We start from the raw sequence: 960,547 nt of genomic DNA on the forward strand, positions 1-960,547 counted from the left end.
TAGTATCTAGTAATCATCTTCCAAGATAGGCTACAAACTCCGTAAAAGTGAAGACTGTAATCTACTTTTTCACTGCCATATCTCAACTACCCAGCATAATGATGGCATAAGGAATTATATGGGCACTTCAATAAAAATTTGAAAAATAAATAAGCCAAAAAGAAGCAATGCGTATGTTGTTTGGATATTTGAGCCTTAATTTACAAATTCTTATTTATTAAAATGCTAAAAATTCAGTAAATTATGGAATTCAACTTTAGGTTGCTAACAAAAATAAATGTACATAATTAAATAAAAATTTAAATGGAAGGAAATAATATAGCCCAAGTAGAGAGAGAGACAGAGATTGAATTCACTGCCATGAGCAGCCAGACAAGATAGCTGAAACAGGACTTTTATCAGACAGAAAAGCAGAACTCCAAACATTTCTTCAAACAACACAAACTGCACCACATTTCTCCATCATTTGTCTTTAAAAGGAAAGGAAGGGAAAGAAAAGAAATGCAATTAAATAGATGTGGTTAGAGGATACTGACAGGACATCCCCCCACCCCCGCACAGTCCATTTCTCTGTTTACTTCCACCCTCTCCCATTTCAGCAGCACCTAGAGCTAGGTACCTAGTTACACTGGGATCACTGGGCAAAACCATCGTCACCTTGACTGTCACATCAAAGTGCTTAGTCCTACAAGGAAAGATTCGTAAGCATGTGGAAGCATACAGAACCAATTTTATATTGTACTCTGCCCATCTCTAAACCCCAAACTAGAAAAAATAAGATCCTCCTTCAGGGAGGGGAGAGGAGCAGAGTTGAAAGGGCTGAATGAATCCCCAGTAAGTTTGATTACCTGTGAATAGGAAGGCTTTAAGGTCAATAGGAACCCAATCAAGTAAATGAGATCCTATGCTGAAAGGTAACAGCAGCAGAAGTCAAGGGTATTAAATAGGGGCAGGTTTGGGTAGAGAAAACAGGAGACACTGTCCACCCCCAACTCACCCACGTTCACCCCTGCAAATCTCCCAAATCCCAGAAAGCACAAGACGCTATCCCCAACTTTCCTATGCCCCCAAAAGAATTATGTAAATGCTGATGGTTGGCCAATGTCAAAAGAAAGGGCCTTGAGTTCAAGACAAGGAAGCTAGAAGACCAGAGATGATGCAGAACCGTGGCTACCTCAGCAGATGGCATCATGACTAGGCTTCTCCATGATGGCATGAGCCCCAGGCATTAAACACTACTTATGGGAGTAGAATAAAGAGGGAAAATTTTTTAATTAACCAAGTTAAAGTCTAAAATGACTGAGAAAACCCAGAACTGACTAAAACACCTTCTGCCATTGGGAGGAATGGGAGCTCAATATGGTGTTAGATAAAAAGTTTTACAGTATGACCAGACAGCAGTCACATCTTTTGTAACTACATTTGTCAAACTACATGCTGAGGATGACAAGCATAAGTGTAACTAAGCAATCTTTAAAGTGTCATGAATACCTGAGAAGAGATAAATACAAGTTTAATGCATTTTCTCTAAATTGAAGACAGCTAAAATAAAAGAGGTGGCAGAATATATTGTGGACACAGATGTGACCAGTAATTTCCTTGAAAATATAGTTTAAAACCATCATTAATATTTTATATCAAATGAAAATATTCTATTACTATTTAAATTTCGCTGTTCCTAATAATACGGTCACCCAGAGGGAAGATGAGATTGTTGAACCACTGTATTAGGACATGTATTTTAAATTTCTACACACTGAGTCATTCCCTTACTTTACCAAAAAATATTTGCTCAGGAGCTGGGCCAATGATTAAAGAGTACGGGATAGTTAGAGAAAATGTCAAACATACTGACTCATCAGAAGATGTATATATATGGTATGAGTGTAATTGCTATTATCATGATCATTATTATGTTGTTTAAGAGGCAGAATAGTATACTGGTTATGAACATGGACCCTGGAGTCAAATTTCAGCTCATTCATTTACTAGCTATGTGACTGAGCAGCAAGTTGCTTAACCTCTCAGTTTACCCTCTTATGCAATGGGTATATGCACTGCACCAACTACTGAGGGATGTAAGGAGGATTAGATGAGATATAATATAACAAAGCACTTGAAACAGAGTCTGGCACGTAATAGATTCTACTAAGGTGTTTACATACACATATGTTATTATGATCAGCAAGTTTGGTGCTACCCAAACTTAACATGGTATCTAAAATTTTAAAAACCGTATCTATGTATACTAACTTATTTTAATCTTCATAACAGCTCTGGGAAGTAGGTGATATTGATCACCATTGTTAAGAAAGAATACTAAAGTTTGGAGAGATTAAGTGATCTCTCTCGTAAATTAGAGAGTGGAAATTTGAACCCAGGGCGCTTGGATCCAAATCAAGTGCTCTTGCCACAATGTTTGCATTCTCAACTATACTTGACATGGATTATTCTCCTTTTAGGAAGCTATAACTAAACCACTCTATCCAGAGGCAGCTAATATATAAAGAGTCTGGGCTGGGCGCGGTGGCTCATGCCTGTAATCCCAGCACTTTGGGAGGCCGAGGCTGGCGGATCATGAGGTCAGGAGATAGAGACCATCCTGGCTAACACGGGGAAACCCCGTCTCTACTAAAAGTACACAAAAATTAGCCAAGCATGGTGGCGGGCGCCTGTAGTCCCAGCTACTCCGGAGGCTGAGGCAGGAGAATGGCATGAACCCGGGAGGCGGAGCTTGCAGTGAGCCGAGATCGCGCCACTGCACTCTAGCCTGAGCGACAGAGCGAGACTCCATTTCAAAAAAAAAAAAAAAAAGAGTCTGATTCACTGATGACATTGGCTGGGTGCACAGGAAGAAGTGTTGGGTGCCCTGGGTCACCGATGAAAGAAACTAGCCTGTAGGACTGATACATCCAAGTCAGCAGGGCCACCTAAGGAGGCTACACCTAGGGGAGAGTGTACTGTGCACACAGCAACCCCACTTCTGTGGATTGAAAGGCTGAACAAAGAGACACTTTGGTAGTCTTGGCATGAAAAGGTCTCTCCATTCATTGTAAGTGATGTTGGATAAAATTTACAATGACTTTATGTTTCTTGTAATAATTGGAAGTAACAGGACACCTGGATGTATTTACATCAATAATGGAAGACAATATTTGAAATAGAAACTTTCCAGAGAATTTATAACCTATGGTCATGGAAGGGACTTTTGGTTACTATGATGTGCATAATTTGAGACGTTGTATGTCAATTGACATTTTTCCCTGTTTTGAAAAAGTGTAGTTTGAGTGATTATGTATCAAAAGCTTGGCTGCTTAAGACGTGCTTGCCTTAACTTGTTTGGTTACCCACTTGCTCTCTGTTGGTCTTTCTTTCTGCCTGTAGCTTTTTCTCTGTCTTGTTTCAGAAGACTTAATAGGAAGGTTCACTGAGCCTTCTTATTACGAATGTTTCAGGTAACAGCTGGACCAAAACAAGAAGCTAAGCATTTAGGTACTTGTTACACTTGAAAAAACAAAACACCAAACATAATAAACTGATCAAGTAAGAGTAAATAACAGCATTTCAAATATTGTCCTAAGAAATGCCCAAGGTTATAAATCTGTCAGCTTCAAAGCAATACGGAGGCCAATATTTGTAGAGATTATGCTGGAAAGTAATGGAAGTAATCCTTACAATTAGATAATAGAGCCTTTTCATATTAACATAAATGATATTTAAAAATTGAAACATTAAGCCATAGTAAGCATAAGCTCTAATATTAATGGGGCACATAAACAGAAAAAATGGTTTTGTGCTATTTAATCTCAAAAATGGTTTAATGACCCTTATCTGATTATAAAAACAGCACAAGCAACTGTATTAGATAAATAGGACATTAAAAATACTGCTAACTGGTAAGCAGCTTGAAAATATCTAAATTAATGTGTTTTTAAATCAAATTTAATAGTCACTGAAGGAATATTAAAGAGATGTCCTGGATATGAGTATGACATTGGCAAACATGAACGTGTATAAAGAAAGTTAAAGAAATATACAGAAAAAAAAAAAACAGCTAGGAAAACAATTCACAAGGTGAAAGTTAAGAATTTGGTTAATTTAGTTAAGTCTTGGTTTCAGCAACCTTAGTTACATCAATCCCCAGACTTATAAAAGTGGTGAATAATATAGTATGCTTTTAACGTATAATTACACCATTCTCATACTATAAAACATGGCCAAATGCTTTTCACTGGAATTTGGTTAATTTTACCTTAGAAGTCAACTCTTCCACTGGACTAGAAAGAGCTTATTCAGCCTTCTGTAACACACATACCTGGAGCTACCACCCCTCTTTTCCACCATTCGCCTTAACAGTAAGAGTCATGATCACTAATAATGATCATCTTGATTCCTTCAATATTTGAGTGCTGATGGTAGGTATTTGGGGGATGATTCCTTCTACCCCTTCTAAGTGCTCATTCATCTGTCCTTCTCCCTTCTTGAAGTGGTCAAATAATGGAGAAGCATTTCACTCTCCAGTCAATTTACTAGGTGTGATCTTCCTAGGCATCAGCCCCCAAACTTGTAAAATGGACTCCCTCTCACAGCTGGTTGTATGATAAGAGACGTAATCATGTTCCTGGTGAAGCCAGCAAGCTCAATAAATACTACCTGCTGTTATACTTCTCACACCACGCCTCTAGTTCATAGGCCTTACCAACTTCCTCCAAACCAAAGGTTCAAGCCATCACCAGTGGCCATCTGAGAACCCCCTAATCTGGGTCATAGTTTGTCAAATTGCTCTCTGGCACCATAATATTGAATCTTAAATTTGCATGCTAAATCAATTGTGCTTAAAAATGCAAAAGAGAAACAGAGGTAGTCCCAAAGAACCAAGTATTGTAAAACATTTATCTCCATCCAAATTGCAAAATTAGAATCACTAGACAGTCTCATTGCCATAACACTGATACCTTACAGTAAAAAGAGAGATCTGATTGATGTTAGTTGGTTGGAGTTTGTGCCAACCCCAGCAGCCATTATATTGTTAGGTTTTACAATTTTAGCCCAGTTCTGAGGGAGGATACCACTGGGAGAAGCATGTCACAGTTGCAAAGGGATCTGGAGTTAAAATGGGTCAATAATCTCTCTTCTCATCATTCAATGACATGATGTTTAGATATATTTTCCCCTGCTGCTTACCTCACAAAACACACAGTTTTTTTCTCTCCCCATTTATCATGGTCTAACCTTTCGAACTGTAATTTGGAGAAACAGACTGAAAATAACCTCTGTTAATAAAATCTTGTTGCTTTGTTGCGTTTTCTTTTCTCCAGGGAACTGAATGTTTTCTTATGTGTTCCCAAATAAGATGGTCATCTTTACGAATTCATTTTCCAACTGGGAAATAGAAATGAAGCCTCGAAGAAAGAGCGAGGGAATTAAAATAGTCTAAAAGGTAATTCATTACTAACACCCAGTTTCGCCATCACTTTTCTGAGTGTGGGAAACTTCTCCACTTTTTCCTGAAATAACTCAAATTGAACGGTGTTGGAGTAGCCTGTGGCGTTTATGAAAGCCGGGACTGTTTTATGTGATTACTCTTCGTTAGGAGCTCCTTAGTACATAATCATCCACATGAATGTTTGTTAACAGGTACAATGCCATTGAGCATTTACCTTATTGCCCGTATAGTCTTGAAACAATTATGTGTGAAGGTATTAAAAGGGTATAAGTTGAAATGGAGAATGCTGTGGGAGGCCAGTTAACAATTCAATCATCTAACTATTCCTACAACTACACCAGGAAGTTATTTACCATAAATACCGCAGCCTATGATTTCCAACTCTGAATTCTGTCAACCCAGTTTTTATGTTTTACTTATTCTCAGGAAACACTCCATAATGTGAATTTAGCTGTTTCCTTTATTCTTGTTCAAATTCTCTTTTAAATACATCAGGTTATAAAGAAATAGCATTATTTTTCAAATCAACACTGTTCCTTATATTGGCATACATTTTTCCCTATATTGGCAAAAGAGGAGGGCATCAGACTGTTAAGCAAACAATAATTGGTTGCAGCACTCAGAAAAACAGAAATGACTGTTCTGTTAAACAGACGGGGTGATTAGAGCCTTTCTTTCTTAACTGACAATTACAGATACAGTGCATCAAGAGGGTTCGTAATAAATATCAGTGCTCGCTTGACCTACCAAATATATTTGTTTGGGAAAATATAAATGGCAAATTGTCCTTCAGATTAATAGCTACCGTATTGGTAAAGTACAAATCACTTTTAACAGCCACATTACTTTAGTAAAGAGAAGTTTGCTAACTGCTCTTTAATTAAGTACACTTAATGACCTTAAGGGGATTAGTAGTCTTGTCTGATAATCAATAAGCATGGCAAGATTACTGCCTCATAAACTGGGGTGGAAGAACCAAATTAATCTGTAAAGATTAGTCTCCTCTAGTTTTTTTTCTTATAGTTTGATTCCATCTAACACTTAGGAAACTCATAATCCCAGTCAAGAAGAACATACCCGTAATTCATTTGTTCTGAAGGCATGTATTTATTTTAGCAAACATGGTTTTAAAAGTGGTGCCAAAAAGCCAAATGGCAAATGATAGATATTTTCCTGCAAATCATTGAAAAATGCTCAAATAAAATTATCTGCTGCCGCATTGATATGTGATTGGTTAATGGAGTATAACTAGCTGTGCCACTGTGAGGCTCAGTTTCTTCATTTGTAAAATGAAAGAGGAAACTTCTCAGGTCCTTTGCAGCTTCTACATTTTATAATTTAAATAGAAAATAATTTCGATTTCTTTTATGAATTATCCATTTTTTAGCAGCAGTTCAGCCTTGCACAGTCAGACACTGATGGGCTATCTCTCATCTTCTTTTGTCCCCACACATTCAGCAAAATCAAGTGTTGTGGGCCAATAAAGATAGGTGGGATTGAACAATGAGATCACATGGACACAGGAAGGGGAATATCACACTCTGGGGACTGTTGTGGGGTTGGGGGAGCGGGGAGGGATAGCATCGGGAGATATACCTAATGCTAGATGACGAGTTAGTGGGTGCAGCGCACCAGCATGGCACATGTATACATATGTAACTAATCTGCACAATGTGCACATGAACCCTAAAACTTAAAGTATAATAATAAAAAAAAACCTAAAACAAACAAACAAACAAACAAAAAGATATTTGAAATGCATTATCAAGGGAAAACAAAACAAATAAATTCAAAATGTGTGAATCATTTGAGACAGCATGGTGCAATAGGGATAGAAGGAAAGGGAGGATGAGGTAAAATTTGGGGATAATGGCTTTGAAGCCAGAAATACTTTGTTCAATACAAAAGATATCAACACAACTTCTATTAACTAGCGGCATAACCTTAAAGAAATTGCTTTGTTCTTCTCAACTTCAGTATCCTCGTAGAATGAGGATTATCATCAGAATTATAGTACGTAAATGTGCTAAGTAATATCACAATACTTCTCATAACAGATATTTGCCTAGCAGATCGTCAATCGCCTTTTCCCTTCCCATTCTCTGATGTTTCTGGGTGATCAATAGATGTAGACATCACATACAATTTTACACTTACAGTTAATCCTTGAAAAACAAGGGGTTTAGGGGTGCCAACCCCCTACACAATCAAAAATCCATATACAATTTTGACTTTTCCAAAACTTAAACTACTAATCAGCCATACTGATTATAGAAACAGTCTATTAACACATGTTTTGTTTATTATATGCATTATATACTGTATGCTTACAATCAACTAGGCTAGAGAAAGGAAAATGTTATTAAGAAATCATAAGGAAGTGAAAATATATTTACTACTCACTACGTGGAAGTGGATCATTATAAAGGTCTTCATCCTCATTGTTTTCACATAGAGTAGGGCTGAAGAGGAGAAGGAAGAGGCGAGGTTAGTCTTGTTGTCTCAGGGGTGGCAGAGGAGGAAGAAAATCTACTTATAAGTGGACCTGTACAGTTAAAACCCGTGTTGTTCAAGGAACAACTGTATATATAAAATTATATACAGTGTATATGCAATATGCAATATAACTAAATGTGAAATGTAAATTCTACACTTGTGCCTAAGTACCCATCAAAACCTTTGGAAATAGGGCTATATTTTTATCTATGATTTTTCCACTCTAAATGTAATACCTGGCACATATACATGTCAGTTCAGCTAAATATGCACATATACTTCATATTAGTTTATTGGGTATATTCAGTCTTCATCCTTTAATATCTAGGTCTTCCCTGCTGTATTGAGGCTGCCAGGGCAATTGACCTACTTGCTAAAACTATTATGTAGTATCTGCTTTTCCTTTAAAAAAAACTCTGTGTTATTATCAATTGTATACACTTCAGCTTACATATACCATAATTAAGTCCTACTATGACCCAAAGATTGTGTGAAGTGGTTTTATTAATGAATGATGTTAATCACAAATGAAATTGTATACCTATGTAAGACGTGCATTCATCCTAGATATTGGCTTTTTCTTAAGGTATTTTAACTTATCTATTATTATAAATATATACTGATTATTACCCAAGCAATGCTGGTAAGACTTTTTGACTTGGTGGTCAAGAGTGTCAGGAAAACCATCTAGCCCGGATGGGATAACTTTTTAGTATTAGGAATATTAAGATAATGTATAAGAGCTATATTTGCAGGATAATATCAGGAACTTCAAGACTTAAAAAAATAAAAACAAAAACCACTGCATTTCAAGTAACATTGCTGATATTACAAAGACACTTTATTAAGATTTGGCTATTTAACTTCTTAAGGGTTAATGATACCAGCAACCCTTCTATATGGGAAAATGTAAAAAGTTATTGGAAACAAAATATCCGAGCAAGGGAGAGACTCCTCCTTAGATAAGTTGTAAACAATGTTGACATTTTTCATATTCTGAGAATAAGACATCTATACCATTCTGAAATTCTTACATGAGACACCAGGTTTCTAGCATTGCCACTGAACATCCGCTGTCCATATTTTTAGATCTTTTTTTTTCCATTTGTGCAAAAGTAGATAAAAAAAGGTCAGCTTGCCTCCAGCAGGATGTTATAGCCAATAAATGCTTAAATGTTATTGTATTTTTCTCCCAGCAGCTTGTATCTAGGCAAATGTTTCTGAAGCCTGCCTTGGGCTTGCACACAGGTGCCGGATTCCTGCTCACCACACGGTAATGATTTGGGACTTCTGCACACTTTCCCTGTGGGCACTTTCTGCTGCCCTTGTTCTAATCAGTGAAAAGGTACTACGGTACCCATTGCTGATGCTTGTAGACTGAAGGTGTTCCAGGGTGTTGCTCTTGGTGATCTGAACTAGTAGTTGATCTTTAAAATGCTGAAATCTGTGTGCTTAGGAGGTCACTTAGGAGGTCCTGTTCTCAAACCAGAAACTATCACTATCCTTTAGTCATCAATTTACCTGAGAACATCATTAAAAACTGCAAAATACTGTTTGACAGATCCTCATGAACATTCTGACCTCAATAGCAATAACTTGTAGTAGGTCATGACATTTTCTTAATCGATTTCTTCCTGAAGAGCCACTGCCATTAAAACAAACAAACATCAACTATTCACATGTGTGAAATGTTTCCTCAAATTCCCTAGCAGTGGGATAAAATAATAATAATTAATATAAAATTACCCTAATTTCCACTGTGCCAAGTTCTATAAATTCAAGGTGTTCTGAATGTGCTGTTGCTACTCCAAACTTTCAAAGAGTGACTAAGAGAAACAAACAATACTGGGACCAAGGTCCCATTCTGGAGAGAGCTGAAACAATATAATGAAGTATTCTAAAATTATAAGAGAGCGTGATAGGGTATTATTATTATTTTTATGCTATTTAGTCATTGCAGCCAGTGAAAGAATGAACAAGGAGGATAGAAAATCCCTGAGCTAACTCACTTGAAGAGAGACGGACCTGCTAGGCATCCTTTCTCTTTCTCACTCTTACACATTGGTCTGCCTGAAGGCTGAGAAGCCTATAATTTTACCAATATATCCAATAGCCATGATTAAATATCATGGGGAGGAAATGGAAGAGAGTGGGGAAAGCACAGGTTTTGCTGCCACCATCTCCTGCTTCATTTCTGAATGAAGGGCCTTGGGAAAATCCCTTCACCTCTGTAGGCCTCCATTCCGCTCCCATAAATATCCTTCTCAATGGAATTTTGGAAGTCTCAAGCTCATCCATATGTACACCTAGCATGATTTTACTATAGAATAGTGATTTTTAAATAGATACTATATTTTTTCAAAAATTAAAAAGTCATATAATGTAGTGATGCCCATGTCCATTAATCCAGGTTAATTTTTTAGTAGCAAGTCAGGCTCAATGAGATCCAACTAGAAAGCAGAAAAGGTTGCAAGTACAAGACTCATCCTCTAGGACCACCTGGAACAGGACCTTTAAGACATCAAGGGAGAAGAAGCAAACAATGAGGAGGAACAAACAAGGAGAATACCTAAAAACAGACCTTCCAAGGGATCAAATGTAGTTGTTGTATAATTATGCTCTAGCCTAGCCCTGGGCCTGGATGAGGATATTTAATTGGAGAGCAATTAAGTCTTATTAACATCAAATTACAAATTTTTACATTGCAATGGTCAAGTTTTCATTTCTGTTTCTGCCTTGTAAAAAATATTTTCCTTAGCATTTTCTCAAACTGGCATGGTGCTTCTTTTCTCACAAGAGTATCTGTAGCTCCAATGATGGAAGAGTTGACCTGAAACACATCAGTAGAGTGGCCCTGGTCCCTGTGCGTCTGTTGGAAGTATTGATAAGCCGCCCTGGAATCAGGTTGTAGATGCCTTCTGCCATAGATTACAAAATAGGGGCAAGGCTTGTGAAACTCTCTGCAAAGAGCATTCTTCTTACATCTTTATTGCCTACAAAATGCCAGGAGAGTTTCCAAGTAAGAGCAATCACTGTTAAAGAAAATAGGACATAAAATAAACTGTTATTACCTGCAAAACAGCTGTATTTCCTTTTCTTCCCAGAGAAGCACATAAACCCTCTGTATACTCTGACATGAAGCAATGTAATAGAACTTTTATTTCAGTAAACACGAGATATTTGTTCCATGATAAGTAACATCTGAAAGGCAAAAAAGGTTGTGCTCAAATTTTGTCAGCTGTTTCATGATTGCAAAATCAAAAAAGGGATCTTACAAATTGATTGGGCCCATTCTTGGTCTAAGATAGGAGGTTATAAAAGCTAAGAGCAAGGGCTTTGCAATAGGACAGACAGAGGTCTAATCCCAGCTCTGCCTCTTAAGTTTATATGTAACCCAAGGGAAGTTATTGCGTCTTTGCAAGCTTCAGTTTCTGCATTATCAAAGTGGTGGCAATAATAGAACCTACCTCATAGATACTGAGTATTAAATAAAATATGTTATTTAAATAAAAGTGTTAATTATAGCACCTGACCCTTCAGAAGTACATAAATGGTAGTAGCTATTATGCTAAAACTCTCTCTAGCTACTGGTCGTGTCATAATTTTATAGTATATCTAAGGAGACCTAATGAAAATCCAAGGAGATGAGAATATTCTTAATTTTTTAATTATGTAATTTATTTTTCTTTTATTGAAACCTATTGGTTTTCCTGATTGTCTTCTTTGAATACTTGGAATGGATTCTCATCAACTTTCTTATATATACATCCTTTACATATCTGGAATCATGCAATTTTACAACTGGGAGAGACCATGTATATAATGCATGCAACTTCCTTGTTTTATAGATGATGGAACTAAGTATTGAAACAGTGACATGACTTGTACAAAGTCACAGGTATAATTATAAAGAAAAAAAACTCCACATATTCTGGGATGCTACCCAATGCTCATTCCAGATAAAACTCACTGAATTTGAAGGTAAGTCATTTTCTCCAGCCATTGTCTAATGACATGAATTCTTTTAACTGTTTCCTATGTATCATTCTATCCTTTATATAAGACTTGCTTAACACATTCTGTGTTCTCAGGTCACTTTTACAATTTGAAGACTCCAAACGAGGTATATTTACCCTATTTGATGTCTAATTTTCAGACAAGGTTTATTAAGGGATTATTCCCTGATCCTGATCCTTGATTTTCTGTACTATGGTGTCACCTCAAAGGATGTTCACTGAGACCTTTCCTGAACATCCCTGGTAAAGGTTATTCTTCTCTTTTGAGCTCTCATAGCTCCAAATACATGGATGTGTTTGATTCCCTTCCTAGACTCTACATCCATGGAGGGCCAAGCTCACACAGCTACTTACTCACTCATCACCCAACAGGTCTCTGTGGAAGAGTCACCAAACATTCTCTTTTATTTCATTTCATTTTATATTATTTCTTGTCTATAGAAGACCAACTTCCAGAACTAGATCAAGAACACACTGGGCCATTTGTCTCTGACTTCTGGGAAGTAAAGAGAAATGGAGGAGAATTTGAGTTATGATTCTTCCTCCCATTTAACCTCTATCTTGCTCTAACTTGACATAGTAGACTGTCGTGTTGTTTCTCTTATTTTTCACAACTCACTTTTTGCAATGTAAGTGTCTTCACATCCCATGGACACAAATATTCGAGGTTGTTATTTGGTGTAAAGAAAATTCTACTGATGTTCTAATTTTTAGAAAGTAGGTAAAAAGAATTTCCAATATCTGTCAATATTATACTCAGAAATTAAATACTGGTTTCTAGGCAAGGTGTGGTGGGTCACAGCTGTAATCCCAGTATTTTGGGAGACCAAGGCAGTTGTATCAATTGAGCCTAGGAGTTCGAGACCAGCCTTGCCAATATGTGAAACCCCGTCTCCACTAAAAAGACAAAAATTAGCCAGGTGTGGTGGTATATGCCTGTAATCCCAGCTACTCGGGAGGCTGAAGGAAAGGAAGGAAGGAAGGAAGGAAGGAAGGAAGGAAGGAAGGGAGGGAGGGAGGGAGGGAGGGAGGGGGAGGGAGGGGGAGGGAGGGAGGGAGGAAAGGGAAGGAAAGGGAGAGAAAATACTGGTTCCCAAATAAAACTAGCAAAGAGTAACATCATAGCCAGGAATCCACTTCATTACATGCAGCTGTTGAATGAAAGCTTAATATGAAGGAAACAAATGATTTCTTTCTCATTTTTCTAGTTTCTCTTATCTTCACCTTGCTTTATTCAGACATTCATTTGTTCTCATAGGCAACTTGGGATGTTGGATAAATCACAAACTGTGGAGTCATACAGACCCAGATAACAATCTTAGAATCTTAAACCTGCTTTCTGACTGATCTGTCTCTTTTTCTGTTTTCTAACCCCTAAAATGGAGATAACACAGATCCCACAGTGGTCCTGGAAAGATTCACTGAAATTTTATTATTTCCTTTTTCCCCTTTTATTAATTTTCCTTTTTATTGGCCCCATGCTTCCTTCCTGTGATTAAACTTTTGCCCTGCCTCCTTTTGATGAAGGCCAAAAAAGTATAGATTTGATGTGAAAAGATCTATATATCAGCTATGCCTCTTTGAAATCAAAGATATTAAATTTTGAAAACTGCTTCCTACATAACTTTATTAAAGCTAGTCTGATTTAAGCAATTAAATCCCTCTCCAATTCCACTCGGTAGGTTTACAGGATGTATACAGAAGGCTTGATAGTGACAGAACTACTTTCAAGTAAAATATCTCTTCTCTACTTTTTAATCTGAATTCACTTAATGTAACTCTTAAACTGAAGGGAGGGCTGTGGGCAAAAGGATGAGAACAAATTCCCCATCCATAAAAAGCATCTGGCACAAGGAAAACAGTAGCAAGTCCAGATGGTACCAAGCTCTGACACAGGCCAGGGAATGCTCTATGGACAGAAATGCCATATAGATTTTGTATAAGAAAGCACAAAATGCAATCTTGAAAAATTAAAAATAAGAACTTTTGTGGCTGAATAGCCAGAATTTACTCAATATATTCATAATTAGGACTGCTTTATAGGACATTTAATTTATTACTTTATGTTCATGCTTTCCCTTAGAACATATATTAAAGGTGTATGATAATTTTAGCCTGGGCACTTACATTGGCAAAGCATCGCTGTTACTGGGAGTTGAAAGAACCAATCAGAAAGGCAAACACCCATGGCACCCAAGTGGATTCCATGCTATCAAATATGGTACAATTAGGAGATCAGCAATTGACCTCTAATTGTTATCGTTCAGCATGTATTTGGTGGATAGCTTTGCTTAAGATCTTCTGTACCAATTTATTCCTCTTCTCTTCTACTTTCTCTTCTGGGAAGCTAACAGCTAGTTATCCTTGGTTCATCTATTTCTTATTCAGGGATGCCTTCTTCAATCTACAAAGGCTGAATTAGTGCTCTCATTTCATACTCCTTAGTGGGCAGTACTTCCTCTGTTTAAGGACTTACTACGACTTTAATCTTTCACTCAAAGCCTGGCCTCCTTCTAACCCAGAACCATATAAATTCAGGGAATGTACCCATTTCTTCCCATTCTTCCTCAGGTACCACAGTGCCCAGTACGTGATGAAATTTCCAGCTATGTTTCATCAGTCTGTGTCACAAACAGTGTTCTAGGTACATGTCATATACAGGAATGAGAAAAATTGACAAAAACTCTGCTCATGGAGCTTATGTTCTAGGAGAAAAGTGAGCAAAAAGCAAAATAATTAAGTAAGGTATGTTATATAGAAATGTCAGTGGTGATGACTGCTCCGGAGAAAAATAAGGTAGGAAAAAGGAATAGGAAGACCGGGGACAAAGCTGTCATCCAGGAAATTTCATAGTGTGTATTAGACAAGAGGCAAAGATAAAAACTAATGAGGAAGCATTGAATTTAAGGAGTTTTACAAAAGCAAAATAATCAAAGCAAATAGTGAAGGATAGAGGAAGAATAGAAATTAACCTATCAGCAATCATATAAAAGAGGAGAAATGAACACATCCAGGTTGGTTCTTTGAGAAAAATTTTAAAATGTATAAACTTTGGGGAGACTGATTAATAAATAAAAGGAGGGTATACAAATAACAAACATTAGAAATAAAAACGGGAACATCACTGTCTAGTTTGTTTTACACTCCCAAAGACATGAGGTCCTAGTCCTGGGAATCTGAAAATGTAACTTTAATTGGGAAAAGGATCTTTGCAGATGTGATTAAATTAAGAATTTTGAGTTGGGAAGGTTATATTAGACTAGCCTAGTGCCTAAGTGCTAAGATATCATAAATATCTTTATAAGAAGGAGGCAGAGGGAGATATCACACATGCACAAAGGTGAAGCCATGTGAAGATGGAGCAGAGAGAAATTTGAAGATACTGGCCTTGAAGATTGAATTAATACGGCCACAATGCAAGGGATGCTGGCTGCCACCGTAATTAGGAAAAAACAAGTTGTGGATGATTCTCTAGAGCAGTGGCCCCCAACCTTTTTGGCACCAGGGATTGGTTTTGTGGAAGACAATTTTTCTATGGATGTGTTGGGCAGGGGGGTGGGTGATGGTTTGGGAATGAAACTGTTCCACCTTAGATTCTCATAAGGAGCATGCAATCTAGATCACTGCATGTGCAATTCACAATAGGGTTCATTCTCCTATGATGTGACAGGAGATGGAGCTCAGGCGGTAATGCTCGCTCGCCCACCGCTCACTTCCGTGCGGCCCAGTTCCTAACAGGACATTGACCGCTACTGGCCCATGGCCTAGGGGTAGGGGACCCCTGCTCTAGATCCTCTGGAGAGAACACAGTATTGTCAACAGTTTGATTTTAAACTGGTGAAGGTTATTTCAGACTTCCGGCCTCCATCACTGTAAGAAAATAAACTCCTGTTGTTTTAAGCTACCAAGTTTGTGGTGATTTGTTTCAGCAGCCACAGAAAACTAAAATAACCACTCTACTATAGATCCTGAAGTCACTAAGACATTAACTAGAGAAAACGATGAACAATTTTATGCCAATAAGTTTGAAAACATAGATAAAACAGACAAATTCTTACAAAAATATCAACTAATGAATATGATATAATAATAGATAAAATACCCTGATACCAAAGCCAGACATGAACCTTACAAGAAAATTACAAGCCAATATCCCTGATGAACATACATGTAAGAATTCTCGACAAAATACTGAAAAACAGAATTCAACAACACATTGCAAGGATCATTCACGACCATCGAGTGGGATTTATCCCAGGGATGTGAGGGTAGTTCAATGTACACAAATGTGTAAATGTGATAAACTACATTAACAGAATGAAGGACAAAAACGTATGATCCTCTCAGTAGAGGAACAAATGCATTTGATAAAATTTACCATCCTTTCGTGACTAAAAACTATAAAACAAATTACTTATGGAAGGAATATACTGCAACACAATAAAGGCCACATATGACAAACCCACAGCTAACATCATACCCCATGGTGAAAAGTGGAGTTTTTTTCTCTGAGATCAGGAACATAACAAGAATGTCCACTCTTGACACTTCTGTTCAACATGGTGTTAGAAGTTACAATTCAGCAAGTACAAGAAATAATAGGCATCCAAATTGGAAAGAAGAAGTCAAATTGTTCCTATTTGTAGATGGCATGATCTTACATATAGAAAACCCTAAAGACTCCACTAAAAACTATTAGGACTAATACATGAATTAGTAAAGTTGCAGGATATAAAATAAACATACAAAAATCAGTAGCATTTCTATATACTAACCACTAACTATCCACAAAAGATATCAAACCAGGCATGGTGGCTCATGCTTGTAATCCCAGTTCTTTGGGAAGCTGAGTTGGGCTGATCACTTGAGCCCAGGATTTTGAGACCAGCCTGGGCAACATAGCAAGACCCCATCTCTACAAAAAATATAAAAATTAGTGGGGCAAGGTGGCACGTGCCTCTAATCCAGCTACACAGGAGGCCGACGTGGGAGGATCAATTGAGCCCAGAAGGCCGAGGCTGCAGTGAGCTGTGATCATGCCACTGTACTTCAGCTTGTGTGACAGAGTGAGAACCTGTCTCAAAAAAAAAAAAAAAAAAAAAAAAACCAGGAAAACAATTCCATGGAAAAACATACTTCAAATACATTTAACCAAGGAGGTGAAAGACCTACACACTGAAAACCATAACACTTTGATGAAATAAACTGAAGAAGATGGAAAGATATATTTGTTCTTGGATTGGAAGAATTAATATGTTTTAAATGTTCATACTACCCCAAATAATCTACACAGTCAGTGTAATCCCTATCAAAATACCAATGATATTTTTCAAAAAAAAAATCCTAAAATTTGTATGGAACCACAAAAGACCCTGAATAGCCAAAGCAATCTTGAGCAAAAATAGCTAAGTCAAAGGCATCACACTACCTGACCGTAAAATATACTAAATAACTAAGGTAATCAAAAACAGCATGGTACTGGCAAAAAAAAAAAAAACAGCATGGTACTGGCACATAGACCAATGGAAAGGAATAAAGAACCCAGAAACAAATACATGTAAATAAGGTCAATTGATTTTTGACAAAGACACCAAGAATACACAATTGGCAAAGGAGAGTCTCTTCAATAAATTGTGTTGAGTTCAGTAGATATCCACATGCAGAGGAATGAAGTTAAACCCTTACCTTACACCATATACAAAGATCAACTCAAAATGGATTAAAGTCTTTAAACTAAGACCTGAAGCTGTAAAACTACAAGAAGAAAACCTAGGTGAAAAACTCCATGAGGTTCATATCGGCAGTGATTTTTTTGGATATCAACCCAAAAGCAGAGAGAACAAAAGCAAAAATAGACTAACGGGATTACATGAAACTAAAAAGCTTCTGCACAGCCAATGAAACAATCAACAGAGTGAAGAGATCTATAGGAAGAGAGAAAATATTTGCAAACTGTATATCTCATTAGCGGTTAGTATCTAAAATATATAAGGAACCCAAAAAACTCAATAGGAAGAAAACAAATAACTCAATTTAAAAATGGGCAAAGGAATGACTCTTTCTCTTGAGTACACACACACACACACACATTCCCCTTTCTTGAGCGTGTACTTTTCACTTTGTAATAAATCTCCATACTTTCACTATTTTCTGACTCATTCTTGAATTCTTTCTTCAGAAGTTATCAAAAGCCTGGATACTGGCTGGGGTCAAGGTCCCACCCACATTTGGGGACCACCCCCCACAAATCCACCAGCATTATCTTCATGGTGAACCAGCCAGGAGCATCATCACTCCCATTTTAGTACCATCAGCATTTGGTCATGCCAAGGACAAGTCAAGGGTATGGGTAACTGTAATTTAGAAAATGGGGTGCAATGGCCAGATAACAGGACCCTTAATTTTTAATACCATCTTGCAATTAGATCTTTTTAAAAACGTTGGGAGAAATGGACTGAAATATCATATGTACAGACCTTCATGACTCATCATCAGAGCTTTGACTGTCACGGAAATTGCCACCTTTGTTATGCTCATACCGCCTTTAGGGGAACTAAATGGGGAACTAGATATCCTAGATGATCCCCTTTGAAAAATGTACCTCCCGAGAGCCTTCTCACACTTTCTAATCCAGACCCAGTTCCTGCACCCCCAGCTCCTCCTTCTTACCGAACTCCACCTTTGAGTCCCCAGTCTTCTGCTAGTTCCACCGTCTTCAGCCCCCAGACTCCTGCTATTCCACCTCCTTACCAACCCATATGCCCTTCCCTACCAAAGGAACAGAGCCCTGCCAGGGTCACCAGCATTGGCATTTTCTACCTTCCTGATTATTCTAAGTTACGCCCATTTAGGGAGGTGGCCAATGGGAATGCTGGCCATCTAGGTATATGTGCCTTTTTCAATGTCTGATCTAGCACAATGCAGACAGAGGCTGGGCCGGTTTTCAGATAACCCAACTAAATTCATGGAGGAATTTTGGGCCCTCACTCTCATTTGAGTTAACTTGGGGAGATATTCATATTATCTTGTCCATGTCTTGTACCCATGAAGCAAAGCAGCGTATTTGGGTAGAGGCCCCGGCTTATGCTGGCAGCTTGTCAGCAGGGGTTTCTGAAAAAATACACTGCAGGGGCCACGTCTGTGCCTAACAATGACCCAATCTGGAGCTACCAATAGTGCTAGGCTTATCTAAGAATCAGGAACCGTATGGTGGCTTGTTTAGGGACGGGAATGGAAAAATGTACCACTAAGCCTGTAAACTGTGATAAAATAAGAGAAATAAGGAAAGGATGAAAACCCAGCTTTGTTCCAGGGATGTCTTGTAGTGACCCTAGGAAAATATACTAACATCGACCTCAGTATTGGTACTGGCCAAATTTTACTAGGGAAACACTTTAGTAGCCAGTCAGCACCCAACATTAGGAGAAAATGACAGAAATTGGCTTTGGGACCCCAAACGCCTATTCATCAAATGTTTGATGTGGCTTTTGGGATATTCAATAATAGGGACAGGGTTGAAGAGCCTGAAAGATTGACCCAGTGTATCAAACAACGGGCTAGACAGCCAGCCCAAATGATAGCAGTTGCTGTAAGCAGTGCCCTGCAACCTCAGGGCCACCCAGGAGGATGCTTCCAGCAAACCTGCAGTTGCTACTTCAAGTGCGGGAAGCCAGGACATTGAAGCAAGAACTGTCCCAGCCAGGGGAGCCCACCTGGACCCTGTCCTCACTGCAAGCCAGGAGGGCTATTGGAAAAGGGATTGCTCTCAGCTCCAAAGGGAGAGGAGGACACCTGATGCTATAATGGCCAAAACTGAGGACTGAAGGGGCCTGAGGTTCCTGTTAGCTCCCATAAAAGGCATGGTCATCACAACTGAGGAGCCTCGGGTCACTCTTGACCTGGTAGGTAAGAATATTAATTTCTTAATTGACCTAGGGGCTGGTTACTCTGTCTTAAACAGCCACTCTGGGCCTTTATCCCTCCAAAAGCTGCACCGTCACAGGTGTCAATGGCACCCCCAGGAATGCTTTACTTTACCCCTGAGCTGCAGGTTAGAAAACTATGTGGTCATTCACGAGTTTCTAGTTATGCCAGTGTCTTCCTCTTTTATTGGGATGGAACTTCCTAGCCACCCTCTGAGTCATTTTACATTTATCAGGCCTTTGGGAGCCCTCCCTTATTAGCAATGCTTCTTTTTTCTAAGTCAACCTCAGAAAAACAGGAAATCTCCCTCAAAATAACGTCTCAGGTAGACCCTCAAGTGTGAGACCAGGAAACCTCTGACAAAGCAATACACTCACAGCCAGTGATTGCCTCTTTAAAAGACAAAAATAATTTCCCACACAAGCATCAATATCCTCTCAAACCAGAAGTCAAGCATGGTCTACACTCTCTAATTGAGAAGTTTTTAAAACATAGCCTCCTGGTTCCATGTCACTCTCCTTGTAATACTCCTGTCCTCCCTATCCAAAATCCAAATGGGGAATATTGTCTAGTTCAAGACTTATGAGCCATTAATGAGGCATTAATTCCCTTACATCCTATAGTGCCAAATACTTACGCCATACTTGCCCAAATACTGGGAGACAACAGTTGGTTCATGATACTAGATCTCAAGGATGCTTTCATTTTGTATCCCTTTGCACCCTGACCCTTAATATTTGTTTGCTTTTAAGCAGACTAATCCTGGAACTATATTACCCAGCAGTATACCTGGACAGTACTGCCACTGGGCTTTAGGGATAGCCCTCACTTGTTCAGAAATGCCTTGGCACAAGAAATAAGGTAGATATAGCTAGAAAGGGGGGCCATACTGCAATACGTGAATGACATCCCTATAATGCAGTCTCATTAAAGAGGACTCAGATAAGAATGCCACTCAAGTCCTAAACTTCCTGGGAAAAAGAGGGTATCAAGTCTCTCCATCCAAGGTCTAGATGTCTAAACTGTAACTAAAATATCTGGGGTACCTTCTAAGTCCAGGTAATCATACCTTGTCCATTGAACAACAACAGAAAAGGCTACCTCCACAAATGAAGAAGAAACTCAGAACTTTTCTGGTTAGGGCAGGATTTTGCAGGATTTGGATCCTAGGATTTGGGCTCATTGCTAATCCATTGTATGAGATCCTAACATGGTCAGAGCATGAACCACTGAAATGGTCAGGGAAAGAACAGGAGACTTTAGCTTCTAGCTGAACAAAGAGAGGTTTATGCAATAATAAACCACACCAGTTGTTCTTATATTAATAATTAATGATTGGTTAAACTTCAAGTTCAAAAGATTTAACAGCAGGCTACCTGGCTACATAATTTCAATAACCCCACCACTCAAACCATCTGGGATTCCATCAAATAATGGCTACCAAATGTGACATGGTTCCTACCTTTCCTGTGACCTTTAACAGCTATATTATTACTATTAACCTTTGGTCCTTGCTTGTTTAACCTCCTTGTAAAGTTTGTGTCTTCTAGGTTGCAACAGTTTCATGTCAAAATATTGGTCATGCAAGCGTGCCAACCAATATCTGCCTCAGATTCACTCTCCTAATGACCCACCCATGGGACTTTTAAACTAGGCAACCAGAAAATTCCATGTCCTCACTAGGAGGACCAACAGCCCTAATCAACAGGAAGAAGATACAGAAGACTGACCTCCTCCCTCTTCAACCATTAAGAATAAGGAATGGAAATCTCTGAGGGAGGAAAATGAGATAGGAATAATACAGGGTGGTTGCAGGAGAATAGAAAATGCCAGGTAGCAGTTGCACATGACTAGCAAAAGGAAACTTAAAGCAGTTGCATAAGCAAGGGGCCGATAAGACCCTGAAAACCGGGGTGTGGACCAAGCTGGCTAAGACAGACTGAACCCAACATGGTGATGGATTTGACCTAGGTTTCACCTATAACCTCATTATGTGCTTATTAGCGTACTAAATTACAGACCCACCAGTGCCATATCAGTTCTGGGAGCATCCATATTTGGTGTAAAAACAGATGGCACCACAGTTCTGAGAAATCTCCACTTTCTCCAGGAATCTTCATGGATATTCCACTCCTTGGTTAAACAAACCCATAACGATAGAAACCCCAAATCCCCTTACTCCCCTTTCTGGAGTGTGTACTTTTCACTTTGTGATAATTCTCTGTATTTTCACTAAAAAAAGGCAAAGGATCTGAATAGACATTTTTCAAAAGAAGATATACAAATATGTGAAAAAATGCTCAAAATCACTAATTGTCAGAGATGCAAATTAAAACCACAATATGTCAATTCACACCAGTTAAAAATGGCTACTATTCGAAAAGACAAAAGATAACAAATGTTGGAGAGGATGTAGAGACAAAGGAACCTTTGCACAATGTTGGTGGGAATATAAATTAGTACAAACATTATGGGAGTTACTAAAAAGATTAAATATAGAACTTCCATATGATCCAGCAATGCCACTACCAGGTATATATACAAAAGAAATGATATCAGTATGTCAAAGAGATATCTGCACCTGCATGATTATTGCATCATTATTCACAATATCCAAGATATAGAATCAACCAAAGTGTTCATCAATGGACGAATGGATAAAGAAAACTTAGTATATCTACACAGTAGAATATTATTCAGCCTTAAAAAATGAAGCACATCCTGTCATTTTGGACAACATACTTGAAGCTGAAGGACATTATGTTAAGTAAAATAAGCCAGGCACAAAAAGACAAATACCACATGATCTCACCTACATGTAGCATCTTCAAAAGTTGAACTTGGAATTAGAGAGTAGAATAGTGGTTACCTGGGCTGGAAGGGAAATGTGGAAGGAGGTTGGTCACAGGCTACAAAATTTCAGTTAGGCTGAAGAAATAAGTTCAAGAGATCTATTGTGCAACATGGTGACCATAGCTAATTACAACGTGTTGTATTCTTGAAAACTGCTGGAGCCAAGATGGCCAAATAGGAACAGCTCTGGTCTACAGCTCTCAGCATGAGCGACGCAGAAGACGGGTGATTTCTGTATTTCCATCTGAGGTACCGGGTTCATCTCACTAGGGAGTGCCAGACAGTGGGTGCAGGTCAGTGGGTGCACGCACCGTGCGCGAGCCGAAGCAGGGCGAGGCATTGCCTCACTTGGGAAGCACAAGGGGTCAGGGAGTTCCCTTTCCTAATCAAAGAAAGGGGTGACGGACGGCACCTGGAAAATCGGGTCACTCCCACCCGAATACTGTGCTTTTCCCATGGACTTAAAACATGGCGCACCACGAGATTATATCCTGCACCTGGCTCGGAGGGTCCTACGCTCACGGAGTCTCGCTGATTGCTAGCACAGCAGTCTGAGATCAAACTGCAAAGCGGCAGCGAGGCTGGGGGAGGGGCGCCCGCCATTGCCCAGGCTTGATTAGGTAAACAAAGCAGCCGGGAAGCTCGAACTGGGTGGAGCCCACCACAGCTCAAGAAGGCCTGCCTGCCTCTGTAGGCTCCACCTCTGGGGGCAGGGCACAGACAAACAAAAAGACAGCAGTAACCTCTGCAGACTTAAATGTCCCTGTCTGACAGCTTTGAAGAGAGCAGTGGTTCTCCCAGCAGGCAGCTGGAGATCTGAGAACGGGCAGACTGCCTCCTCAAGTGGGTCCCTGACCCCTGACCCCTGAGCAGCCTAACTGGGAGGCACCCCCCAGCAGGGGCACACTGACACCTCACACGGCAGGGTATTCCAACAGACCTGCAGCTGAGGGTCCTCTCAGTTAGAAGGAAAACTAACAAACAGAAAGGACTTCCACACCAAAAACCCATCTGTACATCACCACCATCAAAGACCAAAAGTAGATAAAACCACAAAGATGGGGAAAAAACAGAACAGAAAAACTGGAAACTCTAAAAAGCAGAGTGCCTCTCCTCCTCCAAAGGAACGCAGTTCCTCACCAGCAATGGAACAAAGCTGGATGGAGAATGACTTTGACGAGCTGAGAGAAGAAGGCTTCAGACGATCAAATTACTCTGAGCTACAGGAGGACATTCAAACCAAAGGCAAAGAAGTTGAAAACTTTGAAAAAAATTTAGAAGAATGTATAACTAGAATAACCAATACAGAGAAGTGCTTAAAGGAGCTGATGGAGCTGAAAACCAAGGCTCGAGAACTATGTGAAGAATGCAGAAGCCTCAGGAGCCGATGCGATCAACTGGAAGAAAGGGTATCAGCAATGGAAGATGAAATGAATGAAATGAAGCGAGAAGGGAAGTTTAGAAAAAAAAGAATAAAAAGAAATGAGCAAAGCCTCCAAGAAATATGGGACTATGTGAAAAGACCAAATCTACGTCTGATTGGTGTACCTGAAAGTGATGGGGAGAACGGAACCAAGTTGGAAAACACTCTGCAGGATATTATCCAGGAGAACTTCCCCAATCTAGCAAGGCAGGACAACGTTCAGATTCAGGAAATACAGAGAACGCCACAAAGATACTCCTCGAGAAGAGCAACTCCAAGACACATAATTATCAGATTCACCAAAGCTGAAATGAAGGAAAAAATGTTAAAGGCAGCCAGAAAGAAAGGTCGGGTTACCCTCAAAGGGAAGCCCATCAGACTAACAGCGGATCTCTCGGCAGAAATCCTACAAGCCAGAAGAGAGTGGGGGCCAATATTCAACATTCTTAAAGAAAAGAATTTTCAACCCAGAATTTCATATCCAGCCAAACTAAGCTTCATAAGTGAAGGAGAAATAAAATACTTTACAGACAAGGAAATGCTGAGAGATTTTGTCACCACCAGGCCTGCCTTACAAGAGCTCCTGAAGGAAGCACTAAACGTGCAAAGGAACAACCGGTACCAGCCGCTGCAAAATCATGCCAAAATGTAAAGACCATCGAGACTAGGAAGAAACTGCATCAACTAATAAGCAAAATAACCAATGGACTAAATGCTCCAATTAAAAGACACAGACTGGCAAATTGGATAAAGAGCCAAGACCCATCAGTGTGCTGTATTCAGGAAACCCATCTCACGTGCAGAGACACACATAGGCTTAAAATGAAAGGATGGAGGAATATCTACCAAGCCAATGGAAAACAAAAAAAAGGCAGGGGTTGCAATCCTAGTCTCTGATAAAACAGACTTTAAACCAACAAAGATCAAAAGAGACAAAGAAGGCCATTACATAATGGTAAAGGGATCAATTCAACAAGAAGAGCTAACTATCCTAAATATATATGCACCCAATACAGGAGCACCAAGATTTATAAAGCAAGTCCTGAGTGACCTACAAAGAGACTTAGACTCCCACACATTAATAATGGGAGACTTTAACACCCCACTGTCAACATTAGACAGATCAACGAGACAGAAAGTCAACAAGGATAACCGGGAATTGAACTCAGCTCTGCACCAAGCGGACCTAATAGACATCTACAGAACTCTCCACCCCAAATCAACAGAATATACATTTTTTTCAGCACCACACCACACCTATTCCAAAATTGACCACATATTGGGAAGTAAAGCTCTCCTCAGCAAATGTAAAAGAACAGAAATTATAACAAACTATCTCTTAGACCACAGTACAATCAAACTAGAACTCAGGATTAAGAATCTCACTCAAAACTGCTCAACTACATGGAAACTGAACAACCTGCTCCTGAATGACTACTGGGTACATAACGAAATGAAGGCAGAAATAAAGATGTTCTTTGAAACCAATGAGAACAAAGACACAACATACCAGAATCTCTGGGACGCATTCAAAGCAGTGTGTAGAGGGAAATTTATAGCACTAAATGCCCACAAGAGAAAGCAGGAAAGATCCAAAATTGACACCCTAACATCACAATTAAAAGAACTAGAAAAGCAAGAGCAAACACGTTCAAAAGCTAGCAGAAGGCAAGAAATAACTAAAATCAGAGCAGAACTGAAGGAAATAGAGACACAAAAAACCCTTCAAAAAATTAATGAATCCAGGAGCTGGTTTTTTGAAAGGATCAACAAAATTGATAGACCACTAGCAAGACTAATAAAGAAAAAAAGAGAGAAGAATCAAATAGACACATTAAAAAATGATAAAGGGGATATCGCCATCGATCCCACAGAAATACAAACTACCATCAAAGAATACTACAAACACCTCTACGCAAATAAACTAGAAAATCTAGAAGAAATGGATAAATTCCTGGACACATACACTCTCCCAAGACTAAACCAGGAAGAAGTTGAATCTCTGAATAGACCAATAGCAGGAGCTGAAATTATGGCAATAATCAATATCTTACCAACCAAAAAGAGTCCAGGACCAGATGGCTTCACAGCCGAATTCTACCAGAGGTACAAGGAGGAACTGGTACCATTCCTTCTGAAACTATTCCAATCAATAGAAAAAGAGGGAATCCTCCCTAACTCATTTTATGAGGCCAGCATCATTCTGATACCAAAGCCAGGCAGAGACACAACAAAAAAAGAGAATTTTAGACCAATATCCTTGATGAACATTGATGCAAAAATCCTCAATAAAATACTGGCAAAACGAATCCAGCAGCACATCAAAAAGCTTATCCACCATGATCAAGTGGGCTTCATCCCTGGGATGCAAGGCTGGTTCAATATACACAAATCAATAAATGTAATCCAGCATATAAACAGAGCCAAAGACAAAAACCACATGATTATCTCAACAGATGCAGAAAAAGCCTTTGACAAAATTCAACAACGCTTCATGCTATAAACTCTCAATAAATTAGGTATTCATGGGATGTATTTCAAAATAATAAGAGCTATCTATGACAAACCCACAGCCAATATCATACTGAATGGGCAAAAACTGGAAGCATTCCCTTTGAAAACTGGCATAAGACAGGGATGCCCTCTCTCACCACTCCTATTCAACATAGTGTTGGAAGTTCTGGCCAGGGCAATTAGGCAGGAGAAGGAAATAAAGAGTATTCAATTAGGAAAAGAGGAAGTCAAATTGTCCCTGTTTGCAGACGACATGATTGTATATCTAGAAAACCCCATTGTCTCAGCCCAAAATCTCCTTAAGCTGATAAGCAACTTCAGCAAAGTCTCAGGATACAAAATCAATGTACAAAAATCACAAGCATTCTTATACACCAACAACAGACAAACAGAGAGCCAAATCATGAGTGAACTCCCATTCACAATTGCTTCAAAGAGAATAAAATACCTAGGAATCCAACTTACAAGGGATGAGAAGGACCTCCTCAAGGGGAACTACAAACCACTGCTCAAGGAAATAAAAGAGGATACAAACAAATGGAAGAACATTCCAAGCTCATGGGTAGGAAGAATCAATATCGTGAAAATGGCCATACTGCCCAAGGTAATTTACAGATTCAATGCCATCCCCATCAAGCTACCAATGACTTTCTTCACAGAATTGAAAAAAACTACTTTAAAGTTCATATGGAACCAAAAAAGAGCCTGCATCGCCAAGTCACTCCTAATCCAAAAGAACAAAGCTGGAGGCATCACACTACCTGACTTCAAACTATACTACAAGGCTACAGTAACCAAAACACCATGGTACTGGTACCAAAACAGAGATATAGATCAATGGAACAGAACAGAGCCCTCAGAAATAACGCCGCATATCTACAACTATCTGATCTTTGACAAACCTGAGAAAAACAAGCAATGGGGAAAGGAGTCCCTATTTAATAAATGGTGCTGGGAAAACTGGCTAGCCATATGTAGAAAGCTGAAACTGGATCCCTTCCTTACACCTTATACAAAAATCAATTCAAGATGGATTAAAGACTTAAACGTTAGACCTAAAACCATAAAAACCCTAGAAGAAAACCTAGGCATTACCATTCAGGACATAGGCATGGGCAAGGACTTCATGTCTAAAACACCAAAAGCAATGGCAACAGAAGACAAAATTGACAAATGGGATCTAATTAAACTAAAGAGCTTCTGCACAGCAAAAGAAACTACCATCAGAGTGAACAGGCAACCTACAAAATGGGAGAAAATTTTCACAACCTACTCATCTGACAAAGGGCTAATATCCAGAATCTACAAGGAAGTCAAACAAATTTACAAGAAAAAAACAAGCAGCCCCATCAAAAAGTGGGAGAAGGAGATGAACAGACACTTCTCAAAAGAAGACATTTATGCAGCCAAAAAACACATGAAAAAATGCTCATCATCACTGGGCATCAGAGAAATGCAAATCAAAACCACAATGAGATACCATCTCACACCAGTTAGAATGGCAATCATTAAAAAGTCAGGAAACAACAGGTGCTGGAGAGGATGTGGAGAAATAGGAACACTTTTACACTGTTGGTGGGACTGTAAACTAGTTCAACCATTGTGGAAGTCAGTGTGGCGATTCCTCAGGGATCTAGAACTGGAAATACCATTTGACCCAGCCATCCCATTACTGGGTATATACCCAAAGGACTATAAATCATGCTGCTATAAAGACACATGCACACGTATGTTTATTGCAGCATTATTCACAATAGCAAAGACTTGGAACCAACCCAAATGTCCAACAATGATAGACTGGATTAAGAAAATGTGGCACATATACACCATGGAATATTATGCAGCCATAAGAAATGATGAGTTCATGTCCTTTGTAGGGACATGGATGAAATTGGAAATCATCATTCTCAGTAAACTATCGCAAGAACAAAAAACCAAACACCACATATTCTCATCATAGCTGGGAATTGAACAATGAGATCACATGGACACAGGAAAGGGAATATCACACTCTGGGGACTGTTGTGGGGTGGGGGGAGGGGGGAGGGATAGCATCGGGAGATATACCTAATGCTAGATGACGAGTTAGTGGGTGCAGCGCACCAGCATGGCACATGTATACATATGTAACTAACCTGCACAATGTGCACATGTACCCTAAAACTTAAAGTATAATAATAAAAAAAAAAAGAAAACTGCTATGAGAATAAACTTTAAGGATTCTCACCACACACACACATAAGTATGTGAGGTAATGCATATTTTAATTGGCTTGTTTTGTTAAAAAAATCAAGAGATGCACAATTTGAATTGTGTTATAATTGTTTCAAAAATATAATATTAAATCAGTATCTTTATCTAGAGAAAATATCAGGCCCACACCACTTCCCTGACAAATTTTACCACATATTTACCAAAGAACACCATCTCCTATGAATTGATTCAAAGAAAAAAGTTAGAGATACTGCTCTCCCAAATTGTTTTGTAATAACTTTACAAATATCAAAGCCTGAAATCATCTTATAAAAAGAGAAAATTGTAGTATTTTCTTATCTATAAACAGAGATAGAAAAAATCTTTTAAAAAATAAAAAGCAAGCCAAATCCGGCAATATATAAAGAGATTAATACACCATGTTAAAATTAGATTTTTTTTTAAGAATGCAAAATCAATTCTACTTTAAAATAACAATCAAAGTAAGTTGTCACATTACCAGATAAAAGAAGAAAAATAAGAGAATAGCTCAATAGATGCAAGAAAACTATTTTTAATAAAATTCGAAGTCTGGCTGGGTGCAGTCACTCACGCCTATAATCCCAGCACATTGGAAGGCTGAGGCAGGCGGATCACCTGAGGTCAGGAGTTCAAGACCAGCCTGGCCAACATGGTGAAACCCTGTCTCTACTAAAAATACAAAAATTAGCTGCGCGTGGTAGTGGCACCTGTAATCTCTGCTTCTCAGGAGGCTGAGGCAAGAGAATCACTTGAACCTTGGGAGGAGGAGGTTGCAATGAGCCGAGATGGTGCCACTGCACTCCAGCCTGGGCTACAAGAGTGAAACTCTGTCTCAACAACAACAACAAAAAATTCAAAGTCCATGCCAATACAAAAATTCTTAGAAATCAGTGGAAAATAAGAGAAAATCCTTAGTCTATTAAATGATGTGTATAAAGAACTTTATATCAAATGTAATGGTAAAAACTAAAAGCATTTTCTTTTGGGTAAATAAGGCAAAGTTACCTCTTGTCACCACTTTTTTTTTTTTTTTTTTTTTGAGATGGAGTCTCACTCTGTCATCAGGCTGGAGTGAAATGGCGCAATCTCGGCTCACTGCAACCTCCCCCTCATGGGTTCGAACGATTCTCCTGCCTCAGCCTCCCAAGTAGCTGGGACTACAGGCACATGCCACCACACCCAGCTAATTTTGGTAGTTTTAGTAGAGACGGGGTTTCACTATGTTGGCCAGGATGGTCTCGATCTCTTGACCTCATTATCCACCTGTCTCGGCCTCCCAAAGTGCTTGGATTACAGGAGTGAGCCACCATGCCCAGCCTTGTCACCACTTCTTTTCAACATGAGCTAGTGGTCTTTACCAGTGCAATAATACAAAAATAAGAACCAAAAGTTAAAGAGTTGAGAGGGAAGAAATAAAGCAATAATTATGTGTGAATAATATGTTTGTGTGTGTAAAAAATTTCCAAAGAACCCACAGATAAATTATTAGAATTAATAGGCAAGTTTATCCAAGTTGGTGGATGCAAAAATCAACATATAAAATCAATTTTAATTCTATATATCAGCAAAAAGCAGAACATGAAAAATTTAAAATTAGCTAAAGATAGTTTCCCTTTATAATAGCAGCAAATTACTTATATTTATGGTATGTTGTAAAAACTCAAAATAATTTTAAGATGCTATTTTATAAAAGCATCAAAAATTTCAAGAAGACCTAAATAAAGTGTGGGAGATAACATGCTCATTAATAGGAAGTCTCAATGTAACACAGATGTAAATCTACACATTGATCTATAGAATCAATGCTATCTTAATTAAAATATTAACAGGTGTGTGTCTGTGTGTGTGTGTGTGTAATTGATAAGATGATTCTATATTTTCTATAGAAATGCTAAAGCCAAGATACTTAGGGGAAAGACAACAGTAAAGTGCAACTGCTCTGTCAGATATCAAGCCTTATAAGTATTTTAGGAAGTAGTTAAGAATGTGTAGCATTGATACAAAGATTGTTGAACGAATAGAACAGAAAAGGAGAGCCAGAAAAAGACCCATATATTGCAAAGGCAACACTTTCAAGCTTCAGAGAAAGGTCAGTCTTTTCAACAAAGGGTGTTTTAGACAACTGGATGTCTGTATAGAAAAACAAAGAGATATAATACTTAACCTCCATTGTATATCACACGCAAGAGTGAATTTCAGCTCATTTGAATTTTTAAAAGAGAAAAGTAAAACAATGAAACCTTTAGAAAATAATGATTTACAGTTTTTTGTTTGTTTGGTTTTTTTGGGGACGGAGTCTCCCTCTGTCGCCAGGCCGGAGTGCAGTGCCGCCATCTGGGCTCACTGCAACCTCTGCCTCCTGGGTTCAAGTGACTCCCCTGCTTCAGCCTTCCGAATAGCTGGGACTATGGGCATGTGCCACCACATCTGGCTAAATTTGTATTTTTAGTAGAGGTGGGGTTTCACCATGTTGGCCAGGAGGGTCTCAATCGTCTGACCTCGTGATCCACCCACCTTGGCCTCCCAAAGTGCTGGGATAACAGGCGGAGCCACTGCCCAGCCTTGACAGTATTTTTAACCTCAAAGAAGGGAAGTATTTCTCAAACAGAATTAAAGCACAAACTACAGAGAAAATGACTGATAACCTGGATCATGTTAAAATTAAGAACTTCATTAAAAGAGACCATTAAGAGAGTAAAAATTCAAGACAGTTACAGAAGTTATTTTCTTATAACTGGATCATACCCAGAATAAATTAAAAACATCTACAAATCAATAAGTACAGACCACCAGAAATTTGAAAGGGCAATTATTTACTTAAACAGAAACTTCATAAAAAAGATATCCAAATGGCTAATACATGTATAAAAGAGTGTTCAATATTATTAGTCCTCAGGAAAATGAAAATGAACACTTTTATGAAATACCACTACACAGTCATCAGAATAATTAAAATTTTAAAATATGCAATAAAGTTCAAACTTTTAAAAAACTCTCCCACACTCTTGTTAGAAAAGTATACTGGTACAACCACTTCAGAAAACAGTTTAGGATTATCTGCTGAAGTTGAAAGCTATATAGACCTTATGACACAGCAATACTACTCTTAGGAATGTATTAACAAATGCATGTACATTTCGGCCATGTGCTATGTGTGAACAAGTAAATTCACAGAAGCATTATTTGTAAGAGCAAAAATTCTATACAAACCAAATTCCATCATTTGGTGAAACAAACAGTAGAATACAGCAATGGAGATAAGCAAATGACTGCACAGCATGTGAATTTCTCAAAGGTAATATTGATTTAAATAAGCCAGTCTCAAAATATTATACACTGTATATTTCAAATTATAGAGGTGTCAAAAGCAGACAAACTTCTACTATGATGTTTTGGATGCGTATTTAGAAGGAAAAATGGGTCACAGTTACCTTTGTTTTGCGGAAGGGGAATAGATATGCTTTTGAAGCTTACAACGTTTCAGTTATTGACTTGGATGATGCTGTCATGAGTGTTAACTTTATGAGAATTCATTAACAAATGTCTATGTTTTATGCACTTTGCTATGTTTAAAAATGTTTTAAAGGGGATATTATGTACTCTTGAAGACAATGATATATTAAAATGTCACGATGACAATGATCACACATGTCATTGATAACACAACCCCCAAATACGCAAAGCATCAACTGACAGAAATAAACCAATAGTTGTAATTAGGGATTGAGACATTTCTCTTAGAAACTAATAGCAACTGGACAAAAAGTAAGCAGTTGGGAAATATTTAAATAACATTAACAATGTGTTAAAAGTAGGTATTTCACCTACCACTCAGAATATTCACGTTTTTTTAAGGTCAAGTGGAACTTTCTCAAAAATTGGGTAGACACTCAACCGCAAAGGAAATGTTTAAAAAATTACATGACTCAATCACATACAGGCTACATTGTCTGAAAATAAACAACATGTAATTTTACATCATTAATAACAAATATTTTAGAATACATCTCTGAGAATATACACATATACACATACCTCAAGTTGCTAAAAAGTCCTCAATTAAAGAGAACATCATAAGAAATATTGTGGAATCCTTAGAACTAAATGCCAGCAAAAGCACTGCATGTCAAATTTCGTGGACTACTGCTAAAGCAGTATCTAAAGGGAAATGTATAGCTTTGAACACATTCATTTAAAAAATGGAAATTGAATAGAAATTATCAAAGCAATTGTGATATATTGAATTATTGTTTCTATTTACTTACTTTCCTGTATATCTGCCATGTAAATGTGCAGTTCATCCCACAAAACTGCTTTGGACTTGGCTACACGACTGACTTTGGCCAATGGCAGGTGGGTAGACAAGAGACAAGCAATGGGCTTGAAATGTATTTATGCCTTGAGACTTGCTTTCTTGTACCTCTGCAATCATCCTGATAAAACTGTCTTCTGAGTAGCTGCCACCTCAGCAGTCTGGACCCCAGAGAGAGATAAGTGGAGAAGACCTCAGCCATCCAGACCTGCAGGGTGAAGCAGAGACACTCAGTCAAGCCCTGTCTAGCCATAACAACCACCTCAAAGAATTAAGTGCTTTATTTTTATAACTCACTGAGATCTTGTGGTTGTTATGCAGCGAAAACTGACTGATAGAAAAATCAGAAGTTGAGCTGCTGCCATAACATAAAATTAAAATATCTGGAAGTAGGTTTGGGACAAAGGCAGCGGGGGGACACATCTATGGAGAGCTGAAAAAGAATGTTATCGAAGGTGGGGGAGGGGGTGGGGAAGGCAATCTATGCTACATTCTAGCAACTCATTTGTAACAGTTTTGGCTGCAGTAACATGGAATAAAAAAATGAATCTAACACATTTATGGACTTAGGAAAGATGGCTTATAGTCAAAATGATAAATGCATGAGTTGATTGCTCTAACTGCCTATAATAAGATAAATGGATTTATAATATGGAGAAAGAGATATACTCAGAAGTAAACTGGTCAGTTTGCAAGCTGAATTAGAGGGAATATAGATTATTTACTTAGAAAATCCAGGAGTATAAACAAATGATTATAAGGAAATTCAACAAAGTTTCTAAGTACAAGATCAACATACAAAATGAAATAGCATTTCTCTGTTCAAAAACACAACAAAACAATACACTAACATATAAAATAACTTGTAATTTGCAAAAGCTACAAATTTATGAAGTATCTAGGAATTGGTTAAAGAAAGACTTTATGGTGATACAATTTAAAAATATCTCTATTAAAGAAATTAAATATACAAGAATAAATGGAGAGATAAACATTCATTGAATTTGAATCACAAAAATGTTAATTTTCTCCAAATTCATTTCTACATTAAAAAATCTAATAATATTTATAGAAGGATCAGTTTTAGAATTCAAAATAAGATTTTGAATTTCAAGCGGAAGAATAAAATTTCCCAAGTAACTAGGAATTTGAAACATAAGACAAAGTGTGTTGTCTTATGTTTTGTGGGCATGGGTGCAGGATACACTCTATCAGATATTTAGATGAATTATAACACTATGGTAATAAAATAATATGGTATTATGGCAGTAACATATAAATTGTCCAAAGAACAGAATAAAAAAAAACAAAATAAACTTCTTTACCTAGGGTAGTTTTGTATGATATCAAAGTGACATCACAAATCGATGTGGAAAAAAGAGATTCTGATATAAATAGAATCTTATATACATTAAAAACATTCAAATTAGATTAAATAAGACCAAAATGTGACACTTAAATTATAAAAATAATTGCATAAAAAAGAAAGAATATATTTTAAACTCTGAAGCCATAGGATGAAATTGATGAATTTGACTTTATTGAAGTTAATAATTTCTAGTCAACAAAGGCAAAGGTCAATGTTATGAGATGCATGACAGACTAGGAGAAGACATTGCAAAAACTGAAAGTGACAGGGATCAATATGTAGAATATACAAAGAACTCCTGCAAATGAACAAAAAAAAACCCCAATATAAAAAAAGCAAAGTGTATAAATACAAAATTCACAGAAAGGAGAGACAGAGTAGGTACAAAAAACAAGAAAAGAAGCTCAGAGAAATATAAATCTAACCAAAAATACAGTATTTTTAAAATAATGAGATTAGAAAAAGTTTAATAACCACATAAAATGTATATGCTGCTGAGGGGAAATGAAATAAACATACCACTAGTGGGAGTTCAAACTAATCTAATTCTGTAGGATAATTTCTGTACTGAAAATAAATATAGAAATGGTCAATGACCTAGTAACCCCACGCCTGGACATATATTTCAGAAAAACAATTACATTGGTCCATAAGGAAAAGCATCCAAAGATGTTCATTGTAACATTGCATATTGTATTAAAGCTTTGAAAGCAAACTTATTGTTCATCACAAGGGGAATAGATAAAATATGATATATGCCTTCAATGGCTTACTATGTGGCAGATTTCCTCCTAAAACACAGATAAGTCTTAAAATCTAGTGTAGGGTAAAAAATAAAAAACAGAATAAGATAGTCAACACAGCACCATTTCTGTATATTAAAAGTCTTACACAAACCAACATTATATGTTTTTCAAGGACTCACAAGGAGACATTGCAGAATGAAAGAGCCATGAGGGAATGAGAGAGCATTTCTTGATCTAAGCAAAAGAATTAATTCACTCTGTATTCTACCTATTCAAAATTTTTAAAAAAAGTACTATCATTCAGTTTCAAGAAACTGCTAAACATAGGGTTAGTGTTTTAAGATATTAGGTTCAGGAACTAGACAAGCTGCATTCAAATTTAGCTGACTCGTGCACTAATTATTTGGTCCTTGAGCAAGTTATTTAACTTCTCTGAGACTCCTTTTCTTCATCTATAAAATGAAGATATTAATGTTATTTCCCTCATAAAGAAATTGGGAATATTAAATTGTATAATGTATTTAAAGAACTCAGCATAGTGTCCAGCACACAGTTAGGCCCACGATTGGTTTCTGGCTGGACCTGCATTGTGCATCAGGTCAACCCTGATTCTATACTACTTTAATTCCCACTCAGGAGAAGCTCCCCGAAGCAGCCTCCTATGCATCTGCATCCAAACACCCGCATTTTTCCCCTGCCCTGAAGGCTTTTCTCCCAGTTTAAATTACATTATCCTGGAGTATCATCTGGCCTCTCTTGGAAAAGACATAAAGAGGAAGAAAGAAATTACATTTTCAACATATTGAACTTTTAAAATGAAACAAAGTATTTCCCTAAATTATCTAATTTAATCCTAATAGCAACCCTTCGATAGTATATTTATCCCCATTTATCTAAGCAGAATATACTTAACTAGGAATAACATCGCATAGCTAGTTAGTGGCAGAGTTGGCTTTGACCCTATACATTAAAAACTCAGTTTATGCATGTAACCAGTATGGCGTACTGTTTCTCATCACTTTCCGCAGTCTATTTAAGCACCACCAAATCTTATTAAACCCAAACAAGTAAGTCCTGTGTCAAATAATTCCTTGTGTGTAAAACCATACTCATATTAAACATCTACTTACTTAATAACCAGCACAGGAATTACTCTGAACTACTTACTTATTTCTGAGGAGAAAGTGGCTTTTTTTCTATATGTACAGTTAAAAATATAGGCTACAAATCTTCTTTTGATTTATAAGCATGAACAAATTTGGTACATTAGGGATGGCCAATTCATTTTTATTTCAAAAGGAAGACCCAGGCAAAATAAAAGTCTAATGGATATAAAGAATCTCTGAGAGATTATTACAAAAATACCTGCAAAATAGTGTTTAATATTAATTGCTAGTATTCTTCATTCGTAATGATATAAAATCCCATATTTTAAGGGAAAAAGTTAACACTTGTATGGCTATAGACTTCACTTTGGAAATTGCTCTTATGACTTTAGCTTTCTATGTGCTTTTTAAAATAGCAGACAGTTCTTCACTTCCCAATAAAACTGTGAAATTCGACCGAGAATGGCAGATTGAATTGGAGTGTGAATAGTGTGATTTAATGCTCCCGCTAGTCTGAAATGTTTTCCTGTTAGGCCCTTTTAGCGACCCCTCCCAAAAGTTTGTTTGCATTACCTAAAATCAGCGCTCCAAAGTTCACCACATTGCGAAACACACAGACTGCTATTATTTTCACAATGCTAAACACTTTTTTTTTTCTCACAGTAAAGTCCATTTCTCGTTTGATTGCATGTAACAAAATTTGTATTCTAAAGCTTCACTGTTTCAGAATCGTTCATCAAAGTTGTGATATAGGACTTCTGGCAAAATTATCCAAATAATCCCATATACCCTAAGACATTGTTTTCAATTCTTTTGTTTTTAAATTTAGTTTCTTAGGGGATGGGGTCTCACTATGCTGCCCAGGCTAGTCTTAAACTTCTGGGGTCAAGCAATCCTCCCACCTCTGCCTCCCAAAGTGCCAGGATTACAGGCATGGGCCACTGTGCCCAGCCTCTTTTCAGTTCTTTTAAAAAATAGTACTGTTAAATATATATTATGCTTAAAGAGCATTTTCATTCATGGGCTCTGCTATGTCTACTTTGTTTCTTTTTTTAATGTACACACATATACACTTTTGGTTTATGATCTTAAATCAAAAAAACACTTCTTACTTGGAGCAAAGTTTCTCAAGTTTAAAATTCTGTGACATGTTATGGCAATACATGATTATATTGGTACTTTTTTAAGATTGTACAATAGATGAAATGGTTAATTATTAATCTGGCTGGTATCTGTAATGAAAAAGGGAGTTCTTGCTTTTAGGCCACAGACTCAGTATGTAAATCTCTGGTGTTGCTGCAATCATAATATTCCTGCAGCTATGGTGTCACCTATTGTAATTTTTCTGCTAATAAACAAATTTGAACTAGCCAGGAATCCTAAATTTTGAGACTAGTTGTTTATCTGAAATATACTCCAGAGCAATAGTAATGCAGTTCTGCTTTGAATTTAATTTAAACAGAAACAGGCAAAACAAATCTCTATGGAGGATATTTGACAATAATAAAATATTTCTCCCAGCGGGTGAGCTGGTAGTGATTGTATTGTGCAATCCAAGCTCACGTTTCAGTAGGTCATTACCATCATAACAAGCCCTTGGACCAACTGGCATGGACATGCAACATTGAGCCCCTGATGGTCACATTATTTCAAACCTTTAACTTCATGAAGAACAAGACAAATACTCCTGGGAAAGCGGGATTATATTTTGAAATTCCTTTCTTTTCTATTTGTTTCACAATAAGATGCAGTACACAATCCATCTACTGCTACTTGTTTCTTTTTGTTTTTTTCCACACTACCAGGGGGCATGAGAAGCTAGATTTAGAGATTCGAAAGGCCAGATGCACTGACTTCAACACTTTCTCATCTATTAGTCTATGGTGCTATCCATTCAGGATGTAAACCATTGTGGATGAAACAAAAGCCTTAAGCATAGCTCTCTCTTCTTTCACAAGTTAATCACAAATTAAATTTTATAATAAGCAAAGTGCACCTAAAGTTTTTTGCAGAGGCCCAAGGATGAAGCATTCTATCTCGTTCCTACCTCTCACCTAAATCAACAACTTGAAAAATATAGGTAAGAGAAGTCCTTCCAAGAAATGAAAATTTTCTAACTTTGTTGCTCTTTTGTTTGTCAATAGGGAAAGACAGGTTTTTTGGATCCCACCTAAATTAATTCTAAAGCACATTAATGGGCCAAATGAGTAGGATTTAAAAAGCGGTGGGGGGTGTGGGGGAAGTTGTGAGATATTCTGCAAACAAGTTTTTGAGGAGCTATCCATCTCCACCTTTATAGGGAGATATAACAGGAAGATGTGGCTTGGCAGTCATCAAATAAAATGTATTTTTCATATGTTTTGTGGAGGTCAAAACAAAGTTCATTTCATTGGTTTGGTAAGGAAACAAAAGGTTAAGTACTTTCGTCTTGTTATTAAAAAGAAACCCTAATAAAAATTTAGAACCAATATTAAAAAGTTCATTATTTTTGGTTTATTTGAGAAAAGTATAAAAATTTTAAGCAAGTGTTTCTCCGTCTTGTCTTCAGGTTGGAATCACCTGGAGATCTTGTGTAAGCATTCCAAAACCCAGGACACATCTTGGATCAATGAAACCACAATCTCTGTGGGTGGGACATGAGGATCAGGAATTTTGACACTCCCCAGGTGATTTCAATATGCAGACAAATTTGGGGACCACTGGCGTAAAAATAAACCACTTATAAACAACTGGTGAAAATAAAAGTGATCCCTTAAAAAGATAATGCATTTGTCAGAGGTACTTGTTGTTTATGTATTGAGAAAGACAACATGCTGAAGTGTCAAAATCCTACTTCATTTTCTTTTACACCTATGGCAACCATGATAAATATGTCAGTACCAGAAAAGTTGTCCTGTAAGAATTTTAAGTTATAAAAACAGCAAGACAGTTCTAACAGGAATTCTTTAAAGTGTGTGTGCGTGTGTGTGTGTGTGTGTGTTTATGCCTAACATATTTTACAATGAGGACCTCTTGTAGAAGATTACAGACATGATTTTTCCTTTTAGGTTTGTATCTTGCATTGTTTGTTTCAGTCCCATCCAAGCACTTAAAAAATATCAAAAGTAAAACATGTCAGATTTTATGTTGAACTGTTGCCACTCAAAGGACATTAAAATATAAAAAAGACAATACTGAGCTATCTTGTTCGGTACTGCATCTTAGTCATTTAGGTAATCTCGTGGCCCTAAAACCAATTCAGTTTAGTGGCCTTTGTGTCATCAGCTTGCTTCTCTAGAGAACCAACCACCTCTGAAAGGTGAGAAATACGGTGGGCAAACACAATGACAAAACACCCTCAAGATAGGCAGAGAAGCCAAGAAAGCACATATTAGCACTTCGGTGATGGCTCCAGGAGGGTCCAGTGGAAGCTACAACTTGACCCTGAGCAGCAAGGGCTGTAACCTCTCTGAGTGTAAAAGGCAAGAGGAGGCCATTTGCTGTCAGCAGTGCTGTTTAACCCTCTTGAATTCGAAGACAGCTCCCCCTCCTAATTCACACGGATCTCTAAGCTCTGCTTGTTGACTTCTCATTCAGGAAATCTGGTCAGCAGCTCTACTGCTGCTCCACATAGCCTGCAGCTTGCCAAAGAGCTCGGAGCAAGCGCATGATTTAATTGTTGATAGAGGGAAATAATGGGTATCTCTAGCAGGCTTTAATATGATCTTAAAATAGGGGGAGAGTTTTCTGTTATGACATTGACATAGAGGCGATGATTTTGAGTAATGCAGGATGATGTGGAGATGCTTTAAGATTAAATAAGAGCTATATAAAGGCTTGTCAGAATGAATTCTAATGTGCCATGAGACACTTTGCATACTCTTAAATATGCAAAATGTCTCTTGGCACCCTAGAATTCATTCTGACAAGCCTTTATATAGCACTTATTTAAACTCCGACTTTATTTTTAGGGAACAGGTACTCAGAGATACTCTTTGAATGGAAGCAACAAAGGGCAGTGTTTATCAATTTGGTTCTTTAGCGGGGGGAAAAAAAGAAACACAATACAAAAGAGCAGTCAAAAGTGGAAGCTTGTTTAATATTGCTCTACCATCATCCTGAAAGGCATAATAATTTGAGTTACACATCTGAACTGATTGGAGTTACAGAATCATATCTCCTTTTTGCATTTAACAATATATACAATATAAAATAAATACATTTACACAAATGGACATTTGCTGGAGCACACAGTATGGTACACATCACAAAAATATACAATTGATTGCTTTACAGATGTGAAGCCCATCTACAGCTATAGACATGGTTTTATTATTATTATTATTATTTTTACTACTGGCTATAATGCAACTCCTGGATTATTATAAGCAGTTTAAATTTTTTGTCCTTTTACGATCTTTGCACATAAGACTGCCATAAAATGTTTTCCTAGGCAGGTAAACAGAGACGCTTAAATAATTAAAATACAATCACCAACACCCATTTTCTCTTCTATAAGAAAAATAGCAGTTTTAAATTTTTTATATCTTTTATGTTATCATTTAAATGCAAAATAGTGGAATAAATACAACAATCTGATCTGATTGAAACACAAGTGTAACTACAAGGAGTCACACAATCATATTGCTTTAAATAAGAACGAACCTAAAAGAAGCAAAATTAAAATTAAAATCATATGGCTAAAACATACACCTTTATAACTTTCCAAAACTTCACATTAAGTAAATGGTCTTGCTTGAAACTTGAGAAGACTTCCCTCTAGTGAGGTTTAAGATGAGCATTTACCCTAAAGCCCGTGCAGTTCTTTTTAAATCCACGTTTTAGTTTTATTTCCTATTTGTGAGATACTTACTCTTTTGTAATGCTGAGAGTTACTTAAACTGAAAACTAAAAAATTGTATCTCATTCTTTGAACATATCTCCATCTCAGGTTTTCAGTTGGTTGGCTCTTACTTCTGAAGCCCAAGTACTTTAATGTGATACAGTGAAAACAATGTATATATTGTATATATTTTATTTATATATAGTGTAGTTGAATAGTAGCAACTTAAACCCTGCACAAACTTTCTGGAAAATAATCTTTTTAAACACTTACATATATAAATAATCTTATAGAATCAGCACCTTTTTTCCCAGGAGTTGTATTTTCTGTTGTTATTTTTAAAGGGATGTGCCAATTTCTGAACTCCTATCACAGCTATAAATTTCAAGTTATTGACCATCTGAATGAATTGCTAATGATGATTTATCTAGAATCACACTACAGTCACTTCTCTACTGAGAAACCACAATCTACAATATAGTCCCATATAGCTAATGATAGATACACAGTATTCCTAGCACTGGGTTGATGTTTCATCAACCCAAGGTATTTTGTTTAAAGCACACAAAGTAGCAATAGTTTTGGAAACGAATCTGCACCAAAAAGTTTTGCAACAACACAGAGCGAGTTAATAACAACATCTGAGAGATGATTGAGTGAAAGCCATATATACAGCATTTAAAAATTAGACTTATCTATATTCTTGAAATATTCAAAGTTTTATTTCTAAGCTATACATTGGTATTCTATAATAAACCATTAGAGAAATTATTCCTTGTTTTGAAAATATTATTATGATTTTGATGTGTATCTGTTCATAATGAATACTTGTTTGGAGTTTCAATCTCTTAATTATTATTAGGAAGAACCTTATTACTGGTAAGGAATAGAATATACTACTGTAGTCTCCTGAGGAATTGTACATCCAATATTGTCTCTAATTCTACCCTGTGTCTAAAAGCACACACCACAAGAATCCAAACACCACAAGAACAAGACAACAGTCTTTGAATGCAACATAAAATTCAGAAAAGCACAGCAAACATGAAACATTGAAAAGCTGAACTACATTTCTTTTGTTTGTTAGGATTACAATTTTAATTACATCTGTGTACATAGAATAAGACTGTTCACATAATACAGGGAGCAGCTACTAACACTGGTCCATTGGTATAGCATTTGATGGAGGTTACTGTTTATTGGTTATTCAGCGACTGTAGATTTCGGGGCATCTAATTGATTTCTTCATTAGATTACACCTCTTAACAGTCTGGAACCTGACTTGACTTTCATGCTGTGACAATACTGGTTGAAAAGCACATATATTGGCTTAGCTCTTGGTAAAAACTGCAGATTAATTTAAACGAACATTCCTAAATGAATAAACTTATATGGATTAGGTTTTAGAATTTGGTCAGGCATTTTCTGTCTTTGATGATTTTTTTTTTTAATTCTGGCATTTGCCTTATTGCCTCTTAAATGAATACTGGCTCACAGCTCCTTCTGAGGCAAGGTCTGTGACTTTGCAAACAGGCAGTATCACATTCCTAACCACCATGGCAGCTAGAAATCATATGGCAATTGTACCTCCCAAGTAGAGAGGTGCACTCCTGACAATTCTACGGATCTATATCTCATGTGCAGTGCTTATATATGTGACTACTCAGAGTCACTGTAGGTGTAATCTCATCCTTTGTGTCAGTGAACATTTAGGTAAACTGGAGCTCATGTTAAGAAATTGATGTTTGGGACCAGACTGGCACACAACATAAATTGCATCCGTGATAATATGCACCTTCCCTTCAACTATTGCTTGAGTAAGTTAAATTCCCATATTAATAAATGGCTGAAAAGTGGTAAAGCTGGTACAAAAAAATCTCCATTTGTAAGAAGAAACAAAACATTTTTAAAAATCTTCCTTCAGGATTCATTTGTCCTTCATTATTGTTCGTAATTGTTCAAAGCCAGCACAAAATTGCAGTATTCTTATTTCTCTTTAGTATTGCATGAATGAATAAAGCTTAAACTATTCCCTGAAAAAGTTACATAGTAGCTAAACTAACAAATACCTGGAAGACTTGAAAAAACAATTAAGGAATCAAATGGCTGTAACTGATCTAGATGGAAAAGCAATGATAAGAAGCAGCCGATGCAACGTTGCTTAAGTTGTCTAATTAGAGGCTGCTCCCATGAAATCTAATACTGCACTCAGTCAATTTGTATATGTTGCACTGTACTTTTAGGAACGTTGGTTCTCTCTCTTTGATTCCTTAGTCATTGGGGACAGTATGGTTCACAATAAGTTCACTGGCATCCATATTATGGATCTCCATCCTTTGGCAGGGCTGGCTTCCATCTCTCTTCAGTTAGAGACCTCTTTTAAAAGTTCAGCAGCAGAAGGAAGAAAAAGAAAGATGGAAAGAAGGTCAAGAGGAAAGGAAAGGAAAGGGAAAAGGAAAGGGAAAAAGGAAAGAAAGGGAAAGGAAAGGGGGAAGGGAGGATTTTTTTTTAAACTAAAGCTATTTCAAATTTAGAAAAAAGGGGAAGGATGAGAAAAGAGAGGAATGAGAGTAGGTAAAGAAAAGAAAGAAGGCAGGCAGACGGGAAGAAAATAAAGGAGAATGGGAACTAGGAATGAAAGAAGCAAAGAAATAAGGGAGGTGAAAGAAGAAAAGGAGAAAAAATAAAGAGAAAGAGAAATGTGGGAAGAAAGAGGAAAGAAGATGATGGAGAAAGTAGAAAGAAACTCATCAGGAACCTATGGAGGAATCTGAAAGCTGCTTCATAGTCTTGCTGCTAAATTATCAGTGCAGTCTGTTGATTTTTGATGTTGTTAACTAAACTCTAAGTTTCTTCGACATCACTCTTGGGTTTATTTTCCCTTTTTCAACATGAAGGATGGGAAGGCCCAGGGAGCTTTTAGTCAGACCTTGGCCTCCAACATTTCCAAAAAAAGTTTGTGCATTGGGACTTTGCCTTCTAGTTTGATGTTGTAGAAATGCTGCACGGCCTTGGTAGAGGTCTGCCTCAGGAGTGGCAGTGTCATCAGCATCTTGCCAGCTCGACGAGGGTCTTCCATGTGCTGGCCAGCTTCATAATCCTGCAGCGCTTCATGTAAGACATCCTGAAGCTTCTGAACGGCTTCAACATCTTCTATGTGCATGGAGTCTGTGCAATGAAGCAAAAGATATGAGTAATTATAATAATAATAGCAAACCTATGTAGACTAGAGTTATAAAATTAGTTATTAATTTAATTATTTTTGAACTTCTCTGAGCTTGAACCTATGATTTGTTCAGAGTCTTGCATTTCTACAATCTCTATTTCTTTCCAAATTTCCCTACATAATTTCTAATACTAGCTTAGAAAATGGGAATTATTAGAAAAGATCTATGATTTAAAATGTGTATTTTTCTTTCTCAGGCTGAGCAAGAGAAGGCTTTCTTTTAACAGATTACAGTCTTGACTATTTTATTCATTGTCTCATCCAGGTATATATTCATTCACTCAATAAACAACCACGGAAGGCCATCTATTGAAAGTATTATCTTAGTGCTGTGTGGGGGAAGGTTGTTTAAAATTCTGATCTTGCCTGGAAAAGCCAATATTTCCCAAACAGGGGAAAAAATTGTTGACTAAGATTCTAAGAACTCCATGTGACTACATTGAATCTAGCACTATACAGAAATCACAATAAATTATTTATCCTTTCAGGATGTTTAATGTTCTAGTATCAGTTGATTAAAGCATCCTTACAGAGTCTACTTCCCTGATGAAAAACAAATGGTGTCTTCAGATCACTGAGTTCTGAAATATTTTTCGCATTTGTAAAGGTGAACTTTGCCCTTAAATGAATAATTTGAAAATCTAATTCAATCAAGCAAAGAAAGGGTTAACAAGGTTGCCAAATTATTCTTGTGAGAAATGTGAGATGTGGGGAAAAAATAAAAGTTACAGCTCCAGCTCTAAAGCAGACACTTAATTATATACAAGTTTGAATCATTTAGCACGTTTTATTGATTCTGATGACAGTTTATCTGTTAATTACACATAATGGAGTCTTTGGGGGATTCTTCATGTTTAATAATTCTAGTTCTCTGAGAATGCTGAGCTCTAAGATATATGTAGTTAGCCTAATCTTTCATACAATTCAAACATAGATCACATGAACAAAAAGAGAGGGAATGTAATTTAAAATCAAGTGGCTAAATATATAATAAAAATGAAATATGGCAAACTAATTAAAAGATAACCAGTAGCATGTCTTAAAAATTTATTTGTATTTTGTTTAGTGTTTTTTTCACTTACATTGTCATTTTGAATCATTCCACCATATCACTGGTGAACTGACCACTATTTACATTAGGTAGTTTAATGACACCTCTTTAAAAAATTTTTGAATAATCTGGAATAAAGTTGCTTATAAGTATTTACTGCTCAAGACTCAATTTCTGCCTGGCAGAGCAAAAAGAAGGAATTTTTCCAAGTGGGAAATAGCATTGATAGTGGTTCCCTGGAGCGGGACTCAAGTCACTCCCCAACATACGCCTGGCCTTTCCCTGTGGATTGTTTCTACCCAGCTTCTCTCCAGTCTGGTTCCTCTCAGCATGGCAATCTCATCCACCTCCTATGGTGCTGTCTCTTAGAAACAAACACACATAATTTCTAAAGTTGTCTAGGGGTTGGTAATCTTAGGGACAGAAAAACATTCATAGAGATGATGGCAACATGATCTGATATTCTTTCTCTCTATTTTTGCACTTAAATGCTACCTGAAGGAAAAATGGGAGGTATGGGGAAACACTATGGTGAGTCTCTAGATACACAAAAGACTGCAATATGGACCTTGTGCATAAGGGAACAGAGATGAGTTGGATTTTCCCAACTTATCCTGGGTCTAATAATTAGCTCTCTACATGAAAACAGAGTAATAGATGGAAGGAGAAAATGGGAATTACACTCTGCAGTGACAAAACAAACGAAATAACTATTTTCCAACTAGACCAAAAACACACCAGAATAAAAATAATACATTTACCATTTATTAAGCACCTATTTCAGGTGAACATGGCCTCATTTTACCTCCCCAAGCCCTAGAAGACACGTGGCACTGGTAATATGTGTCAGACACAGGTTTAAATTCAGGATTCTTCAAATCAATAATGCTGCTAGAATGTAGAACACTAAATTTGCATTCCCTTAAAAATTGGGATGAATTGTCCTCTAAACACATCCTATTCAAACTCCTATCTTCATCAGCTGTCTTCTTTACAACATTCTTAATGAAGACATTGCCAGTTGTATGAAAAGTATGTAGAGTATTCTCCTTGATAAGAGGCAAAACTAATTATTATGAATTTCCTCTTTAAATTTTCCTAAATCTGTCTCCAAATTCTATCATTTGGTCCTGTTTCTAATTACTAGAACAATACAGGATAAATTTCCTTTTTCTACATGGCATATCTTTAAGTGCTTGAAGTCAGCTGCACAGTTACCTCGGCCCTACCCATAGTCTTGCCTTTCCCACTACTCTTGCCCAGCAGGAGATATATTATAGGATGTCATGGGAAATGAGACAAGAACAAATAGCAGAGAGATATGCTCACAAACAGCAATTAAGATTTCAAACTATTCTTTCAAGGCTGTGATTTAGCATGAGAGATTTAAAAATGATTTAATCAAATTACTATGATAATTTAACTTCCCATTTATAGAAAAGATTCTAACTCATTTTAGCTTTACCCATTCTCGGATCTGCTAATACTTTAAATGCAAACTCACTAAATTTGAACTATTTAATTAGACAATGATTCAGCTGGCAGACTGCTGAAGAAAATATTAATCTCCATTAGGGATCCTAGTTCAAGTTCTGGATCTGTGGTTTTAATCTCTGTTTTGTTCTTTTGGTTAAATTTACACGTTGACACCAGGCTCAATAGAACTGGCATTAATGTATGTAATTTATTTTGTTTTCATTGTTCATGCTGGTTTCTTTTTAACTATGCTTTAAAGGAAATATTCCTAGTATTTGTGCTAATAGGAACCAGCTAAACTTAATGGATATCATAAGTTTATGAACTAACTAGACAGGACTAGGCTACATATTAAAAACAATGGGCGAGCTCTTAAAAATCTTGGATACTGGGCCCAAGTCTAGATCTATGAAGTAAGAGACCAGAACTAGGACATCAGCATTGCTGAAAATCTAGGTAGTTCTACTGCCAAGCCAGGATTAAGAACTACTACTGAATTAGACAATAAGACAAGCAAATACTATTCTAAAAGAATAAATATTTCAAAAGATAACCAGAGTGTATATGAAACACATATTATTGCCCACATATTAAGTCTAACACCTAATAATAAAATAGAACTTTATCAAAACTTCCAATATTTTACTCTGTGAAAGAGATCCTAAAAAAATGTGTCTAGTTCAGATCATTTACTTTGGGAAGATAGCTAAATATCATCATCCTTGCAGCTGCAAATTGAATAAGACAGAGCCACTGAAAAAGAAGATTTTATTTTTATATCTTCCCTTGAATAAAATACTGCCCTTCTCTATGTTAGAAAATATTAATCATTGTGGGCCAGGTGCGGTGGCTCACGCCTGTAATCCAAGCACTTTGGGAGGCCGAGGCAGGCAGATCACGAGGTCAGGAGATCGAGACCATCCTGGCTAACACCGTGAAACCCCGTCTCTACTAAAAATACAAAAAATTAGCCGGGCGTAGTGGTGGGCGCCTGCAGTCCCAGCTACTCGGGAGGCTGAGGCATGAACCCGGGAGGCGGAGATGGCAGTGAGCTGAGATCGCGCCACTGCACTCCAGCCTGGGCGACAGAGCCAGACTCCGTCTCAAAAAAAAAAGAAGAAAACATTAATCATTGTGTGCACAGACATAGCTACTCCAAAATACCTAAGTCCTGCTTGGGAACTTTCTTCTGGACTTTTAGACCATTCTTGGCAATACTTTCTCAAGAGTGCCAAATCTCATTTTGAGTATGGAATTGAATATTAGATACAGGCACAGTATATTCAGAGTCGAGCCTAGTATATAACATAAACCAACAGTCAGTGTAAACTTTTCTGTGAAACGCAGGACTTGATTTTCTTTGATGTTTGTGAACTGCCTACATAAAGATGGGTAGTAAGGAAAGGGTGAATGGGACTCTCTCCAATCATTGAATGAATGAAACAGAATGTCATGGAAAGAATAGAGAAGTGGAAAAAGGTCTATTTTCTAAAAGATACTTTGTATCTTTAAATTTCCATATGCCATATATATGCCACCTAACAGAGTGGTTCTTCGGGTAGCAATTGGCTAGGGTACTGAGGAACACTGGTTGATTGCCATGTCAAATGGACTTTAAGTTAACAGAGATGGTAGAATTTTTTTAACCTCTCCAAATGATCACATAAACAACAACAACAACAACAACAACAAACAGAGCAACTACATGACAAAACTAAAAATTCAGGGACATTTACAGAAAAACTAGGTGACAGGGTATTCCCAAAATATACATAAATTCACACACACACACACACAGACAAATACACAATGAGGTCTATGTGTGTCTGCATCCCCAGCTCCGTACTTATGTAGGCAGATGATGTTGGCCTAGGAAGAATGGCCAACCCTGGAAGGCACCTTGAGTGCCCAGGTTGTAATCTGATTCTAGGCTTCAGCCAGAAAATATTTAAAATGAACATGGAATATTTTGTCACACCGAATAGAAAGGATATTATCTAGAACTACGAGGTATTCAAAAAGATTTCAGAAGCCAACCCGAAGAGGTTCCCACTGAAAAAAATGGGACAATTTGGGCTTCAAAAAGGATTATAATTGCAACTGATTGAAATCCATTAAATATGTTTGAGTACATGTGTTTATAATTTTTTTCAATAGGACACCAATTATTTACTCTGAAAGCTGCTAAATAAAGAGAAATAATCAAGCATTTATACTACTTTTCCTAAACAAATTGTAACACTGGTAACCAAATAAGAGATAAGAGAAAGCATTACTTTATACATATCCCACCTACTGAATGAAAAAAGAGAAGAAAAACAACAAAATTACAAATCACTGTTTTTCAGCCCCCAGTGATTAATAAATTTAGGTAATGAACGTCAACAGTTGCTAACATCACAAAAAGAGACAGAAACAAACATTATGTATCTTGCAATGAACAATACATCACTTATAGGTGCCATAGGGATAGAACCTGAGTCTGATTAAGTCTCGGGATCCAGTAGCCAATTTGCACAAAATGCAAAGGGCAGAAAAAACATGATGAACTTCTCCAAGACTATGCAATCTTCAAAATCCAGACACTGGAAAACCATGTACATCAAATGCCCTGGCATCTTCAACTAATAAATTGTAGGAAAAATAAAATGAAGGAGGAACTTTGGAGTACAGACTTAAAAATTCATCCATAATTTTTTTATGGGTAAATGAGCAAGACTAAATTGTAGTAACTAAGTATACACATTTATTTAAAAAAACTATAATAAAATAAAAGGAAGTGATGACTATAAAACTCAGGATAGGATAGTGATTACTTTTGTGGGAAGGGAAGGGGCTGAGATAGGAACAAGACACTTGAAGGGCTTTCAGGGGTTACGTTACAAGTTTTATTCTTGACCTTGCTTATGTACTTATCGTGGTAGGCTGAAAAATGGCCCTGAAGATATTCAGGTCCTAATATCTAGTATCTGTGAATGTTACCTGCTATGGCAAAATGAACTTTGTAGATGTGATTAAGTTAAGGACCCTGATATGGGAGATTATCCTAGATTATTCAGGTGGGCCCTCAATGAAAGCAAGTGTCCTTGGAAGCAAAGGAAGAAGAAGGCAATGTTACCACTGAGGCAAAATGCTACTGCTGGCTTTAAAGACGGAGGAGGGTGCTCAGCACCAAGGAATTCAGGCCCAGGAGCTGGAAAAGGTCATGGAAACGGATTCTTCCCTAGAGTCTCCAGAGGGAGTGAAAACCTGTCCATACATTGTCTTACACCTAGTGAAACTGATCGACGTTTGACATCCAGAACTGTAAGAGAATAAATATGTGTCATTTAAAGCCATCAAGTTATGGTCATTTGTCAATGTAGCATAAGAAACTCATATACTCGTTAAGGTCTATATTTTTATGTGTTTTTGTGTTTTCTTTTGCATTAAAATGATATAGATAAAAAGAGAGAGAGAAAGAAATTTCTGGTGGATGGTCTCTTCTAGAAAGTAATGAATCAAGCAGAATTCTTTGGCGGCTGTAGAAACAGGTGGCAGAAATATCAAGGAAGCCTTTCACATATCAAGTAGGGAGCTGAATCAAAAAAATGTTTAGGTTTCTTCCAACCCAGAAATCTTATGATTTTAAAATCGAAAATAGTAATAATAATTCTGATTTTTCTGCTTAACCATGGTGACAATAATATAACTTTCCATGTCAGAGCTCTCCATTAAGATACTGTTAGTTTTTTTAGAAGGCCTGTTTTCCTTATTTCTTGCTGTGGCTAAAAAGCTAGTTTTCTTTGACATTTACACCAGCCACACAAATCACTCTGACTGTATTTATATAAAATGTTGAACCACAGAAAACCTCCATGGTCGTGGTTGTAGTTTCTTTCCTTCAGGCTTCTTACAAGTCCCAAATTACTATTAATATTGTTATGTTTACCTTGCATAATGGGATTTACCTGCTAGGTCTTTTCTATTTTTCTATAATTACTTAAGGCCTTCCATCTCTCTCTCCATATCTTACACTTTTCCAGGGGGTTTTTAACTCATTTTGCTACAAGTCATAAAGACAATTATAGTATACTGGGTAAGTGAATGTTGATATCAATTTGGGTGGTGAATAGTTCAACATTTCAAAACATCATAGATGATCTGCACCATGCTAATGACGTTTTGTAACAGAGCTCATTATCTTATGCTATAATCATTTCCTGGAAATAAGCAACTGCAGAGTATTTTATGTGCTTATTGCCCAGGTAATAAGCACATATTACCCAGGTATTTACTCAGGTAAATACCTTTGGAAGGCCAAAGCTATTTGCAGCAAATATTTCTGATACTATGCCAAGACACAGTGACCATTGAACATGAAAAGAAATATTTAAGAGCCAGCTTTTATGTTTTTTACCTAAAAATTGCAATACTGTAATATGTTTAAAATTTAAGGGTTGTATTAAATTTAAAAAACTCACTTCCAAAATATCTTATTCTAAATAGAATTAAAATAATCCAGTAAAGGCAGCCTTGAATAAAAACCAATGAAAAGTAAACTAAGAGATGAAAAGTTATAATTTTGATTTCTTATTTACCTGATAGTATTACTTATGGTTTGTTCTGGGTAAAAATTAGGAACAAAGCTCTACCTGCCACACAAAGCTTACATATATTCATTTCTCATAAAATGTTATAATTTCTTGGTAAACATTTCATGTTCAATTTTGTCACTTTCTTGGGTAGTTTTATACTCCTCTAACTCCAAGAAGATGGCAAGATAAAGGAAGTGGGCATGAAATTCTCAATCAAATTAAAAATACTAATTTAGGCTCCCAGATGTGAAATTGTAATGGGTAAAGTCTTCTGCATTAATCCTTTTAGAAACATGTATATAATTATTTGTGGAATAGAAATAGCTCATTGATAGCAAAGGACAGAAGGTCCCACCTTCTGCCTCATAATAGCCATGCATGATTATCAGCTTTCTTCGCATACCTGTGAAATAGTACTGGACATGCCTACTGCACAGGCATGTTGTGGGAATCAAATAAGATTCCCTAGAAGAAGCTTAAAAAAGGAAATGTCTACAGAAAGATTCTGAAAAAGGATAATCTCTTGACCAGCAGCTAAAACTATCTCCAGAATATCAAATCAACTAATTTAGTCAAAATTTTGTAAAACTGGCTAAGGCCCAGTTTTACTTTATACACACACACACACACACACACACACAACACACACTTACATATGCACATATATATACATGTATGAAACCAAACTGGCCACCTTTACTTAAAAGTAATCAATCTAAAATTTTCAGGCCATTTAAGGGATATTAGACATTATTTAATTCACCTGCCTTATTTTACAGATGAGAAAACAGTTATGTATTTAAGCGATGTATTCTCAAAGGAGGTGAAATTTGGAATTAGAGAGTAGAAAATATTCCTCTTTTTAGGTAAAATGCGTATATATAATATAATATATATATGCATGGATGTGTGTACACGTATGTATATATGTGTGTGTATGTATGTATGTGTATATATATATCCTAAATAGATGGCATTACTATTTCATCGGGGGGTTATTAGGAAAACCATATCTAAAAAGGCTCCCCTAATGGAGTGATAATGAAAACACACTAAGTCAAACCTATATGAGAGTCCAAATATCCTAATTAAATATGGTGCCCATTCCAGTATCCTACAGCAATCATAAACTTTCTATACCTTGAAATTACACAACTCTGCATACATAACCATTTGTCCTTAAGAACAACAGAATGCTGTCATGAGGTTGTTAGAGTTATTTATGATTTTAAATTGATAACCAAATTGTTATTTGTAGCTTGATATCAATAGGTGCTATTATTCTGGAAATAATGTGTAGAAGTAAAAAAGAAAACTTGACTTGAAAAATGTTTATTCTTGAATGGATTGGACTCACCTGGCTTCAGGCTGGGGTGGGGTAGGGGTGGCAAAGACTGTGATGTGAGTGGCAGATTTAGAGATTGAAGTTCTTATGACTCGAGCAACAGAGAATTGTCAGACTAAAGTGATTCATTAGCTTAAACTGCTTTTAATCTTATAGTATATAATTTCAAACAAATTCTTAATATAAGAATCAAGAGATTCAATGAAGAGAAATAAATCCTATCATATAATCTTACCTAGGTGCTTATAGAAATATTTTACTATATTTTCTAATATATAAATGAAATTAATTATAGAATCATAGAATTCCAGAATCGGAAAGAATTTGATATTAGTCAAACCTCGTTATATACATGAAAAAACTGGGGCCTCAGAATTACAATATTAAAATTGTGACCTAGAGTTTTCTTTTAAAATTCAGTTGCACAGAGATATATCAGAGATGTAATAATTACTCAAGAGGTTGTTAATACTAAAAAATAAGAGAATACATAGCTTAAATGAGACTGTAAGTTTCTTATCTTCAAAAGTAATTGGAACTATTATTTAGGGTTTTCAAAGATTTGAATGTGAAAACTGCAGAATTATAACAGTTCATGACATATTGTTGTTTTGGCCACACACACGAAGATAGAGTTTCCAGTGATGTTCTGGTGTTATAAGTATTCCTGAATTCACTTATGACAGAAACAAAGCTATAAAAATATGAAAGCCATCATTAGGAAGCCAGTTGCCTGTTTTCCAAGCATAAGCACAACATTTATAATGATTGAATAAAGACCAATGTTTAAAATAAGCTAAAATTTAAGTAAATGAGTCAATGGTTTTTAATACCTACAGCCATGTAGGAAAAGCTAAGATACCTACCTAAATTACACTGAAATAGATTTTCATTTTTGCACAAAAAGTTACTTATGTTAATCTGGAATTCCTAAACACACACACATACACACACACACACACACACACACACACACACAGAGAGAGAGAGAGAAACGACAAAAAAAATAGAAGCCCTTTAGGGTGTCTAAAGTATTAAAATATTTTTATACTGATATGTGTATGGGCAGTTTAAAAAACCTACATTGGATCTAAGCAAGTTTGAGTCTACATTCAATCTTGGATCTATAACTTTATTGCTGTGCTCCAAATAACAGTCAAAAATGGAATAAAATAACATCATATTAACAATATCAAAGAAAATGACTTTCTGAGTTGTTTACCCCAAACTAAAATGATGGGGCTTGCAGGTTAGGTGGGTGAAGAAAAGGCCATAATTACACAACACAGTAGAGGTGGCACAATTTGGAGATTAAAATAGTCCTTAGAGTTCTTAATCAGTTATTCTTTAGTAGGGACTCTGATTCAATTGATTTTTCTCCGTATTGAGGGGCTAAGTCAATGATGGAATCACCTGCAAGAATATTTTGGGACAGAGACTTTTTTTTAGAAGAAGCAATGTTACTCAACTACCATGATAAGAGAAGAAAGGAGAGCTTATTGACCATTTCTGACTTTAGACATGAAAAATAAATGAACTAATTCTTTAAAGACTTTCTAATCATCAGTCACTGCTGTGAGGTAGTCACTTCCTCTCCCAGAAGTAGAATATGTGGATTAGGACGTTTATCTATCAGAAATATTAATGCTTATACTTCTAAGCAACAGAGACAGAAATGCTGCTACTAATTAATTCAGTTACTCTAAATTATAATAGTCATAAAGTACACATCCAATATCTAAAATTATACATTTTTAGCAATTTTGTTGATAAAGTTTTAGCATTGCTCAGCATTCATGGTTAGTTAATAATTTTTAAAAGCAATTTGAAACATAAAAGATTTAACACAGGCTTTAGTATATTTTAAAAACAATTAACCAAGTAAATGTTTTAAATTAGAATCGTTTCATGATTGCCAAATAAAAATTCTTCCCAAAACCACTGTTATAAAATATTTCATCTCATTATGAGAGATGGTATAATGTGAAGTCCATACAAACTAATAAATCCTCAGAAAATTTCTACCCCATCTCTCACTTTGATCTTCTGGAGAGGGAGGGCAGGGGATTCTTCAGGGTTCATAATAACAATGTCATTTGTCATAAGAAATCATATTTTATAATTTCACAGGAGCGTAGAAGAAGAGAGGTGCATGGTGTGGTGAGGAAGAGGGTTATATTCACAATTAAAACTGTGAAATGCTAAACTGCATTATGAAGACAAATAGGAAAGTACAACTCCATTGTTGAAAACAATTTCCCTCCTATCAGTCTAAGGATTCATGCATCAATATTGTAGATGAACTGTTAATTACAAAATCAATTAAAAATTATTTCTAAAAACAGTCACGCGTCCCTGGCTCTCATGGGGGCAATTTGGGCAGAAGGTCTCATCTCACTAGGACCGCGCCAAATCACAAAGTCGTCATCCACAAGTAAGCAAAAGCAATCTGGTTTTTCATTTTTCAGCGCGGCTGAGCCCAGCCTGAGATTGATCGTCACATATGGCCCCAGAAAACAAACTGTCAATACCTTGAATGCTGCAGAATTTGAACAAATAGCCGTCCGCCCATTCAAGCCACTCATTGCATCCCATTTAACAGATTTTATTGACAGTTTCCTTCTTGTAATTAAAGGGAAAACTACTGGCCGGCAACCAAGATAAAGTTCAAAGATAGGGTCAAAACAAAAGCAGATGGAGGGGCACGGTGTGACTGTCAGTGGTACATAGCATCAGAGCACGTTATTGACACGCAGGTATCTAATGATCGGCACGTCATTAAGGAGGGATCTATCCTGAACTTTATGCAAATGCTAAAAGAGACTTAAGACCATAATAAAGCATTAAGAGAGGCACAAAGGGAAAAACAACAAAGCACCAACGATTTTTACTTATTAGAGGTTGCTATTTTAGCATGTTTCAGTTCGAATGTAAAGACCAGTTATTCCCATAATTCTTAACCCTTACTGCATAGGCAGAATTTGACTTCTAAAGAACTCCAGAATGTAAGAAAACTGTTCTTTGATAACCAAAACTCAAAGCAACACTAAATATATTTTCCCAATTGCACAATTTGCATTTTTGAGGGAAAAATGGTTTGTGTGTATCAACAATTCCCTTGTTTTAACTTACGCATAAAATACAATAGAAATAATTTTGTCCTGGGAGTGTCCATTTATGCTATTACTACAAGAGCTTTTGCTTTGCCATGATCCAAATTAGTACATGCATTAGTTGATAAAAGTTTCAAAGCATTCAATAAGCAAGTCAAATGAAATTAATTCCCTTTAAGTATATTTTTCTTATTTCTAACTTTTCACTAGAAAGCTATACTGATTATAATTTTGCTGACTCATACAAAATTTACAAACCAGGTCTAGCAAATCCCTAAAGAAGTTAAGGAGAGGGGTAAAACTGACATATTAAAAAAAATGTAACAATGACTATGTCAGTATGCCAACCTGAATTAGCAAGAGCTATAGCTTTGAGGGTGACAAATTCTTCTTTTTCCAGCTTCATGCTCTTGTATTTCTTTACCAGCTGCAGGATAGCATTATTTAGATCAAGAAGGCCTGCTAATTTGGACTGGTCTTCGTCCATTATATAATCGTCTGCATAGACAAGTTCATCCTCAAACGAAAGAGACCGGTATACGACACCAAGGATCAAAATTTCCATCCAAGCACTCTGCAGAAGGCTCATCTGGTCCGCCAGGGACAGCGTGGAGAAGCCTGCATGGAAAGATGGGCAGATCAAGTTACTTTAAAGCCATAATTTCATAATGCAACATTAGTTTCATATGGTAGCTGGCTTCTGCATCAGTGCTCAAAATTATGCTGAGCTTTGATTAGAAGCTCTTAAAATTTTCCCTGGATCACTTTGCGAACAGCAAAGTGAAAGTCACAAACCAGCTTCTTCAATTTGTGGGTATTTGCTATAAGTTTTATAGACACAGCTTAGGGGAATATAATAGAGATGTCGCTTTCTTTCATTCGAGAAGAAAATACCATGTAATCTTTAAATATACTTGATTTCTGGTTGAAGTCTTTAGGAAAATCTTACAGGAAGTCAGATTTTCAACTATCTCATCTCTAAAAACTACTATTGGTAAACAACATAAAAGTAAAAAAAAAAAAAAGAAGAAGAAGGAGAAGAAGAAGCAGCTAAAAATAAAAGGTAAACAAACAATTTAGGCCATAGAGCTCAGCACAACTTGGAAACATTTCTGTATAATATTAATAATTACAAGCACAATGGATGATGAGTTACAAATAGGTGAGCCTTCTTAATTGGCTATTTCTCCCCACTGATATTTAACATGACTTTCTTTTAAAATTAGTGATAATAGGTATAAAAGAAAGTGTAATATGTAGCAGCCTGGCCTCCCCACCAAAGAGAAAAGCCTCGTTCACTATTGTTATTAAGCTCCAATTATTTAAAAAGTTAAATATAAATAAAGGTAACAGGGTTTGGTGCAAAGGAGTCAGATTCTGAATGTAAATACTGGCTCCACTTAGCTACTGGCTCTTTCACCTTGAGCAAGAGAAATTAACTTGTCTCTTAAATTTCGTATTTGGGAAATATAAAATATCACCTACCTAAACATTAAGCTATAACCTGAAATTCAGTAAGTGTTGTTGTATGATTAATATATGTTCTTTTTATCTGAATTACCTATGTGATCAATTCTTTTCTGCAAATCTGGGATGCATTCATACACGCATATTTAAAGTCCCTCTGAGCTTGAGAAAACATATGCAAAAAAATTAAAAAGAAAATGTTGTTCAATAGAGAAAGAGGAAGCAGTACAATTAAGCCTACTTAGGAGTGAAGATATATATTTATATATCAGAGGGACTAGATCTGTATTCTAAAGTGAAGATACCTGATGATCAGAAGCTTTTCTCAAGTCCTAAAAAAGAAATGTTTCTTAAAACTTCACTTTTATTTCCAAGTGTATGCCTAAGACTTCTAAGGGTAACCATCCACCTCATGGCTTCTGAGGACAGTGGTACCATCATTTAAGGTCCTGCCACCAGTAATTCTACAGAAAGGAAGGACCATTTTTAATAATGCAACTTAAGAAATCTATTTTTACTCCCTTTCTAGACATTATTATCCAAATCATAAGTAGCCACTGATGCCCAACCTTTTTAGGCTGCTGCTTATGGTCACTGTTGCTGTCCTTTTCAATCATATCAAATTGTGGGTATCCCATATGATATTAGAAACTACAGCACAGTAAAGAAAAGGAAAGGATTTCCTGACCTATTGGTGAAAAACAGTGGTTTGCCATTTGGTACCATTAATTATAAGTGCTTAATAAAATCATCAGAAGAGATGAGTCAAGCTTTTCTTAAGGGAATCTTTAAGATATGTGTAAAATGCATTTCTTTCGTTGTTTATCATGGTGCTTACATGTTATTTGACAGGATTTCTTTTGGACTGGCTGTGTAAGTCTTGTTTCTTATTCTGCTTTTGTCATTGCATTTGGGGTTAAATTAATAAATATCCTCTTAGAGATATAATAGCTGATAACATTTTAAACAGCGGTTCAACACAGAAAACTAAATTATTTAACCTAAATAGGTTAGGCTCCAGATGCTTTTAATTTTAGCAATGTTATATTCACAACAAACAAACAGAAAACCACACTGCTCTTTTTTCTATTCCCCTCCAAGGAAAAAAGGTGCAATGCAAATCCAAATATCAATCTCAAGAAAACATACTAAGTAAGAATTTCTTGTGTAAATTAAAATACCAAAAAAAAAAAATCATCTGGAAAGTTAGGAGCAAAAATGAATGGGTCTTTTCAATTTGCCTTAGTTTTCTTGTTCCTTTTCATGCTCCCAAGTCGCAGTTTCTCTGCAGCAGCAGATGGACAGAGCGTGTAGCCCGCAGCACCTTCCTGTGACAGCCCTATTCTCCCTCCCAGACACTGCTGTTAGTAAATAGATTTACACATTCTCCAATCTCCACACATCTTTCTGCCGAATAATTAAAAGCAGGATGATTAGTTTATTGAGTGGAAGGAGGAACTTTTTTATTGAGGTCCATCCACGATTTTATCAGGGCCAGCACTTTTACGGTTGTCAGGGGGGTGCAGGCATCCAATTTTTCTTATCTGCCTGATTAATACAAACGCTGTTTCAGGACACATTAATTAACAGATACAAATCTACGTTCTCATGGAAGGATCAATACGGAGAAGAAAAGAGGCATCAATGTGAATTTAGTGCTGATGATGGAGAAGGCACGCTAGCGACATTTACGTGCACGGAAACTTTAAAGTTGCACCGGGCCCCCTTTGTCCCTGTGATTTACAAATTAACAATGTTACAGCCATAACAACATTTCGCACATTTCTTTGGGGTTTAATTGAACAAAAAACAATAAAATTTCATTTTTAAAGTTGATCCTGCAATTTGTTTCTTCTATATTGATGGTTGTGTGTGTGTATATGTGTGTGCATGTGTGTGTGTTTATCCTTCCTGCAAACCTAACTTTTTCCTTTTGCTTCTCTATGAAATAAAGAGAAGGAAAAAAGGGGAAGAAACAGCTCTCCTTTTTTTTTTTTTTTTTTTTTTTTTTTTTGGTGAGGGAGCATGAGGAGACGGATATAGCACAAAAGGTTTGACACATTTGCTTGATTGATATCCTCAAGTATATTTCAGCTGATTAAAGGAAGTATACTTTTTGCAAATCCAAAGGAAAAAGGACAATCTATGCCTTACAAAATAAAATAAAAGTCTGAACTTCTTCTATCTTTTCTTGGTCTAGAAATTGCTGGCTCTCATTTTACCCCTTTCCTACCACACCACTGCAATCTGGAAGCTAGTACAAAGAGCTCTCCTGCCCAAATGCCTGAGCAGCAGTTAAGACAGCCTTGTTATAAGATAGTCATGTTCATCTGGTCACTAAGGAGACCAAATACATAATAGAAATTTTATCTTAATTCCATAAAATTATTTTACCTTTTCTTTAGGAGTACTAGCTACGTTGCACATACATAAAAACGCATGGATAAAATAACATTTTTATCAATAGACCTGAACAATGTATAAAATTCTAAATAACCAAGGCCTAAATGAAAATGCATGTTTTAATAAGCTGAGTCTAAGGAATTTTCTTAAAACATAATTGCTCTATTGGCTTACACATGCTTGTATCCAAATGATAATTACTTGTTTATGTTTATACCAGGTATTTAATGGTAGTTTATAGCTCTTGGGCTACAAGTTAGAGGTCTTCATCATCTGTAATATTTAGCTATCTTTGGAGAGAAACCTCTTTCCCAAGTGAAATAAAATATGCTTTGCAGTTGTGTCGTTTGAACTTCATGTTTTGTACATCCTGGGACCTTAATCTTTGGTGTGTGACAGGTTATAGTTTTAAATGTTCAGCCATATTACAGCTTTTTAAAATGCACTGATACCATGGCACATTTTTTCTTCCACAGCTATAGCCCATTCCCTGCATATCGCTGACAACTCGGATCTCTCTTCATCTCTGTCCCAGAGTCAGTGCCATTTAATGTATCTCAGGCATTTTGCTTGCAGAATGACTCTCTACCTTGACCCGCAGTTAAATAGCATGTTTATCTGCAATACAGTGTGCTCCAAATAAACCAGATGACAGTTGGGAATAACATCATTTGGAAGGATTGAAAAGCTTCTCAAGAGGCAGGTACCCCTGAGGTAATAGGCTTGAAGAAAGCATGTTTTGTGCCAACCGTCTTGCCTTCTTCTACTGGAAACTTTGGAGGTTGACAGTGGTGCCATGGGCACTCATCAAGCACTGTTTTTTTTTTTGTTTTTTTTTTTTTTTAGCCTGGCAAACTGATGCACTTTGCAGTCAACTTACAAAAAAGGCTAAGCATTTGAAAGTGTGAAGGGCAAAAAATATCTGACGGCTAGTCTTCAAAAATACACTTTCATTTCAGAAAGCATAAATGTTTATTTCCTGAACAGAGTGTTGACAGAAATAGGCTGCAGTGCAGGCATTTGGGTTTAACCCCTGCTAGGCATTTTCTTCTCGGCTGCTTTCTTGAAATAGAGAGCAAGCATTTTAAATCTTCAGGGCATCTGTTAATATCAGTTAATCATGGCATTGACTTGCCTGATCACAGTTTTTGAACTGTAGTTTTTCTGTTCCACAAAAAAAAAAAAAATCAACATTTTTCAACAACTAGCATATCATGCTAGAACTGTAATTATGCCATAATGACTCACTGAGATCACAAATGAAGTTCATTTTGAGAAGCTGATTAAGCAATGCAACGTAAGCTAGATTCTTTTCTTTCCCGTACAAATAAACCTAATGTTTACAGGACCCAGAGAAGAAAAGAATAACAGTGGCACTAACATTTGGTCTTAGCTACCAATAGACACACAGATGCATAACCCTTGCTAGAGATAAACTTATTTTGTATTTTTAAGCCAGATGTTCTTTTCACATATGGGGCAGACATATCACTTTGTCCTATGATTCACAAAATACACAGCTCAGGGGCTTGTAGGAAACTTTATATATATATATACATATATATATATATGTAAGTTATATATATATATATATAGTCTCTTGCAGGAGACTATATATATATATACACACACTTTTTTTTCATGAACTGGAACTCAGTAGGAGCTAGAGTTAAGCAGCTACAGATGGTTAACTGCAGAAGTGAAAGCTGGAACATCTACATGGTGCTATCAGAAGCATTTTATTTAAAATTTTTCTTTAAAAGAGATGATAATGATTATATTATGTTTGTACTTAAGCCTTAAATACAATACCTATAATACTATTCTTTGAATCTTTACTCTTTTGGGCTGACCTTAATCCAGATTTCAATAATTTAGATTCAATCACAATTGGGTGAAATGTAAGAATAATTGACAAAAATGGAAAATAGGTCCCTTGCTAGCTAATTTAGTCATTTGTTTCAACATTTGTTGATTCCATAAGAAATCTATTTCTTTATCTCTGTTTTTATACTTTAATTAGGTTTCACATTGATTTTATGGAACTATTATTTTAAAATAGTGGTCAAACAAGACAAGTACATATTCCTAAAATCTAAAAGGCAGGACTCAGGTTTTAATACAATTTTGTATATAAGGGCAGAAGTGACCACCTTCCATAAAACTGAGCAAATGATCTAAGCAGTTGTGAGGAACTAAAAGAGAGGAGAACAGAAACGCAAAGGTAATATCTACCAGTCCAAAACAGAATTATCACTGTTAACTGAATTTACAGGTGCAATTGACCACTGACTACTCATGCTGATTACATAAACAACCAAATGAGTTTACAATTAGCCCAATCATAGGAACAGAAATTGAAAACATGCCCCCATAGACGTGGTGAAATGCTTTCTTTAGCAATTATTCCTGGTTTTCCAATCAGCTTGCTAGAAAAATTTAAAATACAATAGCAGCTAAGAAAAAATATTTCAAGTGACAATACAGGAAAGACTCAACATGATGACAAGAGGTTTTGTTTTGTTTTGTTTTTTTCCTGTGAGTGGGAGTTTTTTTTAACAACTGCCAGCCTACTTTGAAAAGTACTAGACACAGGGCCAATGAATGCCTAATAAGAATGTAAAGACCATCTACACGGAGTGTGCAGTTCCTCTTTGGAAGTCCTTACTTACCCCTACTTACCTAGTACTTCTGAATGACTGGAGAGGATCTGAAATAATTCCCTTAGCTTTTCCCAAACTCCCTCTTACTTGACCTCAAGTTTACTTCTTTTGTCCTTTCATCTAAGCCAAGAAGAAAGAAAAAATGTGGGGGGGCATGGAGGCAAGTATGGGCTGAGCTGCCTTAAGTTAAAGAGGGAAATCTAATGGCTTTCTTTTCCTACAACCTTTATTTTTTACTAGTTGAAAATAAGTTCTGCCTGGAAAGCAGACTGACTGAAATTTGTTTGGCCATCAAGAAAATAGGAAAGCAATGCCATATAATATAGGACTCTAAAAAATATATTTAAAAAAGGCATTTTTCAGTCTAACTTTGGGATTAGATGGATACTGAATAGGGAAAAACACCATTTGGAAGCCACACTTCTGATTTGAAAGAAAAAGGATCTATGCTTGAATCTGACTTGCTTTACCAATGTACTGGTAGAACTAGGTCAAGAAATATCAGAGTGCTTCAGGGAACTGACCAGTGGTCCATAGAAAACCAGTCCCACTTTGGAACCAGATATCTAAACACTATCCTCTTCAGGAAATTCCCAAGGGGTCCCCATCAAATTTGGTCTAATAATTTAAAATTCAAGCCTCCAAAATAAACACATACAGGCTCTATCTTGAACCTTGGAGAAAGCTGACAGATATCTCCACAAGCCTTTAAAGAGTCTGTGGAAAACATTTAGCAATAAATGCCCGTAAGATAAAGGTTTATAGTCAGGAAGTGATGTCTGAGGGGAGAGGATAGTGAGGGGAACTATAACTTTGAGGTCTAGAGATCTGACTACAACCAATGGTATTAACTTAGCCCCTGTGATGATCTGACTTGTGCCATCCCACCCAAAAGATGTTAGAGTCCTAACCTCCAGGACCTGGGAACATGACCTTATTTGGAAATAGGGTCTTTGTAGATGATCACATTAAGATGAGGTCATTAAAGTGGGCCCTAATGTAATATGACTGTATCTTCATAAAAAGGGGATATTTGGACACAGAGATGGACGTGTGCAGAGGAAAGATGATGTCAGGACACAGGGAGAATACTACCTACAAGCCAAGGGATGCTTGAGGCCACCAGAAGCCAGGAGAGACAGGAGAGAAGCATGGACCAGACTAGCCTGCAGAGCCCGCAGAAGGAACCCAAACCTCCTGCCACCTGCTCTTGGGCTTCCAACTTCCAGAGCTGTGAGCCAATATATTTCTGTGGTTTATGTCACCCAGTCTTTGGTACTTTGTTTTAGCAGCTTTAGCAAACTAATACAGACCCACAGGTGACCTTCTTATCTGTCAATTGCAAACTGTGGACTACACACTTCTGAGGAATCTTCCAGTTCCAACAGTTTCTAATTCAGAATAACAAACCGAGCTAATCATGAAGCACAAGGCTGTCTGGGTAACGGTGAGCACCTCAGACAAAATCCATGGACTGGGAGTAAATAGACCTAGAATTGGGTGCCATCTCTGCCACCAAAGAACTGTGAAACACTGAGGAATGACTCAACTTTGCTGGTTTCTGCTTTCTCATCTGTAAAACTAGAAGGTAGAAAAAGTATTCCTGAAGGTTTATTTCAGCCTTAAATTATTAGGCTTCCAATGGTTCTACTGTGACAAAGTTCAAATCAACTAGTATTTAGAGTATCTATTACAAGTGAAGCACTATGTTCAGTACCATTGGAATATGCAAAATGAATAAGACATAATCCTTGTCATCTAAGATTTTATAGCACAGTAAAAGTGGATAAGACCATAACAACCAAAAAAGAAAAGTATTGCAAGGATGGATCCAAGTACATGTCTATGCAGAAAAGGAGAGTTTAGTGCTTGGTTGTACACATTCTCCTAAATGTATCCATATCCATCACTTTCTCTCCTCCCCTCCATTCCAGTTTTGGTTAGGCCTTCATCATCCTTTTGGGGTAAATTTTAACAGCATCCTTACCAAAATCCTTTTATATCTTGTATTTCTTTCTTCCATCCTACCCAGGGCTAGTCAAGCAATCTTTAAAATATGAAACCTATGCCATTCCCTCATCAAAATGCTTTCTTTGTTTCCATATCTCCTACATGATAAAACTGAAACTCTCTGGTAGAACACAGAATTTCTTTCATTGTTTGTTCCTTTTCCCTTTTCCTGCCATATTTCCTAAAAAATCTTCCTCTAGTAATTCCTCCATGGATGTCCTAACATGTTAAGTGAGCTCATTTTCCTAATCCTAATGTCAAAACCTACAGCTCCACTATTTCCCTAAGCACCGCCATCCACCTGCCACCTTACTCTTGGCCCTTCACTGATCTCTCACCAAGTTTTCTCTTTTATACATGTGAAATCATTCTCAAATACACACACTTCTTTCCATTCTCATTGCCATGATCGTTGTCACTGGGTAGCATCTAAGGGCACTTGTAAAATATAAATGTGAAGATGAAGATGAAGACATAAGCAGGAGACACAGAGCTGAGTGTAAGTGACCCCTGAAGTAAGGGAGTGGATGTGAAGATCTGCTGCTTGATAGATGTATCTGTATCCTCTGGACAGTGGTTTGCTGTGTTCTAGATAAACTCTTCAGGGTGGAGATCTCTGATTTGTTTCCTGCTATGTCTCCAGCTCCTCAAACAGTGCCTGTCACATAGCTGGCGCTCAGTAAATATGTGCTAAATGAATGAATAGAGAATTCCTCAACAGCTCATTGACTGGCTTTCAAAAAGATGCGACGTTAGGAATGAAAAGACCATTGCAGGAACCAGATCCCTCACCCACAGAAAATACATCAACATATAACAAAAAGGGGTGCCTAATGCTTTTTCATTAATTCAATGAATGTTTATTAAGGCACTGATTTCGTATAATGCTCTTTTCTTATAAGTGCCTATAAAGTATATAGGATTTTTATTTGGAGCCACTTAGACTCTGATAAAGTCCTGCCTAAATTTATTAACCTCAGCCAGTTCTCTTCAATTTAGAAGTAAAGTTGATGTTTCAGTCATATGGACTAGCTGCTTCTCTTATATTTATAAGTAACCATTCACAACAGACTTCATGATAATGTCACAATTACTTTTTTGTTATTTATAAGTACTGTCATTAATTTATCTACCTATCCTAGTTGTACAATTATTTTGACAATATGTATACATTTATGTTCTGTAGCTTGCATTTTAAGCCTCTGAAATACTAACCTAGTGAAGTCATGGATGAAAACAATGCTCATTGCTTCTTTCTACTTGCAGGAATAAAATATAATATGTCTACTTTTTTAACGTAAATTTTTAGGCAATCCCAACCTAATTTTTGTCAAGTGTAAGAAGGAGCTTCTCATGAGAACATTTTCCACACTAAAAAACTTGCAAGAAGATTGAGAAATCCTGGCATTTTATCATTATGGGCTGCTTCACTCTGAATCAAAAACAGCAAGGAGGAGACAAGGCAATAAAAATGCATACATAAGGCGTCCCCTTCTCAGTCCAGTTTAGAACAATGGGTCCTCACTAGGTAAACACTCACTTGTCAGAAGTACTTGCAACACTACAGTCATTGCAGCACCAAGGGAGTAAGGGCCCTTCCTATGATAAAGCAGCAGATTAGACAGTTACAAACAGCAAGGAGGGTTCTTGTCTGTTATGTCCTTTCACTGTGTCTTTACACACAGGTGTTAATGTAATTTAAATGCCACTTAGACATGTTTCAGGTTTATCAGACTAGTTTGTGTATCCATTCTTACATAATAATTTCAAACAGGAACCAGTTCTACCTGCTGTGGGAACCTGCATAACTATAGATAGCTCTATGCAAATAATCTGGGCAAGTCAAGCAGAATCTATTTAAATCTAAAAGAAATCAGGTGGGACTTTGAGGAAATGAAGCAGGAACCAAAAACATTTTTTAATAGGTCAGAACCAGGATCACATTATTTTGATATGAACTTTGTTTTTCCATTTATGGCTGGCTGAGAGTTTGGATTCATGAGAAAATTATTCTGTTAAAGATTATAATTTTTCATTGAAAATAGAGATATGAGGAGAAACACAAGCAGATGAATTTTGTGAATATACATTTTAGGATCAAAAATATGCTTTTTAAGTCATGCAAAGTTTTAATAAACTAACCAATATGTTATTACTAGAAAATGTCATTTGTCGGGCTTCAAAAAGAGATAGGCATGCCTCTAAAACTCTTTAAAGCTGTCGAAGAGGCAATCCCAGCTGTAATTTTTGGTTAACTTTTTTCAAACAACAAATTATTGGCACTTCTGCCTTCCTTTCTACTTTTTAAGATTTGATTTTCACTATTTCTAACTCAAAAATATATTTAAAGTATAAAATGAATTTTTATGAATTTTCATTTTCCCACACGTGAAGTTTAATAATAATATTTTTAAAGGTGAAATGAACTGCTTTTCTTGGGAATATCCCACAATTAAAAGAAATTTATAATTAGTGACTTAGCTTGCCAGGTGCGGTGGCTCATGCCTGTAATCCCAGCACTTTGGGAGGCCCAGGTGAGTGGATCACTTGAGGTCAGGAGCTCGAGACCAGCCTGGCCTACATGGTGAAACCCCATCTCTACTAAATATATAAAAATTAGCTGGGCATAGTGGCATGGGTATGTATTCCCAGCTACTCAGGAGGCTGAGGCAGGAAAATCGCTTGAACACAGGAGGCAAATGTTGCAGTGAGCTAAGATTGCACAACTGCACTCCAGCCTGGGTGGCAGAGCGAGACTCCATCAAAAAAAAAAAAAAAAAAAAAAAAGGGGGTGGGGGAAAGAATAGTAACTGCCATGGTTGCTTCATTTCTGTTATTTGTAATCCAACATTAGAGTCTAATATTGTAAGAACCTTTTAAAAAGCACATTCCACACACTGAATAAATTGAAATAAGCTGTAGTGAATTAACATTAAAATATAGATAGATATATTAAGGTCTATCTATCTATCTATCTATCTATCTATCTTCACTGATGTAGTACAAGAGACAAAACTAGAAGGAAAAGAGAAGTGCTCACTGGACCCCAGTCTGATTTTGGATTAAACACTGCCTATTCAAGTAAGGTGAAAGTTCAAAGTTTTTCCTAATACTGCTTGCATTAATGAAGGTAGAGTTGCTGGCTTTAAGGCTCAGGGTATCTTGTCAAAAAGATCTTTGTGTAACTGTTTTCCCGTTTGTGAAGGCCTCACCTACACGCACATTAAGCACAGAATGACAGGCATTGTGAGAACCTGGGTCATTTCATATGGGTTAACCTAAAAATTTGAAAATTGTATTTAAGCTGCCACGTACAAAAGGGAGTTGTGATTATCTTGTGTACTTTCACTGAAATGACCAAGAATCAATTCTATCTTGGATCCCTAAAAGAAAAATTGCTTATAATTTCTGTACTGCCTTTAAAAACATAACTTCAAATCCTTTCAGAGTTACCTAATTGGTCCCTTGATATAGAAATACAAATTCCAATAAAAGCACTAATTATTATAGACTTGGTGTTTGTGGAGTTAACGCTGTTATCTCTTCTTGTCTTACTATTACTAGTTACAAGTAAAGCAGAAAAAAAAATGAAAATCCTTCAGGTGTGCTTTTCTCAATTTTCCTAAAATAGAAACTATAACTCAGTGTCTTTAACATATGCCCTAGGAGGAGGAGAGGCAGAAAAAACAAAACAAAACAGGAGGTCTTCTGCATAAATGGAAGTTAAAGGATTTACAGCATAGGCCATTAAAAACAAAGTGCCATATGTATTCATGAAAGAACGTAGAAGAAATATGTTATCCATGAGATGCTTGTCACAGATATGAAATTATAGCATGCTGACCCTGAAACTCCACACTCAAATAATATTAGAAATCCTTACTACTGATGCTTAAAGACCTAGGCATAATTTGTGTTCTGGACAGCATGGAAAAGCAGCTTCTCTGAATTTCTAGCTCTGAGAGTTCGGTTTAAAGTCAGGCTCCCACACTGTTTTTCTCTGCGGCTAATGAAGATCTGTTTGTGAATATTTACTCCCAAGTTCACGGCTCGTGTTTGCTGGCTCAAGCAGAGCTAAGTCATTATGGCTTGGCATACGTTCCACTGGGGAGGCGACCAGTTATCTTCTCATTGACAATAGAGGCAACCCCTTCGATTCCTCTCAGCCCTCCCTTCTTCCTCTCTACACTATCCCCAGTTTGGATGACTAGCCAAGTTAAAATGAAACCAAAACAAAAACATCAAACAACACAGCTCTCGGAATTCCTCAACCATATGAATGCAGAATCATTATCAGTGGTAAAAGGCTGCCGGTGGTATATATTTACTATGGATATATGATACACAAACCAAACCTGTGCCTCTTATAATAATTCTTTCTGTGAAGATCCTCCATTCAAAGTAGAATGGAGAAGGCAAATGTAGCTGCAGTTAAAAGCCATAATTCTTCTCCTCCCCAAATAAACAAGAGCACCCACAGCAGTCCCTCTAACCTTCCCGCTTTGATCTGCTGGAGAGTGCATTTACCTTTGTATCCCACCTCTCTCCTAGGCTGTGACCATTTCCTTTCATGTCACTGAAACCCTGCAAAAAAAACCCAGGAAATCCTAGAAGTTTTTATATCAGGTTGATTCAAGGAAATACGTGAAGGAAAATACAAGGGTTACCATATTTGGAAGTTGTCCTGTTTCCTAACTAGATTTGAGTAGCATGAACATTACCTCTGGAGGCAGAGACTCTTCTGTCTACAACAGTCCAAAATGAAAGGGGGAGAAGAAATGGAGGAAAAAAAAAAAAAGCTGCCTGATTCTAATACACCTAATTAGCCATCGGCAGACTCTTAATTGCATACATTAGGATGATGCCATAGTGGAGATTAATTCTAAATATACCCAAGCAGCTGGTTAAGATGCCATGGATTACAGTGTGGACTGTACTTTTCCACTTAATTAGATATCAAAATTAAGCAGCAACAAGCATTTTGACATAACGGGGATCAAGCCGCTGCTTGGTATCCCAGAGCTGCACTAAAGTGACCGCTAAACAGAGCTGCACAGATGGAGGGATATTAAATGCCGCACTGGAAAGTAATTTCAAATAATAAAATATCAATATTTACATTTTAATTACCCCTACTGAGAGCTGCTCTGTCATTTTCACTATTGCCGACGCAGCAAGGGGTAGTGGAATGACATTGCGGCTCTGGCCGCAATGACTATTTTGTTTCCATTAAAGAATGACAAGTGTTTTACAGGCAGTGACACTCGGTGTGTGAGTAAGAATGACAGCAGATCAGAAAATTCCTATTAAGGGACTAAATGCCTCAACAAGAGAATTTACTCTGAGCACCAGCTCCTCCTTGAAGCACATAATCCTTTCCAAATTTTCTGCTGAAAGTTTATTATTGGGGAGGCCCAAGGGAAGTTTTAGTCTCCCATGAAATATTTAGATCCGTAAAACATTATATGATGATTGTCAATTTAAAAACAATAATACTTGACGGGAACAAATATCCAGAAGTTATGTGTAAATCACAACGAGGTTGGGGGTTTTCTTTTTTCATATTCTCTCATTTAAATTGACAATACCATTGATGATGTTTCCTGGAAGCATATCTATTTCTTACCGAGTACATGGATGAAAGCTCGGGATACAGCTTAGAATAATTATAATAAAAATATTGGACTTGTTTTCACTATCTTTTCTTTAGCATTTTATTGCACCTGACTAGCTCAATTATAATTTCCTTGATAGAAAATAAAGTCCAGGATGGGTTATAATTTGTATGTGTAAATGCACATCCATGTGTATAAATACTAAATACTTTAGTTTCTGTTATTATTTAAATGTAGCAAATTCCTAGTGGCACTTACAGGCCCTCACCAAATTTAATTATTCTTTATGGGGTGTGAAGATGAGATGAAAAAAAAATAAAAGGTATATATTAGATGTGACATGCTGCATTCGCAGGATAATAAATGAAAACGGTAAAGTCTTCCTTTGGGGATGCCTGTCAAAACTGTAGAGATCTTGAAAGAATTTTAATGCCTCAAGATATGAGAGAGTGTATAAGAAAAACTCCTTGGTCAGTATACTATAGTAGGCAGTTAACTGACCCCCTATCTCAGAGCCTGCATTTATTTAATGTGTAGAGATGAACAACCATAAATGTGATAAATGGCTACAGCAGGAGGCAGAATAGAATTTTTCAAAGAAAAGAAAAGGGAAGTTGGGGAGTTCTAGAGATCCTTAGCTGCCTCTTTTACTCCCATTCTTTTTAAAGTATCAGTTTTGAAGTTGAAATAAAAACTCGATAATAGGCAGGGTATACTAACGCATGTTCCCTAACTAGCGGATGTTCCTCTTAACAAAAAATAAAAGTGCAATTGGAAAGTATTTCCTAAGCATCCCTAATGCTTTTAGGACAAGACAGATCCCATTTTTCAGCTACTAGCACCTTTTAATTTCTGAAAGAGCCACGGTTGAAAATCTTAATTAATTGTTCCATACTGCTTCAGGATCATTATGCAATGTAATAAAGGCCATGTAATTATGAAATTTTACAGCCATTATCAAGGCTGATGGCTCGTAATTCATCCTCAGCTGGACCCAATGGCTTTTAGGCACTAGGCTCCTCTTTGATGAACTACAGACAGATCTATCAGGCCCAAACAATATCCAGGCGAGGCAGCTATAATAGCTACCTACAGATGAAGCCATAGATAAAGATAAACTATAAATCTACACACACAAATGCAGGCACATTGCCTGGGGATGACAGAGGAGAGAGGATGAGACACTTGGGAAAGGTAGTTGCTCCCACGAAGGCCACCTCCTGTGCTTCTCGCTCATTCACTCCAGAATGGGGTGGATTTTATAAAAGACAGCAAAACCCCAGTGAACATCTCATTTATTCTCCGTATCTCGAAATCAAATGAGAGAAGGAAAGGGTGTCCATGAGCATTGTATTTAGTGCATTATTTAAAGGGCAGAGACTACTCAGATATCCTAATGTCTATTTCAGTAGTGAAAGAGAAAGCTAGATATATGAGATGTTATTCCTGGCACATAGCACTAACACAGCAATCCAAAATAAGTACTCTGAGACAAATTCGATTATAGCTCATGAGTATCTCTTTCATGGATATTAATATCTTTAAAACAATAATTCAAGAACAACAAAAATTCATGCTGAAATGTAGGCAGGGAAAATAACATTGTATTTATACATAACTAAAACGTTTGTAGTTCACATGTATTGACTCATTTTGGAATGTAGGAGTTCATGTAGCCGAATAACTGATGCAACTATTCTGCTTAACGTATTTCTGACATATCTCTTTTGGTGAATTAAGCATTTCCATAAGTTGTTTTACACATAAATGTAAAAAGGTCATCTAGGAGGTTCGTTTGACAACCGTAGGGGTACACTCCAGGGAACATCTAGCTCAACTCTGCCTTTAGGTTGTGGCAACATCATGGAGCTGATGCCCTCGGTCCTTTTGACGGCATCAGCCTCATGTTGGCTCGTTTCACGAATGCGACCAGATAGCTTGTCTGCAATGTGGCTTATCCCAAAGGAAAAGCCCATCAGTGGGTCAATCCAAGTCAGCCTGCAAACTGAAATGATGGACCATGCAGAGAAGGCAAGAAAAGCAGCAGGATGCATGGAGGCTGAGTGTGGGGTTGATGACTGACAGAGAGTTAGGGTGTATGGGTGTATGTAAGAGGCAAGGGTGTTCATAGGCAAAAGAATGTAATATTGGTTGAAGTGACATCAAGTCTCCAGAAAGCACAGCTTGAGACTGTTCACTGAAAGTATGGATTAAGAGTGAGAGAAGCTGACTTCAGTGCAATCTCAGCTACTAACTAGCTGTGTAAACTTCAGGCAGTCACTGAATTGCTCAATTTCCTCATCTGCCAAATAAGGTTGCTAGACTGGATGATGCTCTCTCTGGTCTATGGTATGCTCCAGACTAAACCTTCCACTGAACATCTTTGATGTTCCTCAATATGGGCAGGGAAAACATGAATCCAAAACAAGCCTTTCCTGCATGAATGGACAGTCTTCCTGCCCGAATCAAGGCTGAGTGTATTTTATCCTGCAAACATGATCTCACCTCCCATATTTTAGATAAATGAAGGACATCAGATATAAATACCCTTGACCTACTTCCCTTCTTGTCTGTAGCAGGACTAATTCTTAACACCTTCTCACTTGTCTGTAAGTTAAAGAGACTGCTCTTTCTTCCTAAGGAAGGCCTTTCCTATGTTCTCAATCCATCTGCTCTGGCCACCTTGAAGATTTTGATCCACCAATTTTCTACTTGGCCCCTCTCCATTTCTTATACTTATAATCTCTCCTTCTCCTCAAGTTCCATTCCTTCATCCCTCTATTCTGATAAAATCTTACTTCCATACTGGCTTTTCCCCAATAGCTAGCTCTCTGTCTCTGTCTGTCTGCCTATCTGTTTATCTGTCTTTTTCCCTCTCTGTTCACTGCATCCCTTCACCACGAAAATTCCTGACAAAATGGTGTACATGCACTTTTGCACTAAATTCATCTCCATTCCACTAAAGTCTGGATTGCATCTCAGCTCTATCATACTGTAATCACCAATGACCTAATTGCCCCATCCCATGGCCTGTTCAGATCCGATTTGATCTCTCTGGACTATTTTGTCCAGACTGACCCCTCTCTTACTTCCTGAAGCTCTTTCCTCCTTTTGCACTGATAAGACATCTTTCTCCTGGTCTTTCTTCTTTTATGCCAATCCTTTTAATGTAATACTTTAAATAATTCTGTGTTCACTTCTTCTCTTCTTCCTCTACCTGCCCATCCATACATATCTATGGATGTAACAAAACTATATCACCAGTACCCCCTTCTCCCCAAAGAGCAAGCCTTTATATTTCTGGTTTTTTACAGGTCATTCCCATCAAAATGTCTCATTGGCAACTCATATCAAAATGTCTAAAATTGAACTCATTTTCCTCCCAGACTTAGATCATTTTTAAATACTGAACAACACAGAGTTGAAATTTGGGAGTTAGCTATGTTTTGACTTCTATGTCTAATTTTTCCTATGAAATATCTCATTTCCAAAACTAATTTCTAGTCCCACTGTCTAGCTCAGTTCCTCATTATCTTCCACCTGAACTAAGTCAATAGCCTCCCAACTTATGATTTCCCTGACTCAAGTCTCTTTTCTTCTAGATCTGTATTAATCAGGGGTCACCTCTTCCTTGTTGTGATGGTTTCTCTCTGTGAGGTCCACAGAATCCTTCATTGTCAGGGCCCAATTTACTTTTCTTTCTTCATTTTTTGGTAAGAATGATGATGATGACAATTATTATTACTATTAAAATTTGTAAAATTCACTGAGTACTAAATTCCAGTCACCATGCTAGTGCTTCCATTTATCATGAGCTGGGCATTATGAATGCAACAAAAGAAAAATATGGATTCTTTGGGGCCTTATATTCAAGGGGTGGGGTGGAATAAATAAAAATATAGCAGGCAGTGGTATAATACTGCAATAGAGAAACATGAATACAAAACTATGAGGGAAAATGGGCCCTGGGATGGGGCATGGGGAAAGAGGAGCTGCTGTTGTAAGCAGTGGGAGAGGGGGTCAAGGAAAGCCTCACTGGTACCTGAGCTTTGAGCAGAGATCTGAAGGAGGTGAGAGAGCAAGTCCTTTGTCTATCAGGGTGCTATAGACTGACAGTTTATATTCCTCTAAAATTCTTAGTTGAAATCCTATCGCCAAAGGTATGACATTAGGAAGGAGGGTGTCTAGGAGGCGATTAGGTCATGAAGGTGAACAGAGCCCTCATTAATGAAATTAGTGCCCTTATGAAAGAGACCAGAGAGCTCCCTTTGCCCCTTCTCCATAACAGAGCATGGTGAGAAGAGAGCCATCTATGAAACAGAAAGGGGACCCTCACCAGACACTGAATGTGCCAGCACCTTGATCTTGGACTTCCTAGCCTCTAGAACCATAAGAAATGCATTTCTGTTAATTATAAGCCACCCATTCTATGGTATTTTTGTCGTAACAGCCCAAACGGACTAGAACACTAGAACTTTCAGGCAGAGGGAATGGAAAAGACACATATACCAAAGAAGGAGCCTTCTTGTTTTGGTTCAGAGAATTTTACAGAGGCTAGTGCAGCTGGAGAGGAGTAGCAGGAGATGGTGCTGACTGGAGAATGGGGCAGGCATGTCACAAAGGCTTTGCAACTTTGTGCAAACTTTTGCAGCCTTTACTTTAAGTGAGATGGGAAGTCACTGGGGGCTTTGAACAAAAAGGAGACAGGATCTGATTTGTATTTTGAAAGCTGACTAGGTATGGGATAGGAGTAAGGCAGTCAAAAGCATTCTCACTAAAACCTTATGGAGAACACATTATTCTCTTTGCCACTTTACATTTGAGGAAACTGAGGTGCAAACCCACTCCAAGTCACCTGACTAAAATTATTAGAGGTATGATTTGTACCGATGCCATTTGAGAACTTAGAATTTAACCACCATGCAGCACTGTTTGTCTTCCTGTGTTCCAACTATCATTTTCCCTTTCCCAAACAAGCCATGCTGTTTTGTATTTCTGTGCACTGGATATTTCTTCACCTTTGTGTGAAATGCCTTTTCCCTTCCTTTCTGCAGGCAAATACCTCTTAAACAATCCAAACATATCTGAAATATTTTTCTCTAAGTATTTCTTTAATAACCTCAAACAGAGAGGCACTTCCTTCTCTCCTGCTTTCTCCTCTACTACTTGGCCCTATTTCTATTACTGCATTGTGTCGACACTACTAAAGTCATTATCTCTTCTATGATATCAAAATGTATTCCTCTTTGTAATTCTAGTGCTTGGCAAATACTTGGTTTTTAAAAAATTAAAAATTTTGTGTGTGTGTGTGTGTGCCCAGAACTTGGAAGGTCTCAAGGACCTAAATTGTCTTAATTCATGTTTGCAGAATTGAAAAATCAACAACTGGTGGGAATGGTCACATCTTGAATGAGGACAAAAGCGTGAGTCTGTGAGAAGCGCTTAAGAGCATGGCCCCTAGAGCTCTTCCTGGCACCTATCTCCCCACCCCACTACTGTCTGTCTTTCTGCTCTAATGGAAAGGGAAATCAGAACGTGGTGAAACCTTTCCACTGCTACCGCACAGCCAGAGGTGACTCGGGCAGCTGAGTAATTCCTCCAGGGAAACGCAGGATAAGCCTGAGAAGCTTGAAGAGTTTGAGAGAGAAAACGCAGCAAATGCATCCCCTAGTTTAAAAAGAACAAGCTAAAACCTCTTAAATGAACTCTACCCATCTTCCTATCCCTCAGCTTAACACCAAGTTACTGCTACACATTCTTAGGTTTACATCTAGAGCAAGCATGCACCCAATTAACAGCAATTGTTTCAAGGTAACTCTGAAAAGTTAAATGCACCAGTATGATGAGGTTGCAAGATGTTTATTAAATAAAGTCCATAAGATAATAGAAAATAAGCTCAGGAAATGATTTTAGAAGTTATCTTATGCAGAATATTCATCGAACAGGCAAGGGAGATGATGCCACCTAGATAAACAAATTCCACCATTATATTAGGCATGTCATGTCAATTAACAATTACTCTAGCAAGCATAGGACTTAAACATTTGTTGTCATGATATACATTTAAAACAGATTTTGAGATACATGCTTATTTCTCAAATCATAATTCTAATATTTCAAACACAGTCTAGAAGATGAGGAAGACCATTCTAGTTGTATAAATAAAGTCTAACTTCAGATCTTTGGAGGGATTGCTCCTCAGTTATAAGGAAGGAAAAAGTCAACCTGGAGATTTTATATATATATATATACCAATATATACCAATCCACATCTTAGCTAATGGTTAAATATATTTGCTGACAATTTCTTTATTTAGTGAATTTGAAGAATTTTCATATATATATATATAAGCCTTTAGTAAGAATGGCATGTCCCTGACATCACTTGAAAATATACAATTTTCGTTTGGTTGCTTAGTATGGCCATTAACACATAGGTTATTATGTGAGACAACACACTTGAAAATACCAGGACAGTCAGTTCCCCTTCCCCCCTACCTTGTTTTCAGCCACCCTCCCTGACCCTCGGTTCATTCTACTCCAATCACTTGGGCCTCCTTCCTGTTCCTGGAATGTCCAAGCACACTCCTGCCTCAGGACCTTTGTATATGCTGTCCTTCCTGTCCATTTTCTGTCTCCTTCACTAGAATTTACATTCCACAAGAGTGGGGATTTTTTGGTTACATTTGTTCACTGCTGGATCGCTAGTGTTTAGCAGAGACTTACACATACTAGGTGCTCTATAAAATATTTGAAAAAATGAATGAAGAGATGAATGACAATATGCACAGCATTAGCAGTGTATTGTGAATTTAGTAGTTTTATAATGGAATGTGCTCAAAATATATTAGCTTGTTGTCTCACCTTTGACGCAAAAAAAAAGCGAATTAAGTTAATTTGAGATGTAAAAATACATACAAAATTCATTACTACCAAAATATTTCTTAATTCTACCCTCTAAAGAACAGTCAAAAAGTTACTTTAAATTTTAATTTTATTAAAAGAATCTTGAAATGAAGTGAAAAATTAAAAAAATCATAATTTAACCAAGAAATTTAAAATAGGCCCTATTTCTGCTAACCTAATCATTCTTGGAGATGCTGTCTGGCCACATTGTATGTAGAATTTATGTACTTTAATATTTCCACCTTATTGCATATCTATTATAGAGGTAGCCTTGTGAGCCTTCTCTCTTATTAATATTTCCCATAGAATTCATATACTGTTATTAATTTTCATATTTGGAAGAATCTCAGAAAAGCCAATAGACTCAGAAATTCATATATGATAAAACAGGTGTAAACTTCCGTACTCTATGCAGAAAAAGATTCTATAGATCATGTGGCACACATATTTTTCATTTATTACACATTTTAAATTAGAACTAAAATGTAAAATATCAGACTTATAATTAAAGCCTCTAACTGAAGACTAGACATGGCCATAGACAAGGGACCTTATTTAATTTGTTGAGTATTCTATCTTTCAAACCACAAAATATGTGCTAAAATATTCATTAAATGTACCAACTCACAAGAGCAACTTCTCTATATCAGTCAATATTATGTTTAAAGTAATATGTTTTCAAATTTTTCATTTCTAAATTCAATTTTAATATAAATAAATGTATTTACAAGTAACATGGCCTTTAATAACAGTAAAGATGTAGATGTAATAGTGCTACATGCTAATTTCTGTTTCAGTTTCTCTAGGATCAAGACCTAGAAAGCACTTGAGTAACCGAAATATAGGAGAAACAATAGCTAGAAATAAAGACTAATTCAAAGCCAATTATATCCCAATGTGAACCTTTCTTTATTGTGGTGCTTTTACTAAGGTATGCTCTTTAGATAGAATCATTCCTGTTGTGCTTGATTAGTATTTTTCACTACTTAAAATTTTACAGTAGAATTATTTCTTTAAAAAAATCAGAGAATTTGCTTTTTTAGTCCTTCTGAAAACAGGCAGTTTTTCAAGATGTTTCTTTATAACCCGGGAAGATGACATTTACTAATGTGTTGAAGAGACAGGGATTCTCTTTTGAGGCAGGCAACACTAATAAGAAAGATATGGTTCAATGTCCTAGGTATTCTTCCAAGTTTTATTAATTAGGTGGAAAGCTTTTCCCACTGGAATAGTGCAAGGTATTTATTAACAGTTCAACCCACAAATAGAACAAATGTACAGCAAAGGAGGTAATTATTAAATACACCAACCCCTTTATCTACTTGGCAGGAACAACCCAAAAGACGGTTTCTGATTATGATCTTTTTCATGATATTTTAATTGTGCTTCTTAACCTGCTAAATTAAAAACTACAGGGCAATCTCACTTAGATCACAGACAAAAGAGATCATATCAATTTGCAACAAAATGTATGAATGCTTCTATCTGCTTTAATTACACCAAGAACTTAACAGGCAAATTCAATAGGATCACAGAAGGATTGAGAGCTAAATGTTATCTCTTAGTCAATGGCATTATCATTTCCTGTATGTTGTTACACATTATGGAGTGTGAACCTCAGTTTAATAATAAGTTTGGGAAATAATGATATTGAAGTAAGGGAAGCTCGCTCAGCTATTTGAGTCTTTTGGTTAGTGTGTGTGTGTGTGTGTGTGTGTGTGTGTGTGTGTGTGTGTGTGTATGTGATCAGCTATTCATACCCTGGCCAAGAGCTTAAGATGAGGGACATATAAAGAGAAGCTATAATGACCAAAGTCTTTGCTTGTTAAACAAAGCCAGGATATAGGGAATAGCTTACAATTTTTTTAACTTCTATTTTTGTTCTACGTCTGTAATCATTTTTAGACCAATACTGTGACTGAATTCCTTTCAGCCAAACCTTTAGTTTTTCTCAGATAGTCCATTTACCTTTATCCTGAAAATCGTGACTCACACCAAACCTTCTTGTGCATCCCTGAGAGTGATCACACAGAAGATTCCTGGGAGCTTTGACTACTAAGGGTTTGGGATTTTCATTCTGGCCATACTTCGGGAGCCGAGCCCAAGACGTTCCCTGGTAATGAACTGGCCTAAGATGTATTCTTTGGTAATTCTTCATGAAATGGATATACTACATTCTGTGGGTATAAGGTGTGTGTCTATGACAGAGAGAGAGAGAGAGAGAGAGAGAGAGAGAGAGAGAGATAGAATGTTTTCTGATTCTAGTACTAATCCTTGTTGATCAGTTCCTATCCTTTTCATCTGGTTTATAAAGGGCATCTCTTTTAATGCTCACATCCTGTTGAATTCCATTTTTTTTTCCTCTTTTTTGAACTATTTTCTATGTTCCTCCCAGATGTGGGACTTCTTATTTAACCACTTCAGTAGGATTCAGGCTTTTTTCTCTCTTGGAAGAATAAAAAGATGCAATTCTTTTTGGTTCCTTATAAAGCAACTCTTTAAAAGTAGCTATAGCTCTTAAATACAAATATAAATGAAACATCAACATGTAATAATGAAAGAGAGAGCCACATCTCAGCAGCAGTGGATGATGCATCACACATATCCCTGGAATTTCCTATTAGGTCTCAATGTAACAGGGAGAATTAACAGATAGAAAGCTGCCATATGAAGGCTTATACTTCAATAATATTCAGAAAACTATTATTTTGTAGCATTTGTTACACATATATCTCTAATCGTCCTTCAAAACTTTTTTTAAACTTTCACATTTTTGTACTCATTTACTACATAAAATTAAAGTTCTTAATGACTCCAACTGTGTTTTAAAACATTGAATTCCACACAAAAATACATCAATAATGTAGAATTGAATTTTTCTTCTCTCTACCTATTTATTCATTTATGAATGTAGCTCTTGGTCCACACTTTGCATGGACAATAGAGTCTTGCATGTCTCATGCATGAATAATCCCATTTTGCTGGGGACTGGTTTTAATTTAGTGTTTATTTGCACTCAAATCTTTCTCAATTAAGTCTACTACTTTCTATCTCCCCCTTCCCCCCAAGCACATGGCATTTGAAAATGTACAGCAGTGTTTTTGAACTGAGGGATTTAGTGGAAGAACCAAAGAATGCTAAAAGTTCCACAAAACACATACGTTTCCACTCAAAATAGCCATAGCACCCTATTGACAAACACTGTGAATTAAGTGCACTGTAAAATAAAACTGGAAATTGATTACCTAGTTGCCACGTGCAACAATGCACATGGGACAATCTTCAAATCACTGACAAGAAATTGTGTGTTCTGATATTGCCTGCAGCACTGTACTATCCATCCATTAAATCCATGGAATGACACTATTTGTTTGGATTGTAGTATTGTTTCCAAACCTGCCTTCAAGATTATCATTTTGTATTCATCAGGTATTTTTTGAAGTTTTCTATCATCATTAAAAAAGTTTAGGGATAAAAATCTATTTTATTCTTTTGTACAAACATCCAAGAAACTTCTTCCATGCCTCTTCTAATCCCTGACAGCTCTTGATGAGTAAAGAAATAACTGCCTTGAACCTCAAGGTTTAAAGTTCATCTTGGAAACATGGGTTTATATCACACCAGGATCCCAGCAAGCTTCTAATTTTGTTTTATCATCTTAATATTCATGTTTAATTGTTGCCTCTTAGAGGCTTACCACTAAATTTTGGATTACAAATACATGGAATTTCAACATGTACTATCACATTTTTTAATGTGTTTCTGGTGCTTCACTACGAAAGCTATGATTACATTTGCTGTGTAGTCTCTCAGTCTGTTCACTGGAAAAATAGTATCCACCATCAGATGAACAGGGTTGAAACAGTATTCTACACTTTGCAGGATTTTATTTATGTTTAACACGATAATGACAAGTAGAAGTTACTAACATGTCTTTTTAAGAGATAGTTCAGTTAAAAACATGAAGAGATTATAAAATCTTATTTTTTTGCATTTATGTTCAATAATGCTGAAAATGCAAAAAAACTTAGAGATTTGTTTCAAATATTGAATAGAAACTTTTGATAACTTGAATTCATATGTGTTGTAAAATGTGAATAGCAATTACTTGAGTGATACTATTCAGGAGGCAAATGTTCATACAGAGATAACTGTGTGCACTTGGAAATAAACTTTGGGTCTTGGTTTCCTCATCCAGACAAAATAGGTGGATGATGACAACAATTTCACAGGGATGTTGTAGGTATCAAATGCAAGTGAATATTAAATTTATTTAGAATGATTTTATAATCTCAACATCATTGTGCATATGATAATCATTGTCATTATTATTTTTTCATCAAGAGTAATAATAATTCAGAACTGCAAAGTGCAGAGACATTTCACATAGGTGAATTTCATTATATAAAACTCCAAAACATGTTTTAAAGATTTTAGTCACCCTGATTAAATTCCTTAAAAATAATTACATATTTCTCATTCTTCCTAAACAAAGTCTATTACATACTATTTAATTTTCCTGCTGACTCAGAATCTGCACAATATCAGGTACCAATCAGGAGATCCAGGGTTGTAAGGAGATGCCCTCCAAGGTTACTGAGGAATACGGGGGATACCCAAACCCACATTACACAGCTTTCAGTGCTAGGCTTTTTGGTGCTTAATCTGCGTTTCATATTTTTTCATGCAGGCTCCCTTACTTTTAATTGCTGTCCGTGGAATTCCCTTTAGCATCAACCTCCTCTCAAAACTGCTGTGGAGTGGAAGAAGAGTTAATCTAGTTAGAATGGTACCTAGAACGAGTTTCAAGAGCTGGGGGACTCTATTACAAATATAATACCTTCTCAGGTCACCTAGAAAAAACACTGTTTGTTTTGTTTTGTTTTGTTTTGTTTTTGTAACATTGCTGTAAGGAATTGGAGTTATTCAAAATTTGGTAAAATATGTCCTAGATGGAGAGAAACTGAATTGAAAGACAGTGACATGAAACTGACTTTAATAAAAATTTCTGCATAAAACTATGGTTTTATGGGTGTTTTTCTCTTAAATGATTAGGAAAACAATTTAAGAATTAGAAAATGACAATAAGAATTGAATTATGTATCCTCATATATTTTCAAGTAATTGCCTGGTATTTATGCAATATAACAATATATTACATATAATGATTTTTTAAAATGTACCCATTTATTTTATTCATTTGGAGACGGGCTCGCTCTGTCACCCAGTCTGGAGTACAGTGGCACAATCATAGCTTACTCATCCTCCAGGGTTCAAGCAAAAAATCCTCCTGCTTCAGTTTCACCAGTAGGTAGGACTACAGGCATACACCAGCATGCCTAGCTAATTTTTTAATTTTTATGTTTTTTTTTTTTTTTAAAGACAGGATCTCACTATGTTGTCCAGGCTGGTCTTAAACTCCTGGCTTTAAGGGATCCTTCTGCCTCTGTCTCCCAAACTGCTAGGATTACAGGCCTTAGCCACTGTACCTGGCCTGTATTAATGATTTCATATAAACTTTAAACAATTCATTGTCAAGCTTGTAACATACCCACCCCAATGCATACGTTCTAAAAATGTCCAGATTAACATTAACATTCAGAATTAGTCTGATGTTATTTGTATAAATTCATATAAAAGACTTACCTATTAAAAATTCAAATGTCTTCAAATATACATAGCTTTGATCTAAGTATTTAGAACATTTATCACTTGTTTATAAATTTTTCAAAATTTTATTGATATTCAAATAATAAGAAATTGTTTGATGAATACACACATACTTATATGTTTGTTAAAATGCATGCTGTTTACTCGATGTGCTACAATGGCCTCTTTCTCCCCATTATATGTGAATATGTAATTAACAATGCAATAAATATCTCCCATGAAATTTCCAAGAAAACTCTTAATTCAAATGTTCCCTGGCCACTTTTTAGAGTTCACTATTTTTTCTGTTTTATTTTTAAATACCAAAGATAAAATGTACTGCTCGGTCACAGAGTGCTCATGAAAATATACCCTGTCTGCTCTGCCCAAAAAATATTTATTGATCTTATTGATGAAGATGACTTCTTGTCAAGTGAGAGACTAGAGATGATAATAAAACTATCCTACTTATGTATTAATTTATAAGATTTGCAAAATTGAATAAGAAACTAAAAAACTCACTCATAGGATGGTTTAAGACAGATTTCTCAACATCAGCACTATTGACATAATTCTTTGATGAGAGCAGGAGGTGGGGGGATTGTCCTGTGCGAGGTAGGCTATTTAGCGGCAGCTCTGGCCTCTACCCACTGGATCTCCCTCCCCTGACTGTAACAATCAAAATATTGTCAGACATTACCAAATGTTCCCTGTGAGGCAAAATTGCCCCATGTGTCAACTACTGGCTTGTGATGATGTAAAACATTTTCCTTCCTAAATGAATTATTCGTTGTTGAGAATAACGGTATCAAAAAAGCTTGTCTGGGTCTGTGCAGCATTTTTGGAAACCTAATCTACACAAACTTGAACAAAAGGGCCTCCTCTATTTCCTAAACTTGTTCCCAAGCAAAATCTCCAACTCTCATAGCAATACTAGGCCGGCTTCATGGGCGTGCAAACTGCAGGAAGCCATGCTCGGTTTAATGCTCTGTTGTCACCACCTTGAAATTCATAATAAATTTTTAACAAGAGGATCGGCATTTTCATTTTGCAGTGGACTTTGCCAGTTATGTAGCCAGTCCTGCAATAATGATCAAATCGACATTATCAGATGTATCAATGAAATCTACATTTTGTCAGCCTAAGTTTTGGAGATACTATGTGCTTTAAAAAAAAAAATCAGGTTGAAAGTTAAAAAGGACTAGTCTACATTAGTAATTTGGTTTAGCATAGTGGATAATGATCAGGGTTTGGAATCATAGACCTAAATTTAAATTTCACCTCTGCTATCTCTTTATATATATATATATATATGTTCTGGGATACATGTGCAGAACGTGCAGATTTGTTATATAGGTATACATGTGCCATGGTGGTTTGCTGCACCCGTCAAACCATCAGCTACATTAGGTATTTCTCCTAATGCTACCCCTCCCCTAGCCCCCCATCCCCTGACAGGCCCCGGTGTGTATGTTCCACTCCCTATGTCCATGTGTTCTCATTGTTCAACTCCCACTTATGAGTGGGTGAGAACATGCTCATCTCTGCTATCTTACTAGCTTTGAGATCTCAGGCAAGTTGTTTGACTTCGTTAAACTTCAATTTTCACAGTTATAGGAGAGGCCATCTTCAAATCTAGGTTTAAGATTAATTGAGATAATATATGTAAAATAATCAGTATCAGGCCTGGCACCTAGCAAGAGCTCAGTGAATGTAGCTGGATGATGTTGATGTTGTTGATGATGATGATGATGATGATGATACCAAAATCCATTCTGGATTGGGATGAGAAAGAGTAAAATTCAACCTCAAAACCTTCCTCATGCAGTTTTTGAAGGCAGATTTCCAGAGTTCAATGTTAGTCCATTTGTTTGAATTACTGCCAAATTTTTTCCATCACTGCTAACAAAAAAGTCTCAATTCTAAATTTTAAAAATGCTATCAAGTATTTAAAACTTAGCCCTACATTTACACTCCCAGGTACAATTAATTGTCCAGAGGCACACATTTAATGGGGCTGCACATACACGTCTGCTGACATCACCCTGTCAATGGTGCAAGCGTGTGTGTTAATACATTTCATACATTAAAGATGTAAATTTTATTCTTCAAGCTGAAAGCCAGGTGATTAATTCTCATAGCATAGTGATCAATTGGTGCAGATGCTCCACCTGTATTAATGTTTGTTTTTGTACACATTAGTAGCAGGAGTACACCAATAACGCAGGTGTCTGACACACAGCTATGCAACATTCCCTTTAGCCGGCAAACATTGAGATCAGTAGTTAGGTTGCACGTAGCACTGCCAATTTTTTCAATTAGACCCATTATTGATTTGATGAAAAAGCAAATTAAACATACCATGGTGGTATGTAAATTGGTTAGAGAGAGCATAAAGTTCTGGTACAAAGCTTCAAAGGCATGAGCTATATGGCTTTCATCAGCAGTAACTCATTAGGGGTTCCTGGCAATTGCTGCTATATATGGGGTTCCTTGAGCTACGTGGGTTGGCTAGCAAAACAATCACCTAGAAAGACCTGGACAGTATTTTTAAAAATTCACATCGGTTTTGCAGAAAGAAAAACAATGCCGGAAATCAAACTTTGAGTGGATATGGACAAAAGAAAAGGTACGGAAGTGGCATAAAATTGCTTTTGTAAACTTTGGCTCATTTTCATAAGGTTTGGCTCATTTTGCCTGCCCACCTGTATGGCATGCAAGGTGAATCAAACGGGTACACATGTGACATTTTATAAGTTGATTATGTTGATTCAAAAATTTGTCTTGACCTCTCTCTCAAGTGACTGCATGTTCTCATTGTCTAAATTTGAAGCCTCTTGGCTTGGTCTATAACTAGAGTCTAACACAACTTTTATAGTATAATTCCTTAAAATTTAAAAGAATGCTCTTTCTTCGATGAATGATGTCCTTCAGTTCTGCTAACAGATGAGGCAGAGGTCTTGAAAATGGACTTGTTTAACCTATACTATAGGTTTAACCAAAAGAACAAAGCTAGTAATTAAACCTTCACATACATTTGACACCTTGACACCTTCCCATACATTTATCTTTACTGGATTACTCTACATTGTGCAAATCCAGCTGCGATGTCATTTTCTTCAAGAAATCTACCCTGATTCCAAATGTTAGAGTTTCCACCATGGTACACCTATAGTACGCTGGGCTACTCCATCAGTGCACATAGAGCACTGTTATAAATGCCTCCTTGCTCGTCCGTATTCCCCAATAGACTCTAAGCTTTAGGAAAGTGTGCCCCCATCTACCCTACTTACTTTTGTATATTGCCTTGCAGAGTAATTACCGTAAAGGTACCCAACACATTTAAAATAATTAAGTAAATAATGCAGTAAAAATTTTAATTTTGTCAATTTCAAATGAGAGTGTTTATTAAGTAAGATTCCAAAGAATTTGCTTTTCTCCATGCAAATAAGGGACCTAGCAGGCCAAATGATTGGTACTGCCAAATGTTAAGCTCTAAATTTTAACTGTATAGAACATGACAAATCTGTCAAGACAAACTAGAATCTCTCAATGACTATTTCAAGTGCCACCGAAATAAGTAGCAGGTGCACCAAGGTCATATAAATATGTTCTTCACATGCTATTTAGCAACTTACACTGGAGAAGGCAAATAACTTTTACAGAGAAGAAAGAAAATGAACAAAAGTGATGTCAGTAACTAGGTAAGGCTAAGACCAAAAAGAAAATCAGAGAGTTGCAAATTTTAAATACCGTAAGATCAGTGATGGAAAAGAACTTTTTATATCAGAACTCAAAAGAAAGAGAAATAGATAAGAGAAAAATATTGGAAAGGAGGGAAAAGTATGAATATTGATTGCATTGAGATAATCAAATAGAACCAAGAGAGATTGGGGAGGGTCCTCCATTTGTGATAGGACAATTTCTGCAAATAAATAAAGAAATAAAGGGACAAGTGTCACAGGTCATCAGCAGATATTGAGTTGCCAGGAGAGCATAATTAGAGAAAAGACATTCAGATCAGATAGTCCATCCATACAATTATATTTATTATCCTTTGAATTATAACATCTTATATCTACCAAGATTTCAGTATGTGCCCCAAATTAACACACTCTTTCTCTTTCTTGGCCATACTGGGGCACTGCATACATGCACGTCTTCACAGAGAATGGCTTAGATCAAAAGAATACATTGCCCACACAGAGAAGCTCTAAAATGTGAAACTTAGAAAAATAAAGTTTTTGTTCACATTTTCCCCCTGAAGGAAAACCATTCCATCCAAATACATGAGGATGGCATAAATCACCTGAAGAGTTCTTGATTGTTTTTGTTTTTCTTTATTTTTACACTTGTAAGTTCATTTTTTTTAAGAGAGGAAATATAGAAGATTGGAGCTGGCACTGCCAGCAGTTTCTGATGGGAGAGAGCATATGTTTTCTGTCATGTTGGCATCTGACTGCAACAGCCGTGCGGAAGTCAGTTCAAGTCCTTACATCAAAGTTTGCTTGCCATTGTGGGGACGTTGTTAGAAGTTGAAAAAAAGCAATGTCCATTTGAAGCTTGTCTGTGAACTTTGCATGAACCGCTAGGAATAATGTAGTGTGATGACAAGCCAGTTATACCTTCCACTAAATTTGCTGTCTGGAATGAACTGAAATAGTGTTTGGTTTGTGTAATTACGTCCATCTATCTTTATATTCCAGCGGCATATCGCAAATTGAAAATACTAAAAATTGACTGTTGGTTCTGATATTTAATGATTGCCAAAGACAAGACGATGATTTATTGGTTACTTACCGATGTGACACATTTGCATCTTATTAGACGGAGATTACTATTCCTTAAAATGCGGACGAGGCCTGATCATGTCTGATGGATTGATTTGATTTGCAAATGTAATCAAACTAATAAGAGGGAAAAAATGAGCAATAATGCCTTGTTTTTCAACTGGCAATCACTCCGCTGCCAACAAGGCTGATATCCCTGACTAAGCAGCCTTTACACAGTCTTCCTGTCACCTCAAATAAACAAAGGGATGCTAAGAGCTTGATAAGAGGATAACAAGCCAAGTATGGACGCAACATGGAGCCCACACCTCTGAACTGTGCTGTTGCCGGAGAGAACAAAAGTCAACGGCAGGAGATGTAACACAACCTTAACAATCTTGAGAAAAACAATGGTTGTAATCAGTTCTATATTCCCATATTAAGTCATGGTCAATGAAGAATCTTTTCTTAAAGTAAAGATACTGCCATTCTCCTTAATGCAGAAAATAGGTCTCTGTTCATAAAGAGACTCCATTTCTGAAGTAGTTTAACTATTTAAAATCCAAATGGTTTCAGAACAACCATGCATATAGAGTTTAAGAACAGCATAAAAGTCCTTTCAGGCAGATTCTGGCTCTCAGTTTAGTCCACAGACTATGGCTGATAATCAGAACATGGGAATAGAGAGCCGCAGAACGGTCAATGCTGAAATACTAGGCCAGGAGGCGTGGTTGACATCTGACTTACATCACTCTCAAAACACTTCTTCAAGACTCTTGACTATGTGAGACAGAAGAATTAAAATTATGATCACGAATAGGCTGCAGAACAACAGTCTTGAAATAAAATTTCAAAAAATATTTTGATAATGCATAAACCATGCATCATAGTCATAAAATACTCACAGAGACAGTCTCCCAAGAATAGCAGTGTTAGTAAAGCTTATCATATAGTAGGCTCTTAATATATACTTTGTTTAGTGCATAAATGAATAGGCATGAGCTTGCTACAAAAATATATTGCACATGGTATTTTTGTTGAGGAACTGAATATTACAAAGTGTTTAGGAAAATGTCAAACTGAATTTATAAAGCTTATTTCCATATTCAGATGTCTCAAAAAATATCCTAGTTGATGTTTTGTGATAACCTCACTACCCATTCTCAGGCCATATAAAATGTACTCAACCATACAATATAGTACGGTTAGATTTAAATTAAATAATAAATAGTTCTATTCTAACTATAAAAAATTGCCTTGGAAATTTGAGTTAAAGTTTCATGGCAAATACACAGACGTGTTAAAACCCTCAGAGTGCAGAGGGTCAGACAACCGATCGGGTTAATTAAAACCCGTGGATTATTCACAAGCTAATTTTAACCAAATGTTATGTACTGATCTGCCAGAAACAGTGTTTGTTCAAAGATAGCATCAATGCTTACATGGTATGTTCAAAGATGCTTCTATTTTGTGCAGAGAGATATAGTAGAGAGGCTGACGGAGATTTATTATTGGGTGTGCCTTTAAAGCATCTTTAAATTCATGTTATTTTATCCTTCTGTTGTCTTTACTATTTAGCTCTGCATCAAGATCCTTGGCAGTTGTTCCATCAACCAAACTCTCGGCCACTTGGGCTGTTGGCCATGTTCCCCAATCACAAACCTCAGTCAGTCTCTCTACTATATCTCTCTGCACAAAATAGAAAGATTCTGAACCATATCTATAAATTAATAGTCCTTCAGAAACAGATTTAATCTGATATATTCACAGAGTATACCCAGGCTATAACAAATAACATAGGCCTATTGTTTATACTTTGTGATATCTAGTTTTTCAAATATCCAAAATAACTTTCCTAAAACATATTCACTGCTATTAATCTATCTTCAAGAAATATATTGTCCATATAAATCATGTATATCTATATATATAAAATGTGATATAATATAGGAAAAAGTTAAGATGATAATTTTTAAATATCTAATACTATGCATAAGCAGGAATAGTATACTCTTTTCTGAAAAACTGTTAGTGATAATGATAAATATCAATAATGCACAACTGAGCATTAATAGACCTGAGTTTTAGTCTCAACTCTGTCTCTGACTAGCTTGTGACCTCATGCAGATCATTCAACTTTCTTGATCTTAAGCATCTTTATCCATAAGTGAATGTGCAAGTAAAGGCATTTAACGTTTGTTGAACACTTGAAATTATATGTCAAAGATTAGACTGGGCACTTGGCCTGCGTTAGCTCATTGGATTATCTCAGCAATCCATACAGTAGGTATTGCTAACCCCAACTTATATATGGGCATACTGAGTTCATGGGATGTGGCAATACCAAGATTTGAATGAGGGTCTCTAACTACAAAGACAGTACGTTGCTGACTACAATATGGTGCCTCCCCTTAAAATACAAAGGTCTAGCAAATTATCTCCAAAGGCCATTCCAGCTCTATCATCCCAGAATCGACTTTTTGGGGAAAGGGATCTAGCTTTGATATTATTCCATATATTAGAAAGGGGTGTTACAAAGCTTCCTCTAGACATGCTTTTAAATAAACAATCATATTTTGAAAGTTTGGGAACATTTATTATAAAGCTCTCTCTTTTAGAATAACAGCAATTCACAGAAACAAAGCTGAAAAATCTGAAGTAATTATTCCATGTTTTTCCGCAAAAGATGAATTTAAGAAACATTGTGTTGAACCTCTGAGAGTGCATTCCTCTTTTAGGTATGCAAATCTGTGCTGAGGACACCCTGCCACTGGGTTTTGCCATGACACAGACAAATCACAAGAATAAGAGCAGCTTGACTTATTTTTTTTTTTTCCTAAAATGCTGACCATGTCAGGAAGAGTTAGTTTCTCCAGGAACTCACAGCTGCTCCTTCTCCCTCTCTCCCTCTGCAGCCCAGGCCACCATGTGCCCTGGCACAAACGTGCTGACTGGTGGAGGAGGCCCAGCACTTCAGGTAATTAATCCTTTCCTAATGTAGGTTAAGCAGGTGTGAAGCCTCCCTCATACAGAGAGGAGGTGGCTGCTCTTTGGAGACACCCCTAGTGTTATGGTATTTAATTGGGCTCAGATGATTCTCTGAAACTGGGTAGGTGTGTTGCTGACCTGGACATTCAGTTTTCAACTTGCTTAAGTGAAATCCAGTTGAAGAAATTGGTCTTTTCCCCTTCTGGACTTTCTAATATTAACAATTTGTGGTTGCCAGAATAATGCCCATTCTGGCAATGAAAATATAATTTCCTCATTGGAAGCAAAGTTATGTGATTACTGGAGACTAGCAGAGTTTCAGATTAAGTTGAATTGACTATTGCTCTCAGAATTATCATGGATGGGGTTTATTCATTATATTTCTCTCCTTTCCAAAATACAATGCACTAGTACATTTAAATTCATATGAAAATAATATTTTACTGCACCATAAGAGATCCAAGTGTACATAAAAAGCTAAAACAAAATCCCTACTTTGAGTTTACATACCTTGTATATCATTCCTGACACTCGCTATAGGAAAAAAAAATAACCTGGCAAAAATTAATATAAAAATTGTGGACTACTCCAGAAATCAAAAATTTTAAAAGTGTGTTTTTTTCTAAGAGAAAAAAAGTTTTCTTCTTAAGAGTCATAGCAAAGTATGTATAAACAATGGGGGCGTTATGACCATTTAGCATACAACACAGCCTGCTTAGACTGTTGCCAATGAGTGATTTTGGCAGGTTAAATTGGTTCTTCTACTTGAAATCTTCTAATTGAGGTTATTTATGATGGCTGAATTGGGGAGGAAGCAGCAGGATTTTAGTGAAATAATATTTCTGTAAGAGTCTAGTGCTGTGGACACACTTGGTACGGTGTTAAGATACATCATTTGAGGCTGAGCGCAGTAGCTCAGCCTGTAATCCCAGCACTTTGGAAGGCTGGGGTGGGTGGATCATCTGAAGTCAGGAGTTTGAGACCAGCCTGGCCAACATGGTGAAACTCCTCCTCTACTAAACATACAAAAATTAGCCGGACTTGGTGGCATGCACCTGTAATCCCAGCTACTCTGCAGGCTGAGGCAGGAGAATCCTTTGAACCCAGGAGGTGGAGGTTGCAATGAGCCAAGATCATGCCACTGCACTCCAGCCTGGGCGACAAGAGTGACTCTGTCTCAAAAAAAAAAAAACAAACCAAAGAAAAACTCATTTGAGCTGAGTGCAGTGGCTTATGCTTGTAATCTCAGCTACTTAGGAGGCTGAGGATGGAGGACTGCTAGAGCCCAGTAGTTCCAGGTTGCACTGAGCTATGATCATGCCACTGCATTCCAGCCTGAGTGACAGAGCAAAACCCCATCTCTTAAAAAAACTAATTTGTAAAATGCCATTAATATGGATAGTTGGGGTCACTTTTGCTGTCAGTTAGTACAACTTTCCTGTTAGATTTGTTGAAAATTAAAGAAAAGAGAATAATAAAAATGTGTAGTTAAAGGGAGAATAGTGCTTCGACTACATCTATGTGGACCCTTACTGTGATTAATAAGGAAAATTCATCATCAACAAGAAAGAGGGAAATGAACAGCAAAGGAATTTGCTGTAGCGTTTGCCTTCCTCTTCTCCTTTCACTGCCCTGATAATCCCTCAACAGAGGTGATGCAACAGTCTATTAGATCTCAATATCAAAAATATTCCCTGATATTCCTCACACCTTTAATTCCTCCCCAAGTGTCCATATTGAGTTCAGTTCAACTCCCTTTCTCTTTTCTTCATCCACACCAGCACCATTGCCTTTCACACATCAAAACCACACTTTGTTTCTTGAACCTGGTGGTTACTTATTCACTGAACCTTGGTCTAACAAGGAGGTAGGCTGACTCAGTCACATAAAAGAACACAGCCAAGGCTGACATTCTTGGGGGAAAAAAAGCATACAGATGAGCAAAGGTACATGGCTTTTCTCTACTGAGGTTTGTGATCCAAAATTATTTCAAATTCTCCTTCTAGTGGAAAAAGCCCTATCCTTTAAAACACATACACACTTTACTATAAATCACTAGCACTTTCAAGGTAACAATTCTATTTTGTGTTTAAAATGACTTGAATATTTCTTTTCCAAAATAATTAGGTTATTTTCCAGTTTTCACGAACTAATTTTGATAGGTACAAAGCTGGATTACCCAGCTATTATATGCACAAAATATAGTGTGTGTTATCATATCAGAAATTCTAAGTTCAGCTGAGTAATACAGGTGCCCTCTTTAAAAAAAAAAAAAAACCTGAATAGTTAAAACAATTTTAAGAAATCACTTCTCTGCCTGTTTAAAAAGTGCTTTTAAATGACTGTATTCTATAGAAAACTGTTTCTCGGATGCCTGATGTCTCCAGCTGCCACACAATTTATATCTCTTTCCTCTGCTCTTTGTTTTTCAGCCATTTTCCCTGAATGTCAAAGTCAATTTAGTGCATTTCACTTTGCTGAATAAATCAGAGGCGAAATCCTTGCTAAAAGTGAAAATTTGATTTGCTAAAAGGAGCTTAGGGCAACTATTAATCAATATATCCAGAGTGTCAAAGCCAAGGCCAGGATAGACACGCATTCATTTGGAGATTGGCTGAGGCAGATAAAGGGGGACGCAGGGGAAAAAGTGCGACCAGCCCACTGAAGGGAAGTGGGATTAGGGTTGGAGAGAGGGTCAAAAAGGAGCAAAGGGGAAAACAAAACATTCTATGCATCATGTTCTGCACTCCTCCCCCAACTTTTCTTTTAGAGGTGGAAAAAGCTTTTTTAATCAAGCATTTAAGCATATATGAATTATACTAATTATGCCAGCTTTTATATAACAATTTTCTCACAAAACCACGAGGCTTTCTCTCTTTAACTTATCAAGTAGCTTAAGAATAACTAAAAAGTCAGAGGTAACAGCTCCATTAACAAAAAAGAAGAGTGCCAGAAAAAAAAAATATATGACCTGGGCCAGGTCTATAGGATATTGATGTTTTGATAATCCTCAGGTAAGTTTCAGGAAATTTCAGGCTTCTAAAAGATTATAATATGTGGTGAACTGAATGACTGAGCTCATCCTGTCACTTTATCGTTCAAAAGAGCTTAGCAATTACCATGAACTTGCCTTAAAATGATAACATATTTTAGGACATAGTACATGTAGAAATCCTCAGCACTCAGGAATTGTTTTCAAAAGTATTGGGAAATCTTTCTGTGTGTAAAATAATTCAAAAGTTCCAATTTTAATCTTTTCAAAATGCAGTTCAACTCAGGTCATCTTCAGCTAAAACTTTCAATAGCACTTCACTGCCTTCAGAATAAAATTTGTTTTCCTTAGCATAAAATTCAAGGTTTTTCATGATGGGGTCCTTGCAGATCTTTCCAGCCTCAAGTCACATCTTCTTCCCATGCTCCCCCTTCTAAGTCTCCATGTGACTCTGTAGGAGAGGACTATCATAGCCCTCATAATTCAGTTATAGTTGTCAAATCACCTCCCTGAATCACCCACCACACAGTGAAGATGTTAAAAGCAGAATTTGTGCTGTATTCATGTGTGTATCATTAGCGCACAGGGTCTGACATAGAGCTCATTAAATGCTTATGCATGGAAGGAAGGAAAGGAAGGCAAGAAGGAGAGAGGAGGAAACTAAGAAGAAACTGTTAAGTGGTAGAGCTAACATTTTTTATATGGTCAAGTCTTGCACAACTACTCACTTCTGCTCCAATTTACCTATAACTTTCAATCAGATTAATTGCCCAGTGATCTGAAGAGAGTCAGAGACAGGGAGCATCCAGTCTTAGCAACCAATCATTTAAGGACTTCGCCAGCTCTTCACATGAGCAGCTAGTGATTGACTTGTTTCAGTAAAACTTGTAATCAGGAATGTTTAAAATACACTCTTGTCCAAACATCTTGATTTTTATTGATTTATAGGACATACATTTCCTTTTTAAATTCACTCTCCTTCCCTTTAATCTTTCATTTTTTAATGTATAGATAAGATTTATTGATAGGGCAAATATGTTACATTTGCCTTAACTTGTTATAAAACAGAAGTAGGTAATCTGGAACAAATGACAATGAACAACAGAAAAGCAGACAAGGAATGAAAAGAAAGATATAAGGAAGCCACTGTTAAAAAACCAAACCAAACCAAACCAAAACAAAAAAACACATTAAGTTAAATATACTATGTGTCTAAGTATCATTGTCAACGGTGTGTGTCAAGGTTCCTGAATCTCAGGTTTACTCATCTATAAAGTGGGACTAATAAGATTGAAACTTACCTACAGAATTGTTGTGGACATCACATAAAAGTTTATAAGGGTCTTTTGTAAACAATAAATAACTATGGAGATGTTAGTTAGTTTTATATTTAAAGCTTAATCCCATGAAAAAAAATAAAGCTGAATAAATTCTGGAACTAATAAAGTTGTAAACCAAATAGATTATCACAAATGTATGCACACACATGTATATGTATTTATGCAGACATAGATCCATCATTCAGGGTAGATGTCATGTCATGCACATCTTTTAAATTTCCCATAGTACAAAGTGTAGTGTTAAATATACAGGAGACACTCAAATACTTAAATTGCATTCAGTGATTACTATGAAATGATTATTTCACTTTGATCACAGGTATATAAGAGCTGGGTTATGTATGGATGGCAAATATATTTTGGGGAGTCCTGGGAACAAGCAAAAGCAATGCTGGAACGGAGACACATGAGCACAGGATATTTAGTATGATGACAGAATTGTATATTAGGTCAAAAACAATGGCATGAGTGGTGAGGACAGGCCTCTCTGAGCATTTTTCACAACTTTGGCTTGTCTCTTGAACTAGATCTCTGCCTAGGAAACCTAGCTACTTCTCTGTTGGTCTACTTTTTTGTTTCCAGCAAGGGTAGCTGCAGAAAATAGAGTCCCTAAGTAATATTTCAGATTATTTTTTTCAAAACTTATTTCTCAACTTACTGGTTCCTATTTCGATGCCATAGTTGTGACTTCAGAAACTATTAAACTGGTAAATTTTCAGTTGTTTTAGGCTTAACCAAAGAGGCTGGACTAAATCGTTTAGACGCCAATGGTCCTGCCCATGTAGAATAAAATTATGACAGTATCTACACAATGATTCTCTTGGTTAAATAAGCTTTTCTCCCCTCTCTATTAAAATTGATGTTTGTTCTGAATTTTTATAAATTGCTTTTATGAATATGAACTTTTTAGATCACTTGGTTTTAATTGTAATGACAATCTATGGCAGTACCTTGAAAATAAAAATGAACACTGAATGCTGTACATTTAGATCATGCTTTATAATTTGAAAATTATTTATACATATAAATAATTTGCATGTATTTTTTTTCCTCATTTGATTTCTATTTTAACTGATAGTGAGAGTAATTAAGTAACTTACAAAACATTACTCAATGACAGCTCAAGTTTTCTGATTTTACTTTCAGAATCATTCGACCCTTATTAATCACAACTACAGGTATACAGGTATATAACTACCAGGTACATTAAAAATAACCTTTAAATATTTCATAATTGTATTCTGTTTTTTGTTTTTTGTTTTTTGTTTTTTTGTTTTTTTTGCGATGGAGTCTTCCTCTTGTTACCCAGGCTGGAGTGCAGTGACGTGATCCGGGCTCACTGCAACCTCCGCCTCCTGGGTTCAAGTGATTCTCCTGCCTCAGCCTCCTGAGTAACTGGGATTACAGGCACACACCACCACATCCAGATAATTTTTATACTTTTAGTAGAGACGGGGTTTTGCCATGTTGGCCAGCCTGATCTTGAACTCTTGACCTCAGGTGATCCACCTGCCTCGGCCTCCCAAAGTGTTGCAATTACTGGCGTGATCCACCGCACCCATTCCATAATTGAATATTCTCATAATTTAAACAGTCTTATTAAGTGCCAAGGTTTTGGGTCTTATATTTAACTTTCTTCCACTTAACTAAAAGACTTAACTACTTCACAGTTCTAAAATCATTAGGTTACATACACAAAAGAAAAGTTAATCCTGAAAAAAGAGGCTACAAGTGTTTTAATTCATTCATAGCAAAGTAGAAATATTATAAGTCCACGTAAATTGAGTTATGGGATGCAGCAGAGGGTGGAAACTTGGAGCCAGTTAAGAGTTTTGTGCTATGCACATTTTTAGTCAACAAATCAATAAACATTTTTCAAGTGCCAATGATACAGACCCAAAACAGAATATAAGGTATGACTAACATATGGTATAACTCACCCTTAGTCAACCATGTCCTGTGTCCTGTACATCAAACCTTAATCACACACATATATACATAGAAACATAGTTTACATTATAAACGGAAACATAACATTAAATTATTTTTGCCACATTTTATTGTGCTTTTGCACGTATCCTAATCACTTAATGGTGCTACTATTTTAAGATGGGTATTTTATCCACCAGTACCCAGTAATGAGTATTTTAAAAATGAAACCTCCATAATTTTGCTTGGTGGATGATATAATCTTAAAAATTTGACTCTGTAAAATTTATTAGAACAATAAATATATCTTCAAGCAGTATCTTTAGCAATAAATATTTACACATGCTTGGCTATTCTTTTCCAAAGTTTATACCCTAAATGTAGAAACAGTTTATCCATGTTCTTTATAGATTCCTTTCATTGCTAGAAAAGTCTAAATACTTCTGAGAAAACTATAAAAAGCTAAGTCAATGAGCAATTTTTGATATGTTCTCCTAACTGAATGTTTTTATTTAAAAAATGTTTCAGGGCAAATAGTAAATATTGGTTTATGTGGCTTAGATTTCTGTTTCTTATGTGAATACATATACTTAAAGACTATTTATTACATCATCTTCCTTATGTAGTTTTCTTTTAGAGTTTAATAACTCCTGCCTCCAGTTGATAGGAAGAAAAATTATAGGAATTTTTTTCTATTTGATATCATTACAATAGAGATCAATTGAAAAATGTAACTGAGGCCCCCCAAACTTGAGCAAAGTCCTCCTTCTTCAATGGGTAATTATTTAATTTGTCACGTTAAAAATAAACAAGCAGACCTGAAGATTTGCCATATTAATAAACAAAGACAATTTTTTCTAAAATGCATTCATTCATTTAATTGTTAAAATACCATTCTGTTATTTTAAACCAAGTTGTCTGGCAAGATCCATAAATATGTTTAAGCCATTTATATAGGTCAGCTAACATGGGTTATGCTTTTTAAAGCACCATCTGACTAAGCACATTCTGCATTTTGCTAACAAAGTTACAGTACATAATAATATTTTAATCAACCAAAAAGAACAATAATAGATCTGACTGTTGGGCTGATAATCGTCTTATCACACCCTGTGAAACCTAGCTCTAATATTTGACAGAGCCTCCATTACTTGGCAACCCATTCGAAAAAAGGCCAACAATGGAGAGGGAGTGAAGTGGAGTGTGCAGTACCTCCGTATCTACATAAAAGAGATTAGAGGCGACAGCGTTCCATTTTACAGCTCAATCATATTGTGTTAGCATGCGCTTATCCGAGCGCGGACGAAATTGAAAGAGAAATAAAAAAGAGTCAGGCAGATAGGAACCAGAAAAGCGAGGCATGAGCAATTTCCAAGGATATAAAAGGATGCTAATGGCTGGGCCCTGTCATTCTTAAAAAGGGCTATTAGGGCACCATCATCTGTTCTTGTGCCCTTATGCTCCTCCAACTAAAGTCAAGCATTTTCTAAAGCCCTTGTGATCTTTTTTTCTTCTAGAGATAAAGTATGGTCATGTTTCATAACAACACACTTTCCCATTTATATGATTTATTAATGTAAGTCAACTAATTCTATTTACTGATAAAAAAAACCTATTCCATATGTATTTTCTTCAATAGCTTCTTTTGTTGTATCCTTCACTTTCTTATAAAGAAAGTGTGCAAAAGTACATTCGAAGCAGCACAGAAAAACTACTCATTTTCGATGCTAAACTTAATTTTAAAAACATATATGTACGTGTATGGGTGTAATTATACAAACCGAGAACAGCATAAAGATAACAGGGGCTTGAATTTTAGTGTATTAAAAAATGACTTCACTTTAACATAAGCTTTACAAAAACAAAGAGTTTTAAAGTTAAGACCAAGACAGGTGAAATTTCAGTTCTGATTTGGCTTTAATTCCGGCTATGACCCCAGTTATCAGGATTGGTTCATGTTATCAAGAACACAATTTCACTTTTATCGAGGCAGAAATGTGACTTTTATCTTTACTTTCTCCAGCCTTTACTTCCCTGTCTCTCAGTCCATATAGCTGTAGTGTGGTCCTCTACTGACCAACCTCCTGAACCCAGGGTAAGGCAGCACACTTTGATATCAGAACACCCTCTCCTTCTACCTCAAGCGCTGTATGGCATAGGTATTATTAAATTTTTTTTTTAAATTTCTGTTAACTCTTGTTTTGCTAATCCCTTTCTGAAAAGCCAAGATATTCCTTGCAATCATTTACAACACCCTCAGGTATCACGAAAATCAGAGCTGTGAATCACTACTCCACAGTGAACTCTTCTGACATTTGCTATAGAGAGAGAATAACGTCAGTCCCCACCAATTCTAAGCCTCAGCTTAAGACTGAACCCATAATCGTATAGTAATTGTTTCCACCACTGGAAATGGTGTTACTCATAGTTATTTAAAGTTGCTATCTTTACAAAAGTCACTAGAGCCCCTTTACTGTGACAAGTCCCTTTGTAAGCTGACATTTCTACTTGGATGCACAGTCGGACCTACATATTTATCACTCACTTTCCTTACTAGAAAGTTCAAAAGAAATTGTTGACTTTTATTGGTTTTTATTATGCTTTATCTGTATGATATCAAAATATTGGCCTTACAAATCTTTTATTTCAGGGACAACTTGAGCAGAACTCTCCGAAATAATGGGTGGTTTGGAACCATAGTGACACAGCTTTTCACGCTGTTGTTAATAACAATATTATCATCATTATCATTTTGAAATAGGTTTTTTAAATGCAATAAACTGGAGACTAAAATATCTTGATTCTACTCCAGGAAGCCACTCTGAAGGTACTGGATATGGCTGTGAATTTGTGCAAGTGTTTTTTACCTCTCTCTACCTCAAATCTCCTTATCTTTGAATTGAGAATAATAATACCTGATTCCTGGGTTAGAACAGTGGTTTTCAGTTTGGGGGAAGAGGGTCAGGCTGGGGCGATTTTATCTCCTGGAGGACATTTGAGGCTGTTTGAAGACAGTTTTGTTTCTCACAATTCAGGGGTGCTACTGGCATCTAGTGGGTAGAGGCCATGGGTGCCGCTAAACCTCCTACAATGAACAAGGGCAGCCCCTCATGACAATTATCTCGTCCCAAATATCAATAATGCCAAGGCTGAGAAATCCTGGGTGAAAATGATGATATTTAAAATGTGTGTATACATATATCATAATGATATATTAATATAAATGATATATATCAATCACCTAAAAAAGTGTCTATGGACACTTCAACAAATGTGAGTCTTGTTTCTTTCATCTCTAAACCCTTCAATAGTGCTTTCCTTACAAATAAGTTTTCATACACTGTTGAAGTAAATTCTGGCTGTTCCCACTGCATTAATCAACAATTGTCTTACATCTTGCAGTAAATCCTTTCTTTTTATTTTTCTAAAAGTCATACAGATGTGATTACAATCCAACTGCAATATCAAATATCCACACAATCAAATTCTTATTCTTCTTTTATATGTAGTAATCCTTGTGTAGGTGTCTTCTAAAGAATATACAAGCTCACCTATTTAACTAGTTTTGACTTAATTTGGGGGGCTTTATTAGCAAACAGTGTAAGACAAAGTAGCTGGTATAATACAGAGTGATGTTTAAATTAGTTTACAATTTGCTTGGCCTCATCTAGAACTACAACGAACAAAGCCATTCAGAAATGTCAGCTGTGTTCCTAACCACTGTAACAAATTGTCGCCTGAACGCTGCACACCTAATGACTTCAAATTAGCTTCACTGCGATATCGCCTGACAGTTCGTTACGACTGTTAGCAACATAGCTGGCGTATCATGACCAATAAATTGGTTTCAGTGTGGGCTGGGAAAGGGACTTCCATCAATTTGATTAAAGAAATTACTGTAGCATTCAAAGCATAAAGACAAACTAGTTTAAGGAGACAGAAATAAGTTAACTGTACCAGAAAAACATTGCTCATCATTCAAAAACTTGTTTATAAACTATCTGAAAATTCAACTCCAAACAAATAAAAAATAATTCAAGTAGAATACTAAAATTCTCAAAACTTACAAGCATGTACATATTTGTTCATATTACAGGATGGGTCAAGAAAAAAAGAAGAGAAATATTTTTAAATGCTAACTTTAAATTACCATATAGGAAAAGTTACCATGTCCATTTAATATTTATTTTCACAATTTATCTGTAAAGATAAATATCTGATTGTAAGCCAAAGCAAAGCTTGTGAATATGACCAGCAATAGGATATAACTAGCCACTATGAACAAAACTAGTGATTCTTAGTTGGGAAAATAGTACATTAGGCTACCGCTGACAAAAACATTTTTTAAAGTGAAAAGAAAAAGTAGAAGTATTTGCTAGGAAAAAGGTAAGAATTTTGACAAAGGATAAAGAAATGTTTTAAATTTATATTCTCGTTAGCTTACACTGGCAGTAGTACCTGTACATATGAAAAACTAACAAGAACTCAAGGTGGTACCAATATAAATAATATAAAGTCTAAGGATTCTATTAGGATATGCAAAACTCTAAATTATGATTAAAAATAAATGTAAAGGGTTTTTTTAAGTCTAAATGAGAAAAATTTGAATTCACCCAAATCTATATACATAACCTAGGGAATTAATTGCAACCTTTTCTTTTCTTTTTCTTTTCAGAAAATGTACCTGGAATATGCTTCGCCCATCCAATGATAACCACCAACTCTCGGTCGGCCAAGTCACACAGTGTAGTGAGGGCTTTGATGTCACTGTCGGGGACAGTAGGGTCAGGCATGGCATAGATCTTCTCCGGTTCAGCCACCAACAAATGTGAGACAATCTTGTTATCTGCAGGATCAGACCAGAGCACTACAAGATCACTAGTAGTATCATCCCTCTTTTATAAACCCTAGAGCATTTTGTGTTTTGAAAAACAATCCAAATATCCTACAATAAACGCTAAATATTCCAATTATGGCTCAATAGGTATATATTAAACGGTGTGCAGGAAAACTCATAGCAAGACATATGCCACTGCAGTCGTGATAGAATGTAGTCTTTTTTTTTCTTCTTTGCTCTACCTGCTTTTGCTGGAATGAAGCGTCTGTCCTGTAGTGAAAATTTTTATAGCAAACAGATAAGAGAAGTTAGATGCTTTCTGGGTTTGTGCTTTGATTCTTAAGTGGGATTTGGTGAAGTAGATTAAATGGTATAAAATAGCTTAAAATAAAACCCCCAGTAAACTATTGAAATATAGATCATAACACAGGAGGCAAAGAACTACTAATGCCTATAGTCATAATGGGCATGAAAGTCATTAATTGTCTTAATTCCTTTAAAGAAGAGCAAAGGTCAGAGCCCTTCTGCCTTGGTGAATTACTGACTATATAACTCTATCTCCGTGGGATGCATTAAATAGGAATTTATTTTTTTCTCCCCCTCCCCACACACCCAGCCAGTCTTCCAAATACAGCTAATATGTTTCCATAAAAATACTCCTCCTTAAATGTTACAGTCATTTTCTCTTCTGTGTGTCAAATTCTTTAATCCTCTATTTTCATCAGTTGTCCTTAGTTCATTCTCTGGTTCAGATTTATCTGTCTGAAATTTGTGATATATGTTTTAAAAATCCTTCAAAAAATAAACACTAGAGACAAATGGAAAGCATCACATCAAATGTGTTTTATTGCTCAGGGGCATGTGAGGGTTTATGGAAGGGGCTGTAAAGTCTTGGTAACAGAATGATTTTTCTTGTTGGCCCTATTTTCAATTTCTATATGTAGCTTAAGATTTTATGCTTTCTTCTAAGTGAGGAGATACAAACGGGTGAGAATAAACCCACATATTTAAATGTTCTATGTACTATTACTGTAGAAAACCAGGACTTTAAATGAGGTTCTTGTGAACACAGCCAAAGTTCCCAATGTGTTTATCAGACTCTTTGCCTCTCGCTCTAAGTTTTTAACTTTTTTAACCCAATATAAAAACACTTCACATAACTTAGAGTTAAATATAGCATTCATTTTATCTCCTTTTATGAAAGAATGTGGCTTGTCCAAGCTATAATTAGCACTTTTTCTAACATAACATTTAAACATTTATGAATATGGCTCCCATATTAATTATAATTATTTCAAATACACAACAGATAATATTCTATCATCATCAAATTGAGTAGGCAGATTTGGGAGGAAATATTCCCAAATACTACGTTGACTAGAAAAGAATTAAAAATTAAATAGAGATTAATTTTTTAATATTTAATTTGGATTTTTCTTGTATGCTACAGAAACAACACCCCATACTTTTAGTTATGCTTGGAAAAGTTTCAACTTTCATTGCTCTGACAATGCAACAAAACCTGTCAGCAACCATTAGATTCTCAGGATTAGAAGAAAATCCAATAGTAAAGAGCATAAAAATATATCCGAAAGTAATCATGATTCTAGTTGTTTTTTTTTTAGTACAGGGAACATAGCACTGGCTTTATCCAAGTCAATGGATACTTGACACGAGAGGTCAGAGAAATTTGGTTGAAGCTTAGAAATTCCCATCATTCAGAAAATGGAATAGCCGGCAGCACTGTTTCTAGGTAAATCTTATTTAATGTTTCCCTAATTAGAATCAATAGAACCCAATTTTCATTCTTGGTTCTTTGTAGTACACAATCAGTCAGGGTCCAGAAACCTCCCCAGCCACTTTCTCAGCAAAGCTCAGGCACAGTCTCTTGACACTTATCTGACAGGATCTGAAAATTAAGTTTTATAAATGTTTGTTACAAAAACACACTAATTGGATGGACTAAAGAAAATTAACACAGAGGCCTTTAGATAATGAGTAATGATTTATTAGGAGTCCTCTTTATCTGAGACAAATGGAGCTCACTGAAATTGCTGTAATCTTCTTAAAGGTACTTGACAAGCCACTTCCCAATTTCTCAGGTTTACGAAGAAAACCATAGATGCTCCTCTATCATTTCAACTTACACATGGGCTGGTGCTCATTTTTCTTTCAGTAGAGGAAATTATCAATGGTTTCAGTCAATGTTTGCATAAAATAAATGAGAAATGGGCAGTCTGTATATTAGTGAATTCAGAAAAACTAAACCTCTAATGAAATTAAGCATTAGTGTTTATTGCATATTATTGTATTATCAGAGAGGTTTTTTATTATAATGTGCAAAATCTGTTTAATGCAGTCCTCGATTGTATTTGCAGAATGCCAAACAGCTTATGCAGGCTGAGGAGAAGATGCCAGATTGGACAATTGAAGGTATAATCAACATAATGTTTTTTGGAAAGGCAAAAGGAAACTATGCCATATGTTCACTTAAGCTTTAATTTTATGTAAAACTGGTTGTTTTTCCTTTGACATAGCTAAAATGTCCTTTCATTTACAGTTCAGGGTCTGTTTTATTTATTTAACAGATTTCCATATGCTCACATATGTATGATGCACAGCAGTGACCCCTCCTGGAGAATCTGAATTAGAAGTGGACATCTTCTCTTCCCCTGAAGGCAGATCAAAAATTACCCATGTCTTTCCTAGAACTGCTACAGATGCATTTTCCTCTGATGAGTGCTGGTTGTGTCTTCTTAGAAAAAGACAGCTAAATTGGAAAACCGTTTTCACCAAAGCGCTCCTCCATGCCCAGTAGGATCCCTATTCATAAACATCCTAAAACGCTAGTTCTGTTGCACTACAACTATTAACTGATTTTCAGAAAATAGGATACAGTGATTGCCTCAATCTATATTCCAACTCTTTTTCGTTAATGACAAAAAGAATGGGGCTTGCATTTTAGCAATGTACCAGTCATCCTTTCAAATTGCAACTTGGCTCCATAAAACCATGAGCTCTTTAAAAACAATTCATACCGTCCATAAGGGCATCTCAGATGGAACCAGCCACCTATGCTTGTTATTAGTAGTGCCCATTCTTGTTTTAATCTATTGCTAGCTAGTGTGTTAAACTTCTATAGCTCCAAATTAATGAGGCCCCTAATGTATTTTCATTGGGAGGTTGAGCAGTCAAATTCATTTAGTTAGTGAAAACTACAAAAATCACTTTCTTGTGAAATCTGAAACTAAGAGCTCCAATGAACTAATGATCACAGTATGATCCATTTTATGTACCTCTGCAAATAAAGATAACCAGTAAATGTAAAATTCACACTATATAAGCTATGTATTAATATGCTTATGCTTCCACAAAATGACTAGGTTAAAAAAAGGCTGGAGAGAGAAAACCACAGATATCTCTAAAAGAAAAAATGAGATAATAAGCTGAGTTGCTGTCGCTCCTCACAGACAATCTTTGGGAATAGAGCCACTGTTCTCCAACAAAGAGAAGTCTCCTTGGAGTCAGTAGGGATGGGCATGCCAAAGCTGATGTACATAGAGCCAACTGGGAGGATTTCGTGTTCTGGGAAGCCAGACACATCTGCTGTACTTACATGGCTTTTTGGCTGGCTGAACCAGCTGAGGGTTCAGGTATGGGCTGTTCTCCGCATCTATCCTGCGCTTGTACTTCTGCCGACCTCCACGTACTCTGTCAAGACGCACCCCTGTGAGCAAAGACAGGCACCGGCTTACTATTAAGGTAGCTATGTTTGAGACCAATCAAATACCTAGATGGTATCCCCCAAGAGCACATAGGTGACAAACAGTAGAATGCAGAATGGACCAGGGGTACTCAAATAATGTAAATAAGTGGTGGCTAAATCAAACTTGCCAGAGGTTGAAAACCAAATCTGTCAGCAGATGACAGATCCGAAAGACATTTCATGCAAAGCCATCAGGGTCACTATTTGCACATCAAAGAAAAGGCAGATTTCCATGTAGATTAATACAAAGAAGCCGCTATTTGGTGCTAGTATAGTTTCTTAAATTAAAGACCCTGGCATTTAGCATCCTTTTCATCAGTCAGCCCTGAAAGCTCAATGTGTAGGACTGAGTAGACCAAGAGCTATCCAACTTCCCTCCAGTCTGCCAGAGGCCTCAGGATGGACCTGTGGAATTGAGCTGAATAAAGAGCACCTATGTGCTGGGGAGGAGGGAGGCCAGAATTACACTACACAGATTCAGTCCTGAGAGACGCAAGAATTGTTCTCTATCAAAATGTCAATGTCTCAAGGGGAATGTTATTTACATTTTGGCACAAATTTGTATTTCCTCTCATATGTGAGAAAACTGAGAGCAGGTTTGGGCTGAACACAGGATAGAAAGGGGAGCTTCCTAGCCGGGCGCAGTGGCTCACGCCTGTATAATACCAGCACTTTGGGAGGCCAAGGCGGGCAGATCACCTGAGGTTGGGAGTTTGAGACCAGACCAACCAACATGAAGAAACCCTGTCTCTACTAAAAATACAAAATTAGCCAGGCGTGGTGGTGCATGCCTGTAATCCCAGCTACTCGGGAGTCTGAGGCAGGAGAATCGCTTGAACCCGGGAGGCGGAGGTTGCAGTGAACTGAGACTATGCCATTGCACTCCAGCCTGGGCAACAAGAGTGAAACTCTGTGAAAGAAAGAAAGAGAGAAAGACAGAGAGAAAGGAAGGAAGGAAGGAAGGAAGGAAGGAAGAAGGAAGGAAGGAAGGAAGGAAAGAAGGAAAGAAGAGTGGAAGAGGAGGGAAGGGAAGGGAAGGGAAGGGAAGGGAAGGGAAAGGAAAGGAAAGGAAAGGAAAGGAAAGGAAAGGAAAGGAAAGGAAAGGAAAGGAAAGGAAAGGAGGGAGGAAGGAAAGAAGGAAGGAAGGAAAGAAGGAAGGAAAAGAAGAGCTTCCCAAAGAATTCCAAATGCTTGGATGTCGAAGGAAGTGAATGTTAAAGAGGGCTAAAGGGTGAAGCTGGAAAGTGGGCAAAAGTAGACTGACAGGAATAGAACTTTTTCCCAAATAGTGATGGGTTGGGTCAAGATTCAAAGGGGATTTTCTGGCAGCGGATTTAAAAGATTAAGGAAAAAGCCAAGGGAATGAATGGGATTACAAATATAGGAAAATTTCATTAATATCAGGAAGTGATAGGGAAGAGCTTGTCAATCTAGTTTCCAGACTATAATTGTAAAGTTTAGCACAGGACCATATAAGTCCCTACCAAATATAAGGACGACTGCTTGGGAGCAGAAGTGAGGAGACACTCTTTTGCAATATTACATTGTACTTTAATTGATATAACAATGTAAAAGTATTCATTAAGAAGTTCAACCATGTAATTCGTTGTACATATTTTGGCATGTCTCAAACTGTTTAGGAAATAGATTTGGTTTAACAGCATCATCAGTATTACTATTTCATTTAAGCCCCCTCAGAGCCATTAATATGCGACGGGCTCTGTAAAACTCTAAGAGGAAGCTACATAGCACATGCAGTGTTTTGCAAACCAATTGAACCAGAGCTCCAGTTTTTTTGGAATACCGATTAATGTCACGCAGAATATGTGAGCTGTGGGTTATCTGAGTTACATGAAACGATTTGGGAAAAGCAGATCTATTTCTATGTGAATATTTACAGTGAATATATTACTCAAATGTTAAAGATTATTAGGAAAACAATTTTTCATATTATCTTAACAATACTACTTTAAGCGTTGATTATCTTTTAGGAGAACACACAAATACTTGGTTCTAGATAAAGCCTGAATTGTCATATTGAAGTATCAGAATATAGTGTAAATAACATCAGGAGACAACTTTGAGAAAAGTTAAATAGGTTAAACAAACAAATATCAAAACCCAAAAAAGTTAGGTAAGGTTATTAAGCATTCACTGAAAATTGCCATGCATGTTGTTCACAAAGAAGTTATATTTCTTTATTGCTGCTTTTAAAGCACTCCATGCCTACAGCAGATGTATTCCTTTGTTTATCTAATTTCTAATGTTCTGTTTTTATTGCATCTATATTTAATAAAGTTTAATGCCTTCTACTTCTCTCCACTTTCATCATGATTTATTTTTTTTCATCTCTTTCTCTTCAAAATTTTCTTCAGAATAGTTTTCCAGTTGAAGGTGACCACATTTTTTCTGGTCATCTAAGATACATTCAAACCTCTTTCATTATAAGAATTTTGAAAATTAAAAATCTTAGTAGAAAATCAAAAGCATATGACACTAATTATATCCTCACGTTTGTCATCCAATTCCAACCCAATGAGAACATTTAATCTGATATTATTAGAAGTGTGAAGAGAAGGCAGGCAGAGAGAGAGAAACAATGACAGGCAAAAGCTAAAGAGAGAGGGAACATTTTTTGGACATCACTAAAATTGTTAGAGCCAAGAAAGCTGACAGAATAAATCTTGACTGAGTTTGTAGACTCCCTAAACTTGCTTTTCATGCTTGTCAAGGAATGTATTCACTGTTAGCAATATGTCCTCATATATTGAACAAAACACTACATATTCTCCAACCCAGAAGTCAGAGCTAGTGAGTTTGTGACAATGGAGTTTTGTCCATCATGAAGATCTGCGGAAAAAGACCATAGCTGAGTGACTTGATTTAAGATCTTGGTGGAAAACAATTCAGACATACAGTTACATCACTTTAAAGCCATCAAGTAGTTTAGCCAACTGGGCTAAGTCTACAGAGGAAGTGCAACAATGAAAGCTAGCTATTACACATCATGAAGAAAAAATATGCATGATCAATTGACAGGGTTTTTATTATGTATTATGGATTATTAGGCTGAGGTGGGTGGATCACCCGAGGTCAGGAGTTCGAGACCAGCCTGGCCAACATGGCGAGAACCCATCTCTACTAAAAATATAAAATTTAGTTGGGTGTAGTTGTGGGCACCTGTAATCCCAGGTACTCAGGAGGCTGAGGTAGGAGAATCGCTTAAACCTGAGAGGCAGAGGTTGCAGTGAACCAAGATCGCACCATTGCACTCTAGCCTGGGCAACAAGAGTGAAACGCCATCTCAAAAAACAAACAAACAAACAAACATAAAACAAACAAACAAAAAGTATTATCAAATACATTCCATTACTATGCATTTCTCTTTCACCTTCAAAAGGTGACTATAGAAAAATTCATATTACCTATTCCATGCGTCACAAATCTAAGGGGGTGCTGTCTTATGTCCCCCACATCCCTTCCTGTGTGTGTGTAGATCAATAACTATCTATGCATTCACTCGTACATTTACCTCATCCTTCCCATCTATCCATTCATTTATCCTAGCTATACACCTATCCAGTGAAAAACCTTTCACATAAGTCCTGATTTTACACTTTATTTCCTAAAATAAAGACTAATTAGATAATGCATTCTTTTATTTGTAATTTTATTTATATGATAGTAGAAAAATGATTAGTTATTGATACTCATAAAAACAGATTACATAATTATTAGTAAAAATTGACAGGGACTCCACATGCAATATTATACTCATCAAGTTTAGATAGCGATTAATGGTAAAAATTTCTAGAGCCAATATATTTTAAAGGATCATAAGAACTGATACTCGTGATTTTTCATCCCCTGTCAAAAGCAGGCTAATATTTCCAACTCCAACTTTTTCAATTCAAGTAGAAAATATTTATACTGCTTTTAACTCGTTTTCAAAATCTGGAAAAATCTGTCTTCTATGCATTGTCTAGTAGGATGATGATCTTATTATTGGTATTATTTGGTTTACCTGATTTCATGCTTGGTGAAATGTTTGAACCAAAATCCTAGTAAAAGACAGACGCAACTACTTCCACATCATACTGAAAGTAATCATCAATTTATTTAGTTACACTGGGGGAAAACACCACCCAGTAAAACCAGATTTTTCCCCCCAGGACAATCAAATAAAAACCTACAAACAAGGGACATAGCTCCAAAAGTTAAAACAGTCCAAAATATGTATTCAAACATGTGGACAAAGCCTCTTTATTTGTGCAACTTTGAAAATAGGTTTATTCATGTAAATCATAATAATACATGTACTTAAATTCAATAATGTTATTTTAAATGGTCAGATAAAACAATACTGTATAGATATCATGAAGATATCTGTATATTTTCAACATAATTCTATTTTTAATGTTTTTTCCAGAAAAAAAAAATTTTAAAAATTAAAGACACCAATACAATTAAAGCACCATGTCATAAATGAGGCAGGATCTCAGAAAATCAAATATCAAATTATGAAAAGCACCTCTCATAACTTCTAGAAAAGTCATTGGAAAACAAACTCTGCATAATTGGGATACTACATTTCTTCTTACTAAAAAGCAAATTTTATAGTGATAAAAGGTACATTGCAAAGGACAGAAGTATTTAACCAAAAAGTAACGCTATGAAGATTAAAATATTCTAAGTCAAAAACATTGAATGAAAATTCTATCTCTATCACCATTCCCTGGACATAGACTTAAGCTATGATTTCTCATTAGTAGTAATAAATGCAAATAACATGTTGAGTTAAAAATAAATACAAATCGAACAAAAAATGAAGAGAGGTCAGATAAAGAGAAATATAATACAAATTACCAAATAAGATTATTTTTATGTAATTGTTTCTAACTACCACTAATTTATAGTAATTTTATTATATGCTCTGGCCTAAAATTTTTAGCCTTGCATACATCAAAATGAAGGATAACTAATAATCAATCATTAAATCCCTATGAGCTTGGGCCATTGTCTGCAATCATGATTTTGTGAAGATTAAAGTTTCCCTTATTAAGGTTTTCAACTGTAATAACATAATACTTTATCTTAAATCCTTTATCTTAAATATTATGCAAAGAATATGTCAAAGCAAATAAAGCATAGTTTGCTAGTCAGAATGGTTCAATTCTTTGTCTGGCTCTTTCCATAACTATTTCTATAAACTTTGATGAGTCTCTTAACTTATTTGCTTTTCCAAATATAAGATGGATGTAAAGAGTATATCCTCCATGATGTTTTGCTGTAATGATCCAATAACATTACATTATGGTTATTATACGAATGTACTTAAAAATATTTTATAAATCTTAAAATGTCAAGATCATTTATTGAACATCTATCTGCATAGAGTGTTACAATCTATCCCATATCAATTCTGTAGGTAAACAGATTTGAGATATGATCGAACGGTAAAATAACTTAAAGGATGACAGCCAAATAATAATACTATTTGATGTTTGAGTGATTTATAGAAATATCTAGTATCATGTTTTATTTCCTGCCCCCTCCCATCACTAATAATATTATTTAGATTGTGATTATTTTAGAAGAGATACAGAAACAAATCAAAATTCTATTTTTTAAAAAAGATGATTTTCCTGAGTTTAGCTGTAAGTACACAACACAAAGTTAAATAGAGAATTCATAATTATCTAATTAAACTAATACCTTTAAAATATTCAAACCAACCATTTTAGCAGAAACAAACAATAATAATATTTATGATCAGAACCTGGGAAATCCAGATTTGTCATAAGCAAACAACAACATAATCCAAATATTTCTACTAAAGGTGGCAAAGCCTGTCTCTGTATACCTTTTCAATCTTAAACACAAACAATTTCTGTTTGGACTCCACTTGAAAACCACTTTTGAAGAAGTTTAAAAATAAGATTTCTCCCAGGAAATAAAAGACCCACAGTGTTCAATGTTTGACAGGATTGGAAGTTAATTAAGGCAATTAGATTTTCCATTCATGTGTAGACTGCCATTATCTTTCTTCTAAATAAAAGATTTTAATAGCTGGCATTACCTACCTACCAGAATGTTTCACATTGCTTCTTCTTTCATATACTGCATTTGCCTACATTGCCACAAGGGAATTACAAATCTTATACATTGTCAGGATTTACAAAATTGAGAAAGCAAGAGTAGGGCAAGGAGTAAAAAAAATGCTGTGAGGCAAATAAACACCAATAGAAGTAAAATAGTTCAGCCCAAGGTCTTCTTAGGTCAGCTAATTTTGAGACTACATTTTGTGCCCAAATGCAAATTTTTATAATATTCTGTAGTCCAAAGTCAAAAGTATTTTTCACATCTTTAATAGCACAAAGTCAGAGGCATTTCATAGGATAATAAAAAATCTTCCCTTCAGAGAATTACACAAGGATACTCTAGCCTACTTTCCCAATTTAAAGATAACACATTTAATATGTTATTCCCAAATAAAAGCTTGCTGAAAAGCATTAATTTATCTAGACCCATGGAATAGTTAAGAAAGACGCAAATATTCACATTAAAGTAATAATAATTTTGAAAAGATCGTTAATGAACACTACAATAAGCAAACTGCTGTGTTAAATAAATGTTATCAAACATAGATTGCAATTGAGTATAGGGAGCAGAATGGAAAGGCAAGACTTCTGAAACAATAAGGTAAAGAGGACAGTAACTTTTTCCTGCACTATATGTTTTCCTGATACAGTAGTTCACTTTGCTGCCTAAAGCCACCTCCCTCCTTCCCTTGGGAAAGAGAAATATCCAACAGCACCCTTGAATTCTCCTGAGATTTCTATGAGGGAACCATCATAAACAGAGAAAACACCCCTTAGAAGAGCGGCAGGAAAAGAAGCAAAGGCAGATTAGCAGTATCAGACACAGCAGTGGCAATTTTAGTGCCAGCCTCTGATGGGGTTCTCCTTCGGGACAATATCCTGAGAGAGTGTACCAGTTTAACCTAGAGTAGCTGTGCATACTTACAGGCTTCTCAGTAAGAGGAGTAGTGAACATTATTTGTATATTCACACGTATACTCCAAGGAGGATCTAAGCATATTAAATTCTTGAGGATCATATAAGATAATTAAAGAAACCAAACAGTAGATATTTTCTCTAACTATATTGCCTGTTCTCAAAATAGATTATGATATTGTTAAATATGGTTCATTATTTAGCCTCTTTCTTCCTATTTCAACAGTCTTTAACTCATCATACCTACCTCCTCTCCCTACCAAGCAACGTCTTTGTTGTTAAATGAATTAATCAATTTGTGCATGAAGTATCTTGGGATAAAACAAAATAGTGGCCGGTGACTAGCAGTCATTGGTTATTGAGAACTTATCATGTGCTAGGCAACGGCTTAATGACTTAATGCATATTAACACATTTAATCCTTATAGCAATCCTATGAGGCAGGTGCTATTATCATCCCATTTTACAGATGAGAAAACCGGAACTAGTAAGAGGCAGAAACAGGAGTGGAAGTGGGGAGAATGGCTGCAGAACTCACGTTCTTAAGCACTATGTTTAAACTGCTTCTCTGCCATCAAAGTCTATTTTTGGAAGAGAGCATTTGGTATATATTCCAAAAGCAGAAACACAGGCAGATGAAAACCAATTATGGAGGTAAACAATACCTGCATCATGATATGGGGCACATATAAAAGGTAGGAAGAATGATGAACTAGCAGGAGGAAAAAATAATGAACACTGTTACTCAAAAGGGCTAGGCGATTTTGCCTCTATCACTTTATAAGGTGATTTCACCTTTAAAAGTTCACAGCTATGAGATTGTGAACAAACCAAAAGTGATAAAAAGATTCCATTCCTCTTTTTTTCCACTGAGGCAGAGACTGAGGGATATTAATTTCCCTGCTCCTGGTCTTCACTGCAGATTAGACAAGGTGTGTATTTCAAGGGCCAGGGAGGCAGAGCCACCTTCCAGTTGAATTTTACAGTTCAGGAGGGAGTCCCACAGAGTCTATTTTCCACTAAACTCCCCCAGCCAATGATTACATTTACTTGTGCTGGAATATCATGACAACAATTCAGAAACATTGGAAACTGCTTGGCTGCATGTGGAAACATTATAAGGTCTGATGATATAAAAGAGAAAAATCACACAGGGAGAGAAAATGCATATCCATTAGGAGGGCTTTTTTTTTTTTTTAAACAGAGTCCTCAGTCACTAAAAGAGATAAAAGCCATGACTCACATTAAAGCTTCCTTGCTCTACAGATGAATTAACAATTAGCAAGGGGAAGTCTTTCGTTTTGGTCTCCTGATAGCTATCTGGACTATTAAACATGTGAGGCTTGCATAGGAAATTACAAAGGCTTCCCTCCGTTTCGGATTCAAGTTGCATCCAAAATACAGTTGTGGATTTCTGTGCATAGGACATAACCCCAAAGAAGTCTCTTCTTCTATTTTTTTCCCCTCCACAATGTGATTGACTGCTCTTAGCTGGTTCTGGGGATCATGTGCTAAATTTATAATCTGCACTGGAGCTGAGATTGCAATGACAGAAATCGGAATAGCCATAAACAAAATATTTAACAGGAGAGATGTTGCTCTACCAGGGGTAAGGTTGCTTCATCTGAAGCATGGAGCCCTAATCTATGACACATACAAGTACAAATTATGTCATCTGCAACAGGTGACAAGTTTTAATTGAATGTCTTCTGTCTGCAATTCTGACAAAGGTGAATGGAAATAAATGAGTCTGGCAAGACAGCCCTGAGCCTTACAATACCCAATATCTCATTATTTTTAAACAGCTATCTATAAACTGATGCTGACAAGCCTCGAACCTTTTATTTCTGCTCAAGAGGAGGTGGCTGTGAAGGGGGAAAAAAAGAAAGAAAGAAAAGGGGCATCCAGAACATTACATTAAACATGCAATACCTACCATTATCACTTCCCCAATGTAATTAAAGGAAATCTCCTATTCAAAAGGCACTATTTCTTACTTTGCTTGATGTCAGAGGGAGAGAGAGAGAGAGAGAGAACGAGAATGAGAAGATGCTTGGCCTGCATTTGCTGAACATAGGGATTGTCTTTAAAGAAAAAAGGAAAATCTTCCCTTCCTTCTTTTTGCCTGCTAAAAATTTCCTAAACTATTGAAAAAAGATACTACTATGGTTCATACATATCTAAACTATATTTTATCTTGTTACTATTTAAGATGGGTGAATATTCTCTTTATCCTTTTCAAAATTGCTTTCTCATATGAATAAAGTTATGAATTCATGGGTAAAGACATGAAATGGGGTTGTACATCAACATCAGAAGTGATTCTACTAATTCACAATTAAATGTGACACTGGCAGCAATAAGTTTAACCCAATAATAATAGTTATAACAGTGCACAGCACCCCATGGGGATGCTCTGTATAAACAGAAGCACAAATATTATTTATGCAAAATTCAATGCCCTGTAAAATGAATTAAATATGAAATCAACCAAGCAGGTTTACAAGTTGCTGGGTTGAGAGCCCACAGTCACTTTGGTTCATTTGATGGAAATGAATATAGTGGAATATAGTAGAGTCTAATGATCAAAAAAGCAGACATGGATTTAAAATATAGATTTTTTTAAAAAAAAAGGAAATAGATGGCAGAGAAAGGTGCCATATGAGCCTGGAGGGCATTTGGTTTCAGCATATGTGAATCTAGATCATACGGGCAACCTTGGAAGAGCCTATGAAGCTCAAAGAGGAACTTATGGAAATTCTAATAGGGGAAAACTTTATCTCTGAGCCAATGTGTTAGCAATTCACTGAAGACAATAAAATGTATTACCAGACTGGAGCAGAAATCCTGAGTGTGTCAATTATTAGATACCAAAGAGAGGCATGATGTTTGATAATATTTCTCTGGTGATCATTATAACTTGGCAAAGTTGAAATTCAAAATAAAGTAAATCTAGTATAACGAATATGGTATATGTTCCCAGGTCATGTGTAAAGAGAATTATACCTCTTTAGGAAAAAATGTTTCCTCTTAGGAAAAGAATAGTTCAATAGAGATTAAATGTAAATACAATACAAGCGAGAGATGTCTTGTTACACTGCGACACTTCTTATTTCTTGTAACATTGGTAGCAATAAGTCTACACAGTCATAGTAATAATAACAGTGCATAGCACCCCCATAGGAATGCTCTGTGTAAAAGAAGCCCCAAATATTATTTATTCAAACTTCAAACCCCATAAAAAATAACTAAATATAAAACTAAGCAAGCTGGTCTTCAGGTTGCTTGGTTGCAAGCCACAGTCTCTCTGTTTATCCAATAGAGAGAAATAAAGTGGAGTCTAATGACTCAATTGTAAGTCTTAGTAGAATAAACAAGAAGTAATGAAGGAACACGAAAAAGCAATTAGAAGGATACTCTAAAATGGGTTGATTCAGAGTCTGATATGAAATCAAGAGAATACAGTGGTTTCCATCCCCTTCTCAACCAACTCTATATACCATTACTGAACCCCATTCATCTACCAATGGTGTTCTTAAATATTCATGAGGAAAGTTAGCAAAGAAAAAACAGCAGAGATTACGAGAGAAAAATATAAGTTCTGTAGAAATTCAGAAATTGAAAAGAAAAGCACAAAAGATTCAGAGCACATTCTCAGCTGCCTTGAGACCTGAGCTATCCACAGTTGCCTGTAGCCCCCTGAGGGCACATTTTCAAGCCAATTAATACACAGTTTTTCTCTCCTAGAGTTAACAATTCAACTCTTGAGGAATGTAAGGTCTCATGGGAGAAACTGAGGTAAGAGAATTATGAATACTGGTGAAAATAAGAAATCTATGTGTATATATAAATGATGTATATTCATTAAAATGAACACAAATATGAAAATACTATAGATTACAGACACACTAAATAAGCAATGTTTCCTGTTCAATTTATTTCCATCTAGCATCTTTTGATCTCTTGTATGTTTTCAGAATCTCAATTCTATCTGGTTTCAGTAAGATGACTATAAATTCTGTTTGCTTTGATGCACACAATATGCATACAAAAGGCATTATATTTGGACATCTGGATTACAAGCTAAATATTCAATGTTATTTTTATTTTGCTACTCTGAGCAACTAGGTCTTAATATGGATCCACTCCAGATTCACATTAAATTGATATATCATGTTAAAGGTTTGGAGGAGAGTTATACGTATGTGTATTCATAGTTACATGTCCATCTAAACATACCAAAATTTTTTGTCAAAGAAATTAACAGTTGGGAAAGTATATACTCTGAGGGCCAGTGAGGAAACTGTACATGTGAAGTATTGTACATGTGAAGTAGGGTGAAGTCCATAGCCTGTATTTTTGTTCTCAGACTGAGTGAAACGTGTGAAAATATAGAAAACACCAATGATATATCCAGACACCAAACATACTGAGTCTTGGCTGAAAAAAGTTTGTATTTGTAACAAGTCATGAATTTCCTGACAGACTTCCCTGTGTATTGTTATTATATGAGGGGTTGTAGGATGGGCAATTGCCAGTCTAGTCAACATGATCCTCAATGCAAGGATGCATCTCTAAATTCTAGTGTGTGCCAAGAAAAAAACAAACACATTTTCCCATTCACAAGGCAGCTGAAGGCTAGATGTTGAGAATGGAGACTTCAAATGTCACTCCCTCATGTAGAAGGAGGCAGAATTCCCCATGAAAATTTCCTTGCATTTTCCAAACTTAAATTTCTTAGTCTTTTCTGTCAATTGTCTCCCTCTATGTTTTTGGAATATAGACCGGCCTAACTGCAAACGTCAAGGTATTTCATTTGTTACATATATTCAGCTTAATTCCATAAAAATTTGAGAGTGGAGTGCATAGTGAAAATGACATACTAATTGAAAAAGCTTTGAAGGATCAAAACATAATCAAATGATTTTGGTGTATGTTGTAAAGTGTCTATACATCATCATTAGCCATGCAGTATGTATCACATGCCTGCTACACAGTAGGTACTCAAAAATACTGAGTAAGTGAATAAATAAATGTACAACATGCTTTACAGCCATGCACTATGATGATTTTTGTTTTTCTTTTGGTAATTCTAAAACTGGAATGTACACAGACAAATATGAACCTCTTGTCAATTTTTTTCAGTAATTCTTGTTTGGCGTGTTTTCTTAATGCACCAGTGTACAGTAAATTAAGAAAAGTATAGAAAACTTGAAGATAACAACATATCATGAAGCATTGAAGAAAAAAAAGGAGTTGGCTGAAAGGTAGACTCAGTTTTATTTTTTAACTATTCATCATAGATAACATAAAACAGCATTTGATATGCTGTGAAAACCTCAGTTAGATATTAAGAAGAACTGACTAATGAGAGAATTATATTTAGATACTGAATATTGAACAAGAAAGATCATAGATTGCTATACTTGGGAAATTTGACAAATGAGGGAAACCATTCCCTTCCTGAGACATTTTTATTGCTCTCCTGCCTGGAAGCAGATGAATGAGTTTGATCACATGTTAAGCTCTCTTCCAGTTCTAAAAGTCTATGAATGAAATGGTGTACTTAAAAAGATGGAATTGACCCACAGATTCAGAGTCCAACAACTGCCCTGGCAGTTGGAAACATCAACATACTTCATATCTTAAATCAGGGAAGACTGGAGCCAAATGGATAGCATTAATGAAACAGAAGAGCAGAAGCCTTTCTGGCACAGGTTTTAGCGTTCCCCTCACGCTGACCTTGGCCAAATGCATTTCCTTTTGTTCTTGATGATAATAAAGCAAATAAAGTGCCCATGTTTGAAAAATGCTTCTAGCTTATTATTGCATTAGGAAAAGATCAATGTCTGTTGCACATCACTATGGAAACTGAAGTATGGGAAATCATATACAGCTTCAGATTTGTAGAAATTTACAACATATAGACAAAAAGTGAGCTGAGGAGGATATGACTAAATAACATATTTTGAAAGCAACCAAAGAATAGATAATGACTGTTCTGTTATTTAGCTGAATTCCATCTAATGTCTTAAAAATCAAAAGGCATTTGGCTAAAGATGACCAGATTTCATTAAGTATGCCACAATGGTGAAAATTAATGTTTCATCTCAACATCTACAGTCACCCTTTTGGCAGAAATCACATTATGTATAGATATATATGTATACCTCTGTATATATGTATATACATGCATACTTGTACATATATCCACACACAGGGGTACATACATAGAGATAAACATAAAAACACAGACACAATCCTAAACCAGTAAGACATTATCAAATTTCTTTATTTTTCTGATAATGATTTGGCCCAGCCACACGATTCTGTGAGAATTATTCATTTGCACAAGTTTCCCTCCCAAAAGAACCCATGTTCTATGAGTTTACATTAGCATTTACATCAAGTCACAAATTCAGACAACTACAGGGACTACCTACACAAAGTGAGTGAATGAAAGGGACTATGTGTTTAAATAAAGAGAGAGAGAGAGAGAGAAAACAAAAACAATGGGCATGAACTGTGGTGAACCCAAGAGCATTTACCCCCAAAGGACACAGCCACTGCTCAGTGCCAGTTAGATATTTATTGCCTTGTGGGAGTGGGGTGGGCAATCTTGAATGTGAGTTCAGTGTTATCAGAGTTTCCACTCCGAAAAGAAGGCAGCAATCCAGATCTTTCTATAAAATCATCCGATGTTTAAGTGTTTCCCAAAAATGTTTGCTAATTGTGTGGCCCTCAGGCCACCCGTTTCTAGTCTTTGGTGTCTATACCAAAGTTACACAGGGGCTAAATGTTAGAAATTTCTTGATAGAAGTCAAGTTTGACAATTGGCTGGTTACATTATAAGTTGGTCACTATTTAGAACTTACTCTTTTATTTATTTAGGCCCTCCATTATATCTGCATAGATTAAATTACCTAACTATTTAAGTTGTTCTATAGGCTACATCTTGAAATCCTGATTTTAAAATGTGATTTTGTAGGGCTTTAAGTATAATAATAATGTATAAAATACATGTGTTTTCATTAGAAAACATTTCAAACAAGAGTAAAAATTTAATCACCCACACATCCAGACCTAGCACCTGTTAATTAAGAAAGCTGACCTGTTTTGGTCCAAAAACCCCTCCTAAAGAATTTCTTGCTAAGCTCTGGTCTCCACTGGTAGTTATAGCAGGTGGCAACAAAGGGTCTTTAAATTCATCCATTGTGTTTACTAAATGTTTTCATGCTCTGAAGGAATGTCTTTTTGCCAAGTGAAATCTGTTGGAAACTGCAAGTCAATTCTTTTCTTTTTTTTTGAGACAGAGTCTTGCTCTGTCACCCAGGCTGGAATGCAGTGGCGTGATCTCAGCTCACTGCAGCCTCTGCTCCCAGGTTCCAGCGATTCTCTTGCCTCAGCTTCCCAGGTAGCTGTTATTACAGGAATGTGCCACTATGCCTGGCTAATTTTTGTATTTTTAGTAGAGATGGGGTTTCACCATGTTGGCCAGGCTGGTCTAAGTGGTCAATTCTTAAAGCACAAGTGGTGAGCTCCATTTTCATTCAGATTACACCAAGTTCATCATCACTGATAACTAGCTGACAAAGAATTTTTCTTCTGTTGGCCTGGACACTTTTTCTCTAATTTCTTGCATTGTATGAAAGAGAAGGTCTTTGAAGTGGCAAAAGATGAAAAGGATCCTAAATGCTTTTTGGAACAGTCTAGGAGGAATTCGGTTTTAATAGTGCTTTCTTAGGGTTTGTCAATCCTAGAGTACAAAGGAGCGGAAGAAACTGCTAGAATAGAAAACCTAAAGTGGTGGGAGAATGGGAGAATGGCCAGGAAAGACTTCATGAGAAAGGGGGAAGGGAAGGAAATTAAAAAGAGTCTTGAGTGTTTGAAGAAAAAAAAAACTGTAAATTTGAAAGAAGGCAGTAAAAATCATTTTTCTATCAACTTTCAAGACTATGCAGGCATATTATGAAGAACTGCCCATATGCCAAATAGCACATTACATAGGGTGAAAAAATGAATCTTTAAACAGGACATGACACATACTGGATGGCCAGCAATATATCCTAGACCACCAGAATATTAGTATCATTGCAGCTAGAGACAGTAAACATATGAACTTGTTAGCAACAGATGAAAGTCATATGTGTACACCTACTGAAGTCAATGGTTATTCCATAATTCCTGTCAATGCCAAATCACTTCAGCAAGGCCTCTGACAGAAGTACTGGCTTCTCTCAATGTATGTATTTCAAAAACTCACTCTACAAAGCCTCTCATCTCTGCTGCCATTGAGGAAACTAGATTGGAATCCCCTTGGAAGTTGTCATTGCAGTGCCCTCATCAGTCAAGAAGGTTGCTGCTGGGCAGCATGAGGCATCCCCTCCCTCTACAGGGGCTTCATGGCTGGCCTCTTAGCATTCAGAGTCCCTCTGGCTGAATAAATGAAAGACTGTGAAATTGAACTCAAGTTACCATACAGTAGGTAAAGAAAGCACAGAAACTGGGCCACCAAAGCAGCCCAGGAACATGCTTTAATGTCATAATAAAGACATACCCGAGACTGGGCAATTTACAAAGGAATGAGGTTTAATTGGACTTACAGTTCCACGTGGCTGGAAAAGCCTGACAATCATGGTGGAAGGCAAGGAGGAGCAAGTCACATCTTACATGGATGGCAGCAGGCAAAGAGAGAGAGAGCTTGTGCAGGGGAACTCCTCTTTTTAAAAACCATCAGATCTCATGAAACTTATTCACTATCATGAGAACATCATGGGAAAGACTTGAATCCATGATTAAATTGGTTCCCACTGGTTGCCTCCACAACACATGGGAATTCAAGATGAGATCTGGATGGGGACACAGCCAAACCATATCACCATGTCATAAAGGAGAGAGCATAGCCAAGAGTTAATATATGCTTTGACATGAAAATACATAGAAAAGCCATTCTTCCTCTCATTCTCCTTTCCTTCCCCACTTTGGCCAAACACTTTAATTATGTATATACATATAGGGCTTATAAGATCTTTCTAAACTAAATTATCTTTTTTCTAAACCAAGGTGCTCTCTGTTTTTTTAATTCTATTTTTTTAAAAAACTTACAATTTTTTTTTTTTTTGAGACGGAGTCTTGTTCTGTTGCCCAGGCTGGAGTGCAGTGGCGTGATCTCGGCTCACTGCAGGCTCTGCCCGCCGGGTTCATGCCATTCTCCTGCCTCAGCCTCCCGAGTAGCTGGGACTACAGGCGCCCGCCACCTCACCTGGCTAATTTTTTGTATTTTTAGCAGAGACGGGGTTTCACCGTGTTGGCCAGGATGGTCTCGATCTCCTGACCTCGTGATCCACCCACCTCGGCCTCCCAAAGTGCTGGGATTACAGGCGTGAGTAACTGTGCCCGGCCCAAAACTTACAAGTTATAAATGGGAAAAAACATAATACATCTGTAAACTCTTCTGAGCATTCCTTGCATAGCCACTACTCAAATTATTCCAGATTTTAAAAAATTTCCCAGCAATAATAAGAAATTTAAGATCCTTTATAACTTTTCATATTACTTCTACATGTACTTTACTTGCTACTTATAAAATCAAGGCGAATAAGAAAGGTACTAGTAACCTGGTGTTACAGATGGGGAAAATAGAGCTCAGCTCTATAATTCCCTATATTTTCCTCCCTAATTTGATTTACTTTTTTATTGCTGAGGATATGATTGGAGAATATCAATGTGTAACAGAGTAGTTTTAAGACCAGCTGTCTGCTAAATGATGGTAAGTATTAAACCTTTCAGATGCCATAGGGCCAAAGTTATTCAATAAAAATTCATTGCTAACAAGAATGAAATAAAAATAGCTGGAATTATTTTAATTATTGGCTCTAATAAAGTGAGAGTTCATTCATCTATCAATACGTGTTCAGCCTGAAATTGATAAAAGTTTAAAAAGCTAATTAAGATGGTAGGGGTCTAGTAGAAAGGTTAAAAAAAAATCACCTACAGAAAATATTGCTTGACATTTTTCACGATTCCTTGATGAGTATTACGGATTTTGTTTTTCAAGGATAGGATACATTTAGGGAAATATGGAAAAATAAAGAATATGGCAGAGCTCTATAGACTTATATTAACTCACATTTAGTAAACTGCCAACATCCTCTTAATTTTCATGTAAAATCTTTGATGTGGAATTGCACCAATGTGTTCTCTAAATTTAAGCTGCAGTCTCTAAGTTTGACTCATACCTTGCCTATTTAGAAGAGAACAAGGAGAACAGATTTGAATTTAGAATACATAATTGTAAAATTTCTCTTGAAATCAAAAAGTAAAAACTAAAAGAGTAAATAAATCCCAAAATATTCACTGAAAAAAAAAAATGGGGGAAGAAATCTGATCTAACATCTTTGAGAAAAATGACTCTTCAAAGGAAGTCTACTTATTTTAAACAATGTCAAAACAGATGTTTGTGGACAGTTGTGAATAAGTTTAAAAAATCATTATGACATATTCTATTGAATAAGGCAACATAAACAGAAAAATAGGCCCAATCAAATCATATAAATTTTATTGATCCTAATAACTGATTCCAATAAAAAGTACATTAAAATATAGCTAAATTTTATATTTAAAAAGTTACTTTTCCCAGCATTTTGGGAGGCCGAGGTGGGCGGATCACGAGGTCAGGAGATGGAGACCATCCTGGCTAACATGGTGAAACCCCATCTCTACTAAAAATACAAAAAATTAGCCAGGCGTGGTTGTGGGTGCCTGTAGTCTCAGCTACTCGGGAGGCTGAGACAGGAGAATGGCGTGAACCCGGGAGGCGGAGCTTGCAGTGAGCCGAGACTGTGCCACTGCACTCCAGTGTGGAAGACAGAGGGATACTCCGTCTCAAAATAAATAAATTAATTAATAAAGTTATTTTTTAAAAGTCTTAGTAAAAACAATATCCCACTTTTCATATAATAAAATGGAAATTTAAACAGATAATTCACAACCAGAGTAATGATTCTGTAAGTTAAACATTCAAATCTTCATGAACTTTTCCACCCTCCAGTATTGTATAAGCCCAATTTCTGAAGTTACCTGGGTCTCAGTTTCTTTACCAAAACAAATTTTAGCATAATTTTTTAAGACGCTGGAATAAAACTTACTTCTACAATATTTCAAAATAAAGGCTTCTAAAGAAATCATCGTCATAGATGAAAGAAGCACATTTTGTAAAAATAATAGTTAATGTTTTCTGTTAAATCAAGCTTAAGGTAAATTAAAAGCAAAGTTAAAAGTTTCATTAATTTTGGCCATTAGAGGAATGGGCTAATTATTTCCGAAATATAATATGTAGTAATTAAACAACTACTAAGTGAAATCATAAAGCACTCTGTGTCAACTTCTTCTCATACAAAGAAACTAGTAACCTAAGTAACTTTTGGGCTTTTTTTTTTTTTTTTTTTGAGATGGAGTCTCACTCTGTCACCCAGGTGCAGTGGCACCATCTCGGCTTACTGCAACCTCTGCCTCCCAGGTTCAAGCAATTCACCTGCCTCAGCTCCAGAGTGGCTGGGACTACAGGCGCCCACCACCATGCCTGGCTAATTTTTTTTGTATTTTGTAGAGACGGGGTTTCACCATGTTGGTCAGGCTGGTCTCAAACTCGTGACCTCAAATGATCTGCCCACCTCGGCCTCCCAAAGTGCTGGGATTACAGGAGTGAGCCACCACATCTGGCCAAATTTTAAGCTTTCAACACTTTCTTTTATCAGCACCAACATAATATTTAAGGTGACATTTTATCCTCCTTGAAACTTCAACATCTGCTGTTCAACAAATACCTGTATTATGAGTAAGTGTTTAATAAATAATATCACATTACTGATACTTCAATACAAATTAGACATTATAAATCCTATATATATCTGTGATAAAATGACAATGGAAGTAAAATAGCTGTATATTTCATGTAAAAATTTAGACATACATTCCATAGTATGTCTATGAAATAGACAAGAAAATCATTTTTGCACAATTATAACTTGTTTCACAATCCGTAATGTTGCTTCAAACTTATAATTTGGACCAAAATGGAATTACATCTGAAAAATCTCTAGTGCATTTAGTAATGGTTAGACAATCTATACCTTGATTACAGTATGTGCCCACTCTGAACTTTAAAAAGAAGGAATAGCAATTTTATAGTAATCTGATAAAGAAGCATTTGGACCTTTGGGGAAAGAGTTAATGAATTACAGATCTGAAACCGGGTTTCATGGATTCACTGTGAACTTTCATTCTAATAGTTAAAGTAGATGTCTATCAAATTGCTTATGAGGACAAATTTATGGAAAATAACCAAGAGTAAAGCTTTGTTCTTATTAAGAAACATGAATATGTATGTAATTTTAGCCAGACTAAATTAACCCAAAAATGAATAAATAAAAAAAGGACAATAATTGTTGTCACAAGAGAAGACTTGTCTCCCTTCCCCCTCTTAGAAAAGCATTTATGCTCAGAATTTTTTTAAAATTCACATTTTTAAATAAAACCATTTGGAAAGAAACAAAAGGAAAAGAATCTGCAAGGAAACCATTAAGGAGTAAGAAGCATGTATAGTTCACCTCCTTAGTAATAAACCTTCTTAAAACAGGGAGAGCCTGCAGTTTAAATACAGTGCTTGATATAAACATAAGACATGAAACTTAGTGTTCATGCAAGCAGTGCATTATTGCTGAAGTGTGTCAATTTTCTAAGCATGACTATTTAGAAAGGTTACATTGAGTCATCAATCCTAATTCTACATTAAACATCTTGTGAAACTCCATGTGCTCTGAACAGAGTAAGATCCTATTTTAGCAGCAACAGTATAAATAGGAAGTAAATATAAAATGTATCACAGATAGTCCTGTGAATTTTTCTGTGTCTTTTTGTGGGTATGGTACATTAACATGTATTCCCCCTGGTGGATGCTCAACTAATTATGTGAACCAATATCAATAAATAAGTGAAGTATACCTGTGACTTCACCTTTATTTTCAATCTAACGATTTAACTTGATGGATGTCCATTGATAATTAGGGATTTCCCATATGAAATTGGTACTATTTGAGTTTAGCAAACTTACAAATTATATTGCTATTATGTCTCTTGTTCCCTTGGGCTACTGATTCTTCTGTAACCTTTTGATTTGCAAAGATCTGAGGGTTAGGAGCTACTACAACAAACAACAACAACAAAGCCAAGGCAATCTGGACTGTTTTTATTAATAAATTTAACTCTGGCATTATCAAACATAAAATAGAAATAAATAACTATAATTTTATGGCCTTTATGTTCTAGATATTTCAAATATACTAGTCATCAGCATTTCAAAGACTTTGGAATAAAATCAGTTATTACACCCAAGCGATTCGTTAATGTTTACAAAGCACTTTCATAGATCATCTTATTTAATTCTTACAATTCTGTGCTGTAAGTATAGGATTACTATCTCTGCTTTATAGGCTCAGAGAAGTTAAGCAATTCACGATTAATACTCTGCACCTGTTTTTCTAATTCCAAGTCCTCTTTAAAGAGCATCAGTACTATCATTTGATATCTCCATTTTCCAAAACTCTAAACAAATTTTTTAATAAGAAGAAATAGAAAAAGAAGGGAAACAAGGAAAGCAGATAATTGATTCATTGATTCTCCCCACCCCCAAAACAAGCGCTTTGGGAATCTATCGGGTACTTCTCTGAGGACTTTCAGTCAATAGGAACAAAGTGAAAGGCAAGAATCCATAAGCCACCAAGTGTGTATCATTAATATTCATGACTGAAGGTGTAAGGAAAAAGAAGATGAAGTCAAAGCAAATGCCAAAACTCAGATTTTAAAGGAAAGAAAAACAGTGCACCTGACCAAAATGGAAAAACTGGAAGATGGAATCAGTTTCTAAAGAAAGATAAGAAGTATGGTTTTATACTTGAGATGATTTTGAGAAATTCAAGATGTATTGCACGGACCTCAAAACTGAAATTCAGGTAAGAATGCAGGACTACTGCTGTAAACTTGAGCCACCAACATAGATATATGAAAATATAAGTGCAGATTTGCTTTGCAGGACGTAGAACAAGCTTATCCGACCCACAAGTGGGCCACATGTGGGCTACATGTGGCTGAGGACAGCTTTGAATGTGGCCCAACACAAATTCATAAAATTTCTTAAAACATTATGAGAATATTTTTGTGTTTATTACTTTTTTAGCTCATTAGCTATCATTAGTGTTAGTGTATTTCATATGTGGTCCAAGACAATTCTTCTTCTGATGTGACCCAGGAAAGCCAAAAGATTGGATACCCCTGATGTAGAATGAAAAGACAAGGATTAATCTTGGAAACCAGTCATAAATATAGAAGAGAAGCAATAAGTGTAACCAGAGAAGGAAACTAAGAAAGGATGGAGAAAATTGGTGACTACTGTACCATCCAAACTAAGGGAAGAGAAACCATTAAGAAGTGATATTCAAATCCCAGCACTCTGGGAGGCCGAGGCAGGTGGGTCACTTGAGGTCAGGAGTTCAAGAACAGCCTGGCCAACATGGTGAAACCCCATCTTCACTAAAAGCACAAAAATTAGTTGGGCATGGTCGTGTGCACCTGTACTCCCAGATACTAGAGAGGCTGAGGCAGAAGAATTGCTTGAACCTGGGAGGCGGAGGTTGCAGTGAGCCGAGATCGTGCCACTGCACTCCACCCTGGGCAACAGGGTGAAACTCTGTCTCAAAAAAAAAAAAAAAAAAAAAAAGAGGTGAGGTTCATAGAAATTTAGCCCACAAAATAGAGAGAGTAAAATTGAAAAAATATATATAACAGCAATTTAATGAAAACATGGTGATATTACTGCAAGATAATAAAACTTAAAAGTGAGTATCTTAAAAATAGTATAAATGCATATTCTCCAAGATGTTTCTTTTTCAATCAATCCTGATGAAAATATATTCAATATCACAGATCCTTATCTATGCCAAAACCCTCTAACAGTAATGGTTGTTGATTATTAATAATATGACTAATATATAATAATGCATCATATTATAATTAAACTAGAAAAATGTTAGTAGTCTAGTATCTTCTAGAAAAACCACAAAGCTACATACTTCAAACAGTTCTAAGATTCGTGGTATGGAACTGGATTAGTTTTGGTATTTTTGTTGTTAAATTCCAGAAAAAAAACTCATGAGATACCACTCTAGAGTGCTTTACACTGAACATTATGAACATAAACCATACAATCAACACTGATTTATGTAATGATGTCACATATGTTAAGAACAGACAAAATAATTTGGATGAATACATTTTTAAAAAGTCCAAACTGGCTTCTTCCCTCCTCTCTGTCTGGAATTTAAGAAATAAGAAGTCTACTGAAATCTTACACCCTGAAAAATTGTTTCACTTACGAAGGACATTAATATGCTTTCTGTGCTAAAGATCTGGTTAGAATTTTGGAGAAAATGAAGGCAGAAGGCAATAGAATTGCCAAAAAGACTGAGTATTATTCAGTAATTTCAAGTCTTTAGACAGTATTGTGAGAGTATGGGAGAAATGTAATCAACTACAAACCCGGTTTTGTTTTTTTTTAATACAAGAAAGTATAAGCCACAAGACAGTATCTCAATTAGACTCCAATTCAATAACTAAAGAAGGGGATGATAACGTAAGTTCCTTTTTCTATCTCCTAAAGCTTACACTTTGTTGGTACATGACTTTCTAAGCTTAAGCTTTACTGACACATGACCACAACCCTGCGATAAGGTGATGTTCCATTTATACAAACAAACAACAACTGTGGTATCATAGGAAGATACTTGGTCTTTGTCCCTGGTTTCTGGTACAGTGCTCCTAATGCCCTTGAAATTTCCTGAGTGAAAAGGGTGAGGAGAACCTCTTTTTTTCTAAAGAATTGACTCTTGGCAGGCCCCCAGATAGCTTCAGAATTAGGGCTGGTCACCAGAAATACCAAGTCTTGATTAAAAACTTAGAACTTTCAGCCACACTCCCATCAACTTCCAAAGAGAAGAGAAGGACTGAAGACTGAGTTCATCAATGATGACCATGATTTAATCATTCATGCCTACATAATGGAAACATTGTAACACCACCTAACAGATGGAGCTCGAAGAGCTTCTAGGCTGGTGAACACATCAACATGCTGGAAGGTGGTGTGCCAGAGAGAGCATGGAAGCTCTGTGCCCCTCCCAGTCAGGCTTATGGGACTGAGCTCTTTACATGTGTGACCTGTTGCTAGTAGCATTGTAGATAGCATCAGAATTGAACTGAAGTACTGGATACCCAGTTGGTGCCTAGAGAATCAGAGAACTGATTGTTGGTGTTTGAAAACATTCAAAAACAATAACAGTAGTATCTACATCTTGGTTTCTTAATTTCATTTTATACCACAAATAAATAAAGCTCCTGGGAGACATGGCTGACACTGAGGTTGTGGCATGGAACATACAAAACCAGCCTGGAGCATCTTTTTGTGCCAGAAAAGTAAGAAAATGAACCAAGAGTTATGGGGATGTGTCAATAAGTCACAAGAAGGCAGCTTGAAGGGGCTCTCTCTGGAAAAATCTGGGACAATTTGAGGATCAAAATAAATAATGATAGCAATGGATTATAACTCATTGAATAAAATGGGAATCCATCGGTCTACCTTGACATAAATAAATAAATGAATAAGCTGATGGGGAATGGAATAATTATAGTCTCAATTTATCGCACCACAAAATTCTTATTACTCTCCAAGGGGGAAAGAGCAACTTTATAGTGGAAAAGCCTGGTAGATACCCCCAGTCAAGTGACCAAGATAATGTCATCAGTAATGAGACAAAGGGCAATTTGTGCCATCTGATATAATGCGATGAGATCACTGCATCACTTCTGTGATATTCCTGCCAAAGACACATAACCTGAATCTAATCACGAAGAAACACCATAATAGCCCAAATTGAGGAACACTCTACAAAATAACTGGTCTGCAATCTTCAAAATTGCTAGTCATGAAAGTCAGGGAAAGAATGTCAATTTAATTAGAAACTCATATTTTGTGTCAATGAAATTAAACTGGTCTTAGAATTTCCAGTAATCCTTTGAATATCTTTATTTTTACTTCCTTCCATGTGGCTCACACTCTCTTTTCTTTTATTCTCTCCTTTTTTCCTTATTTTTCCTTTTCTCCAGACTCCAAAAAGTTACTGTTGCCTGGAAGTAATATTACCTCCAGTGGATCTTGATTTTCTTTTTCCACACCTCTTATATTTTCCATTCATTTTAATGGCACTGACATTGCTACAATTTCAAGATGGTGCTGTCATCTATCTTTTTTTTTTTCTTCTGGAGATAGAGTCTTGCTGTCACCAAGGCTGGTGTGCAGTGGTACGATCTTGGCTCACTGCAACCTCCACCTCCCAGGTTCAAGCGATTCTCCTGCCTCAGCCTCCCAAGTAGCTGGGATTACAGGCATGCACCACCACGCCCAGCTAATTTTGTATTTTTAGTAGAGATGGTGTTTCTCCATCTTGGCCTGGCTGTTCTCAAACTCCTGACCTCAGGTGATCTGTCCACCTCGGCCTCCCAAAGTGCTGGAATTACAGGCGTGAGCCACCACACCTGGGCTGGTGTTACCATCTTGTTATAATCTGGCAGAGGTGATAATTTGAAGGAAATTTGTGTACTGTTTTTCAGGTTATGAAGCACTTCATCTAGCTTACCTCATCTGATTCGCATATTTATTGTATGAGATAGGTATTACTATGTTTCTCATTTTAAAAATGAGGAAGGTGAGGCAGATTCAATCCATTACAAGGTTTGTGAATTACAGTGAGTACTTCTAACATCAGTACTACACAGCTGTCTTCCCTACATACAGGGGACTGTTTGCATTTCAGCATTATCAAAAAGAAGAAGAAATCTATTAGAGAAAGAACAGCCACCGAAATAAGTTGGTATTGTTCAGGTTGCTCAATGTGAATGAATAACAGTCACTATGCCATCTCAATTAATGAATGGATGACTGCAGTAATCTATCTTCTTTTCCATTGTTGCTTAGCTTTTTAACTAAAATGGACAGTCTTCTATTGTTAATTGTTTTCTTTTTAAAGAAGAGGGAAAAAAATAAAATGAATAAAATCAATTATACTTGTTGGTGAATTCCATATATTTGAGGCACAACTTTACTGTTTTAATTAAATGGAAATATAGGCTCATTGTTTTAAAGACAATAAAAAGACAATTCAAACCCTGACATTGGGCCTTCCCCATATCCCAACCCCATCTGTTTTAAGTGGAACATCTAGGACAACTAGGCTAACCACGGTTTAGAAGATTAGATTCTGATAACAGCCAATTGTAAATAACTACCTGCATTCTAATTATTCCTCTAAAAATCCAACTAATAACAAGTCCACTGCTCTCTACACTTCTGTAAAGTTTGAATCATTGTCTAGTTTGAAGTAATCTGGTAAGGCTGGCAAATGTTAAGTCAAAATAAACTGCATATAAGTTAGAACGGATTCCCAGTGAATAATTCTAGGATTTATTCCATTCATACTGACTTTTTGTGTGTGTGTTGGGGGGAACAGTTTCTCCCTCTGTCACCCAGGATGGAGTGCAGTGATACGATCATGGCTTGTTGCAGCCTCTGCCTCCTGGTCTCACCCACCTCAGCCTCTCAAAAAGCTGGTACCACAAGTGCACAGCAACATGCCCAGCTAAATTTTTTTTATTGTTGTAGAGACAGGGGTCTCATTGTGTTGCCCAGGCTGGTGTCAAACTCCTGGGCTCAGGCAATCCTCCTGCCTCAGCCTCTCAAAGTGCTGGGATTATAGGCATGAGTGAATTTTAATAGTATGAATTCTGAAACTCAAGAGAAACCTGTTATAAGGAAACTTATTGGCATAAAGAAGCAATTGTGACTTCATATTTATGAGAGTTGAGGTCAAATTCCTGGTTCATCTCTTCTCAGATGTGTGCCCTTTATCTCTTTGGGCCTTAGCTTGCTCATATGTAAAATGGGGGTAAAAATACTATGTATCTCTCAGACCCATGATGTCTAAATGAGATGAGGTGTCACTGGTACAAAACATGTTCGTTATTGTTAGCATTTACATTTGTATTACAAATATAAATACTCTCATCTCTGGAAATGAATGTAATCTAGAGACAATAATATTATTTAAATTTCTTTGAATACTATTCCAAATTAGAATATTTTAAGGAGAGCAAAATGCCTGAGAATATCTATTTGCTCAGTATTGCCATCAGCCCTATTGCATGGCCAGGGATCTACTCTAGAGGGAAGACTTTAGGCAAACTGTCTTCTATCAACCCTGCCTTTTAAAGTGGTCCTCTACCTCCATCTCATCAGCTCACTGGAGCACTCAGCATCTAGAACCAGCTAGTGAAATCTGAGCACTCAATTAACAATAAAGTGAAGTGAAAAAAATGGTTTGAGTTTGAATCACAGCTCTATCGTTTTCTTGCTATGTGACCTTTGCATACATAGTTCATTAACACCATTATCACCTTCCTCCTCTCCTGGAGACTTAGGATTTAGAAAGACAGCATCACTAAAAGACACATTACTTGGCACACAGCAGTCACTCAGTAAATATTAATTATCTATGGCCTTCATTTCACTCCCTTCTAGGAGGATGCACATAAGAAGAAAACAATTGCAATGCAAAGAAATTCGTCTTTAGTGGTAGAACTTTGGGACTCAGTAGTACCTTGGTAGGGAAGATATTTTGAGGCCTGGAGTATTTCTAGCATCTGTCATATCACAAGAGGCAACCACTTCAACCATCCTGCAGAAAGTAGACTATGGCTAGAGGTGATGTTTCTATAAACTCCCCAAGGAAAAATTCTGCAAGTACTTGTGTGAGAGCAGGAAATCTATCTCCCTTGCTCTATGAAAGAGGACAGGGACTTTCTTTTCTAGACAAATGTTTGAAAATGAAAAAACCAGTATGATTAAAACTAAACATTACATAGCACATTTTTAAAATGTTTAATGATAGAAAACATAGCTCATTTTTTCAAAGTTGATATTATTACCTGGGAAGGCTTACTTATGTTTAAAATTATCTAGTGCTCATGGCACTCAGTGCTCATCATGTTAAGAACTCAGGTTAGCTCAAAAATGACAGGGCATGATACATATAGAAGTAGGAAACTCCAACATGGCACAGCTGCTATATTCTTGCATAATCAATTATGATTGAATTTATTTATTTTTCCACTTGATAAAATATATTCTGGAAATGCATTGAGAAACATGCACAAAAAGAACCTGGTTAAATTATTTTAAACAATTAAATATCAAATAATTCAAAAAATAAACTGCTAGTATCAAATGTCAAATGCATAAAATGTCAATTTCTCGGAAAGGGTGCAGCACATTTCATTTCTATTATGCTTTTAGCACCTTTTCTCTATTTCTAGAGACAAATAAATTTTGAGGAAGCCTAATTAGCTGTCTATTCAAGCACAACTCAGTGAAAAAGCTAAGGGTATTCTTGGCTGTTTCCTCTCAACTTCTGATTCTTTAGAATGCTGAATTTATGCTTAAACTCCCTCAAAGACCCTGGGATCAACTGCCAATTTTATTTTCTACAATGCTGGATTATGAAAACACAGCATCAATAGCATTTTTTTTCCACATAATTTTGGTAGAAAAACTATAGGACTTTAAGAATAAAACTCAGCAACAAGTTGGGTGTTTTTAGCAGTGTAGAAGAAAAGACAAGGGTTTATTGCCATGTTTCATATGCATGATTTTGATGCATGCTGCCCCAAAGCCAATTCAAACAGCAGTCAGGGACTGCAGCAAATTCATTTACTCTGGAGAAGAACATGGGTTTCTTACGTTGCTTCCAACTTGAACAAGCCCCATCCCTGGGGTCAACTGGCTCACTGAGAAAGTCGAATGAGGAACAACATAAAACACGATCACTGCTCTAGTTTTCCCTAAATGCTCTAGGTAGCCGTCACTTTACCCTGTGTACACCGCATTCCCTTACTGCCCAAAGTAATAAAGACTTCTGTCACTGCGAGAGCTTTTCATCTTCAGGGCTTCTTTCTCCTCTCCTGATAAGACTGCCAACTCCACTCTCTGTAAATGAGCTCATGTGAACACTTCATTTTCAGTGCGTGAAAACAAAAAGGGCCACTGCCCAGCTTCAGAGATGGAGGGGGCAGTGCTCTCTCTTCAAAGTCAGAGGAGGATGTTTGAAAGGGATTGAAACTGACCTAGGGAGCCTCCCGTGGAATAAGGAAGTTAAAGCGGAGCCATTATACTCCTCCGCTAGCTTCACTTTTATTTTACAATGCCTGAAGGCTTGGGAGTGCAGGGAGGGAGAGTGGGAGGAGAACAGACCAGCTATCTCTAAACCAATTTCTGTTTGTGAACATTAAACATTTGCATTCACTTTGGCCAACACCACTAGCCAATATCAATGCTCCAAGTATATGTGAGCTGAACGTTTCACATGTGGGACAGATGGCTAAACCATTACAATGCAGTCAATTTCGAAATAAGTGAATCCCAGCTTAGGCTTCCTCGTCCAAACAGTAACTAAATTTAATTTTTTTGCAATCAGTGGCATATGTTTGCATCTGTCTACAATATGACTTGGGCCAAATCTGATCTGGCCATGGCATCCTGAGTACTAAGGCTATACAATTCCTAGTGTTAAATGTATTGTAAATACCAGAGGGGGCAGGTTAATTAATTAAAAATATATATTGGGTTTTTTTGGCCCTTTGGAGATCTACCATGTTTGTGATACAGGTAAGAGCTGCTGACCAACTACAGGAGTTTCTGTTATCCTTTTTAAATGTTTAAAATTTCCCTATCCAATAATAATAATAACAATAATAGTAATAAACAGAACCCACATTTACCCACATTTAATTGTCTATTACAGCTAAGAGAAATTGGCTTTACCTGTTGGCCTCATTATAGTCACCCAATTCCATTTATTCAAATGTGTACAATGTGCTTATTACGCACCAGGCACTGTGCTAGGCATGAGACAATACCAGAGCATTCTTTCCAGGGCTCACTGTCACAGTCAGGCCGGTACACAGGAAAATAATTACAGCCGTATAATGCTTGCATTTTAATAAAAGCATGGGCTAGACCCTAGAAGGAGTATAAGAAAGAAAACTGAACTCTTTCTGGAGAGGTCAAAGAAGGAACTTGGGCATCACTGTGTTGAGTTGCGAAGGTGTCTGTGCATGAAGAAGATGGAAGGATATTTCAGTCACAGAGAACAGCTGTGGCAGAAAAGCAGGAAAAAGCAGGATTTGGAACTGTGTTTTCTAACATGTGTTATGTAACTTAATTAAAATAAAATAAAATTTCAAATGCTGCTACTCAGGTACCCTAGCTGTATTTCAAATGCTTCCCAGTCACATGTTGTCAGTGACTATCATATTAGACAGTGGAATCATGGAACACTCCCATAACTGCAGAAAGTTCTATTTGACAGTGCTGATTTGGAAATGTGGATTACTGATAACTGAGATACTACAAAATGTGAAATGTATGAAGGGACTTGGTCCTGTAGATCCTGAGAAATCACTCAATGAAATGGAGATTTCAGCTTATAATACTTCTAGAGCCACTGATGGATTTAAGGAGTGACGTAGTGTGGATAAATGAAGGGGACAGAAAATGAGTGACTTGATCATACTCGTATTTTAGAAAGACCTTCATTCAACCTACAGTGTGAAGGGTGACACATATGTACATCCACATTCACATACAATATTCCACAGTATACCTATCAACCCATATAGGCTTTTCCCTTCTTTATTGTTTCAGTGAATAATAATAACAATAATTTACATTTATTAAATGTATATTGTGGAACATTCACTGCCCTGAATACTTCATACATATTAACTTACCAAGATCAAGGAATGGAAGGGCATCTTTGAGATACATGTTGACTTCTAAAGACCAATAGTTCAATTTAATCCTCCATTTATATTGTTTTATAGGAAATATAGAACTGTGAATAGAAAAACTGTAGAGAAACACATAGACAGGTTGAATCTATGGTGCAATTCATCCTGCCAGCTAAATTTAAGCTCTAAGCAGGTTTAGCTTGGAACCTCTGGTGGCTGAGTGGACTGTGGCTGCTACATGTATCTGCAAATAGATGTGGCATTTGTGGGAGTGCCAATAAAAATCTCTTGAACTGCATTAATGGGAACTTCTCTATATAGAATATTCAACAAAAATCGCTGAAAGAAATTGTTCATATGGAACAACCCACCTTGTGAGACTGTAAGAAATGAAAAAATGGAGGCAACAATTAGAAGCAACAATGAGCAGGGAATTCTCCAGTGACCTGCATCTTACTTAAATGGTGAATTGAGGTGGCTGGATGTCTGGCCAAATCTCAGCTTTCTTTGTTTTCTTGGGAAGGGTATTTTGCTCACCATCCTAATCACTTAAAGTCATGCTGTGCTCTCACAGCAAGTCAGTGAAATATGCTTTCTTCTTTAATGGCTAAAACTTGATCCAGGTTTGGCTGGAAAAAAAAAAGAGGCTTGATATGGTCTGGGATCTGGGTTTGCTTCTAAGCTATTTGTATACCTCATCAGTTTCCCATAATTCACTGAGTCAGTCAGTCAAAAAGAATTAATTTAATGCCTACTGTGTGCAGAGAAGAGCATATGGTATACAAAGACACAATTCTGACACTCAAAGCTTTTGAAATCTAGGTAAGGAAGAAAACATACCTATAGAAAGAAATATTAAATAATCAATATTTAAAATAATATGTTATAAATTGAATGCTTGAGTGCAAGAGGGATCTGGGAACTTAGGTGAAGTTATGGGTATGGTACATGTAGTTAAAAAAGAAGATTATCTGAAGGAGATTGGTTGCAAATCAGATTGCAAAGTGTCAGAAAATGAAAAATATTAGAGGTTTAGATATTCATAGGGGGTTCCAATAAATTTTTTCTGATTTATTTTATAATCAACCCACAATTAAAGATCTTGAAAATTTAACCAGAGACACAAGAGATGAAATATACCAAAGCTAGTACTGGTTCACAAGTCATTTCAAAAGAAAAAGTAAAACCACATCAGAAAGTATATGTCCTAACATCTCACAACAAGAAGAACTTTACACAGTGTACTTTCCTTACAATTTCTTGAAGCTTTGCTATTTACAATTTCTAATATAATTAATGGGGTGTTTATTATGCTTAATGCTAAAAATCCTCTGATCTAATTTTGAAAATGAATTATTCCACTTAACAAGGAAAAAAAATCCTTTCGATTTTTACCCAAGTGCTACAGTTCTCCAAGTATTCCATATTTTCAGCTATTATCCCTTTCTTACAAAGAGCCCACTTAATAATGTTCACTCTAACAACCTCATTTATTTTCCAGAAAATTAACTCAGTTTCAACCCTGATTAATGATTTCATCTAAATGAATCAAATTAAAAATTGAAAATTATATTTCAAAAGCCAAAGAAAAAAAAATTGACCATTTCCAGTTAACAAATGATCCTTTCAAATATTAAAAGATGACCATGAAGAGTGCGTGATAGTAATGAAATCTGGCTCGGGCCTGCTGCTTATCTGGAGTTCATGGAGGAGGAGAATTAACAGGAAAAAAAAAAAAAGAAAGAGAAGAAAAAGGTACCCTATGCATTTTTAACACGGAAATCCCTTGGGACACCAAAGTGACTTCCACTTAGGCTTCGCCTATAATCAGTGTACCAAAATAATATGAGCATTTCCCTGTTAATTAAAACTGGGCTGGAGATGCCCCTCAGCAGAAGGGGGATTAAGAAGTCACACACACTAATAGCCCCTGTTAACAAAACCTAAACCGTGCAAGAATGCTTCATGCTATGATGTCTTCTCTAGGAGCCGGAAGCAGTCCATGAGGAAAACAAGCAACTAATTAGGGAGAAACTTCTGGTCTGATACGTTATTTTTCTTTTAAATCCATTTTGGCCGGGGGTTGGGGAAGGGAAGGGTGACTAGGCAGAGCAGAGAGGATTTTTAGGACACTGAAACCATTCTATGTAATACTATAATGGTAGATACGTGTCATTATACATTTGTCAAAACCCACAGAATGTATAACACCAAGAGTGAACCCCCACATAAACTATGGACTTCTTTGGGTAATAATGACGTATCCATGCGGATTCATCGATTGTTAACAAATGTACCAGTCTACTGGGAAATGTTGATAATGAGGGAGGGTATGGATGAAGGGGGGCGGGTCAGGGGATATTAACTCTGTACTTTTTGCTCAATTTTGCTGTCAGCCTAAAAGTGCTGGGTTTTTGTTTTGTTTTGTTTTTTAACTTTTAAGTTCAGGGGTACATGTGCAGCTTGTTCCATGGGTAAAATTGTGTCATGTGGGTTTGCTGTGCAGGTTATTTCATCACCCAGGTATTAAGCCTAGTACCCATTAGTTATTTTAAAAATAAAGTCTTAAAAAAAAATCCCAAATAAATAAATCCACTCTTGAGGTATACAGATGACTGCATTTATCTGAAGTCCTGTGAAAAAACTTTACAATTAGGGACCATGTCGTTTTCACCCAGATTTCCGGATGTAATTCCGTGTTTTGAAATGTACGCACAAGAGTAAACAATGCAGAATGATCAGCCTCACAGCGGGTCACAGGACACAACCGCCGCGCTCTGGTTGGACGCAGGCTGCATCCTGTTTCCCGGACACATTTATTCAGCCCAATCTTTCCTGTCTGAACACAGACTGTTGATGATAAAATAGCATCTCAAATTATGAGGGAGAAAGAGCTGCTTCGGCGTTCCTCCCCGGTTCTCTGCCTGGATTGGGCTCCCGTGGGTTGCTGAGGCCCTCGCGGAGGCCTAGGAAGCCCGGCAGCGCGGGCGGCAGCAGCGGGTTGGGGAGCAAGGCCGGCTTGGAACGCGGGCTCCTGCCCACTGCCACCCGCAGGCTGCCCCGGGCTCCCGGGCGGGCGCTCGGCCAGGGGCTCTGCTCGCTCCATGGACAGCTGGGTGGAAAGGACGCCCCGTGAAGGACACCCGGCCGTCGGACCGCGCCCACCCCTGGGCCTCCCAGGGGCTCCCTCCGCAGACTCCCAGGGACTTCCTGGGAGCCACCGCGGAGGGCGCTGCGCGCGTCCGGAGCCGACGCCGGGCTTCAAACAGAAACCAAAGCCCGCTCCAACGCCGCGAAGGAGGGGGGCTCCAAGCATCCTAGAAAAGAAAGCTGGAGGGAGCGCATCAGAGACACAAGTGCGGATAAGACTTAACACATTTCCTGAAGAGGATTCCTTGTCGCGAGTTGTCTTGGTTATGACAGAGGAAGAAGACTTCAAAGTGAATAAGCAAGGGGGTGCCCTTAATCAGGGCAGAAATGTGGTGGCTTTGGGATTTACCTATTTCGTACAAGTTGCGTTCTTTTCAGTGGCGTATTTCCCAGGTCCCTTGCAAGAGCTGTTGGACCCACTCCCCTCTTGCCCACAAGTTGGAATATTATTTCATTAATCACAACAGGAGGCAGATGTTACTTAAGATTTAGAAAGAGAAATAAAGGCATAGATGAAGGGGCTTGCATCAAGTTCAAAAAAGAGTATTATGTTTATAGCTCCTTAATTATTATTGGTTATCTGCCAGGCTTTCTATAATATACTTTGTAACATTCTGGAATTTTTAAAAAGTACCCTACTTATCTTTAAACACTGAAATCCATTCAAAGCCCTACAACCGATAGGGCCTTTGGGAGCGTTATTAAAATCCTCTTAATTAACAACAACAAAGTGAAGGCTTAAAATGGTTGAATGACTTGCCCAAGATCACACAGCTAGGAAATAAGCATTGGATAAAAATGTATGGAATGTCTGAGTAAATCCTAGCCTTTCTGTGTTCTACTTAAATTCCTCAATTTTAAATATAGTTGTTATATCACACACAGTTAGGGGTATTATCCCCATTAGCAAAGAAAGTGCCGTAGTAAAGGCAGCTTTCAAAATTTTCAGGGATTTTGTAGAATCACTGAGGAGTAACTATGTTGTACATGGTTCCTCTTCCATTACATTTACTAGAAGAGGCTAAAGGGTCACACACCCTCACTTGTCATGAGCCTGAAAGACTTTGTGACTGTTCTAGGTACATACATGTAACAAGCTTTTGATACAAAACATAATGCGAAAAATAAAATGTTGTTTGTGAAGGCAAAGATTCATCAATACCAAGTATAATCTGTTTCTTTACATTTTTCAAACAATAAGACTGAGATAAGAAAATCAGAACTAGGGCCAACTGTAACAGGTGCTAATAGAATTTTTCCATGAACTATTGTGTCAGTTTAATCCCCAGCCTGACCTGGAACACTTTGGCCATTTTAACACCAAGCTCCCCGGATTATCTATTCTGAGTTAAATGTTCCCAAGTGGATTGGTGATTGTGCAGCGGAGAGAAGATCTGCAAGGATTATTCTAAAATTTCACAAGAATTTCCCTGACATACACTATATATTACTATGAACTATGTTTTCAAAATAATGATACAATGAATTGCCTAGCCAAGCAACATCTTCACAGTTTAACCGAACACTGAAATGATTTTCCACAAGCTCAATGTTCAGAAAATAAATGCAAATTGGCTATAAATTAATTTAGTCTTTAAATTAATACTTGATCAATAATCTGACATTGTTTTCATTGTCTACATGAAGAAAACTAAGACAAAACAGTTTTTCAGCTGTATTATAACTTAGTGTTAAACTACATCTATATAGCCCCATCTATATAGATGGAGAGACTCTTTTAATTCAATTGCTATAGATAGCAAAATCTAATAATAGAGATCTTAAAGCATTATCTTTTTACTTGAATTACTGAATTTAGTTGCTATCTACACTGATCAGAATACCACATTAATTTTCTTGATTTTATATTTGATATTACAAAAAATCCCATTTTAATGATTAAAGATGCTGAAATGACATTTTTGAATGAAATTAATCTATGTAGCTTAAAAATATTTCATTTTCATTAGCATTCCCTCTTATTTTTTTAACAATAAACTCCTTATTTTAAAATATAACTCAAAGCCCATGTTCTACACAAAATTTTTCAAAATTATCTCAGGCATCCATTCTCCAAAAGACTGATACAATCTGTGAACTGACCCTAACTTTCATTGAAGTAGCATGCAAATATTTGTTATAACTTTACCTATCTGCCTTATCTGGTTTGACTTAGCTAGATGTGGAAAGATTTGTACTTAATCCTCACCAGAAAAAAAGACACTATTGAATGCTAAAGACCCTGTGAATATTCTACAAAAGAGCTTTCATTGCAGATCAGTTTAAGTCGGAGACATAAGCAAAAGATAAAAAACCAAAGACAGTTATTCACTGACCTCAGTAATTTTCAAGCCATTCTATAAAACTTGGAGATTCCCATTAAAGAAGACAGAAAAATCAGCCGGGCACCGTGGCTCACGCCTATAATCCCAGGACTTTGGGAGGCCGAGGCAGGTGGATCACTTGAGGCCAGGAGTTCAAGACCAGCCTGGCCAACATGGGGAAACCACGTCTCTACTAAAAATACAAAATTAGCCAGGCATGTTGGTGCATACTTGTAATCCCAGCTACTCGGCGGGATGAGATGAGACATGAGAATCACTTGAACCCAGGAGGCGGAGGTTGCAGAGAACCTAGATGGTGCCATTACACTCCAGCCTGGGCGACAGAGACTCTGAATCAAAAAAAACAAAAAAACAAAAAAAAAAAAAAAAAGGAAAGAAAAATTGTTTAACTTATGCCATCACACCCTAGTCACACATTCTAGCATCCTGTGAGGAAATGAGGGCGTGACATTAAAAGAAAGAGTGTACATAAAATTAGGAAACTGCGGTTCCACCTGTGTTAGAGTCCAGACAGTGAATCGGAAACCACAGTAGGCACTTCAACAGGGAGAATTCAATATGAAAACTTTGGTCCAAAGGGTGTTGGAGAATTACAGGAGCAAAAACTGAACAGGGATTGTAACTACAGGAAGCAACTACTGCCTCTGGAAATTGTGGGAATAAAAGGAAGTGTTCGGCACATCAGAATCTAGAAGCTCAGTGAAGAGGGCCTGTTGGACTGAGACTGGTATCAGAGGAGTCAAAGCCAGTGGCCAGTGCTCGGCTTTCCCAAGTGCACAATGGGGCTTCATCTGAGAGTGTCACAGAAAGCTAGAAACTGTGCCAACTGTCAATGTCAGGGCAATGGGTCTTTAATAGAGTGGCACTGTCAGGAACAAGTTAATAGGAAACAGACACAAGGATACAATTCTTTCTCTCTCCTAGTGTCCTGAATCCCAGCCCCCCATATCACAAAGAAGAGCAGGTTTAGAGCTGAGAGACAATAGCTTAATAAGGGGCATATAGGCTTAAGAGAGCTTTCATAAATGGATCATCAACCTCATCTCTAAAAAACAGTGACCTTTCCATAAAAGTGCATCCTATGACATTAGAATGGGATTGGGTCACTTTCTTGATCCAATAATCTGTTGCTAATACCTAGCATTCACGCCCTAACCACCCTGCATACATTCTTTTCCTTGGCCTGTACCATCTAAAATATTTGCCTGTTGTTCCTTGATCTAAACATGCATTCTTGACCTTTTTAACTTAAAACCACAAAGTATATCATCATTTTTCACCAAATACACTGTAACATTTTTGTGTAGGATGAATTATCTTTGAAATATATTGAAACTCTAGCCCTCTGCCTAGCTTTAGGGCTTCTTTGGCTCATTACCAGATGGACAGGTGGATGGAAGGAGGGAGGGGGAGATGCTTATATGAGTGGGAGGTATGAATATGTGTGTACAATGAGGCTGTGACTGTAAAGAAACACACAGTGCAGAACTAGGCCAGTAAACGTAACCAAGAAACAGAGCTTAAGTTAGAACTTACTAAAGGAGTTTTCCATTTTCTTCTTTTTTTTGCATTAATATTGTTGGTCAGATTTGCAGTGTTATATGAAAATAGTACTATGGCGTGTGAACCAATTTACTAAACAAATAGCAGCTGTAGTAAAACATCTGTTTGGGAAAGAGGAAATATAAACTCATAAAATCAAATGAAGGCAATGTGATCTGTACTTTCACAATATGAGAAAACTAGACATATGGAGCAGTTTGCAAAAGATTATCAATCATTCTATTAAAAAAAAACAAAGTGTGAAACAGGTAACATTATGATCTTCACACAACACATTAGCCAGTATCTGAGTAAGATTTTAGAAAAGGGTATGAGAATGTCTCTCAGGAATGAGAATAGCATCAACATCTCCCTTACAAAAGGAAATTTTTAAGGTGTGAAAGAGGATTATATCTAAAAATAACTATATGTGTCTATGTATACTGTCACCAATAGTAAGATGATTGTTGTACTATAATTATACAAGATTAAGGTAATAATAACAAAAGGAAAGAAAAATTTTGTGTGGAACTCGGGAAAGACATTTGCTATATTATGTATAGATCTGCCATCTAGTTCATTAGTGCCAAAATGATTTGCTTTCTGAGGATCAATCATTAGAGGAACTCTAATAAAAATTTCAATGAAACTATGAAAGAGAAAAGTAAACGAAAGACTGGGTTTCATCCTTATGCACCCAATCTGCAAGAAAAGCAAAAATCAATAAAGAGAGCTTAAATTAAAAAAAAAAAAAAGACCCTTCTGAAGAAGCTGTTGGCTATCTTTTTTAACAACAAGAAAGCTGATTTTGTTTGTTTGCAATACTTTGCTGCCCCTGCTCGCCTTCTCTTTGCTTCACAGAGTTTAAGCTAAAACCAAAGAAAGATGTAATACATTCAAAAACAAAATCACATCACTGGCATAAAGCAAATCAGAGAGCAGTAATAAATGTCAGAGCTGTAACAGCAAAGGCAGCAGCTAGGTTCCTTCACTGCCCACCCCCAACCCCAACCACCACACACTTAAAAGTGAAATACCTAGCTGTTATCTTGGTGCCTGCAGAGCCTCCCCATTGTAGATTCAATAATACAAGAGGCTTCTTATCAGCAGCTGGGGTGACTGATTGGAGCTGTGATATGTTTAGACAATGCACTGTATTTAACTGAATTTACAGATGCCCCAACTCAGACGTGGTAGTAAACGCCAGAGACTAATAGGAAATTAAACATGTACAATGGACTAACTCCATTTGCTCTCACACAGTGTAATGTGTTTAGTTAACTTACTCATAGTCACACTTTATCTTTTTCTCTATGGATTCTCTGGGATATGTTTCAAATTGGCCAGAGATTAAATCTTCTTTTCAATTTTTTGTTACCATTTTATTGCCGCTTTCCCTTATTATTGGCCACTCTTTCTCTTGCAGAGATAAGCTAAACAAGATGACCCTCAGCACTCCCCCCACAACCCAATTATCAGATAGTCAGCAAGGAACGCAAGGGTACAGAAGATTCCATAATATTAATATTAATATAACATGAGAGGAACAAAAATCAGTCACTTATTTGAAAGCAATGGTGTATTTAGCTCATTTGAAATTTAAATGTGAATTTTAATGTACCTGGTATGTAACACATACATACAGAAAGAGACAGTGTGGGAGCAGCATACATAGGTCAGGTTGAGAATTATTTTAACTCTTCATTGTTCATATATTTGCTAGCAAAAATGGCTTCAAGTAGACATGTGTCTACATAACTGCACAGCACCACTGTTGAGGGGTGGAAAGGAAAAGATTTTCATCTGGTTAACAGAGAAAGGTAATTTATCATTAGATAAACCCACAGATTGATCTGTAGATATTCTAGGGAATCCTTGAAAGAGGCTGTTCACAGGGAACCCTCTTGTTATATAATAGCAATTGAACCCATAATGGTTTTGTTGTCCTTAGGAAACTGTAAAGAATTTCTACATTCATAAAATCATGTTACCTAGAAAGTATAAAAGAAATCTTGTCTATTCCAATGACATTCAGACTCCTGAGAGGGTTAAAGACAGTTCCAGCTGAATGCTGACCACAATCCCTACACCCCCATGACCCTGGCCTGGAGAAAAGTGGATGGAGTTAGATGTGGAAAAAACTGGCCACCAAAACTGACAATAGTACAGGTTTGACCATCATGACCTCTCTGTCACTTGTTTACATTTATTATGTAGACAAGCAAGAACACTGCGGCATCAGCCTAACTTACAAAATAAAAGTAAATGAGATCAGGGTGAGCACAATGGTCAGGAAGGCTGGACAGAGTGGGCGCTTGCACGGCAATTTACATGCTTTATATTTGAAAGAAAGAAACTGAATGAAGAGATGTTACAGCATCAACTCCGTGTGTGCATATTCATGCCTGTTTCTGAAACACCACTCCCTAGACCTTACTATAAAATGACTCTAATCTGATAGACCAGAGCACCCACGCCAGTAACCACAACCTGAATATTACATTTCCTTCTCCTTTATTCCCTATTTTCTCAGTGGCTATTTTTTACTGAGACCACAACTATTTTATTTTCAGAATTTTGCATCTAAGGAGAGGTACAAACAAAATAGAAAGGAAACATGTGACTATGATGATCAAATGATAAGTGCCTGAATATCATAATCCTTGCAATCAATTCTTTGCGTGGCTTTTTTAAAAAGCAAGGATGATAACAAATGAAAACACTGAAAGCACATGTAATCACACAAAACCACTAATAAGTTTATATAATTAAACGTCCCAAAGCATTATTTCTCCTAGATCACAATTTTACTCTGTTGAAAGAAGAGGGTGGCATGATATCAAGGAGTACTAATGTCATTTGAAAATCAAGTTATAATCAAATAACCATTATTCAGTAAAATGGACTTCATAGTAATCATTTCTTTCTATAACTGAGCAGTCCAATAAATGTTACTTCTCTTAATCAGTTCTGATTGGTATTTGCTATATGAGACACAGACAAATCTTTGACCAATCTTTAATTAGTATCACTGATGAAATATTTATTCTTTTAATTTGAATTTAGAAACCCAATAAAGCCATGTTTGCATCTTTTATCAACTTAAATATTATCCTCCTTTATTGCTTTTGTCATGACTGTAGATTCTGAAGATGTTCTCCTGAAACAATGCGTATTTCATGTATGCATAGTTGCCCTGGTCTCATTGCTTTTGGGGCAAATATTTAATATAGGCATTCAGGTCATACATTCATTTCAATCTTCTTTCTTAGGGGATCATAAAGTAAATTTCCTCTAAGTGATGAAAGAAAAGGAGGGAGATACTTCTAGACATCTAAGACCTTCTTAGGGAATCACTGATTCACCAAATCATAACCTAATCCTTCCTGGAGCTCCTGGAGTTCAATTCACAGAAATGATAGGACTGGACAACATTACTGGGCCCTTGTGCATGGAATGTGTGGATATTCTAGAGCCCAGACACTGAACTCAGAAGCCAGTGTTCCATTTTTGGCTCTTTACTGATGAGTAGCCGCCTTTAATTTAATCCACCTTTTCAACCGGAGGCACTGTTAAACAGTTCCTTAGGTCTGATGGTTCTTGGGGATCTAAGCTCATTTAAAATAGGCAGAAATCACTAACCATATTATTAAAATCTAATGAAGCAATCAGATTGCATCTTGTTATAAAAACCACTTTACCAATTCCCTCTAGTTCACAAAACACCTCTGAAATTAATATATCTAGAGTAATATAGCTAAAAAAGAGGAGGAATTGTGTCTTCTGAAAGATGTACAAATAAATGACATACATGTCTTCTTTGTAGCACAGTGGTCTCCAGTACCTATGAGCATCTTTCTTGGCTACAGGCTTTGAATTTTCTTTCACCTTCTCTTTTGTACTCTACAATCTCCAATGAAAACTAACACTTGGTAATGAATCTGTCAAAAATTAGTACGTTGTAATGTGTAGAACCTTAGATGTTCATACCAGCTGTGCTTGTTAATCTATTACACACACTTACGACATCATATACCTCTGCTACATAGGATTTCCCACTTACATTTATTCTACATTTATTCATGAAATTATTTGATTCCTGTCAGATTCACACATTAGATTATAACCTTTTCTAGAATGTGGCTTTTGTTTATGATTATAACTTGAAGCCTAGCACAATACCTGGCATATTAACATTCATCAAATGAAAAGAACACAGACCATCCCTCAAAGAAGTCAACACTTATTCTGTACTTGTCTCAGGAGAGCCTTTGAGTGGGTCACACCTTTATCTACCCTGGAGAACACATTTCATTGTTGCCACGGCTTCTGCAGCAGAGCCCTGAACCCCAGGTGAGTATAGTCCCTGGTACTCCTGTATTTCCACTTCTTTCTAGAAATAACAGAAGTAATAACTGAAGTTTCATAATTCAATAATATCCATTTTATGAAAAAATGAAAAGTAGGATCCCTAACTACTTAAGTCAGATTCAATAAAATGGAATCCTCTGTGATTCACTAAATAATCTTAGCTAAAAACAACTTTAGAAATAACTAGTCTATTTTTTTCTTAAGATAATCTGCCATGAAAAAGACAGGAGACATAAGCATAAAAATAGCAAAATTATTGACGCATTAGTTAACATAGATGTTGTATATTCTGGCACTTCCTGTCAAAATCTTCATTAGGGGTTAATTCTGTCAAACAAAATCTTGGCCTACATTTCTATTTGGTGGTAGCTGTCAGCTTGTATTTTGCACGTTTCAATATTATTTAAAAGTACTTTTCCATATTTAATATATGATGGCTTACTGTACCTTTCCACTGGCATTTATCACCTCTCAAGAGTGATCAGTCTCCACAAAAGTGAAGTTCACTGTCACAGAAGGGCCTAGCCCTCATTTATTTCCCTATATGGTATTTGGTACAGAGGCAGAGTGTACCATAGCAGGTGTGCCTTCAATTTAGTGGTCATACATTTAGCAATAGAAATATGAGTTATTAAAATAGGCTTGTCATCTTTAAAAAACATTAGGTGACCTTAAAGTGTGGATAATTGTACAAAATTCAGTGCTTTTTTTTTTTTTTTGCTCCAGTTCCAAAATGTTTCTAAAGATGCTGCCATTGCCCAAACCAGAATTCCCATTGTTGGCAGGATAACGCTGAGCTGAGAAAAATATAGGCTTACAATATGCCCATCAACCAGCTTAATCCCTGCCTAATTTCCCCATATCCTTAATAGGCTAAGTCCATGCAGCTTGCAGGGCTTGAAGGCATTTGAAGAATATTTAAAGGAACATTTTTTTTTCCATTTGACTTAGCTTTAGCGTGATAAGACCATCTTAAACAGTCTCTGATCGTTAGTGTTTGAGGGGAAGGTGCACTGCAGTGTAGGAGAAACAAGTTGCCTAAAGCACTTAATTTGATATTCCTCTCCCCTAGCTCTGCCACCTACTAGCTATGTGACTTAGGGAAGGATAACCAAATACTTCCTCATCTGTAAGGATATGAGGATAGCTAAGTGCTACCAAGAAAAAAATTGTGTGTGTGTGTGTGTATAAATAAATATATATGTATATGTACATGTGTGTATTTTATTTATTGATAATGTTGAGCACTAATCCTGTGAAAAACATTGTCTTAAGTGCTTTACATGTATTAACTCATTTATTCCTTAGAACAAACCTGTGAGAAAAAAGGAAAGGAAACAGTGGTTAAGTAAGTGCCCAGGTTTACTTACCTTAAAATGGTAGAGGCAGAACTGGAATCTAGCTATTGTACTGCCTCTGAGAGGAGTAACTAACATTGCAAGAAGCATCTCAGTTGGGAGGCCGAGGTGGGAGGATCACTTGAGGTCAGGAGTTCGAGACTAGCCTGACCAACATGATGAAACTCCGTCTCTGCTAAAAATACAAAAATTAGCTGGGCGTAGTGGCAGGTGCCTGTAATCCCAGCTACTCGGGAGGCTGAGGCAGGAGAGTCTCTTGAACCCGGGAGGTGGAGGTTGCAGTGAGCCGAGATCATGCCAATGCACTCTAGCCTGGGCAATAAGAGCCAAAAGTGAAACTCCGTCCTCAAAAAAAAAAAAAAAAAAAAAAAAAATCATCTCAGACACAGTTTGGCACACGGCAGGTATTTGATATAAGTGGTAAGTTCTCTCCATTTGTCTGTTTCTTGTGTTTTCTTTTCATATAAATCAATAATCAGATTCTCCTAGAGTAGCCTGAAGACCTAATTCCATTGGTATACCAGATCTTAGCAGGGAGTCATTAGATACAAAATCTTATAAAGGTGTGTATAAATGTGAAGTCTACTTAATGTAACACACATATAAACACACTCATGCACTCATGTGTGCACTCAGACACACATAGGAAATTCAAATAAGCCTTCAAAGAAAGTCTCCTGGAATATCTGCTGCCAATGAGTTTATCATCAGTATTGACGGAACATGAACTCAGGTCACAAAACTATGGGTTTTGGTCACAAAACTGGGTTTAGAGGCAGTGAGAGGAGGAGGTGAGACAAGAATAAAACTTATTGCCTGCCCTCAAGGGCCCAGAATCTACCGGGGGACTCTAATAACTCACTGTCATATATTTTGTACTGTGCTAGAGGTATGTAAAAAAAAAAAAATTCCTATGGGAATATAGGACAAGAAACAATTCTTCCTGAGGATTCACAAAATAGAAGTGCTTTCTTTTGGATATGTTGAATTTCTCCAGGCAAAGATGAGGGTGAGAAGAGCATTCCAGGTTGAGAGAATGAAGAAGCAGAAATATGGAGGCATGAAAAGCATGCTATGAGCAGGCAAGTGGCTGAAACATCTGGTGCCTAAAGAAGGCTAGGGAGAGAACATTTTAAGTTCCAATTGTGAATGGCTGCTTATATAACTACTAGAGAGTTTGGACTTTTTCCTATGCAGTAAAAAAGACAGGTCAGGCACAAGTCACCAAAGATATATAGACTAGTGGAGATTATTTCAGTAACCCAGGTGAGAAAGGGAAATTATCTATACTAAAGTAGCGGGAAAGGGGATGAACAGAAAGAGATGGATTCAAAAGATACTCTGTAGGTAGAACCTACTAGGCTTAGTAACTGAAGAGATGTAGGGAGAAGGAAAAGGATGAATTCCAGGATGTGTCTAATGGTAGCAATCTGTATATTTAATAATCCTAACATTTACTGTTGCCCAACCAGGAAGGAAGACAAGGGAGGAAGGAGGGAAGGAAGGAAGGGGCGGGAATAGAACTGTTTCAATCCTCAGGTGTCATGAAATTTAAGTAGATTAGCTGATATCTTGGGTTACAGAGAAGTCATCCAAAGAAACTTGTTGGCACTCTTTTATCACTTCCCAAAATGTATGCATAACATTCTTTACAGTTCCTTCCTCTCCACCCCCCTCCTTTCTTGTTTCCCTCCCCACTTCTCTGGTCTGTGCTAGCCCAAACACATCAGCAGAGCTTAGCCCCACAAGGCAGGAAGAATCCATATAATCTGCTTTCCCATTTCACTCATAGTAACATCAGTGTCGCAACCACAGTTTACTTTACACTCCTCAAAATCCCACAATAAAAACTCAGGTTCTTCCAAAACTGCTTTGTGGGACTTATTTAACCTAAAAGCTCAGTGATGTTTACCTGTGAGCCTGCAGCAGCGCAGTGGAATAACTTAATAAATGGAAGTGGCAGAGACACCTTTATGTTTCCTATGCAAATACTGCTTACAAAAGCCATTAATGGGAATTATGGAAGGGGAAAGCCAACTAAATACATGGGCCAGAATAAGCAGGATGATTCAACTGGTCTTCAGGGGCCTTCTCCTCTGCTGGTAATTTTATTAGAACCATTACCAGTGAAGAAATTTTCAGCTTTTCGAATTGAACTGTAAATTGTTTCTGCTTTCCATAGTATCTTAAAGGGATTTCAGGGGGAATTTTTGTTTGGTTTGTGGAGTGATCAGACTAGGGGAAGTTTTTTGGAAATTTCTGGGTTACTGTTGGGAATTTTTCCAGAAATGGATTCTTCTTCTTTGGAAGTCTTTTGGTCATTAGTTTAAATACTATATTGGAAAATTTCTACATAAAGATTTGTAATGTGCCCCCAATTTTCTGTTTATAGGATTTATAAGAATATTATTGTAATGGTAACATCTTGTAATGGTGACAATATTTCTATTAATTTTATGAAACCCTATACCACTGCTTTAATCTCTGCAGTAAGAAGTCATTATTTTTTAAAGCGCCAAACACAGAATGTGTTTATTACAATTCTTCATGACCCAAATTATTTTTGGCAGAGGTGCTATAAGTTTTTCCCTCTTTATTTATAAAAATACATTATCTGTAATTCTGGGAAATTGACCACAAAATGACGTGGAAAGCACCTTAAAATCTTTACGTATGAGACCACGTAAAGCCTCATAATAACTACTGTGATATAACATTGTTGTGTTCAACCATTACATCATTTGTTTTACTCAAAAGTGTGTGCCTCTCTACGTATACCAATTTTAACAACGTTGTATTTTACTGTTCACATCCTGCTTAGAAAACTTCAGGTTACATTAATAATGCTGACCATTCACAGTGGCAACATAAAAATTCCTTTATCATTCTTCTTTTTCTTCTCTTGAAGCCAACGTTCGAAAACTAACAATGGAAAATATATTTGAAAGATGATGGATATGAATAGGAGAACTAGTTTTAGTTTTCTGGAATAATATCTTATGCACAAAGCTTTTATCTTATTGTTAACCTTTAACACAAATAGATTTCCTTCTGCCATTTTCCCCGCTTTGTCCTAAGTTTCATGGGAGAGTCTTTGCTTGATTTGCAACTTTGGTGTCTTCGTAGGGCCACATTGTCCAAGCTGCACTAAATTGTAAGTCCCTTCTCCCTGACTTCCACACCCTGCTTTACAAAAACACACCATTTTGCAGATCAAAGAGAGACGATTTATGCTTTCATCTAGCTGACGGACGATTAAATTAAAACAGATCAGCAGTGCAGTGCATGGGCAGGTGGCTCCCACCACCACTCTCGGCCTCAGAGCGATTAAATTGTGGCGGAGATGGAGGGCCTTCCGCTCCCATTCCCGCACTTACAGATCAAACGGTGACAAATGAGATGTTACTGCTCTTGTAAAGCAAGGCTACAATCTGTCAAAATCCAACATAATTTGTGACCCTCTGTGACATCCTCTTTCTCTTTTTTTTTTGACATTTGAATACAGTGATTGTACTAGAGTCAAGTCCATTTAAGTGAATATAGTCAATTCTATCTAAAGGAATACAGCCTGTTAGCTCCAACATGGTAGCTGAATATATATCTGGTGAGTACTCCAGCGACCCTTTGTGTTAAGTGCATACCATTAACAATGAATTCTGATTTTTTCCAAGTTATATAATTTGATATCTTGACAGCCCAGACACTTAAAGCACTACTATTTGTTTTAAATGGCTTTATTTTATTGTTTAAATGTCAGTATCAAAATAAAGTAATGCATACAGTCTTGTCAGTTCTAGTGCAGGGGGAAGTGTTCCTGTTGAGAAGAGTCTTGAAAGAGTTGGTTCTAAAAATGGACTCAAAAGTCAATTGCAATGTCTCTTGGCTAAATCCTTAAATGACTCATGAAACATATTTATACCGCATTTTCTGTTTAGCTGGTGCATTTAATAAGGAACCAAAGCATAAACAGCGAAGGGAGCACAGCATCTTAACTTACTGAAGTTGACATTATTGCCAGGCTTTAAAAAATACTGACTATGGGAAATAATGGAGAAATGCACAATAGAACCCAAGGCCCAGATAAATGAGCAGACCTCTATGTGTGTTGTAATTATATAATCTGCTAGGTTATTCTAGGCGGCTTGGTCATAAGGAGTAAAATGAAAAATTCAAGAGACTGATTGAAGATAGTTTCTAGTATTTTTAACTACTAGAATGGCAGGGAGAGTTGATTCTCTTATGCCTCCACTCTATTCAGACCTGTCTGGGGGTGATGAGCCTGTCACATTTCAGAACAGGCATTGACTTCCTACTTCAAAGTGACTGAGGAGCTTTTTCAAAAGACTTTTGTTGACCACAAACCTTTAGGCAGGTTAACACCAACCTTCAGGGAAATCACTCTGAAATAACTTTGCTTACAAAGAACAAAAATATATCTAGACTCTTTGAGCACTTCTTTCCTAAAGAAATCGGGTTATACTTTCAAGTTCTTTGGCATATTTTTCTACTACGGAGCTCATTCTGTAGGTTAGTCTACTCACCCTGGTCTATTTCCTTAACGTAGGGCTTGTTTACACATGTTTTAAGGTAGCTTTCCTGCATGACGTACAATCTCTGTTAATAACTTTGCATCAGAAGCCCAGCTAGCTACAGGGAAGACCCCAGTTCTTGGCATTTCAGAGTGGTCAGCTGGTACTGAAAAGTCAACTCTGTGTTTGGTATATGGCATTGTGAGAAACATTAATCTCCCCCTACCATCATAGACCTTTTTATCCTCTCCAGGCTTTAATGCTGTCCTCACTCTAGTGTTACCCATATGTGGAAAGAAGAAATACTGTCCATAAGACCAGCAGACCTTGCCTATTTCTCTCTCTTTTTTTTTTTTTTTTCCTGAGATGGAGTCTCACTCTGTCGCCCAGGCTCAAGAGATTCTCCTGACTCAGCCTCCTGAGTAGGAGGGATTACAGGCACCCACACCACACCCAGCTAATTTTGTATTTTTAGTAGAGACAGGGTTTCTCCATATGGGTCAGGCTGGTCTCAGACTCCCGACCTCAGGAGATCTGCCCGCCTCGGCCTCCCAAAGTGCTGGGATTACAGGCGTGAGCACCAGGCCCAGCCAACCTTGCCTATTTCTAGGCAAGGTCTCCACCTCAGCCTGATCACATTGTGGGTGTCAGTCATTTGCTTTCTATAGCCAGGATAAAGCATCTCACCCCATATAAGAAGGCTCCAGGTCCTAAGCCCAATGTGTTGGGATTATACTAGGGTCGCTGTGGTGGATGATCACAGAAGAGGGTCCACTGGATCCTGGCTGTCACTACTGTGTGCCCACAGAGACTTGGAAAGTAACTACCTCAAAGCTACCCAAACCCGTGGGTGCAGGTGGCTTTTGTTAACAGTGAAAGCCTACCAGGAGATTGGTAGTAAATTCAAGATACATGCTCTACTCTGAACCATTTGGGGGAATGGGCGCAGTGACATAGAAAAACGCAGCTTTAGCTAATGTCCTCTTCACAATTATCTTTCTCAAATCAAAAAGTGCCAGACTAAAAAACAAGCGTGTCTGATTAAAAAAATTTTAGAAAGGTTGATTTGTTTCCCTCTTTCTCTCATCGATTTCTCTACATTTTGTTTATAAATGCAAATGTGTTAGGATTGTGTGTTGATCTGTACCTACTGTGATGACAGAGGGCAGTCATTCAGGCTTGCCAACTGGCTGCATTTGTGAACAGATTACATCCTTTACTTTTTGTGAGTTCTGTCTGGCTCCTGTTTCTGTAAAGGCCTTTGCTGATTTTATAGGCCGCCACAAACCACTGAGCTGATCTCACTTTCCTCCCTCTTCTCTCTATTATCTCTAAAAGCACTTCCTGCTTTTGATGTAGATTCTCCATTAGACACAGGAGATACAGGGCAGGTTTTCACCTTTGCCTGTAAGCACAACGGGAGGAAAGAGTAGGGTGGCAGAAATATTATTAACTTTAAAATCTTCCTTCTACCTCCAAGATGAGAATAAATGTCCCCCAAAGATTCCCTGAGATATGCATAGACAGCTAATCCCCCATAGGAATCTCCTGTCACCTCAGGGTTTTTTCTTCTTTTAATGGAATAGAAGACTCAGTGTATGTAGAGATCTTTTCAAATGAAACTACTGTACTGCATCTGTCAGATGACATTTTCATAATATAAAACTCATCCAATCTGTTTCTTTTCAACATTTTCAATGTTTGTTATATGATGTCAATTATAGCTTAACTTCCTTTACCCTAACGATTTCCCAGAGTTTTATTAGATTGGCCAGCTAAAACTCACATATTCCCATTTAACTTCTCAAGCAACAGAACAGAAGGCATGAGTGGCTGATGTTAACCAAACCAAACGCCACTTGAGAATGCCATTAAAAGAATCGTGGCTGAAGGTTATAAATAGGTGACACTATTTATAAAGCATAAACAAAATGTTTCTTGATGTGTAACATAAAGCCCAAGCAGTCCTATTGTTAAAAACCTGCTCCTGTGCCTAATGTCTACATAAATAGCAGCAGCAACGCAGTATCATGAGCTGCTTTGTTTGGCCTCAAGCAAATCATAGGCATATTAGATGTAACATTTCCTACTAATTGCTGCTTGGCCTTTAGAAAAAAAAAAAAAAGTTGAGGATGGGGACTTACGATGTGAGGAAATGTAGTATCATACAGCAGAGTTCAAAGGAATCTAAATTATTTGAACATTCTGCAATGATCATATATTGTGGTACTTAAGTCCAACAATAGCATGTTGATAACAGAAATGCTAATCTCTTGGCCTTAACCCCACCCAGCACTTGTTGCTCCTGAAAGATTAATGTTATCTCTCTATTTAAGTAACCCACATATATGTCCAAAATTAGACTGTAAAGCAAGAGCCTGCTTGACTAGAATAAAATGTTTTTTAACATCAATTTATAAATACTCTGAAAATGCAAGTCACTTTCCCTCAGCTGAATGGCTAATGCTTTACAAGATTTTGTGATACCCAAACCATTGGATGTCAGAAAGATTTAAGTTCAAATCAACATGCATTTATTCTATGGTACAGCAATATGGAAGGTTGATGGCATGAATATTTTACGGTAATGCTTCAATATTAAAATCCCCATATTGAGATTCTAGAGTAACATACAAATTATATTTAACCATCAAAAAATTCATTGAAGTACTTATTAGAGTATCAGTAATAATAGTCATTAAAATTTTATGATCACTTAAAAGAACACTGAATAAAGACAGTTTAGCAAATGCCCTATTTACATATTTTAACAAGACTCACATAGTAATATCAAAATCACACATTGAATTTGAGAGTAAAATTACACTTGCCCTCAAAAGAACAGATATATTATGGATATACCCTGATAGATTTGCGTGTTTTCCCAATAGTGGGGCGAGTTGCACTGATTCATTCACACTGCCTTTTTGGACCAGCTGCAACATTATAAACATTATACAAGATCTGACTAAGAATCAGGGGTTCAATCTATGAATAAAGAACAGAATTAACTAGGTAGGTTATACAGGAATTGAATCTGCCACCTTAGCCTCATTTGGTACCATGTCCTATTTTGTTCAGCTACAATCTTACATATTCATCTACCTAATTTACATATATATAAATAAGTAATATGTATATAACGATTCAGACATCCGTATGTATACATTATGTGGCTTACTTTCATTTTCAATATTTGACAGTATTTATGCAAGTGGTAGCCCTTAACAATTTTGATATTTAGCATCTTAGTTGATTTTCACTGCATCTTAGAATGCTAAAGAAAATAATTTTCGAAATTTTCCTAATCCAGGGGAGAGCATAAACCTCAAAAAAAATGGTGTGATTTGTTTTCTTTGCCTTCTATGTTTAAGGTTAGGAGTGATCACTGTAAATTCAATGAACTTGAGTGAACAGTAGGTCACTGAAATTCTCAAAGAGAGATATATGTAGGCACTCAGAGAAGATGGGTGGCCTGGGGTCAACGACCAAGCCTACTGAGAACAGCCCATGCCATTGACACAGGTCACTGTGGTTTCCTTGGCACGTGTGATTTACTGGCAAATACATCCACTAGAACCCTGTAGGCTTTGTCAGAATTTGAGTCTCATGAGTGGCAAATTAATTTGGCGAGGCATTCAGCTCCACCAGATCCCATGATGAATACAAAAGTCACACCAACATATGCATTCTTAGCTCTTTTCCTTGTTTAATGCATTTACAACTACATCTAATGTTATGAAATCAGAGAAGGGAAAGACTTCCTAATATTGCACAGTTCTGGTGGTTGGAATGTGTATGTGTGTCCATGCTTAAGCACATGTGTGCATGCTCACATGTGTGGAAGAGGGAACATTAATGATTCCTATAATCAGAAATTTATTTAAAAATATTAAATACAAAACAAAATGTCAAATGATGTTTCCAGAAGTCTATCTAAATAGGCAAAGAAAAGACATCATTGGAAATATTGGGGGCCACCTTCATTCTATTGTGGATCACCAATTCATCAAACAGCCCATTATCTTCATGGTTCCTGCTTCCTCTCTTCAAAGAAATGGGAAGTAAGATCTCTTACCTTCATTGGCTTTCAAATATGTAGGCTTGAGCAACAATTCATATGGCAGCCGTAAGAGCTTTCCAGGAAGGGCAGTATTTTTTTCTCTTCGAAACGGTATCTAATACTAAGCTACAAATATTGTTATGTTCTGAAATATATGCAACAGTGACAGGAGACAAAAGACCACAAGTAATATATGGGTCCTTTTCCTGAAGCCTGCTTACCTTCCCAACCATAATTTTTGAGGTTAACATTAAAATCCAATTGTATTTTTCACAACATAGAATGGTTTGTTTAGTTGAAGACTTAACAGATGCCTAAGGAATTGACTTGATAACTGAATAATCCACGGAGTACACCCAATGCATGTGGCCAGGAGAGTCAAGCTGAACTACAAATATCTAGTCAGTAAAATGCCTTAAAATGTTTTCAAACTAATATGCCTATTCAATGTGAATTAGAAAAGCTCTAAGTAGGCAACACCGAGTCAAGAAGATTGAAAGCACACACTTTCTCTGTCTATGATCTTTCTCGAAATTTCAACAAGTCAAACATAATCCTGTTATTAGGTACTAAAAATCTACATAAATACATGTAGAGAAAAATTTTTCCTATAACTTAGGAGCCTTCCACACTCTAATAGCAAAGAATATAGTGTAGTTTTTTTAAGTCCAGGCTCAGAAGCCAATTTCTGGGTTTCAATCCCTACTGTGTAACTTACCAGCTATGTGATTCTGATCAAATTATCTAATATCTCAGTTCCCCAATTTTCTCATCCACAAAATGGGTTAAAAATCGTATCTAATTCATAGCATTGTTTTGAGGATGAAATGATTTAATACGTGTAAAGCATTTAGAACATGTGGTCAGCCCTAATTGTAAACCATCAGTATTATCTAATATATTTTAGACCCGTCCACCACCACAGGACCAACTTGCTAGTTTAACTGTTACACTGCCCTCAGAGAATCCTATTTATCTACTTAATTTTTCATCCACTCATTTATTCCATTGTTCATTTTCTCAAAAACAGTTTGGAGAAGGATATACCACTTAAGGACTGGCAAACCTATAAAAAGAATTAATGAGGCCTAATTGTGACAATAAGCATGCACTTTGGTGAGCTGGAGTCATTGACTAATATAAGCCAATCCTCCCTTCACCTCTAATTCATTCACATTGCATTGTGGTAACAAAATGAATAAGGGGTTTAGTCATTTATATGTGACCCAGGACGATGCTTAAGACATATTTTATTTGACCTAGAGAAAAAATATGTAAGTATTTAGAAGAAGGTGCATTGCTGATAGGTGGCAATATACCCTTATCCACTGTCCTTTGAACTGTGTCTATAGTTACCATTTGGAACATCTCTGCTACTTAAATATTCTCTGTTTTAAGAAAATAGTTCAAGGCAAAGCAGTATTTTGAATGATATAGAAAAAGGAATTAATCTCTAGATATGTTTGGCTTACCAATCTGAAATCTGCTATCCCTTGAGATAATATCAATATTGACATCATGTTTGGACACCAGACGTCAAGATGCAGGGTGTTTTCCAATGAAGATTCCCATCCCATTTTGCTTTTACAACATCCAATGAATATGGATAAGATCCTAGAAGCAGCCCCAGATATGTATCCACAGTAGAAGCTTAATGTAAGTGGCAAATAAGTGATATTTATGTATAAAATTTTGCTTACTTATTCTAGGCTAACACATTCAAAGTACTAACCTTGACCTACCCTATCGAAATGGGCAAAAATTCAGTTTATTATCCAATTTAAACATTTTTTTCTTCATGTTTTATTGGAAAATTATGCCTGTCTAGTTCATGGCACTACTAAAAGAACCATCCCAGTGATCTGTGCTTAAAAGAATTTTGACAAAGATGTGCAATATCAAGAGCCACACAGAGTAATTATTTTTGTCAGTTCCATACATTGAATCAAAAGATGACTGTTGGTTGCAGCCCATTTGTTGCTAGGTAAGGAAAAAGGAGATGGAGAAAGATCTTAGCCCACATGTGTTGGGTATGTGATGGTAAAGCCACGCCCCTTAGAAGAAAGGATTCCTTCTGATACTCCTCATCTCTAGTCAACATCTCAAGTTGTCCATAGTCCCATTTCTACATTGTCATCTTGAGGAAACTGAATGCCCCATGACTGATCAGGCCATCTGGGGCAGGCCATCAACCACTGAAGACAAAATTTTACTCTCCAAAGTCATCTTGGCTTTGCTGTTCAGAACTGCAGACTGATGGCATATGGGGATTAGTCTATTGCAACAGATGGCTCCACTGATTTTCCTCATGAAGTGATTATTGCTCCTTCCAACAATATTCCCAAATCCAGTCAGGCACTGGGTCAGGTTAATTCTGCCTTAGGAATGTTTCTCAAGTCCATCTTTCCCTTTCTAGGCCCACTGCCACCAATCTGATGAGGGCCCTCATTGTTTGACACTTTGTGTATCTGCAGTGATGTGCTTACTAGACTGCGCCTATCCTCTCCTTTCTGCCATCACAGACGTGCACTTGTGACTTCCCTGCACAAAGGCCTGAGCTGGATGACTACTGTCTACAAACTACAGAGTGAATAGTTGGCATGGAATTCAAGCAACACCTTCCATCAGCTGGATCGTATCTACTTCTCTATCCTTAGCTCCAAATTCTGCCTTTTACAAAAACTTGACTCTAGCCAAAATGATACTTACTATATCAGGAAAACACCATGAAAGTTATCCTTCTGAGGCTTCATTTGACCACAATGACCTCAATGGAGAAAGTCCTTTGTCTTGACCTCTGCAGTTCTAAGAACTAACATTTATTTAAGAACAGTAGAAATTTCACTTCCAAAGGACTGCTTAAAACACTCTGGTCATCTTAAATCAGTTCAGGAACCGAACCCTGATGGCTGGTGCCTGCCATTTTAAATGGAAACTCATCTCTGCTTTCTTGAATTATTAGTTTTCTTTTAGGCATTCTCTGATCCTTCTCAACTGAACCTTCAGCCCTTTAGGAATACAGACTCCATACTTGAAATTCCCTCACATGTTAGAATGGCCTACACGTTGTAAAAATTTTGTTTACTATGATATTAAGAGAAAGGTATGTTTCTTCTTTTTATTAAGTAGCTCCAATGGAAAACAAATGAAAATTACACACACGCACACACACACACACACGCTTCCCATAAGATAGTGCATCTAATTATTTCATTGGTAGGGCATGCCTTTTATCAGTGTTCTGCTTCTTGTAAACTCAGTTTATAAGCTCAGAATTTTCCTGAAGAAGAAATTTAGATGCGTATCAACCACTCTGGTTACACATTTCTTTATCAAAATACTCTACATTAATTTGAGCATATGAAGCCTGAAAATAAATTACTAGTATATTTTGAAAGGAATCTCTCTATTTTTAGATGGGATTAGCATTTATTAGAGATATGGAAATAAAGGAAAAAGGGAGATACAACCATGTGAAGTAAGCTAAACAGTTCTTATAGAAGATATCATCATGTTTAAAATATTCATCCTTTTTTCCTCTGGAAGTACAAAATATTTACTTCTGTAGTTACAGTTCAATGCAACTTATGACTAAAACTGTCATCAGCTGAAATCATTAAACTTTTTTTTTTTTTTTTTTTTTTTGAGATGGAGTCTCGCTCTGTCACCCAGGCTGGAGTGCAGTGCCGCGATCTCGGCTCACTGCAAGCTCTGCCTCCTGGGTTCACGCCATTCTCCTGCCTCAGCCTCCCGAGTTGCTGGGACTACAGGGGCCCACCACCACGCCCGGCTAATTTTTGTATTTTTAGTAGAGACGGGGTTTCACCATGTTAGCCAGGATGGTCTCGATCTCCTGACCTAAACTCTAACTTTTAAGAACAAATATGATACATAGAACAGGGAAGATACTGCTTGCAGCATTATATAGATTAGCATCACCCATATAGGTTATACCATTTTTATCGCACTAAATTCCTGCATCCTGTAAATAACACACCCACATGTGGAGACCAGAACATACCAACATAAAATATTCCCTGCCCCTGTTCTTCTGGCAAAGAGAAAAGGTACCAGTGACAAAACTATACTATTGAGGGACCAAGGAAATTGAAGAGTTACTTTATCAACTTCTGAGGGTGTAAGGAAACATAAAACAAAGCTAGCCAAATGCTTACAAATACTGATAAGAATAACTAGACCATGTAGCACTGAAAACTTACCCAATGTCACGTTAAATACCGACCTTTCTAGGAGACATAACCTCTAAATGGTGTTAAAGTTAATAATAACTAAATATGAAAAATATACTGAGGATTTGCTAGAGTTGTATACAGGCTGGAATGGGCATGAAAGGAAAATGCCCATGTGTGTGCATACATAGCAAAATGCCCAGAAACACAAACAAATATAGAACAAAGACAGGTCTACACCGAGAGCAGATATTGATTGCACTCAAGGGCATATATTCAGGTGGTCCAAATGTACTACACCAGTGGGATCATTATTTATGACTCAAACTCTACTAGCCAAGTCCATACCTAAGACCAATAATGTTTGGAAAAGATCTGGAACACTCTCTTTTCCTCTAAGATACACTAAGCCAATATGGTTCCCACTAACACCTAGAAAAATACCCAGGGAGGCACAAAAAACCCATGAGCAATCAACAAAGGCCGGCCTTGGTCTCTTTCTCCCTAAGCCATAGGCAGGAGAGTGTTAGAGCTCTAAAAGGCCAAAGAGGAATAAATTCCTAGAACATGAATAGAAACATGTCTTTGCTCATTTCCAGCAATACTGTGAGTTTCTGTTACTGTGTTCAATTATCATTGCAAAGATGAAAAAGCATTCAGATACTTAACGGTGTCTAATAATAGTAGACAGTTTAGGACAGAAATAATTCCAGCCCTCTAAGAAACCTGTCAAAATATCCCAGAGGTAAGAAACAATGACCCTACAGTAGACTGTGGCCATGACCCTCAGGTCCAAGTGCTAACTCTAAAAAAGTGTCATGAGATATTTGATGACAGCTGATCAAGACATCATTTTTACGCCCTACCTGGAACAGATAATATCTTTTGAAATGAATATTCAGCATACCTGCCTTCAATACCACATGGAAAATCACACAGAGACAAAGGGAAAAAAACTGCCATTCTTTCTCAGTTTAGGCTATTCGTGAGCTAATACATAACCGAACCTTCATCTTTATGCCTCTGTTCTCAGGTTAATATCTCCATCCCTGAAAGTCTCACCCAAATTCAAGCTTCAAATTTTTAACTGCTTCTAAGTCATTTTGATTTGGACACCCCATTATTACCTAAAACCCAGCATACCTTAACTAAACTCATGATGAATATAAGTTCAGTACTTATCAGAGGGCTTATAAGAAACAGAGAAAGTACTCTAAATATTAATTAAGTAAATTACTATTTCTTCTCATCCGAGTTTCTACTCTCAATTTCCTCAATTCTGTTACTTGGCTTCTGGTACCCTACTTTGTTTCTCTGAAATAATTGAGTTGTCTTACGTTGTTCCCCTCATTGAACCTTCATTCAAAATGCTCACCAAATATCTCAATTCTTTCATAACAGACTCTGTCAGATTTAACTCTGAATGCTACCACCCTCAGACAGTGATCATCTTATACGTGGGCCAATGAAACTGTCTCCTCTTTTAGCCCAATTATGAACTGTCTCTTTCCCCTTTCATCTAATTCTACTATTTCTACAGGATTAGTATTCATGAAATAATAACAATAATAATAGCTTTGTTCCTTTCTCAGAAACACGTACTGGCTCAAAACTGTTGTTATATTAACTCTTAACTACCACATCTATTCTAATGTTTCTCTAAACTGGGTCCACCCTGCTTATCAATCCTTATCACCTACCAAATGTCCCAATAGTACCATTTGATCATTTTTGTCCTCACTTTACTTATGAAAACTCTTTACTGATGCTCATTTGGCAAAAAAAAAAAAAAAAATCTATATTAACACTTGTTCTCCATATGAAGTTGATCCTTATAATAACGTCTTGCTTTTCCTATTTTCACCTGGAAACATCATGCTTCCCTACACAAACACTAAATTCCAGGTGTCTAGAGATGATAACATAGGAAGCAATATATTGTAGTAATTAAGATTCAAACTCTGGAGTAGACTGCTCAACTCCAAATTCCATCTCCAGCACTTAAAAGTTATATGAGCTCAGGCAAGCCTTTTAACTTCTGTGTCTTCGTGTCCATCATTATCTGTAAGATGGGGATAATAATATCTATTTCATACAGTTGTTATAAGAATCAAATGAGCTTCTACATACATATACAGTGCTTAGAGGTGGACATGGCATTTTACTCACTCAATTATTTTCAGTAATTATGTATTTCTTTTAGCCACTATCCACTGTTTCTTTCTGTGTCTTTCTGTGTTCCTATATCTCTCCCTGTCTTACTGTCTCTATCTTTGTCTCCGTATGCCTTTCTCTCTCTGACTCCTCTCTCACTCCCTCTGTCTGTTTTTCTTCCCCTTCACAATCCAGTTGGAGGAAAGAGTTGTTCATTCTCATTACTTCTACTTCATGACATCCCATGCATTCCTCAAAGCACCTGATTTCTGCCCACACCATTCTAATGAAACCATTCTTGCCAAAATCAGCTTTGACCTCTTTGTTGGCAATCCCAGTGATATTTTCAGTTTTCCTTATTGACAATTCTGCAGTGCTTCACATTTCTTTTTACTACTTCTTCCTTAAATCTCCATTCTTGAGTTTCTGCAATACCACGTTCTCTTGGGTTTTCTTCCTACAACTCCAATCTTCATCTCCTTTAAATTCCTCTTCTCCTACCCTCGGCTTATTATCAGCAAACCCAGGATTCTGTCCTGAACTCACTTCCCATCTTGTGTTTTAAAGCATTTTTCCCATGACTTCTATCTTTCATTCCCATCCAAACACTGACAGCTTCCACAGTTTCATCTGCAGTCCAGATCTCTTCTAGCACACCATCCTGCCTACTGGATACTGTGGCTCCACTATCGCACTTCCAACTCAGTACTTCAAAAGCTATATGCATACCTTCTCCCCTTTCACTCCCCAAATCCCATTCATCTTGGGTGCCCTGGGGCAGTGAAATGCAGCACCATTGACAGTCAGAGATGCCTGTCCCTGTCCTAGTCCAGCAACCCTCCCGCCACATTTGGTGCATTCCTCTGTCTTACTACCTCCCCACTCTGTTCACTTCTTTCAAGGCAGGACTAATATTTTATTTCAGTCTGTCGTTGTTTCTACCCTAGATTATTGCAGGAGGTTCCTCGCTGGTATCTTTGTAACTGGCCTTGCCCGCTGCCTTATCCCTTGGCCACACTGCAGTCTGACTCATTGTTCTAAAAATGAGAGAGTCAGGGCATAGATAGCCAAATAGATTAGAATCAAAAGTAACAGCACTGTAAGTTATTCCATGGAGCTAAGGTTTATTTTTCTCTATCTTTGTGCCCAGGGCTCTGCCAGAACCTAAAAGACCTAAAGTATAAGATAAGCAGTATTTCTGGAATTTGTGACCACTAAAGTCTATTAAACGGCAAGGAAATCCTCCAAAGCAGATTTTCTAACCCATTTTCAAGGGACTTGTTTCCAGAACTGGAAGAAATGTTACATATGGTTATGATGGCATGATTTGATACGGAGAGCCTTGTTCTTTGTAGAAATCAATAATAAACATCTCGAATCCAGATAGGAATAACTAGTTTGTAGCTACAAATTTTAAGATTGTATCTGTAAACTTGGAAACCTCTTAATTCATAGGTGCCATTTTTTAAAATGTATAAATTTCCTGGTCACTCAATCCTTTCTCTTTTACCAGGTCCCTCTGCCTCTACCTCCCATGCACCCCATTCCTGAATTCCCCTCCTTTTCTTTTTGGTCACATTGTATCTGGTTTTTACTCTCTGAGATGCCAGCTCGGCTTCCTCAACACATCTCAGTCCTGTTTAGTTCTATTTCCACTCTGCTCCATCTAGTGGAATGCTGATTTTTACAGTATGGTGCCAGCTTTGCTTACTCTACTTTGCTGCGCAGGGTCAAGATATAAACATTGAAACAAAACCAAACTTTAACCTTTGATAGATAAGTTAAGTATCATTTCCCAAATACCTGGACAGAAACCAGAATTCCACGAGCATGCTTATGTGAAGAAAGTGGAAACATGTTCAATCCAATGGCAGCATTAGGCTCAAAAACGGCTACTCCATCAAGAAATAAAAGGCAAATGATTATTTTCTCTGTTATTTAAGCTTTGTTAGCATAGTCTTCTTAATGTAAATTATTTGATAATTGTGAAATATGCTCCAGGGACCATTAAGAAGTTTATTTTTTTTTTCTTGTACTGAATGACAAAAGTTAAACTATTAGGAGAATGAAAGTATTCCTATGCTTGTTTTTGTATTTACAGTATGCAAGGTATACTTGGAACCATGTGAAAATTAATTTCATCACAAAGGCATGGGTATGATTCTCTGGAAAACATATATTCCTCTATCTAGACAGTTATTTTACAATATTCATGCGTATGAACTACACAATCAACTTAGAGCTTGATGGTGTACTTTCTTCAGATGTATCCTGATGAATCTAAGTATGATATCTTCATGATTAGAATAATGGATTTTTAGGTCTAGAAAGTATCTTAGAGTCTAGAGCCACAAATATTAATTCATGTCCTTTCTATACTTCCAGTGTACACTCAATGAATACAAATAACTCTGTTGAACCTGATAGGATCCAATCTTTATTTATTTATTTGTTCATCCATTCATTCACTTTAGAGACAGGGTCCCACTCTATTACCCAGGCTGGAGTGCAATGGCACAATTACAGCTCACTGCAGACTTGCACTCCTGGGCTCAAGCAAACCTCCTTTCTCAGCCTCCTGACTAGCTGGGTTTAGAGGTGCGATCTACTGTGCTTGGCCAAGGATCAAATCCTAAAGACTCAAGCTAACAGCCAATTTGGAGTAGATTCCCTTATGATTTTACTTCTGGAGTTGAGAAATATGTGAATAAACATGGGGCCAATTATTATCATCAAATGAATAAAAAGTCTTATTTTTAAATTTGATTGGGGACAGAAAGATCATAGAAATCAACTAGGAAGGAAAGAAATAAAATTCATTCTGAAAATGACAACAAGTCTAGGCATACCCTACCCTGATGCCAACACCATTGGCTCATTCATTCATTCCCTGAAGTTGTAGCCATAGTGTTCCTACTAAAACATAAATCTAATATGATCCCAAACAAGAAAAAGCAAAACCTTCAAAACTTCTCATTAACCTCAGGCAAAGTCCAAAACCCTTAAATTGATTTCAAGATCCTTCATTATCAAGTCCCTGACTCCATCTTCATCACTAGTAACCTGCTTCTTCACATCATCCATGACCCTTTGGCCATTTGTAACAACTCTCATTTCCTCGAAGGAGCAAAACTCTCTCTCAGCCTCTGAGCTTGTGCAATGACTGACCTCTCCACTTGGAATATCTGCTCTCTTTCCCTCCACCCTTCACGAGTTAATGTCTGCTCATTCTTCAGGTCTCACTTTGCACATCACAAGACTAGGACAGATGCCCTTCCTTTGTGCTCCCATGCCACTTTGTCCTATACCCCACAGCCAGTTATATGGCAAACTCTTCAAACTCCTGTTCACCTAGAACTCTCCATCACCTAGATTACCACTTGGAACAAGAGATGGTCAATATATCTTTGCTAAATAAGTCAATGTATAAAGGAAGGAATGAAACCAAGACATGAGAGAAACATCAGCACATAAACCAATAAGCTGACAGTGGAAAATTTCAGGGTTGTTTTATTAAAGACAAAAGTGGGAAGGAAAGATTTTTTTTTCTTAAGCATAAAGTATAAAAGCCACATAATTTTGCCCATTGGGTTTATATGGATATAAGACACCACCCTGAGAAGCAAATTTAAGACATAGTTAGCAAGTCAAGTCAGAATGGAATACCTATGAAAAATAAGTAAAATTTCCCTATTGGACTTATTAACTCCAATATCTAAGTCACTCCCTGGGGAGAATTTGGCTCTTATATAGGAATGCTAACTTTTTTTCACCAGAGCAGACTCTAATCAAGTGTGTAGATGCTGCAATACACCAAATGGCAGAGGAGAATTAATGTTCCTCTTGTGGGTTCCTGAAGTGTCTTACCACCAGGAAGTAACTTGCGCACTGAATAGAACAGGGATCATTAGAAACAGTTATGCAAAACTTAAGAACAGAAATACCCTTGCTTTATGTGAAGGTTAGAATTTGATGATTTTGTTTTGGTGTCCTTGGGGTGGAGACTTAGGCAAAATACCAAATCATACCCACAGTCACAGAGCTCAAATTAAGAGGGGGGAAATGCCAGTTTACAATTCCTCTCATCTATTGTTGGCTTCAAACACTGTTAGAATAATGTTCCCAAGTTAATTCTTTGCTTGTAAAAATTTTAAAAGAAAAAGGGCCACATATACACAGTAATTTTTGAGGCCAACTCCCTCTCCACAAATTACCCACGAAAATGAAAACTTTTGACACCACCATTTTAAGTAAAACCCTGGTGAAGTCACTGAAAACATTGGGGAAGTAACTTGACTTTTAGGCACATGTTGCTTTCCTTATCACGAAGTCAGGATTAGATGACAAATAAATACTAGGGGAAGTGCTATGAAAAACTATTTGCTTCATGACAGCAACATTTATGAATTTTCGTTTGTTACTTTCATTCTCATTTTGTTTCATTCATTCTCTGGTCAGAGAGACTTCAGTGCTCTAAATCACAATCATAGACTATCAGCCTGAATTATTTTTCCCTTCAACACAGAATGATGACTGAATTACAGTTAGACTTTGGAAGTCATGTCTACCTGCTCATCAAACTCCATTTTGACAATTTTTAAAATTGTTAGTAAGACTAACACATGTGCATGCACATGTGCGTGTGAACACACACACACACACACACACACACACACAATTAAATCTTATAGGAAAAGGCGTCTACCTCTGCCAAATTTCAGCTGGGAACAAATTTTTATGGTTAGCTAATAAACCTGCTGAAAACAGGGGTTGATAATGGAAACCCTCCCGAGCCCTTAACTATAGTGTGCACAGCTATAATAAAAAGAATTAATGCAGTCAATTTGTACTACTGTTCTCTGAACAAAAAACCCTATTTCAACCACAGTCTTTTCAACAGCTGATTGGCAGCCCTGTCCATTTCCCCTCTGCAGTGTTGTCAGGAGTCTTCAACATGATAATGAGCCTGTCACCATATTCAAATAGCCCTGTGACAGCATGTTTTGTGAGTGTGACGTCCACTGCAAAGGGTCTGTCAAAAAGCACCTTTCAGAAAATGAAAAGAGAATGCTGTCCTGATGATAAACCTAATTTCTCCATAGATAAAAGAGTGAGATTTTTCATCAGATTTTGTCAGTGTTGTGTTGCATTTATCTCTTCAAATGTTCCTGTTTTCTTTTTTTAAATATACATAAATTTAGATTTGTCAGTGACGGGGAAAAATGATGATGAAACACATTTTCTGTTCTAGGAAGCTGAGTCCATCAGGTTAAACAGAGGGAAAAGAAAAAAAAAAAAAATCCTGATACTTTTCTATCACATTAAAAACGGGCAGAAAAGTAGAAGGCTAACTTGTTAACTCCTCACCTGATAAACTTTCAAGGATGGAACTCAGATTCTGTATGCATCACTCATAAGGCCAATTGCATCCCCAAAAATAGTCACAGGAAGTTGCTACGTTCAAACTGTGTATGTATACAGTCACTTTCTCAGTGCACATGAAAATCTGTAACCATGTTAGTAGCAAGGAGAAAGCTCATCCTTCAAGATTCATGGGCTACTTATTATCTTGGTAAATAGTGTTTGTTTTAGGAATACTTGGAAAATGCATTTACATCATATTTCAATGGATTAAAGATTTTTGTGTGTGACTAAGATGTTTAGAAGTACTATTGTCAAGGGAAAAATAATTATTCTTGTGTTATGAAGACTTATAAACAGCCCAGGCTCTCTAAACATCATTTAATTTTCTTCCTTTGGTCCCTCTCCAATGTAGACCAAATCTCAGTGTGTTCAGTGTTAATGCAAAAAACCTAATTTAGGTCTTTCCTCAAAAGGGATATATGTACGTATATAAGTATATATACGATATATAAAATACATACCACACATACCTATATTATATATGTATATGAAATATACATTCATACATAGGTACAAATACAGGTACACACACATACACACATAGTAGAAATAATACAACTGTCTATTCTTTGTGAATACTAGTGTCTCAGAATTTGATGAAATTCACATGCATGGGCCCAAGGAAAACTGAGAAGCTCTCTGGCTTTGACAGTGGAAGAGGTGGGACAAGGATTGGGATGAGGAAGCAGGGGGACAGGAAGCCAGCAAGAACTGTCACTCTCTCCCTCCTGAGGTGCCCTCCGTACCATAAGCAAATAAACACATACAGGAGGTCCCGAAGGCTTCTAAGAAAGAAAACATGGTAGACATGTAAATCTAATGCCTACTTTATCTAAAACTCTATGACAATAAAAGAATCTTATATTTTAGAAAACACATACTCTATCCAGTGTACTACTATGTCATTTAATTCACCAATATGCCTATATTAAACTATATATCAAAACACTTTTTTAAAGATATTACCAAACATACATAACCTTGTGTCTCCCTACCCTGACTTTAGCTAATGGCTCACTGACTTAAGTCTCATTTTCAAAGCAATATTTTCTTTCACTCATCTGTTCTATGCAACTTATGTATCTATAGGTGATGATAGCATTTGTGAAAACTTTTTGCTATTCATAAGCAAGAAAACAACCGTAATTTTCATTCTTCCAATTTCAAGTAAAATAAACACAATCCTAGTTATATCTCATTTGAGTTGAAGTCTGACTAAGCCAAAAGGACTTATTAATTAAAGAAAATGATAATTTCATGTTTTTGTATGTATCATAGATACAAAGCTGACATGACTAGAATGTTTTCTTAACTAAAAATTAATATATTTTGGTGGTTGAGGAGGGGGATCTCAATTTTTGCAATAGAGATTATCCTGGGTATACCAGGAAGGATTAAAATTTAAAACACAAAATAGAGATTTTTGTAAAGGTATGATTTACCTGTACTAGTCAACAGTTAGTGAAGCTAAAATTATTGAAGAGTTTTTAGGTTTTTTTATTTTTTTTTAATTCCAGAGTAAGAAAAGGCATCAAAGAAAAAAAAGTGGGGAGGTTCCCCAATATGTATAAAGTCAATGCCCGAAAGAAAGTAACTCATTGAGAATCAGCAATAAATTTGACTGATTTTAAGTTTGTCAGCTGGAGGGAATTATTATAAAGTCAATAAATAGAGCTATAGACAGCTGGCTTTGTATAATATCCTTTTCCTTTGCCTAAATGTTTAAACTATTGGTTCATTTGGGATTTTCTTTTTTAAGAGGAAGAGAGAGAGAGAGGGAGATCTCAAATTGAGCTATCCTCAACATACAAAGCAAATTCCAGAATCTTGAAGACTTTCATTGTCTCTGAAAGTCATTGTCACCACCCTAATCCCCTCATTAAAGCTAAAGAAATGCTGGGATGGCATTAAAATGAATGCAAACCATTTGCAGCAATCTCCTGCTCACACCACCTCCAAATGAAGGCAGGCACATTGCATAATCCAGGCAGCAAGAGCTCCTGACAGGTGGATGATTTATGCTCATAGTCAGAAGAATCGGAGGGCCTGCGGAGGAGACAGCATGAGCAAGGTGGTGGCGAGACAGATGCTCTCAGTGGGCTTGCAGGGGCTGGCAGGCTCCAACTAGTTCAGGTGCAACCTGGACACTTTCAGTGCTGAACTCCTATTGCCTAGATTCCAATACTCTGATGTGTCATTTGCAATATTATATGCAATGTACACAATGAATAAACTGTCAAATCCGAGCAAGCATTGTACATATGCTGCATATACCTCTTACATACATAGATATTATGTACACAATGCCCCAGCACATAAGTGAAAGGAAACCTCTTTTTGTCAAATGATGATTATGATACAGATGTAAATATTCTATACCTTCAGGATCCTCAGTTCTGAAAATATTTAGCCCAGGTATGGTGAGTGGAGAGTGACAAGATTTCCTAACAATTGGATCAATATTAAAGATTGCACAGTGGGATTAGGAGAAACACACCTCACCAGAAAACTGACATTCCTGTCAATTATTTTAATTATTTTTCAGATACATGACATGCTTTCATGACATTTTATTCTGAGAAAGCATTTGAATATTTCAGAAGAAAATTATTAAGAGATGGATAAAAGGAAGAATCCCTACAGAGTTGAACTGCTTTGAGATCAATCTTCAAAATAGTTTTCCAGAATTTCTCTCAATAGCTCTAAACAATAACAATTTGGTAAAGATTATGGTATTGGTTAAAAGGGTAGATAAACCTAATTACAGTTATTGATGACAAATTACTGCAACTCCAATCTCTAACAGAAGGTATTAGCCAGCATTTTACTGGTCAGCAGTAAACCACCAATGGACAAAGAAATTCACCTCATAGATCTACATAGAACTATACTGATCATTCCTTTTCCACGCTCAGCCCAGTATCTCTGAAGCATAATGCTTCAGGTATCAGTGACAGGGATAAGCTTCCAAATGTACAAGCTTCGGGTTATCTTGGATGAATGTGATTTTACTTTCAACTCTTAGATACTGTAGGGTCAAAGGTAGAATTGCCAATGAGAATTAAAGATCCCTTTAATTAGATAACAGTATTCAAAGACTTGTAAATTCCCAAGAAGCCACTTTGCAAAGCAAGAGTTACAGTGTTCTCCTGGGGGAAAAGATGGGCAGTGGGCTTTTATTTTTTTTTTTCTCAGCTATTCACCACTATGAGAGAATTTTTGAAAAGAACAAAATGGAATACATTGTAAGTAATTCAGAATGCCTCCAGACTTTACAATTCTCCCTAGAGAAAAAACTCAAACAATTTGAAGTCTTCACAAACTGCATCCAAATCCTTTTTCTAACTTCATTAAGCTCCAGTACTTAAAAATCGTTCATAGCAAGTACTTTAATTAGAGACGAGCCAGTGCAGAATAGCTGGACAGGCAGTGCGTCCACCCAGCGAGCAGACTGCCCAGGGGGGACAGTCTCCACCTCACTGATGCAACTGGTGAAGGGACAGACAGGGGCGTGGATACATTTCTTCCTTCCCCAAAACAAAATGGGAGGATGCGTGTGGGTTGGTGGGTTACAGAGAAAGATTCAAACATCATTCTGGCCTGATCAGTATTCTGGCAGTTTACCATTATACATACAGAAAAAGAACAGAAAGTGTGTTAAAGAATCCAAGTTTTAAGGGGAACAGAAAACAAAGTCATCTGCACTATGGAAGCCTATTTTTTTCTTTCTTTGTTTCCCCTCCTTTTTCTCTCTCCTCCCTCCTTTTTTCTTTGCTCTCTCTCTCTCTACTCTCTCTCTCTCCACCAAGCCTCCTTCCAAACCCCATATTTTGAGACTGAAACCATGAAACCATTGCCATGAGAACTGTAGTACAGGCACAAAACCAGCATCAAAGGATATAAGTGCCACACAGAATCCTGATATGCTGCCATTAATTTGATGTTCAGGGGTCAATACAAGGGTGGAAAGGTAGCAGGGGAAGGAGAAAGAGCAGAGAAGAGAGGGAAACAATTGCTATGCATGAACAATTTGTACTTGCTACTTCTCTGGCTAGAGTAATGCCTTTGAGGCAGAACTTGAGCAGGCAAGTAAAGAGCTCACAGGTTCTAAGCTACCCGCAGCTTTGAACCCAAGTTGTTTAGAGACTTAAAAACAACAACTATAGCAAATGGTTTTTAAGGGACAATATGGTTGTTAAATATTCTAGGTGGTGATAGAAGTGCTTTCTTCACCTATAATATACCTTTTTTGTCCTGAAATGCTAGAACTGAATGAACAGATTAGCATGTGCAAAAGTAACTGTAGATGCCTTCATAAATTACTCCTGAGAAAAAGTTAGCAATGTCCGGATGAGAAGTGATTCCATGGATTCAAGGTCATTTGTTTCTGGTCCATGACAGACTTTCTTGCTGTCTCCTCACAATCCACTGAGGGGTCTCTGTAATTCTGGCAGGTTTTGCTGACCCTGCCTGTCACCTTCAGCTCTCCTGCACACAGGAAAGGGTCTTGGGCCAGAGTCACACAGAGCATTATCGGGGACCTCTGACCCCAGCGAGACATGGACAGCGAGCAATGTGAAGACAACCTAAGCCTGCTGTGAACATAGCACTTGGTCATTTTGGAGGGAAAAAAATTCCAGCAAGATGACATTTGAGACCAAGCAGAACCAATTCATCTTTGGTGTAGCTATGCAAGGTCCTAAACATTCAAGCAACAAACTAATAGTGATGACAATAATAATGAATATTTACTGAGGACTTAATATTTGTCAGACACTGTGCTAAGCATTTTAAATACATTACCTTAATCCTCAGAGCAAACTCTGTAGGATAGGCCATTACTATTATCACTATTTTACAGACTAAGAAACTGAGGCTAGAGACATAAAGAATCTTGCCAGTAATTGGCGACTTAATAGCAACTCAGGGCTGTCTATTAGCAAATTCTATGATCTTACTAGTATGCTATGTGGAATAATGTGTTTACAATACAATTCCAAATGCATCCTCTTCATTTTTCAACTGTATTTAACCTGTAACTTTGTAAGATATTATACTACTTACTGAAATTTTGCAATGGGAGAAGAAATTAATGACCATAATTTTTTCCTCCATTTTTCTCAGGCTTGAGTTTCTTTAAAATACCCAGCCCTGAAGAAAAATAAAAGCCAAAATAAAGAAAAAGAATAAGGTATGCCTTAGCACTTCGTGTTAGATACTTTTTTTCAGTGATCTCTCTCATTGTGATCGAAAAGAGACAGTAGTAAAGGCCCTGCAACTAACCTCTGCTTCTCTGGCCCATTAGCTATTTTCTAATGTGCAAATCACTCTGGTCTCCCAGGACTGTTTAAGAGTTCAGCTGACTACAGCACTGTCTCCTTTTGGGTTTCCAGTTAAAATCAATGCATTAACTGAGGCTGCAAGTTAGATTCTAGAACTGCAAGTTAAGTAAGACAGGTGAGGAAGGGAAGAATTCCTAGCTTTACAAGCTTGGGAACTTTCAAAGAGGCCAGTTCCTGAGTGGCATTAAAATAGAAATAGCATTACTTGTAAAAGCTGGGGGATTTTGTTCTTTCCTACCTTAACAAAACTTTTGATAGATTTTCTCTGCTGGAGCACATAACCAAATAGTTAAAGATTTGTGAGATAAGCAGGAGATTCTCTAACATTTCTTAGGCACCCAGGGTTTGAATTGAATTTCTGTTCCTTTTACTTTGTCACCATTAGTGAAGCTTTATTTTTCTACACTATCCCCTCCAGATCCTAATTAATGACTGCTGGGGAGACCTGCAGACATATACAGAATCGTTGAGAAGTACATTTGTTCATGGACCACAAATTTGGACCAGTTATCTACAGAGCATGAAAGTGATGCTACAAACGGAAAATGAAATAATCAGACAGCAACCTGGACAGCCTCTCGGGGACAGACGCTGGGCAATGGCAGAACCTCTTCTGCTAAACAATAGGCTATGATAGTCTACACGGAAGGGGTGCCACTCAGAAATATACGTAGCTCAAATATTATTCAAACCATCTCTAGGATAAAGCAGAAATACTCTATACAGACATTTCAGCAATCACATTCTAGTCCTGCAAAGAGCAATATTTACAGAAATCAGAAAATGTTCTTGTTATTGCACAGCCCTCCTGTTTTAGAATGCCTACAGCAAGAAATGATGCTGGACTTTGTAAGAGCTCCAGCACGAAGACCATTCCCTAAAATAAAGGTCTCCTTGCTCACAAAGGAAGTAATAGCAGAGAACAGCAGCTTCCATGTGACTTAAAGGATATTTCACCTTTTGACACTCTGGTAAGATTAATTAAGAGAAGAACCAAAAGACATCATTATAAATATCAGTACAGCATATGAGCTTCAGAGTCAGAGAATTTCAGATTGAATCCTGGCTTTACCATTTAATAGATGTCTGATCTTGGGCAAGTTATTTATCAAGTTATTTAGAATAAGTCTTAGTTGTTATCTCATTTATATTCACTAACTTATCACATGTCTATGGAGAAGACAGATCAAAACCAACATTATTCCTCATGTTTTTTTTTTCTCCTTTTTTTGGATACCAATTGCTATATTGTCAGTGTAGTCAATATACTTTTAATAAAACAGGACTTCTGAAATACAATTCTGTCATGGTCATATGAATATAAAAGAACATTTATTTGTAATGCATATATGAAAGCTTTCTAAAAATCATTATTTATGAAAAATTATTCCTGCACCCAAATTACAAAAATGCAACTGAAAAGTATACTGAAGTATGATTTAAAAAGAAAAAAAAAGTCATATTTTATTGAGCACCTACTATGTGATCATTATTGTACTAGGTGCCATGAAAGACTAAAATACAAACAGTTCCTGTTCTCAAGTTGTTTATGCTTTGCTCCATGAGACATCCCAAGTGAAGAATGGAATACTAAAAATTAATAATACCTATTATTTTCCTAATGCTGTCATTTACCAGATGCTGTACCAAGAATATTACATATATTATCTCATTTAACCCTCAAAGCTATCCTCTGATGTATGTATAATTACAATCTCCATTTCATAGGTAAGGCTTAAAAAGGTAAAGTAACTTGTCTGAGATGGCACAGCTAGTAAGTAGTAAACCTGACAGTGAACTCTGAGTCTATCTCTGCACTATCCAATATGGTAGCCATCAGCCATGTGGGGGCTACTTAATTTAATTTAATAAAAATTAAACAAAATTAGAGACTGACTTCCTTAGTTGCATTAGACACATTTCAAGGGCTCAATCAATAGTCACAGACTCCATTTGACCCAGAGTCTATGCTCTTAATCTTTATGCTCTATTTCCCTCTGTGGAAAACATGAAATTAAATGCTAAACAGTATGAAACTGAATATAAACGCTGGTGAAATTCTGAAAAGGGTAACATCTCTGTAATTTTAAGTCTTTAGGCTTATGAAGGATCATAAACTCCACAAGGATAGAAACTCTTTTGTCCATGTTCACAAAGTGAATGGTATGGAGCCAGCTCTCAAAACACACTTGTTGAATGGATGAGTCAAGGATGAGTGAATAAAAGTTTGGAGATAGACTTACAATGTGTATTATTTGGACTGATAGCTAGAAAACAGCTCCTGGGCAGAATAACCTCACCCCAACTCTAGATGTTGTAAAGAACAGGATGTACTTCTGCCATAGCAGATAGAAATATTTACACAGATCAAACCATAAGGCATGAATCCACGTTCCTTCCAAATACTTCCAAATTACGTATGAATTGATAATAACCTAAGACTGGCTAAGGTCAGAGTAATTGCCATTTAATTGGCTTCAAATATACTAATGATTATGATAATGTTGATACTGAAGAACCTAATAGGCCTGGAGACAAATGTCTAAGAGAGCAGAGAGGTGAATTAATGGGAGGCAGGAGTAGGGAGGGGACCATTATAGAAGTCACAAGTTTGGAAATCACCAAATGGTAATTCAGTAGGGTTGTGAAGAAATTTGGCTTTTAGAGGAAACTATGAGAACAACAACAACAATCCCCCACCCGCTCCCAAAAAAGAACAAACTTAATGGGGTGGAGAGGGTGAAGGGAGAGAAAGTTGTATTTGCTCCAAAACTTCTGTGTGCAGAAGCCTGGTTGGGGGATATTAATTGGACAATCCAGGGAGAAGCCACTAAATAAGGGCTCAGGTGGCCTCAAGGAAAACACTTACAGCTGAGAACTGAGAGGGAGGCCAGGGAAAACGGACTTGACCTCCTATGGGGGCAACATGCTGGCTTGAACTGAGACACAAAACCAGAAATTGGTACAGAAACCAGGTCTAAGTAGAAACACATATTAAGTTAAACCAAGTAATGTAAATTACCTCATTTTTACACATTCTACTCCTTAAATTTCCCATATCCCCAAGACACATACAAACGCTAGTAAAATGGTGCAGACATAATAAAATTATGATTGTGCAGCCTATGTAGAAAAGATTTAATAGATGAAAATGTAATTCTTGAGAAAAATAGGAAAGGGATTTTGATCCTAGATACACATAATCTTTTGAGAAACAGGTTAACCAAAGGGCAATTGCTAAGATACCCTCCCTTTGGGTTTTGCCATAGGTCCCATTTCATCTCAGATAGTCATCTATAAAAGAAGAGTATCTTACAGTTGGGGCTTTTAAAATAGCAGAAGTCCTGACATTCCTGTCAAAGGGCTCTGTAATGTTTCCTGCTTCCAAAACCATTTCCATATCACTCTCTTCTAATGGCATGATTCATATTCATGTCAACTTGAAAAAGCACTGAAGCCAAAGTAAGGTAAAAACAAATTTATGTTGTGGATAATCAGCTGAAATCCATCACACCTGAGGGTCAGTTACTACTGTGCTGGGGCTGTGCAGTCTACTTGGGTAAGGCTGAGTGGCAGTGGCAGGTCCTGATATTTGTTCTAGTAGCCACAAAGCCGCACTGGCTCTCAAAAAGCACAATCTGCCATTCACTTAAGTCTGGTTTGCCAGCAAGCCCAAGGATGGACTCCCCACTAGTACCATCAGGCTCAGGGAATTTGGCTAGCACCGGGCACCTCAGACTTCTGCCAGCTAATTGGCTTTGGGGAAGCCGCTGACCTACTCTCCACTGAGTGGCTTTTGTGAACCTGGAACCTAGCCTGCTTCTCATCATTGATCAACCTTGGCCAAGCCAGCTGGCTTGTTCCTTTGCAGACAGCTTGCCTTAGGGAAGCTGGTTGGTGGCTCCTCAACCTACTAAGTGAGGGAGAGAGAGAGAGAGAGAGAGAGAGAGAGAAAGCGAGAGAGGACGAACTACAGAACAGTCTCTCAAAAAATGACCAGTGCTCAGTGTCAGTTACGGGGACTTAGAGATGAACAAAATCGTGCCTCATACCTGATATATTAGTAGGTGGAGTAGAAGTCTGCATAGCCTTAACCAGAAAGGTAACTGAGCATTTAGGAATGGGGCCCAAATGAAATACAACCATGAAGCACTTCATTAAATGAGTCTTATTCAAGTGTACACCTGAATTCCTTTAGTTACATTCAGGCACAATGTCATCATCATCAATGTCACATTGATATACGTATGCGTTGGTGACAAGGAACAAAAATCTGTTGTTTGAAGGCTGGTGGGGAAAAAATCCACATTAAACAGAGTCCTATATGGTTCTGGCCACCCCTCACCACTTACCAGGCTGGCCTTCTAGTGCCTGAGCAAATGTTCAAGCAGGTTTCCCCTGCTTGGGGCTAAATCCATCAGGGATTTTTTTAATCCAAAAAGAATAAAAATATGTAACATATTAGATAAATGCTGGCTTCCTAATTCAAGTTCACAAATGGAAATGACAAATGGGGACAATCAAATAAATGATTAACTTTTAATAGTATCCCTACTAAATCAGGGGGAAGAAAGCTAAAGGAACTGTTTCTTAGGATTTCAGCCTTTCTCTCTGTCCTCTCTAAGACAAATGCAGGGAGCACAGATTTATTCAGCTGAAATAATCTGTAGTGCTGCAACTGTTTAGTTCACATCAAAGATTCTATCTACTTCATTTCTAATGTAATTGTGATTTTAAAATATATACATAAATATAAAATTGTTTTGGAGAACCAGGTATGCAAGGAGTATGTGATAGTCTTCTATGAGCCACACGGATTACATGCAGAATCATGGACAAATCTTTAAAACATTAGAACTTCAATTTTCCCCTTTTATATAATAGATGAGATTATAATACTCCAGTGGTACACTATGGCCATATCCTCAAAACAACTGAGGCAGATGGTGCACAAAGTCAGTGGATCAGATTCATTCCTCTCTACAAAAGCACAACTTATAAGAAATGTGGTTCTGATAGTTCATTTTCTAAAAACTCAGCCAGAGACTAAAGCTATGCCACAAGGCAAAATTTTTCTTTATGTTCCAATTTGGATTTAAATAAGATGTCATACACTGACAAAAACACAGACCCCTAAATAGAGTTCCCAGGAATTGAACAGCTTCAGTACTACTGATGTTTATTCACATAGTTTGTAACTGTTAAGTTATTCCAAAGTTTATGTTGGGATGTCAGGACTTTGAGTGGGAAGTCACTGTAAAAGATAGTCTGGTCTAATCCTCACATGATACTTGAACTTGTTCCCTACAACATCTCTCACAGTGCTGGGAAACTTATTGCCTTCCAACATAGTTCATTCTATTTCTGGACATTAAGTGAAGAATTCAAAGCACTGAAGAGAGCCATAGTTCAAAAAATGGGGGATGGGTTACTTAAGTCATCTTTTAAGAGCTCAGTATCTCATAATACCCATAGCCTCTGAAGAATCCCAAGCCAAATACATACATGAATATTTCTGATGTTCCCAAAGAATAACTACATTAAATAAATGTACAGCAGAGGCAGTAGAATCAAAATACCCACTACAGAACCTAGACTCCTTCATACACTATGAGAACACTGGAAGGTAACAGAATCTCTCTAAGCTTCCCTTTGCTCTGTGAAATGGGGAAATAGCTACCACTGAGGTCATTATAAAGATTAACCAACCCCAACAAAAGCACACAGCACATAGCCTAAGGTATATTCAGCTCTCAAAAATCTGTGTTATTAGTCTTACCTTCAAAATCTTTACTATTCATTTTGAGACTGACTATTCAAGTTTCATATCAACAAAACGTGAAAAAAAATCACCATCTAGTAATGCAGTATCCGCACATAAAATAACTTTTTGTGGTACCTTAAGTACATTCCCAAATGGCTTAATGTCAAGACGAAGCTCACAGAGAAGGTGCTCTTCGCTATTGCTTATATTATAACTTGGGAGTTTTGTTTAATACTCTGCATTAATGAGGGAGCTTCTTAGGATAATATTACAACAGAGAGTGCAAGAAATACCTGTGAGGTCAACGCAGTTCTATTAACTGTCATCTAACACAGAAATATTTTCCTTGAATACCATTAAAGCTTTCTCCGTTTCTTTGTTCTGCTTTTTGAAGGCAGTAGGAGCCCAAATTTCCCTACCAATAATTTCTGTTTTTGACTTGGCAGCATAATGATACTAGACTTGAGGAAAAAAAATCACCTTGGCAATGTCTTCTTCAGAGGTTTTTACAGAAGATATTTTGTTAGGATAAATTATACTAAGTAGGCTCTTTAACTAAGCAAAAACAAATCCACTTGTAACTAAATGACCTGCGTAGCTTTATATTTTTTAAAGAGAACCTACCTGGAAAACACTACGCTCTTTAAATGAACATTTTGTTAAAATGGAAAATATGAAACAGAAGGGTAATTAGACAAGTAAGTTGCTCTTTGCTACTCCTGCTGATAGGGTAAACTCAGAAGACTCTCAGAGTTCCCACTGCCATATATAAATCAAGACTCAAGCTGTGGTTCCAGCAAAACAGCTCTGGGATAATTTTTCTTTATATCCTGGAGGCTCAGCCCAGCTGATTGGAGAGATGTAATGGCAGTTAAAAGAGTAAATGTATAATCTGTGCTCTCTCATATATGTGTGTATATGTAGACATGCACAAATTGTCTTCTCTAAAAAGGTGGAAACAGAAAATATACTCCATGGACTGTGTTGAGATCACTCAGAATAAACAGAACATCTGGACAACTAATTCCCTAATGTAAAAGAAGAGGATCTCCATACTCCTACCATTTCTTCCACCCAAGGATTTCCTAAACATTAGGTCAGCACTGTTAATCTATGAGTCAGAGAAAAAGATGAAGACCTTTAATTTCATAGAGACTGGCAATTCTGGATGGATTTAAAATAATTTGTCAAGCTAAAGGATTTAAGCTGGGCAAAAATGGCGTGACCCTTTTGAGATACAGTGTCCTCAACCTTACCATTTGACCTTCATGACTCCTGATGTACACTGCCTTCTCTAACTCACAATCAGTCCAATACTCTAGGCTGCTCAGTTATCCCATAAAGACTTTTCCTGGACCAATCACCATCATTATCTCTGACTTCAGCAGTCCCATCAAACTTTAGGTAAGAAGCCTGGTTCCCTCAGAACAGAATCCTAAGGAAAAGTCACCTCCTAAATTATGTCATTTATTTATATACCTTAAGCTCAAAACCCCTTGTTAGACTCATAAACTCTGCTGCTTATTGGGATTTCCAGGACTTTTTCCCATTTTGTCCACCCACCAAATAAGTAGTTCAGGTCACTCTTGGCCTACCAACAGATGCAGGCAATCAACCCAAGCATGGAGCAGGAAAGACCTCTTATTTGGCCAAGGCTGCCACACAGCTTGGCATAGATACAGGAAGGTCCTAGGCATATGACATACTTGGCTTTTAATCCCATTTCCACTTTATCTGCAGTGGGGCCGTGGGCAAGTCACTAAAACTCTCTGACCTTGGGTTCCTTATCTGACTAATGAGAATCTGATACCCAGGGTCCCAATTTTCTATACTGGGTGGGGTCTTAACATGATAATTAAATCTTAATACCATGTATTGTCTCACCACAAATGGTGACTTATTGCAAATGCCAATTCTCAACCTCTGCTTTTACTTCATCTGGAACATGGGCACTCACAATTCTACTATATTGTTTGCACTGCCTACCTGGAATCTTCATACTGTGTGTATTTTCTAGACTTCTACAAAGTGGAGAAAATATTCACACACAACACTGAGCATCTCTGTAATTAAAAGATACTTTATGTTTCTTTCTTTCTTTTTTTTTTTTTTTTTCTGAGACAGAATCTCACTCTGTCACCCAGGCTGGAGTGCAGTGGCACGATCTCCACTCATTGCAACTTCCTCTTCCCAAGCTCAAGCCATCCTCCCACCTCAGCCTCTGGAGTAGCTGAGACTACAGGTGTGTGCCACCACACCTTGTTAATTTTTTACTTTTTATTTTTTGGTAGAAATGAGGGTTTCATCACGTTGCCCAGGCTGGTCTCAAACTCCTGTACTCAAGCAACCCTCCCACCTTGGCCTCCCAAAGTGCTGGGATTACTGGCATGAGCCACTGCGCCTGGCTGAAAGATACTTTAAAGAGATCAAATCAAGTATGAAAATCAAAAATGGGTATCAATAAAACACATAACTATCTGATTTGTTTTGCTTGTTTTAATAACTTATTGTTTCCTCCATAGGAAATATTTAGAAGCCATTTAAAATTATATAAGCCTGCTCTTCTCCTTTCCTACTGCTGTCAATATTTTTATTTAAAAAGTAACAAACTTCAAATAAAATCTGACTGGTAGCAATCACAGCAATCTGTGTTGAGATTTCAGATGCCCACAGAAATAAAACCATACTGACTGCACTTCAATATATTGACAAGAGCTGGAAGGAAATGTGAGGAAATAAAAAGCAAAAGTTTTTCACACACAGGCAAAAATACACAATCAATACTTCAGTTCCTACTTATTTAAATACCTATTAATTGCTCTACTGTGCCTTCAACTCTCACGTCTGTTAACTTTGAAAAAAATAACATATTTCTTGCTCCCCTAGGAAGATGAAAAGCATTAGAAGAATTTTCAGTTAAGACAAAATTCACAAATAGAACATCTCATTATCCATAGCTATCAAACCAGAGCTCCTATGGTAGTTCCAGCTTCATTGATATAGTCATCATCATCATCATCATCATCATCATTGTAATTATAAGTCTCTTGGTGTCATATATTGGAATAATGTTTCTATAGGCATTATATCATTTTTAATAAAATATATATAATTTCAGATTTGAAGGGTTAAGAAAGAATATAGTCTAACTGGTCCCCTGAAGATACAGGAATGGAGACTCTTAGAGATGAATGGACTTGCTCCAAATCACATCACAGTATTAGGTAGACGAGAAATCAAAATTAAAAACTAAAGCGTAGGCCCAGGCACAGTGGTTCATGCCTGTAATCCTAGTCCTTTGGGAGGCCGAAACTGGAGGATCACTTGGGGCCAGGTGTTTGAGAACAGCCTGAGTAACATAGTGAGATGCCATTTCTAAGGAAAAAATTAAAATAAAAGTAGCATGGTGGCATGGGCCTGTAGTCCCAGCTACTCAGGAAGCTGAGACAAGAGAATCACTTGAGCTCCAGAGGTCAAGGCTGCAGTGAGCCAAGATCATGCCACTGCACTCTAGCCTAGGGGACAGAGCCAGACCCCTTCTCAAAAAAAAAAAAAAAAAAAAAAATGCCCACAAAAATTTACTTATGAAGTTAACAGGATTCTTACAATTCTCCTTGCTCATTTTAAAATGTGTGCCACTTGTCCATTTTCTTTGGTGGGACATTAGCTTTCTCCTCCCTCTCTGCTTTCTCTTCTTCCTCCTCTTCCTTTTCCTTTCAAGACAAAGGAGTAAGTTCTCCTTTCTGAAGCTAAACCAGTAATTTTAAAGCTTCCTTCACCTCGAATATTGTTAGTGAAAACCTCTGCTTGGGTTAAAGCCCCTTTTTTTCCTTTTTATACTGTTGTCTCTCTTCATTTGACCTAAGGTCAGATATTAAAGACTAAATTTCCTCATGAAATTTCTGAGCAAATTTTCACTTATTGATGTGCTTCTATAAAAAGTTTAGAAAGCACCCCTAAGGCCATTGACATTGCCAAAGGATAACAAATTACATGACCTTGGGTTGGTCTAGCAAGTCAAGCTCATAGTGTCTCCTGCTAAGCATGTACTAGACCCTGTATCTACATTAAATCTCTTGGTCTTCACAAAAACCTCACAAACTAAGTTCCACCTTCAGTCTCATAGTTATAAATAAATAGGCTAAAGCGAGTTAGTCTTAGAGAAGTTCTTTAACTTGCTCCAAGTCTCAGAGGTGGTAGAACCAGGGCTTGAATCTACAAGCCACCTGGCCCTGAAGCTTGACCCTTACTGTCTCTGGCCACAGTAGCTAATGTTGACCTCTTCCTTACACTAGGCCACATGGTATGCTAAGCTCTCAACCTGCAGTATCTCATTGGCTATTTATAACATGTTGTTTGCAAATACTATTATTGGTGCCATCATTTTACAGATGACAAAATAGGAGATTAGAAAAGTTAAGTAGCATTTTTTTAAGGCAAAGGAAAAAGCACACTTTTTTGGCATGAAATAACAAAACTGGTCCTCTAAGTTGCCTTGTTTCACCTACACTTTGGCATGCAGGCTGGCCTGGCTAAAGAATATAATGTGCGTGAATGTGAGTCTTTTGCTCACCTGCAAATGTAAAAGAAAAATATTTGAGTTGCCAAGGTGAAAGCCATCATGCCAATAAACATCAAGACACCCTTTAATCCTTTGATCAGTGAATTCTATACCTAAATGAAATGATTATTGCTTTCATAAAATGTCTCTGTTTGCTACTGACAGTGAGCAAACTGAGCTAGTATGTCCTGCAACAGCCTTTAAATAACCAAGGAGAGAGATCAAAATAAAAATAAATCTTGACCAGATTTATAGGTGCACCTTGATTAGTTCTTGTTATTTTCCTTCAAATAAGCAATACCTGAAAAAAATGAAAAGGGAATGTTGAGACCAGATATCATATAATAGATGGGCTTTCTCTGACATACAGTATGGTATAATGACAAAAAAATAATGCTGGCCCATCATTTGTGACACTTACCAGCTAAGTAGAGCAGAGAGAAAGACAAAGAGGATTTTTTCAGGATGCTGAATGGTGCCACCACTTGGATTTCAACAAATTATCATTTGTTTTACTGTACTTCTCAAAGTTTTGTTGTAGTGTAGCATTTTGTTGCTTTCTCTAAGACAACACATTTTCCTTTTCTTCAACTGATACAATTTTTTTTTGAAAAATTCTAACATTAAAATCAAATGTAGTGTATTCAAGTATAATTCCATTGCTTGCTAATGAGAAAGCATATCTTATAAGAATTTTAATTATGTACAATGTGATGAAACTGGAATTGTTTACCTACTAAACCATCACTTTCTCCTTCACACTCCCACCAACGCTCAGATATCTTCTCAAAGTGAGATGCCATAATTAATAGAAATGCCAGTCAATAAAGCTAACGATTATTATTTTTAAAACAGTGTAATTCTCATTTTTCTATCAACTACCCTTTTAATGAAAACCTCATTTCCTTCAGGCAACACTTTATCTACAATGGATTTGGCCAGTTGAATAAAAATACCTGTTAAAGGAGAGAAAGTTCCCATCGAAGCTGTTGAAATCTGATTTCATTTCAGATTCTAGAACTAATGTTGTTTTTTGTTTAAATAGATTTTGTCTGTCAATTTCCAGACCTGCTGTGCCATCAGCCTGTATGGACTGCTGTGGTCAACACGGGGGTTGTAGCAGCAAATTTTATTACAGACTGGAAATTGAATTGAACAGGTTTACATTTGAATAGATTTACTACATCATGTTCTCTGACATACTTCATGGGACTGAAATCCCTCTCCATCCATAAAGATACATTTCAGACAGTATCATTCTCTCCAGGCTTAGAAAGCAAGTCTTGAGCCAAGGAGATGGCCAAACATAATTGTGCATTTAGATGCAGGGTACAATGCAATATTTCACTGCATTTTTAAAGTATAATAGAAAAAGAATATTCCACATTTACTCATAACCATCCCATCCTTTCGATTTGGTGGTTGTGGGAGGTGGGGGGAGGTGGTTAAAAAACTGATATTTTGCCATCGAAGTGGGCATTAAGAAGTAAAGGAAAATAAATTATTATTTGAGTATATCAGCAACAGCAGCAATTCCCTAGAAAACAGATACTTGCTTGATAACAGCAACTGAAGAGGTGTGAATTATAGATAAGCACTGTCCCATTCACTTTCACCAACAATGTTTAATTAAACACAGTTCACACCTCTTCATTCACTCTTACCGCCCTTCAGGATTGTTCCTGCTAGAAATCACAATGGAAAAAATATTTAAGGAAAAATATCTTCTTTAAACCTGGAAAAGCAAATGGTATGTAAATCATAGCAGTAAATCAAGTTAATAAAAAATTATATATTCCTAAAATTGGAGAAGTGTCTCCATTAATTCAGTTTTTCAAAATAAAACCTAAATATAGATCAATACCACATCAATACAAGTGTTCATTGTTGTATTAATTTTAGAACTTTTTAAAAAATGGATTTGCTTTTGAAAAATAATGATTCCTCAACTTTCAAGGACTTGAAATCACTCTTAATTCCCTTTGAATGAGCATAAGTTTAGTTTGAGTCTCTACAACAAAACTAAGTGGCAACATAAATATAATTAAGGCCAGAAATTGACTGTCAATCACTGATCATTAACTTTCAGAAATATGTTTTGTTTGTTACTCTGCTATAGGGGTTAAGGCAATGGCTAAGATAAAGAGCTCCACTTCACAAACGTAAGCTACCACCATCATCCTAACTGAAAGAAAAACTCTGTCATGTGGGTTGGGTTGTTGTTGTCTTAATTATATGTTTTCCTTTATCAAAATTGTCCTTCTGGCAATTTCACATAAGTTTTCTTTAGCAAGAACCACCTTATCTGTCTTGTTCACTGTTGTATCACTGGAGCCTGGAATAGTGCCTGGAACATGGGAAGACCTTAGTACATATTCAGCAAAAGGATTACAAACGTAAAACATGTTAACTCTGAAAAATCCTAAAAGGGCCAAAGGCTATACCATAAAAAGTACCCCCATCCTCATTTTCATTCACCAATGTGACACTGTCACCAATCTTTAGGTATCCTTCCTTCCTTCCACTTCTCCATGTATACACATGTATATCCATCACTGTGTATGATGTCTGCCATCCATTCTCCTTTCCATCTCTCTCTATATACATATATATATACATATACACACACACACACTCTCATACATACACACACATACATATATAATGAATCATACTATTAATAAACTTGTTCTTATATATATATTTACTTAGTAATGTATCTTGGTCATCTTTTTATAAAACTTTATTATAACATTATACACTTCTTTGTGTATAGCTCTTTCTCAAGGGAAGAGCAAAGTTGAAGACTAGAAGAATTTGAGAGTGTCTTCTTTGTTCCTATTTGATAAGTGAAAGTCAGAGAAATACAATGTGAATTCCATATATCCAAACATAATCTGATCCACTCATCTTCCTATAATATTGTTCACAGTAAAAATCTTGAAAGAAGAACAAACCAGGAAAAATTATGACACCACGTGATGGCACACACTCATTGACACTCTGGTTCACTCTTGGTGAATTAATATGTGAGCCTATTTGGATTTAAAAGTTAAAAAATAGGGGATCTCCAGTAAGAACAAAATATAATAATAGGACAAGCCCCAGAAACAAAGCATAGTTCTATGATGCAACAGAAGTTACACATTTAAATATTTAATGAATCTAATTTTCTGTCAAACATTAATTACCATCTTTTCATTGTGTTACTTTATAAAACTGTGTTTATTTCAAACTCTGGTGAATTTTCTGAAGAAAGGGAAACAGAAAATTCTAAATGCAGCATGTAAAATTCACATTTACAAACACACACACAAGTATAGCAATGCATTAAAGAACAAAAACTGAATCACAGGCCTCACGAAGTAAAGAAAACTTTTTATCCATCTCCAAGCTAACATGTGAATTTCACTAGAAATGATGAAATATACAAATATTTCAGGACCTTTGACATGTGTGGAATAGTTGAGTGGCATCTAGAATCAATAGGTTCAGTTCCTGGCTCCACCAATTATAAACTGTGTGAGCTTAAGCAATTTGTTTAGCACAGAACACATGTCACTGTTGCTATTTTATGTTTGTTGTTGTTATCCCCAACTGAAAGCAAATAGAAAGCAATTTTAATATCATATTTTAAGTTCTTTGTAATAGAAAATAAAGTCTAAAAGATAAGGTTGGGAAAGAACAAAGAGTGCTTTAAACCCAAGATTAATTAAAAAAAAAAAATCTCTCTGCAAACCTAGTAATGAGAAGAAAACCAAAAATTCAATGACAGTAGCCTCTTGGTTTGTCTTCATCCTTTGCTTTCTGCAAATTGTAAAGAAGATAAAAGCACTACGGTCAAGCATACCTGGTGTGTTTCGCTGTACATCAGATCCTCCTACCTTGTCCCTTCCTGTCAATGTGAAGTGGTTAGCCATAAGTTATCAGAAAGTCCAGGTATAAAGGAGTATTCTGCCATCAGAGTCAGGGTACTTACTGTTACCTCATCTTTTTCTGGTTTCTCTAAAACTGGTGGAATTTTTTGCCTCCCATCCCCACAGCAAAATCAAAACCTCAGGGGCACTAGCAAAGAGCCTTACCTTCTTTCAGCATGCCCACTTTTAAACACTTCATGAAGCGGCAAGCCTGGCAGGATTTACGTCTGCGCTTTGTGATTTCACATTCATTCGTGGCAGGGCAGCTGTATTCTATATTGCCTAAAACACAAGTTTGAAGAAAAGTTGTCATATTTACAAGATCCAGGAAACATTAGCTTCCCAAAGGCAATGTCAACTCTATTATTCTTACTCTCCCACCCCAAAAAATGTCACATGAGACTCAAGAGAAATGTCATAAATATCATCAAGCTGGATGCTCTGCTATAATCACAAAAGATACATGGGGCAAGGAGAACAAACATGGTGAAATGCTTCAAAAGATGAAGTTTAAAATTAGCCTTCAAAACATTATGCTGAGTCCACCCATGCAAAGTAAGAGTCTTCCAGAGTCTTATGATCCAAAAGAAATTTCAAAATAGATTATGTTCATGAAAACACAAATATCAAAACCAGATTCTTGGATTGTCAATCCTGGATTTATTCTGATTCCTAATACTTTGGTGCATCAGGCTTATTGTCTTTCTGACACTGAACAGTATAAACTTCACTGTGGAAAATGATATGTAAACAAATATGGCATGTTATAGTAAGCTCCTAGAGGGTAGGGACAGAAATTACATAGTTGTTGCTTTAGCACTTACCAGAGCCTTACAACACAATTCTGTGCTTGGTAAATGCTTACTGATCATGGTGATGATAATGAAGATGATGGTCATCATCATTATCATCCTCATCATGATGTGTGTTACATAATTTGCATAATTAATTCCAAACACTGAAGTTCCCTGATGTTAGAACAAAGAATAAACTGCTATGAAATTATATATTTTTAAGATTAGACTTTGTATCATTTATGGTAGTACCTACATATTTAAAATGGCAACTAAGAAACCAGAAGAAGATCCAAACTAAATTTTTTTTTCAATTAGTACCAATGGCAGTGTGTGGGATGTGCTCTGGGGCTGCCTACAGCTTTGTAAAGAAGCTGCCTTTAAAATAAAGCTTTTCTCCCCAATCAGCTCTGTCACATAGTGCTTGAAGGTCTTTCGTTACTTCCTAACCCTTTCCCCTTGTGATTAAGTGCATTAGTATCTTAATGAAAATGCATTCTGTTTATTGCCCTCTTGGGAAGGGGGAGGTCATCACACCAAATGCATAAATTCTCATCAGAGACGGTCCGAGCATAATTGCAATTTTGCTGCTCCATGTTTGCAAAACTCAGGGTCCGTCCAAGTCCCCTGAAACATGCGCAGATTCTAGTAATTAGCATAGAGTCTGCCTGGGACCACAGCATTGATGAAATATTTCAGAGTTAATCACACTTTGTAAACACTGATTTATATTGACTACCTTTCTTCAGACTGACGTCTCCTCATTAAATATCACATTAGTGGATTGCAGGGTAGCACAAAGACTCAACTACTCAGCAACTGCTAATTCAACAAGAAGTAATACCTAACCACTTCTAACTACTGAAAACTGGTTAAGTATGCATGACTTGAAAAAAACACATTATAGTTTGAGATAGCCTATCAGAATTGCCTAAATTAGCATTCTAATTCAGGGCATTTATAATAATAAAAGCAACAACTTTTTAACAGGAGGTTAAATAATAAGAGTAATATTCATTGCATCAACAGAAGTATATACCATCACCTTCCTTGGAGATATTACTGATGCTATACTCTTAGAAAACCAAGGATAAGTCAAAGAAACCAGGGTGGCCGGGTCACAGCTAAGAATAAAAGGATTTATAATCTGAACTTTAGATGAACCACTCTTCACTGCAGAGTTTCTTCAACCATCTCTGAATATTTATTTTGCATCAAAAGAGTGTTGCTAGTAATTTTCTAAGGGTTAATTAGTATTCTACTACTAGATCCTTCCACCCTGTTCGGCTCCCCCTATACTTACTTAAAAAGAAACAGGCCTTTGCTGTCTTAGGAAGGACTGAACAGTGACTGCTTAAAAGGATCAGAAAGAAAGAAAAAAAAAAGTTTACCAAACAGCATTCTTTTCCTTTTTTCTGCCTGAAAAGTCAGTATGAAGTAACACTTTCATCACTTCCCTTATCAAGGCATGAGTGCTAGTCCTACGCACCTTTAACCCAGTGCTAAAAACTTCTACCAGGATGATCCACTGCCACAAACATAATCATCATTCTTTTAAAACCTGTTCCACTTCCTCTTTGAAAACTGTATCCCCATCCTTCACATCAACAAACTTCTGACAAGAATGCACATCAGGCATGTGTGAGCTCACACCTGGACTATGGCAGTTATCCCCTCCCTGGGCTTTTTGCCTCCGTCCTGACCCACTCTAATCCATGTGGCATACCGCTGTCATCTTCCTTTCCCTAGGACTGCTTTGATCACGTCATTATGCTGATTTTAAAAAATCAATAGAATTATTTGCCTTCCTGAATGAAATATAAACTATAAGGCTTACAAACAGGGTCTTCTCCCAGCCTTTCATTTACTTTTCCAGCAATATTGCTATTATTACCTGACATGAACTTTTTGAGGCAGCCAATTTGATTTATTCAGTTTTTGCTAAGTGTCCTTCAGACTTTCCTCTGAGAATTATCTATCTTTGCCACTTTTTCTTCTTAAAATTATTTCCAAGCCTCCTTGTTCAACTCCAACTCCATCCCAATCTTTCATGAAAACTTCTCTGACTATCCCAGCAGAAAACGATTTCTTGGTTTTCATATTTTTTCAGGTACTCTCATCATATCCAGACAGATAATATTTTGTTATACCTTTCATACACATATTACCCATTGGATGGTAAGACACTAGAGGACAATGGACATTTCTAATGCAGTATAAAAACCATCCAAGCCAGGTGCAGTGGTTCACGCCTGTAATTCCAACACTTTGGGAGGCCGAGGCAGGTGAATCACTTGAGGTCAGGAGTTCAAGACCAGCTTGGCTAACATGGCAAAACCCCATCTCTACCAAAAAAAAAAAAAGTAGAAAAATAAGCCAGGCATAGTGGTGTGAACCTTTAGTCCCAGCCTCTTGGAAGGTCGAGGTGGGAGAATTGCTTGAACCCAGAAGGCGGAGGTTTCAGTGAGCCAAGATCATGCCACTGCACTCCAGCCTGGGCAACAGAGCAAGACTTCATCCCCACCCTCCAAAAAAAAAAAATCCACCAAAAAGTAATATATAAGTAAAAGAATATACTTATAATAACTTAGAATTTTCTTATCTCAGGGTCATTATTATGAATATCAATTATGGTGTTATAATGCAGTGTCACAGGATCAAGTGAGCTGCATGTCCCATTAGGAAGCAATGTTAAGAACAGTAGGAAAATCATTCCACAAATAACTTTAAAAATAGAAGAAAAAGCCAGGTGCGATGGCTCACACCTGTAATCCAGCACTTTGGGAGGCCAAGGAGGGTGGATCACTCACTTGAGGTCAGAAGCTCAAGACGAGCCTGATCAACATGGTGAAACCCCATCTCTACTAAAAATACAAAATTAGCCAGGTGTGGTGGTGCATGCCTGTAATCCCAGCTGCGTGGGAGGCTGAGGCAGGAGAATTGCTTGAACCCAGGAGAAGGAGGCTGCAGTGAGCTGAGATCGTGCCATTGCACTCCAGCCTGGGCAATAAGAGCGAAACTCTGTTTCAAAAAAAAAAAAAAAAAATCTAGTTAATTTTTTGAAATCGTCAACAGTAGCTTTGACAAAAATGGAAAAAAAGTGTGGCAAAAGGGGAAAGATTATGAAAAAAATACAAAAGCTTCTGAGGAGTAAAGTGTGAATAAAAGAGGAAATCATAAAGGAAATTATATGTACAGGAAATAAAAATCCATACTGATATGAATAGGATAAGAATAAAAGGAAAACAAAATAATACAGATAGATGGTGCTAAATGAGTTACATAATTTTTATCTTACTTTATAATTGGAGCTACATTGGAGAAAATATTTAGGATTGATTCAATAATAGTAGCTAAATCTATGAATGACTCATCTAGGAATAATTACGTAAAGATTTTAAATCTCTTCAAAAGGCAGAAGGGAATCTGTCAAATAATGATATGAGAGTTTTAGATCACATTTAAAGGACTCTGGTCTCCTTTCTATCCATTACATTCTGTAATTCTTCAATGATAAGGAGAAATGTAAAAGCAGGGGAGGTTTTCCTAGTGTGTTAGAATGAAGTCTTAAAGTAGAACCTCTGTGTTATTCCTTGTTGAATCCTCAGTGCTAATCAATGAGCCAGGAGTTTTGTATTACGGCTGGTTTGGATTAGAGAGAGGTAGTTCCTGATATTAAAGAGTCCACTGAGAGGAGACAAGACGTGTAAATAAACAATACATTTTAGTGGGTGGTGTCATGGTTCAGGATGCAGTACTGGCGTACTGGCAAGTACATACATTCCCACAAACACAGGAATTATGCTTAGGAAGATCAGCAAATTCTCCAAATAGGGGCAAATGCTTGAACTATGACATGAAAAGTAAAGAAATGACTACACTGGGGTAAAGGACTCTTCCCAGAGCGACAGCAAATACAACATATGTATAAAAATTTCACCATGAATGGATGGAAATCAGTGGTCCTAGCATCTTCACAAATGATATAGTTTCAGCTGAAGTGTATAGAAATTGTTTCTGATAAACGGGGTCTCTTTCACAAATATTTTCTTTCAATAAAGTTGCCTTGACACATACGGATAATAACCTTGATTTCACTAAGTGACTCTGGTTTATATCTTGAAAAACAAGTCAACATCATTCTAAATAACTTATTTGCTTTATTTGCTGGAGGAAAACCTCTCTAATTTCCAGGCCCTCCCATTGAGTTACTTAGTTCATTGTTGTTGGCTATGATCACCCACCCAACAAAGTCTTTGATCCATGTTAGAGTCTACAGAGATTGTGCCCTTGAAAAACCTTCCCTGGTGCTTTTTCTATTCAATAAAGAAAGCATTTTATCCTAAAAATGTGCTGCCCCAAGCACCTGGGTAACAATGTTACGTCTATTTTGGTAATGGTTCAAAGACATGACTCCCAGTAGACCATATGATCTCTATGGGGCACTTGTTTTCCTTCCATTCTCTAAAAGTGGAAACTAGACGAAAATATTTCCAATAGCAACTATGGGCACCTGGAATGTGAACACTGGATATTCACTCAGGAGGATGCAGAAGTTATTGTTCACAGCATAGGATTTTCATTTCAGACACGGAGTTTTCTTGGATTATAGCTTGCTATTTTCTGGGACACATTTGTTAGATGGCACCAGGGACTGAATTGGGCAGCTACTGATGACACAACTGGAATTTTCCCAGTTTTGTCAATAGCTAGGGAAGTGTGCTCTGCTGCAGAGGGAACCAAATCAACATGGAAGCTCTCGGTTTTTAAACCAGGCTGACAAGAAAGATAGAGCAATTTATAATATCTCCTGGCGGCTTTTCAAAAAGTCCCGGGCTCTGATTACTTATTTCAGAGTCTTTTGTGCAATTAGTTTGCAGGCAATATAATTTTCTCACTTACTGCTTAATAGAATCTTGCAGCTAGCTGGCGGATAGAATAACAGGGTGTATGTAAAACTCCAGCCTGGAGCGCCAGTGGATAATTTGTATATTCCTTTCAGTCACTTAATGGACTTTTACAGTTTGGCAGTGAAAGGGCTGAATGATGTAAATTAGCATGGCATCTCAAAATAAAAATATATGTCAAATCTTTATTCCTGAATAACATCACTCCCACATGGTAATGATGCATTTGGATTTATGTAGTTCCTAAGACTTGTCCTCTTTTTCATACATACAGACATCATAATTGTAAAGCCAATTTGAAAGCATCTGTATATTTCTCCCAATTGTTTTAATTTTATTAACAGAACTAAATAGCTTGCAATGACCCACAGGGCACTCCAAGTGGGGTTTATCCAGTTGCTTTTCAACATTAAGTGATTTAAAAATAATGGGATTTGCCTCAGTACACAATTACAGAGCATTGGAATCATGCAGGCAATAATCTGTAGTATTTTTGTTTTAAAGGCCCTAAAACATAAACAAGAAAGAAAGAAAGAAAACTCTGTCTTTATTGTATAGTGGCAAAGGTTTTTCCATTTTTACAGTGATCTAACTTTCCTTTTTTTCTTTGTTTTTCTTTCTTATTTTCAATGCTTCGTTTCTAGCTATTCTGTGCTCATTTCCACCTGAAAGAGAAAATAATACTATCTATAGCTGAGATTCATATTATGGAATAGTAATTTATTCTATATCTGTAACTTTTAAAAAGTCATAATTACATCAATGCACATGTAAGTTAAGGGAGTTATTTGTTTTTCAAAGAAGGCGTCCACAGTTCGACTTTAAATAAGTTGTGTAGGAACACTACATCTGTTCTCAAGGGATTCCACCAAATACTTTTTGGTGCTTCCTTTAGAACTGCCACCAGAGCCACTTTACAAGGTATAAACAGGGTTTGGGAGGCCCTATATTATACCTCATTTTCACCCAAACGTATTGCCCTTTGCATTTTGACATGAAGCCCGATGATTTTTGTCCATTACTAAATTTTAAGTCTACCCTTAAAGGTCAATGATTTGCCATCACTGAAGCTATTGTGAGACTCTGTCTCAGGCTCTAAAAGAGGATTTCCAAAAATACTATAAGGAATGGGTACTATCACTCTACTAATGGGACCCCAGACCACCTGCCAGGTGAGGTTGTGGCATACTGAAGTGGGAGGAGAGGAGCATCACATCAGGATAATAGTTAGAGTTGGCTCTTATCAAAGCAATTTCATACACAGGAGTGTGCACAAGTCTCATGCTCTTTGCCTCTGCACTGTCTCTCTACCCCATAAAAAATGAGGTGGGGGAGAGGAGGGTATAGACAAGACCTTTTGCAGGTTGGTTCTTTAGCATTCTATAGGATTAAATTCTGACAATCATAAATGTAGTATATAAGAGGCATACAGCATAGCGGTGCAAATTGCTGCATTTTCAAGGTGAAACTCAAGCCTCACTTCCAAATAGGAATGGATGATGCTTTGCCCTTAAGGAAAAAAGACCGGAAGGATATTCACAAGCAGGCAGGCTTTTAAACCCTCAGCAATGTCTAGTGACTGGAGATCACACACTCTGGTTTCATCCTACAGTGTCCTGTGTTTGGGAGAGTCACCAAGGCTGCAGTCTGTGCCAGTACTGGCCACCTCCCTGTGCAAAATTTCTAACAATAAGATTCTATTCCTCCACTGTATTGAATGAAAAATGCTTAGCTTTTAAAAATGCTATAAAATGAGGACAAATTACTTAGCCTTGATTTTTTTCCAGTTTTAAAAAAACTACATCTTCCCTCAGGTTCCCCTAACTTTTCCCCTAACTTTGTAAACATGGGCATTCCTTTATCACTTTAATTCTACAACCATCAACTAAACACTAGGCATTGTGCATGTTCATTTTAGGACAAAATTTTTGTATGTCCATTCTATGTCAATCTTTAGCATATTACTTTGCATACAGTTGAGAAAAATGTCTGAGGAGGAATGTGTGATAGGAGGGGAGGAGAAAAGAAAGAGGCCAGGCACTGTGCCTCATGCTGTAATCCCAGCACTTTGGAAGGCCGAGGCAGGTGGATCACCTGAGGTCAGGAGTTCGAAACCAGCCTGGCCAACATGGCGAAACCCCATCTCTACTAAAAATACAAAAAAAAAAAAAAAAAATAGCCAGGCATGGTTGTGTGCGCCTGTAATCCCAGCTACTCAGGAGGCTGAGGCAGGAGAATCACTTGAACCCAGAAGGCGGAGGTTGGAGTGAGCTGAAATCGTGCCACTGCAGCCCAGCCTGGGTGTGAAAGCAAGACTCTGTCTCCAAAAAAGAAAGTAAAAGAAGAGAAGAGAAGAGAAGAGAAGAGAAGAGAAGAGAAGAGAAGAGAAGAGAAGAGAAGAGAAGAGAAATAAAGAAAAGAAAAGAAAAGTAGAGAAAATGCAAACCTAGGTTCAAGTTCCAGCTCTACCATGTTATTGGCTGTGTGAACTTGAACTAGTTGCCTTTGTTACCCTCAGTCTGCTAAAGTACAAAAGAGGAATAATCATATCTGCTTTATAACTTTGTAAGAATTATGTGAAATGAAGATATTAAGATCATATACATACAGTTTTGGTCCCTTTTCTGAGGAAAAAGGAGAGAACTGTCTTAACATCCCATTTATTGTTATTTACCTTGAATCCTAAGGCTTTACTCTCCAGTTTGCAAATATTATAAAATAAAACCACCTTCCTCAGATTTATACAAGGATGTGAAAATGAATATGCCATTCACTCAGAAACACTGAAAGATTTTGTCCTTGCAACACTTCTAGGCAGAATATTTAGCTATGTTTTACAGATATTGAGAAGGAAAGGAAGATAGTTGTTCTTAAAAGTACCGAAATGTCTGAGAAGTGAGTTTGTGAGGCATCAACCACATCTCATGAACACTTCCTGTCTCTACCTTGGAGCACACACAGTGCCTATCGCTGGGTATGATCTGATTAGAACAGAGGACAAAACATTTGCAAAGCTCTTCAAAAATCTTATCCCAGCCTTATCTCTTGCCACAGTCCCAGGTCGACTTCTACCCCATCTCAAGCTCACCCCCTTGTCTGAAACCCACATGGCATTACCTGAAGTTCCTAGAAAGCAGCATCCTTTCCTATTGCTCCTCTCTATGTGCTGCTTCTATCATTTCTTCAGTGAGATGATCCCAGGGCTCCCAAGACTGAGTTAGGGGTCTTTGTGGATGTAACTAGTTCATCCCGTACTTACCTTTCAGGTGAGTCCCTCTCTTAGCACTTAACACACTTTATTATATGTATCTGTGGAATTGCCCCCTTCCTGTCCCAACTGTATATTCTTTGAGGGCAGCGTCTTACTCCTTTCAGAATCCCCTGTGTCCAAGAGAGTGTCAGGTCAAGTCAATGACCCATAGGAAACATTCATTTGTCAACTTAATTTTTAGTGAGTCTGTTATTCATTCCCCCATTTTAGTGTTTAGCTTCAAATTATTCATTAAAAATTTAGAATAAAAGTGTTAGCAATTCACTAGTACTATATTATTTGGCATAAAATAACACAGACTTATAGGATATTTGATTTCAAAGAGATTCTAAATTCCAGTTGCTTCAGCCCCCTTGTTTTATATAGAAGACCATAAAAGGGGTAAATATGTAAGGACTTATCTATTATCACTAGAACCTATGATTGCTCCACCCTCTTTATAAGAATATGGGCTAGTTAACTGCAGAAATGAGACTAAAACTGAGATATCCCAACATCCAGTTCAATGGCCTTTAAATGCATCCACAAATACTTAGATATCAATACCTAAGAACAGGAGAATAACAAACACTAAGACTCACAGGTACTCTTTGATGTGCTTTACATTATGAACTACCATTCTGTGATTAGAGATTTAAGGCAGAGAGAGAATAAGGTAACATACCCAGAATCATATAGCTAACAAGCACTAGAGCCAGGATTTGAACCCAGGCAATCTGGATCCAAAGTCTGTGCTCTTAAATATGAGGCATGCTGCCTAACTCTAATCTTTTAAAAGTAATTAATTGAATGTTGTTTAGAATATAAATAAAAATGAACATTCCATCTTCTGAAAGAGCACTTTGTGTAGCTGTTGCTGTTGCTATTGTTGCCAGTCAGAAAGGAAATTTTGATGCCTGACATAGGAGCCTGAGAGTGATAGGTTCAGGGTGGATCTTGGCATTGTCTTTTGCTGTTGTCAGACTTATGGTGTAAGGGCAGCTGTGGGATAGGATAGGGTTGCTTTTAGAGAACGGAATCTCTCAACACCTCAAAAAGAAATCCCTTAACTTGTCTCTGTACCAGTATGGTTGGTGGCTGGTTTAATTCCACAGAAACCAAACAGAGCATGTCACCAAAGCAACAGGTGTCAGGTTGTACACAATGCATTTTAACAATCCCAAAATAATGTTCTTGTTCCTGATGGGAAAAAAAAAGTAATCCATAATCATGAGGGTGTGTTCTGAAATACATTTAAAAAGGACTGGTAAGTGTATAATAAAAATACATTGGTGAAAATGATGGAGAATATAAATGTCTCTCATCCAAGGACTAAAGAAATTCAATGTTTTTAGTTCTGATATAATGATGTCTTCTTGTAAAAGGCAACTGTTTTTTACAGTGTAAAATGCATATCCTACATGATGTGTACAGTCTCTTCTTCTTAGTTTTTAAGCTCTTATAGTACACAGATCATGTCACAGAAGTCTTTATAAAAGAGCTTAAAGGTGACCACTGCCACAAGAAATATATAATGTCTGAGCTGACTATAACCTCCAAATTTGCTGTGCTCTCTATCCAACATCAATTTTTACATGTTATTCTTCTACCTGTGAATTTTAAACAACCTTGATGCAAGTCTGCTTATCTGTCTTTCAAAACATGCAACAACAACAAAAGCCTTGTTAATAAAATATTCTTGGAAAAGAAAGCAATGCTAATTACATCTAATGCATTCACTATCTTTGGATAGAAACAGTTTCAATGTGTACATTTTATGGTGACTTTTGCAGACCGGTACAAGTCCATATGACCAGTTAGGGGCATTTGGATGATACCCTATATGATAAAAGCAGTTGATTCTTAAATAGAAATTTTACTTCTTGAGATTTCCCTTCTACCTTAAACAAGTATAACCCTTTCTAATACTATCCCTAAGTACTTCTGTTCTTGGATGCTATCAATGTGCCCAAAGTTTGTCAGAGAGGAAAAAATGGAATTAGAGTTTGCTTTTAAGATCAAGTTCATATATTCAACAAATATCTGCATCCTCTAAAATTAATACTGATTTGGGGAACTCCTTGACATAAGTAATGGTAATTGATCTGTGTGTAAGCTGTAGGAGGCAGTATAACATATAGATTACGAGCTAACATACTGGAGTCAAATTGGGCTGCCTTGTTCTACCATTTTCCGTGTGACTTTGGAGCAGCTCTTAAATTTGGAGTTACCTTCTTTATGAATGACATGTGGATGGGTAATAATAATTGATACATTATGGGGTTGCTATTAACATTAAGTAAGATCATGTATTTAAGATGCTTAGCAGAGTTCCTGACAGGGAGTGAGTATTGATTATAATATTAGCAATAATTACAACATCATTACTGTACTCAGGGAAGGAATGCAGGAGAAAGAGCTAAGAGGGACTCAAGAAGTGCCCAGGTAATGGTTCTCAGCACAGAAGTAAGGAAGTGCTAGCCAGAGAATTTCTTCTGGCCTTGTGCTTGTCAGCCAAAAGACAAAGAACTGATGTCTGAGTCAAAAGGCACTTCGTGAGAAGCAAAAGCAAACAAACCAACCAAAGAGTATGCCATGGACTCAGTCATAAAAGAAGGTAAAACATTCAAAAAACAGTAATTACCCCAAGGGTCAGGGAACTCAGATAGCACTGCTGGCTGGATTGAGAGAAAGGCGAGGAAAGCCCAGAAAACAATGGAAGCTCCTGGCATGTAGTCTGTACCTGAAGTTTAAAATAAAATCTGTATACCTGAACTGTCTTCTATGTTAGGGATTTCAGATAAGTGCCTCGCATCCCCCAGGAAGAGTAAGAAAGAAAAGTATAGAGGAAAACTTAGCAGGGAGAGTGGGGGGGTTCCTGTTTGATGATTGTCCAAGGGACATAGGATGAAAATGCCTCCTCCACTGTGGGATATTTGTTTAACTCTAAGTCTTCCACAGAAGAGCAGGGGTTTGGTTGGCAAGCTTTTTTGAAAGGGCCAGATTGTACATATTTTTGTCTTTGCAGGTCATTCAGTCTCTGCTGTGACTCCTTAACTCAGCTGCTGTAGCACAAAAGCAGCCACAGACCATACTAGAATAGGTGTGGCCATGTTCCAATAAAACTTTCTTTAGCAAAATGGATTTGGCCCGCAGGCCTTGGTTTAGCCATCTCTTGTCTAAACCATATGGACAAAAGGCTGCAACGACAAAAATACTTTACAGTCTATTATCCATTATTTCCTTTCTTGCTCACGACTCTGTAAGGTAGTTTCCCCCAAGTTAGGTACAGAAACTTTTTAAAGAAATCTTTGTAAATTGATAATAACTGAGAAGAACAGATGGAAGAATGAGTTGGAAAACTTTTACTTTAAGTATCACAAAATTTGAAATTGTTTTCCATATAAAACATAGGCGAAAGCTCTGGGGCACAGTGAGGTTTTTCCAAAAGCAGGAGGTACTTTGGAAGTAGTGAAGATGCTCTGGAGGCAAAAGCAGGGGAAAAAAAGTACACTTGAGGACAACACATTGGGCTACATTCCTTCCTTTGAAGATTTTTGTGCTTATCTCTGATCGTCCTCAAATGGAAACTGTAAATAGTATGCACTGAAAAGAAAATGGATATCAGAATGTAGATTTGGGATATGTATTCAGATTCATTCTAAAGGTAAATTCATATTTTCAGCTCTACATTCTAAATTAACAAAGATGTCCTTGAACTAAATAATCTCTCAGTAGTATTCTTTCTAGTATTATCAGAGATGCCCTTTTTTTAAGTCTGCTCAAACCAAGATAAAATGAGATTTAATTCCAAATAATACAGCAACTTTTTGTTAAAAATAGATTAAAAAAATTTTTCTCTTTCTATCATTCATCATAAGAAAAACAAAAAAAAGAGACCAAGAGCAACAACAACAACAACAACAAAAAGGGACTGATTCTGAGCTGCCTTCTGGAGTGGTCACAAAGTTTATGCAAATGGACAATTATTCTCACATCAAAACAGGAGAGAAATAAGCCTCTTTCTTCCTAAAATAAATAATTAAATAATACAGAAGTGTCATCAGTGGCGACAGATTTTTAGGATCAGTTTAAGACTAACAAACAAAAATTGGGTGGAGAAAGGAATGTCAGATGATAAAAATCCAGAGAACTGACACAGGAAATGGAAATGGTGGTGGCACTGAAGAGTTGCGCTCTCAAGCTTCACATTTAAGGGATTTCTAAAAATGAATTGCAAAGCGTTTAGGTATTTTTAAGACTTAGTTCTTACTGTCTCCTTTCTAAAAACCTTGAATATTATCTAATCATAACATTTGGCATATTCTTAATTCCTCATTTTTATTTTAATAACTTAAATGATTTTGCCCATGGATTAAAATTCTCTCAAGAAAAATACAATCTAAAATCATTCAATCTTTTAAAAGCTTTTAAAATATACAAGGCAGTGTAATGAAGGGGTTAAGAGGACAGGCTCTGGGTTCAAGATTTCGGGGACCCAGTTGTTCTTTGGGCAATTACTTCTCTGTGCCTCAAGTTCCACATCTATAATAGAAGATAATATAATCATGATAGAAGTGCCTACTTCATTGGGATGATTAAAGAAATGAGATAATTAATGTAAAGCACATAGAACAATGTGTGACACTTTGCAAAATCAAATATATTCATTATTATTATAAATTAAACTAATATATTTATTATTACTATTAATATTATTGGTTAACAAATTCTTCACCTAAAGGCATTGCATTAAGCTCAGGAATCTTAAGACAGCTATGTACATTATCCATATATATAAAATTACTTATGGATAAGCCTAAGGTGATAAAAGATTAGAACTTTGGTGTATATATAAATTTGGCATATCTATAAAATCTCTCAAAAATATTTAAACATTCACCTCCTACCCATTAGGATGGTTGCTACTGAAGAAAAAAAAAAAAAAACAGAAAATAACCAAGCACTGAAAAGAATACGAAGAAATTAGAACACTTGTGCTCTGTTGATGGTAATATAAAATTGTACTGCCGCTCTAGAAAACAGTACGGGAGTTCTTCTAAGAATTAAAAATAGAATTACCATGTGATCCAGTAATTTCACTTCTTGGTGTATGCATACATCCAAAAGAATTAAAAATAGGATCTCAAACAAGTATTTGTACACCCAGGTTCACTGCAGTATTATTTACAATAGCCAAGAGATGGAAGCAACATAAATGTCAGCCAAGAGAGGAATGCACAAAGAAAATGTGGTCTATCCATACAGTGGAATGTAGTAGTCCTCTCTTATTTGCGATTTCACTTTCAGCGGTTTCAATTACCCAAGGTACAGTACAGTAAAATATTTTGAGAGACAGAGAGACCACATTCACATAACTTTTAGTACTGTATATTGTTATAATTGTCCTATTTTAGTATTAGTTATTTTTGTTAATCTCTTACTGGGCCTAATCTATAAATTAAACTTTATCAAGATATGTATGTATAGAAAAAAAAAATCCTCATCTCTATACGGTTCAGTCCCATCTGTGGTTTCAGGTATCCTCTGGGGGCCTTGGTACACATCCCCTGCAGATAATGGGGGACTCCTGTATTATTCCATTTTTAAAAAGAAATCCTGTCATGCACAATGACATGAATGAACTTTGATGATATTATGCTAAGTGAAATAAGCCAGTGACAAAAAGACAAAGACTGCATGATTCCACTTATAGGAGATATCTAGAGCAGCCAAACTCATAGAAACAGAAAGAAGAATGGTGGCTAGCAGGGACTGGGGGTAGGGAGAAATGAGGAGTTGTTTCATGAGTGCAGAGTTTACATCTGGCATGATGAAATACTAAAGACTCGTGAGCTATTGCACAACCATGAGCATATAGTTAACACTAATGTACTACACATTAAAAAAATGGTTAAGATGGTAAATTTTATGTTTCTTACCACATTTTTTAAGTTTAAATGTCAGTTCTTTTAAATACAAACAGATTAGCTTTTAAGTATAAAAGCTAAAATACTACACCAGCATCCTGTACCTAATTTTGAGCTTATGTGAAACTTTTTAAATTGTATAAATCAGCTCCAATGACTAGGCCGTCACATCACTGAAGTCTCATTATCAGCAACTTTAAAAGAAAGTGAATTCATGTGGTTTATAACTTGAGTGAGTTAATGTGTTTTATAACTTCTAAGAAATTGTCTAAGTTCATCTAGTAGTATATCAGGAAAACACATCACTGCCCTGGGCTTTACCAAAAAAAGAAAATAAAATCCTGACCCATGACTTTTACTCATGTCAAAATTCTGAACCCCACCCAGCCATACCTCATGAGTTACCTAACAGCTTCTATAGTTTGACTTTTAACAAGAACTGATGCTCCCTTTCTTACAGATTTAGCAAATCACATTGAGTCATATTCCCCCACAACTAGTTACCAAGCAAAAGTGACCCACATCAATAGGAACTTCTGACAACACAACTCTCATCATTCATTTTTTGTTTTCTTTCCTACATTTAGAGTGAACATTCTAATATACCCTATCTGGCTTTAGCCATAACCAATTTTGAGTTCACTGGAGGAATGGCTTTTATTGTATAACTATTTGAACATATGTACAAAAACATGCATTTTGAAAAATATAAAGCACAAAGTATCATTCCTATTGTTTTGCTCTCAAGCATTTAACATGCCGTTCAGTAGACTGAGGCTATTCTAGCAGGGTCTGAAGCAGCCTTATTTGTCATGACTTGGTTCTGGGTTAAGGGAGCACAAGGAGGAATGAAGGAAAGCTATTAGAGTGCTAAGAAAGGCACTCATGTCTTTGTTTGGGAGTTTATCTTGTAATCAAAGAACTGCCTCCAGTACCTTCATCAAAACAAATAGTCATCAGATAATAGAGATTATGGATGGCATGTCCTCTGGGGAAAGTCCAGTGATCTGTAGGCAAAGAGTCAGCCACACCCGCTTCCTGAAAGTCCACTCACAAATTTAAAATTCCACCTTGCAAAAGGCAGAAAAGTCAATGGCATTTTTATAAGAATTAATTGGAAGTGATCTGTGAAGTCCCTTAGACTGGAACATAAAAACAATACAAACTTCCTTCTCAACAGTTACTCGCTAGGAGAGCTCAGAGACTTAACAGGTTGTAGTTTGGGGCAGGTTAAGAGAACTCTCCTCCCCCCAAAAAAAATCAGTGGAAGAAATGGTAATGCAAGGGCTTCTTTTCCATAAGAGAATGATTGAATCGGGAACAGGTACGTTTGAGTAACCCAGACGGGTCAGGATAGGGGATGCTCCCACACTGGAACCAGATAGGCACCAGGTCTTATGCCAGCTGCACCCACAGTCAGCACCTGAAGGGCAGCTTTCCATCCACGCTACTCCGTCCGAGGACACTAGCTCAGGAGATCTATAGGGAATTGATTTTATTTTCTGAGTGCAGAGGGTTTTATTAAAGGAAAAATAAATAAGAGTACATGCTTTGATTAAGTATGCGTGTGTAAAGAGAATTTATTCCAGAATTACATCCGTATTTTTTTTGGATTCTAACATAGGCCATATCACACAGTAGAATCCATGAAATATGGGCTTATGTAACAGGTACTTTATAAGTTCTGTTAAAATATAAAGATAGAACTAAGTTTAGGCCGGGTGCAGTGGCTCATGCCTGTAATCCCAGCACATCGGGAGACCAAGGCGGGTGGATCACCTGAGGTCAGCAGTGTGAGACCAGCTTGGCAAACATGGTGAAACCCTGTCTCTACTAAAAGTACAAAAATTAGCCAGGCATGGTGGTGCATGCCTGTAATCCCAGCTACTCAGGAGGCTGAGGCACAAGAATCGCTTGAATCCGGGAGGCGGAGTTTGCAGTAAGCCAAGATCACCCCATTGCCCTACAGCCTGGGTGACAGAGCGAGACTCCATCTCAAAAAAAAAAAAAAAAAAAAAAAAGATAGAACGAAGTTGAAAAATTATGAAAAAGCTTATCCCTTTATTAAATGTAACTATCATGAATTAGTGATATTGCTACTACAAAGTGTATTACTTAAAATAAATAAGGCTGGGCGCGGTGGCTCACGCTAATCCTAGCATTTTGTAAGGCCAAGGCAGGTGGATCAACTGAGGTCAGGAGTTTGAGACCAGCCTGACTAACATGGTGAAACCCCGTCTCTACTGAAAAATACAAAAATTAGCCAGGTGTAGTGGCTGGCACCTGTAATCCCAGCCACTCAGAAGGCTGAGGCAGAAGAATCGCTTGAACTCAGGAGGCGGAGGTTGCAGTGAGCCAAGATCACACCATTGCACTCCAGCCTGGGTGACAGAACGAGACTCCATCTCAAAAAATAAATAAATAAATAAATAAATATTTAATATCAGCAGAGGAATATGAAACCCATTCTATCACTTCTTCCAGATCACTGTGAAGTAACAGAGACAGTAGGAAAGAAGGTTACCCTTTTGCAAATACATTGCTAGGAAAATTAATTTTGTTTGCCTAATCTGACATGAGCTATAGTTGGGCATTAAGTTTTGTTGCAAATTTGTGTCCATCCTGAATACCATTGGCATATACCCCTTACATGGGATAGGCTCTTACGTAGTGTCACCCAACAGGAAAATATACCCTACAAATCAAAGCTAAAATGATATGCCTATTTTAAATGACTTTCAAAATAGAGTAACATAATGCTATGTGTTTAATAAACATGTAAATCACACCAGAGATTCTTTTTTCTGCAAACTGGAGTTTCTAATATTTGAAGGACAAAAATCTAGTGAGGATCATTACATTTTATTCTATTTTTCTTTCCTTGATCAAAGATCAACCATGAAATACAATCTCTGAAAATAATCACTCTGATTTTGCACAACCCAAAGATCTTTTTTCATCAGCCACTCTGTTACTTTGTCTTAATTTACATTGATTCTGTTTTCTAATTAGCTAGCCAACACACACACACACTCACACACACACATATATTCACGCATATATATTATAGTGCTCACAGATGTGTAGTTCAAACAGGCTTGAAATATCCAAACAGAGAAAAGAGACTAGAAAATTCTGAAGAAGTAAAAATATTCTGAAAAGGGAAATAATAGACTAAAAAAAGTCATTATGATAGAGATTGGGTTTCAATTTTATAAATGATATGTACACAAAACTGCCTAGGAAATCCTTTGGTATAAAAATCTTTTTCATCAATGTTGCCTGCAAGGAAGAAAAATAGGGTGTCTTGATTTAGAAGTTACCCAAACTACGACCAACAGGTCAAATCCAGGTCTGGGCTTGTTTTTGAATGCCCTCAAGCTCAGAGTGTTTTTTTATATTTTTAAACAGCTTAAAAAAAAAACAAAACAAAGAGTATGGAACAGAGAAGGCATGTGGCACACAGATCCTGATATATGTGATAACCTAAGATATTTAAACTATTTAATTTATTATCTGTCTCTTGAAAATGCCTGCTGACCAGTAGCTCTTTGACAACCTCAAAAGTATAATTTAGGTGACTTCCCAAGTCAGAACAAACCGTGGAAAAGGAATCACTACTCATTTGTCTCAAGAAGTGGTTCCAGTAAGTCAAAACCAGGAGAAGAAAAACTAAATTATGCTGTTTTAGGACACCCATTCATATAGTACTTCTTCACCAAAAAAGAAAGATTGCAATATTTTACTATTAAAATAAACACTGAACCTAACAATTAAAATAGCAAGAGTAGAATGATATTTGTTATTTATAATTTGGCAACTTTAATGCATTTCAAAAACTCAGACACAACTGGCATCAAATGCAAGAAGTGGAAAAGTCAAACTTACAACAAAAGCAAGTTAAGAGTTAAAGTAGGCTGGGCGCGGTGGCTCATGCCTGTGATCCCAGCACTTGGGGAGGCCAAGGTGGGCAGATCACTTGAGGTCGGAAGTTTGAGACCAGCCTGGCCAACATAGTGAAACTCTGTCTCTACTAAAAATACAAAAATTAGCCAGGCTTGCTGGTGTGTGCCTGTAATCCTAGCTACTTGGGAAGCTGAGGCAGGAGAATCACTTGAACCCAGGAGGTGGACATTGCATTGAGCCAAGATGGCACCACTGCACTTTAGCCTGGGTAACAGAAAGAGACTCTGTCTCAAAAAAAAGAAAAAAAAAAGTTAAAGCAATGAATTATATACAACATTTCTTTGGAAAATATTACTTCTATATTTAATTTAACACTGCATTCAAACTGATAATCACTGCGATTCATCAAGTCAATTTAGACATTTCCATATTATTTTGGATTTCAATTTTATAACATATTAGAGTTTTAAAGCTACCAATTACTATAAACTGAGGTAGTTATTTTCTCTAGACACTATTTGGGTTAAATACATTTTATTAGTTTCCTTTGGAAAGTTCATATCATGTACACTCAATTTGTAAGTTCTTATTTTCTCTATGGCTGAAAACATTCTAAGACTGAAACAGCACATGATGGCAAAAGAAATGCAACACCAGGAAAGATCCTCTAGGACTACACTGCCTGCTTCAGGAAGGAGTCATACAATTCAGTGTAGTAAAGCAGTTGATTGCATCAGATCCAAGGGCTATGCCCGCATGCCTTTAGCATATGGCTTGCAGGAAAATGACTAATCTTAATGCCCCATGTTTAAGGTGAGATTTAGGCTCACATTAATGCCACTTTAGCCTCAGACAAGAAAAGCCCTTGCCTGAAGGCTGTGGGCTTTAGAAGGTATACGTAGCACAAAGATCCCACTCAAAGTGTGAAGGGAAAAAAGCCCAGCTGGAGCCGTCCCCTGCGTACACCTTGATCCTGAGTACCTGAGACCCTCAAACTCCCTGGCTAGATCACCACAAGCCCATGGAAGTGCCAGGGCCTGAGCGGGACTCTCTCTTGGGTCTGTTCTCTGGAAGCTAGACTGGACTAAACTGCCCTTCTGGTGTGCACATTAGACCTGGGCGTGGTCAAGGAACAGCTGTTTGGAAGGGGTCACTGGGCCTTAGACATGTGGGCAAGGGTGTCCACACTATGTACAAGATTGGGAGATAGAGGAGAGAGAAAGAAAGGGGATGGGCTGCAGGCTATGAACCAGCTCTCCTTGCACTGCCTCTCACTGACAGAAAATTGTTCCTTGGAGTCAAAGACTGACCAATAAAAAGTCAGTCTCCCAGGCTATTATGAAGGTATAGTTGGTCAAATAAGAGACTAGAACAAATTTCACTTAGTGATTTGGTATCTTGATTTATAACATTAACATATTTACATATACTATGCAGTATTTGGGTGCTTGCTGTACTCTTGTCCTAGGTCCTGCAATGTTCAGAGTGGACTTAGTTCCATAATGGTCACTCCCACACCTCACACAGGGAAGATATGCTACTACTTCAGTGCCTAAATTTCACAAGTGAAGCTAAACTGAGAATTTTATGTTTTATGCAAGTTCCAAAATTCAGGCTTGTTTTTTGATGTATGCAGTTTCCCATTCTTATTCACAGGGAAATAAAGTTAATTGAGCACGATAAGCTAAATATAACTAAACAAATTTCCAGACAGTTCACCTAAATGCCTCCAATCATATAAAGGCACCATCAGTGAGAAATGGCTACAGGGAGAGAGGGTTTACGATCATAGCTAAAGGGTGGAGACAGCTGTGAGCTCTGGAAGGTGACATACCTGTCCTTCTAGTTTAGCATCAAGGATAACTCTGTGCTAGATTACACGAACCATCCAGCCTCTGGGTATCCCAGTCATATTCCCAATATCAACCAAAGTTAATAATTTAGTGTACATTTACTATGGGTCAAGTACTTCGATATTCATTCTCTCATGTAACCCTCATCACTTGGGAAACAGAGGAAAAGAGGGGTTAAGGTCTCACAGCTGGTAAGTGGCTGAGACTTGGGCCTGGCTTTATATAAATCCAAAACCGATGCTATAATGAACATCTTTTTAAAATCTCATATTTTTAAATATACAATTTCCCACCTTTTAAATGTGGGGGAAAGAAGAATACTTTATTTCTAGCACTATAATGAGGAGTTAGAATGGCTATATTATCTACACAAAGAAAACTATTTATAAAATTATTTTCTTTATTATATGGACATAAAAACTTCAGGAGGCTAGTGTTTTGTCTATTAAATAATGAAATATGTAATACTTGGGTATTACTTATACTTGGGTATAAGGATGTTTTCCTTCTCTTGCCTCCTTAACAAGAGTCTAGGGGAAACTCTTAATGAGAAGTTCCCAAAAAAAAAGAAAAGAAAAGAAGGAAGGAAGGAAAGAAAGAAGGAAGGAAGGAAGGAGGGAAAGAAGGCAGACTCCAATCATTTATGAATTAAGGCCAAAATTGGAATTGGAAAAAAAATCAGAAGAATAACAATATCACATCCCCAAAATTACTATGCCTAGAAAATGACGTGAAATCACTGCTGCCACTGTAACCCTATTGGATGACAGGGTAGAGCTGTCAAAGTTTTGTAAAAAGTATTTTGGTCAGCCAAAAACAAAAACAAAACAGCAAAACTTTGGCTTCTACCCAACTAAATGCTGACATAATTCAATAGTTTTTCAATGATAACTTGAAAATAGTCAACAAGTAAAATATTCCTTTCTATTTACCTTTCATTGAAATCCATGATTAATTGTCTTTCACAACAGAAATAGCACATTCAGCTCTGAAAAGAACAATTTGTATTACTTTTCTCAAGATATGGTCTGGATATATGTTCTTTTGGTGCCAAGTTTAAGAAGTATTTTTCCCAACTTTTTAAACGTATATATTTATTACACACTCGATAACCAATCCTAAAAATAAATTGTTAAAATAAGAAGTAAGATGGCTCATGCCTGTAATCCCAGCACTTTGGGAGGCTGAGGCAGGAGGATCATTTGAGGCTAGGAGTTTGAGACCAGCCTGGGCAACATAGGGAGATCCCGTCTCTACAAAAGAGTGAAAAATTAGGTAGGCATGGTAGTGCATGCCTGTTTTCCAGCTACTTGGGAGGCTGAGGGGAAGGGATCACTTGAGCCCAGGAGGTGGAGGCTGCAGTGAGCCAAGATCACATCACTGTACAACAGCCTGGGCAACACAGTGAGACCCTGTCTCAAAAATAATAAGAAGATATATTAAAAAGGAAAGATCTTAACAGATGATGGTGTACATGAAAATGCCTATGGATGCACACGTCCCTTAAGTCAATGAGAGTAGAACCAGGCCCTGGTGAGGCAGGAGTCACATTTATGTAACGGCCTGTCCATTGGGGCTCTAGTCTAGCAAGGCTTGTTGTCAAGGGGAGTTACATAATCTCTTCCTTTTCCTTGGAGAGCTTTAATGGAGGGGAGGGAGAGACTACGATCTGTTAAGGGTGGTTTGGCTGCAATGCTGTCTGAAGGCATGAGAATGAACTCTAAGGCAGCTTCAGCATTGGAATAAGAGTCTGGGCCACACTCAACATCTTTGGAGTTCAACTGCTATCACTACCGTATTTGGCCACAGAAAGGAGGGGCCGTTCCAATCTTCCTTACAATTACTGCTCTAATTATTACATTATACTTTCACAATTTAATCCCTTTATTTGCCTCACTGCCTTTTTGGGGCTAAGTGAGCACCACAGTGTGATGTCTGATGATGTAGCTAGCAGGGTAGCCTCACCAAGTGCTGCGCAGCTGCCAGCTACAAGCACAGCCAGGTGGGCAAGTCCAGAGTGCTAATCTGGACAGTGACATCTCTGTCTCCTGCTCAAAATCCTTGAAACTTGCTCTCTCCAATACGGAGTAAAACTGAGCACATACATCAATGCCAAGAATCACCCTGTGCTTTGCTCTGTTAAGCTTTTGGTAGCATTTCAGCATCCTAAAGAATAATCATGCATAGAATTCCAATTGCTCTATTCTAATTATTGCTCAGTAAATAACTATTGCAGAGCTATTAATGTCTAACCTATAAAATGTTTTGAGACATGTATTAGGAAATTTTTTCACACTGTTATTCTATCTTTACAAAACATACCGAAGACTCGAGGGTTTAATCCCCTCAACCCTAAAAATTGTTACTTCCTCAAGGCAGGAGACATTTGTTAGAGGAATTCATCTCAATCCACAACCTTTGGGAACAAAGCTTTAATAAAATGTGGATAAGAGGACACTCCAACCAGCCTGCTGTCTGAATCACAGGTTCTCAGTAAATATTCGTTGAATAAATGGGAGTGGTTTTCACACTGAGAACCTCTTGCTTATATCAGCGCACTCAGTGCTCATGAATTTATCCCAAAATATTTGCTTATCTTTGTGTAGTTAAAATTCAGAGCTGTGTAAACTGAGTTAACAAAATCAAATTAATAACAGTTTGAATTGTATATACTTTGTAACCATAAGGATTATAACACTGTGGAACAATGGCTGGTAAACACCCAAAGATTTGAGGTGTGCTTTCATTCTCAAGTTTTGTAGTGTTACCAAATAGACTGAAGAGATTTCTCAAATGCTCAGAAGTGATGAAAAGCCTTGTGCACAGACCATTGTTTTTAGCTTTCTCGCTTTCCATGTGATTTTATATTTCATTTTAAACTTAAGTATTCTGAGGTTAATGCCTTCAATTTATAGATGAGGATAAAGAAAATAAAAATCCAGTAAATGAAAGATTTTTGTAAGAAAATATCAATAAATATAGCAACGATGAGCCAGAAATTATAAAGATACAGCTATGAAGATGTTTAGGACATTCATATGTACTGCATACTAACTTGGTTTTGTGCTCTTCATTTAAAACTATGAAAGGCTATGAAAAGATTAGGATTAAGTATCTCATCTACTATGTAAGAGTATGATGTCTTGAGAAATTGTGCTTTGGGTAAACTTTTTTTTTTTTTTTTTTTGAGACTGTGTCTAGCTCTGTCACCCCAGGCTGGAGTGCAATCATGGCTCACTGCAACCTCCAATTCCTGGGCTCAAGCAATCCTTCTGCCTCAACCTTTCCAGTAGCCACGACTACAGGTGCATGCCACCATGCTCAACTAATTTGTAAATTTTTTATAGAGACAGGGTTCTCACTTTGTTGCCCAGATTAATCTCTTGAACTTTTGGCCTTAAGGGATCCTCCAGCCTCAGCCTCCCAAAGTGGTGGGATTACAGGCATGAGCCACTGCACCTGACTAAGTAAACATTTTGATTGTGTTCTCATCAGCCACAGATCAAGGAAGTTATGTAACAGACAACAAAAAAGCAAGGGAGAGCCAGTACAAGTAAGGATTGTCACTAAAATATTCAGTGCAACTGATGAAGAAGAGTTGAATTTCCAGATGCTCTTAAAAGGGAAGGTGGGCCGGGCACGGTGGCTCATGCCTGTAATCCCAGCACTTTGGGAGGCTGAGGCGGGTGGATCACGTGAGGTCGGGAGTTCGAGACCAGCCTGGCCAATGTGGTGAAACCTTGTCTCTACTAAAAATACAAAATTAGAGAAGCGTGTTGGTGCATGCCTGTAATCCCAGCTACTTGGGAAGCTGAGGCAAGAGAATCACTTGAACCCAGGAGATGTAGGTTGCAGTGAGCCGAGATCATGCCATTGCCCTCTAGCCTGGGCCACAAGAGTAAAAATCTGCCTCAAAAAGAAAAAAAAAAGGGGGAGAAGGTGGGAGACTGCTCTATGTACACATAAAGGGTTTCAGAATCATGTTTTGTGAAAATATTTAAAAGGATTAGCACTTAACAAACATTACTTCTTTTGTACTTTGAAAACTAGTACGTCACAAAATTATGAAGGCTCCACATAAATTAGTTTCAGTTCTGTCCAGCAAGGGGCCATTAGATGATGATGGTCTATGGTCAGTGGTGAATCAGCAGTAGCATGGTCTAGAGCAGGGGGTCTAAATTTGAATTAGCATCAGGATTACCCAGAGGGTTGGTAAAATGCAGATTGCTAGGCCCACCCTCAGAGATTCTGTTTGAGTTAATACAGGATGGGGCCTGGGAACTTGCATTTCTTACATTTTCCCAGATGATGCTGGTACTGCTGGTACAGCCACTGCACTTTGAGAACTGTTGGCAAATAATACAACACAGTACAGTGCAGTGTTTCTTAACTTTGCCTTTACATTAAGCATCACCTAGGAAGCTTTCAAAAACCCCCCTTTCCCTGGCTGTACCCAAGACCAATTAATTCAGAATTTGGGGACATGAGCCCTGACATCAGCATGTTTTTTTAAGTCTTCCACTGATTCCAATGAGCTGGCAAGCTTGAGAACCACTGATATGTGGGAAGATAGACTTTGTGTCCATAACTGGTTGTTAGGAAGACACATTTTGTAAACCACTGAGCAGAACCATTGGTGTGCTGTGGATCCTCAAAATATATTTTTTTCTTCCCCTATTTTCTTCAAAAGTGAATTACAAGAGACCTAAAAACGTGAAATCTAATTTTTTTGCCAGAATATATATCTATAGCTTTTTCATGAACTGAATTCTAGATCTGTAGATTACCAGTTTAAAAGGGCATAAACAAATTTCAGTCCTATTTTTCTACACTGTATGGCGGAAATAATGTTATTTATAAATCTGAAATCTATGAAGTTTGGGGTATATATCACTTATATATGTTGGAGGTATATTTTATCATTCAATGCCATTTTATTGGTATAATTTGGAAGGTTTTTTTTAATATAAATTCATTTAAAAGTTAGAAAAAGTATATCCAACCATAAGGAAAAAAGAAAGATGAGTAGGTAATTAAATTTGTCTAGAGCAGTGATTCTTAAAATTGGTCCCTGGACCGGCAGCATCATCAGCATTACCTGAAAATTTGTTAAAAATATACAATCTCAGGCAGGCCCCCACCCCAGATCTAATGAATCAGAAATTCTGGAGGTAGGACCCAGGAATCTGCATTTTAACAAGATTTCCAGATGATTTTAATGCACACTCAAGTTTGGAAATCACTGGTCTAAAGTATTTATTATTTCCATGCATCTGTAAGAAGATCCAAAGGGGTCAAAAACACTGTTAGTCCAATGTGCATTTGTACAGTTGCTATATAGACCCACATTGCTCTAATAATAACTATGCTCTTGTAAACTCTACCCAAAGTTTATTATCCTTGCACCATTAAAGCTTAACAGTAAGAGGAAAATTAATAGATATGGAGTATATCTGGGGGGATTTTATTCTATAAATCTTCCACTATCAATTGTAATCTATTTCCATTTTCTACTCAAGAGAGAATTAAAACTATGATACTTGACTTATGAGAATAAGAATAAGGAAAAACAAAAACCCATCATGTGAGGTTGGAAGTGGGGAGAGTATTCCCAGGTCCGACACTAACCTTGAATTGTCCTCTTGAAGAATGCCTTGCAGGCTTCACATGATGCTACCCCATAGTGGTACCCAGAAGCGATGTCACCACACACTAAACACAGTCTCTTGGGCATCGAGTTGAGCATGTATTCACACTTGGTCTGGGGATCTTCAACAATGGTGCTGGAGCAGTCATCATACAGTTTCCTGACAGGCCCACTACCTCCCAGGATAGGAGCAGAAGGGTAGAGAGGTGGCGAGTCAAGTCCGTTCTGATGGCCATTCATGGTTGAACTGTAGCTCCCACTGGCGTCTGAAGAGCCACCAGGGCTGTGGTGGTTGACGCTGTCCGTCAGGGAGGCTGGGCTGGAAGGTTCCGTCTTGATGAAGGACGAACAGCTGGAATCAATGTGTCGATCTTTGTTTGACATTCTGCAGAGAAGCCTGAGATTGAGGAGATACAAAGAGAGACAGAAAGAGGAGAGAGTGTCAAGCACAGAGACCAAAAGAGGTAGAAACAAAAGAGATGGTGAAAAATAGAGAAAGGGAAAGGGAAAGGTAAAAGGAGGAAAAAAACAGAATTCATATGTTAAAGACATTGCTCTTTGAGAGAGTTTCCTAAGGGCTAGGGACTACACATCATTCATTCTCTAGTCAATACTTCTTGTTCTACAAGAAGGTAATCAGCATAAGGGCATGACAGGGTTACAACAAAGGGCCCAGACAGGCCATAAACAAAAGCTCTAAAGAGTCCGATTGCTTTTATTTTACCTTTCTCTTGGAGAACCAGTGTCAATATCTAACTCAACTCTAGATTCTAAATTTATCAATGGAAGAGGTGGTGATTTGCAAAGTCTATACCATTTCTAAAATTGTATTTATCCTCATTCTACCTTTCCTTCCTCATTCTGATGCTGCAATCATTTTATTATGAGCAGAATAAAACTTTTATTTTCAAGACTGAACAGATGATCCTCAGCTCTGTAATTACTGTTTGTCAGCACGCTTCCATAAGCATAACTGTGTCTTATTGATCTGACTAAAACACATAGGGAATATATCCTCAATCACTTTGTTTCTTTATTTAAATTGCTCTATTTCATAGCCATTTGGCAATATAGAAAGACATCAAGTATAAAATTCCAGCCAATATTTAAAGATTATTCCTAGAGCCTGCAAAACTTAGTGACTCATCACCAACATTCATTAATAAATACGTGCATGTGTTTCTTATGTGTGATTTGCCATTATTTAAGAGATGAATCAGTAAAAGCCATTTGAGCCTTCAGTATACCTGTAAGTCCACAAATCTGATATTATATGTATATTATCTGATACTATAAAATCTGATGTTATATTTACATTCAGTAAAGTAGAAATGTAGCATATTTTGTCCTAAAAAATATATTTGTGATGGTCCTTCCCCCACTTCTTTTTGCCATTTAACATTATACCTCCTAAAAGGAAAAATGATGAAACATCTAATCTGACACACTGTTTCTCTTATCTAGAAGAAACACTTCATCCCTTTTTCTTTGTTGTTCTCACAAGTGACCGAATTTCTGGAAAGGTAATTAGATGAAAAGATATAATTGGTCCTATTTTCTTTTCATTTAGCCATTGTGCAAAACCTCGTTTAGCAAAATGTCTAAGAAGCTTCTGAGAGCCCACTACAGAAAGAAGAGGTGACAGTCAAGAAAGGGACTTAGATAATTGCCTCCCAGTGGAAAATTGATTTATGGGAATCCCTCTGGGTAATGGTCATTCACTAGAATTTGGGGGACTCATCACAGGATAACCAAAGGGATGCAATTATCTCTTTCACTATAAATCTAATGATATTTGATCATTGCACAAATTTCATGCCCTCCTCCAGGTCCTCCATTGTTCTGTTACTTCAAAATGAAGAAAAATATGGAACTTTTCTGGCAGGAAGTTTCACTTAACTGTTCCAAGAAGGCGGTCTCAGGAGCAAAGCGTTGAGGCAAGATTTGCCTCTTACCAAAGATATTTCACTTTGAGAAATCTTGCACAGCTTTCTGAAGTCAAGCAGTATCAGGATGTGAAGAAAGCAAATAGGAAGGCGAAAGCCACGAAAATATCTTCGTACTTTCGCCCACCCACTTGTGTTGTCCTTTCCTCAAGAACTAGCGAAAGAAAAAAATATCCCCCTCGCCAGCCTGAACTACGGCGTCCTCTCTCTTCTGCATCTGCTGCCTTGTACCCGTCACTGTTAATGAACGTTGTAATTAATAGATCGCTCTCCTTGTCTCCTTAGCACTCTGGGCTAAGCACTTTCCTCAAGTCATCGTTTGAAAGAAAGCGGGTCGGCACTGACTTACAGCAGCCCTGTGAATTCCTTTTAATTTAGAGCACTTACACCACCACTTCACTTATTACCTTATAATTACTGGACTGTGGGCACATACATTATGATCTTAGACTAGAGTTAGAAGTTTTTAGGGTACTAAACCATGCTTGCTCCCCTTTCCTCTCTCCAGCACTGAATTTCCCACAGCTATGACAATTAACTCTTTCACCATCTGCCTACAAGGCACCGTTTTTTAATTTGGAATTTTTTTTTTCTTTTTTTTTTTTTTATCCAGAGGAGAGTTGCTTGGGGCTGCTTGATCTTCAGACCCTCTTTTTAAATTTTTTTTCCCTCTCTCTCTTTTCCTGTATCTTCCATGGTCACTTTCACCCCAATTTTCTTTTTTTCAGGCTCTTCCTCATGGACTTGCAAAATTTGCAGAACTCTTGATTTAAAGAACAAGGCCAGAAATTGCCCTCCCATTTATGGATCAGTTATTTGCTAAGCCATCAAATATTTATGTGTCAAATGCATGTTGTTAAAGTCCCTGAAAAATAGGGACTCTCCAGCAAGTTGTCTCATCGAAAATCTCAGTCCATAACTTGGCAATAGGCTGGATAAAACAAGGAAATTCGGGACGTACAAGCTGCCAGAAAGGTCCTTAAAACAGAAGCACTGTCTTCTCCTAAACAAGGTCTGGCCACTGGAGCCATACATGAAAGTGAACCAACTGGATTTGTGCTGTAGGTTGTACGTGTTTTTGGCCTGCCACGAACTGTTTCCTTAATTAATATCTTTTGCCCAGTGGAAATAATAAAAGTCAGAATTGCCATTTATCAAGTGCTTATTATGTGCCAGGCACTGAGCTGAGCACTTTACAAATATTACCTCATTGAATCCCCAAGATAACTTCGTAAGGGAGGTATTTCTCTTTAGGAAACCGAGCCTCAGACCTTTCAAAATTTGCTGAGGGTCATACAGCTAGGAAGCAGTACAGCCTGAATCTGAACTCAGGCCTGACTTCAAAGACCAGAGCAGAAATGTCTTGAAGACAACAGAGTTTTTAATGGTGTTTATTTACTCAATTTTAATAAATAAGCAAGCAAGCAAGGTAGAGGTGGCACGCAGAGATCTACTACTTTTATTTCTCAGCAATTATATCCACAGCCCACGCATAAGTGGAAAAGGGGTGAAGGGGCCACTGCGCTGGTTGGCTGGTTGCAGGTCTGCCCTACTGCATCACCCACCCAGGGTGTGCAGTGACACCTAAACAGAATCTCTGAACCAACACAGTTGTCTCCTAATTACTACTTAGCTCATTACACTGAACACTTCCTAGACACTATTATATTATAACCTAAAACTACAGCGAGTCTTAATTCTCTGCCTCTCTGTCTCTGAAATTCTACAGCTCTATTATTCAAGTCTGAAATATTCACAACTATCTATAAATTCAATTGTCAGCTGGTGGGTTTTATTCTAGACTTCACTTCAATCTAAAATTAGAGGCACTAAAATTCACATTAACTCTAAGAGGAATGTAGTGAATAGGACTTTATTTCAAAAGAACACCTTTTTGTCAGAAAGAGCCATTTTCAAAATGATGGCTTTATCTGTAGCCAAAGAGAATAAGCCCAATTCCACATTGTGCTGTTAATGCAGAAATTTTAAGTCACATTGGATTAATAAAAATCTAAATTTAGTTAAGAATTATGAATAGAAATAACATGTGTCGAAATATGTGGGAAATATTTATTTTAAAGCCTTAGTATGGTTACTATTATTATTTTAAGAGAAATGGTGAGATGAACAGGGAGCAAGACCAGCTAACTAACTCCCTTCCCAAAACCTCTGAATGAACCCCCTGAGAATAAACTAGAGGGGGAAATAACAATGTCAAGAATAACCTTTAGTTTCTATATGAGACACTAGGTTTTATTTTATTATTATTATACTTTAAGTTTTAGGGTACGTGTGCACAACATGCTGGTTTGTTACACATGTATACATGTGCCATGTTGGTGTGCTGCACCCATTAACTCGTCATTTACATTAGGTATATCTCCTAATGCTATCCCTCCCTGCTCCCCCCACCCGACAACAGGCCCCAGTGTGTGATGTTCCCCTTCCTGCATGAGACACTAGGTTTGAGGAATTTAACAGCCTACCTGAAATTTCAGGACTTTAAAAAGCATTTCAAAACAGTTTGAGATACAGCATCAAATAATTCTGATGATCATACTTCAACCTAGGATGTCATTTCCTAGCCCTGCTTAGGGTCAGCAAGGGTGAAAATTATCTTTGGCATTAGATACTAATGATCAGCCAAATAAAATGTCTTAGTTGTTTCACTATTTAAAGAAGTAATTTTTGAAAGTTAATTAATGGTGTGTATATGTGTGCACATAGAGAGAGTGAGAGAAAGAAAGAATAAGAATTAAAGTTGCTGCTGTGGGGGAGAAAAGGATAATCTGTAAGTTAATGTTCAATTTCTATTGTAATTATCAAGCTTAATTGTTTTCGGAGATTCTACCTACATCCAGGTAAATGTGTGATCGTGAATGAACCGTCAGGAGTTTGAATTCCCACATGCACGTGCTGATGTTCAAAGTGGTCTGCATTTCGATGGAAGGTCTGAAGCTCAGCCAGTGCTTGTATTTGTTAAACTCTGGAATAACAATAATGTTCCATAGGGTTATACATTATTAACCCTTTCACCGAAATACAAGTTCTTAACAAGCAGCTGTATTTCATCATGTGAATTTTACACAGATCTTGAATTCATTTGCTACTGTATTTCCACCCTAAAACAAATGGAGAAATAAATGGGAAAATGGGTGCATAAAATTCTCATAAGGAATGTGTGTACAGATCATCTTAGATCTTCTCATGTGTTATACTAAGGCAATATCTTCTGCAACTTTTACTATATCTATACCAATAGTAAACGCTTTGGTAGGCTAAATAAATGTCAATTAAAGAAGTTAACACAATTTCTATTCTTCTTTGTCATCCTTAAGGGCCTGGAAAGGTAATCATCATCATTATAAATTCCAAATGCTTTAAAAATTTATTTCCAATGTTTTTGTATAAGGACACAATGCAGCGAATCTCCAAGTTTACATACAAATACAGAGATAAGAAGAGTCCTCAGCTCCTCTGTGTGATTCATCAGAATCACAGAATTTCAGGGACAGAAAAGAAGGTTATCAAGTCCCACCACCTAATCACTACTGATTCAAAACAAAAATGAATCTATGGGGACTGGTTGATTTTCTACATTCTGAAATTACCAGATTAAATATTTAAGTATTTGTGTTTTAAAAAATAAAAAGCTCTTAATACTCTATAGTGTGTGTGTGTGTGTGTGTGTGTGTGTGTGTTTTATGCTTTTAGAAGAAAACCTCTAGACTAGTGTTGCAGCTCCCGGAGGTACAGGCTTCAGAGCCCATGACCCCAGCAGCTCCCATGGCAGCCTGAGTTACAACTTCAAGCACGCTACTTTACAATGAGCTTTTTTCCCCCCTGCTTCAACTAATTGCACTCTCGTAAAGTGGCAAAATGTGAATCACTTAGTAACAAAATGGGCACCAGCTGCTATTGTCAGAGAATGGTGATGCTGAAGAAAGGGAAAGCAACCGAATGAAGTGTCATGTCAGAAATCAACGGTGCAACGTGTGATTTGAGAAAACATGACTACTTTACAGAGACAGGGTGTCATTATGGCATCACAGTAATACGATGCTTTGACAACTGCTGGGTCTAACATATCATCATTGCATTAAGGTACACTGGCTTAGTTGGGAAAAGAAGAGAAAGGATTTTTTCTTTTAATAAGAAATATCTTAAGGTCTGCCTGGTTAACCTAACGGAAGGAGATCATTAATTGTAAAGAAAGAATTGTGAATCCTGACCCACACGCTCAGAAAGATAAAAACACATGGACAACTTATGCACACATACTTCTGTATAATTTTAAGGCCTCCTTTAATAAAAATTGAGCCCTATCTAATAGAATGGATTTCTGTATACCAGGATCAGAATGATTTAGATTTAGTAATGCTGCTTCTTGATTCTTTGAACAAATAACTTGTGCATTTAGTTCAAAAGACTCTCTCTAGCTTACTCCATGAAGAACAAGAGTAAGAAAACAGCTGCCCTCAAAGCTGGTGCCTGAGTTGCTGACAAGAGATAGAGCTATGTAATGTGGGGACATAGAGCCAGCCCCCTATAAAGAAAAATCAGAGCTGAAAGCTCTCCCAACTCTGTAAAAGGCTCTCTGCTGCAAGCAAAAAGGAAATTCAGTACAAGTAATCAAGACCTTCAACTCATTTCTGGCTGATCATCGAAATAAAAGTGTCCCATGCATTATAATTTCATACCTACTGACCAAACTCTTAACAGCAGGACCTCACTGAAACCCTATCTGCTTTTAGGGTTGTAGAGTTCAATGGTCCTTTCTCATTTAATTTTTTTCTAATATTAGGTTGGTCAACTATCCTGGTTTTAGTAGTAAAATCCCATGTCCTGGATACCCCTAAATCCGAGGTAAACCAGGATGGTTTGTCACTCAATCTGACATATAAAGATACCTGTAGAATCCTATGTCTTCACTCTTGCAAAATATAAGGGATTTTGAAATGGAGACAATTCATTTCTTGCAATGGAGGCCCAGAAATATGGCAAAAGAAATGCACTAATAAGATCGACTAAACTAATTAGGACTAGGGGTGTTGCAAGTATGTATGTAGTGTAAGTGTCTGTGGACACAGCAGCATCCCATTTTACTATGCTGTGCAAGCTGGAAGTGACTGCTGATTTCCTTAAGTCATCCAGACTATTTTAGATGTAGGAAATTGCAGTTGCTTCAATTTGTATTGCCAGGTGATTTCTTATGCTTCCTGGTTGATAAACTTTATTAATGGGAAAAGAAATGGTCCTGTGATATCACAATGTGTTGCACATTATGATTGTTGACAGTTTCTGTATTTAAGGATTCGATCTGATGCAGAGGCGCTTAGTAGTGCAACTTATCCTTAGCTTGTTTTCTTGGACCTATTTCAATCTGGGGGTGAGCATCTCTTGTTTATGGCTCTAAATACAGTAAGTGAGTTACTGACAAATCAATAAAACTGTTAAATGCATAATAATGCCGAGTAATTGCATACATGATGTTTTGCATAATTAACCATCTGAGCTTTTCTTTAATATAATGGGCACTCATGTAATATAGAGCAGCTATAAGTCTATAAAATATACACAGTTTATATGAACCGTGATTCTGCTTAAAACTCTGGCTAATCATCTACATCGGCTTTGAAGGGAGAGCTCTCCTCCACTGCCAAGTCCAAATCAATTCTTATGACATTACTTTATAACTAACATGATATTTAACTGATGATGGCTATTAGCTATTATACAGATTGCACTCAAAAACTGTAACAGTAGGGGGGAAATACCATTTAGTTTAAATAAACTTCTGCCATGTAATCAATATTATTGAGGCAAATTAAGTGTTTTAACAAGTGTGTATATTTGCCCTAATGCAGCTTAATTAACTATATCCTCACAACTGCTCAACTACATGACGCCAATGGATCCGAAGAGAGAATCTCGAAAACCTCCTAGACGGAAACAAACATGCACAGCAGATGGAAAAACAAGCATTTTGTCTCCAATCCCTGAAAATATTTCTTACTTTACACAAGTTACTCTTCTGCGAACCAAAAGCCTAAAGACTGAAGGGCTTTCGAACAGTGTGCTATAGTCAACCATTTGGGTAGTACATGTCCCAGTCTTGACCAGGTCACTATGCCCAGGGTAGAGTCTAACAGCCCTAGGCAATGGGTGGACACCACCACTAAAACAAAAGGTTTCTATGAGATTTTATAAAAAAAAAAAGTACCCAAGATAAATCATTAAAATGAAGCTTACAATATATGCTGAATGTAACATTTATTCAGTGTTAGAGGTTTACTATGCCATGAGCAGACCTCCTCTGCAGTAAGCTTTCTAGGGGAAAGCAATAGTCTCCTACTTCTACAAATCTCTGGTCTTTCAAACAGAAATATGGATCAATAAAGTTTGCTTGTGTTCAGACAATTCTGTTTTCAAGCAGTCAAGGAGCACACCAAAGAGAACTCGACACAGAAGGGGACTGACAGCTAAATGAAGACCTTCCCACAGCACCGCACTAGAGAAGAAATAAACAGACATTCAACTCATAGAAAGTCTATGCACTGATCTCTACAAATTACATTGAATATAGATGCTTTACTCACAGACGCTCCAGTGATGGAGTTCACAAATCAAATCGAGGTCAATGAAAGCTCAGGCTTCCTGAACTTCCCTTTCCTATTCTCTGCTATACTGAAAGAGGAAATGCAAATGCTATCACAAGTTGATATAAGGATATGGAGATCACAGTATTGATGTCATTCTTTACTCATTAAGATAATGTTTTGCAAAAGCAATTACAATGACCAATAAACCAGCTGCTTCTATAGACATAGATCAGTTCACCAGGAGTGGAACTCTAAAAGGTACTCTGCAACTGAGTGAATCACAGTGTTGAGAAAATCTAAATGCTAGGAAATCATTGTTGAAATAAAGGTTGCTTCAAGCACATATGAAAATTTCTGTGTTAGATGGAGATGTGCAGCACAATCAGAGATAATAAACCCCATCTGTTGGGTAGCAGTTAAACTATATTTATATTTTTACCTTAATAGCTTAGTCTGCAGTAGTTAACATCTGGATGTAAATGCAGCTGGTCTTGGGTGATCTATAGCAGAGGTGACATTATATTGTTGGTATCAGGTGTTGTCCAGCTGAAGTAGGAGAGTAGTGGGGAGACAGGGAGGAGGGGAACTCAGCTAATTATTAATCCTAAAAATTCCTCCTCTATCCTCTTTTTAAATAAACATTTCATCAAGCTAGTTACTTGAAGAGAACGTAAAGCTAAAATACACAAGCCACTATTTGCAGGCAAGGGAAAATAACATATATCTGCATATATATTTAATTCAAGCCATGGAAATGACTAAGGATTTATTTTGTAGCATGACAGGTATTGTTAACCAAAAAAAAAAAAAAAAAAAAAAAGAAAGGATTATTCAGCAGAAACATAGCATCCAGTGAAGCCAGTAGAAGCCACTGAAAAGCCAAGAGTTCAAATCAGGACCTGCTTGTCGTTTGTCACATTCAAAAGTCCAAATGCAAACATGCAGAGAAAAATTTCTAAATATAAAATGCCATTCTAAAAAATCAACTAAAAAAAAAGACTATACCAGGGTTTCTGCCGCTTGCTTTTCTTCTCTTCTCCTTTCCCAGGGAGCCCTGACTTCTTGTAGTATTCGACAGAGTAGGAGACATGGGTTCTAGCTCTGGATCCAGGCACTGTGTAACCTGAGGCAAGTCATTGTACCACCCTGACTCTCAGTTTTCTCATTTATAAAATGAGAGCATTTGCCTACGTGTTTCGTAAACAACTTCAGCCCTGTTTAAAAACCATATATTCTACTCAGATAAAAAACACACTGGCTTGTAAGTCTGGTTAGACCTTGAGAGCAAGGACTATTGCACCGAGGAGCACTCTTCAAACTCCCAAACTTCCATTTCCTTTGCTGCCACTGCACTGAGTCACCATTCAGGGACATGGCAGGGCCCGTGTGTGTGTGTGTGTGTGTCTGTGTGTGTGTGTGTGTGTGAAGTATATGTCTGTGTGTGTGTTGCAGGAGAATAATTAAGCAACTTGCTACATAACAATGAAACTGCAGCAACCACATTCAACTGAAGACTCACTCCCAGTGGGCTACAAAAAGACAGACAGAGACGTGATCATTTTAGGGGAGCTGGGGAATGGGACTCTTGGTTTTTTCCTAGAAATGGTTCTGCTTTTGCTCATTACGTTTTTGGTGGGAGGCGTTGGCGGAAGGGCAATTCCCTGCAATCAGTGTTTAAGTGAATGTTTGTCCCAGTGTGCGACACCACGCTGTCAGCAAGCAGCGGGGAGCTGTTGAGTTGTTACTACATTTGATTTGACTGCCAGTAGGAAGCTTCATTTCTACCAACTGTTAGTTGCTCGCTCAAAGAATCTTCTCTTCATTTTTGGAGTGATTTTTTCCCTCTCTTCTATTTACCATTCCTTGATATGTCGGAAGCCCAAATGCCACGTGGATTTGTAAGAGGAAACCTTAGTACTTGGCCCCTAAGCTTGTCAGATCTGAGAATCTGGATGCAAGGGATCCATGCAATTTGTTCAGTGCTCCTGGTCTCTCATTTAGCGTCTCCTACATCTGAAGATTGCATTTTAATTCAGAATCTCTAGACCACTCCAAGGTCAACACAGGCATGAAGTGGTTCTGCCACATTGTGGCCGTGTCTTTTTACATGGTGGGGTTTATTTTAGCCAACAGAACAGATATTTCTGCAGCCCTTATTAGGTGAAAATAAGTGTTGTCATTCACCTTTTTGTGAAATTTTGTTGAAATCAGTGCTAGTTTTGGTGATTGCTTCTGGCATTTAAAAAAATTTTTCTGATTTGGTAACTTTACTACATCACATCAAAGTCCTTCTCCTTAAAAATAATAACTTTGGTAATTAGGTGTCTCAAATAGTGCCTCTGACAACAACTTCTGACAATGAAAAGGATCTTTGGGAAAAAAAACAAAAGAATATGCATGGGTGAAAAGGGTGAGAAAAAAAGAAAAAAGAATCCCTGAGAGATATTATGAAAATTCAGGCTGAATGAAAAAGTAATTAACACTAAACAGCTAAAACTGTAATTAAGAAAAAAATTTCATTAAGAGAAAGCAGGCGAGCCTGCTTTTCTAAATATGACAAGGTGCTGTGTAAAAATAAAATAGAAGCAGGTTTCAGTGAGTGGAGCGGGAAAGCCATGTCTTTAACCAGATCAAATTCTCGAAATTGGCTGTCAAGACAGGATTGTTGTGATTTATACCCGTCTATCAAGTGCACGAACGAGAGACAGAGAGAACAGAGGCAAGCTGCTGTCGCTTCCATTCGCAAAGAACCTTTAATTTCCACAGCACCATCTGTTACCAAATCTAATTCACATTCCCCCTTAATCTGGTTTAGTTCCATAATACTAATTCTTCCCCAACCTTTATGAACACAAACCATACAAAAACAAAACAAAAATAAAACAACAAAAAACAAGGCTTTGGTTCTCAGTGAGTGAGAAATTGAATATTACAGAGTTAAGATGTTAAGGCTCTGGTGACTTATGTGAAGCAGGCTCTCTTCCATTAAAATGTATTCCTGGTAAGGGGATTTGTTTTCAGCCAATGCAGAGATATGAAATTGTTCATATTTGGGGTAAAAAAAAAAGATGATATAAAAGTAGGCCGGGGACATGAAAGCAGAGGTTGTCATAAAATACAATTTTTGTCAAGTTTAGTCACTTTCAGAACTGGCTATAAAATCACTTTGTCATCGCTTTCATACAGAGAAAAGCTGAAATTGTATTTTTGGTAAGGAAACTCGAGAGAGTGGTGTATATATTCAGAAAGAGTGGAGAAGGGTTGGTGGAAAAACCTAGGAGAAATAGAAATGGAAAACAATTATATATATCTTAAAATACAGAGATGCATATGGGTAAACACACATTAACTTCCCTCAATCTAAGATTCTATTAGCACATCCTTTTGATTCGCCATTGCTTCTACTCTTAGCCAATATAATAACTGGCATTCGCAATAATGAGTCTGCAGAACTATAAAATTAGAAAGTGCTTTCTGCATCAGAGAAAGATTAAACTATGCTCAGTAAAGATTTAGTGTTAAATGTATTTTATTGCTTTCCAAGTCTGTGGAAATTTGTTATCTCTAAAGGCAATAGTACATAAAGATCCACAGGCATCCATTACAAAATGCAAAAAAGGTACCATGTGAATACTGGGGTGAGTTTTGATTACACATTTAGTCAACTGGCTCACTACCTAAGTTTCCTATGACCATTACAGGAATTACCGTTTTGTTCTCTAACCCAGTATTATAGAACATCAGCCAGGTTACATAATATCATTCCCTTACTTTCAGAAATAATTGGAGAGACTGTGATATAAAATTTGTATTTATCACAGGCCTGATTATCATCCATAAATACATTTTTATAGAGAAGACTTTAACATGTAAAGTCCGTGGCTGAACTGGTAGTATCTTAATACATTTTTTTAAAATCCAAAATTTTGGGATTTTTTGGATTTTTAAAAATTTGGATTTCAACTATTAGAGGTAATAAAAGCCTGATTTTTAAGAGATATGGGAGATTATGAAAGAAGATAAACTGTTTTATAACACTGAAACAAACAAAAAACTTGAGACCTGAATAAATATGCCTACACACACAAACATATTATCTATACACTCCCTATAAAAACATCAATGGATGTCATAAACAAATATAACTGATTAAAGATTATACAGATGAAAAAACATAAGGTCAATAAGTAATGTGCTAATTCTGATATCTCTAAATTATAATATGTATTCCATAATTTTTAGAGTTCCTATTTCAGCTCCAAATTAAAGAAAATTTTCAGTTTTTCACACACATAAGAGAGGCTAAAATTCATAAGACCGACAACAATAAATGCTGAGGAAGATGTGCAGCAACTGAAAATCACATATGTTGCTGGGAGGGTATAAAATTGGAAAAAAAAGTTTGGAAGTTTCTAATAAAGTTAAATGGACACCATAACACAGCATTTCCACTCCTAGATATTCACTACAAGTGAAAACATATCCCCACAAAAAGAACTGCTTAGGAATGTGTATCACAGCTTTATTTATAATATAATATTAGCCCTAAGCTGAAAACAAATCAACTGTCCATCACTGATGAACAAATAAACAAATTATGAAATATATACCTGTGTGTGGTGTGTGTGTGTGTGTTTGCATGTGTGTGTGCTTAAACGAGTCCTAGTCAAAGATAAAAAGAAATGAACTGTGATAAATGCAATGACATGGCTAGATCTTAAAAACATCCTGGCCAAGTAAAACAAGCTAGATGCAAAAGAATATATACTGTAAAATTCTGTGATGTTCCAGAACAAGGAAAACTAATCATCATAATAGAAATCACAGTGGTTTTCTGGAGCAAGGAGTGAGGATTGCCTAGAGAGGAACATAGGGAAGCTGGTGGTTTTATGAATTATATGGGTCATATTTGTTAAACCCCATCTAACTGCACAGAAAATATGTCTTGTTGTAAACTGTATCTAAAAGGTAATCTAAAAAAAATTTTAAACAATGGGTTAAACATAATAACTATGCATTACCAGAAGTTTTCCTTGATTCCTATGCCCTGTACCAGATCGTAAATAACCAGATCTAGAATATTCTTTTATCAGTGCCTACTTCTACCTCTCATTTACACACAATGGACTAGGGAAGTGAGAGAACTTTAAAGGACTCCCAGAATTACAGGCAAAGCCCAGTTCAAAGTCCAGATTTCCATCTCTTAGGCCAGCTCTTTTCTTAACTAAGGCCTGCAGTGAAAAATATTTCACTGACTTGAATGATAAAATGCTTTTCATATTCTGTTTTTAAAAACTTATAAAATCCTTGCAACTGTAAACATAACATAAATGCATTTATGTGTATATTTTGGAAGAAAAGAAAGCTAACCTGCCTTCATTTGCCATTTTCTTCCCTCAAAATATGTCCAATAATAAAATGGCTTTAGGAAATCTGCAATGTGTGAGTAGTCACAATGTGTCAGTGTAAGCCAGTCAAGGTAGGCTTAAACATTTTCTTGGTTTCCTTTGGTTTGGCTTTGGCAATAAGGAAGTAGATGCTATAGAATATAGAATAAAGAAAAATGCAGGATTTAGGAAGTAGAAATAAGAAAAAGAGGATAGTCATTTGATTTTTTAAAATATGGTTAAGCTATAAGTATATACATACAAAGTAGAACGTATTAGGGAGAAAAATACCACATATGAAACCTGACTAGGTAAAATGATACATTTCAAAAGAAATGTATAATTTCTAAGAGGCTACCAGGTAAGAAAACTTGCATAGCAACTGGAATAAATTTAAAAATTATTTTATCACCAATTTGCCAAATGCTTCTGATGTAGTAACACCTAGATGACTTTCCTTAGCAGGAAAGGAAATAAATCATAGAGCACATTTCTTGCCTTCTTTAACTTTCACACACACAAAGGTTACAGCATTTAGTATTAAGGAGAAACGACATAATTATACAGCTAATTCATGTTTTCCTGAAAAGGGGTTTCTGTAGAATAATAAAACTGTATATCCCTGAAGACAAATCTGGCCAAGTTCACCATCCATCCCTTTCAATGGCTTCACACATGCTACAGGATACCAGGTCTTTTAATCTGGGTGTCCAGACCTGGCCTTCCCTGAGCTGACCTGGCCTTACTCTTCAACCTCAGCCTTGTATCTTAAACTATCATGCATCATGTAACAACACGTCAGTCAACAACAGGTCACAAATACGACACTGGTCCTGTAAAATTATAATGGAGCTGAAAAATTCCTATCACTTAGTGACGTCACAGTGAAATGTATTACTCACATGTTTTTGGTGATGCTGGTGTAAACAAACACATTGCACTGCCAGTCATATAAAAGTATAGCACATATAATTATGTACAGTATGTTGTACTGATAATGATAATAGATTACTACTTTACTGGTTTATGTATTTACTATACTTTTTAATCATTATTTTAGAGTGTACTCCTTCTACTTATTAAAAAATTTTTTTTAAAAATTTACTTGTAAAACAGCCTCAGGCAGGTCCTTCAGGAGGTATTTCAGGAGAAGGCATTGTTGTCATAGGAGATGAAAGCTTCATGCATGCTACCGCCCTGAAGACCTTCCAGTAGGACTCGATGTGGAGGTGGAAAACAGTGATGTGGATACTCCTGACCCTGTGTAGGCCTAGGCTAGTGTATGTGTGTGTGTGTGTGTGTGTGTGTGTGTGTGTGTCTAGATTTTAACAAAAGAGTTTAACAAGTAAAAAAAAAATCTGAAAAATAGAAAAAACCTTATAGAGTAAGAATATTAAGAAAAAAAGTACAACTGTACATGTTTGTGTTCAAAGCTAAGTGTTATGATAAAAAGAGTCAAAAAGTTGTTTAACATTTTAGCAGTTTATATAAAATCAAAAAGTTACAGTAAGCTAGGGCTAATTTACCAGTGAACAAAGAAAATTTTTAAATAAATGTACTGTCACCTAAGTGTAGAGTGTTTATAAAGTCTACAGTAGGATACAGTAATGTCCTAGGCCTTCACATTCACTCACCATTTACTCACTGACTCACCCAGGGCAATTTCCAGCCCTGTAAGCTCCAGTCATGCTCAGTGTCCTCTAAAAGTGTACCATTTTTTATCCTTTTTACTATATTTTTACTGTACCTTATGTAGATACACAAATACTTACCATTATGTAACAATTGCCTACATTATTCAGCACAGAAACATGCTGTACACATTTGTAGCCTCTAGGTTATATGACATAGCCTAGGTGTGTAGGGGGCTATATGATCTAGGTTGGTGTAAATACACTCTTGGATGTTCACGTAAGGAAACTGCCTAACAAGAAATTTCCCAGAACATATCCTTGTTGATAAGTAACACATGGCTGTATACATGCAATGCTTAACGCTTTGTAAGTCCCCATGCTAATCAGCTTTTCACACTGCTTTTCCTTCTCTCTGGAATTCAACTTCCTTGCCCTTGGCAACACTTTCTGCGCAACTTCTATTCATCAGTAAAAGTACAATTCGGTTATTATTTCCTCAGCAAGTCTTTCCTGGCACTCCTTCCTTTAGGCTCATAATACTATGAGCCTATTTCTATAATTACAGTTAACATCTTTTTTTGTGTGTGTAATTTAAAATTTTTTGGTGTGTGTAATTAAAAAAATTTTTTATGTGTGTAATTAAAGAAAAATAGGGATGGGGTCTTGCGATGTTGGCCAGGTTGGTCTTGAACTCTTGGCCTCAAGCAATCCTCTTGTCTTGGCCTCCCAAAGTGCAAGGATTAGAGGCATGAGTCACCACATCCAGTTTTAACATCCTTTTTAATGTGCAGTTGTCCCTCAGTATCCATGGGGGATTCATTCTAGGACCCCCGTCAGATACCAAAGTCTACAGATGCTCAAGTCCCATATATAAATTGATGTAGTATTTGAATACAACCTATGCACATCTTCCCATATACTTTAAATCATCTCTGGATTATTCGTAATACCTAATACAACGTAAATGCTACGTAAATAGTTGTTATACTGTATTGTTTAGGGAATAATGGCAATTAAAAAGTCTGTACATGTTCAGTGCAGATACAATCATACTTTTTTTCTAATATTTTTTATCTGCAGTTGGTCAAATCCACAGATGCAGAGCCCACAGACATGGAGAAATGACTGTACAAACTTATGTTTCCATCCTTCCTCTATGAATTAATTGTTTTATACTTCTATTTAACCCTGTTCCTGGGTTGTTGAGTAAATGAACAAACCATGAATTCACACACAAAAAAAGTTGTGGACTTTAAATGTTGGATCACACATTTCCTAAATAAAAGTGTTGTTCATACAATCTCAAGAATCTGTGAAATAAAGCATTAAGCATAGAAAAACAATTTTGTGGAAGACAAAACAAAACAAAACCCAAAAACCTGCTGTGTGAAGTAGTAAAATGATTATAAGATTTTTAACTGGAAGGCCTGGTTTTGAGTTCACCAGCACTGTCATTTGCTAAAGGTAAACTCTGACATGGTATCTACAAGACTTGGTTGCTAAAGCTGTTAAATGGAAGGTATATCTCATTGTGAATGTTAAGAAGATTAAATAAAAATTATTTGCATTAAATCAGAAGGATATCATTGAGCAAGGAAGAAAAATACCATTTTAGGGTGAAGGAGGATGATCCCCAAAGTGAGAAAGCAGGGAGTAGTCTCAGAGAATGTAGGAGGGGGTGGTGCTGAAGAATACTGTAGGGGATATGGAATCAGAAATGGGTTCAGAAGTCCATTGGGGCCAGATTGCAGAAGATTTGAAATATCACACTACCTAGATTAGATGTCACTTTGTAGGTAATGGGAAGCTACTGAAGGTAACTAAGGAGAAAAAAGAAATCAGCCAGTTTGTGTTTCTTTTCTTTTTTCTTTTTCTTATCTTTTCTTTTTTATTTTATTTTATTTTATTTTTTTGACACAGTCTCGATCTGTCACCCAGGCTGGAGTGCAGTGGCGTGATCAGAGCTTACTGAAGCCTCTTGACCTTCTGGGCTCAAGTGATCCTCCTGCCTCAGCCCCGAGTACCAGGGATTACAGGTGCGTGCCACCACACCTGGCTAATTTTTCTTTTTTAAATAGAGACAGGATTTTGCCATATTGCCCAGGCTGGTCCTGAACTCCTGGACTCAAGTAATCCACCCACCTCGGTCTCTCCCAAAGTGTTGGGATTACAGGCATGAGCCACTGCACCTGGCCCATTTTTTGTTTCTGTTAAACACTGTTTTGGCTCCAGCATTTTCCATGTATTCACTCATTCATTCCTATCATGTTTTAAGCCTATAACCTGGTAAACAAAACAGACCACATCTTTGAACTCGGTGTTTACAGCCCAACTATGAAGCTATTATATTATCTTCATTTATAATGAAGATAAATCATGAGGAAAAGGCCTGAACTAAGATGGTGGAAAAGAGAATGAAAAGAAAGGAGATGAATATTATGGGAATCATCGGAGGAGGTTTTTGCACTCCTAGTATTCTACAAATAATATATAATAATTAGTCAAGCTACAATTTCTTTGACAAAGTACGATTTTTAATATATTATATAATATAAAAACAAATTAATGCTTTGTCATGGAGCTGATCATTTTCTTGAACTGTGGAAGTGGTTACAAAAATCTCATATGTGATAAAATTATGTAGAACTAAACACACACACACACACACAAATGAATATGAGTAAAACTGGTGCTATCTGAGAAGTCCATGAACTGCAATTACCTGGTTGTAATATTATACAATAGTTATGCAAATAGTTACAACTGAAGGAAACTGGGTAAACAGGATTTTATGATTTCATACAACTTCATGTGAGTCTATAATTATCTCAAAATAAAAAGTTTTTTAATTAACATTTTCCTTGAGGGCTAGACTATAGATCATATTTGACTTTGTATCCCCAGTACTTCATGTTATGCTGAGTTCATGTCAGCTACTTAATAAATGTGTCACTTAAGAGACGTTTGTTGAATAAGTAAATGAATGAATTACAAAGCATCACATCAAATAAACACATCATCTCTGTTTACTAATGTTATGAACCTGATCTTATGAGTTTCTATGTCTGAAATATATGTTTATGGCATTAGTTTAAATAATAGAATCATGAGTATCTGATTCTAGATACCATGAAGTCAAGATCATGAAGATTTCACCAGTGTGAAAAGGTGGTTAGCATGGGGACTCACAAAGCATTAAGCATTGCATGTATACAGCCATGTGTTATTTATCAACAAGGATATGTTCTGGGAAAGTTACTGTTAGGCAATTTCCTTATGAGAACATCCTAAAGTGTATTTACACCAACCTAGATCGTTGAAGATGCTGGCATAGATGCTTGGATGATTCTCTCTTCTGCCACCACATCTCACAGTGTATGGTGAATTCTCAAAATAATGTTCTTAAGAAATACTGATATAATTTTATATGTCCCAAAAAGATATATGGAAAGTTTGTTCTTTTTCTTTTCTCTGAGGGAAAAAAATTACAACCCTACTGGTTCTCAAGACAACCTTGTAAGATGAGTGTTATCTCCATTTTACAGATGAGGAAAGAAAGCTGTAGTTGAACCAGAAACAAACTTAAATTTTCTGTTGAAATCCTTCACTCTGCACTACAAAATGCTGTACCTCAAAGATTTAATATCAATATTTTATAGCAGCCAACTTAATATGTCAACTGTAGACATACGTATGTTTAACACTTTAATCTTCTAAAGATTTTTTTATTCTTTAATTTTCTTAAACAACTGTATACTCAGTAAGTGCCATGATGTACCTGTCTTGACTATTTGACCCCAAAATAACAAAACTGTGACCAAATTAAAATAAAAACAAAAAAGGTAACTTAGTCCTTCATAAATGCCCAAGAACAAAGAATAATAGTGTTGAAAAGTCAAAATTACAGAGCAACTTAAAAAATACTAAGATTATTTATATCATAGGATAATAAAACATACTAAGATTATTTATATCATAGTTACTCCCTAATTGGTACAGAATTAGAGTCTTCTAATAAGGAGAAGCTGACTTATTTCACACCATGGAAAACTGGAGCTAGATATTAGAACTTCCTGGCCAAATAGTTGCTGTCATTAATTAACTGTATTAAAATGTATAATTAATATAAATTAATTAACTCACTGTGCCTCAGTCATCTGTTAAATAAAATGGGGTACTAATACCTATCCTATCTAATGTACAGAAATGTTGAGACTCACAAGATAAAATAGGTATCAAATCTTTTGAAAAGCTTAAAGCATTATGCAAAATTAAAGTACTACTACAAATTTGTAGAATAAAATATCTTTTTTTTTTTTTGAGACAGAGTCTCACTCTGTTGCCCGGGCCAGAGTGCAGTGGCATGATCCTGGCTCACTGCAACATCCACCTCCCGGGTTCAAGTGATTCTCATGCCTCAGCCTCCCAACTAGCTGGGACTACAGGCGTGCACCACCATGCCTGGCTAATTTTTGTATTTTTAGTAGAGACAGGGTTTCTCCATGTTGGCCAGGCTGATCTCAAACTCCTGACCTCAAGTGATCCACCCGCCTTGGCCTCCCAAAGTGCTGGAATTACAAGCGTGAGCCACTGCACCTGGCCCCAAATATCATGTTTAATTTTTGGAATAATCAAGTATTAAAATCTGCATCTGATTTTGTAATACAAATCCAAACTTACCTGGAATACTCACAAAAAGTTATTCAATTTGTGAGATTTGTTGTGATTTGTGTTTGTTTAAGCACTTTAGTAATGTAGTCTGAGTTTTACCAATCTTTCATCAATTTACACAATGTTATACCAAATGATTTCCTTAATTCTCAGTACCTGAGATTAAGAGGTTATGCTAGGTGTTTATAGCAGTTTTAATTCAGTCAACACACAGATCTTCTATGAGTATCTTTGAAGCACAAGGCATGGTGCTAGCTGTGATAATGAGGTCTTTTTCCAAAGGAAAATGTGGTGAATTTCAGGGAAGGTCAAAATAGCCATGCTAAGAATTAAGGTTGTGTGGAAGTTATGCAAGAAACTAACGAGGTTAGAGCCCTCCATCAGATTCCATGTGGATAACAATTAATTTAACACAGGTCAGGGGAAAATGTGGAGACAACTTCTAAAACTGCTTAGCTACATTCAACCATCTTAGCCACTAAACACAAGGAAAATAAGACAAGATCAAGATAGTGTGAAACCTATCTGTCACTACTTCTGGAAATAAAAATGACTACTATGAATAAAGGCATAGTCTCAACCAAGAGCCATGGAAACTTCTCTGTGGAGTTCCTTTAACAATCCACGGTATGAACACTTCTCAGCCTCAGTAGCTGCTGGCCACACCCTAGAGACTTAAGCCCCTGTCCCCTCCGTTTGCCCCTAAGATGTTGACAGTTCATCTGTTCAGTTTCCAGAAGGGAATTAGACATGGCAGGGATATTTATTGTTCTTATCCAATGCTCAGTAGGAATTATTGAGGGAAAACGGGAAAGGAAAAATTAGTGCAATCCATCTCATGAAACACTTGGCCAATGTTACATATTAGCTAACTAGTTAGATGTATAAGATTGCAAGTTTTGGCGGGGCGCGGTGGCTCACGCCTGTAATCCCAGCACTTTGGGAGGCCGAGGCAGGTGGATCACGAAGTCAGGAGATCGAGACCATCCTGGCTAACATGGTGAAACCCTGTCTGTACTAAAAATACAAAAAAAATTATCCGGGCGTGGTGGGGGGCGCCTGTAGTCCCAGCTACTCGGGAAGCTGAAGCAGGAGAACGGCGTGAACCCGGGAGGCGGAGCTTGCAGTGAGCCGAGATCACGCCACTGCACTCCAGCCTGGGCGACTGAGCAAGACTCAGTCTCAAAAAAAAAAAAAAAAAAAAAAATTTGCAAGTTTCCTCCTGGAGCACATAGGTCCCCATGCAAACTCTGCTCATAACTAAGCCTCTTTTTTTATGGGAAAATCACAAACCAAACAGTAAGCAACGGTGAGTATAGAGGCATTAACTTTTCAGATTAAAAAAACAATATGATGGTTTCGATAGTAAGAAATAAACTAACGGGGTGTCAGAGAAAGAAATGGAAATGAAGTAAGGAGTTTGGTTTCATCACTTCAGAAACCTCTATCGAAGAGATGCCTCTCTCCAGTGTCTAAGGAACCAAAGCGTCTGTGCCTCAGGTAACTGAGCTTTAGGAAAAACAATCTCTTGAAAAATGGCGACTTTCATCCTAGCCTACGCCCACATGTACATATTTCTCTCCACTCTCCAAATTTTGGCTGACAGATTAGCCAGTTCAGGTTATAATGCTGACTGATGTTGTGAACTTTATTCATTCATCTATCTTTCTATCCCTGGAACCTCACGAGGCTGAGGGCTGCGTGCTGAGGCCATCGCCAGCACGTACATAAGGTCATCTGCTTATTTACCTGCATTGCTGTATCAAATATGCTGTCACATTTAAACTATAGAGCTACTAAAATATCTGCCACAAGAAAACAAATAATGATAGCCAAATGATGGTGTGTGATTGGTTGATTGTACTGAGTACAGGGGGTTGTTACCTAGTAGTTTTATTAAATATGAAAGCAAAAGATTTATATTATGGGTGATAAGGGCAAGAATGCTGTAAAAGTGAGAAAATATGGCAACAGTGTGCTGTACATCACCAATGGGATAACTATTTATCTAAAAAGTTGGCATTCTTAGACTTCCAACATGCAGTGTATGAAATTCATATATTCAAAGGAGACATCATAATAACCTGCCGGCTGGTAATGATGGATATGTTTTTAAACCAAATGACCACAATCTTCAGTCTACCTGTCATGGAGGGCCAGAAAAAAATGGAATTTTCTTTTCATAACTCTTGATGTTGAAAGAGGAAAAACCTGGAAGAATGATAAGTGGCTCATTCCAATGGACAAATGGACATGGAGCTGAGAGAATGGGTGTGAATAAGTCATTGTTCCTTAACTAATGCCATTTTCACTTGTTACACTGAAAAAAAAAATGGAACGAGGGATGATTTCTGCCCCCTTCATGTCTAAAATGCAGGAGTTCAAACTGCAACAAAAGCTGGAAAACCTTCAACACCATGTGAGTTAATTTACAAATTACCTCTTGCTGAAAAAGTCAGGGAGAGGCTGGCATAATATTTGTCTATTAACTAAAACTTATTGTACAAACACAGCAAGAAGAGTGATGCTGTAGAGCTTTATTGACTAGAAAGCCTCGCCTATGGATTTCCTCCTTTGAGGTTTAAAGGAATTCCTATTTCTCATTTACAGTCTATCAGAAAAGGTATATGACCTGCATTTTTTAATTTATATAAATCCACTCAGTCAATCAGCCTGGGCTGAAATTTAATGGATGTATCAGTCATCGTTGGTCCAGAGAGAGAGAACGAAGCACCAACATCTACTACCTCATCTCCGCTGCTTCTATTATACTCCCCGCAGCCCCGCACCTTTTTTTTTTTAACCTCACTAGCTTAGATACCTCGCTTAACTATTAAGCGGGGAGTCTTGCAAAGTTGTTGCTTTTAAAGAGGGAAGTCTGAGTAAAAATGAGCTGATGGAAATATAGGAAGACTCTGGCTATTTTCACTTTTAAAAAACTTCATTTTCCCACCTGTATCATGGCAATATTATCACACATTCAGCAAATATACAGTAGCAAGATGTTTCCGTGACAAATTAAGTACTTTCTAAGCATTTTATCAGATAAATAAAACATCACCACAGGATGATAAAATCAGCTCATTCAGTTGATTTAACCTGTCCTTCAAGAAACTCACCTGAAATAGATTAAGGACCACCTCTCAGACACACACATACACAAACACACACACTTACGCACTCATTTGCTCACTCTTAAACATATAAGCTGGACTCTCGTACTACTGGTAACAAGGTTCGTAAAGGCCTCCTAACATCAGAGCCAGATAGTACTGTTTACTGGATTAGTATGAAAGATGGTATTCCTATGCATTTCAAAAGATAGGAGAAACTGAAGATGAGAACCTCTTCAAATATCTTTAATCTCAGTGTAATCTGCTAGAGTCTACACTTTCTCCTTTAGTACCCTTAGTAGGTGACTTATAGTTTTATTTTGACATTTCCTTTAATATCAGAAAATATTATATTTTCATAGTCGTATTCTTACCCTAACACTCTAGGCAGAGAAGAAACCAGTGAGTGGTTAGGTTTCTGTCTTTACTTTGCTTTCCCCCTTTGCTAATTTCAGAAAGTGAATCCAGCAATTATAAGTAGTGTGAGGCTGATAAGGAGTCACACATGCAAAAGAAATAGGTTCAATTCAAGCTTCCCTGACTAATCCTTATTATGACTCATTTCGACTTCAGAATTTGTCGGTTGAGGTAAGAAGCTAATTTGGCTTTGAGAAGTAAAATCTCAGTTTTGTACTTTCCTTCTAGTGCTATTAACAACCCCATTATTAAGAGCAAGTTTGCGGAGTTTGGGGGGGGTATGAAATATTTATTGAGTGCCTGCTTTTGCCAAGCATTTTTTGCATGCTATTTTATGAAATCGCTAGACTTAACATCCTTTAAGCAGTAGCATAAATTTCTCTGGCTTTCAAACTCATAGTCTGCACCACACTATCTTGCTTCCCAAAATAAAGTGCATTATTTTTAAAACCTGCACCCAATATCATCCTTACTGTATGACCCTGAGATTAACAGTCTGACATTCTGTGAGATCCTGTCAGGAAACGGTAGCAGAAAGGACCTGATAGATTTCTCTTAACTGCTTCGTTCCTCTATGCACAGATGCTGCTCCTTCTGTTTGCATTCATCAGCAGACCTGTCTCCTCTCTCGCCAGGGGTTCTCTCCTGCAAATACAACTAGGTTTTAATCTATATGTTTTAAGAAAACAAAGGAATCTGGCATTATGCCTGGACCAGCTGTGACATCCCAAAACAAAAGATCACCAGGCCATGCTGACTGTCTTCAGTGCTTAAGTAAATACCACCCTATTTATTAGCCTTGCTTTGGGGAAACCCCAAATGGTCACCTTACCTCCTGACTTATGAATCCATAAAAATGCCCATGATTTATTATTGCATCTCCCTTCTTCCCTATGAATTTGATAATGAAGTTCTTTATGGGAGGCTATTAAGAAGCAACATGGATGCTACTATTTGCTACTTATCCCATATAATTAAAAACACCATAACTGCTATTAGAGAGCAGTATTTAAAGTAGCCAGACTATCATAAATATGGCTGATTTGACTAAACTGTCAATGGCAAATTTCAAGAAGAACCACTAAAAGGAGATTTACTTTTGAAATATATATTACAAAAAGGCTTTTATTCACATTTGTTTTATTTATGTTTTGGTTCTAATGAAATCACTAGACTTACCAATTTGCTAGATAATTATAAAGTCAGAATTCTTAAAAGCAAGTAGTTATCGCTAATTAATTTTCTTCTGGGTATCTCCTTGACAAATTATAATATCTCCCTTTTAAAATTTCTTACATATAGTTAGACCATAGCTTTCTTTAAAAGGTGACATTTATTCCTTTAAATAACACCTTTGATGAAAACGCTGATCAAATAAAAATAAAATTAACATCCAGATTATAGATTCTCTAGTCTTATGAGAGAGGGTGAAGAAAGAAATCTATAAGAGGCCAAAAAGAGACATTCACAGCCAGTAGGCTGTGCTGATTCATGCTCATTTACTAAGTTTCAGTTCCCATTTTATGAAAATAAACCCACTCTAGACTTCCCCCAACAAAACAAATACATGTTTTATGTGATCTTAGGATAAAGTAAGTTATTAGATATTACAGGCAAGCCAGGTGTGGTGGCTCATGCCTGTAATCCCTGCACTTTGGGAGGCCGAGATGGGTGGATCACTTGAGGTCAGGAGTTCGAGACCAGCCTGGCCAACATGGCAAAACCCCATCTTTACTAAAAATACAAAAAAAAAAAAAAGAAAATTAGCCAGGCATGGTGGCATATGCCTGTAATCCCAGCTACTCGAGAAGCTGAGGCAGCAGAATCGCTTGAACCCAGGGAAGCGGGGTTGCAGTGAGCCGAGATCACGCCACTGCACTCCAGCCTGGGAAACAGAGCAAGACTCTGCCTCAAAAAAAAAAAAAAAAAAAGATATTCCAGGCAAAGTTGACTCAAGCACATGAGTTGGTGAAATCATGTACATGTGAATTATTCTAGTATTCTAGTCCTGTCCATATTCGATCAGAGAAATTCTAATACCCTAACAGCAGAATAAAAAAGGAAAGAAAAGAGTGCTCAGGAGGATTCTTGCCAGTATATCTTAAATTTTAAAAAAATAATAATAAATCAGCACTGTGAGTTGTGGTGAATACAAACCAATCAAGGCAATGAGAAAAAAGCTTAAGTATTCTTGTATAGATGCAGTTAAAAGATTTTTTAAACATTTAATTACTTTGTTTATCTAAGGAGTCTCAAGATATCTATAGAAGTTCCCTGAAGTTGTCAAATAAATACTGAGCCAACTACTGTTCTTGCAGTTAACCAACAACTAACATGTGCAGGGGTGTCCAAGCTTTTGGCTTTCCTGGGTCACATAGGAAAAAGAATTGTCTTGGGCCACATATGAAATACACTAACACTATGATAACTGATGATCTTTAAAAAAAAATCACACATAAAAATCTTATAATGTTTTAAGAAAGTTTACTCATCTGTGTTGGGCCGCATTCAAAGCCGTCCTGGGCCATATGTTGGAAAAGCTTGATAAAGGTTACCTTTAATTAAGTTTTGTCTCTGTCAACTTTGTCCTTCTTTGCCTGTCTAGAGTAGCAAACAGTGTTCCAGTGACTCTGTGAGAAGTAGCCTGATTTTCAGGAAAAGGTAATTTAAGAATAAGTGAAGGTCTTTGTTACTAATTCTGTATAAATGTAATTTTTTTTTTGCTTTTTTTTTTAAGTGCAAGGAAAAAATAGACAATGGCTTTTTTTAATGGCATGTTTTCAAAGCTGGATAGATGTGTGTGTGTGTGTGTGTGTGTGTATGTTTGTGTGTGTATGTTTCTGTGTGTTTGTGTGTGTGCAGGAGTGGGATTTTTGTTGAATGTGGGGGTGGGAAGAGAGAGAGCTGGGATGCCAAAGGAGGAAGTGTAGAGCCAAAAAAGAATGGGTGAATGGGGGATAAACTTCAGTCTTGCCTAACTCACCTGAATTTTATTGACGGCCCTTAAATTTTACAGAGTTGCTTGATGTAAGGAAAATATCTCATTTTATTTGGTGCTGGAAAATGGTTTTAAATGCAGGTAAAAAGGAATCAATCACCTCAAAGACTTTTTGGGAAAAGGCTGGGTATAAATAAATTTTCTTGAAGTAAAAAGTATTGAAAAAATATAAAAAGGATTACTGGTTACCTTTTGAGTTAGCAATGTGATTCATTTTCATGTGTGTTCCGTTCCCCATATAGACCTTGCTTATTTAAATGAAGGCTAGCACTTCACTGGCTCAAAAAAAGCAGATCTTTTAAATTTACTTTGGAACTGAATTGAGTCAAGTGGGATACTGTTAACTAACCCTAAACATCTAGTAAATTCGGCTGGGCGCGGTGGCTCACGCTTGTAATCCCAACACTTTGGAAGGCCGAGGCGGGTGGATCACCTGAGGTCAGGCGTTCAAGACCAGCCTGGCCAACATGGTGAAACCCTATCTCTACTAAAAATACAAAAAAATTTAGCTAGGCATGGTGGTGGGCACCTGTAATCCCAGCTAGTTGGGAGACTGAGGCAGGAGAATCGTTTGAACCCAGGAGGCAGAGGTTGCAGTGAGCCAAGATCATGCCATTGCACTCCAGCCTGGGAGACAAGAGCAAAACTCTGTCTCTCTCCAAAATAAGAGGAAGAAGGAGAAGAAAAAAAGATCTAGTAAATTCTAAAGTGTAAAACATCACATGCCTTTCTGTACATATGGAGCCAGAGGAAATATTAAAAAAAAATTCTCTTTTCATGACTTTATCATAGGTACTCAGTTAACAAATAAGATATAATAAGATATAATCACTAGATATAACATATAATATTATCCACACGTATATGTCTATGTTAATCTATAATGTAAAAATTGGAGGAGTAGATTTTTTTTAAATCATAATTTAAATAAAACCCCCTACCCACAGCCCAAAATGATACTGTGTTCTGAATGATTCTGAGGAAGAAAAATAGGAAAATTTGATTCAAGTCTGGAAGCTACCAATTCCATTCACAGTTCTAAACTTTGATTTACAATTTATAATCATTTTTATATAAATTAGCTCTTCCTAGTCCACAATGACACTACAGCTTTGTAAACTTATCTTGTTAGATACAAAAGATACCAGTAAGTCTTTAAAAATAGTATGTTTAAACTTTCCTGATTGCAACAGTGTCTATTTCAGTATAAATGACTTGTTTGACTCTAGTTTACAATCGCTTTAAGTATTTCTTTTTTGGGCTAATCAAGTAGGTACCTGTCCATGTGGTTTATCTAGGCACAAAACACACAGTTACATAGAGATTTACACGTTTTAAGACTTTCATTTAATAGTTAGTATATATTAATATATATGCAAAATCCAAAACAATGCTTTGTACATGGTAGCCAACTAAAATATTCTGAATGGCCACATAAACGAATATAATTGACATAGAAATTATTTTCTATTTTTTTATATCTAGTAAGGAAAAAAAGGACACAATCTGTGTAAATTATTCACTAAAAAGTCAAATGTGTTATCCCCACTATAAAAAAATCTGTTTCCAAAAGGACACACAGTTGTTTTATTTTGCTAAATCAATACCCAAAAATATTACTTTTCTTCAGTTACACTTCCGTTGAAAGTCCCAAAGATTCCCTACCTGGAATTGCCCATATTTGAAGTGCAAAACAGGCTGAGCATTATCTAAATCTAGATAAAACTCATTGGTTTGTAATCTGCACAATGATCTATACATCTAAATCTATATGCAAATCGAATGCTTTCATGCATTAAAGCATTCCAAAGCACCCAGGACCAAGGGAGCAGCAGGTTCTTTCAGATCCTTCCCCTGTTACTCTTCTTCTTTCCTTCTATTTATTTATACTAGCTACCTAAATAATTCACACTGCCTGCTTTTCAGCCCGAATGTTCCTCAGAAGAGGCCTACAATGAGCTATTGCAGTCACCAGATGGACTCATGAATGCAGCAGGTGGGGCAGATGGCAAGGCGCCCTGTCTGATGCTGCCTGCCTGGGCATGGACTGCCTTTTCCTTCCAGGTACATTATCATCATCCTAACACTGAGCGGTGTGTAGTTTGGGGGTGGGGTGGAAGTGGGGCATTGGCAAATCCTTTACATGCAATACTAGAGAAATCATAAATTACCAGCTGCCCTCTTCCTCCTCGTCCCCCACCCCCAGCAACCCCTGATGTTTCATGTTGTTGCTTTGTTAGTGAGTTTGTCTTTTTTAAGACTACGGTGAAGGTTTCCGAAGCATTCTGGCACTATACATGACGAAGAATGCATCCATTTTAAACAGTCCACCTCAGCTTTAAAAAGTGAAGAGAATTCAAAGGGAGTGATATGGGAAAACTCAGAAAGACTATGGCGGGGGTGGGGGGCTGGATAAAGCATGTTCACAAATATTTTGCAAAAAAACCCACAAACGAAGCAAAAACATAGGTGAGATGACTCAGCTCATGTCTGCAGTGCTTACATAAAGGTCCTTTGCATATATGGAGTGGAAAAGATAAAAACCATATGTTTACAGCCTTTTGATGTTGCAGAAAATGCTGGCTGTGCCCACGTTGCAATAGTTCTTTGTCTGATATTTCTGGTGTCATTTCTAAAAGTGTGGCATTTCCCTTCCAAAGTTTGCAATCCTGTAATACTATAACACACAAAAAAACTGCATTGCATATCACTTGCAATTGGAAACTTACAACATCATGATGCCAAGCTATCCTGAGACAAGCACTCAGTAACATGTAGTATAAATTTTAATTGAGCATAAACACTTGACAAAAACTCTCTCGAGATATTTCTGGCATATTCCGATTGGCAATGGTGCCCTGATACCATGATTTTAATCCTTCTATAAACTTAACTGATGCCAATATAAATCTTATTACCTAACTTCACTAATCATCTAATTAAAAACATCTAAAAATGTGAAAGACAATAATTTTAATGACCTGGAGCAAACCAATCTGTATCTTCAAAAATAAATAAATAAAACTCCTAAATAAAATGCATCCACTGAAGAGATGCTGCAAACAGAGAACTGCTTTGAATTCAATCTTTGAGTCCTCAGGCAAATTGAAATCCCAGGCTTTTGGGAACTACCAGGCAGTGTTGCAGGAATGCTGGACAAAGACAATAGCTGTGAGATTATCTCAAGATTAAGGGCAAGGTTTTCTTATAAAAACTACTTTTCAATAGTCATTTACTTTGATTGGAATGAGTTTACTAATTCAAACCTTTCCCTCAAAGTCAAACAACATAAACCTTCTAGAGTTCAAACAAATCCTTCTTACCTTCTCTGCTACCTGGGAAATATACTGTCTTACATGATCTTTAAAAGCATTTTTTTTTCTTTTCATTAATCAGTCTAAAAAAATCAAACCATATACAAGTAACGTTGAGCATTTTAAGATTTAATGGCAACTTTGGTGATCAAGTCTTCACAAAGAAAAATAATCGGGCCCACCTTTTAGCTGAAGGAACACAGGCCAGATCAGACTTGACTGCTCCAAGACCCCAATCACATTCTCGCCACATTCAGGATCTAAATGCACAATTCCTAATTACATTCATGATGGGAACTTTACATCAGTTCTAAAAAGCCAAAACCAGAAAGTTAGGGTGAAAGTTGCAATTTGCTGAAGTTTTATGTAAAACTACAGCTACTTAAGTCCTGAATTTATTTTATGAAGACTGACTCCTTTTTACATTGGAGACTTAGGTATGAAAAATCCCATTTTTAAATGTTTTACATGCATTCACATATTTTTATCATTCATTTCAAGATCTTAGTGCTTAAGACAGTGTCTCCACATAGCCAAATACTTTTGAATGATCAAGAAAATGCAGTTCAATGCACTAAATTGAGAGCTTTAATGATTTTAAAAACTGCAAAAGAACACATGTAATATTTTTTGATGCAATGTGAGACTATAAGCAATTAATTTGACACCAGAGAGTTGGTTATATGGAATACACTTCAAAATCAATTTTAAACTGATATTTTCTGATTTTATTAACTATCATTAAGCTATGTACCCATAACCTAATTACTGTACATAATGGAGGATACTTAAAAATACTAAACAGAAGAGAATAAACATTTCTTAAGAAAAAATACACTGGAAGGCAAGTGGTGTTAGATTAATTTTTTAAGATAGCAACTGTGGAATGGAAACAATTTTTAGAATTTATGTAGTTCATAATGATTTGAATATTCTTGGTATATTCAACGTGTGTTAAGACAGTCGTAATTAAACTGGTAGGCAATATTACTTCTAAAATAAAATTAGTAGCAAAGTCTCAGAAAAAAAAGCCATTTAAAAAAATAAAAGAATAAGTATAAATAAAGAATGAAGAAACTAGTATGTAATTACAATTTAAGCCTGGAATATAAAAGATAATAAAAGTAATATATATTACCAAGATGCTACTGAAAGAGAATTATAAACAAAATTTTAATTTTTTACATTTCAATAGTATTCTTTTAGTTAAGTTTACATTATATTCACAAATAGATCCACCTTATATAAATGTCTACATTTGGACACATTTTTGGAGTGTTAGAAATCAGTGTAATGACAGTGGTCATTGGAGAAATGCAAACCAAAACCAAAACGAGATACCATCTCACGCCAGCTACAATGGTGAGCATTAAAAAGTCAGGAAACAGCAGATGCTGGAGAGGATGTGGAGAAATAGGAACGCTTTTACACTGTTGATGAGAGTGTAAATTAGTTCAACCACTGTGGAAGACAATGTGGTGATTCCTCGAGGATGTAGAACTAGAAATACCATTTGACCCAGCAATCCCATTACTGGGTATATACTCAAAGGATTATAAATCATTCTATTATAAAGACACATGCACACGTATGTTTATTGCAGCCCTGTTCACAATAGCAAAGACTTGGAACCAACCCAAATGCCCTTCAATGATAGACTGGATAAAGAAAATGTGGCACATATACACCACGGAATACTGTGAAGCCATAAAAAAAGGATGAGTTCACATCCTTTGCAGGAACGTGGATGAAGCTGGAAACCATCATTCTCAGCAAACTAACACAGGAACAGAAAACCAAACACTGCATGTTCTCACTCACAAGTGGGAGTCAAACAATAAGAACACATGGACACAGGGAGGGGAACAACACACACTGGGGCCTGCAGGAGAGTGGGGGGCTAAGGGAGGGATAGCATTAGGAGAAATGTCTAATGTAGATGACGGGTTGATAGGTGCAGCAAACCACCATGGCTCATGTATACCTATGTAACAAAACTGCAAGTTCTGCACATGTATCCCAGAACTTAAAGTATAATTTAAAAAAAAGAAATCAGTGTAATGACAATACATATACATGCAAAAAGCTTACATTTGCATGTGTTCAAAGAAGAGTTATGTGTATGTACATGTGTGTACAGATATATATGTGTATGTGTGTGTGTGTGTATATATATATATATATATTCAATTTCTCTAATTAATTAAATTGTTATTTTCTTATTTCAGACCTTTTCCTGGATATGGCCAAGTCTGAAGTTTCAAAATACATGTTATTCTGAACCTAATAAAGAAAACATATATCCAACCTTTAATCTAATATATACTAGAATTAGTTTAATTTAAAAAGAGAAACATACTTTTAAATGCCCCCCTTCTTTTTGCCAAACAAAATATTCACAAAGTGACTCAAATGCCATGATTCAATGCAATGATCCATTTTCTGAATTCATACAGACCCCTTTATTAACTATGATTTTTTTGCCAGCTTTTTTTTCCTATGTAGGTAGTGCTGATTTAAAAAAAAAAATTGGAGGGAGTATGTATACTCTCTAATGAAATTACTGATTGTACTTATTTGTGGTTTGCCGACCTTGGTGAAAATATAAATTAAGTCACATAATTAAACACACAAAAAAATCTTAGAATAAACGAAACAATAATTTTTTTTAGAGCTGGAAAATACAACACACCAAATTTGTAAATAAGGACAGTGTCTTTGCAATATTAACCTGTAATCCTGGTTCAGGATTTACCTAATTTTTGTTTTATTTTGCTTTTCTCTTCTGAGAGTCTTAGAAGAATTTTCTGCATGTGTTTTGAGTTTATAGTTTTAAAAAAAGAGAAAATGAGTGCATGCTCCCTCGCATGCCTTCTCTGCACCTAAACAGAGCCATTTACATAGCCCATTGAACACTGTTTAGTAAACAAGGCGGGTACAAGTCCAGAGTGGCTTCTATCTTCCAGTCCTGCCGTCTTTTTAAAAAACAAGGCAGGGGTTCTGTTTTTAGTACACACTTCGGTTCAGTGTTAATCCTGTTTTATGTTGTTCACACCTGCTGCTGACTAGCAGCCTGCTGATGGGCTGGGGCTCACGCTGCTCAGAGAAATCCCACTAAAACTAACGAAGAAGCTGGACAAAAGCTACTGTACAGAGCTGGAAACAAAGCCTGCCCAGGGTCCAGAAGACAAGAGAAACAACCCCACAAAATCTTTCCTGTCATTTGCAGATAAGGCTCCAATGTCCCAAGTTTGCCTGCCACTAAACAAAAAAAGGCAACCAATTGCTTTTTTTGAAAAGTCTGACCACCATTGGGTTATTTACATTCCTGAGCTTTTTATGTCTTTTGGTAAAATTGATGCAAATAGTTTTTAAAAATGCTGTTGTAATCAGGTGTACATGTGAGTCACTACTTTGAGTCCTTAGCAAAAGAATCTGTACTTAAACATAATTATTCATTTGAAATACTCCATGGCTAACCTTTCTACTCATGGAATTTTGCATCCAAAGTGAACAGAGAATAAATATATTCTGCCATTGGTGTCCATGGTGTGGCCAGGACAGTGACTTGTGTACTAAGACTGCTCTCTTCCCACCGCCCCCACCCCGCTGCACTGCATGCGCCTAATAGCAAACATCAAAAGGAATGATTTCTTTTTTGATCTTAGTACCAGCGATAAATCAAATTCAGTGCCACAGACAGGGGGGAAATGCACTACTAAGGGAAAACTCCAAGACTGACAGTGGGACCAGGCAGAGGCATTCGCTCAATCAAGTTTCAGTAAACGATGCCCACCCTTCTCGTTGAAACAAGATGTAAGCTGTCGTGCATTTACCCAGAATGAGAAAAACGTACTGAGTCCTGACGTGACCCTAAGTTAAGAAGCACTTTGTGCTGACATTTCTAGTGGTGGCATCAGAGCCCCTCCCTCCTACCTATCGACCGAGCCAATTTCCTTCCTATCTGGGAGCCAGGTTCTGCCGCAGGTGGGCAAGGAAAGCTCCTATTGGCCACTGCAGGACAGCTCCAATAGGAGCTGCACATCTGGGGGTCAAATGGTGGCTCTGGGATCATTTTATTACAACTCCTGGGGCACCTTTCCTGACTGCAATAGCCAATAAAGCATCCTCGGCTCCACTGCCAACTCGGGGAGTTCTGCAGCTGCCCACACCACAGCGGTGCACAGATTTCATGGAGCACAGTTTTAATACTTCTCTGGGGGAAATACAAAAAGCACTAACTAGCATATTAAGGTTCTCTTAACGAATGAATGTGAGGATGAAATATTTGAGGTGTTGGTATCTTTTCCCCAATTTGTTTTGAAACCCTTTACCCTTAGCAATGTGCTCTTCCTAGGTCACTACTGTGTTCTAATAGGAGGTTTCTCTGGCATTTGTGACATGGTCTTCCTCAGCAGATGCAAATTTTACATGGATTCTCAAAAGAAGCTAAGCAACCGCAGAAGACATATCAGATAAATGTAAACTTTTTCAGTGTGTACAATACTTTATACTTGGCAGCTCTGTAATGATGTTAGAGAAAAAAAGTTGCTAAAAATGATATTATAATATACTTGGTATAATTGTAGATAGAATTCATGTGTCTCCCATCATCTGTGACAGCCCATCAGAAAAATAATTTTAAAAAAGTTGTTGCTTTCAATTTGATTATGGAATATGAATGGTAGAGAAATAAATTCAATTATTGTGTTGAATCATATGAAATTACTGATACTTGACCATTGTTTGACCTACAAAAATGGCAACTTCACATGATTCTTTCTAATATAATTAGAATTCTATTACCTTGCTTTCATTCAAAAAAGTCTGATGTTTCATCAAGGAATTTTATGATTTCAAATTTGACCTTCCTATTCCTTTTTCCCTCAGAAAGCCACATCAATTTTTTAATTAATATCAAAATGAGAGAACTTATCTAAGTTTATTTTAAGACTGGAACCTATTAAAGTCTTGGGTACATAGGCCCTAGTGGTAAACATTTCATGTGAAATGAAGTTTTTTGCATGTAAGAACATTTACGTATTCAATGGAGTGTTTACTATATGGTCCCCCTTTGGTGAAGCCACTTAGCAATGCTATATAACGGAAGAGCAAATGCTTCATTCCAAGTGCCAAGACTGCACAATAATGGAATATGATAGAAAATCTTATCCTTGAGGTCCTTGGCTAAAGGATTTGAGACATGGATAATTTTTTTTCCAGCGACTTTCTAAGTTTACTCAGGACAAAAAGATTTCAGTGTATCAGCAGTAGTGGCGGTTTTCAGATGAAATGATATTTAGTGTTTTGCATGTAGTATTGGCGACGTGATGAATACCCTCAGATGAGAAGGAGAAAAATATAAGCAGCTGTGCGCTTTATCAAGGTGCGCTACCTGCTGCTGCCTCCCAGCACTGCTGCTAAGCTTGCCCACTTCTGAAGAAAGTGAAGACCACCTTATTTTGATTATAGTGCTTTCCTCGGGCAGGAATTTTTATTTCCGTTGAATCTTAAACCATTACATTTCCAGTGATGCATTTTTATGTTTACAATTGACATCTTCATAAAAGAATGAAACCTTTGAGCAACAGCTTAAAAGCATGAAGGTTGCCTGCAGTAAGTACTTAAATTATTTTACACCTAAATGGAGCCCAGTTGTTTTTAGTGAAAATTTAATAAACCTTAAACTGATGACCTTTCTTCCACAGAAAGGTCCCAAGTTGCAAAAACGAACTTTCCAATGAAATATATTTTAAGGAACTAGTACTGAACAAAGGGCTATTTAAAGCTGAACGCTTTGTCAATTTATCAGCTTGTGAACATTCTGTTCCTGAATTCCCCACTGCTGCTGAATGTATAGAACGGTGGTGCCTTGCTTAATCGAATACTATTGATTTGAGTGTGTCACAGTGATCTCATTGAGAGTAATCAATAGTAATCCAAAATCAATCAATTTGCTCTTGCACTATCACTTATCAAATCTGAATACGCCAAATTATTTGTAGGCGTCAAATTACAAAGAAGAGAAAATGGCAGAACTGGGAGAGTTAATGGTTTGTATTGAAGAAAAAAACCAATATCTCTTTTTTCAAAGGGAGGTGCTTTAAGATGGACTATTACTTGGACAAATACATTTATCTTCTCATTAAAGAATCCTAACTTTATAATTAATCTCATTCCTTTCTTGAAAAAAAAAAAAAAAAGATTTCTCCTGTAGGAGTTTGCTCGTTCAGCACAACTCACAGATGCCCTAACTTATTTAACCAGAGCACACTAGCATTTTACAAGTCTGATCAGCTAAGTTTCAAATACCTGTAACCCATCTGCTGAAAAAAGAGGGAGACTGGATTGACATAGGGCATAACTGCATCTTCTAACATCAGAAATGATGTTTAATAGAATTGGAGTGGAGAAAGGAGTACTTAATTTCTCCAGAGAATGTACAGCAGAGACGCACCTGCTTATCAAAGAAGCTGCTGTTGATGCTGAAGTTTCTTTTATCAACATATTCACCTGTAATTTCATCAAGGTAATAAATCCCTCTATTCATAACAGCACACTCAAAAGCACCCCTCCTATTTAACTTGAATGAAAAAAGGCACAGAGTGTCTAAAACATTTACTTTTGCTAATGTAACAGTGTTGGCATTTTACTTCATTCCTGATAAGCTGGTGCCAGTAGAAGTGATTATTCTTTTCTTATTCAAAGCCTATCAGCATTTCGAAAAGCTCTCTCAGTCTTATCAGGTGTATGAACAGCACAGTTAACTGAAAACAGTTTGTACTGCTCCTCTCTCTTTCTGCCAAGCTATCTGATAAACCCCCAACTAACTAACTGTATTTACACACAATCAAACATAAGTTGTATCTTCTATGCACTATAGCCAGATTCCAGTTTACCATAGGTTTTTCTGCTGTAACATTAACTTAGCAAAAATGTCAGCCTCCAGTATCCCAAACTGACAACAATCAAGAAAACACTATAAAAGCACTCAACTAGAATGCACTACAAACAGAAACAAAAAGAAAAACAAATATAAAAAGTTGAAGGCAATCTCTTTGGAATTCAGAGGGAAAATCAGGTGTACTCTGTATGCAAATATGGGTGAATATCATGCACTTACCTTTTACCAAAGTAAATGACCCTTTAATAAAACAGATGAATAGAAACAGAAATTGTAAAGGAAAATACTGCCGGGATAGAGGAAGGGAAGGTGTTTAGGAAAGTGTTTTAGAACTTAGCAGGCATTCCCCCCACACTTCAGGTTATCTCAATGTGGCAGCAGAGAAGTTCTATAATGTAAGCAAAGGAAGACAATAGACAATATCACCGAACTTACCCCAGAAACTGAAGACAAGATAGAAAGCAAGGCTGTCACATATGGTGACCACATTCTCAGGATAGATTTTCCAATCATTAAAACCCTCATAAATGCTCTAGACATTAAAGTTTTGTTCACTATAAGAAAATAAAGAAATAAAAAAATACAATTTGAGTTTTTAACCTCTTATTATTTGTCTTATTCTTCAGACTTAACCAACTGAATAGTTCAATATAAAGACATGAAAAAAGAATCATCATTCACATTAATGTAAATAGATGATCTGTTCTCCATTTCTATCTATTAAAAAATGCTTAAACTAGGTCATGGCTCATACGAATTGAAAGACACACCTAATCATTTACGGGTAGTACTTTGGAGCATGAAAGATAACAATGACATTTCTAGAGCATAAGAGAAATCGGAAATCTACTTGAATGACTGAGTAACAACAAATTCCTGACCCTAGGAAAGAATCTCTGCCTGAGCTTCTGTGCATAAATTGTCCATTTGTTCCTCACCTCCCTTTGCTGAATGACTACGAGAGAACAGAAAAAGGCGGCCACATGCTCCCACCTGAGCCCAACTCCTGATGCTGTCTAGACTCCAAGAACAGAATGAGCCTTCCTTTAGATGTGTAGAGCAATAAGATGAATTAGCCAAGTGTGTAGTTCAGTACAATTCAGCTGATAGTTGCTTTTCCATCTGTGACACTATGATCCCATGACTGATGAGGCAGGTCTCATTCAAGTCTATGGATAAAAGGGATGTTTCCGTCATTTCATAGGACCCAGCACCAACTGTATACAGTCACTTTCTCATAGGAAAAAGACATGGTTCTCACCAACCATATACATCTTTCCCTTTCTTTGGTCATGAACAGTTGGTTACGGGTATGATATTCCTCCTCAAAATATCTGATCTGTTTTAATGGATTAATGGCTGAAAAGAAATTAAAAATTATCAGAATATTCTTTTATTTATGTGAAAATGAATACAATTTAACATGCCCATCTTACATTTTTGGAGAAGTTAATGTACTAGGATAATTTGGAATTATGGAGGGCAAAGGGCAATCAATTGAACAACCTCACAGTTTATTTTTTTTCTCTTTAATGAGTACCTCAGTCTATAATTTTTTATATGACCTGTTATTTTGGTTAATTTTGGATGCAGTTCTGGATATATGACTAATATGCATTTACTATTATTTTCAAAGCAACATAAGTTCTTATAAATATTGTTACATAATAACTGCCTTGAAAAGTATCCTTTTAAGATATTTTAACTCACATTGTGAGTATGAAAAAAATACATATTTCTTTAATGAATCCTTTGTTCAAATTCTCAAAAGCCATGAAAAATGAGTAAAATCTTTCTAGAGTAGATGAAAAAGGAATTATCATTTACAAAGGTATTGTTGTGATCATGGAAAAAAAGAATTTAGTGTGCTTCTGCCTATTTTCTGTACATAAGTTCTTAATTTATATTTTAATTTTCTTTTGTTTTTGCATATTGAATATGCCATACAAAAAGAAAGCGTAAGATTTTTTTGTTTTCCAGAAAACATATGCAAAGTGCAACAAAAAGAGGTGTCCCCTGATAAAGGTGGATTGTCCGTGTTCCTTTGGATTCTCCACTTCTTCAAGTTTTTATTTACTTCATAAATAAGAGCCACTGAGGTTCACCACTTCAGAGACTTTTGTCTTTCTAAACCTATTTTACTTTCAAGGTAGTAGAAAAATTTGAATGAACCTAATTTATTTTTTTCTTGGAAACTTATTGCTATCTATGCTATCTGTATTCCTACAGTTCATTTTTAAAGATAAGTAAGCAAGCAAGCTGTTTTTTCATTACATTTATACTAGCCATCAATCTGATATGAGAATTTATTGGTAGCTTCCCTTTTATTTAGTACCATCTTAGCCAACTGTTTGCAGAAAAGGTGTATAATGAAGCAAAGTTAAATTGACATGTCTGTGATATGCCTGACAGCCCTCAGTATGCCCAATATTAATTTGTTTTCTTTGGCTAGGTAAGTCCTGCCAAAGCATATTACACATAATGTGTACTTCCAACCAAAATGATGAAAAGTATATATGAAATTTTGTTTCACTCAAAGAAAAATGAGAAGTCACAGAGGAATATATATGACAAAGACTGTTTTTTATAATTAAAATATAAATGTACTTTTCAGTTCTTCTTTTAGAATTTAATCTAATCTGAAGTAGGCTCCCTGTAAGTTTTGGCAATTTAATAGGTATTTAAAATTTTTTAAATGCCAAAACCAAGTGTTTTCCTTTTCTATATTGTTTGAAAGAATTCCATATAGCCATAGGTTGTATTTCTAATTGTTAGTGTTGCGTGGTTTATAGCTACATTCAAATGCACATATAGATCTTTGCCAGTATACTGAAATGGACTTTAACTGACCAGAAGGAAGCCAATTTCTTTAAAACTGTACCTTTTCTTTCATTGTTTTGCCTCAGTAAGTTACCTTCCAAGTATACATGCATTGTCATAAATTAAAATGACATATCATTTGAAGAAATCAAAACATCAAAAGCAAGTTTCCCTCAAACATTTAAAATTATTTTTAAACATTATAAGGGGAAATTTGTGTATATACACACATATATACAACACTCAATAAATCTAAACTCTCTCAATTCAATAGTTTTGGATAATTGAGTGGAAGATACTTTTGGAAAATCCTGGATAATTGATTAGAAAACACATTTGGAAAATACTGAGAAATATTGTCCAAATCATAGGACAAGAAACATGTGTCACTTCTGGAAAGAAAAAGTAGAGTGGAGAGATGTGTGTGCTAAAACTCTGAATGGAAATTATTTTATTAGCTTAGGTTTCCTAGACCTTACAAAGTACAAGACTAAAAATGAACTTGAAACAAGAATAAAAGGCCAGGTAAATCCTTCAAAAGGCTGTCATTTCCCACCCTCAGATAATAAAGGAGCTAACTTTGATCTGATAGATTGGCATAAAGAAGCGGTTAGCAGAATTTTTTTAAAAACACAATAGCAGTAAATTTGTTAAAATGTTATGCAAATAAATAAAGGTAGGCAATGAATCTAGGAATTTTAAAAAGAACATGAATTAGAACAAGAATTAGAATAGAAAAAGCAATTGCATAAGTGCTTTCTCTCAACAGTCATTTACTAAGTAAATTCACAGACTTCTAAACTTACCTCTTAGAATAAAATTAAATAATTCTGAAATCTATAATGTACTTTATAGAAATATAATACTTATAGTTTTATATATTTGCTTTTAGAAAAAGAGCAAATGATATGTTTATGTAGTACAGATAAAGGAAATTCATATTTTGCATTTGTTTGAAAGCTATCATGCTTTACATTAAGATGTATTTGTCAGGCCCAATTGTGTAAGAAAAGAATGTAGCCAAGAGCTAATTCAAAATTGTTTCTTGGATATGGGCCCAAACCATTAAATTATACATTTAATATCAGTAGTTTCTTTCCTATTTTACAAATTATTTATGATTTCCAGATACTGAATACATGAATAACAATAATGTGAAAATTCTAAAATCAGAAACAAATTGACTTACTAGGTTACCTGTTACCTGTCTAACACACAGTAGTTAAGTAAACTCAGATTAAAATCAGATCTGTAAATACCTGAAATACCAATTCCAGGTTAAAATCATGCCTGGCAAATTTAACTGGCAACTAACTGATTAGAATAATACTTGAGATCTACTTTATTATATAAATGTACATGAATACTTTTAGCAGCATACCTATAATCTACGTATACATTACCTCTTCCCACATACATGCATATTTCACATGCATACTATACATGCACACAAATATACTCCTGGGTATCCTATCGACTGCTTTGAGTTTTAAAGTACCATGTGTGTATTTATTTATTAATAATAGTATAGTTCATGTATATCCACATATACATGGCTATCAAAAAAATCAATGACAAAAACATACAAAATGCAATGGAAAGATTGTCAAGCAGCAGAGATGCTTGGTGTCATCCTTGCACTATCAAATATACACATAAGTATGATTGGAGAAAGAGAGGCTAAATATCTCACTGTCAGAGAATGTAGAGAACTGCAATTCATTCTATCTGTTGTGCTTTAGGACATGACAATTTAATACAATGCCAGTGGATGTAAAAGAGATAAAAATGGAACAAACTGGGCCAGTGTAATCAAAGATTTTCTCCAGAGAGCTGGCTAGGGCCGGAGCTCATACGCACTTATAATAGATCAACATTGTATTGTTTCTCTCTTCCATGAATTTGCTATGAAGCAAAATTCAGAGCAAAGCTTATCTGCTGCAATGACTCTAAAGTTCTACTGAGATCCCTCAGATCCTCTCCTCTTATTTCTAAAAGCTGGATAAGTGATGCTAAAAAGTTTATTTGATATTAATTGGTTTAATAGAAATCATTGCTATTAATTGCCATTTGTATGAAAAAGTATCTCTCATCAGCATATAATTTATTTTATAAAATAATACAAAGCAAAACCTTCAGTGCTTAACATCACTTTACAAGTAAGACAGAGAAATATTTTCTTTAGTCATTGAGCTAAAACAAATGTTGAGGAATTTTTCGTAAGTGATACGGACTTGAGATTGGGCATTATGCCTACCTTCCAAAAGAATGGCTTCTTCTTTGTCTGTAATTCTTGCAGGAGTGAGGTATTGCAAAAGTATTGTTAAATAGAATCATAGAGAAGTTAGCTTCCTTCTTTGATGAATAGCACCAGGTATCTAAAATTAATTGCAAAAGTATGGCCCGGCTAATGAGATGGTCCTTATCTTTTCTCAGCCAGGAAGCACAAGTATTTTTCTGCTGGCTCAATATTTTACAAAAATGCCTGAAGTGTTATTAACTAAGTAAGAAAAAAACTGATTAAAATACCTCAAAGATATAAATTGTTATAAATTGTAAGATCTGAAAAATTTAGAGTTAAAGCTGATTTCCTGCATTATTTTTAAACCTTCTTTTCTTTTCTTTTTTCACTTTAAAAAGAACAACAACAAAAAAATCTTTCCTCCTGCTTCTATTAGCATTTTTAAAAGCTGAGTTAATTATTATTCTTTATAAAATGACCAATATATATTACAGGTCAGATTAAATCAAAGAAATATATCAAATGCCGTCAATTTAGGGAAAAAAACAGAACAATGATACCTTATTTGGGGAAAACACTAGAAAAATGATCATCCATGCAAGAGAATTAATGGATATCCACAAGGGCTTTGCTAATAACATGGGTTAATTACCGCTGCAACACACTAGGCTCAGTAAATAAAGCAGCAGTGCCATAAACACATTAAGATGAGAAACCATCACTGTAAGAAGAAATAGCCAACACCATCACCCTTAGCTCTGCCCAGGAAATGAAAGCTGTTTCTTAGTCCTTTCTATAAAAAAGGGATTTTTAAACTTACCACCAAATGTGTATAGGGTAATACATAAATACCCTGACACAAAGGGCTAGTGGAACATGGGGTACCCATCATTTATCCACCACTCCCATTCAATATATATTTCATTAACTCAGGAACAGTTGTTTTTTTGTTGTTTACTTCAAGGAGAAAATCATATGTTACATAATACTAGTCATCTGGCCATTTCAACTATATATAGTTTGGAACATGTACAATGATTACTTAATTTTTAGGAAAATAGAATTAATCCGCTCACTTTAGTAATGTAATGGGCAAGGTTACAAAACTACAGCTCAAGAATGCTCACAACTAATTGCAGCTGATTGTCACTTCAAGCAGTTTACAGAGAAATCATCTGAAAACTCCACCAACACCACATACCTTTAAGGCTGCAGGTGTTTTCAAGATTGTAGGGAAAAAAAATAAAAAACAAAACATGAAGAAAAGTCATGTGAGCTCCAAGTCTAGAGTTTAAGTATTCTTACTTGAAAAAATAAACTTAAAGTGTCTGTTCAGAGTTCTCAAATAATATCACATCTAAAGTGACTTGGCCAAGCTCTTATCATTCCCTAAAAAAAAGGCATCCCCTCTGATCTCGGCTTTTTTGTTGTTGTTACTGTTACTGTATAAATTTTTTCTTTCTGCCTATTTTATCACCTATAATTTGACATTATGGAATTACTTTGGGATTGTCTTGTTTTTTAATTAGTATAGATTTTAAAAAGAAGAGATGAGAAAAAGAAAAAACATGAAAACCCTGAAACAGAAAGAGTGAAACATACAAAATAAAACTTGTGTAGCTCCAAACACGAATCTTAAAACACGAAACTTAAATTTTCAATGTCTGGACTTCAGTGATCAGGCTGAAATTTACTAAACTGTTCCCTCCTCGCCTTGTCTGTTTTGGAGTGTTTCAGTTGCCTTTCCTTCTTCCAACAGCTGTGACAACTGTTAAAACAGTCAGTAAAATTAAGTCCGCTCTATAATCCTGTAGTCAATGTTACATTTTAATCAGAGGTTGAAAGGGATTCATGTGATGAGCACACTCATTTAGAATGATTAGACTGACACATATGTCAAAATGAGCAGATATATTATTTTCATCTATTTATGCTATCAGCTATTACTGCTATTAAATGTGAAACAAGCTTTCAAGTATTATGTTCTTTAATGTGCTGGCACATTTCCTAAAATAAAAAAATACATAGTTAGAGGTTAACATTTTAAGCTCTCTTAATGGTGGTCAATAAATGGTATGAATCTTTTTAACAGCCTCCAAAGCAGAAACTGTCCAATATTTGCCCCTAAAACTGTATAACTCTGGTTTCATTTCTGTGTATACACACACGTGATGGGGTTTAACCCGGTACAATTACTATGAATATTAATAGCATGTATAAATTCTGTGGTTTATTAATTGAGACAGAGAGGCAGATGCGTTGCTTAGCGTTAGATCTTTCTGTCTGTCCAGTGAACCACGTAACCATCAGAACTGCATCCAGACAATAAATCTGTATTTTTTAAAGATGACTTTTAATTGAGCCCAAAAGAAAGCTAGTTTGAATCTTGCGCCAAAGCCAAAAGGACATGTGCCTTGACTTCATTTAAATGCATCTGCTTTAAGAGGCTTATCTAAACGAATTATTCAAATTAGCTATAAGAAGTTAAATTCAAGGAAACTACTTCAAAAAGAAGCCTCTGGGGGATTTTTAAAGTTTGTTTTCTTTATTTATTTACAAGAGAAAGTTCAGAATCTGGGCGTGCTTGGATAAGACATTCTTCCTGACACGAAGACGTCTTAAACTCTCCAATTCTACAGCCCGAAGTACACTAACCTTCAAACTACACTTGAGCGGGCAGTCTTACCTTTGTTTATTTTTCATTTTTATTTTTACACATCTTAAGGTTGTTTCTTCCCTTGAGTGTTTCAAACTGATGCAAGCACAGCCTTATAATCTTTCAGTTCCTCCTAAATCCATCTCTTGGCTAATATTCCCTGTGTGAGCATGGATGTGGGTGGATGTGCATGTGTGAGCGTGCATACACACACACACTCACACTCACGCTCAAACATACAGGAGCAGCCACTGAGACTGCAAGTCACTTTTCATCTCTTACTTAATTACAAAGCAATGCAATATGCAGTCACTAAGGACAGCTAGTGGACATCTACCTATAATGCACTACCTCATCTTCTAGAGTTTGATATTTTCTTCACAATCTATAGAGAGAAATGTTTGCCAAGGGCACTCTTTTCAGAATTATAACAGTTGGTATTACTGTAATGTGAAAGCAAAGCAATATAACTGACTCAACAGAAAGGGAGATAAACCAGTGACAGCTCTCGTGATATACTAACATTTTATCTTAACAGTAGGTTGAAATTAAGTTTATCACCTACTCATTTACACAAAAATGCCTAACTTACTTCTCGTACCCCCTACTCACTCCCCCCCCTTTAGTAATCTAAATATATATTTCCATGTGCATAAAGATATCCATAAATACTAATTAAACTGCTTGTAAGAACGAAAGTACTTTTCTATATTTTCTGGACACAACAAACGAGACAAATCCACACTCTGAGCAGTATTTAAGGGGAAAATTTTAAAGTCACTACTGTTTCTTCTTTAGTTTTTTTTCCCCCCTTAAATATTTATAATGTGTGAAAATCTCATGTTACTTAATGGACTGATTTGTCAGTTAAGTGCTGACTTAACGCTAACCATGCAAATAACATTATTCTAGCTCAGAATTGCATAGGGCTAGCTTTTAAATTGTTCTCTGAAGGAGAATTAGTAAATGTGCAATTTTGCCTCTAACTCTGCGCGGTAAGAAATGACAAGGAGCTGAAAATATCTGTCAAACTGCAAATACATAAGAGGCCCTCAATAGTATAAATCATTTTGAATATTGTATTTTAAAACATCTTTCCTTGGGAAAATGGGTCCTAGTAAAAGATGCATTTTAACAGTTCACTAAGCATTTGTGCCAAGTGCCTATTCTTAGCACCTGAATAAGAAGTGACTGTCACACAGCTGTTTTACTGACAGTCACTGAGCTTTGCCTCAAAGGTAACATTGTAGTCAGAGAACAATTCTCGACTTACTGAATTAGGAGATCACCCTCAACACAAAAGACACAAGACAGACACAAACAAGCAGTCGTGCACACAAAATACCCAGGGCATTACCTGAATCAGTGTGTAAAGATATAGTCTGTCCGCCCCCACCCCCGCACCCCCACGACGAGTTTAAAAAGGAAAGAAAAAAGGTACCTACTCTTCCTCGTAGTGCAGGGAAAAAGATTCAGGAAGGCAAAGTTCTACCGAATCCATGTGCGACCGGCAACCATTATTTGTGCACCCCAGCTATAAATCAAAGTTTCCTTGACAGAGCACAGTGCAATTAACACAAATGTTCTCCTAGTGACAAGCCTATAGGCACAGCCAGTTGGGACCAAAGCTCTCACACTCTCCTAATCAAGGACTTAAAGCCCCGATTGGAGCTTATTAATATGAAGTAGGGCTTTACATATGCAGTCCCACCGGCCCAGCCGCGCAGCCGATTGGGGGGCCTCTGCCCAATCAGGAGGGAGGCGACGGGAGGCTGCACGGAGCGAGAGGAGCCAGGCAGGTAGGCAGGGTGCAGAGAGCCGAAGGGGGCTGGAAACTGAGAGTGGGCAGAGAAAAAGGGAGCGGAGAAGGGAGCGATTGAAACGCTCCCAATACACACTCTCGGGTTTGATTTTTTTTCCTCCCTTCTCTCTCTTTCTTTTTTTTTTCTTCTGGGAAGCTACAAAAGAAACATAACTAACTTAACTCTCTAAGCACTGGAGGGATTTGCCTTTGATTTCTAACCTAAGATCTCTTTTGCCTTGAAAAGGAGAACTCACGCAGACTCTCAGTTAATTTGGGAAAGGATTCTGCGGAAGGTAGAGAATTAAGTTTGTCCTGCCGTTGTCTGTGTTTTTATTACACCGGGGGCCGCGGCTTATTTGGTGCTGTACTTTCTCATGTATTCCTAATCATGTCTTTTCCTGTTTTCCTGATGTATGCTGGGCATTAAAAATAATAATAATAAAGGCATTCTTCTAAATTGTTTGAGCATGTGAACTGGGATCGTCATCTCTGAGGTGGAATGCAGTTTTACACAACTACAGAAGAGGAGATAGTGACAATACAATTTGAAAGAATGCCTAAGTAAATTATATGTGTAAACCTTTCTATACCTGCGACTGTCTCTTTACATATAGATACAACGCATAGCTTTTCAAAACAACGGTAAACAGCCGCAGGACAAATTGGCTTCTTCAGTTTTAGGGGTGGGGAGTCTGAGGGCTGTGGGGGTAAATAGCGAATTAAATCTCTCTCGATGCATTTTGACAAAATAAAGACAGCATTTTTTTTTTTTTTTGTAGGGAGAGCATTACTAAACAGTGCACTAAAAGTATTCTTAATTATATGTATATATTTCAATACAAGCTTCCAAACTAGGAGGCATATAATTTTATATATGATTTTACCCAAAACATCCTGCTTTCAAATAAAACACAGTGTACACATTTGTTTCTATACATAAGGCACCCTATATGCTTTAAAAAAATCAACCCAGAAACATTTTATAAACCATCACACAGTCTGGTCACTATAAGAACTAGTTTCAAACAGATAATAATTTACAAAACTAAGAATTCTCAATCAAAAGTGTTCAAAAAAATAAAAATAAAAGGAGGATATAAGAGGACAAGTGTGTTTTTTCCTCCTTCAATTGTGTACACCGTGTCTTTAATTTCCATATAACAAAGAGTTTGCTTAGGTCCTATTTTAATCTACAGGATTTTTTTATACTAGCAAATGTACATTGGAATAGATACCAGCTATTTATGGCAAAGAGATAACTGCTACCTTATGGAGAGTGAAAAACCCACAATTTTGATATAATTCAGCTCTACTGCTTATCAACCTTTTACATCTTAAGTCCTACATGATAGAAATAGTATAATCTTTGAGATCAAAATAAATTAGTTCAGATATTCATCGTATGTTAAATTCACTAAATTAGGACTCAACTCCCTTAACCCTCTCAAATTTTCTAGGTCTTTAAAAAACCAAAACACTAAAATAGAGCAGCCACATTAAAATTCAGAATATAAAAATGACAGACATGATTTGGTCCCCCCACAGAAGAAAGCAATTTCACTGCCTTGTATTTAGCTATATCTAAGATATAGGCCTAATTCCTTTTATTTGTGTTCTAAATGCATACAAAGTTTCTAGATCAGAACTCACATAGCAAAAACTGTGCCTCAGAATACTGTATAAAAGCAGGTAGTAAAAGCTTAATTACCAGTAGCATTATGCTGTCTATATTGTTAAATGTGAACTCTGCAATTAAGATGTAAATTTGGTTGTGAGCAGTGAATTAAAAGAGCTTTGAGATGTAGAAGAAAATCCAAGCATTCTGCAGACACTGAGAGAAAAAAAAAATTGTCTATTCAATCTAAAATAAGACACGTAATCATTTTACAATTAAAAAATAAATAAAACAGGCATTTTGCAAAAGAAACATGATTTTTCTAAAATACACTCAAAGAAATATGGAAGCTAATACTGCATTACAAAGACAGAAAAACATCCTTTGATTCATATGATTACTATCGTGATTTCTGAATAAACTAAAATTCTCAGGGTAATTAATAGATTCAATTGCACATACTTTAAAAAAGATACACACACACACAAAAAAGAAAGAAACTTTCCTTCTTGGTTTGGCTATGGATATTTCTTTAAAAAATATAAATTATTTAATGTACTCAATGCATCTTAATGTACTCAAAGAATGCATTCCGATTTTGCACCGGTGCAGAATCCTGTACTGTGTTCAGTTTCTTTACATTATGCTGTGACAGAACCTCTTTATTACTCCTTTGAAATGGCTTTTTAAAGACAAGATTTGTAGTGTATTTACCGGTGGATCTCAAGTCACCAAATGTCGTACAAGTGATCTTTAATTTCCCATCATTTTCTTATTTCCCTTTGGGTACTTATTTGCCCTCATTATGATCCATTTGACTTCACTGGTGTATATTTTTAAAGATATTTAGACTCATGCGTAAGTCATTGTTCTGTGCTCACAGAGATACATGTACAAACATACATAGTGTCATCCCCACTGATTTTTCACTAACCATATTTCATCTACGCAAGGTGCAGTGTTCACTGAACTCGCTGCTTTCTGAGTGACCAGATGTGTACTAGGTTTGTAGACTTGGATATTTTCCCCTTGGGATCAAAGTATCACCTGTACAAGTCAAGGACCTAAAGACTGTACTTACTGTCTTGAATCCAGTTTAACCAATTTAAAATTTTTAAAAATCCTCTTCACTAAACTTGTGAGACAGCTTCCAGAATATTTTACAAATACACAGCTCAGTCATCTCAAGAAACTTCCCTGGTCCCAGATTTTTCTCACCTTGCAGGAGAAAACAATGGATAATCATGGGAAATAAATGTGCCATGAGTAATACTGAGCTTAAACCTTCAAGAATCTCAATTACAAAAAAAATCTGGAAAAACAAATAAACAAACAAACAGATAAACAGCCTAGGATACACATATATTCCCAGTCTATACACTTCACAATCTTACCACAAGGAGTCTACCCAAATCAAGAAAAACTGAACCAAACAAAAGGATCTCTCATGATTGCTTCACAAAGAATATTAATAAATTAGTTAATATCAGTCTATTATGCATCAGGCTCTTGGTGTATGCATAGTTTCAATCTCTTCTTCCTTAAACAATGCAGTCATAAATATCCAAACAAATTCATTCTCAGTCCCCAACTAATGCACAGTCACCAAGCAGAGAATATACTTCATTTCTATTTCAAAGAACAGAATGAAAACAAGCAAAGCTCAAGTGGAAACAACAGGAAGATTCCTCTAGTCATATACACCAGACATTTTATTACATTTAAGTCAGAATCATTTCTTGCAACATTCTAACTAGGAATTCTTATGTTGCTAGAAGGTGATGAGAAATGCTTAGTCTTGCTGTTATTGCATATTAATAGCTATTTTTAGCTCCTATCTTTCTTTTCTGAAAATTAACAGGACTAACCTTCATTAAAATGTTCAAGTTTATCACTGTCATTTTTGAAGCAGGTTTTTATTTTATATTACACATTCATCATTTACTAAATATGTAAAACTAAACAAGGCATAACAAATTTAGATTTTCAAATTGCCTAGTAATCTTTCCTCAGGATTATAAAATCTTTGAAAAGCTGTTTAACTTTTTGAACTATTTTCCCTGCTGTTTTAAATGTATCATATATAGTATAATATACCATCCTGCAAAAAGCAAACCAAGACAATTACAAACTACTATCTTTAACTCCAAAAGACAACCTTGGGAAAAGAACCTAAAATGAGAAGCAAGGCACCAGGCTCCCTTCTACTCCTCATGAGCTGTGTGGCCATGGGTAGGTTGCCTCACTTATCTGTCCCTCATTTCCTCATCTGAAAATTGGGGTTTCTTTTGTGCTATAAACCTGCTTAAGAACACACCTTTCCCACTGAGAACACGCAGACTTCTTTCGAAGTCAGGATGACTACTTTACACTATATTACCACCAGCCCTCTATCAATTCATCATTCCTCATTTTCTGTTGCCTTTCATTTCTAGGGCACAGGCTTTGATATTTAAATTATTGTCTCGATTGGCAAGAAGCAATCATTTCTGCTGAAAGTGATCGCTTCCACAGAAGCACTAATAAAAACCCTTCCTTTTGACAAACCTCTTGTCCTATAAATCCATCCCATTCCCAAATTATGGAGCCTATATATAAAAAAAAGCCCATTCTCTGGGGAGCAACTGTCTCACCGACATAACACACTAAACTCTTTTCCCACTGTTTGTGAAAGTTGGAGGGGGAAAAAAAAAGAATCAGAGAAAGACAGAAACTAATAGAGGCAATTCAGTTTCTGTTTAATTAATTCAGGATTATTTCACCTTCGTTTTGTCAAACTAATAATACACATGGTGAAATGTCAGTAAAAATTAAATTATAAACTACAGTAGCTCCAATGGGAAAACTGACCTTAGTTAGGTTGTATTTCCATCATACTTACCCTGGTAAGATACCAAATGCATTTTACAGTATCCTACAAGCTTTCTATAATCTGCATGGCATGTATTTACAGAGCAATAGTTAACGTTTTGAGATTATACATTAATAAATAAGTTGCAGTTATATTCTTTCCTGAATGTTAAGCACCATGAGCTAAATGCAGAAAACATTCAAGGTCAATGTCCCATTTTAGACCTTTTGAGGCAGCTGTAATATTATGATAATCAAGCTTAAAATATTCCTATAGAAAGAGTAAATTAGCCTTTTCACTTGAAAGATGATTATGATAAACAGTAAACCTAAGAGAGGACAAAATCCCTGTTTTTAAAAGCCATAAATTGTTGACTCAATCATGTGTGTGATAGTGTTGTCCAAAATAAAGGGTAGCTTAACTCTGAGAGGAAGGTGGCGGGGGCGGGTAGTGGAGATAGAGAAGCAGGGGGAAGTGGAACAAACATGACAGATTCCAGAATAAGCAATCCATGCTTTGATACCAGTAAAATGATCAAATTACCTATCCTAACCACCCCATTCAACATATAATATATTTGAGTCTAAAAATATATATATCATAAAACATCAAAAAAAAGCACAATGTATTTTTTTCCTGACGTATATGGATGTTCAATACAAATTTAAAAGCTCCCTTTTCCTGTGGCTTGTGTTAATCCTTTTGTCCGAATTTTCAAAGGACTAGTAAAAAAAAAAAAAGTAAGATATTAACATCTGGTATCCATATAAACAGGTTTAAAGAGTTATACTTTTTCTGATGTTTGAACTCTCTGACACACTTCTAAGATTTCTTTTTATAAATGACTATGTTTGATAAGAGTCTCCTTCCCCCAACCAAGGCAAATTAATTAGAGGTGTGTGTTTGTCAGACCTGGAAGAAGGTTTTAGAGCAAGGGATTACAGGTCATTCTGGAACATGCCTTGGGTTCAGATTCCAATTATGAGGGATGAGGCTTTGTACTGGAGTCAGCTTCACCCATCTTAATCTCAGTTTCCTCAGCTACCAAATGGGAATAACAATAACAATCTTATAGAATTCGTATGGGGATTAAGCAGGTTAAACCAATTTAGCACAATATCTGGCCCCAGTTTGGGGACCATATGATCCCGTGCGCTGAGGAAATTTTGGCTTGTGCCAGTTGTCCTAGCATAACAATTTACAGAAGCACCTTCTTACACCCTCAATAGTGCCCCCGTTTGGAGAATACATTTTATTGTCATCCTACAATTAGTGAGCCTTCCATAAATGTTAGCTATATTATTTTTAAATCTTTAAAAATTATTTTACAAAATTTTAAAACTGAACAGAGAGATGCAAGAGAAAGGCATTGTAATTCATTTGGCCTCCATCTCTGACTAGGAGTGGGAGATACTGGATACAGAAAAGAAAGTGAAGTGCAAGTATGTTACATTATGAATTGCTTGCCATACTGCCACATATACATTGGCTGCATGTAATGAAAGGGAAAACTAAAAGATGTTCCCCTTAAAGTTACCATGATGTTTTCTGCGTGGGGATGAGGAAAACAGACTTGGGAAAGTTAACTGATTCTGCTGACTCTCCAGAGAATTCAATTGTACATTGTTTACCAGAAAGAAGGGGAGAGAGAAATTGCTTGTACTCCATTTCTCTTCCTTTAAGACACTTCTTCCACATCCCTCTACTCTAGCAGTTCAGTCAATAATGCTGTTGATTTTATTACTATCCCAAGCACAAGCTCATTCACCTAGGAGCTCTTTTGATCAGATATCCCAAAAACTCAATTTCTTCACAAGGCTTTGCTCTTGTTACATTGAATGGCCACTAATCTATGGCAGCACATAAAGTCTGGGCAATGGGGAATTACAGGCTGGGAAAGACCATAGGGATTATGAGTCCAGCTTGGTTACTTTACAGGTAAAGGAAATCAGGCTCAGAATGGTTAAGAGCCTTAACCCAGGTTACATACCTAGGTAGTAGGAAAGCTCCTATTAGAAAAGATTACATTTCTCCCCTTTCCAGTGCTTCGTTAGCAACAAGCCACCAATGTTAGTGTCACAATTGTTGACACTATACTAGCGCATAGAACTCCGACAGAGATCTGACCTCTCTGAGGACACGTGTCCAGTAAAAGCCAAGGGAGTTCTGAACCTAAGAGATAAATATCCAAGTGTAAACCAAATGGTCCTCTACTTTCTCCAAAAGCTTAGAAAGGTAAAAAAAAAAAAAAAAAGAAAGAAAAAGAAAGAAAGAAAGAAAAAAAGGTACATAGTTAAAAAGAATTGGGAATGTACTGGTAGAAATAAATTCTGTCTTCTCCCCAGCTAATTATTGTCCTTTTATAAGCACATTTTAACTATCATTTCCTTCAGGGATTCAGTTTTGTTAAATGGCCACACCTTTCCCTACTCTAAACTCTATCTGACTGTAATCTGTGAGCTGGGCTGGGCCTGACAGTATGCCCATGGCCAGTAATGGAACTCAAGACATATTCCTGTCAATGTTATAGGAACACAATGAATATGTCTTGGATGAGTGAATGAATGAATGAACTAATGACCAATGCTATTACTCAGTTAATTATTCATTTTAAGGGAGGCTGCCAAATTTAATGAGATAATTCAAGCCAGGTAACTAGAGTAATATGGGAAAAATTTAAGAGATAAGATGATTGGAAAAAATAGGTAAATGGTGAGGCGGAAAGTTGGTAGAAAAAGATAAAAAGAGGAAAAAAGGATTGAAGACAAGGCCTGCTCCATGCTATACTAAGGGGCACCAGCACTCCATCATCATTTATTCTTCTGATAGCTAAGAAGGAGCAATGTACAATGATTGCTTCCTTCCTCTACTTTCTAATTTTCCATGTTTTGTAAATATTCATATTGACTAAGTATTGGATAATGAAAACAATTATTATTAAAACAAAAGCAAACAAAGCTGCCATATCAGTACCTAAAACTGTGACCCTTCCCAGGGTAACATGGAAACATATTCTCATTTAATCTGACAGCAAGTGCTTTTAAAAATCATGATCCCAGATATGTCCTGAACCCAAATATTTTTAAGTGTTCAAAAACGGTTCTTGTATGCAACATAAAAATTTCTGTATTAAGGATTTTAAGTACTTTTCATTATCTAAAGATTTATTTGGTTAAATGTTGACAAGGATCCCATGAAGAATGGTCACAGAGTTCCTATTTCTATGAGATGTATGACTGGAGCAGCAGTGAACACTGAATACTTTCAGTGGGAAGGTGGATTTTTCCTCTTATGGGGAGAGGAAGAAGGGAATTAATCAGCAGAAAAAGACAAAGGTCTTACTTTTAGGCCGCTGTTTACCTCTCTTTACTCCTTGCAATTTTTAAAACAAGACCTGTGTGTTTTGCTTGATGATTTCATTGCAAGAGCAAGGCCCTGATGAGAACATATCACATTCTAGAGAGCCAACTGTTATCTCTAGAAAACCACATTTTGGATGCAAAAGAGAGTAAGATTCCCTGGTTCAATTATTACACATTCATATGTATGTATCAAAACTCAATACGTACCCCCAAAATATGTACAACTATTATGTATCAATTTTAAAAAGAGTGAGACAAAGAATTCCTTTCCCATTTCCGTGGTAGATTAAATTACCAGGAATGGTGATGGGGGAGGGGCATGAGGCCTGTACTCAGGACATTGAAATCCTGGGGCTGTTATCTCACCTACAGTTTGTAACTAAGTGCACAGCTATTTGGATAACGAAAGTTTATCCAATCAAACTGTGTTACCGAAAAGCAAGAGTTCAGTTACCAGTTGAATTCGGAAACTAAATAAATCAAAGACCATTTTCATTAGTGAGAATAGACATGGATTAATTCATCCTTCGATAAATCAGAACGTTAAACAAAGAATTGAAATTTAACAAAGAAATTTTTTTTTAATTTTTATATGTTTAAAATATGGACAGAAAAGTTAGCTGTTTAGAACATTTAAAAATTCTAATTAAGAAGTGGAATAAAAAAAGAAAATAAAAAATAAAAAAAGAAAATAAAAAAAAGAAAGGTTTTGTCAACATAAAAAAAAAAAGAAGTGGAATACCCAATATTTTTGCTATAATTTAACATTAACAAGGCAATTTCACACGTGCTCCTTTTGTTCCTCACAACAACTTGCTGTAGCAGGTAGAAACTTCATTATTATTATATTATCATCCCCATTTTATAGATGACACTGAGATTCAAAGAGTTTGTTGATTGCCCAACAGCACTCAGTTTTCATGCTGCAAAGTTGACATCTGGATTTATTGATTTTTTTTTTTTTTTAACAGAGACTTACTGTGTCGCCCAGGCTGGTGTGCAGTGGCACAATCTCAGCTCCCTGCAAACTCCACCTCCCGGATTCAAGCTATTCTCTTGCCTCGGCCTCCAGAGTAGCTGAGACTACAGGTGCCCACCACCACACCCGGCTAATTTTTGTATTTATAGTAGAGACGGGATTTCACCATGTTGGACAGGCTGGTCTCGAATGCCTGACCTCAGCTGATCTGCCCTACTAGTGAAAATGTACAATACGAAAAGGAAACCACTGGGCATGGTGGCGTGCACATGTAGTCCCAGCTACTCCGGAGGCTAAGGGAGGAGGATTGCTGGAGTCCAGCAGTTCAAGGCATCAGTGATCAATGATCAATGATCAATGATCACACCTGTCTATGAATAGCCACTGAACTCCAGCCTGCAAACATAGTGGAACTCCATCTCTAAAATTAAAAAAAAAAAGGGGGGGGAGGAGGGGGACTCTTGTGGTCTCAATAATTTCCCTTCTCTGTCAGGAATTTTACTCTGGTTAGGCATAGCTCCAAATTGACTGCTTTCTCTTTCCCAAGTTTCCCAGCCATACAACCACAGCAAAATTCTAGGATATCTGAGCTAAGGAACCAAGAGACTTAAAGAGGAGCAAAATCATTCCTCATTAAGACAGAAGCAACAATAATCCAAAAAAAAAAAAAATTCAACTTTAAAACTACCATATTTGCTTACAGTTTTTCAAAGATTCCCTTGTTAATAAAATAGAACTATGATCAACCCATACAACATAACAGCTTTCAAACATTCGTGTTTTCTTCAGAATTATTCTGTTTCATCTCCATAATTTTGCTAGCCTGCAGTATAAGGGCATTTTTTTTTTTTTTTGTCACACTACCAGGTGCTTTGGGGCCTGGGTATGTTACTGCTAAGAAGATCTTGGGAGAAAACAGGGCCACATGTTGCTTTCCCTATTAGCAAAGATGCTTAAATAAGACAATATTAGCTTTAAAGGGCTGTTTTTGTGGTGAGAGCTTTCTAGTACTGCCCACGTTCTGCCCCAACATTGACTTCATTGCCGTCATTGAGCAGTTAAATCTATTCAATTATTCAATCCTAATCAATATTTCAAGATGTAAAGAAAGTAAATGTAAATATTTTGTTTATTTTTACCATACTTAATTCATGTGCTCTTATTGGAGGAGAAAGTTACATATTTATAAATAAACCATTGCAAAAAAAGCGGTGGGTTCCTTTTCTTGTAATACTGGCTCTCATTTAGTCAGCTACAATATTTAGCAACACAATCCACAGGGTAGATAAAACACTCTCAGTCTGGGCGCAGTGGCTCACACCTGTAATCCCAGCACTCTGGGAGCCTGAGGGGGGCGGATCACCTGAAGTCAGGAGTTCGAGACCAGCTTGACAAACATAGCAAAACCCCGTCTCTACTAAAAATACAAAATTAGCCAGGTGTGGTGGTGGGTGCCTGTAATCTTAGCTATTGGGAGGTTGAGGCAGGAGAATTGCCTGAACCAGGGAGGCAGAGGTTGGTGGAGGTCGCGCCACTGCACTCCAGCCCGGTCAACAGAGCAACAGAGCAAGACTCTGTAAAAAAAAAAAAAAAAAAAAACTCACCTTCAAGTGTTCCCTTTGGGAAGCCTTCCTGAAGGGGCACCAGGCAGAATCAATGGCCCTCTCCTCTGTGTCCTATCATGCTTTGCGCTTACTGGTCTAAATGGTTTGTGTCAAGGTAGATTGTCCTTATGTGTCTCTGCCTTCCATTGAGTAAACTTCTTGATGGCCTTTAATCCTCTGCACTGTGCCTAGCACTGATATCTAGACATTTTAGACTCTCAACAAATATCTGCCAAATAAATTCCTGATTTTGGCAAAAATGTTCACACTCATTGATATGGTTTGGCTATTTTGTCTCCTCCAAATCTCATATTGAAATATGACCTTCAGTGTTGGAGGCGGGCCTAGTGGGAGGTGTTCGGGTCATGAGGGCAGATCTGTCAGGAATGGCTTGGTGCTGTCCTCGCAGTGATGAGTGTGTTCTCACTCTGGTAGTTCACTAGAAAGCTGGATGTTTAAAATTTAAAAGTGTGTAGCACCTCTCCCCTCTCTTTTGCTCCCTATCCCACCATGTGATATGCCTCTGCCCCTTCACCTTCCGCCATGATTATAAGCTTCCTGGAGCTTCACCAGAAGCAGATGTTGGCACTTATGCTTCTTGTACAGTCTGTAGTGAACAAAATAAACCGCTTTTCTTTATAAATTACCCAGTCTCAGGTCTTTCTTTATAGCAATGCAGCAATAGACTAACGTACTCATACAACTTGAGTTTTTTAAAAATGAGTTTCAATGTTTCTTTGAAGAAATTTTGTCAGTATTTTAATGGGGCTAATATATTTACCCTTTCAAAATTAGCTACTCATTAAATGAAACATTTTGACTTATGAATTTCCCCCCTCTACCCTGTAAATAAATTTTTAAAAAAGTTGGCTACTACATAGTTCCATATTCTTTTTTTTTTTTTTTTTTTTTTGAGACGGAGTCTTCCTCTGTTGCCCAGGCTGGAGTGCAGTGGTGCGATCTTGGCTTACTACAACCTCCGCCTCCTGGGTTCAAGTGATTCTCCTGCCTCAGCCTCCCAAGTAGCTGGGATTACAGGTGCCTGCCACCACATCTGGCTAATTTTGGTATTTTTAGTAGAAATGGGTTTTCACCATCTTGGCCAGGCTGGTTTCCAACTCCTCACCTCAGGTGATCTGCCTTCCTCGCCTCCCAAAGTGCTGGGATTACAGGCATGAGCCACCATGCCCAGCCTCATTGTTTTTTTGTTTTTGAGACAGGGTCTGGCTCTGTCACCCAGGCTGGAGTGCAGTGATGAGATCATAGCTCACTGCACCCTCAAACTCCTGTGCTCAAGTGATCCTTCTGCCTCAGCCTCCTGAGTAACTGGGTGTGTGCCACCATACCCAGCTAATTAAAAAAAAAAAAATTGTTTGTAGAGATAGGGTCTTGTTTTGTTGCCCAGGCTGGTTTCAAGCTTCTGGCCTCAAGGGATCCTCCAGCCTCAGCCTCCCAAATTGCTGGGATTACAGGCGTGAGCCACCACACCTGGCCCATCTTTTTCTTAAGACAAGGTTGTGCAGCAATGGCAAATCCCTGCCCTGCCTCCACCTCTGTCACCCATGAGAGAACCTCTAGAACAATTATTCACTAGTTTTCAATCTTTAACATTACATTTATAAATAAATCTACATACTTATGTGACCCTGACTGGTCTCAATTAATTAACTTACTTAAAAATTTCAGGCTGGGAGTGGTGGTTCATGCCTGTAATCCCAGCACTTTGGGAGACCAAGGTGGGTGGATCATGAGGTCAGGAGTTCAAGATCAGCCTGGCCAAGATGGTGAAACCCCGTCTCTACTAAAAATACAAAAATTAGCCAGGCATGGTGGTGCACCCCTGTAATCCCAACTACTCGGGAGGCTGAGGCCGAGAATTGCTTGAACCTAGGAAGCAGAGGTTGCAGGGAGCTGAGATCACACCACTGCACTCCAGCCTAGGCGACAGAGCAATACTCCCCATCTCAAAAAAAAATATATATATATATATATATACACACATACATATATTTGCTTTCCTGGGTCACTATACTCACCTTCACTTGAGAAAGATGAGAACAGGGGGGGAGTTTCCCAAATGCCCATTCCTAGGGTATTAATGAGTAACCTTTCTAGACCCTATGATCCATCCAAAATATGGTGCTTCTAAGGAGTTAAGGACTATTTTTTTTTTTTTTTTTTTTTTTTGAGACAGAGTCTCGCTCTGTCGCTCAGGCTGGAGTGCAGTGGCGCTGTCTCTACTCACTGCAAGCTCCGCCTCCCGGTTTCACGCCATTCTCCTGCCTCAGCCTCTCCGAGTAGCTGGGACTACAGCCGTCCGCCACCACGCCCGGCTAATTTTTTGTATTTTTAGTAGAGACGGGGTTTCACCGTGTTAGCCAGGATGGTCTCGATCTGCGGACCTCGTGATCCACCCGCCTCGGCCTCCCAAAGTGCTGGGATTACAGGCGTGAGCCACCATGCCTGGCCGTTAAGGACTATTTTAACTGTGATATTTATCCCCTCAAGTTGACGTCACACTGAATTTTAGGGTCAGAGTAAAAATACCATCTCTGAAGCTCCCCTCTTTCTCAGAGAAGCAAGAGTTGGTAGAAAGAACAGTTGAGGAAGAATGGTTTTTGGTCATCTGTACCCTTGCGCTAGCTGCTGCATTTCGCTGGGCTTCAGTGAACAAGAGGGAACCGGTGCAGAGATTCCACACCAGCAGAATCTCCATCAAGTAGAAGCTGGTTGAAAACACAAATGATTAGGCTCCACCCCTGACCTACTGGGTCAGAAACTCTGGGGTTAGATCCCAGCAGTCTGTGTTTTAACAAGCTCTCCAGGTCATTCTGGGACATGCCAAGATGTGAGAATAGGATCTCTATAGACCTGTTTCCCTCTAAAGGTCTACAGTTTCATCATCAGGAACAGAGCTTTTATTAAAAATAAATGGCTCAGAATTCGCTTTGTTATTCATATATTCTCCACCCCCAGCCCCTACGTTTTTTAAACTTCATGTTTCAACACATTGAGTCTTAAAAATCAAATCCTGCAACAAGAAATACCAAATAAATTAATAAATAAAGTGATGCTGGCTGCTACGGCTCAGTTTACAGAGAGGAATGTGGTCCTTGGACTTTTAAAAACTCTAAATTCAGTTCTTTCTCTGGCTAGTATATGTCTCATGGTTCACTCAGCTGCATCTGCTTCAAAGTTTGAAGCAAAAGCCTTAAAATTGGTGGAGACAGATATGGTGACCAGAAGAGCTGCAGACAGTGGTTCACCCTTGTTTTGAGCCTGGCTTCTGCTATTCTTTAGCTGGTAGACAGGTGGGCTGGTGGGTTAAAGTCTTGTATGTCTCAGTTTCCTCATTTTTAACATGGTGATGACTCCAATCTCATATTGTTGCTAAGGGATTAAATGAAATGGTCTATATATAGCATTGGTTTCAACCTTTGAAAAATTCCAATCCTCAGGCCTCACCCCAGCCAATTAATTTAAAATCTTTGGCATCAGGAGTTTTGAAGGCTCCCAGGTGAATTCAATATGCTGCCAAAGTAGCAACTGAGACCCACTGCTAAATTACTTAGCCCAGGTCCTGGAATCATTATTTTACCATTATTGAACCGTGTAAAGGAAGTGTATGTAAAAGCATAAACTTTGATATCAGATGGCCTCGTCTTAATCCTGGCTGTACAGACTGTTGGCTGTGTGACCTTGGGCAAGTACCTGAATTATTGGTTTTATCATCTGTTAAGAACAACAATTAGCAAGAAGGGATTAAAAAAAAAAAACAATAAACTTATCTGCTTACTCAGTAAGATTGTTATGAAAACAAATAAGATAACATAAATCCAAGCTCACTGTGAATGATGCAAGTATAAGAAAATATTCGTCCTTACATACAGCCCACAAAAACTATCAGTGGCTTGTGTTAGATGCCAATCACTAAATGCAAGTGACTTCCAGACCTTCACTAGTTCTGCAGATGAGACATCACTTTTTTTTTTTTTTTTTTTTTGGTCATGCTAATACCCCAAAGCTCAACAGTGATCATAGGATGAGATAATCTGGTTCCACTTTGGAATCACCTGGAGACTTTTTAAAAGTACAGCTGCCTGGGTCTCACCCAGTGAAAATCTCTGAGGGTGGGGTCCATACAGTGGTATTTTTGGGATAAGATCTACTGGGGTTTCAAACTGCAGCCAACATTAAAAAGAAGGAAAAAGGTGAAGTTAACTGCTGAGGAAGGGGCTTAGGGTAAAGTGAAGACCATCTGTGGACTCCAGCTTTTGTAGTGACACAATGCTGAGAAACCAAATTTCCAGGGATCCATCAGTTTATGAAACTTTACTAAAATAAGTCCTATACTGCCAAGCAACTAAGGAGAAAAAAGTGAACCATAAAATGCTTATCAATGAAGAGCTGAGTATAATGTAAAAATCTATTCTAAATACTATGCTTCAGAGTAAAAACAGATGTGAAATGGTTAAACAAAATCTGTGGTATCATAAGGCAATAAAATTTAGTTGCTTTTCATTTTCTTCCTTATATTCTTATGTATTGTTTAGATAATTTTACAATGAATGCAGATTATTTATTTAACAGAAAATAACAGTCAAACAGAATGTAGTAAGGGGAAAAAGTGGATTAAGTAGGGGAAAAGTATGAAATGGTGAGACAGTAAAATAAATGCCAGAGCTGAGAAAGATGAAGCAGCGTGCACTTATAAACAAAAAAAATTCTAGGACTCTCAAAACACTGGCAGATTCCTGAATACATGCTAATGTTTCACTTCTCTCTGCCTAGCAAAATCTTACTTATCCTTTTTAAAAATTTTATTTGTTATTTATTTACTTATGAGACAGGGTCTCACTCTGTCACCCAGGCCTGTCACCCAAACTGGAGTGCAGTGGTGCAATCATAGCTTTCTGCAGCTTCAAACTTCTGGCCTGAAGTGATCTACCACCTTAGCCTCTCAAAGCACTGGGATTACAGGTATGTCCCACTGCAACCAGCCCCTACTTATCCTTAATACTTAGTTTACCTTGGAGCGGAGGTCAGGGGAGGCTCCCAGTAGAATAGAGACCTCAGCATCCCTCTATCATCTCAACTAACCAAATGCTATTAATGTTTTCTTCGTATTTATCTGATTCTCCCATGACTGTAAGCCTCTTGAGAGTAAAACTGCATCCTGTTTATCTTTATAAATAATCCCGACACTGAGAGACAAGTGCATAAAAGGTATCTCCAAAGATTCATTAAAGTGAAAAAAAAAAAAAAGTTCCCCAGCTGTGGGAAACAGGCAGAATAAGATGTGATATAAACATAGTTCTACATAAGCTATTTTTTAAATAAAAACAAAACAAAGACAACTCCTACACATAAACTATCTTCTGTGATCTTTTGGACTTTCTATTTGAGGTTAACAGTGAAGAGCTGCCAATGCTCATTGCTCAGTGGGTTTAACTGATAGGTGCTCTAAAAATGCAAATCATTTGATCGTCTGATGACTGGTATGTAGAGTTTATACCAGTAGTTCTCAAAGGAAAATATCAGTATTATCCAGGAACTGTTAGTGTAAATTCTCGGCCCTGCCACCCCAGAGAAACCCTGGGGATAGGATTCAGCAATCTGTGCTTTATCAAGTCCTCCAGGTGATTCTGATGCATGTTCGAGTTTGAGACCCACTGGTCTAAGCTAAAAGATTTAGAAGAAATGAAAACCCAGCTCACTGCTAACTCCTTCTCAAAATCTATTTTGCTAATATGGCTCTCCTATATGTGCCATGGAACCCAAACTCTGATGCGCAAATGTTTCAAAACAGACCAAGACACCTCTCAACTGTTAAAATTCCCACCTCCGACCCCTCAGGAGAATGAAATTTGAGATGCAAAGACGTCTCTTTCCTACAGTTTATCCTGCCAGACTCCTTCATTCCTCACTCTGTTCCCTGCAGATTGTCTTGTAAATGTGGCCAGAGACACATCTTCAGTCCTGAGTCTGACTGCTGACCTCGGCTATGTTAGCCCCTTTGCTGCTGAAGAACAGCCCCTTGGATCACTGACTTGCTATTATTCTATGCTTAATAGCCCCGACCTGTGCAATATTTTTTATCTGGCTACAGTCCTATCTCTAAATTCTCTATTTTGAATGAATACCAATTTTGTGACATGAAGTCTTCTATATAATGAAATGCAAACAATGAAAAGGCTAAATCAGTTTACAAAAAATCTATTTGTCAAACAGTGTGGAGATGTTCCCAATTTAGTCTGGGCAGTTCATGCAGCTCTTGATAAGGGAGTTAAAAACCTAGCTGTTCACAGAATGAAAATAAAGGCATCTGCACCACAGACACATTTTCCTTTCAAAAGTCTTTGTTGTAACTTGTAGCTAATTAAATGCCCTTACACAAGAGGTGCACACACACACAGCAAAATCAGAGAATAATTTTACAAGAGAGCCCCAGAGAAGAGGAGAGCACAACACAAGCTTCCCACTACCATCTCTTATATTGCATTTACATTTCTATACAGCTTCATCAGCCTGACAAAAAAAGCACAAGGGGAGGCCTTTTTTGTTCAATTTTGGACGAGAGAGATTTCTAAGCCCTGCAAAGGAACGTGCTTAACATTAAAAAAAAAAAGAAGAAAGAAAGAAAAAAAGAAAGAAATTGTAACCCTGCCTTAGATGCTTGTGGAGAAATAATGCTTTCTACACACCTTTCTATATCACCGACAGAGGAACTAAAAAATTATCAAGAACTTAAAGTGTTCCATTTTTTTATTTGTAGTGTTTTCCTCACTCCTAGAGATTATTTGCAGGCAGAGGTGCCCCTGTATTAAGCTTGACATTTATTGGAGTGGCTTTGAATTTACCATGTCACATTTATCAAAATGGGATTATATATACATATTGACATTCTTTCATTTTTCCACCTTCTGAATTTAACTATTTCATTGGGCAGAATTTAAAGTGTTAATTCTCAGATAAATTTTTTAAAGTCATATACGAAATTGGTTCTCAAATATAACTGGCATTGAGTTATCACAGTCCCCCCTCTCTCTTCTTTCACGCCCCCGTCCCCATATGGGAAGACTGTCCAACATAATGGGATAGCATTGGATATAAAAACAGAACATTGTCTAAACAGAGGATTGAAAGCTCTTTGGGGTCAGGGTAATTTATATTATATTTATATTTATAATTTATATAATTTATATTATATAATTTATATTTATAATTTATATTATATAATTTATATTTATAATTTATATTATATAATTTATATTTGTAATTTATATTATATAGTTTATGTTTATAATTTATATTATAATTATTTCTTTATACCTGTTCACAATCCTGTGTCACTACATGTGTGGACCCCTCAGGCTAAAACACCAACCTCACAACCCCTTTCTAACACTCCCCCCCGCCCCTGCACACACCCCAAAATACCCCCCTACACATACACACACACACATATACCTCTTTTCCAGATGGAAACTCAGAAAGATCACCTCCTCTCGGGAGGCATCTCTTATCCTGCCATCCTTTAGCATTTTCATATCTGTATGTGATTTTACTTCTCTTATTAAACTGTAAGCTACTTGAAGGCAGAGACCCTGTCTCATCTCAGAATGCTTAGAACACAGCTTAGGGCCTGACAGACTGGATGTTATTGAACAGGCTGTTTAATGAATAAATGAATGAATGCAAGCCTAGCTGGGCAATTGCTGTCTAAGCTTTGAATTCTTACTATTATGAAACAGATGAATTCATGCAACCCTCTTGATGTCAAAAAATACCACACTTTCGTACATGGGTGCTTGGAATACACTTGTCAACTTCTAAGTCCTATTGGTTCTCACTCTAAATCATCTCTACATTCTCAAAGTTAAATTCCAACTGCCTGAATTTCCTCACTGGTGGTTTCATTGGTCTCTCTCCCTCTGTTTTTCTGCTTCTTTCTAATTCATTCTATATGCCATTCTCAAGTACTTTTACCCCACATTTTCCACTGTTACAGAACAAAATCAAGATTCTTTTAACCTGAAAATTCAAGTCTATTCATAACCTGACCCAAACCCTCTTTCCTGGCAAGTTTCCCACAAGTCTGCTTCACAGAGCCTGGGTATCACAGCCTTCACGTAACCTGAACACACCAAATGCATTCTTATTTCCAGGATTTTTGCCTCAGCTATTCCCACCATCTTATATTTAAAGGACATCCATTTGTAATGCTCTGTATACATGTGATATGTCTTTATAAAGTAGGTTAGAGCCTTGAAAAAGGGCATGGCCAATTTGACTTGAGAGAGGAGCAAAAGATGCAGATTTTCTGAGCTATGTCTCTAAAGACTGTTGGGGGAAGAAAAATTTGTGGTAAGTGAGCAACCTTTAAGATAAAAGAGAATAATGGAATCATGTTTCTCCAATAGAATGTAAGTTCCTTGAAGACAAGAACTACCTGGTTCATCTTTATATTCCCACTAGTACCCAGTAGAGTGCTTTGTATGCAACAACTGACTAGTAAATATTTCTTTAATGATTCTTTATCCATTTCTGTCCTAACTCCATCCGACCCTTTCATACAGTACCTTGCATATACTAGATACTCAATAAATGACAGCTAAATGAATGACTGATTTCTTAATCTTTCCATTCCTTGTTAAAATGCAAAAGTGGGAGAGGAACAGAGTAAGTAAAATTGCAGTTACTGAAAAAACAACTTCAGAAAATGAATCGTTATGAACACCAAATATGCTTATTTTGTTTACACACCAAAAGTAAACTGTACAAGAAAACAAGTAAAAATGTTGAATTCACATCGCCCTCTGGTGTTGGACTCTCCCAGACAATTAAAAAAACCCTCAAACTTAAGAGTTTAGGGAGATTTTACTTCAAAATAGGAGCATTCAACCTTCCCTGATCAAGGCAAAATGAGTGTAGCATTGAATGAGAGGTGCAGCATCTTTCAAATTTGCTTCAGTTGTTAAAGATGAAATTATTAACTCCAACAAAGTATGGAGCCTCTAGTATATTTGCTTAATGGAGTGAATTCCTCCTTCTGTCAAAGTCACTGTGTCTCACCATGATAGTCATTATTAGAGACCAATGGAATGAGGCTGCTAGCTGTACTACAGGTCCTCTGTATAAAAGGTGTGCTTTAAAATCTAAGACAATATGACTTTTCAACAATAGCATACAATGGAAATGTATTTATTTGCTAAGCCTGAGAAAAGCCATTGAGTAGAGAATGAAAGTTACAAAACAGGCACAGGCTATTCATTTGCTGTTAATGCTGGGACACTGTGCCAAGGCAGCTGAAATAAAACAATACACCCTCCTTGAGGTGACTCTTAGGATCATGGAGAGAACCCTGGAATAAATATCTCAGTGTGAAATTATTGTTCTGTCTATGGCATAGAATTCAGAAAGTCCCTTATATTAAAAAATATAAAAGTATTCCTCTTCAGGGTAATTTAATTTAGAGAGCTGGTTTAAATTTTCTGAAAACTAATAGCATGTTTTGAAGGCAGTCTTAGACCCAGAAACATAAATTAGAAAACACATTGTGCCATGATTCCTTTAGAGAGTTTTTCTAGCAAGCTGTTAGCCACTAAGTGCTCTCACCATTGCCATCATCTTCACTGTTGTCATCATCATCATCACCATTCATGGATAACACTCATCATCATCACTGTCACTGTCGTTGTGATCACAGTCATTGACATGATGGTCAGTGCTGCTAAGTATCACAGGTTTATGATGTGCTAGGACTGTGCTCAAAATTTTACATCATTTAGTTCATCTGAACCTCACAATCATCTCAGTAACATTCTAATTTTACTGATTAGGAAGCTGAGACTTCGTAACTTACTATAACTTCCATAGTAGGTAACTTGCAGAAATAATTCTAATCCTGCTTACGGAAACTTTTGCTCTTAATCATTATATTGACTGCCATTAGGTACCAGATTTTACTTGTGATTCCTCTGGACACGGTGCCACATGGAGTGTGATTCTGTTCATTTATCTGCTGTATTCCTCTTTTTATCTAAGTGATGAGCAGAAAGTTTTGCTAGGAGGGTTTTAAAGGGTTAAGTGCTTTAAGAGAACAAAGCCATAGAGTTCAGTCTTGGGTGGATAAGGAACCATGAGGGAGTAAGAAATACATTGTCCGTTAGAGTCTCTTCCTCTGTGCCTCTGAACAAACGGCAATAAAATAAAGAGCATGAAACTTCTGGGTGCTAAATCAATTTATTTATTTATACTATATTTGGCAAGCATTTATTACATTGTTGTTAGCACTGCACTAGGCGCTAAACAAAATATTTACACACAGGAGAAATGCAAGCCCATATTCTTGCCTTGGGAAGTAAACATCAACTGTACAACATTCATAGGGTAACTCATTCGATGTTTTAATCAACTCCATCCCATCTGAGTCTAGTACCACACACTTGAATATGTGCACACAGACATGCACACACACACACACACACACACACACCTCTGTACACACTCCTAAAAGCAAACGTCCAACGATGCCAAAAACACACAGATTTCAGGCAAAAACTTTCAAAATTTGTCCAACAATTAAAAATAACCTGATTTTAAGAAATGCACACACATAGGACTTATAGAGGTTATTTCTACATCTCACCATCTTTATTCCTGGCAATACATGCTGTGTTACCTATGAGTAGTCTCTTTTTGGCTACAAATGTGTCCCATCTTCCATCTGTTCTTCTAGCAATATTGCTGGCTTACTGCCATTGAAGCTACATCAGCCTTCATGATGTCGTCTGACTAGGTTTTCTCAAGTACCCGTTCATTTAGCTCTCCAGGTGAGGGCAGGCATATACATTTTTCTGTAGTTCTCTGAGCAGGGTTTAACTTTGGTTCCATATTAGCAAGTGTGTATGTTTCTGCTCTATTTACCAAAGTTTGCAAACTATTTCGATAGAGTAGAAAACAGAGTCTAAAGTTCCTCAAGAAATTGCTGGCTGAGCCATGAGAGAACTCAGCCCAGGGTCTCAATTTTTCTTTTATAATGGGATGTCGGTTAGAGGTGTGCCTATTAAAGACAATACTCCCTGGATTTTGCTATATTCTTTCACATTTTGCTTGTCTTTCATCCTTTTTTTGTTTTTTGTTTGTTTGTTTGTTTGTTTTTAAGTCGAGTCTCACTCTGTCACCCAGGCTGGAGTGCAGTGGCACAACCATGACACACTGCAGCCTCAAACTCCTGGGCTCCAGCGATCCTCTCACTTCCAGCCTCCTAAATAGTTGGGACAACAGGCACACACCATCATGCACACCTATGTGGTTTGTTTGTTTGTTTGTTTGTTTATTTCCCATCATTTTTTCCCAAAGACAGGGTCTTGCTATGTTGCCCAGGCTGATCTCCAACTACTGGCCTCAAGCGATCTTCCTGCCTCGGCCACTCAAGTTGCTGGGATTACAGGCATGAGCCACCATGCCCAATATGTTTTTGCTTCTTTCATTCACTTAAGTAACATTTTTCTCTATTGCAGACACTGTGCTATGCATAGGAGTTTTTACCCTCTTGAGTTGAAGGCTGAGGTTCCCCCTGCCCCCTCCTTTCCCTTTGTCCAGTCTCTCAATGCGTGTATTCAATGCAGGCTGGTTAGCCAATTGATTAGGAGGTTGGGTAAGTTTCCATGTCAGCTCTGTGTATTACTAGGAGTTTGTCCTTGAGAAAGTTACTTAACCTCTCTGTATTCAGTTTACTCATCTGTAAAAGACACACTCAATAAAGAATGGCTATTATCTTTAAATTGTATTATGGTGATGTATATTTATATTTCAGTCCTCATGTAGAAGGCAATTATCTATGTATCAAACTCATTCTGTAAATTGTAAAAAAGTATACAAATGTAATGTGGTGTTATTATTTAATACAGGGTTTAATATAGGCTTTAATGTAGAGTTTGTTTCAAAGAGAAGTGAAAAATATTTGTTGAACACCTACTATGTCTTAAGCTTTGTTCTGAGAGCTTTACTTACAGTATTTTGCTCAACCTCAAAAAAGTTCAATAATGTAAAAATAATAACAGCCTTCTTTTATTGTGCAATTATCTAACAATCTTAATAATGTAAAAAGTAGATATTATGGTGATAATGATTCTGATTTTATGAAGAAATAAAAAGAAGGAAATGAAGCTCAAACATTAACTTATCCAAGGAAACCTGGCTAGTAAGTGACAGAACCAGAATATGACCCCAGGACTATCTGCTGCCAGGGTCTGAACTCTTTCTGCTACAACACATGCTTTTCCTAGATGGAAGCAATGTATAATAGAGGAGGCCCAAGCTAGGCTGATGAAAAGAAAAATGATACCAAACTAATAAAATATTCATATTTACAGGCAAAATGCCCTCATTGGAAAAATATTAATTTAATATATATAGTGTTTTATATCCCAAATAGTATGACATCCACATAACCGTAAATAACAGAAGTTACCAAAGCTAACTTTTAAAAGAATTCTTTGCTTAAAGTTCTTAATTTTCGTAGTATTTTTGCTTGCCTAATGATAGAATGATGGTGTCAAATTTGAAAATGTAGGCAGATGTATTCATTTTTAAAGGTATCACTTGGAACGTCATACCATTTATTTAGATCCTATAGCTGATTAGTGACCTGTTTAAATAGATAAAACTGGTAAATGTTTGATGAAATAATAAACATGTGCACTGAATCTTCATCTCCTAACTTAAAGCTCTTACAGAGTTGTCAAATTCTAAATAAACAAAGACTGGTCCCTTTTTCCAAAAACTGTCTGTTCATCAGATAAATGAAGCATGTAAACCCACGTGCACACACTATTTTGCTTTACTTTGTGCTATACCTGTTTGCAAGGAATTGTAACCATTTTCCTTAAAACGGCCTTATTTAACTTAATTTTTTTCCTTCAATATATTCAAAAGACCTTAGATTATTATCAGTAATTATCAGTATGACTTAGCAAAGGAAACCTCATCAAAGAACTCATAAAACAGGCTTCATAGAATTTGTATTTTGTAGACTTGTTTTATTTTATTAATTTCTAGCACAAACATCTCACTTTAAAGCTTCCAAAAATGCTTGCACACCCCTAATCTGATTTTACCTATTTGTGAGATAAATGATGTTAGTTTTCCAGTTTTATTGATTATGAAACAAGGATTCTGAGACGTCATTTAAATTGCCTGGGATTCTATCAACCCATAAGTGGCAGAGACAAACTTGAGAGTAATTACCCGCATCCCACCAGGCTTCTTTCTGTCTTAGCCCTGTGTTTATTCTTCTGCCTCACTCTATGGCAATACCATATGATGGGAATAATGTCAGTGTTCATATACCTCTTTGTCTCACGTGCTAGGTCCTCACAATATCATTCATATGGCTCTGTTCCTCTGCACAGGTCCTTTATAGCATCACAAGGATATAATGATAGATTGGGTGAAATCCCTCTCCCCTACCCCTATGCCCAGCAACACAGCTTCTCTCTGATTTCTCTGGATATCCCAGACACAGGAAGGTAGAGCAACTGGGTATATGGCCCACAATGATTGCATTTCCTTCCAAAATAGTTATGATGATTTTTATCAAATAATCCATAAACACTTAATACCAAAATACTTACTGGTATAATTCTGGTTCTGCTGTGAGCAATTTGTGGACTTTGAGCGAAACGTTCAATCATTTTAGGCCTCAGCCTACCAACTTTACTGTGAGAAAAAAGGACTAATTTATACAAAGTCTATTCAAACCTTAAAATATTATTAATCTATGAAAACAGTATGTGGCATAATTCAAAAAACAACAGTGCTCAGGAGGCTAAGATATAATTAATAAAATCCAGTAGGTTTCCTCCCTCATTTTGCCTATAATGTTGCTTATTCTATCAACTCCATTTTGCTTTAGTTTCTTGCAAATGAACTAGAAAGGTGATTGTATAAAGGTTAATTCTATGATGTCAGTAACATGAACTTTAATAAAAGATACTATTGAAATAGAGTTATTACTCTTAAAATGTAGGGCATTCAGATAGGACTATATTGGGATGTAATTATTGATTTACAAATAAAGTTTAGAAAATAAGAAGCTTTGGAAGCAGAGGGTAAAGCTGGAATCCCTCATAAGCAGTGGACTCTCAATTCACTTGTCAATGTATAGCCTAGATCCACACTTGCTCAGAACAGGTTACAAGTATCACACTAGTTAATCCATGCTACCCAGACGGAATGGAAATGGACATTTTGTGGCACCAGAATGCCTAGCTACTCTAATCTGTCTGGGACCCCATTTTTTTAATGCAGTAGTAGCAGAATAAGAAAAACATACAAGAAAGTCAAATGTTTTCCCAACTGCAGAAGCAAACACTTTGCCAGAAATTCCAAATAATTTAAAATGTGGCCTTGCTTTCTCTCCCTCTCTCTCTCTCCCTTTTACTATCAGTACCAAGCCAAGAGTCTAAATATTAATAGAACTATTTATACAGGCTGTTGTCCACCTTAATGCAGATTTTTCAAATTTCTTCTGCAACTTGCTGTATCTGAACACACAGAAACCTCTTATTTCTCTTGTGTTTGCTCAAGTTACACAAGTAAGTTCATGAACATTTTGCCAATACACAAATTCTGATTTTTTTGTGGGGAATATAAGTCATCCCTGTGTTTATAAAGTGACAGAATCTGGAAGGATGTTGTCAGGCCAGCCAACTTTTTCAAACTCACTTAAATCAAGTGCTGTTATTGAGGCAGACGACGCACAGAAAGCAAGTTCACATCTGAGTGCAGTGGTTGTCTCCATCTAGAAATAATCTCAAAACATGGTATGTGAGTGTGGTCTCCTTGGGGGCACCACATACCCTTATAGACAGGCACAGAGCTGGGGAGGGGCCCATCCATTTGAGTCTATGCTTATGGGGTGGCAATCTTCAGTTGCCTACGGTCGACGTAGAAAGACAACACCTGCTTAAATCAAATCTCTCATCCATCCCTTTTAATTTGTCATGGCTCCATGCTCTTTATTCCAGTCCATTCTCTTTCTAGCACTATAAGGAGCAGGGAGAGCAGGCAAGAGACCCAGCAGCAGCCTGTTTGCTGGGAACTTGCACAGTTAAGGTGTCTAAATATTTTTTTTTTTGCACTGTTATGCCATCACTTAAGGATCAATTAACTGGTCTCTGTGGCAAACTGCTGTTCAGTGACTGGTGCCATCCAGTGCGCTGGGCAAACTGACACCAATGACCAATGCTCCCCATGGTTTGTCGTGTCTCTCAGGTTCCCTAAGACCATACCGACGGCACCTGTTAAAGCTGCTTCTGCTAAGCTGTTCTGCATTTGTCTGGCTGGATTTGGACTTCCTGGATCTCTGACTGAATACAAAGTGATTAGAGAGCCCAGTGTTTGGCAACAAGCGCGATAGGGAATACGCTGTGTGTGGGTCCACAGGAGCACAATGTTCTTCATAACCCCATGCAGGGAGCGCCCTGCTAGATTCCCTGTGCTGTGGAGATCAAAATGGTCTCTTTTGTCGTCAGCTGTTTAACAGCAGCTGTTTAATGTAATTCCAAATGATTTGCTTGAATGAAGTTGTCATTCCTGCAGTAATCTTTAATTTGGTAAAACACATAGCTGAGCAATGCTATTTTTAATATTATTTTAGCTTTAAAAAAGTTTCCAGTCCCCATATTTTCCATGATGATGACAGATCGAAATCATTACTGGGAAGTATAATTACGCAAAGGAGAAAACTAGATATTAATATCAGCATTTTTCTACCTAAGTTAGTCAAATGCTAATTGGCAAATAGAGGTTTATCAAAACAAACAAAAAATAAGTATAATGAAGTTAACAGAAGAATTTTTGCATCATAAACTTTATCCCCATCTATCACTAAATGTAAATTGCACCTTTTTTCTGAGGAATATGTCTTATGTTAATAAACTCAAATAGCTAGTCTAGGAAAAACATTTTAAAGATTTCATGTTTTAAGCATTTGGACAATAGTGCTCAAACATTACAAAGAGGACCACAAATGAATCAACCAACCTTCCTTCCTTCCTTTCTTCGTTCCTCCCTCCCTTCCTTCAGCTTTATTGATTATCATCCATTGCAGTTTGTAGAGAAGTCTGTTTACAAGGCAAAAAATGCCTGGCCTGTGTTCTCAGGCAATTCTGCAGTTCTCCTGTGAACAATAGAGGGCACTGATGCTTCTAATCTGGCAGACATCGCCTCGGAGAGAACAAAATCACTCTTCTACTTGTGGCTTGCCTTCCAGCTAGCCAACCTCTCAGTACCACATTCCATTTGTGATAGACTTTCTCTCTCCTAAGAAAGCTACCTCTTTTCTTTCTCTATTAGTTGATATTCTATGTCCAGTTTTCAAAGCTCTGCATTAAAAAGCTGTTCTTCAGTTAATAGTTTGTGGTCTTTTAAAAAAATATCTCCTGGCTTTTCTGATTATGAATGGCTGTTCTTAAAGCATATCTTCTTACCTTACTGATCTTCTTTCTAACCCTATTTAAATACAATTCATTCAGAGATGATGCTACTTGCTAGGATCTTGGCTTAAAAATGAAAACTCTATAGGCTAGGACCCTTTATAAATATATGTCCTGACAACCTACTGTCCAGTGGCATGTATTTATCAAATGTCACAAATTAATACATTGATAGGCACCAGGCCACCACCCGAAGAAGAACATACTGTGATACAGTTCTTCACTAAAGAGAGTTATTTACCTTTTTTTAAAAAAAAACTCAAAGCCATAACAATTTAAACTGTTTCACTTGAATCAAATGAGATGCATCATCCATTTCCCTGATGTGCTTTCAGTAAAGAAGAAAAGGCTTCATAAGAAATACCTTAGGAGAGTGCTCTGTGTTTAACCATTTTCTCACCATAAAAGTTAAAATCACCTAATCAGAAAACACCCTATCATTTTATACTGAATGGTTCATAAGAACATAAAATTCCATTTAGCACTGCTACCCGCTCTCATCATCTACCCTTTTAAAATGCTTACCCATCTTTCTCATTGCTATTCAAAGAAACAGATTTATTTCTCACCCTGGAGTTGGGAATTTTGGCATGCCAGATTGAAAATGTACCCAACACCAAGTAGTGGATGGGTTATTCTTAGTCTCCTTACACGCTTAAGAGAAAATGGGGCAGTGTATGTCTCTAAATCAAGTGAAGTTCTTTGGAAACTATGACTTCAGCTATAGCTAGATTAGTGAGGCTGTTGTCATATTAGAGAAAGAACTGGGATCATGAACAATAGAAATGCTAGTCACAGCAAAAGAGATGAAGGGACAAAATCTTAGGGACTGTGAGAAGAGGTTGCAGAATTATTACCATATTCATCATACTTCTGATTTATTTTAACTTTGGTTATGGAAATTAGAGAAATTCCTCCAGTGCCTTTTTGATGTCTCTGAGCAACCACTGACATTTGGTGGGGGGTATTTTGCCTCAGCCCAGCTGTGCAAACCCCTTTCATCATTTCTCTCCTGTCCCTTTCATCTGCCCTTTCACTGCCTGCCCCTCCACTCCCTTTATTCTTTTCCCTTTTTTTCCTCCCTGCTTAGGCATCAGGGCCTGGGAGCCACCAGTAGACCCAAAAGACACAAGATGGCTAGAATAGTTCCTGTTTCTTCCCTGATAAAGTCAAGGGAAAAGGCCTCCCTAGATAACCTGTCCCTTCGCTTCTTTCCTCAAGGTTTACAAAATAAAAATCAGAATCATTGGTGATAACCTTTCTTGTGTTTTAGACTGTTTATCGTATTAGATGGAAGAATATTCAGCTGATATATATATTTTTTTCTTTTTGGAAGAAGCTATTTCCATGCTGTGGCTGAGCTCTCTGGCAGCCAACAGCGCCTTTGATTAGAAGGCTACTTCATAAATTACAAACCACCAGAGTGAGAGTCATTATGTAGAATGGGCTCTGCCATCTGGTCGTCCACTCTCTACACGATAAAGGCCATCATCCTTGCTCTGTGGCTTGGTTACTTCAAGGCGTCCTTAGCCACAGCACTGAAAGAAAATAGATGTTTTCATTCTAAGCTCACTTGGCCTTTTAAACCTAGAATATTCAAGCACTTGGAAGGGCTATTATTCCCATTTAACAGATTGGGAAACTGAGATGTAAAAGAGTTAAGTATTTTTGTAAAAAATCCAGTAAAAAAAATGTACAATTTTTCCTTTGCTTCAATAGCAAGAGAGCAGATTCCGCTTTTCTCTGCTTTCTAGCTGTATAAGAAATTTCAGATACATTTCATTTCCATTTTCTGAAAGGTTCTATCAATGGAAATTACGGGTGCATGTGACAGGAGAGAATGAATTTCTTATTGAAGAGGTAGGCACTCTGCAACAATTCATCTCAGCTGCCTCTAAAGAACAAAAAATAAAAGTTTTTTAGTGAAGTTGATAAAATGCCAGACAGGAATGAATACTTTACTTTTACTTATGTTTCTTTCCTGAAGCAAACAGGAGAAACATACCTCCCTTTACCTCTGGAAAGCAGTTCAGAACACACTGCTAGAGGTCCTATTCTCTTCAGAAAGAACTTCTGGGCATTTGAACTAAAACTGGCCAAATCAAAGAACTGTTTAGCCCAGCATGGATTCAGTATGATGGTAATTACTAATTGCTTGAGTCTGAGACATTTCTTTCTTCCTATACTAGGGTATTTTAGAACAGTAGAGTGTAGTGGACATGTATTCTGGAACAGTGGCTGGGTCCCATCCATGCCTCTTATTAGCTCTCTGGTCTTGGGCCAGTTAGTTAACTTTACTGTACTTCAGTTTCTTCCTCCATAAAATGGGCTTAGAATAGTAACTACTTCATTGGACTGTTGGGAGAATTAAAATAGTAAAATTGTTACAGTGATTAGAACAGAACTGTTTCAAGAAGAATATTTTGCTGCCTTCTCACTATTTTTTTTCAATCTATCAAGATTAAAAGTTATCAAAATAAAAGAAAGGTAGATGCAGAACCACCAGTAAGTTTATACCAGGATGATGAGGATGATGTCTCACTTCTATTAATGGAAATAATATGTGTGGCTTTGCTGTCTTTGTAACCTATAAGCATTACCAATTAACATGGGCAAATGATAACCAAAGGCAAAGGACCATATATCTATATATTGATACACACACACACACACACACAGAGTAGTACCTGTCATTAGAACTTCCTACGCATACATAAACATGTTTCTTGTATTCCTGTATCGAAAGTTTCAAACTACACACTAGTGCTTATGATTACTTCTTTGCAAAGATATGACAATTCAATTGGATGCTTTCAATTAATGTTCAGAGAGTTTTGCCTGGTCTGTAATGTCAGACACTTTTCTTATCAAAGAAGGTTGGAATTTATGAGACATGGCAAGAGAAAACCATCAAAGGGTATTTTTAAAGTCCATATTAATGATTACTGCCACCCTCCTTTTAAAAAACAGTGAAAGAAAATGTCAGGAAAGGAGTTCAACAAACTAATACTGCTATTGCTTATAGTTTCCTTTTATCTTAAGTCTATGTTCTGATTTTAAAAAAGTTAATATCAGAGGTGCATTTGGGCTTTCCACATATTTTATAATAGTTGTGCAAATACATAAAAGTGTATATATTCTTACATTCCTGTGGTATAGCCCTTTAACAAAGTGTATAGGTATAGTCCAAATAAACTTAAAGCATACCTAATTTCTTAGCTGAAAAGCCAGGACCCTTTGGAAGTATTAAGGATTATGTATTATGACTTTGTATCAGAGTGTCAGAAACCCTGGCTTCAGATATAACAGGAGGGAGGAGGTGGGGAGTCGTAAGAAGGACCGGGTGTGCATGCATTGTCTACATTTTCTTCAGAGCAGGAATAAAATCAGTCACCAGTGATCTTTCATGCAACATAAAGTTGGACTTCCTGGGCTTGTTCTGCTCAGCTGTGACTCCACTCAGTGTTATCAACTCTGTGTGGCATTTGGTTATCCTACCATTGCTGCTCTCAGGCCTTTTGTCAGAAACCATGCTGATTTTACTGCCATTTTTTTCTTCCCAAAACATAAGAGCTTTCAAAAGTAACTTAATGGGAAGCAGCTAGACATTTTAAAAGAGATGGAGGAAAAACAAAAACCCGAAACCTTCTTCCTTCCAAATATTCTGAAATATAAGACCCAAAATGAATGTGACCTTGACCCAGCCTATACATTTCACCAAGGGGTCTAAACCCTGGGGAATCCCAGGCCTTCCCTCCAGAACACTTACACACATACTCACATGATATAGTGCTGTCTCAGGATTAACTTTTACAAAAGAACAGAAGTATCTCGAACTTTCACTCTAGAGTCCCGTATCTTTTTCAGTATTTCCTAAAACATTTAAATTGTGTTTTCCCCTCTCTATCACACTGCAAAGGTGACAGTCAACTTTTATCATTCAACATCCTTTTGGGAGCATCTTTCCTTCTGTACCCTTAGTTCAGATTTACCAGCAACTGTTAAAAAATATCTGCCTAGGAACTCTATATAAGAAACAATGAGTTTGGCCTAAGCTACTGCTGTGATGATTCACAGATAATCATTCAGCCGCCGGGCTCTATTTATATATTTATTTCAGTCACTAATTTCAGATTTTATTCCTTAGTATCTAAGTCAGTACAACCAGGCAAAAGAGAAAGAACTTTTTTTTTTTTTTTTTTTGCCACATTTTAATCTAGTTGCGTGTTGCGTAAAAGATTTGGTGGGAAACTTTGAAAGTAATGAATCACATGAACTTTCTCAATGATTTGTGGATTTCACTCTCAAACGTTCCTTTTCTATTTCAACTCCATTATAATGGATAATTGAGAACTGACTACACAGATGGGGAATGCATCCATCCATTCATTCAACAAATATTTCAAGATGATGACAGGGACATCAAATTTGCTACATGTAACTAGGCCTTCTTAAAAGAGGCAGATGATGATAGACTATGGAAGAAGGAGAGTATGGCTTTCATGTTTATATATTTTGGGTATTCCATGAACACATTTACAAAGAACAATAAAGAGAAAGGGGCTGCATAGCGGATATTTTATAGGTTCCAAAGCAATTCATGATTTTATCACATCTACTGTTTTCTTTGAATAAGATATTTTAAATAAAAACTGACTTTACTTTTTTTCAAAGCAGCAAACTGGTGAATTTTTGATGTTCTGTAATTTCCTGAATTATGGTTTTATATTAAATGTCATTCCTCCCAGAGTGGTAGCAAATTACATGATTTGCCTTTAAAGCAAAAATTAATTTGTGAATTTCAAGTCATGATTTGCCTTCATTCCACCTAGACCAGGACTCTAGATCTTAGAGCCCCCCAAACTCAGCTACTGTATATTGTAAAAAGGAGCATTTGGTTAAATAAATGGCTAAATTATCAAAGTGACTATATCATATCCCGAATTATCAATTATATACAAACTACATACTATATAGAAAATAGCTTTGTTATATTCAATAGCATATTATACTGTGGTTGGTGAAAATAAAATTCCTTTTTACTCCTATTTTCTTATATTTACCTCACATGGTCCCCACATATAAGGAAAGAATGACCTTTTTAACTCAATCCTTGCTGTCAGTCCCCAAAACCCAATCTCCAAATTCTGTGGAGTCTCAAGTAGCTGAATCAGAGCAATCAGTAGATGTTTATAGAACTGAATCTTCTTCCTTTAGTGTAGACCATCAGTGGCAGAAACAACAAGAAACAGTATGCATTTTTATGCTAAGGATTTACTTTGCAATATATACTGTTTCAAAGTTTTCAACTTCTTCTATTCCAGGGGCTATTTGTATTTGCTAATGATTGTAGTTAAATAGTGAATACTTTCCTCCTGGATGAGGGGTCCCTATTAGTAGCAATCCAGAGATGTTGCCTGACCCTGGCCCCCCTGCACATTACAGGGAATCTAAAAAAACTAACTTTCCCCCAGAAACCTGAAATAGTTTGGACCCAAGTAGTGTGCATTCCCAAAATGCTGTTGTACCCCAGATAAATCTAGCTTCTTGCTGCCAGATCTTAAGGAAGCCTGTGTACTTTAATTTTCTCATCTGAAAAATGTAGATAGCATCTGCTCTATCTAATTCACAGGCATGTGTGGAAATAGATGCAATAAAATGGAAAGCCCTGGCATTCAATAAAATCCATTCTCTTCCCAATCTCATCAAAACCAAACTACTGAAAAAAAGCAATATATAAATATTAGGGTTTTTTCTCTTCTTTTTGTATTCTAGGATATCAGAATGACATGTTATGGTGGACAAGTTCAAAGAGTTTGGGAAATGTGCCATTTCTTGGTCCTGGAATAAGAGAATGATTTGGGGTGGGGGATCGAGAAGATTATTTTAACCAGCCAGGCATTCCTACTCATTTTTCTCTGCATATCGCCACAACTTGGACACAACAGGAGCTTCAACGAGAGGAATTTGTACTTATCAGAATCAAGAAAATCAGGTTTTTTCTCTCTTTGACAGATATAGTTCTCACAATGGGTCTCAATAAAGCCTTTTCCCCACTAGGAATTGAGAGATAGCTCATTCTAGCTACTTTAAAAGAGAACGAGGCAGGGAAGGGGAGCTATGAATAAGATTTCCAAAGCTACAGAACTTGCAAATATCTAAAGAGGCCAGTATTTACTTCAAGAAATTAAAGAGCGAAATGTTGACACTGAAATAACAGAAAGCTGAAAATACTCTTAGTACTCTCATTATATTCTATCATGTAATAGAAAAGTTGTACACTTTAAATGTGTACAACAATTCTCTATGCAAAGAATGGTCCTCATTGGGTTTGGGAATATCTTTGGGATCCAACAGGAACAGCATGTCCTAGAGTAGAGACTGAAAAACATTATCACAAATAGGCCCATATCTCATAACTGAGATGTCTAGGGTACGCACACCCATCTCCCCAAGACCAAGGTGGGAGATGCCAGTATACAAGTCCTTCTAAACTCATTCCCTCTCCTCATAAAGGCATTTCCACAGCTCCCAGAACTCCTATCTCAGGTTGTCATTGCAACTTTATGCAATGCTTTGCTCTAAACAATTCACTAATTCAGACTGTAAATCTTTATTATAAAGATTTCCTTCTCCTAAGCAGTAATTCTCTCTGCTCTGGTGGGGAGAGGAATGATTTGTTTTTTCGTTACTGGTTATTTATAAGATATCTACTCTAGATTAGTCCTGCTTGAGTGACATCCTAAATGGCTCATTCCCCAGCAGTACTCTACTTCTGATGGGAGACTGACAACCTCTACTTAGAATGTCTTTCATGGTACACAATGAAGTGTAAAACTGCTGTGAAAAAGCCCATGTTTCAAAACAAACCATCTCTATAATAAGCACTTAAAACACTTTTCATTAATATATTTCTTTGTGTATAAAACAAAAGCTTAATGCTGCAACATGGCCTTTGACAATTTTTTTTTGGCAAAAATAAACACTATTTCAGTTTTTAGCTAGACCAAAATAATGAAAATGTAAGTGAGGCTTGTTTGAGATTTTACCCACATCCACACTCTTAATGCTGGTGCAAACTGTGTTGTTTTCAACCAAAACATTAAAGTTCAACAAAAATCCAAAGGCAAAAAGCTTGAAGTAGTAAATTTACAATCTAACAACCTTTCTATCTCAGGTATTAGCAAATACCTATGGTCTAGAGAGATATAGTCCTGTCTAATCCTTATCTGAATTTGCAATTAAGACTTCAGAGCCACAGATATCTGTACACAGTTCTGTACACAGTTCTGCTCTCTTAATTTTAAATGACTGAACCCAAATCAAATCAGGCTTCAAATACATTGAAAAGTAAATGTCTAATGTCTAATTGAACTAATAGATAGTACTCTTTAATACAGTTAATGCTTAGTGCCAGATTTAGGAGCCCAGGAGCTGCAGAAATAAGAGAAATGAACAAATAAACAGCATTAAAAAAGAAGAGGAAGAAAGAAAGAAAATCCTCCTTGGAAAACTTGTCATGAAATTATGATGACTTGATTCCTTAATATAAATATAAAAGCAAGCAAATTCATGTTGATTCTTTCCTGCCATACCTCCTCCTCCCGTGATCTAAATGTGCTCTGAATTAGATTCCCATTCACTTCCATTAATTGTCACCTCCAATAGAATATTGTAAGAGCCTCAAAATGAAGCACTTATGAGTTTTCTTTTTCAGTCTCTTGTGGGCTTCTCTCAGTTTATCGCAAATGAACAATCATGTTGGAAGGGCCTCCGTCTGTTTAATGTCATTAGCGATTGTTTCATAAAACAAACAGCCGCTCCACCATTCGGCTGCAGTTAATCTTAAATCTAAATGTGGCGGCACTCAGGGAGAGCCTCAGACGTGGTTTGTTCTCACCAATGCAAGTCTCTTAATCTATTGCAAGTCAAGGCGCTTATCTCTCTGCTCAGTTCAGAGCAGGGATTTCTTTGTCCAAATACTAAACCAAACCCAGTTAACATTTTGAGTCCAGAATTTTTTTTTTTAACCTCCTGGGCAATTTTTTTTAAAGCGACTCAAAGTCTACAGTATATTTATTTGTTGACTGTACTATTTTACAAATATTTTCCCAATACTGAGAAAGTCAAATTCTTTTTCAGGTTGGCGCCTACAAGCCAGCCTAATCAGTGAGTTTGGGAATCCTGATAAAAGGCTAAACTGAGAACAAAAACACATTTACAGACCTGGGAATGATGGGTACTTGGAAAGTCAAAGAATTCAGGGGGTTATGTACTCCCAAAAGAGTCTGATTACCCCCATAAATTAGGCTTAATCACTAGTATCTTAATAATAATATTATTATTTAGCATAGACATGGTCTTGAGTACTTACTATATATTTTTTTTCATGGAAACAGCCAAATAACCCCTAAGAAGGTATTATTATCCCCATTTTCAGATAAAGTAGCTAAGGCTGAGAGAAGTAAAGAAACTTGCAGGAGGTCACACTGCTGGTACCATCATTTCAAACAAGGTCTAACTGGCTTTGAAGCATATGTTCCTAGCCATAAGGCCCTATTAAAACTGGCCATCACACCAATTTGAAAATCCATGTCTATAACGATCATATATTCTGCAGTTCCTGGGAGAGTTCTAATTTGCAAGTTTTTGTACCTCTGCCAGATAATGTGCCCCAGATTTTTAGTGGAAAATATTATGGTTCTATGCTACAGTTTCTAGCAGCAGAAGCCTGCCTGTTGCTGCTCAGGCTCAGATAGCAAAGGCTGCTTCAACAAATAACTACCCAGTTTTGCCACCATAGCTTAACGGAGGGGCTCTGTCCAAGTTCTCTGACTTAGTCTCCCCAGGTGGAAACTTTCAGGTTCCAGCTACAGCCCTGTGTACCCCAGCAAACCTCCTAAGGGTCTCCTCCACCCACCACATGGTTTTCCCCCCATTCACTCAAGGCCTTTAAACCTTTGCCTGCTCTTCTGTTGAGTTCTTTTTTGATTTTTAAAACCCTTTTGTTGTTTTTCAATTTCCACCTGCTCCCAAATAAAACCAAAAGATATTGGAAGGCAGAAATCAAAATCTGAAGCTCCTTACATAGTATTGAGTAGCCACTCAGTCAGCTGATAAGCTGGAAAACATTTATTCATTGAATATCTGTTAGTCCCAAGCACTAGGTAGGCACCAGGTATACTAATATTTGCTTCCTAATATACCTACTATACTAATAGAACAATTTTTTTCTTGTTCTAATAATTTGTTGAAGAGAATCTGAAGGTCATACCTCATTCATATCTCTCTGCTCTGGCTTTTTGGAATTATTTTCAGCTCCTTAGAAGGGATGAGGGGACAAGCACTTTTGCCTCCAAGCACTTGCACATATGGGTCCCTTAGCCTAGTACATTATCATCCCTCTCCTTACTTGCCTAGTTCCTGCTCAACCTTCAGATCTTAGAACACATGTCACTTCTTCAGGGGTATGCCCCCATTCACTGCATCCCTAAACGGGGTAAGTGTCCCTCTGATTGGTTTCCACGGCATCCAGGATTTTCCCACATCCTGTGCATGTCTTCCACATGTCTGTAAGCACCATGAGGGATAGGGACTGGTCTGTCTTGTTCAACATTGTCTCCCCAGCGCAAGGGACCATGCCTGGTACAGAGGTGGTGCCCAATAAATACTGCCTGCATGGATAGATGCATAGAAAAAAAGGGTGTGTATCTTAGAATAAATTTTTTTTCTCATAACCAATAAAAAAATCTCAAATTCTTTTAAAATGGAGATAGAATATTTATATTCTGAAGAATATATATAAGAAAAGATATAGAGAATAATATAAGAATATAAATAAGCATATATATGTGTATATATATATGACAATATACGACTATATATAATAACTGATATCCATGGCCTGAGATTTTGCTCTTTTAAAATCCAAATTGAAAACCCAGTGTGGTAGCATGCATCTGTAGTCCCAGCTACTCAGGAGGCTGAGGTAGGAGGATCACTTGAGCTCAGGAGTTTGAGGCTACAGTGAGCTATGATTACACCACTGTAATCCAGGCTGGGTGACACAGGGAGGTCTTTTCTCTAAAAATAACATAAATTAAGTAATTTAAATTGAGAGGGAATAAAGGACATTTTGAATGGAGTTTAAAAACATCCCAGAAAGGATAAGGGGAGGCTTAAGCAGAGGGATCAGAAGAAGGAGGGCATGTACACTTTTCATGTTTTGCAGTTTTAACCAGGAAAATCACTATTTTATTAATATGTACTTAGAATTCAATTCAGTTTAATCAATAGTCATTGATCGTTAGCTGATAGGATAGACACTCTACTAGACATTATGAGGTGGTGGGAGGTGATAAAACATCCCAGTTGTAAGAATGTATAAGCAGAGGAATAGAAAGGAGGGCCAAGACAGCAAAGACAGGTGGACATTCCTTTCAAGGGCTGCAAGTCTCTCGTTTGCTCAGTCTCCTTTGTTCATATCGGCTCCATCTAGCAGCCCCAACCCACTGTTGCCCCTTCCAAAGTCCACCTCAACCTCCCCCTGGGGACAGGTGTTAATGTCTAGGAGAGAAAAAAAAGGAGATATAGAAAGTGAGATCTAAATTGAGATTTGCTTCCTGATAAACCTACTACACAAATAAAAAAAAAAAATTTTCTTGTTCTAGAAATAAGGTGAGTTTTACTACCTTATACATACTTCCTTTTTTTTTATCAATTCCTGGTATTTCCTTTTTGTAAACTCTAGATCTTCTAGAGTCAGCTCTGAGTAAAATGATTATTTCCTAATTTAAACAATTAATACAATAAGTGTACTGGTCTTCAGAATCAAACAAGGTTTTGAAAAGTGGCAAATTTCAGTAATGGAAACCAGAAAACAAAGTAAAACAATCTTACAGGTAATCTTATATCTTGACTCAGAGTAAATATTTGGTGAGTGCATAAATGATCCATAATTTCATTGTCACCAGAAGCATCTATCTCAACAAATCTCAAATCAGAGTGGTTACAAATAATCAAATGGGCTGACTTGGGTTCACTGTATTCTTCCTGTCTCTGCCAGTGCCTACTATCTAAAGAATACAACAATTAAAAACAGTAATAACAGCAACAAGGCAATACTTTGAAAAGAAGCAAAATTAATCTTTTACCTGTATTACCAAGCATTAAAAGGCTGTGCTTTCTGTATTAGGCTTAAATATGACCACAGTTTGAAATACCTTAATACTTGTCAAGTAATGGGAAAATTGATATGGCTCATTTACAAGTCCTTTCTTCCTTTCCACTAGTTTGTGACTTAAGGTATACAACTTGGAGCTGTCCAGCTCTTCAATCCATTCCCCAGTTTTCAGGGAATCAGTTTCATGCTTTACACCCTGAGGGTGTATATATAGTTCTCCAGTTGTCTGACTCTCAAGTACTACGATAATGGTACCTTGTAGTGGCTATTAACAATAACAATAGTCATACCAACACTTTGCCAAGTGCTTTAGACCCATTGCTTTATTAATTCTCACAATAACACTCTAGGATGGGTGTTATATTATTAAATGCCCTTTTTTCCTTCAAATAGGCAAAATGAAGCTTGGAGGGCTGTGTAAATTGCCCAAGGCTCTGGAGCTATTAAGAATGAGCCTATTTCTAGAACTAGAAATACCATTTGACCCAGCCATCCCATTACTGGGTATATACCCAAAGGACTATATATCATGCTGCTATAAAGACACATGCACACGTATGTTTATTGCGGCATTATTCACAATAGCAAAGACTTGGAACCAACCCAAATGTCCAACAATGATAGACTGGATTAAGAAAATGTGGCGCATATACACTATGGAATACTATGCAGCCATAAAAAATGATGAGTTCATGTCCTTTGTAGGGACATGGATGAAATTGGAAATCATCATTCTCAGTAAACTATCACAAGAACAAAAAACCAAACACCGCATATTCTCACTCATAGGTGGGAATTGAACAATGAGAACACATGGACACAGGAAGGGGAACATCACACTCTGGGGACTGTTGTGGGGTGGGGGGAGTGGGGAGGGATAGCATTGGGAGATATACCTAATGCTAGATGAGGAGTTAGTGGGTGCAGCACACCAGTATGGCAGATGTATACATATGTAACTAACCTGCATATTGTGCACATGTACCCTAAAACTTAAAGTATAATAATAAAAAATAAATAAATAAATAAATAAAAAGAATGAGCACCCTGTAGTAATAGATAGGCTAGGGAGCATTTTTTTCTGCAACAGTTCTTAGGTCTAAAAACTTAATTCTTGAGCTCAAAACACTTCCCCAAAGGAAAGGGAATACCAATATAAGTGTAGAAGTACCTTACACAAACAAATCCCTGGATTATTATTCATATGAAATTCTCAAGACTGTAAATTTTTGATAGCCTATGAAGCAAGCATGTAACAAATGATTTTTGGATTAAACTCATAAGTTACCTAAGAGTGCTAACTCCTATAGAAATTTTCTTTTGATCAGTTCTTACCATTTATAGGCTAAAAAATCAACTAAAAAAATGGGTTAGTGCAGGCAAGAAGGGGAGACAATTATATTGGGAAGCTATTTACACTGGGAAATGGCATTGATGTGAGAAAATCAGTTGAGCTCATTTCCTCAATTCTACATTTTGGGTTTTCTTTCTTAAATGTATTAGATATATTTTCATATAATATTTAATAAAAGTGTCTGGAGTGTATTTTCAGGCCATAACATGTTGTTGTTGGCTATGAAGTCTCTTTAGGAGGCACCATAATTTTCAATAAATCACTAAGAAAAACAGAAACTTTATTATTTAGAAAAAACAAAAAACAAACTCCTTTGCTCTCAACGGCAGTAGTTATACTGATTTTGAACCCTTTGGTTTTACAAATCCCATTTGAGTTCACACTACCTAACCAGTAAGGTGTATCAGAGGATAAGTGGGAGAGGGAGTGTGAGGGGAAAAAAAGAGGGAGGAGAATGAAAGAGAAACCTGAAAATAAATTATCAAAGAGAAAACTGGTCACAATATTAATATACGCTTAGCATTTTGGGCTAAAGTCGATTATTACCTCCCCTGATATTGTAAGGTTAAGTTCAATTCTATTTTTTGATTTGCAGTTGTTCTTCCCAGTTAAATTTACTGCAACATTAAGTTGTTAAAGTTTTCACTGTGCATGGGCAGTCACATGAAGAGAGCAAAGGTTTTGGATCCCAACAGATGTAGAGGTGGATGGATCTCAGATAATTACGAGCTCTGGGTAAACTGCTCAATGTTTATGATCCTTGGTTTTGTCATCTATAAAATGGAATAATAATGGCCTATGTAGGTTTGTGATTATTATCTATAATAAATATAAAAACTTATGAGAATATTTAGCACCGAGTAGGTATTCAATGTGTTACAGTCTTGAAGAGAAGACTAATCTGGGGAAAAAAAGTAAATAAAATTCAGGACAGATTGAAATAAATGCTGAGATAGTTCAAAGCAATGTCTTACAAGGTATGATACTTCTGTGGCTATCGGAATCTCCAGGGGCTCTTGTTAATCACACAAATTTCTGTGTCTCATCTCAGATCAGAGGCAGAGTCTCTAGGGGTTGGATTAAATCTGCAAATCTGCATTTTCAACAAACTACCTAATTGATTCTTTTTTTTTCTTTCTCTCCCCCACTGCCCCCCTTTTTTAAAATTAGAGATTGAGTCTTGCTAGTCTTGCTAGGTTGCCCAGGCTGGACTCTTTTACTCTTTTTTTTTTTCTGACAGGGTCTTGTTTTGTCCCCCAAGGTGGAGTGTAGTGGCACAATCTCAGCTCACTGCAACCTCTGCCTCCCAGGTTCAAGCGATTCTCCTGCCTCACCTCCTGAGTAGCTGGGATTATAGGTGCACACCACCATGCCTGGCTAATTTTTGTATTTTTAGTAGAGATGGGGTTTCACCATGTTGGCCAGGCTGGTCTCAAACTCCTGACCTCAAGTGATCCTCCTGCCTAGGCCTCCCAAAGTGCTGGGATTACAGGCATGAGACACCATGCCCGGCCCAGGGGGGGACTCTTAACTCCTGGTCTCAAGCAAACTTCCCTCCTCAGCCTGACAAGTAGATGGGACTATAGGTGTGTGCTGCCTCACTGGGACATAGTTGATTGTTATGTTCACTGAAATTTGATATTTTCTACTAGAAAGAAAAAAAATTTGTATCCCTAAGAGATCCAACAGCGAACAGATGGCTCATTTAACCTCTGATCATTCCAGGAGGGTTGACTTACAAAGGGTCTAATTTAAAGAGACTAATTGCAGGGGTAGGGGAACAACAGATGCTGCAGGAACCCAGGGTGAAGAGCAGTGGAACTAGTCCACAAGGCCCAAAGTGAGAGGGGTGGGTGGAGTGCAGAACTTGGGAGAGGGAGAGTTGTGTGGAACAGCCGCCCTTCAGGGAAGCGGTGACACTCGACCAAGTGATACATCCAGAACAAGGCTTGGTGAGGGCCGGGGGCAGTAATCTGGAGTATAAATATCTTGTTCTTACTCTTCTTCTTCTCTCCAATCTCCTACTGAGTTTTCCCAATGGCCAGAGCCAAGTGGAAGTGAGAAAACCCAGGAGCCCCATTACCAATATTTGTCTTATTTAAGGCTGGAGATTGTCCTGGAGGGGCAGGTGGAAGATGTCTGGCCTGGAAGAGAAGGGAAGGGCTGGAGGCAGGAAGGGAGAAAACATCACAAATAAAACAGCTCTTGAGGTTGTGAATGACTAAAACACTATTAACAACAATAATAATGATGATAATGGCTCTATTTACTGAATTTTTATTGTGTTCTACTGCTATAAGGACTTTCTATGCATTAAGTTGTTGGATGCTCACAACAGCCTGATAAGGCAGCCCTGTGATCACCCCTAGTCTTATAGATGAGAAACCTGAGGCAGGGAAAGGTTAACTTAACTGTGCAAGTTTACAGCTAGCTAGCAGGAAGCCAAATTTATCTGGACAAGTTTACCTAGTTTATCAAGTTTATCAAGTCCCCTGGGACTGTACTGACAGTTATCCTGCTCTACTCTCTCCAAAGGCATTCTCTGAGGGAAGGTGGGTTCCATGCTGAGGGAAGAAGGTGAGCAAACAAATAGAGGACATAAAGGTGCCTGGGGTGTGAGGAAAACATGAAACATGATGGTGTAGTCAGACACTAAGGGATCTGGAGAGAGACAAGAAACCCTTGAACAGCCTTGGAGTTGCTTTTTTTCCTACTGGCAGTGGGGCGTTCCACTGCCTGACAAAGCTTTTGAACATGCTGTTCCTATAACGTGGGTACTGAGCTAATCCCCGGACTTTAGCTGAACTCGACATGCTGAGGTTGAAGACAGCTTTATTGTTACTCACAAATGGAGTATTACGGATCCCTGGTTCTTTTTCACCTTTCATTTCTTGCGACTGATGTAACTTTTTGTATCAGTAGCAATAGAAACAGAAACTCAAAATATCTCAAGGCAGTGGAGGTAAAAATAGAATGTAATAGTAAAGCAAAGCAATCTTCGTCACAAATCTTGTAAAGTGAACCTGTCGGGTTTTGATCTCTTCATTCAGCATACTTGTCCTCACGGAGGTGCACTCACATGGAAAAACTGGGACAAAGGAACCCGGTCCTTATTATTATGTTAGTATTATGTCTCTCTCTTTTTCTCCACTTTCTTATGCTTAATCAATTCTCAGCCCACCACAAAGATGAAGATAACTCCCTGCATTGGATATTTGAATTTATAGCTGCTGCTGTTTGGGGCACTCTGGAGGGAGGTACAATTATGCAGAGAAGACGTATATGTGGAGGAGGAGTGAGGAAAATGTAAGGAGAGAGTGGGCGAAAATCATCCCTGACTTTTCCTTGATTCTTACTGATGCCCCCACTCCTGCCATCTTTCCCTCTCATTCTCACAGCCCCAGTCCAAATTTGGGGATTACTAAGATAAAAAAAGAAATAAGAAAACTGTTCATTCATTTACTGGAACTTTTCCAATACCATATGAACTGCTTTGGGACCGCAGCACACTCGATAGGTTTCAGTGCTAAAAAAAAAAATATCTCAACACTTTGGAATTCTGTACCTGATTTAGTGGGAAAACCAGTGTGATATCTGATGTGATGGCAACAAATGCTTCACTACCTATCAAGAAGATGTCCTTAATTTTTATCAGAAGTTACACCAGAGACACTGACCTATTGCCAGCATTTATATAAAAAGAAAGTCAGAGTCTCTTTAGAAGGCTCTACCTTATCCATCACTGATCTCAATAATTCTGCTCTCTGGGGTCAGACATGACTCAGACCAAATGCCTCTGGCTGTAGATCCAGTGTTCTCTATCCATTATTCAGTTAGCATAGATGTTATATATTTGATTGTGGTTATTACATAATCTTTTTCTGAGCTAAAGAAATTTTTCTTCCCCTACAAATAAAACCTGATGAAGCTCGAATCATTTATAACCACTGAACTTAAGAACTAGAGGTGATCTTACAATCATATAATCCAACTCCCTGTTCTAACAGGCAAGAAAACTGAGGTACAGTAAAGGGAAAGGCACTTGTCCAAGGTCATAATAAGTAGTGAACCTGACTCAAAGTGTTCTTTTTTATTTGTCTCATCATGCTGACTCAGCAAACTATCCGTAGTTAACAAGGTTTTCCTTTCTTTCCTAGTTACTCATATTTTTGAAGTTACATTGGCTTCTAAAAAAAGAAAAGAAAGGACAAAAAACACACACACACACACGCAAAGGAGTGGGTATTGGCCAAAATTTCAAAGACACTATTTCTGAAAAATAAGGGCATACAGAAAGAAAGAGGGGGGATTTTTGAGCCTACGGACTCAAATGCCATCTAGATATGTTAACTGCAATCTAATCACCTGCAATGTTTATCATGGGTTATGGTAACAATGAGTTTAAAGCTATTTGGATAACAAGATACTGAGTTTTTGTCAGCTACAGCTCCATGATGTCTGTAATTTTCAATATATCTCATTTTGGAAACACATAAGCAATCTTTAAGCCTTTGATTGCTACTAGTACAGTTTACTTAAACAGATACAAAACTTATACAGTGCAAAGCAGATAACTGAGTAACTAGAGAGCAGTCACATGCCTGTGGCTATGTGAATGTACAAATGGCACAAGAGAATCCTTTACACAATTTTTTTCTTCAAATGAATTTTCTCATTACAGTAGCTTGTATTTAGTTTGGGCTTCAAAACTTAAGTATGCATTTGCTCCCAGGACGAGATGTGGGGACAAAATGGGTAGAAAAAGTGTGGCCTATTAAGAAAAGAAGGTGATTTAAAACTGTCAGTTGCTTTGTTCCCAACACAACTCTTTCATAAGAAGACAGTAACCCATTAGGAAGCTATAGCTGAGATTATTAACTAAAATAAAATTTTTAAAGTCAAGGTGAAAAGTCAACAAATTCTTTGCACCTACCCACATTGTTGGTATGTTTTATTATTGAAAGTGGCTGGCCCATTATGTGCTAGGCATTGAACATACATTGTCTCTAACCCTCACCAAAATCCTGAAAGGAAGGGGTTATAATCACACTTTCAGTTGAGGAAATCCAGGTACTATTCTCTGCAACCAGACTAAGGCCATAGCTAACAAGGAAAATTCTATTCTCAAATTGAGGAATCTGCCTCTCCAAATTCCAAGACATATCCTTGAACTATGCTGCCCTGTTATAGCATGTAAAACACTCATACACCATTGAGAAAGGGTTGATGTGAAATTTCAGGAGAACAAATGATGCTGTAATATCCTAATATCTATAGTTTCCTCATACAAGCCCTCTTTAAAAACATTTCTTGGAGAAAGGATAAATCATCTTTATTCATTGACTGCATATAATTATCCTGTGAGGTAAATAGATATAGATAGATCTATCTATCATTATCTATCTATCTATCTATCTATCTATCTATCTATCTATCTATCTATCTATATTTTAGAGGCAGGATCTTACTTTGTCACCCAGGCTAGAATGCAGTAGCACAATCATAGCTCACTGAAGCCTTGAACTCCTGGTCTTAAGTGACCCTCTTGCCTCAGCCTCCTCAGTAGCTAGGACTACTGGCATGCGCCACCACATCTGGCTAATTTTTTAAATATTTTATACAGATGGGATCTAGCTCTGTTGCTCAAGCTGGTCTCAAACTGCTGGCCCCAAGCAATCCTCCCTTCTTGGCATCCCAAAGTGCTGGGATTACAGGGGTAAGCCACTGTGCCCAGCCTCTGTGAGGTAAATATTATATAAATAAATTCAATATACAAGGAAGCTCAACCTCAGAAAAGTGAATATCTTGTCTAGGATTACACTCTACTAAGAACAAGAGTCAGGAATTAAATCCCCCCCATATATATGGTTTAGAGTCTATGCTGCACCCCTGTATTTTAAGCCTTAAAATAGAACTGACATTAAGTCACATTTTAATCATAATATACTTCAACAAATGCCTAATGTATGTTATTGACATGAGAAGCATGGAATAGATGTTTTAGGAAAAGGAGGCCAAAAAAAAAATAATGATTAAAAGATTGCCTCCTGACCTCAGAAGCCAGCTTAGGATTACTTCAGGAGACAATCAATTGATTAGAATTTAGCAGGAGAATTGAGGAGAGTGAAGACCATTATGGCAGGGAATGTTTGATTAATGTCCCAAAATAAGAATGAACAGTATAATTGCATTTCAGATGAAAGAAAGACCAGCTGCAAACAGAGTGATCAGGGATTGCTTCCCAGGGGTGTTCTATGAAGTAGTCATTGAATAATGGGTTTTCACAAGGTATTCCAGGTAGGTGGGATGACATAAGTAACCATGAAGAGAACTGAAAGAGTAAACAAACCAAATTTATTTAAGTATGTTGGCAAATAGTGTGAGATGACATTGGGAAAGATCATTTAAGGTCATCAAAGGCCTCAACTTCTAAGCTAAAACTATGGGCATAGTTACAGGTCTTGGTGAGCCATGGAAGATAATACTATGTGAGGAGAACAATCTAGTGCATACATGAAGCCGTCACATGTAAGTTGACCAGGAGCATTTACATAGTCAAGAAACAGTTATAAGTTTACTTCAATAGAGTGAGAAAAAATGTGAATTCTCTTCTATTAGAGGTAGGCACACTAGCCATAGGGATATGGCAAGATATGACAAAATCAGGAAGCAAGTTAAGGACAAATTGTCAGGAATTTTCAAGTGACTGATAATAGAGGTTTATAAACATTGAATTTGAAATGCTAACTGGACATCTGAATTGAGATTGTACTCAGAAATATGGAAATCACACAAAGATATGAGGTGGTATGGAAACTATGATATTAGATTACTCTTGCACAGAGATGGTGGGTAGACAATATTGTTAAGGAAGAGAATAGAGAAATTATAAAGAGGAATATTAACTAAGGATAAGTCCACTTTTCAGGAATAGAAACAAAGAGAGCTACCAAACAAGGAAAACTGAGAAGTGAATTAGGGTAGGGCAAAAAGAGCAAGGGAAGCTAGGCAAGTGGGTGAAAGATAGATAGAAAATACCACAGACATTGAGAGAAGGAAGGAGAAGAAATGAGAAACAAAGGTCACCCAATTTGGCAATAGGAAAACCCTGGTGAGTCTTTTGGTGGGCTAATAACTGGAGTTCAAGGGTGCACATCACTTAGGAAATCTGGTGGTCTATAGAGGGGAAAAAAATAGGACTGATTCAAAAGTACCCTGTGATAGAGATGAGTTTAACTTTTTATAAACACACAGGAGACTTAAACATGTAAGAAAAGGAAGAGACCAGAGAGCTAGTTCCATTGTCCTGGATTCTTCTGCATTAATTAGCATTTATTAATTGTTTACTCTATAGATGTTTGCATCTCTTCACCAGTACATATTTCCAGCATGAGCCAAGGCCTTTTAGCATTGGGAGATAGATCAGATATTTCTTTTTGCTCTCCACCTAACATCAGATCAGAGTAGAAGATCGATATCTTTCATTGACCATATTTCTGCATATATATATTTCTCAGACATTCAATTTTTAATTGAAAGAAAAAAGGAGTAAATAATAATGATTATAACAATAAATAACAGGTTAAAATATTAAGCATAATACATGATACTTTACATGAATTATCTCATCTTTTTAAAAAACCACATTTTAAGCAACAACAAAAAATACTTGATTCATTGTTGGATTATATTTTGTACGTAACTATTCAACATTTCCTGCCCTTTTTTCAAAAGCTGATAGTAGATTCACTGTCAAGTCCCTACCACAATGACCTGTCTATCCGTTTATCTTTCCATCTATCCAACCATGCATCCACCTGCCCACCCATTCACCCATCCTTCCATTCATTCATTTATTCATTCATTCACTCATTCACTAATTCATCAAATATTCCTACTCCAAGCTAGGTATTGGATGAGATAAAACATCAGCCTTGATTCACCAATTCCACTTTTTGTCTTGTTTTTAAAGACAGGTTCTTGCTATGTTGCCCAGGCTGTCCTCAAACTCCTGGGCTCAAGGGATCCTCCTGCTCCAGCCTCCCAAGTAGCCAGGAGGCCATCATGCACTTCAATTCCACTTTTTAACAAATAATCTCAAAGGCACATTTCTTTGCCAAATGAACAAAACTATCATAATTCAATTAGTGGAAATTTTTAAAATAAATAACAGAAGAAAATGATACTTGCTTTTTATATTAGTTTTATTCATCTGCTAAAGATGCTCAATAATGCTTTAGCACAAATACACATATGCTTATAACAGTATGTAAAAAATTCAATTGGAAAATTAAAATTAGGCACATTTCTAATTTAATGCCTTATAATCTTTGCCATAGCATGTATGTACAGTTATCTAATAAGTAAAATATGTAGAACAAGGAAGAAGAACCTCGCCCTAAGGGAATTTATAATATATTCTAGTGTATTCTAATGGTGTGTGAAATATACATCTAAACTCAGAATTTGTCAAAATTTTGTAACTGGGAGATGCTGACAACTATGTCCAAATATGCATCTAAAAGATTCCTGCCATGGGAAAAAAGCCTTTATTTGATGATGCTCATATACTGTATTTAAAAGCTTCCTTATGTACTGCAAGAACAATTAATAGGCCTCTACCTAGAAATATTTTGAGGAAGCAATGTGGAACAGCACTGCTGTGTTTATTTACTGTACTGTGGTATTATTTTTCCTGTGATAGCATTAGAAATACAGGTGGTAAATTTAATTACAGTATTTTTATTTTTAAGTTTGTGGTGTTTTTTTTTTTTTTTTTTGAAAGACATAGCTAATGAGGTAAAAATTTAAATATCAAACCCCAAAGTGTGTGGTGAAAGTGACACTGCTGTAGTATATTATTCAGGGGCCTGAGTTCTGATCCTAGCTGTCTATGACCTGAGGTGAACATTTAACTTCTCATAGCCTCTGAGACAATCTGTTTATGAAGAGGAGATGGCATCAGCATAAACTGATGGGAGTTCTATAAAGGGGGCAGCTTCACACACTCAAATACCTACAGGATCCAGACAGGTACCCGACAGATTTAAGCAATACAGAGTAGAGGGATCCATGGTGAGCTGAAGAATGGAGGCCCCATCTAAATGCATTCACATTCAGATCTAACAAAACCACAGCTACACGTTGTTCACACCAATAGTAAAAGAAACAAGCGAAGCATACCTGCAGTCCTCATACAGCTGGCTGCAAAATCTGCATGGACTGTGAATTTCCAGTCCTAAAACGGTGGATCTATGATGCTGAGCTCCCAAAAGAACTCTGCTCTCTCTTTCTCTACTCTAACATCCCAGAATTCAGCAGCTCGGGTAGAAGCTGCACATGACAAGTTTGGGAAGATTCCTCAATTCCACAGCCTTTTAAAAACTTCTAGATGTATATCACTCTACCTTTAACCAATAGCTAGAGCACAATGTGAGAAAAACAATTGTGACACTAACATATGAACACTGATGTACCTAAGCTGCTTCTCTAACATAAGTTTTCAAGCTGTCAAAACATATTCTTTGTCATTCCTCAATACATGAGAACAGCATCATTAGCTTGAAAGGTGTATGTTATTTACCAGTGACCTACTTCAGAGAGAGTTAATCTTAGAAAACAATGGCATAGTGAGTTTTTTGTTTGTTTGTTTGTTTGTTTGTTTTTCACTTAACAACCCATTCTGGCTTTGGAACTAGATTCCCAAATAGCTTAGTGGATCTGACCCACTGTCAGATTACCCAAAGAGAGGCTAAGAAATGTACTTGGGCAGCTGCAAGTCAGGAGCACTAGCACATTTTTTTTTTTTTAATAAGCTGATATTTGGTGTTTCCAAAAGGAGAAAAAAAATCTTTGGGGGAAAAATCAGAACTTTATTGATTTCTTAAACTACCAGTTAGTTTGTTATTGTTTTTATTTGGAATTACCTCTAGATAGGAGATCAGGAGATGAGCATCCCTTTTAACGCTCAACATGGCTTCTAATGGTCTTAGTCTGCCCTTGATCTGACCATTCGGGTAGGCAGAGAAGTCAAACAAACAAATCAAGGCATGAAAGAAATCTTAACCAAAGAATCTCAATCAAGTAAAGGAAAAAACTGAACTTAAAATGTGTATGCCTTTCTGTAATATTCATAGTGAAAGATAGCGTAAATTGTGTTTGTTTTCAAGAGATTGGAATTAGAAAATTGGATAGCTTACCAAGCAGATAAGGGATTCACCATGGAATTCATGCATTTTGCACACAGATATAGCTTGCTTTTGGTTTAAAACTTCCACCAGAAATGCAATGATCCAATATAAGCAACATACAGTTTTCTTTACTTCATGGACTGCCTTGATGTAGATATGGTATCTTACTTAGGGAATTTATTTCTGCACCACTGATCCCACTGAAGATTACCGAACACCTTTGGGATCTTCCCACTTTTGAAAAAATTGTCAATTGTAGTCAACTATGAAAATGCTTTGTATAAGTGGTATTACATAGACTTAATAAGAGGGACAAAAAAGAAAATAAGAAGGTCTCAGGGCTTCAATAAATATCCAAAAGATAGAAAAACATTTACAAATCCCCAACACATGTTCTCTAAGGTCTTTCATGAAGAAAAAGGATAGAGCTATCTTTTATATAAGGGAAAATAGTCAGACTTGGATCTTTTGAGAAAGCAGCTGCAGATCAGCTTGTTTTGAGGCTACAACAGATAAGATGAACAGTGGGGAGTAAAAGGTATTAATAGGATCATGCACTTTTAGAAATGAGAAGGCCTTTATAAATCAGGCAGTACAGCCCCTGATGGGTTCCTTGTCATAGATAACATTCTAGTCACAATATGCCCAAGGACTGAATAGATTTTATATATAAGTACTAGATAATTATAATTTTATTATTAAAAATAGTAAAGTGGTTACTAATACCTTAGAGTATGATCTTTTGTTTATATACCACTGCATTTACTCTTCATAACAGTTCTATATAAAGAGCATTAACCACCATTTAAAGATGAATGCGTTCACAGCCATAGAGGCCACATAGCTTAGGAGTGGAAGAGCTAAGATTTGAACCCAAACATGGACTTCTTGATATCAAGACCACTGCACTAGCCTCAGTGCTTCCTTAGAGAGCTCGGTCAGAACTTGTCAGTGGTAATAGAACTGGTATTTTGGTAGCTCTCCCTGCCTCCTTACCTTCTGTAGAGGGAAGCCTGAGAAATCATTTAGGTTCCTTTCAAGGTGATGATTTAACCCATGTCATAAGTCTGCAGCAGGGGCCACAGTTTAGCCTGTATTAGAGTGCTGCTCATGTCATGGATGTGAAAGCACATGACGTTCCATTACGCAGTGCGGTGGGAGGTTATGAATTGCAAAAGCAACATGAAATTCTAAACTTCAGTCTCCTCTGTACATCAGTCATGCTGTGCTATCATCATGTTACTCTCTCATATTATCAATGAAAATCTTTCTTGCTCGACCCTCCAAAACTGTCTCTTCTCCCCCTTCAAATATACCACTGCGTACTTTCCTAAAGGCACTGTCATGTTTCAAAGCCATTGTTCATAAATAAAGACTTTGAAGTAAACAAAAAATCCTTATAACATATTAATGAAAAGGCTCAAATGTAGCACTAAATCCACACTCTGATTAAAAGCGTGTGAAAACTGTGACTGTGTACGAACAGAGTCTAAAAAGGAATATAGAAACAATTAATTAAGGTAATAAGACAGTAAGACAGTGAATAATTTCTTCTTTTTTTTTTTTTAAGACAGAATCTTGCTCTGTCAACCAGGCTGGAGTGCTGGAGTGCAGTGGCACGAGCACAGCTCACTGAAGCTTTGGACTCCCGGGCTTAAGCAATCCTCCCACCTCAGCCTCTTGAGTAGCTGGGACTACAGGTGCACACCAACATGCTCGGCTATTTTTTTTTTTTTTAATTTTTAGTAGAAACAAGGTCTCACTATATTGCTCAGGCTGGTCTAAAACTCCTGCACTCAAGTAATCCTCCCATCTCGGCCACCCCAAGTGCTAGGATTATAGGCGTGAGCCACCGTGCCCAGCCTCTTTTCTTAGTTTTTAATTGTTGAATATGATATGTGTATTGTAGTAAAAATGTGAACATAGCAATATCGCCCTATTTCCAGTTTGCCATTTGCCTTCTGTCACCTGTTGTTCATCTATTTATTGTATAACAAGAGGGTTTCCTGGGTTCTAAGATCGGCTTCTTCTTGGTTTTCCCATGCTTATTATAGGAATTCACTCATTTCGTCACTTTAATTATCTCCATAATCTTTATCTCTAGCTCTTGAGCTCTTCGACCATATAACAAGTGGCCTAATGTATGAAATGACGTGACTGTTCAATAAGCACCTCAAAAGTCATCATCTCCTCCCCAGAACCATTCCTTTTCCTGTGTTTCTCATGTTGGTGAACCACACCACTCTATTCCCAATTGCTCAACCCTGACAGCATGGAGTCTTTCCCACCTAAATAAAATGTCACATCTTTTTTTTTTTTTTTTTTTTTTTTTTTTTTTTTTTTTTTTTAGACAGCGTCTCACGCTGTCGCACAGGCTGGTCATCGCAGCCTTGACTTTCCAGACTCAGGTGATCCTCTCACTTCAGCCTCCCAAGTGGCTGGGACTATAGGTGTGCACCACCATGCCTAGCTATTTTATTTATTTATTTTTGTATTTTTTTGTAGAGATGATGCTTCACTATGTTGCCCAGGCTGGTCTTGAACTCCTGGGCTCAAGTAATCCGCCTTTCTTGGCCTCCCAAAGTGCTGGGGTTACAGATGTCAGCTACCGTGCCAAGCTATTTTTTTATACAATATCACCCCCAATTTATCACTCTTTTTTCTTTACCCATTGCCATTGTCTTAATTGAAGCTACTCTTTCCTCTCACCAACACCATTGCAAAAGGCTTCCTATAAGTGATTTCCAGTTTATAATCTCACCTTGATTCTCTCCAACAAAACCAGAGTGATCACTTTAAAATGGAGAGCTCTTCTTATCACTCCTCTATGTAAATCCCTATAATAGCTCCCTGTTACTTTTAGATTAAGGGCACAGTGCTTAACATGTTATACAAGGTGCTTTTTGGTCTGGCCTGAGCCTACATTTAGAATCCTTTCTCACTATCACCACTCCCTTCCCTACCAAGCTTATTAATAACAAACCATAATAATGATAATCTGTGGCTTGCAGTTCTCCCATAATACCCTGTCCTTTGCACATACGGCAACCACTCCCCACTCTACTCCCAACACACATTTTCCCTGACTTAACCTAGTGTCCTTCAGGACTTTTCCTCGCCTCAAAGGCTGACTTAGAGGCACCTGAGTTGCATCCCGAGGTGGTCCCAAGGATCCCAACCCTAGCCCTGTTCTAGCACTTACCACACTATCATAATCGCCTGTTCATGGGTCTGCATTCCTTCACTGGACTTCATACTCTCTGAGGGTTGGAACTATGTCTTATTCGCCATTGTGTCCATAGCATAGTTCCTAGTACAGTTAATTATGGAATAAAAAAATGCTAAATGGTTACATCTAAAGGTCAAGATCCATTCAAATATTACAGTATGTTGGCATGGACAACATTCCATAGAACCATCTTCAAATACATTGGTAGTAAGGGATTTTATGGAGTTCAGGAGGTAAAAGAATATTCCATGGCTTCCAAGACAATATCACAAGAGACAAGGACTAATCTCAAGACCCCCCAGTCCTGATCACATTAAAGAAGAAAGTAGTGATGGTCATGGAAGCCAGTGAAGGGTAGCACTGAGGCAACACTAGAAGTGTGGCCAGATGGGGACAGGGACAGAAGAGCCACACACCTTCACAACCATTGGGTATAGCATGTGCTAAGGAGAGGACCCAAGAAGTTGGAAGACAAACGAGGGCATCTCTAGGCATTTTTAACTGTAGGTTGGACTCCACACCTAGTCTTCTCTTAACCTTTTGAAGTGTATCTATCAGTGTTCTGGATTTATCCTACTCTCTTCCCAGTGAGGTACTACTGGCATGATCCATGGGAAGGGCATAATTCACAGATGGGGCTTGCCTACCCAGGCTGTAGTCAGCAGTGACATATTTTGTGACAGCTCTGTATAAAAGATGACGCTAACATAAATAAAATGCACTGTATATTATGGGGTAACAAAATTTAAAAGCACTACAGATCTACTCCTCCAGCAGTGAGGAGCCAAGATTTCAGTCTGTGAGAGATGGTGTTCCGAGGCAATGCTAAGAGTCTGCCTAGCAGCTCCTCCCATTCCCAACAGTGTCCCCGCAGTTGAGCTGTCAGCCAGCGCAACACGAAAACTCTCTCAACAAGAGCTAATGAAGAGCTGCCACAGATATTTATGATCTCATATCACACTTCCAGACTGCTGTTTCACTTTTTATTCCACTCATTTTGTTGAAGAGGTTTTTCTTTGTAATCTGTTACAGATCACTGAAAATGATGGATAAGAATCAGCAAGGGGTTGTGTAAGAACCACAGTGCTAGACTTAAATCTAAGTCTGAGTTTTGATTCAATCACTGAATAATTACATTCCTATTGGATACTCAGGGGAACTCAGTTTCCTAATCTTTAAAATGGGCATCTTGTCTTTTTCATTTCTATGGTCCCAACATCTAACACAATGTAATAGTCCTATTGTAAGTAATCCACATTCCTTTCTCTCTCTTTCTTATACACACACATAACACATACACATAAATTTGGCATTTACTTTTCTGAATGCAGGAATGTTTTCTTAAAAAGCTGATAAATTGTTTAACTTACATATCTTATCATGGAATGATACAAGTTCTCTCTATTCCATTATCTCTTCCATGCTGACTTATGAAGACAACCAGGCTTGCTATCAACAGTCAAACCTAGCCTTGCCACCTGCCTTCACCTACCTGGTACCTATCACTGCTAATGATCAGAAAAGCATCATGCTCAGATTAATTAAAGAGTAAGAATCTAGGAGTCATTTGAGTTATCTGGTCTCGGATCAATAGAAATTATAAAACAGACCAAACAGAGAAACCTGTTGAAGCTTGTATAGGTGAGCTTTCTTGGGAAGCAAGTTCTGAGATTTGTGTGCTGGGGGTGGGGTGTTATTAGAGAGTGCTCCTAAGAACTGAGTGGGGAGGGAAGTAGAAAACGGCAGAGGGAGGAGTTTAAGTGCAATGCAGTGGATCCCGCCAGGAGCTCCAAAGTTCAAATGCCTCTTCAGAGTTGTCCTTACTTGAGACAAGAGAGCTGGTCCTTTGTACCTCTACTTAGATCAGTCATTAGAGCCTTGGGAGAGGCATGGATAATTCCTGGGGAGGGACTCAACTGTGAACCATCACTTTTGGTAGCAGAGGGAATGAATTTCTTGGTCCTGGAAGAAGGTTTGAACAGCACACCACAGTATCCACTACAGAAGTGTTGTGTCGGGCCCTGACAGTCAGGGTCTATAGATCCCTGGGTCACTTGGCAGTCAAGCAGCAGTCTCTAATTACCTTTCTTGGCCCATCGCAGAGGTCAGAAGTGGGCTCCCTGTGACCCTGAAGTACTTCCTGACCAGGAAGTAGTCAACAGGCCCCAACAGACTATAGACACGCAGGAGGAGCCATACTTTTGGCTGAAATGTATTGTACACCCACTGCAAAATTGTACTACTTGATTAGAAATAGTAAGCCTTCCTCTACTTTTGAGAGCCATCCAGTTGGGATTCAACCTATGTGGAAGAAGTATCTAACTTCATTGTTCCGAAAGGAGGAAATACTAAGAAATGAAGCTCATTACTAACATCTGATAAACATACTGGAGATGAGACAGAAAGTAAGCTTTTGAAAAGAAACCTATCTATGCAACAGGTTCTCAGGGGAACACAGTGAATCAGCAATGTTAACCTGAAGCCATGGGCCTCTTCCTCAGTCACTCATCAACTCTGTTATGTCAATGCTGAAACAATGCCAGAATACAGAGCTGAACTGTAAAGATCCCTTCCTTAGTGGTTATTCATATTGTTTTCTATCTCTGTTATTATGTGGAGGCTTAAACTATATATATATATATATAATTATATATGTAAATATAAATATATATTTATATATATATAAAATAAATATATATATAATTATATAAATATATATTTATATTTATAAATATAAATATATATTTATATTTATAAATATAAATATATATTTATATTTATAAATATAAATATATATTTATATTTATAAACATTATATTTATATTTATAAACATTATATTTATAAATATAAATATATATTTATATTTATAAACATAAAATATTTATATTTATTTATAAAAATATGTATTTATATTTAAATAACTATAAATATTATAAAATAAATATTTATAAATTTATTTATAAAAATAAATATTTATAAATATAAATATAAATATATATTTATAAATATAAATATATATTTATATATAAATATATATTTATAAATATAAATATAAATATTTATATTTATATATATAATTATATATTATATATAAAATTTGTAAATGGCTAGGGCAATATCCTAATGCAGTCTGCCTTAGAAAAACTTGCACTGTTTTTAAAAAGTACTGGTTACAGTCTTACTTTTTGAGTTGTAATAGATTTAAAACTATTTTAGCACTTCTTGCTAACAATTTAGTCACAAATATTGAGGTAATTAGAAGTATCTTTGGGATCACAAAAGGGAAGGTGTGATTCATGTAGGCAGATGTTAGAAAAACATATTAAAAGGTTAGGATTTGGTATTTGGGGAATGACCTTGGACAGCTGGCTTATCTCTCTGACACTCAGTACTTTCATCTGTTCAAAGGGCATCATAATGCACCATTAGATTCACATTAAAAATCAAACAAGATGCCATGTATAAAGTGACTAGCAGCCAACATGTTCTATACACCTAAGATAGAAGCATGTTTGTTAGTTTCTTCTGCCTTGTCTTCTTCTACATAAACTCATTCAGGAAATTTTTTAAAGGCCATGTGCATGTTTCTATGGCTGAGATCTAAAAAAAAAGAAAAAGAAAAGTATGTCAAGAGGGCTCATGCAAAGAAATTGTGGCTCATGTGCCATAGCCAATGATTAAACCTTAATACAACTTGACAGTTTTAATTTTTATATAAATACCACCAGGGCCTATCATTCACATTATGGATTCCAAGCTTAACAAATGTAATTTAAAAACAACAAAGCTGCTTTTAAAGGAGTACTGTCAAAGCTCTGACATTTTCAAAATTGAAAATGCTCCGTGTATAAGATTTGAAATGGAAAACCCAGCAATTCTTCTCTTTCCCTGACAGAAGTTATCAGGATGGACCCTGGGAATGCCTGGAGATTTTTTAAGTTGAGTTATTGATAGATTGGAACAATTTCTCATGGAATCATACATATTTAGATATGGAATAAGAGCTAGAAATTGCTGAAATGTACTGAACCCTTACGAAATCAGATACTGTGTGTACATTATCTCTCTGTCACAGAAATTCTGTGGCTCTGTTACTATCAATATCTTCATGTTATCAAACAGAAAACTAGAGTGGAGGGAGATCTGAGGCTCTGTGCCTTTGGTTCCAGATGATTCTCCTTTAATCTATATTATCTGTATAACAAATCACATAGAGGGAGTGGGTTCCTACAGATGAGAAAACAGAGTCCAGGGAGGAGAAGGGATTTTCGAGGACCTACAGTGAGTTAGTGCCAAGGCAATGAACAGAACCAAGTTCCCAGACCTGTGTGCATTCTCACGTGCCTTATGTCCTCTCTGATTGTAGCCCTAGCATGAGAGGTTAAAATGTGAAACAAAGCTTCATATGTTCACGACACAACTAAGTATTGTGACTCTATTTAAAGATCATTTATTTATCAACAACATATATGGATCCTGTACCTTTCTACTTTGGCGCTAAATTCAACTAGTATAATTTCAAAATAAATAATTTTGTGGTATCATTTAATATGGTTAACTAAGTGCTTATTTTTAACCCAAGTTAAAATTAATAAGCAATGTCAATCTCTTATCCAAAACAAATAAGAAATACACCTGGTTTGTGACTAATAAGTATATAGAAGATGATAGTATATATTACTATTTTAACATCTTCACTATTGGCACAACATATTCATGTTTTCACTCAACAAACATTTATTGAGTACTTACTATGTGACAGGCACTGTGTGCAGTGCTAGGAATGCATCCCTGAACAACCAAAATAAAAAAAAAAAATCGCTTGCCTCAATCTTTGCTGGAGAGTAAGGCCATAGAGAAATGAGATAAATGTATTTAGTTTTTTCTTTTTAAGAGCAGTGTTAAAAGTAGCAGATAATAAATAACCACATTTGCAAGTATCTCTAAATGGCCTTCAAATTCTTCCCATTTCTCAACATCCAACAATGGATTTACCTGTGTGAGCATATGCAGAAGAGGTCCATCAACAAGTCAGTCAACATTTACGTAATGTCTTCTGCACTCCAATCGCTATACCAAACATACCGTCACAGTTCAAGAGAGCTTATATCTTAGTGGACTAATTAGAGCAAGTCAGAAGAAGTCAGCCAGCACACACACCACCCCTGGTACCTAATGCAGAAGAGACCGCCTTTACATGAGCAAATGGTCCTCTCTTCACTTCTGTCTCCTTTCGTGGTTACCTCAGAAAGCCAAGCATGTAATCAGGTAAGACAAAAACCATAGGGGAGTGGCAAGCCTTACTGTTTAACTCATTTCTAGACAATTCCCAAGAATTATTATTGTGCAAAGTAGCAGGCAGATTGGCCAGTTTCATATTTATGTACTGCACAGTGGTAGAGAGACATGCCATGTGCAAATGCTGGCGATTTCAAGGTGACAAGCCTCTGATTGAAAAGTCTGAAGGTCGATAAGTTTCATTTGGGGTTACCTGGCCTTGCGGTCACCTCAGCTGACAAAGAGGAGATTTTTAGAGAATAAACCCTAATAAGCTTTTTAAAAGCTAGGCCTCCCTTTCCAAAATAATTATGACACACCATTTCTTCCAGCTTCAAAAAAGAAACTGATTTCTCATTTCTTTCTGTTATTTGCAAGTCTTGTGTGAGTAACTAGCTACAGACCAATTACAAAGGCCTTGGCTTTCAAGCAACACACAAGAGCTCTTACATACAATAAGGCTGGTATATCTGCCCTTTAAATCCCTTTTCTTTTTGGTCCAGGGACAGATTTGCACTTGTTACAGGATGACTGAGTAAGTCTCTCATGGCATTGCCACCTGTGAGTAATGGCATGATTCCTTCCTTCTTGGGGTGATAAGTATTTTCTCTCTGTCTCTGTCTTTCCCTGTATATATTAATATCTAATTTCCATATTGGTTATCAAAATGCAGGCAAACATTTTCTGCTGTTACACAGAGAAGATAGAGGACATTTTAGAAACTAAAAAATTCAAGCCTCAATCACCTTTTAACTTATTGATCTTTGTGAAACAATATGCATTTTTGTAAGCTGTCTTTTAGCTTTCTTTTCTTTTTTAAGGTTAGCACTTAACAGCAGAATTGAGTCATTTTCATTAGAAAGAACCTTTAATGAACTAGTTCTTTATTTAAAAGAATGCAAGTTCCACTCTCAAGAATGCTATAACATTTTGTCAATAGTTCAGAACAGGACTAATGATCGTCATTAATGAAAGCCCACTGTGAGTTTGAGACCTCCTTTTGATTTCTTTTACCAAACTGTGGGATCTAGACAAAAATAGCTTTACAGTAAACATTTTCCACCTTAAAAATAAATAAAATAAGCATGCTAGAGGTGACAGGAAATGTGTGGCTGAAAATAAAAAATATCTCTTGTCAGTTTTAATAGGTATTCAATCTTTTGAATCAATGAGAAATTTGGGGAGATACTGTTCTCCTTCTCTTAAAAAAATCCTACTTGGATGCCCTCTGTTCATTATAAATAGCCTCATGTGTAATTACCCAGAAGATGAAATAGAGAAGAAATGAAATAACTACAACCTTACATTCCCACTCAGAAGAGTTAGGGGGCATATCGGAATCTCACGGTGGCTGGGATTCCATGGGGCAGGGGGATGATCCATATAATTTGAAAATGCTTTTCAGGTGAGAACTTAGAAATTATTTCCTTGGTTTACCTGGTCATAGGTCTCAACTACATTATAAATAGTTCCAATATCTATTCCCTTAGAACAACACATTTACCAGGAGGGACCCTCCACAGAGTGACCATGTCTGAGAAAAAGGACTAATGACAACTACCACACATGCGAGATGTTTGTGAGAGCTATGCTACTTTATTAGCTGCACAATTACTAGCATTAATATACATAGCAACAGTATAATCTGCCTTATAACACAGCTCCTTCAGAAATTCTCTTTTACAGTTTCAATTTTTTTATCTTTAATCTTTAATTAAAATAAAAAATAGCTTAAATTACTTTACCTCATCGGAAATCACATTTTCTGATTGCAACTTTAGTTTCTGTTGTGCATTTATAAATATATCTTCTCGTGCTAAAAGACTAGTTGCTTATGTATTCGGTTTCCCAACCTCACTTGGGAATTGAGGTCCCCAGGTGAGGTTAAGCTATTCCCTCCTCAATTGGTCACAAATTCCTGAAGGAATTCAAGTCCTCCTAGGACCCTTTCTTGGACCGTGACAGTACTGCAGTAATATCTAGAATGACAAAACTACATTAGAAGGGACTTCCCAAAATTCTTCCCATAGGACTCCTACTTAAGCTTTGTCCTGACTCTTCCGACGTTTTCAAGGCTGGATTCAGTCTGAAATATTTCCCATTATCGATTTACAAAATCTCTTGCACCCTCTCTCGAAGAATTAGAATAAAAAGAATACTGTTGTGGTTTCAAAATCATATTAGCTTGCACTTGTCTGCAATATCGATGGTTTCCCCATCATTTTGGGTGCCATGTACTTGCTTTGCACCATGCCTCTTGCTTTTCTTTCTTGATCTCTTAGTTAAGGCAGTTCCTCCTGAGCAAATTACATTTCATTCAATTAAACAAGGCCATTAAAAACAGTGTTTGGCCATTCATTATACCAGCTAAAATTTCTTACTACCCCATATTATTCCTCTGAGAGTTTCTTTTTTTTTATGTCTTATTTTTTCCTATATCCAATGCTTAGTGTTTTCTCAATATTTTAACATCTTTTTCTCATTTTCCATTTCTCTCCTAAAGTGTTTAAAATATCCACGATGTTATAGTTAATTGTTGTCAAGATTTTTCTCTTTTTAGATAAGAATACTTTTGCTTTGGATTAAAATAAGTTATACGCAGAGGCCTTCATTCTACTCCATAGTAATTCTCTATCTGAGTTACTTCTCATGAGTCATAGTAAAAGAAAGAAATCCTTATATACTTTATTTCTATCAACACAACATACACAATCTAGAATATATGGGTAAAAGATACATATAAAGCACTAGATTAAGATTCTGAGTTTCAATAGAGAAGGAAGTTCATAAAACATAACAATTTATTCCAGATTACCTATAAACAAATATGTACTAATGAATTTCTCTGTGGTTTCATTTACTTATCTTCATAGAGTTAAAGAATTATAAAACAGATGATTGTATCAATGTTTTACTGAGCACACTTAATTTTTTAAAAATTACTACTTGGCCCTAGTTTCCTTTCTTCCTTCCTCCTCCCTTTTGCCCCAAACCCCCAACAAAAAGCTTACCAGTTGGTTAGTCTCTGTGTTATTAGTTCATGGAAATGCTAGTATTATTTAACAATAAAAATAAAAATCACACTCAAGTGAGCACTGAATTATTCATGCACTCCGATTTTACATAATTTGACCATCCCTCTTTATATTGCTATTTCAGTTTCTATCACTAAACAATTCTCCACTAGGTCTACCTTGGATTCCTGTGAACAAGGAGATAACACTTGCAAAATGTTCCCTCCGAGACGATGGTCTGAGCTGATGTCCAAACATTTGCAGCCAAAGCCTAAACTACGAAAACAGCAAGGAATACCCTCAGTGCCCAGAATAAAAAGTAGAGTATTAACAAGACTTTTTTCAAAAAAAAATCAAATTTCTTTAGAATTTAAAAATCTTTAGTGACACAAAAGCTAGCAATATTGAACCATCACTGGAACAGACTTTGAAGACTTTCATTGTCACCCTGTATTTTTATTACAAGTGCACACAGACCCAAGGCATCATTTAAAACACAATTAAGGCACTTAATGTGGTTTTGGCATTAAAAGTTACTATTGGGCAATGTCAATCTTTCTCTTTAGGAGGAGAGGAGGGAAAGCAGCTGAGCAGGGTGTAGGAATAGACACGCAGCTTGCACCATCAGCAAAATGTCAAGCACTGCGAGGTAAGCCCTTATGGTGGTCAGTATTCTAGACATCACGGTGTTAGGGCACAGTCTGCACTGGCCTGTACCTCATACAGCAAGCCCCTACCTCTGAGCAGTAGGAATTTTGCTCAGAGTGGGAGGGAAAAGCTATTTTCAGTGGCAATATCAAGACAGAAACTGAAGAAAGCAAAAAGAGAAAGAAGACTGTTATGCAATAAAAACCAAACAACCAAAAATGGTTGTGAGAACTGCATTCTCCGCAAGAGAAGGGTCTCCTTTAAAAAAAGAAAATCACTGTTTGTTTTTTTTGCTCATTTCCAAAATATAATTTTTAGCAAGTCATTAACCTAAGTGACAGAAGTGTAAACTAAACCTTTGTAGCAACATTCTTCAAATGTTCAATGTTAAGTGTGGGAAAGGAAAAAAACACAGATGGAAAATACTATAATGAACTGACATGTTCTATTTAAAAACTGTTTGTCAGCCGTAGTTAAGTTGACACTGTCAGCATGGCAACAAATCATAACATTTTGCATGTTTTGCTGCATGCTTGAAGCAAGGATAACACATCGCACGCCTAGATCATAGTGGTGGGAGTTTAGGAACAGTACAATCAATGGAATGGAACAGAACATGTCTATCCGCTGCTCCCTAAAGGTCAGCCACCAGGGAAGTGCAAAATGTCTGGTGTGCTATTTCTTTGTGTCTATCAAAGAAAACTGCTGTTCACAGTTTTTAAAATGGGATGTGAGAGGCCCAGGAGTACTAAGGGATTCTCTCTTCTATATTGTTTAATTGTTGCAATTCACTTAGAGATTCATGTGCTGCAAGGATGAAGACCTGCAATAGACTTCCTTCCCTTCTGGCTTCATAACAGGAGGAAAACAAAAGCCAATGATATTTAACAGAAATTGAGAGCAAACTAAATATAATGGAATATGATCTCAAACGTTGAATTCATACAGAAATAAAGTAAGTACATGTAATGGCAAATAATTTGATTTTTAAAATGTGTATTGAGTGACCTACCATGTATTAAGCTCTGGACTAGTAAATGTGGGGTTAACACCAAAGAAATAAATTTAAAATGTTTGCTGCCCTCATGGAGCAAACAAATACATTGAGAAAGTAAAACTAACAGAAACACATACACAAACTCCTACATAAGATAATATAGAAAATAAGCATCAATAAAGCCACATATAGTCCAAAAACATAATTTTAGCTAATACTAAAGGAAGCTCTGGATAATCCATAAAGCAAATAACAGAATGCGGGCTATATTACAACGAGTACATATGTGCTTTGCACTAATATCATCAAATTCCAGTCTGATTTCTTTACAGAGGCATTGGAGTTAGCCAGGTAATATTTATTGACACACACTATCTAGGCAAAAATACAATTATACAATAGACGAAATACACACTAAGTGTCTAAGACTCCACTTTGCACATTTAGGACACCTAAAAACCATCTGTGAATGAACTTATTATAAGTGACATACATAACATTTTAGTACGGGCATACCTTGTTTTATTGCACTTCACTTTACAGTGCTTTGCAAATATTGCACTTTTTGCAAATGGAAGGTTTGTGGCAACCTTTCATCAAGCCAGTCTATCAGTGCCATTTCTCCAACAGCATGTGTTCACTTTCCGTCTCTGTGTCACATTTTTGTCATTCTCATAACATTTCAAACTTTAAGGTGATCTGTGATCGGTGATCGTTAATGTTACTGTTGTAATTGTTTTGGGGCACCACGACCTGTGCCCATACAAGCCAGGAAACTTAATTGATAAACGTTGTGTCTGTTTGAACTGCTCCAACTGGCCATTCTCTGGTCTCTCTCTCTCTGTCCTTGGCCATCCCTATTCTCTGAGACACAACAATATTGAAATAAGGCCATTTAAAAACCCCAAAAAAGGCTGGGTGCAGTGGTTCACACCTGTAATCCCAGCACTTTGGGAGACCAAGGTGGGCAGATCATGAGGTCAGGAGTTCGAGACCAGTCTGACCAACATGGTGAAACCCCATCTCTACTAAAAATAAAAAACTTAGCCGGGCATGGTGGCACACACCTGTAGTCCCAGCTACTTGGGAGGCTGAGGCAGGAGAATTGCTTGAACCTGGGAGGCAGAGGTTGCAGTGAGAGAGATGATACTACTGCACTCCAGCCTGGGTGACAGAGCAAGACTCCATCAAAAAAAAAAAAAAAAAAAAAAAAATCCCGAAATGGCCTCCAAGTGTTCAAGTGAAAGGAAGAATTGCATGTCTTTCACTTGAAATCAAAAGCTAGAAATGGTTAAGCTTAGTGAGGAAGGCATGTTGAAAACCAAGATAGGCCATAAGCTAGGCTTCTTGCACCAAATGGTTAGCCAAGTTGTGAATGTAAAGCAAAAGTTCTTGAAGAAAATTAAAAGTGCTATTCCAGTGAACATATGAATAATAAGAACGTGAAGCAGCCTTATTGCTCACATGGAGAAAGTTTGAGTGCCTAGATAGAAGATCAAACCAGCCAAAACATTCCCATAAGCCAAAGCCTAATCCAGAGCAAGGTCTTAACTCTCTTCAATTTCCGGAAGGCTGAGAGAAATGAGGAAGCCGCAGAAGAAAAGTTGGGGCTATCACGCATTGGTTCATGAAGTTCAAAGAAAGAAGTCATCACCATAATATAAAAGTGCAAGGTGAAGCAGCAAGTGCTGATGTAGAAGCTGCAGCAATTTATCCAGAAGATCTAGCTAAGATAATTTATGAAGGTGGCTTTAAACAACAGATTTTCAATGTAGATGAAGCAGTCTTCTATTGGAAGAACATGCCATCTAGGACTTTTATAGCCAGGAAGGAGAAGTCAATTCCTGACTTCAAAGCTCCAAAGAACAGGCCTACTCTCTTGTTAGGGGCTAATACAGTTGGTGATTTTAAGTTGAAGCCAGTGCTCATGTACCTTTCTGAAAATCCTAGGGCCCTTAAGAATGATCCTAAATCTACTCTTCCTATATTCTATCAGTGCAACAACAAAGCCTGGATGATAGCACATCTGCCTACAGCATGATTTACTGAGTACTTTAAGCCCACTGTTGAGGCCTTCTTAGAAAAAGCAGAAGCAAAATATTACTGCCAATTGACTATGTACTGGTCACCCAGGAGGTCTGATGGAGATGGACAAGGAGATGAGTGTTGTCTTCATGTCTGCCAACACAACATCTATTCTGTAGCCTATGGATCAAGGAGTAATTTCAACTTTCAGGTCATTATTTAAGAAATACATTTTGTAGGGCTATAGCTGCCATAGACAGTGGTTCCTCTCATGAATATGACCAAAGTCCATAAAATGAAAACCTTTTTGTAGAGGATTCACCATTCTAGATGCCATTAACAGCATTTGTAATTTATGGGAGGAGGTCAAAATGTCAACATTAACAGGAATTTGGAAGAACTTGATTCCAATTCTCATGAATGACTTTAAGGAATTCAAGACTTCAGTGGAGGGAGGAGCTGTAGTTGTGGTAGAAATAGCAAGAGAATTAGAAATGGAGCCTGAAAGTGGAACTGAATTGCTGGAATCTCAGGATAAAACTTGAATAGAGGAGGAGTTGCTTCTTACGGATGAGTGGTTTCTTGAGATGGAATCTACTTCTTGTGAAAAGGCTGTGAACATTGTGGATATGGCAATAAAGGATTTAGTATATTCCATAAACTTAGATGATAAAGCAGCAGCAGGGTTGGAGAGGATTGACTCTCATTTTGGCAGAAGTTCTTCTGTGGGTAAAATGCTATCAAGAAGCATTGCATGCAACAGAGAAATTATTCATGAAAGTAAGAGTCAATCAATGTGGCAAACTTCATTGTCGTCTTATTTTAAGAAATTGTCATAGCCACCCCAACCTTCAGCAACTGCCATGCTGATCAGTCAGCAGCCATCAACATCAAGGCAAGACTCTCCACCAGCAAAACGTTTATGACTTGGTGAAGGCTCAGATGATCATTAGCATTTTTAGCAATAAAATATTTAAAACTTAAGGCATGGATGTTACCTTTTTGGCATTAATGCTATTGCAGCACACTTAATAGACCACAGCATAGTATAAGCATAACATTTTTGACCAGTCTATGTATAAACATAATCAGTAAATGAAAAAATTGGTGTGACTTGCTTTACTTTGCTAACTGCTTGATTGACGTGGTCTGGAACAGAACTAGCACTATCTCCGAGGTATGCCTGTAACTGATTAGATTTTGGAATCTAATATTTTCATTTCACAAAGGAGAAAGCTAAGGTCTGGAGATTAAGTGCCTTTTCTGGAACTGTAGCAAGGCTGAACTAGATAAACTTTTAGATGCAGTATTCTTCACAATCTCACATTTTCTTTCACTGGTAGAAATATAAAAGATAAAGCCTCATATAGGAGAAAGGCCACCAGACTTGGAAGTGTAAGATCTGTATTCCAGCTCTTTGGCAGGCACTGCTACTCGTCCATCAAAATCTGTTCCACCCTGTTTCCTGGACCCAAGGCAAGGCTGCACTTCCCACTGTACCAGCCAGGTGGGCAATGTGACTAAGCTCCTACCAATGAATTATGAGCAAAAGTGCAATTTCCACTTCACTTACTCAACAGAAAATGTCCTGACCTGAACTTTGCTCTCTGCCCCTTTCCTTGGTTAGAATGACCAAGACCAATGAGACCTTCAAAGTCATGGGTTGAAGATGACAAAACTACCATCAGGCTGGATCTCCTAAATAACTGTGAGGAACAGAGCTGCCTGACAACCTGCCATAGTCACTTCAGTCTGTTACATGACAGAGAAATAGGCATTTATATTATTTACTCCACACTATTTTGGAGACTGTCACAGAAACTTATTACCCCCAGGTTATTCAGGTCCTGAATCTAACACTGGGTAGTATGATGCTGTGGGAAAGTCACTCACTTCTTTTGAGCCCATTCCCCATCTGTAAAATGGACACAATTATATTTGCTTTTTTTAACCTAATGGAATAAGGCATAAGTCACTTTATAAAATGCTTTCATACAAACATAAAAGATAAACTAATATAGGAGTTCAAAGGAAAGAACAATTCCTTCTGGCTGGAGTGACAAGAGATGACTAAAGAGAAGAACTTGAGATGAATCTTAGTAAGGTTTGGATAGGATTTTTAACTTGCAAAGAGGATATGCAAAGATGGAAAAAATCATGGTGTAAGATTAAAAATATATAGTACATTTTTCAGAGAATAGCAGAAGAGAGTTTGGCTATAGTAGTGGAATCTGGTAGAAGGGTAATAGGAAATAAGGCTGGCAAAATAAATTTGAGGACCAGATTGTAGGCAGTAAAAAAGACTTGAAAATAAGAATAATGAATCATGATCAGTTGTAGTAATTTCATCCTCTTTATCCATGTTTGGTAGAGGACAGATATCTGCCTGAGACATTGTTGTATAGAGGTGCATTGCTTGGATCTGGGACAGCCATCTTGTGCTCTTAATGGAAAGGCCAAGACAATCAGAGAGATGCCAGAACCTCAACATTGTGAAACAGTTGAACAAAAATGGAAGTATTTATCTCCAAGATTTTTGTGATAGGGGAAAATGAAATGCTTATTTCAACATTAATTGGTATTTCTGTTACTTGTAGTCAAAAGCATTCTTTACTTAGATTAAGAAGTGTAAGCAGTGAACTCTGTATCACAGAGAACAACATATCAGGGTGATAGAATCTGGGTATTTTCCCCAACCAAATCTCATGTTGAATTGTAATCCCCAGTGCTGGAAGGGAGCCTGGTGGGAGATGTTTGGATCATGGGGGCAGATACCTCATGGCTTGGTACTGTCTTCACGACAGTGAGTGAGATCGTGCAAGATCTGATCATTTAAAAGTGCGTGGCACCTCCTTCCCCGACTCTCTTCCCTCTTTCTCCTGCTTGCTCCATGTGATAGGCCTGCTCCCCCTTTGCCTTCTGCCATGATTGCAAGCTTCCTGAGGACTCCCCAGAAGCAGATGCCACTATGCTTCCTAGACAGCCTGCAGAAACATGAGCCAATTAAACTTCTGTTCTTATAAATTACCCAGTCTCAGGTATTTTTTTATAGCAGTGCAGGAATGATCTAATACACAGAGGAAAGATTTGATCTCTGAAAAGATTCCTTGGAAATCATCACTTTAATTTCTCAGACACATGCCCTTCATCATCAATACATTGGAGCCATAGACCCTCCCACACTCACAATCACATTCTAAGATATATTTACAAAAGTAATCTTGGAATTCACTTTATAAGTAAGAACATTTTTTATTATTCATAGTTTGTACTTATAAGCACTATCATTTTTATCATACCACTTGGTGAATAAAAATTACATATTCACAAGAAAGTCGGCTAGTGAAAATTTTTGGATAAAACTTTAGAGCTAGGAAAAAACAGAAAAATCAAATAGATCTTCTGCATAGTTTTGCAGATAAGGAAATTCAGACCTAGATGCTGTACTAAATACCTTGCTGAAATCCTAGAACCAACCCTTCCTTTTTTTCTTTTCTTTTCCACAAAAATTACAATTAGTCCCATTGCCATCAAGTAGATTTTCTCTTTGTTCTCAGAATAAGAAATATAAGAAAAATTATTTTAAATCTCTAAGAAGAAGGGTTAAGTTTTCCTGGAATTCTCTATAATTAGTATATCTTATAAATAACATATGCATCTAAAATATCAAATTTAAAGTGGAATGTTTTAATAAAGCTTAACCAAAAGGACCTACCTAAGTGCATACATAATAACAAGAAGCATGTGGTCAGCCTCATTCATTATCTCTGTGACATTCATGCATATTTGCTAAATATCTCATTTTATATCATATCCTCTATCAGGCCTTTTTCTCCAGACCTAGTCCTGTATTATGCAAGAACTAGAAGTCAGTCTAAGCATAAGTACAGTACTAAAAGTAATACCAACATAATTTATTCTTCCTGTCCCTCTAGCTATTACTCTCTATATATTTCCAGGGTTTTTTTTGCCAGGTTAAAGCAGGGGAAGGCCAGGGGAGACAAGATGCTTAGATACTTACAGCCATCAACGATTGCTTCAAAAACAACTATTCAGGGAAAAAGGGGAGGTAAAAGTCAAATCTGCCTAGGCATTGTTTACATATTAAAAGTAAAGATGAGGCAGTGGCATTAGGAAGAATGCATACAGGCTCTGGCATATTTCCACAAATTGAATAAATGCTATTTAATAGACTACTTTACATGAAATAATTTAGTCATTAAGAAGAGAACTATGCAGTAGAATATGCTACTTCAGTCCAGATTAGTAATAATTTTGCAAATGCACTCACAAAACTTTTTCTTAGATTATTTTACAACAAACTCTGCATGAAATGTAGTGGCACATGAAGAAAAATTGCTTAGCTACAGTTGCTTTCGATGCCATACCATAGGAGCCATGGAGGGGACTCATTCAATATAGCTTTTCATGCTGTTCCCATTTCCATTTTCATAAGGCACCATGATCCCTTAGTGAAAAGAATTGCTCCTAGTCTGCTGCAGATAGGAATATGATCAGTAACCTTAAATCCCTTTCTTTGTAAAATCAGAATCATGCAATACAGTTAGAATTCAGAATTTCTATAAAACAAATTTCCCAGACAGGTATCTGAGGTTCCTGCTCCTTTTGGAAAATCCATATTTATCCTCTATGTCCACCACTCCATCTCTAAATTTTACTGCCCTTTTGGTCCCACAGTGTTGGCTAAAATCTGGATATTTCTGATCATGCTTCTTTGTTGCTAATCTTGGACACTGAGCAGGTCAGTATTTGGATGGATGACTGGGGTAGTAAGCCTCCAGGATTTCCCCCAATGATTCCCCTATCCTGGTATTTATATATTTGCATAGGCCCCTCCAAAGTTGTACCAGGATTAGTCTGTGTGACCAATGGAATACAGCAGGGGTGAAGGTATGTCACTTCTGAGATTAGGTCATAAAAGACACTGCAACTTCTGTTTTGGCCTTTCTTTCTCTGTCTCTCAGGTAATTTGCTTTGGGGGAAGCCAGCTGCCATGTTGTAAGCAGCCATATGAAGAGATCCATATGGTGAGAACTGAGACCTCCAGCTACAGCCACATGAGGGAGCCTGGAAGTGGATTCCCCTGCCCTGTCATATCTTCAGATGACTGCAGCCCTGCCCAACACCTTGAGTGCAACCTCATGAGAGACCTTGAGACAGAACCACCCAATTAAGTTACTCCCAGGTTCCTGACTCTCAGAAACTGTATAAGATTATAGATATTTGTTGTTTTAAGCTGTTAAAGTTTTCAATTAATTTGTTATGTGTCCTAATACAAAGCAAAAGGTACTATAGGTTTTTGTTTTGTTTTGCTTTTCTTCTAATTTTTAAGTGACTTGAGGATAGGAGCCACATCTTATTCATCTACAGGTTTAGCAGAGTGCCTAAGGACATAACAGATCCAATAACCATTTTCTGAATGAATGATCCTCTCCTTCCTGTTTTTATCATTAAAGTAAATTCAATGAAAATTACACTTCCAGACTTCTGGCTTAACTAAGGATTTTTTTTTTTTTTTTTTAATACTGTGGTTTAACCCAGAGTATATAGAAGAGAAAAAAATTCTGAAATGAGATCACTTTTCAGAAGGTCCAATTTTTTAAATGCTCCTACCATTAAGAGTTCAATATAAATTTACAATGAGCCTCACTGAGCAATTTAGGAAGCCTTGGCCTTCTGCCTTATAAGCATTCATGATTACAAACTAAAACTTGGCCTCACCACCTAAGACATGACAGCATGATGGGAAAGACTAAAGGCTGACGTAAGTGTAAAAGAAAGAAACTCCCGTAGGTCTTGGGTTTAGGGAGCAGTATTTACACTCATTATGAGTTGGGGAAAAAGTTCCTAAAGGTAAGTATCACTTGGTAACTTAAACCGCTTGGGGGGAATCCGGGAGTAAATACCTTCTCAGTTTCCATAAGTGGGAACTATATTCTGCAGTAGCAGGAGTTAGTTCTGATAGATACTTCATAGTATATCCATCCCTCCAGATCCACCAACCCCCATAGTCTGATAAGTTCCTATCGGGAAAACACAGGTTACATAAAGGAGTAAAATAATCCCATTACCATGTAGAGAAATAAAGATGCATCCATTTGGAAACCTCTTAGGAGATGCGCTTGCTTGAGCTGACATTTACTAACAGAGCAACATTTCTTTTTTTTCCCACTGACTAAGCCCCTTTCCTAGACAATGATCTCCTCTGGGAGAGAGTTATTAGAATTATTACTCCAGAGTGTTAGTGAAAAGGGTTCACTGAGTAGAAAGAAGAAAAGCAAAGGTTTTGCTCAGCACAGTTAAAGTTTTACCAAAGGGAAGTTCAAGTTGCATGAATGAAAAGGACAGCCTTTCACTGGGAAATAATTTCCCTGGATTGCACAAGCTATACCTTCAGGGAACATGAACCAGGATAATCTCTAGCCTTCTTCTCTTCAGGGAAAGAAAAGACTCAGGAAATGCTGTCTTTCTTGTCTCCACCCTAAACTAGCTGACAACTAAATACAGCTCAGGAAGCCAACAGCCAGAATCATTTTTTATTTTTGTCATCTAAGAAATTCACTAAAATATTAAAAGAGAAAAGCACTGAATGGGGTGGTACAAAAAAGGGCCTCAGGTTCAGTTAATTTCCATTCCAGAAAACAAGCTTTGATTCTTGCATCACTTGACAAAGACTGCTTACTTCTCAAAAATGTGAGTACCGACCTGAAGACACGAAGTAATGTGTTCTAAAGACTAAACCTTAAACTAACCGGGCTCACTGGAAAAATAAATGAACAGCTGTGTTCTTTAATGTATATCTATTTTTTCATTAAAATAAACAAATAGATGAAAAATACATTAAATTTTATTTTACTTATTTTATTTTATGGTTTTTTTCTTTTTCTTTTTTTTTTTTTTTTTTTGAGCCAGAGTCTCACTTTGTCACCCAGGCTGGAGTGCAATGGCGTGATCCTGGCTCACTGCAACAGCCCCCTTGATTCAAGCGATTCTCCTGCCTCAGCCTCCCGAGTAACTGGGATTACAGGCATGTGCCACTGTGCCTGGCTAATTTTTGTATTTTTAGTAGAGACATGGTTTCACCATGTTAGCCAGGCTGGTCTCAAACTCCTGACCTCAAGTGATCCACCCGCCTCGGCCTCCCAAAGTGCTGGGATTACAGGTGCACGCCACTGCACCTGGCCTCTAAATTTTAATATATATATTTAAAACATGAATACAATTCTAGGAAAACAAAGGCATTTTAAATTTTGAATCTTCAAATTTTGATATTAAGAAGGTAAAGATTGTGATGTCTCCTTCCTCTCAGGAATCATCTGTAAAACAAGGAGACAAAAACAGAAATACATTCTCCATCTTTGATGGAAATAGGAGTCACAGGTGAACCCGAACCATGGTATATGAAGTTGCAAAGCAGAGTGCAGGGTAGTAATTGATCAAGAGGTATACAGGAAGTGAACCATAAACACAGACCAAATGGGATATCAACAAGAAGCAGGACTCTTCTCCCCAAAATCTCGGGCATCATGGGGCATTGCATATCAGGTATTGGTGTAGGGCAGGGGCCTGTGAGGCCTGGGGCTGAAAACAAGTGGGGCTGGCTGAAACTTGGCCTCAACATCCTCCACCTACTTCCTAAAAGGCATAGCAAGCATTCTTCCTCCCTATTTTCTCTTTGTAAAAAATTAGCTAGAGAAGTTCTGATAACAGAAATAGAAGGAGCAGTGGGGTGAGGAAGAAGCAGAGGGGTGCTGTGGGACACCCTGCTGAAAACGAGAGCATTACAGGAAAGCATGTACACCCTTACCCCACTTCCCCACTGGGCTCCCAGATGCCCTTGGGCAATTGTATATCTCCAAGGCGAACACTGGAGGACCCTGCTCTGGAGAAAAAGAATGTTCTAGAGAAAAGGCACAGAGACACCGATATTTTGGGATGCCCTCAATAGCAACAACAACAATAGCAAAACTGGCTCCCTAGAAGATCACCCTGAAGTAGAAAGAACCCATTCACAGTTCCTATCTTTGCATCTAAGGATTGCTATTGTAGTGCCTCACTCTTAAATATGAATGAAACCAGCATTTGAGCGGCTTCTTCTCTGTTATTAATAAATACACAGTCTTCCAAATCTTTAAAAAAGAAAAAGTCCTTCACTGGCCTCTACTGTTTCTTCTAGCTTTAATCCAATTTCTTTCCTTCTTCTCCCTGTCTCACTTCCTGAGGAACCTTATCTTCCATCTTCCTGAGCTCCTGGCATCTCTTTAACCCTAAGTTCTGATTTTACCACCAGCCCTCTCCACACTTTCTTATGCTCAAAGCCAGAAACTTCTTGGTTGATCTTCCTGCTTCTATGACACTCTTTCCCAGTCACCCAAGCTCAAAATGTCAGCATCACTTTTTTAAAAAATAAACTTCCTTTATTTAATTTATTTATTTATTTATTTTGTCTTTTTTAGATGCAGTCTCACCCTGTTGCCCAGGCTGGAGTGCAGTGGTGCGATCTCGGCTCACTACAATTTCTGCCTCCCAGGTTCAAGCGATTCTCCTCCCTCAGCCTCCCGAGTAGCTGGGATTACAGGCGTGTGCTGTCACACCTGGCTAATTTTTGTATTTTTAGTAGAGACGGGGTTTCACCATGTTGGTCAGCCTGGTCTCGAACTCCTGACCTCATGACCCACCTGCCTTGGCCTTTCAAAGTTCTGGGATTACAGGTGTGAGCCACCGTGCGCGGCCTCCTATTGTTAACATCTCGCATTAGGATAGTACATTTGCCACAAATAACAAAATAATATTGATACATTATTATTAACAAAACTCCATACTTTATTCAGATCTTCTTAATGTTTACCTATTCTTCTTCTGTTTCAGGATCCCACCGAGGATGAGGATGTCATGTTACACTGAGCTGCTGTAACTCCTTAGGCTTCTCCTGAATGTCACCAAATACCTTCTCAGTTTCCATAAGCGGGAACTATGTTCTGCAGTACCAGGAGTTAGTTCCGATAGCTACTTCACAGTATACCCATCCCTCCAGATCCACTAACCCACATAGTCTGATAAATTCCTATTAGGAAAACACAGGTTACGTAAAGGGGGGAAAAAAATCCCATTACCATAGGATTTTCCTTGTTTTTGATGACCTTGATAGTTCTGGTCAGGTCTTTTGTAGAATTCCTCAACTGAGATTTGCCTGATGTTTTTTGGGATCAGACAGGGGTTGTGGGTTTTTTGGGGAGGGAGACCACAGACCTAGATGTTGTTTTCATCACATCGTATCAAGGGTGTATACTACCAACATGACTTAATACTGTTGATGCTGACCTTGATCACCTGCTTAAGGTAGTGTTTGGCCAGCTTCTCCACTGTAAAGTTACTCTTTTCCACCCCTTATTTTATATTGTACTTTTAGAAGGAAGTATAGCTCACACTTAGGGACTGGGGAGTCATGTTCCACCTCCTATAGGGCAGAGTATCTATAGGGATTATTTGGAATTTTTCTCAGCATCACTTTTGACCCCTCTTTTGTCCTTCCTCCTCAATTTGTGCATTTTCCCAAAAGTAAGCAGTATGGTTAGAGCCAGCATCAGATCTTGTAATGCAAAACCCTGATTCTTTTCATTGAACCAAGAGAGAAATTTAATTATTCCTGGGACCTTAGAGCTTCCATCTTTCCTTCTTTCTTTTTTCTTTTCTTTTCTTTTTCTCTTTCTCTTCCTCAACACATACTTCTTGTCTGCAACCTCCCAGGCATTGTATTAGCTTTAGAAACACAACAGTAAGCCAAACAGACACAGTCCCTGAGGGTCCAAAGGCTTGTAATAGTGCCATCCAATTTAGCTAGGGAGTCACAGAAGGCTTCCCTGAGGAGGTGAACTTTAAGATCTGAATGGTAAGTATATGAACAAATTCCACTATAAGTAAGAGAGCATTCATGATAGAGGCCCTGCATGTGCAAAGTTCTGGCATGTGAGGGAGTTTGGAGAGGAAGCACTATAGTACAGTGAACAAGGGAAAGAGGATGAAAAAGGCCTCCAGAAAGCCAGGAAGGGCTGCCTCCTGAAAATCCTGCAAGCTACTTATGGTCATCAACAGCAGGGCAGTGTCATGACCAGACTGGAATTTTAAATAGATTGTTAGAAGGGAAGAATCTATATAGGTAGTAAGAGTGGATGTAGGATGACTGGTTAGGAGGCCTTTGCAGAAGTCCAGATTGAGGTGATTGTAGCTTGGCTCAGAGTAGGGATTGTGGTGATAGAGAAAATTGAACAGATTTGACAAATAGACTGAAATATGTGATCTTAGCTGAGTGAACTACACTCTCTTACCTTAGTTTCTTCATCTTTACAAGCGGGATAATAATACACCTACCTATGGAGCTGTTGTGGAGTAATGGGTTAATATATGCAAAGCATTTAAACCACTGCTTGACTCATATTAATTGCCATTAATAATACCAGTTAAGTGATCATGAATAGGTATATAAATCATTGTCACAGATTTAGACCTAAATCAGCTGGAGAATCAATCCCCTCACTGACAAAATGAAGAGGCTTGGCTATACAATTTCCAAGACCTTCTCTAGCCCTAAATGGTTAATTTTCATAACCATTATTCTTTGCTAGACCAAGAAGACTATATGCTCTGATGTATGCTGTCCCCAAAGAGCCCACTCAGTAAATGTGACTTTATCTTACTTAACCTATACCATTGCAATTCCTATCAGACCCTTTCAAAAACACTGACAAAAGGGGAAGAATATTCTCTTGACTCAGGAATTCCGATAAACATAAAATTGATTTTTCATTCCTAAACATTTCACATTCAGCAGAATTTGGTCTACTATTTCTGTTGGTTTCAGAATGGTCCTGTCTTGCTTCTTCTTCCATATTCTAAAAGTATTTCCCCAGCAAGCTTTATACATCCCAAGACACCACCCACACAACCACAATTTAAATGATGATTTTGATTCCTCAGGATAGGAGGTGACGATTATAATCACTCAAGCAGGGAGGCACAATGAAGAGGGACCCTTGACCTCCAGGAGCTCACAATTTACCTGCTGAGGTAAGGTTAATCCATACAAAAGAAGACTGAATATAAGAATGTAGAAGTTATGAATGGTTTCTCAATTCAGACTCTAGATGGACTGGAAAGAATGTATACGAAAGAAAATGAGGAATATGCAATGACAGAAAGAGCCAAGAACACTGGCATATATAATCACAATTAAGTTTTCATATCAGTAAAAGGTTTGCAAAATCTTACAAACCAAGGGGACAAAATTTTGCTTCTACCAATCCCAGGCACATCATACATTCATAAACACAAACTAGAAAAAGCAAAACAGAAACATTCCAGGCACTTCCACGGGACTGGGTGAATTTATCTGGAATGATAGATGCACATGTCTCATTAGTCAGTAATTTGGGATTATCACTTATGTAGCCTTAGAACCATGTAATGTTCTTGAGGAAGGGGAGTCTCCCCCTCAAAAAAACCCCACATTTATTTGCAAATAAAAATATCCTTACTTATTGCTGTGAGGGGGAGAGGAATCTCAGCACTCAAATAAAATTATGCTAAAACAAAGAAAAGAAACAGAAGGTGCTAAATTAAGAAATGTAGACTAAAAATTCGGTTGTAAATAAGCTAACATTGCAGGTAAATTTGAACTAATAAAACAGATGATTTTACTGAAAACTTAACACCTCTCAACACAGCTGTCTGCCCAGTCAGGAAACCATTAACATATTGTCACCAATGCCCCCAGCACATTGATGATATGAATTCTAAAAACAATCCAGAACAACAAAAGGAATGAACCACCAAGGAACCAATGGCACATGGGCTTTCTCAATTGCCTTTTCATGGTGTGCCACTGTACACTGAAAAATTTGCAAAAGCAGCAAGAACACAGGCTGGACAGAAAAGGGAGGGAAGTGGTGGACAACTTTGAAAAGCAAGTACAAATATTTCAACCAACACATAAGACCGCTTAAGAAACATCTATCCAAAATACACAGTTAATAAACAGGGATATATATAGGGGGTTGTTAAAAGGCACGAAAGCATCCCTTTAATAATGATGTCATAATATACAGTACTGTATTTTAATAAGAAAGAAACATCATTTTCTCAAATTGAAATAACAAGGCAGGGGTCCTTAATTACTTTTGTGCCAGAAGCTTCTTTGAGGATCTGATGAAAGCTGGGGACTTTCTCTGAAGAAAACTGCATATGCTCATAAAATTTAGTACTCCATTTCACAGAGTTTACTAACTCCCATCTCTGCCCATTGTCAAACTCATCCCTACATGAGTTCTCTGTTATCTTGTGGGTTCATGTATTAAAGGCTTATAAATCCATGAGTTTATAAAGTCCTGTGCTAAAGAAACATGCATTCCGACCTTAGGATAAGGGTTTGAAGGTATTAACATATTAACAAACTGAATAGGAATTATAAGAAACACTTCATTTAATTGATTGTGTGGTATACAATGATATTCATTCAATTTCACACCAATTCTTTTTTTAATGTTATTGTGTATTTTTAAGGCATACAATATGTTTTGATATACATATAGTGAAATGGTTACCATAATGGAGCAAATTAACATATCCCTCATCTCACAGTTGCCCATTTTTTATTGATTGCAAGAGCACCTAAAATCTACATTTTTAGCAAAAATTCCAAATACAATATTATTAACTGTAGTCCTCATGTTATAAATTAGATGTCTAGACTTGTTCATCCAACATATCTGCTATTTCAGAAAAAAGTTAATTGAATTTTTTTGAGATGGGATCTTGCTATGTTGTCCAGGCTGGACTCGAACCCCTGTCTTCAAGTAATCCTCTGGCCTTGGCCTCCACAGTAGCTATGGCTACAGGCATGCCAGCACTCCTAGTTCTATATCTGCCATTTTGTATCCTGTGACCTACTACTACCTACCCCATTTCCGACAACCCCCTGCCCCCTGTCCCTGTTAACCACTGTCTTATTCTTTATCACTCTGTATTCAACTTTTCTTTTTCAAAGATTCCACATATAAGTGAGATCATCCAGTATTTACAATGGGGGCACCAACCTACATGCTCACCAAGAGTGTACAGCGTTTCCTTTTCTGCACACCTTCGCCAACATTTCTTATCTCTTGTCTTTAAGGATAGCCATCCTAACAGGTGTGAGATGATATGTCATTGTGGTTTCGATTTGCATCTCCCTAATGATTAGTGACGTTGAGTACCTTTTCATATACCTATTGGTCATTTTTCTGTCCTCTTTGGGAAAATGTATATTCAGGTCCTTTACCCATTCTTTTAAAAATTGGATGGTTTTCCTGCTATTGAGTTGTATGAGTTACCAATTCTTGATAATTAGGAGTTGATTTCTACTTCAGAGGAAATCCTGCTTATCTGTTTTTCCATCTGGTTCCTATTGCATACATTTGAGGCATCCCATTACTCAAAAATACTCTGCAGATGGAAAGCAGAGAACATTTTATAAAAAGGAGAGACAAAAATGAGTTCATTGTACACTTGTTAGCTCTGGTAATCAGTTAGTTTGCTTATTTATTCAATCAACAAACCATGAATACTGACTATGTGTCAGAATAATGGTTAAAAAAAGACAATGTCCCTTCCCCCAAAGAGCAAACCATCCAGTGTAGTGACTGCAGAAGCATCAAACTAGGCTGTGATGCTATGTGGAAAGCCTGAGGGGTGCTTTTTTTCTGTTTGAGGAAGTGTGGAAATTGAGCCATATGGAGGCCAAGCAAGTTTTACCCAGGGAAGAGGGAATAGCAATGCACATCTTCCCAAGAAAATGGGGCATTGGGACAAAGGAAGTGGGAGAATTGTAGTTTGGTTGGGTCAAACTGGGTATTTTTAGAAGAAGCATGGCAGTAAGAAAAGTCAAAAAAGAGAGAATTCACTGAGAAGTGTCTGATATTGCCAAAAGCTAGCTTAAAATATCCAATAAAAGTTGTAGTTGGAAAAGAAATAGAAATGCATGAACAAAATCAAATAACTATATTCAGGACCAGCTACATAATTTGTGGGGCCCAGTGCAAAGTGAAAATATCAGGCATCTTGTTGAAACATTATTCAGAATTTCAAGATGGCAACAGCAGAGTAGTAAACCAAGCACAGGGCACTTCTGAGCATGGGGCCCTGTGTGACTGCACAGGTGACACATCCATGAATTCTGATTGTATTAGACAGAAAATTTCAGATGTTTATGCCCATCCTTTACTACCCCAGTTAAATATCCCCCATTTATCAAAATGATGACCAAGAAGCACTTAATATGTGCTAAGCACCAGGCTGGGAACTTAATTCACTTAATTTTCTCAGCAAATCTATGAGCTAGATATTAGTATCCCCACTTATAGATTATAAAACCAAAGTTAAGAGAGGAAAAGCAATACTAAAAGGAAAAGTGATTTTACATATCTTGAAGACATTCCCTCAATTTCTCATGCCATGCTGTTTTAGTGAGTGCTCAATCGTCTTTTGGTATTTTCATTTCTTTCTATGGGTTCGTGTTTGCCTGGGCCATGAAAGTCCAGATTCTGTGACATCAGCCAGGGAGTTTGGGCTCATATTAGTAAAAACTGGAGTGAGAAGGGCCACATTTCACCATTCCAATGACATTACCCCACAGTGTCCCCCAACAGCTTTCTCTGGTAAGAACGTGGGGTGGATGTGGAGGGAACGGAATGCTGGCACACTCAGAAATGTCCCTTTTCAATACAGACACAGTTCTAAGGATAAATTATACAATTAAAATAGCACATCCACACTACACGAGTACAAAATCTATTTTAAAATAAGTTATTAAATCTTCAGAATCTACAGTAATTTCTGATTTCCCCCTGCAAACCTCCAATTAATAGTTTCTTAAAACAAAGGCTCAGTAGTGTTCAGACTCTTGAGTGTCCCCCGCCCCATCACCAAATGCTGCTGAATAACCAACATATGACCATCAATAAAATCCACTTTTCCCACTTACAGATGAGAATAAGAACTGCCACAATCACAACGGAATATTAATTCAACAGTAAGCACCAAAGAATCTAAATATTTACTAATATCCCTTAGATTTTTGTCTAGACATTTTTTTAGCTTATTTGAACAGGACATTCCTCTTACATTTTGGTTGGGGGTTTTGGTGGTGTATTCAGGGCTCTCTGTCGAGCCTCTGCCTTTGGTCTTAGCTGTACTCACACAATCCCTGCAGCTCCGAGCCCTTCGTGTGATTAATAGCTCTGCCAGCCATTCCTATTTAAAAACTATTCCTACTTTATGTCTTTTTTTTACTTGATTTTCTCTGATCCTTGTTTTTCTCCCCAGTAAAAATTACCCACTGTTAAGAGTTTTATTCCCACTCCAAAGCCTTGTAACTTTATTCCACATCGTTTTGTTTTGGGGAGCTTTTGTTGAGTAGATAATAGGGCAAAGCCTACTCACATTAAACAAGTAACTGGCCAAAAGGTTCTAACACAGGTTAATCTGCCAGTACCTCTCTCCCTCCATCTGCCCTCCCTTTCCAAATCCACAATTTTAAGGCAGAATAAAAAAAAAATATTCACACCACCAAATGGTATACCCTCTCACACCAAGCAAGCAGTACTTCCCTTGATCTGTTTCTGCACTGGAAGTGTAAGTTGCATTTTCAAAATTATTCTCTCAGCCCTGTGACAATTTAATTAATTTATTTATTTATCCAGTTTCTCAACTCTGTTTAGGTAGCAATGTCTCGTCAATATCTCATTCAGGTGTAGCATGGAAAAGCCTAACAACCCCGGGCCGGCAGCCAAGCTTACCAGTGACTGACGCTCGCTTAACTGAGCAAAGATTTGCTCTGCACAGAGTGGGGCTTGACTATACAAGAACCAGTAGTGACAGCAAGGATGCCGGCTAGAATCCTAACAAAGCTACTTCCAACTTGTGCTCAGGCAAGTGGAACCAACACTTAAACTGAATGTTAAGGGGCTTCAATCTTGGTACTTTTTAAAATTTTTTTTCATCATTTACCTTCCGAATAAGCCCTGGGATTTTAGAGAGAAAACAGCACATTAGCACTCTTAAATCACAAATCCTTGTATCTTTTTAAAAGGCTGTTGAAGATTTATTAACTTGTAGGAGCAATCATTTAATTGCTTGCTTCTGCTACACCACACACTTTTTTTTTTTAAATGACCAAATTAAACCTGCTGCACAAATTTGTGCTTTGAAGTTCATGCAAAAGGATCATTCCTTTGAGGGAGTGATAAAAAGAATTGAAATGCTCTCCTTTGGTACAAATGTCCACACATACCCCCCTTCCCCAACCGAGATACCTTCATATTACAGAAGCAAATCTTTCTCCTTTAAATGTTTCCAATTCATTTTCTAAGCCAGGTCAGAATTTCATTGTCACATTTCCCTCTGCAATTTCAATGAAAGCCCATAGCATTTACAAATAGAGGAACATTGTACTTACAATTTTGGGATGTGTAATGCAGCTGTGTATCTTATGAAAAAACTGTTATGTTTATTTTTGCTGTCCTTCCTGTTCAAAGACAACACCACTCTTGGTATAGCTGAAGAAATTAGTGAGAAACAGAAAGTCCTTTCCACACCACGAACATGTGAAAACTATTCTTTGAATCGAGATGTGGTGGCAGTAAGTAGTCTGTTGTTTGAGACTTTTGTCTCTTAGATCAAATTCAGCCCAAAGCCAACAAGATGATTTAACATCTAACCTCACTGAATTTGGTGACATGCAACTGCAGAATCAAATATTTAGACTAATTTCCTACTTCACCAATAAAAACAGTATAGACATGAATCGGTACACACACAACAGTCCCCTGATTTGCACATTTGTTGAGTTAGCTAGCAATATTCCGATGCTGTGTGTGGATAACTAGACAGTGTCAGAGTGACAGAGACAGTGCATCTGGGTTTTTAAAGTGCTGGATGCCTCTTACTTGGAAAAGAGCTCTGTTCCATTGCATCAGACACCCAGTAACACGATACCATGAACCTATGTGAGCATCACAAGTCCAGGCGGGTCACAAGTGAAATTCCCTTCGTTGCCAATTGAGATTGACATGTGCTGTTGTCATAAATATCACACTGTCCAATTTGGTCAAATTGGTGGTCTTGAGAATAAACAAAGGTACAGTCTACAGTCTGTCAAACTGAAAGGCATTTGCCGTGCTCAAGTGTTAGGCTTCCGCAGTGACAATTTGCTGAATCTCTGTCTGTTAGAACACTGTTTTGTAATTGGAAAAAAAAAAAAAAGGATTTTTTTTAACCTTTAGGTGTTCGGTTTTGTTTTGGCTTTGTTTATTTGTTTTTGTTTCAGTCTGTTTGTCAAGGCATTTAAGCCCAGAATACTACAAAAGGAAATAAGTACAGCCTCCCTGCTAGGGACATAAGAGTGTATGGATTCTGAAGGAGAGAAGATGACTAGAAGGCTGTTATAACTCCCTCAGAACCCAAACGTGGTTAGCTGGGAAACAGCATTTCTTCAGAGCCATCCTTTCTTTCCTCTATGGGACTTGGAACCTGGATGCTATAATTGAAAGCCAGTATATAAAGCATAACACTTCAGACTACTGTTAACATCCAGCCTCCTGCAAGGCTGCCTCCTAATAGCTCTGTTTTCTGCCTACAGTATGTGCAAGCAAGTGGAACCATCACATGCCCTGCATGCTAAAGGCCGCAGCCTTTGTCTTCTCCAAGTTCTGTCTATTTCAGAGGCTAACATGCAGCAATTAGTCTAATTAATGTGAAACAATGAGCTGTGTTACCACTTATCAAATTGATTGTTCCCCTATCAAAACAAAACAGGCTGGCTTTTTGATGTAATTTCAAGAGATGATTTGAAATGTCATGTTGCTGCAAGCCAATTACCTTATGACTAGAGTCACGGTCAACAGAATACATAATTAGCTTGAGTTTGGGAAGGCTGCTTACTGCTAGTATGTTAATTAACTGTCTTTTGTCATAAAACAAAAAGGTTGTACGAAAGGTTTTGAAATAGGTCTTTTTTATTTACATTTCTTTGTGCTTATCAACGTGAGGCATGACGATGCAAAAGAATAGAAAATTTTAATTCCACTACTTCAAATTAATACCCAGCTGCAAGGTCAGGCATAACGTGCAGGCTGCAATACCATTCACCTCACTCTAGTCCTGCCCCAGTGTATTATATTACTTGTGGAGTTAAATTAAGTATCGGGTAAAACTCGAATGTAAGAAATACTGAGCTTGAGGAAACAAATCCCCTAATAGACTTCTTTGGGGTCTCACATGTTTTTGTGCATCTTGCCAGGACTGGACAGTGTTCGGCTGCCCTGGGAATTACATTCAGGTGTCAGCTTTCAATCTTGAAATTTGGAGAGAATAAACCCATCATCAAATGATGTTATTGCCTTTACCTCAATATGGTAGAGACAGAATGCATAATGGGCACCTGTGGGCTAGTAAAGGAATCCTATCTGTGAGGCCAGGGCTCTGTAACTCATCTGTAGCTTCCTCTCGTATGTGATAGCTTGGCAATTCCACATTCTTGATTAAGGAACCAATTCTGAATTTCTTGAGCTTTAATGCATTCTGGGAGTAGCTACCATCAGTAACTGACAATTAACAATCAAGTCCATGGCAGACTTACGCCATGGTTTGACATGAATATTAGCAAACTAGCTTCTGGTTTGGAGAACAATTTGGAAGTCCCTCGAAGTCTAATACAATTGTTCCACCGTCGAATGGCATCCTTTCACCCGCAAAGACGGTTGGGAGAGGTTCTCTTGGGGATCTCATAATTGTCTATGAGAAATGTGTTACCATTTTGTGGGTGCTTAAAAACCCTTCAATTTTTCTCTGGATGTGGTTCAGGTCTGATAGTCATATTAGAAAGTTGATCAAGAGTCTGAGAAAAACATATCACATTGCTATTTTTGGATCAGTTTAATTTACAAACTAGACTTTCTGTTCTAACTTGTTTCCATCTTTCAACATAGTTTCTTTTATTTCTGATATAATTAAAATCCTTAAAATATGATATGGAAAATATTAAATAAAGGGGGCAATGTTTTTTCTTTTGGAATATGGGTTTCTCATTTTGGTAATGCAGGGTAAAGAACCTTGAGGTACAGATATCTGACAGAAAGGAGGCAGATCTCAGCTGTGTTAGACGGGAGAGAACAGTAAGTTTCCGGTATTCTCTTAATCTCTTTGCAGCAGATTCTCTACCCTTTGCCAATAAAAAAAAAAAATCATGAATTGTAATTATGGTCTTTACAGGGAGTAGATGGGTGAAAGAGAACCAAGATGAGGATGGCTATCTAAGAAGCCTGGCTCATTAAATAGTATTAATGCTAACCATTGCTGAGTGCTTTCTTGGTGCCAAGTATAGTACTAGTCCCTTTCTACATTTCAGACAAACCACAAAGCCCAATAGAGTCATGGGCTTAGTATGTGAGGTAGCTAACAACAAAAGAAATGTGCTAATTTCACAGCTGGGCATGGAGACTCTAGTGTGTCTGACACACTCCTGTTTTGGAATCAAAAGGTCTTAGAACCCTATAGTTGAGTGAAATCTTAGAGACATACTTAACCTCCGTTCCAGTGTGGAATTCTTTCTATACTGGCCCTGACAGATTGAATTGAGACTCCTTTCAGGGAGGGGTCTCTTTGATGGAATTTGGAGAAACATCCAAATATGCTCCAAAAGTTTTTGGATTCGTGCTGATAAGAAAATGTAGAATTCTTGATGTTTGGTTGCTATTATATTACTGTAAAGCTAAGGCAGAGCTCATAGATAACATGAGGTGCTACACTTCTGAACTTGGGTTACTTGGAAGGACAAGACAAAATCCATGTAAAAAGGCTTGGCTGAATAAAAGTCCTGTCTGAACGAGAGTCTTGGGTAAGTCTCAATGAGAGAGCATCAATGAATCTAAAATTTATTTATATATGTATTTACGTATGTATTTATTGAGACAAGCTCTGTCATCCAGGCTGCAGTACAGTGGCATGCTCATGTCTCACAGCAGTCTCAACCTCCCAGGTTTAAGCAATCCTCTCACTTCAGCCTCCCAAGCAGCTGAGACTACAGGCAGGTGTCACTCCACCGGCTAATTTTTGTATTTTTTGTAGATGGGGTTTTGCCATGTTGCCCAGGCTAGTCTTGAACTCCTGGGCTCAAGCTATCTGCCTACCTCAGCCTCCCAAGGTGCTGAGATTACAGACATGAACCACCATGCCTGGCCTGAATATAAAATTTTAAATGTGGGGACTATAACATCAGGTTTGATCATAAACAAGTGCAAAGGTTTACTTGTAATATTATTTGCTCCCAGCTCAGGTCCCAATTTGACCATTCCTCAGTTGATAAAAATCATTAAGCAGAACATCAAGTTTCATATGATATAATTCTGTCAAAGAATTTTCCTCCTATTTTTTTCTTTTTTTTTCTCAAATGGGAAAGAAAGAAGAAAAGAGTTAAAAGGGAAGGAAAGAAAGGAGGGAGAGAAGAAACTGTTAAGTCACTATTAGTTGCCAGGCACTGTGCTAGCTTACATGTCTATGTACTTTCGTACAGGGTGCTACGCTAAATTTTTGTACTACCTCATCAAGTTCTCATAGCAACCCTGCAAGGTGTGTACTATTTTTCCAACTATATCTTTTTGCCAATGTTAGTGATAAGTCAAGAAGCCTTAGAAAGGACAATTAAGCCAAGGCTCTGAAACTAACTTTGACTCTAAAATTCTACTCCTTCCAAATGCACAAGGCTGTTTGGTGTTTTTATTGTTGTTTTAAAATTTTATTGTAAAAGCTGAACTGAACAAGGGTCTGACTGCTTTTTTACAGTAAAAAAAAAAAAAAAAAAAAAACCCCATGAGAACACCTCCAATTGTCATCATTAAAAATGGAACAAAATGAATTGGGGACAATAGCTAGCTCCATCCTATGAAGCAGTATGATGAGTTACATTTCTATCATTTGAGGTCTTGAGGATGAGGGATTTAAGGAATGCTGAGTGATAGCAACATTTTTATGCTGAATTCCAAATGCTTTCCTGAAATTTAAGAACATTTTAAGACAAATCAGTGTGTTTAGAAAACAAGGTATTTTGTTATGTTGTTCTCCATAAAACCTAAAATTCCTCAGAAATGTTTTCTTCAGTTTTAAGCAAACCTTGAACATGTGCAGAAAACAATACTCAACGGAAAGCAACGTCTTCACCAGCCCATCTAACAGGTGGGCCCCTCAAGCCAACAGGACTGTTGCCGCTCTTACTGCAGACGTAAGGGTAGAGGAGGGCTCTCTGGAAGGACCAGGATGTGGCACAGCTAAGGGGCATGAAATGAGCTGTCCTCATAGGCACATTCTTGAAATGGCAGTCAGGCACTTGGCTCGCCTCTACCACCTTGCACAGAGCTAAACATCTCTTTATGTCAGAACAAATTGAGCAAGCCTCAAATCTTTTTTCTTTTCTCTGACATCAATGAGATGAGTGCATAAGCTCAGGGAATGAATGAGGAAGAGAGAGACAGAAAGGGGGAGGAAAAAAGGACAGTTCAGTTCACATGAAAGCACTATGACACAGCTACACACCTGCAAACTGTTCCTAGGAGCTCTTAGAATCTTTTATGAGTGGTGGTGGCGAAAACAGAGAAGCAGCAGGGCCAAATCACCACTTTCCTGCACTCAGATCACCAGGACTCAAGTTCTTTCCCCACACCTGCACCAGACACTTCAAGACATGCCTCCATGCCTTTGCGCAAATGGCAGAAACGCTTGGCCCTTTTTTCTATGCCATCTATTCCTTTTGCTCTTGCTTACAACCTGCTTATCTATGTTCAGAGCATGCAGCATTATAAATTAATCCTTACATGATTTCACAGTGGCATATATGTCAGTGTTTCTGTATGTTAAGTCTCAAAGAAAATGTAAAAGTCCAGAAAGTATCCAGCTGGGAAGATGGCAAGACAGTACACAAGGGGAGGAGACACAATGTTAGAGAACAGCTGGAAAGCCTCAAAATATATCTGATAAAAAGACAGTGGTATACAGAATGTGGTGGTCAAGTAATAGAAGGCAGAATATATATATTATATATATTATAAATTATATATATAATATATATATCTCCATGATATTCTATATGGTATATAGTTTATATATAAAATCTGCCTTCCAAGTATTGCTTTTTGGAAAGTAGAGCTAATTCTTAAACAAAAATGGATGTGTGTGTGTGTGTGTGTATGATATACACATGTATATATATAACTCTATGATATATATAACTATGATATATATACATGTATATTTAACTAATATATATAACTATGATATATATACATATATATAACTCTATGATATGTGTGTATATATGTACATATATATAACGTTATGATATACATATACATATATCCATTTTTAAGTAGCCTCGCTTTCCAAAAAGCAATATATTTAGGAACAGACCAATAGAAGAGGCATAGAGAAACTAAAATGTAACCTGCCTTTATGCACAGCCCTGATCATACCAGATCACTGGGCACTGTTTTGAGAGGCAAAAATAAATTTCAGAAACTAAAGAGAATAACAATGAGTAAAATACTGGATTACTGGATTTAGCACAAATATGAAGAATGTGAATTCTACAAAGATTTCCTTTTTAAATAAGAGATGATGGTTGCTCTTGAGGAAATGTTTGGTATGGGAGAAGATAGGACCTATCAAATAAGATGAGATAATATAAATATTTCATTTAGTCGTTATCATCTCTTTATGATGATGAGAAGACATTATTACCATATTTTTTATTCTAACTCATAAAAAATGGTCTATCGTCCACATTTGTAATGGGCTACAGCACACTAATCTTAGTTTGGCATAAAGCTCATACAAACCACTCAATATTTTCAATATAAATGTAATGACTTCTGATTTTAGGGAAACATAACAATGCTCAAAAAAAATCACTCATTAACTCTAACCTCTCCTATTGGTCATTTATGTAAGTACGCGCACTTGCAAAAAATAAAATAAACTTTCTGCATATTCATTATGAAGAAGACGGATGACAATCAGTAGGAGAGACAGCAAATTTCTTCTTGAGGATTAGGCTCCAATTGGTTGAATTTCAACATCAACCTGGCAATTTTACTATTAAGTCAGCAGAAGTGAGTTCTTATACACTACGCCACTTACTACCGGAGAACATCAGGCAAAGGGAAAAGAACACGCTAGAATAAATTGTGCATTATTTCTGGCATTAGTTAAAGGAACAGAGCATTATAAGAAAAAAATACAGTACCATTGATTTTTACAGGTGTTTAATACAGATAAGCTGAAAAAAGGGTTTCCATTTTAAGCCTAGTGATGGCTAAAGATGCATTCAAATATGTTCAAAAGCAATCTAAAGTCTTATAAAATGGTGTTTAAGCTATTCAGGCAAAACGTAAATAGTTTTTGTCATAGTACTGAGGAATGTAGAACAAAAGCAGTGTCCAAGGAGCTGACTCTGGCACACGGCCGGCCACTGTCAAATCAGGGAGGTCATTAAAACAGAGGTAATACTGTTTATCCATTATATGATCAAAGGTTATTTAGGGAAAACAGTAACAGACTGTCCTTAGAAAGGTAGGAGGCATAATTACCCTGGAAATCTCCAAGTCCCACTCTCCAGAGAAGATACCAAAAGAAACAATTACGTTAAAGAGTCAAACATATGCTTAAAGAGTTACTATATAAAATAAGTAAATCCTTGATTTTTTTAACCTTGTCTGTTTTTAACATATTTCTTTAAAGCTCAATTTGAAAGAATAGGGAAATTTTTGCTTTTATTGAACAACCATAAGTAGATATACATTGAACTGCTTTGCAAAAACCAAATTTAAAAATAAGGTTATATCTGCACAACCACTCAATGGGTAATTTTTCTATTTACTTATTTCGGGGAGTCCCTTGGTCTCCAATTTCTGCAGAGCTGTGTGTTCATGTAGTAGATTGCATAATGAACATGGCAAAAAAAAAGAATAACTATTTTTGACCACACAGACATAGCACTCATAGATGCTATAAGAATATAGGTTTGTTTTTGGCATTCTTCACTATATACTAGGTTTTGTCTTCCTCTCTTTAGCAATCAGTCTTTCTTTCTTAGAAATAAATTTGGTAACTCTGGCTCAAATATAAATTCAATTTCTATGATTTCCAGCTCTTGCTCATCTTTTTAATCCACCCTGTTTTCTCCATGACCTTGGCCAGATACTCATTTCTCTTTCTCATTACTACTGTGATCATATCCTTACTGATGGTATAGTACATCCTCTTGAATAAACATCCAAGAAGAACTCATTGTTGCCCAAAGTCCCTCAGGTCAGTTGACCAAAAAACATGAATTTAGGGTCTATTTTCTATGCCATATAGCAATGAGGATAGGGCTGATATAAATGAGGACAGAAGGGGTTCCATATACAAAAATATCAGGCTCCATAACAAGTATTGGAATAATTACAAAACATGATGTTAACTGAGACAAAAGAATGCTGTGCAGCTGAACAGCTGAATGCTGTGGAGTACAAGCTAGAGGAGTAACTAGAATTAAGCTGGATGCAGTTGCTACACAGATGCCCAGTCACTAACAGATCTCGTGAGCTGTGATGGCTGATTCATGTTCTGGAAATGCTAGAGTAGAAAACCCACGACTCAGATACATTCGTCTGTTAAACACGTGATATGATCAGCTACAAGTCAGAGCACCTCAAGTCATAACCTTGCCAAGCCTGGTTAGTGATAATTCTGGACACTAAGTGGCTCAGCTGTGACCCTCTGTGTGTCTCAGAGTTTCCATATGGGAAATGTCATGGGACTCTTTTGAGTTATAAAGGACATGTAAAGGAAGACTTTGTGGTATCAGTAACTTAATAATATTCAGGAATCTCGTTATACTTGTAATATTATGGAACTTAGTTATAATGGGTCATGGAGTATGTCCCAACTCAGAGGATATCGAATCTGTATAATACAGATTTATAACTAGTATCTATTTTAATTCTACATAGGTTGGGTGATAGGGTGGCAAGAACATATATTTTTTTGAAGCCAGAAAATTAAGATTCAATTCTTCGCTTGACCAATGGTGAGCAATGTTTGGAAGTCATTTAAGTCCATCTGTGGCTTGTCTGTAAAGTGGTGAAATAGTAAAACCTGCCTTTTTCAGGGATGTCATAGTGAAGCTCAGACAGGTGGATATGCATGAAAGTGATCATAAGTGCCTGCACACTATACACACATAATTGTTATTCTTCTTTCCCTAGATTTGTACTACAAAGTCCTGCTTATGTCGGGGGGACATCACTCAGAAAACACACTCATTCCCCTAGGAAAGAATTCTTACCACTCTTGTGAATTTGAGGAATAGTATCTCAGTTGCATTAACTGGTGTTTATTAATGTATTATGAGCCTCTGCTGTGGCATCTGATTCACAATAAAGAGATTAAGCATGCTAATTTGTCATTTATTTTCCAATGCCTGCTTTCCTGCCTGCAGCACCACTAATATCCCAGGAGCTCCTCAACCCAATTATTTCCCATTTTGCATTACTGCTGAAAGTAGTGCTAATGTGCCCAAAAGGCTTAAGTCCTTGGTCATGGGAAAAAAAAAAATGATGCTTCTCTCCCCACCACAATGCTATTGTCATTTGCTGAGAAGAAACACCCCTGGACCACTGGGCCATATCTAGTAATCAAACCAAATTAGCAGCCTGACTGCACTGTGGACATGAGCAGCAGACCTGTGCTTATTTAGTATTTATTTTTGGGGTGGAAGAGAATTCCATCTGTAGAATGAAATTCACAACCTACAGGGAGTTGAATTATACGATGGTTATATAAACAGTTTTGTTTGCTTGTTTGGGGAATTGCTGGTCAAAATCACTCAAATAACTGGTGAACTCAACTTTTTCATCTCAAAAAATTAATAAGCAGTTGTTTAGCCAAATCCAAATATTAACTTGCAAACTAATTTGTGAATACAGACACAACTCATTATTAATAGAAGCAGCATAAAGATTTCTCATTTTCTATGCTTTTAAATCCAGCCTTATAAATGTTTTTTAACCTAACCATGTAATATTTCTGCTACCTTCCTCAGTCTTTCACTTTGAAATGCGCTTTTTGCTCATCCCAGGAGTTTCTGTATTGCTTGAGGCAAAATACTCCAGCACACCTTCACAACTATAAACTGTAAACATTTCTCTGCCTTTTTCTGTCCAAGGCTCAGAGCCCGTTTAAATGTCGGTGGATAGTTTCAGAAACATACTAGACTCCACAGTTGCCAAAAATAATTATTGTCAAAACTTGCCAATTTCCCCAAGAACGTAAAACTTATATTTTTAAAATTTGATAATTTTAGCTGTGAGGAGATACTGATTGAAAACAGATTGTTATTTATTTCAAAGATGTTCAGCACCAAAGATGAGATGCAGCAGATTAAGTTAATCTCTATGAGGTTATTTCTTACCATTATTTTCTTAAATCCTCCCCTCACTTTAATCAAGAATAGGAATGTTAAGGGCTTGACGCAGGGAAGAAGCATAGATTAGCGGTTAGCATAATAGCATGAAAGCCAGGAAATGTGAAATCTATTCTGGGCCAAGTGGTCTTAGGTGAGCACATTATTTACAGCCTCAGTTTCTCCATATATAAAACCAAAAGCATTGCACACACTGAAAATGAGAGCTTCACTGTGCTGACATTGTTCAGTGCTGACTATGTGCCAGGCACCATGCTCAGGGCTTTAAAAGGATTACCTTGTACAATGTTAGTATCTACTTCTTAGTAGATAATATTATCATCCAAAGTTTACAAATAAGGTAACTGAGGTACAGAGACATTAAGTAAATGGCCACACAGCTGGGAGCCAACTGAGGAGGCTGAGCTCTAACCCACAGACAACACTGCCCTCTAAATTGTTGGTTTGGCATTATCTGGAAGGGCTTTGTGGAGTGGGATATGCTACACACCTAATCCAGAAAATTTCCAGAATAGTGGCCCAGATTTTTCTCTCTCCTTTTGGGGCTCTGTGCCACCTGCCCTGGGAAAAAGACCACCCGGGCTCAGGCCTCCCTGGCTTGGCTGCACCTGGTAGCCCCCACATACTGCAGTTGCGACACAACAGTGCTTTATCTGCCAACTGAACCCGAGACATTTGTGTTCGGTTCAGCGCAGCTGGTGGAGGGAGGCTCAGATTTCCGCCGCACTGAACACAATGAAGCAGCCCTGTCACAGGACCATTACGAAAGCACATGCTCCCTGGCTAATTTTTGTAGCATAAGGGTGTAGACTATTTAAAACTATTCCCCGCCCCCAGCTCTTAAATGCCTGCCTAGGAGTCAAGTTCATCCAGGGGTCTATTGGCCATATGTTATTTGGTGTCACTTGTTTTTCTGCATATTGGGGAACACACACACACACAGGAAGTGGCTTCCAGAGGAAAATGTTTATGATTGCTGGCAGCCTGGATACCAAATGGCTCACATGCAAAGTGTAAAGGAACAACGCTGCAGCTCCTCTGCTCAAACCTGGTGTCTGTAGGAAAAGCCAACTTGAACTTGACTTGCACAGATGCTAAAGAAATACCTCTTTCACTACCAGCATTCATCGTGGGTCATCAGAGTTAACTCGCCGAAATGGGAGCAAAGGTTTAAAGGTCTTATCACATCACATCCTGGAGTACTGTATGGAACATGGTTTCAAAATATATCACATTCATGGGTGTTCATTACAAACCGTGGTCATTTAATAACACATCTCATAATTGTGGACTTAATAGGAGCTATTAAAAATGATAAGTATGTGAGGTAATACACATGTTAATTAGCTCAATTTAACCATCCCACAATGTACACATATTTCAAAACATGTTGTGCCCAATAAATATATACAATTTTTATTTGTCAATTTAAAAAAAAGAGCCACTGATCTTCACATTCCATGATGTTGGTTAAACAGTGAATACTAACATAATGCCTTTTGTGGCTAGGCCAAAAGCAAATAAGCATTAAGCTACAGTAAAAGAATCACACTCTAAGAAACACACCCGAGTACTTTAACATATCTGGAATAGAGTTGCAAATGGTGCATGCCTAAGTTTCCTGAAATTCAAGAGTTTTGACATGCAGTTGCTAGATCAATATTTGCACATTTAAAAGATCTAAACTGAGTTAAGAGATGCTTTGTATCCACTAAAATCTCATTGAAGGGAAGAGAAATAAACGAATCATACATACGACTTTTAAGATGTTTTGAAACAAGTCCCCCTAAAAAGAAGGCTTTCAAAGAAGGCAAACATTGAAGATTTGCTAATAAAGAAAAATATCTTCCCAAATAAGTGATTCAAACAATGTGGGGCATCTATCACGGTTTCATTATCCTACTCAAGGTTTAGAGAAAACATTCCTTAAACTTTCAGTAACCAGATATTCTCATTAGAAAACACTGACCGCCTTCTTTCAAATATCACAACCAAATTTAAACAATTTTGTAGGAAAGCATCAAAGAGTGCAAACCATTGTTATTAAAGAAAGAAAATGATAAAAAAAAAAAAACACAGGTTTTGTGGGTCAATATGGAGCAGACTTTCTTAAAAGGCGAAATATTTTGGCAAAACTTACCCTAAACACACATTCAAATAATGTCTGGAAGTTGTGAAAAGACCCTAGGAAATGAACTCTTCTCCTTTCTACAAATATTGAGAAAAGAGCTACCAGATGCAAATGAACTGCTGAACTCAATCTGTGGTCTTAAAAATGTATTTCAATAGAATAGCCAATGTATCATCTGAGTATGAAAAAGATGTACCATAATAGCATTCTGAAAAATGAATTAGGAACACATTGTCATCAACTCCAGGAAAAATAATAAAGGTAGAAAAGATTAAGAGGCAAGCATATCTTTCGGAATTGTAAAATGGGTTTATAGGTCTTCTAATAACAACTTTTACTCAAACCTTACATAAATAGGCTTAGATGATACAAATATTATGTGGGCTGTGTGGACACTCCCAGGTTCCTAATCATGTTTAGGGATTACTCGACAGAACAGAGACATTTCATTCCTATTGGGCCGAGGGATTACAGCAAAGAAACATCTAATATTCCATTTTTTAATTTCATGCATTTTTTATTTACCTTTAATGATGCTGTATATATTCATCATCCTGAAATATTAAAACAGTATGAAAAAAGTAATAAATTGGTGGAAAATTTAGGGAATAGGAATGCAACAGCACGCAAATCATACACTATCAAGTGCTTGATACACATTTAAAATTACTGCCTACTACGGCAAAGCCAAATTCCTAGCAGATTTCTGAAGCACAAAGTCACAATAAGAAGATCAGCAGAACAGACTGAAATAATAGAATATTCATCCCTCTAATCCATATGCAATTCTTCAGGGCTTTTTTTTTTAACAATGCATATGAGGTCTGACTGTATTCGGGATTTAAATAAGTTGTCTCCTTCTTGCTCCTCTCTATTTTTGTAAAAAGAAAAAACTATATACAGTTATCATTTCTGCACTGCTGCACCAACAATGACAGGGTTAGCACATTTCCTCACACCTCAAATGAAACAATAGCATTTTTAAACAACAAAAGTGTTAAAAAGGAATACATTTATTCATCCCACTAAAACCTCCTGAAACAGCTTTTTGGGAAGAAGAAAAGTTGTCATTATTGATGGGGGGAAATGAAGTGACGTTTTTTGTCATTTCATTACCAATGAATGGATTGATACTATAATATAATATTGCATTTAAATACTGAGAAGAGCTAAGGTTGGCATTTTATTTTTGCTTCACTCACCTTCCCTTGCAGGGAGATGAGAGTGCCTATCAGGCATTATTCAATATTGTAACAAGGACTAGAAAATTGTAGAGGAATAAGGAACCATCATCTGGTTTGGCATGGGCACTTCTGGAGGGCACTTGACACTCTAGGAAAAAGAAACGGCACACTGGTCATCAGATGCCCTGTTCAACAAGATGCCTGGCATGGTCCTCATCCTCTTAGCTCATGCCCTCATTGCCAAGAATTAGCAGCTATCTTCCAGTGGCTGCTGTGGGTTTCTTTTTTTTTTTCCTTCAACTTTCATTTTAAGTTCCAGGGTACATGTGCAGGATATGCAGGTTTGTTATATAGACAAATGTGTGCCATGGTGGTTTGCTGCATAGATCATCCCATCACCCAGGTATTAAGCCCAGCAACTATTAGCTATTCTTCCAGATGCTCTCACTTCCTCCCTTCCACCTACCGCAGCCCCCAGTGTGTGTTGTTCCCCCGATGTGTCCATGTGTTCTCATCACTCAGCTCCCACTTATAAGTGAGATCATGTGGTGTTTGATTTTCTGTTCCTGTGTTAGTTTCCTGAGGATAACAGCTTCCAGGTCTATCCATGTCCCGGCAAAGGACATGATCTCATTCTTTTCTATGGCTGCATAGTATTCCATGGTGTATATATACCACATTTTCTTTATTCAGTTTATCATTGATAGCATTTGGGTTGATTTCATGTCTTTGCTATTGTGAATAGTGCTGCAGTGGACATACGTGTACATATATCTTTATAATAAAATGATTCATATTCCTTTAGGTCAAATGGTATTTCTGCCTCTAGATCTTTAAGGAATTGTCACACTGTCTTCCACAATGGTTGAACTGGTTTACACTCCCACCAACAGTGTAAAAGTGTTTCTTTTTCTCCACAACCACAACTCGCCAGCATCTGTTGTTCTTTCGGTTTGTTTGCATATGCTTATTTCTTTCATTAATGACCCTTTATTGTCTCACAACAAGGAGGAAAACCAACAAAACAAAAACTACTTCAAATCCTTCCTATTCTTTAAAGTTTTCTGTATATCTTCTTCCTTTTTTAAGCGACTTTCTTTTCCATTCACCCAAAAGCATTGATCCCTACTTTGTGCTAATGTTAACAGCAAATTTCTTATGGCCCAAATCACATTTCACTTCATGGAATGGTCCTTTGCCATATAAGCATGTCTTTTACGGGATTAAGTCCTTTCAGGGCAAAGGCTGAGTCTTTTTTTCCATTATTTTCTCTCCTGCAATACTGATCACAGTTCTTTGTACTTTGTGGGTATTTAGTACTTTTTTTTTTGTCATTGTCATTGAATTGATGGAAGCTAGTTAAATGTTTTATTTTGGCTATGTTCAGTGTTTTTCAGTTCACTATTCAAATTAGACAATTCTACCAGTTGTGGACATGGTTTGTTAATATTAATAATCCTAAGCAGAGGGATGTAACACCATTTTAGAAAATAAAGTGGAGAAAACCAGCCTGTTTTCCCACCTAAAACACTGACCCTAACAGAAAAGAGTACACAGCTTTGTAGAACAATGGAAATGTTTACAGGGTATGGAGCAGACCAAAACAATACAACTGTAGAAATAAAAATTCCCATTATTGCCAAGTAATAGAGAGACATGTAACTCTTCAAAGGGGCATATGGCAGAGGAGAGAAGAAGCGTTCATCATTCCATTTAGGGGAGAAAATAAGCGTTTCTTTACAGAGAGAGATCTCACTACATCCAAATTTAATAAGTATAAAAACATAGCCTGGTAAGATTTTAAATAAAAAGAAAAATTTTAAGGAAGTTCTCATATTCCAGACTTTTGTCATTTGTGTAGCAGTGATGTGCACCATTTTCATTCAACACTCACAATACATAATACATTTCAGAGTCGAGATAAACTGAGAATTCAGTTTTCTTCCTTCTATTCTTTATTGAATGTTTTAAGTTTATTCTTACATTCCCCTTTAAAGACATGAAATAGCTTGAGAAAAAAATATTCAAAATATGGAGTGATGAATGGCAAGAAGAAAAGAGAAACAACTCATAAAGGGTTATGTAAATTGTAGGAAAAATCAAACATAATGTCTTTGACATTCCCTCTGCCTTATGTCAGAGCAAACTCCTCAATTCTGATCATGACACAGTGATCTTATCTACGACATGATATCATCTTTTTTTTTCAGTTCAAATTCCCATGCCAGTAAGCCTTTCGACTCTAGGCACTCATTCAAAAATTCAGGAGTGTTCTCAAGTTCTTGTGTGAACCAAGATGTGTCAACCCACAGCAGGTGGTTCAGCTGCTCTGAGATTCTTTGCTGAGTATATCCAGCCTTTGGCTAAAGCCTCTAACAAACAATACATTGCTTTGCAATTAGCCACCCGTTCTTATTAGGGTTAATAAATTACCTGCTATTTATAACTGTAGACAACAGGTCAAGGGTGTCACATATGATGGGGCAGAGAAAGTAGTAAAAGTTTGCTAACCTTTAAATTCTATACCAAACACCAACTCCATTCATGAAGGCTTGTCTTCCCTTTCCTATGAAAGCATTCCTTCTCTTGTCTACTTATCCTCTTTATGGTTGCACGAACTTTGCTTTCCCTGCCTTTGTGGACTGATCATATTTTATTGGACTTTTTGAAAATATTTCTAGAACAGGAATAAACTACATTACGAAGTTTTCAGAGCCTGACCTAGTTTTATAGATTCAGCTGCATGTGTGTTAATGTATTTAAAAAAAACAAAGTCTGAGCTAATAAGAATACATAGGGTTAGGCCAAGTGACATAAACAGTTGGAAAGAGAAGCCATTGGTAACTACGGTTGTCACCGCTCTTACCTTACTTGCTCCCTCCTTCCAGGACAAATGTGTCCATTTACCCTCACTAGGACGTGCAGTTTCCCACCTTCCAGACCATACTTTCCCTGTTTTGCGGTCTCTATTTAGTGGGATTTTCTATTTGCTGGGAAATATTCTAAATATTTTACCCATCCCACTGAACCATTTGAAATTGTGGGGGTTTATTTGTGGGGATCTTAATGGTTAAATATTAAAAATTCCTAGGCCAAGCACGGTGGCTCCTGTCTGTAATCCCAGGGCTTTGTGGGGCCAAGGTGGGAGGATCACTTTAGCCCAGGAGTTTGAGAGCAGCCTTGGCAACATAGTGAGACCCTGTCTCTATAAAAATGTATAAATTAGCCGGGTGTAGTGGCCTATTCCCGTAGTCCCAGCTACTCAGGAGGCTGAGGTGAGAGGACGGCTTGTGCCCAGGAGTTTGAGGTTGGAATGAGCCATGATAACAGCACTGCACTCCAGCCTGGGCGACAGAACAAGAACCTGCCTCAGGAAAAATAAATAAATAAATAAATAAATAAATAAATAAATAAATAAATAAATAAATAAAATTTAATTTAAAAAACAATAAGAACATTTAAAAAATTTTAAAAATGAAATTTCCTTATGATTCAACCTAATGCCTATCTCACTTGTGTCTTACAGTGCTATTTTCTGGTGGATAGTATTATAGTGCAGTGTCACACAACTACTCACATACAAAAGCTGGGCTTTAAAACTGGCTCTACGTGGGTTCAAAGCTTGGGATGCTGACCTCCATATTCTGATGTCCCTAGGTAACTCTCCATTGCCTGGCCAAGCAGAAGGGGGGTTAGATCTTTGTCACAAACGTATTCATCTTTTAAGTATTTGGTAACTCTGACATGATAAATCACAGTATCTCAGATTGGGACCTTCTACATTTCTCTATAAAGATGGAGATGTATTTTTCTTTTAGAGTTGTATGAAATGAAATAATTTGATGGTGAATTTCAACCTCTGCATAGAAATGTACTGTGCCCAGCCTACATGTAAATATGCAGCTCTGTCCAAGTAGCTGTTCTAAAAGTCACTGTTGCAAAATGCGATTTCATTAAGAAATAAATACCGATACTCTCTAATTAAAGTCTGAATAGATAATAATCTATACAAAATAGCTAACAGTTGGAGGAAATCAATTACCAAACCCAGCTGAAAAACTAAAACTGTCTCAACTGTAAAAGAGATGACCAACAACCAAAGAAAATTTATCTCTTGAAAACAAATAATGGCATCAAGGTTGTCATTGTACTTCTTAACAAAAATGCTCACAAATCAATAAATTTAAAGAAGGAATCATGGCCTTAAAGTGGTAAATATGTTTCCCAGTCCTCCTCTCCAAGGCAAATCCATTGGCACACACCTGTTGTTATGTAACAAAGTGAATTAGGCAGGTGTGTGGAAGGCTTATCTTTAAGTCATCAAGGATTTCTGCTACTCCTGAGTCTCAGGTTCCTTCATTTGTTTATATAAATGGGCCAATAGCTGTTGAAACACTTCAGAGCACTTAACTAAAGCAAACAAAGCTCTTGAACTTTAAATATCCAACAAGAGAAGCTATTGACAAGTAGGACTTTACTTAGCAAATCTCAGTATTATTTGGAACCTTAATACAATCTTACAGATTGATAAGGAAGCCATACAACCCAGATGCTTATCTTCATTTAGATTCCACATAGAAGACACTGTACTAATTTTAGACAAGGTTCCAAAAACAATGCTCCCATCTAATAGTTTTGCTTTGTTTTCTTTTTTAATTTTTATTGTTGAGATTGAAGATGAGTTTACCCAATTAGAAAAGGGAAAGAATGTCTTCGACTTGTAGCTTAGCCTTCCAGCTCTCCTATTTCCTCCCAAACTGAAAGGTATTTCAGAAAGCTATCCTGTGATGAGAACCTTCGACTAACATCTCGGTGCCGGATTTCATCTCAATATTCCCAATATCTGAAAGAATTTGCATGAGTCACAGACCCTTCCTAAGCTCCAAAGTCTTGAATCTGTAAGAGAAGGGAGTAAGACTGGATGCAAAGACCTCTTTCAACTCTAATAGATAATTATTTTACTATTTAATGTATTTACAATGATGAAATCAATTGATTGTTTTATACTGATAGCTAGAGAAAGAGGCCACAGTACTGTTGTATATAAGGTTGCATAAAATATTCTCAAGTGAAACTAATGGATTCTTTGTTTTGTTTTCTTTGTGTTTAGGAAGAAAATATCTGTGTTTCTTTGGAGATTGGTATTGCAGTGGTGTGGAGATGCTGGGTTTCATTCTTCCTTTGGAATTTCATAATCTTACTTTAGTTACTGCTTGGATATGGGTTTCCTTTTGGCACTAAAAGGAAAAACACAAGAGAAAACTCATTCTTTTTTAAAAATTTAAATCACTTAACTTTATTTCCATTTTCCTTTCTAGGCTGACAAACACATTGAATTCTAGCTTGTCTCAACTTTCAGGTTTTCTAATTCGACAGAACTGTTTATCTTCTCATTTCAGACTTAATAGAGCCACCCATTTCTGATAGGAATGCAAGCTTTCTTTACAAGATGCAAGGCATTAGACTAAAATAGTTTCTCAGGAAAATTTCAAAACTTCTACTGGCTCCTGGCCTATGATTTTATAACTTATAGTGCAGAAAGGATTAAAGCCATATTCACATCCTTAGCTACTGACTGACTGCCTTTCATTGCAATGAAAGGGAAGTCTGTTTTGTATATACCCTTCACAAAATGGACATGGCTGAGCTCTACAGTACTTGAGGGCAGGTTCCAACTACAATGCATTCTTCTTATTTATCTTTTTTTCTGATATAATCACCAGTAATGATGAAGCAAAGTCCAGAAAATCTGTAAAATGACTTTCTTTCCCCTACATTTCCTAGGGCCGCATTAGGGAGCAACGCCCAACATCTTTTCAAGTGTCTTGCTGTGTTTTAAGTTATTTTATTAGGCTGGGCACGGTGGCTCATGCCTGTAATCCCAGCACTTTGAGAGGCCGAGGCAGGCAGATCATTTGAGGTCAGGAGTTTGAGACCAGCCTGACCAACATGGTGAAACCCCATCTCTACTAAAATACAGACATTAGCCGGGCATGGTGGTGGGTGCCTGTAATCTCAGCTACTCAGAAGGCTAAGGCAGGAAAATCACTTGAACAGGGGAGGGGGAGGTTGTAGTGAGTGGAGATCGTGTCACTTCACTCCAGCCTGGGCTTCAGAGTGAGACTCCCTCTCAAAAAATAAAAATAATAATAATAAATAGTCATTTTAATTTTTTTTTTTTTTGCCTGTATTAGACAGAGTGTGAACTACGGAATGATAAAATGTAGTCTTAGGCACAGATCCTGCAGGGAATAGCTTTTGAAATTCTCCAACATACTAAGTTATAATTGGGTTTTAATGCATAAAATGGCTGAGCAATTTAAATGTTTAGAAAACAGTCTTTCCTAGAGTTTATGAAGTGGTAAGCCTATTTCTTATAATGATTAACTGTGAGTCATCCTTTCAAATACAAGCATCCATTAGCATATGCTCCTCACAAGAAATGCTGCAAGGCACTTGCCAGTTTACCAAACTAGTGTCTTATTATGGCAAATTTGTCGCAGATTTTTATCTGAGAAATGAAGATGGGAAGTAACGAACCATGAACCACATTGAGTTTGCTGTCTACCTGCCTTGCCTTACTAGGTGAAGAACAATGTTTTAAAAACATATAATCACTATCTGTCTGCATGTAGTCTTGCTTGGAGACAGAGAATTCACTACATCAGGAGGTCTGTAGTCTACAGAATGTGTCACAGTGACAGAGGCCTGTCCTTGAAGACTTGATCCATCTGCTTGTTTTTTACCAGAGCTTCCCTTTGCCATCAGTTTCTAGTCCCACACCATAAACATCATTTCAGTAATGGTGAGCCCTCTTCCCCTCTTCATGTCAAAGTATGCAGGAAATGCAGGCATCATTACCTCTACATGTCAATTGTGAAAGCTTCTGGGCCCAGAGACAAGTCCTTCTTCCACAACCTTCCTGCCCCTTAAGGAAATGTTTGAATAGAGAAATCATTGGCCTAAGCCTCAGAAGAACAGTGCTTGGAACTGAGCTCCATCACACATTGGTTATACAGCTGAATATTGCTTAAATGTCCTAATGAAAACAATACAATGTGGATACAGTAATAGGCAAATTGGGTTGTTGTAAGTGTCCGCTGGGATAAAGCAGGCAAAGATAAGGAGGTTTGCAAATGCAATATATCATCGTAAAAGAAATCAGCCCTTTGAATTTTTTTTTAGCAACAATTCAGAGGCTGAGAGAAGGAAGGCACAGCCAGAAAATCTGAGGTAGTGAGTTCTAAGTTATATTTAAATTAATATAACTTAAATGGAAGACGAATGGGAAAGAGAAATAAGTTAATAAATGCACAAGACAAATAAGTTTGATTCCTATGGATGCTAGAAGTGTATGTAGTGGTAAGCTGGGCAGCCTTGGGCTATGAACCAGTTGAGATTGCTTATGCTCTACAAAGCATTCTAGTCTGAGAAGAGCTGGAGGTCACATGATTCCTTAGCATTAGCATCCTAACAAGGTCCTTCTGGAAATGTAATGACAGGGAATCTTCAGCCCAGCACTACTGAAAGATACATAGTTGCAGGCAGATGGGCTTCCCATTCTGATTTATCCAGATTTAAACTAAATCTATTAGTTCTTCAGTGGCAAAAACCTCCCAACCAATGAAGTCCACGTATTGTCTGAGTTGACGGGTCAATCAATGTTGACTTTGTAGCATCAAGTTGGGAGTACAAACTCCCACTCAAGTTGCTTGTATTTTCTTTGCTAACAAAACTAGAGGAGCAGCAAAGTTTATCTAAAATTCTCATCTTCAAAGATGTAACGGACAGGCAGGTAGAGTTACTTTGAATTTAAACTAAGTTCTAATGATAAAGTGCTCAAGTCACTATGAACCAAGCAAATTGTTTAAGGACAAAAAAAAAAAAAAACACACACACACACCCATAGGGACATACGGACGGCATGCAATCAGTATGTCAATGCACATTAGATAAAGTTACAATCTAATATAATATATTTATCTGAACCGGTAAATAAATGGTATGATGAAATGTAGTATCAGGATCAAACGTACAGTGTAGAATAATGAGAGCTGGTACACCTACTGACCTTGAGCTTTGAGTGTTAGCTGCATGATCTGGGCTCACCAGCCATTATCAGCACAGTTTACAACCCAACTCAGAAGTCAAGATAGGTGATAAGCAGAGGTTACTGACAATAATGCTATTGTTAGAATACCATTATTAGATTATTACAATATTATTGAATATAATGAGAAATTGTTCTTATAAATATTTCTCAATTTATAAAACATTTCCTGGTTTAATTTCATCCCTATACTAATAAGCCTTGGAGGTGAATATCATTGACTCTATTTTTCAGATAAGGAAAGTGAGGGGTAAGGAATTGAATCTTTCTGAGTCCAAAAGTCTTTGTCTTAATTTTAGGCCATACTACACAAATTCCATTTTCAGATTTGATCCCAGAGTCTTTAGCTAGAATGACGTTAGTATTACTCTGGACTTTGGTTCAGAAAGGAATCTGAAATTGCTCCTTCACAGTTTTACACACTTTGGTTATAGAAGGGCTTGGTAAGCTCTGCAATAATCAGTTGATCACGTGAAGTGACCTTCAGTATCTACAATTTTCATGAGGGCCCTTTAAGCTCATCTCTCTTTCCCAACTATATGAGCAGGGGGGTGATCCCTGCTGTCCATCACAGACATTGATACAGAAGCATTGATTGCTTCAAGACCAAAAGAAAAATACAGTTCAGATCTACAGATTATGATCATAGAAAAAGCCTGAAAAAATTATTTATACTTAATGTTAACAGTGGCTTTCTGTATGTAATGGAATAATGAGTGATTTTCATTTTCTTCTCCAGGTTTTTTATTCTTAAAATATTTTACAGTAGATATGCATTATATTGTTACTAAAAGAATTAGTTTAAAAATAACAGTGATATACTGATCTGATTTTAGTGAAAAAGAAGTCTGTAAAATGTTCTCCCTTATTGTATTAAGACACTCACCTTATTCTGTCCTGGTTTTTAAAATATATTCAAATGTGATCCATAGTTACACTGTATTTATTCATTGCTCTGGTTTGTCTTCTGATTTCTAGCATCTGACAATAACTGCAGGGAATGCTGAGATAAATCCTAGCTCTATCCCTCACTAACTACATGACCTGGAGTAATTCAGCCTCCCCATTTCATCATCTATAAAACAGGAATAATTATGACCTATGTCTTCGTATGCAAGTGAAGTTCTTTAAAATTCTCTAGCTATCCATAATTTTTCCCTCTTCATAAATATAAAACTTATTTCATGTAATTCATTTGACCTCTTAAATTGACAGTTTGTATACGTATTCTATCTCACGAATTGGTCAAATGTACAAATGAAAGAAAGGGTATGCAATGGTGCATACAGTATCAAGTAGGATGTATGGATAAAATGAAGGGCAAATAAAAGCTAGTCACTCACAGTCACGTAGGACCTAATAGAACCATGTAAATAACCACAATACAAGTTAAATGGGAAGGGAAATTGGGGAAGAGTAAGCTTATTTCCAAATAGAATCTGAATCAAGAAAGACTTAATGTATAAGGTAGCATTTGAATTAGGGTTTTGAAAGAGGAGCAGAATTTCATAGGCTGGAAACTGGTACTCACATACAAGAAAAATTGTGAACTTCTGAATTTTCTTTGCATCTCTACCTCTCAGTAGTGTGCCTACACAAATCATTTCCTACCATTTCATTGTTCATTATTCTCTGCTTAAAACTAACTCTTTCCTGGTTGAAACTATCAAGGATTGAACATTTCTCTCAAGCTCAAGAAAGAACCAGAGCTTGCACCTGGGAGCAATTTCCCAGAGAGAGGAGAGCCTGGGATCTTCGTAGTCCTCCTAGCTATTATGGAAATGGATTCCTGTGACACTTAACAGTAATTTATTGAGCAAAATTTGTATATATATTCTGCAAATTTAAGGATTGAAAACAAGCTGTGTTTTTGTTTGGTTGGTTTGGGTTTAAAACCCTGAAAGTACCTTAATGCATGGATTTATTTACCTGTTCGTTTGGTTGGTTAGTTGGGTTTTTTGCAAAGCGCTTCCTTCACAGAGATGGAAGGAGACCAGGTTTCATATGTTACCACATCTGCCTGGTGGAGATGCCAACAGCTCCTGTATCAGAGGGCTCTTATTAAAAGCACATAACAATAGTAAGAGTTTTATAAATATTTAAAACAAGGAAGATCAAAATCATGTGACCAGAATACACACCTTCGCCATGATCTTTACCTTAATATTTTAGAGATTATTTGTTGTCTCTACAAGTACTGGCATTTGTATTTTCTACAAGTAGAAAACTCGGGCACAGGGAATAAACCCCCAAAGAACAACTTGTCATAAAATGTTAGGTTTTTAATTTTTCATGCCTAGTTAACAGATGAAACCAAAGGCTATATTTCAGTGACCAATAACTTTGTTGCTGTGTTCTCATTGATGCTAGAACCCATATGTCCTCTGCTAGTGGTTCATCTTTTACCCGTTCTCTTTTATTAACTTATCATCCTAGTCTGTGTGGTATTTATAATAATTGATCATGGTGCACATTTCAGTGAGCATTTGTCAACCCACTCATGTCTCAATGCCCCATGGTTAGGGATATCTTATTATGTGCAGCATTACACAGAGAAGGGTCTCAAGTCCTTATTAAAGATATGAAAAACACTAGGATACAAGGACATATGTATGTCTTTAAGTGACATTTCTTTTATTCCTGTATTTTAGAAGATTAAGCTATCTCAGTAAATATGAATCGTATTGATAGAATGGCTGTGAAAATCAATTTACAGCCAACAGCCCCTTTGTTTTGCTAACCTGTGAAGTTTATTCTTTCTCCAGTACTATAACTGTTACCTGAAGAGCACCAGAGCTCCTGACACACCTGGAGTGTGTGTATGAACATACACACATTTACAGCAAGAAATCTTTGAGGACAAGAGGGGTGAGGCAATTGTTAACCCCCATCACCATCAACACGAAAGGGCCATTCACTGGTTACCGACCAGATACTGTGCAAGATTCTTTCAGAGGTGTCTCCATTTAGTTCCTTACAACTACCCTATAAGTTAGATACTATTATTCTCATTTTACTGATGGAAAAAATGAGGCATAACAAAGTTAGCATGTTTAAGAAACCTGTAGATAGTAAGGGCAAAAGCTAGGACTTCAACCCAGACCTGCCTCACTCCAAATGCCACAGTTTTTTTTTTTTTTTTCTTTTTTGAGATGGAGTCTCACTCTGTTGCCCAGGCTGGAATGCAGTGGCGCCATCTTGGCTCACTCCAACCTCCGCCTCCTGGGTTCAAGTGATTCTCCTGCCTCAGCCCCTAGGTAGCTGGGATTATGGGCGCCTGCCACCATGCCCACCTAATTTTTGTATCTTCAGTAGAGATGGGGTTTCACCATGTTGGCCAGGCTGGTCTCAAACTCCTGACCTCGAATGATCCACCCTCCTCGGCCTCCCAAAGTGCTGGGATTACAGGTGTGAGCCACCGCGCCCGGCCTGAAATGCCACGTTCTTAACCACCCTACCTCACTGCCTTCTCACCTCAGGAGGGGGATTCATGGAACAAAGCAGTGGCTAAAATACCAGCCAACTTGACAATGCACAAACTGGTATCAGCAAAGGCCTAAGCAATATCATGTTTCTAAATGGAAGCATCAAGGCGTTGACAGCACAGACACACACACATGCACACACACAGGAATTTTATTAACATCCTCTCCCTGCTGAAACTTTTAATGCGGGCCTACAATGCATTCATTGCAAGGTGCCATTAGGGCCAGGCTCACTTCAAGTGTTACCAATTCATGGGCAGATTAGAGGGCACATTAATAACGTAGTTAATATGAAGTGTTTAGAGCCTCCACATCGGTGACAAATACGACTCAGCCAAATTTCCTGACCACTGAGGCCACGGAGGAACAATTTGGTAGATTTCATCAACAGTTCTAATTATGTTCCTGTCAAGTCGAGAACGAAGTAATCCATAACTGGGGGGTGCTCAGAAACAGTGGCACAGAAGAATAATTTATGCCCAAGGCACAGGGTCCTTTCTGTAGTTAGTGTGCACAACGCTTGACTAACAAGTGGGTTCAAAAAGGAATTTATTAGGGAAAACACAGCCCTCTCGCTTTGAGAGGCTTGTCAGGTGTAAGCTTATGAGGAGTTATGAGGTAATGACTTCTAGGAAGTCTTGTTTATACAAGCATCTGGAGTTCAGGGCTCTCGGAAGCCTCAGAAACTGCAGGTTGTAAGATGCAGGATCTTGGCTCCAAGCCTCACTCAGACTTTTTTCACCCGCTAGATTTGAGCCATGTCTCTTGAGAGGATTTGTGGGCAGACTTTTAAGTGTGACAGGAGGGGAGGCTGGATAGCGGGAGCCAATGAGGAGTCAACTTAGGGAATAGATTTTTAAAAAATAACTGTTCGATCCTCAGATAGCATTATCATCGGAGATACAGGGATAATGTTAGAAGGAAAAAAAAAGGGATGCTTTTATGAGGCTATAAATAATGTGCTAATGGAATGTGCAAAGGAATTGTTAAGAACAGTAAACTGAAATGTCATAATACCCCCAAGCCTGGGCGTGCTCTCACCTCCTACAACTGAACTATGAGACAGACAATTGGAAAAGAGCAGGGGGAGGAGAGGAAGGAAAGGGGCAAGGTGGGGAGGTTGGGGGAGGAAACGCATCACACAATGTTTGAGTGATTTTCCACTGTGATCTATATTGGGATGCAGCTCCTGTTCTCTCCAACAGGGTAATTTTATACATGGCATTCTTATTAAATATTTCAAAGGGGGGAGGGGAAGGAGGAGGAGGAGTTACGTGTCTGGTGCATATTTTTTAAGAGTTAAAGCTGGTGTTGTTAGCAGAGGCTTGGTTATTAGCACCGATCAACTGTTAATTAAAATAAAATGAAGCTTCTTAAACTTCATCACCTTATTGCAAATTATGCAAAAACCACAACTAATTGCATTATTAGCAAAAATTACATTTAAAAATAGCTTCACACAAAGAACTAAAATTATCTCATCTAAACTCGCTTTTACCAAATGAAGCCTGAGGAGACAGAGCTCTGAGGAAAACAAGGGAAAACAAAGGTTTTTCAGCCTCTCATTCAACGGGGGGAGGAAAGAGGAGGAGAAAAAGAGAGAGAGAGAAAGAGGCAGGGGGAGAGGGAGAGAAAGAGGGAGAGGAAGGGAGGAAGGAAAGAAGAGAAAGAGATTACTAAATACTAATAGAAATCGTGAATAATGCGACATTACTTAAGGTAAACTATTAATATTAGATAAAAAATTTAGATAATTCCTACTAAATACAACATGATATGCATTTGGATATAGCCAATTCCTGATCCTTTACAAAAAATTTTCCAGGCAATGAAGTGAGAAAAACCAGGATTCCTGATTACTAAGACCTTCTTTGGTTTTCAAATGTGGGGCCTGGTCAGAAATGGGGTGAAAATAAAGCCCAAGAATGAGGAGAAAGATGTTTGCAAGTCACTGGGCACTTACATGTAAATATATATACATTTTTTAAAAATAGAAGACTATTATTTATTGTTCTTTTTTCCCCAAAGATGCTGCTACACTTCTCCTGGGTAGATAGCCAAGAGCTGCCTGTCTGCAAATGATTCTTCATGCTTTATTTTGCTACACAGAGACTTCAGGGTGCCCACAGGTCCCTCTGGGCTCTCTCATGTTATACAACTGGCAATATGCTAATGCCAAACAAGGCAGTGCATTTTGTCTTATGAGCAAGCGCTACACAATAGCTCATTTACAATGAATCATTGTACATTTAATATCATTTTGATTAATTTTTTCCCTCACTGTACCCACTTACTTTTAAGGCCACCTTCATCTTTACTCAGCAACAGCAGGTATTTTAGCAAAAAGTAAAACATTAGATGGACAAAAGGACAATTATCATATACATTTCCAGGAATTCCTTGCTCAACATTGACTGACGCTGCTAAGCTGAACTGAAAGTTCCTTTTGACTGTTAGTCTTGGCCAGGTTTCTCCGGTAGGTGGAGAACACTAGCACTATTCTCCTAATCCAGGAGAGCTAGAGACAAGTCACCTGCTGAAATGTCATCCTGCTTCAGGGTCATGTTGTATAACCCTTTACATAAACAGCAACTGCCTGAGGAGCATCTTACATTCAACAACTCTGAACGAAACCCTGCAAGCTCATTCAGCAAAATGGCCACATTTGCTAACAGAGTAAACTGGCCCATCTGGTGGTGCACCCAACTCACCAAAGTCTGGGAGGAGACAAGCCTACCTGATTTCCCTCTACTCTTTTTAAAATTCCTCTACTGGCTGGGTGCAGTGGCTCATGCCGGTAATACTAACACTTTGGGAGGCCAAGGCAGGTGGATCACCTGGGGTCAAGAGTTCGAGACCAGCCTGGCCAACATGGTGAAACCCCATCTCTACTAAAAATACAAAAATAAACACAAAAGTTAGCCAGATGTAGTGATGTGTGCCTGTAATCCCAGCTACTCAGGAGGCTGAGGCAGGAGAATCCCTGGATCCCAGAGGCAGAGGTTGCAGTGAGCCGAGATTGCGCCACCACACTCCAGCCTGGGCGACAGAGTGGGACTCAGTCAAAAAAAAAAAAAATTCCTCTACTGCCATCATGCTTTGTAAATTAATTTTATTTTTTTTTCTCTGTAGGACACCCAAAATTCTCCAAGATTTAGGAGAATTACAGCAGTACTGAACAATTCCAAGGCATTGACTGCACTAACACTTGCAGTTCCAGCAGAGTCAGCGTGTCAGGATCCTTCACAGTGTAAGTGCTCAAGAAATTACCTATGGATTGACCGTTCTGCAAGGAAAATTGCATATTTTCTAAAAAAAAACACCCAATGTTACACTTCAAATGTTATAAAAGAATTATTCAACCACATAGTGTTTTGAAAATGTGTAATTTAGAAATAACGTGTAAGGTGAGGAAATCAATTTAGTCATAAGAATTCAGTCAGATCCACAGCATTTGATATCCAGTTCCAAGGCTGTATGTATTGTTACTAGCATTAGCTACAATTTCCTGGGCTATCTGTACTAATAATTACAAGATATCTGCTTGTAGATTTGTAGGCTTTATGGTATGTTGATGCTTTAGTGCTTCTAGGTAGTTTGGTCCTTCTTCAAGATCCAGATTCATCGTTTCTGTGACAAATTTGACACACAAAATTAGCCAATTAGTACCATCATTTGTTGTTCTTTTCCTACTCCTCTTTAAAAAGAGCAGCCAATAGATACCGCTTAAGGCTAAATTTAGGGGAGAGAAAGATCATCTGTCTAAATCAAGGTGGTTAATCCAATTACCACATTTCTCTGAGTATAGCTGCCCTCAGGCTACCATATATCACTGTTCATCTGAAAAGTGTTCTTCAGAGATTTTGCTGGGGAAAATCTGCCAGCATTGTGCTACCCATGCATAGCTCCATAGAACAAGCAAGTGGCAGTAAAATGCTACGGATAGCACATATGTTGAGGCTGGCTCGAGGAGCACCCCAACTGTCACTTATGGAGTTATTCCCTATGCAATGGCATTTAGAGTGCATTGACCATCAAAGCTGAGGTGAGACCATGAGTCTCTCTAGTTCTTCATCTGCACAGTTATCACGGGGACACCATGGTTCAAACAACAGCGCTGCAGTGAGGGTGAAATGAAACATTGTACAGTTCACACATTTTGCAAGCTATAAAGTTGAAAGAGAAAGAGCTAGAGTCAAAGGTGACTTAGGGACGGGTGCTGTGGCTCACTCCTGTAATCCCAGCACTCTGGAAGGCTGAGGCAGGAGGATTCCTTGAGCCTAGGAGTTTGAAACCAGCCTAGACAACATAGTGAAACTCCATCTCTGCAAAAAATAAAAACATTAGCCAAATACAGTGTCTTGCACCTGTAGTCCCAGCTACTGAGCAGGTTGAGGCGGGAAGATCACTTGAGCCCAGGAGTTTGAGGCTGCAGTGAGCTGTGATCGCATCATTGCACTCCAGCCTGGGCAACAGAATGAGACCCTGTCTCTAATAAAATAAAATAAATACAATAAAATAAAAAATCAACATAACTCTACCCGTAATATAAAGGACAAATAAAGAAAAGTCATTTATTTTTGATTTTTTTAAAAGATGACTTAGGTATTTTTCAATGGAGATGGATATTGGAGTAAAACAGTGAGTCATTAACAAAATCACAGTCAGGAGGTGATAACCTGGAAAAGAAGATAAAAAATGTTTGAAAAATGATTGTCTTTGACCAGCATCTTGAAGTGCTGTTGAAAATTAAAAGACAGGTCAAGACTGGAATGTACAATTGGGTATCGCATGCATAGATATGAGCTTTGAGGCCCTACTCATGGAAGAATGACAACAACAGATGCTAGCAATTTGAAAACAAAATGTTGTCTAAGAAACAGGGAGAAAGTCAGGCATAGATAGGCTCATGAGACCTAAAGAAGAAGAAAGTGTCGATAAGGAAAAGGCCATTAAATACAGCAGAAAGCACTGAGACAGTCAGCGGTTTTGGTGATTGGAGGGTCATTGGAGCCTTAGAGACAGCAATTGAAGTACAGTAGGGAGGCAGACTCCAGATTACAAGCGGTTAAAAAATGTTCTATGATAATCAGGGGGAGATCAGGCAGATGAAACATTTTCATGATAAAATTGATAATGAAGGAATGACAGTAGCAAGGGAGGCAGCTGTGGAGTTTTTTGTTGCTGTTTGCTTTGTTTTTGGAATAAGAGAACTTTGGCATGTAAATGGAGGAACCAACTGATAATCAGAGTTGAATCTTTGGTAACACCGTGTTGAAAGAAAAACTTCAGCTGATTAAATTTAAAGGAGTTTAACTGAGCAATGAGTGATTCACAAATCGGGCAGCCCCCAGAATCATAGCAGATTCAGAGACACTCCAGCGCAGCCACTTGGTGGAAGAAGATTATATACACAAAAAGGGGAGTGACGTACGGAAATCGGAAGTGAGGTACAGAAACATCTGGACTGGTTACACTCAGCATTTGCCTTATTTGAACACAGTTTGAACACTCTACAGTGTATGAGTGGTTGACACTGACACGGCTGCTGGTATTGGCCAGCCTGTTACAGGCGCACACTCCCAAGTTAGGTTCTCAGTCTCATCTACTTATAAAGTTAGGTTGCAGTTCGTCCTCAAGGACTCAAATATAGAAATACGGAGTCCTTCTCAGGCCATATTTAGTTCACTTTAACAACCGGAAAGGTTGGCATCAGTTTTGGAAGGGAGGTACATTCCACCAGAGGTGAGAGAGGAGAGAAGATGCCTAAACCTCCATTTAACTTAACAATGGAAAAGAACTGCCAATGAAGTGGGTGACGACTTCCAGTCTCTTAAAAGAATTACAGGCTACCAGGAACGGGAGTCAGGTCAAACAGCCAAACAAGGCTCAACAAATACACAGCCGTAATATTTATATCACAACATTTAATGAGGGAACTTAGCTAAAGCGATTTTTTAATGTCTTGAGAACAAAACCGCTTGATTTATTGAAGCTTCTACTTTTTATTCCATTGTTCTGAAATCATGTGGCCCTAGTTCGATAGAGTCCCATTGTATCAAAAAGCAGAGTTTAAGAAAAAGTACCTGCTTAATTATGTGTTTACCTCTCAATCAAGTGAAATATTTTAGGAGCTCTAGGTTCTGCTTGTGCAGAGTGAGGGACACAGCCGATGCTGCGATTTCAAAAAAAAAAAAAAAAAAGAAAGAAATCCAGAATGATACATTGGAAACCTATATTTTTATCATTAGATCAATTTTCAAACCTAACAAAAATAATTAAGGAAGGTTTTGGAGAATGTAAAGACTCAATTCTGACATATTCACAGCACAATTTTAGAAACAAAACAAAACAAAAACTTCCTTCTCCTCTAGTTTCCTTTCTGTTATTATACCCACAAGTTTCAAGAATCTGTCTGTTCATCTCCAAAAAGAAAACTTCAGGACAGGAAGAATAAGAGAAAACAAGAAAATTAGGTTGCTGTCTCACCAGTGAGTTGAAACCCATCAGCAGTAAGCCATTGAATTTAACTGCACATCTTTTATTATTTTATTTTACTTTTTACTGTTTTTCTTTCTACAATCACGGGCCTACCAACACTGTAATCTCCCAGTGGGAGCCAGGCACAGCACAATAGGATGACCGGGGAAGCGCCAGGAAAACAGGTGATCTCTCTCTTCTTCCCTCTCTGTGTGTACAAGGAGCTTGGCATAAATGAGTTTTACAACAGCCACCAGCCATTGCTTATTTTTTTCTGAGCAATCATCAATATCAGCATCAAGTGGTGCAGTGGCTCCACAATGAGTCGTGGCGGCAGAGTGAGCCCAGCATGCAAACATTTTGGCTAATTTAAAATCCTTGTGCAGCCGAATCAAATATGACAAGACGATGGCAAAAAGAGAGGCTATTATCCCAAATGAGAGTTGGTAGATGGCTGAAATTGGTTTGAGTGGCAGAGACAAAAGAGGGGCAAAGCAGAGAAATAACTGAGAATAATCCCAGATAAAACAGGCTGCTATACATACATGTGTACAAACAAAAACACACCACAGACACACACACTCAGAGCAGAAACATAATTGCTTCCAAGCTTTAGTACTGGACGGATCAAACATGCAACCAGCTTATAATAAAAATAAATAATAAAATTACACATGATAAGCATTTGTCCAGTCACAGGTAAAGATATATTCTATTTTTTTTTTAAATACAACTTTTAGGCCGGGCAAGGTGGCTCACGTCTGTAATCCTAACACTTTGGGAGGCCGAGGCGGGCAGATCACGAGGTCAGGAGATCGAGACCATCCTAGCTAACACAGTGAAACCGTGTCTCTACTAAAAATACAAAAAAAATTAGCCAGGCGTGGTGGTGAGTGCCTGTAGTCCCAGCTACTCGGGAGGCTGAGGCAGGAGAATGGCGTGAACCTGGGAGGTGGAGCTTGCCATAAGCCAAGATCGTGCCACCGCACTCCAGCCTGGGCAACACAGCAAGACTCCGTATCAAAAAAAAAATACAACTTTTTCCATAGAAATCTCCAATTTTTAGAATATTAAAACTGCCATTTCATATTTAAATAAATGTGCTGATGTCTAATAGCTGTGACTATGGGGAAGACGGGAGTCACTGATTTAGGACTGGCAAATTTTGGCTTAAAGATAGCCCAGTGGGTTGGTGCTGAGAGTCCAAAGATCCCCTGGTCATCAAGAGAATCTGAGAGAGTGGGCTGGAGATGAGGAATTCCTCATGAAAGGCAACAGAGAGCTAAAAAGCAGGCTGATGGGGTCCTGAGCCACGAACCTTGACCACAGCTTACAGTGCCATGGCTTCCACCCTGAGGAAAGATGACCTGTGGGGAGCTGTCTTTTGTAAGATTAACAATTTAAAAGGGTTGAAGAGAATTTTTTCAAATAGTTGTGGCTGCAGACTTTTTACAAAGTAGGTTACAAGGTCAGCCAGCTTTCAGAAGCTTTACATTGTGAGGTGTTTTTGTCATTGTTGTTGTTCCAATAGAGAGAGTAGACTTAGGGTGGCATGCAGCTACAAGCCCAAAATATGGATATAAATGAAAGTCTCTTTACCACAGCCTAGGTTTGGGAGATGAGCTTTTCTTTAGTCTGTTCCCCAGAATTATGCCTTATATATAACTGCACATGAGAAGGCATGAAATGGAGACTAAAGCCACCATGACAGTTGACTGTTGCATTCCATCTGCACTCAGCTGGTGAAACACCTTTCTCTTACCTTAGATCTCCTCCTAGCCAAGCACCTGAAGCCAGGAATTGCGAGGGAACAGAGAGATCATTATGTGTTTACTCCTATCATACATTCTCAATATCAAGTAAAAATTGGTTCTCACGTTGATAATGATGAAACAAGCTCTAGTGTGGCAACAGAAACTGGGTTTAGTTGGTTTTTCAGTCTATAAAAGTGTTGTCTTTAGTACATGAAGATCACACCACTGACAGTTGGCATTTACAAATTTGTCATTTTTCCCTGGTTTTGATAATGCCTTTGAAACAGTGACACTCCCTTTTCTGATACTGTAGTGACTAGGGGGACACATGGGTAAGACATTCAATGAATTTTAGAGGAATACAGTGATTTTTTTTTGAAGACGAAAAACAACTGGCCTAGATAGGGATCAAATTCCTGACTTTAGCCTCAACTCACCAGGCTATAACCAAGTAAATTTACCTTAAATAACAATTGTTTAAGGTGAAAATAATTGTCAAGTAGTTACACAGGCATACCTCAGAGAAAATGTGGGTTTGGCTCCAGACCACTGCAATAAAGTGAATATCACAGTCAAGTGAGTTACAGGAATTTTTTGGTTTTCCAGTGCATTTAAAAGTTACATTTATACCATAATATAGTGTGCAATAGCATTATGTCTAAAAAACAGTTTTAAAATACCTTATTACTAAGGAATGCTAATGGTCATCTGAGCCTTCAGTGAGTCGTAATCTTTTTGCTGGTGGAGTGTCTTGCCTCAATGTTGATGGCTGCTGATTGATTAGAGTGGTGGTTGCTGAAGGCTGGGGTAGCTGTAGCAGTTTTTTAAAAAAGGACAACAATGAAATTTACCACAGTGATGGAGTCTTCCTTTCATGAAAGATTATCCTGCACGCAGGGTAAAACTTTGAAAGAAGTTTTACTACCCACCATAAAACTTCTTTCAAAATTGTAGTCAATCCTCTCAAATCCTGACACTACTTTATCAACTAAGTTTATGTAATATTGTAAATCCTTTGTTGTCATTTCAACAATCTTCACAGCACCTTCGCTAGGAGTAGATGTCACCTTAAGAAACTACTCATCTGTAAAAGGCTTTTCCTTTTCCATTCAAATTTTATCATGAGATTTCAGCCATTCAGTTGCATCTTCAGGCTCCACTTCTAATTCTAGTTCTCTTGCTATTTCCACCACATCTGCACTTCCATTCTCTACTGAAGTCTTGAATCCCTCAAAGTCATTAATGAGGGTTGGAATCAAGTTCTTCCAAACTCCTGTTAATGTGGATATTTTGACCACCTTTTATGAATCACAAATGTTCTGAATTGCCTCTAGAATGATGAATCCTTCCAGAAGGTTTTCAATGTACTTTACCCAAATCCTTCATAAGAATCACTATGACAGCTATAGCATTATAAAAGGCATTTATTAAATAATAAGACTTGAAAGTCAAAATTATTTCTTGATTTATGAGCTGCAGAATTGATGTTGTGTATATGAATGAAACCAACATTCATCAACATGTCCATCTCCATCAGAGCTCTTGGGTAACCACAGCTTCATGTATTTTTCATTCATCTATTGAACAGATGAATGAAACCTTCATCTCCTTGTCCATCTATCAGAGCTCCTGGGTAATCAGGTGCATTGTCAATGAGCAGTAATGTTTTAAAATGAATCTTTATTTCTGAGCAGGAGGTCTCAACAGTGGGCTTAAAATATTTAGTAAACCATTCTGTAAACAGTCAACCAGGCTTTGTTGTTCCATTGATAGAGCACAGGCAGAGAAGGATTTAGCATCATTCTTAGGAGCCCTAGCATTTTCAAAATGGTAAACGAGCAATGACTTCAACTTAAAGTCAACAGCTGCAGTAGACTCTAACAAGAGAGTCAGCTTGTTCTTTGTAGCTTTGATGCCAGGCATTGATTTCTCCTTTCTATTAATAGCTAGGAAAATCCTAGATGGCACCTTCTTCCAATAGAAGGCTGTTTCATCTACACTGAAAATCTCTTGTTTGCTGTAGCCACCTTCATCAACGATCCTAGCTAGATCTTCTGGATAACTTGCTGCAGCTTTGAAATGAGCACCTGCTGCTTCACCTTCCACTTTTATGTTACAGTGATGGCTTATTTCCTTAAACCTCATGAACCAACCTGTGCTAGCTTCCATCTTTTCTTCTGCAGCTTCCTCACCTCTCTCAGCCTTCACAGAATTGAAGAGAGTTAAGACCTTGCTTTTGATTAGGCTTTGGCTTAAGGGAATGTTGTGGCTGGTTTGATCTTCTACCACTAAATCTTTCTCCATATCACTAATGAGGCTGTTTTGTTTTCTTATCATTGGTGTGTCCACTGGAGTAGCACTTTTAATATTCTTCAAGAACTTTCCTTTACATTCACAACTTGGCTAACTGGTGCAAGAGACCTAGCTTTTGGCCTGTCTCAGCTTTCGACATGCCTTCCTCTGTAAGCTAAATCATTTCCAGCTTTTGATTTCAAGTGAGAAGTGTGTAACTCTTTCCTTCACTTGAACACTTAGAGGTCATTGTAAGGTTACTAATTGGCCTGATTTTGATAGGTTGTGTCTGGGGGAATAAAGAGGCCCAAGAAGAGGAAGAGAGACGTGGAAACAGTGCATTGGTGGAGCACTCAGAATACATATAACATTTACTGATTAAGTTCTTGGTCTTATATGGGTATGGTTTGTGGTCCCCAAAATAAGCACAATAATAACATCAAAGATCACTGATCATAGATCACCATACAAGATATAATAATAATGGGAAAGTTTGAAATACAGCAGAATACTGCAAAAATTACCACAATGTGACACAAAGACCTGAGGTGAACACAGGCTGTTGGAAAAATGGCAGTAGGTTTGCTGGACAAAGGGCTGCCACAAACTTTCAATTTGTAGAAACATGCAAGATCTGTGAAGCTCAGTAAATCAAAATGCAATGAACAAGGTATACCTGTAGTCATCATCAACTCACTCCAAATTGGTGGCCCCCTTGTTAAAGGTTATTGTGGATCTTTAAATTAAAATAGAATTTTTTTTTTCTAATTTCTGGGGAGGGAGTGAGAGAGAAGCATCAGCACAGAGGAGAGAGAGAGAAACACGCACACTCAGGGTAGACTCCCAGCACTGGCCTCTCCACCCCGCAGGCCTTTTCCGTTTTGAGAAGCTCTTAGAGCACAGAAGCAGACCTGTTTTCAGGGCAAACATCTAACTTTTAACACCAGGGGCTGGCAATCTGGTCAGCATCAGTTTGTACACTATCCTTGTCCTGAGGGATTTTACAGGAATTCAATCAGGAAGCAAACTGTGGAAGTACATGAACACTGGGCAAAAACAGCTGCCAACTTCATTTAGGATGGAACTTTAACATAAAGGAACAAGGTCTAGGAGCATTTTGCAGCCCACTTTGGAGAGCTGTTAAGAATAATGCCTCCTCAGGACAGTGGCAGGCCAGGTGAAAACCTGAAAGAATAAGACAGGTAGCTTATGGCAGGTTTACTTTATCACGCCAGCACCTCTTAACCTCCCCTTCAGCCTGCAGGGCCAGATGTAGCCTGTAGTTTGGAATAAAAGACAAAAAAGGCAAGTGTCTGGTTCTAACATAAAACCTTTGGGAAATGCACATGTTGGTTCATCTGGGTTCAGCAAATAGAGCAATCTTTACTTCCTCATTAATTTTTACATTAAAAGAAAGAAAAAACAAGAAGAAAATATCTGGGTTTAGAATGGTACAGATGATTTACAAAAAAAAAGAGGGACATTACTTTCCATAATCAGGTCCAGTTTTCATATCTAGTTTTCATTTTTCAAGGCTAAATTAAGTAACCCTCTAATATAAAATAAGCTTTGGCCATTAAAGAGAATAAAATTAATTGATCTAGAAGCTTGTTGTCAGATTGGTAAAAGTAAGGCCAGAAGATAAGCCTCTTCATTATTCATAGTAGCAAGAAAGACTAAAACAAAACATCCAACAACCAAAGATCATTTTTGATGCAGGACCATCTTACTCTTAGGAAATCTTTGCTATTAAACCTATTCGCTATGCCTAGTTCTATATGAAGTTCTTAACTTCCTTTTCATTTTTTGTCTCAGAGTTGAATTTATATATTTATACTGAGGCTTAAGAGAACCCTGGTTCGTAGTTCAGAAAGACATTGCTTTCTAGGGAGGTCCGATGCAGGTCCGTAGGGCATTTCATCCATCCTGTGCTTGCGTGGCACTCACTACCAAGGGAGCCTATTAGGAAAGAAGGGCACACTGAAGTATGAACTGAAAGCTGTCAGAAAGGGAACACCCAGATGCTGGTTGCAGCAGCTATGGCTGAGATTCCATTTGTCTTCAGAGCATCAGCAGACAATATATGTATTCTGTCACAAACTCCACTTCTCTCTCCAATCCATAGTGTCCTTAATGTAAGAGGCAGATGTGCTTTCTGCCCGGAGATGTGGCAGCAACCAGACTGTCACCCAAGACTCTAATTAAGTGGTATGTGACATGCTTCTAAGGCAACCCAGCCAAAGATCAACCTGCCCATTTTACTGAGTAAAGACATGCATCTTTATCTACCCATTGGCAGGAAAGCAATACTACTAATCCAAGAAGCAAAGGTGCTATGACTTTGATAGTGCATTTATACCACAAATCTTTGAAGAAGTAAAAGAGTGTTGAAAACTGCTTTATTGCCTCATGTGCCAGCTGTGATCTGACATACACAAATGTAGGGATATTATTCTTTTTTGAGCTGGTAGAATTTCATAAAAACCAGTAAGCTGGAATCCACACTCAGACCTATGAGATATATATCATCAAAATATTAGTGACTGTGAACAAATGCTGGTCTGGATTAAATCTTTCTTTTTGCCTTAAAGAGACTAAAACTACCTTTCTACCTTGTCCAAATTCATGATGATCAGGGAATTGGACAGAAAACCTAGTTGCTGCACAGCCCAAGCACTCATGAATGGGAAATAAATGAGAGATAGTCTTTTTTTTTTCTTAAATTTCCATGCATCTTTACAATACTGTCCCAAGAAAGGGGGCTAAGAATCAAATTTTGTTTTTTTTTAATATTTTATATGAGATTTGTGAGGCTATTTTTGCTACTACAACATGGCAAGCAGGGAGTTTCAAGATTGTGATTTTATTAAGGAATAGAAGACAACCTTTTTTCCACAGGGCTCTACAAAATATTCCATCAGCAGAAGTGTTAGGCAGGTCGGAAAGACTAAGTTTTTCAAGGTATTAAATTAAAAGATGTTGAATTACGTTAAATGCCCCACATTGAATTGACATTTCTCCTTTTTTAATGCAAGCTAAGATTGATGAAAAATACCACTTATCTACATTAAGGGTCAAAATCTCTCACAAAAAGAGCTTCTGGTTCAACACGTCAGAGCAGAGTCAGTCTTCCATAATCCAGGGACCAAGACGCGGATCACATTCTGATGATCCAATTAATGGTGGGATACTTTGCAATCATCCGGCAAGCAAGGCCCCTAACAGATTGTGGGGCTGTAACATCAATTTCTTAAGTGCATTTAAAGGATTACAAATGTTAGTCCTGGCTTGAGATTGAAACACCTATTGAGGTACTCTGAACCACATTACTGTAATTGGGTACCTGAATTAATGCCATTTCTTCTGATGGGTGAGTTGAATACATTGGAATTAAGAGTTCTTTTTGCTGTATTTCACTTTCTCATTCTTTCTTCCTTTTTTTTTTTTTGTTTCCTTGGAACATAAATCTGAATTGAAATAACTCTTTTTTAATCCAGATAGCTTTAATTACAGCCCTCAGGAATCCAAGTATTGTCCTCATTTTACCTCATGCACTGTTTGGGTGCACTCTTCTTTGAGCTTGTTATCTTAATATGCAGCACTTAGACAATGAAAATACAATTCTTTTCTTTAAAAAACTAAGGGAATAAGGAAAGGGGGAAAAGGAGAGGAAGAAGGCTCTGCTTCTCTTTCCTTCCAGCCATATGAACCTCATTATGAACACGGAGGATAGCACTTGAAATTCATTACAGGCCTGGAGAGTTAAGATCCAGATCCTCCCTAAACCTTTCACTCTTTCTGAGGTTGGTTAAAGTAAAAGTTCTGATTAAGGAAGAACTAAATAGGTGGGTATTGTCAGTATATTTTAAACTTCAAAATAAGGATTTTGACCTTCTTTCCCAACTTAATCTCCATTAAGTCCCTCAGCTAAGGGGAAATCACATAGCATCACTGCGTCAAACCTCCCCGAAGCTTGCTATGGTAAATTGAATGAAATCTGCACTCCCCACTTGAGTCTAAAAGGTCCTACGTGCTCTTCCTGCTCAGCTCTGATGTCATATTCGATTGCTCTCCAACCTGTGCACCAGGCTGTGTCCTCATGCAGCTTCTTCCTGTCATCCAAGTGCACCACGCTCCTCCTCCATTAAGGCCCTCTGCCTTAGGCATTCTACTCTGAGACTTCACCCTCACTCCTTTCAGATTTCTACTCAAATATGAATTTATAGAGTTCCCTGACTCTGCTATAAAATAATACTGATGCGCCCCCATCCTTCTCAAGTCGTGCACTCTTTCCTCCCCTACCTCATGTTTCTTCATAGCATTCGTGCATGTGTGTGTGTGTGTGTGTGGTGTGCACACATGCATGCAAATTAGTAATATATGCACCACACACACACACTCAAAAACAATGACTGTACAAGTAGGAACTTTGTTTCATTCACTACCAGAACACAAGTAACCAGAATAGTACCTGGCACAATTCAAATATTTATTTAGTTGGATTGAACTGAGTTTTTGCATGGCTAATTCTGCCTCATTATTCTGGTCTCAGATCCAATATTTTCTCACAGAGGACCCCAGATGACTCTTATTTAAAGTAGCACTTTCCCTATCCTCTCCCTTATTACCTTGTTTTATTGTCTTACTATTTTTTAGTAAGACAACCAACATCTGAAATACCAATGTACGTACATATGTTTGTATGTTTGCATATGTTTAATGTCTATTTCTTTATCTTATTACTTAAAGTTAATGAGGGTTGGAAAATGTTTTTCTGTCTTGTTCAATTTGGTGTTTTTAGTGTTAAGAACAGCACTTGGCATGTAGAAGGAGTACCATAAATATTTGTTAAATGTGTATGCAATTAATTGAACCAGAGGGAGTCAAACGTGCAAGAGCCTTTATCAAAATAGGGTTATAGATGACACAAACTCTCTTCACCTGGTATAAAGATAACATTGATAGGGTATAATTTATTCCACCTACTGTAGAAAAACAAAGCTGGTCATGGTAGTTATCATCGGCTTTGGTAAGGAGACACAGAAGAGCTCTGAAGAAAAGTCTGGCTTAGAGAAAAGCTACTTCTGGACAAAATTGGAAAACAGGTATTGCCTGTCAAGCTGTGCCCCCATCTCTCCTGTTCTGTGCCCTTTCCTGGCTTGTAAGCTATACTGTTTTATCCCCTCTAGACTCTGAAGCATCCAGTGGCCTTCATGTCAGTACCTGACTCAGTTTTCCCCTCCCCTGAAAACATTCCTACTCTGGAACTTTCTAACTCATCCTATCCTTGTCTTTCTTCCAAAACATCCAGATTCAGGCATCATATTCTCCCAGTCGCTACTCTTAGGCTTAAGCTAACCTGGCAAACCTCTGGACTTAAAAAGCATCAGCTGGCAATAATAATGAACAGGACCCCACTTTCCTGGAAGAGTGATACACCCTCCACTCAGGATGTCTCCACTCCACTCCTCTTTGAGAGGAAGGGAAAGAAAGCTGCGTTTCTATTGCACCAAGAAGGAAATCGTCTACAGAAGGCTCCCAGTGTCTCTTGTCTTTCTTTCCTTTGTCACAGTAACCACTTAACCGTATTCATTCCTGATCGTAAAAATAATTTTCTAAAAACACAGTAGCAAATTTAAATCATGTAAAAAGAACAAAATTTAACCTATAAATCCCTAAATAACAACTTCATAGTTTGTTTCTTTTTGGTCTCTTCTCTTTGGACATCTTTACATGGTCAATATCGTACACTATATTTAGTTTTCCCCCACTTATTATATTGTGAAAATATTTCCACGTCTTTACGTATTCTTGATCACCATTTTGGACAGGAGAGCGTATTTCACTATAGGGATTTATTGCCATTTAGTTAACAATGCCCTATAAGAAATTACTAGGTTATTTTTACTTATAAACAAGGAAACAATAAACATATGTCTTTGTCTAGAGGAGTTGGCAAACTTTTCTGTAGAGGTCCGGATAGTCAGTATTTTAGGCTTTATGAGCCATATGGTCTCTGTTTCAACTACTCATTTCTGCTGTAGTTAGATACAATGAGTAGATAAATGGCTGTGACTACGTTCCGATAAAATTTTATTCACAAAAACAGGCACCGGACAGAATTTGGCCTGAGGGCAGCAGTTTGCCAACCCAACCCCTGGCCTAGATCTCTGATTGCTTTCTCAAGATGCATAAAAGTGTAATCACTAAGCCAAAGGGGTGAACATTTGTAACAGATACTGAAATATCTATTATTCATCTTAAATATTGTTGCATGCTTGATTTTTCACAATAACAAAGTCACTAATTTAGTTAACTTAGAGGAATCCTGACCCAATTAACATTCCTCAAAAAGGAGGAAAACTGAGGCCCAGATAAAGCTGAACCTGAATCTTCGGTTTTATTTGACATTCCCCTTATGTAGTTCTCTTTAAAGATAGTTTTTTGTATATATATTTATATATATAAAACTAATTCAGATGCAGAAAGCAAGTTTCCAGGAGTACTGCAACAGTGCAGTCACTAAACTAAGAAAAGACAATTTCTTGAATTCTCAGGGCTTTGATAACTCAACATTCCTTCCAGGTAAATAATTCAATGGCAGTCACCAGCAGGGTGACTACTGCTTTTTTAGTGTAAAATGAGTAAGATAAGAGGCTTGTTAATCATGTATTATGATTACTGCTTAGGCCACAAAGGAGAGTTGACAGTACCAGTTACAGTACATCAAGGTCTGCCGTGCACAATTTGTGCTACTAGGGCTCTATATTATTAAAGTTTGAAGATGTGTGAGGGTATAAATGACCCCTATCTAAAGTTTTCAAGTAATGTTTAGTATTTACACTATAAATCTGCTCTAACATGGCATTAAGTTGCAATTTTAGTTTTACTTAATAAACTATATAGGGGCAGACAACCTATTTGCTATCTTTATTCTCAACAGACAAAGAATTTAAATATGTTCTCAAGAGAGTTCAAAAGGTACCATGATTTAACTGGAGTAGAAAGGAAAGGGATACATTTTAATTCCCAAAATGATTTTCCTCGGGGGAGTATGAACGCTTTTTGCATTCTGTCATGGTTTCTTTTTAACTACACCAACACATCCTTTCTCGGCAACCAACCAGAGATGATGAGAGCCAGGATGAATCCCATGAGTCATTTTAGTCCAGGCTCCTGTGTCAGCAGAGCAGTTCTCATTATTCTTAAGCATATTGTCTCTCTCTAAACTGGGCATGTCCAGGTCTGTGATTCTACTATGATATGAATGGATATTAAACCCTGGGTGAACCTGCTCTTCATTCATGGCCTATTATCAAAGCATCATGACTGCTGAGCTGAGGGGTCCATGCCTAAATACAGACATTGGGCATCTGGTTGGCAAGAAACACAGTGGCGGTGGCTATGCCCTCTAACTCTCTAGTGTACAATAATATGTTCAGGGAGCAGAAGAGGGACACTCCATTCTTGTCTCCTGTGGCTAATGTTTTTTAATCATGAACAAATGCTGTTCCAAGATGTTGGTATAGGACAGCGTTTCTCGACCTCAGGATTATAAACATTTAGAGGCAGATAATTCTTTGTTGTGGGAGGCTGTCCTGTGCATTGTAGGATGTTTAGCAGCATCCATGGTTTTTGCCACCCACTTAGTGACAACCAAAAATGACTCCAGATATTGGCAAATGTCCCGTGGGGTAATGGTGGGAGGTGAAATCATCCTGACTGAGAAGGACCTAGAATGGCAACTCAAAGGCAGAAAGACATGTAAAAGTACACACTGCACTTGCCCATCTCCTCTGTCAAGTATGCTTCTGGGGTGGGAATGAAGAAAGCAATGCAGCCCTGGGAAGAGACACCAGAAAGACTGAGCCCTACATGGACATGTAAATTTTTCTCTACCTGAGGTTTAGAATGTCTGGCTTGTGCTCAGCAGTCATCACAAAGCTAGATATGAATTTCTTGGCTTTTTTTTTTTTTGACTCATTAGGTCGCCCTGCTCAAAATGATTTACACAGAGATAATTAAACTTAAGCCCTAAGGGCTAGTTAACTGTTTAGCAGTGTATACATTTCATATAACCATTTCCATACATCTAGTTTTAAATTCATTAACAAAAATTAATAGCTACCCAGTGCTCTACATTGCGCAGCATGTTGCTATGGTATGCTTGCTAAATTACCCCTTTCTATCACTCCTCCAGCGATCTCATAGACAGTTAAACTTTGCTATGCTGGAAATGTTGCCTACCAATTTGCAGCAAAGCTCATATTTACTATATTTAGTGTGAATAATTGACTGCACTTCGGAAAATATTTGTCTCTGTTTGGTGTGCCTCTGGAACATTCTATCAGCTTTAAAGAACAGTACATGCACTTTTTTCACTCTTTGAAGAATCACCGAGAAACATTTAATAGGTAATACTAGCGCTGGATATGCATTAGAAATATATGTTTTACTAATATTGTCCTTCATCTGAAAGTCCCTTAACTGCACTTAAATATCTTGTATTTTTTCCTCCTGGCGTATTTTATGAGGACGAAATGCCTTTCTGATATGAACTACCTATGACCCATTAAATAATTATCTTCTTATTTCTGAATACCAATATAAAAAGAAAAATGAGACAGTAAATCTCTTTTCTATAAACTTATTGCCACAATTATACATATTTTAGAATTTTTGGTAATTAAAATATATTTTCCATTAAAAAATAATCTCTAATCATTCTTCACCAATATTTACATTGTTCACTTCAGGTCTGAAAAGGAGTCAGGGTGAACTAATTCATTGTTTACACTCAGAATCCTAGGTGGCCCAAACCCATAAAGGTAGTACAATGCACTGTATCTTTCGTTCTTAGTACTTATCTTAATCTTAATAACTAGCCAGACAACTGACTCCAGAGTCTGGGGCTTATCAACTGGAATTCGTCACATGAACCCAACAGAAGACAAGAAATACATTATATAACAATGCTACACAAGTCATTATCTCTCGACATTTAAAGGTATGCATTCAAAAACTATGTAAGGCTTTTATATATTTATTTATTTATCTTTTGCTGAACTCAGATTCCACTAGTTTCTATTAAATTTGATAGCAAACGAACAGAAATGCCCTTGTTAGGTATTATCTGCAAACAGTTTACTACCAAGAGATCAAAAGGATTCGTCCTACTTCATTTCAGCATTGGCTACTGGGAACAATCTGCTTGAAAAACTTTCCTTGATACAGATTATATAGGAAACAGATTAATAAGAAAATAAAAAGACCCACGCTCCTCAAATATTGAAAAATGTCAACTACTTTAGTAGAAATTTCAGTATCTTCCCAATAGCACTTTTTCTGGATTCCTTTGAAGTAGCTTATACAAACAACAGTAATATTGAGCCATCTATACTACAGTTTTCCCAGACCATGTCTTGGGTTAAAAACAGGACATGACTCTTTCAACTATTCACATGGAAGGTATCTTCTTCAGCAGAAAGAAGTTTATGAACTCTCTTGTTTTAGTGAATGATTTATTGTAAATATTTCTAATTGCACTTTAAAATTTTCATTCTAAATAAATGGAGACTGAAAGGTGTAATGCACTTTATATACTTCTGCAAGATAAGATTTATTTCTTTTACCAGTTTTACAGAACATTTATTATGTCTATAATGAGCTAAATATTTTTACTGAGACTTCAAATAGAAATATATACACAATTTAAAATGTAGATAGCCAAACCATTGGCATCATCCAAATAAATATTTTCTTTAAAATCACTCCTTTTGAATTATTTCTTCAAAAGAAATGAATGGTGAAAATATTTGTTAAATGACAGCTGAATTTTTGCTTTCTACCAATGTTGTCAATATGAAGATACTTTCTAATAAATGCCACCTATTATGTTTCCTCTTCTCCAGAAGAAAACATCAATTCATTAGTTAAAGAACTCTTAGTATAAACATATTATTTTTGGTGTGAGTGACATTAAGTTTATTAACACTTGCATTGTTAAAAAGATGTAGTCACTATCCAACTCTCCACAGGTAGTTTTAAACCAAAACCTTATGTAGAAGTTGCACCATGTCTGGAAACAGGCTAAAAATAAGATATAGTGAAATATATAATGTATATGTTTAGCCTAGTAATTATATAATACACTGTACTCCTATCTCCTTTGTTCCAATAATCAAAGGTGCAATTCTTGATGACATTTAAATATATGCAAAATTAAAGGTAGCAGAGTTTAATATGAAAAGATATATATCATTTCCCCTAGAAATTAAACTCTTCCTGTGATCTGTAATAAATACCGTGCTGTTTTACAAAATGGAAATAAGATTGATGATATTGATCATAAGTTTCATATTTTTCATTGAATCTATTGATGAATCATTTACCAAGAATGAACGGGACAAAAGATCTATGGAAATATTGCTTAGTTAAGAAAGAGATGTGCTTAGATAATATCACAATATTTTATCAAGGCTGTCATGTAAAGTGCTGATAAATGTTTTATCTTTCTGGAAGATACGGCCCTCTAGAAATGTGTGTCTAAGCACTAAAAAAGGTATGGTTTACATGCATGTGTTTAGATGTGTAGACTCCTTATCTAGTATGTATAACACTTCCTCCACCAACATGATATTTTGTTTTTATTGAATACATTCTATACTACCTATCAGATATCGTGAGTATGTTTTTCTGAACCCTTAGAATCCTAGCAGGACTGGAAGAAAGGTTAAAGATCTATGACTAATTAGAAAGATAATTTTTTGTAAAGAAAGAATAACTACACTTCTCAGAGTGCCCACTCATTACTAAAAGCTGTGTGCTTTGAGTCAGCAGACCTGAAACCAACAAGATGCATGTGCTGCTTTTCTTGTTTCGGCATCTAAGTTACTTTTGAAACACAGTAGTGTAGGAGAGAACTACTTGTTATGGACTAAATGTGTGTATTCCTCCAAAATTCACAAGTTGAAATCCTCCCCACTCCCCACCAGGTAATGGTATTAGCAGGTGAGGCCTTTGGGTGGTAATTAGGTCATGAGAGTGGAGCCCTCATGGATGAGATTAGTGCCCTTATAAAAAGAGGCCAGAGAGCGCTCTTGCCCTCTTTCCACTGTATGAGGATACAGGGAGAAGTTGACAGTCTACAAACTGGATGAAGGCCCTCGCCAGAACCTGATCATGCTGACACCCTGATCTCAGACTTTCAGCCTCCAGAACTGTAAGAAATTAAATTTCTGTTGTTTATAAGCCACACAGTCTATGGTGCTTCATTACAGCAGGCCGAACTAAGACACTACTGTTGGCTGCTAATTTGCAGAAATGTGCATCTCTCATTGACCCGGCTAAGGATCCTTTTATTTTTTCCTGAACATTATAGAAATAAACAAGACCAATCAAACAAATATTAGGAAACTGGTATTTAGGAAGAGTAGAAAAATCACCCAAGTGGGGCCACACTGATATCAACTTTACAAAATAATAAGATACAAAAAAAAAATCACCAAATGGATTGGTTCAAAGAAGAGAATTCAAAACTTTGACAAAGAGCCCTTAGAAGGGACAGTAAGAAAGAAAAGCAATATGAGAAAGAACTACATGCAACCTGTTGCGGCTGAGAAGTTTGTCAGATAGATGAATAAAGACTTAAAGCAAAGAAAAAAGAGTTTCCCAAAAGGGTTGTTTAGGCTTGGTTTATTTGAGACTTAAGAAATACCCCTTTAAAAGTATTATTTTGTCCAAGTCCTTCACTCTTGAAATTCATCATCACCACCTTTAAAGAGATTAGTGATAAAGGTTGGCTTCTTCATAGACAGTACTGATATATGCTGGGTTCTTGGCACTCAGTTACAATGATATTAGTAAAGAAGCACTATTAGTTAATCAAGATGGTGAACACAACCAAGGTGAGCAGGACATTGTATAGGAAATTCTTTGGAGAAGAAACCGTGGCACACAAATTAGCAACTGAAGACATAAACAAGATCAAAGAGCTCTGATATAATTGCAAAAAGTAGCTCACTTATCTGTTAAGCATTTTACTATTTAGTACACATTTTGGCAATTTAGCATATCTTGCGTTTTATTTCCACAATGAAATTGTAAACTCCTGAAAGGCAAGAAAAAAAATGTGTTCATACTATCTTGTTTAATGTAAGATAAAATTGAGCAGAGGTAAGCAAACACTTATATGTTAAGTTTCACTGAATTTTGAATAAAATTTGATTTATAGGATGCTCAATAATCATAGAAGTTTTGAGCAAAAACAGTTGAATAATCTGATTTTTCAGATTAAGGTATTGAAGCCCTAAATGTCAGAGAATCTAATCCAAAGTCCAGACATTTAGGTCTAGAGATAGGACTCATCCTACCTTATCTTCTTACTTCTTCCCACCAGGGCTCTTTCCATGTTAAGATTTAATTGTTTGACTGTCTCTGTCTTGAAACACATTTGAGTCACTCTGACTATGGCCTCACTTACTTTCCTAGGTCCCGGGAAACCTAATATGCACCAGGTACTACCTACTTGTTTTACATATTTTCTGTGAGATTTTATAAAAGTGCTTCTAGCCTGCATCTCTCAGCCTATTAGAACCCCTGTCCTTTACAAACAGTTCCCAAACTTTGTAATACTCTACATGTTAGTCAAGGACACAAACACATATCAAAAATGTTTATACTCTGACAGGTATGCATTATGCTAAAGGACTGAATCAAGTTAATGGTAAAAATAGCCAAACCTCTTTTGTACACTCTGTAGAGCAGTGCATATAGGCCAATTGGCTGACTGGTAGCAAAGAAAAATGACAAGTCCTTCTGATTGAGGCTTCACTTTCAGAGTAGATCCTATGCCTTTATCAACCTACTTTTCACATGCTGCCAGTTCGCTCTGAAATATCCAGCGTGGATTATGCCACGTCCAACTTCAAAAAAGTTCAATGGTACAAATTCTAACATGAGAAATCATAAAGTCCAAATTCCCTTATGTAATACTTGAGATCTTTCCTATTTTGTCTTCAATTCAGTGTTCTATTTAGCAATTATACTCAGTTTCTACACACACCTTCCTCTAGCTCCTCCATTTTTCTGTTCTTTCACACACTTCCTTGTCTTTATTCATGCAGCCCCAGAACCCTCAATGGTCCCACAACATACAGACTCACTAAGACCCCTGTCTCCCACACTCAGTGTATCCACCCATCACATTTTACCTCTCTTCCAAAGACCGGGTAAACTCACTGGTCCTCCAAGATGCCATTCCTTATTCCCCAAGTGCCAGTAAAGCATTCATTTCTGCAAACTTCAACAGCGAGTTGCTTTGAGTGCTGTTTCTAGCTTTCATCTGTTTTATTTCATCTTTCCTGCATTTCAAGCACTTCATAATAATTTCTTGGTGAAATGATTCAACTGATTCAATTGCTTTTTTATCTTTTCATTGGACATACACTTTTCACCATTTATAGGTTTTTAAGTCTGTTTATACCTTTCAGAGCATGTGTGCCTTCTGTTGAAACTGAAACACTGTGCTAATCCTGACATAGAGCATGAGCCCAGACACAATGCCATCAATTACTTTGTGAATCAGCTGGGAGTTAGGCTCAGCTGGCTGCTTCTGCAGCTGCCACAAAAGCTCCCTAGATGTGGCAGGGTGCGGTGGCTCATGCCTGTAATCCTAGCACTTTGGGAGGCTGAAGCGGGTGGATCATGAGGTCAAGAGATGGAGACCATCCTGGCCAACATGATAAAACCCTGTCTCTACTAAAAATACAAAAATTAGCTGGCTGTGGTGGCGTGTGCCTGTAGTCCCAGCTACTCAGGAGGCTGAGGCAGGAGAATCCCTTGAACCCCAGAAGTGGAAGTTGCAGTGAGTCGAGATCGCACCACTGCACTCCAGCCTGGCGACAGAGCAAGACACCATCAAAAAAAAAAAAAAAAAAAAAAAAAGCAAAGAAAAAAAAGAAAAAACTCCCTAGATGTATTTCTAACTAGACTGTAATATTCTTGAAGATCAGGGAGTTGTCTTATCCATTTTTACACGCCTTGAAGCATCTAACGAATACCAGGTAGGTAGACAAATGTGTACACAAGTCTGAGGATCAACAGGAACTGATAAATTTTGTAGAAAAGCCAGTTAATTAACTGCCCAGACTAAGAGCACTCACCCTTTCCACTTTCACTTCTTAGGGCAGGAGAAATGATCATGTCTATATGGCGCCTGAGGTAACTACTTATGGCTATACAATAGTCTTGGCTGATGGATACCAGAGCTGTGATATAATTGCAAAAAAGTAGCTCACTTTCTCTGTTAAGCATTGTTTACTACACATTTTGACAATTTAACGTATCTTGTGTTTTATTTCTACAGTGAAATTGTAAACTCCCGGAAGGCAAGAAAAAAAAATTTTGACAAAATTGAGCTGAGGTAAGCAAGCACTTACATGTTAAGTTTCACTGAATTTTGAATAAAATATTGGTTTATAAGATGCTCATAAAGCATAGAATTTTTGCTCACGTTTGGTTGCTCAACTTTTGGTCACACTGAGCAATCCTCTAGAAGTGCTGGGTCCTCTGAAAATGCCCGTGGACCAACAGAAAGCTCCTCTCTGGAGAGTCTGTCCGGTTAGGCTTTAAGCTCTAGGGGTCAATGTCAGGCTCCATTTTGGAAGAATTTTTCCCATATATATTTTCACCCTGAAGAGGAAAGGGTAATGCTTTTTTTCAAAATCATTTAGGACCTATGGGCCGCTGATATGACACTTGGATTCAATATTCCGAAACAAAAACATGCAAAAGTTGGCTTGAACAATAACAGGGCTTAGGTACAAAGCCATGTTCCTGGCAACAGCATCTAAGAAACAATAAACAGTAGCTCTCGCTTTAGTTTAAAGTTGTTGCTGCTGTTACTGTAGCTGACTTGAATGCTTCTTTGGTGCCAGTCACTGGGATAAGAGCTTTCTGTGAATTATCTCATTTAATTGTTAGAAAAAAAATATCTGTGGGTATATTATTTCTCCATTTTACAGATAAGAAAAGTTCAACTCTGACAGATTAAAAAACCTGTACAAATTCAAAAGGTAACGTAGAACCTGAGGCCAGCTAAAGTGGAAAACAAAATGCTTTTTGAATTTAATGTAAAGATGATACTGTCAAGGCCGCAACGAGACTGCCAAGGTCCAACAAGTCTGAGTCTGTGGCACGTGGAAGGAAGAGTCCTCTCTGTGACACATCTGCGCTTAATCCACCCAATTAGGTGTCTCCACCTGCCCCCTCCCCTGCTCCCCAGCAAGGCAAAACACCTGGGAACCAACGAGATAAATGCAGCTGCAAAGATCCTGCGGCTGCCGCATCTGCACGACACGCCTTGTGACAGTTCCCCGCTTGAAAATGCAGTTGTGCAAAGGACTGTGCAGAGTGTGTTTTCCCTCCCACTCTTTCCATTCTCATTTCTTTCTCTCATGTTTATGGACTTTATCTCAATTTGAGTGAAGGCAGTTGTGCTGAATAATGATGAGGTGCTTCCTCCAGTGCTGCACAGTGATAGCCTGATAGTTTCAGCCAGCTTGGAATTCTTCAAATGTCTTCTTTTTGTTGTTATCAAAAGAGGTGACCTACTACCTGGGGCATTGTGTTGACACCTATGGATACCAAAGAGGCAAAGTATTCGATTATCTCCTTTTTTTCCCGGTCTTCCCTAGAATTGTAACTCACTTGCTTTGTTTCTTGTGAAAAAAAAAAACTTCCTATGAAAAGAAAATATAGAATAGAGTTGATACACAGTGTGTTCAATATAAAGAAAAATGGATGAATGGATCTCAAACTGATGTAAAGGAAAATTTCCTGGAAAGCATGCTCCTTACATTTCCCATATAGATATTACCAGTTGCTTAATCAATATGTCTGTCTCTGCTTCTCTCTTCAACACACACACACACACACACACACACACACACACACACTTGGAACGAACAGAAGCGATTCGAGAGTGAAGAAATTCATCTTGACCTGAAATTGCTTTTGGAACAAGTCCATCTCTGACATCAAAACAATTTCTGTCAAAGTGTCTGGGTTCAAGCAACCCACAAAATAGCAGCTTATTTAAAAACCAAATCCACTCCTTATTGAAAGTGGTGATATTTGAAGCACACACAAGTAAAACTAATTTAACCTTTGGAAAGTTATCTCTGGAGAGAAGAGTCAAAATCCCTTTATAAGATTTTTAAGCACTGCAATTATTGACGAAGAGTATATTACTTCAGTTTTCTCTGATCAGGAAGAGGAAAAAAGAGAAAACCCCACAAGAGACATCAGCAGCTGTCAGGCTATTTTCCAACTGCAAAGAGATAGTTTACAGTGGGCTTGTGCCAGTCTCTTAAGACCCAGTTAAGAAGCCTTTTTAAAATGCCTTAAAAAGCCAACTCATACATTAATCAAGTTGAGCCCTCATCCATACTTACTGCAATACATCAATTACTATGTCTTTTTTTAAAAATAAATTCCAGTTGACAGCCGACACCTTATTAAGGCCCACTAAAATGATACAATAAGTAGAAGGCTATTAATATTGCTCTTTTTTTTCTCCTTGCTATTGTCTTGCTGCACCGGTCTGCAAACAAATTCAGGCTGCATTACAATTAATGCCAGTGGAACTCCTTCTAACGACTTCCAGCTTGCTAATTTTTTACGCTAATAATAAAAAAAGGCATTGCTATGCAAGAACGACCCCCTTTTATCATGCTAGCATAGCACACCAGAGAGTGTCTGCTATTGTTCACATGAAAGACAATTAAACCCTGGAACATCAAACCTAAAAATGACAATCTGCTAACCAGCACTGGGCATTGCTCAGTGCTTTTCTCTATTTCCCGAACTGATAGAAAACAATTCTCTGAAGACATTCCTTTCCTATTCTCCCTTAACCACCCTTTGGGAAAAAAAAAAAAAAGAAAAAAACTTTAAAAAATACGCTTTGCTGATTTATGCATCTCTGCTTAGAATTTATTAACTGTCTAGGACCAATTTCACTTCAACACTCCTATTGCCTGCAGGTTTAAATTCTGGACACATAAAACGAAATGCACCAATATCACCCACATACTATCATATTTAAAAATAAACATTAAAAGTATTCTTTAAAAATGCACACAATATAAAAGTCTAGAAAGAGAAAGAAAAATCTAATTCTGCAACTCTGTGTATCTCATCTTCTCTGGGGACCATGCTAGAGAGTCACAGGGCATTCTGAAAACTAAGTCTAGTCCAGAAGCTAATTTTTCACAAAGCCAGATTTAAAAAAAAAAAAAAAAAAGTCCCTTCATTCTTAGCAATATAAGGATTCATTCACCAAAAATGACACGCCCATTTACTGGAAAAATACCCTTTATTTGAACTTTAATTATAACATACAGAATATAAACATACCCACATAAAAGTTCACTAATTTTGTTAAAAAACTTTTCAAATTTTCACTAACATTTCCCCCATGGTATAAGGAGAAATAAAATAAGTCAGAAAGTCTGAGTTGCAACCTTGCCCCTGAAACCTGCGAATCTTGGGTCTCAACCAAATCTTGTAACCTCTCTGAGCGTCAGTTTCTTCATTTGTAAAATAATGAGAAAAATAGCTCCTTTTTCAAGCACAATTGTAAAGATGAAATGAGAAGACGGATATGAAAACTCTTTGAAAATTAAACCATAATACATTGTAATTAAAATAAATAATTAAGGCTGGGTGCAGTGGCTCACGCCTGTAATCCCAGCACTTTGGGAGGCCGAGGTGGGTGGATCACGAGGTCAGGAGATCGAGACCATCCTGGCTAACACGGTGAAACCCTGTCTCTACTAAAAAAAAAAAAAATTAGCCAGGCGTGGTGGCGGGTGCCTGTAGTCCCAGCTACTTGGGAGGCTGAGGCAGGAGAATGGTGTGAACCTGGGAGGTGGAGCTTGCAGTGAGCTGAGATTGTACCATTGCACTACAGCCTGGGCGACAGAGTGAGACTCCATCTCAAAAAATAATAATAATAAAATAAAATAATTAATTAAATGAAGTTGTTGTACGACCTCACTAGAGTTGCACTGAAATCTTTTTCTGATTAGTAGTGAGTGACTCTCAAATGCTGGGCATGGGCAGACCTAACATATTTACTCAGCAAGATTTGGTAAAGGGGCCAGGTACTATCCTAGGTTCTTCACATTTGGCATTTTATTGCATTCTCACAAGAACTCTCTTGGCAGGGATGATCGTTCTCTGATTACAAATGAGGAAACTGAGGCCTAGGGAGATTTGGTGTTTGGCCTAAGTGGCAGAGTTGAGATTTGAATCACAGTACTGATCACATAGAAGACACTCAATAAATGTCCCCAGCTGTGACCCATTCTTAAGGTGACTTTCCATGGTAAGCATCTTGTAAAAGAGAGCAGTTCTGTGAAGCCAGGTTAAGAGATGAGTTCAGGCAACCTGTACTGATATATTGGCTCTGACCCTAGTTGGCATGGACCTTTGGGCCAGCCATTAATTCCTCAGTTTTGCATCTGTAAAATACAGGGGTTTTTGTGAGAATCAAATAAGTCCATGTATAATGTTTAGAAAAATATTCAATAAATGTGAATGTGTGTTATTACTTTATCCTCCAGCGCTGTGTGAGAAACTCTACTTTGTAAAATAAGCATAAAATAGGATCAGTAGCTTCCACATTTAACCAAGATAAAGCAACAAGGACCAGACTTACCCTACCATCTAAAATAATAAAAACACAAACAAAATATACAGAACAATGTGTAAGATCCTAGAGCAAGGTAAAGAGATATAGTGATCTCTAAGAGATTAGAAACAAATAAGGTAAGACCTATGATCATCTCAGCTTACTTCCTTGAGAGAGGCTCCAGGTCAAATGCAAAAGGTGAAGTCAGGCAGAGGCCAACAGACTCCTTCAATTCAGGAGACACATCTAAAAGGCTCAGGAAATCAAGGCAAGTGTAGAATAGAGTACTAGAGAAGATGTTGCTGCAAAGATAGAGAACTCCAGAGATTTGCAGATAGTCCTTTTCAAGTGTTCAATTGAATATTAAACAGTGCATGCATGCAAGGAAACTATTGAAGGCTGGGAAAAGAATCATTAAAAAGTTTAGAGGTACTAGTGCCCAGTGCTTACATAAGACTAGGAATAATGCTTGCTCTCATCACCCAGATTGGAAAAACCTCATGATTCATGGGACATTGGGTGGGGTACACTGACAGGTCTTTACTCAAAAATGGTAAATAATTAGCTGTAGACTGAGCCCTGTTCCAGTCTACCTAACAAATATTAAAAGTAAGAATCTAAAGGATGAAACTACTTCCAAATAACTGCATCCCAGAAAAAGCTAAGGATATTAACAGAAATACAAAATATCCAACATATGAGAAGATAGAATTCTCAATGTCTGGCATCCAATCAAAAGTTACCAGTCACTCAAAAGAAGCAGGCACATATCATCCAAAAGTGAGAAGGAAAAAACCAATCAATTGAAACAGACCCCAAAGTGACCCAGATGTTAGAAACAGCAGACAAAGGCCAGGTGCAGTGGCTCATGCCTGTAATCCCAACACTTTGGCAGGCCAAGGTGGACAGATCACTTGAGGCCAGGAGTTCGAGACCAGCCTGGCCAACAGGGTGAAACTCCGTCTCCACTAAAAATATAAAAACTTAGCTGGCAATGGTGGCACATGTCTGTAATCCCAGCTATTCATGAGGCTGAGACAGAAGAATTGCTTAAACCTGGGAGGCAGTGTTGCAGTGAGGCAAGATCGTGCCACTGTGCTCCAGCCTGAGTGACAGAGCGAGACTCTGTCAAAACTAAATAAATACATACATAAAATAAGAAAAAGGAAAAAATAGCAGACAAAGACATTAAAACAATTATTATAACTATATTTTATATGTCCCCAAATTGGAGGCAAGGGAGATTTATAAGCCTACAGATTAGTGAAGCTCTGCAGATCCTCAAATAAGAAACATAAAGAAAATGACACCAGGGCATATCATAACCTAGTTGTTCAGAATGACTGATAAAGTATAAAATCTTAAAAGTAGCCAGAGACAGAAGACACTACATGGAGACCTGAAGGTAAATAAAATAGAGATTTCTCATTGGAAAGAGTGAAAGCAAGAAGACAATATATTGGAACAATATATTTAAAGAAAGAAAAAACTGTCAACTGAGAATTTGAAATATAGCTTTTAAAAACAAAACAACAAAATATATTTGTACGTATATACAAGGCTGAAATGATTCATCGCAAGCAAAACTGCAATACAAAAATATTCAAGGAAGTCCTTGTTACAGAAAGAAAATGATACCAGATGGATATATGAATTTACACAAAAGAATGAAGAACACAAGAAATGGTAACTAGGTGAGTTAATTTATTTGCTATTATTATTAGTACATCTCTTTAACAATGTACTGTTTAAACAAAAATCATAACGACAATGTAGTGTGGGGTTTATAATATATGTAAGAGCAAAACGTGAAAAGAATAGCACAGAGGTCGAGGGAGGAAACATGGAAATATATTATTGTAAGTCTCAAACAATAAATGAAGAGGTACAGTATCAGTTGAATGTAGTCTGTGATAAGTAAAACATGTATACTATAAATCCTAAAATAATAAAGCAAAGAGTTATAGCTAATAAGCCAACCGAGGTCATAAAATGGAATCATAAAATTTATTCAGTTAATCCAAATGAAAGTAAAAATATGAAGAGAAAGAAAACAAAAAAATGAAATAAATAAAAAATAAATAGAAAAATGCTAGATTTAAACTTAACCATATCAATAAACACATTAAATAAAAGTGGTTTAAATATTCTAATTAAAAAGTAATATTCTATAGCATTACAGGGTATAATTCACAATAATTTATTGTATATTTGTAAATAGCTAAAAGAGCAGATTTTGAATGTCTCCAATACAAATAAATGCTAAATGTTTGAAGTGGTGAATATGCTAATTATCCTAATATTGATCATTACACATTGTATACATGTATCAAAATATCACACTGCATCTCATGTGTAATTATTATACGTCAATTAAAAGTACTAAAAGCAAAAAAAATTTTAACAGTAGAGATTGTTAGATTGGATAAAAAAGCGAAATTCAACTATATGTTTCCCACAAAAATAAATACACATGAGAAAAACCTTTGTAATCTGGGATAGTCAAAATTTTTTTCTTTTAGGTACAATATGAAAAGCATAACCCATTAAATATCAAATTGATAGACTTCATAAAAATTAAAAATGTATACTCTTTAAAAGACACTGTTGTGAGAAGGAAAAGACAAGCCAACACTAGCAGAATATATTGCAAATCATAAAATCAAATAAAAGGTTTATATCTAGAATACAGAAGGAACTATCAAAACTCAATAACAAGAAAACAAAAAACCTAATACAAAAGTAGGCAGAAGATTAGAATAGAAACTTCAACAAGGAAGATATATGAATGATAAATGAGCACATGAAAGATGCTCAACATCATTAGTCATTAGGGAAATGCAAATTAAAACTACAAGATACTACTACACATCTATTAGAATGAATACAATTGAAAAGTCTGACTAAACTAAGGATTTGGAGCAAGTGTAATTCTCATACACTGTTGCTGAGAGTGTAAAGTGATACTACTTTGGAAGACAAACAGCTTGACAGTTTTCTGAAAAGTTAAACATACACTTAATATATGATCTGTTCTCAGGTTTTTACCAAAGAGCAATGAAAGTCTATGTCCATGCAAAGACTTGTAACAGTTTCCCTTTTTTTTTTTTTTAGACAGAATCTTGCTCTGTTGCCCTGGCTGGAGTACGGTGGCGTGATCTTGGCTCACTGCAACCTCCGTCTCTTGGGTTCAAGTGATTCTCCTACCTCAGCCTCCTGAGTAGCTGGGATTACAGGTGCGTGCCACCATGCCCAGCTAATTTTTGTATTTTTAGTAGAGATGGGGTTTCACCATGTTGGCCAGGCTGGTCTCGAGCTCATGACCTCGTGACCCCCCCAAAAGCCCAGGCTAAAATAACACAAAAATCCACTGACAGTAACTTAATAAACACATCGTAGCTTATACAATTTGATGGTACCTCAGTAATAAAAAGGAACTAACTACTGATTCAACAACATGGATATATGTTAAAATAATTATACTGATTGAGACAAACCAGATAAAAAAGAATATATACTGTAGGATTCCACTTACATGAAAGTCTACAAAATGCAGACTTATCCATAGAGGCAAAAAGCAGATAAGTGATTAGCCTTGAGATGGGGGAAGTAGGTCAGTAAAGGGGTCAGAGAAAAGGATTATAAGGTAGCAAAAGAAAACTTTTGGGGTGAGATCCCCGTTTATTACGTTGATTAAGGTATTGGTTTCATGGATGTATATGTACGTCAAAATGGATCCAATTATATACTGTAATGTGCAGTTTATTATATTTCAGTTATAACTCATAGAGCTGGTACAAACAAAGATAAGATTATTGTCCATAAGGAATTTAAAAGTTAATTATTGAAAGAAAATATATGTACAAAATTAATGTAATGAATAAGAAGATAATATAAACTGTTTTGTACAAAATACATGAAAAAAAGTAGAGACCAGTGATTCTTAAACTTTGATACCCATCAGAATTGCCTGGAGGGAGTGTAAAAGCATAGATTGTTGGGTCCGATGCCCAGAGTTTCTGATTCAGTAGGCCTGGGATGGAGCTTAAGGATCTGCATTTCTAACAGGCTCTCTGTGAATGCTGATGGTGCTGGTCCCAGGACCACACTTTTAGAATCACTGATATATATGAGAATAGGACAATGTAGAATAAAGGGCCAATTTAGAAAATAGAGAAATTATAGCATTTTTTGAAAAGCTTTATTTTTTCCTTAAGCTCACAATGAAATAGAATTCAAGTGAATAAAATTTTATTTTATTCTCAGAATTTCTTTCCTTCAAAATTTTTCTATGTTCCTACTGAAAATTCCACAGTTTTCAAGTAGATCTCATACTACCTAGTTGCAGAATTCACTGGCATAGAGACAGTCAATATCCTCTTAGAGAGCAATTAAATATCAAACCAGTGAATAAGTTAAGAATAGGGCAAGGGTATAGTCCAATTAGTCAAACCTTTTATTTCCACTTTCTGCCATATTTTCAATTATTCTTCTCCTATACCCTTTTGAGAAATAGTTATTATTGTAGGTTTAAAATAAATAAAAATAGTTTTTCTTTCTCAGGAGTCATGGGCTTTGTTCTTTGCTATTCCCTCTGCAACACTTTTTGTCCTACCTGCTCACTTTCATCTGGCTAATTCTAATTTGCCTTTTAAGCCTGGGATAGACAGTACCTATTTGCAGAACTTTCCTGGGCATACTTCTGCTCACCCTGCTGCACAGGAAGCTCCTACTCTGTGCTCCTTGTCTCTACTGCATCCGCCATCTTGCACTAAATCATTTTATCACACTCATCACATTTTTTCTACTTCTTAGTGTATTTCTCTTTAATTTAATGAAATTGCATTTGGGACATCCTAGCTTCCCTGATCCTCTCTAAGTTACACAGTGTTAGGAATAGAGAAGGAGGAGTCAGAGGTCACCAAAGCTAGAATCATAAAATTGGAGAGACAGAACATGGGATGAAATTGTAAATATACAACATACACTTGCATACAGGCACATACAAACATTTGGGGGGTTGTTAATGACTTCCCTAAGGATAGTAATTTCAAGTGGCACCAATCTTTAACCCAGATTGAATCACAGGACAAATCAAGTTTCCCAATTCCTACTCATGCATTTGACATAGTTATGGTCTGCTTTTATAGCTTTTGATCACAATTTCCTAGGAGGCAGCTGGTCTCTAAATCAACAAGTCAGAAAAAAAAAAAAAAAAACAGCCAAAGCCCAGTCCTTTAACAAAATTACCTATTGAGGAGGTCAATGCTGTTTGGAACACATTTAAAACATTTATAAGAGTGATTTTTTAAATGTCTGCTATTGGATGAGGGTTACATTCAAAGATTCCAGTTGTACTTTTGTATGACACTAGACTTCTGCTGTAGTGCTTCACCCAAAACAGAGGTTTAAGGAAATAAAAAAACAAAAATAATACAGAAAAAAAAAACCAAAACACTTTACTGAAAATTTTCATTTCAACCAGAAGCAAACGTGTTCTAAGAAGGCAAAGTAGAGTTAGGAACAACTCCGTGTTTCCCTCAGGAATAAACGTGATCTTTCACACTTGGGGGTTGATAGTCAGCGTGGAGTAACAGACCAACTTAAGAAGGAGGCATCTGGGGCTGTTCACCTAAGGAGATGCTTCCCAGAGGCCCAGCATCTTGGGAGAACACCCCAAGTTCTCTGGAGAGGTCAGGAGTTTGGGATGCAGGATCACACTGAAGGTCAGCCCAGCAAAGCAGCTGATCTAGGATATGGGCTTCTGACTTCCAGATTCTACCATCATCACAGAGGCTCAAAGCTGGGGCCCACACCAAAAGGGCGTGATGATTCCCAGCCTTCAGCACAACAGGAATTGACCTGGAAAGAAAGGCCTTTATTCCTCTGACAGAAAAACCTGATTCCCAAAGGAAAATGATACTTTTACCTTATTCCCTTTCTCAGTGGATCTGCATTTTCATGAATGAAGAAAAGAAGAAAGTTGAATTCTCTGACTAGGAAGGTTTCTTATAAGAAGGTTTCCAATAGACTTCAACTTTTTAAAGCTGTGCAGCAAAAAAAAAAAAAAAAAAAAAAAAAAAAAAATTACCACAAAGGAATAAAGAGCACTAACCAAAGAAATTTCACTCTCATAGATTTTGTAGCACCTCAGAACTTCCTTTGGAAGGGAAGGACAAAGCGGCCGTTTGCTCAGCTCAGATCATTTGGATTGAGACTCATATGTTATTTTAAATGAACATTGCTCAGGTAGTTAAGCCTTAAAAATCAACCATCCTTGACAACTGTCCATTTTTTTTTTTAAGTCTTACCTTAAGGGTTTAAGAAACACATTTACAAAGTATGCTGTAGTGGGAACTAGCCAAGCTTCCTACCTGGCTTCATAGCACAATTGGGACTGCTGGTCTTTGTTCATTTTTGTCTTTGAAAACTTTGTTACAGTTAAAAGAGGGAAAAGGAGTAAACTTAAAAAGCAAACATGGAACACTTGTTTAGCACTTGGAACAATACAAAATTCCAATGCACATTAAAAATATAATCCAATGGACCATTTAATTTTCAAGATTTTACTTTCACCCCTTGACTAATAATGTTAAGAAAGTACTGAATTTCTCTCGTGATACTAGAACTGTCTTTTACAATGGCATTCCTTTTGAGAAATCAGAACTAAAGTTTTCTTTGCATTCTCTATGTGCTGAGTCCCTATATTGGATAATATTAGCATCTTTTATATCCATACCTAATATAACATTCTTTTTTCCTATATTGTACAAGTTCCAGAGTCTTAACGCTTTATAGTAGTGCCAACAAAAATGTTTAAGGAAAGGCCATCCAAAAGCAGACATGACATTTTGCAGAGTCTTCAGTTTATCTTTAGAATGTATAATTATAAACTGTGCTTGAAATAAGCTGCCCAGATATTTGTGTTAACACAGAAATTCTGTTACCATTAGTTCTTGCTCAGTAAATGCAAATATTGTGAACATGCTGTTTAACAGCAGCAAATATCATGTCTCCCATTTTTATGAAAAGTAATACTGTAAAACATGCTATCAAGTAATCAACATATTTATTAAACAGTTCTCCATACAAGCCATGTACATACATACACACATTTTATTGGACAGTGTAGTAAGTGACCACAGTTGAAGTGTTCACATCCAATATCATACATATGTACATCCCCTTTATATGGTGCAACTATAGCAATACAATGACATTTTAAGGATTGCTCTTATTGTTATTTAACATATATGTTCTTATCAATATTGAAATATATATTTTTTAGGGGAAAGCAACAAGCATGTACATTAGTTTCTACGGAAGATCTACTTTCTTAAAACAACCATATTAAAATCATATATACTAGCTCTCCAATGTAGCAGAAATATCTATATCTCATGATATCTTTATCTTTCTTTGTTTCTTTCTTTCTTTTTTTTTTTATTTTTTTTCTTTGAGATAGGGTCTTACTCCATCACTCAGCTGGAGTGCAATGGTGCGGCCTCAGCTCATTGCAGTCTTGACCTCCTAGGCTCCGGTGATCCTCCCACCTTAGCCTCCTGGGTAGCTGGGACTGCAGGTGCTCACCACCACACCTGGCTAATCTCTTTATCTTTTAAAACAGCTTAAAGTATGTCCATATTTCTTCCTCCACGTGGCCTTTCTTACAGTCTTCAAACTCTGGCATCCATGGTTAGATTTTCTTTCATTTTTTGATGTGGGTTTTCAAACTTAAAAAGAGAGTATAAAGTAATCTCTCTTCTTTATTTTCTGCTACATAGACAGTTTTTAACTTTAAATATTTTACATTTCCCTAATTACAAGTTTCTGTCATTTTCTTCATCAGTCTTCAAACTATGAAATGATGAAAAGATATATTTGGTTTTAAAAAATAAAATGATGAAACTTTGTGATACTGGTGCTCTTCTTCAAAGGCCTTTGAGTCTTCTGTTTCAGTATGTATGCAACGTGCATGCTGACATGGTCTCAGGAAGTATATTAGCTGCAAGAATAACTATCTTTGCATTATGCATATGGGAAAACTGAGGCACAGAACAAAATCACTTGTCCAACATCTTGTAGAAACTGTAAGTGTGCACAGAAAATAATTGAGAGGGAGATATAATTTAATTCAAATCACTTATCAAAAGAATTCTCCTTTTGCTTTGATAATATTTTTCTAACCTCTCCTTTTTACACAGCCAAATTCTCAGCAATAACCAGAAAGTCAACCCAAATGTCATTATCTTAAGTTTATAATAATTTTAAAGTTTGGGCAGAAATTTCTCTTCATATATTCATGAAGAAAGTTTCCTGTAAGTAAATGAATAGTGAAACAAATTTGCGTAGGGGATATTTAACTACTTAAGATAACATATCTTTGTGGGTCCCTGTTAATTTGAAAGCAACTATTTCACTGCAGAAAAATTGATAAGCAATCATTCTTAAATTTGTAAGAAAAAAGACTCTAAACATCTTTATTAGCATGCTTTGTAAGTCCAAGTCCAATTCTGTTTATTTGAGACATTTATTTTATCAACCATCATCTCTCCCCGACCTCTTCTCCACTATACTGTAATTCCATGGTGCTAAGGTTATTTTTTCTTATCAGTGTAAAAATTTTATTTTCTAAATTATAATACAGCATAATCAACACTTATTTTGGTGTACAGCCCTATGAATCTTAACACATGAATAGGTTAATGTAAATATCACAAGAATCGGGGTACAAAACAATGCCCTGCCCTACAAAACTCCTACTAGCAATCCCTTTATAGGCCAATTGCCTGTCACCCCTAACTCCTGGCAACCACTGATCTGTCTCCAGCACTACAATTTTATCTTTTTGTGAATGTCATAAAATGGGATACTACAGTATGTCACTTTTTGAGACTGGTCTCTCACTCAGCATGAAGATTTGTCCAAATTGTTGTGTATATTGATCCTTTTTTTTTTTTTTTTTTTTTTTTTGAGACAGAGTTTCACTCCTATTGCCCAGGCTGGAGTGGAATGGAGCGATCTGGGCTCACTGCAACCTCCGCCTCCCAGGTTCAAGCCATTCTCCTGTCTCAGCCTCCCAAGTAGCTTGGATTACAGGCATGCGCCACCATGCCCAGTTAATTTATTTGTATTTAGTAGAGATGGGGTTTCACCATGTTAGTCAAGCTGGTCACAAACTCCTGATCTCAGTTGAGCCACCCACCTCGGCCTCCCAAAGTGCTGGGATTACGGGATCCTGTGTGCCACCACGCCAGGCAGATAGTTTGTTCTTTATTATTGCTGAGTAGTGTTTCATTGGATGGATGCACCACAGTTTATCTATCCATTCACCCTTGAAGGACATTCACATTGTTTACAGTTTTGGACAGTTACAAATAGCGCTGGTATAAATAATTATATACAGATTTTTATGTGATCATCCATTTTTTATTTCTCAAATGTAAATATCCACGAGTGGGATTTCTGCATCCTACAGTAGATCACTTTTAACTGTATTTAAAAAGGGCTGAATTCTTTTCCAGAGTGGCTGTTTCATTTTGCATTTCTATCAGCAATGTGTGCAAGTTTCAGTTGCTCTACAGTCTCATCAGCACTAGGTATAGTCACACTTTAAAAAACTAGCCATTCTAGTGATATGCAATAAATTTCATTAATATTTTAATATGCATTTTCCTCATAACTAATGGCATTGAACGTCCTTTCATGTGTTTATATGCATTTCATATATTTCCTTTCTTAAAATGTCTGTTCAAGTCTTTTGCACATTTTAAAATTAGGTTGTTAGTTTTCTTACTACTCAGTCTTGTAAATTCCTTATTTACTCTTGTTATGAGAGCTTTGTCGGCTATGTGCTTTGCAAATATTTCCTCTCAGCAAGAGAATTGTCCTCTCATTTTCTTAATAGTGAGAGTGCAAACATTTTAAATTTTGTTGGAGACCAATTTATCAATTTTTTGTTTTATGGATTATATTTTTAGTGCCATGTTTAAGAACTTTTTGCCTAACCCTAGATAATGATAGTTTTCTCTTATGTTGTCTTCTAAACGTTTTATAGTTTTATGTTTTACATCTAGATTTTTGTTCACTTTTAAGTTTTGAGTTAATTTTTGTATAAGATGTGAGGTTTAGGTGAAGGTTTAACTTTTTCCCCCTGTTGATGTTCAGTTTTTCCAACATCATTTGCTGAAAGGACAAAATTGCTTTTGTACCATTGTCAAAAAATAATTGGTCATATTTATGTGAGTTTATTTCTGGATTCTTGTTGAGGTCTATTGGTAATTGTCTATTTCAATACCACATGGTCTTGATTAGTGTAGCTATATAGTAAGTCTTAAAATCAGAAAGTATGATTCCTTTAAGTTTATTCTTTTTCAAAATCAGTTCAGTTATGCTAGCTCCTTTGCCTTTCCATAAAAACTTTAGAATCAGTTTGTCTATGTCCACAAGAACATCCGCCTAGGAATTTTATAGAAATTTCATTAAATCTATTGATCAAATTGGGTAGAACCAACATCTTTACTTTGTTGAATCTTCTGATTCATGAACATAGTGTATGTCTCAATTTATTTAGGTTAGATAGTCTGTGATTTATTGCATCCATATTTGTAGTTTTCAGCAATAGATCCTGGAAATATTTTATTAAATGTATAACTATATATTTCATTTTTGGAGCTATTATAATTTTTTTAAATTTTTTAAGTGCACTTTCCAATTGTACATTGCTAGTATATAGAAATGCAATGATTTTTGTATGTTAACCTTGTAACCTGAAAAGTTGCTAAATTCACTTATTATGTCTAAGAGATTTTTGGAATTTTCTTGGGATTTTCTACCTAGAAAATCAAGTCGCCTGTGTTTTATTTATTTCCAATAATCTTCTAGTACAATATTGAATAGAAGTTTTGTAGGTAGACCATCCTTGCTTTGTTCCTGATCATAGGGAGAAAGCATTTAGTGTTTCACCATTAACTCTATTAGCTGTAGATATTTTGTAGATGGACTTTATCAAGATGAAGAAGTTTCATTCTATGCCTACTTTGCAGAGAATTTTATCATGAATAGATGTTAAAATTTGGCAAACATTTTTTCTGCATCAATTGACATAAACCTGTCAATGTGCTTTTTTTTTTTTTTTCTGGAGGATTACATTGATTGATATCTAATATCGAGACAGCCTTGCAATCCTGGTTTACAAAATAAACCTCACTTTGTTATTACATGTTATTCATTTTACATCTTCATTTGATTTGCTAGTATTTTATTGAGAATGCTTGCATTATGGTCATGAGAAATATTTCTTTGTATTTCTCTCTCTCGTCTGTTTTGTTGTCTGGTTTTGGTACAAGGGTTACTCTTTGGAGGCCAGGATTACTCTTCTGGCCTCGTAAAATGAACTGGGAAGTGTTCATTCTTCACCTATTTTCTGAAGGAAATTTTTTGGAATTGGCATTATTTCTTCCATAATAGTTTGGTAAAATACACCAATGAAACTACCTGGGCCTGGAGATTTCTTTGGCAAAAGGATTTTTAACAATAATTCAATTTCTTTAACAGGTATTGGTTTGCCTATGTTATCTTGGTAGTACTTCATGATTTTCAAAAAATATGTTCATTCCATCTACATTGCCAAATTCCTTTACATCGATTTTTTTCATAGTATTATCTTATTATCCTTTTAATGGTTGTAGGATCTGTGATGATATCCCCTATTTATTCCTGATATTGACAATTTGTGTATTTCATTTTTTTCTTTGTCAATCTTGCCAGAAATTTATCAATTGTGTTGATTTCTAAAACCGTGCTCATTGTTTTTACTGATTTTATCTATTGTCTTTCTGATTTAAACTATTAATTTATGCTTATATCTTTATGAGTATACTCTTCATTCTACTTACTTTCAGTTTATTTAGCTCTTCTTTTTCTATTTTATTAAGGTGGAAACTTAGAGTATTAACTGAAGATCTTTCTTATTTTCTAATAGCATATAATGCTATAAGCTTTCCCTGTAAGCACTGCTTTAGCTGTATCACATACATTTTAATATGTGCATTTTCATTTTCATTCAGTTAAAAATATTTTCTAATCCCCTGAGACTTCATCTTTGACCATGGATTATTTAGAAATGTGTTGTCAAATATTTGTTCAGACATTTTCCTATCTTTCTCTTATTCACTTATACATTAATTTTGTGAGGTCAGAGAACATATTTTATATTATTTCATTTTTTTGCATTTTAAACATTGGTTTTATGAACTAGGATATAGTCTATCTTAATGAATGTTCCATGCTCCCTTGAAAAGCATGTGTATTTTCCTGTTACTGGGTGGAGTGCTCTAAAAATATCAATTAGATTCAATTGGTTGATGGTGTTGTTCAGTTCTTCTATAGTCTTGATGATTTTTTTCTCTCTTAGTTTTAACTATTACAGAACGAAGAGTTTTGAAGTCTCTAACTATAATTGTAGATTTGCCTATTTCTACTCTCAGTTCTGTTAGTTTTTGCTTCCTGTATTTTCAGTGCACATTTAGAATTGTTACATATGCTTGGTGAATTGATTCCTTTATCAATATGTGGAAACATTATCATCCTATAGTCCCCTTTATCCTTTCCTCTTTATGTCGTAGTTGCCATATATATTAGATCTGTATACATTGAAAACTCTATCATTCAATGTTAAATGTTTTGCTTTAAATTATCAAACGATCTTAGAGAACTCAAGAGGAAAAGAATTGTCTATTATAGGTACCCCAATACTTACTATTTCTTTTGCTGTTCTTTCATCCTTGTTCCAAATTTCCTTCTGGTATTATTTTTCTTCTATCTGAAAAATTTCCTTTAGAAATTATCTTAGAGCTGACTTGCTGGCAACAAATTCCCTTAATTCTCCTTCATCTGAGGATGTCTTTAGTTCACCTTCATTTCTCAGCAGTATTTTTGCTGAATATAGAATTCTGGTTTGGCAGTTCTTTTCAGCACCTTAAAATATGTGTCACTTCCTTCTACCCTCTATGGTTTCTGATGAGAAATCTACAGTCATTTAAATTGTTCCTCTATAGGAAATGCATAATTTATCTCTGCTCTTGTTCAAGATTTTTTTTGTCTTTATTTTTGTAGCATTTTGATTATGATGTGTCTGAACATGGATTTATTTGGATTCATACTGTTTGATTTTCACTGAACCTGAATCTATGGGTTATTTTCTTTCTCCTAGTGTTGGCATTTTTTGGCCATTATTTCTTCAAGTGTGTTTTAGCACCACACTATTTGTCATCCCATTCTAGAACTCCTACGATGCAAATGTTAAACCTTTTTTTTAAAAATTGTCCCACACATCTTTGAGACTGTTTATTTTTTCTCTCAGTCTGGTTTTTCTCTGTTTATCAGATTGGATAATTTCTACTGATTTATTTTCGAGTTTACTGATTCTTTCCTCTTCCATTGCCATTTTCCTATTGAGCAGACCCAATAAGATTTTTATTGTGGGTTATTGTATTCTTCAATTCTAAAATTTCCATTTGATTTTTCTTTCTATTTCTTATTTCCTATTGCTGAGGTTTTCTACTTTAACTTTGTTTCAGGAGTGTTTGTGACTGCTTGTTGGAACAATTTTTATAATAGTTTCTCCAAAAGGCTGTTAGAAAAGTCCAACATCTGTATCTTCAAAACATCCGTATCTGTTCATTGCCTTCTTGATGTAGGTTGAAATTTTTCTGGTTTTTCTTAGGCCAAATAATTTTAGATAGTATCTGGGACATTTTTAATGTGTTTTGAGACTATGTGTCTTGCTTAACTCTTATGGAATATGTGATACTTTTGTTTTACCAACCAATCAAATTGATGAGTTTCAGTCCACAAGTTCCAACTGACCTTCTCATGGCTATGGTTTCAAAACTAGGTCAGTTTTCAAAGTTTTTGCAGTTATTCAGATTTTTCCTGTGTGTGCACCACCCAGTGTCCAGTATGGTCATAGGTGCAGGTGGATCTGTTGGTTTAATTCTGGAAGTTTTTGATATGCTAAATTAGGATTGGATTCTCACTCCACTGGGGAGCCCAGGAGTTCATAAACATCTTTTCAGTTTTTTTTTTTTTTTTTTTTTGACAGAGTTTCACTGTTGTCGCTCAGGCTGAAATGCAATGGCATGATCTTGGCTCACTGCAACCTCCGCCCCCCTGGTTCAAGCAATTCTCCTGCCTCAGCCTCCTGAGTAGCTGGGATTACAGGCGCCAGCCAGCACACCCGGCTAATTTTTGTATTTTTAGTAGAGATGGGGTTTCGCCACATTGGCCAGGCTGGTCTCGAACTCCTGACCTCAGGTGATCCACCTGCCTCAGTCCCCATCAAAGTGCTGGGATTACAGGCATGAGCCACCGGGCCCGGCCAGGAGTTCATAAACATCTTTATGAGGTTCTTTTCCCAAGCTCTTAACCAATGGATTCTCTTAATTTTCTGTTTTCTTGGGGTCCTCTTTTCAGTCCTCCAACTAGAAATCTGGGGCTTTAGTTATCCTACTCAGCCACATATGCCCACATTTTTTCCACACAGTGCAAGGAGAGAGACAGAGACAGAGAGGGAAAGTAACATTGATGTGCTCCACCCTCTTGGGACCACAGCTCCACTGAAATGAGAAGAAGTCTCCTCTTCCTCAGACATCTGGCCCCTGTAGGCACCTGTTGCCATCATTGTTAGCACTTGGAGCCTGGGTGCAAGGAACAGAGAAAAAAGAAGAGACGGACAGGAGAGAAGGGAGGGAAGGGAAGGGAAGGGAAGGGAAGGGAAGGGAAGGGAAGGGAAGGGAAGGGAAGGGAAGGGAAGGGGAGTGGGGGAAGAGGGGAGGGGAGGGGAGGGAGGGAGGGGGAAGGAGGGAGGGAGGGAGTGGGTTGGGAGGGAGGGAGTGGGGAGGGAGAGAGGTGGAAGGAAGGAAGGGAGGAAGGTAGGAAGGCCACTCTCTGCCTCTACCACTCCTTAAGCCAAACCAGAGGTCTTCTCCTGGACCTCTCCCTGTCCACTTCTGGGTTTCAACTATGAGATCAAGTTAGAAGCTACCAGAAGGGGAACAATGATAAACTCACTACAAGCTTAGGGGTATTTCCAGTTCTGATCTCCTACTCTTTGCCTTTCAAAATTCTCACATAGTGACTCTGAATTCTGTCCAGCTCTCATAGCTCAAATTCAGTAGGAGACATAGGGTGAATTGTGCTTATTCCATTATATCCAAAACCAAAACTCAGGTAAAAAAGTTTCAGATTCCAAACTGAATGTATTATGCACACAAAATATGAGAAATAAAACTGCTATAAAGTTTGAAGAATAATATAATAAATACCAGTGTACCCTCATCTAACTTAAAAACTTAACACACAAACTATTCCCTGAGAAGCTCTTGTGTCTTCCATGCCTAGCCTTCTTCCTTCCATACAGAGGCAATCAGTAACTTGACCTTAAAGGTAACCATTCTCTTGTATCCCTTTATAGTTTTATCATTTTAGCATATAACTCTGTGATGATTAATATTGAGTGCCAACTCGATTTGATTGAAGGATGTAAAGTATTGTTCCTGGGTGTGTCTGTGAGGGTGTTGTCAAAGGAGATTAACATTTGAGTCAGTGGAGAGGGAGAGGTGGACCCACCCTCAATCTGAGTGGGCACATCTAATCAGCTGCCAGCACAGCTAGAATAAAGCAGGCAGGAGAAGATGGAAGAGCAGACTTGCTGAGTCTTCTGGCCTTCATCTTTCTCCCATGCTGGATACTTCCTGCCCTTGAACATCAGACTCCAAGTTCTTCAGCTTTTGGACTCTTGGACTTATACCAGTGGTTTGCCAGGGGCTCTTGGGCCTTTGACCACAGAATGAAGGCTGCACTATCGGTTTCCTTACTTTTAAAGTTTTGGGATTCGAACTGATCCACCACCGGTTTCCTTAATCTTTAACTTGCAGATGGCCAGTGGTGGGACTTCACCTTGTGATCATGTGAGTCAATTCTCCTTAATAAGCTCCCTTTCGTATATACATATATTCTATTCATTCTCTTCCTCTAGAGAACCCTAATACGAGCCCTGAAAAAGACAGTGTTTGGCTTTTATTTTTTACACTTTAACTTTTTAAAATTAAGTTTTATATAGAAAAGTGCACAGATCTTGCTTTTAGAAGTTGAATAATTATCCCAAAGTGAACACACTTTTTATCCATTACCTGATCTACATATAAAGTATCGCCAGCACCCCAGAGTCCCCTCAGACCCTCTAAATCACTATTTCTACCTTCTTCCCCAAAGGTAACCAAAAGGTACCAAAAGGTAAACAAAGATGCTAACTTCTAATATCTCAGATTATTTTTATCTGTGTCTGAACTTCATATGAATAGAAACCTACAGAACGCATGTTATATGTTTAGCTTCTTCTCCCTAAGGTTACATTTGTGAGATCCAACCTTATTGCATATAGCACAGTGGTTGATTTTCATTGCCATATAGTATTCCTATATATGAATTCTATATTTATATTATATTTATTTATATTCATTTATTACTTCATTCTCATGTTGATGAAAATTTGGGTTTGTTCCAGCGTTTTATTGTTATAAATAATATTATGAAGATATTTCGTATGTATCTTTTGGTGCATATTCTGTTGGGTGTATACCTACAAGTGAAATTGCTGGGTCACAGGCTATGCATATGTACAGCATTAGTACATACTACCAGTTTTCCAGAGTGGTTTTCCCAATCTACACTCCCACCGGCAGATATGAGCGTTCCAGTTCCAGAAGGAAGGTATTTTTTAAGACACAAACAGCCTTATTTAGAGGGAAATATCATCATCTAGAATGGATATCAGGCAAAAATGAAAAACTATAATGACAATGCTCCCTAGACTTTTCTTAAACCTTGCCCTTCAGGCTTATGACCAATGTAATCACTGGAAGATTCCCTTCTAAACTGATAAAGCTGAAGGCATAGAAGAAATAAGAAAAGCCTTAAAATATGAAATAAAATAAAGGTATATGTTTCCTGGAACAGTACAATCTTGGATTATCCCACAGAGAGATTAAAATATTATTTTCTGATAAGATTTTTTTAACTGCAAGTGCTCCAACCTTTAATTAAATGGTTCAAAGAGACCCAATAGATCTTAAAATGTAAGTACTACAAACATTTTTGAAAAGTTTTAAATAACAAATAGTCACATATATAAAGTTATGAGCTACCTTTCATTACTGACATTCTGAAGGAAATATATGGGGCTGCCTGGGGAATGTTTTTGAAAGTCTCAAAAGGCCCTAACCTGCCAAACAAGAATCCCCCACAAGCCTGTTATAATGTCAGAAACTTCCAGTATAATTCCCATTTGTCTTAAAGACCAATTGATCATTGTATCTAGAATATATATTTTCAGGGAGGTGGAAACAACACAAAGGAAATCTACTTTTTATTTGTTTTTTCAAATGATAATATCATTTTTGTCATACCTTTTTTTTTCAGGGGTGATCAATCAATGCTGAGGCATTTGTACACTTGCATCTTATGGTTTTGGAAATTGTGAGATGATTGATTATGGTCAGTATTATTCATAGAACCCATAGAACCAATTGTTCAGTCATGAGATAACTGACCTGAAGCAGATTTAACCAGCACCGTGTCATAAGGCTGCAGTCCACTGACCTACCCGCAGTCATGTTAAATGCTCAACATGAAACAATATGTACCCTGGTTAAATACTTTACACCTTTTAATAGAATCTTCTTGAACAAAAACAAATGCATAGTGTCAAAGATGAAGGAAAGTACTTTTCAAACTTTCCCAAGTAATGTTAATGTGTTGTCTGATTCGAGAATCTCTTCACTAATGTGTGTGTGTGTGTGTGTGTGTGTGTGTGTGTGTGTGATCTATGAAGCATGGAAGAATAAAGGTGTAAACAACATTACCACAAAACAATATTTGCCCTAATGAAAACCTTAGTCTAGTAGAAAAGCAATACATGTTAATACTCTGTTCAGATCCCCCAATTGTACTCATCATGTTTCATTATGATTATGTATTCATCTATCTCATTCACTATACTATGAACTCCTTATGGATAGTAATCATCTCTAACCCACCACCTGTACCATCCTCATCATTGGTCTGTGCAAGACTCATCTCATGTTATATATTTGTTCTCATTCCCCTCCCACAAAACTGCAAGTATTCTCATTCATACGTGTTAGGTATTCTTGCAAAGTATGCAATGCTTTTTTATAGGTATGGTGTTTTTTTTTGTTTGTTTGTTTGTTTGTTTGTTTGTTTGTTTTGAGACAGAGTCTCACTCTGTCACCCAGGCTGGAGTGCAATGGTGCAATCTCGGCTCAGTGCAACCTCTGCCTCCCAGATTCAAGCAATTCTCCTGCCTCCGTCTCCCGAGTAGCTGGGACTACAGGCACGCACCACCATACCTGGCTAATTTTTTTGTATTTTTTAGTAGAGACAGGGTTTCACCATATTGGCCAGGCTGTCTCGAACTCCAGACCTTGTGATCTACCTGCCTCAGCCTCCCAAAGTGCTGGGATTACGGGTGCCTATACATACATACAGGCAGATCACCGCGCCCGGCCTATATGTATGTTTTTAATATATGTAAATGGTATTGTGTTGTGTAATCCATTATGTTTCCTTATTTTTTTCATTCAGCACTATGCTTTACAGATCCATCCACATTTGCTATGTACACACCTAGACCACTACTTCTAACCTCTGAGCAGTACTCCACATGTACACCTACCAAGTTCTATGTATCCATTCGTCCAGTGATGGACACACCAGCTCCTTAATACTGCAACAAACACCATTGCATGTATGTCATGGACAGTGTGAGAAGTTCTTTGGGAGGCATATCAGGAATAAAACTGCTGGGTCATGCAGTATGCATATACTGGCTACAGCAGTCTACAGTTCTACAACCTATGTGAGGAGTCTCAAATTTCCACATTTTTGCCAACATGGTGTTTTATAATACCTATTTCTAATTTTTACTTAATTCATGTTGTTGGAATTTGCATTTCACTTAATGAGTTTAAGCCCTAACTATGCCAGCTATTTCTTTAGGATTCCTCTTCTGTAAACTGCCTGATCATATACTTTGCCTACCTTTTAAACTGAGATTGCTATCTTTTTCTTCTTAATTTGCAGGCTTCTTTTTATACACTAGATACTAATCCCTCATCAGTATTAGGCACTATAAATAATTTATTTTGTTCTCTTGAGTATTAACTTTAATATGTTCTTCGTTAAATATACATACTTAAATTCTATATAAATAAGTTAATGTCTGCCTTAATTTATGCCTTTGAGATTTAAAAAACTCCTTTTCCATTTGTAGATCATGAAGATATTCTCCTGCATTTTCTTCTATTTCTTTCATAGTTTTACCTTCCACATTTATCTCTATAATACATCTGGAGATTGTCTTGGTAAGAGGCATTAGGAAGAAACCCAGTTTTGTTTCCCTCCATGTAGTAACATTTTCAAAAAGCAACAATACACAGTCTGTCTTTTCCCCGTTAATTTTTTGGTGCCACCTTTAGTAAACGTTTCACAATTTATGTTTCTCTGTGCTTTTATTCAGTACTATTGGTTGCTTGTCTTTTCAAAATGTTCAAAATAGGCTGTTGAAGAATACTGTTCAAAATACTAAAAAATACTGCAAAAGTATTAAATTTTAACTTGATAAAAATATGGATAAATGGCTAGGAGATCTTTATTCTTCCACATAAGTTTCAGATTTACGCATCGTATTTATCCTTATATTTCCCAGTACACGGCATAGTACCTGAGACAAAATAGGCCAAATAATACATTTCTGAATAAAAAAGATTAAATTACAACTATGTAGATGGACAAAAAAGCGCTAGGTGAGCATGGAGGCCAAAGACTACATGTGAGATGAGACAAACTGGATTTTAACCAACAATTTGGCTTTAGCAGGGATAGTTTAGTTTTAAAGGCAAATAGGTGAACATATAGCTATTGAAATATAGCCCATTTATGTAATTCTTTAGCAAATCTGCTTTGCCATCTGTCTTTGTCTCTAAATAACTTGGAGTTCAAGAGTTTACAGGAGGTTGCACTGAAGCTCAACTTTTTGGTAAATGGTTATGGAGCACTGAACTCACTCTCAAAAGAACAAACAAACAAAACAGTGCTGACTTCCTGTCCACTGCAATTCATCTCTCTCTGCAATTGCCATGACAGTCTCTGATTACTGATATTATTATCCCCAGAAGATGGTTCATGGAAATTCTCATCCCCTGCTAGGCTGTCCCAGTTTCATAAAGTGAAAATCTGGTCGGCTTACTCTTGAGGGGAAAAAAAGGCCACCAAAAAAAAAAAAAAAAAAAAAGAAGAAGAAGAAAAAGGCAGTTTAAAAAAGATACCAGCTGCCACGATGCTGCATTAATGCAAACACAGCAGAGTGAAGAGAGGATCTCTATTTTGCTGTTTCATTTCTCTTCTTCTTTTCTACTCCTTTTGTGACAATATCACCAGAGAGTTAATGGAAGCACTGTTATAGAATTTTCTGAGCAATAAAATGGCTACCTTCCATTATTACCTCAATCCCAATATCATCCTCCCTCTAGAGTAGGAGAATTTAGCAGCAGTCTTCCCTCTTTTAATCTGTCTCCATCTCCCACTGCCCTTTTCCAAATATGGTATACATATGTGTAGCTACACCATATTTAAACTGGCAAAATATCTTGGTGGCACCAATGAAATCAATAATACATCACTAACTAGGATGTCCTGAACTTTATATTTGTGAACTATATAGTTGTTCATCTTAAATGCCTCTGTATTGACAAGGTGTGTATTTATTTAAAATTATTGTAAATAAAAGTAAACTACTTTAAAAAGATAAACTAGGCTGGGCATGGTGGCTCACATCTGTCATCACAGCACTTTGGGAGTTCGAGGCGGTTGGATCATTTGAGGTCAAGAGTTTGAGACCAGCCTGACCAACATGGTGAAACCCCATCTCTACTAAAATACAAAAATTAGCCAGGCATGGTGGTGGGCGCCTGTAATCTCAGCTACTCTGGAGGCTGAGGCAGGAGAATTGCTTGAACCCAGGAGGCAGAGGTTGCAGTGTGCCAAGATTGTGCCACTGCACTCCAGCCTGAGCGACAACAAGCCTCCCTCTCAAAAAAAAAAAAAAAAAAAAAAAAAAAAAAGTTTTCATGCACCTTAAATACTTTCAGAACACTCATTTAGGGGATTGATAACATTAATGCTAAAAACAAAACCCATGCAGATAATTTTGTCTAGCATTTATCTTACAGATGAGGAATATAAAGCTTTGAAAAGCAAAATAACTTGATACCATCATTAAGGCAGCCACCCAAAGATTTCTACAAAGCCAGTTTTTATTAGCTTATATCCAAATGTAGTTTCAACACTGCATTCATAATTTTCTAACACACTTATTAATGTTTCATTTGACTTTAATCAGGTAAATGTTCCTAACATATTAGTATTTACATTTATAACACCAACATCAGTTACTCTCTCCTTTTTATTTAATTTAGAAGCTATTGGATATATTGATTTATAATCTGTAACAGTAAAACACTAAATATGGCAGGAAAGTATATTAAGGAATATGAGGTATGAATCCACAAATGAGAAAAATTGGAATTCTCAAAATATATTCTTATTTATATTAAAAGTTTTCAATGAAAGACAAATTGTAACTATTTTACAAAGATAAAAAGCATTGCTGACCCACTATTACTGAAAACACACTAGAATAATTATTGCCTTTTAATATGCTCTCTTCCTACCTTAAAACAATTGAACCTAAAGATAAAATATAAATATTAATTGAAAATGAGTTGTTCTGCAGTCAGCCACGGGGAAAATCCCTAAAACACAACATAAAAGAAAAAAATGCATAAATTAAACTGGCAAAGTTTAAATGTTTCTACTTTTATGTACATTACATGCTTTTTATAATGAGTATGAATAAATGATACCAAAGAAAATCTTGGTAAATATTGGAGTGAACCAGTTCCTAAATAAACCCTCAATTTTTTTTCAACATATTCCATAATTTCCTCACTAAGACAGGATATTCTCCAGATGTATAAAGACTACAGAAAGCAGATGCAGATTATCCTCAAAATAATTGCAAAGATTGGTAGCTTGTCAAATATAGCGTCCTCATCTGAAGAAATTAACTATAGTTAGCAAGCATCAATAACAATGGAAAGTCATTTTTCAGAGATATTAACAGATGTAAGCTACATTTCCTGTGCCCATGAATTGCCACACCAACTTCCTCTGGTCCTCTTCTAATATTACACAGAAATTAAGGGGGAGTGGGGATGGAGCTAGGGGTTGGTGGGGAGACAGGTCTGGTAGCTATACGAAAGGAGGAGTAAAGAAAAATCAAGAACAAAAAATTTTTTTTCTATGTATCTAGGGTTCCCATCACCATCCTTGCCTACCCTTCTGTTGCTACCTCCCAGCTCCCCCAACAACAACAACAAAAAATGGGATTCATTTTACCATATTGGTCAAGGAAAAGAATACCTGACCCTAATGATAATCCGACGTTAAGGAAGCCAGATGTGTACTACACAAATATATGAAAGGAGGATAAAAAGTTATGGACACATTCAAGCAAATGTTTCAAGGGGAATGAAGATTTATGGCATAAATCTAATAGGAAAGATGTGTTGTGAACCATCTGGTAACTGACTTTTATAGCCCCATACATTAGCATCTGTTGTCATGTTTTCAAAGTACAGAATTCCAAAACTGTGCTGATGAGTCTTCTGAATGCAATGAGTTTGCTATGCACTGGGTTTTTTTTTTTTTAATCCTTAAGAAAATAGGCTTGGACTTGACCTCTAAATGACATTTTGTATGGTGTTTTATTGATTCACATAAGCACTCTCCCTGTGATACCTTTGTTTAGCCCTCACAACCACGTTATGGGCAGGTGGGCATTATAATTATAACCACCATTTTACAGATGATGTAGTTGAGTTCAGAGAGTGTCAGTGATTTTTCCAAGGTTATGTGGGTGATGGGTGCATAGCCAGGACCTTGAGCTATACATTCCTTGATTTATTCACTTCCTTAGATGGTCCATCAGCTTTGAAACAAAATGCAAGCTTTGTCAGCTACCAGAGTATCCATCCTCCTGTGGCTCACCAGACTGCTCTGAACAAGGTGTAAATTCCTTGAGTGGAGAGACTAAGGATTCTGAGTGCCTTGCAAATTAACTTTCTCAGGAGAACAGCAAAGCACTGTTGAATGAAGTAATGAAAAAAGGAAAGCCAAGTAATTCCTAGCACCTAGAATATACTCAACAACATGCTAGATGCTGGAATAAATAAACAAAATACAGACTGTGTCCCAGTAAGACCATCAAAATGGAAAGTGCAAAGTGTGAGTTGTTATAAGAACTGAATTGTTCAATATAAACATATATATTTGTGTAGTCAAGAGTATCTCACAGAGAAGTTAGGATTTCAACTGTATTTGGAAATAATAAACTTAATATCAATGCAGAAAATGGGTGGGGGTAGAAGGTAGCTTTTAAACACACTAAAAAGAAAGCAGAAGAAAAATAATAGAGTTTTTAAAGTAGCATTAAAAATGATCTCAGTAAAATTGAAAATGTATTCATTTTATTTTTAATGTCCAAGTTTATATAATAAGAAACCTAATCACTTCATACTTTGTCAGCTGTCCAAGAGGGAAATCATGTTTTGATATTTTCACTCTTTTATTTTAAGAGTCACGATTTGGAAATCATTGTCTGAAAAAAAAAAAATGCTCTCTAAAAGCATAAGTCTATATTGACCGAAATCTACCGCTTTCCTTATTTAAACTATGTGGAGTACCAACAATGTGCTAAGACAATGGCAGACCCAGAGGCATGTTAAATCCTAAGCAGGGTTTGCTCTTAAGATACTTTGCTCAGGCTGGGCGCAGTGGCTCACGCCTGTAATCCCAGCACTTTGGGAGGCCGAGGCAGGCGTATCATCTGAGGTCAGGAGTTCGAGACCAGCCTGGCCAACTTGGTGAAAGAAACCCTGTCTCTACTAAAAAATACAAAAAAAATTAGCCAGGCATGGTGGCAGGTGCCTTAATTCCAGCTAGTTGGGAGGCAGAGGCAGGAGAATCGTTTGAACCTGGGAGGCGGAGGTTGCAGTGAGCCGAGATCTAGCCATTGCACTCCAGCCTGGGGGACAAGAGCGAGACTTCTCTGAGAAAAAAAAAAAAAAAAAAAAAAAAAAAAGATACATTGCTCAGTGTGATTGCCATGAACACTTGCTTAAAATAAAGAGTTTGAATATACAGGTTACAGAAGGGAGACAGTAGCGAATGGAATCCGAGAGATTCTATTGCTTCGATGGGGCCATAAAGCTTAAGCTTAATCCAGAGGAGTAGACAAAAAGGTAAAGCTCTAAGTCTGTCTCATCAGAGTCCTTTTCCATTAGGTATGTCTTCCTGCTCCAACATGAGGTCCCTGCAGTATAAGGTTTCATCAGAGGCAGGTAGAACAATTAATTAGCTGCTGCTCTCCAACTAATACACCCCCTAATGGTAGCACCACAAAGATTCAGGGGCATGCCTGTAAGAGCAGTCAGTTCCAGGTAGTTACTGTGAAGAATATCACTGCAAATGAGGATCAATGTCCAACACCACTTTGGAATAGTAATTTCTTAATTCTTATTCAAATCTGGAAGCAAGATAATATAACTTGATCTGAATTGGCCATGTGATCCTGATGGCGTCCTGCTAATGGGCTGTTCACTTAATTTATGTAATTTAAAAAAATTAAATAGTCATATTTTAAATCCCCACTGCAGTCCTTCAGAATGAAAGTATGCATTTAAAAGTTCCAGTGTCTTTATAAATCAGCATTACCAAACTTCTTACCTTGTTGACTATGTTCTCCTAAAGTTTTACCTTTGCTTGGCTCCCCTTTTGGCTTAGGAGGGAACATTCCAGAATCCCATCAGCAAGTCACTTAAGGCTCTGCTGCAGGAAACTAGGTTTGTCAATTTGGTTTTACACTGAAACATAAATCTCCTGCTTTATGAATATATAGTAAGAACACAGCATGCTGCATGACAGATATATTTGCAAAAAAGACTTAGATAGCAGGGCAAATGCCATGTTCAAAAGCCAACAAAATCAAATTCACTCTTTGTTACACACACGATTCCAGAGAAAACACATTTCAATTCATGAAACATTTACTGAGAGCCTACTATGTTCAAGGCATTGTGCCAGCTACTGATAACATTATCTTTGTTTTTAGATCAATTTATTTGCCTTGGTCTATGTGTGCAGTGGCTGCCCGAAACTTCCTTAGGCTTCTCGTGGGTTCAAGGTTTAGAATAATCATATCAGCAAAGGGAAGGCTTGTCAGAGGCCTTCAAAACTTCTCATTAGCTGCTAAAATCTTTGCTTTGGGCATTCTTCAGTACCTGGAGCAGTCTTCTCAGTTTCCTCTAGTCTAGGACAAGACAACTTTCTCTGGCACCTTTTGTCAAAGATCCAAAGAGAAATGGACATTACGTCTCCTTTAGAACATGCCTGAACACAGACTGGCTGCTTTCTGTGTTGGGCTCTGCTGTAATTGCAGTGAGGTTTACAGCTGCTTTGTTCTGGTTTATAAATAATTTCTTAATAAATTAACAAAACCATTGGTGACAGCCACAGGATACAGCAGTATGTAAAGAGGCCGGCCACATTCCACACACATGTTCTGCCTTGTTCTTTTGTTTTTCTGTTTTTGTTTTGCATGTGTGTGTGTTATGTTTTGCTATTATGGAACAGGAAATAGGATGAAGTCAAATGACTTTGTATTCTGCTAATCCTCTCCTCTCAGCTTGTACTGGGTCCCTGAAAGGAAGGATAAATCAATCACTACACCACATAGTCCAACTATTCCAAGTAGGAGGAGAAAAGTGGCTAGATGACTTATGGTTCAGAGCAGATTTAAGGAAGGCAGCAAGATACATGACAGAAAGAGAGAGATGTTTGATTCATTTAAATAAAAATAGAATTATATTAAAATCTGTGTTCATTTAACATATTCATTTAATCATATATAAAATATGTATGAACACATAAGGTATACACTATATGAGAATATATAGTACATAGTAAAATACACAAATAGGATATATGTTCACTCTACAGACATATGGATATGCCTGTGTACAGAACAATGAGATGGAGTTTCACAGATTGGCTTCTAAAGATGTCTGGGGAGAGGAGGCATGGGATGAGGGGTGCTGAGGAGCAGGTGGAGTATGAGGAACCACTAGTCTGAGCAGTTTCATTTTATCCATCTATAAATTAAGGCTCCCGGTTCCAAGTTAGATTTTGCTTGGGAAAAGTCACCCATTCTCCCACTATTTTTTTTTTAATAGTCATTTTTGTTTTTATTGAATGTTGATGCAATCTTAAAGGTTTTTTTTTTAATGATTTCCATCTATTTCCTTATTCATCAATTTTAATTTCATCTTGCCAGGGATTTTCCTTAAAAATATTCTGAGATCATTTTAGATTCATAGGAAAGTTTTAAATATATTTGTGTTTCCTTTAGTGTCTTCTGACGCTATTTTTCATTTTTTGCTGCTCCCCAAATATACGGGCTATCTTTTTCTCATATAGGTTGATCTCCATGTGGCCCTCCTCCCTCCCTCAGATAAAACAAGCTATGCTTACTCCCAGTTCCATTTCCTTCCACTCGTTCAACCACTACTCGTTAAGGCCAAACTCATGCCTCATTCCTACAAAAATCCCTTCTTAGAACCTCTAGCCTGTAACCATCTTCGTCCCTTTTTTTTAAAAAAAAAACTCCTTTTCCTCTATTTGACCTTCCAATTGATGTCATGGGTTTCTGAAGATACTTTCCTTGTTGTGTAATTCATTTTTATTTTTGAATTGCTAGAGTAAGCCTAGTATGAATAATCTCTGAGTAGACGTGTCCCTTAGGTAGGAACAACCAGCTGAACACAACTGGGATCTTCTTCCCTACCCTGCTGCAGCCAACCTGAACTATATGCATCCACTTCATTTTACATTTCACTTGAGACAATGCACTGTCCTGTAGGGTCACCTGGAGCTGCAACAGGGAATTTTCTCTCCGTATACCTAACTGACCAGAGCTTAAAACAATTCCAGATCTCCTGATCTATTTGGCTGGATAACATAAGAATGCTATTTTGGTGAAGGTGAGGTGATGTTCATTTAAACTGATAGCTACTGTCTACTATTTTAAATGCAGTAGAAGATGTAGTCACAGAGGAAATATATCTAATGGCAAACAAAACATATAAGAAATAGAAGCCATCTTTGGGTTTGAAAAAAGTATAGTAAAGAATTGGCAATACCAACATCATAATCCATGAATGTGCTGTAAATATGCCTTGAAAAGCTTCCTCATCCTCCAATATGCCTGTATTCCTTCAAGAAGTCATTTAACAACTATTTTTATTCCACTTAAAAATTGCATTTTGTTTTTCCATTATCTTAATTACTAGATTGCCAGGATCCACAAATATTTTATAACACTGCTTTCTTTCTTTCTATTTATTGATTGATTGAGACAGGTTCTCACTCTATCACTGGGGCTTGAGTGGAGTGGCATGATCTCTTCTCACTGCAGCCTTGGCCTCCTGGGCTCAGGTGATCCTCCCACCTTAGCCTCCCAAATAGCTGGGACTACGGGCGTGTAACACCATGCCTGGCTATTTTGTTTGTTTGTTTGTTTGTACTTTTTTTAAATACAGGGTTTTGCTATGTTGCCCAGGCTGGTCTCAAACTCCTGGGCTCAAGCAATCCACCCGCCTCGGTCTCCCAAAGGGCTGGATTTACTGGTGTGAGCCACGTCGCCCCGCCCCTTATAACAACTGCTTTCATTCTTTGGGCAGTTATCCACAACTCTTTAAGAAAGTATCATTTTCCTCACTTTTCAGATTTAAAACCGATCGTCCAAGTGGCAATTAATTTGTCCACAGTCATTAAGCATACAGAGTAGAGTTTCCAACTCTGTTCTGGCCAATTCAAAAGCCCAGATCCTCCCACAGAACCACGCTGACTCACAGTTTAATATATACAGTATTTCAGCTACATATCAGTTAAGTAAACTTTCCTGGAATTGCCAAATTATATATATTACATTCATACTGTAGGAAAATAGCTTTTTAATTTCATGGAACTGATTTCAAACTTGAACTATCAGAACTATTAGAACACAAGCACTTTAAATTCTGAGACTCTCTATGCTAGTACATGTCTGAATTAGGTCAAGAAAAATAGGAAAATTTACTCTTGGTTGTTAAACATGCTGTCGCTTTTATACAAAGATGATATTGCATGTACATCCTGGCATGTACTTGGAATTGTTCCTTAAAGTGATGATGATTGTTTAATTTTTTAAAGAGTATGTATACTATGGTTCTGTTTATGGAACCCCATTTTTTTCTGTTTGTTAATGTAACTGACCTATTCATAAATGCTTTAGAATTTTCTGCCACATGCTGAAACTCCTACCCACTTCCTCTGAATGGCTTGTTTTCTCTCTCTGAAAAACTACAAGGTACTCATCATCATTGAACTGTATTAAAAGATATACCTAAATGCATTCATATCTCTCCATAGAACTTTCATATAAAAAGGATAGAAAACATTTCTTTAAAGCCATAAGAAGAAGCACTTTCCCCATTTAAAAATGTTAGTTTTCAGTCTCCTGGTGACAAAAAGGAGCTAAATCTTAGATGCAGTGAAGTTCTATTCACTTTGAATATTCATTGTTATGGTGGTTTCTCTGCCTGATTGGTTAAAGAAGACAACACAATTTGTAATTGACTTTTTTTTTTTTACCACCAAACAACTAATTTTGTCTTCTAAAAAAAGCTCTAGGGTTTATTAACTGTGCAATCACAATTTACTGAGGTCCTCTCATCAAATTAGCCCTGAAACAATGCAATTTTTCCTTTATTTTACTTCTATTTCAAGAAGGGCTTTCCAGTATGCCTCTTATTAAGACCGACAGTCACTCTCCTCTAATTTAGGTGTTTTTCTCATGGCAACAATTCGTTATTACAGCTGCAGAATTTTTAAAATCCAATTCTGGGCTTCCTTTTCCTTATTTCCTATGGCATCATAAAATGTGTTACCTTCAAATTGTAGTAATCTCAGGCTCTTCAAAGCAATATGCTCTGTTGTCCTTTAGAAAAAGGAATTTCAATCTAGGAATAATTCGCTAAATTTCTGAGACTATTTGCTTGTTTGTCTTATTTATTCATGTATTTTACACTTAGGCTTTATAATAACAAGCTTCAATAAACTATAGTGTTAAAATCTTTTTTTTTAAGTGTTCATTTCTTTCAGCATGTCCAGCAAGATAAATTTACTATAGTTCACCTTTCTCCATTTTACCTACAGGGTCATGGGATTCGTACAGACTCTCACCAATACCTATATCAAAACTTGCTTCTACAGAATCACAGAAATATTCTTTATCTAGTTCCTAGCACCCACCTTAACACTTGCCCCTCAAAGGAACAGCCAATATCCCCAATGCCAAATGAGTGTGTGAATGGAAATCCAGAAATAGAGCCCCGAAGATCAATAGATGTGACTGAGAAAGCGTTTACGTTCTCAGGGCTAGAGTTCACTGTGTTTCTAAGTGGATCAGAGATATGATCCCCAGCCACTGTGAATGGAAAGGAAACTAGATGCCATCAGAGGGAGATACAAGTACTAATGCAGTGAGGTAATGCGGCAAAGAATAGAAGAGTCAAGGAATGAAATGCTGCCCTGAGGAATCTTAAAATAAGCTCATCCTTGCATCCCAATCCTCAGAAGAATGAGAAAAGGTAAAGGACAGAATTTCAGAGTTTAAAACCTTTGGAACTGAGAAGTGTGAACTTTTACTTCCTGTGCCTATCAACTGAAGTTACACCCTGAGCCGTTGTAGTGTTATCTCAGCATGTTTCCCTGCGAATGTAATAAGCGAAAGATTGCTGACATCCTTCCAGTTTGGTGGGAGGGGGTCAAAATGCTGACTCTCCACACTGAGAGATCCAGCAGGGGTGGCCCTGACACATATTCTGACTGGACATTTCTAAGAAGGTTGCTGAAGCACAAATTTCAAGCCAAAATGCCTAGGAAATGGTCAACGTAGAGGGTTTTTGCACATGCTAGGCACACTGCAGCAGGCTTTTTTGCAGAAAGCAATTCAGCAGGCTGTCAATCAAAGGTCCTGAGGCTGAGAGGCCATGGACACCCACTTCTGACCTTGCTGGGCTATCAGGACAAGGAGCATAGAAAGTGGCTGACAGCAAAAATCCCCCCAGTGAAGGAAAATGAAATTAATCTGTTTATAAAAGGAGTTTCTCCATTCTGGTCTTCCTTGCAAACCCATCGTGCACCATACTCTGATTTCACCTAAATCTCTGGAAGCCAAATGAGGTGCTGTCAGAAAAGTAAAAGGGCACCACTTTTAGCAATTTCCACAAAAGCAGGTATTTATAGTTTTAACATTTTTTTTGTTTTGTTTGCCAACAGTATTTCTCAGTGGGTAGGACATCTCACATATCCACTGATTTCGCTTTCCTGATAAATCAATTCTCAATAAATCAAGTGACTTCTAGGTGAATATATGTGAAGACATTTAAGTATAATAATTATTTTACTGTGTATAGAAAGTGGAGGAAAAGATGAAAAGGTCTCTTTTTATTTACTTTAACCAGGTTAAAAATACTGAAATCTTATATGGAGATAGCCCAGCATGCAGATTGAATAAAGTCAATCTTATCTCCACATTAAATGACTTTAATAGGCTGGGTATGGTGGCTCACATCTTAATTTCAGCACTTTGTGAGGCTGAGGTGGGAGGATCACTTGAGGCCAGGAGTTCAAGACCAGCTTGGGGAACATGGGAAGATCCTGTCTCTACAAAAAGTACAAAAATTAGCTGTATGTGCTGGTACATGACTGTAGTCCCAGTGACTTGGAAGGCTGGAGTGGGAGGATCACTTGTGCCCAGAAGGTTGAGGCTACAATCAGCCATGATAGCACCAATGCACTCCAGCCTGGGTGACAGAGTGAGACCCTGTCTCAAAAAAATAAAAATAAAAATAAATATATGCTTGCAATAAACTGAACTTGATTGCTTGAAAATTTGTTGAGTTGGGGTGTTTTATAAAGCCCATATCATTTTGTCCTTATGAATGAACTTTGATAGATTAATGAGCCTAGTCACTTATTGGAATACAGCCACAAGCTATGAGCTGCGGATGCAAAAGTGAATACAATACAATTCCAACTTTATTGTTCAGGAGTTTTTGGTCCAGAGGGGAAATCTTAAATATAACTGACCACTATGATATAATAAATTATGTGACCCTATCACTGCTCCTGTTGGGCTGGAAATAACAAAATGAGGGTTTTACAGTGAACATTTATTGAGCAATTCCAATGTATAGAAGAATAAACTCAGCCAAATACATCCCCTTATTGCCCTCACCCTGAAAGTGTTCTCCATTGCCTAGATGGACACATGGATGCATCAACCTGGGACACATGACCTGTGATATAAAAACCCAAACTATGGGAGTCTTGCCTAGACCAAATAAACACACATGTAGTTTCAAAATAAATACAAATTCACACACATACACAAAAACACATAAAACTGTGTGCATGTCTCTCCTATCGCACTGTTTCTTTTAAATGTTTGTGTCCCTACTATGCAAAATCGTCCATTTAATTTCCCCACCCAACTCCTGAACCTTCGAGTAATAACTTCTAGGGAAGAAGAAATAATAAAGAATGATTACACGATCTTATTTGGGCAAAAAGCTAACATATGGGTATCAAGGCCAAAAATATGGATTTCAAGAAAAAACATATGGACGCCCATATGGAAAAAAAGGTTTCCTGGCCGGAAACTCTGTTGTTGCATTTTTTATGCCTATATGTATGGTACAGTTTTTCCCTTTTCTTGAACAACGCTGTCTGCCGACAGATTATAACATTATAAATTCACATGCAAATTTTATAAAATGCTCCACTGTTATCATCTTTATTAGATTTTTTTTACATTCTCTTAATCCTTTTCATCACTTAATAGCTCAACAAGTAATGGAGTTTTAGTAAAACGGTGAAGCTTATTACAATCAATCCTGTGGCTGAATCTCTCCTTGATGCTCAACTAATGAAACTTACTTTTCTCCAGAACCTCAAATAGAAAATCCTTTCCTTTGCACACATACACATGCATGGGGACGTGCATATGCACACACGTGCACATGCACACGCACACATACGTGAGCAGACACATACACACGTACATATTAGGTGGCTCACTTATGATCTGGAAGAATAAGCCTGCTTTTGTCTTGAGAAACTACACAAGCTTGGCAACAGTCACTTGCTCGTGCTCATCAGCTTAGATCCTAGACAGGACCCGTACCATAGAGATAGCAAAACATGGGTCAACTAACAGGTATACTGTCAATAAAGTTTCCATCTTAGTCTCTTAGAATTTATTCATGGAGACCTTTTTTAGGGGGCAGAGGAAATAAAGTTATCAAGAAAGAAGAGGAGGTTTTTAAGGAAAACAAATATACTCTTAGTGTGGTGCCCGCTTTTTTTTTTTTTTTTTTTTTTTGAGATGGAGGCTTGCTTTCTTGCCCAGGCTAGAGTGCAGTGGCACCATCTCAGCTCCCCACAATCTCCACCTCCTGGGTTCAAGCAATTCTCCTGCCTTAGCCACCCGAGTAGCTGGGAGCTGGGACAACAGGCATGTGCCAGCATGCCCGACTAATTTTTGTACTTTTAGTAGAGACGGAGTTTCACTGTGTTGGCCAGGCTGGTCTCGAACTCCTGACCTTGTGATCCTCCTGCCTTGGCCTCCCAAAGTGATGGGATTACAGGCATGAGCCACCGTGCCTGGCTGGTGCTCACTTTTAAGCAAGTAGATTCTTTGTGAGCAGGTATTTAAATTTGAAGTTATATAATGAATAAAAGAAAACATTATTTAATGGAAAACTTAGTGTGCCCCTTATGGCATTCAGATAATTAGAACATAATGTTAAACTCTGATCTTAGAATATGATACTTTAGGGGCAAATATATCAGGCATGCCTACCAAGAAGGAGACCCTCTCCCTAGAGATCTGTTTATTTTGCAGTTTTAAGGGGAAAGGGCATACTTCCTGATTTTTGGTCCCTGGAGCCCTAGATTTCTAGTAAGAGCATTGACTTCTGAAGGTTCCCTACAGCGTTTATATACTACCTCTCCTGGGGGAAAGAAAACTAGCCTCTATGTAACAAAAAATCATATTATGGGGAGTTTAGCTGTGGTATTTCAAGCTATGAGGAAATATTTCAGTTCCTTCTATCCTCTTTATGGAAGCTAAAGTGGATGTTGGGGGTTTGGAGGACCTCAGTTCATGCAGGCTGAGTCTGTAGGATTTGTTCTGAACCAATTTATACCAACCGTCTAGAAGGCAAAGAAAGTAGGGAGAAATTAAATTCAGCGAAAGGACGAAGCAGTGGCAAGCTGATCTATGGCAATGAACACAGCACTGTCCTCACATACTTTAACAGCACTCAGCTATTACAGCAATTACAGCTAGCACATCTGAATTATTTAATCGTCCTCTCCACCACCCGCCCTGCTTGGCACCTCTAGAACCAGAATAAAAGCCCAACTCCTCCCCTCACTCTTTGCGTTCTTAATATATGATGGCCAACCTTGCCTTGTTTTAAGGCGATTTTCTTCAGATAAAGGTTACCGTGATCAGTCATTAACCATATCCAGTTTCTGCCCACAAGAATAAAGTCCAAATTCCTTAGCTGCACATTTAAGACTACTCACAATCTGGTCCTAAGCTACCCTTCCAAACTTAGGTTCAGTGATTCCTTTTGATATGTACCAAACTCAACAAACTATTTGCTATTCGTTGAAACAAAACAAATATGGGACCGGCTTCCAAGCTTTTGTTCATGGAGTCCTTGCTGCCTAGAATGCTCCTCCATCCATTCTGTTTCCTTTAACAGCATGTATTGAGCAAACATTCTGCCAGGCAATATCACAGACAATGGAAATCTATTGGTGGCCAAATACACACAGTTCCTGAATGGAGGGAGCTTACAATTTACTCAACATCTACACCATCCTTTGAGGTTCAGCAAGAATTACTCCATTCTATATCAGATAAGACTGAAATTCCAGTGTCTAATGTAGTGCCAGGGCCCCATGAGGCACACAGGAATAAATAGGAGCTTTAAGGATATAAATAAAATGAACTTTAAAGATAAATCATGAAATAATTATGTTGCTATTAAAGAAATATTCAGCCCTCCATTCATCCAGTTGTCTATGTCATTTGTCCTAGACACAGTGTCTGGCAAGCAGTAAGCCATCAATACATCTTCATTTAATTGTAAACAGGAAAGGACATATTTCCTTCCTTCAAGGAGCTTAAAATCTTATAGAAATGTATAAGATGTAAACACACAGGCAAGAAATACATACTAAAGTATGTATTTCTACATACATATTTCTAAGTATGTAGAAGTACATACTAAAAAGCTTATTGGAAAAACAATGTTGGCAAGGAAAATGACATGCTGCAAAGTAAAATAAATGTAAACTTTGTTTAGTGACTGCTCCTAAAAGGTACATTTGAAGGAAGGCTGCTTCATGATTACTAAGGGAATCGAATGCACCAAACTACAGGAATCAAAACTAATTCAAACTTATTTTCTAAATGCAATGTAATGTTTGATTCAGTTAAAAGAGATGATATGATTTGGAATTGAGTCAAAACAACACATTATTCAATGATTCTGGAAAGGTTTTTTCCAAAATGCATGTTGGCTTCAGTGTGTGGAAATGTTGACCTCCTGACCTGGAACAGAGGCAAGTGATTTTCATTGTGTTTATACTGTGGATTTTTCTCATCTCTAATCCCGGTTTGCCAAATTGAGTATTCTGCCCCGATTATAACCTATGTTCTGCTTGACTGTGGATCATCCTGCAAAAGCTATAACTATGGGTCAGATCAGGAAACTATGACCTGGTAGTGAATTTCATTTCACAGACTCGGGAGCCAAAATGTACACAGTCTTAAAAAAATAGATGCCTTAAAGCCAATGCTCAATTTCTCTTTTAAAGGTCTTTGGTCATAACTCCCTGAGTCAGGTAATTTGTCCTGCAAATATTCTGAAAGAGTCAGAATCAACGAGACAAACGCAAAATGAACTACACCAGCCAGGTCCTATGGTAGCTGGAGTGAATCATCTATATTTACACAGCCCCTCAATCAAATGCTTGGGTAGAGTAGCTGTGTTTATTTCTCTTGGTGGCATCTAATCTCTTTATTAAGTTCGTTGTCTTTACAGAGGAACTAGCAGGCTATAACTTAAAGGCTCTCCTCCTTCCCTCCTAGCTGAAAATCTTATTTTTAGAAAGAACAAAAGACGAGGGAGCTGGGGACTCGGGAAAGAGGCAGTATGGGGAGGGAGGAGGAAGAGAGCGATTACTTGCCAAACCAGCACATGTTCACCAGAGAACACGGTCAAGTGGTCAGGAGCAGCACTGATGTTAATTAGCAATGAAATGAGGAATGAACCAGCATTAGCCCCTAGACTAATCAATGGGAAAATCACTCCAAGCAGCAGCTTAATGAAGTAGTATACAGCTGTTTATTTTTAGTCTGTTCTATCCTGATTCCTCCCCCATCCACGTTAATTTTTTTTAAAAAGATTTAAACTTGCTAAAATATATTTCTTTTCAAGTCTAGTACAGCTCTGATTTATGTATCTCCATTATAATTCCCTATAATTGCTGTTTTTCAATTTGTGTGGACAAACCATGCAAATTGGGCTGGGGGGCGGATAAACCCTTGCACCATGCCAGAAATATGCTTTTTTCTTTTTCCCATCTTTAGATAGACATCCATATTAGTTTTATTTTCTAAAACATCACTGCATTTCCTTGAAGTGTAAAACAGAGCTAATTTTTTAATAAGTGCACTGTGAATGAAATACTGTTGACAGCAAATAAGACCCTGTCGCCATTCCTTTCATGTGTGAGGAAAATTACTTAGAAAATTTTTGCTTGTTTCTTACTTTTAAAAATATGACTGTCATCCATCTAAGAGCAAACTCATAAAACCTATTAATTAAGACCTATTGATCACTGGGATTTATTGATAGAAGGCACATCATGACATATATGGGGATCCAAAACTAAAGGGCCAATTAGGGTGAAAAAATCTTTTTCATTTTATCAGGATGGTGGAAAAACAGGGTAGTCAGTTTAAATAGAGTCTCTCTTTGAGAATTTTTTCTTCAGCTCTAATTGGAAGATAAAATTTTCCTCTGAAGGATACAAATGTTCTTCTACCTTAGCAAGTTCCAATAAACTAAAGGGACTTATCAAATGTCCAAATATTATTCACAACTCTGGAAACAGTCTTAGAGTCAACTTTTCCTTCTAATGATGGAGATGTTAGTGAAAGCACATTCACTAGCTATAGTCCGACTGACCTGAATGAAAATGTGAGTTACAGGACAAGGGAGGGCAAGGAAAAGAAATAAAAGGGACCCAAAAAGAGCTCTTATCTTGTGCCTGTTTTTATTTTCTCCTTCCCTTTTTCTTTTTAATAACTTAACAAGTGGCAGCATTCCCCCATCATACAGAATAATTAGTGTTTGCAGTGAGTTCAAATGGAAATCAGAACTTAACCATAAAAGACACAAAAATAGGTTTCCTTGCTTTCTCTTTAACTAGAGATTCAAAATCCAAAGTAAAATATCAGGTTTCTCCTTGTACTCATTCGTCTACCAAGTCCAAGTGTAAACACTGACTTTATTTATACCAAGGGTAAGAGTATACAAATGATTGATTTCTTACATTACATCACGACAAATGACATATACACAAATTCTCTCCCAAATAAAGTTTATGCAAACCTTTACTCATATCTGGAAAAAAATAGGCTAAAATTTTAGCAGATCGATGCTAAGGGTCATTGCTATTAATTGGGAGGAAAGAAGAACTACTCATGTTACTGGAAACATCTTCTGATACTTGGCCTGAGCATCGTGATTCAGGGCCATTGCAATTTTTCAGTCATATTTTCCATAGAATAAAGTATCTTGAGAAAACAAAAACACAAACATAAAAGCAAACCCACTGCTAAATGCAAACCTGGGAAACAACAGCACTCAGGTAATCCCCTTTATAGGCTGATTTGATAGCTCACGGAAATCGAAACAAAACACCAGTACTAGAACACCAACAGCTGGTTGGGAAATTGCCACAGATTGTTAGGGGGAGCTGCAAACTAGAGATAGGCAATGAAAAGGTTAGAAATGATAGTTAAAAAAAGACAAATTACTCCAAAGACCATATTCTTTAAATCGCTGAAGCAAAACATGTTTATTCGATTTGTTTGTATGCCTATTACAGAAATGCTACTTTGGGATTCTAGGAACCCAGTCTGTCAATTTTTCAGTTTCTGCACTTTCATGGTTGATTAGAGCTGTTTAATGCAAATACACTTCCAATAAGAGATTTCATGCCCCTAAATTACACCCAGTTAAAAGCGAATGAAAATGTAAGGTAAATAACTATAATCAGCCATATTATCTTTCTCTTGGCACCTCTCACTTTACAGGCATATTTAAAGACATCTCTTGGGTCCTATCCTTTTTAACAAGCAGCAGCGTATTTCCTGGAATATTACTTAAGATGCTGTGCAGTGAACATTACACAGGTTAAAATGTTACCTAGAGACCTAGAAAGAATTGCATCTGTTGCAGAGCCATCTTTTTTTGCCACATTTTGGAATGTCTGAGAAGATGAAAGGGCATTTGCTGTGGAGGGGATGAAAAGAGATGAGAAGAGTTTAAGTTTGTCTTTTATGTTTAAGTTCATTGATCAGCCGTTGTGAAGAGCACAGAAGTTTGAAAAGTAACCCTGGGAAGAAATGAATGAGGAGGAAAGAAAATGTACAAATGAGAAGGACCCAGTGGATTTGCCATACAAAGTACCTCTGAGTAAAACCACTAAATTACTCTTGGGGTTGTGGGGAATTGAGATGCCACTGGCCATTTTTGCCTTAGTTGACCTTTTTTGGGTCAGTAGTTTCTCAAACATCAATGTGCCTAAGGATCACCTTGTGAAGTGTTTAAGATTCAGAGTCCTGAGCCACCCTGAGAGATCTGGATTAAACAGATCAAGGAATCTGCATTTTTAACTAGCACTGCCAGTGAGTTTGTGGACTACACTGAGAAAATGGCTCTACAATGTTAAAAGCACACATATTTTTTAAAAATGACAAATGCCATTTCAAACAGACTTACAACCCATTTATATAGGCTTTCCCTGCAAAGTACACAGTTTTGACTTATAATCAAGCCTACAGGAATGTAACTAGCAAGGGAGCAAAGGAGAGCAGGAGATTAGAAGAAGAATCAATAAATGGCTCAAATATGTGAAATAACCTTGTTCATCCAAAATACAGGATGGTGGTGTTCTAACTGTCATGGTAGGGTTCAATTGCCTCAGTTCAATTTTAGGAAAACTGGCAATCATTTCTTTTGCAGGGGACACAATTTCTGAAGAACCCAGTCCTTTAAAAAAAAAAAGTGAGCTATCACCCCACTATTGAGAGAGCAGCTACTAGCTCAGTATTGGTGTACCCAGATGGGCAGCCTAGCAGCCAAGGAAACAGAGGTGGGTCTATGTACTGTCCCATCCTGTCACCCTTTATCAGTGAGACCTTGGGCAGAGCCTGGCTCATTTCCTGGCATACGATAGGCTTTCCTCATCTGCACAATGAATATGCATCCACATGTTAAACCACCACTTCGCAAATTATAAGGTTGAAATGAGATAATAAAGTTGTGTCCTTAGCACACAGACCGGACCGTTGAGAAGTGCAGGGGGAAAAAATCAGAAAGATCTGATTTTAGATTTTTAGTCAAACTAAGCAAGAGGACTTAACATTTCAGCAACTCAGTTTGCACCATGAATTTCTCCACTCAATTTATGAGAATTACTATTCCCTTGAAGTGATTTAAGGAATCATTAAGATTTGGCAGTGGAAGGTGGGACTCATTTCATATACCATTACCCTTAAGCCGAGACTACTATAAGAAGTTGGTACATGGCCAGGCACGGTGGCTCACGCCTGTAATCCCAGCACTTTGGGAGGCCAAGGTGGGTGGATCACTTGAGTTCAGGAGCTCGAGACCAGCCTGGCCAACATGGTGAAAACCCATCTCTACTAAAAATACAAAAATTAGCTGGGCGTGGTGGTGGGTGCCTGTAATCCCAGCTACTCAGGAGGCTGAGGCAGGAGAATCGCTTGAATCCAGGAGGCAGAGGCAGCAGTGAGCCGAGATCATGGCACTGCACTCCAGCCTAGGCGACAAAGCGAGACTCTGTCTCAAAAAATAAATAAATTAATTAATTAAAGAAGTTGATACATTATGTTACACCATTGGCCAAGAGGTAGTCACAGCTTTTATACCCTGAAAGTGCATTTGGATTTAATGATCATTTAGTGTTTAGAATTTTTCCATAGAAACCAAGTCATCAATGGAGCCTAGGTTTCTAGGTCACTGCACCACAGCTATAGAACACGTAAGTAAATGAACTATTGTTTTTATGGGAAAACATGTCTATGGAACACTGGGATACATTTTCTTCTACTGTTGTCCCAGGTGGAAAGGAAATCTTAGGCAGTAGGGAAGGCCACTGAGCCCTAGCCTCTTCTGCTCAATACACTCCCATTAGCTCAAGTGCCTCAGGGGTAGAACAGCACATTCTCTCCTCTGGCAGGATCCTGAGTCACAGGTAGGACTGGAAACATCTCCTAAGGGTCTCAGGAGAAGTAGTAACAGGGTGTGACTGAATGATCATCTGTACATATATTCTTTAAAAAGAAAACATTTGGGCTGTTCTCAGGAAATAAATGGCTAAGAAACTTTATAGATAATGACAAGAAAGTTTCAGGGCTAAGTACTAAAGACACCTGGACTTTGTTTCTGTATCACTACTTGACCACTGTCATTAATGGCATAATCTGGGACACTTGGAATTTAGTCTTTGAATAAATATTCTTATTAGTGCGAAACTTTATAGACAATGTTGACGATGTTTATATTCTTTCATATCATTGAGAAGTGATTTAAAAGAAATGCATTTATGTTATATTTCTACTCTTCATCCACTAATTTTAGCCTTGAAAACAAAGGCTTTGAAGCAGTCTCAAAGGCATTGGGTCGTCTGCTTAGGGCCACTGAAGATGAGGAAGAGAAATACTTCATTTATGTTTTGCAATCCTAGGACGCTTAGGAGATCATTTTGAAATTTCCCCTGGAACAGAATGTCTGCTAACATTCCTCTCTGACTTCAACATGTGAACACTTAAAGGTAATCACCAGCCATGGTGGCAGTTATAGGGGCTCTGCATAAGCCCTCTTGCAGCCTTGTTTCCCATCTGCATACAATGCAGTTACAGATCTCACACGGCACATACAGAAGCTATCAGAGATACTGGGATGATGCTAACATTGATGTGCTTATGAGGGAAGACAGGGAATGTTTGGCTAAAATCCAAACAAAAGATGGGTGACAGAAGCAGCAGAAGCCAATCAGCCCACCAAGAAGGTGAGTCTGGCAGATGCTGGCAGATACAGAGGCCCAAAAGGTAGCTGGATTACCTACCTGCCAAGTCTCTGGATGTGGAGCCATAATGCACTGCTTCATCTGAGTTATGTCTTATGCATAAGGCTTGTACATCAGAATCACTCACTGTATATCACAATGCACTAGACAGGTGTTTTCCTTCATCCCTCGCTTTTGTAAATTCAACAGTTTTGTCGTCTCTATATGCTATCCAAAGCTGCTTAAGAAATCCAAATTAGTGATTTTACCCTACAGAATCAGGAGCTTTTATAACCTCATTATAAAAGATTTAAACAATAAGGCATGGATATCCCATAAATAAGTGTTTGTTGCACTTAACTACAGACTTTCATGGTCAGGAGCTACAGAGAAGAGTCAAAGAAGATGAGTTATCTCAAATAATGTGCCAGGGCTCCTGGGCCGACAACTTGCAAATCTGGAATTTTAGAGCTTTGCCAAAGACAAATAAAAAACCCTAAATATTCAGGTTTGATTCAGGATGCTTACTGCTTCCCCAGAAGCATGGAGGAAGATATCGCCCACTCATGTTGGTGTTCAGGCTGCTGACACTGGAAAGCTCCCAGAATCAAGCAGTAATGGGAACACTCCCTGAAGCACTTAGAGAATTGAGCAAAATTATATCTGGTGTGTGGATGCAAGAGTGTGTGTATTGTTTGGTCTGTTAAGGGGGGGCAAGAATTTTGACCTAGTGTATAAATTTAATCCTAAGCTATGTGCCATATTACCTCAAACTTTTATATGAAGAGTCAGCCTCATGTTTTCTCTCTTGGTCCCAAATCATAAGGACCTTGACACTTTAAGGAGTGGACCAAGGGTAGATTATATAATAACATTTTAAACCGTGGCAGCTTGATCCCCTTTAGTTACACTAAGGGCTCACAGGTAATCATAATACATTTACTATATCTGTATCTTTAAATTGCAAAGTGTACACTGGAGAGAACTCCAGGACATGTAACCATATCCAGTTCTCGTGAATCTCAGATAATGACTATGAAGAGAAATAGCAGAAGTTAGAAGTGCACTAAGGGTGTCACATTGCCAAGTGAAATAAGCTTCTAGAATATTCATGCAGGGAGCCCAAATTTCTCACTTGCTAGCTCCCAGCTGTCAAACCAGAGGAAACTAAGGCTAGACTATGAGAAGCAATCCCAGATTCATTGCTGCTGGGGGTTGCTTCTTAACCCTGTGATGATGTGCCTATGTTAACAAAACATGATTGGAATTGAAAAACTACATGGAGATGGGCTGGGAGAGCCAAAAACTGCATCTGCTTTGTTGTGTGCATGGGGGGTGGGGGTGACAGGATGGGTACAGAATCAGAGTCAGAAGCTACAAAACTCCTTGGGAATTTATGTGGTCCCCCAAGTAAAGAATTAGAGAGAATTAATTCCCCCTTCTCAACTTCCTGACATATAGGACACTAGATCTCATTTTTAAGAGATACTTCTCAGTATGTAACTCAAGTTATGCCTTGTCTTTCTGCTTTTACTTTTTCTTTTTTTGAGACAGAGTCTTTCTCTGCCTCCCAGGCTGGAGTGCAGTGGCGTGATCACACCTCATTGCAGCCTCGACCTCCCAGACTCAAGCAATCCTCCCACCTCAGCCTACCAAGTAGCTGGGACTACCAGTGTGTGCCACCACATCTGGCTAATTTTTTAAAGTTTTTCTGTAGGAACAAGGTCTCCCTATATTGCCCAGGCTGGTCTCAAACTCCTGGGCTCAAGTAATGTTCCCACCTTGGCCTCCCAAAGTATTGGGGTTACAGGTGTAAGCCACCACACCAGCCTTCTCCCATCTTTCTAATGTTTACCTGCATTCTCTTTGGCACTACAGCTGTATTCTTAAAAAGTAATTAGTGGCAAAGTGCCTACTGATACTTCTTTTATTTTTTTCAGGGACAGGGTCTCACTCTGCTGCCCAGGCTGGAGTACAGTGGCATGATCATAGCTCATTGTAGTCTCCTGGCTCAAGTGATCCTCCTGCCTCAGCCCCCCAAGCATCTGGGACTCCAGGTATGCACCACCATGCCCAGCTAATTTATTTTTTATTTTTATTTTTTTATAGAGATGGAATCTCACTAAGTTGCCCAAGCTGGTCTTAAGCTCCTGGCCTCAGGTGATCTACCTGCCATTGCCTCCCAAGTTGCAGGAATAACAGGCAAGTCAATACTTCCTTTTTATATCTGAAGTTCATCTACATGATCTTCTCAAGACATCTCTCCCAACTGCTATTTCCTAAGCTTCTAATTTCTGAATCATCTCTTTATTCTCTATAACAATCCTGTATGGCAGTCCAGGTGGTTCTGACATTAAAAATGAGAATCGGCTGGGTGCGGTGGCTCACGCCTGTAATCCCAGCACTTTGGGACGCTGAGGCGGGCAGATCACCTGAGGTCAGGAGTTTCAGACCAGCCTTGCCAACATGGCAAAACCCCGTCTCTACTAAAAATACAAAAATTATCTTGGTGTGGTGGTGGGTGCCTATAATCCTAGCTACTTGGGAGGCTGAGGCAGGAGAATCCCTTGAACCCAGGAGGCAGAGGTTGCAGTGAGCCAGATCGCGCCACTGCACTCCAGCCTAGGCAACAGAGTCTCGAAAAAAAAGAAAAAAAAAAAAGGAAAAGGAAAATAATGAGAATTATTTCTACCTCCATGACAAAAGAGAGGAGAGAAACCACGAAGTCTCTTCTGTTCATGCTCCCACATATTGCCCACATACTCCTCAATGCTGGACCCATTCTTAGCATCTTTGAGAGTTCTGTAGTGAGCTGGTAAATAGTCCCATCTCTTCTGAGACTTCCACCAGCTAAGGAAGCATAAGAGCTTTTGAAATGGCTATGCAGCTCCATGTTGAACACAACACTAATGGCTGAAACGACACTCAGTTCCTAGGCTGCACTACCTCATGGAACATGCTGATCTACTACATGACCACATGCATAGCATTGGATCTGCCAGCCTTTTTAGTGGCAGTTCTTTACTGTTGACACATTTGGCCTGTGGTTCACAGTGACTGCTAGCCAACTGAACTCCATCCTGTTTGCACGTTCCTACTTGTTGAAACAGTACAAGGCTGTCATTGTTTCATCAAGCATTTATGAATGGCCTTTGTGTGAAAAGCACAGTCCTGGGGTTACTTTCATAGCCCAATTTTAAGGGAACACCTGTGCATAATTGTATACATGTGTTTGTTTTCATGTTTGTGTGTATGTGTATACATGTTTCTCAGAGCTTTGCAAAACATACCTGGAATCGTGTACACTGTTATTCTCTTAGTCTTTTGTGTGTCCCAGGCCTATACCATCTAGCATAGACTGCCAGTGCTACATAATGCTGCACTGCAGGGAATCCCTGTCATGGGAAATGACTACAGGAGACATTACCCAGCATGTTATTCTTCATGGAGTGCTTTTTGAAAGATCATGACTCTTGTAGCACCGGGCCAAGATCTTTTTTAAGCTAAAAGGCACTTAGACAAAGAGAGCCGTGTGTGTTTGTGTGTCTGTGGCTGTATGTGCATATATATGTGTGGTTGTGTGTGTTCAAGTGTGTGTGTGTGTGTGTGTGTGTGTGTGTCGGGGGACTATGGAGGAAAGAATGGAAAGAACGAGATTACAGGTCTGAGGTGATATGGTTAGAATCTGATTGCTCAGCTGTAAGGAATGGAGGGTGTGAACATGATTCACAGAGGAAACAGCAGGCAGTGGAACCCTGTACAGCTGGTCCCTGCTGGCCTATATACTCAGGGGATAGACTGAATCTCATTTGGAGAAATACTCAGAGATGCAGAAGAGAAAAAAAAAACACTCTGAAGAGTAAGAAGTGCCTTGGGGAATTGAGGATGAGGACAGGGGATGTCCTGGTTAAACTAAATGCCCCTGACATGCCATCTATACCAACCACCCTCTGCAGCTCTGGCAGCATGCTACCAGGTATAGATCATTATTTGGTTAAAAAGACAAGAGGTAACTCTCTGCAGGATCCAATTATGTTCTTGCTTGGACACTTGAGCATTTGTTTTAAGGAGGACACGCAAACCCTGGGGCACAAGAGGGAGGAGGCAGTGGGCCTGATTCAAAGAGCCTGGGTTCCCATCTCCACTCAGGGAAAATCCCTGAACCTCTTGATAATTCAGTAATTCAGTTTCCTCACCTGCAAAACAAGCATAGTGCCCGTACCTACCTTGCAGGGTTGCTGTACGTATTAAAGATTATTTCAAAAATGCCCCTAGCACAAAGGGACTCAGTAAGCAGTAACCTCTTTGAAAATTCATCAGAAGGCTACAAGTTTTAGTATGGCATTTACTGCAGCTGCAATCATCACCCCCCCCAACTGATAATTAGTGAGTTAATAATTTCTTAATTCTCTAAACAAGATAAACAACAACAGACCCTCACAGATGACATAGTAAAACTGACATTCCTCAAATAACTCAGAGGGTTCTACCTGCAGATGTGATGATTCTGCAAGAGACAAGTAGTTTCATCAAACCCTCTGTTAAACTTCAAAGTTTAGGGGATATTCTGGATATTCTGGTAAATGTAGTGTGAGATTGCTAAAATTAAACAAAGTCATTGAAAAGCGCACTTAGCGTCTGTTATAAACAGAAACAGCTTCTTTTCTCCCAAAGATACTATTTTTCCCCCCTTCTTATCTCTTTACTGCTGGGAACTGCTGAGCTTAACAAAGTAAACTTGGCTTTACTTATCAGAGTAAGCTCAGGAAGCCCTAAGAGGAGGGGCAACACAAACACCAGAGAATGAGATGTTCAACGAGAAGCCTGGAAGACAGCTTTCCACCAACAACTCCCCGGCTGTGGCGTGATCATTAGGTGGGTTCAGATTTTAGAAACACAAATGTGTCATCTGAATTGTATGTGACTGCAAACCCCAGCCATTGCTTGGAAGTCTACGACAAGGCAGGCATTCTGGGGTTCGAAGAGGTTGCTGGGATCTTTGCACTGAACAGTGATAAGAAGAATGCACGAAACAGAAAGTTACCCTCTTCTGAACTGCCCAAGGAAAATTCTGCACCCAAAATGAGATTAAGGGCCCAGTGCAGATAGGGCAGCCTTTCAATACCATCCAACACAAAATAGCATTTTATTTCATTCAAACTAGGATGGTTTCAGAATTCTTGTGAAAATCCAATATAGGCTGAATTTTCCTTCATACTGTATGTAAGGAAAGATTAGCCAAGCAAATTAAAGATACAAGGAATACTACAGGGACGGAACTTCAATAAACCTTAAGACTTTCAACACACTGTCTGTAAGCAGATACTCCGGCTGCCCATCACACACAGAATGCATTGCACACGCCTTACTGGGGGCGACAAGGCTGAATGCAATCGGGTCTCAGCTTACCTGCCAGCCTCAAGTCCAGACACTCCTTCATTCACTAGGCTCCAGTCATGTTGCCTTTTTTTTTTCCTGTTCTTTGAACCACCCCAGCTCATTCCCACCTCCAGGCCTTTGCACTTGCTCTTCAGTCTGCCAAGAACATTCCACCCTCAAATCTTCACAGGATCAGCTCCTCCTCCTTGTTCAGCTCTCGGCTCAAAGGTTACCCCTTAAAGTTCAACCCTCCTCTGACTGTTCAGTTGTTCTCTCTCATATCCTCAGTTTATTTTCTTCCTACCACCACCCTCTAGAATTCTGGATAGTCCTCTTTGTATACTTACGTAATAACGGAACACCTCCACTAGACATTGAGGTCTGTGAGTGCTGGGGCTCTGTCTCCTCGTCATCACTGTAGCTTCAGGGTCAGGAGCAGGGTTTGGAGATTAGTAGACTCCAAAAACTATTTATTAAAGGAAAATTAATTACAAAATACTAATATACCTGTTAAATAAATTTATTCTTCTTCTTTTCTTTTTTTGAAACAGGGTCTCACTTTGTCACCCAGGCTTGAGTGCAGTGGAGCAATCTCAGCACACTGCAACCTCCAACCTCCGCCTCCCAGGTTCAAGTGATTGTCTTGCCTCAGCCTCCTGAGTACCTGGGACTACAGGCACATGCCACTACGCCCTGCTAATTTTTGTATATTTAGTAAATACAGGGTTTCACCATATTGGCCAGCCTGGTCTCAAATTTCTGACCTCAGGCAATCTGGCCACCTTGGCCTCACAAAGTGCTGGGATTACAGGCATGAGCCACTGTGCTCAGCGCTGTTAAAGAAGTTTCTGAAAGATCTCTACCTAGAAACAATTTGAGGATATGCACAGTATGTACTAGTGATTAACAAAACATACTTTCTTAAACTTGACATTTCAGACTTTTTCTTAGTTTGAACTAGCGAGCTCTCTACCTTTCCCTTATATATCCCCTCCATTCCATTTCATTTATCTAAAATGAAAGAGAAGAACTATCAAACTCTATATAAATATAATAAACTAAAATCAATGTGCTGCTGATAGTTTTATTTCCTTAACATGACTGTGAAGCAGCAGAATATGCTCCTGAAAAAAATCTCAGTCTCCAGACTAAGGTGGAGGGAGAGGCTAAGTGGTGACTTGTACTCTCCCAACCCACACAATCCTCCAGCATCTACCGGCTATTTGGGCCTTTGTCCATCAGACATATGGCCAGGAAAGTACAGCCTCAATTGAACAGCAAAGCCCTCCCGTGCCTCACCCTAGGGATGCACTCTCCCTCCTACTTCCCTCCCTACCAGCCAAATTGCCTCATAGACTCCAAGACACATTAACATCCTGGAAACAAAAGATGGGCATTGTGAAAATACACTTATCATAATGAAAAGATTAATGTCACACACTAGTGATTGACCTGAATGAAGATTATTTCCTAGGACATGGGACCCAACACCTAGAAGAGAGAAAGTAAAGAAAGAATCCAGGGAATTTTTGTAATATTACCTACATCCAAATGACTAGTATAGAACTTCGCTTTCTCTTTCTTAAAGAAGTAGTTCAACACATTGGTTCCCTTTTTATTTTTGTACATTTAGAGATAAAGATCATGTTTCTAAAACAAGAAATGAGATAAAGTGCTAAGCATGAATTCATGCATAGCATCCAGAGGTGCTGTTAATGTTTTTTGTATATATTGATAACTGTCTGCACATGTGTATATATTTGTGTATGTGAGTGTATATGGTGGGGATGTGTGTGGACATGTGCATTAATTTGGAACACTGAAAAAGTTGGGGTAGGACCCGTCACACTGGGAGAATCTCCAAGAGCTGGAATATTCTGAGTAGGTAATACTCTACGTTGTAAACTGCTCATGCAGCAGGACTGAGGAAAAGGCATCGCCTGGCCACCGGCTGTTACTGACTCTGGGAAAATGAAAATACAGCATCTCTGCACCTGTTCACCTGATGGTGAAGGAAGGAAAAGCCATTACCGAGTGACAGGAGACAAAAAACCAAAATCCACTTCAGCAACTCATCCCACTGCTGGTGATTAATCTCACACTCCCACAGCCTGATGCACATTAACCAGATAATTAATAATTTCTTTAGGGATTCCGGCTCGGCAACTGTTTTATCAACCTGCACAGCATTAGGAGGGAGATGCCGCACTTGTGATCAAACGTCTGGAACTGGGAAAAAGGACTGTAGATGAACAGTGAGGGCTTAGCAGCAATTTGTGAGCCTACTTCAAAATGAACAAGTATGGTTAAGTAATCCTGTGTAATTTTTTATCACTACTATTGGCCTCGCTGAAGAGCCAAGGAATAGCGCCTTCCCTTGTACCCCTGTAACTACCACCACCAGTAGATAGCTCACAGACTTGAAATCACATGTGGTTTACTATGTGTGCAAAATAGAATATACCAGGCATATCTAAATTCTAGATGCATCTTTTTAAAGAGTGCATAATCTAAGACACCTCCCCCATCAAATCAAAAGTTTCAAAGAGTGTTTGATCAGAACAATGCCGGTTGACGTATTTCTTGTTCTTGCTGGCTCTAATTCACATCTATCTAAAGGAAGCCAGGCACAAAGAATCGAGATCACCCTTTCTGAGTCCCCTGTGCAAATGTACCCTTCTTCTCTTATGTTAAAACATATTCCACAGGGAGAAGCCAAAACCTCTTTTTTATGTCTATTTTTATTAAGATTGTAAGACTATGAATAAAATCTTAAGAAGAATAATAAATTATAAGCACTGCTTATTAAAAGGCTCACCATTAAAATTCCAACTTATTCATGTTCTTTCCTAATGAGAAAAACAGTACATTGAAAATATTATTACAAATTTCTCTCAACTCTATCCAGAATGCTATTTGGATGGAAAAGAAACAAGAGTATAATCCATCCTTGTCGGAAGTCACAGTGGACTTGCTGGCAGAAACCCTGGGATGAGGTCTGCCCACTGTGTCTTGGTATTATATCCTCCAGCTTTCCTGAGGGAAGCTATCATAGGCAGGCAAACAGCACTCTGCATGGACTTTGCCATGGGAGTGTTAATCAGGATGGTTGGCAATTACAGAGCATGTCCACCTTATGTGTACCCAAAGGAGAAATTGCCCTCAGACGTCAGGGCTAGGATAGTCTGGGATTCTCCTAAGAGTGGATCACGCAGACAAGGCAAAAATTTAGGGCTGAGAATTTTGGTGCTGGGAAGCAGTTTAGAGCCAAATCAATTGTCTATTTCCAGCAAATTTGCAGGACCATAATATAGGTATTGTCACACACACACCAATTTCAGCTTGCTAGGACAGTCTGCTTTTTTAACCCTGATTTTCAGAGGTTTTAGATTATACCATATGTCTTTGTGAGAGTCCCCTCAAATCATCTTGGAGTAAAGTAAGATAATGAATTGGACAAAAAGAGAGAGAACAAAGAAAGACAAACTAAAATATTGGGCAAAACACAAGATCACATAACAGAATAGTGAGACCTGGAAGGACTTGGAATTTACCTAATGTTGTTGGGCACTCCCTAGGTACAAGGCAATGTGCCGTAGGGTACACACTCCTAGAAAAAAAAAAAAACATAGAGCATCCTCTACACCACAGATTTCGCTCTTAAATTTGGGTTTAGGGAACAATTTTTTTTCAATATTAAAACATATTTTATGGAGTAGAATGCAAATTTCACATGCATACAACAGATAAAGAGGGGATTAAAAATTTTTTTTTGTTTGCTACTGGTCATTTCAGGCCAGATCCTCACAAAGCACACATATATTTCCTCGACCTCTACTTTTCGAGTACATGGGTAGAAATTCTGAGAAACATTTGACTAGATCACATTTACAGAAAAGGAAAATGAGACCCAATGGTGTGACTTTGTTGAGCCTTAGACTCTAAACTGACGGTAATAATATTTCACTGGGTGCCTTCAAATGTATATGTGAAGAATATCATCATCTATGAGGCAGTGATAACTATAAAATCTCAATCAAAAGCACATGCAATTTAGATTCACAAAATTTCAGTTTTCACCAAGACCTCTACAGCCCTCCCCTGTCTATGAAAGTAAGAGCACAGGGAGTGGCCTGGTGGTTATGAGTTACCAAATCACAATACCATGGATAGTAACCAGTTCCCATCAGGTAACACTAGGCCAGAAAGAACTGACATCATAAGGTACACTAAACACTCCTTGAGGATAAAAGCCTTATCTAATTTATTTATTTATTTGTTTGTTTATCTATTTATTTTTTAGATAAAGTGTCACTCTCACCCAGGCTGGAGTACAGTTGTATTTTTAGTTGAGACAGGGTTTTTCCATGTTGGCCAGGCTGGTCTCAAACTCCTGGCCTCAAGTGATCTACCCACCTCAGCCTCCCAAATTGCTGGGAATACAGGTGTGAGCCACCGTGCCCGGCCTCCTTACCTAATTTATCTGTGACTTCCTAGACCAAGCACAAAGCTTATACTAGGCACCCAATATATTAGGCACGTAGTAAATGTTATCAGAACCACTATTTGTTGAATAGAGATCTGAGGGACAGATTCAATTAAACCTAAAAGCACTAAATTGTTATGGGCTCTTTTCAGAAATGAAACTAGCACCATTAATAACAACAAGCAAAACCCACAAATGAACAAAAACAAAAGAACCCAGAAACATGAATGTGATTCAGAACAAAGAACATTGGATGTAGAGTCATAAAACCTGGCTTAACTCCCTGATTTTTAAAACATTTTAGCTATATAAACTTAAAGGGGATAATTTCAATCAGATACATCCTATTTCCTCATTAAGATAAATAGAATAATAATACTAACCTTACAGTGTTGTAAGGAATGAGTTTATATGAATATAAGAAAAAAATTGTCAAGTAATAAAATACTAAAAACCATTAGTTACTATCCATTATATTATTGCATGAAAATGAAAAAGTTTGGCTGAAACACACACACACACACAAACAGGCACACATACACACACACACACACACGCATACATTGTGGGTTTTTCTCTCTCTCACATGGCTTGATTCCAAAGCAAACTAAACCAAGATCCTTACAAACTAGAAACAGTATTTTTAAATAACTGCACATCATCTCAGCCACTAATTATTTTTAGGATTTTACTATACGCCGCTAATTGAAAGTGTTCAGTCCTTTCCATTCATTAGTTTTATTACAAGCACTCCAATGAATTAAAGAAAAATCTGCCATCACCACCTTCCTTGAAACTTTCACTATATTTTCATAAAAGCCTTGACCTTACAAAAGCAATTCACATTAATTCAGCACAAGTCACAGGACTGGACAGAGGATAAAAATTTGGCATTTCTAATAAATAGGACACTATTGAATAAGTTTGACAGAAGGCTATTATACTCTTGATGTCAGGAAATGGGGCCGACAATGCTTTCTTTGTTACGATGAGGGGCATGGCATTATACATCACTGACTATATGGAGACTCTATTGGTGGGGCCAACCAAATGTGTGAAGTGAAGCACTCCTTAATAGGATTTTTACTATATTAAAAACTTGCCTGTGTACATTGATAAGAATTGGACTCTGAAAAGATGAATTGCAAAGATCACTACTAAGAAAGCTTTGAGACTATAGGCATGTCTACATTAGAAAGCAAATATTCAAGCACAGGTAACTCTACACTTCAACATAAACGTTAGGTCCATACATCTGTTACTTTAGTTTATTAGTAGTAATCATTTATTGAATAATTTTTCAGTACAGTGCACTTTACACATGTTTATTCTACATTTATTTATTTAATATACATCATCTTATCTTGTAGGCCTTTTAATTGTTATTTAACAGTTGCAAAGAAAAGGAAAAAAGCTTGGCAAAAGTACATTACAGTTGAAAACTTATTTTCATACAAAAACTTGCTCACAGATGTTTATTGCAGTTTTATTTTTAATTGCCAAAACTTGAAAGCAACCAAGATGTCCTTCAGTAAGTGAAAGGATAAATAAACTATGGTACATCGAGACGCTGGACTGTTATTCAGTGCTAAAAAGACGAACTATCAAGCCATGAAAAGACATGGAGGAACCTTAAATGTGGAACCTTAAATGGCACACATCATATGATTCCAATAATATGAAAAGGCAAAATTGTGGGGACAATTAAAAGATCATTGACTGCCAGAGGTTGGGCAAGGAGGAGGGAAGAATAGGTGCAACACAAAGGATATTTAGGGCAGTGAAACTACTCTGTATAATGTTATAATGGTAGCTACATGTCATTGTACATTTTTCCAAACTCCTAGAATGCACGACACCCAGAGAGAATGCTATTGTAAACTTTGGATTTGGGTGATAATGATGTGTCAGTGCAGGTTCATCAATCGTAACAAATGTACCACTCTGGTAGGGGAAGCTGATAATGGAGCAGGCTGTGCTAGTGTCAGGGAGGGGTATATGGAAACTCTCTGTACTTTCCTCTCAATTTTGCTGTCAACCTAAAACTGCTCTAAACCTAAAGTCTATTAAAAAAAGAAAAGACAGGCTGGGTGTGGCGGCATATGCCTGTAATCCTAGCACTTTGGGAGGCCGAGGCAGGTGGATCACGTGCGCTCAGGAGTTTGAGATCAGCCTGGGCAACATGGTGAAACCCTGACTCTATTAAAAACACACAGAAAAAACTAGCTGGGTGTGGTGATGTGCACCTGTAGTCCCAGCTACTCAGGAGGCTGAGGTGGGAGGATTGCTGGAGGCTGAGGTGGGAGGATTGCTGGAGCCTGGCAGGTCAAGGCTGCAGTGAGCTGAGATTGTCCCACAGCACTCAAGCCTGGGAGACAGAGCAAGACCCACCCTGTAAAAAAAGAAGAAAAGAAAAGAAAAGAAAAGAAAAGAAAAGAAAAGAAAAGAAAAGAAAAGAAAAGAAAAGAAAAGAAAAGAAAAGGAGAGGAGAGGAGAGGAGAGGAGAGGAGAGGAGAGGAGAGGAGAGGAGAGGAGAGGAGAGGAGAGGAGAGGAGAGGAGAGGGGAGGGGAGGAGAGGGGAGGAGAGGAAAGGAGGGAAGGAGGGAAGGACAGAAGGAAGGAAGGAAGGAAAGAAGGAAGGAAGCAAGGGAGGGAGGGAGGGAAGGAAAGGAAAGGTAAAGAAAAAAGGACATTAATTTCCCTGAAGTCTTACAGTCATTCAAGATGGCAGTAGTAGGATTCAAATGTAGGCCTGTGTAATGTCAAAGCCTATTTTCCTTGTGCTTATTTATATTTTTTAAATATTTGGGGGATACACATATCTTCACTCAAGTCAGTCTCTTTTACATCTGTCCCTCCCCAAACACATTTGTGATTTTATTCATACTAGTAAATAATATGTAATTACATCCTATTAAATAAGCACCTACTACATGTTCAATTAGATACTACTGATACAATAATACTTTACAAATCATGAGGTATGTCCATCTGACACTGTGTGTGTGCATATATAGGTATATATTTTATTGAATACATTATACACACAATTACATATATATACACACAGTCAGCCTTCTATATCCTTGGGTTCCACATCCCTGGATTCAACCAACCATTAATTGAAAATATTTGAGGCTGGGCATGGTGGCTCATACCTATAATGCCAGCACTTTGGGAGGCTGAGGTGGGTGGATCACTTGAGGCCAGTAGTTCAAAAACAGCCTGGCCAACATGATGAAACCTCGTCTCTACTAAAAATACCAAAAATTAGCTGGGCGTGGTGACATATGCCTGTAATCCCAGCTACTCATGAGGCTAAGACAGGAAAATCACTTGAACCCCAGGGTGTGGAGGTTGCAGTGAACCGAGATCGCACTACTGCACTCCAGAGCGAGACTCTGTCTCAAAAAAAAAAAAAAAAAAAAAGGAAAGAAAGACAGAAAAACGAAAATATTTGAAAAAAATTGAATAGTTGCATCTCTACTCAACATGTGCAGACTTTTTTTCCTTGTCATTACTCCCTAACTAATACATTATAGCAACTACTTACATAGTTTTACATTATATTGAGAAATCTAGAGACGATTTAAAGTATATGGGAGGATGTGCATAGTTACATGCAAATATTACACTATTTTATATCAGGGACTTGAGTATTCATGGATTTCGGTCGGGGGTGGGGGTGGCTACTGGAAACAATCCTTCATGGATACTGAGGAATGAATGAATATGCATCCTTTATATTTATATTTTTCCAATGATATCAAAGGAAAGTGTAGAAAACATTATGTTTAATATTTAGGGTTTAAAATAATGTATCATTATTGCTTCACATAATCAGTGGATTGTGGCTTCGAAGATAGGAGACGTGGGTCCAAGCGTGAGCGCTGCACTTTTTCCAAGCTTACTCACTCTACGGCCCTTGCCGATTCCTCAAGCGTGCTGCATCTGTTTCCTAGTTCTAAGATGGGAATAAAAATAGCTTCCCTGTCTACCTCAGAAGGTGGTTATGAATATCAAATGATGTAGTGCGTGTGATAAGCACTTTACAATGTATAAAACTCTATATGCTGTAAGTCATTGTTATTAATGATAATTATAAACCTTGAGGAAGCCTGAGAAATTAGCTATCATTATAATTACAGCAGTAGTTGCAAGGTTTTTACCCTTTTCTGACTTTGAGAGGTCCACAGTTATATCTAGGGGAATTAGGATGAGGAGAAAATTTTTAAAAATCAATGCGTTTTATTTCTATACTAATAAACAGCAAACTACATTATTATTTTTGCAAACAGAAATGACAACATGGAAAGTACCGGAAAAGTTCATTCCAGTAGGTCCTGGTCAAGAAAAACCTATTTCAAGTTCTTAAAAATCATATTAGCTCCCCCTCCCCCCATCCTTTTTTTTTAACTTTACACTGTCTTCCTGTACTGCTATTTCCATGAGCTCTGCTATCAGCTGAAGATAAAGCGAATCCTTTGGCAGGAAAAGCTTGAGTTCTAATCTCAGCTCTGACACGGGGGATTAATAAACAAATATTTGTAATGTTTCCTGAAGAGGAAAATTCTGGTTTTTTATTAGTATTAGCAGCATATTCATATGTGTACTTGACTCTAGTGTAGTATCGCATATTTAACATTGATTGTTATATGAGCCTCATCACACAAATGAAATACAATGTTACTTATAAAAATGCTCACTCTTTTTCCCATTGTAAGTTAAACACATTGCTAAGAGGCCATTTTTCAAACCATCAGTGGCCCTGCAACTCTCTAAAAATTTTCAGCATTTCTCAGAAGGAACGCTCACATAAAACATCTCAGTATGAAAAAAAAGACTTTGACCATGTAAACATGTCCAATTGTCTGCTGACATTACCAAAAGAAACTGAATTGTACAATTTTCAAAAGTGCTCACTTAATAGTGCCAGTGGTTTGATCTTGCACATGTTACCCCTTGATACCTCCTCTGCCAAGCCAGTAGCGTACCTGATGCCAGTGTTCCTGATGCTCAACATAATAATCTGGCAGTGCTGACCATTTGCATGAGGTCACCATCTCTCCCATCCTAATGCAGTCTATGAAGCACTGGCCACCATAACCACTGTCTGGGCGGAGGACAGAGGGATTCAAAAGACAGACAGGCAACAGGAAACATACCCTTTACCTCTTTCCTTACTCCATCCAGAAGTCTCAGGCTCTGAAAAAATGTTCACAGCACAGGAGGGATTTGTTTTTAAGTACTAGTTTCCCAGACCTTTATTCAAAGATCTAAATATAAGTTGAAGAAACTGGAGGGAGAATAGTACTGCTAGTCACCAGTGTGTGCCAAAGTATGTACACGATTTCCAAATTTCTCCCTCAACTCTCCATCAGTAAACATGGGAGGGTCCCCAGAATCTCTTCCATCTGCTGGATTTCCCTTGGTGTGACTGCCAGAGATTGCCACACCACCTCATGAATTGCAGCACACATTCTGTGGTTACTAGTTACCCAGGAAGCTTCTGGCTCACCACTGTGTGGGGCAACTTGAAGAAGACAAAGAAGATACATAAAGCAGCAAGGTCACCACTGCTCTGCATCTGAAAGGATGCCCAAGAGCCAGGTGGTCCCTCACCCTCGCATCTGTTGGTTGGCATGAAGAGTCCAAATATGCCACCACAACCTAGGAAAAAACAACCTATGAGAAAAACCACCACACATTCCTCTCTCCTTAAGGAGGCTGCAGATGGGGTGGAGAGGAAGAAGGGAGAAGGTGCTCTTTCAACACTTTGAACATTCAAAGTTCAACACTTTGAACACAACATTTTGCATTCATACAAAATCAAATCAATCTACCATCCAACCCAAAACAGCCAAGATAGCTAAAACAAACAAACAAACAAACAAACAAACCCTGGAAATGAGTACTTGATTACAAAGAGAAATCTGAACCGCTGTTACAGTAGCAGATGCACAGGATGCAAGGCTGCATCTACTGAAGACAGTCTCCCGAGGAAGACTGGAAAAAGAGCAGTGTTAACTGACATCCAGGTAATGCTGAGAAAAGAACCCAGGAATGTCTATTTCGGCAAATCAGGAGCTTGCTGTGTGCACCAGAAGTGCTGATGGTATCACAGCGTCCTTCTTCACACACTGTACTACCTTGGGCTTCCAAAGGAAACAGCCAGTGATAGTACCCTCGTTGGCATGCAGTGTGACAGTTCACATCCAAACTCTAGGAGATCTTGTGAACTATTCGCCACGGGAGGGAGGAAGATGGCTATCTTCCTTTATATCGTACTTTTAAGAACTTTTAGTCATTTGTGATTCTTTCTCTACCACTGTGTGTGTGTGTGTACATGTGCCCACCCACTCTCCTCTCCCTTTCAGCCCCAATTCAAGCATTAACCTTTGATGTAACATTTTTGCTCCTCATCAGAATGGAAAGAATGAGCTTCAGAGAAGCAATTGAGTTGAGAGAATAAAAAAGATGACATCACTTCAAACGTGGACTTGCCAGAAAATTATCATTTCAAGTGCTCCCCTGTGTTATCAGCCAGGGACCCTCAGCTCTCCCTGACCGCTGCATGCTGCCCCTGTTTCAAATCTTTTGATCACCATTTGTTTCATGTCACCGTTCATCATGCCCCGCATGTGTGTATGTGTGTGTTGAATTGTGTACTTTTCAAAGTTCCTGTCAGTGCTAACTTTACAAACTCCCAAGTGAAAGACAGGAATTCATTAGCATCCGTTATTAGTTTGATAATTCTAAATAAAGTCAATACAAACATTTACATGGCATTTGCCCAGGAAGAGGATGAGGAATGAGAATTTGGGGACACATGCTCATGTTCTTTCTGATACATGCACCGCCAGGCACGCGCAGCAAGAAGGCCCTGGGGATGGGTCCTATACCACTGCTGTGTTCCTCTTTTCCTCTAAAGTACAAAGTAAAGAGTCTTCTAACATTTTCTTTTTCAGAATTCATTCATGTCAGATGTAGACCATTTTGAGAAGTGCTCAAATACCACGGGATCCCATTCCTCCACTCCTCACCCTCCTCTCATGAGCAAACACAGTGAGAAAAAATATACATACATTACAGCCAGGGTGATCTGGGTTCAAATTCCACTCAGCTTTGGTCTTTTTTTTTTTTTTTTTTTTTTTTTTTTTTTTTTTTTTTTTTTTTTTTTTGCTATGTAACTGACCACCCAAAACTCAGTGGTTATAAACAACTACCATTGTATTTGCTCAGGAGTCCATAATCTGGGCGGGGCTCAGTGGCACCGTTCCGTTCATCTTACTGGTGGTTGCTCATGTGGCTGCATTCAGCTGGCTAGTTGGCTGGGATCTGGGCTCAATTGAACCTCTCTCTCTCCTCCCCTAGAATCTCAGGGTCTCTCCCTCTTCCTGTGTCTCTCTACACAGTCTCAGCATACAGTCTCTCCAGCAGCATAAATAGACTTTCTTTTTTTTTTTTTTTTTACCAGGTGACAGGGCTTTCAAGATTACAGAAGTGAAATCTGCCAGGTCTACTTAATGCTTAGGTCTGGAACTGGAACGAGATCATTTCTGACACAGTCTAGTGGTTAAAGTGAATCCCAGGGCCAGCCTTGATTCAAGGAGTAGTGACTATACGAGTGTGAGTATAAAAGACATGGTTCACTGTGAGCAACCAATGTAGCCAATTACCACTGACACGCAACAAGTCACCTGATCTGTACACTTTGATGTTATGTTTCTCATCCATTAAAAGGGAAAATAATAATTCCTATTTTATAGAGATCTCACAGTTAAACGTGATAATGAATGTGATGTGGTTAGCACAGTGACTGACACCCAGTAAATACTCTGTAAGTGGTCTCTTTCATATATCCCAAAGTATTTGGAATTTGTAACACCCAGAAATTTGTGAGTCCCTTCCTACAACTGTCTACCTTTCCCACAAGAGCAGAGTCCACAGTTCACGTTAGCCATCATAGAAGTCACCCCAGTACCTAGTACAGAACCTGGCATTGTGTGTTTGTTGAACGATTATGTGATCAAATGAATTGGTACTCACTGTCTCCAACCACTCACTTCTACAACACATAGACAGATTGAGCTATTTCACAAGAATTTCTTATCCGCAAATTAAAAGTTATCAAATTCAATGTCATGAGCAATCATAGTAGTCTGGAGTTCATCTTCACCTCTTTTTAAATATAGTATATGTAGCAAATTCCCCAAAAATATTTTGCCAGATTTCCACTGCCTCAATTTTAAAACTCAGGCGCACTATAAGAAATATGTAATCCATATGTCTCTGATTCATTTTTACCCAGTTCATCAAAATGCTGTTTTTGTATTAAATGTCAAAACGCCTTTTATGTCTTTATTTATGAGCCCTTTAAAGTTGTTATTTTTAAATGATGCTAGAACATGTTTTGCGAAATTTAAAATCTACAAAGGCATTTGTAATTCAATTCCAAACATCAGCTTCTGGGACAGTTAATTTTGTTTACTCCTGGGAAAATTCCTCTTTTCAAATATGGACTTTTAAGGTTATTTTAAGTATTCCACATTCTCATATTCTTCATGTTAAATGTGCTAATGAATGGAATCAGCTGTATGTACACAGAGAGTTTGGAAAAGCAATATGTGCCCTGCTCTCTCTTTCAAAGGAACACCTTGCTGTCTCGGTCATCTGATTCTGCCTCAACTCTATAAACTGGTGTGGGGAAAATAAGCCTGCTATGTGTTACCTATTTTTAAGGCTGAAACAAATTGCAAATTTTTCTTCTCTATAATTCTAGATAGTGCAAGCTTCTCTACATAGATATATACATGCTCAGCTTATTCCTCACATGCAAACTTCATCAAATCCTCTTCCTGTCTCTAGAGACTTCTTCCTGTTCTCTACTATTATTTAACTTTTCACTATGAGATTTAAAAATAAAGACGATAATGACCTAATGGAACCTTTCCATAACTCAAATTTCAGTGATAAACTGATTGTGCTTTGAGTTAAAATTTTAAAATATTTATAATAAAGCAGAATGTTAGCTAAAAATAAAAAAATTTATAAAAGTCAAGGTTATATTGTTTAAAAATCCCTATATTTGAAATCAGAGAACCTGAAAACCAGAGTAACATTTCTGATCGTAGATATATATATAATAATATATATATTATAGATATGTGTATATATATATAATCAGATAAACTCTGAACTCATTTATTAATCTAAAAAATGAGGATAATGATGCTTATACTACCTGCATCACACACTTATGAATATCAAATGCATAATATAACTTTTATAAACTACAAAAAATATTAATGATAATACTTAATATCTGGTATTAGCTGTTACATATTTTTATGTCAGTTTCAAAGAATGTAAACCTGTATAAATTCACTTCCTTATCTAATGTTTCCATTTCAGAGTAAAAGTACTTATATCCAGCCACTAAGGAAACTATGGGAAATTAGCTTGCCATAACTTTGAAACTCACAAACGGGAGGCCTCACGTGCTCATTGGCTCTGGTTTCATGCTCTTTCTCCTAGAGCCAAGGGTTTGCTAATTCCAAGTCACCTGCTAAGCAAGGGATACTAGTCTTTCCCTTCATAGAGAAAATGTCATCCATGTGGCACGGATAATTTTATATTCAATTTGTCAAAATGTTAATCATTTTAGGAACAGCACTTCCGGGGTTGAGCTGAGAAACATCATATTTCAAAGGCTTTGGTGAGGAGACCAATCATACAGCTAGAACACTCAGGCTTGGGCTGAAAAGCAACTCTGAAATTTGAACACCAACCAGTATAAATCCGTTGCTAGGTTAACAATGTTTTCTAGTAAACAAAGTTGCTTCTTCAATAACGCATTAAAACAGAATATTTTCTATTTATTCTTCTCTTACAGAATTCAAGGAAAAAACAAACAGCCTATCACCATAGCTAGGCCCCCTCTCTAGAAATCAGACAAGAAAAACTTGCATTGCATATCCGAATTAGTCTTGCATGGAGGAGAAATATCATGTTTCCATACCACTACAGACCTGACCCGGGTGTTAATTTGAATTTTAAGCAGAACCATGCTTTTGCTTGGGTCCGTCCCACCTGTCAGTGTATGGTAGGAGAACAAGATAATTACTTCCTCTTATTTCAAAATGCCAGACACCCAAGTAAGAGTCAATGGAAAATGAACAGAGCACCTGCATTAAATTTTATTCTAATAAGTCTAAGACTGAGTATCACTGGCATCTTGTTATGTTATTCAGGGAAATGGTGGCAGATGCCAGGCGAAGCCTACAAAAGGGTAGCACTACGATACAAGAGAACATCAGAAATGCACTGGGGAAGAACTTGCCTGCAGCAAGATGAAGTTGTATAATATATCATTCATTCACATGGCAGTGTTTCCTTCACAGAAAATACAAGGTTGAAATGCAAAGTTATTTAGTGAAGGAAAAGAGCAATGCTGTGCTCGCACTACAAAAAGTGTTTGTTTAGTCTGTCAAAATTCTAAAGATTGTGGACGTAAAGCCTTCTTTAAAAAGTCATGTCCAGAAGCTGGTATGGACTCCAGTCAGGGAAAATAATGATTTAAATCATTCAAATAGAGTTGATCAAGATAATCAACATGAGTCAAAATTACAAAGAAGACCTAGAAAATAGAGAACTCTAGTTGTGTGTGAATGTATGGGAGTGTGTGTGTGTGTGTGTGTGTGTGTGTGTGTGTGTGCGCATATTTTTCTGTAGGGACAATTGTGTGCCTGCATTTGCTGGCCATGGCACAGCCTTTCACATTCATTATAAGAATTAGATGAGAATATTTAATGACGTCTTTTTATCTTTCAAGTTCACCATAAAAGAAACAAGCCAGAATAGATTGTTACTGATGTACAAAGAAAGAGACTTATATCATCTTGTGGTGGTTTGTAGGATTTGGAAAATACATTCCCGAGACAAATGAAATCTAAGGACAGTCCCCAAACACTTACTTCAACACAATGCTTTCACTTATTACACTGCTGCCTTTTCTAGCTACAGAATGTCAATATGATCCAGCAGATAACTGAACATCTGCCCCAGGATCTGTCCTGGAACATGAAGGAAGAAGTTGAGGGAAGGAGCTGCATGAAAAGGTCACTATTACAGGCATCTCATTCGCTACATATGTTTAACGCATCTTAGTGTCTAAAATTATTAGTGTTGTAGAGGCAGCATTATGCTGTGAGCAAGGCACACGACTCAGAGTTGGGCAGCAGAACTAAGTTTAAATCCCAGACCCAACACTACCTGCTTATGTGACCTCAAGCAGTTTTACCCAACTTAAAGATTTCCCTAAGTTCTGCTGTCTCATTTGGAAACTAAACTTAATGATGCAAATGGTATCCTGAATGGTCCAATTACTACATGACTTTGAATCCAGATATTCAAAGAGTATATCATCTAAAAAATAAAGTTGGCAAGATTTTTTTCCCATTTGATGGTAAGAAAGACATCACGTAGATACCAGACACATCTTTCATCAGGAGGTGGAGAGTAGTAGAAGCGTGGAGGAGTAAGACAGTGTGTTCTCTGCCTCTTAGTCGCATGGTGACTTTTTTCAAGTACTTAACTGAACTTACTCTGCGCTCCCTCTGTGTTCCATCGGTAAGACGAGGATAACATTACCTACTTCTCAAGGTTTGAAATGTAAGAGATATACTGCCAAGACTCTGTCTAAAACTTCCCAAGGGCTCCCCATCTCCCAAAGAGTAAAGGACACGTTCCTGACAATGGACTGCGAACTCCTACGAACTTGACCTCTTATTAACTCTGAAGCCCCCAACCCTCCTACGGCACTCTGGTGACAGCCTCTGCACTTCTTCACTTTGCACTCTTCCCCAGACACCTAGGTGGCTGCTCACTCACTTCCTTCAAGTCTCTGCTCCAGGATCACCTGCTCAGTGGGGCTTTTACACTCATCTTATTTTGAATTGCAACTCTACTCTCCTGCTTTCTCTCCATGGCACTTACCACCTTCTAATACAATGAATTTTTTAAAATATATTGCATTTATTGTCTTAACTCCTTCCACTGGAATAAAAACTTCAGGAGGGCAGCAATTTGTATTAATTTTATTCCCTGCTGCATCTCTAAGGCAGAACCTGGTACTTGGGATCACTCAAGAAATATTTATGAGATGAACACATTTATTGTGCATTATCAAATGGCATGCTATCTATAATGGACAGTGCCTGGCACATGGTAAAACCTTAATAATGACAGCTACTAGTTCTGGAGGGTGAAGGTTGTAATCTTTGAAACTGTGAGTGGGTGTGCACTGCTTTGGGCCAGTCAACAGTGGGATAACACCGCGGTTACCACCAGGAACTAACTGGAAGGCCATGATCTATTGCTGGTTCTCTCTATGTCTCACCATGGACCTTGGGCACACCAGTCTCTGCCTCTGTAAACAGATACAATAATATCTACCCTCCAGGGCAAAGAGAAGCTAAGGAAGGCTCTGACTGTCACTTGATTTGCCATCACAGATGAAGCGTACACAGCATTTTTTAAAACATTAGATAAAATTAAAAATAATAGGAAAAACTGTAGCTTCTCTCACCTGATAATTTTTCTGGCTACTAAAGGCAACTTTCAGCCAGCACTCCCAGGCCCTGCCTAAGAGGGTTTCAGACACAACCTTTTTAGTTCGAGTTGCAGTTAAGCAGTAATGAGGGAAAACCAAGACTGAGACTTTCCTGGGGAAATCTAAGGATCATATTTGTCCATGGGGGCAAGTCATTCTTTTCATCAGGGTAGAAAAATACAAAGAAGGATATAGTGCTGGTTGCCTGTTCATTAACTAGGTAGAATTACTGCAGCAAGAAGGTTAATAATTACACAAGTAATTAACACTTCCTTCATTTTCATACTCTAATCCTATAGTTGCAGGATTTCAACTTTGGTCCCCGAGTCCGAAGGAAGATGAGAGCAGAATGGCAATGAATTGGATTGGCTTTGGAAAAGGAGCTGGGAAACAAGAAGATAGCCCTGGGTTTCTAACCACTTTCTAATGAACCACAACTGCAACACATGAACAATACCAGCAAGCACTTTAGTGTTTCCTGTGGGTTTTCTGTTGTTGTTAACAATTGCAAGTTTTTGTGGCAGCAAGAGCCATACTGTTGTGCGCCATACGGGTATTTGACACCCCAGTCTTCCCTAAGCCTCCACTCCTACCCTTTCACGCCTGCACACTGTATATTTGTTGTCACTGTTTATTAAAGATAACTATGCCCTAAGTCTTTATTTACTTCTGTTTATTGCTATTTTAACAAGAGTCACCAGAGAGCAGCTATGCTTCTGGTCCACTCGGGTTCTTTAATCACTGTTAGTAGGTAAAATCATCTGTGACAACTAATCCAAAAAGCAGATTATATTTATTTTGGCTACAGTGGCTTGCAATTCGTTAAAATCAACAAAGCCTTTTCATTAGCCCCCTGCTTATGTCCTAAAAACAGACATTTCAAGGGTCTCAAAGCGCTGAGCTACACATATGCAGCCAAGCTAATTCTGACAGATTCTCAGTGCCATTCTTAACACTAAATCTTATTAAACTAACAAACAAGAAACAGAACCCCTCTGCTTTCATACAAAGGCTTAATTAACATGCCTAAACTCCAAAATCAAAATCATAGCTGCAAAGCTCCCTGAATATGGAAACAAAACAAACACAGAGACTGTGTCATTCGTTAAGCAAGATTTACCAAAAATCGGGACTTTTCTGCATTTTTTTTTTCAAAAAAATAATGTGGGAAAGGATTAGAAATGAGAACCATGGTGCCTGTTACTCCATAGTTCTGCATGGGCATTCTAGCCTTCAAAAGCTGGGATTGTGATTAACTGGACTGTTGGTGGAGTCGGCAGATCCGAGCAGAGGATCAAGATCTTATTCCAGAGGTTGCCAGAGATTAGAAACAGTGGCAGCAGGTTTTAAGGACAGCATCATTCCATCAACATTCCATGCATCCGCTTTCTCCAACCCTCACTCCTACAACCACACTGCTGCATTTTTCAGGCATATTTCTTTTACTTGCCTGACCACCTGGCTGTCCAGTGTCACAATGAAGGGCCTCTTTAACACTGAATTGGATTTTCGGGTTCAGTGTCAGAAATGGGAGCGTTCCAGGAAAGATGCTCACGGCAGTGACTCAGCCATTACTGCACCACCAGGCAGTGGCCATAATTAATGAATGTATCAAAAGGTCTACTCAAGGAGCAAAGAAGGTAGACAATGATTTATGTTTACCTACGAAGAAGATTATTTAGCTTTGCAAGAGCTTTCAAAATGAGGGAGCCCAGAATTATTTAGAGATGGTGTGATACCTTTCCAAACCTGAAGAGAAATTCGAGGAGTGAGCAAGTGGATCCAGAAATGAAGGGCAGGGGGAGCAGACAGAGGAAGAGGTTTTCTCTCCCACATTTCCCCCTCCACAGCTCTGATTGGAAAGCTGCTATGATTTGTATATTTCCATGACTGCTACTGCAATGGAATTACTTGTTTGTCCCTCCAGCATAATCCTGAACATTGTCAAGGATGATTACCAGATGATACTTCACGCAAGTCTCTATCCTAACATGCAGATTTCCACTGGTTGAAAGGGGAGGCCAAAAGCAGCCCTCGAGAGCAATGGCTCACTTGGTTCTTAAATGCACATGTGACAAGCACATCAGGCTGCCTCCGAGACCAAAGGGTCCAATTCGCCTCCACAAGGGCCAGTGTCCAGCAGCCCCTTCAGCCAGGGCTTTGGCTTCTTCTGGTTCATTCCATAAGCAAAAGAGCTGTCTGTTAGAGCAGATAATAAAATCCAGCCTAGAAGGAAAATCCACATGCAAAGCCTCTCTCAAATCAGAGTTTTGTCCACAGGGAAAAGTGAGCCACATCTGATATAAAAGTTATCATTTTGCCTCTCCATAATTAAAACTATTGTTGCCATGGCAATCCAAAGAGTGTTGCAAATACAGGAAAGGCTCATGTCATGGCTTTTTGTTGTTATTGATAGAGTTTGCAGCTCCAGCCACGGTGTATTTATGACAGGGTGGAAATGTGACTTGGGCAAACAGGAAGCCGTAGCGGGTGAGGTGAGAAACTCTAAAACTTCATTATGTACCCAAGATACTCTTTTCAATTGTTCCTCAGCCCCTAGCCTGACTTACTCCATAGATAATAAAAGTATATGGTCTTTCTGATGCATATTTACATCTAGTAGCTCTCCCCAGCATACCCCAAAGCTTCCTGGTTTTCTTCTGTATCATCTGCTACTATTTACCCAAGAAGATTTCCAGGTCCTTGAAACAGGTCCCTTTTCTGAGCCACCTTATCAAGCAATAGGAACCACAGGCAGTTCTCCCGCAGGGAGACAAAGGTTTGGGGACTTAAACAGGATGGCTCAACAGGCTGCATGACTGTTGTTATAAAAACATGTTGGCCAAGTGTGGTGGCTCATGCCTGTAATCTCAGCACTTTGGGAGGCCGAGGCGGGCAGATCATGAGGCCAGGAGTTCAAGACCAGCCTGGCCAACATGGTGAAACCCCGTCTCTACTAAAAACACAAAAATTAGCTGGGCATGATGGTGTGCACCTGCAGTCCCAGCTACTTGGGAGGCTGAGGAAGGAAAATTGCCTGAACCCGGGAGGCGGAGGTTGCAGTGAGCTGAGATCACGCCACCACACTCCAGCCTGGGGGACAGAGCGAGACTCCGTCTCAAAAACAACAACAACAATAACAATGACAAACATGTTGAGACAAGCGAGACAGCAGCGGTTCCCGGAAGGAGTATTTCAATTTTATATCTTCTAAGGTTATTCTCAAATACAAGAGAAGAACATGCCCCTGAGGTTTTTCTGTTTTTGGGGGGACAGGGATTGGGTTTTTGTTTTTTTGGGGTGGGGGCGGAATGCTCCTTCTTTTCCTGGTTTATTCAAAGTGGGTCTGCTCGGCTGGGTGTGGTGGCTCACTCCTGTAATTCCAGCACTTTGGGAGGCCGAGGAGGAAGGATCGCCTGAGGTCAGGAGTTTGAGACCAGCCTGTCCAACATGGCAAAACCCTGTCTCTCCTAAAAATACAAAAATTAGCAGGCGTGGTGGTGTACTCCTGTAATCCCAGCTACTTGGGAGGCTGAGGCAGGAGAATCACTTGAACCCGGGGGGTGGAGGTTGCAGTGAGCCAACATCGCACCATGGCACTCCAGCCTGGGCAACAGAGCTAGACTCTGTCTCCAGAAAAAACCAAAGTGGGTCTGCTCTTCACAGTTCATGATCACCTCAGGAGAAAACAATCTGAGCGAGCATGAGAAAAAGGCCACACAAACAACTCCACAGCCCTCAGACAGCCCTGAAATCTGGTACAGATCTGCAAGCAAAACGCTGGGATGGATGGACCAGTGTTTTCCAGACTTGCCAGACCCAAAGGAGCACCTCGGGCACTTATTAGAACACAGATGCCAGGCCCCTGCCCTCGAGCTGCTGCTTCCGCAGATCTGCACACACCTGGGAAACACCAGATCAGATGAATTTGGCCAGGTGCTCTAAGGGACACACCACACTCTCATAACTGAGTAAAAAATTAAATCCAGAGCCAAAGAAACTGAGGAGACAGAGGACTTGTTCCCTGGCCTGTTCTGTGGGAACAGGTACTTCAGCTCAACCACTTTCCATCCCAGGAAAACTGATAACACCTATGAAAAAAAAAAAAAAAAAATCACTCCTGTTTCGTTCCTGTGACTCTTACACATGAAATGTGAATCCATGGAGTCCAAAGACCAAATGGTTTGGCAATATTTATTTGGCAGAGGAGCGAAGGGGAAAAAGTTACATTTAATTTTAAAATTTTATTTTTCAATGAAAAATAATAGGAGAGAAACTAGCCATTTAAAACTCTGGAAAATCAACTAGCTACTTTTTTTGTGGTCTGAGAGGGACATTGCACTTGCAGCCATAGAGATACAAAAAAAAGTATAATGTTTCACTTAATGCTGAGGACAGTAGCTCAAGATGTTGAAAGAAGCATATAATATTTCCCCTGGGGGATCTGAAGGTAGCAGTGTAGGTGACAAAAAAGCCTGGAAGATTGAGGTAGAGAAGGAAGCTTTCATCCGGTCAAATGAGTAGCCAGAGCGCCGGGTGGAATGCTGAATGCTGAATGCTGAATGCTGAATGCAGCATGCTGTCACTAAGCGAGCTCTCCCTGCACGAAGAATAGCCCAACAGAGCTCCAATTACTATATTTCATGGACACTCTGTCTCACTGGAATACAGCTTGTTGGGGGATTAGTGTCTAGAGAGAAATTCTCAAATAAACTTTTATTAAAAGACTAGATGCTTAGAAATGGCAACTGCTTCTTTTTAATTCTGAAAGCAATCCGAACCATAACTCAAGAGTTCTGCCGTCTGATAACTGAGTAAAATCCAATGCTGTTCCTGAAATTTTATAGACACTCCTCTCTTTCTAAGTACATGAATAGTGTATATACACTCTTCAAAGGCTCGATTTTTCTCTTTTGTAGCAAAATGGCAAGAGCCTATGGGAATGCGGTGCCTGGGGCAATGTTCCTTTTTGCTTAGAAGGGACCTGCCTGCTAATCACCTGCAAGTAATAATAGACTACAAGGGAGGGAGCCTGAAGACGGCCCCTCACCACCCTGAAGGGCAAGGGTTAAGTAGAAACAAAGGGAGGGAGGCGTTCTTGGCCTGAGGGAGCTCTGCAAAGTGACCAGTGAGAATATCCCCAAGGATGGATCCAAGGGGCTGAGGAGCAGCAGTTAAAGATCAGAGGCAACTTGAAATGGGCCAACGTGCTGAGCTTCTGAACTAGAAAGAAAAAGGATAATACTTCCAAAAGGCTAACACAATCTTAGGGCCAGCCATATCTTGGAAAGTGACTTGCTCTGCCTTTAGGCTGAGAGGTTGAGCTTGATGGCTAAGGCACGCCATAGGCCCCTCTCTGCAGGCTGAGAAATTTCCTTCAGGAATATGGCATTCTTTTACTCCAAGGCAGGACTGGTGCCATACTGGATGCTGGCACCGCGGGACGGGGCTCCCAGATCATGAAGGAGAGCACTAGCTTTGCATGGGATATGACGAAATCTGGCTATTCTTACTGGTGTACTTTAACCCAAGAGAACTTAGAGCAGACAATTCAAAGGGCATTAAAGGCTTAGAAAACTGTAGCTAAGAAGTTGTTAAGGGAAAAGAGTTTAATCCAGTTCCAATCTTTAACTTCGAAAGAATTCAGGCACATGAGGGATTTTCATGGGGTGAGTTTTAGTAATTCTTTTCCAGTTACTGAAAAGACAAAGAGAAGAAAAGGGCTCAAAATAGTCTAGTTAAAAAGAAGAAAGTCTTGACCATGAGGGATTGGAACCTAATGGTGACCGTGGAATCTCTTCCTTCATATTGTTGTTAATTATAGAATAGATATGCATCAATCTTGTGCTGAGGGCTCTCCCTGCATGAAATTTGTAGAATGGCTTTGAATTGATTGACTCTTCCTTCACCATTGAATTTTTCCCCTGTAAAATATCTGTGGGCAAACTCCCTTTTAGCCTCCACTTTTTCTCACCTCTTTTCCCCAGTGTCTCCTCTCAGAGGATGTCTCAGTTTTTTCTGCCCCTTCTAGCCATCCCACTCCTCCATTTCAATAACAAGGGAAGGTTAAAAAGAGGAGCATCTCTCAACCCCACTTCTCAATATTTACTATCATTAAGAAACTCACAGCATCCATCTTCATTGCCTTCTTCACGTCAAGACTGCCATGACCCATTGGGAACATCTCCTCTTCTTCCTGTCACAGCCTCCATGTTCGTGGACATTTTTTATGAGTTTCCTAAGCACATTGATGATTCTTCCATCTATCCTTTCCTTCCCTGATTAAATCCTCCAGCTGCATGCCACTGACCATCACCCAGGTTACTAGATTACATGGAGGATTATGTATTTTAGGATTTAAAACAATGGTCTCCTATGGAAACAATCCAAATATTAATCAACAAACAAATGGAAAAACAAAATGTGGTCGCTACATACAGTGAATATTATTAAGCCTTGGAAAAGATTAGGATTCTGATACATGCTACAGCCAGGATGAACCTTGAAGACACTACTCTGAGTGAAATAAGCCAGATACAAAAGGACAAACATTGTATGATTTTACGTATTTGAGGCACCCAGAGTAGTCAAATTCATAGAGACAGAAAGAATGGGGGATGCTAGGGATAGGAGGAGAGCGGAAATGGGAATTATTGTTGAATAGGTACAGAGTTTCAATTTGAGATGATGAAAAATATCTAGAGATGGATGATGAACAAGAATGGGAATGCACTTAATGCCACTGAACTGTATGTACACTTAGAAATGGCTAAAGTAGTTAATTTTCTCACCACAGTTAAAAAAAAATACTGGAAAAAAAACCACACTGGTCTCCCAAGTTTGAATGTGAATGTTCAAGTCACACCTGATTGTTTCAGAAGACACTTGTCAGGCTCTGTTAACAATTGGTGGTAAAAGTTGGTCACTCAAATTTCTTCCTTCCTTGCTTCCTTCCTTCCTTCCTTCCTTCCCTCTTTCCCTTAAGAAATATTTATTGTGCAACTACTCTGTGACAAGTACAATACTAAAAGATGTGACTCAATAGAATTCACAACCCAGAAGAGAAAAGGGGCCATCAAAAAGGCAATACATCTCCCATCAAATTTTAAACATAGGAAATGAATGCTTGGAAACATATAATGAAGACTTCACCCAGTGCGTGTGTGGAGGGGAGCTGGGAGAGGGAGTGCTTGAAGAAATGTTTTTAAGCTGAGACCTGGAATTTGAATAAGAGTTGGGCAAAAAAACAAGGAGTATGTAGAAGAACATTCCAGACAGAGAGAATGGCATTTGAAATGAAAAAGAATGCAAGGCTTAGTGCATCACAGGTGGTTTGGCTTTGCAGGAGTTTAGGAAAGCAGAGAAGTACGTGATGAGGCCTGAAAGGTGGGCAGAGTGCAGACCACAGGGGGCCTAGGAGATGGCATTAAGACTTTTAGACTTTTTGTCCTAAATGCCAAATGAGAATATTGGACCAGACCCCCCAGGTCTCTTCCTCCTTTATGATGCTATTCAACTATAAAATGCTACATCTGTGATCCCTTTCCAAGCACAACTGCCATGCCAGTCCTGCCATCAACCTCCCCATGTTCTCATAGAAACCGTACCTGATTTCCAGCCCTCAGGAAACCCCCTAACACCCATACTGTATCACTCTTACCTTATCTAAGTTATTAGTCACCACCTGATTTCATTGGACATCCTTCCTCTCTGAGTCCAGGAGAGACCCCTCACCACTGTCCTCACCTCATGGACATTCTGCCAAGTTTAATATGTCATCTTCCTTTCTGACTCACATCCCCTTTGAAGAACCTTTCTCTGACTCACTTCTCCCTTTTCTCACACATCCTTATTTTTCTCTTGCATCTTTAATCTCCCTTCTAACCTCCTTCCTTCTGCTTCAGATATTCTGGGTCTCTTCTATATCCATATTGCTTTTTGGTTCTCAAGTGCAAAGGAAGATGTGAACATGGCTCATTACCAATTCATTCTATTTAACTTCAACTTTGCCCTCCCCCATGAATACCAGGTGATCCATTTATTCATCCCCTGAGCATTCCCCAGCTCACTTCCTTCTGAGGTTTATTTAGAATTACTCTCTCCTCAAGCTTCAACCCCCCATTTTCAGACTGACTTTACATTCTATTTATTCTGTGGGCGTCCTCTCTGCCCTTGCCTCTGCTGCCCATGGGTCTGTTTCTAGAGATAAGTTTAGTCTTCTAGTCTTTGTCAGGGTGGATGAGACTTCACTGTGTTAAAGACCTGGAAACTGCAAAGACGTATAAGACATAGTTCTTGTCCTTCCAGAAATTTCAATCTAGTTAAGAACCTGTAGAAATACAGTACTATAATACATTGTTGTTTCAGCATGAGTCTTAAATAGTACTGACAGACACTTCAACATCCAGATTTCTTCTAGCTCAAGGAGTCAGGAAAGGCTGCAGGAAGGAGGTGACATTTAAGCTGAGCCTTGAAAGATAAATGGGACTCCAGTTAGCTTGTCAAAGAGTAATGGAGAAGGCCCCAAAAAGAAGGAACTGCAAATGGGAAGCATTGCCTGTAGAACACACAAGGTTCCACAATGATTACGATTTTTAAAGTGAAGAAGAGCAACTAGAAGTGGGTGATGGGATAATGCTGTGGAGAGCTTAACTGCCCAATGAGGACAGATCTCACCAGAGATAATGGGAACTCATGTGATTTTTGTAAGGAAAGCTGGCATGTTAAGCGATATTATTCTAGTGTGGCTGATGTGGGACTTGGAAGTTGAGAGGCTAATGGCCAAGTTCAGTGAAGGGGCACCTGTCACTGTCTGGTCCCAAAGCATCTAGGAGAAGGTACATGGATATTAAAGATGACATGCACGTTTCTCCTAATTCTCATATGAGGATCCTTGTCCCTTGTCCATCCCTAATCATTTTGGGGGAAGGTATTCCTTACCCTTATTGACTTATTATTTCATTTTTTCTAACCTCACCTTCAGAACTTTCTTTGTCTTCAGCTTAAAATACCTTTCTCTGGCCTACCCTTTGTGTAAAATAAGAGAAATTCAGGAAAATAATTCTCCCTTCCTATGAAAAATGTTTTCCCTTGACCCACACTGAGAAACTGCTCCTTCCTTATTCTGGAAAATGGACTCTGTCTTCCCAAAGTTTTCCAGCTCCCTGACTTGCTCTTTCCTTCCCCTGGAAATCTTCCCACCCCTGCTGCCTCAGCCTTAGAGGTTCAGCTGGGATGTTGCTCTCAGGAGGACCAGCTGCACCCCGCCTCCCAACTGGCCCAATTGGCCCAGGTGCCCTCCTCAGGGTTCTCCTGGGACTCTGAACACCCTTGGTTACTGCACTGATCACACAAAGCAGAAATCCCTGTGCTCTGCAGTCATCTCTCCAACTTGTCTATGAGCTGTGGGAAGCAGGGATCATGTTGAAAAGACATACAAAATATTTAGAATAAAAAGATTATTTTTCTTTCTTTCAGAGGAGAAGCCAATCTAATCAAGACAGAAAAATGAGAAACCACAAAAAAAAAAAAAAACACAAAATAAATACATTTGACTTCTTTTCTATCATGAAAGATAATTCAAACCAAAATTAAAAGGTGAAAATAAGGCCAGGTGCGGTGGCTCACGCCTGTAATCCCAGCACTTTGGGAGGCCGAGGCAGGCAGATCATGAGGTCAGGAGTTCAAGACCAGCCTGGCCAACATGGTGAAACGTGGTCTCTACTAAAAATATAAAAATCAGCCGGACATGGTGGCGTGCACCTGTAATCCGAGTTACTCAGGAGGCTGAGGCAGGAAAATTGCTTGAATCCAGGAGGCAGAAGTTGCAGTGAGCTGAGATTGTACCACTGCATTCCAGCTTGGGAGACAGAGTGAAACTCCATCTTTGGGGGTGAAAAAAAGGTAAAAATAAAATAAGGAATCATTTTTAGAACACATTTAAGAAAAAGAGGTTAATATTGTTAGTACACAAGAAGTTTCAACAAAGAAGGAAAATGACAAGATTTCAATAGAAAAAAAAATTGGCAAGGCAGTAAATCCATGTAAAGAAGTTACAAATGACCAATAAAATTGTAAAAGATCTTCAGCTTCATTAATAATTTTAAAATTGCAAATTGAAGTAAGATACTACTTCCCGATAATAAATTGACAAAAAGTAAGGTCTGTTAGAACCATGGGTAACTAGGATTTGCGTCCTCGCACAATTTTGGTAGGGGTGTGTGTGTGTGTTTGTGTGTATGTGTTTAGAGACAGGGTCTCTCTTGCTCTGTCCCTGAGGCTGAGGTGCAGTGGTGTGATCATGGCTCACCACAGCCTCAAATTCCTGAATTCCTGAGCTCAGGTGATCCTCCCACTTCAGTCTCCTGAGTAGCTAGGGATACAGGTACATGCCACCAAACTTGTTTTTTTTTTTTTTTTTTTTTTTTTTTGGTAGAGAAAAGGATCTTGCTACATTATGCAGCCAGGTATCAAACTCCTGGCCTCAAGCAATCCTCCCACTTTGGCCTCCCAAAGTGCTAGAATTACAGGAATGAGCCACCATGTCCAGCCAATTTATATAATTTTTTTAGATCCACAGACAATTTCTTATAAAATTGAAAATATAGATACACTTTGGCTTAGCAATCCTACTCTAGATAACTATCCTACAGGAGTAAGACCACAAGAATTAAAACATTTCCTGCTTTCAAATCACAGCTCTTCTACTTGGCCAAAGCTTTTATCTTCTCTGTAACTCAATTTCTCCATCTTTGAAATAGGATAACAGCAACTACCTCATAGGACTGTTTCCAGGATTAAATGATTTATTATATTTAAAGCACTTAAAAAGTGTGCAACATATAGAAAATATTATAGTCATTGTTATTCCCATTTTCCAAATTTTCTATATTGACAATATATGCTAATTATAATAAAAAAGTATTTAAAGGAAGACAACGGCTCCCAATTATTTCTAAATGGACTATAAACCATTGGCCTAATTTAATGAGATGGAGCCACTTTTCTAATGTAGCCCTGCCTTCTCAAAGTTTTTCACTTAGGCTTTCTAATTTTCTAGCCCCACCTCTATTCCCACCCCATGCTCATCTGGTAAATTTTAAGAACTGGCTCTCAAATGAAAAAAAAAAAAATTCGTTTGAAAATTTGGGGCACTGTCAATTTCTGTGGTGTAAATACTCCCTCCATGGCTGATTTGAGCTACCAACATGACATGGTGAACATGGAGCTGATGAGGAGATGCAGAGAAGTGCAGTATTCCAGACTTTCCGTACCTCAAGAACATGGATAAGACCAAAATGTGGTGAAGAAGAATAATTGGAAAGTGATTAATTTGCAGTATTTATTACTTTTGGTTTTAACATACTGACTTATTATATGTTCATATCATTCAATTTTTAAGAAAATTAAATTATAACTGGATCACAAAATTCCTAGAAATTTAACAAGTGATTCTCTTAGTAAGAACAGGCTCTGGTGCATCACTGAACTCTCTGCTTCAAGAGCTCTGCACTTGTATTCCTCAATTGCATTCTCCCTTGGACTATAGCTTTGCCTCCCTCCTGGTCTGCTCCCCCATCTTCCCTCCACTGACCCCTGGCCTATCAACCCTGCAATGTCTTCTTGCAGGATGTCAGCACCCCACTGGCCCGTTCCTTGCCCGATTCTGTTAGCAATTTTGAAGAATACTATACATTTAGCAGCTCAGTATGCGTATTTTATTAACCTTATTATTGACTATTTTGTGTATCATCCTTTCTCCCAACTCTTTCTCCCAAAGTTAGATGATATTTGTGTATTAGTCTGTTCTCACGCTGCTGATAAAGACATACCAGAGGCTGGGGGTGGTGGCTCACGCCTGTAATTCCAGCACTTTAGGAGGCTGAGGTGGGTGGATCACTTGAGGTCAGGAGTTCAAGACCAGTCTGGCCAACATGGCGAAACCCCGTCTCTACTAAATATACAAAAATTAGCCGGACGTGGTGGCAGGGACCTATAATACCACCTACTTGGGAGGCTGAGGCAGGAGACTTGCTTGAACTTGGGAGGCGGAAGTTTCAGTGAGCCAAGATCACTCCACTCCTCTCCAGCTTAGGAGACAGAATGAGACTCCATCTCAAAAATAAAAAGAAATACCCGAGACTGGGTAATTTCTGAAGAAAAGGTTTAATGGACTCACAGTTCCATATGGCTGGGGTGGCCTCACAATCACGGTGGAAGGCAAAAAGCATGTCTTACATGGCGGCAGAAAAGCGAGAATGAGAGCTAAGAGAAAGGCCATCAGATCTTGTGAGACTTACAAAGCCACAAGATCTCATGAGACATATTAACCATCACAAGAATAGTATGAGGGAAACCACCTCCATGATTCAGTTATCTCCCACATGGTCCCTCCCACAACACATGGGAATTATGGGAGCTACAATTCAAGATGAGATTTGGATGGGATCACAGCCAAACCATATCCATTGTTTTTTAAAAAGTGGTTATCCACTGAGAGAAAGGGTTGGGAGAGTGCGTATTGGTGACTCTTTTGATAGTTCACCTCCAATGTCCACTTCACTTAGGTTAGAGAACCACTATTTTATACATTATAAATCTTAGCACAATGAATGGCCGGTATGTAGTAAGCACTCAGTAATTACTTGTAAACTGAAAATTTAAGATATTTTAATAGAAAAACTAAAACTCTAATAACTAGTAGTTAGCTGAAAATGTAGATTCCTGGTCAATGTAGGTGTAATAACATAGGAAAAATTAAACTGCTTTTCCTACTCTCACATTCAACACAGACACTTCTGTGTTCAGACGTGTGGGCTTGCTTTTGCTTTCCCACATGTCAGTTCTCCAGTGGTCACCAACTGGGTGTCCTACGATTTAACTCAATTCTGACACTCCCTACCTGGAAACAGCATCAGATCCCACAGGTTAGGGGCTCAGTCCCACAAGACTTCCCTCCACTTCAGACATCAACTGAAAGTTGTAGGCTACCTACAACTGCTGTTTGATTTAGCTATAAATTCGAGGTTTCCTTAACCCCCTTCTCTGGTTTGATTGATTTGCTAGAGCAGCTCATAAAACTCAGAGAAACACTTGCTTGTACTGGTTTATTATATTTATAAGGGATATTATAAAGAATACAGATGAACAGCCAGCCAGATAAAGAGGTGCATAGGGCAAGGTATATGGGAAGGGGCACGGGGTTTCCAAGCCCTTTCCAGGTATGTCACCTTCCCAGAAGCTCCCCATGTTCAGCAATCCAGAAGCTCTCTGAAATTGCAAATTGAAATCCCACAGTTTAGGAATTTTTTTTTTTTTGGAGATGGAGTCTTATTCTGTCATCCAGCCTGGAGTACAGTGGAGTGATCTTGGGTCACTGCAACCTCTGCCTCCCAAGTTCAAGCAGTTCTCCTGCCTCAGCCTCCCGAGTAGCTGGGATTACAGGCACCTGCCACCATGCCTGGCTAATTTTTATATTTTTAGTAGAGATGGGGTTTCACCATGTTGGCCAGGCTGGTCTTGAACTCCTGACCTCGTGACCTGCCTGCCTCGGCCTCCCAAAGTGCTGGGATTACAGGTGTGAGCCATCGTGTCTGGCCCAGATTAGGGATTTTTATAGCAGCTTCATCCTGTAGGCATGGTCGATTATTAACTCAATCTTCAGCTTCTCTCCCCTTCCTGGAGGATGAGGGGTATGGTTGAAAGTTCCAAGCTTGTAATCATGGCTTGTTTTTTCTGGTGACCAGAACCCATTTGGGAGCCCTCCAAAAGTCACCTCAATAGAATGAAAGACACTCCTGTCAAACAGGAAATTCCAAGGGATAAAGAGCTCTGTAGTCAGGAATGTGAAGGTTGGGGGTGTTGTGGGGGCAACAAAGAACAAATATATATTTCTTTTTATAAATCACAACCTCATAGTAGATGTTTGGCTTCTTGTACCATGTGTCCAAGAAACAACAATATGGTTGTCGTACTTGTACTGAGGTATAATCATGAGAAAACAAGTTAGCATGTCAGTATCATTCTTATAAAAGAAATGAAATGTCTTTTATGAAGGATCTAATTCACAAGCATATTACCATTAACAGAATACAGTGGTTGATGACTATTAATGTGAAAATGACCACCATTTGGATGTTCCTGCTGTCACCTTCTTAGAGACTTTGGGGATGGGTAAACGCACACACACACAAACACACACACACACACGAGTATAAATATAAATATATATAGCCAGACCATATACTTACTTTATGTAAAACAATTTTAAACTCCAAGCATGATAGCTATGAACAAACTTCATTAAAAATAGTATTTAGAGATCAAATTGTTTTACTTCTACTTACTTTGAAATAACATCATAATTAACTTTTCTCTCACGGACCTTGAGGAAAAAAAAAAAGAAGAAGGAGAAGAAGACAAACAGCAAGAGACAGCTAATGGCCTTCATATCCCCATGTAAATTTTGGCTTATATTAAAACACTCAAGGACAAGCATCAGCAGTAAATCATATAACCTACATTTCAGAATCAAAATTGCCACCTTGCACCCTTTCTGAAATCAAAGGAGAAATTTCAGATTGTTATTTGCTCAAATCTATTTGCATTCCCTGGGCACATACCCAGGGGCAGAACTTAACCGAGAGGCATTCTCAAGCCATCCTGAAACATCCCCCCTGCAGACTGGCCACACTTGCAAACTCAAGAACTGTAGGAGTGGGTTTTTCCCTTGTAATTGGTACTTATCTTTGCCCCCAAGAAAGAAAGATATTTTTCAAGTACTCTGTATAGTAACAAAAAAAGAAAAAAAAAACTCAAATTTTTTGTTCCACTTAGCCAGCCATAAGCTTTCTGCTAATTCTCAGTCATAAATAAATAGAATTGACAAAGACATTAAAGATGGAAACAATAAAAATAGTCAGGAAGAGCAGAAAAAAAAAAGATTGCCGTGATATTCTGTCTCGTTTTGCCAAAAAGGTATTAAAGTACCAATGATATAAAAATAGGCTTGAACAATTTTTTCTAAAGGAAGGGGGTAGCTACTCCCAGACTACATAAGATGGGTGTCCTAAAGGTTTCATTGATTAGTTGATAAGTTTGCAGGTGGGTCATTAGTCAATTAGTCAGAAAGGTTTGAATTAGTTACTAGAGCTCTGCCTCCTGTGAATAAATGCGGGGAGTATTCTCTCTCCCACCCTCTGTGACAGATGATATCTGTTTTCTCCTGTGAGTTTGAATTTAAGAACCACTGAAGCTCAGCAACAGTATATTCTGGCTCAAATGAGCTGAAAATTGCATTCAATTTGAATTTCAAAAATGGAGGGGAGGAAGGGGGGAAGAAAACCTCAGCACCCATCAAGTCTCTACACTCTTCAACTACTTCCTGCTGCTTAGCTGCATTCTGCCAGGCTGGGGACCTGAAACCCAGGATGTTGCAGGGGAAAGAGCATCGCTGGATTCCTGCCCAGTCTGAGTTTAAAAATAAACTTTTTATAGTCAGGATCAAAGCAAACCTCACTTTTACACACATGCATAATGCAGAATGTGACCCACCAAAGAAATAGATTTACCTTTTCCAAACTGAAATTGGCCTGCTTTATTATTTTTTTTTTTCTTTACGTACTCTGGAGGTGATAAAGGTGAAGGTGTTTTTCTTGGGAAACTCTGGAAAAGCAAATTCTTTTCTAAATTAAAATTAATTCCTCTTCAGCTCACTTAAGACCCTCATTCCTTGTGGCTCGGTGCCCCTGCCTTCACCTGCCTCACATTACAAAGCAGACGTGTTCTTGAAAAGTTGAGCATGTAGCTATTGATTTTTCAAATCAAATCATATTTTAAATGCTCTGAGAGAGTTGGTTATTTAAAGGAATCTTGTGATAAATTATTTTTTAAAGTCAATCTATTTCTAGTGTACAAATCATTGCCCCTTCCTGCAATGGCATAGTAAGCATGAATTTGAAGCATATCCAAGTTTTCTGAAAGCAGGGCACACCTGTAGTCCGTGAGAAGTAGATGTAGGTATCACTAATATTTAAAACTAAACCGATGCTACGCAAAACAACAGATGATATCCCAGAATCATGTAACTGAATGATTTGGGGCCAGAACTCCATTTTATGATAGTTCAAGCTGAAGGAGAAGAGAGAACGCCAAATTCATTCCAATGGACTTCAAACATGAAAACATATTCTCCCGCTGACTACATTACTCTCAATTTGCAAATTAAGCAACCTGGGTGCCATGAAAAAGGTAATTCAACTTCTAAAGTGCCATTTTCCACACTGAAGCAGGAGTCTGCTGAATGCTGTTCAAAAATATGCCTTACTCCAAAGGGTTCACTAGCAAGTACCATTGAAAGGCATCATTGGCAGTGAGTGCACAGGGATTCCTGTGCACCTACTCTGCACTGGCCTCTGCAGCAGGAACTCAGAGTAACTAATACATCAGAGATCCTGCATTAGAGGAGGCAGTGGCTCTTCATCCTTCCTGAGTTACAAACCCATGTGAGGGTATGATGAATGCACAGACACTCTCCAACAAAAGAATCTTTACATGCTATGATCCTCGTATGATAGTCATTACAACTACAACAGAATTCATGGATGCAAGTGAAGGACCTGGGTCTAGGATATTAATTGACTAATGGATGGTATCCTGGGAATGTTAGTATTACATAATTTCCCTTCAAAAATGGAGTGAAGTAGACAGATATCTCTAGAAAGAAATGGGTATTCAATTGGAATCTAATGGATACCATGAACTTTTAGCAAGCTCACAGAAGGTAGAATTAGAAAGAGAAGGATCCCTATCTTAAACGCAGGACAAGACGTAAAGAAGAGTAATATTTTACTTCTTAGGCACCATCGAAAGACAAGAATTAAGAAATAGTCTGACTTTCACAACCTCAGCTTACTGGTCAGTATAGTGAATCAATAGAAACAAGGGCAAAACCTTTCCAAAGCACCTACATGATCACTACAACACATACTTGGTAAAGTCCAATCTTCCAGAATATCCTACACATAGACAAAAAAAAAAAAAAAAAAAAAAAAAAACACTTTAAAGGCATTTAAAATGATGTTTTTACATTTTAAAAGGCAGAATGCGGAAAACATTATACCTTACTATGAAATACTAGCCAACACCACAATAGTAGTCAAAGATGTCAAGAGGACACTTAACCCTCTAATGTGTATCACGTGGCATTATGTTATGTAGATTTTAAAAGAATGTTAATATCTCCTAATCTTGTAGGGAGCAGCTTACCTTTCAAACTGCGACAGTGTTAGCGTAGGATTTTTTCCTTACATCTTCATAATTTAATATTGTTTCATTGATGAACCAGTAAATTGTCAGCTCTATTCATTTATGTGACGTGAGCAAGGATCCAACCCAAAAAAGGAAAAAAAAAAAAAAAAGTAAGGTCAATTTTCTCGGCCGCTGCATTTAATAAAATCTCCCAGGCAATAGAGTTAAGCACACATTAATAGCTATGACTTAGTATGCTCTGCCTTTAGCAAGTCTTTGATTTTCCTACACATACACTCAGGGCTGTATTAACACTCCAACGAAGGTACAGTCCTCATTTCTTATTTTAAGATTTCTTCCTTCTCAGCTTTATCAGATTTATTAATCTTCTGCTCCTCTCTTATTTATAGCAAATGCTCTGGTTAGGGTTTCAAAGCATTTTCCATTATAATACCCATATATAACTTTCAGAAAAAAAAAAAATTCTTCCAAGACCAAGGGACTTTTTACTTACTTCACATTAGTCTCAAAATGTATGCATTTCTCCAAACGTGAAGGCTTTGTGTCCTATTTCTCTGATCTTCAGAAAAAAACACAAGAGAGCGAGTAGAGAGGCTCAAGCTTTCTAAGTGGAAAAACTTGAAGCTTCTATTTTAAATAAACTCCAAGTGGGTTTTCACTAAACATACACTAATGATGTTTTAGGGAGATGTCTGTCAAAGGAAGCTACTGGGTTGAACCTCATGAAGTTGCTGTTATTCTATCAATTTCAACCTACAAAAATGGCAATTCCATATGATTTAACTTAATGCTTCTCATATCTTTACTAAAATATAAAAAGACTGTTCAGAGCAACAAAGCAATCCCTTGGATATCCGGGGAAATTCTGTGCCGAACTTGCAGCTCAGGGGGTGAGAAGGGAGAAGAGAAGGTTGTGACCAACAGGAGGCTGGAATGCCCCTGACAGTTTGTTTGGTGCATGCCCTGGTGCAATTTATTAAGTAAAAGATGTGGAGAAAATAATTACTCGGGTGGCACCAGGCCACTTTGCATCACATCCCTTGAGGCATGAATGTGGTAACTGTAGACTTTGGGGAGTGAACACCTCAAAGAGATGCCTGTATTGCATTAGAAGACCCTCAGAGGGACCTCTAAATCTATTCACTAAAGACACCCTTCAGACTGATAGCTTTCCCGCTTTCTTTCAAGAATGAGGTTAAAAGTAAAATGCTTGACAAATAAACTAGATTGAGGTTTCAATCCCAAATTCCCCCTACACCCAGCAATTGGAATCATATCTTGGTAATTTACTGTAATGCTAAACAGAAGCTATTTGAATACTAGAAAACAAAGGGATCATTTTAAAATAATTTCTTGCATAAAGTGAGCTGAAGATCAACTAAGACAAGAGAACGAGGAGGTTTCTAGTGTAGGCTGGAATTTGACAGGGTCTAGAATCAAGAAAGGACTGTGCTTTACACATAAAACTAGGATGGTGTTTCAAACACACTCATGAGAGAGACAGGAGGTAAGATGACTCAAATGTGAGAATCCAACCCTATTTATTTTCTAGGATTGTGAAGATAAGAGCCTGTTAAAAAGCTGTAATTTATATAAGTATAAAGAAACACTAGGAGAGGACCCACTTAACTGACACTAGAGGGTCAGAAGCCCAAGAAGACCTAATTTAGGTTGTTGCTTTTTTAAAAAGAAAGCACAGGACTCAGGAGGTACAAAAACAGGATTTGAATCAAGAAAAATCCTTCAGGTGCTGATTTCAACAGTTATATGGCTGCTTTCTGTGTAATATTGCTAATGCTCATAGCCAGTGTGGCCGTAGATTTCAAGTTAACATTTAAACTCTACAACTTGTCATACTCCCATTTCTGAAATGGCTGAAAATTTGAAATAACGTTAATGTTAAAACAATGGTTTTGGGAACCAGTTCTCCTTTTGATCCCACACCAACAACTATCTCAAAGCAGAGGCATTCACCTCAGGAGATTCGGTTTGTGGGCGAGGGGAGACGGTGGGGCATTGGAAGGGTGTGTGGAATCAGTTCCTGTTACCCCTATGATTTCCTCTTATTACAAAATGCAGTATACATTTCCCCAGATAAATCTCGTTTTAAGTGGTGACAACTAATCCAGATGAAAGATTTCTTATTCAATACTATAGGTAATTTACTAAGAATGGGGGGAAAAAGATTGTAAACAGCCTTTAGAAGTTCAGTAACAATATGATTGAGAAGAATTTTGTGGGTAACCCAGGAAATGCACTACTATTTATCTCATTTTTTCCCTTGTCTGCAAATATTCTAAATTCCAAACAACCAGTTTTATTTTGTTTTATTTTATTTTCAATTTTAGATTCAGGGGGTGCATGTGTAGGTTTGCTACAAGAGTATATTCTGCGATGCTGAGATTTGGGCTTCTACTGATCCTGTCACCCAAACAGTGAACATAGTACCGGACAGAAAGTTTTTCAACCCTTGATCCCCTCCCTCCCTCCCCTCTTTTGGAGTCCCCAGTGTCTATTGTTCTCATCTTTGTCTGTTTCTATCCAATGTTTAGCTCTCAATTGTAAGTAAGAACATGTAATATTTGGTTTTCTGTTTCTGTGTTAATTCACTTAGGATAGTGGCCTCCAGCTGCATCCACGTTGCTGCAAAGGACATGATTTCATTCTTTTTTATGGCTGCATGGTATTCCATATTCTATAGGTACCACATTTCCTTATCCAGTCTTCAACTTATGGACACCTGGGTTGATTCCATGTCTTTGCTATTGTGAATAGTGCTGTGGTATACATATGAGGGCAGGTGTCTTTTTGGCAGAATAATTTCTTTTCCTTTGAGTATATATCCAGTAATGGGATTGCTAGGTTGAATGGTAGTTCTGTTTTTAGTTATTTGAGAAACCTCCAAACTGCTTTCCACAGAGGCTGAACTAATTTACAGTCCCACAAATAGTTATAAATGTTTCCTTTTCTCCACAACCCCACAAACATCTGTTATTTTTTCATTTTTAATAATAGCCACTCTTACTGGTGTAGGATGGTATCTCACTGAGGTTTTGACTTGTATTTCCCTGATAATTAGTGATGTTGAGCATTTTTTCATATGTTTGTTGGTCACTTGTGTGTCTTCTTTTGAGATATGTCTGTTTATGTTCTTAGCCCAATTTTTAATGGGGCCATTTGTTTTTTTCTTGTTCAGTTGTTCAAGTTCCTTGTAGTTTCTGGACATTAGTCCTTTGTAGTATGCATAGTTTACAAATATTTTCTCCCATTCTGTAGGTTGTCTCTCTTTTGATAGTTCTTTTGCTGTGGAGAAGCTCTTTAGTTTAATTAGGTCTCAGTTATCAATTTTTGTTTTTGAATAACCAGTTTTAAAATGTAGACTGACACACAACTCACAACTGTTTTGTAAGCTGATGATTGCCTATCCTATGCCCAACTAATTATTAAGATTGGGCATATAAACTTATTACAAAAAAAAATACAGGATTAAGAACCATCAAGTGCAGTTGCCTGGATTTTGCATTGCAAGATTCCCAGGGTGTACTTTTCACATGCATTACAACGTGAATGATCTGCCCTACCATGGTTGTGTAGTATGAGAGAGGAAGAGAAAGCCTCTGGATTCTCTTTCCTATCCCAGAGAATATTTTTAAAACAAATATAGATAACTAAATTACCAGTATCCCTTCACTCACAAAGTCAGTGACCCCAAGGCAAGAGGACTTACACCATCCCTACCATCACCCTCTACCATCACCAGCAGCTGCCTCTGCATTGTTGCAGGAACCTTCTTAGAAGGGGAATTGCCTCTCTAAATACAGAGCAAGAAAGATCTGTTCTTCAGGTCTCAAACAGGTTCTAAGAATAGATATTCCAATAAAAGGAGAAGCCACTTGGCACATAATATTCCTGAAACATGGTAGCATGACAGTGGAACTCAACCATTCACCCAGCTGTCCTTGGGGAAAAACACATTTTGAATTCCAAAACCTTAGGAGTATATCTTACTGTGAGGGTTTACCTGTAATCTACTTACTACACACACATACAAAAGCCTGAACAGCATATACTCTCAAAAAGTGAATGGATAGCAGAAGTAAAGATTTTTAAAAGGGGAAACACACATATTTCCTTTAGTCATTCTGAAGATAACCCTAGCGTACAGCCAGGAAAAGATAAACAGAAGAAATTCCTCAGCTTTCTAGATCCCCTACCATACGTTATTCATGGGGGTTTGATTATTTGAAGATTTTTTTTCAGGATTTCAATAAAGGCAATCAGGCAGGATTATCTTGGGCAGGCACAGGATATACAAGCAAGCTACTGGATGCTGGGGAGATGTAGGGCAAAGACAACTTCAGCTCCCCCCTGCCAGGAAACTTGCTCTATTAAGAGATAAAATGTCATGATATAATCTATGTGATGCATCTTTTGAAAAGAAAAGTGCCTCAAAGATTATGAAATAGTTTTGAGAGTGGAAAATAATCCATCAATTTAGATACAGCTTTTTCAGTGATGGGTACAATGTAAGGCTCCCTCCAGTTAAACTGAGGTCAAGCATATAATTCCAGATTTAGATCTCCCGATATTTGCCACTCTATATTTAGTCTTCACAAATTCAATAATATTGGCTACTTTCTGATGCAAACTCTGACGGAGGAAGCTTTTCTGTGAGGACAAAATATTTTTAAAATAAGAGATTTCTTCATTAAGTTGGCCAAGATCCTTGAGTCTAGCACTTTGCCAATCATTTTCCTTCCACTTTAACGCTGGAAACATGGAAAGTTAGAAAGGAAAAGGAAGGGAAATAAATAAGAGAAGAAGACATAAATGAAAAATTAAGAGAAAAGAAATATGATGGAAAGAAACAGGAAGGTTAATAAAGAAGGAGCACATGATCTCCATTCATTCAAAGTCAGAATACTATTAATGCACCCAAAATCAAATGCAGTGCAAGTTCTTCTTGGTTTATCATCCCTTTCCCTGGAGAATGAAAGAAGGCTATGTTGATGAAGATCTTGGTGGTAATGCACTCCAAAGCCTTCATTTTACCAGTAAGGAAAGGGAAGTCCTGTAAGGCAAAGTGACTTACAAAGTCATGACTAGAAGCCAGAATCACAATAGACCAGTCTAATGTTCTACCAACCATATCTGCCTGAAAGTGGTAATGGCTTTTCCAAGTCTTAGACAATTGCTAATGACACCAAGAGTGAGGTAAAATGGAGATGCTTTTCTCTCTCTGGGGGAATAACAGAGATCAACTCACAGTATTAGAACCTACAGGAACGGCTGGGCAAGGCTGCAGCTGACCCAGCTTCCAGGGTAATTTGACAGTTGGAGAATAACACACTGCAAATTTAGAGGGACAAGCTCTAAGCCCAGGTTTTTCATAATTCCAACAAACCGTCTCCAGTGGTTATTATGACATAACACTTCTGATGATTAATTAAAAGCTCTTCATTAGATCAGTCAGCTTATAATTAATAGCTCCCCCTATCTTTAATAAATAGAATGATGTGAAATAAATGAGAGCGATACCAAGGATTAGCTAAAGCCTAAACCCAAATGAAAGCACCCTCTGCTCTCAACCAAGGAGGCAAAGAAACAAAAGGGGAGGGAAAAGTGGGTTTTGTTAAACAAAGATGAGAAGAGAGAGTGCTGAGGAGGGGAATGTGGGAAGGAAGGAGGCATTTGCTCAATCAGTACCTATTTTCAGAATTTCCTTCAAGCTGGCTTGAACTGAGAGCCATCAATTATTTAAAAGATGTAACATGATGCTTCCTTTGTTGAGGCAAATCTGCAAGCAGACCCCGAGAGAAAATAAAAAATGAATTAGGCAGAATTTATTAGTGTGCTTGAAGAAAACAAAGATTTAGCTATTGGAACTGACTCTTTTAGAAATGGTTCAATTTTGTCTCCTAAAATCCACAAATCTTTCTTCCCCTCTCTATACCTATTTATTTATTATTTTCTACAGTAGATCACACAAAAAGAGGAATGAATCATTTTGCAAACTTCTCCTTTCTTTTCAGATTCAGCTTGATGTACTGTCTTCATTTAAATTACAAATACGCTAATCTGAAACACTGTTTACCAAGTAGCATTTTAAATGAAAAATACAAGAAATTGCATCATTCACATTTAAAAAATGACTTTAGACTCTGCACCTCATAAAAAAGAGCCGACAGTGTTCTCTGCCTTGGCTGCTGTATTTCAGTCCAGTGAATGAAATTCAATTAGTGGGCTTTGTACTTAGGACATTATGATTCTGATGGTTGGTCTGATCAAAACTGGTGTGCCAAGCCTCAGTTCTGTTTTTTTGGCAGACCACAGTTAAGGAAAAATTCAATAGAGATGGTTGGCAGGAGAAAAGTTAGTTTCAGAGGAGCTTACTTTTCACCATCATAAGGAAATATGGGAGGAGGAGAGCTGCTCCCTGGAACAGCTCATTATTTACTAAATGAATGAATTAACTTTTTGAGAAACCTCAGTACCTAAGTCTGTCATTACCAGTTTTAGTACTTTCCAAAAATAGCAATTGACGTAAAATAAACCAGTACTAACTAGAACCAAGAAATCAGAGATCTAATTCATCTTTAGGTTTTGATCAGCCTCAGCTTGTGTTCCAAATGAATTGTAGAGAGACCACAGTCTTCATGATGCTATCAGAACCCTCCCAAGTAAAACCAAGCAACAGGCACCTCATAGGAAATTCCAAGCCTTTACAGTGAAGACTCAGAGTAATCATCGGTTCGAGAGGTGCTATTTATCTTTAACACTTCTGAAAACAAACCCACACACAACAAAATAAACTGGGCTGCAGCATAGGCCCTCGCATGTCTTGACCAGCTATCTGGACCACTACACCATGATTCAGGAACACCACACCCACATCTGCATGGATCAAACAGAATGGAAAGAGCAAATCAAACTGATCATTACATGGGTCTGATTCTTTGGCCAGCAAAAGCTGACAAGTAATAGTGAAAATTTCCAAAGGATATACAGCCATTGGTCTACTAATAATGTCGATTAATTAGCCAATTAAGATCTGAGCATCCATTTAAATTTTAACGTTGTGTTCTCAAAACACAGACCACCCTCCCCCCATATCTTTCCTTTCTTCCTTTTTTCTTTCTTTCTTTGTTTTTTTAGGGAGTCTCCCTCTGTCACCACGGCTGGAGTGCAGTGGTATGATCTCAGATCACTGGTTTCAAGTGATTCTCCTGCCTCAGCCTCCTGAGTAGCGAGATTATAGGCACCTACCACCATGCCCAGCTAATTTTTGTATTTTTAGTAGCAACAGGGTTTCACCATGTTGGCCAGGCTGGTCTCGAACTCCTGACCTCAAGTGATCTGCCCGCCTCGGCCTCCCTAAGTGCCATTACAGGTGTGAGCCACCACACCCAGCCTGATTTCTTTGCTTCTCTCACAGGGAGTGACACCAACATCCAACTTCTTTTATAATCAGAAACAGAGAAATTATCCTTAGCATCTATTTTTTTTAATCACCATTATCCACTTCATCTCCAAGTCTTTCCCTCTTCTTGGAAAATGATTACAGGAACAATCACATGAAATTCCAAGAGAAAAATATAAATATACATATCCCAGAAGTGGCATCTGTCTTCTCGGTACACTCTTTGGAAAGTGGTTCTAGGCGCTTTACATTTTGCCTGAGCATGACCCAGGATTCAGGCCAGATGGGTACCCTTGACTCACTGTGCCCTTGGTGCTATTTTTCTCTGACTCAAAATTGTATGCCCACATCTGTGGTTGATACGAATATATCATGTTGATGGTTTTTCAGATGATAAAGAGATTCATTCTAAAGTAAATCTTTCCTTGTGTCAAATACCAAAGTCAAAATGCATGCTTACTTCCTTCCCATAAACGGGCTTCCTCAGATGTATTTTTTTCAGAATTAGTTAGTAAAATGACAAGCTACAATGGCTTATTTCTAGCTTTCTAGGGCTGGGGCTGTACGTGAGTATTTACACCAAGGAAACTGGCAAACAATACAAATCAGGTGAGGTGGTTTTATTCCCCCTGGAAGAGCCAGTTTACCAGCACATCACTGAAAAGCGTTTTTCTTTCATTGTTTCCTTCTTAGCAAATAAAAAGATCCATAGTGTCCTTCATTAACACCCATCTTTTTCTCCTCCTTTCCTTTAGCCATGGAAACTAACCAGCAGTTCCTCTTGCTCCTTGACACACAGCTAACCATATTCCAGCCACTCTTAAGCTTATATAAGGTCATGAGATGAGTTTTCCTCCATGGAAAGAGAGCAGAAGTGACAGGAGCCTCCCCATACTTGGTCCATAAAACCCTCCCCCAAACAATATCCCATATGGTCTCCTTTTTTGCAGATGATAGATACAGGAAACTGTGGATGCTGTGTATTGAGGTCAGAAAGCCACAAGATAGAAGGAGCTTGGCCTTGAAATCATCACTTGAAAGAGACTCACCCCAATCAGGAATACCCATTAGAAACTTTATGTGAAGGAAAAATTAACTTTTATTATGTTTGAACATCAAATATTTGGGAGTTTGTTTGATACTCCAACCACCACTGCTGTAACTAAACACTCTCTTTCCCCTCTTCTTTCAACAATTCCTCCCACCAGCTACTATGATAAATCTGGAGATGAGGAATGGTCAAGATTAGGAAGAAAGAAATAGGGGACCTGGCCAGGCATGGTGGCTCATGCCTGGAATCTCAGCACTTTGCGAGGCAGAGGCGGGTGGATCACTGGTGGTGCACGCCTGTAATCCCAGCTGCTCAGGAGGTGTAGGCAGGAGAATCTCTTGAACCTGGGAGGCAGAGATTGCAGTGAGCCGAGATGGCACTACTGCACTCCAGCCTGGGCAAAAGAGCAAGACTCCATCTCAAAAAAAAAAAAAAAAAAAGAAAGAAAGAAACAGGGGACCTAATATTAGCTAATATTAGGTAATAGTCATTAGCTAATGACTATTAGCTAATATTTCCAGATTATCTACTATATATAGTATTATGTACCCCCTCTCCCCCCATAAACTGGTATAAGGAATCTATTTGGGGGTATTTGGGATTGTTGTGTTCTCAAAAATTTAACAATCATAGCTCTGAGGCTTAATCACTTGTATGTGTTACAAAACCAGATGGTTCAAGTGGGTGTTTGTTTACAAGCTCTTTGCATAAGGTTTTTAGCTGTTTTTTAGACCAAAGCTGAATATTTCCACTAAGAAATAAGGCACTGAGGAATTAATGAAAAACCACTGGATTTCATAAGTCCCTGGATTTCCTGCCTTCACTCTGACACCATTTGGTGCACTTTTTCAAGGATCTACTTAGGGCCCCCAAAACAAGAACATAAGCTTAGAGCACTTTGAGTTCTAGTTTATGGGACCTCAGCATACTTTGGGAGAAGGAGGCCTCTCCCCTGGGCTCAGCATTGTTCTGGATGCTGTCAGTGAATCAACTAGGAAAGAAGAGAGCGCTCTGCCTTCCCAACACCTTCACCATGCTGAAGCTCTAGAATTTATTATGTTTCCTGTTTTAACTGGCTTCTCCCACTGGGTTGTTTTGACCAGCCACATCCATCTCCAGCTCCCTCCTTCTGGATTTAGATGAAAGGAGAGAGAAAACTTTCCTGGTGATTCCCTCATTCTTTGTTTCCTCTACATTAACCACATGGCCACTATCTGCAAACATGCAAAGGCACAGGTTTATTTACTGCAAAATAAGTGAAATAATGTTGAAGGTTTCTTAAGGGAGAATAAAAGGTTTCATCAAGTCACAAACTTTTATGGCTTTGAAAAGATAAGCATGTGTTTCTGGTTTTCTGGATGAGATCATTACCCCTCTCCTGGCACACTATCCACTTTGTACTTAACCTTCTTTCAACAGAAAGAAAGGCAGTCAATGCTTGCTTCTCTTCATTTTTAACAAGATTAATAATGTACATCATAGTTAGCACCCATGATATTAACGTCTGAGATCATAAGTGTTACCTAAACTGGTCTCTTTCCTGTCACCACCTAATCACTTTCAAAAAAATTACAATATTTGAGGTGAAAAAGGCAAGGAAAGTACATGAATATCTTGACATTTCTGTGAGCTTGTCTCTGTCATCTTCTACAACAAATGAGCAAGAAATTATAAACGAACCAAAAATGTGTTTCATCATTATCATTTGATTATTCTCTTTTACTAGTTTAGGGAGGGGAAAGAACTGACTTTTTCCAAACTTTTTTTTTTTTTTTCTGAGACAGTCTTGATCTGTCACCCAGGCTGGAGTGCAGTGGTGCCATGTCAGCTCACTGCAACCTCCACATCCCGGGCTCAGGCCATTCTCCAGCCTCAGCCTCCCAAGTAGCTGGGATTATAGGCACATGCCACCACACCCGGCTAATTTTTGTATTTTTAGTTGAGAAGGGGTTTCGCCATGTTGGCCAGGCTGGTCTTGAACTCCTGACCTCAGGTGATCAAACTGCCTAGGACTCCCAAAGTGCTGGGATTATAGGCATGAGCCACCACACCCAGCCCTTACTTCTTTTGAGTTACTTCAGCAAAATGAGGTATTATTTGACTATGTCTTCAGGATAAGGAATGTGCTTCATTTACTATTATCTAGAGAGCAACGTGGTTTCTGGCCCATAATTGGTGTTCCATAATCGTATGTTGAATGAACTACTAGAGATGACTATCTTCCAATTCTAATGAACTCAAAACTTAATATATGTCATTAGACTTTACAATGTAAAGTAGGAACACCTAGATAAATTAGGAAATTCACGATTTATGTGACTGTTTTGCCCCCTATTCTGAAGGTAACTTTTAAGAAAGAGTTTTTTCGTTGTTTATAGCTTTTAGTAAAGGAGAGTGTATCTGGTGAAATTCAAAAGACTTGAAATACTGCCTTGATTTTCAACAAAAGAAATCAAGCTTAGAAAATACTTGTCTATGGAAACAGCATCCACCATATAGTAGTGAACTCTCAATTAAAACTTGTTAAATGAATTAATATCAACCAGCTTCATATCAAAGTAAAGACCTAGGTTGAGTGCAAAAGGTTAAACAAAAACTCAATTCCTGATTTGCTGACTGTCCTATATTTTATTTGTCTATTATTATAAGCAATGATTATCTATTTGTGACATAGACCATTTTACACAATTATTGAAGATGTTCAAAAACTCTTTCAGAAATTCGTATTCTTAGTTGTATCCCTGTTCTGAAAGCACATTTCTCTTATTTTTAAAAAAATATATGGAGTATCCACCTATTGAGAGGTGTCATAATATAGAACTTGCATGAGACACTGACCGTGAAATTTAGTTTAAAATTAGTGGTCACATGAAATGAGCATGTTTAAAACCGAGATGTGATATCTTCTAATTACAATCCTCTAACAAACACTGGGAAAATCTATGATGGTCTCAGCACACACAGAACTCCTTCTCTGCAGATCAAAAGAGAGTGGAAAAGACCAGCAGTAGCCATGAAATATCACTTGTATCCACTATTTATGTTTTATATCCTGTCAACAGCAGCATGTTCATTTAGCATCAGACACAACTTATTCAGGGACTTAGATGATGCAGCAAGTGTCAATACTGATGTCACTATTTATAGCCCAATAAACTATACTTTGAACAATATTAGTAACATTAAGCTTAGGTAGCGCTCCTAGTATTAATGCCTTAATACAGACATATTGCTATAAGCATAGTTTATAGCATGGAACATAAACACAAATGCAGTGATACTAATAAATCACTTTCTTGACTGCTTAAAAATGTACTGCCAAAATGGGCTTTATGCATTACACAATGGAGCAGAAGGCAGTGATATATATTTAAATTTTCCATTTTTAAGCTGTCACTCAAAAACTTTCATACTTTTTTTAGCTTATTGATCTTACGGGCTTGTGATAAGACTTCAACTGCTTGGTTGGGCTGTTTTTAGCTTCCGCTTCTTATTAAAAGAGCTAAATCAGGAATCACAAAATGCTACTAATTTAGCACTTTCCAGTAGAAATGAAAACTAAAAACAGCACCAAAATAGTGTAACCCTCATGTTTCATTGCCCTAGAATCCCAGATTTAACTACTATATAGCATAATAATGGGTATAATGGAACTATCACTATGTGTGTGTGTGTGTGTGTGTGTGTGTGTGTGTGTGTGTGTATACAGCAAAAAATAAAAGCTTGCATTAAATATGCTTAAATAATTGTTACAGAATTCTGACTCTTGTTAAGTATTTTGCATAAGAAAACACACACACAGACATATACACATACTATATATACATATGTTTGCATATATATATATATAATATATACATAAAGGTTCTGCACTTCTATTTCCTACTCTTTCTTTAATTAACAAAGAAACACACATCCTGAATTCCTTAATGTTTTGGCCACTTCTTACCATAAATACACAACCTGCATCCAAACAATCTAAATATCATCAGTAGAACAGCTAGAGTGATGGCCACATCTGATCAATCAACTTGTGTAAACGATCTCTGCCCCACACCTTGCCAACACCCCCACTGGTCTTTGAGTGGCAAATTATATACCACAACCCGAAAACTTTCAAATGCTGATTTGGGGCTCAGAACACTGTCCTCTCAAACCTGTGACTGCTCTCACATTAGACTTTCTACAACCTCTTCAGGAAAGGGTGATTTGTTTTCTCCCCTCAGTGCTGGCCCCAAAGTTCAAGGCTTAGTGTAGAAGAGATAGTGGCCCTCATAGCTAATTGCCCATATTTTGCAAAGGGCAGCGTGGAAACGGGAAGCCACAGCCTTACAAGGACAGGATCCCTAATAAATATTCCCATGATGAATGAGTTGTGTGGTCATGGTCAGGGATCTTATTGCATTCCTGAATCTTACCCATTCAGATATGACAGAGCACTAGGTTTGTTATTATTCCCCCATGGCATCCTCCTGTGGCAACCTAACCAGTAAAGATGGTAGTAGCAACTATGAAACAGACACAAAATTTATTCTTGGCAAAAATAGCTGCTGGAATTTTTGTCACTGTCATTATATCCACCTTCTGAGAGGATCCTGAGAGTCATGCAAGATAGCAAAATTGGTTAAAAATACATGCATAACAAAGAAAAGGGTTATTTTTTCTTAGTATGTCTAGAATCATCAGTCTTCCAGAAACAGCTCCTATTGTCAATAATTTTAAACTTCTTGCAACATTTCCAACTGAGCCCCCAGATCTTTCCTGGCACTGTTTTACTGTCAGCTACTAGCACATGGACACCACCAAGAGTCATCAATTTTCTACAGAGCTCGCTGTTTCATTTTTGTACCCCTCACTTCCACGAATTCAACTGCTTCTTTGAACATTGCCTCACAATCACTCACATTGGGCCACTTCAGCATGTCTACAATCTGCATATGTATATGTATGTGGGAGTATGCACACCAAACCACAGAGGCACATTTCCATTTCTCCCCCACATAAATATGGTGATGAATTGGCTGCTTCGAGCTTTTCTGACAGCCAGTCGAAATGGTAGCTACAATGACCAGGGGATGGCCTAGTTCCTCCATGCAGAAAGGTATTCAGCACACGTAATAATTATCCATCCATCTCGTTCACACTAAAGGCATGGCAATGCAATTTTAGCCTTATAATCAAGACCATATGACAAAAACCAAGGCCATTAGGGACCAATTTCGAGTATTCTCTGCAAGACAATGATTTTCCAACTGCACTTACATATGCTGAATAGTTACCTCTGCACGACCGCACCTGCTCTCATTTATGTAACCCCCCTGTTTTCCAAAGCCTTTCTTAGTAATGCAATAGAGCAAAGTTTTAAAGGCTCACAGGCTTTTTTTCCCATCATTATTTTTTTTCATTTTCCTAAGCATACTATGAAAATACTGAGGGTAAAATCTCTGCTCATGCCAATGACCATATTTCAGAGATTTGTTGTCTTCTTTTCTGTTCCCTATCCCCGATACCTTCATCCTCCCTCTTGGCCCTGCTTGCTTTCCTTTGAACTGAGGCATGGTCTTCAGTTCAGGCCCATAATTACTTCACATGTACTTCTGACCTCACCACTTCAGGTTCAGTGACATAATAGTGTTATCTCTGAAAGGACGTGATGTCATCATAAATCACAGAGCTGTACAGGCAAAGGTTCTACTTGCAAAGAGGAAGAATGCTAAAATTATTTGGAAATTATATAAAATATAGCTCAAGTATTCTTTTGTGTCTTATTTCAAAATGCTTAAAGAAATAATATAACAGATATAATTATAACTATTAAAACAATCATATGGTTTATCATTAATGATATATCAATTTGGGGGGCAATGAAAAAAACATAAGACTAGTAAGAAGGAAAACATTAAAAAACCTATGCAAAATCAAAAATGGCCCAGACACTTTATATTACTATCATTACTTTAGATTTTCTATAGATTCCATGCTCCTTCCTATTTTTCAATTGTTAAAGAGAAGATAAATATCTCTAAAACATCACTTAATTGTCATCTTGGTTCTTTAGCTTATGAGCCAAGTTACATCATATCTCATCTCTGAACGTATTTTTTAGATTATGAGATAATGGACTTGTTAATATGAGTGCAATCAGTATTTTTTTAATTGCACTACTCCATGGATAAAAAAATGCTATAAGTAATAACTCAACATATTAAAAAAAATAAAAACTTCAACACAGCCCCTCTCCACTGAAGAAGTCTTCACACCTCTTGGATGGCCATTTTCAGGAAAGCTCTGTAAAGATACTCAAGAACTCCCTGTCCCTGCATTGGGGCCATCAAAACCAAGTTCAGTTTGCTTCATTCTATATCCTGGAAATTCCATCATTATTCCTACTTCTTGCTGCTTAATTTAACATGATGAATCTTGGCCTCTTCTAGGGAAACAAGAGCAGAGTGCATTATGCAATTTTCAATATAACGCACTAAAGGCTCCTAATTACTTGATTTAGGCATATGTAAATAAGAAGACCTTATATAAAATGAGTCAAAGATCATGCCTTGAGCATTCCACCAGTTGAACAATATTCTGATTACCTAATCAGGTTCTAAATGTATGTATAATGTATGCCTCAGAATATCAAGGCTATCACATATAAAGCAGTATGGTTCACGTTAATATATACGCTATGTTTCTTCAATTAAGACACTTGCCAGCTGACAGGCAGAGGAGTAAGTTGTGACATCTCAGTAGTGATCCTGCCTGAGCATGTGTGAACTTAGCTGTTCATCTGATTGTCACTTCATTGGTACTATTTGCATTGGCAACAGCATATGGAGTTGGGTTTCTGTTCCCTTTACTTTTAGTTGACATGTAATAATTGTACATATTTATGCGGTATAGAGTGGTATTTCGATACATGTACATAATATGTAATGATCAAATCAGGGTAATTAGAATATCCATCATCATAACCATTTATCACTTCTTTGCATTGGGAACATTCAAAATTTCTCTTCTAGATTTTTTGAACATATACACTAAATTATTATTAATGATATCTAACCTACAGTGCTATAGAACACTAGAACTTATTCTATCTAGCTGTCATTTCGTATCTGTTAACCAACCTCTCCCATCCTTCCCTCACACCTACCCCTCCCAGCCTCTTATAACCATAATTATACTCTCTTTCTATGAACTCAATACTTTTAATCTCCCATGTGTAAGAACATCCAGGGTATTTCTTTTCTTTGCCTGATTTATTTCACTTGATATAATGTCCTTCAGGTTCATCCACATTGCTGTGAATGACAAAAATCTCATTTTTTTTTATGGCTGGATGGTATTCCATTGTGTTGATATACCACACTTTCTTTATTCATTAATTCCTTAATGGTCATTTAGGATGATTCCATATCTTGGCAATTGTGAATAGTGTTGCAATAAACATAAGAGTGTAGATATCTCTTTGATATGCTGATTTCCTTTCTATTGGATAAATACACAGTAGTGGGATTGCTGGATCACACAGTAGTTCTATTTTTAGGTTTTTTTAAAAAACCCTCCATGCTGTTCACCATAGTGGCTGTGTTAATTTACATTCCCACCAGCAGTGTATAAGACTTCCCTTTTCTCTGCATCCTCACCAGCATTTGTTCTTTTTTGTCTTTTTGGTAATAGCCATTCTAAATGAAGCGAAATGATATCTCGTTATGGTTTTGATTTTTGCAATTCCCTGATGACTAGTGATGTTGAACATTTTTTCAAATACTTATTGGCTATTTGTACATCTTCTTTTAAGAAATCTCTATTGAGATCCTTTGCCCATTTCTAATTGAATTATTTGTTTTGCTTTGTTTTTGCTGTTGTGTTTCTTGTGTATTCTGGATATTGGTCCCTTGTCACAGCTAGTCTGTGTCAGTTTGCAAATATTTTCTCCCATTTACAGGTTGTCTTTTGACTTCATAAATTGTTTCCTTTGCTGTGCAGAAGTTTCTTCAGTTTAATATCTACTTTTTGGTTGCTGTCTGTGTTTTTACAGTCTTACATACAAAATCTTTTCCTAGACCAATGTCCTGAAGAGTTTCCTGTATGTTTTTTTCTAGTAGTTTATAGTTTCAGGTCTTCCAGTTAAGTCTTTAATCCATTTTAAGTTTATTTTTGTATGTGGCGAGGGATAGGGATACAGTTTCAATCTTCTGCATATAGATATCCACTTTCCCCAACACCATCTATCCTTCTCCAGTAGTTTACATCTTGTGGTTGCACAGCCCCAGAACTTCAGAAACATCCTAAACTCTTTCTTTCTCTAACAACACCTCAATGAATGTTATTGGCACCTTTGTGGGAAATCAATTGCCTATAAATATGTGGATTTATTTCTGAGTTATCTACTCTGTTCCATCGGTCTATGTGTCAGTTTTTATACCAGTACCATGCTGTTTTGATCACTATCGCTTTGTAGTATATTTTGAAGTCAGGTAGTGTGATGCCTCCAGCTTTGTTCCTTTTAGTATTTCTCTGGCTATTTGAAGTCTTTTGTGGTTCCATATTATGGAATTTGTTTTAACTTAAATTTGAATCTCTTAAAATGCCTTCAAAAAAGATTGTCTTGTGGTGATGCACTAGGTATAATGTCATTGTGTACGAAGGAGCTATCCTATCACATGCCTGGCAGTGCAGTTAGAGAGAATAGAAATAGCCAAGTCTTTCAGAAAAAACAATAAAATCTTGAAAGCTAACAGAGGTTCGCATGAACAATTCCTATGTCACTTGCGTACCAATATTTATCTATCAAAAGCTTTCAATCAAGGAATAAACAAAACCAAAAGGTTAACCAAATAGGAAAAACCACAAAATAGAACAAAAATGAGATGAAATCTTAATATTCTGCAAGTCTTGAAATTATACTTTCAATCTTAAAGTTATTAAAGGCAGGTTATGAAAAGCATCATATCACTGTGATATTAAAAATATTGACTGGTGGATAAAAGTGATTCCAAAGAATTTAAATGTGAAAAGGACTTGGTTAGATTCTTATACTTCTTTGCTGAACATTAGGAATATCACTTTCTTTTTACTTTCCTCCTCACTGGTTGCTTCTTTTATCTACTCTCTGTTGATTGTTGCTCACCTCCCAGTCCTCTAAATGTTAAAGAAGCCAAGTCCTTGGATCTCTTCTTTTATCTTTCTACACTCTCCCTAGGTGGTCACAGCTAGTCTCTATAGTTTTGAATACCATATATGTACTTACAAATCCCACATTTATAACCTTAGCCAAGATGTCTCCTGTGAACACCAGACTCATTTATCTATCTTCCTACTCAGCACATTTATTTGGATCGAATATGCATATTTGTCTAATATGCATCTCAAAATTAACATTTCCAAAAATGAATCCACATTACTCTCATTCTTTAAGCAAATCTATCCTTCCCCAATATTTTACGTCTTGTGGTTGCACAGCCCCAAAACTTCAGAAACATCCTCAACTCTTTCTTTCTCTAACACCATCCATGCAATCCATTTGACTTTTCCTTCAAAAGATATCCAGAGCTGACCAGTTCCCCTCACTTCATCCTTACCACCTCTATCCACAGCACCAGCATCTCCCTCCTGGACCAGGGCAACAGCATCCCGACTGGTTTCCCTGTCTCCACCCTCGGCCTCTTCAGTCTATTCTCTATAGGCAAGCCACAGTGACATGCTTTTCTTTTTTGAAAGTCTAAGTATTAAATTATCCATTAAATAACTAATTATTGCCTACGATAAGACACACAGATTTTAGGAGTAAAGTTTGATGAGTTTTGACTATTGTAAAACCATCTCCACCAAGTTACAGGACATTCCTATCATCCCCAAAAGTTTCCCTTATGATCCTGTCCACTCAATCGCCTCCCAGAGGAAACCAATGTTCTGATTCCTGCTATGAAAGTTTAGTTTTGCTTGTTTCAGAAGGTCACATGAATGGAAACGTATAGTACGCACCACCATGTGTCCCTGGCTTCCTTTACCACAGCATAACATTTATGAGATTCATCTGTTATTGAGAGTATTAATAGTTATATCATTTTATTGATGAGTAGTATTCCATTGTATAAATATCCCCTAATTAATTCATTATTTGTTGATGGACATTTGGGGTTGTTTCACACATTTTAGCTATATGAATAAAGATGCTACAAACACTGCACAAAGCTTTTTTGTGGACTTATCCTTTTGTTGTTCTTGAGTAAACACCTGAGAGTAGAATTGCTGGGTCATAGGTAAAAATCTTTAGTTTGATAAAAACTGCCTATTTTTCAAAGTGTTGTGTTATTTTCACACTCACTAGCAATGGATAAAAGTTCAGATTACGCTACATACTTGTAAGCATTTGTCAGTGGGTTCGTGTTGATATTGTTCGTTTTAATTTTGGCCATATTAATGGGTATACAATGGCATCTCACTGTGGTCTTTCTCTGATGATGATTGTGAATATATTTCCATATGCTTAGTGACCATTTGTATATCTTCTTCTGTGAGGTGTTTGTTCAAGTCTTTTGCCCATTTTTAAAAAGCGATCTTTTAAAAATATGTTAGTTCTTAACACTTCTCTGCTCAGAGCAATCCAATAGCATTTCAGATCACTCACTAAGAGCCAAAAATATTTACAGCATCCACTAAAGCACAACACGATCTGCCGCTCGGGTAACATTATGATCTCATCTCCTAGTACTGCTCCATCTGCTTAGACTCTTCATTATCCTGGTGTCCTTGAGCAACCAATCACCAGACCTCTCAGAGCTCCTGTTCCCTCTGCAGGGATTTTCTTGTCCCAGAGATCCACCTGCCTGTTTTCTCACTTCCTTTAGTACCTTCTGGAATATTCTGCACAAAATAGCAACCAGATCTCCAGCATTCCCTATTCCCTTTATCCAGTTTTATTTTTCCCGTAACACTTACCCATGAAGACGTGATTATTTTTACACTTATTTTTAGTTCCTTCGTCCCTCTCTCTTTCCCTCCCTTTTGCACTTTTATCTTCCTTCTTTCCTTCCTTCCCTCCTTCTCTCCTTCCTATTATTTATAGTTTATCTCATTCTACCAAAATATAAGCTCTATGAGGACAAGGAATTTTGACCATTCATTCCACAACTTTTGCTCACTACTGATTCCCAGATCCTAGAACAAGTTTTTAATGCTCCAGAAGTGTTGAGAGGAATATATATTTGAACTCTTTACCAACTTAAAGTCATAACATTTTAGTCTTTAACTATATTTTAAAAGCGGCAGATATATCTATTTAAAAGAAAAAAAAACACCTAAAACTGTGCTCCCAAACACTGTACCAAATCAATTTGATTTTTAAGAAATGAGGCCAGGAATGTTCACTCGTGCCTGAAATCCCAGCACTTTGGGAAGCCAAGTCAGGAAGATCACTTGAGCCCACGAATTTGAGACCATCCTGGGCAGCATGGCAGGACCCTATCTTAAAAAAAAAAAATTAGCTGGATGCAGTGGTACACACCTGTAGTCTCAGCTGCTTGGAGGGCCGAGGCAGCAGGATCCCTGAAGCCCAGGAGTTCAAGGCAGGAGTAAGCTCTGATTGTGGCACTGCACTCCAGCCTGGGTGACAAAGCAAGACCCTGTCTCTAAAATAAATAAATAAATAAATATTTTTAAAAGAGTTTTTAAAAACTGAGACTGAGTGAGCACGTGAATCAAATAGACTTCATAGAACAAAGTGAAAAATTATATATTTTATATATGCATCTGCATGTATACATACATCTGTACATATACATGTATAGAGAATTTTTTAAGTAATAATAAAACAGACAGATAAACTAACCTATACTGAGCACTTACTGAGAAACTGTTAAACCTCACAAGAATTCCAGGAGGAACTATTCCCACTTTACAGATAAGAACATTGAGGCTTAGGGTGTTTAAGTAACTTGTTAAATTCATACAGCTGGTCGGTTCCAGAGTCAGTATTTAAACTGTATTATATTGTATCACTTTGCCTAAATATTATATGTGTGTGTATGTACATTTAATTTGAATTACAAATAGAACATTGAAGAATAAAGTCTGTAATGTAAAAAAAAATCTAGTCCCTTCCAATGCTTTTATAACATTATCATTATGTACATATTTTATGGTGTTTGAATTTTCTTTTTGTAATCATTAGCGACTACATGTATATCATATATGTAGGTTATGAAACATAATAACAGAATAAACTCTCATGGATCTACCAACCAGCTTAAATAATGAGCATTGCCAAACTATCAAAGCTACCTGTGGACCCTTCCTCAATTCCATTCAGCTGCATTCCTCACCAGAAGTAAACACCACCTCAAATTGTGTGCATATCATTCCTTTGTTTTAATTAGAAATTTGATTACATGAATGTGTCCCTAAATGAGGTATTGTTTAGATTATTTCTATGGGATTTTTCAAGATGGTATCATACTATCTATAGTCCTCTCTGGTTGTTTTTTGTTTTCTCATTCAATACTACGCTTTTATGACTCCTCCATGTGTTTGTTTGTTTGTTTGTTTGTGGAGACAGAGTCTCACTTGTTGTCCAGGCTGGAGTGCAGTGGTATAATCATGGCTAGCTGCAGCCTTGAACTCTTGAGCCCAAGTTATCCTCCTGCCTTAATCTCCTGAGTAGCTGGGACTATAGGTGCATGCCACCATGCCTGGCTAATTTTTAAAAATATAATTTTGTAGAGACAGGGTCTCACTGTGTTACCCAGGCAGGTCTTGAACTCCTGGCTTCAAGCAGTCCTCCCACCTAGTCCTCCCAAAGTGCTGGAATTACAGGCATAAATCACCAGGCCTGGCCCAGTTCCTTCATGTAAATGCACATAGCTGTGGTGGTTCATTGATTTTAATGCTCTACTGTATTCCTTGTAGGAACATACCAAATTTGTTTGCTCATCCTTTTGCAAGCTTCTTTCATCAGACATCAAAACATATTACAAAGCTACTGTAAGACAATATGATATTTATACAAGGAGGAAGAGACAAAGTGATCAATGGGACCAAATAGAGAGTTTACAAAAAAGACGTTGCCAGATGGTAACTTGGAATCTAACAAAGTAAATTGCAGATCCATGGGAACAAGATGAACTATTCTGTAAATTGTGCTGAGATAACTGATTAAACGTTAAAGAAACCCTACCTTATACCACACAAAACAAATTCCAGCTGGACTAAATGTGAAAAGCAAACCTCTACAACTTTAAGAAGACAATATAACAGAATATCTTTATGACCTCTCAGTCAGCAAAAAGAAAATTATTTTGCCAGTGCAAAAATTACCAACCATAAAAAAATGATAAAGTCTATCTGGATATGAAATTATTTTTATCAAAGGATACCATAAAGAAAATAAAAGAAACCACAAACTATTAGAAGATATTTAGAACATAAACTACCTCTTCTTAAGGATTTCTTTTTTAAGTATATTCCTACATTCCCTGACATAGTCACAACTTGAGAAATTTACTCTTATTTTTTTTTTTTTTTTGTCTATTTCTTCCTAGAGCTTGGAAGGGTACCTGGTACTTGATACACTGTTGATTAACAACCTTTTATTTTAGGCTGTTTTCTACGGCAGCATATGTAAAATTTTACCTTGCTTTAAACAAAGGCTACTAACTATAGGTGGCATTGTTGTAACATATATCATGTTCTCAATTACCTGCATGACAGCAAAGATTGATACTAGTAAAACTTCATTTAAGTTTTTTAATTCAATTGAACGAGAAGGTCATTGACACTTCAGTAATTGCTATTGAAAACCATTTGGCTAAAAGAGAAAAACACACACATATACGCACACAAAATAAATTGTGACATAATCTTTACCACAGATTATTCACTTTAAAGGAATTTCCCACTATGATTCTTGTTACAGGATCATTATTGCAATTATTTTACCTAAGAAATTATCTGATACTTCTAACCCTATAGTCACACATGACATAATTGTTACAGCCATAAAGAAAGAAAAATTGTCAGTGCTTTCTGCTATTTTTTTAACTGCAAATAGAAAGTCCAGTTTTTAAGCTTTGTTCTTATTCGAAACTATGGAATAAACACAAAAGAATCAAAAGAACTAGCGAGAGAAAGAAAGTGGTTTGGGAGAATCTGAGAGTAGCTCCCTTACTACAGATGGCTGGCAAGCTGGTAACCTCAGTGTGAGACCCTGGCATTGCCTAAGTACTACTGAATATTGGTGACCTGGTTATTTCCTCCCAACTAGGAATCTCTGGTCAAGTCTTTGAGTTTTTCTGCTTTCTTCTCTGTCTTCATTCCAAGAAGACAGGGCTTAGTGTAGCTAAGTGCCTAAAATTCCCTTGTCTGTGAATGTTTAAAAACGTGTTCCCACTTGAAAGCATGGCAGAGACAGAGGTGTAAATGAACATTTCAGGCTACAAATTTAATCTGTAAAGTCCTGCATCTGTTGTCTCATCCATTAGATGGTGTGTTTCCACAAGTAGGAATCTTTTTTTTCTTTTTTCTTTTCTTTTCTCTTTTTTCTTTTCTTTCTTATTGTTAAATTATAAAATTCACTGCTAGGCTAACAAATCTTGTTGCTAAAAAACAAAGCCAGCACGCTACCAGAATGTATGAACAGAAGTGCACTGTATAGGAACCATTGAAATCTAATCACTTTAAAGCTTTCTAAAAAGACACTGTATTTCAGGACTACATAACCAATATATTATGCAGAGAAAACTTAGAGCTCAGAAAAAACAGTGAACATGAACATAGGTGTAGAAAATAGCAACTGAGAACGTATATACAATTAATATGACAAGACGGGAAGTCTAAAAAAGAACCAGGTAGAATATCAGTTCCTGTGTGCAGAGAATGGCTCCTGATATTGTGAAAATGTGGAAATCCACATACCTGGGTTAGAGACCCATACGTGTCACTTACAAGCCATATGACCCTGAACAAGTTCTATAATTTCTCTTGGTTGTTTTGTGAAAGGACAGGAAAATAATATTCAACTCACTGAGTTGTTTGGAGATTTAATGAGATGATGTGCTTAAAGCACTTTGTACACTATAAGGCGCTATATAAATGTGATTCATCTACCTAAAGAATAATTATTAAAACAGATTATCCCTGAGGAAAGAACAAAAGGAAATGAGTCTATGAAATTATAGTGAAAGGAATGTATATCACGCAGTGGGACAAGCATCCTGGCTGTGACACTGATTACTAGGGAAGCGACAGAGTTGGTTTCTGAGGTTATAAACCACCACTGCTTGACAGAATGAAAACAATCTTGCTTAGAGGTAAAATCATAGAGTATGTGACACTTTTTGGTGCCACCCGGGATAAAAATAATTGGGCTCAAAGTTAATACAATTCATTAGATAGTTCTGTCTTCTAAAGACAGGCTTAAACCATGTTTCCTGAGGTCCTGAGGAATCTAACAGAGTCAAGCCACGTAATTCTAGAGCATTTGATGGCTTCCTCTCGTACAAGTTGAATGAAGACTTGTCTATCCTCCTCTATTATCCTAAAATGAAGCTTTTAAAAATGAGCCACCAATCTATACAAAATAATTTGATGACATTTTGCCAAATATTAAGCCACGCAGTGGTGTCCTTAGGGAAACCCGAGAAGAGGAAAATCACGTTGTGCTCTCTGATGCCTTCCATAAGGGACACCAGAGGCCAACTTTGTGCAGGGCTCTATGGAAAGTACAAGGAAGGCAGAGGAGAAGCTAAAGCAGACACAGTCTCTGCCTCAAAGTGTCTCGGTCTAGTGGGAGAGTCAGCCATTACTCAAAGCCACATTAGGAAAAGAAGTGATCTGAAAGTACACAAAACAGAGATTTGACTGACAGACAGAAGCCAGCTAAGGATTCCCTAAAGATGAGGAGACAAAGTAGATATCTGAGAAAAGAGTAGGAATTAATCAGGCAAAGATACTACCTGGAGATTTCTAAGCAGACAGAACAGCAGATGCAAAGGTCCTGTGGCAAAAAGGAGCATGGTGATTCCAAGGATCTGAAAGAAGGCAGGAAGACAGGTGCACAGAATAGAGGATATGGAGTGAGATGAGGTGCAAGAGGTGGGTAGGGCCAAGTTAACTAGACTTTGAGGGAATGCTTAGGATTTTGGTCTTTATCCTCAGAGCAAAGCAAAGTCACTGGCACAAAGTAAACGTAGGTGAAGAGAAAGTAAATCACAGAACAGATGTAAAAACTGCATGTGGAAGGGATCAAGGATGGCCTTAGCTGCTTTGCAATGAAATAGATTAAAGATCACTGGCTGCCTCCTTAAGTCACAGGTCTGCTGACAGCAACATCATCCACTCCATACCCCCATCCCCAAAGGACACTGTATAGCCTGATCATCTCCACTTCCCTATCCCATGGGCAACTCTGCTGAGCAAGTCATTTGCCTCACAGAAGCTGATGATGGCTCTGGGGAGTTTAGATAATGGCAGTATATGATGGAATATGCATTTCCTAAAATGGAATGAGTGTATAGAGGGGTAAGGGTGGCAGCTGACACTGAGCGTGAATCTGTATGTGTCTACCTAACGCTAAAGCTACACCTGGAAGGAAAAATCATTACCCAAACTCACTTCTTCTTTCTGGTCTAGATAATGGCTCTCTATATTAAAAATGTTCCTACTATTAGTAGTTCTTTATAAAAGGAGAAGAGAAGGAAAAAAAAAACCTCTGGCAGAGAAATAATAACAAAATGTATGATCCACAGAGGTGGTGGGAAGATATAACGTTATTTTACATATTTGATATAGAGCCTAAATTAAGCCATAGAAAAGAGGCCATGAATCTTCATAGCCTCATTATCAAGCTTCCCTAAACCTCAAATACAGAAAAATACATTTCATAAACAAAGATCCAATAGGATTTTAATAGTTCAATAAATTTCACAGACATTTGCACTAATCACATTTCATTACATTTTTTAAAAGAAATTCCATTGATGGAGTGTCAGATTTTGAAAGAGGGCACAAAATATCTTTTGGGAAGCTAGTTTTGGCTAACCATGAAAATGCAAGTCAAATGTATCATGGACAAGTCAAATGTTATGCAACCGAAAAGTTACACATATGCCTTTTTTTTTTTCCTACTTCTTGACTCCATTGTGTCAAGAGTCAATCTCTTAAATCCCTCAGGACACATCTTTCCTCCAAACCATCCCAACCTGAATGGCAAGAAATTCAGACTTCAGTATAAGCTGTCAGTCCCTAAGATGTTCTATGGTCCTGGATGCCTATCAGCAGCTCCATTTTTTCAAGATGTAGATGAATTTTTTAATGCAAGGCTTCATCTATTAATTACCAACTTATTGAAGGCATTCTAGTTTGAATGTTATCACCACAATCATCTCATCCCCAGTGAAAGAAATACATTTATCCAGTACTACAAACCAGGGCACGAGAGGCCCTGACCTCCTGTGGCTGGACCCTTCTCCATGGTATGGCCGAGGGGACATGCCCATCTAGAGCCTATGCCCGTCTTCTAGGAATTCCCTACTCAAGTGGTTCTAGGCCTACTTCAGGTCTGACTCCATCCTCCCAGTGGCTGACTAGTCTATTAGATACATTCCTAGGCCTGGGGGGAGGCCAAAGGGCAGCTATATTAAAGGGATATGAATGTGCAGACTAGGGCATCCATACAGGTGTGCACAAGGCACTCAGATATTGGAAAGAGCTGGGAGTAGGAAGGGGGTCAGATTAGAGGCTGAGGGCTGAGAAACAGTTCTTGTCATGTTGCCATGGTCTGGTGCACTACTCTAAGAAGTCTGTGGATTCTAAATTAGAGCTTGGCCTTCCAGTTCATTCTGAACACTGCCATTCAAAGCTCAATGTACTAACAAAATACCTGGGGGTCTTGTTCCAATGCAGATCTGATTCAGTAAATCTGAGGTAGGGCCTGAAAGTCTGCATTTCTAATGCGCTCCAAAATGATACTGACACTGCTGGTATGTGGGCCACATTTTAAGTAAAAAGGATCATGAAGGTACATTTGTCAAGGTAGAACAATAGAACATGTTTTATTTAACAATTTATAAGCCAGGTACATTCATGGTACCTGGGTCTCCATTTGGACACGTGTCCTAGCCCAGCAAATGTTAGGGACATTCTTGCATTTATCTTTCATCAGAATGATCTGCCCACTTCCACAGAAATCTCATCTTAAGGGAAGAATCATGTTGGAGTATAACGTGTCAACAAAAGATTATTTGTATCCATTCATTCTGCTTCAGATGATACACCAGATGGTTGTTCAGGCTGTCTATACGTATGAATTCTGATACTAGGAGCAAAGTAAGGATTTGTTGTCCATTGGCAGCAAGTCCACTTACTTATCTTCACTATTCCCAAGCCCTTGGGCTCAACCTCTAGGAGTAATCATCTTGTAAACAGAAACCAGAAGAACAAGACCAGAAGGTAGAAACTAGCCACACTACTAGGAAAACATATGCCTTCAGTGGGTGCAGGCTCACCTGTAAGGAATTTAGATATATAGGCATCTCCCAGGATGGCCTTCCTTCCATGCCTTTTCTTCCATGCCCTTCCCTCATCATGGTGCTCAACTTCCGGCTCTTGTTTTCTTATCCTAGCATCGTTCTGAGGTCCCAGGGAACCTCAGTCTACTTCAGTCTATTCCTGCTGAACAAAACCAGCCCAAGTTTTCCCTGTGCCTCTAAAATTCCACATTGCAAATTCCACTGTATTATAAGCCACTATAAACCAATGGCCTTCCAGCTGTCAAAACCCATGCATCCTACAGAGGGTGGCTGCTTTTTTAAGAAACAAAAACTTATACATACAAAAGCGAAAAGGATGGAATCCCACTCTTAGTCACCTTATTTGTTTCTGGCTGGCCCTACTTGCATCTCATGCCACAACCCTCAGCACTCCAGCCTTGTGTACACATCCATTTGAACTGGACTACCTGAGTTTCCTAAACAAGAGCTTACATTTGGCCTTGTCTTCTACTCTTTTTAAGAAAATAAATTTTACTGTTTAGAGTAGTTTTGGTGTGACAGCAAAATTGAGAGGAAGGTACAGGGACTTCTTAAGTATCGCCTACCTACCCTCCACATACACAGCATCGCCCCCCCTCCCCATTGATATTCCCCACCAGAGGGGTACATTTGCTACAACTAATGAACTTACATTGACACAGCATTTCCACCCAAAGCCCAGACTTTGCATTAGGGTTACTTCTTGGGGTTATATAAAGGTTTGGATAAATGTAATGACATGTACCTATTATTATAATATCATACAAAATAGTTTCACTGCCCTAAAAATCCTCCGCAGCTCACCTCTTCACCCTGCAGTCCCCAACCTCTGGCAACCACTGATCTTTTTTTACTGTCTCCATAGGACCCTGCCTTTTCTAGAAAGACATATAGTTTAAATAATATACTATATAGCCTTTTCAAATTTGCTTCTTTCATTTAGTAACATGCACTTAAGTTTCCTTTATGTATTTTCATCACTTGATAGCTCATTTCTTTTTAGCAGTGAATAATACTCCGTTGTCTGGATGTACCATGGTTTATTTAACTATGCACTATTGAAAGACAATTTGGTTGCTTCCAAATTTTGGCAGTTATGAATACAGCTGCTATAAGCATATGTGTGCATATTTTTGTGTGGCACAAGTTTTCAGCTTATTTAGGTAAAAACCAAGGAACATGATTGTTGAATCATATAGTAAGAGTGTGTTTAGTTTTGTAAGAAACTGCCCAAACTGTCTTCTAAACCAAAGTGACTATACCATTTTGCATTCCTATCAGTAATGAATGAAAGTTCCTGTAGTTTCACATCCTCATCAGCATTTGGTATTGTCAGCGTCTTGGATTTTGGCCATTCAAATAAGTGTACAGTGGTATTTCATTGTTGTTTTAATTTGAAATTCCTGAGTCACATCATATGATGTTGATTGTCTATCTTATTTGCTATTTGTATTTCTTCTTTTGTAAGTTTTCTGCTCTGGTCTTTTGCTTATTTTTTAATTGGGTTATTTGATTTCTTATTGTTGAGTTTTAAGAGTTCTTTGTATATTTTGGATAACAATCCTTTATAAGATGTCTTTTATAAATGTTTTCTCCCAGTCTTTGGCTTGTTTTCTCATTCCCTTGACAGTGTCTTTCACAGGGAAGAAATTTTTAAGTTTAATGAAATCAATTATTTATTTCATGAATTGTACCTTTGGTGCTGTATCTAAAGAGTCATTGGCATACCCAAAGTCATTTACATTTTCTCATATGTTCTCTTCTAAAAGTTTTATGGTTTTACATTTTACATTTAGGTATATGACACATTTTGAGTTAATTTTTGTGAAGAATGTAAGATCTATGTCTAGATTCATTCTTTTATTTTTGCATGTGGATATCCAGTTGTTCAAGCACCATTTGTTGAAAAGGCTATTTTTTCCCCATTGTATTTCCCCAGCTCCATTGTCAAAGATTAACTGACTGTGTTTATGTGGTCTAGTTTTGAGCTCTCTATTCTGTTACATTAATCTACTTGCCTATTATTTTGCCAATACCACACTGTCTTGATTACTGTAGCTTTAAAGTAGTATCAGTTCTCTCATATTATTCTCTTTCATTCTTGTGTTGACTAGTATGGGTCTTTTTTTTTTTTTGTCTCTATAAATTTAAGAATCCATGGGTTGATATCCACAGACTAACTTGCTGAAATTTTGATTGGAATTGCATTGAATCTATAGGTCAAGTTGGCAAGAGCTGACATTTGGCAATATTGAGTCTTCCTATCCATGAACATGGAATATCTCCATTTATTTAGTTATCCTTTAACTAGAGTTTTGTAGTTTTCTTTGTACAGCTCTTGTACATATTTTCTTAGATTTATACTCAAGTGTTTTACTTTTTGGGGTGCTAATGTAAATAGTTTACTACTCTTCTGCAAGGAATTTTCTTCTTTGCTTCCACTCTTTCTAGACTAACTCCTTTAGAAATCTCAGGTCTGAGTATTCTTACTTTGGGAAATCTTTCTTAAGCACATATTTAATCATTCATTCATTCACTCATGCATTTACTTAACAAATATATATGGTGTGTTTACTATGTGTTAGTTGTTATTCTAATCTCTGAGGATATGGCAGTGGCCTAACATTTTCTACTGTCATGAAGCTCACCTTCCAGTGAGGAGAATAAATGTAAACATAGAAAATCTGATATTAGTAACCCACTTGAGGAGAGATATTCTTTAAGTATTCGATGAATGAATGACTAAACGAATGAATGAATGTTGAAATTTTCTGACCCTTATGGTGTTCAAGGAACTTATTTTTGATTAAGTTTTTCCTCATCCAAATTGAAAAAAAACATAGAAAAAAACATAAAAAATAGGTAAACCTATTTTATGTTTCCACTGACCACAACCCATGATCTAACATAATTATAAGTTTACCTTCAGTACTTAGTAAATACTTAAGTGATTGACTGACTGATGTTTTAGGAACCACATTTTGGACTATTGGCCCTTCTATAGAAATTTTCTTTCCTTTTTTGAGACGGAGTTTCGCTTTTGTTGCCCAGGCTAGAGTGCAATGGCGCTATCTCAGCTCACCGCAACCTCCGCCTCCCTGGTTCAAGCAACTCTCCTGCCTCAGCCTTCTGAGTAGCTGGGATTACAGGCATGCACCACCATGCCCGGCTAATTTTGTATTTTTAGTAGAGACAGGGTTTCTCCATGTTGGTCAGACTGGTCTCAAACTCCTGACCTCAGGTGATCCGCCCACCTCAGCACTCTCAAAGTGCTGGGATTACAGGCATGAGCCACGGTGCCCAGCTGAAATTTTCAAGCAAGAATGTTAAATTTGTGATGTTTTCAAGCAAGAATGTTAAATTTGTGATGGAAGATGCCTTTCATAACTGAGGTGTGAATTCTCTTGAATCTGAGGGGAAGAGACAATGGCACATGAAAGAATCATCACCTTCTTTATTTCAAATTCAAATTTCTCCCTTCCTCCCATCCCAGATTCTAATTCAAACAGCTACAACCCCATAGCTTTTCACCAGAGTCAAGTTCAAGTGGGCTACTATATTAGACAGAAAAATGCTAAGAATCACCCATGGAAACATTACTGAAGCCACCAGAGTTTTACTATCAACTGGAAAATCCACAAATAAAATGAGAAAATGCATCACTAAAAATCTAATGTGCAGTTGGGTAAATGATAAACCAATTTGAATTAGTGAATACTAATTGAAAAACTGCATGACAAAGTATTTTCCCATTAAAGCAGGAATTTGCTAAAGGCATTTTCAATTATGTATCATGCTTCAGTAAAAAGCTTCACACATTCTAAAAACATAGTGTCTTCTTCAACTTTGCCTCCTGACGGAATTTTTAGCACAATGGCTACCTAGCTCAGATAACTTTAAAAATTAGATGCCAATGACCTTGACAAGGTTCTTCAATTTTTATGTGGTTCTTTTTTTCTCTCTGGTCCTCACACCTAACAGAACAGATGTTTTTAACTTGAGAACCTAATTATTATCTATGAGTGTTAATATTTTTAACCTAATCATGGTTTATCTGCATCCCAGAAACTCACAGTTCACTGTGCTTTGCTAGACAAGTAGAATATTTAGAAGTTTTGACCATCTAAAAGGACATTTTAGATGAAGGACTATCCCCCTTTGAAGTTCACAAATATTTGAATGTCCTTTCAATTGCTTAGATACCTTACTCTTCTCAAAATCAGGGCAGAGGTGACTGCTGGGAGCCAAAATTGTGGATTCCAAACCTACAGGGAAGGGAATATATCTGGAACATAATACCCTGTTGGTGCTCAATAAATGTTTATTAATGAGCCCCTTTTTTTGACCCAGGCACAGAGAATAAATCCAAGGAAGGAAGATTATGCAAATAGACAGAAAGGTCACCCAGCCCTACATGGGGGTGTGGCCCAGGGTGGGGGCAGAACCAAGTCATTCAGGTGACAGGACATTCTCTTGGGTGTATAGCAGTGACCCTGGAAACCCTCATTCCAATAGTTATCTGCTCCATTATAAAATAGTGTAGAAGAACATTTCAGCCACTGACTGCAGAAAATACTGTTTGAGAAAAAAAAATATGTTCTCTCCTTACAACAGTTTAAAGAGATTCTTAGGCCAGAGAACTCTTGATGAAGAATAGACAATGAAGAGAATCAAAGTGAGATCTATAAGAATCATTAGTAATTGGAATGTCCACATTGCATAACTGCAGAATGGAGGGAGAGCACTCATGAAGCCAGACTTAGCAATATCTTTACAGTGAACAGATTTATTACGAAAGCAACGTGTTAGAAAGAAGTACACGTATTGGAAATGCGTGTCATCCAAACTGATGACATTGGGCACGGGCCATTCCAAAGGCAAAATTCGTAAAACAATATTCCCCTCTCTGATATAAAACAGAAAAGCCATGAAACAGTTACCAAAATGCCTCAAAAGATTCATCTGTTATTTCTCCTCAATACTGCAGAGAAAAATGTCTCTGTGATTTGGCACCAGTCATTAGCTATTTAAAATTATTGGTTTTAATCTAGTAAGTAAAACCGAAATTTGCAATGGTTTATTTTAATAAAATATTTATGATGCTTCAGGAAAACAGCTAAATAGCTCTGATCTGAAAACGAACAATGAGACTGAACTAAATTGATTTCTCCCCAGTAGGACATACAGCTCAAAACACACACACATAAAAGAGTGACACGTCAAACACTAAACTGTATTTGGTAGACATTGTCTTCTTTTAATTGAAATCTTATCTGAGGTGAAGATTATCTCTTTTCCTTCAGCTACGCTAATCTCTTCTAGCCTGAAGGCCCATAACTTGTGAATTACTAAACAATCATATTTGTAGCAGCAAATTGATTTCTGAGAGATTCATATTGATTGAGATATTCAGGACTAATGATTTTGAGGTTAGGGTGTTTAGACATTATTACCTCTGATGAACAAAATTGGTAGAGTTTTTTTTTCTATTTATATTTTTTTCCATTAATAGATAGTTCAACTTGCACTTTAGCCTTGAATCCACCTATCAGACCAATTGGAGTGCCAGTTGGCTTTCTCAACTACCAACCTGATATGCTAAAATTATGCCGGTTTTTGTCCACATTCATAAAAAGATGGCAACTGTGATAGGTGAGTCAAGTGGTCAGCAATCTATCAGGAGTTACTGTCAGAGTTATAGTTGTTGGCTTGGCTAATTAGGCTTGCTCCTATCTTAGTAACTCAGGAAACATCCCTGAACCACAAATAATTGCCAATGGGACACCTAAGAATCACTGGATGAGAGTGAAGTGGCCAAAACTGAGTACATTAATTGCTAGTTACCAGAAAAAAATAACACCAAGTACACAGTCAAATGTACTTCACTGTAGGCCAGAACCTCCATGTTCATATACAAACTATAATCCATACTAACATACAGCAGTAGCATCTAACAGTATTAGGAATGTGTCACATTGACTCTGCTCATCAACGGACTGTCTGGGTCACTGACATGCTGGAACCTCAGAAGGTATGGTCTCAGCACTTAATAAGGAGGATTATCTTTATGACATCAATTCTGTAGAAACACAAGTTTAAGTGTCTGCTCTGCCAATGACTGGCTGCATACGCTTAGTCAGAGTATTTAATGTCACTAGGCCACTGTTATTTCATCTGAAAGATGAACTAGTATGTACTACATAAGTGCAACAAGAACAAAGTAAATAAAAGCTTTTAAATTTTTAAAGTACAGTGCAGGTGCGTGTAAAAGTTTGTGTTGTTCTGGTTGATATTAAAATGAGAGATTAAGGTATTTAAGGTAGTGGAATGGGAGTCTGTGATTTGAAGATTTTCATTCTCTTTTACCCTACATCTAAACCATCGCCAGATCCTGTTGGCACTACCTTTGAAGCAGACCCAGGGAATCTAACCACTTCTCCCCACCTCCATGTCTACCACTGGAGTCCAAACCACTGTGTGTCCTCCCTGGAGAACTGCAGCAGCCTCTCAATGAGGCTCCCTGCTTCTGTCCTAGCCCCTTGTCGGTCTATTTTCTAAACAGCTGCTGGGATGATCCTTCAAAAAGGTAAGTAAGATCATGTCACTCCTCACCTCAAAATCCTATAAATGGTTTTATCTCATTCAGGGTAAAAGCCACAGCCATGATACCGGCCTAATGAGCCTACACACCCTGCAGTACTCCTGTTTCTCCTCTGACATCACCTCTCATTGTCCTCTCCATGAGGAACTTCAGCCCAGTCCTTCTGCTGTCCTCGCTTTACTTGAACATACCACTCAGTCCCCTTCCATAGAATGTTTGCACCTGCTGTTCCCATTATGGAATATACCCCTCCCAGACATCTACACAACCACTCCCTCAGTGTTGTCAGGTCGCTGCTGTTGCCCCAGGGCCCAGAAGCAGTGCTGGACCCATATGCAGATGTTAAAGGATGGCTTTAACATCTTAACATGAGCAATGGCTCATGCCTGTAATCCCAGCACTTTGGGAGGCCGAGGCGGGTGGATCACCTGAGGTCGGGAGTTCGAGACCAGCCTGACTAACATGGAGAAACCCCATCTCCACTAAAAATACAAAATTAGCTGGGTGTGGCGGTACATGGTTTTAATCCCAGCTACTCGGGAGGCTGAGGCGCAAGAATTGCTTGAACCTGGGAGGCAGAGGTTGCGGTGAGCTGAGATAGTGCCATTGCACTCCAGTCTGGGCAACAAGAGTGAAACTCTGTCTCAAAAAAAAAAAAAAAAGAATAAAAGGATGAATGAATGAATAGATGAATCCCAAATCTAGCTACTATAACAGCATTCTTGATTCTTAAAAACCCATAAGCGTATCCCTGGTTTTTAACAAACTATATGTTCGGGCCACTTTCAAAAACTGTGTTATCCTAATTGTCCCAACCCCACTAGTTATAACACAGTAACTCAGTCACAAACCCCGGTGTAACTTTTGAGCTTACAATTACAATAGAAAAAGATTATTATCATAGTAGAATCATTATCATTAATATTTCTTTTTAAAGAACATAAGTAGGTAACTTTCAACTATATTCATCTTCCCAAAAGTCTTGCTAATTAGAAAGACTATAGTTAAAAGTACTTTATTGTATATTTCAAAACAGCTAGAAGAATTGGAATGTTCCCAAAACAAAGAAAAGACAAATGATTGAAGTGACAGACATCCCAATTACCCTGATTTGATCATTACAGATTGTAGCATGCATCCAAATATCACATATATCCCAAAATACATGCAACTATTATATATCTTTTTTAAATCTTTCCAGTTGACTTATGTCTCTGAAACTCCTGATATGACAATAACCTAGACCTAACTCTTGCAGGTATTCATTTTCCAAAGGGGAAAAAAATAGCAACAAAAAGATCTCAACATTTCTTAAGCTGAGATTCATAATATTTTTATTCCTAAACCACATATACATTAGCCTCCAAAGTTCTCAGGGTAAAAAATAAAAAGGTTTATAATTTTTTAAACAGAAAAAAATGGGCAGCAGCACTTTAAAACTTCTCAGTTTGAAAGAGATATGTTTGGTCAATGATCTATTTTTATTTCTGCTCTGCTGTTTCTTGAGGAGTCCAATGACAAGGACCTGTCCTTCAAAGTTTTAGTCTGTGGGCAGAGAATTAGCATTTTCAATTACTTTCCCTGGATGAAGTATATGGGTCTCTTTCCCTCCCCACCCCCAGACTTTTCTCTCATTCTCTCTCTCCCCTCGGAGGACAGGGAGGGCAGTTTCTGGGTTACACTTCCTTTTGTGCTTTTTTTTTTTTTTAATTTTCTTTCAGAATTTTCTCAGCAGGCTACAATCATGCTTTAAGAAGTAATTTATAAATATTTTTTCCCAGAAAAAAGAACTGCAAATATAGGATTTAAGCATCATATGATATCTGCTTAAACTGTTGACACTATCTGTTTTAGTTAACAAATTTGTTTTATGTCATTCTTAATCAACAGACATATGGTTTTGTTACTTTTGTTGATTCTGCAGCAAAGCCAGTTAACGTTGTTATTATCTTGGATACATACTCAGAACAGTTACCCTTACAGACATTTTTAATAAAAACAAACAACAACTGGGTGGACTCAGAAATGAGATCAGATTGCTTTATCAGCCAAGGAACAACCATTGTTCTATTTCACATAGTTCATATTCTTCTTTCAATGTCCTCTCTCTTACCAACCATTTTAAATACAATGATCTGGTCAGATCAAGGACAGACATGGAAAGGGGAAGACAAAAAGAAGCAACCTCTGTTTAACTTTTGGTAAAACCAGCATCCAAAGAAGGAAAACCAGAAAGTACAAAAAGCTAGGTGCACGGGTTGAGCCCAGGTAACAGGAGCCATAAATTCTTCTATCATGATGCAGTTGCCCTGCCAATTTGGCGGAAAATCTTGGAGGGCCCTTCCTTTATTCTGGCTCTAGTCTCTATTAAATCACAGAAATAAATGATCTCAAGCACTTTGGAAATATACAGTGCTCACTAAAAAGACACTCAGAATTCTGAAAATATTCAATTCTCAACCTTTATATAGTCTGCATCTCTACTTTTAAGTCTTGAGGAGAGGTACTAGAGAAAAATAGGTAGTCTGGGATCTAATCCCTTTGATTGTAGAATGCCCTTTAATCAAAGAGGTTAAGGAATAGGCAACTGGTCAAATAACCCGGACATCTCTTTTGTCAATGGGAAAGAACTACATTTGTTGAGTACATGCATGTGCTGGTTCCCTGTGGGATTCTTCACATATATCATTTGAAGGAAGAGATCCCAGGACAAATCATTTTACCTTCTTATCCCACAAAGCTCAGCAGGAAATGGTCTTGACCCATGACAAAGATTTCAAAAAGGGCTGCTTTCCATGACAAATCCAACCACCTTCTAAATGTCCATGAGCTTCACAATTCTCCCAGGGCTGAAGTTTCCTTCAGAGCAGGTTAAGCAATTATCTAACACCTAATAGAAACTTCCAATCCAAGTTTCTTGGAAAGGTGTATCTAACAAAATTCTTAGTAGAGTCCTACATTAATCCAAAAAGTTTGAAAAAAATTGGTAGAAATTAAAGGTAGATAAATATAAAAAATACAAATCACTCTAATAACTCTAAATGAGTAACCCATTTAAAGCCATATAAGCATAACCCAGCACTTCAAAGTAGAAAATGCTCCTAAATGTGTGTGTGTGTGTGTGTGTGTGTGTGTGTGTGTGTGTATGAAAATGATTACTCCTCTTCCCTCATCCACTCCAACCTCCATAGCTTAAAATAAAAATAAGTTGGAGAGAATTAAACTAGGACACTACTCCATGAGGTTGCAAATGTTTAAGCTATTAGGTGAATCTCTAAACCATGTCTGTGCTGTTGGCTGTTTTATTAAGTTTACCTTCAGCAGATGTAACCTTCATAACCCAGTGTCTCCATAGGTCTGACATTTACCTGGCAATATCTTTTCAAAGCGATATCCTTCAATGCTAAACACCTCTTAATTAGGGGCTCATTGAACAAAGGTAGCATTCATCTCTTCATTTACAAAGAGAAGCAACAGCAGCAATGGTAGCAATTTTTATTTGTAGGAACCTAACTGCCAGTTAGACTCATTTTTATTACCCTTCAGTGATGTGGTTTGTGTTTTGTTTTGTGCTTAAATGATGGATTGTAGTCAAATGAGTCTGTCTTTCCTCCTTATTACTCTTACGGTTTTCATAAAGAAGGAAAAACAAAGAGAGAGAGTTTAGGTAATTGTATTCCATATCCAGCCTAAGTCAAGTTCATTAGAGGGAAAAGAAGTGAATTTGGAGCTTCCCCTACTCTTTTTATTAGTTTAATTATAGTGGACACCACAGTATGGAGCATCTGGAATGGAGATGGAGTCATTTCCTTTCTTATGTAGTGCTCACTTAGTATAAGTCATGCCTATAGTCATAAAAGAGTGAAAGCCAGTAGAATCTTGCTCGCTCTCTCTTATTTTCAAGGTGTTTCTTTCATTGTTTGGAGAAATCCTGGGAGTCTTATTGGAGCAAGTAATTACATACTTGCTCAATTATTGGCTTAAAAATTTTTTTAGCATAAATTTCCTTTACTGTCCTCTAGACTCGCACATTTACTCTAGGGTATTGGACCTATCTGTCAAGCTCTTAAGAGTCAAGTTTTAATGCAACCTAATGGTACCAGAAGGAAAAATCCTTACAAATGGGAGACTACACAAACAAAGTTTCCAAGGAGGATACATACACACACACACACACACACACACACACACATATACATATAGATAGATGCCTAAGATATAATGTGAACTAAATTTTAAAAGTAGACTTTTATCTACACATATCATCTTTATTTTACTTAATATTTGTAGTGGACTTTCTCAAACCCTTCTACATAGAATGTGAGGACTGGGAAGCTGTAACCCTTACTGAATAGAAGAAATAGAAGCACAGACAATAAGTACAGGGCCAAGTTTCCTCAGCTGGCAGGTGCCGGGGCCTCCAGGAATCCAAGTGTCCTGACTCCCTACTCAGCATTCTTTCTTCTAGGCACCATTTATCATGCCAGGTATCTGCAACATCCTGCATTGGTGGCTAAGAATAATTAACCAGCTGGGTTGCTGTGGTTTGAATGTCCCCACCAAAACTCATATTGACATTTCACTGCCATTGTAATAGCATTAAGAGGTGGGGTCTTTAAGAGGTGATCAGGCCATGGGTGACCGGTCCTCATGAATGGATTCATGCTTTATTATTCAGGAGTGGGTTCATAATCTCAGGAGCAGATTCCTGATAAAAAGGGTGAGTTTGGTCCAATTTCCCCTTGCTTGCACGTGCTCTCTTGTCCTTCTCCCTTCCACCATGGGATGATGCAGTAAGAAGGCCCTTGTCAGATACTGGAACCATGCTCTTGGATTTCCCAGCCACTAGAATTGTGAGAAATGAATTTATTTTCTTTATAGATTATCTAGTCGGCTGTATTATGTTATAGCAGAAGGAAACAAACTAAGACATGGAAGAATGGGGAAACTGAGACAAAGAGAACTTATTTGCTTAAAACGAGAGCTGGCAAATGACTTCTGGTGGGCCAAATTCACCACCCCCAACTCCCACCCTCCAATGCCTACCTTTTTAAAAAAAAGTTTTATTGGGACACAGCCATACTCATTCATTTCCATATTGCCTAAAGCTACTTTTGCACTATAATGGCAGAGTTGAGTAGCTGTGAAACAGAGACTATATAGCTGGCAAGGCAGAAAATATTTATTCTCTGGTCTTTACAGAACAAGTTTGCCAGTTCCTGGCCTAAGGTACACAGACAGTGCCAAAATTGGTACTAAAACCCACATCTAGTAACTTGTTTCACACAGAGAATAAAATTTAATCTAGTCAAACATGCTAATACTCACCCTACCAGAATCAACAAGGATCTCCCGGACACTGTGGCCTCAGCACTGCAAAGGGACATCCAATATCTATCTTTCAACCTCTATCCACATCTCTAGTCTCATGGACAACCCAGTTTCTCAGTACCCCAATACTGTGTGCAGTGCTTCTGAATGTCAATCTCTTCCATGACAGTCAGAGCAGAAAGAGCCATCTCTATGCAAGTACCCTATTCTCTTCCCCTAAGGTATAGTAATTTTGTGTTGAAAAGGAAGTTTTTTCCACATGTCCACTAATGAAATGAGAGCTGTGAGCCACTGTGGCTTCTCAAAGAAGGAGGCCAAGGTCTCTTTCCTTTATTGTCCTCTTCAGCTTTTTTTCCCCAGAGAGCTCAAATTCTGGGAGCTGATCAGGCTACATGCTTAAAGAAGTGAAATATTCCCAGGTCCAAAAGCCACAGTGACCATGTGCACATGAGCTGGGACCTCTTCTCTTTCACTCACTTAATCTAAACAGTTATCCAGCCTTAGAGAGGAGAAGTTTGCTCCATGCTCTCTCTCCCTCCCCTCCTCCCATTTTTGCCTTTTTATTTGGAAGTTAGCTGGATATACTCACAAATATAGCTTAGACTGGCTTGACTTTTCAAACTGCAAAGTCTCTCTAAACCCCTACCCTTCCCACCCCATATCACTGGCCCTATCTTCTTCTGCCCCAGTTCCTCAGACTATGGTATGGACATGTTGAAAAAGACTTTCCTTACAGGGAGTTAATGTGTGATTCAGGATTGGCTTTAAGGGATAAAATGCCTCTCCTCCCAACTCTCAACTAACTTTAGAGTTCTGCTTTGAGATTTGACATGAAACAGCCAGCCACAATACCGTATGCATTTATCTCTCTTCCATCCCCCATTCCACACCTGAATCTGCCATTTGCCAGTCACTGTCTTCTTCACAAATATCCCTTGGGGATTCCAAGAGGTGGGAAGCTTGATCATGGCCAAGATTCTTAGATTCTTGGGTCTTCTGGCCATGATATCAGAGAGACAATATAATGCAGGATAGTGGAATCACAACATCTGATTTCAAAATCCAGGATCACCTACTTACTAGCTGCTTGACAAGTCACTCAAACTGTGCCTCTGTTTCCTCATCTATAAAATGGGAATGATAATAATCCGTAACTCATAGGAATGTTATGAAAATAAATGAATTAATAGATGTAAAGGACTTAGAACTCTGGCTCCCTAAGTAAAGACTATAATAAGTGTTTAATAACTGGAATGAAAATTTAAATTAGAGTTTAAAGGAAAACTGGCACCAAGACATCATGCTATTATATAGACAGCTTGCCCATTTCAAAAGAGGTTTTAAAAGTGATTTAATAAAAATGCACATATTGCATTGAGCCACTCACTCTTTGTAAAGTAATTCCTAAAGCTCCAAAACCTCCAGAATCAAATGATGCAATATTTAAAATGGACACCTCCCAAGGAAGTGTCTAAAGCATCACACTGCTAAACCTAAGGACTCTTCCATACAAAATGCTATTTTTCCCCTTTCTTTTCTTTCTACCCAATTAAAACGCTCACTTTCCAATCCCAATTCTTTTATTTCATGATGTCCATTTAACAACCCCCTCTATGGTTACTAAATCCTACTTTTTCTTGTTTTATTATGAATTTGTGTAGCATTAATGCTTGCGTTCCATGTTGCACCACTGTGCACAGAATGGTAACTTTGGTCAGTAAAATTCACCAGCTGTTACCTCCATGTCTGCTGCTGATACTTGCTCAAACACAATCCTATTGTATAAGTTTGAGTCATGTGTGTTCAACTGCCTTTTAGACAACTCCAGCTATATGTCCCAGAAAAACCTCAAACCTGACAACATTGAGACAATGCACAATGTTTTACTCCAAGTCTGTTTTATTATTTTTATTCCCCAACCCAGTCAATGGCACCATAGCTTACTAATATTTTCCAGATTTTCCAGAAATCTATCTAATGAGTGACCAGCCATATCTATCCCCATCTACTGAATATTTAGTAAGTCCGTGGGACCTCTCCAACTCCACGGGAACTGTACTGTTTACCCACATTATCTCATCCAGGATCACTGCAATAGCCTCTAATCTTGACTGCTCCCCCACCCATTTCAATTCAACTTCCAAGGGGCTGTTTCTGTAACCTCAAGCTGAACCACCCCTCCACAATACTCATGTTACTTAAATGGCATCCCCATTGCTCCAGATAAATGCATATCCCACTGCATGGCATACAATGTCCATTACAACTCTGTTCATTAATTGAACAATCCTGGCTCCCTCGCTTGCCTCTACTCAGTCATCTTCCATTTTATACTTCAGCAATATAGAACTAATGTAGTTGCCTGAACAGGTCAGGCGGTCTCCTGCCTTTCATATGCTCTTCTCTCATCCTGGAATACCATTTCCCACCTTATCCATAGGGAAACTACTATTTATCCATAAAGTCTCAGCTCAAATGTTACCTATTTGCATCCTTTTCTGACTGCACTATTTATTAAGTACCTACTAAGGCAAGATACCATGCCAGTCACTAATTACGTAGCAGAGTACATGAAGCAATATCCACAGGTACAATTACCCCTTCATCCATGCTACCTCTGCCCTTGCTGCCATTACAGCAAGAACGTTATCGAGTGGGAGTTATGTATATATCTGTCTTTCCATTCTATCATAACCACAATACTCAATAAAATATATGTTGAAAGAATGAAAAACTATAATTTGTCTCTTCAACTAATTTGTCCTCTGGTTTCACTGGATTTCTCAAAGAACGTAATCTAATACAAGGTGCAGTGGTCAAGAGTACCGGCTTTGGAGTCAAACAATCTCAGTCCCTAACTTGACTTTGCTATTCATTAGCTCTGTGACCTTGGATAGGCTACTTACGGCCTGTAAAATGGAGACAATAATGGTACCCTATTTCATAGTGCTGTCATGAGGAGCCGATGAAGCAATTCGTGTAAATAACTCAAAACAGCACCTCGCACAAAACAACTCTTCAATAAATGTTAACTTTTATTATTTTATATTTAATACTGCTCATCTATACATATAAGAGACAACAAATTATAGAAAGAAATAAAAATTAATTTATTGGTTCAAATAGTTACTTATGCTATAATTTTTACTACCCATATAATCTCCAATTGTGTTGAACCTAAAGAGTTAAACACACACACACACACACATGCACACATACGCACGCACACACAGCACACACATACATATGCATTTTCCAAACCAAGACTTGTCACCTGAGGATGAGGGTCAGAGAAAGGAGTGCTGCTGGTTATGGATGTTAAATAAACAATTTTTTCTTACAACAAACCCCTGGCACCCTGTTCTCACCATGTCATGGCCTGTGATGACTTAGTGTCTCCCAAGCATGACCAAGCGATTAGCGGGGCTGTGTCTGTGCATCTCGACAGTAATGGGAGCTCTCTTTCCATTTGCCATGTATTGAAGCCTGAGCGCTTCGCTGCTTCGTGCATTTTCAGCTTGATGAATTCATTATTCTCCATATTTTTCTCCTCCTTCCTTCAGAGAAAACTCTTTCCCCAAAATGCCAGGACTATTTTTTCCCTTTTTAAAGATGGGTGATTTTTAAATGGAAAAATTTTACATCAAGTGTGTAACAGCTTAGCTGCACTCAGTGCCACTTTGAGAAAAAGAAGAAAATCATGCAGTGTAAGTTCTCTGATTCAGATACCATAGTACAGCCTTTCACTGGATAGAAACATGCAGGTATAAGTTGGATATTTTCTAGAAAAAAGTATTTTCTTTTTGGATCTGAAAAGAAATGAGCCAAAAGTTTTATGTTCTAGATGGGCAATGATAGGCCATCTGAGCAAGAGATCTGAGCACTTATCTCCCATTCTTTGATTTTTTTTCTCCCCATAAACAAAGCACTGCCATACCTGGAGTATATCCCTCACCATTCCTCCCATACAATGAGCACCTGCCCAACCAACACTGTACTCATGGATAGAAATACAACTGGAGGGTGACAAGGGCAATTTCTGCAGAGCTATGGTTTTATAAAACACCTTCAGGAGAAAAGAGAAAAAAAGGTATTGAAAAAGAATGGAATAGTAGAGAGTAGAAGAGCACCTTACTTAAAACCAATCTTTGGCTTCCAAACTTAAGTGTTTTTAGCCATATAACTGCTGGGTTTCAGTAGCAAGAAAACTATAAAGGAGAACTCCACTTTACAATAAGCAATAGGCAAAGAGGTTCTTTTGGTGATTTCTAAATCAAGACCCAGAGTTTAATGAGCAGTAAGAACCTGGCACATACAAAAGGTGACATCACAGACACTGTTTTTTCCAGCCAATTGCTGATGCCTAGGTCACAATCATCAATAATTTTATCTTCACACACAAGATAACATGAGTCATCAGATAATTATATCTATGAGCATTAGGATAATGGTTTAAAGCTCTGGTCCGGGAGTCAGACCATCTGAATTTGAAACCTGACTAGTTACGTGACTTTGAACTGTTTTTTTTTTTTTTTTTTTTTAACTGTCTAAGCCTAAACTTTCTTATCTGTAAAGTGGGAATGCTACTACATACCTGATGTGTAACATACAGATTAAATGAAAGAATTCATTAAATGTGCTTAGCACTTTTATAGCTATTATTAGAATTAGTATTAGAATTAGAATTATTAGAATTAGTATACCAAGACAGTGGTATTGATTTTTTTATTTTTTTTTTGAGACAGGGTCTCGCTCTGTTACCCAGGTTGGAGATTGGTGGTGTGATCTAGGCTCTCTGCAGCCTCGATCTCCTGGGCTCAAGTGATCCTCTGACCTCAGCCTCCCTAATAGCTAGGACTATAGGCATGCGCCACCACACCTGGCTAACTTTTGTATTTTTTGCAAAGACGGGGTTTTGCCATGTTGCCCAGACTGGTCTCAAACTCCTGGGCTCAAGCGATCCTCCCATCTTGGCCTCTCAAAGTGCTAGGATTACAAACGTGATGTACTGATTTTTTTGGTGAGGGAGTTCCATGACACATCTTCAAAGACTTACTTCCTTTTTCAAAAGCAGGTATCAAAGATCTTCCTGGGTTAAAACTTTTGTTGATATTGTTGTTATACTAGAATTTTAAATTTTACCAAATAAAATAATCCCTTTCGCGTGCATGTGCATGTGTGTGTGTGTGTGTGTGTGTGTGTGTGTGTGTAAACAATAAGGATCTACTCCAAAAAGTCAGTAATATGTAATGACAGCAGTGTTTTTTGCAACGCATACCAAGTTATTATAAAAAATGCATTCTTCTATAAGATGATATAAACGATAACCTGCCTGCTAATTGGGTTTCTTACATAGAGGTCTTATCTCCCAGAAGGTGAAAATGTCCTAAATGGATATCTCCTCCATTTGGTGAAATATCCTTATAACCTGCAATCCTTCTCAGAGACACAACCTTGCTGTGGTCACAGAAGATGACGCTTCAGATCTAAATATAGGGTCATGGTGCTGGGAGAGGGGGCGGAGAGATAATAAGAATGGGGGGGGGTATGTGGAGGCTCAAGCACTATAAATAACCAAAGAACACGACTACATTTAGAACTTCCCATGTGTAGAATTCAAGCAAATCTTGTGCTTTGTTTCTTGAAACAAAAGAAACAAGAGCATCGTTCAGGTTTCTGGGAGCCCCTGGCAGGAATATACTCTTCCGTATATTTTTTCTTTTGAAGAACTGAGAACTCAAAATAAATCCTCGTGATCATTTTAAGATCTTCTAATCCCCAAAATGCATCCTTACTACACTTAGAGAATGACCTGCCCACACAAGCTGACAATAGCTTCATGCAAAATAGCTCCCTAAACATAAAAGGGTATTTTGGCAAAGGCTTAACAAGCAGAGTACATATTTCAGTTGCAAGTATTTCTCTAACATCTCCAATATGGAAGCTTCTTATAATATTTTAGCAGAAACAAACATCTGTTTTGGGGACGACACCTGATAATTTTAACCATTCCTATAATGGGAAAGTGCTTACTAGAGGAAATGTTTACAAAGATTCTTTGTGCAGTAAGGATGGCCCAGGTGTCCATAAAAACATCTGCTCAGCAAAAGCACAACCAACATTGCTGAAATCTCTAGGCTGTCTCCATTCAAAATGTTTCTAGGCTACATGCTAGAGAAGAGAATCCCTTAGTGAGCCCACAGGAGAGTTATTTGCATAATCCTTGGTTATTCACAGATATTTGGTGACTAATCTGCATTCCTGTCAAATTGAAGGGGGTCTACATACCCGTGGATTTGTGGCATCCCAGGAGAAGTCTGGGTCCATAAACCAGTGAATGAATCCCATTAACACATATATGTAGCTTCTTCATCTGTGACATCAATGACATTTTTTACTTGCCTATTTCTGAATATTCTTTATTAAATAATAAACTCAAGAATAATTTCATACAAATCACCAGTGTATGTAAGTATTATTTCCTGTTATTTCAATGGTTTCCTCACAGGCTAAAGTATGGCTCCAGTTTCAGAATCACGGCTGGGTTTGCCAGTATGGAACCCCTTTATGGCAGGTGCAGCTTCCAAGGCTACTTTTACAAAACCTAACCCATAAAAGATCAGCTGGAGAGAATCTGTGAATAACTATGAACTTCAAAACATATTTCTAAGTATCAGAGGCAGGTGTGATAGGGCAGGAGATTCTTTTGAACAGCCTAATAAATCACCTTTCAGTTTTTCCCAACACCACAGGAAAGAACCTCTGGTAAAGGAATTCTTTAGCCAGAAGATGTGCCTTTCCCAACCCACCTCCACGCACTGGAAGAGGTGAGCCATTACAACTCGGAGTAGCATGCTGGAAGCTTTACCCTCCAATCCAGGCTGGAGAAGGAAGAGGTAGTACAAGGTTTCTCCAAATATTTCAAAGGCAAAGTTGCTTCCTTCATAACTAAATTCCAGTAAATGGCTTTATATCTCCCTGTGCTGGACTAATCTTCCCCATCTCTATATCTTTGATGTTAATGGTATGATTTTTATTTTCAGTTAGGAAGTTGCTTTCCCATTGGGTTAAATGGAATAAAACTCACCTCTTCTATATTGTGTAAGACAATGTTGGTCAAGTCTTGCTTGAAGGCCATTTGTCTGACACCATTCATCAACTACCATAATCTTATCATTTATGGTGGGGGACAGTCAGGACTGTTGGTAGCAAAACTCTTAGAGGGTAAATGTATTCAAACTTTTACCTTAGATTTGATCCAGAAGACTGAGGTTGGATATGGGTTGGCTGCCAAGGTAGATGGCATCTGCCACACAGAGACAGACAAGGAATTAGAAAGCAAAAAGCTAAGCAAGAGTCATACAAATGTATACCAGTCCTTGGGAATTAAAATATAGGTCTCTTAGACAGGACATGAAATAGGTAAAGACCATGACAACTTCTAAAACCATGATATGGGCAAAGATAGCTTGACCACAAAGCTAAAGGAGTCTAATCTTTAGGTCCCCTCACTACGGAAGCTCTTCTCAAGGCCCTGTGTACACATAGTTGTATATTTTGGTGACATTTCCTATAGCAAGATATTTTAACCACAGTTGATCTCTGGCTTTCCCTCCACATGTCTCTTGGGTTGGGTGACCCAGGAATGATCCCAGACATTCCTGGTATTTGGCAAAGGAACAGCTGAGTTGTCAATATATTTATTTTGGGTTTCATAGTTTATATTTAGGTGGCTCACAATCACATATACTTAAATTATTGTTAGTTATTCCCGTGTAGGAATAACTTGTAGGAACGCTTCTACCACTCCATCCACTCTGTACAGGTACCATGTCTGAGAATGCAGATTCAGAAATTGTATAGAGACGTAAACATGTGGCCTGGCTCCAAACCAATGGGTCATAGATGAGAGAAGGTTTGAGGCCGGCATGGTGGCTCATGCCTCTAATCCCAGCACTTTGGGAGGCGAAGGTGGGCAGATCTCTTGAGGCCAGGAGTCAACCAGCCTGAGAAACATAGAGAAACCTCGTCTCTGTAAAATAATAATAATAATAATAATACAAAAATCAGCCTGGAGTGGCGGGGCATGGCTGTGGTCCCAGCTACTCGGGAGGCTGAGGCTGGAGGATCGCTTGAGCCCGAGGGGCAGAGATTGCAGTGAGCCAATATCACACGACTGTACTCCAGCCTGGGCAATAGAGAGAGACTCTGCCTCAAAATAAATAAATAAAATGAACTAAAAGAAGAAAAAGGGCTTGAAATGCATAGACCTAGTCTGGAAAATTCTTCTAAATCTCCCAGCTCATATATGAAAGAAGCTTGAATAGAGTTTTTCCAAAAATTCGACAACAATCCTAAAAATTTACATAATGTTGCCAATAATGAGTAGTGTAACTAAAAGAAGACATTTTAAACCATCAATAATAAGAAACAAATTTCAGTCAACATGCTAGAGAAAAGACTAAATTTTCTTTCTATTCTCTCTATAGAAAATGACATTACAAAATCTTTGTTGTCAAAGAAGAGGCAATCGAAGAGCATGTAGCCAAAAAATACAGAAAAGATATTTTACAGAGGAGTGCCAGACAGTTCATTAGAATTTTGTTATTTTTCTGGATTTTTTAAAAGTTGTGATATTTGTAAGCTTTGTTACATTTAAAATTTGTCATGATTTTCTTTCCCATTCTGAACAAATATTCACTTTTGCACCTAATTTTGCATTTTTAGTTTGATATCCTTTCTCTAACATAGCTGTGCTTAAGGAAAAAGAGCATGCTTCCATGCATGACTCAGTTTAAAGAAAAGCCATCAACCTATGAAGGAATACAATGCTAGTGGCACCAGGGACTCCAAGGGGAGAACAGTCATTGCTGCTGCCTGGTTCAGCTTCCCTCTCCTGCTTAGAAATGTCTTTCTCATACTGAACGTTTGGGATGTCTGAATGTGTGTGTACTTTAAAGAGGGATGTGATGATACCATTACAATCCTACTTCCTCTTTGAGGTGAAATCAAATTTCAGGGGAAGAAGACAAATGAAGGGATACAGAGAGTTTTATCTCTATTCTGTAGAAGAGTTTGGTTAAGAGTTTGATGAAGTACTCATTTCCTTTCTACCACTGTCTACCCTATGAGCTTAAGTCCAGGACAGGCACTCCCTGGGAACAGCAGGAGTTGCCAGTGCCCCACTCCCATCCCTTCTTCCTTACCAAGTTAGTGAAGGCTGGCTTATCTGCCATCACCTAAAACTTTTTTGCTCAAAGGCATTCTCTGGCCACTATGATGGTTTGCCTATCTGCTTGCATGGCAGCAGAGCTGTACCAGGGAATTGATCCCTCACCCAAGCTCTAACCAATGATCGACAGAAGAGTTAGTATACAAATATTCCATCTTTTTCACCCTTTGGTGGCATCACTCTAAAACTTCCCAGAGTTTCCCAGCAAGACTGAACTCCAGTTATCCACAGTGGTAACTTAATAACAAAACCTTTTATTGGCTGCCTTTCCTTCTCTGTCTTATTTCCTTATTTTTCTACTCTGATCACCTCCCAGATAAACTATATGCCCCTGAATCTTTGTCTTGGAGTCTGTTCCTGCAGAAACTCAAAATAAGGTGTTGCTTTATTGAAGCCTTATTAGAGAAAACACAATTGGAAGAAAGTAAAGGTACATCTAGAGTTGCATAATTCCTATTACTTTACTTATTATCATCAAGTCCAGAAGCCATATATGGCCAACAGCATGATTGCTTTCTGGTTACCCTGAATGTGACATTTGAGGGTGAGAAATTACTTACCATCAGGATTTAGGTATTCCATTATCACTGTAGAAACTTTTTGGATTACCTGTAAAAGACTATTTTTGATCTCCCATACTTATCAGTTGTTTTCCTTATTGTAATTTTCAACCCTCAATGTATGTTGCTTGTGAACACAGGAACTCAGCAGCAAAACTCACTGCCTCCCTCTTCCTAGCTGCTACATGGGTCTCCTTCAGGTTCCCTGTCCAACTAGCTCTTGGCTGTGGACTCATTCTTAATTTCTGTCCTTCTGTTTGAGAACCCCAACCCTCAGATTTACTGGGTTCTGATATGGTGGCTTGAATATTCAATCCATACTTAGTTCCTCTTTAGGGGTAGCTACTTGAGCTTGATAATACCATATTTGTATATTTCCCTGGCTTAGATTCTGGTACTTGAAGGTAAAACTCTTGAAGGAGTTATTCTAGATATCTTCCTAGATGATTCATGCCTTTCAGACAGCAGCAATGGACACTTCTGGGCTTTCTTCTCCTTTAACCTTAGTCATTTACCACAGCCCCAAGGAGAATGTCTATTATGACGTTCAGACAAAACTGAATGAAAAATAAGTGTGCCTAAAGAAAATGAAAGGGCCTCATGTTTTGAAGTACTTCAAGTTTTCCAGTCCACTAAAATGGATGAGAGTTAACCACAGTCATAGCCCTTTAATTGGGATTACAACAATCACACTTCCACCATGAGACTTGAAAGGCAGATGCTGGAGATAGAGCCTTTCTTGCCCACACAACTATAAGTGCCTATTGTTTGTATCTAATGACCTGTCTGAATATTCTAGAGTGGGTAATTTTTCATACATCAAAACTCAACACCAGATATCGGTGTCTTTTTATTTAAAAAGGGAGATTTGGGTGGCTCACATATGAAATCCCAGCACTTTGGGAGGCTGAGGCGGGTGGATTGTTTGAGCCCCAGAGATTAAGACTAGCCTGGGCAACATGATAAAACCCCATCTCCATCTCTAAAAAAATACAAAAATTAGCCAGTCATGGTGGCACGTACCTGTAGTCCCAGCTACTCAGGAGGCTGAAGTGAAACAATTGAGCTGCAGTGAGCCGTGATGTTGCCACTGCACTCTGTCTGCATGGTAGAGACTCTGTCTCAAAAAAAAAAAAAAAAAAAAAAACACAGTGGGAGTGATTTATAAATTTATCTAATGTATCAAGTTTTCTCCAGTTGAAATCATCAACCAATAGGTGAAAATAGGCTTTCGAGGATTCCATCAATCAAAAAACCCAACCCCAATTTTTGATAGCATGGATGTACATGTGTGTATTTAAATATAGCCCCAAATTTCCTTCATGCAATTTCCTATTCTGATACATACTTATTATTCACCTACGTCAATCAGCTCAGTGATGGCTTACACTTTCCTTCATATTCAGAGAAAAAGTGTGTCCCTGCAGCTTCCTTTTTCCAGGCAATATGACTTGGTTTCCATGGGCTTCTACCTATGGCTTAGCAATAGGTATTTACAAGGCACTTTCCACTGGAAAGTCCTGGTGAGAAGAAAGTTCTTCTGTATCACTAGTTGTTGGTATGTTTCAATGAGTTTCTAACTTTACTTTCTAAAATGAGTGGCTTGGCTTTAGTCTAAATGAACAGTGTGCATGGGGGAGGAGACAGAGAAAGATAACCTGAGCTTTTTATAATGTGTCTTAGCTGAGATGTGGACGGTTAACAAGGTACATAATGATCTACAGAAACACTGAGAAATTCTCCGTTATACCCAACAATTCTTTAGAGTCAAAAAAAAATTGTCTGAACTCACAAAGGAATGTCACCAGAAATTTGTCCAATATGGTTCTACTCTTGGGTCAAACCATTCAGATTTTCACAGTGGTGTCAGTGAAGGGATGGCATGACAGGCAAAGATAACATTTCTAGAAAAATGGATGCTGATCAATGTGTAACCCAACCCTAAAAAATGGATGTTTTCCAAACTGAACCAATGAGTCCTATTGTTAAAGTTGAATAACAGCACTACTTATCCAAATTTCAAAAATATTTTTTTAAAGTAAAAAGCATATAACTTTAAAAATAATCAATGCAAACAACGTTTTAGCCTCATTTATATATATTTTTTAAACATTTGGTGCATAGTACCTTTTTGTATCCTAAAGTTTAGCAAAAAGAGTTAAAGAGTTAATTTCATATAGTGTTGACCCTTGAACAACATGGGCTTAAACTATGTGGGTCCACTTGTATGCGGATTTTCTCCCATCTTGGCCACCCCTGAGACAGCAAAACCAATTCCTCCTCTTCCTCCTCCTCAGCCTACTCAATGTGAAGATGACAGGAGTCATGACCTTTATGATAATCTCCTTCCACTTAACTAATAGTAAATATATTTTCTCTTCCTTATGGTTTTCTTAATAACATTTTCTTTTCTCTATCTTACTTTATTGTAAGGATACAGTATATAACACATATAACATACAAAATATGTGTTGAACCATGTTTATTTTAAAGTTTCTGGTCAACAGTAGGCTGTTAGTAGTTAAGTTTAGAGGAGTCAAAAAGTTATAAGTGGATTTTCAACTCTGCATTGTTCTAGGGTCAATTGTACTGTATTGCTATTTCCTGTGGTCCTATAAAGCAGGGGTCCCCAACTGCCCCCCAACCCCACCCCATATACATCCATGGCCTGTTAGGAAACTGGTTGCATAGCAGGAGGTGAGTGACAGGGAGGCGAGCACTACCATCTGAGCTCTGCCTCCTGTCAGATCAGCAGTGGCATTAGATTCTCATAGAAGCATGAACCCTATTATGAATTGTTCATGCAAGGGATCTAGTTTGCGTGCTCCTTATGAGAATTGAAGTAATGCCTGATGATCTGAGGTAAAACAGTTTCATCCCAAAACCATCCCCCACCCATCCATGGAAAAATTATCTTCCACAAAACCTGTTTCCGGCGCCAAAAAGGTTGGGGACTGTTGCTATAAAGAGCACTAATACTGTACCATTGAAACCAACATAGAATCCTTGCTCTGATGTCACAGGATTTTTCCTGTCCTCAGCCAACGTCTAGGTAATCCCAAGCGTTTTGTTGTTGCTGCTGCTGCTGCTGTTATCATCCATCATTGCTAAAACTTATTAACTCGGCATATATTCATTGGGAGCCTACTCTGGGCCAAGCACTGGATGAACAGACGAACAAGATAAAGTGTCCACTCTCATGAGGTTTACACATCTGATGGGGGAAATAGCTAATTGATAAGTAAATATATTCCCATTAGAGAACTGCAGAATAGGATAGGCTGGGATGGGATAGCATGGGATGGGATGGGATAGGATGGGATGGGATGGGATGGGATGGGATGGGATGGGATGGGATGGGATGGGATGGGATGGGATGGGATGGGATAGAATATTCCTTGAAGAACAAGAAACAGGAAAGGGAGGTAGAGTGTGATAAGCCATGGCTATGTTAGAGAAGGTTAGAATAGGCCTCTGAATCCAAGCCATGTTTGGTCCCAATGTAAACTATACATTCTGCAAATAAGCATGAATTCTCCCTAGAAAGAAATTTCCAGGCGTGTTTTATTTGTGCCACTAAATGTGCAACATATGTATGTGTGTCTGTTGTAAATCACTTTGCCCAAGTTCCACTTCATTCCATCTTGGGATACTCCTGGGCTGTGATTTTTCATCCCTAACCTTTACCAGACAGTGTGTGATACGCTGCTTTCAGAGGCCAAAAAATAATAGGGGGTTGCCAAGTTGATTTTGGATTCCCATGCAGTCTGGATTTTTCAGACCAAATGAATTGGTTGGACCTACATAACCTCAATTAAGATGGGAATGGGGGCTTCACCTTGATCACACATCCTAAACCACACACAGTGCTTAAGCTTCCAAGCTGTCAGTCTTTGTGACTCCCCTTCAGTGATATTTAACTACTTATGACATGAGATTTTGAAAGCTTTTTGAAAGTCTTATTCACTAATGGAGAAGCCTCTTACATATTTTATAAAACTAAACAAACATCAAAGTTAACACTCAAATGCAACCTGTTCTTAAACTCTCAGAGCCTTGTCAGGATCTGAATCCCTCCTGCAAGTTCTATTAAAACAAACAGTGCAAGAGTCTTGAATTATTAGAGATAAAATCAGATTATAAGCTTCCTGAGGGCAAAGATTTTATTTTACATTGTTTTGTTCCTCAGTACCCAGCATAGTGCCTGACATAAAGTAAATGATCAAAAAATGTTTGTTTAATTGTATTAATGGGGGAGAAAGTTGTAAGATATTTAACCACACAAAACACTCAGCTTTTGTTACTTTTCCTTTAAACATTATTAGATATCTCCAAAGTTAAACTGTGACTGAAAATAAAAATTATTTGTAAACATAGATATCAAATTCCAATATTGGTTTGAAGCAAACCAAACTCCCTATAATACTTTACAGATTCCCAAAATTTACAAAGCTCATGCAGGCTTAATGTATACCATTATTATCAAAGAATATGATGACAGTGATTATAACAATAGTTACCATTAATTAAGTGCTAACCATGGTGCCAGATGCCTCATTATGTCCTTCCGTCTTTGTTCAGCAAGTCACTACACAATGTCACCTCCCACATCAAAGAGGCTTCCTATAATCACCATCTAAAATATCACCTCCATTTGATCCCTCTCACTCCTCACCTTGTTTTATCATCCACCCACTGATATATTTGTTTCAATTGTTTACTAGGTTTAGCTCTACCAACCCGAATGTAAGTTTCAAAAAAGTAGGAGCTCTAACTTCATTGTTTACTCTTAGATCTTTAGCAATTAGTAGAAATTCAACAAGTAGTTGATGAATGAATGAATGAATGAGTTATTTTATTCACACTTTAAAACAACTCTGCAAAGTAGTATATTTAGCCACAAGAAATTGAACCTACATTTCTCTAAGTCTCATACTCTTCCTGGTACCTCATGCAAACATGTGTTGAATAAACAAAAAGGTGAGAGAAAGCCCTCCTCCCTCACCATCTCCCTCCTTCTCCTACCTTTCTATGGCACAACTGAAATCTCCACTTCTCACTTCACTTGCCTATTTTCAGGAAACACAATGAGCAAAATTCACACATATTAATCATTTTCCATGCTACTTTTATATAACTTATATGCAACCCAAGAAGAAAAAGTTATATCATTTGGAGTTTGGGAGCAGAGACAGTTGGATTTAAGAACCATCTCTGAGTCACCTGAAGCATCCCTGCAGTGTGAAAAAAGCCTAAGGCAGAGACCGGAATCAGATACCTCCATTACTTTGAACTCACCCGGAGATGATGAGGGCAGATCCAAGGTTAAGGTGACAGATATTCCCGTACCGCAGTCTTGCCCATTTATATCCAAGACCCTCCACCTCTGAGGTACCCTGTTGAATGACTCACTCCTGGCTAGGTTTGTGGCTCAAAAAATATTGGGTAGAGATTGCGCTCACTCTGGCTCCTGTTCCACAATGATCTCACTCCAGCTCCTGGTCCATAATGATGAGGTTCTGCCTGAATTATAGCCTATAGCAGATTTTCAGTTACTTCTTTCAGAAAAATGGACTTTTATCTTCCTTATACTTCAAATTTTATCTCCAGGTAAATATCACTTTTTCTCTAATACATTTTTATTTCATGAATATGATGGATGAAAACAGGAGCCAATGTTTTAATTGCTCTAATAAAATGAATCATCTCTTTCATTCTCGTTTTACTCCTTGCAAAGACTTTTTAAAAAATCTGTAAGTGCATTTCTGAGAGTTCTTAAATGTAAGCATATCTCTGAGCTTGCTAACTACATTTTCCATAGTAGGTTATTTAAAATGTATCTTTAAAGTAGATTACATGTCTCAGGGGACTGGTAATGGGCTATAGAGTCACTCACTTTGAAGCCACCAGTTCAAATTTTGTCTAGACATTAAGCAGCGAAAAAAAATCATTTCAACTGACAATTGTTTGGCTTACTTTTGTGGAAGATGAGTTAGTAGCTCCTCTCCAGTCCCAGGTATGCATTTTACAAATACCAACCATCATCTTGGAGGCATTAAAGGAGACCCTCCCAGTGATGGGGCACCCGGAAGGGGTGTTGTCTGCACAAACACACACACGGATACATGTGACTGCACACACATATAAACCCATGTGTGTAAACACACACACACACACACACATCCTGGTACAACTACTTTGTGCTTATCCATAAGAGACGGTAAAAAAGTATATATTGGCCTTGTATTTGACAACACTCAATTCAGTCCTAACCGTTCGACAACTTCTTTTTTTTTCTTGAGACTCCTCTCTGTATCGCCCAGGCTGGAGTGCAGTGGCGCTATGTCGGCTCACTGCAAGCTCCATCTCCAGGGTTCACGCCATTCTCCTGCCTCAGCCTCCGGAGTAGCTGGGACTACAGGTGCCCACCACCACGCCCGGCTAATTTTTTGTATTTTTTTTTTAGTAGAGACGGGCTTTCACTGTGTTACCGGGATGGTCTCGATCTCCTGACCTCGTGATCCACCCACCTCGGCCTCTCAAAGTGCTGGGATTACAGGTGTGAGCCACCGTGCCCGGCCCCGTCCAACAACTTCTAAATTTGCCTACAACCCTCAGTGATCCTGCTCTTGCTGTGCAGATTTCTGCACACAGATGAGAGCACCTTCATAAGCCAGCTTTGCTGTTTACTGTGATGAAACAGAAGATGGCATTCGTCTTCAGGGATGTCAATCTGGAAGCTTTTAGGAACACTAGCCTGCACTTAAAGATCAAAGACGACTGAGATGACTCTTCTGAAATAGAACCTTTCCTCAGGACTCAGGAGACCAAAGGCCATTCTTGACCCCTGCCCCTCCTTCATCTCTTGCATCCAATACATATGCATGCCCTGTTCTTCTATTCTCTTTATATACCCTGAATTCATCACTTATTTGCATTATCACCACCTTAGGGAAGGCCACTGTCATCTCTCACCCTGATGACTGAAACGACTTCCTCACTGTCCGTTGCCTATCTGTGGTTTTCCTCCATTCATTCTCCATGATACTACCAGAGTGTCTCTCCAAAATGTCACTCCTCTGCTTAAAACCCTTCAGTGGCTCTCCATTGCCTTCAGGATGAGGTCCCTAATCCTTAGCTTAGCCAATAAGATTTTTAGGATTTCACCCCTGTGGGCTCCTTCATTGTCATTCCTGTAAGAAGCATGCTTCCAATGGCTAGGCATGAATTGCCACTTTCTACCGCTTCCCTAGTTACTGTTAAATGATCCTTCTTGACTCAACCTAGCTGTCATTTCTTCCAGAGGGTATCCTGATCCTTCCAAATTCTAGGTTGGGTGTTATTCTTATAGCCCTATCATTTCACTTTCCACCTATACTAGAATCTCCTTCAGGCAGAATCTGAATCTTATTCACTGTCAAGTCCCTGGTTAGTAATATCTAGATTGTAATAATATGAATAAATAAATGAGGTCAGAATTTTAAGAATTGCTTACACCATTTCCTCTATCTCCTGACTACATTTTGTCCTATTCTTTTTGTTCTATCATAAACCAACTTGTGTCCTGATCCCATTCTAGTGTTTTCTTTCTTGCCATTCACTCCTATGCACATAAAGAACAGGACAGCAGAAATGAAGAGTGAGCTGTAATCTCCACTCAATTCCAGGATTCAAAATGTGGGTTACAAAGGAAAATCAAGTAATAACCTTTGTAGAAGGGCTTTTATTAACAAAAAAAAAATTAAGGGCAGTTTATCCCCTTGCTAAAAGAGTTTTAGGCATGATCCTACCTGAAGATAATGAAATAGATTGGATCAGTGATTGCTATAAACAAATCTGAGTGCAGATTTAAAATGAGGGGGAATAGTCTAGGATAATTTCTTTCATGACTGTGTCTCTGCTTCTTTGGACTTTACAGAGAAGGCAAAGAGGAAAAAGAGGAGGAAGAGTTAGATAAGATGATATGTTACATTTTAAAAGGAGAGTATAAAAAGTGTACATGCAGAGGACTGGAAGTAGAAATGGTAAGTACTAAAGGAAAACAAGGAATGGAAATGGGAAAAATGGATAGGGTAAGGGGATGAGAGGAGGAAAAACAGAGAAGAAGATAGGTAACAGTATAGATAAATCAGAGGAGAAAAAAAGTGAAAAATAACAGGCAAAAAGAAGGAAAGGGAGAAATGGAATATAGTAATTTATGCATACTGGGGGCCTTATTTTGAAAGTTAAATAAGTAAATGAATAAGTTAAGGTGAGAAATAAAGGTGAGAAAGAGTCAAGGAGTAGCCAAAAAAGGTAAAAATATTTACAATCTGATTCTAGTCTACCACGTTGTATATTCATAATACTGTATGCATTATACTCAAAAAGTGCTGAGTCCTCCCCTAATCCTGTCAATGGAGAGCAAAACACTATTATAGCAATATGAAGAATAATCTGAATGCTAATATCATTCATTCATTCATTCAGCCAATATTCACTAAACACTCTCAGTGGGCCAGCAGACACTACATTAGGTGTTAAGAATTTGACTGTAAGACACACAACCTATGGCCCCAATGAGACTGCAAAAGAAAGCATTAAATATCTTTTGCAAGTTGGAAAGAATCTTTTACTTTATATTGCACAGGCTACATAATCTGTGAAAAAAAATCAAAATCAAAAGTAATAGTATGTCTTGGCCAAAAGCCACAGGAAACGGGCATTTTTCTCAATAGAATTAGATGACATTATGACATGTGCCCATTTAGAATGGAACTGCAAATCATAAAAATGCCAAAAACGTGGAGAAGAAAAACATTAAAGGAGCTAACAGTAGAATATTAAAGACAGACATAATTAAAGAGAGAAAGGCATAATAAATACAGGGTACTTTAAATTCTCTTTGTCATAGGGCTGTACTGCAGTTTGACTCCCAGTCCCATTAAAGTCATTCTAAATTGATTCCCTCGGTATAATGAGCCCCTCTTGATAACACCAAAACACTTGGCCTCTCAAGAGCTCCTTAAAGACAACCCTGCAGAACATGCCGCTAGCAGGATATTCCTGCAAGGAACTAGCAGCCACTTCATTTAGCAGCCTGGCATGCAGTGAAACAGACCAATGTCTGGCTTTTCCTCCCCAGATGTACAGAAAAAGAATGAACAGCTTCCCTTTGCCCATGAGGGAGGCCTTTAAGGTACATATTGCAGGAACATGGTTCTACTGAGTCCCCAACCTTTGATGTTTCCTGGTTATGACTGTCTTAGACTTTGAGTTGTTACATTATAGATTCTCTGTAACAAAGTCTCTTTACTATTTTACATTTGGGCTACAAATTTTAGCTTCCTACTTAATTTGCATAAAGAGAGAATTTACAAAATTTCCCACTGAGGTCATCTTTCCTAAATACTTTTGCTATTCTATACGGAAAAGCGTTTAAAATAGGGACAGAGGATTCCAAATACATTTTATAATGAACACTATTCTCTTCCACCATACAATGCTAGCAAATATAAGGAACAGACAAGTCACTGGGACATCCAAGGAACCCAAATTATTACATTACCATTTTCCTGGACCCCATTAACCTTGAGAGAACTGTAAAGGTCATTAGTTTGCATGGCTAAATCGCTTTCAGCAATTTCTGTAAAAATGTACAAACAATAACTCTTTCACCCATGCTCAGGAATTTTTTTTCTTCCCTTTTTTAACTGTGAAAGATATTTGCATGAAAACAGGATCTTTGTTTCCTAAGGATTGATCCACTTGCTACTTACTACTGCTTCTTCTGCACCTTGGTGACATCATAGCTCTGGCTAAGGAGCTAATTTTAAAATCACAAAGGATTGTGATTTCAAGTAGAAGCAGCTAACCTCTTGTGAAACAAAGACCCTGTTTTCAAGCCATTGTTTCTGATAATAAAATGCAAGAAACACTAAACACCTAAAATGTCAAATAGATGTTTTATCTGAAAATAGATATTAACATTGTCTATGATTCTCTACTTCTTAAAGCTCCAGGAAAAAATTAGACAAATAGACAAAAGAAACTAAAAATGAAATTTTGAATGTTAACAACATTCTTTCTCTACACCTTTGCCAGTGTTGTTTGCCTACAAACATTGGACAATCATATTATCATTGTATTATACCATCCTCATTTCATGGAGTGATAGCAATCTAAAAATAGGCTTTGAAGATGGCATGATGGCATATTTTATCTAGACATTACTTCTTTTTTGCAAATATAAATCCACTTATAATATTGTTATCATTTAATTATCCCTACATAATTTAGCATTTTGCTTACATTTTGTTATTTCTGTTATCACAATTAAGAACTGGTTTTCAGTGATTTTAATCTCAGCAATGTGCATATATGAGGATAACCCTAATTGCTATTTATAAGAGATAATTAGAAATATTCCTTCACACAGCGTGAAATAAAATTCTATATCTCATAAATTCCAAGGTATTGGACAAGTAAGAAGAATATAAATGGATTTATAACACATTTCAACAAATTTATACAATTTATAAAATCTTATGACAAAATTATAAATGGCCATTGAGAGCACCTAGGTGATGTCCACCCTTTGAATGAGATTTCAGAAAAGATAATGAAACATGGACATTCACATTTGCGTGGTTCATATAACCCATGAACCATAGGCTGGAGTTAGTGTGCCACTTCTACTGCATACTACTGAGGTAATCACACACAGCATGGTCCTATTTCTTGTGATTATTTGTGACTCTCCTGGGCCTGAGTACAATAATATGTCAGAAAAGAGAATGCTGTGGATCAGTGGCTTGGGTGAACTATTTAGTTTTGCCCTCTCTGGACCACAGACTGCATGCCCAGCCCCAATTACCTGAATCTGTATGCCCAGTTCTTGTGTTAAAGGAGGACTAGGGGAAGACAAGAGCTGAAACTGGGTTCACATCTTATCATTATTTTTACAAAGCCAACTCACATGTACCTGCCACAGTGGCAGCACAGTCTAGGTGTATGTAAAGATATTGTTGTTATGGGTACTATCCATAAGGATACTTAAATCAAAAGAGCCACTCTTTATCAAGCACATACATGCTAGGAACTGTGCTCAATACATTACATACATTATCTCATATTTACAAAATATTTTCAAGGTATTTTTTCTCTGTTATGGAGAGGATGTGATTGAGACTTGGAGGAGTTAATCAGACCAACTTTACACAGCTGCTATGGATACACTGGGATTCAAGCCCATCCCAGGTCTATCGGACTCCAAATTTCTCATTTTTCTTCCTAGTTCAAGAGGTATGTGACATGGATTTAAAAAACTAAAAAAGATCCAGTATTTTACCAACACCCTGGCTGAAAAATCTGTAGATTCGCTTGTTCGTTCAGCAAACATTGGTTGAGTAGTTACTCTGTGATGATTCATAGTTTGTGAGAAGAAATGTATTTTTGTTTTTGTTTTTGCTTTTTAAAAAAGGGTGGTTTAGAATCTCAGATTGATTCTGAGATAAACTGATAAGCCTCCTTCTTAGCTTCTGTGTTCTGACCATGGCAAACCACTCAACCCTTGCATCTTCAATGTGAAAAGATTAGACATGACTATTCCCATGTTTGTTTCTAAAAGGGGAAACTCTTTATGCTTCTGTTCCAATTCTCAAACAGTATCTACTATTATTCTGTAGCAGATACACCAGTATCAAGCTATTGTTAATTAATAAGCATTCCATGGAAATGTGGGCTAAACAGTGACTTCATTAAAAGAGCATAATCTATTTCATACATCTTTGCTTATCCCCAAGATTTTTTACATGTAAAATGTACTAAGTGGAGTGCTATGTTTTCATCTGAATGCTGCTTAATGCTTGCCTTATTATACGTAAGCGAACAGTTATTGTATTAGTTTGCTAGGGCTGCCATAATAAAGTACCACAAACCAGTGGCTTAAAAAACAGAAATTTGTCTCACAGTTCTGGAGGCTAGAAGTCTGAAATCAAGATGTCAGCAGGGTTGATTCCTTTTGTAGGCTATGACGGAGACTCTGTTCCATGAATCTGTGCTAGCTTTTAGCAGCTTGCCAGCGATCTTTGGAGTTCCTTGGCTTATGGCAGCATAATTCCAATCTTTATGTGGCATTCTCCCCTTGTCCCTGTGTCCAAATTGTCTCCTTTTATAAGGACATAAGATATATTGAACTAGGGCCCAATCAAATGATTTCATCTTAACTTGATCTTCTGCAAAGACCCTACTTCCGTAAAAGGCTATATTGTAAGGTATAGGGAGGTGGTCAGGACTTCAACATCTTTTGGGGATACACAATTCAACCCACAACGGTGATCCTATATAAAGCTTGATTTCTTTAGATGTTTCATAAATTTTAAGCTCAGATGTCTCCTTGTTGCACTAACTCCAAGTGAAGGACCGTGTAGCAACATCGTCACTGGAAACCCACAGAAAAAAGACAAGACACAGCTTCATGTTAGAAAGGGCAGGCATTCAGCAAAGCATTGGTCCCATGCAGCAAGGGCCTATGCACTCTGTGTGTGTTCCATAGACTTCCATGCCAATTGAAACTCCAGCTATCCACACTATGCACATGTTAAAGACAGATACACTTTTCCATTCAATCAGGGACAATGCCGTTCACCGGCACCAAAATGAACCATGCTGTCATGTAGGATGGTGGCCTCAATGAGATACATCTTGATTTAATGGAGAAATAAAAGTGATATAAGATCATAAGCTAAGACCATCATAAAGTGCATGCAAGCACCCTATACTTTAATACTCCCAAGCTGCTTTTTAACTCTGAGTGAAAAAATTTGTCTAATGTCTACAGAAATGGTTCAACTAATTTCTTCCTTTAAGTAATATCAACCTGTCTACTATAATACACCTTAGTGGAAGCTGCCTTCTTTTCTTCGGTTCTTTTTTTTATGCTGGAACTCTGTAAAGATATAGGAATGGACACAGTGCTTATTTCTGAATGACAGGAACTCTCCCACAGAAATAAAGCAAATCCACACTTGATTACCGTCTTTACAGACCCTTTGCAAGCACCAGAGTCTGAAAATGAGTCACGTGGATGATACCAAACTGCCTTGGGCAGTAAAAAGCAGCCGCAGCTTTTCCCTACTCTTCCATTAATAATTCCTTCATTCAATCACACACAATTTTTGAACACATATTCTGTCTCATGTTCACTGTTTTAGGTTTAAATAGGGTAGTGGATATAGACCTCATTGAAAATGTAACACTTGAGAAAAGACTTAAATTACAAAAGGCGTTGATCATGAAATATATATAAAGAATATTTCAAGTAGAGGAAACAGCCAATGCAAAAACCCTAAGATAACGGCAAGTCTGGTAAGCTCAAGGAATAGCAAAGAGGCCAAGGTGGCTGGGGCAGAGACAATGAGAGGAGAGGAGTTAGAGTGGAGGTCAGGGAGGAGGTAGGGGCCGGTTCACATAAGGCTTTCTTGGATACTACAAAGACTTTGACTTTTACTGAAGGAAATGGAGAACCATACCAGCATTTTGAACAGAGAGAATGACCAGACTTTTGTTTTAAAATCTCTTTACCTTAAAAGTCATTTGTACATCAAAAGTGAAAGGCCAAGAATTGATAGCTTAAGCCAGTTCAGCACATGGAAATGGACCTTCACAATCCCAGCTCAAATCTCCAACTGCTAATAAGTTTGGCACCATTATAATTTTTTTTTTAAAGAAAGGAGCACCCGGGCATGATGGCTCACACCTGTAATCCCAGCACTTTGGGAGGCCGAGTCTGGTGGATCACTTGAGGCCAGAAATTTGAGACCAGCCTGGTCAACACGGCGAAACCCCATCTCTACTAAAAATACAAAAATTAGCTGGGCATGGTGGTACATATCTGTAATTCCAGCTACCCTGGTGGCTGAGCCACGAGAATCTCTTGAACCCAGGAGGCAGAGCTGGCAGTGAGCCGAGATAGTGCCACTGCACTCCAGCCTGGGCATCAGAGTGAGATTCTGTCTAAAAAAAAAAAAAAGAAAGAAAGAAAAAAAAAAAAGAAAGAAAGAAAAGAAAAGAAAGAAACAGAGATTATGCACATTGTATAATATTTATTTTAGGGCAGATCCGTCCCTAAAGTTATATGGGCTTAGATTTTATTCCCTACTCATTAAAATTAAGGAGTTGATTCTGACAGTTATCTATAAAATTACACATATACAGTATATTAATACTGTAGGAATCAGCCTTCATGGTCATCTAGGATGATCTTTGCCCCTGATATTCACATCTTTACAGTGAATAAACAGTAAATCACAGCTGGCCAGTATGACCAATACAATATGGCAGAAGTGATGGTGTGTGACTTTCAAGGCTAGGTCATAAAAGGCATTATAGCTTTTACCTTGTTCTCTTGAATCACTTGCTCTAGGAGAAACAGCCATTGTGCCATAAGGAGAGGGACACATGGAGAGGAACCAATTTGCCAGCCATATGAGCAAGTCACCTTGGAAGTGGAACCTCCAGCCCCACGCAGGCTTTCATTTGACTGCAGCTCCAGCCAACAACTGGTGACTGCAACCCCCTGGTGACATGCAGCCCCATGAGTGACCATGAGCCAGAATTGCCCAACCAAGCTGCTTCTAAATTTCCAATCAACAGAAATCATGATAAATAAAGTCCTCAGTATTATTTTAAGCCATGAAAGCTTTTGTTACTCAAGCGCAGATAACTGTTATATTCCAAATAATCTGTACAGTGATCATCAGTTAGCTACTGTTCAAAACATTTACTTTTGTGAGATATGCTTTTGAATTTCTGAACTCAACTAAACATTTAGTAATAAGATCACAGCCAGATAAAACTACATCAGGAAGTTGCAAAAAAAAATCTTTCATTTGACTGATATTACATTGAAAAAGTACTGGTTTGAAGTGATATAATGTTGGAGAAAGCATGGACTTTGAAGTCAGAAAAAAGTGGATATGAATAATGGCCATACTTAATAGCTTGAGCAAATTACTTAAACTAATCAAGTCTCAGTTTCTCAACCTATAAAACAGGGAAAATAATACTTAGCTTACACTGTTGAGAAAATTAAGTGAGATAATATGAAAAAATAATTTTATTCAATAAACATTAGTTTCCCTTTTCTTAAAATGAATCTGGGCCACGTTTGTTTTGTAAAGACAAATACTCTAAAAATAATAATTTAATGTATTATGTAAGCTTTATTTGCTTGTCTCATGGCTAATATTAATACTAATATTAGGCTTGAAATATTAGTATTAATACTAATTAATAAGTATTAATATTAATTAATATTAATATTAATACTAACATAAGGCCTAATATTGAGCTAACCAAACTCAAGAGTATTTACAATCAGTAATTCATTTGTTATTGGCCACTGAAATGGCATTTACATTTTGGAAACAGGAAATAACTAAATAAACACATTGCCCAATCAGATTACCCATAATATTTGTGTGACTTCTAAGACTAGGTCAGATATGAGACTTATTTTCAGTCTGTTGTTTTTCATCATAAATGTAATTTCAATGTCCAGATGACATATGGGTACATACATGGATGGACCAAAAAAATAAAAAAAAAAGAAGTCATCATTAATTCAATAGCACAATTAACTGAGTTTGTGACCTCAAATTTGGAAATATGGTTTGATTCACAATGAATATTCATAATTATCTTATTAATCATAATCTCATAAATAAATAACATACTGTCTTATGGGGTAAAGGGGAGCGAGAAGTTACCAGAATCTTGATCCCAATATCTACAATATTCACCAATGCATAGACTGTGTTATTAAACAATGTTTACATTTCTACAACGTAAAATTGACAGACGATGAAGTATATTTTCCCAGTTCTTTTACTTATCCTGCCTGTTTTCACAAGTTTTAGAGAGGACTTTAAAAGAAAGAAGAATGGATTACTGACTGATATGGTTTGGCTGTGTCCCCACCCAAATCTCACCTTGAATTGTAATAATACCCAGGTGTCAAGGGCAGGGCCAGGTGGAGATAATTGAATCATGGGGATGGTTTCCCCAAAACTGTTCTAGTGGTAGTGAATAAGTCTCAGGAGAGCTGATGGTTTTATAAATGGGAGTTCCCCTGCACAAGCTCTTTTGCCTACCACCATGTAAGACATGCCCTTGCTTCTCCTTTGCCTTCTGCCATGATTGAGGCCTCCCCAGCCGTGTAGTACTGTCAGTCCATTAAATCTCTTTCCCTTATAAATTACCCAATATCCAGTATGTCTTTATTAGCGTGAAAACTAACTAATATACTGACCAACAATGAAGTAAACAGTACCCAACCCAAGGTTCCCCCCAAATATGGTAAGCCATGGGCATATAATCTAATTATTTGAAAGAAAACAGATTGTGCTGGTTAAGAAATTAATCTGTATAACTATATCAATCAATTAATTTATTCTGAAAATATGTATTCTCATGAATGATGCTGCTTGACACATTATATATATAGTGCCTGTGAAATGAGAATGATATTATTTTGGAATCTAGCTGCCATGATAAATGGTATATCACTTTGAAATCACGGGACTAAAAATAGTAAAAGGGACTTTGGACTTTTTACTACCAAGGACACTTGATACCTTTTAGTGGTTTCCCCCATGAGTCATATTGTTTTGTTTTTGACAATCAAACTGCATTTAGTTAGTAATAATGGTTCTACTCTTATTAATAAAAAGCTATTTATTGCCGATCAGAATTTGTGATTTGCACAAGATAACTCAGTGTTGTCAAAAAGGGAGAGGTGAGTTTATATCAGCCAAACCAAGACCAAAACCAAAGAGATGTCTTAGTTAGCTTGTGTATATTGTGATTTTATGTCTTATTTTCATTAGACTTTTTTAAATACTGAAAGTGAGTCTTTCCCCTATTACTTCCTCCAAGGATTCTAAATGAGAAGAACTATTCAGGTCCAACCACCTCCTTTGAAGGACAATCATGACCAGAGCGGTAGATGATTAGTCCAAGCACACAGCTAAATAGTGGCATAAGCTGGACAGTAAATTACATATTAAAACAAAGACTGGTGCCTTTTCTCCACTGCGCTAAAATGATTGGAGGTTTGCCCATGACAACTACCAGCTCAATAAGCCAAATCAATAAAAATTTCAATCACAACTGTTGCTTGGCATACACAGATAAGCCCTCTAAAAGAACAGGGAACTCTTAGACACTTAGGATAATGCTAAACAGATAGGACAACTAATAGAAGGACTTGTTATGTAATGTTCTCCCTCTCAAAGTGTCAGAGTCAACCAAAGAGGTAGTTCTGCTGTTTATTGTGTTTTAACTCCAAAGATAACCTCACATTTACAATACCATAAATTCTCCCTAACAATGTTGTATAATAACATTAGCATTGGTTCTTAAATGGTTCTTCTGACCATTAGGAAAAAAATTTTTAATAGTAGGTCTAAAACCATAGCTTTCTATGTCAAAATTCTCTCTTCTTTTTTTCTAAGCATTTTAAAGTCAAGTAGCCTATACAAATTTATAGGAAAAGTGCTTTCGCTTACTTTTAATGTGTCAACTTCAGAGCCAGTCTTCATTACTATGTTAATCACTGTGGTCTTTATTAATGGATATTTTATCCCAACTATGTAACAACTTACTTACAGTAGAACAATAACTAATAATTAGGGACAGAATTGGTTCACTCTTGAAACCTAGAGACTAATGATTAACTAACACAACTGAGTCCAGTTTGAATTGGAATGGCTTTGAACTCATAGAATGGCTTTGAACTCATAGAATTTGAACTTATAGAATGAGTCCTTTTGGCTTATTATCAGACTTCTTGTGTATTCTACAATACAGTGTAGAAAAATAAACATACACTCAATGTTCAACATAAGTTATGCTAAGAATGAATTTATAAATCACTTAAAAATGTTAAAAAGTAAAATGTAACTGAATAATATGATGATTAGGTAATATAAAGACCCATAGTCTTTATTTAATATTATTGGTGTTAGGCTTATCTGAGTAATCAACATATACAACTTTAATTCTACAAATAACACCATCAATAATTTGGATTAGTAATCTTAAGTTATGTCTATATAGTAGTACACAATATACTACAATATACATATAACTTCAATAAGTCTCACAGGCTGTGTGGAGCCAACATTGCACTACAGTTACGTTGGAACTGGCTTAATAACAAAGATTAATTTTAACTATAGGTTGAGTATCCCTTTTCCAAAATGCCTGGGACCAGAAGTGTTTTCGATTTTGGATGTTTTTGAATTTGGAAATATTTGCATATACATAGTGAGATATCGTGAGAATGGGACTCAAGTCTAAACACAAAATTCATTTATGTTTCTAATATACCTTATATGCACGGCCTAAAGGTAATTTTATACAATATTTTAAATTATTTTGCAAGAAACAAAGTTTTAACTGTGCTTTGACTGAAACCCATTACATGAGGTCAGGTGTAAATTTTCCACTTGTGGTGTCATGTTGGCCCTCAAAATGTTTCAGATTTTGGAGCATTTTGGATTTGGGATTTTCAGATTAGGCATGCTCCACCTGTATTTAGTAAACTGAACTGTGGTCAAAGTAATTTTTTAGCTGCTGTGCTGTTTTATTTATTGCCATCAGCGATAAAGGCTAGCTTCCCCATAAGTACTTTATAAATCATATCACCAGTTTAAGGCTTATAAAAACTATTTTAATTCTATGTGATTTAATGCTTTCAATAATCCATCAGGATTTTTCTTTAGATCTTTAAAAGGACTGTAAGGAGTTCAGAGATGATAGAGATTAAATTTACAGGATACTCACAATGAGAGCAAAAGGAATATTTCATCACCCCATATACATGTACATACAGCATTCTAATGTAGTAGATTGTTTTACTATCCCAAAGCATTAAGATGTGAATGTGACTTCTCAATTTTCCTGAAAATTATGTGGGTCAAGGGGGAGAGGGCCAGTGCCAACACCATCACCATATGGTTCCAGGCTAAAATTTTAAAATATTTTCCCATACTTCTATGTTATTGCTAACTCAACAATTTTAGTCTCTTCTTCCAAAGGGGGAAAAGGGGAAGGAAAGAAACACTAAGTCAATGACATTTTCATAACAAACTTTGAAACACTGTTATGGTGCTGTTGGATAATTCAAGGACATTATCCTCACCCTCAGCTCAATGTCTAAAAATACTTGCAACGATTATTGTCAAAAACCATTTATGACTTCCTTTGGAGGATAAGAGAATAATAAACTTCAGTCTTGTAAATATCATTATCAGAACAGTCTCCATAAAATTCTTCTCCTTCCTTTCTTATTCTTAAGCTATTTATTTTGATGAAACTGAGCTTTCTAAACCTATCAAAGAAGATTTTACTTGGACCGACTGACTTCCTTCCTCCTTCCATCTTTTCTTCCTCCCTTCCCTCTTTTCTTCTGATGCTTATTCACTATATATGGACTAAGCATTTACTATATGCCAAACACTGTTCTAGGTGCTAGACAGTCAAAGGCAAATAAGGGGGGAAAAATCCCAAGCCAATTATGGAATTGAGGTGGAAGCAGGTGCAGGGGGAGGAAAGAGCATTAAGAGATGAGTCCAAGAGAAGAGCCATAATACAAACAAGAAGAATGATCTATCAAAGGGATCCACAGACATCAGATCTTCTGCACAGTGTGTCTAGTCTCACATTATAGTCTTACATTTCATCTGCTATGCTCAAATGTATCCTAAAGTAGAACTAGGCAATTAAGATAAACCAACAGCTACAACAACAGAAACTTTAAACCCAGTGCAGCAGACATTAAAATCTTCACCACTGCAAACCATTTACACCTTTTAATTCCTTTCAGGCTGTCTGCCACTGTGAGATATGGGCAACGTAACTATTATTCTCCCCATTTTACAGATGAGTAACTTGATTCTTAGCAAAAGGATTGTTCAAGGTTACAAAGCTCAGTAGCAGAACTAAGATCTGGAACATAGACCTCTGATTGCAAATGCAGAGCTTTTTCCATACATTATTTCTCCACAGTCAGAATATATGCTCAACGAAAGTATAATCTAGCAACTGAATTCAAACCCTGGACTCCAGTGACTGCTCTAGAATATCTACATAATGGAATATTAGAAGGCAACCAGTAGGGAAAGATTTCCTTGAAGTGGCATAGGCAACATACTACATTTACTTAGATTGTTTGCACTCTCTAGGTTCTAGGCTGGTGTTGCTAGTGACTGTGAGAACTCTTGGAGTAGAGAGAAGAGCAGAGAAGACACATATTGATAATGAATTAAACCCCAAGGGCAACACAGATATCTGTGACAAGTTGCCATGTAAAGCAGCATCCCAACTTCTACTACAAGAAATCTTAAAGGTTTTATTTTATTAATCAGGGACAGTGGCTCTTGATATACCACTTAAGTCCACACCTGCAGGGTTTTGCACTGTGATTGAGTTGAAACAAATTCCACTTGCTTCTGTGGTAAAGAGACCTAGTTAAATAGACTAGCATTCCCCAACTAACTGCTAGCTAAATGAACGTCTTCCCACCAAAAACCAGGTATATTCTGCAGGGCTTAGAAACTGAAGAAACACCATCTTGAGACTTTAATCAGAGATTTTAGTGGCCAGATTTCAAGATCACCTGATGTGATCATATTTGAGGGGATTATTTTTGTATATGTCCAGAAATTTATTTGGAAGCAGTGAAAATATTCTCATTCTTCATGGTAAAAAATATTTTACAGCTCAATATGTCACATTCACTTGCATCTCCGTAATTTCACCTTGCTTCCTTGTTACTAAAATGCTTCCTGCTCAAGTCAATCTGATCCATCTAAATGCTACATGCTTGAAACCAGGTATTACCCCCTTACCGCTCTCACAGCACCCAGCACAATGCAGGGCCCACAGCGGGATCTATATATTGGTCGACTTATTTTTTTAATGCACAATATTGAAGATTGCTCTTTAAAATTCATTCCATAGGATGGTAGATAATGTACATTTTTGCTGAGACTTGCCTACAAGGGATGCCACACCTTTAAGGGATCAGATCACTGGCTTTGAGGCTTAAAGCTCTCAATTCCAAAAGACACAGAGGGACAGCCCAAGTCATTCAAATAAGCTCACGATTTTATTTCATTTGAAAAGTAAACAATCATAAACAATTAAAATGGCAAGCTATAAAACAAGCATAAAACTTCCCATTGTTCCATGATGTGCAGCTACTACATTAGCTTCATTGTCTATTGTTCATGGTGTTTGGCAAGAATGCTTTAGGCCTGAAAGTTTGCTTAAGGAACACTGGGAGTGCCAGACCTCTACATCCATGTCTCCCATGAGCATATCCCATTGAGTATAGTTTCCTTTTTCTTTTTCTTTTTTTTTTTTTTTTTTTTTGAGATGGAGTCTTGCTGTGTCACCCAGGCTGGAGTGCAGTGGCACAGTCTTGGCTCACTGCAACCTCTGCCTCCTGGGTTCAAATGATTCTCCTGCCTCAGCCTCCCAAGTAGCTGAGATTACAGGTGCCTGCCACCGTATCTGGCTAATTTTTGTATTTTTAGTAGAGACGGGGTTTCACCATCTTGGCCAGGCTGGTCTCAAACTCATGACCTCATAATCCACCCACCTCGGCCTCCCAAAGTGCTGGGATTACAAGTGTGAGCCACCGCGCCCGGCCTGAGTATAGTTTTCAAATTTTAAATTGCTCTAACTTACACTCAGAGCATAAACATTAGACTAGCCATGGGCACTTTTTTATTGATGGAGTACAATACGAAGAGATTTCACTGTAGGGGGAAACATCAGCAAATCAGAAGTGCAGAGATGATCCCAGCCAGTCCAAAATGAGAGGGGCAGATGTAGTCATTAACACAATTTCTGATGAATAAACATACCCTCTTGCATTATTTTGCTGTTTGCCTGTTCTTCATGCTGTGTCTCTTTGGCAAAAGAGAGCCAATTTCTGGGTCTGAAAATGACTGTTAATCACATTTTTAAAAACATATTTTAGCAAAGGATGAAAACACTCACAAATGCAGCTGAAATTTTTAAAGAGAAAGAGTGAAAAGCAACCCCACCCCTGCAGCCAAAACAACTCAGTGTGGGAACAGTGTCATGTTGACTCATCTCTGAAGACCAACTGATTTGTAAAATGATCAGAAATGAGGTGGCTGGCTCTGATTACCATTGTGATTTGCGGGTGTATTTATCCTTTGATAGAAAATCTGTTCAAATGAATTCTCCCACATATATGCCATGCATCAAGCAATGCGCTTGACAGTGATCTTCATAAAGAACTGAGCCTTGTCAGAGGTTATCTTTTCATTCAAAGGTACAAAATGAAAGATGGAGATGTAACTCCACACCAAATTTGGCCCCGTGAAAAGAAGCTATAGAATGACTATCTGAAGAGGCCAAGAGACTTTGAATAAAACAGGCAAAGACCAGGAAAACAATGACCTTGAATGGAAAATTATGGGAAACATGATTAAGGTAGCTGTGTGTAGACCAGGAAGCTAACGTAGGAAAATTAAGAGGATAGGGAAGTTTAATTCTCTTCTATAGAATATTAGCCCCTTACCTCCTTACCCATCCCTTGAGACAGATTAGATCTTAAAATGCCTTTCATCTCTGGTAGACAGGTTGCAGCACCAATAGGCTAAAATATTCATGGGCAACAGCCTGCAAATTCCAACAAGCCACATTAACTGCTTAGATATACTGACGATACCAAGGTTACCACCAAACGCCATCAACTCATAGTACCATATGATCTGCTTACTATGCAAATGTGTACATATGTGTGAAGTCTGATTATTATAAATAACTCATTTCCCAGCTGCGTACACACTCTACAGAAAAAATGACACATTGCCTGACTATCACTAAAAGATGCCAAGTGAATGTGATTTATAAAATCAGTCTTCCAAACCTGTTTCTCCTGATTTTAGGTTCTGTGGGGAACATAAAAGGAAGTCCCAAGTGAAATGAGAGTTGTCTGACATTCAATAAACAGGTTTATTGGTGGACACTACAATGCTAGAAACCAAGGCTGGCCTTCCTTGGAGCTAGTCTGAGTGGTGACTTGGTAAACTGTGAATTAAGCTGAATCATTGCACTGGCTCTGGAGGGAACAGAGGCTATGAGTGGCTAAATGGTTGCATACTATCCCGCTTCCTCTACACATTAGCTAATTAGTTGGCTGCCTACATGCAAAGCATTTGCTAGATAATCTCCCAAGGAAATAAAAAAAACTTCACTCCTCGTTTCAGTAGGTCCAGTCGAGAAACTAGCCTGGGATTGCTTTGGGATTGGTTTTGTCTTGGAGAAGACATAATGTCCACATATGCACAAACACACACCTCACTGTGGGTACCTCATATCTAGTTCCTAATCTAAATTCTCCCAGGGATTCCTCTGTGATCCTGACTTCCCAGCTTCAGGCTGCGATTGCCTTCCTCCTCTTGTGGCTACTCTGTCCCCAGGCTCACCCTCTGGCCCACCTCAGCCTGGATGTCTAGTTTCTTAGTACTTACCTAATTTGAACTACTTATCTCTTTAGCCCCGAGTTTTGTATACAACTTTGTTTTCACTTTTCTTCGTGCTAGCTTGTACCCCCTCTGCAGGATTACATATTCCTAGAAGCCCCACCATCATTGCAATGAGGGACACATTCAGGCTTTGAGGTATCTGAAATGCATGCAATTGAAAAGGGACTCTTTTTAAGAAGATGAGTACACAAATATAAATGTAAAGTAATAAGTAAAACTTTGGAGGGGACCCATGAAAGTGAGGTGACCTAGAGCTTGAGTTTCATCCATTTCTTAATAAATCTGCCTCTGATGTGGACACCGTCATTCTAGTGGATTGCCATTAAAGGCTTTTGGCCCGTCTTCTGAGAAACCCATCTATTTCTACAGCACTTAGGACTTTTTCCTTGAGAATTTGAGATTTTAATAAAACTTGAAAGTGTTTATGCCCATAAGAGGTATGCAATCAATATCTGCAAATATAAATAATAAAAATGATAAGATGTGATCACAGGGACCCCAAACTCTCAATGCATAAAATGTGGGAAAAAGAAGCTCATGAATCCCACCTGTTATCTTGGAAACTGCTACTGCTACATACCTAGCTTGATAGCATTTGAAATAGCTCCTAACTAGATAGTATTAGAAAACCCTTGTTTCGAGTTACTGATAGCAAGAAAATGACACTGACACTGGCAATTTAGAAAAGGCAAACTCAGAGGCTAAGTTTAGGCTAAGGAAATTACAGAGTACAAGAACACTTCTTCCGTCCTTTCCTTCCACAGGTTCCTCAAGCTGCCTCTCCCCACTGGCCTCCCACTTTGCCCTCAGTAGCTACAATTTGGCCAGAGAGTTCTCAAGCTAATTTCATACACAGACCAGTGAGCAAGAATCCCTGCTCCTTTTTTTTCTGAGTTCTTTGAATATTACTGTATTATATCCTCAGGATTTCTATTCATAGTTTGCCCTAGGGCTATTGTAACAAAGTACCACAAACTGAGTGGCTTAAACCACAGTAATATATTATCTCAGCTCTACAACTCAGAAGTTCAAAATCAAGGTGTTGATAGGGGTGGTTCCTTCTGAGGGTTGTGAGAAAATGTTCCAGGCTCTTCTTCTTGGCTTACAGATGGTTGTCTTCTCCATGAGTTTCTTCATATCATGTCTTCCTTCTATGCATGTTGTCTCTGTGTCCAAATTTCTCCTTTTTTATAAGAGGATAATCCTGGATTGGAGCTCACCCTAATTGCATCATTTGAACTTGATTACCTCTGGAAAGGCTCTATCCCCAAACGGGATCACATTCCTCTGTACTGGAGGTTAGGACTCCAAAATATCTTTCTTGGAGTATACAATTCAACCCATAACAAAACTATAAGCAGCTCTCTTTATTAGATGCTAAGAAAAAGTATGTGCAGCTAAGGTGACCATTAGTTCACTGAGCAAAGCAGATATTACCTTAGGATGTCAAAGGGGTGTTTGAAGACTGCATTACACTAATGCAAAAAACAGATTGAGAACTAACATGATGTTAAGTAACAAGTATAAATTTGGCAAAGAATAATGTAAAATTGCATAACTTTTGTTGTTTTGCTTCCATGTCCATGGACATTTGAACAAGTAAACTCAATACATTACAGCTTTTTGAAGGACAGACAGTCCATAATCTCTGACAATCTATAGTTCCTTTAAATGCCTCTCTGCCAGATAATTTAGGGCTCACAGAAAAGAGAGGTTAAGACCTATCACTTACCCCTGAAGTGTGACATTAGGCTTTAAATGTATTTCATCTCTGGATAAAAGATTGTTTAGTGCTTACTTTTTGAAGTATACATTAGCAACACAGGACCTAAGGATGGCATGTGAGATCATTTTAATTGCTAGAAGGGCCAGTCACTATTAGCTAAATGTCATCCCCCCTGAAAGAGTGGCCAAGCACAGTGCTCCCTGACTGGTAATTAGAATCTTGTTACCTCCTACCATTAAAATGAGGGGCTGAAACATTAGCACACCAGAGTGAATGAGGAGGGTAAATATGATTTGATGATCATGAAAATGAAAGCCAACTATTAAAGCAAGAGGAACAAGATATGAACGGATTGCATTTAGTGCCCACCTAGGTAAATAATGCTTTATCAGAGCAATGCTCCAAAAGGAGTGAAGGGTGCCTATCCACCCTTCTTTGACTTCCTGCATCTGCTTGGAGGATTCCTTTGACCTTTGTTTTTTACCCCCTTTCCCTCCTTCCAAAATTTACTTTTGTGACTGCTGTGGGTGTTTGGGTTCTTATTTTAATTTATTTTAAAGTTTGATTTAAATTTGGAACCTGCATAAGACTTTTGACATTTATTTCTGGGGGTGTTTTCTGAAGCTGGATGAAGTGGGTGTTGACTGACAGACAGGTTGCTATGGGAACAGCTGTCATTGCAGAGACTAAGGCTTTATTTCCTACTCTTCTTTTGTCAGGCAAAGGTTTGTGGGATATTTTAAAAATAGTATAAGTGCCCCAGAATTAATAGGAAATTGTTCAGTGACTCTTTTCTAACATACCTATCAAAACCTGCAATAGTTTTCATTCTGTACTGCTCTGTTCTGCATATGGATTCATAACTTTTTTCTTTAAAACAAGTGCTTTCCAATATGGCTTTCTCTCATTGGTTGTTTGCTCTCCACATTTCCCCTATGATACTGGTCCTCTATAAAATCATACAGGTAAGGAAATCAAAGTAATAAAAGGCATCCAACAGTCATCCCAAAGAAACATTCAACTAGTGTGACCATGGACTTGGGCGACCTATAAGCTCCATCCTGGTGCTTTATTTACTGGGCAACTTCTTCATCTTAGGATGTTAAAGAGGAAATTCAGGAGATGAGAAAATACATGCAAGTTAAAAGAGGAGCATATAAGTTATCTTAGACTTAAGTTGGGTTCAATTATTTTTATCTCTATTCATTTATTTATTCTCTACCTTTAGTAGCCTCTTGGAGATTTGAGTAGATGATTAAATAAGATGCAGGAGTTCTACATCAAATCCTAATCAGCCCCAAATCTTCTATTTCTCAGGTTGCTCATTCCACAGCGATTCATTACAGCTCCCAAACCAATTGAATTCTGAATACATTCCAAGCATCACTTAGAAAAATGACCAAAAAAAGCAGAAACCCCATTGAACAATCTGCTCTGAAAATAAAGAAGATCAACCCTTCTCTAAACTCAGCTTTCTATGAACCCGAATCCAATCATCTCTTTTCTTGACAACAGGTACCTCCCTATACTACTCCACATACCCACACAGTGCAGAACCCCATATAGGTTAGCTTCTGGATTTCTGAAAATAGTGCAGGGGCTGATTGTTTGCATTATTTTGTGTTTTTCTGGCTGCATTCAATTTCTACCATCTCTTCACTGGTCTTTCTTTGCTTCCTTTTACATGAATGTCCAATTTTGCATTTGTTAAGGGCCATCATCCAGACACTGCTGGAAAAGCAAAATTTCACCTTAATAATGTTTCAGATGTACACTACCTAAACAAGAATTAAACTCATAGTTTAGACAAAGTAAAATATATAAAACATAAATTTATTTCCTTGAAACTTGGCTCAAACTAGTATCTTTTCTTTCATCATTCCATTGGAGGAGGTTTATAGGGTTGTTTTTCTCTACACAGGAGCTCTAAGTGTTTATGTCATCCTGATACATGGAAATTTCCTTAATTAACTAAAATTGTGTACTCAATCATATTTTCTCACCTCCTGAAAATACCTATACAAGATGCAAGAGAGTTGTGAGGATCTTAATTACGTATGGCAAGCATGGTTTGATATTTCAGGAACCTCAGGTTTTGTTTGTGTGGGGGGTGAGAGGGGGCAGCTAGATTTTTTTTTTTTTTTGAGACAGAGTTTCACTCTTACTGCCCAGACTGGAGTGCAATGGCATGATCTTGGCTCACTGCAACCTCCACCTCCCAGGTTCAAATGATTCTCCTGTCTCAGCCTCCTGAGTATCTGGGATTACAGGCGCATGCCACCACGCCCGGCTATTTTTTTGTATTTTTAGTAGAGATGGAGTTTCACCATGTTGACCAGGCTGGCTTCGAACTGCTGACCTCAGGTGATCGAGGGCGGCTAGATTTAAAGTGAGAAAGAAATATGCCGAGAAAGTTTGTGTCGATCTTACCTTCCCCTTCTTATGGCTGATTTCAGGAGTAGACTGGAAGGGAGATCTTAGAACAGAGAAAAATGATGAACAAAATAAAAGAGGTTAGGAAAAGAAGCGAGTGATAGTGTGAGAATAAAATTCAATTGAAGAAAATGTTAAAAAGTGCTGAGAATATATTATCATAATGCAGACTGAGATAGTCTGCAGCTTACTCATCGCAAGTGTAACATTATTTGTACATTTTTAATAAAGCCAAGTGCCATTTCCTTTTTTTTTAAGATTGTATAATGGAACAGTTACTAAATTTGGAGTCAGATGAGCTAGAATTTGGCTCTCATGTGATCCGATATGTGATCTTGGGCAAGTAACAATTTAGTTGAGACCATCTCTTCCTCAGAACAACACCCTGCCTCCCTACAACCCAGAAAGCATTTAGAAAAACTGTAAACTACTCTCCAAATCTAAGTTATTATTATTGTTTTCATCTTTCTTCTCCTTCTTTCCTTCATTCTCCAACTTCTACTACCAGTTATCATCATCATCCTCATCATCATTGTCATTATCATCACTAGGGGAAAGTATCTGGGCTGGAAATCCTGTTTTAGCATTTGTTCCCAGTAGTCACATACTTATAAATGATTTACCTACAAATTCCGGAAAAGAACCATCAAAAGAGATTTTCCTTATATCTCCTCTATTTGACTTTGCTGATCATATCTCTAAAGCTAGGTGTTCTGCTATATTTTGCTATAAATGGATCCAATTTGGCCAATGACATTAAATTATTAATCTGGAGTAAGCAATGAGTATTTATGTAATTCACTTGCAAACTGTAATTGTCAATTAGAATATCCAATGCCTATATATCTAGGCATACGTCCATACAGTTTATCCTCATGCAATACAGGAAAATTGAAAATCCAATAAGTAAACTCTTTTACTAAGAGACATAACCGAAAAGCCTGTTGTCACTTTTTAACAGACTGCAAATCAATAAGTGATGTAGGGCTTTACTTTTTGGTAGCATTAGGATGTTGACTTCAGCAATAAGCATGCTATAGATCAGAAGTTGGGACAGAATGCTCTGCTATGATATACAAGTAAAAAGCTTCTTATTTTAGAACTGTAGACAGTTAGCTTATCCAATGACCAGTTGTACAGCTGTACTATCTTGTGGAGTAGAGTGTAATCTATGGCCATCACACTAGTCTTTTCACTACAGCTTCTACCCAGGGAGGGGGAAAATGCAATACATTACAGTGAAAGTTACCAATACACAAATGCAGAAAACCTAATATAATAAAAATAACCCCTCTCAGCCTCATTCACACTGAGAATAAATGAAAATGTTATTATTCATGCTGCTGTCAGACAGGATCATATCTGAGTCACATCAGACACAACTGAATCTAGCTTGATTTTTTATTTACAAGATCCCTAGAGAAAAGAGAATCTACATAACTCAAAAAAAAAAAAAAAAAAAAGGAGAAAACCACTCCACTGTTTGCAGTGTTCACTCTCAGGACATTTTGGATTATCCTGTTTAAAGTCACAGAAAGAGGGAAAATTAGAGTTTAATTTCCAGGTTGACTCCTTCCCAAATTTGTTATTTTAGGCAAGTCACCTAACTTTTTTATGCCTCAGTTTTCTTCATGTGTTTATAGTGAGTTAAGAATAATATCTACGCCATAGGATTTCTGGAAAAAAAATTAATTAAAATAAAAAATTCTTAAATATCCTGAAAACTCTGTTATGCTATATAAATGTTAGTTGACAGTAATAGTTCATAGTGGCAGCAGTAGCAGAAACAGCAATAACCAAAGGCACACATCATCGATTGCATAACCCCTTAGCAGGGCCATAATCAAACACGTTAATATTCCTGCAGCAAAAGATATGAATATTGACACTTAGTGGAATAAACAAAAGAATATAAATTGCCTGCTGTCAGTCAAGGTCAGATTTTGCTGCCAAATAAGTTTTGTGGCCAAATGTATAAAACGAATTTAAAAATAAAAACCAACAACAACTTTTTCTGGATTTCCGAATTATGGATAAATAGATTTTTCATTTGAACTAATAAACCAACATACAAGCCACACTTTACTATGGAAATAATGGTTATTAAATGTCTTCCTAGCTGTTCTGCATCTCAACTATTCTCATTTCACTTTCCTTCCTAATCTAATACCTCAACTGTTTTTTTTAAACTTATCATTCCATTGCCCTTCTTTTAATACTCTCCAGTCTCTACATTGCTAGGACAAGTTTTCAAGCATAATAGGAAGACAAACACTCCCAAATATGATGACAGTCTCCTAGACTGGTCCCGTTTCCCTCCAACCCATCCTCCACCTAGCAGTGAGAGATCTTCTTAAAATGAAAATTTAGATGTGGCACCTTTCTGCTAAAATCTTTCAATGCCCTTCCATAATTCTACTCAACAAAGATCTAACTTTTTAATATCGTGCACAAAGCCTTTTCTGAGCTGGTTCCTGCCTCTCTTTCCAGCCTCATTTTGCTGCTCAGCTCCCTCCTTCCCCATCCACAAAGCCCATATTTCAGTCCAGCCAAATGACTTGCATTTGTGAATATACAATTTCACAGTGAATATACAAGTCAATATACAATTTCTTACCTCTGCATTTTGCTCACACCATCCCTTCTGCTATGACTGTCCTTCCCCAATTAGGTCTGCCAGGTAACTATTACTCATCCTTTGTCCATCCTCTCAAAAAAAAATTTCATCTCTGAAGTCCACCCTGTCCTTTCCACATTTCTTCTAACACTCATGCCGTCTTAAGCCAGCAGCTATCATGCCCTAATCACATTGCCACGTGGACCGCATTATGGCACAATTACTTGCTATAATTATGCATCTACTCCTCTTCCCAGACTCTTAAATAGGCATCCCTGGTACAGCAAACTGGCACAGGCACTTTACAAAGTGAGTGCTTAGTGAGCATCTGCTTCATGAATAAAAGTGCTTCCTATAACTTTTCATCAAAACTACAGATGTTCAAGGTATATGAAAAGCCACCACTCACTAACTTTAAAGTTGGAGAAAAGTTCAGATGTCTTTTATTTCTCAGATAAAATTTAGGTTTGTTCTCTAACTGTAGTTCTCATGGAAGAACTATTAAACAGTCTGGTGCTCAAGTTGAACAAAATTCTCTGCTTTTTACCTTAGTCTATTCCTAAAACAAGAAATACAAAGCATTTAAGCAGGTATCACTAGCACTAGACAAAGATTAGAATTTAGCCAACAAGAGTTTGCTTTCAAGTTGCAAAGCTTTCAGAGAGAGAAAAATGCAGAGAGAGGACTTAGGTCCATAGAATTTTTCATAAAGGCATGACTTTCCCACCACTTCCAGGGGAGTTACTTCATGTGTTGGTGACATTTGCTCTACATGCCAATGTCTGAAAATCCCTGGCATCTACCACACAAGCATATCCATGGTAAGGAGAAAAATGTTCCAGAAAGAAAAATGCTTAGAGTGTGCAAGGATAGTCTTGACAGGAAAACCTGCAAGGACCAAAACACATGTCTGAAGGACTCAGATACTATTCAGAGACACTACTAACTAGTACATTCCAAGGGTATTTGGGATGAATAATTAAAGATACTTTATGTATTAGGAAACACTGAGCCTGTCATATTCGTTCTTTTCTTCCACTTATCATTTTTGTCTTTATAGAAACCAGGTTTCTTTTTACATTAGGAAGAGCAGAGTCATCCCCAGGTGGGAACGGCTCTGTCTTATCTTATTCATCTTCCATGACTAGTATAGTGTCTGTCTCATAGAAAGCTCTTGTTTATTGAACAAAACTAAAAATTTTCACTTAGAGAACATACTTTCAAAAATCTCTTTCTACATCTTAGCTCTAATTAGAAAGTATTTCTAATGTACTGATTTGGGTGACTGCTTGGAGTTAGGGCATGGTACTTTTTTACCTGAGGATCAGGTACCCGGATAAAATGACCTGAACTCTGGTATCCCTAATACTACTTGCCATGGACCTTCAGCCACAGGCTCAGTCAAAGCCACAGAATAAGTGACAGAACACTCTCCCTTTCCTCCTCTTCCCTGAATCACAAAGGTCCTGGTATTCCCTCACATGGTTTTGCTCAAATAAATAAGGAGGCATGAAATAATCCCGGGGAAAAACAGCACTTCAGTGACAATGAATTAATCACTAAGGAGAGCCGATATCACAGTACCATATTTTAAAAATAACAATGTAGGAAAGCCCCAGTAAAATATGACAAATTTGCAGAACTTCTGGGTGGAGTTTGTAAAATACTCACTTGTCCATCAGACACAGTCTATCTTCTTCTGCCTTGGCCTAGAGTGCTATTGCTTAACTGTAGGGATTATCTACCACAACATTTTACAATGAAGAAACTGAGACTTGAAAGGTAACTTATGCAAGTTCACACATTCTAATATCCAAGGGAAATACTGCCTTCCTCTCCTTCATATCAGAGCTTTGTCTTGATAACAGCCCTACTTGAAATGGAGAAATGACCAGTATCTTCTACCCTCCACACAAAATGCTTCAAAGATGAAAGCACAATTACAGAGTTTAGAGGGCCTAGAACACTTGTTCAAGGGGGGCAAGGACAAGAAGAACAAGAAGTGAAATGGGACAGAGGAGCTCTTTCTCTCGTTTAAGACTTATAAGGTGCTGTTGAAAAATCTACGGATAAGCATCTTAAATCATGGTAAATTACACACTGCATGCTGGTGACTCGGTCATGGAAAATTATGAAGCTACGTGATGTCTCATTTGTTGTGCTGAAAACAAATGTAAATAAATTACTGAGAGAATCTCATTTACATTTAGAAATTCATCCTGACGCATGACATGACTACCAATTTTTTTAAAGATACTTTGAGAAGAAATGCCACTCATTAAACCCAGATCATGAGGATCATAGTATGAGCTTGATTTGGTACAGGGTTTTCAAAGCAAGGAAACACTACCCTTTCATACTAGGAGAACCCCCCCATCCCCCAACCCTGCCATGCATACACACACACACACACACACACACACATACACACAGAGAAAGATACACTCACTCACTCACACAAGGGAGAGGAAATAGCATTAGGCTTGTGGTTGTTTCTCTTTTTCTAATGATCCATCTGCTGTTCCTCACGTTCACAGACAACACTCCGGACCCATTGTTAGTGGGACTAGCTGGTTGCCCAGTAGAGTGGATGGTTCATGGTGAGCCATTCACAATCTCTCACCCCATTCCACCCATGACCTAAGGCAGCTGGCAGGGGTTAATGGGACAGAATGGAGTTAACTGGCTCCTGCAGGGATCAAACCCATGACCAATCTCATTAACACTCTGCTTTGACCAACTGAGCTGCAAAGCCATGGACTCTCGTTGAATAGGAATTGGTCATCAAGTGGCACAGATGCCCTGCACTAAGAAGCAGCTGACCTGAAAAGGCAGATATAAAATGCAGGAGATTGATGGGATTGGAGCAAAAACCTTGAAGGGCTTCAGGTCTAGGGTAGCTGTTAGGCTTGTTGCCATGCTTAATTTATCCCATCCACCTCTCCATGACTCCATTCAAATCACCCAGGGCAAAAGCAAGGACTTACGAAACAGGGACAGAGAGTTACAGCACATTGAATGTAATGAGAGCAAATCAGGCAAGCACTTAATAAAAAGTTTTGAGAACTGTTATATATAGTCTAAAAAGCTGCAGCTACAAAGGATTGAACCATTGTCTCTTGCTGATATTACACTACACTTAGCATCCTTTGTGCAATATTGTTCCTTCGACATCGGATAAAATAACCCATCCTAATGCCCTGTCTTCTAAGTGAGGGCCTGGGACTTAAACTTTTTTCCTCTGCAGCTGTGACTATGGGCTCGCTTTCCAGCTCTTAAATGTCCTCCCATCTTTTCTCTTTTCCCCATTCTAAATAGATACTGCAAAAAGTTGTTAAGTTTTGCTTTCCACCCCACAAGGGTAAAATACAATCATTTCCTAAATAGGGATATTATGGTGTGCTCGGTCTCATCCACAGCAGAATATTTACATGAGCCTGAAGAGGTCTGAGAGTTTATTGGTTAAGGAAAAAATAAGGCCATGAAATAATTATTTTTCATTGTGCCCTGCCAAAGCCATTCAGCCAAAGGCTAAATTGAGCTGCTATTGTGATTATTTGAACTGTGGAGCCAAAAGTCTTTGCTGCAAAGCATCCCAGCTGTCCTAAATTTTGTTCTGATGGTTAGTTTTCATTTGGGCTCAGACCCTGCCAAAAAAATGGTCCCCAAAATAGGCGGGTGGAAGGGTTGCTTTATCCAGACCCACATCAATTACCGATTTAGGGCCATTCAGAGAACTTGATTATTAACAAATCACTTCCTGAAACTGTTATGACAGGATTCCCATATGCAAACGGCAAGTCGCTCATTTGCACACAGTGAGGTGAGGAAATTAAAACTAAGACTTCCCAAATTTACTGATGGTCACTTTTTTTTTTAACGCTGATTGTACTTTATGGCTAATGAGTTTTTCCCAATGGTCCTCACAGCTGGAAGGCTGCAGCAACAGCCGTTGCCCAGGCTGGATTAATGGGAGCATCGACCCTGTGCTTGCCTGGCACCTCAACCGGTATGTCTAGTGACTGTAGCGTTTCATGACCGAGTAAAATGGCCCTTCTAGGGCTTTAGGAAGCAATGTACACTTTGTTTTGTTCAGTTTGGCATCCCCCACATCTGGAGCAACACCTGTCCATTGTAGGCACTCAAGCTGTATGTGCTGGAAAGAAGGAAGGAGGAAAGGAGGGAAGAAAGTAAGGAAGGGAGGGAGGAAGGTAGGAAGGCAGGGAGGATGGATGGAAGGAAGGCAGGAAAGGAGGCAGACTAACAATCCAGTGGGACCTAGAGTTTAAGTTAGTGTTGTCTTCTAAATAAATATTCCTTTTGTGTGCTGGGATGAACACATTTCTGAAAACTAATCTAGTGTAGAGGCACAGAAAATAGCCAAATCAGTTATCTTTTATCAAACCATTACTTGTTTCTACTCTGGCCAAGATCCATTCACAATGGAGAAAAGAAGCTAATGCAATATATTAATTTAATGCATGTACTATCAAAATGTACACTAACTTAAACAAAAAACAATGTGTCTCTAAAAGATTCCCTAAGATTTTCCTGCAATTTACCTCTCCATTAATATATTTCAGAAATGGAATCAGCTGCAATCGTACATCAATACCACGTAAACCAATAAGGCCCATCTGGAGGGTACAGGAAGGAAAGCAGAATACCAGACACCAGGAGGAGGGTTCCCAGAGACTCTCAGGGAAACTATTCCTGTTATCTGCACCTACATGGCATCCAGAGGGAGTTTCCTGGAGCTTCAAGTTACTCCCACTTCTTATAGGAGAAGTTTGATGTGCCACGAAGCCAATTCTTCAATGCAGGGGTAGAGCCTGGAGACACTGAAATCACCCTTTGGAGTGAGGGTGGGTTTTTGTCATTTCTGGAATTACTTGGAAGGAGGGCAAAATCTTTGAAAGCAAAATTTATATAACATTAGCTGCAATTTAAAAAGTAATTTCCACCCATATTCAAACAACTCTGGAAACCTCCTTCCTTGAGATGCTTTCCTGGAACAATCACAAGGGTGTGGATTTCCTTGGCGTGTCTCTGTCACAGAATGATTTGCTCCCTGCCCACTCACTTCCCCACCCCGACCCTTGCCCCAAAAACTAAAGGTTAGGGATGGGAAAGGAGAGTATTTACCCACCCAATAATCAGAACCTCTGTCAAACATCAGCCATCCCTAACTGTCCATCAGAGCTAACTAGTTCCAGATCAGTCTGTGAAGTCACCATGCATGGCAATGCATGAGCAGATGAGCCATCCTTTAAACAGAGATGGTAGCTAGAAGATACAGTCATGACATACAAGGAAATTCAAGATATCGTAAACCTAAAAGATACATTTGAAACACAAAATGGTTTTGTGATTAACAGCAGGGACATAAATGTAGGGGGTTTTCAAATAAATTTAGAGCTGTACAGCAGGGCACTGTGGCTCATGCCTGTAATTCCAGCACTTTGGGAAGCCCAGGTGGGCGGATCACGAGGTCAGGAGATGGAGACCATCCTGGCTAACACGGTGAAACCCCGTCTCTACTAAAAATACAAAAGATTAGCCGGGCATGGTGGTGGGTGCCTGTAGTCCCAGCTACTCGGGAGGCTGAGGCAGGAGAATGGCGTGAACCCGGGAGGTGGAGCTTGCAGTGAGCCGAGATTGCACCACTGCACTCCAGCCTGAGCGACAGAGCAAGAGTCCATTTAAAAAAAAAAAAAAAATTAGAGCACTGAATAACTTCAGGCTAGGACAGGTAGGTAGTTTGTCATGGCTGCTTCTGAGGACACCACCAGAGAAGTTAGTGCCAAGAAGGACCTTCCCAATCACCCCCTCCACAGCCACCCACCCACACCCACTCCAATTCCCATGTAAGAGACAAACACACCAAAGCCTGGAGACATGAGCATCATTCAAAATCACCGTCAAATGCAATTATTCTTTTCTTAATTCTTAATCTCTATTTTTTCCTCTCCACCCCATCTTTCCTTTATTGTCCCCATTTCTTCTCAACCACTTTATCATCTTTTAGTTCTCCCTGACTATGTCTCAGGGCTTCCTTCCTAGCAGTTGTAGGAATAATAAGCACTTGTTATACCAGGAACTATTCTGAGAGCTTTAATATTCACCACCTCATTTGATATTCACAACAGCTCTATGAGGGAGGCACTATTATTGTCTGCGTTTTATTATAGATGAGCAAATTGAGGTATAGAGAGATTAGGTGACTTGCTCCAGATTACTCAGCCAATTAGCAGCAGAGATATACTTTAAAACATCCTTCCACTTACATAGGAGGAAACTGAGGCATGAAGAGTTTTAGTAACATGCCCAAGGCCACTCAGCTTGGAAGAAGCAGCACCAGGACTGTGGAGCCCCTGCATACACTCACCACCTTCCTCGTTATCCTGCTCAGGACCCCAAAGCTAGAAGCCTTAAGGGACCAGGAGCAATGCTGAAGCCAAACAGCTGTGCTCGATAAGTCCCAGAGTCTACAGCATCATCAGGTTAAAAAACGTATTTAGAAATCTAGGGAATCAGGAAAAGGCATCCACAGAGTGCTTTTGTTTTCTGAAAACAAGGCAAGAATTATTTAGCATATGTTTCTGCAGAATGATTTTGCCAGTGTCAGTCATTAAAAATAAACGCTTAGTAGGGTGACATCTATTTCAAATAGTTGTAGCCAAAAATAAATTTCTGCTTTAAAAAAAAAAAGTAATGGTTTGATAAAAGATAACTGATTTGGCTATTTTCTGTACCTCTACACTAAAGAAATAAAGTCTGTCCAGGGCTTTTGGTTCTAACTTCTAGGGTAAATCAATTGGGAAAAAAGTATATGCACAAGAAATTTAACTCTTTTTCAAAGACAGTGGGGAAATCAAAGAATGTCCACAGATCATTGAAAACTCTATTTTAGTCATTTTAGCATGCTAATGTTCTTCCTCCCACCTGCCAAAGCTGTTTGCCAGAAAAAAAGCATAATCTCTGTAAGCCTGGCCCCTTGTCTTTGGCCAAACCCTTATGGGTCCAAACACAGCCCCTATCTACTTTATAGAAACTCAGGATCAGGACATAATCAAAGTCAAATGTCCTGAAAACTACTGGGTGAATGTTTATTACATTAATAAATTGTTTTTAAGAGGAAGGGCCCTGCCAATGTCCTAGGAAGATCTTGGAAAATATCTAACATATGGTTATATAGTTACACTACCATTTAATTTCCATAGTCCTGGTAAGTCATTTTCATTTGGTTTTTCTATTGTCTCTTTTATACATTATTACTATCTGGAATAATACATGGCCTGAGATGAGAGAAGAAATAGCCAAAAAAGGAAAATTCTTGTAAAATGATAAGAACTAAGCCCATGACCCCCAGCAGAGGACCACCTTTGCCCCACTTTTATCCACTGAGGTCACCCGTGCATGGTGACTTAACACCTTGCCTTTAGTTGCCCGACCTCTCATCTGGCCTACTGAGCCCCACACAACTTTCTGCAACTCGTGATTTAATTCCTGTCTGAGTTGGAGGCATAAAAGGAGCTTGACCTGTCACCTGTGTGACGGCCACAGCTCTACCTGCTGACTAGATGCCCTTCTGGATCCATCCAATTGGCCAAATGGAGGGACAGAACATCCTCCCCTTTAAGGAAAAGGAAGAGATGCCAAGAAATGCTTCATTTCAATTAAACTTAGCAGAGAATCAGAACCAAATCAGTCACATTTATTAGAAGACCCTGCAAATGGCAAGAGTTTTGAAGACACCACTCACAGTTAACTAAAGAATAGGTAAAATGTATGTGCACTCAAGGTGATTCACTTCTTCCCAAAGAGTTATGGGTTCGAGGCAGGTGAGGGCTCCAGCTTACAGTTTATTAAATAGCACCTAGGTCCTGAGTTTGGGTGAAATGGTGGAATGCTTCCCATTTGATAACACATGTGGCTATCCGCTTGTGGGTATCTAATTTGGAGTACTATTAATGTGTAGCCTTTCCTGGCAAATCTGCCTAAGGGATTAGTCACCCCCCAAAAGTTCAGTTGAATATTAACCACATTAACTTTGCAGCCTGCAACATACTGTTACACACAAATAGCCTACAGTGCCATGTGGATGACTTGCTTAGCAATAAACATTCCATGCAGAGTCCCCAGTGCAGGAAAAATTGTGTTCCATCAAAAGGACCACCCTGCCAATCCTGGCTGAGAACCCCACCCCCGACCACACACATATACACACACACATACACACACACACACACACACACACAGAGAGAGAGAGAGAGAGAGAGAGAGAGAGAGAGAGAAAGCCCAGTCTAGGGTATCATGGTTTTATTCAATTGCCAGATTTTCTCTGACTATGTAAGACTCCTTTTCCTTCAAGGTTTTACTGCAGGTCAAGTCCCCCAAGATTGGCTGAAATGATGTATCTTTAAAGGTAAGAATTCTAAATGTTCTGTGTCGATTTTGTTTTAAATCTCTCACCACAAAGGCCACATGTTCCTTCTGTTCCCCAAACATACTGTCCCCAAGAACAACTTCCTAATGTCTATAGTAATTCCAGAAAAGCCACAGAGAATTACTGTCTCCAGTAACCAGAAAAGAATAAATACATCCTGAACCCACATTATAAATAGAAATAGTCACTAATCTTCTGCTCAATGACAAGCACCCCCTTAGAGAAGACCAGCTCACCAAAACTCCACTGAATTATTGTCCTCTTTCCTTACACCCTAGTTCTTCGTTACATGCATTCTTCAGCCCTTACAAACCACCCTTACAGAGGTGATTCAGTGTAATTAGAAATCGAGTTAAATCTTAGGGCCTGGAACCTCTATTTCTTCATAATGTTGTACACTTAATTGCTCTTGCCAGTTAGCAACACAATTATGTTGTCTGGAAATGGAGACAAACAATAGATTTTAGTATTTAAACAGGAACTGAAACTGCAAGCAGAGAGCCGCAAACCACACCATTAAACTGGAATTAAAGCTATATGTGAAAAGAAAAAGTTTCACTCCCAGCAATCATCAGCCTACCATGCAAAAAGAAACTACCCACAGATCAGAAGGAAGGTGGAACACAGGAGGTAAAGCTTGGGTTCCTAGTTTAGGATGGGATTTTATGAAAACCCCAGGCATAAAAATATGACAGGATAAAGTAGACAAATAACAATGCAGGACAACACTTGACCTTTAGTGGTTAAATGAATAAAAGAAGCCTCTGTATTAAGAGTATCCCTTGTGCATAATCATTGCCTCAATGCAGCCTGTCCCCAACCTCTATGCCTACCAAGATTTTCTAAACTAATGCCTTACTAACAGGGTTAGAAAAGAGAACAAACAACAATCAACTGAAATTCATTCCATTTTCTAGAAACTGTCACGAGAATCACAAAAACTCAAGTGGCGCACAGATTTGGCCTTGCATTTCCCTCTGGATCCCATGTCTAGAATTTCTATACACGCCCCCACCCCATCACCTCCACAGTGCATGTACATTCTCATTATAACCTACAAAGGGATATCGGTCTTACAGAATAGCATCTTACTTCAGCTTTATGGAAGAAATTAATTCAGCCTCTATCTCCATTACCTCTCCATGTATAGACCTGGAAGGACTTAAAACATGCAAGGAACAACTAGAGTAGGTGTTGCCAGAAGATGCTCCTGCTGAAAAGGCTCTACAGAAAATGGAAAGACTGAGAGAACCCACATTGGAGACAGCAACTCTCCTCATACCTACAAAGAATTGTGGCTGGTAAATACAGAAGTCCAATACTGCTTTGGAGGACAGACATGTCAAGATATTTGATGCCAAGTTCAGAGGGGCCTGAGCTTTTCCTGTTAGGTGAATTTGCAAAATTGCAGAGCCCCTAGTGAAAATAATTTCTCCCAGGAGAGGGGTGAGAGAAATTTCTGGGTTCAATTTTATGTCTTTGGGAATAGCACATTTTAGGAGTCCACCATCACTATTTCCTTCCAATTACACAAGTAGTTTTTCTGACAAAATAAAATTGGCAAAGAATATTTTCAAATTCCAGGAAGTTTTCACAAGATAGCAAAAAATACACAGGTAGTTCATAGGTTTGTGCATGGGTTATATGCCTAATTACATGGGCATCTGGCACCAACCCTAGCACAGAATTCATTGATGGCTCTGTCTAGCCTCTATCCTGCCTTGTACTTGCATTGAAAAAGCCTCTTCCCAATTGTTTTCTAGGCCCTACCTTGAAAAAATACTAAGTATTGCACCTTATGCCCCTGCTTTCTGAAATGCAAGCATTGCACCAAAAGCTATGTTAGCCATCTCTATGCTACAACACTGGACCCCTCTTTATCTTTAATTTATCTTTAATTCAAAAGTAATTGTGTACCATTACAGCTCAGAGTTTAAAATGAGCTCTCTGAAAAACTTAAAAAAAAAAAAGAAGAAATTAATTCTAACCCTTACCTTTGGCATCTTATAAGACTTTTGGCCATGACTTACCTGTATAAATAGAAAGAACTAATTTACTACAGAAATGCCCATGGGCGAACATGTACTAGCTAATGAAGTGTTCAGCTTTTGCATGATTAACCAGCTGGTGGGGGTAGTGTAAAAGCAGAGGGCATAAAATAATAAGAAAAATTGATTAGCAGTCGTTTTTTAAAGTAGTCCATGAAAAATTCCTTTTTTTATACTCACTAGCTCAGAAACCGACCGTAAGGGAAGAAAAACTTGAATGACTCACCAGGAAACTGAGCAGGCCCACGGCTGCTGTTTGTGTGTTCAAAATTCACTAAGTAGGGAGGCCCAGGTGAAGCAGGAAAAGACACTGAACTGCTTCCAAATGGACTGACTTACACAACAGGTCCTGCCAGTTGTCATAAAGTTAATTTTCTAATATGTTGCGAAACGCATTATATAAAGTTGAAAACTATGACTGGGCTCTGTGTCCATTCAATTTTCTCTCTGGAGCACTCTGCTAGACCACACTTGGCTTTAACTACCGCCAGACCAATTCATTAAGAAAAAGGGTATAGTCTTGAGCCAGAATATTTATACACTTGACTCAGAAACAATCTATTCTAGGGGATATTTTCCCAAGCTAAATGCACTACAGGCCTTTCCTATTCATAACATTCTTTAGCTGGTCTGCAACTCCCTTAAGTGAAAAGAAAAGGAGTCAGGTCCAAAAAATAAAAACGCAGCTGACCAAAAAGAAAGGAATGGCTAAGGAAAGGCGCGGGTTTGAGGTTACTTATAAAGCAATGAAACGCTCTTTCTTCCATTTGCTTTGATGACACAACTAATATTTACTCAGCTTAGCCCTCCCTTTAGCACAGGGACAGGCATTTCCCAGGCAGGGAAAAGAGAAAAACCGAAGCTGGGTATCCTCACTAGCACACTGTACTACAGCCCTAGATTCCACCTTCTACTGGGATGCTGACCATGTCAAAGAAAGAATAAGGTGGTGCGGAGGCAGTGCCTACACAGAGATTCTTTCTCTCCCTTTCCCTTTCTCTTTCTCTTTTTCTTTCTCTTTGTCTCTCTCTCTCATGGACATGACCATAAACCAAGTGATCAAACCACAAGCCTCCCTGTCCCTTCACTCTTCTCTGTGGCCATAGATAACAGCCCTCTTCCCAACCAGACCTTTCACAGATTTGCAGCAGACCATAAGTAGAACCAGACACTGAGCCACGCATGGGATAAACAGACCACCATTACCCGAAACTCAACCATTTTCCTATGACTCCCAGGTAGAAAATCATTAATCCCACTTTACCTTTTAGGTTTAACTATGAAAAACTTCACAGTGTGGTGGGAAGGCCACTGGCAGGTCTAGAAATCTGAGTTATAGTATGAGGTCTGCTGCTAGCCTAGCTGTGTGACCTTGAGCATACCGCTTAGCCTTTCTGATCCCCAGCTTCCTCATTTACAAAATAAAGTGTTAGACAAGATCTCTAAGCCTTCTCCCAGTTCTAAGGTCTTCATTGTTATTTTTTTCTTTGCTCACTGATATGTCAATAAACTAAAGGAGATGGGCTGAGCATTTGTCAAATTTTACATTATAAACATGTTCCAGGGTTGTGTTGTCCAATGTGGTGGCCACTGGCCACATGCAGTGACTATTGAGCACATGAAATGTGGCCAGTCTGGATTTCAGAGAGTACCTCCAAAGTGCAAAAATATCTTATTCATAATTTTTGTATTAGTTACATTGAAATGCTAATATTTAGGATAAACAGAATGCATTTTTAAAATCACCAGTGCCCAGCTGGCTCAGTCAGTAGAGCATGAGACTTAAAATTAAAGTTACCTGTTTATTTTTACTTTTTAAAATGAAGCTGCTGGAAAATTTAAAATTAAAAATGTGGCTCACATTGTATTTCTGTTGCACAGCCATGCTCTAAAGGAGAGTTTGGCAAACTATGGCTTGCAGGCCAAATCTAGTCAATGGTCTGTTTTGATATATCCTGAAAGCTAAAAATAGTTTTTACATTTTCTAAGAGTTATTTTAAAAAAAACTATGTTGTAGAAACCATGTGTGACCAGTGAAGTCTGAAATATTTACTATCTCGCCCTTTACAAAAGCAGCTTGCCAACCACTGCTCACACCTCTCCTTCCAGAGTTCGGGTACTACAGTAATACCCAAGTCTTCAACACAGTGCCAGAAAACATGCACTGAGAGAGAATTCCCCTACCAATCTTCATATTCCCACCATTGTCCTAAAGGTGTTGGGAGAGAATAAGAGGAGAATCGCAGAAAGAGAAGGAAAGGAGAGTCCACACTCAATGCTTACTTTTTCCTTGTCTAACTAGAGTAGCAGCAATGCTTACACACATTTCAACCTTACAGCTTTCAGCTTTCTTCTTAAGAGAAAATGGTTTAGCATGAAGAAACTCAGCCAAGGGAGAAACATATGACAACTTTAATCTAATTTTGTAGCATATTTTGGGGGGACACATTTACAGAGACCAACAGATATGGTTTGGCTGTGTCCCCACCCAAATCTCATTTTGAATTGTAGTTCTCATAATCCCCACATGTGGTGGGAGGGAGCCAGTGGGAGATAACTGAATCACAGTTTCCCCCATGCCATTCTCACGATGATAAGTTCTCAGGAGATCTGATGGTTTCATTAGGGGCTTCCCGCTTTGCTCAGCTATCATTCTTCTCCTTCCTGATGCCATGTGAAGAAGGATGTGTTTGTTTCCCTTTCCACCATGATTGGAAGTTTCCTGAAGCCCCCCAAGCCCTGTGGAAATGTGATTCAATTAAAACTCTTTTCTTTATAAATTACTCAGTCTTCAGCAGCTCTTTATAGCAGCATGAGAACAGACTAATCCACCGACTGCCCCAGTTTGCCAGGATCAAGAGCTTTCTGTGAATGTGGAATTTTCCCCTTGCTAAGGTGCTAAATTCAGGACTGTCCTGGGCAAACCAGAATGAGTTGGTCACTTCAAATCTGACCAATTAAAAATATGGTACTATGTTATATAAAGAATGCAATACTAATCACATTTTTTAAAATAGAAATACCTTCTTTAACAAGCTACCTGTTGAATTTTTGCCTTTTCTACTTTCCTTGCCTTTTAACTACTGAAAATTAAATTTTCAGTAAGTTCTCCACTGACCATTCAGTTCTTTCATTTTATGATTTTGGATCAGATCCCTAACCATTTCTGGGCCTCACTTTTTCCTCTGTAAAAATATACTGAGTAGATAGTGCATTCTTCCCAGTTACTTCTAGTGGAGGATAAAACAATAGACTCAAAGAACTTTGAGTCAATTGAGGATTCACAATTCAAGATTGATGGTCAATACAGGATGACTAGACAACAATTGTCCATAAGATGGATTTTTTAAAGTGTTTTAAATTGTTCAATGTTGTAACTGCTTGAACTGGAGATAACGTAGAACTCAACATGATCCAGCTTCTAAAGAAAAAATTATACAAATGGTACTTCAAACCTAAAAAAGTTATATATTCTGTACATATAAACCTAATGGAGATATTTTATTATTTGTTTCATTATTTGGGGGTGATTGTTTTGAAAACTGTGGATGAAATGATAGTACATATCAGTTTCACAAACAATTGAAACTTCAAGAATGGAATTCTCCATCTCCCAAATGCTATGAAAATATTCTCATTGTTTGGGAAAAGATGGTGTCATTCATTGCATATTAAACACACACTCTCTATGTTTCATCAGGGATGCTCTATTGTGCAATAATTGGTCCCCATTGTTACATGCACAATTTGGCTGCTCACATGTAAAAGTAAAACCTCTTAAATAGCTATCTCCACTGATAGCCTTCGGCACAGACCGTCCCCTGTGGCCACGTGCCTGCAGCAACCCATGACTAAGGCTTATGGAAGGGGAGGGGGAGATTAAAAGGGGGTGCACCTATAATCCTTTATTTATATTAGAAAGTCACCCCTGAAACCTCATTAGCAATGGCTGAGTGCTGTGTCAAGTCCTCAGCAAGGGCTTTGCCCAGAGTGGAGTTTGCTAAGGGAAATGTAGTGGCCGATGCCCAGGACAGAGGGAAGACACTGAAAGACAAAAAGTTCTGCTGTGTCCTAGCCCTTCTCCTCTTTGCAGAAGCACCTGTCCCCTTTTTGTGCAGTACCCAGTTCCACCTATGCTAAACTCACAAATCTCAGAGGCCATTTCCTACCTTAACTATCACTGATGCCTCTCCACCCCTGTGAGTTCATACAGTAGAGATGGCCTCTGAATATTGAAGATATTTTGGGTTCCTCCACATTATTGAAATTCTCCCTCCTAACTTCTGAACTCCTTTTATGTCAAAGTCACGCTTTGGAGATTTTGTAAATGATTAATGTTTGGATGTCTTTTTTTTAAGACATTAATTTATTAAGCCCAAAAAAGATGTGAAATATTCTAAAATCAGATTGTGGTGATGGTTATACAACTCTGAATATACTAGAAGCCATGAAATTGTATTCTTTAAAAGGGAGAGATGTATGGCATGTACATTATATCTCAATAAAGCTGTTTTCAAAAAGCCATAGAAATCCAAATACCTTACTTTCAAGTAATTAAGAGGCATAGTTACCAGTTAGCTTAATTTGACCTAGTAACCCTCTGCTGTGAATAATAATAGCTAAGTAGCTTGAGTGGGTTCTTTGGAGTAGGCAGTTCATATAGGGTCTTATTTAATGTTCATAGTAAGCTTATGAGGAAGGAAACACTGTTATTTCACAGATGTGAACTCCATACTTAAAGAGTTTAAATACGTTCGTTAAAGCTATGCAGTTACTAGGGAATGGCAGTGAGATTGGAGCCGAGGCCTCCATCTCCAGAGCTCAGTTTCTGAAACACTGTGCTTATCTGAACATCTAGAACTGGCTTGATTTTTGACTGCCCTTCACTATAAACAACAATCATCCTGAATGTTAGTATCATTCTGAAGAGCCAGACAAGTTCTTTCATCTAGCTATGGCTTGATTTTATACAATAGGACCTACAAAACAGTTATTTACATATAATAGATCCTCAATAATCTATAATTTAATAGGCATTTACTGAAAATAATAATGTCTATGAGATTTTGCAACTTGAATTACATTTTAAAGCATCCAGGGATAAAACGGCTTGCTGTAGAAAGGGATCTCTTTGGCTTCTACATAAATAAAAATGGTAAATATCTTTCGTACCCATATAGCCACATTTTTAGGCTGCACTTATTTCAAGCAAGGTATTCTGACAACTGTTAGAGTTTGACAGTTTGAGACACGTTCTTTTGAAAATTTTTGGTCCCCGATGGTCTGTCTGAAATGCTGCCACTCCTGGGTCTAGCTCGGATAGGCCCGGAGGATTTTCTTCCCAATTCAGTGTAGTTCTGAGAACCACTGGCGGACCTGGCCTTCTGCAGCAAGCTTCACTCTGGCCACAAAACAATTAAGCACAGGGTACTGACATCTAAACCACTAGGGCAATCACTGCTTCCCATGAGACAAAAGCCAACTTTGTCCTGTAAAATCTTTTTAATACAGATAAGCAAAGATAGGAGCAAACCCAAAGCATGGGAGCAGGTAGGGCAGCGTTGGTCCACGCTCCTGCTCCTCTTGCATCCTGTTCAGAGGTCCAGGAGGACAGGGACCAGGCTGCAGTGCACCATACGTAACACCAGGTACATTCTGTGCCTAATGATAATTGTAATAACACAGACAAATTGTGGGCAAGTAATCCATAATGAAATATTACACCGTAAATTAGAGGGTCAAGACCCAGGATTTCCTGCATTGCATGGAAAAACATGGAAAATAACGCCTTCTAGGTATCTATATGTTACTTTATTTTTAACAAGGCTTTAAAAAAGACTTCTAATTAAATGTCAAATCCCCCTTGCTGATGGAGAACAAGATAGAGCAGGCTAGTCCAGAGTTCACATCTTAGTGGATTAGTGGTGTGACCTTGGCCAGATTTCCTTACAGGACTTGGCCTGAGTTTCATCATTGTTGAAGTAGGAGTAATAATATCTACCTCATCAGGATTGATGTGAGAATTAAACAGATGATGTATAAAAAGTGCTGAGAAGCCTGGTGCAGTGGCTCACACCTGAAATCCCAGTGCTTTGGGAGGTAGAGGTAGGAGGCTCACTTGAGGCCAGGAGTTCGAGACCAGCCTGGGCAGCCTAGCGAGACTCTGTCTCAAAAAAAAAAAAAAAAAAAAAAGTGGTGAGCCAAGTACCAATGTGGTGTCTCAGTAAAGAATAGCTGTTGTTGTTACTGCTAGTCCTAGTGGGTACATAAGATCTCAGAAATTGAGGAATGAGACCAAGGTTACTCAATATTGCCAGTGTCAAAGGAGGCCTATTTTTTTACTAAATTTCAGACAGTTTTCTCCCCTAGACAATCTTCTCCACAAATCCAGCCCTTTCCAAATGTGTCTGGCCACAGAAGTGAGCTATAAACAGAAAAAAAGTTACTAGGCCCTGCGATATTTAATAGGATGTTTTGGTTTAATACAAAAGTCAAAAACTTTAATAAAGTAAAAACTCTAGGGATTCCGTGAAAAAAAAAAAAAAATCAGGAGCTGGAGGCAGAACCATTCCAAAGGAAGTATAAATAACTTGTCAGAGTTTTAAGGAGACTTAGGATTCCATTATTAGCCCAAGTCATATCTATGCCTCTGCCCAGTGTCCTTCCCCATTAATAAGAGTATGGATGATGTGGCAATAGAAACTATCAACAGAGTAAACAGACAACTTACAGAATGAGAGAAAATTTTTGCAGATTATGCATTCAACAAAGGTCTAATATTCAGCATATGTAAGAAACTTAAACAAATTTACAAGAAGAAAAAACCAACCTAATTTAAAAAATGGACAAAGGACATGAACAGACATTTCTCAAAAGAAGACATATATGCAGCCAACAATCATAGGAAGAAAAGCTCAACTTCACTGATTAGAAAAATGCAAATCAGAGCCACAATGGGATACTATTATCTCAAGCCAGTCAGAATGGGTATTATTAAAAAGTCAAAAAATAACAGATGCTAGTGAGGCTGTGGAGAAAAGGAAATGCTTATACACTGTTGGTAAGAGTGTAAATTAGTTCAGCCATTGTGGAAGACAGTGTGGTGATTTCTCAAAGTCCTAAAGACAAAAATACTATTTGACCCAGCAATCCCATTACTTGGTATATACCCAAAGGAATATATATTGTTCTATTTATAAAGATACATTCATGTGTATGTTCATTGCAGCACCATTCACCATAGCAAAGACATGGAATCAACCTAAATGCCCATCAATGGTAGACTGCATAAAGAAAATTGTGGTACATATACATCATGGAACACTATGCAGCCATAAAAAGGTCCAAGATCATGTCCTTTGCAAAAACATGGATGGAGCTGGCAGCCATTCTCCTTAGCAAACTAATGCAGGAACAGAAAAGCAAATGCTGCATACTCTCACTTACAAGTGGGAGCTAAATGATTAGAACACATGGACACATAGAGGAGAACAACACACACTGGGGCCTATTGGAGGGTGGAGGTTGGGAGGAGGAAAAGGACCAGGAAAAGTAACTAATGAATACTAGACTTAATACCTGGGTGATGAAACAATTTGTACAACAAACCTCCATGACACAATTTTACCTATGTAACAAACTTGTACTTGTACCCCTGAACTTAAAAGTAAAAAAAAAGAAAAGAAAGAAAAGAAAAAAAAAAGAGTATAGGCGATGGAAACCAGCCAATCAGTCAGCAGCGTGACACTTCCCTCAAGCTGGTACTGACCTCATTCCTTTTTAGCTCTCCTCAGTCATGCCCGAGTTGGGAGATGACCACTAGAGAAGAATCTCTCTTCCCAGGCCAGAGGAATCACTTCCAAGCTGCTTCCTGTGGACCACAAGGCTGAGTTTGTTCTGCACAAATGGTAAAGGACTGACAAGTGTCTCAGGGAGCCTGATCCTGCTCCCTGATAACAAATATTCAGTTTTCCTTTTTACCCCTGATCTGAGATTCCTCTCTAATACCAAGATAAGGTAGATATTTATCCCTTCCCTCCTTTGTTTAAGAGAAGACTATTTGCACTACTCCAAATGTTTCATATTTTTTCTTATTTCACTGTATTAGTCTGTTTTTATGCTGCTGATGAAAGACATACTGGAAACTGGGCAATTTATAAAACAAAGAGGTTTATGGACTTACAGTTCCACATGGCAGGGGAGGTTTCACAATTATGGTGGAGGGCAAGGAGGAGCAAGTCACATCTTACGTGGATGGCAGCAAAGAAAGAGCTTGTGCAGAGAAACTCTCATTTTCAAAACCATCAGATCACATGAGACCCACTCGCCGTCAGAAGAACAGCACGGGAAAGACCCAAACCCATGATTCAATCATCTCCTACTGAGTCCCTCTCACATGGGAACCATGGGAGCCACAAGATGAGATTTGGGTGGGGACACAGCCAAGTCACATTATTCCACCCCAGCCCCTCCCAAATCTCCTATCTTCACATTTCAAAACCAATCACGCCATCCCAATGGTCCCCCAAAGTCTCAACTCATTTCAGCATTAACTCAAAAGTCCACAGTCCAAAGTCTTATCTGAGACAAAGCAAGTCCCTTCCACCAAGAGCCTGTAAAATCAAAAACAAATTAGTTACTTCCTAGATACAATAGGGGTACAGGCATTGGGTAAATACAGCCATTCCAAATGGGAGAAATTGGCCAAAACGAAGGAGCAACAGGCCCCATGCAAGTCCGAAATCCAGTGGGGCAGTCAAATCTTAAAGCTCCAAAATGATCTCCTTTGACTCCCTGTCTCACATCCAGGTCATGCTGATGCAAAAGGGGGGTTCTCATAGTCTTGGGCAGCTCTGCCCCTATGGCTTTGCAGGGTACAGCCTCCCTCCAGGCTGCTTTCACAGGCTGGCATTGAGTGTCTCTGGCTTTTCCAGGTGCAAGGTACAAGCTGTTGGTGTATCCACTATTCTGAGGCCTGGAGGATGGTGGCCCTCTTCTCACCGCTCCACTAGGCAGTGCCCCAGAAGGGACTCTGTGTGGGGCCTCCAATCCCACATTTTCCTTTGTCATTGCCCTAGCAGAGGTTCTCCGTGAGGGCCCTGCCCCTGCAGCAAACTTCTGCCTGGGCATCCAGGTGTTTCCATACCTCCTATGAAATCTAGGGGGAGGTTCTCAAACCTCAATTCTTGACTTTTGTGCACCCACAGTCTCAACACCATTAGCTCCTTACAGTTAAACTGTGACTCTATCTTGAATTCCATGATCACTCTATCCCAGGATAGATGGATTGTGAAATGACAGTGATATGGTTTGGCTCTGTGTCCCCACCCAAATCTCATCTCAAATTGTAATCCTCATGGAACCTGCCAAGGTTTGGGGTTTCCACCCTTTGAAGCAACAGCCCAAGCTGTACCTTGGTCCCTTTTAGCCAGGGCTGGAGCAGCTGGAACACAGGGTACCAAGTCCCTAGGCTGCATAGAGCAGGGGGTTCCCTAGGCTCAGGCCAGGAAGCCATCTTTTCTTTCCAGGACTCTGGACCTGTGATGGGAGGGGCTGCCATGAAGACCTCTGACCTGCACTGGAGACATTTTCCCCATTGTCCTGGGGATTAACATTCAGTTCCTTGTTACTTATGCAAATTTCTACAGCTGGCTTAAGTTTCTCCCCCAGAAAATGGGATTTTCCTTTCTATCACATTGTCAGGCTGCAAATTTTCTGAACTTTTATCCTCCATTTCCCTTTTAAAACCGAATGCCTTTAACAGCAAGTAAGTCACCTCTTGAATGCTTTGCTGCTTAGAAATGTCTTCTGCCAAATATCCTAAATGATCTCTCTCAAGTTCAAAGTTCCACAAATCTCTAGGGCAGGGACAAAATGTTGCCAGTCTCTTTGCTAAAACAGAAAAAGAGTCACGTTTGCTCCAGTTCGCATTGAGTTCCTCATTTCCATCTGAGACCACCTCAGCCTGGACCTTATTGTTGATATCACCATCAGCATTTTTGTCAAAACCATTCAACAAGTCTCCAGGAAGTTCCAAACTTTCCCACATTTTCCTGTCTTCCTCTGAGCCCTCCAAACTGTTCCAACCTCTGTGTGTTACCCAGTTCCAAAGTCTCTTCCACATTTTCAGGTATATTTTCAGCAACACCCCACTCCTGGTACCATTTTACTGTATTAGTGCGTTTTCATGCTGCTGATAAATATGTACCCGAGACTGGGCAATTTACAAAACAAAGAGGTTTATTAGACTTACAGTTCCACATGTAAGTGTGGAGGCCTCACAATCATGGCATAAGGCAAGGAGGAGCAAGTCACATCTTATGTGGATGGCAGCAGGCAAAGAAAGAGCTTGTGCAGAGAAACTCCCATTTTCAAAACCATCAGCTCTCGTGAGACCCACTCACTATCACAAGAACAGCAAGGGAAAGACCTGCCCCCATGATTCAGTCATCTCCCACTAGCTCCTTCCCATAATATGTGGGAACCATGGGAGCCACAAGATAAGATTTGGGTGAGTACGCAGGGCCAAACCACTTCATTCACTAAATCCATTATAAGTTTCCTTTAAAGCACTTAAATTAAGGCTTTACCCTACCAATTATTTGTATTTGTTTTTACAACCTTTTGATATGTTTTCAAATTGTTTGTATCTCATTATGTTCTGTTCATCCTCCTACAATTTGAAGACTGGCTTTTGTTTTTTCCACCCCATCCCAGTGCTTCCCAAATTGTAGTATTCTATACACAGTCACAAAGTAATCAACATAACTGCATCCACTCTGTCTTAAGGTTTGTAGGTTAGGCTCCATGGAAACATATGGAAATAAAGATAAACACCCCTCTCCTACACACACATGAACACACACCACACACAAGAGCAGGGTGAGAATGAGACAGAGAGTGTGTGTAAGGTGAGGAATGGCAACAATGGCTAAATTATTTTAACGCAGTGATATCTCACACAACATCCCTAATTGCCCTCATGTTCTTAAATCTTCTGGTTCATAAGAACTATGTTGCTATACATTTTTTTGAAATTTCAGGCTGGTGGTTGCAAAATGGGTTATTTAGACGGTAAGAAAATAGGTATTTGGACTGGTCATGGAAGAAAAAAGTCACTAGGCTGGTGAGTTCAAATTCTGTCTCTTCTGTGGCTTTGCTGAGAAAGTTAAGGAAGTCATTGCCTTGTCTCCCTGTCTACAGTCCAATGAAGAAGGCAATTAAGAGGATGCCTTGAACCCAGCCTCCACAGAGAGAAAAATATCCCCCTTTTTTTCTACATCACCTGCCCTTGGACTAGAATTTCATAATTCTCTTCAAACTATTCATTTTGTTACTTCAGGATATAGTAAGTAAAGCTATTGCTTTAGTTAAGCTTTTTCAGCAATAAGTTAGCAATCAAAAACTTTTTTTATGCTGATGACTGTTTTAGTTTTGAAATATTTCAAGATTTTTCTATTAAAATTTTTTTCCTATCCTGTGAAATATCTTCACATTGCTAGTACACCTTTACACTTCCAAAAATCCTGTGAGCTTATTTGTTTTGATTATGAGAAAACTGAATTAAGGAGGTTCAGTAATTTGCCCAATAACACACTATTAGCAAAAATTTGGGTTGAGACTCAAACCAAACCAATTTGTCTCCAAATCCTACTCTTTGTACTTATGCTAGCTGCACAGTGGACCTCAGTAGATACTATTTGGCCTACTACTCCACTCAACACAGATGGAGGGCCAGAAATTTCCTGGACCTAAAGGAAATACATACCAGATCAATTACATCAACACAGGGAATTCTGAGTTTGATTTGCAGTTTCTGGCAATATATCCCATTGCCCTATAATATATTCAGTTACTCCTTTTTTACATTGGGAACCCTCAACAGCTCAGATAATCTTTTACATTTAGTTCAGTTCCTTTCCTGCTCCCCAATCTTAGTTTAAAATTCTCCACAGAGTGGGTGTAGAGAATTTTAAACTAAGCATGAAAAAATATTCTCATCTTTTTCATAAAAAAACACGAAATCACAGAGACCCAGGGATCTCTAGCTAAGAGGCCCCATAGTCAGAAACACTGTAAAAAGATCATAGCTGACACCACAGTTGGTGAAAATAACAGCCTGCAAGCTGTGCCAAAAGCCCTTTTTCCTCATCTAATCCCCTATCATTCTTCTGATACAAGACAGCAAATGCATTAAATCCTTTAAACATTCATAGCAAGTTGGTATAAAGGTAGTACATTTTAAGAGTTGAAAGAATGTCTATAAACACACTCACACACATATGTATATATCCATCCACAAATAATACTACATAGTTTTTTAAAAAAAATAGGTTCAGTAGAGACTTAAAATAGTCATTTAATCTAATTGATGCCATGTATGACAGTAAAGAAGCTAGCTATGCCCAAGTTAGATTTAAGGAGTACATTTTCCATCTTTTGCTTCTCTGGAAAAATCAGTCACCACAACAAGCCCAGTATATATGGTTTTTGTTTATTGTTTCCTCCCTGGAACATTAAAGTGGTCTTGGATATCAGAGAGTAAACAGGCATCTGACTGTCACCCTACCAGCTGGCAGATTCAAGTGTCACAGCTAAAGCCCACACCTGCTTAGTTTCCTACAGAATCATCACTTTAATTAGAATTAGATATTGGTCTGTGAGTATGTGTTCTAATTTTATTTTTTATTTTAAATCTTGCTTTGGCATGCAATATCTTTTTAGATTCTTTGAAGGGAATAAGTATGCTTATCCCAAGAAACCAGTAGGGTTATATTCAAAGCAATGCACCCAGTAGGTTCACATCATTCTGGCATGTATCATCTGAAACCCATGAGTACCATGTGAGGGCTCTGTCATTTGGCTGTGCTGCTGTCATCTTTTGATGGTCCCTGATAGCATTCCATTTCAGTTTGAAAGAACCCATCACTCTAATAGGTGGGCTTGCTCTAACCATAGATACGTATTTCTGCTTTGATAAAATGTAGAATTATTTATATTATGGATAGCTCTATTTGTTTTTCTTGAATCACTCAGCTATACAGTATGCTGAATGACATATAAATATAGAAATTATGGAAATAGAGAAAGCATTTTATCCAATGCAGATCCTGAGTTGCTAAAAATGAGTCACTAAAATTTCCCACTAGGGTGGCATTTCAAATCTAACCTTGTCCCAAATAACAACTGACCACCAATTTCTTTGATTCCCAAGAATGGAGAGCACTGCAGTGTGACTCAGGCACAGAGTGTTGGCTGTTTCAGCTTGAAGCACTCACCTAGGAGGAAAGTAAAGGAAAAAATGCACACACACATACACACACAAACACACACACACACACACACACACACACACACACACACACACTGCATGTGCTCTGACATCCTGCAGCAGTAAGAGAACACACAGAGGAATTCCGCTACCTGTCCCTAGCTCCCCACACTCCCCCCTGCCCTTGCCCCACAGGCCCATTCTAAACGTGCAAACAGTATCGGTATAAGTGTTTGTAAACAAGGAACTTTGAAGATGTTTCTAATTCTAATTATAAACAGTCCGAGCTAAAATTAGAAACCCAATCTGTTCACTTTAAAAAAAAAAATTAAAAAGCTCTCCAAAAGGGTCTATTTAAATAAAGCAGCCAGTAAGCTCTGATTTGGCAAGGAGTGGTGAACTCTGGTGACACAGCCAGGGAACTGCTAATTGTCAGCATTTCCACTGTGCCATGAGGTATGCTTCCTAGTTCCTAGTGAAGAAAGCCATGATTCTCATCCATTGTCATAGTATGATACTGTCTTCTCTGGGACAGGACATTAATGACACCTCTTTACTCGGTGGCCTGATATCTCCCTTTATAACCTCAAACATGTTAAAATGCATTCTCATAAATTCCTATTTTTCCTTTTGCTTCCAGCTCCAGTGCAAATTTAACGCCAAACATTAAGCATTACTTGGCATTCACAAACACACACACAAAGACTTAATAATAACCTCTGTATAGATGCTCAAGTCTTGACATCCATCAAGAAACTCAGCAAAGAAGACAAACTTCATACATCTGTAGGGCTATCACACCACATTCCAATCCTAGACCCAGCAAAGTAAGCTGCCCTCACCAACTGCAGCTAAATTGGGCCTCAAAGATGCTTTCCATAAATGGAAAGAAGGAAGCTGGGTTCAGTTACAAAGAGGAAGCTTTTCTCTCCCATTTACACAAACAATATAAAATTGCCAGACTCAACCTGAAAAGTTTGTGTCATTTTCAAAGCCTATCAATAATAAATGAATAGTGCACAACTTATCTCTAATTAACCAAAATTCTCAGTTATATTTCCTAAAATGAAACACGTCATTGTTGGCCCTTTTTGGTCTTACAATACCATTCCTTAGTACTTTCATTAAAGAGCCATCATCTTAACCAGAATTTTAAATTTAGCTACTTTTGTACTTATTTTCATTGCTCTTACATTGAGCCAACTTCTCAGGATAAGAGGCAAAGAATAATGGGGATTTTTTTGCACCCCAATCCTGGCTCTTAAAAACATATATAAACAACAATTTGAGTCATATTACTAAAAAAAAGTGTTAATGTTCTTTATATAGATTGTGCCCATACAGGAACAAGTCAAAAACTAAGAACTCAAAATAGAGAGCTAAATGTCAGTTATCTGGGATTACAGAAAATATAGATAATGGTCCCTCCTTAATACTAACTCACTACATATTAGCAACAGCTTCAGTCTCATCCCTTCCCTAATACCACTACCCAGAGCTCTGAAGAAAAGAAAAAAAAAACTGCCAGATTTTAACTTTACCTTTCTCCAATTTTTAGAAAAGAAACCGATAGGAATAATATAGCCAAAGGCAAATAAAAATAGAAAAAAAAAGTGTGGATCATTTTACTATTGTACCCTCAATCTCAAGACCCAGTCAATTATTGAATAAGGCAATAATTGGCTTTCAAGTTTACTGAAGTAGGTAGCAGACTTTGAAATGCAGAAGCTCAAGGCACGTCTTCTTCCTCCATAGGATGTACAATAGATCATTCTGACATTCTGTCCACTGACCACCCTCCCTTTTGGCTACATGGAAGTCCTTGCCCAGATTGGCCTCTGTGACTAGCCACTGCACATTAGCCTCCCTAATACCTTGGGCTCTCCTGCCTCCCTAATTTTCTCAACCATGGGGACCCTCCTGCCATCTGTACACACTCACTGTGTTCATTAACTACAGGGCTGTACTAAAAAGATTCATGTAATGACAATTGTATCCCATTGCAAGTTTCTTCTATATTAAATTAAATTAATGTGACCCATTCCTGGAAATCTTTAATTCATCTCTTGTTGGTTCCTAACGTAATTCACATACTAACTATTCCAAACCTAATCTGTACACCTTCACTCCCTATGCTGACCTCCATCTCAGCTTACCAGTGAGACTAAAGGGCAATTGCAGCTCCAGATAACTTAGAAAGAGGGACACAATCATTGACTATAAATGACACATAAAGTCTGAGTCCATTTTCATATTTTCTGACTGGCACTTTTTAAGAAAAAAACCAGCTCTGCAGGAAAATGGACTTCCTGCCGAAAGCTTCAGCAAAAACAGCCACCAGAATAATTCACTGGCACTTGGTTATTAAAATCCCTGACAGGTATTACTTAAGATGTTAGAAAATTATTCAGGCACACGTGTACACATATATCTACCTTCTATGCTTGTGCACTCACACACAGACACACACAAACACACTCACATTTTTAGTAAGTACTCATTAAGCTATCTGAGATATTAAAACTAATCACGGCAGTTTTCCTTTAATGTTATCCTCAGCATAAAGAGAAATGAGCCCATTGTCATTTATTTTAAAATCATTCTTTATAAAAAATAGCTAATCTCCAGAAGCACACCTGGTTTATTGAAGTGAATACAAAGATGCAGCATATAGCCTTAATGTGCTCAGCTGGGGAAATATATTTTTTTAAATGAGCATTTGTTAGGGCTTTATTTGCAAATGCAAAACTATCCAAGGCACTCTTTGTGCATGTAGAGATTTGTCATTTCAAAAACCACATTAATATAGGAGGATTCTCATCAACCCCTAAAAGCAGCAAAAAAAAATTAACCCTTGCGGGATTGTAAACGACAAAAACCCCATAAGACCAGGTCAAAGGAAGTTCAGGAACCAGGAAACCATTGACACAACCCAGAAGTGAATCCAAGAGAAACTTCTAACATAACAGTCTCCCCACAAAATCTCCAGACTCATATATTCAAAGTGAAAGGATCTGCAGAGTTGACTCGGGTATTAAAAGTGGGAGAAAAGGGGGGACCTGCTAGAGTAAACCCATTAACTACCCTTGGGACCTCCCAAAGGAAAATGATGAGAAGTCTCGAGCTTTCCCTGATCTCCTGAGATGGCTGGTCTTTGTGAGGAGGCACGAGGTTGCCCCAGTTTCCAAGGATGGGATATTGGAAGGTTTGCACAGCAAGGCCATGTGGGATAGCACGTGTGGCTCTTGGCCATGTTAACCGGGCTTTTCCTAGATACGACGGCAGTTGTCGTTTTTTTTTCATTTGATCAGGGAATGTAATACATCTTCAAAACAATTTTCACCCAACCGGTCAGAGATGTTAAAATCCAACCCTGAAAGCCTCCCTTGGGCGCTTTCCCTCAGAGGCACACTGTCCTTTGCTGCTATGTTTCTTTTGAAATATGTAATTTTCACAAAAAAATCTTTGGAGTGTTTGCTTCTTTAGGATTTTTTAAGTATTTAAAAATAAAATCAAAGTATATAGTTAGTATAGATTGAGATGCCTTTCCATTTGGGAGCAGAAGAAAATAATAATTCTGCTAAATGACAAGAGGAACACAATAAGAGCAAGTAGGTTGGCATTTCCAGTGCTAAAAAACATAATGTCCGTGCAGCTCACTGTGACCCAAAAGAGTTAAGGCATGTCGCCAATAAAAGGAATTATGTCAGGAACCACTGAGAGCCTAAGCTGCACATTCCTTTCAAAAAAAAAAAAACCTAAAATTAGTGCTAACTTTTTCTACTTATACCCCTGATGGATACTAGCATAATACCAGGAGATACTTCCTAACTTTTAATTTTATATCCCTATAGCACCTAGCACAGTATCTTATACAAAAGAGATGATCAAGAAATAGGTGTTGGATTGACCAAATGAATCCACCTGCTAGCACTGCATCAAGAAAGACATGTTAGCCAAGTACACCTAAATTAGTTTACTGACTCTTTAGCCTAAAACCCTTTGATGGCTTTCCATTACCCACCTTCAGATAACATTCAAGAATCTTCTAATTATTTAGCTCCTACCTACATTTATAGCTTCATCTCTCATCAAGAATTTTGCAAGTATTTGGGGCATAAAGTAATAATAAAGTTGATTTTTGAGAGGAAAATCTTAAGAATCACACAGAATGGGATAAGAATGGAGATATGGTGGCTCAGGCCTGTAATCCCAACACTTCAGGAGGCCAGTGCAGGAGGATCTCTTGAGTCCAGGAGTTCGAGACCAGCCTGGGCAACATAGTGAGACCCCATCTCTACAAATGATCAAAAATTAGCCAGGTGTGGTGGTATGCACCTGTAGTCCCAACTACTCAGGAGGCTGAGGCGGGAGAATTGCTTATGCCAAGGAATTTTAGGCTGCAATGAGCCATAATTATGCCACAGGCACTCAGCTTGAGCAACAGTGGTGAGATCCTGTCTCATAAAAAAAAAGGGGGGGGAATGGAAGATATGCAACATCATTGGAAAGAGACAAAATTATTCCTTAGTTGGTAAGATTTGTTGTAAGCTGATTGAATATATTAACATATGTAAGTGAAGGATGTGTTACTCAAAAAGGGAGGCAGCATGATCAGCCATGGGATATGCCATGGGAGAAGGAGTACTAATCAATATACTTACATAACATCTGGTCTCGATGGTAAGCCTGTGCCTACCATGAAGTGGTTGTATCAAACTACTTATCATTTGAATAATCTAGTTACCATCTTCTAATTTAATACCCATCTACCAACTTTATGATTATAATGTGATTTCCTAAAGAAGTATCGTTTTTGAGCCATAAATCTGTATATCCTACTGATTACTAAATATGTCCACTTGGATGTCTCATAGGAACCTCAAATTTGGCATGTCCAAAACTGGGCTAATCCTCCCAACCAATTCTTTTTCCAGTGTTTTGCATCTTGGTAAATGGCACTGTCATCCATCCATGAAACCCAGAAACCTCGGACTCTCACATTCAGTCAATTCACCTCATCTAATTAAGCACCAAATACTGTCAATCCCACCTTCTAGATATTTTTCTAATCCATTAATTTCCCTCCATCCCCATTGTCATCACTCAAGTCCAAGCTACGAATATCTTTCTGAGGAGACCTTGTTTCTATTTTTAGTAGGGAGAATATTTTGGAAATAATAAATAGATACATTAAATCATATTCTGTTGCACCTATCCATTTTCACAGCTAGGCCATGATGATCATTGTTCCAATGGGGGAAGCAGATGGGAATGACCAAGAAGAAAGAAGAAATTTTTCAGCTTTGAGTCTCAAAGCTGACTTGCTTGATCTCTGTAGCTAGACAGAAGCCTCAAAAGCCAGGCTTTGTACAAAGAGAGAAAAGGAATTCTAAATCCCATAGTTAAGTGCTTTGGCTTTTATACCAGATTGTGTGTTTGACTATAGGCCAAGGGAGAGAGAATATGCAATGGAACTAGAGAAAAGAAGTAGCCCACATTTCCAGACCACGGTATCGGGGAAGAAGAAGAAGATGGACAGAGGTAGCTGTAGCAGACCAAGAAATATGTGTAGTAGCTCACTTCTCTGAAGTGCTGGATCAGGTGGGCATCTAAAGAGTCTTTCTCTCCTTCCTATTTGAGTCTGTCTTTCAGGGTCCTCCCTAACTAGAGGAGCCCAGAGTAGAGGTGAAGGGAAACACAAGTTAGCAGAGAGTAAGTGTAAGGGTAGCTTCCCAGTTGTCTCTTTGGCTTCAAGGTAGTACAGCAGGATCTAGGAGGTCCTGTGTGCTCAGTGGAGGGACAAGGGCAGTCGCTGACGGTACTGGTTAGAGAGGCCACAGAGGGCTTGGGCTGGGAGGTGGAGAGTAGAGGGTATTCTGTTGGATTCCAGATGGAACACGGAGTCAGACTTCAGACAGCCATGATGCAATAGTGTCAGAGAGAGCTCAGGTGCAACGAGGCAGCAGAGGGGACTGCCAGGCCCCAATCTAGCTGAAATAGAACAGACATTGAGTTCAGCAGCTACAGAGTTCAACTGCAAATGGAGGCAGGGCTGCATGACCAGGCCAACAACGAGGGTGCTATTCCTGCAGAGGGCAGCAGTGAGGACCCAGAAGTCACTCAAACACTCCTATGCAGAAACCAGGCCCCCTTCCACCAATGCCACAGGCACAAGAAGCTCTTGCATCCCAACTGGGTAGATAACTCTTGACTCAGAAGTTCCCTGAAATGAGCCATTTTAAAGGAAAGGAGACTAAATGTATCTGGAGAGACTAGGATATGATGTATTTCCCTGTTACCCACTGGAGTCAGAACTTACGAGGAAAATCAGAGTAGCCAGAGAAAATGAAGACTTCAACATTTTCTTTACATGTCTGAGCATAGTGTGAGTAAATTTTCAACTCTGCAACATACCCTGGCCCCACTCTATCTGCTCTCAACTTGTAGCCACAGTGGGTTTTGAAAATGAACATTGAATTATACAGTACAGGTTGTGAAAACCCTTCCCATGTCTTCCTTTGCCCATTGGATAGTGATCAAAATCCTCACTGTGGCTAACAAGCCCTTCATAATCAGGCACTCCTTTCCTCTCCATGACCACCTCCTGCCTTGCCTAGCTCCTCTGTCACTCCAGGGCCCTGGTCATCATGGTCTCCTCAGTTTCTTGAGCTAACATTCTCTCAACACAAAATGCTATCTCCAAAGCTCCTCCCTCACTCCAAATTCTATTCATCATTCAGGTTGGAACTCAGCTATTTCTTTCTTAGATAAGCCTTTCCTGACCAGGATTTTCATCTCTGAAAAATTCTTGGTTATGCAAACTAATTTTCTGAGTGTAGGAATTCTCAGAGCCTTTACTATGCTACTGTGAATCTCCAAGAAGGAGAATGAAGCCGGCACAGTCTCCTAAACCTATTTGCCTGGGGTACAATTTTCTCCATCTCACTGAATTGCTATCTGCAAGAAATCATTTGGTAATTGCTGACTTATGAGATTCACAGGACCAAGAATCATGTCTCTTTGAAGACCAAAGCATAACTAAAAGTAGTAAAGCTTCTTGGAAAAGAGAAGATATACTATGCCTATCAAGGGGAGAAACTGTTGAATTTGTTTTGAGAAGGTGCTAAGGCAGTCATATAGCAGAGAAGAGAAGAAAAAAGAATAACTTGTGTGTCCATTGGTACTGTCAAGAAGATCTAGAGGTGAGTGTAGGAACTTGCCCTGTGTAGGGCACTCATGATCTCTCCACTGGGCAAGGTCCTCCACCCAATTCCTTGGCCCATGGTTGCGGCCTGAGCTCCAAGCACCACAGGCTGCATTAGAATTGGTTCCAATCCAGGGAGATCAGCCAGTGTCATTCGTGAGAAGTCAACAGCAGCTTTTCTGGCAGCCAGAAGAAAGAGGCCACAAGAAAAGAAAGTGATCCAGAATGGGGCAGAAAGTGAAGTGAAAGCAGCTGGTCTTCTCTGCTCCCATTTGGGAAGACTGGATGGAAAGGGCTTAGCTCTGAGACACAGATGCCATCATTCTGCATAAGCAAAATAAGTACATCTATGAACAAGAGCAGAAGTATGAGAACACTTCACAACAGAAGATTTATGGCATTATCCACAAGGAGCAAACGTCACTGTAAGTCAGATGTGTTTGAATCCCATTCAAGGGAATTTAATAACTGAGATGTCAAAGAACCTTATTAGAAGGCAATCTTACCTATGTGATCCTCTGACCTGGACCTCAAGGATCATCTACAGTGATGTGCCAAGATATTTGAGCTGGGGGGGTGAAAAAGAACTTCTGGCAACACAGCTTAATGAATGGATTCTTTGGCCCAGAGAAGTTGCTGAAGTAGTAAAATGAGACGCAGTCCAACAAAAATTAGGTTACACATGAGAAAGATCTTGATAAAATATAGCCCTTCTCCAGAAAAACTACATTATTTTCTATTAGATGGGATAGACCACATAACCTGTGCAGCTTTATCATCTGAGGTCTTAGGTCATTTGGGGACAACTGAAGTTTGAACAAGAGGAGCCAGGCATTCTGCACGTGAGTGAAGACTTACCTGGAGGTTATTGGTGGAGAAGCCAAGCCTCTCCTCCTGTTCATAAGAAACTACACAGAGAGGCAGGTGACTGGGGATCAATTGACAAAATGGCAATCTCCAATAGCCAATACTCTCAGAATGATGTTATGATTGACAGAGCAAAATTTCCAGGGTAGAATGAGAAAGCTCGGGCCATCCTCTACCCAAACCGAGATGTGGACCACATCTCTGTTCTCTTAGCCACTGCCTTTTCCTCAATGTTTTTGTTTACAAATGGTCACAGCAGATAGACTCTCACCAAAATAAATGAATCACAAAGCTAATAGTAAGTCTGGGGACAGTCATAGCCCAGCTCACTGTGTTACCTGGGCTTGAATGTCAGTACGGGCTATTAGAAGACCTTTCTAGGGCTCCAAATGATAAAAATAGTGCTGTTTTAGATGACTGCTCTGGTCAAGGAACATTGCTTTGGCCATTCAGGTTAGAAATAGCCAGGTGTGGGAAGGACTCAGTGAACAGAACAGACTCCAAGGTGGAAAGAGGAATCTTTTTTAAGGCATGCACATAGACTGACAAAGGGAAAAAAGAAATCGGGAAGAAAGGTTTTGTGAAAGACTTTTTTCCTTCTTATTTCATATCCAGGATCTAAGGCCTAGTACTGGCCAGAAGGCTGAAGTCAGCAGTTACGTGTCCTCAGGTGGTTCTGAGATAAGAGCAGAAGGAGTGGATAATGGGGGCGGGGGGGGGGGGTGCCAGGGGAATTGTAAGACTGGGTCATTCTTGGCTTGAACCTAAGAGGGTTTCCCTTTAGGTATTATCCTGAAGAAAGCTCCAGGCAACCTTAGGCTGATTCTTCACTTGTCACTTCTAAAAGGTGAATCAGTTAACGCTTACAATGACTGACTCTGTCCTACTGTTCAGGTTCACACGCACCTTCTAATTATAAGAAACAGGCTTCTTGGGCTTCTCCAGGCAAAAACTGAGAGGAAGCCAACATTATTTTTGCTGTTACTGCAACATCCAAATAACTTTGCATCTGCTGGAGCCTCCAATTAAAAGGGCAATGATGATGAGTCAATGCACCCCACTGGCATGGGCCATCCTTTACTTATGTTTCAGAAACAATCACTGCTCCATTTTCTGTATTAAGAGGTGAGAGAGAAATGAGCCATATGGAATAGGAGTTGGCCCGAGAGACAAGATACCTGGGTTATGGCCTGACCATGCTTTTAAACAGATGAATGGCCATATGCAAAACAACTTATCCCATCTGGAGTCCTATTCTGCCCTCCCATCCCCATACTCCTTTTTTTAAAGACAGGGTCTCACTTTGTTGGCCTGGCTGGAGTGCAGTAGCACAATCATAGCTCACTGCAGCCTCTAACTCCTGGGCTCAAGCAATCCTCCCCCCTCAGCCTCCTGAGTAGTTGGAAACCACAGGCTCACACCACCACACCCAGATAATTATTTATTTATTTATTTATTTTAGAGACAGGGTCTTGCTATGTTCCCCAGGCTGACCTCAAACTCCTGGGCTCAAGCAATCCTCCCACCTCAGCCTGCTAAGTTGCCCAGATTACAGGCACGAGCCACTACACTCAGCCTATTTCCCATTTATAAAATACAGAAAGGTTCTGTGAAAATAAGAATGGCAAGAGCATAGAAATCACTTTGGATAAAGTACTCGATCAGAATGATTTCAAGATGTAGAGGAAGACATACTAAGAATGCAAAATGGAATTACACCTTGGATTTTTAGACTGAATTTTAAAACTATGAAGAAAGTGTCACTGCAACTTCAGCAGAAGTGCCAGAGAATGAACTGAGATGATTCAAAACAGATCAACTTTAAGATTTGGTGCAGAAAATGATCTCCACATATCCAAAGGCACTTTGGGCAAGCCTGAAGCAGATGCTGGGGCAGGTTTCATAGTGACTAAACGCATCAACATCAAAAGAATCTCCATCTGTAAATCACTCCACGTGAATTATTTGTTACAGCTTGAGTAGTAACCACATATTACATTCAGGTTAGAATGTTACTCTGTCTCACTCCCCATCTTTCTAAAAGGATCTAAGAGAGACCTAGGTGTTCAGAACCAGGAATTTAATAACATCTTTGACAGAATATCCAAGAGTTCTTCAAAAGAACCAAAGGTTTCCCTTGACTTGACTGAACATTGCTAGACTTCCAAAGGGACAACTGCTAGTCAATAACTAAATAAGCATTTTTAGAAGAGGATAGCTTCTACCTTCCTATTGGGGTGAGGGATAATGAGGACTGCAATCTGGCTAATGTTGATCATTAACAACAGCAGGGCATTCCTTAAGTGGTTTCTCCGAGGCAGTCTGGGGCAGCTGGTTAAGAAATCTTGCATCTTCCAGCCAGAGTCCATGGACTAGTCACGCTTGATCACTAAAAGGGCTTTACATATCATGGGAGCTTTGATGAAAATAAATAGACCTCCTAAAGATGGACATGGAGATCCAGAGGTACCTTGCTTTCAACTTCCTTCATTCATTCTTCCTTGGTTATATCAAAATTGCATATCCTTTACCAGGCACAATGTTGTACACCTGTAATCCCAGCTGGGAGGCTGAGGTGGAAGGATTGCTTGAGCCTAGAAGTTTGATACCAGCTGAGGTAACATAGCAAAATCCCATCTTAAAAAAAAAAAAAAAAAAAACAGAAAGAAAAAAAGAAAAGGCTGGGCAGGGTGGCTCATGCCTGTAATCCCAGAACTCTGTGAGGCTGAGGCAGATAGATCACTTAAGGTCAGGAGTTCGAGACCAGCCTGGCCAACATGGTGAAACCCCGTTTCTACTAAAAATACAAAAATTAGCCAGGCATAGTAGTAGGTGCCTGTAATCCCAGCTGCTCAGGGGGCTGAGGCAGGAGAATCGCTTGAACCTAGGAGATAGAGGTTGCAGTGAGCCGAGATTGCGCCACTGCACTCCAGCCTGGGCAACAGAGTGAGATTCTGTCCCAAAGCCAAAAAAAAGAAAGAAAGAAAGAAAGAAAGAAAGAAAGAAATGCCTGCTGTAATGGGGTTGCAAAAACAAAATCTCAAAATGCTGTAGAAAAATTATGTCATTTGTGTTTTAGTCATTAGATGTCCATAGATTATTCAAGAATAAATATTAATACAAAAAATTGCATGTTACCAAAATGAGTTCTTGTGTTCCAAATAATTTGCATGGCATGACAAATAAATTATTGGCCTGGTTTCTAAAATGTGGTAGTTGTTTTGTTTTTTACCCTGATAGTGCAGAAGAAGAGTCCCTTTGTGTTCTTTTGCCAGCCACCAAAGGGCTGGCTATCGTCATGGTTATTATCACCAGACATGGGGGCAACATGGGAAGAAGGGGTTGGCACATTTTTCTAGGAGTAAGGGCATTTGGAAACTCCATGGTGGGTCCCAATGGCACAAAGGCTCTTGTGTATGGTACTACTTTACAAGAAAGTCTCAGCCAATTCCTCAGCAGCTGTGAAGTTGTCAGCCGTGGCGTTCTTTACAAAGCTGGGTGGCTGCTTACTGCTGACATGTTTGGTTTTGAGCTCTGAAAAAAAAAAAAAGCCTCACTGGAATGTTGAGCTAGGCAAAGACAGCAGATGCCCACAATGAAAAAAGCCCATTGTACATCAGGTGCTTAGGAAGTTTCTGGAAACTATTGACAAAACATGGGTATTTTTCTACTAAGTTTGCACTTAGCCATTTCAGTTGTTTTTCATCAAAATCTCTCAACTTCCCCCTCCTGTACTTGACAGCCAGATTAGAGATGATCCAATAGGCTATTGATCATACTTTCTTCTAAAGGTCATACTGGGGGGGAGCATAAATGCTCAAGAAACCACACACTTCTCCAAGTAAGAGGCACATTTTATTTGCCTTCCTATTTAACCTCATATGGGCTTTTATTAATACCAAAACTCAGAAACGTCTTGGAAATGTCCACGTGAGGTTTGGTATAGGGATCATTTTCTGAGATTTTCTCAATTTGAGGGTCGACTCAAAAGAAAGGACAAAATATGTGTGACAATCTTCCTAGATGTTAGTCTAAGCAAAGACTACTTAACAGCATATTTCAGTATCTTCTAATGGAAGAAAAACAGTCTCCCTTCGAGGAGGTTGCAACACCAGTTCCTGGGACTAGATCTTGCCACAACTGTGTCTATTTAGGTTGTAATGACCTGAAAAAACCTAAATGTATGGCTACTGTGGTTATTATACAGGTGCCTGGCAATAAAATACTACGCCTTAGCAAATGAAGAGACATAGGAGGTGAAGAAAGGTCAAAAAAAAAACACAGATGAGAAATCAATGTCAAAAGAGGTCACTTTATGAGCTTCAAAGGAAGCTACGGTCATTGATTATAATATCACTGAAACAACACAGGCCCTGTGAGATCTGAAATTACATTTCCAGTCTGAATTTATAGAACTCACTGCAGACTCTGGTTGTGATTGTAGCACATTAATGGGGGCCTACCAAGTAAGCATGATTTAGATGGGCACAGGCAGAGGTGAATTCAGTTTTTCCTGGGTTTAGATGACTAGGTGTGCGATCAAGAAAAGTTCAGAATAGGTTTCTTCTGCAATTTAAGGGACATTGCTGGTAACAGTTAGGGGCTAGAACAAACTTTCAAAAACACAAATCTAATTATGTCAGTGTCTTGCTTACAAACCACCAATAGCCCTTTTTTTCATGCATGATGAGGTTTAGAATCCTTAGACAATAGGCAAGGCCTTTCTGGTGAGGTGTTGTGCTGAACCCCTATTAACCTCAAAGGGAAAGCATGAGGTTCAAGGGGTAGAAGAAGAGACTCAGAGCCAATAAACAAGATGTGGGGTTTCATTAGGGAATTATAGAGGGGAGAGAGTCCAGTGGTGGCTGGCTGTACAGGAGAACCACCTTATATACAGAAACAGTCCAGTGGCAGTGAGCTGCACAAGATATTCACTTTCCTACAGTCCAGTGGCAGGTTGGGCAGGAAAAAAACTGCAACCACTTGCAAACAGTATGCACTTTATATAACATTTCCACTTAACACCCTCCCCTTAATGCCCTCCACCTGGCAACCTTCATGTACCCCAAAACCAGGGCTTCAACCCCCTGTACAGCCATGGGATAGGCTGGGGCTCAGATGTTCCTCATAGACAAAGAATGAATCTCCAGGTTGGCCACTTCTGGATTCCCTCCTCAGATATGTCTGCCACACAGGGTCATTCTAAGGGTATGCCTAAGTTATTGCTCTCAGGTACATTTACACTACATGAGGCCACCAGAGTCTCCTTTTCAGATCATCTGAGTCTCCAACTATACTAAAATTCTTTCAGTTTTCCACATCCACTGTCCTCTTCCCCACACCCAGATGTCTATACAATTCTTTTCTGGCTGCAATGCCCTCTCTTTTCTAGTAAAATATTCCTTCATTCTTTCCTTGTCCCTTTTCCTTTTCATAGTAGATCCTAGGCTCACCAAACTGTATCTCCTTTTCTCCTTGGGTACACAGCTACACTGCCCTTCCCAGCTTCCCTTGCTGTCAGGTAGGTCTACATGATGGAACTCTGGCCAATGGAACATGGGTGAAAATTATATTTAACATTTCTGGTCCCTAAAATCCTTTTTTGAGATCCTCCATGTTCTCTTTCTCCCAGTGATTCCAATTCTGAGGCCCTTGGGAGTGGCCTTGGGTACCTGAATAACTACTTGGAGCAGAAAAGCCTACTCACCAAACCCTGCAATCCATGTTAGACTGTGGCGTAAGTGAGAAATACTTTAAGACACCAAAAGGATTAGGGTGTTTGTTAGCTAGTCTACTTTGGCCAATACACTCAACCAGATATTATTAATTACATTTTACTTATTGTCTTTGTGGTTATTTTTATAGGTCACCATATATTTATTTCTGGAAGAAGTCTGGGTATAAATAGAAACTCATGTTTATTAAAGGAAAGAATTTATACTAAAACAAATGCAAAAGTATGCAAGACTTTTTCCACTTCTGGGCTGACTGGCTGAGTTGTCTAGAACATGGTGCCATTGATATTGTGTTGAGGGGTCCAGAAGAAAGCCCTTCTGTGGGCCCAGGCTACATTCCTTTCTCCTGAGCTGCTGTTTCTCAGATGTATGCCACCAAACATAAAGGACACAATTTACAATACTATGAGGGTAGGGGGAATTCTGGAAAGATTCTGGCCATGACGGCAGCATAGTTTTTCAATCCTTTGACTACTACACAAATAGAGCAACTAGATAACAAAACCCCAAATCCCTGACAACATTTAAAACTAAACTAGGAGACAAAGTTTCCTCTTGAACCCCAAAATACCAGTTAATGGGGCAAACCACCAACTGCCAGAAATTCTGCATGGAATCAGCACCTGGGTGGGAAGAAGAAGGAAACATTGGGTATCGATGGACCTGAGAACAAGAGAACCCAGAAGAGCTAATAGTACTCACTGGAGAGTTCAATGGGCCACTGTGAAACAACAGCTCTCACTGGGAGGGGTTTTATCCTCTTTACCATCTGAGTACAAGGGGCACATGGGAAGGAGGACTGAGGGAGATGGAGCAGTTTACTCCCCATGAAGTGTGCAGCCACTTGGCACCCTTCCAGCGTAAGCCCCCACCAGTGAGAAACTACTGAGAGTGGCTTCACATTTGAGCCATATGGAACAAGAGTCTAAAGAAAGAGAAAGTCTTGACCAAAGTGGTTGAGGAGAAAACAGCCGGGGAATCTCAGGAAGCATCTACCATATCTACCATATTTTTAAAATGCTACACACACATGAAAAGGAAGTTCTGTGACGTTAGTGAGATTTCCTGAATCATACCTCATTCTAAAATGTCAGAAAAAATTAAGTTCACATAAAAATGAACAATGGAATAGTATCAAGGTCAAGGTCAAATCCCATAGAAAGTGATTATAATTACAAAATAGAATAAGGAGCAGAATAGCATCTTATAAAAGCATGCTGAAAGCTGTTACCTATAATTTCAAAAGAAACTTAAAGACATTAAGAAATGATACAAACTACCAAAGAACATGACCATCTGATTAGAAAAGCTCATAAATAGGGAGACAGGACTGAAAAAAATGATTATAAATAAAAGAAAAACTCACTTCAGAAATGTCAACTAAACTAGAAAAAAATAAACAGAACAGATAATCTAATAATAAATATAAAAGGTGAAAAGGAGGAAAACTGAAAACTCTGAAAGCAATAAAGAGATAAAAAGGATTTAAGACAAGCTTGTCCAACTCACAGCCTGTGGGCTGCATGTGGCCCAGAATGACTTTGAATGTGGCCCAACACAAATTGATAAACTTTCTGAAAACACTATGAGATTTTGTTTGTTTTTAGCTCCATCGGCTATCATTAGTGTTAGTGTATTTTATGTGTGGCCCAAGATAAATCTTCTTCCAACGTGGCCCAGGGAAGCCAAAAGATTGGACACCACTGAATTAAGAGAAAAAATAATAATGAACATAGGCAAAGAAAATTGAACATATGGATAACCAGAGATTATAAGTAAGAAAAGCGAGGGAAGAGAAGAAATACTAATAACTATAATTCAAGAAAATGTCCTGAAGTACAAAAAAATTGAAATGATATTGAAAAGCTGTGCCACATATCTGAAAATACTGACCCAAAAAAGACCAATAGCAAGACATATTCTAGTAAACTCTCTGAGTTTCTGAGCAAAAAGAATACATGGCTTATAGTATAAAGAAAATTAAACTATCATCAGACTTTCTAACGCAAACGCTTTAGGCTAGAAGAAAATAGAGTAGCCTGCTTAATATGCTAGAAAAAAGAAAGGGGTTTTATATCCAGCAAAACTGACTTGCAAGTATGAAGGACTCAAACAAATTGTTATGAATATGGACAAGAACTTAGAGAATATTGTTTCCATAAGTCCTTTCTGAGTAGCATATTTGAGAATGAGCTTCCGATGATCAAAATAATTAGAGAGAACATCAGCATAAGGACTGGCAGTGAATATTAAGTATATAGTTACTTGTGGACTTAAGTTTAAAGGGGACTAACAGAGAGCAGAGTATCTGACGTCTCTATGCTCTGACAATGTAAATAGAGCACAACTATTTAAAAATGAAGGAAGGTGGGACAACCATATGCAAAAAATTGTTGTAATGTTTTCAATAACCACATTAGTACTAGTATTAGTATTGTCCTCCTGAGATTACTGTGCATATAATATGTGATAAAACAATGATTACTATTAGAATATTATTATTCTATTATTCCCTGTGTCCTTGAGGGTCCAGATATTTTGGGAAGGAAGGCGATCTAACTGTAATGCAGAAGAGGCTAAATAAAACTCGGTAAATTTGAATTGGAGTACTAATAAGAACTCATAAGTTCATAAAACATAATACAATAAACTATAGATATTATAATGTAAATATAGAATAAACTATATAAAATATAAGATAATATAAACTAATAAAAACTATAAGTAAAATATAAAACTATAAAATAATAAAAATTATAAGCTATAAAATAATAAAAATATATGAATAAACAAAATAAATTATAGCATATTATAGAATAACTATAGTATACTATATAATAATATACTATATATCCACAGGGATCAAACCTGAGTGTGATCCAGTCCCAGATGCCAATTTACAAGAAATGCAGGGGACAGAGGAACATATTAAACTGCACTGTGAGCCTGAACTCAGGCTCAGGTGAACTATACTAGTTACTACATTACTATTATATAATAATTATGATATACTATATAATAACCATGGTTATTATATAATAAAGTAAGCTATAGTGTAACTATAGTATATAACTACATATAGTTTATTAGTTTACATAGTTTTTATAAGTCTCCCCAATTCTACCCTTTACAAATGTTAAGAAACAATGACCAACCCAGTACCAACGCGCATCCCTAGCATCTAGATTGTAGTCTTCAAATAATATTTCTTACCCAAAGAAAGCAGAGCTTCTTGGAGAAACTGCTGATTTCAGGTCTAGGAGAGGAAATTTATAGATATGCCTGAAGAGTCTTAAATTGCTCCATGGCAGGAGAGCTATCAAAGGCTTTTAAGGCTATGACAAAAGGACTCAAGAACCAACTTGCTGTTGCCCCTGCTGGCTAACGTGGAACTGTTTGAACTTCAATAATGATTGTAGTCTTTCCAACCACCACCTATAGTCTTGCCAAAGGGATCAAACCTGAGTCCAGTCCCAGGTACCAATTTGCAGGAAATACAGGGGGCAGAGGGACATATCAAACTGCACTGTGAGTACATAATATATACAACTCAGGCTCAGAAGAACTATACAGGTCAAATGGCTCTGGACCCTCAATAGATAAATTGTAAGGAAATAAAAGGAATTAAGGAGGAACTTAATGATTAAAAGAGGATTCAAGGGCTTGTCATTTTTTAAATGGGAAAGACTAGACTAGAGTGTTTGAGGATGCACACTGGGTGACAAATGTATTTTTTAAAAATACAAAGAAATTATTATTACAGTAGTATCATGATTACTTATGAAGAATACAAAGGATTATAATTGGGTAAAGCACATGAAGGGGTTTTGGGGGTGGCAAAAATTCTATCTCTTGTCCTGGCCGGCATACAATACGTATATAATATGCATATATATGTATATACTTATGCAACATTAATACAATATATAAACATACAATATACTAGCCATGCATTGTATTCATGTGGATTTCTCTATTTGTGTTTTAATTACAAAAATATATATATTTTTAAAAGACTATGAGTTTCTCACTGCCATCCAATCTCCTACTGAGAAGACAGTATAAAGCACATGGTTGAAGTGGAAAATAATGTTAGCAAATCATGATTGAAGTCATATTGTGAAGGTTCACAAATATCTTTGCAAAGTTATATTTAATTTGGAAGATAATGTAGACTCTCTTAAAAGATTTCATGAGTCCAGCAACTCCCCCTTTCCTCTGAACTTCTTGATGTCTCCACCATTTACTTGATTCTCCTATTTGGATAATTAAGATGAGAGAGCCAAAGAAATATGATGCAAAATAAACCCTTGCTATACAAGTAGTGTCAGGCAGGTGAAGAGTGATGGGTTGGTGCCACGTTCCTGGATTCAGCCACCTTAACCCTGTTTATTGTGATTTAATAGAAATCCACTCACTGTGCCATGCATATAAAATGAAGTTTATCCTAAGATTTTTGCCTTTTCAAGCATCTAAATTCCTCAGTTTCTCAGAGAATAGGCCAGGACCCAGAAGAAAAAAGTCAACTTTGAGTAATAAAATCAAAATGATATTGAACACTAGATAGATAGATAGATAGATAGATAGATAGATAGATAGATAGAAAAAAGGGAATAAATGCCTCTGAGAATTCCTAGTGCCTGAAAGCTCAAAACAAATGTACAGGAATCTTCTTGAGATTGTGGAGAAGATATTCCTTAGAAATAACTACTTTATATCCATTATTCTATTTTGAAATATATCAAACTTTCATGGGTAGTCTTTTTTTTTTAGTATGTTAAATATTTTTAGTGACCACAAAATATAATCATAAGGGATCTTATGGATTTGTGCTTTTTTCCCCCCAAAAAAAGTCTTAAGTTCTTCCATTCCAAATTATCTATCCAGGGGGATTTTCAGGAGTTAACAATGTGTAAAATGTTCCTTGTTCAAGACAAAGACAAAAATGAAGCTTTTTAAATTGCCCTTGTCACAGTTAGGATAAAACAACCTCCCTATCACCAGAGCATGATTCAACCCCCTATTACCGAAGCATTACCTTCCCAATTCCTTTAGAAAGAGGTGGAGTTTGAAATCGCAAATAGATAACAAAATTTAAGCCCCCAAAGAGAGAGAGAATATGTATCAAAATAGCTAAATGCATGTAAATAAGTACTAAATTTAACAGGCATGAGTAATGCAAACCTCACAGGAGCCATCTTGCCTAGGACTGCTTTCACGCTTCCAATTCAAAGGATATAAATGAGCTCCCCCCACACTTAAATATGGAATAAAAAGACAGTTGCACCGGACTATAGAAGAGGTAAGCCCAAATTCACAGAGGTTTTATTAAAAACAGGAAAAGGTCAGTCCTCTTCCCCCAAAGGAATGTCCAGGGCTTGTAGGAATTATTACTCCAAGATAGTTTCTTTATTAAATTTGCTGTGCAGAAATAGAAAAACAAGGCCAGGGGAGAACTAGAAAGACACAGAATGTCTTACTTTTGTCCAGCCTAAGCACTGCCACAATCTAAATTTAATGCCAAGATACCTCCTCTTCACTGTATCTATAAATCAGATACATGTAAAAACCTAGAGTAAATCCTTAATGAACTAAGAAATTATGCAATTAAACAATCCACTAATGATAAATATGTCATCTATGTGCTTTCCTCAAAATAAAACAAATAAGATAAATTCAGAGTATTGTCCCAGATATAACATCTGCAAAAAACCTCCCTGCTCACCAATGACATGAAACAGCCATCTACATTTTAACCTATGTTTGCTTCTAGTTAAAATCAAGCATTCGTTAATGAATTAGTTTGAGTGAATTTATAGATTGAGGGCAGCCCAGCACTGCCTTGTTTAGCAAACATTTTTCAACATGGGCAGTCACAGGGAAATCTCAAGCCCAAGTTAAGTGCCAACTTAAAATGGATTCCCGAGACACCCCTGGCGTGTGAATTAATTCTATTTGTATTAATATTTGGAATGTCACGCAGGATGCCGCAGCTGGTTTTGCATGACACTCTGGCACTCTCTCCACAGCATTTTTATCATTAAAATGACCATGTTTTAAAAGCAATGACATACCGTGTGAGAGACTTTATAAGAGTGAGAAGGATGAAAAGCTGGAAATTTCTCTATTGGCCTCTGCCTATTAAACACCCTACCTTTACAACAGCAGGACACATTTTGGTGTCAAAGAACAGGGCACTGTATTCAATTTCGGTGCAGTGAGGGGTTTGAGTAATCCTGTCTCTTTACATTTGAGATCACAGCACTTCTAGAAAAGTCAACAGAATCAGCTGCTCCAAAATAATGTCCACAAGTCAGGCATACTCACACAAAAATACTCCTTGTGAGGAGGTAAGAAATTAAAATAACATCTGGCAGAGAAAAATCTGTTCTCAAGAGCTAAAACCAAAGAGGAGTGTCAGAGCTTGAGGTCTTCTCTTTGGAAAGCCTCTGCAACCAGCACTACTGGTTTTGTGGCAACAAGACAGAGCCAGTTTAGATCAGTGAAAACTAGGTACAAACGAATACCTCCCTTCAGTCTACAGTTTCAAATGTTTCTTAACATCAAACACTTTTACGGCTTGGAAATGAAAACATCACCTGGTTTGGGTTGTATTTCTTTCCCTTCCAGGATTCTGGTGAAGATGGCAATAAAACTAATATGGCTACAGAGAGCAGGAAGAATCATGAAAACAAGGATAAGGTGCACGCTACTTCATCAGCTCTTAATCAAGAAGGAACTCTAGTATGTACCTATGTGACCAGCTGTTTTCTATCTCCGTTGAGATTTAACAGCAGGATCCATTCTAGGAGAATATCTGATCTGGGACTTCGGGGTTTTATATATTGTTACCCTTCCCCTCCTCCTCCTCCTCCCTATTTAATGGGTTCTAGAAAAAGCATAGGAGATTGCAGTTTCAGCAGACAGGGAAAAGAGGGCTGATATGCTTTACATAGTTATTTTTATATTTAATCCAAGAGCAAGAGAGGACTAAGCAACCCAGCTGACTCTAAAAAGCATTTTAGGAAGTTGGCAACCGAACAAGCCACCTCCTGCTATCTCCTACTGTGAAGTAACTGTATCCAGGGTATAGATATGTTCCTCAAAGATATCAATAGCACAGATAATTAAGTTAGTGCAGCAAACTAGCTACATGCTTTGAAGTGTGGAGACAGTTGGTACGCTAACCTTTCCCTCACCTGATAGGCTAAGCCTACAATCTCCTCACACGTGTTAACAATCTCGTGACCTTTAGTCTGTCCTCATTATCACATCAGTTAGGTTACCCAACCACGTGGGGCCTACCATAAAAAAGGGCTGCTTATAAACTGGGATAGTGAGTTAACAGGCTCAAAGACAGACTCCACCTGGGTAGGAAGACCCTCCAACTAGAGAAGCTAAAACTCTCTAGATTAAGCTATCCTGAGGCAGAAGAGAAAGAGCACCACAGGGTGGGAAGAGGGACCAGCTGACCCAGACATTATCAAACTCTGGAATACATCAGAATCATAAGAGGTGTTTCTAAGTATACCAGTTACTGGATGCAACCCTCTAGAGAGTCTTACTCAAAGCATTGGGGTAGAGACATAAAATCTGCGTTTTAATGAGTATAATGGTGATTCAAACTTTGTGGTTCTCAGACTACACTTCTTGGAAAGGTAAGGACTGAAGCAAGTTTCTCAGGACTCCAGTAGTATGCACCTATTATCCAGAAACTACTAAACCCTGTGGTGCTTTATATATTTTATGTCATTTAATCTTCACCATATAAACACACACAATAAATAGGTGTGTGTATATATACACAATAAATAGATATATACACACCCTATATACATATATATTTGTAAAATACACAAAGCACAAGGGTTTAGTATATGTGTGTGTTTTTCATTAATCTTCACAACATACATATATATGTTGCATGTATATATACACGTTGTATAGATGTATGTATATAGGTATATATTGTATGTGTATATATGTTGTATGTACATTACACACATATGTGTTATGTGTATATATACATATATGTATGTATATATGTATGTTGTGAAGATTAAATGATATGTATATATGTGCGTATATATAAGTACATATATGTATGTTGTGAAGAGTAAATGATGAAAAATATACACACACATATATATAATTTGATTCATTTTATAACCACAGAAACTGAGGCTGAATGATGCTAAGTAACTTGATCCACAGTCACATGCTAATAAGCGGCAAAGCCATGTGCAGAACCCAGATGTGCCCCTACCAAATGGACCCACAGAGCACCATGGAGAGAAGTCTCAAAGAAGCTGCAGTCCTTCCTGATGTGTTTTAATTCACCTGCTTTTCAGGCCTTCCCTCCACAGAAGACAAGAGTGAATGAGGCCAGGAGATTGAGAAAAGCGTGCAGCTAACAGGTACAAAATATCAGAAGTTGTCCAAAATACAGGCATTCCTTACCAAGTGTATTACAACTTGCACTAATAAATTTCAAGTAGATATCAGCCCTTAGGCACAGAGAAGCCCGCTATGAGTAAATGAAATATGGCTGTCCTCTGAATCAGAAGGGGATAAAGGACATGTGAAATGGGTCTCTTTCTATTCCACTCTCTACCCTACCCTGGTTATGCTAGACCCTGAATAAACTCCCTAAACCTCAATATATCCTGACTGGGTTTTACTCTGGGCTTTTAATGAGGAAGGAGTAGGGACAAAAAGAAGAAGAAAAAGAAATTATAGTCCCTCCTATAATGCCCCAAAACAAATGTGAGAATGCCACATTTTCCTGACTCAAGTACCAGGCTTGGGGACTCTATAGCTCCTTGACGGGAAGCCCTGTTATATTAAGAAAAAGGCAGAGGTGTTTCAACTGCTACTAGAAAGATAAATAGCCTAGGATATCCATTAATGCCCCATAAATTCTGCTGCTCAGAATGCTGATATATTTCTAGTGATTTGTGATGTTTTCCTTTCCAGCTTTTGATGGCAACTTAGGTTTCATACAATAGACTGGTTTGGCAAAGGTAAAATGTCTAGCTATGACAAACTTAATTCCCTAGACTCAAAACCCTCAGCAGGTGTGAAAACAGCAAATCTAGTTAACTTCCCAATTCCCATAGAAATCTCCACTGGGAATATGACTTTCGATGTGGCATTTCTAGGGGAAATTCTGTTGTTAAAGGTGTTCTTGGAGAATCTCCCATGAGGCTTGCTTAGAGAAATTTTACCCATTTCTCTTTCAAACATGAGGTTTCAGTGGATCTGACCCACTCTGATGATGAAATCTAAAAGGAGAGCCTCATCTCTCTTCTGAAAATGCTGGGAAGGAGGCTTAGAGAACAGTCAACTAAAAGGTGACAGCCACAGGTGGGAGTGACCACTTCATATTTACAAGACTGAGCCACACTGGATACTGTCTGCCATTTACACACAACCTGAAGACCAGTTCAGTCCCATATGGTTTTTGGAGAGGAAAAGACAGACATGCATGGGATCAGCTGCAGAACTGGCAAAGAGAGAGTTACACAATAGTTTTCTTTTTCTCCCTCTAGAAGCAAATATAAACCTACTTTATGATGGCAGTCCTCGTTTCCCAGAGAAGCACTTTTGCAATAATAACACCATAGAATAAAAGCTTGAGCGACCAGGGGCATTTAGAAAAATAAAGCCTTCCCGCTTCCAAGTATTGTGTTGTCATTGCCCTGTTCCTTACATTTTCTATCAGGAGCTCACCATATTCCTACATACTCCAAGACCGAAGTGCACAGTCATTGTCCCTCCCCAGTGGCGTTGCTTTGAGGAATAGCTGAATTATCATGTGGACAGTCACTCTGAACAGTGTCTGGTACATTTAGTAAGCTCTCTATAAGTCGTGGCTATCGCTACTGTTGTGCTGGTGTTGTTAAATGTGGCTCAATTAGCCACAACATACATATTACATGCCAAATATTTTTAAAGCAAATATGTGGCTTGTTTGTAGTTTTCATCTGTATTCTATATCCCATGGGGAGAATTCCTTTTTCTTTTCTTTTTTTTTTTTTTTTTGAGACGGAGTCTCGCTCTGTCGCCCAGGCTGGAGTGCAGTGGCGCGATCTCGGCTCACTTCAAGCTCCGCCTCCCGGGTTCACGCCATTCTCCTGCCTCAGCCTCCCGAGTAGCTGGGACTACAGGTGCCCACTAATTTTTTGTATTTTTAGTAGAGACGGGATTTCACCGTGTTAGCCAGGATGGTCTCGATCTCCTGACCTCGTGATCCACCTGCCTCGGCCTCCCAGAGTGCTGGGATTACAGGCGTTAGCCACTGAGCCTGGCCTCCCATGGGGAGAATTCTAATCATGAAAGCAGCCATTTAAAAAGGATGAAAATATTTAAGCTACCTACTTTCTCTCTTACCTTTTAAACTTTGTAAGTGTCTAGAGCAGGGCTTCTCGGCCTAGGCACTGTTGACATTTGGGGCTGGACAATTCTTTGCTGTGTGGGGGGATGCCCTGTGGACTGCATGATGTTTACCAGCATCCCTGGGCTCTATTCACTAGATGCCAGTGGCACCCTCTTCCAGTCTTAATAATCCCAAATCTCTCCAGACATTGCCAAAATGTCTTTGGGGGACAAAATTGCCCCTAACTGAGAACCACTAGTCTGAGCCATTTTGAAATAGATGAATGAACTACAGACGTAAGTTCTCTAAAATGTGCCTCGAATGTGAGATGGTATGCTCTCACCAAGGATTTCACTTACACCACAAATAGCATTTTACTAGAAGTAAACTGAAACCCATTGCCTAACAGGAACAGTGAGATGCTTGGCACTAACAAGTTACGGTGAGCAAAATAGTCTAAACTTGTTCACATATGCAAACTCAACATTTAATTTTCTGCAAGATTACCCACAATAATTACAAAGTTTCTATACTATAGCCTTAAAAGCTTGGAACTATGAGATCCATAAGAATTGATCCTTTATCTTTTACCTTTACTGTGTACTGTGTCTGTGCAACATAGCAAATGAATGTAGGCAATATTTTCTTCTAATTTCTAGGAGTACTAAAGTGAAACTTTCCTAAAATTAAATTGATTATTAAATAATCCAATGGAGGGAAATACAGAGTCAACTCGAATGTACAAACAACACTAAGGTAAACCAAAGACCATTTTGCTTATAAGCATGTATCCTTCAACTGAACATAGATAGCTGTTGCACATATGATAACTAATAGCTTGACACTCTAAAAGTAATGTTGAAATATTAGTTGCTGCCAGTTAATGATGGTTTGAGGACAAACAGTTGACATCTATATGACACCAGTTTGTTCAGTCTGCCAGTAACATACAGTATTTTTGAGGCATTAGTAATAGATTGAATAAACTATCTACCTGGAATCTATGGTCAAATGCTGGCTAATGCCATATCAACTTGAAGATTTCAGAGCCATTATCATAAGACATAATTCCTTTGTCATAGTCTTAGAATTAACCCAGGCCAAGAAATCCAAGCTAATACACAGAGCTGTATTAGGATCTTACTTAACTGATATTAATAGAGTTCATGTGAGAGAAGACACACATTCATTTTTTCACCTTCTGATAACCACATGACTAATAAAGTCTCATTTCAAAGGGGAAAAAAAACCCCACAACACTGACACCCACATTTTGGCAAAGTATCAAGCCAATTCCCCTAAGGGTATTAGTCGCTTTGATGAAAGAATGTTGCACCATCTCCACACACACTAGATCTCATTTGGTTGTTCCTTCTCTTTCTAAGATGATGTTACTGACAGGGATTACTCTCTTATTACATGGTAAAGTGGGTAGGACTGCAGACAAACACGGGACCTAAGTTTGCAAGTACAAGGTCATTTCTCTCTGCATAGAGCTACCTCAATTCCATCTTCTGAGGAGCAGAGATTGCAATTTCCATGCTACCACGTGATCTCACAATGACAGGAAAGCCTGAGGACCCAGGAGGAAAAATAAGTGATATGCATCCTATGTGAGCCTTCAGGAGCCGCTGTGCCCTTCCCTGTCTCCTTTCTTTAATTCTTCAATTGAGGACCAAGTCAGAATCCTTGCACCATCTGGTAGCCATGGATACCACACTCAATACACAATATGATCTTAGGAGTCTTTTTTTTTTTTTTAACATCTCCAGGGGCGTTTAATCCCCTTCCTAACTTTCTTCATACTTAATCTCCAGTCCTCTCCTGCACCAACCCTCTTCCAAGACTGGAATCTCTAAGAGGTGAAATCAACCTAGATCTAGATGTCAGAAAACCAATCTCTAGTCTTCGGCTATATTTTTTTAACAAGCCGTGTCACTCTGAACAAGCCACATAATCTTGCTAAGTTCACTCAGCTGTAAAAGACAGGTAAGTTGTGACTTCATAAACTTTCACTACAAAAATATCATGTATTATTAGAAGAAATACATCGAGAAAAACAGTAGAAGGGAGTCGTTTTGCATGTTATTTAGTGGAAACGATAAGAAAACTATCATCTAATCAACAAGCACAATTACTCTCAAGCAGTTTTACTCAGAGCTGGTCACATGACCTTCTGAAGAAAAAGGTAAAAAGCAATCACTTTTTCCGCCTTCCAATCATTCTTCTCCCTTCTAGCATTAAAATACTCCAATCCCTAACTTTAATCCTTCCCCTCCACGTCCAGCATTTAAAAAGAATAATTGGGCAGTTCCCAGTATTTTCCCAAGAAGTACCTTAGGGCCTTTGACTAGTGGTCTAACTTCAGAGATTACACCTATGATGGTTAATACTGAGTGTCAACTTGATTGGATTCAAGGATGCAAAGTATTTATCCTGGGTGTGTCTATCAGGGTGTTGCCAAAGGAAATTAACATTTGAGTCAGTGGACTGGGAAAGGCTGACCCATCCTTAATCTGTTTGGGTACCATCTAATCAGCTGTCAGCGTAGCTAGAATATAAAGAAGGCAGAAAAACATGAAAATACTAGACTGGCCTAGCCTCCCAGTCTACATCTTTCTTCCGTGGTGGATCCTTCCTGCCCTCGAACATCTGACTCCAAGTTCTTCAATTTTGGGACTGGAACTGGCTATCCTTGCTCCTCAGCTTGTAGATAGCCTATTGCGGGACCTTGTGATCATGTGAGTTAATACTTAGTAAACTACCCTTTGTATATATATAATAAAGTGTATGTATATAGATAGATAGACAGATATAGAAATATATATATATATACATATATATAGATAGCACCTATTAGTTCTGTCCCTCTAGAGAACCCTAATACAATAATTAAACTGACTTAAGAAGGTTGCCTAACCTTGACTTTAACCTTGGAAATACAAGGACTTTTCATCTTCCTCTTTCCACTCTGACTTATATTGCATCTCATTTCTCATACAACAGTCTAGGGCCTCTCCTCTTTTTCTGGTCCCCTATGCTTACCAAAACCCACATCTTCAAAACAAACATGCAAAGCAGGAAGTACCTCTCAGAAGGGAATTCCGTCTGCTCTACAGAGTGCCAGTCGGCCACATCACAGAAGCAGCAGGCAACTCTCTAGGGAAGACACCATAGTGTCTGGTGGACTCCAGGAAGCTACAGCACAAGAAGGCACAGGATTCCCTCCAGGCCCCAGCCTGGATTCTAAGAAAAAAAATAATGTTGTAAATCACAACCCTCACATCATTCCTTAAAGACCAGATGATGGTGTCCCAGACTCAAAGGCAATAGCAAAACCTACAAAAAATGGTCACCTATTTCCATTTCCCAGGAAGACCCTCATTATATACAAAGATGTGACTCTCCTCCATCCACATGTCCCCAAGTTCCTATAAGTTGATTCTAATTGGAAGAGATCACCAAAGTAGAGAGAAAAATCTTTCTGGGGCAAGGGTCCAGGAAGTGGGGGTAAAATGCAGAGAATGACTCTCATTTTGGCTGTAAGTTGAGGTGATCTTAGGGAAACTACATAACTCAGTTTCTTCATCTGTAAAATTAGGAAGAATGTGGCTTATTTAGTTCACAATACTTTAAAATATCAATTAAGAGAAGTAAAAGCTATTTTAAAATAAAAATCATCAAATAGTATTAAACTCCTAGTATTCTAATATAGATTAATCTAATTTATGTCTATATTTGCAAAAGTACAACAGGAGTTTAGAAAATCTCCAAAGTTAATTTTTTTTTTTTTGAGATGGAGTCTCACACTATCGCCCAGGCTGGAGTGCAGTGGTGTGATCTTGGCTCACTGCAACCTATGCTTCCCAGGTTCAAGCGATTCTCCTGCCTCAGCCTCCCAGTAGCTGGGATTATAGGCATGTGCCACCAGGTCTGGCTAATTTTTGTGTTTTCAGTAGAGACAAGGTTTCACCACATTGGCCAGGTTGGTCTCGAACCCCTGACCTCAGGTTATCCACCCCACTTTGGCCTCCCAAAGTGCTGGCATGACAGGCGTAAGCCACCACTCCAGACCAATGTTAAAATCTGGAAAAGTAAAATAATGCTTTTAACATTGTTTGTCCTCACATAAATGTACCTATACTTCTCTCCATGCCTCTTTCTGTGTCTATATTTTTACATGAATCTCTGTCTCAAAAGATAGCAAAATAGAGTAGAAGAGTTCACTTGATTCGAAGGTAAAATACCACAATGTAAATCTCAATTCCACTATTTCTAGCTGTGTTACCTTGGACAAAATAATGTCTGAAATGGAAATGATGATCCCAGACACTCTACTTCCAGAACTGGTGACCTGTTAAATGAGAGCCACCTACTTCTGCCTTTCTCTTTCTTTCCTTCTCTCCACTTTCTCTTCTTCCTCCTCCTCTTTCTTCTCCTCATTGTCCCATTATTCTTGTCCACCACTGCCATTTCTTCTTCTCCATAAGACAGAATTAAATTTGAGTTCTGTGATATTTCTGTGATTATTAAATAGCAAAATTAAATTGCTTTTTATTGTGATTGCCTTCCATGTTTCTGCTATGAGACTTTTGAATACCCTAGAATAAATGCAGTTATGTATTGGGTCTCTCCTTCATTGCAAAAAAACAAAAAACAAACAAACAAACAAAAACACCTTTCCCACAAGCCCTGCAAATTTTCTCTAACTTAATGAAGCAATATGTATATATGTAGGGAAGTTTATGAATTTGAGGCTTGGCTCTGTCACTTATTAGTCTGTGTGAACTTGGGCAAGTTTCATTTTGGGGGCTCAATTTTCTCATGTATAAGATAGGGGTAAAAATATCTATCTGATAAGAGTAATGAGAGAATTATATCAATTAAGATACTGGTAAAACACATAGCCTAATGCCTGGTTACATGGTAAGTGAACAGTAAGGAGCAGATACTATTATGTGAAAACTAAAAATCAGTTTTATATATTAATGGCACCTTGACTAACTTCAATATTGGCAATTTGTAGGGAGAATTTCAAAATAGGATGTTGCCCCATCAAATAGCTTGGAGACAAAAACCTCCAATAATGTCTAATAGTCACTGAATGCTTACTGTATGCCAGACATTTTCTTGGTAATCTACATGTGTTCATTCATTTCATCCTCAAAACAATCTGATGAAGTGGGTATAACTATTATTCCAATTTCAGATGAGGAAAGAGAGATGAAGAGTAGTTCAGTTACTTCCCTAGGTCATCGCAGATACATGAGCCAGAATTCAAACCCCTGGGGTCTAGTTCTAGAGCTATGATGTAAAGCATTTTCCAAAATCATCTTCCTCCAGGAAAGATGGCATCTTCTAAACCAACTGGTATGTTGCCAGTAATTTGTTACCAGTAATAAAGTACTGGAGCCTGCTGATGATTTTCTTTTTAATTTAAATGGGTGCAGTTGCACTTATAATGTAATTATTGATGTTCAGTAACATTCTGATTTCCTCTCTAGTGTAGAAAAGCAGTGCAATCCAAGCTAAAGCTCTGGAATTACTCAGAGTCCAGTGCTCATCTGCAGTATGTGCATGTCACCCGTCAGCATCAGCATCTCTGTCATCACCACCACAGTTATCATCACCACCATCGTATTATTATATATTGATCACTCTATGCCAGGGATGTGGTGATTCTTCACATATGTTTTCTGTATGTGTTACAGCAGAAGAAAATGTTGAAAACCACTGAGCTACACTATTCCAGAGGCATACTTATAAGACTTTTCTCATAATTCTACCATATACCACTGACCTGAAGAGGGAAAGAAGAGTACAATAATATTACTGGTATTTATTTTGTGTTAATCACTGGAATAGGCATTTTAAATATATAATCTTATTTAATCCTCAAAATAGGCCTAAAATATAGACATTATAGTTATTTTAACCCCAGCTTTACAACAAAGGGAACCACTGCTCAGAATGGCTAAGCATCTTTCCCAAGGATTGCGGAATTTTGAAATTACAGCTTCAGGATTTGAACCAGACCTATAATGATTCTTTTGAGCAGTCCCTTTAAGATAGTTTTACTATTTTCTAAACTGGGGGTGTGTGTGTTTTTTCTCCTATGACACGAGCTGTCTCTTCTGTTATCTATTTATTAGAAAGCAGAAGCCCTCAACAAAGTTCTAGATTGGGAATCTGAAATCGCAAGCCATAGCCCTGGTTTTGCAGCTCATGTGTTGTGTGGGCAACTTATTTATCTATTAAAATGAGGAATTTCATCTCTAGCCTGCTACTTGCTATGATTTCCCTAGAAAAACATGACAAATACCCATTGTCATTCATATGATATCCAGTCATATGATATCTCCCAAGGGCATGTTCTCTGCCCTTGGGAAAGAAGATTGTAGAGAGAAGCCCACTGCACTGATGTGCTTGTTGACTGGAGCATCAGACAAGGGTGGTTAAAAAGAAGGTTGGCTGGGAAGTGTGAGAAAGTCATCCACCTTGCAGCTGTCTCTGCCCGAATAGTACCATGGCTAAATAAGAGTCTCTCTCTAGAGATCTCTGCTGGCACCTTGTCTTCATTCCTTTCTGGACAAAAAAAAAAAAAAAAAAAAAAAAAAAAAAAATCCTCATGAAGAATGTATTGCTTTCTACATGCAACTGCCAAAAACCCAACTGTAGGCAAAATCCATCTTACAGAATCTCTTAACTGCTTTGATTCAGTTCTTAAAGGAGATTAGTTGTTGGAAGGTCACAGAGAAGCCATCCTACTGCACACTGCAGCTTGGAGTTTCAAAGCTTTCACTACTAAGGGGATCTCCGTGCTTGATGCCCCTTCTCTCCATGCTGTTTAATCAATGAATCAACAAATAGTTACTGAGCAAGGCTTCCCTAGGGTCTGCAGGTCACTTCAAATGTGGCTCTCCTGTTCAATAGCAGGAGAAAGAAAAACGGATTTTTCTGACTCCTCTTAAAGTTTCCATTTATAAAACCAGGGCTGGCATCAAAAGACTGTGGGTCTCCTGTCCCTCTTTTTTCATCCCCTGAACCCTCTGATTCACAAGTAAAAATGAAATGTTATGTAGCTGGGACAATATATAAGAGCTGGAAGGGAGGAAGGAAAGAAGGAAGAAAGAAAAGGAGGGAGAAAACAAGGAAGAAAGGAGGAAGAGAGAAAGAGAAGTAAAGAAAAGAGCGAAGGAAAAAAGGGGAGAGAAGAGAAGAAGGGAGGGACACGAGAGAAGAATGAAAGAATGAGACCCTTAGATTTCAAGAAGGGCAAAAGACACAGTGAACATGTAGACAATACTCCCAAGAAATATATCTTTGGTAGCATATACACTCCATACTTACTAGTCTGTTCATTATTACTGCTTTTTAGTATATATGATTATCTTTGTGAACCCCTACTTTAAAGCTTTTAGGATTAGTGTAATTATGAATGCTTTTTTTTTTTTTTTTTGAGACAGAGTCTCACACTGTCGCCCGGGCTGGTGTGCAATGGCACAATCTCGGCTCACTGCAACCTCCACCTCCCAGGTTCAAGCAATTCTCCTGCCTCAGCCTCCCCAGTAGCTGAGATTACAGGTGCCCACCACCGTGCCTGGCTAATTTTTTGTATTTTTAGTAGAGACAGGGTTTCACCATATTGGCCCGGCCAGTCTCAAACTCCTGACCTCAGATGATCCACCCACTTTGGCCTCCCAGAGTGCTGGGATTACAGGCATGAACCACCGCGCCCAGCCATGAATCCCTTTAAATGTCCCTCTGCCTTGACCCTACCAATAGAATTACACATAAAATGTGCATTTAGCCTCAATACCCACAGTATCAGAAATCCACCCCCCCCAAAAAAAAAAAAACTCAACTAGTTTTTCTAAGTAATTTGTATGAAAATTTAAAAAATAATGAATATAAATATTACTTTTGGTTTTTAATAACAGTGTTATATAGGGTAGGTGCAGTGGCTCATGCCTGTAATCCTAGCACTTTGGGAGGCCAAGGTGGGAGGACAGCTTGAGCCTAGGAACTCGAGAACAACCTGGGCAACAAAGCAAGACGCCATGTCTACAAAACATTTAAAAAATTGAGCCCAGGAGTTTAAGGCAGCAATAAGCTATGATTGTGCCACTGCACTCCAGCCCGAGCAACAGAGAAAGACCCCATCTCAAAAAACATACTTTTTAAAAGTAAAACACTATACTATGTTACAAAATGAATCACCATCTCCCAAGTGATGAAAGCTACTGTGATGTACAGTTGTCACTATGACAGGACCAAACAATGGTGTGAATAGTGTCCTCCTCTGTGAAGCACACAGAGCAGGATTCTACTTGATGATATTTTTCCTCAATCAAAAATACAGTCATCTCTCAGTATCCTTGGGGATTGGTTCTGGGACTCCTGCATATACCGAAGCCTAAACATACTCAAGTCCTGCAATCAGCCCTGCTGAACCCACGTACACGAAAAGTCAGCCCTCTGGACATGGGTTTCACAGCCCACAAACACTGTAGTTTTGATCGGTGTTAGGTTGTAAAAAAATCTACCCACAAGTGGACTTGCATGGTTCAAACCCATGTTGTTCGAGGGTCAAGATAATAATGAAACCAGCAACAGTTTACTGGACACTTACTCTGCCAGACACACTGCTGAATACTTTCCATATGTTATCTCATGTAACTCTTTCAGCCAACATTGGTATACATTATTACCCTCACTCTACAGATGAGAATGTGGAAGGTCAGGTAGGTGAAGTCACTTGGCCTAAAAATATTAAACATGGTTAGGTCCAGAGCAAAACCCCAACCCATGTCTGACTCTGAATATTATGCTTCATAATCACCCTGTACCTAACACTTTTAGTCCTATCTTTCAGCTTGGAGAATCAAGGTGAGGAAAAGTAAAAACAGCATATTTTTATTATATTTTACCCCAAACTCCACTTATACTTGGTGTTCCCACACTCGCTTCAAATTGCTCCTTTCCCCCCCCCAACATTAATTACTAGAGTCTATTCTTTTATATCTTTTTGATAAACATAGCTGGTATTAGAATAGAAAACACACCATGAGATCACAGTATTAACCATGATATTCTGAAACATTTTTCAGTCTAAGCATGCAATAAGGCTCTCCAACATCTTAAAAAGATTGATTTTAAAAAAAGCTTAAATATAAGCACTATGTTAACACTTAGCACTTACAGTTCTAAACAAAGAGTTTGCCAGATAAAATCTGGAGTGTATGTAGAGGGGGTTGATGCTTTTACATTTTATTGAGCTTCTAAATTATAACCCTCATGCTTTTTCATGTGCTGATTGGTTCTATTACAGTAGAGGTATTAATAGAAAAATACACACCTGAAATTCTATCATTCAGTATGACACCTGTATATGTACAATGATGCATCTATTCAGAAGAATCTATATGTTAAAAGGAGTTAAAAGAGCCATTATCTTTTGTTCCAGGATGATGCAATTATTTATACCATCTGTATGTGGAAGGAAGTATGGCTCAAGAAACCAGTTCAGGTCTGTTTCACCTTGAAGCTCAGCACACCTAGACAGAGTCCTTTGCTTAAAGTGCCTGTGGTTCCTTGAGACTGTGACTCTGAGCATCTTCATTCCTGCATGCATGCTGTGTACTGACTAGATCCACCTCCAAATCTGGATAAAGACACGGCTATGCTTCCAAATGTCCCCTTTCCCCCCAGATTTGGCTACTAGACATTCCTCACTTAGTTTTTAAAATAAGCATAGCAGATAACAGCACACCAAACAAACCACGAGGTTAGCACTTAACACAGGTACAATTTGCTCATTTTTCTCGGTTGAAGGCAAATTTATGAATACAATCATTTTCACACACTGAAACCACCTCTACCAGAGAAATGCAAATATTATTGTGATATCTGGTCCTCGTAGAACTCAGAAAATATCTGGGTAGATGAAAACTCTGAAGTTAGGACACAGCACTTCTCACAGTATCTGCATGTGCTTATTACCATATGGCAGAAGTTGTTTCTAAAGCAAATAACAGTTTTCAGAAAGACTGAGTTTACGAATTAATCTGGAGACAGGGAGAGAGAGAGAAAAGACAGTTGTACCATTTAAAAGCTAAGGAACGAAATGACCTATTCCTCTTATGTCAAGACTTGAGAACTTCTAGTACGCAATTAGCTTGACCTTCCATAAAGGAAGCCCTGAAATACAGACTTCCTTTTTGTTTCTAAAATAAAGGTACTTACCAGTGAAAATCCACAAGTCACCACACTTTGCCCAGAATCACATTGGCCGCCCTTCTCCATGGAAGCACAGAGTGGGACCTGCCAAGTTTGTGGAGATACCTACTTGGGTTGGTTGGAAATAGGTAAGGGGGGAAGAAGGGGGAGAAAATAAAGACTTTCCCTTTAAAACTGAACAGAAGCTGATACCAAATCACATGACCTTTTACCGTAATTTCTATTAAAATCATTTCATGTCTGGTTGCCTCTGCTCTCCTGGCTCATTTGTATTGTTTACAACAAGTCATTGCACTGGCAGTTAGTGGTGGCTGAATCCATGGTTACCCGTTTTTACATTCACTAGTTAAATGGAATGCAGCTCTGCTGTGGGTTTCAGGGAGCAAGCTCTTAAGAAACCACAATCCAGCTATCAATCAGACTAATCTGAGAGAAATTAATCTCATAAACATAAGTATTGTTGCATATTAAAAATTGATAGAAAGGGGGCATGGGCTTTTATTGGTTGGAGTTAATTGGAGTTATGAAAGTGGACAAGCCGAGATTTGACTTAGAGCCTTAGAGTGTTCAGTCTGTGGTCTCCATCTGACAGCCATTCACATTGTGCACCTAAAAAGCTTTCAAGGGTAATACGACCACCCTTGAAAACAAATCCACCACTTTCCAAAATTCTGTGAGCATTTACTGACCTGAATGTTCTTAGAATCTAGGTAGTGGCTAAATACAGGTTTAACCAGACTGCAATCCTAGCGAAGTAACTTAAACAGATATATACAAGACAGTAAAACACCAAACAGACAGCACTGGGTAGGATTCAATTAAGACAAAACCTCAGTGGAATGCTCTTTACGAGTAAATTAAAACTGCAAACTAATATGTTTTGAGAGCAAGAACAGTACAAATTCATTCTTTTGTCCATGAATTTATGTGGTTAATTCTTTAAAAACATTCCCCAAAGCTAACTTGTTTCTCAAGATGGACATGACCAACAATTACAATTCCTAATAAAAATTTAGAAGTTTTATAGTTTAATGCCCACAGTAATTGTCCCACAAGTCACATCTAAATGCTAAATGAGAACAGCAAATAGTTAAAGCTAACATATTACAACCCCATCTACTGCAAAGTCACTGTATCAGAAGCTAGAATTGATTTGTTTCCTCAGAACAAATTGAAAATGAATGTAACATAACGTCGGAAAAATCCCTCCTGCACTGCTAATCGGATATTGTATAATGGTTGATTGCAGCTTTGCCCTGTACTATTGCTGCCTAAATCATACATACTTACACGTTCTGGGTTCTTCCAAGAGTTTGGTGCAGTTTCAAGGACAAATGTCTTAAGGAAGCCTCTCTACTGTGCAGCAGGGAGCCTGGCTCGGATCTGATGACAAGAGCACAGTGCTAAATCTGACAACAGAGAAGGAAACTTCCTGTGTGAAGAGGAGATCTTGGAAAGTCTCAGGGTTAAAAAGGCTGCTTTAAATGTGCTGGTTGATTTGCTCCCTGGTTGTGTATACACAGTAGCAGCTGATCTGTATTTGCAGCCCTGCAGAAAGGAACCTTTACTGAAAACCAATGGCATCACATTTCAGCAGAGCTGGTGCCAAGTGCTGGAGAGCAGAGCAACCTTTGACAACTTCACACAATTCACCCCAGCAGACTCACCACAGGTCAGAAAGGAATGTGGAAAGTATCTCCCCACCAGGTTTCATCTCAGGTATGTTAGCGCAGTCCCTGGGAAACCACACACTGTTACTGGCTGGATTCTGACAACAGTGTAAGGTATTCTCGGGACTTATACGTAGTTCCTGTCTCTGCTGTCCTGACCTACAGTGTACTATATTTTAACAGAAGCTTTAAAATGAATCAGGATTTTTTAAAATGCATTTCCCTCTGCTTCTTATAGAAACCTTTGTATGTAAGGTTCCTCTGTTTTTCCTCAGAAATAAACTGAGGACAAAATAATGTAAGATCGGGTAGTCTGGTATCAACCTCTGCATTCTGTCTCCCAATGCAGAGGCTGGAGTTTTAACATTACTGTGTTGTCAGGGGCCATTTTAGTATTGTTCTTTAGAAACTGGGGATGGCTGCAAAACTTCACTCCAACAGAACCAACTGTTGTAATGAGCTATAGAGATGTTAGGAACAGACAAGCAATGAAGAACATGAAATATTCCACTGTTTAGCAGTGGAATCACCTTCTTTATTATCATCCTTAACATAGAAGAGAGTGAAAATTCTAGACCTTACCAACTGTAGTAGTGAAAGTTAAGACAGAGTAAGAGACAGAGAAAAAGAGAGAGACAGAGACAGAAGGTAAGGGCGGCTGCTAGTGGCAGTAACAAATTTAATTCAAGTCATTGGTTAACCACTTCATTAACTGTGAGTTCCTCACTGTCCTTCCTTTCTCTTCTGTCTCTATGACAAGTCCAGGTTATGGTATATTATATGGTATTTTTCACTATTGTGCTTTTTATTTCAAAGGCCAGAAATCAGAACTGACAGTTTAACAAAAGACCATGTTAAATGTGTCAGGTAGCACGGGAGAATGTTCCCTTACTTATCTGAAAGCCAGCCCAGGAGCTGCCTGGGCAATTGGTGAATTATCCAAGGTGTTTGCTTTTCATTTTGGCCACACTATTGTTTAGGAATAATGATAATTCCCTTACATCTGAGAGTCCACATAATGTAATGAATAGACTCTGGGCTCTGGTGCCAAGTAGATCTAACTTCCTATCTCTACCACTTTCTACCTACATGAGGTTGGAGTTTGCTTAAAAATCTCCGAACTTCTGTTTCCTCATCTGTGAAATGGAGACACTATAACTACCATACACAATTTTTTGTGAAGTTTTAAAGAATAACACATGTCAAGGGCTTACCACAGCGCCTGGCACGCATGCATTTACAAACATTTACTGAGCCTCCTCTCAGAGCCAGGCACAGTGCCAGACACTGGGGGCACAAAGTCAATTAAGACATGGTCTCTACCCTCAAGTGCAGTTCCACAAGTGTTACATATTTCCTCCTTCCCTCCCATAATTTGTGCAGTCTCTGTTTAAATGCTCTGTTTCATTTGATCCTTCCAACAGTCCTATGAGATAGATGAAGCTACACCCAGTTTACTAATGGGAAAACTTTGGCTTGAAAGTGAGGGTCACACAGCTGGTAAATTGCAGCCTAAACATCAATCCAAGCTTTCTGATTCTGTCAAGTTCTCTTTAAGATATATATAAATATATATGAATTGACCACATAGCATTCATATTTTGCATTATTAGATATTATACTTGCTATCTTCACAGTGTCACGTATACATATAATGCACTTCCCTGCAGGTAGCATACGTCCCTTAAAGAGAGGTACTATATGTTAAAATTACTTTATATTCTCAAACAGGCTTAGCATGATGTTAAAGATATTACCTGTTTAATAAATTTTCCTAAATTGAAAAAAACTCAAGTTGGGTCAATTTTACTACCCAAAATCGTCCTCACAGAAAGCTGGAATCCTTCAATAAATGATGGTTTGGAGGTTATATGTGGCCTTCCAGTGCTCATGCTGTCTATGTCATTACTTCCAACTCATTATATACATGTCAAAGTTCTTAACACTGACTCATCATCAAACTCCCTGAAGATTGTTTTCTTCATTTGTTTAGCACGTATCCCGTACACTGTAGCCCTGATGAATTCTGGTAAAAGTGATTAAATATTTACTTTTTAATTCAAGCCTGACCCGAAGACATCTCTTGATTTCTGGGTCCACTCCAGTTTCTAGTGTTTTTTTGTTTGTTTGTTTGTTTGTTTGTTTTGTTTTTTTGGTTTTTTTTTTTTTTTTTTTTTTTTGAGACAGAGTCTCGCTCTGTTGCCCAGGCTGGAGTGCAGTGGCGCCATCTTGGCTCACTGCAAGCTTCGCCTCCCGGGTTCACACCATTCTCCTGCCTCAGCCTCCCTAGTAGCTGGGACTACAGGCGCCCGCCATCATGACCAGTTAATTTTTTGTATTTTTAGTGGAGACGGGGTTTCACCGTGTTAGCCAGGATGGTCTCAATCTCCTGACCTCGTGATCCGCCCGCCTCGGCCTGCCAAAGTGTTGGGATTACAGGCGTGAGCCACCGCGCCTGACCCCAGTTTCTAGGTTTAACAGTTCACAAAAGTGTAGAGTTTTGTTGATCATTATCTTATAAATCAGAGCACAGTATCCAGCAATCTTGGGTAGAGTTTGCTTTTTATACATATATAATCTGTACAACAGCTCAAATTTCTTAAATAATTATTGATCTACTGCTTCATTTTATGCATTAAAATGTAACCCATTTCTGATGGAAGGGTTGATTAGATATTTATCAGTGAATTATAGATAAAAATATTCTTTTTTTTTTTTTTTTTTTTTTTGAGACAGAGTTTTGCTCTTGTTGCCCAGGCTGGAGTGCAATGGCACAATCTCGGCTCACCGCAACCTCCGACTCCTGGGTTCAAGTGATTCTCCTGCCTCAGCCTCCCGAGTAGCTGGGATTACAGGCATGAGCCACCACGCCCAGCTGATTTTGTATTTTTAGTAGAGATGGGGTTTCTCCACGTTGGTCAGGCTGGTCTCGAACTCCCGACCTCAGGTGATTTGCCCACCTCAGCCTCCCAAAGTGCTGGGATCACAGGTGTGAGCCGCCGTGCCAGGCCAAAAATATTCCTAAAAGACATATGTATGGTATCTAGAACTTGGATTTCAACGAATGTATTACATTCATTAGTTCTTTTTGTTTGGTTGGTTGGCATTTTTTAGAGATGGAGCCTTGCTATGTTGCCCAGGCAGATCCCACCTCCAGGCCTCAAATAATCATCAAGCCTTACCCTCCCAAGTAGCTGGGATTACAGGTGTAAGCCACAGCACCCAGCACTTACTATGTGCATTAGTTCTAATCTTGTACCCTGGGCATATTTTAAAATAGAATTTATAATACTATTTCTAAGTATTTACTACCAAACATTGATTCCTCCAGCCTTAACAAAAATCCAGGAAATTTTGATTAATAGCAACGTCATGGCAAAAGTGCCAATGACAGGCGATATTTGAGATAAAGAACACAATTACTGAATACATTTTTTTTGTTTCCAAAGTCAGTCACTTGTTTGTTTAGACAAGCTGTGGCCATCTGTAAGGGAAAGTAAATATGCTCAAGCACTGGCACTGCATACGTGAGAATTGTCAGTCTCACTACCATCTTCTATGTCCAGCTGCCCAGCTGCCCTGCAACTACTTCAGGGAGAAACTAGCAGGTGCCCAGCAACTACTTCCTGCTTCCTCCCTGAAGTAATATGTAAAGTACCAACCACAATGCTTGTTCTACAGTAGACAAGAAATGTACCAACCGAAGACCACTCTGGAGCTGAGCAAATTCACCTCAGAATGGCCAGATCTGTTCAGCACAGAGAACTGGTGGACCCAGTGACTCTTCTTCACCACCTGAAACCAAGTAACTTTACCATTTATAAGCACTTTTATAGCCAAGAGTCTGACTCAACTCTCATATCCATCTTGAGAAGCAGATGCTTTTATTATTCACATTTTTATAATTATAAAGGTTCAAAGAGTTAAAATTAAATAATTTCTCAAAATCATACGGCAATAAGTGATCCAGTAGAGATTTTGAAATGAGAGCTCTAATTCCAAAGCCTTTTCTCATAACACACTGTCCTTTCCCTTCAGGGGATACGTGCACACACTAGTTTGCCTCTTTTTCCTTTTGGCTTCACATCTCACAGCTCAGTTAAGTACAGACAAGGCTATTCCCCACCCTTATCCCCATCCCTCACCCCCACCCCACACACACACACCTCACCCTCTTCTTCATCCAACTGCTTCCGTTTTTCCTTCTCTCACAACTTGGCCAACTACTTCAGAGAATAGCTTTTTTTCTATCTCCATTTTTCCTCACTCCCCCTGTTCAATGAATTTAGGTGTTAAAAGCCATATCTTATCACAAGTGATAAACTTAGAAGTACTGCTAATATTTCAGTATATCAGGGAAAGAAAAGCCATATACTTTGCAACCAGCCTCAAAGAGTCCCGAAAGTTTCTAAGAATCCCTTTCAGATACTCTGCAATCATTTCTGTCTCTTTTAAACTTCCTGTTATATGTGCTTTCTTTTAAACACCAACCATCGCAAGTCTAGATAAATGATAAACTCTCATTCTGTTTTACTGCCTTTGTATTATGCTTATCACTTGTATCATAATAGAACTGTTCTTTACATTTTGTTCATCACTGATAATACACTATTTCACTCCAATAAGCAACAAAGGGCTTGTATGGTCTAGCGTAGGAAACTAATCAGAATTTAAGATTGTTTTCTGCAAGACCAAAAAAACAAAGTGTTTTAAATATCTACTAATTGGTTTACAATGGAAAAATTTTAATGCAAACCAGACTCTAAATTTCATGAGGCTTTCATTCGAAACCACAGATACTGAGCTCATTTACTACTCGGTATACTAATATTTCTAGTCATGGCGTAGGGCCATACTTAAGTAAATAGTTAGTTTATAGAAAGGAAATAAATAGGCTTATGATTAATTGATTGATCATTATCAATCATGCACTAAACTCAGAATCGCAGGGGTGAAGTAAGTTGGAGACCATGGAGTCAAACCCCTTCATTTTAGAAATGAAGAAACAAAGGTTCACTACTGCCCTCTGATGAAGTGGGTAACTAGCTCATACTACAAACCCAGCTTAGCACCATTTCGAGTGACCTTTAGCTGAGGACTGACATCTGCTAGTATGCACATTAGCTACAAAGAGCACAGTTCTAACTTTGAAGGTGATTGGGCCAAAGCATCATCAGGTATTATATCCCAATTCTGCAACCTTAGGAAAATAAATGTTCATACTAAATAGAAAATGAATTTCTAATAACTGAATTAAACTGTTCATCTAAATAGCCAACTTCAGATTTCTCTCCACACATAATAACTTGGAAAAATATATAGCCCATGTTTACTATAGTACTATAGCTACAGTCTCTAAGAAAAGCTATAACTTGCTAACAATTTTCCTGATTTATGTTTGAAAACATACAGGGCATGAAATGATTTCTGCAACCTTACATTTTCCTCAAGAACACTGGTGAGCAGAAGATATATTCCAAAAATCACGTGGGATTGCTTGCTACATCTACTTCTTTCATAGAAATGTATGATAAGCAATTATACATGCTCCACCAAAAAAAGTCATTAGGTTTTTTTCCCCATTAAGGGAGGAAAGAAGAAAAATGGAAGAATGGATTAAAAAAAAAAAAAACGAGAAACAGGAAAGAAAGAGGAAGGAAGGGAGGGAACTCTGACAATAGGATCTATTTTCAAATAATGTTTACAATGTAAAAACTGATTGCCTCCTTAAGGAAGAAAGTGCAATAAATATTCTTCTAAAGAACAGCTTGTAGATAATGTATGGTTATAAACTGTAACTCACTATACAAATGTTAGTTATTCTTGTTGTGAGTATTTTACATATATGGAAATTTGCTTACAACCTATAAGTGTGCTAATAAAAATAGGTATTTGTGAATATAAATTACACTGGTCATAAAATCAGACTTATTAATCTAATATATCTTAGAATGAGACCAAACTTAAATGAGCCACTCTATAACGTAGATATCTGGAAATATGGTTTATCCTATTCCATTAGTATCTATCAGAATAGGAATGCAAAAGTTTTGCTATACTTCACATAATGTTGGCAACCTGAATTTAAATCTTCAAACTAGTAAACAATCACTGTCAGGCATGCATATTGTCCAAGTTAAAAAAAATTTGTTTGTATAGGGAAAGTAAAATGAGCAAATTCATTTGTTAACATCCTTTTAAGTGTCCAGGTTATTTATTTTAGCAGATACACCATAAGAAACAGCCATATAAATAAATAAAATATCTTTGACTCCCCAGTATCTTGCATGTTACCACAGGTACTCCAAACACACTCAACCTTTTTTGTGTGTGTGATAACTATGATCATTACCTTGTTTAAATGAACAAAGTATCCTTCATAATAAAAATGTAAATAAAGGCCTGATTTAAAACTATAAATGATTATTCTTCACAACTATAGGTATTATCAAGCATAATATTATAAATATACTAATAAACATCTGTATATGGTATACATGTCCAAGAGGAACGGGAGATGAGATTTATCCCCAATACAGTGCAGGGGGCAAGCTAAGGAGAGAGTGGCCTTTCACAATGGGTTGTGAATCAAGGATGAGTAAATGAATGGTATCTAACCTCCAAGAAAAAGAAAACTTCCTTCTCTGTGTGAGAGACATAAAGAGTTGCAATAATTTCACAGAAATTTTTATCAGGAACATACTACCAAGAATTTTTGCTTCAAGGTTTGCAATAATTTTTCTAGTTCTCTGAACCATAAGGCTGTGTGTATTGACCTTCTATTTCAAAAAGCTGTGTTACTTTCTGCAATCATCTCTTAAAAGAAGGCCCCGTGGGGCTCTGGCTCTCCCTTTTGGCACCACCACTAATTCCAATACAAACGTCGTATTATAGATTAGGTTCAAAATTATCTAAAGATTGTTCTGGAGAAAGATTTTTTTTTTCTTTCTTTTTCTTTTCTTTTCATTTTTTTTTTTTTTTTTTTTTTTTTTTTTAGACGAAGTCTCACTCTGTCCCCAGGCTGAAGTGCAGTGGCGCCATCTCGGCTGACTGCTATCTCTACCTCCCGGGTGCAAGCCATTCTCCTGCCTCAGCCTCCTGAGTAGCTGGGATTACAGGTGCGCACCACCACACCCAGCTAATTTTTGTATTTTTGGTAGAGACAGGGTTTCATCATGTTGGCCAGGATGGTCTCAATCTCCTGACCTCGTGATCCACCCACCTCAGCCTCCCAAAGTGCTGGGATTACAGGCATGAGTGAGCCACTGTGCCCAGCCGAGAAAGATCTTTAAACTCTCCTACAGCACCACACGCTCATCCACTAGCATGAGAGGGTGAGAACACATAGAACTTACTTATAATTCTTTGCTCTGATTCCTAAAGCCTACTTACTCTACTGGGATGGCAGTGCCAACCTAAAAACTGAATTGCAAAGCCGTATGATTTCACAGCTTTAACAAACTGACAACAAAGTGACAAGAGAAAACTTCTTCCTTTGCACAAGAAGTCCCGGTACATTATTTTGACTTTATGAAGATATTTTAAATGAATTTTTAAAAATCACAATATTATGAAACTTGATAATCATTACTTCAAAACGACAGACTCTATTGTTCATGGAAAAATTTTCAGTTGGTTTTATCATACCCGTGGTTCAATTGAAAGATTCACCAACTGCTCCCTGGAGAAAAGAGAAGATCTGCATTTAAATGGATATATAGTATTTCCAAAAGCACAGTACCTAGAAGGCAGATACCATCAAGGTTTCTTAGTGAGAATAACTCAAATTGTATTAGGTACATTTCAATGCTGTAGCTATCCCCATTTCATAGGGCTCAAATTATATCCATAACATGCTTTTTCCTCTGTGCATTCTTCATAATATTGTCTTGAAAAGTTTAAATTAAAGCTTGCTCCATCACAAAGTCCTCGCACTAACAACAAACAACTACTACTGTACGCATCATTTCTGATGTGTACAGAAAAAGACCACAGAAGATAGCTTGGCCAGAAATGTTAAATAATTGAAAAGTATAATGACTTAATAGAGTAGTAAGCTTAGTTTACAATGCAGCCAATTTAAAGCCATAAAAATACCGTGTAAAAATTTTATCTTGTGGTTGACCATTACATAACCTATCTATTATTCAAAAGTATCTCAACAGTGTTTTTCTTCATTAATGTGGCTTTTGGCATTTCCCTCAAAATCTTTCTATTCCCACATTTTTCCAACAATTTTGAAACAAATACAGAATTTCTATATTATATCACAAATCCCCTTTACTAGGATAATGACACCTTCGGTGTCTAATTGAAACCAATTTCATAGATCAATCTGTAAGGCATACTTTAACCTCCTTGGATATGATTTGTTTTGCATCTAACAGAGTCAAACACACAAGACATTTTTTTTTTAAAAGACTAAAGCTACTTGTATTGACACATCTGTAAACAAAAGGAGAACTTCATAAATAACCCCCTTTCCAATGACACACTCATCCAAGGATTTGTCTGCATTAGAAAATGTCATAGGGCATCAGAAAAGTTTTCTCTTGAGTATTCAGGTAAGGTGCATAGCATGTCTGTGCAGAAGAAAAAAGAGACACTTAGGATCCATTTCAAACATAAGCCCATTACCTCTGGCGGGCTTTCGCTAAAATTCTAGCTGCAACTGAAATGTCCCTGTAAACAAGGTTACTGAGAACAGCCCCAGATATTCCTCTCAGCAACACTTTCCTAGGAGCCCTTCAGCTGTCTGCCGGGTTAGTTATACCTTATCTTGCTGCACTGCCATTCTCATGCTGATTCACATTCAGAACTCAAAATGAAAGCTGAAATATCTTGAAGATCACTTAATATTGAAATACTGTTGCGGTAATAAGTGGTGCTCAGTCAGAGATGGGAACATGGTACTCTCTTGGTAACCTTTTAATTTCTGGAAAAATTGTACAGAATAAATTGAGCAGCACACACGGAAACCTAATCGATTGATCTGCTCTATTTTGTTAAAGCAACACCCATCACAAACTCCCCTGGCTCCCCAGGCAATTCCCGGTAAAGAAGACCAGCAGGTTTCAGTATATACCATGCACGAGGACTTTGATGCTATTTTGATTTATTAAAGAAAGGGAACAATCTTCTATCTCCATTCATCACCCCAGTCAATGGACAGTTTTATGTGCTATGTGATACCATTCTCGATATACACACGTTTAATTCTACTTAATGCGAGTTTAAAGAGTTATGAGAATTGCTTTAGTAAGAATAACAAAGCCATGCGTAACAGACAAATGTACGCTTAAATGATCATCCAGGCCTGCTTCCTTATATACTTGATTCTTTTTCTATTTGAAGGAGATGAAACCTCATCAATGTCACTTCGTCTCCATCAGTGTTTTCATGTCTCTTCTTCCTGTCAGGCATTCCTCAGCTCGGGATTTGAGAAATGTTCAAATTTCCCTCTATTTCCCACAATGACAGAACTGTTTCTCAGGTTGGTTAACTCATTTTGACAACATCAAATCTGCTGGACAGGAAAAAAAAAAAAGAGAGAGAACCCTGAAACCACTCCTCAATCCCATTTTTCTGTCTTTTTCTCTAAGACATTTCCGACTCTTTTTCTCTCGCCTGCTGCTTCTGAATTTGGGCATTTTCCAAACACACTCCCCTATTTGGTCTTTGGGCAGTGTGAGAAACAAATGAGAGTTTCTCTTCAAAACTAGACCAAGTCATTCAGCTGCTCTGAAACATACTTCACAACATCCGCAGGTCTCTTGATCTTGACTTAAAGTATTAGGCAGGAGTGTTTTGAAAGTAGTAGGAGGTCATATGGACCTAACAGCTTCTCTTAACCCACATGCTGAGAATTTCTTTTTTTCCTGTCTTTTTTTTTTTTTTTTTTTTTTTTTTTTGAGAGAGAGAGAGAGAGTGCTATTTTCAACATTGCCCTCTGGTTTATGTTAGTGAAATCATTTGCTTTCTGTGTGTGTCTGTGTCTTATTGCATGGCCACTGGTTCTGGTACTACAACACAAACATAGCAAACGTGCTTCCCTAACATAAGCAGACCCATGTGGCAATTCACAACATAACCGAGACAAGCACAATAAATAAACACATACATAATCATTCCACAGCACTGAGGCAGGCGGGGGTTTCTACAGGCCCTTCCGGACTCTTCCAGAATTGCTCATTAAGATTCTGAAAGGGGGAGAGGGTGCAGCTTGGAAAAGGTTGCCGGAAGGGAAAAGAAAGGGAGGAGGGGAGCTTTGCCCTCTGTGTCTTTCTGTCTCTGAGACTCTCCCATCACCAAACAAGGGGTGCAGGGGTCTATCCTGCAGAGGCTCTAACAGACTTGAGGGGTAGAAGGAGGTAGATGGTTTAAAATAGTTAAATGATGATCGGGTGACCTCCGTGCAACTTCAGCGACTCCCTCGGGAAGGTGAAAGGGTTGGGGAGAGAGAAGGGAGGGAAAGCAGCGTAGAGGACAGGAGGGAGACACCTAGGACTACAGCAGCAGCAATCACCAGAAGGATTTTCCAGCCCATGACAGCAGTCCTCAACTCCTGGCACCACCCTCTCCCCCAACGACCCCTGCTCCATATCCCCTCACCCTAACCCCTCCCCTCCCAGCGCCCTAACTCTGCCCTCACTCTTTGCCACTTTACCAAGCACTGAAGTCTCTATCCAGGAAGGGGGATGGGAGGGGTGTTTAAAGAACAAATCTAATTGCAATTAGAATTCATCTGTGTCTCCAGCACACACGCTCACAGTTTTGCAGTCATGGTAAGGCAAGTCTACAAGAGGTGGGCAGTACTTATGGTTGTGTTATTCAGGGAGGGGTTGCTTTTTTTTTTTTTTTCCAAGAGACTATAAGCAAGTGAAGGGGGAAGGGGGTAGCAATCTAGATTTCAACCAGGACTGCAAATAAAGAATGCCCCAGATGCAAATGTCTGTCTCCAGATGTTGATGATAAGGATTTGGACCAGTTACCTTGGCAGGGTCAGAACTGCAGCAGGTTAATCAGGTGAGTCGTCGGGGATTTTAAAGAAGCCGAAGCCGGTTTCTTTGGCTATGAAAGTCTACAAAACCCCCATGCAGGAACATTGCACATCTTACACACGCCTCCTTTAACTGGGCTCCCGCGACCTCGGCAGGCGAGGGGGTGCTGGCCGGCCCTCCGGTGGCAAGGGCACGGCCCCCCGCTCTGCCCCCGCGGGCGCGGGGCCGGCCTGGCACCCGGGGTCCGCGTCCCGAGCGGCTGTGCACTCACCGAGCCGGGCTGCGAGGGGCAGAGGGGCGCCCACGGCTAGCCGGAGCGCCAAGGCGCCTCCCTTTTCTCTTGGTAGCGTCGGTCCGCACTCCCTGTGACCCAGGACGTCATGATGCCTGTCTGTTTTCTCAATGATAACTTGGCAGAAGAAGAGAGAGGCTGCCAGGTTCTCCTCGGGTGGTTACGTGGTATGTGCACGATTCTGTTTGCATGCGTTTCTCTTTTTAAAAATAAATATCTATATTTTTCTAAAAAAAATTCCCGGCACTGTCATGATTTGATTGCATTATTGCGTTTGCATAATTGACGCCTCTGGGTGTGTATATATGTGTGCATATGCGTGTGATTTTTTTCCCCTTTAAATCCTGCTGCTCCTGCCGCCGCCGCAGCCGCTGCAAACGGAAAGCAAGCATGCGTTCATCTTTTGTCTTTCATTTTACCTTCAGGGTGACATTCAGTGCCAACTGCTCCCTTTTGACCGTCACCAATCCCCGCCTGGGCAAAATAAATTTGAAAAACGTGGGGGGAGGGGAAGGAAGAGCCCCCTCAGCCCGAATGCTGGGGTTTCCATTCCTACGGCTAGGGATCCCAAACCTACCCAACCCACCTCCCAACCCTGAAAAACCATTTTCCCTTCTACCCACCGGGCCCAGGCAGAGAATCGGCACCAAGACAGCGAGGAGCATCCACCCAGGGCCAGACACTCATGTTCGCGGCTCGCACTTGCTGACTTGCATCTCTCAGTTGCATTCCCGGTGTGTAGGCCTCTCACAACTGGAGCTATTTTTGTCTCCCAGAGATGTTCTTTAAAGCCTTTTAAAAATGGGGAGGGGTCAGGGAAGAAAGAGCGAGAGACAAATAGAGAGAAAGGGACCCAGAGAGAAGCCCAAACCCCTAGTTGAGAAACTCGACTGACACATCATAAAATTTGGGGGGCTCCGGGCATCTGGCCCACCAGGGGAGTCTGGAAGGGCAAGAAGGATAACTAGATTTTATTTAACTCATTCTACAACAGCAGGAAAACTTTTTTTTAATACAAAGATGTTATTGCTAATTATGCACTGTATCTGTTATTTTTATAATTATGCTCAGAATCAGTAGGAGTGGTCTCAAGAACAATCCTTAACGTTTACTTCTGCAAATATGAGAATGCATTTTTAGCCGGTGTGGCCACATGGCAGGTAAAGCACAGATTACTTCTTTTTCTAATATTTGTGTTATTTGTACATTGTCTGGTACCTTTTATGTAGCTTCTCTTAATCATAATGTTGTGTATATTACCCAACATGTGGCATATTCCTGATAAATAAGTATCTAGCACCAGGTTTGGCAAATGCTTTGCTCTGCTTTATCAATAATTATCCATTTGGAGTAACAACATTTGTTTAGGAATTTTTATTTTCACCGAGCCTGTAGTTGGCCTTTGTCACCATCATGTATTGGTGGAGTCACTGTTCCTACTAATTCCAAATTCCTAAAAGATGACAGCAGAGGCCGAGGTTGCAAAAAATTAAGCACAAGGAGAGTTTTGAATCTGAAAAGCACAGCCGATTGAGAGAAAAACTTTTGAATTCATCCATAATAATCTGCAGCTGCTCGAAGGTTTAAAAATAGTTTACCTATTTGAGAGGTCGGATAAGTTTAATGAAAACAGCAAGTAACTTACTAGATCTTTTCCCTTTAGAGTCACAGTCCAAGAATCATTCGCAAATTCCACAGGGAAGATATTGTAATTATGCAGAGACCAGATGATCTGAATTGGAGAAACTAGACTAAGAGGGTCTGAGGACTATTGACTGATGGCCAGATCCCAAAACTTGGCCTATGTCTCTCCACCTTGAAAATTGGACATAGCTTCTCTGGCTCACTTTGCTTATCTGTCCCTTTGGCATGCCAGAAGGATGAATTGGTGCAGTCTTGTCGGGTGCTTAGATGTTACCAGAGGCATAGATGTTTCCAAAGAGGGCAAAGGCCTATTGAGAACTCAAGGAGGGATTACTATAGGCGTTATTGGTAACTTTCCAGTAACTATCCAAGAGGTACTCGTTAATATTCAATCTACCATCCTGGTTCTCCAGCTTTTTTACTTATTAACCTTGGAATTGGACCTTTAAAGACTCACCACAAAGCGAAAGAACCATAACAATTTGACTAACTTTAATCCTCTGAAATCCAATTTTGTTTTGTTCTTTTCAGACAAATGTCTTCCATGCTGTTTGTCACCACTCCACATGCCAGTTCAGGCAGCTGAGTGGTTTCTTACCCCAGGAGTGAGATGTTTGAGCAACTAGCAAAGAGTAGAGGCAGCGTACCCAAGAACTCTGGAGTTTGAATAGATCCTTTCTAAGCCTAGATTCTCTAAATCCAACTCTGCCTAGGAACCGCTCTCTGTTGCTTATTCAAGTTCAAACTCTGCAGACTACTTTCAAGTCTTTATTTTCCGGCTTCATCCAAAATATAATAGTTAATATTGTTGGAGCATGTTCAGTTTCACTTCCCAACCAAACCAAAGGGCATAAAAATGCTTACTAAGGTAGACGGAAGATATAGAAGGCAATGCCCTAAACTTTACTCATGCTTAGACCTTGTAAATCTAATTAAACCTCCTCAACAATATGGGAATGGAAGTATTATTATCCCCATTTCTGTGCCAAGGAAACTGAGGCACAGAGAAGTTGAGTAATTTGCTCAAAATTACACAGATGGGGTTCAAATTAAAGTGTCCTGAGTGTTCGCCATCAAGCTCTCTGCTTACCTACCTACCTACCTATTCAAACTTATTTCCAACTACTGGCATCACTGAGCCATGGTTCAGTCAGGCTGGTCACCCACTGTTCATCTCATACACTCTGTTGACTCACACTGCGATCCCAGTGTCGAAGCTTTCAACTCCCTCTTCACTTCCCAATTCCTTTCTGAACAAATATGCATTTTTCCGCTTTCTCTTCGGGTTTACCTAACATAGTGCTAAGTACAACACTGGCTCTCATTAAATACCTTCTGATGCATTAATTGACATAAAATTGCCTTATGGAGACCTAGAATGCCACTTTTCAATTTGACAGAAATTAAAAGTTTTATGTAGCAAAAGTGTTATCCTTTCAGCTGAAGAAATGACAAGCTAATTTCTCCATATTTTAGACAGTCCCTAGAAAACAATTTAGGGAAGCATTCTATGATAAGGTAGAACTTCATATGGGGAGTGAGGTGGGTGAGCAGGTATATAATTGTAGTACTTGAAAAGCTACTGTAAACTTAATTATTATGACTTTATAGCTCTTATGAGTCTTTCTCTGCTATATTTTGAATTTTTGATGTCAAGATATTAAAATTTCCATTTAAAAGGAAAGGAAAACAAATAAGAACCCGTAGGCAGGAGATATGTGATCTCATCTTGGAGCTGCTGCTAGTGCTCGCTGTGTGACCTCTGGCAAATTATTTAACCATTCTGGGCCTCAGTTCCCTAATTGCACAAGGAAGGGTTGAACCAGTCTCCAAGGTCCCTCCAGCTCCAAGCTTACAAGTATGACACAGGATGTGAGAGAGGAGAAAAAGCAAGAACACTCAGCCTGGAGTGAGACTTGTTTTTTTGAAGGATGCGAAAAAAATGCTGGAGAGCTCAGGTAAAGTTAGACAAGTTTATGTCTCTAATTCCTGTGTAGAGTTAAAGGCAGCTCAGGAAAAAAAAAATCCATGCAAAAATATGTTCAAACCTACGGTTTCCGGTGGCTCACACCTGTAATCCCAGCACTTCAGGAGGCCAAGGCGGGAGGATCGCTTCAACCCAGGATTTTGAGACCAGCCTAGGCAATGTAATGAGACCCCTTCTCTGCAAGAAATAGAAAAAATCAGCAGGGCATGGTGGCATGTGCCTGTTGTCCCAGCTACTCAGAAGGCTGAGGCAAGAGGATTGCTTGAGCCCCGAAGTCAAGGCTACAGTAAGCGGTGATCGCACCACTGCACTCCAGCTGAGGTGACAGAGTGAGACCCCTGTCTCAAAAAAAAAAACACACACACACATATAAAAACCCTACACTTTACAAAACTGCCCTTTTTTAATGAGATAAAATTATTTATTATTATATTTTTTATTAATAATAAAATATTATTATCTGAGACAGGATCTGGCTCTGTATTCCAGGCTGGAGTGCAGTGGCCTGACCATAGCTCACTGTAACCTCAAACTCCTGGGCTCAAGCAATCCTCCTGCCTCAGACTCTGGAGCAGCTAGGACTACAGGTACGTGCCACCATGCCCAGCTATTTTTTTAAACTTTTTTGTAGAGATGAGGCCTCGCTATGTTGTCCAGGCTGGTCTCAAACTCCTGGCCTCAGGCAATCCTCCTGTCTTCACCTCCAGAGTTGCTGGGATTACAGGCATGAGCCACTGCACCCAGACCCCAAGATGAAATTATCAACAACCATGTTTACCAGTAGCCTACCATATCAGCCAAAATGTTATTAGTCATTATTCATGTGTGCCTAAAACTTTCTTTCTAACACTATCAAATCGTATAGACCTAATTTGATATGAATGGATCCAACCTATTTTGCCTTGATGTCTTCAACTCACGTGTAGCTTGAATTAAATCATGAAGAACAGAGGTCTACAGAGACTTGGGGTATAGAATCAGAATGAGACTTTTTGCATGTTTCCTGTTTAACTGAGTAAGCCTGTGTTCTTTTCCTTATTTGTCCTCATGTGTTGAATAATTACAACTCATTGACTTTCTCATCAGGTTTTTGTTGGGATAAAATGAAGTAGTGGAAATGAGACAGACTCTACCAATACAACAAAATATTATCATGTCAGATGTGCCTTATCTTACATCTGAGTTGTATTTCTAAAAAGTTTACCAAGTTAGCAGAGCATGTGGAGACAAGATGTCAGGTCCCCTGGCTGAGAATCTGAGCTGATTTCTGCACATCTTGCTAGTTATAGGATTTCACAAGGTCCTGTAGCTAGTGAAGAGCAGAATTGAGTTGGCTATACAAATAAACTGCCCTCTCCACAGACCATTCTCAAAAGACATGGTACAAACTCTGGGAAAGTAGGCAGCCAATCACATCTCACCAAAGACCAAATTCATTCAAACATTTATTTAAAATAGAAATGTATATCAAGCCTCTGACATGAAAACAGTTTTATATAAGGCAAATTCCTTAACCAGGTTTCATTATAGCTCTAGGGATCCATGGATGAATTAAGAAACTCTTGAAGTTGTAGGCAAAGTGTGTGTCTGTGAGTGTGTGTGTGTATGTGTGTGTATTGTTCTCAAGAAAAGATCCATAACTTTTGTCACATTCTCAGAAGGGTGCATGACTCCAGAAAGGTTAAGAACCACTGATGTAAGAATCATTTATTTAAAAACTGAACTTATAAAGAATAACACATTCATTTAAGCCAAATGTCATGATGGCCACAACACAGATAGTGTATAATAATCACCAGTATTCAGAATGATGGCCTTGAGACACAATAAAAGCCTCAGTCATCAAAGACATTTATTTTCAAGGTATTTTACTTAACTGACATGGGAAAATGAACCAGCCTTTTAGAAAGATTTGAATATTGATTTAAAATGAGGTTTCTGCTTTTGTTTAAGCCAGTTGGGCAAGTCTCTGTGTGCTAAGCAAGGTGGATTAGTGTAGAAAAATATGCATTGTTTCAGAAAGCGCAGTTAGGAGTCCACTGCACTTGTTGAGGTGGCAAAGAATGGGGGACTGAGGCCGGACCTTGGCAGTGGGGAGGGAGGAGGAACTGGAGGGATATTTGGCAGGAAACTGAAATCAACAGACTTAAATGTCTGGCTTGGGCAACTGAATTAAAATGGTAGGATATTAAACAGGTACAAATAAAGGTTTTGGTAAGAAAATAATGAATTTGGTTTAAAATGTTAGATTTAAAGGCCTCTGGAACATCCAGATTCCACAGGTCTTGGGAAAGATTTAGAAGAGATTTATGAAGCATGGTGGCACATGCCTGTAGTCCCAGCTACTTGGGAGGAAGGTTGGGGCCCAGGAGTTTGAAGCTACAGTGCACCTTGATCACACCTGTAAATAGCCAGTGCATGCCAGCCTGGGCAACATTGCAAGACTCTGTGTCCACATTTTAAAACACATTTTTTTAAAGAAGACATTTATGGCTGAAGAAATTTATTTGGGAATCATCAGTAAATTAGTGATGGCTTAAGCTGGTAATAAAAGTGTGAAAAATTATAAATGTAAATGACTTAGGAGAGTCTTAAATAAAGCTGCATTTATTTGAATAAGTTCTTACTTTTAAAACATGAAATTATATAACACCCAAGGAAAAATAGTGTTGGTGACTTTAAATATTTATACAACTGTATTTGTACCATACATTTCTGAAAAAACCTATCCACCTCAGAATTTTATTTTACATTGTGGGTTTTCTGGAGTTCTTGCATTTCAAGACTCAATTTTCCATTTGAGATAGCGCATTCACTGCCTGGTTTTAGAAGGGAGAAAGAGTTTTCCTTGGCAACCAGGTTCAACTGGAAAAAATAATCAAGATGTCACCTGATGCCACAAGCTACCAACTACGTTCTCAGCTATGTGGACCTGCCAGTTGCTGAACCAGCAGAGGAAACTCAGCGTCATGGAAAGAACACTAAACTTAGAACAGTTGAGTGTGAGTCTCATTTCTGCCTCTTACTGCTTTTGCGACCCTGGGCAAGTCATTCAACTTCCCAGAACCTGGATTTCCTCTTAGTAACTGCCCTATCATCCTCCAACAATCCTCAGGTAACGATCCTTAGAGCACTGGTGTTTACGAGTCGCCAAAGGGGTGGATTGACTGAACCCAATCACATGTTTAAAAAGCCATTTCCTTGATTAACTTCCTCCAGGATGACTCCTCCCACTGTCCTCCCCATGACAGCCCACTGAGGTTAATCTCTCCTTTGTCTCTACTTCCATCCACAAACTGATATCATTGTATTTATGCTTTAATTATTATTAATATGACTGTCTTTGCTGCCTTTTGTGTAAAAGATGTTTTAGTTATTTTTTTATTCCTAGTGCCTAGCACACAGTAGATGCTCCATAAATACTAAATGAATAAACAATGATCAAGGAGAACATTTGCCTGCATCTGTTCCAATTCTCTGAAAATGCTTAAGATGAATTGGAAAATGGAAAAAAGCTGGGCTAGCCTTACTGCTAGGCTGTAGGCTACATACAGATGCTTTGCTTAGAAGGCACCTCTCCAGCCTGGGCAACATGGCAAAACCCCATCTCTACAAAAATTTTAAAAATTAGCTGGGTGTCGTGATGTGCACCTGTAGTCCCAGCTACTCAGGAGGCTGAGGTGGGAGGATCAGGATTGCGAATAGGGCTGAAGTTTTGGATTCCTATCCAGAACATGACAGTTCTTTACACTTTCACAGACCCATGAAGCTTATCCCTTCTCCTTCAACCCATGAGGATGAGGCTGCAGTGAGCTGTGATCTCACCACTGCACTCCACCCCCTCTAAAAATTAAAAAAAAGGCACCTCTCTATTATAAAACTCCTAAATTTACTGTTTACTCTTATGTGTACAGTTCTTGTAGGGAATAAAGTCTGTCATTTCCCAATCAGACTTAAAACTCAAAGGCTGACTTTCCGGGCAAGAAAATAACACTGACTTCATTTGACACTGATATGTAAATGCTCAATACCAGGCTTTGCCAGAAAGCTAAGAAAAAGAAAATGACAGCAGGAGAAGCCACTGTAAATGTAAAGGAGGGCTGCACAACCGAATGTCCTGTTTTCAAATTCCTGAGGAATTTTCCTAAGCTCTCATTGATTGTGTATTTCACTTTCAAAATGGAAATTTTATAATATTTAAGTATCGGGGTTATTGGGAAAGTTAAATGAGATAATGCATGTGATGGCATAATCCCTTGTCAAAGTAGGCAGCTGATAAAAGCAATTCTCCTCCCTCTCTTCCTTTCTTTCTTCCTAACTGCTTACCTTCCCATAAGAAAAGAATCAAGTTCATCGATTTGCAACCATGATCAATTTGTAAGTATTTCTTTTGGCCAGGCTGCTTAAAAAAAAAAAAAAAAAGATGATCTCAGGGATTAGTTTATGACCATGGTTCCTAAACTTTGCCACACATTGGAATCACTTGGAAAGCTTTTTAAAATCCTAATGCCCCAGTCACACCCCATAGCAATTAGTCAAACATCTGAGGGTGGGAACCAGGCAATAGTATTGCTTTACAATCCCCAAGTGATTCTAGTGTGCTTCAAAGTTTGAGAGTCACTGGCAAATGTAGGGAAATGGGCCTGTGGCCAGTTAATTTCATGGACTGGAGCCTGATGCAAATAAGGCTGAAGTGTTGGATTCTTGTCCAGAACATGAAAGTTCTTTACACTTTCACAGACCCATAAAGCTTATCCCTTCTCCTTCAACCCTCCATCAGCAAGCTCTTTATAAATGAACCCTAGACAGAGTCATCACAGTGAATTGACTCTCTGAGTACCAAAAAGCAAGTGAAAAAGTACATCATAAAACACTCATATTTATGGTATTTTACCATTTAGAAAGTGCTTTAACACCTGATTTTATTTACTCTTTACAACAAGCCTGCATAGCTGGCATTATTATTATGCCCAATTTATAGATGATAAAGCCAAAAAGAAAGCTTAGCTTGCTCAGGGACAAAGTGGCACATTCCAGTCTCATACTGAGATCCGGGATTCCAGAATCGATGCTCTTTTCCTGGAGCCCCTCAGAAGCTCCACTGATGATGGGCAAGTAGGAGTGTATCCACATTTGAAGGTTGCTACAGAGAAACGGTCTAGCTGCTCTATCAGATTAGGAAGGAAAACAGGAAGAAAAGGAGGGTGGAAGGGAGGGAGGGAAATACTGCTCATTATGTTTTGAGTTAAACAGGTTCCTTTCCAGCAGGCTTTTTCAAATTATTTAATGTGCCTACAATCATTCTAAGTTTCCAAAACTTATTATTTCCAAAGCGATTGAACAGTGAAACCACTTTTAACTCAGCATTTCTCAGGACTAACATCCCATGGAATGTGATTTGATATATGTTGCCATGGTTTTCCTCAGCTCCCTCAAGACTTTGTTAAAGTAGCACCCTCTTAGGGAGGACTACCTATGTCACCTGATTTAAAACAGAAACATCACCTTGCCCGCAGCCCAGTCCTCACCTACTTTCCTGCTTTATTCTTTTCCCCCATAGCCCTTAACACCTTCTAATACACTTCATAATTTACTCATTTATTTTGTTTACTGTCTCGTCTTCTATGTCTGTAAGCTCTATGAGGGCAGGGCATTCTTCAGCTATTTGTTTTTACATGGTGATATTTCCAGAACAGAGAAAAGTGCCTGGCACAGAGTAGGTGTTCAATAAACATGGAGTCCTAATGAATGACTGGATAACAAGAAATGTGCCAAGAAAGAAATGCAAATGAAGGCATCTTCTTCACAGTTAGGTGCCCTTTGAAAGTATCTTTTCCAATCCTACTTATCCCTCATGATGAGCTAATGAAGTGGATATTATTCCTACCTTATAGAAAAATAAAGTGAGAATAACAACAATTAGACCTGTGAGCAGAGCAAAAAAAAAAAAAAAGTCAAGTAAAAAGATGGTTACATTAGAATTAATTCTTTTTAATTTTCTATGTAATTATTGTGGGATAAAGCACATGTGCTAGATATTTCCAACAGTATCTATGAAATCTAATATAATGTGGATAGCCATGAATTGTACCAAGGACCAATACATCAGCCCAGGATGCTATTTTCTAGCCACCAACACCAGACCAGGCTGAGATATAAAAATTCAGAAGATCTCTGGTGCAAAAATGGTCATCATTGTCTGGATTCAGATTCTCCATCAGTGAAACCATGATTCTGAGAAACATTCTCTAGAGTTCTAACGGCAGCCAGACTGTAACACAGGTGTTAGTTGGATCCTCCCCACAATTGTACAAGGGCTCCACTACACAATAACAATGCTTTGCATCCAGGTGGAGCTTTTCTCTGTAAAGGTCAAAGTGCTGTGAGCAATTCAAACATAAGCAGGGGTGATGATGGCCCATCAAGCTCAGAAAATGACCCAGTTGACCAGTTCCTCTCCAAACACGGAGAATAACAATGAAGTGGAGAATCCGTAGTAATAATGTTGGATGAATGCTCCGTTCCGTTACATTTTCTTTTTATCCAGAAAAAAAAAAAAACGCATTTGTGAAGTGAATTATTTTGGTAATGAAAGTGGTATTTATTAAACACACTAGAAACTGCAAATCCAAATAAGTATTTCCCTTCAAAATAGTCACTTGGGGAAGCTATGTAATTACTTTAGTGATCCTGAGATTGCTCTAGACATTCTGGGAATTCCTCTTTTAAAATCACCTTCATAGATGGTTTAGGACTCATACAGAAAACCAGTATCATTTCTCTAAGGCTGTACTTTATATGACAAAAATACATTTCATTCCCAAGCCAACTTGGGTGGTCAATATAGTCAAGATATCTTGTTAAAAGCACAGCATGCCAGGCTGACCCCAACACTCTATAATAGGTCAGGGCTGGAAATGGGAGTTTGTCTTTGAATGATGGATCACCCCAGGTGATTCTGTTAGGTGCCCTTTGACAGTATCTTTTCCAATCCTACTTATCCCTCATCTAGTTTTCTTCACAAACTGTGGGTTAGAGTGCCTTGCTGGAGGACAGGGTTGGAGGCTAAACCTTATCCTGAGCCAGTTAGTTGTATTAGCCCATTTCTGCATTGCTGTAAATACCTGTCACTGGGTAATTTGTAAAGAAAAGAGGTTTAATTTTGGCTCACATTTCTGCAGACTATACATGAAGCATAGTGCTGGCACCTGCTTCTGGTGAGGCCTCAGGAAGCTTACAATCATGGCAGAAGGTGAAGGGTGAGCCAGCACATCACATGGCGAGAGTGGGAGCAAGAGCGAGAAGTAAGAGGTGCCACTCTCTTTTAAACAACCAGATCTTGGATGAACTCAGAGTGAGAACTTACTTATTACCCCAAGGATGGCACAAAGCCACTCTCAAAGAATCGGCCCCCATGATCCAAACACCTCCCACCTTGGGGATTACATTTCAACAGGAGATTTGGAGGGGACAGACATCCAAACTATATCATTAGTCTTCCTCTACTTTATGGCCACAAAGCCTGAACCTCTAACATCTAATCATTCATTCACTGACATAGCATCTTTGGAACCCTTACCATTTGTTTTACAAAGAGTAACCTATTGGTAATGAGAAAGTCAAGCAAAAAGTGTTGACGGTTAGCCTAAAACATGCCTCTATGAGACACATCCTCTTTCTTGCCAGGTTCTTTTGGCCAACCTCATGACTTCAACTTTTTCTTTGGAGACAGAACAAAAAAGAATAAGGAGCACATGCTCCAGAATAAAACTGCCTGCAGTCAAACCCTTCCTGACCACCTAATCAGGTAACCTAAGGCAAGTTACTTAATCGGTCTGTGCCTCAGTTTTCCCCATCTGTGAAATGTAGCTAATACCTCCTAGGGATGCTGACAGGATTCAGTGAGACAATGTATATGCAATGTTTAGCACAGTGATCATAGCTTTCAACTAATATCAGTTATTATTTTTGACACATGTGTTAATGATCCTTAAATCATTAATTCTAGGTCAGAAATCTCAACCTCTTTCCTTACCATTAGTACATAGATGCCCATCAGCATTTCAAACTGATAAGATAGAAAATTGAATTAATTATTGGCCCAACTTCCTAAATGGTTCTAGCTCCTTGGCTCCTAGTCTTGGTTCAAAGTATCATCATCTGTAGGATCATTTAGTTTCCAAACCAAATCTATCTCAAATGCTTTCTCCTACCTCACTCCACCTCCCACATCAGCAAACACACACACCCACATGCATATTCATTTAGTTTATAAAGTCATGTTGATTCTACCTCAACAAGTTTTCTTTCCATTCTTGTGTGTGTATGTGTTTGTGGTTTAAAACAACATTTTATTTTTTTTTTTATTTTATTTGTTTATTTATTGAGACAGAGTTTCACTCTTGTTGCCCAGGCTGAAGGGCAATGATGCGATCTTGGCTCACCGCAACCTCTGCCTCCCAGGTTCAAGTGATTCTCCTGCCTCAGCCTCCCAAGTAGCTGGGAGTACAGGCATGCGCCACCACGCCTGGCTAATTTTGTATTTTTAGTAGAGATGGGGTGTCTCCATGTTAGTCAGACTGGTCTCGAATTCCCGACCTCAGGTGATCCCCCCGCTTCGGCCTCCCAAAGTGCTGGGACTACAGGTGTGAGCCACCGCACCCTGCCTAAACCAACTTTTTAAAATAAATTACTACATTCCAGATTTAAACACTGCACATGCATCAATTCATAGAAATCTTTTAACAACCTTATGCAATAGGTGTTGTTACATCCATTTTTAAATCTGTAAAAACGGAGGCACAAAGTGGTTAGGAAACTTGCTGGGGTTCAATCAGCAAGTAAGTGTGGGATCTGGGAGTCAATCCCAGCAGCATGGCCCAGAGCTATGCCTCTCACCACCATACAGCATTGCTGCTATTATTTTTAAAATAATAATAATTAATATGTGTTATCAATACAACATATTCTCATGATAATCTTATGATGTACATGCTGTTAAAACTCCTCTTTTACAGATGAGGGAGTTGAAACCTGTAGTGTATGAGTTGCCACTTCTCTAGTTTGGGTCTCCATTGCGTACTGCCTGGGCTAATGAAATTACCCTCCCACGTCTTCTCTGAACCTTTCTCTGCACACTTTTAAAAAGTTAAAATTTTTCAAATTACTTTACACTCAGACTTCTGAATAACCTTCCCCAAAGCATGGTTTTTGTCCTTCATTTATTCTTTAACACATATTTATTAAAAACTACATTCCAAGCAATGTTTTTCTAATCCATCATTCACAGGTAAATCTGGTATGTCCCTAGCCTACAACAAGCTCTTACTCTTTGGGAGACACTGGCACATAAACATCATTTCTACACATTGTAAAATGTGTCCTGTAGAGGTACACAGAAAAAGGCCTCTAAGGTGGCATGTAGGGGCGGGTGGGAAGAATGGGTCAAAGAAGGCTAAGCACAAGCTGAGAGGCTTATACAGTCAGCGAGGCAGCTGATGGGGGAGAGAGAAGGGGAATAAAGAAGAGAGGGCCTGCTTGGCAGAGGGGAAATATGAACAAATGCAGAGAGACTCCTGTGAGCAGGAGACTGCAAATCATACTGTCAAATAATTCTGTCATTCTGTGTCAAAGGGGTTTAGGTACCCAGTCTGGAAGGCTTGGATTGGAGATTTGTCTTGAAGCTTGGTTTATAGAAAGCACAGAGTTTTTACATGTTTATTCTGTTCATTTGAGCTTGCTTGCAGGGAGTGGAAGTTGATCGAGAGTAGAGGAATGGAAGCCTCCTCCGTCAGTCAACCTTGGTACTACCACTGGTACTGCTGGAAGATGAAGTGTGAGGCAGAGAGTGAGGAGAAAGAGGGTTTCCCAGACAGCTCAGGGAGTCTAGACTTCCTGCTCAATGAGCAACAGTTAAAAGATTTTAGGCCGGGCACCATGGCTCACACCTGTAATCCCAGCACTTTGGGAGGCCAAGGTAGGAGGATCACTTGAGGTCAGGGGTTTGAGACCAGCCTGAGCAACACAGCGATACCTCATCTCTACAAAAAAAAAAAAAATCAAAAAAAGGTCAGCCAAGCATGGTGGCATGTGCTTGTGGTCCCAGCTACTTGAGGAGGCTGAGGAGGGAGGATCACTTCAGCCCAGGCGTTTGAGGCTGCAGTGAGCTAGGACTGTGCCACTGTATTCCAGCCTTGGTGACAGAGCAAGACTCTGCCTCCAAAAAATAATTAATTAATTAATTAATTAATTAAAAGAATTTTTTAAAGGGAATGACATGATTGTACTTATGTTAATGAATAGAATATTCAGATGACGAATGCCCCTCCAAGCCTCACAATTCTAAAGTGCCTTCCTCATGCACAAAGAAGGAACCAAGCATTAAGGCCCTGAGGTGTCAGCATATTTTTTCTGTTTGAGAAACAGCAAGCAGACTCAAGTGGCTGAAGTAGAATCCAAGGTGAGACAGCGTGGGGCACTGGAAATAGTAGGGGAAAATATCAGAGAGATGGGAGTCACTGGAAGGTCCTGATGGCAGGATCAACCTCACTTGGCTTATTATGAAAAGAAGCACTGTTTGCTCTGATCCTTGATAACACATAAAGATACGTAACTATTCCTAGAACAGAGCTTGGCACCCAAAACATCCTCTAATGTTGCTCTTCCCTCAGCACCTATTCCTTGTTAAGCTTCACAGATTCATACTTCTGTTCTTCCACCTTTTACTAAAGAAGAAAATGATCTAAGTCAAAGATGGGACTGTCTTTGTGTCTCTTGTAGCCCCTGTGAACAGCATGGGTGTGGACAGCACCTTGAGCTACTCAAGGACAGCGCTGGTACCTACTGAGTTCTTAATTGTGGAAGATGCTGGAAGCTACTGTTTAAAACATAGATGAAATGGGAAAGGAGCAAATAGTAAGCCACCATCAACTTGCAGTCAACATGGTAAAGTGGAAAAACCCATGAAGCCTGGATTCAGAAAGCCTGGCTTCTAGACATGGCTCTATCACTCACCAGCCGAGTGGCCTTGGGTAATTCAACTATCTGAGCTTCATTTCTTCAACTGTTCAGTGAAGGTAATTCCTGCCTCAGTATTGAGGTGGGCAATACAAATGAAATCAAGTGAGTGAGAGCAATTTTTAAAGGATGATGGGGTAAATGAGAGTGAGATATCCTCATCTTATCAGTTGACTGGTCCCCAAGCAAGGTCTTGAAGTCACAGAACTGGAATGTAGGTAGGAAAGGGTCTAGAGAATCAAGCATTTGGTGGCACAGGGCATTGGGCTTTAAGTAAAAAGAGGGGGAAAGAAACAGTGGCTTTATCATGTGATCAGCAGCCACAGTTTTTCCATTCATAATAGATTTTGTATCCAATATTTTTTAATTGACAATAAAAAATTTGATAAACTCTATGGTTTCAGATGTATCATAACTCTCTTCCTTAGGGATGCAGCTTCCATTGTGAGTAACAAATCTTGGGGAAAGTTCACATGACAGTTCATCTCTAGGAAAGAGCATTTGAATGATCATGGCTAATCATGTTCTGTGTGAATTCAGTTGGACAGTTAAGGGCAAGATTCCATCTATTACCTATACTCTGTGACCCTCTCTTTCCCAAAGAGGACTCCACCAAAACCACATGCAAATTTAGCTCAATTTGAGGCATGACATCTATCTGGACCCCTAGTCAGGGACAATCCAAGAAGGCTAATATTATGTCATGATCACCCTTCCTTTGGCCTTGTGGTGACTGGTATCCTAACTTCAATAACTAAACTCCTTACTTCTGTATCAAATCCCCATTTAGCTCTAGGCATAATCCTAATAATCAATTTTAAAAAGCAGTTATATGTTACACTGTTAGTGTGATTCAGGCATGTGCTAAGTCCTTCATTATTTTTAACATCACAATAATCCTACAAGGTAGTCACTGTCTTCTAATAGACTTTGTAGAGGTTGGAGTTCAGAGAGATGAAATACTTGCTCAGGGGCATGTGTTAGTAATTGGGGAAATCAGGATTTGGATCGAGCTGTTCATCTCCCCAGCCTTAGTCAGAATGGTCCGAGTGCTCAAACCTGGCTCCTGAATGCTGACCCTGTGCCTGGGTCCTCTCTAAAGTCTTCCTGTCTTTGTGGCCTCCCCTGGACTCCCTGGCTGGCTGGAATTGCCACCACTTACCACTTGCTGGATTTCCCCGATGCTGATGCTGACTCCTGTAGGAGCGCCTGCCTGTCTCCATGGTAACAGATCCTGCATACTATTCTCCTAGTTAGATTTTCTTCCCCCATTCTGCACCTGGACAATCAGCCTAGCACCTGCCCCATTCTAGTAGCCATCCCTGTGTCTCAAGTCTCAGTGTTTTCCAGCCTGTGATTTCCAAGCATGCGAAGTTGGCTATGTGACCTTGGAGTCTCCTAGGTGAAAACGTTGGAGGCCATGACATAGATGCCAACAAAAATACTCACTTTCACCCTATTTCACTTTCTAGGTAAACAGCATAAACCTTGAAACTGTGTAATTATCACTTTAAAAACTAAATGAGAGTGACCAAATTCAGACTGTGATGAATTCAGTTGTTTGTATAGAAGTTAAACATTAATGCAACATCCCAAAATTGGCAGCCACAATGATACACTTAATTGCCATAAATAAAGAAGTTCTTTCTTCCAAAAATGAAAAAGAATAAAGTGCTGAGATAAGGTTGATGTCTTTAAATGCAGTAGTCTCTAAGTGATAGATTTCAAATAGTGTTTAAGGAAGGGAAACATTGTTTTTGTAAGTAATGGTAGTTAAATTCTCAATACATAATCCAGAGAAAAGAGCGGCATCTCTGACTAAATGGCAACATGAATGAAGGTCAGACCTCTTCTAGGTTGTCCTTCTCTGTTCAGCCACCATTCGGGAAGCCCCTCGTTTATACCACACACATACATCTATTCACACACTCACATATGCACACACACACACACACACACACACACGACCTGGTCTCAGCCTTTTTATTTTTTAAGCGATTCTATGACTCATTCCTGAAAGTATTTAGTTCAGTGTGAATTGAGATGACAGGGTTGTAAAAGACATTGATGGTTTTACTTTAGGAACTGGATATTAAGGAAGAAGAAAAGCTCTGAGTTGTTTTGCATAAAGAACCACATGGATCAGGAGGGATTTTCTGAAACAGAAATTCCCTTAGCAGTCTTCTTCCCTATCCTGTTACAAGCTGCTTGACCAACCTGAAGTTCTGCTGACACGGGGATCCTTAGCTTTGAATTTTGCCTCCTTCCCACTGTGACCAACCCTCAACCCTATCTCCAGCCTCTCTGCCTGTAACCTTGACAACCTCCTTTGCCTGACTTTGAATTGTGACAGACTCACTCCTGTCACTCTAAAGTGAGCATCGCCGTAAAAATTCTTCATGGCAAACAATAGATTCTGCCTCTTTTTATACTTTCACCAAGCTCTGCGTGTCCATGATGATTTAAAAGTCAGTCTCCGGTCTCTCCCTTTCAGTTCGTCACCTACCTGGAACAAAACAACCTTTAAACCAGAACAACTAAGACAGTTTTCATAGATCTGGATGTATGGATTAGATTGATCATTGTTCATATATTCATCTGTTTTTCAAGCCCAGCAGAGATATTACAGCAGAACTAAAACTGATTAATCTGAATATCCTCTGACTGATATTAATAGTCTGGCTTAATCTTAAAATTTGAAAGAAAAAAAGTGAAATTTGCCAATCTGATATGTTACATCAGAAAAATTAAAGATAAGCAAATAAGAGTACGTCAAATCTCCTGTTCCTTCGGACGCTTGGATAAGATTCCCTTTCTAATGTTCACTAGATTCTGCATGATTCCAACTTTTCTGCTTTGGATTAACAGTGTAGCTCACATTAATTTTTATTACTGATGACTTTACCCAGCATTCAGGTGACAACAATAATTTATTCATGGGTGAATCAAATGTCAGTGCTTCCCTGATAGAGTCCTGTGTGATTTCTAGTTATGTCTTTTTACTTGGAAGCTAAAACTTATATATTGCACTTTTTCCCCCCTGGGGTTAGTTTGTGAAGTTTGTTTTATTAGGCAACAGACATAGGAAAAGGTATCAGTTCTTCTTAATAGTTGCATTTAAATGCATATATGAACATTTCATTGTGGGTAGTTGGGACTGAAAGTTCACAAGGAAGTTACCTATTAGATATATGGTCTGTTTCAGTGCCCAAACTTAATGCTGAAATGTATGAAAAACTCTTCTAAAATTCAGTCTGAGCTACTTATGCACAAGGGCCATAGGATTGGCCTCCATACAATTATTTAAGATGTTATAAAGAGTATTTTCCATCTTTCTTATGCTTGGAAATAGTTAGGTTTTATGACTGCTGAGTCAGAGCCAAAAAATATAATTTTATGCCATAAAATACAACCTTTTCCTTTGGCTGTGAAAATTTATATGTACATATTTATGTGCATATATAGATAAAAATCTTCATAAACAGACTAGCCCATTTGAGATGAACTCTATTTAAAGCATGTCATTCCTGACTCTGATGATATTACTGCTATGTTTAAAAAAAAAACAGTGCCTCCCCATAACCTACCAAATTAAAAACAAATACTCTAAACTGGTATTAAAGTCTCTACCCAGTTTTCCAAAAATTCTTCCTGCTTTTTCTCCTAATTCTTGACAACACAAACTCTTAACTTGCCAAAAGAGACCAAATACAGTTGCCACTTGCTGAAACATTTGATTCTGTCTCAAACTCCACCATTATTTCCATTTGTCAAAATGTTAGTCATCCTTCAAATCTCTTCTTAATGCTACCTCCTTTAGTTATTCCCCATCTCCTCCTAAAATTTTTTCTCTACAACTTGGATTCCCATCATTCTTTGCAGCTCTCCGATGGTATTTGCCACAATTCTGCTTTGCTGCATACTTGTGGGTATCATTTTCTTGTTATTCTTCCCTTGCCCCCATTAGTCCATACAATCTTCGAGGATGGGAATGTGATATAGTTTGGATGCTTGTCCCCACCCAAATGTCATGTTGAATCATAATCTCCAGTGTTGGAGGTGAAGCTTGGTGTGAGGTGATTGGATCATGGAGGCAGAATTCTCATGAATGGTTTAGCACTATCCCCTTGGTGCTGTCTTGGTGATAGTTCTCACAAGACTGGGTCGTTTAAAAGTGTGTGGCGCCTTCCCTCCCTCCCTCTCCCTCTCTCTTGCTTCTGCTTCACCATGTGATGTGCCTACTCCCTCTTCTCCTTCTGCCATGATTGTAAGTTTCCTGAGACCTCCCCAGAAGCCAAGCAGATAGCCAGCACCAGGCTTCCTGCAAAGCCTGGAGAACCATGAGCCAATTAAACCATTTTTCTTTATAAATTACCCAGTATCAGGCATTTCTTTACAGCAATGCAAGAACGGCCTAACACAGGATATGTTCTGCTCATCTTTGCAGAATTCAGCATCTAACCCAACCTCACATGAAACAGCTGCACCAGAGAGAAATAAAACAAAACTGTTACATTAAATGGATCTTTAAAAAATCATTACAACAACATCTTTACAACAGATCGCATGGGCACATGTGTTGAAACTGTGGTATCTGATAGCCCATCCACAAAAATGTAATGGGACAGCCTAAAAGCTAAGGGCTTTACCCATCTGAGGGATTTTGAACAACACCAAATGTATGAGAGCAAAGTATCAGCTGGTTTTCCCACCAAGATGCTCAGGTATAAACCAATGAAGAAAATATTTAAATCTGTATAAACCAGTGAAGAGAATATTCTAAGGGAACTCCATAGAATGGAATGGGAATAGAAGCTTCCTTCCATTTAAACACTATGCAAGCCCACTTTACATGGACATTGAGCAAAAACACAAAAGAGATGGACTACAAACTCTTTTCTATATACTTTTTCACAACACCCACAGACCCAGATCCAGAAAGCATCTTTAGCCCAAGCAAGCAGTAAAAGGCAAAGTCCCTTTTCTAATGACCAAATGCATTCCCATGTGTTTGCCTGCTTATGTTCTGGGCTGAACTAAATGAAGCACCCAGTAGTTCCGCAGATACCATTAAAGGAGCCCAGGAGATAGCAAACATTCTCCACTTTTAAAGGTAGTGGAGGGGACTATTCTCACCTAAGTACTTTCTTAAACCATACATTTCCCCCTACCATAAAATGCACTCCTGCCATGGGGGCTAGTGGGAGGTTGCCTTCACCTGCCCCACCTGCTCTCCTCACCAAGGGAGCTAAGTACTCCAGATGGAAGGAAATCTCAAGGCATCCAATAGTCAAGAAAAAATCTGGGGAATGACATAGGTGAATGTGGCAAAGTTACAAAACATGAGTGGAAAAGAAAGCAAAAAACCCTAAGAGGCTAGGGGCAAAATGGCCACAGTTCATATTTAGCTCTGGTGTTAGTGAATTCTAAAAGGTTTTAATTTCTGGCTTCCAGAGCACACCATATCCTTAAAGGGTCTTTAAGTTGGAGTAGGTGAGCCCTAGCCTCCTTAAGGGGTAAATCATCCCTGTTTATTTAGCTTCTAATTCTAAGCCCATCTGCCTTGATTTGTTACTAAGGAGAATGCTTTCCTAAAGTCCATGTGTCAGCCTTCTTTTCATCATCTGGAACACAGTCACCAAACACATGGCACCCAGGCTGCCAGCCCCACCCAGGTTTGGAACCCATGGAAAACATTGCTCATCAATCACAACATCCTTTCATGCACACGCCAAATATGGCCTCAAAATTGTTGTCAGTGCAGCACACTGAAAAGCAACTACTAGTTAATCAGAGTGATATGAAACCATTATACCATTCCTGTGCTATGGCAATCCCTTTAAATCACCTAAAGTTGCTTTTTGGGCTTCCAAAATTGGACTACTTCTCATCACTTTATCTTCCTGAAACCCAGACCTTCAGCTTGCTCACAACCATAGCAAACCATTGCCTGTTTGCCTCTTTCTTGATGTGTAAGGCCATTCTTGCATTCCTATAAGGAAATACCTGAGACTGGATAGTTTATAAAGAAAAGACGTTTACTTGGCTCACAGTTCTGAAAGCTTTCCTGGAAGCATGTTGGCATCTTCTTGGCTTCTAGGGAAGCCTTAAGAAGCTTACAATCATGGTGGAAGGCAAAGGGGGAGCAGGCACATCATATGGTGAAAACAGGAACAGGCAAGAGAGAATGGAGGATGAGGTGCCACACACTTGAAACAACCAGATCTCACGAGAACTCACTCACTATCATAGGATAGCACCAACGCATGAGGGATCTGCCCCCAGGATCCAAACACATCCCACCTCCAGCACTGGGTATTACATTTCAACATGAGATTTGGGCAGGGACAAATATTGAAACTATATTGCTCGATATCATCCTCCCAACCTGGCTTATTATATTGCTGACCATAGGGAATCACTGACTCTAATTTTTGCTGTGTCTTTTCGGTTTCCAAGCCATTGCATGTATCTGACCTTGAATTTTACCTACCTCGACTCTTGACTTTAATTTCGTACTGGTCAGCCCTGCTTCTACCAAAGTTTTATCATGAATGCAACTCAGTGTTAGTGAGTGTTCCAGAAGAGTCTTCATGTTTTTAATTGTTTGCTCCAAGGGTGCAGCCATACAAGAAAATGTCCTAGGGCAAGGCCCTCAGTTAAGAAATAGAATACAGGTCAGACACTGGGGACCAGGAGCCCAGGATACCATCAGAGGTTCACTGAAATTCCCCCAGGGCCCCCCTTATCACTTCTTCCAACACATAACTTTGGAGCCAGTAAGTCCCCAGGGCAGGTATGAGCTTAGGAGCTCACCACACCTCTCTCACACATGGGATGTGACTGCACTATTTCATCACCCCAATCCTCTCAGCACCCAGCTCACCCAAACAAAAGGTCAGCATTTTGATGCGCCATTGTTAAAAGGTCACTGAGTCCTGCAGGAGACTATAAAATAGGGTGGACTATCCAGCTGTAAGTTAACAAATGGGCCATTCTGACAGGGGTTCACATGATTTCAAAATTTATTTACAGATTAGTCCATGGCATTCAAAACTATGGGAACAATATGAGTGAACCAAAGAAGAAAGTCATCTTCACAAAGTTGGCAAGACTTCATAAACTTCAGAAACTTTTCAAGGCAGAAGTTTTTTTTCAAGATTTCTCTGGATTAAAATTTCTTATGTCTCCCCCACCCCACTGTGAAACCACAGAGGCTCCTGAAACATCTCCCAAATTTTCAGCTGCTGGCTGTCAGTAAGCATTCATGCCACCAATATCTCCCTGGGAGAGTGGTAGTTGGGAGGGCTCTGATAGTCACTGTGAAAAATTAAAGATGGCCACAAACTGTGTGCTCTTCCTCTCATTGAGAAGACTACAGACTCACTCATTGAATATGAGCTATGAGAATTCAGCAGAATGACATCTGGGACTTCCAAGGCTCACTCTTAAGAAACATTGCCACTTGCATCCAGATCTCTTGAAACGTTCTCTCTCAGGACATTCCCTCTTATAATGCAGCCAATGCCACAGAGAGAAGCCATATGGAGGTACTCAGGTTGATAGCCCCACCTGAGCTCCAAGATAACGGCCAGCCCTGTGAGTGATCCATTTGCACATACAACCCATTCAAGTCTTCAGATAAGTATAGCCCTGCACCTGCCTGGAACTGCAGAAGAGAACCCAGGCAAGAACTATCCAGCCAAACACTTCCCAAATTTCTGATCCACAAAACCACACAAGCAAAATAAAATGTTTGAGCCACAAAGTTTTGGGGTGAGTTTTCACATAGCCATGTATAACTACAGCAGAATTTGTTATCAGAAAGGGATTCTGTCATAAAAATCTACAACAATGGCTTTGGGACCAAGTAGCAAGCACTAGATCTTAGGACCTTGAGGAGATAGATATGAAAGCTGCAAGGCCTTCAAGGAGATAAGAACTTGAAAGAGAGAGGGAACTATATTTGGGTCCTGGAGAAAGGGCACCTGAATTAAATACTGGCCAACAGTTAGCAATACTGTTGCCTACAGTAACGTGGAAAATAGAAGAGACAGTGTACCTAAAGGTCTTCAGGATCTGACTAAGATTTCCAGGCAGAATGTTGAAAGTGCTTTTTGTAGTTGCCTATAATAAATTCAGGAAGAGAGGGATGGATTAAAGAAAAGACTTCAAAACAATTTAACAGAATTTAAAGGAATTACAAAGGATCTAGGATTTGCTAGGTTTCAAAATAAATTGCTTCTCATCTCCAGTCTCTCTCTAAAAGGGTTTTCAATGTAAGAAATGGTTAATTACTTCAGGATAAAGATCAAATCCAGTCTTTCTTAAGACCTCAAGAAGGTTTAAAGGGATGCCCCACAGAAACTTTCAGCCACATGAAGGGCTTTCTAAGGATCTAAGAGAAAGCTTTGTAGACCCTCTCTGTGAATCAAGAGAATGTGTAAGCATCTGAACTGTGTTAATCTATAGGAGCCTCATATAGGACTCAAGACAGATAAGGATGTATCTTAAAGATATGTAGGTGAGGCTTTTTATTAATAGAATAAGTGCCAATAAGTCATGGGAAACCCATAGACTTTTTTAAGAGAATCGTATTGATAGAAGAGCTGCCCACTTAGACTAAAAGAGACAGAGAAAATACAAAATGAAAAGAGGGCAGACTGTTTCCTGGCCTTTCTACCAGCAGGAAACAGTCTGAGAAAGTAGCTCAGTTGCAGACATGGGCTTTTTTCTGTTTCTTAGGAAGGCTGATTAAAGGTGGAACTAATATATGAGACAGTAGAGACAAGAGCCTCAGAGAGTAGTTCCAAGACAGTTAAGACTGGACCCTAATCAAGGAACTGGCAACATGTGACTGGCTTGATTTCAGAATTGCTGTGGATCAGTAACTGCTGTGTGTCTCCCATCCCACCTCCCCTGTTTCTGAATAGGAGTGTTCATAGGAGTTATCTTATCTCTGTACCACCAACATATATTGAGTAGGAGTGGGGCAGGTAACTTATCTTCAGATTAAGAGAAATCATTTTCAAGGAACTACTCCTCTCCCCAGGAGCCCATCCACATATGGACATGATTTAGATGACAAAATCCTGAACCTTAAACCAATGCTACAATAGAAAGAGACTTTTGGGGGCTTGGGAGGGACCATTTTTCACTTGGGAAGAATCGAAATAGTTTGTTCTCAGAAGGAAAACCTTACTTGATTAAAGGTGTCTACAAACATTTTGTTACTCCTCCCTTTAAGAATCTGGGCCAGGCACAGTGGCTTACACCTGTAATCCCAGCACTTTGGGAGGCTGAGACAGGAGGATCACTAGAGGCCAGGAGTTCAAGACCAGCTTGGGCAACATAGTGAGACTTCATCTCTACAAAAAATTTAAAAATAATTAGCTGGGTGTAGCGGTGCATGCCTGTAGTCCCAGCTACTCCAGAGGCTGAGGCAGGAGGATTGCCTAAGCTCAGGAGTTAGTGGCTTCAGTGAGCTATGAACACACACCACTGCAAACACTCTAGCCTGGGAAACAGAGTTAGACCATGTTTCTAAAAGAAAAAAAAAAGGAAATTGGACTGGGAGAGAGTAGGACACCTAATACTGTTTATAGATAAAACTCATCAAAGAGATTTGGGATCTTTCCTTATACTGTACCACAAAAAGTAAAAACTATTAAGATTTAAAGATTACTGTTAGTTTGATATATGAAACTTTAAATAAGTATTAGGTAGAAGAAAATAACCAACACAAAAAAAAATTCTGGTGAGTGATAAATAAACCTTGTTGTGGGCCTTAGAGGTTTCAGGAAGCCTCATGCACTTTCTGAGTTATGTTATCCCCTCACACCTGTGGTCTCTGTACAGAGGGCAGTACCAGCAACACCTTACATTCCTTACACTACCTCTCAGCCAGCAAGATCTTGCATTCTTGCTGCACAGCAATTTGGACACGGCTGAAAAAAATTAGTTTTCCCAGATCAAGGTGTCTAATTGCAGCTGTAGTCTAACTTCAGGATAAAACAGAATGGGAGCATTTAGGCTTACCGAATCAATTTGAGGTGCTTCTTCATTCCAATTGTACATTTATTGGTGTTACTAATGTCTCAGAGTTGACTCTGAAAATAATTAACTGAACCTAAATTCAGTTTATCTGCAGAACATTTTTACTGTCCTGAATGGGGTACACCTGTCATTTGTGCATGGAGGTCCAAAAGATTTCTTTTTTTTTTTTTTTTTTTTTGAGACGGAGTCTTGCTCTGTCATCAGGCTGGAGTGCTGGCTCACTGCAATCTCTGCCCCCTGGGTTCAAGCAATTCTCCTGCCTCAGCCTCCCGAGTAGCTGGGATTACAGGCGCCCGCCACCACACGCAGCTAATTTTTGTATTTTTAGTAGAGATGATTTTTAGGGGTTTCACCATGTCGACCAGGATGGTCTCGATCTCCTGACCTCGTGATCCACCCTCCTCAGCCTCCCAAAGTGCTGGGATTACAGCTGTGAACCACCACGCCCAGGCAAGGTTTTTCTAGTTAACAGTGTCTTCTCTCTGGAGGGATCTGCTTTGTGTAGGGAAGAGGGCGGCACTCCGTGCTGCTGAGGGAAAGAGGTTTCCATGTGTCACTGTGTGCCTTCACAATGCTACTCCTCCCTTTAAAAATTCCTTCTCTCATCTTTTAGGGAAAATATGACTAGGCATTTATTCTTACCTGTATTAAAATTCTCCACCTGGGGAAAAGTAAGTTTAGAATGCAGCATTTTAAGTCTCCTCTCCCAGACTGAATAACTTGGGGAAAATATATTTATCTTTCTTCTTTGGATCTTCAGAGCACAACAGAGGACATGCCATGTGGCTCCTATGCGATAAATGTCAGCTGACATGAAAAGAGTCTCATCCATGCATGATCCAGAACAGCCCCTTCCTGTCTGCCCCAACCAGCCTGGCTTTAGCATGATAGGAGGTCAAATTTTGCAAGCTGCACCCTACAGGGCCCTATATGATCCGTAAACATTTCCCCTACCCACCCAACAACCTCTCTACTGCATATCCTATGCTCATCCCCTTATTCACACTTCTCCAGCTTCACTCTCCTGCTTGCTCGAACATACCAGGCATGCTCCTCCATTAGTAACCCTGTACTTGCTGTCCTCTCTATCTGAAATGCTCCTCCCTGAAACTTCTGTAAGGTTAGCTTCCTCATTTCCTTCAGGTCTGCACTCAAAAGTCACTGTCTCGTGCATGCCTTCTTTGTCTGCCTGATCCAGATTTCACCCTCCCATGTTGTCTTCCCTTCCTGTTTCTTTTCTTCATAGCAGGTTTCATTATCTGAGGATATATGAAACAGTTTCTTCTTGTCGATCTACCTACTCATATTGCTCACTAAGTATCTCTTCACTAGAACATAAGCCACAAGAGCCCTGGGGCTTTTGTCTGTTTCATGACTACTCAGCCCCCAGAACAGTTCCTGATACGTAATAGCTGCTCAATATAAAGTTGATAAGTAAAAGAATAAATTCATGAGTGAGTTTACAGCAGGCTAACTTCCAATCCAAAGACTAGCAGTTTTGAGGATATTTCACAAGGGTAATTTTTATCATAAGTAGATGAAGAAAGGAGGGAAAACAATAAAAGATTTATTAGTGTGTGTTTTTTCCCAAGATCCTGATCTCATGCTCAGCCTGTTAACATGTCTGGATTCTACAGAGGCATTATAGATAAAATAGATTAAGATAGGCACTTTTCCATTTTATGGATATAAATATCTTAATTATCTTGAGAGGAATGTATAAAGCCATCACCAGGAATAACAGTGATTGCTGACAGGTCCTAACTCTGGTTGTCATCTCACTGGCAAGTTCCCAAACAGAGTAAAAAGGTTTGCTGCTAATTCAAACCAAACTATTAACAATCCCTGAGTTTCCTGATGTGTTTTAAGAAGAGAGCTCCTGTAGCATCTATTAGACTTATGGGCGACGTTTGACCAAAAAGCTGAGTGTTTTGACTGTAAAGATGCCTACTTGAAATACAACATGATAATAGAACAAATATTATGTCTTACAATCTTATAGGGAAAGCAGTTTCCCATAATCCTTCAGTATTTCAAGACCCATACTGTCAGAATATTCTTACTTAAGTGTAACTTTGATATTTCCTGTTATAATTTTGACATTACTGATGGGACAGAAAATGAAAAGAGTCAGTCATCCTGTTACTGAGACTGTAGCAACCAAGATGCTTCCTACTTACAAAGACAGTGTGGGCAAAGTTTGGGCTCTGCTTTTCTCCCACATTTGGCTGCTTTCCCTCCTCTTTGAATACCTTCCTCATTGATGACTCTGCTGACTCTCTCTCTCCCTACATCAGCCCATTGGGATGGTGGTAGGCATGGAGTTGGCAAGAATCTCTACTATTAAAGGATTGAGGATAAATTTAAACATTTAGAACCTTAAGAATGGGCATGCAGTAACTGAAGACTCCTGGACAAATCAGTCAGCCTCATTAAGCCTTAATTTCCTTATCTGTAAAATTGGGATGTAAAAAATGCTTACCTTATAGGACTGTTAAAAGTGTTTCATAAACCCCAAAATGCCACATTGATGATAGTTATTAATATAAATAATAACAGCATATGGAGAAAATATAGCATAGAGGTTAAAAAGACTAACTTTGCAGTTTGTCATAATTGGGTTCAAATCCTGAATTGCATACTAAACAACTATGGAACCTTGAAAAGCCACATCCCTTCTCTAAGCCCCAGCTTAGTTATATGTAAGATGAAGATAACAATACTTTATGGAGTTTTGTATGGATTAAGTAAAATGATTAAATAATTAAATGAAATTTTAAAATGAAATAAAGTTGGCCAGCCATGGTGGTTCATACCTATAAACCCAGTGATTTGGGAGGCTGAGGCAGCCTCACTTGAGGCTAGGAGTTTGTGACCAGCCTGGCCAACACAGTAAGACCCCATCTCTACAAAAACCAAAAAAACCTAGCTAAGGGTAGTGGTGCATGCCTGTAGTCCCAGGTACTCTGGAGGCTGAGATGGATTGATCACTTGAGCCTAGGAGTTCCAAGCTGTAGTGAGCCATGATCACACCACTGCATTCCAGCCTGGATGACAGAGCGAGACCCTGTCTCCAAAAATAAATAAATAAATAAACAATAAAAATTAATTTAAAAATTAGATGACATCAAATAAAGTTATTATGGAATAATAAGCACTCAACAAATACTTGATATTATTATATATGTTATTAAACCCATTTCCAAGTTCAACCTGGTAATTTTCTTTGGCTTTCTCTTTACCAAACTGAGGTCCTTAATCTTCACTAAATGACATCATATCTTCAGCTTCTCTGGAATATTTTTCGATACTGTCATTACTTTTAGAGCATATTTATAGAAAGCACTCTAAAATAATTCAGTTTAAAGAGGTCAAGCAGATGATGTGTATTTAATGCTTCATCAAAAAGTTCAAAATTCTTTACATTTCACCAAAAGTTGCACTGACCTTGCTTTCAAAAATTCATCTTTGTCACCATAAAGTCCATATCTGAATCATCTTCCTAATCTAATAATAATAGCTAGAAATTATTTAGTACTTACTATGAGCCAGAGCCTGTTCTAAGCATTTTACTGATAATAACACTTAAAATTCTCTCAACAACCCTATGCAATAAGTATACTACTCACCCCTTCATCCATGTGGGGAAACTCAGAAACCATGAGTAACATAATTTGCCCAGGGCTATACCACTAGTAAATAGCTAAGGAAAGAAATTAACCCAAACAGTCTGATTCTGAATCCTGGGCTCTTAACCACTCTACTAAACATCTTAATGCAAACACTAGCAGATCCAAGACCTACATTCAGCTTGGCTGTCTTTGTGGCCTGCAGTTACTGAATAACTGTCACATCTATACTTTGCACTGTGTAGGTCTGGCCTCAAAGTCTGTAGCTCTATCTAGTCCTGCTTGCCACAGCCAGTCATTAAAATCAATATGATTGGGCCATCAGTCACATGATGCTCAATTCTGATTCTCATCAAGATCGACAAGAAGAAACTGTGGGTTCATTCAAGTAAGCCACTGTTCCCTCTGCTCACATTAGAAAGGGATTATACAATCTTACCAAGGAAGAAAATAAATCACACATGCAAAAAGAATGCATACAAAGGGGAAAAATACATTTTTTGGCCTCAGTTATCTGCACAGTTAATGTGGGGTTAAGATAGGTATGGAGCCTTTAAAATGTAGATTTCAGGCTGGATGTGGTAGCTCTCGCCTGTAATCTCAGCACTGTGAGAGGCCAAGGCCGGAGGATCACTTGAGGCCAGGAGCTTAAGACCAGCCTGGGCAACATAATGAGACCCCATCTCTAGAAAAAAAAATAAAAAAGTAGCCAAGCATGGTGGCTTATTCCTGTAGCCCCAGCTACTCCAGAGGCTGAGGCTAGAGGATCACTTGAGCCCAGCATTAGAGACTGAAGTGAGCCATGATCATGCCACTGCACTCCAGCCTGGGTGACAGAGTGAGACCCTATCTCTAGAAACTAGATGGATAGATAGATAGATAGATAGATAGATAGATAGATAGATAGATAGAGACACAGATACAGATACAGATAGATATATTTCAAGAAAACAATAAAGAATGATGTATCCAATTTCAGGAGTAGAATAAAAAGAATTCTTATGCCAATTTGGGTTAATGCAATTAAAATAGCACCATTCATTACTGTGCACAAAGAAGGTCTTGCACAAGTCAATTTTAAGGTGTCCACATCCCTAACACTTCACAGACCATTTATTGAATTAGCTTTGTTTCACCACAGATAGAGGCTGTTTGTGTCGTTATGACTAAATCTAATAGATTTAAAATATTGTTCTGCCATTCTGACTCCAAGAAACAGTGGTAGCTCTTCAACATTAATCCCTTCAGGTACATGATGTGAAAATAATCCAACAATGGACCATGTAAATCTGAATCCCTCTCTACATCTGCCCTAACGACTGAATCCTAACATCCTATACAAATGAAAAGAAAAAGAGCTAAAAAATAAATAGTCCTGATTACATTTCTTTTGTATCCACAATCCCTTTTCCTGTGAATTCATTCTAATTTCATTTTGTCCTGCAGCATAAGGGCATAGTTTGTTTTTCTAGCATGATCTCTGTATTTTTCTTGTAGCTCAGTTGGCTTTGATTTACTTAGGAGAGAACATCCTTTGAGTAAACATTATATGATTTTAAAAATAACAGAGGCATTATTTGAAACAAAGGTTGGATTGGAAAGTAAATGTAAACTTAAGGTTTAATTACATTTTGTGTCATAATGTAACTTCTTAGCCAGGGATTTAAAACACTCTACAATTGAGCCCCAACTTGCCTTTCCAGTTTGTTTTCCTTCCTATTACTGGTGTGGCAGAAATTGGGTGGGCCTTGGGGCCAGTTAGATAATTTATTCACAAACATTGCTGGGCAAATATTGTGTACAAGTTAGTGTAATAAGTACTTGGGATACAAAAATGGAAAAGATTAACAGTAATAATAAGTAGATGTTGCTCCATTCCTTTGAGGAGCTCACAGTCTAATAAAAAGAAACATATACAAAAGTGATCACAAAGTATATGAAGTAATAGAAATATGATTAATGTACAGTGAGATGCCTCCTCTTAGATTTCTCCAAGGCACCCCACATTTAAACTCTCTCCAAACTAATTTTCTTCCAGGTTCCATGCCTCCATGACCACCTTTGCCATACATCCAGGAATACTGGAACCATTCTTGACACCTCCCTCTCCCTCATCCTAGAAATATTTTATTTTATTTCATTTCATACCTAATCCTAGAAATATTTTATTTCATACCTAATCCTAGAAATACTTTATTTAATCTCCACTATCACAACATTAATTCAATATATCAGAATCTCTTCCCTGAACTAACAAGTCTAGTATCATCCAATCAGCTAATACTCAAATTCATTCTTCACACAGTAGCCAAAATGAACTCTTCCAAAAAAAAAAAAAAATCTGATCATGTCTTCTCTATCTCATTTAAAATGGCATCTCATTCCCCTTAGAACAAAGAGAAATCTCCTTAACATGACTTATGACGTTCTTCAGCGTCTAGCCCCTACCTCTCCTGCCTTATCCTGTACCTCACTCTGCCATCCACAGCCCCATTGAACTAGGTTTTTATTCAACCCTTTCATACATCCCAAATTCCCTCTTAATATATGATTTTTGAACCACTGTTCCCTCTGCCTACAATTCATCTTTCTCATGTGGTTAATTCATCTTTTACATTTTCGCTCATACGTACCAACTTGGTGAAGTCTCCCTTAGTAGGCCTCCTATAATGGACTCAAAATTGTACCATTTTTTTCATCTTCATAGTATTTATCACAGTTGCAATTTCACATTTGTCTGTGGGAATCTTTGACTGATGTCTGTCTCTGCCATTAGACTATAAGCTCCACATGGGCAAGGACCATATCTACTTCTGTTCATTGTGTCCAAGGCATGGCACAGTGCCTACAGACACACAAACAATCCATTACATTTGTGGAATAAATGAAACAGAGCAAGGAAAGAGTGATGGACTTTGCCTGGGGGAAGGGAGGGATAATGTTACAGCAGAGGTGTCAGCTGTGTCGGGTCTTGAAGAATACACACACACACACACACACACACACACACACTCATTTATCAGGCAGAAGGAACACATGAGCAGATACAAAAAGAAATGCAACATTCTGAAATCGCTCAGTATAACCAAAGCTGTAGGTGTGATCCATTTTGGGGAGGGGAATAGTAAAGTGTCAGAAATGAGGCTGGAGAGATTCCGGGACTAAACCACAGAGGAACTTTTGTGCTCTGCAAAGCAATTTGGACTTTTGCCATGGGAAATCACTGAAGGGTTGTAAAAAGGGAGTAAAATGATGATCAGATTTGCATTTTAGAAAAATCACTCTCCTGGTAGTGTGAAGGATGTCCTTGATAGGTTGATACTGGAGACAGGGTGACCAGTTAGGTGGCCATCCTACAAGTCTACGTGAGAGATGATGAGGCATGAACTGAGATAAAAACAGAGGATTAAGTGAAGCGGGCAGTTTCAATAGACATTTAGGAGATGAAAATGACTGGAGATAGAAAGGAAGGAAAAAGAAAAAGTCAAAGCACACCACCCTGTTCTCTGGACATCTGGGAGGGTGGTGTGGCCATTAACCAAGTCAGGAATGCAAGTTGAGAAGTTAACCTGGGAAGATGGCTGAGTATGGTTTTAAATCCACTGGGATTTAACATCGGAGAGCCAGATTCTTGTGCCAGAAAGAAAACTATCTTCTGAAATGATTTTTCCTCCTATTTCATCTAATAATGTTTCAGCCAAGAACATAACCACCTACTAGTGACCACATTATAAAGCCTCCCTTGCAGCTAGATGTGGCCATATGACTAAGTTCTTGATGGTGTAATAGGAGCAGAAGAAGGCAACCTCTGTGCCATTTGCTTAAAAGGAAATTGCTTGTCCTGAATTTCTGTTCAGATAACCACGAGTTAGGTTAACTATGCAAATGACACAACACCTTAGAGGAAGGCAGGGAAGCAATATGGAGATAAAGCAGATGGGCCAGATCAATCATTCCTCTTTTTGGACCACTTATTCTGTGAGAAAGAAACTGCTTATTTAATCCATTATATATTGGAGTTCCATTTTTAAGGGATCTTCTTTTATATGCTAAATAATATAGACTTTCAAGTAGAGATATCCAAGAGACAACTGCCAACACTGGTCTGGTTCTCCAGAGGCCTAGGCTGACAAGGGAGCACTAATATAAATTAGCATGTAGACAGTAGTAGTTTAAACCATGGGAATAGACCAGAAAAAGAAAAGCAATCTGAAGACATACCTGGATTTGCATCCTGGCCCCACCTCCTATTAGTTATGTGATTTTGACTAAGTTACCTCTAAAAGCCTATATTCTATAGGCCTGTAATGATACCTGTATTAAGGTATCTAACTGCTACAAAATATCAATCATCACATCTCAGTAGCTTAATACATTGAAGATTTCTTACTCAGATGAAGCCCAGGTGTATATACAGGAGGACCCAGGCTTCTTCATCCGGTGGTTCTTCCTCCCCTAGGATCTTAAATTCCTTCATTTACAACGACTTTCCTTCCCTAGTCCATGGCGGGAAAGACACACACACTTTTTTTTTTTTTTTTTTTTTTTGAGACAGAGTTTCACTTTTGTTGCCCAGGCTGGAGTACAATGGCTCGATCTCAGCTCACTGCAACCTCCGCCTCCTGAGTTCAAGTGATTCTCCCACCTCAGCCTCCCGAGTAGCTGGGATTACAAGCATGGGCTGCCATGACCAGCTAATTTTCTTTTTTCTTTTTTTTTATTTTTAGTACAGACGGGGTTTCTCCATGTTGGTCAGGCTGGTCTCGAACTCCCGACCTCAGACCTCAGGTTATCCGCCTGCCTCGGCCTCCCAAAGTGCTGAGATTATAGGCGTGAGCCACCGCGCCCAGCCAGCACACACACTTCTTAACCACTTTAGCCCAGAAGTGACATATATATTTCGTTGTTGAGAGCAACTATTTGATCCCAACTTGATGCAAAACAGCCTAGGAAATGTTATCCGCCTAGCAGTCACTTCCCAGCAGAAATGCTAACCAATGGAAATGGTGCATGAATCTTTAGTGAAGCAGTGGCTTCAATAATATTCTGCTCTGTTTCTCGTGGAAATGAAAAGGAATAGATGATATACCTAACAGTATATCATGCCTAAGGGGTCCTACATAATGTTAGCACTCATCTTCTGCCTTGTCATTCTCCTCCCTCCTCCATCCTTTACACACTTGTATTATGTCCCAAATAGGCCTTCAATTTTCCCATTTCAGTGTATTAATTACATTCTTGCCTTTGTATACAAAATTTTAAGCACAATTCTTCCTTTTTCTGCTCCACCAGTTCCACCTCTTTACATGCACATGTATGTTCATTGCAGCACTATTCACAATAACAAAGACATGGAACCAACCCAAATGCTGATCAATGATAGACTGGTTAAAGAAAATATGGTACATATACACCATGGAATGCTATACAACCATAAAAAAGAATGAGATCATGTCCTTCGCAGGGGCATGGATGAAGCTGGAAGCCATTATCCTCAGCAAACTAATGCAGGAAAAGAAAAACAAACACCACATGTTCTCACTTATAAGTGGGAGCTGAACAATGATAACACATGGACACAGGGAGGGGAAAAACACACACTGGAGCCTGTTAGGGGAGAGTAGGGGGGCAGCAAGAGCATTAGGGAAAAGAGCTAATGCATGCTGGGCTTAATATCTGGATGATGGGTTGATAGGTGCAACTAACCACTATGGCACACGCTCACCTACGTAACAAACCTGCACATCTCGCACATGTACCCCAGAGCTTAAAAAAGTAAAGTAATAATTTTTAAAAATACCCATTTTAAAAGACTAGTCTCAAAGCAATCTCCTGGAATAAGCTTTCTCTAATTCTTCATGAGCAGATGAAACACCTTTGAGCCACTATCACACCACATATAACCTTTACATTTAGCACTTTCCAGATGTTGGTTTGATATAACAATATGTGCACTCACCTTCCCTGACTACCTCTGAGCCTAAGATGTAAGCTCCCTGAAGGCAGCAATTGCATTTAACTCCTCTTTGTTCAAAGTGATTAAAAGAGTAAACTGAATCTAGACTTTGAACGGAAGACACCAACACTTAGAGATTTGAGGTCTCCTAGCAATGAATGAAGAAATAAACATTTATTCCACAACTCTGGAAAGGAGGAAAAAAGCAGTTTGTCTCAAGTATTTACTCAGGTGATGACTACCTAAATTACTGGGATAGTACTATATTTCTTGATTTTACCTTGTAAATCCATGAGGAAGCATGTGTGGCAAGACCTGCTCATGAATAAAGCATGTACTTAACGAACAATAAAGCAACATATCTTTAAATATTATGATCCCTAAGAAAAACAAACAGTTCTGAAGAGGCTTCCTTAAGAACTCTCCACGTGCATGAATCAAGGTGGTGATGTGGCAGTTTTCTGGGTAATTTGATAAATGTCAACAACCAAACTATTTAAATCCATCCATCAGATGAATACACCACTCTTGAGTTATCTGAACACTTGCCAGGTCACTTTGTTCTACTTAGATATAGCCACTGCCTGAGGAAAAGAAAAAGAAAGAAAAAAACCAAGGTAATCGGGCTTAGGTAGCTCACTGAAAATGCCTGTATTTTCCTTTATCCACCAATGGTCCTCATAAAAGTAGGCAATACATAGAAAGGAGGTATGTTTCAGCAAAGAAACTCATTCTATGCCCCTAGCCAAAGGTTGAGTATCCCTCAAATAATACACAGCTTCTGTGTAAAGAGATGGTATATGATCCCTTCTCATGCTGCCCTTCTCACACCAAATGGTCTAAAATGGCCTCAGAATTCCTGAAGGATGCTAAAACAACCCTTCTGTCTTAACCATCACCCAGCTGAAGAGACCAGAGACATATCCAGGGATCCACTCCATTTCTAAATTCTCACTCCAGGGCCTCTGAAGACAGCTCAGGGCTGATCTGTATCAAGTCTGCCCATTCCCTATCCTAGATCCCAGTGCTTGCTAGGTTATCAGAACAATACTACACTGGGGAGGGAGGGCAGTGGGACTCCATTTTTATAATATACTCTATATCCATACCAGTACCACAAGTGTACTGGGCCTTCCAGGGGTCACAGGATTTCACTGGAGTATCCTGTACAGCACTAGACCTAGCAGTTGTTGTCTGTACGAAGGATGCTGTGATAAATCTGGAAAACATTACATACCATAGTCCTCTCTCAGATATTTGCAGTACATAATAGTACATACTAGACTCTGAAACATCCTATAGTGAAGAAATCTGTTGAATCCATTGTTTCACAAATGTATTTGTCTACAAGAAAAATCTTCAGACAAAACACTTGTTGACATCTTCCCTCCATAGATTGTGAGTTGGTTCCATGAGGTCAGGAACCATGCCATTTTGGTCATTTCTTTTCCTCAAGTGCTTAACATAGTATTTGATACTTTAATAAATATTTGACAAATTAATGAATATTGTATGGAAGTAGGGTCCCAAAGAACCAGCTTTGTAAAACTATATGATAAAAACATGGCATATCTATGGAACACCTCAAGTAAGAACAACCTCACTGAACTGGAAGATCACTTTGAATCTATTTAAATCCCAACATGTAAGGCAACATTAAAAATATGTTGGTATTTATTATTATCATATGTGGTCAGACAACTTCTTCTTTCCTCTCAAACTATCTTTTCTTAGTATCAAATAAATCTAACTAAATATTTCAAGATGTTTGGTGTCTAGATCCCTGATGCTTGAATTTGCTGTGTATGAGAACCTCTTGTGGGTATTATTGAAATTTCTGAGGCCCAGGGATTCAGTATTTCTAGAGCAGGGCCCAGGGCTCTACATTTTACACAAATAACCCAGGTCACTCTGTCATAGGGTTTTGGATGGAATGCACTCTCAGAAAAGCTGATCAAGAGATATTGTGGTAGAGGAGGCCTGAACTTGTTATCAGAGGCCTAGCTTTGAGTCTCAGCTCTGCATCCAGACTAGTTGTGCGGTCATGGGCAGTAATCTCTAAGCCTCACTTTCCTCTCTGTGGGATTCAAAATATGTTTCTTTACCTACCTACCTAGCTACCTACCTAGCTACCTACCCACCCACCCCGTAGCACCATGTAGGAAAAAAGTATCTATAAAACCCTGCCTTGAAGCCTAACAGATACTTAACACATGTTGTTCAATAAATCAATAAATTTGCAGTTATTTCAACATTCTATAATATTAAACAAATTATATCACGCCAAGTGGTACAGTGCAGAAAGGTTTTCTGCTGGTTATTTAGACATAGATAAAATGCCTGAACCAACTGTGCTGTATACACCCATGCCATAAGCCTGGCAAATCCCATAGTACACTTGGCCCATGTTTATGGAAATATTGTTGGCCAAATCATGGTGAGGGTCAAGCTATATGACATTGGTCACAACACATAGAATATTAAAATATTTCTTCTGCTTGGTACCAGATCTTCAAAAAGCAGACTCTTTAATCTTAAGTAGGCAAACAGCAGGAATTAACTTGGCTTGGTATAGACACACCTACAAAGGGAAGGTTCCTGCTAATCGAGTATCCTCATCAATAATAATTAACAATTGTTAAAAAATTAGAGTGCATTGGAATACATGTAATGATAATATGGTACTCTGCATATCCAATTATCTCTCCATTCAAGAGACCTTTCTGGAGCCCACAGTACTCAGGCTAATTGCTATGAACACTGCCCAACTGCATTGCATGAATACTTTGAAAGCATTAGACATTGGATTGATTGTTTCCCAAATTTGTGGCATATTCTGAAGCCTGCCTTTTGAAATAGATGTGATATTACTTATTATTTACCTTTTGTGCATAAAATAAGGAAATAAATTCTATAACTGAAAAATCTCTGCCTAAAAGATTAATTATTAGAGATTTCCAATTACGGGGTGTCAACTATACTCACGGTATATTGATTTATATCCATTTGCTTTTTGTGTTGGTGTTTCTTACTCTTCTGATTTTAAACACTTAATTGTAACTGCTTGTTCGAAGTCTCATTGCTCTGTGATTAATGCTAACAGCAAGAGAACTTTGCAAAGCTAAACTTGTGCCACAATGTTCATTTTCTATGTTTATTATTGCCTTTTGCTTATATGTTTTGGTTATAAGCTATTTTTCATGCCTGTGTCTTATGTTAGCAGTAACAAACGTGATTAATGACAGGACTTATGCAGGTAAACAGGTGAATAAATCATGCCAAGTTTGGTGACCCCATCAAAAGATGGCCTTGAAAACTCACCTCCAGCTGATGGTTGCCATAAGAGAATGCAGGAGAGCAGCCACAGCATTGCTAGACCTTCCAGTGTTTCAAGAGAAGTCTAATGCATAATAGGTACTCGATAAGTATTTGTTGATTCAATACAGAGATTCAGATTTTCATCTGAAATCCCTGGATTATTTTATTCTAAGCAACATAATGTGGTAAGTAACTGAGAACATGGACTCTTGAATCAGACTGCCTGACTTAAAAACCCAGCTCTGCCACTCATCAGCTGTATGACCTCGGGCAAGTTATAGAAAAACTCCCTGCCTCAGTTTTCTAACTTGTAAAATGGGGGAAAATAATAGTACCTACTTTGTGGAACTGTTTCAGTTAATTTTAAAATATTTTTAAAATCTTGGGAGAATATCTGGTAGAATGTAAGAGCTACGTTAAAAAGGAAACACACTAAAGCTTCCATTTTTTTAAATAAATATGTCTCATATGTAGAAAACATTTTCACATATGTTATTCCTTTTTGTCCCCACAATAATTATCAGATAAAGGTGTTATTCTGCAGATAAGGAAAGAGAATTTCCCTTGGGATCCCTCAGATGTTTTCAGGTGACAGCCACACATGTGCTCGCTGGCCACGCAAGAGCACTGTGCACAGGTACTTAGGCAGTATCCAGGGGTTTGCCCATTAGCACACTCCATAAAATGACAAATGCAGAAATTTGATCCAAGACCACTAGTGGACAAAATCGGAGGTCTCCAAACCAGTGTCCACCATAAGTCTTCTTACTCAATAACTAACTAATTAAAATAAAATGAAGATCTCATCCAAACCACTGCATTCGTTGTTTTCAATCAATAAATTAATTACCTAAAAGCAACCAATTTAAAACAATAAGCAAAGCCTTTACATTTAATAATGTCCATTGATATCCTTACTCTTTTATTAAGTTTTGTCTTAAAAATGTTTTGCAATGATTTAGTTTCTCTGCTCTCTGACTCCAAGAACTTTCTCTCAGTAACTTTACAAGCATGTCATCTGACTACTGTGGCCTATGTGTTAGAAACTGCTAAATTAGAAACACCCTGTCAACCTTTTGATTTTCCTGGTTATTGTTGGTTTAAGGCAGCTCCTTAATGTTATTTAAACAGAGGAGACTATTTGAAATTTCTTGGTAGATGAATTTGATAATGATAATTTAAAAAAAAATAACTACTGTCATCCTGAGATAAAAGATCTCATTCATAGGCTAGACACCTTATCTGAATAACTCAGGACTTCTTCGAAGAAAAAGGTCAGTGTAGCCCCACCTGTTTCCTTTTCTTGAACAGCAATAACTTTACATACTCCCTGATAATCTGCATTTGGTAAAGTTGATTGGGCATTAAAGAAGTGTCTTCTCTTTACTTGGGTTTTAAATTTTTGTTTTGTGTTATGTTTAATCTGAGTCTTTTCATGGATGTGTAATGTCTTTATTGTTAAAAATAACTACTGCTATCTCCTCAGGCGGAGGTAGGAGGATCACTTAAGCCCAGAAGTTGGAGACCAGCCTGGGCAACATAATGAGACCCCAGTCTCAAAAACATACTACTGGGAATTCATCAAAATTAAAAACTTCTATGAATAACAGAGCACTATCAACAAAGTGTTAAAAAAACCCACAGAATAAGAGAAAATACAAATATTTGCAAATCCTATATCTTAGGATTTAATATTCGGAATATATAAAGAACTCTTACAACTCAACAACAAAGAGACAAAAGTCCCAATTTAAAAATCGTCAAGACTCTGAATAGACATTTCTCCAAAGAGAATATACAAATGGTCAATAAGCACATGAAAATATACTTGGCATCATTAGTTACTAGGAAAATACAAATCGAAACAACAGTGAATTACCACTTACACCCACTAGTATGGCTATCAGAAATAAAAGGAAAATAAATGTTGATGAGGAATGGAGAAATTAAATCCCACATACATTTTTAATGGGAATGTAAAATTATGTAGCTGCTGTGGAAAGAAGTATGGTTGGTTCCTAAACAAAGTTGGACCCAAGAGAGCAGAAAACATATGTTTAAACAAAACTTTGTACACAGGTGTTCACAGCAGCATTATTCATAATAACCAAAAAGTGGAAGCAACCCAAATGCCTATCAGCTGATGAATGTGTAAACAAAAGGTGATATATCCATAATATTGAATACTATTCAGCGATAAAGAGGGATGAAGAACTGACTCATGTTACAATATGGATGAACCTTCATAACAAATGAAGTTATATGAAGATAATAAGAGAAAGAAGCCAGATACAAAAGGCCAAATGTTAAATGATTCCAACTATAAAATGTCCAGAATAGGCAAACCCATAGAGACAGAAAGCAGATTAAGGCTTGACAGTGGCTGAAGGGGAGGGAAGAATGAGGAGTGACTGTTTACAGGATGAGGCTTCCCTTTGGAGTGATAAAAATGTTCTGGATTCAGATGGCGACGAAGGTTGCACATCATGGTGAATGTTAAAAAAAAAAGCCACTGAATTATATTGCTTAAAATAGTTATAATGATAAATGTGATGTTACGTGAAGTTTACCTCATTAAAAAGTAAATATTAACTTGAACCCCCAGCAGAAGAAGCAAAAAGCTTCTTCTTCCTATACAAAATAATTTCACACAATATATCACCCAAATGATTTTAAGGAGTGGAATACTACATCTAGAAGATAGCAGCTGACAAGTTGTCCTTATTCCCTTTATTTCATTGTGCCACTTATCATTTGCCCTTTGATCTTGAATATCATTTTTGGTTTGTCACATTGATAGCAGAAACTGCAACTTTACTTATTTACCTATTTATAGAGAGAGGGGGTCTCACTATGTTGTGCAGGCTGGAGTGCAGCAGTGGGATCCTAGCTCACTGCAGCCTTGAACTCTGGAGCTCAAGCTATCTTCCTGCCTCAGCCTCCTGAGTAGCTCGGACTACAGGCATGCACCACCATGCCTGGCTAATTTTTCTTTTTCTTTTTTTAGACAAGGGATCTTGCTATGTTGCTCAGGCTGGTCTTGAACTCCTAGCTTCAAGCAATTCTCTCTCCTGGGCCTCCCAAAGAGCTGGGACTGCAGGTGTGAGCCACTGCACTGGTCCCGAAATGTCACCCTTCCTGATGTTACATCTCCACTTCCAAATGTTCACTGTCAATAGTTTAGCTAATTTGGTAATCATCAATTAATGAATATGTGTAGGAGTTTTCTCTCTTCTAAATTACATTAAAATGTTTGATTAAAAATAATTGAATATTAATTATTTTGGTAAAAGGGGGATATAATTTTTCAGAAATCAGTAACTTGAATCTTCTTTTAACTTATATGGGATCAATGAATCAGAAGCAATGATGTATCTGACAGAAAAAATAAAGAACATAGGAGACAAACTAAGTATTCATCAAGCCTTCCTGAAAAAGAACACATACATTTTCTCCCACGAAGAAATGCCTTTTATTGTCTTTTTTTTAACTATTAAGACGTTAGCAATAAAATATAGCTTAAATAAATGGATCAGTAGAATATACTATATTGCCACGAATTTAATTTTTCTGAATTGTAAACTCCCGTCAAACAGGTTGTACAGGTGGATATGTTGAAAACAATCTCATTTAAACACATACTTGTTAAAGCAATTAAAGGCAGATTCAGTTGGATTAGAGAACATAATTCTGAAGAAGTATGCTAAAGTTAAATGAAAAGTTCTGAAAATAAGTTCAGTTGTCCATTAATTGCAAAGGTCCAATTTCCTGAAGCTATGTTAAATACCCAAGCTATGATTTTTAAACACCTCAAAGAAAATTTCTACATAAAAAGGCATGTTTATCTTTTATGACATGTCTATTTAAAGGTTAATATGACCATATTTATTAATGACCAGGTTTATTCCAAATAGCAAAGAAAAAAAAAAACAGTGAGCAAGTATTTGAATAATTCAAGTTAAAAAAATATCTTCACTTTGATCTCAAGCATGTATCTAACTCAGGTGAAAGCAAAGGCAGTTTTAGCTAGAACTACCTGGAGAATTGAAGAGGGAGTAATCCTGTCCCACAGAATCCAAACATATCTGGTTCATGTGCTGTTATTGTAAGGAAATTTGAGAAATACAGCAACTGAAACCAACCTGTTGAAGGTGACCAAGAACTGGATGAAAGTAAATGCTTTTATTTTATGTCAAAATGAAGTGAGATATTGGAGGGCGCAGAAGACTTTGGAGGTTGTATACGTATTCAGTGGTCAACTTCTAAAAATGCTCAGCCAGAATACAGCCCTGAACATATGGCTAATACATAATCGGAGAATTCTATTTCTTCACTTAAGGGGAAAAATTTGAGTTCAAATTGGTGAGACCTAATAGAAAAGTATCAAGTTAATTGAAATTCCTTGTCAAAGAGTCACTTAGTTCTCTGGGTTCTCCCTAATTCCTTCCCTCCTGACATCTGGGTTTCAGGCCTCAGCTCTTTGCCTTGAAATGTGTAAATTTGATGATCAAATAAAATCCTGGAAGGAGACTATACTCAGTTCCTCTAGACACTGACCTCTTAGAAAAAGAAATCCCAATAAGGGAGGGCACAAGATTAGGAAGACCCCATTGCTGGAGCTCTGGAGTTGCTGACCCAAGAAAGATGATGTTGGGGATCAGAGTGGAAAAGGAGGGAGGAAAGGAATTGTTCCAACTTTTAGGAAAAGCTTAGCCATTGCCTTCATCTGTCCATGCTCAGTAATTTTATTTTTTTAATTTTGTAGAGAGGGAGGTCTCACTGTGTTGCTCAGGCTGGTCTCAAACTCCCAGAGTCCAGTGATCCTCCTGCCTTGGCCTCCCAAAGTGCTGGGATTACAGGTGTGTGACACCTTGAGCTAGGCCAATTAATTCCGTATTCTAGTCAAAGGTCTAGCTGGGAAAAGGGAGAGGAACAACTGGGATTGGTTCTCAGGCCATTTTAGTACCCAGATGACACAGCCATGCTGGTAGAGAAGGAAGGACGGTGGCTGAGGAATTGCAAGTGGGATTGAGAAAGGTGGGGAATTTCAAGGCTCATAAAGTTATCTTGGTCTGGGATGGTTCAAGCTGATTATCGCATCCCTGGCAACTTAGCAGCCAGTGGCACCACGAAAAACACAATTTAGGAACTGTCAAGAGATTATGCTCTGATTATTGGTAAAATGGTGGCTGCCACTTATAACCATGATCTAAGGTCGGTCGTCTAAGAAAAGCAGGGCCTGTATGCAGATGGGCACAGGTACCCACTTCTGTCCAATTCCACGTGCATGGACACTCTCTTGTTGCTTCTTCTTGGGGGTTACAGGTGCATGGTTACCCCGTCCTTGCCTCGTTTTGGGGGTTACAGGTCACAGATCTGAAGTATTTCTAAGAGGACAATTCCTCTTTCTGCCATTTTCCAGAGTTGCTTGAAAACGAGCTAATTTGGAGGAAATGAAATTTCTTCTTTCTTCACTAACTGATTTGGAAACAAATGGGCCTCTCCGTTCTCTGTCACCACCTCCCTTCCATACCCCGAAAGTTTCTTGTCTAGTTTTGTCTACATGGTGGAAATGTCATCTTTACTCGCAAGGAGAAAGAGAACTTGGGGTCCTTCCTATCTAGAGCCCCAGACTGTGAGGAAAGACCCAGGGCTCTAGAGGTCAGGCCACAGAGGCCTAGCGCGGGAAGGACAGGCCAGAAAGAAGCCTGCTGTTGGGAGAGCGAACTAGAAAGCTATGGCCAGCATTGCCGCATAGAGAGCTGAGCGAGTGAGTCTCACAGCCAGAGCAAGTCACTTTCCTAAGCGACGGAAGCTCCCGAATTTTAAGATCCCGTCAAAGGCGGGAAAAGCCCTAATGCTTCACAAAATTCTTGAAAGCGGAATGAATGATTTAGACTACAAACACTATGCTCCCACCGCTACCCAGGAGCCTGGCGCCTAGCGCCCCATCTTCAGGACCCAGAGTTTATGCTAAAGTAAAATTGCCGGAGGTACTGGGAGCCCACGCTCGGGCCTTCTCCAACTTTGGCCAATACTTGAGCGACGCGTGTCATAGAAACATTTTGGGGATGGGGTATCTAAATGTGTCTGAGGGTCCTTGGCTAACTAACTCCTTCACTCTTGAAAGTCCTGGGCTTTTCAAACTGAACAAGGTGGAAAGAAAGACAGCTAGCAATGGTGTTTTCCTTTTTTCTTTCTTTCTTTCTTTCTTTCTTTCTCTCTCTCTCTCTCTTTCTTTCTTTCTTTCTTTCTTTCTTTCTTTCTTTCTAACTGTGCTTTTACTTTGAGTCTTTTCCTTCTCTCTTTTCCTCAGTACTTCTGCCTTTCTTACTTTGACCTGTTCTCTCCTTTCCTTCCCTTCCCATTAGGGCCTAGGGCAAAGATCAACAGCTAAGATAAACCCTCAACCAAAGAGCTGAGCGCATTTACAGTTGGGGAATGGGGCTGAGAGATACTGAGACATCGCACCTCCAGCACCTGAATTCCAACATTTAGAGGTCAGAGCCACCGGTTTCTGCCTATGAAGATGTACTAAGTTTCGCATCTACCCATATCCCCGAATGTGGCCCAGAGTTAGTGGCAGAAACTTGTTTCTGCTTTTAACTTTGCAGTTGAGTTTTGGAAAGCGGTTTTGGGAGGGCCAGGTTGAGAATCTGGGCAGCTCCGGGCCAGATGCGGGCGCCCCGGGTCCTGTCTGAACCAGACTGCTGCTGCAATGTGAGCTCGGGAGGGAACTGGGGATGCGAGCTGGGAACAGACCGCGCTCCAGCCCCCATGGTTTGTGACGGGGAACTTCGGGCGCACACACCCTGGGGAGTAGGTCTCCTCCAAATGGCACCGACACAGACTGGCGCTGGATCTTCTCTCCCTGCTAATCTATCCGCAAAGACCGCCTGGGCACTTTTGGGGGAATGTGGCCAAAAGGGGACTCTAACTGCGACATCTACAGAGGAAGGAGAAACTGGTGGTGCCTAAGAAGTTGATCTCGATGCGCGCAGTGAGGGCACAGGGCCCTGCGCGCCAGAGAAGCGAAGCCAGCGGTCTCCACTTACTTGTTCTTAATTCCTCCCTACCCCCGCTCTGGCCTCTCATTTTCGGCCTCATGGATCCAAGACCCGAGGTTATTTTCAGTCACAACTTTCTCCACACCCCGTACCCCCAAAAGTGTACCTCAGCTCAGGCGGGAAAGGGCACTTTGACCCGCCGTGCGCGAGTTTCCAGCCAGCCGCTGCGCGCCTGAGAGAAAGAGCGCCTGGCTGCGGCTCCGAGCGCACAGCTCTTCCCCGCGTGTTTGGCGCGGCTACGTTTCTCTTGCTCCGGGCTGAGGCTCGAGGAACCTCGCCAGCCTGCTGTGGTCCCGTCCCCTTGACGTTTGATTTCTAAAACCGCATAGTCTGCGGCTCTGGCATTTAGAAAAAGAGGACAAGGTCAAGGCCTGTGGACCGACCGCCGCGATCCGCTTGCACCTTTGCTCTCACAGCAAGCGAGTCCTGGCCGCAGCCGCTGGAAAAAGGTGCCGCAGCGCCCAGTTTACCTGGAATTCAGGGACCTGACCCTGACTCTATTTCCGGCTAGTCCCAGCCTCTCCTTCCTCTCCTTTCCCCGCTTTCCGCCCAGGGCGGTTCTGAGATTTTGATTAAGAGAGATCTGTCCCCGCACCGCAGAGGGATGGTGCCAAATGGCCAGGCTTCCTGGGCACTGCGTCCTCATTCCCAGGTCAGAGCTACTGCGAAAGGAAAGGTCTCCATCTGGACGCACCTCGTCCCCTCCCCCAGCGCGCGGGGCAGCCCTCTAGGGCCAGCTCGGGCACGCGCTTTTCCCCCTCCTCACCCCCTGCTCCGCCCAGCCCCGTACAGTTTTATTCTTTATGAAACACACACGCCCACCCCGCCTCCCACGTAAAGGCCAGTCTTGACTCATTTTGCGCCCAGATGCAAACTCAGCTGGAAGTTGAGGGTAGGGCCAAAGAGGTGAGGGGAGGGTAAGAGATACAGCGAAATAGAGAATGAGAAGGGAGAAATCAAAGGGGGAGGAGGGACAAGAGAAAGCGTGTGGAGCTGGAGGTTGAAGGGGCAGAGGCGGAGGCCAAGGACTGAGCAAGGGGCGCGCGCGCGGCGGCGGCGGCGGCGGTGTTGGCGGCGGCGGCGGCAGGGCGGCTGCACCTCCTCCCAGCCTTTTCGCCCGCGCGCGCGAAGCGGGGTCAGGCGCGGACCCACATTCACCGACTGCAGAACTGTTTTCTTTGCCACTACCAGAGGGTGTTTCGGGGCTCCCCACGGTCTTCTCCCTGGCTGCTTGCCGCGTGAGAGCAGAAATAAAACAAAACAAATCACGGGACACGACGGAGTCGGGCCGCTGGGCGCCTCCGGGATCGCTCTCACTTTGCACTCGGAAGCGGGCGCGGGGATTCGGGCTGCCGCGTGTAGCCTATAAATAGCAAACTTTTTGACCGAAGCAACTAACAAATAAGAGGAGCAGGCGTGCATTTTGCTCAAGATCCCCCCTTTTCTGGGGACGACCTTACTCCCACCCCCGCCCCCTTTGCAGTAGTTGTGAGGGGATAGATTGGGAGAGAGAGATGAAATTTAATTTTATTAGAATTTACAGTAGTGGTGTTAATTTTTGCGGAAGGGGGTAAGAATCTCGCCATTTATCTGACCTTCTCTACCCACCTACCTTTGCTACCCTTCTCCCCCACCCAACAACTGGCACTGGATGGGAAGGGCAAAGAGCGGAGCTCCCAGGGAGGGTGGCTGTTGAAGACAGGGGGCGGAGGGCGATCCGGAGCCGGGTTTCTCTCTGGGAGTACCGGAGTGAGTGGGAGGGAAAGGGAAAGCAACGCCAGGAGTTGGCGTTTTCCTGAGGTACTGGGACAGGAATTTAGGTAACCCAGAATTTTAGATGGAAGTGCGAAAGGTGAGTGCGGAAGGCACAAAGGAGTTCCTGCAGTGCAGATTTCCTTTCCCAGAAGCGACAATAACCCACTCAGCAACTTTACTTCAACCCTAGGCTCTGGCCTACCGGGAGGGCAAACGCGGGCACCCGGGTCACGTCATCGCTTGCTTGGGGGCGCCAGCTCTAGCGTAAGCCTGAGCTGCGAGATAGCTCCGTGGGGTTTTGCCATGGGGTCTTGCTTACTAATCACCCCGCACGCCCTCACCCCTGTCCCTGGACGCCCTTTTGCTGCACCCGCTCACATCTGCAGACCCAACGGATGGGATCTACTTGACTGAGATTCCTGAACACAACTTACTGCCCGCCCTTCCCCTTTCCTTTTGGCCAGGCCGGATTGTGGGTGGTGATTGGCTCAGTAGGATTTTCATTTTCATTCTAGGTGCTTCCTTAAAAATAAAGCCCCCCGAATATAACAGACACTCGCTCCATACACCAAACTTCCCAGTTCCTGAGGTTGCTACGCTAAATTTATCCTGAATGTCGCACAGAAACCAGGGTCAATAGGACGATCAGCACGGATGGGTGTGGGGATTGAGGAAATTGGAGATATTGCAGCTGACGCCAGGTACCGGGAGAGGAGAGTCCGCAGATGCAGGGACGTTGCTCTGCTCCTCTTTGGACGTTCTCTGCCTCAGTGTCAGGCCTGCGAAATGGGAGTCAAGCCCGTCCCGTGGGCCTAAAGCGACTAGTAGCTGGGGGGGAGGGAGCCGGAGGACAGTGGTGCTTTTTCTTTCCAGTGCCCCACCTCTGCCCAATGCCAGCAGCCAGTACACTACACAAGAGGTCAAACGCCTAACCTCTACTAGTACCCCAAAGGGCAAAAACCAAACAGGGTCCCCCATGCAGTTTATGTAGTGGCGTTGCTGACCCAATCGCGCCTTTCCTAACACCGCTGCCCACCAGTTACCTCCTCCTAAGACCGCTTCCCACTAGTTACCTCCTCTTAAACGCAAAAGTTACTCTGTCCCAGAATCCAGTTTGGAAAGAGTGGAAAAATGCAGAAATACTAAGGGGGCTCAGGCAGTAGCTCCCCCTGCGGGGTGTGCCCACCGCCCATGGCTCCACGCAGGCGTTTGCGCGCGTCTCCCTTTCCAGCCCCCGCGAAGACCGCGCCTGGGGCTCGAGAGCTGACGGACTGCCCTTTCCAGGCTGCCCCAAGGGCCTGGGAGGCTGCGGTACCGCCTGTCGGTCCCGGTCCCGAGCGCGCTTGCTTAAGAGTTCTCAAAGACGGGGTTGGAAGCAGTACAGACGTCCCCGGTTATCGCTGCCGGGCTTGTGCGCCCCACGCCACCTACCTGTCCGGCCTTCCCGCTCCAATTGCTGACCCGTTTAGGGAGCCCGGCCTGGAGCCCGCCGCCTCCAGAGGAGCCCGCCCTCGCCCTCCCCCGCGCGCCTCCGCTCTCTGGGACGCCTGGCCAAATGCGGGGCGGTCTCTCGCGGGCCATTGGCTTGGGCCACCGTTCCGAGTCAGCTCCTAGGATTTCCCCAGGCTTTGCGGCCCCTTTGTGGGTCTAGGCCAGCGCCTCACCTTGCACCCTATTCCACCTCCAGTCCCCTTAGGTGCCCCCGCATCCCTCCTCCAGAGTCCAGGCTTTGAAACTGCAGCAACTCCGCAAAGAAAGCCTTTGGGAAAACCTCCTAGAGGGCCGAATGTGGAGGTCGGGTGGGTGGGTGGGTGGGTACTCGCGGCATTTCTCAAGGTTCTGGGTGTTCGTAACTAGGGGAACAGGCCCTATGGGGGCAGAAATGACAGACGCACGAACAGCGTCTCTGTGGCTGTCTGCAGCGCGAGGTTCACGTCTATTGTTTTATGCCTCCGGGAGAGCTACCCCGCGTGATAGATCTTTTCAGATCCATCACTGGAAGAAAAACCCTGGTGATAACGATTATCTCCCGCTCGCGCTATCTCGCCATCGCCCCAATTCATCTCCCTCTGGCTCTAGCCCCTTGGGGAGACGAGGAGGGCGAGGCGCTGGCAGGAGGACCGGCCAAGCCGCTGTCCTCGGATGGAGAGGAGAGGGAGAGGCACGAGGCCACCTCATTCGTCCCTTTCCGCTTCGGGCTGGGGAGACAGGACACCGAGGGTTTCTTTCTGTCTCTGCCAAGCCTCACGCTTCTTTCAAATGATTTTAGCCTGGTGCTACGGTCTATCCATATACATTTCCAATCTCATGGCTCATAAACTATTAGCAAAATGGTTTCATTATTCACCTTCTGTATCCTACAAAAGGGAGAAAAGAAAGGAGCGGGAGGAAGGCACAGTGGGGGCGGGGGACAGTCGTCGGACACTAGTTAACAATGATGCCTCCGGTGTTTAAATCATAGCTCAGACTGCTTTCTTCAAGCCGACACTCAACAAATCTGGTCTGTTTCCAAGGATCTGTAGCCGACCCCTTCTCCCCCTCCCCCTCTCCTCTCTGTCTCTCTCTCCATCCATCATATCCATCTCTCCTTAATACTTGGTATTCTGGAAGGACCAGATGAATAGCGAGATACTGCAAATCCATTATTTGCTTCATTAGGTGTCATCAATAAGGCACGCCCTTTAGATACGACACACATAATTAATTGGTTAGATTTGCTATCCCTGGCCTCCTTTTGGGTGGTGTTGGTGATGGGATCATGTGGCATCCCTGAAACCATGTTAAGACAAAAGTCTAGGTTGATAACCAAGAAGTTGACTTAGAGATCGGTGTGGCCTTAAGGTGCCCAACTCGGCACCAAGTCCTCATCTGGCTTCTGCAAGTGGGGAAGTTGCAATGAACGATGTGTGGGAGTGTGGGTGAATGTGGGCGTGCATAGGAGCGCCTGCCCCTGTGAATGTGTATAGGCAGGAGAATGAGGCGGGTTGGGCCGGGGGGTGCTAACAGATTTCAGAGAGAGGGAAGATGCAGTCAACAGCTCTTACTCAAGGTCTTTGGTGGATTCTGAGAAGTGTAACACACACACATACATACACACAGTCAACCCAAATGAAAACACAAATAGAAGCAAAGTGACACATGGAGGCCTGAGAACCTAGGGCAAAGGGCTAAATAAGGCAGAAAACTGCGGGCAGGCGGGAGCTGGCAGATGCAGCCTTGGGCCAGTGGAACCTGGACCTGCTCCTCCGATGAGGTCGATGATGATATTAGGTGTCTCCGCGAATACTGTTACTTTTCATATAAATATTTTTAAATCTAGAATGACTATCACTCCCCCTCCAATACATACGTACTCTTCCCCTGAACTTTTTGAAAATATAAAGGACGCTAGGCAAGTGAGCTTGCGGTAATTATCCCTGGATAGAGAAACCAATCTGGCTGGGAGAGGCCCCTCTGCAATTGCCGGCGGCGGCGGCGGTGCGCGGGCCCGCGCAGAGGCCGGGGACTTCGGGCGCTTGCTAGGTCACCGCGCCGGGCGACCGCCGCTCGCCGGCTATTTAATATACATGGGGTGGGAACGGAGCGAAGCGGATCTCCGAGCCTGCCTGTCCTGCAGAAAAAAAAAATCAATTTGCTATTTATTTTTGAAATATATAGATTTAGGGAATGTTTTTTCCAGCTCGACCCCCTTCAAGAATGGCGGCCCACATTTAATTACGTCTTTTAATGACTTTTCCCTTATTTGCCATCGCTATTCCACGTTAAGGGCGGGGGCGGGGTGGAGTTTCTTTGGGGGGTTTTCAATTCTGGTATCTTCAAAAAGATTTGCCTTATGTGTTAATTGCATGCTGTTAAGCACATCTGGGACTGTGTGCTGACCAACTCAGACCAACTTTTAATTAACACATTGACCCGGAGAAGAAGCAGCCGCCCAGCCTCCCCCTCTAAATATGTATATTAGCCACGCGGAGGCGGCTCGGCCCGCGCCGCCAGATGCAAGCAAGGAATTGCCTGCGTCGAGGGGCGGGAGGGGGTGCAAATTGCAACGGTTCTCTCTCTTTCTGTGAGCGTTTTTTCTCGCCTCACCTCTAGGAAAACAACAAAGAAAAAGAGTAAATGACCGGCTCCTGAATCAGGCTTCTTACATCCTTTAGGCGTGACTTGACCCCAGGCAGGGGGCTTGGAGGAATGGGAGGGAAGGCCTGCTAGAGCTATTTTCTAACCAACCTGCCTTGGGCCTGAGTGACGACTCCAGCCTGGGCTCTTGGAGTGGACCGAATTCTACTAATGAATATGGGAATGCCCTAGGATCCTGGTGGAAGGAGAGAACGAGCCACTGATTGCCTTTTGCGGTTCTGCTCTTCCTCCTTCCAACCTCCTCGCCTTTGCCGGAGGCTCTCCGAGGCTAAGCCACAAACTCTAGGGCTCCGGGTCCCAGAAAAAGGAATACTTGTGTTCCCCCCTCCCCCACCCCTTCGCCGTATCCCTGCTTGGAGCACGCTGTAGTCAAGATAGGGTAACGGAAATGAGTGGCTATTTTTAGGACTCCAGGCCCTTTCCCAGAGGTCTAGGCTATTCAGGGGTGATATTTAGCAAAGGCCAGTCAAACTCATGTTGGAGGGATAAATAAACCTGGAGCACAGCAGAGATGATGCCGCCTGCAGATATGCAATTTCACCCTAAGTAATTTCATTCAGGATTGATGGCGTTTCACTGGAGTGATGCCTTCAAAGTGAGTGCCTAGCTTGCTTCCCTGTAGAGCACAAATGCGGGTTAATCCCCAAATACGTACTCATTTTCTCTTTTCGCATCTAATCTCAACTGCCTCGCTCTTCTAAGTGCTTAGCTTCTGCACACAAGCCTATATAAAAATGTCAGAGTGGTATTCCTTCTCCCAGCCATAAAGAAGTTGGAGTGAATCACTCCCAAGTCACCATTTAACGTCCCCTCCAGGTAACAGTTGAAGTTTCCTGTTTGACATTTTTCATTCCCCAATACAGAACTTTTCAATAAATAAGCAGTGCTAGCGTGAGGAGAAGCCTATGTCACAATAAATTCACAGCTATATGCTCTAACTATGTCGATGCTTTGGAAAATTTAATGTGACAAGATTGCGCCCCAAATTCCTTCCACCTCTTTTTTTCCTTATTCTTATTCTCCTTTTTTTGTCCTTCTCTTGAGTCTACTTTTCCTACCCACTTATCAGAGAATCTGCAAAATTTGAGACTAAAAGAATAGAAAAGATAAAGACAAGAAAACAAAGTTCTATTACTCAGTATTCCTCTCAGCTCCTCCACATCTTTTTATATTCAGATAAAGGTGTAATCAACCTATATCTTTAGACAGGGAAAAACCAATCAGCTGGTAAATTACAATGTCCCTTTGCAAAGATAAGGCCTTTGGAAAGTTAGCACAAGTATCACCCAAACCCAGCTTTATTTTGAGTTTTAGTGGGCCACAGCTACTTATTTCAGCTCACAAATTGATCTGCAAAATTGGAGCCCACACCTGATATCCAGGGGAAAACAAGAGTTGGTAACTCCAGTTGATTCTTCTTTTGATTTACTCTGCCTGGTAAGATGTATGCTGGAGTGTTCTGATAAGAAAAAGGAAAAAAAAAAAAGGAGTCAGCAGTTTGTTTCGGAAACTCTTATTGCTGAATATGGTTGCAGGTTTAAACTAAAGAATGTGTTTCTGCTGGGGACATTTGCATGACACATCCATATGCATTAGCAGCTGCACGGTGTTATATCATCAGTTCCTGTGAGCATTTATCTTTTTTTCTCCCTTCTGTCTTTCTCAAAGGAAGTAGGTAAGTGGCTTATAGGAAAACCATATAGACTTTAAAGATGTGTAAATCTTCCTGTTTCCTTCAGGCCCTCAGCACCTAAGTGGCCTGTAACAACCTATTTCTTTGGAAGATTTTGGAATATTTGAAGTAAGTAGCCTCCCTGGTTACTTTTTAAAATCAAAATAATGAATTAACAGTGTATGAAATATAATAAAATAATTATCTAGAGAAAGAGGCCTTGATGATTCAACTCTGTAGTCAAAAAAAGGCACTGTCATCAATGTCCTTCTGATTTGCTTAGAGACATTCCAGAGGAACTTTTCATTAGATAATTCTTTATGCCATCAGTCTTCACTTTTTGATACTTGATGGAGGTAATACATTTGAAGGAAGGTAGCTAAGACCTTGGCATGTCGGCATGTAGTGATGATGTCAGAGAGCACAACAGCAGTTCTGGAAGATGTTTGCTTTCCCAGACATTGTATGATGGTACAGGGGCCATTGTCTAACATCCACAGCAATTGTCTGCCCTGAATCCTACCAATACTGTATTTCATGTGTCTGATTCTCTGAGAATTCCAGTGGTCTGTAAGCCACAGGAACTACAATGTCAAATTGGAATCAGAAAAAAAATTCAATTCTTATTTTGTCTGACTCAGTTCAGTCACTCAGGGCATTTTTTTTTAAAAAAAGAAAACTGTGCATTTTAACATTGGGGTAACTAGGAAGAATTTGGACTCAAAACCAAGAGATATAGCATAAGTACATTTTTTGAAATCACTTCTCATTTGTGGTCAATGTTTCATGGAATTATTTGCAAATAATCTGAATCATCCTCAGATGTTTCTAGTAAGTCAAATTCAAAGTGTGGGTATATTGCAAAGTGAAACAAAAACCTTACACACGCACACACACAAGCAAACAAAAAGATAACCCTTACCAGGAGTTATGATGACTAACAAGATATGCTAGTAAAGATATGGGTTTTCATCCATGTTGTAGTGTTTTGGGCACAAAAAAAGGTATTTAGAAAAAAATGAAATGACAATAATTAGTAAAATAGTGCCATCCATTTTTTTCTAACATACTTGGAACTAATAGGCACTATTGTACAAAGGTGCATGTGCAATGACACATAAATATGCGTGAGTCTAAATAATAATCTATTTTAATGTCTTGTTTCCAGATGTTTGCAAATACTACCAGTACATTGAATTGACCTAACCAAAAAGTAGCTAAGATCTCTGCCATTCAATTAAATCCTAGGTGTTTTACATATCACATGGAACAACTTTCTCTTGCCCTCCATTACACAAAAGGTTTTTGGCAAAAAACAACAAACAAACAAACAAAAAAACCTCTTTAACTTTAAAACAGTAATTCAGTATAATATGGGTGAAAGTAAAAACTGTTATTTGATATTATATAATGGAAAATATTACCAACTTCAGTATTTTACTCAACTATTTCAGTGATAATTAGAACATCCAATTGTTGGGGCTAGCTAGCTTAGCTGTTCAGATTAGAACATGGTACAGAATTGATCCTGTGGTTAATTGTGCCTGTACTTGAGAGTCACATACTGCATCCCTTAATCCAATCAGCCCTGGACACTTGTGTGCCAGAGGTGATTGGAGGGCCAACCAAGAATGTAGACGAATCTGCACGTATCAAAGAAAAACCTTATTTTAAAAAGAACATATGTTACTTGCAGCATTAAATACAGAAGAGAGGGAGTATATGTTTGCAATTCAAATGAAATCTTTTGGGCAAAATTTATGAGAGAGCAGAAAAAGGGAGCAAAGAATACCTAATTGAGGCTACAAAGAGAGCTTAGGCATGATGAAGAAAACTACTATACCTACTTTGATATTGGTATATAATTTAAAACTTTTATAGATAGGATGCTACTACTTCAAAGTATATCCATTTTATCTTTTTAAGGTAAAGAGAAGATTTGTTTGTTTGCATGCTTTGAGCTTGGATATTGATATTACACATTTCTGGAAGTACTAATGGTATCAGTAAACTTAGGATATGGGAGATCTGAAGGAGTTACATATTTGCTTATTCATTTATCTCTTGGTTATGCTTGCAGAATAATTCCATTTCTCCCTCAAAGACTTTCTTTGTTATGGGTCATAATATCATAGCCTCTTTGAAATATGATGGCTAACAAAGATAAAACATAGACCATTACAACTCGTCATCCTTGGTTCAGCAGATACAAATCAAAAACAGAGAGAAGCTTTGTTAAGTCAGTACTTAATTCTATGGCCATTTATTCATACTCATTTCCAAGAACTATGAGCTAGGTAATGTCTGTGCAAATGCCAATGATTGCAGTCTGGAAAGTAAGTAGCTTAGAAGTCACCACTCTTTCCTAACAACAAGTTAAAAAAAAAAAAAAACTGATCGGACTGAAAAATCTACAAATCTTCTTAGATCTGCCAGAGAAATGAAGTCATAGGGCAAACAACTGTCCCAAAAATTGGAGAGACAGGCAGTTAAGAGAATCATAACTTACTGGAGCAGGTACTTAGGAGTAGAAACCTCTGTAGGAACCAGTGCCAGGGTAGAAAAACCTAAACTGTAATTGACAAATTGCTGGAGGCTCAATGTGGACAAATCTGAGAGTTAAAGACTCCAAAAACCTCATTCATAGGTTGGCCCCTACACTTTTTTCTGTTCCTCCTCCTGGAACTCTACCAGGTTCTCACAGTGAATATCTGAGAAAAATCCCCTTGTATGTTCAGCAGGGAGAAAGGAAAAGGAACCATTTTGAAATACTTCAGAGCATTCTGTTTTTCTGAACAAGGCCTAACCTCAGGAGAAGCTATTTTTCCAGAGCCTTATTAGAGTTTTATCAGAGCCTAGTCTACTTGGAGGAAGGGCAACGCCCAACTCCAGTGATCACTAGCCATTGCGTCCAACATAGGGAGGGGTGACAGGGAGGCACTGGTGAAGCTCATAGCCCAGAGACACAGGTTGACCAAAAGACTAGGGCCTAATCATAGGACTATAGAACACTTCCCTTCCCCTACGCCTTGTCACCACATTACTAAAGGCCTATTTATTTTAGTTGCTTTTACCCAGTACATCATGTTCACCTTTTAATGAAAAAATTACAAGGTATACTAAAAGGCAAAAAAGTTTGAAGAGACTGAACGGGCGTGAGAAGGAGTCAGATATGACAGGAAGTTTGGGATTTTCAGACCAGGATTTTTTTTTTAATAAGATGAGTATGCTAAAGGCTTTAATAGAAAAAGTAGAAAATATGCAAGAACAGATGGACAATGCAAGCAGAAGTATGGAAATTTTAAGAAAGAAACAAAAAAATGCTAGAGATCAAAAACACTGTAAAAGAAATGAAGAATACCTTTGATGGGCTCATTAGTAAACTGGACACAGCTGAGAAAAAAAACCGTGAGCCTGAGGCTATGTCAATAGAAACTTCCAAAACTGAAAAGCAAAGAGTAAAAGTCTGAAATAAAAAACAGCATTTCTAAGAAATGTGGGAAAACTGCAGAAGATGTAACATACACACAGTGGGAATGCCTGAAGCACAAGAAAGGAACAGAAGCAACATTTGAAGCAATAATGACAGAATTTTTCCAAATTAGTATCAGACACCAAATCACAGATACAGGAAGCTTGGAGAACTCCAAACAGGATAAACGCCAAAAATCCCCCAAACTATGTGTAGCCATATCATATTAAAACTCTAGAAAATCAAAGATAAAGAAGAAATCTTTAAATATGGCAGAGAAGAAAAAGATGTTACCTATAGAGGAGCAAATATCTGAATTGCATCCAATTTCTCCTCAGAAATCACACAATCAAGAAAAGAATGGAGTAAAATTTTTAAAGTATTGAGAGAAAAAACTCTAAGACATGTAATTTTATACCCTGTGAAATTATTCTTCAAAAGTGAAGGAGAAATAGACAACTTCTCAAAAAAAAAAAATTAAGTGACTTTGTTACCAGTAGACGTGTCTTGCAATAAATCTTTTTAAAAGTTCATCAGAAAAAAATATGATATAGGTAAAAAATGTGGATCTACATAAAGAAAGACAGACCATCAGAGAAAAAATAAGGTAACACAAAAGCTTTTATTTTCTTACTTTTTAATTGATTAAAGAAATAACAGTTTGTGCAAAATAATAATAGCAACAATGTATTTTATCATTTATACATATATATATGGGCTTATGTATGTGTACGTATTTGGGAAATAAATGGCAGCAATAATACTAGACATGAGAAGGAGGAATAGAAATATTTTATTATAAAGTACTGATATTACCTGTGAAGTAGAAAACATTATTTAGAAGTAGGCTTGGATTACTTATAAATGTATATTGCAAATTCTAAGCCAACCACTAAAAAAAAAATGATAGAAAAAGTAGTTTAGCTGATATTCTAAGAGAGAAGAGAAATTATAATAATGTAAAATGCTCATTTAAAAATCTCAAAAGGCAAAATAGAGTGGAAGACAAAATTGGAACAAAGAACAAGTGTAACAAATAGAAAACAGTAACAAATATAGTAGATATTTTAGTCCAAGTATATCAATAATCACTTTGAACATCGATAGTCTAAATGCACCAATTTAATGACAGACATTGTCAGAAGTAATCAAAACAGAAGACCTGACTATATGTTGTCTATGAGATACTTACTTTAAATATAAAGAAACATATAGATCAAAAGTAAAGAGATCAAGAAAGATATATCCTGTTAACCCTAATCCAAAGAAGGTGAAAGGAGCTATATTAATTTCAGACAGAGCTGACTTCAGAGTAAGGAAATTTATCAGAGTTAAAGAGGGGCATTACATAATGATGTAATACTCCAAGAAGACATAGCATATTTGATGCATGCACCCAGCAACAGAGCATCAAATATGTAAAGCACAAACTGATAGAACTCCAAGGATAAATATATCAATCTATTATTAGATTGAGTTGGAGACTTAAAACATCCCTAGCAGAAATGGACAGATCCAGCAGGCACAAAATCAGTTAAGGACATAGATGAACTCAACAGCATCACCAATCAACTGAACATAATTGACATCTATACATGACATTGTCCGAGAACAGCAGTTTACACATTCTTCTCAAGCTCACATGGAACATTCACCAAGATAGAACACATTCTAAGCCATAAAACACACCTTAATAAATTTAAAAGAATAGAAATCATACAATGTCTGCTCTCAGATCACAGTGGAATTAAACTACCAATGATTAACAGCTGGAAAGTCCCCAGATACTTACAGATTAAAAGCACACTTTTAAGCATGGGTTGAAAAAAAGAGAACTCTCAAAAGAACTTAAAAAATATTTTGAATTAAATGAAAATGAAAATACAAAATATCAAAATGGAAACATTGAAATATTAATGTTTGTGAGATGCAGGGAAAATAGTGCTTAAAGGAAAATTCATAACATCCTTAGAGAAAAATTTATAGCATTGAATGCATATACTAGAAAAAAATAAAGATCTAAAGTAAACAATCTAAGCTTCTAACTTTGGAAAGTAGAATATGAAGAGTAAATTAAATTCAGTGTAAAGAGAAAAAAAGAAATAACTGAAATTAGAGCATAAAACAATGAAATTAAAAACAGGAAATCATAGAGAAAATCAAAACCATTAGCTATTTTTTAAAAGATCAATATAATTGATAAGACTTTAGTCAAGCAATCTATGAAAAAACATGGAAGACACAAGTTACTAATATCAGTAATGAAAGAGGGAGCATCACTATATATCTTATGAACATTAAAAGGATAATAGTGAAATATTATGAACAATTGTATTTCTGTAAATTTGATAACTTAGGTGAAATGGACCAATTCCTTGAAGGACACAAGCTGCCAAAACTCACATGAGAAGAAATAGACAACTTGAATAGGTCTATATTTATTAAAGAAATTTAATCAATAATTAATCTTCTCAACAGAATGAAATGTATTTGGTGGATTCTACCAAACATTTAAGGAAGAAATTATACCAATTTTCTACAATGTCTTCCAAAAAATAGTAACAAAGAGATTATTTTCTGATTCATTTTATTAGGCCAGCATTACTCTAATATCAAAAGTGGATAAAGACATAACAAGAAATGACAACTACAACCACATATCTCTCATGAACATATATGCAGAAATCCTAAACAAAATATTAGCAAATATAATTCAAAAATATATAAAAATAATTATCCACCACAACCAAGGGGATTTATCCCAGGTATACAAGGCCGGTTCAATATTCAAAAAAAACAATTAATGTAACTTATTATATCAACAGACTAAAAAAGAAAAATCACATCATCATATAAATAGATGCATTTGACAAACCCAACATTCATGTATGCTAAAATTCTCAGCAAACTGGGACTGGAGGGGAAATTTCTCCACTTGATAAAGAACATTTACAAAAAACCTACAGCTAAAATTATAATAATAATGAAAAACTTGAAGTTTTCCCAATAAGTTTAACAACAAGGGGAGGATGTCCCCTCTCACCACTGCCTTTCAACATTATCCTAGAAGTCCTAGCTAATGCAATAAGACAAGAAAAGGAAATAAGAAATAAACTGATTGGGGAGGAAAAAGTAAAACTGTCTTTGTTCTCAGACAGCACAATTGCTTATGTAGAAAATCTGAAAGAGTCAACAACAACAACGAAACCTCCTGGATCTAATAAGCAATTATAGCAAGGTTGCTAGATCCAAGGTTAATCTACAAAAGCCAAGCACATTCCTATATAGTAGCAATGAGCAAATGGAATTTGAAATTAAAAACATATTACCATTTATATTAGATAGAAAAACTGAAATGTTTACATATAAATCTAACAAAACATATACAAAATCTAAATGAGAAAAACTACAAGACTAAAGAAAGGTATCAAATAAATATATAAATGAAGAGACATGGATACAAAGACACAATATTGTCAGTATGTCAGTTTTTCCCAACTTGATCTATAGATTTATTGTAATCCCAGTAAGTTTTCTCAATAAAATCCCAGTAAGTTATTCTGTAGATATTGACAAACTGATTCTGAAGTTTATATGGAAGGCGAAAGACCCAGAATGGCCAACTCAATATTGAAGAAGAAGAACAAAGTCAGAGGGCTGACATTAGTCAAATTTGAGACTTACTATAAAGCTACAGTAATCAAGACAATGTGGCATTAGTGAAAGAACAGACAAATAAATCAGTGGAACAGAACGGAGAGCCAAGAAATAGGCTTACACAAATGGAGTCAAGTCATCTTTGAAAAAGGAGCAAGGCAGTAGAATGAAGCAAAGATAGTATTTTCAACAAATGATGCTAGAACAACTAGATATTCACGTGCAAAAAAAAAAAAAAAAGAATCTAGACACAGATTTCACACCCTTCACAGAAATTACCACAAAATAGATCATAGATCTAAATGAAAATCACAAAACTCTGAAACTCCTAAAAGATAACACAGGAGAAAACCTAGATGACATTTCATATGGTGGTGACTTTTCAGATACAGCCCCAAAGGCAGGATCCATGAGAGAAACAATTAATAAGCTGGACCTCATTAAAATTAAAAACTTCTGCTCTGTGAAAACAATATAAAGTGAAAGAGAAAAACAGCCACAGAATGGAAGAAAATATTTTCAAAAGACACATATGATGAAAGACTGTTATCAAAAATATACAAAGAATTCTTAAAACTCAAGAGTAAGAAAATGAGCAACCCAATTCAAAAGTGAGAAAAAGACCAGAACAGACACCTCATCAAAGAAGATGTACAGGTGATATGTAAGCATATGAAAAGATGGTCCACCTCATATGTCATTAGGGGACTGCATGTTAAAACAAAATTCAGATACCACTGCAGCCTTATTAGAATGGACAAAATCCAAAACACTGATGACATCGAATGCTGTCAAGGGTATAGAGCAAGACCAAACAAGCACTCTCATTCATTGCTCATGGGAATGCAAAGTGGTATAGCCACTTTTGAAAACAATCTAGCAGTTTCTTACAAAAGTAAACATGCTGTCTCTTACCATGTGATCTGGCTGTCACACTCCTTGTTATTACCCAAATGAATTGAAAATTTATGTCCACACGAAAACCTACACATAGATGTTTATAGGAGCTTTATTAATAATTGTCAAAAATTGAAAAAAAACAAAAGATATTTCAATAAGTGAATGGACAAATTGTAATACATCCATATTATTCAGTGTTAAAAAGAAATGTTATTAAATTATAAAAATACATAGAGGAAACTTAAATAGTTATTACTAAGTAAAAGAAGCCAATTTGAAAGACTCCATACTCTGATTCTAAGTACATGACATTCTGAAAAAGACAAAACTATGGAAACATTAAAAAGATAAATGGTTGCCAAGGGTTAAGGGAGAGGGGGGAATGAATAGGCAAAGCATGGAGGATTTTCAGGGAAGTGAAATGTTTCTGTATGATGAATGGTGGATATATGTCATTATAAATTTGTCATAATGCATAGAATGTACAACACAAGTTTACCCTAATGTAAACTATGGACATTGGTAATGATGTGTCAATTTGAGTTCCTCAGTTATAACAAACATACCACTGTTGACAGTGGGAAGGATTATGGGTGTGTGGGAACAGGGAGCACATGGAAACTTTCTGCTCATTTTTTGCTGGGAACTTAAAACTACTGTATAAAATAAAATTTATTAATTAGTTATTTTTAAAAGCCAATGATTTGTCATGATATTAATAAATTGTTATTAGCATATTTCAGCTCCTAGGCACTAGGTCCTGCTGCTTTGTAAAATCTTTCCATAAATATTTTTATTTCTATTCATTAACAATGAGGGAGAGTGAATACAATACTGAATGTGAAAATATCCTTGTAAATAGCATGAATTAATGCAACAAAATCAACTCCAAGAAATATTTCCAAGACAGAAAACAGGCATGTTTTGAAGGATTTTTAGTATTACATTAAGTGGAACAATACAATACAATACAACTGGGAAGCATAATTTACATTATATAACATTACATTTTCCAAATAATTCTTTCTGTAAAACCCTTTAAAGCAAGTTTTAATACCCATTTTGCAAGTGAGGAGGAAAAATAACTTGGGTAGGTAATAGAGCCAAGTATATAGCAGAGCCAGGATTCAAACTCTAGTTTGTTTTATCCTCACCCACACTCTGAAGCACTCTCCTAGTTTTATACATCAGTCTTTCATGAGCTCTGGTAACATGAGTCTAGTCCTCGGAAGTGGACAGCCTTGACATAGTGTCAAAATCAAGTTTCTGAAGCACCATATCCTGGACCTGGTAAATTCTCCAGGACTGTAAGATACTACCATGGAAAGTCTTGTGGCAGGCAGCAAACTGACCTTTTTCCTGATGCCTCTATCTTCCCGTGTGCTTTTATTGAAAGTGAAGTAGCCACTTCATAATGGCTACAAAAGAATTATTTGAGAATGTCTGAATCTGTACCATGGATAAGGATGATATAATATTAGCAAAAAGATAAAAGCAATTACAAATGGCATACAGGGGGGATATTAACTTCTATAGTTTTTATTTATAAATTTATTAAAGAAATTTGAAACTCTCATGCATGGATGGCTTTACTAAATGCTTTTATATTTTTTATCATCCTTCATCCTTTTTTTCCCTGTGCATCCAATTGTCTTGTCAGGATGGATTGAAATCATTTCCTTGTCTAACGGCTTTCAAAATAATTGCAAAGAATACCAAGGCTCTCAAATCCTAGTGTTAGTTCTCCAAAGTTTACACTCCACCTCTTGTCTTTATCATATTGCTAACCATATTGCTAAGCTGTAGCTACTCTCCAGATCTGTTCAAAGCCAGCATTTAAGAGGACTGCTTTCCTTCAATGGGCTCTCTGAAGTGACTGCTACCAGCTATTTATTACTTGGAAATAGTTTTGGTGTTTGTAATACTGCAGTTCTGTCTCTCCATCTCTGTCTCTCCTACCTATGTTCTGTGTTTTGTGGGGGCCGAGATTGGGCATTAGGAAGGCACAGTTTATAATCTGCTGGAAAGAATGCTTAACATATTGAGATTGAAACAAAAACAAACAAAAAAAATTTCTGTCCTGTGGAAACAGATTCCTTCTTATATCGAATGTAAACAGCAACCATCCCCTTTGCCTACAGCCACCTGGAAGCTCTCTGGTTAGCCATTTCCAACTCACTGGAATGTAAATCATACATGCATGCATACAGCTGTCTATATTTGGAAAGAATAACCATATTTCCTACAAAAATTTAATTGTTTGGGCAACTCAGTTGGTTAATGGGGCCAAAGGTGAAGTTGCAGCTCTTGTACAATCAGTCCTTCTCACTGTACACAGTCGCTGGTCACAGAGTGAACTCCCAGTCTCCACAGTCTCTTGAAAATGTGTTTATTGGGGGAGAAGGCAGGCAAATCACAAGTTATCGCCACTCTCACTAAAACAGCTCAGAGCTCATGCTTACTGATGATGCGTCTTCAAATGAGGAGAGTAAAACATTGATACCCCTGGTCTCATACACTTTGTTTTCATTTGCAGATTTAGGTAGCATTCAGTCAGCTTGGCCCCTTTGTGGGCAGGATATTTTTCTGTATCATCAGAGCCTGGTGTGGAGGCAGAGTCAGGCTGGTTGCACAGTAAATGTTTCTTCAGTGAGTTAAAGTTACAAAAGTAAATCCAGCTATAAAATACAAGCTAACAAGTCCCATTGCTGGACTTTAAATAAAAAAAAAAAAGAGGAGATGAAAAGAAAAGGATGCGTCGTGACTTTTAAACAGACTATTGACTTTCACTGGAGTGTACAGCTCACATAGTGATTAGGAATCTGCACCATAATTGTTCTTGTCATCCACACACTTGGCTACAGTCGATATCTTTTTATCATATACATTTTTTAATCATGTATTAATAAACAAGAAGTTTGTATTATATTGATGATTGGATTATAATATTGACTAACTCCACAATCTCACACATGGCTTCTGAAAATATAAACAAGGTCAAAATGTAAAGATCACAGAGAGTGCATCAAAGACATAAATTAGCCTCTTTTCCAACTCTCTGTATGACTTGTAGGAGAGCAGGAGAATTTTGAAGTTATTTGTTAATTAAATAAATGATTTGTTCTAGACCAAAGAGAATAACATAAATAAAGATTAAATTAAAATTATTTTATCCTACTGGAATACTGAGTGGTTTTACTTTTGATAAATTTTGGTTGTGACTAATTTGCTGAATAGAATTTGATTTGGGCTGCTTTTAGAATCTTCATTGAGGTTATACAAAAATAAGTCCTCTGGCGGTTGGCAAACAGAAAATGTTCTGTTCAGGAAAGTGGATTTTACTTCACCACCTGCCAAAAAAATTAGGGTTTTCTCCTTCAAAGGCTGGGTTCTTGGAAGAATTAGAATTTTTCCCTTCCGCTTCCTGATATATCTTCTTTCTCTGCAATGCCACCCTCCCCACGCATGGTGTCTACTCCTGGTGCAAGTTGCCCAGCATTCCAGAGATACTTCAGCTAGCTGGCTACACAGGGTGAAAGTACAAACTGTACAAAAGTAAGACAAATTATGCGTAGAAAAATCTCAGTATGATTCATTTCCAGTAGACAAACTCCCAAATACTGCAAACATTTTAACCATTCTTCTTTCCTCTTTTCTTGTCATTAAAACTTCTAGTGTAAACCTAAGGATGGTCCTCATATCATCCTTAGTTACTGGGAAACTGATGGAAACACTTCTCTGGACCCCATCTTGGCCACCTTCTTTACATATGTGGCCTGTGAACTCTGTCTTCTCTCTTGTAATAAACCATATTCCCATGCCTTCAACTTGATCAGGACACTCTGGAAACCACCACCTTGGGTTTTATATCTTTCTTTTTCTAAAGGTTTCCTTTGATTCCCGGTCACTCTTCAAACTGATGTCTTCAGCTCTCCTTCTGTAGTATGATTAATTGTGCCAATGTCAGTTTCTTGGTTTTGATAAGCTACCATAATTGTGTAAGATGTTACCATTGAGGGGAAGCTGGGTGATGGATACATGGGCTCTCCCTGCACTGTTTTGCAAATTCTTTTGTCTGCAATTATTTCTAAACAAAAAAAGTAAAAATCAGATGTATTCATACTAAAAGTTAATTTCACCTACAGCTCATAATTACATGTGAGTAAAAACGTTGCTGCACTCTCAAAATAATCATGCAACTCAGAATTACTGTTGGGGTGAGGTATTGGGGAGGGGAGATTTTTTTACTTATTACAGGAGTTATCTTCTATTTTGAAGTTTTAACTGCTTTTGGAGAGGGGCTTTTGGGAGCTGGATGGTAGAGCATGAGGGGACAGGAGGAGAAACAGATTTAAGCACAAGCATAAGAAAGAGATCGCTTTGTGATGTCTAAGAAGGAGGTAACCAAAAGCACAAATACTTTGCATGTTCACGTAAAGTTGTCTTTCTCACGATGAAATGTATTCAAATAGAATTAATACTTCTTTGGAGTTCTTCATTTGCATCTGTTAAATATGATAATAATACCTTATGTATACAGTAATTTACAATTTTCAAAATTCACATGTATTATCTCTTTGATCTTCATAAAAATTCTGTAACACAGGTAAAGCAGTGATTATTATTCCCATTTAAATATGAGAAAATTGTGGATCAGAGAAGATGAGTGTACTTTCTCAGGAGAAGCTAAGACTTGAACCTGTATTTTCTAATTCCTAGTCAGATGTTCTTCTTAATATACCATATCTTATTAAAATATCCAAGTTTGGAATTTATTTTTATCTGGCTTAAGGAGCAAAAACTACAAAAATTGTTTACTTTGCTTTATCCTTGCTGGTGGGGGATAGGGGAGAGAATTACTTTAAATAGTAGCAATATCCTAAGAAATCACAGGCTGTGAAATACTTAATGAACTTTTTTCCTCCATATATCACTCTGTGACTGTGTCTCCTATGAGAAACTCTCTGGGGCTGTCCCCCCAAGTCTCTCAGCTCTCTGTTTTTCTGGTAATACTTTGACCCTCTTCTCTTCCACCTTGGATATTCTTTTACTTTGCTTTAATTTAGAAACCAAGATTGTTTTTATATTTTATCTTACTTATGTAATAGAATTTTGTAGTCAAGCTTCTTAATTTAAAGAGAGAATTTAAATAATATTTTTCAGTTTCTCATTTATTAAACTACATTATTGATTTTTCCTAAGTGGCCCCTTTTAGTCTTACATGTGTGTTTGCTTTTGGTCCTAGATTCTACCGCCATTGACCTTCCCTAATCACTCAAGCCTATTTTTCACCAGAAAGTTCATTTTGAGCATTACAAGTGATATTCAATATATTAAAATTACACATATAAAATGTCAGGGTTTTTTTGTTTTTTTCTTGTTTGTTTGTTTTGAAACGGAGTCTCACTCTGTCACCCAGGCAGGAGTGCAGTGGTGTGATCTTGGTTCACTGCAACCTCCGTCTCCCGGGTTCAAGCAATTCTCCTGCCTCAGCCTCCCAAGTAACTGAGATTACAAGCATGTGCCACCATGCCTGGCTGATTTTTGTATTTTTAGTAGATATGGGGTTTCACAATGTTGGCCAGGCTGGTCTCAAACTCCTGGCCTCGAGCGATCCGCACGCCTCGACCTCCCAAAGTGCAGGGATTACAGGCGTGAGCCACCGCACTCGGCCAAATGTCAGTTTTTTCATGCCCTTTTAAGATCAGCTATACATATTATGTTATTTTTAAATCTGCAGATTTGATCAATAACTTCAAAGGAGCATTTCAAAAATGTTTATTCCCTTTTACAGACTTATTGAATACCTTTAAGCATTTGAAAAGATTTATAATTTTATTTATTCTAGATTTATTTTTAAATAATTCACTTATTTTTATCTGAATTAACAAATAAAACATTTGCAAGGAATAAATAACTTCTATACATCTAAGAGATTAAACATATGCATATATGTATGGTAAACCCAAAATTTTCTTAGATATTCCAAAAAAATACATACATGTAGTAAGCAATCACCTTATATTCACAAGTCTAAAGCAATTGCTCAATTTCACATCTTCAATAGGAGTTAGAAGGCTATCCCTCCATTAAAAGAGATTTTCTCGTAAAGATACATTAAATATCAAATATGCACATATTCCTTTTAGCATGAAATTTCAGCGCTATGGCTTTTTCACTTTTTATTTTTAAATGTATTAACATACAGTAAAAATGACCCTTTTTTGGTACAGTTCTATGAATTTTAACACATACATAGATTTGTGTAATCACCAATAAAATCAGGATACAAGACACCAAAGTTCCCCTTTAATTCCTTAAAAGTTTCCTTTAATTCTTTATATGACTGCACTCTGCCAATCTTCAAACGTGTGTCTTATAGCTTTCCTTCTGTAGGCTAACCTGCTGTGCCAATGTCAATTTCCTGGTTTTAATAATCTACTGTAGTTATGTCAGCTGTTACCAGGGGGAAAGCTGAGTGATGGACACATGGGACTAGTCTGTACTATTTTTGCAACTAATTTTGGGTCTATAATTATTTTAAAATAAAAAATAAATGTTTCTGTGTTCTCTGTCTGGATGCGTTCCTGTACTCACAATTCATTTTCAGGAGAGAGGTTTATCTATTTTCCTACAGAACAGTTCCATTACTCCCAAAAGCCCCCATATGTAATCATTTTGTAACCACACCCTCTCTCTACCTACCTGAATTGCCAAAGAGTCACTGATCTGGTCCTTGTCATTATAGCTTCATTTTTTCAAGAATGTCATAAAAATGAAATTATACAGTATATACGATTTTGTGAGATGGGCTTCTTTCACTCAGCATGATGCCTCTGAGATTCTTCCAAGTTTTTGCATTATTGATACAGTTTGTTCCTTTTTCTTGCTGAGTAGTATTGCATTGTATGGATGTACTACAGTTTTTTAATCCATTCACTTGTAGAAGGACATTTAGGTTGTTTCCTGTCTTTTGCAGTTATGACTAAAGTTGCTATAAATGTTCGTGTACGGGTCTTTGGGTGCACAAGGTTTCATTTCTCTAGGGTAAATATGCAGGAGTGGGATTGCTGGAATGAATAACATATGCCTAACTTTGTAAGAAACTGCCAAGCTTTTTTCCAGAGTGGCTATACCTTTTCAATATCAATGTATAAGAATTCTAGTTACTCCACATCCTCACCAGCACAGTGTATTAACAATTTTTATTTTAGGAATTTCAGTAGATATGTAAGGGTATCTCATGGTGGTTTCTGCACTTCCCTAATGGCTAATGATGTTAACCATGCTTTCATATGTTTATTCTCCTTCTATATTCTTTTTGGTGAAGTATCCAAGTCTTTGCCTCCACACACCTCCTTTTTGTTTTTGAGACAGGATCTCACTCTCATCACCCAGATGAAGTTTCACTGCGGCTTCGACTTCCCAGGTAGGAACATGCCACACACCCAGCTTTTTTTTTTTTTTTTTTTTTTTTTTTTTTTTTTTTTTTTTTTTTTTAGTTGAGACAAGGTTTTGCCATGTTGCTGAAGCTGGTCTCAAACCTCTGGGTTCAAGTGATCCTTCTACCTCTGACTCCCAAAGTGCTGGGATTACAGGCGTAAGCCACCATGCCCTGCCAATTTTTAACAGGGAGTTTGTGTGTGTGTGTGTGTGTGTATTATTCAGTTCTGGCTATTCTTTATATATTCTGGAAACAAGTCTTTTGTTGGATATGTGATTTGCAAATATTTTCTCCCAGTCTAGCTTGTCTTTTTTCTTAATATTGTTTTTCTGCAAGGCAAAAGTTTTAAATTTTGCTTAAGTTCAATTTATCTTTCTTTTATTTTTTGACTTGTGTTTTTGATACCATCAATAAGAACTCTTTGCTGAATCCTAAGTTACCAAGACTTTTTCATATGTTTTCTTTTAGAAGTTTTTTTTTGGTTTTACATCTTACATTTAGACCTATGGTCCATTTTGAGTTAATTTCTGTATAAAGTATGAGATTTAGGTTTAGGCTTATTTTTTGCCCATAAATGTTCACTTGTTCTAATGCCATTTGTTGAAAATATTCTTTCTCCATAAAATTGATTAGCATCTTTGTCAATTGGCCCTATTTGTATGGGTCTATTTCTGGATTTTTAAATTTTCTTACATTGATCAACATATCTACCCCTTTGTCAATACTCCACTGTCTTGATTACTGGAGCTATATAGTAAGTCTAAAAATTGAGAGGTGCAATTCTTCCAACTTTATTCTTTTTTGAAATTCTTTTGGCTATTCTACTTCCTTTCCTTTACATATAATTTAGAACCATGTTGTCTATATCAACAAAGAATTATCCTTGTATTTTTGACAGGAATTATGTTGAACTTATACATCATTGGGGGGAATTAATATCTTTACTATATTGACTCTTCCAACCCATGAACATAGTATATATCTCCATTTATTTATTTACGTTTTCTTTTATTTATTTTATCAACTTTTTATAGTTTTCAGCTTATTGATCTCTTATGTGTTTCCTTAGATTTATATGTGAATACTTCATTTTTCAGTAGTATTGTAAATTTTACTATTTTCAATTTCAGTTTCCAGTTGTTCATTGCTACTATATAGAAATAAGATTAATTTTTTCATGTTAACTTTCTATGCTGCAACGTTGCTAGGCTCACTTATAAGTTCTAGATTTTTTTAAATAGATTTCTTGGTATTTTCAACATAGACAGTCATGTTGTCTGCAAGTAGTTTTATGTCTTCTTTTCCAATCTGTATGTCTTTTATTTCCTCTTCCTACTTTATCACACAGGTGAGGACTTTTGGTAGTCCCAGTCAAGTTTCAGTGTTCATATTTTTGGTCTAACATAGTGTATACTTTCTAATCTCATAAGTTTTAAAGCTGTTTCTTTTTCTTTTTTTTTTCAGACAGAGTTTCGCTCTTGCTGCCCAGGCTGGAAAGCAATGGCACGATCTTGGCTCACTGCAACCTCCACCTCCCGGGTTCAAGTGATTCTCCTGCCTCAGCCTCCCAAGTAGCTGGGATTACAGTCAGGTGCCATGCCCGGCTAATTTTGTATTTTTAGTAGAGATGAGGTTTCTGCCTGTTGGTCAGCCTGGTCTTGAACTCCCGACCTCAGGTGATCTGCCCACCTTGGCCTCCCAAGGTGCTGAGATTACAGGAATGAGCCAGCATGCCCAGCCTAAATCTGTTTCTTATAAGTATCATCATATGAGGTTTTATCTTTGCTCCTTACATAGTAGTGTTCACTTTTTTGTTTTCCACCAAAGGAGTCACCAAGGGAAACCAGATGAAACTGTGTTCATTCTTTATTAACTTTAAGCACTTTAAATGCCCCTACTTCCCATACATACTGAAGCATACTAAAATTCTTTAAATAAAGATAAACGATCCTAATAAATCAGCAAAGATTGTCAAGTTCCCATTAATTTGGCAACTTTCTAATGAAGAGTTTACTTTATCTTTTAAGAACACTAGGATATTATAGCTTTTCAAAAAATTATGAATGAGATACCTGTTATGTCACAGAATACAGCTGGACATGGTTAAATTAATTGAATCACCTTTCAAGTAAAGAATATGGGGGAAGCCACATTCAGATGACTGGTGCCCCAAGCATGCGGATGTCAGGAGCCTAGTTCAAATTAAGGCAACTAGAGTGAACTTCAGATATCAGATTTTAGTCTCTAATTTGCTGAAAAGCCCAAAGAAGCCAGTTCTTGAGACTGAAATAAAGGTGGGTTCCTGACACAAAGAATCAGGTACAGTGGCATAGTTGGAAGGTCAGTCTTGAGGAGTGCCAGCAGTAAGAGTGCCTCCAGTGATAATACTGGACTCCAACGTGTGGGGCTGAAATTCTTACTTAAGCTCAACAATGACATTCCAACAGTAAATAGGAATTAGAGGTGGGTTAGGGAGTAACCTCCATGTGGGGAGAGGAGGGATGAATAGGCAATAAACCACACAGATTTTGATAGTGTGAAACATACGTGGCAGGTTTTATTCATCTTTACCTTCCCACTTTCACCCACCCCCGACAATGCAGAGGGGTCTTTATTCTTATTTCCAAAATCAATTTTTAAATTAGAGATGTTTATATTTGAAATGTTTAATTCATTTCAACTATGTAGATTTATGGAATTCATTCTATTGATCAAATTGAGTAAATAACTTAAAAGTTCTGAAACTTCTACTTTGTTTCTAAATAGAAAATCTCTTTCATTTTAGCAAGTCTATAAATACCTTTTTTTTTTTTTTTTTTTTTTTTTTTTTTTTTTTTGAGACAGGGTCTCACTCTGTTGCCCAGGCTGGAGCACAGTGGCACAATCATAGCTGACTGCAACCTCCAACTCCTGGGCTTAAGCAATCCTCTTGCCTCAGCCTCCTCAGTAGCTGGGACCACAGGTGAGGGCCACCACACCTGGCTAATATTTGTTTCTTTAATTTTTTATAGAGGCAAGGTCTTGCCATGTTGTCCAGGCTGGCTTCAAACTCCTGGGCTCAAACAGTCATTCTGCCTCAGTCTGCCAAAGTACTGGGGTTACAGGTGTGAACCACTGTGCCTGGCCCCACCTTTTCTTGAAGAAGAAAATCATTTGACCACCTAGCAGTTATCTTAGAAACTTATAGGTGGTAAAGTTCAGGTATTTCATTTACCTAATTTCATTATTAGCAGCAGCCAAAGCATCGTTTTGGACAGATTCTTGGACAGAATCTCTGAAAAGAGCTCTCAGATCATGAAAAAACAATTTATTTCTGTCATATATCACTTCATATTAGGTCATGATTCACCCTCAATTATGTTCTCACTTGAGGTATAGGTCTAGACCTGCCAGGATAGAAAGCATTATGATAAAATGGGTTGAACAGTTAATCCCCACAAAGTCTGATCCATTCTAATGGTTCTATAATTCTGCTCAGGTTTCCTTTTACCTTATCACTCATCTAGTGTTATAGTATTGGAATATATGATCATTTACCTCAGAATAGCTCTCTATATGCTTCCAAAATGCCTACTGGGTAATTAAACACTTTTTTTTCCTCAAGAAAAAGATATTTGTAGAAATGCTAAAAATAGATCAAAATCTCTTTCTGAATTCAAGTCACTCATACAACTGCTTTGGCTCTCACAGCCTCCTAAAGGTCACCTGTGTGGTTATTTGCATTCCTTGTGCCATCAACAAATATAAATTAAGCCACCTGCAAGAAGAGGAACTTTAAATTTAGGCAATGGGCATAGACTGGGCCCAAAGGAACCATTTCCACTAAATGAGGCTATAAAAACTAAACATGACCTAAGCATTCTTCTGCCCTCCAAAACAAGGCTCAAGATGACAGTAAAGCCAAGAAAACATACTACCTAGAAGAAAGCAAAGGATGCGACAAATGCTCATCCCACCCTTTCTTGGTACAACAAAGCACAGATAAAATACAGCATTGGAAGAACCAATGGTCTGATGCAGTAGCTTTTCTTCTGTTTCTCAAATGGTATTACTATTAGAGATTTACACATACGCAAACACACACCATTCTCACAGTAAAATATCATCTCTAAGATGTATTAGCAGGAGGCACCACCTCAAAAGACACAAAATAAGAGCTCTCAGAGGGTCATTACTTAAATATAGAACAGCATGTATTTCTCATCAGTGCATAATCTTTGTGTGTAAATGTATACAGTGGAGCCTCTCCAGTATCTTACCCCAGTAAATTCATATGAAATAGCCTGCAGCGATCCTACTAGGTAAGTCTGTATAGCATGGGGCTGGAATCAGCTGGAAGGCAGCTTAATAACAGTGGGGAAAAAGTAAGGCTATACTAGACATTTGGCATTGTACTATGTATTTTCTGTCTTTTGGGGTATAGTGTGGGCTTTTTGTCATAATTGCTTTCCTTAGAAATTTTTGAAAAGCTTTTAGGTTTCTTTTATATTAATTAACCATGAAAAGGAAAGTGTCTTCTGTATCTCCCTGCCATTGAAAAGTTGCATCAGTTTGCTTATTCCAAGACCAAACTAAAATGTTCTACACCAACATTTCCCAAAGGAATGATATGAGAAAACAATTTTAATGTCCACTTATATTTAGAAATATTGCTTTAAACAAAGTTAAAAAGATTGCTTTTCTTTGGGGTTTTGCAGTGCCTGTAATAGGTTAAGGCACATTAAGAATCTCCTAAAGTAAGACATAGTAGTCAGGGTTTCCAAACTTGCTTGTCCACAGAATCCTTTCTTGTGGAGCATCTATTTGAAACATGTTTTTCATAAGACACTCGAATTAAACATTGCTTCAAACAGGTTTCAACAGAAATATCTTTAAAGCTAGAAGATCTTGTTCTTCCTTCTTGCTAGCTGGTCCCAGGTGATTGGTGGCAGGGGCCAATCCGAATGTAATTTTGCCCTATTGTTTTCTCTTCATTGAAAGGATCTGCTTGGTTTGGTTTTACAGAAGATGATACAAACATCCTCAACAAAACTGCACACTCAGCAGCAGAACACAATTTTGGAGGTACAAAGTAAGCAGCCAGCCTTTCCTTGGTTGATTATATATATAAAAAAGAAATAACAGTGACAATTGATTGCAATGTAAAATTTGAGTGTGGAAAAGTCCTGCAAATTTGAACTATGGTCTTCCTTTTCTGATTTGTGTGCTATCCGTATATTCATATACAAGGTTTTACTCTGCGTGTGTACATTTATGTGAATAAATCCTCTGTAGTAATGCCACTTAAGATATACTGATGATAAAACATATTCTGTACAGAAGAAATTCGAGTTCATTATACTAGACCAATATAAAATCTCATTATATACATATTTCCTCATATAGAAAGAGAAAATACAAATACCTATAAATATATATGTATATGTGCATATATAAATACACATGTATATATATATATAATATATAAGTATAACATATAAATATATATTTGATACATGAAATGTATAGGACATATGTACACACAAACACACATACAATGCAAGTATTGTGACATAAAAACAATTCTTTCTGTGTTCCCCTCCACCCAAATAATCAGATGGTCATTCCTTATAGTAATTCAATAAGGTTACAAATTCAGATCATTCTGTAGATAATTTTATTAACCTAAAATTTTACTTTAAGCCAGTTAGTTTTCCATGGAATAGATGTAACCTGTGTCAACATTCTTGGAGACAGCCTAATGAACATAGGTTGTCATAATGTGCTGTGTTGTAGGCAAATCCAAACAAGGTGGAAGAAGCAGAAGTCATTCTATCTTGTAGACAGGGGATTCAGCCAAGAGTCTGACTAATGTTTTTCCAACTCAGTTGATGAATTTTTTGGTATCTTCTAGCTTCAGTCTTAGTCCCTGTGTTTTGAGGAAGTACAAATAAGTATTTAAGAACACACAAATTGTACAAATCTAAGAAATGCCAATTAGTGGTGCCCACAAACTCCTGAATTGAAGGGAGACATTTCTAGGGGAAGGAGGCATAGTAGAAAAACTGACCCTGCCTTCCTTATCTCCTTCCTTCTGTCCTTTCCTTACACAAAGTACCTTTTAATTAGACTTTAGGAGAAAAGTGAGGATGAAGATTAGTGGAAAGTTGGATGGAGGGCATGTTTAGTCTGCCGAGTGAAAAACAAATGAATGCAAATGACAAGAAAGTAAGTTTGGCTAGAGTAGAGGGTAAGTCCAAGAAAACAACTATACTTTGGTAATTTGGGGATGGGACATTTTTGTCTTTCATTTGATGAATCATAGAAGCAACTTGAGGTTTCAGTATATAAGTACATACTATAGAGTTATCTATATTAGCTATCAATCTATATATATATACATTGTATATACATATAAAGATATGTTGCATCCATATGAATATAGATGTGTTATGGATACATAGATAAGTTTAGATAGATACATTATATATGTGTATTGCTCTATATATCTATATATCATATATAGATGTATTTTATATATAGGTATAAACAGACAGCTATAGATAGATGTACACAGTGCATATTTATATCTATATATAAAATTTACTAACAAAAGGATTCTAGGAAATTGACTAAATTACCATATAAGGGAGAAATAGAAACAAATTACATTTATAGAAATGAATCTTGTTACAGGAATTATTTTCCTATTTATATACAATGGTTTTGATTGAAATTTATAAATTAAAATTCTAATAATACCGCTTATGGGCTGAATTGTGCTTCCACAGAATTCATATATTGAAACCCTAACGCCTAGTGTGACTGTATTTGGAGATAGACCTTTAGTGGGATGATTAATACTGGCGCTCAATAAAAACTTTTTGAATTGAATCAATGACCTCTCAGGGTCCCTTTGTATCTTTCTATGAGATTGATCATCTTTGCGAAGTAAGTCAGCTTTTCCCTACTCTGCAAAATATCAATCCCACAACAGAGCACGACTTTAAGCTTCTCCCAGCCCATGGCTGGACAACGTACAAGTTTAGCTCATTCACTAATTTAGAAATTGCTTGTCTTAAAAGAGTAAAGAAAAATGCTGCTTCATCAGCACTTTCTTGTTCTACCTCCTCCTTTTAAGTTCTAATCTACATCAGAACATCCATATCATCTCCCTTCTATCTTCTAGCTAGAGCCACTTGCAGGAAAGAAACAGTCCTAATAGTAGTATCTGGAATCTCTACTTTCTCTCCACCTGGATCATTTACGCTTCAAGTCTGCCACCAAATCCCATGCAATGGCAAATAAGGAGGGAAATCTGCTTATCAAAGGGGGGGCCATAAACTGGGTTCTCATAGGATATTTGCTTTACATTATGTTTTTAACAACATTTAGCAGTTTTGTAAATCATCTTCCCCCAGAAATATACATTTCTGGTTCTTTGAAAATGTTGGAGCTAGGCACAGTGGCTCATGCCTGTAGTCCCAGCTACTCAAGAGGCTGTGGTGAGAGGATTGCTAGAAGCTAGGAGTTTGAGTCCAGCCTGGGCAACATAGCGAGATGCCATCTCTAAAAAAAACTGAAAAACATTGGCCTATTTACTTCCACTGTCCCATATCCGCCCACCCCAACAGCAGCCTACAGGTGTTGAGGGGTGACTGTTCTCCTTAGACTGGTCCTGCACTCTACAGCTAAGCCCAGGCCTGACTCATTTTAGGAATGCAAATATAGATACCGCCTGCTTCCCTTTCTCATGGACAAAATCCATCAGATCCCTGGAGGCACTGGGTCAATAATGGGCATTGGACTTGGGCGTTTTGTCACTGATAAATATGGGGGAGTAAATGCACAGAGGCAAGTTGGGAGTCATTTCTCCTGTGCTGTTGATTATGATGGACAGCTGTCCCATTCTCAGCACAGACATTAAGAAAAAAAAGGCTCAGAAACTTCCCTCCTACTTCATCCCTGGAGCCGACGCTCTAGGACCAGAAGGAAACCTCACTTTCTGAGGATACCTAGAAAGGAGAATACAAAAGCATAGACCTGCAAGAACTGTGCTGGCCTGACACCAGGCCCATGCTACTGACCAGTCCCACCTCTGACCATGCCCAGGCCAGGGATGTGTTGGGTCATTTTGTGAGCATGAGGAAGAGGTAGACATCCTCCAGACTGAGAAACACCAACTCTAGATCCCCCTGGCCTAGGATTTCTTCTTTTTTTGTTTTCTTTGCTAGAGAAAGCATCTAGAGGGGCCTAAGAAGCTATGAAAATCAGGCTGAATCTTAGAATGAGTTCCATTTACAAGCTTCAACAATAACTTCATGTGTAGGGAATAGGGAATTCAGTTAACCTCTCTGTTCCTTGGTATTTTAATTTGTCTGAAAGTGATAATCATCATATTTAGTGACCTCCCGGGTGCCCTGAGCATTAATGAGACAATGTGAGAAAATTATTAAGTTCTATGGTAATGTTAGTTCTAATTCTACTTTTTTTAAGCTTCTCATTTCTCTTTTAGGAAAAATTTGTTAAATAAAAATGCCTAGTACCACAAACAGTGTAGGAAAAAAACTAAAATCATTAGTGAAACAACTTTAGCAAAGAAAATAGCAAATTTACTCAGCCATAGAGGGGGACCTTTTTATACCCAAATCTAAAGTACCATCTCCTCTTTATCATTTCATCCCGGCCCTTTTGGGGAGCATAATTGTAACTTAATTTTGGAACTCTATGTCTATTACAAATCCTTCTCTTCTAAATGATTAAAGTTAACAAAATATCTGAAATGTCTATGGATTTTTATATAGTAAGTGCTAAAAGATATGCTTGAATGAATGAATGAAGGAATGAATGAAGGAATGAAAGAATTTTCATTTGTTTTGGTTTTAGAATAATAATAGAATAGAGGTAGAGGTAGAAAGGTCAGAAACAATGGAAGAGGATTAAGAATGTTGCCCTTAAGTGCTATGACACTCAAAATCAGTCCTCTCCTTTTGTCAACCAACAAGTCCTAATAAGTCCCCACCATGTTCAGCATTGGGAGAGTAAAAGACCTGTGAGACATTGCCTCTTGCTTGAAACAGTTTAAAACCTAGTTGGAGAATCACAGCAAACAAATATGCATAAACACATATGAAACAATGAGAAATGATGGAATATAAAACTCTGGATTGAGTATATGCTCAGCAGACATTTAGAAAAGGGAGAGGTCACTAGAGATTGATACAGTCAGAGAAGTCTTATGAAGGAGGTGGTACTGAAATTGATCTTTAAAACACTGTCTGGATATAGTTATAAAAGGAGATGAACTTGCTATATCCCCGTCTATTTCTCACATTAACCCTGTGAGGTTAATCTCTTTCCATAAATGAGGAAACAGCTCAGGCAGATTAAGTCACTTACCAAGGTCACACAATTGAGGACTATCTAACACAGGAGAGCTGTGTAGGTCTCTCCTCTACACAGCACATCTGTTCTGTAATGTCTGGATTGCTGCGTATCAGAATAATAGCCAAAGCTGGCCTTTTCTGGTCTGGTCCCTGCACCGTATTAGCCTCATCTCCCACCATCTCTCCATACGGCCTCAGCTTCAGCCACACCTTGTGTTTTAGAAAGATTCCTAGCGGGAAACACATGGCACACTTAAAAAGGTTTAACTGAAAATAATGAGGAATTATTCTTAGAAAAGTGGATATCTAGGGAAACCAACAAAGGCTGGCAAGGCACCTAGGGACTAGCAAGAACAAGAAGCCATTACTACCCCAGGACTGAAGAGGCAAGAGGAATAAATACTGATAACAAAGTCTGGAGTGCACTGACACAATGGAGTGGGGCCAGGCAACAGGAGCAATAGCTTTACACAGATACTGTCAAAATCAGTGAGAATAAGTACCCCAGCCTCTCCCCTGCCTGCCTTTGCATCTCCTACTGGTGTCTTCCATTGATCAAGTCTTTGGAAGACAGAGGTCAAGGGGATCTGAGAGATGCAGGCCAAAGAGGTCAGGTTCCTGGACACAGAGAAGGAAGGGCAGAGAACTGATCTTAGGGGCAAAAAGAGATACAAGTTCTCTCTGCCTTTGCTAACATAGCTGTCACCCAGAAGGCCCTCCATTGCCTGGGTACCTCTTCTTCCTCCTTTTAACTTAGCTTAAGGATCACCAACCCTGGGAAATCATTTGTTACCCACAGCTTAAGTTGGGAGCTGTCCTCTGTGCTTTTACAGCCTCTCTGCAGACCTTGATTATTGTGGTTATCATGCTGTTGGAATAGATCCCACGTGAGCCAGATGCATCAGGGGCTGAGGAAAATTGCTACCCTACTTCAACCTGATGAACACAAGGAAGCTGATCACATTGAGCACTCAATGCCAAGCACATATTTTCTAAATTTTAGATTTTGATTTAATTTTAAACTTAGAGAAAAGTTTTCCTTTTTCCTCAGATTCACCAGTTAACATTTGGCCCCATTTGTATTATAATTCTCTATCTATATAAACATTTCTACACACACATACATGTATGTAAATTTTTCTTTTTATTATTTGAAAGTTGGAACCATTGTATAGTTCTTTGCCCATAAATAATATTTCAGTGTGTATTCCCTAAAAACAATGACATTCTCTTACATACTTAGAATACGATACTCGAAATTATGAAAGCTAACATTGATACAGTAGTATTATCTAATCCATAGTCCATTTTTCAAATTTTGTTATATGTGCCAATAATGTCCTTAATAGCTATTCCTTCTCCCCTTCCCTGGTCCAAAATCCAATACAGGATCATGCATTGCAATTAGTTGTCACGTATCTTTAGTCTCCTTTCATCTGGAACACTTCCTCTGCCTTTCTGCATCTTGACCTTGACATTTTTGAAGAGGACAGGATGCTCATTTTGTAGACTGTCCTGCAATATGGTTTTGTCTGATGTTTCCATATGATTAGATTTAGCTTCTTCATTTTTGGCAGGAATACCAGAAATGATATTCTGTCCTTCTCAATGTCTTACATCAGCAGTCACATGATGCTGTCTGTCCAGATAGTCATGATGTTAACTCTGATGATTGGTTAAGGTGTGTCTGCCAGCTTTCTCTATTATAAAGTTACGATTTTAAATTTCTAAATAATTTGCGGAAGATATCTTGAGCCTATGTAAGTATGCTATTCCTCATCAAACTCCAGCCTCTTTTTTAAAAGGAAAAGAGGACAATTCATTGGGAATAGTGAGCAACAAAAGGAAATGGCATGAACATCCAGTCACTCCTAACTCCCTGTCCCTGGTACCGAGGCAGGTTGCTATGATTGTCCAGGGTTTTCTCTTTAAAATTAGGACTTGTCTCTGCTGGGTCCATACAAAGCTTCTTTTAGGGGAAAACTGAAGGAGTTAATTTGAGTCTCAGTAAAAATAACAAACCAACCCCAACAGCACTTTCTTGGTGTCAGGACTCAGTCCACTTGGAATTCTTCTCTCTCCTCCTATCATCAGAAGCAGGGATCCCTTCCTGCCTATTCCAACTTCACTAAATGTACATCAAAACCAGGCAGGCTTTCTACTGGTTTATTTACTTCTGAGGTCTGAGTGGTGGAAGGATAGCCTAATTATTATTGACCCAAGTCATTTTTCTTGCTTAGGAAACTATTTAATATTATTAGGAGCCAAAGTCTGGTAAAATTGGAAGCCAAAATAATCTTGTCCTCAGACCTTGAAGAGGTATACAATGTTAATGTCTCTGCCTTTTTAAAAAATGTAAGTATTTATAGAATTTTAAGCCGGTACTTGTTTCTTATTCCATATCTCCCATAATAAGATCATCACAATGAGAAATTGAAATCACCCGTAAAAGACTGCATTGTAGCTATGAGTTTTGTTGTGTGTCCCACACTAGACTGGGATCTCCCTGAGACCAGGACTGTGCACCATTTATTTACTTGTGCATCCCCCTTCTTCTGGCATATTGCACACCACATAACGAGTGATCAGGTTTAGTTTAATAAATAAATTGGGCCGAGGTGGGCGGATCACGACGTCAGGAGATCGAGACCATCTGGCTAACACAGTGAAACCCCATCTCTACTAAAAGTATAAAAAAAGTAGCTGGGCGTGGTGGCGGGTGCCTGTAGTCCCAGCTACTCGGGAGGCTGAGGCAGGAGAATGGCGTGAACCTGGGAGGCAGAGCTTGCAGTGAGCCGAGATTGCTCCACTGCACCCCAGCCTGGGCAACAAAGTGAGACTCCATCTCAAAAATAAATAAATAAATAAATACATAAATTAAATGGCCTCCAGCAGTTTAAGTTATTCTTCCCTGCACTCTATTTCTTTTATTAAAATATTTCAATCTAGAAGCAAAAAGAATTCATTTCAAATCTATACTTTTTAAATTCTTTTGACTGTAGAGAATTATAAAAGTTTCTTAAAAATATAAAAAGACATCTAAATAAATGTACAGATACCACTTTTGCAGACAAACTGTCTTTATATTTTTAAATAGTTTTTATTTTGAAATAGTTTAAGATTCACAAAAATTTGCCAGCATGGTACAGGGAGTTCCTGTGTACCCAGCACTTACATATAGAATACATTGTCCAAACCCAGAAATTGACTTTGCTGCAGTACAAACAATTATAAGAATACGGGCTGTACTTAAGTTTTTTGAGACGCTAATTTTTACAAACACTCTTTTTTTGTTTAGAATTCTAAAAACTTTTATCCCATCTATAGTTTTGTGCCACCATCGCCATAATCAGAATACAGAACTGTGTTCATCTCCTTCACGTTATCACTTTACAGTGACATTCCTCCGCCCACAAGACTAATTTCTGGCAACTTTTTTTTTTTTTTTTTTTTTTTTTTTGAGATGGTGTCTGGCTCTGTTGCCCAGGCTGGAGTGCAGTGGCGCTATCTCAGCTCACGGCAATCTCTGCCTACTGGGTTCAAGCGATTCTTCTGCCTCAGCCACCTGAGTAGCTGGGACTACAGACACACGCCACCACGCCTGGCTAATTTTTGTATTTTTAGTAGCGACGAGGTTTCATCATATTGGTCAGACTGGTCCTGAATTGGTGACGTCAGGTGATCCACCCACCTCGGCCTCCCAAAGTGCTGGGATTACACGAGTGAGCCACCGCGCCCGGCCAATTTATGTCAACTTTCTATCTATTCTCTATAATTTTGTCATTTTGACAATGTGACATGAATGGTATTATACAGCACGTATGTTTCGTGATCGACTTTTTCTCACTCAGCGCAATGCGCTTGAGGTTCCTCCAGGGCTTTGCCCTGAGCCTCCTTCTCTTCTCCTTTTTTTTCTTCTTAAGTATTCTAAGTAAGTTTTATTTTATTTTATTTTTGTATATATTTAAGATGTACAGCATGATGTTTTGACATACATATACATATGAAATGATTACTACGGTCAAGCAAATTAACATATCTATCATCTTACATAGTTACTGTTTTAGCCTGTGTGGTGAAAATACCTAAAATCTACTCTCTTAGCAAATTTCCGGTATGCTATACAATATTATTAATTATAGTCTTAATATTGTACATTAGACCCCTAGAATTTATTCATTCTACATAACTGTAACTATGTACCATTTGACCTTCATCTCCCCATCTTCTACTTCCTGTTTCTATGTATTCCAGTTTTGTTTTTTTAGATTCTGATGCAAAAAGATCATGCAATGTTTTTCTTTCTGAGTCTGGTTTATTCCCTCTTACATAATGTCCTCTAGGTTTATCCATGTTTTTAGACTGAATATTATTCCATTGTGTGTACATAGCACAATTTCTTTACCTATTCATCTGCCAATGGACAGACACTAAGGTTTTTTCCATACTTTGGCTACTGTGAGTAATGCTGCAATGAACATGGGGCACAGATACCTTTTTTTTTTTCTTTTTTTTTTTTTTTGAGACGGAGTCTTGCTCCGTCTCCCAGGCTGGAATGAAATGGCGCAATCTCGGCTCGCTGCAACCTCCACCTCCCGGGTTTGAGCAGTTCTCCTGCCTCAGCCTCCTGAGTAGCTGGGATTGCACGCTCCTGCCACCGTGCCTGGCTAATTTTTGTATTTTTTAGTAGAGATGGGGTTTCACCATGTTGGCCAGGCTGGTCTCGAACTCCTGACTTCAGGTGATCCACCCGCCTGGGCCTTCCAAAGTGCTGGGATTCTAGGCGTAAGCCACCACGCGTGGCCGGGCACAGATATCTTTAGAAGGCTGTGATTTCATTTCTTTTGGGTATATAACCAGAAGTGGAATTGCTGTGTCATATGGGAGTTCTATTTTTTGTTTCTTTAGGAGACACCGTATTGTTTTCTACAATAGCTGCACTACTTCACTTCTTTATCTCTATAATTCCTCTATTATAATTTCTTCTGGTCTTGTAGTTAAAAATATAAACTCTATGATAATGACTTCTAAATCTTTATTTCCAGGTTCCTAGAAATTCAGTCTTGGATATTCAGATATCTACTTTACAACTTTGTGAATGCTTAATACATTTCCCAAAATTAACCTGGCCGAAACAATTTCTTCTTAAAACTAAAAAGAATAGGAGAAAGCACCAATCTTTTTCATTTCAACACCCACTATTTGCCAAGATAGATATTGAGGCACTCTCCTTGATTTTTCTGTTTCTTTTACTTTTCTCATTAAATTATTTAATAATTCTCTTGATTGCACCTACAATCATATCCTGAGTTTGAATGTATTTATTCTCTCTAGAGGAGCAGAGCATGCAGAGCAGAGGTTAAACACCTGGGATCTGGGTTCTTCTTTAAGTATTCTAAGGAACTTTTATTTTATTTTATTTTTGTATATATTAAAATGTACAACATGATGTTTTGATATACATGTACATAGTAGAATGATTACTACTGCCAAGCAAATTAATATGTCTATCATCTTGCTTCTTGGTAGATGTGAAATCTCGGTTCAATTGCTTACATTTTCTATACTCCCACTTCTAAGTGAGGACAAAATAACACCTACCTCATAGAGTTTTTTGTGATAATTAGTCCAGTAAAAATGTGCACACTTTTAACAATCCCTAGTGCACAGTAAACATTCAAAAAGTATTAGCTGTTATTAGTCATTTGTTCATAAATGCTATAGAATGGCGGCAATCTTGTGAAAGGCACTGTTGTAGGCACTGTGGATATCCAGTGATATAAAGGAGTAATGTACATTAAGTGATGATAGTGTTTGTGATTACTATGGAGGTTGAGCTATGAGGAGTGAAGCTGGCTGATGGCCCCTACCTATAACATCTTTGGACCTCCTACTGTGTTCACACAGGCCTGGATTTCCCCAGGCTAATCCTAGACAGTACTGACCAGAAGGTGCTACAGCCAGGTCATTTCTGCTCAACATGAGACTCTTCTAACAGGCCATCTTTGCTCCAGGGCTTCCCACCAGCCTGTCCAAGGCTTTCTCAGAGCTGCATTGTAATCCGAGATCCTCCTACCCATTCTTCCCTTCTGATCCTCCTCTTACCTGTCTTCTTTTGCAGATATCAGACCTGTATTGCTGTCTGAAGGCTCTACCCACCCACTTCTCCTCCCTCTCCCCTTTATCCTTCTAAAGCATTTTCCCTTGTAAACCTCTTGCACATCTAAATCCATCTTGGCATCTGCTTTTTGGGAGACCCAAACTGACCCAGTGCTAAAAAGAAAAATAAAACAGGGTCAGGGAGCTAGAAAGTGACTCAGAGATACACAGGGCGTTTACTGAATGCCTATTTAATAAGATGAGAGAATTTGTTGATCTGTGGGTGGGTGAGGTATGCCAATATCCAGAAGGAGTGTATTTAAGACAAAAGCATTGGCAAGTGCAGAAACCCTGAGATGGGAACATTCTGGGTGTGTTTAAGGACCAAGAAGAAGCCAAGATATCTGGCATGACTTGAGCAAGGGGGTGAATGAACTGTAGGGGATAAGGGCAGATGAGCAGCGGAGAGCCACCTCTCTTAGGGCCTTATAGACCCAGATAAAGACTGCATTTTTTTCTATCACAGAGATGAAACACTATTGGAATGTTCTGAGCTGAAGATTGACATGATCTCACTTTTTAAAACACAAAAGCAGGATTGTTCTACCTGCTCTTTGGAGAACCCAGTTAAGTTGGTGAATTCACAATGGAAAAACAAAGTGAGTGTGGTAGACAAGATTCTAGGTGGTCCCCAAGAACCCTGCCCCCTGTATAATTCCCTCGCCTTGAGGGTGGGTAGAACCTGTGATCCAGTTATTAATTAGTTACCTTGGCCTAATCAGATAGGCCCTTTAAAAGAAAAGCAGCTGCAGCAGGTGCACCCCTGCTGGCCTGGAAGAAAGCAGAGCCATGTTGTGACATGTCTATGAGGCCCACATGGGAAAGAGCTGCAGGCAGCCTCTAGGAGCTGCGAGTAGTCCCTGGCCACTGACAGCTACTAAAAAACAAGGACCTTAGTCCCACAACTGTAAAGAACTGAATGCTGCCAACAACCTGTGTGCTTGAAAGAGTACTATGAGCCTCAGATGAGATTGCAGCTATACTGACACCTTGAAATCAGCCTGATGAAATACTGAGAAGACCAGCTAACTTGTACTCAGACTCCTGACCCATAGAAACTGTAAGAAAATAATTTGTTGTTTTAATAATAAATTATAAACAAATAAATATAATAAATAATAAATTTATGTTCTTTGAAGCCACTGTATATGTAACAATTTTTTACAGAGCAATAGAAAATGAATCCAGTTGGCAATGGTGGAAAACAAGCAGAGAGGCTATGTAGTTAAGAGGCTATACAGTTCTCCAGATGGGAGATGATGGTGGCTTGGGTCAGGGTAGTAATGCCATATCTTTTGGTGGTCAAGCCAATGAGATTTGTTGATGGATTGAATGTAGAGTGTGAGAGAAAGACATCAAGGATGACTGCAAGATGTTTGGCTTGAGCAACTGAACGTTTGGAATGTTCAGTGACTGAGAATGGAAAGACTATGGGAAGAACATACTTGATATCTTTTTGACAGACTGAATCAGTAAGAATCACAAATTCTGTTAAATTGGGAATTCCAAGTATACATCACAGTGAAGATGTCCAGAAGGAACACTTGAGTGTATGAATTAGGAATAATGGGTGAGGTCCAAGTTGGACATACGTTAATACATTTTGGAGTCATTGGCAAATGCATGATATTTAAAACCTTAAAAATGGATGAGATCACAGCAATTATTACTAATATTTCCAGACCTGTCCAAGCCCCCTCCATCTCCCACCTGGACTTCTTCATTAACTTTCCAGTGGTCTCCCTGATTCCACTGCCCTTTTACTATCCATTCTCCATGCTGCTGCTGGAGGGATTTTTTTTTAAACCCACATGCAAATCAGATAAGGTCACCACTCTGTTTAATATCTTCCAAAGGATTCCATCACACCAAATTAGTTAGCTTTTGTTGTATTACAAGCCACCTCAAAATTTAGTAGCTTGAAGTAACATTCATTTATTTTCATTCCTGATTCTGTGGGTCTATTGAATATTTATTCTGCTCTCCAGTGCTAAGCTGGGGCTGGATGATCCAGGATGGCCTCATTCCTATGTCTTGTGGTTGCTTAGTTGGCCAAGTCATAGAGGGTTTAGCTGAGATGTCTCTTCCCTTCTCCATGTGATCCCTCATTCTCCAGCAAGCTGTACCAGGTTTTTTCCAACAGCAGACTCAGAGTTCCAAAGAGCAGCCAGAGAGCAAACCCCAATGCACAAGAACCTTCCTAGGCCTTTGTTTACATCATGTTTGCTAATGTCCCACGGGCCAAAGTAAGTCACTGGGCCTACCCAGACTCTAGGAGGTGGAGAAATAGGCTGTATCTTTTGATGAGAGCCACTGCACTACAAAGGCCCACTGCAAAGAGGAATATGCAAAGAACAGCCAGGAAGAATTAAAATTGCACCTAGAAGACAATTCTGAATCCTTACTCTGGCTTTCAAAGTTTGGCATGATTTGACCCCTGCTCTCTTTTTAATATCATCTCATTCTATTCTCTGTCTTTCTTTTTAAGTAGGCTTATTTTTTATTTATTTATTTATTTATTTATTTATTTATTTATTTATTTATTTATTTTTGAGACGGAGTCTTACTCTGTCACCCAGGCTGGAGTGCAGTGGCGCGATCTCAGCTCACTGCAAGCTCGGCCTCCCAGGTTCACGCCATTCTCCTGCCTCAGCCTCCCGAGTAGCTGGGACTACAGGTGCCCACCACCACGCCCGGCTAATTTTTTGTTTTTTAGTAGAGACGGGGTTTTACGGTGTTAGCCAGGATGGTCTCGATCTCCTGACCTCGTGATCCACTCACCTCGGCCTCCCAAAGTGCTAGGATTACAGGCATGAGCCACCGTGCCCAGCCTAAGCAGGCTTATTTTTTTCTGCAGCAGTTTTAAGTTCACATCAAAACTGAGCAGAAGGTACAGAGATTTCCCATAAAACCCTGCTCCTATTCATGCATAGCCTCCCCTATTACCAACATCCCCCACCATCTGCTCTTTTATACCCTAGGTCTTGAGCCAAAATGCTTGTCTTTCCGTAAGTTAACAAACTTTTTCTTGGTTCAAAGAACCTGAAATGTTTCTTCTGTCTGGAATGTTTGTTTCCCCAGCTTTATTGAGGTATAACTGATAAATAAAATTGTACACATTTTAGATATACAATGTAATGATTTCGTGTATACATATACTGTGGAATGGTTACCACAATGAAGTTATCCATCACCTTACCTAGTTATCTTTTTGTGTGTGTAGGGTAAGAACATTTGAGATCTACTCTCAGGAAATTTTGAATATCCAATACAGTATTATTAACTATAGTCACTGTGCTGTACTTGAGCTCCCAGGAACTTATTCTGGAATGCACTTCCCCCAAATCTTGGTATGACAGGCTCCTCCTTTGCATTGAGGCCTCAGATTAAATGTATTCTTCTGAGACAGGCCTTCTCCTATATCCTGATCACTCTCTATCTCATATCTCATCCTCTGAGTAAATTCTGTTTATAATATTTATGATCACTTGATTTCTTCTAGTTTGTTTATTGCTTCATGTGCATGACCACCACCCCCTTCCAAAAAAAAAAAAAAAACAAACAAACAAAGTAAGCTCTGTGACTGTAGGGATTTCATTTTGTTTATTCCAAGAATGGCACCTTGCATGTAGTGGATATTTAAGCAACTGTTAAATAGCATTCTCAAACGCCAAATGAAGAGTATTTTTCTCTTATGGGAAACTGAGAGCTGACTATAATTGAACAACCTCAGTTCAGCTAAAATTTATATGAAATCTGTATAACTAAAATGATAAAAGAATAGAAAACTATTTTAAAGTAGGAAACAAATATGTCTTTTAGACACTCAGGTAATATTCACTGTCTTTTAAAGGAATTTACAATGTTAAATTTCTTTTTAAAGGAGTTCCCTTTTGGTGATGTGACTCAGATGTAACAGTGCCCAGGTCCCTGGATTAGTATCTTGCCAGCCACTCATTTTCAACTGTTCTCTTCTGATTCATAACAAGTCGTCAAATATCCTTTAATGAATAGGAAAGTCCTTGATACTTACTTCCTGTCCTTTCTGACATGTTTGCCAAAAAGCCACTCATTAACAAATTTTATTTCTCAACTGACCGGCTATTACGGGTTGAATATTTGTGTCCTTCCAAAATTTATATGTTGAAGCCCTAACCTCCAATATGATGGTATTAGGGGGTGGGATTTGGGAGGCAATTATATTTAGATGAGGTCATGAAGGTGGAGCCCTTGGGATGGGATTAATGTCCTTACAAGAAGAAGAAACACCAGAGCTTCCTCTCCCCTCCATGTGGGGACACAGCAAGGAAGCAGTCATCTGAAAGCCAGGAAGAGGGCCCTCACCAGGACAGGACCATGCTGATGCCCTGGTCTCAGACTTCTGGAACTGTGAGGAATAAATTCTGTTGCTTAAGTCACCCAGTCTATGGTATTATGTTATGGCAGCCTGAGCTAAGATATCTCCTTACCCTCCTTTCCCCCATTTTCTTTCTCTTTCTCATTAAGCCCATTTTTTCTGGTTCAACCAGTTTTAGTGATTCTGTTTTCCAGGGGACATCTGTAGCTTGTTTCATTTGTATTTTCTGATTAGTTCTTGCATCAGATTCATTTGTCTGCTCCAGTGCCATTCACTTTTCTCAAATGAAACAATTCTTGTCTCCTCTAGTCTACTCCAGCATTCATCAACTTCCTCTCATATACCCCAGGGAAATTTCCATTCTCCTGGCAATAGGCAGAGAACTTCCCAGGCACTGCACTGGATATCTTAAATCTGGTTCCTAAAAGTCAATGTGCAAATAGAGATGAGTGCAAATTGAATGTGGTGGGAGTAAGGTGGCAGAAGAGTAATATTCCTGGGATTCTAGAATACTGAAAGTGGCTATTGACCAAAGTCACTGCGAAAAGAATATACTATGTGTTTACTTGCTGTTTTGTTTTCCTTCTGGTCATAAGAAGCCCTCATTTCCCAGCCTCCTTTGCATCTAAGTGGGGCTATATGTCTAGCTCTGTTCAATGATATGTTTGTGGAAGTAATCCACCCCACCTTCAGGTTTGGCACCAAGGCTGGTGCAGCAAAGTGGGGAGGAGCTTGACACAATTAAAGAATGGAATTCTCTGAGAATTATCCATCAATATGAAGGTAATGGGAAAAGATGACTGTCTAAAAGGCAACTTAGCAGACTTTTCCTCCCATGGGGTAAGATTAAGAGATTAAGACTTGGGAAACATTCATATGATGCTCAGTAACTCCTGGTGACATCCACACAGAAGTTCATTTGAGATTCACAAGCACAGAGGAAGTTTCTTACTAAAAACTAACAGAACCACATAAAATAAGAAAGTGAAAATGTATAGAGAAAAAGTCTAGCTACTCAGAGACCTGCGCAAGAAAAGAGAAAATGGATAGCCAGGGAGCAGGAGCAATTACTATCAATAATAGTTACTTTCAGCAGTAGTCTACATTGGGCTCCTTAGGAAGGAAAGCTTCCATTCTTCTGGCAAGGGAAGGAGAAACTGCCTGATTGCTGGAGCTGGGGCAGGTGTGGTGGGGTTAATGAATGCTCCTTGTACAGGTTTCCAAGACATTCTTCTGTTATCAACTCCACATCACACTCCAGCCTTCAAAGGTGGTGGGGCTTGTGATAGGAGCTATCTTTGTTCTTACTAGCTTTGTCCGCTGCAGACAGTTGGAATCCTGGTTTCTCTATTCCCTGCCTGTAGCAACCACTTGTAAGGCACTGTGTGCCACAAACTGTCTGCCCAGCTGATTTCAGTGCAGTGGTAGACAGTCCCATGTGCATGATCTGTTTCCCACATCAAGCATGGACTTCAGCCTCTCTCTGCTTTGCCATCCCAAAGTTTTGTCTGAAGTCATCGCCTGAAAGCAACCCAGAGGTATAAAGATTTTAATCCTCCTGAAGGCAGCCCTTTAAAGGTAGGGGAGGGAGTCATGAACACATGCTCTAGCCTGCTCCAAGTTGCTTCAACACGGCTCCTCTGAAAGCCCCCAAGGGATCTGACACCCAGTTGTGCAATATAGGAGTCAGCTAGCTCATGAGCCCCCTTCCAGTTTCACATTCCCCACCTTCTCACTTCTGCAGTCCCGGTTCATTTTCCATATAAGGCTTTGTTTCATCTTCCGCTTTTAGGGAAACCCAATGTTCCAACTAGAATTTCCAGCTGCCAGTGTCTTGTCAATACATCTGCTGCAGTTTCTTCTCTAACTCTTTTTGTCCCTTATGGGTTTATAGTTGTACATTTCTATCATCAAGTCTGTGGGATTAGGAAAGAAGTGGAGGTAGCGTGTGTCTTCAAGCTGCTCTTCTCCCCCTGCTGAGTCGTACCCAATCCTGAGCTTGAATGAAACTTCCTGGATCTTCCCATCAAAAGGTCTCCTCTTTTGCTTTCTTGTAACATCATATATTAGTCTTCATAACCTGAACACAATTTGTAATTTTATCTTTATTTGTTGTTTTACCACTCAACCACTAGAATCTCGGCTCCATGAATCAGAGTCTACATCTTTTTTGTATATCTCTATGTGTTTTTGTTCAATAAACAAAGGATTTTCTACTGTCCTGTAGGTTCTAAACAGGTCCAATTCCTCTAGCCCTCCCTGTGGTAGTTAGGTGACTGCTCAGGTCACCCACACAGAGGCTCTTCTCTACACATCTCCTTGAAAAGGCTCAGCTTTGAGCAGATTCACAAATATGTCATCAAGAACTAGATGTCAGCTAGAGAAGGACAAAGTTCTGCAAGCGTGGACACAAGTGGGCAGCTGATTTGGGAGATGGAGGCGAAAAAAAGAAAAAGCAGAAGGGCACAGAGCTAGGCTTGGTTTACTTTACCCCCTGCTCTGGCTAATTCACTGCCTGACTCCCAGTACCTTATAACTGGTATTATTCCTTACTGCAGAATTGCCCATAGCTCCTGGTTCCTGGGGTCCTGATACTCCCTTGCTTATGAACAAGGATTCCCCTACCATGGTGAGGCACCCTATACCTGCCTGAAGCAGCCTTTGATACCATCGCCAAAGATAATACGCAGATACTCTGAAGACCACCTTCACAAGACCTTCAGCCACATGGCAAAATATAGCATGAAGATAGTGCCTGTAAAGTAATTTAATTGGTGATTCTTGTTTGAAAGACAAAAATAAATGATGTTTCAAATAATGGTATCTGAGATATTTTACAGATAGACCAAAGATTGTTTGATTTAAAGAACTATTAAAACACCACAAAAGGATTGAGAAGGTTCACCCTCCCCCTTTCTAGAAAGTCCTTCATGTGACATCCATCTTCACACTGCCCCTGATTTTAAAACTAGCACATGTATGACACATAATACAACATTTATAAATTAAGGAAGCCCACCTCTTTTAAGTAATATTCTTTAAATCTCCATTTCTGACAGTCCTACTATTTGCACAGTAACTGTAATAGGCGTATTTTTTGGAAAATAGTGAATAAAAACTGACAAGCTATCTGGGGAATCTGAATGTATAATTGATAGGGGCATAAATTAATATGATTAGGCCTTTATTGGGTGCAGTGTCTGCCAAACCTACAAAAGGGGCCTGGAATGAATCACGGCTGTGGTCTCGAAGCTGATAGACATCAATATGTAATGTGGATTATCTCAAGCTTTCTCATGTGGTCCACTTATGACAGCACTGAGCCTAATTGAAATTTTTATCTTTGTGTTGCATACAGACAGTTTTGGCTGGTCACTTCCTTTGGAAAGAGGAGCGAACCAGGTGATAAAAAAATCAAGGTTTTCAGTGAAGGTCTTAATAAAATCGTTTTATAAAGGTTTTAGAAATTAGTGCTCTGTAAAGCCACTTTGGAGAAACTGACTTCTGGAAATTCCTTTGCACTGTGATTTTCTGAATATTAAGCAGGCATGTCCAAACCAAAGTAACAAAGACACAGAAGATTCTGTCACTTCTGTGGAAATTGACACGTTCTTCATAAAATTGTGGTTAGTAGTTTAGCCTTTTTTTGACGTTGTGCAAAACCATTTCTTAATTACAATGATAAAATACATCTTTGTAGGGTAACATCTATATTTCCATAAGTAACAAAATTAAAATAATTTTTCCTTTGATTCTAAACAACAAGCATGTGCTTCAGTTAAATAATCATCCCTGCTTATCCGTATTCTTGCTGATACATGGCTTCCCACTGTATGTTTTAGGTTGTAATTCTATAATCAAAAACAGGAGGTCAAAGCTGTTATATTTACAGAAGGACATGTTAAGTTTCAGAGATCAAAGCACTTAACATCTGTAATTTTCCAGAACTTCATCCTTTTATAGCATATAAAATATTAGCTGCATTTTACATCTGCCCTTGGCAGTAATAAGTTTCAGATGTGAAACAAGTTCAATATGATTTTGGGGAACATTTGTGTATGGCAACCAGAAAGGTCAGTATGTTTTATGTACTTTGTGATAAAAGTAAGTGTTGATATCTTGGGACTGGAAAATGAAAACTAATGGGGCATTGGAACTTTCTTGGTGACCTCATGAAGCAATTTACGATCCTTTTATCACCCCTAATATGACGTTGTCATAAAAATGATCTTTTAATTAAATGTAACAGGAAAACTCTGCACCCTCATTGGGGTGTTTCTGGTCCTGGTGAGTTAACATTTTTAATAGCATACCTTCAGCAGTCAGCAATGTTGAATTTATAAAATATGGTTCCTCTCAAACACTTTGAAAGCTATAATCTCCATAGCTGTATCAACCTAAGGGACTGAAGAGCAAAAAGAAAGCAAGTGGAAGAGTTATTCTTGCAGAAAGGCAATGGAGTATAATGGAAAGACAATTGGCTTAGAACAGAAATGGCCTATCACATACTAAGCTCCTACAACATGCCAGGCATTCTGCCAAAAACTTTACCATAACTTTTATTTCATGTAGTTTAACTCTTGTTCTCTGGAGAACTGGGTTCTGTATCTGACTCTGCTACTATTTGCTTGTATGATTTTGGGCACAACATCCTACTTTCAGTTTTCTCTTCTGTAAATGGAGTGAGAGAGAAAAGAATTGGACCAGATGGTCTCTAATTCCAGCATTAAACTTCTATAGAGGCAAATGAATAAGGATAGAAAAGTGAGGAAGAATCAGAGCAAGGGACATTATTGAAGGTTAGCATGAACCACCCACAGTCCAGGGTTTTAGAGACACAGACGATCGAGATATGGTTCCTGACACTGAAGAACTTGTAGTCTTGTGGGGGAAATGCCGTGTTAATATAAAAGTTAAGTGTACTGGAAAAGGCAAGCCCAGAAGGCTATGAAAACAGAGGAGAAAGTGTAGGTCAAATGAAATGTTTAGGGACGGCCTCTGGAGGAGATGATGACTAGCTAAGCCTTAAGTAACGAGAAATGTTAAGTTGGGTGAAAAAAGGTAGGATTGTCCCAGGCAGAGGGACACAGAGGAATAAAATGCCCTGATAAATGCAAGGAACTGCAAGTGGTTTGCTATTACTAGGGCATGCCATACAAAATGGATAGTAGGGGGAGCAAAAATGGAAGAGAGAAGGGGGACACAGTCTAAGAACATTCTTGAAAGCTGGACTAAGAAGCATGGATTTTGCCCACAGGAAATGGGAAGCCACAGATGGTCAGGCTGACTTTTAGGAAAATGACTCTGCCTGCAAGATGAGGGAAATTTTAAAACAGAATAAAAATGGAGACAGGGAGATTAAAAGGCTACTGTAGCATTTGTTGAAAAGATAATGAGCTCTGAACTAGAGAAATGGAATGGGTGTTGAGAGGAGTAGACAGATATGAGAAACATTTAGAAAGTAAAATCAGCAGGGCTTGGGCTTAATTGGATATAGGATTAGTCCGGGAAGAAGGGACAGTTCAAATCAAAATGTCTGGCCAACTCCTTCAATTTAAAAAAACTGAAAGTCATTTAATCTAGTGGAAAAACTCAATTGACTCTTTGTTATGGTGGTCAAAAAAAAAAAAGATTAGTTAACTGGAATCTTCATATTTTACCAAGTAGTTGGCATGAGTCTAGCTATCACTTATCTACCCCAGAAGCCAGTGGTAAAGAAAGCCATTTTTACCATCACTTCGTAGTTGATAAACGGAAATCCTTGATATCAAGTGACGCACTCCAGTGATGGCCGGTGAAGGGAATCAAGCCAGCTCTCCCAGCTTCCAGTTCACACCCTTACTCTTTGCGTAGTACGCCTCTTCTGTGACAGAAGGACTTAAAGCAATTATTTTCAATTCATATTGTTATTAGCATTCATAATTCTAAAAATATTTTTTCTCTGCTAACTTAAAGATTTTCCTTAGTAAAATTCCTTAGTAAAACAGTTTTCCTTAGTAAAAATTGTCTTCAGTATTTAAAATTCAAGTGCCCAAATACTTGCCTAAAGAGCGCCGTGTTGTAGCTACAATACTACAGAAAAGTGGACACATTTAAAATATCAGCACGCTTCTATTTGAAAAGGTAGCCCCAAATAATTCCCTATTATAAAATACTCTTTTACATGAGACGTGTGCCATTCACAAGAGGATTCTTGACAATGTAACTGAGTCTTGATTTTCCATGGCCATTGGGTAAAGTGTAAGCATGGATAACTGGAAAAACAACAATAATCCCAAGTCTCACTCTAACTAACCTTTTCAATCTCCTCATGTACCAACTCTTTTACCAGAGCTTCCAGCATGCAATAAAATTGACCTACTTGAATTTTGTCTTTTTCTCCCTTCAAGAACTGTGGATGATTTCATCCTGGAACACTAGGGAAATATGAAACACAAAGACCTCACACATTAGCTGCAATAGTTAATTTTTTGTGTTAGCTTGACTGGATGTCCAGATAGCTGGTAAAGCATTATTTTGGAGTATGTCTGTGAGATTGTTTCTGGAAGAGATTAGCATTTGAATCAGTAGGCTGAATAAAACAGATGACCCTCTCTAATTTAGGTGGGCTTCATTTAATTCAATGAATTCCAGAATGGAATAGAAAGGCAGAGAGGATGAATTCTTCTCTCTCTCTGCTTGAGCTGGAACATCCACCTTCTCCTGTCCTTGGATCAGCACTTCTGGCACTTGGGACTTGGAACTCAGACCAAGACTTAACACAATTGGCTCTCTTGGTTCTCAGGCTCTTGAGCTTGGGCTGAAACTGTGTCACTCGCTTTCCTGGACCTCCAGCTTGCTGACAGCAGATTGTGGGACTTCTTAGCCTTCATAATTGTGCAAGCCAATTCCTATTATATATATCACATTGATTCTGTTTCTCTGGAGAATCTTGGCTAATACATTAGCAAACAAGGTGATATTTAGCAAAGGCCATACATTGTATTTAGAAAGTTGCTGAAAAATCCATTAACTCTGCACTGTATCTTTCAATCTTCTTCTGAGCTATGAAATCCTAACAACTCAAATCAACATTCTCTCAGCCCTGTGTTAACACAGGAATTTCTCAGGGACTGAGGTCAGTGGTCCAGGAATTAAAATCGAGTAGGAAATAGCAACATATGGCTGTGGCCACTGGGTTGGAATGTGAATGTTAATAACACAGTACATTTGGTGCCTCGACAGGTAAGTTTTGTTCAGCATGATTCTGTTACTTTTGTCTCAGAAGGATGGCAACAAATGGATTCGAGAGAACAGTTTTCATACTGACTATCTCTCTCTACTCTTACTGGTTCAAGCTCATTTTATGTATTGATTAGACTCTTTGAAACATCTTCCTAAATGATCTCTCTGCTTTCTTAATACCTTTAGAATAATTTGTACTCTATGCTACAAGAATTACGATATTTGACTTGACTTGTTCCCAGAGACATTTCAGTATCTTTGTATAGTTTATATGATAAAACCTAAATTCCTTTACTGGCTTATGACCCATTTATGGCTCAGCCAATGCCTCCGTGTTCAGCCTCATGTCCTGCCACTTTTCATTCCTGAGTTTCAGCCAAGTTAAACCACCAGTAGGTCTTCAAAGATACTACCTTCTTTTATGCCTCCCCACACTAGCATAGTGCCAGCTCACCAATTCATCAAGAGCCAGCTGGCCAGCAATATTGTACAAATCTTGGAAAAAGTCAGGGCATGAAGTCCAGACAGTCACGAGCTGGAATCCAGGCTCCACTACTGACTGGCTGCATGACCTGGAAGGAATTACTTAAGTCATTAACCAGCAGAATCCTCACCAGAAAGAATAACAATGGTATCTACATTATAAGAATTATGGAAGAATCAAAGAGTGAATGTATGTAAAACTCACAGTACAGTGCCTGGCACTTAGTAAGGACTCAAAGTATTAGATGTGACCATATTATTAGTAATTTTTAATCATTCTTTTATGCCTCTCCTAGGTCCAGATAAGTGGTCTATCAGCCATATTCCCAGACACTTGCTGTAATTGTTTGAAAGTCTGTCTCCTCGTACAGGCTCTGCAGGATGTGTGCGTCTCACATGGAAGCCTCAGGACCTGTCTTTGAATGAATTCGTGAGGAAATGGAAAACTTCTCTCTACTGCTCCTGTAAATGCAGAATAAGCTACATTTTTTTTCACACCCATTGCAACTCGGTGAGAATTCCTTATGACAGTTTATAGCACATTATCAATCTCCTCTTTATTGGAAAATGGGCTTTAAATTTTTTTCAAGAATATGTGAAGGACAGCTAATGAGCCCATGTTTCACTGATTTGAATCACATACACTGCTTTCTATAAAATAATTATTTTTTACAGCGCATTTTAGCAAACTACATGGTATCTTTGTCTTGGAAATGATGGTGTTCTTTTGTTTTTATTTAGTCATTTTCTCGAATCTTCCTTCCTGTTACTTATTACTACATTCTATTTAACTCTACTGTTTGCTTTAGCTGTTGTTATATCTTTCTATCATGTGTTTCAATCAAGTGGGGTGAGGTTTGTAGAAAAATAAGGTTAAAGTGAGCCTTAGAAGACAAACACAGTAGCCATGGTTTGAGAATGGCTAATCCACCATCTTGAGACAAAAGTTGACTTTCTTTTTAATTTAATTCCATTAATATATAATAATACATGTAATAAAAATGTAATTTTTATTGTAAAAAGGAAACCACAGAGACACTGAAGCTCCCTAGAACTCTCAGATCCTTTTCTATGCTATGTTTGTACATGTATGCATATTGTATATGCATATTTATTTTTAATCATTTTTGACACTGAATTCATAATATGTTTTCTGAGTTTTTAATATGCAACACTATCATTTGGAAATCTTACCATGTTAGTAAGTATATAACTCTTAGTTTTTTAACTTTTGTATAGTATTCCATAATATGGCTACTCTGTGATTTATTGGCCATCTATTCTTGGTAGACATTTATGTTAGTTCCATTTTTTACACTGTTGCAAACAGGGCTGCAATAATAACATTTCTAATTTTGTCTCCTTTTATAAGGGATCTACATTTCTCTTGGAGTTCATGCTCAGAATTTGAGTTTCTATGTCTCATTGTTTGGATTTAAGAAAATGTAAATGTATTCAATTATTTTTTAATAAGAATACAATCATGTAGTACAAAACTCAGAAGTTATAAAAGGGTATTAAGAAATCTGCATTTTCTGCTTTCTCAAGCTTGGAACATTTACCCCTGTGGAGCTGAGACAACAAGGAGTCCAGCCCATAGGGAGAAGATATGTGGAGAACCAAGGTGTTCTAGTCAACAGTCCCAGATGAACTGCCAGGTGACAGTCAGAACCAGCCACCAGTCATATGAGTGGGCCATCATGAGTGCTCCAGCCTACTCAGATCCCCAGATGACTGTAGCCCAGCTCCCACCTCCAGATGAACCACCCTGCTGAGCCCCATCAACTCTCAGAATCATGAGAAATAATAAACCATTGTTATTTCAAGCTGCTAGGTTCTAGAGTGATTTTTTCCCCTGCAACCTAAGAGTATAGAGACTCAAGATGCCCTAAATATATGCTGTAAGAGTGATTTTTAATTGAATAATAAAAATGTTTAAAATATTATCTCAGCATAATTTTAATTCCCATTTTTATTATGAATGGAGTTGAGCATATTTTCATATTTCAGTGTTTTTAATGAAGTTGTATTAAAGTTGAGCCACCACTGGCTTAATTGTGACAAATATCTCTCCTCCTCACTCCCCATGAAATATACCTCAGTTATTTTTTTTTTTTAGTCCCCAGAAGATTACCTCCCACAAAAGCCTTCACCCCGCAGTCATCAAGCAGTATCTTCCCCAGGCTGGAGTGCAGTGACATGATCTTGGCTCACTGCAACCTCCACCTCCCAGCCTCAAGTGATTCTCCAGCCTCAGCCTCCTGAGTAGCTGGGACAACAGGCATGTACCACCACACTCAGCTGCTCTTTTCTGTTTTATGCCTTCCCTCTAACATGGCTTGTGAAATCCCAGGAAGAAGTCTAAGTATTGCTACTGCCATGCACTTTTTTTATCCTACCCAGGCCCAAAACTTTTCTACTGCTTATAAAATAAAATCTATGCTTATCAATAGTTGATAACATTACTGGGAAGGCTTGGAGGAGGGTTATTAGCACTAACAGCTTTAGGGCTCTAGCTCTGCCAGCCATGGAGTCCCTGTGAATTTAGAGAGCTCAAAGTGGATTAATTCAATGCTCTCATTTTAGATATAAGACAACTGCTCCTAGCCAGATTGAGATATTGATTCATTGTTACAAAATAAGTCAGTGGTAATTTTAGGATTAGGGTGAGGATCTTGACTTCAATATTCTATACATTGGCTACCTATAATTGTGAGTAAACTAGGCCAGGCATGGTGGCTCATGCCTGTAATCCCAGCACTTTGGGAGGCTGAGGCAGGTGGATTGGTTTGAGCTCCAGAGTTCAAGACCAGCCTGCAGAGGTGGGTGGATTGGTTCAAGCTCCAGAGTTCAAGACCAGCCTGGCCAAAGTGGCAAACCCCATCTCTATAAAAAATACAAAAATTAGCCAGGTGTGGTAGTGCACACTTGTGGTCCTAGCTACTCGGGAGGCTAAGGCTGGAGAATCACTTGAACCTGGGAGGTGGAGGTTGCAGTGAGCCAAGATCACGTCACTGCACTCAAGCCTGGGTGACAGAATGAGACACTGTCTCAAAAAAAAAGAAAGAGAAAGAAAGAAAGAAAGAAAGAAGGAAAGAAAGAAAGAAAGAAAGAAAGAAAGAAAGAAAGAAAGAGAATCTAAAAACAAATTAACTATAAAAAAATTTTTGAATAAACCTTTTTATATTTTACTTTTCGTTCTGTCATAGAAAGTCTCCAATAGCCTTTGTTCAGTATTATTTGGCACTCTTGGTTACACGTGACAGAAACTTAACTCAGACTAGCTTAAACATAAGATAAATATGTTGGCTCCAGTAACTGAAAAGTCCCTGCATGGTGGGATTCCAATGCCCAAAATGTATTGTCAGGGCTCTGTTTGTTTTCATCTCTCAGTTTTGCTTTTAGCTCTTGGCTACATTCCCAGGCTGGCTCTTTCTATGAGACATAAAGAAAGCTACCAAGAGCTTCAGTTTTATACAGTCTTTTTACCTCACAATCTCCTGATGGCCTTCTTGGGTCACATGACCTTCCATGAATCAAATATCATAGCTAAGGAGATGAAATACTCTGCCTGGGCCTGGGTTATAAGCCCACCCTTGGGACCTGGAGCAAGGGCAGAGCAATATCACACCTAAGTTATGCTGAGTGAACTGGGTAATTGCAACATAGGGGAGACATGGTATCCATGTAAAAGGGTATGAAGCAGACAAACAAGGAGTTGTCTACTACCTGTATTAATATTTATCCAGTCCCCTTTCTACTAGATATGACATTAATAAAACCTGGTACTTCGTTGAAGTTTCTGAACTTTTGTGGATAAGATTTCTTAACTAAAACCTTATAAGGCAATTTAATTACCAATTCAGGTTTTGGATGGTCTCTGCCCCTTGTTCTGGGTGAGGCAAGAGTAGGAAAATGATTCATGCCGGTGGACAGCTGGTACTACTCGGATTCTTGAGTGAGCGTCTGCATTTAACTGAACAGTTACGTAAACACACAATTTACATAACCATATGCAGCAGTCCTGATCATCACTTTCCAGTATCCTGAGGGTTAAATAGTCTTAAAACCAAAATTGTCATTTTTACAGCATTTTTAAAAAATTAGCTTTATTGAAATATAATTTTGTAAAATACAATTTACTCACTTTAGACAGTATCAGTCTCATGAGATTTAACATGTAGCAACCCCCATCCTCAAAATATAGAACATTTCCATCAGCCTGAAAGTTTCCCTCGTGCTCAGTCAACCGTTTTTGCCCATGTTGGCTTTTAGCTATCTCTCACTTGTTTTCTGTCACTATAGTTTTACCTATTAGAGAATTTTATATACGAGAAAACATGTGGTCTTTCATAAAGGATTTCTTTCACTTAGTATGATACTTTTAAAATGCAAATATATTGTTGTGTGTACTTGTAGTCTGCACTGTATTATATGGATATACCACAATTTGGGTATTCACCAGTTGATAGTCATTTGGATTCTTTCCAGCTTTTGGCTATTATGAATAAAGCTGCTATGAACATTCACTTACAACTTTTTATGTGAGACATATGTTTTTATTCCTCTCAGGTAAGTATGTAGCAGTGGAATTGTTCAATTGTAAGGTAAATATATAATTAACTTTATAAGAAACTTCCAAACTCTTTTCCAAAGTGTCTGTGCCATTTTGCATCCAACCAGTAGCATATGAGATTTCCACATGCTGCACATGTCTATCAACACTGGGTGTTATCAGATTTTTAATCGCAGCTGCTCTAGGGAATGTATTGATATTTCATGGTGGTTTCAGTTTTCATTTCCTTAGTTAGACTAACGACATTAGTCCTCATAACTATTGATGTGAGCATATTTCAATGGCTTATTGGCCACTTACATATCTTCTTTGGTGAAATGTCTTCAAATCTTTTCCCTTTTTAAAATTAGATTGTTTGCTTTATTATTGAGTTGAAAATTTGCTTTATTAAAGACTTCTCTATTTAGCCTCACATATGTCTTCACTTGATGGGAGACGAAACAGAACAATGACTATTTATCCCCAGTTCTCTGTAGGGGGAGAAACATATTTTCCCTTGCCTTCATGGTGCCCTACATAGAGGCAGCTCACCTAGAGTTGCCTTTCTGCCTCTTTGCCTGTCCCTTCACCAAGAGGGTGAGTTTAAAGAGCTAGCTGATTGGTGAATTTGGGAAAGTTTGTGAGTGAGTTCAGTGAAGCTCTTGGCTCTGGGATTTGTTGTGTGCAGGGACTGTGTCATTTCTCCTCCTTTCCACTTTAATCATATCTTAGCCTGTGGTTTTCCAGCCACTGCATGTGCCTGGGAGGTTTCATTCAATTCAGAAGATCCTAAGAAGCCCATTTGGTCTTTACACTAAGCTTTACCAAAAATCAGCTTTTCCGGCAAATTCATTATGGGAGTGATTATTCCATTATCTTTGTCAAATAATGTTACGCAATCAAGGGAATGATTATCGTATCATATTCATACATCTCAACCATACTGATGGGAAGGGGATCACACAGGGCAGGTAGACCAGGAAATGGGGATATTGGAGGCCTACCCAGTACCTTATACCACAAGAATAAGAAACTATCTGTACTCAGGACAGAAAGATACATGTAAGAATCTGCTTTTTAAGGGGTTTTAGGTGCACACAAGCAAATTACAGATGGTGCATATCTTTAAGAACTCAAAGTGTGTTAGGCTGTTCTCTCATTGCTATAAAGAAATACCCAAGGCTGGGTAATTTATAAAGAAAAGAGGTTAAACTGACTCACGGTTCTGCAGGCTGTACAGGAAGTATGATGCTGGCATCTGCTCAGCTTCTGGGGAGGCCTCAGGAAACTTACAATCATGGTGGAAGGTGAAGGGGGAGCAGGCATGTCGCATGGTGAAAGAAGGAGCAAAAAAGTGCAAGGGGGGAGGTGTCACACAGTTTAAAATGACCAGATCTCACAAGAACTCACTCACTATTGCAGGGACAGTGCCAAGGGAGATGGTACTAAACCATTCATGAGAAATTCACCACCATCATCCAGTCACCTCCCAACAGGCCCTACCTCCAACATTGGAAATTACGTTTCAATATAAGATTTGGGCAGGAACACACATCCAAACTATATCTCCAAGGTAACATAGATCCCACTTCAACTCCTGGTTTTGGAAATGACCAAAAACCGAGATATTAAAACAGTGACAGAAGACTTCTTTTAGGGCCTAATTTTCCTATTTAATAAATATTCCATATTTATATTCATGTAATCATTATCTAACTGCACATTTTTGCCCTCTTTGCCAGTATTTCTAACATCCATTATCCTCCTTGCTTCACCATTCCTGTACGTTTATACTTCTATTCTTTATTTCTTTTTCATAGAAATCTTGTAATATCTGCCCTGGGACTTCTGAAATCTATTTTTATACCAAACGATTCAAGATGGATAATTTCTAAGGATCCATGTGTTCAACCTAGAGTTTGGCAGATCTCTAGGGAACAGATTACAACACACCACCAAAGTCCAAACTGAAAACTCAATTTCTCCCAGACTGATGACTCACAATCTGGCTACATATGGGGCACCTGCTGACCAGTTTCTCTGTTGCAGGTTCCCAGGCAGGTTACCTTCAGGAGTCTGTCAGTTCTGTTAAAATGAGCCCCAGTCACTTCTTTGAGGGTGACCAGACATCCTGGTTTTCTCAGAACCATCTCAATTTATGACTATTTTTCTGGTATAATTATTCCCTATGCACTTTTCACTCTCAAAAGTGTCGCAGTTTGGACAATATATGGTCACTCTATGATGCGTTGAACTATACATTCCAAATTAGAACAGTACTTCATGCACACACATGCACACACACACACACTAAAATAGTAAATGTAAGTATTTATTAAATTCAAACTCAGCTTATGTGCAAAATTCAAATTGTTTGACAAATTTGACTCTATGCTTTCTGAATTCCATTATGCATTTTATGGGCTTAGTTCTATAGTTAATAATAAAGTTTTTTAATTAAAAAATTTACAAGCCTACCAGTATTTCTGTCTACCCAAACTAAGATAATCAAGTAATGTATTCTGAAACTATGAATATATCAATAATAAATATTAATGGAGCCCCATTTTTCAATGCTATTATGTTGTAGAAGACCAGAAATGCTCTGCCATGATCTGTGATTCTAAAGACAATTATAGATCATAATAAGGTTGAGAAGGGAAAAGAGAACGAGAGGAGACACTGAAGAGGTAAGTTAAAATGGAAGACATAGGCATATCTAGGTCATAGAAAACTGTGGATGCAAATCCTGGCAGCAAATAATTAAGAGGTAATACCCTTCAAGTACCTACATGGATAAGTTCACCCAAGCAGCTGAGGTCAAACATCAGGTAAAGAATCCAGGACGAAGAATATAGAAATGCCACAGAAATCAAGTAAAATCCAATGATGATTCATTCATCTTTCCAAACTTAACTGATTATTTTCCTTCCCACTCTGGTAGAATAAAATTCCTGATTGTTATAGGACGAAATACTTGCTAAGGAAGGTAACTGAAGGCAGATGACCTGGTTTGAAGTGTAGGTCAGGGAGCAGGCACTATTTTTACTGGAGACAGTGTCTGGAGTGGCTTTATTTACAGAATGTACTTTTAACAAATATTAGAGTAATGTTATGCTTCAGGTTTTGTGCTATGTGGTGGATGCAAAATTGAGAGGAAAAGAAGAAAACTACCATAATGATAATAAACAATAAGATCACTTCTCTTAAGGAGCTTATTGTCTAGTCCTTTAACTATAGATTTCATTCTGTTGTTAAATATACATTTCAAATTGTACTATATTGATTGAATAATCATGATACTTTTTTATTACTTTTATGTCTAGTTAATTATTTAGAAAATCTTTAGAATTTTTGGGGGGCAACAGATCTGTTTTGGTCATTGTCCTTCGTGTTAGGACTAATGCCTGAGAATCTCTCATTGTGAGCTAAAGCTCTAAAATGATATTTAAGCACATTCTAAATATAAGCACAATGCTGTATTATTGGGTGAAAATGTTCATTTTCAAGAGACTTTTTTTTCCAAAAAGCACCAGACAATTACACATTCATTGCTTTCCTTAAGTGCTATCAGTTACATAGCCGCCACATAGTATTTCAACATGAGGTTAATTGCAGCTAAAGAAAAGTTTATGATTAGTCCAGACAGGTATTTTTCTTCATTGTCTAATACCATAAATCCATTAAATTCCTATCCATCTTGTCATCCTCTCCTTGAAGACTTGGTTATATGACCTGCAATACTAGTTCAGTTTCGTGATTATAATTGTGATTGGCAGAGAGCTTTCAGAGTTGCAATAAATTTTGCTACAGGCAGAGAGGGATTTGGTACCACCCCGATTCCACTGTGAAATCTGAATTTTCAACTATCTTATTACTGGTGAACAGTCTCATTTGCAGGAAAGAAACAAAGCAATGAATGTGAATTGTTTGGAACTTTTTGGGGAAAAAAAGAGCTCATAAAAATAAACATTTTCACCAAATAATACAACATTGTGTTTATCTTTATAATGTGCTTAAAATACTATTTTAGAGCTTTAACTTACAATGCCAGATTCTCAAGCATTAGTCCCAGCACCAAGGACAGTGACCAAAACATATTCATTACCCCCCAAATTTTTGCTAAATAATTAACTGGGCATATAAATCATAAGAAAGGTATCATGCTTATCCAATTCTTCCGGCTTTAATAATTCCAGAAATTTGCCTTGGAGGACAAGGTTTGAAGTAGCTTGTAGATATGTGGCTTGTCTTCTTATTATTTGTCACTAAAGCATACCACTGTCCTTAACCCTGTATTCTGGAATTATCCTGTGTCCTAGGATTGTTTTTCAGATTATTTTCACAGCCCACAGATAATCCTGGGATATAGGGGAGGCAGTAGGATGCTTGTCAGTAGAAGTGGTCAACACAGTTTCCTCTGCTCTATTTTTTTCTTTCATAAAGCATATTTCAGGGACTTTCTGGGGTATGTGCATTCATGTGTGTGCATATGTGTGTTTATAAACAAGTAGCCCACATGCCCATGATAGATGTATTCAAAAAGCATATTTCAAAAAGCATATCTCAGGGACTTTCTGGTGTATGTGTATCCATGTGTGTGCATGTGTGTGTTTATAAACAAGCATGCTCATGATACATGTATTCCTCCTTGAAATTTCAGTTGTTGACATGCTGGAAAAATTGGGTACATAAATTATTTCTGCCCCTAGGCACTTTAACTTGGACGGCCAGCACTTACTCCGCTGGTCACCATAGGTCTCCCTGTCCTTGGCAGCATTACAGGGGTAATATTTTTTAACATGGATGAACAGCTCTTGAAAATTTCTCCAATGTATTAAGCATGAACAAGCCTTTCTTCAACATCAGACTTGCATGTCTTCCCTTCACATTTATTTCTCTACAACAAACATATTTATTGGGGCCATTATGAGAAAAATCTCCCTCTCCATAAATGTTTGTCTTCCCCTTTGTCCCTTTTATAAGATCGTGAAGAAATGATGGAGGGTCTTGTTGGGTGGTTGTGTGTGTGCCTGTATGCTTTTTTTTTTTTTTTCCTCTGGGGAACTCCCTTTTATTGCACGATTGGCATAAAGTCTTTTTTTTTAAGCCAGACACTAGGTTTTGGTTGTTTGCTTTGGAGTGAGAAATGGGCTAAGTGACAAAATAGGAGATAAGCAGGACTTAAGAGGTAAATGAAAAATGGAGTATTCCCTGTAACAGCATTTGCCAAACATTTCTCCATTTACTGCACCCATTAGTGTCACTAAAGTGTACCTAGGTGATACTGTTGTCACTGATCATGCTCTAGCCAAGGAGCTGCCTAGGAGCAGTTTCAATTGTGGAAGCGAGCTAAATGAATACTGAGATATTAATTAATTTTTCAAAATTTTTATGGTTCTACATAAAGTCAATAGAAAAGTAATCAAATTTTCTGACAATCACCAAGAGCAGTTATTTCTGTGGTACGGGACAATACTGCTCAGATGGCCTGATGTGTGTTTCACAGTGTCTGGGTTCATAATTAAAATAAAATTTAGGGTACATTTGAATCTTGTTTGTGTGAATAATGATCGTTTAAGATTCTGTGGAATCTAGGATGCAGCTGGACAATATAAGGATGAGTTTTACACTGTGGCCTTAGGGAATAAAGAAAGCTATTACTATAATTACAGGCATACCTTGGAGATATTGTGGATTTGGTTCTAGACCACCACTAATATGGTTTGGCTGTGTCCCCACCCAAATCTCATCTTGAATATTAACTCCCATAATCCTCATGTGTCATGGGAAGGACCTGGTGGGAGGTAACTGAATTATGGGGGTGAGTTTTTCCCATGCTGTTCTCATGATAATGAATAAGTCTCAGGAGATCTGATGGTTTTATATAGACCAGTTCCCAGCAGGGCACGGTGGCTCACGCCTGTAATCCCAGCACTTTGGGAGGCCGAGGTGGGCAGGTCACCTGAGGTCAGAAGTTCGAGACCAGCCTGGCCACATGGTAAAACCTTGTCTGTACTAAAAATACAAAAATTAGCTGGACGTGGTGGCATCTGCCTGTAATCCCAGCTACTCGGGAGGCTGACGCAGCAGAACCCTGGAGGTGGAGGTTGCAGTGAACCAAGATCACACCACTGCACTCCAGCCTGGGCGACAAGGGTGAAACTCTGTCTCAAGAAAAAAAAAAAAAAAAAAAAAAAAAAAAAGGCAGTTCCCCTGCACACACATCCTTGCCTGCTGCCACGTAAGATGTGCTTTTGCTTGTCCTTCACCTTCCACCATGATTGTGAGGCCTCCCCAGCCATGTGGAACTGTGAATCTATTAAACCTCTTTTTCATTATAAATTACCCATGCTCAGGTATTTCTTCATAGCAGTATAAGAACAGATTAATACAACCACAATGAAGCAAATATCACAATAAAGCAGGTCATGTAAACTTTTTTGTTTCCCAGTGCGAATAAAGTTATATTTACACTATACTGTGGTCTATTAAGTATGCAATATCATCATGTCTAAAAAACGATGTACATACCTTAATTAAAAATACTTTATTGTTAAAAAAGGCAGACAGTCAATTGTTCCTTCGGCAAGTTGTGATCTTTCTGCTGATGGAAAGTCTTGCCTTGATGCTGATGACTTCTAACTGATCAGGGTGGTGGTTGTGGAAAGTTGGGGTGCCTGTGGCAATTTCTCAAAATAAGGCAAGAGTGAAGTTTACCTCATTGACTGACCCTTCTTTTAATGAAAGATTTCTCTGTTATATGCAATGATATTTGATAGCATTTTACCAACAGCAGAACTTTGTTCAAAATTAGAGTCAATTTTCTCAAGCTCTGCTGCTGCATTATCAACTAAGTTTATGTAATATTCCAAATTCTTTCTCGCCATTTTAACAACGTTCGCAGCATCTTCACCAGGAATACATTTCCATCTCAAGAAAACATCTTTGCTCATCAATAAGAAGCAACACCTCATCTATTCAAGTTTCATCATGAGACTGCAGCAATTCAGTCATATCTTCAGGCTCCATTTTTTTCTTCTTCTCTTGCTAGTTCCACCGCATCTGCATTTATTTTCTCTACTGAACTCTTGAACCTTTCAAAGGCACCCATGAGAGTTGGAATCAGCTTCTTCCAAACTTTTGTTGATGTTGATATTTTGACAAGTTCCCATGAATCACAAATGTTCTTAATGGCATCTAAAATAGTTAATCCTTTCCAGATGTTTTTCCACTTACTTTGACCACATCCATCAGAGGAATCACTATCTATGGCAGCTAAAGCCTTATGAAATATATTTCTTAAGTAATATGACTTGAAAGTTAAAATTACCCCTTGATCCATGGTCTGCAGGATGGATGTTGTGTTAATAGGCATAAAACAACATTAATCTCTTTGTACACATCTGTCAGAGCTGTTGGGTGACTAGGTGCATTGTCAAAACCAGTAATATTTAGAACAAAATATTTTCTTCTAAGCAAGAGATCTCAACTATGGACTTAAAAAATTCAGTAAACAATGTTGTAAGAAGATTTACTGTCGTCCAGGCTTTGTTGTTCCATTAATAAAGCACAGGCAGAGTAGATTTAGCATCATTCTTAAGAGCCCTAGGATTTTCAGAATGGTAAATGAACATTGATTTCACCTTAAAGTCACCAGCTGCATTCACCCCTAACAAGAGAGTCAGCCTGTCGTTTGAAGCCAGGCATCTACTTCTCCTCTCTAGCTATGAAAGTCCAGATGGCATCTCCTTCCAATAGAAGGCTGTTCCATTTATATTGAAAATCTGTTGTTTCATGTAGCCACCTTCATTAATGACCTTAGCTAGATCTTCTGGATAAGTTGGATAACTTTCTGCAGCCTCTACATCAGCACTTGCTGCGTCACCTTGCACTTTTATGTTATGGTGACGGCTTCTTTCCTTAAACCTCATGAACCAACCTGTGCTAGCTTCCAACTATTCTTCTGCAGCCTGTCAATCTCTCTTAGGCTTAATGGAGTTGAAGAGAGTTAGGGTCTTGGTCTGGATTAGGCTATAGCTTAAGGGAATGCGGGAGCTGGTTTGATGTTCTCTCTAGGCTACTCAAACTTTCTGTACATCAGCAATAAAGCTGTTTTACTTTTTTGTCATTTGTGTGTTCACTGGAGTAGCACTTTCAATTTCTTCAAGAACTTTTCCTTTGCATTCACCATTTGGCTATCTGTTTGGTGCAAGAAGTCTAACTGTTGGTTTATCTTGGCTTTCAACATGCCTTCCTCACTAAGCTTAATCTTTTCTAGCTTTTGATTTAAATAAACGTGCAACTCTTTCTTTCACTTGAACATTTAGAGGCAATTGTAGAATTATTAATTGGCCTAATTTTATGATTTTTGTGTCTCAGGAAATAAGAAAAGCCCAAGGAGAGAAAGAGAGATGGGGGAATAGCCTGACAGTGCAGCAGTCAGAACACACACATTATTAATTACGTTTGCTGCTTTATATGAGCACAGCTAGTGGCACCCCAAAACAATTACAATAGCAACACCAAAAATCACTGATCACAGATCATCACAACAGATATTATAATAACAAACAAGTTTTTAATATTGTGAGAATTACCAAAATGAGACACAGAAACATGAAGTGAGTACATGCTGTTGGAAACAATGGCACCTATATACTTGTTCAATGCAGAGTTGCCACAAACCTTCAATTTGTGGAAAAAAATGCAGTATTGCAATGTCTCTGAGGTATACCTATAATTATAATAATAGCTTTCTTTATTCCTTAAGGCCACAGTGTAAAACTCATGCTTATACTGTTCAGCTGTCATCCTAGATTCTACAGAATCTTAAATGATCATCATTCACACAAACAGGATCCAAATGTACCCTAAATTTTATTTTAATTGTGAACCAAGACACTGTGAAACAGGAATATCAGGCCATCTCAGTAATATTGTCCTGTCCCACAGAGAGATAACTGCTCTTGGTGATTGAGAAGCACAATAACGTGAAGTGCAGTGAAACGAGGTGTGCCTGTATAAGAACCAGTCCATGCTCCCTTCTGTCCATCTTCTAGAGGGCTCATTTACTATTTAAGGGTAGCCAGAGAAGTAAGGAAGAGAATAGGCTTCCTTGTACCAAGTTCTGTATCAAGACTTCACATAATTCCCTTTTAGTCTGTTGGAGAGCTGGGCAACTTGGGTCAGAGCAGGAAAATACATCATTATGGTAATTATTAACCAGGTGAATTTGGGGCATACATCCCCTCCAATATTTACGTTTGCAACTGCATTCCATCAGATTCACTTAGAAAACAGGCAATCTGAGTGTGCTTCTTGGAAGATGTTTCTCAGAAAGCCAATGACCTGACTAACCCTCTTATTAGAAGCCTCTGTGAAAACCACAGAGACCAAATGACCCACTTATGTCTGCAAAGCAAAGCTGAGCAAAGACAGCAACAGAGATCAACCTTGGACTCTAGTTCTGTTGTCATTGCTGCTGCTTCTGCTGCTACTCCTACATCAGCTAATCTGTTTCTGGGGAAATTTAGAAAGTTCTGTTTTTAATCTTCTCACCTTTAATGTATAACTATACTGTTGTACTTGAAGACATGAGATCAAATTCTGAGCCCTAAAGACAATTTTTAATGTTATATCTTAAAACATCTTGAACCCGGGCACATATCCTAAAGTATTCTCTTTTTTTTAGGACTACCAGCTACCACAAGAGTTATTTGTGTGGAAGATTTGTCTATGAATGTTTTTCATTTATCTTTTTACAAATTTAATTTTTTTGTAATGGAGGTAAAAATTTGTTGTGTGAAATGCACCAATCTTAAGTGTATAATTCAATGATTTATAACAAATATATGCACTTGTATAGCCAACAGCTTAATCAGGACATAGAGCATTTCCATCAACCCGGAAAGTCTCCATTTGCCTCCTTCCAATCTCTTCTCTGCTATCAACTGGAAATTTTATTTTTCTAGAGATAGAGTCTTGCTATGTTGTCCAGTCTGGCTTCAAACTCCTGGGATCAGGCAATTCTTCCACTTCAGCCTCCAGAGAGTACAGTTATGAGCCACTGCACTCAAAAGAATCACTATTTTAATTTCTATCATCATAGATAACTTTTGCCTATTTGTGAACTTCATGTAAATGTAATCATACAATATATATTCTTGTGTCTGGCTTTTTTAATTCAACACAGTGTTTTGGAGATTCCTATGGCTAAGCAGTATTCCATTATGTAACTATAATATAATTTACTTTTTAGTTCTTCTATTGATGGATATTTGGATTCTTTACTGTGTTTTTCTATTATAAAGAAAGTGACTAAGTATGTTCCTCTAGAAGCCTGTTTGTGAATACATATTTTGATTTATGCTTGGCATATATTTAGGAGTAGAAATTCTGGGGTCAGCAAACCTCTAAATCTATAAGAAAGAAACGAACAGTTTTCTGAAGTAGTTGTACCATTGGTTCTCATTTTTCACATCTTTGCCAACATTTGGTGTTTTCAATCTTTTTAATTCTACCTGTTCTTGTGGGTCTGAAGTGATAGGCCATTGTGATTTTTATTTTGGATTTCCCTAATAACTTATGACTTTGATCAACTTTTAATGTATTTTTTGACCATTCATGTAACTTTTTTTGCAAAGTGTCTGTTCCATATTTTGGCATATATTTTTATTGGATACTTGTCTTTTGTCTTCTAGCTTTAAATCTTTTGTCACATGTGTGTAATGCAAGTATTCTTCCAATCTAAGGCTTGCTTTTTCATTTACCTAATATGTCTGCTGATTAGCAGACTTTTTAATTTTGATGAAGAACACTATGACTTTTAAAATAATTAGTACATTTTTGTTCTCATTGAGAAATATTTGCCTATTCCAACGTCACAACTTTATTCTATTTTCTTCTAGAATTTTTATAATTACAGATTTTAATTTTAGGTGTACAGTCCATCTCAAAGTAATGTCTGTGTATATTTTAAGGGTTGATGTTGGGGTTCATTTATTTTTCTCACATTTTTCCGGTTGCTTTAGCACAATTGTCCTGTCCATATTGAATAGCCTTAACACATTTGTGGAAAATCAGTTGATAAGATATGTCTGGGTATATTTTTGGGCTCTATTATGTTCCAATTACCTATTTGTCTTTAGTTACATTAATACTACACTATCCTGATTACTGTTGCATTGTAGTAAGTTTTGAAATCAGGTAGAGTGAACCTTCCAAATTTGTTCTTTCTCAAGACGTTTTTAGCCATTCCAAGTCCTTTGAATTTTTATATAACTTTTAGAATCAACTTGTCAATTCTACCAAAAAAAGTCCATGAGATTTTGATTGGTATTGTGTTTATTCCATAGATCAATTTGGAATGAAATGATAATGACACTCTTCCAAATGGTAGATGTTTTATGTCTCTTTGTTTATTCAGGCCTTTTAAAATTTCTCTCAGTTATGTTTTGAAGACTCAAGTGGAGAGGTACTACAAGTCTTTTAAAAATGTTTATTTCTAAATACTGTATATAGTTTTAAAGTTTTTTAATTTTATGGGTACATAGTAGGTGTATATATTTTCAGGGCACATGAAATATTTTGATACAGGTATACAATGTGTAATAATCACATCAGGGTAAAAGAGGTATCCATCCTCTCAAGCATTTTTCCTTTCTTTATGTTTACAAACATGCTAATTGTACTCTTAGTTATTTATAAATGTATCATAAATTATTGTTAAATGTAGTCATCCTGTTGTGCTATCAAATACCAGAATTTATTCATTCTATCTAATATTTTTTTGTACCCATTTATCATAACCCTTTACCCCCTCTACTACACTTTCCAGCTTCTGGTAACTGTCATTCTACTCTCCATTTCCCTATGGATTAAATTGTTTTAACTTTTAGCTCCCACAAATAAATATCTTTCTGTGTCTAGCTTATTTCACTTAATATAATATTCTCCAGTTCCATCAATGTTGTTGCAACTGACAGGATCTCCTTCTATTTTATGGTTGAATGGTATTCCACTGTGTGTATGTACACGTTTTCTTTATCCATTCCTCTACTGATGGACACTTAGGTTGACTCCAAAATTGGCTATTGTCAATAATGCTGCAATAAACATGGGAGTGCTGAGATCTCTTTGATACACTGATTTGCTTTCTTTTGGGTATACAACTAGCAATGATATTGCTGGATCATATGGTAGTTTTGTTTTTAGTTTTTTTGAGAAACCCCCATACCATTCTCCATAGTGTTTGTACTAATGTACATTCCCACCCACAGCGTATGAGAGGTTCCCCTTTCACTACATCCTCACCAGCATTCATTATTGCCTGTCTTTTGGATAAAAGCCATTTGAACTGTGGTGAGATGATATCTCATTGCGGTTTCGATTTGCAACTCCCTGATGATCAATAATGTTGAGCACATTTTCACATACCTGACTGTCATTCATATTTGAGAAATAGCTATTCGGATCTTTTCACTATTTTTAATGGGATTATTAGATTGTTTTCCTATTGAGTTGTTTGAGCACCTTATGTATTCTGGTTATTAATTCCTTCTCAGATAGAAAACTTGAAAATATTTTTTCCTATTATGTGAGTTGTCTTATGGTTTTGATACTGTTATAAAAATCTTTTAATTTTATTGTCCAATTGTATAGAAATATAGATTTTTGTAGATTGACCTTATATACTAATACTTTGCTAAATTATTAGTTCAATAAAGTGTTTTAAAAATTTTTTGCAGATTCTTAGTACTTTCTACGTCTATGATCATATTTTCTGTAAATAAAGACTACTTTATTTCTTCTTCTATCTGTCCTTTTAACCTTGCTTTATTGCATGGGCTAGAATCTTCAATGCAATGGTGAAAAGTAGTGGTGATATACTTTCCTCATTTTTGTTTTTAAGGGGACAGTGTTTAATGTTTCACCATGGCAGGTTGCTGGCCAAAGGTTTTTCATAGATGCCTTTTATCATACTGATAAAATTTACTTTTATTCTTAGATTTCTCAGGATTTTGTTTTTTAAAAATTATGAATATGTGCTTAATTTTGTCAAATGCTTTTTCTGCACCTACTGAGGTGATCATATAGATCATATATTATCCTCCCTTTTTCTGTTAATTAGTTAAATTACATTGGTTGATTTACAATTATTAAACCATCTTTGCACCCCGGGAATAAATCCTAGCTGCTTATGATGTATAAACTTTTTATGTAATTCTAGATTTAATTTATTAACAACTTGCTAAAGATTTTTATTTCTATGTTCATGAGGGATAGAGGCCTAGAATTCTGTTTTCTTGTAATGCCTTTTCCAAATTTGGTTATGGTTATGCTTACCTATAAAATGTACTGTTTCATATTTTCCCCAAACATTTATGCATGAATACATTACTTCTTTCTTAAATGTTTCATAGAATTCATGTGAAACAAACTGGGTTTGGAGTTTTGTTCGTGTAAGGACCCCTATCATTTATTTAATTTCTTCAATAGTGCTGGTCTATTCAGAATTTGGTAAGTTGTATTTTCCCAAGGAATATACCCATTTCATCTAGTTGTTGAATTTATTGACATTATTTATAATATTCCCTCATTATAATATCTGTAGGACCTATAGATATATTATTAATTTTGTTTCTGGTAGTGGAATTAGTGTTTTTTTTCCATGATCAGTCTTGCTAGGGGTTAATTTAATTATTTTTCTAATAAACCAGTTTTTCATTTTCTTTTTTTTTTTTTTTAGTATTTCATCTCTTTCCACTTTTATGGTTGCTATTTACTTATTTACTTCATTCTACTTACTTTGACTTTAATTTGCTCTTCTTTTTCTGTTTTTGTAATGTGAAAGCTCAGGTCATTAATTATAAACTTTTCTTCTTGTGTATTAGAAGCATTTAAAGAGTACATTTTCTTCTAATCACCTTTTTAGCTGCATGCTATATGTTGTTTATTTCAATTTTAAAAAATTCTGGTAAAATACACATAACAAAAACTGACCATCTTAATCATTTTATAATGTACAGTTTGATAATGTTGAGTACATTCACATTCTTGTAAAACAAATCTCCAGAATTCTTCATCTCACAAAACTGAAACTCTATACTCATTAAATAAAAACTGCCCATCACCCCTACCCCCAGCCCTTGGAAAGCATCATTCTACTTTCTGTCTCTGATTTTGACTACTCTAGCTACCTCATATAAGTAGAATCATATAATATTTGTCTTTTTGTGACTGGCTTATTTCAGTTAGCATAATGTCCTCAATGTTAATTCATGTTGTAGCATATATCAGAATTTCCTGCCTTTTTAAGACTGAGTAATATTCCATTATAGGTGTATACCCCATTTTGTTTATCTTTTCATTTGTTGATGAGCAGATATTAGGGTGTTTTCACTCATTGCAGATAATGCTAATATGAACACGAGTATATAACTATTTCTTTGAGACTCTGCTTTCAATTCTTTTGAGTGTATACCCAGAAGTGGAATAGCTGGGTTATATAGTAATTGTATTTTTAGTTTTTTGAGGAACCACTATACTGTTTTCCACAGCTGCTCTACTATTTTCCATTCCTGTCAATGGTACACAAGGTTTCCAGTTTCTCCATATCCTTGTCAACCCTTTTTTTTTGACAGAAGCCATAATAATGGATGTGTGGTGATATGTCATTGTGCATTCAATTCGCATTTACCATATGATTAGTAATGCTGAGCACCTTTTTATGTGTTTATTGGACATTGATCTATCTTCTTTGAGAAATAGCTATTCTTTTGTCCATTTTTAAATTTTGACTGTTCATTTTTTATTGTTGAATTACAGTTCCTTTATATATTCTGTATATTAACCCCTTATCGGATATGACTTGCAAATATTTTCTTGCATTCCATGAGTTGCCTTTTACACTGTTAATTGTGTCTTCTGATGCATAGACATTTTAAATTTTGACATAGTCAAATTTATCTACATTACTGTTATTTCTTGTGCTTTTAGTGTCATATCCAAAAAATCACTGCTGAATCTAATAAAATGAAGCTTTTTTCCTTATGCTTTCTTAGAGGAATTTTATAGTTTTATCTCATATGTTTAGGTCTTTGATCCATTTTGAATTAATTTTTGTATATGACGCAAAGCAAAAGTCCAGCTTCATTCTTTTGTATGTGGATATCCAGTTTTCCCAGCACTATTAGAAAGACTGCCTTTCCCTGTTGAATGATATATTTTATATGTTTTAATGTGTCATATTTTTATTATTAGTTTCTTCTGGATATTTTCTAATTTCTTTCATGATGTTGTTTTTTAGGCAAAAGATATATTAATATATCACTATATTGTAAAGATATAATAAAGGTTAATAAAGATATAGTGAAATCACATTTTTTATACTTATTGTTTGCATGGTATAACTTTTCTCATTCTTTTATTCTTAATATATTTGTGTCTTTATATGAAAAGTGAGCTTCTTGTGCATAACCTGTAGCTGATTCTTACTGTTTTATCCAGTCTCACAGCCTCTGCCTTTTAATTAGAGTGCATAGTCTATTTATATTTAATATGATAATTGATATGATTGTGTTAAGTTTATCATCTTACTATTTGTTTTTAAGTTATCTCAGTTGATTTTTCATCCTCTGTTTAGCTTTTCCTATCTTCTTTTGTGTTAATTGAATCATTCTTTGTTTTCCATTTTAATTTCTTAACTGACTCTTTTTCTACATGCCATTGATATGGTTTGGCTATGTTCCCACCCAAATCTCATCTTGAATTGTAACTCCCACAATTCCCACGTGTCATCCGAGGAATCCATTGGGAGATGATTGAGTTATGGGGAGTGGGGAGTCTTTCCTGTGCTGTTTTCATAATAGTGAATAAGTCTCATGAGATCTGATGGTTTTAAAAAAGAGAAGTTCCCTGCACAATGTTTCTTTTTGCCTGCCACCATCCACATAAAATGTGACTTGCTCTTCCTTGCCTTTCACCATGATTGTGATGCTTCCCCAGCCACGTGGAACTGTAAGTCCAATTAAACTTCTTTCTTTTGTAAGTTGCCCAGTCTTGGGTATTTCTTTATCAGCAGCGTGAAAATGACTAATACAGTAAATTGGTACCAGGAGTTGGGTGCTGCTGAAAAGATACTCGAAAACGTGGAAGCAACTTTGGAACTGGGTAACAGGCAGAGGAGGGAACAGTTTGGAGGGCTCAGAAGAAGTCAGAAAAATGTGGGAACATTTGGAACTTCCTGGAGACTTCCAGAATGGCTTTGACCAGAAGCCTGATAGTGGTATGGACAATAAGGTCCAGGCTGAGGTGGTCTCAGATAGAGATGAGGAACTTGTTGGGAACTGGAACAAAGGTGACCCTTATTATGTTTTATCAAAGAGACTGGTGGCATTTTGCCCCCACCCTAGAGATTTGTGGAACTTTGAACTTGAGAGAGATGATTTATGGTTTCTGGTGGAAGAAATTTCTAAGCAGCAAAGCATTCAAGAAGTGACTTGGGTACTGTTAAAGGCATTCAGTTTTATAAGGGAAGCAGAGCATGAAAGTTTGGAAAGTTTGCAGCCTGACAAAGTGATAGAAAAAGAAATCCCATTTTTCTGAGGCGAAACTCAAGCTGACTGCAGAAATTTGCATAAGTAACAAGGAGCTGAATGTTAATCCCCAAGACAATGTCTCCAGGCCATGCCAGAGACATTGACGGCAGCCCCTCTCATCACAGTCCCAGAGGCTTAGGAGAAAAGATTGTTTCATGGGCCGGGTCCAGGGTCCCTCTGCTGTGTTCAGTCTAGGGATTTTGTGCACTGCACCCCAGCCGCTCCTGCCATGGACAAAAGGGGCCAACACAAAACTCGAGCTGTGGCTTCAGAGGGTGCAAACCCCAAGCCTTGGCAGTTTCCACGTGGTGTTGAGCCTGCGAGTGCACAGAAGTGAAGAAGTGGGGTTTGGGAACTTCTGTCTAGATTTCATAGGATGTATGGAAATGCCTGGATGCCCAGGCAGAAGTTTGCTGCAGGGGTGGTGCCCTCATAGAGAACCTCTGCTAGGGAAGTGCGGGAGGAAAATGTGGGGTTGGAGCCCCCACACAGAGTCCCTACTGGGGCACCACTTAGTGGAGCTGTGAGAAGAGGGCCATCATCCTCCAGACCCCAGAATGGTAGATCCACCAACGGCTCGCACCATGTGTCTGGAAAAGCCGCAGACGCTGATGCCAGCCTGTGAAAGCAACTGGGAGGAAGCCTGTACCCCACAAAGCAAGAGGGGCAGAGCTTCCCAAGACAGTGGAAATCCACCTCTTGCATCACCATAACCTGGATGTGAGACATAGAGTCAAAGGAGATCATTCTGGAGCTTTAATATTTGACTGCCTCACTGAATTTCTAACTTGCATGGGGCCCCTAGCCCCTTAGTTTTAGCCAATTTCTCCCATTTGAAATGGGTGCATTTACCCAATGCCTGTACCTCCATTGTATCTAGGAAGTAACTAACTTGCTTCTTAATTTTACAGGCTCATACATGGAAGGGACTTGCCTTGTGTCGAATGAGACTTTGGACTATGGACTTTTGAGTTGATGAAATGAGTTAAGATTTTGGGGGACTGTTGACAAGGCATGATTGGTTTTGAGATGTGAGGATATGAGATTTGGGAGGGGCTAGGGGTGGCATGATATAGTTTGGCTGTGTCCCCACCCAAACCTCATCTTGAATTGTAACTCCCGCAATTCCCATGTGTCATGGGAGGAACCTGGTGGGAGGTGATTGAATTATGGGGGCAGGTCTTTTCTGCACTGTTCTCATGATAGTGAATTAGTCTCATGAGATCTGATGGTTTTAAAAAAGAGGAGTTCCCCTGCACAATCTCTCTCTTTTTGCCTGCCACCATCCACATAAGATGTGACTTGCTCCTCCTTGCCTTCCACTGCCACATGGAACTGTAAGTCCAATTAAACCTCTTTCTTTTGTAAAATGCTCAGTCTCAGGTAGGTCTCTATCAGCAGCTTGAAAATGGTCTAATACAGCCGTTATATTTGCTTTTTAGTGGTTATGCTAGGGATTATAATATGCATTCTTAATAAAAGAATAATACATTAGCTCATGTAAAATGTAAAAAGCTAACAACAGTAAAATTGCATTTCCTCTTATCCTTTCTAATACTGTTTTAATATATTTAACTCTATAATACAATGTTATTTTCTTTGCTTTAAACCATCAACTGCCTTTCAAAGACATTAAGAGAAGAAAAGGCCGGGCGTGGTGGCTAACACCTGTAATCTCAGCACTATGGGAGGCCGAGGAGGGTGGATCATCTGAGGTCAGGAGTTCAAGACCATCCTGGCCAATGTGGCGAAACCCTGTCTCTACTAAGCAACAGAAAAATTAGCCAGGCATGGTGGCGGGTGCCTGTCATCCCAGCTACTTGAGAGACTTGAGGCAGGGAGAATTGCTTGAACCCAGGAGGCAGAGGTTGTAGTGAGCTGAGATTGTGCCACTGCACTCCAGCTTGTGCAACAGAATGAGACTCCATCAAAAAAAAAAAAAAAAAAAAAAAGAAGAGAAGAAAACAGAAAACAGTCTTTTATATTTACCCACATACTTATCATTTCTGGTGTCCTTCATTTCTTCTGGTATATCGAAGTTCTCATCTAGTGTTATTTCCATTCCTCTAAACAATTTTACCTGTTTACTTCTGTTAATGTACATCTGCTGGGGCTGAAGGTCCTCAACTTTTATTTCTTTGAAAATGTCTTTAGTTGACCTTTACTTTTTTTTTTTGAGACAGAGTCTTACTTGCTTTGTCCCCCAGGCTGGAGTGCAGTGGCACAATCTTGGCTCACTGCAACCTCTGCTTCCCCGGTTCAAGTGATTCTCATGCCTCAGCCTCCCAAGTAACTGGGATTAGAGGTGCACGCCTCCATGCCAAGCTAATTTTTGTATTTTTAGTAGAGACAGGGTTTCACCACGTTGGCCAGGCTGGTCTCGAACTCTTGGCCTCAAGTGATCCACCTGCCTCAGCTTCCTAAAATGCTAGGATTACAGGCATGAGCCAATGCACCCAGCCAACCCTTACTTTTAATGTGTAGTTTTCACTGGATATAAAATTTTGTGTTGACAGCTTTTTTTATTTAAGCATTTTAAAGGTGCCATTCAATTGTTTCTGATAAATAGCAGCCCTCAGTAATATTACTGCCTATTCTATGAGAAATGTCTTTGTCTGTCTTCTTTTAAGATTTTATCTTTTTCTTTGACTACCAGCATTCTGACTATGATGTATAAGTCAAGTGTGGTTCTCATTGTATTTACCCTGCTTAAGGTTTGCTGAGCAATGGGGTATGTGATTTAAAAAAAAAAGTTATTGTATATTTTTAAGGTATACAACATAAGGTTGTGAGATACATAAATACAGTATAAAATGGTTACTACAGTGAGGCAAATTGACATATCTATCATGTTATCTTACATAGTCACCTTTTAGTTTTGTGGTAAGAGCAGCTAAAATCTATTCATTTAGTAAGAATCGTGAATACAATATAATATCAGTAACTATAGTCCTCATGTTGCACGTTAAATATCTAGGCTTGTCCATCCTACATATCTACTACTTTGTATCCTTTGACCTACATCTCCCCATTCTCTCTCTCCTCCCACCTCTGCCCTTGGTGATCACTCTTTTTTCTTTTGAGACGGAGTCTCGCACTGTCACCCAGGCTGGAGTTAAATGGCGCGATTTCGGCTCACTGTAAGCTCCGCCTCCCGGGTTCACTCCATTCTCCTGCCTCAGCCTCCAGAGTAGAGGGGACTACAGGCGCCCGCCACCACGCCCAGCTAATTTTTTGTATTTTTTGTAGAGACGGAGTTTCACCGTGTCAGCCAGGATGGTCTCGATCTCCTGACCTCGTGATCCGCCCGCCTCGGCCTCCCAAAGTGCTGGGATTACAGGCAGCAGCCACCATGCCCAGCCTGACATAGATATCTTTATGAAGTGGTAATTTCACTCTCTTTGGGTATATACCCAGAAGAGGCATTGTTGGGTCATATGGCAGTCCTATTTTAAGTTTCTTTAGCAACCTCCACACTTTTTTGTAACAGGTGCACGAATCTACACAATCGAATTCCTACCAACAGTGTACAAGAATCCCTTTTTTAAATAAATAAATAAATAAAATTGAGTCTGGCTCTGTCACCCAGGCTAGAGTGCAGAGGTATGATCTCAGCTCAGTGCAACCTCCACCTCCCAGGCTCAAGCCATCCTCCCACTTCAGCCTCCCAAGCAGCTGGTACTACAGGCATCCACCACCAAACCAGGCTAATTCTTGTATTTTTTGTAGAGACAGTTTTCGCCATGTTGCCCAGGCTGGTCTTGAACTCCTGAACTCAAGTGATCCTCCCACCTTGGCCTCCCAAAGTGCTAGGATTACAGGCATGGGCCTCTGTGCCTGGCCAAGAATTCCCTTTTCTCTATACCTTTGTCAACATTTGTTATCTCTTATCTTTTTGATAATAGCTGTCCTAACCGGTGTGAAGTGATATCTCATATTGCTTTTTTTGTTGTTGTTTTCTTGAGACAGAATCTTGCTCTGTCACCCAGGCTGGAGTGCAGTGGCACTATCTCGGTTTATTGTAGCCTGTGCCTCCCGGATTCCAGAGATTGTCTTGCCTCAGCCTCCTGGGTAGCTGGGATTACAGGCCCACACCACCATGCCCAGCTAATCTTTGTATTTTTAGTAGAGGTGGGGTTTCACCATGTTGGCCAGGCTGGTCTCGGTCTCCAGACCTCAGGTGATCTGCCTGCCTCAGCCTCCCAAAGTGCTGGTATTACAGGCATGAGCCACAACACCCAGCCTCATATTGGCTTTTATTTGCATTTCCCTGATGATTGGTGATTTTGAGCACTTTTTCATATAACTGTTGGCCATTTTTATGTCTTTTTTTGGAGAAATGTCTATTCAGGTCCTTTGCAGTTTTTTTTTTAAATTGAATTATTTGTTTTTCTGCTATTGAGTTGTGTGTGTTTTTTAAATACAAATTTTGGATATTAACCCTTCATCAGACATGTAGTTTGCAAATATTTTCTTCCAATCTGTAGGTTGCCTTTTCATTTTAGTTGTTTCCTTTTCTGTGCAGAAGACTTTTAGTTTAATGTAGTCCCATTTATTTATTTTTGCTTTTGTAGCTTGAGTTTGGTTATGATAGCCAAAAAATTGTTGACAAGGCTTATTTCAAGATTTTATTGAAGCATATAATTTAATATTTTTATTGAATTGGGATGATTTCAGCCATTATTTCTTCATATTTCTTGTCCTATCCCATTCACTCTCTAGTCACTCTCTACTCTTCCACTGAGACTCCAAGTACTCAAAATGCCGGCCTGATTGACACAACCTCATGGGTACTGGGGGGTTTGTTCATTTATTTTTAATGTATTTTTCTTGTCTTCTTTAGATTACATCATTTTGTTGTTTTATCTTCAAGCTTAGTACTCCTTCATTTTGTAATTTTCTATTTGTTCTTCAGACCATACAGAAATGTTTTCTTTTAAATTATTGTTTCTTTCAATTCTAGAATTTCCATTTGGTTCTTCACGGATTCCGTTTCTTCTAGATTCCTCATCTGTTATTCATTATGACCACTTTTTCTTTGTTAGAACATGTCTTTGGTCATATTCTAACATTTTCTGTATATATCTTGTCTGCTAATTATAATATCTGGTTCATCTCAATATGAGGTTTTTGATTCCCTCTCAAACATGGCTTCATGTTTTTCTGCTTCTTTCCATATCTGGTAATTTTTATGGTATGCTGGACAGTGTAAATGATATGATTTACAGTCTAGATTATTTATTTTTCTTTAAAGAGATTGTATACTGTTCTGTGAGATCCTTTGTTCCTGTCAGGCTTTGTTACTTTTTGCGTGGGCAGGCCTCGTTCTGATGTGAACAAGTGCTATTCATGAGGCTCTCATTTCAGGCATGATCTTTACTACTAAACTGTGGTTTTTGGGGATTTCAATGGAAAGCCCAATGTGCTCGGTGAGGTCTTTTCACTCAGGCTTGATGAGCTGCTTAATGTTTTTTACACAGCATCATCTCTGGTATTACTCTTCAGCTCTCAGACCCATAGGAAAAAGTCCCTATTAGGTTTCACAAAGCCTCTCTCTGGGTGTATGTTTCTCAAAACTCACTCAGGAAGCTGCAGAGAATCCCTACCTAGACTTCTGGGATTCTCTCTGTGTGTAACTCTATTCTCTCTGGTACTTTGTCCTGAAAAATTCCAGCTTCTTTAAAAGCTTAGAATTCTAATGTCTGCCTCTTCTGCTCAGCTAGACCTCTGCTAATCTTGGGCTCTAACTCCCTTCACCATGACAGGTAAATGGTTCAGGCAGGAAGGCGAGAAAATCATGGGAATCATCTGGTGTGTTTTCATTCTCTTAAGGATCACAGTTCTGTTCTACTTATTGCTCAATGCCTGAAAATACATGTTTCATACATTTTGTCCAGTTTTACAGTTGTTTTTCAGTGGAAGGACAAGTCTAGTGTCAGTTATCATCCCATGGTGAAAAACAGAAGCCTCATTCTATTTTCCAAATAGATATCATACCATGATCTGGTTTTTATAGTTATTATGTAAAACCAATATGTATATTTGTAGGGAAAAACATCTTTTTCTTAATCAGTATTAATCAGTCTTCCCCAGACTCTGAAAAGTTTAGTCTGTTTGTGAGAGAACAGTGCCCAAAGAGTACAGTATTAGATTTTACAACTTCATCCAAAAGAAATAGTTCTTATTTAATTAGACATAAATCTAAGGTCTTACGTGGTAGGATGATATCACAATATAAATTGTTAATAAATTTCCTTGGATAAGGAGTTAGATAGAAAACAATGAATTGAGGGCAGAGGAGACAGGAAAAATGTCAGATTATTACGTTTTAGCTAGCTGTAATAAATGTGTCCTTTCATTCTCCTAATATAAGGACAAAGCCCCAAATAAGTGAAGCTCTAAATAAAATGACAGCTTTTCAGATGTCTTTGCATCCCACTAGTGAAGTGAGGAAATCCAGAAGTGAATCCTGTTGTTTTCCAAAGTGTAGCTGACATTCCTTTGATGTTAAAAAGTAAAATAAAAACAAAAACCCATTGTTAGGTATGCCATCCAGGATGAACTGGTGACTTATTTGGAATGCTAGTTAAATTATTTGAAATGCCACAATTTCTGTGGCTTTCTTTTAGGTTTACATTCTTTATAGTTACATTTTCATGGCTCAATTACCAGACCAATTATAGTTTTCTCTTTTTATTTGTTCTGTTTTATTGTCACTCAGGACAGGAAAAAAGAATGTTGGTGACAGTCATCTTATTTATGGAAGGCTTTCAACATTACTAATTAGAATGCTCTTCAGAAAGTTGACTTGCCAATGACATACTGTAAAAACTTTTCAGATTAGAATCTTCATAGCAATGGAAATATTTCCTACAAATGGAAATATACAAATGTGAGCTGACTTGCTGAAAAGAGATCGCCTTTAGGAATAGGTCTTAGATCCATTGATTCTTTTTTAAGATTTTCATCATTGACATGGAGAATGGAGCATACTTCTGGGTGTTACGAAAAAAGCAATTTAGGCCAGGCACGGTGGCTCACACCTGTAATCCCAGCACTTTGGGAGGCTGAGGCGGGTGGATCACGAGGTCAGGAGATCATGACCATCCTGGCTAACACGGTGAAACCCCGTCTGTACTAAAAAATATATACAAAAAATTAGCTGGGCATGGTGGCAGGTGCCTGTAGTCCCAGCTACTCGGCAGGAGAATGGTGTGAACCCAGGAGGCGGAGCTTGCAGTGAGCCGAGATTGGGCCACTGCACTCCAGCCTGGGCGACAGAGCAAGACTCCGTCTCAAAAAAAAAAAAAAAAAAAAAGCAATTTAAAAATCAAATTACATGGGTTCTTAACGCATAAAGTATGCCAATTCAAACACCAGGGTTTTAAAAATACTGTTTCAGGCTGGGCACGGTGGCTCACACTTGTAATCCCAGCACTTTGAAAGGCTGAGATGGGCGGATTACTTGAGGTCAGGAGTTCGAGACAAGCCTGGCCAACATGGTCAAACCCCATCTCTACTAAAAATACAGCAATTAGCTGGACATGGTGGCAAGGGCCTGTAATCCCAGCTACTCGGGAGGCTGAGGCAGGAGAATCACTTGAACCTGGGAGACGGGGGTTGCAGTGAGCAGAGATCGCACTATTGCACTCCAGCCTGAATGACAGAGAACGGCTCCATCTCAAATAATAATAATAATAGTAAAAATAAAAAATAAAAATACTGTTTCAATGTTTGAATTAGATTGCACTATGGTTAATCATCTTGAATTTGTTCTGAAAAAGATATAAAATGTAAAAGCATATATCATAGTCCATCCAGTGATCATGGGCAGGTATAGCATGAGAGAATTAAGAGCCAGGTGCCATAACATTGAGAACACGTGCAATAGTAGTGTAAAAAGAGGAAGGTATCCACACAGGGCTGGAAAGAGAATAATCATTCTCAATACCAAGCTAATTTTGAAACTATGACTTTTTATGAGGTGAGAAAAACAGGGAATAAATTCACATTTGAAAGTCTGCTCAGAATGTTGTCTTTATGTTTTTAGAGATACTGGGCATTGTCTGAGAAGTCATTTATATTTAAAAGTGTGTCTAGTAGTTGTCATCCTATTCATATTTTTTCCTAAAGCATGGACTACTTGAATTTTTCACCTGTAAATTTAGTCCTGCCTGTAGCTCTTAGGACAATATACTAATGTCTCAGTGTCCCATCCCTTAAAAGGGAGAAAAGTCAGATAAAGTTCCAGATTGAGGATTGCCTCATGATGGACTGGCCATGGCAAGAATATCAAGGTGATAAAGAAGTAAGGAGAGCCAAGGGGTAAGTCCTAGCCTGGGAAAGGAGGTTGAAATGTGGAGGGAGAGGAACAAGATCATAAAAAAAGTTGATATAAGAGATAGGCCCTGGGGAGATTAAATGCCAAGGAGATCTGAGGAGGTCTTTGACTATTGCCTCATCACGTTTATGGTTACACAGCAATCCGATGGGTATGTTGGGCTGGCTTAAAATCAAGAAGGATAGTGTCTGAGATTCACCATCATCAGTCTTGCTGCTAAGTCTAGCTCTGACCTCTGATTCTCCTGGTCAAATAATTGGGCAACTGTTTTCTTTCTGACTTCAGCGCTGCCTCTCAGTTTTAGTTTGGTATCTGGGAACTTACTACCACAGACTTCTCTCCTACCACTTACCATTCTTTTTTAAAAATATTTTATTTTATTTTAAGGTCTGGGATACATGTCCAGGATGTGCAGGTTAGAGAGGTAAAAGTGTGCCATGGTGGTTTGCTGCACATATCAACCCTAGGTATTAAGCCCCACATGTATTAGCTATTTATCTTGATGCTCTGTCTCCCCCTGACCCCCCAAAAGGCCCTAATGCATGTTGTTCCCCACCCCCCCCGCCCCGTGTCCATGTGTTCTCATTGTTCAGCTCCCACTTATGAGCGAGAACATGTGGTGTTTGGTTTTCTGTTCCTGTGTTAGTTTGCTGAGGATAATGGCTTCCAGCTTCATCCAAGGCCCTATAAAGGGCATAATCTCATTCCTCTTTATGGCTGCATAGTATTCCGTGGTGTATATATACCACATTTTCTTTATTCAGTCTATCATTGATGGGCATTTGGGTTGATTCCATGTCTTTGCTATTGTCAATAGTGCTGCAATAAACACACACGTGCATGTATCTTTATAATAGAATGATTTCTATTCCTTTGGGTATATACTCAGTAATGGGGATTGCTGGATCAAATGGTATTTCTGGTTCTAGATCCTTGAGAAAAGGCCACACTGTCTTCCACAACAGTTGTGTAGTACAGTTTGAAGTCAGGTAGCATGATGTATCCAGCTTTGTTCTTTTTGCTTAGGATTGTCTTGGCTATATGGGCTCTTTTTTGGTTCTACAAGAATTTTAAAGTAGTTTTTTTTCTAATTCTGTGAAGAATGTCAATGGTACTTTAATGGGAATACCATTGAATCTATAAATTACTTTGGGCAGTGTGGCCATTTTCACAATATTGATTCTTCCTATCCATGAGCATGGAATTTTTTCCATTTGTTTGTGTCCTCTCTTATTTCCTTGAACAGTGGTTTATAGTTCTCCTTGAAGAGGTCCTTCACATTCCTTGTTAGCTCTATTCCTAGGTATTTTATTCTCCTTGTAGCAATTGTGAATGGGAGTTCATTCATGATTTGGCTCTCTGTCTATTGTTGGTGTATAGGAATGCTTGTGATTTTCACACATTCATTTTGTATCCTGAGACTTTGCTGAAGTTGCTTATCAGCTTAAGGAGCTTTTGGGCTGAGATGATGGGGTTTTCTAAATATAGGATCATGTCGTTTACAAACAGAGACAATTTGACTTCCTTTCTTCTTATTTGAATGCCATTTATTCCTTTCTCTTTCCTGATTGCCCTGGCCAGAACGTCCAATACTAGGTCAAATAGGAGTGGTGAGAGAGGGCATCCTTGTCTTGTGCTGGTTTTCACAGGGAATGCTACCAGCTTTTGCTCATTCTGTATGATATTGGCTGTGGGTTTGTCATAAATGGCTGTTATTATTTTGAGGTATGTTCCATCAATACCCAGTTTACTGAGTTTACATGTTAAAATACCTATTTTTTTTTAACATGAAGGGATGTTGAATTTTATTTAAGGCCTTTTTTTGTTGTTGTTTGCATCTATTGAGATAATCACATGGTTTTTGTGTATGTTTCTACTCTCTTTAGTCCCGCCTAGTCTTCCCATTGCTATCTTTTATTTGTCTGATCTTCCTAGGTTAGATAGTTTCCTGAGCCTGGGTTTGTCATCCATATTCACACCCTTCAGACATAGTAGCCTTCCTGCCTAAAAAGGACACTTTTGGATGGTCTCTCTGAGGAATACAAATTAGAGCAGAGTAGGTGCCCACCTACTGATGTGGATTCTGGGTAGCAGGAAGGTGCTATTGCCTTCCTGAAATCTTTTTTACATAATCAGTAATTGAATGCCTAGAAACTCAGGAGCCAGGCACTTATCCATTAAATTATAAATTCCTGTGAGAACATTAATTATTATAAGGCCTTTGTTACCTTGGTTGGAATGCGGCACCTGAGAAAGAAATTTTCATAGAGGAGAGGAGGTAAGGAAATAACTACACTGGCTACCTAATGTCAATATTCTGAAGGAAATTATGAAAGCCCAGAAGACAATTTTATTATTTTGCCTATGCCTGGACTTGAGTGTTCTAGTTGATTTGTCTAAAGCAATTGACTACAGGCAATCAAGCAACAGACACAAAATTGAGCCTTATATTCTATAGGCATAATCTCATACAATGCTATGAATGATAACATAAATCCCTTATTCTCCATTAGCTAATTGTTCTGAAATCATTATTGAGGATCTTTCCTGGCCCACCACCCTCCACCATCATCGCCCTACTCCACCCCACCTCTGTGTTCATTTATTACACACCTATTGGGACTGTTGGCTGCTGTTGTGGTGCAGCAATGCAAGCTGTGCTTCAGTGTTTAATTTTAATTTCCACTTCTGCTTTCATCACAGCCCTTGAAGACTAGAAGGCAAAGAGACTAGGGAAGAATGAATTTTAAGATAATAGACTGAAAAATCAAAACAAATGATCATAGCGGAAGTCAGAGAGTTTTAGTCCATTCGCCAGATAAATATTTTGGGAAGCCTTTCATGGAAAAAATTGGAGGTAAATTTTGTGGATGGTGGGTATTTTAAATCAATAGAATAGCCTACTTCTAGGTTTTACATAACTATCTACTTCTAGCCATTACAATCCTGTGAGAATGAAATACTTCTGGTACTTCAAAAGCGTCATATACTCTCTCATCACCGTTATTTTGCATGCTTTATTTTCTGTAGCTCCCCTGTTTGTAACACTTTAGCCTCTCTCTACTTCTTCCCATTTTACCCATCAATCATCTTAATACTTCATATCAAATCATAGTTGTCACTGTCAATAAAGAGTTTTCCTTGTACTCTTAAGGCTGAATTAGGATTCCTTCATATGTCCCCATAACACCCTATTCTTGCACCTAAGATAGCATGTGCACAATGAAATGTTGCCACCTTTTCATTTGCTCAATTCTCCAACGAGACTATGAACATTTTTTATGGCTGTTTCTGTATCTGGTTTACCATAAGAGCCCTTCTGCCAAACACCATGCTTGCAACATAATAGGGGTCCAAAAATATTTGAACCACCTCTGCCATGTTGGATGTCTATAACCAAATCTCTTTTCTAGCCCTTGTGCCAATCTTAGAAATGAAAGAACAGCATTTACAAAATTTTGCTGTAATTTCCAAATAAATGCTTGTTATAACTTTCATTTTTCCCCCAGGATATTAAGAAACTATAGCAAGTCAACAGAAAGAAACATTATTGTGGGAATAGTGGACTTGGGGCTGGGGAGTGTTATTGTTTTCACCTCCAAAGGAGTGTAGCAAATTCAGTTCTTTCAGAGGGTCGTTATCCAAAGGATCAAATCTGGTGCAAGGGTTGGCATCAGGAGTCTGTAATGAGTATGGTTCCAAAATCATTGTTGTAGGGAATTCTATTAGATTCTTAGAAAGTAGCAAGGTCTACTTTCTAAGAGAGAATAATAAAGCAGAAACTAGTTAGAGGACCAGGTCTTTAGGCAAGTGTGCTGAGGTTCAGGGCAGGAATATTAAGAAACTTGAACACAACCCAAAAACTGATATAAATAAAAGTGGCATACGTCCACACAATGACTGTTAGGGGTGGAAGCTGCAGCTTTGTCAGCATGTGGACATTCAGGGTCTCCCCTGGGCACATTGGACACCATTCAAAATGCGGTGGCCAAATGTGAATCTCCATGCGTACACTCAGGAAAGGATGAACAGAACCTTATTTTGTAAGAACTATTATAGCAAGGCCTTTAGCAAAAAATTTTTTCTCATAAGTTCTAAGATTGCACCCAATTTGAATTCTAATTTTAATTACTTTGCAACAAGTAAGCTTTTACCAGTGTATACACCAAGGGAGGTTTGGGACACTTTCTGAACAGCACGGGGTATTAAATTAGAATGAAATAATTTTCGTAGCCATCTAAAAATCAGACCAGTTTTAAACCATCAACTCTTGGGTTGTTCATCATCCAGTGTGCTCCATAGATATAAAATGACACACTAAAATTGATGTAAAATCCTTGGCCAAGATGATTGGGCCAAGTTCACAAAATTGTTGAGCCATTTTGCTTTACAGAGTTCTTTTTAAAATCAGAGTTGGACAGCTAAATGCTTTCTATACTATCAACGGCAATAGAAGGCCTAGTGTGAGAGGGTTATAAATGCACATCCCTACCACTGGATCTTTATATTGTTTTATAATGATCTATTTCTGTGTCTGACTTCCTAGTGGCTTGTGAGTTCCTCGAGAAACCAACTTTGCATTTTCAGATCACACATGGTGGCCCACACTCATTGTGGTATAGACTAATAGCTGTCCTCCAAAATCTGTCTTCCTTTGATCACATAACTAGATTTTGGCTATCTGTGAGCAATTTGGTAGCATTCTTAGTCATGAGTGGATATGCCCTAACTTTGTGCTGTGGTCTCAAGACAGAAAATCCAAATTATATCCATTGTATTGTAAGCAAATGACTGCAACAAAATCTGGCAAATTCTCATTGACTTAGATAAATATGGTGTCACTATAAACCCAGTTGAGCTATAATCATGTATGAATGTATTTAAAGATGTTTTTCTCCAGCAGCTTACAAGAATAAATGTTGAAATACAGATTTTTAACACGTATTTTTCTGAGCTTATTTTCCTAATAGGAAACAATGTCTCCAGAAGGGTTACGATGTAAAAATATGTGGCCTTTAACAACAGACTTTTATGTGTAAAAAGTCTGCCTTTCTCTTATGAAAGATCTTAGTAGAGTGTGTTATCTCCAGGTAAATATGTTTTGTAGTCCTTTTCCCCATCTTGCTCTGCCCCTTTTCCTTATGTATGGTATGCCTCCTTCCAGAAATAAATTGCTGGTTCAGATTCTTTCTCTTAAAAATTCTACTCAATATTCATTTCTGGTAGTAAGGATAGTCTCGTCTAGGAAGAGCATATTCATCAGTATAAATCACGTTTGATCTTTCCAATCTTTCCATTTATTCTGAGAGTCTTCTAGACCTTGAGTGAATATAATGGTCCTTGTGACAAAATCAGTTTGTTTGAAAAGTGGACAAATATTGTGCAAACCAGCAGGAAGCATTCCCTGTGTGAAAAATATCTGATTCAAGGATTGAAACAAATGATGACATTAATGTAAAAGTCTATTTTTCTTCAGGCAAAACAATTAACTTCAGTAACAAACATTTATTGAGTTGACATGGGTTCAAAAATAATGACAATAATAAAAAAGCTTTTATTTAGTCTCAAATCAATGATATTAATTTAATTGTTTCTAAACCCATTATTGCTGAATTCAATACTTTTTAAAAATTAACTTCATCATTTTAAAGTCATAAATAAATTTTCTGTGTTTTAAGTAATAAATAAAGCTTCCGTACTTTGGTGGGTCATGCCTCTTAATTTGCAAATGATCCATTTTCTGCTTTTTGATTATAGCTTATATCCAGGGTTAAATTACATGCAACAAATTACATTGCAATGAAAGCTTTCTTTAGAGCCAGAGACTTTTAACTCTCATTGCCCCTACTTCAAATAATATTTGATGTAACAAAACCCTAATATAAGGAAAGTTTGATCCTTTGAGAGTTTTGTAAAAGTGGTTTACCTGAATTTATTTATAGTTTTTCTGAAAGCTATGATAAGAAGAGTTTTTGAGCTAAAACATGGTGCATATATGCAAAGGAATAAATTAAAGCCAAAGTCTGAAAATTATGAAACAGTTAGACTTGTGGTTTACATAGATTAAATATAGATAAAAGATCAAACATATTTAATCTCTTTATTTTCATCTGGATTTTTGTTTTGTGAATAAATAGGCATAAAGGGAATGTTTAGATATGTTACTGTTTGTGAGATCTACAATTATCTTCAACTACCATCCAATGTTTCTAGTGCCCCAGCCCTGATGAAAATTGCTTCTTATATTTAGTAACAAGAGTACTGTATGATTAAATATCTCCATGCCTCCTCTCTTATAGTTTTCCATAATGGGTTATGTGATCAGACATCCATGTGTACAGGCTATATGAATAATTTGTTGATAATAATAGTGAAAGATAACTTTTTGTTATTACAAGACAATTTAATAAAACAAAGAGTTATTAGCAGTAATACAAAATAATTTTTTCAATAGACCTATTTATATTACTTGTGCTTGTTAGAAAGCACAAAATTATAATCCTACTGTCAATCAGTAATCAAGTTGATGAAAATGCTGGTATTTAGCATGGATACCATTTCCTATTTATTTATTTATTTATTTGAGATGGATTTTCACTCTTGTTGCCCAGCTGGAGTGCAATGGCGCAGTCTCAGCTCACTCCAACCTCTGCCTCCCGGGTTCAAACGATTCTTCTGTCTCAGCCTCCCAGGTATCTGGGATTACAGGGGCCTGCCACCACACCCGGCTAACTTTTTTTTTTTTTTTTCAGTAGAGACAGGGTTTCACTATGTTAGTCGGGATGACCTCAAGCTCCTGAACTCAGGTGATCCACCAGCCTCGGCCTCCCAAAGTGCTGGGTTTACAGGCATGAGCCAACATACCCGGCCAAAATTCACCATTTCTAATGTAGACCATAGAGCCACTAGCAAATCATGGTGAAGGAGGTTGACAAAGTACATACTTGATAGTCCATTTTTTCCAAAGAAATAGGAAGCAGAGGAATTAGTTGGAGATGTGTTATAAGGCTTGAGGAGACTGAGAGCATTGTGGAATAATCTCTGAAGAAAATAGGAGAAAAGCCTGGTCAAGGACAAGAAACAAATTCAATTATGTTTTGAGCCCACCTAATGTTGGAAGAGCATATATTTAAATGGAATCTTGAAATGCCATAAATATTTAAATACCTAATATGTGCTTCATTGTTCTAGGCACAAGGGATACAGCCAATATTTTATATAGTTCATCTTCTGGAGGGATAGCAATCATGACATTTTCTCTGGTGTAAGAAATAAAGAAGGCCGGTTGTTTAATTGCTCCAGATTGAAAAAAAAACGAGAAGCAAATATGGAAGAAAGGCAAAGATTTCATTCATTTCATATCAAGAAATATTTACTGAGCACCATAAGATCCCAACTATTTTGACAGGAGTCAAGAATTGAACAAATAAAGTCTCTCTTCTAGGACAGCTTGTAGTTTACTGGGAAAGACAGAAATGATAGCAGATCTTGTCACAAGCATGTGGTCAGTACCATGATGGTTATAACAGCAGAGTGTGAGGGGCAGAGGCCCTTATCTGAGAATGGGAAAGTGCCAGGGGATGATGCCTAAGTATGGGGATGTCAATGCCAAATCTTCAGACAGTATGGCAACCTTCTGTAAGTTCCCAGGACATAAAACAGTTGAGTGGAATGCTTGCAGAGAACTCTACGAGAGTTGATCCTCTTTCTGCACAGAGGGTGAGGCAGGCCAGGCCTGGTGATGAGTCTGGGGGTTACTGAGGAGATCATATAAGGCCTTGGAGGTGAGCACAGGTAAAAAGTTAGACAAGGTGATCAATTACATGATCCAAGCTGGGAAGCAAAGGCCTTGAAGCTAGAAGAGCCCTGATAGACTGGAAAACATTTAGAGGATCAAAGACCTGGTCTCTCCATGGGGTAGAGAGAAAGAGCAGTGAGAGCTTCCCGGAGAGTATGGGATAGCCTGAGAGCGGAATGCCTGAATTTAAAGAGCCTGACAAGGACTTACACTATGGGAGGAGAAGGTCCAGAATGTCTCCAGGTTCAAGGGGCTTCAAGGGGCTGGAAGTGAGAATCATTGAAGCCAAGGAAGTCTAAGAACTTACGTATTGGCTGTATCATTAGCATGCATTTTGTAATTTCTTGGAATAGGTCAGGAAGTGGACTCAATAGGAAAATTGTAAGTTGGAGACTGGACTAGCCAATGACTATGAGGCAATTACCTGAAGCCAGTAGATTATAGTTATATGAGGGAAGGATGGTTGGCTTAGCTAGATGCCACGGACTTTAAAAGCAAAGGATTTTTCTGTGAAAGTTTCTGTGTGGCACACAGGACCCCAAAGCACCTCCAGGCCCTTGGGATTCTGCTGAGTACCTCCTGGTCCCCAGAGAAAGGTACACACCTGAAGTCCTAACAGATAACTCGGTTAAGGCCTTCATCCTCTTCAGTCTTATCTGGGGGTTTGGTGTGTCTTCATAAACATGAGAAGGACAAGTCAATGACTTAAGTGTGCACAGTAAACCAGTGCTTGATCTAGGACCAGAATGAAAAGATTTTTGCCTGAACTTTGTTACACTAGACTTCACTGTTTTTTTTTTTTTAAATAGATGTCTTGTTCAGACACTGTTTTTCAATAACAAATTGATTTCAATACAAAAGTACTGGTGAAAATTACTTTCTTAGAAATGTAATTATGCATCTTAATGAAGCCTTGCTGATAAGTGAAAGCATCCTCTTAGCCCTGGGATTTTCTCTAGGCTTCTCACACTAATGTCATGATGCTGAGATAGTTTATAACGCTGAACATTACTACGGATTCCTAAATTTGATAAAGTTTATTTCAATACCCAGAGATGGAATTTTGCTCACCGAAGAGTTGAGCCACGTGTCCAGGACAAATTCTTCAGGGCCAAACATGTGGATCAAACCCAATAAAAATGTTCAACCTGATGCAGGTTTCTAGATATTGACTGCTTGTCTTTGTATAGATAAAGCCTCTGGTTGATTGATTATTCATTTTAATTTGAATATTTTGATATCCTATAATTACAAGTTCTCTTTTCTCAACCTCCCCAAATTGAATCTAGTCCTGCAATGTTGAGTTTCTGAGAACCATCTTGACTTACATCTTTCAGATAGCTTTCCCAGAACTCCTTATGCTTACTGGTGTGAATGGAAGGGACGCAATCATTTACTTGGAGGTTTTTTCTGTTATAATGTTGTTTTCATGGAAAGCATTTTTTGGCTTTAATATTAGCTCTGAACAGTTGCTCTTCTAGCAATGTGATTTTTGCCTGACATGCATCATGTAACATCACTCATGCTATTAAACTTTATAGTTTTGCATGCTTTTATTTTTGCAAAAATATTACAGCCAACATTACCATATTTTATCTTCAATACACCCTTTTGAGGCAGAACAAATGCTTTTATTCTCAGTTACTGATGAGGAAGCTGTTACACATAGAGATGAAGTAATTTTCTTCAGGTCTACAGAAGACATTGGCAGAACAGAGGCTAAAACCTGAGTCTTCAAGGAATAGAATAGGCAAGGAAATTGCTCTCCTATTTTATACAACAAAGGTAAAGATTTAGTTTACATAATCTTCTAATTCAAAAATTGGTTTATTTAATTAATTAATTTATTTATTTATTTTATTTTTTGAGACAGGGTCTTGCTGTCACCCAGGCTGGAGTGCAGTGGCACAATCACTGCTCACTGCAGCCTGGACCTGCAGGGCTCAAGTGATCCTCCCACCTCAGCCTCTCAAGCGGCTGAAACTATAGGCATGTGCCACCACACATGGCTAATATGCATACATATTTTTATGTATTAGCTAATATATAATATATTCATTATTAAGTATCAATAATAAATTAGTATTTAATATTAATATATCATTATATTAATATATTATTAATACTGTTGCTATATTATTAATAATCAAGATATAACATATTAATTATTAAATAATAACAAATTAGTATTAATATTATATATCATATATTATGTATAATACATATTATAAAATACAATATGCTTTATAATATAATTATAAATATTTTTTATATAATTATATATTTTATAATATACAAATATATATTTTATATCTTTTATTTTATAATATATTATATTTCTCATATATTTATTACAAATATTATATTTTATATTATAAATCTTGAATTCAAGAGAGAAGATACATCTTCCTAAGCTATCTTTGTACTTAGAAGAGTAAAATTCTGTCCAAATGTATTTCTAAAATGAGACAATAAAAGAAGACTTTACAGCCTGATACAGACTGAGACTGCCTCCAGTTCCCGTGGTGACTGTGCTGTATCAGTGTGTGGTGAGGATTGTTTGGTAGTGGACATCTATCAAAGGACCGTAAAAAGTCAGCAATCTCCTCCATATTTATTTTTAAATGCCAATTTTTAGATTTTGCTTCAAGAAACATAAAGTATTCACATTTATACTCATTTTCCAGAAACTAGTATCTCCCTCTTTCGGTGATGCCTGAGAGAGTATTCACATAGATAGCTGTGATCACTGACAAATGGAACGTTCATATTTTTTCTTCATGACCTATTTAATACATTCTCTCAATGATTATGCAATGGAGTTACCACATATGTAGTTCGATCATCAGAGGTAAAGAAGAAGTAGTTTTTTGTTTGTTTGTTTTGTTATTGTTATTTTTTGAGACGGAGTCTCATTCTGTCCCCCAGGCTGGAATGTGTGGCCCAATCTCGGCTCACTGTAACCTCCGCCTCCAGGGTTCAAGCAATTATCCTGACTCGGCCTCCCGAGAAGCTGGGATTACAGGCATGCACCACCACGCTAGCTAATTTTTGTATTTTTAGTAGAGACGGGGTGTTACTATGTTGGCCAGGCTGTTCTCGAACTCCTGACCTCAGGTGATCGCCTGCCTCGGCTTCCCAAAGTGCTGGGATTACAGGCGTGAGCCACCGTGCCTGGCCAGGAAGAAGTAGTTTTTTAATAACACCCTCTCTTAACCCCTAGCCCATGGGCAAAAGGAGACCATCCAAATGCAACAAAATTCCATTATTTTATTTTCATTTTTTTCCCCAAGCTTTCCCCTAAATTGCCATTCCTTGCCAGCTGTGACACATTTGATATTCCTCATTAAGAATCAACTTTATTGAACTGGAAATATCATCCTCTTATTATTTATTAACATAGTTTTAGAGGAATCCTCCCGTTTTGGTTGGTAGCTGTTCAGTTGGGTTTAACTGTGATGCACTTGTTGGCTGTTGAGCCCCGTGGGGACTGTGCTGAGACAGACTTACTCAGGCTTCCTTTGAACACAGAAATGAAAATCAATAAACAATTTGAACTTCTTCGAGGAGAATTTTTCTCCTCTAATGAATATACAAGCTTGGTTACAGCTTAATTCAAAGACTGAATTTAGTGAGTGTTTTTGCCTGCACCATACGCATGACAAACAGAAGTCTCAAATGACATGACCCACAGGGAGACTTACATTTAAAAAAAATCATCATACTCTCCCACCTTAAGCCCACATAAAAACAAGACAAGTCAACTGTAATAATATTTACTCGAATCAGAGACTTGAAAAATGGCCCAGCAAGTGTCCAGTGATAAAATGTGTGCTGTCTATACACAAAACGTTTTAAAAGCAAGACATATACAGACAAACAAAAAGAGTTCAACAAGCTCAAACAAGTGCATATTTTATCAGTTATGATTTTTTTGTTTTCAAGTAACAGAAAACTCAAATCTAGCTTTGGTTGAGTCTCCATCCAGAGGCTCGTGTGATGTTACATACGCTCCCTCCTTTTCTTCCTTCCGTTCATTCCTTGTTGGTGTCAACTTCATCCTTATTCTCCAGGTGAAAGCAAGGCATTTCATGTGACAGCGAAATGGCTTCCAAGGAACAGAGTTGAGATTTTCCCATAATAGCTGAAAAAAACAAAGCCGAGTTCCTGCCTCTTGAAGAGGGTCCTGAATAGAATCACACGCTCATTCCTATCTCTGTGGCAGGAGGGGTAGGATGTGCTGATTCATTTAAGGCCACATCCTGACATCACATCCTGACATTAAGAGTGGGATTCATAGCAGGGCACGGTGGCTCACGCCTGTAATCCCAGCACTTTGAGAGGCCGAGGGGGGGCGTGGATCACAAGGTCAGGAGTTCGAGACCAGCCTGGCCAATATGGTAAAACCCCATCTGTACTAAATATACAAAAATTAGCCAGACGTGGTGGTGGGCACCTGTAGTCCCAGCTACTCAGGAGGCTGAGGCAGGAGAAAAGCTTGAACCCAGGAGGCAGAGGTTGCAGTGAGCTGAGATTGCGCCACTGTACTCCAGCCTGGGTGACAGAGCAAGACTCTGTCTCAAAAAAAAAAAAAAAAAAAAAAAAAGAATGGGATTCATACCATCTCAAGGCAAGTATTGAGGTGTCCATCAGAAGTGATTTTTCAGAAGGAATTCAAGGTACTATTTTACCAGAAGACTGGTGAGAAGATACTGTATGACCAAAACCACTGGTAGAGACAGGTAAAACATGTTTGAGGAATGTTCACTGAATTAGTTCATGCTACTGCTAGAATCATCTTTTAAAAGTGTGGTGATAAGTTGGCCTGTACCCATAATTTATCACCAGAAACTTATAATGTTAAGCACACAGGTTCATATCATTTTTAAAAACGTAAGAATAAAAATGCAACTGTATTAACACCAAGCCAATACTACAAATGAAATTAAATTAATGACTTCACTTACAAACAAGATCTATTACTAAATACCTATGAAAAACAAGATTTCATATGTCTTCTTATAAAGGATTCCAGAGCCATAGTTTCGTTTTTGTTTATAGCATCTTAACATGAAGTTTCTGATTTTTCTTCATGGTTTAGCAGTATACTCACTGGAGCCACGAAAGGGACAAGATGTTATATTTTGTACTCCACCTCCTTCCCCATATTTTCCCCTGGTAAAAGAGAAGGGGTATGTAGAGAGAGGAGCCTGTTGAACTGACCTCTCTTTGTCCTGTGTAAATCAAGACAAAACATCCTTCTGCTGTTTTATAGCAAGGCCAGTTGAAAAAACCCACAAACAAGATAATTCAGTTGATTAATGATGGATGATGGTTTTGGGGTTTTACAGGTGGAAACAAACCACATGTCTTCTTGACACTGGAGAAAATAGCAGTTCTTTATTCTAGTCCCGGATTCCTGCTTTGACTCTCATCTACTATCTGTAGCAATTTTAAAATATGTCCACAAATTCTTCAACACCCCTCCCTCTAAATTTTGGAACCTAATTCCCATCCCCTTGCATATGGGCTGGCCTTACTGACTCATCTTTAATAAGTAGACTATGACAAAAGTGATGGTCTGTCTGTCTTAGGTCATACAAAGGATTGCACCTTCCTTCTTACTCTCTGTCCTTTGGGTCCTTCACTCGGAAGGAAGCCACCCACGGTATCATGAGGAGACTTAAGCAGCCACAAGAAGAGGTTCTTTTGTTAAAGAACAAAGCTCTTCTGCCTACAGCCAGCAAGAGACTGCGGCTTCCACCCTCCAGCCCTGTCAGTGCGCCATTTTGGAAGTGGATATTCAGCCCCAGGCAATCTTTCATTTGACTACAACCTCAGCCTATTTCTGACTTCAACATTGTAAGAAACTTGTAACCAGAACCACTCAGCTAAGCTGCTGCCAGATTCATGGCTCTCGGAAAATGGGTGAGAAAATCAATGTTGTTTTAAGCCACTAAGTTTGGAGGTAATTTGTTACGTAGCAACAGACAACTAATTTAGTATTCAACCTCATTTCCCATTGCTCTTCAAGATGCAAACTCTCCTGACATGTATAAACCAATACATTAGTCAATCAGCCAACCAAGTATGTGTTTACTACTCACTCTTGCTATGCCCAGCATAGTCTCACATTTTAACATCAGATCCTTCCCTATCTTATCTTCCCAGACTAATCCTATCTGAACTCATGTCTTCCTTCTTAAAATTCCTGATTTTCTAGTCAGTAACATACAGTTTAGCCCAAAATATTGCTTTAATTGGCTTATTTATGTTATATTTGGCCATCTTCCCAAAGGACAGGGGTATTCAGATTTTAAAATATTCCTAAATGCATTTTTGGACTCTGTAACTCTTGATTAACTGAAGGAGAAAATTGGATCCTTGAAATTTCTAAATGTCTGTGTTTATTTTGGAGCAAGTGCTGTGTTGCAGCTCCAGGCAGGGAACAGTCTGTTTTGCCCACATTTACCTTCCTACTTTATCCTAGCCTAGAGCAGGGGTCAACAAACTTTTCCTGTAAAGAGCCAGAGAGTAAATATTTCAGCTTCGCCGTTCGTATGCAACTACTCGACTTTGCTATTATAACACAAAAGAGGTGACAGACAATGAGTAAATGAATGGATGTGGCTGCGTTCCAATAAAACTTTATATACAAATACAAGTGTCAGGCCAATTTTGGCCCACCTTCTATGATGGTATATCTCAACATTCCTGCATCAAAAGAATAATCTGCAAAGCTTTTAAAATAAACACACTCACCAGCAAATGTGTTTTAAAAAACACCTCTGAAAATCCTTATAATCTGACAAACTTGGAAAACCTGGGGAAAACAATGAACCCTACTGTGTCCTCGCACTAGGGGTACCTCACAGAGATGTGAGGCAGGAATCAAAAATCACATTTCTTGATAGCTAGGATTTCTGTGATTTCATAGGGCCACATGACTCATCTAAGGACTGACTATTAGGTTTCTCAAAATACACAGCTGTGTTTTTCTTATGTCAGGGAAGACCAACAATGGATAAAGTCATCACTTCCCCATTTCATTAAGGAAAAATTAATGAAGAGCCAAGAAAAGCCCAAGAAAAGTTTTGGATTTTCCACTTGGATCTGCTACTTTAAAGAATGCAGTCACACTAATTACTGTTCTTCATGATGTATAATTTTCTGAAAAAGATAATCTCTTTGAAAGATTAAGATTTTGAAAATTTAGAATTCAACTACATGACATGAAACCACGTGTAGAGCAGAAACACTTAAATCTGACCAAAGAGACAGCTGTTATCTGCAGTGATAGGCTAGGATTTCCAATGTGAGATTTATCTATTAAAAATAAAATTACAACTGTAATTTTTGAAGGGGTTTTCTATATGCATTCTAGGCCTGTCCTAGTCCAATTTAGCTAGTTATATAGTATTTTAGGTAAGACTGCCTCTCCTTTTCTTTTTGCATGAGTGATTTTGTTTAATAATTTCAGTAAACTCAATCAAAGAAGAAAACGTATCCTATTAATTGGCCATAATTCTCCCACACAAATCTTTGGGTATAACTATCATAGATGTAGATGTGTATAGAGCCTGGTTTAATTTCTTAACCTCAATGATATTAACATTTTCGACTAGAAAGTTTTTTGTTGCAGAGGGGGCTGTCCTGTGCATGGCAGGGTGCTTGGCAGCATCCCCTAGCCTCCACCTGCTAGATTCTTGTAGCACCCTCAAGTTGTGACAATCAGAAACACCTCCAGATACTGCCAAATATCTCTGGGGTGAAAGGTGGGTGGGGGAGGCATAATCACCCCAGTTAAAAAATCACTGATGTAGAGAGTGTATATATATATATATATATGCCCTAAGAAAAGCGGAGAATAGAGACCGTTTTCCAGTCATCTTATGTTAAGTTACTGCCCTCAAATATTTTCCTGAAATAGATAAGCAAAATAAGAGCTCGTTCAAGCTATAATTATTCAGGCAATTGACTCAATTCTCCTCTTTACTTTACATGTGAGAGCACCAACAGTGATACTTAGCTCTCCTGGGCAAACTGTGCAGGGTGTCAATGCTTCAGGAACACCTGAGAACCATCATTTGTGGGATCCCTCAGTAACGATTTTATAACACCTAGATGCTAGAAGAAACATTTGCACACGCTGACCCAGGCTCACTGCATTTTAACAAGTCTGCACCCAGAGAATTCAAGAGGGTATGAGCAAGAACTAGGCAGCATGCACCATCTGGTGTTTCAAAAAATGTATACCTTAAGCCCAATTAAGAACTTATATTTAGACTATTTATGAATTGGCTTATTTTGAATGAAATAGGAGAAGCCTAACCTAAAAATAAATGAGCTGGCTCAGAATTTTCTCTTAAATTGAATTCCCTAATATATTATTTCATGATAATGTGATTTTATAGAATTCAACCTAAGACATGTTATGGGCTGAATTGCATTTTCCCCAAATTTGTATGTTGAAGTCCTAAAGCTCAGTACCTCAGAATGTAATCATATTTGAAGATTATGTCTTTATTTATTTTTCTTTTCTTGTTTTTTTTTTGTTTGTTTGTTTGTTTGTTTTTGAGACAGAGTCTCATTCTGTTGCCCAGGCTGGAGTGCAATGGTGTGATCTCGGCTCACTACAACCTCCATCTCCCAGATTCAAACAATTCTCCTGCCTCAGCCTCCCAAGTAGCTGGGATTACAGGAGCCCACCACCACGCCCAGCTAATTTTTGTATTATTAGTAGAGACAGAGTTTCATCATGTTGGCCAGACTGGTCTCAAACTCCTGACCTCAGGTGATCCACCCGCCTTGGCCTCCCAAAGTCCTGGGATTATAGGCATGAGCTACCACACCTGGCCTGAAAATGATATCTTTTTTTTTTTTTTTTTTGAGACAGAGTCTTGCTCTGTCACCCAGGCTGGAGTGCAGTGGTGCAATCCCAGCTCACTGCAACCTCCATCTACCAGGTTCAAGCAATTCTCCTGCCTCAGCCTACTAAGTAGCTGGGATTACAGGCACCAACCACCACGCCCGGCTAATTTTTTTGTATTATTAGTAGAGACAGGGTTTCGCCATGTTGGCCAGGCAGGTCTCAAACTTCTGACCTCAGGTGATCTGCCCACCTCAGCCTCCCAAAGTGTTGGGATTACAGGCATGAGCCACCATGCCCAGCTGAAGATGATGTCTTTAAAGTCATAATTAACTTAAATGAAGTCTTTAGGATGGACTTTAATCCAGTGATACTGGTATCCTTGTAAGAAGAAGAGATTTGGGCACAGACAAACACAAACTCAGAGAAGAGACCATGTGAGAACACAATGAGAAGATGGTCATCTGCAACTAAAGAGAGAGACCTCAGAAGAAACCAAACCTGCTGACATCTTGATCTTAGACTTCTAGCTTCCAGAAGTGTGAGAAACAAACTTTTGTTGTTTAAACTCCCAAGTCTGTAGGATTTTGTTATGGCAGCCCTAGAAGACTAATACAGACAACATGTATAACGTTTATCATGTAATAAGATCACAATAAATGTTCATAGTTACTGATTTTTTATTATTTCATCAATATTATTTTCAATTAATTTCTAAAATCATTTACTGAGTGTCTACTCCCAGATTCTTCGCTATATGCTTGGGGATACCAATGTATGTAAGACAGTGTCTACCCTGCAGTAGGAGAGAAAGGGAAGCCAGTTTAGAATATAAGATATAAAATAGCTTACTTAAAAGACAAAATGAGGTATGTGCCATTAGAGAAATCTATCTTTACAACCTTTTAGTTGCAGTGTCAATGTCTAAAAATGGAAGGGTTTTTTTTTTCATAATTTCTTTGATAGCAAAACCTGACCTAAACTGAACTCATTCAATGGCAAGATTTGGCCTTAAGCTATTGTCTTACTTGATCCCATTTAGTGTGAATATTTTTGTTTCTGTTTGATTGGCTGTTTCTTTGCTGCCCCCATGATGTGGTGGCTCTGTAGTAATCCATCACTCTGTCTGGCTTCCCCCACTTCCCTGTCTCACTTCCTTCACTCTCAATGCACTGAAATTTCACCTCCACAGGAAAGCATCAAAGGTTAATTCCTGTCCCAGTTTCTGTTTTCTAAAGGACCAGGTCAAAGATAATTGCTACAGTGTTTTAAAAAGCACACCTACAGGATGGGATTTTGAAGTGGAGCTCCCAGTGTGTGTGAAAGCAAGAGGGAGGCCAGTGTAGTTGGCCAGTAGGATGGAGTAATTCATGGCAATCAACAGCATCACAATGAATACAATCATGGTTAACTGAGATGAGGTGGAAGCAAGGAGAGGACTTTGGGAAATCAATTAGCTGAGGCACTTAATGTAATGGGAGCAACTATAATTATGAGATTGGTGAGTGCAACATTTTGATGGAATTGGAAACTTGCAAAAAAATAAAATAACAGGCTGAAGGTAGTTAGCTGTTAACATAAGGCACACTCTAAAAGCCACAGAGTCTCTGTGGAAAATTCGAAAGAGACTCTCATCTTATGCAGCTGTGGGACAGATGATCTGAAAATCAGATCCATGGTTTGAGTTGTAAAGTGGTAGAATTGCAGAAGACTAAATGCAAAGAGCCTGGAGGTGTCCTATGACAGGGCATTTCCTCTGACAGGGGAAAAGTGGGACTCGGAAACCTAGTATGAAAACATTTAGGACAAGCCTGGGACTCTTGAACCCACAGATTCCTCTAACTGTCCTGACCAGCAGAAGCAGACTCTGTTTTACTGCTAAATAGCCTCCCCTTTCCTAAAGATCATGCGGCGACCACATAGGAAGTAGTTCCCTTGCAAGATGATGCCTGTTATCCTCAAGTTCCATCTGCCACACCCAATATTGCCTGTAGGTTGATAAATAGAGTCACCTCTCAGCATCCCAAGCAAGAAATTACAAGCCCTTCTCTTGGAAAAAACACTCTATATGCCAAAGGAATTAGAGAAACACTTGTGAGAAGTGGATAAATATATCTTGAAGGTGTTAGATAAGAGAGGGGAGGGAAGAATGGAGGCTGGAGAGGAAAGAATTCATTGACATGGGAGCCTTCAACCATGGTTCAGTTCAATGTCTTGACAGGGACAACTGGCACTGGACCTAATGGTTTATCAAGATACTTCTTTGAAGACTTAACTCAAAGATGGCTTTCAGTAAATGAAATGGAGATGCCAAAACTTTCTTTGTTAACATGGAAGTAAGGCTGGCGTATCAGGGAAGTGAGAATGCTGGATAATTAGGTATGGCCTGAGAGCTTACCATCTCTGTTCTCTGAGAGGTTATAAAGAACACACCAGTTGTGGGGGATGGAGAGCACCAGCATTTTGGAAAAGCTCAGTGGTGACTTTCCCCAGCAGGCAAAGTTTGACAGTGAGAAATACTACCATAAAACTGAGCCCACTAATATCAGTGGTGTTAAATAATATCCTAGAATGGCAGAGACCAAGTGGCAACTGTTAATCATCAGAGACTACACACAGTTATGTACCGTAAAGTTATCCAGGTCAGAGTGGCAATCAATGTGCCTGATCTGCAGGAACTATGGTAGTCCTAGGGGGAAAATGGGAAGGCAACCCACAAGGCTGTTGCTCAGTTATGTGACAACAAAATTGAGAGCTAAGAAAGCTGATGTCAGTCACGACAAAGGAAAATCCTGGTCTCTCACCAGTTTTCAAATCTAAGTCAGCTTCCTGATAGGGCTCATTGACTGAAGAGGAAGTCAGGTCTTCCAGGTGAAGGACCTTTTAGATGCCAGCACAAGTATATCCAGTAAATATTCTTTCAATCCTTTTTTCCCAGTGGGATCTGCAGCCTCCTATGGTATACTCTGGATTAAGGGGAATATCAGTATTTCTGAGGACTATTAGAAACAGTACTGAGCTGTCCTTAACCCCAGAGTAACTTCAGTGCCATTGCAGTTCTTTGGTTAGAGTGAGGACTCGATGGAAGCCAAGTGATAAATACAGATGTGGTCTGAGTTCCTTTCACAACTGGCACTTATAATCTCCCATTTTCATTTTGTGCTTTCCAAATGTTTAGTTGGGTTAATTATAATTAATAGGTATCAGAATTTTCATATTTATTCCCTGACATGGGAATAAGGGATATTATTATAGGAAAATGACCAAGTAGAAGTCCCTAAAAATGTCCTTCCCAACTCCCCACCCAAGTTAAGGTAGTAAATCAGAAGCAAAATAACATTCCTAAAGCAATGAAAAACATCAGTAATGTCATTAAGAATAGAAAGCATGGTGGTTTCTCATCTATCCATTTAATTCACCTGTTTAGACTTTGCAAAATCTAGCGGATCTTAACATATGACAGTGAACATTTTTTTTTTCTGAGACAGGATCTCACTTTGTTGCCCATGCTGGAGTGCTGTGGTGCTATCAAAGCTTACTGCAGCCTTGAACTCCTGGGCTCAAGTGATCCTCTTGCCTCAGCCTCCCAATGTGCTGGGATTACAGGCATGAGCTACTATGCCCAGCTGATAGTGAACTTTTATAAGTGTAGCTAGTTGGCTTGTAGACTCAGTTGCAACTGTTGTGGTGGATATAGTATTTTCTCTTAAGAAGATGAACACAACCTCTTGCACTTGGTATGTAGGTATTGATTGGACAAATCCTTTGTTCTCAAAACTCAGTAATACAGAAGATTAAAAAGCAATTTTCATTTACATGGCAAAGACAGGAATATACCTACATTATCTTATTCATGAGTCGTGTTAGTTCTCCTGCCCTTTGACATAATATAATCTACTGGGACCTCAATCATCTTGATTGATCGATCACCTGATATTGCAGAAAATATCACACCAGCCTACTGTAATGATGATATCACACTAACTGGCCTCGAGAAGCAGGAAATGGTAAGTATGCTATAGCCCCAGTAAAATAAATAGCTGCATGCCAGACTATGGGAGAAAATCATCAAGATTCATAGACCTTCATTTGTGAAGATTTTTAGTTTAGTTGGACATGCTGGGATATCTCCTCTGGGATAAAGAACAAATTGTTGTACTTTGTTTCTTAAGAAAGAAGCTCAATATTTGTTAGACCCCTTTGGGTTTTGGAAGCAATATTATATTGCATTTGGGAACACTAATGACCCACTTATGAAGTAACCCAGAAACTTTTTAGTTTTGAGTGAACTTCAGAACAAGAGGGATCTCTGTAGTGGGTCCCATGCTGTGGTGCAAGCTTTTCTGATACTTGGGCCATATCAGCAAATCCTATGATGCTAGAACTTTCTATGATTGATAAGATTGCAGTATGTCATCTCTAGCAAGCCCCTATAAAGCTCAGAACCTTAGGGTGCTGGCATAAGACTATACTGTAATTGGCAAAGGATCACTCTACATTTGTAAAATAGCTTCTGCTTTACTATTTGGCCATAGTAGACACTAAGCATCTCGCTACAGAGCCCAAATGACTCTACAACCTGAGTTATCCATCATGAACTCATTATTACTAGATTCACCTAGTTATAAATTTGGGCAGAAAGAGTGGTTATTGATTATAGAATGGGAGTGATATATTCAGGACAAAGCTCAAGCAGATCCAGAAAGCCACAAGTAAATTCTAAGAAGAGGAGCCCATACTACCTCATCACCTTCCTGGGCTGTTCCCCAATGGCACTTCCCTCAATTCACATCATGACCTCATTGCAGGTAAGTGTGTGTGTATGTGAGGTGGGAGGTGGTGATATTCCTAAGCTAAGCAAGAGAAGAGAATGAGCATAGGCCTCATTTATAGATGGGTTGGCACAATGTTGGCAATCACCAGAAATGGACCATTGCTGAATTACAGCCCCACCTAAGGATAGAAGCGAAAGGAAATCCTACCCATAGGCAGAACTTTGAGAAATACATTTGGTCCTATACTTTGTATGGAGGGAGATGACATGAAGTTTGAAATACAGATATGCATTTATTCCTAGGCAGAAGCAAACAGTTTGCCCAATTGATCAGAGCCCTGGAAAGCATAATACTGTAAGATTAGGGGATAAGGAGTGTGGGGAAGAAGTACATAATTTAACATATGAAACTGGGCCCCAAACATGAAGATCCTTGTGTCTCAGGTGCATGGCTGCCAAAGAACATTCACTGCAGTAGAGATTCTCATTAACCTGCCGGAAGGACAAAATAACATTCCCTAGGGATGTCAGATAGCCTTTCTCCACAGTCACCTTAGTGCAAGGGTCCTATGATCAGAATGGCTTGGTGGCAAGGATAGAGGCTATTCTGGGATCTGCATGGGCTTTCTTTCACCAAGATTGTTCTAGCTGCTGACACTGCTGAGTGCTGCTAGTGGCATACAGCACAATGGAGGCCCTTTTATGGTACCATTGGCTAACCAGCCACCGGTAGTAGGCCAATCAAGTAGATCTTTCTACCTTGAAAAGGCAGAGATTCATTGTTACTCAAATTGATACACAATATAATTATTGATTTTCCTTTCCTGCTGTTAGCTTTCTGCTAGCAAAACACTTGTAGAATCTGAGGGCTTACAGAATGCCTTAGCCATCAACATGATAACCCATATACCATAACCTCAGACTAGAGGGCTGCTTTTATAACAAAGAGATGATAGTGGGCTTATAACCATGAGAGCCACTGGTTTTACCAGGTACCCCCTTGTCCAAAAGCAGTCAGCTTCTGACAGCTTAGCTAAGATGCAAGATGGGGGACATTGTGCAGGATTGGGCTCTGTTTTTCAGCATGCAGAATATTCATTAAGCCAAAGGATGATATATGGAATTATTTCTCTAATATTAGAATACATGGATTTGGGAAACAATGAAAGTTGGAACAGCCGCTCTCACACCCAATGACTCACTTTTGGAATTTGTATTTCATGCACCTGCAGCCTAAGCCTCTACCAGGATAAAGTCCTGATTGTCAGAAATGGAACGCTTCCTCCAGAGGAAACAGCAAGAATTCATTTGAACTGGAAGCTTTGACTAACACTTGGCCACTCTGGGTGTCTCATGCCAGCACATCAGCAGGAGTTGCTGGAATAATTGTAGCTGATTATCATGAAGAGCAATTGACCCTGATTACCATAAGAAGTTGGGCCTGCTACTACACAATGCAATTAGACAGGGAGAAGTATGTCTGGATCCCAGGGGAATCTTTTTTTTTTTAATTTCCAGGCCTAGTAATACTGTTAATGGACAATTACAGCAATTGCAACCCAATAAAGAAGGGCAACCAATGTCTCAGACTCCTTGGGGACAAAGGTCCAGGTTATCCCATCAGGCCTTAGGTTTTTCAGGATTTTGAGAAGGATTATTGCCATGAGAGGACTAAGAAACTGTCTGGGTTTATGATTGTCCTCTCAGGAAGAAATAAGAACGTCTTATTCACACACACACACACACGCACACACACACACACACACACACACAAAGGAGACCTTATATTGAAGTATGCAAACTAGACATAAATTAGGAGGATGTGTGGTTCACAGCATAACTGTATTAAGCATTTCTTATCTGCTCAGATTTTCTCAGCCTCATCTGCCTTCTAGAACCTCTGCTACTCGTTCTGCCAAAACCAACACTTTGACCTAAATCTGTGGTTCTGCAGCCTGAGCCCCACCAACCTCGCATCCAAGTTTCTGACTTCTCCTTCTACTTACAGATCTGATGAAATACCACACCACAAAATGAGGAATCTAGCTTCTCAAGTAGTTGTCAAAGGGGCCCAATTATATGCCCAGAAGTGCAAGGTACTTATCTACTTACGCGGTGAAATTTGACCAATGGGGAAAGGACATGAAAAAAAGTCAAGTAGATAAATTTCTTCTCTCTCCAAGGAAATTCTTATATGCATGTTTTTTCAATAGCCTATGGGAATATACCTTGTGCAGTCATTTAGTGGTATAATGGAACTGACTTTTGTAGGTTTTTAAGAGCCAATTATATACACCCCTTTCCAATCCTGCATTCAGTGATGTCACATTGGTAGCTTAAAATCAGCCGTGGTTGGACTATTTACACCACGGAAATTGGCAAACACTGCACTCCATGGAGGGATGGTTGTTAAATATTTACTATACACACTACTGAGTCTAAATGACACACTCGCTGACTGACTGCCTATGTCTCTTCATGGCCTACCATGAAGCAGTGGCTCTAGCTGTAACATGTCTCCTTGCATTGCTACTCAGCCTTTCCTGCCTCATTTCCCGCCTCATTTCCCTTTTATTTTACTCTCACTGCCACTGTGTATCACTTCCTAAACAAATGATCAACATTTAATCTATGTTCAGTCTCTGTTTACTAGGAACCTCAGACTAAGACAGGAGTTAAACGGAGTTGAGTAAAAGGATTTCAGATCTTTGTTGAGACTAGGGAACTCAGGATACTGTGGAACCCATTACATACTACGGAAATGCCTTCTGGCAACCACACGTGAACTTGGTGGTAAGAGTAAAGAAGATGATCAAGCTTATTCATGCTTGAATAAGTGAGAGGGGTCCAGTATGAAACAGGATTCTGGTATTTCTCTAGTTGAGAATGTTGGTCTGGATTCAAGAGTGCCTAACAGAGGTAAATACAGGAGAAGGTAAAAGACTGGAAGATCAGAACCAAAACACATTGGAGGTATCAATGAGAACAAAAGGCATATATAATAAATACAAAAGAGTGAGAAACTTCTTGGAAAATAATGTTTATTATTTATTTATATTTATTAATTTATATTTATTAATAACTATAAATAAATAATGTTTATTATTTATTTATAGTTATTAATAAATATATATTAATATATATTAATAAATATAATATATAATATATATTATATATTTATAATATATAAAAACAAGTATTTTATTTCATATATATTAATCCACCATTTGCCTTCACATGTATTTTCCTCTAGCAATTGGGGTCTTCTTGCTGTTCCTTAAATAAACCAACATCAAGTGCCCAGAAAACTCAATGCCCAGATACTCATATGGCTTTTTCCCTCAATTATATTAGGCTGCAGCTCAAATATTACCTCCTCAGAGAAGTTGTCTGGGAGTGCCCTATCTAGAATAGCCCAATTCTCTCTATTCTCTCACTCGGCTTTATTTTTCTTCATAACCCTTATCACAATCTGGCATTATTTTGTTATTTCATTTTGTGTTTATTGCCTGTCTTCCTGAGTAGAATACAAACTCAATGAGGGCAGAGATATTATCCGTTTTAAATCCCTAGCACTTATAATAGTGCTGAGCACATAGTAGATCCTGTATAAATGTTTGTGGAGTAAATCAATAAGTATTAACTGTTAATTAATCCAATTGTTTATATTTAAATACATATTTTAAAGATGAATAATAGCGAATAAAGACCCTGTGTGTGTCTGGCTCTCTCCTAGGTAGGCAGATCATGAAGTTTAAGGCTTAATTCCAATCTTTGAGCAATTTGTAGTTTCACTGAGGTCATAAGGCATACACACACAAGCAACACATAAACAAACACACTGAAGATTAGTGTGTGATATATATCAAGTCTATTAGGAGAATTATATTTGACAATGTTATAAGATTTCAGAAGACAGAATGCTGTGCATTGGAGCAATCAGAGAGATTTTTGGAAGAAGTAGGGTTTAATCACAACCATTAGAATTGGCTTTATATAGGGGGTAAAGGATAGAAAGGAATATTGTTTTGGTACTCCTCTCAAGCTTTACCAGTACTGAATATGTTCAGTACAAGCAACCTATTAAGATCCCAAACAAGCAACCTATTAAGACACCAAAATTGTTATTGGCTATTTGTCCACTTATTTTGCCTACATCACACACACACACACACACACACACACATGCACATACGTAATCTAGGAGATTAGATGTGAGTTTAAGTTAATGATCAAGCAGCTGTGTGTTATGTTCTGAGCTCTGTTGTAAATGAGATGAATAAATATTGATTGGTTTAAGTGAAATAAGGAACACTAATTCAGGTGCTGAACTATGTCTGTATACCACTTTGGGAAGGGAAAAATAAGATAGATTCTGTTTGTCAGGGACTGACTGATGTCCAGCCCAATGTCCTCATTTGGTGTCAGCCTCTGATAAAAATGAAGCCAGTTGATTTATTTGAGTTTTTTTTCACTCTGACTATTTGACAAAAACCCATTTAAATTGCCTTCATCAATTCTACTCTTTTATCCTGGTTTCAACTCTTATTTGTGATGTCTTATCCTCTCCACACTGGTTTAAATTTTCCATGTTTTAACTTTAATTTTTTTGAGTCCAAGAAATTCATCCACTTTAAGATTATTTCTCTATCTTGGTTTTTAAAACTAATAACTTAAAAAAATCAAAACTTCGGTTACCAGCTCCTGAGGGTTTAAGTAAGAGTCAGTTCATAAATGAAATCTCTCTTAAAATACATTTTCCTTCTTGAGCTGATTTACAGATTTGTGTAAGGCCAGGAGCCTTTCTCCTTTCAGTTTCAGTGGTGGGATCATGTCTTTATCAGAAGCTCGTGAAGGAATGTTGCTTTTCTTAGTCATGTAGGAACAGAAAAAGCTAGAAAGGTCTTTTATTTCTAAACCTATTTATCTAGCCCATAAATATCTGACAGATTAGCAACACTACACTGGACATTAGAACAATATCAACTAATTAAGGGATTTGTGCTAGTTTTCTTCTCTTACAGAAAAGGAAGATGAATTCAATTCTTACTAATATTTACCAAAGCCACCCTAGAAATTATTCAAAGGTAAGATATTCTGAGAGGAAAATGCAAATTTCTCTTTTCAGTTTAGGAAAATATTTAAATGTATTCAATAAGCAGTTTCCAGGAGTTTGATGGTGAGAAGAGTAGTTCCAAGAGAAACAAAGAACCAAGTGAGACCAAACAGGCAAATCATGGTAAACTTAAATACTCACGGAAGACAAGCCAATTAGGTTATTACTATTAAAGATTTTAAGAAACTTGCGCTCAGCCATAAAGGAAGAAGAATAAGTACTTGGAGGAATAGATATGCATTGAGTGTTGAAGGAGAAAATATCTGAATGAACCAGCAAATCTTACAGAATTTTGTTACTTATTGGTTAAAATACAAGCATCTGTAAAAACCTAGATTTCTAGCAGCAAAATCTGTAGATTTATATTCCTGAGTGATGTAATCCCATTGCTATATTTGCTGAAAAATATTCCTACTTGAGGCCAGAAGGATTAATATTGCTTTTCTGGTAATATACCAAGAAACACTCTGATGCCTTTTAAAACAAAGCAATACAACACTGTAAATGTACAAGCAACATTGCTCCGGGAAACACATTTGCCTGTCAAAGCCAAATAGTAATCCTAATTTAATGAACATCGTCAGTTTGCTGAGCCCATTGGGGAATGAAAGCGTCTTTAGGGAAAGCCTGAAAATGAACCGTACCAATTTATTACACAGCTTTTTATTTAGGGTGAAATTGAAGTGCCTGAAATACTTGACCAAAAGATTCACGAGTTCCCTCAAAACTGAGTTTATTATCCAAGATTATGCCTTAGATGTTGAAGGAAGAGGAAATAGTTATCTATATATAAAGATACTTGCCCTGTTCCCAGACGAGTTACTTACATCTTTGTGTCGTAAGGTCTCTGCAAATATACTTGTTTTAAGGAACAAAAACTCTTGTGCACAATCATAAAAGAAACCATATTGGATTCATTCATTTATACATCATCCATCATTATTATCTATCTTGCCATCTGGATCCTCCAGAGACAGGTGTGTGTGCAATTTGCACAGGGAGATGAGGGCTATATTAGTGTTATGAAAAAAGGACTATGGTAGCATAGATGAAAAAAGTGCTTAAACCTCCCTGAGATATTGGCCCTTTTATAGAGAATTGCATTCCACAAGGCAAAATCCAGAACATTTAAAAAAAGTATTTTCTGGAATATCTTGTTTTTCATGGTGATGGCAGCTGTGGGGTTCACTGAGAAAGCCTTAGTCCGGAGCTTGTGTCAAGCTGTGCATGGGTCTTCACACAGGCCTTCTGACCTCTCAGATGTCAGCGGCCGTTTTCTCCTCCTGACATTCTTTCCCTGGCAGTCACTGTTGGTCTCAGGAAAGCAGGAGAGCAGACTCTTTCAAAACTGCGTTAAGCGGTACCAGCCCAGCTCAGGAAGACAGGTTTTGCAGTCAGCATGCCTTGACTATTCCCCACGCCTGCTCTCCCTGGACAATATCTTTTACTATTCTCTACAATTTAACATCTCACTTTATGTAGCGCTGTCTGGTGGTAGCTGGCATCCCCTTTTGTCTCAGAACTTTTAAAGCGCCCTTTCCTTTCCCCTTGGCCGTCATATGTGATTTCTGTATTTGTATTTCTGTCTTCTCTATTAATGAGGCTGGGCACTGCGGAGGACACATATACACCCCTGTGTCAAAATGTTGAAAGTGTCTGGGTCTACCCGGGGACTTCTCCAGTGTGTGCAAGCTGGTACATTTTTCACGTGATGCCAGGAGCTCATAAGCAGCAGCTGAGGCTACTGGGTGAGATCTCAAGTCATAATCTTCTCTGAATCAGAAGCTAAGATCGCGCCTGTGGGTTTATTTCTTCCAGATCGCCTGATAAATCATCTGTAGCCTATTGTGGGATGTGGATATTTATGGTAATTACAGTGTGGGGTGAATTAGGAAAAATTAGGTAACATGAACAAGGACAGAAGCCATATAAATCGTCATGAAAATTTCTTCCTGGAAACTAGACTTGTGATATTTTATTGCCTTCTCCCAAGATGCCAGTAGCATCCTGAGATGGATAAAATTTCCTAAGATTCAATGAGCCACACTGGTCTCTCTCTTTACTACATTACCCTGGATCCCAGGGAGGCTACGGTGCTGAGCGGAGGTCCTGGTAGCTCTAACTGCCACTTACTTAAAATAACAAGTGATCTGTGAACATCCTTATGCAGAGGCAAGAAGTGAGAAGCAGAATTAAGGAATAGGATTTACTTCTTTAATACCTACTGCATTAGGTTTCTGAGGCTGCTGTAACATATCATCATAAACTTCATGGCTAAAAGCAACAGAAATGTACTCTTTTGGTTCTGGAGTCCAGAAGCATGAAGAAAGCTCTAGGGGAGAGTCTGTTCTTTGGCTCTTTCAGCTTCTGGTGTTTGTTGGTATTTAATGTGGCTGCATCACTCTGATTTCTGCCTCTGTTCATGTTGCCTCCTCCTCTTTTGTCCACGTCTTCTCTCTTTCTGTCTCTTAGAAGAACACTTGTGGTTGGGTTTAGGGTCTGCCTGGATAGTCCAAAAGGCTCTCATCTCTAGATCCTTCACTTAATTATATCTGCAAAGACACTTTTTCCAAATAAGGTAACATTCACAAGTTCCAGGGATGTGGACATGGACCTGTCTTTGGGGTACAGGAATTATTAAATGTATGTGTCAAGTTCTCTTCTAGACACTCTCTATATATTATGTTAACTTTGAATTTCAGAAATCTGTATTCTAGGCATAGCTCTGCCACCAGCTAACTGTGTTACCTCAGAGTTATTTTCACCTGTCTGGGTTGCAGTTTCCTCGACTGTGAAATGAAGGAGTCAGATTAGATGACATCTATAGTTTCTTCCAGGCGTTAACTTTTAGTAATTCTAGACAAAGGGCAGGCCCCTGTCTAGAAGAGGGCTCAGATAAGACTCTATTCAATAATACACCATGTTAGTGGTGTCTCCTGGATGTGTGCAATGTGCTTCCCTCTCTGTGATCTCTGTTGACAAGATACTCTCATCCTCTCCCCAAGTCCAACATTGGTATACGTAAGATCTGAGTCCCCACTTCAAACATTCCCTCCACCACCTAAGTACGATCTAACCATTTATATTTTGATTCAAAGCTTTTATTCTCTTGTGTTTCTGTAACATAGACCCAGGGCAATGTTACCAATCCTGAGATTTAGTCCTACAGGAGCAAAACTACATTTGTAAAATGTTCTTTCTAGGATGACTACCAACATCCAAGAAAATGGTATCATCATAATGGTAATCCTTGGTATATAATTTTCTATTAAAGGAGTGGAAATAATACAGTAGGAAATTAATTTTAGAAGACTTGGAACAATTTGGTTCAATTCTGTGTATGCACTTATCACCCACAATTTTCCAGGTGCTGTATTACATGTTAGGAATACAGATGAAGGTAAGACCCAGTCCTTTCTTTTATGCAATCACCTACTAAAAGAAGCAAAAGCATTATTTTCATACCCAAGCATTGGCACTCACATAGGTGAAGCCAAAGAAAGTTCTCATGAAAAAAAAAAAATTAACAAATTGAATCAGGGCTAAAACTGTGGAAAGGGACCAAGATGCAGAGCCAAAAACTGTTGGCTCCATTGGGAAATCGTGAGAAAGCAGACGCCGGTTGCCCTGCCACTGAAACCCCAGAGGGTACAACTACTCGTGACCATCAAGGGATTAATGATGCATTTAAATTGTTCCCACCAGAGATTATATATGCATTGAGACACAGTGGAGGCCAGAGCTGCATGTGACCTAATGGCAAACTCCCAAATCCCCCTGCATTTTTCTGAAGGGAGGATTGATAACATCCAAAGATACCGTGGCAAATAGTCAGTTCAGGCACTTGAACTCCAAGAAGGCCTCGGGTCCCATAAGACCAACTGCCTGGGTTCTACAAATGTTGCACTGGGAAATCTGCCCTCTGGCCAGACGTAGGCTGTAAGCATGCACTTTGGTTCGGTGAACTCCACCCTGCAAGGAAGGAATTAATCATCATACTAACTAAGGCAAGGGGTGCTGGGATACTGTGTTAAGTGAACCAAATGTCTCCACTAAATGTCAGGTTGAGCCGTGAATTTGGCAAGCTTATACTCAGCTCCAGTTAGCATTTTCCTCAAATTCCCCAGCAGACAGTTTGGCCTGGTTGGCAGCTTGCTCATAAGAGACCCAGAAATATATAATCAGTTCAGCTAAGCAAGCCCCAGGAAAGAGATTCACAGTGGAAATAATGTCCAGGTTCGGTCTCAAGTAGATTGACAGCGACTTCTCATCTGGAAATGAAAAAAGTATTGTTACCCAGGAGCAGCTTGCATGGAAGAAAGCCAGCAAGGTTCAAGTCCATTTGCGTTGACCACAGTTTATCTGGCCTTCATAAAAAACAGGCTAAGGCAAAGCTCAGCATGGAGACACATGCTCATGGCAGCTCAGGTGCATGGCAAATTAAAGAGCTATAGCATACGATAAGAGAAAACTACAGTCACACTGGGTGCCAACCTCAAAAAGTGCCAGAGAATGCCAGGAGTCCTAATTATTTGGAATAAAAGCTTTCATGTGACACACAGGAGTTGTTCAGGGACTGGAGCCATCTCATATTTTCGTAATTCTTTGCCCCTAATGCCAATTTTTTTTCTTTCCTTAAGTGCTAAGATCTGGGAAATAGAAATTTGAAATAGAAAGAATAATAACAATCAATAATACGATTCTTACCCCAATTAAACTTACAGTCTAGTGGAGTTACAGATATTAAATTGTCATACACAAATTTGTGAAATTGTAGTTGTGCTCATTTTTAAATGGAAGAAATGTATGAGGCTCTAAGAGCACATAATAACCAGTGTAAAGCCAAAGATTCCCTGTAAGAAGGTGAGAGAACTAAGCTGAAATTTGAGAACAAGTAGGTGCTAACTTGTGGTATCAGACAGAGAGGACCAGTAACTACCAAGGGAAGGAGAGAGATAGGTAAGTAGCCAGAGGGACCTCTGGGCTCTAGGTGTGTGTTGCGTGTGTGTTGTATTTTAAAGAAGAGACTGAAATCCAACAGAATGATAAAGTTGGAGTTCATATGATCATATGATGAGTGTATCTTTCATGAGCTCTCTAATTCTTCACATATGAAGTTGAAAAGTTTTTTTCCTCATTCATAAGGAAATTATGAAAATATTCTTTCTCTACTTTTGTGAAGCCAGTCTTGTCACGGTCTTCATGTGTTGTACACCCAGGCCCATTCCTACCTGTGTGGCCTTTTCCAACATTTTTCTTTCCCACACCTTTTTCATTCCCCCTTTCCATATTGCTTGGCACACGTAGCTGACAACGGACTTCTCATTCATGTGGTAGAGCCCATGGTTTGGTCTCTACTTCTGAGTCCATCTGAATTACAGGTAGTTTAGGGCTTTTCTATTAAAAATGGTGTAGTGTTCACAGACAAATTACTAAATATTGAACAAATATTCCATTAGAAGATAAATTATCTCTTGGAAAAGGAACTTCTTGCAAATAACATCAATAAGTTGGTTATATATTTTTTGTATTTTGCTTTTTGAGAAACAGCCCAGAAGTAGTCATTGCTTAATATTTTTTATGGCCAAAATATACAATATATTCTTTAAGACATACAGACTTTTAATAAAAAGCCTCATTAGGTTGAAGGGAGTCTTACCAATTGATCTTCTAAGAATATTGCCATTTGATATTTTTTCATAGACATTTAGCCTTATAAAGTTGTTTTCTGAATGGATACCAACATGCTAGATACTGAGTGAGATAAATAAAATCAGTTGAAAAGTCATAAGGTGGAACCTGATTCATCTAAAGCTTATAGTCTAAGCAAAGAAAAAAATAAAAACTAATTTATTCATAAATACTATTGAACATTTATTATGTGCCAGTGATGCACTAGAAAAATATCATTCCTGCATTTGCAGATTTGAGTCTCCAGGCAAAGCTACACACTCAGAAAAAGAAAAAAACTCAGCCATAATTTTCAGCCAACTTAAACACTTTTTATTATCATAAAAATAAAAAAGTAGTATTCTAACTTTGACACTGTGAAAACCAATTACAAATTTAATCTATTTAAAACCTAATTCCCCACAATGTACTGATACCAAGCATTTAGATATAGTTTTATAACAAGAATATGATTTTCAGAATATCCAGTACAAATGACTCAACAAGTGTATACCAATGCTTAGGAAATGCAAGTGCTCTACTACCAGGAATCTTGCTATTTATTCTGTCTCTTCTTTACAACAATTATATATGAGGGACATGGACTGACAGATGAACAAGTTTTTTGTGAATTAAATTGTGTCCCCACCCCCCCACACACACCAAATTAATGTGTTGAAGCCTTAACTCTTAAATGCTCCTGTATTTGGAGACAGGGCCTTTAAGGTTATATAAGGTCATCAGGTTGGGGCCCTTATCTGATAGGAGTGATATCCTTATAAAAAGAAGAAAAGATACTAGGGCTTGCTGTCTTTCTGCATCTATATAGAGAAAAGTCTTTGTCGTCACACAGCCAGAAGGAGGCTGTCCACAAACCAGGAAGAGCCCTCACCAGGAACTGAATTTGCCAGCACCTTGATCTTAGACTTCCATCCTTCAGAACTATGAAAAAACAAATTTCTGTTGTTTAAGCCACCCAATCTGTGGTATTTTGTTATGGCATCCTGAAAATCTAATAGAAAAGTAAACTAATATTTATTATCTGCTATGTGCCAGCGTCTGTGCATCATAAAAACAGCCAATATTTATTGGACACTTACAAAGGAAAATATTCCTAGGTTGTTATCTTCTTTTGTATAGTCCAAGATGATTTACCGCTATGTCTACCTTCCAACTACAAGAACATGAAAGAAGGATAGGAACATCCCTTCCCTTGGAGTCCCTACCTAGAAATTGCAAGTTATATTTGATTGCATCCTGTTGGGTAGAACTTAATCGCATGGAGGCTCTTAACTGCAAGGGAAGCTGAGAAAAGTTGTTCAAATCAGAAGTTCTACCACTATCAAAGAAGGAAATAATTCATATTGAGGGACAACTGTCAATCTTTTCTACACCCACATCCTCAAATGGACTTAGACATTCCTGAATCAAATATTTAATGTTTATAACCCTGCTGCTATGCTGCACCCTGGATCCTCTGACTAAGCCATTGGATAATGTTGCCAGCTTTTTGGGGGCTCCTTCTGCAATGAAGCCAGTCTGTCCAATTGGGGATTAACCCCAGTTGTTTCTTGTCCTCAAAATAGAAAGAACACAAATTTTTCTCGTAGCCAGGAAAGTAAAATGATTTGTTTAAATCTTCAAAGATAGTAAATAGAATAACTGGGATATGAACTGAGGTTTTGGCATTTCAAGTACAATTTTGTTCCCCCTTAACTACCAGGTGACTTAAAAGTACCCTCTAAATCACTCTGAGATTCATGAATGAACTTATTTCCCCATATTAGAAGACATTTGTGAGGCAGGTTGGAAGGTGAAGACCAGTTGAAGAAAATGGGAATAATTTTTGTGTTAGGTCTACTTCTTGCTTCTTAATTGAATTTCAGTCTCTGACTAATATTCCATGATGTGAATGTATCACAGCTTACAAAATCTCCTATCACTGTATATTTAGACTGTTTTCATTCTATTTCATTGCTATTATAAACCACAATGCATTAAACCTAATTGTGCAAAAATATTTATATGGGAGGGATAGTGCAACTGTTATACACATTTTAAAGTCTGTTGATTGTTTTTGGCAATATTGTTAAACTGCTGTCCAAAAAGACTTACTAACATTTACTTCCATCAAAAATATATGAGACTAAAAGTTGACATCTTAGATTGAGTCTCTAGAAGCAAACCCTGTAAAAAAAAAATCTTGATGCAAGTGATATATTCAGGAAATACTTCCTGGGGAGATGAGTAAGGAAGTAAGGAACATAGCAGGGAAAGGAAGGAAGTCATGCAAAATTGTACTCTCAGGCAAGATGCCCCACAGAGGCAAGGGAGCTGGACCTCCATATTCTGATAGTCATTTGTCAGTTCCACCCTGGGGAAGAGATAAACCCCAAGCAAGCATGTGTAGCTCTCAGGTAAAGCAGTTCCAGTAATGCAAAGGCAGTTCTCCAAAGAAAAGCTTCAAGTTCCAGTCACTAAAAACACAGGGGGCCAGGCACAGTGGCTCACACCTATAATCCCAGCAATTTGGGAGGCCGAGGTGGGAGAATCACCTGAGATTGGGAGTTCTAGACCAGCCTGGCCAACATGGAGAAACCCCATCTCTGCTAAAAATACAAACTTAGCTGGGCATGGTGGCACATGCCTTTAATCCCAGCTACTCGGGAGGCTGAGGCAGGAGAATCACTTGAACCGAGGAGGTGGAGGTTGCAGTGAGCCGAGATCATGCCATGGCATTCCAGCCTGGGCAACAAGAGCAAAACTCTGTCAAAAAACAAAACAAAACAAAACAATAAAACGGAAAATTAGTATTGGGGGCAATGGAGGTTGTGCACAGAAGATATCATGAGAAACCTCAAAAGATCTGGGCAAAGCACAAACATTTTCTGTTACAGTCCACCCCTTACCTGCTCAAATTCTATTACATTTCAATTCTTCAAAGCAGTGGTTGCTCAAAATTTCGGGGTGAAATTTGTAAGTGGAAGATGAGTGGAACAAGCTACAGTCTCTACTGCCACAAACTGGTCGTGAAATAAGAACGTTTCATCATCCCCTCTTTTACCATCCATTCTAGATTCTTCTCAGCTCCTATTGAATTTAACAGTAATGCTGTGCCCTACTCACCAGCACATTCTTCATTGCTCCAATGAAGGAAGTTCCCTCTGCGCTTTCATGAAGAACATAGTCATGCATAACCTCTAAATCCTTTTATCCCTTTCTCAATAGTCTGCCAGGTCATTATTTGTTTCAAGCCTCAATGAGCTATTCTGGTGGCATACAAGGAACAGTTCCAGGTGCTGTTATGTTAAATACTGAGTCACAGGAGAGGGCCCTATATCAGTCAACTCTCTTTTATTCACCATCTTGAACTGGCATCCTCAAAATCTACTTCTAGTCATGCTCTGCTAGTATCTGAGAGTACATGTTACTCAAGTCCTACAGATTTTTTTTGGCAAATAATTCATTCCCTGCTTCATAAGGCCAAAATCTCCCCAGTTCAGTCATGCTGAAGCCTCACCTTAGTTGTCTGTCTAGTGAGGAGGGAAGGTGGGGGCAAATCAAGAGGAGGGCAAGTATTGCGTTTCAATGCATCTGCCTTAGTTGAGGCTTCTAAGTAATCCCTAAGCATCAAGGGGACTGCTATACTCTAGAAAAGGAGAGAGAGTGTGGCAATTTTGCAGGCTCAGAGGGTCCAGTAGAACCTAGGGATCCAACGTTCTATAGCACATCTACTCAGATATACCTGTCTTGAGTCTCAGGGTCCCCTTTATTTCTTGTTAGGGCCACAGTTTTGGTGTAGGGCATTTGGGTTGGTTGTTAAATTCAGTCTTCTCTGAAGTTTGGTTACTCTCACAATTGAGTCTTATGCCCTGTCTTAAGTATGTCCTTCCTCTGGCTGAAGGATGTGTTTAAAGTTTTGCTGGCTTTCATTTTATGCCTTAAGCTGACAACTGACTGACCTAAATCTGTATTTTTTTCTCTCTGATGCACCAGTGACACTCAGTAACACCCAATCAATGTCATTGTTCTTATAATTATGAATTTTCCATTTCTTTCAAATGCAAGCAATGTTGTATGAGTCAAAGAATCCTTCCCATCTTTACTCCAGCCCAACCTAACAGAGATGGAAGTCTTACTAACTATGCTACTGCCAGGGATAGTCACTCCCCAACTTAGTACTAATAAAGGGACCCTGTGTTTTCAGATGGTCATCAAATATCCAATTCCAGAATCTGGTCTGCATTTCCTACTTCCTAGGACCACTTCTGATATCAACTATCTCAGGGCCGTTCTGCAGAAGCACTCTCTGAAGTGGGGATTCATATGCAAACAATTTCAGAAAATATTCAGAAAATTCTTGGGAGAAGACTAGTAAAAGAATAGGAAATGCAGGATAGGGACAGAGAGGAAGTCTAGCATGGGTGTAATCTCAGGCAAAGGTCACTCTAAAGGTAGACTTCGGCCTGATCTCAGAGGGGAACTCTGGAGTGTGAAATCTCAGAGCTGTCCCAGCCTGAAGTAAAGGAGCTGGACTTTCCTACCTTTATATCTGTCTTTGGACAACAGCCACCCAGTTGGATTGCAAATGCCTAGATATTTCCAAACCTCTGTGTAGTGTGGGCACAATGGCTCCAATGACCCAAGGGGCATCTTCCAGAGAAAAGCTGCAGGTGCTGGTCCACAGAAAGGCAGGCATGGAGAAGTGGGTGTGGTGGGGTGAGAGTGCACAGAGAGGGAAAGAAGGGATCCTAGGCATCTGGGCAGACCACTAATATTGCCTGCTACAGTTCTATTTCTCTCTTTGTTCATGTGCTTCCTTTTTTTGTTTTATTTATAGGAATTCTACTTTTATCTTTTTCTGTTTAAGATTCAAGTTTAATTTACCTTTGGAATGGGTATAGTTTGCATGCAGAATAAAATTAAAAATGTCAAAAATCGTGTAGTGTAAAAAATCTCCCTCCTATATATCCTTTCAGAAATATCCCGTGAGACAGATTTTGCATGGTGCAAAAATCACCAAGTCTCTTGCTTCATGTACATGTAATCCCTTTTTACAATTCTGTCTTCTAATTTAAAGGAATCAATTCTTTTCTGCATGGGAACCCAGAACAAAGATGACATCCCATAAGCAAAAGTGAAACAAACTAAAAATTGTTAAGTTATTGAGTACTACATGACACGCAGAAGAAAAGAGCAACAATGAGGTTGAATTTCCCATATGTTAATTAGCAAATCACCATTGTACTAGGAAGCAATAGTGACAAAAATGTTTCTCTCAACATAAACCATCTACTGTGAATAAAGAAAAATCATGACAGTGGGCTGGTAAAACACTGGCTTATAGTGAAAGACAATGGATGGGTTTTAGGGCCATTCATCCGACTAGACCTTTAATGGACAATGAGGATTTTACTGATTTTGGAAAAAAATCAAAGTGTCAAAGTAAAGAGAACAATAAGTAGAAATAAAAAAACAGAGAAGAACAAAAGTAGTAATAAAAAACTAAGACCTTTGTACCAGCCTTGGTTTTGCCAGGAACTTGCTGTGTTATCTCTGTCAGTCCACTTATCTTTGTGCTTCCTTGGTCATCCGTAATCTACAGATATAAGGATGAAATGAAATAAGTATCCCTAAAGAAAATCATGTAGATAATTGGTATAATTAGTAATAATAATACTAGAGTGAGGGATACGGCTAGTAGGCAAGTTTTTTAAAATTTGATTTACTATTAGACTGTCACTACTGTTTAGCTATCTGATTGAACAAGATACCTACTGGTTTAGTTTGTTCTCTGAGGCCAAGTCCACTCATCTTAGAGATAGAAATGTGAGTTTCACTATTAAGAATGCTGTTGTGGAAATCCAGGATATCAAGTGAAGACAGAAGACACATTCAGCTCCTAGTTCTTACATTTTTTTGACTAACAGAGCTTACCCCCATGACCCAGTTCGTATGATCTCAAGTAGGTAAGGAGGGAGTGTTGAAAGTTATATTGTGAATTTAAAATTTATACAAACTAGAAAAACCAAGCCTACAGCTGATTTGGATATTTCAATTATCAAATGAATGGGTAAAATTACCAATTTCTGTTCATTTATTTTGTTTCCTAATAGCACAGAAATATTAATAACTGAAAGTATTAGATCTTCCAGTCATACTAACCTGGTGATTGCTGCAGGTGCCTATTAGATGTCCGCATTTCACAGACTGGGCTACACAGATCTTGAGGATAGCCACTGTAGACTACCAGGTTCCAAAGTGGGTTGTGCTGTTGCCTGAATTAGCCGTGTATTTTTTATTGCTGCTGTAAGAAATTACCACAAACTTAAGTGGCTTAAAATAGCACAAATTTATTATCTCAAATTGAGTAAGTCAGAAGTCCAGGTACAGTGAGCTGATATTCTGCTTAGAATATCACAAGGTGGAAATGAAGGTGTTGGCAGGGCTACATTCCTTTCTGAAGTCTCTAAGCATCTACTTCCAGCCTCCTTTTGATTGTTGGCATAGTTTGGTTCATGCGGCTGTAGGACTGAGGTCCTGTTTTCTTGATGGCTGTCTGATGAGGACTGCCATTAGTTCCAGAGGTCTCTCTCCCATCCTTGCATGTTAGTTCCCTGCATCCAGAGCCAGCAACAGTGCATTGAATCCTTCTCCCTCCTCCCCTAATGCTGCATCTCTGCGACTGGCTGTTCTGCCTTCCTCTTTCAAAAGCTTGAATGATTAGATTGGGTCCACCAGATAATCCAGGATAATCTCCCTATTTAAAGCTCTGTTACTTAATCATATCTGCAAAGAACCTTTTGTCATGTAGCATAACATATTCATATGTTCTGGAGATTAAGGTATTATCCTGCCTACCACAATACCAAATGCCAAAAGATAGGTAATTATGGGGTAATGTGTCCTCATGTCATTACATCCCTTCTAGAATTATTTCTTGTGACTATTAGGTCCTGTTGTGTTTACCTGGGAAGTATTACAGAACTATTTGAAGCAGGTGAGATACTGGGATGGAGATTGGGGGGCACATGTTTCCTTTTCCTGATGTTTCTTTCGATATGGAGAAAGATTCTCTAGTAAAACACTCCTGGCCTCTCTTATACTCTCCCTTCATTCTTCCCCACCACTATGTGACTTTGGGAGGAGGAACAAGGACTGCATGGTTCAGCTCTTGTTGAGGGTCACATTTGGGATCTGTCTGCCAGCAGGGAGCATGAGCACTGGTCCACTCTTGGCCACAGCCTAAGCTCAGGGGGTAAATGCCCTGCCTCTATAGAGGAAGGCCTGTAATTTTTGTTTAGTGCTGCATATAACTGAGTGGATATATTCAAATGGATGAGATCACTCTTCCAGGCCAGCTCAACCATGAACAGGTCAAGCTTAGTATTTTAGATTGTTGTGTAATTACTACATGCAGAGTAATGTTCTTGGTACTGGGGAGTAGACAAAGATGGATTAGAACTTCTAAGACAGCAGAGTAAAGAAGGCTTTTCTTTTTCTTCTCTCTAATATCACTTCAATAGAAACAACATAATACAATAAATAATAGTGAAGTAGAAGAGGGATGAAAAAGAGGAAAGCCATATATGTAGGCTGATTTCCTCAACCTTTATAGTGGAGGAGAAAAGGTGAGTGTCAAAAGACATCAACCAAACAAATAAAGTAGTATATGTTTAAATATATTTAAAGAAACATAGGAAAGCTCTATGAAACAATAATATAATTAGCTAAAATCAAGTGAGGAATAATGGGAGTTAGGAAGAAATACAAATATAGGAATTTTGCCATCGTTTGATGTAGGGAGATAGATGTTGCCTAAAGAAACAATGTTTATAATATTTTTAAAAATTTGTTCTAAATTTATAATTTCTAAGATTATATCACTAGACAGAATGCAAGCTTTCAGAAGGAACCTTTATTTAAAAAGCACAAAGAAAATCCGAATCATAGAATAAAAGATTGAATAAAAGCACAAAAATAAGAATAACATTAAAAGGTAACAGTTCCATAACTGAAAGGTATATTTTATATCAGTAAATATAAATGGGATATACTTTTCTATTAAAACATAAAGCCTCTCAAATTGGATCAAAATATAAAATCCAACCATATGATATATACAATAAACACATATTTAAAATACATTGATAAGGCCAGGCGCAGTGGCTCATGCCTGTAATCCTAGCACTTTGAGAGGCCAAGGTGGGCAGATCACTTGAGCTCAGGAGTTCAAAACTAGCCTGGGCAACATGGCAAAACCCCATCTCTACTAAAAATATGAAAATTTGCCAGGTGTGGTGGCGCATGCCTGTAGTCCCAGCTACTCGATGAGGCTGAGGTGGGAGGATCGCTGGAGCCCAGCAGGTCAAGGCTGCAGTGAGCCAAGATCACACCATTGCACTCCAGCCTGGGTGACAAAGTGAGACCCTGCCTAAAAAAAAAAAAAAACCATCAAAACACATTGACAAAGAAAGGTTGAAAATAAAATGTACAAAAGTTTGTTATACAAAAAAAAGACAGTTAACTACAAAGGACATAAACTGCTTTTTAAACATATGAAAAAGAACTCTTCTTCATAAAGTAGTTAAAAGTAAAATTACCATAGAAGGGGCTTTTCACTTATCAAATTACTAAAGATCAAAAAGTTTGATAACACATTGGTTGTCTGGAGGTGTGAGTAAACAGGCACTCTCATATGTTGCTTGTGGGGCTGTAAATTAACCCATTTATGGAATGCAACTTGATAATACCTATAGAAATTACAAATACATCTGCTCTTTGATGCAACAATCCCAGTTTAAGAAATTTATTCTAGAGTAATATTCATATACATGTACAAAGATGTTCAATGGAGTATTGTCTATAAGAGCAAATGTTTGAAAGCAACTCAATATGTCCATCAGTCAGACTTTTAAAACTACTAAAACTAAAACTGTGTTAGTACGTAATGACCTCCAAGATTAAGAGGAGAAAAAAGGTCACTATCAAGGACCATTGCTTCCCCACATGGTGTTTTTGTAAAAATTAGAAAAAGATGCCCTCTTCTTTTGCATAGACACAGTTGTTGTCTGGACCCATTGTTTGTGAATGAGGCAGGAAAAGATTTTAGCCTCACTCACCTCCTCAATCTCACACCCTTGTGGAGGGCAGAGCCATATGTGGTCACCTTGGCTCCAGATCAAACACTTACATTACTTTTAAAGATGGCATTTAAGAAACAAAAACATCTGTTCTTTTGGCACATAAGCATACTATCAAACAATTATCTCTCTTCTCTGAACAGAAATAATGGATTGATGATATCTTAATATAACCCACAAGGAAAATAATAGTTGGTGGACCTTTAAGCTTTAATCATCTAGTGGAAAGAGTTGTCTTTTATTTACCAGACCATCTCAATTTACTTTCTGAATTGAATTAATTGATTAGTTAATTTAGTGCTTAATACCACTTGTTGCCTTTGAATAGCATCACTAAACTTCAAATTATTAAAGTTTGTAAACAACGAATTGGACCATGGACCACATTATCTCAGATTTCCATCAAATAAATGTTGTCTCCTACATTTATATGATGCCAACACATCCTTATATTTAATACATTTAAGCTATAAGTCAGTTATCTAAAATTTTGGTCCATATCATGCTTAGATATGGTTTGTATTAAAGCTGATAAAACAAATAAGTACTAAGATTTTGGTAATATAACACAGATGTTCCTAGCTGGCTGGTGGCTTTCCTCTTGAATGATCAGGATTCACAGACTCCTTCCACCCTGTGCTTTGCTATGACCTTGAGTCTTGAACTTGGTTGCATATAACTGATAGAAAAGGAAAGAGTGGGAGCTAAGTACAGTGGCACCTACCTATAATCCCAGGAACTCAAGAGGCTAAGGCAGAAGAATCTCTTGAGGACAGAAGTTTGAGACGAACCTGGGCAATATAGCAAGATTCTGTTTCCAAAAAAAAAATTAAAAATTAGGAAAAGAGGAAGTCAAATTGTCCCTGTTTGCAGATGACATGATTGTATATCTAGAAAACCCCATCGTCTCAGCCCAAAATCTCCTTAAGGTGATAAGCAACTTCAGCAAAGTCTCAGGATACAAAATCAATGTGCAAAAATCACAAGCATTCTTATACACCAATAACAGACAAACAGACCCAAATCATGAGTGAACTCCCATTCACAATTGCTTCAAAGAGAATAAAATACCTCAGAATCCAACTTACAAGGGATGAGAAGGACCTATTCAAGAACTACAAACCACTGCTCAATGAAATAAAAGAGAATACAAACAAATGGAAGAACATTCCATGCTCATGGGTAGGAAGAATCAATATCATGAAAATGGCCATACTGCCCAAGGTAATTTATAGCTTCAATGCCATCCCTATCAAGCTACCAATGACTTTCTTCACAGAATTGGAAAAAACTACTTTAAAGTTCATATGGAAGCAAAAAAGAGCCCGCATTGCCAAGTCAATCCTAAGCAAAAAGAACAAAGCTGGAGGCATCACACTACCTGACTTCAAACTATACTACAAGGCTACAGTAACCAAAACAGCATGGTGCTGGTACCAAAACAGAGATATAGACCAATGGAACAGAACAGAGCCCTCAGAAATAATGCCACATATCTACAACTATCTGATCTTTGACAAACCTGACAAAAACAAGCAATGGGGAAAGGAGTCCCTATTTAATAAATGGTGCTGGGAAAACTGGCTAGCCATATGTAGAAAGCTGAAACTGGATCCCTTCCTTGCACTTTATACAAAAATTAATTCAAGATGGATTAAAGACTTACATGTTAGACCTAAAACCATAAAAACCCTAGAAGAAAACCTAGGCAATACCATTCAGGACATAGGCATGGGCAAGGACTTCATGTCTAAAACACCAAAAGCAATGGCAACAAAAGCCAAAATTGACAAATGGGATCTAATTAAACTAAAGAGCTTCTGCACAGCAAAAGAAACCACCATCAGAGTGAACTGGCAACCTACAGAATGGGAGAAAATTTTTGCAACCTACTCATCTGACAAAGGGCTAATATCCAGAATCTACAATGAACTCAAACAAATTTACAAGAAAAAAACAAACAACCCCATCAAAAAGTGGGCGAAGGATATGAACAGACACTTCTCAAAAGAAGACATTTATGCAGCCAAAAAACACAGGAAAAAATGTTCATCACCACTGGCCATCAGAGAAATGCAAATCAAAACCACAATGAGATACCATCTCACACCAGTTAGAATGGTGATCATTAAAAAGGCAGGAAACAACAGGTGCTGGAGAGGATGTGGAGAAATAGGAACACTTTTACACTGTTGGTGGGAATGTAAACTAGTTCAACCATTATGGAATTTGGTGTGGCGATTCCTCAGGGATGTAGAACTAGAAATACCATTTGACCCAGCCATCCCATTACTGGGTATATACCCAAAGGATTATAAATCATGCTGCTATAAAGACACATGCACACGTATGCTTATTGTGGCACTATTCACAATAGCAAAGACTTGGAACCAACCCAAATGTCCAACAATGATAGACTGGATTAAGAAAATGTGGCACATATATACAATGGAATACTATGCAGCCATAAAAAATGATGAGTTCATGTCCTTTGTAGGGACATGGATGAAGCTAGAAACCATCATTCTCAGCAAACTATCACAAGGACAAAAAACCAAACACCGCATGTTCTAACTCGTAGGTGGGAATTGAACAATGAGAACATATGGACACAGGAAGGGGAACATCATACACTGGGGACTGTTGTGGGGTGGGGGCAGGGGGGAGGGATAACATTAGGAGATATACCTAATGCTAAATGACGAGTTAATGGGTGCAGCACACCAACATGGCACATGTATACATATGTAACAAACCTGCACATTGTGCACATGTACCCTAAAACTTAAAATATAATAATAAAAAAACAATTAGTCAGGTGTGGTGGTGCACACCTATGGTCCTAGCTACTCAGGAGGCCAAGGCAAGAGGATCACTGGAGCCCAGGAGTTTGAGGCTGAAGTGATCTATGATCACTCCACTGCACTCCAGCCTGGACAACAGAGCAAAACCCCAACTCTAAAAAGAAAAGAAAAGGAAAGAGTGGAGAATCCTGCCTCTTAAAACCTTAGACAGGAAGTGCTAACTATTGCTTCTATTATATTACATTGAGAATTAGTCACATAGCCACACTTAAATACAAAGGCTTCTGAAAATATCTATGGCTGCACAGTTATCAATCAGAAACAACTCTACACCATGAAAGAGGGAGCGTAAATTTTTGGTGACCATCTCTACCTTTGAGTTGAACACACCATGGTAGTATCTCATGGCATAGTTATCCTGAATTCAGATGCTTGAACTTTTGTGAACGCAGAATTGGCCTATACATGGGACAGAAGATCTGAAATGAATAAAAAACATGACGATTCTTAAAAGAATTGCCTACATGTATAGTTATATTGATTCCTTAACCCATTTCTACCCAAAGTCTGCTCTCAAAATTTCACCTGACAATCTTGGTAAAAAATATATGGAGGTCTTCTACAGACTTAACCTGTACTTTTCAGTCTTTATGCTCATGAACCTTCACTGTATCTGACAATGTAACTGCTTCCTATTTCATAGTACTCTCTTCTCCTTTGTCCATACTCACCTCTTCCTCCCAGGTTCCTTTCCTAATGCTCTTTAAATGTTAGTAATCCTGATTCTGGCTCAGCACGCTTGCCTTCCCACACCTTCCTTGAATGATCTTATCCTTCGTATGATTAGAACTACCTGTATGCAGTCAGTACTCAAATTTATATCCTTAGACATTATCTTTAACCTGATCTTTGGACCTTACATTCATGCTGAACATTTTTCCTGGTTATCACACAAAAACTTTTACCTCATTAAGTTCAAACACACCTCTTCCTAAATCTTTTTCCCTTATTTGTTGCCTTAGCAATGGAACCACCATTTACCCAACTGAACAATCTAAAAACCTAGAATTCAAGATTAACCATATTTATTTCAACTCCATTAAATTAATCATAAGCATGACTGGCTTATGTTACCTCCTAAATAAATTTCAAATTCATTCCTTCCTATTCATTTCCCATTATTAATGCTTTAATTTGTAACATCAAATTTTCTCCTTTGAATCACTGAATTCATCTTGTTTTTGAATCACCTCTACTACAGTCTTCCTCTCTTGGAGTGCAAGCATTTGCTAATATTGATCCCACCCCAGATCTAGTTACTCAGAACACCCGAGATGGGGCCAGCATACACAATTTGCATTTGCACAGAAGATCTTAAGTAATTTTTATTACCAGTCAAATTAGGAAATCACTATATTTGGAAGGCCCAAATAACAGATTATATAGCAACCAACGCCTTTGTATTTTTTCTATGTTTTTATGGATCCTCTCTTGGTTTCCTACGCCCTGAAAACAACAAATGAGTGACACTGAGGCTCTGACAGGATATGTCTAATTACTTAAACACCTTCAAGTTCAATTCAATTACCATCACTACAAAGTGATTGTGAACTGGAGAAAACCCTGGATCACACTGTGAATTTTATATGCTCTTGTATTTAGTACATTAGTCAGGTCACAGAAATCTTTCTTGAGACCATATCAGGCAAATTTTAGGGGATAGATCAATGTATTGGCAATCTGAGATCTAACTATTGTATAACTCCAATGACTGAGCTATGAATGCATCACTTAAAAGAAAGAGAACAGAGTAGGGAATAGATGAGTTTGTGTCAGCATTTCTTAGATTTTGGCTACTTTATGCTGCAAGGAATTTGTTGGAAGGATATTAGGGATTCACTAAATTGGCTGGAGGTAGGAAAAAAGGGCTGGTCAATGGGCAGAAATTAAGGAAGTTTGGTGGTCTAGGAAGCAAGAAATAGAGCAACCAACTCATTAGCAGGAACAGGCTGGTCAAGATGCTGCCACCATAGCTCTTGGATAGAAGACCAGCAAGAGCTCATTCTGGCCATGCCTACCTTGTTTATCATCCAAAGTTCTCAGGAAGAATATCTAATTGATCAAAGTTAGGTCATTGCCAGCTCCCTTGATTACGCCAGTAGCAGGGAGACAGTAGATTCAACAGCCCAGATTTCCTAGTAGGAGGCAGGACTGATCACAATAAGGAAGAGCTCATTGTTCAAAAGGAAGTCAGGTCCTACTAAGAAGAGAGAGTAAATGCTAAGCAGCCAACAAAAAATAAATACCAGATGGGTGCAGTGGCTCATGCCTGTAATCCCAGCACTTTGAGAGGCCAGGAGTTCAAGACCAGCCTGGCTAACATAGTGAAACCGTGTCTCTACTAAAAATACAAAAATTGGCCTGGTGTGGTGGTGCACACCTGTAATCTCAGCCACTTGGGAGGCCAAGGCACAAGAATCGCTTCAACCCAGGAGGCAGAGGTTGCAGTGAGCCAATATGGCACCACTGCATTCCAGCCTGGGTGACAGAGCAAGATCCGGTCTCAAAAAAAAAACCAAACCAAATATATATTGCAGTGCACGTAAGGAATAATGAAGAGGAGAAGAAAAAGAAGGGAGAAAAAAAGATTGAGGAAATGAGGAAAATATTGGATTCAAACTTCACACAAACCACCACAGAGGAATTTTATTTTGCTTTGCTTTTTTGCTTTGCTTTTATTACTTTTTAAATTAATTGAAAGAAAATCTCTTATGAACTTGATAACAATACATCTGGTTCTAATAATCCTAGAAATCTCTATTTATAGACATTGAATATGTTGTTGAAATTAAATAAAATGCATGAACAAAATTTCAAGATACATTGAGGCTTTGCTTTCTCAATAAAGTATACTACAAAGGGAATAAAGAAATTCTTTACTCAAATTAACGGTGAATTCTTTTGTCATGAGAATAGGAGTTTATATTCATTTCAGTGAAAGCACATAAATTGTTCTAGACAAGAAAAACAAAACTAGCCCAAGGCAATATTTTCATTATAGAAAAAGGCACATGTCCATGAATATCTAGTTTAATATTAACAAAAGTCACTCAATTAGCTATGCATGTGCCATTGTTATAAATATTTATTCACATCTCAGCTAAGTAACACTTATATCTTGTAGTCACTGGTTCAGAGATTCAGATGTTATAAACATTACCCTTCTTGCCCTGGTGTGACATAGCGGATTTGAGTCCAAAAAAGGCCTGACACTTCTCAACAATGGAAATGCAAATTTCTTTAAAACTTTCATCTTTATGTTAAGGAAATTGCCTTTGTTGTTTGCTGGTTTTATTTCCTCTCTAAAATCATTAAAGGAAAAAAAAACCCTGATGAGCTAATATTGCTTGTGTAATAATGACAGTTATTAAAGATGTTAAAAATGGTTTCCTCTTTTCTGTCTCTTGGAATAGCTCTAGGTGGCCAAAAAAAAAAAGGTAAAACATGTAAAATTCAGGTGAATGAGACTATATAGAGCAAGGATGACAAAAGTTCTCATAGACAAGCAATTCTCTTGTCTGTGATAGGCATTGCTAATCAGTGTGCTGTTTCCTACTAAGCCTAGACGTGGTTTCCGTAGCCTGTATTCAATGCTCTTAGGTATTGGTCTTCCATCTATAGGACCTGGCACGTAAGACGAGACATTGTTGCTATACATAATTTAAACCAATTCAATTCATTTATGAAAAAAGATAAGTCTTTGCATGTGTCCCTTTTCAAAAGATGCATGGCAGCACCAATGACTCAATAGCCTCAATTTCTACTCTTTGAACAGCGTCAATCTGTCCAACCATTAGTTGTTAGAATGTCATATTTTTCCTTTTCCCCAGAAACTTGACTTTTCCTACCACCATGGCGAATAAATTTTCTAAACCCTTATATCCTTTCTCTTCTAGCTTTTTGTCTTTTCTTTTATCCTTCCCCCGATGACCAGTTGTTTCTTATTTTAGCAGCCTCTGTGCTAGAAATTGAACACACAAACACACACACACTTGCCACAGACATGCACACATGCACTTATTATTTTTATATACTCCAGAAAAATTCTGGTTCAAAGAAGGAAGCAAAGTGTTTTCTAAAATAAATATACATATTACCTGTAGATTTTAATTGTCTGAGCTTTACTCTCTGCCCCCTTAAATACATTCTACTTACTATTTACGGTTAAATTAATGTTTTATAAATATGTAAAATTTTATTTCACAAATACTCGAGAAATAACCTGTCAAAGATATTTTTCATGTTTCAGCAGATTTACCATTCTCCTTGATGTGTTAATAGTAAAACCTATTAAAACCTGTCTTTTAGAGGGCTGAAACTATCCCAGTTAGGCTCAAGCACTGCCCTCCTTCTTTATCTAGTCAATTTCTACTTATATTTATGCTTATTTCAGATATATTTTCTTTCATTTTTTTTTGTTTGTTTTTTGTTTTTTGTTTTTTTTTTTTGAGACAGAGTCTTGCTCTGTCACCCAGGCTGGAGTGCAGTGGTGCGATCTCGGCTCACTGCAACCTCGGCTTCCTGGGTTCAAGCGATTCTCCTGCCTCAGCCTCTTGACTAGCTAGGACTACAGACGCGCGCCACCATGCCAGGCAAATTTTTGTATTTTTAGTAGAGACGGGGTTTCACCATGTTGGCCAAGCTGGTCTTGAACTCCTTAACTCAAGCGATCTGCCCACGTCAGTCTCCGAAAGTGCTGGCATTACAGGCATGAGCCGCCGAGCCCAGCCTTCAGATGTATTTCAATGGTCACTTCCTCAAAGAAGCTTTCCTTCCTTTTTTCTTGGTTTAGTTTTAAGTTCACTTGTTACCGGTTATTAGTGACTAACACATAAGCTGATGCTCTTTTATTTACCTCAGTTTATGATCAGCCATTTATTGCTGCAATTTTTTTCTGTCGGTACCTGTTTCTACTACTAGACTGTGACCTCATGAGATCAGAAGCTGTATCTACTTTTCCTTCGCGTTATATTCCCAGTGCCTCACACAGTATGTGACCCATCTTGTGGTTCAATAAATAATTGTTTAGTGGATTAGTAAGTATTTAAGTTCAAGGTATGGATAACTAATGATAGTTTAATATGTCCCATATACTAAGTGCATTTTCAGGCAAGGGGAGAAAATATCTTAAAGGAATCTCCAATAGAAAATTTCAAGCATCTTCAACATGACGAAGAGAAAACTCTCCGTGGGAAGGGTTAGTGCTCCTTCCTATCACTCTTCAATGGATGCCACATAAGTGGCCTTCTAGTCCCTGCAATAAGATACAATAAGATATTGAGGATAGTTGCCTGCATTCTCAGAGTGTGTCACATTCCAGCTCCCTTTCTGTGACTGTGAACTCTCATCTTCCTCCAAACGGCCCTGCAGGGTTGATGGCTCTACATCAAGCAGCTAGGTTAGAGTTAGGAGATAACTTAAGCAATGGGATAGTAATGTTGTCCTTGCCCTGGGCTTAAAGTGACCTGGATAACACAAGATCCTTAGTACCGTCAGGCTTTTTCCTCTTTTTTTGTACCTTTGCATCAACATTATAAAAGTGATTGAAATTGCTATCCTCGGTTGGTGTGGAATTAAGGGGAGTCTTTGGTCCTTATAACCATTAAAGTCTTAATTAAGTCAAAAATGGGAACTCATTACCTCCTGTGCTGCTCCTGTGATCTAGCTTTCAGATTACATCACTGCCATAAGTGTGGGCCTGCAGTCTCTGCTTCTAACCAAAAGGCACCTTTTGCTCCAGAATGGTCATCATACAATCTTGTCTCTTCACAAAGGTTGTAGTCAACTTCTCATTGAACAATGCTTCTTTTTTTATTATCTAGAATAGCAGAAGGGATATAACATTTGAGCTTCAGGACAATGTTGGAACTTAAAAAAATTCCAGTGCAATGTAAAAGGCAAGTTATACATTTCTTGAGGAAAAAAAAAGACTATCTTACCCATTTTTAATGGCTTTCTCAGTAACTAGCAATTGCTGGTACTAGGCAAAAATTGTTCATTGGTTAACTGATTGTTTTTTAGTTGGACTGAATTGACACCATTGGTCAGGGTACCCACACTGTGTTAAATAAGAGTTGAGATCAGTGGTTCTTGAAATGCTGGTCCTAGGGCTACAGCAGGATCACTTTGACAGTGCTTAACAAAAGCAAACTACCATGCCGCACCATCCAAATAGTATGGTTCCTTGTGCATAGGATGATACCCTGAAAGCTGTGTTTTATAAATGTTCTCTACATGATTTACCAGATTTCAACAAATCTAAAATGCAATCAGCTATAGATGGGAGCATTATTTTACCTAGTTCTAGGAAAGAAAAAATGTTGTCAATTACACTGTAACACAGTGCTCATGATGTCATTGATGATAAGTTGCTTCCCAATGTCAGAGTTGTTAAAATCTGAAAACCCTGATTTAGATCATTTGGAGTGAAACAGGGTGCAGTGATGTTGAGGATAATCATGAAGAAACAACATTGGGTCACAGGAGGAGGAGGAGGAGGAAGACGACGACAGCAAGTAGGTAAGTAAATACTATTAACGGGGAAAAACCTACAGCCGCTTTCTATTTATCAATGAATAAGGTTGCAAATTGCTTCATGTGAATCTCCTTCTTTATGTCACAAAACTCAGAACACTAGGTCAAACAAAGCTTTTGGTTCAGTTTATAAATTCATTTTTGTAAGAAGCATAAAAAAATGAAATATTTAACCACATGAGCTATTTATTTAGATGCCTTTTTTGAAGGAAAAAATACAAAAAATATGATCTTATAATTATAGCAAAGAGAAACAGGAAATGATATTTATGTCAATGGTCAAGTAGATCTGATGTGGCAATTTGGATCTGTCAACCTGTGTTAACCTGGATAAGTCACACTTTATCAAATCTGCCCAATAGAAATATAATAAGAACCACTAATGAAACTTTAAATTTTCTAGTAGCCATATTTCAAAAAGTTAAAAGAAACACATGAAATTAGTTTTATTAGTCTATTTTATTAAATATAACATAAATAAGTATTATCACTTAAATATCTTATCAATAAAATAATGATGAATGAGATATTTAACATATTTTTCACATTGAGTTTTCAACTCTGGTGTGTATTTTACACTTATATCACATATCAGTTTTGACTAGCTACATTTCAAGTGCTCAATTGCCAAGTGAATATTGGAAAGTGAAGCTTTATATTCTCTCTAGCAATTTATATATCTAAAAATTATAAGAGTATTTGTCTCTCTACAATTACTTCATGTTGATGTAGCAGGGAAACTTACTGGAATGGGTGTTAAACTCCCTTAGAGAAGACTTCTATCCCATTTTTTATTATCATAGTTATTTAAAAACATAAATACAAAATGAATATGGTAATATGTTCTTGAAAATGAAGCTTGTATATATAGCTTTATCTAACTCAAAAACAAATTATGTTACATTGACAGGCATAGCCTTATGTAACTCATATACATATTTTACATATACACATAGTAGATAAATTTGTATATATGTCAGCCTCAAAATCAGATTCAGATTTTGCTCATAAAAGACTCTGAATAGATAGCTGAAATATATGGAATATAAAAAATGTAAGACAGTCCCTGCTCTCGAGGAATTTACACTCCAGTTGAGGAAAAATGTCTATACTCTGTCTAAATGCAGGAGCTCCAGTGTGCTCTAAAATACTGCTCAAATTACCTTCACACACTGGAATTCTGTAATGTTAAATATAACATGAAATACACAAGATATTAGATAGATGTTACATATCCTTTTGGCAGGCAGGAATTTTCATTGTAATGAATTCATGTAATAGATGACCAGTAATCTTACTGAGCATCAATTCTGATGCCATAGAAATTTGAATTCTCAGAGGATTTCAAAGTAACCCATAGTACACTTAAAACAGCTCTTGCTGGGCATGGTGGCTTGTACCTGCAATCCCTTTGGAATTACAGAACTTTGGGATGCCAAAGTGGGAGGATCACTTAAGCTCAGCCTTTCAAGAGCAGTCTAAGCAACATAGAGAGACCACATCTGTAGAAAGAATTAAAAAATTAGCCAGCTGTTCTGGCCAGTGCCTGTAGTCCTAGCTACTTGGAGGCTGAGGCAAGAGTATCCCTTGAGCCTAAGAGGTTAAGGCTGCAGTAAGCCATGATAGCACCACTGTACTCCAGCCTGGGTGACAGTGACAGGGTGAGACCTTGTCTCAAAAGCATACATACATACATACATACAAGCAGTTCTTGTGGTATCATCTTAGTTTTTGTAATGGTTCTTAATAAACCATGTATGTCTGCCCTTGGAATGACATGACTACAAAAATAAATACTGATTATGATTGTAAAATATAATCAAAATCAAATTTACCACTAAGAACCACAGAAACCATTGAAGTCAAGCTGTATTCTACATAAACATGTCCTAAATTTAATTTTTCCTTGAGAATTTCCAAGTCAAAATAGGAGACTCCCATGCCACATGAAACCACATGCTCAGACACTGCCAATGGGCAGCCACATGGCTGTTAGTCAGCTCTTTCTTCCTTTGACACCCCTGCCTGATAAATGCTAGATATGTTGATTCATGGTCTTTTGCAGATGCCTTAAAATCTCCTGAATAAGAAATGGGAAAGAAAATCCCCTGTTCACTTATTGTATCAATTTAATACCAAGTTAAGAAATCCTACTTGTGAATGAAATCCTGTTTTCTGAGTTGAACATTCAAACAAATTGCAGTACAAGAAGCCAAATAGAGAAGTGCAGTGATAAAATATCAAAGATTAAAAGCCTATTTTATTTTAGTTCTTTTGAATCTTTCTCTCATTAGCCTTTTATTTTACATCCTTCTCCAAAATTGCCTGATGTCTGATGGTTCTGAAGAGAAAATGGAAAAGGATCTTGGCATCTTATCAGAAGCCGAATTATTGAGTAGATTTACATCCCTCCATAAGGTTGGCTTAGAGATATGTATGTCTCCCATCAAGCTCATATAACCTTCCCTCTGACTTAAACCACAGGTAATCAATTCCATGGCAATAGAAAGAGACTTACCTATTTCTTGGAAAAGAATAGAACAAACAAATGGTTGGACAACTGCAGCTGTATTAATATACATGAGAAAGAAACACCTAGTGTTATTCTACAAAAACGAATGAATGAATAAATAAATAGACTCTAAGCACTTTATTCTTCTCACATAATTTCTTCCCAGTGACATTATTGAACAGGCTGTTGAAAACAAACATCGTTAAATGAGAAAAGAAGAACAGCAGCCTTTCTTATTCTCCGCTGCAACATTTTCCAATGACGAATGCTCCCTAAATGGATTTAGCTTTTTGAAAAGAAGTCAGAGAGAAATCTGATGTGGCTCCCTGACCCCTGGTAAGCACATGTATCTTCACCTGTCACATAACACACTGGCACTTGCTTACTTTTCAGCAAAGACTATTGATTTTGCTTATTGGCTGCAGGCGAGTCCATAAAGAACAAATTACAAAGTCAGAGGTCCACAGTTAGCAATTGCTTGCGTGATAACAGGGACTTCACTTCACCCCACACCATTCACCATTAACATTCTCACAACCCCAGCCAAAGGAGAAACCTGGGTAAGAAAACTAGGATGTGTTTTAAACTGTTGTAAAGTCAGTGTTGTATACAAAGGTTTCTGTAAAGGATAAAACCACAGGAAATGGGCTACAATTGTAGGGTATAGTACACGGGAGTGTGTGTGTGTACATTTGTCAGTAATGAAGGGAAAGCAGAACCCTTAGAGAAGAGAAGACACACCATTCTAGATATAGAAAAGGGAACAGGAATGGGCATCACATGTAGCTGTGAAATTATTTTTGAGGCTTAAAATATAATCACATAGACTGATTTAGGTATATTTTTGCCTAAAGGCAATTTATGGACTGGGCGATTTCTCAAGATAGCTTCTAGGCTGAAGAATGTATGATTTTCTTCTGAGAGATTTAAGGATGGCAGAACATGTTTGCTCTATAATTAAACAAAGTCTATAGGTCAAACTCCAACAAATAAACCAAAATAAGATGGAAAGCAATGTGACTCAGCTCAACTTGATGACACGAAGTTGACCACTCTTTCATTAATTCATTACTATCAGCACCTTAAATAGTTTAATCAACTAGATCAAGCATACAGTGAGCTGAATCTATTGTATAAACTCCTGAAAACCATTTTTCCATGTGACAATTTTCAATAGGGCTACAGTCCAAAATATGTTGATCACTATAGCCAATAGCCTGAAAATCTGGGGAAATTAGTGGATGTATTTATAATAATTATTATAGATTATCTGACATTTTTTGGACCTAAGATTATAGTCTAAATCTAAACATGACGACAGTCATAATTAAAGTGAAGAGACATAGGATTAAAAAAAATACAGGTCATAAAATTCCTATATCATTCACATAAATGAATCTTCTAGCATTTCTAATTCTTCAGAGGGCAGATATTAGAGTCATGTATTGGAGGTATGAAATTACGGATGGACGTGGAGATGGAGAGGGGCTCCACTCTAAGGTTTCATGGAGCTTGATCAGGAAAATAAATACTTGAGAAATATATGCAAAAATTATCATCAGGTCATGTTGGCCACATAGAATAGATACCCAATAATCAAGATTATCACAGAGCCCTGAGGTTCAGGCATGTGCTTTAACCCTAGCATTTAAAAAAAACTGAAGATTTAGTCTGACTTTTGCACTTATTTGCTGAAAGTCACTTACTATATTTGAGGGATGCCATGATAAAGAGACCAATCCACAGGCCTTAAATAGCTGCACGGAAAGAAAAACTTCTAAATATATCTCCCCACAAGGCATGGACCCTTATGAATATTAGTATGCATTAACATCATTCTGACAGAACTGCTGAACTAGATTGCAGTTTTAAGTGAAAATTAGAATCCTGGTCACTTTATTTCAGATGACACCTCAGAGATTCCCAGGTAAATTCACCCCAGAGAGAGTTTTCAAGAAATGTTTGGCTATGCAAATTACCTGCTAAAATGGATCTGGTTGCAATGGCTTGCAGGAGGATTATGTGAGCTTGGAATGAAAATGACAAGTCCGGCTTGGGGCTCAGGGTATGAAACACAGTTGAGAGTTATTGGCTGCCCCCTTAGGCCTTATAAAATACACAGAATGTCGAGCAAGGAAAAGTCTCAGACTAAAGCCAAACTTTTTGCATTCCCATGATGCTCCCCTAACATCCCTCCTATCTCCCTTGGAGTCCCACAGCCCTCAAGCACGTGGACTTTTTGCATTGTCAGGTGGATGGAATAAGTTTGTCATCATCTTCGGCTAGTAGTAGCTGTGAACTGGTTTGGGGATTGAGAGAGGAGTTGGGACATTTATGATCTTCCACAATGATTGCTATTGCTAATTCTGCTGTGAAATATGCAGAGCATCTGGAGAGGGAATTCAATAAAGTGTGGCCAAAATAGCACTCACTTTATGCCCTAGCTTCTGGCAACCGTTTAAGACAGCACTGAGACAGATCATATGACTTCAGCCCTTGCAAGACCTCATCACTTTTCATGGGAGAACTGAAAAGTGCTGATCCTGGAGCGTTTATGCTGATGGAACACAGATAAAAATCTGCAGGTGTAACTTTTTTAAAATTTAGTACATGAAGCATAAAAAAATATATCAGTCCCACTATACATCATTGAGACCCAACTGCACACCATCTTGTAGACAGAAAAATACCATCAGACTCTTTCAATGTGTAAGAAAGCATATACAGACCTATGCCATAACAAACAAAAAGTTTATAAATGCCCCCTCTGTAATGTGTAAAATATATCAAGTAGGGTATTCACTTATTATAACCCTAAGGGTACCTATCTTTTCCATGTAAATATATCAAATATTACTGACACATATTTTCATCACCTAATTTGTCATAGAATGAAAGCTTGTTCTGTGGAATGCTTGAAGAAATATTGAGAGGAAAAAAAAAGATAAAGAAGATGGGTAGTTCCGTAAGAACCAGAGGTGTAAATAGCTAGGCTGTAGATGAAGGGAGAAAAGAAGAAAATAATGGAACCCTAGTAGAAGGATGACCTTCTGAAGGTACACTGAAGTTAGGTCCTAATTTCCTCATGAAAAGGTGAATTAAACTAGATTTGGAATCTAATTCAAAACTCAGTCCTAAGAACTCAATCAAGAAAATCAGCTTTGGTCATGCAAAGACAGTTTGTATGCTTCGAAGATACACAAATCCACTTTTTCCTAACGTAGGGGAGCTTATAGTAAATCACAGAATATAATGAAGTTGTTTTGGAAAATGGTTTTAATTGCCTGGTTCCTGTGGCCTGAAGAAATTAAAAGTGCTTTACCAAATTTACCAAATCCTCACCTCCTTCCAAATGCTTCCTCAAACATAAGATGTCTGAAATTCACACCATCTTCAAACCCACTTCACCCTGCCATCTTCTTTTTCTGAGCTCAGTTTCGTAGCTCCATGAATGACGCAACCAGTACTTGAGATGGAAATGTTGATGTCTTTTCTAAAAAAATAGAGACAGGGTCTTTCTCTGTTGCCTAGGCTGGAGTGCAGTGTCATGATCATAGCTCACTGTAATCTCAAGCTCCTGGGCTCAAGCGATCCTCCTGCCTCCCCCGCCTGAGTAGCTGGGACTGCAGGCATGCTCCACCATGTCCAGGTAATTTTTAAAAAATGTTTATAGAGACAGGGGTCTCATGATGTTGCCAGGCTGGTTTTGAACTCCTGGCCTTAAGTGATTCTCCTGCCCTAGCCTCCCAAAGCGCTGGGATTACTTACAGGCATGAGCCACCATGCCTGGCCCTGAAGCCTTTCTATGAACCTCTTTTTCCTTTTTTCCCCTACATCCTCAGTCACCAGGTTTCACATATTTTATGCCTAAATAATCTGACCTATAATTTTCTCCCTCCAATTCTTAATTGAGACCCTTTTAATGCTTTCTCTTAATTATTATACTTCCTAACTTTGTAATGATGTAACTCAGATGTCACTCACCTATCTTAATAAGTCCTCCTCACTGCTACCAGAGAAGTCCTGCCAGAGGAAAACCTGCTTATGTTACTCTCCTGTACTAAACCTTTCAATGGCTCCCTCTTGCCCTCTAGAATCAAATCTGAATACCTCAGGGTGGCATGAAGGACATTTCCTCTTCTGACCTCTGGCTTTCTATTCAGCCTCATCTTCCAAAACCCTACATTCACCCATATTCACAGTCCACTTCTAGCTAAAAGAAGCCATTCCTCTGCCCCCCTGCACCTGCTTCCCTCAGCCCATTCACTGAACTAGACTTCAACAATGAATAAAGAAGAAAATGTAAAGCCCATAGACCAAAGATTCCTAGACTGTGTTTTAAGATATATCCAAGCAAACCATATTTTTACATTTCCTCAAAATGTGTCTCTTTCATCAGCTTGGTTCCTACACACCAAAAGAACCCTTTGAGGTTTCAGACCATTATCTTTGTTATGAGCTCTGAAAAACTCATTTGGAAACTCTGAGCTGGGTAAAAGCCTGAATCTGCCTTCTCTTCAAAAATATGAATGCTATTATATGAGTGGAAAGTTATGTGTATGTAGGCAACCAGGAGACTCTAGGAGCGACTGGAAATTTTAAAAAGACACCAGGTGGTATTTTAAGAATATTTTTTCTACTATAAGACCTTATCAGCAAAATAACAGGCTGTAGTCTAGGACATCTGATCCCCTTGGAAACCACTGAATCATTTCAAAACAATGAAAAACAGTCGCCAAAAATCCCAGTAACTGAGTGTCTATGAAGAAACTTCTCTAGTAAGCACCAACTTGTACTCCACATAGATATAATGTTTATGAGGATTTTGAATTTATAAAAGATAATGTTCTAGCCTAACATGGAATTTAATAGCACACATCCATTTGTATATTGACACTTAAAGAATTAAAAGAGCAGATCTATCCACATGGCACTTGGTAGAGACTGGTGTTTGAAGGTCCCTGAAGGGCAGCACTGCCAAGTGTACAGAGGAGAGAATCTTTCTTTTCTTTGCAAGAGCAGCGGTGAGAATACCTTCGCATCTCTGGCTCCAGAAGAAGCTTTATTATTCTTGCAGGAGGCAGAAGAGAGAATCAGGTTGATGGTCTTGAAACAGTCAAAGCCAAATATGACCGAGCAATAAAGTGTTGTGGATGCCTTTAAACTGAGGCCTCTTGCAGTTGCCTAGTTCAATACTGAGAAAAAAATTCAGAAAAATTTTTTTACAAGTAACCCAATTAGCACCTAAGGGAACCATGTAATTTGAGTTTTAAATAAGTCACTTCAAGAAACAACTCTCTCATCTTCAAATTCAGTTTGAGCTGATTCAAATTCAGTTATTTCTTCAATCATTACTGTACATGTATACTCAATTGAGATTTTATTAATGCTTTTCGGTTGTTTGATCCTGCATTCAGACTGTGAATAATGGCTTTATCTCTGTTATTAACAAACAGACATGAAATTTTTGAACTACATAGTTGTCTAAGAAGCAAACATCCTACAAACATACTTTTCCAGTTCTCAGAGAGATGAAAATCAAATGTTTTTATCATGACGCTTGAAAATTTTCTAACAGATTGTTATTTTTACCTGCATTTCCAGAAGCAAATCCTGAGAGATGAATTAACTGTCCAGAAGTCTTATCTAAGAAGAAAATATATACTTCCATTACATCAATCTCTGCTGTAACTGGTGATATTCCCCATCACTGAAGCAGGCAAAGAATCTTTCCCTTTTTTTTTTTTTTTTTTTTTTGATACGGAGTCTCGCTCTGTCGCCCAGGCTGGAGTGCAGTGGCGCTATCTCGGCTCACTGCAAGTTCTCCCTCCCGGGTTCATGCCATTCTCCTTCCTCAGCCTCCCGAGTAGCTGGGACTACAGGCACCCGCCACCACGCCCGGCTAATTTTTTGTATATTTAGTAGAGACGGGGTTTCACCGTGTTAGCCAGGATGGCCTCCGTCTCCTGACCTCGTGATCCGCCCACCTCAGCCTCCCAACGTGCTGGGATTACAGGCGTGAGCCACTGTGCCCGGCTCCTCTCCCCTTCTTTAGACAATTGTCTCATTATGGTTTGGCTTGGCTCTGTGTCCTAGACTCAGGATGGCCAATCGGGAGTCATTACTGCTCTTTCCTGCATTACAATTCACGCAGTGGATCCTAAGAGATTTGTGCACGTTACTCATTTCTCCAACAGTTCCACGTACCACAATCTGCCCTTATTCCAGCCCTTTCCAATCTATGAGTTCTCAAAAAAGGAAATGCCAGAGCTTACATTCCATTGAGAATGCTCTTAACTCTAAAGTACACACAGAATATTCTCATGGTACAGACTGCTTTATCGCTTTAGTTTAGTATCTACGAAAAAAAAACCACTAATACGGTTGAAGATATCATATTTAAACTGGATGTGAGATCTTTTGGCAACTTCGATTTCTAGGACACTTCCAAGTACTCCTTGGTAGTATGTTATAATTACTACTAATAATAACTTACATTTATTGAGTACTTACTATATGCAAAACTATATCTTTTTTAATCCTCATAGCAATCCTATAAAATAGATACTCTTACTACCTTTTATTTTACAGATAAAAGTAGGCTTCCCATGTGCCACTACACACATTATTACCAAGACTGTAAGTACCCATTAGCAAGTCATCACCTCCCCAGAATGCTGAAACTGAAATAGGTCCTCCAATTTCTCAGGAAACTAAAGTCTACCACCCACACAGCTTTTAAATAGTGCAGCATTTTCCCTCATGGTTCCCAACATTGTGTAATCTAATGTTTCAGAAAATGTGATCCCTCTTAAAGGCAAAGTCTTCACTCAGTGGAAATCAATGTTCACTTTTTGTGTGAAATGCTTTACCTTAAAGAATAAACACTGTGTTTTGTGTATATGTCAGTCATAGAATATACTGAATATTGAATACAGTTGATGCTATCAAATATCTATGATTTACCTATTTATTATATCGATTTATTATAAAGACCTATTATAATGGTAATATGATAGCATCCTACTGTTAGCATTAATTTGTAGCATTTCATGTTAATATCATCAAACTTTTGTCACAAAGATCTATTAGCCATCATTATAAATAATTTCAATTTCATTTTGTCTACAAAAGAACTTGTTTTCTTTTTCAACATATCTAGGAGATTCTCTACACTGATAGGAAGTCACAATTAAATCTGACATAATTTTCTCTTTGACCACTCACTTATACCCTTCTTGTGGGCCTGGACTGCATGTCACTAGATAAGTTTCTTTCTGACTATGAGATTCTTTCATCAAATAGGCCTGGTTCACAAACTAGAAAATAACCAGCTTATATTATTATTTAAAGGAAATATCAGGGACCCAAAGTATCTTTGATCTGGTTTTGTCTGTCTTGAGAGTTCAAATCATAATATTATAGCAAGTCAGAGCTGGGAGGAAACTTAAGAATGAATTTCAATTCCCACATACTGTAGAGAAAATGGGATTCCAGAGAGATCAAATGACTGATTTCTGAACATACAGGATTAGTAGTTTCTGACTCATAGTTTATGGCCTGTGCCACTTTTTCACACAGTTTCATGACGGATATTCTGAAAAGGGAAACAGATTGTTGATTGAATTGAATAATCACGACACATGAAGAGAGGCATCCTGCTCATGTATCTATACAAGGCAGGGTAGCAAGAAACCAGTACCAGGGTAGCCCCCACTAATTCATTGACTCCACAAACATTATGCTAGGCATTTTGTTTCTGTTACATCTTTCAAAACACATGATAACTCCAAAAAGTTTTCCATATGAGATAGAGAAGCTGGGGGAACTCAACTAACTTGGCTGAAGTCACGGATTTAGTAAATGGCTCGTCTAGGTTTCAAAACTTAAGTTTTTCTGACTCTAAGCCAGGTTCTTGTCAGTATGATATGCTGTTTAGCATTTGAGCAAAGGGAGGTGATTTATTGTTTTAAAATAGAGTGATATATTGGAAGAGAGTGTTAGGAACTGAAAACTTGGCTTTCCTTTTCAGCTCATTGGAGAGACTGCAGAGTAAAAAGTATACAGGATGAGAACTGTTTGCTCGCTTACAGTGTGAACATTCTGTACTTTTCATCATAGCTGTTTGATATTTTAGGACTATTGATTAGGTGATTTTTCTGACGAGGTACTTTATTTTGTGGGTTGTTTCAATGTCCGGCTGCAACTCATTTTAGCAAAATGACACGCCTCTTCCCTGCCAAAGAGTATGTAATGTAACATGACTCATCAGAAAAGTAACATGACACATCAAAAATAAATGCTCATGACTACTGATTTAGGTAGCTAATAAAGGCAAGAACATTGTATTATTTATGTCTAGATAATATTCATGGATAATTCATTTTGCTCAAATCCCTAGAGATGAAGCTGCTAAGGCAAATGCACTGTTTCTGTGGACTTTGCTAAATCAAACCAGATGTGCTGCAAGATACATTTTTATCAAAAGTTCTACTTTATAAATAGGCCCACCAGCCAGACTCATTTTCAGATACCTTGTCTTGGGTATTATGAGAAACAATCTGTTTCAGAGAACTAAAGTTTCCCATCAGGTTTCTCACTATGAACTAATATTTGTTTTAATCCTTTACCCTCATTGTACTCCTCAAACCAGGGTGGGAAGATCTTGCTAAAAAGTAGAAAGGAATCACTGGTCTAACTCCTGCTTTATTGGGCTAGAGATTAAGGTGTATTTCAGTAAAACAACAATCAGTAACACAGAGATACATATTAATGAAGACTCCCTTATTTGGATATTTTTTATAGTTCCCTACAATTTAAATAGCTTCTAACTTTCTAAATTGTCAATATAACCTATGTACTTCATTCCTTTTATTTGGATTATTGCCATCATTCCTTGGAAATGTAGAAGAGCACATGGAAGATTCTATACAAAATGGGAGGCAATTGAGCTGATGGGAAAGAACAGAGACTGGAGACTAAGATAGACCTTAGTTCAAATACTCATGTCACCATTTACTTTTTGTGCAGTCCTGGGAAAGTCAGTCTCTTCATGCCTCAGACATCTTCTCTATAATATCCTACTTTTTAGGATGGCTATGAGGCTTAAATAAGATAATGTGTGCATATGCATGTTTATAATAGCACAATTTGTAATTGCAAATATATGGAACCAGCCCAAATACCCATGAATCAATGAGTGGATAAAGAAAATGTGATATATATATATATATACACATATACATATACATACGCACACACCATGGAACACTACTCAGCCACAGAACAGAATGAAATAATGGCATTCACAGCAACCTAGATAGAATTGGAAACCATTATTCTAAGTGAAGTAACTCAGGAATGGAAAATCAAATATCATATGTCCTCACTCACAAGTGGGGGGTAAGCTAAGAGGATGCAAAAGCATAAGAATGATACAATGGACTTTGGGGACTTGGAGGAAAGGGTGGGGGGCTGAGGGATAAAAGACGACACATTGGGTACTGTGTACACTGACTGCTTGGGTAACGGGTACACCAAAATCTCAGAAATCATCACTAAAGAACTTATTCATGTAACCAAACCACCTGTTCCTCAAAAACCTGTTGAAATAAAAATTGTTTTAAGATAATGTGTGTATAGAGCCTTGCACATAATAGTTGCTTGATATGGTTAGGCTTTGTGTCCCCAGCCAAATCTTATCTTAAATTGTAATCCCCATAATCCCTGTGTGTCAACAGAGAGACAAGGTGGAGGTAATTGAATAACGGGGGCAGTTTCCCCTATGCTGTTCTGGTGATAGTAAGTTCTCACGAGATCTGATGGTTTTATAAGGGGCTCTTCCCCCTTCACACTGCACTTCTCATTCCTGCTGCCTTGTGAAGAAGGTGCCTTGCTTGCCCTTTGCCATCTCTCATGACTGTAAGTTTCCTGAGGCCTTCCCAAGCATGCTGAACTGTGAGTCAATTAAACCTCTTTCCTCTATAAAGTACCTAGTCTCAGGCAGTTCTTAATAGCAGTGTGAAAATTGACTAATACCTTGCTCAATAAATGGAGACTATTTTTAGTGGTAAAAATAATAGTGTAAAATAAACTTGGAATTTTCTACAAAGCCACAACTCCTCACAGATCTCATACACAGGAGTGCAAATAAAATATTCATATATTTTCAACCATTTTAGGGAACCTTGAAAGACACCAAACTAAAGAGAAACAATTGCCCCTTGGAAAAGATGCTGCTAAAATTAAGAAAATTCCTAATGATTACTTTCTCCTGACTGGTTTTTGATTCATCATTTTTATTATTTTAAGGCAAAATATACAATGTATTGAATTTAAACTGCCATTAGTAACCATATATAGCACAAATTGTATAAAACACTTTTGTGAGTTTATATGTAAGTCTTTCCAAACAGGCTATTATCCTCCAAGGCTAGAAACCTGATTTTACTTTGTATTTGCAGCACATTTCATGGAATCTGACACATAGATGTTAAATAAATGTTGAGAAACTCATGGATAAATTATTTCTCCTGTTTCTAGAAAAGAATGAAAAAGTGACAGTGCTTGTTAGATAATGAGTAATGCGCTTTACATTTTTATCAGATGATTATGTTGTGTTTGAACACAGACATTTGAAAAGTTTATGGTAGTTAGAGAGATAGAGTATTTTAAAAGCAATATTTATTGACCTTTCTCCTCGTATTCCTTTTTTACCTTTGTTATAATTTTTTTCATACTTATACTATAGTGTGTGTGTGCATGTGTGTGTATGAGACACAAAAGTGGAAGGGTTTGAATTTGCCTCCCTCCTGTTTTTTTAATGTCAGTATCCAGCTGCATTAGACAAAGTATTTAGCCCAGACTGAATATATGTACACACTTCTTGCTATATTTACACGTAGTTCTACTTCACAGACTGGAAACCCAATTGGAAATAAAACACGATCAGAGAAATCTATATCTTATGTCAGTAGCTCCTGTTTGAAATAAATAAAATATGAATTTAAAACGATTCTATCATTTACTAAAACTTTTAATCCCCAAATTGCCCATTCGTGAATATTCCTTGTCATCAACCCTCTTGGCAGCCCTAGAAACTGATCTCCACTAAGTGAATGAAAGAAATTCTTCAAATTTGTAACAAGCAACATGACAGTTGGTTGTAGTTTGCATAGAGTAGAAAACAAAAACCTAAAAAGATGAAAATATTTTTAGAATGTCAACAAATCAAATTGATTTAAAAGTAACCATTTACTTGATTGGCAAAAAGGCAAATATGCATTTGTTCCTGGCCTAGCACTGTGTATGGCACATAGTAAGCGCTCAGTGAATATTTGTTGAACTGAACTGTTAAACTGAATAGACACAGCCCAGGAGTCAGTTTCATCACTGGCAATATGGTGGGTATTCAGTCATCCCCATGAACAAATAGGAGCAACTGTAAAGTAATCCCTTTCAGAAATTGATATTTAAAAAGCAGCTAGTTGAATCAGTAGCTTGAATAAAACATTCATTGGAACCCACTTATGATGATTAGCAAGCCAAAGGAAGCTTTTCTGCCACAGTCGACAGAAACATGGCATTGTGTTAGAGCAATCCAAGGAAGGTAGCAGAGGGCAAAACAGAGCTGAAGGTGACATCACCTCAATGCATGGAAACAGATTCACAGCACTGGTTTAAGGAACACCAGCATTGGCATTCAGAATAAATGGGAAAAGGGTTTCTGTCACTGCACGTAGCTCTTTGCGGAGATGAAATGGGACAAAACACACTGAGCAGTGAACTAAATGTTCTCATGGTCTGATTATCTATATACCTTTTCCTACATTCATTATTTTAAAAATTACGATTTTGCTCTGTTCTTCTCTCAATCCTGACTTAGCATGTAAATGAATTCATTAAACTATCTCAAATTACTGATAATAGAAATGATAAATGCAGCCTCTCTCTGCACATTCTTTCTGGCAATCACTACTGCTAGAGATGCAACAAGAAGAGCTCTTGCTGCAAAGTGAATTTGAAAGACAAACTTAAAATCTGTCCTACAGGATTGTAATGCATCAAATGTGACATATCGAAGCAACACCATGGATAACATTGAGGCAATGCATTGAGGAAGAGCTGAATTAAGAAGTATGTGTTTAAAATTTACAAGAAAAAAACATTAAGGAATGGGCAAAGGACATGAACAGACACTTCTCAAAAGAAGACATTTATGCAGCCAACAAACATGAAAAAGAGCTCAACATCACTAACCATTAGAGAAATGCAAATTAAAACTGCAATGAGTGGTGAAACCCTGTGTCTACTAAAAATACAAAAAATTAGCCAGGCGCAGTGGCGGACACCTGTAGTCCCAGCTACTCAGGAGGCTGAGGCGGGAGAATGGCATGAACCCGGGAGGCAGAACTTGCAATGAGCAGAGATTGCGCCACTGCACTCTAGCCTGGGTGACAGAGCGAGACTCCATCTCAAAAAAAAAAAAAGAAAGAAAGAAAAAAAACACAATGAGATACATCTTTGCCAGTCAGAATGGCGATTATTAAAAAATCAAGAAACAACAAATGCTGGCAAGGTTGTGGAGAAATAGGAATGTTTTTATACTATTGGTGGGGATGTAAATTAGTTCAACTATTGTGGAAGATGGTGTGGCGATTCCTCAAAGATCTAGAACCAGAAATACCATTTGACCCAGCAATCCTATTACTGGGTATATACCCAAAGGAATATAAATCTTTCTATTACAAAGATAAATGCATGCATATGTTCATCGCAGCACTATCCACAATAGCAAAGACATGGAATCAATCCAAATGCCCATCAGTGACAGGCTAGATATACACCATGGAATACTATGCATCCATAAAGAGGAACGGGATCAGGTCCTTTGCAGGGACATAGATGGAGCTGGAAGCCATTATCCTCAGCAAACTATCGCAGGAAAAGAAAACCAAACACCGCATGTTCTCATTTATAAATGGGAGCTGAACAATGTGAACACATGGACACAGGGAGGGGAACAACGCACACTGAGACTGAGGAAAAATAGCTAATGCATGCTGGGCTTAATACCGAGGTGATGGGTTGACAGGTGCAGCAAACCACCATGGCACCCGTTTACATATGTAACAAACCTGTACATTGTGCACATGTACCCTGGAACTTAAAATTAAAATTAAAATTAAAAAAATAAGTATGTGTTTACTACCTTGTACAAAGCATGATAAAAATTGGTTCAAATATGAGAATTGGGCTCTGTGGGTGTGGTGATACTATAGGACATTTCTTGCATAGTACATTTCTTAAAGTATTTTACAAGAGGTATTTGGGTTTCTAATCCCACCAGAGGAACACAACAAACAAAACAAAACAAAAAGAATGCTTAAGCTGTTCTGCCACTGATGAAAGAATAATATAATAAATAGCATGTATCTTGCCATTGTGAATTCTGTGCCAATTGAAGAATAAGACAAAAGTCAGCAGGTGAAACCAAAATGTCACTTTTGCTACTGTTAAAGAATAATTTGAACAATACAGTATACATGGTATTTTGAGACAAATCAACCTGTTACCTGAACAAGAGGATCTGGCAGACTTACCTGCCCAATCTCAGGTAGGGCTGGTGGATGACAGCCCCATCCTTTCACCACTACCCATCACGTGACAAGAAAAGAACCTGTCCTGGTGGAGGCAGGTGGAAGAATGACTGTTTGCTGTGAACAGCTTGGCTTCAGTAAGGAAGGTAGCAATAGACTGAGCATTCCCAGTTCATTCTTTCCTATTTTACCAGCAATATTTTCTATGTCAATGACAATGAATGCAACATTAGGAGTGGAAAGCAGTGTTCTCTTCTTCACAGAATAAATTGGCACAAAATTATTGATATTTTCTTGTCAACCTAGCTCAACTTAGATTTCCAATTATTATAATTTGATTTTATTCCCAAAATGAGTATTCTCTTCTATCTACTTCCAAAATACATACATTGTTAATCATAGATACTATAAACACCTTACTCTTGAATGAATTTATATTTTTACTCTGCTCTCAGTAGTTCTTTCACACACAGTCATGCTTTGCTTAATGATGGAGATACTTCATTAGGTAATTTCATCATTGTGTGAACATCATGAAGCATACTTACACAAACCTAGATGCTATAACCTACTACACACCTAGGATATATGGCATAGCCTATTGCTCCTAGGCTACAGACCTGTACAGCATGTTACTGTACTGAATACTACAGGTAATTGTAACACAATGATAAGTATTGGTGTATCTAAACATAGAAAAAGTACAGTAAAAATATGGTATTGTAACCTTATAGGACCATAGCCATATGCTTGGTTCATCATTGGCCAGAATGCTGTTATATGGAACCTGATTGTACTCTATAAATGCTGATTTATACTGCATACTTCTAGTTTCCAGGAGCACACCTATATGGTTATGTAATACAGTACTTAGCAGAGTACTACATGCAATTAGATGTTAAACATGTGCTCTGACAAAAACTTACGTTGAACAATATAGCATATTTCCTGTACTTATCTTTTTTCCCCAGGAGCTGCAATTTCTCCATCTATTCTCCATCTATACTAACTATTAAAAGATTTAGTTTTGCCTCTAAGGGAATTAAAGAGATTTGTAGCTAGAACAAAGCTATGGCCAGAACAAGAGAACATTACCTTTACTGTCAGCACAGTGTTAGCAAACATAGACCATTGTTTTAGTTTCAGTCTACAGTATATCACTGTTTTTCTACTTATTTGAGGTTATTCGCTGTAATACAAGTGTAAAAAATGTGACAATGTTGAGTAGGTTGGAAGAGGTAAACGATAATGATAGACCTAGAAGTGAACCTCAACTTTACCAAGATACCATGCCCTCATCAATTGAAATATGTCACATTGGATTTGCTAACAAATGGAACTGGGAAAAGCCTTTTGAAATCTAAACTATTTGTAAGTAGAGGTACTTCTTTATCACAGGGAGTAAGTTTTATGTTTTCATTCAGGCAGAGTTAAATGATTTGTTACTGTGTTTCAACATATGTTGCATCAGGCAGAACTGGATCTTATTTGCATTTCACACAATAACAACTAGAATTTTATTCTTATTTTTATATTCAATGAGTATAATTTTCCTGCTAAGATTTAAAGAGAGGTCTTCCCTTTTCAGAAGTTTGGTATACCAGATAAACTGAGGGAACTTCCTTCTGCAAAACATACTTGTGAATGTACTCCTCTACCTAGTGGAAGAAAGGAAATCTCCAAGTATCTCTCCCCTACCCCACTTCAAAAGGGGGAGAACCAACCATAGAGATGAATGACTGCTGGGAGCAGTGAGTTATGAACAGGCCAGAGGACCCACACTATCCTGACAGCAATGCCAGTGGCAGCCCTCCATCCTACAAGTAAGATGCAAGGCTTTGGCCAGTGGTAATGAGTGGGAGCTGAGCTAGACAACTCCTCATTAAGACATAACCCTGGAAGGGAGCAAAACCCCCTTCCAGGGGAGTGTAGATTGGTGGCACCATCTGCTCCTAGCAGAGGCAAGCATAAATTGTATCTGGAGGAAAGCACCTCCAATTTAATCCTGCAGAATCTCCACAGATAAAGATGGTGCAATTTGGAGTTCACAAAGATCATCAAGCTCAAAAGTGAGCAAGTTTCCATTGGGGGGCATTTTTTAAAAAGGAAAATTAAAAATCAACAGATATAGACTCCCATGGACTTCATATATTTGATTCATCACAAACAGAATTGAATAGTCATATATGAAATACATGAAGAACTGAAGGATGGAATCACATGAAAGTAAGCAGCTACAGGAGATTGTCAGGAATGATTATATAGATCTGAGTGAGACAAAATGGAGTTCCAGAAGTGGGAATATAATTGTTGAGCAAAGCCATCAGTGAATGGATTAAACAGCAGATTGAATACAGAGATAATTTCCTGAAAGATATAACTGAAAAATTAGTATGCAGCACAAATTAACAAGAAGATATAAAACATGAAATTAAAATTAAGAGAGGTAAATGATAACATAAGGCTTAATATACAAGTAATCAGAGTCCCAAAAGAAGATCATAAGGTAATTTGAAGTCATAATTGCTGAGAATTTTCTAAGTGATGAAAAATATAAACCCACCTTCAGGAAGTTTAACATTTCTCAAGCAGAATGAATAAAAACAAATCCATGCCCAGACACAGCACAGTGACACTGCAGAAAACCAAAGTCTGTGTTTTAAAAAGTTTAGATTTAATTGGCATATAATAATTGTACATATTTATCGGGCACATAGTGATATTTCAATACATGTATACAATGTATAATCATCAATTCAGAGTAAGTAGCTTATCCATCATCTCAAACAGTTTCTTTGTATTGGGAACATTCAAAATGCTATAATCTAACTGTTCGAAAATATACAATAAATTATTCTTTTTTTTTTTTTTTTTTTTTGAGATGGAGTCTCGCTCTGTCACCAGGCTGTAGTGCAGTGGTGCAATCTCGGCTCACTGCAAACTCTGCTTCCCGGGTTCAAGTGATTCTCCTGCCTCAGCCTCCCGAGTAGCTGAGACTACAATAAATTATTCTTAATCATAGTCTTCTTAAAGTGTTATAGAACACTAGGCCTTATTACTCTTATCTAGCAGTAATTTTGCATCAGTTAACCATCCTCTCCCTATCCCCCCTCTCCTTTGCAGCTTCTAGTAGCCAGTACTCTACTTTCTACTTCTTTGAGTACAACTTTTTTAGTTCCCACATATGAGTGAGAATATGCAGTATCTGTCTTTCTATGCCTAACCTATTTCACCTAACGTAACATCCTTCAAGCTTATCCATGTTCCCAGGAATGACGAGATTTCATTCTTTTTTATGGATGAATTTTATTGTATTGTGCATATTGTGTACATATACCAACTTGTATTTATCCATTCATCTGTTGATGAACACTTAGATTGATTCCGTATCTTAACTATATTGAATAGTGCTGCAATAAAAATGGGGGTGCAGATAACTGTTCAACACACTGATTTCCTTTCCTTTGGATAAATACCCGGTAGTAGTGGAATTGCTGTATCATATGGTTGTTCTGTTTTTATTTTTATTTTTTCAGGAAGCTTCATACTGTTTTTCATAATGGCAGTACTAATTAACATTCCCACCAAGAGTATATAAGTTAGCTTTTCTCTGCATCCTCACTAGTATTTGTTATTTTTGGTCTTTTTTTTTTAAATTTTTTTTTGAGATGGAGTTTCACTCTTGTCACCTAGGCTGGAGTGCAGTGGCAAGTGGCGAGATTTCAGCTCACTGCAACCTCTGCCTCCCGGGTGCAAGGGATTCTCCTGCCTCAGCCTTCTGAGTAGCTGGGATTACAGGCACTTGCCACCATGCCCAGCTAATTTTTGTATTTTTAGTAGAGACGGGGTTTTGCCATGTAAGCCAAGCTGGTCTCAAACTCCTGACATCAGGAGATTCACCCCCACCTGGCCTCCCAAAGCTCATTACAGGCATGAGCCACCATGCTGGCCTATTTTTGGTCTTTTTGATAATAGCCATTCTAACTGGGGTGAGATGATATCTCGTGGTTTTGATTTGCATTTCCTGGATCATTAATGATATTGAGCATTTTTAAATATACCTGTTGGTCATTCGTATGTCTTCTTCTGAGAAATGTCTATTCAGACACTTTGTCCATTTTTCATCAAATTATTTGATTTTTGTTTTGTTCTCTGTTTTGTCTTTTGCTGTTGAGTTGTTTGAGTTTCTTGTATATCCTTCATATTAATTCCTTGTTGGATAAATAGCTTGAAAATATTTTCTCCTATTCTGCAGGTTTTCTCTTCACTCTGAAGATTATTCCTTTGCCGTACAGAAGCTTCTTAGTTTGGTATGATCCCATTTATCTATTTTTGCTTTTGGTGCCTATGCTTTTAAAGTCTTACTCATAAACTCTTTGCCCAGACTAATGTCCTGAAGCATTTCCCTTCCTTCTAGTAATTTTATTGTTTTGAGTCTTACATTTAAGTCTTTAATTCATTTTGAGTTGATTTTTGTCTATGGTAAGAGATGGGGGGCTAGTTTCACTCTTCTGCTTATGTATATTTAGTTTCTTCAGCACCATTTATTAAACAGGGTGTTCTTGCCTCAATATATGTTCTTGGCACCTTTGTAGAAAAACAGTTGGCTGTAAATATGTGGATTTGTTTATGAGTTCTCTATTCTGCTCTATTGGTCTATGTATATATTTTTATACAAGTACCATGTTATTTTGGATTTTATAGCTTTGTAGTAAATTTTGAAGTCAGGTAGTGTGATGCCTCTAGCTTTCTCTTTTTGCTCAATAATGCTTTGGCTATTTGGGGTCCTTTGTGGTTCCATAGGAATTTTAGGATTTTTTTCTATTTTTGTGAAGAATGTCACTGGTATTTTGAACCTGTAGATTGCTTTGTGTAGTATGGTCATTTTGACAATGTTAATTCTTCCAACCCATGAACAAAGTATAGTGTTCTCTTTTTTTTTCTTTTTTTTCTTTTTGGTTCCCTCTTCAACTTCTTTTATCTTATCCAGAGCAATTGGGCAAAAGAAAGAAATTAAAGGCATCCAAATTGGAAAAGAGAACATCATATTGTCCCTATTTGCAAATGACATGATTATATATATAGGAAAACCTAAAATTCCATTAAAAAAAACCCTAAGAACTGATAAATATAGTAAAGTTGCATAATATAAAATTAACATACAAAAATTAGTAATGCTTCTATACACAAAACTAGCTGAAAAGAAATCAAGAAAGCAATCCCATTTCCAATAGCTATTTTAAAATTCTGCTTTTTAAAAGTAGCTGCAAAGGAAGGGAAGATTACCTACAAAGGAATAACAATTTGACTACAAGAGACTCCTCAACAACAGCAAAAGAAGCCAAAAAATAGAGGAATAATGATTTCAGAGCACTGATAGAAAATGACTATCAGCCAAGAATTCAACATCCAGAAAAACTGTCAGTCAAGAATGAGAGTAAAATAATGGACCTTTGATTTTATAATAAAAGTACCTTATTTTATAATTTTATAATGAAAACTTTCCTATCAATAGGCCTGTGCCAATGGAACTTTTAAGGAATGCATTTCGGGAAGAACAAAAATGATTTATGAAAGGATTATCTGATGTTCAAAAAGAAATACCGAGAATATAAAGTAACCAAAAAATGTAAATGTAAACATTGCTTGCATAAAATAATAATAATGTTTAATTTGTGCAGATGTATTAAGAGCAGAACTAAAATATTGTTAGCAATAGTCTCAATTCAAAAGGGAAATGTTGGAGTTAAGTGTCCTGAGGTTCTTGTAAATCACAAGATATATATGGTAGCAAAATTCCAGCTATATCCAATTATATAATAAATTTTAATAAATTTAAAAAGATTAAACTCATTAAGATATATTCTCAGAGTAGACAAAAATATCCTGTTATATGCTGTTTACAAAGGATACACTAAAAATAATACAATACAAAGAAGAATAAAAGTAAAAAGAAGGAAAATTATATCATTCAAAATCAAAAATAAGCTAGTTTTGCTATATGATTGTCAAAGTAAACTCTGAGACAAACAAGCAATATTAAGACTCAACTACTTAATTATATGAGGTTAGGTAACCAGAGAGACATAACAGTTTTAAACTTGCATATTTCTATTAAAATAGACTAAAAACAAAAAAAGTAAAAATTGATAAAACCTGAAGGAGAATTTTTTTTATTATACTTTAAGTTCTGGGATACAAGTGCAGAATGTGCCAGCTTGTTACATAGGTATACACATATCATGGTGGTTTGCTGCACCCATCAACCTGTCATCTACATTAGGTATTTCTCCCAGTGCTATTCCTCCTGTAGCCTCCCATCCCCCGACAGGCCCCAGTGTGTGATGTTCCCCTCCCTGTGTCCATGTGTTCTCATCATTCAACCCCCACTTATGAGTGAGAATATGCGGTGTTTGATTTCTGTTCCTGTGTTAGCTTGCTGAGAATCATGCTTTCCAACTTCATCCATGTCCCTGCAAAGGACATGAACTCATCCTTTTTTATGGCTGCATAGTATTCCATGGTGTATATGTGCCACATTTTCTTTATCCAGTCTATCATTGATGTGCATTTCGGTTGCTTCCAATTCTTTGCTATTGTGAACAGTTCTCAATAAACATACGTGTGCATGTGTCTATAGTAGAATGATTTATAATCCTTTGGGTATATACCTAGTAATGGGATCGCTGGGTCAAATGGTATTTCTAGTTCCAGATCCTTGAGGAATTGCCATACTGTCTTCCACAATGGCTGAACTAATTTACACTCCCACCAATAGTGTAAAAGCATTCCTATTTGAAGGAGAAAAAATTTAAATCTCTAATACATTGAAAGATTTCACTATCTCTTTCTTAATTGGACAAGCAGAAAAAATAATAGTAGAGATATAGATAATTTATGAAATAATTTTGGCAAATCATAACATCTACATATTAAAATAATAATATGTTATGGTCAAATCATTTTATTCTAGGAATGCAAGGATGGCTCAATGGGTAAAAAAAAGGATAGCTCAATAGATGAAAAAGGAATATAAAATTCACTATAAATTTAAAATTTTAAAAACATTTGAGGAATATTAATACAAAGATATTAGATTAAATGGGAATAACTATTTCAAACTATCAATCAAAATAATATTTCATGATGAGACACTAAAGTGGTTAAGCAACTGTACTCAATATTTAGTCTCCTTTGGGTTCAACAGTAGCTTTGTGGCTATTTGATCTTGTGCAAATTAACTTATAAAACTCAGTTTGTTCACCTATAAAATGGCGACAATAATTGAACCTACCTAAAAGAGGTTTCTATGATTACATTAAGTAATCTATGCCAGCCATAAAGTAAGAGCTCAGCAAATGGTAGCTTATTATTCCTGGAGGTACTCTTATGAGAGCTAGAACAAAGGCATGAACACAAACTGATTACTTATTTGACATTGTTCAAGGAGTTCTAGTCAATAGATGATAAGGCAGGAATAAGAAAAAACTGATTTAAAAGATGTAAAAACTATAGTAATCTACTAGAAAATTCAGAAAACCCAATCACAGACAATTAAAACTAGTAAGATTTGGTAAATTTATTCAGATGACTACTAGTAAAATAAGTTCCATATACATATAGTTAGAAAAAGCAGTCATTTGAAATATTAACTAAAAATATGTATATTAGAATAAACTTTATAAGAAATGTATAGGACCTATATGTTTTGTCCTGCATATGTAACATACAAGACTATCATGAAGGACATGAAGAAATATTTTTATAGACAGACTTCATTCCTGGGAGACTAAATAGTGTAAAAATAAGAGTTGTGCTGCCTTTTATATAATGAAGAAAGGGGGAAATAATGTATTTGTACAATGTAAATGTTTAATCTGTATAATGATTTCACAGTTCATCTAGAATAATTTATTTTTCAAATAATAACAGGGAAAACTGTTAAAGATAGTAAAAATGCATTGCAGTGCTAATTAATTAACAGAGATACAACTGGCATAAAGATGAATGAAATGAGACAGAAATGAAAGACCAGAAACATACTTAAGTACTGGTGGTTTTAAATCAATGGGTAAAAATCTGGATTATTTTTAAATGATTCTGGGACAATTGATTAATTACTTGGGCAAAAAAGAGTATATTTACCTCATACTATGTAACAAAATTAAAATAAAACAGATTAAATAATTAAATATGAAAATAAAACCATCTGCATTGCAGACATTTCTAACATTAAATAGAGAAAGATGCCAGCTGGGCATCATGGTTCATACCTGTAATCCTCGCACTTTGGGAGGCCAAAGTGGGAGGATTGCTTGAGCCCAATAGTTCAAGATAAGCCTAGGCAACATAGCAAGACCTTACCTCCACAGAAAATTACAAAATCAGTGCATGGTGGCACGTGTCTGTAGTCCTAGCTACTTTTGGGAGGCTGAGGTGGGAGGATGGGTTGAGCTCAGGAGTACTAGTTTACAGTGAGCTAGGATCACACCACTACACTCCAGACTGAACAACAAAGCAAGACCCTCTCTCTATAGAAATTTAAAATATAAGAAGGGAAGATGCCATGAGGCAAAGATTGATATATTATGTTACATAAACCTTGAAACTTGGTATTAAAGAACCCATGAAAATTAGAAAAAGCATTTACAACATATATGACAAAATTTACGTTATTGATGCAAAGAGAGAATCTTATAAATCAATGAAAAAACAGCAATATTTTTAAAGTAATTTACAAAAGAAGAAATACAAATGATCAATTAAGCATAAAATGTCAGTCTGATTACAATGAAATTAATGCCACTTTTCACATAGCAAATTAACAAGTATATATGCACAATTTAATGATATAGTAACCATGTGGTGAGGAACGGGGCTGGGAGTTGACATGTAGAAGCTGCACTCTCAAAAACTGTTGGCTGGAGTTTAAACTAATATAAGCTATCTAATATGTAATTTTGAAGTATGAATGAAGAGCATTAAACATAATACATTCCCTTTAGCCCAGCAATTACATATCAGGAATTTTTCCTAAAGAAACAGTTGAAGATGTGCAAAATTATTTCAGTAAAATGATATTTATTCAGAGTTACACAAGCAAAAATTTGAAACTTAAATATATATTATACATATAAATATATACTATATATTTAAAGATATGCTTTGATATAGTACATTTACATATTAAATTTTATATAATATAAATGTTAAATACATTTATATAATATATTTATATATAATATTGATATGGTTTGGCTGTGTCTCTACCCAAATCTCATCTTGAATTGTAGTTCCAGTGATCCCCATGTGTCTTGGGAGGCACCTGGTGAGAGGTAATCGAATCATGGGGGCAGTTACCTCCATGCTATTCTCCTGAAAGTGAGTGAGTTCTAAGGAGATCTGATGGTTTTCTAAGGAGCTTTCCCCTACTTCGCTCTCACTTCTCCTTGCTGTCACCATGTGAATAAGTATGTGTTCACTTTCCCTTCCCCTTTATGGGTAATAAAACTTGGGATAATTATTATTTTCTTCTTAATGTCCTCTGATACTTTCTAAACTTTATAATAAAGCACGTATCATTTTAAACTCCAAACTAAGTGTAATAATATATTTTAAAAATTATTTATGTATTTATTTGACACATTATAATTGCACATATTTATAGGGTACAACTTAATATTTTGGTACATATCTATGTATTAGAATAATCCAACCAGAGTAGTTAGTATATCCCACACCTCATGCGTTTATCATATCTTTGTGTTGATAGCCTTCAAAAGCCTCTCTTCTAGTTATTTTATAATATAAAATATTTTACTGTTAACCATAGTCACCTGAATGTGCAAGAAAACACCAGAATTTAGTCTGCCTATCTAACTGTAATTTTGTACCTGTTGACCAACTTCTCCCCATCCTTCCCTCCCCACTGCCCTACCCTTCACTAGTAACCACTATTCTACTCTCTGATTCTTTATCAACTTCCTTTTTAGATTCTACATGTGAGTGAGATCATGCAGTATTTGCCTTTCCATGTCTGTCTCATTTCATTTATTAATAATATCATGGCCTTCAGTTTCATTCATGTCATCACAAATGACAGTTTCACTCTTTTTTATGGCTGAGAAGTTTTGTGTATATATACCACATTTTCTTTATCCATTCATCTGTTATTGGGAGCTTGATTTACATAAATTATGGTGTGAGTCAACAGAATTCCATTCTGCTTTAAGGGTCAACAATAATATTGTCAGTCTAGTACTCATTGTCTAATATGTAATAATTTCTACAGATTTCTATAAATTTTCACTGTAATGAAAAAAAAAAAAAGATGCTCTCATCCTACTTTTCATGCCCTCCAATAGCCATGTGTGTATATGTGTAGAGGGCGGGGAGTTCTTACATCTTTTCTGCCTACATATGCTCAAGTTGGCTTATGAAATAATGAAATAATTGTAGTAGACTAGTAGAGTCATAATACTTGAAACAACTCCATTGCAGAGACAAAGAAAAATACAGTTTATTAAAGAATATAGTCCTGCTAAAAATAACCACATAGTCTTAAATCATCCAATTGGCTGGTAGTAGAAATCCCTGGGATCCAAGTCTTCTCTCTCTTCTAATAGTAAATACCCCTTTTCTTTCTGTGGAGAGATATGCTATCATAAGTAGGTTGTAATTCTGTGGAGATAGAGGGTGAGTTATTTTTCAAGAACCTTCTATTCACAGCAGGACAGGCTCCTCACACGCCATGCACATGACTTCATGCCCCGACTCACACTGTTTCTCCTATCTAAAATATTCTTTCCTCCAGAAGAAACATTGCCTTTGTCATCAGACAGGCATGGATTTGAAATCTGGCAGTACTAGACAACTTGTGTGACCTTGGGCATGTCCATTAACATGTATGAGGTCTGATTTCCTCATATGTAAACTGAGTACTACTTCTTTAAATGATCACTATGGTATTTAAATAAGATAATATATGACACTTGTATGTGAATTGCCTATAATGTGTTTAGCATATAAGAAGGACACAATAAATGATGGATGTTGGATAAAATTCATTTCTTTCACTTTCCAAATCTTGTCCATTCTGCAATGTCCAGCTCAAGTCCCAGTTTCTCTGTGACTTACTCTCCTCACAAATTTAGCCCATATTAATGTCACTTTTCCCTTAATTTATATGTTTATTTTCTGCTCATTAACTATAGCACTTAACTGTATGAGATTTGATTTGTTATCAAATTTGCTTTGCCTGGATAGGTCCTCAAATAATGCCATTTTGTTGAATGTCGTTTTATTATAACATGGGTGACAAAAAAATTGCTTCCTGGCAAGGCCACTGTCTGTGTGGAGTTGCACATTTTCCCCATGTCTACGTGGGTTTTCTCAAGGTACTCTGGTTTCCTCCCATTAGGTGAATAGGAGTGTCCCCCTAGTCCCAATGTGAGTGAGTGTGGGTGTGTGTGAGGGCGCCCTGTGATGGGATGGTGGTCTATCCGTGGTGGGTTCCCACCTGATGCCCTGAGCTGCCCAGATGGGACCTGACCACCCTCAACCCTGAACTGGAATAAGCAGGTTGGAAAATGAATGGATACAAATTGTTGTCAAATAAATATTCTTCAACTCTACAATAATCACACAAATGCATGCCAATGAATCATGCAGTACCAAATTGCTCAGTGAGTCTGTGCTATTTGTGATTGTTTTTGAACTGCTTGGTGATAGGAAGTGCTCCTTACAATTTTTGCTATGCAAACATATATTGCTTGATTTAACCTACAACCACGACGATGGTAGCCATTTACTGATTCACCAAAAATTGGGTAAATAATTATCTTACTCGTTGTTATTCATCTTTCTTAAATGTATATATAGCTCACATTTATTTCAAAGTTTAATATTATTACAAGTGTTTTGGTCTTTATTTAAAAGTTTGGTTATGTTTTGTGATCACAGATATGCCGTGGGAACTTAACTCTTGTTTATATCAATTCACCTATGGTAAAGTTGGTTTTGTTATACAAAGTTTCACTTAAAGTCACAGCTTCTAAGAACTTAATGATGACATTGGATGACATTGAGGACTTGCTATATTTACATATATTATCTTCCCTAGTGTTTACTACATCTCTCTTTTTTAATTTCTAGTTTTTGTGGGTACGTAGTAGGTGTAAATATTTATGGGATATGTGAGACATTTTGACACAGGTGTACAATGCATATTAATCACATCAGGGTAAATGGTGTATCCATCACCTCAGGTATTCATCCTTTCCTTGTGTTGCAGACAATCCAATTATATATACCCTCTTAGTTATTTTAAAATGTACAATTAAATTATTATTGACTATAGTCACCCAGTTGTGCTATCAAATACTAAAATCTTAGTTATTCTTTCTATCTTACATCTCTTTTAATTCCCTCCCAGCTCTAAACACAGTGCTGGGCACTAGTAGGCAGCCAATAATTTACATATATTGTAAGCTCCTGGAGGGCAAAGACATCTCTTACATCTTTTTTGCTTTCTACTGTTTATTTGGGTACACACAAAAAGATGAGCTGGTTTAAAGAGAACATAAAGCTTTTAGACTAAAAAAACAGCCAAAAATAGAAAACCATTTAATAATTTAAAATACAGATATTACGTGATAACGCAACATGGAAAAGCCACCAATGAATAATTACAGTTTGGTAAAAATGACTCTATTCCATCCTGCCTTGTCCTTTTAGAATTCCCGCTGCAGCAGCTGGGTAAATTGATTCATCTCTTTCCCTTTCTCTGCCCTTCCCTTCCCTCTCTTCCTCCTCCTTATTCTTTAACAGCTTTATTGAGGTATAATTTACATATCATGCAATTTACTCAGTGTAAGTACACATTCAGTAATTTTTGATAAATTTATAGAGTTTCTTACATCTCTTTTGATTCCCCCCAGCATTAAACACTGGGCTGGATATTAATAGGCAGCCAATAAGCCCTTACTGGAAGAATTTAGTTATAGATCTTTAAGTATTGAACCAGACTTCTTATTGTAGTTGGTTCACGTGAACTACTATTTAAAACCCAAATCCATTATGACATGACACTTTTCCTGGTAGTCTGAGCATTAGTATCTTCTCTAAGCCATACAGAAGGGTAGAATACGGAGTTGTTCTTACATGGAGAATTCAGATACTGCATATACGTTCTGAGAAGAGTTGTACTGTCAGCAGTTTCAGCACTTGATGCTGCTTCGAAGATTGAACCCAGACAAACTAAATTCTGTTCCTGAAGAACCAAATACTCTGAACTTCCCAGGCAAGAACTAAACTCTTGTAACAAACAGTTCACTCAAAGGATTATACCTGTGTGTCAGACACATGCTTTAATAAGTTATGTTAAAGGCCTTTACAAATTCCAAAGCAGCATACAAATGAAAGGAATTGAACTTTGTGATTTATACTCACTTATTTTTCCTGGGCTGATAGGTTCAGTCACTTAGAGGACAATGAGCATTCTTTGGTACCAACAACAAGAGAAAAAGCTCGAATATATTTTGCTGGATGAGAATGTGGTAACAATTAAGAATTTTCTTTAAAAAGGTGAATTTCATATTTTCTTTTAAAAAAATGCTAGTAACAAATGCAATCCATAAATATTAGATATTTTAATTTTTGTTAAACATTTTATGTTCACTATGACATTTATTTATAGGCCATCAGAAATTCAATAGAAAATCAGGGAATTAAATAAAAGAATAACTTCACAGTTTATAATTGCATCTCATTTTATTTATAGTAAGGCATGCTTAAAATATATCATTTTTGCCACGTAGTTACAAAATCCTTTATTATGCTTTAAGTGTGACATAATATTTTTCTAATTTGATGTGCAAAATATAATAAATGATGTTTGTGTCTGGAAGAAAAATGTATTTTATTTTATTATCAGGAATAAATATGTACTGAAATAGTACAGGAATGGGATTAATGAGTATATATGAAGATATGATCAGATCTCCCCCACCCCACCACCACCACCACTACACACTGCTTAAATCTCTTCAACAAATCTTCATTGGTCTAAGATCATGGTCCTTAGCATGGTGCATAAGACCTTCCTATCTAGCCTTCTAGGTCTAGAGTCAATTCTCTGGTCACCGAACTTACTTTATGTCCCGATATTATAAAATAATTTATAGTTCCCAGGACAATCACTGTTATTCCTATTTCCTGCACATCTATTTCCTTTCTCAACATTGCTGCTCCTTCCCTCCCTCCACCTGGTTCTCCCAACCACGCCCCAAGACTGACTGTCTGGAAAAATCCCCATTCATCCTTTAAAACTGTTCAGATACCTATTCTGGGAAGCTTTTCCTGCTTTTGTACACAAATAGATTAAACACATTACTTTTTTCTGTTATTGTCTGTGGGTTTAGGGGTACTATTTCTGAACCAAGAGCAGAGTTCTATTATTTAACCTTTTCCTCTGTTTCATAATTATTTATTTACAGGTCTGTCTCCCCTATGAAACTTGAGCTCCTCGATGGCAGGAACCATTCCTTATTGACCTCTGTCTGTCCACTGTCGGACACTAGGCCTGGCCATGCTCAATAAATGTAAATCTCTTACTTACTCTAGGCCTAAACAATTAATTTTATATTTTTAAAAATATATCCTGAAATAACTTTACAAGTGATTTGTACTCATTTATATTGTCACCAGAACACAAAAGTGGAAGAAGTTTAATGTAAGTTTCATCATCTGCTCACCCGCACTGGGTGTTACCTTTTTCTTTAAGTTACACATGACCAGCAATGGTGGAAGGGTGGCAGGGCAAGGGCTGGGGGCATGCAGAGTGTGAAATATGCTAGAAAATATAACCATATACTAGAAACATGAAAATCATTACCTTATATTTCTCAGGTAGTAGGTTGGAAACAGAGATTTGGGGTTACCTAAAGAGTGTGGTGCCCTGAGTGCTTCTGACTGGGTCTTTTTATGAATGAGAAGATCCGTGTCATAGTGTCCTTTCCAAGCACATTTGAAAAGTGAGCATTTGGCAGTGCTCATGCTTGTTTTGGGCCAAGTAATAATTTGTATACCCTTCACTATTCACAGTTGATTACATGATTGTGGATTTCAAAAATTGCACACTTCCTTTTTTTCCGTGTTTACACATAAGTCAATATTAATGTTTAAGTTCACTTCTTGTTTGGAAGCAAGGCACACATAGTAAGAGTAATGTGTGTCATTTTTTCAGCCTCTTGGAAGCTAAGTAATTCTTTCCCTCCTCTGGACTATATTTTCTAAAGATATTTCTTGTTTCACTGATAAAAATAATCACAGAGGACTTTTGCCCCCTAAGGTGTTATTTTGATCTTGGGAATTAAGCTCTAATTGAGCAGCTGAGAAAGATCCTGCTATAAATGTTAATGATGAAGCCAGCTTTTCTAATGAACTCCAGCTGATGAGGGGGAAGGAGGAAGAAAAGCGGAAACAGCAAGAGGTATTGGGAGATGAGCTGCATAGAGAGATAAATAGTATCCCCAATATTCATATCCACCTGGAACCTTAGAATGTGACTTCTTTGGAAATAGGGTCTTTGCAGATATAATTAATTAGCGATCTCAAAATGAAATCATCCCGGACATAATGTGGGCCCTAAATCCAATGGCAGGGCCTTATAAAAAGAGAGGACACAGAGAGACACAAGGAGGAGACAGCCATATGAAGATGAAGACAGAGATAGGAGTTATGCCACCACAAGCCAAGAAATGCACAGGGTCACCACAAGCTGGAGGAGGCAAGGAAGGTGCCTTCTCTGGAGCCTTCAGTGGGAGCATGACCCTGCTGAGACCTTGACTTCGAACTTCTAGACTCCAGAACTGCGAGAGAATAAATTTCAATTGTTTTAAGCCACCAAGTTTGTTATGACAGCTGTAAGAAACTAATAAAGTCTGTATTTTTCAAATTCAGTAATTGCTTATCAACTGTCGACTGTTTGCCAGGCACTGTGCTAGGGGCTGAGTATACAGTAACGAATAAGGTAGACATTAAACCAATGGACTACTTATGCTACTGTGAGAATATAAAATAAGGGTATAGTTTGAGGATTTGAGGAAGATTTTGCCCTAAATAAGGCAAAGTATGGGTAGGAGTGTCCAGATGCATATTATTATCCAGGTGAACAGGAGGCTACAGACCATTACAGTAGAGGAAAGCTGCACATTCTAAGGAAATTACCAAAAATCTGAGATATTTGGCTGGACAAATTGAGAAAATGTATCTTGCCCATGATGTTTGAGAGAGCAGTGATGCAGGATGATGATGCAGGAGAGGCAATTGGGAAGGACCTCATGTAAGTCCTTGTAGGGTACCTTCAATATTAGATACTTTATTATAAGGGCAATCACAAGCCTTCTGAAGCATTTTTGGAAAGGTGTAATGGGATTCGAGTCATTTTTAAGAGGTCACTCTTGTTACTCTGTAGAGAAGGAATTGGAGGAAGGCAAGAGTGAGTACAAGGTAACCACATAAGAGGTCAGTGCAGGGGTCCATGTCATTAGTGGGGATTATAAGATGTAGGCGGATTTAAGATACATTTGGAGGATACGCATTACAGGACTTGACGTATAGGGGAAGAAGTGAAATAGAGAGATGGCAAGAATATACTACATGCTGAGCAGAAAAACTCGAAGAGGAACATGTTTTGTGGAGACAATGACCCTGAATTTACTTTTGGGTTTGTTCTTAGAAGTGTCTTTGAGACATCTAAGTAGACATGTAATGTTTGTCATCTAATATACAGTTATAAATTGAGACACTCTCTCTGGCCTGAAGATATAAATGCTAAGTCATCTGAACTGGGTTGTATTTGAAGCAATGGAAATGAAAGACATCACCTAGGAAGAAAATAGAGAGAGAGGAGAGAACCTGAGAAACAGAAGTGCCCCTAAAAGATATAGAGATGGACTTTCAAAAAGAAAAAAAAAACTGGCAGGAAATAGCAGAGGAAAACTGTCTGATGAAGCTAAGGAAAAGAAGTGCCTTAAGGAGAAAATAGGTCAAACACCACTGGGTATCTTAGCAAGGTGACAATGAAAAATGTCTCTTCTATTTAGCAATGGAGAGCATTAGTGATCTTACCAAAAACTATTGAAGTGGACTACAGTGGGCTGAGGTGGAGGACGGGGTGCCCATAGATCACAGGAATGGGGAATGCTGAGGGAATAGAGGATGCCCAGTCAGAATCCAATTCTCATCTCCACCCCAGTGTCTAAGTTTTACAAACTGCCTCGGAAGCAATTCTCGGTGGCCTGACATTGGGATTCTATGCTCTGGTAGAATGAAAGCTTGAAATAAAGATTATGTTCAATTGTGTAAAAAGGAAGTCACCTCTCTTCATAGACCTTAGGACACTGAGATTCATCTTGTTGCAATGAAGTGAGTTGATGAAGCGTTGCAGTAGGAAAGGAGGAGATGAGCCATCATGGAAAGAGAAGAAATAAGCAACACATTCAACCCTGGTGAAGAAATTTGTTCAGACTCTCCAGCAGAGGTAGACAGGCTAGAAGTCTATTTGCAGGATTTGTATTTTATGCAGCATGTTTGGTGACCTGCTCTCTTCCAGAACTTAAGATCTAGAAATTAGTGTCTGCTTCTCCCACCCATTCATTTAAGCTAAGTCCAAGTAACGTGTTTTTTAAATTATTATTATACTTTAAGTTCTGGGGTACATGTGCACAACGTGCAGGCTTGTTACATAGGTATACACGTGCCATGGTGGTTTGCTGCACCCATCAACCCATCATCTACATTAGGTATATCTCCTAATGCTATCCCTCCCCTAGCCCCCACCCCCGACAGGCCCCGGTATGTGATGTTCCCCTCCCTGTGTTCATGTGTTCTCATTGTTTAATTCCCACTTATGAGTGAGAACATGTGGTGTTTGGTTTTCTGTTCTTGTGTTTGCTGAGAATGATGACTTCCAGCTTCATCCATTTCCCTGCAAAGGACATGAACTTATCCTTTTTATGGCTTCATAGTATTCCATGGTGTATATGTGCCACATTTTCTTTATCCAGTCTATCACTGATGGATATTTGGGTTGGTTCCAAGTCTTTGCTATTGTGAATAGTGCTGCAATAAACATACGTGTGCATGTGTCTTTATAGTAGGTCCTCTGATATTCAAATGATGGAGGGGAATCTCTGAGCCACCTAATCTCTAATGTTCCTTCAACCCAAGCATTTTATGTTTCAAAGAGGATAGACACAATGGCTATGCCTGCTTCAGTGTCTTGATAAAAGCTGATTCCAGTTCATGTCTGATCTTTCAGATGACAGTCTCCAATTATTAGTATGGGTTTCCGATTTCATTTCCAAATAAAATTCAATGACTACCTAAATGGACTGGAACTGAATCCAAGAAAGCTTGATCAAAGACATGTCTTAGGAAGACATTTTCACAACAAAATCCAAAGTCTTGGATCTTTAAGGATTTGAATGTCATGAGCTTTATTTAATATAAGCATTTTAGTTAAAAAATATGTATTTCTAAAGCAAGTCATCTCATTTTGATAACAGATGTCCTTTCCAAGTCCTTTGACTTTTGCAAGAAAAAGTGGTTTTTTCCTAAGCTTGACCCCAAAATTGAATATTTTCCCTCTTTTTTGTTTGCATATGTATTTGCTATATCAAAAGTAAGTATTTCACAGTCAATGCAGACAGCAACCCATGATGTGACCACAGAGATAGAGGAAATGGCATCTGAAGCAGATATCATTATCACCGGCAGGTAAAGATTAAGCCCAGTATCCTTACCAAGGAGGAAGCCAGTTTTGGTAAGGAATGTGCCAAAGAGCACAAAGGGATGAGCTGGAGAAAGAAGCGGCAGCCCAGCAACATACAGGGGAGGCAAAGGCTGTGTTTACATAGGCAATTCGCTTTAGGCTGCTTTAATATCTTATTTGATTCTCACAACACCTTGTGAGGTAGTACCATTTATTATTTCCATTTTTGAGATTATTAGACCAAATCTTCAAGGAATTAAGTTACACAGCTAGAAAAGAGGACTGGTGAGACTTGAATCCAGGTCATTCTGATTATTTTCTTACTGATAATTCCTAAAGGTACATGTAGGTTCTCTGAACTAATTACTTATGTTCTTCAATGCCTGCATCTCTGTGGGCATATGATAGCTTTCCTATCCCTGACTAGCACAATTATAAGAGCTAACCTGTGGAAAACTGATATTGGTTTTACTTACTAGCATAAAGGACAGGGCTTATATTTGTCTCTCTTTTTAGTGAAAGGGAAAAACAGCACAAATAGAGTCTCATTCACATACTTCATATGGAATTTTCAAGCCAAGCAGACATTTCTCAAATGCAAATAGTAATAGTACTTACCTCACAAGGCAGTTGTGTTTTAATGGAACCATACATTTACCTAATATAATACTTGTAATATCATATGCACTCCATTAATTCAATCAATCTTGGTCATATTATTTTGACCATTACTATTATTATCTGCCATATAACATATATTTAAAGGTTATAATTTTTAAATTAAAAATTTATTGGTGGTATTATAGATTTCAGCTCTATTATGAATATTTAAATACACATTTTCAAACTATTTTAAATCTTTCTTGACTTGAAATAATTTATAATGCAAGAAATAATCAGGGAGGTGTTTCTCTTAGATCTGGGTTTTAAAAGGATAAATTCTTAACCGAATCTCATTTTTTACAGGTATACTCAATCAAATACTTTACAAGTAATGGCCAAATTCCCTCTAAAAATTATTTTTGAAGACATGTCTTATAATGCAACATTAGATATTAAAGAAATATTATAATTATGCATTATTTTCTGTTATTTGTTGACAGTAGTTATCCCCATGTTTTGAGTTTCTAAGTGGAGGCACTTTAACATGATGGGACAACCATTTTAGCCCCCCTGGGCTGTGTTACCTCACTCACTCCTCCAAATGATCAGATTGGTGAGTTTTAGATGAGAAAGAGGACTTGATAGCGTTATCTCTTTTCGCTCCTTCTTCTTTCTCATCTCTGCTCCTCTGTGCCATTGTGTTTACCGCCACAGGTTCTGTCCGTGTGAAGGGGTCCTGAAGACCACAGGTTACCCAGGGGCTGAGTGAGGGCATTGGGGTCCCATTGTTGCTACACAACCAAGCCACTTTCTCCCAAAACTCCTTGTGCCTTGCTCTTTTGTTTCTCTTTCAGTTAGCTCTGAATCCAAGTGGGGATCAAGGGAAACCATTTGGAGCCCCTTAAGTGACCAACAAATATGTCTTTATTATTTAATGCCTTTAGGGGAAACAACACACAAAATTGTTGCTATTGATATCATTTTAATATCTGGACCTCAATAGAAAAAATCAACAATGAAAAGAAATGTTCCTGGCCCTTGAGAAGTTTATATAATTTGCTAGTTTTTATACTTTGATGGTTTATGTATTTTGACAGTTTTGTGGACATCTAATCAGATGTTAGCACTTAAAGAAATAAAACAGATATAGGTACATTATGTGTTTTGATCAAATCCAGCAAACCCTAAGATGTATTTTATAATTTAATTTGCAATTTGGAAGCAGTCATTCCTTTTAGCCATCCAATGCCAGATTACATAAAATTCATGTATTAGTAACTAAATTATGTCATGTATGTAAAAGTCTTTTATATATTGCAAAAAACATTATGCATATAAAATTGTAAAACATTTTGGTTATAATTATTCCATATGTAACATCCTTTCTCTATTTCTACCTGAGCATCTAACACTCAGGCATAAGCTGGTTATAGAGGATATGGGACTAGCTGCCTTCTTTTCTGACTCCAGAATAATTCTTACCAAGAAAATTTTTCCAAGTAGAAGTTAAATATTATTCTTGTTTTCTAACTAGCAGTCTTTAACAGGCAGAAAAATCGATGCCATTTCCTCAACAGCAAATTATATTCCACTTCTGTACATTATAGCACTTTTCTTGGAGTTGATAAATAAGAAAAAAATACTGATGGTCATTTAACTTAGTAGGATTTACTTAAATGAACTGACAGAAAGAATTTAACTCTTAAAGTAATTGATTTTTCTCTCCATCAGATGAAAAATGTACAATAGAGTAAATGAAAGTCTTTTAAACAAGAGTAATTTTCTATTCATTAAAGGAAACATAAAATACACTTATCCAAGCCTTTGAAAAAAATTACTTGCAGGTTATTAACCTATTTTTAAAGAAAGAATTTTTCAACAGTGTTCAGAGCATTTCCCAACCTGGTATACATTAAAATGGAAAATTTTTCAAACCAAATAAATATTCCTACCTCAATTTTTTTGCTATATACCGATGCAGTAAAATAGCTGAGTGTATGTAAGTGATTTGAAGATGACAACTCTCATGACAGGAAATGGCAGCAGGGAGACCTAGAAAAAATCTATACTGACCTCGCCACTGTTCATATCCTGTTGGCAGTTGTCACTCCAAAGGCGATATCACATAAAAGCTTTGCAATCTTTAGCTTAAGTTTCCTTAGTAGGGCAAAATCCTATTACCTCTAACCCACCCTCTTAGACATCTATTCTCTTCTCTTCACTTTTGCAAACCACTGACAGTTTCACCTAGGCAAAATGTTTTTCACTCAGGTTGGTTCTTGTTATCATCCCACCCCAAATCTTTTTTTTTTCTTTTTTCTTTTTTTTGAGACGAAGTATTGCTCTGTTGCCCAGGCTGGAGTGCAGTGGCGCAATCTGCAACCTCTGCCTCTTGGGTTCAAGCGATTCTCCTGCCTCAGCCTCCCGAGTAGCTGAGATTACAGGCACCCGCCACTACACCTGGCTAATTTTTGTATTTTTAGTAGAGACAGGGTTTCACCATGTTGGCCAGGCTGGTCTCGAACTCCTGACCTCACGTGATCCACACACCTCAGCCTCCCAAAGGGCTGGGATTACAGGCATGAGCCACCACGCCTGGCTTTTACCCCATATCTTCTCATTATAAATGATCAGTTGTATAAAATGATAGGCTGGTTAATTATGTTTTTCTTAAAGTTAAATTATGTAGCACTCAACTCCATTTGCCATCTCCTACCTTCACTGGTTTAACTAAATTTTTCTATAGCTGAAACCCTATTGGGATTCAAACTGTGGTTTTTGAATTTAACTTTAACATATTTTGAATACTTAGCTTGTTTAAATGTTCTTGAAATCTAGGGATAGAAAAAGATTAGCTGTGAATTCTATAAACATCATCCATAATTTAGAAAATGTATAGAATTTATAGACATGAGTCTATAGTCCTCTATTCCAAAAAAGTTGGTTGAAAAGTTTAAAAAGGAAAAATTCAACTTAATCTTGCCTATTTATACGATGTGAGATGATTAGCATTTGCTTGATATTTTACCATGCTTTACGCCTGTATCTTGTAGACATGTTCTAGGATAAAAGAAATAGCAAAGATTTCTTCTAAGATCTCATCAGAGATCAATCCAGAAATTGCTAGATGTTTTATATCAGAGGAAACTAATAAGATAATAACTTTGTTATTGTGCAATCTGCCAATAAACAGTGGTTCCCGTCCCAGTTTCATTATAGTTTTGGGGCAGCTCCCTAGTTTTCTTGGCCCTTGGAAAAGGAGTTCTCATGACTGTCAAATCAAATAATTCTCTAAAATCACTAATTTATTTTTTTGTTTGTTTTTTTATTCAATATCTACAAAGTGCTAGTGTCATTCCCTTTACCTGGTTGTTCTTTCCTTCTCCTTGCATGAACTTTATTTCTACTTATCCTTGAATATTTAGGGAAGATGTTAGTGCCTTCATGAAGCCCCTCCCCACCCTTTCTTAAAGGATGGCATGGTAGAACTTCCAGGATAGTGTGACTCATTCTACTCAACCAGAATGAGTAGAGTAAGTTGCTTTATCCTGGGAATTTCTTCTTTTTTTTGAATAACACATTTATTGAGATATAATTCACAAGTCACAAATTTCATTCATTTAAAGAGTGCAATTCAATAGGTTTTGTATATTCATAACATTATGTGTCGATCACTGTGATTTAATTCTGGACCATGTTCATCACCCCAAAAAGAAACCTCATACCATTATCATGTACTCCCCACTCCCTCTTCCCCCCACCTCCTAGCAACCACTAATTTACCTTCTGTCTTTATAGATTTGCCTCTTTTGGACATTTTTTGAATGAAATAAAAATAAGTGGGCTTTTGTGTCTGCCTTCTTTTACTTCATTTCCTAATGTTTTTAAGAGTCATCCATGCTGTAGCATGTCATTTCTTTTTATGAACAAATAATATTTCGTTGTATAGACATACCACATTTTGTTTATTCATTCATCAGTTGATGGTCATTTGCGTAGTTTCCAGTTGTTTTTGGTTACTATGAATAATGCTGCCATGTACATTCACAACGTCAAATCAAATAATTCTCTAAAATCATTAATTCATTAAAAAATATGTGCATGTTTTATGTGGGCATACATTTTCAATTCTTTTGTATATATACCTAGAAGTGAAATTGCTAGATCATATGGCAACTTCACGTTTAACATTTTAGGAACGGCCAAACTGCTGTACAAGTGGCTGTACCATTTTACAATGCCACCAGCAATGGATGAAGTTTCTAATTTCTCCACATCCTTGGCAACACTTGCTATTCTCCATCTTTGTGACTTGAGTCAACCCAGTGAGCATGAAGTGGTATTTCACTGATATAGTTTGAATGTTGTCCCCTCTAAATCTCATGCTGAATTGTAATCCCCAATATTGTAGGTGGTGTCTGGTGAGAGGTAACTGCATCATGGGGGAGGATCCCTCATGGCTTGGTGCTGTCCTCACCATAGTGAGTGAATTCTCACGAGATCTGGTTGTTTAAAAGTATATGGCACCTCCCCCTACCTCTTGCCCCCGCTGTCGCCACGTGAGATGCCTGTTTCCCTTTCACCATCAGCCATGATTGTAAGCTTCCTGATAGCTTCCCAGAAGCCAAGCAAATGCTGGTGCCACGCTTCTACAGCATGCAGAGCGATGAGCCAATTAAAATTTTCATTACAAATTACCCAGTCTCAGGTATTCCTTTATAGCAATGCAAAGAATAGCCTAACACACTCAGTGTGGTTTTGATTTGATTTCCCTGATTAATAATGAGTCCCTCTACATAATTAATGATGCTAAGCATTTTTTAATATACACTGGAAGATTCTTAAGTGTGGGTCCCAAATATTATTTATTTTACTATCTCAGGAACCAAATACAAACTGACATATCATAGGGATACATTTATAGTAATATTTATAAAAAGAATGAATACGTATTTAATTTTTATCAGTATTTGATGATGAATTTTGTGTGTCAACTAGACTCGGTTAAGAAGTACCTAGAGAACCGGTAAAGCAGTACTACAGGTATGACTGTGAGTGTGTTTCAGAGGAGACTGGAGTGTGGATCAATAGACTGAGTGAGGCAAGTCTGCCCTCAATGGAGCACTATCCAAATGGCTGAGGGCCTGGATAGAACAGCAAGAGCAATTTCTTCTCTCTTTCCTGGAGCTGGAATCCTCCTCTTCTCCTGCCCTTAGATAGCAGAACACCAGGCTCTCTGGCCTTGGCATGCTAGGCCTTATAATGCAGCCTCCTGGATTCTCAGTCTTCCAGCCTCAGACTGAGAATTATACCATTGGCTTCCTGGTTCTGAGGCTTCTGGACTAGGACTGAGCCACACTATCAGCATCCCAGGGTTGCCAGATTGCAGATAGCCTGTCATGGGACTTCTCATCCTTCACAATTATGTGAGCCAATTCTTCTAATAAATCACCTGTTTATCTATCTAATCTATCTATCTATCTATCTATCTATCTATCTATCATCTATCTATCTATCATCTATCTATCTATCTATCTATCTATCTATCTATCTATCTATCTTTCCATCTTACTGATTCTGACTCTCTGAAGAACCCTGACAAATGCAGAATTTGGAACAAAGAAGTGGGGCTTCTGCTATAACAAATACCTGAAAATGTGAAAGTGGCTTTGGAACTGGGTAATGGGTAGAAGCCAGAAGAATCTGGAGGAGCGAGCTAGAAAAAGTCCATATTACCATGAATGAAACCTTAAGGACAATTCCATGAGGGCTGAGAAGACGAGCTGTAGGAAGTACCTAAATCTTCTTAGGGATTACTTAAGTGGTTATGATTAGAATGTTGGTAGAAACATAAACAGTAAAGGCCATTCTGATGAGGTCTTAGACAGAAATTAGGAATATCTGTGTGTGCATGTGTGTGTGTGTGTGTGTGTGTGTGTGTGTGTGTGTGTGTTATTAAGTGTATGCCCCTTTAAGGCTTTTAATTGTGATTCTCTTTACATTTTATCTTTTCCTTATTGGAATAGTTCCTGCATTTCTAAAAAGTCACAATAAAAACATAAAAGTAATTTTTTTTTTTGAGACAGAGTCTCACTTTTTCACCCAGGCTGGAGTGCAGTGGTGTGATCTTGGCTCACTGCAAGCTCCGCCTCCTGGGTTCATGCCATTCTCCTGCCTCAGCCTCCTGAGTAGCTGGGACTACAGGCGCCTGCCACCACACCTGGCTAATTTTTTGTATTTTTAGTAGAGACAGGGTTCCACTGTGTTAGCCAGGATGGTCTCGATCTCCTGACCTCCTGATCTGCCCGTCTCAGCCTCCCAAAGTGCTGGGATTACAGGCATGAGCCACTGCGCCCGGCCAAGTAATTTCTTTAAAAAAAAAAAAAGGAAACAAGATAATCAAGTACTCTGAGCACTTTCTTTTATTCTCTTAACTAGAATTTGGAGACCTCTGAAAAATTATATGAATGAAAATAGTGGCTTTGGGAACCAAGTTTGTCATAATTTGGGGGAAGTTTTGGTTTTCTCAGCCAAAAGCTATATTATTTTAGAGTTGAAGTGTTATTATACATCAGCAATAAATTCAGGTAATACATGTCAACACATTTTGACCAGAAATTAGAAATATCTTATTGGAAACTGGAGTAATGGCCATCTGTGTTATAAATTTGCAAAGGACTTGGCTGAATTTTATCTATGTCTTAGGGCATTATGAAAGGTGGAATTGAGCAGTGAACTAGCATATTTAGTAGAAGAAATTTCTATGCAAAATATTGGAGGAGCTGCCTCGCTACTTTTAACTGCATACGCTAAGATGCAAGAGGAGAGAAACAATTTAAAGGTGAAATTTATAATTAAAAGGCAAGCAGAGCAGAGTTCTCAGCCTGGACATGTAAAGAGTGAAGGCATCTTGGCCGGGCGCAGTGGCTCACACCTATAATCCCAGCACTTTGGGAGGCCGAGGCGGGCGGATCACGAGGTCAGGAGATCAAGACCATCCTGGCTAACACGATGAAACCCCATCTCTACTAAAAATACAAAAATTAGCTGGGCGTGGTGGCAGGCGCCTGTAGTCCCAGCTACTCAGGAGGCTGAGGCAGGAGAATGGTGCGAACCTGGGAGGCGGAACTTGCTGTGAGCAGAGATAGCGCCACTGCACTCCAGCCTGGGTGACAGAGAGAGACTCCGTCTCAAAAAAAAAAAAAAAAAAGAGTGAAGGCATCTTTAGGAGAACAAGTGCCAAACAACCCTTTGACAAAGGGATTAGCATGGATAGAAGTAAGCCAGGTGCTATTCAACAAGACAATAGGAGAAAGACCCCAAAGTCATTTCAGAGATCTTCGAGTCTACCCCTCCCATTATTGGTCCAGAACAGGATCTTGAGGGCAATGTTTCCAGAGAGGTGCCAGTGGGATATCAGTATTTGCTGCCCTGAAATGCTTCAAGTCTCTGCTTCTCTCATTCCAGCACAGCATTTCTTCACAATCCCAGCTGTACCTCAAGTAGGCCCAGCTGCAACTTGTGCTCCCACTCCAGAAGATGTAAACAGTAGCCTTGGTGGTGTCCATGTGGTGTTAATTCTATAGGTGTGCTAAATGCAAGAGCTGCGAGGCCATAGTAGCCTCCACTTAGATTTCAAAGGATGTCATGGACAGCTCGGAAATGCAGAGTAAAAATGTAGGGTTGGAGCCTTGACAGAGAGTCCCCACTAGGGTAATGCCTAGTGGAGCCATGGGGGTAAGGCCACCTCAGAAGCCCCTGAGCTGTAGGGTCACCAGCATGCAACTTCAGCCTGGGAAACCTGCAGGCATGAGATTCCAACCCAGCAGAGTCACTGAGTGGACTGAGCCCAGGAAAGCCACAGAGGCAGGGCTACCTGATGCTTTGGGAGCCCATTCCCACCCTAGTATGCCCAGGATGTGGGACATGGAGACAAAGGAGAATATTCTCCAACTTTAAGACTTAATGTTCTCTTTTGGGTTTTGGACTTACGTGGGGGAAGTTATTCCTTCTTTTTGGCCTATTTCTCCCTTTTGAAATGGGAATGTCTATCCTATGCCTGTCCACCTGTTGTCTTTTAGAAGCACACAATTTGTTAATTTCACAGGTTCACAGCTGGAGAGCAATTTGACTCAAAACGAATCATGCCTATGTCTCACCCATATCTAATTCAGATGAGACTCTGGACTTTGGACTTTTGAGTTGATGATGAAAACAAGTTAAGAAACCCCCACACCAATTAAGGAAATTCATCCTAAAAATTTTGTTCTTCTAGAACCATTCCTGGTACCAATTCTCTCTCTTAGTCTGTTTGTGCTGTTATAACAAAGTATCTGAGGCCAGGCGTGATGGCTCACACCTGTAATCCCAGCACTTTGGGAGGCCGAGGCAGGTGGATCACGAGGTCAGGAGATCAAGACCATCCTGGCTAACACGGTGAAACCCGTCTCTACTAAAAATACAAAAAATTAGCCAGGCGTGGTGATGGATGCCTGTAGTCCCAGCACTTAGGAGGCTGAGGCAAGAGAATGGCGTGAACCCGGGAGGCGGAGCTTGCAGTGAGCCGAGATCGCGCCACTGCACTCCAGCCTGGGAGACAGTGAGAGTCCGTCTCAAAAAAAAAAAAAAAAAAAAAATCTGAGACCAATTTATAAAGAACAGAGATTTATTTCTTACAGTTCTAGAGGGTGGAAAGTCCAAGATCAAGGGCCCCACAACTGGGGCTTTTATGCTGCATGATCACATGGAAGAAAGTGAGAAGGCAAGAGAGTGTGAGAGCAAGAGGAGGTAAAGGGGCTATTGGGATGAAATGGATATGGGGCTATTGGGATGAAATGAATGCATTTTTCATGTGAGAAGAACATGAATTTTAAGGGCTGGGGCATGGTTTCTGTGTATGTCTATGGTTTGAATGTGTTTCTCTAAGTTTGTGCATTGGAAACTTAATCCCCAAAAAAACAGTGTTGAGAGGTGGAACCTTTAAGATGCTCTGGCTTCGTGAATGAATTCATGTTGTTATCTTGACAGTGGGTTAGTTAACATGGGAGTGGGTTCCTGATAAAAGGATGAGTTCATCCCCCTTACCTCCTAGAACTCTAGGAGGTAGAACTATAAGAAATAAATGTCTGTTCTTTATAAATTACCCAGTCTCAGATATTCTGTTATAACAGCAAAAAACAGACTAAGACAGAGAATTGGTACCAGGAATGGTTTTAGAAGAACAGAATTTTTAGGATGAGTTTTCTTAATTGGTTTGGGGGTTTCTAGAATTGGCTGCCTAATCTGATTAGACCTAAAAGTGCTGAGAACTCTACTTATAATAGCACAGACAGCACTGATAGTTCATGGTATAAACTGTTTATCAGGATACACAAAACATCTGTATTTGATACTCCTAACTAACCACTTATAAAAGGCAAGGAGCTTGGTAACTGTGTATATGATACCTTTGAACATTTGTGGAAAACCATAAACAGCCTAAGAGCTTCTAAGTGTGCCCTGAGGGAGCATCTTCTCTCCTGCAGACGCAGGGCTGAAATAGCTGAAAATCAAACACAAGCCCTCATCATGCAATTGGCTGAAAAACAACAAAAGTTGAACTCTCAGTCTCGAAGGCTGTCCACTTAAAGTGAGGGCATTTGTTGGTAAAGAATGAGGTCCCATAAGTCAGAGTGTAATGGTGTGGGAAAATCCAGGTGAGGCTGGGACATCAAGCTCCTAAATTCTGACGAGCATTGTTTGCCAGTGCTCTCCATTCCTAGCAGCAGCGCATTCCCACCCACAGTGCGATCAGCCTTTCCACCTCTGATCCCACAGGGGATTAACTCTGCATTTGCCTGAGTAAATGGCAATGTCCTCCTCTGAGTCAGTTGTCAAGCAAGGCAATTGCTGATGCTCCTCAGGACTCAACTCTATCACCCCTCTTTGCTTCTAGATCTATAAAGAGACTCAAGTCCCAGCAGGCCCCTAAGAGTGAGGTACAAAGTGTGGCCCACCAGGAGGTGCGCTACACTACAAAGGAACTACTTGAGTTTTCTAACTTATATAAGCAGAAATCTGGGGAACATGTATGGGAATAGATATCAAGGGTGTGGGATAATGGTGGAAGGAACATAAAGTTGGATCAGGCCAAGTTTGTTGGTATGGGCCTACTAAGCTGAGATTATGCATTTAATGTTGCAGTTCAGGGAGTTAGGAAAGGTTCTAACACTTTGGTTGATTGACTCAAAAGATAGCCCACCATGAGTGAGTAGGAGCTGACCTAAACACCCTATCTCCCAGTTTACAATAGAGGAAGGGATGCAAAGGCTTAGGGAGACTGGAATCCTAGAGTGGATTTGTCACTTAAAACCTCCTCACCCACACATACCTTTCACCAATACTTTGATAAATAGATTTGCAAGGGGAGCCCCAACATCCCTGAAGAGTTCCGTGATTGCTCTTCTCTGAAGACAGGTCCTTGAAGTGAGAATTGCAGTCATTCAATTGAAAAAAAAAATGCAATGGTAATGATTGGATCCCAGGGTGGCAGGGGACAAGCGGCAGCATTCAATCATCCATAACAAGGTGGGTGTAGGTACCATAATGGACAGCAGAAGCAAAGCAACATTCAGAATAGTCTGACTCATGTAGATTCATATGCTGAATGAATGTGGTGCTGGCTAGTAAATCATGATGTTCCTAGGAGTGAAATAAAGAATAAACCTACTAAGTTCTTACTTGATCTGTATTGGCAGAAAACTTTCAGGTCAAGTGAACAAGAGTTGAATTTGAATGATTAAAAGAGGGAATCACAGCCCCTCAATCAGTTCCCAGACTTGAGCCAGTTTACAGATCCAGAACCCCTTGAATGAAGAGGAGGCTGGGTCCCCTCCAGGAAGAAACCTGGTACATTAGTGAGAATTTACCATTAATCTATCCCCCATTCTTCCCCAATGGGACTTCCTGCCTTTTACCAGGGTAACTGCATTGGAGGAAAGAAAATAATCAGACCTTTCAGGATTACTAGATCCTGGATCTCAACTAACAAGAGTCTTGGAACATCACTGCAGCCACCCAGTCAGTGTAAGTGCTTCTGGAGGTCCCGTAATCAATGTAGTTTTAGCTCAAGTCTGCCTCCCAGTGGGTACCCAAAACCCATCCAGTGGTCATCTCCCCAGTTCCAGATGCATAATTACAATAGACATACTCAGCAGCTTTTGTTCCTTAACTTGTGTACTGAGGGCTATTGTAGTGGTAAAGACCAAATACAAGCCATTAGAACAGTCTCTACTTAAGAAAATGGTAAACTAAAGCCAAAACCATATCCCTGGAGACAAATGCAGAGATTAGTGCCAACATGAAGGACTTGAAAAATACATGGGTGGTGATTCCCTCCACATCCTCATTCAACTCTCCTATTTGGCCTGTGCAGAAGACATGGATTCTGGAAAAGAACAGTGAATTATTAGCTTAACCAAGTGGTGACTCCAATCACAGCTGCTATACAAGATGTGGTTTCATTGCTTGAGCAAATTAACACATCTCCTGGTACTTGGTATGCAGTTATTGATTTGGCAAATGCCTTTTTCTCCCTTTCTGTCTATAAGGCAGCTTGCTTCAGTTGGCAAGGCCAGCAATACACCTTCACTGTCCTACATCCGGAATACATCAACTCCCCAGGCCTATGTCATAGTTTAGTTTCCAAGGATCTTGATCAATTTTCCCTTCCACAAGATATCACACTGGTCCATCACATTGATTACATTCTGCTAATGGACCTAGTGAGTAGTGAAGTAGTGACTACTGTGGACTTATTAGTAAGACATAAGACATTTGCATGTCAGAGCGTGGAAAATAAATACAACTAACATTTGGGGTTCTTCTGCCTCAGTGAAATTTCTAAGGGTCCAGTGGTGTGGGGCATGTTAAGATATCCCTTCTAAGGTGAAGAATAAATTGCTGCATCTGGTCTTTCCTGCAACCAAGAAAGAGGTACAATGCCTAGTAGGCTTATTTGGATTTTTGGAAGCAACACACTTCTCATTTGGGTGTGTTATTCCAGTGCATCTACTGAGTGACTGGAAAACCTGCTAGTTTTGAGTGGGGCCCAGAACAGGAGAAGGCTCTGCAACAGTGCCAAGCTGTTGTGCAAGCTGCTCTGCCATTTGGGTCATATAATTCAGAAGATCCAATGGTGCTTTAGATGTCAATGGCAGATAACGAAGCTGTTTGGCCACTTTGGCAGGCCCCTATAGATGAATCACAGCAGACGTCCTTAGGAGTTTGGAGTAAAATCCTACCATCGTCTGCAGATAATTGCTCTCCTTTTGAGAGACAGCTCTTGGTCTGCCACTGGGCCTTAGTAGAAACTGAAGATTTGACTATCATTCACCAAGTTACCATGCAACTTGAGCTGCCCGTCATGAATTGTATGTTATCTGACTCATCAAGCCATAAGCGTTGGATGTGCACAGCAGCACTCTGTCATCAAATGGAAGTAGTATATACATGATCAGGCCTGAGCAGGTCCTAACGGTACAAGAAAGTTACATGAAGAAGTGGCCCAAATGCCCATGGTTCTTACTCCTTCTACACTGCCTTCTCTTTCCCAGTCTGCACTTATGACTTCATAAGGAGTACCCTATGATAAGATTACAGAGGCAAAGAAGACTAGGGCCTGGTTTACAGATTGTTCTGCACAATATGCAGGGACCACTCAAAAGTGGACAGTTGTAGTTCTACAGCCCATTTTGGGAGCATCTCTGAAGGACAATAGTAAAGGGAAATCTCAATGAGCAGAACTTAAGGCAGTGCATTTGGTTCTGCACTTTGCTTGGAAAAAAAAATGTCCATATGTGCAATTTGATACCAATTTATGGGCTGTAGCCAAAGGTTTGGCTGGATGGTCAGGGACTTCATTGGAAAATTGATGACAAAGACATCTGGGAAAGAAGTATGGATAGACTTCCCTGAGTGAACGAAAGATGTGAAGGTATTTGTGTGCCATATGAATGCTCACCAAAGGATGACCTCAGCAGAGGAGGATTCTAATAATCAAGTAAATAAGATGACCCATTCTATGGATATTAGTCACTCTTTTCCCAGCCACCCAATGGGCTCATGAAAGAAAGCAACCATAGTGGCAGGAATGGAAATTATATATGGGCTCAGCAAAATGGACTTCTACTCACCAAAATCTACCCAGCTAGGGCCACCTCTGAATGCTCAATCTGCCAGCAGCAAAGACCAGCATTGAGTCACTGATATGATCCCTGGGGTGATCAACCAGCTACCTGGCAGCAGATTGATTACACGGTACTGCTTTCATCATGGAAGGAACAGCACCTTACTAGGATAGAAACTTACTCTGGATATGGATTTGCCTTTCCTGCATTCAATGCTTCTGTCAAAACCAGCACCCATAGACTTAAAGAATGCCTTATCTAACATCATGGTGTCCCACACAGCATTGCTTCTGACCAAGCAACTCACTTCACAGCCAAAGAAGTGCAGTAATGGCCTCATGCTCATGGCATTCACTGATTTGAAGCAGCTGACTTGAAGTTGCGGTTACAATGCCAGCTGGATTGTCACCTACTGTCATACTTTGTAGGGTTGGGAAAAGTTCTCTGGAAGGTTGTGTATGTTCTGAATCAGCATTCAATATATGGTACTGTTTCATAGTGAGGATTCATAGGTTCAGATATCAAGGAATAGAAATGGATGTGGCACCACTCACCATTTCCCCTAGTGACCGACTAGCAATATTTTTGTTTCCGGTTCCCACAACTTTATGCTCTGCTAGTCAGAGGATGAAAACTTCCACCAGGAGACAATAATGATTCCACTGAACTGGAAGTTAAGACTGCCACCTAGGCTCTTTGGGCACTTTATGCTTCTGAGTCAACAGACTAAGAAAGAAGTTGTAGTGTTGGCTGGGATGGTTGAGCCAGGCTTCCCAGAGGAAATTGAAACTACTACTCCATAATGGATGTAAGGAAGAGTATGGCTGGAATACAGGAGATCACTTAGAAAGTGTCCTAGTATTACCATGCCCTGTGGTTAAGGTCAATGGGAAATTACAACAATCCAATCCAGGCAGGACTACAAATGGTCCAGACCCTTCAGGAATGAAGGTTTGAGTTACCATGCCAAATAAAAAACAATGACCAGCTGGGGTGATTGCTGAAGGCAAAGGGAATACAGAATGGTTTACAGAAGGTAGTTACAAATATCAACTATCACAGCATGACCAGTTACAGAAAAGAGAACTATTTCATGACTATTTCTTCCTTACTTGGTTAAGAATATGTTTGTGTGTATATAGACATATATTAGGCAAATATCTTTGTTTTCATTCTTTTCTTATTCCTTTATCATGTAACATAAGACATATTGACTTTATAACAATATTTAAGTACTGTTCATTTTACATCATAGTATTTAAGTTATGGGATATCCAGAGAATAGTAAACATTACCCAAGGACTTCACTTGAGGGAAGGATTAGTACATTTTCAGTAGGAACTATTACCTTGTTGTTACCTTTGTTTGGAGATTAAGTATGGTTTAAAGAAATACATATGGGTGCCAAGTTGACTTGGGGTGGACTTGTGATGGTTAATTTTAGTTGTCAACTTGACAGGATTTCGAAATACCCAGAGAGTTTGTAAGGCATTGCTTCTGGCTGTGTCTGCAAGGGTGTTTTCAGAGGAGAGTGGCATGTGAGTCAGTGAACTGAGTGAGGCAGATCTGCCCTCAATGTGGGTGGGCACCATCCATTTGGATGAAGGCCCAGATAGAACAGAAAAGGGAGAGAAAAAGAGATATCCTTTCTCTTCCACCCTCCAGGAGCTGGGATGCTCTTCTTCTCCTGCTTTTGGACATCAGAACTCCAGGTTCTCTGGCCTTTGGATTCCAGGACTATGCCAGTGCCCACTCCTCCCCATGTCTCACTCAGGCCTTTTCCACTGAACTAAGAATTACATCATCTGTGTCCCCCCTTCTGAGGCTTTTGAACTAAGACTGAGCCACACTGTCACCATCCCAGTGTCACCAGCTTGCAGCAGGCCTGTCATGGGACTTCTCAGACTCCATAATCATGTGAGCCAAATTTCCTAATAAATCCCTTCATCTATCTACCTATCTCTCCTACCTGTTCTGTTTCTCTGGAGAACCCTGGCTAATACACAGTACTGTGCTTTGAACTCCTCACAAGAAAGGTCCTAAAAAGTTAATGTCTATTATAAATATTCTCCTGAAATAGCTCAAATACATTGATACATATTATATATAAATGCAAAAATATGAACTCTTTAAGCACACTTCTTAAAACTCGGAAAATATCTGTGATTTGATTGATAGCTTACTTACCTATATTTTTCTCCTTAGAAATCACTTTCACACAAGCAGCATGTCAGGGTTCTTTATGGGAACAAAGTTTAACTCAAATTGTATTGTGGCTGTGTTTCAGCCAAGTTGATTATAGAGCCAGAAAACTAAGACTTGGTGTTTGTGGAAGGCAGAGGCAGATACAGATCTTGCACGAAAGCCTGTCCCCTGAAATTAGAGATGGATGAGAGATATGGACTTATTTTTTAGGATATGTTCCTTCCTGGATGTCAGATGCCATTTGTCACACCACAGATTTTGCTGTCTATCAGGATCTAGGTAAAAAGGTATTTCAGAGCTTAAGGAGTTTCTCTCCATATGAGCATTTTTATCCAAAGAGGCAGTCTCAATTTCTCTGAGAAGTTTAGAAAGTTGGAGAAAAGTACAACAGTGTGTGCACCATGGTATTTGGTAGGTTAGTTTTGTAGCTCAACTACTTCCTAATTTTAGAATCTACATTAATTCATTTATTCTTCTAATTCATTTATTCTTCTAGGGTGATTTCAACAAATCTATGTGTCCATGGTCTAACATGAACTACATGTATCCATGATCTAAACATGAACTACATGGCTGTAAACAGTTTTCACTGATGACAAACTTAGTACCAGCGAGTAGTTGAGAAACTGGGAGAATCAATTTATTAAAAGTTGCAGATATGAGCATAGTTTGACACTATGCTTCAAAAGGCTTAAAAAAACAGTGCATACCTAGTCACATAGTAAGTTTAGTTACAGGACTATAAGGTGAGGAAATAATTAGACAATTGTGCAAGATTTATGAACACAAATGTTCATTGTAGAATCATTTATGATGGAGAAAACCTTATAAATAATCTAAGAATTCAGCAATAAGGGGTTGATTTGATAAATTATGATACATAAACATCTACATATGATGGAATACTACTCATACCTTAAAAGTAATCTTGTAGAAGACTATTTAATGAGTAGAAAATTTTCAAGATATAGTAATTAAAAATCAGATCATAAAAATATATGTAGACTGCAATCCTCTTTTAAATGTGTATATGTATATGTGTGTATATATGTATATGTGTGTATATATGTGTGTCTGTATATACATATACATATATACACACACATAGAGGAAAATACTGAACTCTGATGACATAATGTGGGGCTGTTTTGTGCTTTTTTTCTATTTTCCACATTTTAGATTAATGATTTATTATAAATGGTATATTATTTTAAAAACAAAACAAAAACAGAATTCCTGGTGACATACCATGTATGTAGGAAGCCCAGGCCTTAAGTGACAATATTTTAATAGGACTGCTTTTACAGAGGTTTGATGAACGTGATGGAAGGGATACGCATGCATATGCACACACATAAGCACACACACAGTAAAGTACGTTTTTGATGCCACCTTTAACTTTCACTGTCTGTCTTAATGTTTTAAGTCTTTTCAAGTTGTAGTGACTAGTGGAGAATGTTTGAAAGAATTCCCCTTCATCAGTCTTAGATGTCCTTGATGGGCAGCTCCGCTTGAGTAGAGTTTCTTAGACTCTCTCAGCCACTGACCTTGCCCCTGCCCAAGAGAGAAGGAGTGATTTGTTTGCTGGTAACGCTGGCTCTGCCCCTCCTGGGCTTTTCTCTCTCCTTGTGGAGGTGCCTGTTCTCAGGGCACATTCTCAGTTTCTCTCTGTGGTGATCTCCCTTCAGTAGTCTGGGAGAGGCCTGTGGCTGTTCAGCTGTGTTGAAAGTGGGTAGCAAAAAATGTCAAATGCATTATATAGTTTTAAAAAGCCACAATTCTATTCATATCCTGAAATCCAGCTTTGATCAGTAATATATTTGATTTTTTAAATCTTCTCGTATATACAGAATTCAATTTTTTCCCTATATGCCACCAGTGAACAATTGACATTTGAAATAAAAAACACAATGGCATTTATATTAACACCAAAAATCCTCAAACAAACATAAGTTAGGGATGAGTCTAACAAAATGTGTACAAGATCTATATGAGGAAAATGAAAACCTTCTAATCAAAAGAAATCAAGGAAGATCTAAATAAATGGAGAGATATTCCATATATGTGGATAAGAAGACTCAATATTGTCAAAATGTCAGTTCTTTTCAACTTGATCTAGAGATTCAATGTAATCCCAATCAAAATTCTAGCAAGTTATTTTGTGGATATTGACAAACTGGTGGTTTTAAAGTTTATATGGAAAGGCAAAAAAACTCAGAATAGCCAATGCGATATTGAAGGAGAAGAACAAAGTCAGAGAACTGACACTACCTGACTTCAAGACTTACTATAAAGCTGCAGTAATCAAAACAGTATTGGTGAAAGAATGGACAAATAGATCAATGGAACAAAAGAGAGTCCTGAAATAGATACACACAAATATAGTCACCTTATCTTTGATAAAGCAACAAAAGCAATACAGTGGGGAGAGGATAATCTTTTCAACAAATGGTGCTGGAACAACTGGACATCTACACAGAAAAAATTAATCTAGACACAAAACTTATGCCTTTCATAAAAATTAACTCATACATAGATCATAGACCTAAATGTGCAACGCAAATCTATAAAACTAGAAGATAACGTTAAGAGAAAATCTAGGTGATCTTGGGTATGACAATGGCTAAAAACATAACACTGAAAGCAGAATCCATGAAAGAAAAACCTGGCAAGTTGGACTCCATTAAAATGAAAAGTTTCTGCTCTGTGAAAGACATTGCTAAGAACATTAGAAGACAAGCCACAGACTGGGAGAGAGAAAATATCTGCAAAATACATAATTAGATAAAGAGTTGGCTTCCAAGATATACAAGTAACTCTTAAAACTCAGTAATAGACAAACAACCCAATTAAAATCTATACCTACCTGTCTCTTATATCCATACGACAATTGGTTATTAACTTGGAGGAGTAAGAAATATGTATTGTTTACGCAACCTTCTCTCTGACAACAAAAAAAAGATCCTTGATGGAATAACTTTATGAAGGAGGTGTATAAAGAAGATAAAGTTCTCAGGCAATTCATGGGTAACTTACTGGGAGTTGAAGCTGAATGAGATGTTTATTGGAGAGAGGTGGGACACATTAGCAGGAATGTACTCATTTATTCCTATGGGGTACATTGAAGAAGTAGAGGCAGAATCTCAAGTGAGAAAATAAAACAAAAGAGGCTAGAGGAGGTTTGTTTGATTACAGAAGGAGGCAAGACAGGGCAAAGTTTACAAACTCAAGCTTAAGAGGCAAGTTACCCTGTGTGAACCTTGGCTTTGTCCCTTATAAGCTGTGGGAGCTTGGACAAGTCACTCAACCTCTGGGGGCTTCAGTTTCTTCATCTATAAAGTGGGAATAATAATGTTAGTAAGCACTTAATAAGCATTAGTTATTAAAACAAACAGAATATTCAGGAAGGTAGCATGTTCTCTCATGCTTTGTACCTTGTTGTTCACACTGCAGACTAGATCTTTCTGGCTAATTCTTCATGTTAGAAGCATTTACCTTCAAGATCTTTAAAGGGAGGAGCAAATGCAACAACCAGTTCCACTACATTGAAGGAGGGCACTAAGTAAATAAAAAGAAAGACATTATAGACATACTTGAATCGTAGATTGAATACTTGGAGGTGACATATGCTTTCTGCTTAGAATCAGCTACAGAAAGATACAATCTTTCTTGAAAAGTGGTAATTATTACATCCCTATATGAAGCAGTAAAACACTTACCTTGGATCACCAGGGATGCACCAGTCTTTTACTAAACTCACCAAGCTTTGCATCTGGTCTCAATGAGATGGGGAAACTGAAGCCAACATTTTGCTGTGACTTAATGTGGCTTTGTATAGAGCTAGGATACATGGGCAGGGATACCTAATTCAAGTTATGCATGGACTCTCCTGTACATCAGAAATGACCAGCAGATGCACCAAGGAAAGTTACTAAAACATAGTTATACCTCAATAAGTGCAGTTGTTATTCTTTCTACTCTGCTAATTATTATTATTTTAGAGACAGTGTCTGGCTCTGTCACCAGGCTGGAGTGCAGTGGCATGATCATAGTTCACTACAGCCTCAAAGTCCTGGGCTCAAGTAATCCTCCTGCCTCAGTCTCCCAAGTAGGTGGGACTTCAGGCATAGACTGGGTCTTGCTATGTTGCCCAGGCTGGTCTCAAACTCCCAGCCTCAAGTGATCCTTCCGCCTCATACTCCCAAAGCATTGAGATTACAGGCATGAGCCACTGTACCCAGGCAAATCAATATTTTTTAAGAGGTTAAATGTTTGTTCTATATGTCACATAGGAAGGAAATGAGGAGCCAATATTAAAATGAGGCCTGTCTGCGGTCCAGACCTAGATGTTTTGAGCTGCATATGCTAGAGGGCAAATTTGAATTCTGATTGCCAGGTTGAAGCCAAAAGTGCTAGTCAAGTCAATTACTAATTTGAAAAACTATACAGTCAGCACTGGAGAATATTTCTTTTAAATAAATTGGGCATCTGTCAATTGAAATCGGGAGTTCCAATTGGTCAAAGTAAGCCAACAGCGTATTTATAAATGAGTTCTGCCGATCATATTTTTGAATATATAAGAATCATTTTCAATTAGTACACTAATTATTAGTATGTCGAAGGACACTATTAAAAGATTCAAAAACAACTTCTTCCCATCGATGAGTAAATCAGTCCCATGATATTAAGTTTATAATATTTGCTTGCAGAGTAAACTTTGCTTTCAAGACTGTGCAAAGTTAAATGTCTGACTTTACTATGTTTTTAATTCATTTAAAGTCTATATTTTAAGGCACTTCATATAAATATAAATATAAACACAGGACATGAGCTAAATAATTCCAAAAGTTTTTGTGAAAAACTTCTGATCCCTGGCTGACAAAGTATAATAGACAAAGTATCCCTCATTGTCTATTACTCACTCCTCTGCCCAAGTGCTAGAACTTCAGCTGAGCACAGAATGCTTTAATTTGGAGATGAAGAAGGGTCTTTTTTTTCTAAGTAGAAAGCATACCATTGAGAATATGAATCACTAAGGGTGACATTAAATCTTGCAAAGAGATAATATATGTCCCTGTGGTGGCTCAAGAGACTAACAATAAATGTTAAATATTAATAAGATTGTGGAAATCCTCATGGATACTGTCATAAAGTAGCAGTAGAAAAGGGAAAAAGACAGAGAAAATAAAAAGCATGGATCTATGTAGTGGTCTTTACCATCGTGCAGTGTATGCTTTATATTTGGGGAAAAAGTAAATAAAGAGAAGCGATCATGGAACCCACAGGGAAAACCCAGATTTGGGGGCATATAAAATTTAAAAAATAGATCATATTCTTCAGAGATAGGGAGGCAGTGGCCTCTCCTCCTGTGCTATAAGATGCAAAGGAATTAGTCCACATTTTGAGGAAGAATTCCCTTATGAAGCTTGAGAGTGAATCCATGTGCTCTCGAGTTCATGGTTTTCTTAGCTTTTGCACTTGCTTTGGTCTCGAGGGATGACAGAAACAATAGTGCTGACAGAGGACGGTAGTGTCAAGCCATCACTCAGAGAGCAACGGCTGGCTGGGCTAGGCCAGGACTCAGCCCTACCTAGTGTCTCCTCTTCAAAGCCCGAAGCCTTCCAAGTCTCTGAGTATATCAGCAGACCAATTATAAGAAAGAATTTCTGTCGATAACGCTGGCTCACCCTGCACTTAATTCTGAAATGAGTCCTACTTTTAGACTCCCTTCCTTCCACCCTGACTATACCAAGCCTGATGGATGGGGGCACGTGGGCCAGGCCGGGATGGTCTCTGACTGAAGAGAAAATGCATTTTCTCACACATAAAATAAAAACAGAAAAAAAGGCAAGAAAGCACTATGTTTACATCCTCTTGAGGGTGCAGACCCATGTCTAGTTTGGATTGCTACATTAAAAAAAAAAAATCTGGATCTACTGGAGGTAGTGAGCAGAATAGTAAAGAAAACTAGTTGAAGGCTAAGTAAACTGTGTACAGCCCACGGGGAGTATGTGGAGCCTCTCACGTAGGCATATACCATCTCCATCAGATGCAGGTGGGTCTGGATGCCAAAAACCAAAGAAGACGTGAATCTAGATGTGTTTTGGGAGGAGTGAAGGTTGAGAGCCACATGGCAGGAGAGAAAGACCTTGAGAAGGACTTGGTGTGTGACCAGAGTACAGCTGAAGGGCCACATGGCCTACACATCCCAATTTTACAATAAAACCTGGACTAACTGTGAAAGATGAAAATGAAAAGATGGAAAATGGGAAGAGTCTAATAAGATTTTCACTTGGACGGACTTGTTTCATCTTGGAAAAGGAAGAAAGATAGGAGAATTAGTATATATTTGCAAATTCATTAAATATTATTTTGAGAACAAGAGGTAATCTGAGGGGTTTTTTTTTTTGCTCTATCTTTTGTCCATTTTCCGTTTTTAATTAAAGAAATATAGGTCAATTAGGCCACTTGACCCAAGTTTGATCAAATTCTACCAAAGATGAATGTGATATCTCTCTCCATAGCATTTTTCCTAAAAACAGGTAGTCTGACTTGAATTTTCATTTGTTTAAAATGAGAGATTGAATCAGATGACCCCAGACTGTTCCCAAATCTGTATTTTTTAATTAGGAAAGAAAATTTCCTTTTCAAGCATGCATGGATTGACAAAGGAGGAGTTTTTTTTCTTCTCTGAAGGCACTGCCCTCGGTGTGAGGGTTGGGGAGGAAAGTGAGATTTCCTAGCTATCTTAGAGTTTAGAACCACAGAGCACAGAGGAAGTGAAAGCAGAAGGGGAGCCTTTGCTCCTCCTCACACAGCAACAGAGCAGGAGAGCTGCATGCTGAAAAGAGCTGCACACAAAAATGCTTGTGCATGCCACTCAATTTCTTCTGCTTCCAAACACTTCAGTTTACTTAGTTGCACTGAAGCACATTTTACACAGGACTAAAGGAAAAGGAATATGTCACGGTAAAGTGGGGGCATGGTGTATCCTTATGTTTTGCAAGAAGAAAATCTGAGCTTCCTTTAAATAAACAATCATTTATTTATGAAGGCATCTTTTTGGGACAAAATGACAAGATCCTTATTTCCTCATTGTCTGTGAGTCAGAGCAATAATTTCCCTTTAATGCTGGGGGTCAAAAGATGACATATCTGATCACCATTCACCAGATACATATTTGAGAAACAGGAGGACAGACTTCAGTGACAGAATAGAGCTTAGTGTGTGAGAATGTGTTTGGCTGCAAGTAAGAAACCTGACTTGGCCAGGCACGGTGGCTCACACCTGTAATCCCAGAACTTTGGGAGGCCCAGGTGGACAGATCACGAGGTCAGGAGTTTGAGACCAGCCTGGCCAACATGGTGCAACCTCATCTCTACTAAAAATACAAAAATTAGCATGGTGGTGGGTGCCTGTAATCCCAGCTCGGGAGGCTGAGGCAGGAGAATTGTTTGAACCCGGGAGGCAGAAGTTGCAGTGAGCCAAGATTGTGCCATTGCACTCCAGCCTGGGCAACAGGGTAAGACTCAGTCTCAAAAAAAGAAAGAAAGAAAGAAAGAAAGAAAGAAAGAAAGAAAGAAAGAAAGAAAGAAAGAAAGAAAGAAAGAAAGAAAGAAAGAAAAGAAACCCTGACTTATAGTAGCATACTTTTCTGATGTAAAAATTAAGTGGTTTCTGGTATTGGTTCAGCAGTTCAATCATGTTGAGGCATGTATCTCTCCAATTCCCTTGACTTTTTCTCTCACTGTTCCAAGATAGCTTCTTTAGACCCAACCATATGTCAACATCTAAGTCAGGATAAAGTGAACTAGGAAAAAGGATGCATACCAGCCACATCTGTCTATTTTTATAGGGAAAACAAAGTATTTCCCCCAAATTTTCCCCAGCAGAGTTCTGAGTGCATCACACAGCCACCTCTGTCTGCAAGAAAGGCTGGGAAGCCCAGCATCAGTGTTGTCAGGACTGGCTGTGATCCATCACCTGGAGCTCTGTTACCCTGAGCAAAACTGGATCCTGTTATTAAGGACAAAGGTTGGAAGCGTTCTGGGAAGGCAAATAAAAGTGTCTATCTAACACAGTAACTTGGAAAGAGTAAGGAATTTATTCTAGACAGGACTGAGTTCCAAGTCCCAACACTATTATTGATAAGAAATAATTATAGAGAAGTAGAAAAACTTGGGACCAGCCATCTGGAAACCTGAGTCCTTCGTCTCTCTTGTGTCTCCAAGAATGAACCCAGTTGACTAGAAGACTCTGAGAGTTTCTTCCAGCCCAACAGTGGCTCGTTCCAGGCTCTGATGTGTCATGACTAGGGTTTGGAAGGGGCATGGTTTCTGCCCTTACGACCAATGAGCAGTAGGTGCTGCTGGGTCTCTCCCCTTCCCCAAGTCATCTTATCACCTTGGAAAGTGTTGTATGAGGCATAGAGGAGAGGCACTTTTGAGCACATTAAGATCAAACAGACTTGAGTTTGAGTTTTTGCTCTGCCATTTACGAGTCTGACCTTGGGCAAATTACTCAAATCATCCCTCTGTGCCTCAGTTTCTGTGTGGGAATATAATTTATATGTATATTGCAGGGTAGTTATGAAGAATAAAGAAAATGTTTGGATGGCACCTAGTACAATTTTTGGCACAAGAAAAACAGCATTCAATAAATAATAACTACTTTCACTATGACTGTTATTATGTGTGGTTGCTGTCGTGACTCTAGTGTTCCTAGACCTAAGCACAATGACGACACAGGAATTTGTCTCCAGCTCTCTCCTTCTCCCAAGCATTACAACCTTCTCCTTACGTCCATGTGGGTCTATTTCACTTTCACTACCTTGTTTCCATCTATCTTTTCCAGGCACTCACAACCAGTCCAGAACTATTTATTACCATCTTTTCTTGATATTGCCCTGGTCCCCTCTAGAACAATGAAATGTCTCTTGCATATTTCTTATCCGTATAGGTTTGCTTCCTGTACTTCACACTTTTCTATGTTCATAAAACACTGCTACTGGGCTAAAGATGAGCTGCTATCATCTATATGTATTCATATTAAAGCCATTTGGGGACATGATCTTCATTCATTTCACTAAAATCAAGTTTTGCCTTCATTTCTAATAGAAACCAGTGTTTGAGCAAAAACAAAGTCAGGCCTGGCGTGGTGACTCACACCTGTAATCCCAGCACTTTGGGAGGCTGAGGCGGGTGGATCACTTGAGGTCAGGAGTTCAAGACCAGCCTGGCCAACATGGTGAAAACCCGTATCTAGTATCTACTAAATATACAAAAATTAGCCGTGCATGGAGGTGCAAATCTGAAATCCCAGCTACTTGGGAGGCTGAGCAAGAGAACTGCTTGAACCCAGGAGGCAGAGGTTGCAGTGAGCCAAGATCATGCCACTGCACTCCAGCCTGGGGAATGAGACTCCGTCTCAAAAAAATAAAAAAAATAAAATCCCCAAAAGTCAATCATAGACTAATTTTTAAAACTAATAATCGTAAGAACTCCATCAAGTCAGTGCGTTCACTCCCCAGTGCGTTCACTCCCCACATACCCAGCAGACATGGTAAAAATGCATGGCAAGAAACTCTCACCAGCTGATCCAACTTTGCGAGTTAGTCCAGCCACCCTCACTTCTAGCCAGTCAGCCTTAGCCCAGAAGGCACTGAAATCAGAAAACCCTGAGGAAGTGAGCATGGAAGTGTGAGAGAGAGAGCTTTGTAAAGACTCTCTTGCCAGCTAAAATGAGAGGCTGTCATTTTTCAAAGACAGAGAGGGGCAAAGGTGAGAAGTCAGCCTACCAAGAAGATACCGGCAGTGTTGAACCTATGATTTCAACTTAGATATGCAACTTAGTTGCCAAGAAAGCTGTGTCTGAGATATCTTGGAAAGAAATAACACCCTGGATTGATGGGCTAGACCTGAGGGAGTTTGTGGATTTAAAAGCAGTCCATCCAGCCTGTCTGCCCCAGACTTCAGTAAAAGTCTGCCTTTAACTGTGCCACTCAGACAGGAGTTAAAAGAGGCCCACGCTAGAAAAACAGTTTCAACTTGGAAGATAAAAGTTGCTGAATTCTTACTCAGCCCCTTGTCTGATCCTAACTTTGTACCCAGATTTAATTCTTTTTATACCTTGAGTTACTTGTAAATTGCTTTGAAGACAAAATCAAGACTTGCTCATTTATTAAATTCCCCAGTGTGGCTAACGCAGAACTTTGCACATAATGCCATTCCCATTAAATGTTTCTTAAGTCGATCTCTAAAATAAACCATGCTTAGGGATTTAAGAAACTACGGATCATGATTTTATTAGGTGTGATGGGATTGTTCTGTATTACATACATGGGAAGCCATCTAGGGTTGTGGGGCAAGGCATGATGTTTTGAGTCAGTCTGACCTGGGTTTAAGTTCCTGTGCAGCCATTCTCTGCCATGTGACCTTGGCAAGTTGCTTTTTCCATGTGTGTTCATTTCTGGGCTCATCCCTGAGCTGCCTATTTCTAAGCCTCAGTTTCCTCATCTGCAAAATAGGGATTCTCATAGTACCTGCTGCATGGAACAATAACAGTATCTACTTCAAAGAATCTACTTCTTAATAAGAGTAATCCCTCATAGTCCTTTGGGGGATTAAGTGGGAATCATGGTTATACAGCTCTTAGCACAGTTGCCAGCATATATCTGTGCCTCATTAAAGGGGAGCTATTAATAATAATAATAATAACATTACCATTTTTAATTACTACTTCAACTTTGTATTTATTTTGAGTGACAATTTTCACTCCCATATTGACAAATTAATAATCAATTCCAAATAAATGTGCCAGAGCTTTCCTCGAACACTAGTGTCATTGGTCCTGTCATGTTAAGGTGGAATTGTGTTTTGATCATTTGATCAAGGTCCCTCTGATTTCTTAACTGAAAATATTAAGATAATCCATTGAACATATGCATTATATGCAGTGTTATGGAGTTGCTTGTGGAATAATATAGCTAATATTTATTGATCATCTACCATATGCCTTACCTTGTGCTGAGGGCTTGATATCTAATACTCAGATAAACCAGGATTTTAGCTCTGATTTACAGATGAAGGAAGGAAAGCTCAAACAGGTTAAGTACTTTGCTCTGGTCAGAAAGTAGCAGAGGCCTGATTTTCACTCCCAACTCAAAGCATGTGCCCTTGCCAGGACTCCTGACATCTAGAATATTCGCCTTCGGGATCTGTACCTGTTGCCTTGCCCAGAAGTTTCACAGGGGTGATGCACTCCACAACCCCATTTCAGCAGCTGAGGTGACACTCTGCAGCCTGTCTTCCAGGATTCCACTGTTGCATTTTAACCCTGTGCAGTTACATCAATGTATATTATTCATTTTGAAAGCTGGAAACCACATCTGATGTATTCAACATTCACAATAAACAATAAGAACATTTGAGAGTAGATTTTCCTTGCCAGCAAACATGCACATTTATCATATTTTCACCACTTCTCTGTTCACATACCTCCTTATTCCTCCAGCACTTTCTTGCACTGTTCCTTCTGTCATTGAACACACGTTATGTTGTATGCTTATAGTACAATGGAACAAGTCCTCTTGCAAACATTTCCTATGATTCTAATTGTCCTTAACTCTTATCTGGTATTTGCTGAGTTTGGAAGACCAAAATGTGAGAAAACAATACCTTTGGTATATAGGTTTGAAAGAATATGTACAGTGAATGTTCACAATTGCCTTCAGTTCTCCCACAGGTAAGCATTCAAGGGGCTCCTGTTATGTGCCAAGTGCTGTGCTAGGCTGAGAGTGCTATTAGCAAGAATGGAATTCCTTCTCTCAAGGAGATTGCAGTCATATGCGGGAGACTAGGATGCAGAACAAGTTTCATTCTAATATGGTATGTGCTGCGTAGAAGTATATGCTGTGTTTGCCACTGAGAAAAGGCCATGTGAAAGGAATTCCTGGGTGGAGGCAAAGCAGGTCATAAATGATTGGGTTAAGTAGATGATATGTCAGCTAAGTACAAGAAGTTCGGTGTTACAAGACCAGTGGATCTCAAACTGTGGTCCCTGGAGCTGTAGCTCAACATCTACTATGTTCCAGGAAGTATCTGAGCTCTGGGGACACAGAAGGGAACAAAATAGAGTTGGTAGAAATGGACTGCCTGAAGCTTACTCTCTGCTGCTGATATGTTATGTAATCTTAGGTAAGTTACTTCACTCTTTGGACAGAATTTCTTGATCTTCAAGAGAGGGAAATTGAAGAAGACAATCACTAACATTCTTTTGTTGGCTTTAACGCCTTAAGATTCTATATAATAAAGATTTCCAAAAAGGTTAATTTTTTTTTCATGGAATGTTACTGACTACACTGTGAGCCATACACCATCCTGGGCTCTGGAGTTCACTGAGAACAAAAGTGCACAGTCACTACTCCTGTGGAATTCACCAGCTGCATAGAAAACAATTTTAAACAAAATGTATAGCTATATATTACTAATTGTATTAGTCTATTTTCATATTGCTATAAAGAACTACCTGAGACGGGGTAATTTATTAAGAAAAGGGGTTTAACTGACTCACAGTTCTGCAGGTTGTACAGGAAACATGGCTGGGGTGGCCTCAGGAAACGTACAATCATGGTGGAAGGTGAAGGGGAAACAGGCATGTCTTACATTGCCAGAGAAGGAGGAAGAGGGAGAGAAGGGAGGTGGTACACACTTTTAAACAACCAGATCTTGTGAGAAATCACTCACTAGCACTAGAACAGCAAGGGGGATGTCCGCCCCCATGATCCAATTACCTTCCACCAGGCCCTTCCTCCAACATTGCGGAATACAGTTCTACATGAGATTTGGGTGAGGACACAAATCCAAACCATATCATTCTGTCCCGGCCCCTTCCAAATCTCATGTCCTCCTCACATTCTCACATTGCAAAGTACAATCATCAATTCTCAACAGTCCCCCAGTCTTAACTCATTTCAGCATTAACTCTTAAGCCCACAGTCCAAAGTCTTATCTGAGACAAGGCAAGTCCCTTCTGCCTATGAGGCTGTGAAGTGAAAAACAAGTTAAACAAGTTAGTGGCTGGGTGCAGTGGCTCACGCCTGTAATCCCAGCAGTTTGGGAGGCTGAGGTGGGTGGATCATGAGGTCAGGAGTTCAAGATCAGCCTGGCCAAGGTGATGAAACCCTGTCTCCACTAAAAATACAAAAACTTAGCTGGGCGTGGTGGTGGGCACCTGTAATCCCAGCTACTTGGGAGGCTGAGGCAGAGAATTGCTTGAACCCAGGAGGCAGAGGTTGCAGTGAGCCGAGATCGTGCCACTGCACTCCAGCCTGGGTGAGAGAGCAAAACTCCATCTCAAAACAAAAAACAAACAAACAAAACCCCACAAATTAGTTATTTCCAAAATACAATGTAAGTACAGGCATTGGGTAAATACACCCATTACAAAAGGGAGAAATCAGTCGAAACAAAGGGGCCATAGGCTCCGTGCAAGTTCAAAAACCAACAGGGCAGTCATTAAATCTTAAAGCTCCAAAATAATCTCCCTTAACTCCATGTCTCTCATCCGGGATACACTGAGGCAAAGAGTAAGCTCCTAAGGCCTTGGGCATCTCCGTCCCTGTGGCTCTGCAGGGTATAGCCCACTCAGCTGCTTTCATGAGCTGGTACTGAGTGCCTGTGGCTTTTCCAGGTGCACGGTGCAAGCTGTCAGTGGATCTACCATTCTAGGGTCTGGAGGACAGTAGCCCTCTCCTCTCAGATCTAGTAGGGTAGGCAATGACCCAGTGGAAATTCTGTGTGTGGGCTCCAACCTCACATTTTCCCTCTATACTCTCCTAGTACAGGTTCTTTATGAGGGCTCTTCCCCTGCAGCAGACTTCTTCCTGGACATCTAGGCATTTCCATACATCCTCTGAAATCTAGGCAGAGGCTACCAAACTTCAACTCTTGCCCTCTGCACACCCACAGGCTTAACACCACATGGAAGCCACCAAAGCTTATGGTTTACACCCTCTGAAGCAGCGGCCTGAGACATATCTGGGGCTCATTAGCCACGGCTGGAGCTGGAGCAACTGGGACACAGGGAGCAGTGCTCTGAGGTTGTGCAGGGCAGCAGGGCCCTGGGCCTGGCCCACAAAAACCATTCTTCCCTCCTAGGCCTCCAGGCCTGTGATGGGAGGTGCTGCCGCAAAGGTATATGCAATGGCTTTGAGGCCTTTTCCCCATTGTCTTGGCTGTTAGCACATAGCTCCTGCTTGAATTCTGAAGCCTGCTTGAATTCTCCCTGCTGGAAATGGGTTTTTCTTTTCTGCCATGTGACTAGGCTGCAAGTTTTCCAAACTTTTATGCTCTGCTTCCCTTTTAAATATAAGTTCCAGTTTCACATCATCTCTTTGCTCATGCATATAAGCATACATTGTTAGAAGTAGCCAGGATACAGCCTGAACACTTTGCTGCTTAGAAATTTATTATGTCAGGTACCCTAAATCATCTCTCTCAAGTTCATAGTTCCACAGATCTCTAGGGCAGTTGCAAAATGCCACCAGTCTCTTTGCTAAAGCATAGCAAGAATGACCTTTACTTCAGTTCCCAATAAGTTCCTCATCTCCATCTGAGACCACCTCAGCCTGGACTTCATTGTCCATATCACTATCAGCATTTCGGTCAAAGCCATTCAACAAGTCTTTAGGAAGTTCCAAACTTTCCCTCATCCTCCTGTCTTCTTCTGAGCCCTTTACACTCTTCCAAACTCTGACCACTACCCAGTTCCAAAGTTGCCTCCACACTGTCAGGTATCTTAAATGCAATACTCTACTCCTGGTGCCAATTTTCTATATTAGTCCATTCTCACATTGCTATAAAGAACTACCTGAGACTGGATAACTTATTAAGAAAAGAGCTTTAATTGACTCACAGTTCTGCAGGCTGTACAGGGAACATGGCTGGCAGAGGTGGGCTCAGGAAACTTATAATCATGGTGGAAGTTGAAGGGGAAGCAGGCACGCCTTACATGGCTGGAGAAGGAGGAAGAGAGAGAGAGGAGGGAGGTGGCACACACATTTAAACAACCAGATCTTGTGAGAACTCACTCACTGCATGAGAACAGCAAGGGGTAAATCTGCCTCCATGATTCAACCATGTCCCTCAGGCCCCTCCTCCAACATTAGAGATTACAATTTGACATGAGATTTGGAGGGGGACAGAAATCCAAACCATATCACTAATGGTAATTGATTTGAAGTAAAAACTGCTGGAAATCACTTAGTTTTCTTAAGTAGTTTGAACTTGTCGGTGGATTTATGTATTTGGGTTAAAAAAAACAATGTGCTTTTTCAATCAATCAATCACATTCTGAATGACGTTTGTCTGAGTACCAGCAAGGGCCACACACAGGAAGAATAGGAGGTGTTGCTGAGTCATTGAACACTGTCAAACAGCTCCTTGGTCTCTCTTCGACGCTGTCTGAGAGCTCAAGACAACTGGATGATTATGAAGAAGCCACAAAGAAAAAGAGAACACTCATGGCCAGGCTGGTGAGGAAAAATAAGCACAATCCTGCAGCAGCGTCAGATCTGATCTGGACCGGGGCACCAAGAGATGTCTGTGAACTGACACAAAGTGTTTGCTACTCAGGCTGCAAGCAGACAGCAGTGAGAGGATCAGGGCTCCACAGAGCAGCAGATGACCGTCCTCAAAGTATTTCATCCTGGCCAATGGACTTTGGCAATGAAGAGCTCACAGGGAGAGCTGGGTTTCACTGTGAACAATGTTTAAACCCAGGCTTAAAGAAGCGAAATATTTTGTCCTCTGTCCTGTGGCATTTTGATGAGACTACTACTGGGTGAAAGAGGGAAGAGAGGAAAGTGCATCTGAGAGTTCAGCTCCTGTATATTTATGGCTGAGAATTCCCAAAGTTATGTCACTAATTGGGTTTGGAAAAGAGAATCATGCCAGCCAGGCTTTATGCTGTGAATTTTCCTTAAAAGTTCTCTAGAAAGCTTGCCAAATTCTTTTCATCATGACCCTAAAACTATTCACATATGCGCTCTAGTTAAAAATCCACATTTAAAAGACAGCCTGTTTATATGATCCATTTAAGGTCAACTAGCAAGTGAGTAGAAGAGCCAGGAATAGAACCCAGATATTCCAATTCTTTTTAACTGTTACAGTGGGCAAGCCTATGTTTCTTGTTTTATTTTTGCATTTTCAGGACCTACAAATTAGCATATAGCAAAATTCTATCTTGGGGGAAAATGTAATTGGTCAATTCATAAAACGGAGAATTCACAGCAGAAAAACAATAAGTTTCTATGGGATGAGAACAAGAAGGAAATCTCCTGAATTTCATCTTAAGTCCATATTCCCAGGCAGACAGTAACATTCACTCTTTCAGGCCTGGCTCAGTGCCAAGCTCCACAAGTACTAGATGTCTCTCTGAGTGTTTTCAGGACAAAGAACTTGGAAATGAAACAGGCTGAGGGTATCTTGTTCTTAGAGTAAGGAAGAGAGAACCAAGAAGGATGATGCATTGTAGATAGCTCTTTGTCTTCAGGGAACCTTCAACTCCTCCCAAACCAGGTATAGCTATGCTTTTCCAAAGGCTCTTAATGTAGGAGCTCTGTGACCAAAAGCCTTTGACACATTGTTCTACTGGGCAGTGAGAGTGACATCAGGTGGATGCAGGAGTGAATGAAACAGCCAAGTTACTTTGGTGCTGTGGTGGAAGATTATCATTTTGTGAAACTTTCTTCGGGTTTAAAGAGTTGTATTTAGGGTTTGGGTGTTTGGTTCTGTTCCCGGCCCCTGTTCTCTCATCTACATACTTAACGATCTATTTGCACAGGAATTTTAGTTATCTTTGCATAGGGTGGGCCATATTCTAAACTTGGATATTCTGGTGTCTTTGTGGAAACTGGGAAAGGGGATATGTTTAAGGGATTCATAGCATGTAAAGTTGAGTTTGACGAATATTTCTGGAGCACCTACTATGTGCCAGGTTATGTATTGAGGATTTAAAGATAGTTCTTACACTCTAGAAGTTCACTGTCTAATTTAGTGAGAAAGAGAACAAATGCAGCTGGGCACAGAGAAGAGGGATCTGAACTTATCCCACACCTGAGTTGAGTCTTGTTGGAATAACAGCATAACAAAAGCGTGGAAATGAATAACAGCATCAAAGGTGCAGATAAAGATTCCAGGACCATGGGAACAGCAGATTGAGATTTAGTTGGGTTGCTGCATTGGTCTAAGTTTTCTCTTCTGCAAGATAACAGGGTAGATTCCAATCTTGACTTTCTCTGAGCACATTTCCTGTGAAGAGAGTAAATTTGGAGGGAAATTTACCTGAGAGGATCACTCAGGTCTAAATGCCTCCAATGACGTTTGATTATTTTGTTTTTTAAGAGCGATGTCATAGCTTCATTTAAAGATCCCACTATTACAATATACCAAAGAATTTAGACCTTTGAATCTATTCAAACTCGTAATGAAAGACTTTTTAAAATGGTGGTAAAATATATACTTCAGCATTTTTAAAAGTTGTGGTAAAATATGCCTTTTAGCCATTTTTAATTGTACAGTTAGTGGCATTAAGTACAATTAATTGGCATCGTGCAACCATCACCACCATTCATCTCCCCCAAGCCCCTGGTAACCTGCCCTTGCTTTTCATCATTAAACTGTTTTGCTTTTCTGTAAGAAGTCCCAGGCTGCTTTGCCACAGCATGACATAGATAGAATTCTACAAGAGAGTAGAGCAATCAAAAGGAGGCGCTCCTGACAGAGGACGGCGTTCAGGTTTTTGGTTCTAGCCACACTGCTCATCAACTGTGAATTTGGAGGCCTCATCTCGAGTTTCTGCTCCCAACCTAGGGCATAGACCCCACCAGGGAGGCTGGAGCTCCCCCTAGAGTTTCGTGTCTCCATTGCAACAATTTGGGCCCAAAATAACAAATACCAAGCAAAAAGCTTGAAGGGGTGGTGGAGACAGAGGGAAAAGGAGGGACACAATTTGAGAGCCACTGGGGAGCTGCTAAGTACAAGCTGTCCATGCCTCTGAAATAGCACTTCCTCCCTTCCTCTCCCCTCATACACTGGATTGCGTTTCATAATCCTGCCAACACTTAAATCCCTTTTGCTTCCTAGACTGTCCAGTGTAATTGATAATGCTGATGCTTTAGTAAGCAAGGCTGTTCTTCAAGTCAGTTTGGAACTAATGTTTCAGCAAGGGGCCACTGTGTTCCCAGGGATGGAAGAAATCAAATGAAATGTAACACTCAGGCCCTGACCACCTCTGGTCCCAAAGGCTTGCTTGGAACTTCTCACAGGATAGAAGCCTTCCTGTTTCTGCATTAATCTTTGTTTGCTGGCCAAGTTCCAACTCAGGTAATTACATTCTCCCTTACCCAAATCCTCCCTTGGCAGATTTAGTCCTTTCGTATGTCTTCTTGTGGTCTTTAGTTTTTGTGGCATATTGCTCTTGACACAGCATTTTTCTGAAGAGATTCTACCTTTCAATGAGAAGGCAGAGATGGGTGGGCCCACTGGCATTGCATTTTATCTGCAAAAGAATTATACAACGAAGTAAAGGTGGGAAAGCAGCAATGACCAGAGAGCCCTAAAGAATGAAAGAGCACATGAGATCCCCCGATCCCTTCTCCTCCCTTAGGTAGGTGCATCATTAAACTACTGATGTTATTTATTTACTTCTTGTTATAAAGGCTGCATAACCCTCTAGAGTTAGATAGCCAGTTTCATCACTCTTCTGGCACAAAACTTATTTTCAAATGAAACCCTTACTGCTTGGGTGTTGCTAAACCATCCTATGTTTCTTGTGTTGGTTTGGCAGATGGTTTATTGTTCAGTTCCCCAGGGTTAATATCTAGGTTTAGTTTGGGGATAAAGTGATTATGCAGATTTTTAGGTTGTTATTTGGATTCAAAAATCACTAAAATATGCCAGAAATTTCTTAGTAATTATATTGTAAGTACTACCTTCCCCTGAAGATGTGATTAAGTACATGAAGTACTTCAACTCATGAGGGATTTATCGAATACCCGTGTCACCTTCCACCTAGATGACCTTGGAGAAGTTAACTAACAATTTTGTGCTTCAATTTTCTCGGTTTGCATATTGATTAAGTATAATTACTTCATAAGATTATTGTGATGATTAAATGAGAGTGCACAGAAATCCATTATTAGTATTATATTAAGCAGATATTTTGGAATAGATCTAGAAAATAATGAAATAATCAAGAAATCTTTTCAAGAAGATAAGGATACCAAGATGACTAAGCAATGGTTCCTGTCCTCAATATGCTTATGGTATAATGAAAGTGCCATAAATTCTTCATTGCTGTAATCCCAAAACCTAAATTTATGTCTAGCATTCCCAGTGAGTGGCCAATAAATACGTATTGATAGAATAAATATACGAAGGATGTAAACATAAATATACAGAAGAGAAATTTCCAATGAGGGACGTTGAGGATGGCTTCATAGAGAAGTTTGCACTTGATCTGAATCTTGAAAAATGGGTATGATTTCGATAGACAGTGAAGGAAGTTAAAGGTATTCAAGTAACTTACTGGAACTGTGTTTCCTAATCTTCTCTGGGTCATAGCACATAAAGAGAATGATAATATTTATATAGGACACTGACCAAAGGCAGTTGGCCACAGGTTCCCACCAAAGCTGAACAAACTTTGTTGCTCTGAAGGCTGAAGGAATAAGTATTTTGGGCATATACATAATTAATTTGCATCTTACAATTTGGGAACCTCTATATTGGAAGATAATTCCCAAGAAAACAAGGATCTTGCATATCTTGGTCAACTTTGTATCCCCTATGCTTAAGATAGTCCCTGGTATGTGTTAGTTGAATGAGAGCAGAGAGGAAAGCATGAGCAAACACTTAGAGTTGGCCTGTAAAAGGCATGGGTGGGGCCATGGAAGTACAGGATGCACAAGAAAATGTAGAGTCTGGAAAGACAGGCTGGAGGCAGATCTAGGAAGCTTTTGAATGCTGTGCCTGATTGGCCTTGATTCAGTAAGGCATGGGTTCCATCAAAGACTTTGGTACAGGGTGCTTTTAATGGGGAAGATTATTTTGGGGGATGATACAATGGAGAGAAAAAAACACTGGAAGAAAAAAGTCAAGAAGGTAGATATTTCATTGTCTGGATGGCAGACAATGAGGGCCTAATGTAGAGCAGAGGGAATGTGAAAAAAGATGAATTTGACACCTGAGCTCAGAAATATCTAGTAGAACATCACTGGATTGAATGGGAAAAGGCAAGGCAAGAGTCATATTGCCACTAATTGGCTATTTTATCTTGGGAAATAGACTTAACCTCTCTCTGCTTGTCTTCTCATCTACAGAAAGAGAGACCTTCAGTCCTACTGATTTCTAATATTTTAGAATTCTGTAAAACTTATCAAACTCCTAATAAACTAACAAGGCCTCCCTTCCTCTCCTCCGTTTCTCCTCCACCTCAGTTTGTGGCAACATTTCATCTTCTTCGTTTGGACTCTCTTCGTTCTTTAAAAAAATTCAGGTTAACGCATCATTCAGTATAGCATATAAGCCTTTAGGATGCAAGATGGAGTAGTCTTGCCCTACTGCATCTGAAGACTATTCAACTGGGAACTACCTCACTCTATATTCTCTTAATCACTTGGTCTGCTAGGGAAAAAGCTGACGTAGGCCCTTTTCTTATGAGTAAGAAGAATATCTTATTCCTCATTGTCAGTCCAAGGCTGGTACATGATAATGGCTGAAAAATATGAGGGATGAATGAATGAATTAGTCAATGAGGTGGTGAGGGGGAGACATACCATGGCTTACATCTTACTAGCCCCTGGAAAGTTAGGGTCAGATGCATTCCAGACTGGAGACTGGTAATGCCATCTTTTGTTTTTATCTTCCTTCAAGAGCTCTCAAGAACCTAAATGATTTTCTTAACCTTTGTTCTCCTATATCTGTTGCTGTCATTTGCCACTCAACCCTTCCCACTCACAAGTGGTTACCTCCCTGTGCTCACTTGAAATCCAGAGAATGGATTGCGCCATCCTTTTCTCTTAGGACTAGAGTACCTACAGTTATGTCCACTGAAATTCCATCAGCAGGACCAACTCAAATTATCTAGGTCCTAGAATGAGTTAACAAGCACCAACATATTCGCTAAGCTTAAAAGAATACTCCATTATTGTGTAGCAATTGGTAAAGAACTTATTAATTAAGGATATAAAATAGACAGAAATCTCCCAGGAGGCAAAAAGCCATTAGAAAGACATTGTGGAACCAATCTAGCAGTTAATGGAATACTCAGAGGTCCTTAAAAAATAAAAAAAAGAAGGGGTCACTTTTTAAAAGAACAGGTATCATCGAATTAGTGATATTAAAGAATGAAGGAAAACTTGCCAAAAGACAGGTAAATTCTAAAGACAAAACAAAAAACTTCATAAGCATTTATTTTAATAAATCCAACCTTCTATTGCTACATCTCTAGATCCTAAACGCGTACCCACACCACCACAAAACATCAAAGTAAATTGAGATGGAAATAGAAATCAAACTAGTGTTGCAAATGAGAATTAATAGTACATTTGCTTTTGTTCTGAGACAGGGGCATCAGAAGCAAAATAAACAACTCATTTCAAATGCCTGTGAGTTGTTTAAGAAATAGCTATCAAATTAACAAAAAATGCCAGACACTCTGTCCATTTCCCTCCTTAAAGTGTAAGCTTTCCCCCCTACAGATTAGCTCATCATAGTAGAACAGCATTGTGTTTTTGAGACGGATTTGGTGAGATAAGCCAGCATGAGGATTATCCAGGAACTGGTTCCTCTGGGGTAGCGATGGAGATCTTACATACCTGCTCTATTAAAATATTTATCTGCAGAATGACTTGATAGCTCCAGCCCTGTGATCAGACACTCATAGGGTCCCCCTGAAGCAATCTGCTTTACCACACAGTATCACAGAGCATGTGATCACAGGACCCTAATAACTCCATGTGTTGGAACCCACTGAGCCTTTCATCACTAAAACTAGGCAAAATCAGACCACAGAACTATCTCCACGGGAGGAGCAGCATATATGTTAAGAGCATGGGGATGAGAAAAATCAAAGACATTAGCTTCTTTAGCTCTTTGGAATTCAAATCTAACCTGGTCCAGTCCTCTGTATGCAAATGGTACATTCATAAGTCAAACTTGAGAATTGTTTATTCCACATTTTGGGGAAAGAGGGAGATGCACTTAATCAACATACGATGGCTAAGTATAAAGAGCACTGGGTGTGGAATTCAAAGACCTGGTTCTGAGTAATATCAGCAGCTCCATATCTCTATTATCGTCAAATATTACACTTTCTGAGCCTCCTCTTTGTTCATCTGTGAAAGGAAGTAAATTTATATTTGTTCTGCCTGCCTCACAGAGTAAATATACAGATCTAAAAGATCTATAAGATGAAGAATGCCAAAGCACTATACATTCTGTGAAGGTGTTGAAGATGATGAGGATGAAGATGATGATAAGAATTATTAGCTCAAGGCAATTACTTTAGTATGTCTTCAAGAAAAATGACTAAGCTTTGTGATAAAAGGTGGTCGAAATGGAAAAATAGTTCTTTCAGAAAGAAGTTTCATGAGAATGTAAACGTTTATCATTATAGAAATGATCCAATAGTGCTATTAAAAACTCATAAACAGAATATATTTATTTGCTTTTGATTTTCAAACAAAATCCAAGCCACAATAATACAGGCTTGTAATGCAATTAAGGATGTATTACCAACAAATAGCTGTTCACTGCAATGTCAAAATTTCATAGGCATATCCCAACACTTCAGCTTATTCTTTTTCTATACCTGCTTCATCTGCACAGGGGTCTCTGTCACTATTGCCTGGAGTTCAATGTCTTTTTCAACATTCTTGTTCAATATGCTTAATTTTCGAGTATCATTCTTCTTGATGAGAAAGATGGAGGTCAAACGGGAGTTGAATAACTTGGCTTTCTTGCTCTAACCTGTGTGCTAAATATTAACCCAAACCCCCAAATATGTACATACCTCTTTCATCTTTGGCCTCTGTCTCCAAATACAGTTATATTTTTCTTTTATGTTTTTTTCCAGTTTCATGAACTTTGCTCATCATTGGCTTCTCTAAGCCTAACTTTCTGCAGTCGCAGTTTTATATATGAGTTCTTATGTAGTCAGTTGCATTGGTTTCTGTAGATTAACTTACCAATACTTTTTTTCTGGTCATTGAGTGCTTGTGATTAATAAGCTAGAATTTTATTCCTTAGTGTTTTTCAGCTGTCTGGAGTATCTTTTAGGATTTCTTTTAAAGACTTTGTTTATAGGATTATTCAGTGCTTAACAACTTGGCTTACAGAGAATCCCTGTCTATGCTAGAAGTTCTCTTCTTTGATATTACAAAATTTTATGGTAGCACCTTGAATTTTCCCTACCAGAATATTCTATTTTCACTACTTTTAAGCTTTCTATTCCCTCTGCCTGGAACATTATTTTATGTCTGTTCTTTACATGACAGGCTTCTTCTCATTTTTAGGTTTCAGTTTAATTTTCATCTCCTCAAAGAGGCCCTCCATGATTATAATAAAGAAGCCCTTGGCATGTGCGTGCATGCACACACACACACACACACACACACACACACACACACAAAATCTCTTCACTCTATTTATTGCTTTCATGGTATTTGACATGACTGGTGACTGTCATGTTGACTGATTTGCTTCCCTTGTATTATCACTCACCTGCCCCCAACCCACTCACCAGCTATGACTTGGACCTTGTCCACCTTGGTCATTGATGTTTCCCAGTCCCTGGCACAGGGTCTGTTATGCTATACGTATATATTGGAGGAATAAATAGTCTATTTCTACATTATTTTGTAAGCAGGCAGGTTCTAAATTCTCTGAGTAAAAATGTATTTATTGTAAAACCAATTTTTGAGTTCAGATGGAATTAAGAGAGTATTTATTCTAGAATTTTCATTTTACGGGTTCAAGGAAGTGAAATCATTTGTACAAGATTTTATTTTTATTTTTATTGTTGTAGAGACACAGTCTTGCTCTGTCACCTAGGCTGAAATGCAGTGGCACAGTCATAGCATACTGTAACTTCAACCTCCCAGGCTCAAGCAATCCTCCAGCCTCAGCCTCCTGAGGAGGGGACTACAGGTGCGTGCTACCATGCCCAGCTCATTTTTGAATTTTTATTTTTATAGAGATGAGGGTCTTGCTCTGTTACCCAAGCTAGTCTTGAACTCCTGGCCTCAAGTGATCCTCCCACCTCAGCCCCCCAAGGCACTTGGATTACAGATATGAGCCACTCTTCCTGACTGGTTTTATTTTTCAGTGAGTTATAGAGCCTGGAGTAAAATTTATGTATTTTGACTTCCAGAAAAATAAATATTAATTAAAGGGCCTTTTCCCACTGGCACCAGTCAACTTGACTGTTCAACTTCACCCTAACTGCCCAGCTTAAACTCTGTACTCCAGCCAACCAAACCAACAACACATAGTTTGTTTCTTAACAGCAGCAATTCTCTACTGCACTAAGCAGAAACTCTCCCTATCCAACCCCACTCACAGCAGTCCTGCTCATATCTTATCTTTTTGAAGTTTTTCTTGAGTAATCTCAATCAACTCTAGTCTTATCAGATGCTCTGTAAATTGTTTAGTTCTTTTTATTCCCACCTTTCTGCCTAAATGACAGATCTGGGATTATGCTGTCATTCATATTGCCTCACTTTGGTATATTCAAAAAAATGGGGACAGTCTTTTGCAGCCCTTTCCATAAAAAGATGGAGTCTCCTTTTTGACCCTTTGAATTTGGGCTTAGCCGTGTGACTTGCTTTGGCCAATGGAATATTAACAAATATGATTTGAACGCGGCTTTTGCTTATTGTATTGGGGTTTGCCCTCTCTTGCTGCAGTTGGAATCCTGCAGCCACCATAGAAAAAAATACAAGCTAGCCTTCTGGAGAAATCATATAAAGGAACACTTACAAAGGTAATCATGATCCTAGGCAGATCTTAGAAGAAAAAGAACAATGACCATTTCCTTCCTCTATTTTCATTTATCTTTACAGAGATAGGGTTTCTTTGCTTCATCAATTCTTTTCTCCCAAACCCCAAACTAAGTATTTAACCCTATTAGAATGAGCCAGTTTCTTTTCCTTGCAAAAGAAAAGATGCTTTCACTGATTGCCAGCCAACTGCTAGCAACTGTGTGAGTGGGTCCATTCTAGACCATCCAGCCTCAAACCTATCTGCCTTTTGCACTATATATAGACATATGAGTGAGCCTGAGAAAAAAACCATCAAAAGAATTTCCTTAACAAACCCAGTCTGAAATTGACAACAATGATTTGCGTTTTAAATCACTAAGCTTTGGGATAGTTTGTTACTCAGGAAAGACTACTGATACACTCGCTGTGAGTCCTACATTGCTTTCCAGTCACCTTTATTTGCTGCAACTCAGGTGCACTTCCCTAGGAGATGATCCACTTATCCCCATTTCACAGAGAGGAAAAATCAATGTCAAGAGGCTTTTCTAGTATTGATGCTCTGACATGTTTAATTCTTCAGATCCCATGCATTACAGATAAGTCCTCCTTTGACACTTTTTAAGAGAGCAGCTATTAAAAATGTTTAGAAAGGCATTAGGAAGTTAAGGACACACAGACAGTTTCCAAAAGCTGGACTCAAAAACAATAAGCATGAGCTTAAGTAGGGTTTATACAATTAATAAAGCCAGAATATGATGTTGTTCATTTACTTCTTGTTTTCTAACCAGCAGTGATCAATTGTGCACAAAATACCTAGGCTGTTCCAACACTGCAGTCACTACAACCCATATAAAAAATAATGACAATAATTATTGATAATACCTTAATCATCTTCTAAGTGTTAGGTACTTTTCACATGCATTTCTCTGATGCCACAATAACCACATTAGGAAGTACAATTTCCCTTTTACAGAAGAGGAAACTAAGGCCTGTAAAAATTAAGAAAGTAGCCCCAAACCACCCAGCTAGTAAGGACAAGAGCTGAAATTGAAACCAAGGTTAGCCTGTGTAGTCTCTCCCTGTACCACCTGCCTCTTTGCATTGACTGCACTACAATTCCTGTTTCCTTTCATATATTAAGGATGCAGATCATGAGCCCCACATTCAAGGATACCTGCAGGGACTACTCCTCAACAAGAAAGCAAAATCTCTCTCATGTATCAAACTGTAAGTGATTTCGCTTTCAAATAACTTAAGATTGTTATCCTTGGTAGACCCCTAGAAAAGCCTCCTATTTGTCCACAGCATTTACTTTTCAATCCAAGTTTTAAGGTGGCAAAGGGGAACTACACTATCTTATTAACTAGACGCTTTTTTTTTCCTAACTCAGAGTCAAATAGGCTACAATAGTACCTATCTTCCCAAACTTCTGAATTGAATTTCTAAAAACCCCACAAAGGAGACCTCAGAATTTAAAAATTTAACAGAGGTCAGCCTTGAACAGCCTTTATAACTGTTTTTATGTTCCTAATAATAAAACAATGCATAGCACACCCATCCCCATGAATGATATTCTGTACATCTTAAAGTACTAAATAGGGACACTGTGCTTTTCATTTAAGTGATCATCTCTTACCTGCTGGATACATTTTAGCATTTTCCTTCTCCTCAGTTACAGGCTTATAAAATCATTTCACTTTGTTGCATTTAATTTACAGGTATTTGTCTTCTGTCTGCTCCAGCACCAGATGCCCTTATAATTTTGTGACTTCAGAGTCTCACTTCCTGTACCTTGCCTCTCAGACCCTCAGTTGCACTGTATTTAGATGTGCTTGTGTCCCTTCCTTGACACCTGGCACCTGATCTTAGTCTTCATTATATCTCAATGTTTAGGACACTTCCTGACACATATTAGGACTTAATAAGTGTTTGTTACATTGAATTATACCTTTCTGTATCCTCACTCTACCCATTGCCCTACTCTGCACACAAAAGGAGTTCTCTAAATATTTGTGAACCATTAATTAATGGAAGAACAATTGGAATGACCAGACTATAGGGAGGTAATCATGATCATAGGTAGATCTTAGAAGCAGAGAACAATGATCATTTCTTTCCTCTATTTTCATGTATCTTTAAAGAGACAGGGTTTCTTCGCTTCATCAATTCCTTTTCTCCCGGACCCCAAACTAAGTATCTAACCCTGCTAAAGTGATCCAGTTCCTTTTCCCTGGAAGGCCCATTTCATAAGTCTAATTCTGCCAACTTTCATACTAGACATTTAAAAAATCACAACAACTTAAACTATCTCAACTTTGTGAGAATTAAGTGACCAAAGACACTCAGAAAGCACAGCTTAGCATTCTTTCAGTTCCCTTGAAAACAGCAGAGTTCTAAAGAACCAAATTACAGAATCCAATTCAGGATGTAAATTACCACAAAGAAAAGGAAATAGCGGCAGGAATCCTCCCATGGCAGGTTCTATCTACTAAGCTAAAATTCAGGCATCTGGAAAAAAAAATGCGTCTAAAAAACCCTAATTTTCCCTGAATTAGGACCACTTCTGATTTTGTTCCTCTTGCATCTGCTTCAACCAAACTCTCATCGAAATAAAGTCTCTAAATGTCTTTGCTGGGTGATCAGGCAGCACCAGGACAGCACAAAGGAGATGAGAAAAGAGCAAGGGAAAGGGAATATGTCACATCCTGACTACAGGGAAACAGTGCAAAACATCTAATCACAGCAGTGCCAGGGAACTTGAACCTGTCCAAAAAGATCCCGAGCTCTCCATGTTTAATTGCCGTTGATGGCTGCTGGTCAGTCATGCATGACAATGCCCGCGTGTCTCGCTGCTCCCTGCCTGTGCTCATTCCTGTCAGCTTTCACTCCAGGTGATGAACACGGGCCTCAGGACCATGCGAAGGGGTCTGGGCCAGAGATGGGGGTGGGGTGGGCTGGAGAAACCACTCATGGATGCAAAGCAGCTTGCACTCAAATAACCCGTGGTGTAAAAGAGAAAGAGGTCTTATGACAGAAATGTTATAACCCCCTCCAATCCTTTACTCCCTTTCCCCACGTCTGCAGCATATTTATTTATCTTGAGAGGAGAACAAAACTAGGCCACACCATGCAAATGGGTAGGACATCTGTGACCTGAGGTATGTCAATGGGCAGCATGCGAGTCTCCTGTATAGTCAATTACATTTGAGCACATGCTTGAGGCTGAATAGAGAAATGTAAATTACACTTGAATATCAAAGAACATTATCTTTTTTGGTGATTCCAGTGCTTTTAAACCTCTTCTGCACAAGAGGGAAAATCCTGCTTCTGTTGGTTCCCATGGAAAGAAAAACTCCAAGCCTTGCGGGAAAGATGGCTTATTAAGTCTAGTGTGGCATTGATAACTTGGAAGGAACTCATCAATCCTCTCACAGCCTTAATTATTCAGTTTTAGTGTGAGATGAGTCTACAGTTTCTCTGGAGTTGCAGACCTCCACATAGGCTGCTTCAAGGCAGGAGTCAGGGAGAAATCTTAAAGCACAAAAGTTCCAGCCAGAATAAAATGGTGCAGTTGAGGTGAGCTTAGGAACTACTCTCTGCAGAAGGCTTGCTTGTTTATACCCTGTGAAGTCCTGGGAAGAACTTAACTTCTCTCTAGGCTTTAATTGCCTCATCTCTAAAAATAGATATTTCTACCTCATGGAGCTGTTATGAGAATTAAATGAGCTGCTTCCTTTGCGATACATAGACAAACTTAAGGCACATAACATGAGGATATATGACATATTTATTTTTGAAAACTTACATAGAGCATAATGGTAAATTGTACAACCTCTAAAATTAGTCCTGGATTTGAATACTGACTCTTTTACCCTGTTTAGTCTTGTGTTAATTTTCTTATCTTAAAATTGAAGATAATTACTTTTACCTGATAGGGTTATCTGAGAAAAAAATTGAGATAATGGTAAATTATACAAGCTCTAAAACTAGTCCTGGATTTGAATACTGACTCTTTTGCTAATTAGCTGTTTAGTCTTTTGTTAATTTTCTCATCTTAAAAATGAAAATAATTATTTTTGCCTGATAGCATTATTTGAGGAAAAAATTGAGATACATACATAAGAGATCTGATGTATATTAAATGTTCAGTAAATGGTAGGTACTTCTTACCTCCCAGCTCCTAAAATATATGCAGAATAAAAATTTAGAAATAAGATTATGATATTGAAAATTAAATCATCCATGGTGTGAATGTAGTTGTTGTTAATTGGCAATTTGACATGAACTGTGTTGTCAGTATCTTACATTTTTCTTAGCAAGAACCAAAAACCAAAGATGGGAGCAAGTAAACTTCATTTCATTATCATAAAGACTCTTTTCCCCACAATAAAATTAGTTTCATTTTTTTCTGGTTATATAAACAACATCTGCTCATTGTAAAAAAAAAAAAATTAAGTCAACCACTGGAATCATTATGTTAAGTTAAGGAAGACATTATGTTAAGGAAGACAAATACCGCATGTTCTCAGTCATGTGTGGGAGCTAAAAAGAAAAGTTGACTCATGGAGGTAGAGAGTACAAGGATAGATGCTAGAGGACAGGAAGGGTGTGTGGGTGGGATGGAAAGAGTTTGGCTAATGGGTACAAACATACAGTTAGATAGAAGAAATAAGTTACAATGTTCCATAGCAGAGTAAGGTTAGCAACAATGTGTTACATTATTGGAAAGAATCTAGAAGGAAGAACTCCAAATGTTCCCAACACATAGAACTGATAAATATTCAAGATGATGGATACACCAAGTGCCCTGACTTGCTCATTACACAGTCTATGGATGTAACAAATACTCACATGTGCCACCATAAACATGTAAAAAATTATGCATCAATTTTTTAAAAGTCAACCAATCAATAAAGGTAAAGAGAAGAGAGTAAAAAATCACCTGAAATTTCACCATCTAGTGATAACCATTTTTTTTTTTTTTTTGTGGGGGCTCAGTCTGGTTCTGTCGCCCAGGCTGTAGTGCAGTGGCACGATCTCGGCTCACTGCAAGCTCCGCCTCCTGGGTTCACGCCATTCTCCTGCCTCAGCCTCCCAAGTAGCTGGGACTACAGGTGCCCGCCACCACGCCCAGCAAATTTTTTGTATTTTTAGTAGAGACGGGGATTCACTGTGTTAGCCAGGATGGTCTCGATCTCCTGACCTCGTGATCCAATAACCGTTATTAATATTTAGTAATCATCCTTTCATGTATATGATTTTGCATATATATATTTGTGTATATATAAATCACAAATAAGATTATTTATTATTATAAATGGTATGTTTATCTGTGAAACTTTTAAAATTCTTTCTCTCTTTTGATTTTAATTTCCTAAAACGCATAACTGGTAATATAGAAGTGGCAGAAATTGACTTGCTACTCATCAAATCCTTTTCCTTTTCTTCTTGGGCACCCAGCTAGACTGTATTGGCCAGCGGCTCAGGCACGTGTGGTCATGTGACAGCTTCCAGCCAATGAAATGTGAGAAGTGGCCTGTACTATTTCTGGGTCTAGCCCATAAAAACTTGTATTTGATCTCCTCACCCTTTTTTTCCCCTTTGGGTTTTATGCAGATTAGTACAGTAGCTTAGAACTCTTGTGTTGAAGATAATAGAATAAAATGGTGAAAGGAAAAGGATTTCCTGAATCACTGCCTAAAAGAGATCCACAAGGAATCCCCCGTTTTGGACTTTACTTGAGTGATGATTCAATCTCTATCGTATTAAGCCCCTGAAATCTCAGGTTTTATCACTACAGCAGCTGTGTTGCCTTAACTAATATTCATATCACTTCTGCTTTCCTCTTCTTCCACTCCTTCTCCCCCTCCTTTTCCCTCCTCCTATTTTTCTTCTCCCTTTCTTCCTCCTCCACCTCTTTTTCCACCCTCTTTTGCATGTGCCAGGCATTTAATTGACTGTCCCATTATTTTCAATATTTTAAAATCACTTTTTATAAATATGTTCCTTGTAAATAGCATAATTGAGTTTGGCTTTTTAACTCAATATGCCATTGTCTTTCATTAGAAGAATTCAACCCGTTCATCTTTAGCATAACAACTTATTTTTATTTTTTATAATTCCACTAGTGTTTACTTTTCTATTAACAACCATAATTAATCACATATTTATATACTATTTTATGAAAACTACATACCTATTGTTGTTCCCTCTATTTTCTTTCTTCCACTGCTCCTGCCCATCTCAATGAGACTTTCGGAAAATTTTTGCTGATCCAGTCCACAGCATCCACACCGTCCCCCATGAATACAATGTTTGAGATGTTTTTATTCCCCACTCTTCCTGCCCCACAAACTCCTATTTTGCTTAGATCGTTTAGTTATTTTTCTTTTAGATCATCATTGGGCTTTTCCTTATAGAATGCCATTTCTATATTAAGGATCTTTATGTAGCATTTATATCACACATTGCTGGTTACACTATCGTTATTCACTTAAACGTCTGTCATGGTGTGTTTATTGTTCATTCCTTGCTTCCCCTTTTCTTCGTCTCCTACCTTCAAATCTCTGCCCTGATTCATTTGCTGTTTGACTAAAGCCTGTTCGTGAGGGCTGTCTTCTGATAAAGTACCTGGAGAAAAATTATCTGAGCTCTTGCCCATCTAGCAATTTCTCTTTTTAAAAATTATTTTAGGTAATTATTATCTCAGCTGGGAATAACTCTTGGGCCAGAGTCTTTACACCCAGTTATCCTCAGCTGCTGTTTCAAAATCTTCTTGCTTTCAGTGTCGCACCTGAGAAGTCTGATGCTCATTTGATTATTCTTCTTTATCCTTTTTTAAGTAACTTGTTTGATTTAGAATATTTAAAATTTTCTCTTGGAGTCCAGGAACTTTACCACACATTAAACTTGTGCTTTATTATCAGTCTGCCTAGAATTTTATGAAAACTTTTAATATGCTGACCAAAGTATTTAATTCTTCTATTACATGCTTACATTTTCCCTCTTTTCATTTATTTGTTATTCCCTTTTCTGGAACACTTCTTATTTGTGCATTAGGGATCCTGGAACTACTCAATTTTAAACATTTAATTAGTATTTTTTTGAGGAAGCATTTTAATACTGTGACTAAGTCTTTTTTATATGTTTTTTGTTTATTTGGTTTTTGGTTTTGGGTTTTTTTTTTTTTTTTTTTTTTTTGTAGCCATTTAAGCTTCCGCCTGTCTCCTCTAAAGACTCTAGTTTATTTTCTGGGTGTTCTGCTTGTTTTCCCTTTTTCTTGCTACTGATCCTCTTAAATGAATTATATTTCCCTTTTCTTTTTCATGGTTCAATTCATCCTTGAGGGTCAGCTCTTGCTGCTGGGGTAGCTTAAGCATTTGCAAATCCATACAGGTTGGAGAAGCAGAAACCACTGCCCTGTGAGTTGGTGATATAACAGCCAGCAAGTAGCCAATTCCTTGTTGATAAATGGTTCCCCATTTCTCCAACTGCAGAAGTTCATGCTCTCCTAAGGTTTGGGGGTTGGGAGCACTAGCTAAATCTTTTAGCAATCCCTCAGTCCCTCTTACAGGAACACTCATGCAGCTCAGCACTGCCTCCCTTCTCTGGTCCATGGATTTCTACAGGCCAAGTATTCCCCAGGGGTAAAGAAATCTTGCCTCAGCTTTCACTACTGTCCAAGACCTGCCAGTTTGTGAACACCATGGGCTATTGATGATGTCTAGATTGGCATTGACCAGGGAGGGTAGACATATTGAGGATACTGTCTTCCCAGAATCACTCACATAAAATCCTTCTTAAATCAAACGAGGTTTTGCTACTATTGTTTACCCTGTAGCTATTAGTCATAGAAATCATTACAAGTGATGTTTCAGATGGCATTTAAAATGTCAGAAGCCCAGATCTGGGCCTGTATGTGCTAGGAATCCACTTCCCTCTCTATCTCTTTTCCACTTAACTTTGTGTATCTTTGACTATCTATCATCTTCAACTCATATTGTTTCATTTAAAGTATATACTACCTTTATAAATTATTAACTAATGCTAATATTTTCTTATTTGTTTTTTCACTAGGTTGGTCTCTGTAAGTCTCTGGGGATAACTCTTTAGAATATTTACTAATCTAGCTTCCTCATTCATTGTGAAAATCCAAACTTGGTGATTGCGTGCTATTTACGAAGGCATTAAGCATTCACACGGTCTGACCCCTAGCGTCCCTTTACTGCTTTCCATTGCCCCCGACCCAGGGAAGGATGGTTAATTTTTTTTTTAATGTGAAAGCACCTTTCTTAGGAGCCTCATGAACTATGGATGAAGAGCTACTCTCCCTTGGCTTTTTGCTGGTATAGAGCCACTGACTTGAACTATTTCTGAGAGTTGATTTAAAGCGTTGCCCTCCAGTCTAGTGGGAGGAAAATTCAGTTTGTGTGCTCATTTGGTTTGGGGACAAAAATCTGACAGCTCCGTCAAAGGTGTGAATATTTTGCTAGCAAGTAACCACCTCTGACAAGTTGGACTTCATCATCCTCTGCAGCCTTGAGTGAGAGTGAGGCCTGTGGTGAGAATGGAGATGAGGTAGAATTGGAGATGGAGCTTTCTGGCAGGCAGGGAGTTTGGGCATAGCCACAGCACATAAGTAAGTACACACACAAAGAGCTTCTGAGGCTGTGTATCATTCCAGAATTTGGATTTGGAATCTTTTCTTGTAGATTTATCAAAGAAATTCCAGTGTCAGATGCTTTTTCAACATAACCAGATTGACGCACTTAGTTTTACATGAAATCAATAGGCATACATTTTCCGAGGAAATATGCTGTGTACAGTTCAGATCAAATCACTGGAAAATACCAAGAAATACGTTGTATCCTCTTCACTCACAGGATCACACTGCCGAACAACATTTCAAGACAGGAGTTGGTCAAGGCACCAAGGAGTTGGTGAGAGGCGAATATGAATATTTTAGGAATTCAGAGACAGGAGAGATTAGCAAATTCTGGAGTAATTGAGAAAAAAACTATGAGGAAAATGTAGCTTGAGTTGAATCTTAAAATATGGATACATTTGGGTTCATGGAAAGGAAACATAATATTTATATAATAAAATCACAGAAGTGAAAATAAACATGGTGTGTATCATGCACAGTAAGGACATCCTTCTAATGCTGAGCTGACAGAAAAATGCACTAAAGAGTATTGTAATTTCCTCCTGTCAGAGTTAAAGAATCTTGAGATTAAAAAATTCCAAAGTACTACATGATATTTTGAAGAGCGCAGATCCTCGGTATTCTGGTGACTCAAAAGAGTAGGCAAATGGGGAAACTCATGCTGGGGTTTGGCTTGGTTGAGATGCTCGGGAGGTGAACTGTGAGGATGGGTATGAGGTCTGGAGTCCAAGGATGTGGTAGTCATTGGCATTGCTACAAAACAGCCCCAATTGTCTATGTTTATTTGTGCTTTATTTCCTCTCTTGGAAAGACACTTTTATGTGTTACCCTTTATATTATGTTTTAGCTGAATTTGACATTCTGTGACATTGGCTCTGTATGTTGGAACTTTCCATTGCACCAGTGTGAAGGGTAAGGGAGAAATATGCTGCAGAAAGGGAGCGAAGTTTGAGTGTGAGACAGCACAGGTTTAGAAATTAGTCTCAGAAATCAGATGCCAGCCTCTGTGTCCCTATTACCTGCTGGATAAAGGGTCCTTGGCATTCATTCATTTAATAGCAGATATTTTAGCACCTGCAATATCCTGGGCCCAGGGAAAAAGGCAACCAGATCCCATTTCTGCCCTCAGAGAACTTACAGGTCTTTAAAGTACCTAGTAGTCTCTGGAGTCACCAAATACAATTTGCCTTACAAAGATAAATCCTCCTTTCAGCATGTAGTCACTGTGTGGACATTTCCAGCTCTAAAGGTCTTATTTTCCTACAGGACAGGCTAATTTTTATATCAGTTTTGTAATAGTTGTAATTGTTAGAAAATTATTTCTTATATTAAAGTGAAATTGACCTCTTTAGAGTTGTTCTCAAATGAAACTGAGCACCATTCTCCATAAAACGTTTTAAAAACTGCAGATTACCAAGCCCCACCTAAGGCCCACTGAATCAGAATCAACAGGGAAGGAGCCCATAAATCTTAAACTTTAAGGTTATGATGATTCTGAGGTACAGCCAGGGTTAAGAACACATGATTCTGAGGTGTAGCCAGGGTTAAGAACCTCTATCATAATGTCTTCTTCTCATTCACTGTTTCTAGTTCTGTTCTCTGCAGTTAACATTCAAAGAAGGTGAATCCTTTTTACGCAATAGTCCTTCAAAGATTTGAAGACAACTCTCATGCTCTAACCTCCTCCTCTCCTGTTGTTACCTCTCCACAAGCTGAAGATCTCCACTTGCTTCATCGGTTCCTTATAAGATGTGAATTTCTGCACTCACCATCATCATCTTTCATTAAATGGCTTCCATCTTGTCAATGTTCTGTGGTGCCAATATGCATATAAAATCTAGATGTGGCTTGATTAAAGGAACCGTTGCTTCCCTTGATCTGATTGCTGTACTTCCATTAATGAGGCTTGTTTCTTGCAGCTATCTAGCTGTTTTCCGAGGCTATTAGCTCATTTAGAGTTTGGGTCTGTTAATCTCCTCCACCCATTTGTTGCACTCATGTCATTGCTCTTTTAATCTCAGTGTAAGACTTTACCTTTATACCTATACATTTTAATTTCAGTTAGGTTTATTTTGACTCTTACATCTATCATCAATATGTTTGCTTCCCATCAATGTTTGGGGCAAATATGAAAACAAATATCCTAGGGATTAATTTGAGTTGTGGATAGTTGTCAGTTTCTTTTTCTTGAGCTCTCTTTTTAGCAGTAAAATCACTTAATATACCTAATGCAAGAAAAAGAGAAGGAGGAGAAGAAGAAGAGGAAGAGGAGGAGTAGGAAGAAACAGAGGCAGAAGAAAAAGAAAAGGAGGAGGAAGTAGTGAGGCAGAAATGGACCCTGAACATTTTGGAAACCTGAACATTTTGCAGGTAAATATCCCCCTGCAAGTCTTATGTTTAAAAAAAGTGATTTCCAGACCTTTGTTTCTCATCAGGCCATCCACACATACGCACTCAAATGTAGAAGATGTAAGAGAGCAAATCTAATGAGAGTTTCATAGGCAGGCAGTTACATGAATGATAGAAAACTTCTTAAAGTGTCTCAACACAAATTAGAGTGGTGCACACTTTATAATAAGGGCAATGATAATCAGGATGATTTAGAGGCACTTTAATCGAAGGCTATATTGGAATGTGAATCCCAGAGGTGAGAAGGCAGTTATTAGTTCACTGAACCACCCCGATCCCTAGGCATTCATAGCTCAACTCACACTGAAGGATTTTAGTGTCTTTGTAAAAGAAATACCCTTTTGAAATGATTTGGCCTGTAAGGAGTGGAAAGGGTCTAGTAAAGATAAGAAGAGATAAGAAAAAGAATTTGAAGTTGAAATGGAAAAAATGAGTTGGAAGTTGAATGGGAAAGAACTATATTACTTTCAATCTGGGATGGGACAAGGAGAATCTAGGTGCCTGCACATGATTCATAAATGTTTTCGGTCACAGTTAAGTTTGATTAAAGCATCTAGAAATATATGTTAGCAAAATAGTTAAGCAGTGAACATATTTTTAAAAATATAATTTAGGAGGTCTATAAAGCATTCAGAAATCACCTGTTTGTATACTGATGAATTCCAGGTTTATATCTTCATGCTTGACTGCTTTAATGAGCTCCAAACTTGATTATTAAACTTCTCACTTGACAGTCCCACTTGGAGATCCAAAAGGCAAATCAAATTTACTGTCTTAAACAGAACTCTTGAACCCTATTCCCACTCCATAGTCCTACTCTTCATTTCTTCTTTATAACCTCTATAAATAGCATTATCCAGTTTTTTTGGAAGTAAAACGTAAAAATTATCTTTGATTCATCTTCCCTCTTGGCTTATGTTCAATTAACAGGGTTTATATCCCTTCTCCTTCCTCCCTTCTCCCTCAGCTAAAGTCAACAGTCTCCTTCTCATGAGCAACTACATACACATCCTAACTAGTTCCCCATCTTCTATACTCACTCCTTCTAGTTCATTTTCCACACATGCCCAGAGTGATCCTTTTAAAATATGTGAGATCATGCCACTCTCCTCCTTGTTAGCTCCAAGAGCTTTTCTGTGCACTCACAATATAATCTAGGCTCCTCACCATAAGTTGCAAGGTCTCACACCATCTGTGGTTGGCCACCTCTTCAACCTCTTCTCCTGCTAGCAGTATCCACCTCACTTGCCTGCTAGCCAACTTCCCTGAGCTCCTTGCTGTTCCTCAAACTAAGTTAGTGTGATCCCATCTCAGGGCCTTTGTACTTGCTGACACACTTTTCCAGATATCGATGAGGTTTGCTCCCCCACTTCAATGAAGTTTCTATTCAAATATCACCTTCTCAAAGATGACATCCTCAAAAAAAATACCCTCCTCCAACAACCCCATTCTCATTTGTCTTTAGTTTCCCTCACAGCATTATCATTATCTGACATTATGTTATGACAGATGATTGATAGACAGATGTGATAGAGATAGATTGATATATGTGACAGAGATGATAGATGATAGTAGATAGATGATAGATGATAGATAGATAGATAGATAGATAGATAGATAGATAGATAGATAGATAGATAGATATATGGTTTGGCTTTGTGCTTCCACATAAATCTCATCTCAAATTGTAATCCCCACATATTGAGGAAGGGACCTGGTGGGGGCTGATTTGATCATATGGGTGGTTTCCCCCCATGCTGTTCTCATGATAGTGAGTGAGTTCTCACAAGACCTGATGGTTCAAAAGTGTGCCACTTCCCCCTTTGCTCTCTCTCTCTCTCCTGCCACCATGAAAGACTGCCTTGGTTCCCCTTCTCCTTCCAATATGATTGTAAAAGTCCTGAGGCCTCCCCAGCCATGTGGAACTGTGAGTCAATTAAACCTCTTGTCTTTATAAATTAGCCATTCTCAGGTAGTTCTTTATAGTAGTGTGAAAATGGACTAATACATATGGATGAATGGACAGGTAGGTAGGTATATAGGTAGGTAGATAACAGATAGATGAGAGAGAGAGGATGTAGGAGAGAGTGAAGCACACTTGCAAGCAAGTGCATGGGCATCAGGATTCTTTCAAGGTTTCCAGGTGATTCCAGGGCTGAGATTCACAGGACTTGAGGGCAGGAGCTAAACACATGAAGCAGACTTTCAACTGCTAGAGTGGAATTGGAATCTCTACATTATTGCTGATCATGTTAGTTTTGTGAATCCGAAAGGATATCTCAGAACTCCCTTTATCTCCACTATAATTTTGATAAGTTATCAAAACAAAGAAGGCCAAGTTCAAAAGTTGTTTCTCTCTTTCCTAAAGTCTCCTTTCTAGAAGAAGAAGAACATGTTTGTAAGAGGAAGAGCTCAGTAGCCAGACAACCAGGTTTTGAATCCTGACTCTACTACCTGGGCAAGTGACACTTCTCTGTGCCTCAGTGTCCTCATCTGTAAAATGAGATAACTATTGTAACTTCCCTTGTGGAGTTGCTGGGGGACTAGACGAATGCTATGTAAAGGGTTTAGAGCAGTACCTGACACAAAGCAAGTGCCTTGAAAGTATTTGCTGTTATCTTTGAGGGAATGGCTCTCAAGCAGAAAATACATGTGGAAAATTCCTTTGGCCGGTGATTTTGAAAGTAGCTAGGGGGATTGAGACAGACCATTTTCTCTGAGACTCTAACTCCACTCAAGAATAGAGTTGGTTAATGATTACATCCTATAAAATTTTCCATGTCATGTGCCTTTTCCCCACTAGGCAATAGAAAGTAATTAAGAATTATGGGAAGCGGATTCAGTGAGAGGGAAGGCATGCCTTTCTAGGGACAAGCTCCAAACCCTAACGAGGTTATTGGCACAGGTGTCTCCTGCAAATGAATTAATGGGGAGGCAGATCCAATCATTAATCTGTCATCCAAACTTGGTGTTTAGAGTCATTTGGGGAGATGGGGCTTCCTTTGCCCAACCTTGGTTGTGTCTGGAGCAAAAATTAGGAAGCAGAGTGATTTCATTAGGATAACAAGGCTGTTAAAGAACAATCTGGCTCTTTAGATGGTATTTATAAAGCATTTCAAAGAAACTGTGTTCTGACAGCTGCTGTCAGTCTCTCACATAGGAGCTCTGGTAATTTATTGATACAGCAGGGGAGCTGTTATTATCCTTATTTGTAAAAGTTTTACGCGGACTAAGAGTCTATCTTGACTAGTTGCAAACTTCCCAAAGACAAATTCACGTAATTGAATGTTTCAATTGCCCCAACATGAGGTTTCGATTTAACAGAATATGATAAATTCTCAATTACATGGTGTCATATGTAGTTTTATAAACTGCTTCAAGTTATTTTTAATCAAATATGGTAGATAAAATTACATTTTCAACTATCTGTTTGTGGATTACCCACCACTCTTTTTGGCTGGTTTCCTCTAGCTTGAGCTATGGAGCAATGTAATGCAATGTGAATCATCAGAAAATACAGAAGAGTAATTTTTTAGACAGACCAATATATAATTATTCAGAAATCAGTGCTCCACAGAAAATGTAACAGTGCCAAAACCAAATATGAGTGATTTTTAATTAATGTAATCTCTGTCCATGTCATTATACCTTCATGGTTTAGCTAATTGAGAATTGACTATACGTTAAGTCATGGAGTAATTTCTTTTCACTCTTGAGTAGTGTACAGAATGTAGACTAGACAATTGGGTTGCCATTAGCAGTTAGCAGAGGGCAGGTGGAGCCTTTGTGTCATTTTTAGAACTAGGCATATCTCTCACTACTGTGCGTTTAAAAGAATGGGACTTTCTGAAACATTTTTATGAGCTCATACACCAGTAGGGTCACAGGGTCATTGACTTTTCCTGGGCTGTAAGGGATCTCAGAAACCATCTAGCCCAATTTCATTTATTTCACCATTAGGTTAACTGGAGACCAGGGAGATAAAATGCCACATAATTACTGATGAGGCCAGACAAGAAAAATTAGAAAGTGCTAAGTCTTCAATGTTTATGTACAACTAGTTATGCTATTACCACTAGTTTCTAGGGTAGTCAGGGCATTGTCAGCGAGAAAAAAAAATGTTGTCAGGAGCAGGAAAGAAACATTGCTAATGAAACAAAGAAATACTGGCATGGGTGGTATGAGGGCATTTTTTAAAATAATAGAAGCATATTTCTTTTGGAAAGGGAATTCTAGGATCAACTAGTAATTGCTGGAATATCAGGGTGGGGCCCTACATGACTTTTTCTTCATGAACTAAGTAAAACGAGCCAAACATTGTTCACAGCCTAGAACACTAGGCAGCTCAAAGGGGAGATACTTGAAGCTTGACAGAGATAAATTTTGGACAAATGAAGCAAATACTAATTTATCTTGTGGGTAATACATTTTTCATTACATCAAGAAATAGATGGAAGATTGAATAGGCTCTGTCAAAAATACAATCAGATCTAGTTAGAAAAATGTTAAAAGTTTATTGTCATACAGTAAGAGAAAGTACAGACTGTGATCTGGGAGAGTTCAAACCAAGTGGGAAGAGGCTGGCCTTACAGCAGTGACGGCAGTTTGTTGCTGTTATTGTTGTTGTTGTTTTGAGATGGAGTTTCACACTGTCATCCATGCTGGAGTGCAATGGTGTGATCTCCGCTCACTGCAACCTCCATCTCCCAGGTTCAAGTGATTCTCCTGCCTCAGCCTCCCAAGTAGCTGGGATAACAGGCGCCCACTACCTCGCCCGGCTAATTTTTTATATTTTTAGTAGAGACAGTGTTTCATATGTTGGCCAGGCTGGTCTTGAACTCCTGATATTGAACTCATGATCTGCCCGCCTTGGCCTCCCAAAGTGCTGGAATTAGAGGCATGAGCCACCAGTTTTTAAAGCATAAAGGAGGAAGTATTCTGACCTTTGTCTGTGATTTGCTGTTATACATTATCATTCTTTTTAAGACAAATAGAGCTGTTTAAGCTGATTTGTCCATAGCTGATCGGTTTAATTTCACTGAATCATGGTGACAAGGACCTAAAGCTCATATTTGTGTCCATGATTAGGGATGGCATTTCAGGGAAATCAGGATGACTTAAATTTTGGCTATGTGGTTATGAGTGGTTGGCCTTAAGGTGTATCTAACAGATGGCTTCCATATTTATTTTTAACAGTTCAAACCTGAGACTTTGCTGAAGTTTCTTATCAGCTTAAGGAGATTTTGGGCTGCGACAATGGGGTTTTCTAGACATACAATCATGTCATCTGCAAACAGGGACAATTTGACTTCCTCTTTTCCTAATGGAATACCCTTTATTTCCTTCTCCTGCCTAATTGCCCTGGCCAGAACTTCCAACACTATGTTGAATAGGAGTGGTGAGAGAGGGCATCCCTGTCTTGTGCCAGTTTTCAAAGGGAATGCTTCCAGTTTTTGCCCATTCAGTATGATATTGGCTGTGGGTTTGTCATAGATAGCTCTTATTATTTTGAGATACGTCCCATCAATACCTAATTTTTTGAGAGTTTTTAGCATGAAGCGTTGTTCGATTTTGTCAAAGGCCTTTTCTGCATCTATTGAGATAATCATGTGGTTTTTGTCTTTGGTTCTGTTTATATGCTGGATTACATTTATTGATTTGTGTATATTGAACCAGCCTTGCATCCCAGGGATGAAGCCCACTTGATCATAGTGGATAAGCTTTTTGATGTGCTGCTGGATTCGTTTTGCCAGTATTTTATTGAGGATTTTTGCATCAATGTTCATCAAGGATATTGGTCTAAAATTCTCTTTTTTGGTTGTGTCTCTGCCCGGCTTTGGTATGAGCATTATGCTGGCCTCATAAAATGAGTTAGGAAGGATTCCTTCTTTTTCTATTGATTGGAATAGTTTCAGAAGGAATGGTACCAATTCCTCCTTGTACCTCTGTAGCATTCTTATACACCAATAACAGACAGAGAGCCAAATCATGAGTGAACTCCCGTTCACAATTGCTTCAAAGAGAATAAAATACCTAGGAATCCAACTTACACAGGATGTGAAGGACCTCTTCAAGGAGAACTACAAACCACTGCTCAAGGAAATAAAAGAGGATACAAACAAATGGAAGAACATTCCATGCTCATGGGTAGGAAGAATCAATATCATGAAAATGGCCATACTGCCCAAGGTAATTTATAGATTCAATGACATCCCCATCAAGCTACCAATGACTTTCTTCACAGAATTGGAAAAAACTACTTTAAAGTTCATATGGAACCAAAAAAGAGCCCGCATCACCAAGTCAATCCTAAGACAAAAGAACAAAGCTGGAGGCATCATGCTACCTGACTTCAAACTATACTACAAGGCTACAGTAACCAAAACAGCATGGTACTGGTACCAAAACAGAGATATAGATCAATGGAACAGAACAGAGCCCTCAGAAATAATGCCACATATCTACAACTATCTGATCTTTGACAAACCTGAGAAAAATAAGCAATGGGGAAAGGATTCCCTATTTAATAAATGGTGCTGGGAAAACTGGCTAGCCATATGTAGAAAGCTGAAACTAGTTCCCTTCTTTACACCTTATACAAAAATCAATTCAAGATGGATTAAAGACTTAAACGTTAGACCTAAAACCATAAAAACCCTAGAAGAAAACCTAGGCATTACCATTGAGGACATAGGCATGGGCAAGTACTTCATGTCTAAAACACCAAAAGCAATGGCAACAAAAGCCAAAATTGACAAATGGGATCTAATTAAACTAAAGAGCTTCTGCACGCAAAAGAAACTACCATCAGAGTGTACAGGCAACCCACAAAATGGGAGAAAATTTTCACAACCTACTCATCTGACAAAGGGCTAATATCCAGAATCTACAATGAACTCAAACAAATTTATAAGAAAAAAACAGACAACCCCATCAAAAAGTGGGCAAAGGACATGAACAGACACTTCTCAAAAGAAGACATTTATGCAGCCAAAAAACACATGAAAAAAAGCTCACCATCACTGGCCATCAGAGAAATGCAAATCAAAACCACAATGAGATACCATCTCACACCAGTTAGAATGGCAATCATTACAAAGTCAGGAAACAACAGGTGCTGGAGAGGATGTGGAGAAATAGGAACACTTTTACACTGTTGGTGGGACTGTAAACTAGTTCAACCATTGTGGAAGTCAGTGTGGCAATTCCTCAGGGATCTAGAACTAGAAATACCATTTGACCCAGCCATCCCATTACTGGGTATATACCCAAAGGACTACAAATCATGCTGCTATAAAGACACATGCACACGTATGTTTATTGCGGCACTATTCACAATAGCAAAGACTTGGAACCAACCCAAATGTCCAACAATGATAGACTGGATTAAGAAAATGTGGCACATATACACCATGGAATACTATGCAGCCATAAAAAATGATGAGTTCATGTCCTTTGTAGGGACATGGATGAAATTGGAAATCACCATTCTCAGTAAACTATCGCAAGAACAAAAAACCAAACACCACATATTCTCACTCATAGCTGGGAATTGAACAATGAGAACACATGGACACAGGAAGGGGAACATCACACTCTGGGGACTGTTGTTGGGTGAGGGGAGGGGGGAGGGATAGCATTAGGAGATATACCTAATGCTAAATGACGAGTTAATGGGTGCAGCACAACAGCAGGCACATGTATACATATGTAACTAACCTGCACATTGTGCACATGTACCCGAAAACTTAAAGTATAATAATAATAATAATAATAAAAGTTCAAACCTAGCTTCAATAAATTAACGTGTGCTCAGGCCATGTAGGCTAGTATTCAAAACTAAAATGTTTGGGAAAACAGACTTTTCAGCTTTTTATCAGGGAGATGATTCCTCTCTCTTATAAATATCCCTTATTGCCACAGTCAAAGTCAGTTGGATCATCGGTTGGGCCATACACTGCTGTTCCTATTTTTTTTAACTGAACTTCACACTTCCCAATAGTGACCATTATTAAATGTGTAAAGTGGAAATTCTACTTTTATTTACTCAGGAATTGATACATACATCACCTTTCAAACCTCTTCCGATCTCCAACTTTTTCACCACTTCACCAGACATTATCATTTTTGTATACCTTTAAAAATTAAAAGTAGCTGCACAACTGAGGTCAATTTTCCTCATTGCCACCAATGATATATCCTCAACTTCTCCCTCAAATTAACAAAACCTTTATTTTCAGTCGGATACATTGACATATTCCCTTAAAACTGTTTTTCAGCTTCCCAAGGGAGGAATTCTGCTCACCATGATATAAGTGACAGTATTACGTAAGACTTCCAGGAAGTCTCTTTAGAAGGAGGATAAAATCCTGTTCCCTCCTTCTGCCATCCTGCGGCTTGAAATATATCTGTGATGGCTGTTGGTCACAGCCATCTTAGACAGGAGCACAAAGACCAGAGCCTGGAAATGCTGCAATGCAGCATCTAAAAGAAGGCTGGTGGCCAACATGGTGAAACCCCGTCTCTACTACAAGTACAAAAATTAGCCAGGTGTGGTGGTGTGTGCCTGTAATCCCCGCTACTCGGGAAGCGGAGGCAGGAGAATCGCTTAAACCCAGGAGGCGGAGATTGCAATGAGCTGAGATCACGTCATTGCACTCCAGCCTGGGCAACAGAGTGAGACCTTATCTCAAAAAAATAAAAATAAAAACTAAAAATATGAAAACATAAAAAAATAAAAGAAGGCTGCGTCCTGGTGACGATGAGCTGCCATCTCACTCTGGGGCCAACTATCTCCAGCTTGTTTTCATATGACAGAGAAATTAGCTGTTTTATTCACCACTTGAGGAGTATGGCTTACCATAGCTGAACCTAATTCTAACATAACAATATTTAATTTTGCTTCTTCTTAGTGAAATTTAGAAACAGAATGATTTGAGAAAAAGCCTAACACACCAGCTAAAATACAATATCAAAGTTTACTGCAGATCCGGTTATGCACACAATTCCTGTCCCCTATTATCTTAGTGGAGAGCTGGCTATGTTTTCTTTTTTCAGCCATGACTGCTTTCAGTCCTAGAGAACACCTCATCCTTTAATGCTAATCTTGTGATTCTAATGGCAAGCAATTTGGGCGAGGAAATTGGCAGAGAATTTGAAATTTAAAGTAGAAGTTCCTGTTGCTCCTCTGCCAAACAGTAAGACCCCAAAAGTGCTTTTTTGAAACATGAAGAATCTATGCTATCAGAAGTATATTTATCCTATATAATTTATGGCAAACGTATTTAAAAATGTGGCCACACGTTGCTATCAATGTTTGATGTGCAACAGAAGGAGCTTTTTATGTAGAATCAGAAAAATAAGTTCCAATCTTAGCTCTGCAAAGTACTATCTATATAACTTTGGGCAAATCATTTAATCTCCTTAAGCTTATCCCCTGAATCTAAAAAATGGCAATGATAGTAATAATTTATAGGGTTGATATAAGTATTAAATAATAGAGATGAAACTATTTAGCCCAATGCTTTCCACATAGCACTTGCTTTATAAATACTAGTTAATACAATTTAATTAATGTTGCATTCCTGACAGTCTGAAAAAGGCATGATTTAGAACTCCAGTCCAATTTTTAAATGCACATGGTATCTTTGTCCATAAGTCTGTAGAGGCAATGGGGCCGACCACCATTCTTCTTGAAAAATCATCTTAAGAAAAAAATCAATGATCATAAGCTGCCCAAGGATACATTGCAGCTTAATCTCTTAACACTTCAGTGTGTGAAACCATCCAACACCAACAACATTCTCATTTTTAGATAAGCTGCAGAACAAAATACATTTTATCAAAAGTTTGGTTGAGATTTTTCTGTAACAAAATATCTCCAAGAAAAGTCTGTGTTTACAAAAGAAATACAGAGGGAAAACAGAAATTGCCCTCTACATCCACTCACTTCCACCCCTTCTGGTGTTTTGCGGGTCTGGCCTTTGGAAAGATTTACGACATCGGGAAGAGCAACATTACACAATGAAGAATTGGATATTATGGGTTCAGTAAGGATCAGAAGAATGGGATTCAGAATAACTGTAGTCTAGGGTAGACAGGGGGCAGAGTACGGGGTGGATAGAACATGTGTTTCTGTCTCATCTGCAGTAGTGTTCAATTCATGGTGTTCAACTGAGAGATATGCACCAGGGAGGGAGAGGTGAAAACAAAAGTGAAATTAAGGTTAATGTCCCACCCAAAGCACCTTTGTCATCCACAGGCACCAACCCCTTATACATAATCCAGCTGATCTTGTCAGAGTCTTCCACAGTCCTAGCCTGGTGCCATAGCACATGTCCCTGACTGTGAGTGAAGGATTTAGGTAAAGAAATTTAAAATTCCCCCTAATGAGGAGTGAAATATCTTTACAGGTTTGACCCTTAAGTGTAGGCAATAATAACTAGCAAACTGATTTTTGTAACTCAAGAAAAGTTCCTTTGCTTAAAGAAAATGCTAACATTTCTGTCTGCTAAATTTCCACAACTGGGTGGGGTCGGAAAAGAAAGAAAACCAAGTAAGTATATCAATTATACATTATACTACATTATACACACACACACACACACACACACATAAATATATATATATAATATATATATTTATCATGTATCATACATAAGAGATGAATTGGCATTTTATTAATATATGAATATTAGGTATCTTTACACAAATTATCTATTTTGATCTTAATCAGAGACATTAAGAAGCATGACTAAAATCACAGAGCCACTGAGTGTTAAAGCCATTAGTTGAACAAAGCCAGCTATGTCAGACCCTGAAGGTTTAATTTAAAAACTTGTGCGTTGGTCCTGGGAGTAAGGCTTAGCTGCTGGAATGTGTTTACCTTAGCCTTTCCTGAGACAGCAGAATTCGTTTTCTGGCACACCTGAGGGTCAGTCCTGTGCCCTGACCTGGAGTGGCAGTTCTATGCAGTGATTAAAAGCATCAGAGTGACCTGATCTGATTCAAATCCCTGTTCTAGAAGATTAGCTGTATGTTCTCACACAAGTAACTCCGTAAATGTTAGTTGCCTTTTCTCTAAAGCACATAAAGAATGTGAAACACACTTCCTCCATTTGTCCTAGTCTAGTAGGAAGTTCTCAGATGGCCTCGAATGAGTCCTGCCTCCTGGTATTCAACGTTGGGGCAACTCCACCCCCGTGAGTGTGAGCTGGACCTAGTGATTCACTTCTAGCCAAAGCTATATGGGATGCCACTTCTGAGATTAATTTCCAAAAGCTGTGGCTTCCATCTCAGGTGTTCTTTCTCACTCTCTTGCATTCTCTCTGGAAGAAGTTCACTTATTCTAAGGGAAGCTAGCTGCCACCTTGTGAGCTGCCCTGTGGAGAGGCCCATGTGGTAAGGGGTTGATGTATACAGCGAACAGTTAGTAAGGATCTGAGGCCTGCCAACATCCACGTGAGTGAGCTTGGAAGCAGATCCTTTCCCAGTTGAGTCTTGAGAAGACTGCAGCCCAGCTGTTACCTTCAGTATAGCCTTGTGAAAGACCTGACCCGATCCCTTGATTGCAGCTTTCTGGAAAATCCTGGGCCAGAGGTATCTAGTAAGCAGTGCCATGATTCCTGACCACAGAAACTCATTGCTAAGAAAAGTTTGTTGTTTAAAGCTGCTACATTTGGAGGTAACTAGTTACACAGCAAAAAATAACTAACACACATGGGAATAAAAACAATATGGCATATAAAACATCTAGGACAATGTAGACCCCGGTGCACATCGAAATAGTCTGATAGTTTTCATTACTTTGAAACTTATTTTATAGAGGAAATAATGGAAGAGGAAGGCATGGATGCTGAAAGACAACCTTTATCTCCATCAAAATATTTCCTATAGCTTACTGTGACATTAGGCAGTCATATCTTTTCTTTTGACAGCTCACTACCCTATGGCCCCATAATTGGGGAAAGGAAAATTGACTCAACAATAATTATAATAATAAATGGCAAAATTCACTTGAGCTTTTGCCTATCAGTCAGATGTCACATTTGTCACTGGGCTTCCAGACATTGATGTGACCAGTGTCTTAGATCAATGGACAGATGACAAGAATATGAATGATCATAACAACAAATGTCAACTTTATTCCTTTAAATGCACTCAGTGTTCTGTAGATAACCCGAAAGGTCACATCGATAGTTGCCACCTGCTATGTCTCTCGTTCCAAACACTATCAGACAACATGGTGCTTCTGGAGCAGGGAAAGAAGTCAAATGCAGCAGCAGCCTGACATTTGATAATAGATCAGGGCACATCATTGTCCTGTTAAGTAAAGGCAATTCTCTGCCTTTGAAAGATGAACCCGTGCAGTCTCCCTGCTTCCCTCAGTCAGAGGGGCAACCATGTGCCTCCAGACAGGTGAGTTGCTTTTCTCTTTCAATTACAGGTATGAGTTCACTAGATATATTTTTCCTGAACTCAAAGCACCTATGATATTTTATTGTAGTAATTTCTCAGCAATGCAACTTCCCTGTAACTACTACCAAAGGCAAGCATCTAAGCTCATAATTTCCATACTATGTAATGGAGAAAAGTCTGAATTCGTGAAAAATCTAAATGTATTGTACACTTTAAAAGAAATGCAGTTTAATGCTTTTTAATACATATAGTAACTTCAACTAATTGCCAAAATAAGCTTTGCTTCCTCTGGCTTTAATGAACAGATTAGCAGCTCTAGCATTAGAAACACCATTTGCATAAAATTAATTTGCTAAAGCCCTTAAAAATAGTGTTCATAATGGCTTAAACATGCTCACTGCCTATTTATACTATTAATTTGCTAAGTAAACCTTTCTTTTTAAGTAGGACAAAAGTGAATCATCAGTCCAGCTAAAGTTGAAGTATCACAAAAACCTAAAATAAGTGAAGTCTAAGTTATTATGTTTTTCCCATACAAAGTTGGTAAAAATACACGCATAAAGTTAAGTCCAAATAAACTGATAGTGCAGATATTTTGTTAATCATTGAGGTAACAAGGAAAAGTAGATCTTTTTCAACCTGATTTGGCTCTCCTTTAGTTGAAAATGCCATTTTTTCTAGAACCACTTCTAATTAAAAATAAAATTCCACTTAAGCTGATTCATACTTAGTGGATAGTATCGGCAAGACGCCTATAGAACTGTGTTGGAAATTTTATTGAATGATGAAGTTTAAAGTAGAGGATTCCAAATATAAACTCGATCATATATTTTCTTCAATTAGCATGGAAATTCTTTGCCTATCCTCTTAAAAACTATGACTATATGGAGTAATTTGGCATTTAAATGCTGACAGTACTCTCAAAATTATCCACTGAATTCCAGGCAACCTCAATTAATACCTCAATATGATTTGTGAAAGATATTTGATAGATTAATTCTAAAATTCACCTGAAAGAAAGAAAATACCAAAAAATACCAAAAAAAAAAGCCATGAATATTTTTTAAGGAGTAGAATTCTTTGGGGTAAAGACAGTAGGTTCTCCTACCAAATTTCAGAATATTTTTAAAGTGCTTAATAGTTAAATCGCCGTGGTGTTGGTTCAGGAAAAAAATAGATCAATGAAACAGTAGAAAGAATTCAGAAACAAATCTATTTCAAAACACATTTATTTCAAAATAAAAGATATGAAAATTCCTTTTATAATAATGGTAGAATCTCAGGCCCATGGAGAAAAATGCATTAACAAATTGTGTTGGAAGATTACCCATTTTAAAAATAAAAGGTTAGATTGCTACCTCACACAATTCACAAAAATAAATTACAGATTGATTAGAGAGCCAAAGGTTAAAAATAAAAGTGTTGCAAATAAAGAGAAAAGAAATGTGTGAAAGATATTCTTAAATAAAACATAAAACATAAAAGCTAGCTGTGAAGGAAAAAAATGGATAAATTTGACAGAATCAAAAATTTAAAACTCTATGTTAAAAGAAATTATAGCAAATACCGAAAGCTGAAAAAAACATTTGCAATGATGCAGAATAAAGAGTAATAATATTTGAAATATGTAAAGAACACCTATGAATAAATAAAAACAAACTAAATTGAAAAGGAAAGGAATAGACAACTTCCAGAAAAGAAAACTGCAAAGAACATAGTCACATGAAAATATGCTCAACTTCACCAGGAGTCAGGGAAATAATTAAAAATAAAACAATCATTAAATACCATTTCTTCCACTTGTTAAATTGTCAAAAATCAATATGTGATGGAAAATGTATGGACAAAGTTTATTTATTACCAGTTAGTGGAAACAAATCAGTTTTTTTTTTTTTGGAGGGCAAATTGACAGCATCTATTCAAATTACATTTTAATAAACCTTCAAGAATTCCAACTCTAGATATTTGCCCTAGAGCAACACTCATACATGACCCTGAGTACTATGTATGAGGTTGTCTGTTGCAGCACTGTTTATAATAACAAGATATTGGAAATAACTAAATATCAGTAGAAGAATAAGTACATAAATTATGGCTCATCTGGGAGTTTTTGTTGACATATGCAATATTGTAATTCAAGAAAATTCATTGGAATGTTACTTATAGAAAAAGACTGGAAACACTATATACGCCCATTAATTGGGAGGTAGTAGAATACATTTTGGAATATTCATATGAAAAGATTATACAGTTGTATGAAAGAATGAGATGTATCCATATATGCCAAAATGAAAAAGTTACAAGATACATTTTTTTTTTTTTTGAGTCTCTGTCGCCCAGGCTGGAGTGCAGTGGCACCATCTCGGCTCACTGCAACCTCCACCTCATGGGTTCAAGCGATTCTCCTGCCTCAGCCTTCCAAGTAGCTGGGATTACAGGCACCCGCCACCATGCCCAGCTAATTTTGTTTTTATTTTTAGTACAGACGGGGTTTCGCCATCTTGGCCAGGCTGGTCTCGAACTCCTGACTTTCGTGATCTACCCACCTCGGCCTCCCTAAGTGCTGGGATTACAGGCCTGAGCCACTGTGCCTGGCCACAAGATACATTGTTAATTAAAGAATGACATTTCAGAAGGGTGTGGTGTATACTTACAATTTTCAAAAGAATTATATATATTTTATGTACATATGATAGACCTACATACACGTATACACACAGAAATATGTTTAACACAAAAGGAAGTATACCATAGATACATTACATATAAAACATATCATATGTATTATAGATGTATGCATGTATACATATTTTTTGATTATATATTCATAGAATGCCTTTGAAATATAGGGAACTAATATGGAAGTGTATAAGGCAACTGAGGGTCTGGAGTAAGAAGAAGTCTAGGCTTACTTTCTGTCATATTTTTTTACTTTGAATTTTTCTTATATTTGTATATTAGTTTTCAAATAAAATTCTTCACAAATAAAAACATAATACCATCAGCCTCATAAATAAAACTTATGTAGTTAAAAAGAATAGGAGAAATATGTATGTAGTGACAGAAATATATTCATGATATATGGTTAACAGTTAAAAGTATATTGAGTAACAATGCATCCAGTTCAATAACATTGATGTTAAAAGAAAGAAACAGACAGGTATGTGTGTATGTTTGTATAAATGTATATGTTTATGTAAAAATAAGTTAAAAGGTGCATTTATATTAAATATACAATACACTTACATGCATACAAACATATTTGAAAATGCACAGGGCTAATCTAGGATTATACATGGTAACCTGTTAACAGTGGTAGCCTCTGCAAACAGGATTAAATTAGTGGGGTGAAGTAAGGAGAGCTGATTCCTGTATATTTGAGTTTTTGTAACAATGAGAAAATATTCAGAATTACTTTGATAATTTCATATTTTAATTTTGAAAAGTTAAAATTATAGTATTAATTATTTGTCTGCAATAACAATGTATGTCTAAAATTCATCTGGCAAAATTAAATTTCTTTAGTTAGTAACTATGGAGTTTTCAGCCAACCTGGTAGTAACTCTAACTTTTTGCCTGTACAAAATCAACATTTAACTCATCAGATGCAGCTCTCCAAAGAGCCCCAGAAACTGAAAACCTCCTTAGTTATTCATTATCTAATATCTAGGTCTGTCTATTTCTTCTTTAAGGAAGAGATTAATGCTATATCATTCTGGCTTTAATTGTAAAACATAATTACAATTATATTGGGATATGAATACAGTCTTGCAGCCTGCTTTTAAATCTAAGTTTAAATCATAAGCACTTTCTTGTATCATTAAATTTACTTGATAATATCTGTTTACTGTTTGCCTGTTAATATCTTTTTGTGAACATATTATTGTGATTTTACACACCCTCCTAATATTGGACATTTAGGAGGCTATTTCTGTTTTTTTCTTTTAAGTTATAAATAACACTGAAATGAACATCTTTATCAACATCACATGACCTTTTTACGTTGGCCTCCTAGAAGTCAAATAGCCAGTAAACGGCAATTAGTGTTTTTACATATGTCACATTCTATTCCAGAAGGAAGGCATTGATATACACTCCCATTAACAGCCACTGCATGATTGCACATCTGTAAAATGCAACTGGTAACCAACTTAATTATGTAGACTAGTCACACCTGAAACTATCTATGCAAATGACCTAATTCCTTGGAGATCATCCCCAGGTGTATGGATTTACAACTGGAACCTCTTATGAAACTGTTCTTTAGTTTAAAAAAGTCAGTTTATATTGCCATTGTATGAAGGGTGTTTTAGAAAAATACGAACAATACAAGCTTCCTCCACAGAGGTATTTATCATTATAGACTATCTTGGCTAAACCTCCTGGCTGAGGTTTAAAGGCCCCAGTTGGTCATTTTCATATACCTGTAGGATTCTCTGACTGCTTGAGTATTGATTTATCCATTTTGGAATTCCTTCTCATTGATTTATTGGGCCTATATATCTTCTGGTGGCCAGCTTTTGTCTATAAGAGGTGACTGAGAGAACTGTTTCACTATCATGTATTTTATAGCTCACTGACATTCATTTACTGACTCTCTTATTTGCCCAATGTTAGTATTAGGGCTAATGGGTGTTACAAGTCTGGCCTTGGTCATTGTGCATTTTTGGCTCTGCCAAATACAGCGTGTAAATGGTAAATTTGCATAAATTATCAGACTTGTACACCTGAAGAGAGAACATTTTGAGCAATATGGGTTTCGTGTCATTTGAAATAGAGAACAGAAATAGAAACAAGTTCGTACAAGGAGAGAGGAAATGCATTCCTCGAACACTTCAAGTTGTTTTTGCTAAGAGCATGGGAAATTTGGGGTAGGGGAAAGGAGGAGAGGAAGAGGTTAAGATAGAGATCACATTAATTGGTGTGTCAGAGATTTGCCGGCAGATCTAATCAGTCACAGGACTCTAATCCTGCTCAGCTCAGGTACAGAAACCAGAGAAGTTGTTTGAAAAACCCAACAGGAAGCCTAAAGGGTCTTTATTTACATATACTGCCAACGCAGCCAGTACCTTCACTGCGGTTAGGGACTCTCTCTAAATTGCTTACCAGCATGAACCAGTGGAGTCCAAGGGGTTTGAATTTAAATTCAGCATTTAGAAATTCTGTGTGACCTTTGGCAACTAATTCATCCTCCGTGTTCCTCAATTTCCAAAGTTCTTAAATGAGAAAAAGAATAACCATCCTGAGACACTGGGTAAAGCCCCAGTTACGGGCCGAGTTGTGCTTCCCCAAAATTCGTATGTGGAAGTTCTAACCCCCGGTTCCTCAGAAGGTGCCTGAATTTGGAGAAAGTCTATAAAGAGGTAAATAGGGTTAAACGAGGTCATTAGGGTAGCCTCTAATCCTATATGACTAATGTTCTTATGAAATGAGGAGATTATGACACAGACAAGCACAGAGGGAAAACCATGTGAGGGTGCAGGGAGGAGATGACCTCCTGTTAAGCTGGTGCAAAAGTAATTGAGGGCTTTACCATTACTTTTAATGTAGTAATTTGCCATTACTTTTAATGCAAGAACCGCAATTACTTTTGCACCAATCTAATACAAGCCAAGAAGAGAAGCCTCAGAAGAAACCAATGCTGCCAATACCTTGATCTCAGACATGTAGCCTCTAAAATTCTCAACAAAAATATTTCTGTTTGCCGAGCGAGGTGGCTCATGCCTGTAATCCCAGAATTTTGGGAGGCCAAGGCGGGTGGATCACCTGAGGTCAGGAGTTTGAGACCAGCCTGACCCAACATGGAGAAACCCCATCTCTACTAAAAATACAAAAAATTAGCCAGGCATTGTGGTGCATGACTGCAATCCCAGCTACTTGGGAGGCTGAGGCAGGAGAATCACTTGAACCCAGGAGACGGAGGTTGCAGTGAGCCAAGATTGCGCCGTTGCACTCCAGCTTGGGCAACAAGAGCAAAACTCCATCTCAAAAAAAAAAAAAAATTTATTGCTTAAGACTTCCAGTCTGTGAGACTGGGTTAGGATAGCCCTAGCAATCTAATACAGTACCTGACACCAGTAGGCGCTAAATAAACATTAAGCCTTGTAGTGACAACATTGAGAGTTACAGTGGAGAGAAAGCCCGGCAGATGTGCGGAGGGGATGGAGCGAGGCCACCTGCACAGGAACTGAGCACCACCGTGGAGTCCCAGCCATCCGTGCACAGCCAAGTCTGTCCTGTATTTGCGGTTGTATCCGTAGCTTTTCACCGGTAACTTGCTTTTTTGCCTTCTGGTCCACCTCAAATCTTGCCTCTCTTTTTGACAACTGCCCAAATGGCCTGTTCACCAAAGCCACTTCTCAACACAGGTCACCAAATTTCGCTGTCAAAAGGGTCCCCCATGCTGGCTCCCTCACCCACAATTGAAGAGCACGGTGGCCTTCATCCACTCTCCACGCCAGTCCTGCCCAACAGAACAGGCATAAAAGTACTTACTTACACTTCACCTATTTCATCCTTTCTTCCCAGTCATTCTGGAGCCATATAAATGTTTTCATTCTCATTTTACACATTTAAAATAATGAGACTCAGAAAGTTTAAGTGACTTCTTAATGTTATATGGATACCATATGATACATCTTGTGGGATCTAATCATCAGAGACTAAATCCTGTGCTCTTTCTATCACATCATGAAGCAGATGGTAATTTAATTCACCATCTTTCATTCAATATAATATACAAATAATAGGCAATACTGATGAAATTGTTCAGAAAGCTATATGTGATTTCTGACATACAAGAATCATGGCCCAAATAAAAATTGTGCTACATTATCATTCAACTGGAGTTTCAATTATATTAAATCTAGATGTCATTATTTGCAATCAACAAGAATGACTGAACTCAACATATTCAAAAGTTCTGATCTATGAGAGTTATAGAAACACAAACAGTACTACCATCATAAAGCTTTAAATAAAATTCAATTAAAGAGAATTTATTTTTTGAATATTTCTCATATGCCAATGACTGCAGTTATTTTAGATAAGTTTTTATTGAGCACTTGCTATGTACTAGTCACTGTTCTATGTGCTGGGATTACAAGTAGTAAACAAACAGGAAAAACCTCTTGCTCTTTTGGAGCTCATTTATTATCTTGTTCAGTATTCAATAGCCCTGCCACAAGGTGTTATCTTTGGCATTTCCCAGGAAAGGAAATAGAAGCTTTGGGAGTTTAGGTATCTTTCCCAAAAGCATTCAGCAAGTGAGACAAAGACTCAGGATTTGAATCTTGGTCACTCAGACTGCAAAGCCCTGAGTAATATTTCCATGTTCCTTCTGCAATAAAGCCCAAACATTTATTGCTTGGCCTTAGAACAAATGCACAATCATTTGGACACAGTGCACAGATCCTTCAGGGCAGTGGCCCTAGAGCCATGCTGTCCTGCTAGGCATAGTTTATCTTTGTTTTAGTTCTTTGTTTGTTCCCCTTTCCTCACCCATACTTTGCCTAAACTAGTGCCTGGAGAAATGCATGGGAAAAGATTCCAGCTGAGATAAAATTCAAGTCTGAAGTAAGCTGCCAGTCAATGGCAGCCTCCTCCTGTGAGTTGAGTTAGAAAATAACAGAAGGCCTTTCTTTTCCCTCTGACTGTGCCACCACCCAGGGGAGTCTACAGGAGCCAGAGACACCAGATATGGTCCTGGGGCTATTGACCAGGTCGCTTCCAGGCCACCACCAGGCAAAGTTTTGTCTATTCTCACTCTGAAGCAATGTAATACAGTCCTATTTGCAGCAGCGGCCTGTCTGGAGTGGCCGCTGCCATGGCGCAGGCGGCAGTTGGGGAGGCAAGGCTGGGGCTGAGTGCTCCACAGAGCCTGCAGGAGCTGGAACAGGCAGAAGCCCCACCAACTTCTGAGTTGGCAGGGCAGGAGTCTCATGCACCCCAGACACAGCTGCAGCCACTCAGCCATGGCTCCAGACCCAGGCATCCCTGTGCTCTTGGGGGCCTGGAGCAAGCAGGAGCCCTGCACTTTCAGGCACAGCTGCAGCCTACCAGTGGCAGGTGCAGGCCCAGCATCTCTGACTCTCAGGGACCCGGGAAGCCCCACTCCCCCTGCAGCCTCATAAGTGCCTGCTCCCTGCTCCTGGCATCCACTCTGATCTCAGACCCAAGTTGAGACTGAGCCTGGGTGCACCCGGCTGGGTGCATGCACTCTCGGAGCAATGCTCCCTGCTGCCTTGGACCCCTCTGGACTTTGGGTGTCAATGAGCATGGGGAGGGAGGCCAAGCGGGAGCAGAGAGCAGCTCAACACTGGCCTGCAGGCACCCCTCAACATAAATAGCCTGGGTGCTGTGGATGATGGCAGGAGGCAGACAGGTAGGTTCCTGTGTAGATAGGGGCTCCCCATTGAAGCCCCACCTTCAATCCAGGGACAGCCTGAAGCCTGGGGGCTGAGCTGATCAGACAGAATGGGAATTTATGGTACTTTTTCTGGGCCTGCCCATGATTGCCCAGAAACCAATCAGCATGCACCTCCTCCTGTCTGAAGTCCATAAAAACCCCAGACTCAGCCAGACTCCAGGAGACAACCAGAAGACCTGCCTGTGGAGAGGAGCTGCCCTCTTCACAGTCTCCTCTCTGCTGAGAGCTGAGCAGATGTTGGTTCAAACAGCTGTGGAGAGGAACCACCCACTCCAGGGTCTCCTCTCTGCTGAGAGCCGAGCAGATATTGGGACACCCTGCCTGCAGAGAGGAGCTACTCAGTGTGGGTCTCCTCTAAGTTGTTCTGTCACTGAATGAAGCTCCTCTTTGCCTTGCTCATCCTCCACTTGTCCGGGTACCTCATTCTTCCTGAACATAGGACAAGAACTCAGGACCCGCCAAATGGTGGGCCAAAAAGATCTGTGGGCAACAAGAAGGAGAGAAGAGAAAAAGAGAGAAGAGCTGTGGCCCTTTGGGAAGCCCAGACCTAACAGCTCCCCAAGCCAAGGCTGTGACTCCCTCTTTGGGTTTCTGCGGTTCCTAGTGTCGCCAAGCTTCCAGGTTCCACAACATTCCCCCGCACCAGCCATGGAAGCTGCTTGCAGTATACCAGGTCCAGCCACAGCCTCACAGGGAGCTGGTGCCCTGCCATAGCCAGCATGCCTGGTTGTGTGCAGTGGCTGGACCCTACACTTGCTTGCTCGCACACCCATCACCACTTCATGCCTGACTGACCCTTGGCAGGCATGAGATTCAGGTAGTGCGAGCTGAGTGCAGCCTGCTAGGCAAAGTGGGCAGAATGAGCCTAGCAGGCCTGAATGAAAACTCAGGCAAAGGCGCCACTGGCCACAGAGGTTTCTGGCTGGCAAAGCAACACCCCAAGGATCCTATGACACTATGGCTAAAATCCTTGCACTATGCAAATTTTGTCATCCTTCTTTAACCTCAGGAGGCAAGACTTGCTTAATGCTTCCTCTGGCTGGAATTTGTGTGCTTCAGAAATGTAAATAAGCTGAATTAAGTCTGAAAAAGCATACAAGTTCTCACAGAGGCGGGGTGTTCTGAAACCAATTCACATTAATCAGTATTTGTAGATGCTCCCTGCAAATACCTTCTCTAACCTTCTGTTAGAATTTTTTCACATGGGTTCAAGTAATGCAGAGCCTTTCTCAGGAATCTGGATCTTAATAGTTAGCACTATCTGGCTGTTTTGGCATGCAAAATAAAGGACAAAGAGCCAGGATGTTCTTGGTGACACACCTGAGTGAGCAGGGGCCAGGCCTGGTCTTTCTGTGCTTCTCTGTCTGTAGAGATTAAAACAATAGCAGTGCCTCACTGAAGATCACAAATAGAGTGCCCTAAAAATCATTTAGCAGGATAAAGCAAACTGGATTGTGTCTCATTTTTACTGTGTCTAATTAAACGCTTAGTATCATCACGTATCGCGCTAGGCATGGAAGAGCAGTGCCACCCTTAGATTTAGGTAAAAGGTTTCTCCTCCAGCTTTCATCTGGCCACACCCCACCCCAGGCAAAGAGTTATGGGGCCACCTGGAGTCCACACCTTCCCTCTAGACCATGTTCCAGGCATAGTAGACCCCAGAATTATCTGCTAAGATGGTCTTCTGTCCACTTTCAGGACCTACACAGGCCTCTTCCTGGGGTCTGAACTTTTGAGGGAAAATTGTACCACTGATGTATGCATCCCTGGACTAAAGGGGTGCTCTTCATGGAGGAGCTAGGCTTGGAGGTCAGGGCTGCAGTGTTGATACATGTGCTCCTCAGGTCATTCACGGTGAGAGTTTGAGCTGGGATGACAAGAGAAGGGGGTGAGGCTACAGGCTGGGGGCCAGGGGCTGGGGTCACCTCTCTCCATGTTCCAGTTGGAACTTCAAGGGACTGAGCCTGAAAATGCCACACTTGAAATTGTCCCTCCATACCATTATAAAAGAATACCTGTGAAGGTGGGAGAATGATATGTATTATTTTTAACAATTTTTAGGTTGATTTTTAACCTTTAAATATTTAGACATATGGAATGTGAGCTTCCATCTGCACCCTTGTTCCTGGCCCCACGATTACTACAAATCACACAAAATGCTAAAGTAGTGGGTCTCAGACTTTACTATTTATAAAAATCACCTGAGATGCTTGTGAAAAATCTAATTCCAGGCCATAGTCTTCCAGATATTCAGATGCAGTCAGCTTGGTTTGAGACTCAAGAAAGTTCATTTTTACAGCTTTCCCAGGTGGTTTTGATAGACGTAGTCCGACGACCACTCTTGGAGAGTCACAAAGTTCCCTGGTGGAATTAATGATTTCACTGACAAAACACACACAAGGGAAACAATGAAAGGGTAATTTAGAAGTATGATCCAACAAAGTAAAAAAATGGATTTTTATACAAAACCAGAATTAAAATATCTAAAGGATTGTTGTCCCCTACAAAGCAGTCCCCTTGGAGGTTAGACACTTATCCTAAGCCGGCAGCTATTGCTCAAAACATTTCGACACTGATTTTTTTAAATTGCCTTTAGAGGTAGATTATGAGCCACATCAGAAAGCCAATCTTGTTATTTCACATCACAGTATGCATCTGACAAAAAACAGCATTACCCAGAAGGATGATGCATTGTTACTTAGCAGATTTAGTTCTTATGCTTTCCGAGTCAAATGTGTCATAAAAGAAGATCTATTATATAAGCACACCTGTTTATGTCAGCCTCCTTCTGAAACTATACTAAAGTGACAATGAAGAAAGAAAAAAGGCATAAATCTGCAAAGACAAAGTGAGAAAGAAGGTTCAGGAAGAAATTGGAATCAGTATTTAAGAAACTGGAAAATAGATGGAGAAGTGGCCATGGACTTAGCAGACCCAAGAAATCTGAAACTTGAGCCTGTCATAAGGAAAGTTAGGAGATAGACTAATTTTACCTCAGAACCCTGCCTTGGGAATTGGAGACAAGTAACTCAAGGAGGCAGTCATGTAGCAAGGGGATGGAAAAAAAAGAAGATTCACTGAAAACTTGTATAAAGAGAAATTAGCCCACCTGGATCCCATCCCCCAGCCAGGCAACAGTTCCTCCCCAAAACCAGCAGAAGAAGTGAGTGCCATCCTCTGGAGAGTCCAAGCCAGAGACACCTGCATTCTGGAACAACAGTCTGCAAGGCAAGGATGAAAGTCCTTACTAGAAATAGGCCATTAAGTGAAAATCTGCTGAACGCTGAGACCCCCACCTCCTTTCTGCTTGGTGACCAAAATGCAGAACTACACCCATGAGGAAGGAGACTGAGGACTATGAGAAATCCAAGAAAAAGGACATATTTAAAAGAAGATCCTGTTATCGAAGGTCCTTCTGTGAAATGGCCTGGTTCTCACCAAGTCATCTATAGTAGAGCACATCAGTCAACAAGTCTTACAAAAACACATGAGGCTCTTTATGGTCTTGCTAGTGGCTGAATCTGAGATATAAACAGACAGCTCAGAATCACCTGACATATGAGGAAAATTTCTACCAAGAAAAGCAGAGACTAATAGCAAGGAAACTGCAGAGAGGAAAGGCAATGCAGGGATTTGAGAAAAACTGTGAAGCAGATGAAAAACGTTTTCAAAACCCTATTAGTATCTTCAGAAAGGGCAGGGTGCAGTGGCTCAGGTCTGTAATCCTGGGACTTTGGGAGGCCGAGGCAGGTGGATCACTTGAGGTCAGGGGCTCAAGACTAGCCTGGCCAACATGGTGAAACCCTGTCTCTCCTAAAAATACAAAAATTATCCAGATGTGGTGGCATATGCCTGTACTCCCAGCTACTCATGAGGCTGAGGCAGGAGAATCACTGAAGCCAGGAGGCAGAGGTTGCTGTGAGCTGAGATCATGCCACTGTGAGACTCTGTCTCAAAAAAAAAAAATTTAAAAAAATTAAAAGAAAATCTTCCAAAAAATAAGAGAAGATATTAAAACCACAAAAAAAAAGGGTGCTTTCAAAAGACAGGAAAAAGAACTCCTGTCACTATTAGAGAAACAAAAAAGTTGAACAGAATAAATACAAAATAAAGTTGAGCAAATCTTCCAGGTAACAAAGGCCCTAAGACAGGAGCATACCTGGTATTTAAAGTGTCTACCAGCAACCCAAGTCAAGATGTCAAGGAGGCTGTTGAACATGTTGTTCTGGAGCTTATAGCTGGTGTGTAAAGAGAAGTGGCATGGAGAAGATCACCAGAGGAGTGGGTGAAGACAGGGAAGAACTGAACTCTGAGACACATCAAATTTAACAGGTCTGAGAAGTAGAGAAGAACTAGTAAAGAAGATTGCAAAGGAGTGAGCAGTGAAGTAGGAGGCAAAGAATGTCAGACTGACCAATGAGGTCAGATGCCACTGATAAGTCAAGTAAAATGAGGCTTAGGAATTGCACATTGAATTTAACAGTTTGAGCTCTTGATGGGCCTGCTCCTTCATAGCATAACGAATTTTAAAAAGATCTGCCCCAAGGCCTACCATCATGCATATCAGTTCTCTAGAGGTAAAACGATTTTAAAATCTTCCAAAAAGGCAAAGCCAGACAAACTAAAATAAAAAACTGGTGAAATACAGAGATTAGGTTAGGATATCACAGGTTGTCAGGAGCAACACTAGAAGCTAGAAAACATAGGAGAAATATCTTCAAAATTCTGAGGTGATGATCCCAATTTGGAATTTTGTTCCTAGCTAAACTATCAATCAAGTGTGAGTTTAAATGAAGACATTGTAAACATGCAGGGCTTGGGAAAAAAATGTACCTCCTATTACTATTTTCTTAGGGAACTATTAAAAGTGTGTGCTCTGTGAAAACAAGAGATTGAAGGCATGGAATCTAGAAGACCAGGGATTTAACACATGAGAGACAAGAAGGATTTCCAAGATGATGGTGAAGAGCAGTCCATAGTGTCATGTGGGTGGGAGCCTAGAGGGCTAGCAGCACAGGAAGTCAGAGGGCTCCAGGAGAGACATTGCCAGGAGAAACATGAAACCAATTGGATTGTCTTGTATAGCTGAGCATATTGAAATAACTTGTAGAAATCTGTTGGGGAGTTTGGGGATAAACTAATATCTGGTGAATAAAAGCCTAATCTCCTAATGAAAATCAAGTAATTGAAGCCAGGAAAAAAAGATTGTGGAAAAAAGGAAATGTTACCACAGTAGAGTGTGACCCAGCTGTACATACTACTCTGATAGTCCTAATAATGTAAATACTAAATAAAGTCTCAGCCAAAATAGCAGTCAGTATAACTAATTCGGAAAGATAGGAGGAGGGATGGTATATGGATGTATTAAGGCAGGGAAGTGGGAATGTTAAGACCTAAATGGGATATTAGGTAAATATACTCTTTTCATAGGAGGATATAAAAACCAAAAACTGAAAAATCAAGAAAACCAAGTTATTTAGAAATAGATTATAAACACACACATACACAAAAAACACCCAGAAGTATTGAAAGCGCTTGCCTCAGAGAAGCAAGCATTTGAATTGAGATAAACAGGATGAGAGACATTTACTGAATGTCTTCTTACTTCCGAATCCTATGTGCTTAACCTACAACAGGATCTAGGGCACAATTCCTGCCCTTCTTGCATCTTACTGCCTAATTCATGTTTTACAGCTCACTGAACTACTTCATATGTAAATACTAAAGGATATTGGATATGAGAAGGTCACATAAAGATGGTAGGATTTGGTAAGAGGCACTCCTGGAGACAATGATCAACTAATTAATTGAATAAAACATTTTTCATGGGCTTAAAAAAAGTAAGAAGGGCCGGGTGTGGTGGCTCATGCCTGAAATCCCAGCACCTTGGGAGGCCGAGGTGGGCAGAACACTTGAGGTCAGGAGTTTGAGACCAGCTTGGCCAACATGTTGAAACCCTGTCTCTACTAAAAATACAAAAATCAGCTGGGTGTGGTGGCAGGCACCCATAATTCTAGCTACTCAGGAGGCTGAGGCAAGATAATCGTTTGAACCTAGGAGGCAGAGGTTGCAGTGAGCTGAGATCATGCCAGTGCACTCCAGCCTGGGCAACAGAGTGAGACTGTCTAAAAAAAAAAAAACAAAAAAAAAAAAACGATTAGGGAGAGCTGGGCAAGAGCTGGGCAAGATGGCTGAATGGGAACAGCTCTAGTCTGCAGCTCCTAGCAAGAACAATGCACGAGGCAGGCGATTTCTGCATTTCCAACTGAGGAGGTACCTGGCTTATCTCATTGGGACTGGTTAGAGAGTGGGTGCAGCCCAGAGAGGGCAAACAGAAGCAGGGTGGGGCATTGCCCCACCCAGGAAGCACATGGGGTCAGGGAAAGCTTCCCTAGCCAAAGGAAGCCCTGAGGGGCTGTGCCCTGAAGAATGGTGCATTCCAACGCAGATATTATGCTTTTCCCACGGTCTTCACAACCTGCAGACCAGGAGATTCTCCTGGTACCTACACCACCAGGGCCCTGGGTTTCAAGCACAAAACTGGGCAGCCATTTGGGCAGACACTGAGCTAGCTGCAGGAGTTTTTTTTCATACCCCAGTGATACCTGGAATGCCAGCAAGAGAGAACCATTTACTCCCCTGGAAAGGGAGCTGAAGCCAGGGAGCCAAGTGGTCTAGCTCAGCAGATCCCACCCCTTGGAGCCCAGCAAGCTGACATCCACCAGCTTGAAATTCTTGCTGCCAGCACAGCAGTCTGAAGTTGACCTGGGACTCTGGAGTTTGGTGGGGGGAGGGGCGTTCACCATTATTGAAGTTTGCGTAAGAGGTTTTCCCCTCACAGTGTAAACAAAGCCGCTGGGAAGTTCAAACTGGGCATAAGTTCGAACCGCAGCTTGGGAAAGATGCTGTAGTCAGACTGCCTCTCTAGATTCCTCTCTGGGCAGGGCATCTCTGAAAGAAAGGCAGCAGCCCCAGTAAGGGGCTTATAGATAAAACTCCCATCCCCCTGGGTCAGAGCACTTGGGGGAAGGGGTGGCTGTGGGCACAGCTTCTGCAGACTTAAATGTTCCTGCCTGATGGCCCTGAAAATAGTAGCAGATCTCCCAGCACAGCGCTCGAGCTCTGCTAAGGGACAGACTGCCTCAAGTGGGTCTCTGACCCCCATGCCTCCTGACTGGCAGACACCTCCCGGCAGGAGTCGACAGACACCTCATACAGGAGAGCTCCGGTTGGCATCTGGCGGATGCCCCTCTGGGATGAAGCTTCCAGAGGAAGAAATAGGAGCAATCTTTGCTGTTCTGCAGCCTCTACTGGTGATACCCAGGCAAACAGGGTCTGGAGTGGACCTCCAGCAAACTCCAGCAGACCTGCAGCAGAGGGGTCTGACTGTTAGAAGGAAAACTAACAAATAGAAAGGAACGGCATCAACATCAACAAAAAGGATGTCCACACAAAAACCACCTCCGAAGGTCACCAACACCAAGACCAAAGGTAGATAAATCCACGAAGATGAGGAAAAATCAGCGCAAAAAGCCTGAAAATTCCAAAAACCAGAATGCCTCTTCTCCTTTAGAGGATCACAACTCCTGGACAGCAAGGGGACAAAACTGGACTAAGAATGAGTAGGCTTCAGAAGGTGGATAATAACAAACTCCTCCAAGCTGAAGGAGCATGTACTAACCCAATGTAAGGAAGCTAAGAACCCTGAAAAATGGTTGGAGGAATTGCTTACTAGAGTAACTAGTTTAGCGAAGAACATAAATGACCTGATGGAGCTGAAAAACACTGCACGAGAACTTCCTGAAGCATACACAAGTATCAATAGCTGAATTGATCAAGCAGAAGAAAGGATATCAGAGATTTAAGATCAACTTAATGAAATGAAGCACGAAGACAAGATTAGAGAAAAAAGAATGAAAAGGAATGAACAAAGGCTCCAAGAAATATGGGACTATGTGAAAAGACCAAACCTACGTTTCATTGGTGTACCTGAAAGTGACAGGGAGAATGGAACCAAGTTGGAAAACACCCTTCGGGATATTATCCAGCAGAACTTTCCCAACCTAGCAAGACAGGCCAACATTCAACTTCAGGAAACACAGAGAACACCACAAAGATACTCTTCGAGAAGAGCAACCACAAGACACACAATCCTCAGATTCACCAAGGTAGAAATGAAGGAAAAAATGTTAAGGGCAGCCAGAGAGAAAGGTTGCGTTATGCACAAAGGGAGTCCCATCAGACTAACAGTGGATCTCTCTGCAGAAACCCTACAACCCAGAAGAGACTGGGGGGCAATATTCAACATTCTTAAAGACAAGAATTTTCAATCCAGAATTTCATATCCAGCCAAACTAAGCTTCATAAGTGAAGGAGAAATAAAACTTTTTACAGACAAGCAAATGCTGAGAGATTTTGTCACCACCAGGCCTGCCTTAGAAGAGCTCCTGAAGGAAGCACTAAACATAGAAGGAAAAACCAGTACCAGCCACTGCAAAAACATACTAAATTGTAAAAAAACAAACAAACAAACAAACAAACAAAAACCTACTAAATTGTAAAGACCATTGACACTTTGAAAAAACTGCATCAAGTAACTGGAAAAATAACCAGCTAGCATCATAATGATAGGATCAAATTCACACATAACAATATGAACCTTAAATGTAAATGGGCTAAATGCCCCAGTTGAAAGTCACAGACTGGAAAATTGGATAAAGAGTTAAGACTCATCGGTGTGCTGTATTCAGGAGAACCATCCCACGTGCAAAGACACACAGAGGCTGAAAACAAAGGGATGGAGGAACATTTACCAAGCAAATGCAAAGCAAAAAACAGCAGGGGTTGCAATCCTAGCCTCTTTGATAGAACAGACTTTAAGCCAACAAAGATCAAAAAAGACAAAGAAGGGCATTACATAATGGTAAAGGGATCAATGCAACAAGAAGAGCTAACTATCCTAAACATATATGCACCCAATACAGGAGCACCCAGATTCATAAAATAAGTTTGTAGAGACTTGCGAAGAGACTTAGACTCCCACAGAATAGCAGTGGGAGATTTTAACACCCCACTGTCAATATTAGACAGATCAATGAGACAGAAAATTAACAAGGATATTCAGGACTTGAACTCAACTCTGGACCAAGAAGACCTAATAGACATCTACAGAACTCTCCACCCCAAATCAGCAGAATATACATTCTTCTCAGCACCACATCACACTTAGTCTAAAATTGACCACATAATTGGAAGTAAAACACTCCTCAGCAAATGCAAAAGAACAGAAATCATACCAAACAGTCTCTCAGACCACAGTGCAATCAGACTAGAACTCAGGATAACTCACTCAAAACCGCACAACTACATGGAAACTGAACAACCTGCTCCTGAATGACTACTGGGTAAATAACGAGATTAAGAGAGAAATAAGTAAGTACCTTCAAACCAATGAAAACAAAGACACAACATACCAGAATCTCTGGGACACAGCTAAAGCAGTGTTTAGAGGGAAATTTATAACACTAAATGCCCACAGGAAAAAGTAGAAAGATTTAAAATAGACACCCTAACATAACAATTACAAGAACTAGAGAAGCAAGAGCAAACAAATTCAAAAGCTAGCAGAAGACAAGAAATAACTAAGATTAATTAGAGCAGAAGAAAAGTAGATAGAGACACAAAAAACCCTTCAAGAAAATAAATGAATCCAGCAGCTGTTTTTTTGAAAAGATTAACAAAATAGACCACTAGCCAGACTAAAAAAGAAGAAAAGAGAGAAGAATCAAACAGACACAATAAAAAATGATAAAGGGTATGTCACCACTGATCCCACAGACATACAAACTACCATCAGAGAATACTGTAAACACCTCTATGCAAATAAACTAGAAAATCTAGATAAACTGGATAAATTCCTGGACACATACACCTTCCCAAGACTAAACCAGGAAGAAGTCAAATCCCTGAATAGACCAATAACAAGTTCTGAAATTGAGGCAGTAATTAATAACCTACCAACCAAAAAAAGCCCAGAACCAGACAGATTCACAGCTTAATTCTACCAGAGGTACAAAGAGGAGCTGGTACCATTACGTCTGAAACTGTTTCAAACAATAGAAAAAGAGGGACTCCTCCTTGACTCATTTTATGAGGCCAGCATCATCCTAACACCAAAACCTGGCAGAAACACATGCAAAAAAAATAAAATTTGAGGCCAATATCCCTGATTTTGCATCGAAAAATCCTCAATAAAATACTGGCAAACTGAATCCAGCAGCACATCAAAAAGCTTATCCACCACGAGCAAGTCAGCTTCATACCTGGGATGCAAGGCTGGTTCAACATGCTCAAATCAATAAACGTAATCCATCACATAAACAGAAACAATGACAAAAACCACATGATTATCTCAATAGATGTAGAAAAGGCCTTCAACAAAATTCAACACCCCTTCATGCTAAAAAAAACTCTCAATAAACTACATACTGATGGAACGTATCTCAAAATAATAAGAGCTATTTATGACAAACCCACAGCCAATATCATAATGAACAGGCAAAAGCTGGAAGCATTCCCTTTGAAACCTGGCACAAGAGATGGAAGCCCTCTCTCACCACTCCTAATCAATGTTGCATTGGAAGTTCTGGACCAGGGCAATCAGGCAAGAGAAAGAAATAAAGAGTATTCAAACAGGAAGAGAGGAAGTCAAATTGTCTCTGTTTGCAGATGACACGATTACATATTTAGAAAACCCCATTGTCTCAGCCCAAAATCTCCTCAAGCTGATAAGAAACTTCACCAAAGTCTCAGGATGCAAAATCAATGTGCAAAAATCACAGGCATTCCTATACCCCAATGACAGACAAACAGAGAGCCAAATCATAAGTGAACTCCCATTCACAATTGCTACAAAGAGAATAAAATACTTAGGAATACAACTTATAAGGGATGTGAAGGACCTCTTCAAGGAGAACTACAAACCACTGCTCAAGGAAATAAGAGAGGACACAAACAAATGGAAAAACATTCCATGCTCATGGATAGGAAGAATCAATATTGTGAAAATGGCCACATTGCCCAAAGTAATTTATAGATTCAACGCTATCCCCATCAAGCTACCATTGACTTTCTTCACAAAATTAGAAAAAACTACTTTAAATTTCATATGGAAGCAAAAAAGAGCCCATATATCCAAGACAATCCTAAACAAAAGGAGCAAAGCTGGAGGCATCATGCCACCTGACTTCAAACTATACTACAAGGTCATAGTAACCAAAACTGCATGGTACTGGTACCAAAACAGATATAAAGACCAATGGAACAGAACAGAAGCCTCAGAAATAATGCCACACACCTACAACCATTTGATCTTTGACAAGCCTGACAAAAACAAGAAATGGGGAAAGGATTCCCTATTTAATAAATGGTGTTGGGAAAACTGGCTAGCCATATGCAGAAAACTGAAACTGGACCCCCTCCTTACACCTTATATAAAAATGAACTCAAGATGGATTAAGGTTAAACGTAAGACCTGAAACCATAAAAACCCTAGAAGAAAACCTAGGCAATACCATTCAGGACAAAGGCATGGGCAAAGACTTCATGTCTAAAACACCAAAAGCAATGGCAACAAAAGCCAAAATTGACAAATGGGATCTAATTAAACTAAAGTGCTTCTGCACAGCAAAAGAAACTATCATCAGAGTGAACAGGCAACCTACAAAATGGGAGAAAATTTTTGCAATCTATCCATCTGACAAAGGGCTAATATCCAAAATCTACAGGGAACTTAAACAAATTTACAAGAAAAAAACAACCCCATCAAAAAGTGGGCAAAGGATATGAACAGACACTTCTCAAAAGAAGACAGTTATGCGGCCAACAAACATATGAAAAAATGCTCATCATCACCAGTCACTAGACAAATGCAATCAAAACTGCAATGAGATACCATCTGAGGCCAGTTAGAATGGTGATCATTAAAAAGTCAGGAAACAACAGATGCTGGAGAGGATGTGGAGAAATAGGAATGATTTTATACTGTTGGTGGGAGTGCAAATTAGTTCAACCATTGTGGAAGACAGTGTGGCAATTCCTCAAGGATCTAGAACCAGAAATACCATTTGACCCAGCAATCCCATTACTGGGTATATATCCAAAGGATTATAAATCATTCTACTATGAAGACACATGCACACGTATGTTTATTGTGGCACTGTTCACAATAGCAAAGACTTGGAACCAACCCAGATGCCCATCAATGATAGACTGGATAAAAAAAATGTGGCACATATACACCACGGAATACTATGCAGCCATAAAAAAGGATGAGTTCATGTCCTTTGCAGGAATATGGATGAAGCTGGAAATTATCATTCTCAGCAGACTAACACAGGAACAGATAACCAAACACCACATGTTCTCACTCGAGACCAATGCGAACACATGGACACAGGGAGTGGAATATCACACACTGGGGCCTTTTGTGGGGTGGGGGGCTAGGAGAGGGATAGCATTAGTATGAATACCTAATGTAGCTGATGGGTTGATGGGTGCAGCAAACCACCATGGCACATGTATACCTATGTAAGAAACCTGCACGTTCTGTGCATGTATCCCAGAACTTAAAGTACAATTTTTTAAAAATAGTAAGTGTGGGAGCAAAAGGAAACAGAAGCAAAATGGATTATGCGTAAATCAAACAGATGTGGCAGCAACATGGAAATTTAGGATACAGTTTACGAGTCATATTGAAGATAAAGTAAGCAAGAGAACTTGAAAAGTGGTGATGGGCTACTTGGGTTAGGACAGAGAAGTCCTTAAGCAGGAAAATCTCTAAATTTGAGGCCATATTTGAGGTCACTAATTCTAGAAGTTGAAGATGATTAAAGTAGGCTTGGGGAGTGTACAGCTGTATAGGTGGGAAAGCCATATAAGTGGCTGACCCAGCAAGAAGAACAGAAAGTGGCAGAGATCTCGATTAGAACCATATTGTGGAAATTGAAAGAAAGGTAAAATGTATGGTTAGTGTACATAATTTTTTTTATTTAACCATTGAGCCTCTAACTCCTCACACTCACCCCTTTCTATGAGCTTGTGATCTCCCTTTTGAAGGAATCCCTCATTGCATATGGTCTTGGTGGGTTGGTGTCCATCTCTCCATCTCTCCATTTCCCACTCTGGAATCTAAAGGGACCACATTCCCCCTTTCTCTCCTGAACAGCAGGAATGAGAGGGGAGGATGGAAGATGAGCCTTCAGTTTGACAAATATAATGTTTTCTCCTAGGACATTGAATCTTGAACAGGTGATAAAGGTATATGGAACAAGTTGAAGGTGAGATTATTGCAGTGGCAATGCAGCAAAGGTGAAGAGACCTGACTTCCTCTGCCTGGGCTTCCAGCCCTCTCACCTCTTGCTTGCTTTGTAAGCCATCCATCAGTTCTAGAAGCTGCCTATAGCCCTTCAACAGAATCCCATTTTGCAAGATATTGCCAGATCTCTTTTCTCTTGCTTGCAGCTCGAACCCCTGACTGCAGTCAGGAGACACTATAGGAGAAAAATTGTTAGGATTAGATGACTGACTGGATGGAGACAGTAAAGACAACTCCTAAGGGAAGTATGGAGTGCATGATTACTGCCATTGTAAAAGATGGAAAAAAATAAGGAAGTTGAATTTATTTGGAGAAAGACAATGAGTTCACTTTTTTGTACTTGTGTTCCAAGCCAAAGTTATACACCCTTGGAACAGCTGGAGAAAGAGGACTGTAGAATAGCAAGATGCAGAGTTAACAGGTATGCTTGGAAACAATAAGCATATGGAACAACATGCACAAGAACAGATGTAATCCTATAGATGGGGTTTGTAGAGGAGGAAAAGTAGAATTCTAAATACAAGCTTTCCTAAAGAGATGCAACACACAGAAGCATATATTGATTTTATGGAGCAAAAAGTAAGGACTTGTAGAAAACTTGAACATATAGATGCTTATCTTGCTTTGTTTTAATATAAATTCTGAACTTTTAAGGTCTCAATATCCTACTTAATACCGTGTGTGTGTGTGTGTGTGTGTGTGTGTGTGTGTGTGTGTGTCTAACTCTGTCACCCAGGCTGGAGTACAGTGGTATGATCATAGTTCACTGCAGTCTCAACCTCCCAGGCTCAAGCAATGTTTCCACCTCAGTCTCTTGGGTAGCTGGGACCAGGGGCATGTGCCACCATGCCTAGCTAATTTTTTGTAGCAATGGAGTCTCACTGTGTTGCCCAGGCTGGTCTCAAAGTCCTGGGCTCAAGTGATCCTCCAGCCTCAGACTCCCAAATTGCTGAGATTACAGGTGTGAGCTACCATGACCAGCCACCATATATCTTGATTTAGAGAAAGTAGATGACTTTGGATGCACGTACCAGAAAATGTTGACTCTCATGGGCTTAACCACTAAAGGACTTTATTACCTTTGGAATAAGAAGTCCCTATTAGGGCAGTATCTAGGAGTGGCATGTGAGGACATCAGCTCTGCTTCTCTGAGATCCCACTGGATCTGTCCTCCTCTGTGTGTTGAATTTGACCTCAGCTTGGCTCCCTTCATAGTGCCAAGAAGGCCACGTTAGTTCCAAGGACATTGAGTTTAAAAGGGCCGTCCTTGATTGTGCTCTTGAAAGTGAGAACGGATTTTGCGGACGTGCCCTCCTCTACTTTCTCTAATGTCATATTAGCCAATAATTGTGTCATGTGCCCATGCCTACACCATGATTGACTTAAACCATTCAAAATTTATCCCCAGAGGCTGGGGCCAGCCTGCCTGCAGCATTTGGCTAGGCAAAGGAAGAAAAATGTAGAACCCTAAATAAAACAGGAATGATCACAATGAGGCTGATATCAGAAGGGTTACTGACAAAGGTAATAGTGGAGGATGGAGGCATGGAACCAACATTACCCCAAGGTGTAAAGCTCATGCTGTACATTAAAATTCAGTGGCTAAGTTAGTTTAATTTTTGATTTGCAGGTAATCTTAGGCTATGCTGTGCATTTTTATGGAATTAAAAAAATCCATTATTATACAATTCCAATTAGAACAATTCCCAAGCCATTGTTTTTCAGCCACTGCTTAACTCTTTTATTTTTGGGGGGGAGGGCGGGGGACAGAGTCTGGCTTTGTCACCCAGGCTGGAGTGCAGTGGCATGATCTCAGCTCACTGCAACCTCCACCTCCTGGGTTCAAGCCTCTCGAATAGCTGGGGTTATAGCCATACACCACCATGACCAGCTAAAATTTTTCTGTATTTTTAGTAGACAAAGGGTTTCACTTTGTTGACCAGGCTGGTCTCGAACTCCTGACCTCAAGGGATCTGCCCGCCTCGGACTCCCAAAGTGTTGGGATTACACACATGAGCCACCATACCCGGCCAGCCACTGCTTAACTCATATAACTCTCTTTTCTTCTGTCTCTATCCTTGACTACTAAAGCTTTTCAAAAATCACATGTGACACAGAAGCTAAACCCTTCTGAACCCCTCCTTTGTCCACCGTGGTTCCTCCAAAGCCAGTGATTTGTGGGTATAGGGACGGCATTGACAATGGATGCCTGGGTCAGGGGTAATTAAAACATGTCAATGGCCAAGGAGGTGGAAATCGGTTCAAGCCCAATTAAGGCATTTAGCTATTTTACTGCTGCATCCTTTTAGGCCTCTTTCAGCTTATAAATATTAATTTAAAGACTACCAACAAGGACAGTAAACGGATTCGAACATAAAACTTCCTGTCAGGGGTGATTTATATCCAATAAAAGAAGAGCAGGATGGAGAAAGCCTGCTTTGCTAAGTTTATGATAGACAGTCAAAGAGTACCGTCAAAATAAAAAGGCTTTCAGTCTGCTGTCGGCTGTGTGGGTGTCTTCTTTTTAATAAGCAGCATGCTAGAATTGTATTGTTTGCTTTTATCAGTCCCTTGCACTGTTGAGGAAAAGTTCTCCTGCACTGCTAATTGAACTTGTACGATTTATAGGCTCATGGCCTGAGCATGGGAGAGATTATTAGGACTTAAAAGATAATAGTGCCAGCAAGAAAATTAAAACTGCTTTCACCACTTATATTTCAATAGTGCATAACTTTTACCCTTTATACATCCTACGATGGCATAAGAATTTGTTTGAAGGGAGATCTGTCTTAGAGTCTATGAGAAGCGATTTAATGCCAGAAAACCCTGCAGCTGTCTTACCAGTACTACAGGGGGCCTAACCATGTGAGTCTGAAAGTGACTTTCAATTAAAAAAAAAACAGTTTTCTAGATAAAAGGTGAACAATCTGACACTTCCAGATTATCACTGTTGGGAGATATTCTCCATGTGTCTTTCACATGTCTGTAGATCCTGTTAGCAGAAGCACTCTCTCTCTTGGCTCTAGACTCCTCTTTCCATGATGTTTGTACAGGGAACAGCCTTAGAAGAGAGAGATGGGGTCGCCCTCTGGAGCCAAGGCCAGGCTTCAAGCTCAGCAGTCCTCCTGGAACACAATCCACTATGTGTACAGGTGCCACCTGGTCCTCTTCACGTTGCTTTATGGGAACTGGGGATCGCGGAACTGATGCAAATGCTGATTCACTGGCTCCTGCCTGCCATAAGTAATAAGTCCAACTTCTTAGCTTAGAAACAGATAAAATCATCAGCAATGTGAAGTTAGAAAAGTAGTATGTGTAATATTTAAAATAAAAATACTTTACACGATAATATGTCTCTATTTCCCACCAGATTTCCACATTTAAAAGCGTAGAGTTTTCCTTTGACCATAACCAGTGAGAAGCTAGTATAAAGATGAAGATTAGGGAGGGTTATTGAGGAAACTTCACGTTCTTGAATCTCTGGGGGGTAAAAAAATCCTCAGCCTTCTGACGAAAAAGATGTTAATAAATGACAGAGTGGCAAAGTAATGTCGCTTCCAGTTCCTCAATTCAGAAGGTTATTGAAATATTAAGAATTATTTATGGTAAAAAGAAAACCCCTATGAATAAATAAGTCAACAACCTGAACAGACATCTTATCAAAGAGCATATACAGCTGACAAATAAGCATATGAAAAGATACTTTACATCATATGTCATTAGGGAAATGCACACTAAGACAACAATGAGATACCTCTATATACCCATTAGTATGGCCATAATCTAGAATCCTGACACCACCAAATGCTAGCAAAGGTGTGGAGCAACAGGAACTCTCATTGCTGGTAGGAATGCAACATGGTATAGTCACTCTGGAAGATGGCTTAGCAGTTTCTGACAAAACTAAGTATATACTTACTGTAAAACCCATCAGTCCTTGGTATTTACCCAAAGCAGTTAAAAATTGACGTCCACACAAAACCTGCCCATGGATATTTGTAGTTGCCTTATTCATAATTATCAAAACTTGGAACAACCAAGATGTCCTTCCCTAGGTGAATGGTTAAATAAACTGTGGTACATCCAAACAATCAATTAGTCAGTGCTAAAAAGAAATGAGCAATCAAGTTGCAGACATGATGGAACCTTAAATGCATATTACTAAGTGAAATAAGCCAATCTGAGAAGGTCACATGCTGTATAATTTCAGCAATACAATGCTGGGGAAAAGGCAAAACTAGAGAGACAATAAAAAGATCAGTGGTTGCCAGGGGTTGGTGTGGGGGAAGGTTGAAAAGGCAGACACAGAGGATTTTAAGGGCAGTATTAATACTCTGTATGATACTAAAATGATAGATACATGTCATTATACATTTGTCCAAACCCGTAGAATGTACGAAACCAAGCATGGACCCTAACACAAACTCTGGACTCTGGGTGATAATAATGTATCAGTGTAGGTTTACCAGTGGTAACAACTGCACAACACCGGTGAGGATGTCAATAATGGGTGAGACTGTGCATGTGTGGGGGCAGGAGGTATTTGGGAACTCTGAACTTTCTTCTTCATTTTTTTTTTCTGAACTTAAAATTGCTCTGAAAAAAAAAGTCTTTAAATAGGAAGAAAAGAAATATGTATGGTAAGTAGAAAGACTAACATACTATTGTATATAAAAATTTAGAAATGTGTATTTGCATAATAACATAATTTTAAACATGATTTTCAGTAATTTACATAATGTCTAGCTAACTAGGGCTAGGATCTTTGGCAATGTCTTCTGCCTTTCTCTCACTCTCTATTATCTCTTTGCTTACTATTGCAAAGCACTGGAAAAGTACTAGTGGTCAGGGGAACAACAAGAAATAAGACAATCCAAGCTCTCCATCAGGTTCACTGTCTAGCAACAAGTGAGACACACACATGAGTTAAGTGAGCCACAAAGAAGGAAGAGGGTGGAAGTGTCCGGAAGTACCAGGTGAGGGCTCCACATGGGCATTCTGGCCTCTGGATTTTAAGTGGGAGTATCTATATGCTACATATTACTTGAAAATTTTACTCCAGGATCTGGTCAATGTCTCAGTGTGGTGAGATGAGGTCCAAGATATATGAAGTTGTTTCTTTGTATCTATATGACCAGGAAAAACTACGTTTGTACATGGCTAACTTTACGTCTATTAGAAGTCACCAAATATTATTAGTTTAGCTCTTATTTCCAACATTCATACTGTCTAAATTTTGTAAGTATTGCTGACTTGAAAGTATCATATCAGTCCTGCTTCTCACAGTCTTGTAAGTAAGAAATCTCGTAATCTAACTCTGGCTCTGTTCTGAGATCCAGTGGAGTTATTAGGATGAAATATGTTCAGTCCACCAAGAATTTTTTATTTTCTAGTGGCTGATTATTTGGCCCATTGAAAAAGCTGGAGGTCACACTGTAGATTATATGAACTATTATGCCCATTGTCCATTAGCCCCCAGGTGAATAGAGTGACCCCCCCCCTTCACTGTCCTCACCTCCAGATTATGCATAAGGAAAGACAATGTCCTTAACCAAGTTTTCTCCCATTCACATCTTCAGATATCACAGTATTGTTCCTTTTAGATCATTAAGGGAAGAAATATGCTGAACATTGTCTCTTTTAAATGGACAAGGGTGGGATTTCTGCAAGGAGTGTGTAGTCTGATAAAACCCATAATAAAAAATGTTGAGGCTCCCTCAAATTCCACATGGAGATCACTACAAGTTTAAAAAATAACAGAGATGTATTTGTGGAAGGAAACCCTGAACAAGGATATACATTTCCTAAAGAGAACAGGATGGTTGAACAAAGCTTTGATGATGGAATTAACATGAAACAAAGGCCCTCTGAGGAAGATCAGTCTGAAAAGAAATGAAGAATACATAAAACTTTGTTTAATTTATGGAATTTATATGCTGCTGACCAGTAAGTATAAAGTTCCATTCCCTTGGTCCTCATTATCACTCATGTATTACTTGTCAGTAAATGTGATGCACTCAGAACATAACAGCTACGGTAATATTTCTGTTCCCACTGCAGCTTTACTACACCCATGAAACTCTGTAATCTTTAAATTCCCTCACTGTTAACATCTGCTGAAACATTATTGGTCCCAGCATAGCCAAGCTGCTCTGAAATTACATTTAGCAGAGTAGTTAATGCTAACAGTATAATTCTAGACGCAACCATGTTTGAAAAGAGCTTTATAACTCGCACAATGATTGTGCTTCCTTTAGCTTTTATTTCTTTCATATCTGTGTTGTATCATGATCTCATTGGTTTGGAGCGTGCCATTGGAAAAAATAGCATATTTTATATATATTGTTCAGTAAACACTACATTACATTCTGACTTTTCTTATTGCATGAACGAAACTCTCTTTTTCTAGCACTTTTTAAGTGAAGTGAAATTCCATTGCAAGATATGATTATAAACATTTAGCAATTTGAGGCAGGAAATTAATCAAGTTTCTGTAAAATGAAGATATTTTGTCACCCTGTTAAGGTGCTTTGAATGTTTTAAATCGAAATGGTCCCACAAATATGCTAAATAAACAGGTTGTTTGTGACTTTTGTTAATTAGAATGCATTCCTTCTATAATCATAAAGTAGTTAACCCCTTTTAAGAAAAATCTTTGCCCTGAAAAACTATCTTTGTTATAAATGCAATAATATAAACATTGTATTGACATTACTCTAAAATTTCTCATTAATATATTTTATATCAACATATATTATTATAGTTATATTTACTATTATATAAATGATGTTTAAACATTTTTAAATGTGGGCATTTATCTGATCTAGAAAATGCTTTAGTAAATTGCTTGGTAGAAGTTAACGATTTTGCTTCCCCAGAGAATATTCTTCCCAAAACTAAAATACTATAGTTTAATTTCACCATCAAGTAAAAATATGTATTAATAATTTAATACTAAGCAAAATCAGACACTTTTATTAAATTCGAATTTTGTTGAAGGCAAGAAGTACAGCTTACTAACACGATATAGAGAGTGGTATTTTTAAACAGTTAGTGAAACATCTGAATATATGAAGGAAGAAAGAACATGTTCAAGGGTGTTTATGTGGTTAACTTAAACAGGGTTTTACAAAACTTTCCTTAAATGTACAAGATACCTGCCAAAGTTGGGGCCGTATAATATAATCAAAGATAATTGTATAGAATTTATTAATATATATGTTGCTTCTTGAATTTTTCTATATTTGTGTCATGTATAATAGTCTGTTGAAGCCAAGAGATTATATTCTTAGCTATCTCTGTAGGATCTACGTCACAATATAAGCAAGATTAAGTCTTTCCTTATAAAAAGTGTTGGGTTTATCTTTTACCCCTACCCCCTAGGAATTTTCATCCTCTCTGGGTTTCTTGTTCTTCATGCCAAGAGCAGTTACATCCACTATGCAGAAACCCTCTGGTCAGAAAATTCTTTGCTTTGCACTAGTGCCCTCTACTTGCTGGCCAGACTTTTCACTTGGGTCTGGCATTCCCTCTTTATTCAGGCTCTCTTTGGCTAGATTTCTGAGTGTCTGCTACATATCTGCCTGTAGTGCAGACCCATGGCTTGCATGTGATCTGAAGCTGTGTCCCATCTTCAAGCAGCAAATGTCTGCCAAGCACCTGCTTGCTAGGTACTGACCTTTGCGTGATGCTTTACCCAAATGTGCTCTAGGTCTGGATTCCAGATCCTAACTCTGCTCTGATCATTGGCTTTCTTCCCCAAGCCTACAATGCTCCCATCCAAGCTTGTATTTCATCACTCTTATTTCTTATTTTTGGATCCACAAACCCAAACTTCTTTCCCTGTACTGACTTTCCATGGTTGATGTGATAAAAACATTAATTTTTAAATGGTATTTGGTTGTCTTTCATGGTATATGTACAAGTTTATAATAAAGCTCTAGACAGAGAAACAACAAAAAAAACCCTTAGGTTTTAAAATATATTCACAGAGTAATTTACCAGACAAGGCAAAACGTTATATTATCATTGAATATTTATCTTTATTATGCTCATCTCCTAATCTTGTACAAGAATATGCATGGAGGAAATCTTATATTTGAGATCTAAGCGGTATCTGATTAATGAACAGCAGTAAATTATAAGTTGCCAGCTGGTTTTCCAACATTCGACTGTAATAATAATCTGACTTCATATCTCCTTTTTCTCCTTCCCTTTCCTCATTATTACTGTAAAATTAGAAGCATATGGAATGATATTTATTAAGGCAAGGTGAAATCTGTAGAAAGTTGAAAAAAGAGACAGAAGAAGTTTATTTAAAATTATTACCTTGGGGTGTGTGTGTGTGTGTGTGTGTATTTGCACGTGTGAGAGAGAGAGGAAGATGAAGAAAGAGAGAAAGAGGGATGGGAGAGGAAAAGAAAGAATTTCTCCCTGTTTGTCCTTCATCTCCTTCAAGACTTGTCATCAACAGTTCATGAAAGGGGTCTATCAGGTGACTTAAACAGACATGGTAGCAACAATTATCGTTGTCTTCAGCTGCTACTTTGAAATTCCTTCCCAGCCCGTAGCCCCTATGAAATCAGTGAGCTTAGGCATCCCTATTTATGCCTCATGATCCCTCTCCAGCTTCAGCTGACTGGACTAGAGGTAGATGCACGACACCTCCTACCACCATCACCACCCAAGGGGAACTTGATCCTGGCTTGGACTGAGCTAGTAAGGTTGTTGGGTTTGTTTTGTTTCCTTACTCCCTTCTTTTTCTCTCTCTCCAATTATGATACACAGAAATTGGAACTAAAATGTCATTTAGAGCTGAGGTTACAATTGGAAGCACAGCAAACCAGAACAAGGTAAGTTTAATGAGCAGAACCCAAAATTTTGCCTTGCAGGGGAGATTAGTAGAGAAAATAACGGTGCAGAAAGCAGAAACAAGCAGAGATAAACAACATAACCTTAGAAAGAGAGATAGCTAGAGGAGCTCTCGGGCAATTTTCTAGTCCCACGAAGTCTGGCTGTGCCCTCTTCCCAGTAATATATGCTACCATGGGGTTCTCCTCCATCTTTAAAATAGCCTCCTCCTCTGCATTGCATTTGAGCTCCTTTAAGTTAATTTCTGTTCTTTGCAACCGAGTTAGCACTGACAAAGATGGCAGTAAGGGTACATCCTCCCTTCAAGGATCACACAATCCAAGTCAGATACCAATGGCTGAAAGGGCACATCAAAGATATCTGCTCTGAAAAAACACATCAATGACCAGTGATTCTCTGACATGTAGGCTTCTTTCTTGGCCATCAGTACCCCTGTACGCCTCTAACTATTTGTTCAACTTTATTGTCATCACCTTGGAGTTAGTAAAAAATCAATTTTGAAAAACATATCAGTTGCCTATATGCAAATGGCAGAGAACAATACAATATTAATATTTTATACATCATATCTGTTCATGTTTATAGTATTATATTAAATCAGATTAAAATCAATAGCTAAAAAATGTTAACATGGAATAAACGTTACAACCCATGGAAAGATGGGTAATCTCAAACAACAAAATCAAACCTGAGATCACATTTTACATGGTCTTTGAGACTACTTTTTTGTTATATTCAGCAGGCTTCAGAAAGAAGACTTAGCTATTTTGAGTACATTGTTTTCTGATAATTTATATTTTAATATTATTTGTGTGTAGATTTTCCACGTTTTTCCCCCATGTTTACTCAGGAAAAAAGTGCTTATCTAACTCCCTGGGGCATCTAACTTAAGTTTTAATTCACATACTTGAAAAAGTAATATAAATTTGGGATCATAAAACATTTTTAGTGATATTAACATTATATCACAATATCTGAATTTTGAAACATTGTGGAATCAGCATTGTACTAGGCATCACAAGGCCTTGGTTCTAATCCCAATTCTATTAAATTATTTATGTCACCCTGGGCATATTTCTATCTTTTTGAGTCTACCCTCTCCTCCCCACCCCCAAATTAAGACACAAGAGCACCTACTCTAAGGGCACCTTATGAGAAAAAAAAATCAGAAATTTGAATGTTAAAGAGCTTTATAAATCACATGTCCTAGATTATTATGATGTTAGTAGTGACAACAAATAGATGTGTGGTGTGTCTTTTGTACAGGTGTGAGAGCCTGTACTCACTAGTAAGTCCCGCTGTCTTTTTTACCAGTAAGTAGCCATAGCATCTGTTGAACAGAAGAGGAAAAGGCTGGATTCTTGATATGAGACAAAACTGACAGGATTTATGAAAGGTTAACTATGGACCATAAGAAAAAGCAAGGAATCAAAACTAAACAATAGTTGACAGTCATTCCTTCAACAGCCACCTCAACAGTATCTTCCATAGAATGCTCCCACAAATTCTATTTGTTAATTTAACAAATGTTTATGGAGCACCAACTTTGTATTCCATGCTCTGCTTACACTTGGGTATAAATCAGAAAATAAAACACAGTTCCAACTCTCAAGAACTATGAGTTTACTGGAAGAGACAATCAATTACCATACAATGAGGGAAAATCGTGTTGCACAGAGAAGAAGTATCTAACACAACTGTTACCCACAGGAAGGTGAGAGCTAAAGATAGGCTTTGTGGAAGCCAGAGAAAAAGACAGAGGAGCATTGGAGGGAGAAGGAACCCTATGTGTTCTCCTAGGACTTGCAATTTGTTCTGCAGAACAAGGCATACGTGTGCATATCAGACTTTACAGAAGTTTGAAGATATGGAGGGATTTCTATTGCAGCAAAACAAAACTCGAACATTACAAATCCCTATTATTAACAGTCTCTGTGCCATATTGCTTGCAATGATTGGCCTTCACTCACATCTCATTCTCTTCAACCCTTCTCAGACCCTATCTCTATTTCATAATCCCCATATTTACCATTTCTTATGCAAAGTAACTTATCTGTGTTTAGCTCCTGCCCCACCCCCCCATATTCAATTCAGCATTTTCAGAGATAGATGAGGCCATGACAGAAGCTTTAAAAATATGTCTGTAGGCCAGGCACTATGGCTCACACCTGTAATCCCAGCACTTTAGGAGGCAAATTGGAAGGAAGATCGCTTGAACCCAGGAGTTCAAGACCAGCCTGGGCAAGAGAGTGAGACCTGGTCTCTACTAAAAATAAAAATTTAAAAAAATTAGCCGGGTGTAGTGGCACATGCCTGTAGTCCCAGTTACTTGGGAGGCTGAGGCAGGAGGATCACTTAGCCCAGGAGTTCGAGCTTGCAGTGAGCTATGATGGTGCCACTTCACTTCAGTGTAGAGAGTGAGACCCTGTCTCAAAAAAAAAAAAAAAAAGTTTGTAAGTGACCTTCTCTAACTCATCTGTAAGCAAAATTTCTTCCTCAATGGTGGTTTCTATTTCTCCAGTTACATATTCGTTTAAATGTTTTGCATACCATAGAAGAAAGCAGTCCAATCAATTTGTTCTAATTGTCTTTTATACTCTATTGTGACTTTTTTATAAAATGTGTTTTAGGCTGAGAAAAACACTTTTTAAAAATATTTGGAGAAGGATTAGAATTAAGTGGAAAGTTAAAGAAAAGCCATCTTGTGTATGTACTAAAAGTCACTCTGGGGCATGTTTTAGGAGCCCATTAATATATGCAGCAAGCGGTTGAATGTATCAAGTTTTAATTCCAAGGCAAATGTTAATGGAGCACCAAAATATGCCCTGTTCGGTCTTAATGCTGAATTTTAGTATGATAATACCTGCAATGACACCTAAATTAGGATAGAAGCCCCAACTGACTGTTAGTGAAGTTTTCAAAACATGGCAATTTATTGATTACATATGTCAAATTCCATTGACAAAATCTATTTTTTCACATACAGTAATAAAAATTGGCTCAAGTTTAAAATAATCTGATAGCACCCATTATGCAATGCTTCACTCATAAATACTAAATAATCAAATTGGGCATGAAGCCAGCAAAAGGGAACTCCTTCTGTCAGTTCGGAAAAGATTACTTTAAAATATTTGACTGTCTTACTTAAATGGGCTAAAAATGTACAAGACAAAAAGCAATCACATAAACCAACCATAAAGAGAAATAATTTTAAGATAATATCTAGTGTCATTAAAAATTTACATACCTATTTTTAAAATTGATGCTTAGAACTGATTCAATAGTTACCTTGCTTTATTATTAATAAACAGAATGAAATGTGAATATAAAATATAAATGTAAAATAAGAAAATATCTAATATTCTTTACATTTTAGCCTGCATCTGTAAGATTGTAGCAGCACATATGAGGCACTTGATAAGTATTTGTTGAATGAATAAATGATTGGATGAATGACCATGGAGATTAAATGTCTTATCAGAAAATAAGTACCCATAGAACCATTCCTCTCTTGTTTATAGACATTTATTTTGCATTTCCTATATATAAGCACTATGTCCAGTTGGGAACTTGGGACCTGGTCCCTCTCCTTGAGGAACTCAGCATGTCATTGGTAGGAAATGTAAAGATTTGATATTTTAAGAATTTCTATAACTGAGTACAGCATGTACTATAATTTGCAGAAAAAGATAGTCAAAGGAGCGTGAATAATGACCACCCTCTGGATGTGTTCACTTTGGCCAATCTAGGAAAATAATGATAGTAGATATCTAGCTTTCTATAGACAGCAAATTTCATGGATATGCCAATGACCAGATGAGTTTTATACTTGTAAAAAGGCACATTTAGAATGATTCAAATCACATTGCCATTGGTCTGCTCAAATCTTAAATGTTAGCATTCTTCAGGGCCTGTCCTTAGAGATCCTTTTTCTGAGAAATAGTTGTTCCATGGTTTCTGCTAGCTCCCATTTGCTAAGGCCCAAATCTCCATTTCCAATACAGACTTCCCCACTGAGCTCCAGACCTGAACAAGTCCTAGATGGCACCACTTGGACACCCCACAACCATCTCTAATTCAATATTCCTAAAGCGAGTTCAGGTTAAGATACCAAATTCACACAACATGTTTTCTGTCAAGAATGAAGAAAGAGTGCTAATAGACACAGAGTTTCTTTTGGGGTGATGGAAATTTTCAGGAATTAGTAGTAATGGTTGTACAAGAGTGGATTTTATTGCATGTAAACTATATCTCAATCGAAAAAAAGAAAAATGATTACCAACCTGCTCCTATGTTAATATTCCCTGTTACAAGAGGTGCCACCATCAACTACCCACTTTGGAATCTTGGGGCACAGTTCAAGTCTGATGCTTCATTATATTCTCAGGGCCTGGTTCTGTGCCTAACTCATAACACAAAAATAATATAGTCCAAACAGTAATAATGAACAATTACACTTTGTTGTGTTGAACAGATAGATTTTAAAACCAATCTTAAACTTACTCTTTTCGTTACCCTCCATGTCGAATCAGTCTGCAAGTCCCACAGTCACTGTGTCTGTAGAAAATCCAACTCCTCCTCACTGTCATCAGGATGGTTGCCTACATTCTGGATCTTGTCATTCTAGATCTTATCTTCTCTATGTACTTTCCCCCACACTCATAATATTACAAAACAATAATTTTATTTAAAATTGATTCCCAATTGGTTTCCCTTACTTCAAGTCTTCTACTCCTCTAATCCCATCTCCACTGCTGCCTAAGTTGCCTAAGATTCAAATTGGATCGTATTTGTGTCTTACTTGATATTTTCAGTGATTCTCCATTGTCTACAAACTCTAGTGAAAGTGAAATTCCTCAAGATGCATGCATGAGTATTTGCCTTGACCCATACAACTCACTGTACTTCCACTCCATCCATCTTCCGGTCCCGTATATTTTCCTTCTGTCCCCTTCTCTCAGATAGTATTGATAATTTTTTCCTTATGCTCCTACTCTATCCAGTATACACACATGTGATGGGATCTAGGAGCCTCCATTGTACTTTTTTTCACTTATAATCTGTCTCCATGAATATACTTAAAGCCCATTGATGGCTAGGATCAGGCTTAACACAGTATCTACAGAGTGACAATGTGTCCTGTGGAAAAATTAAATTTCAAAGCTCTTAGAGATGATACTTTGGCTCCACTATCCCTGCCATTCAGCACTCACATCAGATGCCGCAAGTATATATTACATATATTGGGTCATAGATAACACTTAAATAAATATTTGGAAAATGATCTAGTGTTAATTATTTCTGTTTTTCTCTATTCTGTTGCTTTCTCTCCCATATTTTACTACAGTCGCTCACTTAGAGAAGAGCTGTACCATGGAGAAAAGAGAAAAACATGCAAATGACAGAGTTTTCCCAGCCTAATTATACCAGTGGAGTGGGGTAGGGCAGCTATTTTAAACTGAGAGTAATTTGGGGGTCACTTGTAGATTTGTGTTATTCCTGCTATCTCTCAGTGTGAGTTATCTTCAGTCATTTGTTTATGCCTTTGACTTCAAAATTAGTCATTTATTGAAGTTGCCTTGGGACCAAACACAGAATCTAAAGATGGATTAATAATTAAATACATGCTAGGTGCGGTAGCTCACACCTATAATTCTAGCACTCTGGGCGGATTGCTTGAGCCCATGAGTTTGAGACCAACCTTGGCAACATGGCGAAACCCAGTCAATACAAAAAATACAAAAATTAGCTGGGCATAGTGGTACACACCTGTAGTCCCAGCTACTTGGGAAGCTGAAAGGTGAGAGGATCACTTGATCCCAGGAGGTGGAGGCTGCAGTGAACCAAGATCACACCACTGTACTCCAGCCTGGGTGACACAGCAAGACCCTGCCTCAAAAAAAAAAAAAAAATCAAATATAGTCAAGGCAAAAATAGCATGGGCATAAAACACTGTGCTTAATAACAAGTTTTGTCAGTGAAGATGATATTTAATAAGGGACGAGAATTCCTGATACTCAGAGTTATGATGAAACTGGTCAGAAATAGAACACTGTGGTTTTACTATACTTACTTTCAGCAGGCACTTAATGGGAGTTTCTCAGTGTATTTTTCCAAATCAAGATATTGAATGGAATGAACAAGAATACTCAATTTTAAGGCTATTGATTCTTTACCAATTCCTCAGTTAAATAAAAGGTCCCCAGGAGAAGAAAAGCTGGCCATCGCCACTCTCAGTTTTATCCATTATTCCATTATTATAAGTCATTCCCATTACTGGCAGAATCCTCAATCATTTATTTATTGATTAAAAAGACATTTTCTTTGAGTACCTACTATGTGCCAGATACTTCCCAGGTATCCCCCTTCCCTCTACCCCCCCAAAAAACAGAAAGAAAAGTAGAGAAAAATGGAATATTTTCCTTGCCTTTAAGAATCCCACAGTCTAGTTGGTAAACAGTTTTTAGTTTTCCTTCAGCAGTTAAAATCTGCTTGGCTCCTTGCCCCCGTATGGCTATAACCTTCATGGCTGGAGAAAGTAACTGCTCTTCTCAACAATCTTCACTGGTTCTGCCTTTAGTGAAAAGAAGGGGAGACCTATTAATGTTTCAAAGATAACATATACAATTGAGATAGTTACTGGTTCTGCCCAGTCCTGATGCCTCACTTGTTCTAGGAACTGAATCCTTGCCTTATTCTCCATACAAAGTTTCCCTCTTTGATCCCTGTGTTCATGAATTCCAACTTCACCCAGGATTGTGGCTCTGACTTGCTCCTCTGTGGTTCCTCCAGGCACTGGGGCATTGCCCAATCCAGTCCTAACTGCAGGACCATCAGTTATTGTTGTCTGCCTTCCTGCAACTGTTGACTGCCTGCTCTTGTCTTTCTTGATCCTGGCTTCAGTGTAGCCAAGCCACCTTCCTAATGAACTTCTCTTGCCTTCACTATGTCCTGGAACTTTCCAGATCAGCACCCTGTCCTGAGACTCTCTGGTCTGAGGGCATGAGAGCTGAGGTCACTTTCATTGGAGAGGATGCACGTCATCCTACAAGTCTTTCCAGGGAAACCACAAATCAGGCTGGTTGCTGGTGCTGCTAAGACTGGCCATCATGTGTTATGGAGGGATGACTGGTCCTCTCATCCTGGCAGGGATTTGAAGTATCCAATTTAGTTCTTTGTTTCCCAGCAATCTATCCCTGCCCTGAATTCCACAGTCCTAATCCTGGTACCTTGCTGCCACTGTATGTGTGTGGAAGGGCGATGGGGAGAGAGAAAAATGGATGACAGACAGAAAGAAACCATCTGACAAAGCTGAAGAACACTTGTTTCTCCAAAGCAGCTTGAATCTCCCTGCCTGGGCTGCCAAGTGAAGGATGTGATTAATGAAGAGATGTCAGAGAGATAATTCTTCTATCCAGGAAGAGTGGGAAGGATTTTTTTTTTAAAGAAGTATTAGAGTTTGAATGGAAGGAGAGCAAGAAAAAGGCGCTTGTTGTCGTGGTAAAGAGTGCCAGGAAGAAATGGTTGTGCCAGTGCTGTCAACCAAAGGACTAGCCCCACCCCACCTGCCTCTTCCAGCACCTACCCCTTCCAGTTCTTCCAGTGGAGCTGCAAACTACCTCCCCTGTTATAAACAGCAGCACAGATGTTGACAGAAAAATGCTCCCTTAATTACCATACAAACTGCTTTACTTGAGTGAACCGTTTAAAGCAGCCTCCAAAGGAAGTTCACTCAAGCAATTCCGCAGATTACAGCTAATGAACAATATTTCCTCGCACCTATTTAGTGCTCATTAAAATGTAAAAGCCTTTCATTTTAAACAGACGCACAATAAATAATTCCTCTCTCCTTCTCTGTTTCTGAGCAGCTTGGATAAAAGCTGTGAGGAGAGGGAGCTGGAGGAGCGGGGCTGGACTGCCGGGGTTGGGTGGAGGCAGTAAGAGAGACAGCCAGGCAGAGAAAGGGGGATGGGGAAAGGGAGGCCCAAGAAATAGCTGGGGACTCATTAATATCCCAAGAAGCCTCTGCTTGTCTGGTAGGAGGAATGTCCATGTTTGGAGTTCAACAGACAGATCCTGAGACCAGACGTATCCTACCCACTCATCCAGCACAGCCAGCCAGCCATGAATGAGTACAGCAAACAAAAGCCACAGCGGGCAACACTGTACAGCAGAGAGGAGCCAGCTCATGATGGAGCTGGGGGTGGGTAGAGCCCCTCCAAAGTAATAAATTACTAGTGCTGTGTTTCTTTAGACTGTCCCTTATTTGTTTGTTTGTTTGTTTTGTCTTCATTTATTTTTAGGACTGAGGTTAGAAGATGAGTATCAGGTAAACCTTGAGAAGTTACTTGTTGCCAGTGGGAACAGAGGGAGTCTATAGATGTTTTCTGGTTCCTGCAGGGCCTTGTACTCCCACCTGTAGTAGTTTGATTGTATAACGCATGCAGCACGAAAGATGGAGGAATCTTTTGTGTGTTCAGTGAGTTGGACATGGCGGATGGTGGTAAAGATAGATTTTTAGAGGACTGTGACTGTTCTTTTTGAGATAAACAGCAAAAGAAAGTGGAACAGGGACTTGGTAAAATATATGCCTTGAGTGGATTTTAAAAACCTCTGCTTTTAATATTTTTCTCCTTAACAGAGGTATCACTTTTAGAGATTGGTGGGACCAAAATGATGAGCCCATTAGTGGTAATGCATAGATAGTGAGGAAAAGAAGCCCAAGAGGATCCCATCTCACCAAATTGGCAGTGACAAATGAAACTGACAGGACTAATGTATAATAAACTGTCTCAAACTTCAATCAAGTTGTGGGCCCTGTGTATAACATAAAATTGCCTTAATGATCAAGACTGACTAAGAAATTTCTTTCTTTCTTTCTTTCTTTCTTTCTTTCTTTCTTTCTTTCTTTCTTTCTTTCTTTTTAAAAAAAAGCAATGGACAAGAAATCTTGATACTATTGAGGAACATTGTCTTTTAGCCAAAATAGGCGGTACTCCTTTTAACTTTATTGAGTCTGCATGGAAATACAGTGAGTAGAAAAGATGTCTGAAATCCACTGTGTTAGTCCGTTTTCATGCTGCTGATAAGGACATACCATAATTTATAAAGAAAAAGAGGCTTAATGGACTCACAGTTCCAGGTGGCTGGGGAGGCCTCACAATCATGGCGGAAGGCAAAAGGCAGGTCTTACATGGCGGCAGGAAAAAGAGAATGAGAGAGCCAAGCAAAAGGGGAAAACACTTATAAAACCATCAGATCTCGTGAGACTTATTGACTACCATGAGAAGAGTCTGGGGGAAACCACCTGCCGTGATTCAATTATCTCCCACCAGATCCCTCCCACAACATGTGGGAACTACAATTCAAGATGAGATCTGGGTGAGGACCCAGACAAATCATATCACCCACCATCTTCTGTTTTAGACCTCATGTATTTATTACACAAGTATCGAGTGCCAGACATTTTGTCACGCATGGAGGATACAGAAATGAATAAGCGATGTTCCTCTCATGTGCCCCAAGACATGTAAAAGTCACTACGCTACAGTGCAATAAATGCTGTTACAGTGATATGGACCAGAAGTGCTGTAGACGCTGAGAGAGGTGGGAGGTCCAGGATACTATTAATACCTGAAAACTTCATAATCTGTACTGTAATTGGTAACATTGTTATAGCCTTATTCTAGAGCTCAGCAAATACTTGATTTGTGGTGTGGTTTCATTCGCAGAAGCTAAATGTCTGTTAGGGAGTGGCAGACAGGCATCTGGGAGGGGACACGCAAGTGTACATTTGAACCCGTTTCCATGAACATGAGGAAGGCATGGTAAAGAAGAATTAAGTCTGTACTTGGCTTTTAACTAAGGTCATTTGAAAATGGTCTTCAACACCCATCTCATTTGCTTTTTTATGCCTGACAATTTAGTGTTGTATTCAAAGTGATTAATTAGTTTGTAGTGAAGGTTTATTAGGTAATCTTCCTGTCAATCAAAAATCACTAGGGTTTCAGGGTAGAAGAAAGAGTACCCAGCTATTTCATAAGGACGGAGAATTTACATCATTATTGTATTCAAAAAAGGCACACTCTTAAAATGTTAGAGTACATAGTACACAGAGGAGTTAATGTGGATATTATTGAAGTTGACACGAGTGATTTTGTCCTCCTTAATATTTATGGGTTCTTTCTATTAAGAAAAATGCAAAGTGTAAATTAACCTTTCATATTTTTTCTGTGCTACTGATTTAAACATGGAGTATTTTTACTTTTCTTATTCAGACCTATAAAAATAAGATAAACATAACATTAAAATACTTACTTAAAGCTATGTTATGCCTTAAACCAGGGTAAATCAAGGGGGTAATGACAATTCCAGAAATCAAAGATATTTCCCCAGTTAAGAGTACATTCACATTGTGCTATTCTAGAAACTAACCCAGACCTGGAATCTGTATTTCCTAAATGACAGACCATTACTTGACATATTTTTTCCCTCACATGTATGTATATGTATGTGTATATGTGTGTGTTTGTATGTGTGTGTGTGTTTGTGTGTGTGAGTTATTTTACATTTAAATAAAAGTTTTATTACATCTATATTGCTTTCTTTGCAATCCTTAAAAGTTCATGTTATTTAAATAATTTGATGAAAATCTGTGGTAAATATTACTGCTTAATGTCTGTGTTTATACAAAAATAACTATGTAAATACAGTAAACTTGTACTGTAGGTAGTAAACAAAAGATGAAACTGTTCTTTGAGGGTTTTATTTAACATGCATTGCCAGCTGTTTCCTTCTATCTACTACCCTAACAATTTTTAAATTAATGGATTTCTTTTTCCTAACATAGACATAAATGCCAAAAAAAACTCTAACACATAGTGAGAGCTCAATAAATAACTAAATATTATTATTATTGTTTTAACTAGTTTTTACTGACACAAAAGCATCTTTAACCTAAAGGAATTTTTAAGATTGAATTACAAACTACAATGATTTATTTCTGATAACAGTGGTAGCATGAACATTTTTAAATGTTAATATGGCTTCTCAGGGTCATTTGTGCCTTTAACTTAAAATGTTGTTTTGCTTCTTTGAATTGGTGCACATTTTTGTGGATCTTATGGAATAGATTACCTGAAATATTGCACAAAATATTTCCTCAGAAGACATAACTCTTGGGCTGACCATGGGAAAAGAAAAAAAAATTGATAAATCAGAATTAACAACACAAAACAGCCCACTAAACACTACACAGCAATCCTAATTAGGGTAGATTTAGTCTCTTTATCTAGAGCCATAAAGTGAATATGATTAGAAGGGGTAAAAGACAATTGTGTGTGTGTGCACATACACACACACACATACATATATATACATACACACACATACATATACACACACCTACACATTTGTGTAACTGATGCAAATCGATAGCCCATAGCCAGAATTTTGTTTTTAAATATTCCAGGTAAGGACCAACAAACGGTGAATGGCATCATATCAGGAACTCTGGGATACAGCTTCAATTATGTTTAAATTCACACAAATGCCTACCTACATTTTAAAAAGAAAATATATTGCATTGATTTACAAAGGCCCATATAAATATAGATACGGTTTGTCCAGGGAACTGTAAATTTAGTCTCAGGTGGGCTTCACATTCAGCCTGAAATGAATCTGCAGAGAGAGGGAGAGTCTGAGTGTTACAAATTCAGTGGCTCTAGGGGAAATTTGTTAGAGATCATTCTGAAAGTCAGTGCTGCCTGAAAAATAAAAGAGAGAGAGAGAAAAAAACCCACCCCACACTGTGTTCAAATGATTTTCTCCCCTCTAACAACAGCATTTTAATTTAATATTTCTTATATTTGCCCTTCCTTCTGCCTTGTGGATTTTCAAAAAAGCGGTTTGGAGCCATTTAGAGTTATGATTTTATGTATGTGACATGAAATGGTAATACAGGCTGTCTTGGTGTATTGAACGAAGAAAGAGAAACAAAAATTGAGCAGGCTGTCTTACTTGTCTCATTTGCCAGGCCCCATCATAAAAAGTAAATGAGTTGTTTCGTTGTGATCCTTCAGAAAGATGTAATAACAGCGTTTGGTCCATAGGCACGAGGGGACGAGGCTACTCCGCACCCCCCGCGCTAGATGGATGATACTGATGGCGAGTGAACACGCACATCCTGCCTGAATATGAACAACAGATTTGTCAGTGTGTGACAGGCTGACAGCCCAGCTCCCAGCTGCTTGTCCACTGTTGTTATATCAGTACCTTGTCTAAGGATTCAGCAAAGAGGCAATCTGCTTCCTCCATTCATGGGAGGCAGGTTGCCAGTTAAAAAACAAGTATTGGCTTCAGGCAGCAGTGCCAGAATGCATTGAAAAGATGCAATTTAAACCCTTGCGTGCTCCTCAGGCAACATATCACAGGCCTTAGAAGTCCAGTCCTCCAGATTAGGTTTGTAAAACAAAGAAGATAACTCAAAATGAGATCTATGCTGGCAAAACATCATAATTTAGCTTCCATAAGTGTCTCAGCGAAACTTGGTTATGAAAGAAAAAACATGCTTGACTTTGGCACTGGGAATGTGGCTGAAGTGAAAGTTTGCTCAGTGTTTCTGCTATTACAATGTTATTTTTAAGGGCAGTTAAAACTGTGTCAGTGAAAATGTACCATGGCTCAGAGAGCTTTCAGAGTTAATGATGAGGATTAAAAGTTCTCATTTTTTACTAGTTGGGCCGTGTTGATGTGGTTGACAACCATTAATAAAATATTTTACAATGTAAAAATTGTGGAAATAGATTTATCAGACTTTATTTGAATCATTATGAAGACCTTATTAAGTATCCAAAAATTTTTACTGTACCTAGTTCTAAAATCTACAGAAGTTAATTAGAAAATGGGAGATAATTAAAGTAGCTAATGAGTTATACATGATATTTTAAAATGTTAAAGAGAATGGATTCAATACATTAAAGGAAAATAAAGTAGAAGAATCAATGAATTTCAGAAGAAATTGCCAGTTTGCTTTGGACACCATGGATGTATTGTTCAGAAGTTAGAGCATCACCTACTACTTTCAGCAGCCTGTTTGAATACAGGCATGTGGCATCTCTGACAGGCTGAGTGAAATAAGAGAAAACCCAAAAGGATTTATACCATGGTCTTTAATGGCTCCTTCAAAACAGTTATGTCCTGTCAAACCATTAATAAGCCGTATTTAAGAGTCCCTAAGTACACATTTGCACAACAGTCCCCAAGGACTCAGGCGAAGCCATTATAGTTTGTTGGATCAATAATTATCATCATTTCATTCAAGTCCACTGCAAAATGAAGAACTGGCTATGGGGTCTTCTAGCATCCTTGCCTCAGGTCACAGTGTGATGTTATAGGTCTTGGGAAGATTGCAGTGACTTTGTCCTCTAGCATCCCTGGAGACTCGGGCCCCACACGCTAACTGTACCCACAGTCCTTCTTTTGCCATGCGTAGGACTCAGGAGATACCTACATTCTTGTAAGTTTGAGGCATTCAACAAATCCAGTCTTTAGCTAAGAAAATTTATTTATTGATGTTTTTCTTAAAAAATAACCTGAAAAATAACAAAATGATTTTAGAAAGCATGTCTAGCAATTTGGATAGAAGTGCTGTACATATTTTTTTCTGCTAAAACATAATAGCCCAAATATCTATTCATGGATGGCTAGTTGGATAAGTTATTAATCCTTTATACAATGGAATACTCTGAGGGTGTCACTAAAAATGGTATTGTATGAGACAAGAAAGTGTTCCTTATACTCATAAGGGAAAAAAGTAGCTTAAAAAACTGTATGTTAATGTTTGGTGATTTTGTAAAATTACATACAATTAATTACATACCATATAGATAGATGGATATGTAAAAAAAAGAGAGTGAGAGATGGATAAAGAAGGATGTATACTATACTGTAAAAAAATGAATGTACAAAGTACTATCCTGAAAATTTTTGTGTTCTTCTTTGTGCTTTTCTGTATTTCTGATATTTTTCTCCATGACAGTGTGGTGCTTTTTTTAGTTAGGGAAAATATGCCATTAAAATTAAAAGCTGGCAACAATAGAGATGTACATTTAAATGATAGAACTTTCCTACTTAGTTAATTGCTACTCCTTTATTTTCTGTTAGGTATTTGTGATAGGCATAATGTGATATATTAATATAATGTAAAATATCACAAATGGAAAGCCTGAAATTGCCTTTTATTTTTGTTATTTGTTGTATAATATGTAAATATTTTAATAAAGACTCTCTCTTTACAAAAATTAACGTCTTGGATGAGAAGATGAACAAATAATAGTATCCCATCCCCACTCTGGTTATACCCATTAGAGATAATGGAGGTCAACAGCCTCCTTTCACATCTGTCCCCATGTTTGTACAAATATCTATATCTATATATAGATATAGAGTCTTTCTTCGTAAGATCAAAGTTAGCTTCTAGTGTGAATGTTATTCTGTACAAGTGCTTCATTCACTCAACATATGCACAGCTTTCTAAACCCAAGCATATATATCCACTTACTACTTTTAAGAGATTTTTCATTTTAATTGGCCTATCTGATAATTTATTCAACTAATAGACATTCAAGTTGCTCCCAGTTTATGCTTTTACAATGTTGCAATATATCTTTGCACTTATATTAATATGTATCATGGCTTTTACATCCCTGATGTGAAAATTGCTGAGTCAATGGGTATGCCCACTTTAAAATTTAGAAGATATTGTCATATTCCCTTCCCCAAAAGCTGTTTACCTTCAATGTTTGAGAAAGCCTGTTTCCCCATGTACTTGCCAGCACTGAGCTTTATGATACTAATTTTTTCATTTCTATCAATCTGATAGATGAATAATGGTAGCTCCCTGTTTTGATTTGCATTTTCATAACTACCAGTACTACTATCTTGATCTTAGAACTAGGTTAATCTAAGGAGATTCTCTGGCATCCTCTGTTTTTTGTCAACAGTTTTATTTATTTTTTATCCCATGTTGGTAGTCAGGACAGATCTAAATTAGGCTGCAAAAAGGTGACGAGTTTTCCTGAAGACCTTAACATGACAGAGTTGGCACTTAAAATTAGATCACCTGGTTGTGAAGACTGTGCTTATTCTACTGCATGTTAGGACCACTGAGAGAAAATACTTCCAAAAAGGCTTTTGTCCATTCTTTTTGATTCCCTTCCTTCAGATCTCTCCCTCAATAACAAATTCTCCTTTTCCAGTTTCTCAGTACATTCACACCTCTTGCTTTTTGGAGAGTATTATAATATTATATGTTGATCTTCCTCTTACACTCCACCATGCCTACCCATTCTTTGTGTTAACCATCCTGAATCCTCCTTCTGCTCTGCGTGAGCTACTTCTCTGACAAACTACTAGGTTGCAAAGCATTAGTGACCAACTAAGAGCTACTGCCCTGTTCCCTGTGGCAAGTGTTTGTATCTATACAGTGATATTACATCTATATTGTCTTTATTCAAGATATTTCAGCTCTGAGAAAAATAAATTCCCTGACTCATAAGTGAGAGAGATGGTTGGATCAGCAATGCTATCCATTAAAGAAATGGATTCTGGAAGAAGACCCTCTTTCTCCTTTTGCCTCTGACAATACATGTAGGCTGCTATGTTAAGACTGAGCAGAAATAAAGCCTATTTACTTTGCAGCCTGCTTGCCAACAGTAGCTACAAGGAATTGATCATGGTTGTTCTCTTTGAAATCATTGTAAATTTATAGATTAAAATTCACAAATTATATACACAGTAAAATATATAGCATACATATAGTTTTATTTAGTGAAATAAGATATATAATATACCAATATACAATGGACACTCTTATAACTGACTTTCCACATTAATGAAACCTCTACATTTTCTCTGTAAAACACATCAACTGATGTTCATAATCAGCTGAATCGTTGACTATATTCCACTTTCTTTTAATAACTGTTTTTAGCATTGCCATTTAGGATTGTGTTTAAACTCTATTTGAATTCATTTATATTTCTTTCCAGTATGACTCCTTACGGGTAATGAGTTCTATAACTTTATAGCCTGATACACAATGTTGTACTTCTATGTATTTACATGTTAGAATGGATGACCTATCTTCATAATGTTAATTTCCATTATGTAATTCTTTCGACGAGAGTATTGTCTTACATGTCTGCTTCTATGTGTTTTCTGAGCTATCACAGGTATATAAAAATCCCTTCATAACTATTATAAATTTTCTAGAAGACACTCACTACCTAGAAAATGTTCTCAGGTTTATGGGAGTAAGTTTCTTTAATCATGAATGTAAAATATCAGCTGAAAGAAATGAACCCACAATTTAGCTTCACTTTATTTGTTAATGTTGGAAAATTATCAGACCAGGCAACACCTAATTTAATGTATATAACCATATCACCATGCCATTTGCTCTGGACATTTGATTTATGTAAGAGGTGTCATAAATAAATTTATCTAAGGCTAAGAATTGGTAGAATGATAGGCCACTTTAGATGGTATGGTTTGCCAACAGCTTTTAAGAAGGGCCCTTGAGACCTAAAGAATGAGGAAGAGGCAGCTGTGTGACAGGAGTGGAGGTGGAGCTATCTCTGATTTGTATTCATCTCAGCTGCATTCAGATTCTCACAAGGTAGGAACAATATCCCAAAGTTATTTTGTGTATGTTAAAAATAATTAATCCAGTCTTCTACAGGCCGATCTCATCTCCATGGCCCATGTTTTATTATGTTATTTTTACCAGTGATATATTCATTGAGTATTTCTTAATTTATCAATTTAGGTAGACTCTACTAACTAGCTGTGAGGAAATTAGCATTCTTCTACTCCCTCAGTTTTGTTTCTTATATTACTATTTTTATTGTCAAGGTTTATAATGTTTGTTTTTCTTTGGTAATTCTATTAGACCTTTCAAATATTGTCTACAGGTTGATTAAAAATTGAAAGTAAGAAACAGAATCTAAAATATTACAGTTATGTAATTTTTTTTTTTTTTTTTTTTTTGAGATGGAGTGTCGCTCTGTCGCCCAGGCTGGAGTGCAGTGGCGCAATCTCGGCTCATTGCAAAAGCTCCGCCTCCCGGGTTCACGCCATTCTCCTGCCTCAGCCTCCCCAGTAGCTGGGACTACAGGCACCCGCCACCACGCCCGGCTCATTTTTTGCAGTTTTAGTAGAGACAGGGTTTCACCGTGTTAGCCAGGATGGTCTCGATCTCCTGACCTCGTGATCCGCCCGCCGCCCGCCTCGGCCTCCCAAGGTGGGGGATTACAGGCGTGAGCCACTGCGCCCGGCCTTTTTTTTTTTTTTTTTTTTTTTTTTGACATAGTCTCGCTCTGTCACCCAGGCTGATGTGCAGTGAGGTGATCTCGGCTCACTGCCACCTCTGCCTCCCAGATTCAAGCGGTTCTCCCACCTCAGCCTCCCAAGTAGCTGGAATTACAGGCTCTGGCCACCATGCCCGGCTAATTTTTGTGTTTTTAGTAGAGACAGGGTTTTGCCATGTAAGCGAGGCTGGTCTCCAACTCCTGGGCTCCGCCTGCCTCGGCCTCCCAAAGTGCTGGGATTACAGGCGTGTGCCACCGCGCCGGGCCTGGTTATGTAAACGTTTTAAAGTTTAGAACAAAGTAGCGTAGATGGAGCCATTTAGAAGAGACGGAATCATGCAATCCTACATCACTTAAACTTTCCTAAGGCAAACCTTTCAGTGTGGAAGATTCTGTTTTAATTTTTCTGACTCGATCTTTTCTTTCTCTATTTTCATATCCCAGGATATGTCCTTTCATAGATTCTTTTTATTCCACTGGACCACTTACTCAAGTAATTTGTTTTCCTGTAGGGTTCAAAAGGGGTTTATTCATATCAAGTTTAAAAGCAGAATGCTTTCTGAGCTTTGGCACGTATAAAATTTCTCTATTTTGCTCGTACTTATCATTGATAGTTTTACTGTCTAGCAGAACTCTAGGTTCAAAATCTTTTCTCCAATCACTTTGAAAACACTGCTCCAATGGTTCCTAGAACCCATTAACTGTTATGAAAAGTCTGATGCCCATTTGATTTATATTCCTGTGTAGATAATATGTTCCACAAATACACCTCCCTTACCTCTTCAAAAATATATCAGTTTTCTCTGTATTTGTCCTGTTTGGCACTCAGTGATTCATTTCCATGTGAATATTTACATTGTTTTATGGATTTTTAAATTTATTTTGCCCAGGTAAATTTTCCTTTTTTTATTTCTTGGATTTTCTTTTCCTTCCATTGCCCAAATTCCCTTCTACTGGAACTCTTCGTAAATTAATGTTAAATATGACTAGTCTTCACTATTCTTAAGTTTCCTTATATTTACCATCTCTTTTCTTTCAGCCCTGGTAAATTTATCATTCATCTCCACTGTGGGACCTCTTATTTTGGCAGTTGCATTCCTTTTGTTTTGTTTTGTTTTGTTTTTTTGAGACAGAGTCTTACTCTGTCACCCAGGCTAGAGTGCAACGGCACAATCTCGGCTCACTGCAATGCCCGCCTTCCGGGTTCAAGTGATTCTCCTGCCTCAGCCTCCTGAGTAGCTGGGGTTACAGGTGCATGCCACCACGCCTGGCTGATTTTTGTAATTTTAGTAGAGATGGGGTTTCACCATGTTGGCCAGGCTGGTCTCGAACTCCTGACCTCAGGTGATCCACCTGCCTCGGCCTCCCAAAGTGCTGGGATTATAGGCGTGAGCCACTGTGCCTGCTGGCAGTTGTATTTCTAACTTCCAAGAATATTTTTTGCTCTTTGATTTGTCCTGTTCATGGCAAGTTCTTCATGTAATAGTTATAGCAGCAATAGTCTCTCAAATGTCTCTGAAGATATTAATTAAAATATTTAAACCTCTTTTCTGTTCCCTGAATTATGGCTGTGCCTACTGGGGTCCGTTGCACTGTTTGTGTTTTAGTTAACAAATACTCATATAGTTCTTACTATGTGCCAGGCTCTGTTCCAACCAGTTGTTCTTCTCTGGTCCCACTTCACCTCCATCATCTCATGCCACTACTCTCAAAAACCCTGCATTCCACTTCTACCAAACCGTTTGTCCTTTCTAAAATTACATCATGTCCTCCCAGCTCTGTGCTATTGTCTGAGTGCTTACCTTTTCCATGAATATTTACCCTCTTCTCTATTTGCCAAATTCTGATTCGTTCTTTTCTTTTTTTTTTTTTTTTTTGAGACATGGTCTCCCTCCATCACCCAGGCGTTATCTCAGCTCACTGCAACCTCTGCCTCCTGGGTTCAAGCTATTCTCCTGCCTCAGCCTCCTGAGTGGCTGAGATTACAGGCGTCTACCAACATGCCCAACTAATTTTTGTATTTTTATTAGAGACGGAGTTTCACCATGTTGGTCAAGCTTCTCTCGAACTCCTGACCTCGGGTGATCCACCTACCTCGGCCTCTCAAAGTGCTGGGATTACAAGCGTGAGCCACCGCGCCCAGCCCCCATTCGTTCTTTAAGATCCAGCAAAAACATTGTCTTCCGTGAGGACAGAATGGGTCATTTCCTCCTTTATACTTCTTTAATGCTTTGTACAGACCCATCTTATAGTTTGGGTCAAATGTTATTACAATTATTTGTTTATGGACTTAAACAAATAATTGCATTCTTCTATCTTTATTCAAGATTCTTTAAAGCAAGGAATTTAACTTAGTTTTATATTTCTGCCTTTCCCACTTAGCTTCTGATATTATGGCTGGGACATGGTGGGGTCAAAAATAGATGAAAAAATGTCTCATTGGCCTCAAATAAAATAACAGATACCATACAAAGGTGACAAATATCAATGAATGTGACATTTTGAATTGATTGCTGGCTGCGACATTGTCTAAGACAAAATAATTATTTTTTGCTTACACAACATTTTCTTTGTAATGTCACTTTTATTTAGGATTATTCTATGTGCTATAACCTAAATGTGAAAAAGCCCCAGTCAACTGTTAGAAATTAACCCTGCAATTAGCCAGGTGTGGTGGTGGGCACCTGTAATCCCAGCTACTCGGGAGGCTGAGGCAGGAAAATCACTTGAACCCGGGGGTCAGAGGTTGCAATGAGCTGAGATCGCACCACTTCACTCCAGCCTGGGCAAAAGAGCGAGAATCTGTCTCAATAAATAAATAAATAATAATAAAATAAAAAGAAATTAATCCTGCAATATACATATGAAGAATACAGTTGGAGTTGTCACACAGTATGTATAATGGAAGTATTTTCACTTAGAGACAGGTATAACAAGCCTGAAAGTTTATTTTAAAATAACAGCTTTACTCTTGCTTGCTTGTATGTTCATGATCCAATGGTCAAGAAGAAATAAATATTTTCTGAAATAAAGAGCAATTGATAAATTATAAAATACTTCGTAAGTATAAAATAGAAATAGAAATAATGTGAAAAGGAAGAAAAGTATTTTAATTGTATAGTATTAGCCAGGATTTTAGGAAAAGAGTGTAAGTATCATTCTTTAATGTTACGTTGGTACACATGTGTGTATTTTACTTTAACCAAGAAAAATAGGCGTTAGAAACTGTTTTTAACACCCTAGGTTTTAAGAAGAGATTTTCTAAGCTGATATGAATCCTATTTAAGTATATTTAAGATCTCTCATTTAGAGTTAAGTGGAAGAAGAAAAGGCAAAACTGTCTTTGCAGATGTTGAGAAGAAATTCATTGCAGGCAATCATCATCTAATACCCAGTACTGACTTTTTGAACAAGTGCTTTCTCTAAATGATAAATCAAATGTGTTGGCACTAATGATAATCTCTTAGAATATGAATGAGAAAAGCAAGAATATTAAAACAATAGAAACATTATCATAAAATATCAGCCACTATAGCAAAGAACAGCAAAGGAAATTGGGAAACTATTTTGAATTTTTTATGGCTCATGTTAACGCTGTCTACAGCAGGGACTATTGCATAAAAAAGCTAAAATACGAATTAAGCTGTAAATATTTACCCATTGGCATTGCAGAAACTAACATTTGAAATGAAAGGATGGAAAATTTTGTGATAGACACCGAAAAAAAAACAATTTTCTTAAATACTACAATGTCTCATGCCCTAGGCAAATGAGACTACTTTCTAGATTTTGAACAAGCCATATACACATTTTTCCACCTCGGTTTACATTCCTTTGCCTCCACTGGCCGAGCTTACCTCCATCTCTGTCTATAGAAGGCTTAATTTTCTTTAAGGCTCAGCAGGAAAATTACCTCTGTGGGCAGAAGTCATTAATTTTTGAACACTTAATTCATTATATAAACTTTTGGGGTACTTGTCATAAACAGTTTTGTACAGAGTTCCATAGCATTTTAATTTTCAAAATGCTTTACATAATATTACTTTGTTGGATATTTTATGTGCGGGGAGGGGGATGGGGGACAGGGTCTTGCTCTGTTGCTCTGTCACCGAGGCTGGACTGCAGTGGCACCATCATAGCTCACTGCAGCCTCAAACTCCTGGCTCAAACAATCCTCCTGCCTCAGCCTCCCAAGTAGCTGGGACTACAAGCACATACCACCATGATCGGCTATTTTTTTAATTAATTAATTATTATTATTATTATTATTTGTAGAGACGAGGTCTCACTATGTTGCCCAGGCTGATCTCAAACTTTTGTATTGATCCTCCTGTCTTGGCTTCCCAAAGTGTTGGGATTACAGGCATGAGCCACCATGCCTGGCCTCATTTGATCTTCATTGTAACCCTTTGGCAAAACAGGAGAAGAAAAGGGAAGAAACTGAGGCTTCCAAGGGCTGGGGCTGCCCAAGACAACCCAGTGTGTAACTGAAGGGTGAGGATTGTGCTCGCGAATCTGCTGCTTTCCCAGCATTCCATGCTGCATCTCAGCACCTTACTCTCATCTTCCCTTGTTAAGTTGAATGCCAGATGAGGGCAGAAAGAAAACTAAATGAACAGATTACTCTCCAAATCTCCAAATACTGACAGGGTTTACATGAACGTATAGCAGCCCCAAACATTTCCCACACAGATTTAAACCCTCAATTTTATGAATCATTGTTTACCTTGTACATGTATCCAAATCCCGTCCTGGTTAACCATGTTCCATAAAAATGACCTTAGGCTCAGCAGATAGACAGGTTGCCCAGTGATCAAGGACTTGGGAATTCAGTTACTAGCAAAGCATTTGGATTAAACAAAATTCAGGAAGGACTCCGCTGCCAGGCAGGGTCAACATGGATGCCTCTGTACAAAGAAAGCTATCCCATCAATATTGTTGTTATAGGGGGATTCTTCTCCTGTAAGAGGAAATGGAAATAACTCCATCCCTGTCCCAACAGAGCATGTTAACACAGGGATTTTAAGGTGCATTTTGTGCTATTATCTGGTGGGCGTCAAGCTGGTTTCTGATTTTGAAATGCCTTCCCTTCTCCTGCCTGCCTCTGTGACAAAGTGGCATGACACAAACGTGGCTTTGATCCCCTTCTTTACATTAATTCTCTTTTTACAGATATAAGCTTTTTTGTACCCAGCTTTAGTTTTATTTTTATTCCTATTATTAAAGTGGCTACCAGCTGCTTCTTTTCAGCATTTATGAGGATTTGGCAGTTATTTATTTTTTTATTTCAGTGGTGGGGAGTCCAAAGTTCAACTCTAGCAAGGGGTCCATCAGACTGTGTTTTGAGGGTGGATTATACATGAGGCAGGCCCACACCTTGGCTCTGATATCAGCTCTATGGGCCTCCTCTTGCCTGGGAGCCTGTGGCAAGTTGCGTTCCTGGAGCCTCCCAGAGCGGGTGGATGTAGCGGGAGAGACGAAGGCTTTAGGCTAAATTGCCAAATCCTATATTTGTACACCAGCAGGCAATAAGTGAAGAAGCTTAAGCATTGCATTCCCACTGTCTGAGTCTGCAGACCCTGCAATCAAACACCGAGACCATATTCTGAAACAATTGTGTCCGATGACAGTTTATTATGGAAAGAGTCAGTATCACTCAGGATGCTTGCCAATAAAACAAAGCGAAAAACAGGATCTCTTCATAATTTCTACTCCATGATCCACAATTTCATAGATGATAGCTGAGCTCTTACTCAGATTTCAAAAACCACTTTGTGTACTTATGGGCCATTCACTCACACAGGGCCCGAGATGGGGGAACCCTCCACAGGCAGCAGGCAGCACCAAACAGAGACAGCCTGCTTTTGCTAAGCCCATCCCGAGCCTACCCCGTGACCTCCTCTCCCGGCGACACGGACAACCTATAAAGACTGAGTTAAGCGTGAGATCCAAACAGGAGCCAGCCCTGATGATTTGCCTCTTATTTTGGTGTTAAAGCTGGGAATTATCATCCTGCAGAATGATTTTAGACACCTCTGAGTCAATCCTTTATTTCTAAATCAGAACAGCACGGTCACCAGCAGGTTTGACAACAGGTAAACTTTTGCAAAATGCCAGCTGGCCTCACTAAGAAATTATACTCAGTGGAAGGCATGGAGCTACATTTTCTTGTCACCTCTGGCAGACATTTTGTTTACAGATTTCGCTGAATGTTCCTCTTAGTTAAGGAATTCAGCTGGAGGCTGCCTGTGTGAAATAGTCACACTCATTTCTTCAGCATTTGCTTGAAAAAAATATTTTCCCTCAAATAAAATTGTGCAAGCAGCCACTCTGACTTTGGACAAGAAAGTAACACTTTCATGGTGTCTGCTGTGGACAAGTAAGAGCTGCATATCCGGCATTTACATTCCATCATATATACTGGCATTTGATTAGAGTCAGTATAAGATTTTAAACGTTTTTTTTTCTTCAACAGTTAAAAAAAATCAGATGAAAGCAAGGCTGGTATTCACCAGCATGCACCATCACACTCTGTCAGTTATTAATAGCTGGCATTCATTCAGATAAGATGGGTTTCCAGTCTCATTGGCTGGTGCCTGTGCCAGTCTGATTATGAACTATTTTGAATATCATTCCTGAATATATGTTGCATATTTCCAAAAAGATGCTAAATCCCTTGTGGGTGGAGAGTACAGTATAAAATTCTTATGAATCCTTGCAGCAACCAACTTGGTGATAAGCACATGGCAGATGCTCCATAAATACTTAGGAAGTGGCATTTAATTAGATAATAGGAAATAGACACATTCTGCATTGGCAGAATATGACTATCATTGGTCTCATTTCACTCTGTAATGAGCTGTTTACCTAGCCTAATGACCTGCGAGGTGCTGTGGTTATTTTCACAGGTGCAAAAGTCAGATTAAAGAATGGACCGGGAGAGGGTCACAGAAAAACCCTACGCTACTCATCAACACAGGAATGCACAATGCCTGCACCCAGTGTGAGGTGCACCAAAAAATCTTTGCTCGCTCAACCTACTGCCAGACATGATTAGGAAATGGAGAGAGGAGGTTAGACTCTTAGGTGTGTTAAAACATTTCTGCCCATCACCCTAGAGTAGGGCTGAAATGTTGTCGTCAACGGATTCACGAAGGGTTTCAGCTAATTTAGACTGCTATTTCATACTAGCTCACCTTTTGATTAGTTTAACGTCTTCTTTTAAAATAAATGTCTTTTGGCTTCTTTTTACTCAAAACCCAGTGCCGCCCCCCCAGCCCCCACCACTTTTTAAAAATTTTAAACCAGCCAATACATACTTTTCACATTCTAGAACTAAAGGGTAATTATTGAAAAAATTTTATTCCTCCTTAATGTTTGTGTCTTTAAAATATTCTTGGGGTTATTAAACCCTCTCTGTGGCCATTATTTAGCAAACTTTACATTATTCATTGCTTATATTTTCCTTAAAGTCAGTCCCTTTAGCCTTTAATCATCTGTCTTTTCTCTGAACCCGTTCCAATTCTACAAATTATATATGGAGTTAGGGTCACTGACCCTGGACCCCAGTTCTTTAAAAGAAAAAAACCCATCACTTTCTTCTTCATTGTTCTGGGAAATCATGCTTAGGCTCTTGTTCAAGGTCATGTTGCCAAGTTAGTGTTATTCTGTATCTATGATCAGAAGACTGACATATCATGAGACATACATCAGGGGATACTGTCAAATGTTAGGTATGTGGGCATTACACATTTTGAATTTGTGGTAATTGGAACATGGGCTTGGTTAGTATGCCTGTGCACTACAATCATAGTTTTGTCATGTAAGTTAATGGCAGAAGCAAGTTACAGGGGAAATAAAGTAGTTAAGGAAAATCAAAGTTTTTGAAACTCTTGATACTATACAAATACTGTATGCCAATGTGGATCGGAATATTCATCCAGTTAAATAAAAAATTTTATTCAATAAACAATAACGCGGCATATCTGTAAGTATTAAATAATTTGGACTTTCTGCTAATTTAGGAATGAGATTTTCCCCAATTAGTCTGCATTGTGGAAGTGCCATCTAATCTTTGTAACTGAGAAGAACCAAAGAGTAGTAAAACTTCTCGGTGATGTCCATTGAGAAATGGTGTATGAAATCTCCAGCACAGAAGAGGCACTTAGACGTTTCCCCTCAACAGCTAACAGCGGAACTCACTAGCCTGAGTGTGAGAAGCAATAGTTACAAGATAGAATGGAAAGACCAAAGGACGTGGCTTCTGTTTTTCACAGCCTTGCCATGCTATCCTTTACTCTGTGGCACATAAAAACTGTAAAAGAGCTCAATGAAAAAATCACATGTTATATACCATTAGTAAAATAATACCGTTATTTTATATAGTACTAATTCTCTGCTGGATGTTGTCCAACAATTTAGGTAATCTATTACTTATATGTAAAATAATGCTAAGTATTACTCAGGATTCTCTTCTAATCTTATGAGTGTCCCTTGAAGTAATGGGTTTCCTCTATAGATAGGAATGAGAGGGATAGAATTTGATAGAGTTTGGGTCAATTTTTAAAAAGGGAGGCTGGGTTCAGTGGCTCACAACTGTAATTCCAGCACTTTGGGAGGCTGAGGCAGGAGGATTGCTTGAGCATGGGAGTTTGAGACCAGCCTGGGCCGCATAGTGAGACCCTATCTCTTACAAAAAAAAATATTAGCTGAGCATGGTGGTGAACACCTGTAGTTCCAGCTACTCAAGAGGCTGATGTGGAAGAATCACTTGAGCCCAGGAGGTTGGAGCTGCAGTGAGCAGTAATTGGGCTGCTGCACATCAGCCTGAGCAATAGAGGAAAAGCCTGTCCCCACCCTCTGACACCAAAACAAAGAGAACTAAAGAGAAAATTAGGCAATGATGTCACTTAAAATCCTCTCTTGCCACAAGATAGAACTTTATTAAAACATTATAAGGTGTAACAGCTCCTATAAATTCTGAGATGATTGCACAGAGAAAATTCAGTTGGTCAAACATAGCACTTTTCAGTGTTTTACAATACATTTAAGCATTAGCCAACATCCAGCAGATAATTAGTATTATATGGAAGTAACAGAAAGCCTCTTAATTTAGCCTGTAAAAAAAAAGGGACATGTATTATAAGATAAGGGGGTGTCTTATGGGATTGAGAATAAGACCTCAGAAAAGAATTACAACTGTGTTAGAACACTCGGGATGTATTAACCTGGGCAGGCTGTTATTTTAGCTTCTTGTCTGCTAACATAAAAATTGAAAAACTGGACAATTAACTGTCATTATAATTTTAGATTTGTGTTATCTGAATCTAGGGTGGATATTTAATAAATACTGACTTAAGCACTTCAGCTTTTACTTTTTCCCTCTGTTAAGTATTTAATGATCTGTAAATAAGCACTTCAGAAAGTGCTACCTAAAAGGACCCTGTGCTCTTTTACAACATGAAAAATCTTTGTGTAATGTGAATGATTCACCCTCTGATTTGTCTGTTTGCTAATAAGATGTTTGGCTCACATGGTCAGTATTTTGTCCAATAATATATTTTGTCCAATAATGTAAAAGGCCAGTCCTACGGAAGGAGGTCATATTCTCCTAAAGAAGTGTTGCTTCCTCCACATTCCAGGTGAGATTCCTCTTGTCTTTTTGGAAGAGAACATCTGACAACCTTAAGCCAGGTCTTTAGGGTTGTAGGAAACACAAACATTTTCTCTCCTTCTTTGTTCTCTCTGATCCTGTTTCATTTTTTTCTCATTTACAGACTGTTTGTTTGCTTCCCGATATCCTCCCTTCAAGAGACCAGTCACATCAAGGCTGTAATGAAATCTCTTAGTCCTAATACTAAATTCCCAGGAATTTTCTTCCACAGAGGGCCAGAGAGTGATAGTGTTTAGAATACTTCCCAGAAAAGGAGAGCTTGGGCAGATGACACAGTTAGATCCACCATAGAAGACCAAGCTTGTCTATATGGGCAAAGGTTTGGTGATTACCTCATCTATTTCTTCTAAGACAGTCTTGTTCAACTGAATTCTCATTCTCAGGTGCCTCTTTGAGAGTAGAGTTTAAGAATACCAGTTTTTTAAGTGCTCCTCTGGTGCTTCTTATGCACTTTGAAGACTGGTAGACACTGTTCTAGAATATACTCCCAAAATGACTGTGAAAAGATAGAGTTTCAACCTGAGCATCTGTAATAAACAGCATATCTGAGGAAACTGTTAAAACATTAGCTATTCTTAGAGTCCTGGGACAACTCTATTCTCCACTGGAGCTGGGCACTGGGTTCGGTGTCTTCCTTCATGGTTCTCAGCGATCAGTAGCATATGCAAGGGAGAGCTTGGTAGGTTTCAAAGGCCTTGGTGGGCATGGCTGATGTTTCCTGAGTGACTTGCAGTCAGCTCTAGTGAGAAATTAGTCACTGAGTGGCAGGTAGTTAAATTCTGTACTTTTACTGTTTATAGGTTCTAGTCAAATGTAATTTTTA

At 38.1% G+C, this 960,547-nt stretch overlaps 1 protein-coding gene, 4 long non-coding RNA genes and 1 other non-coding gene across 61 annotated transcripts, besides 22 other annotated features; all 6 read right to left on the minus strand.

Moving 5' to 3' along the window:
* Positions 1-7,801: 7,801 nt before the first annotated feature.
* Positions 7,802-33,423, minus strand: LOC107985596 (uncharacterized). The gene is made up of 3 exons (XR_001737763.1): positions 33,172-33,423; positions 11,014-11,143; positions 7,802-7,908 (listed from the first exon to the last, which is right to left on the minus strand). It is a non-coding gene; the product is annotated as an uncharacterized LOC107985596 (long non-coding RNA).
* Positions 23,172-23,734: an enhancer, noted in NCBI's record as "OCT4-NANOG-H3K27ac-H3K4me1 hESC enhancer chr1:216659268-216659830 (GRCh37/hg19 assembly coordinates)". NCBI's record gives its function as "activates a minimal SCP1, AML or CMV promoter by ChIP-STARR-seq in primed H9 embryonic stem cells {active_cell/tissue: H9 hESC(primed)}" and the evidence as "EXISTENCE:reporter gene assay evidence [ECO:0000049][PMID:30033119]".
* ESRRG (estrogen related receptor gamma) lies at positions 40,492-674,948 on the minus strand. 56 transcript variants are annotated; one of them, XM_047449389.1, is made up of 13 exons: positions 606,941-615,533; positions 476,828-476,919; positions 442,811-442,929; positions 402,307-402,424; positions 252,320-252,495; positions 251,762-251,880; positions 244,605-244,732; positions 214,322-214,737; positions 188,219-188,335; positions 105,234-105,344; positions 101,465-101,626; positions 56,398-56,667; positions 40,492-44,429 (listed from the first exon to the last, which is right to left on the minus strand). In XM_047449389.1, exons 7-13 carry the CDS (start codon positions 244,673-244,675, stop codon positions 44,185-44,187), a joined length of 1,392 nt encoding a protein of 463 aa, XP_047305345.1. In that variant the 5' UTR covers positions 244,676-244,732; positions 251,762-251,880; positions 252,320-252,495; positions 402,307-402,424; positions 442,811-442,929; positions 476,828-476,919; positions 606,941-615,533; the 3' UTR covers positions 40,492-44,184. The 56 variants fall into 56 exon arrangements, with proteins under 56 accessions (XP_047305345.1, XP_047305300.1, XP_047305307.1 ...); XM_047449344.1 differs by having other exon boundaries at positions 101,465-101,647; XM_047449351.1 differs by lacking the exon at positions 442,811-442,929 and having other exon boundaries at positions 101,465-101,647.
* Positions 135,483-136,210: an enhancer, noted in NCBI's record as "OCT4-NANOG hESC enhancer chr1:216771579-216772306 (GRCh37/hg19 assembly coordinates)". NCBI's record gives its function as "activates a minimal SCP1, AML or CMV promoter by ChIP-STARR-seq in naive and primed H9 embryonic stem cells {active_cell/tissue: H9 hESC(naive and primed)}" and the evidence as "EXISTENCE:reporter gene assay evidence [ECO:0000049][PMID:30033119]".
* Positions 137,752-138,320: an enhancer, noted in NCBI's record as "OCT4-NANOG-H3K27ac hESC enhancer chr1:216773848-216774416 (GRCh37/hg19 assembly coordinates)". NCBI's record gives its function as "activates a minimal SCP1, AML or CMV promoter by ChIP-STARR-seq in naive H9 embryonic stem cells {active_cell/tissue: H9 hESC(naive)}" and the evidence as "EXISTENCE:reporter gene assay evidence [ECO:0000049][PMID:30033119]".
* Positions 138,166-138,265: an enhancer, noted in NCBI's record as "active region_2535". NCBI's record gives its function as "activates an Ori minimal core promoter by ATAC-STARR-seq in GM12878 lymphoblastoid cells {active_cell/tissue: GM12878}" and the evidence as "EXISTENCE:reporter gene assay evidence [ECO:0000049][PMID:35858748]".
* Positions 138,366-138,545: a silencer, noted in NCBI's record as "silent region_1817". NCBI's record gives its function as "represses an Ori minimal core promoter by ATAC-STARR-seq in GM12878 lymphoblastoid cells {active_cell/tissue: GM12878}" and the evidence as "EXISTENCE:reporter gene assay evidence [ECO:0000049][PMID:35858748]".
* Positions 138,646-138,745: an enhancer, noted in NCBI's record as "active region_2536". NCBI's record gives its function as "activates an Ori minimal core promoter by ATAC-STARR-seq in GM12878 lymphoblastoid cells {active_cell/tissue: GM12878}" and the evidence as "EXISTENCE:reporter gene assay evidence [ECO:0000049][PMID:35858748]".
* Positions 156,005-156,174: an enhancer, noted in NCBI's record as "experimental_4286 CRE fragment used in MPRA reporter constructs". NCBI's record gives its function as "activates a minimal promoter by MPRAs in K562 erythroleukemia cells, with activity observed for both the introgressed and non-introgressed 1:216792186 variant alleles {active_cell/tissue: K562}" and the evidence as "EXISTENCE:reporter gene assay evidence [ECO:0000049][PMID:34662402]".
* Positions 196,621-196,790: an enhancer, noted in NCBI's record as "experimental_4347 CRE fragment used in MPRA reporter constructs". NCBI's record gives its function as "activates a minimal promoter by MPRAs in K562 erythroleukemia cells, with activity observed for both the introgressed and non-introgressed 1:216832802 variant alleles {active_cell/tissue: K562}" and the evidence as "EXISTENCE:reporter gene assay evidence [ECO:0000049][PMID:34662402]".
* Positions 218,274-218,443: an enhancer, noted in NCBI's record as "experimental_4384 CRE fragment used in MPRA reporter constructs". NCBI's record gives its function as "activates a minimal promoter by MPRAs in K562 erythroleukemia cells, with activity observed for the non-introgressed 1:216854455 variant allele {active_cell/tissue: K562}" and the evidence as "EXISTENCE:reporter gene assay evidence [ECO:0000049][PMID:34662402]".
* Positions 277,472-278,039: an enhancer, noted in NCBI's record as "OCT4-NANOG hESC enhancer chr1:216913568-216914135 (GRCh37/hg19 assembly coordinates)". NCBI's record gives its function as "activates a minimal SCP1, AML or CMV promoter by ChIP-STARR-seq in naive H9 embryonic stem cells {active_cell/tissue: H9 hESC(naive)}" and the evidence as "EXISTENCE:reporter gene assay evidence [ECO:0000049][PMID:30033119]".
* On the minus strand, positions 281,489-297,525 carry LOC124904512 (uncharacterized). The gene is made up of 2 exons (XR_007066880.1): positions 290,424-297,525; positions 281,489-281,757 (listed from the first exon to the last, which is right to left on the minus strand). It is a non-coding gene; the product is annotated as an uncharacterized LOC124904512 (long non-coding RNA).
* Positions 450,232-450,421: a silencer, noted in NCBI's record as "fragment chr1:217086328-217086517 (GRCh37/hg19 assembly coordinates)". NCBI's record gives its function as "represses an EF-1alpha promoter that drives an FKBP-Casp9 reporter gene in an ReSE screen in K562 erythroleukemia cells {active_cell/tissue: K562}" and the evidence as "EXISTENCE:reporter gene assay evidence [ECO:0000049][PMID:32094911]".
* Positions 474,718-474,887: an enhancer, noted in NCBI's record as "experimental_4410 CRE fragment used in MPRA reporter constructs". NCBI's record gives its function as "activates a minimal promoter by MPRAs in K562 erythroleukemia cells, with activity observed for both the introgressed and non-introgressed 1:217110899 variant alleles {active_cell/tissue: K562}" and the evidence as "EXISTENCE:reporter gene assay evidence [ECO:0000049][PMID:34662402]".
* Positions 532,017-532,516: an enhancer, noted in NCBI's record as "H3K4me1 hESC enhancer chr1:217168113-217168612 (GRCh37/hg19 assembly coordinates)". NCBI's record gives its function as "activates a minimal SCP1, AML or CMV promoter by ChIP-STARR-seq in naive H9 embryonic stem cells {active_cell/tissue: H9 hESC(naive)}" and the evidence as "EXISTENCE:reporter gene assay evidence [ECO:0000049][PMID:30033119]".
* Positions 534,551-534,720: an enhancer, noted in NCBI's record as "experimental_4481 CRE fragment used in MPRA reporter constructs". NCBI's record gives its function as "activates a minimal promoter by MPRAs in K562 erythroleukemia cells, with activity observed for both the introgressed and non-introgressed 1:217170732 variant alleles {active_cell/tissue: K562}" and the evidence as "EXISTENCE:reporter gene assay evidence [ECO:0000049][PMID:34662402]".
* Positions 585,613-585,907: an enhancer, noted in NCBI's record as "tiled region #1545; HepG2 Activating non-DNase unmatched - State 13:Ctcf". NCBI's record gives its function as "activates a minimal TATA promoter and a strong SV40 promoter by Sharpr-MPRA in HepG2 cells {active_cell/tissue: HepG2}" and the evidence as "EXISTENCE:reporter gene assay evidence [ECO:0000049][PMID:27701403]".
* Positions 626,640-626,840: a silencer, noted in NCBI's record as "peak697 fragment used in MPRA reporter construct". NCBI's record gives its function as "represses an SCP1 promoter by STARR-seq MPRAs in K562 erythroleukemia cells {active_cell/tissue: K562}" and the evidence as "EXISTENCE:reporter gene assay evidence [ECO:0000049][PMID:32103011]".
* Positions 670,928-671,694: an enhancer, noted in NCBI's record as "H3K4me1 hESC enhancer chr1:217307024-217307790 (GRCh37/hg19 assembly coordinates)". NCBI's record gives its function as "activates a minimal SCP1, AML or CMV promoter by ChIP-STARR-seq in primed H9 embryonic stem cells {active_cell/tissue: H9 hESC(primed)}" and the evidence as "EXISTENCE:reporter gene assay evidence [ECO:0000049][PMID:30033119]".
* Positions 671,853-672,147: a silencer, noted in NCBI's record as "tiled region #11696; HepG2 Repressive DNase matched - State 21:Repr". NCBI's record gives its function as "represses a minimal TATA promoter and a strong SV40 promoter by Sharpr-MPRA in HepG2 cells {active_cell/tissue: HepG2}" and the evidence as "EXISTENCE:reporter gene assay evidence [ECO:0000049][PMID:27701403]".
* Positions 673,243-673,954: an enhancer, noted in NCBI's record as "H3K4me1 hESC enhancer chr1:217309339-217310050 (GRCh37/hg19 assembly coordinates)". NCBI's record gives its function as "activates a minimal SCP1, AML or CMV promoter by ChIP-STARR-seq in naive H9 embryonic stem cells {active_cell/tissue: H9 hESC(naive)}" and the evidence as "EXISTENCE:reporter gene assay evidence [ECO:0000049][PMID:30033119]".
* Positions 673,955-674,665: an enhancer, noted in NCBI's record as "H3K4me1 hESC enhancer chr1:217310051-217310761 (GRCh37/hg19 assembly coordinates)". NCBI's record gives its function as "activates a minimal SCP1, AML or CMV promoter by ChIP-STARR-seq in primed H9 embryonic stem cells {active_cell/tissue: H9 hESC(primed)}" and the evidence as "EXISTENCE:reporter gene assay evidence [ECO:0000049][PMID:30033119]".
* Positions 675,377-676,087: an enhancer, noted in NCBI's record as "H3K4me1 hESC enhancer chr1:217311473-217312183 (GRCh37/hg19 assembly coordinates)". NCBI's record gives its function as "activates a minimal SCP1, AML or CMV promoter by ChIP-STARR-seq in primed H9 embryonic stem cells {active_cell/tissue: H9 hESC(primed)}" and the evidence as "EXISTENCE:reporter gene assay evidence [ECO:0000049][PMID:30033119]".
* Positions 700,426-705,047, minus strand: LOC107985461 (uncharacterized). The gene is made up of 3 exons (XR_001737821.1): positions 704,926-705,047; positions 704,142-704,358; positions 700,426-700,671 (listed from the first exon to the last, which is right to left on the minus strand). It is a non-coding gene; the product is annotated as an uncharacterized LOC107985461 (long non-coding RNA).
* A 12,036-nt stretch (positions 705,048-717,083) lies between these two features.
* On the minus strand, positions 717,084-728,164 carry LOC105372920 (uncharacterized). The gene is made up of 4 exons (XR_922600.2): positions 728,128-728,164; positions 720,376-720,507; positions 718,958-719,049; positions 717,084-717,399 (listed from the first exon to the last, which is right to left on the minus strand). It is a non-coding gene; the product is annotated as an uncharacterized LOC105372920 (long non-coding RNA).
* Positions 728,165-844,634: 116,470 nt separating this feature from the next.
* On the minus strand, positions 844,635-844,717 carry LOC124904807 (small nucleolar RNA SNORD45). The gene has a single exon (XR_007067388.1). It is a non-coding gene; the product is annotated as a small nucleolar RNA SNORD45 (small nucleolar RNA).
* Positions 918,978-919,629: an enhancer, noted in NCBI's record as "OCT4-NANOG hESC enhancer chr1:217555074-217555725 (GRCh37/hg19 assembly coordinates)". NCBI's record gives its function as "activates a minimal SCP1, AML or CMV promoter by ChIP-STARR-seq in naive H9 embryonic stem cells {active_cell/tissue: H9 hESC(naive)}" and the evidence as "EXISTENCE:reporter gene assay evidence [ECO:0000049][PMID:30033119]".

Source organism: Homo sapiens, chromosome 1, assembly GCF_000001405.40.
Source record: "Homo sapiens chromosome 1, GRCh38.p14 Primary Assembly".
Lineage (NCBI taxonomy): Eukaryota > Metazoa > Chordata > Mammalia > Primates > Hominidae > Homo > Homo sapiens.

Bases quoted from the DNA above. Each gene is read 5' to 3' on its own strand.
- ESRRG (XM_017000625.2), bottom strand. From the start codon at position 442,585: ATGAGCTGGGGTGGTTCAAAGAACAGGAAAAAAAAAAGGCAACATGAC. The intron at 105,345-188,218 runs GTAAGGCTCTTT...CTTTGCTCACAG, and splicing joins AGTGGGCATGCTGAAAGAAG to GGGTGCGTCTTGACAGAGTA. The intron at 56,668-101,464 runs GTACATTTTCTG...CTTTCCATGCAG, and splicing joins ATGGGCGAAGCATATTCCAG to GCTTCTCCACGCTGTCCCTG.